The following is a 1,153,433-nucleotide window of genomic DNA, read 5'->3' on the forward strand; positions in this document are numbered from 1 at the left end:
TAGATGGTGTGCAACAAAAGTTTAAGGCTTTTTTGTTTTTCATATGAACTCCCAATTGTTCCAGCACAATTTACTGAAAAGATTGTCTTTTCCCCATTAAAATTCCTTTGTGCCTTTCTTGAAAAATCATCTGTCCATGTCTGTTTGGGTCTATTAATGGATATTTCTAACCATTTTCATTGTTCTATATATCTGTTTTTTCAATCAATACCACACAATCTTATTCCTGCTTGATAGTACTTCTTTATTCCCTCCAGTCTTATTGAGCAATACTTGAAAGATATCACTGTATAAGTTTAAGGGATATAGCATGATAGTTTAATTTATGTATATTGTGAAATGGTTATCACAATAGGATCAGCTAAAATCCATCATCTCATATAGCTCATATATAAAAAAAAAGAAAGAAAAAAAAAACTTTCCCTTGTGATGAGAACTCTTAGGATTTACTCTCCCAAAATCTTTCCCATACAACTGACCCTTTTTTTCTTTAATTTTTATTGGAGTATAGTTGATTTACAATGTTGTGTTAGTTTCAGGTGTACAGCAAAGTGAATCTGTTATACATATACCTATATCCATCTTTTTTTAAGATTCTTTTCCCATATAGGTCATTACAGAGTGTTGAATAAAGTTTCATGTGCTATACCATAGGTCCTTATTAGTTATCTATTTTATATATAGTAGTGTGTATATGTCAATCCCAATCTTCCAATTTACCCCTCACCCCTTACCCCCTGGTAACCATAAGTTTATTTTCTACACCTGGTACTGTATTTCTGTTTGGTAGATAAGTTCATTTGTAGCCTTTTTTTAGATTCCACATATCAGTGATATCATATGATAATTGTCTTTCTCTGTCTGACTTCACTCAGTATGACAATCGCTAGGTCCATCCATGTTGCTGCAAATGGCATTATTTCATTCTTTTTTATGGCTGAGTACATGTTTCTTTTAATGTAGATGAAAATGTTTTATTTTAGAAAAAAATTCACAAGGGAAATTTATTAGAAATAAAGAGAAGTGAGCACTAGGATTTAAGGCAGAAAGGGATAAGCTAACTCTACTGTTTTGTGCAAATGAAATTGAGTTTATAATCAGGATTGTCCTGTCTATAAAGCTGCAAACCCCTGAGACTTGATGGAAAAAATAAATACCAACTGCCAGTGTTTTAATTGTACAAGAAGTAAGCCTAGACAATGAGAACCCTTTTTCTGTATTGGTTCCATCAATGCTTTGTCCCTGAAGTCAGCAATTACACTGCCAGTAATATAATGCCTTTTGAAGTTCTGTCGGTGTTGGAAAACGCCACCCAGAAGCTCGCGAATTCATCATCAAAGGCTTCAAAGTGGTCTACTTTCCCCCAAACACAAGGTCTCTAATTCAGCTTCTACATCAAAGGGTCATAAGGATGTTTAATGTTCATTTCACATAGTTCTCTATGGAAAGAATTGTCAAGGCTCTGGAAGAGAACCCTTATAGAGAAACTATCATGAAAGTCTGGAAGGATTACACCATTGAAATCTATCAAGCACCAAAGAATAAATTTCTGCTGGAGAGAAATGTATCCATATGTTGTGCATAACTTCATAGGATTTACAACAGAGCCAATCAAGGAAATCGTGAAAGAGATTGTGGGTATGGCAGAAAAGGTGAGGGGTGAAAGGTTTCAAGATATAGATCTTGGCAAAATTCAAAAGCTAATAGACACCACACCAGAAGAATTAACAGAAGACAACTTGATGGAGTTGAGTGCTTCTGAACAAGTGCCAGACAATGAGGAAGAAGACATAATGCCAGAAATCAGACTGACATCTTGAAGAAGGATTCTGATTATCCAAAACTGCTTTTGACTTCTTTTATGACATGGACCCTTCTATGATATGAGCACTGAAACTAAAGTAAAGCAAATGGTCAAAGAAGGATTTGTACCATATAGAAACATTTTTAGAGAAATGTCTATTTAGATCGTCTGCCCATATTTTGATTGGGTTGTTTTGGGGTTTTTTTGTTTTGTTTTGATATTGAGCTGCATGAGCTTTCGTATATTTTGGAGATTAATCTCTTGTTTGTTGCTTTGTTTGCAAATATTTTCTCCCATTCTGAGGGTTGTCTTTTCATTTATGGTTTCCTTTGCTGTGCAAAAGCTTTTAAGTTTAATTAGGCCCCATTTGTTTATTTTTGTTTTTATTTTCATTACTCTAGGAGGTAGATCAAAAAACATCTTGCTGTGATTTATGTCAAAGAGTGTTATGTGGGACAGAAACGTTTATCCTGGGCAAATAGCTTGACTGTATTCCCCTGTGTCCCTCTCAGGTAGATATATAATCTTGTATTTTAGTTCTAACCAATAGAATATGTGTAGAAGTAAAGTGCCCTACACCTAGGACCGGCTCATAAAAACCTTCTATACTAATCTTTTACTGTTTCTTTTTCTCTTCCTCTGCTGGGTCGATGTCAATGTCCAGGAAGCTGAAGATTGGCAGAATCTGTTTTAGTCTGAGCCCCAACATAATTTGTCTCATCAGTGTTCAGTTGTTTTCAGTGCACAGATCTTATAGACATTTTGTTAAAATTATTCCCTAATTTTCCAAATCTGTGAAGATATTGTAAATAGTATTGCTTTTATTCAAATTTTCAATTGTTTTATATGAGTATAGAGAAATACAATTGATTTTGTACATTGACCTTGGATCCTGAAACCTTGTTAAATTCACTTATTATTTCTAGCAGCTCTTTTGTATCTCTCTTTAGAATTTCTACAGAAAGAATAGTATTATCTGTGAATAAAGAAATTTATACTTGTTCCTTTCCAATCTACATGGCTTTTATTTCTTTAACTTACATTATTGCCCTTACTGGGAGTCCAATATAACACTGAAGAGAAGTGGTGACATTTTTGGGGAAAAAAAAGTGTTTTTTCTATTCCTACTTTGTTGAGGATGTCTATCATGAATGTATATTAATTTGTATCAATAATTTTTCCATAATTATTGAGAAGACCCTGTATTTTTCTTCTTTAGTCTTTTTTTTTTTTTTTTTTTTTTTTTTTTGCCGTACACGGGCCTCTCACTGTTGTGGCCTCTCCCGTTGCGGAGCACAGGCTCTGGACGCGCAGGCTCAGCGGCCATGGCTTACGGGCCCAGCCGCTCTGCGGCATGTGGGATCTTCCCAGACAGGGGCACAAACCCATGGCCCCTGCATTGGCAGGCAGACTCTCAACCACTGCACCACCAGGGAAGCCCCCTCTTCTTTAGTCTTGTAACCACAAACTAGTCTTGTGGTTACAACCAGACTTGTGGTTGCTGAGGGTGGAGGGTAAGAGAAGGATTGGGAGTTTGGGAATAGTAGATGCAAACTATTAAATATAGGATGGATAAACAACAAGGTCCTATTGTATAGCACAGGGAACTATATTCAACATCCTGTGATAAACCACAATGGAAAAGAATATTAAAAAAAAAAGAAGGTCTATTTGTGTGTAACTGAGTCACTTTGCTGTACAGCAGGGATTGGCACAGCATTGTAAATCAACTATACTTCAATTAAAAAAATTAAAAAAAAAAAAAAGTAGTTCTCAACTTTCTGACCAGGACCTAGAGTTTAATAGTGTACGTGCTCTATGACATAGTATTAGTAGTAAGAATTCTTATAAATTAGTATTTCAAGAGGATAATAGTCATACAAAATACAATGTCAAAATATTTGAGGAAAACTATATTTTAACTAATTTCTCAAGATTTATGTTACATTGGTATAAATAGTTCATTAAGAAACATTTTTTCAGCTACTTTCTAGCTTTACTCTAAGTACAACTGAGATTAAATTCTGCCTAAGTGTCTATGAAAGAAAATAATGAGAAGATATAGATCACTTTTTAAAGATACAGGTAGAAATTCAGAATCAGCTATTTTAAAATTACAGCAGTAGTAATTTAACTTGTGATGGAGACAATTTTATTCCCATTACCGTGAATGCTAATGTTCGCTTTCAAATGATTAAAATTAATCTGACTCAATTACATTCTGTGGACTGTGTTCTACTGTACTGATTGATAATAGCAACACACATTAAGTATGTTTTGTGATCTGTGATACTATAGAGCTATTAACACCAAATAGGAAAACATTAATGAAGTGTCATTTTCACCCAAAATTCAGGACCCATTAGGAATTAATGGTGGTAATATTCCAAAGATAATGTCATTCTTTTATTTGACAAATATGTATTAAGTCCATATAACCATGTTTAGAGAAGGAAAACTAACATTTATTGTACCTCAATGTATTCCGAGAACTCTGTTAAGCATCGGTTAAACTTTTCTTATTTAATCTTCAGAGCAACCACAAGACAGTAGGTATTATTATTACAGTTTACAGATGAAAAAGTATAAATTTATCAAGGCTAAGTAACTTTCTCAAATGAAGGATAAGCAGTAGCACTGTAATTCACATCTATATCTTCTCAAAATCTCAATTCTTTTCATTATACCATGTTCCTAGTTACTGGGTGGATTCCAAGAATCATAAGACATAGTTTGTTTGTTCTTATTGTCAAAAGCTTACAGCCTATTTGAAAAAACAAGATATGCAGATGGAACTGGAGCATAAAGTTTTCCAAGCAGTGACTGCTTTCTGATGCTTGAGAGAGAAGCATCAGAAAGACTGAATCAAGGTCAAGGGTTTTCCACAGATGTGAGTGGAAACCTAATTCATGCGTTTTCTGGTTTTATCTTATGCATGTTTGTGCATATGTATGAATATAGGATACATTGTCTCTTAGGTTAAAATAGTTCTTTTCCATATGTCACTTGGGAATCAAGAGTGTATACAATGTATTCAAAATGAAAGTTTCTATTTATATTCCCAAACTTGTTCCAATTCCAACCTTCCATCTTAGTGAAGGGCACAGACATCCACATATGTTCTCAACCCCAAATCCTAAATGTCATCTCTCATTCCTTCCTTTTTCAACCCATGACTGCAACTTTTTAAACCACCAGTACATCTTTCAGTTCTTTATGTCCACAGTATGTACCACAAATACATATTTTTCTTCATTTTTACTTTCCCCATCATAATCTACCTCACTACCACCTGACATCTGGTCTAAGGCAATAACCATCTAGCTGATCTCTCTGCTTCTACTCCTACCCCACCCAAGTATTCTCTACTTTGTAGCCAAATCAAGTCTTTCTTTTTTCTTTTAAATATAATGAGATCTTGGCTCTTCTCTACTTTAACTTACTACCATTCAACTGAGTGATTGATTGCTTTGACAATAACATCATTTCAAACTTCTAAAAATGTGTTTATTTTTACATTTCCATTTCTAAGATCCTTTCCTTTTATTATGTTAGAGACAACAGCATTATATTCCTAGCTAAGGTACAAGCACCCCATGAAATCAAGCATAGTTTCTCACATCTTACATTTTAACTCCACTGGTACTATAACAATAACAGGGAGCTTCTCCTTGGATTGTTTTGAGATAAATTCAGACTGCAACTCTATGTTCTTTGGCAGTTTTTGTTTTTGTTTTAGTTTTAGTTTCAATGCAATCATTTTTCAGTTCACCTTGATTTAAAAGACTAAAAAATCCATCTTGGAAGGGAAGAAAAGGATACATATATTTTAAGGCAGGTTACAATCCTTAAGATTTTTTTTTAAGCCATTGATCCCTTTTGAAATGAGAGTTGTTAGACATCAGAGATAAAAAGTTAGACCATTATTAGGCCCAAATGGATCATCTATGGAGCTTTGTTCAGAGGTCCGGTGCTATGTAACCAGGGTCATATCTTGATGATTATTGTGAGGCACAGAAATCCATTAGAATGTTGAAGGATAAATTCATTTGAGGATGAATGATCAAAAATGATGGGGTAAGAATATAATGTGGGTATTCTTATACTAGGAAGCATCAATGCACAGAGAAAATGTAAACCCCAAGATCTTTTCTTTATACCTTTAAATACCGGCACTGACTTGATAAACAGGTTTTCAACCCAGAATCCACCACTTTTGCAAACCTCTCATTAGTGAAAAACAAATGATGTATCCATTTTAACATAGCCAGAGTAAAAATTTTCATGTTGCCTTATCAGCAATACATGAATTTTTGTTAGTGAGTGACCTTATAGTTATTTTGAATCCTCAGGGAGCATTCTTCCTGAAGTCATAACAATGCCAGTGTCAACAGCAACAACATAAATCAGTAGCCAATCTATGAAAGAAATGGAAAATTTTATTCAGGCCAATCCAAGGATTATAACCTGGAAGATAGTCTTCCAGAAAGGTCTGAGGACTGTTCCATTTGTTAGAGGTTAAAGCAGAGTTAGTTATATAAGTTTTTGAGACAAAGGGTGATACTTTAAAGGGGTATATACATCAATGTAACATATTGACAGTATACGTAATCTGACAAGGTGAGTCATTGTGACCCCTGACAGGATTGAGAAAGGAATGTTATCTCCCAAGGAGTTATCTTCCTGGTGCCAGGAGGAAACTGCATTTTTTGGCAAGCATTCCTGTGTCTTCTAAGGGTATTTAATTAATGTGTAATGCAGATGCACAATGCACACTAAAAGGGAGGGAGCAGAGAAAACTTTATATTAAATATTTCTTGGACTTCCCTGGTGGAGTAGTGGTTAAGAGTCCACCTGCCAATGAAGGGGACATGGGTACAATCCCTGGCCCAGGAAGATCCCACACGCTGAGGAGCAACGAAGCCTGTGCACCACAACTACTGAGCCTGCGCTCTAGAGCCTATGAGCCACAACTACTGAGCTCACGTGCCACAACTACTGAGGCTCGCGCACCTACAGCCCATGATCTGCAACAAGAGAAGCCACTGAAATAAGAAGCTCATGCACCACAATGAAGAGTAGCCCCCCACTCACCACAACTAGAGAAAGTCCACGTGCAGCAATGATGACCCAACACAGCCAAAAATAAGTAAATAAATAAATAAAATTTTTAAAATAAATAAATATTTCTTATTCTGTCTTAAAAATAATTTTATTTAATTGATTCCACCTTTTGATCAGTAATATTTTCAGAGAAAGCATTAGGTGATTAAATATTTGTTCCCTGAATGCCCGAGTGTTTGCTTTCCTGCCCTGGATTCATCATGTCCCTTGATGTTGGGTCTTAATTAATAGCCCAGTCCTTTCTCTTCTCTTGGAGAGGTAAGTGGATTGTATTGGTAGGATGTCTGGCAAGGACTGACAGTCAATTCCAAGCTGTCCAATAGAACTTATGCCAATTTTACCTTGCATGTGCATTGAGCATGTTCATTAATTTATAGAAAACTATAGGTGTGATCAAAAGTTTCAAGTTGTTTAGATATTATCTTATGCAAACTGTAATCAAAATTGTGAACAGGGATATTAATGTCATTAGTAAAGGTTTAAGATCCTCCTGAACCAAATTTCCTCATATTTCCCCTAAACTGGGAAGGGGATCTTTCAGAGTGGAAATTTGACTCTTTCTATGGGCCATAAAATGGGTTATACTAGAGATTCATTAGATATACAAATGCAATATTCAGATTGTATTATAATATGAGTTCCCCCTTGGGAAGCTTTTAGAATATTAAGGGCCATGCTCTTCTGTAGGACTGCTTTTGTCATCAAGGAAACTTCTGAATTTAACAAGTTAATGGCTTGCTTACTATCATTCAAATCTTGCTGAATAAATCTTGTTAAAACTTCTATGTGATTAATGACATCTTCTATTCCAAGTGAATGAAAAAATATTATGTCCAGATGTTCATTTCATTGGAAAACTGATTGAACCTATTCTGTCCATGTTAAAGGTAGATTGGCAGGGACTTTCATCAAAGCTACCCATAGGTGGCCTTGAGCACAAGGGAAACACATGGTGCATCTTTCTAACCAACCTGGGGAGAGCCAAAGCCATAAATTTGTTCCATAAATTCCACTTGATCCTGTTCAGAGCTACCCACTATTTTCCGGGTGATCTCAACCAATCAGTTCCAAACCAATCACTGGTTCTCAAAGGGAATGATATACTGGCATTGTTCATAAAGCATTCAGTCCAATTTCCTGGTGTTTTTTGTCTAATTATCCTTAGTATGATTTAATTGTTCCCAACATAGGGGCCTTTAAACTTAAATGACCATAGCCTGGTGTAGCCGTATAATTCTATCCCATAATTGAGGAAAAGTCTGTCCTAATAATTGGGAAATTATATTCTTTGACTGAAATTTAGCTCATTGCTCTGATTTAACTTGAGTAACTTTAAAGAAAATTTATATTTATGGTCATGGTCAGAGCGAGTATGATTGTAGGTCATATGAGAGGGAAACCCATCTAGTAGTAACAATAGTGGCCTGACCAGACTGTAATTTCTTTCTTTTAGAATAAATTTCCTAAGGGCCATCCACCTAGAGTCTTGGAGAGGAGAAATCCAGGTAACTCAAGGTAACTCAGGAGTACTGGACATAGGTAATTTGTTACAAACCCAGCAATTAGAATGACTTTTTTTTTGAAACTTACAGATAATTGAGCCCAAGAAAGAAATACACTCAGTTCATATGCAAAAGTATGAACAGTCATCAAGGTAATCAGTACACATGCCTCATCCAGCATCATGGGTCAGCTGTCTACTTCAGATATCATCTTCTCAGCCTGGTAGTACTTGTCTCAGTTAGTCAAAGCCAGGTGTCAAAAACAGGAGTTGCAGTCCATTCAGGAGAGGAGGTCTGATAAACCCCTTCCACCATGGCTGTGAAAGTTCTTTATCTGATGTCTTTTCCAATATACATAATCTTCTGGTTTCAGGTCATGCAGTATCGATTTTAATCCAAAGACAGATTACTGTGATAAGCTTCAGTAACAAATTTAGAATGTCCTTTTAATAATTCAATTAAACTTTACAATAATGTAACATAGAAATGAGGAGCCATTCAGGAAGTGAATCAGGTGATAAATATAAAATCTCAAAGAAAATTAAACAACAATAGAATTTAATATTCACAAAGGTATATTGCTGAAATACAATTTTCTCTATCTAAATTTGTCCTCATTTGGACCAAATAGAGCTAAATTAGTACTAATTTGCTTGCAAAATAAGTCTGGTTTCAATAAACTTGGCCTGATTATTTACATAAGTGTAATTGATCCTATAGGCTCTTTGGCTTTGCTGGAAATTTTCATAAGGAATCTAATATTAAACCTTTAAAAGGGCTCTCAAAACCAGGAAAGGTAAACCAAGAGCTTCCTATCAGATTCTGCTTGCAATATCTATAGATTTGGGTAAATAATTCTCTTCCCAAGATCTTCAAAATATCTTGAGATTCTTGCTACTGCCAGGAGGTTGCCTTCCTTATATACCTAGTAAGGCTGCTGGGAACTCAGCAGGATACAATGTAATTTTTCCAACAAGTTTTATGGATCTTTAATGTTCTCCTTAGTTCTTTAAAGCTGTCTGGTCATATTTGAATCTATGCGTTTTCTTAGGTATGATATTTCAGTCAAAGCCATGGTAATATAACCAATGTTTCCAATTATGTCCTGTTATAAGGAAAACAGATTCTTATTGAACTTATTCAAATAATTAAGTTGACATAAAAATGAGTATTCAGTAAGAGTTTTCAAATTTTAGAGGGATCATGTAGAGAGAGAAAAAATAAATGTTTCACTACAATGAGGTATCACCTCACTCCAGTCAGAATGGCCATCATAAAAAATCTACAAACAATAAATGCTGGAGAGGGTGTGGAGAAAAGGGAACCCTCTTGCACTGCTGGTGGGAATATAAATTGATACAGCCACTATGGAGAACAATATGGAGGTTCCTTAAAAAACTAAATGTAGAACTATCATATGACCCAGCAATCCCAGTACTGGGCATATACCCTACCCTGAGAAAACCATAATTCAAAAGGAGTCATGTACCCCAATGTTCATTACAGTACTATTTACAATAGCCAGGATGTGGAAGCAACCTAAGTGTTCATCAAAAGATGAAAGGATAAAGAAGATGTGACACATATATACAATGGAATATTAGCCATAAAAAGAAATGAAATTGAGTTATTTGTAGTGAGGTGGATGGACCTAGAATCTGTCATGCAGAGTAAAGTAAGTCAGAAAGAGAAAATAAATACCGTATATTAACACATATATATGGAATCTAAAAAACAAAACAAAAAAAGGTTCTGAAGAACCTAGGAGCAGGACAGGAATAAAGACACAGACATAGAGAATGGACTTGAGGACACAGTGAGGGGGAAGCGTAAGCTGAGACAAAGTGAGAGGGTGGCATTGACATATATACACTACCAAATGTAAAATAGATAGCTAGTGGGAAGCAGCTGCATAGCACAGGGAGAGCAGCTCAGTGCTTTGTGACCACCTAGATGGGTGGGATAGGGAGGGGAGGAGGGAGACACAAGAGGGAGGAGATACGGGGATATATGTATACATATAGCTGATTCACTTTGTTATACAGCAGCAACTAACACAACAATGTAAAGCAATTATACCCAATAAAGATGTTTTAAAAAAGATATATTTACAAACAATTATATTCACAAACGTATAACTTACCAAATTGCTGTAAGTTATAATTAACTTAAAGGGAAAGATTCTCTTATATATGGAAAACAAAGATTAAAAGCCAGTAATACTTCAGACAAAAACCATAAAAGGTATAACAATATTCATCAGATCACTCAGTCTTATGTAACTATTCTTTGATCTTAATATTTCATTAATAGTTTTATGAAATCATCAATGAATTCTTTAATTTCCTACCCAGTTCAGTGGCAACATCTGGAAGTTACCCAAAACCTGTGCTTGTCAAAAAGTTCTTTCTATGAATTTTGTTGAAGATGAAACATTTTTGCCAAAGCATCAGATTACAGCTGTCTATAAATGACAAAACTTTAAAAAGCCTGGTTAAAGACCTGGTTGTAATGAAGTTGACAAATAAATTAGGCTACTTTGTGACATAATATTTTAAGATAATAACTAGAATTATGACTGATAACATTATACCAGGACATATCCAAGTTTTAGAAATTACATATGATTTCTAGAATATTTATTTTAATAGTATTTACCTATACAATATGACCTAAGAAGATTTATCACCACTCATTTGCCAATGCCTCCCATGTAATTGAACATAACAAGTAAACATGATTAGTTTAATATCTCTCTCTGAAATGCTTCAGAGGCCCTCCAAAGCACTCTAAACTTAGGTAGAGGTCAAAAGAACTTCAATTAGAATTTAATCTTTGTGAAGTTTGTAAAAAATATTTTTAGAAAAAGCTCTAAAACCCTTGGTCAAATAGGATTACAGGTCACTGTGAAACAATATTTCTTCACTTAACCAAAGTGACAAAAAAAGTTTTCAAAGGCAAATCACTTAATTGAAAGGTAAAGAAGCAATCTGTTATTCAAAGCACCTCAATATTCCGAGAAAACTTTGTTCTCTTAACAGAGAGAAAAACAAACTCCAGTCTTGTACCAGCTTACTTTTAATAATAAAATTCATTTACCTAATTAAATTCAGTCTAATCTTAGCCAGTCTTGACTATACACAAAACCTCTTTTTCAGGATTCCTTTTCCACCAACATTCCATGGCTTTTCATATTTAGATTAGTTTGTTCCTCTTTTTCCCCATTTAGAAATAACCAGCTTTAGGACAAAATTATTTTCTTTTCCCTTAAGAAAATGCATTTCCTTTCCTATACCTTCTTTTACTGAAAACACACATCTTTTCTTTGTATACTGAAATGTTTTCCTTATTATTTCTAGTAGCTTCAATAACATATCTATTACAACCTTTAACCTTAAAGAAAATCTCTAGCAGAAACCAAGAAGCAGGTAAATGTGAACTTTGGAGGATAATTGCTTCACAATACTGTGTTAGTTTCTGTTGAACAAAAAAGCAAATCAGCCATATGCATACACATGTCCCCCTATCCCCTCCCTCTTGAGCCTCCCTCCCACCTTCCCGATCCCTCTCTTCTAGGTAATTGCAAAGCACCGAGTCGATCACCCTGTGCTATGCTGCTGCTTCCCACCAGCCAACTATTTTATATTTGGTAGTGTATATACGTCAGTATTGCTCTCAATTCACCCCAGCTTCGCCCTCTCACTACATGTCATCAAGTCCATTCTCTATGTCTACCTCTTTATTCCTGCCCTGCGACTAGGTTCATCAGTACCATTTTTTTTTTATTCCATATATATGTGTCAGCATACAGTATTTTTTTTTCTCTTTTGGACTTACTTCACTCTGTATGACAGACTCTAGGTCCATCCACCTCACTACAAATAACTCAATTTCATTTCTTTTTATGGCTGAGTAATATTCCATTGCATATATGTGCCACATCTTCTTTACCCATTCATCTGTCAATGGACATTTAGGTTGGTTCCATGTCCTGGCTATTGTAAATAGTACTGCAATGAACACTGTGGTGCATGACTCTTTTTGAATTATGGTTTTCTCAGGGTATATGCCCAGTAGTGAGATTGCTTGGTCATATGGTAGTTCTATTTTTGTTTTTTGAGGAACCTTCATACTGTTTTCCATAGTGGTTGTATCAATTTACATTCCCAACAACAGTGTAGGAGGGTTCCCTTTTACCACACCCTTTCCAGCATTTATTGTTTCTAGTTTTTTGATAATGGCCATTCTGACCAGCGTGAGGTGATACCTCATTGTAGTTTTGATTTGTATTTCTCTAATAATTAGTAATGTTGAGCATCTTTTCATGTGCCTCTTGGCCATCTGTATGTCTTCCTTGGTGAAATGTCTATTTGGGTCTTCAGCCCATTTTTTAACAGGACTGCTTGTTTTTTAAAACTGAGCTCCATGAACTGTTTGTATATTTTGAAGATTAATCCTTTGTCTGTTGTTTCATTGTAAATATTTTCTCCCATTCTGAGGGTTGTCCTTTTGTCTTGTTTATGGTTTCCTTTGCTGTGCAAAAGCTTTTACATTTAATTAAGTCCCATTAGTTTATTTTTGTTTTTATTTCTGTTACTCTAGGAGGTGGGTCAAAAAAAATCTTGCTGTGGTTATGTCAAAGAATGTTTTTCCTCTAAAAGTTTTATAGTGTCTGGACTTACATTTAAGTCTTTAATCCATGTAGAGTTTATTTTTGTGTATGGTGTTAGGTAGTGGTCTAATTTCATTCTTTTACATGTAGCTGTCCAGTTTTCCCAGCACCACTTTTTTTTTTTTTTTTTTGCTGTACGCGGGCCTCTCACTGTTGTGGCCTCTCCCGTTGTGGAGCACAGGCTCTGGACGCACAGGCTCAGCGTCCATGGCTCACGGGCCCAGCTGCTCCGTGGCATGTGGGATCTTCCCGGACCAGGGCACGAACCCGTGTCCCCTGCATCAGCAGGCGGACTCTCAACCACTGCGCCACCAGGGAAGCCCCCCAGCACCACTTATTGAAGAGGCTGTCTTTTCCCCATTGTATGCTCTTCCTTCCTTTGTTCTAAATTAGGTGCCCATATATGCGTGAGTTTATCTCTGGGCATTCTATCCTGTACCATTTATCTATATTTCTGTTTTTGTTCCAGTATCATACTGTCTTGATTACTGTAGCTTTGTGGTATAGTTTGAAGTTAGGGAGCCTGATTCCTCCAACTCTGTTTTTCTTTCTCAAGATTACTTTGGCTATTCGGGTTCTTTTGTGTTTCCATATGAATTGTAAGATTTTTTGTTCTAATTCTGTGAAGAATGCCATTGGTAGTTTGATAGGGATTGCATTGAATCTGTAGATTGCTTTGGGCAGTAGAGTCATTTTCAAAATATTGATTATTCCAATCCAAGAACATGGTATATTTCTCCATTTGTTTATGTCATCTTTGATTTCTTTCATCAGTGTTTTATAGTTTTCTGAGTACAAGTCTACTTCCTCCTTAGGAAGGTTTATTCCTAGGTATTTTATTCTTTTTGTTGCAATGGCAAATGAGAGTGTTTCCTTAATTTCTTTTTCTGATTTTTCAGTGCTGGTGTATAGGAATGTCAGAGGTTTCTGTGCATTAATTTTGTATCCTGCAACCTTACCAAATTCATTGATTAGTTCTAATAGTTTTCTGGTGGCACCTTTAGGATTTTCTATGTATAGAATCATGTCATCGGCAAATAGTGACTCTTTTACTTCTTCTCCAAATTGTATTCCTTTTATTTCTTTTTCTTCTTTGATTGTCATGTCTAGGACTTCCAAAACTATGGTGAATAAGAGTGGTGAGAGTGGACATCCTTGTCTTGTTCATGATCCTAGTGGAAATGCTTTCAGTTTTTCACCATTGAGTATTATGCTTGCTCTTGGTTTGTCATATATGGCCTTTATTATGTTGAGATAGGTTCCCTCTATGCCCATTTTCTGGAGAGTTTTTTTAGTCATAACTTGGTGTTGAATTTTGTCAAAAGCTTTTTCTGTACTTATTTAGACGATCATGTGGTTTTTATTCCTTAATTTGTTAATGTGGTGTATCACATTGATTGATTTGCATATATTGAAGAATCCTTGCATCCCTGGGATAAATCCCACTTGATCATGGTGTATGATCCTTTTAATGTGCTGTTGGATTCTGTTTGCTAGTATTTTGTTCAGGGTTCTTGCATCTATGCTCATTAGTGATATTGGTCTGTAATTTTCTTTTTTGTGTAATATCTTTTTCTGGTTTTGGTATTAGCATCATAGTGGCATCATAGAATGAATTTGGGAGTGTTTCTCCCTCTGTAGATTTTTGGAAGAGTTTGAGAAGGATCGGTGTTAGCTTTTCTCCAAATGTTTGATAGAATTAGCCTGTGAAGCCAACTGGTCCTGGACTTCTGTTTGTTGGAAGATTTTGAATTATGGTTTCAATTTAATTACTTGTGATTGGTCTGTTTATATTTTCTAATTCTGCCTGGTTCAGTCTTGGAAAATTGTACCTTTCCAAGAATTTGTCCATTTCTTCATGGTTGTCCACTTTATTGGCATATAGTTGTTTGTAGTAGTCTCTTATAATCCTTTGTATTTCTGCAGTGTCAGTTGTGATTTCTCCTTTTTCATTTCTATTTTATTGATTTGCATCCTCTCCCTTTTTTTTTGATTTGTCTGGCTAAGGTTTTATCAATTTTGTTTATCTTCTCCAAGAACCAGCTTTTAGTTTTATTTATCTTTGCTATTATTTTCTTCATTTCTGTTTCATTTATTTCTGCTCTGATCTTTATGATTTCTTTCCTTCTACTGCCTTTGGGTTTTCTTTGTTCTTCTTTCTCTATATTCTTTTAAGTGTAGGGTTAGATTGTTTATTTGAGATTTTTCTTGGTTCTTGAGGTGAGATTGAATTGCTATAAACTTCCCTCTTAGAACTGCTTTTGCTGCATCCCATAGGTTTTGGGTTGTCATGTTTTCATTGTCATTTGTTTCTGTGTGTTGTTTTTTAATTTCTTCTTTGATTTCTTCAGTGATCTCTTGGTTATTTAGTAGTGCACTGTTTAGCCTCTACATATTTGTGTTTTTTGCAGTGTTTTTTTCCTGTAATTGATCTACAATCTCATAGCATTGTGGTCAGAAAAGATGCTTGATGCAATTTCAATTTTCTTAAATTTTCCAAGGTTTGATTTTTGAACCAAGATGTGATCTATCCTGGAGAATGTTCCATGTGCACTTGAGAAGAAACTGTATTCTGCCACTTTCCGGTGGAAAGTTCTATAAATATCAGTTAGATTTATCTCATCTATTGTGTCATTTAAAACTTGTGTTTCCTTATTTATTTTCTGTTTGGGAGATCTGTCCATTGGTGTAAGTGGGGTGTTAAACTCCCCTACTATTATTGTGTTACTGTCGATTTCTCCTTTCACAGTTGTTAGCATTTGCCTTATGTATTGAGGTGCACCTATGTTGGGTGCATAAACATTTATAATGGTTATGTTTTATTCTTGGATTGATCCTTTGATCATTATATAGTATCCTTCCTTATCTCTTGTATCAGTCTTTATTTTATAGTCTATTTTGTCTGATACAAGTATTGCTACTCCAGCTTTCTTCTGATTCCCATTTGCATGGAATATCTTTTTCCATCCCTTCACTTTCAGTCTGTACATGTCCCTAGGTCTGAAGTGGGTCTCTTGTAGACAGCATATATACGGGTCTTGTTTTTGTATCCATTTAGCCAGTCTGTGTCTTTTGGTTGGGGCATTTAATCCATTTACATTTAAGGTTATTATCAATATGTATGTTCCTATTACCATTTTCTTAATTGTTTTGGGTTTGTTTTTGTGGGTCTTTTTCTCCTCTTGTGTTTTCTGCTTAGAGAAGTTTATTTAGCATTTGTTATAAAGCTGGTTTTGTGGTGCTGAATTCTCTTAGCTTTTGTTTGCCTGACAAGCTTTTGACTTCTCCATCGAATCTGAATGAGATCTTTGCTAGGTAGAGTAATCTTGGTTGTAGGTTTTTCTCTTTCATCACTTTAAGTGTATCCTGCCACTCCCTTCTGACCTGCAGAGTTTCCACTGAGAAATCAACTGATAACCTTATGGGGATTTTTTGTATGTTATTTTTTGTTTTTCTCTTGCCCCTTTTAATATTTTTTCTTTGAATTTAATTTTTGTTAGTTTGATTAATATGTGTCTTGGTGTGTTTTTCCTAATATTTATCCTGTATGGAACTCTCTGTGCTTCCTGGACTTGGGTGACTATTTCCTTTCCCATGTTAGGTAAGTTTTCGACTATAATCTCTTCAAATATTTTCTCAGAATATTTTTCTCTTCTTCTGGGACCCCTATAATTCAAATGTTGGTGTGTTTATTGTTTTCCCAGAGGTCTCTGAGATAGTCTTCTTTTCATTCTTTTTTCTTTATTCTGCTCCTCAGCAGTTATTTCCACCATTTTGCCTTCCAGCTCAGTTATTTGTTCTTCTGCCTCCATTACTCTGTTATTGATTCCTTCTAGTTTATTTTTCATTTTAGTCCTTGTATAGTCCACTTCTGTTTGTTCTTTAGTTCTTCTAGATCTTTGTTAATCATTTCCTGTACTTTCTCCATCCATGCTTCCATTCTATTTCCGAGATTCTGGATCATCTTTACTATCATTACTGTGAATTCCTTTTCAGGTAGATTGCTTATTTCCTCTTCATTTATATGGTTTTTTAGGTTTTTACCTTGCTCCTTCACCTGTGACATATTTTTTTTTTCCTGTCACAATTTTTATTTTTTTAATGAGTGTGGCTGTGTTCCTATTTTACTGGTTGTTTGGCCTGAGGCTTCCAACACTGGAGTTTGTAAGCCATTGTGTAGAGCTGGGTCTTGGTGTTGAGATGAGTAACTCTGTGAGACCTCACTCTGATGAATATTCCCTTGGGTCTGAGGTTCTCTGTTAGTCCAGTGGTTTGGATTTGGAGCTCCCACTGCAGGGACCCAAACCTGAGGTTGTGAATCAAGATCCCACAAGCTGCATGGGGCAGCAAAAAAAAAAAAAAAAAAAAGAGAGAGAGAGAGAACAATAACAAAGTAAAAAATAAAATTAGACTAGGAAACTAACAGATATGTTAGAAAGAATGTAAAAATAAAAATATAGATGAATCAGCAACCTGAAGGTACATCAGTACCACAATAGTGAAAAAAGAGAAGGTGAGAAAAGAAAAAAAAAGGGGGATTGGGGGGTGGAAAGACCTTGGCTGTGGAGAGTGGAAACTAAACAAGGGCAAGGTTTGGGTGGTGGGCAGGGCTAATGCTCAGGACCTAGAGGGCTGGAAAAGGCCCCAGGGACTGTGGGGTTTTGGGGCTTAGGCTCAAGGAACAGAAGAGGCCCAGCCCTGCCCCCCACCCCTGGTCTCAGAGGGCAAGGGATCTCACCTGGGAGCCCAGCAGGCTTCCTGGGCTCAAGTGAGTGTGTGGGGGGCAAACTCCTTCCTCTCCTCTCTTGTTCCTCTGGTCTGGGGTCTGGGAGGTCCCCTCCTGCCTGCCTCTCCTCATTTCCTCAGCCTCAGGGGCACCGATCTTATCTGGCCTCCACTTCTCCTCTCCCCTCTGGTATGTCCTACCAGTTCCCTCTGGGGTTCTTCCTGTCTCTGTGGGGGTCAGAGTTCCCCACCAGCAGCAGCAGGCACCCTAGTTGTGGGGAGACACTAACTCCGAGTCTTCCCACACCGCCATCTTGGCTCCTCCTATACCAGCATTTCTCAACTGGCAAACTTATGAACATTTTATAACCTCTAGAAACATACGTTTTCTCACTGCATAATTTCTTTTCTCAATGTGGTACAAGGTATGTCCAATAAACCCAAACATCTTTAGTTTTAGTAAACTTAGACTTGTTTAACAATTAATGTTCCAGTAGTATATCTTATTTGGAAATGATCTGGAGAGCAAATGAATTTCCATGATTTAACTTAATGTAGCAAAACTCTAAAGTTTCAAGTTACCAACAATTTAGAGAAACTATTTTTAGGCAGATGTACCTGAAACATAACTATTCCTTAAAGGATTCACCTAAAAACTCTTATTTCTTTTACATTTAATTTACTTAAGAGTTTCATCATACTAAATTATTTTTCTTGCTGACAATGTTTTATAACAGAAACAATAAGTTCTTACTGACTTTCAATAAACCTTGGCATGATAAAAATATTATACTTAATATTTATTACTCTAAATATATATCTATATTAATTAAACCAACAAACTGAAACTAACTTTAATATGGCTTATTATGTAAGTGGTTAATTTCCTTTAAGCCAAATAAACAGAGCTCTTTTAAAAATAAATTTTGGTAATACCATTCAGAGTTAGAAACATATCATATCTATAACAAATACACAGACATACATACATTCATATAGACATAGACATATATCTCACAGTATGTTTGAAAAGGCCTCTTTCCCCCATTTTTTCCTTAGTCTCAGAAATTGGAGATGTTCTAGTTAAGAGTAAGATAAGAGTTCCTGAGAGCCTGGGTAAAACATTTACATCTCAAGGTACAAGAAGAGAAAAGCAAGTTTCTTCTAGAATGATTTGTTCCCTTTGGGTCAGAATTCTAAAAAGATGTTTATCAAGCTGTCTTTCTATGATTGAATATACAAAAATCTAGTTTTGGAACGTCAAATGAGCCACATCTTGGCCATTTTCAGGGAGAGACTTCCCTAAGTTCCTAAGTAAGTACTTGCAAGTTTCGATTCCATAAGTTATACATAAACCCAGCTGAGGTTCCTATAGATGGATGTCCATCAGGGAGCTGTTTGGTCTTTTAAGTACAATTTTTCATTATTAATCTGGCAGCCTAACTCAGATATGAGATGTGATCTGAACAAATTTCTGAGGACAGTGTGGTGAATCAGATGTGCGCTGCTTCTGAGTCTAGCTCCCCGGGATTTACCCTTGGGTCTGTTAGACTCTTTAATATGTCTTGGTTTCTCCATCTGACAGTCTAAAACTGCCTAAGGTGCTCAGAGCACTGGGTGACCAACCCTTATTGTGTGTCCCTGGAAGAGCAGTATTTACTTAATGGCTGTAGTACTATTCCCTGTGGGACCATTGCATATCAGGAGGATTGATCTTCAGCCATCTCCACTAGGTTCTCAGTTGCCTGAGGACACCTTGTGGCTGTAAGGAGCAAATGTCCCTTCCTCTTTGGAGCTGAATAATTCAATCTCTCATTTCACTAGTTTGTTCAGACCATCTATCTACTTGCTTTTTTTAAAAAAAATTAAGCCAAATTTAACAAAATGCAGCCACTTATGTTTCCTTGGGCCTCCTGCCCAGATCCCCATAGGTCCCTACTTAGAAAATTCATCAGTGGCCCTTAAGACTCCAAGTCTTAAGTAAAACAGCTCAAATAAAATTTTTAGGACCAACCCTTAAACACTGAGCTCTAGATATTAGGAAAACTCACCAAAACATGTAATGAGTGCCAAGAAGCCAGTGAGGTTCAAAGGGTCCATGCTAGTACTGAGCACCTGTTTGGGGTAGACTCCAGGTATACTCTGGTGTTGTCTATAATATCCTACTGACTATGCCATGCAAATGTCAACAAAAAATTAATCAATAGCCAAGCTAAGGAAGAAATGGAAATTTTTATTCATGCCAAGCTGAGAATTATAACACAGGAGACAGTCTTTCAGAGAGCTCTGAGGACTATTCTGCCCATTAGAAGTCAAAGCAGTTATACAAGTTTTTGAGGCAAGTGGTTATACATGAAAGGATTATACATCAATGCAACACATTGACAGTTCATATAATCCAACAAGGAAAGTAATGGGTCACTGTGACCCCTAACAAGATTGAGAAAGGAATGTTATCTCCTAAGGAGTTACCTTGCTAGCACTAAGAGAAAATTGCTTTTTTTTTTTTTTGGTATGCAGGCATTCCTGTGTCTTCTGAGGGGATCTAGTTAATGTGTGATGCAGAAACACAATGCATGCTAACAAGGAGGGGCTAGTGGCTCAAATGGCAGAGAAAATTTTATGTTAAATATTTCTTGTCCTGCCTTAAAAATAATTTTATTTCATCAACAGAAATCATGAAAGATGTAGAAGTTTAAATAAAATTTTCAGAGTAGAAGCAAACAAGTGAGCAAAAGTATAATTTATTGTCACATTTGTTTATTTACTTATTTACTTACTTTGAATATTGTTTCCTATATGCACAGAGGGTGAATATAACAGTGAGACTAGAAACCAAGAGTGGGATAATTGCAATATTTGAGCAATATATGGATATATAGCCTTTCAAAGACTAGAGAAGTGGGCTTTACATAGAGCTTACATGAATTTCATTATTTGTAAAAGAATGCTTACAAGATTTTTTAAAACAGAGGAAGTTTTCCTGCCACTGAAGGCAGAAAACAACACCTCATGGATAACTTTTTAAACAAACTATATCAAGATGCAACAGTAAACAACATGGATTTTAGAACACAACTCTTGAGTTCAAAGACTGAAGTCTTGCTTTGAGACTAGTGTCCACATCTGTAAAATGGCAATAACAATAATATCAACCTCATAGAACTCTTATGAAGATTAAATGAAAATTAAGTAAAATGTAACATTTAAGAAAAATGTAATAATATATAAATGTAAAGAGTTTAAGATAGTTCTTGGCACATAACAAGTACTATATGTGTTATTATCATGCATTATTATTAATATTATCATTACAGGAGGGCTTATGGTGAACATCACCAGTTTCTTTCCACAACCCTCTTCTGTCCACTCTAGCTCCAAAGAATTTCCTATTTTTAACTATTTAGTGCTTCCTATTATTTTTACAGTACTAAATAACAGTATAGCATTGATTTATCAACTTACAAACTCTATCCCCACCTCTCTTCCCCTATTCCTATATCACTATTCTCATTTCTCCACTGTGCAACTCTGAAAATTCAAGGAATATATCTCTAAACATTCATTACTTATTCATGTAAACCAGGCAGTATCCCTTGACTAGTAGGTTAAGGAAAATAAGTCATATTAAAGAAATTGTCTTTAAGAATAGCTCTACAGAAGCTGGAAAAAAAATATACAGCAAACCTTTATATAGGCAAAGTACTAAAACACTAATAGGATTTCTGCAATTTTTAAGCTATCAGAATTAAAAATTATTTGCTTTCTGGTGATGTGGCCTAATGAGAGAATTTTGTAAGAAATCATAAAAATATGTGAGCTTACACAAATATTACTCAGTTTAACCATGCTTTTAATAGGAAACAAACCACATACTGTTTAAAACTATAGTGTAAATATATGTTATTGATTGATGAGAAATGTATATGCTTGAATTGCCAAGCTTTCACATGAAAGTCTTAACATTCTGCATTAACAAACGTGAGGACCTGAATTATACTAATGTTTGCAACTTGCTTTGAGATGCATGCAAATTAAGATGGATGAATGGATGGGCAGATGGAAAGACAGAAGGATAGGTATGTGATAAAAAAAAAAAAATAACAAAATGCTAACAATTGTAGTATCCAGATGGTAGGTATACACAATTATTTCAAATTTTCTGCATGTTTCACAATTTTTATCTTGAGACGTTGGAAAAACTGGAAAGTCCAGATTTTATTCTATCAATACTGAAAATTCATGGAGGTAGTTTATATGGGCACAGAGCTACACTTTCTTCCAGAAAAAAATAGAACATTTGCCTGTTTAAAGTCTGAAAGCATACCCTGAGATCATAGAAGTGTTCATCGTAAAGTAGAAATAAAAGATTCTAGGCCCTACACACATTTAATGTAGATGTTAACCATTAACATATTTGATAGTTTAAAAAATCAATGTGGCTTCTATAGGTCATAATGTTGCCTTCTAGTGATCCCCTAGAATTATGAGCTTGCATCAGATTGCATCAAAAATTGACCTGAGGGGCTTCCCTGGTGGTGCGGCGGTTGAGAATCTGCCTGCTAATGCAGGGGACACGGGTTCAAGCCCTGGTTTGGGAGGATCCCACATGCTGTGGAATAACTAGGCCCGTGAGCCACAACTACTAAGCCTGCATGTCTGGAGCCTGTGCTCTGCAACAAGAGAGGCTGCGACAGTGAAAGGCCCGTGCACCATGATGAAGAGTGGCCCCCGCTCACTGCAGCTAGAGAAAGCCCTCGCACAGAAACGAAGACCCAACACAGCAAAAATAAATTAATTAATTTTTAAAAAATTGACCTGTGTATTGACCTGTGATATAGATTTTCTTAATCTTATCTCTTAAAATATTAGTGTCAGAAAAGGTAATAACTTGAGATTTAGCTTTGTATTGAAGTATGAATATCTTGTAATCCAAGTTGAGAGACGAGCAATCCAGGAAGAAAGCAAGACACAGAAATCTAAAAATATTAGGCTTGTTTAGCAAGTGCTAAGTGGCCAAGCATGGCTAGAGTAAATATGAGGGGGAAAATGGAAAAAAAAATGAGTCTGAAAATATGGGGAGGGTCCCAATTAAAAGTCACGATCAGTAATTTAGACTGTTCCACAGGTAATAAGAAACACTCAAAAGTTTTGTTTGTTTGTTTTAGCAAAAGGCTATGACTGGATTTGTGGTTTAAAAAGTATGTCTCTTGGCATAATAGAGAATGGACTAGAGATAAAATGAAATTAAAGCCAGAAGAACAGATTAGTTAGAAGCTTTGTTTGTTTGCTTGTTTTTCATTTCCGTCTCTCTTTAACCTTCTATCTCACTCCTCATTTTCTTGGCTTCTACACTTCTGTGTTTTTTAGAAAGACACTAGTACTTATTTTTTTGTGCAAATTGTGTGTGTTCATATGTACCAGATAAATTCTCAAACATCACGGTGTAACAGAATTTCCTAAGGAGCTTCTTAAAAATGCAGGTGTCAGGGTCCCACTCCAGACCTAGAAAATCCTGAAACAGCTCATTAGCTAAACATTCTGAGTATTACTACTAAGCATTTTACACAATACGATATATCTATCAATGAACTTTTAGTAAGTGATCCACTGATCATTTCATAAGGGCAATATCTGTCCTAACTTTGGCTTGATGTTCATTAAATTTTTATAAAAAGTACAATTTAATGTCTGATTTGTGTTATCTCAGAAATTAGTGCTTTAAAGAAATTTTGCCTGAGGGCCTCACATATAAGAATTAACAATGAGAACTTGGCTGGAAGATGGCGGAAGAGTAAGACGCGGAGATCAGCTTCTTCCCCACGGATACACCAGAAACACATCTACACGTGGAACAACTCCTACAGAACACCTACTGAAGGCTGGCAGAAGACCTCAGACCTCCCAAAAGGCAAGAAACTCCCCACGTACCTGGGTAGGGCAAAAGAAAAAAAAAGAAAAAAAAGAGACAAAAGAATAGGGACGGCACCTGCACCAGTGGGAGGGAGCTGTGACGGAGGAAAAGTTTCCACACACTAGGAAGCCCCTTCGCAGGCGGAGACTGCGGGAGGCGGAGCGGGGAACTTCGAAGCCCCGGAGGAGTGCACAGCAACGGGTGTGGAGGGCAAAGCGGGGAGATTCCCACACAGAGGATCGGTGCCGACCGGCACTCACCAGCCCGAGAGGCTTGTCTGCTCACCCGCCGGGGCGGGTGGGGCTGCGAGCTGAGGCTCTGAGGCTCGGGTTTCGGTTTCGGACGGAGCGCAGGGAGAGGACTGGGGTTGGCGGCTTGAACATAGCTTGAAGGGGTTAGTGCACTACGGCTACCCGGGAGGGAGTCCGGGGAAAAGTCTGCACCTGCCGAAGAGGCAAGAGACTTTTTCTTCCCTCTGTGTTTCCTGGTGCGTGTGGAGAGGGGTTTAAGAACGCTGCTTAAAGGAACTCCAGAGACGGGCGTGAGCCGCGGCTAAAAGCGCGGACCCCAGAGACGGGCGGGAGACGCTAAGGCTGCTGCTGCCGCCACCAAGGGGCCTGTGTGCGAGCACAGAGCCTGTGCAGCCCGCCACTGCCAGGTTCCCGGGATCCAGGAACAACTTCCCTGGGAGCACGCACGGCGGGCCTCAGGCTGGTGCAAAGTCACGCTGGCCTTTGCCGCCGCAGGCCCGCCCCGCACTCCGGGCCCCTCCCTCCCCGCCCCTCCCTTCCCGCCGGCCTGAGTGCGCCAGAGCCCCTGAATCAGCGGCTCCTTTAACCCCGTCCTGTCTGAGCACAAAACAGACGCCCTCCAGCGACCTACACGCAGAGGCAGGGCCAAATCCAAAGCTGAGCCCCGGTGAGCTGTGAGAACAAAGAAGAGAAAGGGAAATCTCTCCCAGCAGCCTCAGAAGCAGCAGATTAAAGCTCCACAATCAACTTGATGTACCCTGCATCTGTGGAATACCTGAATAGACAACCAATCATCCCAAATTAAGGAAGTGGACTTTGGGAGCAAGATCTATGATTTTTTTCCCTTTTCCTTTTTTTGTGAATGTGTATGTGTATGCTTCTGTGTGAGATCTTGTCTGTATAGTCTTGCTTCCACCATTTGTCCTAGGGTTCTATCTGTCCATGGTTTTTTTTAAAATTTTTTTCTTAATAATTAATTTTAATAACGTTATTATACTTTACCTTCATTCTTTCTTTCTTTCTTTCCTTCCTTCTTTCCCTCCTTTAGACAACGAATCATCCCAAATTGAGGAGGTGGTCTCTGAGAGCAAGATTTATGATTTTTCCGCCTTTACCTCTTTCAGTGAGGGTGTATGTGTATGCTTCTGTGTAAGATTTTGTCTGTATAGCTTTGCTTCCAACATTTGTCCTAAGGTTCTATCTGTCCCTTTTTTTTTTTTTCTAAATAAGAATTTTTTAATTCAATAACTTTATTATACTTTATTTTATTTTTACTGTATCTTCTTTCTTTCTGTCTTTTTCCCTCTTTCCCTCCTTCCTTCCTCCCTCCCTCCCTCCCTCCTTTCTTTCCTTCTTTCCTTCATTGCTTCTTTCTTTCTTTCTTTCCTTCTTTCTTTCTTTCTTTCTTTCTTCCTTCCTTCCTTCCTTCCTTCCTTCACTCCTTTCCTTCTTTCTTTCCTCATACTTCTACTAATTCTCTCTACTTTTTCTCCCTTTTATTCTGAGCCGTGTGGATGAAAGGCTCTTGCTGCTCCAGCCAGGAGTCAGGGCTCTGCCTCTGAGGTAGGAGAGCCAACTTCAGGACACTGGTCAACAAGAGACCTCCCAGCTCCACATAATATCAAATGGCAAAAATCTCCCAGAGACCTCCATCTTAACACCAGCACCCAGCTTCACTCAACAACCAGCAAGCCACAGTGCTGGACAACCTATGCCAAAAAACTAGCAAAACAGGAACACAACCCCACCTATTAGCAGAGAGGCTGCCTAAAATCATAATAAGGCCACAGACACCCCAAAACACACCACCAGATGTGAACCTGCCCACTAGAGAGACAAGATCCAGCCTCATCCACCAGAACACAGGCACTAGTCCCCTCCACCAGGAAGCCTACACAAACCACTGAACCAAACTTAACCACTGGGGACAGACATCAAAAACAGCAGGAACTACAAACCTGCAGCCTGCAAAAAGGAGACCCCAAACACAGTAAGATAACCAAAATGAGAAGACAGAAAAACACACAGCAGATAAAGGAGCAAGATAAAAATGCACCAGACCTAACAAATGAAGAGGAAATAGGCAGTCTACCCGAAAAAGAATTCAGAATAATGATAGTAAGGATGATCAGAAGTCTTGGAAATAGAATGAACAAAATGCAAGAAACAGTTAACAAGGACCTAGAAGAAATAAAGATGAAACAAGCAATGATGAACAACACAATAAATGAAATTAAAACTACTCTAGATGGGATCAATAGCAGAATAATTGAGGCAGAAGAACAGATAAGTGACCTGGAAGATAAAAGAGTGGAAATAACTACTGCAGAGCTGAATAAAGAAAAAAGAATGAAAAGAACTGAGGACAGTCTCAGAGACCTCTGGGACAACATTAAATGCACCAACATTCGAATTATAGGGGTTCCAGAAGAAGAAGAGAAAAAGAAAGGGACTGAGAAAATATTTGAAGAGATTATAGTTGAAAACTTCCCTAATATGGGAAAGGAAATAGTTAATCAAGTCCAGGAAGCACAGAGAGTCCCATACAGGATAAATCCAAGGAGAAATACGCCAAGACACATATTAATCAAACTGTCAAAAATTAAATACAAAGAAAGCATATTAAAAGCAGCAAGGGAAAGACAACAAATAACACACAAGGGAATCCCCATAAGGTTAACAGCTGATCTCTCAGCAGAAACCCTACAAGCCAGAAGGGAGTGGCAGGACATACTGAAAGTGATGAAGGAGAAAAATCTGCAGCCAAGACTACTCTACCCAGCAAGGATCTCATTCAGATTTGATGAAGAAATTAAAAGCTTTACAGACAAGCAAAAGCTGAGAGAGTTCAGCACCACCAAACCAGCTTTACAACAAATGCTAAAGGAACTTCTCTAGACAAGAAACACAAGAGAAGGAAAAGACCTATAATAACGAACCCAAAACAATTTAGAAAATGGGAATAGGAACATACATATCGATAATTACCTTAAATGTAAATGGACTAAATGCTCCCACCAAAAGACACAGATTAGCTGAATGGGTACAAAAACAAGACCCTTATATATGCTGTCTACAAGAGACCCACTTCAGACCTAGAGACAAATACAGACTGAAAGTAAGGGGATGGAAAAAGATATTCCATGCAAATGGAAACCAGAAGAAAGCTGGAGTAGCAATTCTCATATCAGACAAAATAGACTTTAAAATAAGGACTATTAAAAGAGACAAAGAAGGACACTACATAATGATCAAGGGATCGATCCAAGAAGAAGATATAACAATTGTAAATATTTATGCACCCAACATAGGAGCACCTCAATACCTAAGGCAAATACTAACAGCCATAAAAGGGGAAATTGACAGTAACATATTCATAGTAGGGGACTTAAACACCCCACTTTCACCCATGGACAGATCATCCAAAATGAAAATAAATAAGGAAACACAAGCTTTAAATGATACATTAAACAAGATGGACTTAATTGATATTTATAGGACACTCCATCCAAAAACAACAGAATACACATTTTTCTCATGTGCTCATGGAACATTCTCCAGGATAGATCATATCTTGGGTCACAAATCAAGCCTTGGTAAATTTAAGAAAATTGAAATTGTATCAAGTATCTTTTCTGACCACCACACCATGAGACTAGATATCAATTACAGGAAAAGATCTGTAAAAAATACAAACACATGGAGGCTAAACAATACACTACATAATAATGAAGTGATCACTGAAGAAATCAAAGAGGAAATCAAAAAATACCTAGAAACAAATGACAATGGAGACACAACGACCCAAAACCTATGGGATGCAGCAAAAGCAATTCTAAGGGGGAAGTTTATAGCAATACAAGCCGACCTTAAGAAGCAGGAAACATCTCGAATAAACAACCTAACCTTGCACCTCAAGCAATTAGAGAAAGAAGAAGAAAAAACCCCAAAGCTAGCAGAAGGAAAGAAATCATAAAAATCAGATCAGAAATAAATGAAAAAGAAATGAAGGAAACAATAGCAAAGATCAATAAAACTAAAAGCTGGTTCTTTGAGAAGATAAACAAAATAGATAAACCACTAGCCAGACTCATCAAGAAAAAAAGGGAGAAGACTCAAATCAATAGAATTAGAAATGAAAAAGGAGAGGTAACAACTGACACTGCAGAAATAAAAAAGATCATGAGAGATTACTACAAGCAACTCTATGCCAATAAAATGGACAATCTGGAAGAAATGGACAAATTCTTAGAAATGCACAACCTGCCAAGACTGAATCAGGAAGAAGAGAAAATATGAACAGACCAATCACAAGCACTGAAATTGAAACTGTGATTAAAAATCTTCCAACAAACAAAAGCCCAGGACCAGATGGCTTCACAGGCGAATTCTATCAAACATTTAGAGAAGAGCTAACACCTATCCTTCTCAAACTCTTTCAAAATATAGCAGAGGGAGGAACACTCCCAAATCCATTCTACGAGGCCAGCATCACCTTGGTACAAAACCAGACAAGGATGTCACAAAGAAAGAAAACTACAGGCCAATACACTGATGAACATAGATGCAAAAATCCTCAACAAAATACTAGCAAACAGAATCCAACAGCACATTAAAAGGATCATACACCATGATCAAGTGAAGTTTATTCCAGGAATGCAAGGATTCTTTAATATATGCAAATCTATCAATGTGATAAACCATATTAACAAATTGAAGGAGAAAAACCATATGATCATCTCAATAGATGCAGAGAAAGCTTTTGACAAAATTCAACACCGATTTATGATAAAAACCCTGCAGAAAGTAGGCATAGAGGGAACTTTCCTCAACATAATAAAGGCCATATATGACAAGCCCACAGCAAACATCATCCTCAATGGTGAAAAACTGAAAGCATTTCCACTAAGATCAGGAACAAGACAAGGTTGCCCACTCTCACCACTCTTATTCAACATAGTTTTGGAAGTTTTAGCCACAGCAATCAGAGAGGAAAAGGAAATAAAAGGAATCCAAATCGGAAAAGAAGAAGTAAAGCTGTCACTGTTTGCAGATGACATGATCCTATACATAGAGAATCCTAAAGATGCTACCAGAAAACTACTAGAGCTAATCAATGAATTTGGTAAAGTGGCAGGATACAAAATTAATGCACAGAAATCTCTGGCATTCCTATATACTAATGATGAAAAATCTGAAAGTGAAATCAAGAAAACACTCCCGTATACCATTGCAACAAAAAGAATAAAATATCTAGGAATAAACCTACCTAAGGAGACAAAAGACCTGTATGCAGAAAATTATAAGACACTGATGAAAGAAATTAAAGATGATAGAAATAGATGGAGAGATATACCATGTTCTTGGATTGGAAGAATCAACATTGTGAAAATGACTCTACTACCCAAAGCAATCTATAGATTCAATGCAATCCCTATCAAACTACCACTGGCATTTTTCACAGAACTAGAACAAAAAATTTCACAATTTGTCTGGAAACACAAAAGACCCTGAATAGCCAAAGCAATCTTGAGAACAAAAAAAGGAGCTGGAGGAATCAGGCTCCCTGACTTCAGACTATACTACAAAGCTACAGTAATCAAGACAGTATGGTACTGGCACAAAAAACAGAAAGATAGATCAATGAAACAGGATAGAAAGCCCAGAGATAAACCCACGCACATATGGACACCTTATCTTTCATAGAGGTGGCAGGAATGTACAGTGGAGAAAGGACAGCCTCTTCAATAAGTGGTGCTGGGAAAACTGGACAGGTACATGTAAAAGTATGAGATTAGATCACTCCCTAACACCATACACAAAAATAAGCTCAAAATGGATTAAACCTAAATGTAAGGCCAGAAACTATCAAACTCTTAGTGGAAAACATAGGCAGGACACTCTATGACATAAATCACAGCAAGATCCTTTCTGACCCACCTCCTAGAGTAATGGAAATAAAAACAAAAATAAACAAATGGGACCTAATGAAACTTCAAAGCTTTTCACAGCAAAGGAAACCATAAACAAGACCAAAAGACAACCCTCAGAATGGGAGAAAATATTTGCAAATGAAGAAACCGACAAAGGTTTAATCTCCCAAATTTACAAGCAGCTCATGCAGGTCAATAACAAAAATTAAACAACCCAATCCAAAAATGGGCAGAAGACCTAAATAGACATTTTTCCAAAGAAGATATACAGACTGGCAACAAACACATGTAAGAATGCTCAACATCATTAATCATTAGAGAAATGCAAATCAAAACTACAATGAGATATCATCTCACACCAGTCAGAATGGCCATTATCAAAAAATCTAGAAACAATAAATGCTGGAGAGGGTGTGGAGAAAAGGGAACCCCCTTACACTGTTGGTGGGAATGTGAATTGGTTCAGTCACTATGGAGAACAGTATGGAGGTTCCTTAAAAAACTACAAATAGAACTACCATATGACCCAGCAATCCCACTACTGGGCATATACCCTGAGAAAACCAAAATTCAAAAAGAGTCATGTACCAAAATGTTCATTGCAGCTCTATTTACAATAGCCCGGAGATGGAGACAACCTAAGTGTCCATCATTGGATGAATGGATAAAGAAGATGTGGCACATATATACAATGGAATATTACTCAGCCATAAAAAGAAACGAAATTGAGCTATTTGTAATGAGGTGGACAGACCTAGAGTCTGTCATACAGAGTGAAGTAAGTCAGAAAGAAAAAGACAAATACCATATGCTAACACATACATATGGAATTTAAGAAAAAAAAATGTCATGAAGAACCTAAGGGTAAGGCAGGAATAAAGACGCAGACCTACTAGAGAACGGACTTGAGGTTATGGGGAGGGGGAAGGGTGAACTGTGACAGGGCGAGAGAGAGTCATGGACATATACACACTAACAAACGTAGTAAGGTAGATAGCTAGTGGGAAACAGCGTCATGGCACAGTGGTTTGTGTCAGCCTGGAGGGGTGGGATAGGGAGGGTGGGAGGGAGGGAGACGCAAGAGGGAAGACATATGGGAACATATGTATATGTGTAACTGATTCACTTTGTTATAAAGCAGAAACTAACACACCATTGTAAAGCAATTATACCCCAATAAAGATGTTAAAAAAAAAAAAAGAAAGAATTGAGAAAGGGAAAATACTAGCAGCTATTAATATACAAGCATTTTCCTCAGAATGACCTGTCATTTATACAAAGTGCTTTTGAAACAAGGAAAACTGGACTCTAGTGCTGTCTTAACCACCTGTCAGCTCTGGGATTTGGTATGACAGGTCATTTTTTCCCCCTACACCTCATTTACTAATCCTTACAGTGGTTCATTAAACTGAATGATCACTAGTGTTTTCCCCCAACTCATAACCTTATAAGATCCTAAAAAGAAGAAACCTCTGTTGTAACTATATGCACAAGAATTATTTTCTTGAAGAAGCAGAATACGTCTCCAAGATACCACAGTTCTTACTCATTCATTGAGATTCCTGTACAGTCACTACAAGTTTAGTGCCAATTGTGAGAATTAATAGCATAAACCAGTAACCTCTGGGGCAAGACTCAGCTTCACTAAGGGGAAAATGAGCTAGGAGAAGTACAGGAGGGCAGAAGAAAAAGGAGCAAGAGGAGAACAGTGGCAACTACTACTGACTAGGAGTACTCCTACGAGAAGTGCTCCTTCTTTGAACAGTCAGCTCAAAATGTCTCTGTTTTCAGTAATTTTAGATATAAGTGAGTGGCCCTAGTTGATCCTCTAAATTGGTTTTGTTACCAAGTCCAAGTTAATACTCCTCACCACAGGACAGGCCAATAAATTGAGAGACTAGATATTGGGGCAGGGAATAACAACTATTTGGAAATCCAGCAGATGTCAAAGATGGAGGGGAAACTAGTGTCTTAAAGAACCATCCTACCCACGTTAGAATTCAGGCTTCTTTTATACTAAAAGAGGAGGGGGTGTGTCTGGCTGTTGCAAACTTCTGGGTGCTGGCCAGTCCCCAGAATGGGTGTGATAATCCTTTGTTCTTGCAGCTGTCCATGTAGGTTTGGTCACAATGTTTCTGTAAACATCTAGCAAGACAAATATTATTCTCTGTTCAACAACTTTTTATCTCTATATAAATAAAAAGTGTTATTCTTTAAAGGTCAAGCCTGGCAGGCAGAACCTTGAGAAAGGGCTATTTTGTATATTTCAGGCTATAGGCAACATTCTTTTACAAAGGTGCGGAGCCAGCATGACTAAACACAAGCAACTGAGCACAAAGGTTAGAGCTAAAGGAATAGATCCAATATGGAGTCAGGTTAGTTCTCTTTTACAACTTTTACAGTTTTGTCTACATGGGGTTTTGTGTGTGTGTGTGTTTACTATAGCTGCATATTTTTACTACTTTATCATTGCCATTTTATGGGATGATATTTTAGCTTATTTTACTTTATTCATTCTACTTTTTTTTTTTACTTTCACTCTTAAAAGTAGAAAAAGAAGTGGCAGAGTGATGGAGGTGGTTAGGAAAATAGTCCATGCCCAAAAGAGAATGAATGTTTCCATACCAGTTAGCTCTGCATAGACTTGAGATCACAGCATGATGCTAAATTCAGTCAGTTAGGACGTGCTGGCAGCTCTGTACTACTGTATTTTATACTTGAAATTTGATGAGGATGAACTTACCTGTTCTCACCACACACACACACATACACACACACACACACACAAAAGGAAAGAAAGAAAATGGAACTATGTGATATGTTGATTATCTTGATTGTGATGATCATTTTACAATATATACACCTTAAATATATATGATTTCTTTTTATCAATTATACCTCAATAGAGGTGAAATAAGAGTGAGGGAGGGATAGAGGGTGTAACAAAAGAGAGACAGACAGACAAAGAGACAGAGAGAGATGGAGATTTTTTTAAAAAGAAGAAGGAAAGGAGGAGGAGAAGAAAGAGGAGAGGAGAAAGAAAGAAAACATTTATACAGGGAACTCAGAGGAACCCACAGCCAAAATATCCTCAAAACAACTTAGGAGTAAGTAATATTCCTAGAACAACATTCTTATTTCAGAGTTCTCTTTTCTGGGTTGTTGTAAAGATTAGATAAGATGATACATGTAAACTGTACATTGTCTGAAACAAATTGAGTGATCAGTAAATATTAGTTCTGATTACTCATCATGAGCTGAACATCTAACATATTCTCTGAGCTAGTTCTTAGAACATGTCTAAAATTTATTCTCCTTTTAGAATGAATACCATCTTTTTGTCAGATCATTCAATAAATAAACATGAACTCTGTCAGTTTCTAAAGACTGAATGCCTTCTACATCACTGTCCCTAAAAAAAGATCCTACTCAAAAAAGCAATTGGGAAAAAAATAACAAAAGCATGATGAAGTAACAAAATTTATATGCCCATATAGGTAACAACACCTATATGCCCAAGACAAAATGAATTAGGACAAATTTAGAGTATTCCGAATTTCATGGGGTGCTTATGTTTTCTTCTACAACTAAATTTCAAAAGTGAAGGAATTGTTTGCTTTCCATTCAATTTACTGCATGTACTAAGTGGTTATAACATTTTTTTTAAGTTTTCATGAGCCACGGAAAATAAGAAAAATAAGGAGAACATGCATAAATCAAATAGAGATATCTGGGGAGAAAAGTCTAGATAAAAAAATAGAAACTTTTTCTTTAAGGTAAAACAAAATTTCAAAGCCATGGAACCCAAAAGGAAAAAATAGGGCATAATTATCAAACATTTCAAAAACATGATTTTTTTTTAATCTGCAGAAAAGTAAAATATTCACTTTGGTTAATATGATGCTCATAATTGGATAATATAGCCACAATTCCCAGTGGGTGTACAGCAGTGAATTTCAAATGGCAATACATTTTGCTTTAGAGCTCTGGACTACATTTGATGTTTGCTGAAAGAGTTTGTTATAATTAATATCACTTCAGTGAATGTCAAGGGAATTAATAATGATTAGTCTCTGATTATAAAGAACTATCACAATTATTATATTAACATTCAAAAACATCTTGCTTTATTAAAGCATTTGTTTTTGAATTGTCAATAGCAATCTGTAAATCAATTAGTTGCATTTTTCAGCATCAAGGATCATATATAGCTCACTAGTTTTCTCGTTGGATCTGTGTTCTGTAAGTATGTTATTCAGGCAGATGATCAATTTCAAAAGAGTGAAATTCCTTAAATAAGATCTTGACATTACCAATTACTCTGTGTGGACTTATGCCTATAATTACCTAAATAAATTGGAAACTATTTTTGATATTTGAAATGGAGAGTGTATCACTGGTTATGGTTTAATCTAGGACATAAAATTTTACTTAAAAAAATAAAAGACACTTTGGCCTTTGTTAAATGTCATAGCATTTTTCCAAATTTACAAAACAATTATTTATGAAAATTAACTAAATCACTGAAGCCCTGAATGTTACCCTTATCTTTGTCAATTTGAAAAATTTTAAAGGGTTAAAATTTGTGAGCAAAACGTCTTACAGAATAGTTGAATTTTTGAAGATTTAAAATTATCATTGATATTATAAACCTGGACACCTGAACAAAGTTAAAACTGATTGCAAGACAATGGTACATTTAAGAAAAAAAATAAAACATTTGAGAATATTGAATGATTATTAAACCCCAGAGAACAAAACATTTGGGGTTTAAAGAAGATAATTAAGCTTAGACGGTGTATGAAAAGGAGGGAAGCATTCTTTTCACACATGCAAGAATTCAGCTGGCCATCAGAGGATAATTTACTTATTTCTTTCAATACAAGATGAAGCATGTGAAATGTGCATCAGATTTTGCTGTACTGTAAACCCATCCATCTTTATCAAGTTCTTAAGAAAGAAATAACAGAAACAGAGCTTTGAAGCTTCAGTACAATATGATTTGAGATATGGAAAGAAGAAAAACTACCAGCCTATGGCTCACTTGAGCTGGCCATGAAAAGAACTTTTAATACAATAAGCAAAATAAAGATATTATACACCTGACATGAAAACAAACACAGGACTTTTATTATTTCTTCCTTTCTTTTCCTGCTTAAAAAGTCCTTTAAAAAAAAAAGATACCTTTAAAAAAAAAAGATACTTGTTGTTTAGAATTCTACACACACATCATTCATGATATTTTCATTTTGACATCAGTTGGAATCTTTTAAAAAATGATAGTAAAACCAGGCAAACAAAATAACTTTTGGTCGGAAAATCAGTTGCAACAAATTTCTAGCCACTCTTAAGGTAACCTTGGTCTTCTATGCTGCTATTCCTTTGCTAGTTATTATTTCTGATTTCTGGAATATTTGGAATCCTGGAACGAAAATCCATTTTTTTCCTTTTTCTCTTCCTTAAAGTTTAATTTCAAATGTTTCCTGTCCTAATAATTCTCCCTAATCTCTCCTTAGGGAAGCCTCTGCATTTGAGTGTATTCAGCACTTCATATTCATTTTAGAATTATTTGTTCATGCCTCTGTATCACTTCACTTGACTCAGGGTTAGAAGTTCTGATCACATTTGCATTTTAGTATCTCAGACATGCTAGGCCCTAGCCTCTGTTTACTGAATGAAACAATTTCTCAAATTCATGTTACCAAACTCAGGTTTGGCTGCTCAATGTTGAAAGCCAATACTTGAGAGACATGTGCTAGTAAGAAAAAAAAAAGTTTGCTTTATTCAGGAGGCCAGCAACCTGAGGAGAATGTAGACTCATGTCCCAGAACCAACTCCCAAGATTCTGCTCAGCCATAAAAGTTTTCAAAGGGAAAAATGGGAAGTGATCTCAGTTAATCATTGTGGTAAGGGGTCATATTCTTTCCTATCTCCCACTGCATGCAGGTTTGTTGATTCCTTGTGATCTCTCTTTAGATTATATCGTGTTCACACAGTTTGCTCATGAGATTACTGAAGGGGAATCTGGGGAAATGATCTAGTCATCTGTTAATTACTTATTCTTCATTTCTACTTCTTTAATCTAAGGAAAGAATCAACAGGTTAAGCAAGACTTTGTGTGATCATAAGATTTGAAAGGAGTGCTTGGGCCAGAGCTGAATAGAGCATGGAGAAGCACCTGGTGTAAAAGTTAAGTTAAAGATAGCTTTGCTAAAGTGATAAGAAAAAAAGATGTCCTGCAGATAACTGCTTCCTGCAAAGAGCTGCCTGCAAAGATTTGCTTACAAATCCCCACTGTCAGACATCATTCCATTTCTATGGGATTATGGGTGAAGGTTTGTCTTCTGTAACTTCTTCATGCTGACATAGGGTGCCATATTCTTAGAGTGAAAGATGTTGACATGGGTCTGTAGCAACTCTTTGCTGACAATTTAGTTGCCCTATTACATGTATGGGCAGAACAAGCCACAATTATTTTGATGCCCACAAAGATACAAATTATTATAAGCAATAGTGTTAATCCCATTCCCTTGAGGCAAGTTCTTGGAACTGTGTTAGCCATAGATTCAGTACTGCTCAAGATGGAGCAGCTTATGGCATGGCTACTGTCTGGTCATCATGCAGTTAGCTTTTTCCCTCTGGTGGCGGTTATAGTAACTGTAAAACAACTCAGGAATGTGCATCAGGCACTGAAAGATTCTGTGACTCTATTGTCCTAATTATTAACTCTTTGAACCTGCTCTTTTTTTTTTTTTTTTTGCGGTACACGGGCCTCTCACCGTTGTGGCCTCTCCCGTTGCGGAGCACAGGATCCGGACGCGCAGGCTCAGAAACCATGGTTCAGGGGCCCAGCCACTCCGCGGCATGTGGGATCTTTCCAGACCAGGGCACGAACCCGTGTCCCCTGCATCGGCAGGCAGACTCTCAACCACTGCACCACCAGGGAAGCCCTGCTCTTTCTTTGAATCAGAGGAGGACTGGGAGAATTCAGCTACAAACAAGAGGCATGGGTCATGGAGGGACTTTCATACTTGGGAGGGCCCCACAGGATTCTGCTCAGTTTCATTCAGAATAGTTTAGCAGTAATTCAAATAATCTAAAATAAATTATGCCCTAGAAAGACTGAATTTTTAGTTTTAATTTTTAAAATGTGCCTTAGTTATTTTACAATAGATAATAAAAAGGTAAAATAGTAGTTCTCAAATCTCTTGGTCTCAAAAAAGCTTTACATTCTTAAAATTAATTGACAATTCCAAAGCCTTTTGTTTATATGTGTTATGTCTGTTTGTATTTGCCATATGAGAAATTAAGACTGAGAGGTCAATAAAACACAAGAAAAACAAAACACACTCTTTAGAATGATAATGTCATCACATAACACGTGGTCTCTGAGGAGCTCCACTCTATGCTCATGAAAGAATGAGGATGAAAAAAACAATAATTTAGGATTATTATGAAAGTGATTTAGCTTTCTGGAACTTCACAATATGGCTTTAGAAATCCCTTAGGGTCCCCAGATCATGTTTTGAAAATTACTGCAATAGGCTATTAAAGCTAATATCTAATATTTTTATATTGCTTTATAGTTTCACAGTGCTCTTGTATGCATTATCTCATGTGGTACTCATAACAACTCAGAAAACATGTATATATATATATATATATATATATATATATATATATATATATATATATATATTTAAACTGGGAAATCAAGGCTTTGGCTAAACAACTTCCCAAAGACACACTATAAGGATCAAAACCAAATTTTAAATGAAGGTTACTGACTCCAATTCTTTATCCTTCATATAACATTAAAGAGAACCTTTCACTATGATCTTGGGGAGGGTTTTAGGATATTAATGAGCAGGGGTTTTTTTGTTGTTATTTGTTTGTTAAATTTTTTCTCAGTCTCCCTCATTTTATTCTTTGGGTTATAACTCAATGCTGCCTTTCTTTCTTTCTTTCTTTCTTTCTTTCTTTCTTTCTTTCTTTCTTCCTTTCTTTCTTTTAACATTTTCTTTTTGACACTACAACATGCTCCAGGTTCATCCTTAATTTTCTGTGTCATAAGCACTAGTATCAGCCATTTCTCCAATGTGCTCTGGGTTTTTGCTTGGATAATAATGTTTAGAAACCAAGATCCAGGTACCAGGTGTATTTGTTTCTACTGAATGATCACTGGTTCTAGGCTGCTGGAGCAGACAGAGCTGTCTGTATCCATATGTATATATGATCATGGTGCCTGATTGTATATGGTGGTAGGTTTCCAGGCTAACCTACACAAACATAATAAGCCCTGGTGCAGGATTTAGGACCCACCTCCCTGTTCAAAAGCCTAATTCATAATACTATCATTTTCATTGAGTTTTATTACCTTTAGCAGTATAATTGCTACTATTAAATAAAACTTTTCATTTTAGAAAGTGCTTACACATATATCATATTTTTCCCTTTCCAGGAAAGTTTTGATGGCAAGATGGTTGAAAACATTCCTGGTGAGCTGATAAATGTGTGATTCATGCTCACAAAGCTAGTTTATATTACCTTGGCTTTTTGAAAAAAATAAGTTTTGTTTCTTGTTATCCATGATCACTCTGAAGGATGAACCTTAGATCTGAGAATATTCTTGGATCTTCAACTCAGGAGAAGGAAGATCCTGGTGAGCATTGGAGCTCATCTTATGAAATATCTAAATCCCCTCATTAGTAGTCATTGAACACAATAAGCAGCACTTCTGAGCACAGACATTAAAGCAAAAGACTTTGCTCAAAATTCTCATCTCTTTGCAAATCACAATGAATATCAATGATGAAAAAAATATAGCATAGTAAATTGCAAATGGGCCTCAAAAATCATCTGGTTTGACTCTGTCACTTTACAAATGAGGAACCTGAAGTTCCTCATTTGTTTGTCTATGGGCTGGGAGTAGATCCTGTGTTTCCTGCCTCCTTGGGTAGTTGTAGATATTTAAATCAGACTCTATAAACAGGATTTTCCTCAAGTGTCTCTTCCAGTTTATCACTCACAAAATAGTAATATTCTTATAGGATAGGGATTCCATTAGATGTCTCCACGTCATTGTCAGGCTGCTTGGAAAATATGCAAGATAATGTATATGATAGGGAAGCCAGAGGACCTGATGGATTAACATATGTGGAACAAATTTCAATTTATTTCAATAGCACAGAAAGTGGTGTTTGTAAATATCCTGATATAATTTTGGTGTGATTCAATTAATTTTAGGTGTGTATATATAGGCATAGATGATCTAAGTTTTTATACTCAAGTATTTATTTAAGAGTAAAATGAGAGTTACAGAAGTTTTTATAAGAATGTGCCAAAGAGGAAGGAGAGAACCAAGGGGCAGAGTAATTCATGGAGAAACATATGGGCACAAAAAAATAACTCTCCAGAGACAAAAAGGATTTAAAGGAAGAAAGAAATATGTCCACAAAATAAATTTGATTTTTGTCACTTCTGCTGAACAATCAAGAATTTAGTGATAGGGAATCACAAGCTGAAAAATCATTTAAGCAGCCAGAAATAATGGCAAAAGTCATCAAATCTTGAAAGTCCATACCTGACTTTGACCAAAGCACAAATACCCAGGAGAACAGCTGTATATGTTCAGGGGAGACCTGAACCTTCTGGAAAAATTTAATGGACAAATACCAAATTCTGCAAGTAGGTGAGGTGAATTGGAAACAGAGATGGAAGTTGCCCAGAAATTGCCAATGCCCACACAATGAGTAAATGTGCTATGTAATATTTTGAGTGAATTAAATATCTTAATGTAGGTTTATGGTAAGAATACTTATACCATATTGAAGCTCTTTAGGAGTCTTGTAAAATATTTATATACTGCTAACAATATCCCAGGAAAATAATAACCTGATAGAATTGATGAAAATGTTAATTGAAGCATGTATTACAAGAATAAACAACTCTTCTTGGTGTCTTATCATTTAATTTTCTGAATCTTGCAACATTTTTATTTAGAATTGACTATATGCTTATCACTCTCCTAGGTGTTGTAAGAGAAAAATAGAACACAAATGAGTACATAAGAGTAAAATTATGCAATTATGAAAAAAAACCTGTGAGTCCTGAATTAGTGCTTATCTACTAACTTAGGAGAAAAATCTAACACAAAACAAGAAAAAACAGTGAAGTGCTAAACTGAGTACAGGGAATTAAGGGATTAGCATGGCCTGGAATAGAGGAAAATGTTTCATAGCAGTTGAAGTGGGTCTTATAAATTTATTTATTTTTTATTTATTTATTTTTGGCTGCATTGGGTCTTCATTGCTGTGTGTAGGCTTTCACTAGTTGCAGCGAGCAGGGGCTACTCTTCGTTGCAGTGCATGGGCTTCTCATTGCGGAGGCTTCTCTTATTGTGGAACATGGGTTCTAGGTGTACGGGCTCAGTAGTTGTGGTGCACGGGCTTAGCTGTTCCACGACATGTGGGATATTCCTGGACCAGGGATCGAACCTGTGTGCCCTGCATTGGCAGGCAGATTCTCAACCACTGTGCCACCAGGGAAATCCTAGAAGTGGGTCTTGAAGCATAAATCAGTTTTGAATAGATGATGAAAATAGTTGATGTACTTTAGGTTAGGAAAAGATCACGGAGACAAATAATAGCATGACCTATATGTATGGAAAGTGAAGGAGGAGGATGGGGGTTATAAGGGAAAAGCCTTATCTAGATTATCATGAACATATTGGAGAGCAATTGTAGTGATTAATCTTATTTGTCAACTTGACTGGGCCACAGGATTCCAACATTACTTGTTAAACATTATTCCTGAGTGTGTCTCTGAGAATGTTTCTGGAAGAGATTAGCATTTGAAATGGTGGACCGAGTAAAGTAGATTGTCTTCCCCAATGTGGACTGGCATCATCCAATCCATCAAAGACCAGAATATAACAAAACACAAATGAAAGTTGAATGTACTCTCTCCCTGACTGCTTAAGCTGTGACATCAATCTTTTGCCTTCAGTGCTCTTGCCTTCCAGGCCTTCAGACCCAGACTGGAATCTACACAAAGGCTATATGGTTCTCAGGACTTTGAAGAACACCACCAACTTTCCTGAGAGCAGAAGGTAAGATTTCTCAGTCTCCATAGCTGTGTGAGCCAGTATAATATAATAAATCTCTTTCTAGTTAGAGAAAGAGATTATAGAGCTGGAAATAAGATGTAGATTCATATGTATATATAGATATTCTATTGCTTCTGTTTCTCTGGAGAGCCCTGACTAATACAGCAATGGAAGATCATGCTACCTGGGTGATATGAGACCAGATTATTCAAAGTTCTGAGATTGGGCTGGATACTAAGAAAAATAGGAAGTCACTTATGCCAGGGATAGACATGAAGGAAACATCGTGTAAAGAAGATATTTACAGAAGGATAATACAGCATAAAGTGAAAAAAGAAGATGATATAATAAGCTGTCTAAAGTAATACAGGCAGAATTTTATGAGTATCTACACTAAGGCATCAATACCAAGAATGTATGACTGATATTTTGAAAGAAGAAATCATGTTTTGGTGTCAAAGTCTATATAAGGAATAAAATAGAAAGATTCATTATAGGTAATGTTTTTAAGCTTGAGATACTCAAGAAAAGTAGTGGATGACTATTAGAAATAGTTTGAAATGGGTGGTTAACTGCAGTTTGTGAAGGAAGATGAGTTAGATCTGAGTTGAACTGAGCTTGAGTGAGAATGTTGTGATGGAGAAAATATTCTTTGTTCACCAAATCCCATTTGATTTTTATTTCGTGCTCACATGAAGACAACATTTATGAGTCTTAAAGTAGGTTGAGATCATGTGACTAGGTTCTGGCCAATGGAATGTTGTAGGAAGGGATGTATGCCACTTCCACATCTGTGTCTACTCTGAATGTCATATGTTTATAAAGGAAAAGATCAGGACCCTTGAGTCATTGTTTAGAAGAGAGCAATCTGCCCTACATTTGGTGTGACATGAGTAGCAATAAAACTTTTTTTTCTATTGTCACTAATCTTCAAGGCTTATTTATTGTGCAACAGAGTCTGTCCTGTCCTGGTTAGTACAGATGTGTCATCTAAGCAGACATACTTTATAGAGAGTTTTGGAATGTAAATAACTAGATTCATATTTTAGAATTTAGATTTGGAATTCACCTTACTGTTAGTAATAGCTGAAGAAACAATAGTGGATATCTTTCTGAGGGAGTGAATAGGCAGAAATAAAGGCATGAAGGGTGGGACATGGGTGGAAATTAACAGATATTACTATTAAGTGATAATAAAATAAATATTCAGAGAAGATGACAAAACAAAAATTGTCAGATAGAAGGTTTAAAGAAACAATGCAAAAGCATCTAGTGTTTTAAAAGATATTGAGGATAATGAAGATTAGGAAAGAACATTGGATTTTTCCAAAGAATAGTTTTTGAGATATTTAAGGTAATAATTTCAGTAGAGTGTTGGGTTCTTAAGTGACACTAATGAAAATCAGTAAGGAAAAGGAGAAAGAGAGTTTGTGTATAGTAGGGTAGGGAAATCTGAAAGTTTTGTCTATCCAAATCCTCTAAAAAATACCTGAATGTCCTAACTTATTATTATTTTTATACTCAATTTATTAAAATATCTGAACAGAAAGGAACCTATGTATAAAATAATTCTAAGAGACAAACTTAAGCCAAGATCTTCTTTTAATCACTTTGAGACTTCCTGGTTTATATTGACCTTCTAACTATAGCTCTCTTCCTGTCAAATTTCTTTAGAGCACACACTACCTGAAAATAACTTACTTGCCTTCTAGTCATTGTATTCTCATTTATCCAAGAGCACGTTGGTGATTTTTTTCTTTTTCATCTTTCAATTCCATCAATGTATAAAGACATCCTATCCTATGCTGGATGCAGCTAAAATTTCAATCATTTTAGTCCCAGACTTTGCCACATCTGAGATGTCATTGAGGGATTTGCTATAATCATGTCTTTGTTCTTATCATTCTTGGGAAAATCACATTTCCAGAACTTTGGCCAGCTCTTCAACCCTGTCATAGTCCCTACACTGAATTATCTTCCTCTTCCTTGTTTTGTTTTACATAAGACTTCCATCTCACACATCTTAGAAAAGGTTGAAAGCCTATTGCATAGATAGTAGTTTCCAACAAAACCAAAAGCTGATTTCACCTGGATACTTACTTGATATTTTTGTTGGAATTTTATTGTTCAAGTTCAATTGAATTTTAATGACTGCCTTTCAAGTATATTAAGGACTGCCTCTCACAGAGAACTGCCATTAAATTATGTTTATATAATTTTTAATGCCTTACAAAACTACATATGTCTTGGACTTAAATTCATGAAACTCTCACTCCTTCATTTCTAAATGGTCCTTATATGAATTAATAGACCTTGAGAAATGCCAACAGATTAAAATAAAATCATGGCCATTCAGTATTTAAGCAACTTAAATTTCATTTAATCTTACTACTTATTTAAAAATAAATCCACTTCATAAAAAATGTATACAATGCTTCTAATAGGACAGTAGAAGCACTTAGGTAACTTGTTAAAACCTAAACTGCTGTATAAAAACAAGATGATTATTAATATTATGGATAATAATATGGTTATAATGTGGATACTCAACAGAAAAAAAATCTAATTTCAGTTTGGATTCAAATTGGTAAGTAATTTTTTCCACCACAATTTCTCCTCACCACAGCAGTAGGGAAAACACCATGAAACAACATAGTTTAGGACACCATGCACTCCATTTTGACAACAAAGATGGCAAGGCTGCACAGAGAGAGAAGCCTTTTCCAGGTTAACATAAGTGGGAGAAGGTATTTTGCAGAGAGCCTTAGGAGCTACAAAATTCTAATGGAAATTATTTCATAACCACTGTCCTTAAAATGAACCTTGTGCAAATTCATAAGTATAAGGTGAGGATAATAATAATAATAAACATTTATTGAACATTTACTAAACACCAGGAATTGTATGCAGGGCTTTGCATTTATTATCTCAATATCTGCAACAACACTAAGAGGTAGTAATATGAATAAGTACGTCAAAAGAAGAAATGAAGGTATTTGGGACATTTGGCAATGTCTGGAGATATTTTTGGTTGTCATATCTGGAAGGAGAGAGGGAAAGGCTGCCTCTGAGATCTAGTGGGTAGAGACCAAAGATTCTGGTAAACATCCTACAAAGAAGAGAACATATCCAAGCAAAAAATTTTTCAGCCCAAAATGTCAATAATGGAGAACCTGTGAAATCCTGACTTAGACTACAAATGATAAGATAATAAACATGTGGAGAGAGAGAGGCCATGTGGAGGACCCTGAGACACCAGACTTAATGGACCTTCTGGTTCAGCCTAGGTTTAGGCTAAATGCAGTTGAAAGTGAATTGACAAGAGCTGACATAATTTGGAGCAGAACAACCACCAGCAGAATCCTGACTAAATTCCCATACTAGAGAATTGTGGAAATAATACCCTTAAGCCACTAAGTTTGGGGCTGGTTCTTTGTACAGCAATAGACAACAGAAACACTATCCTTTTAGCCATATTTGGATGTATTAATTTATTTGTTGAAATGGGCTTACATTGAAATGTAACTTACAAACGATGACATATTAATACACTCAAATTAGTAATATCATTAGAGTTTATAGTACTTTCCTATATTTGGGCTCATTCATTCCCAACAAAAAGGTTTGTTTTCTCTATGAAGCGCCAAGCAACCCCATTACTCTGATGAACTTCTTGTTGATTGAAATTTCTAATTCTTTTTCAAATGTGATGTTCCTGACATCTATCTCCCCCATCTTCTATTTGAGAGGTTGATTTTTCAACTCAGGCCCAAGGCCTTACATTTAGTTCTTTTAAATTCCATGTTGCTTTATTCATCATATCATTCCAAACTCTTTTTTTAATTTGAAAATATTTCCTATATCTCTGAGCCTCTTATCATTTGAAAATTTGGTAAGCCTGCCTTCAATTTGGCATAAAAATACTGAAGGGATCAGGCTGTAGACAACACTCTGTATCATGCTCTTAAAATATGTGTTTCCTGGGTTGACATTTTGGAATATAGTATGTGGCAGGCACACACACTTTAGAAAATTATGATAAACTGTGAAGTTTTTAGGTGTAGGTGCAGCAGTTTATAGAAATTAAATGTAGTGGTGAAATTTTTAGAAGATGTTGTCTTCTTTTGAATTGATCCAAAATAAACAAATGAGCATGGAATCATTAATATGAGCATGTTAGGATGATGTTGAATTGGTGAAATTACAGGTTTCTACATGCTTTAGTAAATTATGATTATTTTGGTAATAATGAAACAATTCCATTTAAAGTTGGGTCACATCATATTCTCTATTAACTCATGTAAATTCACTTCTATTGGTTGGCCAAAAAGTTCGTTCTTGTTTTCTGTAACATCTTACGGAAAATTCCGACCAAACTTATTGGCCAAACCAATGCTTGCTTGGTCTATAAAGACAAATGAAAGATAAACCATGATTTTATAGCACATGATTCTATCCACTATTCTGTTCACTGAGTACACACTTCAACAGTAACTTTGACGTGAGAGACAAAGATCTGCTCAGGAGAACCTTAAGCTCAGGTTCTCATGCTTCTGATAGCATAAACTTCTCCCTGAGTGTGATTATAACATTTAAAGATACATAGTTTTACTATAATTTCATTCGTAAATGCAAGACAACTACTCTTCATATTTTTTATATAGCTGTTTAACTGAAAAAAAAAATGTTTCAAGACAGTAGGTGAGATGCTGTATTTAACCTCAATGAAACCCAACATGGATATTTTCTACAGTATTTTCAAGGGTAATTTTGAATATCTTTTTTAAAAATTTTAAGTTACTTTATATTCTGACACTTAAGCTTGTCACCCCACTGTATGGTGCATTTACTGGTACTATTTTGGTTATTTAATCACCTTGATAGTTATTTATTGATTCAGTCAGTGAACCAGCATTTTTTAATCTTTACTATATGCCCATTCAGGGAAATACAGCCTCAAGGACTTCAGTTTTCTTATATGGAATCCCATGTTGTCCACAAGTTTAATTGGTATGGAGTATAAACAGAAAGATTTACACTCAATTCTGGGGGACATTAATAAGTAAGGGATGACAAACCTTTGTGGTTCTACATGTTTAGACTGTATTGAACTAAAACATCTTGAAGACATGGCCACTATTGTTATTGCCAGCCTGTCATCTCCTCCTTTTCTTTGTCTTCTTTTACTTATACATCTATAAAGTTCTTAATTATAAATTTAAATATGAAATATTTTAACTACACATAAAAAATGGGAATGATATGATGGGTACACATACACCTTCTACTTGATTTAACACTTTATCATTTGGCACATTTGCTTCAGAACATATTTTTTAAGGAAATAACAGTGAAAATCATTGGAGTCCCCCTGCTTACCCCTTTCTCTGCAGAGATAAACACCTCACAATTGGTGAATAACTTTTATGTGCATTATTTTTATAAATATTTTTTGCTAAATATGTAGGCATCCCTAATTTATACAGAATGTTTTTGAAAAAAATGCAAACAGCATGACACCATTCAGTATTCCATTTCATTTTTGGGCCACTCAACATTGTTTTGTAATTTATCCCTGTTTCGTATTTGTTTTGCTGATCCATTTTAAGTGCTACATGGAATTTCATTGACTAAAATGGCATAGTTTATATATTTATTCACCTGTTTACTTTATGAGTTGTTGTCAAACCTTCAATATTATGAAGAACTCCAGTGAACATCATTGTACATGACTCCTTGAGCACATGGGAGAGGTTTCTCCAGAGTACATACTAGATATGTAACAGGTATGCATAGCTTCCACTTGATAGAATGTGTGCTCTTCCACATGATTGTATAAATTTGCATCAGCAACTGGTACATCATAATTTTATTAACAACACAATTCCATCAACAACAGTGATAGATTATCTCTTACAACATCTCTCCTGCAGTTGGTATTGGTAGATTTTTAATGTGGCCTTATGTGGTTAATGTGAAAGATTATCTACCTCATTGTTTAATTTGCATTTTCACGAGTACTAGTGCTCTTTAGCATATTTTTAACACTTTTATTGGAGTACAATTTCTCTACAATCGTGTGTTAGTTTCTGCTGTATAACAAAGTAAATCAGCTATATGTATACATATATCCCATATACCCTCCCTCTTGCAACTCCCTCCCACCCTCACTATGCCACCCCTCCAGGTGGTCACAAAGCACCGAGCTGATCTACCTGTGCTATGCGGCTGCTTCCCACTAGCTATCTATTTTACATTTGGTAGTGTATATATGTCCATGCCACTCTCTCACCTTGTTCCAGCTTACCCTTCCCCCTCCCCATGTCCTCAAGCCCATTCTCTAGTAGGTCTGAGTCTTTATTCCCATCTTGCCCCTAGGTTCTTCAAGACCTCTGTTTTTTTGGTTTGCTTTTTAGATTCCATATATATGAGTTAGCATACGGTATTTGTTTTTCTCTTTCTAACTTACTTCACTCTGTATGACAGAGTCTACCTCCATCAAACTCACTACAAATAACTCAATTTCGTTTCTTTGTATGGTTGAGAAATACTCCATTGTACATATGTGCCACATCTTTTTTATCTATTCATCTGTTGATAGACACCTAGGTTGCTTCCATGTCCTGGCTATTGTAAATAAAGTTGCAATGAATATTGTGGTACATGACTCTTTTTGAATTATGGTTTTCTCAGGGTATATGCCCAGGTCTGGGATTGCTGGGTTGTATGGTAGTTCTATTTTTAGATTTTTAAGGAACCTCCATATGATTCTCCATAGTGGATGTATCAACTTACATTTCCACCAACAGTGCGAGAGGGTTCCTTTTTCTCCACACCCTGTCCAGCATTTACTGTTTGTAGATTTTTTGATGATGACCATTCTGACCAGTGTGAGGTGATACCTCAAGGGAGTTTTGATTTGCATTTCTCTAATGATTAGTGATGTTGAGCATTCTTTCATGTGCTTGTTGGAAATCTGTATATCTTCTTTGGAGAAATGTCTATTTATATCTTCTTCCCATTTTTCGATTGGGTTGTTTGTTTCTTTTTGATATTGAGCTGCATGAGCTGCTTGTAAATTTTGGAGATTAATCCTTTGTCAGTTGCTTCATTTACAAATATTTTCTCCCATTCTGACAGTTGTCTTTTTGTCTTGTTTATGGTTTCCTTTGTTGTGCAAAAGCTTTTAAGTTTCATTAAGTCTCATTTGTTTATTTTTGTTTTTATTTCTATTTTTCTAGGAGGTGGATCAAAAAGGATCTTGCTGTGATTTATGCCATAGAGTGTTCTGCCTATGTTTTCCTCTAAGAGTTTTATAGTGTCTGGCCATACATTTAGGTCTTTAATCCATTTTGAGTTTATTTTTGTATATGGTGTTAAGGAGTGTTCTAATTTCATTCTTCGCAAGTAGCTGGCCAATTTTCTCAGCACCACTTATTGAAGAGACAGTCTTTTCTCTATTTTATATTCTTGCCTCCTTTATCAAAGATAAGGTGACCATATGTGCATGGGTTTATCTCTGGGCTTTCTATCCTGTTCCATTGATCTATATTTCTGTTTTTGTGCCAATACCATACTATCTTGATTCCTGTAGCTTTGTAGTATAGTCTGAAGTCTGGAAGCCTGATTCTTGCAGTTATGTTTTTCTTTCTCAAGGTTGCTTTGAATATTTGGGGTCTTTTGTGTTTCCATACAAATTGTGAATTTTTTTTTTTGTTCTTGTTCTGTGAAAAATGCTATTGGTAGTTTGATAGGGGTGCATTAAATCTGTAGATTGCTTTGAGTAGTATAGTCATTCTGACAATGTTGATTCTTCCAACCCAAGAACATGGTATATCTCTCCATATGTTTGTATCATTTTTAATTTCTTTCATCAGTGTCTTATAATTTTCTGTACAAAAGTCTTTTGTCTCCTTAGTTAGATTTACTCCTGGATATTATATTCTTTGTGTTGCAATGGTAAATGGGAGTGTTTCCTTAATTTCTCTTTCAGATTTTTCATCATTAGTGTATAGGAAATGCAAGAGATTTCTGTGCATTAATTTTGTGTCCTGCTACTTTGCCAAATTCATTGATTAGCTCTAGTAGTTTTCTGGTGCATCTTTAGGATTCTCTATTTATAGTATGTCATCTTCAAATAGTGACAGCTTTCCTTCTTCTTTTCTGATATGGATTCATTTTATTTCTTTTTCTTCTCTGATTGCTGTGGCTAAAACTTCCAAAACTATGTTGAATAATAGTGGTGAGAGTGGGCAACCTTGTCTTCTTCCTGATCTTAGTGGAAATGGTTTCAGTTTTTCACCATTGAGGATGATGTTGGCTGTGGGTTTGTCATATATGGCCTTTATAATGTTGAGGTAATTTCCCACTATGCCTACTTTCTGGAGGGGTTTTATCATAAATCAGTGTTGAATTTTGTTGAAAGCTTTCTTTGTATCTATTGAGATGATCATATGCTTTTTCTCCTTCAATTTTTAATAAGGTGGATCACACTGATTTATATGCATATATTGAAGAATCCTTGCATTCCTAGGATAAATCCCACTTGATCATCGTGTATGATCCTTTTAATGTGCTGCTGGATCTGTTTGCTAGTATTTTGTTGAGGATTTTTGCATCTATGTTCATCAGTGATATTGGCCTGTAGTTTTATTTCTTTGTGACATTTTTGCCTGTTTTTGGTATCAGGGTGACAGTGGCCTCGTAGAATGACTTTGGGAGTGTTCTTCCATCTGCTATATTTTGGAAGAGTTTGAGGATACATGTTAGCTCTTCTCTAAATGTTTGATAGAATTCGCTTGTGATGCCATCCTGGGCTTTTGTTTGTTGGAATATTTTTTGTTTTGTTTTGTTTTGTTATGTTTTTTGTGATATGCAGGCCTCTCACTGTTGTGGCCTCTCCCATTGTGGAGCACAGGCTCTGGACTCACAGGCTCAGTGGCCATGGTTCACAGGCTTAGCCACTCCATGGCATGTGTGATCTTTCTGGACCATGGCACATACCCATGTCCCCTGCATCGGCAGGCGGATCTCAACCACTCTGCCACCAGGGAAGCTCCTGTTGGAATATTTTTAATCACAATTTCAATTTCATTGCTTGTGATGTGTCTGTTCATATTTTCAATTTCTTCCTGGTTCAGTCTCAGGACATTGTGCATTTCTAAGAATTTGTCCATTTCTTCCAGGTGGTCAATTTTATTGGCATATAGTTGCTTGTAGTAATCTCTCATGATCCATGTATTTCTGTAGTGTCAGTTGTTACTTCTCCTTTTTCATTTCTAATTCTACTGATTTGTGTCTTCCCATTATTTTATTGATGAATCTGCATAATGGTTTATCAATTTTGTTTATCTTCTCAAAGAACCAGCTTTTAGTTTTATTGATTTTTGCTATTGTTTCCTTCATTTCTTTTTAATTTATTTCTGATATGATCTTTATGGTTTCTTTCCTTCTGCTAACTTTAGGGTTTTTTTGTTCTTCATTTTCTAATTGCTTTAGGTGTAAGATTAGGTTGTTTATTTGAGATGTTTCTTGTTTCTTAAGGTAAGATTGTATTGCTATAAACTTCCCTCTTAGAACTGCTTTTGTTGCATCCCATAAGTTTTGGGTCATCGTGTTTTCATTGCCATTTGTTTCTCAGTATTTTTTTATTTCCTCTTTGATTTCTTCAGTGATCTCTTCATTATTAAGTAGTGTATTGTTTAGCCTCCATGTGTTTGTATTTTTTACAGGTTTATTCCTGTAATTGATATCTAGTCTCATAGCGTTGTGGTCGCAAAAGATACTTGATAAGATTTCAATTTTCTTAAATTTACCAAGGCTTGATTTGTGACACAAAATATGACCTATCCTGCAGAATGTTCCAAGAGCACTTGAGAAGAAAGTGTTTTCTCTTGTTTTTGGATGGAGTGTCCTATAAATATCAATTAAGTCCATCTTGTTTAATATATCATTTAAAGCTTGTGTTACCTTATTTATTTTCATTTTGGATGATCTGTCCATTGGTAAAAGTGTGGTGTTAAGGTCCCATACTATGATTGTGTTACTGTCGATTTCCCCTTTTATAGCTGTTAGCATTTGCCTTATGTATTGAGGTGCTCCTATGTTGGGTGCATAAATATTTAGAATTGTTATATCTTCTTTGTGGGTTGACTCCTTGATCATTGTGTATTGTCCTTCTTTGTCTCTTATAATAGTCTTCAATTTAAAGTGCGTTTTGTCTGATATGAGAATTGCTACTCCAGCTTTCTTTTGATTTCCATTTGCATGCAATATCTTTTTCCATCCCCTCACTTTCATTCTATATGTGTCCCTAAGTCTGAAGTCAGCCTCTTGTAGACAGTATATATATGGGTCTTGTTTTTGAATCCATTCAGCCAGTCTATGTCTTTTGGATGGAGCACTTAATACAATTATTATTAAGGTAATTATCAATATGTATGTTCCTATTACCATTTTCTTAATTGTTTTGGGTTAGTAATTGTACATCTTTTCCTTGTCTTGTGTTTCCTGCCTAGAAAGGTTCCTTTGGCATTTGGTGTAAAGCTTGTTTTGTGGTGCTGAATTCTCTTATATTTGGTTGTCTCTAAAGGTTTTAATTTCTCCATCAAATCTGAATGTGATCCTTGCTCAGTAAAGTAATCTTGTTTGTAGCTTTTTCGCTTTCATCATCACTTTAATTATGTCCTGCCACTCCCTTCTGGCTTGCAGTTTCTGCTGAAAGATCAGCTGTTAACCTTTTGGGGATTCCCTTGTATGTTATTTGTTGTTTTTCCCTTGCTGCTTTTAATATTTTTTTGTTTGTATTTAATTTTTGGTAGTTTGATTACTATGTGTCTTGGAGTGTTTCTCCTTGGATTTATCCTGTATGGGACTCTCTGTGCTTCATGGACTTGAGTGACTATTTCCTTTCCCATGTTAGGGAAGTTTTCAACTATAATCTCTTCAAATATTTTGTCAGACTCTTTCTTTTTCTCTTCTTCTTCTGGGAGCCCCAGATGATAATGTTCATGCATTTAATGTTGTCCCAGAGGTCTCTGAGACTGTCCTCAATTCTTTTCATTATTTTTTCTTTATTCTGGCCTGTGGTAGTTATTTCCACTATTTTATCTTCCAGGGCACTTATCTGTTCTTCTGCCTCAGCTATTCTGCTCTTCATTCCTTCTAGAGAAGTTTAATTTCATTTATTGCATTGTTCATCATTGTTTGTTTGCTCTTTAGTTCTTCCAAGTCCTTGTTAAACTTTTCTTGTATTTTCTCTGTAGTGTTTCCAAGATTTTGGATCATCTTTACTATCATTGCTCTGAATTCTTTTTCAGGTAGACTGCCTCTTTCCTCTTCATTTGTTTTGTCTGGTGGGTTTTTACCTTGTTCCTTCATCTGTTGTGTGTTTCTCTGTCTTCTCATTTTGCCTAACCTACTGTGTTTGGGGTCTCCTTTTTACAGGTTGCAGGTTTGCAGTTGCCGTTATTTTTGGTATCTGCTCCCCAGTGGCTAAGGTTTGTTCAATGGGTTGTGTAGGCTTCTGCTGGAGGGGACTGTTGCCTGTGTTCTGGTGGATGAGGCTGGAACTTGCCTTTCTGGAGGGCAGGACTGCATCTGGTGGTGTGTTTTGGCTTGCCTTGGACTTTATTATGATTTTAGGCTGCCTCTCTGCTAATGGGTGGGGTTGTGTTCCTGTCTTGCTAGTTCTTTGGAATACGGTGGCCAGCACTGTAGCTTGCTAGTCAATAAGTGGAACTGGTCCTTAGCATTGAGATGGAGATTTCTGGGAGAGCTTTCACCATTTGATATTATGTGGTGCTGGGATGTCTCTGGTGGACCAATGTCCTGAACTTGGCTCTCACACCTCAGAGGCACAGGCCTGACACCAGTCTGGAGCACCAAGACCCTGTCAGCCACATGCAACAGTGTGGTCTCAGCAAGGTGTTGCTCCTCCCAGAGCTTTCCTCATCTTTCCAATAGCCAAGTGCACATCCACACAGTGCTGGAGTCCTAGCAACTCCAAGTGTCCAACCCCAAACTCATGCTCTTCTCTCCTGAAGTAGTTTACTAAGTTCTTGTGTGATTGTACCTCCTCATGCCTATTTGATTTCACTTCATCCCTATTTCTGAATCAGTGTTATTTCCATGCTCACATAGTACACAGGGATATAAGAAATGACATGTCAAAATATTCTCTTTTTTAAAGGAGTAATGAAGGGACATTTATTGAGAGCCAACTGCATGCCAGATTTGGAACTTACATATTTGGGTTCTTTTTGTTGTCAACAATGCTGCAATGTAGAACTTAATATGTACTGTTTATAGACAAAAGAAATGGAGACAGCTAAGATGGTACTGCTAAGAGCAGGTGAAGCTGAGAATTCAAACCTAGACCTCTGGTTCTAAGCCTAATCCTTTTTTCATTGTCTTAACACTTCCTCCCTAGTGTTTCCCTGACTGAATTAAATCACAATTCAGCTGCTCTTTCATCTTAGCTCTTTTAAGGGTTTTATGTTTACCCAGATTTCAAAATAGTTGTAAGAGTTTCCTGAGTTTTCAAAAAAACATTTATTTCTGAAATATTTAGTCCTTTATTACTTTTAAATGCTGTTAAATTAACTACCAGTTTACTTTGATATTATCATATCACAAGATAATGATCACCAGTGAAAGTTCAAACCAAGTGACAAAGTAGAAAGATAATTGCATGGATGTTAATTATGTAGGCTAGAGGGTTCCAAGTGCTCTGTCATGTCACCAAAAAAGATTGCTTCATTTAAAATGATAAACCTCTTTCAACTGAACACAATATTACATCAGGAAAGTTATTGCTTGGTGATACACAGATGACATAAATCTTGGCAGCTGTGATGTTTGTTAAAATGGAGACTCCCAGTTCCTGATCACTGGGACTAATTGTGACTGAGATTGAGTCTATAGCTGAGAAAGTCTCCTTAAAGAAGTATCCATAAGTGTGATGCTTTTTTATCTCTCACGTGTATTCCCCATTCACTCATGACTTATCAACAATTTCATTCTTTAGACAAATATTTAATTGCCTGCTATTTTCAAAGTACCGTATTAGGCACTAGTTATGCAATGATGCATAAGGTCTCTGCTTTCAGAAAGTGAAACCTCTATATGAGAGGACAAACACCTGACCATAAGGCCATTAATATGAACAACTTTAATAAATTTTAAAAGGATTGGGGGTGTCCTGGTGATGCAACAGTTTATGCAGCTTGAAGAATGAAAGAGGTGGAGATGGACCCAGTGAGAACACTAAGCTGGACTGTGAAAGAAGAGAATTACTCAGTCTTGCAAAAAAAAAAATGGAAAGAGCTTAAAAGGCAGAGGAAACAGCATATGAAGGAGATTGGAAGAAAACAGAATGATCTAGAAATAATAATGATAATTATCTAAAGTGATTGAGATTGAAAGTTATAGAAGATAAGTAAAAGAAATAGTTTGATACCAGATCACAATAGTCTTTGAATGCACTAATAAAGGCTGCAGACATTATTATATAGTTTTTAAGAAGCTAGCTTCCTTTCTGATGAGGTGTCCCTGTGATCACAAGCATTTGGACAGATGCTTTAAGCTTACACCAATCACACTGCTCCTGATCCAACATCATTTATTAGGAAAAAAAAAAAAAAAAGACATAATGTACTCTCCACTTCAATTTTCTTTGGCACTAAAATGGATGGCCTTTTTACAACTATCATAATGCCTGTGCTGAAGGAGCCATTATTATGGCAAACATTCATTATTTTAAGGTTACTCTTTCCCCAAAAACATGAGAGCAATTTGCTTGCAAAATGGAAAATTCTTGCCCATTGGGCTGCCCTACTCCCTTTTTGTCCAGGAAATGCTAACTGGTAAGAGAGAATGACTGGGGACATAAGTAATGTGATTTATCATTTTTCTTATCATCCTTCTGTCTGAGGAATCTGTGCCACACAACAGAAAGGGCCAGGATAAGAGCAGCTGACCAGGGTTCTAACTTCAGCTTTGTTACCAAATAATTGTCAATTTAAGTAATCTACTCCCACTCCACAAGCTTAAATCCCCTCATCTTTTAAATAGATCTTGACTCAATTTTCTCCCAAAACCAAAAATTTCATGTGCAATCTTGATATTAAATCAGATAATAGTTAAAAAAATAAAAGCATGGGTTTGTTCAAATTTCCTGGTATGTTATTTACAATGCCACTGGTTCTCATTACTTATTTAAATATAACAGCTGCATTCTGCTTGTATTATCATTCAAATTGAAGACACTCTTTCAATTTGAACATATCTAACACTTGGACCATAATAAACTGTGATCTGCTCATTTAAATTTAATAGAAGTATTGTAGATGAGCTGTCAGTCAAAACCAAAAGAACAAAATATATATCATGCTCAGACATTCCTTCTTAATAAGATTTTAATTCCAATTTCCAGTTAGTCCACTGAGTGTTAATTATGGTGAAGACAGATTGCTCTGTGAAAGAAGCAACCAAACACAGTAAATTAAAGTAAATAAGAAGTCAGAGAAATATGTAGCAGTTGAAGGGGCAAGGTAAAAACCCATCAGACCAAGCAAATGAAGAATAAAAAGGCAGTCTGCCTGAAAAAGAATTAAGAGTAATGGTAATAAAGATAATCCACAATCTTGGAAATAGAATGGAGATTAAACAAGACATGTTTAACAAGAAAATAGAAGAACTAAAGAGCAAACAAACAATGATGAACAACACAATAAATGAAATTAAAACTTCTCTAGAAGGAATCAAGAGCAGAATAACTGAGGCAGAAAAACGGATAAGTGACCTGGAAGATAAAATAGTGGAAATAACTACCACAGACCAGAATAAAGAAAAAAATAATGAAAAGAATTGAGGACAGTTTAAGAGACTTCTGGGACAATATTAAATGCACCAGCTGTCAAATTATAGGGGTCCCAGAATAGGAAGAGAAAGAGAAAGGGACTGAGAAAATATTTGAAGACATTATATTGAAAACCTCCCTGATATGGGAAAGGAAAGAGTCAATCAAGTCCAAGAAGCACAGAGAGTCCCATACAGTATAAGTCCAAGGAGAAACACACCAAGACACATATTAATCTAAAATTAAATACAAAGAAAAGGTATCAAAAGCAGCAAGAGAAAAGCAACAAATAACATACAGGAAATCCCCAAAAGGTTAACAGCAGATCTTTCAGCAGAAACTCTGCAAGCCAGAAGGGAGTGACAGGACATAATTAGAGTGATGGAAGGGAAAAAGCTACAAACAAGATTACTCTACCCAGCAAGGATCTCATTCAGACTTGGTGGAGAAATTAAAGCCTTTAGAGACAAGCAAAATCTAAGAGAATTCAACACCACCAAACCAGCTTTACAACAAATGCTAAAGGAACTTCTCTAGGCAGGAAACACAGCAGAAGGAAAAGATGTACAATAACAAACCCAAAACAATTAAGAAAATGGTAATAGAAACATACGTATAGATAACTACCTTAAATGTTAATGGATTAAATACTGCAACCAAAATACATAGATTGGCTGAGTGGATACAAAAACAAGACCTGTATATATACTGTCTACAACAGACCCACTTCAGACCTAGGGACACATACAGACTGAAAGTGAGGGCATGGAAAATGATATTCCATGCAAATGGAAATCAAAAGAAAGCTGGAGTAGCAATTCTCATATCAGACAAAATAGACTTTAAAATAAAGACTATTACAAGAGACAATGAAGGACACTAAATAATGATTAAGGGATCAATCCATGAAGAAGATATAACAATTCTAAATATTTATACAACAAAATTGTTGCACCTTGACACATGATGCAAATGCTAACAACCATAACAGGGAAAATTGACAGTCACACAATAATAGTAGGGAAAAATTACACCCCACTGTCACCAATGGACAGATCTTCCAAAATGAAAATAAATAAGGAAACACAAGCTTAAATGATACATTAAACAAGATGGACTTAATTGATATTTATAGGACATTTCATCCAAAAACAACAGAATACACATTCTCTAAGATAGATCATATATTGGGTCACAAATCAAGCCTTGGTAAATTTAAGAAAATTGAAATCATATCAAGTATCTTTTCCAACCACAATGCTATGAGATTAGATATCAATTACAGGAAAAAAAGCTGTAAAATATACTAACACATGGAGGCTAATCATTACGCTATTAAATAACTAAGAGAGCACTAAAGAAATCAAAGAGGAAAACAAAAAATACCTAGAAACAAATGAAAATGAAAACACGACAGCCCAAAACCTATGGGATGCAACAAAAGCAGTTCTAAGAGGGAAGTTGACAGCAATACAATCCTACCTCAAGGAACAAGATACATCTCAAATAAACAACCTAACATTACACGTAAAGCAAGTAGAGAAAGAGGAACAAAGAAACCACAAATTTAGCAGAAGAAATAAATCATAAAGACCAGATCAGAAAGGAATGAAAAGGATATGAATGAAAGGGCTTCCCTGGTGGCGCAGTGGTTGAGAGTCCACTTGCCAATGCAGGGGACACGGGCTCATGCCCCGGTCTGGGAAGATCCCATGTGCCGTGGAGTGGCTGGGCCCGTGAGCCATGGCCACTGAGCCTGCGTGTCCAGAGCCTGTGTTCCACAACGGGAGAGGCCACAACAGTGACAGGTCCAAGTACCACAAAAAAATAAATAAATAAATAAATAAATAAAAATAAAAAATAAAATATATATGAAGGAAAGAATAACAAAGATCAGTAAAACTAAAAGCTGGTTCTTTAAGAATATAAACAAAATTGATAAACCATTAGCCAGACTCATCAAGAAAAAAAGGAAGAGTCAAGAAAACAGAATTAGGGGCTTACCTGCTGGCACAGTGGTTGAGAGTCTGCCTGCTGATGCAGGGGACACGGGTTCGTGCCCCGGTTTGGGAAGATCCCACATGCCGTGGGGCAGCTGGGCCCATGAGCCATGGCTGCTGAGCCTGTGCATCCGGAGCCTGTGCTCCACAACGGGAGAGGCCACAACAGTGAGAGGCCTGCATACAGCAAAAAAAAAAAAAAAAAAAGTAAACAGAATTAGAAATGAAAAAGGAGAAGTAATAACTGACACAGCAGAAATACAAAGGATCATGAGAGATTACTACAAGCAACTATATACCAATAAAGTTGGCAACCTGGAATAAATGGACAAATTCTTAGAAAAGCACAACCTTCTGAGCCTGAAATGGGAAGAAATAGAAAATATAAACAGAACAGTCACAAGCACTTAAATTGAAACTGTGATTTAAAATATTCCAACAACCAAAAGCCCAGGACCAGATGGATTCTCAGGCAAATTTTATCAAACATTTGGAAAAGAGCTAACACCTATCCTTATCAAACTCTTCCAAAATATAGCAGAGGAAAGAATACTACAACTAATTCTAAGAGGCCACCATCACCCTGATACCAAAACCAGACAAAGATGTCACAAAGAAAGAAAACTAGAGGCCAATATCACTGATGAACATAGATGCAAAAATCCTCAACAAAATACTAGCAAACAGAATCCAAGAGCATATTAAAAGGATCATACACTATGATCAAGTGGGGTTTATCCCAGGAATGCAAACATTCCACAATATAGGCAAATAAATCGATCTGATAAACCATATTAACAACTTGAAGGAGAAAAAACATATGATCATCTCAATAGATGCAGGGAAAGCTTTTGACAAAATTCAACACCTATTGATGACAAAAACCCTCCAGAAAGTAGGCATAGAGGGAACTTACCTCAACAAAATAAAGGCCATATATGACAAACCCACAGCCAACATCTTTCTAAATGGTGAAAAACTGAAACCATTTCCACTAAGATCAGTAACAAGAAATGTTGTCCACTCTCACTGTTATTATTGAACATAGCTTTGGAAGTTTTAGCCACAACAGTCAGAGAAGAAAAAGAAATAGAAGGAATCCAAATCAGAAAAGAAGAATTAAAACTCTTACTATTTGCAGATGACATGGTACTGTACATAGAGAATCCTAAATATTTTACCAGAAAGCTACTAGAGCTACTCAATGACCTTGGTAAGGTACCAAGATACAAAATTAATGCACAGAAATCTCTTGCATTCCTATACACTAATGATGAAAAATCTGAAAGAGAAATTAAGGAAATACTCCCATTTACCATTGTAACACAAAGAATAAAATACCTCGGAATAAACCTACCTAAGGAGACAAAATACCTGAATGCAGAAAACTGTAAGACACTGATGAAAGAAATTAAAGATGATACAAACATATGGAGAGATATACCATGTTCTTGGATTGGAATAATCAACATTGTCAGAATGACTATACTACCCAAAGCAATCTACAGATTTAATGCATCCCTATCAAACTACCACTGGCATTTTTCACAGAACAAGAACCAAAAAATTCACAATTTGCATGGAAACACAAAAGACCCTGAATATTCAAAGCAATCTTGAGAAAGAAAAACATAACTGCAAGAATCAGGCTTCCAGACTTCAGACTATACTACAAAGCTACAGGAATCAAGACAGTATGGTACTGGCACTGAAACAGAAATATAGATCAATGGAACAGGATAGAAAGCCCAGAGATAAACCCATGCACATATGATCACCTTATCTTTGATAAAGGAGGCAAGAATATAAAATAGAGAAAAGACTGTCTCTTCAATAAGTGGTGCTGAGAAAATTGGCCAGCTACTTGTAAAGAATGAAATTTGAACACTCCTTAACACCATATACAAAAATAGACTCAAAATGGATTAAAGACCTAAACGTAAGGCCAGACACTATAAAACTCTTAGGGGAAAACATAGGCAGAACACTCTATGGCATAAATCACAGCAAGATCCTTTTCGATCCACCTCCTAGAAAAATGGAAATAAAACCAAAAATAAACAAATTAGACTTATTGAACCGTAAAAGCTTTTGCACAGCAAAGGAAACCATAAACAAGACAAAAAGACAACTGTCAGAATGGGAGAAAATATTTGTAAATGAAGCAACTGACAAAGGATTAATCTCCAAAATTTACAAGCAGCTCATGCAGCTCAATATCAAAAAGAAACAAACAACCCAATCGAAAAATGGGAAGAAGATATAAATAGACATTTCTCCAAAGAAGATATACAGATTTCCAACAAGCACATGAAAGGATGCTCAACATCACTAATCATTAGAGAAATGCAAATCAAAACTCCCTTGAGGTATCACCTCACACTGGTCAGAATGGTCATCATCAAAATATCTACAAACAGTAAATGCTGGACAGGGTGTGGAGAAAAGGGAACACTCTTGCATTGTTGGTGGGAATGTAAATTGATACAGCCACTATTGAGAACCATATGGAGGTTCCTTAAAAAACTAAAAATAGAACTACCATATGACCCAGCAATCCCAGAACTGTGCATATACCCTGAGAAAACCATAATTCAAAAAATGTCATGTACCACAATATTCATTGCAGCTCTATTTACAATAACCAGGACATGGAAGCAACCTAACTGTTCATCAACAGATGAATGGATAAAGAATATGTGGCACATATATACAATGGAATATTACTCATCCATAAAAAGAAATGAAATTGAGTTATTTGTAGTGAGGTGGATGGACCTAGAGTCTGTCATATAGAGTGAAGTAATTCAGAAAGAGAAAAACAAGCACCATATAGTAACACATATATGTGGTACCTGAAAAAGAAAAAAAGGTATCTGAAGCACCTAAGGGCAGGATAGAAGTAAAGATGGAGATGTAGAGAATGGGCTTGAGGACACGTGGAGAGGGAAGGGTAATCTGGGACGAAGTGAGAGAGTGACATTGATATATACACATTACAAATTGTAAAATAGATAGCTAATGGGAAGCATCTGCATAGCACAGGGAGGTCAGGTTGTAGCTTTGTGACCACCTAGAGGGGGAGGATATGGAGGGTGAGAGGGAAACGGTGGAAGGAAGGTATACGGGGATATATCTATACGTATAGCTGATTCACTTTGTTATACAGCAGCAATTAACACAAGGATGTAAAGCAATTATACTTCAATAAAGTTGTTAAAAGAAAAAAGAATCATAAAATAGTGTAATCATGCAATAGATGCACTGAATTCAATTTCAATTCATTTTCACTCCATCAGCACTTTTAGACTTCCTGGTATATGCTAGACTCTGTGGGAAGTCTTGACAGCCACTTTACAGTAGCAGAAGACAACATTTCTGACCTCAGAGAGGCTACTGTCTAGTTTGGGGTTACAAAACAAACATACATGAGAAAAATAATGAGCCCAAGGCATTCTATAATGCTGCACAAGTTTTCAAGGTAATAAAGGGTATCAAGGAATAGAGTTTTCTTGGAATGTTTCAGCTGAAAGTGGTCACACCTTTTTAAAAAAACTTTCCAATAGCGGTCAGCGTTATTTTTATTTTTGTCAACATTCACACTAAAGCTAAAATTAGTTTTGCAATGCAGTGTAAAGGACAAGCACTGGATTTTGAATCCTGCATCTTTGTTTTAGATATGGCTCTGCATGTTCATGTTGAGTGGCTTTAGGATTTTCCTTTCATTGTATTCTGCCTTAACTACTGAATCGTCTTCATAACTATCGTCCCTGCATTCTCCTTGCCTCCTACAAGCTATTTTTCCAAATAGGAGCCAAGGTTTTGCTTTAAAATTCAGTTATCTCTTTGATTAAAACCAGCCAATGGACTCCTATTGCCTTGGGAATTCCTTGGTGGCCCAGTAGTTAGGACTCTAAGATGCTGCAAGCCTCATGGTGATAATTATTTCTAAATAATCATGTACCCTGAGACTCCCCTCTCTCATTTTGCCTTTAAACATGCTTTGCTGGAACCCTTTGGGGAGTTCAAAGATTTGGAGGGGCATGAGTCACTCATTCTCCTTGCATGGCCCTGCAATAAACTTTTCTCTGTTCCAGACTCCAATGTTTTGCTTTGTTTGACCTCACTGTGTGTCAGGCCCATGAATTTGCATTCGGTAACAGTTACTCTCCAGGCTTGTAGGAATAGGTGCAAAAGACAGCTGAATTCCTTTTTCCTATCTCCTAGGTTTCAACCTCTGTTTTCTAGATTTTGATTTTGATTATATTTTTTCCTTTAGGATTTATTTTCCTTTTTTTCATAAAGTATTTTTTCCAGTTTATTTCTTAGGTTAAAAAGACAGTACCATGGCAGAGGGATTGTTCATGACAACCCTCAACTTTTTTTCTTAAGTTTATTTTTTGTTTGTTTTGTTTTGTTTTCTTCCAGTTCTATTGAGATACAATTGATAAACAGCACTGTTTAAGTATAAGATGTGCAGCATAATAATTTGACTTATATGCCTCATGAGATGATTATCACAGTAAGTTTAGTGAACATCCATCATCTCTTATAGATACAAATTTTTTTTAAGTTAAAAATCTATTTTGCTGTAATTTGTGTCACAGAGTGTTCTGCATCTGTTCTCTTCTAGGAATTTTATGATTCCAGGTCTTTTACATTTAGGTCTTTAAACAATTTGGGGTTTATTTTTTGTATATAGTGTGAGGAAATGTTGAAATCTCATTTTATATGTGATTGTCTAGTTCCCCCAGCATTACTTGTTGAAGCGACTATCTTTTCTCCATTGTATATTCCTGCCTCCCTTGTCATAGATTAATTGACAATAAGTAGGTGAATTTATTTCTGGGTTCTTTATTCTGTTTCACTGATATACATTTCTGTTTTGTGCCAATATTATGCTGTTGAATTACTGTAGCTTTGTAGTATAGTCTGAAGTCTGGGATGGTTATACCTCCAGCTTTTTTCTTTTTTTCTTAGAATTGTTTTGACAATTCAGGGTCTTTTGTGGTTTCATATAAATTTTAGAATTATTAGTTCTAGGTCTGTGAAAAATGTCCTAGTTGTTTTGATAGGGATTGCATTAAATATATGGATTGATTTGGGTAGTATGGCTATTTTAATAATGTTAATTCTTCCAATCCAGGAGCACAGAGTATATTTCCATTCAATCTCCTAAGGCAAAAGAAATAAAAGCTAAAATAAACAAATGGGACCTAATTAAACTTAAAAGCTTTTTGATAGCAAAGGAAACCATGGACACAATGAAAAAAACAACCTACAGAATGGGAAAAAAAAATATGTGCAAATGATGTGATTGACAAGAAGTTAATTTCTAAAACATACAAACAGCTCATAGATCTCAACAACAATTTAATCAAATATGGGCAGAAGATTGAATAGACATTTTTCCAAAGAAGACATACAGGTGGCTAACAGTGTGCTTAACATCACTGCTTATAAGGAAAATGCAAATCAAAATCATAATGAGGTATCTCCTCACACCTGTCAGAATGGTTATCATCAAAAAGTCTACAAAGAATAAATGTTGGAGAGAATATGGAGAATAGGGAACACTTGTACACTGTGTATGGGAATGTAAATTTATGCAACCATTATGGAAAACAGTATGGAGTTTCCCTTTAAAAACTAAAAATAGAACTACCATATGATCCAGCATTCCACTACTTGGTATATATCTAGAAAAAATGAAAACATTAAATTGAAAAGTTACATGCACCCCAACGTTTATAGCAGCACTATTTACAATAGCCAAGACATGGAAGCAATCCAAGTGTCCATCAACAGATGATTGGATTAAGAATATATGAGATATATATATATATATATATATATGTATATCAGCCATAAAAATATTACTCAGTCATAATAAACAACAAAATACTACCATTTGAAGCAATGTGCATGGACCTAGAGAATATTATCCTCAGTGAAATAAGTCAAAGGCAAATACTATATGATGTCACTTATATGTTGAATCTAAAAAGTAATATAAATGAATGTGTATCAGAAACAGACTTATAGATATGGAAAAATAAAAAACCTTGTAGTTACCAAAGGAGAAAGGGAAGCAGGGAGGGACAAATTAACAGATACAATCCACTATGTACAAAATAGTTAAGCAACAAGGACATACTGTATAGCACAGGGATTATACCCATTATCAGTAATAACCTATAATGGAATATAATCTGCAAAAGTACTGAATCACTATGCTTGCTGTACACCCAAAACTAACACAATATTGTAAATCAACCATACTTTAATAAAATAATAGAACAAAATATATTTTTTTTATTTTAAAAATTAAAAACTGAAGGGGTAATATAAAAAAATTTTAATTAAAAATAAAAATATATTTTTTGTGTGTGATGGGAACTCAGGATTTATTCTCTTAACAATGTTCATATATAACATACAGAAGTGTTAATTATATTTATTGTGTTGCACATTACATCCCTAGTACTTACTTACCTTATAACTGGAAGTTCGTATATTTTAACTACTTCCATTTGATTTACCATCACCACTCACCCTACCTCTGGGAACCACAAATCTGATATCTTTTTTCTATGAGTTTGTTTGTTTGCTTTTTAAGTATAATTGACCTACAACACTATATTAGTTCCTGGCACACAACATAGTGACTTGATATTTCTATACATTTCAGAATGATCACCACAATAAATCTACTTCCCATCTGTCACCATATAAAAATATTACAAAATTACTGACTACATTCCCCACACAGTATATTTCATGACCATGAGTTAATTATTTGTGGCTGAAAGTTTGTATCTCTTGATCTCCTTCATGTAATTCTCTCCTCTCCCTTCTGGCACCACCAATTTGGTCTCTGTTTCGAAAACCCTGTTTCTGTTTATTTGTTCATTTATTTTGTTTTTTAGATTCCACATATAAGTGATCATACAGTAGTTGTCTTTCTCTGACCTATTTCACTTAGCATAATACCCTCTAGGTCCATCCATATTGTTGCAAATGGCAATATGTTAGTCTGTTTTAATGTTCCATTGTATTTACATATCTCATCTTCTTTATCCATTCATCTATCAGTAGGCACTTAGATTACTTCCAAATCTTTCCTATGGAAAATAAAGCTACAATGAACATAAGAGTGCATATGACTTTTGAAATTAGTGTTTTTGTTTTCTTTGTATAAATACCCAGCAATGAAATTTTTAGATCATATGGTAGTTCTCTTTTTAAGTTTTTGAGAAATCTCCATACTGTTAGCCACAGTGATTGTACCAATTTAAATTCTCACCAACAGTGCATGAGTGTTCCCTTTTCTCTGCATCCTCAACAAAGCTTGTTATTTGCTGTTTTTAATAATAGCCATTCTGACAGGTGTGAGGTGATATCTTCAATGTGGTTTTGGTTTGCATATCCCTGATGATTAGTGCTGTTGAGCATATTTTCATGTGCCTGTTGGCTATCTGTATGTCTTTTTTTTTATTGTGTATTCAGATCCTCTGCCTATTATTTAAATTAGGTTGTTTAGTTCTTTTAATGTGTTACTGTCAATTTCTCCCTTTATGTATTTTTTTTTAATATTTGCTTTATGTATTTAGGTGCTCATATGTTGGGTGCATATATACTTACAGTCATTATATTTTCTTTAACTGATTCCTCTATCATTATGTAATGTCTTTCTTTGTCTCTTGTTACAGTCTCTGTTTTAAAGTCTGTTTTGCCTGACACAAGTATTGTTACTCTGACTTTCTTTTCATTTCCATTTACATGTAATACCTTTTTTTCGTCCCCTTGCTTTCAATCTGTGTATTTCTTTAAACCTGAAGTAAGTTTCTTGTAGGCAGCATATATATAGTTCATTATTGTAACCATTCAGCCACTCTATGCCTTTTGATTGGAGCATTTAGACTATTTACATTAATTATTTATAGGCAAGTACTGATTTCCATTTTGTTAGTTGTTTTCTGGTTGTTTTAGTAGTTTTTTTTTTTCTTTCTTCTTTTATAGCTCTCTTCCCTTGTGATTATTAATATATATATATATTTTTTTTTTGGCCAAACCATGAGGCTTGTGGGATCTTAGTTCCCTAAGCAGGGCTTGGATCCAGGACCCCGGCAGTGAGAGCATGGAATCTTAATCACTGGACTGGACCACCAGGGGATTCCCTTCCTTTGTGATTTGATGATTATCTTTAGTGTTATGTTTGAAATTTATCAGGTAGCTTGTCTCCCTTTCTCTTTTTTTGTGTGTGTATCTATTATAGATTTTGGTTTGTGGTAACCATGAGGTTTATATATAGATATAGATTAGATAGATAGAAGATAGATAGATAGATGATAGTGATTATTTTAAGTTGCTGATCCCTTAAGTTCAAACACATTTTAACAGTCCTACATTTTTACCTCTTCCCCCATGTTTACTGTTTTTATGTCATGTTTTACATCTTTTTGTTTTCTGTATCCCTTACCTACTTATTGTAGATATAGGTTATTTCAACACTTTTGTCTTTTAACCTTCTTACCAGCCTTATAAGTAGTTGATATTACTGTATATTTGCCTTTATCAATGAGATTTTTCTTTCAAAATTTTTGTATTTCTAGATGTGGCCTTTTCTGTTCCAGTTAGAAATGTCCCTTTAACATTTTTGTAAGGCTGGTTTCATGGCACTGAAATTTCGTAGCTTTAGTTTTCATTAAAACTCTTGATCTCTCCATATCTGAATGATAGCCATGCTGAGTAGCATATTCTTGGTTGTAGGTTTTTTTGGGTTTCTTTTTTGTTTGTTTGTTTTGTTTTTGCTTTCATCACCTTAAATATATCATACTATTCCCTTCAGGCCTATAGATTTTTTGCTATAAAGCTTTATGTGTGTTCCCTTGCATGTATCTTATTTCTTTTCCCTTGTTGCTTTTAAGATTCTATCTTTAATTGTTGGTATTTTAATTACAATGTGTCTTGGTGGATCAACAAATCCTCATACCCTCAGTTCAGGCAATGTACAGAAAGTGTCCCTGGGGGCAGGAGGAAAGGGTTGTACCATTTTTCATAAGTCTGTCTCAAGTTTCATGGGAAAGCTTCTTTGTTTTCATCTACAAATAAGTGGGAAATCCATTAGACGACCTGCATTCCTTCTATCTTCCTCTTCAGAGTATGTATGCATTTCCCACAGGCAAGGTGCAAGTACAGGGTGCTGTGTACCATGCGTGGAATGTCAGCCAGCCAACCTACTGCAGCAATGAGCGTCTTCTTCCTCAGGCCATTCACACAACGAGCTTTACAAAGGACTCTGATGTGTTTCTGGAAATGGACTTGAATGGACAATAAAGAAACAGATCCTCTTCATCCCTCTTAGAATGGGAAGTTTCCCTCCATATCCTGAAATACTTGGAACCAAGCTACCCACACCATGTTTGTCTCACAGGGTTTAGGATGATTTAGTTTGTTTTTTCTCTCAGGCATCACAGGACAATGGTGATTCAGGGACTTCAGCCACTCTGCAAAGCAGATAATGCCAAAATAACAACGGAAATCAACCTGGGTCCCCTTAATGAGACAGGGCAAGAGCTCTGTGACCCCAACTAAGTAAGGTATAAGCCCTTTGCCAGCTTGAAGAAGTTACAGAAGACAGAACTTCATCCTTCATCTTCCCAGTAAAGATTTATTGGAGTCTATGTCTCTCAGGGGAGATTTGAGGCAGGAGATAGATGTCGCCCCCAACCCAGGGTGAGAAGTTGGACTTTGTTACTTGTGGACAGAAATTCCAAAATAGCAGGACAATTAAGAAAGGAGGCTGGGCTCTGCCCAATTAAAAGATAAGAGACCACATATTTCTCATTCTCAAAGTCAAGGAGACCTTCCTGACTACAAAGCTCCTTGGAGGGCAAAAGGGGAGTGATGTCCATCCAAAGACAAAGGAGAAGCCACAATGAGATGGTAGGAGGGGCACAATCACAGTAAAATAAAATCCCATAAATGCTGGGGGGGGTGACTCACAGACTGGAGAACACTTTTACCACAGAAGTCCACCCACTGGAGTGAAGGTTCTGAGCCCCTCATCAGGCTTCCCAACCTAGGGGTCCGGCAACAGGAGGAGGGATTCCTAAAGAATCAGACTTTGAAGGCTAGTGGGATTTGATTGCAGGACTTTGACAGGAGTGGGGAAAACAGAGACTCCACAATTGGCAGGCAGACACAAAGTAGTGTGTGCATCAGGACCCAAGGGAAAGAGCAGTGACCCCAGGGGAGACTGAAACAGACATACTTGCTAGTGTTGGAGGGTCTCCTGCAGAGGCGGGGGTCACTGTGGCTCACTATGGGGAAAGCACACTGGCAGCAGAAGTTCTGCGAAGTACTTCTTAGCATGAGCCCTCCAGAGTCTGCCTTTAGCCCCACCAAAGAGCTCAGGTAGGCTCCAGTGTTGGATTGCCTCATGCCAAACAACCAACAGGGAGGGAACCCAGCCCTACCCATAAGCAGTAAAGCGGATTAAAGCTTTACTGAGCTCTGCCCACCAGAGCAACAGTCTGCTCTACCCACCAACAGTCCCTCCCACCAGGAAACTTGCACAAGCTACTTAGATAGCTTCATCCACCAGAGGGCAGACAGCAGAAGCAAGAAAAACTACAATCCTGCAGCCTATGGAACAAAACCCACATTAACAGAAAGATAGACAAGATGAAAAGGCAGAGGGCTATGTACCAGATGAAGGAACAAGATAAAACTCCAGAAAAGCAACTAAATGAAGTGAAGATAGGCAATCTTCCAGAAAAAAGAATTCAGAATAATGATAGTGAAGATGAGCCAGGACCTTGGAAAAAGAATGGAGGCAAAAGATCAAGAAGATGCAAGAAATGTTTAACGAAAACTTAGAATAATTAAAGAACAAATAAACAGAGATGAACAATACAATAACTGAAATGAAAAATGCATTAGAAGGAATCAACAGCAGAAAAATTAAGCCAGAAGAACGGATAAGTGACCTGGAAGACAGAATGGTGGAATTCACTGCTGCAGAAGAGAATAAAGAAAAAGGAATGAAAAGAAATGAAAACAGCCTAAGAGAACTCTGGGACAACATTAAACGCAACAACATTCCCATTATAGGGGTTCCAGAAGGAGAAGAGAGAGAGAAATTTTCCAAGAAAATATGTGAAGTGATTATACTCAAAAACTTCCCTAACATGGGAAAGGAAACAGCCAGCTAAATTCAGGAAGTGCAGAGAGTCCCACACAAGATAAATCCAAGGAGAAACAAACCAAGACACATAGTAAACAAATTGGAAAAAATCAAAGAAAAAGACACATGATTTACACCAATGGACAGATCATCCAAAATGAAAATAAATAAGGAAACAGAAGCTTTAAATGACAAAATAAACCAGAGAGATTTAATTGCTATTTATAGGATATTCCATGCATAAAAGAAGATTACACTTTCTTCTCAAGTGCACATGGAATATTCTCCAGTATAGATCACATCTTGGGTCACAAATCAAGCCTCAGTAAATCATTGAAATCATTGAATTGAAATCATATCAAGCATCTTTCTTTTTTTTCTTTTTTTTTTTTACATCAATATTGGAGTATAATTGCTTTACAATGGTGTGTTAGTTTCTGCTTTATAACAAAGTGAAACAGTTATACATATACATATGTTCCCATATCCCTTCGCTTTTGGGTCTCCCGCCCTACAACCCTCCCTATCCCAGCCCTCTAGGTGGTCACAAAGCACCGAGCTGATCTCCCTGTGCTATGCGGCTGCTTCCCACTAGCTATCTACCTTATGTTTCATAGTGTATATATGTCCATGCCACTCTCTTGCTTTGTCACAGCTTACCCTTCCCCCTCCCCACATCCTCAAGTCCATTCTCTAGTAGGTCTGTGTCTTTATTCCTGTCTGAACCTTAGGTTCTTCATGACATAGTTTTTCTTAAATTCCATATATATCTGTTAGCATACAGTATTTGTCTTTCTCTTTCTGACTTGCTTCACTCTGTATGACAGACTCTAGGTCCATCCACCTCATTACAAATAGCTCAATTTCATTTCTTTTTATGGTTCAGTAATATTCCATTGTATATATGTGCCACATCTTCTTTATCCATTCATCTGATGATGGACAATTAGGTTGTTTCCATCTCTGGGCTATTGTAAATAGAGCTGCAATGAACATTTTGGTACATGACTCTTTTTGAATTTCGGTTTTCTCAGGGTATATGCGCAGTAGTGGGATTGCTGGGTCATATGGTAGTTCTATTTGTAGTTTTTTAAGGAACCTCCATACTGTTCTCCATAGTGGCAATACCAATTCACCTTCCCACCAGCAGTGCAAGAGTGTTCCCTTTTCTCCACACGCTATCCAGCATTTATTGTTTCTAGATCTTTTGATGATGGCCATTCTGACTGGTGTGAGATGATATCTCATTGTGGTTTTGATTTGCATTTCTCTAATGATTAATGATGTTGAGCATTCTTTCATGTGTTTGCTGTCAATCTGTATATCTTCTTTGGAGAAATGTCTATTTACGTCTTCTGCCCATTTTTGGATTGGGTTGTTTGTTTTTTGTTATTGAGCTGCATGAGCTGCTTGTAAATTTTAGAGATTAATTCTTTGTCAGTTGCTTCATTTGCAAATATATTCTCCCATTCTGAGGATTATCTTTTGGTATTGTTTATGGTTTCCTTTGCTGTGCAAAAGCTTTGAAGTTTCATTAGGTCCCATTTGTTTATTTTTGTTTTTATTTCCATTTCTCTAGGAGGTGGGTCAAAAAGGATCTTGTTGTGATTTATGTCATAGAGTGTTCTGCCTAAGTTTTCCTCTAAGACTTTGAGCATTTATGGCCTTACATTTAGGTCTTTAATCCATTTTGAGCTTATTTTTGTGTATGGTGTTAGGGAGTGATCTAATCTCATACTTTTACATGTACCTGTCCAGTTTTCCCAGCACCACTTATTGAACAGGCTGTCCTTTCTCCACTGTACATTGCTGCATCCTTTATCAAAGATAAGGTGACCGTATGTGCATGGATTTATCTCTGAGCTTTCTATCCTGTTCCATTGATTTATATTTCTGTTTTTGTGCCAGTACCATACTGTCTTGATTACTGTAGCTTTGTAGTATAGCCTGAAGTCAGGGAGCCTGATTGTTCCAGCTCCATTTTTCATTCTCAAGATTGCTTTGACTATTCAGGGTCTTTTGTGTTTCCATAAAAATTGTGAATTTTTTTGTTCTAGTTCTGTGAAAAATGCCAGTGGTAGTTTCATAGGGATTGCATTAAATCTGTAGATTGCTTTGGGTAGTAGAGTCATTTTCACAATATTGATTCCGCCAATCCAAGAACATGGTATATCTCTCCATCTGTTTGTATCTTCTTTCATCAGTGTCTTATAATTTTCTGCACACAGGTCTTTTGTCTCCTTAGGTAGGTTTATTCCTAGGTATTTTATTCTTTTTGTTGCAATGGTAAATGGGAGTGTTTTCTTGATTTCATGTTCAGATTTTTCATCCTTAGTGAATAGGAATGCCACAGATTTCTGTGCATTAATTTTGTATCCTGCTACTTTACCAAATTCATTGATTAGCTCTAGTAGTTTTCTGGTAGCATCTTTAATTCTGTATGTATAGTATCATGTTATCTGCAAACAGTGACATCTTTACTTCTTCTTTGCTGATTTGGATTCCTTTTATTTCCTTTTCTTCTCTGATTGCTGTGGCTAAAACTTCCAAAACTATGCTGAATAAGAGTGGTGAGAGTGGGCAGCCTTGTCTTGTTCCTGATCTTAGTGGAAATGCTTTCAGTTTTTCACCATTGACGATGATGTTGGCTGTGGGTTTGTCATATATGACCTTTATTATGTTGAGGAAAGTTTCCTCTATGCCTACTTTCTGCAGGGTTTTTGTGATAAATGGGTATTGAATTTTGTCAAAAGCTTTCTCTGCATCTATTGAGATGATCATATGTTTTTTCTCCTTCAATTTGTTAATATGGTGTATCACATTGATTGATTTGCGTATATTGAAGAATCCTTGCATTCCTGGAATAAACCTCACTTGATCCTTTTAATGTGCTGTTGGATTCTGTTGGCTAGTATTTTGTTGAGGATTTTTGCATCTATGTTCATCAGTGATATTGGCCTGTAGTTTTCTTTCTTTGTGACATCCTTGTCTGGTTTTGGTATCAAGGTGATGGTTCCCTCGTAGAATGAATTTGGGTGTGTTCCTCCCTCTGCTATATTTTGAAAGAGTTTGAGAAGGATAGGTGTTAGCTCTTCTCTAAATGTTTGATAGAATTCGCCTCTGAAGCCATCTGGTCCTGGGCTTTTGTTTGTTGGAAGATTTTTAATCAGTTTCAATTTAAGTGCTTGTGATTTGTCTGTTCATATTTTCTCTTTCTTCCTGATTCAGTCTTGGCAGGTTGTGTGTTTCTAAGAATTTTTCAATATCTTCCGCGTTTTCCATTTTATTGGCATAGAGTCTCTTGTAGTAATCTCTCATGATCTTTTGTATTTCTGCAGTTTCAGTTGTTACTTCTCCTTTTTCATTTCTAATTCTAATGATTTGAGTCTTCTTCCTTTTTTTCTTGATGAGTCTGGCTAATGGTTTTTCTATTTTGTTTATCTTCTCAAAGAACCAGCTTTTAGTTTTGTTGATCTTTGTGATTGTTTCCTTCATTTCTTATTCATTTATTTCTGATGTGATTTTTATGTTTTCTTTCCTTCTGCTAACTTTGGGGTTTTTTTGTTCTTCTTTCTCTATTGCTTTAGGTGCAAGGTTAGGTTGATTATTTGAGATGTTTCCTGTTTCTTAAGGTGGGCTTGTATTGCTATAATCTTCCCTCTTAGAACTGCTTTTGCTGCATCCCATAGGTTTTGGGTTGTCATGTCTCCATTATCATTTGTTTGTAGGTATTTTTTTTTATTTCCTCTTTGATTTCTTCATTGATCACTTCGTTATTAAGTAGTGTATGTTTTAGCCTTTATGTGTTTGTATTTTTTACAGATCTTTTCCTGTATTTGATATCTAGTCTCATAGCATTGTTGTCAGAAAAGATACTTGATACAATTTCAATTTTCTTAAATTTACCAAGGCTTGTTTTTTCACCCAATATATGATCTATCCTTTAGAATGTTCCATGAGCACTTGAGAAAAATGTGTATTCTGTTGTTTTTGAATAGAGTGTCTTATAAATATCAATTAAGTCCATCTTGTTTAATGTATCATTTAAAGCTTGTGTTTCCTTATTTATTTTCATTTTGGATGATGTGTTCTTTGGTGAAAGTGGGGTGTTAACATCCCCTACTATGAATGTGTTACTGTCAATTTCCCCTTTTATGGCTGTTAGTATTTGCCTTATATATTGTGGTTCTCCTATGTTGGGTGCATAAATATTTACAATGGTTATATTTTCTTCTTGGATTGATCCCTTGATCATTATATAGTTTCCTTCTTTGTCTCTTCTTATAGATTTTATTTTAAAGTCTATTTTGTCTGATATGAGAATTGCTACTCCAGCTTTCTTTTGGTTTTCATTTGCATGGAATATCTTTCTCTATCCCCTTACTTTCAGTCTGTATGTGTCTCTAGGTCTGAAGTGGGTCTCTTGTAGGCAGCATATATATGGATCTTGTTTTTGCATCCTTTCAGCCAATCTGTGTCTTTTGGTGGGAGCATTTAGTCCATTTACATTTAAGGTAATTATCGATATGTATGTTCCTATACCCATTTTCTTAATTGTTTTCAGTTCGTTATTGTAGGTCTTTTCCTTCTCTTGTGTTTCTTGCCTAGATAAGTTCCTTTAGCATTTGTTGTAAAGCTGGTTTGGTGGTGCTGAACTCTCTCAGCATTTGCTTGTCTGTAAAGGTTTTAATTTCTCCATCAAATCTGAATGAGATCCTTGTTGGTTATAGTAATCTTGGTTGCAGGTTTTTCTCCTTCATTACTTTAAATATGTCCTGCCACTCCCTTCTGGCTTGCAGAATTTCTGCTGAAAGGTCTGCTGTTAACCTTATGGGGATTCCCTTGTGTGTTATTTGTTGTTTTCCCTTGCTGCTTTTAATATGCTTTCTTTGTATTTAATTATTGACAGTTTCATTAATATGTGTCTCGGCATATTTCTCCTTGGATTTATCCTGTATGGGACTCTCTGTGCTTCCTGGACTTGATTAACTATTTCCGTTCCCATATTAGGGAAGTTTTCAAGTATAATCTCTTCAAATACTTCTCAGTCCCTTTCTTTTTCTCTTCTTCATCTGGAACCCCTATAATTTGAATGTTGGTGCATTTAATGTTGTCCCAGAGGTCTCTGACACTGTCCTCAGTTCTTTTCATTCTTTTTTCTTTATTCTGCTCTGCAGTAGTTATTTCCACTATTTTTTCTTCCACATCACTTCTCCATTCTTTTGCCTCAGTTATTCTGCTATTGATCCCATCTAGAGTATTTTTCATTTCATTTATTGTGTTGTTCATCATTGTTTTTTTCATCTTTAGTTCTTCTAGGTCTTTGTTAAATGTTTCTTGCATTTTGTCTATTCTATTTCCAAGATTTTGGATCATCTTTACTATCATTATTCTGAATTCTTTTTCAGGTAGACTGCCTATTTCCTTTTCATTTGTTAGGTCTGGTGGTTTTTTATCTTGTTCCTTCATCTGTGCTGTGTTTTTCTGTCTTCTCATTTTGCTTATCTTACTGTGTTTGGGGTCTCCTTTTTGCAGGCTGCATGTTCATAGTTCCCATTGTTTTTGGTGTCTGTCCCCGGTGACTAAGGTTGGTTCAGTGGTTTGTGTAGGCTTCCTGGTGGAGGGGACTCGTGCCTGTGTTCTGGTGGATGAGGCTGGATCTTGTCTCTCTGGTGGGTAGGTCCACGTCTGATGGTGTGTTTTGGGGTGTCTGTGGCCTTATTATGATTTTAGGCAGCCTCTCTGCTAAAGGGTGGGGTTGTGTTCCTGTTTTGCTAGTTGTTTGGCATAGGGTGTCCAGCACTGTAGCTTGCTGGTCATTGAATGAATCTGGGTGCTGGCATTGAGATCTCTGGGAGATTTTTGCCCTTTGATATTATGTGGAGTTGGGCGGTCTCTTGTTGACCAGTGTCCTGAAGTTGTCTCTCCCACCTCAGAGGCATAGTACTGACTCGTGGCTGCAGCATCAAAAGTGTTTCATCCACACAGCTCAGAATAAAAGGGAGAAAAAGTAGAAAGAAAGAAGGAAAGAAGGAAAGAAAGAAAGAAAGAAAGGAAGAAAGGAAGGAAGAAAGGAGGGAGGGAGGGAGGAAAGAATGAAGGAGGGAAGGAAGGCAAAAAAGAAAGAAAGAAGATAAAATAAAGATAAAATAAAATTAAGTTATTAAAATAAAAACAATTATTAAGAAGAAAAAACTTTTTTTAAGGAAAATTAAAAATACAAAAAAAAAAATGGACGGATAGAACCCTAGGACAAATCGTGGAAGCAAAGCTATACAGACAAAATCTCACACAGAAGCATACACATACACACTCACAAAAAGAGAAAAGGGGAAAAAAATAATAAATCTTGCTCTCAAAGTCTACCTCCTCAATTTGGTATGATTCATTGTGTATTCATGTATTCCACAGATACAGGGTACATCAAGTTGATTGTGGAGCTTTAATCCACTGCTCCTGAGGCTGCTGGGAGAGATTTCCCTTTCTCTTCTTTGTTGTCACAGCTCCCAGGGCCTCAGCTTTGGATTTGGCCCTGCCTCTGCATGTAGATCGCTGGAGGGCATCTGTTCTTCGCTCAGACAGGACGGGGTTAAAGGAGCCACTGATTCGGGGGCTCTAGCTCACTCAGGCTGCAGGGAGAGAGGGGCACAGAGTGTGCGGTGAGCCTGTGGCAACAGAAGCCGGCATGACATTGCACCAGCCTGAGGCACGCCATGCGTTCTCCCAGGAAAGTTGTCCCTGGATCCTGGGACCCTGGCAGTGGCAGGCTGCACAGGCTCCCCGGAAGATGAATGTGGATAGTGACCTGTGTTCGTTCACAGGCTTCCTGGTGGTGGCAGCAGCAGCCTTAGCGTCTCATGCCCATCTCTGGGGTCCGTGCTGATAGCCGCGGCTCACGCCTATCTCTGGAGCTCCTTTAAGCGGTGCTCTGAATCCCCTCTCCTCATGCAACAGGAAACAAATAGGGAAGAAAAAGTATCTTGCCTCTTCGGTAGGTCCAGACATTTTCCCGGACTCCATCCTGGCTAGCCATGGTGCACTAACCCCCTTCAGGCTGTGTTCACGCTGCCAGTCCTCTCCCTTTGCTCCCACTGAAGCCTGAGCCTCTGGTCCCTCCCCCGCCTGCCCTGGCGGGTGCGCAGAGAAGCCTCTCTGGCTGGTGAGTACCAGTCAGCACTGCTCCTCTTTGTGGGCATCTCTCTGCTTTGCCCTCCACACCCCTGTTGCTGTGCTGTCTTCCATGGCTCCAAAGCTTTCCCCCTCCGCCACCCACAGTCTCCACCCATGAAGGGGTTTCCTAGTGTGTGGAAACGTTTCCTCCTTCAAAGCTCCCTCCCACTTGTGCATGTCCCTTCCCTGTTCTTTTGTCTATGCTTTTCCTTTTTTCTTTTGCCCCACCCAGGTACATAGGGACTTTCTTGCCTTTTGGGAGGTCTGAGGTCTTCTGCCAGCATTCAGTAAGTGTTCTGTAGGAGTTGTTCCACGTGTAGATGTATTTCTGGTGTATCTGTGGGGAGGAAGATGATCTCTGTGTCTTACTCTTCTGCCATCTTCCCCTCACTCAAGTATCTTTTCTGACCACAATGCTATGAGATTAGAAATGAATTACAGGGAAAAAAAAACATTAAAAACACATGAAAGCTAAACAATACTTTACTAAATAACCAAGAGATCACTGAAGAAATCAAAGAGGAAATCAAAAAATACCTAGAGACAAATTACAATGAAAACATGATGATCCAAAATCTATGGGATGCAGCAAAAGCAGTTCTAAGAGGGAAGTTTACAGCTATACAAGCCTACCTCAAGAAACAAGAAAAATCTCAAATAAATAATCTAATGTTACACCTAAAGGAACTAAAGAAAGAAGAACGAACAAAACCCATAGTTAGCAGAAGGAAATAAAAGTCATAAAGATTTGAGCAGAAATAAATGCAATAGAAACAAAGAAAACAATAGCAAAGATCAATAAAACTAAAAGCTGGTTCTTTGAGAAGATAAACAAAATTGGTAAACCAGTAGCCAGACTCATCAAGAAAAAGAGGGAGAAGACTCAAATCAATAAATGTAGAAAGGAAAAAGGAGAATTTACAACAGACACTGCAGAAATACTAAGCATCCTAAGAGACTACTACAAGCAGCTCTATGCCAATAAGATGGACAACCTGGAAGAAATGGACAAATTCTTAGAAGATATAACCTTCCAAGACTGAACTAGGAAGAAAGAGAAAATATGAACAGACCAGTCACAAGTGATGAAATTGAAACTGTGATTAAAAATTTTCCAAAAAACAGAAGCCCAGGACCAGATGGCTTCACAGGTGAATTCTATCAAACATATAGAGAAGAGCTAACACCCATCCTTCTCAAACTCTTCCAAAAAATTGCAGAGGAAGGAACATTCCCAAACTCATTCTGTGAGACCACCATCATGCTGATACCAAACCAGAGAAAGATACTATAGAAAAATAAATTTACAGACCAATATAACTGATGAATATAGATGCAAAAATCCTCAACAAAATACTAGCAAACAGAAGCCAACAACACATTGAAAGGATCATACACCATGAACAAGTGGGATTTATACCAGTGATGCAAGGATTCTTCAATATACACAAATCAATCAATGTGATCCACCATATTAATAAATTGAAGAATAAAAACCATATGATCATCTCAATAGATGCAAAAAAAGCTTTTGACAAAATTCAACACCCATTATGATAAAAACTCTCCAGAAAGTGGGCATGGAGCCAACCTACCTCAACATAATAAAGGCCATATATGAAAAACCTATAGCAAACATCTTTCTCAATGGTGAAAAACTGAAAACATTTCCTCTAAGATCAGGAACAAGGCAAGGATGTCTACTTTCACCACTATTATTCAACATAGTTTTGGAAGTCCTAGACATGGCAATCAGAGAAGAAAAAGAAATAAAACGATTCCAAATTGGCAAAGAAGAAGTAAAGCTGTCACTGTTTGCAGATGACATGATACTATTCATAGAGAATCCTAAAGATGCTACCAGAAAACTACTAGAGCTAATCAATGAATTTGGTTAAGTACCAAGACACAAAATTAATGCCCAGAAATCTCTTGCATTCCTATTCACTAATGATGAAAAATCTGAAAGAGAAATTAAGGAAACACTCCCATTTACCATTGCAATGAAAAGAATAAAATACCTAGGACTAAACCTCCATGAGGAGACAAAAGACCTGTATGCAGAAAACTATAAGACACTGATGAAATAGATTAAAGAGGATAGCAACAGATGGAGATATATACCATGTTCTTGGATTGGAAGAATCAATATGGTGAAAATGACTATACTACTCAAAACAATCTACAGATTCAATGCAATCCCTATCAGATTACCAATGGCATTTTTTATGGAACTAGAACAAAAAATCTTAAAATTTGTATGCCAAAACAAAAGACTCCGAATACCCAAAATCGTCTTTAGGGAAAAAATGGAGCTAGAGGAATCAGACTCCCTGACATCAGACTATACTACAAAGCTACAGTAATCAAGACAATATGGTACTGGCACAAAAGCAGAAAAATAGATCAATGGAACAAGATAGAATGCCCAGAGATAAACCAATGCACCTATGGTCAACTAATCTATGACAAAGGAGGCAAGGATATACAATGGAGAAAAGACAGTCTCTCAATAAATGGTGCTGGGAAAACTGGACAGCTACATGTAAAAGAATGAAATTAGAACACTCCCTATCACAATACACAAAAATAAACTCAAAATGGATTAGAGATGTAAATTTAAGACCTGACACTGTAAAACTCTTTGAGGAAAATATAGGAAGAACACTATTTGACATAAATCACATCAAGATCTTTTTTGATCCACCTCCTAGGGTAATGGAAATAAAAACAAAAATAAACAAATGGGACCTAATGAAACTTCAAAGCTTTTGCACAGCAAAGGACACCATAAACAAGATGAAAAGACAACCCTCAGAATGGGAGAAAATATTTGGAAATGAATCAATGGACAAAGGATTAATCTCCAAAATATATAAACAGCTCATGCAGCTCAATATTTAAAAAAACAAACAACCTAATCGAAAAATGGGTAGAAGACCTAAATAGACATTTCTCCAAAGAAGACCTACAGATGCTCAAGAAGCACATGAAAAGCTGCTCAACATCACTAATTATGAGAAAAATGCAAATCAAAACTACAATGAGGTATCACCTCATACCAGTTAGAATGAGCATCATCAGAAAATCTACAAACAACAAATGCTGGAGAGGGTGTGGAGAAAAGGGAACCCTCTTGCACTGTTGGTGGGAATGTAAATTGATACAGCCACTATGGAGAACAGTATGGAGGCTCGTTAAAAAACTGAAAATAGAATTAGCATATGATCCAGCAATCCCAGTACTGTGCATATACCCAAAGAAAACCATATTTCAAAAAGACACATGCACCCCAATGTTCATTGAAGCACTATTTACAATAGCCAGGTCATGGAAGCAACCTAAATGCCCATCAACAGACAAATGGATAAAAAAGATGTGATATATATATACACACATACATATATACAGCCATAAAAAAAAAGGAAAGTGGGTCGTTTGCGGAGACGTGAATGGATCTAGAGACTGTCATAGTGCAGTAAGTCAGAAAGAGAAAAACAAATATTGTACATTAACGCATATATGTGGAACCTAGAAAAATGGTACAGATGAACCAGTTTGCAGGGCAGAAATTGAGACACAGTTGTAGAGAACAAGTTTATGGACATGAAGGGGGGAAAGCGCCCAGGGGGTGTGGGTGGTGGTGTGATGAATTGGGCGATTGGGATTGACATGTATACACTGATGTGTATAAAATTGATGACTAATAAGAACCTGCTGTATATAAAAATAAATAAAATTTAAAAATTAAAAAAAAAAGAAAATAGGAGTGATGTCAAGCTACCAATACGCCTCTTTGCTGGAATCCATCTTGTCTGAGTGATGAATGCACACACGTGGGAAGGTCCTGAGATATACAAAATACAGACTCAAAACCAGACAAATCAAAATGGTTGGCCAGAGAAAACCCGGAAGAAATGCCCTATATACCTGATTCAAAATACCAGAAGGGCACGACTCTCTGAGTCCACCCTTGTGTCTATCCAAATGTACTGTACTCTTTTTCTTCCTAATAAACACTTGTTTCACCAATCTCTGTCTTTGTGGGAATTATTTTCTGCAAAGCCAAAGGGCCAGGGCTTTGTCACTGTCCACTGGTCTAGTGGCTAAGATTTGACGCTATCACTGCTGCAACCCAACCTCAATTTCTGGACGGGAACTGAAACCCTACTTCAAGCCACTGCAGGCTAAGGTCCTCCGAGATCAATATGATCAGTGAAACTCTGTTCTCGGGGTTACCAAGGAAGATATTGGTAGTCAGTGAATCAGGGGAATCCTCTCAGACAAGTTTCCATGTGAAGAGAACTTCATATTCACATTAGAGCTTATCCAAGATGATTAGCCAAACGCACATTTTACTAAAAGATAGAAATCCAAAAGTTAAGTGTAACAACAGAGCTATAATGTCTATAACTTCTCAGTACATGAAACGCTCACCTTGCCTACCCTGAGCAAGAGTCAGTATTTGAGGGGATGTTTCACCTAAACTCTGGGAAAGCCCAAATGATTGGTCTGTTTTAGATATTCCAGGTTCCTTCTTTTGGAAAGGCAGTATTCATATTGATAAAATTAAATTCTGTTACTCCCATTTTATTTTTTTTTAAATGATGACCTCTTTATCAACCATCTTTTGTTGCATAGCAACTATGTTAAGATTTAGTAGATTAAAATGACAACCATTTATTACTGCTCACAAGTTACAGGTCAACTGGGTGGGTGGGGGAGGCTTCTGCTGATCTAGGTAAGGCTTAGCAATCTTGACTGGATTTACTCACATCCCTGGCAGTTGGCTGGCTGGAAACTTGTGTGATGCATGGAACTGAGCCAAATCACAAGTTCATTTTCTTTTTTCAAGGTCTCCTGTGTTGAAGCGTGGTTATAAAGTTAGTCTACAAATGGCAGGGATGTGGAGATACTTCAACATAATGGGTATTTTTGCAAACTACTGCAACCTCTACCTCCTTGTTTGACACATTCTTTCTTTAGATGTGTTAATATCATTGATTAAACTGCAGTCAAGTTTCTGACAGCCTGTTGTCTTGAGGGTCATTCTGGCTCTTACTATTCCTATGAATTCTAGATGTATCTTGGCTATAGTTATTCATTGGCAGGTGCATATTTTTATGGCTGACTCATTGCCATCAATTATTTGCTTTACAGAAACATTACTAAGAATTTTTGTGGACACAGTTAATGAATGGTGGAGAGTGCCACTAGAAACAGACTTTTTCCAAAAAGTAATAAAGGGTGTTGAATAAAAAGTAAATTAGTTACTTTTTAAATAATTCTTTAGAATTGAAAACATATATGTCTGCTGGAACCACAGTTCATGTGGATGAATGATATTTCCTGCTGAATTTCCTGCTAAACACTATTCCAGACTTGGTCTGTAATATGTTTATTTGGGATATATTGTAGGGGATTTTGAGTGGCATAACATGCTATGACTTCAGCCACAGTTTTACAACAGATGCAAAATGCAATTTTTGATACTGTGGTCTCAGCCAAGTTCTGGGACATATCTAAAACTGATTCATGAAGAAAACTCTGGTTTGATTGCAGGAACCTCTGTTCACAGGCCTAGTGGCCTGGCATTCAGGCAAGAATACAACATATGTATTTTAATTTTCATGCTATTGTCAGTTCATCTACTTTTCAAGGGGATATGTTTCATCTCATCTAAATAGACCATATAAAATTTAAATATATATAATCTGATACCTGTCAAAACTAGGACATTTAAGGTCAACTTACAAGAATCTACTCTATAACACTACCAATGAGTGGTTTAAGAATATAAACTTTTAAAAAATTGCATCATTCTGTATTGAATGTCACTGCAAAGTACTGTGGTGAGAAAAGTTCATAGTATACACTTCAGAATCAAAATTCAATGATGTGGAATATTCTGCAGCTTGACCATTGTAATTATCAAGCCAAATCTCCAAAGTTGTTTCTTCCATAGGTAATTAGGAGTCAATGTATACAGGCAAATTTTTTTAGTTCAAATTGGATCTCAGTTAAGTTGACCTTGTAGGAAGATTATAAGATTAATACACAAGTGGAAAAAAGGAGCTCATCAAATGTTTTATCTATAGCTCTTTCTAATAATAAGGCAGCAGAAAGCAACTAGTCAGAGAGAGTGAGAGAAGGAAATCTCAGGGCCTTTCGTCTGAAAAATGTCCTTTTTTTTCCAACAAAAAAACATTGTATATTCTATGTCTTGGTGGATCTGCTCTATCCTGGATGTTTGGTAAAGAAGATACTTTAGACCAGGCTCTAGATTCAAGGAAGCTGCTTATGAATTTACCCCAGTCAGAAGCAGCAAGCTAAAAGGAATGCCATGCTGGCTGCAATGATCCTGATCAAGCTCAAAGACCCAATGCATGGATAGGTCATAAGGTCTCAGAAAGATGGAGGAAATACATTCAGATAATTTGGCCATAAATGAATCAACCCATAAGAAATGAAAGTTGTATTCATAATCACGTATCACATTTGCATAGCACTTTAAAATAAAGAATATTTTCTGCAGATTTCACAACTTTCAGTTTATTTATCCACACATCTTCCTTTGGGGAGGGCTAAGAGTACGTTATATAAAATTTGCAGCACTTGTAAGACAGAAAATGAAGGTGGAGAGCAGTAAAATGATTTGTCCAATGTTAATCAAATAATCAGGAACAAATCCAGAATTAGGTCTTCTCCAGGACTCTGTTTCTTAAAGTCATAATTTTTGCAGGATGCCGCAAATTTGACAAACACATCAGACTACAGCCCTCTCCTCAAAGGACAGTTCCTAAGTACAACTAATTAAAATTTTAAATGCAGTAAAATCTAAATTCTTACTCTTCTTCCTTTCTTTCTCTCCATTCAATCTCTGGTCAACTTCATTCTAGTTCCCTCCTCATCATCCCTCCCTGAGACAAGTTAATTGACTGTGTGGGGTGTGTTTGGGAAGTGAACTTGCCTTTAGTGCCTGTTTATTCTGTTTTATTAGATTAGATTGATATTGAGAAGCAAAGACCACTTAGTCATTTGCTACAATTCCCGGGGCATGGTAAGCCTGATGTTCATCAATGGGCTGAAATGAGAGTAAACTCAAGCTTTGGAATCAGCCAGACTCCAAGTAAATCTTGAACATACCCATTTGCTTATTCTGTGATCTTGGCCAAGTTATTTAACCTCTCTGAGACTCAACTTCTTGAGCTACCAAATTGGGTATATCACCCACATCTCACAGGATTCCTGGGAATATTGAATGATATAATATATAACTCCCCCCAGTGTCCAAAAACTATTTCCTTTATGCAAAGTCAGTTGCAAACAATCTACAGGATAATCCCCTTAGCTAATTCAAATCTAATAAGGGAAAAATTTTCTCTGAAATATCTAACATAGTTATATTATTTTTCAGTTATTTAAATATATTCAGAAACACGACTAAATACTTCCTATTTAGTTAAGCAAAATATTATGTAATTTGAACACTGCATGTAAACATTAATTCAGTATGATAGAATTAAGTGAGAGACATTTCTTCAATGTTATTTATACATTTTGTTAACTAAACTTCTGTGATAGTCTTTTTGAAGTGTCAATTTGGCTAGATGGCAGTCATCACTTATTCACTCAAATACAAATCAAATACAAACCAGTGTTGTTGTGAAGGCACAAAAGTAGATGTGAAAAGTCCATAATCAGTTCGCTTGAAGTAAGAGAGATCACACTAATATCCTGGATAGGCTTGATTCAGTCACTTGAAAAACCGTAAAAGCAGAGCTGAGTTTTCCTGGAGGACAAATTCTGCCTATGGACTGCAGCTTTAACTCATGCCCAAGAGTTCCAGCCTGCCCTTCCTCATGACCTCTTACAATTTTCAGACTTACCTAGGCAACTCCTTACATATATTCCTCTATGTACATATTACATATATGTGTAAAAATGTTGTATATATTTTCTATATATTGTATATGTCTTATACATATACAATATTAAAAATATTGTGTATATACATGCATATAGGTACATCTGTGTGTGTGTGTGTGTGTGTGTGTGGTGTATGGTTGGGCTTCACTACTGCTATTTTGCTGGTCAAAAGAGAACCTCTAGAAAATATATCAGACTTTACTGTACCTCTGTGTGCTAGAGGTCTTGACCTGCTTTATCTGACAAGTGCTACTGAAATGTAAGCACTACATGAGCCTCACAGTCAACATAAACTGGGAGCCTGTAAGAATTTTATGAACAAAAATGAGCAATCTCTCTGTCTCGTTAGTCCCAAGGGCACTGGAAACTCCCACCAGTTTTGTGCAAATGTTCAACTCATCTTCCTTCAATTCTTCCCACCTTTGTATTATCAGACCAGTGTCATCTTTGTTCATCTCAAGCCTTCAGCACAGTTTAGGAGCAGGGTTTAAGAGGAGTTTAAAATTGAAAGTGTTCAAATAACCATCCTTTGTGAAGCAGAACAAACATAATACCATCATGTTTGAGGATATAATCTTTCTGGCACCTCCCACCATCTTCCAGGCACCAACATTGTTCCCAGAGTTATATTCAACATGACACTGCAATGAGGCAAAGAGTTTGCTTTGAATTGAACCGAAATATTTTTCCTGCACAGACAAAGCCAGGAAACTTTGCTCTGTGAACTTTCAGCTGATGTGCAGCTTCCTATTATGTGAGCAAGTAGACCACAATCTATCTTCCTTTGGAAGGTTGTGATGCTGCTCCAAAGTTCCCAATGAACTGGCAAGGCCAATTAAGCACTGCATAGAATATCCATAGACAACTAACCCAATGAATAACAGATAAATGTTTTGATACTCTGTCTTTTGTAGATGAGAATTACTGAGAAAGAGGATTTTTATGTTATTTTCAAGCTCCGAGGAAATGGTTTGCCCAAATTCACCAAACCGATATGTTTTTCCCTTTAAGGGCCTCTTGGCTAACTAGATTCAACTAACATTTACTGAATGGCTAATATATGCTGGGAGCAAACTAGTCAGTTTTATATTTATAATGTCATTCAGTCTCACAATAATGACAGAATGTAAAGTTTAATATGTGATTAAAATATAGGCACATATAAACAGCCAAATCACACAGCTAAAGAAATGGTAGGCCTGGGATTCACATGCAGAATTATTAAACCAAGTCTGATGTTCTTGCCACCTTGTTTATAGTGTATACATGTGCTTGCATTTAAGAGATGACTCATTTCATTAGATAGACATTTTTTACAGTGGCTTCCCTGAAATGTCTTCTTTTATGGATACTGTCCCTCTGGTTTCTTCTGAGTACTTCTTTTCCCTCACCTTCATTGGAATTTTTCCCATGAATTTTGGAAATATAGACTGAGGGGAGAAAAGTGAGTCTCACCATGGGTAATTAAAATTGAAAAGAAGTAACTTTGGGAGCTGTTAGTGGCTATGTCCTACCACAACCTGTTCAGTCTCTGAGAAGGATGATGAGACCATGGCAGGAAGAAGCATTTGCAGCAGCAAGAAGGAAGATAGTGTTTCTGTTCCTTAGAATTAAAAGAGCTCTGACACACCAGAACATGTTCATTGGAAGCTAATAGGGACCTGTGCTTAGATGTATATTAGAATCCTTTAAAGGATTATTGTGAAAGAATAAGGCAAATTGTATATAACACAAAGCAAGTTTGAGTATGGAACTGAGGTCAGCCTAGGTGTTAGCCAAAGCCACCAGGGAAACTGCTGAAAGATAGACAAAGAAGAATACAAAAATTTATACCCCCAGATAATGTTACATTTATAATATGAGAAGATGAAGATGGGAAAAAAAAGTTATGATTACAGAAGTAAAAGAAGAAGAAAGATAGTACTGAGTCATAAAAAGTAATAAGCGTGTTTCCAGAACAGCTACCAATGCAGGCGAGAGGGTAAAGTGACTGAGAGCTGAAAGAGGGGAATTAGAGGCTATTTTTGACCTTTGAGAAAGCTTTTTCATAAAATTACAATGAGTTAAAGAGGAAGTAAGTAGTAGGAAACTTGGTACACTGAGTGCAGATTACATTTTTTTAAATAGAATTCTGGTAATGAATAAAATGAAAAGGGGGCAATAGTTTGAGGGGATAGCAAACTAAGATTTATGTGTTTTTAGCACATGGAAAGTTTGAGTGACTTATTAGCTAAGGAGAAAGCATATTCATTTCCTTATAGTAATAATCTAGCAACACATGGCAGAGGCAGAAAATTTCCCACAATATCCATTCTGCCCGTTTTTTTTTTTTTTTTTGCGGTACGCGGGCCTCTCACTGTTGTGGACTCTCCCATTGCGGAGCACAGACTCCGGACGCGCAGGCCCAGTGGCCATGGCTCACGGGCCCAGCTGCTCCGTGGCATGTGGGATCCTCCCGGACCGGGGCACGAACCCGTGTCCCCTGCATCAGCAGGTGGACTCTCAACCACTGCACCACCAGGGAAGCCCCCTTCTTATTTTTAATATTAAGATCTTTCTACCATCCCATGTGTTAGAAAGGCACATGACTGTCCAGATAGACTACACATCCCAGTCTCCCTTGCTGCAGCCTCCCATATATTGTCTCATCAATGACATAGAAATAATGTGTAAAACTTTCACATCCCTTCCTTCAGTAAAAATTTCTCACCCTCTGTGTGAGCTGTTTCCCTTCCTCCATTAGCTGGAAAGTTTACTTGCCAATAAACTTGTTCAGCCAGTGCTCTAAAGAATGGTGGAACAGTAAGACAGAAGGATCTTGGACCCCTAAAGGGGTGAAGCTTCCCATCTGTTCCCCATCTGACAACCCTCAGACTTCTGGACTATTATGAAAGAGAGAGAGAGAGGAATAGAGGGAAGAGAGGCTATCATGCTTGAGTAAAAATATTTATTTTATATTGAAATATTTATTTTAGAAGCCCCTTGCCCCTGTATATAACTCTATCAAAGATGAAAGCTGCAATTATCTTATGTAGTCTTAACAAGAGTCTTAGTGACCACTGAATGTTATTGTCTACATAAAAAACATTTGGGAAGAGTCTGTCTTGCCAATCTTGATGAGGCTCCATAAAATTATGGCTATTTCTTAGATATATAATAAGTATAATTTGGGACACCCTCCTTCCATGAAAATAGACTATTGACTTCAGAGAAAGAAAAATTGAAAATTCTAATATATTCACTAAATAGGTTTATAAATATTCAGCACAGGTGGCAGAAGTTTCCATTTTGATGTTGGTTATGGAAGCTGGGTCTTTTCAAGTGACAGAAATAGACCTTGGAGGGCTTAGGCAAAAATGGGGGATTTATTGTGATTATATCTAATATGCAGCTCCATGACCAGATCAGGAACTGGACCCATCTTTCTCTTTCTTAAGTGGTTCAGTGGAAGAATTCATGAGTTAGTTTTCCACCCCATAAATGACCTTGGTTTGAAGCTAATTTATGCCGTAAGAGCTCAGATTTCCCATCTTCTCTACTTCAAGGGAGTGGACGACTTGCTGAACACTCACCTGCAGAATTAAACAAAATAAAACAATGGAATCTTTGAGTCCAGACCACAAAACACAATTGAACAAATCTTTGCAGGCAGTATAAAATATCATACTCTGTCTTGCACATATGGGACAATTGAGCCTTCATACCAACTTAGAACAGTACATTGTGCTCCTTTTAATCCATAATTCAAAGAGGCTAAACCCCCTTTAGCCTCTAGAGGTTTTCAGTATCATGAAAGCTGTGAGCAGGCTAAGGCGAGGTATGTTTTATTATGAAAAACAAGTCAGTTTTGGCCATAATTGTACAAATCTTAGTGATTATAGCTTCTTATTTTTAGGTGTGATAAAATACCATTGTTATTTTGTAAATGTACCTCAACCAGGAAAAGAGATTCTAGGGTCTCTCCACCAGTCACAGGAGCAAAAGGATCACTGGCATAATGAGGCTGTGCCAGTGGTAGTAAGGATCTCAGCTGAGAATGACTGCCCTTTGTTTACAAATAGTACCTTAACAAAAGGTCAGAAAGCAGAGCAGCCTCCACCTGCATATCCCAGGGAGAGAGAGGCGAGGAGTTTCGTGAATGTCACAACAAACAGTTTTCTTCTGCCCCTCATGCTCTGATTTCCCTGTATAGCCTGATGTCATACAAATGGGTAATAGACATTGCTCACAATAACCAAGCTTCTGCACATGTACTTGCAGAAGCTGAACTGTAGACTCTCAGTGAGATTAAATGGCAGGTGCAGAAAAACCTAATTTAAAATCATGGACCTGATTAATCAGTCAACAAAGTAGTCATGCCTCTGTGGGCAAGGATCTTAGCTGTGGTAAGAGGTAAGGTATTCATTTGCAAACAGTTTCAAACACCAATTCCAGGCAAGAACATGGGCTAGGTGCTAGGGAGACAGTTTTCATGTGCTTGTGAAGGAGACAAAGCAGTAGGGGAACTAGGAAGGAGCCCTGAAACAGGAGAATAGGTGTGGTAAGTCATTGTGCCCAATGGATGATGGGCTTGAGGGACCGTTAAAGAAATGCTTAAAATGAAACCTGAGAAGTAAGTGGAAATTTTCCATGGCAGGAAAGTGGAAGAATAGTTTAATAAGAAGGAACAGCAAGTGCATGCACACTTGACATGCGTCTTCAGGAAAGATGGATGGTAGATGAGGTTGGCTTAGCCCAGTCACAGTTTATGCCTGTAATCCCAGAATTATTATTAACAGTGCTTCTTTTGCATCTTGAAAGTGTCCCAGGTTTTCTGGACAATAAATTATTTGCCACCTTTATTATTAGCCACATATAGAGAGGAGTAGGTTTGACTCACCTTCCTAAGGTGGCAGAGTTTAGGACTGGACCACAGAGAGCCCAGTGAGCTTTCTAGAGGTTTGTGGGTGAGATGGATTTTATTCAGCAGGCAATGAGAAAAGAATGAAAATAATTTAACCAGGAGTTAATAAAACTAGGTTTGTGTTTAAGGAAGTTAACTCTGAAAGCAAAGGGGAAGACTAATTATTGGAAGGGGCAAGATACCAATTAATTCAGGGAAAATCAAAGTTTCCAACCCAAAGAAATGTATTATCTATATCAGTACTTTCCAATAGAAACATAATGCAAAGCACACATGTAACTTTATTATAGTAACCAACTCTAACAAAAGTAAAAAGAAGCAAATAAAATTCATTTTAACATGACTTATATAACTCAACACATCCAATATATTATCTTTACACTGTGTAATAACTAAAAATTTAGTGAGTTTTTTTTACTTTCTCTTTTGTACTCTGTCGTTGAAATCTGGTGTGCATTTTACACTTATAACATATTACTGGCCATGTTTCAAGAGCTCAGTGCCCACATTTATCTATGAACTATGTTATTGGACAGCATTGATGTCAATGGAGACAAGATACATAGACAAGAAAAGTTAGGACTTCCGGGAAGATGGCGGAAGAGTAAGACGCGGAGATCACCTTCCTCCCCACAGATACACCAGAAATACATCTACGCGTGGAACAACTCCTACGGAGCACCTACTGAATGCTGGCAGAAGACCTCAGACCTCCCAAAAGGCAAGGAACTCCCCACGTACCTGGTTAGGGCAAAAGAAAAAAATAAACAGAGACAAAAGGTTAGGGACGGGTCCTGCACCAGCAGGAGAGAGCTGTGAAGGAGGAAAAGTGTCCACACACTAGGAAGCCCCTTCGCGGGCGGAGACTTTGGGTGGCAGAGTGGGGGAGCTTCGGAGGCGGAGACTGCGGGTGGCGGAGACTGCGGGTGGCAGAGTGGGGGAGCTTGGGAGCCGCGGAGGAGAGCACAGCAACAGGGGTGCGGAGGGCAAAGCGGAGAGATTCCAGCGCAGAGGATCGGGCCGACCGGCACTCACCAGCCAAGAGGCTTGTCTGCTCGCCCGCCGGGGCGGGCGGGGCTGGGAGCTGAGGCTCCGGCTTCTGTTGGAGCGCCGGGAGAGGACTGAGGTTGGCGGCTGGCGGCGTGAACACAGCCTGCAGGGCGTTAGTGCACCACAGCTAGCCGGGAGGGAGTCCGGGGAAAAGTCTGGACCTGCCGAAGAGGCAAGAGATTTTTCTTCCCTCTTTGTTTCCTGGTGCACGAGGAGAGGGGATTAAGAACGCTGTTTAAGAGAGCTCCAGAGACGGGCGCAAGCCGCGGCTAAAAGTGCGGAGCCCAGAGACAGACATGAGACGCTAAGGCCGCTGCTGCCGCCACCAAGAAGCCTGTGTGCGAACACAGGTCATTATCCACACCCGCTTCCGGGAAGCCTGTGCAGCCCGCCACTGCCAGGGTCCCGGGATCCAGGGACAACTCCCCCGGGAGAACGCACGGGGCGCCTCAGGCTAGCAACGTCATGCCGGCCTCTGCAACCGCAGGCCCGCCCCACACTCCGTAACCCTCCCTACACCCCGGCCTGAGTGAGCCAGAGCCTCCGAATCAGCGGCTCCTTTAACCCTGTCCTGTCTGAGCAAAGAACAGATGCCCTCCGGCGACCTACACGCACAGGCGGGGCCAAATCCAAAGCTGAGCCCCTGGGAGCTGTGAGAACAAAGAAGAGAAAGGGTAATCTCTCCCAGCAGCCTCAGAAGCAGTGGATTAAAGCTCCAAAATCAACTTCATGTACCCTGCATCTGTGGAATACATGAATAGACAACGAATCATCCCAAATTCAGGAGCCCTTTGGATGAAAGGCTCTTGGTGCTGCAGCCAGGAGTCAGTGCTGTGCCTCTGAGGTGGGAGAGCCAACTTCAGGGCACTGGTCCACAAGAGGCCTCCCAGCTGCACATAATATCAAACAGCGAAAATCTCCCAGAGATCTCCATCTCAACGCCAGCACCCAGCTTCACTCAACGACCAGCAAGCTACAGTACTGGACATCCTATGCCAAACAACTAGCAAGACAGGAACACAATCCCACCTATTAGCAGAGAGGCTGCCCAAAATCATAATAAGTCTACAGACGCCCCAAAACACACCACCAGATGTGGACCTGCCCACCAGAAAGACAAAATCCAGCCTCATCCACCAGAACACAGGCACTAGTACCCTCCGCCAGGAAGCCTACACAACCCACTGAACCAACCTTAGCCACTGGGGACAGACACAAAAAACAACAGGAACTACGAACCTTCAGCCTGCAAAAAGGAGACCCCAAACACAGTAAGCTAAGCAAAATGAAAAGACAGAAAAACACACAGCAGATGAAGGAGCAAGATAAAAACCCACCAGACCTAACAAATGAAGAGGAAATAGGCAGTCTACCTGAAAAAGAATTCAGAATAATGATAGTAAAGATGATCCAAAATCTTGGAAATAGAATAGACAAAATGCAAGAATCAGTTAACAAGGACCTAGAAGAACTACAGATGAAACAAACAATGATGAACAACACAATAAATGAAATGAAAAATACTCTAGAAGGAAGCAATAGCAGTATAACTGAGGCAGAAGAACGGATAAGTGACCTGGAAGATAAAATAGTGGAAATAACTACTGCAGAGCAGAATAAAGAAAAAAGAATGAAAAGAACTGAGGACAGTTTCAGAGACCTCTGGGACAACATTAAACGCACCAACATTCGAATTATAGGGGTTCCAGAAGAAGAAGAGAAAAAGAAAGGGACTGAGAAAATATTTGAAGAGATTATTCTTGAAAACTTCCCTAATATGGGAACGGAAATAGTTAATCAAGTCCAGGAAGCACAGAGAGTCCCATACAGGATAAATCCAAGGAGAAATATGCCAAGACACATATTAATCAAACTGTCAAAAATTAAATACAAAGAAAACATATTAAAAGCAGCAAGGGAAAAACAACAAATAACACACAAGGGAATCCCCATAAGGTTAACAGCTGATCTTTCAGCAGAAACTCTGCAAGCCAGAAGGGAGTGGCAGGACATATTGAAAGTGTTGAAGGAGAAAAAGCTGCAACCAAGATTACTCTACCCAGCAAGGATCTCATTCAGATTTGATGGAGAAATTAAAACCTTTACAGACAAGCAAAAGCTGAGAGAGTTCAGCATCACCAAACCAGCTCTACAACAACTGCTAAAGGAACTTCTCTAGGCAAGAAACACAATAGAAGGAAAAGACCTACAATAACGATCCCAAAACAATTAAGAAAATGGGAATGGGAACACACATATCGATAATTACCTTAAATGTAAATGGACTAAATGCTCCCACCAAAAGACACAGATTGGCTGAATGGATACAAAAACAAGACGCATATATTTGCTGTCTACAAGAGACCCACTTCAGACCTAGAGACACATACAGACTGAAAGTAAGGGGATGGAAAAAGGTATTTCATGCAAACAGAAACCAAAAGAAAGCTGGAGTAGCAATTCTCATATCAGACAAAATAGACTTTAAAACAAAGACTATTAGAAGAGACAAAGAAGGACACTACATAATGATCAAGGGATCGATCCAAGAAGAAGATATAACAATTGTAAATATTTATGCACCAAACATAGGAGCACCTCAGTACATAAGGCAAATACTGACAGCCATAAAAGGGGAAATCGACAGTAACACATTCATAGTAGGGGACTTTAACACCCCACTTTCACCCATGGACACATCATCCAAAATGAAAATAAATAAGGAAACACAAGCTTTAAATGATACATTAAATGAGATGGAGTTAATTGATATTTATAGGACATTCCATCCAAAAACAACAGAATACACATTTTTCTCAAGTGCTCGTGGAGCATTCTCCAGGATAGATCATATCTTGGGTCACAAATCAAGCCTTGGTAAATTTAAGAAAATTGAAATTGTATCAAGTATCTTTTCCGACCACAACGCTATGAGACTAGATATCAATTACAGGAAAAGATCTGTAAAAAATACAAACACATGGAGGCTAAACAATACACTACTTAATAACGAAGTGATCACTGAAGAAATCAAAGAGGAAATCAACAAATACCTAGAAACAAATGACAATGGAGACACGACGACTCAAAATCTATGGGATACAGCAAAAGCAGTTCTAAGAGGGAAGTTTATAGCAATACAGTCCTACCTTAAGAAACAGGAAACATCTCAAATAAACAACCTAACATTGCCCCTAAAGCAATTAGAGAAAGAAGAACAAAAAAACCCCAAAGTTAGCAGAAGGAAAGAAATCATAAAAATCAGATCAGCAATAAATGAAAAAGAAATGAAGGAAACAATAGCAAAGATCAATAAAACTAAAAGCTGGTTCTTTGAAAGGATAAACAAAATAGAAAAACCATTAGCCAGACTCATCAAGAAAAAAAGGGAGAAGACTCAAATCAATAGAATTAGAAATGAAAAAGGAGAAGTAACAACTGACACTGCAGAAATACAAAAGATCATGAGAGATTACTACAAGCAACTCTATGCCAGTAAAATGGACAACCTGGAAGAAATGGACAAATTCTTAGAAAGGCACAACCTGCCAAGACTGAATCAGGAAGAAATAGAAAAAATGAACAGACCAATCGCAAGCACTGAAATTGAAACTGTGATTAAAAATCTTCCAACAAGCAAAAGCCAGGACCAGATGGCTTCACAGGCGAATTCTATCAAACATTTAGAGAAGAGCTATCACCTGTCCTTCTCACACTCTTGCAAAATATAGCAGAGGGAGGAACACTCCCCAACTCATTCTACGAGGCCACCATCACCCTGATACCAAAACCAGACAAGGATGTCACAAAGAAAGAAAACTACAGGCCAATATCACTGATGAACATAGATGCAAAAATGCTCAACAAAATACTAGCAAACAGAATCCAACAGCATATTAAATGGATCATACACCATGATCAAGTGGGGTTTATTCCAGGAATGCAAGGATTCTTCAATATACTCAAATCAATCAACATGATACACCATATTAACAAATTGAAGGAGAAAAACCATATGATCATCTCAATAGATGCAGAGAAAGCTTTTGACAAAATTCAACACCCATTTATGATAAAAACCCTGCAGAAAGTAGGCATAGACGGAAATTTCCTCAACATAATAAAGGCCATATATGACAAACCCACAGCCAACATCGTCCTCAATGGTGAAAAACTGAAAGCATTTCCACTAAGATCAGGAACAAGACAAGGTTGCCCACTCTCACCACTCTTATTCAGCATAGTTTTGGAAGTTTTAGCCACAGCAATCAGAGAAGAAAAGGAAATAAAAGGAATCCAAATTGGAAAAGAAGAAGTAAAGCTGTCACTCTTTGCAGATGACATGATCCTATACATAGAGAATCCTAAAGATGCTACCAGAAAACTACTAGAGCTAATCAATGAATTTGGTAAAGTAGCAGGATACAAAATTAATGCACAGAAATCTCTGGCATTCCTATACACTAAGGATGAAAAATCTGAACATGAAATCAAGAAAACACTCCCATTTACCATTGTAACAAAAAGAATAAAATATCTAGGAATAAACCTACCTAAGGAGACAAAAGACCTGTATGCAGAAAATTATAAGACACTGATGAAAGAAATTAAAGATGATACAAATAGATGGAGAGATATACGATGTTCTTGGATTGGAAGAATCAACATTGTGAAAATGACTCTACTACCCAAAGAAATCTACAGATTCAATGCAATCCCTATGAAACTACCTCTGGCATTTTTCACAGAACTAGAACAAAAAATTTCACAATTTGTATGGAAACACAAAAGACCCCAAATAGCCAAAGCAATCTTGAGAACGAAAAACGGAGCTGGAGGAATCAGGCTCCCTGACTTCAGACTATACTACAAAGCTACAGTAATCAAGACAGTATGGTACTGGCACAAAAACAGAAATATAGATCAATGGAACAGGATAGAAAGCCCAGAGATAAACCCATGCACATATGGTCACCTTAACTTTGACAAAGGAGGCAGGAATGTACAGTGGAGAAAGGACAGCCTATTCAATAAGTGGTGCTAGGAAAACTGGACAGCTACATGTAAAAGTATGAGATTAGATCACTCCCTAACACCATACATAAAAATAAGCTCAAAATGGATTAAAGACCTAAATATAAGGCCAGAAACTATCAAACTCTTAGAGGAAAACATAGGCAGGACACTCTATGACATAAATGACAGCAAGGTCCTTTTTGACCCACCTCCTAGAGAAATGGAAATAAAAACAAAAGTAAACAAATGGGACCTATTGAAACTTAAAAGCTTTTGTGCAGCAAAGGAAACCATAAAGAAGACCAAAAGACAACCCTCAGAATGGGAGAAAATATTTGCAAATGAAGCAACTGACAAAGGATTAATCTCCAAAATTTATAAGGAGCTCATGCAGCTTAATAACAAAAAAACAAACAACCCAATCCAAAAATGGGCAGAAGACCTAAATAGACATTTCTCCAAAGAAGATATACAGAGTGCCAACAAACACATGAACAAATGCTCAACATCACCAATCATTAGAGAAATGCAAATCAAAACTACAATGAGATATCATCTCACACCAGTCAGAATGGTTATCATCAAAAAATCTAGAAACAATAAATGCTGGAGAGGGTGTGGAGAAAAGGGAACCCCCTTACACTGTTGGTGGGAATGTAAATTGATACAGCCACTGTGGAGAACAGTATGGAGGTTCCTTAAAAAACTACAAATAGAACTACCATATGACCCAGCAATCCCACTACTGGACATATACCCTGAGAAAACCATAATTCAAAAAGAGTCATGTACCAAAATGGTCATTGCAGCTCTATTTACAATAGCCCAGAGATGGAAACAACCTAAGTGCCCATCATCGGATGAATGGATAAAGAAGATGTGGCACATATATACAATGGAATATTACTCAGCCATAAAAAGAAATGAAATTGAGCTATTTGTAATGAGGCGGATAGACCTAGAGTCTGTCATACAGAGTGAAGTAAGTCAGAAAGAGAGAGACAAATACCGTATGCTAACACATATATATGGAATTTAAGGAAAAAAATGTCATGAAAAACCTAGGGGTGAAACAGGAATAAAGACACAGACCTACTAGAGAATGGACTTGAGGCTATGGGGAGGGGGAAGGGTAAACGGTGACGAAGCGAGAGAGAGGCATGGACATATATACACTACCAAACATAAGGTAGATAGCTAGTGGGAAGCAGCCGCATAGCACAGGGAGATCAGCTCGGTGCTTTGTGACCGCCTGGAGGGGTGGGAGATAGGGAGGGTGGGAGGGAGGGAGATGCAAACGGGAAGAGAAATGGGAACATATGTATATATATAACTGATTCATTTTGTTGTGAAGCTGAAACTAACATACCATTGTAAAGCAATTATACTCCAATAAAGATGTTAAAATGAAAAAAATAATAATAATACTAACTCAATACCAGCAAAAAAAAATAAAAAAGAAAAGTTAAATACTCTACTTAAAAACTTTACCATTTAAAAAGCATTTTTCACAGGCATTTTAAAAATTATCTTTATTAGAGTATAATATTTTTAAATGTTGTGTTACTTTCTGTTGTACAACAAAGTGAATCGGCTCTAAGTATACATATATCCCCATATCCCCACCCTCTTCAGCCTCTCTCCCATCTTCCCTATCCCACCCCTCTAGGTCATCACAACGCATCAAGCTGATCTCCCTGTGCTATGCAATAGCTTTCCACTAGCCATCCATTTTACATTTGGTAGTGTATATATGTCAATGCTACTCTCTTACTTCCTCCCAGCTTTCCCTTCCCCGCCATGTCCTCAAGTCCATTCTCTATGTCTGCATCCTTATTGCTGCTCTGCCACTAGGTTCATCAGTACCATTTTTTTTAGATTCCATACGTGTGTGTTATCATATGGTATTTGTTTTTTCTCTTTCTGACTTACTTCACTCTGTATGACAGACTCTATGTCCATCCATCTCATTACAAATAACCCTCTCATTATTTTTTATGGCTGAGTAATATTCCATTGTATATATGTGACATCTTCCTTATGCATTCTTATGTTGATGGATATTTAGGTTACTTCCATGTCCTGGCAATTGTAAATAGTGCTGCAATGAACATTGTGGTACATGTATCATTTTGAATTATGGTTTTCTCAGGGTATATGCCCAGAAGTGGGTTTGCTGGGTCATATGGTAGTTCTATTTTTAGTTTTTTAAGGAAGCTCCATACTGTTGTCCATAGTGGATTTATCAATTTATCACCACCAACAGTTCAGGAGGATTCCCTTTTCTCCAAACCCTCTCCAGCATTTATTGTTTGAAGATTTTTTGATGATGCCCATTCTGAACAGTGTGAGGTGACACCTCATTGTAGTTTTGATTTGAACTTCTGTAATGATTAGTGATGTTGAGCATCCTTTCATGTGTTTGTTGGTAATCTGTATATCTTCTTTGGAGAAATGTCTGTTTAGGTCTTCTGCCCATTTTTGGATTGTGTATTTTGTTTTATTTGATATTGAGCTGCATGAGCTGCTTGTATATTTAGGAGGATAATCCTTTGTCAGTTGCTTCATTCGCAAATATTTCTCCCATTCAGAAGATTGTCTTTTCATCTAGTCCTTTGCTGTGCAAAAGCTTTGAAGTTTCATGAGGTCCCATTTGTTTATTTTTGTTTTTATTTCCATTTCTCTAGGAGGTGGGTCAAAAAGGATCTTGCTGTGATTTATGTCATAGAGTGTTCTGCCTATGTTTTCCTCTGAGAGGTTTATAGTGTCTGGCCTTACATTTAGGTCTTTAACCCATTTTGAGTTTACTTTTGTGTATGGTGTTAGGGAGTGTCCTAATTTCATTCTTTTACATGTAGCTGTCCAGTTTTCCCAGCTCCACTTATTGAAGAGGGTGTCATTTCTCCATTGTATACTCTTGCCTCTTTATCAAAGATAAGGTGACCATATGTGCGTGGATTTATCTCTGGGCTTTCTATCCTGTTCCATTGATCTACATTTCTGTTTTTGTGCCAGTATCATACTGTCTTGATTACTGAAGCTTTGTAGTATAGTCTGAAGTCAGGGAGCCTGATTCCTCTAGCTCCGTTTTTCGTTCTCAAGATTGCTTTGGCTATTTGGGGTCTTTTGTGTTTCGATAAAAATTGTAAATTTTTTTGTTCTAGTTCTGTGAAAAATGCCATTGGTAATTTTATAGGGATTTCATTTATTCTGTAGATTGCTTTGGGTAGTATAGTCATTTTCACAATGTTGATTCTTTCAATCCAAGAATATGATATATCTTTCCACCTGTTTTTTTTTATCATATTTAATTTCTTTCATCAGTGTATTATAGTTTTCTGCATACAGGTCTTTTGTCTCCTTAGGTAGGTTTATTCCTAGGTATTTTATTCTTTTTGTTGCAATGGTAAATGGGAGTGTTTCCTTAATTTCTCTTTCAGATTTTTCATCATTAGTGTATAGGAATGCAAGAGATTTCTTGGCATGAATTGTGTATCGTGCTATTTTACCAAATTCATTGATTAGCTCTAGTAGTTTTCTGGTGGTGTCTTTTGGAGTTTTTATGTATAATATCCTCTCATCTGCAAGCAGTGACAGTTTTACTTCTTCTTTTCCAATTTGGATTCCTTTTATTTCATTTTCTTCGCTGATTGCTGTGGCTAAAATTTCCAAAATTGTGTTGAATAATAGTGGTGAGAGTGGGCACCTTTGTCTTTTTCCTGATCTTAGAAGAAATACTTGCGTTTTTTCACCATTGAGAAAGATGTTGGCTGTGAGTTTGTTATATATGACATTTATTATGTTGAGGTAGGTTCCCGCTATGCCCACTTTCTGGAGAGTTTTTTTTGTTTTGTTTTTGTTTGTTTTTTGTTTTTTTGTTTTACCGTATCAGTTTGAAGTTTGTCAAAAGCTTTTTCTGCATCTATTGAGATTATCATATGGGTTTTATCCTTCAGTTTAGTAATATGGTGTATCACATTGATTGATTTGCGGATGTTGAAGAATACTTGCATTCCTGGGATAACTCCACTTGATCATGGTGTATGATCCTTTTTATGTGCTGTTGGATTATATTTGCTAGTATTTTGTTGAGGATTTTTGCATCTGTGTTCATCAGTGTTATTGGCCTGTAATTTTCTTTTTGGGACATGTTTATCTGGTTTTGGTGTCAGGGTGATAGTGGCCTCGTAGAATGAGTTTGGGAGTGTTCTTCACTCTGCTATATTTTGGAAGATTTTTGAGAAGGATAGGTGTTAACTCTGCTCTAAATGTTTGATAGAATTTGCCTGTGAAGCCACCTGACCCTGGACTTTTGTTTGTTGGAAGAATTAGTCACAGTTTCAGTTTCAGTGCTTGTGATTGGTCTGTTCATGTTTTCTATTTCTTCCTGGTTCAGGCTTGGAATGTTGTACTTTTCTAAGAATGTGTCCATTTCTTCCAGGTTGTCCATTTTTTTTTTTTGGCATATAGTTGTTTCTAGTAATCTCTCATGATCCTTTGTATTTCTGTGGTGTCAGTTGTTACTTCTCCCTTTTCGTTTCTAACTCTGCTGACTTGAGTCTTCTCCCTTTTTTTCCTCATGAGTCTGGCTAATGGTTTATCAATTTTGTATATCTTCTCAAAGAACCAGCTATTAGTTTTATTGATCTTTGCTATTGTTTTCTTCATATCTTTTTCGTTTATTTTTCATCTGATCTTTATGATTTCTTTCCTTCTGCTAACTTTGTTTTTTTTTTTTTTATTTTTGTTCTTCTTTCTCTAATTGTTTTAGGTGTAAGGTTAGGTTGTTTATTTGAGACTTTTCTTGTTTCTTGAAGTGAGATTTTATTGCTATAAACTTCGCTCTTATAACTTCTTTTGCTGCATCCCATAGGTTTTAGGTCATCATGTTTTCATTGTCATTTGTTGCTAGGTATTTTTTTATTTCCTCTTTAATTTCTTCAGTGATCTCTTGGTTGTTATCAGAGTACTGTTTAGCTCCATATTGTTTACCCTCTCTGTGTTTGTATTTTTACAGTTTTATATTTCCTGTAATTGATATCTAGTCTCATAGTGTTGTGGTCAGAAAAGATGTTTGATACTATTTCAATTCTCTTAAATTTACCAAAACTTGATTTTTGACCCAAGATGTGATCTATCCTGGAGAATGTCCCATGTGCACTTGAGAAGAAAGTGTATTCTTTTGTTTTTGGGTGGAATGTCCTATAGATATCAATTAAGTCCATCTGGTCTAATGTGTCATTTAAAACTTGTGTTTCCTTATCTACTTTCTGTTTGGATGATCTGTACATTGGTGTAAGTGGGGTGTTAAAGTCACTTAGTATTATTGTGTTACTGTTGATTTCCCCTTTTTTGGCTGTTAGCATTTGCCTATGTATTGAGGTTCTCCTATGTTGCTTGCATAGATATTTACAATTGTTCTATCTTCTTCTTGGATTGATCCCTTCATCATTATGTAGTGTCCTTCTTTGTCTCTTGTAACAGTCTTTATTTTAAAGTCTATTATGTCTGATATGAGTATTGCTACTCCAGCTTTGTTTTGATTTCCATTTGCATGAAGTATCTTTTTCCATGTGTTCACTTTCAGTCTGTATATTCCTCTGTGTCAGAAGTGGGTCTTTTGTAGATAGCATATATATGGGTCTTGTTTTTATCCCTTCAGCCTGTCTGTGTCTTTTGGTTGGGGCCTTTTATCCATTTTTATTTAAGGTAATTTTTGATATGTATGACCATATTACCGCTTTCTTAATTGTTTTGGGTTTGTTTTTGTAAGTCTTTTCCTTCTCTTGAGTTTCTTGCCTAAAGAAGTTTCTTTAGCATTTGTTATAAAGCTGGTTTGGTGATGCTGAATTCTGTTAACTTTTGCTTGTCTGTAAATGTTTTGATTTCTCTGTAGAATCTGAATGAGCTCCTTGCTGGATAAAGTAATCTTAGTAGTAGGTTTTTCCCTTTCATCACTTTAAATATAAGTTGCCACTCCCTTCTGGCCTGTAGAGTTTCTGCTGAAAAATCAGCTGGTAACCTTATGTGGATTCCCTTGTATGTTATTTGTTGCTTTTCCCTTGCTGATTTTAATATTTTGTCATTGTGTTTAATTTTTGTTAGTTTGATTAATGTGTTTCTAAGTGTGTTTTTCCTTGAGTTTATCCTGTATGGGACTCTCTGTGCTTCCTGGACTTGATTGACTATTTCCTTCCTCATGTTGGAGAAGTTTTCAACTATAATCTCTTCAAATATTTTCTCAGACCCTTTCCTTTTTAATTCTTCTTCTGGGACACATATAATTCGAATGTTGGTGTGCTTAATGTTCTTCCAGAAGTCTCTGAGACTGTCCATTATTTTCATTCTTTTTTCTTTATTCTGCTCTGCAGCAGTTATTTCCGCCATTCTATCTTGAAGCTCACTTATCCGTTCTTCTGCCTCAGTTATTCTGCTATTGATTCCTTCTAGAGTATTTTTAATTTCACTTATTGTGTTTTTCATTACTCTTTGTTCTTTAGTTCTTCTAGGTCCTTGTTAAACGTTTCTTATATTTTCTCTATTCTATTTTCAAGATTTTGTAACATCTTTACTATCATTACTCTGAATTCTTTTTCAGGTAGACTCCCTATTTCCTCTTCATTTATTTGCTTTTGTGCATTTTTATCTTGCTACTTTGTCTGTAAGGTATTTCTCTGTCTTCTCATTTTGTCTACTTTACAGAATTTGAAGTCTCCTTTCCTTAGGCTGCAGGGTCATTGTTCCTGTTGCTTCTGTTGTCTGCCCCTGGTGGTGACGTTTGTCCAGTGTCTTGTGTAAGCTTCGTGATGGAAGAGAATGGTGCCTGCATTCTGGTAGGTGGAGGTGAGTCTTTTCCCTCTGATGAGCAGGGTCATGTTAAGTGGTGTGTTTTAGGGTGTCTGTGAGCTTTGTATTAGTTTAGATAGTCTGTGTGCTGATGGGTGGGCTTATATTCTGGTCTTGTTTGTTGTTTGGTGTGAGGTGTCCAGCACTGGGAGCTGCTGACAGTTGGGTGGAACCAGGTCTTGGATTCAAATAAAGGCCTCTGTGTGAGCTTTTGGTGATTAATCTTCCCTAAGGCTGTGAATTCTCTCGTGGTCCAGCATCCTCTACTTGGTGCACCCACTCCAGAGCCTCAGGCCCAACTTCTGGTTAAGGCACCAAGACCCTACAAGTCGCTCATCCCAGAAATAAAGGGGATTAAAAAAAAAAAAAAGACTAATAAAACCCCAGACAAATGATAAAAATTAAAATCAAACAAACAGAAACAGAAACAAGAAAACATGCACAGACGCATAAGAACCAAAAACAGAAAGAAATAAATCAAATACCAAGAGAACAACCAGACAAACAAAAGAACCCAAGAATGAAATCAAACAATTAAAAAGAAAGCTGTAACCAAAAACCAAAACCAAAGCAGAGTGCCAACTGAGAATGAAACAAAGAAACAAAACAAACTGACAAAAATGATATAAAAGAAAAAAGCAAAAAAGGGAAAGAAGACAAAACAACATAAAAGCAACATAGAAACAGAAATATATTTTAAAAAATAGAAAATATATTAAGAAAAAGTAAAACACCCCAGAGAAATGGTAAAAACGAAGTCAAACAAACAAAAACAAAAACGAGGAAATACACACACACGTAAAAGAAACAAAATCAGAGCCAAATAAAACAAAAAGCAGGAGAACAACCAGACAAGTAGAAGAACTCAAAAATGAACTCAAACAATTAGGATTAAAACTAACAAAAACACATAACCTAAAAACAAAACCAAAGTAGTGTGCCAACTGAGGAACAAAGCAAGGAAACAGATCAAACTGATAGAAATGATTTTTAAAAAATAATAAAATAAAATAAAAAGAAAAAAACAAGGACAACAGAAAAGCAAAGAAAAATGGAAATTTTAGAAAAGAAAAATATATTAAAAAGAGGAAGAAAAAATAAGGGAAAAGAACACAAAACAACAGAAAACAAAGTAAAAATAGAAATGTATAAAAAAAATAAAAAATGTTATAAAACACAAAGAACCCAAAAGACTAAAAAACAAAACAAAACAAAACCCTAAAACAACAACAACAAGCAAACACAAAAAGAAAAAGAAACCAAAAGAAAAAAAAAAAAGCTAGAACAACAGGATGAATCAAAACATAATAAAATTAATAGTAATAATTATGTTTCCCTGGGATCTCTGCTGTAAGTGTCCTTGCACATGCTGTGAGCCATAGCCTACCTCCACCTCCCCAAGAGACTCTTCTCTGCCTCTGGGCTGGTCTCTAGACCTGCTGTGGGCCCTGTGGGGACCACTCAGGCTCTGATCTGGACCAATTCCTGCGTGTGTTTCTCCCAAAGTCCATAGCTGCCAGAGATAGACCATTTTCTTTTGTGGGAGCACTTATTGTCTACTCAGATATTCCATAGATGCAGGGTCTACCTAGCTGATCATGGGAATTTAATCTGCTGCTTGTACAGCTGATGGAAAGATTTTCAATCTTCTTCCCTAGTCACCCCATCCCTGAAATTCAGCTTTGGTTTTATTCCCACCTCTGCATGTGGTCCACCCACAGGAGTCTGGTCCTCAGGCTGCCTTGGAGCTCTTGGGTCTATCCCTGTGAGAACCAGGAACAGAGGTGGTATGATTGCTTGGATGGGTGGTGCCAAATGCACTGGAAACCTAGTGGCCATGAGTGCAAGAGATATGGCCCTAGAGAGAGCCTTTTCTAATGCCTGGTGTAAGGTATGTGAGGGCCAGCTCTGGCTGGAGTTTTTCTGACACCTGGCAGCAAGCATGCAAGGGTCAGCCCTAAGAGATCTTTCTTTTTTTTTTTTTTAATTGCCCTGCAGCCTTTGCATGAGGGCCAGCTCTGAGGGGGCTTTTTTTTATTGCTCAGCAGCCGGTGCACAAGAGTCAGCCCAGAGAGGGCTTCTTTTATTGTCGTTGGCAGGAGCCAGTGTGCGAGGAGAGAGAGGTTACAATAGTGGCTCTTCCCTGTGCATGTGACTCAGCAGTAGTGCCCTTCTTCCATGGCAGTCCAGTCTTCCTCCATGGGCATTCCTTGCTGCAGATTTCCTCCCTCCCATCCCCTAAGTCCATCTCCTCACAGCCAACAGCAGTTCTCACTCTGGGCCTGTTATCCAATCCCCAAGCACCAGCTCCAAGCCCCCTTGCACACATATGAACACATGTCCCGGTCCAGGACATGTAGGGCCATGGTATGGACTGTCTGTATATTTCTCACTCTGTCCCAACTGCCACATATTGGCCGCTTCACCCTCTTCCAACAGCCTCAAATGCTTCCCCTTTGTCCCAATTGATTTCCCCATCAGAGAGGGGGTTTCCCCAAATTCAGGAATCTCTCCTCTGCTTCAGCTCCCCCACCCCATGGTGCAGGTCTCATCCCACTTCCTCTCCTCCTCCTTCTCTATTCTTTCTTCCATCCCACCCAGTTATGCTGGGATCTTTATAGTCCTTTCCAGTATCCAAGGTCTTCTACTAGCTTTCAGTTAGTGTTCTGTGAGAATTGTTCCATCTATAGATGTATTCCTGATGCATCCATGGAAAGAGATGAACTCCACGTCCACCTACTCCTCTGGCATATTATATTTCACATAATTTATCAAATGAGTTCTAAAACAACCTTAAAAATTAAGCATGACTTTTAACTTTACTTTGTAGATTAAGAATATATGTAGTAAAAACTTAAATGTCAAAAGTTTCACTTAAACTGGCTTCACAGAGTTAATAATGTGGCAATGTGATTCTTGAACCTGGATCCTCACATACACTTACTCTGCTCATTTGCTCTGTTGACTTTTTATCCCCCCAAACTTTGCCCAATATTTAACAATACTATGTTAAATTGAAGTGGTGAGAGTGGGCATACTCATCTTGTTCCCGAAGGGAAAAGCTTTCAGTTTTCCACACTTATGATCTTAGCTGTGGGTTTGTCATAAATGACATTTCTTATGTTGAGGTATATTCTTCTCTCTGTATCAACTTTTTTGATAGTTTTTATCACAAATGGATATAAGATGTTGTCAAATACTTTTTTTTTGCATCTAGAGAGATGACTATGTGATTTTTATTCTTTTGTTGTTGTTGTTGTTAATGTGGTGTATAACATTGGTTGACTTGTGGAAACTGAACCATCCTTTCATTCCTGGAATAAATCCCACATGATTGTGGTGTATGATCCTTTTTATGTATTGCTGAATTTGCTTTGTTAATATTTTGTTGAATATTTTTGCATCTTTGTTCTCAGGGATATTGGCCTGTAATTTTCTTCTTTTGTATGTCTTTGTCTGGTTTGGGTATCAAGATAATGCCAACTTCATAGAATAAATTTGGAAGGATTCACTGCTCTTCAATTTTTTGGAATAGTTTGAGAAGGATAGGTATTAACTATTCTTTAAATGTTTGATAGAATTCCACTGAAAATCCATCAGTTCTTGGACTTCTGTTTATAAGGAGTTTTTTGATTACTGATTCAATTTCAATATGAGTAATTTGTCTGTTCAAATTTTCTATTTCTTCCTGATTGACTCTTGGAAGATTGTATGTTTCTAGGAATTTATCCATTTTTTTTTTCAGGTTGTTCAGTTAGTAGGCATGTAAATATCTGTAGTATTCTCTTGTGATTATACTTATTTCTGTGATATCAGTTGTAACTTCTTTTCTTTAATTCTAATTGTATTTATTTATACAGGCCCTCTAGTTTTCTTCTCAATGAGTCTAGCTAAATATTTATCTATTTTGTTTATGTTTTCCAAAAAAACCCCCAAATACCAGCTTTTAGTTTCATTGATATTCTCTATTTTTGTCTCCATTTTTTTTTTTTTTTGTGGTACGTAGGCCTCTCACTGTTGTGGCCTCTCCCACTGCAGAGCACAGGCTAGGGACGCACAGGCTCAGTGGCCATGGCTCATGGGCCCAGCCACTCTGCTGCATGTGGGATCCTCCTGGACCGGGGCACGAACCCACATCTCCTGCACTGGCAGGTGGTTTGTCTCCATTTTATTTCTGCTCTGATCATTATAATTTCTTTCCTTCTGCAGAGTTTTGGTTTTGTTCCTCTTTTTCTAATTTATTAGGTGGAAAGTTAGGTTTTTTGAGATTTTTCTTGCTTCTTGAAGTAGGCCTGTATCACTATAAGTGTCCCTCTTGGAACTGCTTTTGCTATATCTCATAGATTTTGAAAAGTTGTGTTTCCATTTTCAGTCATCTCAAAATATCTTTGATTTCCTCTTTTATAACTTAATTGACCCTTTGGCTAAAGCACCATGCTGTTTGGTTTCCACATGTTTGCTTGTTTGTTTTCAGTTTTCTTCCTGTAATTGTTTCCTAGTTTCATACTTCTGTGGTCATAAAAGAGGCTTGATATGATTTTAATCTTAAATTTATTGAGACATTTTGTGGACTGGAGAAAGTTCCATGTGCATTTGAAAAGAATGTATATTCTGCTGTTTTCAGATGGAATGTCCTGTAGGTATCTATTAAATCTATCTGATGTAATGTGTCATTTAGGGCTACTGTTTCCTTATTGATTTTCTGTCTGGATAATCTATCTATTCATGTAAATGGGGTGTTAAATTTCTCTATTATTATTGTATTACTGTCAGTTTATACTTTATGTCTCTTAATATTTGTTTTATATATTTAGGTGCTCCTATATTATGTGCATACACATTTATGAATGTTATATCCTCTTTTGTATTGATCCCTTTATCATTATATATGCCCTTTTCATTGTTTTGTTATTGCTGTTGCTTTACAATCTATTTTATCTGATATAATTGTTGCTACCCCAGGTTTCTTTTCATTTCAATTTGCAAGGAATATATATTTTTAATCCCTTCAATTTTAGTCTTAAGTAAGTCTCTTGTAAGCAGTATATATATGGGTCTTGTTTTTTTATCCACTCAGCCACCCTATGTCTTTTGATTGGAGTATTTACTCCATTTACATTAAAGTGTTTACGGATGTACTTATTGCCAATTTGTAACTTGTTTTCTGCTTGTTTTTGTAGGTCTTCTCTGATCTTTTCTTCTACTTATATCTTCTCTTGTTGTTTGATGATTCTCTTTAATGTAATGTTTGGGCTTCTCTTTTTTTTCCTCTATGTATTGTAAGTTTCTAATATGTGGGTACCATGAGGTTCAGATATATTGAAAACTGATAGTTAAGTTCAAACACATTCTTAAAACTCTACATTTTTTACTACACACTACCACCATGTTTTATGTTTTGGTGTCATACTTTACATCTTTATGTGTATCCCTACATTGTTTATTGTAGTTAGTTGATTTTATGCTTTTTGTACCAGCTTATTTAAGAGATTGATCCACTGCCTTTACCTATCTTTACCCATTGAGTTTTTTTCCTTCATATATTTTCTTATTTTTGTACAGCCTTTTCTTTTTTGATTAAAAAAGACTCTTTAACATTTCTTGTGAGTCCAGTATAGTGGTGGTGAGCTCTTTTAATTTTAGCATGTGTGGGAAACTTATCTCTCCTTCAGTTGTGAATGACAACCTTGTTAGGTAGAGTATCCTAGGTTGTATTTTTTCCTCCCAGCACTTTAAATATATCATGCTACTCCCTTGAGGTATCCAAAGTTTTTGCTGAAAAATAAGCTGATAGCCTTATGGGGGTTCCTTGTATGTCACTTTTGTTGTTGCTATTGTTCTCTTGCTGCCTTTAAAATCTGTATCTTTAAGTTTTCCCATTTTAATTATGTCTTTGTGTGGGTCTCTTTAAGTTCATTTTGTTCGGGACTTTCTGTGCTTCCTTGGCCTATTTATCTATTTCTTCCATCAGGATAGGGATGTTTTCAGCCATAAAATCATCAAATACATTTTCTATCTCCCCTTCTCCTTATTAGACCCCTAAAATGCAAATGTTAGTGCTCTTGATGTTGTCACATAGGTCCCTTAAACTTTTTTTTCTTTTGTTGTTCTGATTTCCACTATTTCCTTAAGCTTTACTTTATTCATTTTAAAATTTTATTTATTTATTTGTTTTTGGCCATACCACCCAGCATGTGGGATCTTAGTTCCCTGACCAGGGATCAAACCTGTGCCCCCTACAGTGGAAGTGCAGAGTCAACCACTGGACCACCAGGGAAGTGCACTATTCTATCTTCCATGTCACTTTTGCAATCTTCTGTATCACTTAATTTGCTATTAATTCCTACAAACTTTTTTTTTGTTTCTGTTTGTATTTTTCAGTTCTGATTATTTTTTATTTTTATTTTTTAGTTCATTGTTTAAACCCTCACTGTGTTCCTCTACTTTTTTTCCATGATCAGTAATCATTTTTATGACCATTAATTTGTACTTTTAACCAGGTAAATTACTTATTTCAATTTCATTAATGATTTTTTTTCTGAGGTTCTTTAATTGTGGAATATGTTCTCATATTGTTTCTCATGTTTTTACATTACTCTGTTTGTCTCTATAAAATAGACAAAACAGTTACCTATCTCAGTCTTGAAGTCATGTTCCTGTGTGGAAGTGTTCCATGTTCCATGTGCAGTCTGCATGTACCCAGTAGCTTTTGTAGGAAAGGTAGATCTAAATGAGTATGGACCATGTCTTCTCCCAGGATGCACTCGTAGCCACTGCCTCAGCAAGTCATAAGGCTGGAGCCAGAGAGGCTAGATGTGGAACCCAGTGCAAGCTGTGATGCAATGTCATGCAATGTTGTTCACTGCCTTGTCAGGGTGAGTCTTGAAGGGCTGGGACCACAACCTGAAGTGGCACACTGGCTTCACTCTTTAATTCTGTATGCTTGGTATTGGCTTAAACTCTGAATTTAAGTCTCTATATCCGGAAAATAGGCTTAATGACAACCATTATTCAGACTCACTCAAAGATTATAAATAGCTTCCATGAAGGTTCTAGAACATAGTAAGCACTCAATAAATGTGAACTGTACTTATTATGGTAAAAGTTTAATAAGTAAGTCACTGATTTCAATCCTCCCCTAATTGGAAATAATCAATGGTTCCCCATTAATGCCTTGGAAACATTACCAGAATTCAATAAAAATATAGGAGATGCAAGGCAGCATGCAAGTGATAAGTATTACGTACCAGTAAGAGTGTGTTTTCAGAGAAAGAAAACAAGCCAAAAATAAGACATGGTGGAAGAAATAGATATGAGATGTAAAGATTTAAAGCTGAATAGCCAAGCTTAAATCTCTTAGAAGTGAATATAGGAAAATATTTTATGACTTTGAGTAATTAAGAATTTCAAATGCAAGATATAAAAACACTAACAATAAATAAAACTATTTGCAATGTATTAAACAGAAAAAAATTAATATTGCAATAGTGCAACAGAAAAAATGCAAATCTTATGACTGAAAATTTATAGAAGAGAAAATACAAATGATATTTAAACATTTGAAAAGATGTTCAACCTCATAGACACAGAAAAGAAAATCAAAGAATAGGAATTGTTTGCTATCCAATTGATAAATTTAAAGAACATCAAGGGATAGCAAGGATGCTGGTAAATGAGCACTTTCATACATTTTTAGTGAGAAAATAAGGATCTAAAACCCATTCAAAAAGTAATCTGAAATTTTTTTTAAAAAATAAAAACGTGCATATTTATTTTGGCTCAACAATATGATGTATGATAATAAAACAAAATACTAGTGAGTAAATTAAAAGGATAAAGACAAATTGCTGAATTGTGTATAGGGGCAAAAACACTGGTACCAATCTACATGTCCAAAATTTGGCATATGTTTTCATAATAATATATCAATCTAAAGATACTAGGAACTATGAAGGTAGACAGAGCTTTAATTATATTGACTTGGAAGAGTGTTCATGGTATGCCTTACCACACTGCTCTTCTGTTTTAAGGCCAATTTCTCGTCCCCCTACTGCTTTTATCTACTTCTTGAGCACATGAAAAGTGTCTCTCAACACCGTGTTTTTACCTAGAATTTGTTTGAAATTGTTTCCAAATAAATATTAATTTCCTCTTATCACAACTAAGATACTTGGCCACAGAGGCACAAAAACAAACTACAAAATAACATTATCTGGTTCATTTTTATAAACAAAAGTAATCAAATAAAATATTTTTTAGTATGAGATATACAAAGGTAGCAGATTTCTCTATTTTCTGTACTTTTTTTAAGTTGTAAAATTGATTATATTTTTCAGCAATTTGAATCAAGTCAAATAAGCTAATTGAATCAGTCAAGAACTACAGAAGTTTCTAAGGTAAAATACACTAGCATGATGAGAACAAGAATGGAAATCAAAGAATCAAGTAGAAGAAAGTACTATGTGGGAAAAGAAACACAATTCTTAAATATGGGTTGTGATTAGAAAAGAATAAAATTGGATATTATCATATCATTTTAATTAGTATTTCCTTGGTCACTGATGAGGTAGGGCATGTTTCCATATGGGTAGGAGCCAATCATATTTCTTCTTTGATAAATATGTCTATATCTTTATTTTTTACTTAAATGTATCAATTTGTAAGAGTGCTAGGTATTTTAAGGCTATAAACACTTGAAAACAAATTCTTAATATCTCAAAGTTCCAGTCTCTCATCTATTAAATGAACACAATAAAAGATAACTAAAGGGATAAATGCTTTATCTTTTCAGATAGAAAATGTCTTACTAAGTAAAGTAAAATTTGAGGTCTGTCCACTTGCATAAGTGCTTTTATTTTTTTTGGAATAAATATTCTGTGTTCCAACAATGGGTTAGTCACTTTGTCAGGCTCTGTTAAGAGAAAAATGACTAAGATGGGTTTCTAACCTCAAGGAACTTATATAGCTGACAAAGTGAAATAAGTTGACACTGGTACTAGAGTTCACTAGGTGTTATAATAGAAAAAGCTTTCTCCAACACCCCAAATAATATGCCTGGTTTCCTTTCTTTATGCTCTCAAAAAATCCTCTGCTTCTCTTTGGTGGCACATACCATATTTGCAATTAATTATTTATGTTTTTTCTCTTCCATGTTGTTCTGACAACACTATTCACCACACCTAGAAAGTAGTTACCAGATGGGTGGTTTTCATAAGTACTTATTGGCTGAATGAAAGAATGCACTTGGTTTAGTATTAGGACAAGAGGAATAGGTCACTTTGATAGGGTGGTTGAAGAATATCTGCATAAAACAGATGTTTAATTTGGTTCTCCAACATGAGATAAGATTTACCAGATGTATGAGATGTATGAGGTCAGAAATGTCAGGATTTTCAATAAGAATAGCCAATACGATGTTATGAGAACATAGAAAATATGAAATAGAATTGGTAGAAGACCTTAACAGATGTCAAATTCTAGAAAACTAATGTTATCAACTATGGAGTTTTCCCTATGAAAAGACATTCGGGAGGGTTAAGCAAGAGAGTGAAAAAATCATATTTGTGCTTTCAGAAGATCATTCAGTGACAACATAGGAAAAGGAAACTAGGGATGTGCAACTCAGGAGAGTAATTATGGCACACAGTAGGCTCTGTAAATGATAAGTAAGTTAATGGGATTGGCAGATACAGGTAAACCATACATTTAAAAAAAGGTCCTTCTGGGAAAAAGTGGTGCCAGCTCACAAGTGAAGCTCCAACCTCTCAGGCCTCAACCACATCTCTATCTAAGCTAGAGCACCATGTCATCACACGTGTGTGCAATAGGGAAAGAATGGAGCAATCTTAGAAGTGTGTATCCAACACCCTGGCCCGGACATGGTCCCTAACCAAGGCAGAGACCATCATAGCCATCATGCACACACGAATTGGGGAAAAACAGAGCCAGCTCAGAAGTGCTGCTCTAGCCCCTTGGGTCCCAGTCTTACCATTAACCAAGACAGAGACTGGATCACACTGGGGAGAAGTCAATTTTCTCAGGACTCCTGCTCCAGGACCTCAGGCCCTGGACCTATTCTCTAATAAGACAACAACTGTTCATTCCTTGGGAGGAGCCCTAGCTCACACAAAACTCAGGATCTAACCCCTTGGACTTCAGCACTACCTCCCGCCAAATGGGCATTTTCCAGAAACCATGGGAGAACACTTGGCCTATGCTCATTTCATTACACCACTCCCACAAAAGTCAGTGGACAATGGCAAGTGTATAGGTATACTTTCACAGGAGGACACAGCTTCAAACTGGAATAGGTAACTGTTTTGCCTAATGTCATAGAGATGAACAGAGAAAATCAAACAAAATGAGAAGAAAGAGAAATGTTTCAAATGAAAGAAGATGAAACCCCATAAAAACCCTAATGAAATGGAGATAATTTACCTGATAAACAGTTCAAAGCAATAGTAATAAAAAAGATGACTGAACTCAGAAAAAGAATAGAGGAACACAGTGAGAATTTCAACAAAGAACTAGAAAACATAAAAAAGAATCAGAGCTGAAGAATACAATAACTGAAATGAAACATCCACTAGAAGGAATTAACAGCAGATTAGGTGATACAGAAGAATAAGCAACCTGGAAGATAGAATAGTAGAAATCACCCAATCAGAATAGCAAAAAGAAAAGAATTAATGCGATGAGTGTTAAAGGACCTCTTCTACACATCAAGTGTACTAACATTCATATTATAGGGATCCCATAAAGAGAAGAAACAGAGGAAGAGATAGAAAATGTATTTGATGAAATTATGGCTGAAAACTTTCCTAACCTGAAGAAGGAAACAGGTATCCAGTACAGGAAACAGAGAGTCCCAACAGGATGACCTAAGAGACCCGCATCAAAACATATCATAATTAAAATGGTAAAAGTTATAAGAGAGAATTTTAAAGGCAGCAAGAGAAAAAATGTTTCACATACAATACAACCCCCCATAAAAGCATTATCTGACTTTTCAGCAGAAAATTTTCAGGCCCAAAGGAAGTGGCATGATATTTTAAAGTGCTGAAATGAAAAACCTACACTTACGATACTCTGTCTAGCAAGGATATCATTCACAATTGAAGGAGAAATAGAGTTTTCCTAGCAAGCAAAAACTAAGAGTTCACCACCACTAAACTGACCTTATACAAAATGTTAAGGGGTCTTCTCTAAGTACAAAAGAAAAGGCTATAACAAGAAATAAGAAAATGTAGGAAGAGGAAAATCCCACAAACAGGCAAATATATAGTAAAAGCAGTTGATCAACCACTTACAAAAGTTAGTACAAGGTTAAAAGACAAAAATTGTAAAATTAACTATAAGTACATTAAACAGTTAAAGGATAGACATAAAGATGTCAAATACAACATAAAAACACATACTGTGGGAGGGGAGTAAAAATGTAGAGTTTTAGAATGTGCTTAACTTAAATGACTTTCAGTTTAAGACAAGTAGATATATGGCTGAGAATATGAAACTAAAAACCTACAATAGATACACGAAAATTAAAGAGAAAGGAAAATTTTCTCTAAATGATCACACACACACAAAATCAAACCACAAGTGCAGAGACTATAGCAGAAAAGAATAGAGAAGAGCTACAAAATAACAAGAACACAAGTAAAAAAAATGGAAACAAACACATACCTATCAATTATGACTTTAAATGTCAATGGACTGGGCTTCCCTGGTGGCACAGTGGTTAAGAATCCACCTGCCAATGCAGGGGACATGGGCTTGAGCCCTGATCTGGGAAGGTCCCACATGCCATGGAACAAGTAAGCCCATGTGCCACAACTACTGAACCTGTGCTCTAGAGCCCGCGAGCCACAACTACTGGGCCTTCATGCCACAACTACTGAAGCCTGTGCACCTAGAGCCCATGCTCTGCAACAAGAGAAGCTACTGTGATGAGAAGCCTCTGCACCACAACGAAGAGTAGCCCCTGCTCGCTGCAACTAGAGAAAACCCATGTGCAGCAACAAAGACCCAATGCAGCCAAAAACTAAAATAATTAATAAAAAATGTCAATGGACTAAATGCTCCAATCAAAAGACCTATGTGACTGATTGGATTAAGAAATAAAACCCATCTATATGCTGCCTACAATAGACTCACTTAAGAGCTAAAGATACATACACTGAAAGTAGAGGGGTTGAAAAAGATATTGCATGCAAATGGAAATGAAAAGGAAGCTGGGGTAGCAATACTCATATCAGACAAATTAGACTTTGAAACAAAGTTTATAATAAAAGAAAAAGAATGGCATTATATAATTACAAAAAAAGTCTATCAAAGGAGAGGATATAACATTGTAAATATATATGCACCTATTATAGGAGCACCTAAATTTATAAAGCAAATATTAACAGACTTAAAGGGAGAAATTATCAGTAATTCAACAGCAATAGGGACTTCACACCACACTTACATCAATAGATATATCATCTAGACAGAAAATCAATAAAGAAACTGTGACCTTAAATGACACATAGGACCTGATGGATTTAATGGATATCTACAGGACAATGCATCCAAAAACAGCTAAATACACATGCTTTTCAAGTGGACATGGAATGTTCTCCAGGATAGATCATGTACTATGTGGCAAAACAAATCTCAATTAATTTAAGAAGAAATTATATCAAGCATTCCTTCCATTTACAATGCTATGATATTAAAAACCAATTACAGGAAGAAAAATGGAAAAAAAAAACCAAATATGTGGATAATTGCTACTATAAACACAATGGACCAATGACAAAATCAAAGAGGAAATCAGAAAGTATCCCAAGACAAATGAAAATTAAAACACAATTTTCCAAAATCTTTGGGACATAGCAAAAGCAGATATAAGAGGGAAGTTTTTAACAATATGGGGCTATCTCAAGGAAGAAGAAAAATCTCAGATAAGCAACATAACTTCTCATCTAAAGGAATAAGAAAAGAAGAACAAACAAAACCCAAATTCAGCAGTAGAAAAGAAATATTAAAGATCAGAGCAGAAATACATTAAATAAAGATAAAAAAAAATTAAAGAAAACCAATGAAACTACCTTCAAAGAAAACAATATTTATAAAACTTAGCCAGACTCATTATGAAAAAAGAGAGGGCCCACATAAACAAAAGCAGAACTAAAAAAAGTACAACTGATATCACATAATGCAAATAATCTTAAGAGAATACTATGAACTGTTATACACCAAGAAATTGAACAACCTAGAAAAAATGGATAAATTTTTAGAAACATACAATCTTCAACAACTAAATCAGGAAGAAATAGAATATCTGAGCAGACCACTATTAAAATGTAATTAATAACAAAAAACTCACAACAAACAAAAGCTCAGGACAGGACAGCTTCACAGGAGAATTCTACCACAAATATAGAGAATAGTTACTACCTAATTTTCTCAAACTATTCTCAAAAATTGAAGAAAAGGAAGCACTTACAAACTTGTTCTATGTAGCCAACATTACCATGTCTGTTACAAAAATAGAGAAAAATACTACAAAAAAGAAAATTACAGTCCAATATCCCTGCTGAACCTAGATGCAAAAATGCTCATTAAAACATTAGCAAACCAGGGCTTCCCTAGTGGCACAGTGGTTGAGAGTCTGCCTGCCAATGCAGGAGACACAGGTTCATGCCCCAGTCTGGGAAGATCCCACATGCTGTGGAGTGGCTGGGCCCATGAGCCATGACCACTGAGCCTGCGTGTCCGGAGGCTGTGCTCCACAACGGGAGAGGCCACAACAGTGAGAGGCCCGCATAATGCAAAAAAAAAAAAATGTAGCAAACCAAATCAGCAATAGATAAATAAAATCATACACCTTGAAGAAGAGGAATTTATTCCAGGGATACAAGGATGGTTCAATATCTACAATCAGTGTGATACACCACATAAAAAAATAGAGGATAGAATTCACATGATTATCTTAACAGGTGTAGAAAATATTTTTAAAAATTCAACATCCATTTGTGATAAAAACTTCAACAAAGTTGACACAGAGGGAAGATACCTCAACATACAAAAGACCATTTATAAGAAACCCACAGTTAACATCACACTCAATGGTGAAAAGCTCAAAGCTTTTCCTTCAGGATCAGAAACAAAGATGCACACTCTCACTATTTCTATTTAACAGTATTGGAAGTCCTAGACACAGCAATCAGAAAAGAAAAAGAAATAAAAGACATACAAATTGGAAGGGAAAAGTAAAACTGTTGCTATTTGCAAATGACATAATACTATATATAGTAAACCCTAAAGTCTCCACCAACAAACTAGGAGAACTAATACATGAATTCAGTAAAGTTGCAGGATAAAAGATTAACATACGGAACTCTGTTGCTTTTCTATACACTAATAATTTCTCTTTTTTAAAAAACATATTTTTTGAAGTATAACTGCTTTACAACAGTGTGTTAGTTTCTGCTGTATAGCAAAGTGAATCAGCTATACATATACATATATCCCCATATCTCCTCCCTCTTGTGTCTCCCTCCCACCCTCCCTATCCCACCCCTCTAGGTGGACACAAAGCACCAAGCTGATCTCCCTGTGCCATGTGGCTGCTTCTCACTAGCTATCTATTTTACATTTGGTTACACTAATAATTTCTATCAGAAACAGAAGTCAAGAAAGCAATCGAATTTACAATCACATCAAAAAGTATAAAATTCTTAGGAATAAAATTAACCAAGGAGGTGAAAGACCTGTACTCTGAAAACTATAAGACTTTGATAATGAAAATTGTAGATGGTACATTTAAATGGAAAGATATATAGTTTTTATGGATTAGAAGAATTAATATTTTTAAATGTTTCAAATTACCCAAAGCAATCTACAGATTTAATGCAATCCCCATCAAAATACCCATGACATTTTTCATAGAACTAGAAAAAAATAATCCTAAAGTATGTGTGGAATTACAAAAGACCTCGAATAGCTAAAGCAATCTTGAGAAATAAGAATAAACTTGGAGGTATCATGGTCCCTGACTTCAGACTATACTACAAAGGTAAATAATCAAAACAGTATGGTACTAGCACAAGAAAGACACACGGATCCATGGAACAAAATAGAGAGCCCAGAAATAAACCCACACACATACCTTCAATCAATCTATGTCAAAGGATGCAAGAATATACAATGGGAAAAAGATAGTCTCCTCAATAAGTGCTGTTGGGGAACTGGACAGATACATGCAAAAAAAATGAAAGTAGAACATTTTCTTATATGATATACAAAAATAAACTCAAATAGATTAAAGACCTAAATGTAAGACCAGAAACCATAGAAATCTTAGAAGAAAACATAGGCAGTACACTCTTTGACATAAATCTTAGCAATATTTATATGGATCTGTCTCCTCAGACAGTAGAAACAAAAGCAAAAATAAACGAATGCAACCTAATCAAACTTAAAAGTTTTTGCACAGTATAGGAAACAATCAACAAAGAAAAGGCAACCTGCTGAATGAGAGAAGATATTTGCAAATGATATGTCTGTTAAGAAGTTAATATACAAAATATATAAAGACCTCATACAACTTAACATAAAACAGCAGCAACAACAAAGTACTCAATTTAAAAATGGGCAGAAGACCTGGATAGGAATTTCTGAAGTCATACACTTGACCCACAGGCACATGAAAAGTTGCTCAACATCAGTAATCTTCAGGGAAATGCAAATCAAAACCACAATAAGATATCACCTCACATCTGCCGAAAGGCTATCATCAAAATAAAAACAAATAACAAGTGTTGCCAAGAAAGGGGAGAAAGGAAACCTTCATACACTGTTGGTGGGACTATGAATTGGTACAGCTACTATGGAAAAAGTATGTCGGTTCCTCAAAAAAACTAAAAATAGAACTATCATATGATCCAGCAATTCCACTCCTGAATGTATTTCCAAAAAAAACCCCAAATTAGTCATTAGAAAAGATATATACACTCCAATTTTCATAGCAGCATTATTTTAGGTAGCCAAGATATGAAAGCAACCTAAGTGTCCATCAATGGATGAATGGATAAAGAAGATGTGGTGTATATATAAAATGGAATATTAGTCATAAAAATGAACAAAACTTTGCCATTTGCAACAACATGAATGGACCTGGAGGATATTATCCTCAGTGAATTAAGTCAGACAAAAGAAGACAAATACTGCATGTTTTCACTTATATGTGGAATCTAAAATACAAAACAAAATAACTGGTATAACAAAGCTGAAACTGACTTGTAGATACAGAGAATAAACTAATGGTTACCAATACAGAGAGTGGTGTGAGGAGGGGCAATATAGGTGAAGGGGATTAAGAGATACACACTACCAGGTATAAATAAATCAGATACAGAGATGTAATGTGCACTACAGGGCTATAATCATAATTTATAATATTTTTATATGAAGTATAATCTACAAAATTACTGAATCACTATGTTGTACTCCTAAAACTAATTTAATATTTTAAGTGAACTATACTTTAAAAAGTGCCTTTACTTTATCTTACCTTGTCCATGTAGAATCAACTGACTGCCAATACCAGTCTCTGCATAAATGAGCCAAGATTCTCAACTTTTCAGGTAAGAGCTAAATTACTACATGGCAAGTAGACCAAGGGCAATATTGATCAGGGTGGTAATGGATTTCATCAATGACTAGAGATGGAATTTCATTAAGTTTCATGACAGTAAACATGAACATATTAACTTAGAATGTCAATGGTTTTAGCATTTAAAAAATCACTTGTTGATATAACTAGAAAAAATTTCAGAAATAGCAAACACTAGGAGTTAGAAGGGAGATAATCAGAAAGCAAAAAGTAATGCATAATTTACCTTTGTTCATATTTTATTACAAAAAACTAAAGTAAAAGAAGAAGATCTTGAAAAGAGATTTAATTTTCCTCCCTGTCTTTCAACTTCTTGTTTAGAATTTTGTTTGCATTGCTTAATTTCTATAATCATAAGGGACAGAGTTTTATCATCTAAGCACCATTCTGGCCTCTTTGCATTATTTTCAGCTGCCTATATATTTTTCATGGATGCCAGAAAGGGAGCAAGAAAACATTCTCTTTAAACTTGGAAAATAACTGTTCCAGGGATTCAAACTGCAACCTCGTGCAGTGTTTTGCTATATGGCTCCATCTCTTATTCTAATAATCAGGGAAATTTATAAAACCCAACATTTTCCTCTAACTTCCTGCTTTAGAGGGATTCATGAGCTATCACTTCACTAAATTAAGAAGAGACACCAGGAAAAATATATATATATTAGCTTCTTGCCTCCAAATTTCCAGCTCTGAGATAATTTTGACTGTAGATTTAGTAAATATTCTCTTACCAGGACAGTCTTTAAACTCTGAAAATAAGCTTTGTCTCTCTGGGTCTTCAGTTCATTTATAGAGATTTCCCAGAATGTCCCTAAGGGCCTTTCCAGTTCTAACATTCCAGGATTTACAAGAAAAGATACAACTAGCATTGCACTAGAGATAATTAAGTGACAATATCCCTAATGATTTGTAGGAATAAAGAAGAATCAAACCAAGTGTTGTTGACTTTTAAATACCAAGTGTTTTCTCATTCATTTCTTCATTGGTAAGATACAAAACTTTAACACAGAACTCTTTAAAATGCCCTAGATCTTAGCTTATTTTTCCAATTCCTACTTGAAATATACTGCCTTTTAACAACTGAATGAGTTGTCAAATCCACTTCTTCATTTTTGTTTAGTTTTAATACAGTTAATTGAACTTGGCTGCATTTTATCTATAAGATCTGTGGGGGCTTTCTGCTCTCAAGTGCTTTCTTTGTACAGTAAGTATATCTTTTGGTCTAGATGTTACCCAGCGTGCATGTCATAAAACCATTTTTTATAAAGTATGTAAATTTGCAGAGGAAATGGCAAATCTCCTGTTTTTCACTCACCTGGAAGAGCAGTTTGCTCAGGAAAGAAATGGGAAATCCTAGTCTCACACTGTGTTAGCCACTGGGAAATCTGACCTTACATGTTTTAAACAAAAACTTTTCATCTTTGCAGATGTCTCTCTGGCTCTCTACTCAAAATGGGTCTGTTCCAAAATATTTACTCATCATCCGATCTCCTCATGCTCCTCCAGGCTGACAATGCCTTAAACACAGCTCCAAAGACTTATTGTTTCAAATATAGTTGCTTTCTTTCTTTTTCTTGTCCTTTTTTCCCCTTATTTTCACAGACACCCGGCATAATCAAAGTAAATGCCCTCTCTGCAATCTTTTTTCTTTTTCCAAAGAAAGAAAGAAGTGGGACACAGGGTCAATTTGTTTTACTTAAGTGTTCCTGCTTTTCTCAGTGGAACAACTGGATTTAAAATATTTTTCATGTGTCTCTCGCTGTACTCTTTTAGATTTCCAGAAATAAAAGTGTGGATTCTAAACCCCATTCCTCTCTCCGCTTTTATCTCACCCTCACTCACATGCCAAGGTTTATAAGGGTCATGTGTCTTTATTCCTCAACATTTTCTTATATTCCTTTTGTTTATTGTTCTCTGTTTCTCATTTGCTTCACCAACAGAACATTAGCTCTAGTCTCAGCTGTTTCTCTGAACTCCCACTAATGAAAAACCTCATTGCAATACTTTCTCAGATCTTTGGTTCTGAGAGTCAGAAGAGCTGAAAGTGGGCCTCTGTGTACCTGTTCAGTTCTGGTGGCTTAGACAAAACATATCTCCTGTTTTTCACTCACCTGCAAGAGCAGTTTGCTCAGGAAAAAGAAGAGATAGGGAATGGGGAGCATCTCACGGAATGTATAAGAAGAGGGAAACCTGGAAGAATTTTTAGAAAAAAATTTATATAAGACAGCTTTAGCAGAGACCCTGGATTCCTCCAAAAATGTCCTAAAAGATCCCCCTGCCACTAGGTTTACACCTTCCAAATCTTCAGCACAGTCCCAACCAGAGTCATCTCTCTAAATGTCAATACGAATCAGCATATAGCTATTTACATTTTTCCACACCTCTCCCCGCCAAACCTCCAGGATAATGTCTTGGCCTTTAACATGGCATGATCTAGATCTTCCTAGTTCTCCAGTCCCATCTCTTCCCTCCCATCTCCTTCCCCCACCTCCAACTTGAATCCTATGCTCCAGTCACACCCAGCAGGTCACTGAATGCATCTTGCTCAAATATGTCCCTCTGACCAGAATACATTTTCTTGAATTATCCCACCCCTGGATATCTTTATTTTTAAAAACTCAACTCATGTTATAAAGCCAGTTCTTGACCACTGTCTTGAAGGAAAATTGAAAAGTCTTTTTAGATAATAGATTTATCTTACATAGACATCTATCGGGATATGAACAACACTTCTTGGACTTACAACAAAGAGTCTCTCCTCTTCCCAAGGAAACTGCATGTTTTCTAAGGGCAAGAACATATCTGCCCTGTTTATTTCTGACTCTCCAAGGTCTAACACAGAACCTGCAATATAATAAGTGCTCAGTAAATGTTAAACAAATGAACAACTTAAAGCATTATTTTCCTTCCTAAAAAACTATCAATGAACAGCTTAACTTTTGGACATTTTATCCAAAGGACCATAGGATCCCTGGGGAAACACTAGGTTAACTGTGACATGTACTATGGTATTTTTAAAAAAATTATGCAAATAACCATCTGTTCAGATATGGTTTGGGATTCATTTAATGTGTATGGTTTAGGATAAGGGGAAACTAGGAAAACAGTGTCCCACTTTAAGATCTTTACAGTGGTTTAATGGTACAACTCTGCTCTTCGATGTTTCTGATTCCTTTTCTCTTACCTCACTTGTTTCCCCTAGACTCAAATATTCCCCTACTCCTTGCTAACCTGTCTTTGACAACTAGTCACACCCATAAGTGAGCATTCTCCACCCTGAGTTATCTATTCATTTTACTAAGATATAGCAATTGTGCAGCAATCATCTAAATCTTTCTCCTTGCAGACTGAAGCTCCATGGTTTTATTGGAAAGAATCTGCAGCAGATTGTTTGTATAACCTTAGCATATTTAGGTTCTTTGGCTTTCAGTTTCTACATCTGTGAAATGGAAAGAGTAAAAAGTCCAAAAGTCAGTAAGATTAATTAAAATAATATATGTGAGAAGGCTTGTGACACAAATCTAGTGCTCTGTGAATTGTATTCATTCAAGAAGTATTGAGAGTGCTCTCATTTCCAGGTGTTTGATTATATTGGTGAATTAGTAAAGTTCTGGAGCTTTATTCTAGAATGTTGAATCAGATAATAAACAACAGACAAATTAATATAGTATACACTGTATTATAGAATGATAAGTGTTATGGATTAAAACAAAGAGAAAGTGAAGTATAAATAGGATTGGGAGTGCAGGAGAGGACGAGAAAGGTGTAGGTTGGAGTATTAAAGAGGATAATGATAGTTACAAAATTTAGTCAAGCAGATCTCTTGAAGAGCGTTCTGGCCAGAAGAGACACCCACTGCCAATGGGATATTCAAGGAACAATTAAGAGGACTGTGTTGTTGGAACTGAGGTGAGAGGAATCAACTCTGTAGGTCAGGGGGCCATTGTAAGGACATGTACCTTTACTCTGAGTGAGATGTTAGTTGCCATATCTTTCTTTTGGAACTTGGTATGATGATTATTAGAAACTTTCTCATTCTTGTACATCCTCGGTGTGATGTCTGCAGTGAATTATGTGAGTTTCTATGGGAGGAGAGTCTTACAAGATTAATAGAATTCCAACAGATAGAGGTGAAAGTGACAGCTATTCTAGGCAAGAACACCATCATATAGTTCTGAAAGTACATGAAACAAATGGGGTTGAGAATAGTCTGTCTGACTATCTCATAATGAATATATTTGGAGGGAAAGGAAAGAGAAAGACTGGGAAAATGGAAAGAGGTAAAGCTGGATGTGTTGATTGAAGTCAGATTATACAAATAACTGTTCTGCAGATTTTAAACTTTCTAAGAAATAGAGAGCTACAAATATTTTTAAAGAAAATATATAACATCCAAATTGGAGAAAATTTTTAAAAATTAGTTTTGTTAAATAGCTGGAAAGGAGAGGTTAGAACCACATCCCCTGAAGTGCAGTTATCTACATTTTGTATCAAACTGATAATATTTTGCCTTGACCATGCAATAATCACTGATTCGTCATACTTAATCATGCTTTCATTCAACAAATATTTATTAAAATTTCTTTGTGCTAGATTTGTGGGGCACAATGTTGACCAAGACAAATATAGTCCTGGTTCTCATGAGTTTACAGTCTATTGGGGAGATAAATATTAAACACATAAAAGAGATTATTATGGATTGTGATAAATGTTACTACAATAACACTAAATAGCCACAGCACTCACTGATACTCTTACAAAGATTTCAGATTAAGCTCACATTCATTATCCACACAAATGTCTGTGGAAGTTGCCTTTTCAAAAAAATAGCAGAATTACATTCCTTTTGTGAGCCATGGCATTTGCCAGTGAATTTGGAGTTAGGTAACCTCATCATAAACCATTGCAATATCTGCAAGATTTTTTTGCTATTTGAAACATTGATAAATAACTGGAAATTTTCATATTTTGCTAGAGCAGAGAAATAGGCAAGCTTTTCAAGGCAGGAGTATTTGAAATGTATAGGTTTACTAGTAAAAAATGACAGATGGCTGATCTAATGTTAGTAACTATAAAGAAAAAAACTCCACCGTTTTTCTGAAAATGCAACAGAATTATTTCTTTATAACATTCTCATGACTATTTAGCTTAAAGTCCTAATTATTACAAAATTGAGAAAAATAATAGCTAACTTCAAAGTTTCCATAAGAACAAGAATACTAGGTCACTTCTCTATATACATCTTAATCACCTTCCCTTTCTTGACCCTCTTCCACCTCTCTCCCCAGTGATAATCACTAGTTTATTCTCTGTAACTGTTTGTGAGGCTGTTTCTATTTTGTTCTACTCACTTGTTGTTTTTATTTTTCAGATTCCACATATAAGTGAAATCACACAATATTTGTTTTCTCTGTCTGAATTGTTTGACTAAGCATAGTATCCTCCAGGTCCATTCATATTGTTGCAAATGGCAAAGTTTTATTCATTTTTATGGCTGAGTAATATCCCATTGTATATATACACCACATCTTCTTTATGGTAAATAATGTAATGATAATTGAGATTTATATATCTTTTTGAATTAGTGTTATCATTTTCTTTTGATGTATACCCAGGAGTGGAATTGCTGTATCATATGGTAGTTTTATTTTTAATTTTTTGAGAAATCTCCAAACTTTTTCCATAGTAGCTTTACCAATTTATTGATATATTCTCACTAACAGTGTAGTGATTTTTGTACATTAATCTTGTATCTTGCAACTTTACTGAATTCATTTATTAGTTCTCAGAGTTTTTTGGCGGAGGATCGTGTTTTCTATATAGAGTATATGTCATCTGCAAATAGTGACAGTTTTCTTTCTTAACTTCCAATTTGGATGTCTTTATTTCCTTTTCTTGTCTGCTATGTCTAGGAATTCCAATACTGTGTTAAATAGAAACAGTGAGAGTGGGCATACTTGTCTTGTTCCTGATGTTGGATGAAAGGCTTTCAGCTCTTTACCATTGACTATGATGTTACATATGTGTTTGTCATAAATAGGCTTTATTTTGTTGAGACATGTTCCCTATATACCAATTTTTTTTTTTTTTCGGTACGCAGGCCTCTCACTGCTGTGGCCTCTCATTTTGTGGAGCACAGGCTCTGGACGCTCAGGCTCAGTGACCATGGCTTATGGGCCCAGCCGCTCCACGGCATGTGGGATCTACCCGGACTGGGGCATAAACCCGTGTCCCCTGCATTGGTAGGCGGACTCTCAACCACTGCGCCACCAGGGAAGCCCCACTCTATGTCTTTTGATTGGAGCATTTAGTCCATTGACATTTCAAGTCATTATTGATAGGCCTGCAATTATTTCCATTTTGTTACTTGTTTTCTGGTTGCTTTTGTAGTTCTTCTTTTTTCTTTTCTTATTTTAGTTTTTTTCCTTGTGGTTAATAATTTTGTTTAGTGTTATTTTTGTGTACCTTTCTCTCTAGTTTTGGGTATCTATTGTAGGTCTTTGATTTGTGGTTACCATGAAGTTTATATATGTTGACCTATAACTTTATCTACTTATTTTAAACTAATAGTCATTTCAGTTCAAGCACAGTCTAAAAGATCTATGATTTTTACTCCCATACTCCATATTTTGGATTTTATATCATATTTTACATTTTTATGTCTATCATTTAACTGCTTAATGTACTTATAGTTGATTTTACAATTTTTGTCTTTTAACCCCCTACTAGCTTATTTAAGTGGTTCATCCACTGCTTTTATTACATATTTGCCTTTTTTTGTGGGATTTTTTCCCTTCCTATATTTTCTTATTTCTTGTTATACCCTTTTCTTTTTCACTTACAGAAAACCCTTTAACATTTCTTATAAGGTCAGTTTAGTAGTGGTGAACTCTTAGTTTTTGCTTGCTAGAAAACTCTTTATTTCTCCTTCCATTGTGGGTGATATCCTTGCTGGATAGAGTATCCTAGGTTGTAGAATTTTCCTTTCAGCACTTTAAAAATGTCATGCCACTTTTTTGGGCATGAAAAATTTCTGCTGAAAAATCAGCTGATAGGTTTATGGGCGTTGCCTTGTACGTGATACTTTTTTTCTCTTGCTGTCTTTAAAATTTTCTCTTTAATTTAAACTTTTACCATTTTAATTATGATATGTTTTGATGTGGGTCTCTGGGTTCATCTTGTTTGGGACTCTCTGCTTCCTGTACCTGGATATCTGTTTCCTTCTTCATATTAGGAAAGTTTTCAGACATAATTGCATCAAATACATTTTCTACCCCTTTCTCTGTCTCTTCTCCTTCTGGGAGCCCTATAGTGTGAATTTTAGTATACTTGATGTTGTTTCAGAGTTCCATTAAACTATCCTCATTTTTTAAAATTTGTTTTTCTTTTTAATCTTCTGTTTGGGTGATCCACTATTCTATCTTCCAAGTCATTTATGTGTTCTTTCATATAACCTAATCTGCTGTTAATTCCTTCTAGTGTATTTTTCATTTCAGTTATTGTATTCTTCAGCTCTGACTGGTTCTTTTCTATATTTCTAGTTCTTTGTTTTAGTTCTGTGTTCATCTAATCTTTTTCCAAGTTCAATTCACATTTTTATTGCTATTGCTTTGAACTTTTTTATCAGATAAATTCTTTTTCTTTGTTTCAATAGGGTATTAGGGTATTTTCTATGGTTTTTCTTTTTTTCTTTTGGAAATATATTCCTTTGTTTTCTCATTTTGTTAATTTTCTCTGCTTGTCTTTATGAAATTAGATTAAATAATTACCTCTCCCAGTCTTGAAGTCATGTCCTTGTGTGTTAGCATCCCTATGCAGTCTGCATGAGGCCAGTGGCTTTGGTGGAAGAGCTAAATCTTAACTGAGCATGATCTGCATCTTCTCCTGCAGGGCACTGGTAGCCACTGCTATGGTGAGAAGTAGGGCTGAAGTCAGAGAAGCTGAAGCCAGAGCCACGTGCAAGCTAGGGTTTCTCCTAAGCTCACTGATGGTTATCAATCTGTCAGAGTGGGGTTAGGGCCAGAACACCTGGAGCAGGAACCTTTAGGGAGTTGGACTTCTCCCATACCCCCAACAAGTCTCCATCTTGGCTGGAGGCATAGCCAGGGCCTGCGTGCTTGGAACTGCAGTTCTTAGCTAGTTCTTTTTTCTCAGTGTGCATGGCTTGGTTTGAGGTGGGGTTGGGGCTGGAGGGGTTGGAACCACGCTACTGAGCTGTCTCTGCTCCTTTCCCAGGTGAGATCACATACATTGGCAATGGTAGCCTCCACCTTAGTCAGTAGCAGTGCCAGGGTAGTATGTGCTGGAGCAAGAGTTGGTGCAGGTTGTGGGACATGCTGGGGTAGTCCTAGAAGGCCAGCCAGAGCAGCTGCCAGTTTCTAATCTGCTTCCCACTAGGATGGGAAGCAAGCAAGTCTATGTACATGCTCATTAGGAGTGTAGTCTCAGTTTCTTACAGCCCTCTGTTATTTCTCACTGGTTTTCAAACCATTTAAGGGGCTCCTCTTCCAATATCAGACTCAAGGTCTTGGGTGGCTATTAAATAGCCCTCGCTCCCCAGAGAAGGTCCCCAACTCTGTGATATCCTTTTCTGGGTCACCCCCTAGGGATGTGACTCCCAACTAGATTACTTCTTCTTCCTTCCTATCAGACTCTGTGTGGTTCTTTCTTTACATCCTTATTTGTATAATAGAACTGTTCTGCTACTCTGCAGGTCATCCTTAGCAAGATTTGTTCTATATGTAATTGTAGTTTTGATGTGTTCATGAGGGGAGATGAGTTCAGGGTCTTCCTACTCCACCATCTTGGCTTGCCTCCAACTTAAGTTGAAACAGAGTCTATTTAAAGTATATAACCATCATCTTTTCACATTCTGTTAAAATTGTATTAGTTTGCTAGAGTCACTGTAACACAGTACCACAAACTAGATTACTTAAATATAAAAAATGTATTGCCTGTCTCACAGCTGAAGGCTAGAAATCCAAGGTCAAGTTGTCAGTAGGATTGATTCTTTCTAAGAACTGTGCTTTTTGCCTAACTGTTCCATGCTTTTTGCCTAACTTCTGGTGGTTTGCCCTTCATGTTGACATGGCATTCTCCCTGTGTGCTGTGTTTGTCATTTGTCTCCCATTTCCCCTTTCTATAGATTTTACCATTACTTCTGGAATAACAATGAAAACATGCATTTCATCTATGTTGGGTCTACAATATGACCATTGTACATCTAATGTAAAATTAAAGTAGTAGCAAAGAGTTGCCAAGATGGAAGAGTATGAAAACACTGAGCTCACCTCCTCCTGTGGGCACACCATAATTACATATTGATATTTAAAGAGCAACTACTGATGAGAATAACCTAAAGAGTAGCAGAAAAACATTTTCCACAACTAAAGATATAAAGAAGGAAGTATACCAACATCGGTTAGAAGGGAGGAGATGCAGGATAGTCAAGACCCACACCCTCTGGTATGTGACCCATAAAGGGGAAGATAATCACAAATGTAGAGGTTCTCCTCAAGTAGTGAAAGATCTGCATCTCACATGGAAGTCCCCAGCCTGGAGACCCAATACTGAGGTGAGCCCACAGAATATTTGGGTTTGAAGACCAGTGGGTCTTGCTTTCAGGAGAGCTAGAGGGCTCTAGAAAACAAAGACACCACTCTTAAAGCACACACACAAAATCACACACATTCCAATACCGAATATAGAGTCAGTAATTTGAAAGAGCCTGAGTCAGGCACATTTTATGATAATAGGGAGCCTCCTGGAAAGGCAGGGGGTAACTAATACTCCTCCTGGAGACACATACACTGGAGGCAGACATTTTGGGGAGCTCATTCTACCATAAGGACACTAGTACTGACAAGCATCAATTGGAATCTTCTCTGTATGCTATTAACCAGCCCCAGGAAACCACAAGCCAAATAGCCAGCCACATGGGGACACATCCTTGTCCACCAAAGGGCTGGTACTTTCTAAAGGCCTGCTTATGTTCTACAGCCAACCACCCCATACCTGTCTCCACCTACCAGTGGGCCAGCACCAGATCTGGAATCTCCCAGACCCACAGTCAGTTGCCCCTAGACCTGGCCCCACCACCAGAAGACAAAGGCAAGCACTGGGACCCTTAGGACCCACAAAAAGCCCTGGAATTCATGAACCCAGCAGCAGCTGCCATGAGCCCTGGCCCACTCACAAGTGTGTCAGTACAAGCTTTGGAATACACACAACCAGCCATGCCAAGACATGGCCCTGGCCACCAACAACCATCAGCCTCCACATGAGACAAGACCTGGCAGCCAACCTGGTCAGGAGCCAGCCCCCAAATTCCAGGGCACCCACAGTAGTCACCATGCCACAACAGAAGGGCCCATGAATACCACATAGGGGACACCCCTAGAGCATATAGCTCTTGTGAGTAAAAGAGAGTGTCTAGTCACAAGAGCTATATGCTGGGACCCATAGAATGTCTCTTATATAAGGCCATTTATCCAAGATGGATATTGTAAGCAACCTCCCTAATATATAGAAGTAAAAAAAGAAAATTAGAACAAATGAGGAAGCAGAGGAATATGTTCCAAATGAAGGAACAATATAAACCCCAGAAGAAGAACTGAGTGAAGTGGAGGTAAGCATTCTACCTGATAAAGAGTTCAAGATAATAACTATAAGAGTGCTCAGTGACCTCAGGAGAATGAATGAACACAGTGAGAAGTTTAACAAAGCATTAGAAAATGTAAAGAAGAACAAACAGAGCTGAAAAAATACAATAACTGGAATTAAAAAAAATACATTAGAAGTAATCAACAGTAGTTACATGATATGGGGGGTTCGGGTCGGGGGGGAAATCAGTGAAGTGGAAGACAGGGTAGTGGAAATCACCAAAGCTGAACAGAAAAGAGAAAAAAGAATTTAAAAAATGAGGACAGTTTAGGAGATCTATGGGACAACATCATGTGTACTAACATTTGCATCATAAGGATCTCAGAATAAGAAGAAAAAGGGAAGAGGGAAGAGAAATGATTTGAAGACAAAATATTTGAAAATTCCATAATCTGGGTGACAAAAAAGACATCCACAATAGGAAGCACTGACAGTCCCAAATAAGATGAACTCAAAGAGGTCCACACCAAAATGCCTTGTTTTTTATTTTTTTTATTTTTTATTATATATATTTTTAACATCTTTCTTTGAGTATAATTGCTTTACAATGTTGTGTTAGTTTCTGCTGTATAACAAACTAAATTGCTATGTATATACAATTATCCCCATATCCTCTGCTTCTTGCGCCTCCCTCACACCCTCCCTACCCCACCCCTCTAGGTGGTCACAAAGCACCGAGCTGATCTCCTTGTGCTATGCAGCTGTTTCCCACTAGCTATCTATTATACATACGGTACTGTATATATGTAAATGCTACTCTCTCACTTCATCCAAGCTTACCCTTCCCCATCCCCATATAGTTAACTCCATCCTCTACATCTGCATCTTTATTCCTGTCTTGCCGTTAGGTTCATCAGCATCAGAATTTTTTTTTTTAGATTCCATATATATGTATTAGCATACAGTTTTTTTTTTCTCTTTCTGACTTACTTCACTCTGTATGACAGTCTCTCCATCCATCCACCTTGCTACAAATAACTCAATTTCATTTCATTTTATGGCTAATATCACATTGCATATATGTGCCACATCTTCTTTATCCATTCTTCTGTAGATGGACACTTAGGTTGCTTCCATATCTTGGTTATTGTAAATAGTACTGCAATAAACATTGTGGAACATGACTCTTTTTGAATTGTTGTTTTCTCAGGGTATATGCCCAGTAGTGGGATTGCTGGGTCATATGGTAGTTTTTTTTAAATTTTCTAAGGAACCTCCATACTGTTCTCCATAGTGGCTGTATCAATTTATATTCCCACCAACAGTGCAAGAGGGTTCCCTTTTCACCACACCCTCTCCAGCATTTATTGTTTGTAGATTAGTTTGATGATGGCAATTCTGACCAATGTGAGGTGATATCTCATTATAGTTTTGATTTACATTTCTCTAATGATTAGTGATGTTGAGCATCCTTTAATATGTTTGTTGGCAATCTGTATGTCTTCTTTGGAGAAATGTTTATTTAGGTCTTCTATGCATTTCTGGATTGGGCTTTTTGTTTTTTGGATATTGAGCTGCATGAGATGATTGTATATTTTGGAGAATAATCCTTTGTCAGTTGCTTCATTCTCAAATATTTTATCCCATTCTGAAGGTTGTCTTTTCATCTGGTTTATGATTTCCTTTGCTGCACAAAAGCTTTTAAGTTTCATTAGGTCACATTTGTTTATTTTTGTTTTTATTTTTGTAGGAGGTGGGTTTAAGAGAATCTTGCTGTGATTTATGTCATAGAGTGTTCTGCCTATGTTTTCCTTTAAAAGTTTTATAGTGTCTGGCCTTACATTTAGGTCTTTAATCAATTTTGAGTTTATTTTTGTGTATGGCATTAGGAACTGTTCTAATTTCATTGTTTTACATGTAGCTGTCCAGTTTCCCCAGAACCACTTGTTGAAGAGGCTGTCTTTTCTCCATTGTATATTCTGTCTTGCCTAGTTTATCAAAGGTAAGGTGACCATATATGCATGGGTTTATCTCTGGGCTTTCTACGCTGTTCCATAGATCTATATTTCATTTTTTTGTGCCAGTACCATACTGTCTTGATTACTGTAGCTTTGTAGTATAGTCTGAAATAAGTGAGCCTGATTCCTTCATCTCCAGTTTTTTTTCTCAATGTTGTTTTGGCTATTCGGGATCTTTTTTGTTTCCATAAAAATTGTAAAATTTTTTGTTCTACTTCTGTGAAAAATGCCATTGGTAGTTTCATAGGGATTGCATTGAATCTGTACATTGATTTGGGTAGTATATTCATTTTCACAATATTGATTTTTCCAATCCAAGAACATGGTATATCTCTCCATCTGTTTGTATCATCTTGAATTTGTTTCATCAGTGTCTTATAGTTTTCTGCATACAGGTCTTTTGTCTGTTTAGATAGGTTTATTCTTAGGTATTTTTTTTTCTTTTCATTGCAGTGGTAAATGGGAGTGTTTCCTTAAATTCTCTTTCAGATTTTTCATCATTAGTGTATAGGAATCCAAAAGATTTCTGTGCATTAATTTTGTAACCTGCTACTTTACCAGATTCATTGATTAGCTCTGGTAGTTTTCTGGTAGCATCTGTAGAATTCTCCATGTAGAGTATCATGTCACCTACAAATAGTGACAGCTTTACTTCTTCTTTTCAGGTTTGGATTCCTTTTTTTATTTTTCTTCTCTGATTGCCATTGTTAGGACTTCCAAAACTATGTTGAATAATAGTGATGAGACTGTTCAACCTTTACTTTTTCCTGATCTTAGAGGAAATGGTTTCAGTCTTTTACCACTGAGAACGATGTTGGCCGTGGGTTTGCCATATATGGCCTTTATTATGGTGAGGTAGGTTCCCTCTATGCCTACTTTCTGTAGAGATTTTATGATAAATCGGGGTTGAATTTTGTCAAAAGCTTTTTCTGCATCTATTGAGGTTATCATATTGTTTTAATCCATCAATTTGTTAACATATTGTTTTAATCCATCAATTTGTTAATTTGTTTTAATCCATCAATTTGTTAATATCACATTAATTGATTTGCACATATTGAAGAAACCTTGCATTCGTGGGATAAACTACATTTGTTCTTGGTGTATGATCCTTTTAATGTGCTGGTGGATTCTGTTTGCTAGTATTTTGTTGAGGATATTTGCATTTATGTTCATCAGTGATATTGGCCTGTAATTTTCTTTTTTTTGTGGCATCAGTATCTGATTTTGGTATCAGGGTGATGGTGGCCTCGTAGAATGAGTTTGGGAGTGTTCCTCCCTTTGATATATTTTGTAAGAGTTTGAGAAGGATGGGTGTTAGCTCTTCTCTAAATGTTTGATAGAATTCCCCTGTGAAGCCATCTGTTTCTGGGCTTTTGTTTGTTGGAAGATTTTTAATCACAGTTTTAATTTCAGTGCTTGTGATGGGTCTGTTTATATTTTCTATTTCTTCATGGTTCAGTCTCAGAAGGTTGTGCTTTTCTAAGAATTTGTCCATTTCTTCCAGGTTGTCCAATTTATTGGTATAGATTTGCTTGTAGTAATCTCTCACAATCCTTTGTATTTCTGCAGTGTCATTTGCTACTTCTTTTTCATTTCTAATTCTATTGATTTGAGTCGTCTCCCTTTTTTGCTTAATGAGTCTGGCTAGTGGTTTATAAATTTTGTTTATCTTCTCAAAGAACCAGCTTTTAGCTTTACTGATCTTTGCTATCGTTTCCTTCATTTCTTTTTCATTGACTTCTGATCTGAACTTTATGATTTCCTTCCTTCTGCTAACTTTGTTTTTTTTTTGTTCTTCTTTCTCTAATTGCTTTAGGTGTAAGGTTAGGTTGTTTGAGACTTTTCTTGTTTCTTGAGCTAGGATTGTATTGCTATAAACTTCCCTCTTAGAACCACTTTTGCTTCATCCCACCTAGGTTTTGGGTCATCGTGTTTTCATTGTCATTTGTTTCTAGGTTTTTTTTTTATTTCTTCAGTGATCTCTTGGTTATTTAGTAGTGTATTGCTTAACCTCCATGTGTTTGTATTTTTTTTACAGATTTTCCCCCCTATAATTGATATCTGGTCTCATAGCATTGTGATTGCAAAAGATATTTGATATGATTTCAATTTTCTTAAATTTACAAAGGCTTGCTTTGTGACCCAAGATAGATCTATCCTGGAAAATGTTCCATGAGCACTTGAGAAAAAGTGTATTCTGTTGTTTTTGGATGGTATGTCCTATAAATATCTATTAAGTCCATCTTGTTTAATGTATCATTTAAACCTTGTGTTTCCTTATTTATTTTCATTTTGGATGATCTGTCCTTTGGTGAAAGTGGGGTGTAAAAGTCCCCTACTATTATTGTGTTACTGTTGATATCCTATTTTATGGCTGTTAGCATACGCCTTATGTATTGAGGTGTTCCTATGTTGGGTGCATAAATATTAACATTTGTTATATCTTCTTCTTGGATTGATCCCTTGATCATTATGTAGTGTCCTTCTTTGTCTCTTGTAACAGTCTTTATTTTAATGTCTATTTTGTCTGATATGAGAATGGCTACTCCAGCTTTCATTTTATTTCTATTTCCATGGAATATCTTTTTCTATCCCTTCATTTTCAGTCTCTTTGTGTCTCTATGTCTGAAGTGGGTCTCTTGTAGACAGCATATATATGGGTCATGGTTTTGTATTCATTCAGCCACTTTATGTCTTTTGGTTGGAGCACTTAATCCACTTACATTTAAGGTAATTTTTGATATGCATGTTTTTATTACCATTTTCTTAGTTGTTTTGTGTTTGTTTTTGTAGATCTTTTCCTTCTCTTGTGTTTCCTGACTAGAGAAGTTCCTTTTGTTGTAAAGCTGGTTCCTTTTGTTGTAAAGCTGGTTTGGTGGTGCTGCATTCTCTTAACTTTTGCATGTCTGTGAAGTTTTTAATTTCTCCATAGGATCTGAATAAGATCTTTGCTGGGTAAAGTAATCTTGGTTGTAGGTTTTTCCCCTTCATCACTTTCAATATGTCCTGCCACTCCCTTCTTTCAGGGTTCCTGCTGAAAGATCAGCTGTTAATCTTATGAGGATTCCCTTGTATGTTATTTGTTGCTTTTCACCTGCTGCTCAATATTTTTTCTTTATGTTTAATTTTTGAAAGTTTGATTAATATGTGTCTTAGAATATTTCTCCTCGGATTTTTCCAGCATGGGACTCTTTGCTTTCTGGACTTGATTGACTATTTCCTTTCCCATGTTAGGGAAGTTTTCAACTATAGTCTCTTCAAATATTTTCTCAGAACTTTTCTCTTTCTCTTCTCCTTCTGGGACCCATGTAATTTGGATGTTGTTGCATTTAATGTTGTCCCTGAGATCTCTGAGACTGTCCTCAATTCTTTCATTATTTTTCTTTATTCTGCTCTGCAACAGTTATTTCCACTATTTTATCTTCCAGGTCACTTATTCTTTCTTCTGCCTCAGTTACTCTGGTATGGATACCTTCTAGAGAATTTTTAATTTCATTTATTGTGTTGTTTATCATTGTTTGTTTGCTCTTTAGTTCTTCTAGGTCCTTTGTAAACGTTTCTTGTATTTTCTGCATTCTATTTCCTAGATTTTGGATCATCTTTACTTTCATTACTGTGAATTCTTTTTCAGGTAGACTGCCTATTTTCTCTTCATTTGGTCTGATGGGTTTTTACCTTGCTCCTTCATCTGCTACAATTTTCTCTGTCTTTTCATTTTGTTTAACTTACTGTGTTTGGGGTCTCCTTTTCACAGGCTGCAAATTCATAGTTCCAGTTGTCATTGGTGTGTACTCCCAGTGGGTGAGGTTGGTCAGTGTCTTTTTTTTTTTTTTTTTTTTTTTGCGGTACACGGGCCTCTCACTGCTGCGGCCTCTCCCATTGCGGAGCACAGGCTCCGGACGCGCAGGCCCAGCGGCCATGGCTCATGGGCCCAGCCGCTCTGTGGCATGTGGGATCTTCCCAGACCAGGGCACGAACCCATGTCCCCTGCATCGGCAGGCGGACTCTCAACCCCTGCACCACCAGGGAAGCCCGGTCAGTGTCTTTTGTAGGCTTCCTGGTGGAGGGGACTGGTGCCTCTGTTATGGTGGGTGGGGCTGGATCCTGTCTTTCTGGTAGGCAGGGCCACGTCTGGTGGTGTGATTTGGGGTGTCTGTGAACTTAGGATGATTTTGGGCAGCCTCTCTGCTAATTGGGGGTTTGTGTTCTTTTCTTGGTAGTTGCTTAGCCTGGAGCATCCAATACTGGAGTTTGCTGGCCTTTGGGTGGAGTTGGTTCTTAGCATTGAGATGGAGATCTCTGGGAGACCTTTTGCCAATTGTTATTATGTGGGGCCAGGCAGTCTCTGGTGGTCCAATGTCCTGAATTCAGCTCTTCCACCTTAGATGCTCAGGCCTGACACCCAGCCAGAGCACCAAACCCTGTCAGCCACATGGCTAGAAGAAAAGGGAGAAAAAAGAAAGAAAGAAGAAAAAAAAACACAAATAAAAATAAATAAAGAAGAAAAAAATATTAAAATAAAAAGTAATTAAAAATAAAAGAATGGAGCAATCAAACCAATAAACAAATCAACCAATGATAACAAGTGGTAAATATTAAACTAAGGTAAACATAAAAATCAGAAACAAATCAGTCACAGACAGCAAATCCCAAGTCTACAGTTGATCCTAAAGTCCCCTGCCACAATTTTCAGACAATTCATTGTCTATTCAGGTATTCCACAGAGACAGGGTACATCAAGTTGACTGTGGGGATTTAATCGGCTGCTCCTGAGGCTGCACAGAGAAATTTCCCTTTCTCTTCTTTATTCACAATGGTCCTAGGGTTCAGCTTTGGTTCTGGCCCCACCTCTGCATGTAAGTCGCCCTCAAGCATCTGTACCTCACCCAGACAGGAGGCGGTTAAAGCAGCTGTTGTTTAGGGTGCTCTTGCTCATTCAGGCCAGAGGGAAGGAGGGGTACGGTAGTTATAATTGGAATGTAGGGCGAGAATGCAGTGGCAGAGACAAGCATGATGTTGCAACAGCCTGGGGCATGCTGTGTGTTCTCCCGGGAAGTTTTCCTGGATCATGGGGCCCTGGAAGTGGCAGGCTGCACAGGCTCCCAGGGATGGGGGTGGTAGCTTGCACACAGGATTCTTGGTGGTTGCAGCAGCAGCATTAATATTTTATGCCCATCTCTGAGGTCCAAGGTGATAGCCACAGCTCATGCACATCTCTTAAGTTCATTTAGGTGGTACTCTGAATCCCCTCTTGTGCACCCTGAACAATGTTCTCTTACATCTTAGCCAGGTCCAGACATTTCCCTGGACTCCCTTCCAGCTAGTTGTTGTGCACTAGCCCCCTTCGTGCTGTGTTCATACAGCCGACCTCAGTTCTCTCCCTGGATTGACCTTTAAAGCCTGAGCCTCAGCTCGCAACACCCACCTGGTTTGGCAAGTGAGAAGACAAGCCTCTCAGGCTGGTGAGTGCTTGTTGGACTGATCCTTCCTGCAGGAATCTTTCCTCTTTGCCCTCTGTACCCTTGTTGCAGTGCTCTCCTCTGTGGCTCTGAAGCTGTCACCCCGCCCAGCCCTGGTGTCTGCCAGTGAAGAGGCTTCCTAGTGTGTGGAAACTTTTCCTCCTTCACAGCTCCCTCCCAGAGGGGCAGGTCCCATCCCTATTATTTTGTCTCTGTTTTTCCTTTTTTCTTTTACACTACACAGGCATGTGGGGACTTTCTTGCTTTTTGGGAAGTCTGAGGTCTTCTGCCAGCATTCAGTAGATATTCTGTAGGAGTTGTTCCACATTTAGATGTATTTTTGAAACATTTGTAGGGAGAAAAACGATCTCCACATCTTACTTCTCCACCATCATGAAGGTCCCCCCTCCCACCATGTTTTTTTTTTTTTTTAACATCTTTCTTGGAGTATAACTGCTTTACAATGGTGAGTTAGTTTCTGTTTTATAAGAAAGTGAATCAATTATACATATACATATATTGCCATATCTCCTCCCTCTTACATCTCCCTCCCAACCTCACTATTCCACCCCTCTAGGTGGTCACAAAGCACCGAGCTCATCTCCCTGTGCTATGCAGCTGCTTCCCCCAACTATCTATTTTACATTTGGTAGTGTATATATGTCCATGCAGGCCACTCTCTCACTTTGTCCCAGCTTACCCTTCCCCCTCCCCATGTCCTCAAGTCCATTCTCTACATCTGCGTCTTCATTCCTGTCCTGCCCCTAGGTTCTTCAGAACCTTTTTTTTTTTTTTTTTTAGATTCCATATATATGTGTTAGCATATGGTATTTGTTTTTCTCTTTCTCACTTACTTCATTCTGTATGCCAGACTGTAGGTCCATCCACTTCACTACAAATAACTCAATTTCGTTTACTTTTATGATGAATATTCCATTGTATATATGTGCCACATCTTCTTTATTCATTCATCTGTCAGTGGACACCTAGGTTGCATCCATGTCCTGGCTACTATAAATAGGGCTGCAATGAGCATTGTGGTACATGACTCTTTTTTTTTTTAATGTCTGAAACATTTATATTAACATATTTCCATACAAATAGCCCAAAGAAAGTTTAGTATTAGTTGTTCTGTTTGTTTGTTTGTTTATATACTGCAGGTTCTTATTAGTCATCAATTTTATACACATCAGTGTATACATGTCAATCCCAATCGCCCAATTCAGCACACCACCATGCCCACCCCACAGTGATTTCCCCCCCTTGGTGTCCACATGTCTGTTCTTTACATCTGTGTCTGAACTTCTGCCCTGCAAAACAGCTCATCTGTACCAGTTTTCTAGGTTCCACATACATGCATTAATATACAATATTTGTTTTTCTCTTTCTGACATACTTCACTCTGTATGACAGTCTCTAGATCCGTTCACATCTCAACAAATGACTCAATTGCATTCCTTTTTATGGCTGAGTAATATTCCATTGAATATATGTACCACAACTTCTTTATCCATTCGTCTGTTGATAGACATTTAGGTTGATTCCATGTCCTGGCTATTGTAAATAGTGCTGCAATGAATATTGGGGTGCATGTGTCTTTTTGAATTATTGTTTTCTCTGGGTATATGCCCAGTAATAGGACTGCTGGATCATATGGTAATTCTATTTTTAGTATTTTAAGGAACCTCCATACCGTTCTCCATAATGGCTGTGTCAACTTACATTCCCACCAACAGTGCAAGAGGGTTTCCTTTTCTGCACACTCTGTCCAGCATTTATTGTTTGTACATTTTTTGATGATGGCCATTATGGCTGGTGTGAGGTGATACCTCATTTTAGTTTTGATTTGCATTTCTGTAATGATTAGTGATGTTGAGCATCCTTTCATGTGTTTGTTGGCAATCTGTATATCTTCTTTAAGAAATGTCTGTCTTCTGTTCATTTTTGGATTGCGTTTGTTTTTTGGATATTGAGCTGCATGTGCTGCTTTTATATTTTGTAGATTAATCCTTTGTCAGTTGCTTCATTTGCAAATATCTTCTCCTATTCTGAGGCCTGACTTTTCATCTTGTTTGTTTTCCTTTGCTGTGCAAAAGCTTTTAATAAGGTCCCATTCCTTTACTTTTGTTTTTATTTCCATTTTTCTAGGATGTGGGTCAAAAAGGATCTTACTGTGATTTATGTCATAGAGTGTTCTGCCAAAGTTTTCCTCTAAGAGTTTTATAGTGTCTGACCTTACATTAAGGTCTTTAATCTACTTTGAGTTTATTTTTGAGTATAATGCTAGGAAGTGTTCTAAATTCATTCTTTTACATGTAGCTGTCCAGTTTCCCCAGCACCACTATTGAAGAGTCTGTCCTTTCTCCACTGTGCATTCCTGCCTCCTTTATCAAAGATAAGGTGACCATATGTGCGTGGGTTTATCTCTGGGCTTTCTATCCTGTTCCATTGATCTATATTTCTGTTTTTGTGCCAGTACCATACTGTCTTGATTACTGTAGCTTTGTAGTATAGTCTGAAGTCAGGGAGCCTGATTCCTCCAGCTCTGTTTTTCATTCTCAAGATTGCTTTGGCTATTCGGGGTCTTTTGTGTTTCCATACAAATTGTGAAATTTTTTGTTCTATTTCTGTGAAAAATGCCAGTGGTAGTTTGATAGAGATTGTATTGAATCTACAGATTGCTTTGGGTAGTAGAGTCATTTTCACAATGTTGATTCTTCCAACCCAAGAATGTGGTATATATCTCCATCTGTTTGTATCATCTTTATTTTCTTTCATCAGTGTCTGATAGTTTTCTGCATAGAGGTCTTTTGACTCCTTAGGTAGGTTTATTCCAAGGTATTTTATTTGTTTGGTTACAATGGTAAATGCGAGTGTTCCTTAATATCTCTTTCAGATTTTTCATCATTAGTGTATAGGAATCCAAGAGATCTGTGCATTATTTTTTTATCCTTGTACTTTACCAAACATTGATTAGCTCTAGTAGTTTTCTGGTAGCATCTTTAGGATTCTCTATGTATAGTATAATGTTATCTGCAAACAGTGACAGCTTTACTTTGTCTTTTCAATTTTGCTTCCTTTTATTTCTTTTTCTTCTCTGATTGCTGTGGGTAAAACTTCCAAAACTATGGTGAATAGTAGTGGTGGCAGTGGACAGCCTTGTCTTCTTCCTGCTCTTAGAGGAAATGGTTAATTTTTTCACCATTGAGAACGATGCTGGCTGTAGACTTGTCATATATGGTCGCTATTATGTTAAGGTAAGACCCTCTATGCCTACTTTCTGGAGGTTTTTTATCGTAAGTGGGTTTCGAATTTCACTGAAAGCTTTCTCTGCATCTATTGAGATGATTATATGTTTTTTCTCCTTCAACTTGTTAATATGGTGTACCACATTGATTGATATGCATATATTGAAGAATCTTTGCATTCCAGGGATAAACTCCACTTGATCATGGTGTATGATCATTTTAATGTGCTGTTGGATTATGTTTGCTGGTATTTTGTTGAGGATTTTTGCATCTATGTTCATCAGTGATATTGGCCTGTAGTTTTCCTTCTTTGTGACATCTTTGTCTGGTTTTGGTATCAGGGTGATGGTGGCCTCATAGAATGAGTTTGGGAGTATTCCTCCCTCTGCTATATTGTGGAAGAATTTGAGAAGGATAAGTGTTGGCTCTTCTCTAAATATTTGATAGAATTAGCCTGTGAAGCCGTCTGGTCCTGGGCTTTTGTTTGTTGGAAGATTTTTAATCACAGTCTCCATGACAGTGCTTGTGAAGGGTCTGTTTATATTTTCTATTTCTTCCTGGTTCAGTCTTGGAAGGTTGTGCTTTTCTAAGAATTTGTTCATTTCCTCCAGGTGGTCCATTTTATTGGCATATAGTTGCTTGTAGCAATCTCTCATGACCTTTTTTTATTTCTGCAGTGTCAGTTTTTACTTCTCCTTTTTCATTTCTAATTCAATTGATTTGAGTTTTCTCCCTTTTTTTCTTGATGAGTGTGGCTATTGGTTTATCAATTTTGTTTATCTTCTCAAAGAAACAGCTTTTAGTTTTATTGATCTTTGCTATTATTTCCTTCATTTATTTTTCATTTATTTCTGATCTGATTTTTATGATTTCTTTCCTTTTGCTTACTTTGGTTTTGTTGTTGTTGTTGTTCTTCTTCTTCTTTCTCTAACTGCTTTAAGTGTAAGATTAGGTTGTTTATTTGAGATGCTTCTTGTTTTTTGAGTTAGGATTGTATTGCTATAAACTTTCTTCTTAGAACTGGTTTTACTGTGTCCCATAGGTTTGGGTCGTCATGCTTTCATTGCCATTTGTTTCTATGTATTTTTTGATTTCCTCTTTGATTTCTTCAATCATCTCTTGGTTATTTAGTAGTGTAATGTTTAGCCTGCATGTGTTTGTACTGTTTACAGATTTTGTCCAGTAAATGATATCTAGTCTCACAGCATTATGGTCAGAAAAAATACTTGATACAATTTCAATTTTCTTAAATTTACTAAGGACTTATTTGTGACCCAAGATATTATCTATCCTGGAGAATGTTCCATGAGCACTTGAGAAGAAAATATATTCTCTTATTTTGGGGTGGAATGTCCTATAAATATCAATTAAGTCCACCTTGTTTAATGTATTAGGTAAAACTTGTGTTTCTTTATTTATTTTCATTTTGGATGATCTGTCCATTGGTGAAAGTGGGGTGTTAAAGTCCCCTACTATGATTGTGTTACTGTTGATTTCCCCTTTTGTGGCTCTTAGCATATGCCTTATGTATTGAGGTGCTCCTATGTTGGTTGCATAAAGAATAACAATTGTTTTATCTTCTTATGGTTTGATCCCTTGATCGTTATGTAATGTCTTTATTTGTCTCTTGTAATAGTCTCTATTTTAAAGTCTGTTTTGTCTGATATGAGAATTTCTGCTCCAGCTTTCTTTTGATTTCAATTTGCATGGGATATTTTTTTTCCATCCCTTCACTTTCAGTCTCTATGTGTCCCTAGGTCTGAAGTGGGTCTCTTGTAGACAGCATATATAAGGGTCTTGTTTCTGTATCCAAACAGCCAGTCTATATCTCTTGGTTGGAGCATTTAATCCATTTACGTTTAAGGTAGTAATCAATATGTACATACCTATTACCATTTTTTTAATTGTTTTGTGCTTGTTATTGTAGGTCTTTTCCTTCCCTTGTGTTTCCTGAGTAGAGAAGTTCCTTTAGCATTTGTTGTAATGCTGGTTTTGTGGTGCTGAATTCTCTTAGCTTTTGCTTCTTTGTGAAGGTTTTAATTTCTCTGTCGAATCTGAATGACATCTTTGCTGGGTAGAGTAATCATGGTTGTGTTTTTTTTCCCTTTCATCACCTTAAATATATCCTGCCACTCCCTTCTGGCTTGCAGAGTTTCTGCTGAAAGTTTAGCTGTTAACCTTATGGGGATTCCCTTGGTTTTCTTTGTTACTTTCCTTTGTTGCTTTTAATAGTTTTTCTCTGTATTTAATTTTTGATTGTTTGGTTAATATGCGTCTTTGCTTGTTTCTCCTTGGATTTTTTCTGTATGGGACTCTCTGCTTTTCCTGGACTTGATTGACTATTTCCTTTCACATGTTAGGGAAGTTTTCAATGATAATCTCTTCAAATATTTTCTCAAACACTTTCTTTTTCTTTTCTTCTTCTGGGACCCCTGTAATTTGAATATTGGTGTGTTTAATGTTGTCCCAGAAGTGTCTGAGACTGTCCTCAATTCTTTACATTCTTTTTCTTTATTCTGCTCTGTGGTAGTTATTTTGACTGTTTTATTTTCCAGGTCACTTACCCATTATTCTGCCTCATTTATTCTGCTACTGATTCCTTATAGAGAATTTTTAATTTCATTTATTGTGTTGTTCATAATTGTTTTTTTGTTCTTTCATTCTTCCAGGTCCTTGTTAAACATTTCTTGTATTTTCTCCATTCTATTTCCAAGATTTTGGATCATCTTTACTATCATTACTCTGAAGTCTTTATCCGGTAGACTGCCTCTTTCTTCATCATTTGTTTTGTCTGGTGGGTTTTTACCTTTGTCCTTCATCTGCCTTTTATTTCTCTGTCTTCTAATTTTGCTTAACTTACTGTGTTTGGGGTCTCCATTTCACAGGCTGCAGTGTTCTTAGTTCCTATTGGTTTTGGTGTCTGCCCCTAGTGACTTATGTTGATTTCATGGGTTGTGTAGGCTTCCTGGTGGAGGGGACTGGTGCCTGTGTTTTGGTGGATGATCTTGGAGCTTGTCTTTCTGGTGTACAGTACCATGTCTGGTGGTGTGTTTGGGGGTGTCTGACCTTATTATGAATTTAGGCAGCCTCTCTGCTAATGGGTGGTGTTGTGTTCCTCTCTTGCTAGTTGTTTGGCATGGAGTGTCCAGCACTGTAGCTTGCTGGTCGTTGAGTGGACCTGGATCTTAGCATTAAGGTGGAGATCTCTGGGAGAGCTTTGGCCATTTGTTATTATGTGGAGCTGGGAGGTCTCTGTTGAACCAATGTCCTGAACTCGGCTCTGGCACTTCAGAGGCACAGGCCTGGCACCTGGCTGGAATCCCAGGACTCTCAGCCACATGGTTCAGAAGAAAAGGGGGCAAAAAATAAAAGAAAGAAAGAAAATAATAATAAAATAAATAATAAAAATATTATTAAAATTAAAAAGTCATTAAAAAAGAAAGAAATAAAGAAGAGAGCAACCAAACTAATAAACAGATCCACCAATGATAACAAGCATTAAAAACCATGCTAAAAAACAACAACAACAACAGCAAAAATGGACAGAAAGAACCCTAGTACAAATGGTAAAAGCAAAGCTATACAGACAAAATCACACAAAGAAGCATACACATACACATTCACAAAAAGAGAAAAAGGAAAAAAATATGTCTATATATTTAAAAAAAGGAAGAGAGCAACCAAATCAATAAACAAATCTACTAATGATAATAAACTCTAAATAATAAACTAAGATAAACATAAAACCAGAAGCAAATTAGATGCAGAAAGCAAACCCCAAGTCTACAGTTGCTCCCAAAGTCCACCACCTGAATTTTAGGATGATTCATTGTCTATTCCAGGGATGCCGGGTCCATCAGTTTGACTGGAGATTTAATCCACTGCTCGTGAGGCTGCTGGGAGAAATTTCCCTTTCTCTTCTTTGTTTGCACAACTCCTGGGGTTCAAGTTTGGATTTTGCCCTACCTCTGCTTGTAGGTCATCTGAGGGCATCTGTTCTTCGCTCAGACTGGACAGGGTCAAAGGAGCAGCTGATTAGGGGGCTCTGGCTCACTCAGGCCAGGGGAATGGGAGGGGTATGGAATGCAGGGTGAGTCTGCAGGTGCAGAGACAGGCATGATGTTGCAACAGCCTGAGGCAGGCCGTATGTTCTCCCAGGGAAGTTGTTGCTGGTTCATGGGACTCTGGCAGTGGTGGGCTGCACAGGCTCCTGAGAGGAGAGGTGTGGATAGTGACCTGTGCTTGCACACAGACTTCTTGGTGGCTGCAGCAGAAGTCTTAGCATTTCATGCTTGTCTCTGTTGTCTGCTCTGATAATTGTGGCTAGTGTCCATCTCTGGAGCTTGTTTAGGCAGTGCTCTGAACCCCCTCTCCTTGCACACCCCAAAACAATGGTCTCTTGCCCCTTAGGCAGTTCCAGACATTTTCCTGGACTCCCTCCTGGCTAGCTGTGGTTCACTAACCCCCTTCAGGCTGTGTACATGCAGCCAACCCCAGTCCTCTCCCTGGGATCTGAACTCTGAGTCTCAGCTCCCAGCCCCCACAAGCCCCAACAGGTGAGCAGACAAGCCTCTCAGGCTGGTGAGTGCTGGTTGGCACTGATCCTCTCTGTGGGAATCTCTCCATTTTGTCCTCTGCACCCCAATTGCTGCACTCTCCTCTGTGGCTCCAAAGCTTAACCCCTGCCACCCCCTCTGTCTGCCAGTGAAGGGGCTTCCTAGTGTGTGGAAACTTTTCCTCCTTCACAGCTCCCTTCCAGATGTGCAGGTCCCATCCCTATTCTTTTGTCTCTGTTTTTTCTTTTGCCCTACCCAGGTACGTGGAGAGTTTCTTGCCCTTTGGGAAGTCTGTCTTCTGTCAGCATTCAGTAGGTGTTCTGTCAGTGTTGTTTCACATGTAGATGTATTTCTGATGTATTTCTGGGGAAGAAGGTGATCTCCATGTCTTACTCCTCCACCAAGCTGAAGTTCTCCCCCACGGCTTGTTTTTTAAATGGCAAAGAATAAAGACAAAGAGAGGGTCTCAAAAGCAGCAAGGGAGGAGAAACTATGTACAAATGAACTTCCATAGGGTTATCAGCTGACTTTTCACCAGAAACTCTGCAGGTCAGAAAGGAGTAACACCATATATTTAATGTGATGAAAGGCTAAAACCTAAAACCAAGCTACTCTAACCAGAAAGGTTAACATTCAGATTTAAAGGAGAGATAAAGACTTTTACAGAGAAGCAAAAGCTAAGAGTTCAGCCCCACTAAACTGACTTAACAAGAAATGTTAAAGGGACTCTGTAAATGGAAAAGATAAGGCCACAGCTAGAAAAAAAAGAATTATGAAAGCAAAGATTTCCTTGGTAAAGGCAAACATAGAAGCTTATAAAGCTACTAGAAAGATTAAAAGAGATAAGTAGTAACATCATTTATATCTACAATTAGTAAAGAGATACACAAAAAATTGTAAAGTATGATATTAGAAAACAATAAATGTGGGGTGGGGAGGAGTGTAAAAGTGCAGGGAGTAAAAATGTATATATAAAGAATAAAAAATATAAATAAAGTAGTTGCAAATATCCAAAATAAAAATCTGAGGGTTAAGGTAATCACCCTTTAATAAGAAAATTTGCACATATATATATATATACTTATAAGTTACATTTACAGTCCACAATTGCCATTCAGGGATCTCCAATACAGTATCTACTTCTAACCATCCACAGAGTCAAGATCATTTGCTGTTGTTTGTGAGAAAGAATATTAAATGTGAGCAGTAGCACAGAGCAACCTAATTCCTGTGTTCCATTCATTCTGATTCAAGTGGCCCTCAATGCCCAAAGATTGCACCTAGACCTCTTTAGGGTACTGGTATCATCTGTTCAATTAAAGGCCAAAATCAGAACTGGTTTTATTTTTAATTATATCAAGTCTCTAAAGAAGTTCCTAATCAGTTTATTTACTGCTGTGTCAGATATTTTCAAGCACATTTGTAAGGCTCTTTGGATGATAGAAAAAATAACAAAGGAGAAAACTTGAGGTGCATAAACCTTGCTCAAGAAACATGGCTCAACATCAAAAGGAAGGGCTGATTCCCAGCCATAACTCCATTTTACCCAAATAACTCCCTGCTCAATGTAATCTGGGAGAGAAAGAGTTGTATCTCTGAAATGCTGCAATACTCTGTGCCCTGCACAGATCACCTTCATCCATGGTATTTACATTAAACTTTTCTTTATCTGCAGATCTCCTAATGACATTTTAGCTCAGGAGACTTTGGTGTAAGAAAATATGGAAACTCATTATCAGGAGAAAAGAAAGGAGCTGGGTTGGTATAGAACCTAGGTGAATGAATTAACTAAAATGGAGGATAAGCACATGATGGTGATGACTCACAGTCCAAGCACAATATTAAAAATTACGTGGTGAGCTCGAGTTTATTCTGAGTCTCTGCCCTCCGTCTGTAACAAATAACAATGTATACTTAGTGGAAGTATTCTGGTTACAAATTAAACATCCAGATGAAGCAAGACTGCAGTCATCATGAAGCCTCCAAGTGACAGTGCCTATCTCTGAAAGAGGTGGGTGTCCAGGATTAGGCAGGATGTCAGGGTCTCTACTAGAGAAACCAGCATTCATATAAGGACACATATCTTGCACTACATTCTGCTGAGATATGTTTGAAAAGGATGATTCATTTTGATATACTTTCAATTTGAGAAGTTTAAATACAACCAATTAAGCATTAGCTCTTTTAGTCAATTTGAGTTGGGTTTGAATGAACATTCAATATTTTAAAAAAATACTTTTCATATTGAAAAGTAGAATGAACACAGATCAGAAATGAGATTTGAGATTTCATGCCAATAATTCATGACACATTGGGAAGTCTTTCATTTTCTTAGTAAAATTTCCTCACTTGTAAAAGAGGAGTAAAATCTAAGTGGAGGTGGGGAGGGTTGAAACTAAAATGTTAGTCTCTTCTAACTCTTCCCAGCTCTAAGAGTTTATCCAATCCTTTAGAACACAGTTTCTTTATATATTTTCAACACTACTTTTTGCCAATTGTTCACAAAAAGGAATATAATGTCAAAATTATTTATTTTAATTTTTATTGGAATATAGTTGATTTACAATGTTGTGTTAGTTTCAGGTGTACAGCAAAGTGAATCAGTTATACATACACATACAGTCACCCTTTATTATATTTTTTATATTCTTTTCCCATATAGCCCATTACAGAGTAGTGAGAGTTCCCTATACTATACAGCAGGTTCTTATTAGTTATTTATTTTGTATATAGTAGTGTGTATATGTCAATCCCAATCTCCCAATTTATCCCTCCCTTATCCACGTGTAGCCATAAGTTTGTTTTCTACATCTGTGACTCTACTTCTGTTTTGTAAATAAGTTCATTTGTACACTTTTTTTTAGGTTCTGCGTATAAACAATATCATATGATATTTGTCTTTCTCTGTCTGACATACTTCACTAAGTATGACAATCTCTAGGTCCATCCATGTTGCTGCAAATGGCATTATTTCATTCTTTTTTATGGCTGAGTAGTATTCAATTGCATATATATGTACCACTTCTTCATTATCCATTCCTCTGTTGATGGTCGTTTAAGTTGCTTCCATATCCTGGCTATTGCAAATAGTGCTGCGGTGAACACTGGGATGTATGTATCTTTTTAAGTTATGGTTTTCTCTGGGTATATGCCCAGGAGTGAGACTGTTGGGTCATATAGTAGTTCTATTCTTAGTTTTTTAAGGAAACTCCATACTGTTCTCTATAGTGGCTGTGCCAATTTATATTCCCAACAACAGCATTTATTGTTTGTAGATTTTTTGGATGATGCCCATTCTGACCTCATTGTAGTTTTGAATTGCATGTCTATAATAACTAGTGATGTTGAGCATGTTTTCACATGCTTTTTAGCCATCTGTATGTGTTCTTTAAAGAAATGTCTAGATTGTTCACCGATTTTTTGACTGGCTTATTTGGGGGTTTTTTGATACTGAGCTGCATGAGCTGTTTGTATATTTTGGAGGTTAATCCCTTGTTAGTTGCTTCTTCTGCAAATATTTTCTCCCATTCTGAGGGCTGTCTTCTTGTTTTGTTTATGATTTCATTTGGTGTATAAAAGATTTTCAGTTTAATCAGATCCCATTTGTTCATTTATGTTTTTATTTTCATTACTCTAGGGAGTGAATCAAAAAAGATCTTGCTGTAATTCATGTCAGTGTGGTCTGCCTATATTTCCCCCTAAGAGTTTTATAGTCTCTGACCTTACGTTTAGGACTTTAATCAATTTTGAGTTTATTTTTGTGTATGGTGTTAGGGAGTGTTCTAATTTCACTTTTTACATGTAGTTTTCCCAGTACTTACTGAAGAGACTGTCTTTTCTCCATTGTATATTCTTGCCTCCTTTGTCATAAGTTAGGTGACCATAGGTGCATGGGCTTATCTCTGAGCTTTCTATCCATACCATTGATCTATATTTCTGTTTTTGTACCAGTACCATACTGTCTTGATTACTGTAGCTTTGTAGTATAATCTGAAGGCAGGGAGCCTGATTCTTCCAGCTCCATTTTTCTTTCTCAAGATTGCTTTGGCTATTTGGGGTCTTTTGTGTTACCATACAAATGTTTTGTTCTAATTCTGCAAAAAATGCACTGTTAATTTGATAGGGATTGCATTGAATCTGTAGATTGCTTTGGGTAGTATAGTAATTTTCACAATATTTATTCTTCCAATCCAAGAACATGGTATATCTCTCCATCTGTTTGTGTTATCGTTGATCTCTTTCATTAGTATCCTATAGTTTTCTGAGTACAGGTTTTTACCTCCTTAGGTAGGTTTATTCCTAGGTATATTTTTTGTTGTTGCAATAGTAAATGGGATTGTTTCCTTAATTTCTCTTTCTGATCTTTCATTGTTAGTGTGTAGGTATGAAAGTGATTTCTGGGCCTTAATTTTGTATCCTGCAACTTTACCAAATTCATTGATGAGCTCTAGTAGTTTTCTGGTGGCATCTTTTGGATTTTCTATGTATAGTATCATGTCATCTGCAAACAGTGACAGTTTTGCTTCTTCTTTGCCAATTTGGATTCTTTTTATTTCTTTTTCTTCCCTGATTGCTGTGGCTAGGACTTCCAAAACTATGTTGAATAATAGTGGTGAGAGTGGACATCCTTGTCTTGTTCCTGATATTTCAGTTTTTCACCATTGAGAATGATGTTGGCTGTGGGTTTATCATATATGGCCTTTATTATGTTGAGGTAGGTTCCCTCTATGCCCACTTTCTAGAGAGCTTTTTTCATAAATAGGTGTTAAATTTTGTGAAAAGCTTGTTCTGCATCTATTGTGATGATCATATGGTTTTTATTCTTAAATTTGTTAAAACAGTATATCACATTGACTGATTTGTGTTTATTGACCAATCTTTGCATCCTTGAAATAAATTCCACTTGATCATGGTGTATGATCCTTTTATTGAGTTGTTAGATGCTGTTTTCTAGTATTTTTTTGAGGATATCTGCATTTATAGTCATCCGAATTTTGTTCTGTAATTTTCTTTTTAAGTGATATCATTGTCTGGCTTTGGTATCAGTGTGATGCTGGCCTTGTAGAAAGAGCTTGGGAGTGTTCCTTCCTCCGCAATTTTTATTTATTTATTTATTATTATTTTTTTTTTGCAGTATGCAGGCCTCTCACTGTTGTGGCCTCTCCCGTTGTGGAGCACAGGCTCTGGATGCGCAGGCTCAGCGGCCATGGCTCACGGGCCCAGCCGCTCCGCGGCATGTGGGATCTTCCTGGACTGGGGCACTGCATCGGCAGGTGGACTCTCAACCACTGGGCCATTATGGAAGCCCCCTCTGCAATTTTTGGAAGAGTTTCAGAAGGATAGGTATTTAGCTCTTCTCTAAATGTTTGATAGAATTCACCTGTGAAGCCACCTCATCCTGGACTTTTGTTTGTTGAAAAATTTTTAATCACAGTTTCAATTTCATTACTTGTGATTGGTCTGTTTATATTTTCTATTTTTTCCTGGTTCAATCTTGGGATGTTGTACCTTTTTAAGAATTTGTCCGTTTCTTCCAGGTTGCCGATTTTATTGTCATATAGTTGCTTGTAGTAGTCTCTTATAACCTTTGTATTTCCATGGTGTCAGTTATAACTTCTCCTTTTTCATTTCTAATTTTATCGATATGAGTCCTCTCCCTTTTTTTCTTGATGTGTCTGGCTAAAGTTTTATCAATTTATCTTCTTAAACAACAAGCTTTTAGTGTCATTGATCTTTGCTATTGTTCTCTTCATCTGTATGTCATTTATTTTTGCTCTTCTCTTTATGATTTCTTACCTTTTACTAATTTTGAGTTTTGTTTGTTCTTCTTTCTCTAGTTGCTTTAGGTGTAAGGTTAGGTTGTTTATTTGAGACTTTTCTTTCTTTTTTTTTTGAGGTAAGATTGTACTGCTATAAACTTCCCTCATAGAACTGGTTTTACTGCATCCTATAGTTTTGGGGGTGTCATGTTTTCATAGTCATTGGTTTTGAGGTATTTTTTTTATTTTCTCTTTGATTTCTTCAGTGATCCATTGGTTGTTAAATAATATATTGTTTCACCTTCACATGTTTGTGTTTTTTACTGTTCTTTTTCCTGTAATTGATTTCTAATCTCATAGCATTGTGGTCAGAAAAGATGCTTGATATGATTGCAATTTTCTTAAGTTACCAAGGCTTGATTTGTGACCCAGGATGTGATTGATACTGGAGAATATTCCATGTGTGCTTGAGAAGAAAATGTATTCTGCTGCATTTGGATTTAATGTCCTATAAGTATTAATTAAGTCTATCAGCTCTAGTGTGTCATTTAAGGCTTATGTTTCCTTATGAAACTTCTGTCTGAATGATTGCCCCATTGGTGTAAATTAGGTGTTAAAGTCCCCCAGTATTATTTTGTTACTGTCAAGTTCCCTGTTTATGGCTGTTAGCATTTGCCTTACGTATTGAGGTGCTCCTATGTTGGGTGCATAAATATTTACAGTTGTATCTTCTTTTTGGATTGCTCCCTTGATCATTATGTCTCATGTAATAGTCTTTATGTTAAAGCCTATTTTGTCTAGTATGAGTATTGCTACTTCAGCTATATTTTGATTTCCATTTGTATGGAATATCTTTTTCCATTCCCTCACTTTCAGTCTGTATGTGTCCTTAGGTCTAAGGTGGGTCTCTTGTAGACAGCATATATACAGATCTTGTTTTTGTATTCATTCAGTCAGTCTATATCTTTTGGTTGGAGTAATTAAATGATTTACATTTAAGGTAATTCTTGATATGTATGTTCCTATTGCCATTTTCTTAATTGTTTTGGATTTGTTTTCATAGGTCATTTTTCTTCCCTTTCTCTTTTGTTCTCTTCTCTTGTGTTTCTTGTCTAGAGAAGTTCCTTTAGTATTTTTTGTAAATCTGGTTTGTTGGTGCTAAATTCTCTTAGCTTTCATTTCTCTGTAAAGCTTTTGATTTCTCCTTCGAATCTGAATGAGAGCTTTGATGGGTAGAGTATTCTTGGTTGTAGGTTTTTCCGTTTTATTTTTTTTAATAAATCCTGCCTCTCCCTTCTGACCTGCATAGTTTTTGCTGAAAAATCTGCAGATAACCTTTTGGGAATTCCCTTTTATATTATTTTTTTTGCTTTTTCCTTGTTGCTTTTAATATTTTTTCTTTGTATTTAGTTTTTGTTAGTTTGATTAATATGTGTCTTGGCATATTCCTCCTTGGGTTTATCCTATATGGGACTCTCTGTGTTTCCTGGCCTTGGGTGATTATTTCCTTTCCCTTGTTAGGGAATTTTTTGACAATAATCTCTTCAAATATTTTCTCAGGCCCTTTCTCTTTCTCTTCTTCTTCTGGGACCCTTATAATGAGAATGTTGGTGCATTTAATGTTGTCCCAGAGGGCTCTGAGACTCTCCTCATTTCTTTTCATTCTTTTTTCTTTATTCTGTTCTGTGGCAGAGATTTCCACCATTCTGTCTTTCAGGTCACTTATCCATTCTTCTGCCTCAGTTATTCTGCTATTGATTCCTTCTAGTGTATTTTTCATTTCAGTTTTGTCTTGCTCATCTCTGTTTGTTTGTTCTTTAGTTCTTCTACGTCTTTGTTAAACATTTGTATCTTCTTTGTCTGTGCGTCTATTCTTTTTCTGAATTCTAGGATCATCTTTACTATCATTACTCTGAATTCTTTTTCAGATAGATTGCTTATCTCCTCTTCATTTAGTTGTTCTTGTAGGTTTTTATCTTGCTTCTTCATCTGCAGCATATTTCTTTGTCTTCTCATTTGGTCAGACTTACTGTGTTTGTGGTATCCTTTCTGCAGGCTGCAGGCTCATAGTTCCTTTTGTTTCTGGTGTCTTCCCCCTGGTGGGTGAGGTTGGTCTAGAGGCTTGTGTCATTATTTCCTTGTTAGGGGAATTGATTGGTGTTGTGATGATCAATGCATGGTCTAGATATTGAGCAGGTCCTCCTCTTTGCTCTGTGGTTTTCACTGTCCAGTCAGGGGTGGGGTCTGCTCCCTAGTTGTTGGAATAGAGGCCCCCAGATCTGTTTTTAAAATGTGATTCTGATCTTTGGTGTGAGGTAGGCAGGATTGGAGCACTCCACTGGGAGAGAAGCCACAGAGTATTCTTCCTCTGGAGCTGTTCGCTGGTGAATGTGCTCTGTTGTATTCCCCTTTGCCCATCGTGCAGGTTCACAAAGTGTACTATTGTTGGCACTGCTCTTGGTCCTGCCTGAAGTGTGGGTATGACAGCAATTTGCCCTGGTGTCTCTCAGGTGTTGTTTTCACCTGGTCACTGGCACAGATTCATGGAGATCAGGTCCCAGGACTGTAGTAGTTGTGCACCTGGACCTGATATCTGAGCTATGGAGGTAGCTTGGACTCTGGTCTGGCACAATATCTACATTTACATAATCACAGAGCCCACAACTGCTAAAGCCAGACCCATCCAAACTGCTACAGAATGTGTTGTCCTTTTAGATGTTTCACAGGTGCTGAATTTAGGAAGCTGTCAATGGAGGTGTAACTCTACAGTTTGAGCAGACATGAGGAGAGATTTCAGCTCTTTTTCCTTAGTCACATAGCCCCTGAGGCTCAACTGTGGTTTCAGCCCCTCCTCTGGTTGGATTTCCTAGTGGCAGGAGCTATCTGTGCCCTCCTGGGACAGTGGGGTGGGTCCTGGCACCCACTGGCGGATTTCCTATTAGCAAGAAGTTTCCACATGTTTCTGGGACAGCAGGTAAGTTCTGGCACCTGCTGATGGATTTCCTAGTGGGAGGAGTTATCCATACCCTCCCAAGACAGCAGGACACTTTCCAGCAGCTACTGACAGATTTTCTAATGTAGGAGCTATGCATGCCTTCCTGTGACAGAAGGGTTGGTCCTGGCACCCACTGATGGATTTCTTAGTAGCAAGAGCTATCCATGTGGTCCTGGGACAGTGAGATGGTCTCAGCATCCACTGGCAGATTTCCGAGTGCAAAAGCTATATGCATAATTCTGGGTCAGTGGGGGCAGGTCCTGTGATCTGCTGGAGGAATGCCTAGTGTGGGGGCTGTTGTGTCCTTCTGGGTCAGCAGGGGCAGGGCATGGCATCTGCCCATGGGTCTGAAAGAGGTGGTCAGTGCCCGCCTCTGGAGCCCAAGATGATGGCAGTGACTTGCACCCACCCCCAGAGCTCCTGTAGGTGGTATCTTGCTGCTTGGGAGCACTCACAAGGAAATAAGTTCTTATGGTGGCCCTGCGCCTCTCTTCATGTGCTTCCCAGGAATGGTGACTTGCCTCTCTGGTGGGCCCAGGTTTCTTCCTAGTACACTCTCAGTTGCCACAGCCTGACCTCTTCAGGCTTTTCTACACCTAAGCATGATCCTCTCCCTGGGGCTGATCTTCGGTGTCTGAGCTTCAGCACCTGATCCCCACCCTCACCATCAGAGGGATATCTCAGGTTGGGGAGCACAGGGTGGCAGTGCCAACCCTCTGTGCAAGTTACTTTCCATTTTGCCTTCCACAAACCTGCTGCTGTTCTCCTCTCTTAGGCTCTGAAATTCCCCCTCTGTCCAGCCTAATCTGTCCATTGGTGAGGAACATTCCCAACGTGGGTGAGCCTTTCCTCCCACAGCTCCCTCCCTGGGGTGCAAGCCATGCCCTGATTCCTCCTTTTTCTTTTTCCTTTTGTCCTACTCAGTTGCATGGAGGTTTTCTTGTCTTTTCAGGCAGCTGAGGTCTTCTGTCGATGTTCAGTAGCTGTTCTGTGTGAATCATGCCACTTGTAGATATATTTTCAATGTTTCTGTGGAAGAAGGTGAACTCTGCTTTCTACTCCTCTGGCATCTTGATCCTGCCTCCCAAATTTATTTTTTAAAGAAAAAAATTTTGACTTTCTGCATATACCAACAAATTAGTCAACTTCCTTCACTTCTATGTAATTTGAGAGATTAACAATTACAACATTTGAAGTTGACAACTGAATTTTTTGAAGTCTTGTTGATCAATGAAAATATAAACAAATACACATAGCAAACTATAAATGGATTTTCAACATAATTCATTTTAAGGAACTGGTATCTTAGTTTTACCCTTGAAAATGTCATTAGATGATTTGAATGAGAAAATAGAGACTGAATGTAGTCATATCTATCACAAAAGCCTTGGCAGCTGCAACATTAATAGAAGGCAATGCAAATACAAGCAACTGTAGACCTTAAAATAAGCAGGCCATGGATAGTTTCTGGCAGACAGCTGTTACAAAATCACCTATTTCACTACCTTTGTGGCTTAAGTTAAGGAATACGTAGAATATAAGAAAAAAGAGAAGGTGGAGATGGGAAAAGCTGGAAATAAATACATAATAGTTTCTACTAAGTAAATTTTTCACATGATAGTGGGAGCAGATGGTTAGAGTAGTTCACTGTGATTTTGTTGTATGGTCTCAGATTTATCACTGGAATTAATGCCTTCATTTCTGTGAAAGACATTATACATTCCATTTCTCTATTTTAAATAATAAATTAATTTTAATGCATTTTTGCTCTAGCTTAAATGAGAAACATAAAGAGGAATTGATAGGTTCTGAATTTTTAGAACATCTTTTAATATGATTAAAAGCATAAAGCATCCCAAGTCCACTCTTCTAAAAACAGAAACTAGCCATCTGCTGCAGAGTTATTCTACTCTAAAATGCTCTGTAAACAACAAGGATTTACTGTAGAGCAAGGGAACTATATTCAATATCTTATAATAAACTAAAATGGAAAAGAATTAGAAAAAGAATATAAATATATACATATATATTTTTTTAATATATATGTATAAGTGAATGGTTTTGCTGTACACCTGAAACTAATACACTACTGTAAATCTACTATATTTTAATTAAAAAATAAAATAAAATGTTGTGTGGTCCGATAGAGTAGACACAGCCCAAGGTATACTCCATGACTAAACTGATATTTGGACAAAGTCATGGCCCTTTATGCTTTCAAGCAATATACTTACAATGCTTATTTAAGATGTACTTCATCTCTATTTGGCAAAACTAATAAAAATAAGAGGCTATTCTTAATTTTTCCTTACCTGAAAGAAGTAAATACCTCCAGCAAATTCACTAGTAAATTTAAAAACTAGCTGTATATAATCCAGGTAGGAAAGAGATTGCCTTGCTCTTTATAAAGTAAATGCTATGTTGGGACTTAAGCAGAAAGAGAATTTAAACTATTTTAACTTTGCTCATTTTGTTTTGTCTTTGAGGGTTTTGCTTTCTTCCAACACCTCTTCCTTGTCTCTAAATCTTCTTCTGTCTACATTCTTTTTGTATTTTTCTTTCTACTCTGTACTTGTAGTGGAATCTTCATTGGAAAGTTACTTCTCAGGGAACTCCTTCTTCCCTAACATTCCTGGTCACCTTTTAATGAATGCATATTCTGAAGGCAAAGTGTGGAGTTAGGAAAACTTTTTATCCCAGCAATGGCAGAACTCTATGATCCTAACTTAAAGTTTATTGACATGTGAATGAAAGACCAGACAGCTGAAAAGACATGCTGACCCTTAATAATCCTTAATAAGGAATTCTTTCCTACTGGAATACAGCTTTGAGAACACAGTGCTATGCTTGATTGCACAACTAATTGAAAACAGAGATGTTCAAGAAAATATATGACAAATACTGTTGGCTGACAAGCTCAACATCCCCTCTCAAGCTCCTTCCTTGCCCACCTCTATTATAAAGGCTGAGAAAATGAAATATTCTAGTCTTTCATGCAACTTGAAGTGACCACGTGATTTCTAAGCAGAGATGGGAGCAGAAGCTCCTGGAGACAAAAAGGAAGCAGAAGCTTCTAGCAGAAGCATCTATTGGGGCTTCTGGAAAAACTTGTGCTTTCCTAATGAAAAGAACAAATGAAGCTAGTGCTTCCTCCCTTATCTGCTTTCTTTCTGTCTTTTTTTTTAACATATTTATTGGCATATAATTGCTATACAATGTTGTGTTAGTTTCTGCTGTATAACAAAGTGAATCAGCTATATGTATACATATATCCCCATATCCCCTCCCTCTTGCATCTCCCTCTCACCCTCCCTATCCCACCCCTCTAGGTGGTCACAAAACACCAAGCTGATCTCCCCGAGCGATGCAGCTTCTTCCCACTAGCTATCTATTTTACATTTGGTGGTGTATATATGTAAATGCTACTCTCTCACTTCGTCCCAGCTTACCCTTCCACTTGCCTGTGTACTCAAGTCCATTCTCTATGTCTGCATCTTTATTCCTGTCCAGCCCCTGGGTTCATCAGGACAATTTTTTTTTTTTTAGATTCCATATGTATATGTTAGCATATAGTATTGTTTCTCTTTTTCTGACTTATTTCACCCGTATGACAGACTCTAGGTCCATCCACCTCACTACAAATAACTCAATTTCATTTTTTTTTATGGTTGAGTAACATTCCATTATATATATATATATATATATATGTGCCATATCTTCTTTATCCATCCATCTGTTGATGTACACTTAGCTTGCTTCCACCTTCTGACTATTGTAAATAGTGCTGCAATGAATATTGTGGTACATGACTCATTTTGAATTATGGTCTTCTTGGGCTATAGGCCCAGAAGTGGGATTGCTAGGCCCAAAAGTGGGATTGCTGGGTAATATTGTAGTTTTATTTTCAGTTTTTTAAGGAACCTCCATACTGTTCTCCATAGTGGCTCTATCAATTTACATTCCAACCAACAGTGCAAGAGGGTTCCATTTACTCCATACATTCTCCAGCATTTATTGTTTGTAGATTTGTTTGATGATAACCATTCTGACTGGTGTGAGATCATACCTCATTGTAGTTTTGATTTGCATTTATCTAATGATTAGTGATGTTGAGCATCCTTTTATGTGTTTGTTCACAATCAGTATGTCTTCTTTGGAGAAATGTCCATTTAGATCTTCTGCCCATTTGTGGATTTTTTTTTAAATTTTTTTTTTTATTGAGCTGCTTGTATATTTTGGAGATTAATCCTTTGTTACTTGCTTAATTTTCAAAAATTTTATCCCATTCCGAGGGTTGTCTCTTCATCTTGTTTATGGTTTCCATTGTTGTGCAAAAGTTTTAAGTTTCATTAGGTCACATTTGTTTATTTTTGTTCGTATTTCCACTTCTCTAGGAGGTGGGTCAAAAGGATCTTGCTGTGATTTATGTCATAGAGTGTTCTGCCTATGTTTTTCCCTAAGAATTTTATAGTGTCTGGCCTTACATTTAGGTCTTTAATCCATTTTGAGTTGACTTTTGTGTATGGTGTCAGGAAGTATTCTAATTTCATTGTTTTACATGTAGCTGTCCAGTTTCTCCAGGACCATTTATTGAAGAGGTTGTCTTTTCTCCATTGTATATTCTTGCCTCCTTTATCAAAGACAAGGTGACCGTATGTGCATGGGTTTACCTCTGGGCTTCCCATCCTGTTCCATGGATCTATATTTCTGTTTTTGTGCCAGTACCATACTGTCTTGATTACTACAAAGGTAGCTTTGTAGTATAATCTGAAGGCAGGGAGCCTGATTCCTTCAGCTCCATTTTTTCTTTCTCAAGATTGCTTTGGCTATTTGGGGTATTTTATGTTTCCCTACAAATTGTGAAATTTTTTGTTCTAGTTCTGTGAAAAATGCCAGTGGTAGTTTGATAGGGATTGCATTGAATCTGTAGATTGCTTTGGGTAGTAGAGTCATTTTCACAATGTTGATTCTTCCAATCCAAGAACATGGTATATCTCTCCATCTGTTGTATCAACTTTAATTGCTTTAATTACTATCTTATAGTTTTCTGAGTGCAGTTCTTTTACCTCCTTACGTAAGTTTATTCCTAGGTATTGTATTGTTTTTTTTGCAGTGGTAAATGGGAGTGTTTCCTTAATTTCTCTTTCAGATTTCACATCATTAGTATATAGGAATCCAAGGGATTTCTGTGCATTAATTTTGTATCCTGCTACTTTTCCAAATTCATTCAATACTTCTAGTAGTTTTCTGGTAGCATCTTTAGAATTCTGTATGTATAGTACCATATCAACTGTAAACAGTGACAGATTTACTTCTTCTTTTCAGATTTGGATTCCTTTTATTTCTTTTTCTTCTCTGATTGCCATCACTAAAACTTCCAAAACTATGTTGAATAATAGTGGTGAGAGTGGGCAACCTTGTCTTTTTCCTGATCTTAGAGGAAATATTTTCAGTTTTTCAGCATTGCGCACAATGTTGGCTGTGGGCTTTTCATATATGTCCTTTATTCTGTTGAGGTAAGTTCCCTCTCTGCCTACTTTCTGTAGGGTTTTTATCATAAATCGGTATTGAATTTTGTCAAAAGCTTTATCTGCATCTATTGAGATTATCGTACGGTTTTTCTCCTTCAATTTATTAATATTTTGTATCACATTTATTGATTTGCATATATTGAAGAATCCTTGCATTCCGAGGATAAACCCCACTTGATTATAGTGTATGATCTTTTAATGAACTGCTGGATTCTGTTTGCTAGTATTTTGTTGAAGATTTTTCATCTATGTTCATCAGTGATATTGGTGTGTAGTTTTCTATTTTTGTGACATCTTTGTCTGGTTATGGTATCAGGGTGATGGTGGACTCATAGAATAAGTTTGGGAGTGTTCCTCCCTCTGCTATATTTTGGAAGAATTTGAAAAGGATAGGTGTTAGCTATTCTCTAAATTTTTGACAGCATTTGCCTGTGAATCCACCTGACCCTGGGCTTTTGTTTGTTGCAAGATTTTTTTTTTTTTTTTTTTTGCGGTATGCGGGCCTCTCACTGTTGTGGCCTCTCCCATTGCGGAGCACAGGCTCCAGACGCGCAGGCTCAGCGGCCATGGCTCATGGACCCAGCCGCTCCACGGCATGTGGGATCTTCCCAGACCGGGGCATGAACCCGTGTCCCCTGCATCGGCAGGCGGACTTTTAACCACTGCGCCACCAGGGAAGCCCTGTTGCAAGATTTTTAATCACAGTTTCAATTTCAGTGCTTGTGATTGGTCTGTTTATATTTTCTATTTCTTCATGGTTCAGTCTCAGATAGTTTTCTAAGAATTTGTCCATTTCTTCCAGGTGGTCCATTTTATTGGCATATAGTTGCTTGTAGTAACCCTGCATGATTCTTTCTATTTCTGCAGTGTCAGTTGTTACTTCTCCTTTTCCATTTGTAATTCTGCTTGATTTGAGTCTTCTCTCTTTTTTTCTTGATGAGTCTGGCTAGTGGTTTATCGATTTTGTTTATCTCCTCAAAAAACCAGCTTCTAGTTTTATTGATCTTTGCTATTGTTTCCTTCTTTCCTTTTTCATTTATTTCTGATCTGATCTTTATGATTTCTTTCCTTCTGCTAACTTTGGGGGGTTTTGTTTGTTTGTTTTTGTTCTTCTTTCTCTAATTGTTCTATGTGTAATTTCGGTTGTTTATTTGAGATATTTCTTGTTTCTTCAGCTAGGATTGTATTGCTATAAACTTCCCTCTTAGAACTAGTTTTGCTGCATCCCATAGGTGTTGGGTGGTCGTTTATTCATTGCCATTTGTTTGTTGGTATTTTTTTATTTCTTCAGTGACCTCTTGGTTATTTAGTAGTGTGTGTTTTAGCCTTCATGTGTTTGTGTTTTTTACAGTTTTTTTTCTGTAATTGATATCTAGTCTCATAGTGTTGTGGTTGGAAAAGATACTTGATATGATTTCAATTTTCTTAAATTTACCAAGGCTTTATTTGTGACCCAAGATATGATCTATCCTGGAAAATGTTCCATGAGCACTTGAGAAGAAAGTGTATTCTGTTGTTCTTGATGGAATGTCCTATATAGATCAATTAAGCCCATCTTGTTTAATGTGTCGTGTAAAGCTTGTGTTTCCTTATTTATTTTCATTTTGGTTGATGTGTGCATTGGTGAAAGTGGGGTGTTAAAGTCCCCTACTATGATTGTGTTGCTGTTGATTTCCCCTTTTATGGGTGTTAGCCTTTGTCTTATGCATTGAGGTGCTCCGATGTTTGGTGTCTAAACATTTACAATTGTTATATCTTCTTCTTGGATTGATCCCTTGATCACTATGTTGTGTCCTTCTTTGTCTCTTGTAACAGTCTTTATTTTAAAGTCTATTTTGTTTGATATGAGAATTGCTACTCCAGCTTTCTTTTGATTTCCATTTGCATGGAATATCTTTTTCCGTTCTGTCACCTACAGCCCGTATGTGTCCCTAGGTCTGAAGTGTGTCTTTTGTAGACAGCATATATATGGGTCTTGTTTTTGTATCCATTCAGCCAGTCAATGTCTTTTGGTTGAAGCATTTGGTCTATTTCCATTTAAGGTAATTATTGATATGTATGTTCTTATTACCATTTTCTTAATTGTTTTGGCTTTGTTTTTGTAGGTCTTTACCTCCTCTTGTATTTCCTCACTAGAAAAGTTCCGTTAGCTTTTGCTGTAATGCTGGTTTGGTGGTGCTGAATTCTCTTAACTTTTGTTTGTCTGTGAAAGTTTTAATTTCTCTGTCGAATCTGAATGAGATCCTTGCTGGGTAGAGTAATCTCGGTTGTACGTTTTTCCTTTTCATCCCTTTAAATATGTCCTGCCACTCCTTTCTGGCTTGCAGAATTTCTGCTGAAAGGTCAGCTCTTAGCCTTATGGGAATTCCCTTGTATGTAATTTGTTACCTTTCCCTTTCTGCTTTTAATATTTTTTTCTTTGTGTTTAATTTTTGACAGTTTGAATAATATGTGTCTTGACATGTTTATCCTTGGATTTATTCTGTATGGGACTCTGTGCTTCCTGAAATTGTTTGACTATGTCCTTTCCCTTATTAGGGAAGTTTTCAACTATAATCTCTTCAAATATTTTCTCAGTTCCTTTCTTTTTCTCTTCTTCTTCTGGGACCCCTATAATTTGAATATTGGTGCCTTTAATGTTCTCCCAGAAGTTGCTGAGTCTGTCCTCACTTCTTTTCATTCTTTTTTCTTTATTCTGCTTTGTGGTAGTTATTTCCCCTATTTTATCTTCCAGGTCACTTATCCCTTCTTCTACCTCAGTTATTGTGCTATTGATTGCTTCTAGAGAATTTTTAATTTCATTTATTGAGTTGTTCATCATTGTTCTTTTGCTCTTTATTTCTTCTATGTCCTTGTTAAACATTTCTTTTCTTTTCTCCATTCTATTTCCAAGGTTTTGGATCATCTTTACTATCATTACTCTGAATTCTTTTTCAGGTAGACTGCCTATTTCCTCATCATTTGTTTGGTCTGGTGGGTTTTTACCTTGCTCATTCATCCACTGCATATTTCTCTGTCTTCTCATTTTGTTTAAGTTTCGTTGTTTGGGGTTTCCTTTTTACAGGCTGAAAATTCATATTTCCTGTTGTTTATGGTGTCTGCCCCCAGTGAGTAAGGTTTGTTCTGTGGCTTCTGTAGGCTTCCTGGTGGAGGGGACTGGTGACTGTGTTCTGTGGGTGAGGCAGGATCTTGTCTTTTTCATGTGCAGGGCTGCCTTTGTTGGTGTATTTTGGGGTTTCTCTGAACTTAGTACGATTTTAGGCAGCCTCTCTGTTAATGGGTGGGGTTGCGTTCCTGTCTTGCTAGTTGTTTCACATGGGGCATCCAGCACTGGATTTTGCTGGCTGTTGGGTGGAGCTGGGTCTTAGTGTTGAGACGGAGGTCTCTGGGAGAGCTCTTGCTGAATGATATTATGTGGGGCCAGGAGGCCTCTGGTAGTCCAATGTCCTGAACTTGGCTCTCCCACCTCAGAGGCTCAGGCCTGACAACAGGCCAGAGCACCAAGACCCTGTCAGCCACATGGCTCAGGAGAAAAGGGAGAAAAAAAGAAGGAAAAAATAAAATAAAATAAAATAATTAAAAGAAAAAAGTAATCAAAAAACAAAAAGAAGAGAGCAGCCAAGACAATACACAAATCCAGCAATTGTAACAATCTTTAAAACTATACTAAGATAAACATAACTATCCAGAAACAAGCGAGTCACAGACAGCAAACCCCAAGTCTACAGTTTCTCCCAAAGTCCACCACCTCCATTTTGGTTTGATTCATTGTATATTCAAGTATTCCACTGTTGCAGGGTACCTCAAGTTGATTTTGAGCATTTAATCCACTGCTCCTGAGGCTGCAAGGAGAAATTTCCCGTTTCTTCTTTGTTCACACAGCTCCTGTGGTTGAGCTTTGGTTTTGACCCCATCTCTGCATGTAGGTTGCCCTCAGGCTTCTGTTCTTGCCCAGACAGGACAGGGTTAAAATAGTAGCTGATTAGGGGGCTCTGGATCATTCATGCTGTGTGGGAAGGAGGGGTATGGTAGTTATAATTGTAATTCCGGGTGAGCCTGTGACAGCAGAGACCAGCTTGATGTTTCAACAGCCTGAGGCATTCTGTGTGTTTTCCTGGGAAGTTGTCCCTGGATCACGGGACCCTGGAAGTGACAGGCTGAACAGGCTCCCAGGGTTTGCGTGTGTGTGTGTGTGTGTGTGTGTGTGTGTGTAGTGACCTGTACTTGCGGCACACAGGATTTTTGGTGGCTGCAGCAGTAGCGTTAGCATTTCATGACCTTCTCTCATGTCTGAGCTGATAGGTGCAGCTCATGCCCTTCTCTGGAGCTCGTTTAGGCGGTGCTCTGAATCCCCTCTCCTCATGCACCCCAAAACAATGGTTTCTTGCCTCTTAGGCTGTTCAAGACTTTGTCCCAGACTCCCTCCCGGCTAGCTGTGGTGCACTAGCCCCCTTCAGGCTGTGTTCATGCAGGCAACCCCCATCCTCTCACTGGGATCTAACCTCTGAAGCCTGAGCCTCAGCTCCCAGCCCCCACCCGCCCTGGCAGGTGAGCAGACAAGCCCCTCAGGCTGGTGAGTGCTGGTAGGTACTGATCCTCTGTGCAGGAATCTATTCACTTTGCCCTCTGCACCCCTGTTGCTGCACTCTCCTCCATGGCTTCAAAGCTTCCCCCCACCCACCCCCCATCTTCGCCAGTGAAGGGGCTTCCTAGTGTGTGGAAACCTTTCCTTATTCACAGCTCCCTCACAGAAGTTCAGGTCCCATCCCTATTATTTTGTCTTTGTTTTTTCTTTTTTCTTTTGCCCTACCCATGTTCGTGGGGATTTTCTTGTGTTTGAGAAGTCTGAGGTCTTCTGCCAGCATTCAGTTGGTGTTCTGTAGGAGCTGTTCTGCATGTAGTTGTATTTTTGATGTATTTGTGGGGAGGAAGGTGATCTCCACGTCTTACTCCTCTGCTATCTTGAAGGTTCCCCCCCTTCTTTCTGTCTTGAATGCAGATGTGATGTCTGTGACTGCTGTAGTCATCTTTGAGGCAAGAAGCATAAAGACCAAAACCAGTGTGCTCAATCTGCATACCTGAAACTAACAGAACATTGGTAATCAACTATATCAATTATACTCCAACATAAAATCAAAATTAAAAACACAAACAATGTGCTCAAGTTGATGTAATTGAAAATGGAGACAGATCCTGAATCCCTGATGGAATTATTGCATCAGCTGAACCAACTATTTGCCTTTATATTTTTGTTGACAAGAAAAATAGCCTTCAGTTTCTTAAGCAAATGTTTTTTTCTGGTTTTGTTTCTTGCAATTGAAATTATTTCAGATGATAGAGAAATTGTATTTTCAACATCGGATAAACCATTTTTTCTATGGTGATCATAATATCTTGCATTTTAAAGCATTTTCCAATTTACAAACTTGTTTTGTCACATATGATCACATTTAATCTGCACAGTAAAATTAGGAATGGTTATCCTAACTTTAATGGTGAACCAATTTAAACTCAGAGTTTAAATAAATTGCCTAAGCTCACAGAAAGAAAATATGGTATAATCCAGGACTTGAACCCTCATCATCTGACCCTAATTACCAATTGAATCATGTTTGCTTATGTTGGAAGCCAAATTTATTGTCTTCACGTATTTGTTACATTCTTAACAAGCCTTGAAGAGCTTCTGTTATCAGTCATTATAAGATAACAAAGAATTGGATAAAAATTACTGAACTCATAGTCTCCAGTGAATTAAGACACTTTATTATTAGCCCTGTGCTTTTAAAGATTAATACTATAAAATTGTATTGTAAGGGTTGTCCTTTCTAGGATGCCTGTTTTTTCCAGCCCAGCATCCACTTCCCCTCCTTCTGGTAAAAAGATTATGAATTTCTTTGGGGAAACTACCCCCACCTCTTCTCTCAATCCTGTGGATTGGGTTAAATTGACCACATATATGCTTAATTGGCTCTGACTAGTTTAAGCCAAACCAATGAATCCTAACTTACTAGATTTGAACTCATAACTTGACGTAAATAATGGTGAATGTATCTGTGTCTATGAAATTACTTGGTGGTTATCATTTTGTTTGTTTAAAGATTTGTTCTATAATTTAAAGAAAGTATTTTGATTAATTTCCATACAAAGATAAGCACTAATGTTAACGTCAAGTGTAGCTCTATCTGTGACATAAAAACCAGAGCAGTTTAATCGAAGGGTACCTATCTGTAAAATATATGTTGGGGAGAGAAGCAATTAGCACTGTGGGAAACAAGGAAAATGTCTTGGTTAGGAAGGCAAATTTGGTCTGAATAAGTTCTCTTCTAGTTCTGAAAATCAATGAGTAAATGAAAATTAAGATTTTCAAATGAGGATTTGTATTAGTTTTCTCTTCTGCCAAAACAAATAACCACAAATTTAATGGCTTAAGACAATGCAGATTTACTATTTTACTGTTCTGTAAGTCAGAAGTCTGACATTGATCTCATCAGGCTAAAATCATGATGTAGGCAGCTGTGCTCCTTCTGGAAACTCTAAGAGAGATTCCATTTCCTTAGTCATTCACATTGTTGGCAAAATTCAATTCCTAGTGTTTTTAGAACTGAGGTCCCCAGTGTTTGCTGAGTGTCAGCTGAAAGTTATTCCAGCTTCTAGAAATTGCCTGCATCCCTTGATTAGTGACCTCTGTCTTCAACTGTTAAAGCCTGCAACATTGGATTGAGTCCCTTCCCTTTCATGCTTGCAAGTCCCCTCTTTTTTTTTCCATCATAACCCTCTGACTCACTTTATGCCTTCCTCTTCCAATTTTAAGGATTTATTTGCTCAGATTGAGCCCACCTAGATAAGCCAGAATAACCTCCCTATCTCAAAGTCCATACCCTTATTCATACCTGAAAAGTCCCTTTTACTACATATTCACAGGTTCCAGATATTTGTATATGGCCATATTTGGGAAAGGGCATTATTCTGCTTGCCACAGCATTGCTACTATATTTTTTTAACAGGATTTCAATGAAATTTGTTTCAGAAATAGAAATCACAGTGGTAAGAAGTGACTAAGTTCACTATCTTAAAATTAAGCAATGTTAATACTTGCATGACGTCAAAACAGTGCTCATTACCCAGGGATCCACTGATGTATAACATGCACCACTTTACCTTTGAGTGACATCTACAGTCCGTAGTGTTACTTGTACAGGAGAGAGATTTTAGGTTCTTCCTCCCTGTAACATAGGGCAGTAGTTTAGCAATAAAGAAAAGCTTCCATTTTGGGTCATTGACATAGATAAACTATGCATTATTCCTCTTTGCCTAAAAGATCATCAGAGACCCATTTCATAATTCTATTTAGCTGGATATGGCAGACCCTATGTGACTTTCAAAGAAATATAAAAACTACCATCTTCATATTAAGGTTTGTCATAATTTTGTTCACTTGATCTGTATCAGAGACGTGCATTATTGTTTCATTTATTAAAATCCAAACCCATATACAAAATGAATGAGAAAAAAGAATAGCACTGGGGACTGAGAGAACAGAGTGCTAATTTCCACTTTGCCTTGTGTGCTTGGGTGTGTCGCTTTACTCCATGGGTTTTCTCATTCACGGGATGGAAGAGGTGAAATGAAATAATTTCAGTTTTAATGAGGTCATATCCAGTTATATGTCTATATATAATAATTATATCAGATATTGAATCCAGACAGAGAACTCTGAAACTCCCCACTTCTATTGAATTTGTCAAGTTAATCAGTACCCTATGGAAAAATTATCTTTTAATATTTAAAAACATAAAGCAATAAATAAAAATTTAAAAATTAAATTAAAAATATAAACAGAAAAAAAATAAACATAGTTAGCTATTAGTTATTGAAAATTTGCGTTTTGGTTTTTACAAGTTATCTGATGAAAGTTATTTCTCTGAGCTCTTGAAGAGAAGAGAGTGTGTGTATCTTTTCTACAAAAGAGGAATTACATTATAGTTGTCAGGTATACATGTTCTATCTACATCAGACTACCTAGGTTCAATGTCCTGACTCTTAGTAGCTGTATAATTATGGAAAGATTACCTCCTAGTTCTTAAATTTCTTCATCTGTCAAATAAAGACAATGATCATAGCTATTTCACAAGTATATGGAGTGAAGTAAATTAATTAATATGAAGTTTTTACTACAGAGCCTACATATATAGCAAATTTTTGATATATGTGAGCTATTATTTAAAAACTCAGATTCATTTTTTATAACTGAAGGCTCTGCCTTGAAATAGTCACAAGTCTCATTCCATTTTTTTTTTTAATTTGGAGTATAATTGCTTTACAATGTTGTATTGGTTTCTGCTGTACAGCAAACTAAATCAGCTATATGTATACATATATCCATTCTTTTTTGGATTTTCTTCCCATTTAGGTCACCACACAGCACTGAGTAGAGTTCTCTGTGCTATACTGCAGGTTCTCATTAGTTATCTATTTTATACATAGTAGTGTATATATGTCAATCCCAATCTCCCAATTCATCCGACACTCCCTTTACCCCCTTGGTGCCCATATGTTTGTTCTCTACATCTGTGTCTCTATTTCTGCTTCTCAAATAGGTTCATCTGTACCATTTTTCTACATTTCACATATATGCGTTAATATACTATATTTATTTTTTCTTTCTGACTTACTTCACTCTGTGTGACAGTCTCTAGGTCCATCGATGTCTCTAAAAATGACTCAATTTTGTTCCTCTTTATGGCTCAGTAATATTCCATTATACATATGTACCACATCTTCTTTATCCATTCCTCTGCTGATGGACATTTAGGTTGGTTCCATGTCCTGGCAATTGTAAATAGTGCTGTAATGAATATTGGGGTGCAACTCTGGTTTTGAGATAAGGTTTTCTCAGGGTATATGCCCACTAGTGAGATTGCTGGCTCATAAGGTAGCTCTATTTTTAGTTTTATAAGGAACCTGAATACTGTTCTCCATAGTGGCTGTATCAATTTACATCCCCACCAACAGTACGAGAGGGTTTGCTATTCTTCACACCCTCTCTAACATTTATTGTTTGTGGATTTTCTGATGATGGCCTTTCTGACTGGTGTGCAGTGATACCTCATTGTAGTTTTGATCTGCATTTCACTAATAATTAGAGATGTTGGGTATCTTTTCATGTGCCTCTTGGATATCTGTATATCTTCTTTGGAGAAATGTTTTTTTAGGTCTTCCACCCATTTTTTGATTAAGTTGTTTGTTTTTTTTGATATTGAGCTGCATGAGCTGTTTGTATATTTTGAGATTAATCCTGTGTCAGTTGCATCATTTGCAAATATTTTCTCCCATTTTGAGGTTTGTCTTTTTGTCTTGTTTATGATTTCCTTTGCTATGCAATAACTTTTAAGTTTAATTAGGTCCCATTTTTTTTACTTTTGTTTTTAAGTTTATTACGGTCAAAAAAGATCTTGCGGTGATTTATGTCAGAGTGTTCTGCCTATGTTTTCCTCTAAGAGTTTCTAGTGTCTGGTTTTACATTTTGGACTTTAATCCATTTTGAGTTTATTTTTGTGTATGGCTGTTAGGGAGTGTTCTAATTTCATTCTTTTACATGTAGTTGTCCAATTTTTCCAGCACCATTTATTTAAAGAGACTGTCTTTTCGCCATTGTATATTATTGCCTCCTTTGTCATAGATTAGGTGACCATAGGTACATGGGTTTATTTCTGGGCTTTCTATTGTGTTCCATTGATCTATATTTCTGTTTTTGTGCCAGTACCATACTGTACTGATTACTGTATCTTTTTAGTATTGTCTGAAGTCAGGGAGACTGATTCCCCCAGCTCTGTTTTTCTTTCTCAAGATTGCTTTGGCTATTCAAGGTGTTTTGGGATTCCATACAAATTGTAAAATTTTTGTTTTGATTCTGTGAAAAATCCCATGGGTAATTTGACAGGGATTGTATTGAATCTGTAGATTGCTTTGGGTAGTATAGTCATTTTGATTGTTCTTCCAATCTAAGAACATGATATATCTCTCCATCTGTTTGTGTCATCTTTGATTTCTTTCATCAGTATCTTATAGTTTTCTGAATACAGGTCTTTTACCTCCTTAGGTTTATTCCTAGGTATTTTATTTGTTGTTGTTACAATGGTAAATGGGACTGTTTCCTTAATTTCTCTTTCTGCTCTTTCAATGTTAGTGTATGGGAATGCAAGTGATTTCTGTGTATTAATTTTGTATCCTGCAACTTTACCAAATTCATTGATTAGCTCTAGTAGTTTTCTGGTAGTATCTTTAGGATTTTTATGATAGTATCATGTCATCTGTAAACAGTGACTGTTTTACTTCTTCTTTTCCAATTTGGAATCCTTTTATTTCTTTTTCTTCTCTGATTGCCATGGCTAGGACTTCCAAAACTATGTTGAATAATAGTGGAGAGAGTGGGCAACCCTGTCTTCTTCCTGATCTTAGAGGAAATGCTTTCAGTTTTTCACCATTGAGAATGATGTTTGCTGTGGGTTTGTTGTATAAGGCTTTTATTATGCTGAGATAGTTTCCCTCTATGACTACTTTCCGGAGAGTTTTTATCATAAATCGGGGTTGAAATTTGTCAAAAGCTTTTTCTGCATCTATTGAGGTGATCATATGGTTTTTATTCTTCAATTTGTTTATATGGTGTATCACACAGTTTGATTTGCATATATTGAAGAATCCTTCCATCCCTGGGATTAATCCCACTTGATATTGGTGTGTGATCCTTTTAATCTGTTGTTGGATTCTTTTTGCTAGTATTTTGTTGAAGATTTTTGGTCTATGTTCATCAGTGATATTGGCCCATGATTTTCTTTTTTTTGTGTGATATCTTTTTCTGGTTTTGGTATCAGGGTGATGGTGGATTTGTAGAATGAACTTGGTTGTGTTCCTACCTATGCAATTTTTTGGAAGATTTTCAGGAAGATGGATGTTAGCTCCTCTCTAAAAGTTTGATAGAATTCCCCTGTGAAGCCATTTGGTCCTGGACTTTTGTTTTCTGGAAGATTTTTAATCATAGTTTCAATTGCATTACTTGTAATTAGTCTGTTTACATTTTCTATTTCTTCCTGGTTCAGTCTTCGAGGGTTGTACTTTTCTACTAATTTGTCCATTTCTTCCAGGCTGTCCATTTTATTGGCATAGAGTTGCTTGTAGTACTCTCTTATGATCCTTTGTATTTCTGCAGTGTCAGTTGTAATTTCTCCTTTTTCATTTCTAATTTTATTGATTTGAGTCCTCTCCCTTTTTTTCTTGATGAGTCTAGCTAAAGATTTATCAATTTTGTTTATCTTCTCAAAGAGCCAGCCTTTAGTTTCATTGATCTTTGCTATTGTTTTCTTCATTTCTATTTCATATATTTCTGCTCTGAATTTTATGATTTCTTTCCTTCTATTAACTTTGGGTTTTGCTTGTTCTTCTTTCTCTTGTTGCTTTAGGTGCCAGGTTAGGTTGTTTATCTGAAACTTTTCTTGTTTCTTGAGATAAGTTTGTATTGCTATAAACTTCCCTCTTAGAATTGCTTTTGCTGCATAGGTTTTAAGTTTTGCTGTATAGGTTTTGAGTTGTCATGTTTTCGTTGTCATTTATTTCTGTGTATTTTTTTACTTCCTCTTCAATTTCTTCAGTGATCTCCTGGTTATTTAGTAGCATATTGCTTAGCCTCCATGTGTTTGTGTTTTTTACAGTTTTTTTCCTTTAATTTATTTTTAATCTTATAGCGTTTTGACCAGAAAAGATGCTTGATATGGTTTCAATTTTCTTAAATTTACCGAGGCTTTATTTGTAACCCAAGCTGTGATCTATCCTGGAGAATGTTCCACGTGCATTTTTGAAGAAAGTGTATTCTTCTGCTTTTTGAAGGAATGTCCTTTAAATATCAATTAAGTTTATCTGGTTTATTGTGTCATTTAAAACTTGTGTTTCTTTATTAATTTTTTTGTCTGGATGATCATGCCATTGGTGTAAGTGGTGTGTTAAAGTCCCCCACTATTATTGTGTTACTGTCAATCTCCTCTTTTATGGCTGTTAGCATTTGCCTTATATATTGAGGTGCTCCTGTGTTGGGTTAATATATATTTATAATTGTTAAAGCTTCTTCTTAGATTGATCCCTTGATCATTATGTAGTGTCCTTCCTTGTCTCTTGTAACACTCTTCATTTTAAAGTCTATTTTATCTGATATGAGTATTGCTTCTTCAGCTTTCATTTGATTTCCATTTGCATGGAATATATTTTTCCATCCCCTCACCTTCAGTCTGTATGTTTCTCTGGGTCTGAAGTGGGTTTCTTGTAGACAACATATATACATGTCTTTTTTTTTATCCATTCAGCCAGTTGTGTCTTTTGGTTGGAGCATTTAATCCATTTACATTTAAGGTAATTATAAATATATATGTTACTATTAACATTTTCTTAATTATTTTGGGTTTGTTTTTGTAGGTCTTTTTCTTCTCTTGTGTTTCCCGCCTGGAGAAGTTCCTTTAGCATTTGTTGTAAAGCTGGTTTGGTGGTGCTAAATTCTCTTAGCTTTTGCTTGTCTGTAAAGGTTTTAATTTCTCCATTAAATCTGAATGAATTCCTTGCTGGGTAGAGTAATTTTGTTTGTAGGTTTTTCCCTTTCATCACTTTAAATATGCCCTGCCACTCCCTTCTGGTCTGCAGAGTTTCTGCTGAACAATCAACTGATAGCCTTATGGGGTTTCCCTTGTATGTTATTTGTTGCTTTTCCCTTGCTGCTTTTAATATTTTTTTTCTTTGAATTTAATTTTTTTTTTTTAGTTTGATTAATATGTGCCTCGGTGTGTTTGTCCTTGGGTTTATCCTGTATGGGACTCTCTGAACTTCCTGGACTTGGGTGGCTATTTCCTTTCCCATGTTAGGGAAGTTTTTGACTATAATCTCTTCAAATATTTTCTCAGACCTTTTCTCTTTCTCTTTTCTGGGACCCCTATAATTTGAATGTTGGTGCATTTAATGTTGTCCCAGAGGTTTCTGATACTGTCCTCATTTCTTTTAATTCTTTTTCCTTTATTCTGCTCCTTGGCAGTTATTTCCACCATTCTATCCTCCAGCTCACTTATTCGTTTTCTGTTTTATTTATTCTGCTATCGATTCCTTCTAGTGTATTTTTCATTTCAGTTATTGTGTTCTTCATCACTGTTTGCTTGTTCTTTAGTTCTTCTAGGTCCTTGTTAAACATTTCTTGTATTTTCTCTACCTGTGCCTCCATTTGATTTCCAAGATTTTGGATCATCTTTCCTATCATTAGTCTGAATTCTTTCTCAAGTCTTTGCCTATTTCCTCTTCATTTATTTGGTCTTGTAGGTTTTTACCTTGCTCCTTCATCTGTAATATATTTTTTGTTTTCTCATTTTTTTCGATGGGTGGGGCTGTGTTCCTGTCTTGCTGGTTGTTTGGTGTGAGCTGTCTAGCACTGGGGTTTGCAGGCAGTTGTGTGGAGCTGGGTGTTGATGTCAAGATGAGGACCTCTGGGAGAGCTCACACTGATTAATATTCTCTGGGGCCTGAAGTTCTCTGTTAGTCCAGCGACTTGGATTCAGCGCTCTCACCACAGGAGCTCAGGCCCAGCCCCTGGCCTGGGAACCAAGATCCTGCAAGTCCCATGGTGTGGCCAAAAAAAAAAAAAAGAGAGAAACAAAAAAAGAACAGAATAATAACAAAGAATAAAAAATACAATAAAATTAGAAAAATAAAAAATATATTAGAAAAATAAAAATGAAACAGCAACAAGGCAAAAACAGGACCACAACAGCAAAAATATAAAGTGAAATAAAATAAAATAAATAACTAAAAATAAAAAATAATGAAAATAAAATACAGAAAAAAATTAAAAGATAAAAATAAGAAAAAAAATTCCCTGGCGCCTCCACTACCAGTGTCCTTGCCTCCATGTTGAGCCACAGCCAACCCCTACCCCCCGAGTAGGTCCTCCAAGATCTATAAGCAGACCTCCCAACCTGCTCTGTCAGCCCCACCTCTGCTTGCATTCCTCTCACCAGCATCTTTTTCCTGATGCTATCCTGGAGCACACATGCCCATGCAGGCTAGCTGGGGTGCCAGCTTCCACAGGCATACCCGCAGGGGTTGGCACAGACAAAGGAGGCCTTGGAGGGGGCAGCCCATGGCCTGCTTGGACCCTCATGGCCAGTGTAAGCCTTGGCGGCAGTGGAGCTAAGGCCTTGGGCCTGTGCAGCCATAGGGGACTTTGGGAGTGGGGCTCAGGCCCAGGACCTGCGTGGCCAAGGGTTTTGGGGCAGGGCCCAAGGTGGGCCCAGGCTCAGGACCCATGTGGCCAGAAGAGACCCCAGCATGGGCAGAGCTCAGGGACAGATCCATGCAGCTAGAGTGGGAGAAGGTCCATTCCTGAATTTGAATCTCTTCCTAAATGCCTGTTTTCCTGCAGCCTATGACAAATTTTCATCAGAAATAAGAGCAGGGAAGCCCAGGAAAACACACACAAAGGGACACTTCCTGTACCAAGAGACATAAAACTTAATTGAGCTAAAGTTGCTTTTTTTTTTCTGTTTGCATTTTAAACATGTATATGATTTTAAGCAAGACTTAGATCTGATAGAACAAATTAGTATCTAGTTCAAAAATTAAGACCTATGAATCTGTACTAAAAAATAGGGGGATGGGAAAGAGAATTATTGTTAAGCAGGCTCCAAAATATGCTGGGAATCCTTATACATTAGCTATGACTAATATTTAGGCCAGGACTAATGCTTTCCATGAAAGCTCTGGAGTTTAATTGCAGCTTCTAAAAAGTCCCCATTTCTGCTTCTCCCCAAAATTAGACCTTTGCTCCCATTTGTAAATGGGTGGCAATAGCAAGCTGAAAGTGCATCTTCAGTTACCCCATTCTTCAAGGGTGATTCTTAGTGCCTAGTCCTCTGCAGAAACAGCATGATCAGTAAAATTCATGGTTTCTCTGGGTCTCCTCAAAATAAATTCTCTAGGAAGAAAACTTGGTAGTTATAGATGAAGATGAAGATGATATTAATAACAAGAAATATTTTTATGTTTATTAAGGACCAGTACTTTAGACACATTATATGACTTGATCCATGTAACAAAATGTGTAAGGTGGGAATATCATGTGTATCTTCTGTGAAAGAAAACTAAGGCACTGGTTCAAGGTCGATGTAATATTTAAACCTGTGTCTACTTGAGATCAGAGACTCTGATATTGACCATTGTACTTTACTGACTCCATAAAGACCCCAGGGAGGCCCTCCTTCCACTGCTTTTCACCTCACCCCTAAGGTTGTCTTTCCCTTGTCTTACTTTTCTTTAGCATTCAGGTTCACTATTTGTGTTTACTTATGAAGGGTTTTGCTCTGGTGATTTAGGAACTAAAGCTGATAATTATCTTGATTTGCAAGTAGTGCAGTGGCTATTTCTCAAAGTAGCATAGTTGTACAAATAATACCTGTGTGCTGTGTCAACTTGTTGCCCAAATTTAGAACAATCTCCCCGTTACTTTTATAGCACATTGTCTCCTTTTGGTATGAATTGGGTTTGTAGGAGTGGAATTGGTTACATCAGAATAAAAGAGGAAACAGTGAGGATGACTAGAAAGCTATATAACAGAAGCATTAGGGAAAAGGAAAGAAGAGGGTAGGATGGGGTGGGGAGGTTTTTAAAGGAGAGCTTTAAAATAATAAACTAGTAGAAACTGGGTGACAGTCTGAGAATATTATTCTTAATGCAGAGAGAATGACTATTGCAACAATGGTGAGTCAGAGGATGAAATAACAGGTCTACAGGAAGGACATTATTTGGGGAAGGGAGAGGGAAGAAGAGAAACATTAATGTTTATTAAATGTCTATGTGTTTCTCACTATAACTTTAAGTAAACTTTAGAGTCAAACTGAACTCTTCTTGAAGTCTTTCAACTTGCCTCCCATGTGCTTCACAATTATCCAATGCCATCAAGGGGAACAACAAAGGGAAAAATGATGAAGAGAGGCTTAACCATCATGTGCCAAGCACTTAACATTCCTATATCAGTGCTAATGGGTGTGTTTTCTCTGCTAACTTTTTAACCACTTGAGACCAGAATGATCTCAGGTGGCCATGGCCTGCAGAAGCTTGAAGCAGGGTTTTGGTTCCCAGCCAGAGATTGAGGTCAGACCACGGCAGGGAGAAGGCTGAATCCTAGCCACTAGACCAGTGGTCAGCGACAAGGCACTGGCCATTCAGCTTTGTGGAAAAGAATTCCCACAAAAAGGAAACTAGTGAAACAAGTAAAGTGTTTATTAGAAAGAAAAAGTGTACAGTACATGTGTATAGACACACAGGTGGACTCAGAGAGAGAGTTGAGGCCTCATGGTAATTTAAATCACTTATATGGGGCATTTCTTCCAGATTTCCTTTGGCCAATCATTTTGATTTGCCTAGTTCAGAATCTGTATTTGGTATATCTCAGGATTCTCTCTCGTGTGTGTGCACATCTCTAAGCCAAGATGGATTCCAGTGAAGAGGTTTATCGGTAGCTTGCCATCACTTGCTTTTTAACCTCCAAGGAGATTTTTTGTTGGGAAGGTCTCCTTGACTTTGAGAATGAGAAATATGTGGTCTCTTTTCTTTTATCTGGGCAGGGCTCAACCTCTCCTATTATTCTCCAGTTATCTTCTTCTTGGAGTATCAGTCCACAAGGAACAAACTCCAGCTGCTCACCCTGGGGCCCATCTATCTCCTGCCTCAAATCCCTTCTGAAAAACATAGACCCCAAGAAATCTTTATTGGGAATATTAAGGGGGCCCAGTGTGATTTCCATTGTTATTTTGGCATGATCTGCTGTGCAGAGCGGCTGGAGTCTCTGCATTGTCATTGTCCTGTGATGCTCTAGAGAAAACAAACTAAATAATTGATTAGAGAAGCAGGGGCGAAAGGCTAGTAAAAGGCCATTATAATCAGAGACTCAAGCAAGGGTAATAATCTGGTTATACAAGTTCAACATATTTTGTTAATCTCAGGCTTAAAATTTAGTATATTTCTTTGTTTCTAAAATGGAAGTTCTGAACCTGTTTGTCCCAGGCCTCCTTCTTGGGCTGAAAGGTCTTAGTTGCAGATTTGCCACAGTATGGAAGACAACAGAGCACTAGGCAAAATATAACATAAATAAGTATGGCTAAAAAGAGGAAGGTTATAAGAAAATGGAAATCTCCCATCAGAAAGTTTTCAATAACTTGTGGGATCCAGGAGAACAAGTTAGAGACCAGTTTTCAATTTTCCCACCCATATTGAATAGCGAGGATTGGTGGTTAATTGTCTACTGAAGCCAGGTGGTTTCTTATCAAATTTTCTCAATGTCGGTCTCTACCTGGGAAGAGGTATTAATGTACGTGCAACAAGAAGTATTGGCAACTGCACATAATACCCCTCCTTGTTCTTCCGACAGATAATCCAGGGCCAGTCGGTTGTCAAGTACACCTTGGCCAGTGAATCTAGAAGACTTATGTAGATTAGTAAGAGAGCAGTACTGTTAGCTATGGCAGTAAGAGTATGAGGCAAGTTTCGAAGGACATGTTGGTGGGTGGCTAATCCCCATCATGGTAACAAGGTATATCCAAAGAAAGAGCATCTCTGTCTTAGATGCCACCAGGTAAATCTCGAGTGAATAGGTTCGAGGAACTAACCCAGTGCTTGGATTAGTTTAAAGCGTGGATTGAGAAAGGAGTAATCAAGTTTCCCACCATACACTGTGTGGGCGTGGAGTTACTGCATAAGCATAGTGGCGCATTTTTTTTTTTTTTTTTAATCTACCTGGCATACAAAAAGGTATCTTAGTGGAGCACAATAGACTAATGTGCCCAAGGTATTAAAGCCTAGCCATCCAATTCTATTGTTATGGAAATGTTCTCCAGCTACAAACCCAAGGGGTTCTATCCACGTCTGTCCTGATATCTGCTTCTCCTATGTGGATCCTTCTTCCACTGTGTAGCAAGTTAGAGTTTGAACACAAATAGTAACTAGAGTTCTGGCTTGGGGAGCAGGCATTATAAAGCACTGAGATGCTTTAACGCCAGTTCTTCATCCTCCCAGTTTGACTTCATATTGTCCTTCTGTTTCTAAGGGGAGGGTTAGGTAAGAGACATTAGAATTTTCTTCAGTAGGAAAATGAACAATTCTGGCTCTGTACATTACTGTTCTGAGCCTTGCGTCTCTGGTAGAAGACAATTTTCCCTCAGGAACTTGGCTAAAATTCCTTACAGAATGGACAAAGGGGTCACTGTGGTCCAAGATGGACTTAGTTTTGGGTAAGCAGATCAAGCAAGAGTTTGTGCAATGTGAACCAGAGAGTTCTCTGTCCATCCTGTGGATAAGAGATAGAGGCATAGAAAAGCTAAAGCAATTAGTAGCTTCATAGTTGCACTAGTCAGAGTCATATTTAAATCACCCAGCATGGGCAGAGAAGTTTAGGAAATTCTGAAAGCAAAGGTGAGAGTAAAGAAGACAATAGTTATCTAAATCTACTAGAGCATATCAGTTATTCTGTAAGTGGATTGGAGTACCAGAAGACAAAAAGGGAGATAGTGGCTGTGGGTACTTAGCCTTGGGTCTAAGAATTCTCTTTGTCTTTTTTGAATAAGAGCTTTAGGTCTTGGAGAGTCTCACTTATCTACCTGGAATTTTCAGGCTGTCCTGGGTCCTCCAGGTCCTGTGGAGACTCAGAGGAAGAGGTGGATTCACAGGAATGGCTGGAATGTGGGTCTTCAGGTTCCTGCAACATATCAGTGGAGACAGGTTTAATCCTGCACAGATGAACACAGCTGGTGACTTCCCGGGATTTAACTGTCATCTGGGTGCTCAGCAGGACTTGGTAAGGACCCATCCATTTCAGGAGTATCTGGTTGTCAGGGGACTCATTTTTCCAGGTCTTTAAAAGTACCCAGTCTCCAGGGTTTACAACAGAGTGACTGGGACATCTTGAGAGGGCTGTACTCTGTTGCTATATTCTTGTATAGACTTCTGGACCTGACCTAGGTTTATAATGTATTTTAGATGAGCCTGGGTTTCTGGGTCAGTTAGCATGTCCAGAGTAAGGAATGGCCTTCTGTATGTCATTTCAAAAGGGCTTAACTTAGTGGTTGTTTTAGGGGCTGCCCTGACCCTTAAGAGGGTTATTGGCAACAGGCAATACCACAAATCTGATGTTTCCTGATAGAGTTTGCCCAAGGTTTTATTTAGATTAGCCTGTTCTACTCTTCCTGAGGACTGTGGTCTCTAGGATGAAAGGAGGTGGTTTTTAATTCCTAAAGCCTACGAAAACTGTCGAGTAAGCTTTGCTACAAAAGAAGGTCCATTGTCACTCTGGAGGTGATGGGGCAACCCGAATCTAGGAATTATTCCTTTGGGTGTGCCTTAGCCACTTCAGTTGCCTTCTCTGTTCCAGTGGGGAAGGCCTCTACCACCCAGTAAAAGTATCTATAAACACTAGTAAGTATTTGAAGCCTTGGAAAGAGGGCATCTAAGTGAAATCTATTTGCCAGTCCTCTCCTGGTTAAGTTCCATGTCACTGGACTGGGTTAACAAGAGGGGGAGGCTTGAGGTTGCCTCCTGGATGATGGGTGGCACAAAGGGCACAGGTTCAAGTAAGCTTTTGATTGTCTCTGGGAGCCCTTTCCTGGTAAAAGGTTGGAAAACGATTGTAGACATTGCATCTCTCCCCAGATGGAGAGAATCCTGTAGTCCTTAATAATTTTCTATTGGTCAGAAAGAGTTATGAGCAATTTCAGATCTATGGGCCACCAGGCGTCTGTTCCCGTAGTTCTCCCTATGTCTCATGCCCAGGTCTTTTCAGAACATGAGTACCTGGGTATAATGTTAGAAGGGGTAAGTGATGGGATTAATGCTGTTTTGGTTATGAGCATCAGGGCTGCTTCCATTCGTTCCTGATCTGCCCTGTTGTTTCCTTGGGAAATTTGATCAGATCCCTTTTGGTGCCTGTGGCAGTGGATGACTGCTATCTGTTTTGGGTTTTGAACCACATATATGAGATTTAAAATATCAGCCCCATATTTTATAGGGGAATTTCTTGCATTTAGAAGTCATCTCTCTTTCCAGATAGCTGAGTGGGCATGTAAAACAAAGAAGGCATATTTTGAGTCTGTGTATATATTTACAATCTTTCCTTCTCCTAGGGTTAAGGCTCGGGTTAGAGCTATCAGTTCAGCCTTTTGGGCCGAGGTGTTAGTTGGTGAATGTTTTGCTTCTATGAGTCTACGAGCACTCATGATAGCATACCCTGCCCTCCTGACTCCATTTTTAATGAAACTCCAAATTCTACAAAATCCCAAAAAGATAAGATGTTTCTTCATCTTTGGAGTGCTTAGGCTTAATATAGCTTGTTTTCTATCTGGAGATAACTATCTACTTCTGGGGTTTATAATATGTCCCAGATATTTAACTTGTTGCTTTGAGATTTGTGAATTTGTCTGAGAGACTCTGTAACCCTGGGCCCCAAGAAAATTAAGGACTTCAATGATACTTTTATCTAAGGCCTCCATGGAGGGACTACAGATTAATATATCATCTACATACTGTAGAATAGCACCTTCTTTTAAGTGTACTTCCCTTAGTTCCTTTCCTAGGGCCTCAGCAAACAAGTGTGGGCTGTCCCGAATCCCCTGAGGCAATACTGTCCAGGTATATCATTGCATTTGGCCTGAGTCGGACTTAGTCCACTCAAAGGAAAACCTATATTGCGATGAGGGATGAACTGGGATGCAAAAAAAAGGCATCCTTGCAGTAAACCATTTAGTGTCCTCAGGGATTTGGACTAATATATAAGGATTGGCCACAAGGGGTTGTATAGGGACCACTGTGTTATTTACTGCTCTAAGGTCTTGTACCACCCTATACTCCTCGTTTGTCTTAACAACTGGCAAAATAGGAGTACTCCATGGAGACTGGCAGGGTACCAAGATGCTATGCTTTAAGAATTTATCTAGAGGGGTTGTAAACCCTTCTTCGCTTCCAACTTTATAGGGTATTGTCTCTTGTTAGGGTAGGCAGCTTCTGAGATAAGGCTAATTCTTACAGGTTGGGTGTTTATGGCCCTTCTGGGGATTCCTTTGTCCCATACTGAAGGGTCCACTGCTTGTAGAATATGGCTGGGAATAGGACCTTGCTCTTCCGGCTGGTCTGTCTTAGTCAGAATCAAGATAAGGGGCTGTTTGGGGCTTCCTAACCAGAGTATGGCTCCAAGGGATCTCAGAAGGTCCTTCCCCATAAGTGGGGTAGGATACTCAGGCACAACTAAAAAGACATGCAAAATCAACTGCTGCTCAAATTGGCAAGTGAGAGGCCCAGTAAAGTAATGTGTGTGAGGCTTTCTGTAGACACAAGTCACAGTACAGCTTTTGGAGGAAAGAGGTCCAGGGTAAGAAATTAAGACAGAGTAAGTGGCTCCCATATCAACTAAAAGATTAGTCTTCTTATCTGCCACGTCAAAGACCACCCTGGGCTCCTTGATGGAGATAGACATCTAATGGGGGAGAGCCACCAGAATCCCTGGGCTGCCTCAGGTGTCCAACATGGTCATCTCAGGAGCGGGAGTCCCCCTTCCCCTTCAGAACTGAGGGCAGTACCTCTTCCAATGACCTGTTTGCTTGCAGGCTGGGCATGGCCCAGGGGGCTCTTTCTGGCAATCTCGGGCACAGGGACCAGTTGACTTCTATTTGTAGATTTCCCACTTGTTGGTCTTACTTCCAGATGGATAGTTGAACTTTCTTGGCTCCCTTGGGTTGTCCTGAGGTTACAAAGCATGGCTGACAGCAATGGCTATCAGTTTTGCATGAAACCTGGCCTGCCTTTTCTCATGTTGGTTTCTCTCTTCCTCCTGAGCTTGATCTCCATTATTAAATACCCCAAAAGCCACATCTAGGAGTTGGGGCATGGGGTTTTGTGGGCCTAATTGTAACTTTTGGAGTTTCCACCTAATATCAGGGGCAGACTGGCTGATAAAGTGCTGTCCCAACAGGGACTCACATTCGGAATTGAAGGGATCTATGTTGGTATACTTTCTAAAAGTCTCCACAAACTAACCGTGAAAAGAGAGCTGCATTTTCTTTTTATTCTTGGGTTGTTCCTTTAAACTTTTCATAGTTAACTGACTTTTTGATACACTTTCTCATCCCTTCTAATACACATTGAATCATGTGCTTCCTGGATTCTATTCCCACCCAGGAATTATAATTCCTAGGGAGTTCCTGATTTGGGACTGTGTCTCCACCCAGAGCATAATGTTGGGTTGGTCTCTGGCAAACTGCTCAGCATACCCCTGGGCTGCTGTCCAGATTCTCTGTTTTTCTTCAGGAGTACAGCAAGTAGATAGGACTGCTTGTATAATCTGCTGAGTTAAATCATGGACCAGAGTTAGGGCATGAAACCCGTCATCAAACTTACTAGGGTCTTCAGAAAATTGGCCCAGCTCTGTTTGCATTGGGCTAAGTTGGTTAAAGAGAAGGGTACATGTACTCTGACTGCCCCTTCGCCATTTGCCACTTCCCTAAGAGGGCATAATTTCCCTGATCCTGGGTAATAGGAAGCTCCACTGTGAATTAACACAGAGGGCCTAGTCTCTCTTCCTTGGGGTAACGGAGGGTATGGAGGGACATAGGGAGGTGGAGTTTGGAATCAGTCAGAGGGACTGGGAAAACTAGGTGACTCTGGAGAATTAGGTGGCTCTGGAGAAGTAGGGTTACTGTCAGGAGTAGGGAGAGCTTGGTTTCCCCCCTGAGAGACAGAAGAGCTTAGAAGGGGATAATCTAAAATGTCGGGAGAGTTTTCTGGTTCCCCAGAGTTTGAAATACAAGAGCCATATAAGGCGGGATTTTGGTAAAAGACTATGAAAGTCTGAATATAGGGAACCTCAGTCCACCTTCCCATCCCGTGGCAATAAAGATCCAATTGTAGAATGCTATTATAATTGAGAGACCCATTTTAAGGCCATTTTTCTCCATTCCCCAACTTATGCAAAGGCCAGGCATTGTTACAGTAGAAATTAATTTTTTTTTTCCTTTTTTAGCCCTTCTATTAAAAAAAAAAATTCTAGTTCTTAAGGATACACTCCAGAGGTGTTTCTTCTGGCTTGGAGGGGGACCCTCCTATGTTGGGTAACCTGCAACTGAGAATGAGAGAGCACTCCTGGAAATGGAATCCAGAATCCCAGAAACATTTACCAGGAGGCTTTAACCTAAGGGATTCAGGGTATCCCCCAAATTCCCTTTGAACCTGATGTGGTTTCAATCATCTTCTACTCTCCCATCAACTCCTGACCAGACATCTCTGGTCTTCCTTGGTACCTTGTGCAAGGTGTCACCCCATGTGGCTGGGGAGGACATTTGAACCAGTGCAAACTGATTGCCAGGACTTTCCTTAGGAGGGATCCCTTGTCCATAGAGTTTATGTCCTATGATAAGTCTTCCTACGCTGGCGTGTATTCCTCACGACTGAGCATCTACAAAGTTTATAATTCAGGCTGCTGGGTAGTGGTCAGCCTGATAGGCTGTCTGTGGTAGTGTGTAGGCTGCCAAGGCCTGGAGTGAAGGGGGTCTGATAGATGCAAAGAGGAATCCTTGGAGAAATTGGAGCTGGGCGCTATGGAAAACGGCACAGGGTTCAAGGCTCAAGGGCTGGGAGGTGGAAAAATTCTCATAGTAAATTTTGGGCATTGAGTGAGGTGAGAAACTAGACAACAAAAGGACTCAAAATCCTTTGCCCTATCTGTCTGGCAGCTAAGACAGAATTGGGAATCACCTGACGATTTTGTCTGACACAGGCAACACTAAGTTTGGCAGTGGCTGGGATGCAGTTTAGGGATAATGTCCAAGAAATCCCTCCCTAAAAGGGCACAGAAATATGAAGTGCTGTGAGAGTTAGGTGGGAAGGAAAGGCATAGTGGAGGGTTCCATACCCGACAGAGAGAGAGAGAGAGACCCCTTGGGCTCCTTCACTGTTGGAAATCACGTTTCCATCATTTCCCAAAGGACAGTGTCAGCTGTCATCCAAGCATTGTTTGAACCTGCATGGCCTGGAGAATACCCCTGCCACTCCCAATTTTGGGGGGAGCCATAATGCAGTGGGTGAACAGAGATTATGCCATGTGAGTCTTGAAAAGAAAAAGAAGTAGAGAACAAGAGAAAAAAAGCAAGAGCAAAAGTCAGGGGCCTCAAGCCTCAACTGGGTGAAGCCTGTAGTATACCTTGAATTCCTGGGTTTTGGAACCAAATATGATCTCGGGTGGCCTCAGCCTGCAGTGGCTCGAAGCAGGGTTTCGGTTCCTGGCCAGAGATTGAGGTCAGCCCACAGCAGTGAGAGTACTGAATCCTAGCCACTAGACCAGTGGTCAGTGACAAGACCCTGGCCATTCAGTTTTGTGGAAAAGAATTCCCACAAAGATGGAAAGTAGTGAAACAAGTTAAGTGTTTATTAGAAGAAAAAGAGTACAGTATGTGTGGACAGACATACAGGTGGACTAATAGAGAGTCGTACCCTCATGGTAGTTTAAATCACTTATATGGGGCATTTCTTCTGGGTTTCGTTTGGCCAATCATTTTGATTTGCCTGGTTCAGAGTCTGTATTTGGTACCTCTCAGGATCCTCCCATGTGCGCACACACATCTCCTAGCCAAGATGGATTCCAGTGAAGAGGCCTATGGGTAGCTTGACATCACTCGCCTTTTGACCTCGAAGGAGGTTTTTTGTCAGGAAGGTCTCCTTGACTTTGAGAATGAGAAATATGTGGTCTCTTATCTTTCATCTGGGTAGGGCTCAGCCTCTGCTATCATTCTCCAGTTATCATCATCTTGGAGTATTTGTCCATAGGGAATGAACTCCAGCTGCTCACCTTGGGCCCATTTATCTCCTGCCTCAAACAGACATCTTGTGTATTTTAGATACCAAACACTGGCATGAAGCTCTTTAAACATTTGTTTATTCAAAAGAAAATGTGCTTATATCGAACAGAAAAGAGCTGACAGAACTGGATTGCTTGGCGAAAATTTCAGTAGCCATTCAAATGTAGTTTCACTTGCTAAGTACAGAATACTGAGGGCACAGAATTTGGTCAGAGTCCCTATCTTAATCTATTGATTTTTAGGTTGATTTGTGTTACAGGTGTAAAGTTACTTTATAATACTTAGTACAAGAAATACAGTATATCATCTATTTACTGTTATAAAGGAGTCTTTATGATAATAAGTGAAAATGCAAGGTGGAGGGGGAAAGTGTTTAAAAAGAGAGTATACAAATAAGTATGCTGGGTTTGCTTATTTAAAAAAAAATTGATATATTTAAAAATTAAAATGGTAACCTAAGGGAAAGGAAAAGGTTGTAGGGGATAGAGATTAAAGCTAGGAATCGTTAAATATATCTTGTTTTATATACTTGATCTTGGGATCAAATATTTAACATGACTAGAAAATAAAAATAAAATTTAAAAAGCAGTTCTTAAAAATGGAAATCATAATGAAACAGAGGAACCTGGCTGTATATTGAGTTGGTAGCATAGCCATACATAGAATAATTATTTTGAGCAAATTAAAACATTTATTATGCCGAATATCTCTAATAAGATGCATCCAAGGACAGTAAGATTAATAATTAAAAAAAAATCTTAGTACATGCCTTTGAGGTAGCATTGGAGTTGTTATTCTGAGACTATTACGAATTTTGGAATTTAAAAAATTAGAAATTATGTTAGTGATACTGTGAACAAAGACTTCTGACATGAGAGAATGATACATGTATAGATGTAATATTGATGAGATTAAGTTAAAACTTAATAGCCTACATTTCAATTGGAAGTATAAACTTATAATGTGCTTTATCTTTAAATATAAATATATAAAAATTAATATGCATGTAAATGTGTGCAAAGACACATATGTACATATATACACATATATCAATGTACATATGAAATATATACTCATATATTTCCCTCATAATTCAATCCACTGAAAAGGTCTAGAAACAATGGCCAATCCATGAGCATTGAACAACACTTCCACACAGATTATAGTTTTATTACCAAGGTTATTTGAGAAATTGTTGATTCTAGCTCTTGGACAGGAGTTTTATAAGATGAGCATGTAATATTGAAACCAAGCAGGACCATGTGGGCCTCCTGGGCACAAAAGTCTTTCTGTGTCCCTCATTTCTTGGTTACAGGAAATAGGCTTCATCCAGCCTCCATGATCTCCCTGAGTTCCAATGGGCAGGTTCAAACATTTGCTAATTAGGGAAGGGAAGGGATGCGCAGACAACTGAGGAACAGTCAAGAAACAGTAGTGCAGACTTGGGGCAGGGTCCTGGTTCCCCCTCAAGGGATACACGTAACAATATCTTTGAGCTGTTTTGCAGCTACTGAAACCCCTACCAGGTGGGAGAAGTTAACTGTGTGCTGCCCAAAAGCACGTAGACCCCAGACCAGTTGGAACCAGAAGGTTGATGATGCTGACTCCCACCTACCTCACCACCAACCAATCAGAAGAATGTCCATGAGCTGATCACACCCTCTTTGAACCATTTACTGTAAAACTCCTCACTATCCCCCTCCACGTCAGGACACACATCTTTGAGGGCATTAGTCTGCTGTGGCTCCCTTTGCCTGGCAAAGCAATAAGATATTCCTTTCTACTTCATCCAAAACTGTCTCTGAGATTTAATTCCATGTCAGGGTACAGAGTCCAGATTTGGCATCAACATCTCATCATACCAGAAAGCAAGGAAGTTACCAAAGACTACAGTGCGTTTTTACTTACTTACTCTGGAAGCAAAGATAAATAATTTTTCATCAATCACTGTTTTGTGGTTATACTAGTCTTTCCACCCATTAGTGTATCACACACAAACACTTCATGAATTTATGATAGATAAACATATACATGATTACATTTGATGGAAAAGAGTAAACCTAGTAAAAGCTCATTTAGATAAATAAAAACTACCCTATACATCTAAATAGGGTCGCTGAAATCTACTCTCACTTAAAATCACTGTTATATGCTATTGATTAACTTAAAGTCTCAGCCATTCACTGGCTTTTCATTTTAGCTTTGGTTTCAAGTAGTATTTTCAGCTTGTTTTTGTTTTGTTGACATTCTATGCTCTGCTTTTCATTACTGAATTAACTTCTAATTAAGCAATCAAGTAATTTTTATGCTTTTACTAAAATCAATAAAGGTTTATGTTGCCTTTAAATATAAAGGAAACTGAATAAAATTAGCTACTAGACTATTTCAATTACACAATTTATACTTGCATTAAAACTCTATAGAGTTTTTTGTTTTTAAAAGTTACATTTAAAAAATATATTTGCTGTTTTATTAATTGGTGCATAAATGTTCATAATTATTATCCCTTTATTGGAGATTGTACCTTTAGTAGTATAAAATAATCAGCTTTTGCCATTTAATTTTTCTCACCTTGAATCCTACTGAGCTGGAATAAAAATTTTTACCTATGCCTTCATTTTCCTGGTGTGCTTCTCTTAAGAAGCATAGGATTGAATTTTGCATTTTATCCAGTCAACAACTTTGATGATAGAAATAGTTCCCATCTGCCTGTAGAATTTCAGTGAGGATAAATGCCCCAAACAAGAAAAATTAATATTATCAGCACAACTATGATACAACGAAGGGGAAGAACCTGACTACATATGCTGTTGCCTCTTTAAGAGATGGATATTCAAATACGATCTGTGACCATCTGCATCAGAATCACCTGGGATGCTTGGTAAAAAGGTAAGCTGGGCACTCCACCTTAGATATCAAGTTTGAATCTTTGAGGGTTGGAGTCTTGAAGTCTGCATTTTCAGCAAGTTCCACAGGTGATTCCTATGGTCATTACAGCTTGAGAACCATTAACCAAAATGATAAGAAAAATGTATCACAAAAGAAATTAACTTCTTATTTATTTGGTTGATTTTAGAAGGAAACTTTTTTTTTTTTCTGTGCAGGAAGAGTAAAAGAGTTAATAAGAGGAATTTGACAAGATTCATGGAAGATTTTTTTTCCCCTCAATATTGGAAGAGGAAGGTATAATGTTCGAATTTGCCCTCTCTCGTGCTCTAGATTTTTCTCCCACTTTGTCCAAATGTTTCCCATTTCTACCTCCCCTCCATCTTTAGCTATTGCTGCTCTTATGTTTATATGCCATGATCTTGGACTGGAGGATCTTTTGTATAAACAAACCAGATTCTGTCAGATTTTTTTTTTTTTTGCAAAAAGGAGAAAACATGTTGGAAATGATAACAGTGTGTTAGAATGCTCTGATTACACCATCAAAGTTTCCACTTCTTTTATTCCAATGCAAAAGAATTTCAGTTTACCAGGCCAAATATCTCAGTACTTTTGTTGTCAATCAGTGAAGCTATAATATGTAATTCAATCATCGTGTATTTCTTCCCCCACTGAACATTTATTGACTTTTTAGATTAATCTTTTGACTGAAGAAACTCGAAACACTGTCAAACATATAGTGGTGTATAATAACTAGATTGATCCTCTTTCCTCTGAACCAGGCATTAGTAAGGCAAATTTCTATTTATTCACTTTGTTTTATTAGGTCAGCTCATTAAAATGGAACACTGTGAAAGCTTTAAATGATATCTCAATTCACTGGGTACATTCCTAATGGGGAATTCTATACGCTTTTCAGTTAGGATATACTTCCCATATGAAGCAAAGTTTCCCAATGTCACTAATGGGTTCAAAATATCTATTAGCAAACAAAGGTTATGTTTAATCCTTCAAGACTTTGCACAAGTGAAGTAAATGAACTTTTAGAGAGCATCTAGCATACACTTTAAGTTTTACATATAAGGAAACTGAGAAATTTCATGCTCAAGGTCAAATTATAAGTGACAAATTTCAGAAAAGTGTGAGTTCTTAGTCCAGTGTTGCATTAGTTATGCCATGTTGTCAATGGGATGTGTCAGGATATTATTGTTCATATGTGAATAAAACTTTCTGGACCTACTGATTCTTTCAGCTGCTTACAAAAATTGATATGCATATGCTCCGTAATGAATTTCTTAGCTCCTCTATTTCTTCCATCTCTATAACCATCACGAAGTCCTGTAGATACTACCTTTGAAATAGACCCTAAATCTAAACACTTGTGCTGGTTCAAGGCCCCAACATCTCTTGCTCTGATATTGTGATTTATAATAGGAAATATATCTTTGGTATCCCTGTCATTTATGTCACAGAGATCCTAAAACCCTTTGAATTATCCTTAGTGATAAGAGCAATTAAAGTGGCTTTTGTTATGTTAATGAAGTGACTTTTGGAAAACACTTAGGTAACCCCATTTGGGGGCTGATTGTCTAGGGATTAGTGGGTGGATTGGAACTTTCTGTTTACCCCTCCATCATTCAAGGTGTGCAAGCACAGCCTGGACAACCATTGATAGGCACAACTATATTGAGAGATTTAGCATTAAATAGATAGCTGCAAGAGGTGCTCTGAGTGGTCCCTTCCAGTCCTACTGTGCTCTAATACAGGAATTCCACTCATATTATTACTATTCAGAACATTTCTGAGATCTGTCTTAGAAATTGCTTCCAAAGCCTGTGATTCATTCATTAATGGCAAGTCTAAGTTCACTGAAGAAAGTGAGTGATAAAATCTGTTGATACATTTCCTATTTTAAAAAAATGGTTGCAAGGCAAACTCTTCAACTTGACATATAAGGCTTCCATGGTCTAACCCCTGCCACTTCTTTGGTGTCATCTCTCTCCATATCCCTCCCACAGTCAATGTTTCAGCCACACCAAACTACAATACACTAACTACTTAGAGTTTCTTAAATATGACATCTGTGTCTTATCTCTGAACCTCTGCACACTCCTCCTGAAAAACTATTCTTTATCTTTCCACCTGGTGAACTCTTACTCATTCTTAAAAGACCCAACTTAAATGACCCCACCCCGCTCTGTTTGTACCTCAGTGACAACATTTGTACTTTATTGCAATTGTCTGTGTCTATATGTGTGTGCATATATTGTGTCATCCTTCATTGTGCTTGATTGGCATACAAAAAGTTTTAATGCTTGCTGAATGAATTGAAATTAATCAAATTAGTGTTTTATAACATCTGTGTTTTTTGACCTAACAAGAGCATCATTCAGGCTATGTTTTAATGATGTGATTTTGATGGGCCAATGTAGGTACAATATTTTATAAATAGGCTAATACAGTTTGATGGAATATTTTGTCAAAAGTTGAGATGCTTACAATGACAATTTTCCAACAGCTAGAATTCATTTTTAATTTGGGCTAAATTCCTGAATAGGGAATAAAATAAAAAATAAGTAAAAAAAAAATGGTTGCAACTGTAATATAGTTGTTTTAGTTTTGGCATGACTGTTTTTAAAATCATTTTCAAATAAGGATTGTCATACTATTTTGCAAAATGATGGAATTGTTGAAAAAGTCCTTTTCAGAAGTTCTTCCTCTGAAGAACAAAATTATTTGAACATGCAAATTTTGCTTTATGTGAATTAAAAAAAACACACAATGAAAAATACTAAAAATCAACAAATTAACATTATATTTCACCTCTTATGTAACACTCATTAACCTCCATCATACATACAAAGCACTTTAACAAAAGATCTTATTTTAATGCCTTCTTAATAATATTAGTGCCCGATTTTCATATGTATACATTGAAGATCAGAGATGTTAAGAATCATTATTCATAGCTACATATCAAATAAAAGGTAGTGTGCAGACCAGGTCCCAAACTTTCTGATGTCAAGTTCATGGTCATATTTTTCACTCATGTGCATCTAAAGTCAAGAATTTCACCAACACTGAAGAATTTCAGGCTCCACCAAAGGCATATGGAAGACATAATTCTGGGAGGTTTACCTTTTCATTTCCCCTCAAGCCTCGCTGTATGAGAAGCCTCCTATTCAGGCTACTTATTGGACTGCTGTGGCTATAAAGCACAATAAAAATGTCAAAAATTATTTTCTTCTCCTGTAATGTGTACCTTTTTTGTCAGTGTGTGGAAGCAATGCTGGATTTTCCATACACTTTAAAAATTGTCACACCCTTGTTATTTTGTTTTCCAAATCTATTTACATTACATGGCTGTATGTTAAGCTTGGGTTGCTAACTCACACATTTATTCTAAACTTAATTGAATTTTTGTTACTTATAAAATTGATGTTTTGCATTTTGCACAATATTTCTCTGCTGTGAGCTTTCATAAGGTACAATTATATTTGAGTCAGATCCTGGGGCAATTAATTATTAATGAATGGAATAAAGATATTAGTGTTTATCTGTAGCAAATGAGAGGCTACATTTGCTTCCCTCAACTGTTACAGCAGAGCCTGAAATTTGCTGCCCTTTCCTTTCATTAATCAGTAAATTCCAATCCCAGGACTACCATAGATTACATAATATTAAGAGACCTTCAAAATCAAGGTCTATGTGTGTATGTGTGGGTGTATGTATATATGTATATGCCTACATATATATAGCCATGCATACAAAAATATGCATACATATACACACATACATGCATATGTATACACACACATATATAAAGTGTTTTGCACTGATTTTTTCATCAGCTCCACTACCCAGTAACCCTGTGAAGTAAGGAGATTCAGTATTAATCTTTTAATTTTTAAAGCTAAAGAAACAAAGGTCTAGAGATTTTAAGTGACTTACCCAAGATCCCAAGATTATAGAGATGGGAAGCAGCAAAGCCAGGACTCAAATTCATATCTCACTGATCTGTCCACAAAAACTGAGTGCTCAGGAGCTGACAATGATGGCCCCATGTATTTAAGGCTTACTGTTATACCAGGCACTTTGTGTGTATTATCTCATTTATTCTTCAAAACAGCCCAATGTGGTAGATACTAATCCACCCATTATAGTAAAAAACAAAACTATTACAGAGTCAAAAAAAAAAGAAAAGAAAAGAAAAAAAGAAATGAAAACAACAACTAAACAACTCAGACTGGGAAGTAACTTGCCCACACAACTTGTAAATGGCAGAGTGACATTAAAATGATATTTTAACCTATGTCTTCTGATTCCTATTTCAGTTCTCCTTCAAATCTTATCTTCCTAATGTTTTTACTCCTTGATAAGAATAAGAAAAAAGATTTAGTTAGTTAATGTCAAGTAAATATTTGCTTAAAATAGAGATATCTTGTTGTATAATTGTCTACTCCCCTTTACTTCACCTTCTTTAAACTCCAAACACCACCAGCTAAACAAAGACCATTGTATTGCCTGGGGGTAGGTGGGAAGGGATATAAGAATGGGATACATGAGAACCATAACTCAATATATCCTAAATGTCTGGTATTTGATATTTTAAAATTCCTGGTTTTGTATGTTTCACAAACCATGTATTGCATTTTCCAATTATAATTCTATATAGATTTAGATTAATAATTTTTAAGTACCAATCATGTACAATATTAAATGTTTTTATTTATACTATTCCATGTACTTGTCTCAATAATTCTATATGAAAGATGTTTTTATCCTGTTTGTGCAAAAGAAATTGTGGCTTTAAGCGTTTAAACACCTTTTGAAATTCCATAGCTGGTGAAAAGTATATTTCAGATTCAAATGCCAGCCTTCTGATTCATGGCTCAGCGACTCTTTATCCACTGTGTTCTCCACAGAGCCTAAGGTTAGCACAGTTTTGAATTTAGGATGACAACTTCTGCTATCAAGCTTTGCTCATCTATTATGGTTTATACTGGACATTCCCTCTCTGAGTTCCTACAAATGTCTTTAAGTCTGTAGGTCAGCTGTACTACTTCTTTAACTCAGATGACCTCTGGGTCAAGTCTCCAGATTAGAAGACATATCTTTTATTTTTTCATCTACATTGTTATTTGGCAGGTTCTAGGGACATGGAAGAGGCACCAAGGATACTGCTGGCTATTTTGGAAACTGATGAATCAATCGTGATTATGAGGAGGGCTTGGCTTTTCACTATGGTGGGACAAACGAAGGCTAAGAGATGCCAAATTCAATGGTAGGAGAAGAGACTGTAGGGTAGCCTGCTTAGTTTCATAGGGCAGTGAGAGATTAACACAAAATCAGATTTTGGAAAGTCAAATATTTATGAAGTTGTGGGTTAAACAAGAGAACTGCTGGTGAATCAGAGAGAAAAGTACTGCTTCAACATCATCAAGCACTGTGAAAAGCAGCTGTAAAGTAACACTTCATTTCAAAATCCTGGTCTATAACAACTGATGTAGTTCTACCACATTAGATGATCATTTTTCCTCCATCAAAGTCCTGTCATTATTGGAATAGTGGATGTGTCAATTATTAAACTATCATATTTTTAGTTCCAAATTCTGTGATACTGTGGCTAGGTCTTTATCAAACACATTTCTTTTTGGTTTCTGTTAGGTTTTGCCAACAGAGGGTGCTAGAGGGAGATTAGAAGACCTGAGGTAGGAGAAAGGACTTGATTCTTTCAGTTTTTCCAAGTGTCTCCCCAGCAACAACTCTTCCTTCAGCAAGCAGCTGTTGGTCCACTTTCCAGTTTCTTCCAACAGTCTAAAACCAGCCTTCATTGTGCTGCATCAGAGATATAAGTACCAGCTGAGCAACATGCCCTCCTCAGAGGTCTGAGTTACAGCCCCTCCGCTGAGCTTCTAAGGTACCAGCATCAATGCAAAGCACTTTCTCTTGAGAGGTACAGATGCCAGATCATCAAGAACCCCTCCTCCAGGCTTCTAGTTTCTGATAACCCTGACATCTTTTCTTTGTCTCCCCAGTCATAATGGTGGTAGCTACTTCCTACAGTTACTCTCTCTGGGTTATAGGCTTTCCTGTTCGCTTTTTAGTCCTCCAATGCCTGTTCAACCAATTCTCTACATTAAGTTATCTCATAAAAGTAACTATTGGTTTTTGTGTTCTTGACAGGACCCTACTTGGTTCATTAGGTCTGCATTTTCTAGTTTGGGTTTCCACTAGAGTAGCCAGAAAGTCTTCCCCAAAGTGGGAAACAGGCTGAGGTTCTTGAGCTCCCTTACCTCCAGTTACCTTCATTTAAAGTTTGGTCATTGCTTCTCCATAGGGATAAAGTATATCCAGGCTGACTCAAGGTTGCACCCTGCTGGTTTAAAGTAGATAGCGGGTAGCAAGTGAAAGTAATAGAAGATGCTCTTCTTGATAGCATTCAGTGGCAAAACAGTTTAGATAAAAGTCACTCTCTGAACCATTATAGACCCAACTTCTTTATGCCAATGGACCTTATCCAAGCTTTCCATCATTTGATTTTGTGACACTGTCACCCTGCACCTCTTTAAGAGTTCAAATATATTAAGGTCAATTTTCTTAAAAAATTTAGGAAACTCCTGAAGGGAACTCTTTGGGCGTGGCACTCACATTCTGCCTTATAAGGAGCATACTCCTTTGGTTAATGAAAAACTACCTCAAGTAGTTACTGATTGAACTGAATCCAAAAAATATTATGGCAACACCTCCAAAATTACCACCTCCTTCTGAAATTCACTTTTACAAGAGGAAAAAATAGATCTTATTCCATTCATTGTTTTTGTAACAAAAAACCTGAAGTGAAGAGGGTAGGATGCCAATCTAGTTAACATTTTATGGGAAGAATAGTGAGAAACAGCCACCAGACATTCCTATTTTATTATGAGAGAAGTTAGTGACTTGAAGAGAATTTTAAAATAGTTGACCATTTAAAGATTTGATTCATATCCATTTAATTCCTCTTCCTATAGAAATAATAACTCAGAGATTTAAGTGAAATATATTTTCACAATTAATGTTTACATCCTTCTCCTTCCCAAGGGGAAATTCAGCATAAGGTAATATTAGCTCATAAAGAAATGTCTTCAAAGATTCATTAAGATTCAAAGGTTCATTAAGAGAGTGTTTGAACTAGTGAATTGAAAACCATCACTTGATTATAAGTTTATGTGACATTTACCACATCCTCAATATTTTACAGTACCTGACAATAGCATGTTTATCTTTTTGTAACAAAACTTTAGTCTTACAACCCCCTTTGATCTCAACTTTTGTTAACTCTGTCATAGAGTATGGCTACTTATATTATACCTCTCCTGTTCTGCTTGGCAGGAAATTCTTTTTGTTTTAATGAGTTTTCTCTGTTGCTCTGTTTAGCAGAAATCAGAGAGTAGATCCAGAACTTTGTAGGTTTCCTACTACAGCAACTCATCTCCTGCTTTATTAAAGCCACACAGCAGTATCAGGGATAAAAATTCTTATTAAAGTTGGATAAAAACCTGAAAATCTCAATTGCAGAAGAAAATAAACTAGATGTGGAGACCCCTGTGTTGATTTGGAAGTGGGATTCCTTTTAGAGACTTCCAGTAACACCTTCCTCACTCTTGAACATCTTCAATGTTTTTAATTTATGCAATGTTATTTCACACAAACATCTGATGTTTAATACTATTGGGTGGAGGGAGGGGACAGCTCTATTTCCTTGAGGGTAGACGTTAGAGCTGGTAAGTGCATACCTAGGATCAAGAGTGTGACCAAGGATTTACGTGTATGCGTAAAAAGCGTAGGTTTGAGGCACTTGAGCTTGAGGCATCTCATGTAAGCCTGAAAGACCCACCATGAGACCCCTGGCAAATTGAGACAATGCCAAGAGTGGGAAGAGAGGGTCATGGGCTTGGAGAGGAAAGATCCATCAAACTTACTCTTATCCTGGGCCTCCAAATATTTGGGGTAGGTCTGTCTGCCACATTAATTATTTGTACGTTTCCTTAATAAATAAATGGCATATATGACCCTATAATCCAGCCTGTAGAAAATGTTGAGTAGTAAACCAGAATATGTTGTTCAAAAGCAAAATAAAAAGGTAAATACTGGGGCTTCCCTGGTGGCGCAGCAGTTGAGAGTCTGCCTGCCGATGCAGGGGACATGGGTTAGTGCCCTGGTCCGGGTAGATCCCACATGTGGCAGAGCGGCTGGGCCCATGAGCCATGGCCGCTGAGCCTGCGCGTCCTGAGCCTGTGCTCTGCAACGGGAGAGGCCACAACAGTGAGAGGCCCGTGTACCGCAAAAAAAAAAAAAAAAAAGAGATAAATACTTATAATTTTAATGGTAATCATTAGGGAGGCAATGTGAAAAAAAACTTGGCCAGTTATTTTAACATGTAATGTTACCTCCAAAATTATATAAGCTGAGATGGTAACAGACTGTTGTACTAATTAAAGGCTTTCTTTAACCTGAGAATCATTATGGAACTAAAATCCTCTATATTGATCTATAATTGCTACTTGAAGCAGCAACAACAGCTGGCTTAAGGAGAAAAGGAGAGGATTCTTGTTGGTATAAAACTTCACTGGAAACTGTTTTATGTAAAACCACAAAACCAAACACACACACACACACATGCACACGCACACGTGCACATGCACACGCACACACACACACACACACACACACACACACAGTGAGGTAGAATTGAAAGTGTTTTGGACCAAAAGCAGAAAATCTGGGAAAAACATCTTTCACAAAGTTGCATAAATTTGGATGATATATTTACTTTCTGTATTTTAGCTGCTGCAATGTGTTACTTGGTAACAGCAGAAAGAATGATGGCAATGGAAGGTCCTTGGAGGAGGTAATTGAGAGGATGTGACCAACATTTGACCTGAGAGCTGGACCCTGGCAATCAAGCCTCCTCTTTGTCCTTGAAATATATATTTCACTCACCATTCCTATCACCATTCCCAAAGTGGGAGCCCTTTAAAGGATGCAGCTTTGAGAGAGTAAGGTTTTGTGAGATCACCTGGGCTGAATATGTGACTGAACCCAGTTAAAGCCCCTATATAAACATCTAAGATTCTGGTGGGCAGGTATGGAGATCTACTCATTTTGCAGCCAACCGCCCAAGACAAGCCTCATTTGTAAATTTTCTTGCTGATTAAAATTGCCACCTCCTAATCTGGAGTGCTCAGCCTCTTTCTTTGGTCTCTGGAGCCAGTTTGTGAACCAACACAGGTTTAAAAGTAAATAATTAGGAACACAAGAGTCAAACTCTGACTCTGCTTCTGCTTCTGTCTATATTTGAACTTGGACACATCATTTAAGCCTTAAGCCTCCATCTTCTCACCTGAAAGTTAAGGGAGTTGCATTAGATCCAGTCTGAAATGTATTAATGTGCACTTGAAATGTACCATCAAATCCATGACACAAATGTAAGAAAGACTGAAGTTATTTAAATAAACAAATAAACCTATTCAATTTTTCAGAAATAGTTTTCAGAATGCCTGCTATTTATTCATTGTAAATAAGTGTTCCACTTGTAAAATCTTGAGTTCAGAAGGCTGGATACTTGAGAGAGTGATTAGTTGTAATGAAAAGAAGAAAAGTGTAGTATGGGTATCACTAATTTCCAAACTGATGCCCAAATTATTGACCAAAACACCATAAAGTTAGTGTGTATCATTTCCTTGTCATTATTGATCTGTCAAAATTTAAATAACAAATAAGGAATGGCATTTTATAGGAATAAAATATCTACTACCTCCTCTAAAAAATAAAATTCCTTATGTTGGTTACAAATTTCAGTATGGATGAGAAGAAATCCTATTTCAAAATGATGTCCTATTTCAAAAAGATGTCCACACCCTTATCCCTAGAATTTGTGAATATCTTACCTTACATGGCAAAGGGAATTCTGCAGGTGTGATTAATTTAAGGATTTTGAGATAGAGAGATTATCCTGGATTATACAGGGAACCCAATGTAATCACAAGGATCCTTATAAGGAAAAAAGGGAATCAGGGAGTAAAAGGAGATATGATGATGGAAGCAGAGGTTGGAGTAAAGCTACTGCCGAAAGTGAGCCATGAGCAAAAGAATGAGGACAACTTCTAGAAGCTGGAAAAGACAAGGAACAAATTCTCCCCTTGAGGCTCCAGAAACAACGCAGCACTTCAGACTTATTTCAGAATTCTGACCTCCAGAACTGAAAGATTAAAAGTCTGTGTTGTTTTAAACAACCCAATCAAAAAACAGGCAGAAGATCTAAATAGACATTTCTCCAAAGAAGACATACAGATGGCCAAGAGGCATATGAAGAGATGCCCAACATCACTAATTATTAGAGGAATGCAAATCAAAACTATAATGAGGTATTACCACACACTGGTCAGAATGTCCATCATCAAAAAATCTACAAACAATAAATGCTGGAGAGGGTGAGGAGAAAAGGGAACCCTCCTACACTGTTGATGGGAATGTAAATTGATACAGCCACTATGGAGAACATTATGGAGGTTCCTTAAAAAACTAGAATTACCCTCTGATCCAGCAGTCCCACTACTGGGCATATACCCTGAGAAAACCATAATTCAAAAAGACACAATGCACCCCTATGTTCATTGCAGCACTATTTAAATAGCCAGGACATGGAAGCAACCTAAATGCCCATTGACAGATGAATGGATAAAGAAGATGTGGTACATATATATAATGGAATATTACTCAGCCATAAAAAGGAACAAAATTGTGTCATTTGTAGAGACGTGGATGGACCTAGAGACTGTATTACAGAGTGAAGTAAGTCAGAAAGAGAAAAACAAATATCGTATATGAATGCATATATGTGAAATCTAGAAAAACGGTACACATGAACCTATTTTCAGGGCAGGAATAGAGACTCAGACATAGAGAATGGATGTACGGACACGGGGAGTGGAAGGGGAGTGGGATGAATTGGGAGATTGGGATTGACATAAATACAGTACCATGTGTAAAACAGATAGCTAGTGGCAACCTGCTGTATAGTGCAGGTAGCTCAGCTCTGTGCTCTGTGGCGACCTAGATCAGAGGGATGTGGGGAGTGGGAGGGAGGTCCAAGAGGGAGGGGATATATGTATACGTATAGCTGATTCACTTCATTGTACAGCAGCTAACAAGCATTGTAAAACAACTATACCCCAGTAAAAAAAGGTTTATGTTGTTTTAAGCCAATAAATTTATAATAATTTATCACAGCAGCAACAGGAAACTAAGACACTGCTTGGTGGTCTCAGCCTTCATGCTGAATAGTAGAATCATAGATCCCCTTTTGAGGTTCCTCCCTCCCACCTACTAACTCCTGTTAGGTGAAGAGTCCCTGCGGGGATAACCTATCTGTGCTTACAATTCATGTCATCACCAGAGTCTTCACCTGCCTCTTTCTTCCACATAGCTCTCTGCTCTGCCAATGGTATGCCCTTTGTGTCACTTCCATCACACTCTGCAGTTTGGTGTATCACCATGTGTTTGCTTCTGCTACCACCTCCACATTAGTTTTGGATCTGCTGCAATTCCCCTTATCGTTGTAGCCGAAATGTTGGCACACAAATTTTCCCACAATATGTTACAGTGTTTATCAATAGTCATCTGAAGAGACAGCAGAAAGGAAGAACATTCAGAGATTAATTTTTAACTGGTTACTACATAGAATTTCTCTCAGATTACAGAATCACATGCCATGCCAGTCTTACTGGTTTCCCTCAGGGTATGTTCCTGAGGCTTCTTCCCTATCTCATAGCCCACATCCCAGTGGCAGAATCCAGCCATCACCATTAAACATGCTCCTGAATGCACAGACTCCTTTGCCTCTCATCCTAACTCAGTGGAAAGTAAGTATTCTTGCTCAGCTCCACTCTAAAGCTCATCTTCCAAGTTTTCATTTTTGTCCCAAGATTTGCTTCTCTCCAGGAACGACTGACTGGATCATTTTCACTAACTTCAAGGAAAATCTCCCCACCTAATACTAGGGGAGCTTATCATATGTTCCCAACAAGATAGTTATATTTTAACATAATAGTCCAATACCTATAAAATATATAAAGATACAGGTACATTAGAGCTACTTCTTTGAATAACTTCCAAATTAAAGAACTCCCATAATTTTTAATATTTCTCAAAGTCTGAGTAATTTTACAGTAACATTTCACATAGAACAGCAACAGTGCATTAAAGTGAGCTTCTCTAAGGCTAGTCCAGCCACAGTTTATTAAATATTTCTGATTATTTCTGATTATAGTCTCTGACTCTATTTGCAAAAGCTAATGATCCATTTTGATAGATAATTTTGAGATATAACTGACATAAAATAAACTTCCCATGTTTAAAGCGCACAATTTGACTTTTTTTTTTTTTTGCGTTATGTGGGCCTCTCACTGTCGTGGCCTCTCTCGTTGCGGAGCACAGGCTCCGGACATGCTGGCTCAGCGGCCATGGCTTATGGGCCTAGCCGCTCTGCGGCATGTGGGATCTTCCTGGACCAGGGCACGAACCCGTGTCCCCTGCATCGGCAGGTGGACTCTCAACCACTGTGCCACCAGGGAAGCCCGCACAATTTGACTTTTGACATATGTACATATCCATAAGCCAGCAACACAATTAAGATAATATCTATTACTCTTAAAAAGTTTCCTTTGCTCCTTTGTAACCTCTTTCTCCTAATGGATAGCAAATTCTCAAAAATTTTACCAATCAGATGAATCACTCCTTTTTCTATGGGGTTGAGAAAAAGAGAAGGTGGAGAAAGAATCAAAAGGATTTCAATATTGCTCTTTTCTAGGGAGTGGAACTGCAATTCCTTGCTTTCTATGGGAAAACTGGAATTGGCTCTCACACTTGGGCTCAGCCAAGACTTTCTATTGTATGTATAAGATACTTACACTGAATTTGTAGTAGAGAAATGTAGAGTAGGAAAGAGACAAAAGATGAAGACAGATATAGTGGAGAGAGATTCTTTGTAGTTATCAAGATATGGGCACAAGCTTATTAAAATATGAAAAAAATTAATAAGAATAAATATTTTCTACCTTCATTGTCTTAAATTTCTTTTGCTAGTTTCATGAGCTAAAAAAATAAACACTTCAGTAAAGAGTGAGGACAGAAGGTTCCAACTTAATATATGCTTTTCCTGAGTTATTTTATGGACTAAGATGAAAAATTTCTTAGAAAACATGGGTTAAGCCTAGAAATAACTCAAGAAAATATTAGTTTTTTTCTTCTAGAAAATTTAACATGGAAACTAAATTTTGAGGGACTGTTGAGTTCAGGGTTGTCTCCCAAGTGCCAAGAACAGAAATGGCACTTAGTAGGCACTCACATTCTTTCATTAGAAATGCCTTTGAGGGAATTCCCTGGCAGTCCAGTGGTTGGGACTCTGCACTTTCATTGCCCAGAGACCAGGTTCAATCCCTGGTCGGGGAACTAGGAACTAGGATCCCACAAACCACGTGATGTGCCCACCCCCCAAAAAAAGAAAAGAAATGCCTTTGATTACTCTTAATTCCAGTGATCTTTTCTTTCTCCTAATTCCACAGTAATTAAGTTCTAAACTGCATAATCTACCATTGCATTTCATCCTGCCTTTGATTAATTTCTAGTCATAGACTCTGCTCTACCTCCCTGAGATGATATATTTCATTTTATAGAGTGTGAAGGAAAATAGTGTGTCATGGCCTCTGAGTTTGGAATGCTTGGTTCTGATCTCTACACTACCAGTTAGTAGCTGTGAGACCGTGAACAGATAACTTCTCTGGGCCTCTGTATTATCATCTGTAAAATGTAAGTAATAATGATATTTCTCTCATATGGATGATTCAATCAGATTATTCATGGAAGGGCTTTGGCAATACCTGGCACATAGCAAACAATTGATACATGCATGTTATATTTTTACTTAAATACTGTCCTATGAATTGATGTTTCCATTTCTTTTTGTCTGTTTTTTTTTTTTTAATAAATTTATTTTATTTTTGGCTGTGTTGGGTCTTTGTTGCTGCCCAACAAGCTTTTCTCCAGTTGCAGCGAGTGGAGACTACTCTTCATTGGGGTGTACAGGCTTCTCATTGTGGTGGCTTCTCTTGTCGTGGAGCACGGGCTCCAGGCATGCAGGCTTCAGTAGTTGTGGCACATGGGCTCAGTAGTTGTGGCTTGCGGGCTCTAGAGCTCAGGCTGAGTAGTTGTGGCACACAGGCTTAGTTGCTCCACGGCATGTGGTATCTTCCCGCACCAGGTCTCTGAACCTGTGTCCCCTGCATTGGCAGGTGAATTCTTAACCACTGCACCACCAGGAAAGCCCTGTTTGTTTTGTAATTGAAAAAACTTAGTGGCAGAGAACAGATTAAATATTCTTTGAGAGGGCTGAAGCTGAGTGTACAGGCTGAAAAGAAGAAAATTAATTATTATTTTATTGGCTTTGGCTTTTAAGGCAAAATGTAGAGGAAATATGGTCTATAAGCTTCTTGAAAACAAGGATTATGGATTTTTAGTGATAAAACTCCAGCGTCTTGCCACAGTGCTTGACACATATCTGGCACTCAGTTAATATTTGCATAATTCATTAGTAAATAAATGAGTTCTGGTATAAAAATCCAGGCACTGTGCTTCTGCTTCCGAAGACAGCTCTCCTGCTGGCAAGCAAATTCCACTCCCAAGTGCAGAAGGTAGGTCACTGTCCATGGTTTCAAAAGCTCCCTAGGGCGGAATCTGTTCATCTTTAGCAAACTTTTTTCTTTTCTCTCCCTTCAAAAACCCCTTTTGGACGGTGGACTTTCAAGACGCGGAGACACCCTCTCCCCCAGTATGTTTCCCCAAATGGCTAATTCTCACTATCTCAGATTCTTGTAATATTTTGTGGTCTCAGAGTCTTTCTTGCTAAGCCTCGAAGCTCTCTGCATAAGAAACCTGGACTTCCTTCATCTAGGCCTCGATTTTTAATGTGCTGACCACCTGGATTCCTTGGCCTTCATCTCAGAGAACAGATCGCTCAGTCACACCTCCGTCTTAAAAAGTAAGCAAGTCTGCCTGTGGTTCTTTTTTCGAATCCCTGAAGGCACCAGAACTACGCAGCTGTGGCTCCCAAAGTCTGCCCAGCCCAGGAAGCTCATGCCCTCCACTCCCAACCCCCCACCCAACAGCCACTCTGCAAAGACCCGCCAGACTCCTTCCTGAGCAGTCGGACAGAAACTAACACAGTACTGTGAAGCAATTATACTCCAATAAAGATCTATTAAAAAAAAAAATCCTGGGAACGCTGCAATTCTTTGGCTCCAACCCCGCACTCTCAGATGCCACACCGCCTGGAAGACTCACTAACTTTGCTGTACGGATGAACGGTACCCATTTCCCTTCTCCTTCTCCATTTATCCACCCTTTATGCGGTTATTAGACCGAGCCTCACACCGAAATGTTTTCTAAACACCAAAAGGTAAAGTGCAAAAAAAATCCCTGCGGGTTATGTGTGTTTGCGTCTGTTGTGTGTTCATCCGCGCTTGTGCGAAATCTCCAAACGTCATAGTTTGCAATCCTAACAACCGCGCCGAGAAATCCGAGATCTTTTCAGGGATTTCCCCCACCCTGCCCGCCTCTTCTTTAGCACTCCCAACGAGGTAAGTCTGGGCTTTCTAAGGCCAATACTGCAGCCATAGAGACAATACAAATCTGCGACTTTTTCTTTTCTTCTCTCGCTGCCAGCCTTCTCAGGCGAACAGTCCTCAGCGCAGGGTCTCCTTCCGATTCCCTTGCACCTACTTTACAAGGTGTTGACCGGAAGCAAGTCCTTTCCAGCTTGCGGTGACCCCTCATGCGGAACAGCGAGAGGCTCCGGAGTCTGCCTCGGCCTCGGCCTCCTGCCGCCCCCACTTTCCCCTGGGGCCTTGAGGAGGCGAGCTCCGGGCGTGTGTGTGCGCGCGCGCTAGCGCGCGCGCGCTTTCACTAAGGGAAAATCTGTGGAAGCTGCTGAATGTTGTTGGCAGAGTGTTCTGGAGCCCAGCAAAAGCCTCCAAAGCACTTGAGCTTCCCGAAAGAAAAACAGAATAAATGAAAGAAAAGAAGGGAAGCCCGTTTCCCTAAAGCCCGGGTTTCCAATAGTCCTGGATCTTCCCGGAGCTAAGCAGAGGCGTAGTTGGCAGTGGCCACTGCCCGCAGCTGGACTTGGAAAGACGGTTTTTCCCCAGTTTCAGGAGGTGAGGGCCTTGCAGGACCTGGTCTAGGAACCTGCAAAAAGAACTCTGGGGTAAGTAGTGTTCTGGCACCGGAGCGGAAAGGGGGAAGGAGGAGGGGGCAGGAGAGGGACGAGAGAAAGAGAAGGGAATTAATTATGCAAAGAAAAAAATCCCCCAATATTCCACAGCAGAGGGAGAGCGCAGCACAGCACTCCCAAGATGAGTCAGCCCGGGTCTCCCGCGCCTAACCGGCTGGCGCAAAGTTCTTTTTAAGGAGAAGAAAAACTCCGCAAATCCTAGGTGGTGACAAAAGAAGCCCGGGCGGGGCGGAGTGAGGAGCTGGAGCCCGGCGCTGGGGCCGAGGCGGCTACCGCGGGGGCCCGAAGCTCCGACGCCCAGCTCTTTCCTTCTCCTTTTGGCCGCGTTAAGCCTCACCTCCCCACCCTGCCTCCCCCCCGGGCACCTGGCGGCCGGGTTGACATTTGGACTCCCGGCGGCAGCAAGGACGCTCACCTGGCCGGGCCCCGCTCCCTCCTCCTCCACTCCTCCCCCACCTGCCCTCCACCTCCCCTCAGAATCGGGAGGCGTCCGGATCCGTAGGCGAGGAAATAACGACCCCTGCAGTCGTATTGCGGAAAATCGCGGCGGCGGCGGCGGCGGCAGCGCTAGTCGCGGACGATGGAAGCGAGGCAACTGGAGGTTCCGGGGAGCCCAGGAAAATAGCAGAGGAACAGAAAGCGCGCACGCGACGCGGGGAGCCCGTAGGCTCCCGATGCTTCCGAGTACCTGGCTCCCCACGGTTCCCGTTCCGAGCCCTGGACGTGTCTCCCGAGCCGGGCTCCGAGGCGGCAGGCTGCGTGCGGACTTGGGCAGCCGGGAGGGTCGGCGGAGGCAGCTGGCGGCCAGCAGTTGCGGGCAATAATCCCTGCCTCTCTTTCTGTCTCTCTGTATGCTGTGTCTGCTCCTCCCCCCGGCCCCCGGAAGCAGGAGGAGAACGGCCCCGGAGCGGAGCAGCCACCTTCTGACCATGCCCTGGTGAGGCGGGCGGACTTCGAGGGCAACTCGTCGCGAACTGCCTGGGCTTAGCCAGCAAGCTGCGAGCTGCCAGGGGCCCGGGACTGCGCGGCAAGGCCCGGCGGGGGGCTATCGTCTATGACTTCTTGGGGCTCCAGGAGGATCGGGGTCTCGTTTTTGCAGGAAGAGCCCCGCGCTGGTGGCTTCAGGTGGCTGCCGCCGCCGCTGCTAGTGCTGTTTCCGCCGCTTGTGCAAGGAGTAGAGACCGGCGAGCAGGGAGACTTCCCGGGCAGCGAGGCATCGGACATGTGTCAGCACATCTGGGGCACACATCCGTCAAGCCCGAGGGGAGATTTGCTGGAACAATTCAAACTGCGATATTGATCTTGGGGGTCCCTGGCTGGCAGTCGGGTGGGAGTGCGAGTGTGCGCTCGCTAGGAAGTGTGTGCGTGTGTGCATGTGTGTGTGTGTGTGTGTGCGCGCGCGCGCGCCCTGTGGGGATTCCCCCCTTCCCCCCTGTTTTCCCGTCGAGTGATGCACTTGGAATGAGAATCAGAGGATGGAAATAGTCTGGGAGGTGCTTTTTCTTCTTCAAGCCAATTTCATCGTCTGCATATCAGGTATGGGACGCGCTGGAGTCACAGGCGGGTTCGGATTATGTTGTGGTCTTTGGAATGTATGAGATTTTATTGTATGTAGGCAATCAAGTAGCCTTGCGGGGTGGGACGGGAGATGGGTGGTGGCAGAGACCCTTTCAGTTCTGCGGATTTGCTGCCTTCAGAATTGAACACCTTCTAAACCCAAGGGTGTGTGTGTGTGTGCGTGCGTGTGTGTGTGTGTTGGAGGTAGCATCTGCATGGAGTCCTGGAACATAGTAGGGTGGAGGGATGAGAAAGAGGCAGATGGGTGTTGATTTTCAACTGCTTTCCTGATTGAGAACTCTGGTGAGGAAATCTGAGCCTTGGCAAACCCCACCACCATCCCTGGCTTTCAAAGTTCCCAAACTCTGGTGGTTCCTGGTTGAAAAAATGGACGCAGAGCCCTGCCCTGATATCTAGGCACTTTCAGGAGACTGCAGGATGATGCGGGGACTGGAGAGTACCAGCAGAGATCAGAGGGATGGAGAGGTACTCCATGCCTTCCCCAAACACATTAGGACCACCCCAAATAAAAGCAAAGCCTATCCAAGACAACATAATATCATAGATACCACTTTAGATGATGAGCTTTCCTAATTCCCGGTGGCAAGGATGTACTTACTGGCTCAGACTTACTGACCTCAGGCTACTTGTGCCAGTCTGTGGTTTTAGGAGCTAGTGGGAAGCAAGGGCATTGAGATGAATGAAGTAGAGCTTGTGCCTGCCTCTGAGTGTGTGTGTGTGTGTGTGTGTGTGTGTGTGTGTGTGTGTTGGGAAGGATTTTGATTTCCAAGCAATGTTCTTGTTGGTGCAGGGAGTTGGGAGTGTGGAGTGGAGATGTAAGAAAATGTCCCAGGATAAGCAGTATTCCCCAGTTCAGTTCAGTGCCTCCTCCCATTGACAGTGTCTACACTATTTCCCTCCACACTTGTCATTTAAGCAACCAGGTTAAGGCCCATTTGCAGTACTCCCCTCTGCCTGCATTCCCTCTGCAGAATTGGGGACTCAGCCAACTTCCCATGAAGTCAGCAGAAGAGGAGATCAGGAATCTTGCCCCTGTGAGCAGGCATATTTGAGCAGCATTGGGGTGGAGGGACACATTTCCTGCATTTCCCTTCAGCTCCACTAATCCCCACCCTTTAAGCCAGACCAGATTCTGGATATTAAAAACACTTGTCTGCCCTTATCTGTTTGGGGCTGTTTGGGACTTGGCCCAAACTGTTTGGGGCTTGGCCACCCTAGTAATAAATTTGCCTCTATAATACTTTAGAGATATGTTGTGTACCTAGAAGACAATAAAAAGTGCCCTGGGGTCACTCCAAATCCTCTACTCTTTACCCATCCTACATCTAGGAGGAAGAATTCCCAGATGACTTGTAAAGGTTTATATCAGTTATATGTCCAGGGATAGACCGTGGTATCTCACAAGGCCACATTTTACATCTTTCTCTTCTACGTGCCTCTTTCAAACTCTCTCTCTTTTCTCCATGTTATTTCACTGGTTATAAAATAGTCTTTTCCTACCTCTTTCCAGCATCATAAATACTTTCAAATCAGACAAACCAGCTGAGTCCCTTTAAAATTTACAAAAGGTGAGCATTAACTAAAGCTCTGGACCTCCCCATCCTTTGTCCCCAACCCCACTCTTCATTTGGTCAGGCCAGCACAGCCTGAGAATGGGCCTGTTCTTAGCCTCCAAAAAAGGCATTAGTGGGATACTCTTCACAGCTATACTTGATTTGGTGTATCAGCAACTAAATTGTATAAATAGAAGCATTAGGAGAGGATTATTTCCAACCCAGGAGAGTTGCTATGTGGCCTTTCACATGTATTTACTAAATAATCATCATTGCTATGTAATGAGAAGATAAAAGTATAAGGAAAATTGCTAGCTATTAGCTAAATATGGAAAACTAGGTTAGCATTCCAAATGCCTAGTTAGGATCAGCATTAATTTACACTTTATGAAGACATTTAGGCAGAGATGCAACATTATGGACTGTATATTTACACATTCATAAACTTAACTTTAAAAGGCCATTCTTTCTCCAAAGCCAGGGTGGCTTCCTCCCTCTATAAGAAGAACTGCTCATTCAGTGATGTCCATGTATGTCACAATTCTGATTAGTAATATAGTTATGACTCACATTTGTCACAGTTTGGGGGACTTTGTTTTCCCATCTGGCAGCCTTAAGAGGTATAGGTATGCAATACACTAAGGTTAAATAATTGTGGCTCAGGGAGTGGTTAGTGGGCCTATCATTTCTGTTTGCATGATTTGCAGTTTTAATTTAATCATGAATGAGCTTTACCAAAAGGAATGTAAGCCTGTATTCATAGAAGCTGCTAAATCTTAAAAAGAAAAGCACCTCTCTACCATCTTGGGATCAATTGCCCTGCCTAGTAAATGGGTACTAATTGTTAGTGAGTTACCAGGCATCTATAATTGATGCATTTGTAGGGTTGATTTCATTACTGAGGAATACCAGACTAGAAAAGGGCAGCAAAAGTCTGCAGTGTAAACATTCTGCAGAAGGAATATTTTGGAATTAAACTTGGCCTGTAGAAGGTATATTGACTGAATATCAGTTGGCTTTCAGGAACATTCTGGAACTTTGTAACAGTGTTTTGTTAACCAAAGGTTCCTACCCTCATCCTACCCCACCCCCCAAATTAAAAGTACACCCAAAGGAGTTTTCTCCCTGGGTCTATGTGGCTACATTGCTTAAAATACAGACACCTGGGCTTGTATGTTTGATGGCTCTGCATTAATCATTTGATTGTGATGAAGCTGAGGAAATGGGACTGCGGTCTGCTAGCTAGCTTAGCCAGGCTTGGCTAGCTGCTGGGGAAGTAGCATGTGTGCCTTCCATTTGAGAGAATTTGGCTACTTAAGGACAGCACAGCTAGTCTGAAGAGGGAATGCCATGATCTGGGAGTTCTTGGGGCTCTACGTTCGACTCATATTTAATTTTACTGAAAATGTAAGGCAGCCAAGATCTGTGGAGATGACAGGCAGGGAGGGAGGGAAAGAGAGGGAGGGAGGGAGGGAGGGAGGGAGGGAGGGGGAGAGAGAGAGAGAGAGAGAGAGAGAGAGAGAGAGAGAGAGAGAGAGAGAGAGAGAGAGAGAGAGAGAGAACCAGGATGATATTTCCCTGTGCTAGCAAGAGCACATTCCCTTCTTACAAAAGCAGCACATGTCAGCGAGAATGAATACTTAGCAGCACCAGGAGAGAATTTCTTGGTCCAAAGAGAGCTGTCTGATTTAATTTACATTGCACATCCTACTTCCCTATACTTTATTTCCCTTTACTTCCTTGTTTATTCATAATAATAACAGCAATAGTAATTAGAATTATGTGGTACTTTCACATGTATTGCACAATATTGCACACATTTTAACTCATCTAGTCTCAGAATTTCTGGGGTGATTTTATAAATAAGCCAACCAAAGGCCACAGAGGTTCAGCTTGGAGGATTCACACCCAGTTCTGAGTCAAAATTCAGTGTATCATTTATGCTTTGTTACAAGATTTCTTTTAAATGTTTTTATTAAGTATTCTTTTATTTTGATGTTTCCAATTGAAAAAGTAAATTGTGTTAAATGGATGTAAATCTTAGAAAGCTTAGAAGTGGAAGTTTAGGGTGATTGTAGCCTAGAGCTAGAATTAAGATGGTATTTGAGTTGTACATGACTGTCATTCAAACAGTTAACACTGTTACTCATTTGCCCCCAGTGCCTTATGATCAGCAATACCTGTAAGAAATGAATGTTTCATATATTCTCTCCCAATCTGAAAATTAAAATGGTTTCACATTAATGGTTTACATTTAGAAATGGGGTAATAGTACATACCTCACATTTGTTATATAGATTAAATTAGATAATATGGTCAATGATTTTCACTTAGCACAGTGTCTCAGGCAGAGTAAGCTTGCAATAGTATATTTTTTCCTACAAACCTGACATTGCAGGGTTTGTGAGGAATAGGATAGAACCTTTACCTTCCTCCCTTACAACTTGTTTAAAAGCAAAAAAAATATCATTAGTGCATTTTATAACATTGAGTACAAATCCTACTTTCAGTGAAGTCTTGGCTTAACAACTTTGAAATGTTTCTTAATTTTCTTTCTCTTATAAATGAGACTGGTAACGTTAGGCTTTGGGGCATAGTCATGAGTGTAACCCACTTTATCCCTGTGAGCCCATTATGGAGGTGAGGCTTGGAAAGTTAAATAAATCACTGGGAACAAAGTAGTGCTTATTCCCAGGGGAGCAACAATTTTCTTCTTTCTTCTTGTAAATTATTACTCAGTATAGACTCAACTTTCAGGTGCTTCCAAAATGGCAAACTGCATATGCTGTCAATATGATTTGAAATAGAAAGTTCCATTAAATATAAAAAAGAGCTCCACCCCAGTAAAGAATCTGATGATCTTATTGGCAATACGGTTTGTTTAAACCCAGTTTCCCATGTGATGTCACATAGACTCTTCATTGACAGATACCATAGATAACAGATATTATAGATGGGACTCTCCTGGCAGTGAGACGAGAGGCTTCCTGAGTAAATACACTATGGGGGGAGGGGGGGAAGAATTGTCAATGTTGAGAAACATTTTCTTGGGTGGGGAGGGGGGGTTTGATTGCCACCCTAGGCCGTCATACTTAACATCCCACCTTTTCACCTTAATTAAGCATTACATATTTGGGCCTGAGGTTTAGGCCAGGAACACATGCAGGTACCATAAATGTGTACAGTAGTAGGCCATTGTGTAAAGAATGTGGGAGTTTGAAGACCCACCCTGCAATCAAACTCTGCCTTAATTACCTATGTGATTTTGGGCAATTCTCTTAGCCTCTTAGACTCTCAGTTTCCTCATCTGTGAAATGAAAAGTTATATCTTCTTTGCCTATTTCAAAGAATTGTTGAGGGAAACATCAGAGAGTGATCCTGAATGTTCTTTGTGTTATACAAATGTAAAGTTATCTGTGTCTTTACTATATTATGGAATGATCCATGCATAAGATATAGCTTTAAAATAAAAGTTGAGATACATACACATAATGTAGAGTGATATTAAATACTACAAATAATACTTAATGGTGTAGATATAGTTGTGAAAGCAAAGTTGTAATGCACAAAATGTATCATGATATAAAACAGTACGAATAATGCCAAATTGTTTGATAAAGTACATAAATGCTATGTAAGAGAGAAGTCCAGACATGAAGGAAAAGGAGGATATTAGATAGATGTTAGAGGTTTGGATAGAAGAGTTGGAGGGGACCACATCATCAGAAGGAGAGGGAAAGGAATGAGTAAGATGTACAGTGAAGACTGTTGCAATTGGAAAAAAAGATTCACTTTAGGAGATACTGGAAAGTTGGGAGGAGCCCACTTAGAGAGCTGTTGAATTGAGAGAATATGGAGTGTCCTAATATATTTAATTTCTTGGTGATTTTTATTTTTTCTTATTATGGATCTTTACATGGATTCAATGGATTGAGCTTGGTTAAAATTTGTTTGAAATTCTAACATTTCTTTAGATTTTAAATTTGTGTTGCGTGTCTCCAACTACTGCTCTCAGATCTCTCAAATCTGTTTGAGATTGTAGTTGAGTTTTGGGGAAACTTCAGCTTTCTCAACTGTAAAATGGAGATGGTACTTATTTCCCAAGATTGTTGATCCTACAGGATAATTGTAAGGAGCAAAACACTATTTGTAAATGCCTAGCATCGTATCTGGAATACAGTAATCACTGACCAAATTACACATATGATATAAGAATAAGCGTGGGCTTTGGAACCAAACTAGGTCTAAATGTGAATACTACCTTTAGCATTCACTCTCTGTGTGATCTTAGGTAAGTTCTTTACATTCTCTGAGTCTCTGTAAAATCTGTAAAATGAGGATTGGAGAAAATGTACATAAGATCCTGTCAAAGTGCTTGACGTGTGGTAGTCTCTCAGTGAATTGGAGCTGTTCCCATAAAATTATTATCATCAATAACAATACTTATTTTGACACTTTGGACCTGTTTTTGTAAATTACAATTAATTTTTCAGTCATTTCTTTGTGTTCAACAAAACAGTATTGCCAGTTAACTGCGTGCATAGGAATTACAAAAATTAACAAACAACACTTGGTCTTTAGTATTTATAACATGGTATGCATGTTATGTGATAGAGTTGTGTTCAGAGTGCTTTATATATATATATATTATATATATATAATATATATATATTATATATATATATATTTTTTTTTTCGGTACGCGGGCCTCTCGCTGTTGTGGCCTCTCCTGTTGCGGAGCACAGGCTCCGGATGCGCAGGCTCAGCTGTCATGGCTAACGGACCCAGCCGCTCCGCGGCATGTGGGATCTTCCCAGACCAGGGCACGAACCCATGTCCCCTGCATCGGCAGGCGGACTCTCAACCACTGCGCCACCAGGGAAGCCCTGCTTTTCATATTTTTAATTATTATTTTAAATTATTTATATATTTAATTATTTTATATTTTAAATTTGTTTAATTATAAAGAAAGAGAGTTAATTCTGTTGTTAGAAGTTGGGAGATGCAATTGGGGAAGGGGTAGGGTTTATGGAGGAGAAAACAGTTGAACTAGGGTTGGAAGGATACATGAGATTTCTAAAGAAGAGGAAAAAAGAAAGACATACCATGAGGCAAGAATAGTATGTTCTTATACAAGAAGTGATAAAAAAAAACCCCACAAAAGTATCAGAAGTATGGTGAAATGAGCATATAAAATAGATGGGTTAGATTAAGTGACTGGATATAGGCTAGAAGAATAACGGGGCCAATTTAAAGGGGTTTGCAAGCTAAGGTAAGAATTTTAGATGGTATCTTTTAGTTATGAGGAGCAAAGGTAGAGATAAAATGGCAATCAGGTTTGTGTGCAATTTAATGATACTTTTATACTTTTATTGCAATAAGCAATAACTTAGAAACCCAACTACTTCTTGTCAATCTTTATTCTTGCTCACAAAACCTGTTTAAAAAAATACTGGCCTAATAGATTAATTAGGCCATTATGGGACATTCTGAGGGACACACTTAAAAGAAAAAATCAGAGTTGTCCTATCTCTTATGCACCTCCTATACCCTAATCTTTAAGATTTAGTATTTTCATAATACACAAATGCAAATATCTCCAATTTTGTACTTCAATAATAATAATAGTGTCTTTAGCATTAGATAAAGGCTAAGAGAAATGAATCATCCATACATGATTTTGTGTTGTGAAGATTGTGTGCCAAGTAACAGATGTGCTATTTGACATGAAACCAATGGTTAAAGCACTGCAAACCATTTTACATCAGCTTTACCTTATTATACTCTGTACAACTCTTATTTCCAATAGACTGCATGTTCACTTGGGAGAGTATACTCTTGGTCCACTAAATTGTATACCCATTTCACCCTTTCAATTGTCCAGTTAATATAAAGTATGTATAGAGACCTAAAATGAAATGGCTTCCTTTGTTTACTTAATCATTCAAAATTTATTGAGGGTGCTCTATATTTAAGATACTGGGGATCCAACAGGAATGAGTAAGACAACTGACCTTTCCCTCCAAGAATTCATAACCTTCTAGCAGGACACTGATTTTAAAAATATTAGTAGTTATAGCAGACTGTGATAAGTACTGTAGTGAAAAGAGATACAGCAGTATGTGAATAGGACAGAGAAGGGGCACCTGACTCATTCTGGAGGTGGAAGTGCTAGAAGAAGGAGAGTAAATAGTGTCAGAGGCTGTTTGGGGTGAGTCTTAAAGAAAGCTAAAGAGTTGGCTTGGAAGATTTCTGCTGATTGACCAGGAGTGTGATAGGGGAGGGATGATCATAGGAAACAACATTTGTAAAGACAGGGCAATCAGATAGGACATAATGAATTCAGGGGAAGGTGAAGAGGTAAGTATGGCAACAACTAGAGGGTGGAGTGTAAAGGATGAGGCCGAGATAGAATAGCATATAAGAAATATGATGCTAATAACAGTAATAGCTTACATATAATAGTAGTAAAAATTACCCTTGTGCCTCTCTGTGCAAGGAGGGCATATTTTAAGGCTCAGGGGGATAGGTCTAGTTTATACCTTTATCTTCTTTAGGAGCAGACCAGTCAGGGTTAAAGCTTTTGGCTTTAGTCCAGCTATGTTCCATTTGGCCCAGAACACTAGTTATTTTCCAGTATCGTCTCTAGTTCCATGTAGCTTCCCAGAAGCTTTTGTGATAACTCAGATTTAGACTACAGAATTTACCTCCTTATTTAGTTTGTATTTCTACCCTAGGAAAAAGAGCCGAGATGCTATTGGTTGACCCTAGATTTTGAAATATGGCAACTATCATTTTATTGCCTTTGGTAATTGAATCTTTCCTGCAACTTTCTGCCGTTTTCATCTTGTGTAATCTTAAACAAAACTTTAAAGGATTTATAACATGTAAGGGTGGGGTGGGTGCTGTGAATGCTAATGAATGGTCTGGGATTGCCTTTATAACACAGCCATAATTGCTTTTATTAGCAAGATTGGACTGGTAATGGGGTAGCCAGTGTTTGGGTTTGAGTTCATTTGCATTAAGGTGCCATCAGGATGGAAGTGGAAAGATCTTCAGTGGTTGTGAAGGAGACAGTCTACAAATGCCTTTTCCTCCTGATCCAGGAGAGGTGGGACCTTTGTCACAGTAAATGGAGAATTAATCTTTAACTTTGTCCCATACTTAACGCCCATAGGCCAAAGGGGCTGGCAGTAGGAAATGAAGCCTGTGACTTTCAGGTGAATTTACCAGAGCCAAGTCCTGCTGTTTTCACAACACATTTGGCAGCAAAGCCACAGTTGGAATAAACATATTTACTGAAGGATATGAGTCAACATATTCCTCTTCTGCTGCTCCCTCTTCCTGCCATACACACAAGTTACCTTTCACCTTTAAGGAAAACAATTTTGATGGCAGCACTTATTGAGTAGGGACCATTCCTCTTCCATGATTTTGGAATAATATAAATACCTCATAGGATTCTTGAAAAGGACAGATATTGGTACATGTCTATGGAAGGGTTCTCTCCCACTCTGAAGGTGTTTAATGGGTTGGTTCTTTAATTTCACAAATGCTAATAAATGCCTCCTATCAGTGAGGCGCTGGGCCAGACAGAAGTTAAAATATAGTAAGCTAAACAGCCTTGCCTTTGTAGAATGTATATTTAGTGATACACAATTTTTTTCCCATTGCTCAAACTAGAACCTGGCATTTTAGTAGATACTCAATAATAAGTGAGTGAGTTGATATATAAATGAATAATAAGGATTGATTTAGAATGGCTTTTCTTCCTTCACAGGAGACTGGGAAACAAGATTCAGATCTTGTATGGAGGTTAAGAGGGAGGGAAAATAAAGAAGACTTCTCTGTTAGCTGCCCTTTTGCTTCTACTGCATGCAGTCAGAACTGAAACTTTCCCAGGGAACAACTTATTGGATAGCTTTGTATTTCCTTCTCAGACTCAACTCTTATCTGCATTTGACAAACCAACCTTAGTCAGGGCACTTCACCATTGTTTAAAATGTATTTCTGCTCCTTTGTGTTCTGAGATACCATCCTGTGAGACTTGAATTAGGGCGATTAAGGATCCATGGATGCATTGTTGTTCTTTTTTCATTCCATCTGTGTTCCTATTAAAGGAAATTGCTAAGGATATGGTTGTTTTCTCACTGGGTTCCAGCTTGGGAGAAGCCAGCACTTGAGAAAGCTCACTGTTCTTTAGTTAGCAATGAACTAGAGTGCTTTAGGGGAAAAGCCTACCCACCCTTTAGTCTTGAGGCAGAGCAATACAGGAAACTGTTTTCTAAGGTGTTTTTAGTCTTGTGTCAGAAAACTTTACCTCCCCCCCCCCCCCGCCCCCGCCCAACCTTGCCCAGCCTTTAGAAACAGAACTGTGGCACCCAACAGTTTTTACCATGGGGGGGCGGAGGCGGGTATTTCCAAGAGCCTAGAAATTGAAAGAACATAGTTTATTTGCTGTTCTTGGCTGTACATTCTGCCTATAATCTCCTAGTTGATCTTTATAACTGTGAGGAAATGGTCAGTTAGGTAGTTTGTTGTTTGTTTGCTTGTTAATTTTAGAAAAAAATAAGAGGAGGTTATAGAAAAAAGTCTCCTACTGTTAATCTTGCAGTACATGTATGGAAATTATACTGATAGTTAGAAAGTGAGGCATCTACGTATAATAAATGTTTGTTGTATGGCCTGGGTGTAAATAGAAATATATCACTGGCTGGCTGTCTTGCAGTACACAGTAATGATACCAGCTCTAAGTCACTCACATCTTATAGAATGAAATATAATGTAGTGAAGTCATCATTTTTTGTTGTCTCTAACAGGTTCCACCCCTGTTTTTCCACTGTTATGAAGACGTTCTTCGTGGCCTTTTAGTTTGTGTCTTTGAAGTTCTGTGTTGTAGTGACTAAATGAGAGTCCTATGCAATTAAAATAGTGTGTGAGTTGGTGCAGCCTTTTTTTTTTTTTGGTTCCTCTTGCTTTTAGAATTGCTGAAATTAGAGCCTGACTGAGCCAGGTAAAGTTTTATAATGTTCTATATCTAAAGGTAAAATGTGTCAAATTAAAAATGAGAGTTTTATTTGTGCATTTGCTGTTTAGTTTAATTGTGTGTTCAATTGAAATGCTCCTCTTTGATCAGTACTCCTTACAAGCAAGGGACTGTATATGCAAGTGTTTTAGTGTTACAAACATGCATGATACTAGAAGTCATTGACTTAATTTTAATGCTAAATATAATAGAAGAATAGTATCAAAGAAAATTTAGGAAAACAAACTGATTCTTCATAGACTAAATTTTCATTTCCCAAAGTTTGCAATTATAACTTTTTTCCCTTAAAGCTTTGTACTTAAAAAAAATTTTTACATTATATCTTAAGTATTCCCCCATGTTGCTTCCTAGTTGTATTAGTTTAGGAAATCCAGGACTTTGTGACTGGTAAACCCCACAGTCTCAGTAACATAACACAGTAGAAGCTTACTTCCTGCTCACATTAATTGTCTAATTGGTGTCAGTTTGTGTGTGTGTGTGTGTGTGTGAGAGAGAGAGAGAGAGAGAGAGAGAGAGAGAGAGAGAGAGAGAGAGAATAGGGGCTTGGTGAGGGGGAAGGGATAAAAGAGAAGGAATCCTGTCTGTGTAGTGACTTGGGAGTCTCAAGGCTGATAGTCTCTGCTATCTTCAAGACATGGCTTCCAATGTTGTTCTGGACATCAACATTAACAGCTGGAAAAAGAGTGAGGAGGACGATCATGGGAGAGGTGTTTATGGGCCTAACAGGAAAACTGTACCTCACTTCTGGTCAATCACATGGCAACATCTTATTGCAAAAGAGTTTGAGAATTGCAGGCTAGTCACAAGACTAGCCTTAGCCCAGGAACAAAGGGAACATGGTCTAGTGAACAATTGGCTAGTATTTGCCACTTTAACATTTATGATTTTCTTTGTAATAGTTTCATAATATTTTATTCATCTAAAATAGCATTATTTATATTTCTCTTTTTCCCTATTTTGGAGCATCTATGTTATTTCTAGATTTGTCATTTTGGGCATATGTTTTTATGTCTATAGATATTTATTTCTATTGAATTATTTCTTTAAAATAATCCCAGTATTATGATTACTGGGTAAAACAGTGTGAACTTCTTTATGTTTTTACCATATTATATCCATAAGTAATATATAACCTGTGTATAAGTCGCCAGGAATATACTTGAATTCCTGGAGGAAGTAAACAAGTATGTAGAACAGTTATTAAGCTTTCAAAGATCTGTTTAAAAATACCCAAATTCAACTGAGTAAATTTTAAAGATACTATTGGTGTTTATTCAACAATTCATACATTGAGCAGCATCCCATCTAGCAGATAGAAAGGAGCTCCAAAGAGCTGTACAAATTGGAAGATTTTATAGGCAGAAGAGGGTGGGACAGGAAAGTTACTAGCAAAGACTTGATTGTTTCAGACAAGGCCACATTCCTTTGGGGGACAGTAGGAATCTACCTGGCATATTACCTCATTAGTGCTGACCAGGAAATTCCAGAGTGACTGGTTAAGATTATATTCCTGAAAAAGGCTGAAACTGCAGTTAGGTTAGGTATTAAGTCTTGATTTGGTGACATGGGCCTTAGCATAGATGACTCTATTTTGGGCCTGTTGTCTCTTTTTTGACAGATCCTTTCAATAGTGGTCCACTCCCAGAAAGTATTAAGCAAAAACCAAATAGCCATGGCATTCAAGATGTTATTTTTGCTTAATAAGTCAGATCAGTGACAGGAAACCATGGTTAAGGACAAGCAAATAGCTTTCCTAAGTTCAGAAATTTGAGCCTACTTAAGTATTCTTCCTAGAGCATATTTTCATAAATTATAGGGAAGAATGGCTCAGGTGGTTTGCAGAAAAGATTACTGGGATGGAAGTTAGAACATGTTGTGGTTAGTACTTGTTTTGCCACTGTATTGTGTTGTGAAGTATGTAGTTTTACTGGTCTGAATCCCAGTTTTCTCCTTTTAAACAGGGATATTGGACTGGTTAATTTCTAGGTCCCTTTCCAACTTGGAAATTTTATAGTGTTATGAAACTTTTAAGAAAATTATCAAAGTTTACTGTTGATGCTAAACTTTTCCAGTTTTTGAAATGTCAAAGCAGCAAGATTAAATTAGAGGAAGAACTTTGGAGGTTGTGAGTGAGCAGAAAAGTGGGAAGTGACTCTTGAGATGGGCAAGTGTAAGGATAAGGCATAATGAAAGACCAACCCAAACCATATTTGTGGAATTCTGACCTTGTAGCTCTCTAGTAAGACCCTGAGAAAGAGTCCAGGGGCCATCATTGACTACTCCATAAAAGCATTTACTGAAAACCTTGCCGGCGGCGTCTTTATATTAAAGTCTTAGAATTTTATCTTAACTCTGCTGTTACTTTTTGTGTGAGGTTAAGAAGTTACTTAAAATGTCTAATCCTTAGTGTTCTCTTTTGAAAACTGGAGGAATAACATCTATTTTTGGAGTTAAGGGAGACTGAAATTTAAAAATGCAGCATAGTGCTTGGCATATGTACTTAATAAATGGTGGGTTTTGTATTGTTATAGCTGAAGCTAAAAGAGCAAAAGACATGTTGGGAAATATTAGGAAGGAATTTGGCAATATCATTTAAAACATGAGAATTAAATGAGCCAGTTCATGTGAATGTGTTTAGCACAATGCCTGCACATAACACATAATCAGTTAAGGTTGGTTGAATCTGATTCACTAGGGGAAGCTGGGATGTTTGGAGAATACTTTAGAGATTATAAGAAAGAAGACCATCATGTCTTTGTCATAAAAATGATCTTCAGAGATAACTTACTGAGTCTGTCCCACAGTCTTCTTTAATATTAAAAAAGTTAATGACATATTTTAATTTTATAACTAGGGTTTAGACTTACCAAGGCCTCTAATACAGTGTATGGTCTCATGTGACCCAGTAAATACTCAACCCTCACAATGATGGCATAAACAAAATCTTGATTCAGGAATGTGCCCGTAGTTTTTCTTGCTTGATACGTTAGTAAATATTGGCTTATTGGCCAGAGCAATAAAGATATGAGGTATTATGATCCAGTCCATTTATGAGAAAATATATAATATTTACATGTTTTAAAACTGTCACTTGTTCATTTTTACTACAATCTGGTTGCTCTCTTTTCTTTTCATTATTTAGTTTTGCCAGCTTTCTCAAGCACTAATTTACACACATGGTAACCTTAAGCATGTTTTTTCAATAAATTTTCAACATGAGAAGATAGTTTTGATTTATGTTTCACATTCACTTAAGAGAATGATTTTTAAAATGATAATTAAATGCTAGGCCATTTGTGGGATTGCAACGTGGTTCCTTTTCAAATACAGCTGTTCTGAGAATTTAAGCAAAAGGCAAAAAGAAAAACAAGAAATAGGACAGATGACAAGTGCTGTATTGATGTTAAGTAAAAACAAGCAAACTGACCTACATCAGCCGGTCTCTAGGGAGCTGGCTTTGGAGCTTTTTTGAGTGTTTGGGTATTTTGTGGGATTTTTTTCTCCAGTCACTTTGGTAGAGGCTGGATTACAATTGAGAGTGCAGAGATTAATGGCCTGTTGTGACTAATCCACTAAGCCCCTACTCTTATTTCTCTTAAATTGATTGAATTTAGAGAAACCAAAGATAGGCCCATACCAGCTACCCTGATATTAGATCCCAGTGAATTAATGAGTCTTAATAGCTCTAAGTACATGTAACCAAGAATCATGGCACCTTCATGGAATGTAGTCACTTTTTTGCATTAGGAAATTATTTTATTAGTTGCTTAGTAGAGTAGATCCCAAGGTGTTGTTTCATAATCTTTTTTTTTTAAGAAAACATTTTCACATGATTACATTTGGAATTATAACACTAATATATTCAATTTTAATTAATTTAGAGAATAAGAGAAAAAGAAACAGATCACCTGTAATCACATAACTTTAATGCAGCTGTTGTTAACAGGTTGTTCCCCTCTAGGTTTTATTTATAAGCATTTTTACTTATTTGAAATTGTATTCCACTATTATGCTTGAGCAAAAAGTCATGTGAGATAAATATATGGTTTGTGTGCCATAAAGCAAGGCCCACCTAAAATGTAGACAAAAAATAGTGTGAAAATAATTATATAGAGAGATGGATAAATACGGCATTGATTTAAAAAATCACAATTTTATGTTAAATTAGTGAACTCAGATTGGATGAAATTTGAACAGAATTTAAATTTCTAAATCTTTTTTTTTACATCTTCATTGGAGTATAATTGCTTTACAATGGTGTGCTAGTTTCTGCTTTATAACAAAGTGAATCAGTTATACATATACATATGTTCCCATATCTCTTCCCTCTTGCGTCTCCCTCCTTCCCACCCTCCCAATCCCACCCCTAAAGGCGGTCACAAAGCATCGAGCTGATCTCCCTGTGCTATGCAGCTGCTTCCCACTAGCTATCTACCTTATGTTTGGTAGTGTATATATGTCCATGCCTCTCTCTCACTTTGTCACAGCTTACCCTTCCCCCTCCCCATATCCTCAAGTCCGTTCTCTAGTAGGACTGTGTCTTTATTCCTGTCTTACCCCTAGGTTCTTCATGCCATTTTTTTCCCCTTAAATTCCATATAAATGTGTTAGCATACGGTATTTGGCTTTGTCTTTCTGACTTACTTCACTCTGTGTGACAGACTCTAGGTCTATGCACCTCATTACAAATAGCTCAATTTCATTTCTTTTTATGGCTGAGTAATATTCCATGGTATATATGGCCACATCTTCTTTATCCATTCATTCGATGATGGACACTTAGGTTGTTTCCATCTCTGGGCTATTGTAAATAGAGCTGCAATGACCATTTTGGTACATGACTCTTTTTGAATTATGGTTTTCTCAGGGTATATGCCCAGTAGTGGGATTGCTGGGTCATATGGTAGTTCTATTTGTAGTTTTTTAAGGAACCTCCATACTGTTCTCCATAGTGACTGAACCAATTCACATTCCCACCAACAGTGTAAGGGGGTTCCCTTTTCTCCACACCCTCTCCAGCATTATTGTTTCTAGTTTTTTGATAATGGCCATTCTGACTGGTGTGAGATGATATCTCATTGTAGTTTTGATTTGCATTTCTCTAATGATTAATGATGTTGAGCATTCTTTCATGTGTTTGTTGGCACTCTGTATATCTTCTTTGGAGAAATGTCTATTTAGGTCTTCTGCCCATTTTTGGATTGGGTTGTTTGTTTTCTTGTTATTGAGCTGCATGAGCTGCTTATATATTTTGGAGATTAATCCTTTGTCAGTTGCTTCATTTGCAAATATTTTCTCCCATTCTGAGGGTTGTCTTTTGGTCTTGTTTATGGTTTCCTTTGCTGTGCAAAAGCTTTGAAGTTTCATTAGGTCCCATTTGTTTATTTTTGTTTTTATTTCCATTTCTCTAGGAGGTGGGTCAAAAAGGATCTTGTTGTGATTTATGTCATAAAGTGTTCTGCCTATGTTTTCCTCTAAGAGTTTGATAGCATCTGGCCTTACATTTAGGTCTTTAATCAATTTTGAGCTTATTTTTGTGTATGGTGTTAGGGAGTGATCTAATCTCATACTTTAACAAGAACCTGCCCAGTTTTCCCAGCACCACTTATTGAAGAGGCTGTCCTTTCTCCACTGTACATTCCTGCCTCCTTTATCAAAGATAAGGTGACCATATGTGTGTGGATTTATCTCTGGGTTTTCTATCCTGTTCCATTGATCTATCTTTCTGTTTTTGTGCCAGTACCATACTGTCTTGATTACTGTAGCTTTGTAGTGTAATCTAAAGTTGGGGAGCCTGATTCCTCCAACTCCATTTTTTGTTCTCAAGATTGCTTTGGCTATTTGGGGTCTTTTGTGTTTCCATACAAATTGTGAATTTTTTTGTTCTAGTTCTGTGAAAAATGCCAGTGGTACTTTGATAGGGATTGCATTGAATCTGTAGATTGCTTTGGGTAGTAGAGTCATTTTCACAATGTTGATTCTTCCAATCCAAGAACATGGTATATCTCTCCATCTATTTGTATCATCTTTAATTTCTTTCATCCGTGTCTTATAATTTTCTGCATACAGGTCTTTTGTCTCCTTAGGTAGATTTATTCCTAGATATTTTATTCTTTTTGTTGCAATGGTAAATGGGAGTGTTTCCTTAATTTCTCTTTCAGATTTTTCATCATTAGTGTATAGGAATGCCAGAGATTTCTGTGCATTAATTTTGTATCCTGCTACTTTACCAAATTCATTGATCAGCACTAGTACTTTTCTGGTAGCATCTTTAGGATTCTCTATGTATAGTATCATGTCATCTGCAAATAGTGACAGTTTTACTTCTTCTTTTCCGATTTGGATTCCTTTTATTGCCTTTTCTTCCCTGATTGCTGTGGCTAAAACTTCCAGAACTAGGTAGAATAAGAGTGGTAAGAGTGGGCAACCTTGTCTTTTTCCTGATCTTAGTGGAAATGCTTTCAGTTTTTCACCATTGAGGATGATGTTGGCTGTGGGTTCGTCATGTATGGCCTTTATGATGTTGAGGAAAGTTCCCTCTATGCATACTTTCTGCAGGGTTTTTATCATAAATGGGTGTTGAATTTTGTTGAAAGCTTTCTCTGCATCCATTGAGATTATCTTATGGTTTTTCTCCTGCAATTTGTTAATATGGTTTATCACATTGATAGATTTGCATATATTGAAGAATCCTTGCATTCCTGGAATAAACCCCACTTGATCATGGTGTATGATCCTATTAATGTGCTGTTGGATTCTGTTTGCTAGTATTTTGTTGAGCATTTTTGCATCTATGTTCATCAGTTATATTGGCCTATAGTTTTCTCTCTTTGTGACATCCTTGTCTGGTTTTGGTATCAAGGTGATGGTGGCCTTGTAGAATGAGTTTGGGAGTGTTCCTCCCTCTGCTATATTTTGGAAGAGTGTGAGAAGGATAGGTGTTAGCTCTTCTCTAAATGTTTGATAGAATTCGCCTGTGAAGGCATATGGTCCTGGGCTTTTGTTTTTTGGAAGATTTTTAATCACAGTTTCAATTTCAGTGCTTGTGATTGGTCTGTTCATATTTTCTATTTCTTCCTGATTCAGTCTCGGCAGGTTGTGCATTTCTAAGAATTTGTCCATTTCTTCCAGGTTGTCCATTTTATTGGCATAGAGTTGCTTTTAGTAATTTCTCATGATCCTTTGTGTTTCTGCAGTGTCAGTTGTTACTTCTCCTTTTTCATTTTTAATTCTATTGATTTTTATCTTCTCCTTTTTTTTCTTGATGAGTCTGGCTAGTGGTTTATCAATTTTGTTTATCTTCTTAAAGAACCAGCTTTTAGTTTTATTGATCTTTGCTATTGTTTCCTTCATTTCTTTTTCATTTATTTCTGATCTGATTTTTATGATTTCTTTCCTTCTGCTAACTTTGGGGTTTTTTCCTTCTTCTTTCTCTAATTGCTTTAGGTGCAAGGTTAGGTTGTTTATTCGAGATGCTTCCTGTTTCTTAAGGTAGTATTGTATTGCTATAAACTTCCCTCTTAGAACTGCTTTTGCTGCATCCCATAGGATTTGGGTCATCGTGTCTCCATTGTCATTTGTTTCTAGGTATTATTTTATTTCCTATTTGATTTCTTCAGTGATCACTTCGTTATTAAGTAGTGTATTGTTTAGCCTCCATGTGTTTGTATTTTTTACAGATCTTTTCCTGTAATTGATATCTAGTCTCAAAGCATTGTGGTCGGAAAAGATACTTGATATAATTTCAATTTTCTTAAATTTATCAAGGCTTGATTTGTGACCCAAGATATTAATCTACCCTGGAGAATGTTCCATGAGCACTTGAGAAAAATGTGTATTCTGTTGTTTTTGGATGGAATGTCCTATAAATATCAATTAAGTCCACCTTGTTTAATGTATCATTTCAAGCTTGGGCTTCCTTATTGATTTTCATTTTGGATGATCTGTCCATTGGTGAAAGTGGGGTGTTAAAGTCCCCTACTTTGAATGTGTTACTGTCGATTTCCCCTTTTATGGCTGTTAGTATTTGCCTTATGTATTGAGGTGCTCCTATGTTGGGTGAATAATTTACAATTGTTATATCTTCTTGGATCAATCCCTTGATCATTCTGTCCTTCTTTGTCTCTTCTAGTAGTCTTTATTTTAAAGTCTATTTTGTCTGATATGAGAATTGCTACTCCAGCTTTCTTTTGGTTTCCATTTGCATGGAATATCTTTTTCCATCCCCTTACTTTCAGTCTGTATGTGTCTCTAGGTCTGAAGTGGGTCTCTTGTAGACAGCATATATATGGGTCTTGTTTTTGTATCCATTCGTCCAATCTGTGTCTTTTGGTGGGAGTATTTAGTCCATTTACATTTAAGTTAATTATCGATATGTATGTTCCTATTCCCATTTTCTTAATTGTTTTCAGTTCGTTATTGTAGGTCTTTTCCTTCCCTTGTGTGTCTTGCCTAGAGAAGTTCCTTTAGCAGTTGTTGTAAAACTGGTTTGGTGGTGCTGAACTCTCTCAGCTTTTGCTTGTCTGTAAAGGTTTTAATTTCTCCATCAAATCGGAATGAGATCCTTGCTGGGTAGAGTAATCTTGGTTGCAGGTTTTTCTCCTTCATCACTTTAAATATGTCCTGCCAGTCCCTTCTGGCTTGCACAGTTTCTGCTGAAAGGTCAGCTGTTAACCTTATGGGGATTCCCTTGTGTGTTATTTATTGGGTTTCCCTTGCTGCTTCTAATATGTTTTCTGTGTATTTAATTTTTGACAGTTTGATTAATATGTGTCTGGGCATATTTCTCCTTGGATTGATTCTATATGGGACTTTCTGTGCTTCCTGGACTTGATTAACTATTTTGTTTCCCATATTAGGGAAGATTTCAACTCTAATCTCTTCAAATATTTTCTCAGTCCCTTTCTTTTTCTCTTCTTCTTCTGGGACCCCTATAATTCGAATGTTGGTGCATTTAATGTTGTCCCAGAGGTCTCTGACACTGTCCTCAGTTCTTTTCATTCTTTTTCCTATATTCTGCTCTGCAGTAGTTATTTCCACTATTTTATCTTCCAGGTCACTTATCCGTTCTTCTGCCTCAGTTATTCTGCTATTGATCCCATCTAGAGTATTTTTCATTTCATTTATTGTGTTGTTCATCATTGTTTGTTTCATCTTTCGTTCTTCTAGGTCCTTGTTAAATGTTTCTTGCATTTTGTCTATTCTATTTCCAAGATTTTGGATCATCTTTACTATCATTATTCTGAATTCTTTTTCAGGTAGACTGCCTATTTCCTCCTCATTTGTTAGGTCTGGTGGGTTTTTATCTTGCTCCTTCATCTGCTGTGTGTTTTTCTGTCTTCTCATTTTGCTTATCTTACTGTGTTTGGCGTCTCCTCTTTGCAGGCTGCAGGTTCATATTTCCTGCTGTTCTTGGTGTCTGTCCCCAGTGGCTAAGGTTGGTTCAGTGGGTTGTGTAGGCTTCCTGGTGGAGGGGACTAGTGCCTGTGTTCTGGTGGATGAGGCTGGATCTTGTCTTTCTGGTGGGCAGGTCCACGTGTGGTGGTGTGTTTTGGGGTGTCTGTGGACTTATGATTTTAGGCAGCCTCTCTGCTAATGGGTAGTGTTGTGTTCCTCTCTTGCTAGTTTTTTGGCATATGGTGTCCAGCACTGTAGCTTGCTGGTCATTGAGTGAAGCTGGGTGCTGTTGTTGAGAAGCAGATCTTTGGGAGATTTTCGCCGTTTGGTATTATGTGGAGCTGGGAGGTCTCTTGTGGACCAGTGTCCTGAAGTTGGCTCTCCCACCTCAGAGGCATAGCACTGACTCCTGGGTGCAGCACAAAGTGTCTTCCATCCACACAGCTCAGAATAAAAGGGAGAAAAAGTAGAAAGAAAGAATTAGTAGAAGTAGAAAGAAAAGAAAGAAAGAAAGAAAGAGAAAGAGAGAAAGAAAAGTAGGAAGGAAGGAAAGGACGGAGTGAGGGAGGAGGGAGTAAGGAAGGAAGGAGGGAAGGAAAGAAAGAAAGAAAGAAAGAAGATAAAGTAAAATAAAAGAAATTAAGGTAAAATAATAAAGTTATTAAAATAAAAAAATAATTATTAAGAAAAAAATTTTTAAAAAAAGAACAAAAAACGGACGGCTAGAACCCTAGGACCAATGGTGGAAGCAAAGCTATACAGACGAAATCTCACACAGAAGCATAGACATACACACTCACTAAAAGAGGAAAAGGGGGAAAAATCATAAATCTTGCTGTCAAAGTCCACCTCCTCAGTTTGGGATGATTTGTTGTCTAAAGGAGGGAAGGAAAGAAAGGAAGAAAGAGGAAGAAAGCAAGAAAGAAAGAAAGAAAGAGAGAAAGAGAGAAAGAGAAAGAGAGAAAGAAGATAAAGTAAAGTTATTAAAATAAAAAATAATTATTAAGAAAAAAATATTAAAAAAAACAACGGACGGATAAAACCCTAGGACAAATGGTGGAAGCAAAGCTATATAGACAAAATCTCACACAGAAGCATAGACATACACACTCACAAAATGAAGAAAAGGGGAAAAAATCATAAATCTTGCTCTCAAAGTCCACCTCCTCAATTTGGGATGATTCGTTGTCTATTCACGTATTCCACAGATGCAGGGTACATCAAGTTGATTGTGGAGCTTTAATCCGCTGCTTCTGAGGCTGCTGGGAGAGATTTCCCTTTCTTTTCTTCGTTGTCACAGCTCCCAGGGGCTCAGCTTTGGATCTGGCCCCGCCTCTGCGTGTGGGTCGCCAGAGAGCGTCTGTTCTTCGCTCAGACAGGACGGGGATAAAGGAGCAGCTGCTTTGGGGACTCCGGCTCACTCAGGCCGGGGGGAGGGAGGGGCACGGAGTGCGGGGCGAGCCTGCTGCGGCAGAGACCGGCTTGATGTTGCACCAGCCTGAGGCGCGCCGTGCGTTCTCCTGGGTAAGTTGTCCCTGGATCCCGGGACCCTGGCAGTGGCGGGCTGCACAGGCTCCCTGTAAAGGGGGTGTGGATAGTGACCTGTACTCGCACACAGGCTTCTTGGTGGTGCCAGCAGCAGCCTTAGCATCTCATGCCCGTCTCTGGGGTCTGCGCTTTTAGTCGCGGCTCATGCCCGTCTCTGGAGCTCCCTTAAGCAGCGCTCTTAATCCTCTCTCCTCGCGCACCAGGAAACAAAGAGGGAAGAAAAAGTCTCCTGCTTCTTCGGCAGGTCCAGACTTTTTCCTGGACTCCCTCCCGGCTAGCCGTGGTGCACTAACCCCCTGCAGGCTGTATTCACGCTGCCATCCCCAGTCCTCTCCCAGCGCTCCGACCGAAGCCCGAGCCTCAGCTCCCAGCCCTGCCCACCCCGGCGGGTGAGCAGAGAAGCTTCTATGGCTGGTGAGTGCCGGTTGGTCGGCACCGATCCTCTATGCGGGAATCTATCTGCTTTGCCCTCCGCACCCCTGTTGCTGCGCTCTCCTCTGCTGCTCCGAAGCTTTCCCCCTCCGACACCCACAATCTCCGCCCATGAAGGGGCTCCTAGTGTGTGGAAACCTTTCCTTCACAGCTCCCTCCCACTGGTGCAGGCCCCGTCCCTATCCTTTTGTCTTTGTTTATTCTTTTTTTTTTTTGCCCTACCCAGGTACGTGGGGACTTTTTTGCCTTTTTGGAGGTCTGAGGTCTTCTGCCAGTGTTCAGTAGGAGTTGTTCCCCGTGTAGATGTATTTCTTGTGTATCTGTGGGGAGGAAGGTGATCTCCGCGTCTTACTCTTACGCCATCTTCCCCTCCTCCTAAATTTCTAAATCTTTGATTATGAATCTGTTGGTCTTGGAAAAAATATTTAGTAGGAAGACTTAAGATGAGAAAGGTAATCATAGTCCTGGGGATTTTTGAGTAGGAGAAACAAAGAGACAATTTAGAAATGAGGTTTTAAAAAAATGTTTTATTTAAAACACAAAAATATGTTTAAATGCACTGAGAAGCCATTTAGGAGAATGATTAAAAGCTTACAGACAGACCTAGGTTTAAACCCACACTCTGCCTCTTCCAAGCTGGATGGATTTGGGTAAGTTAACTTCTGCATCTCTGTTTTCTAACCTGTAAAATAGGGATAAAAATAACCACCTCAGTGATTTTCTTATAAATATTAAATGACATATGATAGTAAAGCACTTAGTATGTTATTATCAGGCAGATAATAATGGCTTAATAAATGTGACCTGTTAGTAACATCACATTTTTAATATGTAAGATGCAGCCAGCCTCACTGTCTTTCTAAAGGAGGAGGGTTCTTTGAGTTGCCTGCTTTGTAGAGAACATTGTACTAGAAGCTCAGAAATCCTAAGTACCTCCCACTAACTCTACAAAAAGTGTTCACACTGTTAAAACTGATGTGTAAAAGTCTTCTGTGATACTCCATAAACACCTTTCCAACTTTGCTCCAATCTGCCAACTCACTATTCTGTGAACACACCTTACTCATACTTGCCTGTGCCTTTGTTCATGTTGTGTTTCTTCACCTGGTTTTCACCCACTTGAATCATACCCGTCTCACAAGTTCAGCAAGAGGTCTCCTTCCCTATGAATGCTGTTGTGATCAGTCCAGTGAGCAGTATTCTCTTTGTTCTCTACACCCCACTGGCTTTTATTGACTCTAGTTCTGCTTGTCACTGACCTTTCTTCTTCATCAGATGGAAAACTCGTGATCTAGTTTCATCTAGTCTTCTTGTATATCCTGTTCCCACTCCTAGCACAATATGCTGATTGGTTGGGTTTTACTCCCTAATCTATAATGATGGTTACCAGATTATCTGCAGATATTCTAAGTAATATCTGTTGATCTAAGTTTTATTTTTCTTCCCCAACCTACCTAGTCCCACTTAGAGATACTACAGTTCAGGACAGGGCTCAGCAAATAATAGACTGTATGCCAAATCTGGCCCACCACCTAGTTTTGTAAACAAAGTTTTCTTGGAGTACAGCCATGCTCATTCATTTATTGTCTACGGCTACCTTTATACCACATCCAACAGAGTTGAGTAGTTGCAACAGATACTGTATTGCCTGAAATGCCTAAAATATTTACTATGTGGCCCTTTACAGAAAAAGTTTGCAACCCCTAATATAAACGATTGACTTTTCTTCAATGAAACCATTTCCCTCAATGAAAGACTGGCTAAATTTTATTTATTTATTTTTGCGGTACGTGCAGGCCCAGCGGCCATGGCTCACGGGCCTAGCCGCTCTGCAGCATGTGGGATCCTCCCGGACCGGGGCACAAACCTGTGTCCCCTGCATCGGCAGGCGGACTCTCAACCACTGCGCCACCAGGAAAGCCCAATTTTATTTTTTTTTAATTTTAATTTTATATTGGAACATAGTTGATTAACAGTGTTGTGTTAGTTTGAGGTGTACAACAAGGTGATTTAGTTATACATATATATGTATCTATTCTTTTTCAAATTATTTTTCCATTTAGGTTATTACAGAATATTGAGCAGAGTTCCCTGTGCTATACAGTAGGTCCTTGTTGGTTATCTATTTTAAATACAGTAGTGTGTACATGTCAATCCCAAACTCCCAATCTATCCCTCCCCCACACTTCCCCCCCCACCCCAGTAACCATAAGTTCATTCTCTAAGTCTGTGAGTCTGTTTCTTTTTGTAAGTAAGTTCATTTGTATCACATTTCTTTTTCAGATTCCACATATAAGCGATATCATATATTTGTCTTTCTCTGTCTGACTTACTTCACTTTCAGTCTGTATATGTCCCTAGATCTGAAGTGGGTTTCTTGTAGACAGCATATATGTGGGTCTTGTTTTTGTATCCATTCAGCGAGTATATGTCTTTTGGTTGGAGCATTTAATCCATTTACATTTAAGGTAATTATTGCCATATCCTTTTGCCATTTTCTTAATTGTTTTGGATTTGTTTTTGTAGGTCTTTTTTCTTCCCTTCTTTTGTTCTCTTCTCTTGTGATTTGATGACTAACTTTAGTATTGTGTTTAGATTCCGTTTTCTTTTTTGTGTGTGTATTAATTATAGATTTTCAGTTTGTGGTTACCATGAGGTTTTGATATAGCAGTCTATATATAAACAAAATTGTTTCAAGTTGCTAGTCTTTTAATTTCCAATGCATTTCCAATATCCTGCATTTGTGCTCTCCTCTTCTCACAATCACTGGTTTTGATATCATATTTGTGTGCAGACGATTTCTTACCTTTACTGCCTTTACTGTATGTTTCCCTTTGCCAGTGAGCTTTTCCATTCCTAATTTTCTTGATTCTAGTAGTGGCCTTTTATTTTCTGCTTAGAGAAGTTCCTTTAGCATTTGTTGCAAAGCTGGTCTGGTGGTGCTGAATTCTCTTAGCTTTTGCTTATCTGTAAAGCTTTTGATTTCTCTGTAGAATCCAAGTGAGAGCCTTGCTGGGTAGAGTATTTTTGGTTGTAGGTTCTTCCCTTTCATCACTTTAAATATATTGTGCCCCTCCCTTCTGGCCTGCAGAATTTCTGTTGAGAAATCAGCTGGTTAACCTTATGGGAGTTCCCCTTTATGTTATTTGTTGCTTTTCCTTGTTGCTTTTAATATTTTTTCTTTCTCTTTAATTTTTGTCCGTTTGACTACTATGTGTCTTGGTGTGTTCCTCCTTGGGTTTATCCTGCCTGGGACTCTGTTCTTCCTGGAATTTGGTAACTGTTTCCTTTCCCATGGGAAGTTTTCAGCTACCTCTTCAAGTATTTTCTCAGGTCCTTTCTGTCTTCTCCTTCTGAGACCCCTACAATCCGAATGTTGGTACATTTAAAATGTCCCAGAGGTCTCTTAGACTGTCTTTGTTTCTTTTCATTTTTTTTTTCTTTATTCTCTTCCGCAGCAGTGATTTTCACCATTCTGTCTTCCAGCTTACTTATTTGTTCTTCTGCCTCAGTTACTCTGCTATTGATTCCTTCTAGTTTCATTTCATATTCCTTCTCTGTTTCATTTCAGTTATTATACTGTTCATCTCAGTGTTTGTTCTTTAGTTCTTCTAGGTCTTTGTTAAACATTTCTTGTGTCTTCTCAATCTGTGCCTCCACTCTTTTTCCAAGATCTTGGATCGTCTTCACTGTCATTACTCTGAATTCTTTTTCAGGTAGATTGCCTATGACCACTTCACTTGGTTGTTCTTCTGGGGTTTTATCTTGTTCCTTCATGTGGGACATATTCCTCTGGCATCTCATTTTGTCTGACTTTCTGTGATTGCAGTTTCCATCCTGCAGGCTGCAGGATTGTAGTTCTTCTTGCTTCTGCTTTCTTCCCTCTGGTGGATGAGGCTGTCTCAGAGGTTAGTGCAGGCTTCAGGAGGGACTGGTTCCTGCCCACTGGTGGGTGGAGCTGGGTCTTGTCCCTCTGGTGGGCAGAGCTGTGTTCAGGAAGACTTTAAGCAGCCTCTCTGCTGATGGGTGGGGCTGTGTTCCCACCCTGTTTGTAGTTTGGCTTGAGGTATCCCAGCACTGGAGCCTACAGGCTGTTTGGTGGGGCCAGGTCTTGGGGAGGAAATGGTGGCCTCCAGGAGGGCTCACACCATTGAGTAATCATCAGAAGTACTGTTGCCAGTGTCTTTGTTCCTTCAGTGAGCCAGAGACTCCCCCTGCCTCTGCAGGAGGCCCTCCACTCCTAGCAGGTAAGTCTGGCCCCAGTCTCTAATGAGGTCAGTGCTTTTTTTCCTGGATCCTGGTGCACACTAGACCTTGTGTGCAACCTCCAAGAGTGGAATTTCTCTTTCCCGCAGTCCTGTGGAATTCCTGTGATCAAACCCTGCTGGCCTTCAAAGCCAGATTCTCTGGGGTCTCCTCCTACCATTTCCAGATACCCCAGTCTGGGAAGCCTGATGTGGGAGAATTTCTGTGGTATAATCCAGTTTGTGGGTCACCCACTCAGTGGGTATGGGATTTGATTTTATTGTGATTGTGCCCCTCTTACTGTCTTGTTGTGGCTTCTTCTTTGGATGTAGGGTCCCTTTTTTGGTTGGGTCCAGTGTTGCTTTTTTTTTTTTTTTTGTCAATGGTTGTTCAGCAGTTAGTTGTGATTTTGGTGTTTTTGTAACTGGGGTGAGCTCATGTGCTTCTACTCTGCCATCTTGCCCTATTATCTCTAAATTTTAGATTAAATATTCAAAAAAATTTTTTTAACCCTTGAGGCTTTAGAAACTCCAGAATTATCTTGGCTTTTGTGGATGTCTTGGCAGTTTTTACAACCCCAAAGAGGTTCCTTAAACTCCTACCAGTATCAGAAACCAAAAAAGAAATTTCAGTTTGTGTGGTTTGGATTTTAAAGCTCTCTTTGCTGTCACAGGAGCTTGGAGCAGTTCTGGCCCTGCCCAGGCAAATATTCTCAGGGAAAGCCTCCCCTAAGGGATGATTTATGCTGGGGATGGCATCTTGGCAGAGAAGGAGCAAGCTTTGAGAGTACTGTTGTGCTGCCAGTTCTTTGAAAAAATAATCTTCCTCTTTTGGGAATGTGACTATCAGACCACATTCAGAAATAAGATCATCACCTGGAAAGATAAGCAATTTTATGAATGACAATCTGAAAAAATCAAACCTTTCCCCTTGATGATCAAGACAGGCCAGACACATAACCTGAGTCATGATCAGCTGCTGCACTCGGATAGAGCATTTTCTCCCAAGTAACAAGCTGAATGAGCTTTGTGGGCCTCTGGGAGACAATTGTTGTCCTCCCTGTACAGATGGGGAAATTGAAGTCAGGAAGCAGCAGCTTAGTCTAGCCACAGAGGGAGTAGGTTCTGGCAAGGACCCCATAGGACTCACAGGAGCTAGATTCCCAGCCCTCTTAGACATGGCATTTGCACTGGGAAGCCCCTAAAGCAGATTTCAGAATGCTGCTTGACAGAGACTCTTGAACTGTAGAGCAGGGCTTGGCAAATAATGGCCCAGGGACCAAATCCAGCCTGCTGCCTTTTTTTATAAGGCCAAGAGCTAAGAATCATTTTTACATTTTTAAATGGTTGGGAAAAAAATTAAAAGAAGAGTAATATTTTGTAACACATGAAAAATATAAGAAACCACATTTCAGTCCATAAATAAAATTCTATTGAAATACAGCCACACATTCATTTATTTATTGTCTTTTGTCTATGGCTACTTTTGAATTATGACAACAGAGTGGAGTAGTTTTAACAGAGCCTATGGCTGGCAAAGCCTAAAATATTTACTACCTGTCCCTTCACAGAAAAAAAAAACTTTCCCAACCTCTACTCTAGAGGTCCTGTTAGTATAATAATTAAAATCAACTTTATTGGAGTGTAATATAGAAAATGCACTCATTTTAAATCTACAGTTTGATGAATTTGGAAAAAGAATGCAGTCATATAACAACTGCCACAATCAAGATAGAACATTTCCATTATCCCCCAAATTTCCCTGTGCTCCACTCCTAAGTAGTCAGCTTCTCTCCTATTCTTGAACTCAGGCAACCATGTGTCCAACCTCTGTCAGTAGTAGCAGCTTTTAAATGTTTGTTTCCTGAGCATTCCAGATCACTAAGACTGTGTTAAAGGAGGGTGGTGGGGGAGGGTGTGTGAAAACAAGAAGTTGATTTTCTTCTCTCATTTGGTAACTCCTTAATTCACTCCAAGCACCCACTCCAAACAGCCACTTAACTGTTAATAGTATTAGTAGCTAACAGGCACTGTGCAGAGAGCTCTCCATCTGTTATCTCAGTTAATAATTTAACCTTATAAGGGAGGTCTTATCTATCTCCCATTTTATTGAGAGGAGACAGAGACACCCAGGTTGACTTGTTGAAGGGCACACAGCTGATAAGATGTAACCTACGATTTGAACTCTGATATGTCTGAATCCAGAGCTTGAGCTCAGCCACCATCCCACACACTTATTCATTCTTCTCTACAAGCCTGCTTGGGAGTGTAATATCAACATTTATAGAAGAAGGAAGCTCAGAGAGATTAAGTCACTGGTTCAAGTCACCCAGCTACTAACTGCCAGAGTCAGATGTGAACTCCTAACTGTAAGCAGAAGGCACAGAAACAGAGCAAGTAAAAAAACATCATTTTGAAAAATAAAAATCACCTTGTCCTACAAAGAGGGGAACTAAGGGCCTGGGTGAGTGAGCTGTAGATAATGCAGGGGTGAGAATGGCACTAGGTGAAAAGCAGTCTTAAGTCAGATATACTTTTGCTTTCTGAACTAATGGATATTCCAAGACTATTTAATTTAATATAAACAACTAATGAGGTGAAGTGCTTTGAAAAACACTGAGGGAGGCATCCATGCTGACCAGCATCAGTAATCAAAATCTCTTTTCCCATCCCTTCACAAACAGCATTCATCTGTTCAGATTGAGAAAGTCTCAGAGTAGGGCCACATGGAGTGTTGTCTTTCCATCCTCCTCCTCACACCTACTATTACAAAGGATGGTGCAGTTTACTGGCCCTTATTTTGAATGATTGCTCTGCATTTCTTCAGAGCCTTTTTACCAAGTGCTTGGCATCTAATAGGCACCCCAAAATATTGTTTGTTGTTACAGTTTTCTAGGAGCACTCCATCAGCCTCTCTGCAGGCTCTTCTTACAACCCTAGGATAGGAGGTTGTATCCGCTGGGATCCTTAGTTGTAAATAAAAGAACCCCTTCAAAATTAGTATAAGCAGAAAAGAAATTCATTAAAGCAGGTACTCACTGAATCTTTGGGTGGGCCCAATAATCGGAATTGCAGGCTATACTTATAAGACTGCTATGGAATTGTTCTAGGAAAGACCCGTGCTCCTGCAACTGCTTGGCAGAGACAGCCAGATCCCATCACTGATGTGGACTAGTCACTAGACACCACTGGTGTCCAGAAAGCTGAACAATTCTGCCACCAGTATCACCAGAAAATATATTCCACATAAGACCTACTTTCTCGTTGTTCACTTCAGAACTGAAATCTCAGACATCTGAGATTGCCAGATTGTGTCACATGCCTGTGTCCTATCAAAAGTAAAGTTCAGGATTCTACCTGGGTGGGATTGAACCCAAAAGGTGGGAAATACTCCAAACATAGTGGGTTGGCTGAATAATGGCCCGCCTCAAAGGTGTCTACATCCTAATCTTGGGAACCTGTGAATATGTCACCTTACATAGTAAAAGGGACTTTGCAGATGTGATAAGTTACAGATCTTGAGATGGGAAGGTTATCCTGAATTATCCAGGTGGGCCTAATGTAATCATAAGGGTCCTTAAAAGAAGGAGACAGGAAGATCAGAATGAGAAAAAAGAGATGTGATGACAGAAGCAGAGGTTGGAATGATGCACTTTGAAGATGGAGGAAGGGGACTATGAGCTAATCAATGTGAAAGGTCTCTAAGTAGCTGGAAAAAGCAAGGAAACGGATTTACCCCTGGAGCCCGAAGAAGGGATATCAGTCTGCTGACACCTTGATTTTAGCCCCCTGAAACTCATTTCAGACTTCTGAGCTCCAGAACTACCAAGATAATGTTTGTGTTTAAAGCCACCAAGGTTGTAGTCATTCGTTATAGCAGCAATGGGAAACCAATACCCATAGGAAAAGCACCCAAAATGTGATGGGAAACCAGAAAGCATGAAAAATGTCCAGCAGAGCAGCACTGAAGGAAATCTTGAGAAATTGTTTCCACATCCAATTTATAGGGTTACATCTCTTCATCCTTTGAGAGCATTCTTACAGAGTCCTGAAGCTAGGTTGGGTGAACAAGCTGAGTAAATTGTGTGTTCACCTACTTTATTCACATTCCATGATTTATTCAACAAATATTCTGCTCATTAATTAAATATTTGCTGGAGTTAAGGGCCAAGCACTATGAAAGATACGATTACAAAGAAAAATAAGAGAATAAGACTTAAAGTTAACAGCCAAGAAGTTCATAGACACTGTGTTTAGATTTCACTGATTTTCAGTTGTCTCTATATATCAAATCCCACCAAAAATCCACATTTAGGTGATTTGGAAGAATGGGAGTTAGGATATCCAGATGATTGCAGGAGGAGCCCCAATAATTCCCCAATAAAAGCATTATAAATTGAACCCCTATTATAGCAGCAGCCAATACTTACTGAGTGTTCTTTGTGTTAAAGGTAATGCTAAGTATTTTGTATGCTTTATTTTTATATAATTATATCAACTACATGAGGTATGGACAATTATTATCCCCATTTTACAGATGAAGAAACTGTAGGAAATACGACCAAATTCACTTTGCTAGGTAACAGAGCTGGAATTTGAACTGTAGATCAAATTTGAACATCTGACTCCTGAGTACATATGTTTTGCCACCCTGTCTACTTGTGTACTAAGCACTGGGTTAGAGACTAAAGATTCACATGTGTAAGAGAAAAAAAATCTCCAGATAAGTGAACCTCAAAATTTTGTAGGTAAAATAAGCTATGAAATGCAGACAAAGAATTACATAGCTTTCCAAGGTAACTGATTTACATATTTTCATTTGAATATATAATTTCTGATCCATTTGGTTAAAGATGATATTGCATCTGAGGTAAGAGCAACCCCTATGTTGCTTTCACTAATTTAGGTACAAAATATATTCTAGATATTTTCAATTTTAAAATCATATTCTATAAGGAATATACATGAATCATTCTTTCCCCTTTCTCCTCCTTCTTTCTACCCTTAGCTGTAAGCTAAGGTCAATGCCTTGGTCAATGGTATTGTTTAGGTTAATGTCCCTTGAATCCTTTTGCCAGAAAGTGTAAAGGTTGGGGATGCAGCCCTCCAGCATGCTGTTCTAAGCCAGGTGCCTCCCTTCTGCAATGGCTTATCAAACACCCATACAGGAAATGTTGAGGCTGAGTTGGACTGGGAGCAAGGATACACATCTGTAAACTGAAGAAAAATACACAACCTAAAATTTGTGAGTTATGTTTTATTTGGGGACCTTACTGAGGACAATAGCCTGGGAGACGGCCTCTCAGATGTGTCTGAGGAACTGTTCTGAAGAGGTAAGGGAGGAACCAGGATATATAGGAGTTTTGGCTGAAAAAACAAAAACAAAAAAAAACATGAACATGTAGTTGAACATCAAAAGATTACTGCTAATCACAAAAAGCAAACATCTCAAGTTAGTGAGTTTAGTGCTTCTCTATGTATAGGAAGATGCAAGAGTCTGGGCTCATTGAAATTATTCCTTTGATATGCATCTTCACTATCAAGGGCCAGTATCCTGCTTTTCTCCATCCTGAATTCCTCTCAGGGTACACTGCCCAGGGCTGCTGCAGTGGTTGATGGCTTGATGGCGGGCAACATTTGTTGTTTACTGGAATGGCAGGCAATATTTTTTTTGCCCACAGATATCACTTATTTCTCCCAGGTTGAGTAGAGTGTGTAAAATCTCTTGACCACTGAGCCAAGGGTACGTCTTACCCAAATGGCACCAGAGTATTCCGCTCCTTGGGTTCTGGGAGCTGAAGTTTGCTAGGTTACCACTTAGCAATCCTGTTGACAGATGGTGTGCCTTGCTCATCAAATTGGAATCCTCCCTACTTTGAGGCATGTTGGCAGACAGACTTGGTGGTGTTTTCTAATGCTGAATGGTCTGCAGTTCAATAGCATGAAGATAAATATTCTACTTCATTGTGTATCCACTAACTTAAGCCTTTCTGAGACTATTCCCTTCACTTTGACAGGGCACATTTAGAAAAGTGAAATGAAGTGCTTTCAGGCACTCAGCTCCTCCATCACTTCCTCTTGTACTATATCAGCTTGGCCCTTTTCTGAGACTTGTCTTCACATAGTGTTTTATATCAGTTACATACAGTATCTTGAACCAAAAAGAAAACTTTGTAGTTCAGAGTTCAGAGCTTAACTTTGTTTTTGAGACAGTATTGTGCAAGACCTATTTCTTCAGAGAGATTGTTAGAGGAAAAGACAACAGCTTGGCAAAGAAGGGGCCCTGATATAAACCAGTGTGGCTTCAACACAGAATAAGTGAGGTTAGAGAACAACAATGTTAATAAGCTGTGTATTTATCCTAAGATCAATGGGAAACCATGAGAGGGCCTTAAGCTGGGTGAGGGATGTGGTTCACATGATCACATTTGAGTTTTAAGAAGATTTCTCCAGCTACAGAGAGGAGAATTGACTGGGAATGAAGTGAGGTGAGGGAGACAGGTAACCTGAGAGGGGCAGTGAGGAGACTCTGGTGGCAGTCTGAGTTAGAGACAGAGGTAATCTGATGAAGGTGGCGGTGGATATGGAGAGCAATGGAGAGAATCAGGAGTTGTTTAGGACACGGATCAATGGAGCTTAATGAATTGCATGTGATGGGGGAGAGGGAGAACGGTGGGTTAGAATGAGACCCAGGTTTCTGGCTCATGAACTGGGTGGATGGTAGATTCATGGATCAAGGTCACAGTGGAAGAGGGGCACCATCATGCATAGCATGCCTCTGCATTGAGTCACAGAGAACTGAAAGACAACTTGAAGGGGAGAGAGAGCTGCAGAGTTTGGGGAGAGGGAGAAAAGGAAATAATAATGAAAGAAAGAAAAGACAGTGTCCTCTACCAGAGAGTATACCAGGGCATAAGAACACACAAACTTACTATGATTACAGTTTTTAACTTGTATTGGCAACACCACTATTACTAGCTGCTACTGATTTCTTAGTATATGTCTAAACCTTAAATAGCTTTCAATTTTTACAAAAACATGTTGACTAGATATCATTCATCACCCCTATATGGCCGAACAGACTGAGGCTCGGAAATGTTAAATAATTTAGCTGGAGTTAGAAAGCTAGCAAATAACCAAGCTATGATTTGAATTCAGGTCTGTATGGTTCTGAAGAATACAATCTTTTGTATTCTTCAGAACCAAAGGTTTTCATAACCTTTTAGGGAAAACTGATACCCCAAGGGACAAATAAACAAGTTCAGGCTTAGAATGATGTTAAGAATAAAGTACTGAGGTAACAAAGAGTCTGATAGGAGATCATTTTAGGAATATTTCTTGGAGATGTTGAGGTCTGCTGGTTTGTAATATACAGGCCAAATCTCTGAGTGCAAGTACATTAGTTTGAAGCAGGGAGCAAATAAATGAGATTAATAACATGTAGGGTGAAGGGGGCATTGGAGAAGGATGTTTTTGAAACATCATTCTGCTTTATACCCTTTGATTATGCTACTTTGCCAGTGTGATTAAGCTCAAATACTTAGCTTGATCCACATGACTCTCATGACACGCTACGATGCTTTATAGACCCGCTTTCTGCCTCCCCTCTGTGCACCCTGTGTTTCAACCTTAAATGATTTACCCTTCCTCCTTTTCTCCCTTCCTCCCTCCTTTCCTTTCTTTCCTCTTTCCTTCTTTCTATGTTTCCTTCCTTCACTCTTTCCCTTATTCATTCTTTTTTTTTTCACTTATTCAGTAATCATACATTGAGCACCTGTTGTGTACAGTGCCAGGAACTATACTGGGTCTTGGGGATATCCTCAAGAAGATCATGGGCATCTATAAAACACGGAGTTCATAATCATGGTATTATACGTTGAAATACACTATTACAAACATTGGGTCATATGAAAATAGGTCAGATGAGGGTGTGGCCTTCTCTAAAGGAGGTGAACTTTGACGTAGGAACACGTAGAAATTTGTCAAATATGTAGAAGAGTTGAGCTTTTCTGGCAGAGAAAATAACATGTGCCTTTTTTAAAAAGCAGAAAGGACTTGGAGAATGGAAAACAGCATTCTACAAATGTAGATTTGAGCAGTTTTTGAGATGTGACAGTTATTTTTTTTCCCCCCACTTGTTACCACCCTTTGCATTTCTGTTTCAAAATCCTGAGGCGGCTTCTTCTCTTTTCTGCTTCCTTTCACCTCTTTGCTGGCTCTCTGGATTAAACTCTTCATTGCAGCTCTCTGACAGTTTCTCATCTGCTTTGCTAACCAGTTTAAAAAATAAACATTTTAAAAGCCTCTGTGGGTCTCCTGCTATGTTATGCCTCTCGTGCTGTGTGAATTGGTGCTCCCTGCCCAGAGGACGTGTGCCCCACCACTGAGGCTCTGGGGGCTGTGAACTTGCCATCAAGGTTTGCACCATGGGCTGTACCGACTGATAGCTTGGCTTTGACTCCCCAGAGTCAGTCACCTGCCATGTGCCTGCCTTCACCAAAGGGCACAGCACCAGACTGCTTGCTCACCAACAGAGTGAGGTCTGGATAGGGCAGTGAGGCAGCCCAATTCAACACTGATCATGTCGAGTCTAACTCCCAGCTTTTCCTTACCTTCAGTACCACATGATCCTTACCTACATGCTCAGCCTGCCTGGGGTTCTCTGGGCTGCTCCTGAGTGGAGGTAGGGCTGATTTAATCTGCCTTACTGCATATATTGGGCTGTGTTCTAAGGCAGCCTTGTTTCACTCTGGCCTTTGCCTCAGCTGAGCCATGAGATTTCACCTGCGTCTGGACTGAATCCTCAGTCTGTGGCTTGGTTCTGATGAGGGGCTTCTCTTTTAGCCAAGCAAAGGCTTGTGTGCCTGCCTGAGGCACAGAAAGCCAAACCCTGACAGGAGGTTTTTGCAGCAAAGTAAGGGTTTATTGCAGAGGGCTAAGCAAGGGAGTGGGAGACAAATCTCAGATCTACTCCCTCTTGGTTATTGAGTTGGGGGTGTTTTTAAAGGGGAAGAACAAAGAAGCTGGGATTAATCATCTTGTGACATTTCTGTAACATTTCTTAATCTTAGTTTCAGGTAGTCAGGATGTCTCTGGTTTTTGACTCTCTGACCAGGTGGTCCATGGTCAGGGGCCTGTTAGCTTATTTTGCCCTGGTGAAATAACCTCAGTTTGTGCATGAATGATAATATTTACAACAGCAATTTTAGTACATTAACAGTGTTATTGACGACAGCAATCTCAGTCATCTGACTCTGGTTGATTAGTGTTCAGTTAGCACAGAATTGAGGTCAGAGGAGACAAGCAAGCATATAAAGTTTTGGGTAGAGAGATTAATCATAAACTAGGTAAGGGAACTTGGTTTTAATGGGGCTAGATTTCACTCTCCCTGTACCTAGTGCCTTCATTCTGTAGGCATTCTGTAGGCATTAGACATTACACATTAATCTCTAGGTTTAAGGCCCAGCGTCCTCCCTAAATTTGGTTCCGCTACCCATGGGCTAACCTCACTAAAACCCACTGGACTCAGGTTGCCAGAGACCCAAGAAAAGATGCTAAATTCTGAATATCCACCATGCCTTCATTTCCCATTGCTGTACCCCATATACAAGTCAGGACCCCATTTATCAGGACTTTTTCTTCATTCTAATTATTATGTATAATATAGCAGCTAACACATGACGTGCACCTACCCTGCCCATTACTGGGCTAGACACTTGAGAAGAATTAGCTTACATGTCTTCACAATAGCTGCATGAGAAAGGCACTTCATGGCACTAGGATTCCAGCTCAGGCAGCCTTGCTCCAAAGCCCATTTTCTTTCTTTTTTTTTTTTTTTTTTTTTGCGGTACGCGGGCCTCTTACTGTTTTGGCCTCTCCCGTTGCGGAGCACAGGCTCTGGACGAGCAGGCTCAGAGGCCATGGCTCACAGTCCCAGCCGCTACGCAGCATGTGGGATCCTCCCGGACCGGGGCACAAACCCGTGTCCCCTGCATCGGCAGGCAGACTCTCAACCACTGCGTCACCTGGGAAGTCCCACAGCCCATTTTCTTAAATGGAATGTGCTTTATTGTCTGCCTCAACCATAGTATATCTTTTTGTTGTCAGGCTCAGTGCTTTTCCAGCCATACCAATTTTCTGATAGCATCTTCCTCTGAGTCTGTCTTTCCAATGCATCCATAGGTCTTGTGGGCAAATCTTGTTCCAGCCTGATTCCTTCCTCCATAATTGGACAATGACCACTTAAGTAATTGGATGATGTGCCATTAAGGACATGGAAAGGACCACTAGTGTCAAATTGTATACCAAGCATCCAATGAATTCTTATTGTGTATTGTTAGTGTGCTCAACTGTTTTCAGTACTATAAAGGGATCCCATGGAATAAAGTGTTCCAGTGGTTAAGCTCATGGACTCTAGAACCAGACTGCCCAGACATGAATACTTATTTCACCACATAGTATCCATGTGACCTTGAGCAAGTGACTTGTCTCTATGCCTCAGTATTCTCACCTGCAAAATGGGGAAATAATAATACCTACCTCATAAGTTTCTTGTGAAGATTAAATGAGTTGATTTGTGTAAAGCGTTTTATACACACTAAGTGTTAAATAAGTATTTGCTATAATGATGTTGATGACAATGATTAAGGAGAATATGGCAGTATGGTTCCTGTTTCAAGAAGCTTTTAGTTTAACAAGGCAGACTAAAAGTCACATAAAATAAAATGAGACCATATTTAATTAAATATTAGTTTGGGTGATGAATATGAGAAGTTTAATAATGTTCCTAATAGTTGGGGGGTGGGGGGAATTGGGAAAGGCAACATGGATGAGAGACTTGACCATGGCATTGGGGATTAGTTGGTTGGAGAAAGGCAGAGAGGAAAATGGTGGTTTAGTCTTCTTGACACAAGGGCTGCTTCCTTCAATGGAGCACTGATGATCCTTGTTACAGTGTTTGTTATTACCTGTTAGCCAAATTTCCATCCAAATAAACAAGAGCCCAAGATTCTGAGTCTAATCTGAAATCTTGGGGACTTGCTTTAATCATGGGTATAGAGTGTGATTCTTCCTTGGGTAGAAGAGCATAGATTGAAAGGTGATTCAAGAGGTAGTGTCCAGGGTTAAAGATGGCCTGGAAGCTGGATAATCAAATTAAGCTTCCACTCAGCAGTTGAGTTGGAAGGCAAGCTAAAGGCATGACCCAAAGTACTGTAAACTGACGACTTGGTATGAAGGATAGAAAACAGAGCATAGAGATGGGAAGCAGCAAGCTGCAATGGGCTTCAATTGGTAAATTAAGGGAAATAGATTCTAATTAAGGCATAGATGAATTAACTCAAATTAGAGCATCAGATCCTGTATCAGTGGAGTCCTAGGGGAATGGGCCATAAAGGAAATTGTTCCTAATGATAGAGATGAGATAAATGATAGAGAACAATGTCTAGAGATTCTGATGTGGGAACCAGCCCCAGGACAGATGTCACAGTAGGTGACTCAGGAAGGCCATTGTCAGATTCAGATTGGGGGACACTCAGTGATCTTGGATTGTAGGGGAAGAAATTTTATGAGATTGAATACTGTGTTTAAGGTACTGTATTTTTTGAAACAGTGGTAGAGACAGAGCTAACTTAGCCATGCAGCTTTTCACTGAGAAGCTTATAGTCTAAAAGATAAGATAAATCTTATTCAAAAGTAACTAATACGAGGTAGAAAGCAGTGCCTGATATAAAGAAGGCAGAAATTGAGACCCTTAGGAAGGCAGAGGATGGAGTGATTGCTTGCAGTGGAGGCTGGTGTATCATAGCCCCAGAGTCAGCACTGAAATCATGAAGCCTGGGTCTAGATTTCTGCTACACCACTATAGATGTGACCCTGAGTAGGTACATGCAACCTCTTTGACTATATCTTTATCTGTAAAATATGGATCAAAGTGGTTCCTATCTAACAGAGCTATTTTGAGGATTAAGATAGTGCAGATAATGAGATGGTGCATGCAAAGTGTGTCATTTAATAAATGATAGTTGCTATTAATTCAAATGGACTATTTCATTAGGGTCATATCCAAGGGAAGTATAGGTCCAAAGAATTCTGATATCAGATATCTCAGCAGCTGAAGATGGAATAACAGAGCAAAGTATTTAGCAACTGCAATATAGAAAAACGTGTCTTAGTTTATTTTCACGTACAAACTCCTTTAGAGCTAGTAAAAAACAAAGCATGTTGCCATTAAAAAAATGCTTTTTGCAAACAGTTGAAAAATTAAATTTGGTTCCTAAGTTTCATGGGGAATGTTTAATGTTCTCCCATACACTTCTGGCATGCACATATGTCCTAAATAAAAATGAGCTACATAGAAATATAAACGTTTGTGTGAGATGGACAGTCCTGTTTAGCTTGTTCTCCCAGACTGCTGTGAAAATGTTCATTTTAAATTTACATTTAGAGAGGAAAATTACCATTATTTCAATAGTATAAGGAAAAGTAATAATCCTAGAGTTTGATGTTTTCAAGTGCTTCCAAGTGCACAGCAGTAAACTCATGACTTTTCCAACCATACAGACACAATAAACAAACATTTAGATGAGGACTAAAGCTGTCATCCAGCCATTTGTTCATTTTCAAATATCTAAATGACTAATGGCTTTATAAAAAATTCACGTATTGAATTGGAGTGGGTAAGTAGAGATGACATCAAAACTAAAATAAAACAATAATAATAATAATAGCTTGTACTTGGTATGTTTTCAAAAATGTGTTCATTTTCCTGCATTACTAGTTATTTAGAACTTACTAGTTATTTAGAACAGATATTATTAGCATCATTTTACAAACTTACTAGTTATTTAGAGCAGATATTATTAGCATCATTTTACAAACTATAACATTTAGTTTCAGAGAGATGTAATAGGTTTGTCCAGGATAGCATAGGCAATATCATAGGCACGTTTTTCCTCACAGCACTTAACACTAACATACATTGCATGTTTATATTTTTTATTCTGCTCTCACTAGAATGAAAATTTTATGAGGGCAGGGCCTTTGCCTGTTCCCTTTATTGCCTAGAATAATACTTAGCACATGGATAGGAAGTACTCCATAAATAGCTGTTGAATGAATGAATGAGTGAATGAATGAGTGAATAAGATCTGAGCCTGAGCTAGCACCTAGTTCAGCATTCTTTCCACCACATCAGTCACCCCCAAACCTTATAGAATGTTGATTGCAAAGATGGGAAGGGATCTCCAACAAGAAAAGTCAAGGAGAATCTGATCATGGATTCTCTTCTGAGACAGACAAGGAATGTATCAAAGAAGAAAAAAATCAGGGGTGACGCTGGGAGAGTCAGTCATGAGGTACTGGTACCATGATCTGGCACCAAGATCCAAGGAAAAGTACCACCAACACTGACTCAATGGGGCTTCCTAGAGAAAGTGATATCTCAGCTGACACTTCCTGGAAGACTTGAGTTGGATGAGGAGGCAGAGGGCATTACACGTGAAAAGGCTTAGAAAAAGAGAGACTCAGTGATGTGTATGTGAAAACTGAAGGTTGTTCAGAGTGGATAGAGAATAGTGTGAGAGAGCTTCATAAATGCAGGAAGAGGCAAGGCTGAAAGATGTAAGTAAGAGCCAGATCAGGAAGGACCTTGACAAGTCATGTAGAATCATCTTTATCCTGAGAGGTATGAGAAGCTACCTAAGTAATAGCATTGTGGGCACAGAGGAGAACAAGTCTCACTCAGAAAGTTTCATAAGTCTTACTTAAGAAGGCTTTAAAAAAAATCCAACCCAATCCAAAAATGGGCAGAAGACCTAAATAGACATTTCTCTCAAGAAGATATACAGATTGCCAACAAACACATGAAAGGATGCTCAACATCACTAGTCACTGGAGAAATGCAAATCAAAAGTACAATGAGGTATCACCTCACACTGGTCAGAATGGCCATCATCAAAAAATCTACAAACAGGGCTTCCCTGGTGGCACAGTGGTTGAGAGTCCACCTGCCGATGCAGGGGACACGGGTTCGTGCCCTGGTCCGGGAAGATTCCACATGCCGCAGAGCAGCTGGACCCGTGATGGCCACTGAGCCTGCATGTCCAGAGCCTGTGCTTCACAACGGGAGAGGCCACAATAGTGAGAGGCCCATGTACCGCAAAAAAAAACGAAACAAACCGCCCCCCCCCCAAAAACCCAAGGATATCTAAAAAATCTACAAACAATAAATGCTGGAGAGGGTGGGGAGAAAAGGGAACCCTCTTTTGCTGTTGGTGGGAATGTAAATTGATACAGTCACTATGGAGAACAGTATGGAGGTTCCTTAAAAAACTAAAAATAGAACTACCATATGACCCAGCAATCCCACTACTGGGCATATACCCTGAGAAAACCATAATTCAAAAAGAGTCATGTACCACAATGTTCATTGCAGCACTATTTGCAATAGCCAGGACATGGAAGCAACCTAAGTGTCCATTGACAGATGAATGGATAAAGAAGATGTAGCTCATATGTACAATGGAATATTATTCAGCCATAAAAAGAAATGAAATTGAGTTATTTGTAGTGAGGTGGATGGACCTAGAGTCTGTCATACACAATGAAGTAAGTCAGAAAGAAAAAACAAATACCGTATGCTAACACACATATATGGAATCAAAAAAAAGATGGTTCTGAAGAATGTAGAGGCAAGATGGAAATAAAGATGCAGACGTAGAGAATGGACTTGAGGACACGGAGAGGGAGAAGGGTAAGCTGGGATGAAGTGAGAGAGTGGCATAGACATATATACACTACTGAATATATCTTTTTGAATCCGTGTTTTTTGTTTTCTTCAGAAAAATACCCAGAAATGGAATTGCTGGATTGTATGGTAGTTCTATTTTTGATTATTTGAGGAACCTCCATACCTTTTTCCATAGTGGCTGCACCAATTTACATTCCCACCAACAGGTATGAGGGTTCCCTTTTATCCACATGCTCACCAACACTTATTATTTGTTGTCTTTTTGATAAGAGTCATTCTGATAGGTCTGACGTGATATTTCATTGTGCTTTTGATTTGTGTTTCCCTTATGAGCAGTGATGTTGAGCAACTTTTCATGTGTCTGATGGCCTTCTGTATGTCTTCTTTGGAAAAATCTTTATTCAAGTCCTATACTCTTTTTTTCTCAGATTGTTTTTGATGTTCAGTTGCATGGGATATTTGTATATTTTGGATAGTAACCCCTTATCATATATATGCTTACAAATATATTTTCCCATTCAGTAGGCTGACTTTTCTTTTTCTTAATAGTTTCCTACACTGAGCAAAAGTTTTATTGTTTGATATAGTTCCATTTGTTTATTTTGCTGTTGTTTCTGTTGCCTGAGGTGACATATACAAAAGAATATTGCTAAGACTTATGTCACATTAAAGTACTGCCTATGTTTTCTTCTAGGTATTTTTTTAGTTTCAAGTCTTACATTTAAGTCTTTAATCCATTTTGAGCTTATTTTTGTACATGATGTGAGAAAGTAGTCCAGTTTGAATCTTTTCCATTGAGCTATCCAGTTTTCCCAACATCATTTATTGGAGAGGCTGTCTTTTCCCCATTGTGTATTCTTGCCTCCTTTGCCATAGATTAATCGACCATATAAACATGGGTTTACTTCTGGCCTTTCTATTCTGTTGCATTGATCTTTGTGTCTGTTTTTGTGCAGATACCATACTGTTTTGATTACTGTGGCTTCATAGTACAGTTTGAAATCAGGGAACATGATACCTCCAGATTTGTTCTTCATTCTCAAGAGTGTTTAGGCTATTTGAGGTCTTTTGTGTTTCTGTAAACTTTTAGAATTATTTGTCCTGGTTCTGTGAAAAATGTGATTGGTATTTTGATAGAGATTGCATTGAATTTGAAAATTGCCTTAGGTAGTATGGTTATTATAACAATATTAATCCTTCCAATTCATGAGCATGGTATATCTTTCCATTTGTGCCATCTTCAATCAGTTTAGTCAATGTTTTATGGTATTCTGAGTGTAGATCTTTTACCTCCTTGGTTAGATTTATTCCTAGGTATCTTACTTTTTGATGAAATTGAAAATTGGATTGTTTTCTTAATTTTTCTTTCTGATAATTTGTTGTTGGTGTATAGAAATGCAGCTGATTTCTGTATATTAATTTTGTATCTAGGAACTTTACTGACTTTATTTATTAATTCTCACAGTTTTTTGGTGGTGTCTTTAGTTTCTCTCTTTAAATTATCATATCATTTGCAAAGAGTGACAATTTTACTTCTTCCTTATCAATTTGAATGCCTTAATTTTTTTGGTTCGGATGTAGCTAAGATTTTGAGTACTGTGTTGAATAAAAGTAATGAGAGGCTGCGGCCACCACTGCCACCACCCCCTCACTGCCTCAGCCTGGTGGGGAGGAGGAGGAGGAGCAGCAGGGCCTCTGGGCCTTGGCACCGCTGCCTGGAGGAAATATGAACCTGCAGCCTGTGTAGAGGAGACCCCAAGCACAGTAAGTTAAGCAAAATGAAAAGACAGAGAAACACATAACAGATGAAGGAGCAAGGTAAAAACCCATCAGACCAAACAAATGAAGTTAAAAAGGCAGTCTACTTGAAAAATAATTCAGAGTAATGATAGTAAAGATGATCCAAAATCTTGGAAATAGAATGGAGAAAATACAAGAAACGTTTACAAAGGACCTGGAAGAACTAAAGAGCAAACAAACAATGATGAACAACACAATAAATGAAATTGAAAGTTCTCTAGAAGAAATCAGTAGCAGAATAAATGAGGGAGAAGAATGGATAAGTGACGTGGAAATTACTACTGCAGAATAAAGGAAAAAGAATTGAGGACAGTCTCAGAAATTTCTGGGACACATTAAACGCACCAACATTCAAATTATAGGGGTCCCAGAAGAAGAAGAGAAAAAGAAAGGGACTGAGAAAATATTTGAAGAGATTATAGTTGAAAACCTCCCTAATATGGGAAAGGAAATAGTTAATCAAGTCCAGGAAGTGCAGAGAGTCCCATACAGGAAAATGCAAGGAGAAACACGTCAAGACACATATTAATCAAACTATCAAATATTAAATACAAACAAAAAGTATTAAAAGCAGCAAAGGAAAAACAACAAATAACATACAAGGGAATCCCCATAAGGTTAACAGCCGATCTTTCAGCAGAAACTCTGCAAGCCATAAGGGAGTGGCAGGACATATTTAAAGTGATGAAAGGGAAAAACCTACAGCCAAGATTACGCTATCCAGCAAGGATCTCATTCAGATTCGTGGGAGACATTAAAACCTTTACAGACAAGTAAAATTTAAGAGAATTCAGCACCCCCAAACCAGCTTTAGAACAAATGCTAAAGGAACTTCTCTAGGCAGGAAACACAAGAGAAGGAAAAGACCTACAATAACAAATACAAAACAATTAAGAAAATGGTAATAGGAACATACATATTGATAATTACCTTAAATGTAAATGGATTAAATGCTCCAACCAAAAGACATAGACTGGCTGAATGGATACAAAGACAAGACAAGACCCGTATATATGCTGTCTACAAGAGACCCACTTCAGACCTAGGGACACATACAGTGTGAAAGTGAGGGGATGGAAAAAGATATTCCATGAAAATGGAAAACAAAATAAAGCTGGAATAGCAATTCTCATATCGGACAAAATAGACTTTAAAATAAAGATTATTACAAGATGCAAAGAAGGACACTACATAATGATCAAGGGATCAATCCAAGAGGAAGATATCAGAACTGTAAATATTTATGCACCCAACTTAGGAGCACCTCAATACATAAGGCGAATGCTAACAGCCATTAAAGGGGAAATTGACAGTAATAAAATCATAGTGGTGGACTTTTAACACCCCACTCTCACCAATGGACAGATCATCCAAAATGAAGATAAATAAGAAAGCACAAGCTTTAAATGATACATTAAACAAAGTGGACTTAATTGATATTTATAGGACACTCCATCCAAAAACAACAGAATACACATTCTTCTCAAGTGCTCATGGAACATTCTCCAGGATCAATCATATCTTGGTTCACAAATAAAACCTTGGTAAATTTAAGAAAATTGAAATTGTATCAAGTATCTTTTCCGACCACAATGCTATGACACTAAATATCAATTACAGGAAAAAATCTGTAAGAAATACAAACACATGGAAGCTAAACAATACACTACTTAATAACTAAGAGATCACTGAAGAAATCAAAGAGGAAATAAAAAAAATACCTAGAAACAAATGACAATGAAAACCCAAAACTGGTGGGATACAGCAAAAACAATTCTAAGAGAGAAGTTTAAAGCAATACAATCCTACCTCAAGAACCAAGAAACATCTCAAATAAACAACCTAACCTTGCACCTAAAGCAATTAGAGAAATAAGAACAAAAAAACCCTAAGTTTAGCAGAAGGAAATAAATCATAAAGATCACATCAGAAATAAATGAAACATAAATGAAGGAAACCATAGCAAAGATCAATAAAACTAAAAGCTGGTTCTTTGAGAAGATAAACAAAATTGAGAAACGATTAGCCAAACTCATCAAGAAAAAAAGAGAGGAATATCAAATCAATAGAATTAGAAATGAAAAAGGAGAAGTAACAACTTACACTGCAGAAATACAAAGGATCATGAGAGATTACTACAAGCAACTATGTGCCAGTAAAATGGATAACTTGGAAGAAATGGAAAGAAATCTTAGAAAAGCAAAACCTTCTGAGACTGAACCAGGAATAAATATGAACAGACCAATCACAAGCACTGAAATTGAAATTGTGGTTTAAAATCTTCCTACAAACAAAAGCTCAGGACCAGATGGCTTCACAAGACAATTCTACCAAACATTTAGAGAAGAGCTAACCCTATCCTTCTCCAGCTCTTCCAAAATATAGCAGAGGGTAGAACACTCCCAAACTCATTCTACGAGGCCACCATCACCCTGATACCAAAACTAGACAAGGATGTCACAATAAAAGAAAACTACAGGCCAATATCACTGATGGACATAGATGCAAAAATCCTCAACAAAATACAAGCAAACAGAATCCAACAGCACATTAAAAGGATCATACACCATGATCAAGTGGGGTTTATCCCCAGAATGCAAGGATTCCTCAATATACGCAAATCAATCAATGTGATAAACCATATGAAAAAATTGAAGGAGAAAAGCCATATGATCATCTCAATAGATGCAGAAAAAGCTTTTGACAAAATTCAACATCCATTTATGATAAAAAAAAAACCTCCAGAAAGTAGGCATAGAGGGAACTTTCCTCAACATAATAAAGGCCACATATGACAAACCCACAGCCAACATCGTTCTCCATGGTGAAAAACTGAAACCATTTCCTCTAAGATCAGGGTCAATACAAAGTTTCCCACTCTCACCACTATTATTCAACATATTTTTGGAAGTTTTAGCCACAGCAATTAGAGGAGAAAAAGAAATAAAAAGAATCCAAATCAGAAAAGAAGAAGTAAAGCTGTCACTATTTGCAGATGACATGATACTATCTATAGAGAATCCTAAAGATGCTACCAGAAAGCTACTAGAGCTAATCAATGAATTTGGTAAGGGACAAAGATACAAAATTAATGCACAGAAATCTCTTGCATTCCTATACACTAATGATGAAAGATCTGAAAGACAAGTTAAAGAAACACTGCCACTTACCAATACAAGATAAAGAATAAAATGCCTAGGAATAAACCTACCTAAGGAGACAAAAGACCTGTATGCAGAAAATTATAAGACACTGATGAAAGAAATTAAAGATGATATAAACAGATGGAGAGATATACCATGTTCTTGGATTGGAAGAATCAACATTGTGAAAATGAATATACTACTCAAAGCAATCTACAGATTCAATGCAATCCCTATCAAGGTACCAATGGCATTTTTCACAGAACTAGAACAAAAAGTTTCACAATTTGTATGGAAACACAGAAGACCCCAAATAGTCAAAACAATCTTGAGAAAGAAAAACAGAGTTGGAGGAATCAGGCTCCCCGAGTTCAGACTATACTACAGAGCTACAATAATCAAGATATGGTACTCGCACAAAAACAGAAATATAAATCAATGGAACAGGATAGAAAACACAGAGGTAAACCCACACACAGATGGTCACCTTATTTTTGATAAAGAAGGCAAGAAGATACAATGGAGAAAAGACAGCTTCTTCAATAAGTGGTGCTGGGAAAACTGGACAGCTACATGTAAAAGAATGAAATTAGAACACTCCCTCACACCATACACCAAAATAAACCCAAAATGGATTAAAGACCTAAACATAAGGCCAGAAATTATAAAACTCTTAGAGTAAAACATAGAACACTCTATGACATAAATCACAGCAAGATCCTTTTTGACTCATCTCCTAGAGAAATGGAAATAAAAACAAAAATAGGGGCTTCTCTGGTGGCGCAGTGGTTGTGAGTCCGCCTGCCGATGCAGGGGACGCGGGTTGGTGCCCCTCTCTGGGAGGATCCCGCATGCCGCAGAGCGGCTGGGCCTGTGAGCCGTGACCGCTGGACCTGCGCGTCTGGGGCCTGTGCTCCACAGTGGGAGGGGCCACCATGGTGAGAGGCCTGCATACTGCAAAAAATAAATAAATAAAAATAAAAAAATAAAGAAATGGTACCTAATGAAATTTAAAAGCATTTGGACAGCAAAGGAAACTATAAACAAGATGAAAAGGCAACCCTCAGAATGGGAGAAAATATTTGCAAACGAAGCAACTGACAAAGGATTAATCTCCAAAATGTACAAGCAGCTCGTGCAGCTCAATATCAAAAAAACAAACAAACAATTGATAAATGGGCAGAAGACCTAAATAAACATTTCTCCAAATAAGATATACAGATTGCCAACAATCACATGAAAGAATGCTCAACCTTACTAATCATTAGAGAAATGCAAATCAAAACTACAATGAGCTATCACCTCACAGCAGTCAGAACAGCCATCATCAAAAAATCTACAAACAATAAATGCTGGAGTGGATGGAGAGAAGGGAACCCTCTTGCACTGTTGCTGGGAATGTAAATTGATACAGCCCCATGGAGAACAGTATGAAGGTTCCTTAAAAAACTAAGAATAGAACTATCATACGATCCAGCAATCCCACTATTTGGCATATACCCCGAGAAAACCATAATTCAAAAAGAGGCATGTACCACAATGTTCATTGCAGCTCTATTTACAGTAGCCAGGACATGGAAGCAACCTAAGTGTCCATCAACAGATGAATGGATAAAGAAGACGTGGCACATATATATGATGGAATGTTATTCAGCCATATAAAGAAACGAAATTGAGTTTTTTACATTGAGGTTGATGGACATAGAGTCTGTCATACAGAGTGATGTTAAGTCAGAAAGAGAAAAACAAATACCATATGCTAAGACATGTATGTGGAATCTAAAAAAGAAAAAAGTTTATGAAGAACCTAGGGCCAGGACAGGAATAAAGGTGCAGACATAGAGAATGGACTTGTGGACATAGGGAGAGGGAAGGGTAAGCTGGGATGAATTGAGAGAACGACATGGACTTATATATACTACCAAATGTAAGATAGATAGCTAGTGGGAAGCAGCTGCATAGCACAGGGAGATCAGCTTGGTGCTTTGTGACCACTTAGAGGGGTGGGATGTGGAGGGTGGGAGGGAGACGTATTGGGAGGAGATATGGGGATATATGTATATGTATAGCTGAATCACTTTGTTATAAAGCAGAGACTAACACACCATTGTAAAGCAATTATACTCCAATAAAGATGTTAAAAAAATAAAAAGTGGTGAGATAGGACATCCTTGTCTTATTCCTGATCTTAAAGGAAATGCTTTCAGCTTTTCAGCATCGAGTATGATGTTATCTGTGGGCTTGTCATATATGGCTTTTATTATGTTGAGGTATGTTCCGTCTATATGCACTTTGTTGAAATTATTTTTATCATAAATTGATGTTGAATTTTGTCAGAATCTTTTCTGGCATCTATTGAGATGATCGTATGATTTTTATTCTTAATTTGTTAATCTGTATCATATTGACTGATTTGTGGATATTGAAATATCCTTGAATCCTTGGGGTAAATCTCATTTGATCATGGTGTAGGATCCTTTTAATTTATTGAATTTGTTTTGCTAATATTTTGCTGAATATTTTTAGATGTATGTTTATCAGTGATATTGGCCTGTAAAGTTTTTTTGTGTGTGTGGTATCTTTGGTTTTGGTATCAGAGTGATGCTGGTCTTGTAGAATGAGTTTGGAAGTGTTCCTTTCTCTTCAGTTTTGGAGTAGTTTGAGAAGGATAGGTGTTAACTCGTCTTTAAGTATTTGATAGAATTTACCTGTGAGGCCATTTGGTCCTGGACTTTAGTTTGTGGGGAGTGTTTTGATTACTGATTCAATTTCATTACTGGTAATTGGTATGTTCATATTTTCTATATTCTCCTGATTCAGTCTTAGGAAATTGTACATTTCTAGGAATTTATCCATTTCTTCTAGGTAGTCTGTTTAACTGGCATTCACAGTAATCTCTTATGATCCTTTGCATTTTTGTGTGTCAGTTGTAACTTCTTTTTCATTTCTGATTTTATTGATTTGGGTCTGCTCTCTTTTTTTCTTGATAAGTCTGACTAAAGTTTATCAATTTTATTTTATTTTTTTGAAGGAGCTCTTAGTTTCATTGATTTTGCTTCTATTCTTTTTAAAAGTCTGTAATTCATTTATTTCTACTCTGATCATTTCTTTCCTTCTACTATGTTTGGATTTTGCTTTTTTCTTCTTTTTCTAGTTTCTATAGATGTAATTTCGGTTGTTTATCTGAGACTTTTCTTGTTTCCTGAGGGAGGCTTGTATTGCCATAAACTTCCCTCTTACAACTCAGAACACAGCTTTTGCTCTGTCCCATAATTTTCGGATCATTGTTTTTATTTGTCTTCAGGTACTTTTTTGTTTCCTCTTTGATTTCTTCAGTGACTCATTGGTTGTTTAGTAGTGTATTGTTTAGCTTCCATGTGATTGTGTTTTTTGAAGTTTTTTTTCCTTGTTGATTTCTTAGTCTCATAGAGTTGTTGTTGGAAAAGATGATTAATATGATATCAGTCTTCTTAAATTTATTGAGACTTGTTTTGTGGCCTGGCATGTTATACGTCCTGGAGAACGTTCCATGTGCACATGAAAGAAATGTGTATTCTGCTGCTTTTGGATGCAATGTTATCTCTCTATATATTAAGTTAATCTAGCTTAATGTGTTGTTTAATGCCAGTGTTTCCTTACTGAGATTTTGTCTGGATGATCTGTTCATTGATGTAAGTGGGGTGCTAAATTTCCCTACTATTATTGTGTTACCATTAATTTCTCCCTTAATGTTTGTAAATATTTGCTTCATGTATTTGGGTACTCCTATGTTGGGAGCATATATATTTATAATCACTATATCTTCTAGTTGGTTTGATCTTTTCATCATTATATAATATCCTTCTCTGTCTCTTGTTACAGTCTTTGTTTTAAAGTCTATTTTGTCTTATATAAGTATTGCTACCCTGGCCTTCTTTTCATTTTCATTTGCATGAAATACTTTTTTCATCCCCTCACCTTCCGTCTGTGTGTCTTTGGGTGTGAAGTGATTTTATTTTAGGCAGCATATACTTGGGTCTAGTTTTTGTACCCATTCAACTACCCTAGGTCTTTTGGTTGGAGCATTTAGTCCATTACTATTTAAAGTAATTATTGATAGGTATGTACTTATTGTCATGTTGTTAATTGTTTTGAATTTCTTTCCTATTTAAAATTGGGATATTTTTTCACAGTGTTTTTTTTTTTTTTGCATTAACTTTGCTTTTTCAAAATATTGCATTAAAATATTGTTTTCCTTGGCTGCTGTTTTGATACAAATTAAATTTTGCCTAATCTGCTTTATTTTCATCACCTTAGTCACCAGCATCTGTGGTTCTTTATACAAATTTGACTCTGCAGCTCTTTTTTTTTTTTCTTTTTTTAAACTTTTTCTTTGTATTTTCCCTCTCCAAAAGTGTTAACTGCTTTTGGGTTGTTAACTGTTTTGGTTGCACCTGATTAAGGGGTGCATAAACAGATAGTTGCTACAGAATAAAAGCCAGTAAGAAGTGTATCTGTGGAAGGGATTTTGGTTTGCTGATCCCAATGCTATGATAATTAAGGTTATGTTCTGGAAGATGCACCAGAGGAGGGGGAGGAGTGAGTAGATCAAGGCTCTTAATGACTAGCTCCTTGCCTATAGGTTCCTAAAGGCTGTTGGATGGGAGGGGAGCGCAAGTGTGTAGCAAGGCCAGGAGTGTTGTTTGGGATACAGGTTTTCTTTTTGCAAGACAACTCATGCTGTGTGTTCTGAGTTGCAAGTGTGATAGACCTGGTGCCTTCTAAACAGTGATTGGAAGTTAATATCCAGCATTTTATTTTTCCTGTTGTATATGTGGGATGTGTGTGTTTGTGTGTGTGTGTGTGTGTGTGTGTGTGTGTGTGTGTAAGAGAGCCAAGAATGCCCTCAATATTTTCCTCTTTTATGTGATTGCTGGAGGATGTCCAGCAAGAGGCAGCAATTCTTTTTTTCAATGAAGATCTCCTTCTAGTGAAAATCGTGGAATGAGTTTATAGCTCCAGATACCTAAGCTTTGTAGAGTGATTTATGGAAGAGCTGTTTAGCAACTTTGTTCTGTATATACACTATTAGTTTAGTTTGTGTGCTAAGCAGCAGACCTATTTTTTGAAGCAATTTTCCATATCACTTTTGTCTTCTCCCTATTTTAATGCTTTTGCACAGTTTTGCCAATAAATAGCAGAAACTTTGTTTTCTCATTTTCTCAAACCAACTGACCAAAGGTGATGCAGAGAAAGTAAATTCTTTGAGAATGCTTGGAAGAAACTCTCAGGCATTTACCATAATATTTGCAGAACAGTTGGTGGTCCAGTCTTTTGAATCTACCTGCCACAAGGAAAACTCTGACAGCACTTGGATGGATTAGATGTCAAACCACAAATGTGAAGATGTAGAAACCAGTCAGATTCTTGGAGTCCTAGAAGGTAATGGCGGGAAGTTTCAACAGGACAGTGGGAGATATACAGGTAGCCATGTAGTCATTACCTGGGCAGTCCTGTTACATACAAGATCCCAGAAGGAGGCAGAGCATAGCATTAGAGGAACCAAGCAGCAGGAGGGGACTGGGATGTAAAGACTGTGTCTAGTCTTTAGAATGACTGACATGAGTCAGCATACTCAACAGAGAAAAATCAGGGTGCTTTGAAATTAAGACCTGTTAAGTAGAAGGATAACGTTAGGATCAAGGTACTAAAATTAGGTCCTCTTGGTGGAACCAGGGTTGGAATAAGATATGCAGATAAACTTTATCTTGTTACAGTCCCCTTTATAGGGCTAGTATTGGTCCCAGAGAAGGATGTATGGGCTGTTCTCATAGCTGGAAGATTAAGTAATAGAGGATTTAAATAATAGGGTATGGCAGCTTATTCTTACTAGGTGCTAACTATGTACTACAGATGGTTTTAAAAGCTTCAGATATATTAACTCATTTGGCCCTAATGACAACACTATGAATTAAGTAGTATTATCCTTTCCATTGGTATAAGTAACTTGCTCAAGATCATAGTGGCAGAACTGGGATTTGGACTCAGGCAGTTTGGTTTTAGAGCCACATTCTTCACCATTATGTTATGTTATTTAGACAAGCAGATCATTGCCTCACCAAATTTAGAGCTTCAGTAGTTCAAAGGAACAGAAATCTGGGTGTATGGTTAAACTTGAATTTGGTGGCATATCTGGGAATAAACCCTTTCCCTAAGTACCTAGGAAATAGGATGTCTCCAGTGAATTGGTGAATATGATAGAGAAGCTTCATTCAGGAGACTCACTTGCGGGTGTTTCAGATTGGTCTTTCTAGAACTTTCTAGAATTCAGCCACTTCTTCTCATTCGTGCTGACTCTGGGGGGCTGTTCTCTGAGTTCTGATATATTCATATGCATTAGCTCTTGAGTTATTTGACTCTGTTCAGGACCCCATTCCATTCTCATATTCTCACTGTGGGAGCTGTCCTCTTCTCAAAGATTCACTATACCACATGTCCTAATTTCCATCTGACTCTCTTGGTTCAACCTACACATTTCCTCCAAAAACATTACAACTGAAGTTAGAAAACAATGTTCAGTGGCTGGTTAACCAATATTGTTACCCTAGGAAGATAGTTAATTAATGTTTGTTTTAAATTAAAACACCTTAAATTACTCACTTGAAATATAAATACGTATTTAACTTTGGCATTTTATTTTCAATACGAGGAAGTAGAAAGGCCATTTTCTCCTGTTTTGGTTAACAAATTTACATGTCATGTGGATCTTATTCTCCTATAAAATTCCTATAATGCTAACTATCTGAAGAAAGCATTTAGCAATTACTTACTACATAGTTGTATATTTACCATTGTTGTCTTGTACTGTCATTGAGTTCATTAATTATTATTTAAGTTTTCATAGGCTTGTCTTCCCAAGTGGATTATTAACTCCCCAGGACAGGAAGCATACCTCATAGGTTTCTTTCCATGGCCCCCAGGGCAATGCCTTACACATAATGGTATGAATATATATTTTTTTACTCACAACACTGACCTTTTATTATTGAACACTGACAGAAAGAGAGGGGGAAAGAAAGTGAGACGGGGAGAGAGAGAATCAGGGAGAGAGAAAGAGAGAAAACATTCATCCATCTGTGTTTTTCAAGGAAGTGGGTTATTCATAACTTGTACTAATTTTACCTCCTACCATTCATTCCTATCTTACAGAGGCTGGGCTCTCTGTGCATCTTGAGCAGCTAATCTGTATGCTCTAATAAGCCCTCTTAGGAATTCAGGGTTGGTGTTTTAAACCACAGTCCCCGAATCATACAGTGTCTTCAGAGCCCTTAATTGATTTCAGAGGTGAGAAAACACTATTAGTTGGGAAGACAAACCTCTTATTTTATCGGAGTTGTTAGGCTGGCCATTGAATATTTTAGTAGGATACAGAGAAAGGAGGTTTAAACTCTCTACATGAGCATGTGACTGAAGTCTTCTTCTAGGAATAAAGTGAAAAAAAGGAAAAAGAAAAACGGTTTCCCCTCTGCATGGCTGCTGGGAATACCTAGAAAGTGATCTGTCTGCATTCACAGTAAGTTATGTCTGAAAGGTATTCCTATTTATGTGTGGGAAAGGGCAGAAACATGTCTAGGTGGTCCTGTTGGCAGAAGAGCCAATGACATATGAGGAGAGGGAGGAGGTTTGATCTTGGTGTTTGTAATAATAATAACTAAGAGTTATTGATTCATTGATATATTCTAGAGATTGTTCTATGTGCTTTCAATATTTTAACTCATTCAATCTTCACATCAACCCTATGAGGTAAGTAGTGTTAATTTCCTTATGATAATGATATTGAAGAACTTTCTCAAGTAACAACTAATAAGTGATAGAGCCAGTATTTAATCCTAAGCAGTTTGACTGTAGAAACTTGTGGGCCAAGATAGTCTCTGTCTCGTCTATCAACTATGCCACTGTAGTTTAAAAGCTGTCCTAGAGGGCTTCCCTGGTGGCACAGTGGTTGGGAGTCTGCCTGCCGATGCAAGGGACGCAGGTTCCTGCCCTGGTCCGGGAGGATCCCGCATGCTGCGAAGCGGCTGGGCCCGTGAGCCATGGCCGCTGAGCCTGCGCATCTGGAGCCTGTACTCCGCAAAGGGAGAGTCCACAACAGTGAGAGGCCCGCGTACCGCAAAAAAAAACAACAAAAAAAAAGCTGTCCTAGAGAATACGTAAATGTGTAGGCATGTCTGTGTTCCAATAAAACTTTATCTATAAAAACAAAGGGCCAAATTTGGTCCATGGTTTGCCAGCCTCTACTCTAGAGCTCAACTATTTGCCCTTCTACAATTAAAGTGTCATTTTTTTCTTTACTGTGAATTTACATGTGAGGGATTAATTATTTTTTGGATTACCCATACCAAATAGTGAGTATTGTTTTTTTTCTTTTTCCTCCTTTTTCAAATACTTCATCATTCTGGTAGAACTAAAATAAAATCTGGTGAATTACGGCAACAGATCCTCTTGTTTCACAACATGAATCTTTCCAACCTCAGCAACTGGTTGTCAGGCATTCACTTTCTTGACGGCATTATGGTGATTATGGTGTCCATAATCTCTGTTTCCTTTCCATATGATGAGGCTACTATTAAGGCTCTCCTAACACCTGCTTGGACTTGTTTTCTGAATTCAAGTTGTCCCTACCAATAGATTGAGTATTAGATGAAACTTCAAGAAAAGAGCTGGTCACTCAGTCTGCTTGGGCTCCTTTTTGTATGACCCCAGTTACTAGAACAGAAACAAAATCTCTGGAAGGGGCTGATTAATTCAGAAGGGGATGTGGGGTCAGGGGATCTGGACAGCATTGAACATAGGTTGAAGGTAGAAGAATTAATATTAATACTAATAATTAACTTTTATGAAGCATCTTACAGTTTACAAAATACTTTCCTCCTACTCCTACTGATGACCAGCCCAGCTCTCTCCTCCCCTCCCCTCCTTGGGTGCTTGGGGATTTGTTTTAATGGTGTTTCAGAGTGTAAGGCTGCTGATACAATCTAATCTGAGCAGATACTGGGACCTGAGCACATTACTTATTCATCTGTTTGCTGATAGAGATGGAGGTCCAAGCTTGACATCAGTAGATCCAGAAGGAGGTGCCTTTATATCTTCTATCTCTTTAAATCTGGGTCCTACATGTCAAAGAGAAGAAAAGTACATCATTTAGAAGTGCATCTGTCATTTACGTGCTTGGAAACATGTCACAGTGAGTGGTGAAACATTATTAATTTCTTTTGCCCTCAGAATAATTCATGCACTTACAAGTATAATCTGCATCACAATGAAATATTTGGATGTAAGTGTAGGTGTAATTAACGTCAGAAAAATCTCTGAAACAAGGGAAGCAAGGAAAATCACAGTTAAGTCAGCTTCAGACATCAGTGTGGCAAAGAATTTTGGGACATGCTATAACCTTGTGTAGCCTTGGTAATTAATTAAGAGGGTTAATGAAGGGAAGAAATGGGAGAGCTGCCTCCAAAGCTCTTAGACCTGTGGATGAGACTTGAGCTACTCATACTGGTTTTGCATACTATCTATAATTTGGATCCTTTAATTCAACGTGATAACTATTTATTGAATCACTGTCATATCAAAAGCTCAGATCTAGACATGAGATGATACAAATACAATAATAATAATGTAGTAGTGCTGTTGGTGCCCTGCCCAAATTGCCCTTACATGGTTGCTGTGAATATTGGCTGCTAATTAGCTCATGGCTGCCCTTTTCTCCAGAGAATTGTCCTCAGCCAAATGGGAGCTGCCTGGACATGGAGGGAATGTCTTCCTCCCCACTCCCCAGGGGGCAGCCTATAGCCAATGATTGACTGACATGGAGGGCTTCGATGAGGGGAGTGTACAAAGGGCTGGATCCATTCCAATGTGGATCCAACTCTGGTGCAGTTTATGCTCCAGAGCACCCCATGGGACCTTGCTGAAGCTAGATTTCAACTTAACTCTTCCTGCTGCCCTATCTTACTTCCCTCATTCTTTTATTCCTGAGACTTCTCCTTCAATTAAATCATAGGCACCTAAATCCTCATCTCAGATTTTACCTCTAGAGAGCCCAACCTAAGACACAGAGCTATCACTTATTGCATAAATTATTAGGGGCAAGGTGTTGGCTGAGCAATTTACACGTATTATCTCATTTGATCTTTACAATAACTGTAATGCTGTTGGAATTGAGGCTTAGAGTGGTTAATTAAGGTCTCAAAGTCCCACAGTTAATAGAGCCAGCTTTCTGGGACAGGTCTGTCAGACTCCATAGGCCTCATTCTTTCCAGGTGCCTGAGTTGAGTAAGACACATGATCATGCATGCTCCATACACCCACAGGAGCTTACAGTTCATTAGGCAGGGAAAGAAAATGCAAAAATATTATCAGAGAGATACAGGAAAGGTTATGGGGATTCAGAGGAGAGAGCTCACATCCAGTTGAAAAGCATGACTCTTTGTAGAGATTTTATCACATGCTTACACAGAGACCATGCTGATCTCTCAATTTTTCCATCTGGGCTCATGCTGGTATCTAATCTGGTATATTTCAAGCTTTGTACTTGAAGAATAGTCATGTGGACAAGATTGAATTATAGTTATATTGTATGAACTCCTTCATAAGCCTGTTGTAGATAAAACTTTTGTGATACCAAGGGAGGCATGGGGCCACAGAACAGCGTTCCAAATTTTTCAATAGTCAGGAAGGGGACACCGCTTTGATATTCCCTTCTCTGAAATTGGCCACGTGAAAGTCATGAAACATCAGTGGTCCTATTCCCATCTTTTAGACCACTAGTCTAGAATGGTAGTAGTAGAGATGGAGAGAATGACAGGATTGGGGGCATATGTTGAACTAGAGCTGATAGATTTTTTAAGGACATGCTCATGAGATTGGATGTGACCTACATAAAATTTCTACTCTATTACTTTCCGCCCCCTAGGAACTAAAAGCTGGCATTTTTTCCCCAGGCCTCACAGAGAACAGAATTTAATCTGCATTAATCCTCATAGTTTGTTCCCCAACTAGGCAATAAACTGGGGAGGGATTATGGCTTCCTGTGATGTTCTCCACACAGGGTCTGTGCCTTTTAGGTGGGGAACACTCAGTCAACGTTCTAGGTGATCTTCACATTGAATAGAGTTCTTGTTTTTGAGAAGTAAGTGAAGAATCAAACTCAAAGATTTCTTCTCCTAAACCTATTGCTCTGGTTTTCCCCTAGTAATCCATGATTTATTTCTCTTCTTCTCTCCTTGGAAATAGTAGAGAATAGTATACAGTAGTAGTATAGTACTATAATACTAGTACTAATAGTAGTATGTATGTCTTCACACATACATACACACACACATACATACAGCCCTAACAACTTTAGAATGATTTGCATGTTTTTCTTGGAAAATCCATTACATAATGATTTTAAATAGTATTTATTATCTGTGTGATTTGGTCTTTGTAAGCAAGGTACATAATCTCTTCCATTTCATCTACAAAGTGGGCTAATGATGCTCCTATCAACCCCTTTCCAGTGTTTTAACAAGTATGCAATGAAAATGCCTGGTAGAATAAATGGCTAATTAAGTGTAAGGAAATTACGATTTTTGTTTTTAATTCTTGTAACTTGGTGAATTTTCACTAGGCCAGATCATTGCTAAGTCAACGAATGATTTATGTTGATTTATGTGGCATTTCCTGTTTCCCTTGTGGTAGAAAAAGACATTCTTCAGCATTGCCTTGCTCTGACTTTCTTAAATACTCTTAGCATTTGTTTCAAGGCTGGGGATTACGCTGTGCTCACCTTGTCTAAGCTAATGTGTCCTTTGCACTGTGACCAGGGACTGCGGAGTCCAGCACAAACTGATGGAAGCAAAAGGTTGCTGATTATATTGTAGGTCTACTTTGTAGAGGGAAGCAGTTTGGCTTTTTTCTAAATGTTTCTATGTATTACTCAGAGGAAGCTGTTCTTCCTCAAACTTGGAAGGCTTCTTTACTTCATTTTTTCAAAATATAAGAACACGCATCTAGAGTCTGGTGTTGCATTTTTTTCCTCCCCTATATTCTGGATAATACAAATGTTAGGGTTTATTCAAACTGTTCATGTGGAGACAATAGTTTTAGTTATAAGTATAAGTGGCTATATAAGGGATAAACCCTGTGTTTTTTGGAAAATTTTCATAGGAAAAAAAAAATTTCAAGGATTTTAACTGGAATTATCCTTCTGACAATTTCTCCTGTCATTTATATGTGCTGAGGCTCAAGTATGACTTAGGTCATAAATAACATCAGAATTCAAAGGAGCTCTAGAGGTTCCATCACATCTTTTGTTTACTTTACAGCAAGAGTAAAAGTTAGAATCAGGACTAGACCTCAGGGCACTGGGCTCCTAACCTGGGGTGTAGTCTCTATACCACAGAAGTTGGAAAGAATGAAAAGGAGTCTTGGGCCTATCTTACCCCAACCTTCCTTGCACAGATGAGAAGACAGGCCCATATGCACTCAGGTCTTCTGGTTCGTGGCCATGTTTCTTCATAAATCACCAACTATATTAAATCAGATGATCTCCTTTAAGTAGCTAGAATATTCAAAAATAAGACAGATGGTTTGGAGTTTAGTTTAGATTGGTCTCTCTACTATACTTATAATAGAAAGTAGCTTGGAGTTTAAAACCCCAGTACTTTCTAAAAATAGTTGTAGTATTTCTAGGACCTGGTCAAAAACAGGCAGTACTTCACTTTATGGCCAGTAGAGGGCGATCAAATTAATACAATCCTTTTGAGCTGTTGGGCTTTCAGTTAATGTATAGATATGAATAAATAAGACAAAGAACCAAATCAGTCTAAATACTTTAAAACAAACCGTTTGATCAATATCCACTAAATGGAGGAAACACATTTTGCTTTATATACTACAGTCATTCACCAAGGAGTATTACAGTCATAGCACAGCCCATAAGAGTTTATTAATTAAGCCACTGAAATCCAGGCTGCTTATTCCTCCAACACTGTCAAGGTCTGGTGGCAGTCAGGTAGAAGACACAGGCATGGGACTTGCCATGTGTTTTTGTAACAATTTTAGAATTTTCATATTAGCAGCAACAGACAGCCATACTCTGCCAGAGTGAAAGGACCTCATAACAAATGTGATGGGGAGTAGTTCTTAAGTCATTCTTCATACCTCCCTCTCCCTTCCTATTCGATTTTCAGGGACTCAGCGATAAACAAATCACTGGTGGAGGATTCCACCTCCCTGGCTCATTCCACAGGCCTCATAAATCAAGTCTGCTCTTGATTAGAGCCATGGGCAGGTTCGCCACATTTGGAGACAGAATGAATGGCCCCATGGTCAGTGAGGTTTTTACAGTCTTGAGACATGGACATGATTACTTTGAGAGTGAAGGCAAATACAGATTACCTGGTAATTTATTCATTTACACATTTGGGAAACATACATTGAACCCCTGATGTATGCCAGCCACTGTGCTAAAAGCTGGAGAAACAAACACAAGTAAGACATTTTGCTTCATTTAAGGAGCCAAGTTGGACTATTTTTTAAAAATAATAAGTATATTAAAAATTCTAAAGGAAAAGAATACAGGAAATTCAACCTTTATTAAAGTTCTACTACTATGTATAGTTATAACAGCTGACATTTATTAAACATTTACTATATACCAGAACTCTGCTAAACACTTTACATGCAATATTCCATTGAATCCTCATAATATACTTATTAGATGCTGTTTATAGTCTCCTGATACACAGGGATGTTAAGTAAGTAGCCCAAGGTCATGCAACTGGAAATCAGAGACTATATCATATATATAAACTATATATGTAAATTATTACAAATGTAAGCATTACACATGTAAGTAAGGATTTGAACCTGAGTCTTATTCCAGAGCTGGAGAGTATAACAAGAAGACAGTAGATTTTTAAGTAGTGTGTGTAAGAATCACCTGGGAGCAGATTCGTTGACCATATTTTAGTGACTTGACCCTAATCATCTATAAAAATCACCTAGAAAGCTTTTTAAACTTACCTATTTGGCCCCACCCCAGATCAACTGAACCAAAATCCCTGGAGGTGGAGTTTAGGCTTCCTGTGAGTCTAATGTGCAGACAGGGTAGTGATCAGTTGACTCTTGGACAACATGGGGGTTAGGGAAACTGACCCCCACAGAGTTGAAAATCTGTGTATAACTTACAGTTGACCCTCAATAGCCATGATTCTGCATCGGCAGATTCAACCAACCATGGATCATGTAATACCTGTAATACCTATTTATTGAAAAAAAATCTGCTTAAAAGCAGATCTGCGTAGTTCCAGCTATGTGGTTCAAGTGTCAATTGTACCTTTAAAGGTCTGGGATGGGGCTCAGGGACCTGTATTTTTATATTCACCCCAGTGAGAAAACTTGCCTGAGCTCTACTGTTGATTAATCTAAACTATATCTAAACTACTGGGAGAAAGGAAATGGTTGTCCTCAGTGCAGCACACGATGAATTGAGGGAAGTGAAATCCCCAGCAGGTCAATACTAGAGGGAGCTTGTGCTTCCAGGATTGGGTGAGAGATTGAGCACCTCCTTAAACTGTGTACCCTAGACACCTTACTTGCCTCACTTGAGTCCACCATCTTAGAGACACTCAGGGAAGTCACTGAGGGAGGAAGAGAGGGGAGAAAAAGTTGGAGATTTAAAAAAGGGTTGATCTAGGGGTGGAGAAATGGATATTTTCATGAAGTTCTCCTAGTAATTACTGTTATTTGTGTTCTCCTTTGAGGAAGAAAGATAAAAAGAAGGTAGGGGGCGTGATGTGGACTCTGCCGTCCTTTGTAAGGGGAGCCAAAAGAGTAATAAGCCTGTATCGTGTCTAACATATGTGCCTAACATCATGTTATTTAATTCCATTAGATTCCTTTGGCAGTTATCATTTTATTATTATCTCCATTTTGTAGATACCAAGTGAAATCTTAGTCAAGGGTGGTCATTGGCCCAAGGCCACAGCACTTTAAGTGGCAAAATTGGGATTTGAACCCAGATCAAGCTGGCTCCCTAGTCTGAGATAGTGCCACTGCCTCAGGCTGGCTCCCTGCACATGTGGAGACATTTAACGTGTGACACAGCACCCACACCAGTGTGAAGTCATATCAAACTAGCTAATCAAGTGAGGGGACCATCTTGTGTGGTAAGGAGAAACTTAGACCATGGTACTGAAACAAATGAGACAGCCATGGAAGAAGAAATGTACTGAGCTGCATTCCTCATTTTGTGTGTGTGAATCACTCACCAAGCAGTAGTCCCCAGGTCTGTGGCTGAAGGAAAACTTCAAAGATGAAATCACCACAGTCTAGGCAAGCAGCACCTAGTTGCCCAAACAGTCATGGTGCATCATTCCACTTGTTTATGCAGTCGGATAGTTAGCAAAGTTCGATTTTCCCTATTAAGGGTCAGAATCCCAGACACAGGCAGGTTAACTGAGACCCTCTGAATAGAAAGGGGCTAACCTATTCTTGAGCACAGCTGACCAGCTCCTGAGGGGGGACAATAACGAGATCAGGGTGACACCTAATAAAGTGACAAATGTGCAGATGAGCACAAACCTGGCTGTCACTGTGGATTGTGCTGTGGACACCTGGGAGAGTGATTAGAAGGAAGCTGCTAAAGGAGCAAGTAACAGATTTACTCTTATAGTCACCGCAAAACCTTAAGTCTCTTTCGTTTGGTACTAGAGCTTTCCTCTGGTGCTAAATAGCTTAATCAGGGCCAGGTGCTAAAACTACCTCGGGAAATTGTTTATAAAACACAGATTTTTGGTGTCACCTCTCAGATGCTGATTAGAAGGTCAGGGGAGGATTTTTGGGTAGTTTCAAAATCTCTCCATGTTATTCTTATCACCTTAGACTGAGCCCTACAATTCTAAAAGCGTAAAGTCAAAGATAAAAAAAAAAGAAGTGAAAAGTTTGAAGTCCATCAGTCCAGCTTCTGGGTATATAGCCAAAGGAGATGAAAACAGTATATCAAAGAGATATTTGCATCCCCATGTTCACTGAGGCATTATTCACAATAGCCAAGGTGTGGAAACAACCTAAGCATCCATTAACAGATGAGTGAATAAAGCTGACATGGTATATATATAAAATGGAATATCCTTCAGGTATGAGAAAGAAGGAAATCCTGCCATTTTTGACAACATGGTTGGATCTTGAGGGTTTATGCTAAGTGAAAAAAGCCAGAGAAAGACAAATATTGCATGATATCACTTATATGTGGAATTTTTAAAAAGTTAGGCTCAGAAACAGAGTAGAAAAGTAGTTGCCAAGGGCTGGGGTTTGGGGGAAATAGGGAAAGCTTAAGATGAATAAGGTCTGAGGATATAATGTAAACCATGACTATAGTTGATAACACTGTATTTTGCTAAGAGAGTAGAACTTAAATGTTCTCACCAAAAACAGAAAAAAAAAAAAGATAAATATGTGGGGTGATGCATATGTTAATTAACTAGATGGGGAGGATCCTTTAACAATGTGTATGCATATCAAATCGTCATGATGTACACTTTAAATATCTTACAGTTTTGACAATTATATCTCAATAAAGTTGAAATAATTTTTAAAAAAGAAGTGATCAGGGCATGTGGATAGCAGGTAAAAAATCTAATAAATGCAATCCCTGAATCCATGAATTTATATTCATGTCAAGATTAACTGTCTTCCATATAGGGTGGGGTAAGTGAGTGTATATCTGGGATAAGATGCATTTTGGATTTTGCTTAATTTTAATTCTTAAAATTAAGAATCATTTCTCATTCTTAAATCTGTAATGCAGTTGAGAAAATTTTATTTACCAACATTCTTCTTGAGGAGAACACTGTATTTTTTTGGAAAAATGCTCAGAAAAATTGCTTAGTAAGGGGTGGGGACATGTTTTAAGTGCCTTTGTTTTCCTGAAAATCTTGGTGTTTGGGTTTGCCTCTTAAGAACTGAGGGAGTGCGGAATATGAGCGAAAGTAATTTAAAATTCCACAAGGGAAGGAACAGGATCCAGGAAAAGAGAGCCACATGTGGCAGGGTGGCTAAGGAGGGATTTTGGAGAAAATAATTGTTTGTGGATTTTAATTTTTAGTGAAATGCCGTGAACTCCAAAATATGATCATTCTTCATGACTCCATCACTCTTCAGTACAGACTACCAAGAAAAAAAGAGCAGAAAAGAGAGAGAGAGGGAGGGAAGGAGGAAGGAAGGAATTCATTAACTAGTGTATCTACAAATTACTTTAGAACATTCCTATTTAAATCTTGTGCTATATGTGTTTAGCTTAATTTTATCCATACCCTGGGAAGAGCTAACATTTGAAGTGCCTTGGAAAAGAATACATACTCCAGAGGGTAGCATTTGAGAGACAATGATGAGGAGCCAACAGTTCAAAGGCAGCCGTGATAAGCAGTCAACATTCCATATCTAAATCTACACCTAGAGACTTTGTGGATTAGCACAAGAAATGTTAGAAATAATTTTTTATTGGTGAAATGAATGTTATTCAAAACATGTGGATTGGCTAGAAGTACCATATGGTCACCACTGCCCTTGAGTGAATGAGGTATGAGGATCTAGCAAGCCCCAAACCCTTGCACTGCTTTCTAGGTGCCCATAGCTTGGTCCTATGTCCAGCTTCTTAGTAGAAGATTTGGTTGCCTGATTCCAACTAGAAGATTGGCTGGATTTTGCTGCTGACATAGTGTCATATTTGGCTCAAATAACCCTTTCACAGAAGAATCCTTCGGAAAGTGCCTCAAAGAACAGAGAGATGGTGCTTTACCACCTCACAAAGAAAGTAAAAACTTTTGTGTATATGCTCATGAATACAGGTCTGTATGTGTTGTAGAAATCAGTTGGAGACATGTATATATTGAAGCATCCCATATAGTGACCAATTATGGGGGAAGGGACCTAGCCCTCACCAGTATCTCATTACTGGAGGACATTGACATGCACCCTAAAATCCTCCCAACTGAATGGCAGCACTGGCTTAAACCATACTCAGGCTTGCTGAGACTAGACTTCTTATGGGAATCTATTAAAGATCTGAGTTGACAACTGTGTGGAAAAGGGAGCAGTTGATATTGAGACCATGAGTCAGAGTAGCAAAAAAAAAATATTTAGAAGGCATAGTTGGCAATCAGGACAATTATTTCCTTCAAAGGGTACAAAACTATAATATAGGAAAGACTTTGCTAAGTCATATAGTAAGACTGAGAAATCAAAGGAGGGCAAGACAGGTACCAATGATGGGGGCTGGGGCATTGGGTGGATATCAGAAATGGCTTGATGGGGGAGATACGTTTGAGGATGAAAGAGATTGTCAACATACCAAATGAGAGTGAGGGTATAGGGAGAAGGCTGTCAGCAAGGGGGTATTTTAAGAGTCAGGAATGGTAATGGGGGAAATGGGATATGACAAGACATATTTCAAGAATTTTGAAAGGTTTAAATGCTGTAGGGGATATTACATTTCATTTCGTCTCCCTGATTACTCTGTTTAGAAGCTACTTGCCTCTCTCTTGCCCACTTTCACAAAGAATTGTTTGTTTGTTTTCCTTTGTAGTTATGGTAGGGTCATGCCAGATGTTGGCTTGTCTGTTCTTGAGATTGCTGTTACACTTGAGAATACGTTGTACCTTTTTGATCTCAAACATAGAGAAAATGGAGGAAGATAGGAACCCTTCATCTTTTCAATGTCAAAACCACCTGTGTTGATATACTGTCTCTTTTCTTTCCCTCCTATTTCTATGAAGACAGTGTCTATGTAACTATCAAAAACCAATCCGAATGCTTTCGATCTAGATCCCAATCTCTTTTTCCGTCTCAATGTTTTTGCTCCTGCAATATCTTCCTTCACTCCTGAATCATCATATTATCCCTCTTCATTCCCATTATCATACAAATATGCCCTGGGATCTCCTGTGAAAAACAGTTGATCTCTTGTTTCCCTCCAGCTCTTACTCTTTGCTTGCTTCACATAAAATCTTGAGATATTTGTCTAAAAGCAGTATTCCACTTCCTCATTAGCATTCTCTTCCCAACTCACCTGATAGATTTCCTTCCCTATCACTCCTCTACAGCCACTGTTGTCAGGGTCACCAGTAATCTCTGTGTTGCCAAATTTGGCAGGTGATGGATGCTCTGTTCTTATCTACCATGACCTTACAGTGGCATCAGATATGGTTCACTACTGCCTCCTTGAACCACTTCTTAGAGCTCGCAAGACTCCACATCTTTATTCTTCCTCTTCTTTATTTGGCAACTCTTCAAATTCCTTGGCTGGCCTTCTCTAATCAATCTGTAAGTGTGACATCTGGTGTGGGTCTGCCCTAGTAACCACCTAGGTTCTTTCACTCCAGCTCCAATAGCTAGCCAGTTCTCCAGGACTCTGTTTCCCACAGCTGTCTTGGCATTTACATGTGGATGTCTAGCCAGAATCTCAAATTTACCATGGTTAAAGGAAACTCTTGCCTTTTACCCTCAAACGTCCTCCACACTACAACTTTCCCCAACCAAGTAAATAGCCTGAACACCCAACTGATTACTAAAGCCCAAAAAATCAAAGTAATTCTAGATACCTAGTAATTCAGTATGAAGGCAAGCTTTCTGGACTCTACCTCTAAAACAAATCCAAAGATGTCAAGGATCTCTAATGGCTGCATATCACACTTAGAATAAAATTTAAACTTCTTACCCTGACATCTGTAGCCAACAGGATCTAGCCCCTTCCTACTTCCTCATTGTCAGTGTGTACCACCCGCTACCCCCACTCATTATGCTCTAGGGCAGCTTAAGAGCCATTTTGATCTGTGAACATGCTAAGCACTTTCCTGCTTCAGGGTCCAGTACCATCTATTTTCTCTACCTGCATTTTTTCCCTTGTCATCTATATATGATTTCTTTCTTCTAATCCAGATCTCAGACTAAATGATATCATCTCTAAGACGCCTTTTCTCACCACCCAATCCATGGTAGCCACCTTGCCACTCTTTCACCTCTTGCTATTATTCTTGGCATATGAAGTTCTTCTTGTTTATTTATTTACAATATATAAATTTTCTGGTCCCAGAAAGATGTAAGCTCCATGAGAGAAGGCACTTGTCTTTGTACCTAAAACAGTGACTGCCAGATATGAGTGCTCAAAAAATCTTTGTTAAAATAATGAACGAAACATTGTAATAGTTTGTCTTAGAACTTTAGCTCACTGGAGGATTGCTTTAATTTAGCAATGGACCTTTAGACAGAGTAGCAGAAGCTCAGGTGCATTGTTGGAAGCAACTTTGGATATATCGTCTCTATAAACTGACCTGGTTGAGTAAGAATCAGAATGAAAAATCACTAGCCTCCAAATTAGTGTGGATGCAGTTATATGTTTGTACAAAAAGATACTAACACACATGAAAAACGAGAAAGAGTTGAGTTTAACCTCAACTCTTCCTAAAAAGACTTAGAAGACTTAGGTCAATATGTGTCCTTAGTATGACACTTGCCAAAATGTTGATGTGACATTGGGCTGGGTTGTTAGCGCTGTTGTATAAGACTTAGGATAGTGTTAGTACCATTATATTCCAAGTTGGTGAGACCCTCGCTACTCAAAATGTTGTCCTCAGACCAGCAGCACTGGAATGATCTGGCAAGTTGTTTGAAATACGGAATCTCAGGCCCCATCCCAGACCTTCTGAATCATAATCTACATTTTAACAAGATCCTTAGATGTTTCATACACACAGTAATATATGACAAGCATTGTGCTTAGAACATTTCCTCATAAACCTAAGTATTGTTTTGGGTGCTATAATTTATGAGGGATAAAGACAAACCTGCTGCCTATCAACAGATGATTAGCATAAGAACATGTGAGTGTATATATATACATATATATGTATGTATGTGTGTATATATATGTGTGTGTGTGTATATATATATATAATGGAATATTACTCAGCTATAAAAAAGAATGAAATATTTCCATTTTCAGCAATGTGGATGGACCTAGAGAATATTGTGTTCAGTGAAATGTCAGATAGAGAAAGACAAATACTATATGATACCACTTATATGTGAAATCTAAAAAATAATACATATGAATCTATATACAAAACAGAAACAGACTCACAGACATAGAAAACAAACTTATGGTTACCAAAGGGGAGGGGGGGGAAGGACAAATGGGACTGACAAATACAAACTACTATATATAAAATAGATAAGCAACAAGGATTTACTGTATAACACAGGGAATTATATACAATATCTTGTAATAACCTATAATGGAAAATAATCTGCAAATAAATAGAATCACCATGCTGTACACCTGAAACTAATACAGTGTTTTAAATAAACTATACTTCAATTAAAAAAAAGAAAAGACAAGCCTGAAAGAGAGTAACTGGGGTGGTGAAAATACCTGAAACCAGGTCGCAAGTGAAGGTAGCCCCCTTCCAGAGGAGACAGTCAAAATATGTTAGAGTAGGCCTGGGCACCAACCATTCAAAACAGGTCGACTCTAGCACAGGAGCAGGGTCCTAGAGCATACTTCACTAATGTCACTCCTTCAATTAGTATAGAGATATTGGGGAACTATCCCTGGAAGGGGTCAGGGTAGCCAGGTGATTGGGGGAGAGGAGATAAAGAAGGGGCTTGTGGCAATGGCTTTTTATCACAAATAATTTTTATATAAACGTCAATATTTTAATAAATGGTGTGGTGAAATAGTAAATATTTTTTGAAATCATCCTCTTTCTGTCATTTGTTTCCTGTACATACCACTATTATTGGCTTGTCATGTTATTGTGTTATTAGTTGATTCAATGTCTGTCTCCCCTACTAAACCATATCTCCTTGATGGCATAAACTATGTCTTATTCCTGACCTCAGTGAATACTCAATTAACATTTGCTAAAGTGAATGAATGAACAAACAAATAAACAAGTGAATATGTAAAGCAGTCATAAGGTCAGACTTATTCTTTGTCATCTTAGAATGAAAAAACAGTGTACTGGGTGGAAATAACAGTGAAGATTTGGGTTTAACCTTAAAGAAGAAACTTCTGTTAAGAAAGTATAAGAAAATAGATTGAGCTTCTCTGGCAGGAGTCAAATTCGCTGGTACCAAAAATATTCAAATAATCTAATAAACCATTTGCTGTATAAACTGTATAAACAAGCCTGTTTATAGATGGTGAAACTCAAATAGCCATAAATATCTGAAAAATTTGCTCAGCCTCACTGGGATTCAGGGGAAATTAAAATTGCAGAAGCTTACCATTTCAAAAACATCATATGCACATATTTTAAAATCTGATTGCACCAGCTGTGGGTATAGGGTATGGTGGTTTAAACTGTTATAACCACTTTAGAAAGATCTAATTTATTTCAAGATAGACATATTCTATAATTCAGCAATTCTACTTTTAGGCATCCATTCTAGATTTTTTTAAAAAAACTTAGATATCTTAGTGCATAAACAATGAGATCTACACAAGAATCTTCATTGCAGCACAATTTGAAATGGCTAAAAAAAAGTGGTGGACTCCAACTATTTATTAGTAGAGGAATGGATGAATCAATGATAATTTATAAGGGTATACTACACAGCAGTTAAAATGAATTGAGTCTGCAATATGATAAAGGAGAAAAGCAAGCTGAAAAGTATGGATATGGCTAAATACATTTTACATAACTTTAACCATGCCCTAAACAATAATTTATGGGGATTATGGGTACAAAACCAAAATGATGCATGCCAATGATTTATTCCACCTCTAGAAGTGAGGTACCTCAAGGGAGGGCGTGATAAGGAGAAGGATGGGGAGTAGAACTTCAGCTCTACCTGTAATATTTTTTTTTTTTATTTTATTTTATTATTATTATTATTTTTGCAGTACGCGGGCCTCTCACTGTTGTGGCCTCTCGCATTGCGGAGCACAGGCTCCAGACGCGCAGGCTCAGCAGCCACGGCTCATGGGCCCAGCCGCTCCGTGGCATGTGGGATCTTGCTGGACAGGGGCACGAACCATGTCCCCTGCATTGGCAGGCGGACTCTCAACCACTGCACCACCAGGGAAGCCCCTATTTTTATTTTTTAAAGAAGGAGATCCTGGCACATTTAGCATGTCAACTTCTCTTCCAAAAGTGTGAGGGAGACATTGGTGTATATTATTGCCTGATCTTTCTGGTATTTTACAACATATAATAAATTTTGAAAATTAAGGGGAACAAATTATCATGGAAGTTAAGGAGGTGGAGAATAGGAGCATCAGTTAGATTCTATTGGAAGCTTGTTCACTGGGGTGGCCTGGAACTTTTTCCCTAAGGGTGGACAGAAAAAGGTAGACCTGGGGTTCTGAGACTTCTAGTCATTACACAGCTAAGCCTCATAAGACACTTTCACAGGCTTCTTGCTGAGTCCTTGATTCCTGACAGCAGGAGCTCTGTTTTCTTTAGGGGGAATACCCACCAAGTTCAAAAAGGAAATGCAGGTCAGAGAAAATGTGATGGATAGAGATCAATGAAGTCCTCAAGTCTGTTGTGGCGGGGGGACCCTCAGACCTGCTTCTTCATTAACCTCAGCTCCTGTGCCCCTATATTGGCAGCCAGGTGAACCTTATCACCATGCTTCCTTGTACATTTCCTTATCGCCATGCTTCCTTGTACATTTCACAAGCATTATCCTGTCAGATATTAACAATGCTTGTGAGATAAGTCATGGCATCTTGGTTTTACAGGTGAGGAGGCAAAGGTTCAATAAATTAAATGGTTTGCTCAAGATCAGGCAGTTAACAAAAGGAAGTGTAGATTGTACCAAAGTTTTCTGACTCTGATTATTCTCTTTCTAACACTTTCCAGATTTTTTGTGTTGTTCCCTTACCTGCATCCAACATGGTCTTGATGTAGCAAGAGGCATATATAAAAAATATTTGTCAAATGGAAACAGGGTCAGAGTTTGGGGACTGGAGAGAAAAAGAGGGAATGGAAGTAAATATACTAAAACCCAGTCCAGGAGAGTAATTAATTTAGTACTGAATTAGTGTGTGCTTCCTGGCAAAAGTGAGATATATGGTTTTATGGGTGTTTTTAAAACATCTTTATTGGAGTATAATTGCTTTAAAATGGTATGTTAGTTTCTGCTTTATAACAAAGTGAATCAGTTATACATATACATATATACCCATATCTCTTCCCTCTTGCATGTCCCTCCCTCCCACCCTCCCTATCCCAACCCTCTGGGTGGTCACAAAGCAGCAAACTGATCTCCCTGTGCTATTTGGCTGCTTCCCACTAACTATCAGTTTTACATTTGGTAGTGTATATATATACATGCCACTCTCTCACTTTGTCCCAGCTTACCCTTCCCCCTCCCCATGTCCTCAAGTCCATTCTCTAGTAGGTCTTCATCTTTACTCCCATCTTACCCGTAGGTTCTTCATAACCTTTTTTTTTTTAGATTCCATATATATGTGTTAGCATATGGTACTTGTTTTTCTCTTTCTGACTTACTTCACTCTGTATGACACACTCTAAGTCCAACCACCTCACTACAAATACCTCAATTTTGTTTCTTTTTATGCCTGAGTAATATTCCATTGTGTATATGTACCACATCTTCTTTATCCACTGATCTGTCGATGGACACTTAGGTTGCTTCCATGTCCTGGCTATTGTAAATAGAGCTGCAATGAACATTGTGCTACATTACTCTTTTTGAATTATGGTTTTCTCAGTGTATATGCCCAGCAGTGGGATTGCTAGGTCATATGGTAGTTCTATTTTTACATTTTTAAGGAACTTCCATACTGTTCTCCATAGTGGCTGTATCAATTTACATTCCCACCAGCAGTGCAGGAGGGTTTCCTTTTCTCCACACCCTCTCAGGCATTTATTGTTTGTAGATTTTATGATGGCCATTCTGACCAGTGTGAGGTGATACCTCAATGTAGTTTTGATTTGCATTTCTCTAATGATTAGTGATGTTGAGCATTCTTTCATGTATTTCTTAGCAATTTGTATATCTTCTTTGGAGAAATGCCTATTTAGGTCTTCTGCCCATTTATGGATCGGGTTGTTTGCTTTATTGATATGGAGCTGCATGAGCTGCTTGTAAGTCTTGGAGATTAATCATTTGTCAGTTGCTTCATTTGCAAATATTTTCTCCCATTCTGAGGGTTGTCTTTTCATCTTGTTTATGGTTTCCATTGCTGTGCAAAAGCTTTTAAGTTTCATTAGTTCCCATTTCTTAATTTTTGTTTTTATGTCCATCTCTCTAGGAGGTGGGTCAAAAAGGATCTTGCTGTGCTTTATGTCATAGAATGTACTGCCTATGTTTTCCTCTAAGAGTTTTATAGTGTCTGGCCTTATATTTAGGTCTTTAATGTATTCTGAGTTTATTTTTGTGTATAGTGTTAATGAGTGTTCTTATTTCATTCTTTTACATGTATCTTTCCAGTTTTCGCAGCACCACTTATTGAAGAGGCAGTGTTTTCTCCATTGTATATTCTTGCCTCCTTTATCAAAAATAAAGTGACCATAGGTGTGTAGGGTTATCTCAAGGTTTTCTATCCTGTTCCACTGATCTATATTTTTGTTTTTGTGCCAGTACCATACTCTCTTGATTACTGTAGCTTTGTAGTATAATCTGAAGTCTGGGAGCCTGATTCCTCCAGCTCTGTTTCTCTTTCTCAAGAGTGCTTTGGCTATCGGGATCTTTTGTGTTTCCATACAAATTGTTAAATTTTTTGTTCTATTTCTGTGAAAAATGACAGTGGAAGTTTGATAGAGATTGCACTGAATCTTTAGATTGCTTTGGATAGTATAGTCATTTTCATAATGTTGATTCTTCCAATCCAAGAACATGGTATATCTTTCCATCTGTCTGTGTCATCTTTAATTTCTTTCATCAGTGTCTTATAGTTTTCTGCATACAGGTCTTTTGTCTCCTTAGGTAGGTTTATTCCTAGATATTTTATTCTTTTTGTTGCTATGGTAAATGGGTGTGTTTCCTTAATTTCCCTTTCAAATTTTTCTTCATTAGAGTGTAGGAATGCAAGAGATTTCTATGCATTAATTTTGTGTCCTGCTACTTTACCAAATTCATTGATTAGCTCTAGTAGTTTTCTGGTAGCATCTTTAGGATTCTCTATGTAGAGTATCATGTCATCTGCAAACAGTGACAGCTTTACTTCTTTTCTGATTTTTATGCCTTTTATTTCCTTTTCTCCTCTGATTGCTGGGGCTAAAACTTCCAGAACTATGTTGAATAATACTAGTGAGAGTGGGCAATCTTGTCTTGACACTGATCTTAGAGGAAATGGTTTCAGGTTTTCACCATTAAGAATGATGTTGGCTGTGGGTTTGTCATATATGGCCTTTATTATCTTGAGATAGGTTCCCTCTATGCCTACTTTCTGGAGGGTTTTTATCATAAATGGATGCTGAATTTTGTCAGAAGCTTTCTCTGCATCGATTGAGATGATCATATGATTTTTGTCCTTCATTTTGTTAATATGGTGTATCACATTTATTGATTTGCATATATTGAAGAATCCCTGCATTTGTGGGATAAACCCCACTTGATCATGGTGTATGATCCTTTTAATGTGCAGTTGGATTCTGTTTGCTTGTATTTTGTTGAGAATTTTTACATCTATGTTCATCAGTGGTATTGGCCTGTAGTTTTCTTTTATTGTGACATCTTTGTTTGGTTTTGGAATCAGGGTGATTGTGGCCTTGTAGAATGAGTTTGGGAGTGTTCCACCCTCTGCTGTATTTTGGAAGAGTTTGATAAGGATAGGTGTTAGCTCTTCTCTAAATGTTTGATAGAATTCTCCTGTGAAGCCATCTGGTCCTGGGCTTTTGTTTTTTGCAAGATTTTAAACCATAGTTTCAATTTCAATGCTTGTGTTTGGTCTGTTCATATTTCTTCCTGGTTCAGTCTCAGAAGGTTGTGCATATCTAAGAATTTGTCCATTTCTTCCAGCTTGTCCATTATATTGGCATATAGTTGCTTGTAGTAAGCTCTCATGATCTTTTGTATTTCTGCAGTGTCAGTTGTTACTTCTGCTTTTCTATTTCTAATTATACTGATTTAAGTCTTCTTCATTTTTTTCTTGATGAGTCTGGCTAATGGTTTATCAATTTTGTGTATTTTCTCAAAGAACCAGCTTTTACTTTTATTGAGCTTCACTTTTGTTTCTTTCATTTCTTTTTCATTTGTTTCTGATCTGATCTTTATGATTTCTTTCCTTCTGATAACGTTTGTTTGTTGTTTGTTTTTCTTCTGTCTCTAATTGCTTTAGGTGTAAGGTTAGATTGTTTTTTTGAGATGTTTCTTGTTTCTTAAGGTAGGATTGCTATAAACTTCCCTCTTAGACCTGCTTTTGCTGCATCCCATTGATTTTGTGTCATTGTGTTTTCATTGTCATTTGTTTCTGGGTATTTTTTGAATTTCTCTTTGATTTCTTCAGTGATTTCTTGGTTATCTAGTAGTGTATTGTTTAGCCTCCATGTGTTTATATTGATTTTTGATTTTTTTCCTGTAATTGATATCTAGTCTCATAGCATTTTGGTTGGAAACTAGATACAATTTCAACTTTCTTAAATTTAGCAAGGCTTCATTTGTGACCCAAGATATGATCTATCCTGGAGAAAGTTCCATGAGCACCTTAGAAGAAACTGTATTATGTTGTTTTTGGGTGGAATGTCCTATAAATATCAATTAAGTCCATCTTTTTTAATGTATCCTTTAAAGCTTGTGTTTCCTTATTTATTTTCATTTTGGAAGATCTGTCCATTGGTGAAAGTAGGGTGTTAAAGTCCTGTAGTATGATTGTGTTACTGTTGATTTCCCCTTTTATGGCTATTAGTATTTGCTTTATGTATTGAGGTGCTCCTATATTGGGTGCATGAATATTTACAATTTTATATATTCTTCTTGGATTGATCCCTTGATCATTATGTAGTGTACTTCTTTGTCTCTTGCAATAGTCTTTATTTTAAAGTCTATTTTGTCTGATATGAGAATTGCTACTCCAGCTTTCTTTTGATTTCCATTTGTATCGAATGTGTTTTTCCATCCCCTATCTTTCAGTCTGTATGTGTCCATAGGTCTGAAGTGGGTCTCTTTTATGCAGCATATGTACAGGTCTTATTTTTGTATCTATTCCGCCAGTCTATGTCTTCTGGTTGGAGCATTTAATCCATTTACATTTAAGGTAATTATCAATATGTATGTTCCTATTACCGTTTTCTTAATTGTTTTGGGGTTTTTATTGTATATCTTTCCCTTCTCTTGTGTTTCCATCCTAGAGAAGTTCCTTTATCATTTGTTGTACAGCTGGTTTGGTGGTGCTGAATTCTCTTAGCTTTTCTGTAAAGATTTTAATTTCTCCATCAAATTTGAATGAGATTCTCACTGGGTAGAGTAATTTTGCTTGTAGACTTTTCCCCTTCATCACTTTAAATATGTCCTGCCATTCCCTTCTGGCTTGCAGAGTTTCTGCTGCAAGATCAGATGTTAACCCTAGGGGGATTCTCTTGTATGTTATTTGTTGCTGTTCCCTTGCTTCTTTGAATATTTTTTTCTTTGTATTTAGATTTTGATAGTTTGAGTAATTTGTGTCTTGGCATTTTTCTCCTTGGATTTATACTGTATGGGACTCTCTGTGCTTTCTGGGCTTGATTGAATATTTCCTTTCCCATATTAGGGAAATTTTCAATTATAGTCTCTTCAAATATTTTCTCAGTCCCTTTCTTTTTCCCTTCTTCTTCTGGGACCCCTATAATTCGAATGTTGGTGTATTTAATGTTGTCCAGAGGTCCCTGAGACTGCCCTCAATTCTTTTAATTCATTTTTCTTTATTCTGCTCTTCAGTAGTTATTTCTCTATTTTATCTTCCAGGTCACTTATCTGTTTTTCTGCCTCAGTTATTCTGCTATGATTCCTTCTAGAATCTTTTTAATTTCATTTATTGTGTTTTTCATCATTGCTTGTTTGCTCTTTTGTTCTTCTAGGTCCTTGTCCAACGTTTCTTGTATTTACTCTATTCTATTTCCAAGATTTTGAATCTTTACTATTATTATTTTGAATTCTTTTTCAGGTATACTGCTGATTTCCTCTTCATTTGTTTGGTCTGGTGAGTTTTTTCCTTGCTGCTTCATCTGCTGTGGCTTTCTCTGTCTTCTCATTTTGCTTAATTTACTGTCTTTGGGTTCTCCTTTTCGCAGGCTGCAAGTTTGTAGTTCCCACTGTTTTTGGTTTCCGCCCCCAGTGGCTAAGGTTGGTTCAGTGGGCTGTGTAGGCTCCCTGGTGCAGGGGACTAGTACTTGTGTTCTGGTGGATGAGGCTGGATCTTGTCTTTCTGGTGGGCAGGTCCATGTCTGGTGGTGTGTAGTGGGGTGTCTGTGGCCTTATTATGATTTTAGGCTGCCTCTCTGCTAATGGGGGTGGGGTTGTGTTCCTGTATTGCTAGTTGTTTGGCAATGGGTGTCCATGACTGTAGATTACTGGTCGTTGAGTGTAGCTAGGTCTTGGTGTTGATATGGAGATCTCTGGGAGGTTTTCTCCATTTGATATTATATGTAGATTTGGGGCCTTTGGTGGACCAATGTGCTGAACTGGGCTCTCCCACCTCAGAGTCACAGGCCTGATACCTGGCCAGAGCACCAAGACCTGTCAGCCACATGGCTCAGAAGAAAAGGTGGGGGGGAGAGGGGGAGAGGGGGAGAGAGGGAGAGAGAGAGAGAGAGAGAGAGAGAGAGAGAGAGAGAGAGAGAGAGAAAGAAAGAAAGAAAGAAAAAGAAAGGAAAGAAAGAAAGGAAGGAAGGAAGAAAGAAAGAAAATAATAAAGTTGTTAAAAGAAAAAATTAAAAAAATAATTATTAAAAATTAAAATAATTAAAAGAATAATAAAAATTAAAAAGAAAGAAGGGAGCAACCAAACCAAATAAACAAATCCACCAATGATCATAAGTGCTAAAAGCTATACTAAAAAGTAAGAAAAAAAAAAAAGGTCAGACAGAACCCTCAGACAGATGGTAAAAGGAAAGCTATACAGACAATATCACACACACAAGCATACACTAACACACTCACAAAAAGAGAAAAAAGAAAAAAAATATGTATATATTGTTGCTCCCAATGTCTACTGCATCTATTTGGGATGATTCATTGTCTATTCAGGTATTGCACAGATGCAGGGTACATCAAGTTGACTGTGGAGATTTAATCAGCTGCTCCTGAGGCTGCTAGGAGAAATTTCCCTTTCTCTTGTTTGTTAGCACAGCTCCTGGAATTCAGCTTTGGATTTGGTTTTACCTTTGCATGTAGGTTGCCTTAGGGCATCTGTTCTTTGCTCAGACAGGAACGTGTTAAAGTAACAGCTGATTAGGCAGCTCTGGCTCACCCAGGCCAGGGGTTGGGATGCGTTCCGAATGTGGGGCGAGCCTGCGGTGGCACTGGCTGGTGTGATGTTGCAGCAGCCTGAGGTGTGCCATGTGTTCACCCAGAGAAGTTGTCCCTGGATCCCAGGAACCTGGTAGTGGCAGGCTTCACTGGCTTCTGGGAGGGGAGGTGTGGATAGTAACCTGTGCTTGCACACAGACTGCTTGGTGGCTGAAGCAGCAGCCTTAGTGTCTCATGCCCGTCTCTGGGGTCCGTACTGATAGCCGCAGCTCACACCCATCTGTGGAGCTCATTTTGGCAGCACTGTTAATCCCCTCTCCTCATGCACCTCAAAACAAAGAGACCTTGAAAAGTTTCTTGTCTCTTTGGCAGTTCCGCAACTTTTCCCGGACACACTCCTGGCTAGCTGTGGCACACTAACCCCCTTCAGGCTGTGTTCACGCAACCAACCCCAGTCCTCTCCCTGGGATCTGACCTCTGAAACCCAAGCCTCAGCTCCCAGCCTCCACCCGTCCCAGAGGGTGAACAGACAAGCTTCTTGGGCTGGTGAATGCTGGCTGGCACCGATCCTCCATGCGGTAAACTCTCTGCTTTGCCCTCTGCACTCCAGTTGCTGTGCTGTCCTCTGTGACTCCAAAGCTTCTCCCCCCACCACCACCCACAGTCTCCACCTGTGAAGGTGCTTCCTAGTGTGTGGAAACCTTACCTCCTTCACAGCTCCCTCCCACTGGTGCAGGTCCCATCCCTATTCTTTTGTCTTTGTTTTTTCTTTTTTCCTTTGCCCTATCCAGATACGTGGGGAGTTTCTTGCCTTTTGGGAGGTCTGAGTTTTTCTGCTGGCATTCAGTAGGTGTTCTGTAGGAGTTCTTCCACATGTAGATGTATTTCTGATGTATTTGTGGGGAGGAAGGTGGTCTCCACTTCTTACTCTTCTGCCATCTTGAAGGTCTCTGGTTGTTCTTTTTTTTTTTTTTTTTTTTAAGGAAACTCCATACTTTTCTCCATAGTGGCTGTTTAATTTACATTCTCACCCACAGTGCAAGAGGGTTCCCTATTCTCCACACCCTCTCCAGTATTTACTCTTTGTAGATTTTTTGATGATGGCCATTCTGACTGATGTGAGGTGATACCTCCTTTGTAGTTTTGATTTGCATTTCTCTAATTACTAGTGATGTTGAGCATCCTTTCATGTGTTTGTTGGCAATTTGTATATCTTCTCTGGAGAAATGTCTATTTAGGTCTTCTGCCCATTTTTGGATTGGTTTATTTGCTTTTTTGATACTGGGCTGCATGAGCTGCTTGTGTATTTTGGAGATTAATCCTGTCTGTTGCTTTGTTTGCAAATGTTTTCTCCCGTTCTGAGAGTTGTCTTTTCGTCTTGTTTATGGTTTCCTTTGCTGTGCAAAAGGTTTTAAGTTTCATTAGGTCCCGTTTGTTTATTTTTGTTTACATTTCTCTAGGAGGTGGTTCAAAAAGGATCTTGCTGTGATTTATGTCATGGACTGTTCTACCTTTGTTTTCCTCTAAGAGTTTTATAGTGTGTGGCCTTACATTTAGGTCTTTAATCCACTTTGCTTTTATTTTTGTGTATGGTGTTATTTTTGTGTATAACACAAAGAGTTTGATAGTGTCTGGACTTACATTTAGGTCTTTAATCCACTTTGAGTTTATTTTTGTGTATGGTGTTAGGGAGTGTTCTAATTTCATTCTTTTACATATAGCTGTACAGTTTTCCCAGCACCACTTATGAAGAGGCTGTCTTTTCTCCCCTGTATATTCTTGCCTCCTTTATCAAAGATAAGGTGACCATAAGTGTGTGGGTTTATCTCTGGGCTTTCTTTCCTCTTCCATTGACCTATATTTTTTTTTATTTGTGCCAGTACCATACTGTCTTGATTACTGTAGCTTTGTAGTATAGTCTGAAGTCGGGGAGCCTGATTCCTCCACCAGGGAATTTAAAATTTTTATTTAAAAAAATTATTATTTTATAAATTAGTTTTGTTTTCTATTTCGCTTTTCATTTTATTTAATTTACTTTTTTGCTGTTGTGGTTCTCTTTTGTTGTTGTTGATTGATTTTTATTGTTATTTTTTCTAATATTTTTTAATTTTTAAAAATTTAATTTTATTTTTTAGTCTTTTATATTGTTTTGCTCCTTTTGTTGATTTTTTGTTTCCTTTTTTTTTTTTTTTTGCCATGCTGTGCAACTTGCAGGGTCTTGGTTCCACGACTGTGGGTCAGCCCTGAGCTCTGTGGTTTGTTTGCTAATTCCAAACCACTCGACTAATACAGAATTTCAGATCCCAGGGAATATTAATTACTGTATGGTCTCTGGAGGTCCTCAGCTCGGCAGCAAGACCTGGCTCAACCCAACTGCCAGCAAACTCCATTGCTGGACAGCTCAGGCCAAACAACCTGCAAGACAGGAACACAGCCACACCCATCAAAAAAAAAATGAGATGACAAAATAATATGTTACAGATGAGAGAGCAATGTCAAAACCTACAAGACCAAATAAATACAGAGGAAATAGGCAACCTACCTGAAAAAGAATTCAGAGTAATGATAGTAAAGACGATCCAAAATCTCTGAAATAGAATAGAGGCACAGATTGTGACAATACAAGGAATGTTTAACAAGGACTTAGAAGAACTAAAAACAAACAAACAGTGAGGCACAAGACAATAACTGAAATGAAAAATACACAGGAAGGAATCAATAGCAGAATAAATGAGACAGAAGAACAAATAAATGAGGTGGAAGATAGAAGGGTGGAAATAACTGCTGAGAAGCAGAATAAAGAAAGAAGAATGAACAGAATTGAGGACAGTCTCAGAGACCTCTGGGATAACATTTAACACACCAATATTAAAATCATAGGGGTCCCAGAAGAAGAAGGGAAAGAGAAAGGATCTGAGAAAATATTTGAAGAGATTATAGTCAAAAACGTCCCTAGCATGGGAAAAGAAATAGCCTCCCACGTCCAGGAAGCTCAGAGACTCCTATACAGGATAAACCCAAGGAGAATCACACCAAGGCACATAATAATCAAGCTAACAAAAATTAAATTCAATGAAAACATATTAAAGCAGCAAGGGGAAAGCAACAAATAACATACAAGGGAATCCCCATAAAGATATCAGCTGATTTTTTAGCAGGAACTCTGCAGACCAGAAGGCTGTGCTAGGAGATATTTAAAGTAATGAAATGGAAAAAACCTACAACCAAGATTACTTAACCCAGGAAAGCTCTCATTCAGATTTGATGGAGAAATCAAAAGCTTTACAGACATGAAAAAGCTAAGAGAATTCAACACCACAAAACCAGCTTTACGACAAATGATATAGGAACTTCTCTAGGTGGGAAACACAACAGAAAAAGAAGAAAAGACCTACAAAAACAAACCCAAAACAATTAAGAAAATGGTAATAGGAATATACATATTTATAATTACCTTAAATGTAAATGGATTAAATGCTCCAACCAAAAGATACAGACTGGATGAATGGATACAAAGACAAGACCTGTATACATGCTGTCTACAAGAGACCCAATTCAGATCCAGGGACACATATAGACTGATAGTGAAGGGATGGAAAAAGATACTCCATGCAAATGGAAATCAAAAGAAAGCTGGAGTAGAATACTCATATCAGATAAACTAGACTTTAAAATAAAGACTGTTACAAGAGATAAGGAAGGACACTATATAATGATCAAGGGATCTATCCAAGAAGACATAAAAATGATAAATATTTTTGCATGTAACATAGGAGCACCTCAATATATAAGGCAAATGCCAACTGCCATAAGCAGGGAAATTGACAGTAACACAATAATAGAGGGGTATTTAATACCCTAACTACACCAATGGACAGATCATTCACACAGAAAATAAATAAGGAAACAAAAGCTTTAAATGACATAATGGACCAAAAAACTTAATTGATCTTTATAGGGCATTCCATCCAAAAGCAGCAGAATACACTTTCTTCTCAAGTGCACATGAAACATTCTCCAGGATAGATTATATGTTTGGTCACAAATCAAGCCTTGGTAAAGTTAAGAAAATTGAAATCGTATCAAGCATCTTTTCTGACCCAAATATTATAAGATTAGAAATCAATTACAGGAAATAAAACTGTAAAAAACACAAACACATGGAGGCTAAACAATATGCTACTGAATAACCAAGAGATCACTGAAAAAATCAAAGAGGAAATAGAAAAATACATAGAAACTATTGATAATGAAAACATGACAGCCAAAAACCTATAGAATGCAGCAGAAGCAGTCATAAGAGGGATTTTTAGAGCAATTCAATCCTACATCAGAAAACAAGAAGTCTCAAATCAACAAACTAAGCATACACCTAAAGGAACTAGACAAGAACAAACACAACCCAAAGTTAGTAGAAGGAAAGAAATCATAAAAAACAAACCAGAAATTAATGAAATATAAATGAAGAAAAACAATAGCAAAAATCAATGAAACTAAAATCTGGTTCTTTGAGAAGATAAATAAAATTGATAAACCATTAGCCCAACTCCAAGAAAAAAAGGGAGAGGATTCCAATCAAAATTAGAAATGAAAAAAGAAAAATTACAACTGACACCACAGGGATACAAAGGATTATAAGAGACAAGCAATTTTATGCCACGAAAAAGGACAACCTGGAAGAAATGGACAAATTCCTAGAAAGGTACAAACTTCCAAGGGTGAACTAGGAAGAAATAGAAAATATAAATAGACCAATCACAAGTAATGAAATTGAAACTACAATTAAAAACCTTCCAACAAACGAAAGTCCAAGAGCAGATGGCTTCACAGATGAATTCTATCAAATATTAGAGAAGAGCTAACACCCATGTGTCTCAAACTCTTACAAAAAGTTGCAGAGGAAGGAACACTCCCAAGCTCATTCTATGAGGCTGCCATCATCCTGATACCAAAATAAGACAATGATATAAAAAAAAAAAAAAGAAAATTACAGACCAATATCACTGATGAACATAGATGCCAAAATCCTCAACAAAATGCTAGCAAACTGAATCAAACAACACTTTAAAAGGATGATACAACATGATCAAGTGAGATTTATCCCAGGTAAGCAAGGATTCTTCAATATATGCAAATCAATCAATGTGATACATGATATTAACAAATTGAAGAATAAAAACCATATGATCATCTCAGTTAATGCACAAAAAGCTTTTGACAAAATTCAACACCCATTTATGATAAAAACTCTCCAGAAAGTGGGCATAGAGGGAACCTACCTCAACATAAGAAAGTCCATATATGACAAACTCACAGCAAACATCATTCTTAATGGTCAAAAACTGAAAGTGTTTCCTGTAAGATCAGGAGCAAGACAAGGATGTCCATGGTAGGCACTGTTATTCAACATAGTTTTGGAAATCCTAGCCATGGGAATCAGAGAAGAAAAAGAAATAAAAGGAATCCAAATTGGAAAAGAAATAAAACTTTCACTGTTTGCAGATGCCATGTTGCTATAGGTAGAAAATCCAAAAGATGCCACCAGAAAACTACTAGAGCTAATCAATGAATTTGTTAAAGTTGCAGGAAACAAGATTAATGAACAGAAATCTCTTGCATTCCTATACATTAACAACAAAAGATCAGAAAGAGAAATTAAGGAAACAATCACATTTACCATTGCAACAAAAGGAATAAAATACTAAGGAATAAACCTACCTAAGGAGGTAAAAAAAAAACAAAAACAAAAAACCACTCTACTCAGAAAACTATAAGACACTGTTGAAAGAAATCAAAGATGACACAAACAGACGGAGAGATATACCATGTTCTTGGATTGTAAGAATCGATATTATGAAAATGACTATACTACCCAAAGCAGTCTACAGCTTCAATGCAATCCTTATCAAATTACCAATGGCATTTTTCACAGAATTTGGACAAACAATTTTACGATGTGTATGGAGACACAACAGACTTTGAATAGCCAAAGAAGTCTTGAGAAAGAGAAACGGAGCTGGAGGAATCAGGTTCCCTGACTTCAGACTGTACTACAAAGCTACAATAATCAAGACAATATGGTACTGGCACATTACAGACAGTTAGATCAATGGAACAGGATAGAAAGCTCAGATATAAACCCACACACCTATGGTCACCTAATCTATGACAAAGTAGGCAAGAATATACAATGGAGAAAAGAGAGTGTCTTCAGTAAGTGGTGCTGGGAAAACTGGACAGCTATATGTAAAAGCATGAAATTAGAATACTACCTAACAACATACACAAAAATAAACTCAAAATAGATTAAGACCAAAATGTAAGACTGGACACTGTAAAACTCTTAAAGGAAAACATAGGCAGAACACTCTTTGACATAAATCACAGCAAAATCTTTTTTGACCCACTTCCTAGAGTAATGAAAAGGAAAACAAAAATAAAGAAATGGGACCTAATGAAACTTAAAACTTTGGCACAGCAGAGAAAACCATAAATGACATGAAAATAATGGGCGTAAATATTTGCAAATAAAGCAACTGACAAGGTAGTAATCTCCAAAATACACAAACAGCTCATGCAGCTCCATATCAAAAAAAACAAACAACCAAATCAAAAATTGGGCAGAAAACTTAGATAGACATTTCTCCAAAGAAGACATGCAGATTGCCAAGAGGCACATGAAAAGATGCTCAACATCACTAATTATTAGAGAAATGCAGATCAAAACTACAATGAGTTACCCACCACAGACTGGTCAGAATGGCCATTATTAAAATATCCACAAAAAATAAATGCTGAAAAGGATGTGGAGAAAAGGGAACCCTCTTGCCCTGTTGGTGGGAATGTAAACTGATACAGCCACTGTGGAGAACAGTATGGAGGTTCCTTAAAAAACTAAAAATTGAACTATCACATGACCCAGCAATCTCACTACTGGACACATACCCTGAGAAAATCATAATTCGAAAAGACATGTGCATCACAATGTTCATTGCAGCACTATTTACAATAGCCAGGACATGGAAGCAACCTAAATGTCCATCAAAAGATAAATGGATAACAGAGTTGTGGTACATATATATAATAAATTATCACTCAGCCATAAAAAGGAATGAAACTGTGTCATTCGTAAAGAAGTGGTTGGACTTAGAGTCTGTCATACAAAGTAAAGTAAGTCAGAGAGAGAAAAACAAATATCATATGTGAATGAATATATGTGGAATCTAGAAAAATAATACAGATGATCCTATTTGCAGGGCACAAATCTAGATGCAGACCTAGGGAACGGACGTGTGAACATGGAGGGGGAATTGCGAGTGGGCTGAATTGGAGGATTGGGATTGACGTATGTGTACTGACATGCATAAAACAGGTAGCTAGTGGGAACCTGCTGTATAGTGCCGGGAGCTCAGCTCAGTTCTCTGTGGTGACCTAACTGGATGGGATGGGGGGAGTGGTACGGAGGTCCAAGAGGGAGGGTATATATATATAAATCTGTATATATTTAAAGAATGCATGACCCAAAGGAATAGATTTGTAGAATTGCAGAATATTAACCTAATGATGGTAATCAGGGTGATTGTGGCCTCATCGAATGAGCTTGGGAGTTTTCCTTCCTCCGTAGTTTTTTGCAAGTGTTTCAGAAGGATAGGTGTTAACTCTTCTCTAAGTGTTTAAGAATTCACCCGTGAAGCCATCTGGTCTGGGACTTTTGTGTGTTGGAAGTTTTTAAGTCACTGTTTCAATATCAGTACTTGGTCTGTTCCTATTTTCTATTTATTCCTGGTTCAGTCTTGGAAAGTTGTACCTTTCTAAGAATTTGTTCATTTCTTTTAGGTTATCCATTTTATTGGCATATAGTTGTTTGTAGTAATCTTTTAGGATCCTTTGTATTTCTGTGATGTCAATTGTGTCTTCTCCTTTTTCATTTCTAATTTGATTGATTTGAGTCCTCTCCCTTTTTTTCTTGGTGAGTCTGGCTAAAGGTTTATCAATTTTGTTTATCTTTTCAAAGAACCAGCTTTTAGTCTCATTTATCTTTTCTATTGTATTTTAGTCCCTATTTCATTTATTTCTGCTCTGATGTTTATGATTTCTTTCCTTCTAGTAACTTTGTGTTTTGTTTTTTCTTCTTTCTCTAGTTGCTTTAGGTGTAAGTTGCTTTAGGTGAAAGTTGCTTTAGGTGTAAGATTAGGTGGTTTATTTGAGATTTTTCTTGTTTCCTGAGATAAGAGTGTATTGTTATAAACTTCCCTCTTAGAACTGCTTTTACTATGTCCCATAGGTTTTGGATCATTGTATTCATTGTCATTTGTCTGTAGATATTTTTTTTATTTCCTCTTTGATTTCTTCGGTGATCCATTTGTTGTTTAATAACATGTTTTTTTACCCTCCAGGTATTCAGTAAAGTTGCAGGATACAAAATTAACACACAGAAATCTCTTGCATTCCTATACACTAATAATGCAACATCAGAAAGAGAAATTAAGGAAACAATTTCATTTACCATTACATCCAGAAAGAATAATGCTATCTAAGGGGGGAAAAGACCCATACTATGAAAACTGTATGATGCTGATGAAAAAATCAAAGGTGACAGAAACAGATGGAAAGATATACCATGTTCTTGGTTTGGAAGAAACAATATTGTCAAAATGACTATACTACCCAAGGGAATCTACATATTCAATGCAATCCTTATCAAATTACCAATGGTATTTTTTCACAGAAGTAGAACAAAATTTTAAAAATTTGTATGGAAACATAAATGACCTTGAATAGCCAAAGGAAACTTGAGAAAGAAAAGTGGAGCTGGAAGAATCAGCCTCCCTGACTTCAAAATATACTGCAAAACTACAGTAATGAAAACAGTATGGTACTGGCACATAACAGACATGTAGATCAGTGGAACAGGATAGAAAGCCCAGAAATAAACCCACACACTTATGGTCAATTAATCTACGGCAAAGGAGGCACAAGAGTATACAATGGAGGAAAGACAGTCTCTTCAATAAGTGTTGATGGAAAACTGGTCAGCTACATGTAAAAGAATGAAATTAGAACACTCCCTAATACCATACAAAAAAATAAACTCAAAGTGGATTAAAGACCAAAATGTAAGACCGGACACTATAAAACTCTTAGAGGAAATAATAGGCAGAACACTCTTTGACATAAATCATAACAATATCTTTTTGGACCTGTCTGCTAGAGTAATGGAAATAAAAACAAAAATAAACAAATAGGACCTAATTAACCTAATGATGAGAGAGCATTTGCTTACTTTATAAACAAAATATTAACTGGGGAAATCTGACCAAGATGATGAAAACATTTTATTGACTGAGCTCTAAATAATTCTCAGTATATTTTCCACTTTTGTGCATGGTGATTTTTTTCTGAAAGCCAAGGGTGGTGTGGCTCTCAGGAATGGTATCTGCCTTGGCTGTGTGATAAAAGGCTATTTGTTTGTTGAGGCATTATTATTTTTTTTGTTTCTTGGTTTTGTTATGACTGCATGCAGCATTTATAACAGAGAAAGTTTGTTCTTGGCATTCTCAGAAATTTGGGAAAACATATTGTTTGAGGAAAAAAATAGTCATTTTGAAAAAAAATATATATATATTTGTGTGTGTGTGTTTGTGTGTGTGTGTGTGGTATGCGGGCCTCTCACTGTTGTGGCCTCTCCCGTTGTGGAGCACAGGCTTTGGACGCACAGGCTCAGCAGCCATGGCTTACGGGCCCAACCGCTCCGCGGCACGTGGGATCTTCCCGGACCGGGGCACGAACCTGTGTGCCCTGCATCGGCAGGCGGACTTCCCACCAGGGAAGCCCTTGAAGTACATTTTCCTGTTTTCCTTTAGAGATTCACTTTTGGAGAGGGTCTCAGAGAAAGCAGCCTCCCATAAGTTCTCTCTTTTCATTCCTAATAATCTGTCTTTGATTTACAAATGAGTAAACCTTGAGGGAACATTACACAGAGTTCTGAAAGTGTATGAGTAAAGGACAGAAGGAGCTTTCTGTAACTTATAACTCGAACTTTTCAAACTCTACTTCCATTTGGTTTTCCTAGGCAGAGAGTGCACATTTTGTTCCAGGACCCCATGGCATGGCAACAAGACTAAATCTCATCATTGCAGATTTATTGTGGAATTAGTCCGTATACTATCATAATATCTTGGAATTTTCTGACTACTGAATTCATAATCCTGAATAACTGAAGTTGGGTGTTCTGTTTAACTGATGACTACTCTTTTCTTTTACAACTCATTTAAAATCCTTATATAGGTAGTTGGAAAAGTAACAATATGATCACCAGAGACCTTAAATCACAATATTGGCTCCTTGTTGTAATTCTTCTGAAGGCTTTTACTCTTCTGGTTCTCAGTTTCTCCCTCTGACAAATGAGTGGGGGCAGAACACAGGATTTCAAAGCTCCCTTCTACATCTATAATTTGATGTCATATTTCATTTTTCTGAACAGGTTAACCCACATTTAGAAGAAAATGAAATTCAATTAAATAATTTCTTTATAAGATAATTATAATTCATTATATTCAATCTCTTATACTACAACTCATTCCAGCAGTGATTCTCACTGTATAGGAGTTCAAGAAATCATTGGGAGTTATGTTGAATATTTACTAACAGAAAAAGGTTACTCAGAGAAGGGGAAACCCTCCCTCCACTCAACTCCATCACCACTGAGTCTTTAATACCTTCAAGACTTTCAGTAAGCTTATTTCCTTGAAATTTGCCTCTTTTCATCTAACATTTAAATAAAAGGAAAAGTACCTGGGTCATCAGGTTTAGTAATTTGGTCTGGGCTCAAATGAGTTGGATTTACTGATTTATCAGCTGGCAAATCGTTAGGAGGATAGTAGTATTGACTGAAAAAAATGCACAACCTAAAAGTTGAGAATTATGTTTTATTTGGACTATTGCCCAGGAAGGCAGCCTCTCAGATAGCTCTGAGGAAATCTTCCTAAGAAGTAAGGGAGGAGCCAGGATATATAGAAGTTTTGTTGGGAAAAAAAAAATGTAGTCAAATATCAAAATAATCACAAAAATAGGGAAGATCCCACATGCCGCAGAGTGGCTGGGCCCGTGAGCCATGGCTGCTGAGCCTGCGCTTCCGGAGCCTGTGCTCCGCAACGGGAGAGGCCACAACAGTGAGAGGCCCTCATACTGCAAAAAAAAAAAAAAAAAAAATCACAAAAACAGACATCTCAAGTTAATAATTTTAGTGCTTTATTATGTAAGGGAAGATGCAAGAGTCTAAGTTTATTGCAATCATTTATTTAATATGCATGTTACCTATGTAGGGCCACTATCCCATTTTTCCTCCATTCTGAATCCCCCTCAGGGTACACCATAGGGTCAGCTGTGGTGGCTGCTGGTTTTATGACAGAAATATCCTTTGTTTACTGAAATGGCATGTGATGTTCTTTGTCAATAGCAGGAGAAAGAGAGAAAGAGAGAATAGAAGTGGAGGGAAGGGGTGTGATTTTTTTTTTCCCCTTAGTGGTTTTCTTTTTTTTTTTTCTTTCTTTAAACATCTTTATTGGAGTATAATTGCTTTACAATGGTGTGTTAGTTTCTGCTTTATAACAAAGTGAATCAGTTATACATAAACATATGTTCCCATATCTCTTCCCTCTTGAGTCTCCCTCCCTCCCAATCTCCCTATCCCACCCCTCTAGGTGGTCACAAACCACCTAGCTGATCTCCCTGTGCTATGCGGTTGCTTCCCACTAGCTATCTATTTTATATTTGGTAGTGTATATATGTCCATGCCACTCACTCACTTTGTCACAGCTTACCCTTCCCCCTCCCCATATCCTCAAGTCCGTGCTCTAGTAGGTATGAGTCTGTATTCCCGTCTAACCCTTTGGTACTTCATGACCGTTTTTTTTTCTTTTTTCTTAGATTCCATATATATGTGTAGCATATGGTATTTGTTTTTCTTTCTGAATTACTTCACTCTGTATGACAGACTCTAGGTCCACGCACCTCCTACAAATAACTCAATTTCATTTCTTTTTATGGCTCAGTAATATGCCATTTTATATATGTGCCACATCTTCTTTATCCATTCATCTGTTGATGGACACATAGGTTGCTTCCATGTCTTGGCTATTGTAAATAGAGCTGCAATGAACATTTTGGTACATGACTCTTTTTGAATTATGGTTTTCTCAGGGTATATGCCCAGTAGTGGGATTGCTGGGTCGTATGGTAGTTCTATTTCTAGTTTTCTAAGGAACCTCCATACTGTTCTCCATAGTGGCTGTATCAATTTACATTCCCACCAACAGTGCAAGAGTGTTCCTTTTCTCCACAGCCTCACCAGCAATTATTGTTTCTAGATTTTTTGATGATGGCCATTCTGACCTGTGTGAGATGATATCTCATTGTAGTTTTGATTTGCATTTCTCTAATGATTAATGGTGTTGAGCATGCTTTCATGTGCTTGTTGGCAGTCTGTATACCTTCTTTGGAGAAATGTCTATTTAGGTCTTCTGCCCATTTTTGGATTGGGTTGTTTGTTTTTTGTTATTCAGCTGAATGAGCTGCTTGTAAATTTTGGAAATTAATCCTTTGTCAGTTGCTTCATTTGCAAATATTTTCTCCCATTCTGAGGGTTGTCTTTTGGTCTTGTTTATGGTTTCCTTTGCTGTGCAAAAGCTTTGAAGTTTCATTAGGTCCCATTTGTTTATTTTTGTTTTTATTTCCATTTCTCTAGGAGGTGGGTCAAAAAGGATCTTGCTGTGATTTATGTCATAGAGTGTTCTGCCTATGTTTTCCTCTAAGAGTTTGATAGTTTCTGGCCTTACATTTAGGTCTTTAATCCATTTTGAGCTTATTTTTGTGTATGGTGTTAGGGAGTGATCTAATCTCATACTTTTACATGTACCTGTCCAGTTATCCCAGCACCACTTATTGAAGAGGCTGTCCTTTCTCCACTGTACATTCCTGCCTCCTTTATCAAAAACAAGGTGACCATATGTGCATGGGTTTATCTCTGGGCTTTCTATGCTGTTCCATTGATCTATCTTTCAGTTTTTGTGCCAGTACCGTACTGTCTTGATTACTGTAGCTTTGTAGTATAGTCTGAAGTCAGGGAGCCTTATTCCTCCAGCTCTGTTTTTCATTCTCAAGATTGCTTTGGTTATTCGTGGTCTTTTGTGTTTCCATACAGATTGTGAAATTTTTTGTTCTAGTTCTGTGAAAAATGCCAGTGGTAGTTTCATAGGGATTGCATTGAATCTGTAGATTGCTTTGGTAGTAGAGTCATTTTCACAATGTTGATTCTTCCAATCCAAGAACATGGTATATCTCTCCATCTATTTGTATCATTTTTAATTTCTTTCATCCGTGTCTTATAATTTTCTGCATACAGGTCTTTTGTCCCCTTAGGTAGGTTTATTCCTAGATATTTTATTCTTTTTCTTGCAATAGTAAATGGGAGTGTTTTCTTAATTTCATTTTCAGATTTTTCATCATTAATGTATAAGAATGTCAGAGATTTCTTTGCATTAATTTTGTATCCTGCTACTTTACCAAATTCATTGATTAGGTCTAGGTCTAGTAGTTTTCTGGTAGCATTTTTAGGATTCTCTATGTATAGTATCATGTCTTTTGCAAACAGTAACAGGTTTATTTCTTCTTTTCTGATTTGGATTCCTTTTATTTCTTTTTATTCTCTGATTGCTGTGGCTAAAACTTCCAAAACTGCTGAATAATAGTGGTGAGAGTGGGCAACCTTGTCTTGTTCCTGATCTTAGTGGAAATAGTTTCATTTTTTCACCATTGAGGATGATGTTGGCTGTGGGTTTGTCATATATGGCCTTTATTATGTTGAGGAAAGTTCCCTCTATGCCTACTTTCTGCAGGGTTTTTACCATAAATGGGTGTTGAATTTTGTTGAAAGCTTTCTCTGCCTCTATTGAGATGATCATATGGTTTTTCACCTTCAATTTGTCAATATGGTTTATCACGTTGATTGATTTGCATATATTGAAGAATCCTTGCATTCCTAGAATAAACTCCACTTGATCATGGTGTATGATCCTTTTAATGTGCTGTGGGTTTCTGTTTGCTAGTATTTTGTTGAGGAATTTTGAATCTATGTTCATCAGTGATATTGGCCTGTAGTTTTCTTTCTTTGTGACATCTTTGTCTGGTTTTGGTATCAGGGTGATTATGGCTTCATAGAATGTGTTTGGGAGTGTTCCTCCCTTGGCTATATTTTGGAAGATTGTGAGAAGGATAGGTGTTAACTCTTCTCTAAATGTTTGATAGAATTTGCCTCTGAAGCCATCTGGTCCTGGGCTTTTGTTTGTTGGAAGATTTTAAAGCACAGTTTCAATTTCAGTGCTTGTGATTGGTCTGTTCATAATTTCTATTTCTTCCTGGTTCAGTCTCGGCAGGTTGTGCATTTCTAAGAATTTGTCCATTTCTTCCAGGTTGTCCATTTTATTGGCATAGGGTTGCTTGTAGCAATCTCTCATGATCCTTTGTATTTCTGTAGTGTCAGTTGTTACTTCTCCTTTTTCATTTCTAATTCTATTGATTTGAGTCTTCTCCCTTTTTTTCTTAATGAGTCTGGCTAATGGTTTATCAATTTTTTTTTATCTTCTCAAAGAACCAGCTTTTAGTCTTATTGATCTTTGCTATCATTTCCTTCATTTCTTTTTCATTTATTTCTGATCTGATCTTTATGATTTCTTTTCTTCTGCTAACTTTGGGGTTTTTTTCTTCTTCTTTCTCTAATTGCTTTAGGTGCAAGTTTAGGTAGTTTATTTGAGATGTTTCCTGTCACTTAAGGTAGGATTGTATTGCTTTAAACTTCCCTCTTAGATCTGCTTTTGCTGCATCCCATAGGTTTTGGGATGTTGTGTCTCCTTTGTCATTTGTTTCTAGGTATTTGTTGATTTCCTCTTTGATTTCTTCAGTGATCACTTCGTTATTAAGTAGTGTATTGTTTAGCCTCCATGTGTTTGTATTTTTTACAGATCTTTTCCTGTAATTGATATCTAGTCTCATAGCGTTGTGGTAGGAAAAGATACTTGATACGTTTTCAATTTTCTCAAATTTACCAAGGCTTGGTTTGTGACCCAAGATATGATCTGTCCTGGAGAATGTTCCATGAGCACTTGAGAAAAGTGTGTATTCTGTTGTTTTTGGATTGAATGTCCTATAAATATCAATTAAGTCCATCTTGTTTAATGTATCATTTAAAACTTGTGTTTCCTTATTTATTTTCATTTTGGTTGATCTGTCCATTGGTGAAAGTGGGGTGTTAAAGTCCTGTAGTGTGATTGTGTTACGGTTGAGTTCCCTTTTATGGCTGTTAGTATTTGCCTTATGTATTGAGGTGCTCCTATGTTGGCTGCATATTTACAATTGTTATCTCTTCTTCTTGGATCGATTCCTTGATCATTATGTAGTGTCCTTCTTTGTCTCTTGTAATAGTCTTTATTTTACAGTCTATTTTGTCTGATATGAGAATTGCTGCTCCAGCTTTCTTTTGATTTCCATTTGCATGGAATATCTTTTTTCATCCCCTCACTTTCAGTCTGTATGTGTCCCTAGGTCTGAAGTTGGTCTCTTCTAGACAGCATATATATGGGTCTTGTTTTTGTATCCTTTCAGCCAGCCTGTGTCTTTTGGTGGGAGCATTTAATCCATTTACATTTAAGGTAAGTATCAATGTGTATGTTCCTATTCCCATTTTCTTAATTCTTTTGTGTTTATTATTGTAGGTCTTTTCCTTCTCTTGTGTTTCTTGCCTAGAGTCGTTCCTTTAGCATTTGTTGTGAAGCTGGTTTGGTGGTGCTGCACTCTCTCAGCTTTTGCTTGTCTGTAAAGGTTTTAATTTCTCTGTCAAATCTTAATGAGATCCTTGCTAGGTAGAGTAATCTTGGTTGTAGGTTTTTCTCCTTCATCACTTTAAATATGTCCTGCCACACCCTTCTGGATTGCAGAGTTTCTGCTGAAAGATCAGCTGTTAACCTTATGGGGATTCCCTTGTGTGTTATTTGTTGTTTTTCTCTTGCTGCTTTTAATATATTTTCTTTGTATTTAATTTTTGGTAGTTTGATTAATACGTGTCTTTGTGTGTTTCTCCTTGGATTTATCCTGTATGGGACTCTGTGCTTCCTGGACTTGATTAACTATTTCCCATATTAACGACGTTTTCAACTATAGTCTCTTCAAATGTTTTTTCAGTCCCTTTCTTTTCCTCTTCTTCCTCTGGGACCCTATAATTCGAATGTTGGTGTGTTTAACGGTGTCCCAGAGATCTCTGAGACTGTCCTCAGTTCTTTTCATTATTTTTTCTTTATTCTGCTCTGCAGTAGTTATTTCCACTATTTTATCTTCCAGGTCACTTATGTGTTCTTCTGCCTCAGTTATTCTGCTATTGATCCCTTCTAGAGTATTTTTAATTCCATTTATTGTGTTGTTTATCATTGCTTGTTTCATCTTTAGTTCTTCTAGGTCCTTGTTAAATGTTTCTTGCATTTTTTCTATTCTATTTCCAAGATTTTGGATCATCTTTACTATTATTATTCTGAATTCTTTTTCAGGTAGACTGCCTATTTCCTCTTTATTTTTTAGGTCTCATGGGTTTTTACCTTGCTCCTTCATCTGCTGTGTGGTTTTCTGTCTTCTTATTTTTCTTATCTTACTGTGTTTGAGGTCTCCTTTTTGCAGGCTGTAGTTTCATAGTTTCCCTTGTTTTTGGTGTCTGTCCCCAGTGGCGAAAGTTGGTTCAGTGTGTTATATCGGCTTCCTGGTGGAGGGGACTAGTGCCTGTGTTCTGGTGGATGAGGCTGGATCTTGTCTTTCTGGTAGGCAGGTCCACGTGTGGTGGTGTGTTTTGGGGTGTCTGTGGCCTTATTATGATTTACGGAGCCTCTCTGCTAATGGGTGGGGTTGTGTTACTGTTTTGATAGTTGTTTGTCATAGGGTGTCCAGCACTGTAGCTTGCTGATCGTTGAGTGAAGCTTGGTCTTGATGTTGAGATGGAGATCTCTGGGAGTTTTTCACCATTTGATATTACATGGAGCTGGGAGGTCTCTTGTGGACCAGTGTCCTGATGTTGACTCTCCCACCTCAGAAGCACAGCACTGACTTCTGGCTGGAGCACCAAGAGACTTTTCATCTGCACAGCTCCGAATATTAAAATGAAAAATAGTTATTGAAAAAAATGTTTTTAAAGTAAAACAAACAAACAAAAAACTGATCGACAGAACCCTAGGACCAATGGTGAAAGCAAAAAAACCGCTTTAGAGACAACATCTCACACAGAAGCATACACATACACACTCACAAAAAGAGGAAAAGGGGAAAAAATAATATATCTTGCTCTCAAAGACCACCTCAATTTGGGATGATTCCTTGTCTATTCAGGTATTCCACAGATGCAGGGTACATCAATTTGATTGTGGAGATTTAATCCACTGCTCCTGAGGATGCTGGGAGAAATTTCCCTTTCTCTTCTGTTCGCACAGCTCCCGGGTATCAGCTTTGGATTGGCCCCGCCTCTGTGTGTAGGTTGCCTGAGGACATCTGTTCTTCGCTCAGACAGTACGGGGTTAAAGGAGCCCCTGATTTGGGGGCTCTGGCTCAGTCGGGCCGGGAGGGAGGGAGGGGTACGGATGTAAGGCAAGCCTGTGGCAGCAGAGGTCAGCGTGACATTGCACCAGTCCAAGGCGTGCTGTGCATTCTCACAGGGAAATTGTCTCAGGATCATGGGACCCTGGAAGTGGTGGGCTGCACAGGGTCCCAGGAGGGGAGGTGTGGATAGTGACATGTGTTCACACACATCCTTCTTGTTGGTGGCAGCAGCAGCCTTAGTGTGTCATGCCCGTCTCTGCGGTCTGCGCTGTTACCCCTGGCTCGCGCCCGTCTTTGGAGCTCCTTTAAGCAGTGTTCTTAATCCCCTCTCCTCGCGCACCAGGTAACAAAGAGGCCATAAAAAGTCTCTTGCCAGGGTGGAAATCTTGATTTAGGTTAGACAACACACATACATCATGAAATTTTCATCAGTATGTGGCTGATCTGATATGAATATAAGTGGCTTTACAGTCAGTCTTCAAAATGGTTAAAGCAATATGTGGCAAAGACTGCTATGTGTAAAAATGACCATATAATTTGTCATCTAAACTAGGACATTTTTGAGAGCTGAAGAGAGCACTGTTTATATTTATATTGAGAAAGGTTAACTAGGAATATCCTTGGCAAGTCAGAAGTTATAGTCACCCTAGCTACATATTATCCAAGACATATTTGGTCCATCTTAGAGTAATGGGAAATTTTCAGACTTTCTTCAGTATCACTGTTACTGAACTCAAGTTTGGGTGTTCACCACTGTAAAGCCAATACTCAAGAGACACGTGTTGGTTAGAAAGGAAAGCTTGCTTTATTCAGGAGACTGGCAACCTGGGAAGGCAGACTCATGTCCAAAAACCAATTCCTAAAATTCTGCTCGATGATGAAAGTTTTTAAAGGAAGAATCATTTGGGGAGGGGGTCAGAGTCTTTGTTATCCTCCACTGTGTGCAGACTTTCTTCTGATTGACTTATGGTGAGGTAGGAGGGCAGTGCTCCAGCAATCTTGTGCTCAGCCTGAAGTTATCCTCCTCCACCTCGCTGGGGGCCTTATTTCCTACAGAAGAACTAAAAGGTATTGTTATGTATATTCCCTAAGGAGGAACCAGGACCCTGTCCCAGAGCTGCACTATTGTTTCTTGACTGCACCTTTGTTTCTGCATTCCCTCCCTTCCCTGTTAAGCAATTGTTGAATCTGCCCTTTGGAAATCAGGGAAGGTCAAGGAGGCTGAATGAAGTCTATTTCCAACAAATAAGAAGTGGGGAACACAGAAAGAATTTGTACCTGTGAGGATCCCACAGGGTCCTGCTCTGTTTCATCACTGTGGGATATGGAGGTTTCTATAAGACTTACCTTCATTCTACCCAAACACTACTGTGTAGTTCACAGCTGGACAGCATTTCCCTAGTTTCCTTTACATTTAAGTATATTCAGGAAACTAAATTCTAGTCAATGAAATGTGGGAAGAAGTAATGAGTATCCTTTCTAGGTTTATGCCATGAAAACAACTTTTCCCTTCTGGCCTGATGTACGCATCATGGTGGTTTGAATTCATATGTTGCAGAAAGCAGAGCCACAAGGCAGAAGGCCTGGGCCCTGAATTGGAGAGCTGTGCAACAATCAGGAAAACCACTTTGGGATTTTACATATGTGAGAAATAAACTTGTACTACACCATTGAGATATTAGAGTTTACTTTTTGCAGCAGGTAAACTAGCATTATCATCACTTGCATTATCTTAACTAATATATTGCATAAACATTAGCCTCAAATTTGTGAAATGTATCCTCTTTCTTTCTCATTGAACTGTGAGCCTTTCCAAAATAGTAACCTAGAATAGGTAGTAAAATATCGTGAGTATACTCTAAATATTATTTTTGGATTGGATTGATTGAATTGAATCATGTTGAATTGGATTGAAAGGAAACGTTATACATAAATTGGTAAGAAACTTCAGAGATGAAAAAGCTTTCTTCCAGCTAGAAGGAACATGGACGTTTTCAAGGAGAAAGTGGCCTTTGAGCTGATACTTGAAGAATTGAATTACTTTGGATATTCAGTGATGAAAATGATGTTACAGGAAAAATAAGTAGCATGAGCAAATGACACATAAACAAGAGAAGACAGTTCAAATAGGATGTAGGGTCAATCAATGAAAAAAAGTATTTAAATTTACTTCAGTTTAGAAATATTTACTGGACACCTGTTCTGTCAGAATTATAAAGCCATGAAGAGATAATTTAAGAAAATAGTGTATATTGAACTGGCCAAAAAGTTTGTTCGGAGTTTTCTGTAAAATGCGTAAGATTACAGAAAAACCCGAATGAAATTTTTGGCCAACCCAATACAACAAAGCAGAAGTATATAATACCTTCTTTGAGAGCACAGAGAAATGAATCTCAAAGGAGACTAGAGTGAGATTTTTTTTTCTTTTTTTTGCGGTACGTGGGCCCCTCACTGCTGTGGCCTCTCCCGCTGCAGAGCACAGGCTCCGGACGCGCAGGCTCTGCAGCATATGGGACCTTCCCGAACTGGGGCACGAACCCGTGTCCCCTGCATTGGCAGGCGGACTCTCAACCACTGCGCCACTAGGGAAGCCCCTAGAGTGAGTTTTGAAAACATAAGTTAACCACACCTGACAGAGCATGGAAAACATCACTTGCCCATCACTGTGTAACCAAAAGGGAGTCATTGCAGGGTTATCATTGTGATCCTTGAATTATGATCAATGAGTGTGGATATTGTTTGTAAATAGTTGCAAATCATCAAAGAATTTTAAAGGGGCAATGAAAGACATGAGAAAAGCATTGTTTTAGGGAAAGGGGTCTTAATAGTGGGGTAGCATCAGGGAACATGGAGATAAGATGTACTGTTATTAGGCAGCTGTAATTACTCATTTAAGTAATTATTGAGGACCTCTGTCTAGGTAGTATATAAATGTATAGTAAAAAATAGATTAGAGCTACAGCAGAAGTAGGATCAATGTCTTAATTCCTTGGGTATTGGAGGTGAGTGTGTATCAGTATATGGATTACTGTCAGTAGTGAGTAACAGAAAATACCAAAGAAGGTTTATTTCTCTCTTCTAAATGTAGGCATTCCAGCTCCATCTATCTTGTTATTAGAAATGAGGCTTTTGCTTCATAGTTCAGGATGACTACTTGAGCTCTTGCTATCATGTCCACATTCTAGCATCCTGGAAGAGATGAGAAGAGGCATAGCATTTCCCTGTAACATTTCTTGGATGTGCTACATGCTAGCATCTCATTGGCCAGAACTTAAATCACATGTCCACACCTAGCTACAAGAGAGGTAGGAAAATGTAGTCTTTATTCTGAGAAGTCAATGTGCCTTACTAAAAACCAAGGCTTCTCTTGTTAAGGAAGAAGAGGAAAATGAATTATTAGCACTGTCTTTGTCACAGGGGCAAAAGAGAATTGTTATGATCATGGAGCGATACCTTATCTAGGGGGCTGCTAGAAAGGTTGGATAGAACTAGAATGAAATATCCAGGTGAGGAATATAAATTTTTGAATTATCTTTACTGAAATAGTAGCTGAGATAGGTAGAATGAGCAAATCTTTCCAGCTACAACTGTCCAGATAATTCAAGTTTCAAACTTTTCTTTTGTCTTTGTTACTTAAATAATGGAACTCTAGTTTGGGTCATCTACACAACTCAGATATCCTCATAATTCACTGGCTCTACCACTTATAAAGTATGTGACAGCACCTGTCATATAGTGCATGATAAGCAAATACTGAGTAGATCAGAATTTGAAAGGAGAAAAAGATGTTGAGCTGATGGTATATGAAGAAAAAAATAAATTAATAAAACCACCTGGTCTTTTCCTAAGAGTTGCATATGGTCTTATTTCCCACCATGCTGATTCCAATGGGTCATTTTGTCTGCTTTCCCTGCAGCCCCATTGGGCATTGGGCTTTGTCCCAGCAAATAGCACAGGTTACCTGCATGAGTTCCCTGAATCAGTTCTGTTTTCACAGGTTCCTTGGTGACTATACTTTGAGTTGAAAATGTCATGAATGTCATCAGGGGCTTTTGAACTCTCCCTTGGTCAGGCAGGGCTATCTTTTTTCCTTCCATGAGTTGGCTCAGGATCTGGAGGATAGAGTGTGCAGATCATGTTTCTTCAGGCCATCATTTTTTTTTTTTTTTAATTTCAACCAGATTCAAGTAAAATTATACCATAATTCCTGGTTTCTTTTTCTGAGCAATTTTCTACTTTTCGGCTTCTGCCACATTCCCCTTCTGGCATTTGGTTGCACTGCCCCTCCTCCCCTGCCCCATACCACCACGACTAACATCAAATAATTAAAGTAATAGATGTTATATATCAAGCACAAAGTATTGTCTCATATTGACTGTCCTTCTGACAGCCCTTCAACGTAATTATTACCAATTTTCAGGTAAGGACACTGAGGTGTTTTTTTTTGGGAGGGGGGTGGGTTGAGCATTTAAAAGATGAAATTGTTTGCTCAAAGTGACACAAAATTCAGTCATAAATTTAGGATTTAGTTACAGGTTGCTGTGTGCTTTCCATTATTTCACACTGCCTCTCAAAAGACACGAATAGAACAAAAAAATTCACAATTTGTATGAAAACACAAAATACCCCGAATAGCCAAAGCAATCTTGAGAACGAAAAACAGAGCTGGAGGAATCAGGCTCCCTGACTTCAGACTATAGTACAAAGCTACAGTAATCAAGACAGTATGGTACTGGCACTAAAACAGAAAGATCAATGGAACAGGATAGAAAGCCCAGAGGTAAACCCACACACATATGGTCACCTTATCTTTGATAAAGGAGGGAGGAATGTACAGTGGAGAAAGGACAGCCTCTTCAATAAGTGGTGCTGGGAAAACTGGACAGGTACATGTAAAAGTATGAGATTAGATCACTCTCTAAGACCATACACAAAAATAAGCTCAAAATGGATTAAAGACCTAAATGTAAGGCCAGAAACTATCAAACTCTTAGAGGAAAACATAGGCAGAACATTCTATGACATAAATCACAGCAAGATCCTTTTTGACCCACCTCCTAGAGAAATGGAAATAAAAACAAAAATAAACAAATGGGACCTAATGAAACTTCAAAGCTTTTGCACAGCAAAGGAAACCATAAACAAGACCAAAAGACAACCCTCAGAATGGGAGAAAATATTTGCAAATGAAGCAACTGACAAAGGATTAATTTCCAAAATTTACAAGCAGCTCATGCAGCTCAATAACAAAAAAACAAACAACCCAATCCAAAAATGGGCAGAAGTCCTAAATAGACATTTCTCCAAAGAAGGTATACAGAGTGCCAACAAACACATGAAAGAATGCTCAACATCATTAATCATTAGAGAAATGCAAATCAAAACTACAATGAGATATCATCTCACACCAGTGAGAATGGCCATCATCAAAAAATCTAGAAACAATAAATGCTGGAGAGGGTGTGGAGAAAAGGGAACACTCTTGTACTGCTGGTGGGAATGTGAATTTGTTCAGCCACTGTGGAGAACAGTATGGAGGTTCCTTAAAAAACTACAAATAGAACTACCATATGACCCAGCAATCCCACTACTGGGCATATACCCTGAGAAAACCATAATTCAAAAAGAGTCATGTACCAAAATGTTCATTGCAGCTCTATTTACAATAGCCCAGAGATGGAAACAACCTAAGTGTCCATCATCGGATGAATGGATAAAGAAGATGTGGCACATATATACAATGGAATATTACTCAGCCATAAAAAGAAACGAAATTGAGCTATTTGTAATGAGGTGGATAGACCTAGAGTCTGTCATATAGAGTGAAGTAGGTCAGAAAGACAAAGACAAATACCATATGCTAACACATATATATGGAAGTTAAGAAAAAAAAATGTCATGATGAACCTAGGGGTAAGACAGGAATAAAGACACAGACCTACTAGAGAATGGACTTGAGGATATGGGGAGGGGGAAGGGTAAGCTGTGACAAAGTGAGAGAGAGGCATGGACATATATACACTACCAAATGTAAGGTAGATAGCTAGTGGGAAGCAGCTGCATAGCACAGGGAGATCAGCTCGATGCTTTGTGACCGCCTGGAGGGGTGGGATAGGGAGGGTGGGAGGGAGGAAGATGAAAGAGGGAAGAGATATGGGAACATATGTATATGTGTAACTGATTCACTTTGTTATGAAGCAGAAACTAACACACCATTGTAAAGCAATTATACTCCAATAAAGATGTAAAAAAAAAAGACACCAATAATTCTGCTTGTTTCCTTTCATTTCATTTGACTTAGCCTTGCTGAGTTCAAGCTTAAGAGAGATATGAGATTTTAGTCTCATTCAAAGCTATTACTTGTGATTGCAAGTTATGTGTGAAGTGAGATTAATCCCACAATTGACTAACTCATTGATTTTAGAAATTATCAATTGTTTATCAACTGTGGTTTAAAAGTTGATTTATTATGTTAATACCATTTTAGTATTCTGAATATAACACATACATTTTCCTTATTGCTATGACTTATGGGAGGCCAAGCGAATCTGGACATGGACTTAAACTTTTGGGGTCTGAAATTTCATGCATCTTTTAAAACATGAATAGACTTTACTACCAAATTGATCTATAATATTTATGGAAAATGCATCTATACCTGATTCTAAGATGATAAATAATAGTAAAAAAAAGCCACTCCTGCCTGGCTTCTTAGGATATTTTAATCCACCTGAAATACTACAGCTGCTGATTTTCTTGAGGTCAGATCTTCTTTGTCATTTAAATTTCAGATTGAGTGTCAAAAATCTGAAAAGTCATCACTGTTACACAATCTGATGTGTCTTTCAAGTCATTCTCTATTACCTCAACTTATTTAATTATACTGCAAAGTATGTTTCTCTATCTAATATTTTTTTATTATTGTTATTATTATGATTTAGTCATTGCTATGATCTAAATGATTAGATCAATTCCAGGAATACAAAGCCTAAACAACCTACTACTTTGTGTTTTTTTTTAATTTAATTAATTTGCAGGTTCTTATTAGTTATTTATTTTATACATGTTGGTGTATATATGTCAATCCCAATCTCCCAATTCATCCCACCACCACCACCACCACCACCACCACTTTCCCCCCTTGGTGTCCATACATTTGTTCTCTACATCTGTGTTTCTACTTCTGCCTTGCAAATCATTCATATACAATATTTGTTTTTCTCTTTCTGACTTACTTCACTCTGTGTGACAGTCTCTAGGTCCATCCATATCTCTACAAATGACCCAGTTTCATTCCTTTTTATGTCTGAGTAGTATTCCAATGTATATATGTACCACATCTTCTTTATCCATTGATCTGTCGATGGGCATTTAGGTCGCTTCCATGACCTTCCTATTGTAAATAGTGCTGCAATAAACATTGGGGTGCATGTGTCTTTTTGAATTATGGTTTTCTTGGGTATATGCCCAGTAGTGAGATTTCTGGGTCATATGGTAATTCTATTTTTAGTTTTGTAAGGAACATTCATACTGTTCTCCATAGTGGCTGTATCAACTTACATTCCCACCAACAGTGTAAGAGGGTTCCCTTTTCTCCACACCCTCTCCAGGATTTGTTGTTTGTAGATTTTCTGATGATGCCCATTCTAACCGGTGTGAGGTGATACCTCATTGTAGTTTTGAATTGCATTTCTCTAATAATTAGTGACGTTGAGCAGCTTTTCATGTGTCTTTTGGCCATCTGTATGTCTTCTTTGGAGAAATGTCTATTTAGGTCTTCTCCCCATTTTTGGATTGGGTTGTTTGTTTTATTAATATTGAACTGCATGAGCTGTTTATACATTTTGGAGATTAATCCTTTGTCCATTGATTCATTTGCAAATATTTTTTCTCATCTGAGGGTTGTATTTTCATTTTGTTTATAGTTTCCTTTGCTGTGCAAAAGCTTTTGTTTCATTAAGTCCCATTTGTTTATTTTTGTTTTTATTTCCATTACTCTAGGAGGTGGGTCATAAAAGATCTTGCTGTGATTTATGTCAAAGGGTGTTCTTCCTATGTTTTCCTCGAAGAGTTTTATAATGTCCAGTCTTACATTTAGGTCTTTAATAGGTCTTTAATCCATTTTTTAAAAAACATCTTTATTGGAATATAATTGCTTTACATTGTTGTGTTAGTTTCTGCTGTATAACAAAGTGGATCAGCTATAGTGTACGTATTTCCCCATATCATCTCCCTCTTGTGTCTCCCTCTCACCCTCCATATCTCACCACTCTAGGTGGTCAAAAAGCACCGAGCTGGTCTCCGTGTACTATGCAGCTGCTTCCCATTAGCTATCTATTTTACATTTGGTGATGTATATATATCAATGTCACTTCGTCCCAGCTTGCTATTCCCCATCCCTGTGTCCTCAAGTCCATTCTCTATGTCTGTGTCTTTATTCCTGTCCTGCCCCTAGGTTCTTTTGAAAGTTTTTTTTTAAAGATTCCATACATATGTGTTAGCATACAGTATTTGTTTTTCTCTTTCTGACTTACTTCACTCTGTATGACAGATTCTAGGTCCCTCCACCTCACTACAAGTAACTCAATTTCATTTCTTTTTATGGTGAGTAATATTGCATTGTATATATGTGTCTCTTATTCTTTATCCATTCTTTTGTCAATGGACACTTAGGTTGCTTCCATTTCCTGGCTATTGTAAATAGTGCTGCAATGAACATTGTGATATATGACTCTTTTGCCTTATTGTTTTCTCAGATTTTATTCTTCTTATAGTTTAATTCAGGTTTTTTTTTTTTGCTTTTTTGTGTCTTCTTCCAGTAGAATGTAAGTTTTTGGAAAATAGCAACTTTGTATTCTTGATTCTTAGAACACTACCTGACAATCACAGGACCTCAATAAATGTTTCAAGTGACAAATAATCAGTGGACAGTAAAGTCCTGAAATTTAGGGAGAGGAGGGGCTACAGTGGAGGTAGAATGATAGGAGAAATTTACTGAAAGGAGTGAGAACTTGTAAGGCTTTGAGGATTGAGTAAGACTAGTCAATAAGTAGATAAAGATGGAATTCCAGAAAAAAAAAAAGAGTAGAACAAAGGTGGAGAGAGCAATAAACATGGTCTCCTTGGGAAAAGCAGGTGAACAGAAATTTTGTGAAGATTATGACATCAGAATTTGTGGCAAATCCAAATTGCAGAGATTCTTGGAATCAGCAATGTTAGTAACTTTCCTTCTGTTGATTTTCAGCTCCAACTACCTTTGAGCCTTTTAACCATGATCTCATTCTAAGGCTTTTGAGTGAAAGTAATATACGCTGCTCCATCACCATTTTTTTTCTTTATTTATTTCCCAATGCAAATTTTGATGTCAGCTTGCTTGGGTCTGGCCCAGTGTGTAAGGTGATTCTAGGTTATACCCATCTTCTGTGGTTGGAACTGCCACAACAACAAAAAGGAGTATAAAATTGAAATAGTTTTTCCTTACTATCAAAAGAAGGGCCTTTGCTATGTGTATTTCGTCATCTGACAGTGATGACAGCATTTATTGTCAACACAATTTTTTTTATTAGACAGCTGGATTTTTCCCAGGGGCTGGTTACACATCAAGTAAGGAAATCCAAATCCACAGACAAAGAGAAGCAGAGAACACAGTGGAAAATAAGGCTGCTTTCTGTTCACCCGTTTGTTCTAAGAAATTCTTAGCTCTCCACCCACGGGAAATCAGATGTAAACAACAACAAGATGATTATTGACAATCTGGCTGGGAGACGTTAAAATGGAAATGCAGTACTTATCTTGGTGCTCTAGCTCAGATAAACTACTGTAGTAGTATAGCAGAACTTTAAATGAGGTGCCTTTTAAATGTGCTGCCCTGTCTTTCCAAATTGCCAAGCGGTAGGTAGCCAGACTGGGAATTTGAAAACATATTATGTAAAATGTCTTTATTTTCTTCAATTCTAGCCTGTATTCAGTTCTAGCCTATATTTTGTAATTGATGGGCATCAAGTGGGCCCTGCTTAGGCTGACTGATTTTTGCAGGGTGAATCTGGATCATTCACAATGCATGTTAAAGAAAGCTAATGAAAACTCTACAGTTCCATCATTATAATAGACTTGATTCAGACGGTCTAATTATCTTGCTGCCTGCTAAAATCTTAAATAATTCCACATCTGAGTGGATGGGGTAGTTGAAGAAACAATGATTGGAGATGAAGAGAGAACAAAAAGTTTTGCAACTCTCTTCATGGAACAGAGGCTTTCAGTGATACTTTTGTCAGTTGCAGTACTCAACTATCCAGGGGCTTCTTTTTCCTTCTTCCTTTTAAATGATGTTTCTTGAATTGATGCTTCAGTCAGACTGATAGGTATTCCTTATATGGATGTGTGTGTATATGTGTGTAGGGAGAGGTAAAGAAAAGAGGTGAGATAGAGGTAGAGATAAGTGACAGGGCAATTCAAATAGGCTTAAATACATACTCACTATTTCTCATCAGTAGAAATATCCTGAGTGTTTTTTATAAAACTTTATGACAGTATATTTACAGGTTAATAATCAGTTTGAAAATAACGATGTGGTAGGCTGCTGTTACAGTTTGTAGTATGACTTATGGGTAGAAAAGAATTATTTTATGTATAGTCAGTCTTCTTTCTTGGACAACATGGACACAGTACTTCTCTGCTTTCATCTTAGTCTGTTTTCTCTTTTGTTTTTGCTTTAGCTCAACAGAACTCACCAAAAATCCATGAAGGCTGGTGGGCATACAAGGAGGTGGTCCAGGGAAGCTTTGTCCCAGGTAAATGCACATTTATTACTTTATTTTTAAGAAAATAATTTGAGTGAAATGTAGTATTATTTCCAGAATTTTGCATTTGCTACATGGCATAGAATGTATTGCAAAAGGCATCATAGTCTGACTTATGTGTTAGATGAATCCTCCATCAAGAGAAAGTTTATTAAGTGAGTGGTAATTTAACCAAGACTACGTTTTTCCATCTGTGCTTACATCTTAATGTCCTTCCATCTACAGGTGGCTGTGTCAGGGAGAGGGCAATGCAAGAGTTGGGGTTGAGGTTCTGTATGCTAAAATTTGGTTGAGAAAGAGTGATTTTTTAATGTTAATGAAACAGGAAGTCTGAAAACTAGCAATGAGGCTTGCTGGGATGCACGCCGTCTCTGATGTCACTTCAGTAGCATTCACGGTCAGGACTTAGCAGATTGGGCCAAATACCAGGTAAAAAAATCATAGGTAAAGTGGATGTTTTCAGCATGGAGGAGAGAACTGAAGACAGGTTAAAGCCAGAAACATACCATAACATTAGTTTTGAGACAAGGTAGAGTGTCGTTGTCTTCCCCCACTACTCTTATCCTAATTATAGTCCTCAGTCTTCTGCTTCTTCAAGATTGTAGGGAAAGAGGAAAGAGAAAGAGCATGAATGTTAAAGAGAAGGATGGAAGGGAAGGCAGGTGAGATATTTCAAAGTATTTTTAACTGCTTATATGTGAGAGGGTAAGAGATAAAGCTCTCAAGAGGAGGCAATGTGGGGTTCCAAATCAGGCAATGAAAACAGAGGTCAAGTGTCAGTTGAGGTCTTTGTAATTAGTGGCAGGTGGGAAGAGCGGTGCCCCCAGGTCACCTGGTTCATTCTTGGATGCTATGTCGTCTTTTCCTGTCCTTCTGTATAGTTCATTATATCAGCTGTGCAGAGCTAAGCAAGTTGCTAAACTCCTCTGAGCATCACTTTTTTCATTTGTATTGTGGGACATAAATACATACCTTTGAAGCTTTTCATTAAGAGGAAAGCAGGCATGGTGAGAGAGAGTGAATGACCCAGGGAAAAGCCAGTTGACTGCTGAATAGTTTCATAAATTGGTATTATTAACTTGATAAATTTACTATGATACATTTATGTCTTGGCCCAGTGGGCATAGAAACTGGGCTTGATTAATTCACCCAGATATGATCAAGTTTCTAATAATATTCTTACAATAATTTAATTGACACAGATGTGTTCATATGGCATGATATAGATATATGACATTTTACACTTACAATTGGGGGCATCCCTTTCCAATCGATAGAAGGTTGTGTATTTTTTTCTGAGGAATCTTCTACTCATATTCAAGACATCCCAGAAATTACATTTATAATAATATTTTTATGCTTCGTGATTATTAAATTAGAGCAACAAAGGCCATTCTGCCAGATTATAAATCTTGCTAAACTAGTAATATTCTCCATAGTGACTGAAATGCTCATGGATAATACTGGATACATTCTGGAAAATTTTGCTTTTCTGCTCCACAGTTTTTTGACTTTTTCCCCTTTGTTGACACATTTTTCCTTTACATGTACTTAAGTCCCTATTTTGAGTTTGTTGTTGCTTCTAAGACAACCACAGGAAAGAAGTTTTATCTTTCCTTTATGTGTTGATTTAAAAGAATTTAAGTTTCCCTTATTTCAAGTTTTAAATGAGGTAATATGTATAAAACCGTCTATATGGGAACCAGTAAGGTGTGGAGTTATGAGCATGAACTCTGGAGTTGGACAGACCTGGAGTTGAATCTAGACTCTATGGCTTCCTTCTGGTAGAACTGTCAGCAAGTCACCTACCAACTCTCATTCCCCCAGGTTCTTCATCTGTTAGAATGAAGATAAGGACCAAATCATCCTCACAAAGTTTTGTGAGGATTAAATTGCATAATGTAGGTAAAGTGTCTGGTGCATCGTGTGAGTCAGTACCTGTAATGCTGTTGGCATTTCTATCATTATTTTATCATAACAACATAACTGGATATTTGATACTTCTCTGTTTGAGAAAGGAAGAGAACTGTAAATTAAAAAATGTAATCATGCAAGTGAGGGTCTCTCATGATGCTAGAACATGGAAGGTGCTTAGTAAATGTTCCTTGAATTTGTAAGCTCAAAGTGTCTCCATACAGTGACCGCTGGAGAGGAAACTTCATCATTCTCTAGATTTAACAGTCCCAAAATTCTTTGGCTTCTTGGTAAAGAAGACTGGTATCTGATAATCTCAATTCCTAAACTTTTGGGAATTTCAGATGTCTTTAAAAAGATAAGAGTCATGAGAATTTGTGAATTAAGTAATTGGACCTTAGACTCTAACATCTCACAGACTCCAGATGACCCACTTTATCTGAATTGGTGCTTAGGCCAACGGTCCCTTTTTCTCTCATTATCATTACTGAATATAAGGTTAAGAATGTTCTTTACTTTGCCCTGGGATTTTTTTCAGATTATCGATGTGTAAAAGAGAAGAGAATCTCTTATGACTAGATTATTTGGACAAGTTTTATTGTCCATGAGCTTTTACTAGAGTGTCCATAAATAATTATCAGTTGACATAATAGTTGTGAATCTGTTACCTTAACAAAGCTTGTAGTAGATAAAAATACATGATTTCTACAGTGATGACAAACACAAGGTTGATTTAGTGTCAGAATAGCCCACTTTGTTCAGTTCAATAGTACTTAAGGAGTAGCCACCTGATACTGAGCACATGTGTGGGACTGTTGATAAAGAGCTAACTGATACATAGTTCTTATACAAGGATAAACCCACAGTCTAAAGAGGAAATAAAGCAATAAACCCATGACTTAGTATAAGGGCTGTAATAGGGTTTATAAGACATATAAAGGAGGCCATAAAGCGTTGGGATTCAGCCTGCCTGGTGTTTAACAGATTTTGTTGTTTACTTGCTTAAATCTGTATCTTCATCCAGCATCACCCATAACCACCATCTGCCTTACAGACAGAGCACCAATTTTATTTGGGTGTTTACCTCCACATAGTCATGTGCTCAGGGAAGGAGACCTTCCTAGCCCCAGAAGGTTACTCTTGGCTATATCTACACCATGGTGATTTCAGCCTCTTTTTTTGACAGTGATTGATTTAGACGTCATGATGGCTACTTTTATGTGTCAACTTGGCTGACCCACAGTACCCAGATATCTGATCAAACATTATTCTAGACTTTTCTGTGAAGATATTTTTAAAATGAGATTAGCATTTATACTGGTAGACTCTGAGTAAAGCAGATTACTCTCCATAATGTTGGTGGGCCTCATGCAATCAGTTGTGGGCCTTAAGAGAAAAAGGCTGAGGGAACTTGTGTTTCCAGAAGTTTTTGGCCTTCAGCTGCAACATCAACTGGGCCTCCAGGCTGCTGGCCTACCTTGAAAATTTCAGATTTGTCAGTCTCCATAATCATGTGAGCCCATTCCTTAAAATAAATTTCTCTCTCTGTAGACCCCCCACACACACACAAACACACACATTCTATTGGTTCTGTTTCTCTGGAACACCCTGACTAATACACTAACACAGATATGAACATATGATAAATAGTTCTCTCCATCACTTGTGAGGGGAGTCCACTGAAAAAACTTGGGAACAAAAGCCACACTAAAGATGGCAGAACAGAAAGTTGGAAAGAACCAAGATCTTTTATGGGCCACTTGAGTATTGAATTAACCATGGAACTGCCTCAGCATTTTTTTTCTTGAGATAAAAAAAACATCTTGTTGTTGGAGCCACTTTGAGTCAGGCTTTCTGTTACTTGCAGCCCAAAAAATTCTTCAAGAGTCACATTTCTCAATACAGAGCAGGAAGGAAGGAAGTCTTGGGTCTTGACAATCTTCAGGATTATCCAAAGTGGATAAGGAGAAGAATGTGAGGATTATCAGGATAAACAGCACTGGCAAAGAGGAGTGAAAATTCACTGTGGGTTTGGGGAATGCTGGGTACCTCTGAGTCTCTAAGAGGCAGGGTACACGATAAGATGTGATGAATGAGGAGACCAGCAAGGTCATCAGGGGCCATGCTGTTAAATTCTTTGTGTTCCATGTTCAAGAGCTTAGGCACAGCTTTTTGGTTGTTTTGTTTTGTTCTGTTTTTTAAATAGAGGGATTATAAGACATTTTTAAGCTCTGGAGTGACACAATCAAATGTAAATTTTAAAAAGCCAGCTATGAGCCAAATGGCCATGGACATGACAAAATTACACATATTTACAGTGTAGCTATTGATGAAAAAGACCAGAAGACTAGCATAAAAGATATACAACTAAAGGTGTAAAGAAGGAACCACAACAGGACAGGTAAAAGGGTCAGAGAAGCAGTATAGTCGAGACCCATAGACCCAGGTGGGCCATCCACAAATGGGAGGATAATTATAGTTGCAAGGAGCATGGGATCCAAGCCCCACACTGGGCTCCCCAGCCTGGGGGTTCTGCACCATGAAGATGAGCCCCTAGAATGTTTGGCTTTGAAAGCCATCAGGGCTTACTTTTGGGAGAGTCAGAGGGCTGTGGGAAATAGAGACTCCAATCTTAAAAGGCCCACACAAAATCTCACACACTGCAGGACCCAGGAAAGAAGCAGTAATTTGAAAGGATTCTGGGTCATACCAACTTGCTGATCTTAGAGAGTCTCCTGGAGAGACAGAGGGTAACTGGAGCTCATCCTGGGAATACAGACACTGGTGGCAGTCATTTTGGGGATCTTGTTCTACCACAGTTACACTGATTCTGGCAAGCACTATTTTGGAGTCCTCTCTGTAGCTTATTAGTGCTGGAACTGTCCTCACCCACCAACAGGGTGGCTGCCTTAAAGCCCCCTGAGCCCACAGCCATTCCAGAACCCAGCTTTTACACCAGAGGGCCCAGGACCCAGCATAAATAACTCCAGACCACCCTCACCAACCAGTGGACAGGCACCAACTCTGAGACCCCCTGGGCCCTGCAGCCAGAGACCCTGGGACCTGGATCCAGCCACTAGCCCCAGGAACTGCTGGAGCTTTGAAATCAGCCACTTTGTGACCCAGCCCTGCCCACCAGTGACTGGTAGCCTCGTCACAAGGCAGGGCTGGCAACCAACACACTCAGCCCATATAGGAGCACACTAGAGTATATAGCTCTGTCGACCAGAGGTGAGTGTGCTGCTGGGATACCTAGGACATCTTCCACAAAAAAGCCACTTCTCCACAATTGAGAAATGTAAGCAACCTTCCAAATGCATAGAAATAAAAAGAGCAAATTAAGAAAAATTAGGCAACAGAGGAATATGTTCCAAATGAAAGAACAAAATAAAACCACAGAAAAACTAAGTGAAGTGGAGATAAGCAGTCTACCTAATAAAGAGTTCAAAGTAATGATCATAAAGATGTTCAAAGAACTTGAGAGAAGTTTGGATAAACAGAGTGAGAAGTTAAACATTTTAACAGAGTTTAAAAATGTAAAGAAGAACCAGACAGAGCTGAAACATACAATATCTGAAGTAAAAAGTACACTAGAAGGAACCAACAGTAGAGTAGATGATACAGAGGAACAATTCAGTGCATTGGAAGACAGAGAAGTGGAAATCATTGAAGCTGAACAAAAAGAGAAAAAAGAACAAAAAGAAATGAGGACAATTTAAAAGACCTCAGAAACAACATCAAGTGTACTGACATTCACATTATAGGAATCTCAGAAGGAAAAGAGAGAGAGAAAGGGACAGAGAACATATTTGAAGACATAAGAGCTGAAAATTTCCCTAACCTGGGAAAGGAAACAGACATCAAGGTCCAGGAAGCACAGAGAGTCCCAAACAAGATCAACTCAAAGGGGACTACATCAAGACACATTGTAATTAAAATGGCAAAAATTAAAGATAAAGAGAGAATAATAAAAGTGGCCAGGGAAAAGCAACAAGTTACATACAAGGGAACACCCATAAGGCTATCAGCAGACTTTTCTGCGGGTCAGAAGGGAGTGGCACTATATATATATATATATATATATATATATATATATATATATATATATATATATTTTTTTTTTTTTTGCGGTACACGGGTCTCTCACTGTTGTGGCCTCTCCCATTGCGGAGCACAGGCTCCGGATGCACAGGCTCAGCGGCCATGGCTCATGGGCCTAGCCGCTCCGCAGCATGTGGGATCTTCCTGGACCAGGGAACAAACTCGTGTCCCCTGCATCGGCAGGCGGACTCTCAACCACTGAGCCACCAGGGAAGCCTGCGGCACAATATATTTAAAGTGATGAAAGGAAAGCTGCAACCAGGATGGTGGAGCATAGGCAGGGCAGACGGATGAGCACATATATGTCTGAAGGAAAAGCAGTGGATGGAAGCTTCTCTGGTATGTAAAGCATACTGTGAGTTAAATTTTGGAGGCATTGGAATGAGTTGTTTCAAACATATACTTAGTGTGAGGTTACTGTTAGCTGTGCTGTTTACAGGGTAAACCAAGAATAAAGTAGCCAACCCCAGACTTCTGCCTGGTGCAAAGTCTTGCATATGAAATGTCTACTAATACTCTAATTGGTAAAGGCAAATATATGGTAAATGAAGTAAATAATGATTTTCTACATTATATAGGCACAATGATCAAGGGATCAATCCACGAAGAAGATTAAATAATTAGAAATATATATGGTTCCAACATAGAAGCATCTAAATACATAAAGCAAATATTAACAGACATAAAGTGAGAAATTGGCAGTAACACAATAATATTGGGGACTTTTTTTTTTTTTTTTGCTGCACACGGGCCTCTCACTGTTGTGGTCTCTCCCGTTGTGGAGCACAGGCTCCGGACGCGCAGGCTCAGCGGCCATGGCTCACAGGCCCAGCTGCTCCGCAGTATGCGGGATCCTCCCAGACCGGGGCACAAACCCGTTTCCCCTGCATCAGCAGTTGGACTCTCAACCACTGCGCCACCAGGGAAGCCCAATATTGGGGACTTTAGCACTTCACTTACATCAATGGACAGACCATCGAGATAGAAAATCATTAGGGAAACACTGACGTTAAATGACACATTAGACCAAATGAACTTAGTAGATGTGTATAGACTTTCCATCCAAAGCAGCAGAATACACATTCTTTTCAAGTGCACATGGAACAGTCTCCAGGATAGATCACATGCTGGGTGACAAAATAAGTTTAAGTAAATTCAAGAAAATTGAAATCATGTCAAACATTTTTTTGGGTCACAATAATGTGAGACTAGAAATCAACTGCAAGGGAAAAGCAACAAATAGCATACAAGGGAATCCCCATAAGGTTAACAGCTGACCATTCAGCAGAAACTCTGAAAGCCAGAAGGGAGTGGCAGGACATATTTAAAGTGATGAAAGGGAAAAGCCTACAAACAAGTTTACTCTACCCAGAAGGATCTCATTCAGATTTAACAGAGAAATTAAAACCTTTACAGAGAAGCAAAAGCGAAGAGAATTCAGCACCACAAAACCAGCTCTACAACAAATTCTAAAGGAAATTTACTAGGTCTGGTGGGTTTTTGCCTTGCTCCTTCATCTGCTGTGTGTTTCTCTGTCTTATTTTACTTAACTTTCTGTGTTTGAGGTCTCCTTTTCGCAGGCTGCAGGTTCATAGTTTTCATTGTTTTTGGTGTCTATCCCCAGTGGCTAAGGTTGATTCAGTGGGTTGTGTAGGCTCCCTGGTGCAGGGGACTAGTACTTGTGTTCTGGTGGATGAGGCTGGATCTTGTCTTTCTGGTGGGCAGGTCCATGTCTGGTGGTGTGTAGTGGGGTGTCTGTGGCCTTATTATAATTTTAGGCAGCCTCTCTGCTAATGGATGGGGTTGTGTTCCTGTCTTGCTAGTTGTTTGGCATAGGGTGTCTTACACTATAGCTTGCTGGGTGTTGAGTGGAGCTGGGTCTTGGCGTTGAGATGGAGATCTCTGGGAGATTTTCATCATTTGATATTACATGGAGCTGGGAGGTCTCTTGTGGACCAGTGTCCTGAAGTTGGCTCTCCCACCTCAGAGGCATAGCACTGACTCCTGGGTGCAGCACCAAGAGCCTTTCATCCACACAGCTAAGAATAAAAGGGAGAAAAAGTAGAAAGAAAGAATTAGTAGAAGGAAGAAAGAAAGAGAGAGAGAGAGAGAGAGAGAGAGAGAGAGGGAGGGAGGGAGGGAGGGAGAGAGAGAGAAAGAAAAAAGATAAAGTAAAATAAAATAAAGTAAAATAAAATAGTTTTTAAAATAAAAAATAATTGTTAAGAAAAAATATTCTTTTTAAGTGATAAAAAGAAACAACAAAAAAACCCCAAAACAATGGAGAGACAGAACCCTGGGACAAATGGTAAAAGTAAAGCTATACAGACAAAATCACACACAGAAGCATACACATACACACTCACAGAAAGAGAAAAAGGGAAATATATATATATATATCATTGCTCCCAAAGTCCACCTCCTCAATTTGGGATGATTCGTTGTCTCTTCAGGTATTCCACAGATGTAGGGTACATCAAGTTGATTGTGGAGATTTAATCCTCTGCTCCTGAGGCTACTGCGAGAAATTTCCCTTTCTCTTGTTCGCACAGCTCCCAGGGTTCAGCTTTGGATTTGGACCCGCCTCTGCATGTAGTCATCTGAGGGCGTCTGTTCTTTGCTCATACAGGACAGGGTTAAAGGATGAGCTGATTCGGGGGCTTTAGCTTACTCAGGCTGGGGGGGATGGAGGGGTACGGATGCAGGGCAAGCCTGTGGCGGCAGAGGCCGGTGTAACGTTGCACCAGTCTGAGGCGCACGGTGCGTTCTCCCAGGGAAGTTGTCCCTGGATCACGGGATCCTGGCAGTGGCAGGCACACAGGCTCCCAGGAGGGGAGGTGTGGATAGTGACCTGTGCTTCCTCACAGGCTACTTGGTGACTACAGCAGCAGGCTTAGCATCTCATGCCCGTCTCTGGGGTCAGCACTGATAGCCATGGCTCATGCCCATCTCTGGAGCTCCTTTAAGCGGCACTCTTAATCCCCTCTCCTCGGTCACCAGGAAACAAAGAGGCAAGAAAAAGTCTCTTTTATCTTCGGCAGCTCCAGACTTTTTCCCAGACTCCCTCCCGGCTAGCTGTGGTGCACCAGCCCCCATCAGGTTGTGTTCACGCAGCCAACCCCAGTCTTCTCCCTGGGATCTGACCTCCGAAGCCCAAGGCTCAGTTCCCAGACCCCACCTGCCCTGGCTGGTGAGCAGACAAGCCTTTCAGGCTGGTGAGTGCTGGTTGGCACCAATCCTCTGTGTGGGAATCTCTCCGCTTTTCCCTCTGCACCCCTGTTGCTGCACTCTCCTCCATGGCTCCCCCCTCTGCCACCCACAGTCTCCACCCGCGAAGGGGCTTCCTAGTGTTTGGAATCCTTTCCTCCTTCACAGTTCCCTCCCACTGTTGCAGCACCGTCCCTATTCTTTTGTCTCTGTTTTTTCTTTTTTTTTTGCCCTACCCAGGTACTTGGGGAGTTTCTTGCCTTTTGCGGGGTCTGAGGTCTTCTACCAGTGTTCAATAGGTGTTCTGCAGGAGTTGTTACACATGTAGATGTGTTTCTGATGTATTTGTGGGGAGGAAGGTGATCTCCATGTCTTACTCTTCCACCATCTTGAAGCTCCTTCCTACCATACTGTTTTGATTACTGTAGCTTTGTAGTCTAGTCTGAAGTCAGGGAGCCCCATTTTTATTTCTCAAGATTGCTTTGGGTCTTTTGTGTTTCTATACAACAAATTGTGATTTTTTTTGTTTTACTTCTGTGAAAAATGCAATTGGTTCTTAAGGGTCTTTTGTGTTTCTTAAGGGTCTTTTGTGTTTCCATACAACAAATTGTGATTTTTTTTGTTTTACTTCTGTGAAAAATGCGATTGGTAGTTTGATAGGGATTGCAGTGACTCTGTAGATTGCTTTGGGTAGTATAGTCATTTTCATAATATTGATTCTTCCAATCCAAGAACATGGTATAACTCTCCATCTGTTTGTGTCATCTTTAATTTATTTGATCAGTGTCATAGTTTTCTGCATACAGGTCTTTGGCCTCCTTAGGTAGGTTTATTCCTAGGTATTTTATTCTTTCTGTTGCAGTTTTAAATGGAAGTGTTTCTTTAATTTCTTTTTCAGATTTTTCTTCATTAGAGTATAGGAATGCAAGAGATTTCTGTGCATTAATTTTGTTTCCTTCTAGTTTACCAAATTCATTGATTAGCTCTAGTAGTTTTGTGGTAGCATCTTTAGGATTCTTTATGTATACTATCATGTCATCTGCAAACAGTGACAGTTTCACTTCTCATTTTCTGATTTGGATTCCTTTTATTTCTTTTTCTTCTCTGATTGCTGTGGCTAAAACTTCCAAAACCAAGTTGAATAATGGTGGTTAGAGTGGGCAGTCTTGTCTTGTTCCTGATCTTAGTGGAAATGGTTTCAGTTTTTCACCATTGAGGAAGATGTTGCTGTGGGTTTGTCATATATGGCCTTTATTATGTTGAGGTATGTTCCCTCTATACCTACTTTCTGGAGGGTTTTTTTTTATCATAAGTGAGTGTTGGATTTTGTCAAAAGCTTTTTCTGCATTTATTGAGATTATCATATGGTTTTCTCCTTCTATTTGTTAATATGGCTTATCACATTGATTGATTTGCATATATTCAAGAATCCTTGTATTCCTGGAATAAACCCCAATTGATCATGGTGTGTGATCCTTTTAATGTGCTGGTGGATTCTATTTCCTAGTATTTTGTTGATGATTTTGGCATCTATCAGTGACATTTGCAATATCAGTGATATTGGCCTGTAGTTTCCTTTATTTGTGGCATTTTTATGTGGTTTTGGTATAAGGGTGATGGTGTGCTTGTAGAATGAGTTTGTGAGTGTTCCTCCCTCTGCTATATTTTGGAAGAGTTTGAGAAGGTTAGGTGTTAGCTCTTCTCTAAATGTTTGATAGAATTCTCCTGTGAAGCCATCCGGTCCTGGGCTTTGGTTTGCTGGAAGATTTTTAATCACAATTTCAATTTCAGTGCTTGTGATTGGTCTGCTTTTATTATCTATTTCTTCCTGGTTCAGTCTCAGAAGCGTTGTGCATTTCTAAGAATTTGTCCATTTCTTCCAGGTTGTCCATTTTATTGGCATAGATTTGCTTGTAGTAATCTCTCATGATCTTTTGTATTTCTGCAGTGTCAGTTGTTACTTCTTTTTCATTTGTAATTCTATTGATTTGAGTCTTCTCCCTTTTTTTCTTGATGAGTCTGGCTAATGGTTTATCAATTTTGTTTATCTTCTCAAAGAACCATCCTTCAGTTTTATTGTTCTTTGTTATTGTTTCCTTCGTTTCTTTTTCATTTTTTTTCTGATCTAATATTTATGATTTCTTTTCTTCTGCTAACTTTCGGGTGTTTTTGTTCTGCTTTCTCTAATTCCATTACGTGTAAGGTTAGGTTGTTTATTTTAGATGTTTCTTGTTTCCTGAGGTAGGATTGTATTGCTGTAAACTTCCCTCTTAGAACTGCTTTTGCTGCATCCCATAGGTTTTGTGTCATCATGTTTTCATTGTCACTTGTTTCTAGGTATTTTTTGATTTCCTCTTTGATTTCACCAGTGATCTCTTGGTTATTTAGTAGTGCATCGTTTAACTTCCCTGTGTTTGTATATTTTACAGATTTTTTCCTGTAATTGATATCTAGTCTCATAGTGTTGTGGTCAGAAAAGTTACTTAATATGATTCCAGTTTTCTTAAATTTTCAAAGGCTTGATTTGTGACCCCAGATATGACCTTTCCTGGAGAATGTTACATGGGCACTTGAGATAAAAGTGTATTCTGTTGTTTTTGGATGGAGTGTCCTATAAATAGCAGTTAAGTCTGTCTTGTTTAATGTATCATTTAAAGCTTGTGTTCCTTATTTATTTTCATTTTGGATGATCTGTCCATTGGTGAAAGTGGGGTGTTAAAGTCCCCTACTATTATTTTATTACTGTTGTTTTCCGCTTTTATGTCTGTTAGCATTTGCCTTATGTATTGAGGTGCTCCTAAGTTGGGTTCATAAATATTAAAAATTGTTATATCTTCATCTTGGATTTATCCTTTGATCATTATGTAGTGTACTTCTTTGTCTCTTCTAATAGTCTTTATTTTAAAGTCTATTTTGTCTGATATGAGAATTGCTACTCCAGGTTTCTTTTGATTTCCCTTTGCATGGAATATCTTTTTCCATCCCCTTACTTTTAGGCTGTATGTGTCCCTTGGTCTGAAGTGGGTCTCTTGTAGGCAGAATCTATACAGTTCTTGTTTTCGTATCCATTCAACCAGTCTATGTCTTTTGGTTGGAGCATTTAATCCTTTTACATTTAAGGTAATTATCAATATGTATGTTCCTATTACCATTTTCTTAATTGTTTTGTGTTTGTTATTGTAGGTCCTTTCCTTTTCTTGTGTTTCCTGCCTAGAGAAGTTCTTTTAGCATTTATTGTAAAGCTGTTTGGTGGTGTTGAATTCTCTTAGCTTTTGCTTGTTTGTAAAGGTTTTAATTTCTCACTTGAATCTTAATGAGTTCCTTGCTGGGTAGAGTAATTTTGCTTGTAGGTTTTTCCCTTTCATCACTTTAAATATGTCTTGCCACTCCCTTCTGGCTTCCAGATTTTGTGCTGACAGATCAACTGTTAACCTTATGGGGATTCCCTTGTATGTTAATTACTGCTTTTCCCTTGTTGCTTTTAATATTTGTTCTTTGTATTTAATTTTTGATAGTTTGATTAATATGTGTCTTGGTGTGTTTCTCCTTGGATTTATCCTGTATGGGACTCTCTGTGCTTCCTGGACTTGATTATTTCCTTACCCATATTAGGGAAGTTTTCAACTATAATGTGTTCAAATACTTTCTCAGTCCCTTTTTTTTTTTTCTCTTCTTCTTCTGGGACCCCTATAATTTGAATGTTGGTGTGTTTGATGTTGTTCCAGATGTCTCTGAGGTTGTCCTTAATTCTTTTCATTCTTTTTTCTTTATTCTGCTCTGTGGTAGCTTTTTCCACTGTTTTATCTTCCAGGTCACTTATCTGTTCTTCTGCCTTCAGTTATGCTGCTATTGATTCCTTCTAGAGAATTTTTAGTTTCATTTCTTGTGTCATTCATCATTGTTTGTTTGCTCTTTAGTTCTTCTAGGTCCTTGTTAAACATTTGTTTTATGTTCTCCACTCCATTTCCAAGATTTTGATTATCTTTATTATCATTACTCTGAATTCTTTTTCAGATAGACTGCCTTTTTCCTCTTCATTTGTTTGGTCTGGTGCATTTTTACTTTGCTCCTTCATCTGCTGTGGTTTTCTCTGTCTTCTCATTTTGCATAACTTACTGTGTTTGGTGTCTCCATTTTGCAGGCTGCAGGTTCGTAGTTCCCATTGTTTTTGGTGTGTGCTACCAGTGGCTAAGGTTCATTCAGTGAGTTGTGTAGGCTTCCTGGTGGAGGGGACTGGTGCCGGTATTCTGGTGCCTGAAGCTGGATCTTGTTTTTCTGGTGGGAAGGACTATATCCTGTTGTGTGTTTTGGGGTGTCTGTGGCCTTATTATGATTTTAGGCAGCCTCTCTACTAATGGATGGGGTTGTGTTCCTGTCTTGCTAGTTGTTTGGCATAGTGTGTCCAACACTGTAGCTTGCTGGCTGTTGAGTGGAGCTGGGTCTTAGCGTTGAGATGGAGATCTCTGGGAGAGCTTTCGCTGTTTGATATTACACCTGGCTGGGAGGTCTCTGGTGGGCAAATATCCTGAGCTCAGCTCTCCCACATCAGAGGCTTGGGCCTGACACCTGGCCAGAGCATCAAGATGCTGTTAGCCACACAGCTCAGAAGAAAAGGGAGGAAAAAAAAAAAAAAAGGAAAGAAAGAAAAAATAAATAAAATAAAGTTATTAAAATAGAAAAAAATTATTCAAAATAAAAACATTAAAAGTAATAAAAAAAGAAAGAGAGAAAGAAAGAAGAGAGCAATGATACTAAAAAACAAATCTTCCAATGATAACAAGTGGTAAAAACTATTGTAAAAAAGAAAAAAATCAGAATGGACAGTCAGAACCCTAGGATAAATCACAAAAGTGAAGCTATACAGACAAAATCACACAAAGAAGTATACACATACACACTCACAAAAAGAGAAAAAGGAAAAAAAATATATATATATAAATAAAAAAAGGAAGAGAGCAACCAAATCAATAAACAAATCTACCAATTATAATAAGCTCTAAATACTAAACTAAGATAAACATACAACCAGAGAAAAATTAGATGCAGAAAGCAGACCCCAAGTCTACAGTTGCTTCCAAAGTCCACTGCCTCAATGTTGGGATGATTCATTAGGTATTCCAGTGATGCTGGGTATATCAAGTTGATTGTGGAGATTTAATCTGCTGCTCCTGAGGCTGCTGGGAAAATTTCCCTTTCTCTTCTTTGTTCACACAGCTCTTGGGGTTCAGCTTTGAATGTAGCTCTGCCACTGCATGTAGGTCGTCTGAGGGTGTCTGTTCCCCATCCAGACTGGACAGGGTTAAAGGAGCGGCTGATTATAGGGCTCTGGCTCACTCAGGCTTGGGGGAGGTAGGGGTACGGGATGTGGAGTGAGCCTGCAGCGGCTGAGGCTGATATGACGTTGCAACAGCCTGAGGTGGGCCATGTATTCTCTCAGAGAAATTGTCCCTGGATCATGGGACCCTGGTAGTGGTGGGCTGCACATTCTCCCAGAAGGGTGGTGTGGATTTTGACCTGTGCTTGCACACAGGCTTCTTGTTGGCTGTAGCAGCAGCCTTAGTATTTCATGCCCATCTCTGGGGTCCGCACTGATAGCCGTGGCTCGCTTCCATCTCTGGAGCTCATTTAGGCAGTGCTCTGTATCCCCTCTCTTCATGCATCCTGAAACAATTGTCTCTTGCCTCTTAGGCAGTTCCAGAGTTTTTCCTTGTCTACCTCCCGGCTAGCTCTGGCGCACTAGCTCCCTTCAGGCTGTGTTCACACAGCCAACCCCAGTCCTCTCCCTGGGATCTGAACTCTGAAGCCCGAGCCTCAGTTCCAGCCCCCACCTGCCTCGGCGGGTGAGCAGACAAGCCTCTCAGGCTGCTGATTGCTGGTCGGCACTGATCCTCTGTGCGGGAATCTCTCTGCTTTGCCCTCTGCATCCCTGTTCCTGTGCTCTCCTCCGTGGCTCTGAAGATTCCCGCCCCCCCGCCTTCCCACATCTCCGCCAGTGAGGGGGCTTCCTAGTGTGTGGAAACTTTTTCTCCTTCATAGCTCCCTCCCCAAGGTGCAGGTCCCATCCCTATTCTTTTGTCTCTGTTCTTCCTTTTGCCCCACCTAGGCACGTGTGGAATTTCTTCCTTTTGGGAAGTCTGAGGTCTTCTGCCATAATTCAGTAAGTGTTCCTGTAGGAGTTGTTCCACATGTAGATGTAGTTTTGATGTATTTGTGGGGAGGAAGGTGATCTCCATGTCTTACTCCTCCACCATCTTGAAGGTGCCCCCCAGTGCTTCTTATGCTTCCCCGCATTCATAGACACTATATCAGCTATTATCTCATTTCCAGCTCATGTCATTTTCATGTTTTTAATACCCAGAACCTAACACAGCACCTAAGATATGGTTAGAACTTCATACACACTTTCAGAACAAATAAGATTTTGATTGAAGCACCAATTCCCTCCCTTACTGGCTTTATAACCTCATGTAGGTCATTGAATCAATATATCTGGCATTATTCTCCTTTTGTATAAAATAAAGAAGTTGAATCATAGGGGTGGTTCCCCAAGTGTAGTCTCTGGACCAGCAGCATCAGCACCACCTAGCAACTTGTTGGAAATGCAAATTCTCAGGCTCCCAGACACGCTGAATTACAATCTCTGGGATTGGGGCCCTGAAACCTGTGTTTATAATAAACCCTCTAGGTGATTCTGATGCATGGTATCATTTAAAAACTGCTAGACTGGGGTTGTAAAACTGTGGCCTGTGGACCCACAGGGCAAGTCCCATCCAAGGCTTGTTTTTGTACAGGAAAGTTCTGCTAATCTCTACATTAAATGATATGATCACTGAGGTGCCTTCCAGTTCTATGATTCCTTGGTTATGAGTACAGTGTCTTATCCCTGATTGACAGGGGACTGCCAGTCAGGAGACCTGGGTTCTAGACCATCTGTTTCTACCTTGTTGTAATGTACAATAAGTTATTTCTCCTCTCCGAAGCTCAGTTTTCTCATCCTGAAAAATGACATTAGGGTAAGTTTGCTGAGTCAGTCAGAATCCAGTTAGGAAAAGAGAAACCATGCCAGCTATCTCAAACAATAGGAATTTAACATGGGGAATTGGGGTACACAGATGTTTGAAAGCTGAAAGCAGAAAAAGGGAGAGCCAAGGCAACTTGGCAGGAATAAAACCAGAGCAGCTCCCACCCTTAGAACTTGGGGAACAGAAAGGAAGAGGCCACTAAGAATTTGGGAATTGGAAGGTGGGCCCTGAAGGACTATAACTTAAACCTCTAAGGTGACAGCATTACAAGCTGCTGCTCATACTCCTAAGAAGGTGATTTCCTGTGGCTGGTACTTGAGAATACACAGCTTTATGGTTTCTTGAATTAATAAAAGTGTGTGGCCCAGTAAATGCTTGAAATATCAAGGAAGCTGTAGCCCACCTGATACTAAGATAGCATGGCAGGGTGGGGGTGTGTGTGCAGCTCCGTAGCTGGAGACTGCAATGGGGTGGTATTCTAGTGAGGGAGGTGAGGCCTTGTAGACCAGACCTGGGATTGGTGGGAAAAGCTGAAAACTAGTCATAATTACTTTTTGCTGCTGGTACAGTAAAGTTGACAAGTACTGAAGCTGGAAAGGGGCACTTTCTCCCTTCCTCCCAACTTCCAGATTCCCACCAATGCCTTTCACTGGCAGAACCTGACATGAAGATAGCCAGAAAGGAGATAGGAAATGCAGCATATAGAGTTCCAGCCCCAGCATCACAGAACAGAGAATAGAAGGGGGAAAGGAGGGATTTGGAGCTGAGAGACAGGCAAATAACAAGCACGGTCAGTCTGATGATCTTCCAGGTCCCTCTGTACTTGAGGAATTGCATTATATAAGCATATTGGTTACATAGATATGCCATGGATCCATGCATGACTTTTTCACCCACTTCAGGTGTTATGGGACATGACCATCCTTTGAGAATGATATTTATCATGACCTCTAATATCATGGCTCTGAAAGGGCCTGTTTTACTCCCGGAATGTTTTAGGTTGAAAGAAGAATAAAAATAATGCACTTTTTTTTTTTTGAGCAACAGTTATGTCCCAGACATTGTTTCCCAATACAAAGATAACTAATAGATTGAATTTTACTCCTTTCAAGAATGTCCTTTAATAAAAGCATTTTCCCCTAGGAAATATTATTAATAAAAGTTGCTTTTCCTCTAGGCTACCTCCCTAATCCCATCTTCCATCAACACCCATCCAGGCTATCCTTTTCTCTACCTACTTGAGCTGTACACTAGACTAATTGTTTGTTTTTATTTAACAAAGCATAGCTCTTACTTTGTGTTCTAAGAGCTTTTCAAACACTAATTCATTCAGTCATCATAACAATCCCATGATGTGGGTGTTGTTATTAGATGTATTTTACAGGTGAGGAGTTGAGACTTGAAAAAGCCAAGTTATTTTCCTAAGGTCACACACTGATGAAATGGGAGAGCCAGGATTTTGACTCAGACAGTCTGGCTTCAGACTCTTCTGATCACCATACTCAAATATGGTGTACTGGTGTACTATCGTGTAACCATCACCCAGCTCTGCCACATCTGAAAATGCTGCCATATTTTTTCATGTCTCTCTCTTCTAAGAAGTAAAGCTGCAATTATAGTTAGAGCCATCTGTGTACCTCTCCTTAATCATTTTTTATTTCTTTCCTACCTTGAGCAAACCACTATCCAACATTTTGTATTCTCATGCAAACTTTTTATCATATACTTTTACTATAATTTTATATATGTATCCAGTAAACAATTTAAAGCATTATTTCCAAGGTGTTAATCCTTATTGGTATGATGTCCTATAATACATATCCTTCTACAGATTTTTTGTTTTTTGTTTTTTTCCATTCAACATGTTTCTGAGATTTATTTATGTTGGTAGATTCACTGGGTTTTAGTTCATTTAACTGCTGAATAGTAGTCCATTATATGGATTTATTACAATTTATTTTCCATTCTGCTGTTGATAAACATTTAAGTTATTTCTAATTTTTCACTGTTACAAACAATCTACAGTAAACCTTCTCTATTTCTTCTTGGGCACACATGTCGATTTGTATTATTTCTGGATTATAGGGTATACACATTTTCAGTTTTACTAGGTACTTCCATAGTGTTCTCCAAATTGGTTGCACTCATATGAGGAGTTAGTACATATCTTTATCAGGCTTTTGCATTTTCTCAGCGTGATGGGGGCTGAAATGGCATCTCCTTGTTGCTGTCTTTGAGTTCAAACAAGTATGAGCCACATGATGCAATTTTACTGTTTCACATCTCTGTGCTTGCTATTTCATTTTTCCTGGAATGTTTTCCTGTTTCTTCACTTCAAAATATCTATTTTTCTTTCATTACCCTAACTCAAACATTCCTCTTAGCTTCTAGTGATCCATGGTCTTCCAAACACATTTTGCTGCTTTCTATTTTTTGTTCCACAGCGCTTTGATCTTAACAGAAGGATAATGTTTATGTCAGTTGTCCTTGCATAATTATTAATAGTGCCCTTTTGTTCTCAAAAGTGACCCAGTTTGGACAATGAATCAATAGTGACCTCCTTGATATTAACTCCATTATGGCTTATATCGTAGTTTTTATTTATTTTTCGGTATGCAGGCCTCTCACTGTTGTGGCCTCTCCCATTGCGGAGCACAGGCTCCGGACGCGCAGGCTCAGTGGCCATGGCTCATGGGCCCAGCCGCTCCGCAGCATGTGGGATCTTCCCGGACCAGGGCACTAACCCGTGTCCCCTGCATCGGCAGGCGGACTCTCAACCACTGCACAACCAGGGAAGCCCTATCGTAATTTTTTGACATCACATATTTGCCCATTTTTCCCCCTTGAAAATCTAAGGTCTCCTAGACCACTCCTTTGTCATCTAGAAAAGTTTTTAGCCACTCATGATTTATTATCTTTTAATGGAACCTGACTTGGCTCAAACCCACCTTCTTCTTGCAAGGAAAAAATGTGAAGAACTCTCTGTAGCAGGTTTATTCCATTTTCTTATTAGCACTTTGCCAAGAGCAAGACATCATGAAGTCAATAACTAAAGTAAAAGAAGGAGACTGCTTTATGTTTTTGCTTCAAGTTTTACTTGAGAGTTTAGTTTCACAAGATAATTAGAATAAGCCATTGTGTTTCTAGCATGTTAAAAAAGATACAATGCCTTACGGTTTAGAATTATTTAGGAAGCTATCAAGTAGACCTATGCAAACAGGGAATTTCTCTTCAAAGAAAGTACAAAGTGAAAATGATAATAAAATGGTATTGATAGCCTTTGGTTGCCATGGAAATGCTAGTTCACCCACTCCTGCTAGGTACTGTGGTTCATTTCACAATATTAGGTGTAGTAGAAGATCACATATCCACTTTTATTGTTTCATGGGCTGTAGTGGTAAGCATAGAAATATGCATTTAATTTTGTGCATTGACATGACCTCCCTGTTGGGTTTAGAAGGCAGAATGTCAGTGCTCTAAACTTAATCCATTTTATTTGCATGTATGAGATTCGAGATGTTTGCTGTGCCCATGATGGCTCCTGTATTTTTCAGAGTGCTTACTATTTTAAATTCCTGCCCTTCTGTTAAAACTTTGTATTGCACTGAAAATGTGTTCACAGCAGTTATATCACAAAGATTGTAAGGGAGTCACAAATTCTCAATTTCTAATATTTTTCAACTTTATCAGTTTGTTCTACCATTCAATTAGTGGATTGAGCAAGTTAGTGCAAAGGGGGATTTGGGGGGTTGGGAGGAAAGACAATAGTATTTATTGAACCCATGATATGACCAAGGAACTGTGTGAAGAACTTTACAATTATTTTTATGTTCAATCCTTAAGACATTAGAAACCGTTGATTTTTTTAAAAAATATTTTTTAAAACCCAGTATTAGAGAAGGGAGGTGATTTTCATATACTCCTTCATATGATTAGTGACAAAATCCAGTGTCATTCCCAACATATGGTGGTAACTGGTAAAAAATATGTATTTTTTAAAAAGATAGGAATTTATATTTTTGGGTACAGTTAAGCAAATTTATTTATGCTTTGCATTTTCCGGAGCCGGGTCATTGTCAGACACAATTATAAGCCAAATATTTTAGTGTACTTTGCTCATGCCTTGATGTGTATCTGAGGACTGCATATGTGGAGTAGACACAGAAGTGGAATCCAGTTTGTATCCCTTTGCTTCCATATGACTTCTCAGTTCCCATAGAACTAAGGCAAGTTTCCTTTGTCATTCTGAATATTCTCACCTCTTCCCTTCCACAGGGACTGCCTCATAGTACACACTCTTTTTCAATTCATTCCATTAATGTTATTCAACAGTTTTGAAACTCATCATTAAGGCAGAAAGGTTAACAGGCCCTACTGCATGATCTTTAAAGGCTGATAATGTCAAGATAAATGCTTTCTCTTAAATCTGTTTTTAAAGGCCAGAATCATGCATGCATCTCTGGGAGAGGATAATGACAACAAAATTATTACCAGGAGCCAATCCCTGTAATCATGGGTGCCAGCTAGGATTTATTGCTCAGTTGGACAAAAGCCTCTGCCACCAAAAGCCTATTGTTCATCCTTGGTGGACTTAATTTTAGGGTGTGAAGGGTAAGTCATGGCTCTATACCCTGCAACAAAACGGTATGTTCTCTACAGAAGTGAACAGATGCGTTTGCTTGACATGATAATTTTTGACTTTACAAAAAGTCTTTCTCTCTTAGAGTATACATATAAAATGTGTAAGATAAATACACATGTAATATTGTGATACAATAAATTATAAAATAAATCCACTTTTTAGTTCAGCCACATGGCTTTTCATACTTGGACATAAAATCAAACCTACGGGTAAGGAGTTGTAAGTTTCTTAGAAACATATGTGATCAGGTTTCAATGGCTCATTCTTCTCGATATTTTTGCTTCCCTTCAGAGATTCAGATTCAAGGTGACTGAAGTGCCCACTGTTGGCCAGACACCATGCCAGGTACTTTGTATCTCACTCTCCCACAATAATGACATGAATATTATTTATAGGATAGGGTAGGAATATATGGTATTTCTTAGATGAGAAACAGATGAGGCCTTGAGAGGTTGAGAACTTTTTATGGTGATTTAGGCCTTTCATCTCCCAAGTCCTGTTCTCTGTTATTGCACCACTGCTTCAATCTTAACAGGATTATTGTCAAGGTAAGGCAACATGATATTCTAAATCAGTGTTGCTCATCCTAGAATCAGAAAGAGCACTCAAAAGTTGTTTGAATATGGTCGGATTTGTTGACCAAAGGATATTTTGAGGATCATCTTTTGAATAGTTAAACTTAAATGATAATTATCCATTTCCTATTATGGTCATACCTAAATTAGGCAAGACAGAGGTCCAGGAAGCCTAACTGGGTCCCTTCTATTTCTTGGGATAGAGGAGACGAGAGAAGGAAAGACTTGAGAGAGCAATCCTCAGCAATGAATAAACAGAAAAGAACACAATTAAGTTACTGAAGATGTTTGTTTACCAGTGAAAAACCTTATACCCTGACGTGTGTGGGCTATTACAGCACCCTCAAAAGGAATTATCCAGTAGTTCTAAAGAATATAAATGAACAGGGTTGGGTGTGTGTGTGTAAAACTGAAGAAAATATGTTCTCCAGGCCACCAGCTGGGAAGAGTTTTAGTGAGCAGCTATGTGGAAAAAATGATAACAAAATGTAAAAGTTAGCCTTAGACTCTTCATGGCCCTAAAGGTCATGTCATCAAAGCAGAAGTTTCATGGGCACCCAAAGAGCTGGAATTTTGTGGACTTACATTAGAGAAGTGGACAGCCTATCTCATTCAAGGTTATGTCTACAGTCTTCTCTTGACTAGCACTGCCCCTTTGCAATGCAGTGGTTCCCTTCTAATACCCAAGTATTAACCTTAGTTGCTTTTATGGGTTCTAAAGCCAGCCCAAGGCAATGGCTGCCAACATTTACTAGTGATATAATTGGTTGATAGAATCTTATTCCAGGAGAGACACACCGCTGAAATCTCAAATGGTAACTTCTGTTGTACCTTATAAAATACCAAAGATGTGCCCTTAAAAGGCTTTGTGTAAATCATTGTTTTTTCAATTCCAGTTTTACTGAAATGTTACAAAGCATGAAACATATTGAAGAAGTGTCTTTTTAATGCAATCCGGAATAGTTCTGTGAAAGATAAAATCACCTATTGCTATACTTTTTTTTCTGGTAGCGTTTGCATATACTAGGTTTGCTTAAAAGCAAGAGCACACTGGTTGTCAGTTTCACTGTTAGTAAATACTGACTCCACATCTATGTTTCCTTCCTAAAAAATTGGGATTGTAAGATTTTGGCCAAATATAACTCTGCAGCCTCTGCATTTTGTTAATAACACCATAATACCCCATGGGATTTTTAGCACCATTGTTAAGAGGAGCTCTTCTGATTCTCACCTTTATTACTTCATTTATATTCCCATCCCTGGGAGGCATGGAGTCAGATATTATTACTCGCATTTATAGAGGGGAAATCTGAAAGGTTAGCCAACATCAAGTGATGGTCAGCAAGAGAGCTCCAGGGAGAATGCAGGTGGGCCAAAATCAGTCCAGCCCACCAGTGTTTGTTGGAAGTCCAATCCCAGAGGTCCTTGGCATAGGGATCCAAGGAAAATGAGGTTCTATCAAGAGATTGCCCTTGTATTATGCTTGTTCTGCTCTGCCACTTACTAGAGACACTGTGATCTGAGACAAATTACTCAACTTCTGTGACTCACAGCTATGTCATAGGAAAAGTACATAGAATATCTGCCTCAGTTCCAGGAAGAGATTATTTTCTAAGGAAGATTAGCATTGACTCTGAGTAGGAGTCAGGGAAAAATAAGGGTGGGTGCCTGTGCCTTGCTCTTTCTGCACACCATGGCAAGGTCACTCCTTTGCTACCTTAGGGGTTCCTTCTTGCCTACATAGGTTTTTTTTTAAAAGTCAGTGTCGGGGCTTCCCTGGTGGCGCAGTGGTTGGGAGTCCGCCTGCCGATGCAGGGGACATGGGTTCGTGCCCCGGTCTAGGAGGATCCCACATGCCGCAGAGCGGCTGGGCCCGTGAGCCATGGCCGCTGAGCCTGCGCGTCTGGAGCCTGTGCTCCGCAGCGGGAGAGGCCACAACAGTGAGAGGCCCGCGTACTGCAGAAAAAAAAAAAAAAAAAAAAAGTCAGTGTCTTCTCTCCCCAATTTTTTTTGTGAGTTTTGTCTTTCTTGGTATCCCATTCTAGAACCTATAGCAACAGAGCTCTGAAAACGTATGATGGTTTGAGAAGGTTGGAATGATTTTCAGTCTTTATATTTAACAAGAAGAGTCAGAGGAAACATGGGATCCTAGACTCTCAGAGTTCCCAGTTAGGATGGACTTCAGAGAATTTAGTCCAAACTCCTCCCTTTACAGATGGGAAAAACTGAGATCCAGTGAGGAGATTCCAAGGAGAAACCAGTTAGTTGCATTTCCTTTCCTCAATGAGTTTTTCTCCTGTCACCTGCCTTTATTTATGAAAAATTGAGGTCATTGGAATGATTGAACTAGAAAAAGAGGGACAGCAGTGGGTGCGCATTGAGTAGAGGACCATGGGAGTCGTGGGAAAGAGGAAGGTAAGATTCCCCAAGTCTGGAAAGACAGCAGTGGTTTGGAGGAGACTCAGAGAAGATTTAATTTTACTTAAGTGCACATTTATTATACACTCCACCTGCATCACTCTGATCTACTTCAGTGGGAAATCCTTTAGATTTCCTACACTATTTCCTCAGTCTTCAGTGAGATAAGTTCACCCATGAATGGGAGCCCATATCTGTCAGAATATTAACCTTGGCCAAATTGGAAAAAGACTGTCATTTTCCCCTCAATTTAAAAGATATTTTCCTTCGCTTTTAATATATTTATATAATATCTTTATAGTAAATATATTTACATTTGGCTCTTATTTCACATATGTGTGTATGTCTAAGTCAGAATAAGCAGGTTGTGTTCAATCTATGATTGGGATTAGTACAATATAAGAAGTATCACCGTAAAAGATATTTACTATATATAATATATATATATATATATATACACACACACACATAAATACACCTTATATATACACTTAGTATATATTTCAAATATTTATTTATATATTATATTATATTAATGGTTCTTACCTTCTACATGATTGTTGACAAAGAGCATAATAGATACTTGTATGTGTATAACTGAATCACTTTGCTTTACACCTGAAACTATCACAACATTGTTAATCAACTACACTCCAATATAAAATAAAAAGGAAAAAAAAAAAGTACACTCTGTTGAAGTTTTGGTTTCTCCTTTTATTTGTTTTCCCAGCCACCTGGTGTGTCTCACCCCTTCCCTGTTATTATCATCCCTCTCTTTACCCACAGTTTGAAAAACAATCCATTTGTCTCAACAAAGTTGCCTAACACATTCTGAAAAGATTGTTATATTATGCATGTTTCACTTCTCTACAATCAAAAATAGACAGGAAAGGTGTTCATGAGTAGGAAATGTCAGTGTTCTGATTTTATCTGTTCCCATCTTTGTGCCTTATCCATTTGGTTTAAGTGGAAGTTAGATTTTTTTTTACACTATCCCCTTTTAAAAATGCAGTGTATTCAAAGCAAAAGACCATCTAGTCCTATGTGAATAAGCCTTAGGGAAATTGTTTGCTATTATTGATATTTTTCAGCAAGAGCTACAATGAGGAATGTGTCCATTCTGAAGTATGTGCTGTTCCTCCTGTGAGACCTTACTTATTAATCATTGTGAAATTCTGAGCCATATAACTAACACTGAGTCCTTCTCTGAACTCTATGACAATGAATGAGTTAGCTTTATTCCCTCCCTGTTATTATTAGTTATGAGGGCCAATGGGGCGGGACCATGTTTGTAACATTTCATATGTCCGGTAGAGACTATTTGAGGTACTGGGAGCATGACTATTTTAAGGTATAACAAGTATTTTGAAAGCAGTAAGTACTAGACTTCCCCTTTTAGCTTAAATAAAACCCCAAAAAACAGAAATTCAGCTATAAAATGTCAAGACCATGTACGCTGGTATCTTCTGACTTCTTTCTGATAATAATGATAATGATTTTCATTTCACAATCATCAATATCTTCAGCACAATCATCATCACTATCACCATGATCATTATCATAGCCCTGTGTTATTAAGCAATACTATGAAGGAGACGCTATTCTAAGTACTCTGCATATTTATTATTTCCAATCACTACAAGCCTATAATGTAATTATTCATGATTATTGTCATTTTAAGAAACCTGAAGCTTAGAGACAGGAAGCTATCTGCTTTTAGAGGGACACCTGAGCATCACCTGTGGCTGAGCATCACCTTAGCTAGTACAGGTCCCAGAGTGCTTTGGGATATCTTCTGACACATCCCTCTGCATTTTCTTTGACCTGGTCACTTCCTCTGCTTCTCTTTGGTCTGGGATTTCTGGAAACGGCTTTGTCACACATGAACCCAACTTGTGATTTGTCAGCCCCTGCAGTGCCCATGGGTTTATAGTGAGTGTCATAATGCCCTAGTCCCGTATGAATGAGCCTTAGGGAAACAGGTGACTAGGACAGCAGAAGATGTTAAATTTTATTTAATAGTCTTTACAATATTACTTCCTTAATACCTTGCCTTTGGCTGCTATTTCTCATATGTGTGTATGTTCAGGTAAGAATAAGCAGATTGTATGTTTAGTCTATGATTGGGATTAATGCAATATAAGAAGTATCACCTCAAAATGGACTGTTCTCCTTCTGGCTATTGAAGATTAACTTATATCAGATTGATTCTCTTGCTGAGAACTAGATGACATGCAAAAAATATTTTAAAAATATCTCAGAAGGGATTATAGAGTGACCTTAGTTTGTTAGGACCTTAGACTGCCAAGACCTAAGAGGCCAAGAACCTTAACAGCCAGGAGGAGAACATTTCCTTTTGAGGGGTTTTAGGTAGTAAATACACAGAGCTGTTCACTTCGTGAAAATTCATCAGGCTCTATACACTTATGGTCTGTGCACTTTTCTGCATGCATGTATGACAGGTAACAGTTTAAAAAAGAAAGTTAAACTTATATAAAACTATAAGGTATATGTTTAGATTGTTCCTTGTAAAAATAAAATCCTCAAATCGATTTCACCTGCTGAAAGCTGTTAGTGTGATTAGTTTAATTAAACAAAAGAAAACTAACCCTTCTCTTCTAGTATTCAGAATGACTGAAGCAGTAACAGGTAATCTTTTGGCATGAGAGTCAAGGAAAAAAATTTTTTTTTAATTTTAGAGCTAATACAAAATTAAAACAAAAAGCCATACTGAATTTCATGAAAAAAATTTATAATTTTACAACTAAGATTGCCTTCTTTATTAAAGAGAATAAAGGCAATAAGAAAATGACCTCATTTTTAAACAACTAAAATGCACAAATGTTGGAATCTATTAAAAAGAGAAAACTAGAATTAGCTCTTTCCAATCAGTGTGACATGAAATGGGTGGTGATTGAAATACGAGGCACTCACCTGTGCACTGGAAATATAGAGTAATAAAATGGTGGGAATGGTCCTTCTTCAAAATGGTTATCACTCTTTTGCAGTTATAACCCATTGATATATAAAGTTACCAGCTTCATGACCCAACCTCAGCATGATGCCACCTACCAAAGAAAACAATGTCAACAGCAAAAAGTAAACAAGCATTTTTCTTATTTGTCTTTAGAGACATTTTTTAAAACAGAAAATGCCATTATACAGCTAAAAATTTCTCAATTCCATTTTCTCTCTCTCTGTAACCAGAGGAAAGCACTCCACAAAAGTTGATGAATCATTTTTATTCTTGTTACATGTATCTGTTCATAAACATTGCATCATGTCCTTTTGCAACTTGCCTTTTTAATTCATATTATGTTTTTGAAATATATATATGTTTATACATGTAGGTGTAGTTCATTAATTTTATCTGATCTTTAATATTCCATTGTATGAATGTACTGCAATTACTCACCCACTTTCTTCTTTGAAATTTTTGCCCAATTGATGGAAACATTTTGCTGATGGATGTGAATTGATATGTCTTTGTTGTTTAAATATGCATTTCTATGGTTTACTAGTGAAAATGAGCACCTTTTCACATGATTGGTTATACTATGAATTTTAGTTCAAATCATTTGTGTGTTCTTTATGAATTTGTAAAGGTTCTGGTTACTAATATTACATCATGTCAGTTATGTGCCCAGCAAATATCTTTTTTCAGTGTAAGACTTCACTTCGTTTATAGAGGTTTTAAAGTGTCAATATGTCACATTTATTCATTCATAAAATGTCTTTATAGCTTGTGTATTTTGTATTAGTTCATTAATCTCCCCTATTCTGTACAAATATTCTTCTATATTTCTCTCTAAGTTTTATATTTCGCTTTTCACATTTTGGTATTTTATATATATGGTATGAGATAGGAATCCAAATTTTCCCCACAACCAGTTGATTGATTCCCTACAATTTACTAAGTAGTCTGTCCTTTACTGTATACTGATCTTTAATACAATTATCATCATATTCCAACTTGAAATATATACAAACATGTGATTGTGGGCTTTTCTTCCTGTCACCTCGGTCTAGTTGTCTACAGGTTATATTTATGTAAGTCCCAATATCTGGCATAATGAGTCATCATTCCTTATACTTCTTGACTTGTCTTAGTCCTTTACTCTTTCATATGAATTTAGGAGTTGTTATTTCATTAATTTAAAGTATATAACTTTGGTTTTATAAAAAATGGGATCTTATATTCTGTTTTTTAACATGGAAGTTTAATTATATTTTCTTTTATTATGTTTACTGATATATATGGTCACACTTCTACAGCCTTCTATTGTATTTTTGTTTGTCATGATTTATCTTTGCTTCCTCTAGTTTTTTAGAATTCTAAATTTCATTTAAGAGTTATCCTCAAACTTATACCATGCATACATGAATTAACAAAATCTAAATTTAATCAGTATAGTACCTTTGACATTGCAAAAGTAAAAGTGAATGTTAGTAAAATACTATCATTAAAGGCATGAGAAAACTAACAAACTATAAGTATATATCCAAATAAATTATTGTTCTTGGAATTATTTTTTCTTTCTATCCTCTATGTCTCTGAATCTCTCTTTTTAATTTCTTTTATAGTTTACTCTGTGTGCTGAATTCTATGTGGCTTCTTCAATCTATTTTCTAATTCTCTACTTCTCTCTTCAACTGAGTTATACTTGCTGTTTAGTGCATCCTCTGAGTTTTAATTTTATTCTTATATATTCAGTCTATTGTCAATTATTTTTAAATCTAGTTTTCTTTTCCCCACATTGTTTCCCCACATGATTTCTATCTCTTCTTTCACTTCACTTTTTTTTGGTAAATATGTTATCTCTATGAGGATTATATATTATTTCTAGTTCTTGCAGCACAAAATCTAACTTTTATTTTAGCTTTTGACTCTCCCTCATGTTGATTCATTTCCTCATACTATTTCATTTGTTTAATAATTTTTTGTTCAGTGAGTGCTCTCTTTTCTGTGGGAGTTTTTTGTATGGATAATTATAAAATTGTTTCTACAGAATTGTTATATATTTGCTTTTCCCAGTTTGTTATTTCTCAGCTTATCAACTTCTTACCATGCTTAGTGAAAGATTTAATTTAAAATTTCTCACATGACACTGATGTCTATATACATTCCTAGCCAGTAAACAATTACACTGAGATTTTTCCAGTTTTCCTAATTCCCTGTCTACAGCAGAGGAATTCCTTTTAGCATCAATCCAGTGCAGAAAAAGCACTAACAGCTACTTAATTTTAAAACCGGTTATTTTGGTAACTAACATATTCCCATTTCCTCTTTTATATTCAATCTTACCCTTGTTCAGTCTTCCAGTTTTGCAAAGAAAATTCATTTGATATTAAAAATCATTAGACTATTAATCAGAAAACATTAAACTTGCTATCATTAAACTACACATGTCGGTAGGACAGAATAGACTTCTTTGTGTGTGACTCCCATCTGTCCCTTTAACAAATAATTATTAAACATATTGAACACATTTTAATTTTGAACAATTCACTTCTTTTGGAGTATTTTCTTATTAAATAAATAAAAATAAGTGTAAAGTACGTACCTTGGAATAAAAGGTACCTGAAATCTTTTTCATGTCTAAAATTCTATAAAACTTGGGGCTTTACACGAAGTAGAACTCAATAAGCATTTCAGCTGCCATAGCCACTACTATTTAGGAGCTTCTGGTATCATAGAAAGCAATATGGTACCCAAAGTTGTCATACACACATGTATATGATTCTGTGCTCTCTCTTTGGGTTCATGGACTTATATTTAAATTTTGGCTCTTATTTATTATCTAAGTGGTCACTGTTAAGTTCCTCAGTCTCTCCAAACATCAGTATTCTCATCTGTAAATAAGATTAATAATGCTGAACTTGTAGGGTTATTGTGAGAATTTAGGATTTTGAGAGAATCAGGGCAAGTTCCTCTCTGTCCTCAGTTTTCTCACCTGTAAAATTGAAATAATAATCATCACAGAATTGTAAGAATTTATAAGAATTATAAGAGAAATTATAATAAATTGCTTAGCATTGTGTTTAATAAATGACAAGCTACTGTTACTTAGTTCATGGCATATTGGAGCAGAAAGGTGGAAGGTCTTCCTGGCCAGGCTTCTTCCTTACCCCAGGTAAAGGCTCCCTGATGCAGCCCCTGGCTCACCCTGGACATGAGCTTGCCTTCAATCCTGTCTGTCCTCCTAGGCAGTTCTGCCTTCTTGGCCATGGATGATACTGAAACAAACTGTGTTCACAGCTATACCCTTGGAGCTACTTACCTGGGAAAACAATGCTCACTACTTTTTGAATTTCCACTTTGCTCTTCCGTGATTATAAAGTCATTTCTCCATCAGCATGTACTTCTGGTCTCTGTTCCCTTGAAGACTGTCTTCCCCACAAATCCATGGTTCCTTTTCTATATCCTGATCCCCTGTAGCTTTTCCTGGGTCATGTCACAATATATGTAGTCCTTGTAGTGTTTCATGTGTATTTCCCTACATTTCCATTATAAAGTGTGAAACCAGCTATCCCATGTTACAGACCCTTGATATATAGAGAAGGGAAAGGGGAACGGGAAGGGGAAGAGGAAATGGGTAGGAGGAGGGTGAGGGGTGAGGGAAGGAGAGGAGGAGGTTGAGAAGAAGAAAAGAAGAGGAAGGAGGGGGAGGAGGGGGAAGAGAAGGGAAGATGAGGAAGGGGAAGGGGAAGAAGAGAGGGGAAAAATCTAAATGTACTTCTGCAAAGTAGACATTTTTTCTATTTGCTTTAATAAACTATCTCATATTTTATATACTGATTACATAACTGATTAAAAAAATTTTAGGGCTTCCCTGGTGGTGCAGTGGTTGAGAGTCTGCCTGCCGATGCAGGGCACACGGGTTCGTGCCCCAGTCTGGGAAGATCCCACATGCCGCGGAGTGGCTGGGCCCATGAGCCATGGCCGCTGAACCTGCATGTCCGGAGCCTGTGCTCCGCAACGGGAGAGGCCACAAGAGTGAGAGGCCCACGTACCGCAAAAACAAAAACAAACAAAAAATTTTAGCTTTTTGTTATGACGCACTAATCTATCATGAGATGTTTAATTTTAGAGGGACAAGAAAGGTTTATGATTCAAAGCTTATATTTTAAACCAAAATGTTAAACATCTTAAAATTATAAATTCAGAAGAGAAATGTTCTTATAGATTACATTTGACCATTGTTTTAGAGTTCCTCTAAAAGCTAGGAAGTTGCTTCTATCCCTGCTACAAAGCCACTGCTGAGAAGTTGATTAGAGAAGGAAAATAACATTTAACACCCACAGGATATCTTATCTCCAAATAATATGACAAAACCGTAGTTCAGGAAACTTAATGAAGGCCTGGTAAAAATAATAAGGCCTGATTAAATAATGAAGTGGGAAATTGAATGTTCAAAATTTATATATATATATATATATATTTTTTTTTTAAATAAATTTATTTATTTATTTTTGGCTGTGTTGGGTCTTCCTTGATGTGTGCATGCTTTCTCTACTTGTGGCGAACGGGGGCTGCTCTTCGATGTGGTACGTAGGCTTCCCATTGTGGTGGCTTCTGTTGTTGTGGAGCACGGGCTCTAAAAGTGGGTTTCAGTAGTTGTGGTGCACAGGCTCCAGAGCGCAGGCTCAGTAGTTGTGATGCAAGGGCTTGGTTGCTCCGCAGCATGTGTGATCTTCCTGGACCAGGGGTTGAACCTGTGTCCCCTGCATTGGTTGGCAGATTCTTAATGACTGCACCACGAGGGAAGTACTAAAATGTATATTTTAAACTATTTATTCAGTAAATATTTATAATTTGCTTTGCTATGTATAAAACACAAATTAGATCCTGGTATAAGAGAGTTTTACAGTCCTATAAAAAGGAGTCTATTTCCATAAATCACTGTCCTATAACATAGAAAATAATGTGCCATAAAAGAGAGATATTAAACTACATTACAAATAAAAAGAGGAAAAAATTATTTCCAATTAGTAGTATAGAGGAAGGCTTTGTAATAGAGGGTGGCTGACTCTTGAAGGAGTAGGATTTAGACTTGGAGTGTCTTTATGGTCTAGTATTCATACTTTTAGAGATGAGGTAGACTAATATTAGTGGCAAAAGGAAGCACTTTTATCTGTCCAAGAAACATTCATTGAGTACTCTGTGCTGGGAACTGTACTAGGTGCTAGGGTAAAAAATATAAGAAGAACTTCCTGTCTTCCAGGAGCCCACAATTTAATGTTTAATGTTCACATGGGAAATGGGGGCACGAGTGAAAGCATGTGGACAAAGGCAGAAAGGGGCATCAACTATTCTGTTTAGAGAAGGGAAGGCTATACAAAAGAAGGAGTAAGAAAAAAACTCAGGAAGGCCACTACATTTGTGTTTAAGTTTAATTTGTTTTTAATTTAGTAAGTTACAAATTAAAAATTCTAATGACTCTTGGGACTGAGAGTGTCTTTCAAAATTTCTTTAAGTGCGAAGGAGATGCAGAAGATGTGAAACTTCAAATAATGTCTGCTACTTGATTTCTAGTCAAGATGACATTGTAAGTTAATATTTTTGAGCCCCTCTTCTGCTTCAAACACATGGCAGTAACAGAAAAAATATAAAAAGAGAAATTAGAAAGGCTTAGACAAAGTTACGTCATAAATTTTTAACATACGTAAAATGTAAAAACCAAAATGTAAATTATTAAGTTTCTCTACCCTGTTACCTCAAGAAAACAATCATGCATTACACAGATTTTGCACTCCCAACTTCCTAGTAATTTTTATTTAAGGCTTAATCTTTTAAATAAAAATAGTTCTTCTATTTTTCATTAGTCAAGAATTCGGAACATTCTCATTTAAAATTCAGTTTTAGTTTCCTCTATTATTTTCATTCCACATGGAGTGAGTGTATTCACATCTTTATTGATTTTATTGACTTCCTTTGCATTACCTTTCCTCAAGTGTTTTAGAATTTTGCAAAGGAATCCTCTGGAAAGAAGCAACAATGAAATAGGAAAAAAAACATGAGATAATCAACAAAACTAGAACTGGTTCTTTGAAAAATAAACAAGCCAGATTGTGTTACAACATAAGTAAGCAAGAGTGATTAAGAAATAAGAGAGACTGCACAAATAAATAGTATGAATAATGAAAAAGTAATGTAACCATAGATACAGTGGAGAGATAAGAGAAAGTTTGATACTATTTCAATCAGTTACTTAAAATTTTAGGAGCTGGATAATTTTCTATAAAAATAGAAATAATTAAACATGCTTGAAAAAAATGCACCAGTAACCATTATAGAACTCTTTTTCATAGAAAATATAGAAATAAATGGATTTATGAGTACAAATAGTTCACATATAATACAAACTGTGCCAGAGTATAGAAAAATAAGGAAAGCTGCTCAATTCATTATGTGAGGTTAATAAATATTGACACCAAAATCAGATAAAAACAGAAGAGAAAACACAGTATAAGCTATTCCCAAGTATGATCACTATGCAAAAGCTTAAACATTAGCAAATTAAATATAATATAATATTAAAAATAAACTGTATTGTTTTTTTAAAGTCATTTTTGTCCAGAAAAGTGATAATGGGGCAACATTATAAAAATCCCTCAGTGTAATTCCCTACATTGATTATCACCTTGATACCAAAACCAAAGATGTCACAAAGAAAGAAAACTACAGGCCAATATCACTGATGAACATAGATGCAAAAATCCTCAACAAAATACTAGCAAACAGAATCCAACAGCACATTAAAAGGATCATACACCATGAGCAAGTGGCATTTATCCCAGGGATGCAAGGATTCTTCAATATATGCAAATCAATCAACGTGATACACAATATTAACAAACTGAAGGAGAAAAACCATATGATCATCTCAATAGATGCAGAGAAAGCTTTTGGCAAAATTCAACACCGATTTATGATAAAAACCCTCCACAAAGTAGGCATAGAGGGAACTTTCCTCAACATAATAAAGGCCATATATGACAATACCACAGCCAACATCGTCCTCAATGGTGAAAAACTGAAACCATTTCCACTAAGATCAGGAAGAACACAAGGTTTCCCACTCTCACCACTATTATTCAGCATGGTTTTGGAAGTTTTAGCCACAGCAATCAGAGAAGAAAAAGAAATAAAAGGAATCCAAATAGGAAAAGAAGAAATAAAGCTGTCACTGTTTGCAGATGACATGATACTATACATAGAGAATACTAAAGATGCTACCAGAAAACTACTAGAGCTAATCAATGAATTCGGTGAAGTAGCAGGATACAAAATTAATGCACAGAAATCTCTGGCATTCCTATACACCACTGATGAAAAATCTGAAAGTGAAATTAAGAAAACACTTTCATTTACCATTGCAACAAAAAGAATAAAATATCTAGAAATAAACCTACCTAAGGAGACAAAAGACCTGTATGCAGAAAATTATAAGACATTGATGAAAGAAATTAAAGATGATACAAATAGGTGGAGAGATATACCATGTTCTTGGATTGGAAGAATCAACATTGTGAAAATGACTCTACTACCCAAAGCAATCTACAGATTCAATACAATTCCTATCAAACCACCAGTGGCATTTTTCACAGAACTGGAACAAGAAATTTAACAATTTGTATGGAAACACAAAAAACTCTGAATAGCCAAAGCAATCTTGAGAAAGAAAAATGGAGCTGGGGGAATCAGGCTCCTGGACTTCAGACTATACTACAAAGCTACAGTAATCAAGACAGTATGGTACTGGCACAAAAACAGAAATATAGATCAATGGAACAGGATAGAAAGCCCAGAGATCAACCCACGCACATATGGTCACCTTATCTTTGACAAAGGAGGCAGGAATATACAGTGGAGAAAAGACAGCCTCTTCAATAAGTGGTGCTGGGAAAACTGGACAGCTACATGTAAAAGAATGAAATTAGAACACTCCCTAACACCATACACAAAAATAAACTCAAAATGGATTAAAGACCTAAATGTAAGGCCCGACACTGTCAAACTCTTAGAGGAAAACATAGGCAGAACAGTCTATGACATAAATCACAGCAAGATCCTTTTTGACCCACCTCCTAGAGAAATGGAAATAAAAACAAAAATAAACAAATGGGACCTAATGAAACTTCAAAGCTTTTGCACAGCAAAGGAAACCATAAACAAGACCAAAAGACAACCCTCAGAATGGGAGAAAATATTTGCAAATGAAGCAACTGACAAAGAATTAATCTCCAAAATTTACAAGCAGCTCAATATCAAAAAAACAAACAACCCAATCCAAAAATGGGCAGAAGACCTAAATAGACATTTCTTCAAAGAAGATATACAGATTGCCAACAAATACATGGAAAAATGCTCAACATCATTAATCATTAGAGAAATGCAAATCAAAACTATTGTGAGATATCACCTCACACGAGTCAGAATGGCCATCATAAAATCTACAAACAGTAAATGCTGGAGCGGGTGTGGAGAAAAGGGAACCCTCTTGCACTGTTGGTGGGAATGTAAATTGATACAGCCACTATGGAGAACAGTATGGAGGTTCCTTAAAAAACTAAAAATAGAACTACCATATGACCCAGCAATCCCACTACTGGGCATATACCCTGAGAAAACCATAATTCCAAAACAGTCATGAGCCAAAATGTTCATTGCAGCTCTATTTACAATAGCCAGGACGTGGAAGAAACCTAAGTGTCCATCAACAGATGAATAAATAAAGAAGATGTGGCATGTATATACAAGGGAATATTACATAGCCATAAAATAGAAATGAAATGGAGTTATTTGTAGTGAGGTGGATGGACCTAGAGTCTGTTATACAGAGTGAAATAAGTCAGAAAGAGAAAAACAAATACCGTATGCTAACACATATATATGGAATCTAAAAAAAAAAAAAGAAAAATGGTCATGAAGAATGTAGGAGCAAGACTGGAATAAAGACACAGACCTACTAGAGAATGGACTTCAGGATACAGGGAGGGGGAAAGGTAAGCTGGGAGAAAGTGAGAGAGTGGCATGGACATATATACGCTACCAAACGTAAAATAGATAGCTAGTGGGAAGCAGCTGCATAGCACCGGGAGTTCAGCTTGGTGCTTTGTGACCATCTAGAGTGGTGGGATAGGGAGGGTGGGAGGGCGGGAGATGCAAGAGGGAAGAGATATGGGGACATAGGTATATGTATAACTGATTCACTTTGTTATAAAGCAGAAACTAACCATTGTGAAGCAATTATACTCCAATAAAGATGTTTAAAAAAAATTAAAAATAAAAATTGCATTGTCATCTCAATAGAAGCAGAAAAATTCTTTTAAATTTTAGCATATATTATGGATAATAATAAAGTTATTTTTGAAAATGATTTTCAAATAAAAGTCCCTTAATCTATTGAAAAGTATCTACCAAAGCCTTATATCAAATACCTTACCTATGGCTAATATATAAAAATATTTGCATTAAAACAGTGGCGCTGCTAGCATTTAAATTGTCAATGGAGGTTTTAGCCATGACAAGACAAGAAAAATAAATAAAAATAGAAGGATTTGAAAAGGAGAAAAAAAATTATTTGAATATGATATAGCCAAACTGCTAAGAAGAGTATTTAACAGATTTATTGGGCTATAAGATCAATATGCAAAAATTGAAAGTATGTTTATACATCAACCATAGCAGAATAGAGAATATAATAGGGGAAAAAAGGTGCAATTCACAATAATGACTATAAGGAACATATAACTACATATATAACATATGTGGAAGGCCTTAACTAACAACCAAATATATATATATATATATATATATATATATATATATATATGATTGACAGATCCAAAAATTGGATGAGGGGCTTCCCTGGTGGCGCAGTGGTTGAGAGTCCGCCTGCCGAAGCAGGGGACACGGGTTCGTGCCCCGCTCCTGGAAGATCCCACATGCCGCAGAGTGGCTGGGTGCGTGAACCATGGCCGCTGAGCCTGCACAGGCGCTCCGCAACGGGAGAGGCCACAACAGTGAGAGGCCCGCATACCGCAAAAACAAAACAAAACAAAAAACAAAAAAAAATTGGATGAAAGTGAAAGAATGACAATGTACATGAATGGCAAGAGTTAATATAATAAAGAGGCTAATTCTCCCAGATGAATTAATTCAATAATATTTCAATCAAAATTCTGATAGGGTCCAAGAATTGCCATGACATTTTTAGAAAAGATATATTTCTGCAGGTGTACTTTACTACACTTAAAACGAACTAGATATACCCATATCAACACATAAATCTCAACAAATCTTGTGTGAAAAAGCAAATTGCAGAATACACTATATGATTACACTTATGTAAAACTTCAAAGAACTCTATAAACAAGTTCTGTTGTATGGATAAGCATATATGTAGTAAAAATATAAAAACAATCATCATAAAGGACATAAAGCAGCTCTCCAGTGAGAGGGGAAAAGTGGGCTTAAAAATTATGAAAATGGGTCTTCCACTGAATTTGCTTTTTTTGTTTTCACAAAGAGAGATCTGTTGAAAGAATGACAAATGTTAACATTTATTAAATCTGGGTGTGGGGTGATGTGGCATTGTTATATTATTCTCTGTATTTCTGTAATATTTTTATCGCAATATTTCATAATTTTAGGCACAAGTTTGCCACATACCCTTTTTGAGTTTACCTGGTTGGGAACTAGGGGGCAGAAAATAAAGTTGTACATCATGACTTCATCCCTTCTCCCATAGGGACCTACTGGTTTATTGCTGTAGCATTTAAGCACTCTATCAATATGGGATTCCAGGTTTAGGGGGAGGCACAAGTCACATCAGGTGCTACTTCCTTCTAGAGATAAAGAAAAGGACCTCTGATCATTTTGCTTTCATCAGGGATTTGGGAGTATGTGCCTTCTGCATCTTTTTTCTCTCTGTATCTCATTACTTCAGTCTACATCAGATAATGAAAGTTGCAATCTGACTTTACTTCTAAGACCCATGGAATCTCTTAGTGAGATAAAAGAAATTTATACTTAAGGGTTGTTTTTCATCCTCTTCTCTTCTTGAACACTTAAGTCAGTTTCCCCTCATCTTTCCTATCTTTTCATTTGTCACTCTTCTCCTTCCATGTCCATGTTTCATGGATCACCATTTTCCAGCCCCTGTTTGTTTCTTATGTGACTTGTTGGTTAATACAACCAAGAGACCAATATATTTTAGAGAAAGTTTTCTGAAACCATTAATTTGTGAGGATATAAAGGGATATTCTTGAAGAACTTATCATTACATTAACATTGCAGATCAAATCCACACTAGCCCCCAGTATAGCTTCTCTGGACCATGACAGTCTGATAAAGAATAGACCATCCATGAAATGGCTTCAATGGTTGCTCCAAACCAGTGAAATAGAGCTCTCCCAGGCCAGATAGAACACTCATCGTGTTTACTATTAGCAAAGTACCCTAAAGAGCCATAATATTTGATGAATATAATGCCAAAGTGGCATGGGGTAGAAAACACACAGTGTGTATCTGGTGGTGGAGCCAATCACTTGGCTAGGGAGTGGCCCTGGTAGACTGCCCACTCTTTTCATTTCAATGATCCTTGGAAGTTTTCTATTACTCACTGCTTAGAGAATAACTCTCAACAGGTAAATACCTAATGGAGATAAAAATTTCTTTTAAGATTCCGATAAATTCATTGTTAATGTTAGGACTGTAGTGTAGAAGCATAATGAAGTATAATTTTTGAAGCAGAATTTATTTTTATGGCTTTATAAATGATTTTATTGATATGTTATAGAATCATTAATGTTCTAAAGGGTTAAGTAAATTATTATTTTATACTTTACTGCATTTTATGGGGGAAAATATATACTATAGAGATATTCATAATTCATATTTATGAACACCCAATTTCTTAGTTATATACATTAGAGTAACTTGCTAATATACCAGTGAAGTTGAAAGCATTTAAGTATTTGAGAATCTTAAGGATTTTTTTGTTTTGTTTTGTTTTTCAGACCAGTTTAAGATTTGAATAAGAAAAGCAAGAGCCTTGTTTTTGGCCTGGCTTTGAGATGTCTGGGAACAATTAACAAATTTCTTCAATATTAAAAATAAGTTGGTATTTTAATAATTTTATACTAAAAATTGAATTTTTTCATTATTAAAGTATGTTATTTATCTGTTATCTTGTAAAACAAGAACTAGACTTGTTGACAATAAATGCTGTTTATCATTACCTCATTCTTGTTTCTTAAGATATTCTCTTAATCTCTCCATGCCTCATTTTCTCTAAGAAAAAATATTTATTAATTATTGAAACACAATATCTTTGTAGAATAGTGTTAAAATAATGTAAGGTAGGATCATATTGATTAATGCAAAATTCATAACTTTATTCTAGATCTTGAATCACTTCATTTCAGTAGGTTTAACTCTCTTGTTAGCGTCTAAGGCACAGAATGGCTGTACTAAAAATCTCTACTGTCAACTTCTAACAAAACACATATATGTGTCTCTTCCATAGTATTGAATATAAATCACAATTTTGGTAGAATCAGCAAGATATTGCACTTATTCCAGAAATGTACAGCTGGTGTTCTTATTAACTGGGCAGTTTTGTTGTTCTGATTCTGATTCTGAAATAGGTTAGATATGTCTCTTTGTACCTTTTGGTTTAAGAAATTATGAGGTGAGAAAGTTTGTTTCATTGACTCTTGAAACACATGTGAATATATAAAATTCATTGTTTACAATTGACTGCTAAGGGATAACACATGGAAATTATATATTAATCATGGTGATTTATTCTAGTGCTGAAAAACAAGATGTTAAATTATGCCATAAGAAGAAGCATAATTCAGTGAATTTTTATGATCTGTAGAGATGGGCAAATTGCATTGCAAATGATAAATGAGATTTCAGCATCAAGATCTACAAATAAATCATCATAAGTAGATATTTTGATTTATTAATATAACTAGGAAGTGGCCCCTTGGGATGTGCATGTAATTTTCAGTGGTTGTCCTGGTAAGAGACAGCTAACTTATGTGTTTTTTTTTTCCTATAAGTAACTACTCTGAATATTTTGAGGGAAGAGTTTATTCCTTTAGCAATAAGATTCTTTGGGTTTCCCTGGTGGCGCAGTGGTTGAGAGTCCGCCTGCCGATGCAGGGGATACGGGTTTGTGCCCCGGTCTGGGAAGATCCCACATGCCGCGGGGCGGCTGGGCCCGTGAGCCATGGCCGCTGAGCCTGCGCTTCCGGAGCCTGTGGTCCGCAACGGGAGAGGCCACAGCAGTGAGAGGCCCGCGTACCGCAAAAAAAAAAAAAAAAAAAGAAAGAAAGAAATAAGATTCCTTGCACATGGAAGTGGGGATGGATGCTAATTTGATTAGCTCAGTACCAACACACAGAGTTCAAAGTTGATAAAATTCAACAGGGCAGTTGGGAGGTCTCTTTCTCTACCTTTTACTTAAAGGAAGTCATTGCATCTAAATGCACCCATTTTCCTTATGAGTAAACTCTGGGTGTTTTATTTTCTACCTGAGTTGCAAAGTTCCATATCCATGTCTTAAGCTTCTACTTCAATATCATTGGAAGATTAATGAGCATTCATGTGTGTGTTTCCATCAACTGGTATCCAAAACTGTAACCTAAAAATTACTAAACAGGAAAACAAAAGCTTTCATCTACTCATTCCTTTTCTTTTTTTGAATTTTATTTTATTTATTTTTATACAGCAGGTTCTTATTAGTTATCCATTTTATACATATTAGTTTATATATGTCAATCCCAATCTCCCAATTCATCACACCACAGAACATTAACTTTTGTTCTAAGGTCAACCCTAATTTTTTTTTTTTTTTACATCTTTATTGGAGTATAATTGCTTTACAATGGTGTGCTAGTTTCTGCTTTATAACAAAGTGAATCAGTTATGCATATACATATGTTCCCATATCTCTTCCCTCTTGCGTCTCCCTCCCTCCCACCCTCCCTATCCCACCTCTGTAGGTGGTCACACCTATTAAAGGAATGAGTAGCTGATCTATTAAAGGAATGAGTAGATCAGCTACTCATTCCTTTAATAGGTACCAACTGATTGCTTGTAGGTCAGGGACTATGCTAAAGCTTGGAGAAACAGAATGAACAAAATATAGCCCCTGCTTTCAAGGAAGTGACAGTAGAGTGAGAGAAAGAAATTTCTAAACTGGCTATTTCAATGTAGTGTGTGTGGTATGTGCTTGATAGAGAGAGGACAAGGTACCATGGGACAGACATGTAAACTGGAGAGCATCCTTGAAGGATTAGGATTGTTGCCACAGTAAAAACAAATAAACAAAAAAAGGTTTTGATAAAATATTTCCAGGAGGAGATGATGCTCAAGTTGAATCTTGAAAGATGTAAAGAGCAGTTAAGGATATCCCTGCAAGGGGAGTGGCCTATGCCACGATCCATAGATTAAAGGGAGTATATTCAGGAATGAAGAGAAGGTCAGTCTGTTGAATGTTCCAGAATGTAACCTAAAGAGAAAAGTGGAAGCATCTGGTATCCTAAGCTTTCTTTTCTAACCTCTCTTTCCTTATTTTTGAAAGCAAGGTTATCCTACATCTCCTGCTTGGGAAGAGGCTAAGGTTGTAGCCAGACTTGGAGTTCAAATCCCGCCTTTAGAGCCTGCTACTTGTGAGGTGTTACCTAAACTTCTCAGCCTCAACTTTCTCATATGTTAGAAAACAACAATAACAATAACTAAATATATGACAGTAGGACATGTGAAGTTGTGATGCTCACATGAGAGAATGTGGAAGTGTCTAGAGAGTGCATGACACATCAAAGTTTCTTAATGCATATTAGTTTTCTTTTATTTTTGTTTCCTATTTCTAAAATGGAGGACTTGATTCTTTCCCCCATAACTGGATCTTGAGGATCAAATAAAATTATGCATGGAAAATAACCAATAAATGAACTTAGATGTATTGCATGTTCATTATTTATTTATGTGTGGGGGAATAAATTTAGAGCATGGCAGGTAGAATTTCCCTATAAAAACCCACTCCTCTACAGTTGTTTATTCTCTCATTGCTTACAGCAAGATGGGACAGCAGTAAGGTTGCTGTGGCAGAGAGAACATCTGGTTTGTCATTCATTTTTATTCACTTCACTGAAAAACACCAAACAGAGCTTTCTTCTGCCTCTTTCAAACTTTCCTATCTTCCAAGATCTATTCAGTCTTTAGGCCAAAGTTCTGCCTTGTTTAGAGTAAATCAATGTAGCCTTTCTGGCTCTTTTAGTTCTTTATATCAAGGTCAATGAAGCAGCATGATATAAGACCATGGGTTGGGAAACTTTTCTGTACAGCACTGGATAGTAAGTATTTTAGGGTTTGTGAGCCACATAGGTCTTTGTTGCATATTCTTTGGGTTTTTGGGGGTTTTTTTTTGGCAACCCTTTAAAACTGTAAAAACCATTCTTATCTTATGAGCCATACAGAAACAGACCTCAGACTGGGTTTGGGTGAAAGGACATAGCTTCCTAATCCCTGGTATAAGCAATAAAAGAACCAGCAGCACTTAGACTGAGTATGGACTATTGGATGAGATCGCTAATGAAAAAGGAGTTCTCAGTACACTTCAGGTATGGTATAAGCATCTTACTTATCTTGTTCAGTCCTCAGAGCAACATTATGTGACAGGTACTATATAGATACACTATTAAGAAGCTGAAGCTGGGAAAACCATCCCCACCCCACTGTTCAGATTTAGTCCCCATTTACTGTTTACCTGCTATATAACATAAAGTAGGTAATTTATCATCTCTTAATCTTTAAGTTTCAGTTTCCTAATCTGTAAACAAGGAATAAAAATTAGTGCCTTTATAGGTTTTTTTGTTTGTTTCTTGATAAGGATTAAATAAGCTAATATGTGTAGGCATTGTCTGACACAACGTATATGCTCCATACATACCAGCTTTATCATCATTACTTCAGGGGATCAGGTTATTGGTCCTTGTTCTATCACTTGCTATTGCTCCTTGTGAGCACTTGGGAGCCATATGACCTCGATCAAGTCATTTATATACTTTGTGCTTATTTCCTCTTAAATAAAGTGGGTGATAGTAGCATTTCAGGACTACCCTGAGGATCTGTGAAGAGAGCTAGCAAAAGTCAAATAAACATACAAATTTAAGAAATAATAATTACCTTTTATTCACTCTTATGTGCCTAGCTTCATCCAAGGTCTTCATTTCTATTGTCAATATGTTTCTTATAGCAACTCTAGAATAGGCATTTTGACAAATGTGAATACTAGCTGTAAAAATACTTAAAAGAAATGAAGTGTTAGACACGTGTGGATTTATTTCATTGAACCTACGCAAAACAAGGACACTCAACAACCACAAATCTTGCTCTTAAACTTCATTGTCATCACACACTTCTTCACACAGGTGGCTCAGAGCTTGAGGACTCCCTTGAAATATCATCCACATCATGAAGTTCAAGACCTAATTCCTAATGATGACTCATCTTCACATCATTTTTTAATTTAGTTTGTGATTATCCATATATAAATTACCTATTTTGTGATATCTGTGAACAAAAAGAAAACCCCTTAGCGCAATTCTGAGTCACCCTTCACTTTCACTATAGAGCCAGAAAGGACTATTTACTGATTAAATAATACTGATCTGAAGAGAGGAAGTGATTGCCTAGGATTGTTCAGTGTATGGGTCAGAATTTAATCCAAGAAGCAGACCTAGTAGGAGCTATAGAGAATAAGGGATTATTATAGGGATTGGACCTTATGAAATTGTGGGGGCTGGTTAAACAGTCTATGTGAGGCTACTGCTTCTGTATCTGATACTGGAGCCTGAAGTCCACATTTAAAGCAGTGAGGAAGGAAAAATGACTCTGAACAGGGGGAAGCAAGGACAAAATGGGTGGGCTAGAACTCATGAGGATAGCCTGAACTCATATTAGTCTCTCACCACCACAAAGCTTTCAACTTTGATGATGGAATTATCTGCAGGAAAAGTTGGTATTCTACTTCATGGAGCTAAGCACACATACAATGTCCAGCAGGAAATAAAATTGCTGCAGGTCTGGCTACTGCCCCACACAAACAACTCAAGCTAGCAGCAAGTGTTTGAGCTACAGCTGCTGCCTCAGACCTGCAATAACCTTGCCCACATGAAAAGAATACGCATGCTATTTCACTTTCACTTTCCACATCCCACCCAAAATGTCTCTTGTGATCCATGCTAACTTTGAACTCTGCAGCAAAAGGAATTTTGTGAAACAGTTTAGCATAGCTAAATTGGCACAATATACATACTCCAATTTGAGTAAGTATGTGATGATACAGAACCTGAACTCTGTTTTTTCTAACTCTTAGCCCAGAGATTTTCTCACAAAGCTCTGCTGACTCGTAATTTCCTTCTATAGAAACTGGAAGTCATAATGCCATCCTCATAGAGTGATTGCACAAGATAATGTTTATAATGTACCCCAAACAATGCTTGGCAGGCTAAAAAAGGCTATCTCTGGGGCTTCCCTGGTGGCGCAGTGGTTGAGAGTCCGCCTGCCGATGCAGGGGACACGGGTTCGTGCCCCGGTCTGGGAAGATCCCACATGCCGCGGAGCGGCTGGACCCGTGAGCCATGGCCGCTGAGCCTGCGTGTCCGGAGCCTGTGCTCCGCAATGGGAGAGGCCACAACAGTGAGAGGCCCGTGTACTGCAAAAAAAAAAAAAAAAAAGGCTATCTCTTTTTTTCTTGATTCCTACTTGGGGACCAAGAAAACATAATTAGTAAGAAAGATAATTCTTTTTAGGGGAAAAAGTTATATATTGTATTCCTCAAGAAAAATATGTTTGATTTGGAACCAGCCATTATTTTAGATTACTCACTCCACTGATTCCCATTACTAGTAGGGATAATGGAGAGTCAAGTGGCAATTTCACCACACCAGTTTAAAAGCTGGCTTTCACTCCTGTTTATGTGGAGTGGAAGAAATGTTCTATTCCATATGGAAGAGAGAGGAAAGGGGAAGAGAGAGTCACTTGGTTCCTGGATGATTACTGAGAATTAATCTGTGACCAAAATAAGCTGATTAAAACCAGAGTCCTGCCACTGAAGTGAAATTAAGCCACACAGTGTGACTTTAATACCAGGCTCTTTCCTTATGGTGTGTTGCATAATAGAAGCCAATTGAAAAATACATATTAGGACATATAAATATAAATAAATTGATGCACTGTGCAGAAAGCAGGCCCCAGGGGAGCCCACAGTGAAAGGTGGTATTTTCAGAGTTGAGAGCAGTTATTTTCATTGATAAAAGGGAAATGGGAGTAAGAGAAAGAAGGGGTAGTTTCTGTAATTCTATGAGGTTGGTTCTTTGTCTGACTAGCTCCATGAAGAAATGCAGGAGAACAAATATTTATATACCATCCTTTTCTGGATACTCTTTCTCCCATCTCTGTAGCACCTGCAGTCTGTCCACGTAATTGAGCACAAAATTATTTTACTACTTTTCTTGTTCCTTCATTTTCTCTAATGGTATGTTTTTTTAAAATTCTTGTTCTCCAGGATACAGCCATTTGGGTGGATGAACAAAAAAACATGGGCAGCCATAGCCTCTGTAAAGAGGCTTTGACCTGGGTCCCCATCAAGAGGACCAACTGAGTTCCCAAATACCTCCTTTGTCTTTCTTCAGCAGGCTGGGTGACCAGTGTAACATATCTTTTACCTTGGCACATATTACAGTTAACATGCTGCTCTCCAGTTTCCCATCTGGTGACCATAATCCCCAGATTCTTCTGTCCCTGTGGTTCCCACGGGTAAGGTGACCTTGGGTTTGCCATTGGAGGCTGACATTGTTACAAGATTATTTTGACTCCCTTCTGTTACTCTGAGTGCTTCTCTCATAAAGAATGAGGTGAGATATTTCCTCGGTGGTGTCAGTCTTGTTCGGAGATCCCAAAAGTATTGCTCTGTGCTTTGAGTTTCTTGGAGAATGCTATTTTAAATATGATAGAGTTTCTCCCAGTTTGAGTCAAATACTGTTTAATTGTTCCTGCATTGATACATCTAAAAATATTTTTTCTTCACCTAAAATAAACATTTTTTTTTTGGAAAAAGCCTAAGCAGTTTGACTCTCTTCTAGCAAAGGATGAATTTCTGTCTCTGAGAGAGTTTAGGAACAATTTTGCTAAGCTTGATTGCAAATTTCAAAGTTCTTTTGTCCCTCTTTCTCGGAGGACTTTCATGGGACCTTCATACAGACAAAACTCTTGATAACAACTTACCTATCCTGATGTGTGTAGATCTTCAATTATTGATTTCTCCAGCAAACAGACTATAACTATGATTGACATATAATCTACATTTTTATGCTGTTATGTCATCTGGCATGATGCAACATGGAATTGTAGTCATTCAACACATACTTGTTGAGACTCACTCTGTTCCAGGCTAGTGCTGGGTGGGTATAGATGAATAAAACAAAGGTGTTCTCTATCATTGTGGACTTTACAAACTTGTACAGAAACAGACAGTAAATAAACAATAAATATATAATGATAAATTGGGGTAAGTCCTATAAAGGAAAGAAATCAGATTCTATGAGAAAGATGAGAGCAGGGACCAACCTGAGAAGGACATCTAGAGAGATTTCTTGAAGAGTTTGAATATGAGCCAGAATTTGAAGGGTAAGCAGGAACTAACCATGTGGAGGGATTGGAAGTCAGGGAGTTTAGAGTAAAATTCAGTCTCTGAAACCCCAGGATGCACCTGTTGGCTGTGAGTAAGTTTGATATTTTGAGAAATGTATTAAATCCACAGAAAATAGTTGAGCACGTTATAGCATCTGTCCTGATGACATTTTTACCACATGTGAATGTTTTTCACTTTGCTGTAGTGTGGTCCTCCACTGTTATTTAAAAATCAAGTTTTTGCCCTCACAGCCTGCATTTGTTGGGTGAATGGCCTATCTGGTATCCCTTTGCAAGTTGGGTGATGAAAAGCCAAGTGGGAATGATTTTTTGGTCTATGGATAAGAGTTTTCCCAGGAAGATGGAGTCAGAAAGAAAGATATGCCAAGCAGAGAAGAGGGAATTCTCAAAGCTACAGATAATAGAAAGAACATGGCAAGTTGAGTGAATCAAGAGAAGTTTGGTATAGCCTGGAGAATGATGTGGGATATGAGGCTGGAGAAGTGTGTGAGGGACAGCTTGTGAAAGGTTACATGGACCATGTTGAAGTGATTGAACTTGATCTTGTGGAAAAGTCAGAGCCAATGGCAATTTTTGAATCAGTGCTGCTCAAAATTAATAGTAATAATTTTTGGAGGGAAGACAGTAATGGCAAAGATATTACTGTAGTTGTCCAGGCAAGAGATGCTGAGGTCCCAGTTCATTAGCACTGAGAAAAGATGCAGAGATATTTCCAAAGTAGAAATCACCATTTAATATGAAAGGATGGAAGAGAAGAGGGGTATGACTTCAGCGTGTTGGGGACAGGGTGGATGATGACACCATGAATAAGAGTTGTGGGAGAGTTAGCTCACTCCCATTGGAGAAAGCTTCTTCCTCATGTGTGCTCTTATAACACATATCTTCCTTTGCAGTGAACAACTGCTTACATGTTTGCTTCTCTTGGTTGACTGGGAACTCCTCAAGAGCAAAAATGCTTTATTTATCACTGAATCCCTAGCACAGCTGGCAAGACATATTTGAGGAATTCAATAAATAATAACTGCTATTATTATTAGGCTTTCAATTGTGTTTTAGTGAATGGGTGACACACTTCTGACAGTATAATTGTGTATACTGAAGGCTCCATAGAGAATGATGGGAAGTTGATTGAGAGAAATGGCTTTGATTCTTTAGGCGAATTTATTTCAAGAAGAAAAGTGATGACTCCTAAGGGAAGAAGAAATGTAATATGTAAGGGAACATATTAGCTGACCTAGTTCGGTTCCATTGCTAAAAGGAAGCCTTGGGAAAGGTTTTAAAGCAAAAAGAATACAGGAAATTAGTTCTGAAAATCCAACCATCTCGGTCGAGTCATCCTTAGCCCTGGATAGACAGAGAACCTTTGCACAAAGAACACACAGCTTTCTCAGATACTATAGAAAATTTGGAATTAACCTCAGCTATGCTTTTTTCCATTTACATTCTCTTTTCGTTAGACCCAATTCCTTCAGTTAGAGTATGTCACTGAATGTAATGATTGAATATAATTTTAATGAAAATGTTTATTTGGTCTGCTGAGGGTTTAATTATTTTTTTTTGAATGGTTGAACAGTGTCTTCTCCTAATGATCAAACTTCAATTATTTCATTAAACCATTATTTGCCTGTTTGTTTTTGAAGCAATCCTAAAACATAAACAGAATTCTTAGCTGAAAATTCAGCAATTGTGTTTTGGGCATTTTATTTCCTAAATACTTTTACTTATTTGCAATAAAAAAAGCACAGCATAAAAGCAATTAATGTTAATTAAAGAATGACATTTTTTGGGCTTCCCTGGTGGCGCATTGGTTGAGAGTCCACCTGCCAATGCAGGGGACACGGGTTCGTGCCCTGGTCCGGGAAGATCCCACATGCCGCGGAGCGGCTAGGCCCGTGAGCCATGGCCGCTGAGGCTGCGCGTCCGGAGCCTGTGCTCCGCAATGGGAGAGGCCACAACAGTGAGAGGCCCGTGTACCGCAAAAAAAAAAAAAAAAAAAAAAAGTGACATTTTTCTAATAATCCAAATGCTGTTAGATTCTATTCTCTTCTCTTGGTTGCTTTGTTGGTATTAAATATTTTATGAACTTGAGATATGAAAGATAAAATGCATTACATGGTTTTATTCCTGAAATATAGCTTTGTATATCAATCATGATCTTGACATCTTATCAGCTTTTTTCTTTTCTTTTTATATAACTATGCCTGTTTGTTGATTGCTAGGTTGTTGTCACATTCAGTATCATTCAAGCATCTTCTGTAGGTCTAATATTTTGCAAACCATGAGAAGATAATGTATTATATGTCTTAGAATCCTAGAGTTAGAAGATGTAGGTTGGTAAGTAGGAAAAAGGAGCTTCTAAGAACTTAGCTGTATGAAAAGTAAGATTGTCCTCTCCAACTTGAATTATCAAATCAAGCCAAGGACCATTAGAATGAGACAGTCATCTTACGAAGAAGGAATGCCCCATAAACTTGTGGCAAATTTATCGAGGGATCAATATATGCAGACAATACATATTTACTGAGATCTATAGGAAAGAAAAATTGGTGAGTAAAGAAAGTTTAGAGGAAAAGAGAGTCTGGGAGTTGGAACTTCAGAGTGACTCTTTAACACTGTCTTTAGAAAGGAGTTCCTGGTCCAGCTACACTAAAAATCAGTTCCCCATGATGCACTGAGGTAGGTGCTTTCTGGACATGGTGTCATAAACATTTAAATCATTCAATTCCCTTTGCTTTGAGTCCATGCTTAAGTAACCTTTGATTAAAATATGGCTTTCCCTGTAGAAGAATATTTCAATTTCAAGGTAGGCTGACAAGAACGTGTATTATAAATTAAGAACTTGATTTATAAACTTTAATCTCATAAATTTAGTCTATGTAAATCAGGTACTCAAGTCCAGATCTCTGTAGCCCTGATAAAAAGAAGTTTGTGGACTTTCAAAATGAGAAGCCAGACCCAAATCTCTAGTAAATTCACCAAGCTAGCCTTTTAGCCACCTCTTCTGGAGACAGACCAACCTCATTCCCCACTATCAGTCAGAATGTCTGCACACTTTCAGTTGGATATGTCATGACCAAACTCCTTACATTAGAGTTGAAGAAATTAAAGCCCAGACTAGGTAATTAACTTGACTAAGGTCACATACAAATTTGGCCTCTTGCCTTCTTCCTTCCATTACACCATGTTGCTTAGTAATACACCATCATCCTGGGAGAACTGATCATATTCAACAAATCTTATCTAAATCATAGGGAGAAACAAAACTCCTGGATTATTAGTCTAATCCCTACTCCAGTACCTCAATGGATGATGGATCTACATGCCATTTAATTCACCCTGTACTCTTTTTCTTCTTTCTAATGGAGTCAGGACCTGGAAAATTCCAACTCACCTTTCAAGACTCACCTCATTTGTCACTTCCAATTTCAAAGCCTTTTCATCTTCTCCAAGTAGAATTGGTCACTCCCTTTTCTGCACTGTTCATATCTCTACTATGTACTGATCACATGATATTAAATATCTATATATCTATTTTATTGCCTTTTAAGATGTGAGCTCCTCTAAAAGAGTAACCACAGCTTTTTTTTTTAATCTTTATTGGAGTATAATTGCTCTACAATGGTGTGTTAGCTTCTGCTTTATAACAAAGTGAATCAGTTATACATATACATATGTTCCCATATCTCTTCCCTCTTGCGTCTCCCTCCCTCCCACCCTCCCTATCCCACCCCTCCAGGCGGTCACAAAGCACCGAGCTGATCTTCTATCTCTGCATACCAGCACCCGTTACAGCGTCTTGCATCTAGTAAATTTCACAATAAAAAGAGATGAATCGAAAGAAGAAAGAGAGTGAAGGAAGGAGAGAGGAGAGAAACTTGAGTACCTTGTTGACAGGGAGAGACTTTGTTTTCTCAACAGACATTGGGATTCTGTGAGAAGAGGAAGGTGTAGAAAATGTAGGCAGAACCACAAATGCAGCTCATAAAGTAATTTTCCAGGCTGATTTGGAAGACCCTGAGTTATTTTCTTCCTATTACCTTAGGCAGAATACAATGATAAATTATTAAAATTTTTCTTCACGTTCCACAGTGGATTTAAATAATAATGTCCTCAGAATACTGGGAACACTGGGGAGAATTTTTGCTCATAGTTACACAGATGTTAATAAACAACTCTCAGTTCTCCAAAATGACCTCATATCAGAGCTGAAGAGTAGTTGGTTCCAGTGGTAACTGAGGTGCTGCATAAGTTGAACAGATGGAAAAGAATCAAAGTGTATGCTTGAGAAGAGGTTCTTACGACATTGTGTCAGAGATAACAGTGGATGTTAATCCAGCAGAGCTAATTTTATAGTGAGGAGTGAAATATTATTTAATCAGCAGTGCTTCATACATAATTCAATTAACTCTCTTCACTCATCAGTATTAATGAGAACGGAAGCCTGGATTAATGTGCAAGAGCCTCATAAAGGAGCTCCCAGCCTACCTAAGTGTTGTGAAAACTTAATAAAGTCCTGCCAATCAAATTCTGGAATCTGGACCCAATCCATCAATGCACTGATATTACAAATTATCCTGAGCACTTCTCATTGTTTTCTAATTATTTAATTATGCTGATCTTTGCACTAAACCATTTAATTAGTGTATGGGGGAAATGAGTAAGAGTTGCTGCTTCCTTGACTGTTGGGATTCAGTGTCCAGTAAACAAAGGAGAATTTTATTGCAAATAATATTAAATGGCAATTTCTGCTTTTTGATGTCTGTAAATCTCAATAAATGAATAGAAAACAGAAAGTTGGGTTATAACAAACTAAAAAGCTGCTTTTATCTTGAGAGGATATTGAGAATACTGAGCACACATCTATCCAATACCTGCTCATTTTTTAATTCAGCTTCTGAACTTCAAGAACCTTAAATTTGTCTCATTATCTGGAGCCAGATATTGGAGATAAATAAGTGATACAAACAATCAGGGACACTTGAAAGAATTAAGAGATTATCATTATTATGGATTTTTCAAGATGAGTGAATAGCAGCCTGCATATTACAGTTAAGTTCCTATTTTAGCGAATTGGTAAAGACAATGCCTAATGTGTTTTAAGACTATGCCTGAAATCAGAGAATGGATGGCCATCATTCCAGTTTTTGTAGCATTCATTTAATTTTATTTAATTTACAAATATTGTATACTAACTATGTATCAGGAACTTGCCTAAGCTGTGGGTATATAGAAGGTTTTGAAAGACAGTTCCAGATCTCAAAAAAGCATAACTCTACTGGAGGAGACAGATAAGTGTGCAGAGAAAAGTAATAATGACAATAATGATGACAACGATGATGGCGATTATGAGGATGATAGATCAAACTACTGCACATTTTACTCACTGTCAACCACATTATATATTTTATTTTATTTTATTCTCATAACCCTGTGACACAAATATTATAAGTCCATTTTTACAGAAAGTTAAAAATGAAACTTATAGACATAACAGGACAGTGGTTGCCTTAGAGGAGGAAGAGAAATAGGATTGAAAAGATCACAAATGTATCTGTGATCTTAAAAAAACAGAACTTGAATAATATATGACAAAAGGTAAACATTTATGAAATATGAGTGGTAGAAACATAGATCTTTTACTTCTCTGTATGTTTGAAGTGTTTTATAATAATACTTGATTTACAGGAAGTGAGGGGAGGTCTGTGATTGAGGACCCTGAGGATGAGAGGGTAGAGCTGGAATAGTGACCAAACTGAGGAGTTCATGGAAAGTTTTCCAAAGATATTGGTGATACTTGTCATCAACAACAGGGTTTTATTAAGTGCCTGTTTATTCCTGGCATTGTAATAGATGCCTAAGAAGGAAGACAAAACTGACCCAGACTCCATCCTAGAGATTTTATAATACAGTTTTAGTAAGTAAATAAAGTAGAGCATTGCATACAAATATTATGTAACATGAATTGCATCTGAAGGACAAATGCATCTTGGAGGAGGATGACATGGAAATGTTTGTGTTGGCAACTGGAAGGTTTAAAAATTTGGGGCCTCAGAACTCCTGTCATTAAATAGGAAAAGGATTGCAGGAGAATGATTATGTGATATTATTTATCAGTGTATTATTTACACTATATTTTTTCATATATTTTATTCTCAGTTAATGATATCAGACACCATAGGAGGTAAGTAAAAATGCCACTTTATTGTAGATGAAACCTGAGGTTCATAGTGGTTAAGTATCTCATCCAAGTTTACACAGTTAAGAAAAGTAACTGTTGAAACACAGCTTTTAAGTGGTGGAAAGTGTATTCACACCATAGTCATCTCTATATCTTATCATAAAAGCAGACTCTTCTCCATCTTTGTGGAGTCTGCTTTTGTAGGGGCAGAAACTCAGGCCATCTATGAGGCAGGTGGTTTTTCTGACTTGACAACACCTCCTTGGAAAAGCAGCCAGATGTTAGCCAACAGCTTGAGAATCTAGTAAAAGGCACAAGGTGCTTCCCTACCCACGACTCCAAGTCCTTGAGAACCTTTCAGCTACTTCAGTGTGATCAGGTGAGAAACAAAGTTGAAAGCGCCAAAGGAAGAAGGAATAAGAATTGGACACTCCAAAGGTTAGGGATGTTAACTGAGGAGAAAATAAACAAAATTAGATTGATTAGGTTAGAACAAAAGGCAAGAGAATCTGAAAAGATCACTAACGGATGTGCAAGAAAAGTTATTACCTAGATATTTAAAAAGGTGATTGTTTGGATTTGGAATTATCCAAGCTTCTCACTTTCTTCCTTAAATCTCCTTACTTTATGGTCATTTCATTTGTTTTCAAATCTTCCTCTTACAGAAATCTGACCTGTTAGATTATCATTTAGACAAAATTTATCTTTTAAATATTTAGGAAGAAAGCTTTTTGGGGGGCTGCGCCATGCAGCTTGAGGGATCTTAGTTCCCCAATCAAGGATTGAACCTGGGCCCTCAGCAGTGAAAGCGTAGAGTCCTAACCACTGGGCCACGAAGGAATTCCCAGGGAGAAACGTTTTTTAGAAGAAAAAATGGGTTTGGATATTATCCATAACTTTCATAAATATCTGCATAATATTAGTGCAAAACGATAGAGACAAAACTGGTACCTAGGAGGTGCTTTGACCAGAGCCTGACACACAGTAATAATAAGTCTACTAGCATCCATAAAATGGGGGTCAGGCATTATACTCCGAGGCATTTGGTCCTGAAGGACAGTCCTAGTAGGAGAACAGATGAGTCCTCCATTTGTTCCTTCCCAAAACATTTAGTGTATTATATAGGTGCTTTGGAGCAAAGGTGGGTAGGATATGGTGTATGTCCTTGAAGTATCTCAAATGGGAAAGACAGATATGCAAATAGAAATCTGTCGATTAAGACACAAGACTCTGCCGCCTGCCGATGCAGGGGACGCGGGTTCGTGCACCGGTCCGGGAGAATCCCGCATGCCTTGGAGCGGCTGGGCCCGTGAGCTGTGGCCGCTGGGCCTGCACATCCGGAGCCTGTGCTCCGCAGCAGGAGAGGCCGCAGCAGTGAGAGGCCCGCGTACCGCAAAAAAGCAAAAAACAAAAAACAAAAACAAAAAAGACACAGGACTCTGGAGGCAGATTGCTTGGTCTCAAATCCTAGCTCCAGTAATTACTAGGTAGTCTTGGGCACCTAGACAAATGTGGGTCTTGGGCTGGGTGATCTTGGGTACATTACATAAATTTTCAGTGTCTCTGTTTTTTCCTCTGTAAAATGGGCATGATAGGACTTGTATAGCACACAGTAACCAGCACATAGTCAGTGCTATTTAGAGAAATGATAGAGATAAAGACAAAGAGAATAGTGTTAAGAAACAGGTTTGGGAACCACTGCAGAAACTCTAGAGGAAGTTTGAGTTGGACATATATAGTCTTGCTACTCAGTGTGTGGTCTGTGGACCAGCATTATTTGACAACTTGTTAGAAATGTAGATTCTAATTCAGTAGGTCCAGGGTGGGGAACTGAGGTTGCGCATTTCCTGCAAGTTCCTCAGTAATGTTAATGCTTCTGCTCTGTAGACCGTACTTTGAGTAGCAAGGATCTAGAATAACACGGTCCAGTATGGTAGCCATTGTTGACATATGGCTATTGAACATTTGAAATGAGTTGAGATGTGGTATAATTGTGAAATACACACCAGATTCAAAGATTAAGGGAAAAAAGATAAACTAGCTCATTTATATTTTATATTGGTGATGTATTTAAATAATACTTTGATATATGGGTTAAATAAAATACAATATTAAAACTAATTTCATCTGTCCCTTTTAATGTTTTTCAATGTGCCTACCTGGAAACTTAAAATTATATATGTAGGGGCTTCCCTAGTGGTGCAGTGGTTGAGAGTCCGCCTGCCGATGCAGGGGACATGGGTTCGTGCCCTGGTCCAGGAAGATCCCACATGCTGCGGAGCGGCTAGGCCCGTGAGCCATGGCCGCTGAGCCTGCGCGTCCAAAGCCTGTGCTCTGCAACGGGAGAGGCCACAACAGTGAGAGGCCCGCGTACCACACACACACACACACACACACACACAATATATATATATATATATGTAGCTTCCATTGTATTTCTATTGGGTTGTGCTACTCCAGAACATTTTTACCAACAGTTTTCCCTATAATATGTGTAGATGACACTACTACAAAGCTAGACATAAATATGTATATTCTTGAGTAAGAGAAAGGGGTCTGATATTTCAAAAATAATTTTCATCATTTCATTTCTTATTACAATGGTGTTGCATATTTATTGCAGAAGAGTTTTGGAAGATAGAAAAAAAAAACCCAAAATTAAATCACCCACAAAACCACTGCATTGAAACAACTACTGTTAACATTCTGTTTTATACGTATTTAATATTTTGTATGCATTTTAAAATATCTTTTACCCTTTTATGAGAATATGTTTTCACTGGCATTTTGTAAACCATCTTCTCTTTGTTTTTCTACCACACTGATTCCTACTTTTCATTTTCTTTCCTGATTTCTCTTCATCTTCCCCATTTACTGGCTTGCATGTTTAAAACTTTCTCAAAGTTAATGCATCTAAGACACAACTCTTAATTCTTGATTTCTGTCTTTTACAGGCTTTTTAATTTTTGCAAACTTTTTTAGTGGTTGCTGTAGACTTTGCAAAATACATTTATAACTAATCCAAGTCCACTTTCAAATAACAAACACTTATGCCACTTCATGGGTACTGCAAATACCTTAGAGTATTCCCCATTCCTCCCTCCTGTCCATTAACAACACTGCTGTCAGTCATTTCACTATCCATAAGTTGTAATCATCGATAATTATGATTATTATTTTGACCAAACTCTTACCTGTTAGAGTAATTAATAAAAAGAAAAATAAAAGATTTTATTTTGCCTTCATTTATTTCTCTCTAATTCTCTTCCTTTCTCTATATAGGTAGATCTGAGTTTCTACCTATATCATTTTCCTTCTTCTAAGAACTTCCTTTAACATTTCTTGTAAGGCAGATCTGTTGATTACAAATCCCCTCAATTTTTGTTTTCCTTTTCAATTTCAATTTTTATGTATTTGTGCTTTACTTCTTTCTTAAATAGCTTGGTGAATAGTTCATCCATTTTTGTGTTTTTACTGTTGCTGTTACTTTTTATTTTCCCTTTGAACAATAGTCTCAGGTTTAGTATTCAAATATGCAGTTTTTCTGTCTTGTATTTTCTTATTTTATGATTTTGTCTAATACATAGATTTTAATAAACATTTATTTAATGGATTCTTAAGTTAATCTTAAGTTAATTAACTTAATTCTTAAGTTAATTATAACCTATCTTCTTATATTATGATTTGTTAATTTAATTTTCTAAGCTTTAAGTGAATCTCAAGGTATATTTCATAGGTCAAACATGTAATATTTCAGCCATTTTACAGGTAAACTTTAATAAGTTTAATTTTCTTTTTGACACAAGAACTAGTAGAGAGATTTAATTCTAAATAGCTTGTTGTTTATATTTTAACCATGTTTTTTACATTAAAAAAAATTATTTAAAGTGTTTTTGTCCTAAAAATATATGGTAAACTTTTGCAAATTTTCCATGGGTACTCAGAACGTATTTGTAGGGTACAGAATTACACACACACACAAATAGAAACACAGATCAACTTTTAAAATTATGTTATTTTGATATTGCATTTTCTTCCTTTGCTTTGCCTTTTTAATCAGTCAGAAACAGAGAAAGAAATATAAAACTCTCCTTCACCAAATTATTTCCTCAACTTTCTCCCTAAAATTTCCCTATATTCTGTCATTTTATCTTAGGTGTTTCAATACAATATTATTTGGTACATAAAAGTTCAGAACAGTCATAGTTCCAATTTATATTTTACCAAGGAAATTATCTTCTCTTTTTAGCTGAATGCTTTTTTTCCTTGAATTCAACTTGGTTTGCTTTTCATATTGTGACATTGACTTTCCTTTTGTTTGCTTTTTTCCTGTGTATTTTTGTACATCATGTTATTCTCTGAAATTGTATACAGAATTATAGATGGGTAGATGTTCATTTTTTGGTGAAAAGGTGCAGTGCTTTAATTGAATTAGCCATCTAATGAATCTAGAATCTATTAAAGGTTGAGAAGTGATAGAATAGGAATAATTTGGGGAAAACTAATTGAAAGGCAAGAACTATGATAGTCATACTATTCACAGTCAACTCTCAAATAGAAACTTTAGGTTGGGAATATTTGCCAAGGAGAACAGAAGTTAAAGCACTCCTACCAAAGCAGCTGAGGAAATTCTTTCACCCTGACATATGGCAAACCTCCCTTCCTTTTCTGAGCCCGAGGCATAAAGAATGGGCTGTTTCTACTTTTGGTATCATTGATTTCATCTTTGCCTATCCCATCAGTCCTGTTTCTTTTGGACATAGGTGATATTTTGCTTCACCTACAGGTACTCTCTTTTCCTTAATCATCCTTCACCATATTCCAACCACAAAGCTCATATAATCACAGTGATTAGAGGACCATGTGACAAACATGCTTAATAATCCAGGGGAACATGGCAGCACTGGCTCCCCTGAAAATTGTCCCCCAAACATTATTTTGACCTTACAGAAGGACAAGGCACCCTACTGTTACATGTTCTCTATTTGTTGACATAGCTTTAAAAAAAATTGATATTTATAATAGATATAGATATCTTCAATTATGAAGGTGCGAGTGAATAACAAATAGTCATTGACTTCTGTTTCCATTGTTGAGTAACCAGACTGTCTTGCTGCTGGAGTTTTGTTTGCTGAAATTTGATCTAACTATAGTATTTTTTCATGTTTGGTGTACAGCCACAGGCAGTATCTTGTTTTGTTTTGCTTTTGCATAAGATTTTAAATCAATATAAAGTAAACAAATAAAAGGTGAAATACACATGCAGTCATCTGGCAATAAACTAGAAGAGCTGGGATCCATGAAGACAAATAATGCCTGCCATCCATTTTTAAAGTTAGAGTATATTATTGCATTTGAGAGGCAAAGAGGCACTCTAAGTGCAGATAATTTATTGAGATTTCCATGGTATTTTTGATATTGCACAGTGTAGTGGAAGAAATCAATCAAATTAAAAAGCTTGATGTGAGAAAGATTGTGTACACTAATCCCCAATTTGTTTCTAGGAGAGAAATAAAAGTTACTCATGATGGTAGAAAGCACTCTCTCTTATGAATGTCCTGTATACGAATACATCTTGAAAAGTATCAGGTTTCCTGATGCCCAGAAAGCTGACAGGGAACATTAAACAATGAGTAATCTGGACAGAGTTAGTTTTGCGGTGGATAAATGACATACTCTATTAAGGGTGACCAGATATAAAACACAGAAGAGTTTGGTATCAAGAAAATAGAGTAAAATAAATATCATTTCCTATAGTGAAAGTGAAAATCGACTCAAAGATGTGAAACTAGATTAGACTGGAACTAAAAACACTATTATTGGAGGAAGACTCAAGGTTAAAAAAAAAAATCCAAAACAGCTGGATATCTGGACCTGAAAATATTTTCATGAAGTTGACACCTAATCAAACTATAGGGTTGATGGTGTTCCAAAATCTCTGCTTTGTATAAATTCATTTTGTCCTTTATTGAACAGTTACTTAGCACCTACTGTGAGCTAGACCACAAGGACACAAAGATTAATATTTCAAAGTACATTCCCTCAATGAGCTCCTCCATCCTCTAGAAAAGACTGAGAAGTGAGCAGATAGATTTAAAATACCTAGGGTTGGTGAGACAGTTTGCTGGGGAGAGGCTGTGGTATTTGCACCGTCCGGAGTGAAGAGTAAGACTTTCACCAAGAGAGAAACGGGGAACATTCCAAGTAGGGAAAAAGATAAAAGAGCACAGTGATTCTTGAGTAGTATGCATAGCTTAGAATAGCCTTTGCAGTTACAAATTAGTCCAAGCAAAGGTTGAACATATGAAACTGGAATCTCCTTTAGTATTTTCTCTTAATGCTTTTTCCTTGAAAGTTGTAATGAATTAGTGCATTAAATTTCTTTCCCTGAACACCTATAATTCATAGATGCAAAATGTTTCATAACATTTGATAGCCTATAGCTGAATATATGGAAAGCTTCTATATGTTGTTAATAACAGTGATTAGAATCTCCTACTTACCTGCCTTCAATGCCACCCAGGGGAGGTTAGTACACAATGGATGCGCTGGTTAAATATCAGGATAAACAATCACTGAAAGACACAATGCTTGTAATATTTATGCATGATTTTTTTCCTTGATGATCACCTAAGTCACCAGAGTTCAGTGTTGGAAGTAAGAGAGAGGAAAAGCTCAAAGGAATTTTTATAGCCTGTCAGTGAATTATAAGTTAAAATTCATGATTGGGAAACTAGCTCTACATCTGGTATTTGTTTAATCGCTTGTAAAGCTGAATGACAATTTTCGAAGCATGCACTAAGTTCTTAATATCTTTACATGTTATACTCTGCTTACCTGTGGAATATGTTAGGGAAAAGATATGATAGATAAATTCAGTTGATTTCCTGAATTCAGCCCATTCCTTCTTAACATTCAAATGAGTTATTTTGTCTTAGATATATCCCTAATTGGTCAGACCAATTTCAGTATTGTCACATCTGCTATTTTTATTATCACTTGATGTATATCTCAGCAACAGGAAAAAAGACAAAGAAACTAAATTCTGTCCTAGAGAAGGCAGAAGCAAATACTAGCGTCTATTACTAATCACAGGTGTAGCCTTTTAAAAAATTGAGATATAATCAACTTAATGTAAAATGCATATACCTCAACTATAAAGTTCATTGAGTTGTGATGAGTGTAAACACCAATGTAACACATCCCCATCAAGGTATAGAACATTTTCATAACTCCAGAAAGTTTCTTTGTGTACCTTCCCAATCAGTTACCCCCTCAAGAAAGAACTGATGTTCTGATACCTTTCTTTTTTCTTTTTTTAAATTAAAATATAGTTGATTTAAGATATTATATTAGTTTCAGGTGTACAACATACTTTTTAATATTTTTATACATTATATACCATTTGAAGTTATTATAAAATATTGGCTATATGTCCTGTGCTGTGCAGTATACTCTTGTATCATTTATTTTATACATAGTAGTTTGTACCTGTTAATCCCCTACCTCTATCTTGCTCCTCCCCCTGCCCCTCTCCCCACTGGTAACCACTAGTTTGTTGTCTATACCTGTGAGCCTATTTCTATTTTGTTATATTCATTCATTTGATTCATCATAGACTAGTTTTCTAGAACTTCATACAATGGAGTCATTTAGTAGGTAGTCTTTTCTGTTTGACTATAATGTTTTTGAGAGCCATCCATGTTGGGGCATGTAGCAATAGTTCTTTGCTTTTTACACCTGAGCAATATCCCATTGTATGGCTATGTCACAGTTTATAGATTTTCCCAACATTTGTTTACAAATCTTTATGTGAACATATATTATCATTTTCCTTGGGTAAATACCTAAGAATGAAAAGTCTAGATCATATAGTGGGTATGTATTTAACCTTTTAGGAAACTGCCAGAACTTCTTCCAATGTGGTTGTAACATTTATTCTTACACCAGCAAGGTACTGTTATTAGAGTTGTTGTACCTCCTCACTGGCATTTGCTGTTGTCAGGGTTTTTAATTTTATCTATTCTATCAGATGTATAGTGGTAACCCACTATGTTTTTTATTTGTCTTTCCCTGATGATTAATGATGTTTGTCATTATGATAGCATCATAGTGATGTTGAATACTTTCATATGTTTATTGTTTATTTGTATATCACCTTTTGTGAAGTGACTGGAGGTCTTTTGCACAAGTTTTAAAATTGGTTTATTTGTTTTGTACTAATGAGTTACATACCTATCCTGGACACATTAATTTAATTACATCAATAGAATTTTGTATATTTAGCTGACATGGAATTTCTGGTTGAATTCCTAAATATTTCATTGACTTTAACCCTAAATAATTTACATATTCTGTGATATTCTAAACAGAAAAATTGCTTTTATTTTTTCAAATGCTTATTGACATTAAATAGGAACCCAATTGATCTTTCTATATTGGTTTTATCTGTGATATTGATAAACTCATTTTTTAGTTTGTCAGAACAAAAATTCTTTATCAAAATATACATTTTGAAAGTATATTTTTCCAGTCTGTTAATTGCCTATTCATTTTCTGCCTTTTTTTTTTTTTTTTTTTTTCCGTACGCGGGCCTCCCACTGTTGTGGCCTCTCTCGTTGCGGAGAACAGGCTCCAGACGCGCAGGCTCAGCAGCCATGACTCACGGGCCCAGCCGCTCTGCGGCATGTGGGATCTTCCCGGACCGGGGCACGAACCCATGTCCCCTGCATCGGCAGGTGGAGTCTCAACCACTGCGCCACAAGGGAAGCCCGATTTTCTGCCTTTTGATCAGCAGAAATTTTTTATTTAGATGAAATATAATTTATTTTTCTTTAATGATTAATGCTTATTGTGTACTATTTTAAGTTCAGAAAGATATTTTCCCACATTTTCTTCTTTAATTTTTATAGCTTTAGCTAGTTTATGATTCAACTAAAATTAATTTTTGTTTATGGTATGAAGTAGAAGTTGAGGTTTACTTGCTTTTTCCCACATTGATATCTAGTTGTATCAGTACTACTTGTTGAAAATAGTTTATCTTCCCCATTATACTGCTTTAGTACCTTTGCAAAAAACATCAACTGAACATAACAGTATGGTCTATTTTTGGAATCTCAGTTCTGTTTTATTGATCTATTTGTTTATATTTTTGTCAAAACCTCATTATTACTGTGGCTTCATACTAAGTTTTGAATTTCTCTAAATTTGTTCTTTCTTAAGATTGTTCTTTTCTAGATTCTTTACATTTCTATATAAATTTTAGAATCAACTTGTTTGTTTCTATTACAAATACATATATATGGTTAGAAATGCATTGTTGAATCTTTAGATCTATTTGAGAAGAAAATACTTTCTAATAATATTGAGCCTTCTCTCCCTAGAGCATGGTACATCTTTCCATTTATGTAGGCCTTCTTCAATTTCTCTTAGCAATGTTGTAAGGGTCAGCATAGAGCTCTTGTATAGCTTTCATTAAATTTAACCCTAAATATTTTATGTTTTTAATGATATTGTAAATGGCATTTAAACTTTTTTTCTAAATGTTTATTGCTGGCATAGGGGAACCCAATTATTTTTTCTATATTGGTTTGTATCCATGGTATTGATAAATTCACTTTTTATTTTGTCAGGGATTTTTCTTTGTAGATTACTTAGGATTTTATATATACACAATTATGACATCTGCAAATAAGGCTGGCTTTACTTCTTCCTTTACAATCCTTATTGTAATTTATTTGTTTTTATTGTACTGCCTAGGATCTCTAATAACACATTAAATAGAAGTACTGCCAATGGACATCTGTGTCTCTTTCTAGATCTTATGGGGAAAGGTTTTAATATTTCATAATTAAGTATGATATTAGTTGTAAGTGTTGAGCAGATGCATTTTATTTGGTTGAAGGCATACCTTCTATTCCTAGTTTGCTGATAATTTTTTCACAATTGCGTTGAATTTTGTAAAATTAGTTTTTTGTGGCAATTGAAATGATCATACGTTTCTTCTCTTCTACTTTTAATGTGATGATTACATTAATTGAATTCTGTGTATTTAACCAACCTTGAATTACTGGACTAAATATTTCTTGGTTATTACATATAACCTTTTCAAAAAATGTGTTACTGTGTTTTGTTTACTAATATTTTGTTAAGTAATTTTGTTTATAGATTCATGAGAGGTATTGGTCTTCATTTTTTTCTTATAAAGTCCTTGTCTGGATTTGGTATAAAAGATATGCTAGCTTAATAAACTAAATTGGAAAATTGTCACATATCTTGTATTTTTCTGAAAAAGTGAATGTAAAATTGATATCATACATTTCTTAAATATTTGATAGTATTCATTTGTGCCTGAGTGGGAAATTTTTTCTTTTTTCTTTTTCATTGACGTATAGTTAATTTACAAAGTTGTGTTAGTTTCAAGTGTACAGAAAAGTGAATATATATATATATATATATATATATATACCTTTTCAGATCCTTTTCCATTATTAAAAGATATTGAGTATAATTCTCTGTGCTAAACAGTAGATCCTTGCTGTTTACCTATTTTACATATAGTAGTGTGTATATGTTAATCCCAAATTCCTAATATATCTCTTCCGCCTCCCCCCCTCCTCTTTGGTAACCATATGTTTGTTTTCTATTTTTGTGAGTCTATTTATGTTTTGTAAATAAGTTCATTTATATTGTAATTTAGATTCCATGTATAAGTGATATCATATGATATTTGTCTTTCTCTGTCTGACTTACTTCAGGTAATATGATAATCTCTAGGTCCACCCATGTTACTGCAAATGACATTATTTCATTCTTTTTTAAGTTTGACTAATATTCCATTATATATATATATATATACACACACACACACACACACACACACACACACATCAATCACATCTCCTTTATCCATTCATCTGTTGGTGGACATTTAGGTTGCTTCCATGTCTTGGCTATTGTAAATAGTGCTGCTATGAACACTGAGGTGCATTATCTTTTTGAATTAGAGTTTTCTCTAGATATATGCCCAGAAGTGGGATTACTGGATCATATGGTAGCTCTATTTTTAGTTTTTTTAAGGAACCTCCATACTGTTCTCCATAGTGGCTGCAATTTACATTCCCACTAACAGTGTAGGGGGGTTCCTTTTTCTCCACACCCTCTCCAGCATTTATTATTTGTAGACTTTTTAATGATGTCCATTCTGACTAGTGTGAGGTGGTATCTCATTGTAGTTTTGATTTGCATTTCTCTAATAATTAGCAATACTGAGCATCTTTTCATGTGCCTGTGGCCATCTGTACGTCTTCTTTCGAGAAACATCTATTTAGATCTTCTGCCCATTTTTTGATTGGGTTGTTTGTTTTTTGATATTGAGCTGCATGAGCTGCTTGTGTATTTTGGAGATTAATCTCTTGTTGGTCACTTCTTTTGCAAATATTTTCAGCTTCTCTGTGGGTTGTCTTTTCATTTTGTTTATGGTTTCCTTTACTGTGCAGAAGTTTTTGAGTTTAATTAGGTCTCATTTCTTTATTTTGGTTTTCATTTTCATTACTCTAGGAGGTGGGTCAAAAGATATCTTGCTGTGATTTATGTCAAAGAGTGTTCTGCCTATGTTTTCCTCTAGGATTTTTATAGTATCCATTCTTACATTTAGGACTTTAATCCATTTTGAGTTTATTTTGTATATGGTGTTAGAGAATGTTTTAATTTCATTCTTTTACATGTAGCTGTCCAGTTTTTCCAGCACCACTTGTTGAAGAGACTGTCTTTTCTCCACTGTATATTCTTGTCTGCTTTGTCATAGATCAATTGACCATAAGTGCATGGGTTTACTTCTTGGCTTTCTGTCCTGTTCCATTTATCTATATGTCTGCTTTTGTGCCAGTACCATACCATTCAGATGAGCAGCTTTGGAATATATTCTGAAGTCAGGGAGCATGATGCCTCCAGCTCCGTTCTTCTTTCTTAAGATAGTTTTGGCTATTCGGGGTCTTTTGTGTTTCCATACAAATTTTAAAATGTTTTGTTCTAGTTCTGTGAAAAATGCCATTGGTAATTTGATAGGGACTGTATTGAATCTGTAGATTGCCTTGGGTAGTAATTTTAACAATATGGATCTTCAAATCCAAGAGCACAGTATATCTTTTCATCTGTGTCAACTTCAATTTCTTTCATCAGCATCTTATAGTTTTCAGAGTACAGGTCTTTTGCATCCTTAGGTAGGTTTATTTCTAGGTATTTTATACTTTTTAATGCAATGGTAAATGGGAATGTTTCCTTAATTTCTCTTTCTGATATTTCATTGTTAGTGTACAGAAATGGAACAGATTTCTGTATATTAATTTTGTATCCAGTAACTTTACCAAATTCAGTGGTAAGCTCTAGTACTTTTCTGGTAGTGTCTTTAGGATTTTTTGTTTATAACATCTTTTCACCTGAAAAGAGTGACAGTTTTACTTCTTTTCCAATTGGATTCCTTTTATTTCTTTTTCTTCTCTGATTGCTGTGGCTAGGACTTCTACAACTATGTTGACTAAAAGTGGTGAGAGTAGGCATCCTTGTATTGTTCCTGATTTTAGATGAAATGCTTTCAGCTTTTCAGTGTTGAGTATGATGTTTTATATGGGTTTGTCATATATGGCCTTTATTATGCTGAGGTAGCTTACCTGTATGCCCACTTTCTTAAGAGGTTTTTTTTTTTTAATCATAAATCGATGTTGATATTTAACAAAAGCTTTTACTGCATCTTTTGATTCTTCAATTTGTTAATGTGGTGTATCATATTGATTGATTTGCTGATACTGAATATCCTTGCATCCCTGGGATAAAGCCCCCTTCATCATGATGTATAATCTCTTTAATGTATTGTTGGAATCAATTTGCTAGTTTTTTACTGAGGATTTTTGCATCTATGTTCATCAGTGATATTGGCCTGTAATTTTCTTTTTCTGTAGTGTTTTTTTCTGGTTTTGGTATCAGATTGATGGTGGCCTCATAGAGTGAGTTTGGGAATGTTCCTTCCTCTGCAATTGTTTGGAATAGTTTCAGAAGGATAGGTGTTAAATCTTCTCCAAATGTTTATAGAATTCACATGTGAAGTCATCTGGTCCTGGACTTTTGCTTTTTGGCAGTTTTAAAATTACTGATTCAATTTCATTACTTGTAATTGGTCTGTTCACATTTTCTGTTTCTTCCTGGTTCAGTCTTAGGAAATTGTACAACTTGTCTGTTTCTTCTAGATTGTCCATTTTATTGGCATATAGTTGCTCATAGTAGTCTCATGATCCTTTGTAGCTCTGTGGTGTTGGTTGTAAGTTTTTCATTTATGATTTTATTGATTTTGGCCCTCTCCCTCATTTTTTTTCTTGATGTTTATCAATTTTGTTTATCTTTTCAAAGAACCAGCTTTTCATTTCTTTGATCTTTTCTAGTTTTTTCTTTTTAAGTCTCTTTATTTCAAATGCATTTTAGATACCATGTGTTTGTATTCTCCTCCCCTCACAGTTACTGTTTAGGATTTTATATTTTACATCTAATTGTTTTGCATATCCCTTGACTGCCTATTGTGGACACAAACGATTTTTACTGCTTTTGTCTTTGAACCTCCTATTAGCTTTGTGGATGATTTCCTACCTTTACTGCATGTTTGCTTTTACCAATGAAGTTTTCTAAATTGTTTCTAAATTATGACCTTTTCTTTTTCTGCCTAGAGAAGTTCCTTTATCATTTGTTGTAAAGCTGGTTTTGTTGTGCTGAGTTCTTTTAGCTTTTGCTTGTCTGTAAAGCTTTTTATTTCTTCACCAAATATGAAAGAGAGCCTTGCTGTGTAGAATATTCTTGGTTGTAGATTTTTCTCTTTCATCACTTTAAGTATATCATGCCACTCCCATTTGGCTTGCAGTGTTTCTGCTGAAAAATCAGCTGATAGCCTTATGGGAGTTTCCGTGTGTGTAATTTGCTGTGTTTCCCTTGTTGCTTTTAATAGTCTCTCTTTATCTTTAATTTTTGTCATTTTGATTACAATGTGTCATGGTGTATTCCTCTGTGGGTTAATCCTATATGGAACTCTCTGCGCATCCTGAATTTGGGTGACTGTTTTCTTCCCCAGGTTAGGGAAGTTTTCAGATATTGTCTCTTCAAATATTTTCTCAGGCCCTTTCTCTTCCTCTTCTCCTTCTGGGACCCCTAAAATGTGAATATAGTGAATTCAATTTGTCCCAGAGGTCTATTAAACTGTCCTCCTTTCTTTTTGTTCCTTTTTTCTTTTTTCTGTTCAGCAGCAGTCATTTCCACTACTCTATATTCTGCCTAATTTTGTCTACTCTTGATTCCTTCTAGTGTATTTTTCATTTCAGTTATTGTATTCTTTAATTCTGTTTGGTTGTTCTCTATATTTTCTAATTATTTGTTAAAAACGTCTAACTTTTCACTCTGTTCATCCATTCTCCTCCCGAGTTCTTTGATCATATTTACATCCCTTACTCTGAACACTTTATTGGGTAGATTGCCTATCTCCATGTCACTTAGCTCTTCTTCTGGGGTTTTATCTTCTTTCTTCATCTGAAACATATTCCTCAGTCAACGTATTTTATCTAAACTGCTATTTGTATTTTTATGTATGTGGTAGGTTGGTTATGTTTCTCAACCTTGGAGAAGTGACCCTCTGTAGGAGAAGTCCTATGCCTCCCAGCAGTGCACTCTCCTTTCATCACCCAAGGGCCAGGGGCCACCTAGATGTTGGGTAGTGTATGGCCTGAGTTTGTTGACTTGGTCTGCAGGCTGTGGGACTGTAGTTTTCTTGCTTCTGGTGTCTGTCCCCTGGTAGGTGAGGCTGGTCTAGAGGTTTGTGTAGACATCCTAGCATAAGGGGCCAGTGCCTGCCCCCTGGTGGGTGTAGCTGTGTCTTGGTCCTCTGGTGAGCAGGGCCACATTTAGCGGCATATCTAGAGGTGACTATGGGCTCAAGAAGTCTTTAGGCAGCCTGTCTGCTGAGGGTAAGGCTGTGTCCCCACCCAGTTGTTTTTGAAATGTATTGACACTTGTCTTATAAATTAGTATATAGTCCATCTTGAAAATAATATGTATCTTGTTATTTTAGAACATAAAGTTTTATAAAAGTTAAGTCAAATTTAATATTTATAGTGTTTTAAAAATCTTCTATATCTTACTGAATTTTGTTCTAACAATTATTGAGAGACTGGTTAATGTTTCCAACTATGACTGTGGACTAGTCTAATTCTCCCTTTAGATAATTAAATTTTGCTTCATACATTTGAGAGGTTTCTCATTAAATGATTAATATTTAAGATTTATGTCTTCTTGATGAATTGTAACTTTTACCACTATAGTATTTCTCATTTTCCCTGATACTACATTACTTGTTGAAGTCTAACTTTTCAGATATCGATATAAGTACATTTACTCTTTATGATTAATGTTTGCACAATATGTTTTTCTCCATCTTTTAACTCTCAACCAGTCTATGTCTTTATGTTTAAAGTGATTTCTTATAAATACCAAATGGTTTCCTCTTGCTTTTTTATCCAGTCAGACAATCTTTGCCTTCTAACTGTAAGATTTAGTCCATTTACACTCAGTGTAATTATAAGTTTAGATTAAATACACCATGTTTATTTTTTTGTATTTGTTATTTCATATCTGTTTTCTTTTTTATTTGTTTTATTGTGTTTTGTTTTCTATTTGTCCTATCTGCTCTTTTATTTCAGTTGCAACTTTCCTACCTTCTTTTTGGTGAACTGAATAATTTTCAGTATTCTATTTCATCTCCTATATTGACTTTTTGCCATGCCTCTTTGTGTTATTGTTTAGTTGATCTAGACATTATAAAACACATGTTTAACTTATTGCAGTCTATCTTCAAAAATATCAGTTATCAAAAAAAAAACACCCCAAAATAGTTCTGTTTACTTACATATTTTGCCATTTCTTGTGCTCTTCATTCTTTCAACTAGATCTGTGTTCCATTATGTTTTACTATAAAAATCTTTAACATCTCTTTTGTTTCAATTTCTCTTGAGTTTAGGTTTTTGGAAATGTCTTTATTTTACCCTCATATTTTAAAGATACTTGGCTGGATATAGAAATCTAGGTTAACAGGTTTTTTTCCCAACACTTTCAATGTGTCCCATTGCCTTCCTGCTTGCATTATTTCTGATAAGAAGTCAGCTATAGTTTTTATCATTTTCTCTTGTATGCACTGTGTCTTTTCTGATTGCTTTTAAGATTTTCTTTTTATCTTCAATACAATGGTAAAGTAGATTTTCATTATCTTGACTATAAGGTGCCTATGTCTGATTTTATTTGTGGTTTTTGGACTGGTTTTTCAGCTCATTACATTTGTGATATGAAATTTTTCATCAATTTGAAAAATTTTAACCATTAATTCTCCAAACATAGTTTTTGCCCAGTCTCTTCCTCTTCTTGTGGCACTTCAGTTATATATTTAGACATCTCATACTGTTCAACAGGTCAATGAGGCTCTGTTCCTTTTTTCAAGTTTAGTTTTCTTTCTGAGATTTAGTTTATATAGTTTATTTCATCCTATAGTCTTCTTTTTTGTTCCATCAACTGCCAAGGCTACTCTTTTCTTTTTTTTCAGCTATTGTAATTTTTAGTTAGAATTTCTATTCAGTTCTTCTTTGTAGTTTCTAATTCTTTGCTGAGACTTTTTGTCTGTTTACTCAATCTTTTTAAAAAAATTAACATATTTATAATAGGTATATTTAAAGCCCTTATCAGCTAATTGCAACCTTATTTTCATATCTGAGTCTATTCCTATTGACATTTTTGTTCTTAGTTATGTGTCATATTTCCCAGCTTCTAGTAAATTATTATTGTATGTTGTACATTGTTGGTTGCCTCATCTTTAAAATCTAAATTTTATTGTCTTTCTTTAAAGTGCATTGACTTTTTTCTGGAAAGTAGTTAATTTACTGGAGAATCAGCTTTATGCTGTCAAGACTCTTTGGGCTTTGTTAGGATGGATTGAAAGGATAATTTAGGGCTAGTGTATCCCTACTCTTATTTGTGATTTGTATAAGATTTTAACTGTATGCTTGGGGAAGTTAGTGAAACCGTCCCACTCTGAATGACCAGAACTCCAATGTTTCCTCACATTACGCAGCCTTCAGAAACTTTATTGAGCTCCAATTTCTCAGAAGTTATTCTCTGCCAGACTTCATGAAATCTAGCCCTTTGCATGTCTAGGCAACTCCAAGGCAGGTTCTGGAACTCTTTATCTACACAGTTCTTTATCTCCACTTTATCTACACTCTCTTTCTTCTCCTCCACCTTAATCTAAAGATTCCATCCTTATCACTCCTGTAGCCTAATTTCTCTTTCTTTCACCCAGCTGAGAGTGCTGTTCTTTGCTTGGGCTCCACTTCCGTATGTCAAGGCTTGGAATGTGCCTTCTGACAGAAATTCAGGGCAAATATGGAGCTTACTTTGTGTGTATTTCTTCTTTCAAGGATCCCAGACTTGTGTTCTGTGTTGTTAATGCCTGAAAGTAGTTGCTTCCAGTTCATGGCAGGAAAGTTAGTCTGATATTTATTACTCTGTTATGTCAGGAATTGAAACTCCTGATTTTTTTATTAGACTTAGACACTGTAGAATACTATCTCATCAATTGGTCAATTTTGCAGCGTTTTCTAACCTTTTGATCAGGCAGTGCTGAGCCACATCAGCCTGAAGTTAGGTGAATGAAAGTCTCTCCCTGTGATTCTTTATATAACTTTGCTTGCAGTTTTCCTACTTTTTGGTTAGGTGACATTTTGGATGGTCCCTTGATTTAAACAATCACATGCCACAGATGATGTACACAAAAGAAATTAAACTTGTCATCATGTTTTGATGCTTTCAATATTGCTTAATATAGTTTTGTTTTTATGAGGGTTTTCTTTTTTTTTTTCAATTCATTTCTTACCTTTAGCTCCTCATTTAATTTTTTTCCATTGCCTTCAGAGGTGAAAAGAGTAAACCTCATGCTAAATAACACTTTACATTTTGATCACCTGCTTTAAGATACAGTTTTCAGGAATGCATGGTAGTTTCAAACAACATTCTCCTTTTGCTCTCCTGATATCTTGTTCTCTTATTGCAGCATGTTAAATTTATATCTGTTCATGAAATTGTTTCCTTTAATATATGCTAACCACCTCTCAGGCAAGAGCCTTGTCTTATTAATCTCTAAATCAATAGCACTACTGTTGTCCTTCAAATATTTTAGATATTCAGCAAAGTCTATAATAAAAATTAATTCAGAATACCATTTATAATCTTGAGTATTCAAAAGTATAGGTATAGAGTCTAATGTTAAAGATTAGAGGATTCTCTTAAAGAGAACAAGACAATTTATGATCACAGCATTGTTTTTCAGTTAGTCTCCAAAAAATTTTATAGTCTTCAATATGAACTTTTCAAGGACCAGAAAAAAAGGGAGAGGGCCCAGAGTAAATCTCACATCTTTTCTGAAACCTTTCTCTTTTTCTAGTTCCCCAAGTAGCATCCTTCCCTTATATAACTCTCATACCACATTTTCTATAATTCCCGATTCTACTTGGTTTTAAAATTGCATATGCTAATCTATTTTTCTTCCTCCAAGACCATAAGGTATTTGATATAGATTATGTGCTTAGACTTTTTTTAATACCTCTCTACTTTGATTAAAGGTATAGTCTGGAATTCAATAGAAAGTTACTCTTACTTGGTAGAATAGGGAACAATTCATATGAACTGAAAGTTTTAATTAATGAAAATTTTCAATTTAAAATATTTTTTTACAATTTTTAAGAAAAACATTTAAAATTATTTTTAATATGTGGTATACTAGTTTAGGATAATGAAATAGATCTATAGTAGATTTATTCTGTAATAAACATGAAATGATAACTTTTAATTAACATGAGACACTATGTAAAATGTGAATTCTTTTTAAAGTGGTAGAAATGGAAAGTTCAAAAATACACCAATAAATATTTTAAATAGTTCTAATGTCTTGTGAAAATCCTCTGTTTTTGCTACTCCTGAAAGTTAGCTAGATAAGGGTAAATTTCACTCCTACACCAATGTTAACTGAAATATCTTAAGTTCTGATAAGCAAATGTTAATTTTCTGTTGTGGTTGCTGTCAAGATTGATCATCCCCAAATAATGTTGACTAAGCTTTTTCCTACAACAAAGACAAAAAAAAAAATGATAGATTTTTCTAAAGGGTCCTTCTATAATAAGGGGTCCATATCACGCACAGTTACATTTTTCATTTGTCATGCCCAAGGACAGATTTAAACATAACCTCACTAAGTATTTGTGCTTCTTAGAGAAGAAATTGTTCAGTAGGTAGAATTATGGTATGTTTTATTCTATTCCTAAGCTTGTGTAGATAATAAGCATGATTTTGCCATTTGTGGATAGGAAACTGTGAGCTCATGGTTGCCTGTAAATATGTGTGTTATAGTCTAGGTTCACTTTTAGAATATCCTCATTATTTGTCTGAGACTCTCCAAAATTAAGCAGATAAACAGCTCTAGGTTCTTAGGTTCTTAGTAAATCATTTATGACAATTTTCCAAACAAATCAAAAATCTTATCTAGAACTTATTTTATAGAGTGTTTTGAAATCCATATTCAGATAACACCCATTAGCAAATTAACTCCAATTACCATATAACATCTATTCAAATATAGAATGTTTAGAGCAATATTTCCCATGCAGGTTCATGATGTAGACAAGTAAATTTTCATCACTTCTTGTCTGCTTTCTCTACAGCTTCTCCTCCCAGCCTCAAATCCACTATTATTGCTGGTTGCTTCTTGACTCCTCTCTACTTTTATTTTGTTCCTGGAATGTAGATATTGTACCTTCCAATACAAGTATTACTTTATTTTTAAAAGTATCTAATAGCAGAGAAAATGAAACTTATTTGTGACTTTTGATAAACAGAAATAAACAAAATTATGGAGGCTTTTAGAATAAAATTTAGAATAGAATTTGCCTTAGTAACTTTGGAAAGATTGATGAATTAGATCACAAAAAGACTAATGCTTATCATGCTTATCCTATGTGACCTAATAATTCAAATAATTCTGAATAAACCAAAGAGGATTCAGCATTTGAGCTGTGCAATACATCTGTGCTTTCTCTACAAAAAATATTCAGGGTGATAATAGAATCACTTTTCCTCTGTTAAAGCCATGTAGCATAATTTTTTTTAAAAAAATGCTGCTGCAGTAACCTTTAATTTAGATTTTAGACTCCCATTCTTGATTCATCATATGAGGGACAAATAACATAAATAATAAAACCAAAAGATTTCTTGTACTTTGTGGAGGGCTTTTTCTTTCTCCTTCGAGGAAATGACTTTCTTTGGGAAATCCCCTCAGTTTTTCATATTCATTGTCAATCCACACTCTCATAGAGTTAAATTGAAGCATTAGACTATCTAGATATCATAAAAGGATATTTGAGAAGATCGTGCTTTAGTGGGATTCAAATGAAGTAAAGACAGTCAGTGTAGCTTGGGATTGGACAACTTTTGCTCAGCCTTGCATAGTATTTTTTAAATTAAAGATGCTGGAGAAATTTCATTTGGAGTACAAAATCTGCATTGGCCTGAAATGTGTGTTCTATCTCTCCCCTTCCCACTCCTTGGGCTAGCTAACTATTCCGTGTACTTCTATTATTTTACCAACAGCCCACTCTGTAACTCCATGTTTTGGCTGTCGCACTGCAGTTAGTACATCCAATCCCCGCTGCTGGAGACCTGGGAAAGGAAGCAAAGAGAATTTAGGGGCAGAAAGTATAGTTTCTCAGAGCAATTTTTTCTTGTTCTACTTCCATTTCTTTGTTTACATTGTTTCCCTCTGCCTGGAATGGGCTTTTCTTCTTACTTCCTACTCATTATCTAATATCCACACAAAAATTCCTTAAGGATTCGTTCATTCATTTTAACTTTTGGTCTAATATTCATTGCTTAACACAGTACCTGGCTCTGAGGTAATAGAATATATATATATATATATATATATATATGAATTCTTAACTGATAAAGGCAGTAGGAGCATCTCTTGTTATATTTGTCTTTGAACCTATCGAGAAGGACAGAAGCTCCTGTGCTTGGGACCTTCCCAGACCTTTCCCTATGTATCTCTTCATCTGACTGTTCATCTGTATCCTTTATCCCCTAATAAGCTGGTAGTATTTCCCTGAGTTCTGGCACTGCTCTAAAATTGATCAACTTGAAGAAGAAATCTTGAGAACCTCCAATTTATAACCAAATTGGACAGAAGTTGTAGGTAACCTGGGGGACCTACTATCTGTAACTGGCATCTGAAGTAGGGTGGCAGCAGTCTTATGGGACTGAGCCCTTAACTGAAATCTGACTGAATGTCAGGACAGATAATGTCATACTGGAGTCAAATTGTAGGATGCTCAGCTGGTGTCACAAAGTGTTCTATGTGAGTACTAAAAGGAGACACAGGGAATAAAGACATGGTATGGAAGAACTGGGTTTTTTGCTGGCAGATAGGGGGTATTCGATAAATATCCTCTTGGTTGGAAGAATAAATATATAGTTGAGTTCGAACAAGAACTGGGCTGTTTCTTATGGTTCAAATCTATTCTTTCATTCAATATGCTCACAGCATTTCAGGAAAGCTGCTTAAGAAGGACACTGTTCTAATTTATCTTTATTTTAAACTTTCAGCTAATTATCTTTCTTGCTTAAAATAAAATGGCTATAGACTTTATTATTTCTACCTCACAGCAACATCTAGATTCATGTTTGATTAAATAATAAGGACAATAGCCGAGCTAAGTTGACTACATAAAACTGACCATCACATGTAGTATTTCCATTTTCATTTAGTTCAGAATATTTCTAAATGTTTCATGATACCCTCTTTGACCAATGTATCATTTAGAAGTGTTGTTTAATATTCAAATATTTGTGCTTTTTTCCCAACATTTTTCTGTTGTTTGTTTCTAGTTTAATTTCATTATGGTCAGAGAACATACTGTGAGTTATTTCAATCACTTAATATTTGTTAGGGTCTGTTTTATGACCCAAGATATGTGTCTATCTTGGAGAATGTTCCATGTGCACTTGAAAATAATGTATATTCTGCTGTTGTGTTGAATGTTTTATATGTGTCAAATCAGCTGAGTTTTTTTCAGAACTTCTATATCCTTGATGATTTTGTGTTTACTTGTTGTTCTGTTAATTACCGAGAGAAGTTTTTGCAATCTAACTATAATTTTTAATTTGTTTCTTCCAGCTTCAGTTTTTGCTTTGTGTATTTTAAAGGTCTGTTTGGTGCATACATGTATAAGTTTGTTGTGTCTTCTTGGTGAATTGACCCTTTCATCATTATGTTATGTTCTTTATCCCCAGTAATTCTTCTTGTTCTGATATCTACTTTATCTGATACTAATATAGCCACTCCAGTTTTCTTTTAACTAGTGTTTGCATGGTATATCTTTTTTCCTTCTTTTTACTTCTAATCTACCTATATAATTATATTTAAGGTGGCTTTTTTGTAGATGGCATGTAGTTGAATCTTACCTTTTTTTTTCAAATCTGATCCTCTGTCTGTTCATTTTGCTTAGAACATTTACTTTAACGTAATTATTGATATGGATAGATTTAGGCCTATAATTTTATTATATTTTTATTTGTTTGCTCTGATTTTTTTCTTTTGTTTTCACTTTTCTATCTTCTTTTTATTATTTGATTTTTTTAGTATTCAATTTTAATTTATCAATTTATTTTTTGACTGTGTCTCCCTTTATAGCTTTTTTTTAGTGGTTGCCCAAATTATTAAAATATACATAACCTATCTTTTCAAAGTTTACATACACAAGAAAAATGCAAACATTATAACCATATATGTTCATTTATGCTCCCTCTTTTTTGCTGTAGTTTCATCTATAAAAATTTGAAAACCTCATCAGACAATGTTATGACTTTTAACTTCAACCGTCATACATATTTCAAAGAACTTAAGAGGAGAAAAAAAGGTTATTTTTATTTACCCAGATAGTTACCATTTCTATTGTCTTCTTTCACTTCTGGGATTCCAGCATTCCCTTGGCATCATTTCTCTTCTGCCTAAAGAACTTCTTTTACCATTTGTTTTAGGTTTTGTTTTTTTAGGTTTTTTTTTTTTTTTTTTGCACCCAAGGATGTCTTAATTTCACCTTATTTCCTGAACGATATTTTCAGTGGTTATAGAATTCTGATTTAAGAATTCTTTTCTTTCAGCACTTTAAATAGATTATTACACTGTCTTCTAACTTCCATGATTTCCACTGAGATAGGCTGTCATTTGAATTGTTCTCCTATATATAAGGTGTTGGGGTTTTGCTTGCTGCTTTTAAGATTTTTTCTTTATCTTAAGATTCCAGCAGTTTGATTATGATAACTCTGTATGTTATTTTCTTCATTTTGGGGGTTCTCTCAACCTCTTAAACCTGCACATTTATAGCTTTCACCAAATTTGAGAAGATTTCAGATATAAATTTTCTTCACCAGTCTCTTTTTTCTCTCCTTCTGGGAGTCTAGTGACACAAATGCAAAACCTGTCTCACGTGGCCCTAAGGCTCTGCTTATATATTTTTCCTCTAAGTTTTGTCTCTTCTTGTTTAGAAAGGATTATTGCTATTGATCTATTTTCAAGTTTGGTGATTTTCTTCTGCCACTTCCACTCTGCTATCCAGTAAAATTTTTTTCAGTTTCCACATTTTTTGTCTCTAAAATTTCCATTTGATTCTTCTTTGTATCTTCCATTTCCTTTCCATTTATTTCAAAAGATTTGTTTTCTCCAATTAGTGGAGCATAGTTAAAATACTACTTTCAAAGCTTTGTCCAATAATTTCAACATATGGGTCAACTTAGGTATTGGTATCAATTGATTATATTTTCTCTGGAGAGTTATTGAGATTTTCCTGGTTTTTCTTACAACTAGTAATTTTGGATTGTATTAGAAAATTTTGAGAATTTTGTTTATGAATCTACTCCTGTTAAAATCATCTAGAGAGTGTTTTCCTTTTGTTTGTTTTTGATTTTTGTTTGTTTTATCAAGGAATCAACCTGGTATGGTTCTTGCCACAAGTCCCAACCTGCTGTCTGTAGACTGTGCTTCTTATCGCAGTTTAGGTTTTTTTTTTCTTCAAGTTTGATTGAGACAAAATAGACAAACAGCAATGTAAAGTTTAAGGTGTACAGTATAATGATTTTTTAATTATTTATTTTTATTGAAATGTTGATTTACAATATTATATTTGTTTCAGGTGTACAGCATAGTTATTCAGTATTTTTAAAGGTTATATTTCATTAAAATTTTCTACAAGATAATGGCTATAATTCCTTGTGCTATACAATATAACCTTGCTGCTTATCTATTTTATACATAATTGTTTGTATCTCTTTTTTTTTTTTTTTTTTTCGGTACGTGGGCCTCTCACTGTTGTGGCCTCTCCCGTTGTGGAGCACAGGCTCCGGACGCGCAGGCTCAGCAGCCATGGCTCACGGGCCCAGCTGCTCCACGGCATGTGGGATCCTCCTGGACCGGGGCACGAACCCGCGTCCCCTGCATCGGCAGGCAGACTCTCAACCATTGTGCCACCAGGGAAGCCCCTGTTTGTATCTCTTAATACCATACTCCTTATTTGAATCTCCCCCATCCCTCTACCCTTTGTTTTCTATAGAGTCTGCTTCTGTTTTTCACATATGATCATTTGTATTATTTTTTAGGTTCCATGTATAAATGACATCATGCAGCATTTGTCTTTGTCTCACTTGTTTCACTGAGCATAATATTTTCTAGGGCCATCCACATTGCTGAAAATGGCATAACTTCATTCTTTTAATGTAATATTCCATTGTATATATACACACATCACATCTTATTTTTCCATTCATCTGCTGATGGGCCCCTGGCTTGCTTTAATATCTTGGCTGTTGTAAACAGTGCTCCTATGAACATTGAAATGTATATATATATATATATATATTTTCGATTTAGTGTTTTGGGTATTTTTTTTCCAGATATATACCGAGGAGTGGAATTGCTGGATCATATGGTAGTTGTGTTTTTAGCTTTTTGAGGAATATGCATACTGTTTTCCACAGTGGCTGCACCAACTTACATTCCCACCAACAGTGTACAAGAGTTACATTTTCTCCATTTTCTCTCCAACATTTGTTACTTGTAGACTTTTTGATGATAGCCATTCTGACAGGTGTGAGGTGATATCTTGTGGTTTTAATTTGCATCTCTCTAAATATTAGTGATATTGAGCATATTTTCATGTGCCTGTTAGCCATCTGTATGTCTTCTTTGGAAAAATATCTATTCAGGACTTCTGCCCATTTTTTGATTGGGTTGTTTGGGTTTTTTGATACTGAGTTGTATTAGCTGTTTATATATTTTGGATATTAATCCCATTGTCAGTCATATCATTTGCAAATATTTTCTCCCACTTTGTAGGTGTCTTCTCATTTTGTCAGTGGTTTCCTTTGCTGTGTCAAAGCTTTTAAGTTTAATTAGGTCCCATTTGTTTATTTTTTGCCGTTGGAGACAGATTCAAAGAAATATTGCCAATATTTGTGACGAAGAGTATTCTACCTATGTTCTCTTCTAGGAGCTTTATGGTTTCAGGTGTTACATTTAGGTCTTTAATCAATTTTGAGTTTATTTTCATATATGGTTTGAGGAAATGTTCTAATCTCATTGGTTTACATGTGATTGTTCATTTTCCCCAGTGCCACTTGCTGAAGAGACTGTCTTTTCTCCATTGTATATTCTTGCCTCCTTTGTCATAGATTAATTGACCATATGTATGTGGGTTTATTTCTGGGCTTTTTATTCTGTTCCATTGACCTATGGGTCTGTTTTTCTGCCAGTAACATGCTATTTTGATTACTGTGGCTTTGTAGTATAGTCTGAAGCCAGGGAGCATGATACTTCCAGCTTTGTTCTTCTTTCTAAGATTGTTTTGATAAATCAGGACCTTCTGTCATTCCATATGAATTTTAGGATTTTTTTTTTTCAGTTCTGTGAAAGATGTAATGGGTGTTTTGGTAAGGATTGCACTGAATATGAAGATCACTTTGGGTAGTATGGTCATTTTAACAATATTAATTCTTCCAGTCCAAGAGCAGAAGATATTTTTCCATGTTTTGGTATCATCTTCAACTTCCTTCATCAGTCTTTTATAGTTTTCAGAGTATAGGTCTTTCACCTCCTTGGTTAAGTTTATTCCTAGGTATTTTATTCTTTTTGATGAGATTTTGAATGAGCTTTTTTTTTTCTTACTTTCTCTTTCTGATATTATTAGTGTATAGAACAGCAACAGATTTCTGTATATTAATGTTGTATTCTGCAACTTTATTGAATTAATTTAGTAGTTCTAATAGTTTTAGGGCAGAGAATTTAGGGTTCTATATATATCTGCCATCTGCAAATAGTAACAGTTTTACTTCTTCTCTTTCAATTTAGATGCCTTTTATTTCTTTTTCTTGTCTGTTGCTGTGATTAGGTCTTCCAATAACATGTTAAATAGAACTGGTGAGAGTGGGCATCCTTGTCTTTTTCCTCAGTTTAGAGGAAAGGATTTCAGCTTGTCACCATTGAGTGTGATGTTAGCTATGGGTTTACCACAAATGGCCTTTATTATGTTGAGATATGTTCCCTTTATACCCACCTTGATGAGATTTTTTGTCATGAATGGATGTTGAATTTTGTCAAATGCTTTTTCTGTGTCTATTGAAATGAATATATCATTTTTATTATTTGTTTTGTTAATGTGCTGTATCATAATGATTGACTTGTCAATGTTGAACCATTCTTGTGTCCCTGAAATAAATTCAACTTGATCATGGTGTATAATCCTTTTTATATATTGCTGGATTCAGTTTGCTAATATTTTGTTGAGGATTTTTGTATCTATACTCATCAAAGATACTGGCCTATAATTTTGTCTTTTTGTAGTGTCTTTGTCTTATTTTTGTATCAGGGTAATGGTTGACTTGTGAATGAATTTGGGAGTGTTCTATCATCTCTAATTTGGGGTATAATATGAGAAGGATAGGTATCAGTTCTTCTTTATATGTTTGGTAGAATTCTCCCTAGAAGGCATTTGGTCCTGGACTTTTGTTTGCAGGCAGGGAGTTTATTTTCTTACAAATTCAATTTCACTACTAGTGATTAGTCTGTTAAAATTGTCTTTTTCTTCTTGATTCAGTCTTTGTAGGTTGTATCTTTCTAGAAATTTGTCCATTTCTTTTAGGTTTTCCAACTTGTTGGCATATAACTGTTTGTAGTATTCTCCTATGATATTTTCTATCTCTGTGGCATTGGTTGTTATTTCTCCTCTTTCATTTCTTATTTTGTTTATTTGCATCTTCACTTTTTTTCTTCTTCGTGAGCTTGGCTAAAAGTTTGTCAGTTTTGTTTATCTTTTCAAAAAACAGCTCTTGGGTTCATTGATCCTTTCTATAGTTTTATTGGTCTCTATTTTATTTATTTCCCCTATGATCTTAATTACATTCTTCCCTCTGCTAACTTTGGGCTTTGTTTGTTCTTCTTTTTCTAATTCCTTTAGGTGGTAGATTAGGTTTATTTGAGTTTTTTTGTTTGTTTGTTTGTATCTTGAAGAAGGCCTGTATCACTACAAAATTCCATCTTAGAATTGTTTTTGCTGCATCCCATAGATTATGGAGAGTTGTGTTTCCATTTTAATTTGTCTCTAGGTGTTTTCTGATTTCCTCTTTGATTTCCTCATTGACTTTTTTTTTTTTTTTAGTAGCATGGTGTTCAGTGTCCACATGTTTGTTCTTTTACAATTTTTTTCTGTAGTTGATTTTTTGTTTCATGATGTTATGGTTGATATAAAGGTTTGATATAATTTCTATCTTCTTAATTTTCTTGTCTTTCATTTTTTGGCCTACCATGTGATCTATACTGTAGAATGTTGCACGTGCACCTGAAAAGAATATTTATTCTGCTGTTTGGGGGTGTAGTATTTTGTAGAGATCTATTAAGTCTAACTGGTCAATTGTATCATTTAAGACCACTATTGCTTTATTGATGTTCTGTCCAGATGATCTGTCCGTTGATGTAAGTGGGGTATTAAATTCCTCTACTATTATTGTATATTTGTCAGTTTCTCCCTTTATGTCTATTAGTACTTGTTTTATATATTTAGGTGTTTATGCATTGGGTGCATATATTGGGTGTAATGAGTGTAATGTCCACTTATGTATTGGTCTCTTTATCATTATATAATGCCCCTCTTTGTCTTTTGCTTTAGTCTTTGTTTTTAAGTCTATTTTGTCTGATATGAGTATTGCCACCCCTGCTTTCTTACCATTTCCATTTCCATGGAATATCTTTTTCCATTCTTCATTTTCAGTCTGTGTTTGTCTTTTGCCCTGAAGTGGTCTCTTGTAGGCAGTATATTGAAACATTCTTTTTTTTTTTTTTTTTAATGCAATCTGCCACCCTGTGTTTTTTTTTTTTTTTCTCTCTCTTGTATTACTTTTTTTTTTTTTAACATCTTTATTGGGGTATAATTGCTTTACAATGGTGTGTTAGTTTCTGCTTTATAACAAAGTAAATCAGTTATACATATACATATGTTCCCATATCTCTTCCTTCTTGTGTCTCCCTCCCTCCCCCCCTCCCTATCCCACCCCTCCAGGCTGTCACAAAGCACCGAGCCAATATCCCTGTGCCATGCGGCTGGTTCCCACTAGCTATCTACCTTACTATGTTTGTTAGTGTGTATATGTCCATGACTCTCTCTCGCCCTGTCACAGCGCACCCTTCCCCCTCGCCATAACCTCAAGTCCGTTCTCTAGGAGGTCTGCATCTTTATTCCTGCCTTACCCCTAGGTTCTTCATGACATTTTTTTTTTCTTAAATTCCATATATATGTGTTAGCATACGGTATTTGTCTTTTTCTTTCTGACTTACTTCACTCTGTATGACAGACTCTAGGTCTATCCACCTCATTACAAATAGCTCAATTTCGTTTCTTTTTATGGCTGAGTAATATTCCATTATATATATGTGCCACATCTTCTTTATCCATTCATCCGATGATGGGCACTTAGGTTGTTTCCATCTCCGGACTATTGTAAATAGAGCTGCAATGAACATTTTGGTACATGACTCTTTTTGAATTTTGGTTTTCTCAGGGTATATGCCCAGTAGTGGGATTGCTGGGTCATATGGTAGTTCTATTTGTAGTTTTTTAAGGAACCTCCATACTGTTCTCCATAGTGGCTGAACCAATTCACATTCCCACCAGCAGTGCAAGAGTGTTCCCTTTTCTCCACACCCTCTCCAGCATTTATTGTTTCTAGATTTTTTGATGATGGCCATTCTGACTGGTGTGAGATGATATCTCATTGTAGTTTTGATTTGCATTTCTCTAATGATTAACGATGTTGAGCATTCTTTCATGTGTTTGTTGGCAGTCTGTATATCTTCTTTGGAGAAATGTCTATTTAGGTCTTCTGCCCATTTTTGGATTGGGTTGTTTGTTTTTTTGTTATTGAGCTGCATGAGCTGCTTGTAAATTTTGGAGATTAATCCTTCGTCAGTTACTTCATTTGCAAATATTTTCTCCCATTCTGAGGGTTGTCTTTTGGTCTTGTTTATGGTTTCCTTTGCTGTGCAAAAGCTTTGAAGTTTCATTAGGTCCCATTTGTTTATTTTTGTTTTTATTTCCATTACTCTAGGAGGTGGGTCAGAAAGGATCTTGCTGTGATTTATGTCATAGAGTGTTCTGCCTATGTTTTCCTTTAAGAGTTTGATAGTTTCTGGCCTTATATTTAGGTCTTTAATCCATTTTGAGCTTATTTTTGTGTATGGTGTTAGGGAGTGATCTAATCTCATACTTTTACATGTACCTGTCCAGTTTTCCCAGCACCACTTATTGAAGAGGCTGTCTTTTCTCCACTGTACATTCCTGCCACCTTTATCAAAGATAAGGTGTCCATATGTGCATGGGTTTATCTCTGGGCTTTCTGTCCTGTTCCATTGATCTACCTTTCTGTTTTTGTGCCAGTACCATACCGTCTTGATAACTGTAGCTTTGTAGTATAGTCTGAAGTCAGGGAGCCTAATTCCTCCAATTCCTTTTTTCGTTCTCAAGATTGCTTTGGCTATTCGGAGTCTTTTCTGTTTCCATACAAATTGCAAAATTTTTTGTTCTAGTTCTGTGAAAAATGCCAGTGGTAGTTTGATAGGGATTGCATTGAATCTATAGATTGCTTTGGGTAGTAGAGTCATTTTCACAATGTTGATTCTTCCAATCCAAGAACATGGTATATCTCTCCATCTATTTGTATCATCTTTAATTTCTTTCATCAGTGTCTTATAATTTTCTGCATACAGGTCTTTTGTCTCCTTAGGTAGGTTTATTCCTAGATATTTTATTCTTTTTGTTGCAATGGTAAATGGGAGTGTTTTCTTGATTTCCATGTCAGATTTTTCATCATTAGTATATAGGAATGCCAGAGATTTCTGTGCATTAATTTTGTATCCTGCCACTTTACCAAATTCATTGATTAGCTCTAGTAGTTTTCTGGTAGCATCTTTAGGATTCTCTATGTATAGTATCATGTCATCTGCAAACAGTGACAGCTTTACTTCTTCTTTTCCGATTTGGATTCCTTTTATTTCCTTTTCTTCTCTGATTGCTGTGGCTAAAACTTCCAAAACTATGTTGAATAAGAGTGGTGAGAGTGGGCAAGCTTGTCTTGTTCCTGATCTTAGTGGAAATGCTTTCAGTTTTTCACCATTGAGGATGATGTTTGCTGTGGGCTTGTCATATATGGCCTTTATTATGTTGAGGAAAGTTCCCTCTATGCCTACTTTCTGCAGGGTTTTTATCATAAATGGGTGTTGAATTTTGTCAAAAGCTTTCTCTGCATCTATTGAGATGATCCTATGGTTTTTCTCCTTCAATTTGTTAATATGGTTTATCACATTGATAGATTTGCGTATATTGAAGAATCCTTGCATTCCTGGAATAAACCCCACTTGATCATGGTGTATGATCCTTTTAATGTGCTGTTGGATTCTGTTTGCTAGTATTTTGTTGAGGATTTTTGCATCTATGTTCATCAGTGATATTGGTCTGTAGTTTACTTTCTTTGTGACATCCTTGTCTGGTTTTGGTATCAAGGTGATGGTGGCCTCATAGAAGGAGTTTGGGAGTGTTCCTCCCTCTGCTATATTTTGGAAGAGTTTGAGAAGGATACGTGTTAGCTCTTCTCTAAATGTTTGATAGAATTCGCCTGTGAAGCCATCTGGTCCTGGGCTTTTCTTTGTTGGAAGATTTTTAATCACAGTTTCAATTTCAGTGCTTGTGATTGGTCTGTTCATATTTTCTATTTCTTCCTGATTCAGTCTTGGCAGGTTGTGCATTTCTAAGAATTTGTCCATTTCTTCCAGATTGTCCATTTTATTGGCATAGAGTTGCTTGTAGTAATCTCTCATGATCTCTTTTATTTCTGCAGTGTCAGTTGTTACCTCTCCTTTTTCATTTCTAATTCTATTGATTTGAGTCTTCTCCCTTTTTTTCTTGATGACTCTGGCTAGTGGTTTATCTATTTTGTTTATCTTCTCAAAGAACCAGCTTTTAGTTTTATTGATCTTTGCTATTGTTTCCTTCATTTCTTTTTCATTTATTTCTGATCTGATTTTTATGATTTCTTTCCTTCTGCTAGCTTTGGGGTTTTTTTGTTCTTCTTTCTCTAATTGCTTGAGGTGCAAGGTTAGGTTGTTTATTCTAGGTGTTTCCTGCTTCTTCAGGTGGGCTAGTATTGCTATAAACTTCCCCCTTAGAACTGTTTTTGCTGCATCCCACAAGTTTTGGGTCGTTGTGTCTCCATTGTCATTTGTTTCTAGGTATTTTTTGATTTCCTCTTTGATTTCTTCAGTGATCACTTCATTATTAAGCAGTGTATTGTTTAGCCTCTATGTGTTTGTATTTTTTACAGATCTTTTCCTGTAATTGATATCTAGTCTCATGGCGTTGTGGTCAGAAAAGATACTTGATACAATTTCAATTTTCTTAAATTTACCAAGGCTTGATTTGTGACCCAAGATATGATCTATCCTGGAGAATGTTCCATGAGCACTTGACAAAAATGTGTATTCTGTTGTTTTTGGATGGAGTGTCCTATAAATATCAATTAAGTCCATCTTGTTTAATGTATCATTTAAAGCTTGTGTTTCCTTATTTATTTTCACTTTGGATGATCTGTCCATGGGTGAAAGTGGAGTGTTTAAGTCCCCTACTATGAATGTGTTACTGTCGATTTCCCCTTTTATGGCTGTTAGTATTTGCCTTATGTATTGAGGTGCTCCTATGTTGCGTGCATAAATATTTACAATTGTTATATCTTCTTCTTGGATCGATCCCTTGATCATTATGTAGTGTCCTTCTTTGTCTCTTTTAATAGTCCTTATTTTAAAGTCTATTTTGTCTGATATGAGAATTGCTACTCCAGCTTTCTTTTGGTTTCCATTTGCATGGAATATCTTTTTCCATCCCCTTACTTTCAGTCTGTATGTGTCTCTGGGTCTGAAGTGGGTCTCTTGTAGACAGCATATATAAGGGTCTTGTTTTTGTATCCATTCAGCTAATCTGTGTCTTTTGGTGGGAGCATTTAGTCCAGTTACATTTAAGGTAATTATCGATATGTATGTTCCTATTCCCATTTTCTAAATTGTTTTGGGTTCGTTATTATAGGTCTTTTCCTTCTCTTGTGTTTCTTGCCTAGAGAAGATCCTTTAGCATTTGTTGTAAAGCTGGTTTGGTGGTGCTGAACTCTCTCAGCTTTTACTTGTCTGTAAAGGTTTTAATTTCTCCATCAAATCTGAATGAGATCCTTGCTGGGTAGAGTAGTCTTGGCTGCAGGTTTTTCTCCTTCATCACTTTCAGTATGTCCTGCCACTCCCTTCTGGCTTGTAGGGTTTCTGCTGAGAGATCAGCTGTTAACCTTATGGGGATTCCCTTGTGTGTTATTTGTTGTTTTTCCCTTGCTGTTTTTAATATGCTTTCTTTGTATTTAATTTTTGACAGTTTGATTAATATGTGTCTTGGCGTATTTCTCCTTGTATTTATCCTGTATGGGACTCTCTGTGCTTCCTGGACTTGATTAACTATTTCCTTTCCCATATTAGGGAAGTTTTCAACTATAATCTCTTCAAATATTTTCTCAGTCCCTTTCTTTTTCTCTTTTTCTTCTGGAACCCCTATAATTCGAATTTTGGTGTGTTTAATGTTGTCCCAGAGGTCTCTGAGACTGTCCTCAGTTCTTTTCATTCTTTTTTCTTTATTCTGCTCTGCAGTAGTTATTTCCACTATTTTATCTTCCAGGTCACTTATCCGTTCTTCTGCCTCAGTTATTCTGCTATTGATCCCATCTAGAGTACTTTTAATTTCATTTATTGTGTTGTTCATCATTGCTTGTTTCATCTTTAGTTCTTCTAGGTCCTTGTTAACTGATTCTTGCATTTTGTCCATTCTATCTCCAAGATTTCGGATCATCCTTACTATCATTATTCTGAATTCTTTTTCAGGTAAGCTGCCTATTTCCTCTTCATTTGTTAGGTCTGGTGCATTTTTATCTTGCTCCTTTCTCTGCTGTGTGTTTTTCTGTCTTCTCATTTTGCTTATCTTACTGTGTTTGGGGTCTCCTTTTTGCAGGCTGCAGGTTCGTAGTTCCTGCTGTTTTTGATGTCTGTCTCCAGTGGCTAAGGTTGGTTCAGTGGGTTGTGTAGGCTTCCTGGTGGAGGGGACTAGTGCCTGTGTTGTGGTGGATGAGGCTGGATCTTGTCTCTCTAGTGGGTAGGTTCACGTCTGGTGGTGTGTTTTGGGGTGTCTGTGGCCTTATTATTATTTTAGGCAGCCTCTCTGCTAGTGGGTGGGGTTGTGTTCCTGTTTTGCTAGTTGTTTGGCATAGGTTGTCCAGCACTGTGGCTTGCTGGTCATTGAGTGAAGCTGGGTGCTGGTGTTAAGATGGAGGTCTCTGGGAGATTTTCGCCATTTGATATTATGTGGAGCTGGGAGGTCTCTTGTTGACCAGTGTCCTGAAGTTGGCTCTCCTACCTCAGAGGCAGAGCCCTGACTCCTGGCTGGAGCACCAAGAGCCTTTAATCCACATGGCTCAGAATAAAAGGGAGAAAAAGTAGAGGGAATTAGTAGAAGTATGAGGAAAGAAAGAAGGAAAGGAGGGAAGGAAGGAAGGAAGAAAGAAAGAAAGAAGCAAAGAAGGAAAGAAGGCAAGAAGGAAAGAAAGGAGGGAGGGAGGGAGGGAGGAAGGAAGAAAGGAGGGAAAGAAGGAAAAAAGACAGAAAGAAAGAAGATACAGTAAAAATAAAATAAAGTATAATAAAGTTATTGAATTAAAAAATTCTTATTTAGGAAAAAAAAAAAGGGATGGATAGAACCTTAGGACAAATGTTGGAAGCAAAGCTATACAGACAAAATCTTACACAGAAGCATACACATACACCCTCACTAAAAGAGGTAAATGGGGAAAAATCATAAATCTTGCTCTCAGAGACCACCTCCTCAATTTGGGATGATTCGTTGTCTTTTGGGAGGTCTGAGGTCTTCTGTCAGCCTTCAGTAGGTGTTCTGTAGGAGTTGTTCCACGTGTAGATGTATTTCTGGTGTATCTGTGGGGAGGAAGGTGATCTCCGCGTCTTACTCTTCCGCCATCTTCAAGGTCCCCCTCCCACCCTGTGTTTTGATCAGAGCATTTAACTTATTGACATTTAGATATGTATTTATTGCCATTTTATTTCTTGTTTTCTGGTTGTTTTGGTAGTTCTCTGTTCAAGTATCCTTTTGGTTTCTTCCCCTGTGGTTTGATGACTTTCTTTAGTAGTTTCTTTTTGGTTTTTGTGTATCTATTGTAGGTTTTTGTTTTGTGGTTAACAAGGAGTTCATATATATTGACCTATGACTTTATCTACTTGTTTTAAACTGATGGTCATTTAAGTTCAAACATATTCTAAGAGATCAACATTTGTATTCCCCTCCCCCACATTTTGTGTTTTTGATGTCATATTTTGCATCTTTATACTTATCCCTTAATTGTTTATTGTAGTTATAGTTGCTTTATAATGTATTGTCTTTTCATCTACATACTGGCTTATTTAAGTGTTTCATCTTCACTTCTTACAGTAGGTTGATCCTCAGTCCTACATATCTGCCTTTCTTAGAGGGATTTTTCCTTTCTTATAGATTCTTACTTCATTTTAATTTGGAAAAGACCCTTCAATGTTCCTTTTAGGGTAGATTTAGTGTTGATGAATTCTTTTAGTCTTTGCTGTCTGAAAAGGTCTTTATCTCTCCTTCTATTCAAAATGATAATCTTGCTGGGTAGAGTATCCTAGGTTGCAGGTTTTTCCCTTTCAGCACTTTGAATATAACATGACCATCCTTTCTGGCCTGCAAATTTTCTGCAGAGAAATCAGTTGATAGCCTATGGAAATTCCTTTGTATATGACTCTTTGTTTTTCTTTTGCAGCCTTTAGAATTATCTTTTAACTTTTTGCCATTTTAATTATGATATGTCTTGGTGTTTTTCTGTTTTGGTTCATCTTGTTTGGGACCCTCTGTGCTTCCTGTACTTGGGTATCTGTTTCCTTCTTCAGATTTGGGAAGTTTTCAACCATAATTTCCTTAAATACATTTTCAATCCTCTTCTCTCTTTTCCTTCTGGAACCCCTATGATGCAAATGTTGGAATACTTAATATTATCCCAGAGGTCTCTTAAACTGCTTTCACTTTTTAAAATGTTGTTCTTTTTGTGTTTTTTTTGTTTTTGTTTTCTGTTGCTCTGATTTGGTAATTTCCATTATTCTATCTTCCAGATCACTATGTGTTCTTATGTATCACTTAGTCTCCTATTCATTCCTTCTAGAGTTTTTTTTTTTTTTTTTTAAGATATTGGATTATTCATGTCTGATTATGTCTGATTGGGTCATTTTTTATATTTTCTATTTCCTTGTTATAATGTTCAGTGATTAGATCAATTATTTTTCCCTAGTTCAGTTAACATTTTTATTACTGAGTTTTTGAATTCCTTATCTGGTAAATTGTTAATTTTGTTTCAATTTTTTCCAAGTGTGTTCTCTTCCTCTTTCAATTGAAGGTAGTTCCTATCAGGTTTCATTTTGCTTAACTTTCTCTGCCTCTACGAATTTAGGCGAAACTTTTACCTATTGTGATCTTGAAGGTGTGTTCTTATGTGGAAGTGCCCCTATGCAGATTGCACGTGTCTGATGTCTTTGGTGGGAGAGCTGGTTTCAATATGGATGCCAGTCGCGTCTTTTCTCAGGGTTTGCTGGCAGGTATCACCTTGACAGGAGATGGGGCTGGGGGTGGAGAGACAAGAGCTGGTGCACAATGTGAGGCAGAACTTTCTCTCCGTTCATTGGCTATTACCACACTGCCATGGACACAATCTTATTTCAAGTTACTGGAGCAGAAGCACTGACAGTCAAGGTCAAGCTTGCACTGTTCCCTTTAAATGTGTGTTGTTCTGTGTCTTCCTGCATGAGGACCTTTACCTCAGAGGAAGGGAATGCTTGTGTAATCTCCATTTTTCTCTGAGTCTCCTCCCAAGGGTACAGATGCTGACCCAATCACTTTTCTTCCCCTCATACCCATTTACGTGTGTATCTTTCTTACATGTTTGGCTGTTCAGGAGTCCTTCTGCCAGTTTCCAGTTAGTTTTCAGTGAGGATTTTTCCCCATATAGATGTATTTTTGATGTGTTCATGAGGGGAGATAAGCTCCACATCTTTTATTCCACCTTCTTGATCTCTTCTCTCTACAGTATAATGATTTGACTTACATACATTGTGAAATGATTATCACAATATGTTTAGTGAACTTCCATCATCTCATATAGTTACAAAATTAAAGAAGTAGAAAAAAAAATTTTCCTTGTGGTGAAAACTCTTAGGATTTACTCTATTAACAACTTTCATGGTAATATACAGCAGTGTTAATTATATTTATCATGCTGTACATTACATGCCTAGTACTTACTTGTTTTATAACTAGAAGTTTGTATCTTTTGACTACCTTTATCCAGTTCCACCTCCACCCACCTCTGTTAACCACAAATCTGATCTCTTTTTCTATGAGTTTTTTGTTTGTTTTTGAAGTATAATTGGCCTACAACACTCTGTTAGTGCCTGTTATACAGCATAGTGATTTGATATTTCTATACATTTCAAAATGATCACCTTGATAAGTCTAGTATGATATGTCACCAAAGATATTTATTGACTACATTCCCCACACTGTATATTTCATGCCCATGACTCAGTTATTTTGCAACTGGAAGTTTGTAACTTTTAATCTCCCTTACCTATTTCTTTCCCCCTCCCAACCTATCCCCTCTAGCAACCACCAGTTTGTTCTTTGTATCTATAACTGTGTTTCTGTTTTGTTATATTTGTTCATTTGTTTTGATTTTTAAGATGCCACATATAAATGAAATCATAAAGTATTTGTCTTTGTCTCACTTATTTCCCTTAGCATGATACCCTCTAGGTCCATCCATGTTGTCACAAATGGCAAGATTCATTATTTTTTTTATGAATTCCACTGTATATGTACACCAGATCTTCTTTATCCATTCATTAACTGATGGGCACTTAAGTTGTTTCCATATCTTGACTATTGTAAATAATGCTGCAATGACACAAGCAGATGGAAAAGATATGCCATAGTCATGGTTTGGAAAAAATGATATTGTTAAAATGATCATACTAGGGCACACTACAGATTCAATGCAATCCCTATCAAAATTCCAATGGCATTTTTCAGAGCTAGAACAAATAATTTTAAAATTTGTATGGAAACACAAAAGATTCCAAATAGCCAAAACAATCTTGAGGAAAAAACCCGAAGCTGAAGATATTACACCCCCTGATTTTAAACTATACTACAAAACTACAGAAATCAAAATTGTATGGTATAGGTATTAAAACAGACATAGATCACTGGAGCAGAGCAGAATGAACCCATACTTATACAAGCAGTTAATCTATGGCAAAGGAGGTAAGAATAGGCAATGGGGAAAGACAGTCTGTTCAATAAATGGTGTTGGAAAAACTGGACAGCTACATACAAAAGAATCAAACTGGACTAATTTCTCACACCATACACAAAAATAAATTCAAAATGGATTAAAGACTTGAATGTAAGACCTGAACTCATAAAACCTTTAGAAGAAAATAGAGACAGTGTTGTCTTTGACATTGTTCTTATTAATATTTTTTGGATATGTCTTCTCCGGCAAGGGAAACAAAAGCAAAAATAAACTAATGGGACTACATCAAACTAAAAAGCTTTTGCACAGTGAGAGAAAGTATTAAAAAAAAAAATGAAAAGCCTGCCTATTGAATGAGAGAAGATATTTGTAAATGATATATCTGATAAGGGGCCAATATCCAAGATACTCAAAAATTCATACAATTCAACTTCAAAAAACGAAAAACTGAATTAAAAAATGGGCAGAGGATTTGAATAGACTTTTTCCCAGGAAGACATACAAATGGCCAACAGGCACATGAAAAGATGCTTAACATCACTAATCATCAGGGAAATGCAAATCAAAACCACAATGAGATAACACCTCACATTTGTCAGAATGGCTAAAAAAGATGGCAATTAACAAGTGTTGGAGAGGATGTGGAGGAAAAGGAACACTTGTGCACTGTTGGTGGCAATGTAAATTGCAGCCATTATGGAGAACAGTATGGAGGTTCAACAAAATATTAAAAATACAACTATTGTATGATCCAGCAGTTGCACTCTTGGGTATTTATCCAAAGGAAGTATAAACACTAATTAAGAAAGATATATGTCAGTTTAGTTTTAAAAACATTTGTAGAACTTTTCAGTCTACTCCACAAATACACCACCCAGTGGTCAACCAGGGTTTTGTTTTACATCATATTTCAACTCTTGAAACATTTGCTCTACTACCTTGGTTAGGTTCAATGCATGTGCAATTCAGTGGTGAGCCTGGGACTTTATACACAGATTTAGGGGTTCATTTTCTCTATCAGCTTCTTCTCCATAACTCCTCTTCTCTCTCAAGTCTCCAGGGATTTCTCTCGCAGATCTTCTGACTTAAAAGTCAGAGTTTAAGTTTCCTTTGTCATTTCACACTTTCTTTGACTTGGTTCACCTTGGGGACAAATCAATGAAAGAGAAGGGAGGAAGAAAATTAATTATGATTTCACACACAACACACACACACACTTTGGACCTCAGGAACCAAGTTTTCTAGTTCTCCTCAAAGAGAAAGAATTTCTCTCAGTTTTAGGTATATATATATAACTTCTGTATTTACTAATGTATAGTTCTGTGACCCGGGCTTGTCTTCATCTGAGTAAGCCAGATGAGAAAAAAAAAAAAAAAAAGGAAACATAGGAAGGAATTTCCCTCCACAGTCTCCATCCCACCTACTCTTCCTTCTCAGTCCTCTGGACAGAAAAATAGAGAATAAATTTCTTTTGGAGTTTTTCCTCCCCCTACCTAGTGTGCAGTTCTGTGGTTTGTGTGCCCTAGAATCCAAGCTGAGAGATAAGAAAAGAAAAAGAAAATGTCAATAAATTCATTGTCATGTTGGCCATACTTTCAATTTTGATTTCTTTCTCCAATTCATCTGCTATTATTTACTTTTCTGAGTCCTCAGATAGATGTTTTTATATTATTACTATTAATCAGTGGGAGATGTAGAGTAGTGTATGCTTACTCTATGGTCACTGGAACTGGTACCAAACAAAATTACATGTTAGTTGTCCTTCTTTTTAAAATTTCTTCTTTTATTGAAGTATAGTCGATTTACAATGTTGTTATTTTTTCCTATACAGTAAAGTGACTCAGTTATACACATATATACATTGTTTTTTTATATTCTTGTCCATTATGGTTTATCTCAGGATGTTGAACATAGTCCCCTGTGCACAAGGATTGTTCAACATACCCAAATCAGTCAGTGTGATACACCACATCAACAAAAGAAAAGACCAAAACCACATGATCATCTCAATAGATGCAGAAAAATTATTTGACAGAATTCACTCATTCATGATAAAAAAAAAAAATCCTCTTACCAAAGTGAGTATAGAGGGAACATAGCTCAACATAATAAAAGCTATTTACAACAAACTCACAGCCAATATAATACTCAATGGTGAACAGCTGAAAGCCTTGAAAATCTGGAACAAGACAAGGATGACCACTCTTACCACTTCTATTTAACATAGTATTGGAAGTCCCAGTCACAGCAATCAGAGAATAAAAAGAAATAAAAGATATCCAAATTGGAAGGGAAGAGGTAAAATTGTCAGTATATGCAAATGACATGACACTACATATAGAGAGCCCTAAAGACTCCACACAAAACTATTAGAACTGATAAATGAATTCATCAAGGTAGCTGGATACAAAATTAATACACAGAACTTGGTTGCATTTCTTCACACTAACAATGAATTAGCAGAAAGGGAATGTAAAAAAAAAAAAAAAAAACCTTTAAAAATTGCACCAAAAAATATAAAATACTTAGGAATAAACCTAATCAAAGAGATGAAAGACTTGTATTTGGAGAAGTATAAAACATTAATAAAGGAAATTAAAGATAATTAAAGATAAAGAAATGGAAAGATATCCATGCTCTTGGATTGGAAGAATTAATATTGTTAAAATGGCCATACTAACCCAAAGAAATCTACAGATTTAATGTGACACATATCAAATTACCCAAGACATTTTTCACAGAATTAGAACAAATAATCCAAAATTTTATATTGAATCATAAAAGACCCAGAATTGCCTAAGCAAACCAGAGGAAAAAGAATAAAGCAGGAGGCATAATCTTCCCAGACTTCAGACAATACTACAAAGCTATAGTAATGTTACTTCTCCTTCTATTGGTACTCTCATTTATTTCTTGTTTTATTTTTGCTCATGTGTTTATTTGTTTTGCTTTGTTTTTATATTATGAATATATTAGCCTGATATGTTTGAGTTTTAAAATAATTTTCAGCCTTCCTTGCTAAAGTATGTTTCTCTTTTCCTATAAAATTTCTAGAGAAAATAGAAAAAAAAAACAAAACAAACCCAAACATTACTTAAGAAAAAGCCATTCACAGTTGTTTCAAAAAATATAGTAAATCATAAAATTGATGGGCAAATAATAGCCTTTTAAACTCTATGTCTAGTGTTTTTCTTCTTGCCTTTTAAATTTTCTTTCTTTGACATACTTTTGTACTATTTACTTGCTTTAATAAAAATAAACATTTCACCATATGCTACTTAGGAAAGGTGAGGAATCTAGCAGGAAATGGCCCACTTTGAACACAATTTGTAAAAGAGATCCATGGGGAATACCCTCAACACCCACTCAAATATACACAGCTTGGTTTCTGGCCCAGGGAATTGAACCTAGGACTTCTAGATAGAGCTGAGGGACTTAGTGGCAATTATCAACAATAACAACAATAAAAATCCCACAGTTATTTTCAAAGGAATTATATCCACATGAAGTTTAAGGCAGTGGCACTACTGGGATCTGTTGATTACTCTAATTCCCAGTGCCAGTTTCCTTTTTGGCTATGCAAATCATTTAATGAACTGCATGTTTAACACTTACTACATGTTGGCACCATGGCATGTACTGAGGGTATTACAAAGATGAATTAGACGAATTCCTGTCTTTTAAGAGTAGAGGACACAGAGGCACACACAATTTATGAGGCTGTTTGTCAGACTGTGCTGAGTGCTGTACTTACAGAGGCAGAAGCAGCCTTCTCTGGGAGAACACACAGGGATGATTCATGCCTCAGGAGGGGAGTAAGGGAGGTTTCCTAGAGAGGTTATGCTTAAAATGAGCTTTAAGGATGCATGAGGCCATAGAGAAGTGGAGCACTCAGAGAATGTCATCCAAAGTAGGGGTATAAGGAAAGACTTAGAGACTTGAAAATTCATGGTATTCTTAGGGAATATAAACTAGTTCACCATAGCTGGTATGTGGCACATTCCATATTGTCTTTTTTCTTGTGAACCAAGTTGTGTTATTTCTTCTATAACACAGTTTGGATAGTAGTGGAATTGACAAAACTATGGAAACCAGGATTTAGATTCCAAGTAGATGTGCTATTGCAGGAGTTCCTTAGAGGCAGTGATTGTTAGTATTCCTTCGTTTTCATGCTCCCTCTATATGGAATGCACTTCATATCCTATTTTTTAGCACTCTCCTTCAATCTCTTGCCTCCCCCAGAGAACCATGCCACCTCTCTCTCTCTCTCTCTCTCTCTCACTTTCTTTCTAAATTATGTTTTCATATATTCAGGGAGTGGCTAGTATATTCTTAAGAGTAGACACTGTCTTATTCACCCAATGTCTCCAATCCTACCACCATGCATATGAGATTAGATACTTTCGTAATAAGCAGAAAGAAAAAGGTGATAAAGGCAAATGTCCCCGTGGAACAAAGGAGAAATCTGAGTTGATACAAGGCATCTATTTCCCTGCCTGAGCACTGTGTAATAACATTTCTCACCTTCTTTCCAAATTGTATAAAATTATTAAGAAATATAATCTGAGTTCTGCTTTAATTAGCGAACAAAACATTTGAGCTGGTCTACTCCCGTCTTTTCTGTAGAATTATGTATAGGCATATTTAAAACTGTTTGGGGAAAAAAATCATGTGTTTTGGGTTTTGGGTTTTTTTTTTAATAGTTTATTATTTCAATGGAAGATTAAATCTGGACCAATGGTGTATACTGGAAATTCAAATTGAATGAGATAAGACTCCAGGTACCCTTTGGACTTAACTCAACCATTTTGTATAATAATATGAACAACATCTCCTGCTTCCATTTTTAAGATTCTGAAGAGCTTGGGAGAGCTTAAAGGGACCTCATTATACATGTATTTCCCTAAAAAATACTGGTGGGTTCCTTCCTGACTTTTTATAGAAAAGGATTTTTGCTGAACCAAAAAGAACAAGAAACCTCTCACAACTGCCAAAAGTATTATTTTGATGTCTCTAATTTTTTCTTCTGTCAGGACTTGAATGGCACTCTAGAGGGGGAAAGTTTAACAGTTATGGGTTAATCAAGGTCCACTTCCTGGTTTTGTTAATAAAATCAGTGCCTCGATGTACATTGTTGTGTGCTTTTTTCCTTGTCCATACTAAAGAAAAATAACGGGGAAACTGAAATATCTAGCAATGAGTAGAACAAATGGTTGCATATTTATATAATAAAATACTATACAGAAGATTAAATGAATGAACTAGATCTATAAAATCACAAATACATGTTAAGTGAAAAGCAAAACATATACAATTGATTGACGTATACAGAATGATGCTGTATATATGAAGTTTAACAACATACAAAGAAATCATATAACTTCTGGGATACATAAATATGTAGTGAACATATAAAGGCATGCCAAACAGTCATAAATGCCAAATAAGGAGAGTGCTTAATTTTGAGGCAGACAAGAGACTGTGATCAGGGAGAAGTACTCAGAGGACTTTAAAAATAACAATAATGTTTTATGTCTTTTAAGAAAAATCTGAAGCAATATGGCAAAGTGCTGAGATTTGGTAAAGACAGGAGGTGAGATAAGTGTTTTTAATATCATGCTTTATATGTTATATAAAATATTTTATAATTTGGCAAAATATTAAGTGGGAGCTCTCCATACTATCACTGCAACTTTTCTGTAAATCTAAAATTAGTCCAAAATTAAAAGTTTTTAAAAACTTACTAGATCTGGCATTGGTTTACAAATGGCTTGTCCTTAAGTATAATCAAAAGAACCAGAGCTTAAAATAGGAGTTTCTGAGCTGAGCCCTAGAGAAAGAGCTCAGGTGAGGAAGTGGCTCATTCTGACCTGAAGATTTTTCACCGAAGGGAGCTTCTGAGCTGAACCTTGAGCCATGGGGAGAATTTTGTTTGATGAAAGAAAGAAGAAAGGGTATGCCCAAGGCAGTAGATACAAGTGACATGTTTGATGAGTGACTAGTGGCCAAGTGTGGTTGAGTTATGAGTTACCTGGAGCTGTGAAGCAGCAAATGAGGTAGAACAGAAGCTGGGTTTCCAAGGACCTGGTATGCCATGCTGAGGAATGTAGACTTTACAGTGTGGATATAACAAAGGTTTCCATGGGTGATGACAAAGCTCAACCTGTTTGGCAGTGTGGACAATGTCTGAAAAGAGTTGAGGACATTAAAAAAACTATTCAGAGGTGGTGAGGCCCTGAGGTCAAAGAGATGACTGCTTTAAGGTCCAGAAAGATCCAGGAGCAGAGAGACTAGCTCCTTTGCCTTTTCCTGTCCTCTCTCTCTTTCCACTCTTTATTCCTTTCAAGAGTTCTACCAAAGCATTCAATTTCTTTTTGAAGGCCATCAAATACCCCACCCAGGAGTGAGACTATTTTTAAAAATGAGAGGTAGCATATTCTATGGGAGGTCATCAGTAATAGAGCTCAAACTTCTTATTGCTTTTGTGAATCTTGACAATGTGAGAAAAAGCATACATTATCTTGTACACAAATTCCCTGGAATGAATTGATGTTCTTTCCTCTGGAGCTGTGACGTGGTCTCTATAGAAAGAAGTATCTCCCATGACATGTGACCTCTTTTCATTCCCTTACAGAGGAGCTGCTTTGTGCCTGTGAAGGGCACTGGTGCTACCAATTTAATAATTTTGAGTATCACTGTTGCATAATACTGTACTCTTTTGCAGTCTCTCCCGTGCATCTTTAATGACCATTCTTGCTTTCAGAGGAAGTGGGGAACAAGCCATCTGATAGGACTTTCTTCCAGCTGGTCATTCTCTTATTGAAATGGTGACAGATGTACAATCATCAGAACATTGGACTGAGAGGGTATCGAGTTTTCAACTTGCTCTAGGACCTAGGGTCTTAGCTTCCTTATCTGTAAAACAGAGAGCATTGTTTAGAAAGCCTCTAAGCTCATTCAGATCCTAAGCTTATGTGACTGTGACTCCCTCAGTTCTGAAAAGGGACTGTCATCATTTACTCATATTTTATGACCATCTTCTGAGTGCAAAGCAGTGATGCCTCAAGTGCTTGAAGGAACTATTAGAGAGAGATGGTTGGCCTGTGATAAATTTCCCAAATTTACATTTCAAGGGAGAAGTAGAACAGGGAGATCAGCTAGGTGCTTTGTGACCACATAGAGGGGTGGGATAGGAAGGATGGGAGGAAGATGCAAGGGGGAGGAGATATGGGGATATATGTATATGTATAGCTGATTCACTTTGTTATAAAGCAGAAACTAACACACCATTGTAAAGCAATTATACTCCAATAAAGATGATTTTTAAAAAAATGAAGTAGAAAAAAAAATGAAGGGAAATGCTAAGAAGTTTATCAACTTAAATTTTTTTTTAATTTAGTTTTGCTCAGAACAATACAGATTTAGTAAAAACAACACAAATTTGAATTCAAACTTGAAATAACGTACAAATTTTATAAAGTCAGGCTGTAATACTTTAGTTTAAAAAAATCACTCACCGGAGTCAAGATGGTGGAGGAGTAGGAGGATGTGGAATTCATCTCTCCCTACAAATGTATCAATAATACATCTACAAATGGAACAATTCTCACAGAACACCTTCTGAACACTAGCAGAGGACCTCAGGCACCTAAAAGGACAAGAAAGTTACCTGCATAATCATGTAGGATGAAAGAACGAAGAATGGAAAAGGAAGAGAAGAGGAAGTGTGATGGGACCTGTGCCCCTGGGCGGAGCTGAAGGAGATGAGAGGTTCTTGTATCCGGGAAAGGCCCCTCACCAGTGGGGAGATCAGTTGGGACAGAAGGGGAGTTTCAGGGGCTATCAGAGGAGAGTGCAGCAACTGGTCTGTGGCAGGTAGGACAGAGTGAGACCTACACAGATGGTCCTTACCACAGCCCTGCATGCCCCAGCCTGAGACAGCTGTCTGCCAGTGTGCATGGGGGCTGGGGGCTGGAATGTGGTGTTTGGAAGGCAGACCCAGGGAAAGGACTGCTGTGGGCTGTGAGGAGATATCCTGAAGGGACAAGAGTGAGGAAATCTGCAACTGGGAATGCTCGTGGAGGAAACCTGGACTGCCGTAAAAGTGAATTACCATTGTTGAGTGATGTGCAAAGGACAGGGCCACCACTGCAGCCTCTTTTCCCACTTGCTGGCCCCTGCCTCCCTGGGCACTAGGAAGGAGTCCCACCAGGGTGGGCAATCTTACAACCCTGGAAGCTACCACTTCCTCCTCCACACCCCATCCCAGCTGTGGCAGGCATTCTTGTGAGCTCAGTGGCAGCTTCCTTGTCTTCCACACCCCGTCTCTGCTGAGGTGGGCATTCCCATGACCCCAGCAGCTGCAGCCTCCCCCTCAGCACCCTGTGCCCACTGGGACAGCTCTCTCGTGCCTCTGGCTGCCACCTTCACCATGCCCCCTCCTTGCCAGGGCAGACTTTTGTGCTACAGGACAGCCTCAGGAGCAGACCTCTGTGGGTAGCCCACATACAGAGGTGGGGCTGAAACCACAGCTGAGCCCCAGGGGCTGTTTAACTAAGGAAGAAAAGCTGAAATCTCTCCTCACAGCTGTGCACACTGAGGACTGATACCCCCATAACTGGCTTTGTAAACTCAGAGCCTGCAGAGCATCTGAACAGACAATGAGTGCTCTTACAGCCAAGATGGGCCTAGCTTTAACAGCTGTAGATTTTGTGGGAATGTACACATGGGTGTAGGACCAGGCCAGAGTCTGAGCTGCCCCCATGGTGCCAACAGCAGGTCCAGACCCATGATTACTGCAATCCCATGACCTGACTTCAGTGCATCTATGCTGGTGAGCTGGTAAAAACAACACCTGAGAGACACCAGGTCCAATTGCCAGCATATCCATGGTTAAGGTGGGGCCAAGAGCAGTGCCAACAACAGTGTAATCTGAGAGCTCACACAATGGGTGAAGGTGACACAACAAGCACACCCACAGGTGAACAACTCCAGAGGAGGAATACTCAGTGGCTTCTCTCCCAGCAGGAGTATTCTAATCCCATATACCTTGCACCACAGATCAGAAACACAGCTAAGAAACAGATGTGGGGACCTATACTCCAACAACTAGGGGGCAGGCCCCACCCCTGACAGGGCAGTGACACCCACAGAGCAAAGGGGAGGCCCTGCTAAATATACAGTGCAGGCTCTGGTCACACAACGTCAGTCACACCTCATATAAAGGAGATAACAGCTGCATACACTAAGGAAAGACATGGCAGACATCTATACTAAAAACAGCCCTCACATCAAAAATACTAAACCCACTCAGGCTACACAGGGGTGTTCCCACATAAAACCCTCCAAGACAGTCTGACGGTCTGGCAATGGGAGAAAGAACGCCCAGAGCATTTAGCCTTGAAGGCCTGTGGGGCTTGAGTGCAGAAGCCCAACAGGGCTTGGGGAAATGGCATTTCCACTCTTGGAGGGTGCACAAAAGGTCTCACATGCACTGGGACCCAGCACAAAGCAGCAGCTCCATAGGAACCTGGGCTAGACATACCTATGGGCCTTCGAGGGTCTCCTGAGGGGGTGAAGGTTAACTGTAGCTCATTGTTGGGACAAGGAAACTGGTAGCAGAGGCTGTAGGGAATATTGATTGAAGTGAGCTCTCCCAGAGGTCCCCATGTTGGCAGCAAGACCTGGCCCCACCCAACAACCTGCAGGCTCCAGTGCTGGAAAGCCTCAGGCCAAGCAACAGCAAGACAATAACACAGCCTTACCCATCAGTGAGGGTACATAAAGTCTTCCTGAGTTCACAGCCATCTTAAAACACACCCCTTGACATGGGCCTTCCCACCAGAAGGAAAAGAGTAAGTTCCACCCACCAGAGGGCAGGCACCAGTCCCTTCCACTAGGAAGACTACGTAAGCCCCAGGACCAACCTCAGCCATCAGAGGACATACACCCTAAGCAAGATGAATTATGATCCTTCAGCCTGCAGAAAGGAGACCACAAACACAGAAAGTTAGACAAAATGAGACAACCGAGAAATATGTCTCAGATGAAGGAGCAAGATAAAAACCTATAAGAACAACTAAATGAAGAGGAGATAGGCAATCAACCTGAAAAATAATTCAGAGAAATGCTAGTAAAGATGATTCAAAATCTCGGAAAAAGAATGAAGGCTCAGGGCTTCCCTGGTGTTGCAGTGGTTGAGAGTCTGCCTGCCAATTCAGGGGACACGGGTTTGTGCCCCTGTCCAGGAAGATCCCACATGCCACGGAGTGGCTAGGCCTGTGAGCCATGGCCACTGAGCCTGCGCGTCCGGAGCCTGTGCTCCACAATGGGAGAGGCCACAACAGTGAGAGGCCCATGTACCGCAAAAAAAAAAAAAAAAAAAAAAGAATGAAGGCTCAGATTGAGGAAATACAAGAAATATTTAACAAGGACCTAGAAGAACTTAAAGAACAAACAAACACAGATGAAAAATAAAATAACTGAAATGAAAAATACACAAGAAGGAATCAATAGCCTAATACAGTAAGTCCCCTACATACGAGCCTTCAAGCTTTGAACTTTCAAAGATGCGAACATACATTCCAACAATGTCAGGCGTGAATGAAATTGCAGCTTGCCCTCCATCTCCTATTGCTGATGATCCTTCAACTCTGCCATCTCCCACCTCCTCTCCCTCCTCCAGTCAATGACTCTTCTTGCCTGTTCACTTGATGCCAGCCCCTGTAAGCCAGCTGTTGTAATGTATTACAGTACTTTTCTAGGTACTGTATGATAAGATTAAAAATCATTATTTTTTGTGCATTTTTTATGTATTATTTTTTGAAAAGTATTATAAACCTATTACAGTACAGTACTATATAGCCGATTGTATTAGCTACGTACCTAGGATAATGTTGCTGGACTTGTCCAATTCACTTTTTCAATGCACTTTGTCCAATGAACAAATTGGACATACGGACACACTCTTGGAATGGAAGTCGTTCGTATGTAGGGAACTTACTGTAACTGAGGCAGAGGAACGGATAAGTGACCTGGAAGATAGAATGTTAGAAATCACTTCCAAGGAAAATACTTTTTAAAAAAGTATGAAAAGAAATGAAGATAGTTTCAGAGACCTTTCGGAAAACATTAAATGTATCAACATTCGCATTATAGGGGTCCCAGAAAAAGAAAGAGAAAGAGCCTGAGGAAATACTTGCAGAGATTATAGTCAAAAACTTTCCTAACACGGAAAAGGAAATAGTCACCCAATTCCAGGAAGCACAGAGAGTCCCATACAGGATAAACCCAAGGTGGGACACACTGAGACACATAGTAATCAAACTAACAAAAATTAAATACAAAGAAAAAATATTAAAAGCCAAAAGGGAAAAGTAATGAATAACACAATCCCCATAAGGTTATCAGCTGATTTTTTAGCAGAAACTCTGCAGGGCAGAAGAAAGTGGCACGATATATTTCAAGTGATGAAAGTGTAAAACCTACAACCAAGAATACCCCACCCAGCAAGATTCTCATTCAGATTCTACAGAGAAATCAAAAGCTTTACAGACAAGCAGAAGCTAATAGAATTCAGCACCACCAAACCAGCCTTACAACAAATGCTAAAGGAACTTCTCTAGGTTGGGGCGGGGGTAGGGAGGCCCCAACTAGAAACAAAAAAACCACAAATGGGAAGCTCTCCGATAAAGATAAGCATAAAGTAATAGTAGGAAATCATCCACACACAAGTATGATATCAAAACAAGCAACCATAAGAAGATGAGAGTACAAATGCAGGAAATGGGAATTGCATTTGAAATTAAGAGACCAGAAAGTTAAAGTAACCTTATATATATACTGCTATATCAAAATATCATGAGAAAGGCAAAGCAAAAAACTGCAGTAGATATACACACACAAAAAAGAAAAAGCAACCCAAACACAATACTAAAGATGGTCATCAAGCCACAATAGGAACATACATATCAATAATCATCTTAAATGTAAATGGATTAAATTCTCCAACCAAAAGACATAGACTTGCTGAATGGATACAAAAACAAGACCCATATATATGCTGCCTACAACAGACCCACTTCAGACCCAGGGACAAATACAGACTGAAAGTGAGGGGATGGAAAAAGATATTCCATGAAAATGGAAACCAAAAGAAAGCTGGAGAAGCAAAACTCATATCAGAAAACATATACTTCAAAATAAAAACTGTTAAAAGAGACAAGGAAGGACACAACATAATGATCAAGGGATCAATCCAAGAAGATATAACAATTGTAAATATATATGCACCCAACACAGGAACACCTCAGTATACAAGAAAACACTAACAGCCATAAAAGGGGAAATCAACAGTAACACAATAATAGTGGGGGACTTTAACACCCCACCCATGGACAGATCATCCAGACAGAAAATTAGTAAGGAATCACAAGCCTTAAATGACACATTAGACCATATAGACTAATTAATATTTATAGGACATTCCATTTCAAAGCAGCAGAATTCACTCTCTTCTAAAGTGCACATGGAATATTCTCCAGGATAGATCACATCTTGGGCCACAAATCAAGCCTTGGTAAATTTAAGAAAATTGAAATCATATCAAGCATTTTTCCAACCACAATGCCATGAGATTAGAAATCAATTACAGGAAAAAACTGTAAAAAATACAAACACATGGATGCTAAACAATATGTTACTAAACAACCAATGAATCACTGAAGAAATCAATAGGAAATAAAAAAATAGAGACAAATGAAAATAAAAAGATGATGATTTGAAACCTATGGGATGCAGTAAAAGCAGTTCTAAGAGGGAAGTTTACAGCAATACAATCTTACCTCAGGAAACAAAATCTCAAATAAATGACCTAACCTTACACCTAAAGCAACTAGTGAAAGAAGAACAAACAAAACCCAAAGTTAGTAGAAGGAAATAAATCATAAAGATCAGAGCAGAACTAAATGAAAAAGAGATGAAGGAAACAATAGCTAAGATCAAGGAAACTAAAAGCTGGTTCTTTGAGAAGATAAACAAAATTGATAAACCTTTAGCCAGACTCATCAAGAAAAAAAGGGAGAGGACTCAAGTCAATAAAATTAGAAATGAAAAGGGAGAAGTTACAATGGACACAACGGAAATACTAAGGATCATAAGAGACTACTACAAGCCACTGTATACCAATAAAATGGACAGCCTAGAAGAAATGGACAAATTCTTAGAAAAGTACAACCTTCCAAGTTTGAATCAGGAAGAAATAGAAAATATGAACAGACCAATCACAAGTACTGAAATTGAAACTGTGATTTAAAAACTTCCAACAAACAAAAGTCCAGGACCATATGGGTTCACAGGTGAATTCCATTAACCATACAGAGAAGAGTTAATGCCTATCCTTCTGAAACTCTTCCAAAAAATTGCAGAGTAAGGAACATACCAAAGTTCATTCTTTAAGGCCACCATCACTCAGATACCAAAACTGGACAAGGATACCATGAAAAAAAGAAAATTACAGGTCAATATCACTGATGAACATAGGCATAAAAATCCTCAACAAAATATTAGCAAACCAAATCTAGCAGCACATTAAAAGGATCATGCACCATGATCAAGTGGGATTTAGCTCAGGAATGCAAGGATCCTTCAATATATGTAAATCAATCTATGTGATTGATTTAAAAGTTGAAGAATAAAAACCATATGATCATCAATAGATACTGAAAAAGCTTTTGACAAAATTCAACACCCTTATATGATAAAAACTCTTGAGAAATTGAGCATAGAGGGAACCTACCTCAACATAATAAAGGCCCTATATGACAAACACAAGGGAAACATCATTCTCAATGGTGAAAAACTGAAAGCATTTCCTCTAAGATCAGGAACAACAATGTTCACTCTTGCCACTTTTATTCAACATAGTTTGGAAGCATGAGTCATGGCAATCAGAGAGGAAAAAGAAATAGAAGGAATCCAAATTGGAAAAAGAAGAAGTAAAACTATCGCTCTTTGCAGATGACATGATACTATACAGAGAAAATTCTAGAGATGCTATCAGAAAACTACTAGAGCTCATCAATGAATTTGCTAAATTTGCAGGATACAAAATTAATACACACAGATCTCTTGTATTCCTATACACTAAAAACAAAAGAGCAGAAGGAGAAATTAAAGGGACAGTCCCATTTACCATTGCATTAAAAAGAATAGAATACCTAGGAATAAACGTACTTAAAGAGAAAAAATACCTGTACCCAGAAAACTATAAGATACTGATGAAAGAAATCAAAGATGACACAAACAAATGGAGAGATATATTATGTTCTTGGATTGGAAGAATCAATATTGTCAACAAGACTCTACTACCCAAAGCAATCTACAGATTCTATGCAATTCCTATCAAATTATCAATGGCATTTTTCACAGAATTAGAAAAAAAAATTACAATTTGTATGGAAACACAAAAGACCCCAAATAGCCAAAGCAGTCTACAGAATGAAAAAATGAAGCTGAAGAAATCAGGCTCCCTGACTTCAGACTACACTACAAAGCTACAGCCATCAAAATAGTTTGGTACTGGCACAAAAACAGATATATAGATCAATGGAACAGGATAGAAAGTCCAGAGATAAACCCATGCACCTGTGGTCACCTAATCTATGAAAAAGGAGGCAAGAATATACAATGGAGAAAAGACAGTCTCTTCAACAAGTGGTGCTGGGAAAACTGGACAGCTACATGTAAGAGAATAAAATTGGAACACTCCCTAAGACCATTCACAAAAATAAACTCAAAATGGATTAAAGACCTAAATATAAGGCCAGACAGTATAAAACTCTTAGAGGAAAGCATAGAATACTCTCTGACATGAATTGCAGCAAGATCTTTTTTGACACACCTCCTAGAGTAATGAAAACAAAGACCCATAAATTAGGTCCCATAAACAAATGGGACCTAATTAAACTTAAAATCTTTTACACAGCAAAGGAAACCACAAACAAACAAAAAGACAACGCACAGAATGGGAGAAATATTTGCAAACAAATCGACCAACAATGGATTAATCTCCAAAATACAAAAACAGCTCATGCAGCTCAATTTCAAAAAAACAAACAACCCAATCAAAAACTGGGCAGAAGATCTAAATAGACATTTCTCCAAAGAAGACATACAGGTGGCCAAGAGGCACGTTAAAAGATGCTTAACATCACTAATTATTAGGGAAATTCAAATCAAAACTGCAATGAGGTATCACCTCACACTGGTCAGAATTGCCATCATCTAAAAATCTATAAACAATAAACGCTGGAGAGGGTGTGGAGAAAAGGGAACCCTCCTACACTGCTGGTGGGAATGTAAATTGGTACAACTATTATGGAGAATAGTATGGAGGTTCCTTTAAAAGCTAAAACTAGTTTCCATATGATCCAGCAATCCCACTCTTGGGCATATATCCAGAGATAACTATTATTCAAAAAGATAAATACACCCCAATGTTCATTGCAGCAATATTTACAAAAGTCAGGACATGGAAGCAACATATCCATCAACATGTCCATAGTCAGAGGAATGGATAAAGAAGATGTGGTACATATGTACAACAGAATATTGCTCAGCCATAAAAAAGAATGAAATAATGGTATTTGCAGCAACATGGATAGACCTAGAGCTTGTCATACTGAGAGAAGTAAGTCAGGGAAAGACAAATATATGATACAGCTTATATGCAGAATCTTAAAAATTTGGTGTAAATTAACTTATTTACAAATCAGAAATAGAGTCACATATGTAGAAAAATGAATTTATGGTTACCAGGTGGGAAAGTGGGGGGATAGATTGGGAGATTGGGATTGACATATACACACTACTGTACATGAAATGGGTAACTAATAAGGACCTACTGTATAGCACAGGGAACTCTACTCACTACTTAGATAAGTAATGACTTATATAAGAAAAGAATCTAAAAAGGAGTGGATATATGTATATGTATAACTGATTCATTTTGCTGTTCACCTGAAACTAACATAACATTGTAAATCAACTATACTCCAATAAATTAAAAAAAAAAAAAGAGTTACCATTGAACCACATTTTCTCTTTCTGTCAAATAGAAATAATGCTTGTCTCTCAGAGTTTGCAGGGAACAAATTAGGTAATGGATTTGAAAATACTTGACATGATAGATGCTCTAAATGAATGTGAACAATTCTTTTTACTAAAGAATTAGTTTAGCTTATTAATTCAAACTTCCTTAGAGTGTAGAGGAAGTGCCAGGTACTGTGTCTGGCACTCAGGTTTATTTTTCAGTACTCACACCTTGTTTTCCATTTCTTAATTTGCCCATTGTGGCTGACCCTCACAAAGCAACCTGATGTAGAGGGGCTACATCAGTTTTGAGGCAGGTTTTCCAAATTGGATAGGCCACTGCTGCTGCTTCTCCCTCTGTAAATGCAGATGAGTCTCACTTTCAGGAAGAATAAAACTAAATGCAGTGTCATGTGCTTAGGAAAGCACCAGAACCAGAGCCAGAGTCCTGTATTCTTGGTATATGTTTCCAACTCTGCAAGGAAGCCCTGGACAAATCACTTTATCTTTCTATTTTTCACTAAAAAATAAAGGGGTTGAATACAGTGGTCTCTTAGCATCTTCTTGAAATGTATTATTTTTTTAACATTTTTGCCATTTCTTATGGGTTGAGTTGTGTCCCACCACCCCCAGAAAAAACCCTCATGTTCAAATCTTAACACCAGTACCTCAGATTGTGACCTTATTTGGAAATAAGGTCATTGTAGATATAATTAGTTAAGTTAGGATGAGGACATACTGGAGTAGGTATGCCTCTCCTCTAATCCAGTATGATTAGCATCCTTCTAAAAAGGAGAAATGTGGACACAGATATGCACACCAGGAGAATGCTGCATGAAGATGAAGGCAGAGATAGGGATGCTGCATGGAATCCAAGGAACATCAAAGATTTCCAGCAAACCAGTAGAATCTAAGAGAGAGACACATGGAACAGTTTCTCGTTCATAGTCCTTCACACCTCAGAAGGAACCAACCCTGCTGACACCTTGACTTCCAGCCCCAGAGGTGTGAGACAATAAATTTCTGTTGTTTAAGCTACCCAGTTTGTGCTTTGTGGTACTTGTTACAGCCAATCTAGAAAACTAAAATAACACGGTTAGAGTCGACCACTGCTGACAGTGAGAAATGTTGTTGAAATTCAAGTGAAAGACAATTGTATCTTACTTTGTGAGCAATTATTTGTTCAAGCTAATATATTTTGGTTGGAATAGAAAGCAGAGTTCCATTTTAATAATACTGGCAGTTAATTTCCTCTTCTTCAAACAGTTTAAGACTGTTTGAACATCACAATGTTTTGACCTGCAGCTCGAGAAATTTACAACCACATGAGAAAACTCTTACTCAGGCCACTATATATAGCCAGAGATGAGCACAGCATTTAAAGCTGGAGCCACATGAACGTGGAAGTTACTGTGTTTACAAAATGTTCCCTCCTAGATGCAGGATTCAGCAGTTTCTTGCCATTTATGCTTTCCCTCCCAAAGCAACCTCAGCGGGTTCTGTTCAGTACAGTAGTAACTCTTGGAACCCAGATACATTTATCGATTAACGCAGAGAAGGAAATTCGAGCATGTAGAAAATAATCAGGTTTATCCAAATGTACTGGGCATGTTTGATAGGCATAAGGCCATTCAGTGAGAAGTAATCACCCAAATGTTCACGTTAAAGGACAAAAAGGAATTTATATGAGTTTCTGATTAAAAAAAAATTCATTCTGTTTAATTAGCTATTCTGCTCTAAGGGATGTTGTTACTAAAGACAGTTGTTAGGTCTGATCCAGGCAACTAAGCCCTAGATATTGTAAGTTAATTAAATAATTGACAATTGTATGCAAATTAAATAGTTTAGTGGGGGACAAGATTATGAGTGACTTTCTCCTGTTGTGAATAGGGATAAAGTGGGTCAGCCAAGTCTTTACTTCCTTAGGCAGTTTTTATCTTCCTTATTGCAAGAAAGAAAGATAAGATCTTAAAGCAGAAATCAGGAGGGAGAAAGACAAATCTGTTAACTCAGAGACACCACAGAAAGGTGAACTAATAAAATCTTTCCCATGACTGGCTCAGTATCTGTTGGGGCCATTATTACAGGAACCTTGTGGGAGACAATTATGATCTTCCAGGGGGATTTGATACTAAATTACATTTTTTTATGATTTAAAAATAGAGCTTTGTATTAGATGGGAATTAGGCTAAATTAATCCAATAGTCAAATCAGGCAAAGAAGAATATATATTTGAATCTTAAGCTGGTGATTTCCAAAATGGAATGTGCAAGACAAACCATAGGAATCCAGGAGGAAAATACTATTCATCTATTTATTTGGCAACTACTTAAATGCCTATTATGATCTGGGGACGGAGGATGTAGCAGTGAACAGCAACAATAAAAATAGATGAAAAAATCTCTTCCCTCAGGAATTTTGCCTTCTAATGAGAGAAAACAGATTATCAATATAAATATTGGTTGTCAGGGTCCTGGAAAGAAACAGCTGGCACACTCAGAAGTAAGTAATTGAGGAGCATTTAATGAAGAGCTATTTATAGAAGGCTAGGCAGGATTTAAGAGAAACTAAGAAGAAACTCCCCAGGGACTACAAAGAGTAGGAAGCTACCTCCCCCAGGGGAGGGGGCAGTGTCCCAGATCATTCCAAGAGCTGTGGATGTAGAAGGATGCCCAACAGGAGGTGTGGCCTTGCTAGTGGAAAGCAGCCATTTTCCAATCCGTGGCCCTGCAGGGATAGATGCTGAGGGGATAAATGCCCCTTCTCTCCCCTCATCCTCCAGTCCCTGCTGGTGCCTCCCACTGGCAAAATTCAAAAGGAATCCAGAGTGCAAAGGAGCCCAGTGGATGTAATCCATGCAGGACAGCTTCCCAAGGCAAGAAAAGGGTACAAAAGGGGGAAGAGGTACCCTCAGGGTAAATGGAGAGCACCCACAGCAAAGTGTTCCAGAAAGTAATAAGGCAAGAAGAAGGGGGAGAAGAAGGGCAAGAAGAGCATAGGGAAGGATTTTAAATTTAAATAGGGTGGTCAGGAAAGGCCTTCTGAGAAAGTGACATTTGAGCAAAGATCTGAAGTAGATGAAGGTGTGAAAGGAGTGGCTAGTTGAAGGAGAGGGATCAAGTGTAGAGACCGTGAGGTAAGAACATGTTTGGCAGTGTCAGGCATCACTTAGGAGGTTGATGTGGCTGCAGATGAATGAGAGAGGATATTGGCTAGTATCCACTGTTTTAGGAGGTACCCGATACATGTAATAATTAATATAATAGCATATCGATCTAATCTATGAATAAATATTTATAATGGGACTGCATACTGAAGTTGATTTTTTCACTGATAGGGCCACACTACCCAAAATTTTGGCAACCACTGCCTTAGACTGAGTTGCTTTAAGATGTTGCAGGTAAATAAACTTATTATTATAATGGCTCGTGTAAAAGCTTCAAGGGGCAACAATGCTCTAGTAGTCTGATGCCCATTTTCACAGATTAACATTAGCCCAATGTTACACTAAAGGACATGGCCTTGAACTCAGGTCTCCTAAAGTTCCTGTTCAGCACTTGGCTTCCCTACCTCATGCGCTCCTCCTGCTTTATCATGTGTTGAAGGTCAACTATCTTAATAAGAAGATCTATTTTGGCTTACACACTAAATGAACATTCTCTGGATGTGGAATCTTGACCACATTCAGAGACAACCTTATTGCCTCTGCCTTAGAGCCTCACCCACACAGCTCTAAGTTGAAATTTTGACAAAGAAATCAAGATGTAGAAATTTTAAACATAAGTGCAAATATTCAAATACTGTCATTTTCTGACAGGTACTCACAGCTTGATTGAAGGCAGAGGCACAGAGTTAAAATTAATTCATGAATGGGTTTGAAAATAGAAGTGTAAATGAGACTATAATTAAGATTTTTGCTAATTCTTCTCAGCTATGGACTTTAATGTGGGTTAGTTTTAGCTGTATTATCTAAAAAGTTAAATTTTAGAAGCATGTATGCCTTTAAATCACACATATTGTATAAACGTTTAGGGTTTCAAATTGTGGCAAAAATATCCAAAAATTGCACCTTAATTGTTTTATAGTCATTGCAATTTCATCTAAATATGGGCAAAAAAATATATGTCATACTGTCCTGTTTACATATGTTAAAGTTATTTTGAGAGTCATTTTAACAGGAATAATATTCTCTTAGAGATGACAGTATCCTTTTAAATTATTTCCTTTGTTTTTCTCTCATTATATAGCAAATGCCTGCCAATTATAAAAGCATTTGCTTTTATCACTTCAGTGTATCATGGACATCTTTCAGGATGGTTATATTGATTACCCGTATGGTTTTAGCACATGAATACACCATCCAGAATGTAAATATAATATCAACAATATAGTAAAAGTCTGTGTAACTCCATTATAAGTAATAAATATCAATTAGGGTCCAGTTAAGAAAATACAAACCACATAATCATTTCAACAAAGATAATTTAACATAAAATAATTGTTTAATCAGAGAGTTGGAAAGGGAAAAAGGAACCCTTGTGTTTCACAGGAGTCATAATAACAGAAATAAGCTAGTGGCCAGGACTGGGAGAACAGAGAGAAAGATGGGATGAGAATTTAGAAGCCTAGCAGAGGAGGCCACCAAACTGGGGCCTCAGAGTAGGGCTTGCTGTTGAGGGCTTTGGAGCTCATAAGAGATTCCTGCCAACTGGGACCCCAGACCTCTGGGGAGTGCTGCCAGCTGGTTGGTATTGGTATCTCAAAGGGGGTGTGATGAAGCTGGCTCTAGAAGTGTGGGAGGGAGACCTGCAAAGTGGAATCAACTGCTGCTGCCAGAGTGACGCCCCACTCCTGAAGTAATGCTGAAAGGAACAGGATGCAAACCAGAAGGAGTGGGTCCTTCACATTTCCCTTTAAATCCCCCTATAAGCAGTATCTACAGAAGTGAGCTGGTAAATCACAAATGAGTCTATTGACGCCCAGCAGGAGCACCACAGGCAGAGTATAGAAAGGTAGGCTGGAAACTGCAAGAACCTCACACGGGTGGGTGTCTCATGTTAAGTTCCAGCATTATCGGGATTGTTGCTCCATCCCTACATTAAAAGAAGTTCCATTGTGCCTAAATTCAGGCCTAGCTCAGTTTCCTGGGCCCCTTCTGTTTGAAGTTCTGAAGGACAGTTATCCCTGATCACCACTAGCAGACTGATGGATATGTTTCTTGTGTGCCAAAGCCCCCAAGAATAGTTCTAGATGTGTGTGTTTGCTCTAAACCCCACCTACCATTTTCCTTGAATTTCTTAAGCCTTCCTAGTATCTTTGGAAAAGACATGTTTCATATTCTTCTGGGGACAGACTCTTATACAATTAAAAGTAAGTCATGCTATGTTATTTTGCAGGAATTTGCAACCAAAATGTTTAAAAGTTCTTAGAGAGGCTGAAAAATGTCATCACAGACACTTTCTGCATCATCTCATGATTACCAATTTCTGCTAGGTGCACCATGGCCTCTGCAAGTGACATTGCCAAGGGGGGCTTGAAAGAAAGCGCAGAAAGTTTTTAGTTAGAAAGAGGTAATGACTTTATGCTACAGAGTATTGTTAAAATATGCACATACAATTTTACCCTAGCTTGAAAAAGGACCCCTGTCTAATGTTAAGGATTCAGACTATGGTGTCATATTAAGTGAGGTTAAACATCTGTCTCTTTGCTGGGAGAATAATTTCCCTGCATATAATGTGCCTTTACAACTGAGTGGGAATATTTGCACAGCACTAATATAGTTTGCAAAGAGACCCACAAGGTCATGTCTACACCAATGATAACATGTGCTCTGTTTACAAACCTTAGGCAGGTGAACCTCCATTAGGTTTAATGAGGTCCTCCCATTTACCACTCTGCAGAAATCTGGGCTGCTTCTTCCAGTCATTCACGGCCTCACAGAAAAAGGTGGCTCAAAAAGTCTACACAAAGTCTTTGACTTATTTTTTGACATGTGAAGATGCACCCTAAAGTCAAGATTTTGCATTGTAAAAAGTGCCCAAAGCCCTCTGTGGAACAAGGTGGATTCAATATAAAGAAATTCATAAATAATTATATTCTAAAGGCTAAGTAGATAAAGATCTGTTCTATTTGAGAGAACGGAAGCACTAATCATTATGGGTTTCTTTTATTGTTTTACCTTCTTATCAATCTTTTACTTATCGATTAAGATATCTAAACTATTCTCACTAGCAGAAATGCATGAGTATATATATGTGTGCATAGAGAGCAAAAGGGAGTAAGCAAGAATAAAAGAAAGATCCATCAGTGTGGTGTAGCATTTACTCAGCATTTGTGGTCAGGATTCCTCATTCATTCATCGATCAGTTGATATTCCATTATCACAGTATAAGTTACGAGGAACATTAGGACATAAAAACATGCTTTCTGCCACTATTATGAGATATTATAAGAAGTGGTATAGGAGAGACATTGGATACAACAGAATTTCAGAGAAAGAAGAGAGTACCACTTCCTGAGGCAGAAAGAGGCATTGGGAAATTCCCAAAGGAAGATATACTTGAGTCCAGCCTTGGAGAATGAGTATGATTTTAATGAGTAGGAAAAGAGCACGGTATGATGAAAGAGGAAAGCCCCAGGACACACAGGTAATGACAGAGTTCTTGTTCAGCTGGAGGCCAAGATGCATGAAGAAGAGCAGTGAGAGATAAGCCCCAAAAAGAGGCTGCTTCCTGAGAGTGGAGTGTCTTGAAAGCTACATTAACAAGGCCCCAGTGTACCAGAGGCAATAAAACAGTTAGATGAATGCAGGGAAAGGGAATCAGGGAGAAACTGAATATTGTGAGACTTCTCAGTGGATGGTTATTTTAGATTTTTAGGAGGTTAAAAAGATGTACAGAAGCAATGGAAAGGGAAAAACATAGAAGATACTTCATTCTTCATTTTTTATAAGTTCTGGATTCTTCAGCCTGCTGTCCTTGGAGTCCTTTCATTTGTTGTAATGATGGATGGCCTGAGCCTTGAAACCTTTGTCAGTTGGTTTTGAGGTCGGTGTTGATGGTATGTTACCTCTTCTTACCATATGCCTTTCTTTCCTTATTCTTTTCTACTTTGTCTGTTTTTATTATTTTTACTTTTCCTGCCATAATTTTAGGATAGTTTGGATACAGTTCTTATCTGACCTGAATTTCTGATATAGCACCATTTTCAAGCATTCTGCCACCCCTCCTAAGAGTGTGTTTGCATGTTTCTGATCATAAATGCTGAGTTATAGTTCAGGCTATAAATAACACTTGTTACTGGGAGCAGGAGAGGTAGTCTGAAAGGAAGTGAGGAAGGGAAATAGACTACCTGGTAAGGGAACAGGGCAGAATGAGGCTTAAAAGACAGGTGAAAAGATATGGAAAACCAGTTTAGCCTACCTCAAAATTTTGCAGAAGGCTAGCACCACAAAGCGATTTAATTCTGAGACTTGGATGACAGTCCAGGAAATGAGATGCTAATCCTTACGTTAAATGGTAGACCTAATTGGTGTGGGGGAAGAAAGCAAATTCAGTTGCGATGAGCTTAACTTGCATCTTTCAGAAGGCCCTGGTACTCACATGGTACCAGGCCTCAGCTTTGCTGAATCTTCTATTCCCAGTCAAGAATTGAGTCTGCATTTGCTTAAGCTGAAATCAGTACTAGAACAAAATCGAATGTGTGCCATAAGTTTCAGTTTTTCTTCAAGGAGGCAGGAAGGCCTGGGGTGTCCATCAGGGTCACTTACCCCTTCCTTGATGGAGTCCCCACTTTCTGGGAAGCTAATGCTCTGAGTCTAAGGACCTCAGACCTCCTGAAACATAAAATGCAGTCTCTTTTAAACATCCATTAGCAGCTGAAGCCTCCTGTTGTTACTTTCTCCTCTTCGGTTTTTCTTGAAATTGGAATAGATTTGTTAGCCAATTAGGATAAAAATCAGCCAATTAACTAAATCCCTATTAACTTCTCATGTCTAAGGGCAGGGATGAAAGGAAAGGATTCTTGCTCCATATATTGAGGCTTCTCATGTCTCCTGTTTGGCAATTGCTAAGGATGACTGTTTCTCTCCTTTCTTACAAGGGGAAGGCTTATCACCTGCATTTTATTCCTGGGTATGTCCAGATCATCAGCCAAGAAATTTGGAAAGTGGATGCAAGGAGGCAGACAGTCTTTCTTTATCGTTCCCATGCTGAAAACAGATGTTATAAGACAATTAATCTCAGTTCATAAGAATAAAATTCTTGGGGGGATTAAAATTTGGCCCAAATAAGCAGTCTTTAATTTTTTTTTTTTTTTTTGTAAGTACTACCTGCTCATTGTGGAAAGCTTGGAGCATATGAATATAGTTGCATATACATTAATATTTGCCTATAATTGCATTATCCAGGGATAACTTCTATCCACATTTTGGTTATTTTTCCCCTCCATTGCACATTGCTTTATATATTTGAAACAATATTCTATATAAAAATGTATCTTAATGACTGCATAAATATTCTTTATGTGAATGCACCTTATTTACTAAAACTTTTCCCTACTATTGTTGCATATTTAGATTGTTTTCAGTGCTTCATTGTTATAAATTATGTTCAGGTGAACATCTTTAGTCACAAATTATTCTTGGTTTTTAAATACAGTTTATGGTTTCTAAAGTAATGATAAGTGTGGACTCTTTTCTGGTAAGGTGGGAGGTGTGGCCTGGTTGCTGGCAGTGCCTGTCAGAGGCCACATGTTGGTCAAACCCTCATGGCCTAGGGTCTGATACACAGATTCTCAAATCAAGAAACAGAATATTCTTGGTATGTCCACAGATCATCTGGCCCTTGGGGCTTTCTGATTCTTATGAAAATAGCACAGGATGATGAATAATTTGTCATGGTAATCTACTTTATAATGAGGAAATTGGGAAACCCACTCCCAACCCCTGCCCCAATAGCTGAACTATTTCTGTCTACCATCAAAAACAATATTTTTCTGTTTTGAGATTAGAACATTTAGGAATGTTTATCTGAGGTTTGCTTGGTGGTCAAGGAATTAGAACAAAAGAAGGTGGATAACATTGAGGGCTATAGTGAGTTCTGGTGAAATATTGCTACTCCCACCAAGAAACACCTTTCTGTGCCTCTCTCATGTGACAGGGCAGGAAGCAAAATGTGGATGTTTGTTTCTTTGTTTTATTCTTTCTTATCAACCCTTTGGTTGATATGCTTTTCTCCTTTGATCTATCGTTATTCAGGTCACCTTGCTGTAAATTTGTGAGACCTACTTTCTCCCAATATATGTTAATTTTATCAGCTGTTTTTCTCTTTTTCCAATTTTTATGGTCTATGAGCAACCTGCATTGGAAGCACCTGGGCTGCTTGTTAATAATGCAGATCCCTGAATCCCACAAAGATTTATTTGGTATGAGGTCCCTAATCAGCTCTTTTGACAGCATTTGATTGGTGTGTTTACTTAAAGATCAAGAATCAAGGTGAGTGAGATCACATGGAATTTAAGGGGTGCAGGTTGCCTGGCTTTGAATCCAGGCCTGACTTATTACTGGCTGTGAAACTTAACTTCCCTGAGCCTCAGTTTCCTCACCTGTTAAATTGGGATAATTCACATGATGAGTCTGTTGTGAGGCTTAAACTGGAACAGGGCCTAGAATTGAGGTAGTGCTTAATAATAAACCATTAGGCCAACTCTTCATTTATAGCATCCTATAAAGACCTTTGACCCTTTAACCAACTTTCCCTGATTCCTTTCTTTTCAAACATTAAGCTATTCCCTTATTTCCTCACTGAACCAATATTAACTGAGTGCCTCCTATGCTCATAGATTCTTGCTAGTCCCTGAAATTAACACTTCATCATTACACTAAGGCTCCATTGGTATATGTTCATAGCTGTCAGTAATCCATCACCTCTGATTAATTCTAGACTTGGGTTTTACTTCTTGCTTTCCAGGAGATCAAAGAAATGTAAAGAGTTGCATCCTTCTGAGAGAAGGGGGTGTACATTCTTCTGTTTGATGACCCAGACTTTGCACAGTGTTTTTTTGTTAAACTGCCAGATTGTTAATGAACTTCTGTACTACTATATCGAAAGTAGTGGAACCGTGTGTTTTGAGACAATGCTTTATAAGCCTTAAAGTGTTGCAAAAGTGAGGGCTTTGCTGATTTTTCTTGATTTCCCAATGCATAGACAAAAGCAGGAAGTGATGGCCAGAACTGGAGTTGAGACTCAGGCTGCTTACAGAGAAAACTTTTAAGGATCTATTCACTGCTAATTATATTTATGACTGTATATTTCTGATTATATTTCTGAAAGTCCTTGCTAACTTTCCTAGGCATCTGAGCCTTTAAAACTCAAATGCTATTTTAATCTCCTGTCACTATGAACTAGTGTTTCCTCTGGGCACTTTGAGTTCTTCTCCACTAAGACCAGGGAGCTGCCAACAATAATGAGGAAAATTCATATTCTCATTATTCCCAAAAGATTTCGGACTTTAATGTCTCAAGCCATTGATTTGAGAGAGCCTTCTAAGCTGGATCAGTCTCAAAGAATGCTTCACTCAGATCATCATGAATTTCTTTTGCTGTGTTGCCATGGATCTCCTGGAGAAGCCATAAGTTGGAGCATGGTTTATTAAGCACCGCACTTTGCCTTAAATGATGATAAAGGAAAAGGCCAGCCTTCATGCTATCTGTTTGAGCAAGCATTACAACAAAGATCTATTCCTTGTATTTAGTACGTGAACCTGAGTTGTACTGCCAGGAGAGAAAAATTATACTGAAATGCAGAGACCCTACTGAACAAGAAAATACTGGTCATTGTAAGCATGTTGCAATTTAAACATGAATAGTTAAGAAATTAGGAATGTGTAACAGTTTTCAAAGCACTTTTACATTCATTATAATTGAATCTTTGTACAATGCTCTGTGAAAATGAGAAATGTCTTTAAAGATGGAAACATAAGTACCAGCATGGGTAGGCATTATTTTATGTTCTAAAGCCATACTGACCAATGTCATGGTCTCCTGTGGTGGTACCACTTTACTTCTTTTTCCAATATGATCATTTGATGCAGCCTTCAATCTACCTTCCATGATTGGTATAAGAAATGGATCGAATTTCTGCCCCAGGCTATACTTTTGAAAGTTCAGAGCATACCATGCCCATGGACATAGAAATGAATAAAATGCTTCTCTGTCTCCTCACTGCCTGACTCATGAAATTCATTTATTCCTCTTCTTACTGCCTACTGCAAGTCTCCTCACTTATCTACTTTCTTCCTTTGATTTTTCATCTTGAACCATTCTTTTTTCTTTATTCCTTTTGGTAACCCAAATTTGGATTTTTGCATTGATAAGAATACCATCAAACCCTAATTGTGTCTGGTATTCATACTCCACAACCTAGATAGTTAAGACCGTATCCATAGGTTTGGACTTATCTTCCCACTTCATTTGGGGAGAGTGATCAGACATTAAATACACATCCTGAGTAAATGCCTGATACTGGGACTGTCACAAAGTAGATGCTCAGTAAAATGTAGTCCTCCCTACTCCTCACCTTTTGTCTGTTCTTCCACCAGTGTATATCAAGTCTTCACTACTTTTTATCCTTTTTTAAAATTCAAACAACATTGCCTGTGAATTTATTATATACTGGGCACTGTGCATAACAATGGTGATTTAGAGACAGAAGTCTGTTTTCAAAAAATGTCCATTTATTAGGAAGACATACATGTATAAAATTGCAACAAGATGTATTAGAATAAAAGAGTTCCCTAGTTGCACAAATATCGGCATGAGATCCATCAAAAGACTGGAGAGTGGAGGGAGTAACAGATAGGAAAATCTTCCTAGAGAGGGCTCTTTGACCTTCATCTTGAAAGATGAGAAAGTGCTCTCTGCATGGGCTATTGGGAAGGGCATTCTAGGCAGTGGAACCACTGTAGGCAAGACATGTTAGTGGGACTGCAAAAGGCTTCATAAGGCTGGGCATATGTTAGGGAACCAGCTGGTGAGAAGAATCAAAATATTAGTAAATCCACTTCATTGCTGGTGTCTTTTCAAACACAAATACTTTTCTTTAAAATTCCCTTAGTAGAAAAGTCTCAAGTAAACAACCTAATCTTACATCTAAAGCAACTAGGGAAAGAAGAACAAACAAAACCCAAAGATAGTAAGAGGAAAGAAATCATAAAGATCAGAGCAGAAATAAATGAAATAGGGATGAAGAAAACAATAGCAAAGGTCAAGGAAACTAAAAGGTGGTTCTTGGAGAAGATAAACAAAATGGATAAACATTTAGCTAGACTCATCAGGAAAAAATGGGAAAAGGCTCAAATATTTATTGATTTCTAATTTTATTATTAGAAATGAAAAAGGAGAAGTTACAACTGACACTACAGAAATACAGAGGATCATAAAAGACTACTACAAGCAACTCTATGCCAATAAAATGAACAACAAAGAAGAAATGGACAAATTCTTAGAAAGGTACAACCTTCCAAGACTGAACCAGGAAGAAATAGAAAATATAAACAGACCAATCACAAGTACTGAACTTGAAAGTGTGATTTAAAAACTTCCAACAAACAGAAGTCCAGGACCAGATGGCTTCACAGGTGAATTGTGTTAAACATTTAGAGAAGAGTTAAGCACCTTTCCTTCTGAAACTCTTCCAAAAAACTGCAGAGGAAGGAACACTCCCAAACTCATTCTATGAGGCCACCATCACCCTGATACCAAAACCAGACAAAGGTACCACAAAACAAGAAAATTATAGGCCAATATCACTGATGAACATAGACACAAAAATCCTCAACAAAATACTAGCAAACCAAACCCAACAACACTTTAAAAGGATAATACACCATGATCCAGTGGGATTTAACCCAGGGATGCAAGGATTCTTCAGTATATGTAAATCAATCTATGGGATACACCACATTAAAAAAACTGAAGAATAAAAACCATATGATCGGGCTTCCCTGGTGGCGCAGTGGTTGAGAGTCCGCCTGCCGAGGCAGGGGACATGGGTTCATGCCCCGGTCCGGGAAGATTCCACATGCCGCGGAGCGACTGGGTCCGTGAGCCATGGCCGCTGAGCCTGTGCATCCGGAGCCTGTGCTCTGCAACGAGAGGCCACAACAGTGAGAGGTCCGTGTACCGTAAAAAAAACAAACAAACAAAACATATGATCATCAATAGTTGCAGAAAAAGGTTTTGACAAAATATAACACCCATTATGATAAAAACTCTCAAGGAATTGGGCATGGAGGGAACCTACCTCAACATAATAAAGACCATATACCACAAACCCACAGCAAAAATCATTTTCAATGGTGAAAAGCTGAAAGCATTTCCTTTAAGATCAGGAACAAGACAAGGATGTCCACTCTTGCCACTTTTATTCAACAATGTTTTGGAAGTTCTAGCCACAGCCATCAGAGAAGAAAAAGAAATAAAAGGAATTCAAATTGGAAAAGAAGAAGTAAAACTTTCACTGTTTGCAGATGACATGATACTATACATAGAAAATCCTAAAGATGCTCTCAGAAAACTACTAGAGCTCATCAATGAATCTGGTAAAATTGCAGGATACAAAATTAATACACACAGATCTCTTGTATTCCTATACACTAAAAACAAAAGAGCAGAAAGATAAATTAAAAACAATCCATTTTAACATTGCATCAAAAAGAATAAAATACTTAAGTATAAACCTATCTAAGGAGGCAAAAGATCTGTATGCAGAAAACTATAAGATACTGATGAAAGACCTCAAAGATAATACAAACAGATGGATAAATATACCGTGTTCTTAGATTGGAAGAATCAACATTGTCAAAATGAATATACTACCCAAAGCAATTTACAGATTCAATGCTATCCCTATCAAATTACCAGTGGCATTTATCACTGAAATATACAAAAAATCTTAAAATTTGTATGGAAACACAAAAGACCCTGAATAGCCAAAGCATCCTGAGAAAGAAAGACAAACTTGGAGGAATCAGGCTCCCTGACTTCAGACTATACTACAAAGCTAGAGTCATCAAAACAGTTTGGCACTGGCACAAAACCAGAAATACAGATCAATGGAACAGGATAGGAAGTCCAGAGGTAAACCCATGCACTATGGTCAATTAAACTACGACAAAGGAGGCAAGACTATACAATGGAGAAAAAATAGTCTCTTCAACAAATGGTACTGGGAAAACTGGACAGCTACATGTAAAAGATAGAATTAGAACATTCCATAACACCATACACAAAAATAAACTCAAAATGGATTAAAGACCTAAATATAAGGCCAGATACTATAAAACTCTTAGAGGAAAACATATGTAGAGCACTCTCTGACATAAATTGCAGCCATATCTGTTTTGATCCACCTCCTTGAGTAATGGAAATAAAAACAAAAATTAAAAAGGGACTTAATTAAACTTAAAAACTATGCACAACAAAGGAACATTTAGACAAAATGAAAAGACAACCCACAGAATGGGAGAAAATATTTGCTAATGAAACGACCAACAAGGGATTAATCTTCTAAATGTACAAACAACTCATGCAGCTCTAGATCAAAACACAAACCCAATCAAAAAATGGACAGAAGACCTAAATAGACATTTCTCCAAAGAAGATATTGAAATGGCCAAGAGGCACATGAAAAGATGCTCAATATCACTAATTATTAGAGAAATGCAAATCAAAACTACAATGAGCTATCACCTCACACTTGTCAGAATGGCCATTATCAAAAAATCTACAAACAATGCTGGAGAGGGTGCAGAGAAAAGGGAACCTTCCTATACCATTGGTGGGAATGTAAGTTGGTACAACCATTATGGAGAGCAGTATGGAGGCTCCTTAAAAAACTAAATATAGAACTAGCATATCCAGCAATCCCACTCCTGGGTATATATCCAGAGAAAACCATAGTTGGAAAGATAAATGCACCTCAATGTTCATTGCAGCACTATTTAAAATAACCAAAACATGGAAGCAACCTTAATGTCCATTGCCAGAGGAATGGATAAAGAAGGTGTGGTACATATATACAGTGGAATATTATTCAGCCATAAAAAAGAATGAAATAATGTCATTTGCAGCAACATGGATAGATGTAGAGATTGTCATACTGAGTGAAGTAAGTCAGACATAGAAAGACAAACATCATATGATACCACTTATATGTAGAATCTAAAAAAAAATGGTGCAAGTTAACTTATTTATGAAAGAGAAATAGAGTCACAGATGTAGAAAACAAACTTATGGTTAAAAGGAGGGAAAGTGAGGGAGAGATAAACTGGGAGATTGGGATTTCCATACCCTAACACGTACGCTAACCCTAAACCGTTGTCGTACCCTAACCTGTACCCGAAACTCTACCCGTTCCCTAACCCTAACCCTGACCCTACCCCAACCCTAACCCTTACCCGATGCCTTACCCTAACCCGTACCCTAACCCTAACCCGTACACTAACACTAACCCTTACCCTAACATGTACGCTAAACCTAAACCGTTGTCGTACCCTAACCTGTACCCTAAACCATATCCGTTCCCTAACCCTAACCCTAATGCTAACCCTTACCCGATGCCTTACCCTAACCCATACCCTAATCCTAACCCGTACACTAACACTAACCCATACCCTAACACGTACGCTAACCTTAAACCATTGTTGTACCCTAACCTGTACCCAAAACCGTACCCGTTCCCTAACCCTAACCCTAACCCTTACCCGATGTCTTACCCTAACCTGTACCCTAATCCAGCCCATACACTAACACTAACCCTTACCCTAACACGTACGCTAACCCTAAAACGTTGTTGTACACTAACCTGTACCCTAAACCATACCCGTATAAAATAGATAACTAATAAGGACCTCTAGTCAATACTCTGTAATGACCTATATGAGAAAAGAATCTAAAAAAGAGTGGATATGCATATATGTATAACTGATTCACTTTCCTGTACACCTGAATTAAAACAACATTGTAAATCAACTATAATAAAAATTATTTTTAAAAGTTCCTTAGAGAGATTTCACCTTGAACAATCACTTCATGAATTATCTTTTATAGGTCTAGGCCCTGTAATCAGGTGTTGTGCTATGTTCAAGTTTCTGATCTTGAGGTGCTTACTTCTACTTAGAAAATGATATTAATGAATTCACAAAACATTGAACAATATAACCGTGTGTAATTAAATATGAAATTATGTGGCATCTAACCAGCTTCTCTAGAAATCCAGAGTGATGACTTTACCAGTAAAGGATGATTTATGGAGGGATTGGGATTTAAATTAGGAATTGTAGGATGTATAGGATTTGATAGGGGAAGGTCAAGAGAGAAAAGAAGATAAATGTGGAATCTAAAAATTCAAACTCATAGAACTAGGGAGTAGAACAGTGGTTGCCAGGATCTGAAGAGAGGGAACATGTAAGTCAAAGAGCACACACATACACTTATAAGGTGAATAGATTCTGGGATCTAATGTACAGCATGGTGATTATAGTTAACAATTGTGTATTGTACACTTTAAATTTGCTAAGAAAGTGGGTCTTAAGGGTCCTCACCTCAAAAAGAAAAGGTAACTATGGTTGTGGTAATCATTTTACAATGTATATGTATATCAAACCATCACATTGTACACCTTAAAAAAATCATGTTGTACAACCTAAATGTATACAATTTTTATTTGTCAATTATACCTCAGTGAAGCACAGGGGAAAAGAGCCCAGAAGTAGGAATGAGCACACTGTATTTTTGAGGGTTTGGAAATGAAACAGAATGATGTGCATCCATTCATTCCACAAACTGTATTGAAGAACTGTAATATGACAAGCACCGGGGAGAAAATAAGACGCAAAGCAGACAGCATAGTTCAGTTTCTTCCATCCATCCATCCATTTAATTATCTACACATTTGATTAGTAGTTGTTGAGTTGTTGAGTGTGCCAAGGATTGGAATGGGAACTGAGGGTGTAATGATGGCATTGAATCAGAGCTCTAGGGATACAAGACAACACAGATCTTGAGTAATCTAATCCTGACCCTTGCTGTGCACTAAATTCTGTTGTGGACCAGAGATGTAGCCTATTTTCCAGTCATGGTTCTTCTGTGTCTGCTCAGCTCTCATATCATTTGTAATGTGGAACTTACCCTGGAGTTGGGGAATTTAAGGAATTGTTACAAAAACTAAAGTACATGGCATTGGGAACTGGATTAGGCTAGTGGTACCTTGGTTGGACAAAAATCATTTGAAAGCAAAGAATTCACCCAGATTTGATCTTTAACAAGATTTTGGGGATGATAGAGAGCTACAGTTAGTGAGATGCCTGCATGTTTTATTGCCTGCTAATAGGAAGCATGTTGATGCCAAAGTCAAATAGGAAAATTAAGAAGAGAAGTTAAATGTGCTGGTAGAAGTCACTATGTCAAAGAAAGCTAAATCTAGCATCTCAACAGAAAATACATGCAGGCTTATTGGACAATCCATCCCAGTACAGAATTGGGAAAAGACCAACAGATCATATGTGTGTTTTTGTTCCCTGTTTAGTGACCAATTTTATCGTGTTTGGACCCCAAGACTCAGGGATAGCACAAAGATTATTTTTCCTGATGTAATATGAAGATAACTGAGCCCTTATTTTTGCAAATGGTAAAGAAAATGCCTTAAATACCTGCCAAAACCAAGACAGACTGGAACGGCTGGAGATTTCTGTAGGATTACCCAAATGTGAACACTGAGAAGTTGTAAAAGGCGACTGATCTCCACATACATCTGGGCAAGAGGGCTTTCATCATTTGCCTACTTTTGAAATTTGTATAATAGTAATTTTGTGCACACATATAGAGAGAGTGAGAATTAGAGGGAGAAAAAGAGAGGGAGATGTTTACATACTCAAACAGATATGGATAAGGGACACTGTATTTCAAGATATCCACATGTTTTGCAGGATTTTAAAAGTGTTTCACCAGATGTTTGAATTTGTAGGGAATTGTTGTCTAATAACGTGTTGGTGAATTTTTCAGAATTTAACACAGTTAAATTCCTAGGGTCACTAATCCTAGCAAGTTTCCCTGGAGCATGTATAGTCCTTTAGAGGTAGCAGGGAAAGAGAGCAGGCTTTTTGATCAGGAAGCCTGATCTTATAAATGACCTTAAATTGTAACTATACTCAAAACAATATGGCACTGACACAGGAATATAAATATAGGTTGAATAATCCAGGAAGACTGGAAGCAAATCTAATGTATATGGAAACTTAATATGTGATAAAAGTAACACTCAATTGGTCACAAAAGATGGTTTGTTTAATAAATAATAATGGCATTATTCAGTTTATATCTGGGAAAACCTTAGACCCCAGATTGTGGTCTAAGTATATACAAATTAATCTCTGATAGATTTTAAAAATAAAATTGTAAAAACTATAACAGTAAAAATATTTTTTTTAATATTTAGGAAAATACTTACAAACACTCTAGTTGGATATGCAATATTAAATAATAGAGAAAACAGAGAAAGCTTGTGCACAAAAAGATCGATAAATCCAACCATATAAAATTTTAAAATCCCTAGATAACCAAATACCAAAAAATGAGCTTAAAAGCTAGATAATAGGCTAGGAGAAAATGTTTATAGCATGTGACAGAGGGCTAATATTTCTAGAATTCAAATGATAGGTAAAACTCATTTGAAAAACACAAATAACCCAGAGAAAAATACATGAAGAATAGGATCAGAAGAGAAATGCAAATAGCTAATGAGCATATGAGAAGATACTCAACCGTGGCAGTAGTTAAGAAATGCAAATTAAATCAGTGAAATCCCATCTTTCCTATTAGATTGCCATAAGTAAATAAACAAACAAATAAATAAATAACATTCAGTGCTATGGAGATTATGGGGAAGTGGACATACCACACATAGCTGTTAGGAACATAAATATTTATAGACACTGCCAGTATCTTTTAAAGTAACCTGGCAGCATCTATTAAAATAAAGCATGTACATACCTTGACTAAACAATACTACTAGTATGAAAAGTATATGTTTGAGGCTATTTACTGCAACATTGATTTTCATGGTAAAATAAGATGGAAACAATCTTAATGTCTTTCATTTAGGAAATGGTTTAGAAAAGTTAGGTGCATTCAAACTACAGCAGCTCTGTAGCCTTTCACATGAATGAGTAGCTCTACGAAGGACTGACATAGAGGGCATTCATGGTATATTGTTACTTGAAACAAAAATTATTTTTATAAATAGAACTTCTCTCTGTGTATAGGTACTTGAATATGTTTGTATGAGCATAGTGAAAGATGTTGAATGATGCCTAATAAAGTGTTCACACCAATTACCTCAGGGCTGTCATTGGAAGGAAGGAGGGTGAGATGATTACCTCTTGCTTTATATGCCTGTGTATTGTTTCATATGTTACTACACATGCATTACTTTGCTTCCTTTGTCTTGTTATTTCTTTGTTTTAGAGAAAAGAACTGATTTCAAATTCTAGTCCCTCTACTTACTGGCCAAGTGACCTTGGAAAGTCATATAACCTCTTTAAGTCTTATTTTTCTCATCTACAAAGTAACAGTTAATATTATCTCACAGAATTGTGGGGAGGATTAAGCAAGATAAGATATGTCAAGTTCCTAGCACAGAGATTATGGTGACTGATCAGCAAATGAAAACTCCCCCTTCTTTCCTTTCACTTCACCCTCTGTTGATGTGCTTGCAGGGATGCAAGCCAGTTAGCATATTAGAACCAATCCCAAACAGGAGGATGGAGCTGCTATACAAACAAATAATCCACCAACTTCCAAAAGCTAAATTAAAATTATTTTCTTTGTAGATAAAACCATGCTGGGTGACCCATATCACTGCTAACTCTCTCCATTCATCCAGACGTTGAGAGCTATAGATCCAAGAAATAATTTCACATGGTTCATTAAAAGTATGAAATTGAGAGACCAATCCTATGACCTAGACTGCTCCCTGCTCTGAATTCAGGTTGGGATGTGTGGGCCTCTGAAACCTTCCCCTCTTCCGCACTCCTGCCTGGAAACTTTACCCTTTTCATCTCTGGAATGTTATGGTGGTGGGATCACAGAGCTGCTGGCCACACCATTCCCCAACATCCCCTCATGGTAATCCTTCTCCAACATTCATTGAATATTTGTTATAGAAATGACACTATGCTAGACCTTTTATAAGCATATTCTCACTTATCTTCCCAACAACTCTGTGAAGTATCATCTTCATTTTACAGATGGAGAAACTAAGGCTATAGAAGTTTAACCCCCTGCTCAAGGTTGCATGGTAAGGATATGGTAGCTCATGGTCTTTCTCCTATGTAATACAAACTCTCCAAGTTGAGGAAGTCAGAAGATCCAGTGGCTTAAAATCTCCCTGCATAAAAGTTACTCAAATTCCAGCAATAATTTGTCTCAGTTTCTAGAAAAATTTTAGTCTTTTAACTAGTTATAAGATTTGTATGGCTTGTAGTTTCTATTCATACTTTCAGGATGAATTCAAACGTCTCCTCTGCTAGGAAGGCTGATGCCATCACTTGAGGAAAGGGTCAGGGTCAATTTACTCCCCTGTCTCCATTTAGACTTTAATATTCACACACCTTAATTATAACTCATGTTTTATTATAGCATGATTTGTTAGCTTGCCTGTCTTCCCACAATTAGAGGTCTTCATTAGAGTGGGAGCATTTTTAAAAATCTGGCTCATAGGAGATATTCCATTAATTTTTTAGATGAATGCACAAATTAATGATTATGTATTAAGTAGGATATTTCCAACCTTTTAGAGATTCCCAAGTGAGAGAATGGGCAGCTCTAGTTAGAAGCCCTCCATGTAATATGAATCAGAGTCCCAACAATGGAAGAGGAATTGCAGCAAAGGAGTTATTCAAAGCCAGCTCCCCTTATGATATAAATTTGAAATCAGAAAGGGGCCAAAAATCCTGCAGCAGTGAGTATTTCAAACATGCTCATTAATAATGGCTCAAAGTGGAGATTTATTAGAGTTGAGAATAGGGAAAATGACAGTAAATCAGCTCTGGTGAGGAAAAGAACAAGGAAAAGATATGAGTTCTTATTTTAAATGTATTCATATGCTTTATAACCCTACAGTAGAGATGGCTATATTGAAGCAGAAGCCTTTATTTGTAAGGATTGAATTCACTGAAAATATGTTTTATGCCAGTATTCATTTTCCCAACTTGCAATTGCTTTCCTTTGGCCAAAAAGTTGGGAACTTAGTTTATTGCTTGAAAGCTAGAAAAGATTGCCTTAGCTGAATCTCTTCATGAAAATATTCCTTGCTTCAAATGATTACTTGTAATGCACTAGTTGCATCATAGGAAAATGCTATTTTATTGGAACGTGTGTTGAAGAGAATAGTTTTTAAAACATTCAATTAGTTGTGCCTTTGAGATAGAATTTAAACAAACCCAAAGCAATAGGATTAAATTCTCATAAAAACCCAACTGTTGCTTAGAAACCAATTCTTTTCCTACTCAAACTACTCCAAGGGTAAGCAAGCTCACTTTTGGCTGTATTCCAACCAAGGCTTTTAATTCATAAATCAGACCATGGTACTCCCTTGCCCCAAATTCTCAGTTGCTTTCTAATACATTAGAGTAAAATGCAAGTTCCTGTCCCTGGTCTACCTGGCCAACCTCATTTCATCTCACTTTTCTTCTCATCTGGCTCATCTAGTTCAGGTTAACTTTCTTCCTCTCCACTCCTTAAACACATCAGGCTCTTCTCTGCCAAGACCTGCTCCTCTCCTCTTCTTTGGACACCCTCTCCCCTGCCACTCTTCAGAAGCAACTCCTCTCAGTCCTTCCAGGGTTTGTTAGATGTCACCTCCAGAGGAATTATTCCTGGCCATTCTACCTAGGTTATCTCACCAATCCATACTATATTCTATAGTTCATTACTGTTTTAATTGTTTCTACAGCATACTTGCAAATAGTTCTAATTACATAGATATGCGTATATAAACTTGGAGATAAACATTATCCCCCATATCCCCTACTAAACTGCAAGATCTATGAGAGCAGGAACCATATCTGTTTTATTCATTACTGACTACCCAGAACTGATGGCAGTGCCTGGCACATAGAGTAGGTCCTCAGTAAATATTTGCTGCATGAATTCACAGTGTCAAGCCTAATGTCTGGCACATAATAGGCTGTCAATAAACACTTTTTGAGTTTGTATTGTTTCCATAGGATTTAGCAAGTCAATAAATTGCATGAATTAATTCCAAGTGTCAAATTCCTTGCCATAACAGCATGGTCTCTGCAAATTCTGCTGAGACGACAAATGACAATTCAGGACAAATGAACAAGGAGGATGTCTAAAAGCTCAGACTGACTTTGGAGCATTTTCTATAGGATACAAATGTCATCGAGACAAATTTTAACTCAGTATCAAACTTGATCCCTCTAGTTCATTGCTCTCTCAAACTATTTCTTATTTTAGTAGGAGCTTTTTTGGTTTTGTCTGAGGGTTACCATGTGTTAATAAGCTAAACTTGAGCTTTTTGTTTCACTGATTTTGAATAAGCAACCGATAGGTTTTGAATTTTCCAAGGCTTATGTTTTACGTAGCTGAAATCAGTCACTGAGCATTTTCATAGCTCACTGGACCCAGAGCCAAGAAACCATTGGGTTTTGTAGTTTATAGTCACAATGACAGCATTGCCACAGGGAAATGTTTTGGCAAGATGACACATAGCTGTGATGCAGCAGTTAAGTTCCATTGTTTAGTCTCTGTGAAAATTAATTTGCAAAAATATCCAAGTCAGGTGTCTATTTTAGGTTACATGTAAATTAAAAGATTGTGTGAAAAGGATTCTAGAGATGGTGCCATTCAAACATTTCAGACCAGTTGTTTACTAATTAGAGTAATTCTCACTCAAGTTTACTTTTTCACATTTTTTCTCAACAATAAGTTGTATCAGTCAAGCTAGAAAAAGACACCGCATTAGCTAGTAAACCATAATAACTGATGCTTTAAAAAAATGACAGAAAATTTAAAAATTTGATTTATTGGGACAACCATGGGAATGAAGAAAAAAATAATTCAGCAATGATTCTCTAAATTTGGAAATAGAAGCAGTGCCATAGCGTTCTACAAAGTCACTTCTGTTCCCAGGGGTGACATGGGGAGTTTATAAACCTGAAGGATCAAAAATATGGAGCATAGTTACATATTAGAATTGTGGGGATAACAGAGTTCTGCACAAATCCAGAGGGAGAGTTTCTTACCCTAAATCTTGAAACCTTAGTTCATTTGTCCAGCCTTGCTCTGAAGGTAAAGTCTACTGGCTCACTCCCATGCTCTAATAAGTATGGGAACTCCATGCTTCTGTTTCCACAGCCTTCCTCCTATAGCATTTCCCTAAAACCTAGATTACATGACATTTGTAGACCTATTCTTGGTCCCTTTCGGCACCTAAGGTCCGTGGACTAGACACCTTAATTATTGTCCCAACACATAACAATGATTCTAAGAGCATTGACTTCTTTCATCTGAACTAGAACCTTGCCTAGCTCAGCTCTTCATGAGCAGTCATCCCCATTAGCTCTCCTTGAGGCTCTGCAGATGAGACACAAACACATCTTATCTTGCCTGAATTGAAGCCTTGTTTCTACCCAGCTATAGTTGAATGGCTTTTTAAAAATCCTAACTTTATTTGGGATGATTGATATTTAAAGCAGTTTGATTTAAACCTTTGCACTTGAAATTTATTTTAACTGGAGACTAAGCATTAATGTTACTCTTGATTTACCAAAAGAGAAATGGTAGCAAAAGTCTTCCATGACCATAACAACAATTTAACTCTGAAACTCTGACTCTAATTACCTGCTCATGTATGAAGCCTGCTGGGGTTGAAGGGATTTAGAGCACTGTGAGTCTTGAGACCTGGGTACCAGTCCTTACTCTGTCCTTTCCTGCCTCTCCCTGGGTGTGTGGTCTTGGGTTGAGGACTTTATCTGCCTTTATGGCCTTAATTTTGTTTATTCATTTAGATTAGATGACCACTAAGGTGGCTTCTATTTCTGAAAGACTATTAATTTATGGCTGATTTAAAATGAGCAATCCAGTGATGAATAAACTTTGATACCTCTTCAGGAGTGGAGCTAATGAGGGTCGCAGATTAGCAAGGAAGAGTGTTTCTCAGTTATTCCTCAATTGTCTAAGCAAGTGGTTAGAACCAGACACACAGGCCTCGATAGTGAAGTGGGTATGTAAAACCCTGAAACTATTTGTCATAAAGAATGCCATGCCCAATAAAAGCAAATCAGATGTTCACATAACATTTTTGCTGTTTGTGTTTTTATGGGGGTACTTTTGGGGTGTGAAGTTTATTTGTAAAGCACAGAAGCATCTGCCCACCCATGTTGCCATATAATAGCAGTCTGGCAATCCATTTATAGGATTTGATTATTTTTGTTAATAATTTTCATGGGAATATATGAAATACAATATGTATCATCTCTTACTATGTTTATTATGAATCTGCCTTCCAGGGAAGGTCCCCCAGGACATCATAGATGGCCTGATTGTCAAAGAGGTTCTTGTCTCACAGGATTTTAAAGATAAAAGGGGCTGTATTAGTTTCCTATTGTGGCTGTGACAAATAATAACAACTTAGTGACTTAAAACAACACAAATTTATTATCTTAGAGTTCTGGAGGTGAGAAGTCTGAAATGAGTCTCATGGGGTTAATATCAGTGTCAGCAGGCTGGTGTTCCTTTTGGAGGCTCTAGGGGAAGAATCTGTTGCTTTGCCTATTCCAGGTTGTAGAGGCCACCTGCATTCTTTAGCTCATGTTCCCTTCCTCCATCTTCAAAGCCAGCATCTTCTGTCCTCTCTGACCTCTCTTTCCATCCTTAATTTTTTTCTGTGATCCTTCTACACCTCTCTCATAAAAAAGACCCTTGTAATTATGTTGGGCCCAGATAATCCAGGATAATCTACTCATCTCAAGATCCTTAATTTAGTAATTTCTGTCCAGTACCTTTTACAATGTAAGGTAACACATTCACAGGTTCTGGGGTTAGGATGTGGACATCTTTGGAGGGGGCCATTATTCAGCCTACAACAGAGGCCATAGAGACCAACCAAGGCCCAAGAAATAAATGGCTATCTAAGGGCACACAGCTAATTTGTGGCAGTGCCATGACTGTATCCCTGGCATCCTCACATCTGCCATGTTTATGTGCATCACTGAAAATCACAGGTAAGAACATGCACTGATGGAGGATTTATTTTTATAATAAACTTGAAATGATTGAAGAATAAGTCTAAAATTAAGTCAGTGATTTTAAAAGAGCATTTTATAGATGATAGAAGTTTATGTTTTTTAAATACATTTTTAATGCAAGAGCTTCCTTAAATATTGTAATTTTGCTAGGTCATGGTACCTTCTAAAGATAAAGTGACTTGCAGAGATAAAATAGCTTAAATAATGATGGGAAATGAAAGTGCCAAGGAAACACATGTACATATTCTTCTATCTACTTCCCCTTCCCCTCCTCCTCCTTCTCTTTCTCTCTCTGTAACCCTGGCCATTGCTGCCATTTTGAAAATCTGTTATAGCTGGAAAGTCAATTCAAACTTTTTAATTAAAGGGGGTGGATCTACCAGAGGCTTATTGCCAAGGGGTTAAACCAAATTAAGTTATTTGCCATATTTCACAATGAAGCCCACCTTATTTTGGTGTTGAAATATTCTTCTAAGACTCTAAGGAACTTGTTTTTATCACTTCTGCCCAATAATTTCCTATAACAATTAAAAGGGTTATAGAATTTTGAATTTAGATGGGACTAGACATACCATCCAGCCCCAAACTTCTCTCTTTCATAGTATCTTTGGCAGGTATTTGCCATACACCTCTCTTGCTTCAGTTTTCTCCATCCATGACGTGAGAAGGAATAATGGCTGCTGTAAATTAAAGGTTGTATTAAATTTGAGTTCCTGAGAGGACACGTGCATTTGAGAGGGTTGTGACTTTATTGTTAGGCTCATCTTCTGTAGGAATCGCTCCCTGTTTCCACTTCCACTGCTGCAGGCTTTGGTGCCCCTCATCTAGAGTTTCATATACACTTGACTTAACCTCATACTGTACCCCACCCTCAGTGTGGTAATTGTTCTTACATGCATCTGCCTTCTTCAAAATTCAACATAACCCAGTGCTGGACATGCAATAGGAGCTCACTGGACTGCTGATAGATGCTGTGCATGGATGATTGAATGATGATCATATAATCTCAGAGGCATATAAAGGACACATGGATCTAAAGCCTCAATAAAGATACTGAGGGGGCAGGAAAATGTTGAAGATATAGTCGCTGATCTTCACTGATGTAAAATTAGTAGGTTGGCTACCCCACTTCTCTGCTAACTTTTTCAAACAGAAGAAAATAGGACTGGAAATTGTCCAGAAATTTATTTTAATAGATTCTTTAATGTGACACTGAAAATGAGTGGATGATTTCCCTTTGGATATTTGCACTCTGCACTCAATGCCATCTTTTTCTGCTTATTAATGAACACATTCTTCAGCTGATGGTACATTAAGTCAACTTGCCAAGCTCCTGTCTGGCATTGATAGGGGGTCATAAAATAATTCACTCCCTCAGCAGAATAAATACCTTATATATGTTGAATGCTACTTCTTTGAAAAGCTTATAAAACTTTCTATCTAGAACAAGGTTGATTCCCATATCATTCCTGCCAAACAGAAAAGCAGAGCATCAACTCAGGAGTTGCTATATATTTAGTGTACCTCAATATGAAAAGATGATGTGGCTGGACTATGCCACCTTCTTATTAAGTCATTAATGCTAGCTATCTATACCCATCAAAGAGGCCACAGAATCAATGGGTCAAAAATAACAAAATCTGATCTTAAGACATCATGAAGCTAAGAGTTAGAGAAATTGACCAAGATTCAGACCAGGAAACTGCCATAATGACACCCAAGGATCTCTATGTGTGGGAAACATTGGATGGCTCTCTTTGATTTTATGACTTTTGTGCCATAGCTCTTTTTACATTGTTTCCCCAGCCTGATTCTAAAATTTCTTTCTGTTTCTAGTTCCTTCTTTCTGGGGATTGGTGAACTCAGCTTGGAATCTTTGCTCTGTGGGGAAACGGCAGTCACCAGTCAATATAGAGACTAGTCACATGATCTTCGACCCCTTTCTGATGCCCCTTCGCATCAACACTGGGGGCAGGAAGGTAAGCAGCCATGTTGCTTCCATCGTGAAGTTGAGGACAGGGAGAGATGCTGATTCTGAAAGCCAGCCTTCCAGTCCTTGATCTCTGTGATGAGTTTGTCTTTCTACCCAGGAGTAATATCACAGACCTCAGGCCTATTGCCAGCAAATATAATTATGTGTAAATCGTGCTTTTTCTCTCTACCTAGTCAAACCCTCATGCTTCTGATTACTTCTTTGTATTCCCTGGATGTTGCCTGAAGTCCTATCCCTTGGTAGCTCATGAAAGAAAGTCAGAAAACAGCATTGCCTCCCCTGCATATCATGCTGGGAAAATTCTTCCTCTCAGAAACCTCTTTACTGGGGCTTCTTTTAACCTCAACAAAGTGAAAAAAAAAATTAACAAAAGTAAACTCAGACATTTATCATCCTGGAAGGAAAAACAAACAAAAATCACATTAGATGATTTATAAGAAAGTAAATAATTAATTTTACTATGGCTTGCTGGCTAAGAATCATAGCTCCTGCACAGAAATGCTGAACTATGCTTCTCGATTCTCACATCAACATCCCTTCTTCCCTCTCCTTCCCCCATGATGAGCTCCTCCTTAATTTGTGGAAGAGCATAATGTCCATGGGGTTTCCTCATCACTGGAATCTAGCATTTTTGTTTTTTTTGTTTTTTCTAGTTTATCTATATTTAGCTACCCTTACTGTTGAGTAGATTGTTGACGGTGGAAAAAACACACACAGAAAATTGTGTTTGAAAGTGATTTAGCTGTTGTGAACTCAAGAGGAATGGAAAATAATTTGTGTGCAAGAAACTGGGGTTAAAATTTGGATAAATTTCACTACTGCTGGTGGCTGATTCTCCAGGGGTTGGGCTCCTTGGGCTCTGCTTTCTACTCCCCTTATGCAGTCTGTTCACCTTAATTACCACAAGTTTGTAAGTAATCTTTTCACCTTCATATATGTTGTATTTTTTTCTTATCACATAATTTTCACACATGCACTGAAAAATCGAATGACCTATCAAGATTTTGTTAGTGACTTTGACTTAGGTCACAAGGCAAGTTTTAAAGGATCTTGCATGTGATTGAGACTATTTAGCTAAGTAGTGTTTGTGTGCTGTTTTAAATATGACTTAGGAAGCACCTTTGTAAAAAGGTCCTATATAAGTTCATGACATTTATTGTTCTGATCGTATAGAAAACTAACCTACCTTAATTATTGTTCCAATTGCAGTTTTATTTTACAAACCCTAAAAGGAACTTGACTTGGCTTCTACATATACCTCTCTTTAAAAAGTTGAATCATTCAAATCAAGTCATGAGCATGTATAGGTTCACTGACCAGTATATAAAAAGGGCAAATTGCAATTTTGAGTATGCAATCACTCTTTCTTTCTTGGAGAGTGTGATGGAGGACATAACTGTATTCTAGGCAAACTGAGAAATGAAAAAAAGTAAACACACACAAAGCAGAAGGAAGGGTGGTACCTGAATTCCAGAAATTACCTGAAAGATGGCCAGCAAGGCTGAAGCACAGAGACCTATGAGGGGTTGATGAGGAGATAAGGATGGAAGAAGAAAGCAGAGGCGAGATCCTGAGGCCATGTTAAGGAACTGGATTTTTTCGTAAGAGTATGACAAGGATTTAAAGCATTATTAGGTAAAAAGTACATAGGGAGTGGGATGGAAAAGGTAGCAAGCTAACACAAACAGTGAATATACAAGTTTCATTTTCCATCATACCATCTTAGAGGAAGATCTTGATGTGAAAGAAATAAAAAAAACTAATTCAGGAAAGCTTCTCTCTAAAATTTATTGGGAAAGAAGAGAATGAGAGATAGCTGGAGTTAAAAATCATTCATTAGTTATGTTATCTTTTGGTGTTTTTTTGTTGTTATGTGATTTAAAAGTATATTTTCAATTTAGTAAAGTATACCTGATCCAAATCAATTTTCAAATGCTTTGGAGTTTGGAATTTTGGAAACATTTACTTTTGATGGTGTAAATATTTATATCTGGCATGCTTTGTGTTGTCAGCTGTTTGAAGAGCTGAGAACCATTTGATTATTTCCTTTGCATTTGTGAAAGGTGGAAAATATAAAATATAGATGGTAGTTGGATAAACTAACTGGTAATGTAATGCCTAAACTTGATAGACAATAGCTAAATCATGTTTGCAAACTATTAAAAGATGGTGTTTAATGAATTGGAGATTTATTTTAGAAGTAAGGATTCAAATCACTGGCTCTGAATTTAGTTTTTCCTTGAAGAAATGTGTAGCCAACTTAAAAGGTTTAAAAACCTCTCTAAAAGATTGAGAGGTTTTGTAGAATTTGGGCAAGCTGCCACATTTTGAAGTCTGAGATCAGCTAGGTATCAACATGTTAAATGCATCCCAGTCATTATGTGTTTTATGTCACATTTGTATCTATGAGCATTCTTCCTGCTCATTGTTAAATGTACCTTATTTACAAACCCACAAAGCAGCTCTGCTGCAGTACCTCACTGTGTTACTGTGTTTGTTTGAACATATTTGACTTGGCATAGATCTCAGATGATGAATTACAGGTTTTGTTTGTTTGTTTTAGCATGAGGTAGAGCTGAAATTCAATGTGAACACAAGAATACAAAGGGTAATAATAGATGAGAATCAAAACATATGATGTCTTGGATATTTATTTTACAACAAATGTGGTTTCTTTTACCTTTTAAGATGCTTATTTACAATGATAATTTTTAAACAATGTTTGTTTTTTCTTGAAGAAGAGTACTTTTTATCCAGTTGTTCATATCTGACACATAGGACAAAATCCAAAATAAGTGTACTTTCAAACAACACTCACATATTGTTGCATTGCATATGGATATAAGAATCCTACTTTGGGAGAAATGTGTCCAAGACAGAGGAGTAGGAAGACCCTGAGCTTACTTCTTGCCATGGGCACACCAAAATTGCAATCATTTACAGAGCAACTATCTACAAGAACAACCTCAAGACTAGCTGAAAGATTTTCCACAACTAAATCTATGAAGAAGGAACTGCATTGAGTTGGGTAGGAGGGGTGGAGACATAATATAGTCAAGACCCACACCCCTGTGTAGGTAACCTATAAACGGGAGGACAATAATAAATGCAGAGGTTCTCCCCAAGGAGGAAGGGGGACCAAGCCCCACATTAGGCTCCCTAGCTAAGGGGTCCTGCAGCAAGAATATGGGCCCCCAAAATGTCTGGCTTTGATGGTCAGCAAGGCTGACATATTGGGAGAGTTGGAAGGCTTTAGGAAATAGAGACTCTGCTCTTAAAGGGTGCACACAAAATCTCACATGCTAAAGGACCCAGGGCAGAATCAGTAATTTGAAAGTATCCCAGATCAGACCCATCTGCAGATTTTGGAGAGCTTCTCAGAGAGGCAGAAGGAAATTGGGACCCACCTTGGAGACACAGACACTGGTGGCAGTGCCTGGGAACTTGTTATACCTCAAGGACACTTGTGCTGGCAAGCACCATTTTAGAGTCTTCTTTCTATCCTATTAGTGCCTGGGACTTACACACCAACCAGTGAACCAGCACCAACCCCGGACCATCCCAGACCCCACAGCCAGCTGCCCCAGGACCTGGCTTAGACCACCAGAAGGACAGCACCAGCCCAGGGACCCCCCCAACCCATGCAACCAGCTGTACTGGGAACTGGTCTAACCCACCAGTGAGCCAGCAACCACCACGTGAAGCAGAGTCTGGTGGCCAACCAGGCAGAATGCAGCCCCACCTACCAGCATTCCCACAGTAGTTGGTCCTGCCACAACAGAAAGGCCCATGCAGCCCACATAGGGGGCACTCCTAGAGCATATAGCTCTGGTGACCAGAAGGGAGTGTGCTGGTAGGCTCCATAGGACCTCTCCTACATGAGGCCACTTCTCCAAAATCAGGAAATATAACCAAATTGCCTAACACTGGATATAAATACAGAGAATAGGCAAAATGAGGAGTTGGAGAAATATGTACCAAAGAAGGAACAAAACAAAACCTAAGGAAAAAAATTTTAACAAAATGGAGATAAGCAATCTGCCCAATAAAGAGTTCAAGGTAATAATCATCAAGATGCTCAGTGAACTCAGGAGAAGAATGGATGAACACAGTGAGAAGTGTAACAGAATTAGAAAATATAAAGTACCAGACAGAGCTGAACAATCAGTAATTTAAATTTAAAAATACACTAGAAGGAATCATGGTTGATTAAATGATACAGAGGAGTGGATCAGCAAACTGGAAAAGTGCAGTAGGAATCACCCTAACAGAACAGAAAAGAGAAAAAAAAATAATTTTATAAAATGAAGATAGTTTGAGACCTCTGAGACAACATCAAGCACACTAATATTTACATTGTAGGGGTCCCATAGAAGAATAGAGAAAGAAAGGGTCAGATAAATTATTTGAAGACATAATAATTGAAAACTTCCCTAACCTGGGAAAGGAAACTGACATCCAGGTCCAAGAAGCACAGAGAGTCCCAAAGAAATAAAGCCAAAGAGGGCCACACTAAGACATTGTAATTAAAATAGCAAGAATTAAAGATAAAGAGAGAATATTAAAAGCAACAAGATAAAAGCAACCAATTACATACAAGGGACCTCCCATAAGTCTATCAGCTGACTTTTCAGCAGAAACTTTGCAGGCCAGAAGGGAGTGGCACAATATATTCAAAGTGATGAAAGGAAAAAAAATCTATAACCAAGAATACTCCACCCAGCAAGGCTATCATTCAGATTTGAAGGAGGCATAAAGAGTTTTAGAAACAAGAAAAACTGAAAGAGTTCAGCATGACTAACTGGATTTATAAGAAATGTTAAAGGGACTTATCTAAGCAGAAAAGAAAAGGTCACAATTAAAAATCTGAAAATTACAAAAGGAAAAATCTCATTGGTAAAAGCAAATATACTGTAAAGGTAATAGATCAACCACTTATAAAGCTAGAAGGAAGGTTAAAAGGCAAAAGTAAAATTATCTATATCCACAATAAATAGTTAAGGAATACACAAACCAGAAAGATATAAAATAGGAGGTAAAAAAATTAAACTTGGAGGGGGAGGAGTAAAAATGCAAGGTTGTTAAAATACACTTGAACATAAAATAATCATGTATTGCTATATATTTTGTTGGCCAAAAAATTCATTCAGGTTTTTCCATAAATTGATAGCAGATACACACAAAAAGGAAAGGAATCCAAATATAGCACTAAAGATAGTCATCAAATCACAAGGGAAGAGATCAAAAGAAGAAAGGAACAAAAAAGAACTACAAAAAAAAACCCCAGAACAATTAACAAAATGGTGATAAGTGCATACTTAACAATAATTACTTTAAAGGTAAATGCACTAAGTGTTCCAATTAGAAGACATATAGTGGGTAAATGGGTAAAAAAGAAGGCCCATATATATGCTGCCTACAAGAGACCTACCTCAGATTTAAAGACACACACAGACCGAAAGTGAGGGATGGAAAAAGATATTCCATGCAAATGGAAATGAAAAGAAAGCAGGGATGGAGACACTTAGACAAATAGAGTTTATAACAGAGACTGTAACAAGAAACAAATAAGGACATTATATAATGATCAAGAGATAAATCAATGAAGGAAATATAACAGTTTTAAATATATATGCTCCTAACATAGATAAGAGCACCTCAATACATAAAACAAATATAATAAACAGACATAAATGGAGAAATTGACAGTAACTCAATAATAGTAGGGGACTATAACACCCTGCTTACATCAATGGACAGATCATCCAGATGGAAAATCAGTAACACTGGCCTTAAACAACACATTACACAAAATAGTATTAAAAGATAGATACAGAACATTTCATCTAAAAGTAGCATAATACACATTCTCTTCAAATGCATATGGAACATTATCCAGGATAGATCACATGCTAGGCCACAAAAAAAATCTCAAAAAATTAAAGTTTGAAATCACGTCAAGCATCATTTCTGACCAAAAGAGTTTGAGACTACAGATCAACTAAAAGGGAAAAAACTGCAAAAAACACAAACAAGGAGTTTAAACAATGTGGTACTAAACAACTGATGGGTTACTGAAGAAATCAGAGGAAATTTAAAAAATACCTGAAGACACATGAAAATGCAAGCACATAGTCCAAAATCTATGAGATGAAACAAAAGCAGGTCTAAGAGGGAAGTTTGTAGTGATACAGGCCTACCTCAAGAAAAAATTTAAATAAACAATCCACCTGTACACTAAAGGAACTACAATAAAAACAAAAACCCCAAAGTTAGTAGAAGGAAAGAAATAATAAAGATCAGAGCAGAAATAAATTTATAAGAAACAAACAAACAAACAAACAAACAAACAATAAAAAAGATCAATGAAATTAAGAACTGGTTCTTTGAAAAGATAAGCAAAACTGATAAATGTTAGCAAGACTCATCAAGAAAGCAAGAGAGAGGAGCCAAATCAATAAAATCAGAAGGGAAAGGGGAGAAGTTACAACTGACACCACAGAGATACAAAGACTCATAAGAAAATATTATGAACAATTATATGCCAATAAAATAGACAACCGGGCTTCCATGGTGGCGCAGTGATTGAGAGTCTGCCTGCTGATGCAGGAGACACGGGTTCGTGCCCCGGTCCGGGAAGGTCCCACATGCCGCAGAGCGGCTGGGCCCGTGAGCCATGGCCGCTGAGCCTGCACGTCCGGAGCCTGTGCTCCGCAACGGGAGAGGCCACAGCAGTGAGAGGGCCGTGTACCGCAAAAAAAAAAAAAAAATAGACAACCTAGGAAAAAATGGATAAATTCCTAGAAATGTACACTCTCCCAGACAAATTAGGAAGAAATAGAAAATATGAACAGACCAAATACCAGTAATAAAATTAAATCAGTAATCAAACAACTTTCAACAAAAAAGTCTAGGACCAGATGGCTTCACAGGTGAATTCTCTCAAATATTTAAAGAAGAGTTAACAACTATCTTTTTCAAACTATTAGAAAATAACTGAAGAGAAAGGAAGGCCTTTGAAATCACTCTATGAGGCCAATATCACCCTGATACAAAAAGCAGACAAAGACACCACAAAAAAGAAAATTAGAATCAAATATCACTGCTAAAAATTGATGGAAAATTTGTCAAAAAAATATTAGCAAACCAATTCAACAGTGTATTGAAAGGATCATACACCATGATCAAGTGGGCTCTATCCCAGGGATGCAAGAATGTTTTCAATATCTGTAAATCAATCAACATGATACACTACACTAACAAAATGAAGAATAAAAAGTCATATCATCATCTTAATCGATGCAAGAAAAGCTTTTGACAAAATTCAACAACAATTTATGACAAAAACTCTCAACAAAGTGAATATAGACGGAATATACTTCAACATAATAAGGGCCATATATGACAAGACCACAGCTAACATCACAGTGAATGGTGTAAACCTGAAAGCATTTCCTGTAAGATTAGGAAATAGACAAGGATGCCCTCTCTCACCGCAGTATTGGAAGTTCTAGCCACAACAATAAGACAAGAAAAATAAATAAGGAATCCAAATTGGAAAGGAAGAAGTAAAACCATCACTCTTTGCAGATGACATGATAGTATACAGAGGCAATCCTAAAGACACCAACAAAGAATATGAAAACTACTAAATGAATTCAGTAAAGATCTAAGATATAAGATCAATATACTAAAATTTGTCACATTTCTATACACTAACAACAAAGTATCAGAAAGGGAAATTAAGAAAACAACCCCATTTACAATTGCATGAAAAAAAATGCCTAAGAATAAATCTAACCAAGAAGATAAAAGACCTGTACTCGGAACACTGTAAGACATTAATTGAGGATGACACAAACAAATGGAAAAATATATTCAAGGACTGGAAGAATTAATATTGTTATAAGAACTATTTTACCTAAGGTATCTACAGATTCAATGCAATCTTTATCAAAATACTAATGGCATTTTTTTCACAGAACCAGAACAAATAATTTATTCTAAAATTTGTATGGAAACACAAATGGCCTCAAATAGCCAAAACCATCTTGAGAAAGAAGAACAAAGCAGGAGGTTTCACACTCCCTGATTTCCACCCATTCCACAAAGCTATGGTATTTAGAACATTATGGTACTGGCACAAAAACAGACACATTAATCAATGGGACAGAATAGATAGCCCAGAAATAAACCCATGCACCTAGGGTCAATTAATCTATGGCAAAGGAGATAAGAATACACGATGGAGTAAAGACAGCCTCTTCAATAAATGACATTGGGAAAACTGGACAGCTCCATACAGAAGAATCAAAGTAAACTACTATCTCTCACCAAATACAAAATAAACTCAAAATGGATAAAGACCTAAGTGTAAGATCAGAAAGCATAAAACTCCTAGAAGAGTTTGTAGGCAATATACTCTTTGACATTAGCCTTAGCAATATATATATACTTTGGATATATCTCCTTAGGCAAGAGAAACAAAAACAAAAATAAATGGGACTATGTGAAACTAAAAATATTTTGCATAGAGAAGAAAACTATTAACAAAATGAAAAGGCCACCTACTGAATGGGAGAAGATATTTGCTTATGATATATCTGATAAGGGTTAATATTCACAGTATACAAAGCACTTATAGAACTCAACATCAAAAAAACCAACAATCTAATTTAAAAAAAAAATGGTCAGAGGACCTGAATAGATATTTTTCCCAAGAAGACATACAGGTGGCCAACGGACACATGAAAAGATACTCAACATCACTAATCATCAGGGAAAAACAAATTAAAACCACAATTCCACTTCTGGGTAATTTTTCCAAAGAAAACAAAAAATACTAATTTGAAAAGATATATGCACCTTTTTGTTTATTGCAGCATTATTTACAATAATCATGATATTGAAGCAACCTAAGCCTTCATCTATAGATATACAGATAAAGAAGATAAAGTATATATGTACAATGGAAAACCATAAAAAAGAATGAAACCTTGTCATTTGCAAAAACATTGGTGCACCTAGAGGATTTTATGCTAAGTAAGTCAAACAGAGAAAGACATATACCATATGATTTCACTTATATGTGGAATCTAAAAACAAAAGAAATGAACAAACAAACCAAAATAAATAAATAAATAAAAACTAGAAAAAACAGAGCAGACATATAGATACAGAGAACAAATTACTGGTTACCAGAGAACAAACTGGTGGAGGGATGAGTGAAATAGGTGAGGGAGATTCAAGGTACAAAATTCCATTACAAAATAAATGAATCATAGAATGAAATGTATAGCATGGGAAATATATTCAATTATATTTTAATACCTTTGTATGGTGACTGATGGTAACTAGATATATCAAGGTGATATTTTTTTAATGTATTGAAACATCAAAACAATATGTTGTACATCTGAAACTAACATAATGTAAGTCTATTATACCTCAATTCAAAAAAAAAAAAAGTATGTAGACACTGGGAGGATATGCATCAAAATGCTAATGATGTTTGTCTCTGGGGGGCATGGGGATTATAGGTGATAATTTGTTTTTGCCTTTTGCTTCTATGTACACTTGTTGTCTTCAATGAAAATGTATCATTTGTAAAATTAGAAAGAAAACAATAAATGTTATTAAAAATTTTAAAAGCAAACATAAAGAAGTTAAATGGGAGTTACTGAATTAAATAAATATTTAACCATAATTGTGGAATATGGAAGCAGTGAAATCATTAACTGTCAAATCAGTCATATTGACACTGTTTTTTCCCAAACTAATTTTTATTTTGTATTGGGGCATAGTTGATTTAAAATGTTGTGTTAATTTCAGATGTACAGCAAAGTGATTAAGTTATACATATACATATACCCATTCTTTCTCAGATTCTTTTCCTATATAGGTTATTAGAGATTACTGAGTAGAGTTCACTGTGCTTCACAGTAGGTCCTTGTTGGTTATCTATTTTATAATATAGTAGTGTGTATATGTTAATCCCAAACTCCTAATTTATTTCTCCCCACACATTTCCACATTGGTAACCAAAAGTTTGTATTTGAACTCTGTTAGTTGGGTTCTGTTTTGTAAATAAGTTCATTTGTACCATTTATTTTTTAGATTCCACATATAAGTGATATGATATTTGTCTTTCTCTGTCTGACTTCACTTAATATAATAATCTCTAGTTCCATCCATGTTGCTGCATATGGCATTATTTTGTTCCTTTTTATGGCTGAGCAATATTCCATTGTATATATTTATACAACATCTTCTTTATCCAGTTATCTGTCAATGGACATTTAAGTTGCTTCCATATCTTGGCTATTGTAAATAGTGCTGCAATGAACATTAGGGTGCATGTATATTTTCAAATTATGGTTTTCTCTGGATTGATGTCCAGGAGTGGAAATGCTGAAGAATATGGTAGCTCTGTTCTTAGTTTCCTACGGAACTTCCATGCTGTTCTCCATTGTGAGTGTACCAATTTACATTCCCATCAAAAGTATAGGAGGGGGCTTCCCTGGTGGCGCAGTGGTTGAGAGTCCGCCTGCCGATGCAGGGGACGCGGGTTCGTGCCCCGGTCTGGGAAGATCCCGCGTGCCACGGAGTGGCTGGGCCCGTGAGCCGTGGCCGCTGAGCCTGCACGTCCGGAGCCTGTGCTCTGCAACGGGAGAGGCCACAACAGTGAGAGGCCCGCGTACCGCAAAAAAAAAAAAAAAAAAAAAGTATAGGAGGGTTCCCTTTTCTTCACACCCTCTCCAGCATTTATTATTTATAGATTTTTTCATAATGGCCGTTCTGCCCAGTGTGAGGTGATACCTCATTTTAGTTTTAATTTGCATTTCTCTAAGAATTAGTGATGCTGAGCATCCTTTCATGTGCTTCTTGGCTATCTGAATGTCTTCTTTGGAGAAATGTTTATTTAGATCTTCTGCCCATTTTTGGATTGGGTTGTTTGTTTTTTTTATATTGAGATGCATGAGCTGCTTGTATATTTTGAAGATTAATCTCTCGTTGGTCTCTATGTTTGTAAATATCTTCTCCCATTCTGTGGGTTGTCTTTTTGTTTTGTTTATGGTTTCCTTTCCTGTGCAAAAGCTTTTAAGTTTAATTAGATCCACTTTGTTTATTTTAAAAATTTTCATTACTCTTAAAGTTGGATCCCAAAAGAAATTGCTGCCATTTATGTCAAAGAAGGTTCTGCCTGTTTTTTTCCCTAAGAGCTTTATAGAACACCATCTTACATTTAGGTCTTTAATCCATTTTGAGTTTATTTTCGTGTATGGTGTTAGAGGATGTTCAAATTTCATTCTTTTACGTGTAGCCATATAGTTTTACCAGCACCACTTATTCAAGAGACTGTCTTTTCTCCATTGTATATTCTTGCCTCCTTTGTCATAGATTAGGTGACCATGAGTGCATGACTTTATCTCTGGACTTTCTGTCCTGTTCCACTGAGGTATGTGTCATTTTTTGTGCCAGTACCAAAATGTATTTTTTGTCTGCACCACAGGACATGTACCAAACTGTTTTGATTACTGTAGTTTTATAGTATAGTCTGAAGTTAGGGAGCCTGATTCCTCCAGCTCCATTTTTCTTTCTCAGTATGTTTTGGCTATTCAAAGTCTTCTGTGTTTCCATACAAATTTAAAGATTTTTGTCTAGTTCTGTGAAAAATGCCATTGTTAATTTGATAGAGATTGCATTGAATCCATAGATTTCTTCACGTAGTATAATCATTTTGGCTATATTGATTCTTCCAATCCAAGCACATAGTATATTTCTCCATCTGTTTGTGTCTTCTTTGATGTTTTTTATCAGCATCTTAAAGTTTTCTGAGTACAGGTCTTTTGATTCCTTATGTAGGTTTATTCCTAGGTATTTTATTCTTTTTGATGTGATAGTAAATGGGATTGTTTCCCTAATTTCTCTTTCTGATCTTTCATTGTTAGTGTATAGGAATGCAAGAGATTTCTGTGTATTAAGTTTGTATCCTGCAAATTTACTAAATTCATTGATGAGCTCCAGTAGTTTTCTGGTAGCATCTTTAGGATTTTCTATGTATAGTATCATTTCATCTGCAAACAATGACAGTTTTACTTCTTCTTTTCCAGTTTGGATTCCTTTTATTTCTTTCTCTTCTCTGATTTTCATGCCTAGGACTTTCAATACTTTCTTGAATAAAAGTGGCAAAAATGGACATCCTTGTTTCCTCCTGATCTTAGAGGAAATGCTTTCAGCTTTTCAGCATTAAGTATGATGTTAGCTGTAGGTTTGTCATATATAACATTTATTATGTTGAGGTGGCTTCCCTCTATGACCATTTTCTGGAGAGTGTTTTTTTTTTTTTTTATCATAAATGGGTGTTGAATTTTGTCAAAAGCTTTTCCCCATCTATTGAGCTGATCATGTTTTTTATTCTTCAATTTTTTGATGGGGTGTATCACACTAATTGATTAGAGGATATTGAAAAAATCTTGCATCCCTGGGATAAATCCCACTTGATCTTGGTGTATGATCCTGTTAATGTATTGTTGAATTCGTATTGCTAGTATTTTGTTGAGAATTGTGGTGTCTATGTTCATCAGTTATATTGGCCTGTAATTTTCTTTCCTGTGGGTATCTTTGTCAGGTTTTGGTATCAGGGTGATGGTGGCTTCATAGAATGGGTTTGAGGGTATTTAATCCTCTGCAATATTTTGGAAGAGTTTTGGAAGGATAGGAATTAACTCTTCTCTAAATGGTTGATAAAATTTGCCTGTGAAGCCATCTGGTCCTGGACTTTTGTTTGTTAGAAATTTTTTAATCACAGTTTCAATTTCAGTACTTGTGATTGGTCTGTTCATATTTTCTATTTCTTCCTGGTTCAGCCTTGGAAGGTTGTGCCTTTCTAAGAATTTGTTCATTTCTTCTTTGTTGTCCATTTTATTGGCATATAGTTGCTGGTAGTAGTCTCTTATGATCCTTTGTATTTCTGTGGTATCAGTTGTAACTTCTCCTTTTTCATTTCTAATTTTATTGATTTGAGTCCTTTCTCCCCCCCTTTTTTTTTTTTTGATGAGTCTGGTTAAAGGTTTATCAACTTTGTTTATCTTCTCAAAGAACCAGCTTTTAGTTTCCTTGATCTTTGCTATTGTTTTCCTCATCTCTATTTCATTTGTTTCTGCTCTGATCTTTATGATTTCTTTCCTTCTACTAACTTTGGGTTTGTTTGTTCTTCTTTCTCTAGTTGCTTTAGGTGTGCACTTAGGTTGTCTATTTGAGATTTTTCTTGTTTCCTGAGATAAGTTTGTATTGCTATAAACTTCCCTCTTAGAATTGATTTTGCTGAGTCCCATAGGTTTTGAATCTTCATGTATTCATTTTTATTTTTTTCCAGGTGTTTTAAAATTTCCTCTTAGATTTCTTCAGTGATCCATTGGTCATTTAGTAACATATTGTTTCTTCTCCACATGTTTGTGTTTTTTTTACAGTTTTTTTTTTCTTATAGTTGATTTCTAGTCTCCTAGTGATGTGGTTGAAGTAGATGCTTGATATTATTTCAATTTTCCTAAATTTATCGAAGTTTGCTTAGTGGCCCAGCATGTGATCTGTTCTAGAGAATGTTCCATGTGCACTTGAAAAGAATGTGTATTCTGGGACTTCTCTGGTGGTCCAGTGGCTAAGACACTGTGCTCCCAATGCAAGCAGCCCAGGTTCAATCCCTGGTCAGGGAAGTGGATCCCACAGGCCACAACTAAGAGTTCACTTGCTACAGTTAAGTGCTCACATGCTGCAACTAAAAATCCAGCATATCACAATTAAGATGCTGTGTGCTGCAATTAAGACCTGGTGCAGCCAAATAAATATATAAATAAATAAAGATTTAAAAAGAATGTGTATTCTGTTGCTTTTGGATGGAATGCTCTATACATATCAATTAAGTCCATTTGGTTTACTGTGCCATTTAAGGCCTGTGTTTCCTTATTGATTTTTTGTCTGGATGATCTTTCCATTGATGTAAGTGGAGGTTAAAGTTCCCCACTATTATTGTGTTATTGCCAATTTCTCCTTCTATGGCTATTAGCATATGTCTTATATATTGAGATGCTTCTATGTTGTGTACATATATATTTATGATTGTTATATCTTCTTCTTGGATTGATCGCTTGATCATTATGTAGTTTCCATCTTTGTCTCTTGTAACAGTCTGTATTTTAAAGTCAATTTTGTCTGATATGAGTATTGCTACTTCAGCTTTCTTTTGATTTCCATTTGCCTGAAATACCTATTTCCATCACCTCACTTTCAGTGTGTATGTATCCCTAGATCTGAAGTGGGTCTCTTGTAGACAGCATATATATGGGTCTTGTTTTTGTATCCATTCAGCCAGTTCTATGTCTTTTGGTTGGAGCAATTAATTCATTTACATTTAACATAATTATTGATATGTATGTTCTTATTGCCATTTTGTTAATTGTTTGGGGTTTGTTTTGTAGGTCTTTTTTTTTTTTACCTTTCTCCTTTGTTCTCTTCTCTTGTGATTTGGTGACTATCTTTAGTGTTGTGTTTGGATTTCTTCTGTGTGTGTGTGTGTATCTATTGTAGATTTTTGATTTGTAGTTCCCATGACACTTTGATATAGCAGTCTATATATATATATATAGTTTTAAGTTGCTGGTCTCTTAATTTCAAATGCATTTCCAATATCCTGCATTTGTACTCTCCTCTTCTCATGATTGCTGGTTTTGATACCATATTTGTATGTGGATGATTTCCTACCCTTACTGTATATTTGCCTTTACTGGTGAGCTTTCCCATTCATAATTTTTGTTTGTTTCTAGTTGTGACCTTTCCTTTTTTGCCTAGAGAAGCTCCTTTAGCCTTTGTTGTAAAGCTGGTTTGGTGGTGCTGAATTCTCTTAGCTTTTGCTTGTCTGTAAAGCTTTTGATTTCTCCATCAAATCTGAATGAAAGCCTTGCTGAGTAGAGTATTCTTTGTGGTAGGTTTTTTCCCTTTCATCACTTTAAACATATTGTTCCCCTCCCTTCTGGCCTGCAGAGTTTCTGCTGAAAAATCAGCTGTTAACCATATGGGGATTCCCTTGTATGTTACTTGCTGATTTTCCCTTTTAATATTTTCTCTTTGTCTTTAATTTTTGTCAGCTTCATTAATATGTGGCTTGGCATATTCTTCCTTGGGTTTATCCTGTAAAGGACTTTCTGCACTTCCTGAACTTGAGTGAGTGTTTCCTTTCTCATGTTAGGGAAGTTTATGGCTATTATGTCTTCAAATATTTTCTCTGGCTCTTTCTCTCTGTATTCTCCTTCTGGACCCCCTATAATGCACATGTTGATGCATTTAATATTGTCCCAGAGGTCTCTTAAATTGTCCTCATTTCTTTTCATTCTTTTTCTTTATTCTGTTCCTCAGCAGTGATTTCCACCAATATGTCTTTCAGCTCACTTATTCATTATTCTGCATGTTTTAGTCTGCTATGGATTCCTTCTAGTGTATTTTTCATTTCAGTTATTGTGTTTTTCATCTGTTTGTTTGTTCTTTAAATTTTCTAGCTCTTTGTTAAATACTTCTTGTATCTTCTCAGTCTGGCCTCCATTCTTTTTCCAAGATCTTAGATCATCTTTACTATCATTACTCTGAATTCTTTTCCAGGCAGATTGCCTATCTTTACTTCACTTAGCTGTTCTTCTGGGGTTTTATCTTGTTCCTTTATGTGGAACATATTTCTCTGCCATCTTATTTTGTCTGACTTTCTGTGTTTGTGGTCTCTGTTTCTCAGGCTGCACGTTTGTAGTCCTTCCTGCTTCTGGTGTCTGACCCCAGGTGGGTGAGGTTGGAGTGTAGCTGGGTCTAACGCCAAGTTATCCACCAAGGATAACTCTGGTGGGCAGGGCTGTGTCAAGGGGTGTGTTTAGAGACATGTGGTCATTCAGGAGGACTTCAGGAAGTCTTTCTCCTGATGTATGTGGCTGGCTTTTCTCCCTGTTGGTCATTTGGCCTGAGATGTCTCACCACTGGAACTTGCAGGCTGTTTTCTGGGGCTAGATCTTGGTGCCAAAATGGCAAACTCTGATAGAGCTCACACTGATGAATATTTCCTAGGGTCTCTACCACCAGTGTCGTCACCCACAGTGAGCCACATCCACCTCCCGCACACCCCCCCCCAGGAGAACCTCCAAGACCCACACATATTTCTGGCCCAGGCTCCTATGGAGCGCTGCTTTGCCCTAGGTCCCAGTGTGTGTGAAAACTTGTGTGTGCCCTCCAAGAGTGGAATCTCTTTTCCCCCAGTTCTGTGCAGCTCCTGCACTCAAGCCCTGCTTGCCTTCAAAGCCAAATGATCTAGGGCCTCCTCCTCCTGATGTCAGACCCTCAGGATGGGTAGCCTGACATGGGACTCAGAACGCTCACTCCTGTGGGAGAACCTCTGTGATATAATTATTTTCCAGTTCATGATTATGTTGCAAAAACTCCCCTCTTACCGTCTCATTGTGGCTTACCTTCTCACTGTGGCTTCTTTGTCTTTGGATGTAGCATATCTTTTTTGGTGTGTTCCAGTCTGTTTTGTTGATTGTTGTTCAGCAGTTAGTTTTAATTTTGGTGTTTTCATGAGAGGATATGAGATCACCTCTTCTACTCCACCATATTGTCTCTACTTCTCCTTGAAGTCTTCTTCATAAAGGGACAATTCCTGGCAAAAGAGACTGTTCATCTTGTTTGAAAAAGCAGCCTAATTAACAATGATACCAGCAAGAATCCAGAAGGAAGAGGGTGGAAGAGGCAATGGGATAGCATTAATTTTTAATAGGGTTAAGAACTTGAATTTTTTGAACCAGGCTTTATGGGGATGCTAGAATATAAACTAGCATGGAAAATTAGGTAGAATGAAATATTATCTGTAGGAGGGTCTTTTAAATATTCTGGCTCCATATGAGGAAGATTGAAAAAAATGTAAAGATAGATCCATTTTGTCATCTAGATATGTTGGTGTGGTGCTTATTTTTATTGGATAACTGATAGTAAACTTTCATAGATAAGTATATGTACTCATTTGGAACTCATTAGCTGTCTTTAAATACCATAGGTCTTTTTACACTGAAGCTCTGGTATGGAAATTGTATGTATAACTTTATGTGTATTTGTGGGATAGAGCAGATCTTTAAAAGCTAATGAAGAAGTGAATGCAATTCTTATGCATCTGTATTTTGTAGTTTGATAAATTTCTCAACTTTCCATTTGATAATAACCTTTCTCAGAAGGAAGCAATACAAGGTTTTCTATTTGGATCTAATTCTAACCAACAAGGTAAAACTCTGAGAGAAAGTGGATGTGTTATCTTAGAAAATATGGTAGCCAAGGTTAAAAAAAAAAAAAAGCTAAGTACTGTCAAACTTGGATCCTAAGCTCTAACAAAGCATAATTTTGAAATATCATAGCTGAAATAGATATGATCTCATTGCCTCATGGAAGATAACTGTTAAGGATTGGGAAGTTCTTAAAAGTTAAATTATTATAATACAATTACAAAAGATGATATGAAAAAAGGAACTGGCAGGAGTTAAAGATACAGTGGATATGGCTACACAGGGATCTTTGCAAGAAATATTTTTAAATCACATATAAGAGATGTGAGAGAAAGGGCTTATAGACAAGGAAAAAGACAAAAGGGGAAATAATCTTGAAAAACAGTTTCAGAGAGAATAAGGTCCAACAAGAATTGAGACTTCCAGAATGAGAAAATGTTTAAAGTTATAGTTAGAGGAAGTTACAGTATTAACATAGAGTAAATTTCCATTTAGGGAACATAGATGTGCATAGATGTTCTGCTTTGGTTTGAATTTTAGGTTTGCCACTGACCACCTAGATACAAAAGGTCTAACCTCTCTAAACTTCAGTTTCCTCATTTTTAAAAGGGAGATCATAATAGTACTCATTTCATAGGGTTGTGATAGAAGTAATTATATGAAATAATGCACTTATTAGTCAGGTTATAATGCAGTTAAGCTAGTGGCTGGCAAAGAAGAAAATGCTCAACAATTGTTAGCTACTGTCGTAGTCCATTCGGGCTACTATAACAACCTACCACAGACTGGATAGCTTATAAAGAATGGAAAATTATTTCTCACAGTTTGGGAGGCTGGAAGTCCAAGATGTAGGCAGTAGCATGGTCACATTCTGATGAGGGCTCTTTTCCTGATTCATAGCTGGTGTCTTTTTGTTGTATACTCATATGATAGAAGGGGCTAAGAAGCTCTGTGGGACCTCTTTTATAAGGGTACTAGTCCCAATCAAGAGGTTCTCTACCCTTCTACCTTTATCATCTTCTCAAAGCCCCATCTTCTAATAACAACAATTTGGGGATTAGGATTTCAACATACGAATTTGGGGGAACACAAACATTCAGACCAGATTAGCTACCATCAGGAATGTTGCTGCTCTTAGTGAAAAAACACTTAACTCCCACTTGAGTTTCTCTGTAAAAAAGATTAATATTCACATTTGAATCAGTAATATATGCTGAGAGGTGAAGTGATTGCAATTCTTTGAATGACAGAATTAGAATTCAGAGCCACCTTGCCAGTATCCCCAACCCAAAAGCTTGAAATTTAATAAGCATAAAGGTAAAGCTTTCCTACCAGGTATATATTTATAAAAAGCTGTACAGATTCAGGCTGAGCTAGATATTTTGTTGTAAAATTTCTGCATGTGAAAAAAGTAGAGGAAGTTAATTGATAATGTTTTCAGTATGAATAAATAGCACAGGGAAGATGCCAAGAGAGCAATTCAATCTAATTAAATAGTATATAAGGTACTATGCCCATGATAAGTGAGGTCATTGTCCTGCAATAACCATCACTAAGAAGACAATATCTGAGATCAGTCAGATCTTTCAGAACTGATGGTTAGATTAATTAATGGAAAAGACATCGACAAAGTGAAGTAGAAAAGAAGAGGACTAAAGTGATGAGAAGAATCAAATGTTCTATGTTCAATTTTTATCTATCTGAAATAAAAATGTTTTAAAGTGTAATACAGGTGCCTTTTAATTATAACTGTCCTGTGCAGCCTCAGACACAGAGAACTAGCCCAGGTGTTTGGAAGTGACTTAGACTAGACTTCAATTCAAAATAAGAATTCAAGCTGTGTGAAAAACGAAAGACCTTCATATGTTTCATTGAGAATCCCATCACAAAAAGCATTCTGGCAGGATCTGAAGCCACTTGAGACTGTAGAACAAGCTCAAGCATAAAATAAGATTTTTGACTTGACCAGGGAATTCCCTTCCAATCTAGAAACTCTGATTCTATATGAGTAGTGGTTAGATGGGACACAAGGAATATATTTGTTTGAGGCTGATTCCGAAATGAGGAGTTAACTAGGATGTAAACCCTCTAGTTTAAATGAAAACGCCCTTTAAAGCCCTAGTGTTTGTTTGGAAGAAACTTGCATTCTCCTCTTCTCATCCTCTTTCAAAATTATTCCTCAAAGTTTTGAATACACGACTCTTTCTCCTTTAGGATATTTTTCTCTGAGTAGCTAGAATGGAGGATTCAGGGTAAAATGAATGTTATAAGAAAGGACTTTGATTAATGATTTAAAAATGAGGCCAGGGCTTCCCTGGTGGCGCAGTGGTTGAGAGTCCGCCTGCCGATGCAGGGGACATGGGTTTGTGCCCCGGTCCGGGAGAATCCCACATGCCGCGGAGCGGCTGGGCCCGTAAGCCATGGTCGCTGAGCCCGCGCGTCCGGAGCCTGTGCTCTGCAACGGGAGAGGCCACAGCAGTGAGAGGCCCGCGTACCGCTAAAAATAAATAAATAAATAAAAATGTAGGCCAAGGTAATTGTGTTTATGCTCAGAGCAGAGCTTTGGGCAGACAGTGGAAGGTTTCAGAGCATAACATTGAAAAGTGATGAAAGTTAAGCCAAGTGAGAAATACTACGTTGCTATATTCTCAGTTGGGAAATAGATTCAGAGTAAAGGTGTTCTGCTGCTGGTATCAGGTTCTTATCAGATTCTCATGCATTGTTGCCTCGCTTAGATCTGGGCTGAAGATTACTGCTCACTGTCTTGGCAGTTTCATGTAATGTGAACTTCTTGACATCACCCAGTAAATCAATGCAGAGTCATTAGGCAAGTCTCCCAAGGAAACATCTGGATGCTGGCTTTAGTTTTTTATAAATGTATCTAGATCACATTCTTTACTCCTCTGGTGAGTATTTTCTTTTAAAAGACTGCTTTCCTTTCCTGCTTCTTGTTCTTTTGCTCTCTCTCTCTCTCTTTCTAATTTCCCTCCTCTTTTCCATCTGTCTGACTTACTCCCTTATCTTTTCCTCCCCTCTCCAATCCTCTCCAATTTCCCTTCTCCCCTTTACCTTTTCCTATACTTCTGTTCTCCCCTTCCTTTCTTCACTCTTTTCTCCTGGTCCTGAGTACATATGACTGAGGAACCTGTGCCCTCTGTCTTCTGCCTCAAAGTGGAATAGGCTTTCCCCTTTCATACATTTTAGAGGGATTGAAAATTGTATAAGCTTGGTGACAATACTTAAATGAGAGAAAAATCAAGTTATCTGAGAACCAAACACAATTTTTATAAATGGATACAGAGAGAATTAACTGAAGGTGTTTAATGAATTTATAGGCAGATGATTTTCTAGAAGGAAGGTTTTCCTCCAGTAATCTCACGAGTTAAGTATCTGTCACATGGTATCACTTAGTTTTCTGGTTATTTGATTCCACAGATAAAACTAACAGGCATTTTACAAATTAACTGTTCTTTTAAAAATAGACAATAGGGCTTCCCTGGTGGCGCAGTGGTTGAGAGTCCGCCTGCTGATGCAGGGGACACGGGTTCGTGCCCCAGTCCGGGAAGATCCCACATGCCGCGGAGTGGCTGGACCCGTGAGCCATGGCCACTGAGCCTGCGAGTCCGGAGCCTGTGATCCGCAACGGGAGAGGCCACAACAGTGAAAGGCCTGCGTAATGCAAAGAATATATATATATAAAAAATAAAAATAGACAATAACACGTCTTATTCACATACACTACTTGCAGCTCAACTTTCTTGCCATCCATCTAAATATGGGGGAGGAGGAGAAAGGGAAAAAAATGACTTAATTTTTACAGACTTCTTCCCAGCTAACCTTATCTCTCAAGCATTCCAGAACAAGTGTCTCCATCACAATCAAGAAAATAAAACTGCCAGAGCATCTGGGTGACATAGAAACAGTGACATACCCAAAGAAGTTCTGAATTTTGATATTAAAAATCTGGTATCAGTTGTGTGTTTTCTCCAACAAGGTTCTAAAATTGGGCAACCTACTCCTTGTAAGCCTGATCATTTGGCTGGATAAACCAACAAAGCTCTCCTTACATGAACTTTAGAGACTTTGAATCCTGTTTAAGGGTTATCATTGCCTAGAAACCTTCAGTATGAAAATAAAAGAAAAATAAATTTCCTTATCATTTCAGGAAAAAAATGAAGTAGATTCTGTTTGAAGGACTTAAGGAAATTTAGACAAGTAGATATTTTCACTAAATTTTCAATATGAGAAAAAGACATTCCATGTGCTGTGATGAAGACAGGGGATACACATTATGCACAACATGTTGCTGCTTAGTGCTCATTTGTTAGGTAGCCTTGAATATAGAAATGAACTCAGTGTTTGATGACTTCTAAATTATTTATTCTGAGCTGGAGAAACTTTGATAGAATAAGATTTTGGCAAAATTATCAGTCCAAAATAAGTGTTGCGTCACCTTTTTTGGAGTCTGATGCTCTCCAAGCTCAGGTTTAGAGCCTGAGGTAGACTCTTGTGCAAATGATTTGATGAGGAAGTATTCTCAAGTGAAAGCTACAAAGGAATGGGAGAAGCAAGGCAAGGGGAGAAATTCAGCAAAGATATGGGTCCAATTGGAATCCAACTGGAGCCTGATCCCAGAGGGAGCTCTTGAGCATGAATGGCACCAGACTTCTATCAGTCCCCCACCTATCCCTGGGTCTAGGAAGGCAGCTTAAACTGAGTCTAACCTCCCTGGAATCCCCAGGCAAAACAGCTTTTCACAGTGGTGGACTAGAGGAACTGGCTCACACTGGCTTTCAAGAGCCTGTCTTGTGCATCTCTTCCAACATTTGCACTCAGTGATATCAAGTTGGTAATTGAAATCCACTGTGGTAAGGATGTCTACACCACAGAAATCTGGAAATGCTTCACACCAGGATCTTTTTCCCTGGAGAGCTGGTTGATAAACACTTATTAGCACATCACTATTCTTACAGGCCAGGGACAGTTCCTAGGAGGAGGGTGAGTTGATTGCAACCAACATTCAAAGAAGCTGGAAGACCTGTCCACTGATCTAGAAAAGGGGGTTGGAGTGGATCAACAACAGCATCTATTATAACTAGTGTTGAAAATAAAGTTTCAGATTTGTTACAAATATTCGTATTGGTAATGATTCCAGTGACCATATTTTGGCCTCCTGAAGCATCATTCAAACTGAGCTTCCTGTGCCCTGTACTCTACCCTCCACAAACACAGTTGCCACTAACTGGGGAGGAAGCACAGAAGTGATTATGTGGGACTCTGACTTTCCTTACCTTCATCCTAATTCCTCTCTTAATACATCTGCTTTACTTGCTTGCCTTCTACAAGGCTATATTCCTCCTAATCACATCTTTGCAGAGGTAAGGTTGGCATATGTGTGTAGCTTATGCCTTGGTAGTCACAAAGCAATGTCCTCAACTTACTTTCCAGCTTTAGCCACCACTATTCCAGAACCAGGGATGTCCTAGGCTATTTCACAAACCCAGTCCCCCACCAGCTTCTTGTCAGTGATACCATGTTTCTAGCAGCATTGCATGCAACACTTTAAACCCATGTTAGAAGCATGCTGGAAAGTTCAACAGGAAGAAATAGGGAGACGCTTGTAGGCTTTTCCAAGTAAGTGATTCTTATTCAATACATTGCCTTTTAATGATTATTTCACAGTTTCTGAATCCAAAAGGTAAGATTAAAAAAAAAAAAAAATCTAAATAGGAGAAAATAGCCCTGACAGGCAGTTTTGAGTCCACATTTTTCAATCATTTCAAAGTATTACTAGCATTTTTCTCAAGAGTGTAATATACGACAACTGCCAAGTTTTCCTTTTGCGATTACCAAAAGGACAGATACTAGAGTGAGCCATATTTCAGAACTGCAGGGATATTAAAATTGAACTGCTAAAAATGGCCCAGGAGGAATGAATAACAATAAGACATCAATTCATCTGTATACTGATTTGTGATGAATTTCCAAAAAGTTTAATGGTATGATGCTATGATATATAGGGGCTTCCTGAAAGTTAATAACTGTACGCTACCCACTTAGAAGACTGTAATGGGTGAAAGTAAGTGATCACAGATTATATATAAATAGGTGACTTCACTAATATAGTCAGAACATTCTGTGTGTTCCATATTGCTACTGTCTGTGATTAAAAGTATAAAATTAAAAGGATTATGAAGAAACAAAGGTCAAATGTTACACAAATTCATGTAATTACACTTTTGGTAAGGCCTTTAGTTTGCCTTTTCATAGACAGGGACCTATATAGCTGAAAGGGAAAGTGTATGTGTTAATCACATTTCAGGGGCGAATTAACAACAGTCAGAGTCCCTAGATCCAGATTCAAGTGGGAGCAACAAAGTCTATTTGGAAGAACATATTGTCCTTGCCAATTACTATGTGGTCTGGCATTTATTTCCCCCATGGATTTTGTGCTTAAAGCGTCAACAGATATGAGGCACAGGATCTTGAATAAGAGTGACCCCTATCGACCTACAGTCTGGGTTCCTTTGGCCCAGTAATTTTTATGGCTGTGGCTGACAGCTTCTGGTTAGCAGCAAAGTACATAGCACAAAGAAAGCACTTTATAAATGTTTATTGAATGAAATGATAAAAAGATGAGTGAAAAAAACATGCCCCAGATCCTGGAATTACAAATAGATGGAGAAAGAGAAAGGAAATAAATATATTAATTACTTACCACATCCATTTATACATACATATTTTATGTTATTTAATTCCCCAAACAACTTGAGATGGTCAGTTTTACAGACAAGGAAACTGAAATGTACAGTTGTTAAATAATTTACCTAGAGTCACAGGGATGACAAGAAAAAGCTGAGTTTCAACCTTAGGCTGTCTGACTCCACCACTGTGTTCCTTTTCAGAATGTTGCACTAAAGCTAAAGTCAGAGGAGAAATATTTTCCATTTGTATCAAGGGTTTAGGAAGAAGAGGGCATGGAATCAGAAGAACCCTGACCTTCAGCCAGTTTCCTTCTCTTTTTCATAATTTGAAAGAATGAGGGAAAGTGGTAGCCTGCACCAGGTTTTCGCCATTTTCAGCCTGTTAATTCATCTCTGCAGCCTATATGTTTTGGCTCTAACATCATACATATTTTATCCTTAGAGGTGGTGCTATAGGTCTGCTTTGTTATCTGGCTGCCACTCTCTTCCCTGGCAAGGTGGCAAACCATGTACTGAATGTTGTTTCTGAATGGGTAATTTTCCTACATCCTTTATCCAAAAAGGGACACATAAAATGCCCAAGATAGTTATTGTCATCACTGCACCAGATTTGGCAGCTATAGAGTAAGGGGAAAGATCTGTGGTTTTCATTTCTAGGACACAAACATGGATATTTCTCTCTGTAGAGGGTGGCAGTGTTTTCTGTGCCTGTTGAGGATACACTTTGGTATTTCTGCATCTGGACTATTCCCCTAAAGAACGTGAATTGTACTGTGGAAATCCTGCTAGACTTATTTCCAAGTTCTGCAGGGCTCAGAGCACATCAAGAAAAACTTTTAAAGTCATGAGCCTCAAAGGACTGGCCGGAGTAAATGCTGTCTCTGTTTCTCCTAGGTAGTTGTCCTTTCAGTCATTTCATATGATATGCATAATTTAACAAGCAAGCTGACATATCCCTGCCATTCATTCCTCAGACTGCCCTAAGTTCTCTGTGGTGAGAGAGATAATGATAATAATGGATGGAAATTTTAGGTTATTCTTCTTCACATCCAGTGTTAAGACTGAAAGGAATTCAAAGGTGACCCTCAGTTCTCAAATCACACCAGGAATAGGACAATCAAATCAAAGGCTTGCAATTCCAATGTTATTTAGCCCAGCTTCCCCACTCAAGAGCATTGCTGGGAGCTTACCCCAGCCTCCTAGGCCCCCTTTCCGAATGTTCTGGGGTGACATGAGATGCCTGGGAGTGTAATGTTTGTGCAGGTGGTGTCACTTCTTGTCACCCACCAGTCCTCTACACTGCTCTCACAAATGCTGCTGAACCGTGGCACTATTACTCTTATCCTGGCAGTGGTATTTCTCCAAAGCAAATAGAAGAATTTTTCCCAAGCTTGAATGGTCTGACCTTGAAGGGACTTCAGCCTTTTTTGAGTTTCTCAGAAGATAGCATCATTTTTACAATTTCATAGGAGCCTCTGACAAAAAATTTAAAACAAGAGCCTGGGGACTTGCCTGCAAGCTACTTGAATGACGATGACTGGTGGGAATCAGAAGCACCGTTCTCAGTCAACAACAAAAGGATACCTCACCCAAGACATTTATTTTTTATGTTTTTTTGTTTTTTGCTTCTCATTGCACTTTTGTTTTTTTTTTAAACACCTTTATTGGAGTATAATTGCTTTACAGTGGTGTGTTAGCTTCTGCTTTATAACAAAGTGAATCAGCTATACATATACATATATCCCCATATCTACTCCCTCTTGGGTCTCCCTCCCACCCTCCCTATCCCACACCTTTGTGACCCCTCTGGTGGTCACAAAGCTGATCTCCCTGTGCTATGTAGCTGCTTCCCACTAGCTATCTATTTTACATTTCATAGTGTATATATGTCCATGCCACTCTCTCACTTCATCCCAGCTTACCCTTTCCCCTCCCTATGTCCTCAAGTCCATTCTCTACATCTGCATCTTTATTCTTGTCCTGCCCTTAGGTTCTTCAGAACCTTTTTTTTTAGATTCATATATGTATATATATATGTGTGTGTGTGTATATATATATATATATATATGTTAGCATACAATATTTAATGCAGCTCAATATCAAAAAAAAAACAACGCAATCCAAAAATGGGCAGAAGACCTAAATAGATATTTCTCCAAAGAAGATATACAGATTGCCAACAAACACATGAAAGGATGCTCAACATCACTAATCATTAGAGAAACGCAAATCAAAACTACAATGACGTATCGCCTCACACCAGTCAGAATGGCCAACATCAAAAAATCTACAAACAATAAATGCTGGAGAGGGTGTGGAGAACCCTCTTGCACTGTTGGTGGGAATGTAAATTGATACAGTCACTATGGAGAACAGTATAGAGGTTCCTTAAAAAACTAGAAATAGAACTACCATATGACTCAGCAGTCCCACTACTGGGCATATACCCTGAGAAAACCATAATTCAAAAAGAGTCATGTACCACAAGACATTTGTTTTTAGAGTCTATTCTACCTCAGAGTGATTCATCCAGCCTCCAATCTCCCAACTACCAAAACTGGTATATTTTCTCTCCCTGCTTTTCTTGAGATTCTTACTGTTAGTTCCAAAGTTCCCTTTGCTGATTTACTGAGAATGCCCTGAAAACTTTATGTAAATGTGTTCTTAGAAGTTAGGATCAATAGCCCTGTGATTCTAGAGGAATATGCAAATTAAGCTAATCTTGTAATGTTGGCCCTTGGTATTCTTGGGCTTCACATCTGTGGATGGTTATATTCATTGCACTGTGCCATTTTATATAAGGGACTTGAGCAGATTTTGTTATCCACAGGGACTCTTGGAAAAAATACAAAGGGACAATTGTGTTTAACTCCATGTGCACAAGAAATCCCCCACCACCATCTTACTAATTGGGAGGAAGCCTTTATAAATGGATGGATGCCCTCCACTCTGCCCCTAAGCTTCAGACATATCCCTTGCTATAAAGAGTGTGCAGAGTCACAGGACTGAGCTTTTCCTCCAGTAACTGAGGGATATTCATCCCTAGAACAGATGAGATAGTGAATTTTTAAAAAATGTTGTTAATGTGAATGCAGCATTATTAGAGTGCACTTTGAGTTTTAGATGGGTATTTTTCCTTTTGTTACCAAGGCTTTTCAAAAGATAAAATATACATATACTCTGTGGAGTATATGAAAGTTCAGTAAAATATGATAATGTTGCTTCACATGCTGTTCTCTTGGGTGTGATATCAGTAAGATGTTTTCCTCTGACAGTCTCTTATAATGGATGAAAATATTCCTTTTCATTGCATGCACAGTGCTGGTTTTGAGTCATGTTATTGGAGTCATGTAATCTGCCTTTGAAATAGTGGTATTTGAAAAGCAAATTTAAAGCTTAGGACGTTTTTGCTTTATGTTCCTTGATGCCAATGTTAATAAACCTTTTTCTAGCTGCAAAGAAGAGAAATGACAGGCAAGTTTTTTTTGTTTTGTTTTTTAGTGGTTATACCATATGGGACACAGTAAATAAACTATGAAGGTAGCAGGATACATAGATAAAAAAGAACGTACTTGGACTCTGACAGTCCTTAAGCGAGTTACTTTATCTCCTTGAGCCTGTTTCCTGATCTATAAAGTGGAGTTAATATTAAAGAATTGTGGTGAAGATTCAAGATCAAGGTGGTTAAGTAGGAAGACGCTGGACTCACTTCCCCTCATGAACACATGAAAACTACAACTACATATAGAATGACTCTCAGTGAAATTGATATGAGAACTAACTGAACAAGTCTTCTACAACAAAGACTGTAGAGAAAGATCAACTTGGAGTCTGGTAGGAAGGGAGTAGAAGCAATCTGGCTGGGAACCACACCCCTAGTAGGTGGCACAGAAGAGGAGGGGAATATCAGAGGTTTAGGGACCCTCTCTGGGGAGAGAGGAGTTTAAGCTACATATTAAGCACCCCAACCCTGGGATCCAACACTGGGAAGATAAGCCCCTTTAGCTGGTTTGAAAACCAATGGGGCTTACCAGAGGGCTGTAAAGAACTGAGACTCCACTCTTAAAGAGTGAGGTCATACTTGTTTACTCTCAGTCACAAAGCAGAGACAGCAGATTGTAAACAGCCTGGGGCTCTGGTTAGCTTGGCAGGAATGTCCCAGCAGGGCTCTCAGTCTGCTCCAGGTTCCTGCTCTAGCCCCTCTTGCTCAAGTGTTGCTCCCTACTAAGGTGGAGGCTGTCATTGTCAACGAGAGTGTCCACACTTGATGGAACAGAGACTGCTTGGACCATGGCCCTGCCTCTGGCCAGAGTGGAGGCAGCCATTGTCAATGCATGCTTTGGCACACACACTCAGAAGAGACTGAGACTAGCTCCATGGCAGAGACCACCACCACCAGGGAGCCATGTCCCTGCGCACTCTAGGAGGGAGCAAGGCTAACTCCAGGGTGGAGACCACATCTCTGGACATCCAGGAGGGGGCAGAGCCATCTCAGTGTTGTGGCACCAATCCCTCTGGCTCCCATGCAGCCTCTAACCAAGGCTCACACAACTGAGGGGGGCTGGAGTGAAACCAACACAAAAGTACACCCCCAAGCCCTCAGGCCCTGACCACATCCCAAATCAAGACAGAGACTGCCATCATACCCAGGAGACACCCAACTCCCTCCCTTCTCCAACCCCTCAGGTTCTGCCCCCTCACCACCTATGAGGTGGTGACAGCCATTGAGCATAGGAGAAACCCTGTCTTGCAGCTGATTCTGATTCTAACCCCTCCAACTCCAGCCCTTCTTCCCAACCAAGAGTTTCTGCCAGAACACTCTGGGGGGAAGATGCTCTTCAAATCCAGCTCTTCCACCAAAGCCACTGAGCACACACAGACTGCATAGGGACATTCCCACACAAGGACATGTCCTCAAGACCAGAATAAGTATCTATTTCAACTAATTTCATAGAGAGGAAAAGTGAAATATAATGAGAAAACAGAGGACTATGTTTCAAACAAAAGAACAAGAAAAAAACACTTATTAAACAAAGGTAAGTAATTTGCCTGATAGAGTTCAAAGCAATAGTAATAAGAATGCTAATTGAACTGAGGGAGAATAGTTGAAAACAGTCAGAATTTTAACAAACAAATAAAAAATAGTAAAAAAAGAACGAGTCATAACTGAATAAAACAATAACTGAAATGAAAAATACACTAGATGGAATTAACAGCAGATTAGGTGATACAGAACTTATAAGTGACCTGGAAGATAGAATGATGGAAATCAGCCAATCAGAACAGCAAACAGAAAAATAAAAAATAAAAATTTAGAATAATTTAAGGGACCACTGGGATAACATCAAGCATAATAACATTTGCATTATAGGGGTTCCAGAAGGAGAAAAGAGAAAATGCATTTGATGAAATTATGGCTGAAAACTTCACAAACCCAAAGAAGGAAAAAAATATCCAGGTACAGGAAGCACAGAGAGTACAAAACAAGGTGAACCCAAAGAGACCCACACCAAGACATTTTATAATTAAAATGGCAAAATTTAAGAAGAGAATTCTAAAGGCAACAATACATACAAGTGTGACAAGAGTCACATACAAGTGAACCCCCATAAGGCTATCAGCTAATACTCCAGCAGAAACTTTACAGACCAGAAGGGGGTGGCATGATGTATATAAAGTGCTGAAAGGGAAAGCTGTACTACTTAGGATACTCTAACCAGTGAGGTTATCATTCAGAATTGAAGGAGAGATAAACAGTTTCTTAGAAAAGCAAGAACTCAGAGCATTTATCAGTATTTAACCACAATGTTAAAGGGTCTTCTTTAAGTTAAAAAAAAAAAAGGCTACAAAAAGAAATAAGAAATTATAGGAGGGGAAAAATCCCACTGGTAAAGACAAATATATAGTAAAGGCTGTGGATCAACCACTTAAATAAGCTAGTATAAAAGTTAAAAGACAAAAATTGTAAAAGCAACTGTAACAACAATAAACAGTTAAGGGATAGATATGAAGATGTAAAATATGACATCAAAAACACAAGATGTGAAGGGGCAGTAAAAAAAAATGTAAAGCTTTTAGAATGTGTTTGAACTTAAATGACTATTAGTTTAAAATAAGTAGATATAATTTTATGTCAACATATATGAACTTCATAGTAACTGCAAATCAAAGACCTATAACAGCTATACAAAAACTAGTGAGAAAGGAGCACAAACATAACACTAAATAAAATCCTCAAACCACAATGGAAGACACTAAAAGAAGAAAAGAAAAGAACTACAAAAACAATCAGAAAACAAATAACAAAATTGCAATAAGTACATACCTTTCAATTATCACTTTAAATGTCAATGGACTAAATGCCACAATTAAAAGATATAGGGTCTCTGATTGGATAAAAAAGACTCAACTATATGCTGCCTACAAGAGACTCACTTCAGAGCTAAAGACACACAAAGACTGAAGGTAAGGGAATAGAAAAAGATAATCCATGCAAAGGGAAATGAAAAAAAAAGCTGGGGTAGCAACTTATATCAGACAAAGTAGACTTTAAAACAAAGTTTATAATAAAAGACAAAGAAGGGCATTATAGAATAATAAAGAGATCAATAGAAAAGTGGACATAAGGTTCTTAAACATATATGTACCTAATATAGGAGTACCTAAATATAAAAGCAAATATTAACAGACATAGAAGGAGAAATTGACAATAATACAATAATACTAGGGGGCTTTAACACTACACTTACATCAATGGACAGATAATCTAGACAGGACATCAATAAGGAAAGAGTAGCCTTAAATGACACATTAGACCAGTTGGATTGAACAGGACATTCCATCCGAAAACCACAGAATACACGTTCTTTTCAAGTGTACATAGAACGTTCTCCAGAATAGATCACATGTTAGGCCACAAAATGAGTCTCAACAAATTTAAGAGGATAGAAATTTTTCTCAACCACAACGGTAAACTAGAAATCAATTACAGACAGAAAAAATGGGAAAAACACACACATGTGGAGACTAAACAACATGCTACTATAAACCAATGGATCAATGAAGAAATCAAAGAGGAAATCAGAAAATACTGTGAGACCAATGAAAATAAAAACATAACTTTTCAAAATCTATGGGACATAGCAAAAGTCATTCTCAGAGGGAAGATTATAATGATACAGCCCTACCTCAAGATGAGAAAAATCTCCAATAAACAACTTAACCTACTATCTAAAACAATTAGGACAATAAGAATAAGCAAAGCCCAAAGTCAGCAGAAGGAAGGAAATAATGAAGATCGAAGAGGAAATATATAAAATAGAGACCAAAAAAATTAAAAATAGTAAATGTCAATGAAACCAGGAGCTGGTTTTTTTGAAAGGTAAACAAAATTGGTAAACCTTTAGCCAGGCTCATCAAGAAGAGGACTCAAATAAACAAAATAATAAATGAAAGAAGAGAAATAACAACTGATTCCACAGAGATACAAAAATATGTTAGAGAAATATTATATGATATCACTTTTATGTGAAATCTAAAAAATACAAAAAAACTAGTGAATATAACAGAAAAGAAGCAGATTCACAGCCACAGAAAACAAACTACTGGTTACCAATGGGGAGAGAGAAGGGAGGAGGGGGACTATTGTGGTAGGGGTTTAAGAGGTACAAGCTATTATAAAATAAGCTATTAGGATATATTGTATAACATGGGGAATATAGCCAATATTTTATAATAACTATAAATGGAGAATAACCTTTAAAATTTTTGTAAGAGAATAATGTGAACAGTTATATGCCAGAAAATTGGACAACCTAGAAGAAATGGACAGATTTCTAGAATGATATGACCTGCCAAGACTGAATCAAGAAGAAACCAACATTAAAAACAAGTTAAAAAAAAAACAAAACAGAAGAAATGAACAATTTGAACAGACCAATTACTAGTAATGAAACTGAATTTGTAATTTAAAAAATTTCCAGAAAACAAAAGTCCAAGACCAGAGGACTTTGCAGGGGAATTCTACCAAAAATATAAAGAAGAGTTAATACTGACCGTTCTCAAACTATACCAAAAAGCTGAAGAGGAGGTAACACTGCCAAATTCATTCTATGAGACCACCATTATTCTAATACCAAACCGGACAAAGACACTACCACTAAAAGGAAATTACCGGCCAGTCCCCATGATGAATATGATGCAAAAATCCTCAACAAAATATTAACAAACTGAATTCAACAATACATAAGAAAGATAATACACCATGATCAAGAGGGCTCTATCCCAGGGATACATGGATGTTTTAATATCTGCAAATCAATCTTTGCGATACAACACATTAACAAAACAAAGAATAAAAATCACATGATCATCTCAATAGATACCAAAAAAGCATTTGACAAAATTCAACATCCATTCATGATAAAAACTCTCAACAAAGTAGTTATAGAGGGAAAATATCTGAACATAATAAAGGGCATTTATGAAAAACACACAGCTAACATCACACTCAATGGTAAAAAAACTGAAAGCTTTTCCTCTAAAATCAGAAAGAAGACCAGGATGCTCACTCTTGCCATTTCTATTTAAGATAGTATTGTAAGTTCTAGCCACAGCAATCAGGTAAGAAAAAGCATCCAAATTGGAAGGAAAGAAGTAAAACTGTCACTATTTGCTGATGATGTGATACTATGTATAGAAAACCCTAATGTCTCAACCAAAAAACTATTAGAACTAAAAATGAATTCAGTAAAATTACAGGATGCAAGATTAGAACACAGAAATCTATTTCTTTTCTATACACTAATAATAAACTAACAGAAAGAGAAAACAAGCAAAATATAATATTTACAATTACATCAAAAATAATAAAATATCTAGGAATAAACTTAACCAAGGAGGTGAAAGACCTACACTCTGAAAACTATAAAACATTAATGAAGGAAATAGAAGATGATACAAAGAAATGGAAGGATATCTTATGTTCATAGATTAGAAGAATTAATACTGTTAAAATGCCCATACTACCCAAAGCAATCAGCAGATTTCATGCAATCCCTATCAAAATACCCATGGAATTTTCCACTGAATTAAAACAAACAATCCGAAAATTTGTACAGAACCACAAAAGACCCTACACTGCCAAAATAATCTTGAGAAAAAAAGAACATAGTGCTCAAAGCAATCTACAGATTCAATGCAATCCCTATCAAACTACCACTGGTGTTTTTCACAGAACTAGAATAAAAAATTTCACAATTTGTATGGAAACACAAAAGACCCTCAATAGCCAAAGCAATCTTGAGAAAGAAAAACAGAGCTGGAGAAATCAGGCTCTTGGACTTCAGACAATAATACAAAGCTAGAGTAATCAAGACTGTATGGTACTGGCATGAAAACAGGAATATAGATCAATGGAACAGGATAGAAATCCTAGAGATAAACCCACACACATATGATCACCTTATTTTTGATAAAGGAGGCAAAAATATATGATGGAGAAAAGAGAGCCTCTTCAATAAGTGGTGCTGGGAAAACTGGACAGCTACATGTAAAAGAATGTAATTAGAACACTCCCTAAAACCATACACAAAAATAAACTCAAAATGGATTAAAGACCTAAATGTAAGGCCAGACTCTATCAAACTCTTAGAGGAAAACATAGGCAGAACACTCTATGACATAAATCACAGCAAGATCCTTTTTGACCCACCTCCTAGAGAAATGGAAATAAATACAAAAATAAAGAAATGGGACCTAATGAAACTTAAAAACTTTTGCACAGCAAAGGAAACCATAAACAAGATGAAAAGACAACCCTCAGAGTGGGAGAAAATATTTGCAAATGAAGCAACTGACAAAGGATTAATCTCCAAAATTTACAAGCAGCTCATGCAGCTCAATATCAAAAAAACAAACAACCCAATCCAAAAATGGGCAGAAGACCTAAATAGACATTTCTCCAAAGAAGATATACAGATTGCCAACAAACACATGAAAGAATGCTCACCATTATTAATCATTAGAGAAATGCAAATCAAAACTACAATGAGATATCATCTCACACCGGTCAGAATGGCCATCATCAAAAAATCTACAAACAATAAATGCTGGAGAGGGTGTGGAGAAAAGGGAACCTTCTTGCACTGTTGGTGGGAATGTAAATTGATACAGCCACTATGGAGAACAATATGGAGGTTCCTTAAAAAACTAAAAATAGAACTAGCATACGACCCAGCAATCCCACTACTGGGCATCTACCCTGAGAAAACCATAATTCAAAAAGAGTCATGTACCACAATATTCATTGCAGCTCTATGTACAATAGCGAGGACATGGAAGCAACCTAAGTGTCCATCAACAGATGAATGGATAAAGAAGATGTGGCACATATATACAATGGAATATTACTCAGCCATGAAAAGAAACGAAACTGAGTTGTTTGTAGTGAGGTGGATGGACCTAGAGTCTGTCATACAGAGTGAAATAAGTCAGAAAGAGAAAAAGCAATACCATATGCTAACACATATATTTGAAATCTAAAAACAAAAAGAAAAAGATCATGAAGAACCTAGGGGCAAGACATGAGTAAAGATGCAGACCTACTAGAGAATAGACTTGAGGACATGGGGAAGGGGAAGGGAAAGCTGGGACAAAGTGAGAGAGTGGCATGGACATATATACACTGCCAAATGTAAAATAGTGGGAAGCAGCCACATAGCACAGGGAGACCAGATTGGTGCTTTGTGACCACCTAGAGGGGTGGAATATGGAGGGGGGTGGGTGGTGGCGGGAAGACGCAAGAGGGAAGAGATATGGGGACATATGTATATGTATAACTGATTCACTTTGTTATAAAGCAGAAACTAATACACCACTGTAAAGCAATTATACTCCAATAAAGATGTTAAAAAAAAAAGACCATAGTGGAGATATCATGCTACCTGTCTTCAGACCATACTAGAAAACTATAATAATTAAAACAGTATGTTATTGGTACAAAAACAGACACATAGATCAGTGGAACAGACACATAGAGAGCACAGAAATAAACCCACACACATATGGTCAATTGATCTACAACAAAGGAGGCAAAAATATACAATAGGGAAGACAGTCTTTTCAATAAGTGGTGTTGGGAAAACAGGACAGCTACATGTAAAAGGGTGAAATTAGAACATTTTCTCACATCATATAGAAAAATTATCTCAAAATGGATTAAAGACCTAAATGTATGACCAGAAAACATAAAACTCCTAGAAGAAAACATAGGCAGTACACTCTTTAACATAGGTCTTAGCAATATTTTTTTTAGATCTGTCTCCTCAGGCGAGGGAAGCAAAAGCAAAGATAAACAATTGAGATGTAATTAAAAGCTTTGCAGAGTAAAGGAAACCATCAACAAAATGAAAGACAACCTACTGAATAGGAGATGATATTTGCAAGTGATATGTCTGATAAGGGATATATCTTTATCCAAATAAAGAGTTCATGTAACTCAATATCAAAAAAAAACAAACAACCCAATTAAAAAGTGGGCAGAAGACCTGAATAGAATTTTTTTTCAAAGAAGACATACAGATGGCTAACAGGCACATGAAAATATGCTCAACATCACTAATCATCATGGAAATGCAAATCAGAACCACAATGAGATATCACCTCACACCTGTCAGAATGGCTACTGACAAAAAGAATACAAATAATAAATGTTGATTAGGATGTGGAGAAAAAGGAACTCGAATCCATTGTTGTAGGAATATGTGTTGGTACAGTCACTGTGGAAAACAGTATGGGATTCCTCAAAAAATTAAAACTAGAACTACCATGTGATTTTTTTTTTTTTTTTTTTTTTTTACCATGTGATTTAACAATTCCACTCCTGGGCATAATGTCTGAAGAAAATGAAAACACTAATTCAAAAAGATATATATGCAGTCCAATGTTCACAGCAGCATTATTTACAATAGCCAAAATAGAAGCCTAAGTGTCCATTAACAGATGAATAGATAAAGAAGATGTGGTGTGTATATATATACATCAGCCTTAAAAAGAATGAAATTTTGCCATTTGCAACAACATGGATGAACTTGGAGTGTATTATGCTTAGTGAAGTAAGTCAGACAGAGAAAGACAAATACTATATGCTTTCACTTATATATGGAATCTGAAAAATAAAACAAATGAATGAATATAACAAAACAGAAACAGACTCATAGATACAGAGAACAAAGTTGCAGTTACCAGAAGGGATAGAGATAGGGGAGGGGAAAGGTAGGGTAAGGAGATTAAGAGGTCCAAACAACTACTTATTTTATTAAATAAGATAAAAAGATATAATGTACAGCATGGGGAATATGTTGTACTCATGAATCTAATGTAACTTTATAAATCAACTATATTTCAATTTTTTTTAAAAAAAGAATTTTGGTGAGGCTCATAGTTTATTGGAATCATCCCATTATTGTGCCTAGTATTTACATAGTGTTTCCATAATTTAATTTTAATTTAACAGAGAAATAACTGACCCTGGAAATTATTTCAGTAGAGGCTACCAGTGTAATAATATGTTCATGATTTAAAGTGAATGTTATTTATGCCATCAGTATTACTGTACATTTTAGTCCACCAAAGAGATAAAAAAATACTACCTATAACATGGTGAAATACATGGTAAATTACAAGCTTTGTGATGTAAGGGAGGAAAAAAATGTATATCTTTTTCCTTATGTCTTCCTAGGTTCTCCAGCAGGGGCCTTATAAGTTAGATTGACAGAAGATAGATTAACAAGACAAAAACAGACAGAAGCTTATTAACATGTGTGTGGAGCCTTTTAACACTTAGGAGTAGCCAGAATTGAGTAACTCAAAGGGGTGGTTAGAATTTGGAGTCTATATAACTTACCTAGTAGGGAAAAGAGAGGGGGAGAAAGGGAACTTATGGAAAAGCAAATGACTTGGGAAGGATAAATGGGCCCTTAGGATAATAGATGGGAGATATGGTAGTTTGTGACAGTGGTCTGTCTGGGTATGGTGCTGCCGCAAAGAGAAGATTAGGATTCTATGGGGTTACAACAATTGAGTTCTTTGGGGAGACTCTGCTTTTTGGCAGTTAAGAGATTTCAGGAACTCAAATGCATTCAGCTTAAAATAATTCTTATGTCAAAGTGGCATATTTTGAGTTGGCATGACCTGGTCCCCATCAATGATATCTATACTTTTTAATCTTAATGAAGTTCAGTCCTCATTTATTGTACAATCTGGCATATAATTTAACCATGTCTGGTGGTCTGCCTGCTTATCCCTGAGGCCACATATTATTTGGTTCATAGAAGGTGCCCAGTAAGTACACATTGAAAATTTTGGTTGGTGCTTGATTAATGTTTATTGTATTTAATTTGGTCTAGGATAACCAAAGTAGGTTAAATAAGAATATCCAGAAATGTGGTTGTTATCATAACTCCTATGGTTACCTCCAGAAAAAGACAAGTAGATAATTCAGAATTTTACTGATTGAACAAAATAATATCAATCATATCAAATGATTAGTGCTTAGCAGTAGACCAGCCAGACTTCCACTTGAGTTTCCAAACTCCTTTTGGTAGCTCATTACTATTTCATCCCAATCTTTTGAGTTCCTTCTGGATTGTTGGTTTGCATCATTCTAACCAGCAGTCTCAATTCAGTCCCCCATTCATGCATGATATACATAGTGTTTGTTGCAATACACAGGGTTCACATAAGATGTCAACTAATGTATCTGGTAATGCTAGGCATAATGAATCACATCCTCTATTATTCACTTGCTTCAATTTTTTCACAATACTTTCCTGGGTCCCTAACTGTCCCAGGATCTGTTCATTGTCCACCAAACAGCAGGTAAATCTACTGAAAACTCTATATGCCATATATTGGAATAAACATCAGAGCTCCTATAAGTTACCCATTAAATTTGAATATGCAAATAATATCCCTGATCATTTCTCTCACTTAATCTTCAGAACAACTTTGTGAAGTAGTCAAGACAGGGTATTGGCAGGTTATTGCCACAATAATGCTATTTAACAAGTAACTACAAAATCTTGGTGATATAAAACATAAGCATGTGCTTCTTGCTCATTGGTCTTCAGGTCTGCTGGAGCAGGCCTCATTCAAGCTTCAAGTTAAGGTCAGATATGTTCTATGGCCCAGGCTGAGAGGGGAGCAACTACCTAGAAACGGTCCTTTTGGTTGAGATCAAAAGTTTTCAGGAGGGCAAGTAAAGCATATAATGCCACATAAGCCTTAGGGGCAAAACTAGCCCACTGTCACTTCCACCCATATTCCATTGGCCATGTTTGCATGTCCATCTGTAGCTTCCAACAAATTTTCTCCACTACCTAGATTGCCTTTGAGAAAATTTCACATAAAACAATCCAAAGTTAACAAAGTGATAAATTGAAAGACCACAACTTACAGACCAAAAATTTTCCCCTTGCTCTAATCACAAATGTCTTTAAGATTCATTTAGCTTTTCAAAACGCAAATTTATGAGCAATTCAGCAGAAATATCTACCCTTAAATTGCTGCTGGTGTTTTGTAAAGGACACTGTGTCACTGGGTCTTCCTAAAGGAAGCCCTAGGTAAGAAATTCCTTTAATATTAAGTGCTAGGAAAAACCTTGCTTCCTCTGTACAATTGATGTGCTTTTTTCCTGCATGAGAATTGTGTGACTGTGTGGTTCATTTCCCTTTGAGTGTCAAGATTTTCAGAGCCAAGTTTTCACCTGTAATAAAATTAGTGGGACTTTATAACCCACTAAATTCCTCTCTGGATCCTGCTGTTCTATTCCAGTTTTTTTTACTTGCTTTGACTCTTTGGTTATATGTAATGTTATATACATTTATTTCTGTAAGCCATGTTAAGTCTTTTGTGGAATGAGGCAAGATAGAAGGAAGAATAAAACAGATAATAAAATAAAGCTTTGCACTGTCAAGTGTACCTAATTAAGAAGAGGGAAATCAGCTGATCTGTTTCTCTGCTTTCTAGTTTTATTAATTACCATTGGTAGAAAGATATTTTGTTTATAATCAAAATTAAACTAAAACTTTGGAGATGAAGTTTTCTAAAAGAGCTTAAGGGTAGCATCAAAGGGGATTCAGTGCATTGTCTCTAAGGCTCCCCTCTGACACTATCCCCTCCCTAAGCCTCTCTTCTCCCCACCCTCCAGCCTGAACCCACAAAAGGATGTGAGCTTTTCTTTCTCCTGTTAATTTTTGTCACCCTGCTTCTGACTGCTGGGTCTGGTTTAAATAGCTTCAGTCACCAGGAATTGAAAAGAAGACATAACAGATATAAGCAGGAGGAGATGGATTAAGCAAAACAGTGCAACATTTTACTACATGTCTACAATTTCAAAAATTAAAGTGGAAAATATTCCCAGTTGCATACAGAGTGGAAGAAGGTGCAGTAGCTTCAAAGACTCAGTGCAGTTAAAATAGAGGAGGGGACTATGAGTTGGCCTGCAGGCTGTTGAGGAGAGGGATCTTTCTTACCACTCTTTTTACCTACTGCAGTTAACATCAATGAGATGAGCACATTGCACAAGACTGAATTCTGTAAATCTCAGAGGTCCTGAATAGTCTCCTCAGAGAAGAGGATGCTTTTTCTGGGAAATCAAATTATAAAAATCTGAGCCTCCAGTTGACTATTAAATAAAAAACTATCAAAAGAACATCTGTAGAAGGTTCCCTGAAATGGGCTCTTTGTCCTTTGAATGGATGACTGGAAATTGACAGGTTCAGTCTCATCTCAACACTGTCATTTGTTCTTTATAAAAGGTGTGGCTTTTCATTTCTAGTATTTTGCATGCTTCTGAAGTGTCTTCCCATGTCTCAAAATAACTCAATAGAAAAAACAGAGGACACAATGTTTACCTCTTTTCAAACTGGTAGTGTTTACCTCTGAATTTCACCTGCTTTGTGTGGTTTTCAATCCCAGAAATCATGATAGGAAGCTCTATACTCAGTCTGGAGATAAATAGTAACTAATTCTGAAGGCCTGACCTCTAGTTCCAGAGAAGCTCAAACTACCTTCACTATAATTTTGCAAAACAGATTTTGTCTTGTTTTGTTTTTAACAGAGGCCAGGAAAGAGCTATCTCAGTACACCTTTTACCTTCTGTCTCACCTGTTACTAGGAAATGGCTACACATATATACTGATAGTAGAAAAGACAGCATGGCTGCTCTGAAAAGTTGTGTGTGCTTGTGCATGCTTTCACTTGAGTTATGGTCTTCCCTGAAATATAATGGAAGCTGTATCTCTGGCTTTTTCAGAGAACCAGATGAAGTCAAGTCAAAAAATTGGTTATGAAAGCCAAGGGCTTTTTATTCAGTGAGAGTAGTCTATTTCACTAATGTCCTTGCATCAATATCAGATTAGCATAATCAGAGTTTGATTCTCTCTGCATTTGGACAGATGTCACAGGACATAGCTTTCCTAGTGATTTGGTAAAGTAGACTACTAAACACATCACTGGAATATGAGCTGTGATTCTGTGAGTTTTAATCCAGTGGATGCGACAGTAGTCATTTGGAAGATACAGCATCATTCTTTAACCAGATTGTCTTTTTATTTAGTAACTGAATTCGTATTTCTCAAATAGTCTGGAATGAAGATTTCCAATATACTCAACTACTTCTATTGGCTACCTCCCATTTTATTTTGTTGTAGAGCTAGGTAATACCAAAAGTGTCTAAAGTGGAAGTCAAGAAAAGTTGAATACTCTCAGAGGAAAATTCAGTTTCCTGACAAAATCTAATCTAGCAGGCAGGAGCTGTCAACATGATAAATATTCTAGTCTTTAATATTGGTTTACTTAGCAGGCCAGAAGAAAAGGAGAAATTAATTACATACTCAAAATTTGTTAATATGGTGTTGTTTGACTTTAAGCGACAGAGGCCAGGGAAATTCAAAGTTAAGATAGAAACCTCTCAAGCTGAGCTTGGGTCTGGACTCTCCAGGGGCCTTCTGATGTGTCGATGCCATCTAAGTAATTACACTGCCACACATGAGCTCTTCCAGGTTCTACATTTGTGAGGATGAGTTCTTTCGATTAATCCCTGTGCTTAGCTGCCTGTAAGTCTCATCTGGTGTCAGATGCATGCAGAAGCAAGGGCAGTGTTTCAAATTGAACTTGATCTCAAGGTTATTAGTTAGAAATGCCTTCATGGTAGTGTCTGTGAGGCAGACAGCACTGGCTTTAAAATCTTGTAGAACTGGATCTGATACCAGTTCTACCACTTTATAATTAATTTGGCAACTATCTATTGAACACCTACTCTGTTCCAGGTACTGTTCTAGGCTCTGTACATATAGCTGAAAACCAGACAGATAAGGTTCCAGCACTGGTGGAGTTTACTTTTTAATGGAGGTATTGCAGGTCAGGTTCCCCAAGAAAGGACTCTGAGATGGACATTGGTGTGCAAAAGTTTATGTGAGAGGGATTGCAAGCTTAACTCTTATGTGGGAAAGGAAGGAAGAAAGAATGAGTAGAGGGAGAAGGTGGCCTGTGATGCAGTCTCAACAAAGGATGAAGGTGACCACATGGTGAGCTCTGAAGCTGGGATGGCCCTTCAGAATGGCCCCCCACTAAAGTGAGGGAGCTCTCACCTTTAGTCCAGTACATAACCAGTGGATGTGAGGGCTACCTGTGAAGGGAGCATGACCTTGGACAGGAGGCTCTTACCAGATAAAAGCAGTTCTGGCAGTTGAGGATTCCCAGTAGCTGTACTCACAGCAGTTGTGGGTGTACAAAAAGTGTATATATGAAGGCAGGGCAGCTAGAAAGGAATGGGGATCAAAATAAGCTTTGTTTTTCAGACAGGAGAAATTAGGACATATTTGTATGTTGATGGGAATAATCCAATTCACTTGTAATGTTAAGGAAAGATAAGTTACCTGTAGGTTTCAAGTCCTCCTTTAAGCAAGAGAAGGGGAGATCCAGTGTGAAAAATGAGATGCTGTCCATCAGTAGATAAAGGGCTAACTCAGTCCCATAGCTGGAGGGATGAGAAGGCTCTGGGTGTGGATGGAGCTGGGGGAGAATTCAGGGTTAGGGGAAGACGAAGTAGCTCTATATCTAATTGCTTTGCGTTATCAGTCAAATAATCAAGGGTATAAACTGAAAGTGAAAATGGGAATGGGAAATTTCAGGAGGGTGAGGAGAAGATATAAAATAGATATCCCTGAATATGTGATTGTGAATTGACCAAAGCAATATAATAGGGTTTCCACAGAGTGCTGAAGGCACACTGAGAGTTATGGTTACAAATGAAAATATAGCTGTATGTTTTTATCCAAATTCATTTGAGTTGGGGCAGGAACAAGGTAGACAGAGATCTAGTTCCAATTAACTATAGGGTGGGCCACGTGAGTGTGATAAAAGGAAAGAGGAGCAAAGGAATTAAGTTATGGGAAATGCACTGATTGTGGTGATGGACCATAGATTCTAGGTAAGTAAGAAGAGAAGCCAAGGAGTGCTAGAAATGCTACTTTCTAGCTGTGTAAGCCTTTGATTCCCTTGGCCAAAAAGGAAAACGAAGTCCGCCCAACTAAACCAAGGGTCATTGAGACCTTACTCTGTGCCCCATGAGTTTAAATCCATTCTTAATTAATTCTCACAAAAAGCCTGAGAGGTTGAGAGGAATTATCCCCCCTTGAGACCTGGTGTGAACTATTTACCCAAATATTTCTAACTCCATATCTAAGCTCCATTTTCTAATTCTGTAGTTGTCTCAATGCCACAGGGGAGAGTCAATTGCATTCGCTGGGGGACTGATGAATATCTTCTTATTTCCAACCTTAGAGAAAATCTTTAACCCTTACTTACCTTAATGGGGAGAATATAGAGAACTTACTTGCATCTTTGATTGCTGAGATTCTTCTGTTTCTCATAATTATCTATCACGCTGAACATAGGAGCAAACGAAACAGTCTTCTTAGAAGATTGGGAATATGTAAATATTACTTTTTAATGTTTTTAAATCTCTATGAGTAATGTGAAGTTTAGGGGAATTAAGTAATTCATCCAAGCATATTCAACTAGAAGGTGGAAGAACCAGGATCTGAAACCAGCTCTGAACAGGCAGAGAACTCCAAATCCATGTGGTTTATATTACATTCACTGCCTCCTATAGCCATGAGAAGTGGAAGGAGCCTAGGATAGAGGCCTGGTCATTAAGCCTGCCAATAGTAGAAGCAAAGAGGGGTTGGGGGTTAGAGAAGGCATTAACTGTCAGGCAAGCACTTAGTAAATAAGGAAACTGAGATAGAACTTGCTTCATGTATATATTAGAGATGCCAAAAGTACATTTTTTTTACATTCATTGCTATTTTATTTTAATTTTTATTGGAGTATAGTTGATTTACAATGTTATGTTAGTTTCAGATGAACAGCAAAGGGAATCAGTTATATATATATATGTATATATATCTCCAGACTTTCTTAGATTCTTTCCCCATATAGGTTATTATAGAGTTTTGAATAGAGTTCCCTGTGCTATACAGTAGGTCCTTATTAGTTATCTATTTTATATATAGTAGTGTGCATGTGTCAATCCTAATCTCCCAACTTATCCCCCCCTTTCCTTCTGATAACCATGGTTGTTTTCTACATCTGTGACTCTATTTCTGTTTGTAAATAAGTTCATTTTTACCATTTCATACATTCCACATATAAGCGATATCATACGATATTTGTCTATCTCAGCCTGACTTACTTCACTCAGTATGACAATCTCTAGGCCCATCCATGTTGCTGCAAGCGGCATTATTTCATTCCTTTTTAGCACTGAGCAATATTCCATTGTATATACGTACAACATCTTCTTTATCCATTCTTCTGTTGATGAATATTTAGGTTGCTTTCATGTCTTGGCTATTGTAAATAGTGTTGCAATGAACATTGGGGTGCATGTATCTTTTCAAATTACAGTTTTCTCTGGATATATGCCCAAGAGTGGGATTGCTGGATCATATGGTAGCTCTATTCTTAGGTATTTGTTTTGTTTTGTTTTGTTTTGTTTTTTTGCGGTACGCGGGCCTCTCACTGTTGTGGCCTCTCCTGTTGCAGAGCACAGGCTCCGGACGCGCAGACTCAGCGGCCATGGCTCACGGGCCTAGCCGCTCCATGGCATGTGGGATCTTCCCAGGCCGGGGCACGAACCCATGTCCCCTGCATCCGCAGGCAGACTGTCGACCACTGCACCACCAGGGAAGCCCCCTATTCTTAGTTTTTTAAGGAACCTCCATAATGTTCTCCATAGTGACCGTACCAATTTACATTCCCACAAACAGTGTAGTAGGGTTATCTTTTCTCCACACCCTCTCCAGCATTTATTATCTGCAGACTTTTTTTATGATGGCCATTCTGACTGGTGTGAGATGCTACCTCATTATTTGCATTTCTCTAATAATTAGTGATGGTGAGCATCTTTTCACGTGCCTGTTGGCTATCCGTATGTCTTCTTTGGAGAAATATCTATTTAGGTATCCTGCCCATTTCTGGATTTGGTTGTTGGTTTATTTGATTGTTTTTGTTTTTTTTTTTTTCATATTGAGCTACATGAATTGTTTGTGCATTTTTGGAGATTAATCCCTTGTTGGTTTCTTTATTTGCAAATATTTTCTCCCATTCTGAGGGTTGTGTTTTTGTTTTGTTGATGGTTTCCTTTGTTGTGCAAAAGCTTTTAAGCTTAATCAGGTCCCATTTGTTTATTTTTGTTTTTATTTTCATTACTCTAGGAGGTGGTTCAAAAAGGATCTTGCTGCAATTTATGTCAGAGAGTGTTCTGCCTATGTTTTCCTCTAAGAGTTTTATAGTGTCTGGGTGTCTGGCCTTACATTTAGATCTTAAATCCATGTTAAGTTTATTTTTGTGTATGGTGTTAAGGAGTGTTCTAATTTAATTCTTTTGCATGTAGATGTCCAGTTTTCCCAGAACCACTTACAGAAGAGACTACTGTTTCTCCATACTTTGTCATAGATTAAGTGACCATAGTTTCATGGGTTTATCCTGTTCCATTGATCTATATTTCTGTTTTTGTGCCAGTATCAAACTGTTTTGATTATTGTAGCTTTATAGTATAGTCTGAAGTCAGGGAGCATGATTCCTCCAGCTCCATTTTCTTTCTCAAGATTGCTTTGGCTATTCGGGGTATTTTGTGTTTCCATACAAATTGTACAAATTTTTGTCCTAATTCTGTGAAAAATGTCATTGGTCATTTGATAGGGATTGCATTGAATCTGTAGATTGCTTTGGGTAGTATAGTCGTTTTGACAATATTCATTCTTCCAATCCAAGAACATGGTATATCTCTCCATCTGCTTGTGTTGTCTTTGATTTCTTTCATCAGCATCTTGTAGTTTTCTGAGTACAAGTCTTTTGTCTCCTTAGGTAGGTTTATTCCTAGGTATTTTATTCTTTTTCATGCAATAGTAAATGGGACTGTTTCTTTAATTTCTCTTTCGGATCTTTCATTGTTAGTGTATAGGAATGCAAGAGATTTTCTGTGTAAATGGGCTCTAGTTGTTTTCTGGTGGTATCTTTAAGATTTCCTATGTATAGTATCATGTCATCTGCAAACAATGACAGTTTTACTTCTTCTTTCCAATTTGGATTGTTTTATTTCTTTTTCTTTTCTGATTGCTGTGGATAGGACTTCCAAAACTATGTTGAATAAAAGTGGTGATCGTGGACATCCTTGTTTTGTTCCTGATCTTGGAGGAAATGCTTTCAGTTTTTCACCATTGAGAATGATGTTTGCCATTGGTTTGTAGTATATGGCCTTTATTATGTTGAGGTAGATTCCCTCTATGCCCACTTTCTGGAGTTTTTTTGTTTTTTTTTTATCATAAATGGGTGTTGAATTTTGTCAAAAGCTCTGTCTGCATCTATTGATATGATCATGTGATTTTTATGCTTCAATTTGTTACTATGGTGTATAACATTGATTGATTTGCACATAATTGAAGAATCCTTGAATCCCTGGGATAAATCCCACTTGATCACAGTGTATGATCCTTTTAAAGTGTTGTTGGATTTGGTTTGCTAGCATTTTGTTGAGGATTTTTGCATATATGTTCATCAGTGATATAGGCCTGTTTTGTGATATCTTTGTCTGGTTTTGGTATCAGGGTGATTGTGGCCTTGTAGAATGAGCTTGGGGGTGTTCCTTCCTCTGCAATGTTTTGGAAGAGTTTCAGAAGTCTAGGTGTTAACTCTTCTCTAAATGCTTAAGAGAATTTGCCTGTGAAACCATCTGGTCTGGGACTTTTGTTTCTTGGAAGTTTTTTAATCACAGTTTCAATTTCAGTACTTGTGATTGGTCTGTTCATATTTTCTGTTTTTTCCTGGTTCAGTGTTGTAGGGTTGTACCTTTCTAAGAATTTGTCCATTTCTTCTAGGTTGTCCATTTTTTTGCTGTATAGTTGCTTGTCATAGTCTCTTATTATCCTTTGTATTTCTTTCTTATTTTTGGAATTTTATTTTATTTTTTTACAGCACATTCTTATTAGTTATCTATTTTATACATATTAGTGCATATATGTCAACCCCAATCTCAAATTCATCCCATCACACCACTCCTCCCGCCACTTTCCTTCTTGGTGTCCATATGTTTGTTCTCTACATCTGTGTCTCTATTTCTGTCCTGCAAACTAGTTCATCTGTACCATTATTCTAGGTTCCACATATATGCGTGAATATATGATATTTGTTTTTCTCTTTCTGACTTCACTCTGTATGACAGTCTCTAGATCCATCCATATCTCTACAAATGACCCAATTTCGTTCCTTTTATGGCTGAGTAATATTCCATTGTATATATGTACCACATCTTCTTTATCCATTCATCTGTCAATGGGCATTTAGGTTTCTTCTATGACCTGGCTATTGTAAATAGTGCTGCAATGAACATTAGGGTGCATGTGTCTTTTTGAATTATTGTTTTCTTTGGGTATATGCTCAGTAGTGGGATTGCTGGGTCACATGGTAATTCTATTTTTAGTTTTTTAAAGATCCTCCATACTGTTCTCCATAGTGGCTGTATCAATTTACATTCCCACCAACAGTGCAAGAGGGTTCCCTTTTCTCCACACTCTCTCCAGCATTTGTTGTTTGTAGATTTTCTGATGGATCCTTTGTATTTCTGTAGTGTCAGTTGTAACTTCTCCTTTTTTGTTTCTAATTTTATTGATTTCAGTCCTCTCCCTTTTTTTGTGTGATGAATCTGGCTAAAGGTTTATTAATTTTGTTTATCTTCTCAAAGAACCAGCTTTTAATTTCTTTTAATTGATCTTTGCTATTGTTTTTGTCATCTCTATTTCATTTATTTCTGCTCTATCTTTATGATTTTGTTCTTTCTACTAACTTTGGATTTTGTTGTTCTTCTTTCTCTAGTTGCTTTAGGTTTTAGGTTAGTTTGGTTATCTGAGATTTTTCTTGTTTCCTGAGGTAAGACTGTATTGCTATAAACTTCCCTCTTAGAATTGCTTTTTCTGTATCACATAGGGTTTGGATCATTGTGTTTTCTTTTCATTTGTCTCTAGGTAGTTTTTGATTTCCTCTTTCATTTCTTCAGTGATCCATTGGTTGTATAGTAACATATTGTTTAGACTCCATGTGTTTGTATTTTTTACAGTTTTTCTTCCTTTAATTTATTTTTAATCTCTTAACATTGTGGTCAGAAAAGATGCTGGATAGGATTTCAATTTTCCTGAATTTACTGAGGCTTGATTTGTGACGCAAGACGTGATCTATCCTGGAGAATGTCACATTTTCAGTTGAGAAGGAGGTTTATTCTGCTGCTTTTGGATGGAATGTCCTATAAATATCAATTAGGTTACCTGATCTAATGTGTCATTTGAGGCTTGTGTTTCCCTATTAATTTTCTGTCTGGATGATCTATCCATTGGTGTAAATAGGGTGTTAAAGTCCCCCACTAGTATTGTTTGAGTGTTGATTTGCATTTTATGGCTTTTACCATTTGCCTTATATATTGAGGTGCTCCTATGTTGGGTGTATATATGTTTAAAATTGTTATATCTTCTTCTTGGATTGATCACTTGATCATTATGTAGTGTCCTTCCTTGTCTCTTATAGCAGTCTTTCTTTTAAAGTCTGTTTTGTCTGATATGAGTGTTGTTACTCCAGCTTTCTTTTGATTTCCGTTTTCATGGAATATCTTTCTCCATCTGCTCACTTTCAGTCTGTATGTGTCCTTCAGTCTGAAGATGATCTCTTGTAGACAGCATATATGTGGGTCTTGTTTTTGTATCTATTCAGACAGTCCATGTCTTTTGGTTGGAGCATTTAATCCATTTACATTTAAGGTCGTTATTGGTATGTATGTTCTTATTGTCATTTTCTTAATTGTTTTGGGTTTGTTTTTGTAGGTCTTTTTTCCTCCCTTCCTTTTTTGTTCTCTTCTCTTGTGATTTGATGACCATCTTTAGTGTTGTGTTTGGGTTGATTTTACTTTTTTGTGTGTATATCTATTGTATCTATTGTAATTTTGTATCTATTGTAGTTTGTAGTATCTATTGTAGTTTTTTGTTTGCATTTCCCATGATGTTTTGATATAGCCATGCATATATATAATATATATATACATATATATATTATATATATAATATATACAAGGTTGTTTTAAGTTGCTGGTCTCAATTTCAAATGCAATTCCCATTTCCTGCATTTCTACTCTACTCTCCTCATGGTTGCTGGGTTTGATATCATATCCGTGTATGGATGACTTCCTGCTTAAACTGTATATTTGCTTTTACCAGGGTTTTTCCAGTTTCTGATTTTATTGTTTCTAGTTGTGACCTCTTTTTTCCCCACCTAGAGAAGTTCCTTTAGCATTTGATTCAAAGCTCATTTGGGGCTTCCCTGGTGGCGCAGTGGTTGAGAGTCCACCTGCCGATGCAGAGGACGTGGGTTCGTGCCCCAGTCCGGGAGGATCCCACATGCCGCAAAGCGGCTGGGCCCGTGAGCCATGGCTGCTGAGCCTGCACGTCTGGAGCCTGTGCTCCGCAGCGGGAGAGGCCACAACAGTGAGAGGCCCGTGTACCACAAAACAGAAACAAAAACAAAGCTCATTTGGTGGTACTGAATTCTCTTAGCTTTTGCTTGTCTGTAAAGCTTTTGATTTCTCCATGAAATCTGAATGAGAGCCTTGCTGGGTAGAGTATTCTTGGTTGTAGGTTTTTCCCTTTCATTACTTGAAATATATTATGCAACTCCATTCTGGCCTTCAAAGTTTCAGCTAAAAAAATCATCCAATAACCTTATGGCCATTCCCTTATATGTTGCTTTCCCAATTTGTTTTTAATATTTTTTCTTTGTATTTAATTTTTGTTAGTTTGATTAATATATGTCTCGGCATATTCCTCCTTCAGTTTATCCTGTATGGAACTCTGCACTTCCTGGACTTGGGTGAATATTTTCTATCTCATGTTAGGGAAGTTTTCAACTCTAATCTCTTCAAATAATTTCTGAGGGCCTTTCTCTTTCTCTTCCTCTAATGAGACCCCTTTAATGCAAATGTTGCTGCACTTAATGTTGTCCCAGAGGTCTCTGAGACTGTCCTCATTTCTTTTCATTCTTTTTTCTTTATTCTGTTCCCTGGAAGTGATTTCCACCATTGTATCTTCCAGCTCACTTATCCATTCTTCTGCCTCAGTTATTCTGCAATTGATGCCTTCTAGTGTATTTTTCATTTCAGTTATTTTATTGTTCATCTTTGTTTGTTTGTCCTTAGTTCATCTAGGTCTTTGTTAAGCATTTCTTGTATCTTCTCAATCTGAGCCTTCATTCTTTTTCTGAGATTTTGAATCATCTTTACTATCATTACTCTGAATTCTTTTTCAGGCAGATTGCCTATCTCCTCTTCATTTAGTTGTTCTTGTGGGCTTTTATCTTGCTCCTTCATATCAACATATTTCTCTGTCATCTCATTTTGTCTAACTTACTGTGTTTGTGGTCTCCTTTCTGCAGGCTGCAGGATCATAGTTCCTCCTGCTTCAGGTGTCTACTCCCTGGTGGGTGAGGTTGGTCCAGGGACTTGTGCAGTCTTCCTGGTGGGAGGGACTGGTGCCTACCCTCTGGTGGGTGGAGCTGGTCTTGTTCCTCTGGTGGTCAGGGCCATGTCAAGTGATGTTTTTTGGGCTGTCTGTGAGATTATTCTGACTTTAGGCAGCTTGTCTGTTGATGGGTGGGGCTGTGTTCCTGTCTTGCTGGTTGTTTGGCCTGAGGCTTTCCAGCAATGGAGCCTGCAGGCTGTTGGGTGGGGTCAGGTCTTGGGTGCTGAAATGGGGACCTCCAGGAGAGCCCAAACTGATTAATATTCCCTGGGACCTCTGCCACCTGTCCCTTTGAACCCACAGTGAGCTACAGCCAACCCCTGCCTCCCCAGGAGAACCTCTAATACCTCTAGGTATGTCTAGCCCAGGTTCCTATAGAGCTACTGCTTTGTGCTGGATCCCACTGCATGTGAGACCTTGTGTGAGCCCTGCAAGGTGGTGTCTCTTTTTCCCCCAGCTCTGTGGAGCTCCTGCACTCAAGCTCACTGGCCTTGAAGGCTAAATGCTCTGGAGGTTCTCCCTCCTGATGCCAGACCCTCAGACTGTCTTGGAGGTCTATTTTTATGTGGGAACATCTGTGTGTAGCCTGGATGGGTTTAATTATATTTTTTTCTTTTTTTTTTCTTTGTTTGGTGTGAAGGCTGTTTTTATTTTGGATGATTGCCACCTCTTTCCTCAGTGTATGCTGGCCATTATCCCTTTGATTGGGGGTTTGACTGGTGTTGTGGTGACCACAGCCTAAACTGGATATTGAGCAGGACCTCCCCTTTGCTTTGTGGGTGTAACTACCCTTTCAAGGGCATGGTCTGCAACCTTGTGTTACAGTAGAGGCCCCCAGATCTGTTTCTTAGCTGTGCTTCTGATCTGCCATGTGAGGTAGGTGGGACTGGAACACTCCCACAGGGAGAGAAGCAACTGAGTATTCCTCCTCTGGAGTTGTTCACCTGTGGGTGTGCTTGTTGTGTCCCCTTTTGTCCATTGTGCAGGCTCACAAATTACACTGTTGTTGATACTCCTCTCGGTCCCACCTTAACCGTGGGTTATGCTGGCAATTTGTCCTGGTGACTCTCAGGCATTGTTTTCACCAGGTCACCAGCTCAGATCCACTGAAGTCAGGTCCCAGAACTGCAATAGACATGCATCTGGACCCGTTGTAGGAGATACGGAGGCAGCTCAGACTCTGGCCTGGCCCAACTTCCATGTGTACATGCCCACAAAGCCCACAGTTGCTGAAGCCAGACCTGTCTCAGCTGCAGGAGCACTTGCTGTCCTTTCAGATGTTCCACAGGTGCTGAATTTAGGAAGCCATCAGTGGAGGTGTAACTCTGTGGTTCATGCAGCTGTGAGGAGAGATTTCAAGTCTTCTTCCTTAGCCACGTGGCCCCTGGGCCTCAGCTGTTTTTTCAGCCCCATCTCTGCATGTGAGCCACCCACCACCATCTGCTCCCAAGGCTGCCAGAGCACATGAGCCCGTCAAGTGGGAGGAGGTAAAGGCGGCAATCAGGGCATGCAGGCTGCACAGGCGGGACATGCCTGGGTGGCTATAGGTATGTGAGAGCCCATCACGCAAGAGGAAACCAAGGTGGTGATCAGGGCAAGTAGGCTGCCGCGGCAGGAAGGGGCCAAGGCACTGATCAGGGTGAGTGGGTCGCCCAGGTGGGGAGGGAGCAGAGGAGGCTATGACCAGGGACGCCCAAGCTACTCCAGTGTGAGCCTTCCCTGGGCCCTGCATGTGAGGAGAGAGGCTGCAGTGGTGGCCCTGCTCTTTGTGCATCACTCAACAATGGCACTTTGCTTCTATAGTGGCCCGCACTTCCTCCACGAGCATTCCTGGTTGCAGATTTCCTCATTCCTGTCCCTTCAGGCTGTCTCCTCACAGCCAACATCAGTTCTCCCCACCCCCAGATCTGCTATCCAAACTCTACATTACAGCACCCAGTCCCCATGCACACTTGTGGACACCTGTCTCAGACTGGAGTGTGCAGGGCCGTGTCACAGACCAGCTGTGTAAGTCTCACTCTGTCCTGCCTGCCACAGACCAGTTGCTGAGCTCTCCTCCGAGCCCCTGAAGCTCCGCTTCTGTCCCAGCTGATCTCACCGCTGGTGAGGGGGCTTCCCCGAATGTGAGACCCTCTCCTTTCTTTCAGCTCCCCCCAAGGGGCACAGGTCCCATCCACTTCCTCTCTTCCTTCTTCTTTCTTTCATCCTACCCATTTATACGGGGATCCTTCTTGTCCTTTTAGGTGTCTGAGGTTCTCTGCTAGAGTTTAGCAGGTCCTCTGTGAGAATTGTTCCATTTGTAGATGCATTCTTGATGCGTTTGTGGGGAGAGATGAATTCCACATCCTCCTACTCCTCCTCCATCTTGACTGCTGCCATCATTACTCCAAAAGTACATTATTATATTGAGATTTTTGAGGTCTTTTTTATTACTTTGAAACTTTGTAATCTATAAAAAATATTGAATCACTGTGTTGTAACCTGAAACTAATATAATATTGTAAATCAACTATACTTTGGTAACAAAAGAAAGTGTATCTCATTTTTTTTTTCTGTCCCCTGGTTAAAAATCCCTAGAAAATATAAAAAGAGCTCTGGGCCTGCTTCATGAACAGAGGATAGATGAGCCTGAGAGACTCTTCCCTGCTGCAGTGAACAATTGACTGTACTCAGTCCAGAAGCAGGGAAGATGGTAGCTAAGATGCAAGGAGCAGGGCCAGAGGAGAAGAAAGATGGTGAGAGATGAGTAGGGGATTTGGACTAATGAGCCACTTTTGGAATAAGAACGATCTTTGATGTTTCTATGAATAGTTAGCCTCTTTTTCCACAATGGTCAAAGAAGAGATCAGAGGAAACAGTACTGACTTGGCCAACTTGAACTTGTAAGTTTGAAACACTAAAAGTTTTTCTATAACCATAGTTTACAGGTACTTAAGGTGAAGAAAACATCTCAGTTTGTCTGGACTGAAACTCCTGCATCTCAGAAACCCTCTCTGTCCCAGGCAAACCAGGATGGTTGGTCACCCTATGATGCATTCCAGATACAAAGGAACCATACTTCTTTCAAATGTGGTAACTCCTGATTCCCCTATAAGTACACATATATATGTCAGGCCATTGAGTTCCCACTTTTGTGTAAAAGATATGCCAACCCTACTGCATCCAGGGAACCAAAAAATTTTCTCCTGCTTATATTTATCCAAGAAAGAATTAAGGCCTTGATAATATAAAATAGCTTATTACATTATTCTCTCTCCTTGGTGTTCTAAGAAATCCCTTCCTGCCAGAATATTTTGAGTTCTTTTCTCTTGCTCTTGAAAATGTATTTTCCAACATAATGTAGATGGAGTACAACTGCTGGCTAATTAAGTTTTGACACACCACCATACTCTATGAGGTGGCTATAGCATGCTTCATGTAGGAGGGGAAAAAATTAGAAAGAGAATAATCAGGTTTTCATTCCTTCTAACATAAGTATACTAATGCCATCTGTCACCTTCAGTGGAGGATGCTTCATGTTAGGAGGTAATGCTTTACTATGAATAATATGGATATAATTGCAATTTTCTCTTTAGGAATGTGTTTGGGGCTTGTTGGGAAGAGAGGAACAGTCCAACTTTACACTTCATGCATACACTGAGGACAAGAGGATAAGCATCTACTATATGCAGTGGTGGGGAGGGAGAGAATAAACCTGCAGTATGATAAGTAATAGTGAATCTATCAAATTATTATAATAAAGGTATAATCATTATCAAGTAGGCTACTTCCAATCAGCTCTGAAAACTATCCTCTGAATGTCCAAGGCTTTGAGGAAATAGAACATTTCTCAGTTTCTAGTAGAGGGTTGCAAAGAAACTCTCCTTTGAACCAAAAGTATAGATCATATGCTTTTACAACACTAATTACCCTTTGCCACATTTATCACAGTTCTGTTTTAATATGTCTGTTTTAATATAAGTCTGTTTTATTCATTCTCTCTTCTCCATTAGATGATAATCCTTGAAGATAAAGATCAAGTGTTCTTTACTATATATCCCCAGAACCCAACACAAAGAATGGCAACAAGAAGGCACTTGATGAATATTTGTTGAATGAACAAGTGGATGAGTGAGGAGCAACATGTCCCTCTTCAGAGAGGCTATGACACCTCATTATGTCTCTTTCACATCACTCTTCCCACTGTATTATACTTTTAGATTTAATTGTCTGCTTCCCCACTATAGGCTGCCTGAAAGCCACCATCACTGAATCCCCAGGACTTTCATAGTACGTGGCATGCAATAAATGAGTCTTGCATGAATGGCTGAATAAAAGAATATGATACATCTGATATTCCTTTGATTTTGCTGAGAGTTGTAGTATGCCGAATTTAGAGTGGGCATTACACAGAACCTTCATCCATCAATATTTTAGATAGCCATAGCCTGATAAGCTTTTCTTCCCTGCCAGGAGTAATCAGAACTCTGCGTAGATAGCTGTTGTCATTAAAGAGAGCACTGAATTAAGAGTTGAGGTCAGATTCCATTGTCACATATTTACAAGCTCATTTTGTGGTCTTGTCAGGTAACTATTCTCATTGTCCCTGATTTTCTGTAACATGGGCATTAATATTGCCTGGTGTCCTAATCTCTTAAGGCTCTTGTGAGGAACAAGTGAAAAGAGATGAAAGAATAAATCACCATGGACACCTGAAGTGACTTATTTCCTCACTTTATGATTCACCAGAGGCATCTTTCCATTTCTGTGCAGTCTATAAATATGTTCTTCTTTTGGTGAACTATAAAATAGGGCCTCCAAGGAAGAACAGTAGGAAATGCCTTTCTACCTGATGAAGACCAAAATCTAACCTAGGTTTCCTGGAGACCCCAAAAGACCTTTTGAGAACAAACATTGCCTAGTTAGTCATCTCCAGGAAAGAAAGTCCACATTGCTTGTTTATTTTAAATACAGTTTTGTGTTTTTCCATAGTAAAAGTAACAAGGGCTTATAAGAGACAATCAAGAAATAAAGAAAAGAAATAAGAAAAAAGCACACACAGTCCCATCTTTGAGAATCAACCACCTTTAATATTATACTGTATTTCTCTCCAATATTTTTCAGTAAGTAGTTTTTCTCTTGCAAAAGATAAAATTTTATATCTTACTTTTTTCATTTCTTCACTTTATTATAAACTCTCAATAATGTCACCTTATGCTGACTGGATAACTCAGCTTCAGATTAACTCAGAATATTGTGACTATGAAACGAGAGAGTGAGTCTATTCCTAAGGATTAGTGTGGGCTCCTTCTATCATCAAAGATGACATCATCATCATAATTATTAAGATATCCATAGTTTACTTAATGTTCTCTTATCTTGAACATGTAACATATTTCTGAATTTTGGATGTTAGGAATAAGTTCCTTGATGCTAACTCCTTCCCTAATAGAGTAGTCCAAAATACTAAGTTGTCATTTAACTGTTGTTTTGTCATGATTATTTGAAACCTCCCCAAATGCAAGGAACATAAGATTTTAAAAAATAATGTGCTAATAATTCTTTTTCTCCTTTAGTCTTTCTGAACTGGACTAGCAAGCAGTGTACATGTGTATTATAGCTGAGATATCAGAAAGCCAGTGAGAATTTACCAAATTCTTGTCGCTCATGTTCATAAGTGTGTCTGTTGACATTTGTAGCTTAGGGCATTTATCCTTTTAGTAGACCTTTACCTTCTCGTCATCATAATTCCCAAGCAACACTAAATAGAAGCTGGCTCTATGCTGGGCCCTCATTGTACATGCAGAGCGGCTAGATAGTTCCTGTCTGCCTGGGTCCTATAAGGTGTTTTGGGGACCAGACTAAAGCAGAAAGGGTATTCATAGAGGTAGTATACAAGTAGTTAAGCACATGGACTCTGGATTCACATGGGACCCTAGTTCTGCTACTTTTTAGCTGTATGGCCTTGAGTAAGTTACTTAACCTTTCTAAGCTTCTTTTGCTGATGTCTATGATAGGGGTAATAGCAGTACTTCCCTCATAAGATTTTGAGGATTTGTAACCATATTATATGTGAAGTGTTCATTGCAATGTCTGGTACATGAACATGCTCAACAAATATTAGCCCCTCTTGTTATCATCATCAGTATCATTCCCTCTCCTTCTCCTTTTCTGTCTCCTGCTCTAGGTGGCCTGAAGCAACATTTATGGGACAGAACATCACTTATGATCAAGGAGAGGAACTGAGATGGTAGCCTAGAAAGTGGTAGCAAGCATGAAATCTTAAACTTGAGATAAGGCTGATCATAAGAACGTGAGTGAAGGCATCTGTCTTAGGATAGATGGATAGAGTAGCCCAGGTTGTAGAAAGATGTTTAAGACCCAGTTTATGAAAAGTGTGAGAACTTTACATCAAAGGTCTATTTTTATCTGGCTTTTATTTGGCCCCAGACAAAGGGTGAATCTATTAGCCAAAAAGTCCACTCTTCACTTGATACTATCCATTTGTGGCTTTAAAAAAGAGAGAGAGAGAGAGAGAGAGAGAGAGAGAGGAATAGAGTTAAGAGAGATAGGGATAGATACATAGATAGATGATAGACAAGACTCAGAATTGACAAAACACAAACTGTTTCACGTAAGCATAACTAGGAAGTGATACCTTTATATGATACATATAGGTTAGAGCTCACTTTGTCTTAGATTTGTAGTATGGTATAAATAATAATTCTATTGTTCTTTAATGCACGATCTAGCCAGATATGGCATATACAACATATACATGGGTGGTATAAGATATATGTGAGCTGTCTAGGGAAGACATCTGATATGAGGAGCTTTACTCCAGATTGACTGAGAAAGAGAAGAGTAGATACACCACCCCATGAGACAGAAACACTGAAGGAAAAACAATCAGTGGTGTCTCTCTCTGTGTTTTTTGTTTGTTTGTTTGTTTTGTTTTGTTTTGTTTTATTCTGGATGAGGAGCAGAAACTATGGGTTGAGTTTCTTTCTGTATATCAGAGACCAATAAAGCCCATATGTCTCTTAACCATAAAGGAAACCAATTTGTAAAGAATAGTTTTTGCTGCTTGATTTTAACTAGATTCATTTGTAGAGGTTCTTTTCATTCTCACTTGCCATTGGTTGTAGGCAAGGGCAGTCGAAGTAAATATTTGTAATCAGGGACCTGAGTTTCCAATATTTTAGCTCCTGATTTTTCACTTATTACAAAATTACATGTCATGAGCTTGGTGTTCTCTGTGACTTTTTTTGCTGGTGTGGAAGAGTGGAAGAGAATGGACTATACACTCAGACAGACCTTGGTTTAAATATCAACTTTGGTGCTTAATAGCTTTGTGACCTTGGGGAAATTTTGAACTTCTATAAACCTCAGTTTTGTCCTCTGTACCTCATGGGATAGCTTAAAGTGAGTATTAAATAAATAATAAACATAAAGAACTTAGCAAAATATATGGAAAGTACTAAGCACTCATTAGAGGGTAGTTATGATTTTTACTATTAGTATTCCCATAATTATATCAAATTACTATCACTATTACATATATTATTTTCATTACTGTTATTATTATTCTTTATAATTCTGTGATCTGGTTCTCCGATCTCTCCAAAGATCTTATGACAGCTAAAAGTATAAGCTCTTACTAGACAGTAGCTACAAAACTCTCTTTAACATTCCTTTAGAATGTCTACTACCTGTAGATGACTTAGTAAGTGTGTGTTCTACATAATAAAGATGACAACACTGTAACCATTCAATGATTCAAGGATGCAGGAAATGTCTAGGGGAGATTAGGATTTCACTGAGATTCCAACCAAGAGATTTGGAATGCTACCAGGATTTGGAAATAATCATCACATCAATGTCATCCCCTTCTGCGGTGTGGGCAGAGTGGACTATTTTTAGTGACTAGAAGGTGATGGAGGTGGGAAGACAGTATTTCCTGATTAGGTTGGTAATTGCTCGCAGTTTATTCAACATTACTATTGAATTAGTATTGAAAAGGTAATTTCATGCTTCATGAAGTGGCAAATTTGATTTGTATGCTGGGAAAGCAAGGGAACAAATGTGACATTAACAGTAATAACTACATCCACCCTAAAACAAGGCAAGGTAAACATTTCACATCACTTTGGCATGAAGCATGCTTTCCCTTACCACTTTTAATAGACTAAGGACAGGACATCCTAAGATAACAGTAGTCCTTTTGGAATTTGTTGGCCTGATTTTTTTCTAAGTAATAAATTATTGCCTTCTGTTTGTTCTGCTAAATAAGAAATTTGTCACATGCTAACATAAACAAATGAATTGCTCATATTTACTTATATGTAGGTATGAATAAGCTAGAAACATTCTCTGCATCTCCATGTTGTCACCATACTCTGTCGAGCTTTGATCATGGCTTTGAATTAAGAGCTTCAGTCCTTGAGGAAGGAGTTGGTAGGAGAACAGATTTGCCCCCTGACCATTAATTCCTTTATTCTTCACTTTGTACATGTGGGTAGTGATTTTTTTTTCAATGATGTTACTTCTATGGATGTTTCTGTCTGAAGAACTTTACTTGGACTCACTAATGTTTTCTCAAAGAAGGAGGACTTTGCTCCTCCTTGGGACTAAACTAATGAATGACTGTGGTCAGTTTCAGAAGCAGCCTTACACATTAATCATGGTGTTTATCGTGGGTAGAATTTTGACATCATTTGCACCAATGCTTCATATAAAGCCCCAGGAGAAATTTCTGTTAGATCAAAGTGCCTGGGGAAATGGTACCTCTTGAGAGTATAGCAGCTGTTTTGCATGGTTATTATGGTTTCTGTGACCATTATATTGGTTATGTTTTCCTTCTTGCTTTGAGCACTAGGAGGCTCAGTGTTGGATTTATAGCCCACTTAGCCCAGGATTGATGTGAACTCATCTAGCCATTGTGTCCTCTTACTACTATAACCTTGTCTTGCTTCCACCTTAATTAAATTATTTTTGTTAGTTTTTTGAATTTCAAAAGTAATGTTACATATTTAGATAAAACAACAAAAACAACAAAGAGTTGTAATAAGTCACTCTCTAGGGAAAGTCATTTTTGCTAGTTCAGCAGTGTATTTCCTTTCAGACGTAATATAATAAATATATTATTTATGTATAACACATAGATATACATAATATATGTACATATATACATACACACATATGTGTGTATGTGCACACACACACATGCACTCTTTTCTTAACTCAGAAGTATGTTCTTCCATGGCATTTCACAAAGATCTGCATGAATTTTTATTTTTTATTTTTTTTTTTTATTTTTTTTTTTGCGGTACACTGGCCTCTCATTGTTTTGGCCTCTCCCCTTGTGGAGCACAGGCTCCGGACGCACAGGCTCAGCGGCCATGGCTCACGGGCCTAGCCGCTCCGCGGCATGTGGGATCTTCCCGGACCGGGGCACGAACCTGTGTCCCCTGCATCGGCAGGCAGACTCTCAACCACTGTGCCACCAGGGAAGCCCTGCATTATTTTTAAAAGTTGCTTAGTATTGTGTGGTATAGCTGGACTGTACTTTATCTGGCCATTCTATTGTCAGAATTGAAGTTATCTTCAGTTATTCTCTCTTCAAATAATCATACAATGAGTATCCTTGCAGGATAGATTCCTAGAGGTAATCTTGCTATTTCAAAAGATCTATGTTTTAAAATTTTTGGTAAGTCCTTCTAAATTTCTCTCCAAAAAAAATATATATATCTGCCAAAAAGTATATGAATGTTTGTTTCCCCACATCCTAACCAAACTGATTATTGGCAGACATACATATTTTTTCAATCTAATGGATAAAAATTGTCTCTTGTTGGATTTGGAACAAATGAAAATATCTCTGAGTACAAGGACCAAGTCCTCCTTGGAGCCGACACTCTTTCTCCCCAGCATCCAGATCCTGGGCCACTATGTGTTCAAAACTGGCTATAGTAGGCATTCCCGTCAGGGAACTGAAGCCCAGGAGGTCTCAAGGCCAAGGTCACAGTAGCTCCTAAGTGCAGGAGTGGATAAAGAAGACAGCAAAAGGGACAGAAATCTACTTGCCACAGACTTTCCCTCACTTCCAGAAAATAAAAATGTTCCAGAAAACAAAACAAAACAAAACGAAAAAACATCTCTTGTTTCAACATGCATTTCTCCCATTACCAGCATGAACATCTGTTGCAATGTTTAATGGCCAATTCTATTCCTTCCTGGGTAAGTTGCCATTTCTTTATTGGCTTTTTTCCTTCTTAACTTATAGGTTCTCTTTGTATGTTATGAGTGCTAAACCTTTATTAACTAGACTGCAAATGTTTTTCTCCTCCTTCTTTTAAGCAATCAATGGGTTTTTCTACATAAAACGTTTAATTTTTTGTTACCAAAGTTGAGAGTCTTTATCATTTTAATGTTTCACATTTTATAAAGAGTTCTCATTTTTCCTCATTTCCAAGAAGTCTGCAAGATCAATTTTTATTTCCTCTTTACATAAAATTTTATGTATATGAGTCCTTAAAAAATGTCTGAAGATTTTTATTTTCCTTTACTTTTTTTTTGTTGTTGTCAGTGTTACACTTGCACCGTCCTCAGAGAATGTAATTTGTAAGACTTGAAATTTTGTGTATTTATTGAGAGTTTCTTTATGGCCTAGTATGTGATCAATTTTTTAAATTATTTCATAGTCAGCTAAAAAGAGTGCATAGTTCAGGGTGTCTGAAACAAAGTCCAGGTTTTTTTCCCCTTCCTTTCTTTCTTTCACCCCTTTTCCCTCTTCCCTCTGTTCCTTCTTTTCATCTCTGCCTCTCCTCTCCTCATTCTTTCTAGACTGTTAACTATGTTATTCAAATCCTCTAGATCCTTACTTTTGTGACTATAGAATTCAATTAAAAAAATCTTCCAGTTTTTTAAATAAAATTCTCCTTTTGTTGTCCTTAATTTTTAAATGTATTGTTATGGGTATTAACGTTCACAGGTGTTATATTATTAGAACAAATGTTTTTATCAATATACTCTTTTTTGTATATAATGCTTTTTGTCTTGAATTCTACTTTGTCTGTAACTCCCAAGTGTTTGTTGTACTGGCATTGGCCTCATAAATCTTAGCCCATTCCTTTATTTTTAACTTTTTGTGGTTTTATTTTCTCTTTAAACAAATATGATTATATTGTTTTGTTTATTTGTTTCCCCCACTCCAACTGAGTCCTTTAAGTAAAAAAATTCAACTGATATTCAGTCATTATAATGTCTGATATGCTTGTTATTTCATGTTTTTTCATACTTTATCATATTTTATTGGTTATTTTTTCTTTTTTCATTTTAGTAGTTTGAAAGTTCCACGTTATATTTTTGTTCTTCTAATGGTTATCCTTAAACTCTTCACAAACAGAAATTATTTTCCTTTCTCCATAAAAATGGAGCAGTACCTACAGCCACCTTACTTAAAATAAGAGCTGTGTAACCAGGTATTTTACATCATTCCTTTATTTCTTCCTTACTACTTCCTATGTACTGTTAAAATTATCTTGAATTTTGGTTCCAGGTCATTAAGTTTTCACTTTGTGCCTCTTCTGTTTTATGAATACCTACTTAACAGTTCCATTAAATTTCACTGCCATATTTTCAACAATTACTTAGTATTAACTCAGTTTTACTGATATCGTTGCTTTTTTTATTGGTATGCTATGTATTTCTGTTTCTCAGCTTTATTTTGCTGAAGTACAACCAAAAATTTTATCTTTTTTGAAGTTTTGTTTTCAGAAAGGCTATGTGGTTGGTAAAATCTCCGAGTTCTTATATATCTAAAAATGTAATTTCACCCCTGCTTCATACTTTAATGATAGGACTCAAATTTCAAAATGTATTTCCTTAGGTCTTTTTAGGCATTAGTCATTGTTCTCCTGCTTTCTGGATTATAGATGAGAAGTTCGAGGCTAGGAACTAAAGTCATGGGTTTCAGAAATAGGCAATCTAAGTTTTTTTGTTTTTTGTTTTTTGTGGTACGCGGGCCTCTCACCATTGTGGCCTCTCCCGTTGCAGAACACAGGCTCCGGATGCGCAGGCTCAGCGTCCATGGCTCACGGGTCCAGCTGCTCTGCGGCATGTAGGGATCTTCCCGGACCGGAGCACGAACCCGTGTCCCCTGAATTGGCAGGCGGACTCTCAACTGCTGCGCCACCAGGGAAGCCCCAACCTAAGTTTTAATTCCACATCTACTACTTACCGTCTGTATGACTGCTTAACTTCAGTGTGGCTCTGCTTCCTCATGCATATATACATATATGTATGTATATATATATATATATATATATATATATACACACACACACACACACATATATATAATTATATATATAATTATATATAATTATATTTTATATTATATATATATATATAAGCTTATGGTACAGGGTCCTTGCATGGTGAAAGTTAAAGTAAAATCCTTAACACAAATAAATAATGGACTTTGTGATGAGAATGATAACAGTTCCTTTATACTAACCTTATATATTTTTTCCCTCTGGAAGCTTATAGGATTTTTCTTTATACTTGAGGATCCCAATTTTCTACAATTCTGCCATAGAGGACTCAGTTGGCTTTTTTCTCTGAAACTCTTTTCAGCTCCGAGACATTTCTTCTATTTATTTGGTCACATCCTACCCACTAAACATATGTGTTTCTTTTATTCTTCCTATACAGCTATTGTGTCTGCTGAATCTGTTCTCCATGTATATTAATTCCCTATTGCTGCTATAACAAACTACAACAAAACAAATGTCTTATTTTATTCTGGAGGTCTGAAGTCTGAAATTGGCTTCCCTGGGCGAAGATCAAGGTGTCAGCAGAATGACATTTATTCTGTAGGCTCTAGGGGAGAAGTTACTCATTTGCCTTCTCCATCTTCTAGAGGCTACCTCCATTCCTTGGTTTGTGGCCCCTCCCTTTATCCTCAAAGTTAGCAGCACAGCATCTTTAAATCTCTCTCTTGCTTTTCTATTCTTTCCTTGCTCTTTCACTTATAAGGGCCCATGTTGAACCCACATTGAACCCACCTGAATAACCCAAGATAGTGTCCCCATCTTAAGATCCTTAACTTAATCACATCTGCAAAGTTTATTTGCCATGGAAGGTAACTTATTCACCATTTTTAGGGGGTAGATATGGGCATCTTTTTAAGGGTCATTATTCTGCCTAACAAACCACTCTCTGCTTTTTTTATAAAGACCACCTGTTTGGATTTTTACTTTGTTTTCTAAGCGAGTTCTTTGCCTTACTTTTCCAGATCTCAGAGATAGGCATATATTTTATTTCTGCAATATTTTTAATTTTCAAGAATTCTGATTCATCTTTTTTTAACTGGGAGGACACACAATTATCTATGAAAGATTCTAATTTTACTTGTTTTACAGTTTGTTTTTTTCTGTTTTATACATTAGCTCTTTTTCCTCGAAGATTTGTCTTTATTTATCCTATGAATCACTTTCAGACTGTTAATTTTCATTCAACATTAGTGATTAGGCTACTTGTTCATGCTTACAAATCTGGATCTAAATGAACAGGCTGATGCCTTGAGTTTGCCATTCTCATCACATGCAAAAATCATTGTCTCTCCAACAGGGAATGTATTCTGGTGACAGAAGCCCTGGCTCCTTTCAGAAGGGTGGGGACTAGTGACTGGGAAGTTTTTTTTAGGAGGTGTGGGGATTTACCCTTTAGTGACCCACCATGGTAACCAAAGTTACTTGGGAGCCCAGCACTATATCTTTTTGGACCCTAGTGCCCTCTCTGGGAGCCCCTCATTCACCCTACTCTATTCAGGGAGCCATTCTTTCAGCTTTACTCAGGGGAACAAATGCTGCATTAGCATTTTGAATGGTCCAGTTCTTTCAGGGATCTTTATTCAGTTATCTCTCAACTTTCTCCTGCTCCCTGATCTTGGGGTCCCTCCAGAATTTTGCTGGGAAAACTCATATTTTCTTGGTACCTTCTTTTCCCCATTGAGTACTGTGGGTTATTTAGCTTGTTAAGATTCTTAGTAAGTGATCTGTTGCCATCTGCCTTATACCCCTCAGAAATTTCTGAGTAGTCTGATCTGCCAATGGCAAGCTCCTTATACTTTTCCAGTGATGTTATTATTTTTTTCTTATTTTCATATATTATTTGAGTCATTTAACAGGATGTGAGTCAGGAGACATACATGGTCACCTATCTTGAACTGCAAAATTCTTTTATAAATTGTTTATTGTATTGCTGTGTGTTTTTATAAATTATAACAAACCTTTATGAAAATGTACAAATACATAAAAATGATATTGAAATATAGTAAATAGATTGATAGAAATTTTGATCTATTGACCTCACAAATATAGAATATCTGCTTTTGTCTGAATGACCCTGTGTTATTTGATCATTAACTTATTTACCAATCATATATATGCCTAGGGCTATGTTATGCACCAGAGCTTTTGTTGTTGTCTTTTTAAATAGCCTTTCTATTCTTCTTGGTATCTATTGTTCATAGGATTCAATTTTGCACTTTAGGTTCATGCAAATCTGAGCATTTAACATTCATTATATATTAGTAATTTATCTCATTCAGTAGTTGGTTAGAGAATTCTGAAGGTCAGAGAATTAATTTCCATGGACCTTGACTTCTCTGATTTCTAAGTTCCTTATTGGAAACCACAGTTTCTCTTGGCCAGTTTCATTTTTCTGTATGCTCATGAAGACTAAATTTAAATCGGAGCCACAGAATCCATCTTCTAGAGTCAGAGCACTAATTTTTTAGCCATTGCTTAGAATTCTCCAGTAGAAATTCTTCCCTCCCTCAAACCCTCCATGTGTGCTCTGTTTCTGCATCTGACAGAGAGAGTACTTTACTATAATCCTGAATTGGGGTTTATAGCCTAGGGTTTATAACATAGATTTTCCCGACATCTGCATAGGCATTTTACACCCCTACAGAATCACATGGTTTTATGTTATTCTCGATCCTTTGTGGTGACTTTGTTTCCATTTTTTCACATATTTGCTCCTGTATTTTGATTATTATAGTCTTTTCGTCTTCAAGTTAGTATGTAGCTTGATGTTATCTACCTCTTACAATAGCAATAATATCAATAGTGACAATAATAATAATAATTTATTAAGTGTCAACTAGGCACAAAGTGCTTTTACATAGTATATCAAAATTAAGGGCTTTTAACTGAAAGTAATAGAAAATGAAACCATGATATCATAAAAAAGTAGTTTATTTTTGTTTCTTTTTTTGTTTTTTTTTGAGAAAGATCATTTAAATTTTATCTATCATTTAAAAACTTGACCAACTAAAAGTTGGGTATTTTGGGGGTTTTTTTGTTTTTAATTTACTTACCTATTTATTTATCATCATGATTTCTGGGATAATGCAATAGCATTATTCATTTTTTTAAAAACATTTTTATTGGAGTATAATTGCTTTACAATGGTGTGTTACTTTCTGCTTTATAACAAAGTGAATCAGTTATACATATACATATATGCCCATATCTCTTCCATCTTGTGTCTCTCTCCCTCCCACCCTCCCTATCCTACCCTTCTAGCTGGTCACAAAGCACCGAGCTGATCTCCCTGTGCTATTCAACTGCTTCTCACTACCTATCATTTTACATTTGGTAGTGTATATATGTCCATATATACACTACCACTCTCTCATTTTGTCCCAGCTTACCCTTCCACCTCCCTGTGTCCTCAAGTCTATTCTCTAGTAGGTCTGCATCTTTACTCCCATCTTGCCCGAGTGTTCTTCATGACCATTTTTTTTTTTTTTTTAGATTCCATATATATGTGTTAGCATACAGTATTTGTTTATCTCTTTCTGACTTACTACACTCTGTATGACAGACTCTACGTCCATCCACCTCACTACAAGTAACTCAATTTTGTTTCTTTTTATGGCTGAGTAATATTCCATTGTATATATGTGCCACGTCTTTATCCATTCATCTGTCAATGGACATTTAGGTTGTTTCCATGTCCTGGCTATTGTAAATAGAGCTGCAATGACATTGTGGTACATGACTCTTTTTGAATTATGGTTTTCTCAGGGTATATGCCCAGTAGTGGGATTGCTGGGTCATATGGTAGTTATAAGACACTGATAAAATTAAAGGTGATACAAATAGATGGAGAGATATACCATGATCTTGGATTGGAAGAATCAACATTGTGAAAATGACTATACTACCCAAAGCAATCTACAGATTCAATGCAATCCCTATCAAACTACCACTGACATTTTTCACAGAACTAGAACAAAAAAATTTCACAGTTTGTATGGAAACACAAAAGACCCCGAATAGCCAAAGCAATCTTGAGAAAGAAAAATGGAGCTGGAGGAATCAGGCTCCCAGACTTCAGACTATACTACAAAGCTACAGTAATCAAGACAGTATGGTACTGGCACAAAAACAGAAATATAGATCAATGGAACACGATAGAAAGCCCAGAAATAAACCCACACACATATGGTCAACTTATCTTTGATAAAGGAGGCAAGAATATACAATGGAGAAAAGACAGCCTCTTCAAAAAGTGGTGCTGGGAAAACTGGACAGCTACATGTAAAAGAATGAAATTAGAACAGTCCCTAAAACCATACACAAAAATAAACTCAAAATGGATTAAAGACCTAAATGTAAGGCCAGAAACTATTAAACTCTTAGAGAAAAACATAGGCAGAACACTCCATGACATAAATCACAGCAAGACCCTTTTTGGCACACTTCCTAAGGAAATGGAAATAAAAACAAAAATAAACAAATGGAACCTAATGAAACTTAAAAGCTTTTGCACAGCAAAGGAGACCATAAGCAAGACGAAAAGACAACCCTCAGAATGGGAGAAAATATTTGCAAAGGAAGCAACTGACAAAGGATTAATCTCCAAAATTTACAAGCAACACATGCAGCTCAATATCAAAAAAACAAACAACCCAATCCAAAAATGGGCAGAAGACCTAAATAGACATTTCTCCAAAGAAGATATACAGATTTCCAACAGACACATGAAAGAATGCTCAACATCATTAATCATTAGAGAAATGCAAATCAAAACTACAATACGATATAATCTCACATCAGTCAGAATGGCCATCATCAAAAAATCTAGAAACAATAAATGCTGGAGAGGGTGTGGAGAAAAGGGAACCCTCTGGAATTGTTGGTGGGAATGTAAATTGATACAGCCCCTATGGAGAACAGTATGGAGGTTCCTTAAAAAACTAAAAAAAAAAAAAAAAAAAAAGTAGTTTATTTTTGTCAAGTAGTGAGAGGTTTGGAGTTGACAGCTGCTAGTGGTGGTCCATTTGTTCATTGTTACCCATGATGAAGCCTCTACTATTCTCATGGCTTTTTCCTCATTGTGGTAGGATGACTATATCAGCTCCAGCTGTCATGCCCACTATCAGGAAGTAGGAAGGAGGAAAGGACAGAACCTGTATCAGAAAAATAAAAGCATTCCTAAAGATACAGCCAACTTCACTTGTGTCTGATTGGCCAAAATGACAACATACAACCACCCTGGCTGGAATTGTCTGGGAGAAGAAATTTGAGAGTGCAGGTTCAGCCAACTAACCCATGTTGTCTATATGTTTTCCATACCCACATTATCTTATTTTACAAATCTCTGTCACTGTTATTCCCCTTCCCATTTTATATTGAAGGATATGGAAGATCAAAGAATTAATGTGAGTAACCTAAAATCATACCACTGGGAAGAGGAATAACTGGGATTTGAGCCCATCTTTCTCTGAACTCCCATTCTTTACACCTTATTACACTCTATCTCAAGATTGTTTTTAAAACACCAATAGTCATAATTCAAGCAGTGTTGAAGGAATAAATGAGTGATTGACTTCCTAGCTTGGGTGCTTATGTACCTGACTCTATATGAGAGATAGTTCTGTTAAGGACCTTATAGGCTCCCAATCATGAGGCTCAAATCCTTTGAGTCAGCTTTGAGAAATGGGTGGAAAGAGCTTAGAAGTCACCAGCCTGGATTCAAGTCCCAACTTCACCACTTACTAATATATTATTATGAATCCATCACTTAATCTCTCTACACCCTAGGGTTCTCATCTTTCTCTTTGCCACCATTCTCTCCAAGTGCAGTTATGTAGTTATTGCAGCCCAATTAATTGTCAAGAAGTACAGTTTCAACTCTATTATTCCTCTGCTCAAAAATCATAAGTATGTTAGTCACTGTGAACTGGCTACTCAAAAGGGACTCATAAGTATCTTTTCCCTTAGCTTTCTTTACCACTGTGGCAGGAAGTGTAAAATACTCAAAAAATTTCAGCCTCCCCTACAGCTATGGATGGCATGACATATTTCTAGTGAGATGTGAGTGAAAGTTTTAGGAGGGAATTTGTCCCTTTATCCATAACCCTTCTTCCTGCCTGTAGTACAGACATGAGGCTAGAGGTGGAGTAGCCATATTATGACCATGAGGTGGCAAATATGAGGACAGAAGCCATGTGTGGAGAATGACAGGGTGGGGCAAATGGAAAGAGCCTGGGTCTCCCATGGCATCACTGAGCCACCATACAGACTCTGGACTGCCTGACCCCTGACTTCTCATTTCATGGATAAACAAACTCCCTTCTCATTCAAACCACTGTTTGTTATGTTTCTCTGTCATTTGCAGATAAAACAATTCTTATCTGATATAATTTCCTACTGGGTAAAATATGACCTCTTTAAGTCAGTATTAAAAATTCTCTAGAGTCTGGCTTCAACCTTCTTTACAGACTTTTCTTCTACTTCTTCCATTTCCAAATTCTATTATTCATCTAAGCCAAATTGCTTACTGTTCCCACCTCCACTTCAAGACTAGGCTGAAGTATGACCTCTTCCTTCAACAAGTTTTTCTCATAGTACCTGACTGGTGTCATTTCTCATTCCTCAGAACTTTGAGATTTTATAACCCTTATCACTTTCTCTCTGAATTACAGTTATTTAGGTATCTGTCTCATCTCCCCTTTTGTGAACTCCTAAAAGCCTAGTGCACATACATACACAAACACCACCTCAGTCTCCACACAGCATCTTGCCCAGTTGGGTCCTCTGTCATAATGGATGGCTGGTAGTACATGTGATTGTTTTGGGTTCTTTCTCTTCATGCTAGATACCAAAGATAATTATTGCTATCTCTTATTTGTCCCTACTGTTGTTTGAATCTTTGTCAGTTGAAACAGTTTTCTTATTCAGATATACATACTTTCCTAACTCTTTTGACCTACTTATGAAAACCTGGGAAAGAGGAGAAATGGCCTTGTTTGTGGTTCTTGGTTTACAGGACTCTTTCCATGTAAGAGTCTGTTTGCTATGCACTGAGCAGAAGCAAGCTTTCACTTCTCTCCTTGGCAGGCAGATTGATCTGTGTTGCTATCATTACTGTCACCGAGCTCCAAATTCAACAATCTTGGGATAAGTAGACTGAAGGAAGCTTTGAATACAAGGACCAAATATGATTTTTGTCTTCTGTGGAGCTGAGCACAGTGCCTTACAAATGCTAGTGACCCAATAAATATTTTTGATTGATTTGAAATTGTAGTTTGAGTCCAAATTTTCCAATAGGGTTTTATTGCTTTGAATTACTGTTCACTCACTTATTATTTATGTGTAGTATTCATACTTTGACTACTTCTCAAACAGATTTGTGGTAACTGAAAGCTACAGGTACACTATAACCATTAAGCCATTCAAGTGAAGTTAAAAAGACAAAATCGAAACAATAATGGCCAAGTGGGGTAGAATCTTAAAGTTCAACTCATTTATTCCTCCCAACAAAATTATGGACTTAGTGTTTTTTTTACAAATGAGAAAGCCAAGGATCAGAGAGGTTGAGCAAATAGGAACAGACCTTACTCTCATGAATTTCAGAGTCAGACCCAGCATCTGCTGGCTCCATGGTCTGTACTTTACTCTACCTCACATTGCAACAGAACTAGAATTCCACTCACCCTGCCTGCTCTGTTCTCAAGAATGAACTAAAAGACAGAAAAGAGATGGATGATTTAGAAAAATACATTACAACAACCATAAATTAACTAAAATGTTTAGTTCTGTGATGTTTCCTGCAAATTCCTATGCCACTGGCACAATAATGGAATGTCAGGAGTGAAGAGACACTAAAAATCATGTAGTTTTGCTCTCTCCCTTTTTCCAAATGAAGAAACTAGGGAAAGTAAGTTGCCCACGATACTCAATATAAATGCTTCATCTATGCCAGCTTACTCCTCCAAGAATTGTTTAATAGCTGGGAGACTCCAACTCCCTTTCTGTCTAGGGATTGGGATTATAATCAAATCCATCTCAAAGGATGGATGTATCCAGTAGGCCCCCATCTATTAAAAGAGCTTTCACAGAAGCCTTAGCAAGCAATGTTTGGTCATCTGTTTTGTTATCTTTGATGGTAACTTTATTTTCATACATGTAGGTGAACCTTCCATTTGGAATTTGTGGTTAAATGGTAAATGAACCCATTACTAATTTTGTAAAGGTAAAAATGCTCTTATGAGCAGGGACGTTTAATTAGAAGGTAAGTAAGTGTGGCGGCTAGTCTCCAAAGTTGGCCCCCCAATGCACCATGCTTCCCAGGAATCATTCTCTTTTGTACCCAGGTGATGGTGCATTTGATTCTTGACTGGCCCTGTGTGACCAACAGAATGCAGTAGAAGTGGTACTGCATGACTTTCAAGGCTAAGTCCTAAGAATCCTTGCAGTCTCCCCCTGGGTCTCTTTTTTTTCCCCACCTGGGTCTCTTGATGCTCACTCCTGGGGATTTCCATCTCAGAACCCAACTACTTTGTCTAAGAAGCTGAAGCCACCTGGAGAGGCCATGTGTAGGTGTTCTGGTTGACAGGCCCAGCAGAGCTCTGAACCAACTTCTAATATTAGCTGCCAGTCTTGGGAGTGACTCACCTTAACATCCAACCCAGAGAGTCTTCGGATGACTCTAGTCCCAGGTTACAACCACATGAAAGAGACCAAGGAAGGGCCTCCCAGCTGAGGCCAGGCAATCTACAGAACCATGAGTGATAATAATAAATCATTATTTTGTGCTGCTGAGTTTTGAGGTGGTTTGTTATACAGCAATAGATAACAAGCTTCTTTCTGGATGCCCATCCTCTAAGCAGGGGAGTATTTAGAGAAACCCTAACTTTATCTAAAGACTTACTATTTTTTTTTTACTCCTATCAAGAATAAGGTCAAGAATAGGGCTGACCATGAAAGATTATATGAATGGATTTAGAGATAGGTTCATTTAAGATAGGAATCCTTAAACCTTAATATGTGTCAAACTTTCCTGGGGGCTTATTTACAATGTGGGTTCTAGGGCCCTACCCCAAAGATCTGATTCAAAGGGATCTCAGATGGGATCTAGGAATTAGATTTTTTAAAAGCACTCAAGTGATTCTATCAGAGTAGTCCTGACTTTGTGGAACACTGCGTAAAGATGAGACAGACCAATCACATATTTGAGTTGATTTGCAGGAGGAAATTGTTACTCCAGGAAATTTTTATAGTTGGCAGCTGTAGCTTTTATAGTCACTCAGTCCATCTTTGTCTAAGACCACACTGCTCAATTCACCCACAATGCTTAAAACACTTCTGGAAATGGCTTTAAGGAATGGGTCTTTAGAGATGTTGCATGTGGCTGAGAGAAGATTCATCCCTCTACCCACCCTCACTACTGGGCTGGCCATAGCTGTGAGATAGCTTGGAGAGACATAATCTCATTTTTGGCCTCCTGCACTATTTTGAGTGTTCCTGTGCTAATCTCTGCACTCTCTGCCCATGACTAAGAACATTCCTGGAGGACCCATAATGACTTTTAACAAAGTCTTAGAAACTTCATCTTTCCCACCCTACTCATTGCCTGACTCTAGTGCATATTTTCTGGGGCCCAGTGGCCAACATTATATCTGTTCAAAGACTAAGATGGCAAATCTGCTTTGCTCTCTTTATTCTGTCAACAGGTATTTAGCACATGACTATTACTCCAAAGCACTGGGTGAATTTTGAAGGTTGAAGTGAAGGAAAGATAGAAAGAAAAGGAAGGCATTGGTTCCTTTCTGAAGGGTCTCCCTGTTTAATAACATGGCTGGGATTGTCATGACAACAAACCAATACATCCATGTGATAAGATGGGGAAACTAGAACAGCTGAGAGGGACCAAGAGAAAGGAGGCTATTAGCTGTATATGAGCTCAGGGAAGGTATCAAGGAGGTCATATTAAGAAGATATATAAGATTTTAACAGAGTAATACATGTTGTAAAGGAGAGAAGAAGTGTATTTTAAGAGAGGGGAAAGAAAGAGCAAATATGGGGAGCTGTAAAAAGTATATGTTTGAGGCAAAGCCAAGAGTTCACTTTGGTAAAAATGAAGGACACTGAGAGAGGTGACAAGAGCTAAGAGTGAAAACTTGAGCGGTGGATTGTACAAGACTGTGAATGTCATATCCAGTGGTTGGACCTTTATCCTCTTCATCATGGGGAGCTAGCAGGGAGATTTCAATCATTCAACAAGTCAGGCCTCATTTTAGTCCCTGAGAGGATAACACTTGGAAAAAAATAAAATTAGATGAAAAAGTTCTGCTGTCTTAGAGCTTGCATTCTTGTATGAAGACAAATACAACAAACAAAATAAGCAAAATATGTTGCATGTCAGGTGGTGCCATGGCTAAGTTGTTTCCCAGAAAAAGATATGTTGAAGTCTTAACCCCTGGTACCTGTGTATGCGAACTTATTTGGAAATAATCTTTGCAGATGTAATCAACTTAAGATGATGTCATACTGGATTATGGTGAGCCCTAAATTCAATGGCTGTTGTTCTTGTAAGAAGGTCATGTGATGATGAAGGAAGAGATTAGAGTGATGCATCAGTAAGCCAAGGAACACCAAGTATTCATGTCAACCACCACAAGCCAGGAAAAGGCATGGAACAGGTTCTCCCTTAGAGCCACCAGAAGGAATCAGCCTTTCCAGCACTTTGATTTCAGATTTCTGGCCTCAAGAACTGTGAGACAATAGATTTTTATTGTTTTAAGTCACCCACCCAGTTTGTGGTGATTTGTTACAGCAGCCTTAGGAATATAATATAGATGTTAATAATTGCTAAAAGAAGAAAATGCTGGGAAGGGGAATAGGAAATGCTGGGATGGTGGGAGGAGTGCTATTTTAAATAGTATTAGAAAGCTTTACCGAGAATAAGACATCAAATCAAAGATCTGGGTGGGTTAAATTTGCAAGCCGTTGGATATTACAAGGAGAATGTTCCTAGCAGGGGAAAGAGAAGAGCAAATGCAAAGGTCCTAAGAGAACAGCAAATGCCCAGCCTGTTCTAGAGGAAGCTAAGAGGCAGAAGTAGGGACTAGGAGAAGTAAAGGGCAATGATGTCAGGGGGATTCCAGAGGCCATATCATGTAAGGTCTAATAGGCTATTATAAGGATTTTACTTTTACTCTGAGAAAGATGAGGGACTTCTGTAGGGTTGTAAGTAAACTGACAATCTACTTTATGGCTTAAAAGAATCACTCTTTATTGAGAATTGCTGAATGGGTTCAAAGGCCAAGTCAGGGCAGCCAGTGAAAAGGTTATTGCAACAATCCAGGGGAGGGTTATTGTGTCTTGACCCAAGGTGGCAGCAGAAGAGTTGGTGAAAAGTATTCAAATTCTGAATATAATTTGAAAGTTGATCAACAAGATGGGTTAAATATTGAATGTAAGAGAAAGAGAGGGGTCAAGGATGACTTCAAGATATCTGTTTGAATAGTCGAAAAGATGGAGTTATTTATCATTTTGCAGAAAAATGCAAGATGAGGTTTGTGAGAGAATATGAGTTCAGTTTGGGGTATACTGGGTTTGACATACTGATCAAACATCTAAGTAGATGTATTGAATAAGCAGTAGGGTATATGAATCTAGAATTCAGGAGAGTGCTAGGCTGAAAGTAAAATATGAAGTATGTTTAACATAGATGACATTAAAAGCCATGACTGATTAAAGCAAACTAGAGATAAAGCTCACAGACTAAGCCCTGGGGCAACCATCATTAAGATGAGGAGGAGTAATTTAAAAAAAAAGAATGTATGTATCAATATATGTAGACCTGAATCACATTGCTGTAGAGCAGAAATTAACAAAACAGTGTAAATCAACTATACCTCAATTAAAAATAATATTAAAAAAAAGAAAAGATGATGAGGAGTTGAGGTAAAATCAGCAAAGGAGACTAAACTGAAGCTGCTGTGAAGGAGATGAAAAGTGGAAGAGCATGATATCGTGGGAGCCAGGAGAAGAAAGTGTTCCCAGGTGGAAGGAGCTGCATGTGTGTCAAGTATGATGAATACTAAAACTGACCATCGGATCAACAATACTGAGGTTGGTCAAGGATCATTAGTGATGTTGACAAGAGCAATAGTAATGAGTAGAAGAAGAAAAACATGATTAACATGTGTCTGTGAGAAAATGGGATGTGAGTTGCACATGATACTGACTTGAGGAATTTTGCTGTAAAGAACAGCAGAGAAATAGGCTTATATCTCAAGGGGGAAGAGTGATCAAGAGAGGATTTTGTTTTAAGTTGGGAAGAATAACAGCATGTGTATAAGATGATAGAAATGATCCAGGTGAGGGAAAGAAACTTGTTTATTATTTTTAGTTAGTTTGCATATATGCAATATATATGTGTATGTGTGTATACACATATATATACACACAAGTTCATTGATCTTCCCCAAATAAAAGCAAACCAAAGTTTAGTTCATTCAGATAACTATGGAATAAATATGAGAAGGTTATGACTATTAATAGTTTGATGTTATTCCTTCTGGACCTGTACTACACACATAAAATCTATCCCATTGATGAAGTGTTCCACCAGTACCTTAACTAAGATGGGCCCCAGCATAATTACATTTGTTGGAAGCACAACCTCTCTTTTCTAAGAGAAGTGCCAAACTAATACTTTATTCCAGGAAAGGAGAATAAATAATGACTTCTGAGGTTTTTTAAAGGAAAACTTGCCTGGACCCCTTGGTGGATTCCCTAGAGATGGAAGAAAGGTGGCAACACTGGGTCTCTGAGCTGGTAGATTCCAGTCTTGACTCTGCTCTCTCCCTGGCAGGGACCTGGAAGTTGCTTAGAGAGTTGAGCATGGAAAGCCACACTCTTAGCTGATGTTAGCTCAAAAGGCATGCAGAGCATCCTCCACTGAGTACCAAGTATAGATGTCTAGGTCAGGGACATCATTATAGCCAAGTACCACCATCGTAAACCCCACTGTGGGAAGCAAGTCTTCACAGTCACATCTTGTGAAAGTCAGCCACATTCAGCTGCATCATTTGAGGCTGGAAGTTAGATTGACATCCTCCCCCAACACACACATACAGACACAAAAAAACCCACACAACACAAACATGTACTATTCACAATTGGCATTCACGAGGCTCTAAGGTTTTAGGACAATTTTGGGGATGGGCAACCAAAAGTGAGAGAACTTCGATTTTCTTGTACTAAGGCTCAAATGGTCAGCTGGGAAAAATAAAGAGGGGTATGATGATATAATACTATGAATTTATTATTTGTTTATTTTTCCCAAGAAATGCAGGCTTTAATTGAATTCTGTAATATAACATTTGAGTTTTGAATGATAAGAGCAATAATTCTAGATAATACTTGCTATAAAATAGTTCCAAAGTTTTCTAATACAGCAGTTAAATATATTCATTTGGACTACAAACAAATGTGAGAAAATGCTAACATACTCTGCTCCTTTCCCCCTTTCCCATCTTCAAGCTGCAGAATGTGGCAAAGGAGTTTTTACAGATGCTTTTCTATCTTGGGTTGGGAATAATGACGCCATGTCCATACCCACAGTGTTCTGTCAAATTGCTTATAATGCCATGGAGAAAAATCACATAAACAATTACTTGTAATCATAGGGACCCTGCCAACAAACTTAAATTCTTCCTTCTCTAAAATATTTCTTGGTAGATAGTCCTAGTTAATATATTCTTTTTTTTTTTTTTTTTTTTGCGATACGCGGGCCTCCCACTGCTGTGGCCTCTCCCGCTGCAGAGCACAGGCTCCGGACGCGCAGGCTGAGCGGCCATGGCTCACGGGCCTAGCCGCTCCGCGGAATGCGGGATCTTCCCGGACCGGGGCACGAACCCGTGTCCCCTGCATCGGCAGGCGGACTCTCAACCACTGCGCCACCAGGGAGGCCCCTAATATATTCTTTCTCTATTTAAATTTCCATTTTTTTTCCCTCAATGCTCCTTGACCATACTTTACTTCAAGTAATCTCTCCTATCTCCCAGTCTACTCAAGAGGCACCAAGGCTCAGTAGGTGTAGGGAATGTGGTGTAATGAAGACCCACAGGCTGTGGACTAAAACTAGTCTTACTTCAGATTAATAGTTCACTATTAATGTCCTTGCCATTCATAGAGAGTGCTTTGGGCAAGGTACTTAACCTCTCTGATTTGCTTCTTACATTAAAACGGAGATGAGACCTAATGACTTCAGAACATCCAGCAACAATGTCCCGCACAAATGCTAATGCTATTTTTATTGGTATTATTATCAATATTAACCCAATAATCTCATTTCTAAAAGATCTCAAAGTCCTTTAAAAATCACTAAGTTTAAAATACCTCAGTATTATCTATATCCTTCTCTCTATATATATATAATGGATATATAGGTATCTATATACCTATATCTCTATACAGATGGATACAGATGGATATAGAGATTTTCTCTCTCTCTGTTACTCTGTCTCTGTAATTTTATTTTATTTATTTTTATTTATTTGTTTTAATTTTTGAATTTTATTTATTTTTTTGTACAACAGGTCCTTATTAGTCATCAGTTTTATACACATCAGTGTATACATGTCAATCCTAATTGCCCAATTCATCAAACCCCCACCCCCAACCCCCACACGCTTTCCCCCCTTGGTGTCCATATGTTTGTTCACTACATCTGCGTCTCAATTTCTGCCCTGAAAGCCGGTTCATCTGTACCATTTTTCTAGGTTCCACATATATGCACTAACATACAATATTTGTTTATCCCTTTCTGACTTACTTCACCCTGTAGACAGTCTCTAGATCCATCCACGTCTCTACAAATGACCCAATTTCGTTCCTTTTTATGGCTGAGTAATATTCCATTGTATATATGTACCACATCATCTTTATCCATTCATCTGTCAATGGGCATTTAGGTTGCTTCCATGACCTGGCTATTGTAAATAGTGCTGCAATGAACATTGGGGTGCATGTGTCTTTTTGAATTATGGTTTTCTTTAGGTATATGCCCAGTAGTGGGATTGCTGGATCATATGGTAATTCAATTTTTAGGTTTTTAAGGAACCTCCATACTGTTCTCCATAGTGGCTGTATCAATTTACATTTCCACCAACAGTGCAAGAGGGTTCCCTTTTCTCCACACCCTCTTCAGCATTTATTGTTCATAGATTTTCTGATGATGCCCATTCTAACTGGTTTGAGGTGATACCTCATTGTAGTTTTGATTTGCATTTCTCTAATAATTAGTGATGTTGAGCAGCTTTTCATGTGCTTCTTGGCTATCTGTATGTCTTCTTTGGAGAAATGTCTATTTAGCTCTTCTGCCCATTTTTGGATTGCGTTGTTTGTTTTTTTTAATATTGAGCTGCATGAGCTGTTTATATATTTTGGAGATTAATCTTTTGTCTGTTGATTCATTTGCAAATATTTTCTCCCATACTGAGGGTGGTCTTTTCATCTTCTTTATGGTTTCCTTTGCTGTGCAAAAGGTTTTGAGTTTCATTATGTCCCACTTGTTTATTTCTGTTTTTATTTCCATTGCTTTAGGAGATGGATCAAAAAAGATCTTGCTGTGATTCATGTCAAAGAGTTTTCTTCCTATGTTTTCCTCTAAGAGTTTTATAGTATCTGGTCTTTCATTTAGGTCTTTAGTCCATTTTGGCTTTATTTTTGTGTATTGTGTTAGGGAGTGTTGTACTTTCATTCTTTTACATGTAACTGTCCAGTTTTCCCAGCACCACTTACTGAAGAGACTGTCTTTTCTCCATTGCATATCCTTGCCTCCTTTGTCATAGATTAGTTGACCATAGGTGCATGGGTTTATCTCTGGCCTTTCTATCTTGTTCCACTGATATATGTTTCTTTTTTTTTGTGCCAGTACCATATTGTCTTGATTACTGTAGCTTTGTAGGATAATCTGAAGTCAGGGAGTCTGATTCCTCCAGCTCCGATTTCTTCCCTCAAGACTGCTTTGGCTATTCGGGGTCTTTTGTGTGTCCAAGCAAATTTTAAGATATTTTTGTTCTAGTTCCATAAAAAATGCCACTGGTAATTTGAATGGGATTGCATTGAATCTGTACCTTGCTTTGGGTAGTATAGTCATTTTCACAATATTGATTCTTCCAATCCAAGAACATGGTATATCTCTCCATCTGTTGGTATCATCTTTAATTTCTTTCATCAGTGTCTTTTAGTTTTCTGCATACAGGTCTTTTGTCTCCATAGGTAGGTTTATTCCTAGGTATGGTAATGGTAATGGCAATGGTAAATGGGAGTGTTTCCTTAATTTCTCTTTCAGACTTTTCATCATTAGTGTATGGGAATGCAAGAGATTTCTGTGCATTAATTAATCCTGCAACTTTACCAAATTCATTGATTACCTCTAGTAGTTTTCTGGTGGCATCTTTAGGAGTCTCTATGTATAGTATCATGTCATCTGCAAATAATGACAGTTTTACTTCTTCTGTTCCAATTTATATTACTTTTATTTCTTTTTCTTCTCTGATTGCTGTGGCTAGGACTTCCAAAACTATGTTGAATAATAGTGGTGAGAGTGCACAGCCTTGTCTTGTTCCTGATCTTAGAGGAAATGCTTTCAGTTTTTTACCATTGAGAATGATGTTTGCTGTGGGTTTGTCATATATGGCCTTTATTATGTTGAGGTAAGTTCCCTCTATGCCCACTTTCTGGAGAGTTTTTATCATAATCGGTGTTGAATTTTGTCAAAAGCTTTTTCTGCATCTATTTAGATGATCATATGGATTTTCTTCTTTAATTTGTTAATATGGTGTATCACATTGATTTATTTGCATATATTGAAGAATCCTTGCATCCCTGGGATAAATCCCACTTGATCATGGTGTATGATCCTTTTAATGTGTTGTTGGATTCTGTTTGCTAGTATTTTGCTGAGGATTTTTGCATCTTTATACATCAGTGATATTGGTCTGTAATTTTCTTTTTTTGTAGTATCTTTGTCTGGTTTTGGTATCAGGGTGATGGTGGCCTCATAGAATGAGTTTGCGACTGTTCCTTCCTCTGCAATTTTTTGGAAGAGTTTGAGAAGAATGGGTATTAGCTGTTCTCTAAATGTTTGATAGAATTCACCTGCGAAACCATCTGGTCCTGGACTTTTGTTTGTTGGAAGATTTTTAATTGCAGTTTCAGTTTCATTACTTCTGACTGGTGTGCTCATACATTCTATTTCTTCCTGGTTCAGTCTTAGAAGGTTATACCATTCTAAGAATTTGTACATTTCTTCCAGATTGTCCATTTTATTGGCATCGATAGAGTTGCTTGTAGTAGTCTCTTAGGATGCTTTGTATTTCGGTGGTGTCTGTTGTAACTTTTTCTTTTTCATTTCTAATTTTACTGATTTGAGTCCTCTCCCTCTTTTTCTTGATGAGTCTGGCTAATGGTTTATCAATTTTGTTGATCTCCTCAAAGAATTAGCTTTCAGTTTTATTGATCTTTGTTATTGTTTTCTTTGTTTCTATTTCATTTTTTTTTTCTGCTCTGATCTTTATGATTTCTTTCCTTCTACTAACTTTGGTTTTTGTTTGTTCTTCTTTTTCTAGTTCCTTTAGGTGTAAGGTTAGATTGTTTATTTGAATTTTTTCTTGTTTCTTGAGGTAGGCTTGTATACCTATAAACTTCCCTCTTAGAACTGCTTTTGCTGCATCCCATAGTTTTTGGGTCATCATGTTTTCATTGTCATTTGCCTCTAGGTATTTTTTGATTTCCTCTTTGATTTCTTCAGTGATCTCTTGGTTATTCAGTAACATATTGTTTAGCCTCCATGTGTTTGTGTGTTTTACGTTTTTTTTCCCCTGTAATTCTTTTCTAATCTCATAGCATTGTGGTTGGAAAATGTGCTTGATATGATTTCAATTTTCTTAAATTTACTGAGGCTTGATTTGTGACCCAAGATGTGATCTATCTTGGAGAATGTTCCATGTGCACTTGAGAAGATAGTGTAACCTGCTGTTTTTGGATGGAATATCCTATAAATATCAATTAAATCTATCTGGTCTATTGTGTCATTCAAAACTTTTGTTTCCTTATTTATTTTCATTTTGGATGACCTGTCCATTGGTGTAAGTGAGGTGTAAAGTCCCCCACTATTATTGTGTTACTGTTGATTTCCTGTTGTATAGTTGCTAGCAGTTGCCTTATGTATTGAGGTGTTACTATGTTGGGAGCCTATATATTTATAATTGTTATATCTTCTTCTTGGATTGATCCCTTGATCATTATGTAAAGTCCTTCCTTGTCTCTTGTAACATTCTTTATTTTAAAGTCTATTTTACCTGATATGAGTATTCCTACTCCAGCTTTTTTTTGATTTCCATTGGCATGGAATATCTTTTTCCATCCCCTCACTTTCAGTCTCTATGTGCCCCTAGGTCTGAAGTGGGTTTCTTGTAGACAGCATATAGATGGGTCTTGTTTTTGTATCCATTCAGCAAGACTGTGTCTTTTGGCTGGAGCATTTAATCCATTCACGTTTAAGGTAATTATCGATATGTATGTTCCTGTGACCATTTTTTAAATTGTTTTGTTTTTGTTTTTGTAGGTTCTTTTCTTCTCTTGTGCTTCCCATGTAGAGAACTTCCTTTAGCATTTGTTGTAGAGCTGGTTTGGTGGTGCTGAATTCTCTTAGCTTTTGCTTGTCTGTAAAGGTTTTGATTTCTCTATCTAATCTGAATGAGATACTTGCCGGGTAGAGTAATCTTGGTTTTAGTTTCTTCCCTTTCATCACTTTAAGTATATCATGCCACTCCCTTGGCTTGTAGAGTTTCTCCTGGGAAATTAGCTGTTAACCTTATGGGAGTTCCCTTGTATGTTATTTGTCATTTTTCCCTTTCTGCTTTCAATAATTTTTCTTTGTCTTTATATTTTGCCATTTTGATTACTATGTGTCTCAGTGTGTTTCTCCTTGGGTTTATCCTGTATGGGACTCTCTGTGCTTCCTGGACTTGGGTGGCTATTTCCTTTCCCATGTTAGGGAAGTTTTCGAGCATAATCTCTTCAAATATTTTCTCGGGTCCTTTCTCTCTCTCTTTTCCTTCTGGGACCCCTATAATGTGAATGTTGCTGTGTTTAATGTTGTCCCAGAGGTCTCTTATGCTGTCTTCATGTCTTTTTATTCTTTTTTCTTTATTCTGTTCTGCAGCTTTGAATTCCACCATTCTGTCTTCCAGGTCACTTATCTGTTCTTCTGCCTCAGTTATTCTGCTATTGATTCCTTCTAGTGTAGTTTTCATTTCAGTTATTGTATTGTTTGTCTCTGTTTGTTTGTTGTTTAATTCTTCTAGGTTTTTGTTAAACATTTCTTGCATCTTCTCCATCTTTGCTTTCATTCTTTTTCTGAAGTCCTGGATCATCTTCACTATCATTATTCTGAATTCCTTTTTTTGGAAGGTTGCCTATCTCCACTTCATTTAGTTTTTTTTTTTTCTGGGGGTTTATCTTGTTCCTTTATCTGGTACATAGCCCTCTGCCTTTTCATCTTGTCTATCTTTTTGTGAATGTGTTTTTTGTTCCACAGGCTGCAGGATTGTAGTTCTTCTTGCTTCTACTGTCTGTCCTCTGGTGGATGAGGCTATCTAAGAGGCTTGTACAAGTTACCTGATGGAAGGGACTGGTGGTGGGTAGAGCTGACTGTTGCTCTGGTGGGCAGAGCTCAGTAAAACTTTAATCTGATTGACTGATGTTGGGTGGGGCTGGGTTCCCCCTCTGTTGGTTTTTTGGCCTGAGGTGACCCAACACTGAGCCTACCTGGGCTCTTTGGTGGGGCTAATGGCGGACTCTGGGAGGGCTCAAGCCAAGGAGTACTTCCCAGAACTTCTGCTGCCAGTGTCCTTGTCCCCATGGTGAGCCACAGCCACCACCTGACTCTGCAGGAGACCCTCCAACACTAGCAGGTAGGTCTGGTTCAGTCTCCCCTGGGGTCACTGCTCCTTCCCCTGGGTCCCGATGCACACACCACTTTGTGTGTGCCCTCAAAGAGTGGAGTCTCTGTTTCCCCCAGTCCTATAGAAGTCCTGCAATCAAATCCCACTAGCCTTAAAAGTCTGATTCTCTAGGAATTCCTCCTCCCATTGCCGACCCCCAGCTTGGGAACCTGACGGGGGGCTCAGAACCTTCACTCTAGTGGTTGGACCTCTGTGGTATAAGTGTTATCCAGTCTGTGAGTCACCCACCCAGCAGTTATGGGATTTGATTTTACTGTGATTGTGGCCCTCCTACCATTTCATTGTGACTTTTCCTTTTTCTTTGGATGTGGGGTATATTTTTTGGTGAGTTCCAGTGTCTTCTTCTTGATGATTGTCCAGCAGCTAGTTGTGATTCTGGTGTTCTCACAAGAGGGAGTGAGAGCACGTCCTTCTACTCTGCCATCTTCGTTCCTAATCAATACTACGATTTATGAAACAGTTTTTTATTAATTTATTTATATTTATATGTGTTGTACATGTCTAAATACAGATATCTTTGTATATATTATATATAAATATATATGCACATATATAACATAGATAATACTGCATGTGTTATATTATTTTGCAAGTTTCTTTCATTCTGTTTTTTTTGTTGTTGTTGTTGTTGTTTTCTTTTTAGCCAAAAATACAAGATAGGTACCTATTTTAAAGTCAGGGCTTATATGTCTATTCTTTCTCTTCAGCCACTGTGAAAGTATTCCACAGTATCCAACCATGGCCCTATTAATGAGCCTTTAGAATACTTCTGTTTCTTTACTACTGCTTCTAACATTTTGCACTTGAGCAAGCATCCCAATAGGATATGTTTCTAGAAGTGGAACTACAGAGCCAAAAAGTCACAGACTTGTAATTTTGATGGATTCTGCCAAATTGTTCTTCCCTGAGCCGTCTCCCTATCACAATAGTACAAGATGTTCCTTTTCCCCCTTAGCTTTGCCAACCCAGATATTATCAGTATTTAAAAATTTTGCCAATCTGGTATGTAAAAAATGCTATCTCACTGTGACTGAGTTTGCATTTTCCTGATTGCTAGTGAGGTTCATCAGTTTTTCATATGTTTATTTGCCTTTTGTATTTTCATGTGACTTGCCTATTCTTACCCTTTGCTCTTTTTTTCTATTATAAGACTCATATTGATTTTGATGAGTTTGTTATACATTATGAATGTTAACTATTTTTCTGTTTCATGTGTTGCAAATATTTTTTTCTATTTTATCATTTGTTTTTTAAGTGTGTTATTAGAGACTTTTGCTGGCATACAGAAACTTCCATTTTTAAGACATAGAATCTGTAAATCTTTCCCTTTGTCGTTTCTGGGTTTTGTCCTTGCTTGGGAAATCCTTCTTTAGCATAATATTATAAAAACATTATTCTATTAATTTAATCATTGTGGGTTTTTTTTTAAACATTTATGCCTATAATCCATCTCAGAATTATTCTTAGTCTGTTTTGTGATGAAGTGATCTAACATTTTCCAGTTACTCAATTTATTGAATAAATCATGCATCACCACTAATTTGAAATGCAACTAAGTTCTTCCATGTGTATGGGTCTGTACTGTGCTTTCTCTTTCAGTTTCTCTCTTCATCTATTCATGCACCAATACCACAGGGTTAATTGTTGCTATTTTATCATTTGATATGTTTTTACACCTAACTTTTTATTTTTTATTTTTTAAAAAATATTTATTTATTTATTGTGGCTGAGCTGGCTCGTAGCTGTGGCACACATGATCTTTGTTGCGTCATGAGGGATCTTTAGTTGTGGCAGGCGGGCTCTTAGTTGTGGCATGCAGGCTCGTTAGTTGCAACATGCGGACTCTTAGTTACAGCATGCATGTGGGATCTAGTTCCCCGAGCAGGGATCAAACCCTGGCCCCCTGCACTGGGAGCACAGAGTCTTACCCACTGGACCACCAGGGAAGTGCACATCTATCTTTTTTAAAATCATGCTTCTACCTAGGTCTTTTATCTACTTATTTATTTTTTATTTCTTAAACCTACTGGATATGCCAATAAGCAGGGTTTTCTATCAGAGATTGAGTAGGGAGTTGGCAGTCAATTTCAGAACACCAGGAGTACCACAGTAAGAAAGTCTTCTGTCTAAAATATAGTGTATTAATAGAAAACTACAGTAAGGAGATAAATGTCATTGAAAAGATAGTTTGTTATTCACAGCTCCCAAGGGGAGGGGGCATGCCACATGATGGGGAGCTATATGGGGGAGCACCAAGGTCTGCCAGGAAGGAGATAGGAAGGAGGGAACTGAGGGCAAGAGCCCTTATTATGGTTTCCATGGGAAGGAACCAGGGAGTCAGGATAAGATTGAACATTGGCTAGTTTGAATAAATTCAGCAGGTTCTTGAGCATAAGGGTTATTCCTAGTTGGCTGGTACCTGGCCATGGTGTGATTAGAGCAGATGGATAATGACCCTGAGTGTGAGAGTCCAATAAAGGAGGTAGTAGAGGTATAGACTATGGATTAGTTTGTTTGCATATGGAAAGCATACTCACAGGCAAGATGTTTACTATCTAAGAATTGGCTATCCTTGGGAGAGAGAGTCCCCAGATCAACAAGGGCCCAGATGTCAAAGCATCAGAATACAGAATATAAATGACATAGTTAATACACCATCACTCAAGGAGTACCAGCTGCAGTGAATTTCACTCCTCTACATGTGTTACTGCCTTTAAAAAAAAAATGAATTCCTCTCTCTAACATGGATTTCGGGAGATTCTTTGCATTCCATTCCTGCTCCTCATACTTGTTGATGTCCATGTGGAATGCCTCCAGGATTCTGCTGGGAACAATTGGCTCTCCTCTCTGCAGAGAGATTTTCTTTGGTCTCCTTTAGGTCTCTCTGTTCTCTAGTCTTCACTTCCTGCCAAACCTGTCTTGTTTGTTCTCTATTATTCAGAAACTCCTCAAAATTTCTGTTCATTCCTATATTCCAGAGCTTTAACTGATTTCATTCTTTGCTTTATACCTCTTTGCTCATTTTAATAATATTAGGAGGTTGAGGAGAGGTAAAAGTGTTCTCAGTACCACCATCTTGAACAGGGATCCCCTCATAGGTTTAGTCAAATGGGAGAGGGAGAGGATAAAATCTATGTGTTAGAAAGATAGTCTTGGCAGCAGTAAGGAAGATGAGTAGAGGAGGGAGAGAATGGAGATAGGGAGACCACTTAGAAGACTTATGCAACTATTTGTAATATTGGAATCCCTAATGATTCCAATTCTAGTGGTTTATCCTGATAAGATAAGCAGAGCTACACATAAGAATATTTGTAAAAAGAATATTCCTCATAGCATGAAGTTCAAACCTGAGTTAATGAGACTCTCACTCAGGCAGAGCACCCTGTTTGTCAGTGCATGAATAGTTATAAATTTGAAAAGCATTTATTCGGCCCATATTATGCATTAAAATCCTGGTAAAAGCAGAGGGTCCTCAAATCTTGCAACAATCTTGTTGGGTAATCAAAGAAATGTTTGGGTTATAGAAGATATCAGATCAAAGGCTCTTATAAGTAGAAGCACAACCTACACTAAGTCCTAGGCCTTACCCTGGATCTATGTCTTTGAAATCCCAGTGGGATTAAGTCTTGGATTCAGAATTTTCAAATTTCTGCAAGCAATTCTCATGTACCACCAACTTTGGGAACCACTGTGTTTTTATACCTTGTTACCTCTCTACATTCTTGGGAAATGGACAAGTAGACAGAAAATGTGAAAAGTTTAGCTGACTAATTAAAGACCTTCACAACAGACAATGATATGTAGGAGACAGGTTTTAAAATGACTCAATACTAAAACAATGTATTTGCAGTGTCACAGTAATGCTGTGTCCTAAACCCTGGATGGTGTACCGGCACACCTGAGGGACAGGTGGCCAATGAGATGTATGCTTGCTTCAGTTTGACTCTTTGACACCAACCTATTCTCAGGGTACCTTGAAGGAGCTGAAGTAGTTCTGTTAATGCACTACAGAGAATAAAAACTGTGAGTTTATAAATAGAAGGATCACCATGTAGTAGTATGGTCAGGGAAGAGGAAATGGTTATAATAATAGCAATCATTTACTGAGCACTTATTTTGAGCCAAGAGCTGTACTTAAATGCATTAACCACATTTATTTCATAAATGCTTATAATAAGCACATAGGAACTGGTTTTAGTCAAGCTAGGCTGCATATGATGAGGTAGCAAACAATCTCAAAATAGCAGTGGCTTAACATGACAAAGGTTTGGGGTCTTCCCTGGTGGTGCAGTGGTTGAGAGTCTGCCTGCCTCTCGTGCCCCGGTTCGTGCCCCGGTCTGGGAAGATCCCACATGCCGTGGAGCGGCTGGGCCCCTGAGCCATGGCCGCTGAGCCTGCGTGTCTGGAGCCTGTGCTCCGCAACAGGAGAGGCCACAACAGTGAGAGGCCCGCGTACCGCAAAAAAAAAAAAAAAAAAAAAAAAGACAAAGGTTTGTTTCTTGCTAATACCTCATGTTCACTTGAGGTTTAGCAGGGGACTCTTCCATGTCATTCTCACTCAAAGACATTGGCTGATGAAGTCCTCACCATTTGGAATGTAACTGGTTGCCAAAGCTGAGAGAATGGAAGAAAGAGAAGAATGCATCAACTCTTCTGTGTGGCTACCCTGAAGTGACCCTCCTCACTTCCAGTTTTTGTCCAAGGCAATTCACATAGTCAAATGCACCTTAATGGGAACAGGAAGTGAAATTTCTCAAGTGACAAGAGTCACAGAACTGGTGAGCTGTACTAATATCTGCCACAGTATTGTATTGTTAGCTCTTATTTTAAAATGAAGGAAGAACCCAACTATTAGAATGGCTAAAATTTCAGAAACCTGATAATACCAAGTGCTGACAAAGATGTTGAGCAATTAGAACTTTTATGCATTCCTGGTAGGAATGCAAAATGGTACAGACACCTTGAAAAGCAGTTTCTTTTAAAGTTAAACATATACTTACTATATTGAACGTCAATCCCTCTTATGAGTTTTTACCCTAGAGCATTTTTTCTCAAATGGAGGTGATTTTGCCCCCCAAGGGGCATTTGGCAATGTAAGGAGATGTTTTTCATTTTGGTTGTCACACTGGGTCAATGGACACTACTGGTATCTAATGGGTAAATCCAGCAATGTTGCTAAACATCTGCAATGGACAGGACAGCCTCCTACATAAAATAATTACCCCACTTAAAAGCCCATTTAATAATTAATAGTATGGTGGTTGAAAAATTCTGCACTAGAGAAATGAAAAATTATGTTCACACAAAAAGCTATACATGAGTGTTTATAAGAGCATTATCCATAATAACTGAAAACAACCTAATGTCCTTCAACAGATAAATGGATGAACAAACTGTGCTACACCCACACAATGGAATACTACTCAGCAATATAAAGAAATGAACTGCTGATGCATGCAACAACATGGATGAATCTAAAATATATTACACTAAGCAAAGGAAACCAGTGTCAGAAAATTACTTATTGTACTTCATTTATATGATGTTATGGAAAAGACAGGACTATAGAGATGGAGAACAATGGTTTCCAGGGGTAAAATGTGGTAGAGAGTAGAGCAGGAGCATTTGAGTACAAAGTGGCTACATGAGGGAGGTATTGGAGATGATGGAATTGTTATGTATCCTGATTTTAATTGTGGTTACACAAATCCACACATGTGCTAAAACTCATTGTACTATACACCCCTCCCCAAAAAGTGGAGTTTTATTGTATGTAAATCATTTTTTTAAGTTGAAAAAATTTTAAAAAGTGAAAAAGACAAAGGAAGAGGGCCTGAGAGACTTGTCTGTGACACAAAGCTTGAAATGGTGGAGTATGGAATAGAAAACAGATCCGTACAGCATTCTTCCCTATTACATAAAGCTGTCTACACAAGGAGGGACAGTGAGCTATGAGCAGAGCATAAATGACTTTTAGGATCAAAGATATTTGTTGATCAATTGTGTTGACTGTTGTGAGTGTTAAGTTCATTCATGGTAACTTGTATACCCTTGTAATGATACCATGGTTCTGTCTAAAATCCAGACACAGATTAAAACCACCCTCCTCATTCTGAGTACCCCTCACCCCACTCATACAGGATGCTCAAGGGTAACTGTGGAGACATGCCAACAAGGGCATGATGCAACATCCTTAGGTATAGTAGACAGGCTATAGGAATGATAGAAGCAGACACTGAGTTTCATGTTATAGAGCTATTTCAACTCACATCTACATTTTATTTTTTCAGGCCTTTGTTTTGTAATACTCTCAACAACTTTTAGCTCTAATAGTAAGCAGTTGCCGGAAGTGCCATAAACAAAACAAGGAAGAGCTGAATATCAGTGTTTTCAGCATATTTTACCTTTGGAACTAGGTTAATATAATACACCATGTTAATAATTAGATTATATTTAAGAATCCAGCTCTCTCTCTCATTTGATATTTTTGGTGCTTGTGGTCAGAGGCTATTCTAATCAGCTCTGCTCACCTCCCGATATTTTAATTGCTGAAACAATTATTATTGCTTAAGAAATAATTTGAAAAGGACTAGAATAAAAGAATGGAGAAAGGAAACGTGAGTTTTGGATTTTTTTTAAATAATTACTCCCAGAGTAGGTGCTACGATGGCAATTTTAAAAATAGAATTAATAAATAAGTGTTGGGGTTGGACACTACCTCCACTAGGACTAGGGTCATAAATGAACACAAAACTGACTCTTGGAGTCCATGGGAAACTTTTCCAAGCAATGCCATCTTCTGTCAATTTCCAGAAGGAATGGGCTTATCTCTCAAGTTCAGCAGCAACTGTATAGTTCTGTCCATGAAAGCCACAGTCTTTTAACATTTCTTAGTGTCCTTTGAGGATTTACATATATAAAAACAGACTTAGAGCACTGGTCTGGCTTTCCAGGGAATGAACACACATTCATCCCACAGAAGGCACAGAAAGGTCATCAAACAAATTATGCTGATTACAAGCCATGGTGAGCTGGGTCTTTTTCTTCCACAGAGAAAGGAGGGTTGATGAATATGAAAAGAAAAGGGGACACACATTAATTAGGAACCTGTTTCATGTCAGACATTTTTAGACTCATTGTCCTACATGCCTATAAAATCCTCCCCAAACTCTGTTTATCAGTCAAGGTTCAGTTGCAGAACATAAACACCTGTTTGGTCACTTAAAGTTATTTAACACAGCTTGAAACATCACTGGAGGACTGTAGGCTGGGTTTTCAGGAATGATTCCGAGAACAGCATTGTGGAAACCAGGGGAACTGCTCCTGCTACCACATTCAGAAGGAATGGAACCAGAGGACCACTCCAGCCAGCACAATTGCCTCTCAAAACCCCCACAGCCAGTCATGAACAATGGAACTCTGTTGAAGAAAAGCCCAGTGTCTCCACAACCATACTTAACAACAACACAAGCCAGAAATGAACAATTGTTCTCTGCCTTGCATCTGCATTCCAAATCCTACACAGGTGAATCTTATTGGTAGAATGTAATTCCCTTCTGAATACTAGCTGCAAGGGAGTCTGGGAAGTGTAGCTTTTACTTTTCCAGCCACTGCAATGCTGAGAAGCCCAGAAGGATGCTGAATGCCAACTACCCAATTCACTACACCCTGTGAAGTATTTAATGCTACTCTTTATATGAAGAAACAGAAGACCAGAGAAGTTAGATAACGTTAACAAGATTATACAAGCCAGCATTACTAGCAGTTAAATGCTAGCAGTACTAGCATTTAAACTTACATTAATCTGTTACCAAAGTTATTTATTGGGTGCTTACTCTGTTCTATACATTATTCTAAGTGCCTTCAAATATTTATTTAATCTTTAACTCTGTTACATAAGTATTAAATCCCTTATTTTTCAGATAAGAGAAACAAAATACAGAGACATAAATAAACTTCTATAAATCAAATAGTCAATAAGGAATAGAACTAGCATTCTTAGATGATGTTCTTCAATGCTTCTCCTCTTTCCTCTGCAGCATGTGCAGTCTTGACCGTGGGTTTATGACCAGCACGATTGTTGATAGCCACCTCCCAACAAACTTCCCTGGACACTAACATTCCATTGGTTTATGGAATAAGGTGATAATCCTCTGAAAGCCATTTTTGTGGTCTTAGCTAACTGGTGTGGAATATCTGGGGACTCTTAAGAGCCAAATATTCAGTATGGTACTGGTAAAAATCTAACAACTGGTTCTCTGAAAATAAGATCTGTGATCTTGGGGCCTTTGCCAATTTCCATGGTATAAATACTCCCACTCTGATCAATTTCAAGGTACCAATATGATATCAGCCAGCTCATAAAATTCCTGAATATTTAACAATTGACTCTTGCAAATCCAGAATGAGCCAGATCCAGATAACACCACAAATAATCTTTGTTGTTCAGGGCTCAAGATACCCTTGCAAGAAAACTTAAATCCTTTTCTACATTTGGATTTCTGGCATGTACTGAGATACCTAAATGCTTGGAGATGTCCTGATAGAAGGCAGATAGAAAGGAGAGGCAAAGACGTCTCTGAGGAAAAAGCACAGTAAATTTAGCATGAGCCTAGCAGGATGGGCTTGATAGTGTCTGAGAGAACAATGATTTGGGGTGCTGTTCTTGAATTCCCCTGGGCTAACAACAAGCACTAGAAAGGAGAGAAAATTGAATTGTTAGGAATTCAAGACAGTTTGTGGGGGAGCCACCTCCCCACACGTAGGTAAGTAATGAAGCTGACAAAACTCTATGACTACGGTTCCAAGTCATTCTTTGGACTAGCTCCTATTCTTTTTGCTAGAAGGAGGAGGAAGCATTTCCATTCCAGAGACTCATGTGAACACCAGCCATGCCATGGTGCTCCATAGAGAAGACTGAGTGTAACCACTGCCTTTCTCTTCTCCAGGTCTTTCACATGCTATTTCGTAGCTGGAGATGTTTTTCCTACTCCCCTACTGATGAAAATTCTATTCCTCAGTCAAAATTCAAATGTCATCTTGTTCAATATACTTTCCCAAAGTCTTAAGAGTTGGAATTAGTCATTCTTTCCTTTGCTTATATTCTCTTTTAAATTACCTGTTTCATTCTTACTGGCATTATCATTAACTGCCTACACATGATTTTTTGACAGTAGATGGTGAACTCTCTGAGGGTAGGACTGGTAGCACATTTGTATCTGCAACTTTTCTTACATAAGCAAATGCTCACTAAGAATGCTGGCATTGCTAATACAGTGTGCAGAGGAGCATCTGATATGAAAATGCACTTCCAAAAAAAATTTGGGAGGGAGCTAGAGGGGAAGAAATTAAGGTGGGGAGGAAGGGAAGGAGGAAGTATAGAAGAAAGGGAGAGAGGGCAAAAAGATGGGAAGAAAGGAGGGAAAGATGTTTACCTCCTAACTCGTTCGTTATTTGGCCCAAAGATTGGGGGTACATTTTTTCCCCATAATCTGAGATTAAAAACATGGTTTTAGAGGAAAGCAAATAATCCCTTTAGAACATCTTAGAGCTACCTACTTGAGAACCTTTTCATGACGTAAGTGTAAGTCTTTCTGTATTTCCTATTGCAAATCATCATTTTAGGGATATGCATGTTCTCCATGAGAAGTATTCACCAGAGGGATTGTCCTTGGCAAAGCCATTGATCAGAGCCTAAAGCATTGTTTCAGTCAATGTGTCAATGCCTCCTTGATAGAAAATTCTTCTATTATGCAAACGCCTTCATCACCTTGTGCTTCTCTGAGTACATCAATAAGTGCTCATATATGATATATGTGTGCTTACAGCGTATATAATACATTGGATGTATGTGGTGTTTTGTTTTCCATGCCTGAAAGAATAGCTGATTTATTTCATAGCTTTTATGGATGGTTTTATTATTCTTAACTCTCCATTATTTTTGCATGCATATTTTATAGCACCTTGATGGACTTATTTGATTTGACCCAGAGTTTTAATGACAGCACAGTCATAGGAAGTGCACATTAACTTACACAAATCATTTATTCAAGTCACTTCAGAGTGTGATCCTCCCCTAAGGTGATTTGTGGACTGCCAGCCCTTTCATGATGGGCAAAATAGCATAGCATGCACTATAAAGCCATGGCCCAGGAAAAGCTAGTGGTGATTCCTGGATCAGCAGGGCAATCTCCTTGAAGGGGCTGTTAATTGTATAAATAGAGTTAGCCATAACTGTATCACTGGATTCAGTTTGATGTGATTCTTTTCTTCTGAATCTCAACTTCCTTATAGGGAGAGTGTAAGACAGAGCATAGTGATGGTAGGTCAGATTCTTAAGAGAATCTTAAAAGATCATGCAGCAGTGGAATGGTCTAAATAAATACTAATTAAAGAATGATATGGGCAGGAAGGGCTGAGGCTTCATTTTCAATAACACCTGACCTCTTCTTCCATCTTAGTTTTGGAGAAACCACTCCTAAACTCCAAGGTTTACATCCTTCTCTTTTTGGTGCCCTAGTTTTCATCTGGTTAAGGGGAATGACCTTGCACCCTAGGACAAAGAATATTTATTTGTAGTAGTGTAACCTTCTATCTTTCTCACCATGGTGTCACCTCAGATGATCTTACATGGCTTCATTTAAAAACATCTTTGGTGTAGTGACAGTCTATGGAAATTTTCCTGATTCCCAGTGTAACTTACCCTATTAAGGCCAGTTTTTGTGCTGGATTGCAGTATCTGAAACACATTAATTTATTTAGCACATGTATTCTTTTTTTTTTTTTTTTTGCGGTATGCGGGCCTCTCACTGCTCTGGCCTCTCCTGCCGCAGAGCACAGGCTCCGCATGCGCAGGCACAGTGGCCATGACTCACAGGCCCAGCCATGGGCTCACGGGCCCAGCCATGGCTCAAGGGCCCGCGGCACGTGGGATCCTCCTGGACCGGGACACGAACCCGTGTCCCCTGCATCGGCAGGCAGACTGTCAACCACCGCGCCACCAGGGAAGCCCAGCACATGTATTCTTTTAGTACTCTTTCTTGGCAGTCTAGTAGGTGCCAGGCACTTGATAAGACATGTACTCTGTTTTTAAAATCTCCTTAACACCAGTGTATGTCAGAATCACCAGTGGGTGATTACACTTTACTAGATATGAGAATCTCTAGAGAGAGGGCTCAGGTGAGAACTAAATCTCAAGGAGCTCTGCTTTAAGAAGCTTATGATCTTTCCAGGGATGTTAACATGGGTTTTCATAGACATCCCTCTAAAGTGCTATGGGAGCCCAAAGAGTGAAGTGACAAACTCCATCTGGGGTAGTTGAGGCCAGTTTCCCAAAGATTTGACATCCAGACTCTTTCTCATTTTTCTACTCTATCAGATAAGCTCCTTTCTCTCCTTCCCACATCTTGAGTCAAAATAGCTCTGTCCAGGATCCTGAAACCTGCCTTCTACATGATCATCACATGAAATAATACCAAGGATCCGGAAGAGAGACTCCTGTTTAAGTTCCAGGTGAGTTTTGCATTGTTTCCTGATGATCTCTTATATTAATCAGACCTGAATGCCACACAAGTAAACTTACGCAGCAGGAAACTGAGGCCCAAAAAGTTCACAAAGTGAGTTCACGGCAGGACCAAGACCAGATTCCAGGCTTCCTGATCTTGAAGCAATTAGTCTTCGCATGACAGTGAGTTCCCTCTGATCTCCTCTCTTTGCTCTCAAAGATTCTCCCTGTGCATTTGAAATGGTTTGTGGTCATCAAAGGGGTACACATAGAATTCAATGTTCAAGATGGAAATTTTCACAATTTAACTTCAATAGAGATGAACTTCTTAAGGTTAAGATTGCATTATTCTTTTTTCTCTAGCCTTAATTAGCAGACAATAGGTTTCCTTTTGTGTTAGAATTTCTTTTTGACATTTTCACCTTTGTATTTTAGGTTTAAAAACTGCTATAAGCATCAACATCATTCTGTGTCACTATATTTTGAATATCTTTAGAGGTGTATGTCTTTTTTTTAAGTAATGTGTTCCTATTAAAAGTGATTAGCACAACTTAGATTAGGCATTATCTTGACTTTCAATTTTGTATTTGTGTATTTATTTGTATATAACTTTTTATAAAATGTCTTAGGCTTCATAGCTAAATTGGCATTCCTTCCTATAAGACTTCTTTGAGAATGTTCATAAATGTCCATCATTAACCCTCTTGGGCAAGAACTGAGGAGGTTGAGTGACTACATAAACACTGAGCAGTGTCCAACAGAGCTGCTCATGGGAGTTGTTTGTGAGGGAGGGTCTTAAGGTCAAACAGGAGATGTCAAAATACCAGGTGGTTAGGCTGAGCAGTGCTGGGCCAGGAAAAAAAAAGAAAAGAAATCTCTTAGTTGGAAATTAGAAAAGTGGCTAAATCAAGGCCACATCCCTGTTGGATTTATTAAAAGGGAGGCCAGAAGATCAGGAGGAATATCAACAAAAGCCAAACAAAGATTGTGTAGGGTTCATAGTGTGAAATAAGGTCAGTTCAGGGCTAAAACTTGTAATCTTAGCCACTGAGTGCCTTTTCCTGGGGACTTGGCACACTCATACTGGGTGGGGCAGGAGAGAGCTGCTTTAGACCATAAGAACCTTCTGAATAGTTGTAGGTCAGTTTCTTCCAGGAGCAGTGCCACAGTCATGCATCTATAACCCACAGCAGTAAAAATAATTTGAGCATTATGAGAAAAAGTAGAAGTGAGCCTAGTGCTTTATGTAAAAACCTTTAAATTCCCACTTCACTAAAAATTCCTCTCTGCAGCTGGTAGGAGAGATTACCATGATTCACCATCTGGGTGGATTAATGTTTACTAAAAAAGAGAGAGAGGGAGAGAGCAGTGGATAAGATGAATGCTTCCCCAGATACAACAGAAATCCAAAGTAGAATATCTTTCCATAAGCTTTTTTTCACATCTTACACCTGTTTTATTTGAATCTTGATAGAATTGTTTAAGGAAAACTCAGATTTACCTGTTTTCAAAAGACTGAATAATGTAGAAACTGTGGATCATCATCAAACTGTTTAAATTTACATTCATGCAACATTCGCACTGAAGACTTTACGAATTTGTTGGAAATAATTAGGCACCTTTGGCACTTCACTTTTACATTTCCCATTCTGGGAACATTTTTCCTGCTACATGCAGCTTGAGTTCACAAGGTAGAATCTCAGATTCTGACCTGGGGGACCACAGTTTGCCAGTTGCCTCTAAATCTGAACCTGATCAGTCAAAAATGTGCATCTCATCCATAGGCTGACTTAGCTTCAGTGGACCACTGGATGGTTGTCTTCCAGTAACTGGAGTTTCTGGTGAACTAGTAGAACTATACAGGTAGTTTGTTTGTTTGGTTGGGTTTTGAGCATCTGCAGTATGAGAGACACAGACTTTGCTTTACTTGTACTGTCTCTTAATCCTCACAATCACCTATAGAAGTAAACACTATTAGCATTCCCATTTTATTGTAGAAGAGACAGAGACAGAGAGTTTAAGGAACTTGCTGCATGTCAACAAATGAATACATGTTAAAACTGATCTTTGAAGTCAGATCTGTCTCCTTCTAAAGCCCATGCTCTTAACCATTACACTCTATAGTCTTATTCAATAGTTAGGTTATTTTCAATTCAATTTGGGTGCTTGTAGATCCAGTCTTAATATTGGGAATCTCATTTCCTTGCAAATCATACTTACCCCTCTCAATATGCCACAAGTCATCATTCCCAGCAGCAGAGAGCATTTTACTGCAATTACACTTGCTAATCAATTCTGCATCAGTGACCAGCCTTATAAATGTCTAGTTACCTATATTCTACTGACATGTCATCTCATTTCTTACCAAAATTGTCAGTAGTCTCAATTTTAGAGACCGTTTTTCTAAAGCACAGGGAAGCCAAGAAATATGTCACCCTTATTGCCAACCAAACAAAAATAAACCATTGTGTCATTTTTCATGCTGGGGATTCATCAGCTGAGTGCATTCCAAGTATTTCTGAGTTTTAACTTTTTAATCAAGGGGACTATTTGAGGAACTATGCTTTTTACCATTATTTTCAAATTTTCCCTTTAATTTTTCTACTAATATTTGTCTAACTTGCATTAACAATATTTTCAGTTTTTCTTCATGGGATTTAAAAACGATTAAATGAGGCTACATTTCTACTAAGCTTTAAAAAATAGACATCATAAGTCATATGACTATGTTAGAAGACATCCTGGGATCAGTTCCATGGCTCTCTGGCTGGCCATTCGGAAGGCAGTTTGATAGGGGTTGAGAAATAAATGAGCCAAAAAGGGTGTCCTCCCATTTCCTCTAAAGGAGAAGCTAATAATCATAAATTCCAGGGGGTATTCTGAGTGTCAGTCAAATGATGTTCAGGGTGCAGAAAGAGCAAGGACTCTGCTTCTGCTCTAGGTTCAGAGAAACCTAGTAGATGGGGATATGCTGGAAACATGGTCCAATCTTGGGGAAAAGCCAGATGAAGAGGACACAGGAAAGAACTGGAGTAAAAACTAGCTGCCAGGAGGGAGAAGGAGGATGGGTACATGGAGAGGCTGTTACATGAACTGCAGTTCACCTTTATAAGCAAGGCATGGAGAGAGCATACTAATTTCAGAGCCCTGTCCCTGCTAGCGGAGTGCCTCACTGGGGCCTAACTTAGTGTCTCACTGGGACTTTCTTGGCTCAGATCTGGAGAAGGGGTGTCTTTAACCAAGAGGAGTCAAGTTTGGATTAAGGACAGTTGAGATGGGCTTACTGGAGCAGTCAGTAACTAGCAGGACATGACAGAGATTTTTAAAACATTGCTTTTTGTTTATTTGGTTATAGCCTTTTTTTTTCCTCCCTACTTTTGTTCCTTTGATCTCTCATGGCAGTAACTGGCCAGGGGCACAGTCCACATGGGGTTGAGGTAAGCCAATAGCTCATTCACTGCTGTGTTTTTATATCTGCCCTGTCCAGCCTTCTGTGAATGGTGTAAAGGGGTGCATAGTCCCAACCTTACAGACCAACATGGTTTTTTAAGCACAGATTTGTCCATCTTAGTCTGTCAGTGCCTTGCATCTTGCTCATTTTTTGTGTTCACCAAGACTTGGTGTAGATAGCCTAATGTCATAGATGGGAAGAACATGGAATATGAAGTCTACAGGCTTGTGTTTTGTTTGCTTGTTTTTAAGATGGTATTTTTAAGTTGAAGTATAGTTGATTTACAATGTTGTATTAGTTTCAGGTATACAGCAAAGTGATTCATTTACACACATAATCTTTTTCAGATTCTTTTCCTTATAGGTTATGATACAGGCTTGTGTTTAAAGCTCAGTTCTGGCACTGATAAGGTGTGGAACCACAGGCAAGGTTGTGACCACCCTCCATTTCCTCATCTATGAAATAAGGGGAATGAATCTTATCTCACAGGGTTAAATGATACAACACATACAAAGTACATGCTAAAGTGTCTAACTCTGAGTGCTTATGGTCTCCCTTTTCCTCCTCTCTGTGACCCGGACACACCTCTCCATACCCAGCAGCTTAGGGAACATACCCAGCCCACTTTAAAGGGATGATCTCGTCATAAACACACCTTTAAATTTTTTTCATTAGCAAAGAAGAGGTTTCTCCAGTTGGAAAAACAGCCATTGTTTAGTAGATTCATTCATTCAAGAAATTGTTCTTGAACACCTAATACATCCTAGCATAGATTTAGGAACTGGAGATACAGCCTTGAGTAAAAAAAAGACAAAAATCCTCGCCTTCATGGCGTTTACATTCTAGTGGGAGGAGGCAAGCAAACAAACAGGCAAATTGTATAGTGTATTAGGTAATGATGAACGCAACAGAGAAAAATAAAGCAGGGAGATGAGATGAGACGTGCAGGAGTACAATGGAATAATTTAGATCTTAAATATGCCAGTCACATCTCAGGAGATGACATAGAGGACGGGACCCTGAAGAATTTCTATTGGGAAGAAAGACTCTAAGAGGGAAAATACATTCTGCCCTTTCCTCATCTCCATGGTCCCCTAGACACTAGGTTCCTCAAGGCAAGAAACTGTGCCTTCTTATTACTGGTATCCCCAGCCCACAGCACAATATTTGACACATACTAGGCATTCAATAATTGTTTGTGGAACCAAACTACTCCTCAGGCCTCTCTCAGGAACCACTGTGCCCCTTGGCACCTGAATTATCAGTTTGTGTTAATAACTCCACCTGCATGCTTCAATCTGACAGGCAGTAAGCACCAAGCCTGCAGGTTGTTTATTGATGTGGCTAATAATAATAATGGAGTGGCAACAGAACTGACATTAATATAACGTGGAGGGGAATGAACACCAGGATTGAAATGCTCTTATGCATCAAGGAGCTTCTGCTGCTGAGAGAGGAATTTGATTTTCTTGCAGTGTTTTCTGTCTCACTTCCTCAGCAATCAGCACTGTAAAATCCCATTGATAAGGTGTGAAAGGCAAAGGCAGAGTTTTAAAGAGGAACTTAGAGTCTCCTTCACAGTAGCAAGAAATTACATGCTAGTGGGAAGAACTCAGTGAAAATAGGAGAAAGTAGAGAGAGAATAGAATAAGGGATGTGAGGGCTTCATATGCCAGAAATAAATCTACCCCAAAATAAAGATAATTGGCCAAATCTGTCTTTCTATGTTGTTAAGACGATGGCCTTGTTTTGACTTCTCTTATTCATTCAGTAAATCATTTATTATCACTTATTCAGCAAACATTTACTGATCACCTACCATATACTCTACTAAGCACTCAGAGTGAATAATCTCTGTCCCAGTGAAATAAAGTATTTGGTTGCCCTTTGTCCCTGGTTTTGGGGAGACAACCACTAATCCCTTGGAATTTCCTGAGTGATAGGAGTGTCATTGTTATTCATAGTGGGCCTTTTAGACCACACACCTGATAGTTTATGCTAACAAGGTGACTCAGGACTGGAGCTGGCCCAGGCCAGAACCAACCATGTGATTAGAAGGTTGGGGCTTTGAGACACCTCATATTGCCTTTCCACCTGTGGAGGGAAGAAGGGCTGGAAATTGAGTTCAACCATGCAGCCAATGATTCAATAATGGAAGCATAATGAAGTTTCAATAAAAACTCTGGACACCAAAGCTGGGGCAAGTTGTGTCCCTTCTTTGGTTGTTTCTGATTTGTATTCTAGTAATAAGTATAGCACTTTTCTGAACTCTGTGACTTGTTCTAGTGAATTATCAAGCCTGAGGGAGTCCATAGGGACCCCTGAGTTTCTAGCCAGCTAGTCAGAAGTGAGGGTGGCCCAGGGGACCCTGAACTTGTGACTGGTATCTGAAGTAGTGAGGACGATCTGGTGAAGGACTGTGCCCTTAACTGTGAAGTTTGGCTTAACTCCAGGTAGTCTCTCAAGTAGCTCAGAGTCTAGCTAGAGTAATGAAAAACCATATTCACAATGCAGTGAGAAAGTTCTTTGCTCACAAATGTAGGCTTAGTCATGGAGAGCAAGGTAGGTGCCATCCAACTTATTGAGGATAATCAGAGGTGGCCTTCTGGACAAAGTGAAATTTGAACTGAATTCAAGCACAAATGGTAATTAGCAAAGCAAGGCAAAAACAGAGAAACACATGGGACAACTTTCAATCATCCTGTATCATCTGATAATAATACTAATAATAACAGCAACACTAGTAGCAACTAAAATCCCTTGGACTATTTTTATGTGAAAGTGCTTTATGTATATTTACTGATTTAATCCCCACAGCAACCTTGTCAGGAAGATTTTGTTGGGGTTTCTGTTTTCCAGTGAAATATCTGAGACTTAGGTATATAATTTGGCCAAACTCATACAACTAGTAAGTTGGCATACCTTTGCATCACACTTTGGTTTCTGTTAAAAACTTTGTGTTCCTCCCAAATTCCCTATGTTGAAGCCCTAACCTCCAATATGATAGTATTTGGAGATGGGACATTTGGGAAGTAATTAGGGTTAGATGAGTACATGAGGGTGGAGCCTTCAAGCTGGGATTAGTGCCGTTATTAGAAGAAACACGAGAGAGCTTGTTCTCTCTCTCCTCTCTCCCTCTCTCCCTCTCTCCCTTTCTCTCCCTCTCTCTCCCTCTCTCTCCTTCCCCATGAACATGTGCTGAGGAAGGCCCATGTAAGCATAGGAAAAGTGCCCTCATCAGAACCCAACCATGATGGCCACCCTGATCTTGGACTTCCAGCCTCCAAAACTGTGAGAAAACAAATTTCTATTGCTTAAGCCACCCACTCTATGGTATTTTGTTATGACAACCCAAACAGACAAAGGCAGTTTCTGAATCCAGAACTCTTGTATATGATTACTGCACTATATTTCCTTTGGAAAGGGCAACTTAACCTCTGAAAAAATATAATAATGTAAGGTATCCTGTCTCCTCTAGAGTGTAATGGCACACTTGGAGGTGGGGGAAGGTGCTAGGGTTGAGGCAAAAAAAAAAAAAAAAAAAAAAGGAGTCCTGTTGAATGCTGGTTCTGTGTAAAATCCCTCTTATTTGAATGAATAAAGTCATAAATATCTATTATAACATTTTCTTGATCACTGAACTTGTTGCCAAAGAATCCTATGAATCTCAGCAAGAAGGGATCTCCCCATTTGATTCTGGATTCAGGTAGTCCTCCAACTTAATTTTGACTGCCTTTCTTGGTAGGTGATGCTTTCTTTATACAGATCAGACCATCTGAAAATTTCTTCAAGGAGTTTAAATTTACCTCTGTGTGTTTTCCACTCATTGATCCTGGCTCTGTGTGTGAGAGTAAATTAAAGAAGAAATAGTGTCAATAGCAAAAGGGTAGCTGCTGTATATGGTGGACCATGCAAGAAGTCTTGCAATTCTGTTTTGAAACCTTTCTGACCTTGCAGAATCCATTACTGCTTGTTTTAAGAAGGTCATGGTTCTGGAGTTCTTTTCAGATGTAGCTTTTAGTAATTCCTCTTTCAATATGAGCCTTTGAAGTGTCTGGTAATATATAGAAATAATCATTTATTCAACTCTTATTTTCTGTGTATGTGTTCATTGTTCACATTAGACTTCTTTTATGTAAATCAAGTCCCTCGATATGAAGAAACAAAGCAAATCCAGATTAATTGGCTAATTTTCAGAGGCTTACTCTACATTGATTACAGCTTTTTTTCCCATGAATTTTTAATTATGTTCTCTCTTTGCTATGCAGAGTCGCTTTTGAAACAACAGCATGTAAATTTGGTATATAGAAAGTTGACCCAAATCATCTCAAAAAAAAAAAGAAAACCACACATTGTGACCTATTTCCCATTTTTCCAATTCAGCACGTTTAAAATATAACAAGGAGAAAAAGGGGAGTTTTTTTCCACAGGTGTAACTTTTTATAATGCCTTTCTAACCTTAGGCTTTGCATCTGTCCAACTTTTTTTTCTTTCTCTCTCTCACATCCTCATTATTTTTCCACCTTTGCAATTTTAACCTGTGAATTTAGTAAACTTCTAAAGTCAGAGGATTAAACAGCATTGGATTTGAAGGGAACTTAATGATCAGTTCCATTGCGTCTCAAAGCCTCTCTACTTTAGCACAACAGTTGCCTGCCTCTGACTGATCACCTCCCGCCTCCCACCTTCCAACCTAATAGGGAACTCATGTTTTCCCCAAGCATTAAGCCTTTGTATAATTCTCACTTTTATAAAACTCCTGTTTATCTTAAGCAAAATGACTCTTTTTCTCCTCACTAAAAACATGCCTTATTCCTCATCTACTTCAGAGCTCTGAAGATAAAGAGACTTAAGACTTAAGTCCCCTTTGCTCTTTTCAAGCCCTTTATTCTCCAGGCTAAAAGGAATGTCAGTAGTCTCCTTTTTATTCCTGCTGATTTTATATGGCAAAACAGGAAAGAGATATAGCTGCCAATTTTGTTTTCCTAAATCTCCAAATTTAATGGTTTTGGTTTCTATAACAACTTCGTAGGAAACAGCACAATCACTTGTCCTGCTTTAAAAGGTATTTACACACACACATACGTGGCATAGGAGGTGTTTTATGTTAAAATTTCAAAAAGTACAGTGTCTATCCTTGATTTAATAAGAGATCAGAACAATATAGCTCACAAGTAGTGGGGAAGAGGAATAAATCAAGTACTTGGTGCAATATCTCTTGATACCATTATTAGTCTCTTTTTTTCCCCCCTAATTTCAAGCTATTAGGTTGGCTGTTGCTGAGGTTTATATTCTGAATACCCTCCAATGATATTTTAATGGAGGAGAGAAATCAATAGCTGCTATGCTGACATTGGCATATATATCATTAGTAGTCCATAGTGTGTTTCTGCTACATGGGTAAAAGTCTAGGAGGTAGAGAAAATCCACTTCATGCTGGCCCTCCAAGTTCAGAGTTACTGAGAGCTATTTGAGATTGCTAACATTGAGGACAGCATCCATCCTCCAGACTACTTCTCAGAGCAGTAAGTGTGGACAGTAGCCAACCTTCCTGCACCAGTCCGTTCTTTTCCTCAGATAGTTACACTTGCAGACCTGCTGCAGGAAATGGCAGGCCCACCTCCTCCATGGCATCAAAATATATACTGCACATTTGGCCCGCTCTCCTAAGTGTGGCTTGTAGTCACACTTCCAGCCACTCAACTTAACTGGTGTTTCAAGGAAAGAAAAACAGATAATGCTGCAAATGAGGCCTCTAGGACTGGTGAGGCCTCTAGGACTGTTGAGTCCTCTAGGACTAGAATGGCAAATCTGGCTGTGCCTGAACCTCTCCAAATTGGATGGTTCCAAATAGGAAGGACTAATTTCATGGGGTCAGTGCTGGATCCTGCAAAAACATATACTATATAAAAATTAATGTTTGATGAGTGCTAAGTCCAAAGTGTCTCAATAGACCAGAAGAGAAAGGGTTTCCAGGAATGGGATTTGGAAAGAGCATAAGGATGAAGTGAGATAAGTCTGTATAAAGAGGAAAAAAATGTAAAGAAGTTCAATTCTAATAAATCAGAAGTAAGTGAACCTTGTTCTCTCCCTGGCACAATTCTCTTTCTGCAACAGTGTAGCCTGGCTTGACCCAGTACAACAATCTCCTGCCTCTCACCATTGTACCCTTTCCTCATCCAACCCTACTGCTCTGACTTCTGATAAGAAATACAACATTTATTTTTATGTAGTCAATCTTCAGCCACAGAAACCCTGAGAATTCTCATTATAGGTAACTGATCAGACAATGATTGTCCAGCTTACAAAAGTAATAAGTAACATTTAGGTAGTTCTTTACAGTTTATAATGTTCTTTTGTGTTATGTCCTTTAGTCTTCAAAAAAAAAAAAAACTCTGTAATAAATAATAACATTATTTCCATTTTTTGGATGAGAAAATCGAGGCTCAGAGAGTTTGTATAATTTGTCCAAGATTATGGCAATAGGGAGCAGAGCCAAGAGTTGAACCCAGCTCTCCTGACTAGTATTTTTAGCTTCTCAGTGGCCTTTGTGAAATGTGGCACAAGGAATCATATGCCTCACTGGTTGGGTGGGTCCTCCAAGGTTATTTCCAGACCCAGCCAAGAATATAATACCAGACACCCTTCTAGGCCAAATAATTCCAGTATGAGGGAAAAGGATAACAAAGGATAACAAATATGGAGACTGGGGAGGTCCTAGCATACTAGCACAGGTTGCTGACAGTGTGCCAGGTCCTCCTTTCACTCACTCACAGACAGGGCCAGGAAGGAATGTAATTTTGCCATAGGCTGGAATCCTTCGATGAAGGAAGAGAAAGCTAGAATTCACCGCTATTAACTCTGAGTTCTCTTAAGAAAGTGGATGTCCCTCAAAATATTAAAAATAGAACTACCATTTGATCCAGCAATCCCACTTCTGGGTATATATCCCAAGGAAGTAAAAACAGGATCTCGAAGAGATATCTGCACTACCATGTTCATTGCAGCACTATTTGCAATGGTCAAGACATGGAAACAACGTTAAGTGTTGATGGATAAATGTATAAAGAAAATGTCACACACACACACACACACACACACACAGAGGAATATTATTCAACCTTAAAGAAGAAGGAAATTCTCTTATTTGTGATAACAAGGATGAACCTGGAGGGCATTATGCTAAGTGAAATAGGCCAGACACAGAAAGACAAGTACTGCATCATCTCACTTACATGTGGAATCTAAGATAGTCAAACCAATAGAAGCAGAGAGTAGAATGGTTGTTGCCAGGGGCCAGGGAGGGAAGAGAGGAGGGGGAAATGAGGAGATGTTGGTCAAAGGGTACAAAGTTTCAGTTATTCAGATGAATTAATTTGGGGGAACTAATGTATAGCATGGTGACCATAGTTAATTAACAGTATCATATTGTATACTTTGCTAAGAGGATAATAAACCTTAAATTGAATCTTCTCAACATACACACATATACACACAAAATGATGACTATGTAGAGATGATGGATAAATTATTTAGCTTGATTATGGTGATCTTTTTACCATATACATGTATCAAAACATCACGTTGTTCACCTTAAATATATATAATTTTTATGTCTCAATAAAGTTGTTTTAAGAAGTAATTGATTATAACAGGGGGATATGGTCATAAAATTTCAATCTGCTACAGATTCCAAAATCCAGCTCTGATGCCAAAGAGATAATGATATTAGTTCAACAACAATATTAATACCTAACTTTTACTGGGCCCTTACTATGTGCCTTACATGTCTCATTTAATTCCCACCACATCCTATCTGTCAGGTACCATTGCTGTTCCCATTTTGCACAAGGGAACTCTGAGACTTTGAGAGGCTAAAGGACCCATTCACACAGGAATTAAAAGGCAGCTCTAGGATTCAAGCTTCCTCCGACTCCAGCACTCATCCTCCCCGTCACTACATCACATGGCCTAGATTGGAAGTCTGTTCTCACCTTCCCCTTACTAGCCACAGAAATTATTTCAATATGATGTTTCTGTCTTTGGGCTTGCACAAATGTGCTGGCCATAACATTTACAGCATTCCAGCTGAGGTGGGGACCAAGACACATTGGAGCCAAGTGTTTTAATAGCTTCCTGTGTTAGTAGTTATAAAAACATAACTGTTGATGCAGGTTCAAAGAATTAAAATATGGCAAGGTAGAAGGAGGTCTCAAGGTCAGCTTTCAGAACTACAGCTTCGCCCTTGTAAACAACTTTTATATACCACTTTTGGACTGTGTATGATGAAATGACTAACATTTTCAGGTGTAACCGGAGCTATTACACAGCAGTTGAGTGTTTTATAGCTGGAAAGCTGAAAATTGGTGGAAAGGGTGAGCTGTGGGGATTCCTTGCCTCTGCATGGGCACATTTTCTGTCTCCTCCCAGTGGGAATGCCCTGCATAAAGCAAAACAAAGTAAGAGTAACAGGTAAATTGCACCTTGCATTCTCAGTATAAAATGAAGCTCTTATCTGCACATTTCACTTCTGCTTTTAATGCCTTTGTCCCTTCTCTCTTGCTCACTGAAGTGGAGTATATAGTTTTCTTTATTTTAAATCTTCCCCCAAAGAAAACTACAAGCTGAGATTCCAGGTGTCCACCTATAATCCAGAAACTTATATGACTTCATTTGTGGAGGAGATTCCCAGAGAGATCTTTGATAAGTAGCTTCTTTCCTCCTCTGTTTTGTGATTTACATATTATATAGCTATAATTGCAGGTCACAGATATGAATATTCAGAAAAGGATAATATGAGGTTACTGAATGCTTTTCCCCTGAATTCCAGAAGGTGGGCCTCACAGTTGACTGAGTGATGTCAGCTAAAGTCCTGAGTTTCCCATCCAATCTTAACCTAACTGTGCTAAAAATGAGTGTTTTCTAAGGAGAGACACTATTACAGAATCAGAAGGATTGTTATTATACTTATTCTTGCAGACTAGACCAGAAATCATATTATGGAAACGGAATAGTGTGCCAGTCTTGTCCACTGTCTTTAATAACATTCAGATCACAAAAACAGGCGACTCTATTTTTAGCCCTTTCATATGAGAATGGCTGTGGGAACAGAATGTGAGATTGTCATACTTCCCTCAAACCCAACAATAGTTTGTTGCTGGAATAGAAAAAAAAAAAAAAAAAAAATGAAGTAATGTGTAACCCAGCCACATCATGGCAGGTAAATTACGCGAGTATCCTTACCTGGACAGACTTACCATCCAGAGCCTTGTGGTATTGTGCTCGGGATTCCTAGGAGTGAACCTTGAAGAGCTATGCTAATGATGGTGCTTCTCATCCAAGGCTCTTTGTTAAAATACGAGGTCATATTTTGTGATAAAATCAGTAGCACATGGTGAAAGGTATATATTGCGGGTGGAAAAAAGCAGTCTTTAGACTCTGGTAGCCTTTTCTTTAGTCCTTGCTCTGCCATGATAGACAGATTATGTCCTTTCTAAGAACCTCAGTGGTCTCATCTGTAAAATGGGCATAATAATACATATGTAAGACGGTTGTGGTGGTGAATAAATGAGATCACAATTGTAAAATACTAGCAATGGTAGATGCTCAGTAAATAGTGCTTATTATTATTATCATGGAGCATATGGTTTTGTGGAGAAAAACAGTGGTTTTGATTCATTTGGAAGACAATAGTTTTTAATTTTGTCATGTTACTTCCCTCCTCAAAACAAATGCATTGCTTTGCACTGCATATATGATACAATCATTTTCTCTGTGTGTCTGTATGTCCATCTGTCTCTCTCTCTCTCTGTCTGTCTCTCTCTTTCTCTCTTGTGTCTGTCTCTCTGTCTCTCACAACACACATACAAACATGAAATCCATGACTGAGTCACCATCCTCTGGATTATTGTCCTGAATCAGGGATTTTGCTCCTGCTGCCCCAGTCACCTAGAATGTCAATTCCCCCTTTCTCCACCTGTTGAACTATGTTATCTACCTGTTCCACTCTGTCTACCCTCCTCCACAGATCTTTTCACAAGGCTTCCAGCTCAAGTTAGTGTTCTCCATTCCTCCAAGTAACATTTTGTTGTACCTCTACTCCAGCACTCTGCACAGACAGCCTTGTAGTAAAGCGATCTTGGTGCTTTCTCTCTGTCCCACAAGAATGTGAGAAACCCACCAGCACAGGAATTGTGTCATATTCACCTTTGCATTCCTCCCAATTGTGGACCAAGTAAATGGATATCGATTTGAGTTGTAGTTTAGTGTTTATGTAGCTCCTATCGCTGTTCTGAATTTTCCAGTAGTTTATTTGTGATTTGTGTCTTGTCATAATTTCATGCTCCTTGGCAGCCACTTACTTTACAAATATCAGTCCTTTTATGTTAGTCATTTCTAGACAACTTGTGGTCTCATGGTCAGCACTCGGGGATTTGGAAGTTGTCATTGTTGTTGTTTTGCTGAAATGTCTCTCTCATCAGTTTTCTTGTGGGTGACCCTTTAAATAACCAGAATTAACGATGGGAAACAAACTAAAACAAGAGTTTGGAATGCAGTGTCTCTTCCATTGCTACTTCATGGATGAAAGACGGATCTCAAATGCATTAGGATTGACTCTGCTTTAGGAAGACATTTAACTCTGGCTTGTTCATTTCGTTTCAGGTAGAAAGCTCAGACAGCAGACAGCAAAGGGCCAGGATTGTCCAGGGGACAGGTCAGAAATGCTTGAAGCATCAGAAAGTCAAGTTTCCTAGTATCATCTTCACTCAAACTCTTTCACATTTGCATTGGGTGAGGACACATACTTGTTCAGAGCCTGAAAAACCTCATTGTTTCATTCTTCAGCCCCTCATTTGTAGCCAGGTAATTGAAGTCTAAAGGTAAACTCACCAGCCCGAGTCCCATAGGAAATTAGGGAGGAAAACAGAGGCCAGGACAAGAGTCTTCAGGCTCTAAGTCCACTGCTCTTTCCTCTCCTACACCCTGTGGCCTCTTCCCATTCATGGATTACTCACATAATCCAAATTGTGTTATTTTCAGGATCCACTTAAGGAATTAATCACTCTCTTTGTCATTACCTTTTTTTACTTTGAGGTAGAGCCAGACTTTGCCATTACTGAACGCTGTGGCTCCACCAATGAAGAGACTAGCCTGGGCTAATTGCCTTCATGCACCTCCTACCAGCAGAGGGCTGGCCGATGAGCACCTGTGTGCAGCTCTTCGGTCCCCTTGTGGTCTGGGCCCTGCACTCATAAAACTGGTGCTCTGTCTTTGTTTGTTTGCAATGCTTTCCTCCCTTGCTGTGGGTGATGGGCAGGGGCAAGGGATCCTAGATTCTTTTTAAATTGTTTGTACATAGGTATACTACACTATATTTAGCATTTTAGCATCACTAAAATTGAAATGTTTCTTATAGTCAATGGTGTGTAATAGTTTAATTGTCAATATCTTTTCTTAAACGATGGTGCATATTACAATCTTGCCATTGTGGAGTTAAAGGTATATGAGAGTTCAAATTTTATAAAATGCTTTCCCATATAATAATAAGATCTAACATACATAGAATGCTCAGGTCAGGCACTGTGTGTGTCAGGCACTGTGGGCTTTGTGTGTCACACTAATTAATTTATCCTCTCCTCATAATGACTTCAAGCTGGCATTATCCCCCATTTCCTAGAAGAGGAAACTAATATTAAGTAATTTTTTCAAAGTCACAAAGCAGTAGGATGCAGAGCCATATCCACCCCAGGGCAGTTTTAATACAAAGCTAAAATTCTTTCCTCTTCTCCTCCTATTGAGTTTTGCTCTCAGTCTCCCCCAGAGTCAAATGGGTGGCAAGATGGGCAGCATAGGAACACAAACTCTCAAGTGACCTTGTGTAAATTACTCAACCTTTCTGTGCCTCATCTGTAAAATGGGGATGAAAATAGCACCTTCCCATCAGCAGTTGTGAGGGTTAAGTGAAATGAGCTGTATGAAGCACTCGGAACACTGACCCCAGCACACACCAATGGTAAGTAAATGTGAGTGATATTAACTAAAATTTCAGAAATGGAGACCTGATTGAAACAAAGGGGCATCTATTTGAGGTTTGTTAGGACTGTAGCCTGGAAGACACAGATTCAAGAAACACTTGAATTGTGTTCCACCGGACTACAAAATTGGAGAGGGTTATAAAGGCAAAGAACTGCAAGGTTACATAAATTGTCAAGAATTAGGATTGGAGCTGGCAAGACATAAGTGTGCTTTTGAAGCAAGGATTCGTTGGGGTTCAAAATGATTACATAGTTGTGAAGTGGGAGGGATCTTTGAAACTACAAGTCTACAGCTGGCAGCTGCTAGCAGATATTGTTTTGAAAATGGCTGGTGGTGTCCTTGAGTTTGATATAGCTCAGAAAATTCAAGTTCTCCATGATTCAGGAATGTGTCTGAAACCACATCCACAATGGCCACCTGGCTCCATTTTGGATGTCCGAATCATAGTTTCTCCATTTTGATTTTTAAATGATCTGAAATATGTCTTCAGTGGTAACATCACTCCCTGGTTTGCTATATCCCCTGTGGGCATCATCTTAAGCTTAGAAATGGCCTTCAGCTCAGGCATATGCCCAGAAGCCTCTGAGATGCCCTATACTGTGCACCCCCTTCTAAGAGAGCAGGAGGGGAACCTCTCTCAACAGTTCTGGGATGATGGCCTGAGCAGAGCTTGCCTTCCTCAGATGCCACTGTCACTAGGAAGTGAGTGCTCAGCCTGCCCCTCTGTTAATTCAAGTTCCCTAGCAAAGCAGGAGCTTCCCACAAGACTAGCCCCTAGAAACCACACATACCAGTGCTATGACACTGGTTGCCCAGAGGTTACCTGCTGCCATTTAAAAACTGCATGGAAATGCATTTAATTCTCCCTCACAGGAATGTTTTCCAGCCACAACTCATATTACTGCCCACTGTTCAGTCCTAATCCTGTCTCCTGAGTGGCCAGAGACAGTCTGACCTCACTGAAAATCAATGCACAGCAGAGGTGAAGCTGCTGCCACCCTGCACTGTGAATCATTTAACCTGGGCCTCAGTTTCTCATTCTGGATGGTAGGTTTGCCAGAGTGACCTCCTTAGAGGGACGATGAAAGAAAGGTCCCACTGAGCAAGCAGACTGCAGGATGAGTGTCTCTCATCCACAGTCAAGTTCACAGTACTGGAGGGTAAATATCTGAAGTGTGCTGAGGGCAGGTGCAGAGACTGAGTCAGAAAACATGTTTGTGTAATAGATCACCAAAGCTGGGGAGGCCTGAAGTGGACACAAGGAGCTGATGGGAGGGAGGAGCCTGGGAGCAGAGAGTGGAGAGGAGCACAGGCTGGAGGAAATGCACCGGGAGGTGACCCGGGCTGGGTAGAGTCCTGGGAAAGGGTCTCTTTTTAAAGGATTTGGTGCAACAGACACTCCAAGAAGCAGCAGTCGGGCACACGGAGTGGGGCTCCCGTACAGCAGCTGGGCTCCTGGCCACTCTCCTGCCTGCCCAGCGCTCGTCCCGGTTCCTGCAGAAAGGCCTGCCAAGCCTGGGTCTGGACAGCAACACCGTGGCCTCCAGCATTACACTATTAGGTTGCAGCTGTATTTCATAGCCCCACGCTCTATCCAGCTGTTTCTATGAGTTTTATTATACAGTTAAATATCAACAGGACCTTTTTAATATTCTCTTTTTTATTAAACAAAAATAAGTATTCAGGCTAACGTCTTGCAGTAGACTCAAGCTCTATTGAGTATCCACTTACCTCTTTTCAGTTTTTCGAAAGACAAGTGATAAAGCCCCCATATTTCTAAATAGGATACTTTCTTATTTAAATAAAACAGGTGAGGCAAGTTAGGCTTTCTAAATTAAAAATTCATAAAGGCATTGCTCTCTTAAGAATGAGGGGGAGACTTCCGGGAAGATGGCGGAAGAGTAAGACGCGGAGATCACGTTCCTCCCCACAGATACACCAGAAATACGTCTACGCGTGGAACAACTCCTACAGAGCATCTACTGAACGCTGGCAGAAGACCTCAGACCTCCCAAAAGGCAAGAAACCCCCCACGTACCTGGGTAGGGCAAAAGAAAAAACTAAACAGAGACAAAAGGACAGGGACGGGTCCTGCACCAGCGGGAGAGAGCTGTGAAGGAGGAAAAGTGTCCACACACTAGGAAGCCCCTTCGCGGGTGGAGACTTCGGGAGGCGGAGTGGGGGAACTTGGGAGCCGCGGAGGAGACCACAGCAACAGGGGTGCGGAGGGCAAAGCGGACAGATTCCAGCGCAGAAGTTCGGGCCGACCGGAACTCGCCAGCCGAGAGGCTTGTCTGCTCGCCCGCCGGGGCGGGCGGGACTAGGAGCTGAGGCTCCGGCTTTTGTCGGAGCGCCGGGAGAGGACTGAGGTTGGCGGCGTGAACACAGACTGCAGGGCGTTAGTGCACCGCGGCTGGCCGGGAGAGAGTCCGGGGAGAAGTCTGGAACTGCCGAAGAGGCAAGAGACTTTTATGTCCCTCTTTGTTTCCTGGTGCACGAGGAGAGGGGATTAAGAACGCTGCTTGAGAGAGCTCCAGGGACGGGCGCGAGCCGCGGCTAAAAGTGCGGAGCCCAGAGACAGACATGAGACGCTAGGGCCGCTGCTGCCGCCACCGGGAGGCCTGTGTGCGAACACAGGTCACTAGCCACACGCCCTTCCGGGGAGCCTGTGCAGCCCGCCACTGCCAGGGTCCCGGGATCCAGGGACAACTCCCCCGGGAGAACGCACAGGCGCGCCTCAGGCTGCAACGTCTCGCCGGCCTCTGCCGCCGCAGGCCCACCCCACACTCCGTGCCCCTCCCTACCCCCGGGCCTGAGTGAGCCAGAGCCTACGAATCAGCGGCTCCTTTAACCCCGTCCTGTCTGAGCAAAGAACAGACGCCCTCCGGCGACCTACACGCACAGGCGGGGCTAAATCCAAAGCTGAGCCCCTGGGAACTGTGAGAACAAAGAAGAGAAAGGGAAATCTCTCCCAGCAGCCTCAGAAGCAGCGGATTAAAGCTCCACAATCAACTTGATATACCCTGCATCTGTGGAATACCTGAATAGACAAGGAATCATCCCAAATTAAGGAGCCCTGTGGATGGAAGGCGCTTGGTGCTGGAGCCAGGAGTCAGTGCTGTGCCTCTGAGGTGGGAGAGCCAACTTCAGGACACTGATCCACAAGAGACCTCCCAGCTGCACATAATATCAAACAGCAAAAATCTCCGAGAGATCTCCATCTCAACGCCAACACCCAGCTTCACTCAACGACCAGCAAGCTACAGTGCTGGACACCCTATGCCAAACAACTAGCAAGACAGGAACACAACCCCACCCATTAGCAGAGAGGCGGCCCAAAATCATAATAAGTCTACAGACACCCCAAAACACACCACCAGACGTGGACCTGCCCACCAGAAAGACAAGATCTAGCCTCATCCACCAGAACACAGGCACTAGTCCCCTCCACCAGGAAGCCTACACAACCCACTGAACCAACCTTAGCCACTGGGGACAGACACAAAAAACAACAGGAACTACGAACCTTCAGCCTGCAAAAAAGGAGACCCCAAACACAGTAAGATAAGCAAAATGAAAAGACAGAAAAACACACCGCAGATGAAGGAGCAAGATAAAAACCCATCAGACCTAACAAATGAAGAGGAAATAGGCAGTCTACCTGAAAAAGAATTCAGAATAATGATAGTAAAGTTGATCCGAAATCTTGGAGATAGAATGGACAATAGAATGGACAAAATGCAAGAATCAGTTAACAAGGACCTAGAAGAACTAAAGATGAAACTAGCAACGATGAACAACACAATAAATGAAATTAAAAGTACTCTAGATGGGATCAATAGCAGAATAACTGAGGCAGAAGAACGGATAAGTGACCTGGAAGATAAAATAGTGGAAATAACTACTGCAGAGCAGAATAAAGAAAAAAGAATGAAAAGAACTGAGGACAGTCTCAGAGACCTCTGGGACAACATTAAACGTACCAACATTCGAATTATAGGGGTTCCAGAAGAAGAAGAGAAAAAGAAAGGGACTGAGAAAATATTTGAAGAGATTATAGTTGAAAACTTCCCTAATATGGGAAAGGAAATAGTTAATCAAGTCCAGGAAGCACAGAGAGTCCCATACAGGATAAATACAAGGAGAAATACGCCAAGACACATATTAATCAAACTGTCAAAAATTAAATACAAAGAAAACATATTAAAAGCAGCAAGGGAAAAACAACAAATAACACACAAAGGAATCCCCATAAGGTTAACAGCTGATCTTTCAACAGAAACTCTGCAAGCCAGAAGGGAGTGGCAGGACATATTGAAAGTGTTGAAGGAGAAAAACCTGCAACCAAGATTACTCTACCCAGCAAGGATCTCATTCAGATTTGATGGAGAAATTAAAACCTTTACAGACAAGCAAAAGCTGAGAGAGTTCAGCACCACCAAACCAGCTCTACAACAACTGCTAAAGGAACTTCTCTAGGCAAGAAACACAAAAGAAGGAAAAGACCTACAATAACAAACCCAAAACAATTAAGAAAATGGGAATGGGAACACACATATCGATAATTACCTTAAATGTAAATGGACTAAATGCTCCCACCAAAAGACACAGATTGGCTGAATGGATACAAAAACAAGACCCATATATTTGCTGTCTACAAGAGACCCACCTCAGACCTAGAGACACATACAGACTGAAAGTAAGGGGATGGAAAAAGGTATTTCATGCAAATGGAAACCAAAAGAAAGCTGGAGTAGAAATTCTCATATCAGACAAAATAGACTTTAAAACAAAGACTATTAGAAGAGACAAAGAAGGACACTACATAATGATCAAGGGATCGATCCAAGAGGAAGATATAACAATTGTAAATATTTATGCACCCAACATAGGTGCACCTCAATACATAAGGCAAATACTGACAACCATAAAAGGGGAAATCGACAGTAACACGTTCATAGTAGGGGACTTTAACACCCCACTTTCACCAATGGACAGATCATCCAAAATGAAAATAAATAAGGAAACACAAGCTTTAAATGATACATTAAATGAGATGGAGTTAATTGATATTTATAGGACATTCCATCCAAAAACAACAGAATACACATTTTTCTCAAGTGCTCATGGAACATTCTCCAGGATAGATCATATCTTGGGTCACAAATCAAGCCTTGGTAAATTTAAGAAAACTGAAATTGTATCAAGTATCTTTTCCGACCACAACGCTATGAGACTCGATATCAATCACAGGAGAAGATCTGTAAAAAATACAAACACATGGAGGCTAAACAATACACTACTTAATAACGAAGTGATCACTGAAGAAATCAAAGGGGAAATCAAAAAATACCTAGAAACAAATGACAATGGAGACACGACGACTCAAAATCTATGGGATGCAGCAAAAGCAGTTCTAAGAGGGAAGTTTATAGCAATACAATCTTACCTTAAGAAACAGGAAACATCTCGAATAAACAACCTAACCTTGCACCTAAAGCAATTAGAGAAAGAAGAACAAAAAAACCCCAAAGTTAGCAGGAGGAAAGAAATCATAAAAATCAGATCAGAAATAAATGAAAAAGAAATGAAGGAAACGATAGCAAAGATCAATAAAACTAAAAGCTGGTTCTTTGAAAGGATAAACAAAATTGATAAACCATTAGCCAGACTCATCAAGAAAAAAAGGGAGAAGACTCAAATCAATAGAATTAGAAATGAAAAAGGAGAAGTAACAACTGACACTGCAGAAATACAAAAGATCATGAGAGATTACTACAAGCAACTCTATGCCAATAAAATGGACAACGTGGAAGAAATGGACAAATTCTTAGAAAGGCACAACCTGCCAAGACTGAATCAGGAAGAAATAGAAAATATGAACAGACCAATCACAAGCACTGAAATTGAAACTGTGATTAAAAATCTTCCAACAAGCAAAAGCCCAGGACCAGATGGCTTCACAGGCGAATTCTATCAAACATTTAGAGAAGAGCTATCACCTATCCTTCTCAGACTCTTCCAAAATATAGCAGAGGGAGGAACACTCCCAAACTCATTCTACGAGGCCACCATCACCCTGATACCAAAACCAGACAAGGATGTCACAAAGAAAGAAAACTACAGGCCAATATCACTGATGAACATAGATGCAAAGATCCTCAACAAAATACTAGCAAACAGAATCCAACAGCACATTAAATGGATCATACACCATGATCAAGTGGGGTTTATTCCAGGAATGCAAGGATTCTTCAATATACGCAAATCAATCAACGTGATACACCATATTAACAAATTGAAGGAGAAAAACCATATGATCATCTCAATAGATGCAGAGAAAGCTTTTGACAAAATTCAACACCCATTTATGATAAAAACCCTGCAGAAAGTAGGCATAGAGGGAACTTTCCTCAACATAATAAAGGCCATATATAACAAACCCACAGCCAACATCGTCCTCAATGGTGAAAAACTGAAAGCATTTCCACTAAGATCAGGAACAAGACAAGGTTGCCCACTCTCACCACTCTTATTCAACATAGTTTTGGAAGTTTTAGCCACAGCAATCAGAGAAGAAAAGGAAATAAAAGGAATCCAAATCGGAAAAGAAGAAGTAAAGCTGTCACTGTTTGCAGATGACATGATACTATACATACAGAATCCTAAAGATGCTACCAGAAAACTACTAGAGCTAATCAATGAATTTGGTAAAGTAGCAGGGTACAAAATTAATGCACAGAAATCTCTGGCATTCCTATACACTAAGGATGAAAAATCTGAAAGTGAAATCAAGAAAACACTCCCATTTACCATTGCAACAAAAAGAATAAAATACCTAGGAATAAACCTACCTAAGGAGACAAAAGACCTGTATGCAGAAAATTATAAGACACTGATGAAAGAAATTAAAAATGATACAAATAGATGGAGAGATATACCATGTTCTTGGATTGGAAGAATCAACATTGTGAAAATGACTCTACTACCCAAAGCAATCTACAGATTCAATGCAATCCCTATGAAACTACCACTGGCATTTTTCACAGAACTAGAACAAAAAATCTCACAATTTGTATGGAAACACAAAAGACCCCGAATAGCCAAAGCAATCTTGAGAACGAAAAATGGAGCTGGAGGAATCAGGCTTCCTGACTTCAGACTATACTACAAAGCTACAGTAATCAAGACAGTATGGTACTGGCACAAAAACAGAAAGATAGATCAATGGAACAGGATAGAAAGCCCAGAGATAAACCCACGCACATATGGTCACCTTATCTTTGACAAAGGAGGCAGAAATGTACAGTGGAGAAAGGACAGCCTCTTCAATAAGTGGTGCTGGGAAAACTGGACAGCTACATGTAAAAGTATGAGATTAGATCACTCCCTAACACCATACACAAAAATAAGCTCAAAATGGATTAAAGACCTAAATGTAAGGCCAGAAACTATCAAACTCTTAGAGGAAAACATAGGCAGAACACTCTATGACATAAATCACAGCAAGATCCTTTTTGACCCACCTCCTAGAGAAATGGAAATAAAAACAAAAGTAAACAAATGGGACCTAATGAAACTTAAAAGCTTTTGCGCAGCAAAGGAAACCATAAAGAAGACCAAAAGACAACCCTCAGAATGGGAGAAAATATTTGCAAATGAAGCAACTGACAAAGGATTAATCTCCAAAATTTATAAGCAGCTCATGCAGCTTAATAACAAAAGAACAAACAACCCAATCCAAAAATGGGCAGAAGACCTAAATAGACATTTCTCCAAAGAAGATATACAGAGTGCCAACAAACACATGAAAGAATGCTCAACATCACTAATCATTAGAGACATGCAAATCAAAACTACAATGAGATATCATCTCACACCAGTCAGAATGGCCATCATCAAAAAATCTAGAAACAATAAATGCTGGAGAGGGTGTGGAGAAAAGGGAACCCTCTTACACTGTTGGTGGGAATGTAAATTGATACAGCCACTGTGGAGAACAGTATGGAGGTTCCTTAAAAAGCTACAAATAGAACTACCATATGACCCAGCAATCCCACTACTGGGCATATACCCTGAGAAAACCATAATTCAAAAAGAGTCATGTACCAAAATGTTCATTGCAGCTCTATTTACAATAGCCCAGAGATGGAAACAACCTAAGTGTCCATCATCGGATGAATGGATAAAGAAGATGTGGCACATATATACAATGGAATATTACTCAGCCATAAAAAGAGATGAAATTGAGCTATTTGTAATGAGGTGGATAGACCTAGAGTCTGTCATACAGAGTGAAGTAAGTCAGAAAGAGAGAGACAAATACCGTATGCTAACACATATATATGGAATTTAAGAAAAAAAAATGTCATGAAAAACCTAGGGGTGAAACAGAAATAAAGACACAGACTTACTAGAGAATGGACTTGAGGCTATGGGGAGGGGGAAGGGTAAACGGTGACAAAGCAATAAAGAGGCATGGACATGTATACACTACCAAACGTAAGGTAGATAGCTAGTGGGAAGCAGCCGCATAGCACAGGGAGATCAGCTCGGTGCTTTGTGACCGCCTGGAGGGGTGGGATAGGGAGGGTGGGAGGGAGGGTGACGCAAGCAGGAAGTGATATGGGAACATATGTATATATATAACTGATTCATTTTGTTGTGAAGCTGAAACTAACATACCATTGTAAAGCAATTATGCTCCAATAAAGATGTTTAAAAAAAAAAAAAAAAAAAGAATGAGGGGAATGGGGAACATCTGAATTACATAAAGAGCATGATGCAGTAGTAGTAAATTTTAAAAAGTAGTACTAAATAAATAAACTTGATGGAACACTTTGTGGCAGACATGAATCAGATGAATCTAAATAAATCAGATGCCTTATCTCATTTAACCTTCAGTACAGCTCTGTAAAATGAATACAGCTGTTATTCTCATTTTACATGTGGTGGAACTGAGTCTTAGAAAGTTTTAATGGGTTCCATAATACAAAATAGCTCTTGAGAAGTGGGCCTAGAATTTAAATCTAGATCCTTCTGACTCCAGAGCCCAAATGCTTACCCCTGCACATGTTAATTAGATTCAAACCAGTATTTGAATTTCAGGTGTGTGACCTTGGGCAAGTTTCTTAACCTCTCTGGGTCTGTAATCTGGAGGTTCATTATCACTATCACTATCACTATCAGTTTCTGTGGTGACTAAGTTAAATAATATATAAGCAAGTGCCAGTACTATAATAATACTATAATTAGCACATATTTACTACTTAAAAAAAATGTTACCCACATTCCTAAATACAGTTGACCCTTGAACAATGTAGGTTTGAACTACACAGGTCCACTTATATGTGGGGATTTTTCAATAGTAAATACTATCCATGGATGTGGAATTACGGATACAGTGGAACCTCGGATAGAGAGCACTCTCAAATAGGGAGGGCAGACTATATATTATCCATGGATTTTCAACTACACAGAGGGTTGGCACTAACCCCCAAATTGTTCAAGGGTCAACTATAATTCAGAAAATCAGTAGTTTTTTTTTTTTTTTTTGTCTGAAGTTTCTTTGGCAGCCAGTCACCTCCACTCATCAAAATAGTGTGCAGACCATGGACAAACCTGATATCCTCCCCTCCAATTCAGCACAGCTGGAACCTGCTCAAATGGAACTGGGCTCTGGTCATGGCTGAGGGTCCGTCCATCTGCAGGCTGTCTACAAACATGGACAAGCTCACTGCTGCATGATCCTGACTCTAACTCTGACCCAAGAAAATTTAAAGACTGTGTTATGCTGGGTCCTGGGGAGCCTAGGTTGCCTATATATTTCTTCTACTTAATTGTATGACCCAAAGAAGAAGAACACATAAAAAATTCCTTTGTTGAGTGTGGATTTCTGACTGGCAGCCAGCTAGAAAGCTCTTTTAATTTCTCTCAAAATAAAAGGATTTGAGTTAGAACTAAGGGTGGGGGAAAAAAAAGTTTAGGGAAATCTAAACCTTTTAACTAAGATAAGAGGTATTTGGCTCCCTTTTCCCAGTCTGTGAAGCAGAAGAGGAAAATCCATAATGAGACATGGTGAAAAAGACTTACTTTTACTATTTGTCAACAGCTGGTTCAGATTAGTGCAACAAATATTTATCAAGGGCCCAGTTCTTGTCCAGCACCGGGAGAATGATGATGGATAAGTGGACACAGGCCTTACCTTCTATAAGATTTCAGTCTCATCAGGAAAACAGACCCTAAAATAGGCCTAATACAGAATAAAAAAATGGTAAAATAATATAATAAAAAATAATAATTAACTACCTCTCAAGCAGTAGCTACATGCCTTCTAAGTGCTTTACATGTATTAATTCATTTCTTCCTCAGAACATCCCTATGAGGTACATACTTATACTCATACATATTTACAGGTGAGGAAAATTAGGCAAGCCTGCACAGCTTGAGAGTGGCAGTGCTGATCTGAATTCGGGTTTGTGTGGCTCCATTTGTGGCTTCTTTCTGCTGTTCACAACTTCCTCCTCCATCCAGGAGCAGGGCTGCTCTGTAGTACAGCTCCAGAAGATACCATTCACATGGCAGTTTACAGAGTGTGGAGTTGTGCAATATATAGCCTATGAAGCTGTATAAAGATAATAAGATGGGTATTATTATACTCTTTTAAGAGACAAGAAGATTGAGGTTTGATGGGCCTAAGTGACATCTCCATGGTCATAACTCTAGTAAGTGGCAATGCTTGGAACTGGGTCTGCTGCCTCTGAGCACCGTGCTCTTTCTAGATTCCATGCTGCCTCCACTTTGCTCCTCATGAACTACTTTCAGAGCACAAGGAAGGGGCATTCAGTACAGGCTAGTCTGGAGAAATGGTCTGGGCAGGCACTGGGGAGAAGAAGCAGCTTGTAACCTGTCCTCTCAGAGTGGGCAGCTCTCATTGTCCCCCATGAATCCTCTTTTCTGTGCAGATGAGCTGCTTCATTCCTCTCAGCACCACCATGACCCTCTGGGAAGAACACCAGACATAGAATCAACTGAACCTGGGTTTCCTATCTTTACTCACTTGCTCAACAAATATTTATTCAGCACTTACTATGTGTCAGGAACCATTTTAAGAGCTGAGAGTACGTTGATGTCCAAGACCCTTGCTTTATTGAGGCTTCTATTCCAGTGCAATATCTGCTGCCTATGTGTTCTTGCTTATGTAACTCAACCTCTCTCAGTGTCAGTTCTCTCATCTGTGAAATGAGGACAGTAGCATCTGACTCATAGAGCTGTGGAGAATCTGAAGTGAGATAATGGATGTAATGACCTTTGCAGTGACCTGGCTCATTGCAGGCAGTCAAGAAATCTTAGTCTGTTCCCCACCCACCTGCCACACTATAAAATGAGTATGACCAGACCTGCCTTTGCCTTTGCCACTCCCCTGGATCCTTCTGAGATGGTGATTGTACTTGTTTGGTTGATAGATTATTCCAAGTCCATTTGACCAGCATCAGTTAAAGCAATGAACCGGTTCACCATGTTCCTTTACTTTATATACATTATGACTTTGTATATGGAACCATAAAACTCAGGACAGATTTATGCATATGACATACTGTGTATTTTCATAGAAATGTTTTGCCAATACACCAATATTTGTGAGCAGTTTTCAAAAGTTTATTTCTCATAGATGTCTCTTAAATTGCATGTGGAGTGACATTTTATGGTTTAAGTTTTGTTTTCATGGCACAGCCCCAATTTGCATCTTTGTTCTAGCACTCAGGACTTCCCTGCTTATAGCCCATGTGTTTCTCCTGTCCTTGAAGCATTTCTTTAGGCCCACATTCCATCAGGAAGCTATTGCTAAAGACTGCAGTTTGGCATCTTTCCTGGAGAAGTCAATCCATTTGTGAATGTCTTGTAGAAATGGACTTGAATTATTCATTTCCTGTATCCAACTTGTTTATGGGGTATTGATGCAAAGAGACAGACTGGTTCCATTCCTTGTGTGGTCAGAGCCCTTGGCATTATAGCTACCATGAAATCTCACTACCCCTTTCCCAAATGGTTTTCTTTGCCTGAGGTTGACTGAGACTTTCTTACCTGCACTTTCATCAAATTCTGAAACAAAGTGGAAAGGAAAGAAATGCACATCTAATGAGTTATCTCCTATGAGCCAGACTCAAAATACTTTGCAGATCCATAATCTCCCTAAAGACTTACAAGTTTGGTGGTATTAACTTTGTTAGAGGAAATAGTTTCAGAAAGATTAAGTAAATTGACCTAGGTCACACAGCTATTAAGTGGTGGAGCCAAGTTTCAAATTCAGATTTGTTAATTGCAAAGTCTGATTCTCTCCATTGCACCAAGCCCACCAGCATCCAAGGTAAACAAAGGGATTCCAGGTGGGCAGAGTGTAACTCTTCATCTCCATCTACTTATGAGAATTCATTAGTTTGAACAGTCATTTTACAAATATTTGTTTATTGTGTGTGTCTTACGTGGTAGGCACTATACTAGTTGCTATATTTGAAGTAGCCACAGCAAATTTTGAATTGCAAAAGGGTTTCTCTCTACATCCTCCTGATAGGTCACTGTTAATGAGTGTTTTTACAAGGAAATTCATACCCACATAGAACTGATTATTAATTTCCTGAGTTCCCTGTAGTACCTGGTACATATTGTGTGTCTCACACATAAGAGAAGGTGCTCACTGAACTTTGTGGGATGAATTAATGAATGGATGCATTTACAACACCCCTGAAGAATACATGGTACATATCTGTGTGTATCAGTGTCCACAGGCTGGTGCTGTGTCTCATCACTGTGTATCCCTAGTGCCTGGCACAGCACCTGGCAGAGACTGGGGGCTTGCTGAATGAGGGCATGAGTGAAAAGAGAATTGACATCAAACCAGTTTAGGCACAATTAGAAACAATCAGTCTAACATCAGAAATGTAACCAAAGTTGGGACTAGAGTAAAGAAGGTGAGGCATTAGCCTCAGGTGTAAAATTTAAGGGGACACCAAACAACATGTAAATCAAGATATATAATACTTTCATGCAATATTTTAAATAATAGGATCCAACAGAGCAGAGATTAGGGTAAGGCAATGAGGTGTGTCATCCAGGTGAAGACCCAGATCCTACTTTTGCTTAAAATTTTGTTTTTATTTTGCATCCTGGATTTTTTTCATTAGTTTTGATTTTTTTTTTAATATTGAAAGTATTATTTATCTTGATCACTGAGATTTTGGCTTCCCTTAAGTTTTGCATCCAAGGCAAATGCCTCACTTGCCTCCCCCTAGCCCTGGCCCTATAAAACCAACAAGAAGTAATGAAGATTCTTTGATAACATATTATAGGAATAGTATTTTATGCACATAAACTCACAGAAGGCCCACAAAAGCCTCTTATCAGGAAGGTACTGTTATGATCTCTTTTACAGGAAGGATGACTGGGATTTGAGGAGTCAATACTCTCTTCACAGAGTCTCACAAATGAATCAGATATGACTGAGATACTGCGTTTCTTAGCCTCCAAGGGGTGCTAACCAGAACCTGGGGCTACAGGAGCCCTTAGACTGGCTGCCTCCAGCCAGAAGCAGTTTCTTGTGTTTACCTTAGCATGATTTACAAATACCATATTCCATTGAATCCCAAGATTTCAACCATTATATGAAGCAGCATGATTTTATGTACCATGTCACTTCTGCCCCCAAGATGACAGGAATTGGAAGGTGCTAACAATTGGAAGATACAAACCTCAGAGATTTTATAGTGCTAAAAAAAACAGTGCCTCTTGGAATGGGATAAAAATACATTATTATCATATTTCAAGTGGCCATGACATTGAAAAAGTTTGGGTAGACTATGCAAGGGTGCACTGCAATACCAGATGTGAAAAGATTTTGGCATTTTGTATATCTCTAAAAGTCCAGAAGTCCATTCACTAGCCTCAGCTTTTTGAAAGCTGATGCCATTCCTGCAATGAGATAAACTTTAATCGAACAGAAAGGTAGAAGATGCTTAGGAAGGAGACTGCTTCATCTGTGCTCTGAAGGAATTTCCCCAGGAGGGAAGAGGTTTCCCCAGGAGAGAAGAGACTGTAGTATTAGTCTTCTGATTATATTATTCTTGGATGGGTTAAGAATTTTATCTACTTACAAAATTATTTGGAGCCACGGATTAAGGAGGGAAGGAATGATGCAGTACAGCTGATTTGAGACTCAGAATCTCTTTTCCTTAGCAGCTTCCATATAAAGTAAATCTGTGATGAGCTGCAGAGTTTCCCTAGCTGGCACCGAAGTCTCATAGAATGGTCCTGGGTTTATTATATAACACTAAACAGTCCATACTATCTCGCATCCAACTGATCTGGCTACCCCACCAGGAAATTATGAGCACACCTAATTAATTATATTCCAAAGTATTACATTAACATTTATTTAGACTTAAGATATACACAATGATGCATTGATCCGAGTCAGTATTGGCTTCCTAATTATTTTAGGGAATGGTCACAAAAACACAAAACAGCTAAGTCTGCTTCCCCGTTACTCTTTTTTATACATATCTATGTAGCACAGACACAAGCCAGCCTTTTCTTGTAATAGCAAGCTCACCAGTGTTAGACCTGTATGACTTGCTTGAAAGTCCTAAAATTCTGCCTTGTGTCATATTTTATCAAGATGACAAATCATCTGTAGTAAAGAGAGGTTAATATGGAGGGGCATTGTCTGGAGACAGATTGCCCAGGTTTGAATCCAGCTACACCCCTTACTGTATCTCAGTTTCTTTATTTGTAAAGTGGGAATAGTAATAGTACCTACCTCTTCAAGTTATTAGGAGGATTTAATGAGCTAACACTTCCAAAGCACTTAGAACACTGTGCAGTACTTGATATACAAGATTCACTAGCATTTCTGACCACAGGCAGCCCCAGGACAGGATTTCCACACATAGATGGTCGTCAGAGTGCGTTCATTCATCCCAGGGGCACAAGCCTATGGTACTCAGCCTGCAATGTAAGTAGATTTGTTTCTTCTCTCCTGTTCTTCCTCTTTCTCCTCCTTCAAGATCAGATGGGTGCAGCTATCACTTTGAAGGTGGTTCCCATTCAACTTCCAATGGTGAACAAACCTGCAGGCAAATATATTCTGGGACAAAAAACATTTGGTAAACTCACTTCATTTCTTATTTCCTACTGACCTGTGTGTATATTTCCATTATTGTCCTCACCATACTGCATGAGATGATATTTTTAAGGGATCATCTCCCTGATGGAAAATGATGGGTCATTATCTTCTTTTTCCTTGTCTGCCTGAGACCTGAGATCCTGTCCCTAGTACACAGCCGGGACTGGATGAATCTGGTATATTAGGCAATGACCAATGCCTGACTCTGTGGACTTATGTCGCATCCTTGTGGGAGTTGTTTGCTCCATTCTCAGGGATCTTCTCCCTCCTTTGTATATTCACTGGTAAAGCTGTTGGAGCAGCAGAGTTGCCTTTCTTGAGCTTTCTGAGGAATCCAGGAGACCAGAGATCACATACATACATCCCTTGAACATCCTCTAAAACTTACTGAAGAGACTGCCACTGTTGGAATCTACATTTAAGGGCATTTTACGAGAGAACTATGAGATGCTTCAGATGATCTTTGAAGTATCTGAGGTAATAAAACTAATAAATCTCACTTGTGAAAGTGGCAGCCACTCTTTATTTACAATCTTTTTTTTAAACATCTTTATTGGAGTATGATTGCTTTACAATGTTGTGTTAGTTTCTGCTGTATCACAAAGTGAATCAGCTATATGTATACATATATCCCCATATCCCCTCCCTCTTGTGTCTCCCTCCCACCCTCCTTATCCCACCCCTCTAAGTGGTAACAAAGCACCTAGCTGATCTCCCTGTGGTATGCAGCTGCTTCCCACTAGCTATCTATTTTACATTTGGTAGTGTATATATGTCCATGCCACTCTCTCACTTCGTCCCAGCTTACACTTCCCCCTGCCCATGTCCTCAAGTCCATTCTCTATGTCTGCACCTTTATTCCTGTCCTGCCCCTGGGTTCAACAGAACAATTTTTTTTTTTTGGATTCCATATATATGTGTTAGCATATGGTATTGTTTTTCTTTTTCTGACTTACTTCACTCTGTATGACAGACTCTAGGTCCATCCACCTCACTACAAATAACTCAGTTTCATTCCTTTATATGGCTGAGTAATATTCCACTGTATATATGAGCCACATCTTCTTTATCCATTCATCTGTCGATGGACACTTAGGTTGCTTCCATGTCCTGGCTATTGTAAATAGAGCTGCAATGACATTGTGGTACATGACTATTTTTGAATTATGGTTTTCTCAGGGTATATGCCCAAGTAGTGAGATTGCTGAGTTGTATGGTAGTTCTATTTTTAGTTTTTGAAAGAACCTCCATACTGTTCTCCATAGTGGCTGTATCAATTTACATGCCCACCCACAGTGCCAGAGGATTCCCTTTTCTCCACACCCTCTCCAGCATTAATTGTTTGTAGATTTTTTGATGATGGCCATTCTGACTGGTGTGAGGTGATATCTCATTGTAGTTTTGATTTGCATTTCTCTAATGGTTAGTGATGTTGAGCATCCTTTCATGAGTTTGTGGGCAATCTGTATATATTCTTTTCAGAAATGTTGGTTTTAGGTCTTCTGCCTATTTTTGGATTGGGTTGATTGGTTTTTGATATTGAGCTGCATGCTGCTTGTATATTTTGAAGATTAATCCTTTGTCAGTTGCTTCGTTTGCAAATATTTTCTCCCATTCTGAGGGTTGTCTTTTCTACTTGTTTATGGTTTCCTTTGCTGTGCAAAAGCTTTTAAGTTTAATTAGGTCCCATTTGTTTATTTTTGTTTTTATTTCCATTTCTCTAGGATGTGGGTCAAAAAGGATCTTTCTGTGATTTATGCCATGGAGTGCTCTGCCTATGTTTTCCTCTAAGAGTTTTACAGTGTCTGGACTTATATTTAGTTTTTTAATCCATTTTGAGTTTATTTTTTTATATGGTGTTAGGAAGTGTTCTAATTTCATTCTTTTACATGTAGCTGTCCAGTTTTCCCTGCTCCATTTATTGAAGAGGCTGTCTTTTCTCCATTGTATATTCTTGCCTCCTCTATCAAAGATAAGGTGACCATATGTGCATGAGTTTATCTCTGAGCTTTCTATCCTGTTCCACTGAGCTATATTTCTGTTTTTGTGCCAGTGCCATACTGTCTTCATTACTGTAGCTTTTTAGTATAGTCTGAAGTCAGGGAGCCTGATTCTTCCAGCTCCATTTTTCTTTCTAAAGATTGCTTTGGCTCTTTGGGGTCTTTTGTATTTCCATACAAATGGTGAAATGTTTTGTTCTAGTTCTGTGAAAAATGCCATTGGTAGTTTGATAGGGTTTGCATTGAATCTGTAAATATTTTGGGTAGTATAGTCATTTTCACAATGTTGATTCTTCCATTCCAAGAACATGGTATATCACTCCATCTGTTTGTGTCATCTTTAATTTCTTTCAACAGTGTCTTATAGTGTTCTGCATACAGGTCTTTTGTCTCCTTAGGTAGGTTTATTCCTAGTTATTTTATTCTTTTTGTGGCAGTGGTAAATGAGAGTGTTTCCTTAATTTCTCTTTCAGATTTTTCATCATTAGCGTATAGGAATGCAAGAGATTTCTGTGCATTAATTTTGTATCCTGCTACTTTACCAAATTCATTGATTAGCTCTAGTAGTTTTCTGGTAACATCTTTAGGATTGTCTATGTATAGTATCATGTCATCTGTAAACAGTAATGGTTTTACTCATTTTCTGATTTGAATTCCTTTTATTTCTTTTTCTTCTCTGATTGCCCTGGATGAAACTTCCAAAACTATGTTGAATAATAGTGGAAAGAGTGGGCAACCTTGTCTTTTTCCTGATCTTAGAGGAAATGGTTTTAGTTTTTCACCATTGAGAATGATGTTGGCTGTGGGTTTGCCATATATGCCTTTATTATTTTGAAGTAAGTTCCCTCTATGTCTACTTTCTGGAGAGTTTTTCTCATAAATGGGTGTTGAATTTTGTCAAAAACTTTTTCTGCATCTATTGAGATGATCATATGATTTTTCTCCTTCAATTTGTTGATGTGGTGTATCACATTGGTTGATTTACCTATATAACATTGGTTGATTTGCATATATTGAAGAATCCTTGCATTCCTCGGATAAAACCCACTTGATCATGGTGTATGATCCTTTTTATGTGCTGTGGGTTTCTGTTTGCTAGTATTTTGTTGAGGATTTTTGCATCTATGTTACTCCGTGATATTGGCCTGTAGTTTTCCTTTTTTATGACATCTTTGTCTGGTTTTGGTATCAGGGTGATGGTGGCCTCGCAGAATGAGTTTGGGAGTGTTCCTCCGTCTGCTATATCTTGGAAGAGTTTGAGAAGCATAGGTGTTATCTCTTCTCTAAATGTTTGATAGAATTTGCTTGTGAAGCCATCTGGTCCTGGGCTTTTGTTTTCTGGAAGATATTTAATCACAGTTTCAGTTTCAGTGCTTGTGATTGGTCTGTTTTTATTTTCTATATCTTCCTGGTTCAGTGTCAGAACGTTGTCCTTTTCTAAGAATATGTCCATTTCTTCCAGGTTGTCCATTTTATTGGCATATAGTTTCTTGTAGTAATCTCTCATGATCCTTTGTATTTCTGCAGTTTCAATTGTTACTTCTCCTTTTTTATTTCTAATCCTGTTGATTTGAGTCTTCTCCTTTTTCTTCTTGATGAGTCTGGCTAATGGTTTATCAATTTTGTTTATCATCTCAAAGAACCAGCTTTTAGTTTTATTGTTCTTTGCTATCATTTCTGTCATTTCTTTTTCATTTATTTCCTATCTGATCCTTATGATTCATTTCCTTCTGATAACTTTAGGGTGTTTTTTTTTTGTTGTTGTTTTTGTTGTTCTTCTTTCTCTAATTGCTTTAGGTGTAAGGTTAGATTGTTTATTTGAGAGTTTTCTTGTTTCTTCAGGTGGAATTGTATTGCTATAAACTTCCCTCTTAGAACTACTTTTGCTATATCCCATCAGTTTTGGGTCATCGTGTTTTCATTGTCATTTATTTCTCAGTATTTTTTGATATCCTCTGATTTCTTCAGTGATCTCTTGGTTATTTAGTAGTGTATTGTTTAGCCTCCACGTGTTTGTATTTTTTACTGTTTTTCTCCTGTAATTGATATCTAATCTCATAGCATTGTGGTTGGAAAAGATAGTTGATATGATTTCATTTTTCTTAAATTTACCAAGGCTTGATTTGTGACCCAAAATATGATCTATTCTGGAGAATGTTCCATGAACACTTGAGAAGAAACTGTATTCTGTTGTTTTTGGATGGAATGTCCTATAACATCAACTAAGTCCATCTTGTCTACTGTGTCAATTAAAGCTTTTGTTTCCTTATTTATTTTCATTTTGGATGATCTGTCCATTGGTGAAAGTGGGGTGTTAAAGTTCCCTACTATTGTTGTGTTACTGTCAATTTCCCCTTCTATGGCTGTTGGCATTTGCCTTATGTATTGAGGTGCTTCTATGTTGGGTGCATAAATATTTAGAATTGTTATATCTTCTTCTTGGATTGATCCATTGATCATTATGTAGCATCCTTCTGTCTCTTGTAATAGTCTTTATTTTAAAGTCTATTTTGTCTGATATGAGAATTTTTTCTCCAGCTTTCTTCTGATTTCCATTTGTATGGAATATCTTTTCCATCCCCTCACTTTCAGTCTGTATGTGTTGCTAGGTCTGAAATGGGTCTCTTGTAGACAGCATATGTATGGGTCTTCTGTTTAGGTTGATTAGGGGGCTCTTGCCCAGTCATGCAAGGTGGAGGGAAGGGTACTGTAGTTATAATTGGAATGAGGGGCAGGCCTGCAGCAGCAGAGGCCAGTGTGATGTTGCAACAACCTGAGGCATTCCATGTGTTCTCCTGGGGAAGCTGTCCTTGTATCACGAGACCCTGGAAGTGGCGGGCTGCACAGGCTCACAGGATGGGTGGGTGTGGATAGTGAACTGTGCTTGCACACAGGATCCTTAGCATTTCATGCCCATCTCTGAGTCTGAGCTGATAGCCATGGCTCACGCTCATCTCTGGAGCTCATTTAGGCGGTGATCTGCCTTCTGTGGGCAGACGGGGAAGGAATCCCCTCTCCTCACTCACCCCTTCTTGCCTCTCAGGCAGGTCCAGAATTTTTCCGGGACTCTCCTGGCTAGCTGTGGTGCACTAGCTCCCTTCAGGCTGTGTTCACACAACCAACCCCAGTGCTCTCCCTGGTATCACACCTCCAAAGCTTGAGCCTCAGCTCTCAGGCCCCATCCACCCTGGAGGGTGAGCAGACCAGCCTCTCAGGCTGGTGAGGGTTGGTTGGCACTGATCCTCTCTGTGGGAATCTCTCTGCTTTGCTCTCTGCACCCCTGTTGCTGTGCTCTCTTCTGTGGCTCAGTAGCTTCCCCCTGCCCACCCCTTGTCTCTGCCAGTGAAGGGACTTCCTAGTGTTTGGAAACTTTCCTCCTTCACTGCTCCCTCCCAGAGGTGCAGGTCCTGTCCCTATTCTTTTGTCTCTGTTTGTTCTTTTTTTTCTTTTGCCCTACCCAGGTACGTAGGGATTTTCTTGTCTTTTGGGAAGTCTGAGGTCTTCTGCCAGCGTTCAGTAGATGCTCTGTAGGAGTTGTTCCACATGTAGATGTATTTTTGTTGTATTTGTGGGGAGGAAGGTGATCTCTATGTCTTACTCCTCTGCCATCTTGAAGGTCCCCATATTTATAATCTTTACATCTCAGAGATGATAGAGCTTTATGAGAGAGTTCTACGGTAGAAAGAAGCCCACTTTCTAATCTATCAGAAATAGGCGGTGAATAAGTAGTGGAAATGAAGTTATGGAAAATTATAATAGCCTTGGGAGAAGAAATCTCTGTTCAATTCTAAATGCATTGTGATTGTAGTTGCACCTTCAGGAATTTTGGATGTGGGAAAATTAGATCTGAGGGAAAAAAGGTATTAGTTGTTTGTTGCTATATAAAATATTACGCCAAGGCTCAGTGGCTTGAAACAATGAGTACTTATTATCACACAGTTCCTGTGGGTCAGATATTTGGAATTTGCTTAGCTGGGGTTCTGGCTGAGGCTTTCTTAGGGAGGGGCATTCAGGATTTTGGCAGAGGCTGCAATCATGTGAAGGATTGCCTGGGGCAGGAAGACCCACTTTTAAGATGACTCACTTATATGACCATTTGCAGGGGACCTCAGCTCCATACCACAGGGGGTCCTCTGTAGGTTGCTTGAGTATCTTCATGACATGGCAGCTAACTTTCCCTGGAGTGAGATATCCAAGAGAGAGAGAAAACAAAGAGAAAACTTTGGTGCCTCGTATGATGCACTCACCAAAGCCATCCTATGCTAGACCTGCCATAGAAAAGTGCCACAAACTGGGTGGCTGCTGGGACAACGTGAAAGAGTAGCATTGACATATATACACTACCAATGTAAAATAGATATCTAGTGGGAAGCAGCTGTATAGCGCGGGGAGATCAGCTCCGTGCTTTGTGACCATCTAGAGGTGTGGGATAGGGAGGGTGGGAGGGAGACCCAAGAGGGAGGGGATGTGCGGATATATGTATACATATAGCTGATTCACTTTGTTATACAGCAGAAACTAACACAGCATTGTAAAGCAATTATACTGCAATAAAGATGTTTAAAAATAAATAAATAAATAAGATCAAACTTTTAAAAAAAAGAAGCTATAGAAACTTATTTTCTCACATTTCTGAAGGTGAGAATTCCAAAATCAAGGTGTCAACAGGGTCATGCTATCTCTGAAGGATCTAGGAAGGAATCCTCCCTTGCCTCTTCTTTCTTATCGTCTGTTAGCTGCCTGCAACTCTTGGCATTTCTTGGCTTAGAGATGCACCATTCCAGTGTCTGCCTCCATCTTAACATGGCTATCTTCCCTCCATATATCTGTTTTCTTATAAAGACACTAGACATTCGATGAGGGCCTATTCTAATCCTCTATGACCTCATCTTAACTGATTATATCTGCAAAGACTTTACGTCCAAATAAGGTCACATTCTGAGGTTCTGGGTGGACATGAAATTTGTTTTGTGAAGAGGGGTACATATTAAACCCAGTACACCCACCATCACTTCTGTTTTATTCTATTTGTTAGAAGCAAGTCATTAACCAGCTCACACTCAAAAACAGAGAAATTAGACTCTGCCTTTTAAAAAGAAAGAAGTATCCCAAAAATAGTGGACATATTTTAAAACTAGCACAAAGACAAAGTAATGCTTCTATACTAGATGTCCTTTATGCTGGGCTTTTCTTGTCTCATATGCAGTAATGTGGCCCAGTAAAAACAGAATATTTACCATCTTATTTAACAGTAATGCATACCTGAAAAAGGTCATTCAAAGTTAATTCTCTTAAAAGGGTCATTCAAAGTGAATTCTCAAAGTGAATGAAAAAGGTCAATCAAGGGGATCAAATTTTCTTTTAAAAAATGAATTAAAAGATCTTTTGGATTTTATATTGAAAAATTATTAAAATAAATGTATTTTACTTAAACTTGAAAAAAGAGTTTATAAATATAGTTGTACTAATTCTTAAAGCAAATAATGGTCTTGTTTTGTTTCCCCCTTGGTTTAATGTTTCCAACAAAATCATGATTTCACAACATATCCTTCACTTTAAGATTGACTTTCCCAGCATAACCATAAAAAGGGTTATTTTTGCAAAATTCAAGGATTTTATCATTATTTTCTAATTCTTTTGTTATTCATGGCATTCTCTTCTATATGCCTAGGCTGTCATTGCGCTTGAGGATTTCTTCTTCAAATAATGCTTACTTATGTTTCTGCCACATCATCATTCATCAATAATTCTGCATGTGTTTCCAGCCATTCTTCAACAGCACTTTTATGTATATATACATATATATATGTATACATATATATGTATATATATATATCTTTATTGGAGTATAATTGCTTTAAAATGTTGTGTTAGTTTCTGCTGTACAACAAAGTGAATCAGCTATATGTATATATATATATATATATATATATATATATCTCCATATCCCCTCCCTCTTGAGCCTCCCTCCCACCCTCCCTATCCCACCCTTCTAGGTCATCACAAAGCATCGAGCTGATCTCCATGTGCTATGCAGCAGCTTCCCACTACCCATCCATTTTACATTTGGTAGTGTATATATGTCAGTGCTACCCTCTCACTTTTCCTCCCTCTTCCCCCGCGTGTCCTCAAGCCCATTCTCTACATCTGCGTCTTTATTCCTGCCCTAACACTAGGTCCATCAGTACCGTTTTTTTTAGATTTCATATATGTGTGTTAGCATACGGTATTTGTTTTTCTCTTTCTGACTCACCTTGTTCTGTATGACAGACTGTAGGTCCATCCACCTCATTACAAATAACTCAGTTTTGTTCCTTTTTATGGCTGATAGCCCATTGTATATATGTGCCACATTTTCTTTATCCATTCATCTGATGATGGACATTTAGGTTGCTTCCATGTCCCGGCTATTGTAAATAGCAGGTTTTTTTAACTTCATGAAATCTTCCACTTGGGGGAAAAAGTTTTAATTTACTTTATAATCAATTTACAAAGCATATTTATAAGACTGTATATGAGTCATGAGAGACTTATATTGACATTGACTAAGGCTCTACTTTTAATTGGGACTGATTTTGAATGGGGACTGATTTTTATAAGTGGTCAATTCAGTAATGGATATGTTCATGCAATTGTGACTATACTTCTCTCTAAAACCCTGTAAGTGGAGGCTCCAATCATGAAAACCCAGATAACAAGGACTCTCTGACATTTTTTCCTTCTTTCTACAGGTCTACCCCTTATCCCACTAAATATATCATTAAGATCTTTCAGTCTTATTTAAAGCAATACTCTAAAAAAATAAATAGCATTAGATGGAATTACTTTGGTATATTGTTGTAGGAAAAGGAGAGTGTATATAACCAGAGACTGTTAGTAGGACTGAATTGCATCAGGAATTTCTTTACTTAAGATGGACCTATATTATTTCAGATAACCAGAAGATGGTATGATGCCTTGGCTCTAAGAGAGTCTTCACATGGAAGGAAAAATTCACCAGCATCAGATGATTCTAGTTTAACCTTCCCTGTAGCAGAGGTCTGGAATTTTTTTTTTGAAAGTTCCTTCCAGACAGTCGTGAACCAATGTTCAAAGGCAATTAAAGTGACAAAATAAATAAAATTCTGTCTTGTCTTACAGATACAATGGTTTATTTTTTTTTGAAAATTTTAATCTTTTAAAAATTTATTTTCCAGATATAATACATATACATTGTACAAATTCAAGAGGTATAAAAGGGTATTTAGTGAACAAACAAGTCTCTCATCTACCTAGTTTCCCCTCCTAAAGGCAACTATGCCAGTTTCTTGAATATTCTTCCAGAAATAGTCTATGCATATATATAAACACACACACATATACACACACACAAAATTGTATTCTTTTTTCCCCACACACAAAGTGTACCATACTGTACACACTGCTATGCAGCTTTCTTTTTCCACATAATTTTTTTTAACATCTTTATTGGAGTATAATTGCTTTACAATGGTGTGTTACTTTCTGCTTTATAACAAAGTGAATCATTTATACATATACATATGTCCCCATATCTCTTCCCTCTTGCATCTCCCTCCCTTCCACCCTCCCTATCCCACCCCTCTAGGTGGTCACAAAGCACCAAGCTGATCTCCCTGTGGTATGCGGCTGCTTCCCACTAGCTATATATTTTACGTTTAGTAGTGTATATATGTTCATGCTACTCTCTCACTTTGTCCCAGCTTACCCTTCCCCATCTCATATCCTCAAATCCATTCTCTAGTAGGTCTGCATCTTTAATCCCTTCTTGCCCCTAGATTCTTCATGACCTTTTTTTTTTTTAGATTCCATATATATGTGTTAGCATACAGTATTTGTTTTTCTCTTTCTGACATACTTCACTCTGTATGACAGTCTCTAGGTCCATCCACCTCACTACAAATACCTCAGTTTCTTTTTTTTTTTTTTTTAAATCTTTATTGGGGTATAATTGCTTTACAATGGTGTGTTACTTTCTGCTTTATAACAAAGTGAATCAGTCATACATAAACATATGTTCCCATATGTCTTCCCTCTTGCGTCTCTCTCCCTCCCACCCTCCCTATCCCACCCCTCCAGGCTGTCACAAAGCACCGAGCCAATATCCCCGTGCCATGCGGCTGCTTCCCACTAGCTATCTACCTTACTACGTTTGTTATTGTGTATATGCCCATGACTCTCTCTCGCCCTGTCATAGCTCACCCTTCCCCCTCCCCATAACCTCAAGTCCGTTCTCTAGGAGGTCTACGTCTTTATTCCTGCTTTACCCCTAGGTTCTTCATGACATTTTTTTTCTTAAATTCCATATATATGTGTTAGCATATGGTATTTGTCTTTTTCTTTCTGACTTACTTCGCTCTGTATGACAGACTCTAGGTCTATCCACCTCATTACAAATAGCTCAATTTCGTTTCTTTTTATGGCTGAGTAATATTCCATTGTATATATGTGCCACATCTTCTTTATCCATTCATCTGTTGATGGACACTTAGGTTGCTTTTATGTCCTGGATATTGTAAATAGAGCTGCAATGAACATTTTGGTACATGACTTTTTGGATTATGGTTTTCTCAGGGTATATGCCCAGTAGTGGGATTGCTGAGTCATATGGTAGTTCTATTTTTAATATTTTAGGGAACGTCCATACTGTTCTCCATATTGGCTGTATCAGTTTACATTCCCACCAACAGTGCAAGAGGGTTCCCTTTTCTCCACACCCTCTCCAGCATTTATTGTTTGTAGATTTTTTTCTGATGGCCATTCTGACTGGTTTGAGATGATATCTCATTGTAGTTTTGATTTGCATGTCTCTAATGATTAATGATGTTGAGCATTTTTTCATGTGTCTGTTGGCAATCTGTATATCTTCTTTGGAGAAATGTCTATTTAGGTCTTCTGCCCATTTTTGGATTAAGTTGTTTTTTAAATATTGAGCTGCATGAGTTGCTTGTAAATTTTGGAGATTCATCCTTTGTCAGTTGCTTCATTTGCAAATATTTTCTCCCATTCTGAGGGTTGTTTTTTCGTCTTGTTTATGGTTTCATTTGCTGTGCAAAAGCTTTTAAGTTTCATTAGGTTCCATTTGTTTTTTTTTTGTTTTTATTTCCATTTCTCTAGGAGATGGGTCAAAAATGATCTTGCTGTGATTTATGTCATAGGGTGTTCTGTCTATGTTTTCCTCTAAGAGTTTGATGGTGTCTGGCCTTACATTTAGGTACAATGGTTTATTCAAAGGCTATGTGTTTAGGGGACTGTCAATTTGAGAAGATTTCTGAGCCAAATGTTAGGGGCCCAGCCATCATAAGTTGCCACATCTCCTTAAGAGAGTGGTTCCTTCCCACAGCAACCCACTCCAGTCTCCACCTACCCACTTGGAATGTGCAAGGTGCTTGGAGTTCCCTTGCTGGCTTCGAGAAACAGACTGCCTCGGCTGCTGCAGATGTCTCATGGTTAATTTCTCTTGTAGCTGTTTTTATACCTTCACTCTAGCGTAACTCTGGATGCATTTGGCTGAACAGTTTAGTATCTCCATCAATCCCAGCTTTAGTTCATACACAATGGATTTTCAGCAATTAATGTAGTCATAGTACTAATCATTCACAGGTAACTTAACAAGGCTGTGTATAAGCCTTGTTCAACCTCTGGAAATAACCCATGTGCAGCCTCCACTCTACTCATTTTTCTGCAAAAGAAACAAATTTTTTCTTCTCTTTCATAGGCTTGTTTGTAAAAACTGAAAGCCAGCTCAAGATGGGGGGTCAGGTTAGTTCCATGTACTGCTATTCTTCTCAGACTGAATGCTTAAACTTTACTTGCTTATTGATTTATTGATGTGACTTTTACTAAAAGCAAAAATTATTTAATATGCATGAAAAATAAGTTATTAGTTATATATATATATATATTTCTTTGTGTAAGTTCATATGTGAGAGAGAGTTTCGTGCCAATGGTGCCTCATTTTTACAGGGATATGTTTCCAACAGGTAAATCTAATAACTACCAACCTTTTAAAGTTACACATAGTATAGCTCATAGTAAATTTCAACTCTAACACTGCACACATTCTGAGAGTAAGTGCAGAGTTATCTGACATTGCAGTGCTCAATCACAGCTGTGTCTAATGGATACATGAGATATTTTGATATTTCTGTAGCTGCTGATCACAACATCCAGCTCTTTAAATCTCCAGATTTTCTTTCTAATTGTGTCAAGATGTCCAAAACCAGAATCCCTTGCCCAGAATCAGTCAACCTTCTTTACCCTTGTCCTATTATAATAGCTGCCCACTTCAAATCTGTCCTCTTCTTTCTCTTCATTGATGGAATACTGATTTTGTTTAGGTGGCCTCTCTCAGAAAACATGTCTGCTCATGGGACAAAACCCAGATAGTCTAAGACCATCATGGTAATCTCATATCCCTTACAAGTGACTGGCTTAGAGGCAGTTGCATGACCTTGTTCAGGCTAGTTATATGAGAAACTCATGGAAGGCACTCATGGGAAACGTTCTCTTGCTCTTAAAAAGAAACACAAGGGGGAGAGAGTACTGTCTCTTCCTGTAGTCATTGGCATGCCTGGATATGATGCCTGGAAGTGCTGATGAAGCAAAACCCACAAAGGAAGACAGGGTCACAGAGAGGTAGGCTCAGAGCCCTGATGTACCCTGCCTGGAGCCTTCCCCACCTATAGATGTCTTACACTGTGAGATAATAAATCTCCTTAAATTTAAGTTGGTCAGGTACGGGTTTTCTGTCAATGTAGCCAAAATAATAAATCAACCCATGTTGTGTACTTCTCTTGAACGGAACTTCTGTCCATGTTTGCGTGGAGATTTTGAAAACTATCCAAGGTACCCAGTCTTTAGAGTGCAATGAACAATTACCTCATCCACTTTCTCATGAAAGCTTGTGCATATATCCTGCTATTTATCCTATTTACTGAGTCTTTTTTGTGAGTTTGTCTGCTTACATTCACATTGGAAATTCCTTACAGAAGAGTCAGATCTGCATCAGAAATAGTACCAGTGACACCACTCAATAAAATATTTACCAGCAAAGAAGATGCATTCTTGTGAACATTGGTATATTGGAGAATATGCTGTTAGAGGTAATACAATAGCATGGATATGTGTGGAGGCCATGAGACCAACAAAGGGGACTATAAAATCCAACTATCAGTGTATACACACAGTTAAAGTCACATATGATGGCAAATATAAGTGACACATGAACTGAAGACTCAACATTTGGGTAGGAGGGTGAAGCCGTGACTTTTCGCTGCTACAAGAAAAGAAGGGGAAGGAACGAAGAGAGCACATTCTTCTTGATGGGGGTCAAAAGGGGTTCCATATCATACAAGAATCTGGTCCTCTCCAGGAAATCAGGAGCCTGACTATATGGCTGACGGAAATGAAAATCATTACCTTCTGTCTCTACTGCTATCACTTAGCCCTTCAGAATATTAATTCACCTCTACTTCTGAGCAACCACATGGGTCTCGTGAAGTGGACTCAGCTCTGTTTTGCTTTCTGTTTCTCAACTGATAAACTGTGAGCTTATTCTCACAAGATCTGCCTCTGCTGTTTTGATTTCAATGTTGCTCTCTTTCATTTAAGATATCTGTAGTAATAGGACACATTTTTGGACTGTGGTTCTGGTGTTTTGCCACCATACTCAAAACCTCCTAGCCTTCTCCCTCATGTAGTCAGTTCCTCTTGAAAATGCCTTTATGATGTGTTTCCCATTTGTGCTTTCCTATGTACTTGTATAATCCATGGGAATCTCAGACCCAATATATTCAAAACTAAAATCATCCTTCTCATCCTCAGGCTTAGACTTACTCTCCAAAGTCAAAAACATAAGAAAGAGCTGTACTCCCTTCCAAGCTCTGTATCATTATAGCCACAAGGGATTTTTTAAGGGCATTTTTGTCCCAACTTGAACTCTAAACCCAATGAGAGATTGGGATTGGGCTCAAAGCTCAAGTTGGACAGAATGTCCTAATAAAATGATCAGAAGAGCTGCATTCTGCCTTTTGGCCCATGTCAGGCATCTAATGAATGTGTGTCAAGTCACCGAGACAGACAGCAAACATGAAAGAGCATCAGCTTTGGAGTAAAGAAGGCTGGATGTAACCCTGCCTTGCTAGCTTACCATCTTGAACTAAAGAATAGTCAATAGGTGATGTATTCTGTATTGAGCACTGTGCTAATAAGTACTTTACCTGCCTTATCAGTGAGATGGGTACTATCATTGACCCCTATATTGCAGGTAAAAATCCTGAGGCTTAACATGACTTTTCCAAGGCCACACAGTTAAGTTTTAGATCCAATATTCAAACCCAGTTCTGCCAGACACCAAAGATGTCTTCTTAACCACTATACCTTATTTACTTTATCTTCGTGATCCCAAGTTTTTATCTGTAAAAGAAGTCCAAGTGCTTATTTTCCAGGGTTAGTGTAAGGAATAAGTTATAGTGTACAAGGAAGGTACCACAATGCCTGACACTGAGGAACACTTCATCTAAATGGTAGAAACCCATTGTTCATTGCCTGGCCCCATGTTGCTAATTCCCAAAATTCATTTTCATGTGAATTCCTCTGCTAGAGCTCTATTTTGTGTCTCTTTTGAAGTTTTCCAAATTTCTTTCTGTTTCAATCTTCCTTTACATTTAGGCTCTTGGTTTACTTTATTTTAATTATGTGATTATAGTCGAGCCTGTAAGTCCCTCCAGAACCCCTATTATTACTTTTTATACCTAGTCATTAGCTCATGCCTGGACCAAAGTAGCAATTTACCTAATATCTAATGAAAAAATGAATGATTTTTGTCATTTGCATATTAACTTACCTCTTCTAAAAGATAGAACCTTTTTAATTGCATCAGTCTATACATGATAGGAAAGCACAGGATATATTCAAAGCCTGTTGCTTCTTTTACTCAACAAGGAATATGTAATTAACCAAAGACTATGAATCCCTGATTTCATGCACTTGTGTCTCCCTGTAACATTTTTAAGAGCCTGCTTTGTATCAGATACTGTGTTAGGCATCAAGGCTACAAATGTTAATAAAACAAGATCTCTGCCTTTAGGAGGTATGTACACAATTTCATAGGGGAAAAAATGGGAAATTAAATTAAAATAACTTTACTATTCATAGAATTCTATAAGGACACAATGGCAGTAGATAGGAAGTAGTGATTCCATCTTTGATGGGGGAATTGGAGAAGGGACAGGCAGGAGCAGGATCACAGAAGGTGCTAGAAAGCTAATCGAGAGACTCCCTTGAGGACAACTGTGTATTTTCCAATCATCTACTGTTGGGTAGTACAGCGTATGTATATAGAGATATTTGCTAAGTAACTGGTGAGGGCATTTGCTCTGTTGTGGAATGTTTCATTGAATTCCTATGGAAGTTTTGATAATGCATCAAGTCATTCCAGAAAATAATTGTCAGCCTTCAAATAAAATAAGAAACAAGGCTCTTTCACTCTGAGTAATAACTGTATTCAGCTCCTCACAGCAATTAAGCAGTCCCATCCCCTATAACTGAGTTAGTACACAAGCCACTGCATGTATTTCTCAGGACTTCTGAAGCCTACAGCAGTTCCAAGAGCTGTACTTCCCTAGGGGTTTGGAAGGAAATGGGAGTTGATTTAGAAGGTACTAGTTCCATCAGGATCTTTCCTACAATAACTTAGCTAAGCCAGCATGAATATATATCTAAAAGACCTAGACTAGAACCAATACTCAGACAAGACAGTTTAGTGAGAGATGCCCCAGATTCAGAACCCAGATAGAGGATCCCTGATTCCAGACTGTCATTAGCTTCTTCTGTTGACTTGTAGGTATATCAATTATCTCTCTGGGGCTTAGATTTTTTAAATATGTTAATAAATATTTATAAAGTGAATGAATTAATGGATGAATGTAAGATGAGGATCATAATACTTGCACCACATACTTCATAAGAGTTCTAAACAAGGTAATTAATTATACATTGAGAAGATAAAATGCTTCAAGACATTTGCACTCCAATTTTTAAATCAGTGATGATAAATATCACTTTAAGGATTTCAGAGTCTGAAAGTATGCTGATTCTTTTGTGCTTGGCCAGGAGAGAAGAAATGTTAGCCTGAAGCACAGGTGTTATATTGCATATCTATAATGCATTAGATAATTAGCTGGTTGAAAACTGCAACAATCTAGCCTCCCAATGAACCAGACTTAAAAAAAAAAATTTAGAAGATGTAAACAATGGAAAGTTTTCAATGACAATGAAGTAATGACAAATAATGATAATAATTCTCATATAGATATATTTGACATATAAAAAAAATCTTACATTCTCACATTTGATCATGTGCACATAAAAAACACTATTCCTTTGAAGAATGGTGTTCACTGTTTTCAGAGCAGCATTGTATATGTATATGCTTTGGGATAAAAGAGGTCTGACTTATATCAGCTGCATGACCTTAGAAAAAGAATTTGTAAACTTCAAGCCACAATTTCCTGCCATTGATGAAATGGATCTAACTTTTCATACCCAACATTATATGGTGTCATAAGAATTAAATAAAATTTTATATAGCATCTGTCAAAGGGTGGGGTGGACCATCAGAAATGTAAGATCTCACATCCTCAACCCTACTGTAACTGGTGGAGGGGAATCTTACTTCCATTATCAATTGCCATGATAATGCCAAAAGAGGAGACATAATTTCTAGAAATTCAGTTTGCAAAGGAAAGCTTGTACAAAGGCCTGCTAATCCTATTCTTTCAGTGCTGCTTCTTTGAAGAATTTTCCTGAAGTGTTGGACCTTACACAGCACTAATCTGAATCCTTTCACTGACTTTCTGCCAAATTTGTTTGTGTGTGTGTATGTGTGTGTGTGTGTGTGTGTGTGTGTGTGTGTGTGTGTGATCTGACCTCAAACCAGTGTATATGTACCATTTCTTATGACAGTATAAATTTTCACACAACACTTTACTTCCTAGTTCCCAGACTCATATTCCCCTTCTCTCCTTCATTATCACTTTACTCTATGCTAACTGTTTTGCTTCCTGGGTAAAACCTCCCAGTGAAAGGAGCTAAGTATATCCAATAAGAATTAAAACAAAAGACAAGCTCCTCTCTTTCATACTCACATATGTTCACTCTGGGGGAGGAGTTTTCTCACCCTTATCCCTCTCTGACAAACCCCACCCCACCAATTATCTCAGTCCTCTGTACCACCACAATTTATTAACATTTGGCACAGATAAAATACAATTATTTTTCACATGTCCATTTTCCTCATACACTGAGAGATCCTTGACCATGGGGTCCACAGAACTTGGCACAGGCACTCCACAAATGTTATGCTGCAAGTGAATGTGTGAACCTATGTATGTTTCTCCACTCTGTTTTACTACCTAGTGGAAATGGATGTGGGCAAGATACTAAGGGGGCTCCCTGAAGGCTAGTGTGAAGACCTGGGTTACCCAGGTGCCACATGCCCTGTCCTTTTGCTACTTCACCTCTGCTCTTAGACTACTTGGCCATGGCTGCCTCCACCGTGAGAGCACTGACTGCAAAGGAGGACCCTGACTTCTTTACAGCACTGACTTTGCCTGTATGCTGGCTGCTGGTGCCTTTTTTCAAAGTGATTTTACATAGAGCATCTCACTGGATTTACAAAAGAGTTATAGGATCTTGGTAAAAAAGATCCCAGGAGAAGTAATGACATTTTCCCTTTAAAGTGTGTTTACCTTGGACAGCAAGAATAACAGATGAGAGGTAGAGAGCCAACCTTCAGTCTATGGAAAGGATGCTTTTCTTTTTGGTGAAGTCAATAAAGGTTGTAGTAGTCCTATTTATGTTTGCTTCTCACGGTCCCTTCCAAGTCAATGAGTGGAAAATGTGGGTTGAAAACCTGCACTGAGAGACGTGTTTATGGTGGCTGGGAGTTTATGTCTCTTAAATCTTAATTGTTTTTTGCCATTCTACTCATCCTCTTCTTTTCCCTCCTCTTCCTTGGCTTTGTATCACCACCATCATCAATACCACCATCGTGACTTTGTTCATGCTCTTCCTTCCATCCCTATCTGGCTAATTCTTTCTCACCCTTCTGCTTCAAATGTCCCTTCTCTTACCTTCCTCACACCCTTCTTTGTGCTCCAATAGCATTTGTCTGTTACACTCTTATAGCACTTAGTGCTAGCATTGCCCATTCTGTTGGTTAAGTGGCTGACTCTCCACCTAACTCAAAGGCAGGTGTTATATGTTAGATATCTTTTTATAAAACACATAAAGTACTTAGAGTATTGTCTGTAGGCAGTAAAACTCAATAACTGTTTGGAGTTATTATTGGTGGTGTTAACCCCCTCCCATTTCTACATTCCCTGGTGCCTAGAAGGTAGAATGAGAAATGTTTATTTTGTTGAATTGAAAAATAACAAAAAATGCCTTTCTTATAAACCTAATTACATCTTACCTTATGTTAGTTTGCTCTTAGTGTCTCTGCTGGCTCATAGTGAGGCCCAGGAGGAAAGCCGGAGAGCATATTGTGAATAACAGGTTATAGAAAGATAGAATATTTAAGAAATACAGAGTATTGTCAGCAGACCACGGTTCCACTTTTGAGAAGCCCCAAAGTAAATCTTGACTTGCAAAATACATGGATCTAGGCAAAGTGGCCTTCTTCTCAAATATATAGTCCAAGGCACAGCTTCAACTCCAGTCCAAAACTTGCCACCTTCTCCTCAAAGATTCCCCTCACCCCTGTTTCCAGCACATGTCACCCTTGGTGACTGACTCTCATGTCTTCAAGTGGGAGGGGTTTAGACTTCCCACAAGTTGAAAGTGATATCATGCCAGGAATAAACAACTCTCCTGAGGAGCTTGTGTCCAGTGGTAAAATGTTTGTCTACAACCCTCTTGGACAACTGGGATGCAAGATCAGATTGTTTTTGCCACTCTTTTGAGAACCCTCTCACACTCTACCTATAGAAGGATAGAGTAGTAGGGTGGTAGGTTCCACTCCAATAGCACAACCTCACACTCTGTCCAGCCATCTGGGCCCCTGGACAACTCTCTACATAGAGGAAACAAAGGGGAACTAATCTTGCTGGCCCTCTGCTTGTAAATTTCCCCAATAAAGTCTACTTTTGCATCACACTAGGATGGTTTCCATTACCTCCGGTCCTCATCAATGACTACCTTTAATTCCTTTGTAACCATATGAGAGATGAGTTTCATCAGCCCCTTTTAGCAGTTGAGGAGCTGACTGTAGCTCAACTAATTTAAGTAACTTTCTCAAGGACTCATAATAGCTGCAGAAGCAAGGATTGAAGTCCAAGCTTGTCAGACACCAAAGCCTTGGTGCCTTTGCCACCTGCCTCATATAGAAGGTGTCCGTCTCCACGAGGATGGAAAATCATGTACTATGGGAGAAAAGGATCCTCTTGCCAGTCCAGATCCATATATTCTGCTGGTCTCTCTGAACCTGCAGTTGTAAAGGAAGTGGAACACTGGTGGCCCAACTTTATTATGATCATTTGGACAACAAGCAATTTCTCTTTCTTCTAAGTAATTGCCACTGTATGTATAATGCTTTTGGGGAGCATGGACAGAGAATCCAAGGAAGGAGGCAGCTTCATGAAGAGTGTCTATTCTTTTCCCATTTTTCCATGAAAACCTGGAAGGTGCTATGTGCCATTTCAATTTATGAAACTGAAGTCTGAGATAATCTCTAAATCATTCTCATGTATCACATGCTGCTTTTCAAAGGGAAAGAATATGCATTAAAAAGATTTGCTCAATCTTAAAACTGCCTCTGAGCATCCAAGATCAATGTAGAGGCTGATTAAGTTCTGCTTTATAGATTTCTGCAGTCAAGTTCATCAAGGCACCCATTTCTCTTCCTCTAATGATGCTGAACCCCAAGCTCTTCCCTGAAGTGTTTTAATTTTCACTTGGTCATTGTGAGAAGACAGTGATTTAATGAACTGCAAATAGGAAAAGAAAATTACATAAATCATCTTTGTATCATTTTCCATGGTCTTACCATGGCTGTTCTTTCATCATTAGGGTGCCTCCAGTGGCTTCTCTGCACCCAGCAGTGGAAGTTAAATTATAAACCACAGTTTTGGCAGTGTAGCACACCAATAAAACCATAAAATCATTAGTATAAATAACAAAGATTAATTAGTGTCAACATGGCAAAAATATTATTTTACTCTGTATTATAATAATTCTCCTAGCTGATTCTTGTTAGATAGTTTTAGAAAACAGTTGTCTTCTAATATATATATATATATTTCACGACTACTATCTATCAATGCTGATTTTACAAGGCTAACTTCCAAGAAGAGACTACCACTCAGCATTTTTTTTTTTTTATTCTCTGGAAGATAGTCCTGCCTTTCAAAATGGTAAGATAATGGATTTGAGGTTAGACCACAGCTCTGTGTTTCAAAGGTAGCATTGAAAATTAGTGAAGTATTAATTCAAGATTAATCAAAAGTGCTAGACCTTTAGTAAATTCAGTGCCTTTTGCTTAATTTTGAATGGCCCAATTTGAAAGTCTTTAAATTTAGCTAGAATTTTGATCAGCTGGCTGAAAGTTGAGAGAACAAAAAAGAGAAAGAAAGGCACAATCCTGAGGGTAAATGTTTAAAAACTCATCAAAGGCTATTGAAAAGTAAATTCTTAATCTGTGTCATGTTGGAGGAAAGAGTGCTGACAGGAGAAGGATAGGGTGCATTGGCTTGTCTTGACATCTCAGGTGGTGGCATTACTGAGATCCGCCAGTGAGAACAGTCAGCCTGCTTTCCTTTCAGAACAAGCCTCTCTTACTAATGCCCAAGTGAAAAGCCTGGATACCCGAAGGACTTTACTGTCACCTCACAGCAGAGGCTCAGAGAAATGAAGGAAAGGGCAGAGAAATCAAATATGTTTGACTCCAGGATTCCCGTGTAAGTTAATCAACTCTGAACTTTGATCCTACTGAAAGGTTAAATTCTACCCATTCCAGAACCTCTCATGAGGCTGGGGTTGCCCTGCACTCTTCTTTCACAAAATCTTGGATCTCAGAACTAAAAACGTCCTCAGAATCATTCATTCATACTTCCTTGCTTCCATCCAAAGCACAGATTATCTCTACAGGAGACCAGTGCTCTTTGATTATCTCTAGTGACAGGAAACTCACTTCTCACCAACACCACTCATTCTACTGTTGCTTAGCTCATACTGCATATTTTTCCTTATGTTGTTCATAATTTCTCTCTAGTAATCTGATCCTTGACTTCAATCTCTGGAGCTTAAAAACATAAGTGATATCACTATTCTACAAGCCACTATTCTACAGCCAGCATAATGCTCCTGAGTTCTTCAGATTGATCCTCAGTGGTTATCAAGCAATCTCCTATTGACCATACTGCTCAGCTTCCAGGTACCAAGGTAAAATGAAAAGAGGCCTGGTAGACCTGGTGACTAATTCTGTCCCTGCTGTTTACCAAATGTACCCTCAGGTCCATCATGAGCATCTTTAAGCCTCAGATTCCTCAACTGTTAAAAGGGGTTGTATGAAGATTAAAGGAGATAACTGTGCAACATTTTCTTACAACACACTTATAAACACACATTTGGCAAACATCTCACGTTGTAGTTGGTATGAAACTATCTGTTCTAAAATCACCAAGTTATGCATTGTCAAGCTACCCTCCCTAGGAGGGTTATGTGTCAGAACATTCCACATTTGTATTCCTCCTCCTTCTAAATTATTGTTAATCATGTGCAAGGAATTTTGTGTTTACTATAGCTTCACAAGAACCGATGAGGCAGCACTATTTCTGCCTCCATTTTATAGATGAATAAAGAGAAGTGAGAAAGTCCCTGCCCAGGTCATACTGGGCAAATGACAGAGCCATGACTCAAACCCAAATCTCTCTGACAATGGGTCCATCAGGAGGTTCTGAAGCATCTAGGAGTTGTCCTGGCGAAAATGGAAACCAGAATCTGATAGTAAAGCTTCCTCTTAAAGGAGCAGATTCACTTTGCCAGTTCTCATCAAGGAGAGAGCAAGCTTGGAATGTAATTGTGTCAGACATCAGTGGCCTACCCAGCAGCCACTCCCTTCCTTCTTTCTTGATACTAGAATCTGGATTTTCCAGCCCCTTGTACTAAATCATGGCTGGTCTCAGCTTATAATGGCTATCACATTTCTTTTGGTCAGATGCTCCCTTTGCAATTAGTGGTGCTCTTATGACCCAGTTCTGGTCAATGAACAAAAGGAAGGAAACATGGAAGAGCTTCTAGAAATTATTTCCTCTTTAATTAAAAAAATTTTTTTTTTGGAAAAACAAAAGAAAGTTTATTTTCTGCCCATTAATTTATTATTGACTTGTAACAACAAAGTGTGAGGATGTGATGTTGGGAGCCATTGAACCAATATTGAGATAAACAGTAAACACACAAAACTTGGGAGGATAGTGGCTGAATCCTTAAAGATACTTTAAGCTGCTGCTCTGACCCTGGAATCACCTATTCCTTGTCACTTGCCAGCACTGGTCAGGGTTCTAAGTTGCAAAATCACAGCATCCACTGTGGCTACTTCGAGTAAAAAACAATAATATTTAAAAGATGTTAGCTGACTCACAGACTCTGCAGGCGGACCAGAGAGCTGGGCTTTGAAACTACAGAGATAAAAATAATATCTAACCATGTCAGGGGAACAGTTTTAGTAAAAACAGCACTGTCATAGTCATTGCCCCTCATCCCCAGTGCTGCTTATGCCTGAATGCCTGAAGCTCTGAAGAAGTAGAAGCTTACACCACAGCGATCACCAGCATAGTGAGAGCCCACACCTGACTACTTCCTCACATTGCCCACTTTTGGATCCAAGTATTGCATGGGTACAGCCAATTGGCAGAAGCCAAATCTCAGACCTGTACTTTAGCTGCAAGGGAGTCTGTGAATACAAGTTTATGGTCCCTATTCTTGAAAAGGGAGTACTTGTAATATAAAACACAACCAAAATATAGAGAGGATATAGGGCAGCCACAAGAGACAAATATGCCCTAGAATGAGACAGTCATATGCCATGATCTCTTTTTTTTTTTAACATCTTTATTGGAGTATAATTGCTTTACAATGTTGTGTTAGTTTCTGCTATATAAGAAAGTGAATCAGTTATACATATACATATGATCCCACATGTCTTCCCTCTTGTGTCTCCCTCCCTCTCACCCTCCATATCACACCACTGTAGGTGGTCACAAACCATCTAGCTGATCTCCCTGTGCTGTGTGGCTGCTTTCCACGAGCTATCTATTGTACGTTTGGTAGTGTATATATGTCCATGCCACTCTCTCACTTTCTCACAGCATACGCTTCCCCTTCCCCATATCCTCAAGTCCATTCTCTAGTAGGTCTGGGTCTTTGTTCCCATCTTACCACTAGGTTCTTCATGACATGTTTTTTTTTTTTCTTAGATTCCATATATATGTGTTAGCATACAGTATTTGTTTTTCTCTTTCTGACTTACTTCACTCTGTATAACAGACTCTAGGTCCATCCACCTCACTACAAATAACTCAATTCCGTTTCTTTTCATGGCTGAGTAATATTCCATTGTATATATGTGTCACATCTTCTTTATCCATTCATCTGTTGATGGACGCTTACATTGCTTCCATGCCCTGGTTATTGTAAATAGAGCTGCAATGAACATTTTGGTACATGACTCTTTTTGAATTATGGTTTTCTCAGGGTATATGCCCAGTAGTGGGATTGCTGGGTCTTATGGTAGTTCTATTTTTAGTTTTTTAAGGAACCTCCATACTGTTCTCCATAGTGGCTGTATCAATTTACATTCCACCAACAGTGCAAGAGTGCTCCTTTTCCTCCACACACTCTCCAGCATTTATTGTTTCTAGATTTTTTGATGATAGCCATTCTGACCGGTGTGAGATGATATCTCATTGTAGTTTTGATTTGCATTTCTCTAATGATTAATGATGTTGAGCGTTCTTTCACATGTTTGTTGGCAATCTGTATATCTTCTTTGGAGAAATGTCTATTTAGGTCTTATGCCCATTTTTGGATTGGGTGGTTTTTTTTTGTTGTTGTTGTTATTGAGCTACATGAGCTGCTTGTAAGTTTTGGAGATTAATCCTTTGTCAGTTGCTTCATTTGCAAATATTTTCACACATTCTGAGGGTTGTCTTTTCGTCTTATTTATGGTTTCCTTTGCTGTGCCAAAGATTTTAAGTTCCATTAGGTCCCATTTGTTTATTTTCATTTCCATTTCTCTAGGAGGTGTGTCAAAAAGCATTTTGCTGTGATTTATGTCATAGAATGTTCTTCCTATGTTTTCCTCAAGAGTTTTATAGTGTCTGACCTTACATTTATGTCTGTAATCCATTTTGAGTTTATTTTTGTGTATGGTGTTAGGGAGCGTTCTAATTTCATACTTTTACATGTACCTGTCCAGTTTTCCCAGCACCACTTATTGAAGAGGCTGTCCTTTCTCCACTGTACATTCCTCCTCCTTTATCAAAGATAATGTGACCATATGTGTGTGGGTTTATCACTGGGCTTCCTATCCTCTTCCATTGATCTATATTTCTGTTTTTGTGACAGTACCATACTGTCTTGATTACTGTAGCTTTGTAGTATACTCTGAAGTCAGGGAGCCTGATTTCTCCAGCTCCACTTTTCTTTCTCAAGATTGCTTTGGCTATTCAGGGTCTTTTGTGTTTCCATACAAATTGTGAAATTTTTTGTTCTAGTTCTGTGAAAAATGCCAGTGATAGTTTGATAGGGATTGCATTGAAACTGTAGATTGCTTTGGGGAGTAGATTCATTTTTACAGTATTGATTCTTCCAATCCAAGAACATCGTATATCTCTCCATCTATTTGTATCATCTTTACTTTCTTTCATCAGTGTCTTATAATTTTCTGCCTACAGGTCTTTTGTCTCCTTAGGTAGCTTTATTCCTAGACATTTTATTCTTTCTGTTGCAATGGTAGGTAAATGGGAGTGTTTTTTAAAATTTCATTTTCATATTTTTCATCATTAGAGTATAGGAATGCCAGACATTTCTGTGCATTAATGTTCTAGCCTGCTACTTTACAAAATTCATTGATTACCTCTAGTAGTTTTCTGGTAGCATCTTTAGGATTCTCTATATATAGTATCATGTCATCTGCAAACAGTGACAGCTTTACTTCTTTTCCAATTTGGATTCCTTTTATTTCCTTTTCTTCTCTGATTGCTGTGGCTAAAACTTCCAAAACTGTGTTGAATAAGAGTGGTGAGAGTGGGCAACCTTGTCTTCTTCTTGATCTTAGTGGAAATGGTTTCAGTTTTTCACCATTGAGGATGATGTTGGCTGTGAGTTTGTCATATATGGCCTTTATTATGTTGAGGAAAGTTCCCTCTATGCCTACTTTCTTCAGGGTTTTATCATAAATCGGTGTTGAATTTTGTCAAAAGCTTTCTCTGCATCTATTGAGATGAAGCACGCCAAGACACATATTAATCAAGCTTTCAAAAATTAAATACAAAGAAAACATATTAAAAGCAGCAAGGGAAAAACAACAAATAACACACAAGGGAATCCCCATAAGGTTAACAGCTGATCTTTCAGCAGAAACTCTGCAGGCCAGAAGGGAGTGGCAGGACATACTTTAAGTGATGAAGGAGAAAAACGTACAACCAATATTACTCTACCCAGCAAGGATCTCATTCAGATTTGATGGAGAAATTAACACCTTTACAGACAAGCAAAAACTGAGAGAGTTCAGTACCACCAAACCAGCTTTACAACAAATGCTAAAGGAACTTCTCTAGGCAAGAAACACAAGAGCAGGAAGTAACAAATACAATACAATAACAAACCCAAAATAAGTAAGAAAATGGGAATAGGAGCATACATATCTATAATTACTTTAAATGTAAATGGATTATATGTTCCCACCAAAAGACACAGACTGGCTGCATGGATACAAAAGCAAGACCCGTATATATGCTGTCTACAAGAGACCCACTTCAGACCTAGGGACACAAACAGCCTGAAAGTGAGGGGATGGAAAAAGATATTCCATGCAAATGGAAATGAAAAGAAAGCTCGAGTATCAATTCTCATGTCAGAAAAAATAGAGTTTAAAATAAAGACTATTTTATGAGACAAAGAAGGACACTACATAATGATCAAGGGATCAATCCAAGAAGAAGATATGACAATTGTAAATATTTATGCACCCAACCTAGGAGCTCCTCAATACATAAGGCAAATACTAACAGCCATAAAAGGGGAAATTGACAGTAACACAATCATAGTAGGGGAATTTAACACCCCACTTTCACCAATGGACAGATTATCCAAAATGAAAATACATAAAGAAACACAAACTTTAAATGATACATTAAACAAGATGGACTTAATTGATATTTATAGGACATTCCATCCAAAAACAACAGAATACACATTTTTCTCAAGTGCTCATGGAACATTCTCCAAGACTGATCATATCTTGGTTCACAAATCTAGCCTTGGTAAATTTAAGAAAATTGAAATCCTATCAAGTATCTTTTCTGACCACAAAGCTATGAGACTAGATGTCAATTACAGGAAAAGATCTGTAAATAATACAAACACATGTTGGCTTAACAATACATTACTTAATAATGAAGTGATGACTGAAGAAATCAAAGAGGAAATCAAAAAATACCTGGAAACAAATGACAGTGGAGACACTATGACCCAAAACCTATGGGATGCAGCAAAAGCCGTTCTAAAAGGGAAGTTTAGAGCCATACAATCCTACCTTAAGAAACAGGAAACATCTCAAATAAACAACCTAACCTTGCACGTAAAGCAATTAGAGAAATAAGAACAAAAATACCCCAAAGTTAGCAGAAGGAAAGGAATCATAAAGATCAGATCAGAAATAAATGAAAAAGGAATGAAGGAAACAATAGCAAAGATCAATAAAACTAAAAGCTGGTTCTTTGAGAAGATAAACAAAATTGATAAACCATTAGCCAGACTCATCAAGGAAAAAAAGGGAGAAGACAAAAATCAGTAGAATTAGTAATGAAAAAGAAGTAACAACTGACACTGAAGAAATACAAAAGATCATGAGAGATTACTACAAGCAACTCTATGCCAATAAAATGGACAACCTGGAAGAAATGGACAAATTCTTAGAAATGCACAACCTTCCGAGACTGAACCAGGAAGAAATAGAAAATATGAACAGACCAATCACAAGCATTGAAATTGAAACTGTGATTAAAAATCTTCCAACAAACAGTCGCCCAGGACCAGATGGCTTCACAGGCAAATTCTGTCAAACATTTAGAGAAGAGCTAACGCCTGTCCTTCTCAAACTCTTCCAAAATATAGCAGAGGGAGGAATACTCCCAAACTCATTCTACAAGGCCATCATCACCCTGATACTGAAACCAGACAAAGATGTGTCACAAAGAAAGAAAACTACAGGCCATTATCACTGATGAACATAGACGCAAAAATCCTCAACAAAATACTAGCAAACAGAATCCAACAGCACATTAAAAGGATCATACACCATGATCAAGTGGAGTTTATTCCAGGAATGCAAGGATTCTTCAATATATGTAAATCAATCAACGTGCCATGATCTCTTAAACCAGTATCAGTCAAATGTTCTGTTGCTTGCCTTCCTTCTTCCCATCAGGTGCAAAGTAAGTAGACAGGTTCCATCCTGGCCTCCTCACTGAAGCAGAGGGTCTGCTTTCTATCACTGGAATAACTGGGGCCCAACCCTGATTGCTCAGGCCTGTCAAAAGCTGTTTATGAGGTGAAGTCCTAAAGTTTTCAACAGTTGCAACTGATTTGCATCAGCAGATCATAAACCTTTCATGAATAAGGATAACAGAAGCTACAAGGCATAGAAGCATAGAATTGTAAGGTTGAAATGGACCTCAGAAATGGTTTCTTAAAAAGCATAATATTCTGTAAATCAGGTGCACTATATTTTTTTAAATTTTTATTGGAGTATATTTGATTCACAATGTTGTATTAGTTTCAGGTGTACAGCAAAGTGAATCAGTTATACATATACATATATCCACTCTTCTTAAGATTATTTTCCCATATAGGCCATTACAGAGTATTGACTAGAGTTCCCTGTGCTACACAGTAGGTCTTATTAGTTATCTATTTCATAAATAATACTGTGTATATGTCAATCCCAATCTCCCAATATATCCCTCCCCTCCCTTTCCCCCCTGGTAACCATAAGTTTGTTTTCTACATCTATGACTCAATTTCTGTTTTGTAAATAAGTTCATTTGTACCCTTTGTTAGATTTCACATATAAATGATATCATGATATTTGTCTTTCTCTGTCTGACATACTCCACTCAGTATGACAATCTCTATGTCCATCCAGGTTGCATTATTTCACACTTTTTTTTACGGCTGACGAATATTCCATTGCACCACGTCTTCTTTATCCACTCCTCTGTTGATGGAAACTTAGGTTGCTTCCATGTCCTGGCTATTGTAAATAGCACTGCAATGAACACTGGGGTGCATGTATTTTTTCAAACTATGGTTTTATCCAGATACATGCCCAGGAGTGGGATTGCTGGATCATATGGTAGCTTTATTTTTAGTTTTTTAAGGAACCTCCATACAGTTCTCCATAGTGGCTGTACCAGTTTACATTCCCACTAACAGTGTAGGAGGGTTCCATTTTCTCCACACCCTCTCCAGAATTTATTGTTTGTAGATTTTTGATGATGGCCATTCTGACCGGTGTGAGGTGATACCTCACTGAAGTTTTGATTTGCATTTCTCTAATAATTAGTGATGTTGAGCATCCTTTCATCTGTTTGTTGGCAATCTGTATGTCTTCTTTGCAGAAATGTCTATCTAGATCTTCTGCTCATTTTTTGATTGGGTTGTTTGTTTTTCATATGGAGCTGCATGAGCTGCCTGTATATTTTGGAGATTAATCCTTTGTTGGTTGCTTCATTAGCAAATATTTTCTCCCATTCTGAGGGTTTCCTTTTCATTTTGTTGATGGTTTCACTTGCTGTGCAATAGCTTTTAAGTTTAATTAGTCCCCATTTGTTTTTATTTTCATAACTCTAGGAAGTGGATCAAAAAAGATCTTGCTACGATTTATGTCAAAGAGTGTTCTGCCTAAGTTTTCCTCTTTTATGGTGGCCGGCCTTACATTTAGGTCTTTAATCCATTTGGAGTTTATTTTTGTGTATTGTGTCAGGAAGTGTTCTAATTTCATTCTTTTACATACAGCTGTCCAGTTATCCTAGCACCACTTATTGGAGAGGCTGTCTTCTCCATTGTATATATATATATAAACATCTTTATTGGAGTATAATTGCTTTACAATGATGCATTAATTTCCGCTTTATAACAAAGTGAATCAGTTATACACATACATATATTCCCATATCTCTCCTCCCTTGCGTCTCCCTCCCTCCCAACCTCCATATCCCACCCCTCTAGGTGGTCACAAAGCACCGAGCTGATCTCCCTGTGCTATGCGGCTGATTCCCACTAGCTATCTTATTTTTTATTTTTTTTTTCTTTTTGCAGTACACGGGACTTTCACTGTTGAGACCTCTCCCGTTGCGGAGCACAGGCTCCGGACGCGCAGGCTCAGTGGCCATGGCTCACGGGCCTAGCCGCTCCGCGGCACGTGGGATCTTCCCGGACCGGGGCACGAACCCGTATCCCCTGCATCGGCAGGTGGACTCTCAACCACTGCGCCACCAGGGAAGCCCCTAGCTATCTGTTTTACGCTTGGTAGTCTATATATGTCCGTGCCACCCTGTCACTTTGTCCCAGCTTACCCTTCCCACTCCCCATATCCTCAAGTCCATTCTCTAGTAGGTCTGCATCTTTGTTCCGGTCTTGCCCCTAGGTTCTTCATGAGCTTTTTTTTTTCTTAGATTCCATATATATGTGTTAGCATAGGGTATTTCTTTTCCTATTTCTGACTTGCTTAACTCTGTATGGCAGACGCTAGTTCCATCCACCTCACTACAAATAACTCAATTCCGTTTCTTTTCATGGCTGAGTAATATTCCATTGTATATATGTGCCACATCTTTTTTATCCATTCATCTGTTGATGGACACGTAGGTTGCTTCCATGTCCTGGCTATTGTAAATAGAGCTGCAAATAACATTGTGGACATGACTTTTTTTGAATTATGGTATTCTCAGGGTATATACCCAGTAGTGGTATTGCTGCATCATATGGTACTTCTATTTTTAGTTTTGTAAGGAACCTCCATACTGTTCTACATAGTGGCTGTATCAATTTACATTCCCTCCAACAGTGCAAGAGAGTACCCTTTTCCCCACACCCTCTCCAGCATTTATTGATTGTAGATTTTTTGATGATGGCCATTCTGAGTGGTGTGAGATGATATCACATTGTAGTTTTGATTTGCATTTCTCTAATGATTAATGATGTTGAGCATTCTTTCAAGTGTTTGTTGGCAATCTGCATATCTTCTTTGGAGAAATGTCTATTTAGGTCTTCTGCCCATTTTTGATTTGGGTTGTTTGTGTTTTTTATATTGAGCTGCATGAGCTACTTGTAAATTTTGGAGATTCATCCTTTGTCAGTTGCTTCCTTGAAAATATTTTCTCTTATTCTGAAGTTTGTCTTTTCATCTTGTTTATGCTTTCCCTTGCTGTGAAAAAGCTTTTAGGTTTCATTAGGTTCCATTTGTATATTTTTGTTTTTATTTCCATTTCCCTAGGAGGTAGGTCAAAAAGGATCTTGCTGTGATTTATGTCATGGAGTGTTCTATGTTTCCCTCTAAGAGTTTGATAGTGTCTGCTCTTACATTTCAGTCTTTAATCCATTTTCAGTTTATTTTTTGTGTATGGTGTTAGGAAGTATTCTCATTTCATTCTTTTACATATAGCTGTCCAGTTTTCCCAGCATCACATATTGAACAGTCTCTCATTTCTCCACTGTATATTCTTGCCTCCTTTATCAAAGATAAGGTGGCCATATGTGTGTGTGTTTATCTCTGGGCTTTCTATCCTGTTCCACTGATTTATATTTCTATTTTTGTGTCAGTACCATATTGTCTTTATTACTGTAGATTTGTAGTATAGTCTGAAGTCAGGGAGCATGATTCCTCCATCTCTGTTTTTCTTTCTCAAGACTGCTTTGGTTATTCGGGGTCTTTGGTTTTTCCATACAAATTGGGAGATATTTTGTTCTAGTTCTGTGAAAAATGTCAGTGGTAGGTTGATAGGGATTGTATTGAATTTGTAGATTGCTTTGGGTAGTATAATCATTTTCACAATGTTGATTCTTCCAATCCAAGAACATGGTATATCTCTCCATCTATTTGTATCATCTTTAATTTCTTTCATCAGCATCTTATTATTTTCTGCATACAGGTCGATTGTCTCCTTAGGTAGGTTTATTCCTAGATATTTTATTCTTTTTGTTGCAATGGTAAATGGGAGTGTTTTCTTAATTTCACTTTCAGATTTTTCATCACTAGTTTATAAGAATGCTAGAGATTTCTGTGCATTAATTTTGTATCCTGCTGCTTTACCAAATTCATTGATTAGCTCTGGTAGTTTTCTGGTAGCATCTTTAGGATTCTCTATGGATAGTATCATGTCATCTGCAAACAGTGACATCTTTAGTTCTTCCTTTCAGATTTGGGTTCTTTTTATTTCTTTTTCTTCTGTGATTGTTGTGGCTAAAAGTTCCAAAACTACGTTGAATAATAATGGTGAGAGTGAGGAACCTTGCCTTTCTCCTGATCTTAGTGGAAATGATTTCATGTTTTCACCATTGAGGATGGCGTTGGCTGTGGGATTGTCATATATGGCCTTAATTATGTTGAGGTAACTTACCTCTATGCCTACTTTCTGGAGGGTTTTTATCATAAATGGGTGTTGATTTTATCAAAAACTTTTTCTGCATCTATTGAGATTGATCATATGGTTTTCATTCTTCAATTTGTTAGTATGGTATATCACATTGATTTATTTGCATATATTGAAGAATCATTGTATTCCTGGAATAAACCCCACTTGATCATGGTGTATGATCCTTTTAATATGCTGTTTGATTCTGTTTGCCAGTATTTTGTTGAGGATTTTTGTATCTATGTTCATCAGTGATACTGACCTATAGTTTTCTTTCTTTGTGACATCATTGTCTGGTTTTGGTATCAGGGTGGTTGTGGCCTTGTAGAATGAGTTTGGGAGTGTTCCTCCCTCTGCTATATTTTGGAAGAGGTTGAGAAGGATAAGTGTTAGCTCTTCTCTAAATGTTTGATAGAATTCATCTATGAAGGCATCTGGTCCTGAGCTTTTGGTTTTTGGAATATTTTTAATCACAGTTTCAATTTTAGTGCTTGTGATTGTTCTGTTCATATTTTCTATTTCTTCCTGGTTCAGTCTCAGAAAGTTGTGTATTTCTAAGAATTTGTCCATTTCTTCCAAGTTGTCCATTTTATTGGCATATAGTTGCTTATAGTAATCTCTCATAATCCTCTGTATTTCTGCAGTATCAGTTGTTACTTTTACTTTTTCCTTTCTAATTCTATTGATTTGAGTCTTCTCCCTTGTTTTTCTTGATGAGTCTGGTTAATGGTTTCTCAATTTTGTTTATCTTCTCAAAGAACCAGCTTTTAGTTTTTTGTTCTTTGCTATAGTTTCCTTCATTTTTTTCATTTATTTCTGATCTGATCTTTATGATTTCTTTCCTTCTGCTAACTTTGGGGATATTTTTTTCTTCTTTCTCTAATTGCTTTAGGTGTAAGGATAGGTTGTTTATTTGAGATGTGTCTTGTTTCTCAAGGTAGGACTGTATTGCTATAAAATTCCGTTTTACAACTGCTTTTGCTGCATCCCATAGGTTTTGAGTCGTTGTGTTTTCATTGGCATTTGTTTCTAGGTATTTTATGATATCCTCTTTGATTTCTTCAGTGATCTCTTGGTTATTATGTAGTGTATTGTTTAGCCTCCATGTGTTTGTATTTTTTACAGGTTTTTTCCTGTAATTGATATCTAGTCTTAAAGTGTTGTGGTCGGAATAGATACTTGATAAGATTTCAGTTTTTTTACATTTACCAAGGCTTGATTTGTGATGCAAAATATGATGTATCCTGCAGAATGTTCCATTAACAATTGAGAAGAAAGTGTAATCTATTCTTTTTGGATGGACTGTCCTATAAATATCAATTAATTTCATCTTGTTTAATGTATAATTTAAATCTTGTGTTTCCTTATTTATTTTCATTTTGGATGATCTGTCCATTGGTGAAAGTGGGGTATTAACGTCCCCTACTATGATTTTGTTACTGTCGATTTCCCCTTTTATGGCTGTTAGTAGTTGCCTTATATATTGTTGTGCTCCTATGTTGGTTGCATAAATATGTACAATTGTTATATCTTCATCTTGGATTGATCCCTTGATCACTATGTAGTGTTCTTCCTTGTCTCTTGTAATAGTCTTTGATTTGAAGTCTTTTTTTTCTGGTATGAGAATTGATACTCCAGCTTTCTTTTGGTTTCCATTTGCATGGAATATCTTTTTCCATCCCCTCACTTTCAGGCTGTCTGTGTCCCTAGGTCTGAAGTGGGTCTCTTGTAGACAGCATATATATGGGTCTTGTTTTTGTATCTATTCAGCCAGTCTATATCTTCTGGTTGGAGCATTTAATCCATTTACATTTAAGGTAATTATTCACATGTATGTTCCTATTACCATTTTCTTAATTGTCTTGGGTTTGTTATTGTAGGTGTTTTCCTCCTCTTGTGTTTCCTGCCTGGAGAAGTTCCTTTAGCATTTGTTATGAAGCTGGCTTGGTGGTGCTGAATTCTCTCAGCTTTTGCTTGTCTGTAAAGGTTTTAATTTCTCCATCAAATCTCAATGAGATCCTTGCTTGGTAAAATAATCTTGGTTGTACGTTTTTCTCCTTCATCACTTTAAATATGTTCTGCCCCTCCCTTCTCGCTTGGAGAGTTTCTGCTGAAAGACCAGCTGTTAACCTTATGGGGATTCCCTTGTATGTTATTTGTTTTTTTTCTGTTGCTGCTTTTAACATTTTTTCCTTATATTTAATTTTTGATATTTTGATTAGTTTTGTCTTGGCATGTTTCTCCTTGGATTTATCCTGTATGGGACTCTCTGTGCTTTCTGGAATTGATTAACTGTTTCCTTTCCCATATCAGGGAAATTTTCAACTCTAATCTCTTCAAATATTTTCTCAGTCCCTTTCTTTTTCTCTTGTTCTTCTGGGACCCCTATAATTCAAATGTTGGTGTGTTTAATGTTGTCCCAGAGGTCTCTGAGACTGTCCTCAATTCTTTTCATTTTTTTTCTTTATTCTGCTCTGCAGTAGTTATTTCCACTATTTTATCTTCCTGGTCACTTATCCGTTCTTCTGCCTCAGTTATTCTGCTCTTGATTCCCTCTAGAGAATATTTAATTTCATTTATTGTATTGTTCATCACTGTTTGTTTGCTTTTTAGTTCTTCTAGGTCCTTGTTAAACGTTTCTTGTATTTTCTCCATTCTATTTCCAAGATTTTGGATCATCGTTACTATCATTATTCTGAATTATTTTTCACGTAGACTGCCTATTTCCTCTTTATTTGTTTGTCTCGTGGGTTTTTACCTTGCTCCTTCATCTGCTGTGTGTTTCTCTGCCTTCTCTTTTTCCTTAACTTACTGTCTTTGGGGTCTCCTTTTCTCAGGCTGCAGGTTCATAGTTCCTATTGTTTTTGGTGTCTGCCCCCTGTGGCTAAGGTTGGTTCAGTGGATTGTGTAGGCTTCCTGCTGCAGGGGACTAGTGCTTGTGTTCTGGTGAATGAGGATGGATGTTGTATTTCTGGTGAGCAGGTCCACATCTGCTGCTGTGTAGTGGGGTGTCTGTGACCCTATTATGATTTTAGGCAGCCTCTCTGCTAATGGGTGGGGTTGTGTTCCTGTCCTGCTTGTTGTTTGGCATAGGGTGTCCAGCACTGGAGTTTGCTGGTCGTTCAGTGGAGCTCGGTTTTGGCGTTGAGATGGAGATCTCTGGGAGATTTTTTCCATTTGGTATTATGTGGAGCTGGGAGGTCTCTTGTGGACCAATGTCCTGAACTTGGCTCTTCCACCTCAGAAGCACAGCCCTAATGCCTGGCTGGAGCACCAAGAGCCTGTCATTCACATGGCTCAGAATAAAAGGGAGGAAAAAAAAAAGAATGAATGAAAGAAGAAGATAAATGAAATAAATAAAATAAGATAAAGTTATTAAAATAAAAAATAATTATTAAAAAATTAAGTAATAAAATAAATTTTAAAAGGAAAGAAAGAAAGAAGAGAGCAGCCATACCAAAAAACCAATCCACCAGTGATAACAAGCACTAAAAGCTATACTTAAAAAAAAAAAAAAAAAGAAAGAAACGGACAGACAGAACCCTAGGACAAATGGCAAAAGCAAGCTATACAGACATAATCACACACAGAAGCATACACCTACACACTCATAAAAAAGGAAAAGGGAAAAATATATATATATATATATAGTTGCTCCCAAAGTCCACCTCCTCATTTTGGGATGATTCGTTTTCTATTCAGGTATTCCACAGATGCAGGGTACATCATGTTGATTGTGGGGATTTAATCCGCTGCTCCTGAGGCTGCTTGGAGAGATTTCCCTTTCTCTTCTTTTTTCGCACAGCTCCTGGGGTTCAGCTTTGGATTTGGCCGCACCTCTGCATGTAGGTCGCCTGAGGGCGTCCGTTCTGCACTTAGACAAGACGGGGTTAAAGGAGCAGCTGATCCGGGGGCTCTGGCTCACTCAGGCTGGGGGGAGGGAGGGGTACGGAGTTCGGAGTGAGCCTGTGGCAGCAGAGGCCAGCATGACGTTGCACCAGCCTGAGGTGCACCGTGTGTTCTCCCAGGGAAGTTGTCCCTGGATCCCGGGACCCTGGCAGTGGTGGGCTGCACAGGCTCTTGGGAGTGGAGATGTGGGTAATGACCTGTGCTTGCACACAGGCTTCTTGGTGGCTGCAAGCAAGCAGCCTTAGCGTCTCATGCCCGTCTCTGGGGTCCGTGCTGATAGCCGTGGCTCATGCTCACCTCGCAAGCTTCTTTAAGCGACACTTTTAATCCCTTCCCCTCGGGCACCAGGAAACGAAGAGGCAAGAAAAAGTCTCTTGCCTCCTTGGCAGCTCCAGAGTTTTTCCCGGAATCCCTCCCGGCTAGCCGTGGTGCACTAGCTCCCTTCAGGCTGTGTTCACGCAGCCAACCCCAGTCTTCGCCTTGGGATCTGACCTCCTTAGCCCGAGCCTCAGCTCCCAGCCCTGCCCGCCCCGGCGGGTGAGCAGACAAGCCTGTCGGGCTGGTGAGTGCTGGTCGGCATCCATCCTCTGTGCAGGAATCTCTCCGCTTTGCCCTCCGCACCCCTGTTGCTGCGCTCTCCTCCATGGCTCCGAATCTTCCCCCCTCTGCCACCCACAGTCTCCGCCTGTGAAGGGGTTTCCTAGTGTGTGGAAACTTTTCCTCCTTCACAGCTCCCTCCCACTGATGCAGGTCCCGTCCTTATTCTTTTGTCTCTGTTTTTTCTTTTGCCCTACCCAGGTACGTGGGGGAGTTTCTTGCCTTTTGGGAGGTCTGAGTTCTTCTGCCAGCATTCAGTAGGTGTTCTGTAGGAGTTATTCCACATGTAGATGTATTTCTGATGTATTTGTGGGGAGAAAGGTCATCTCCACGTCTTATTCCTCCACCATCTTGAAGGTCCTCCAGTTTTATTTATATTTATTCAAATGGTGGGTTTTACTTGGAGTCACTCTAAATGTATGGCAAAGGTCCCAAGATGCCTTATTTGACTATACAAAGACCTAGTAATTCATTAATTCAATAAAATACTTTTTAAATATGCACCCAATGTCAGCCCCTATGTGGGGCATTAGGAAGTGGGACATGAATCCATTGAGGTCCCTGATCTCGTGGAACTTGTGGCAAATGAGAAAGATAAACACGGACACAGAGAGATGAAATCCAACTTTGTAAGTGTTTTAGTAAGATGATGCCCAAAGGAGCAGGAAAAGTAGGCAAGGGAGCAGTCAGCACTTGCTGGAACGTGGGGAAGACCATCAGAGAAGAGATGGCTGGGTGTGGACAGATGGCCTGAGTTTACAGAGGCCAAGGTTGTGTGCAATGTCTAGCCACAGGCCACACTCCTAACCCAGCCACCCCCTAGTCACAAGGAGGTTGTTTTAGTTTATGCAACACTAGCCACAGTATGAAAGAGATGAAGCCCACAATCTCAGTGACTTTGTTCAATGGAAATGTATTTCTTGCTCGCTCAAAATCCAAACAGCATTAATGGTAGGTTGGGCATAGAGGGAATTCATGTGTTGAGAAATGTAGGCTAATGATATGCCTGCATCTTCAACACATGACCACCAAGTTTGTCTTGGGTGTCAACATCCCACCAGCAGTTGGGAGAAGAGAACATGAAGGGAAGAGTTTTATGGGCTAAGCTTGAAAGCAGCACATATTATTTCTGATCACATTCTATTAGGCAGAACTCACAAGGCCACACCTGACTGTGAGGAAGGCTGAGAAATACAGTTAGTTTCCTGCACAGGAGGAAATAGAACTGGACTTTGTCAAGAGTGAGCCAGCCTCTGCCACAGAACCCACCCAACTACTCATAGGATGTTAGCTCTATGTCTAGAGATGGGATTAATAGTGACTACCTACCAAGAAGGAGACTAACAACACATGGCTAAACAACAATTCAATAATAAATGAAATGCACAGGTGTTATTATATGTTGTTGGTTGGTAAAAGGCGTGAGCCAGGGTTTGCCAAAATATGTCCCTTAGCACTCTATTCTGATGAGATTTTTCTACTCAGAAAGGGATCGTCAAATAAGAAAAATTGAAGGTGTGCACACTTTTATATTCCATCTGTTCTAAGAACACTTTTTCACATTTTAATATCCCCGAAATAGTAATACATTTCACAGTAGATGGCTTCTTACAATTACATAGCTGGTGTGTGTGTGTGTGTGCCTTTGTGTGTTCTGTCTTTGTGGCCTGTAATATGCATGATAGCAAAGTAAATGCTGTTGAAAGTCTTGAAGATAAAAAAAGGGGGTTGATAGTAATGTAGTTTGTTCAACTGGTGAGTCGCAAAGGTACCAGAACATGAAAAGAAATTTTAATGTCACTTACTAATATCCACTAGATTGAATATTCATTCCACGGTGTTCATTCTGGCAAAAATATAAACAGAGGGAGTTTTTAAGTTCAGAGCAAGGTGGATTAGCTGGCTGCTGGATTTGGTTTTGCTAGGAGAGCCTCAGGAAGAAGGTAAGACCTTGAGCAGGTGAATTAATTAGGGCCCCAGTAGGAAACTATAACACAAATCAGGAAACCTTGAGCAGGATTTGGTGTGTGCAGGGTGTAGAGACATTAGAGGGAGAATGCAGTGCCCAGCACTGGCTGTCACTGCCCTTTGACTGGATGTGACAAATGAAGGAGAGGGCCGGGTAGAGAGGGCTGCCTTAAGAGAGACAGTGATCTCAGTTGAGGGGGCATAGCCAGCCCTACTGAGACCCTGGGGGTGAGGGATAGACAATGGAATAAATACCTGGCCTCTTGCTCCTTCTTTGCCCCAGTCTCCTGCCAAGGGCCCTCATCGGCCAAATCTAAGCAGAAGCCAGAGAGCAAAGGAAGCCAGTAATGACCATAAGGGTCAGCCTCCCAGGACAGAGACAGGTGGAAAAGGGTGAAGGCAGGATCTAGGGTTAATGCAGAGTATCCAGCACAAGCAGGGCTTTGGAGTATGTGAGAATATGGATTGGGCATGATTAAATCCACCCAGGGAAAATATAATCACCTCCTAGACATTGCTTCACAGCTTATAAAGCCCTTTTACATTTTTCATTTGCTGTCACAACAACCCCATGAGGTACAAAGAGCAGGAGTAATTATCCATATTTTACATGTGATGGAGCCGCCTTCCCCACATCTGAGCTTCAAAGATCTGGTTGGGACTTGAAAGTGGTATTTCCTGGAACTAACTCGATGCAAATTTCACCATGTACATGACACACCTTGCTGACCGTCTCCCAGAAGGGTCATCTCCATGAAAGGATGTTATTAATCACTTAATGCTATACTTTTCAATAGTTAGTACCCTTCACTTCCTCCATATTTATATGGCACTTTATAACCACTGTATAGAAATGTCATGGAAAATCTGCAGAATCCTCTGACCTTCCAGGAGCTAGAGGCCATTTCTACTGGGCATATCCATTCCTCTGTTCCCTCTGCTACGAGGACTTATTACTATACTGTTTTGCACAATGCAAAGATGAAATTCACTTAATCCAATAAATTAAGAGAGATCACATGTGTGTCGAGTAAAAGAGCAATAAAGTTTGAGAGAAATAAAGTGCTGTGGATTGTTCTAGGAAGGATAGACTACTTCTAGTTTGTCAGGGAAGGCAACACCGAAAGGTAGCTTTTTTTCTGAGCCTTGGAAAAGGCTAGGATTAGGACCAGCAAAAGTGGGAGAAGCCACGGGCAGGGCACTGCTTCTATATGTAATGCTTACAGAATTAAGAACAAAATAAATATGTGCAAAATACATAAAGTCCAATAGATCTACGTGTTACTTAAGAGGTTTGGTGTCCTTTAGGCTGGGATTCTGGAGTCAGACCACCTGGGTTCAAATCCTGACTCTGACACTCATTAGCTGTGTGGCCTTGGGCAAATTACTTAGCTTCTCTGAGCTTCAGCTTCCTCATCTGTAATAATAATAAAAAAAGAAAAAGATAAAATAGATAATATTAACACTTACTCCCTAGGATTGCTAGGAGGATTTCATGAGTTAATACATGTAAAATAAAGTGTCTGGCATAGAGTACAAATTTAACAATTATAATGATATTTAAGGATGTTCCCAGAAAAACTAAAAAAAAAGCATCAAATCTGATTAAACCTCATCTTTTGAGACAATTTTGATAATATATCTTTAACATTTTATGCATCCTTTAATCCTGTTCTTTCCTTCTACATGTGGACACATGGTCAACAGGCAAGTTCAGCAAGCCTCTGACTGAAGCTCAGGAAGCACTGTTTTTTTTTTTTTCCCCAGTATGCAGGCCTCTCACTGTTGTGGCCTCTCCCGTTGCGGAGCAGAGGCTCCGGACGTGCAGGCTCAGCAGCCATGGCTCACGGGCCCAGCCGCTCCGCGGCATGTGGGATCTTCCCTGACCGGGGCACGAACCCGTGTCCCCTGCATTGGCAGGCGGACTCTCAACCACTGCGCCACCAGGGAAGCCCAGGAAGCAGTGCTTTTGACATGCCTACCGACTTCCATTTTTTTTTCAATTAGGTTAGATTATAAGATTTACAGTTCCTCTCACTAGATTCAGCTCTTTCATTTTTCTGTTTTCCACTCATTTTCACAAACTAATAAGGGAAATGCAGCGAAATAACACAGTAATTAAACAACATGACAGTACAGGCAGTAGTTCTGACAAGCTGAACTAGTAGCTGGTAAGTGAAGCCAACGCCGCCCTTCCCAGTGGCCATCGGTTAGCAAGGTGAGGGAACCAGAATTTGTGGAGTCAAAATAAAAAAAGCAACAGTTCAAGAGAGATGTCACACATTGCTATGTGACCATTCCACTGTGGTTTAGAGAGATCTGTCAAACATACGAAAGTGCCAGTGGTTCAAGAGACATATATCCCAAGGTCCAAGAGCATTTGAGCAAAGACCTGGAAGGAAGAAGTACCTGAAGAATAAGGGATTTAACATACAACTGTGACTAGAGGGCAGGGCAGGAGTTGAAGTAATATCAACATTTTAAATAAAGATGGATCAGTGCTGGACTGAACCACACTGGAGCCTGAGGCAAAAGGAAGAATCAGTAATACTGTTCCTTTGTTTATAATTATGAAGTTTTGTTCATCATGAATTTTTTGGCCTTAAGAGTTTTGATTTTTTTAAATAGTACATTAAAACATTTATTTTGATTACTGGATTTTTTGGTGCCCCCTTAAATTTTGTACAGAGATGAGTGCCTCACTTGCCTCAGCCGAACACCAGCCACGCTAGAATGTAGGGTGCGTGATAAGATGTATTAAGATGTCTTTGAAGTCATCTGGCCCGGGATCAAATCCTAGCTCAGCTCTACTCTCAGCCTTATCCTGAGTATGTTATCTTGGGTAGTTTACTTCCCCTTTGGTTGGTTTTGTCCTCAACAAAAGAGTAATAAAACCTAACTAATGGATTTGTTAATTTATCTATTAGTAAATATTTATTGAGCACCTATTATGTGCTTGAGGGGTAGGGGATACAGCAGTTATCAAAAATAAAACCAAGTGTTTGCTCTTATGGCATTTTTATTTTAGGTTGGGAGAGTAATGGTCAAAAAAAATAAACACATAATATTATGTAGCATAGTTATGGTAAGTACCTAGAAGGAAAACAAAGCAAGGTAGGGTGACCAATAGTGATGGCAACAGAGAGGGAGAAGAAGGAGGTGGAACTAGTTTAGAGAAAGGTTACTGAGAAGAGCAAAGGAGACAATTATTTCTATGTGCATCGTAATGTCTAATACATCTTAATGCCTTAACAAATGATTATTATTTATCTTGCTCAAGTAGGGAAAGATAAGTTTGGAAAGGCAGGTAGACCAATGGACATGCCTATACTGCCATCTTTGAAGCTGAAACTCCAGGATTCTAGACAGTTCTACCACAAAATGTACAGATACAGCATTAAAGTATTAACAGCTATCTTCATCACTTGGTTCAGCCCCAGAAGCATGGGGATCTCTGGCACTGAGGCCCAGAAAAAGCAATTGTCTGAAAAAAGTTTCACACTCCTCTCCCTCCATAATGAGCACACTTGGGCTTCATCCTTATTCCTTACAGAGAGAACAGAGGAGAAAGACCAGATATGCTGAAGAAATAAAAAGATGAGCAGAACTGGAAATCAGCTCCTCAGTAACTTGGTGTACAAGAGGGAACATGATTCCTCTCCAGACCAGCATCCAACAATGGCAGAAAACATCAACAAAGCCATTGCCCTTAGTTGGAGCCAGAGGCCCCTGCCCCACCACCTGACTTCCTGCAGGTTGGCTGATCTGATCTGGCCTGGCCCAGTGGCCCTTTGCCAATACTCTGGATGTGGATATCTGGCATTTCACCAACTTATTTTTTGGTGTTTGGGTTCTGGCAAAGCAGCATGTAAAAAAAGAAATGAAAGGTTTTTTATGCCTGTTAAAAACCAAGGAAAGCAAAGCAAAAGAGGAAAACAAAAGTAAAGAAAATAAAGTGCTACCTAGGTTACAAAGAGCAGGGCTCAGAAAGAATATTTTAAGAATCTCTCAGTTGATAAAACCTCTAGTGAATTATTAGGGATCAAAAGAAGATGAGGATGATGGGAGTAAGGCTACATCTCCTCCTTAGACTGTGGTAGAAAGATTTTGACCTTCTTTCCATCTAGAACCACTTGAAGTTCCCCAAATGCATCATGGTTTTTCATTCTTTGGGGTCTTTGCACATAATATTTGGATCCTCAATTGAATACACTCTTCCTCCCTTTTCTATCTAATACCTTTCAATTTTTCAAAACTCAGAGCAGGTGGTACCTTTTCCAAAAGGGACTCATGACCCCTCCCTCTGCCCCACCAAGTCCTGTGAGATGCCCCTTCTCTGTGCACCACCCTTTACATTCTATCTCTTTATATTTATTGAATACCTACTATGTGCCAGGCACACTTTTATATATTAGGAAAACATCCGTGAACCAAACCAACTATCATGGAGCTTCCATTTTATGGAATGGAGGACAGTGAACACCTAAACAATTAGATACATATCCAGTGGTGTTAAGTCCTTAAAAGAAAAATTAAGTAAGAGGGTATCAATAATGGGAGAGTGTGGGTGCTCTTTAACATTTGGTGGTCAAGAATGGAGTTTTTAATACAAGATGTGAGCAGAGGGCTGAAGAAAGTGGAGGAGCAAGCCACATGAATATCTGCAAAAAAGATATTCTAAGCCAAGATTTGTGTCAAAGTATCTGTAAAAACTCTAAGATGGGCATGTGTTTGGAGGAGCCAGGGCAAAGCAAGGAGGCTGATGTGTGGGCTGAGCTAGGAAGAGAGGGGTAGCAGTGAGCAGAGAGTAGCCAGAGCCAGATTGTACAAGGCCTTGAACCTGTTGTTGGAACTTCAGGTTTTACTCAAGTGAGGTAAGAAGGCACCAAAGGATTCTGACATGTTCTGACTTTCACTTTCACAAGTTCTAGCTGGAAGGGGAGAGGGTGATGAGAAGTGGAGAAGTTAAGGATGATTCCAAGATATAGTAGATAGTCATGATACATGAGCTCTCCTTCTCTCCATCTATTTCATAGCACTTGACCTACTGCATGGTGGTTGGGGATTCACCTGTCTCTATTTCCTTCTAGACTGTGGGATCCATGAGGGGTAGGAGCTCTGTTTTATATGGTTTTTCATGTCCAGTATCTAGCAGCTGAATATCCAGCATTTAGCATCTACTGTCTGCATGCATTAAGCACACAATAAATATTTGAAGAAGTGAAGAATTTTAGAAGGAATTAGCCACAGCCCCTCTACTTAGTAGTTTGATCTGGGAAAGGTATCCTCAAGATTTCTGCTGATTTTGCTATCCAGAATGCACCACAATTCAGTTACTCTACCAAAAAAAACACTTCTGCCACCAGCTGGTGATCAGTAAGAATAATATAGCTGACGTATAAGTTGATACAATGTATATCATCTAACCCAATGCTCATACCACTTCTGTGAGGTGGTCTGGGTGGGCAGATGTTACTATCCACATTTTACAGATGAAAAAAATTGAGGCTCAAGAATCTTGAGCCAATTGCCAATGGTCACACTTAATAGGTGACAGAATGGGACCCAACTTTTGTCTTCTGACTCTCAACTCCAGGATTTTCTCCTCTGTTGAGATGGATTGGTATTAATTTGGGTATAGGTAGAAATTTTCAAATATGACTCCGACTAAAGGAAGTGAGTTTAGATTGCTGTGTCAGAGATTTCATCTAGATACGAGAAAGAATTTGTCTGGTATTCAGGAAGAATGGAATAGCTTCAAACTTTGAGCTCAACATTGTGCAGGTAACTCCAGCTGAGGGGGTGGGATACCTAGATGTATAAAACAAGATGATTCTCTTCAAGGAATTTATGACCCATGGAGTCATGAAACAAATATTTATTGAATGCCTACTGTGTGCCAGTTGGGGACATCCATTACACACACATAAGACAAGGACACACTGAAGTGGGGATGTGGTGGACGCAGACTGAGGACATTCTTAAGTGTTCACAGTTGAAGACTGTTACATGGGGTGTCTCAGGTTCTGGCGTCAGACTTTTGGGGTTCAAATTCTGGCTGTACCACTTACTAGCTGTGAGACTTGGGAAAAGTCATTTAACATCTCTGAGCCTCATCTATAAAATGGGAATAATGACAGTGACCACTTTATAAGGTCCTTATAGCGATTAAATGAGAAGATGCATATGAAAACTCAGCATAGGGTAAATTGTCAAATAAGGACAGAAAGAGAAAGAGTGCACACTTCTGGCAAGGCGTAGGATTTGAGCAGAGCTCTGGAGGTTGGATCTAAATGTAAAAAAGAAGAGAGAGGAGAGAACTCCATTGGACAGAGCTCTCAATCTAAAGAAAGTACAAAGGGGCACCAGGAGTCCCTACAGTCTCCAGGCTCAGGCTCAGCTGAGGAGGAAAACCATACTGTACCACTTCTTCTTGGAGGAAACATGAACATGGGACTTTGAGGCCTTGGGAAACTGCTGGAAAGTTACTTTATTTTCAGGTTGCAAATCTGCTAAATGATTTCAGAAGGTGTCTACATTTCAGTTTCATTTGCTCATCAAGAGTTTCTTAATGAGGCTAATTAGTCCCAAACAGCTCCCCCGCTCTCACTCCCCCAGTGCTCCACTGAGAGCTTGGTTGTGTGTAAACTAGTGAGCCTCTGATCTCAGCCCATGGCTAAGAGGTCTGGTTTCAGGGCATCAAACTTATCAGAGCTTAAAGCTTAAAGACATTTCATAGTTAGTAAGGATTTGTGGTGGCCCTGGATCTAAGGAAGCCAAGTGCTGAAGACCAGTTCTGTGGCCAGAAGGAGGCTGCCTCTGTGGGGACCTGTGTGCAGATTAAATCAAATGTCAAGGGCCAACTCTTGACTGGAGAGAAAACACCTGCTGAAGATTTATCTCAGGAAGTTTAAGTTGTTTATGGGTGATTACTTCAGTACTCATACTTGCTGACATCAAAACATGAAATAAATATATATTTAAACTCCCATTTTGTTATACCAAGTAAGAGACCTAAATTTGCAGTGATTTTCTTGAATGCAGCTTTTCTCAATCATAAAAGTGGGCAGATAGCCATGGCTACTAATATTTACCTTGTTTCTTAGCATCCAGATGACACATCACAGCCTGTTTTCTGCCCCATGAGTGGATTGCACTTGGAGATCCTTACCTTAGGTTGCTAAGCAATAGCTGTAATATAGCTAGCATTTATCAAGCCTTACTATATGCCAGAAACTTTATTATACATGCTTTATCTATATCATCTTATTTAATCTCTCAATAGCTTATGAGGTAGATACTACAGATCTTCTTCAACTTATAAGGGGGATACATCCCGATAAACACATCGTAGGTTGAAAGTATCATAAGTTGAAAACGCATTTAATACATCTAACCTACCAAACATCATAGCTTAGCCCAGCCTACCTTAAACATGCTCAGAACACTTAAATTAGCCTATACAGTTTGGCAAAATCATCTAAGAAACCGCCTATTTTATAATAAAGTGTTGAATATCTAATGTACTTTATTGAATACTGTACTGAAAGTGAGAAATAAGATGGTTGCTGGGTACACAATGGTTGTCAGTATATCAGGTGTTTGCCCTGGTGACAGCGTGGCTGAACAGGAGTTGCAGCTGCTGCCTCGCCCAGCATCACAAGAGAGTGTCGTCCCCCATATCACTAGCCTGGAAAAGAGCAAAATTCAAAATTCCAAGTATGCTTTCTCCTGAATGCATACCACTTTTGTGCCATCATAAAGTCGAAAAATCGTAAGTCGAGTACTGTCTGTATTATTATCCCTGTTTTACAGGCAAAGAAAGAAAGACTCTGCAGAAGAGGGAAGCAGTGGGCCCAAGGTCTCATTTGTCAATGGCAGAGGCACATTCAAAGCCAGACCTTCTTCAAGCCAAAGCTGGAAGATTTAGCATTGTGTACTTACCCCCAAAGAAAAGGGACACATTGATGATTATGACTTTTAAGCTTGAACAATCATCCCCCAAATTGGGTACTCTTATCAGGTCCCTCCTTCAGGAGGCAATGCAATAATGCAGAAAACACAGTCCCTGGGAATCAAAGACCAGATTTCCAGTCTCAGCCCATAGTTCCTGGGACACCCTAAGCAAATCACTTTGCCTCCTGTGACCCATGATTCCTCAACTGCTAAAAGAAGGGTTGGCTTAGAAAGATCTCTTAAACTCCCTTCTAGCTCTGGCATTATACCATTCTGTGATGTACAAAGTAATGGAATCTAATAAGATACATTTTTATAAAAAGGAAAAGAGTCAGATGCTAATTTTGGCAGCTGTCAGTTTTGTGAGTCTCTCAAAGAAAAATACTTTTTTTCCAGTGCTGAGACTAAAAAAAGAAAAATCTACTCAACTAATTTACTTCCTTTCTTCTTTCAATGAGCTCTAAATTACCCAGTCAGGTAGGATAAAAATTTTACTTCTGTTTTTATAGTTGAATGAACTGAGGCTCAGAGATGTTAAGTAACTTACTTAGGATCACATAACAATTCAACAGCAGAGGACAAACAAGAATTCACCATGTATCATTTGAAAGACCACTCTGGACTGGCATATGGCAGAGACTTTGTCACTCAGTAACCACATACATCACACAAAAGTCTTTGATAATGATGCTGCTGGCAGTGAAAATGATGGCAGAGAGCAGTATTGGGCAGTATACACTGTATGGGCATGAAACCACTTGGGGTTAAAAGCCCAGCTCTGTCACTTGCTAATCACACTAACTTGGGCAAATCTAGAGATTTCCCCCATCCCCCCACCATCCAATTCCTGAGTTCCTCATAGTAGAGTTTTAAGGAGTGTACGTGATGATTGAAGGCACTTGTCCATTATATGGTAGTTCCCTTCTCACATTCCCATAACCTATTATGACTTGGTTTCCTTAACTGTAAACCTCACCTCTGCCATGAAAGCAGCCGCAGACAATATATAAACAAGCGATGGGCCTGTATTCCAATAAAATGTAATTTACAAAAACAGGTGTGTCATTGTTTGCTTTTTCCTGGCTTAGGGAAAAGCAGCCCCACTTGGTAATTCATAATAATCCCTTCATCTTTGGCACATGGCATACACGTTCTCCCCTTTACTCCTCCCAGCCACCCTGTGAATAGATACGATTATTTCCAGGAAGTGTGGAAGCCAGGCTTAGAGCATTTGAGAGGCTCAGCAGGGTTAATCATTGTGACTGTCACAAACACCCCTCAAATCTCTTTGGTTCGACACCGGGGAGTTTTCTCCCTTGCACATAGTATGGCCCAATGTGGGTTGGCGGACCCCCCGCCAAGGATGGGGTGGGGCCATGGTGGGAAGAAGGACTCTGATCCATGCAGTCATTCAGAGAGCAGGGGCTCTGAACCTTTTTGTGATACGAACCCCTTTGGCAGTCTGGTACAGCCTATGGACCATTCCCTGAGTAATGTTTATAAATGAATAACAAAATACATAGGATTACATAGAACATCAAATTTGAAATAGTTACCAAAATATTAAAATTAAAAGAAAAAATTGTAATGTAGCAATATGTGTGCTTCTTTATTAGTGCATTATTAAACAGATCCAGCAGCCACGCTGATAACTACTATAATTTAAAAGTAGTGATGAGCAAAATTGTTATTTTGAGATATGGATGTAATAACTGCAATGTGATATGAAAACATCTCTGATTTCTATTAGAGAAGAAGTCACAAGTGTTGTTAACACTGCAATGGTTTGGTGCTTGCACTCATACTTGAAAAAATGCTAACTTTCAATTACAGGTTAGCAAAGAAAAGGAGGTAGTGTTTCCCTTCCCAAGTTCCAGCATCCTCGGACATCTTGGGCACCCAAGGATCTAAGTTTTAGAATCCCTGATCCAATATCTAGATCAGGCCTCAGAATCCTCCACTGGATTCTCTGCTGGCAGGTGGTGGAAGGGCAGGTGTCATGGGTAGCTTAGGGGCCAGGCTCAGAAGGGGTCACATAACTTTACCTCTGTCCACCACCAGGTACTAAGGCATAGGCTTTACCAATCTGTGGGAAGGGGCAGGGAGGGGCTTGCTGTATGAAATTTCTCCGCATACCAGGAAGGAGAGGAGAACTACATGGCAGTGAGCCCTAGAAGGCTCTTTCACACTAGCAGAACCAGGATTTGAACTCTGGCTTTCAGGCAAATGGTCAGATCTCTTTCCACTACTCCATGCTGCCTCAATAATGTGGCACATGCCCAAACCATCTCACTTCCTGTAGTCCACGGTTTTGCCACCTCAGCACTATTGACATTTTGAATTACTTGTGGGGCCTGTCCTGTGCATTGTAGGATATTTAGCAGCAATTCTGGCCTTTACCCACTAGATGCCAGTAGCACCCCCTAGTGGGAACAGATAAAAATGTCTCCAAACACCTCCAAATGTCCCCTGGCAGGAGGCGCTGGGGGTGGATTGCTCCTGGTTGAGAACCACTGTTTTAGTCCCCTTACCTAATCCTTGGTCTTTGGTATCTGGAGTATGTCTCTGGAATGTTCAGAACTGCTTAGAAAGAAAAGCCAGTGAGACACCAGAAGTCATGTTTACAATGTGTGATCCTTTTAGACTTCAAAGACTAGGGCAGAGAAGCCTCAATATACCTTTTCCCAAACTCCCACTCCTGTACTTTTGCTGGATGGTTAAGTCTGGACCAGCCATGCAGTGATGTGAAGTTAGCTTGGTACCAGCAATTCAGCATTTCATTGGCAACAAGTGAAAGTCAATAGTGACTGGAGTGGCTGTCCAACCCTGTTGGGCCAAAGCAGACAGGAAACTGACCAATACAGGTAGTTAAATTTATTATGAACAGAGGGCTGAAATATGTTTCTGCTAATGACCACACCACTGCGTATTGACTCAGAGATAGAAGATCAGCTCTCTCAGTCACACTACCTTGATTAAATAGTTTAGTCCAGATAATCCTAAGGGTCAATTCCACAGATCATGAGCTGCAAAGAAACCTAGTTTCACGAAATAGTAATAGGTTTTCAGAGATGGAGCTATCTTTTGTGCATATATATATATATATATATATATATATATATATATATATATTTTAGAAACTAAGTAAAATCAACCCAGTTTCCTTACTGCAGGACTTACCAGGGCCTTTAATATGCCTTCTTGCACTTTTAACTTTCTAAGCAGGGACACGGCATGCAGTATTACCCACTCATCCCTTTTTCCATAGAGTATCTCCAGAGATTAATATGCTCCCAAAATATACTTTATAAAATGCTGCTGGTGTCTCTCTAGGCCTCAGTTTCTTCACCCTCACAATGGGGCAGGACTGTCTGCCTCACCGACTATACAGAGCTATTGGCAGAAAAAATGAGAAAACACTTGAGAAAGTGCTTTGTAAACTCTGAAGAGTTATAAAAGTTTAAAGGGTCATTATTAATGCATATTTATTAATAATTTACTACTAATAAAATCTTCCCTGCCTCACTTAGACATTGAGTTGATGAATATGATAATTGAAGTGACAGAGGCCCTAAGAGGTTAAAGTCTTGCCCAAGGTTGTGTAGCTAGAAATGGAGTCACAGCACAAATTAAGATGACAATACAGACACACTCTGAGCTGAGGAAAGCACTCTGCAATGTCAGTTGCTTTTGTTGTCTGGATGGTTATTATTTTGACCGTAGTGGAAAACAAGGAAGTCAAATAGCAGCAAAAACCACCCAACAGTTTGGAAATAATGAGGAAAGGGCATTAAACTGAGTTGGAACTTGGCTTGAGCTCTTCTGCAAGCTACTTGCTTGGCATTTTTTGAGCCTTTAAGTGGGAGTTTTTAATAACACCTGCCTTCCAGAGTGCTTGAAGGAATTGGAATATCCATGGGGTATCAGGATTGGTACAGCAGGATATAGTGTAGGAGTGGAGACACACTATTTGGAGGAGAAACTTTCACTCTTATCATGCAATTGCACACAGCCTTTTGGAGAATACTCTAAAGGTTACAACTTTGTGATGGATAGACCCTATGCAGAGGATGCAACAGAGGCAAAGGGCATGATTCCAGAACTCAAGGTGAAACATGCAAATGACAATGCAAAACAACATTGACCCAAGGGTGACTCAAGGGGTAGAGAGAGAGTTGCTGGGGTTCTGAGGAGAGCCTAGTGATCTATCTAGAAGGGCTCCCTGCAGGAGGTGGTACTCACACTGACACCTCCCTCTTCACATGTAAGTGTAGGCCTAGTCTTCCTCATACCTCTGGCCCTCACCATGGCTGCCCAGGTGAGTGATCTGGGTGTGGAACAAGCCAGTGCCTGATGAAGCCAGTGGATTGATGCCAAGACTGCTGAGCTGAAACCTCCCTCCCATTTGAGAATCCCACTGTGAGCAAGGGTAATGAAGCTCCATGTCCTGATGCAATGGCACAATTACGTCTTAGCACTGATGCAGTGCTTTAGGCTTTTAAAGTATTTTATAACCATTAATTTCCTGACTGTTGCTATGCCAGAGACTATCATTAGAGGAAGCCCCTTCCTTCAGAGCACAACACTCTTGTTCCTCCCCCAGTGGCATAATTTTTCATCTGTTATATATGACTCTCTTTTTAATCTTTTCTATCTGCTCTGTGCTTTTCTATTATCTGACTTAGTCTAAGTGAAATTTTAATGCTGATTGAAAATTTTAAAAAGTAAATAAATTTTATGCATCCTTATTTCTAAACCATCCCTGAAGTAAATAATTTAAGACACAAAGTTGTGCTTGTTCTCTCAGGTTATGATGAGCTACTTGGAAGATGGCTAAGCAGGATCCCCTCAACCTGATGGCTCCTACCAGTGCTCTGAGGCCAGCAGAACTCCCTGAGCTTTTTCCTGCCTTTCAAACCAAAGGCCAGAAATCAGCTTGTGAGTGGGAAGGGTCCAGGACAGTATAAAGAGGATCAGGAAAGGATATCTGGATACCTAAAGATAGGACTCCTTAAGCAAAGGAAACTCAAAGTGTCATACTTTTCATACCAGAGGGTGGGAGAAAAATTCAGATAATTAATTCCCTTCTCTGTCAGCTCTCTTTTCACCTGTATAGTTTTTGAATCTACCCAATGATCCCCTACCCTGCTCTTAGTGCTTCAGTGCAAGGCGTCAACATTTGTGGATTAACCTAACAGTGGGGTGCTGGTTTACCAAATGGAGAGAAGCCTTGATTCCTAGTGTTTGTCAATTTTCCATGGTGTAACTACTTCCACTATGGAAAATCTTGAGCTAACAATATGATATCATTAAACATGGAGTAAGGAAGAGATGCCATTTTATACCATTTTCACGATACAGATAAAATAGATGCTAATAATCTCCAGAGCACAGATAATCATAAAATGTAATAAAAGAATAAGGAAGTAATAAATTTTGAAGATGCATTGCTGTTGTTTCAATATAATTAAATTAAATTGAAAGTTTACATAATTTAATTATTAATAATGATGTGTTTGACAACTAGCTTGCAAAATTCCTAAAAATTTAACAATAGGCTCTCACAAGCTGGTACAGGTGGACTCTAGCACCTAAATTGTAACAGACTTTTAGCTATGTCATTGCCTTCCAGCCAAAGGCCACCAGGAACACATCTGCAGTTGAATAAATCTAGTTTATTGCTCTTTCCAATGAGGCAGGACGGATAACATTGGATATCATGAGGCATCTCAGTATGAGGGGCTAGGAAGGACTTATTATAGGATTGAAGCTTGTGTTAGGTGTTTGGAGGAAGGTTCAAGAAAATAGGACATGGCTCTGGACTGTGTGTTGTCAGGAAATGGAGGTAATTCTGAAACTGAATATCTTAGTAAATCTTATCTATAATACTGGAAGAATGAAATAAGGTTAAAACTGTAAATGGTAAAGCAGAATCAGCCACTGACACTAACCAAGGAAGGGGAATGTCTGGTCATTTTTGTAGTTTGGACAGTGTTTGTGTTTTATGTCTGTGTTCAGATAGGATTATGAAGTGGCCTTGGTTTTGACTTGACCCATTACAGGCAGAGTGGCCTTGTCTGCTGTGGTCTGTGAAGGGGTTTATGTTTATCTTCAACACCAAGTCCTGGCTGACAGTTTCAGGCCAGCCCCCGGGGATCAGGGGCCACTTTTCCCTTTCCCAGCTGAAATCCTCACCCCAGTCTTGTGTCACCCAAATGTGTCTTTCCATACTGCCAAGCACTCTAAAACACAGATCCAATCATGTCCCATCCCCACTTAAAACACACAAACTGATTTCCTTTAAATGGAATCCTGATAAAATGGAGGCTTCCAAGTCCTGCTGGAATCTGGTCTCTGTCTCATTTTGAGCATCATCTTTAGGCACACCCGGCTTCACACTTTCCAGCTCCTCTCCCATCATTTTTCTCCACCATGCCTTTTGCCTGTGCTGTTCCCATGCTCCCATGTCTTCCTCTGCTTCCCTCAGCCCTCCTACTCCTACTCAGACTCTGAAGACAACCTACCCATCCTTTAAGGCCCATCTCAACTGCCACCTCTCACAGAAAGCCTTCCTGACATCCACCCCCATTTCTATCCAGGCTGGGAACCCTACTTGGTGCTCCCATAACATCAATTAATTCATTCAACAAATATTTCATGAATGTTTTCCTTTCCAGGATTTGTTCTAGGCTCTAAGAATTCAGCTAGGAATAAGACAGACATGGTCCCTGTTCTCTTGGATTTCACATTCTGATGAGCATTTATTTGCTTCCTATTAGTTTCCATTATAAATAATGCTGCAGTGGGTGTTTGTGTGGATATTCTTCCTCAAAAACAAAACAAAACAAGAACATAAGTTCAAGAAGCTGTGATGCACATGTAAATCTGAAATTGCCTCCAGAACTCTTTGCTGTAAAGCAAACTGTATGAAATACTTTTTAAAAATAATCCCTTAGATCCAAAGTATATTGGCTTCATTGCTATAGGTTGAAAAGTCAGAAAAAGAAGATTTCAGGAGTTAATTGGGAAATAACAAGTAAGTTGAGTAAATTGCCTAATCTAAACCCATTAGATAAGCATTTATTACAGTACAAAATCTTGATGATTGTAATTAACACATTTATAGTCTATAGGAAGCTTAAAGACTTCTCTCTATTGACTGAAGTCTTAAAGCCAACAGCCTTTTAAGCAGAGCTGTGGCTGGGCAGCATGTTCCATGGACTGTGGAGCTGGTCACCAAATTCCCTGAGCCTAATACTCCCAAGCCTGGTCTTACATCTCAGAGCTGTTGTGAGAGGAACAGGAGATGACAACTGGAACCTTTCTTTTTTTTGTTGTTCATCAAATCTATTGAGATATAACTTGCATTCAAAAACATGCACAGATCTTAGGAGGACAATTGGAGGACGTTTTATACATGTTTACACCTGTGTTACCTCCATTCAGATGAAAACAAAGAACATGTCCAGCACCCTGGAAGACTCCTTCATGCTCCATCTCAACCAGCTGTTCCGTATTGTAACTTTACCTCTATCACTATTTTGCTTGGACTTCACATAAGCAAAATCATCCAGTATGGACACTTTTTATGGTCTGACTTCTTTTACTGGTTATTATATCTGTTAAGATATTCTGATGTTGTTTTGTGAAACAGTAGCTCACTCTTTTTCACTGCTTTATAGTATTCCATTATGTGACTATATCCATTCTACCATGATGGACATTTTTGTTATATCTACTTTTTGGTCATTATGATTAAAGGCACTATGGACATTTTCATATGTCTTTTGGTGAACAACATATATAAGCTTTTAGGTGTTTTACAAGTTAGTGGTGAGAACAGTAGACCAAGAGTTAAGGGACCTGGGTTCCTTTAAGAGCTCTGCCGTCTCCTCATTATAATTTTATGCAAATCACTTCACATGTCTGGATCCAAATTTCCTCAACAGTGAAATGAATTAGGACTTTTCACTTTGAGAGTTCATGGGTTTTCTAACTAAATATCTGTGTAACATGTAGGAAAGTCATTTCATTTCTCTGGGTCTTAGTTTCTTAACTGTAAAATAAAGTAGTTGAACCAAATGCTCCCCAAGGTCCCTTCCAGCTGTAAATTTCATGTTTCAAGAGAGTCCAATATTGTCTACATCACAGATATAATCATTGCTTTCCACAGGGAAACACCCAAGTGTCATGAATATAGCAGTTCTTTCCAAGAGCCACTATTCGGCAAAGGGATTTGGAGGCAGAAGTCACAGATTTGAGTCTCAGCGCATATCTTAGATATGCACCTCAATCTGCCTTGGTTTTTCTCATCTGTAAAATGGGGATAATGAGGTTTGACTTACCTCCCTTTCAAACCTGTTGTATGATATTGTGATCCTCAGTTTTCTCCAACAAGACCACAGCCCCATGCAGGGAGACACTTACTATCTTGTCAAACCCTGTACCACCCACTAATACCCAACACAGTTCCTGGTATGTGGTCTGGTTGGTACTGAGCAACTATTTCCTGAATGAATGAAAGTGCTTTGAAAACTATACATTGTTACACAAATGTTAACTTTCATTATTACCTCATGTTATATTCTATGTGCTGATGGAGTCAAATATCAAGGTAGATTCATTTGTGCAATTGAAATTATACATTACCTCTCTTGTGCACTAAATCATGCTACTTGCTGAGAGGTTCAGAACATAAGGCATGGTCTCAGCCCTTGAAGAGATGAACTATTCAATTCAACAAATATTTATTTCCTGAACACCTGTTACTGCACTAGGCATAGTGCCAGGTGCTAGTAATAAAAGTATAAATAACACATAATTATTTTTGCTTTTCTCATCGTTGTTTGTTATAGTTTCCATTAATTTACTTATTTGGTGAGTATTTCCCCCAAACGATCCACCAAAGGCATGCATAATCTATAGGGAAGACAGACAAGTAAATAGATTATTAACAATCCCTTACAATTGGTTTTTAATGGAAGAGTGAATGGAGCTCTATGGGAACAAAAGTGGGGACACCCAAAGAGAAAGCCACCCAAAGTAGGTCACATTTAATCAAGCCTTAAAGGATGAGTAGAAGCCAGCCATGTCGATGTAGCTCCTGTCTCTCTGCTTCGCTCTTTTGTCCCTCTCTGATCTCAGCTCTGCAAAGCTGCTAGGAATCTTTAAAGGAGAATCACATGTTGCACTCCTACCTAAAACCCTCAGTGATGTCCCATCGATCTCAGAGGAAAACCCAAGCTTCTCAACAAGCCACAAAGCCTGGAATGTTCTGGATCCTGCCTCCTGGTCTGCTCTCAACCTTGCTCATTATGCACAGGTGGCCTCCTTTCTGCTCCTGGGCCACAAAAAGCTCTTTCACTCCTATAAGCCTTGCCTCTGCTGTTCCCTCTGCCAAGAGAGCTATTCTCCACACTCCTTGCATAAACAGTTTATTTTCATCCTTCCAATCTAGCTTAGCTGCTCCTTCCTCTCATTTACTCAGCCTTAGTGTTTCTCAGTCCTACATGCACATTAAAACTATCTGGCAAATGAAACATCTAGAAAAGGCAAATCTGTAGAATGCAGATCAGGGGTTGCCTAAGGCTGCAGGTGAGACTAGGAAGTTACTACAAATGGGCAGGAGGGATTTTTTAGGTGATGGAAATGTTCTAAAACTGACCTGTAGGAATAGTTGCACAACATTGTAGTTTACTAAAAATCATCAAACCATATGCTCACAATGGGTGATATAAATTATACCTCAATAGAACTGTTTTTTAAAATTACCTGAGGAGATTTTAAAAACATACCGGTACCCCACTCTTAGAAATTCTGGGGATGAGGCCTAAGCACCTATAAGTTTTTAAAGCTCTCCAGGTGATTCTGATGTACAGCCATAACTGAGAACTGCTACTCTGTCTTATCAACCTGTTTATTGCTTTCATAACACTAATTATCTTATTTATTCAATTGCTTACTTGGTTATTGTCCTGACAACACATAGTAAAAGGTCCCTAATAGAAAGTCTTTTACTGGATCACCTTTGAATCTCCAGCATCTAAGCACATAGTAGCTTCTTAATATATGTTTATTAAGTAAATGAATGGAAAAGTGGAGGATAGAGGGAAAGCCCTTGCTAAGACACAGAAACACAAAGAACATGGTGTGCTAACATGGCACGTTATGCCCAGAACTGCAAATATAGAACTGGAAATATATGTCTGTAAGAATCATTCGGTCATTGCTGAGAGGGACTGCTGAAACCACAGGTCCAGTGAGATGCTCACATAATCCTGTAAAGTAATGTGGAAAGACCCCAGACACAGGAAATAGAGGTGTTCAGTAAAGGAGCCCAGAAATATGGAATGGAAAGTCTGGGAATGTACTGTCTCTCCCCTTCCTGACACCCTCAGTGTAGGAAAATTTACATTTGAGGATTTAAAGACCTTATGTCACTATCTCAAGAGTTATCTGCACTCCTATGTTCAGTGCAGCATTATTTACAACAGTTGAGACATGGAAACAACCTAAGTGTCCATCAACAGATGGATGGGTAAAGAATATGTGAAATAAAGTTACAATGGAATATTATTCGGCCATTAAAGATGGAAACACTGCTGTTTATGACAAAATGCATGAACTTTGACGGCATTATGTTATGTGAAATTAATCAGATGGAGAAAGACAGATATTGTACGAGCTCACTTAAATGTGGAATCTAAAAAAAAACAAACTCATAGAAACAGAGAACAAATTGGTGGTTGGCAGGGGCAAGGGGTGAAGGGTGAGGAAAATGGGTGAAGGTGGTCAGAGGGTACAAACTTCCAGTTAAAAGACAAAAAAGTTCTGGGGATGTAATATACAGCACGATGACTATAGTTAACAATAACATATTGTACATTTGTAAATTGTTAAGTAGTAGATTTTAAAAGTTCCCACCATACACACAAAACTGTAACTATGTGAGGTGATGGATGTGTTAACTAACCTTATTGTGATCATTTTGCAATATACATATATATAAAATCATTCTGTTGTACACCTTAAATGTGCACAATGTTATATGTCAATTATATCTCAATAAAGCAGGGAAAAAAAGACATTACGGTAAAAAGAAGGTTAAAGAAAGTGCTCTTATCTGCAAACCTATGGAAACCCTATGGGTGTTTTGCATTCACTGAGATAGAGCATCAGACAGATGACTAAATAATAAAATATAAAACATGAATGATGGTGCATACATATTTTTAAAATAGATCTTTATTGGAACATAATTGCTTCACAATACTGTGTTAGCTTCTGTTGCACAACAAAGTGAATCAGCCATATGCATACACATGTCCCCATATGCCCTCCCTCTTAAGCCTCCCTCGCATCTTCTCTATCCCGTCCCTCTAAGTCATCGCAAAGCACCGAGCTGATTTCCCTGTGCTATGCTGCTGCTTCCCACCAGCCAACTATTTTACATTCTGTAGTGTATATATGTCATTGCTACTCTCACTTCACCCCAGCTTTGCCCTCCCACCCCATGTCCTCAAGTCCATTTTCTATGTCTACCTTTTTATTCTTGCCCTGCAGCTAGGTTCATCAGTACCATTTGTTGTTTTTAGATTCCATATATATGTGTTAGCATATGTCACAGATGAAGGAGAAAGGTAAAAACATACATTTTTAATAAGTAAAAATGGTCTAAAAAATGATCTAGAAAGTTTTCAGGCTCTTCTCTCTCCATTTTCAATTAGATGTGTGTAACTTCATTTTGCATTGTTGCAGATAATTCTCTCCTAGGAAAGCAAATTTATTTTTTCTCTTTGGTGCTCCATCCAAGTTAGAAGGATGCAGATGAAACTTCAGCCAAGTCTTGGTGAGGACTGAGAGTACAGATAGAAACAAAGGCTTATTTCAAAAAGAAAAAACTAAAATGTCCAAACTGAGGTCAAAAGTTGACTCTGAACAGGCTGCAGAGGCAGGTTTCAAAGGAGAGGGCCCATAGACAGAAATGGGAGTCTAAGACTGGGGAGATAAAGAGCATAGGGTAAGCAAGATGGAATAGAACTCACCCAGAGCTAAGCAAGAGAGTAGCTGCCTTTCTTTCCTGCATATGTGATTCCCATTTGGTACTCTTTATCCCAATTCCCTGCCTTAAAAAGAGACTTTTGTGCTAGTTCATGTTACTACAGACCACTTGGGCTGAAAATTAAGAAGCAGGAACGCAAGAAGGATAACTAACAACAAATTTATCTATTGAACCAAGTTAATTAAAACAATCCAGTTATATTTTGGAGGATGTTTGTGACCAATAGTGCTTTTAACTTTTAGTAACAGTTGATAGTCAAACAGACAACTGTGTGAAGAGTTATTTAGCAAAACCATTGGTCAGTTTTAGCAACTCCTAGTGTGTGACATCATAGAAGACAATCCTTCTAATTTCTATGCCTGAGGAGTTTGAATGCACGTGATTGTAAACCTATTTAAGGTCATAAATATGTAAGCTAAGAAGAAGAGGTTTCCCAGTATAGCCCTTTGTTACTAAATATAATTATCTGATTTCTTAAAAGAGGATGCACACTGACCTTAGGTCTCCTAATGGAATTGCGATGCAGATTTTGTCTATGTCAGTAACTAAGAATCTGCAACTTAAATTCATACCAGGTCAAGTTAAAGGCCAAGAAGAGGTCAATGAAAGCAGCAAAGACTTTGTATTATTCTTGAAAAGTTTTTCACAAATGATAACAAGTATAACAGCTGTCGAAAGCAGATTAATTTTGCCTAAAAAAAGCCCATTTGCTCCTCAAGAAAAATATTAGTATAAGAAACCCTGACCCATTGTTAAGAAAGAAACTGTTTTTATGTTTTGTATATCCAAGCTTTATGGATACATGATATCCAACAAATTTTTTATAGGGAGTTAAATCATACCCTCTATGAAGATGGGTAAATTATACACCAAATCCATTCAGGTGTGATGCCATGATATTTGTGAGGGTAAACAGGTTGGCAAGGGTCAAGTCTGCCACTCAGAAGGGACTTGACCTCTTCCTGGGGCCAGGGAGTCTTTACCTTTTAATTAGATTATGCTAACAGTTTATTAATCAGATTGTGTTATGTGGATTACCAAGCAAGCAGCATATTTACACCTAATGCTGAAAAGATACCTCCCAGTGCATGACTAAGAATGCAGGCAGGAATGCAATCTGTGACTCTGCCTAAGGTTCCTCCTAGAGCAAGGTGGCCAAGGTCTTTTCTTTCTTTTTTCTTCCACCACCTGCCAACTTCATATTCCTCCATATTTTGAAGGCTTATGAAAAAAACTGGTCTATTGTGTAAGTAACTCAAGCATTTTAGATTTTAATGCTTCTGTCTTCTCAAGACTTCTATAACTGTTCACAAGAAGATCTTTACCTTATCCAAATTAAGAAATGAACCAGCAACTCTAGTCACTTGCAAAATTTCAGTTGTCAGAATCTATGAAGGTGACAAGAGAAGAACATTGGAAGCAGAAATATGGACAGCAATAGGTCACAAATTAAGAATGATTGGCTAATCCTGTGTGGCAGATGCTATCATCAATGAGTTTGGGTTCTTATTATCATTTTTTCTGCAGATCCATTTCTAGAAATTTTTATTTTTGAATAGGCTTGCTATTGGAAGAGATAAGTTCAGAAAGAGTAAGAATTGTTTAAAAATCATCATAGATAACACTGACTTAGCACTTAGTATATGCCAGGCAACATTTAAAATTTTCTATAAGAATTAATTTATTTGTTCCTCATGATAACTCTATGAGATAGGTACTGATTAGTATGAAGATACTGAGACACAGAGAGGTTTAGTAACTTGGTCAAGATCACACAGCCAGTCAGTGTCTAAGTCAAGCTTTGAACCAGACAGCCTAGCTCCTAGGTCTATACACTTAACTACTGCATGTTTCATATAAAATACAATGTGGAAGAAAATCTCTTTTATTATTGCTGTTTTGCCTGCTTTTTATTCACTGACAAAAGGAAAGATGCTAGAATCGTTGTAGCTTAGTAACTTACAACTGAATTTCTGCTGAAAGTTAAAAACATTGAAAAGTAAATTTAATTAGTTCACTGGTAATTATTGTCTGACTAAATTATACTTTAAAATTTAATATACCAATCACCACTTAATTAGCAAACCGAGTTGTAGGGTAGCCTTATGCTCCTAAATTGACTAAAACTGGTGCTTAAAGATTTTTGCTTTTCTTAAAATGTTGTATTTCTTTGCTTATTCCTCCACACCATTTCCCCCACAACACCAATAAATAAATAGTGATAAGGTGGAAAAAGTAGAAATAAACCAAACATTTTCCATGACTTGAAATCTCCATAAATTTTTCATTGTTAGATTAGATCATATAGCTGGGAGAGATACAGAAATCAGGATTTAGAGGAAACAGGCAGTAAAAAGGAAATGAGGTCTCTAGCCAAGCCCTGGAATGCAGGAAGGCAGGGAAGGATGAAGTAGTAGGGGAAGCTGCCAAGTTCCACCTGCCATTTAGGGATAGTGAAGGCTCAGGGAGGGGAGACTCAGTCTCAGGAGGATGGAGGGCAGGGCTACTTCTGCTTCAGGAAACCTTGGACAGAGTTCTCCAACCTCATCAGCTTCTCAGAGCCAAACCTCAAACTCACCTTCCTGAACAGCCCTTTCTGATAGACTGTCTTAGTTTCCTACCAGTTCAGAGGTTTGAGCACTATTCATTCTCTGGTACAATTACAAGAGATGTCAGGGAAAGTAAGGGGAAAACTGGCTTGTACTGTGACAGGCTTATTCCCCATTTAAACCAGGAGTAGCACGTTAATCCTTTAGCCAGAAGGGTGTCTATGCATGACTGGCAGGGTCCTGAGATGTTAGGCTATGAGTCTTACTGTCTGCTACTCTGCATTTAATGTCAGTAAGATGGCTGTTTCATTGTTATTGGTGAAGGGATAGGGCACTTAAATATGGGGAGATTCAGCAGAACCTGGAAGCAGATATAACTTCATTACTTGAAAGCAGGCAAAGGTTGCAGAATTGTGTGTAGGCTGCTAGGTATCCTGTCCTAATGGGCATAGAATGGAGGTGGCTGGGTGTTTCCTCACCGCAGCTTCCAGTATCATCTGCACATTAACTGGTGGTGGGGACACTCTATGGATGCCCCTAGCCATCTGCCCCTCAGACTGAATCCAGACTCAACAACCCCCTCTCAACTTAGAATTAATCTTCAGATGCCCTTTGGCGCATGTAGGGAGCACTTCTGGGTTTACAAGATTTCAGGTTCAAGTCCTCCCTCTAAGCAGAGCCTGCAGAGTACATTAGGCTGAATTCAAAGGCACTGGACTGAGGAGGAAGAGTTTTCCCAAGTGGAAAGCATCTTTCTTCTGCAATGCCAGGGATGGATTGTGCTAGGCACTTGTGAGGACTACATAAGTTGAAATATGCAAAGCACTTTTGAACAGTGTGTGGCACTAAGTGAGCAATGTATAAGAGATCACAATTGTTATTACTTCATTTGTAAATGAGAAAATGAAGCCTCAGGGAAATTAAATAATTTACCTCACGGACATGTGACAAAAAGCAAAACCAGGATTGAGACCATTGTGACTGTTTCCAAATGTTTCCCTTCTAGGATGCTGTCTCCCTCAGGGAAACTAATGAGAAGCATAAATAGCAGACCTACTGGCCCTACCATAAGACCAGCCCTGCTAAAAGCATAGGTAGGCGTGATCAATAATACTGCACGTTTTCCAGCTGAAGTTCTGAAGCAGCTTCTGAATCCTTCTCAACGTGGCATGCCAAGCAGCCACTTCCCATCATTTAGAATCCTGATGAAAAATGAAGCTATTTGCCACCTCTGAGTTGTGATAACCAACTATTAGGTATCCACCCTCTGTAGGTATCCACCCTCTGTGGACCACACCTTTTAATCCTTCCCTGAAGCTTAATCAGTTATGGTCCTTTGGGCTTGTTCTCTGAGCAGTGTCTCCAGTAGGGCTGAAATTAAGACTTTAGAATGACAGTCTCACACATTTCAAGTACAAGTACTGTTATGAGAATTATACATCTCAAACACCATGATCAAATCTTCCTGGTGTCACTGGGCTAGACACATTTCATAAAACATGGATTGTCTTGCACTAGAATGACTTCTTCATATCTCAATGTAATTTTTGTGAAGTTATACCCTAAATCTGGAATCATTCCGAACAAAATGCCAGCCCCAGGAGAACTATCATAAAGTAGACATGGCATCCACAATGCTACTCACTGCTCTCTCAAGGTTTTGTTTCTGAGAAAGATTGCTTCTCTTCACTATTTTTTATTAATTGCTTTTCCTCACAAGAACATTCTATAGTTCACACAAGGTTTGTATATACAGAAGATAGAACTGAAGAACTTGGGAATTTTTTCCTCTTGTGTGAAAATTAGAAAGTACATTCATGCTGTTAAGAAAGTGCAGGAGAGCCTGCCTATGATGAAGTTATTCTCCTATCTGTCCTAAGTGAGGCTGGTAAATTTCAAGAGGGAGAAAAGAATTCTTCCCACTTCCCAAGAGGTACGGCAGATTTACTGACAACCAAAAGATGGATGGGTAGTACTTTTATTCATTCCATTGTCTGTCAGTCAACAGCTCTGACTGCTCATTACCCCACCAAAAGTGAAAAAGTATGTGGTTTTTCACTCTCTCCTCAGTGGAAGCTGCTACCGGGAGCCAGGTGTCTCTCACCACAACAAAGTCCTCTCCTTGTTTACCCCAGTCACATCTCATCATGGGGGAGAGAAAAGATGCCTGAAGGGCTTTGGAGGCAGAAATGACCTCCAGTCCCTGAGGGAAAGGCAGGCTTGAATAAGGCCTCCCTCCCTACAAAGAGACAAGAGATACTCAGGCAGTCCAGCGACACCTAGGACAGGGCTACAGTGGGAATGGCATGGCAGGTTAGACCAGCGAGGATAGGTATTTCACCTGGTTGCACTTGAAGTTGATGGAGACTGGGAGTCAAGATTGGATATCCAAAAACCATTAATCTAGGAAAGGTGTGTGAGCATAAAATTTGAATCTGGAAGAAAGAAATATCTGTCTTTTTGTTGAATAGATTTAATTTCAGATGCTACAAACATTTCTTCAATGTGCACCGTATTTCATTGGTTCGAAGACACATATTTTCTACAATTGAACATCTCTGAAATCAGAATACACCTTATAACTGATTATCTGTCATAGTTAACTTGGCAGTATTTTTTCTTTCTTGGAGATTCATAAAATAATGGTGCATATTACAATCTGCAGCATCACAGATTTCATGAATTATGGTACATGGCCAAGTACTATGCCAGTACCTTCACAGGAACTATCTATTTAATTTATTTTTTCTGGTAGAAGCTTTATTGAGATACCATACAATTCACCCAATTAAAGTTCACAATTCAATGCTTTTTGTATATTCACAGAGCTGTGTTACATCACCACAATTTTAGAACATTTTTATTATCCCATAAAGAAGCCCTTTACCCATTAGAAGTCACTTCCATTTCACCCAGCTCTAGGCAACAACAAATCTTCTTTCTAGACCTATAGATTTGCCTCTTCTGGACATTTCATATAAATGGAATCATATCATATGTGGCCCTTTGTGTTTGGCTTCTTTCATTTAACATGATATTTTCAAGGCTCACCCATGTTGTAGCATGTGTACTGATTAATTCCTTTTTATGGACAAGTTATTCTATTGTATGGATATACTACATTTTATTTATCTATTCATCAATTGATGGACATTTGAATTATTTCCACCCTTTGGCCCTTATGAATAATGTTGCTATGAACATTCATGTATGAGTTTTTGTGTGGACATATGTTTTTATTTCTCTTGGGTATATACCTAAAAGTGGAATTGATAGATCAAATGGCAACTCAGTGTTTAACTTTTCGAGGAAATACCAGACTGTTTTCCAAAGTGACTGTGCCAGTTTACATTCCTACAAACAACATATGAGGGTTCCACTTTCTCCATATCCTTGCCAACACTTGTAATTATCTGACTTTTTGGTACTAGTCGCCACAGTAGGTGTGAAGTAACATCTCATTGTGGTTTTGATTTGCATTTCCCTGATGACTAATGATGTTAAGCATCTTTTCACCATGCGTATTGGCCATTTGTATACCTTCTTTGGAGAACATTCAATTCATTTGTTGTGACAAACATTTATTGAGCCTTTACCGTATTCTAGGAATGTGGGAGACTGATTGCATTAATGGCACCAATTCTTCACTGCTCTCTGTATTCATACCCTTTGCCAACTAATTTGGTACTTGGTAGTACCAGTTTGGTAGTACTCCCTCATTTGGGCTCAAAACTTAGCTATATGTCTTGCTTTGTCCAATGAGATGTTAGGAGATCATACCCAAGCTAACCTGCTAAAGGATGAGATATGTGGTGAAGGGCTGAGTTGCCCTATCGTCCCAACCAAGACTATCCTAGATCAGCCAATAGCCAGGTAACCTCCAGACATGTGAGTGAACCCAGAAAATTTGGCAGAACTGTAGCTAACCACAGACACATGAACAAATTCAGCTCAGATCATCTGAACCCCTAAGACTCGTGAGCTAAATAAATGTTTAATATTACCTGCCACTGAGGGTTTGTGATTGTTTGGTGACATTATTATGGGACCAGACGATTAATACAAGACAGTATCTTAAGTACTGAGGATAGAAAAATGAAAGACACAGTTCCTGCCCTCAGGGGACCATACTGAATTAGAGAAGGCAGAAAAAAATGCCATAGAGTAATAATATCGTTCAACCTATGCTGTGAAGGACACTTGGACATCCTTTGGCCAAATAACCATCACTGCCCATTTTGCAGAAGAGGCTTTAGGAGCTTGAGTGACAAAGCTTCCTGCTATTCCCACCAATTTCTCCACTTTGTGCATTTGACTCTCTCCCTTGATATTCAAAGAAATATATCCTGTAACTACATCATGTTCTTCCTGGAACCATTAAGAATGTTTGTCAATGGGCAGAGTTGGCATAAATTTGAAATATGAATCTTGGTTACTCAAATTAGTGTACTAGCATAACTTTTTTTAAAAACGTCTTTATTGGAGTATAATTGTTTTAAAATGGTTAGTTTCTGCTTTATAACAAAGTGAATCAGGTATACACATACACATCCCCATATCTCTTCCTCTTTGCATCTCCCTCCCTCCCATCTTCCCTATCCCACCCCTCTAGGTGGTCACAGAGCACTGAGCTGATCTCCCTGTGCTATGTGGCTGTTTCCCACTAGTTATTTGTTTTACATTGGAAGTGTATATATGTACATGTCACTCTCTCACTTTGTCCCAGCTTACCCTTCCCCCTCCCAGCATCCTCAAATCCATTCTCTAGAAGGTCTGCATCTTTATTCCCGTCTGCCACTAGGTTCTTCATCCCCTTTTTTTTTTAGATTCCATATATATGTGTTAGTATACGGTATTTGTTTTTCTCTTTCTGACTTACTTCACTCTGTATGACCGACTCTAGGTCCATCCACCTAACTACAAATAACTCAATTTCATTTCTTTTTATGGCTGAGTAATATTCCACTGTGTATATGTGAAACATCTTCTTTATCCATTCATCTGTCGATGGACACTTAGGTTGTTTCCATGTCCTGACTATTGTAAATAGAACTGCAATGAACATTGTGGTACATTACTTTTTTTGAATTATGGTTTTCTCAAGGTATATGCCCAGTAGCGGAATTGCTGGGTCATATGGCAGTTCTATTTTTAGTTTTGTAAGGAACCTCCATACTGTTCTCCATATTGGCTGTATCAATTTACATTCCCACCAACAGTGCAAGAAGGTTCCCTTTTCTCCACACACTCTCCAGCATTTATTGTTTGTAGATTTTTTGATGATGGCCATTCTGGCTGCTGTGAGGTGATATCTCATTGTAGTTTTGATTTGCATTTCTCTAATGATTAATGATGTTGAGCATTCTTTCATCTGTTTGTTGGCAATCTGTATATCTTCATTGGAGAAATGTCTATTTAGGTTGTCTGCCCATTTTTGGAATGAGTTTTTTGTTTTTTTGGTTTTGAGCTGCATGAGTTGCTTCTAAATTTTGGAAATTAATCCCTTGTCAGTTGCTTCATTTGCAAATATTTTCTCCCATTCTGAGGGTTGTCTTTTTGTGTTGTTTATGGTTTCCTTTCCTGTGCAAAAGCTTCTAAGTTTCATTAGGTCCCATTTCTTTATTTTTATTTTTATTTCCATTTCTCTAGGAGGTGGGTCAAAAAGGATCTTGCTGTGATTTATGTCATAGAGTGTTCTGCCTATGTTTTCCTCTAAGAGTTTGACAGTGTCTGGCCGTACATTTAGGTCTTTAATCCATTTTGAGTTTATTTTCATGCATGCTGTTAGGGAGTGTTCTCATTTCATTATTTAATATATAGCTGTTCAATTTTCCCATCACCACTACTGAAGAGGCAGTCTTTTGTCCATTGTATATTCTTGCCTCCTTTATCAAAGATAAGGTGATGATATGTGCGTGAGTTTATCTCTGGGCTTTCTATCGTGTACCACTGATCAATATATCTATTTTTGTGCCAGTACCATACTGTCTTCATTATTGTAGCTTTGTAGTATAGTCTGAAGTCAGGGAGACTGATTCCTCCAGCTCTGTGTTCCTTTCTCAAAATTGCTTTGGCCTATTTGGGGTCTATTGTGTTTCCATACAAGCTGAAATTTCTTTTTCTAGTTCTGTGAAAAATGCCAGTGGTAGTTTGATAGAGATTGCATTGAATTTGTAGATTGCTTTGGGTAGTAGAGTCATTTTCACAATGTTGATTCTTCCAATCCAAGAGCATGGTATATCTCTCCATCTGTTTGTATCATCTTTAATTTCTTTCATCAGCATCTTATTATTTTCTGCATACAGGTCGATTGTCTCCTTAGGTAGGTTTATTCCTAGGTATTTTATTCTTTTTGTTGCAATGGTAAATGGGAGTGTTTTCTTGATTTCACTTTCAGATTTTTCATCATTAGTGTATAGGAATGCCAGAGATTTCTGTGCATTAATTTTGTATCCTGCTACTTTACCAAATTCATTGATTAGCTCTAGTAGTTTTCTGGTAACATCTTTAGGATTCTCTATATATAGTATCATGTCATCTGCAAACAGTGACAGCTTTACTTCTTCTTTTCCGATTTGGATTCCTTTTATTTCCTTTTCTTCTCTGATTGCTGTGGCTAAAATTTCCAAAAGTATTTTGAATAAGAGCAGTGAGAGTGAGCAACCTTGTCTTTTTCCTGATCTTAGTGGAAATGGTTTCAGTTTTTTACCATTGAGGATGATGCTGGCTGTGGGTTTGTCATATATAGCCTTTATTACGTTGTGGTAAGTACTCACTATGCCTACTTTGCAGAGGATTTTTATCATAAATGGGTGTTGAACTTTGTTGAAAGATTTTTCTGCATCTATTGAGATGATTGTATTTTTTTTGGTTTTAGTTTTTTGATATTTCCCCCAGTTTTATTGACAAATGATTGACATACATTAATGCACAAGTTTAAAGTGTACAGCAAGAAAGTTTGATTTATATATAATGGGAAATGATGAGCAAAATAGGTTTACTTACCATCTGTCATCTCATACTGATACAATAAAAAAGAAAAAAAAGAAAACCGTTCTCCTTTTGATGAGAACTCTTAGGATCTAGTATCTTTTTTTTTTTTTTTAACATCTTTATTGGGGTATAATTGCTGTACAATGGTGTGTTAGTTTCTGCTTTATAACAAAGTGAATCAGGTTTATATATACATATGTTCCCATATCTCTTCCCTCTTGCATCTCCCTCCCTCCAACCCTCCCTGTTCCACCCCTCCGGGCGGTCACAAAGCACCGAGCTGATCTCTCTGTGCTATGTGGCTGCTTCCCACTAGCTATCTACCTTACGTTTGGTAGTGTATATATGTCCATGCCTCTCTCTCGCTTTGTCACAGCTCACCCTTCCCCCTCCCCATATCCTCAAGTCCGTTCTCCAGTAGGTCTGTGGCTTTATTCCTGTCTTACACTAGGTTCTTAATGACATTTTTTTCCTTAAATTCCATATATATGTGTTAGCATACAGTATTTGTCTCTCTGTTTATGACTTACTACACTCTGTATGATAGACTCTAGGTCAATCCACCTCATTACAAATAGCTCAATTTCGTTTCCTTTTATGGCTGAGTAATATTCCATGTATATATGTGCCACATCTTCTTTATCCATTCATCCGATGATGGACACTTTTTTGTTTCCATCTCCAGGCTATTGTAAATAGAGCTGCAATGAACAGTTTGGTACATAATTCATTTTGAATTATGGTTTTCTCAGGGTATATGCCCAGTAGTGGGATGGCTGGGTCATATGTTAGTTCTATTTGTACTTTTTTAAGGAACCTCCATGCTATTCTCCATAGTGGATGTAGCAATTCACATTCCCACCAGCAGTGCAAGAGTGTTTTTCCCACACCCTCTCCAGCATTTATTGTTTCTAGATTTTTTAATGATGGCCATTCTGACTGGTGTGAGATGATATCTCATTGTAGTTTTGATTTGCATTTCTCTAATGATTAATGATGTTGAGCATTCTTTCACGTGTTTGTTGGCAGTCTGTATATCTTCTTTGGAGAAATATCTATTTACGTCTTCTGCCCATTTTTTGATTGGGTTGTTTGTTTCTTTGTTATTGAGCTGCATGAGCTGCTTGTAAATTTTGGAAATTAATCCTTTGTCAGTTGCTTCATTTGCAAATATTTTCTCCCATTCTGAGGGTTGTCTTTTGGTCTTGTTTTGGTTTCCCTTGCTGTGCAAAAGCTTTGAAGTTTCATTAGGCCCCATTTGTTTATTTTTGGTTTTATTTCCATTTCTCTAGGAGGTGGGTCAAAAAGGATCTTGCTGTGATTTATGTCTTAGAGTGTTCTGCCTATGATTTCCTCTAAGAGTTTGATAGTTTCTGGCCTTACATTTAGGTCTTGAATCCATTTTGAGCTTATTTTTGTGTATGGTGTTAGGGAGTGATCTAATCTCATACTTTCACATGTACCTGTCCAGTTTTCCCAGCACCACTTATTGAAGAGGGTGTCCTTTCTCCACTGTACATTCCTGCCTCCTTTATCAAAGATAAGGTGACCATATGTGCGTGGGTTTATCTCTGGGTTTTCTATCCTGTTCCATTGATCTATCTTTCTGTTTTTGTGCCAGTACTATACTGTCTTGATTACTGTAGCTTTGTAGTATAGTCTGACATCAGGGACCCTGATTCCTCCAGCTCCGTTTTTCTTTCTCAAGATTGCTTTGGCTATTCGGGGTCTTTTGTGTTTCCGTAGAAATTGTGAATTTTTTTGTTCTAATTCTGTGAAAAATGCCAGTGGTAGTTTGATAGAGATTGCATTGAATTTGTAGATTGCTTTGGGTAGTAGAGTCATTTTCACAATGTTGATTCTTCCAATCCAAGAACATAGTATATCTCTCCATCTATTTGTATCATCTTTAATTTCTTCTTGTTCCTGATCTTAGTGGAAATGCTTCCAGTTTTTCACCATTGAGGATGATGTTGGCTGTGGGTTTGTCATATATGGCCTTTATTATGTTGAGGAAATTTCCCTCTATGCCTACTTTCTGGAGGGTTTTTATCATAAATGGGTGTTGAATTTTGTCAAAAGCTTTCTCTGCATCTATTGAGATGATCATATGGATTTTCTCCTTCAATTTGTTAATATGGTTTATCACATTGATTGATTTGCATATATTGAAGAATCCTTGCATTCCTGGAATAAACCCCACTTGATCATGGTGTATGATCCTTTTAATGTGCTGTTGGATTCTGTTTGCTAGTATTTTGTTGAGGATTTTTGCATCTATGTTCATCAGTGATATTGGCCTGTAGTTTTCTTTCTTTGTGACATCCTTGTTTGGTTTTGGTATCAAGGTGATGATGGCCTTGTAGAATGAATTTGTGAGTGTTCTTCCCTCTGTTATATTTTGGAAGAGTTTGAGAAGGATAGGTGTTATCTCTTCTCTAAATGTTTGATAGAATTCGCCTGTGAAGCCATCTAGTCCTGGGCTTTTCTTTGTTAGAAGATTTTTAATGTCAGTTTCAATTTCAGTGCTTGTGATTGGTCTGTTCATATTTTCTATTTCTTCCTGATTCAGTCTTGGCAGCTGTGCATTTCTAAGAATTTGTCTATTTCTTCCAGGTTGTCCATTTTATTGGCATAGAGTTGCTTGTAGTAATCTCTTATGATCTTTTGCATTTCTGCAGTGTCAATTGTTACTTCTCCTTTTTCATTTCTAATTCTATTGATTTGAGTCTTCTCCCCCTTTTTTTTTTGATGAATCTGGATAATGGTTTATCAATTTTGTTTATCTTCTCAAAGAACCAACTTTTAGTTTTATTGTTCTTTGCTATCGTTTCCTTCATTTCTTTTTCATTTATTTCTGATCTGATTTTTATGATTTCTTTCCTTCTGCTAACTTTGGGGGTTTTTTGTTCTTCCTTCTCTAATTGCTTTAGGTGCAAAGTTCGGTTGTTTATTCGAGATGTTTCCTGTTTCTTCAGGTGGGCTTGTATTGCTATAAACTTCCCTCTTAGGACTGCTTTTGCTGCATCCCATAGGTTTTGGGTCATTGTGTCTCGATTGTCATTTGTTTCTAGGTATTTTTTGATTTCCTCTTTGATTTCTTCAGTTATCACTTCAATATTATGTAGTATATTGTTTAGCCTCCATGTGTTTGTATTTTTTACAGATCTTTTCCTGTAATTGATATCTAGTCTCATAGCATTTTGGTCAGAAAAGATACTTCATACAATTTCAATTTTCTTAAATTTTCCAAGACTTGATTTGTGACCCAGGATATGATATATCCTGGAGAATGTTCCATGAGCACTTGAGAAAAATGTGTATTCTGTTGTTTTTGGATGGAGTGTCCTATACATATCAATTAAGTCCATCCTGTTTAATGTATCATTTAAAGCTTGTGTTTCCTTATTTATTTTCATTTTGGATGATCTGTCCATTGGTGAAAGTGGGGTGTTAAAGTCCCCTACTATGAATGTGTTACTGTCGATTTCCCCTTTTATGGCTGTTAGTATTTGCCTTATGTATTGAGGTGCTCCTATGTTGGGTGAATAAATATTTACAATTGTTATATCTTCTTCTTGGATCGATCCCTTGATCATTATGTAGTGTCCTTCTTTGTCTCTTGTAATAGTCTTTATTTTAAAATCTATTTTGTCTGATATGAGAATTGCTACTCCAGCTTTCTTTTGGTTTCCATTTGCATGGAATATCTTTTTCCATCCCCTAACTTTCAGTCTGTATGTGTCTCTAGGTGTGAAGTGGGTCTCTTGTAGACAGCATATATATGGGTCTTGTTTTTTTATCCATTCAACCAATCTGTGTCTTTTCGTGGGAGCATTTAGTCCATTTACATTTAAGTAATTATAGATATGTATTGTTCCTATTCCCATTTTCTAAATTGTTTTGGGTTCATTATTTTAGGTCTGTTCCTTCTCTTGTGTTTCTTGCCTAGAGAAGTTCCTTTAGCATTTGTTGTAAAGCTGGTTTGGTGGTGCTGAACTCTCTCAGATTTTGCTTGTCTGTAAAGGTTTTAATTTCTCCATCAAATCTGAATGAGATCCTTGCTGGGTAGAGTAATCTTGGTTGTAGGTTTTTCTACTTCATCACTTTAAATATGTCCTGCCACACCCGTCTGGCTTGCAGAGTTTCTGCTGAAAGATCAGCTGTTAAACTTATGGGGATTCCCTTGTGTCTTTTTTGTTGTTTTCCCTTGCTGCTTTTAATATGTTTTCTTTGTGCTTAATTTTTGATAGTTTGATTAATATGCGTCTTGGCGGTTTCTCCTTGGATTTTTCCTGTATGTGACTCTCTGTGCTTCCTGGACTTGATTAACTATTTCGTTTCCCATATTAGGGAAGTTTTCAACTATAATCGCTTCAAATATTTTCTCAGTCCCTTTCTTTTTCTCTTCTTCTGGAACCCCTATAATTCGAATGTTGGTGCATTTAATGTTATCCCAGAGGTCTCTGAGACTGTCCTCAGTTCTTTTCATTCATTTTTCTGTATTGTGCTCTGCAGTAGTTATTTCCACTATTTTATCTTCCTGGTCACTAATCTGTTCTTCTACCTCAGTTATTCTGCTATTGATCCCATCTAGAGTATTTTTAATTTCATTTATTGTGTTTTCATTGTTGCTTGTTTCTTTAGTTCTTCTAGGTCCTTGTTAAATGTTTCTTGCATTTTGTCTATTCTATTTCCAAGATTTTGTATCATCTTTACTATCATTATTCTGAATTCTTTTTCATGTAGACTGCCTATTTCCTCTTCATTTGTTAGGTCTGGTGGGTTTTTATCTTGTTCTTTCATCTGTGGTGTTTTTTTCTGTCTTCTCATTTTGCTTATCTTACTGTGTTTGGGCTCTCCTTTTTGCAGGCTGCATGTTCGTAGTTCCCATTGTGTTTGGTGTCTGTCCCCAGTGGCTAAGGTTGGTTCAGTGGGTTGTGTAGGCTTCCTGGTGGAGGGGACTAGTGCTTGTGTTCTGGTGGATGAGGCTGGATCTTGTCTCTCTGGTGGGCAGGTCCATGTCTGGTGGTGTGTTTTGGGGTGTCTGTGGATTTATTATGCTTTTAGGCAGCCTCGCTGCTAATGGGTGGGGTTGTGTTCCTGTTTTGCTAATTGTTTTGCATAGGATGTCCAGCACTGTAGCTTGCTGTTTGTTAAGTGAAGTTGGGTGCTGGCATTGAGATGGAGATGTCTGGGAGATTTTTGCCATTTGATATTATGTAGAGCTGGGAGGTCTCTTGTGGACCAGTGTCCTGAAGTTGGCTCTCCCACCTCAGAGGCACAGCACTGACTCCTGGCTGCAGCACCAAGAGCCTTTCCTCCATACGGCTCAGAATAAAAGGGAGAAAAAGTAGATAGAAATAATTAGTAGAAGTAGGAAGAAAGAAAGAAAGAAAGAAAGAGAGAAAGAAAGAAAGGAGGGAGGGAGGGAGGAAGGAAGGAAGGAAGGGAAGAAGGAGAAAAGAAAGAGAGAAGGAAAGAAGGAACGAAAGAAAGAAAGGAAGGAGGGACGGAGGGAGGGATGGTGGAAGGAGGGAAGGAAGGAATAAAGAAAGAGGAAGATAAAGTAAAATAAAATAGAGTAAAACATAATAAAGTTATTAAATTAAAAAATAATTATTAAGAAAAAAATTTAAAAAAAAAAAACAAAACGGATGGATAGAACCTTAGGACAAATGGTGGAAGCTAAGCTATACAGACAAAATCTCATACAGAATCATACACATACACACTCTCAAAAAGAGGAAAAGGGGAAAAAATCATAAATCTTGCTCTCAAAGTCCACCTCCTCAATTTGGGATGATTCGTTGTCTATTCATGTATTCCACAAATGCAGGGTACATCAAGTTGATTGTGGAGCTTTAATCCACTGCTTCTGAGGCTGCTGGGAGAGGTTTCCCTTTCTCTTCCTTGTTCTCACAGCTCCTAGGTCTCAGCTTTGAATTTGGCCCCGCCTCTGCCTGTAGGTCGCCGGAGGGCGTCTGTTTTTCGCTCAGACAGGACGGGGTTAAAGGAGCCACTGATTTGGGGGCTCTGGCTCACTCAGGCCCGGGGGCGGGAGGGCCACAGGGTGCGGGGCGAGCCTGCGGCGGCAGAGGCCAGCATGACGTTGCACCAGCTTGAGGCTCGCCGTGCGTTCTCCCAGGGAAGTTGTCCCTGGATCCTGGGAACCCGGCAGTGGCGGGCTGTACAGGCTCCCCAGAAGGGAGGTGTGGATAGTGACCTGTGCTCGCACACAGGCTTCTTGGTGGCGGCAGCAGCAGGCTTAGCATCTCCTGCCAGTCTCTGGGGTCCATGCCTTTAGCTGTGGCTCGCGCCCATCTCTGGAGCTCCTTTAAGCAGCACTCTTAAGCCCCTCTCCTTGCGTACCAGGGAACAAAGAGGGAAGAAAACGTCTCTTGCCTCTTCTGCAGCTCCAGACCTTTTCCCGGACTCCCTCCCAGCTAGCCGTGGTGCACTAACCGATCATATGGTTTTTATTCTTCAGTTTCTTAATATGGTGTATCACATTGATTTATTTGCATATATTGAAGAATCCTTGCATCCTGGGATAAACCCCACTTGATCATAGTGTATGATCCTTTTAATGTGCTGTTGGATTATGTTTGCTAGTATTTTGTTGAGGATTTTTGCATCTATGTTCATCAGTGATATTGGCCTGTAATTTTCTTTCTTTGTGACATCTTTATCTGGTTTTGGTATCAGGGTGATGGTGGCCTCGTAGAATGAGTTTGGGAGTGTTCCTCCCACTGCTATATTTTGGAAGAGTTTGAGAGGCTAGGTGTTAGCTCCTCTCTAAATATTTGATAGAAGTTGCCTGTGAAGTCATCTGGTCCTGGGCAACTGTTTGTTGAAATATTTTTAATCACAATTTCAACTTCAGTGCTTGTGATTGGTCTCTTTATACTTTCTATTTCTTCCTGTTTCAGTCTCAGAAGTCTGTGCTTTCCTAAGAATGTGTCCATTTCTTCCAGGTTGTCCATTTTATTGGTGTATAGTTTCTTGTAGTAATCTCTCATCATCCTTTGTATTTCTGCAGTGTCAGTTGTTACTTGTCCTTTTTCATTTCTAATTCTATTGATTTTTGTCTTCTCCCTTCTTTTCTTGATGAGTCTGGCTAATGGTTTATGAATTTTGTTTATCTTCTCAAAGAACCAGCTTTTAGTTTTATTGATCTTTGCTATTTTTTCCTTCAGTTATTTTTCATTTATTTCTGTTCTGATCTTTGTGATGTCTTTCCTTCTGCTCTTTGGGTTTTTTTGTTCTTTCTCTAATTGCTTACATTTAAGTTTAGGTTGTTTATTTGAGATGTTTCTTGTTTCTTAAGGTAGGATTGTATTGCTATAAACTTCCCTGTTAGAAACGCTTTTGCTGCATCCCATAGGTTTTGGGTCATCCTGTTTTCATTGTCATTTGTTTCTAGGTGTTTTTTGATTTCTTCTTTGATTTCTTCAGTGATCTCTTGGTTATTAAGTATTGTATTGTTTAGCCTCCATGTTTTTGTATATTTTACAGTTTTTTTCTGGTAACTTATATGGAGTCTCATAGTGTTGTGGTCGGAAAAGATATTTGATATGATTTCAATTTTCTTAAATTTACCAAGGCTTGATTTGTGACCCCAGATATGATCTCTCCTGGAGAATGTTCCATGAGCACTTGAGAAGAAAGTGTATTCTGTTGTTTTTGGATGGAATGTCCTATAAATATCAATTAAGTCCATTTTGTTGAATGTATCATTTAAAGCTTGTGTTTCCTTATTGATTTTCATTTTGGATGATCTGTTGATTGGTGAAAGTGGGGTGTTAAAGTCCCCTACTATGATTTTGTTACTGTCGATTTCCCCTTTTATATATACTAGCATTTGCCTTATGTATTGAGTTGCTCCTGTGTTGGGAGCATAAATATTTACAATTGTTATATCTTCTTCTTGGTTTGATCCCTTGATCATCATTTAGTGTCCTTCTTTGTCTCTTGTAATAGTCTGTTTTAAAGTCTATTTTGTCTGGTATTAGAATCGCTGCTCCAGCTTTCTTTTGATTTACATTTGCCTGGAATATCTTTTTCCACCCCCTCACTTTCAGTCTGTATGTGTCCCTAGGTCTGAAGTAGGTTTCTTGTAGACAGCATATATATGGGTCTTGTTTTTGTATCCATTCAGCCAGTCTATGTCTTTTGGTTGGAGCATTTTATCCATTTACATTAAAGTGAATTATCAATATGTATGTTCCTATTATCATTTCTTAATTGTTTTGTGTTTGTTATTGTAGGTCTTTTCCTTCTCTTGTATTTCCTTCCTAGAGAAGTTCCTTTACCATTTGTTGTAAAGCTGGTTTTGTGCTGCTGAATTCTCTCAGCTTTTGCTTGTCTGTAAAGTTTTAATTTGTCCCTCGAATCTGAATGAGATCCTTGCTTGGTAGAGTAGTCTTGGTTGTAGGTTTTTCGCTTTCATCACTTTAAATATGTCCTGCCACTCCCTTTTGGCTTGCAGAATTTCTGCTAAAAGATCAGCTGTTAACCTTATGGGGATTCCCTCGTATGCTATTTCTTGTTTTTCCCTTGCTGCTTTTAATATTTTTTCCTTGTATTTAATTTTTGATAGTTTGATTAATATGTGATTTGGCATGTTTTTCCTTGGATTTATCCTGTGTGAGACTCTGTGCTTCCTGGACTTGATTAACTATTTCCTTTCCCATATTAGGGACGTTTTCAAGTATAATCTCCTCAAATATTTTCTCAGCCCCTTTCTTTTTCTCTTCTTCTTCTGGGACCCCTATAATTCGAATGTTGTCACGTTTAATGTTGCCGCAGAGGTCTCTGAGACTGTCCTTAATTATTTTCATTCTTTTCTCTTTATTCTGCTCTGCGATACTTATATCCACTATTTTATCCTCTTGGTCACTTATCTGTTCTTCTGCCTCAGTTATTCTGCTCTTGATTCCTTCTAGAGAATTTTTAGTTTCATTTATTGTGTAGTTCATCACTGTTTGTTTGCTCTTTAGTTCTTCTAGGTCCTTGCTAAACGTTTCTTGTATTTTCTCCATTTTATTTCCATGATTTTGGAAATCTCTTCATTTGTTTGGTCTGGTGGGTTTTTACCTTTCTTCTTCATCTGCTGTGTGTTTTTCTGTCTTCTCATTTTGCTTTTGTGTTTGTGGTCTCCTTTTTGCAGGCTGCATGTTCGTAGTTCCCATTGTTTTTGGTGTCTGCCACCATGGCTAAGGGTCATTCAGTGGGTTGTGTAGGCTTCTTGGTGGAGGGGACTAGTGCCTGTGTTCTGGTGGATGTCACTGGATCTTTTCTTTCTCGTGGGCAGGTCCTCATCTGGTGGTGTGTTTTGGGATGTCTGTGACCTTCTTGTGATTTTGGCAGCCTCTCTGCTACTGGGTGGGGTTGTGTTCCTCTCTTGCTAATTGTTTGGCATGGGGTGTCCAGCACTGTAACTTGTTGGTCATTGATTGGTGCTGGGTTTTGGCATTGAGATGGAGATCTCTGGGAGATTTTCACCGTTTGATATCACATGGAGCTGGGAGGTCTCTTGTGGACAAGTGTCCTGAAGTTGGCTCTCCCACCTCAGAGGCACAGGCCTGATGCCTTTCCAGAACACCAAGACCCTGTCATCCACACAGCTCAGAATAAAAGGGAGAAAAAAAGAAAGAAGGAAAGAAAAAAATTAAAGTTATTCAAATAAAAAATAATTATTAAAAATAAAATAAATTAATTTTAAAAAAGAAAGAAAGAAGAGAGCAACCAAACCAAAAACAAATCCAGCAATGATAACAAGCACTAAAAACTATACTAAGAAAAAAACGAAAAATGGACAGACAGAACCCTAAGACAAATGGTAAAAGCAAAACTATAGAGACAAAATCACACAGAGAAGCATACACATACACACTCACAGAAAGAGAAAAAGGGAACTATATATATATATATATATATATATATCGTTGCTCCCAAAGTCCACCTCCTCAATTTGGGATGATTCGTTCTCTATTCAGGTATTCCACAGACGCAGGGTACATCAGGTTGATTGTTGAAATTTAATCCGCTGCTCCTGAGGCTGCTGGGAGAGATTTCCCTTTCTCTTCTTTTTTTGCACAGCTCCTGGGTTTCAGCTTTGGATTTGGCCCCACGCCTGCATGTAGGGTGTCTGTTCCTGCTCAGGCAGGACTGGGTTAAAGGAGCAGTTGATTCGGGGGCTCTGGCTCCCTCAGTCTGGGTGGAGGACGGGGTACAGAATGAGGGCAAGCCTGCGACGGCAGAGGCTGGTGTGACGTTGCAACAGCCTGAGGTGTGCTGTGTGTTCCTCCTGGGAAGTTGTCCGTGGATCACAGGATCCTGGCAGCAGCGGTATGCACAGGCTCCTGGGAGGGGAGGTATGGATAGTGACCCATGCTTGCACACAGGATTCTTGGTGGCTGCAGCAGCAGCAGCATTAGTGTTTCATGCCATCTCTGGGGTCTGCGCTGATAGCCGCGGCTCACGTCTGTCTCTGAAGCTCGTTTAGGCATTGCTCTGAATCTCCTCTTCTCACACACCCTGAAACAATGTTCTCTTGACTTTTAGGCAGGTCCAGACTTTTCCCCAGACTCAATCCCTGTTAGCTGTGGCGCACTAACCCCTTTAGGCTATGTTCACGCAGCTGACCCCAGTTCTCTCCCTGGGGTCCGACCTCCGACGAGCCTCAGCTCCCAGCCCCCGCCCGACCCTGGTCGGTGAGCAGACAAGCCTCTCAGGCTGGTGAGTGCTGGTCGGCACTGATCCTCTGTGCAGGAATCTCTCCACTTTGCCCTCCACACCCCTGTTACTGAGCTCTCCTCCGCGGCTCCGAAGCTTCCCCCCTCCGCCACCTGCAGTTTCTGCCAGCGAAGGGGCTTCCTATTGTGTGGAAACCTTTCCTCCTTCACAGCTCCCTCCCACTGGTGCAGGTCCCATCCCTATTCTCTTGTCTCTGTTTTTTCTTCTTTCTTTTGCCCTACCCAGGTATGTGGGGAGTTTCTTGCCTTTTGGAATGTCTGAGGTCTTCTGCCAGCGTTCAGTAGGTGTTCTGTAGAAGTTGTTCCACGTGTAGATGTATTTCTGGTGTATCTGTGGGGAGGAGGGTGATCTCCACTTCTTACTCTTCCACCATCTTGAAGCTCCTTAGCATAACTTTAATTAAAAGTAACTGTTTCCTATTCCTCCCAAGTTCTGCCATGATGAAATGTTTATTATCCTTTCAAGTCCATGTCTTAAGTCTTCTCTGGCTTCATCTGCCTTTTCCTTGAGGTATTTTGGTTTGGCCATACTTTTGCTTCACATTAGTGACAGTGCAGCTTTAAGCCAACTTAATTATTTTTTCTTAAGTTGCATTAGCTTTTATGATCATGTCTTCTATGTTGACACTTTATCAAACACTTTCACTATGCTTAGCACAGCTATATGTGCCAAAATCCAGTAGGTTAAGCTAGCTCTCTAAAGTGACTTTTTTTTCTCTTTTCTTTCCTTTTTCTTTTTTATTAAGTTCTAAGCCATCTCCCTCAAAACAATAGGCAAACAAATTCTTATCATGGGTATTATAAACTAGAGGTTTTAGCCACATTAAGTATAAGGTAGTTGCCTTTGAACATCTGATGAAAGCTATGAACCCTCTTCTAAAAAACAAGCACAGATGTGTGTATACAACAGTATTTATACATTCTTCAGAGGCTAATCTCTAAAGCCTTAGGGTCTCTCTAAAGCCTTTCAGTCCCTGGCCTACAGGACTCATGTTGTAGAGGGATGAGCTTCCAAAAGGAGGTCAGGTTAGATTAAATATTTTTTTTATCAATTAATGTGGTTGCCTAGCTAAGTGCACATATGTTGTGTTGTGAATGTGAGAAAAATAGGAAGAAAAGTTTGGCTATTAATAAGGGACAGGGTAATATACATTGTAGAAAGGAGCAGAACATAAGAAGTCACTGACCCATCTCCATCAGGGCTTTGCCATGGGTCCAACGCAAGTCACTTCCCAAGGCCATTGCATCCTTTTCAATAAAAATTATAGTGGTGGAGGGAGGGTATTTGAACTACAATCAATGGCTCCAAAATGCTAACCCATGGTTGCATGCTGAGCTGGCTATGGCCAAATCATTTGGAAAGCTTGTTCAAATATAGATTTTTTTTTCCTTTACCTCTAGATATTCTGATTCACTAGGTCAGATAGTGGGGTCCAGAAATCTGTAATTTCTAAAAGCTCCCCAGGTGGTTAGTATGGTCAGGAGCCATGGTCAAGTGTAGGTACCATTGGATTAAATGATCCTTGGGTCACTTCTAGCACCACCACTCCACAAGTCAGTAATTTGTGTGTATGTGCATGTGCATGCACCTGGAAAGTGCACAAAAAATCATCACTTCACATAGCATAGACAAATGCACATCCATGTTCATGCTGTCTGCCCTCAGTACCTATTCCATGCCCAAATTGGCTGTGTCAGCCACCAACACCTGGGACTGTCTGTGACAGGCCTTCCTGCCTCCCTGATGTCAGAGCTTTGCAAAAGCTCTCTGGGTTCTTCTTCCAGCTGATGGGCAGCTGTTCTGGCAGACACGGCTGGCAGATGGTCTGTGGGTAGGAAACAGCATACCTGGGATGCTTCTGGGGAAAAGAATAAAAAAGATATTTTTAAAGGTGAGGGTAATGAGTGAATAATTGTTAGCAAGGTCACCATCCTCATCTTTAAAGACACTTATTCTATGTTTTATAGAAAAAAGTGCCAACATCTCTGAGAGCTATGGGAGTTAGCTTTGAAGTGACCTTCTCAGGCTTTGGTGGCATTAGGGAAAGCAGCAGTGCTCTTGGCACATATGCTAGAGGACTTGGCAACAAACAGAACTTTGGGGAGTTGGAAAGGAAGGGGACAGAAGAACAGATGCTACACTGTAATTAGGAGACAGCTTCCCTGATTTGAAGTGCTCTAGGCAACCCAATTCCAGGTAGAGAAAAAGCCCAGAGCACCCCAGTTTTATGACTATTGTGAATTTAGCTTTAATCCCAAGCTAAAGTGGTCTGGGCCTCATGAATTTTACTTGAATTACCCAAAAAGATTTAAACCAGGGGATGTAGCTCTCCTTGTCTTGTCTGTTGACTTAATCTCCTTCTCACCTCCTTTACCACAAAGGATATAGGTTTCTCTGCATGGTACCCCAGCATGTCCTCAGACATGGCCCTTGAACTTGCAGTTCCTGGGAGTCATAGGAACATGTTGGTCCTCTTTAAAGACTGGCTATCCACAGACTCTGCATACTGAAGTAAAAATGGCACTGGGCCCATGATAGGAGAGATAAGCTCTGGTCAGGCTCTCTCACTAATTTCCATGAGATACTGGGAAAGTCCCATTTTCTTCCTGGAACACAGTACCCTCCTCTGAAAAAGAACAGAACTGGAACAAGAAGTCTGTGAGATACCTTCCCTCTGTAACATTCAACTTCATGTTAGTTGTCTAGGAATTACTCTAGGAAAGAGGGTCAAGAACCAGATTTTCAGAGATGGCAGTAAAAACCTGGATGAAAAATATCACCCTCAGGTTCTGATCCCACTGCTGCCATTACCTCTGTCCCTTTCCAGACTACAGTTTCTCATCCTATAAAATAAAGTATCTAGATAAATTGCTCTGACTTCTAGGACTTTACCAAAAACAAAAGAGTTTATTTTTTAGAGCAGTTTTAGGTTCACAGCAAAATTGAGAGGATGGTACAGGATTTCCCATGTACTCTCTGCCCCTACATATATATAGCTTTATCAACATCCCCTACTAAAGTGGTATATTTGTTACAATTAGTGAACATATATTGATACATCATTATTACCCAAAGTCCATAGTTTACATTAATTAGAGTTTACTCTTTATGTATATTCTATGAGTTTGGACATATGTATAATGACATGTATGTATCATTGTAATATCATAAAGTTTTTTCACTACACAAAAATCCTCTGTGCTCTGCCTATGCATCTGTCTCTACTCCACCCCTGGCAACCATGATCTTATTATTGTTTCCAAATTTTGCCTTTTTCAGAATATCATACATTTGTAATCATACAGAGTGTAGCCTTTTCAGATTGGTTTCTTTCTATAATTTTTTTATCCCATGATTTTCTTGTGCTTTAGATCCCCCACCTCCTACCCTCCAAATCCAACTTTTGAAAAGTATGGGTTATTTGACACATTCACAAGTATTAGCATATATACTCACCAGTTCTTCCTTACAACTGCCCAGCACAACGCTGCCCTCTGACCACCATGAGTGTGGGTAAAGACCTTGAAGATGACATTTGGTGCCTTCCCAGGATCAGCCCTGAGCTCTGTCAGCACTGGTCCAATCCAGGAGCAACTATTTTTAGTAAGGGCACTCGAGTCCTTTACCTCCTGGAGGAAGCTGATACCAAGAAACAGTCCTTCCTCCAAAGGCACCTTTATTAGGTTAGTATAAAACAAAACCTCAACCACCCACAATTCTTGTAAAACCGTGTTAGTTGAATCTTCTGATTGACTTTTCAATGGCTAAAAGTTCTTCTAAAATGTGTAATTCCATATTCTCTTTTGTTAAGTGGAAAACATCAGTGAGAATGGAATCTTTATTAGATGGTTGTAGCTCCCCTGGGGACTTGTCACATAATTCCGAACGTTGGTTCTCACTATTTCATCTCATGAGGATGTTGATGCCAGATACAACTCTGAATATGAATCAAACCCAGGAAAGTCCTCTGGAAGTTCAGTTTTAGAAGTGAGGAAGAGCATGAACACTTATTGAGCAGATGCTGTGTGCCAGCCTCTAGGCTGAGTAACCTACATATATTGTATCATCCCACTCACACAGTTAAGCCTTGCATTGGCCTTTTACAAGCGATGAAACTGAGCAGCAGAAAAGTTAAGGCTTCTGGAAAATCTGGATCTGAATCCAGGTCCTTTCCAGATGCCATTCTGCCTGATATGTCCTATATTCTTTGTGGTTTGTCTCTCTCTTCCAAAGCAGAACTAGCAACACAGTTCTGATTAATTGAGAGTCCTGGATAATTCTCTTCTAGCTAACTGAGATTCACCATAAACCCTATTTAAAATGAGCATTTTTTAGATATTTTTTAAAAGTCTCAAGTATCTTGCCTTATATTTGTGGAAATATACTTGATTTTGCTGTAATCAATACATTTCCTAGGTTGCACTCTCTACTTTTTTCTTTCCCTACTTTCTTCTCTACTTTTTCTCTCTATTCTTATAATAGTTATATTATAAATTTCTTATATTAAAAGTCTGACTATCTCTATTCCAGAGTTTGCAGAAAGGTCCTAAATTAATATTGGTTGAAATAGTGAAGAAATTTATGACAATGTATATTTAACATATATATTATACATAATGCTTATTTGGTATTATTTGTTGACATCAATGTTTAAATATCATACAGTTGAATTTAAATTGTATATATAAAAGAACCTTGCCTTAGTATTAAAATTAATACAATATAATGGGATGACACCTGCTGACCCAGGGGTAAAAAGACCTAGTCTCTACTTCTACCTCTGCCACCAATTAGCTATATGAACTTGAGCCAAGCATGTAAACTTTCTGACCTCAGTTTTCTACTGGTAAAATGGAGAAGGTCCATCCAGCAGCTTGTCTTCCAGCTCTATATCATGTCTATACTTGTAGGTGCCCAGGCAGCATAATGCCCTATTTACACACTCATTTTGGCTAACAATGGAACCAGAAACAAACTAAAAATACACCTTTCCCTCTTGTGATACTCAAGAAATTCAAAGTGACTGCTGTAATTAACTTCTCTCCTTGGTCCTTGTGAGACCCAGCAAAAACCCTGGAAGAAAAGCAGTTGTTTTAATTTGCAAATATCTGTACTGCTTAGTTCAATTCAGCTTTCTTCCAACCACCAGCATCTATTGATTTTGCAGGGGTGGGTCCCACAGTCACCGTTTGCTGTTTGATTTATTGTGTACAAAGAGAAAAGGACTCTAAAAGCAAATCCCCATCAGATTACATTGGATGTCCAGAATCTGGGCATGCTGAGGCATTCTAGGGCAGATGGAGGCACAGCAGGTAGATAAATGATAGCCCTACCCTGAATGAACAGTTGACAAAGAAAGGTCATAAATGAGGTGGTAAGGAAAGAAAGCACAAGGAACACCAAACATCTGTCTAAAAGATGCAAGGAGAAAAGATATTGTCTTTCCTCCACATATACCATGTGTGTCTGTGTACTAATATACCAATCAGTAGCTGTTTGGCATTTCCACTGTCCATTGTACAAGAGACAGGTTTATTACTAAGTTACAGTAAATTTCTCTAAACTCAACCTCTAGTCAAAAACTATTGTTTTACCTTTCTGTCTTAGTCAATAGTTTCAACATGGCAAAACTTGGTTTCTGTGGGGTACCTAGCCTCCCAGGCAATATTGTAATAAATCTGCACCAAATTAAAGATTATCAAGAATATGGTTCCAATCATGGCCCATTATTCAGTTTTCATGCAATCTATATTCTTTCCTCATTTTTCAACCAGCAATGACTTTTGGATTTTAATATACATTTGTTATGTGGCTAACCAATGGGAGCGGGCAAGTAATCTTAGACCCATCTCATCATATAAAACCACAACCACATAGTTTTCATAAGAGACATCTTGGTTTATGTTTCTCTGAATTTTTTTCCCCAAAAGGTCACTGATCCAAAGGAATTTGTCATGAATTCTAGACTCTATAAGAAGTTCATGGCCCAGAATTCTCTCTGCCCTCCCCTCTACCCCATTTATTTTAAACCATGAAGCATCATTTCCTGTTCCTTCAATTCAGTTGGACTCAGATGTAAGGCACGCTGGGTCCTCAGTAGCATGAGCCATGCAAAAAAGATGGAAGATGGAATAGCATAAGATAGGAATAAAGTGACTGGATAATCAATTCTCTCCATGAACATCACTAGGAACAACAAAACTTTTGGAAGAAAAACAGTTCCTTGAAAGTCTGCATTCTCTTTGTTGCTTTTCCATTAACTATGGACAACCTTGGGCAAGATGCATGAACCTCTGAACCTCTGCTTCCTCACCTGTGAAATGGGGGTGATAACACATACCTTATAGTGTTCTTTGAGGATTAAAATTGATGAGGGGTTTGAGATTATGTTTAAGCTACAAATACCTGCATAAACATAAGATATTGTTATAATTGTAAAAGTAGCATTGGGCAAGATATTGATCATCCCTAAAGTTCACTCACACATGATTTATGGCTCTTATCTGCATAATATAGGCCAGCCTCTCCATTGGATCTGTTCATCCTGGTACGCATTTTCCTATTTTTTTTTCTTTTCCAGATGCATAAAAACATAATGAATAGCTACCAGTCAATTTGCTTTTGATTTAAACATAATTAACAATCCTATGCTTTGCATATACCCAGCAACTGAGGCTGAGCTTCTACACTAAGCTTCATTCATTAATTCAATCTTTAATTCAATCTTCCTATTTAAATGAATTGGATTCTTATAATGTAGTTACTCTGACAAACATATGCTGCCACCCATCCTCCCTTGCTCAAGTACTTTGAAGCCGTTACATGGGATTTGATTATGTTTAGCTATGATCACATACCCTCAATCTGTTATTGGGTTTATCAGGTCATGGTTCAACAATTACTAAGCCTCTATTATGTGCAAAGCAATAGAAGGGAGCTGGTAAAGTGGAAGAACAGGCTTTGAAATTTTAAAAATTGGGCTCTATTTCTAGCTCCACCCTTTGCCATCCTCAATACTTAGAGCAAGTTGCTTAACCTCCCTGTGCCTCTTTTCTCTTTGGTAAAATCAGAGAAGTAATATCTGTCTCGCAGGTGAGAACTACTAATAATATCTATTAAGTACCTGGCATAATACCTAAAATAGGAGTAGTACAATGTAGTATCGTTCCACTTATTTATCTTTAATTTCTCTCTCCTACACATCATGCATGATGTTTCTCTGTTTAGAGAGGAATAGTGTTTATTTTCAAGAATTTACCATCTAGTAGAAAAGAGAGAAATATACTCAAGTAACATTCATGCAAAGCAGAATTAAATAGGTTATAAAATAGATGTTCAAACATTTCCATAACATCACAGATGAAGTACATTAATACCTGAAATGGAAAGCCTAAATTGCCTCCAAAGGCTAGCAGGATCCTAATAAGTGGAAAAGAGAGAATATTTACTTAGGTAGTTAAGCCAGAAGAGCTGATTCCACCATAGAACCATGAAGAATTCATTTGTGTCTGGTCATCTGAGTTGGTGACACCACAATGCTGATAATTCCCAGACACAGACCTCCATCTCCTTATAGGCCATGGAAGAATTTCTTTAGGTTCTTGATCATAGACAGTTCCCCTAATATGAGCCAGAGAGAGTGAAATTGGATCAGGCAGCCCAAAAAGTCATGTCAATATACTCCTGGTGTAGTCAGTGAGAAAGCCTAGCACATACAAGACAAGGAGCTAAGAATCCACAGGTTGTTGTATTTAACAAACATTAGTTGAATATCTACTGTGTACCAGGCACTGTACATTTCAATCAAATAAATATATAGATGAGATATTAGTTGCACCTTTGTATATGAAGATAGATATATGAGAATTCATTGTAATATTGTCATTTGATCACATGAACTGGTTTTGAATAGAAATTCAAAATGGCAGACTCTTCAATTAGCAACATTAGACTAGTACAGTAGACAAATCGTGAATGGAGTACATAGGTCTTAGTCTACCTCTACTATTTACTAGGTATGTGATGACTATATTCCTACTATTACAGTGTACAGAGAGAAACTATATTCTGAGTACTTACATAATCTCACTTATTCTTCCTAAAGCTCTTTGAGGTATGTATCTGGGTTTCCATTTTCCAGGTTTAGAAACTAAAGCTATAAGAAGTCAAGTAACTTGCCCGAAGGCACATGTTACATAGCTGAGAGAGCCTGGACTTAAACCTCAAGCCATAGCTTGTCCTCCTGACCAATATGTTATGCTGCTTCCATGTGAGTTGGATAATGTCCTTTGCCCCAAAAGTGGAGATAATATATATGAAAGTGGTGATGTGTTGGAAAACAGTATACAGATGGTTATTATTACAAGTGACATTTAGCCCATTGTTAACAAACGTTAATATGACCAAGATGCAAAAGTAGTAGAACCTTTAAAATTGATCCACCTATTCATCTAAACTTTTCACAGTAACAGATGAATTTGAGATCAAGTTTATCTGGACAAACAATTAAGGTAACACATATTTGTTAAGCCCACTATGTTCCCAGAGTACAGATAGACAGAGTCTCTACCCTCAAGGTTTTCTCAGCCTAGTAGGGAAGACACACTGGCAAGCAAATAAGTTACAATCATTTTTGGTAAATTCAGGAAAAGAATTGTGTTCAAGGCAGAGAAGTAGCCAGAGGGGAGAGAATACTCACTTGAGCTAGGAAAATGGCAGGGGAAGAGGGCAAATCATTATGGGTTTGCCAAATGCAAGTGGTACAATCTCAGTTACCTGTAACTTAAGGCAGAGATTTATTACTTGCAACTCAGAGGACAGTTGTTACAACAGGAGCACCATCCTATTGGAGACAGGAGTTAGGCCCAGCTGCAGACACACTAGACTGTCATGTTCTTCCTGAGCTCCCCTTTATTATTGTCACTGTGGCACAGTCATCAGGGGCCCAGCCACACAAGGGAATTCAGACGCCAGGACTCCAGTGGAGCAGCACATTGAGCCGGGGTCCCAGGCACCCACCTAGAATGAGCTCTTGTTCCCCACTCATTGATCTGTACAAGCATGTGATGCACAATGACTCCTCCCATGGCCAGCAGGAAAGGAGGAAGCTAAGAAGTCAGCCACTGACCAGGCTTTACCTAACAAGGCAAGGATGGGGCTGGCTGCTGCTGGTACAAACTGTGGACCCACCAAAGGGCTTGGAAGATAATGCAGAGGTGAGATTCATGTCTCGTACTGAGAAGAGTTATGTCTAGAGGAATCACCAATCTTCATCCTTTGGAGAGCTATCTCTCCAGCATCACTTAAGGCTAAGAACCAGAGACATTTGCTGGGATTCACATGTAGAAGGTGAGGTGCACCTACTATTCTGGGCATTTACAATGGAAAATGACAAATGAGACTGTGGAGGGGGGTGTAAATATTACCTGTGTACGAGTGCCCGGCATGTGAAACAGGCTTAGGGCACCATTACAAGCTGGGCTCAGGGAAGGCTTCCCCAAGGAAATGTTAGCCAGGTGGAAGCGGGTGGGGAGGCAAGAGAGGGCAGAGCGGCTGGTTTCCCAGCAGGGAGCAATACCATGTGCACACACTCAGAGGCAGAGGGTTACAAGCTCAGGGAGCCATAAACCATGCAATGTGTACTGGAGTGTTTCATGCAAGGGCAGAATTGGAGAGGAAGTTATCAATACATGCAAGGTTTGTCTGTGGCGCATTGAAGAAGCTAATGGTGAACCTGTTCCTTTAAGCCGTGGGCTGTAATCTGACAGAAAAAAAGTGAATCACAAATAAATACATCATTATAATGGCACCATAAGGTAAATGTCTTTTATTAGAAAACTGTCTAATTGAGAACTAAATTATCAGACAAATACTATAAGTGCCATTGAATGTCAGAGGAAAGGGGAAAAATGGTGGGGAAAACTAGATTTATTTAGTTATGCTTCAGTTGTATATTCTATCCAGGTAGGTTTTTTCATCCCAGTTTTTCAGAGGAGGATACTGAGGCTCAGGCAGGTAAAGTAACTTGCCCAGAATCACACAGATAATCGGCGATAGAGCCAGAACTTTAACCTGGGTCTATTCATTTTTTATCAAGCCCCACAAGAGTGGTCAGGGAAAAACTTCCAGGAGGAGGAGAAATGGGGTTCCCTGGAAATTCTCCATAGTAGATATTGATAAGAGCCTTTTTAAACAACCATTTTAAATGAAAACCTCCCTAATTCCCAGAACCAGACATAACTGCCTCCTGTATTCCTCTTACACCTTCCAAGGCTCTGGCACCATGGAGTCCTTTCTCTTGGGGTCTCAGGCTCTGGGATGGTGGATGGATTGGGGTGCTCCTTCCTGGCTGAGAAGGTAACATTGCCACCCACCCCAGCATTCACACAGTCTGGGTTTGCCAGCTCCCCGGGGTCTGGCCAACTCCTCAGAAAAGTTATTCCAGAGTTTGCACTTGGCATCTGTCCCTGAGCAATGAGAGCTATCCAGTTGGCTTCCCAGACTGAAAAATGGGAATTATGATACTTAACCCACTGGGCAATGCCAGGGGCAAGGGAACAGAAGGGACTCCAGGTATTCTTGACACAGTGCTGCCAGCCTGGCAGAGCTAGTCTCTCCTTGCTCCATCACACCCTGCAACCAGCCTCCCAGGTAGGCCTGTCCTGTACATCCTTCCCCTGCTCTCTAGTCAGCAGCCTCTCAAGGAACTGAGGGACAGGCTCTGAAGACAGGGATCCAGGCGAGCTCCTCAGTCTTGCTCGGACACAGCTAAGAGAAACACTGTGCTATCAGCTGAGGGCCTCCACACACGCTGACTCCCTCCAAGCAGGGAGAGGCAAACCCCATTGAGAACATCAGCACCCAGCACAAGCTGCCCTCACCCTCTGTTTGAACGCAGGAAAGAATACCTCAGGAGATTCTCAGTTGTCCCGGTAAGGGGACTCATTCTGAAACCTACCAGGTCTTTTCTTCACTTTATCACCTTCTCTTTTCTTCTCTCTTCTTTTTAGTCCTTCACTTCATTTTCCTCTCATTCTCCTTACTTGCCTCAGGATAGGGAGGGGAACAGCATGAATTGGATAGACTTCAGTAACACTTACTGTGAATTTCAGATTCTCTGTTAATCACCTATGAGACCTTGAGAAAATGACTTACGCTTACTGAGTTTCAGTTTCTCTATCTGTATAATGTAGATAATAATAGCTTGTTTGTGTATTGTTTATGAAGACTAAATGTCATGTGCCTGGTAGCTACTATTTGAGACAACGCAGGTATAGAACATTTCCATCATCTTGGAAAGTTCCCTTGTGCTCCTTGCAGTCGGTATTCCCCAATAGGTAACCACTTTTCTGACTTCTATTATCGTACACCAGGGGTTCTTCACCTTGGCACGATTACCTTTGGGACCAGATAATTCTTTGTTGCAGGAGCTGTCTGGTGCACTATAGGGTGTTCAGCAGTGTCCCTGGGCTCCACCCACTAGATGCCAGTAGCAAACCATCCCCCCACCAGTTGTGACAACCAAAGATGTCTTCAGACAGTGCCAAATGTTCCTCAGGGGGGGTGGGGTTTCACCCCTGGTTGAGAACCACCGTCTAAATTAGTGTTGCCTGTCCTGAAACTTCATGTAAATAGAATCATACAGTAACAAAAAAAGACTAAATGTGAAAATACCTGAGTTTTTATCTAGCTGTTAATAGGGACCAATTAATTAATTCATTAAGCAATCAAATATGTATTGATTGAGTACCCATTGTGTTCAAGATACTGTTCTACATTTCGGGGATATAGCAGTGAGCAAAGAAAACACTAGCTTTCATACTTCTCTAATGGGCCAGTTGAATAACTATGAATTTCCAAATAAGTTCCTGCTCTGGGAGCATCTTCCTGCTCAGCACCCCTGAAACATGGGAAGAAAGGAAATAATAGTTTCCCACCAGCCAATGAAGCAGCTCTGGGAAAAAGAGGTTAATATTATAGACAACTGTTGACTGGGAGATTGTCAATAAAATTGTGTGTTCTGAACTATGTCACCCAGGATTCTTGGTTGCAAGCAATAGAAATAACTCTGGTTGTCTTAAGCAAAAAGGAGATTTGTTGGAAAGATATTAGGGGGAAGCTAGAGGATCAGACTTGGAACAAGGGATGCCAAGCATTGGAACAACCACCTCTGGTCATGAGGCAGTCAAAGACTCTGAGATATCACTGTTGCCATCACCATTCTACCATCGCTAGGACAAGCTGACCTCCACCAAATCACCATTTACTATTGTGAAATGCAGTGTCCTACCTCCTGGCTGTACCAGGGAGTATCTCAAGGATTGGAGGCCTAGACTTCCAGAGTGTGAGACAGGCACTGAGAATTGCTCTCCTGCCAAAACCGTGTACACTGGAGAAGAAAAAGATTCCCTCTTAGGGGTCTTGGATTTTAGATAGTCAGAAAACCATCCCATGTCCATCATGCATCCTGTTTCCATGGAGAATGGAGAGATGAAGAAAATAACCATGGTCTTTTCTTATCAGAAAAGAATGGGCCAATGCTTGACACCAACCAACACTATTAGAAAGAGAATTCCAGTGCAATGGGCCTTGATTTCAATTTAACTGAGAAAGTATTTTCTCCAAGAAGATGCTTAGTATCAGGCCTGCTCCGCAGAGCGAATGCACTTCTGAGCTGGCTTGTCATCTGTGATTATGACATCCGGGTGCTTGAGTGACGGATGGCAGGCCTATATTTTCAGGCAGCTGTTATAATGCTGCTTAGCATATAAACAGAAAAATATTTCCACTCTTGCCATATGTCAAAAAAGTGGTAATTCCCAAAGGCCAAGAATGAGTTAGTAATGTATCCTTTGGAACAATCCAAGGGACCATGGGACAAAGGGCTTTTCAAGTTAAGTCTCCAGGCATTTAATAAATGTCAACTTTTCCACCTTAGAGAGAGAAGCACAATCTGGTTGGGGAAAGAGACTGACTTACAAGGAAAGAGACTGACTTACAAGGAATAACTTGGAATATCAGAAGATAGTGTACAAACACCACGTGTCTTTCCAGTGCACAATTTCAGGCTTTGAAATCAGACAAGCCTAGTTCAAATGCCAGTCTTGCCACTTAGTAGCTGTAAAATTTGGAGCATGTATTCTAAGCCCGAGTTTCCTCATCTATAAAATAGGAGTAATAATAATACCTACCTCACTGTTATATAACCATATTGTTATATAATATCTACCTCATATTACACAAGATACAGAATTGATGTACATAAATTGTTGAGGATACTACCTGGCATATAGTAAGAAGTCAAAAAATGTTACATACCATTATTGTTATAAGATCAAAAGTCTACACGGCATAGGAAGAAAAGTGGGACTTAATGGGGAGAAGAGAAAGAAGGCACCCAGATGGAATGACAGACACAAGGGCATCTGCATCAAACATTCATTGATTTCTACTGGGTGCCGGGTGATGTGGATACAAAGATGAATGGTCCACTTTCAAGGCACTCATCTCCAGTAGAAGAAATGAACAAAGCAAAAAGTAGATTTGTTGAAGAGATATTAGTGGCTTTTCATTAGGCTTAACGTAAGTAAGGTCAGATAATAAGAGGCCATTTGACCTGGAACCTCCAGGGAGATATCCCATTGAAGACTTCCCCTCTCAACTTACAGCCAAACAGCATCTCTCCTTATTAACCTGCTGGTGGAAACAATGCACTTTGATCGTAGAGTCAATTCTGAAACTGTGGCAACTCCTCATTCCCATCTCTAAATGTAGCCTATTTGTGGAGCTATAGCAGCTAACATTTTATAGCACCTACCAAATACCAGGAATTATGCTAGATTTATCTCAGTTAATATCCACAACAGTCTTTCTTGGGGAGTTACTTTTATTCCCATTTCACAGATGAGGAAGCTGAGGCTCAGAGAAGATAAGTGACTCACGCAAGCATGTAAGTCTCTGTTTGATCTGATCTTTACCAAGCTGACCAGATTAATCTTTTGTCATATTTTCCTCCTAGTTCTTCCTCCTCCAGATCTATGTTCCAACAATTCTGAACTACTTATATACTTTAGAGCAGGGGTTCAGCAAACTATATCACACTGGCCAAATCTGGCTCACTGCCTAATTTTATTAGAGCACAGTCATGCGCGTTTTCTTACACATTGTCTGTGGCTGCTCTCATGCTGTGACAGAGTAGAACAGTTGCAACAGAAAACCTATGACCCACAAAGCCTAACATCTTTACTTCCTTGCTCTTCACAGAAAATATTTGCTGACACCTGCTCTAGAGTTTTCACTCCTCCAGACTCTTGCACATGTTCTCTCTGCCAGGCGTGCTGCTTCTTTCATCAGGATGATGAGGTTTGACTTCTGACTCAAAACCCTCTGAGACTTTCTGATTTCTCAAGAAGTTAGTTGCTTCCTCTCTGGAGTTACCACTGTTCTACATATACTTCTACTTTGTAACTGTCCCATTATGTTTCAGTTGTTCATTTACATGCCAATGTGACCTAAAGGACAGCAGTCTTATTTTATGCATCATTATATCTATCATACCACCCATTTCCTGGAATATATTAGGTTCTTATTTAATACTTATTCAAACGAATTTAAGTTCTTCCTTCCTTCCCTGCTCCCTAGCATACTGTAGTCGTATAATGAGAGTATCTCAGAAGCAGTAGTTGTGCCAGAAGGGGTCACTGGCAGCCAGAAACCAAGGTTCAGGAAACATGGTATCTCTCCTCCTGTCTTTGGATCGCTTGTTTCATCACCTGAGTGGCCTTGGGCAGGTGCCTTATCTCTCTGAGCCAGCATGCCTTCACCTGCACTTTAAAGGGGTTGGACTCCATTCTCTCCAATGTCCTTCTTGTCCTAAAAATTCTATGAGCCAGGGAGGCATCTAAGTCACAAACTCTCCTCTGTTGTTGTCAAGGGAGGTTTTATTTGCAAGAATGCCAAGAATGTGCCAGATATCCAGGTTGGGTTTCCATGATTCCATACCCAAAGCTATTTATTTTCTCTTATTTATATTAAAAAAAGAGAATTAATTGGCAAGTCATGATACCTTCCTCTTGTTTTCATGCTTATTGGATTAAACCACTACTCACTCAGAATCCACAGAGAGATACAGCCTTCAATAAATCTATGTCAAAACCAAACCAGAAAGGATGTCATTCCCATGTCCCATCATCATCCATCCATCCCCACAGATGACATTTCACAGCTGTGATCAGCTCCAGCCTTTACTTGGAGCACATTCCGCAAACTTGTCTAGTGACAAGTCATATCAGTTATTTTTAACCTACAGATTTCTAAGCCCCACAACTGAATTCCTTGAACTTGAATCACCAGGAGTGGGGAATCTATAAATTCACTTGCCAAGAGGCAAGTCTGGGAATCCTGACTTAGGAATCTGAATCCAAACCTGAACTTCTACTGGCCTCATCATCAGCTCCATTTGTCACTCAAGAAAAGTGTAATGCAATGAAAGTGCTTGAGGGCAGGGAGGCATTTTTCAAGCCATTCTGCAGCACCTTCAGATAGGTCTCATTTGCACACCTGCATATTTTTCTCAATTTTCCAGTGTAACCTTCTGTGAATAATTGCAGTTTTGCTAATTGAATCTGAGAGCACCTGTTTCTTAATCAATATTAATGCAGCTCATGGACACAGAATTTGTAATGAATCATTCTGGGGCCAGGGGAAGGATTAAATAATAAAAGCTTTCAGTGTTCATCTGCAGGGCAGAACACCGTCAGGGAGGGTAGAGGGCAGAAGCGGGCTGCTAGACAGACAGGAGCCCTGAGATGCCAAACCCTCAGCAGGGCTCTCACTCTAGCCACTACTGCCCACTAGTCTTTCCACCATTTTTGGAAAAGGGAAAACAGTGTCTGTGACCTACCTGCTCCTGGACCTCTTGCTGTTCGTTGCCCCTCCCTGGCTCTGACCACTTACTGGTTTTCAGTTTCCTTGCAACTCCAGGTCCTGCAGATCCTGTCACAAACTCTCTCTCTCTCTCTGGATGTTGCTGTGAATCAAAAGGTGCCCAGTTCAACCAACTGATGTATGACTGCAGCTTGCAGGAGGTGGGAAATTGGGATTTCATGACTCCCAGGGACCCCCCTCAACTCTTTGACCCAAGAACATGAGGCTTCAGAGCTCTTTTTCCCTCAACAATTTCATCAGAGGTCACTTTCTTCAGGAAAACTTCCCTGTATTTTCCTCCCTGTACAGCTAGAGCTAGAAGCCTCATTTCTGTGATCCTCTCCATCATACCTTCTAGCACATTCTACCCTGATTGTCTGCTTATCGATTCTCCCTCCTGAGCAGAAGCAGAAAGAGCTCACCCTTGGGCTCCCATTCCTTAGCACAAGACCTTGGGAAAATGCCAACACTTTACAACTTCAAGTTGAACAGATGATTAAGTACTGGATTACTTCCTCTGCGTAAAGGTGTTAGATGTGATTTTACAGCTATCAGGGACATTATTATGTGGTTAAGGTGTGTTTTCTGCAATCTCATCTAAACTGATGGAACAAAACCTTCTAACAAAGTGTGAAATCATGTAAGACCTCACTGTCTGTATCACCTAGACTGGCCTTGTCCTAAAAAGCTGTCTGCAAGGTACCCAAGCAATGATTCATACCCCTGAACCTGCCTACAAGCCCACAAGCCAGCCAGCCATGCCTTACTTCCAGAAAACACTGGGTCTGAAGAACTTGTAGGCTGTGCCACTTGTCCTCCTCTGATGTCTGTGGAGTCTGGGGAGAGATGCCTGTGAGCCTCGTACTGAGCTTATGCCATCATCCAGGACACACAGAGTTGATGTATCCCAGGGAGACCCAGGTAAAATCTGACACTCAATTCAGTTATTGGGAAACTTCTAAGTATGTTTACAATTTAGGAGAATGAATCTACTTTTTCAACTATAACTTTTATGAAATATAAACACATATGAATTATTTCCAAAGACAATTTAGTATTTATTCAAATGTGTTGTAAGATGTGTTGTAAGTGTAAAATACACACTGGATTGAAGAAACTTAGTATTAAAGATGCACGTAAGATATCTAATTAATAATTTTTATTTTGACATGTTAAGAGATAATCCTTGAGATAAATTTGGCTAGACAATATATATGCATTTTAAAATTAATTCTTTATTAGAGTAGAGTTGATCTGCACTGTTGTGTTAGTTTCTGCTGTACAGCAAAGTGAGTTATACATATACATATATCCACTATTTTTTAGATTCTATTCCCATATAGGTCATTACAAAGTATTGAATAGAGTTCCCTGTGCTATTCAGTAGGTTCTTATTAGTTATCTATTCTATGTATAGTAGTGTGTATATGTCAATGCCAATCTCCCAATTTACCCTCCCCCCACCTTTCCACCCTTGTAACCATAAGTTTGTTTTCTACAACTGTGACTCAACTTCCATTTTATAACTAGGTTCATTTGTAACATTTCTTTATATTCTACATATAAGTGATGTCATATAATATTTGTCTTTTTCTGACTTACTTCACTCAGTATTACAATCTCTAGGTCCACCCATCTTGCTGCAAATGACATTATTTTGTTATTTTTTATGGCTGAGTAATATTCCATTGTATATATGTACCACATCTTCTTTATCCGTTCCTCCATTGATGGACACTTAGGTTGCTTCCATGTCCTAGCTATTGTAAATAGTGCTGCAATGGACATCGGGGTACATGTATCCTTTCAAATTGTGGTTTTCTCAGGATATATGCCCAGGAATGGGATTGATGGATCATATGGTAGCTCTATTTTTGTTTTTTAAGTAACCTCCATACTGTTCTCCATAGTGGCTGTACAAATTTACATTCTCTCCAACAGTGTAGGAGGGTTCCCTTTTCTCCACATCCTCACCAGTATTTATTGTTTGTAGATTTTTTGATGATAGCCATTCTGACTGGTGTGAGGTGATATACCTCATTGTAGTTTAGATTTGCATTTCTCTAATAATTAATGATGTTGAGCATCTTTTCACATGACTCTTGGCCATCTGTATGTCTTCTTTGGAGAAATGTCTATTGAGATCTTCTGCTCATTTTTTGATTGGGTTGTTTTTTGTTTGTTTGTTTGTTTGTTTTTTTGATATAGAGCTGCATGAGCTGTTTGTGTATTTTGGAGATTAATCCCTTTTTGGTTTCTTCATTTGTAAATATTTTCTCCCATTTTGAGGGTTTTCATTTTGTTGATGGTTTCCTTTGCTGTGAATAAGCTTTTAAGTTTAATTAGGTCCCATTTGTTTATTTTTGTTTTTATTTTCATAACCCTAGGAGGTGGATCAAAAGAGATCTTTTTGCGATTTATGTCAGAGTGTTCTGCCTGTTTTCCTCTAAGAGTTTTATAATATCTGGTCTTACATTTAGACCTTTAAATCACTTGGAGTTTAGTTTTTTGAATGGTGTTAGAGAATGTTCTAATTTCATTCTTTTACATGTAGCTGTCCAGTTTTCCTAGCACCGCTTATTGAAGAGACTTTCTTTTCTCCGTTGTATATTCTTGCCTCTTTGTCATAGGTTAGGTGACCATAGGTGCGTGGGTTTGTCTCTGGACTTTCTATCCTATTCCATTGATCTATATTTCTGTTTTTGTGCCAGTAACATACGGTTTTGATTGCTGTAGCTTTGTAGTATAGTCTGAAGTCAGGGAGCCTGATTCCTCCAGCTCTGCTTTTGTTTCTCAAGATTGACTTTGCTATTCAGAGTCTTTTGTGTTTCCATACAAATTGTAAAAATTTTTGTTCTAATTCTGTGAAAAATGCCATTGGTAATTTGATAGGGATTACATTGACTCTGTAGATTGCTTTGGATACTATAGCCATTTTGACAATGCTGATCCTTCCAATCCAGGAACATGGTATATCTCTCCATCTGTTTGCATCATCTTTGATTTCTTTTATCAGTATCTTATAGTTTTCTGAGTACAGGTCTTTTACCCCGTTAGGTGGGTTTATTCCTAGGTATTTTATTCTTTTTGATGTGATGGTAAATGGGATTGTTTCCTTGATTTCTCTTTCTGATCTTTCATTGTAGTGCATAGGAGTGCAAGAGATTTTTGTGTATTAATTTTGTATTCTGCAACTTTACCAAATTCATTGATGAGCTCTAGTAGTTTTCTGGTGGCATCTTTAGGATTTTCTATGTAGAGTATCATACCATCTGCAAACAGTGACAGTTTTCCTTCTTCTTTTCCAGTTTGGATTCCTTTTATTTCTTTTTCTTCTCTCATTGCCGTGGGTAGGACTTCCAAATCTATGTTGAATAAAAGTGAGGAGAGTGGACATCCTTGTCTTGTTCCTGATCTTGGAGGAAATGTTTTCAGTTTTTCACCATTGATAATGATGTTTGCTGTGGGTTTGTCATATATAGCCTTAAACATGTTGAGGTAGGTTCCCTCTATGCCCACTTTCTGGAGAGTTTTTATCATAAATGGGTGTTGAATTTTGTCAAAATCTTTTTCTGTATCTATTGAGATGATCATATCGTTTTTATTCTTCAGTTTGTTAATGTGGTATATCACACTGATTGATTTACGTATGTTGAAGAATACTGTATCCCTGGGATAAATCCTACTTGATCATGATGTATAATAATTTTAATATATTGTTGGATTCGGTTTGCTAGTATTTTGTTGAGGATTTCTGTGTCTTTGTTCATCAGTGATACTGACTTGTAATTTTCTTTTTTTGTGATATTTTTGTCTGCTTTTGGTATCAGGGTGATGGTGGCCTTGTAGAATGAACTTGGGTGTGTTTCCTTCCTCTGCAATATTTTGGATAGTTTGAGAAAGATAAGTGTTAACTCTCCTCTAAATGTTTGATAGAATTCACTTGTGAAGCCATCTGGTCCTGGACTTTTGTTTGTTGGAAGTTTTTAAATCACAGTTTCAATTTCAGTACTTGTGATTGGTCTGTTTACATTTTATATTTCTTCCTGGTTCAGTCTCGTAAGATTTTACTGTTCTAATAATTTGTCCATTTCTTATAGTTTGTGAATTTTATAGGTGTTATAGTTGCTTTTAGTAGTCTCTTATGATCCCTTGTATTTCTGTGGTGTCCATTGTAATTTCTCCTTTTTCATTTCTAGTTTTACTGATTTGAGTCCTCTCCCTTTTTTTCTTGATGAGTCTGTCTAAAGGTTTATCGACTTTATCTGCTCAAAGAACCAGCTTTTAGTTTCGTTGATGTTTGCTATCATTTTCTTCATCTCCATTTCATTTATTTCTCCTCTGAACTTTACGATTTATTTCCTTCTGCTAACTTTAAGTTTTGTTTGTTCTTCTTTCTCTAGTTCCTTTAGGTGTAAGGTTAGGTTGTTTATTTGAGATTTGTCTTGTTTCCTGAGATAAGATCACATTGCTGTAAACTTCCATCTTAGAACTGCTTTTGCTATGTCCCATAGGCTTTGGATCATCGTGTTTTCATTGTCATTTGTCTCTAAGTATTTTCTGATTTCCTCTTTGATTCCTTCAGTGATGCAATGGTTGTCCAGTAACAAATTGTTTAGACTCAATACGTTTGTGTTTTTTGCAGTTATTTTTCTGTAACTGATTTCTAATCTCATAGCACTGTGGTCAGAAAAAGATGCTTGATATGATTTAAATTTTCTTAAATATACTGAGACTTGATTTGTGGCCCAAGATGTTATCTATCCTGGAGAATTTTCCATGTGCACTTGAGAAAAAAGTATATTCTGCTGCTTTCAGATGGAATGTCCTATAAATATCAATTAAGTCTATCTAGTATAATGTGTCATTTAAGGCTTCTGTTTCTTTATTAATTTTCTGTCTGGATGATCTCTCCATTGGTATAATTGGGGTGTTAAGGTCACCCACTATTATTGTGTTGCTATTGATTTCCCCTTTTATGGCCATTACCATTTACCATATATTTTCGGGTGCTCTTATGTTGCGTATAAATATATTTACAATTGTTATACCTACTTCTTTGATTGATCCCTTGATCATTATGTGGTATACTTCACTGTCTCTTGTAACTGTCTTTTTTTTTTTTTTTTAACATCTTTACTGGAGTATAATTGCTTTACAATGGTTTGTTAGTTTCTGCTTTATAACAAAGTGAATCAGTTATATATATACATATGTTCCCATATATCTTCCCACTTGCATCTCCCTCCCTCCCACCCTCCCTATCCCACCCCTCTAGGTGGTCACAAACCACCTAGCTGATCCCCCTGTGCTATGTGGCTACTTCCCACTAGCTATTTATTTTAAGTTTGGTAGTGTATATATGTCCATGCCACTCTCTTACTTTGTCAAAGCTTACCCTTCCCCCTCTCCATATCTTCAAGTCCATGCTCTAGTAGGTCTCTGTCTTTATTCCCGTCTTACCCATAGGTTTTTCATGACCTTTTATTTTCTTAGATTCCATATATATGTGTTAGCATATGGTATTTCTTTCTCTTTCTGACTTACTTCACTCTGTATGACAGACTCTAGGTCCATCCACCTCATTACAAATAACTCAATTTCATTTCTTTTTATGGCTGAGTAATATTCCATTGTATATACATGCCACATCTTCTTTATCCATTCATCTGTTGATGGACACTTAGGTTTCTTCCATGTCCTGGCTATTGTAAATACAGCTGCAATGAACATATTGGTACATGACTCTTTTTGAATTATGGTTTTCTCAGGGTATATGCCCAGTAATGGGATTGCTGGGTCGTATGCTACTTCTATTTGTAGTTTTCTAAGGAATCTCCATACTGTTCTCCATAGTGGCTGTATCAATTTACATTCCCACCAACAATGCAAGAGTGTTCCCTTTTCTCCACACCCTCTCCAGAATTTATTGTTTCTAGATTTTTTGATGATGGCCATTCTGACCGGTGTGAGATGATATCTTATTGTAGTTTTGATTTGCATTTCTCTAATGATTAACAATGTTGAGCATTCTTTCATGTGTTTGTTGGCAATCTGTATATCTTCTTTGGAGAAATGTCTATTTAGGTCCTCTGCCAATTTTTTGATTGGGTTGTTTGTTTATTTGTTATTGAGCTGCATGAGCTGCTTGTAAATTTTGGAGATTAATCCTTTGTTAATTGCTTTATTTGCAAATATTTTCTCCCATTCGGAGGGTTGTCTTTTGGTCTTATTTATGGTTTCCTTTGCTGTGCAAAAGCTTTGAAGTTTCATTAGGTCCCATTTGTTTATTTTTGGTGTTATTTCCATTTCTCGAGGAGGTGGGTGAAAAAGGATCTTGCTGTGATTTGTGTCATAGAGTGTTCTGCCTATGTTTTCCTCTAAGAGTTTGATAGTGTCTGGCCTTACATTTAGGTCTTTAATCTATTTTGAGTTTATTTTTGTGTATGGTGTTAGGGAGTGTTCTAATTTCATACTTTTACATGTACCTTTCCAGTTTTACCGGCACCACTTATTGAAGAGGCTGTCTTTTCTCCACTGTATATTCTTGCCTCCTTTATCGAAAATAGCATGACCAAATATGTGTGGGTTTATCTCTGGGCTTTCTTTCGTGTTCCATTGATCTATATTTCTGTTTTTGTGCCAGTACCATACTGTCTTGATTACTGTCACTTTGTAGTATAGTATGAAGTCAGGGAGCCTGATACCTCCAGCTTCATTTTTCGTTCTCAACATTGCTTTTGCTATTCGGGGTCTTTTATCTTTCCACAAAAATTGTGAAATTTTTTGTTCTAGTTCTGTGAAAAATGCCAGTGGTAGTTTGATAGGGATTGCATTGAATCTGTAGATTGCTTTGGGTAGTAGAGTCATTTTCACAATATTGATTCTTCCAATCCAAGAACATGGTATATCTCTCCATCTGTTTGTATCATCTTTAATTTCTTTCATCAGTGTCATAATTTTCTGCATACAGGTCTTTTGTCTCCTTAGGTAGGTTTATTCCTAGATATTTTATTCTTTTTGTTGCAGTGGTAAGTGAGATTGTTTTCTTAATTTCACTTTCAGATTTTTCATCACTAATGTATAAGAATGCCAGAGATTTCTGTGCATTAATTTTGTATCCTGCTACTTTGCCAAATTCATTGATTAGGTCTAGTAGTTTTCTGGTAGCATCTTTAGGATACTCTATGAATAATATCATGTCATCTGCAAACAGTGACAGCTTTACTTCTTTTCTGATTTGGATTCCTTTTATTTCTTTTTCTTCACTGATTGCTGTGGCTAAAACTTCCAAAACTATATTGAATAATAGTGGTGAGAGTGGGCAACCTTGTCTTGTTCCAGATCTTAGTGGAAATGCTTTCAGTTTTCACCATTGAGGATGATGTTGGCTGTGGGTTTGTCATATATGGCCTTAATTATGTTGAGGAAATTTCCCTCTATGCCTACTTTCTGCAGGGTTTTTATCATAAATGGGTGTTGAATTTTGTCGAAAGCTTTCTCGGCATCTATTTTTTTTGTTTGTTTGTTTGCTTGTTTGTTTTTGCTTGGTGCCTTTTATTGCCCATGCCAAAGATAAGTACTATGGAAAGCAGAGCGTTTCATATATATATGAGTTAAACAAGTCTCATGGCCTCTTTGTTCCTTCGTTTCCTCATTTAAAAAAAAAAAATGGCTCTCAAGACATACTTTCCAAGGTTCATACTGTGCTTATACCCAGCTAACCAATAACTGCATGATTTTTTTTAACATCTTTATTGGGCTATAATTGCTTTACAATGGTGTGTTAGTTTCTGCTTTATAACAAAGTGAATCAGTTATACATATACATATGTTCCCATATCTCTTCTCTCTTGCATCTCCCTCCCTCCCACCCTCCCTATCCCATCCCTCGAGGCGGTCACAAAGCACCGAGCTGATATCCCTGTGCTATGCGGCTGCTTCCCACTAGCTATCTACCTTACTTTGTTAGTGTATATATGTCCATGCCTCTCTCTCGCTTTGTCACAGCTCACACTTCCCCCTCCCCATATCCTAAAGTCTGTTCTCTAGTCGGTCTGTGTCTTTATTCCTGTCTTACTCCTAGGTTCTTCATGACATTTTTTTTTCTTAAATTCCATATATATGTGTTAACATACGGTATTTGTCTTTCTCTTTCTGACTTACTTCACTCTGTATGACAGACTCTAGGTCTATCCACCTCATTACAAATAGTTCAATTTCGTTTCTTTTTATGGCTGGGTAATAGTCCATTGTATATATGTGCCACATCTTCTTTATCCATTCATCCGATGATGGGCTCTTAGGTTGTTTCCATCTCCGGGCTATTGTAAATAGAGCTGCAATGAATATTTTGGCACATGACTCTTTTTGAATATTGGTTTTCTCAGGGTATATGCCCAGTAGTGGGATTGATGGGTCATATGGTAGTTCTATTTGTAGTATTTTAAGGAACCTCCATACTGTTCCCCATAGTGGCTGAACCAATTCACATTCCCACCAGCAGTGCAAGAGTGTTCCCTTTTCTCCACACGCTCTCAAGCATTTATTGTTTCTAGATTTTTTGATGATGGCCATTCTGACTGGTGTGAGATGATATCTCATTGTAGTTTTGATTTGCATTTCTCTAATTATTAATGATGTTAAGCATTCTTTCATGTGTTTGTTGGCAGTCTGTATATCTTCTTTGGAGAAATGTCTATTTAGGTCTTCTGCCCATTTTTGGATTGGGTTGTTTGTTTTTTTCTTATTGAGCTGCATGAGCTGCTTGTAAATTTTGGAAATTAATCCTTTGTTAATTGCTTTATTTGCAAATATTTTCTCCCATTCTGAGGGTTGTCTTTTGGTCTTGTTTATGGTTTCCTTTGCTGTGCGAAAGCTTTGAAGTTTCATTAGGTCCCATTTGTTTATTTTTGGTTTTATTTCCATTTCTCTAGGAGGTGGGTGAAAAAGGATCTTGCTGTGATTTGTGTCATAGAGTGTTCTGCCTATGTTTTCCTCTAAGAGTTTGACAGTGTCTGGCCGTACATTTAGGTCTTTAATCCATTTTGAGCTTATTTTTGTGTATGGTGTTAGGGAGTGATCTAATCTCATACTTCTACATGTACCTGTCCAGTTTTCCCAGCACCAGTTATTGAAGAGGCTGTCCTTTCTCCACTGTACATTTCTGCCTCCTTTATCAAAGATAAGGTGACCATATGTGCATGAGTTTATCTCTGGGCTTTCTGTCCTGTTCCATTGATCTATCTTTCTGTTTTTGTGCCAGTACCATACTGTCTTGATTACTGTAGCTTTGTAGTATAGTCAGAAGTCAGGGAGCCTGACTCCTCCAGCTCCGTTTTTCATTCTCAAGATTGCTTTGGCTATTTGGGGTCTTTGTGTTTCCATACAAACTGTGAAATTTTTTGTTCTGGTTCTGTGAAAAATGCCAATGGTAGTTTGATAGGGATTGCATTGAATCTGTAAATTGCTTTGGGTAGTAGAGTCATTTTCACAATGTTGATTCTTCCAATCCAAGAACATGGTATATCTCTCCATCTATTTCTATCATCTTTAATTTCTTTCATCAGTATCTTATAATTTTCCGCATACAGGTCTTTTGTCTCCTTAGGTAGGTTTATTCCTAGATATTTTATTCTTTTTGTTGCAATGGTAAATGGGAGTGTTTTCTTGATTTCACTTTCAGATTTTTCATCATTAGTGTATAGGAATGCCAGAGATTTCTGTGCATTAATTTTGTATCCTGCTACTTTACCAAGTTCATTGATTAGCTCTGGTAGTTTTCTGGTAGCATCTTTCGGATTCTCTATGTATAGTATCATGTCATCTGCAAATAATGACAGCTTTACTTCTTCTTTTCCAACTTGGATTCCTTTTATTTCCTTTTCTTCTCTGATTGCTGTGGCTAAAACTTCCAAAACTATATTGAATAATAGTGGTGAGAGTGGGCAACCTTGTCTTTTTCCTGATCTTAGTGGAAATGCTTTTAGTTTTTCACCATTGAGGATGATGCTGTCTGTGGGCTTGTCATATATGACCTTTATTATGTTGAGGAAAGTTCTCTCTATGCCTACTTTCTGCAGGGTTTTTTATCATAAATGGGTGTTGAATTTTGTCAAAAGCTTTCTCTGCATCTATTGAGATGATCATATGTTTTTTTATTCCTCCATTTGTTAATATGGTGTATCACATTGATTGATTTGCATATATTGAAAAATCCTTGCATTCCTGGAATAAACCCCACTTGATCATGGTGTATGATCCTTTTAATGTGCTGTTGGATTCTGTTTGCTAGTATTTTGTTGAGGATTTTTGCAACTATGTTCATCAGTGATATTGGCTAGTTTTTTTCTTTCTTTGTGACATCTTTGTCTGGTTTTGGTATCAGGGTGATGGTGGCCTCGTAGAATGGGTTTGGAAGTGTTCCTCCCTCTGCTATATTTTGGAAGAGTTTGAGAAGGATAGGTGTTATCTCTTCTCTAAGTGTTTGATAGAATTCGCCTGTGAAACCATCTGGTCCTGGACGACTGTTTGTTGTAAGATTTTTAATGACTGTTTCAATTTCAGTGCTTGTGATTGGTCTGTTCATATTTTCTATTTCTTCCTGATTCAGTCTCAGCAGGTTGTACATTTCTAAGAATTTGTCCATTTCTTCCAGGTTGTCCATTTTATTGGCATAGAGTTGCTTTTAGTAATTTCTCATGATCCTTTGTGTTTCTGCAGTATCAGTTGTTACTTTTCCTTTTTCATTTCTAATTCTATTGATTTTTATCTTCTCCCTTTTTTTCTTGATGAGTCTGGCTAATGGTTTACCTATTTTGTTTATCTTCTCAAAGATCCAGCTTTTAGTTTTATTGATCTTTGCTATTGTTTCTTTCATTTCTTTGTCATTTATTTCTCATCTGACCTTTATGATTTCTTTCCTTCTGCTAACTTTGGGTTTTTTTTGTTCTTCTTTCTCTAATTGCTTTAGGTGCAAGGTTAGGTTGTTTATTCGAGATGTTTCCTGTTTCTTATGGTAGGACTGTATTGCTGTAAAATTCCTTCTGAGAACTGCTTTTGCTGCATCCCATACGTTTTGGGTCATCATTTCTCCATTGTCATTTGTTTCTAGGTATTTTTTGATTTCTCCTTTGATTTCTTCAGTGATCACTTCATTATTAAGTAGTGTATTGTTTAGCCTCCATGTGTTTGTATATTTTACAGATCTTTTCCTGTAATTGATAGGTAATCCCATAGCATTGTGGTCAGAAAAGATACTTGATACAATTTCAATTTTCTTAAATTTACCAAGGCTAGATTTTTGACCCCAGATATGATCTCTCCTGGAGAATGTTCCATAAGCACATGAGAAAAATGTGTATTCTGCTGTTTTTGGATGGATAATCCTATAAATATCAATGAAGTCCATCCTGTTAAATGTGTCATTTAAAGCTTGTGTTTCCTTAAGTATTTTCATTTTGGATTATCGGTCCATTGGTGAAAGTGGGATGTTAAAATCCCCTACTATGATTGTGGTACTGTCGATTTCCCCTTTTATGGCTGTTAGTATTTGCCTTATGTATTGAGGTGTTCCTATGTTGGGTGCATAAATATTCACAATTGTTATATCTTCTTCTTGGATTGATCCCTTGATCATCATGTAGTGTGCTTCTTTGTCTCTTGTAATAGTCTTTATTTTAAAGTCTATTTTGTCTGATATGAGAATTGCTACTCCAGCTTTCTTCTGATTTCCATTTGCATGGAATATCTCTTTCCATCCCCTCATTTTCAGTCTTTATGTGTCCCTAGGTCTGAAGTGGGTCTCTTGTAGACAGATATATATGGGTCTTGTTTTTGTATCCATTCAGCCAGTCTGTGTCTTTTGGTGGGAGCATTTAATCCATTTACATTTAAGGTAATTATCGATATGTATGTTCCTATTCTCAGTTTCTTAATTGTTTTGGGTTTGTTATTTTAGGTCTTTTCCTTCTCTTGTTTTTCTTGGCTAGAGAAGTTCCTTTAGCATTTGTTGTTAAGCTGGTTTGGTGGTGTTGAACTCTCTCAGCTTTTGCTTGTCTGTAAAGGTTTTAATTTCTCCATCAAATCTGAAGGAGATCCTTGCTGGGTAGAGTAATCTTGGTTGTAGGTTTTTCTCCTTTATCACTATAAATATGTCCTGACACTCCCTTCTGGCTTTCAGAGTTTCTGCTGAAACATCAGCTTTTAACCTTATGGGGATTCCCTTGTGTGTAATTTGTTGTTTTTCCCTTGCTGCTTTTAATATGTTTTATTTGTATTTAATTTTTGATAGTTTGATTGATATGTGTCTTGGCATGTTTCTCCTTGGATTTATCCTATGGGACTCTCTGTGCTTCCTGGACTTGATTAACTATTTCATTTCCCACATTAGGGAAGTTTTCAACTATAATCTCTTCAAATATTTTCTCAGCCCCTTTCTTTTTCTTTTCTTCTTCTGTAACCCCTATAATTTGAATGTTGGTGTGTTTTATGTTGTCCCAGATGTCTCTGAGTTGTTCCTCAGTTCTTGTCATTCTTTTTTTCTTTATTCTGCTCTGCAGTAGTTATTTCCACTATTTTATCTTCCAGGTCACTTATCTGTTCTTCTGCCTCAGTTATTCTGCTATTGATCCCTTCTAGACTATTTTTAATTTCATTTATTGTGTTGTTCATCATTGCTTGTTTCCTCTTTAGTTCTTCTAGGTCCTTGTTAAATGTTTCTTTCATTTTATCTATTCTATTTCCAAGATTTTGGATCATCTTTACTATCATTATTCTGAATTACTTTTCAGGTAGACTGCCTATTTCCTCTTCATTTGTTAGGTCTGGTGTTTTTTAACCTTGCTCCTTCTCCTCTGTGTGTTTTTCTGTCTTTTCATTTTGCTTATCTTACTGTGTTTGGGGTCTCCTTTTCACAGGGTGCAGGTTCGTAGTTCCCGTTGTTTTTCATGTGTGTCCCCAGTGGCTAAGTTTGGTTCAGTGGGTTGTGTAGGTTTTCTGGTGGAGGGGACTAGTGCCTGTGTTCTGGTGGATGAGGCTGGATCTTTTCTTTCTGGTGGGCAGGTCCATGTCTGGTGGTGTGTTTTTGGGTGTCTGTGGCCTTATTATGATTTTAGGCAGCCTCTCTGCTAATGGATGGGGCTATCTTCCTGTCTTGCTAGTTGTTCGGCATAGGGTGTCCAGCACTGTAGCTTGGTGGTCATTGAGTGAAGCTGGGTGTTGGTGTTGAGATGGAGATCTCTGGGAGATTTTTGCCCTTTGATGTTACGTGGAGCTGGAGGTCTCTTTTGGACCAGTGTCCTGAACCTGGCTCTCCCACCTCAGTGGCACAGCCCTGACGCCTGTCTGGAGCACCAAGAGAATGTCCTTCACATGGCTCAGAGTAAAAGGGAGAAAAAATAGAATGAAAGAAAGAAAGCAGATAAAATAAAATAAAGTATGATAATATAAAATAAAGTTATTAAAATAAAAAATAATTATTAGAAAAAAAATTTAAAAAGTAAAAAAAAAAAAACAAAGGACAGAGAGAACCCTAGGACAAATGGTGAAAGCAAAGCTATACAGTCAAAATCTCACACAGAAGCATACACATACACACTCACAAAGAGAGGAAAAGGGGAAAAAAATAATCTATCTTGCTCCCAATAACCACCTCCTCAATTTGGGATGATTCGTTGTCTATTCAGGTATTCCACAGATGCAGGGTACATCAAGTTGATTATGGAGCTTTAATCCGCTGTTTCTGAGGGTGCTGGGAGAAATTTCCTCTCCTCTTTGTTCACACAGCTCCTAGGGTTCAGCTTTGGATTTGGCCCTGCCTCTGCGTTTAGGTCGTCTGAGGGTGTCTGTTCTTTGCTCAGACAGGACGGAGTTAAAGAAGCCGCTGATTCGGGGGCTCTGGCTCACTCAGGCCGGGGGGAGGAAGGGATACAGATGCGGGACAAGCCTGCAGTGGCAGAGGCCCGTATGACGTTGCAGCCGCCTGAGGCTCACCGTGTTTTCTCCCAGAGAAGTTGTCCCTGGATTCCGGGACCCTGGCAGTGACGGGCTGCACAGGCTCCCGGGAGGGGAGGTGGGGATAGTGACCTGTGCTCGCACACAGGCTTCTTGGTGGCGGCAGCAGCAGCCTTAGCATCTCATGTCTGTCTCTGGGGTTCGCACTGATAGCCGCAGCTCGCGCCCGTCTCTGGAGCTCCTTTAAGCAGCACTCTTAATCCCCTCTCCTCGCGCACCGGGAAACAAAGAGGTAAGGAAACGTGTCTTGTCTCTTCGGCAGCTCCAGACCTTTTCCCGGACTCCCTCCCGGCTAGCCGTGGTGCACTAACCCCTTCAGGCTGTGTTCACGCCGCCAACCCCAGTTCTCTCCCTGGGATCTAAGCTCTGAAGCCCGAGCCTCAGCTCCCCGCCCCCGCCTGTCCCGTCTGGTGAGCAGACAAGCCTCTCGGGCTGGTGAGTGCTGGTTGGCACCGATTCTCTGTGCGGGAATCTCTCCGCTTTGCCCTCCGCAACCCTGTTGCTGTTCTCTCCTCCATGGCTCTGAAGCTTCCCCTCTCTGCCACTTGCAGTCTCTGCCCGAGAAGGGGCTTCTAGCATGTGGAAACCTTTCCTCCTTCACAGCTCCCTCCCACTGGTGCAGGTCCCGTCCCTATTATTTTCTCTCTGTGTTTTTCTTTTGTCTTTTGCCCTACCCAGGTACATGGGGAGGTTCTTGCCTTTTGAGAGGTCTGAGGTCTTCTGCCAGTGTTCACTGGGTGTTCTATAGTAGCAGTTCCACGTGTAGATGTATTTCTGATGTATCCGTGGGGAGGACGGTGATCTCCACGTCCTATTCTTCCGCCATCTTCTCCTATCTCTGTCTTTATTTTAAAGTCTATTTTGTCTGATGTGAGTATTGCTATTCCAGCTTTCATTTGATTTTCATTTGCATGGAATATCTTTTTCCATCCCATCTCTTTCAGTCTGTATGTGACCCTAGGTCTGAAGTTGGTCTTTTCTAGACAGCATATATATCAATCTTGTTTGTGTCCATTCAGTCAGTCTATGTCTTTTGGTTGGAGCACTTAATCCATTTACATTTAAGATAATTATCAATATGTATTTTCCTATTGTCATTTTCCTAATTGTTTTTGGTTTGTTTTTGTAGGTCTTTTTTCTTTCCTTCCTCTTTTGTTTTCTTCTCTTGTGGTTTGATGACCATCTTTAGTGTTGTGTTTGGCTTGCTTCTTTTATGTGTGTGTATCTGTTGTAATTTTTGGGTTTGCTGTTCCCATGTGGTTTTCACTTAGCTGTCTATATATATACAAGGTTGTTTTAAGTTGCTGGTGTCTTTTCTGCCTAGAGAAGTTCCTTTATCATTTGTTGTAAAGCTGGTTTGGTGTTACTGAATTCTCTTAGCTTTTGCTTGATGGTAAAGCTTTTGATTTCTCTTTCAAACTGAATGAGAGCCTTGCTGGTTAGACTATTCTTGGTTGTAAGTTCTTCACTTTAAATGTATCGTGCCACTCCCTTCTGGCCTGCAGTGTTTATTTATGAGGATTCACTTGTATGTTATTTGTTGCTTTTCCCTTGTTGGTTTTAGTATTTTTTATTTGCCATTAATTTTTGTCAGTTTGATCAATATGTGTCTCAGTGTGTTCCTCCTTGTGTTCATCCTGGATGGGATTCTCTGCACTTCCTGGACTTGAGTGAATGTTTCCTTTCTCATGTTAGGGAATTTTTCAGCTATAATCTCTTTAAATATTTTCTCAGGCACTTTCTCCTTCTCTTCTCCTTCTGGGACCCATATAATGCGAATGTTAATGTGTTTTATATTGTTCCATATGTCTCTGTGTCTGTCTTCATTTCTTTTCATTGTTTTTTTCTTTATTCTGTTCTCTGGCAGTGATTTCCACCACTCTGTCATCCAACTCACTTATTCGTTCTTCTGCCTCAGTTATTCCGCTATTGATTCCCTCTAGTGTATTTTTCATTTCAGTTATTGTATTGTTCATCTCCATTTATTTTTTCTTTAAGCTTTCTAGCTCCTTCTTAAACATTTCTTGTATCTTCACGATCTGTGCCTCCACTCTTTTTCTGAGATTTTGTATCATCTTTACTATCATTACTCTGAATTCTTTTTCAGGTAGATTGCCTATCTCCTCTTCATTTAGTTATTCACATGGGTTTTTTTTTTTTTTTATCTTTTTCCTTCATTTGCAACATATTTCTCTGTCGACTCATTTTGTCTAACTTTCTGTGTTTGTGGTCTCATTTCCACAGGCTGCAGGGTCATAGTTCCTCTTGCTTCTCGTGTGTATTCCCTGGGGGGTGAGGTTGGTCCAGGGGCTTATGTAGGCTTCCTGGTGGGAGGGCCTGGTACCTGCCCCCTCTTGGGTGGAGGTGGTTCTTGTCCCTTTGATGGGCAGGGCCATGTCAATGGGTGTGTTTTGAGGTGGCTGTGAGCTCAGTACAACTTTAGGCAGCCTGTCTTCTGATGGGTGAAGCTGTGTTCCTATCTTGGTGGTTGCTTAGCCTGAGGCTTTCCAGCTCTGGAGCCTGTAGGTTATTAGATGGGGCTGGGTCTTGGTGCCTAAATCTGGACCTCTGGGAAAGCTCACTCTAATCAATATTCCCTGGGGCTTCTGCTATCAGTGTCCTTGCCCCCACAATGAGTGACAGTCAACCTTTACCTCCCCAGGAGAACCCCTAAGATCCCTAGGTAAGTGTAGCCCTGGTTCCTATGGTGGTACTGCTTTGTGTTGGGTCCCAGTACATGTGAGAACTTGTGTGCACCCTCCAAGAGTGGAGGCTCTGTTTCCTCCAGCCCTGCGGAGCTCCTGTACTCAAGCCTTGCTGGCCTTCAAGGCTAAATGCTCTGGGGGTTATTCCCCCCAATGCCAGACCCTCAGACTGTCTTGGAGGGCTATATTTATGTGGGGACATTCCTGTGTATACAGCATGGGTTTAATATTTTTTTGGGGGAGGACTGTTTTAGTATAGATGTCTGCCATCTCTTTCTTCAGTGCATGCTGTCCGTTATCCCCTTAATAGGAGGTGTGACTGTTGTGGGGACAAGAGCCTTCACTGGATATTGAGCAGGACCTCCCCATCAGTCAGTGGTTGTCACTGTCCTGTCAGGGGTGGGGTCTGCTTCCTAGTTGTTGGAGTAGAGGCCCCCAGATCTGTTTCATAGCTGTGTTTCTGATCTGTGGTGTGAGGTAGGTGGGATTGGAGCACTCCCACTGGGAGGGAAGCCACTGAATATTCCTCCTCTAGAGATGTTCACCTGTGGGTGTGTTGTGTTGTGTCACCTTTCACCCCTTGTGCAGGCTCTCAGATTATACTGTTGTTGGCACTGCTCTTAACCCCACCTTAACTATGGGTATGCCAGCAATTGGCCCTGGTGACTCTCAGGCATTGTTTTTACCAGGCTACCAGTGTATATCCACTGAAGTCAGGTCCCAGGATTGCAGTAATCAGGAATCTGGGCCTGCTGTGGGTGTTATGGAGGCACTTCAACTCTATCCTGGCCTAACTCCCATGTGTATGTGCCCACAAAGTCTACAACTGCTAAAGCTAGACCCATCTTGGCTACAGGAGCATTCATTTTCTGTTCATATCTTCTGTAGGCACGGAGTTAACAAGGCTGGTCACAGGGATGTAAATTCATGACTTGCACAGCTGCAAGGAGTGATTTCAGCTTTTCTTCCTTAGTTGCATGTTCCCTGGGGATCAGCTGTGGTTTCAGCCCCACCTCTGTGTGTGGACCACCCACAGGGGTTTGCCCCTGTGGTTGCTCTGGAGCACATGAGTCCACCCCAGCAAGGAAGGGGTATGGAGGCAGCACAGTGGCTGAGGTTGCAAGAGCCCAAACAGCGACAGGTGCACGGGAGAGCCAGTGGTCATGTGCGTGAGCCAGCCCGCCCCAACAGTGATAAGGTGTGTGGGGAAAGTGGCAGCTGTGGTGCAAGAGAGCCGGCCCTGATGGGGGCCCTTCCTAGTGTCTGGGGAGGCAGGGGCTGGCACATGGGGAGAGAGGGTGCAATAGAAGCTCCACACCCCACGCAGCACTTTGCTTCTATGGCAGGCCGGGTTTCCTCCACAGGCATTCCCAGTTGCAGATTTCCTCACTCCCATCCCCTCAGCTGTCTCCTCACAGCCAACAGCAGTCCTCTCCCCACATTCCAGTCCCCAGCCCCCATCCGCACCAGCGGACACACGTCTCATGCTGGGGCATGCAGGGCTGTGATATGGACCATATATCTGTGTAGGTCTCACTCTGTCCTGCCTGCCACAGATGGGTTGCTGCATTCTCTTTTGATAGCCACCGAAGCTTCCTTTTTGTTCCAACTGATCTCTCTGCTGGTGAGGGGGCCTCCCCAGATGCAGGAACCTCTCCACTCTTTCAGCTCCCCACCACCAAATGGTGCCGTTCCCATCCCGCTTCCTCTCCTCTTCTTCTTCCCGTCTTTTTTCTTTCATCCTACCCAGTTAAGCAGGGATCTTTCTTGTCCTTTTAGGTATCCAAGGTCCTCTGCTAGTGTTCAGCCAGTTCTCTGTGAGAATTTTTCCATTTGTAGATGTATTCTTGATGCATTTGTGGGGAGAGATGAGCTCCACATCCTCATACTCCTCCACCATCTTCGACAATATATATTCTTAAAACTAATTTTACTTGTTTTATTTTGCTTTTCTTAATGCAACTACTATAAAATCTTATATTACATATTTGGCCCTCATTTAATTTCTAACAGACAGTGCTGCTCTAAGGCATGTGTCCTGGCAAGATCAAGTTCCAGATACCAATAGTAGCTCGATTACTCACATTTGGTAACCTCCTTCCCTTCCCTGTCTCATATCTCTTTCCTATACTGGTCTTTCCAAACAAATACTTGCCAGTCAAATTACTGTACTGGAATCTCAGAGTTTGCTTTGGGAGCAGCCCAAACTAGTATAACTAGACCATCTCCATTGCAACAAGATGCATCCCTATTTCTAGTCTCATATTTAGACTATTGCAGTGTCCTCCTAACTGGGCTTCTGGCTTTTGTTCTTGCTCTGTTCTAATTCACTTTTTACATAACAGCTATTATGATCTTAGTGAAACTGACATTTCAACATAGTCACTCTTGCTTTAAAACCTTCCAGTGCCTTCCTGTTGATCTTAGGAAAAAAAAACTATAATATCCTAAATTTGACACAAGATCCTACATGATTGGCCTACCTTATTAGCTCCATCTTGTCATGTGCCCCAGTTCCCTTCCATTTTTCTGTTTCAGCCACACCTGTCTCCTTTCAGGTTCCCAGGTACCTTGTGCTAGTATCATTTTTCATCCTTCCTCACAGAAATACTTTGGTCAGTCTCTTGCTTGTCCCTCAGAGTGCAGTTTATGTGCCAGGGCTCAGAGAAGACAACCTTCAATTTCCAGACAAGACCATGTCAGGACCCCCATTATACATTCTCCAAGTCTCATGTGCTTCTTTCCTGAGTCCTTATTACAGTGTAATTGTGGGTTTAACTGTTGAATGCCTTTCTCTAACATTAAAATATATGCTTAATGAAGACTCTTCATTTTAAAACCTATGCCCTGACACATAGCAGACACCCGCTAAATATGTGTGGAATATATAAGAAAACATTCTCACTATTTAATCTTAGATTTGATTTTTCTTATCTGTGTTGGAGTGGACTAAAAAAATAACATTTCCAATACACTCTCCCCTTGCATCCATCTTGGTTTAAATTAAGAGATAAACTCAGGATTCAGATAGCTGGAGTCTAAAATATCAGCTTTATTAATGATGTAAAACATGTTGGAGGATGCGGCTAAGGTGTGCTACAAAGTGAATTTGAGAACACTGCCCACCCCATTGCCCATAGGCCTGACCTCAGTAGGGACAAGTCTATATGACAGAAGTCTCAGCATGACCAAGAGAACCAGCTAGTGTACCCTCTCTGTGGGTGGGTTGCTCTGAGCAGAGTATAAGGCACTGAGCTTCACAGGCTCACTTTTCTCTCTCAAACTCACCAATCAGAGAAGTCAGCCCTATCTTTCTTGGGGAAGAGTGAGACGATGACAGAGGGAACGGAAGAGTTATTCTGGGAAGAGTCCCTCCTCGTGAATTGAGAGGAGTGGGGAACTAGTTTCTCCCCACCCCAAGACCTGGGAATCTGCTTACACATATTAAGAGAATGAGAATAAACACCACTGTTAGGAGGGTCAAGTGAATAGAGGTACGTGTAAGTGCTTTGAGAGTGCTATGAAAATATAAGCTGTTATTAAGAAACTTTACACACACCTAGGCTAGCTGGCAACCTGCTTCCTTTCCTCACCTTTCTTTAAAAAATTAAATAAATAAAATTGTTTATTGTCTGAGAAACCAGGACTCTGGCCTATGGCCTTGAGCCTAGAAGGTGGCCTTGAATGAAGCAAGCTTTCCACCCACCCCTCCCACCAACCCAGAATTATATGGCCACCCCACAAAACGAAGTAATAGCCAACAGATTGATTTGAAGCCTGGGGGAAAAAACTCCAATTAAAAATGTGCTAAAGTCCTTTGAAAATTCAGAAGTAACAGCTAAGGATCTAGTCTATTGCTTATATTCTGACAGTCTGACAGCTTCACTGGGAAGCAGCCACATAGCACAGGGAGACCAGCTCGGTGCCTTGTGACCACCTACAGGCGTGGGATAGGGAGGGTGGGAGGGAGGGAGACGCAAGAGGGAGGGGATATGGGGATATATGTATATGTATAGCTGATTCACTTTGTTATAAAAACAGAAATTAACACACCATTGTAAGGCAATTATACTCCAATAAAGATGTTAAAAAAAAAAAGTAACTTTGAAACTTGCACAAATTGCACCTTTTATAATTTAAGTCACACAGGCATGACAACATGATTATTCATGACTCTGGAGAATGTTCTTGACAACAAGAAGACATTAATATCCCCAGCCCTGTACCAAATTAATAAGAAGCCCCAAGAATCAGAGAGAACAAACAAGCAGAGCCCCTTCTCCATAGAAGAAGAGAAGGTCTGTGCTTTGAAATGTGCTGGGGCCTGGGGTTTCACCTGTTAAAAGACAGGTTTTTTTTCTCTGGCTTGTAGCTGATCAATATGCTCAGGCAAAAGCTGCTGAGGGACCCATCTCTCCACGGGCAACTGAGAGGACTTTGATTTGCTTTATGGTGCAAGTAGCAATTGGGCCTCTGAGAGTTCTTAAATGAGGAAGAAAAGGTATCCAAGATGCTAGAAATATACCGATGGGAAACCCAGCAGAAGAAAATGGAGGTACAACCTTAAAATGGTAGCTGCAATTCAAAGAGAGTGTATTATGTGTTCAACACTGTGCCGAAGCAGGTGACATGGTATCCTAAGGGAGGTATGACCATCGTCATTTTGTAGAGGCAGAAACAGAGGCCTGGGAAGGTTGTACAATATTCCCACAGTCACTGACTGTAAGAGACAGAAACTGTTTTGTACCCTAGCAATCTGGCTCCAAAGACCCAGCGAGCTCCTTCCTTATGCATCACTCTGCAGACATCTAGTGACTTCTCCAGCAGGCCATGAGGATGTCATCTCTCTAAATGTCTGCTTCATCCTTCTCTCTGCTTCTCACGCAGAAAATGACTAGCCTACAGTTCCTGAGTTTACATCCCCTTTATCTAAGAGACCAGCCCTGACTAAATCTCCTAGTCCTTGTCCCAAATTATTGAGAAAAGAATCCAAAAGTCCAGCTTCAGTAAGAGATCCAGATTTAATCAAATCACCTATGCTCAAGGGTGGCAACTTGAAGCTTAAATGTGGCTTCCAGAGGCTCTACATGCTGAGAACTTTCTCAGGTGTTCTTGCTTTACTGCCGCCTCCCCTGTCTTGCACATCGTGGAATCTCTCCCCTCCCCCAGGTTTTTCAGCGGGTACTTACTATGTACAAGGCCATATGTTAAGCACTGTGCAACTACAGCACTGACCCTGCCTTCAAGGAACTTACAGCCTGATTGCAGAGATCACTCGGGTGTACCGATAACACAATGATGCTGTGTGTGAGTGTGGTGTGTACAAGTGTGTGTGTGCTACATGCTCTAAGAGTTCAGAGAGGGGAGAAATCACAAGCTGCTCTCCCATGATGCTCCCCAGATTATGATGCTATTGTTGGGGAGACAGAAAAAGCATGGGCTTTGGAGTAAAACCTCTGTGTTAAAATTCCGTTCCATTCTGTGCCAAGTTGTTTAACTTCTTTGAGTCCCAATGTCCTCATTCGTAAAATAGGGATAATAACATTTATCTCACATGACAATTATTGGAACTAAATTGCATGATTGTGTTAGCAGGTTCAGTAAGAAGAAATTACTTCTCTTGTCTCTTTTCCCCTCACCTCCTCCTCCCTGGTCCCATGACAATTATAGCCCTTGCTTCATTCTAACCTGCTTACCTATGTATGTATCTGCCTCTCCATCTTTCCCATTTGTGAATTTCTCAAAGGCTTAGTCCATATTTTAGCCCCCCTTGTGGTTTTAATTACTGAAACATAAACTGTTAGAGCTGTGTATCAAAAACAATAAAGTTTGGGAAACCTTACTTTATATCACTTTTTTACCCCGTATCACTTAACATTTTCATTTAATAAGCAAGTGCTTATGCTCATTTGCAGATTTATTTATAATTGTTTTCTATTTGTCATGTGGGAATCATAGTAGTAGAAGTAAGAGTAATACTGGTAACTAACCATTAGCAGTAACTAATACTAGTACCTAATGATTATTAAGTAATTACTATATCAGGCACTCTTCTAAGTATTTTTACATGTATTACCTTACTTAATCTTCATGACAAACCAAAAGCTACTGCTCTTCTCCCCATTTTACAGGTGAACAAAGTGAGGCACAGTAGCTAAGTAGTGTACGAGAATGAAAAAGAGGAAAAAAAGTAAGAGTGATAGAACTGTAGTAGCAATGCAGAGCACTCTGTGTTGCGTCACATGAAATGGTACCAAACCCTGATTCTGCAAGCAGTGTGACCATAGATGAGCTGCTTAAACTCTGTGAGAGGCTTGGTCCTCATTTGTGAGATGGGCTGCCTGCTCCCACTTCAGAGCTTTCTGTCTGGCAACCCTAGGGTGCTCTGTAAATGATAAGGAGCCATAGTGATGTTAGCCAGCCATTATTGGTCAAGTCTCACCTTACTGGTTTCCTCCCCTTTTTCTCCCTCCACCACCCCAGGACATAGGAAAACATTGGACACAGTGCATGCTCAGTCAGGGCTAACGGAATGAACCAGCAAAGGGCCAGAGCCAGCTGATTCTCACTATCTTGAATGTAGGAAGAATAAGTGACAGGGCTGAGACATGGTGAGACAGCTGCCCATGACAAAAGCGGAAAAGTTGGAACTTCAAAGAATTCCAAGGGTATGACTATTGAGTTTCATGAAAAGTCAGAGGGTCCCCAAATTCACTGTAGCCATTATAGAGAATAGGCACTGCCAAGTAAGGCCTGGGGAAGCGCCCTTGTCTTACTTCTGGGAAATGATATGATAGGGGAAAGGCTTTGCATCTGGACAAGGCTGGGTTGGTGACTTAGTTTTGTTACCTTCTAGCTGTGTGATCTTGGAGAGGTCAATGATCCTCTCCAAGCCTCAGTTTTCATATCTATAAAGTAATGATAACATTAGTACAAGCTCATAGGATTGCTGTGATGAGTCAGCAGGATATTGTATTCAGTGCAAAGCCTGGCACACAGGAAGCATTCAATACAGTTTAGCAAGTATTAGTATTAACACTTTTATTAGTATTTGCATTAGATTAGCATAAGTATTGGTATTAATGTTCATAGATTTTATGACCCTCGAAGCTCTTGGGGGGCTTTGTATCTTATCTGTTTTGTTGTTTTAGCATTCTTTGTCCCTCCATAGTATAGGAAAGAACTTAGGATATTATAGCCACACTTGGTAACTGGCTGCTCACCACAGGTAACTATGATTGAAAAAACATGGAAGTAATACCTTCAGAGCTTTTTATTTATGGGGAGAAAAATGCAGTTTTACAATGTGCAGCTACTGCACTTTACTATGCATTAAAAATAGACAGGTCCTCCCAAACCTCAATCCTTTAAGAGAACAGTAACAATAGAGCTTTAGATTTGGGAGGAAGTCTCCAAGATCCCCTGTCTCGCCCTCCTGTACAAGATCCTTCAGTAATTGACCTTGAAAATATAGCAATGTATCAACTCATGACATCAAACTAACATAGAATAGATCTGCTACTTAAGCACAAATGGACCCTCATGTTTTACTTATTGCTTCACATTACTACTTGATTGTTGCCTGAGGGGAAATTGTGGCTGCCACAACTGGACCATGTTGTCTTCTCTTGTATCTCCACTTTGCCTGGTCTGGGGAGGAGCAATCAATTATTTTTGGTCAACTATCTTAGGATGCACTAGTGAGTGCCCAGGAAATGGAGTTTAACTTATTAGCTGTAAGTCAAATACTCTTGCTCTCTGGTCTGATTAAAACAGATGAAAGATTAAATGTGCATCCTTGATGACTCAGGATTCATTTGAGCCTGCACCCATCCCTCTTTCACATGTAGCTGTTATCCACCAATTCTGCTATATCCAGATCAGACTTTATCTCCTTCAGGGAAACCTTTGGACACACACACAGACTGGGTTACAGGCACTCTTTCATATACAGAAGGTCCCCGACTTACGATGGTTCAACTTATGATTTTTCAACTTTATGATGGTGCAAGAGAGATGTGCATTCAGAAGAAACCATACTTTGAGTTTTGCTTTTTTCCAGGCTAGTGATATGAGGGACGACACCCTCTCGTGATGATGGGCAGGGGAGCAGCCACAGCTCCCGGCCAGCCACGAGGTCACCAGGACAAACACCCTATCCGCTGACAACCATTGTGTACCCAGACAACCATTCTCTTTCTCACTTTCAGTACAGTATTCAATAAATTACATGAGATATTCAACACTTTATTATAAAACAGGCTTTTTCTTAGCTGATTTTGCCCAAATGTAGGCTAATTTAAGTGTTCAGAGCATGTTTAAGGTAGGCTGGACTAAGCTATGATATTTAGTAGGTTAGGTATATTAGATGGATTTCATCCTTTGCAAACCTCTGTCATGGAACTTAACAACTTGTACGTACAGTAATTATAGATTTGCTGCTCAGTCCTCACCAGCCTACAGAGACTCACTTTCAACTTCACATTTCCAGTGCTAGCACACTGCTTCACATATTATAGTTCCTTAAGAAATGTTGGATGAAGGATGCAATTTGACTAATGGTGGCAAAGCTCTGCCTTCAGCTCTCTCATCCCACTAGCCTGCCATGGAGCCTGGGATATTATCTCAAAGAAAGCCATCCACACATTTAAAAAGACTATGAACAAGCTAAATATTAGTCATCCAAATATTATTTTCTCATTGAGTTGCCTTAACAAGTGGCAAGAACAGATGGCATTCAAGACATGTTATCACAAAAATATGAACATCTTATTTGTTTTTTAAATATATTTTAAAAGAACCTGCACATAACTGCAGACTATTTAGAGAGCAGCCATGGGAAAACTGGTATGGGGAGAAACACTGGGCTTTGGCTTTTTCCTGTTCAGTCTTGCCCTGTCATCAGTTTTCCTCTATGGCCCTTTCCTTTCTGTAAATGTGATGAACTCTCAAATTTGAGTTCTGAGACAAGTTTGATTTTATTTTGCTCTAAGACAAAAAGAAGCACAGATTACACACCCACTATGTGCCATGTAATAGCTACAATGTAGATCCACAGGGATCCTTTCCACATTCTTTTAAGTATTAATGAAATTTTACTCTAAAGTTAAGGCAGCAGCAATGAAGAGAAGGTCACTATGATCAGTTCGGATTTGATATAGTGCCAGAAAGTGAAATTTAGAATCAGGGACCCTGACCTCATAAATGTCCCTACCCGTGTAAGTACACAACATCCTCCTTACAGAAAAGTCCCGGCCAGCAATTTTCAATAGAAAGCTAAGCACTAAGATCAATAGAGCAATATTTTATGAAATTCAATTCATCAGAAGATTTGACGCTTTAAAGATGATAGAATGTCTTATTTATTGGCAATCATGGAAACTTCAGGAATGTTTGGTGCAGTGAATACTAAAGCCCAAAGGTGATTTGAAATTTCCTGTCCTTGAAAGAAGACAATGATGGAGAGTTGCTTTTGAAAGCTGAATCTCAATCCCAAAACCTCGTAGCCATGGTACAAGTGAGCCAAGATTCCAAATCAAAATGAAAGTGTCATTTGCAACAAGTTTTAAGAACTGCTTTTACCAAAAGCAAAATCAAAAACAAACAAACAAAAAACTAGCATATCTTTACAACTGGGTACAGCATACAAAATATTAGCCTTTAAACTTTATCCCTATGCCAACCTTCATCCAAATGAAATTGAAACAAATAGGTGAGAACTGCCAATAACTAAATGCAGTGTGGTATCCTGGATTGGATCCTGGAACAGAAAAATGACACAAGTGGAAAATCTGATGGAATCCAAATAATGTCTATAGTTTAGTTAGTAGTGATGTACCAATGTTAATTTCTTAGTTGTGACAAATCACTGAGGAAGAGACATGAAATACGAAAAAGAATGTGAGACATGGAATCCATCCAAAGGCATGAATATGGAGCTCCCCTCTCCTGTTATTAGCTGTCCCTGTAGTTAAGTTCTTAACCAGCCTGAGCCTCAGTTTTCTCATCTCTAAAAACAGTCATAATTAAACCCTCTTCATGTAATTATTATAACGATTAAATGACAAAACATACAAAATGAACTTGTAGATAGTAAATATTCAGTGCACATCAGTTGAATTTAGTCAAAGACCAAGACAAGGTAAGTGTCAAAAGCCAAAGAAGAGATTTTTTTTTAAATAGTGGGAAATCTTCGTCAAAGGCACCTCCCGCAACTTCTGGACAACCAGGAAAGCCTCATTTCAAGGACAGGAAAAGTTGACAGGCATTGCCAGTGTTGCCCATCAGGGACCTCTGGCAAGAATCTGCATAAGGTTGAATTTGGCACAATCCATTTCTCACCTTAAGTAAACACCCCAATTAATGTATTCGTATTTCAGTCCTCTGACTCATGGAAAAATCCTTTTTTCATCAATTTATTTCCAAGTTATTTGAATTAACAGCAACCTTACTTTTCTATAAGTTCCTCTATAGATAAGAATTGCTTCAAGGGAAAGAATCCTGATTCCATTTGTAACTTATTTTTTTCTTATCTCTGGTTTTGGAGAAATAAATAGAAAATAAGCAAACTGACATTTATTTATCATCCCATCTCCTCTGAAATAGATTTCCAAGCAAATTAAATGTCAGTTAAGGAAAGTACAGCTGAGAGAAGCTGAGCAACCTGCCCAACACCACCCAGCTAAGAGCAGAGGAGTCAGAACTTGAACTTGACTCTAAGAGCTGTTCTCTCTCCTGTATGTCACCCAACCACTCCACTGCAGTCAAGCTGAAGAATACTAGTGGAACTGATCTTTCCTGCCTGGTTTTTCCATCCAAAGCAGGGCTTCCCACCATGGTTGGGTAGCATGTCAGAGGGTCATCCAGTCCTGCATAGAGACTTGTGAAATTAATTCCATCTATTTCTATATTTAAAACAAATAGGTACCTTTTTGCTCTTGGATGCAGATTATAGAATCAAGCAAGCCTGACTATGGAGTCCTTGCTCTTACAGGAGCTATTCAAGGTAGAGCCTCTTAAAGAGACACCCATTGGGCTGGGTTGCCCTTAGCCCCATCATCACAAAGTGCCTAGTTCTTCCTACACTACATGGACAACCCCAAATCAGCATGAGTTCCCAGCACCATTTTTTGCTTCCAAGCCTTGGTCCTGTACCCTTTTGCTGCCCAGCACTCCTGTTTTTTGACGGAATCCTGTTTACCTTACCTAAAGGATCCCCTGCCTTTTCAGTCTGGATTTCACACTTGGTACTACCTACCTCGTATTAACCTCAGGTTCTTCTTTCAGGTGTGATCTCAGGGCTCTCAGACTATATACTCCTGACTTTCCCAGGTAACCATTTGTCTGCCCGGCCTGAGTCACCTCAGCCCTCCAAAGCCTTTCCCAGAGCCCTCTCAGGTTCCTGACTTTCCTGCTGGATTGCCTGAGCCCAAAACATACACAAACACACACACACACACATACACACACACACACATGCACACACACACACACACACACACACACACACAGCTGCCTGAATTGCAAGCACTCATTAGCATTAAATGCCAAGGTTTTGGAATAACCAGCCTTCTTGTTAAAAGTAAATCAGAGATTGCTGCATTAATGCAGTAATGGAAATGTAATGAAGGAATTTATTGTCCGTGAAAGACACTGTCTGCCACACAAACCCCATGGGGTATCTCCAGACAGTAAGTACAGCTCCAGGCCTCTAATTCCTCTGGCCCATAATTATCTCAGGAGTACCATGACCCTGCAGTTCTCCCTATTAAAAGTATATTTCCTTACAAAATGAACTGTGCTTTATTGAATTGCATCATTTTGATCACTGGAAATTGACATATGGGCTAATTAGCCAGGAAGTTGGGTACTTAATTTATGAGGTTTCATCAGATCCTGTCCCAGACCACTCATTGAGGAAGCTAAACAGCCCACGATGAACTGGAAGAAAGTTACTCTGGCAGAGTTGCATTATATATCTCTCATTACAGAGATAATGAACAGAAAACTTTACTGGTGCAGATATTGCTTCCCACCCCTTGCTCCCCCCTCCCATCTCAAAATGATTTTGCTTTATTGCAACCCAAAACCATTTGATGGGCACAGTCTTATTCTGCTCATTAGCACCATTTTTCGTTTAAAATCCATCAACTGCTGAGATGAAAAGGCAATTTGAGTCTTTGCCTTTATCTTTAATATTTAAAACTGTTCACACAGCCTTTTAAAAATCAAATATTGATGCTGCTACCTGTTGTTCTTCAAAGTGGAGCAATTATACTGCAGGCCCTTCACGGCAAGCCTGTCTTTATTAGAAATGAGAATGGAGATGTTAAGGAGGCATTCATTTCTTTCCCCCTTCATGGCCTCCCCCATCTACCCTGGATGGAAAGCTGGGAAGAGTGTTTGGCTCTTATTAAAGCAAAGTGCTGAGGCAGCCTCCCGAAAACACCTAGTGGGCAGGCTGACAAGGGATATGGAGATGGAAGAAGCATCCTCAAAGTAGATTCTGCAGAATGGTGCGGCACCCTTGGAACTGTACAGCCTGCTAGGCTCTCAGCCAGTTTGCCCACAAGAGGCCTGCTTACTTCAACCTCTGCAACGTAGATTTCTGAAGAACAGAGGTTCGTAATGTTTCCACACTGCCCTCTAGTGACTGTTCCCAGAAGCTATGAGCATCATGCAGTCCTTATCTGCATTCAGCAGTATCTAACCCAGGACCTGCCCTGTGCCAAGGATGAGGGATATTGAGGTGAATAAGATATGCAGCCTGTCCTAAAATTCCTCATAGTCATTGGAGGGGAAAATGCATAGGTGACAGCATCATCACCATGCACGTAAAGTCTCAAAAGATTTTGAGGAGGTCATCTGGAAGGATGAGAAGGGTCTTTCTAAACAGAAGAAAAGGAGACATAGCTCAGGGCCTGACTGTGTAGGGGTTGCTGTGCCACTACAAAGTTGTATGAGCAAGTAGGAGACAATTGTAAGAGTTTAGTTGAGAGTGTATCAACAATTTTAAAGATGCACATTTTCTTTTCATGTTTTAACATCTCTTTGGAATGCCTTCTATAATGATGGTGTTTATCATTTTATAAATATGATGGGACATAAAATCATGGTGCATTTTACAAATCTATGACATCTGAGATTTGACGAAACACAGTAAAATAAGAGCTTAAATTAGGCAGTGGCTGGGAGTGGAAAGGACAGCATAAAGTAAAGGGACAGAACAAGAGGTAGTGTGCAGACAGAGAGAAGGGGACAGATTATAGAGGCTTTGGGGAGGTGGGATTTTTTTTTTTTTAATTGTTGAATGATTGTATGTCAGATACAAAGACGAGGAGAGTTCCTCTGTGGAGTGTGGGTGAGGGGGGAGGGGTGTGTGTGGCAACAATTGGAAGAAACTAGTAAAAACAGGTTTGACTATGAGTATTTCAGGTTCTTTGACTATAAAAGAGATAGGGAGTTGCATAACAGAAAGGTGCTCTGAGATCACTTCATTACATAGAAATATGCACGGGTTTTCAACGGAGTAGGATGATGGAAGCAGCACAGGGAGGGCATGTGGGAAAGAACTGGATGATATTTCTTTTTGGCCGTCTGGGTTTGAGATGGTCTTCTGCCTATAGGGAACAGGAGCACAGCATTGCACAGAATTTAATTTGCTCTAATTCATCTGGCGAATATGCTTTCCTGAATACGCTTTCCTGATATCAACTGTACAAATCACTTTTGAGCCATTTACTATTTTTGTCATGGATGAAATTGAAAAATACCATTTGCTTCCCCCATCCTGAATACCCAGAGAGCTGATTTTAGGATCCGCAACAAAGAATCTCCACCCCCACGGCACACACACCACACTGCCTTCCTTCGTAGGCATTTGACTATAGTAAGGACCCAAATTGGCTCATGTAACTGTCACTTCGGAGCCATGAAATAGAATAACAGTTGCATAAAACTGAGCCATGTATTTCTGAGATATTGGTTATTGCAGTATTTATCTTCTCATCCCTAAAGTGAGATTCGAGCTGGTGCTGTCAGCTACTTAACCATTTCTTTTGGGCTTTTATTGGTTGTTGGATTTTAGATTTTATTCCTACTAGTCAAAGACTGGGGAAGAGGGAGAAGAGGGTTGACAGGGGTGGTGATGGTGGTGGTAGAGGTGATAGGCATTACAGAGGAGAGTGAGAGCCAAGCTCTCTGTGATACAGAAATGTTGCAAATCAACAGAATCAGCATAGTAGGACAGAGCATGCCAGCAGGAAATTATTTTTTTAAGAAAAGTGTGCTTTTCTAACATAATTTCGCATTATAGTGAAAAAAGTGGGACAGACATGCATTCAAATCCTCCCTCCTTTGCTTGCTGGCTGTGCAACCTTGACAAATCCCTGAACCTCTCAGAGCCCGGTTTTCCTTATCTGTAGCACAGAGAACCTCACAGATTTTGCTAACAAGTAAAGGAGATGATCTGTGTAAAGCACTAGCAGGGAGTCTGTCACACCTTGGTCACAGATACTCTGTGTCACCCCCACCCTCGCTCCTGTCTCAATCACTCCAGGAACACTGACTAGTCACTTTTTCCATTCCCCTTTTCACCTCTTATATTTCCCATCCTCAGCTCTTCGCTATCCTAAGTATCTCTGGACATCCACATCCTACTCATCTCCAAGGCCCATTTCAGATGCCAGCTCCTCTAGGAAACGTCTCTGGCACTCCTGAACAAAAGTCATCTGTCCCTCCTCAAAGTCAATGTAACAGCTCAGTATGCAGTCCACTGTGAGTGCAGTCCACTCACAGCTCTGTAACCTATTTGCCCTCGTTGAGTTTCAGTTTCTTCATCAAAATTGTGATAATAAAAATATCTGCCTCCTGGGGCAGCAGCCAGGATCAAGTTGCTAATGCAAGCACAGTGGCAGACACACAGACTCGACAGACGGTAGTGATGCTGATGTCGTCGTCATAGTAGATTTAGATGTGACCTCTAGTCAGAAAGTGTAATTTCCTTGGCTGCATGCTTCTAGAAAGGACACATGTTGTTTCTAGAAACCAGTGTCTTTTCACAGTCACCCTTCACTTGTTAGGGGCTACAGTAGTCAATGGCAGCAGTGATGAAACCAATAAAATAAGTGCATCCGGGGTGGAGTCCTCTTTGAATTTCGTTGTGAATTATATTTACTCATCAGCCAAAGACCCTAAGTTTTCCTTCCATGGCACAGGAAATGCTCATTATACTTGCAGAGCCACTGAAAAATGCAAAGCACATGAAAACTGGGCATTGATATGAAATCTCAAATGCACAGTTGTTAAATGACAAGACAAAAAGCTTTGATGAATATAGAATAAATGACCTTCATGTTGGAAACAGAGGCTGTCTAATCCTGGGAGGAGAAGAAGCAGTGGGATGGCAGCACTTGGGAACTCTTCCATGATCTCTCAACAAATACACCTGTGAGCAAAAGCATTCCCACTTTTATGTAATTTATCTTCTCAGCTTATTTCATGGTTTTCAGATTCAACCAACTTCTTAGGAAGAATATTAAAAGATTTATAATTTAGATAATAGGACATTATATATTCTTAGTAAATAGCACTAGGCCATGCATTACTGGGTTTCAAGGTCAGTAGATTCTAAACACCAACCTAGGCAACTGTCATTTGTAGGCTCTCATGCATGGTTGCCCCATAAAATTTACTATATGAATCACAAAAAAAAAGAAGAAGAGGAGAGGAGAGGAAAAGAGAAAAGAAAATCCTGAACAGGTAGGGAGCTGTGTGCATGGATGGGAAAGAGATACAGGTTACTGATACTATACTCCTAATTTGTTCCTGGGGTGTTTTGTGCTCCTCAGAGTCTAGCATCTCCAGCAGCTGCCCAGTTGGCTCAGTCCCTAATACAGGAGTATGAGAGAGAACAGATTGGGAAAGAAGACTGATTAGGCTACACTGTCCAATGTGGTAGCTGCTAACCATATGTGGCTATTGAGTAGTTGAAATGTGGTGAGTCTGAATTGGTATGTGCTTTGAGTGCAAAATACATACTGAATTTCAAAGACTTATTATGAAAAAGTAATGTAAAACATCTCATTAATACTTTTTGTATAGGTTGCATGTTGAAGTAACCTTTTGGATACATTGGGTTAAATGAAATATGTTGTTAAAGTTAATTTTACTGTCTTACTTTTTTACATTAACTACTATAAAGTTTAAAATTGCAAATGTAGCTTTGCTTTCTATTTCTATGGGCAGCTGCTCTAGACTAGCTCTCGGGCCCACATCATAACCATTGTAACACAGCCAAGATTTAGCATCAGATGTGACTGTCCACAGAGTATCTTATTTCACTTTAAAAAATTATTTTGTTTACTTTTAAAATTCAAACAATACCAAAGGGCACAAGATGAAAAATGAGTCTTGTACCCCCTGCCCCTCCTTTTCCTGATTCCTCTTGGTTTCTCCCCAAGAAGTAAGCATCACCCCAGTTTCTTGTACACTCTGCCAGAGATACCAGGACACATTGCTCCCCAGCGCCCCCACTGCTTCCATCACTCCCTGTTGTCTCATGCCTCACCTATCTCATTTATGTTGCCTGCTGACCACTGTGAGCATTTGAGTATAGCCTAGAGGGCAGCAGCTTGTGATAAACAAGAGTCCACAGGGACAAGAACACGGTGAGAGATAAATGTTAATTAACTTGCGTACAGTGACGTGAGGAATGAACAGTGGGACTTATTCTCTAATTATCCTCCAAACATTTGCTATTTCTAATTTCTTTGAAAAACTGGCATCAAGGATTCTAACCTGACCAGTGGGACCAGGGACACCCACATGGGGGAATGTTAAGAAAGTGCTCTGCATGCTCTGCTAGTGCCTATGTGCCATTGTGTCCCACCAAGCTCCCCTTAGGAGGCATTTTCCTCTTTGGAGACCAGATAACTGGAGATGGAGAATTATTTGCTTAAAGCCTTGTGAATCAGGGATTGAATTAAATGACATTAAGCTAGAAATAACTTTTCTAAGACAAGTTTTAATATGTTAATTAAAGTGGACTAACCTTGAATTTTCACAGTTTAAGGATAAAAGGTGGCCTGAATATGAGTCAATATATGTTTAGAAAGAGCTTTTATGCTATCATCTTTATAATTATTGAAGCAAGTCCTTACAGCATGGAGGATGCGGAAAGGATAAAGAATATGTCAGACTTGGTTAAAGAAGATGGCAATTTCCTGAGTCCCACCTCAGACCTATCTGGTCAGTCTGGGGGTGGAGCTGGGGCGGCATCCAGATATGGTGCTCAGAATTTCATCTTGTACACTTCCTTGTAATAAATAGAAACCAAGCATTGTTCAGGTACTGGGGATACAGCAGGAAACAAGAAAGGTAAATAAAAACATGCCTATATTATTTCCCAACCCCCCCAAAAATATATTTAAATTTATAGGAGTGTACTCAGCCTATGCTTGATTTGAGCTGGCCCAGGTAATTAAGGTGTTTTCCCAGCCCACAAAAGGAGCAGAGAAGCAGATATTTCCGTGGGGGCAGTAATGCTGGTCAATCAGCTAATACCACCTTGATTTTGGTTACTCTGTCCAATTGGTCACTCATTAGAGAGTCCAAAAAGTTGGATACAGACAACCAACAATGAGAGGCTTGGCAAGAACTCTGGAGCACTCAAAGGCCTAGCAGGCTAAGATTTAAAGCAGAGTTCTAGTCCAGCTAAGGGAATTGGAGAACTAATCCTGAAACCAAAACTGAACCACAGTGATACAGATGAGGCCTGCTTGCTGAGGGTTAGGAGAAGCACAGTGAAGCAGAAAGAGACAAAATTTGAAATCAGACAGTCTGCATCCAAACTCTGACTCTTTAACTCACTAGCTATGTGACACTCAGCAAGTTGCATAACCCTCTGTGTGTTAGTTACCTCATCCGGAAAATGGGAAGATCACACCTACCTTGCAGATTTCGTGTAAGAATTTTAAATGTTCATAAAGCACGTAAGAAGACACAGAGGCAAATTATTAAATTTAAATTTTATTCATAAGATTAAATTATTAAAATAATATTAAATTAATGAAATCATTGGTTGGCAGCAGTGGATCAATAAACAATTAATATATAGGACTCACACCTGGAAACATACACACCAGAGCTATAGTGGAAAAACTCATTCCAAACACCTCTCTCTGCTGTCCCCTCCCTGGTCAGATATTGGGCAATGCTGGGGTATCGGTGAAGGGCTTCGGTGCCAACAACTATGTGAGGCAAGAACATGCCCAGCCTAATGCCAGCCACCTGCCCATGGTATCCTTGAGAGCGATGGAGGATAAAGAACATTCTCTTTATGTAGCCTACACCTTTGCAGATCAGGCAACATTTTTCACACAGGTCTCAATTCCTCCTGTCATTACCACCAGCACCAATCATGTTCAATGCATGCTTTGCTGCAGTGGTGCTGCCTAGCATCCCTGAAGAGTTCGAATTGAAAGATACCATCTGTTATTTGAAGAGTCAATATTGCCATACACAGGTTCATTTTTTTATCTTAATAACAATAATAGGATTAGTATAATAACAAGCAGCACATTTGATCATTTCATCTGGCTTTTCAATACTGACTCCAAAATCCTAGTTTCTTCACATAGGAAGAGTAGTGACTCAGATAGATGGGCTAGAGAGATGAGTAAACTTAGCATTCCTAAGGAAGAATGTATCCTCCCTGCAGGGTTAAGAGTGGTGAGTGAGATCTTGAAAGTATTTCAACCCTCCTGTGCAACTTCATCTATGGCAACTCAAAGCCAATCATTCTGGTCCAGTTCCATTTTCTTTTTTAACTACATCTCAGTCACTTCCTGCCTAACTGCTCCAACTCACGAGCTCCAAATATTTCTCTTCTCTTTCTTTCAAAGCTACGTTGCAAAAATACCTGCTCCTAACGCTCCACATCCTTTGTTTCCATCTCCCCTCTTAGCATCTAATCCTCTCCATTTCTACTCAGTGCTCTAAAATCTACATGGCACAAACATCTGGGCAAGCACTGAGAGGAGCTCCATATCCAGATGAATGATATCATGTAAATGATATGTCCAGATGTCAGGCTGATTTTTTTCTATTTTTCTATGGGCTCTGGTATTTGTGTATCCACAGCCTTAGTGCTCCAGCATTTCTAACTGAGTCAGTATGCTAGTGTAGCCTCCGTGTTAAATAATGTAAAGGATAAACAAAAGAATAAGAGGAAGGGGAGAGGTGCTGTACTGAGCAAGAGACAGAGTTAATTGGTTGATTTCTAGTCTCGAGTCTGCCACTTGTACAATCTTAGATAAGTCTCTCAACCTCCCTGTGTTCCAGTTTCCAGGTTTATTGAGTAAAATGTTGGGCTTGACTATCTCTGAAGTCCTTTTAACTCTAAAATCCACACTACCCTAATTTTGCCAATTTATGTATATGCCACACTGTAGTGAGGCCAATAATTTGACTCCAGTTGTTTCTGCCACATTGTTTATTCTTGCAGTGATGCCTCCAGAGTGCCTACATGAGCAAGCAGCCTACTGGCTTCTTGAATTCAGCATTTACAAATCAGCCCTTTGGCATCTTGAGCTATTCTGCAGGAAACCGACTAAGTGGTGTTCTTAAATCTCTTAGGCTCACTAATTACATTCAAAGAAGACCTATTACACACCTCAGCAGAGCGGTCAGAGACACATGATAGGAAACCTCTGTTGCCAAGAAAGGACACCTAATTTATATGACATGATTGTCGGACCTTCTTCACTAATTCTGTTAGGCACTAAGCCAACATTATGAGCTTGGTCACCCAGTTGCTAAGCCAACACTAGGATAGTCAGGTATGATCCATTTCTCAACAACCAGCAAGTTGTGGACTGGGATTTCACCTGCCACCTGGGGGCCTAGAAATCCCCAAGGATATTCAGGCCAGGCCTGGCAAAACAAATTAAACCCAGTCTGGCATATCTGTGGGGAATCATAGTTGGGCTTTAAGAGTTTGTCCCCAATCCCAAAAGCTACTTATAATCTAAATGATTTCCCAAACACTCTTTCTGCCAACTTCTGACCTATTCTCTTTTAAGAGCTGTAGAATTTGGAATCAAACAGGCCACGGCTGGACTCTGGCTCTGCCAATTTCTAACTCTGCAGCTTTAGTTAAAGTCATGTAACCCCTTTGAGCCTCCATCTCCTCCTCTGTAGAACACGGATAATAATGCCTTCCTCACATGGGCAGTGTAGGGATTAAGTGGAGATACAAGTGCAAGGCCTAGCACACACCACAGTCACTGCTGCTGTCATCGATGTTAGGGTTACAGCCATCAGCCCAATGTATTCACTCAAATTACAGTAAAAGACAATCTGCTAGAGAAGACTGTACCCTAAAGGCAAGAGTGCCAGCACTCCTCTGTTAGGAGAGAGCAGAGCCTCTGCCAGCTTTATATAGAAAAATAAATTGGGACCATTATCAAATTTCTAAAGTTTACAGAGTCAGTGAGAAATGGAGTGCAGCATCTCTATGGTAGCTTTGAAGGTGTTGTCTGAGACAGTGGGAAGACCATGAGTTTTGGGTCATAAAGTCTTCTTTTGAGTGCTAGTGCCCTCTCTTGCTTCTCCTATAACCTTGAGTAGAGTCTTTAGCCTATCTGTACCTAGTTTTCTGATCCATAAATTGATGCAGCATCTAACACATAGTAAGTCCTCAAAAGTTGTGGGTGCCCTCCACCCCGTCTCTCCCAACCAACTGAATGCAAGTAGCCTTGTGCACGTCAGATAGCCATCTCTCTCTTTTACACAGTTGAAATTCTGTTTCCTGTCTGATACTCCATTTGTAGTGTTACATTTCTGTATAAGCTGTGGGGAATTATTTCTGAGTATTTAGAGATTTCAGTCAGACTGCCTTGAGAGAGAATGAAATGGAAATGTCACATAAGCTTTGTAATACACCAAACAAATAACTACTTATTGACTCTTTTGTAATTTCTGAAGGTAAGGTTTACTCAAGCTTAGCTGTCCACAATAAACATCAACCCTACAAGTGTTATCTCCATTAAAAAAAAAAAAAGTCAATGTGTTTATTTTGTGAATTGAGTCTTTCTAAAAAGTTGAGTTTTTTAAAAAAGATACTCCTCCTCTTTTTTTTTTTTTTTTTCCCAGTCTGGTAACAGGAAGTTTGACAACCTGAGGGACCTGTTCCAGAATCACATCTGATACCCCATGCAAACTCAAGGATAAATCTACCTTGTTGTGCATATATCTTTTGATGGAAAAAATAAGTTAAATTGTTTCTTTACAATTGCTCTATAACTCAGACATACATTATTTTTTTAACATCTTTATTGCAGTATAATTGCTTTACAATGGTGTGTTAGTTTCTGCTTTATACAAAGTGAATCAGTTATACATATACATATGTCCCCATATCTCTTCCCTCTGGCATCTTCTTCCCTGCCACCATCCCTATCTCACCCCTCTAGGTGGTCACAAAGCACCGAGCTGATCTCCCTGTGCTATGTGGCTGCTTCCCACTAGCTATCTATTTTACGTTTGGTAGTGTATATATATCCATGCCACTCTCTCACTTTGTCCCAGCTTACACTTCTCCCTCCCTGTATCCTCAAGTCCATTCTCTAGTAGGTCTGCATCTTTATTCCCATCTTGCCCCTAGGTTCTACATGACCATTTTTTTAAATTCCATATATATGTGTTAGCATACAGTATCTATTTTCTCTTTCTGACTTATTTCACTCTGTATGACAGACTCTAGGTCCATCCACCTCACTACAAATAATTCAATTTTGTTTCTTTTTATGGCTGAGTAATTTTCCATTGTATATATGTACCACATCTTCTTTATCCTTTCATCTGTTGTTGGACACTTAGGTTGCTTCCATGTCCTGGCTATTGTAAATAGAGCTGCAATGAACATTTTGGTACATGACTCTTTTTGAATTATGGTTTTCTCAGAGTATATGCCCAGTAGTGGGATTACTGGGTCGTATTGTAGTTCTACTTTTAGTTCTTTAAGGAACATCCATAGGGTTCTCCATAGTGGCTGTATCAATTTACATTCCCAACAGCAGTACAAGAGGGTTCCCTTTTCTCCACACCCTCTCCAGCATTTATTGTTTGTAGATTTTTTGATGATGGCCATTCTGACCGGTGTGAGATATCTTATTGTAGTTTTGATTTGCATTTCCCTAATGATTAATGAGGTTGAGCATTCTTTCATGTGTTTGTTGGCAATCCATATATCTTCTTTGGAGAAATGTCTATTTAGATCTTCTGCCCGTTTTTGGATTGAGTTGTTTGTTTTTTTGATATTGAGCTGCATGAGCTGCTTGTAAATTTTGGAGATTAATCCTTTGTCAATTGCTTCATTTGCAAATATTTTCTCCCATTCGGAGGGTTGTCTTTTCATCTTGTTTATGGTTTCCTCTGCTGTGCAAAAGCTTTTAAGTTTCATTTGGTACAATTTGTTTATTTTTGTTTTTATTTCCATTTCTCTAGGAGGTGGGTCAGAAAGGATCTTGCTGTGATTTATGTCATAGAGTGTTCTGCCTATGTTTTCCTCTAAGGGTTTGATAGTGTCTGGCGTTAAATTTAGGTCTTTAATCTATTTTGAGTTTAGTTTTGTGTATGGTGTTAGGGAGTGTTGTAATTTCATTATTTTACATGTACATGTCCAGTTTTCCCAGCACCACTTATTGAAGAGGCTGTCTTCTCTGCACTGTATATTCTTCCCTCCTTTATCAAAGATAAGGTGACCATAAGTGCCTGGGTTTATGTCTGGGCTTTCTATCCTGTTCCATTGATCTACATTTCTGTTTTTGTTCCAGTACCATACTGTCTTGATTACTGTAGCTTTGTAGTATAGTCTGACATCAGGGACCCTGATTTCTCGAACTCCATTTTTCTATCTCAAGATTGCTTTGGCTACTAGGGTCTTGTGTGTTTCCATAAAAATCGTGAGTTTTTTTTTGTTCTAGTTCTGTGAAAAATGCCGTTGGTAGTTTGATACAGATTACATTGAACTGTAGATTTCTTTGGGTAGTAGAGTAATTTTCACAATGTTGATTCTTCCAATCCAAGAACACGGTATATCTCTCCATCTATTTGTATCATCTTTAATTTTGTTCATCAGTGTCTTATAATTTTCTGCATACAGGTCTTTTGTCTCCTCAGGTAGGTTTATTCCTAGATAATTTATTCTTTTTGTTGCAATGGTAAATAGGAGTGTTTTCTTAATTTCATTTTCAGATTTTTCATCATTAGCATATAGGAATGCAAGAGATTTCTGTGCATTAATTTTGTATCCTGATACTTTACCAAACTCATTGATTAGCTCTAGTAGTTTTCTGGTAGCATCTTTAGGATTCTCTATGTATAGTATCATGTCATCTGCCAACAGTGACAGCTTTATTTCTTCTTTTCCGATTTGGATTCCTTTTATTTCTTTTTCTTCTCTGATGGCTGTGGGTAAAACTTCCAAAACTATGTTGAATAATAGTGGTGAGAGTGGGCAACCTTGTCTTGTTCCTGATCTTAGTGGAAATGGTTTCAGTTTTTCACCATTGAGGACGATGTTGGCTGTGGGTTTGTCATACATGGCCTTTATTACATTGAGGAACCTTCCCTCCATGCCTACTGTCTTGAGGGTTTTTATCATAAGTGGGTGTTGAATTTTGTCAAAAACTTTTTCTGCACGTATTGAGATGATCATATGGTTTTTCTCCTTCAATTTTTTAACATGGTGTAGCACATTGATTGATTTGTATATGTTGAAGAATGCTTTGATTCCTGGGATAAATTCCACTTGATCATGGTGTATAATCATTTTAAGATGCTGTTGGATTCTGTTTGCTAGTATTTTGTTGAGGATTTTTGCATCTGTGATATTGGCCTGTAGTTTTCTTTCTTTGTTACATCTTTGTCTGGCTTTGGTATCAGGGTGATGGTGGCCTCATAGATTGAGTTTGGGAGTGTTCCTCCCTCTGCTATATTTGGAAGAGTTTGAGAAGGATAGGTGTTATCTCTTCTCTAAATGTTTAATAGAATTCGCCTGTGAAGCCATCTGGTCCTGGGCTTTTCTTGTTGGAAGATTTTCAATTACAGTTTCAATTTCAGTGCTTGTGATTGGTCTGTTTATATTTTCTATTTCTTCCTGGTTCAGTCTTGGATGGTTGTGCTTTTCTAAGACTGTGTCCATTTCTTCCAAGTTTTCCATTTTATTGGCATATAGTTGCTTGTAGTAATCTCTCATCATCCTTTATATTTCTGCAGTGTCAGTTGTTCCTTCTCCTTTTTCATTTCTAATTCTATTGATTTGAGTCTTCTCCCTTTTTTTCTTGATGAGTCTGGCTAATGGTTTTTCAATTTTGTTTATCTTCTTTGTTTCAATTTTTCAATTTTGTTTATCTTCTCAAAGAACGGTTTTTAGTTTTATTGATATTTATTTTTCATTTATTTCTGCAGTGATCTTTATGATTTCTTTCCTTCTGGTAACTTTGGGTTTTTTCTGTTCTTCATTCTCTAATTGCTTTAGGTGTAAGTTTAGGTTTTTTATTTTAGATGTGTCTTGTTACTTGAGGAAGGATTGTATTGATATAAACTTCCCTCTTAGAACTGCTTTTGCTACATCCCATAGGTTTTGGGTCATTGTGTTTTCATTGTCATTTGTTTCTAGGAATTTTCTGATTTCCTCTTTGATTTCTTCACTGATCTCTTGTTTATTAAGTAGTGTATTCTTTATCCTCCATGTGTTTGTATTTTTTACATATATTTTCCTGTAATTGATATCTAGTCTCAAAGTGTTGTGGTCAGAAAAAATACTTGATACAATTTCAATTTTCTTAATTTTAGCTTTTGTCACATGCTTGAGGCAAGCATCCCATGAATGAGGGAGCCAGGGCTTGATCCCACATGTCTCTGACTCTAAAGCCTGTACTTTTAACCACTGGGAATTATTTGATTGCACAACCGATTACCTAACAATGCTTTCTTCAAATATGAGTCGATAGCCTAGTAACCCCCCAGAGTGCTTGGGATTACTTATATTAGTCAGGGTTCTCCAGAGACACAGAATTAATACAATGAGTATATACATGTAGAAAGAGATTTATTTAAGGAATTGCCTCATTTGATTATGGAGGCTGCACATCCGTAATCTGTAGGATGTGCTGGCAGGCTGAAGATCCAAGAAACAGTTGATACTGTAGTTCAGGTCCTAAGGTCAATTACTGCAGAATTACTTCTTGCTCTGGAGAGGCCATTCTTTTTGTTCTATTCAGATTTACAACTGACTGAATGAGGCCCACCCATATTATGAGGGGAACTCTGCTTTATTCAAAGCCCACTGAATTAAACGTTTATCTCATTCAAAACTACCCTCACAGAAATATCCAAAATAATGTTTGGTCAATTATCCAGGCACCATGGCTGAGACAAGTTAACACATAAAATTAACCATCAAATTTACCTTCAAATACCATTTGATTTCTTTACTACATCTTGTTCAAACAGCTCCTAACCAGTTGTGTTGACACCACACATAACAAGTTGATATATGTAATTATATAGTATATATATATATTTTTTCTATATTATATAATTTAAAAAGTCAGTAATATTAAAATTGTTCTCCAAATGTCAATCTTATGGAAGGAGAGCCAGTTTGTAATAATGCATATCTGTTATAGGATAAATCCAAGGAGAAACAGACCAAGACACAGATTAATCAAACTATCAAAAATTAAATACAAAGAAAAAATATTAAAAGCAACAAGGGAAAAACAACAAATAGCACAAAAAGGAATCGCCATAAGGTTAACAGCTGATCTTTCAGCAGAAACTCTGCAAGCCAGAAGGGAGTGGCAGGCCATATTTAAAGTGATGAAAGGGAAAAACCTACAACAAAGATTACTCTACCCAGCAAGGATCTCATTCAGATTTGATGGAGAAATTAAAAGCTTTACAGACAAGCAAAAGCTTAGAGAATTCAGCATCACCAAACCAGCTTTACAACAAATGCTAAAGGAACTTCTCTAGGCAAGAAACACAAGAGAAGGAAAAGACCTACAATAACAAACCCAAAACAATTAAGAAAATGGTAATAGGAACATACATATTGATAATTCACTTTAATGTAAATGGATTAAATGCTCCAACCAAAAGACATAGACTGGCTGAATGCATAGAAAAACCAGACCCATATATATGCTGCCTACAAGAGACCCACTTCAGACCTAGGGACACATACAGACTGAAAGTGAGGGGATAGAAAAAGATATTCCATGGAAATGGAAATCAAGAGATAGCTGGAGTAGCAATTCTCATACCATACAAAATAGACTTTAAAACAAAGACTGTTACAAGAGACAAAGAAGGACACTACATAATGATCAAGGGATCAGTCCAAGAAGAAAATATAATAATTATAAACATTTATGCACCCAAAATAGGAGCACCTCAATACGTAAGGCAAATGCTAACAGCCATAAAAGGGGAAATCTACAGTAACAAAATCATAGTAGGGGACTTTAAAACCCCACGTTCACCAGTTGACAGATCATCCAAAATGAAAATAAATAAGGAAACACAAGGTTTTTGGTTGTTTTTTTTTGTTTTTGTTTTGTTTTGTTTTGTTTTGTTTGCACTATGCGGGCCTCTCACTCTTGTGGCCTCTCCCATTGTGGAGCACAGGATCTGGACGCGCAGGCTCAGCAGCCATGGCTCATGGGCCCAGCTACTCCGCGGCATGTGGGATATTCCCGGACCAGGGCACAAACTCGTGTCCCCTGAATCGGCAGGCAGACTCTCAACCACTGCACCATCAGAGAAACCCCAGGAAACACAATCTTTAAATGATACATTAAACAAGGTAGACTTAATTGATATTTATAGGACATTCCATCCAAAAACAACAGAATATGCTTTCTTCTCAAGTGCTTATGGAACATCCTGCAGGACAGATCATGTCTTGGGTCACAAATCAAGTCTTGGTAAAATTTTAAAAAATGAAACTGTATCAAGTGTCTTTTCTGACCACAACACTTTGAGACTAGATATCAATTACAGGAAAACATCTGCAAAAAATAAAAATACATAGAGGCTAAAAAATACACTACTTAATAACCAAGAGATCAGTGAAGAAATCAAAGAGGAAATCAGAAAATACCTAGAAACAAATGACAATTGAAAACACAATGACCTAAAACTTATGAGATGCAGCAAAAGCAGTTCTAAGTGGGAAGTTTATAGCAATACAATCCTTCCTCAAGAAACAAGAAAAATCTAAAATAAAACACCTAACCTTACACCTAAAGCAATTAGAAAACAAAGAAGAGCAAAACCCCAAATTTAGCAGAAGGAAAGAAATCATAAAGATTAGATCAAAAATAAATGAAAAAGAAAATAACAAAGCTCAATAAAACTAAAATCTGGTTCTTTGAGAAGATAAACAAAATTGATAAACCATTAGCCAGACTCATCAAGAAAAAAAAGAGAGAAGACACAAATCAATAGAATTAGAAATGAAAAAGGAGAAGTAACAACTGACACTGCAGAAATACAAAGAATCATGAGAGTTTACTACAAGCAGCTATATGCCAATAAAATGGACAACCTGGAAGAAATGGACAACTTCTTAGAAAAGCACAACATTCCAAGACTGAACCAGGAAGAAATAGAAAATATAAACAGACCAATCCAAGCACTGAAATTGGAAATGTGATTAAAAATCTTCCAACAGACAAAAGTCTAGGACCAGATGGTTTCACAGGCGAATTCTATCAAACATTTAGAGAAGAGCTAACACCTATCCTTCGCAAACTCTTCCAAAATATAGCAGAGGGAGGAACAGTCTCAAACTCATTCTATGAGCCCACCATCACCCTGATACCAAAGCCAGACAAAGATGTAACAAAGAAAGAAAACTACAGGCCAATATCACTGATGAACAGAGATGCAAAAATCGTCAACAAAATACTAGCAAACAGAATCCAACAGCACACCGAAAGGATCATACACCATGATCAAGTGGGGTTTATCCCAGGAATGCAAGAATACTTCAATATATGCAAATCAATCAATGTGATAACCATAAAAACAAATTGAAGGATAAAGACTATATGATCATCTCAATAGATGAAGAAAAAGCTTTTGACAAAATTCAACACCAAATTATGATAAAAACCCTCCAGATAGTAGGCATCGAGGGAACTTACCTCAACATAATAAAGGCCATATATGACAAACCCACAGCCAACATCGTCCTCCATGGCGAAAAACTGAAACCATTTCCACTAAGATAAGGAACAAGACAAGGTTGCCCACTCTCACCACTATTATTCACAATAGTTTGGAAGTTTTAGCCACAGCAAGCAGAGAAGAATAAGAAATAAAAGAATCCAAATCAGAAAAGAATAATTAAAACTGTCACTGTTTGCAAATGACATGATACTCTACATAGAGAATCCTAAAGATAGTACCAGAAAACTACTAGAGCTAATCAATGAATTTGGTAAAATAGCAGGATACAAAATTAATGCATAGAAATCTCTTGCATTTGTATACACTAATGATGAAAAATCTGAAAGAGAAATTAAGGAAACACTCACATTTACCATTCCAACAGAAAGAATAAAATACCTAGGAATAAACCTACCTAAGGAGACAAAAGACCTGTATGCAGAAAATTATAAGACACTGATGAATGATTAAAGATGATACAAACTGATGGAGAGATATACTGTGTTCTTGGATTGGAAGAATCAACATTGTCAAAATGACTCTACTATCGAAAGCAATCTACAAATTCAATGCAATCCCTATCTATATACCACTGGCATTTTTCACAGAACTAGAACAAAAATCTCACAATTTGTATGGAAACACAAAAGACCCCAAATAGCCAAAGAAATCTTGAGAAGGAAAAATGGAGCCAGAGGAAACAGGCTCCCTGACCTCAGACTATATTACAAAGCTACAGTAATCAAGACAGTATGGTACTTGCACAAAAACAGGAATACAGATCAATGGAACAGGATAGAAAGCCCAGACATAAACCCATGCACATATGGTCCCCTTATTTTTGATAAAGGAGGCAAGAATATACAGTTGAGAAAAGACAGCCTCTTCAATAAGTGGTGCTAGGAAATCTGGACAGCTACATGTAAAAGAATGAAATTAGAACATTCCCTAACACCATACACAAAAATAAACTCAAAATGGATTAAAGACCTGAATGTAATACCAGACACTATCAAACTCTTAGAGGAAAGTATAGGCAGAACTCTCTATGACATAAATCACAGCAATGTCCTTTTTGACCCACCTCCTAGAGAAATGGAAATAAAAACAAAAATAAACAAATGGGACCTAATGAAAATTAAAAGCTTTTGCACAGCAAAGGAAATCATAAACAAGATGAAAAGACAACCCTCCAAATGGGAGAAAATATTTGCAAATGAAGCAATGGACAAAGGATTAATCTCCAAATTTACAAGCAGTTCATAAAACTCAATATCAAAAAAACAAACAACCCAATCGAAAAATGGGCAGCAGACCTAAACAGACATTTCTCTAAAGAAGATATATAGATTGCCAACAAACACACGGAGGATTGCTCAACATCACTAATCATTTGAGAAATGCAAATGAAAACTACAATGAGGTATCACCTCTCACCTGTCAGAATGGCCATCATCAAAAAATCTACAAACAATAATTGCTTCAGAGGGTGTGGAGAAGAGGGAACCTTTTTGCACTGTTGGTGGGAATGTAAATTGATGCAGCCACTCTGGAGAACAGTATGATGGTTCCTTAAAAAACTAAAAATAAAACTACCTTATGACCCAGCAATCCCACTACTGGGCATATACCCTGAGAAAACCATAATTCAAAAAGAGTCATGTAGCAAAATGTTCTTTGCAGCTCTATTTACAATAGCCAGGACATGGAAACAACCTAAGTGTCCATCTACAGATGAATGGATAAAGAAAATGTGTCACATATATACAATGGAATATTACTTAGCCATAAAAAGAAATGAAATTGAGTTATTTTTAGTGAGGTGGATGGACCCAGAATCTGTCATACAGAGTGAAGTAAGTCAGAAAGAGAAAAACAAATACTGTATCCTAACACATATATATGGAATCTTAAAAAGAAAAAAAAATAGTTATGAAGAACCTAGAGGCAGGAAGGAATAAATAGAGAATTGACTTGAAGACACAGGGAGGGTGATGGGTAAGCTGGGACAAAGTGAGAGAGTGGCATGGACTTATATATACTACCAAATGTAAAATAGATAGCTAATGGGAAACAACTGCATAGCACAGGGAGATCAGCTCGGTAGTGCTTTGTGACCACCTAGAGGGGTGGGATAGGGAGGGTGGGAGGGAGAAGCAAGAGGGAGGAAATTTGAGGATATATGTATATGTATAGCTGATTCACTTTGTTATTAAACAGAAACTGACACACCATTGTAAAACAATTATACTCCAATAAAGATGTTAAAATAAATGAAAACCATTGAACAAAATTATTTTCCGTGGGAAAAAAAAATCATTAGACTTGGAATCAGGAGACCTGGGTTTGCCACCACTGCTAGCTGTATGATTCTAGACAAGTCACTGAGCATTCACAGACCACTCTTACTTCTCCCACTTACATAGGCATCGTATCTCTCATCTCATTTTGTAGTGAATTAAAATAAAACAAAAAGGACAAGTGTGAGGCAGCCATAGGCAACCTGGATATCCCCTGCAGCTTCATCGTCTCCATTCAGTTCTGTTTCCTGGTCTACATAATACAACTTTTTCCAACATGCTGCACACCAAAGTAGTTCATTGGAAACACTGTAATTAGCATTACAGGTAAAATGACGCTGCTGCAGTGTTAATTACTTCAGTGCAGGTGTACCATCAGATATCATACATAATACTGTCAAGCTTTTTTTAAAAAAAATTAAAGTGCAACAAACCATACCCTGGTTACACAGCTTTTTTTGATTAATATAAATTAATGTTATTTCAATGTCTGGGGGAAGGGTGGGGGAATAGGTGTATTGCCTCTAATTGTGAGAACACATACGCAAATGGTAGAATTTCATATGGATTCCCCATAACTTCCTTCTCCCACTCTGTTGTCTTCATAATGGAGATTGTAAGCTCCATGAGGGCAGGGACCATGCCTGGTTTTACTCACCACACTATCCTCAGCTCCTAGCACACAGTCAGATGAATGAATGAAGATAGAGCCATGGAAGTAGAAGGAGTATGGAAGTATGGAGTGGAAGAACTAGAAAGCACTGGTTTATTCCTGATTACCCTGGTTTCATGTTTGCTTCATGGCCTTCAAAATGATCTTGGATGCTTCCCACAACTGGAGCTTTAAAATCCAAAATGAGAGACAAGTGAATCATCACAATGCAGAAGTCGGTACAAGTTCTTCATTGTGACTTTTAGAAAGCAACACTATATTCCACTGGGCTATGGGAAGTGGGTAAGATCAACACAGGTCCTGCAAGGTCAGCTAGGCACCCATTTTCAAAAGTAAATGAAGGAAAAGAATGAAAATGTTTGACCATTAAATGTATTAATTCTCACAACAAACTCATGAGGGAATTTTTTCCAATTTTTACGTGTGTAAAGTACACATCTTAACCATTTTTACTTAAACAGTTCAGCAGTATTAAGTACAACCACCGTCCATCTCCAGAATTTTTTTCATCTTGCAAAACTGTAACTCTATGCCCATTAAACAATAACTCCCATTCCTCTCTGCACCCCACCGCTGGCAGCTACCATTCTACTTTCTATCTTTATGATTTTGACTACTCTAGGACTTCATGTAAGTGGAATCAATAAGTAATTACTGATAAGGAGGGATTTATCTCTATCATTCTCATATTCATTCTCTATAAGCCTTATAGTTTTTTATTCCTCATTTTCATAGGGGAAATTGTCTTATCTCTATTTTACAGTTAAGAAAACTGAGGCTTCAGGTAATTAACTGAACTACTCAAGGTCACCAAGAGGCAGACTAGGAATCTTTTGACTCAAGAGTCCTTTATTCTTCTCTCTACTGTGTGCCATTGTGTTAATTACTGGGGAAATGCAGACAAGCATAGGACATGGTCCCTGCCTTGCTTCAATGGGCAACAATTTTCTTAGGAACATTAGACAGACACATTGAGAGGATTTTTAGAAGTACGGGGAAGCCTGATATACTTGCTCATTGGAACAGAGCACATATCCTATAAGAATTTGAAGCAGCTCCTGTTATGCAGCCTTGCATACTATAGGGGCCCATGGATGTTGCTTGTTGAATTAATGCAATTTGAAGAGAATTTGAGATCCAGCCCTGCTCTGTGGGATCTACACTCCACAGCAAATGGATTTTGCATTAGATAATAAGCACTGTAATAATGTATACACAGTCTGACCCAGAGTTTGCCTAATGAAATATCTGCACTAGTAAAAATGTTTATCCATAACGATGTTCATTGCAGTATTTTTTTTTAATTGAGTGAAAGATTCTTTAAATTGTGTAGTGCTTTACAATTTTCAAAAGTTTCACAAAGATGATTTAATATAATCCCATGTTAACCCTTTTTTTCTACTACGCCTAAATTGCTCCTCCCTCCTTCCCACTCCCCACTGGTAACCACTAGTTTGCTCTCTATATCTCATTGCAATATTTTTTAACAATAGTGAAAAAGTGAAAGGGCTATAAAGATTCAATAATAAGTCATATATGTTTACAGTGGAATATTATGAAGCTATTTCAAAGTGATATTGCAAAAGAACAGTTAATAACCTAGAAATATTCATGTGACTAAAAATAATATATATGTACTATATATATATTAATGTATAAATATGTAACAAATATATTAAATATATTATATGTGTGTTGTGTATAATATATTAAATATATAAATTTATATATATTAAATTATTATATATAATATATATATATAAAATCATATACCCTTGTATGTGAAAAGCATTTATTATCACACATATAAAATGATCCCATTAAAATATAGATATATACGGTTATGAGTGTGAAAAGTTATACACCAAAATATTAGTGGTGATTATTGGTTTACTGTAGAATTTTGGCTAATTTTTATTTCATTGAGCTGTTCTCTGTCTTCCTACCCATGTATAATACCTGTATATTATCTTAATAATTAGAAAAAATAAATTTTGCTTAAAGATGAATGCAGTGTCAAACACAAATCTATCTCTATCATTTTACTGCAAAGAAAGTCATAAATTGGGACAAGAAAAGAAAACAAACTCTCATTATGTCATACTGACTGAATATACATTTATTTGAGACTGGAGAACAGACATAGAGTCTTTGATAGGGATCATTTGGTTGCAAGGAATAGATAATTTAAGAAAAAAATAAATCCCTTTGTAAGATGTAAAGTATCAGAGAAAGTACAGCCCAGGCCTCATGAAGGAACTGGAACAAAGAGATACAAAAGGTTTCTGAAGGTGAAGTTGATATTCTCTCTAATTCTATCTCTGCATGGTTTCCTCTGTCACTCTTGGCATATCTGCTGCTTTCTTCTCTTATTCTGGTATGACTTTCCAGCTGATTAGCAGACTGACTGTCTGAGCCCCAAGTGACTTTCTAGTTCAGCTACTCAACAAAGACTGTCCAGAGCTTCTGTTGATAGTTCCAGAGTCACATGACAGAGAAGATGATTGACTTAGTGTATATCAGTTAGTTTTTGCTCTATAACAAACTATCTCAAAGCTTAGGGACTGAAAACAACCAAATTTTTAGCTCCCCAGTATATGGGAAGCTACGGTCTGTGGGAAATTCTTCTGGCCCAGGCCAGACTAAGACAGTCAACTGGTGGATCAGTCGTGGAATGGCCAGCCTAGGATGGCTTCTCCTGGGATAGTTCTCCTCACTCTGGATCATCCTCCAGCAGGCTAGCCCAGGCTTGTTTGCATGGTGGTCTCGAGTTTCCAAAAAGGAGTAAGGACACGTGCAAGTCCTCTAGAGGCCTACTCTCAGAATAAGCATGTTGTATCCATTACGTGCTATTGGCCAAAGCAAGTGACAAGGCCAGTACAGATTCAAGGGGTGGAGAAACAGATGGCCCTATCTTGATGGGAACAGCTACAAGGTCACATTGTAAGTAGTGTAGTTACAAGGAGTGGAAGAATTCTAGCCATTTTTGCAATCTGCCAGCGACTCAGGCTGACACAGCCTCCATCTTGTAGCTATACCACATTTACAACTTTCCACATTGCCCCTTGATTGATGAAGCAGGGGAAGAAAGAGACTGGAGAATCTTACATAAGCTTTTCACTGTTTCATTGGTCATGTCCCCTCACAGACCATGGCCAACAGCAGCACATGGGCTCCACCTTATAGCAAGATGGTGCTATAGTGAGTCAGTGGAGTATTTTGGTATTTGAACATTACCTGAGCTCTGCCTCCTGTCAGATCAGCACTGCATTTGATTCTCATAGGAGTGCAAACCCTACTGTGAACTGCACATGTGAGGGATCTAGGTTGTGCACTCCTTATGAGAATCTAATGCCTGATGATCTGAGGTAGAACTGAGGCAGTGATGCTAGCTCTGGGGAGTGGTTGCAAATACAGATTGTCATTAGTAGAGGTTTGATTGAACAGGAACCATAATAAATCAATTGCTTGGAGACTCATATCAAAACCCTATCTGTGAGTGGTAAGTGAAAACAAGCTCAGGACTCCCACTGATTCTGCATTATGGTTAGTTGTATAATTATTTCATTATATATTACAATGTAATAATAATAAAAATAAACTGCATGATAAATGTAATGCACTTGAATCATCCTGAAACATTCACCCCCCAGTCCGTGGGAAAAATTGTCTTCCACGAAACCTGTCCCTGGTGCCAAAATTTTGGGGACCACTGCCTTAAAGGATCCCTAGGGCTGGGCCCAAAGGAGTCAGAGTAAGCAGGTAGAAAATCCAAGTAGCTCAGCAACCCATAGCCCAGAAGCATTCCATCCAGACCCATTCAAAGTCTCCCTTAAGTTTTCAATCTGCTCCTAGAGCTAAGTCAACACAGAAGACTAAGACAATAGACTCACAGGTAGGAATCAGTGTTCTAGAATCAAATGTTGAGAAGTGCTATGGTCGTAATCAACAAAATGAAGCTGAGCGTCAAGTTCAAGAGAAAAGGAGGGAAAGAAACCCCAAGCAGTAAGGTTCAGCGGGCAGGGGCTGAAGCAAGATGGAATAGGAAGTCTGTGAAATGGGAAGCTTATATGAATCTCTTTAGCTTAGCACTGAGGCCACAAACTGCAAGAAAGTATCAGAGCTCTGACTCTTTGCAGTGTCTGGTTGCAGCAGTTAGAGAAGGACCTAAACCAAGACACACCATACTGAATGCTTGAGACTACAAACCTAAGCCTCAGTCTCCCCCTAAGGTTTGTTCCTATTCACTCATTTTAGCTTACTTGTCTCTCTTTTGGCCTTTGTAGCATCTCATCCTTACTAACTGCTCTCTCCAATTTCTCACACCTGAGATTTTAACTTTTGCAGCATCTTTACATTCCAAATATTTATGGTAAGAAGACAAGTTAATTCTTTATAAGTGCAATGTCCAAAATATTAGTCACAGTTGATGAGGTTTCCTTTGAGTTCCTACCTCAGATTCCTAAATGATAATGTGGCTTATGACTCACAGAAAGTACCATAGATGCCAGGTAGGGCAAAAGTGCTCTCTGGGGAGGCTGTCACTCCCTACTCCACATGTGGAATTAGCCTAGTGTCTTCCTATCAAAAGGAAGCAAAAGGCATTGGTCTAAGCACCATGCTGGGTTGAGTGAGAAATTGTGAGAAATGGAAGGAGGAGAGTCTTGTTTGACCTGTTGCTCATTGCCTTGCAGGTCAGTGGGACCATGTACAACACTGGAAGACATGTGTCCCTGCGCCTGGACAAGGAGCACTTGGTCAACGTATCAGGAGGGCCCATGACATACAGCCACCGGCTGGAGGAGGTCCGGCTACACTTTGGTAGTGAGGATAGCCAAGGGTCAGAGCACCTCCTCAACGGACAAGCCTTCTCTGGGGAGGTATGTGAGGTTATTGAAGTACTACGGGTAAGTGCCAATTAATAAGATTTGGTGCTTATTTATATCCAAGGTGTGATGACAGATGGAAAGACTGCTCTTGTATCTATGAAATAAGAAGGTCTGTGCCTACTTTCTCCATCTGTCTTTTGCAAGTTGACATAGAAGTTTATAATGAGCTTCCAGTTTTCCAGGGAAGACCACAGTGAAACTTGATATTTCCTCCTGAGACATTGAGAGACAGCTCTCTTGTGACTAATGCCCTAAGATATCGCCAGATCATTATTTCAATCCTAAACCCTCACCTTACATGTACATCTTCATTTACACCTATCTATGCAATCTATGCAATCAGCCCCCTATATGTCACATATGTTTGCATAGATTCCATAATTCTCCTTTCTGGCAGAATGGGTCTTATTTGCACAAAACTATTACATATAGCGAAATAAATGTCAGGGAACTAAATAGTCTGAGTTTCTGCAGAATGTGCCGCCATTAATGGTGAGTGTCACTGTGTCTATCATCAGCCCAGACAGAACTCAGGCCACATCAGTGAGCCAAACCACACCTTCAGTTATAGGACAAGAGCCACAATTTAAACAAATATCATGTGTGCTATGACATATGACACTTGATAAGCAGGGTGTAGTTAATTTGACCTCTTTTACCTCCCTTATACTTGAGGGTGGTTATCAACTAAAGGTCAGGTGTCCTTATATGCTAAATATCTTGTAACTAGGTTTCTGTTTAAGAGTCCTCAATAACTGATGTCAAGAAGGTCTTCAAATAACAGAAGTATGTATTTCACTATTGGCTTGGTCTTTTTAACATTTTTAATCAAGATCATGTTTAAACGTGGCATTGTTTTTAATATAGTAAGGCCACACACTGAGAAAGAGATCCACAGCTGAATGAGTCCAGTGGCCAGATTTTAATGATCATTCAAAATGCATCAACTGAGAACCTACCTAGGCACTGTGCTAGTTACCAGGGATACGGATATATATATATATATATATATATATATATATATATATAAAGACATAGTTCTTACCACAGAGGAGCTCAAAGAATACTATATTCAAATCATTAAAGTATAATGTCATGCTGTAATGGAGGTGTACAAAGGCCTTGGCCAACTCTAAGGAAGAAGTGACAAATTTTCCTTGAAGCGTGCAGGAGAAGTTTCACAGAGGAGGTGCCCTTTGAACTGGGCTGAGAAGAGAAGCAATGCAGAACAAGTTTCAGAACATCAGCTTTGGCATCAAAGAACCTGAGTTTGTACCTCCTGCTGTGATACACAGTAACTGTGTGACCTTGAGATGGTTACTTGATCCTTCTAAGGCTGAGTTTATATACCTCTCCAGGTTGTTTTGAAAATTAAGTGGGATTAAAGATGTAAGGATCACTAGAAGTACTCAATAGTTGATAGACAACAAAGATAAAGCTGGAAATGAGGAACAGCAAAGTCGCCAAGGTGTGTCAAGGCACTGCGCATGGGGGAAGCTGCACGTGGATTTCATCTGTGGTCTATTAGTAATGGCTGCATAGAGGACCGGGTTGAGCAGGCATATGAGTCTCCTTCCTGAATCTGTAGGGAAAAAAAGCTAGGGATGATTAGGGATGTCTGCCAAAGGGACATGAGAATGTAATGGGAAATTCTGAAGAGTTACAGATCCTGAACTAACATGTAGCAGGGAATATGATGAAAGCAGGGCAAAAACTCATGAACTGAGAATGACTGGGGGACTGCCAGTCTGAATTAGAGACTATTTAAAATTAGATAAACTCTTCCTTTTTAAATACGTTATTTTAAGATTTGTATTCATTTTCTTTGTTGACTGACGTTTATTTGCTGTCATTTCTTTGTTTTTCTCCCCTACTGAACTATTAAATTCCAGTGCCTATCACAATATTGTCTCAGAATAAAAATGAATTTATGAATGAATTTATTAAATGAATGAGTGAAAAAATATAGATGGTTACCAGGCTAAAACCTTTACCTTGTAGAATTTCCTAAAGTTGCTTGTTTCTTCAATATATAATAAGGGTGCTTTGTAACTTGTATATAAACTACAATTTTGGAGTAAATGAGGGCTTCCAAAACCCTTAAGGGAAACATATAACAATTTGATCTTGATGTATTAATTTTCCTAGACCTACCCCGGACCACAGGTATCAGCTGCTCCAAAGAACCTGCATTTTTAAAGCTCCCAGGAGAGTATGAATATTAGGTTTGTGAAGCACTCCCTCAGTAGTACCTTATTAAGTGTTCTCAATGAAAAAAGCATTTAAACAGAGTTGCGAATTAGAATTAACTGGGGAAAATTGCCAAAATATTTACATTTGAATCCTCCGGAAGCAGCTGAATTAGTCTGCAGAGAAGTGGTCCAGGAATGTGCATTTGTAAAAATTTTTGCGAGAGAATTTGGTTAGTGACCACTGTGTCAATTTCAGCTCAGTTTCTGCCTGAATTATCCCAGTTTTCTAAAGAAGGAGGACTTAATCAACAAAGCCATCCTGCACAAAATTTTAAAAGGCGCACCCGAAGTAATTGCCCCCTGGACATGGCAGAGCTGGGGTGCTATCTAGACTAACGGTGTTTGGAGAACAGCTTCCCAAGCAGAGCAGCCACGCACACATCCCCTGCTCCAAGGAAAAATTGACATTCAGCCTCAGCACAAATAGTTACACTTTGCTCTGAGTACACCACATCAGATATATCACATTTCTTTCCGAGCCCCTGAGTATGAGTGGTCTAAAAACTGGTGTGAGTTTAGGTGCAAAAATCCAGAATATTGAAAGCACCAAAACATGTCATGTGGAAAGAGTTGGATAGGCATTGATTTTTGAGATACCTCAAAGATATTGCAGGTTCCAGGCCACTGCAATAAAACGAATATCACAATAAAGCAAGTCACGTGAATTCAGTGCATATCAAAGTTATGTTTATACTATACTACAGTAAGTATGCAATAGCACTATATCTAAAAAAACATTGTGCATACCTTAATTTAAAAATACTTTATTGCTAAAAAATGCTAACCATCATCTGAGTCTTCAGTGAGTCACAGTAGTAACATCAAAGAACTGATCACAGACTACCTTTACAAATGTAATAATAATGAAAACTTTGAAATATTGCAAGAATTACCAAAATATGACACAGAGACACAAGCAAGCAAATGCTATTGGAAAAATGGCACTAAGAGACTTGCTCAATGCAGGGTGGCTGCAAAACTTTAATTTGTAAAGAACACAGTATCTGCACAGTACAAGAAAGTGCAACAAAACAAGGTATGCTTGCATTTAGCCCTGGGAGATCAACTCGGTGATGCTCTGTGACCACCCAGAGGGGTGGGATAGGGAAGGTGGGAGGGAGATGCAAGAGGGAGAGGATATGGGGCTATATGTATACATATAGCTGATTCACTTTATTATACAGCAGAAACTAATGCAACATTGAAAAGCAATTATACTCCAATAAAGATGTTTTAAAATAATTAATTAATAAAAATAAATAAAGGGCTTTAGTGAGCAAGAAGAGTTTAATATCTTCTATGTGGGATGAGAGGAAAACCTAGGGTCAATTGTCCAAAATTCCAGAGAGATGGCAGTCAGCTAAATATATGTTCTAACAATGAGAGTTATCTATCTATGGAATGAGTCTGCCTCTGAAAACAATGAATTCTCATCACGGGAATTATTAAGCATGGAATGGAATTTGAGGACTTCATAAAAGTGACTCATCCTAACAAGCAAGTGAGCTATGGGCTTTATTGTACCTTCTAATGCCAAAACTCTACTCAACCCATGATCTCCTTTGGGAAAATATTTTCCAGATAGATTCTACTAAGGGTTAGCCCCAGTTAAGTAAGTATATTTCATCCATAGATTAACTGTTTATTTTTATTTTAAGCTATTTTCAGAGCTGCCTTTGTTCTCTATTTTGAGCTATCCTCTGAGAGGACCTAGGTAAACACTTCGGCTGCAAAACATTTGTTTATTGTGTTGACAATGAATAATCACATTGCCATCTGCCCCATCTATCATTGCTGATCACGATAAACCAGTTAATGCCGGGCATTTTCCTTGATGCAGTGCAGCGGTCGTTATCTGAAGAGCTGTAGATTAATTGCAGTCTTGTCTAGTGAGGTTATTGTAATTGATGGTCATTATTTGCTTTGTTTTATAAAGCTGTGTGGATGTACCACACAGTCAGCAACTGTGTTTTTATAAAAATTATTCATGTCCTACACAAGAACTCCTGGATGCATTGTCAGGGATTGGTGATAAATGAACATATTCAGAGATTCAAACATCTCGATTTTTTTAAGATGGGAAAATTAACCGTTTTTAATAAGTAAGACATTTAGCTTGCTAATCGTGTCTGAGTGGTTAGATTGATGTCCAATACAAAGTAGGGTATTAATGAAAAGAAAAAAATATATTAACCAGGAAAAAGATAATATTTGAAAAGAATCATGCCCATGGATTAAGTTGCAGTAGTGAGTCTAGATAAGAAGAATCTTTCTTATTTGGGGAAATTGGAAGTATTCATTTTGAAAACCTTCCTTAAGTTCTTCTCTTCAAAGGGTTAAGGGAGTACACTGAGAATTGCACCAGCTACTTCATGGAATACCTGTGGCCAGATTCTCCTGTTTATTTTACCCACTCTTCACATGGCTAGTGTGCTTCTGCTGTGTGCTGAGCTCAAAACCCAGCTCCTGCCCAGAGAAGCATACAGTCTATTGAGGTTTACATATGTTTATAATACAACATAATATGGGTTATACTTGAGGATTGTTCTGGAAAGGGAACTATGAAATAACTCTCTCTGGATTGTATTAAGGAGAGGATGGATGAATAGCTGTGTGACCTGACACAGTTGCTGCTCCCTATGAAGGTTGGGTAGAAATACATCAACTTCTCAAGTCTCAGCCTCTTGAATCTTGATTCTGTTTAAACACATTTGAGGGAGGAAAAAGTCCATAGCTGTTGCTATGTAGATAATATTTGTTTAATTAAAAGGGGAAATAAAAGTCCCATGTAGAATATATGTATTTTTAGTGGCTCTGAATCAGAAGAGAAAACAGTTATCTCAGCGCAAACAACTGAGGCTAAACAACAGAAACTGCAGGCCTTGTCCTTTTCAAGGAATCAGTTATTTGCATCTCTGAGAGACTGGTTTCACCAAAGTAACACAAATTTGTAGGAATAAGCAACTAACACCAAATTGTCCTGAAGTGTGCAAGGGTATGAAAGTGCTGAGGAACACATGACTGAGAACAAGGGCCCCATGAGGCACTGAATAGTTTTGCGGGGAGGTACTCCAGAAATCTAATTAGCACCGTGCAGGAGGCTGGGACCTCCTGGTAGAGATGCTCCGTTGGCACAATTGGGGATTTGAGGGGGAATGAGAATTGGGATATTCAAAAATAACAGATACATGACTAATACACATAGAAGAGCTACTTGAGTGCCATGGGAATGCTGTTCCCTCTACCCTGATTACTAGCTCCACCTTCCTCCCCCTATATCCAGCACAGCCCACTTGGTTTTTCTTTCCAAGTCCCCTTCCTTCCTCCCAGCCAGTCAAGCGTTGCTGCCTCCTTTTGACTTCCAGAGAATCCTGTATATTCATCTACTACAGGAGTCCACAAACTGTAGACTGTAGGCCAAATTCAGCCAAGGAGCTAAGGATGGTTTACATTTTTAAAGGATTGTTTTTTAAAGAGAAGAATATGCAACAGAGACCACATGTGGCTTGCAAAAGCCAAAATATTTACTACCTGGCCTTTTAGAGAAAAATTTTGCTGACCCCAATCGATTAAATTACCCATTGCTATAGATTTATAACTGTTTACTCTCACTTCTGGAACCACATTTCTTGTTGATAGGAATTTTATCTTGATCATTACTGTATTCCCAGAACCTTGTACATTGGCACATGACAGCAGAGTCAATAAATGTTTGCTGAATTAAGGAATAAATAATCTTGGTAATCCCCTCAATGACAGAGACTTTTTGCTATTCATCTTTCTACATCATGCAACTAGCACAGTGCCTAACATACAGTAGGTGCTTCTTAATTGATGTTTGTGGAATTAATCAATCAATCACTGAATAAATAACTTACTCTACTATTGGTGTTTTAGTAATTGGAACTTTATAGGCTTTTTTCCCTGGAATTTTGGGTGTGTTGCATTCATTACTATATGGGGATTATTATATATATAGCCTCATTTAAATTGAAGTGTTTTAATAAAGGCTGTCCAAAGCATCAAATTCCATTAGAAACTGGAAGAAAGAAAGAGTGATTTAGTTCACAGTAACCACTAAGAGAAGTTCTGGGCTTTCTCTGAGAAAGAGGTATGCTTTGAGGCGAGGTACTCACCTAGCCCTATTCTAAATGTGGTAAAGAACAGAAAGGGATTGAACAATTAAGTGTCACCTTGGAGGAAGTTTATTTCCATTGGAGGGACAAGGCACGGACTTGAATCAATTACTGTGCAGTGCAATCCAGAACTTATTCAGTCACACCCATAGGTGGCTACGGAATTTCACTGCTAATACCCAGTCACTGTTTACATGCTTTGTGATTTTCTTTCATTCATTCATTTAGTTAACAAATATTAATTGAGAGCCTACCATGTGCTACAGTGAATTAAATTGGTAAAAATCCTACCTGTAAGGTAATTAAGTCTAGTGGGGGTAGACAAATAATAAATAACATAATAAATGAGTAAATTTCTATGGTAAGTTAGAGTATGATAAATGCTATGGGAAAAGAAATAGATCAGAGTAAGGGGGATCAGAGGATGAGGAGTGGAGGTAGTGAGTTACAAGTGTAAATATGGTGGTCAGTGTAGACCTTATTGAGAGCATGACATTTGTGAGTTTGCCATAGGGATGTCTAGGGAAAGGACATTCTAGGCATGGGCAACAACCAATTCCATAGCTTTGAAGTGGGAGAAAGCTTGAGTGTTCTAGGAAGACCAGGAGCTCACCTGTAAGTGATCAAGTGTGAGAGGTCAGAGAGAGAAGAGTAGGGCCGGGAGCTGCTGCAGATCATTACCCCTTTGCATGGATTTTGTATGGACTTTGGCTTTTACTTTGAATGAATTCCAAAGCACATTGACATAAATTCTCTGATTTAATCACTAAACACCAGCTCAGTGAGGTTACCCTTAGTATTATCCCCTTTATACCTGGGGAAACTAAGGCCCAAGACCATCCTGACAATAAGTGATTGAGGCTGAATTTAATTCAGGTCTTCTGATACATAACATTGCTTACCATAGGCTAATGTTTATCCATAAACCCCACAATAATCATTGTTCACCTACTCTGGGCCCTAGTCCAGTGGGGAAATTCAAAGACCTGTAAGCTGCAGGGCCCGCCTTTAAGGAGCCTTCAATCTAGTGGAAGATCCCATCTTCCCAAACAGACTGTTAACTCCCTGCAGCTACAGAGTAGGTTGTGCTTTTTAATATAACATACATGTGATAGGCACTTGGTAGATTGAATGAGTAAATGAATATCATTTAAAAGACTGTAGCTTTCAGAGTCTAAATTATGCCCAGTATATCATAAACTAAATTCTGTTGTCATAATGACAAACCTAATAAAGTCGATGGCATTATTAACAGAAGTTCTAAGTGTTAATGTCAAATTATTTACAAACATAAGGTAAGTGAATTTTCAGTGTACCTGGGAGGAGTATTGGAACAATTGATAACTGGTGTGCTAGAAAAATTCATTTAGATTCCTCGTTTCAACCCTGGAATTACTCCCAGGATCAGATCAGGGAACTTGTCTTTGCCAATACTAGAAGCCAAAGCTCTGGAATCCAGGAACCAGTCCCACTCAGAGTGAACAAACTGACCTTTAAGAAGTAAAGCAAACAGAGGCCTAGTAGTAGAGCAGATTATGATGATAGCAGCAAACAGATGATGACTCTGATCTAAGGATATGCACTTTTCCCTTTGGACATTTTTATAATTTCTTCTGGAAAAGGACAGCTCAGTCCAGTCAGCAGCTTCCTGGATTACCATTTTAGATGAACACTTTGGGGCTGCCTAAGAGAGAAGTCATTGCATTTGAAGACAAATTGTTGAGATCAGCTCATTATCCCATTGATTCCATCCCAACCTGTATCGTAACTCTGATCTGGTCCTGCCAGGGTGGCATTATAACAGCCACCATCTTCCTTTACTTGATTTTTATCTCCCCCCTTGGTGTCCGTCTAAAGCAGGGAAGGAGGTATTATATTACAAAGAAAATATTAAAGACAGTCATTAACTGGGACTTGATCAGGGTTCAGTAGAACCTAACTGTCATCATAGAGATGATCACTGTTATGACTCTACAGATGTTGAATGGGATCTTCTTTTATTTAATAACCAGTGACACTGCAGTTAGAGGATGGGTACTGCTTCTAAGACTTCTGTGAACCAGCAACTGGTGAACAGTTAAGCTGGTACAGTTGAAATGATTAGCGGTACATTTTTTTATCCATTTCCAAAGCTACTGGAATAAAGTCAATTGGAAAAGAAAATGTAAAGTAAAAAATGACTTGTTCACTACTAATCTGACCACATCAATGTTCATTAAAATTTCTAGAATTTCCGGGACTTCACTTGTGTTCCAGTGGTAAAGAATCTGCTTTACAATGCAGGGGATGAGGGTTTGATCCCTGGTCAGGGAACTAAGATCCCACATGCCGCCGGGCAAATAAGCTTGCTCACCACAACTACTGACTTGTGGTCCTCAACTAGAGAGCATGCGTGCTGCAAACTACAGAGCCCACATGCTCTGAAACCTGCGTGACACAACTACAGAGCCCACGCACCCTGGAGCCCACAGGACACAACTAAAGAGAAGCCCACACACTGCAACAAGGAGCCTGTGCCGCATCAAAAGATCCCGCATGTCTCAGTGAAGATCCCATGTGCCGCAACTAAGACCAGACGCAGCCAAAAATAAATATAATAAAGAAATAAATAATAAAATAAGATCTTAAAAAAAAACTTAATTAAAAAATTTTTTGTAGAGTTTCCTCCAAAGATCACATCTCCACTTCAAGATACAGACCTGCTTTTAGAAAGAAGTCTGCGCAAAGCCTCCATCTAAAGTATCAGTGTTAGAGACCCCACTGAGGTCATTTCTTCCCACTGACTTACATACAAAGGGAAAATTAGAGCCAGGAAGGACAAGAGACCTTCCTGGAGTCACCGAGATTCAGTGGCAGAATTAGGACCAGAACCCAAGTTTCCTGACTCTTACTTTGGGATTTAAAATTTTCTAAATAAAAATTGTATTATTATATCAAATCCCAACACTCAAAAGACCAGTTTACATCATCTGGTTTTTGTTGCCCAGTAGAGCAGGTGTAGTCTGATATTCAGGTTTCCTGCCTTAGTGAGCAGAACCCCATCACAAGGGCATTTAGACAATCAGCCTCAAAAAGGCAAAGACATTGACAGATTATTTCACAAACATGAGCAATCTTGAGTGTCCAACAAAAACACCACTGATGTGAAAACGTTTATAGTGCCTAATTCCAAGAAGTATGGAAATTAAAGTTTGGAAGACCAAAATAGAAAGTGAAATGCCTTAAAGATCCTTCATTTGGTCTCAATAGGAAAATGCAATCATACTATTGCATTAAGAACCCAAGGATATAAGCCATACTTTTCTACAGTTTGAATCCGTCCTCTCACAAACTCTTCCCAATAACAATCCAGAACAGCTCAGCAATATTAAATATAAGTAATCTAGATAACAATATTGCAAAATTAAATCATTAGATGTCTAGCCGCTCCATGGATATGCTGCTATGCAATTCAAAATAAAGCCATTTAAAACCACCAGATTCATTTGCACTGACATATCGATAAACTTTTGCTGAAACAAAGCTAATCATTTCAATGGTGCCAACTTAATTGCTTACCAGTTAATGGATAATAAACAGAACTGAGGATTAAAATATGAACTAATTACTGTACTCAATTCCATTTACTTGATTTCATGTTCCATTAATTCTTTGCATCATTTCTAGTGGAAATCTTAGATTTATGGTCACCTCAAATGAATTATGCCACTTAGTTGCCTGTGGCATACTCATGCTCAGAATTGGTTAGAAAGGGCAGAATTCTGGGCAGTTAATATTTAGCCAAAGCAGCCTAAGATATATTAAATGAAGGTAATTATCCATTCCCAAATACCAGCCAGAGTCAGCCTCTACAAATCTATCCCTATATCAGCAGTAAAAGGGTAAGACTAGGATTGCTTTCATGATAATTCATTGGATCAGCTTGTTAGAAGCAGTCTCCAAGAGCAGTCATTGCCTTGGCCTGAAAGAGGGCTTCAGGGAAGCAGAGACAAACACATCATGGGAAAGGACATTGGCCTAGGAGACGGACACTAGGGCCACCAGACAGAGGGCAACATTTTGACTTAGCAGATCTGACTTCAAGATCCTATTCTGTCAATTACTAGCTGTGTGATCTCAGTAAGGTCAGAAATAGGCAAGTCACTTAGCCTTCCTTAACCTTTTAAGCTGTGATAAGGGGTAATAATGCCAGCTCTATACACACTATAGAGTGATGTGCAGTCCAAAAAAGAAAAAAAGGCACTTCTGAGATACTGCTTTTATAGTACAAAACTGACTTGTACAGCAGTTGTGCTGTACAAGTGCTGTACAAGTCAGTTATTAGCCAGCTTAACACTTAGAGCTCATCTACTCCAAAATACTTGCAGATAAAACATAAAGATACAATGTACTAATATTAGTACTACCATCAGCTTTCATTTACTGAGCATGTACTATGTTCCAAGCATTGTGCTCAGTGCCTTATTGCATCCAATCCTCACAAGTTTCTTGTGAGGTAACACTCATTAGCACCATTTTACAAAGAGGAAAGGAAAGTTGGAAAGGTCAAAGAACCTGCCTTCAATCACTTGGCTGTTATGGAGAAGAGCTAGAATTTGAACCCAGGTCTCTTACTCCAGCTATGCACTGAACGACCTTAGACAAGTCAGGTCACTTCTCTAGTTATGCCCCTAAGTAGCTTCTTGATCATGCTGTTCTCTTTCATCGTAAGTGCCCTCTCTGTTACCTGAAATGATCTTTTAGCCCTTCGCACTTCTGCATCAGCCTTAAGAATAGCCTGAACTTTTTCTGACTGTAAAGTGAGACAGGAGCCTATTTCTCCAAGTGGCACAATTGCTATGTAAAATATGACACAGCATCATACCGTGGCCTGCTGAGAACTGTAGGTTTATTCAACTTCCCCTCTCAGATGGACAGCAACCAGGAAGTTTCATATAGATGCACAGTTACATCTTTTCTCTCACTTCTTTGAAATATGATAAGCAAGAGATTGTATATCTGTGGATATGTTTGTATATAAACACATCTGTTTCCCTCTGCAAAACATGAGGAACCATAGTCCTTAGTCTCAGAGGTAGCTTGAGTGAATACATTTTCTTGCTTTGGATCTATTTGCTGAACTAGGAATTTCTGGATTGAGCCTTGAAAGTGAACCCGACAGGAACTATTTGACAAAATGAGCTTAATCAGGAGGTTTTAAATCACTTTGCCAGGCACTTCGCTGGTGGCACAGTGGTTAAGAATCTGCCTTCCATTCACAGGTGAATTCTATCAAACATTTAGAGAAGAGATAACACCTATCCTTCTCAAACTCTTCCAATGTATAGCGGAAGGAGGAACACTCCGAAACTCATTCTATGAGTCCACCATCACCCTGATACCAAAACCAGACAAAGATGTCACAAGGAAAGAAAACTACAGGCCAATATCACTGATGAACATAGATGCCAAAATCCTCAACAAAATACTAGCAAACAGAATCCAACAGCACATTAAAAGGATCATAAAACAAAATCAAGTGGGGTTTATCCCAGGAATGCAAGCATTCTTCAAAATACACAAATCAATCAATGTGATACATCATATTAACAAATTGAAGGAGAAAAACCAAATGATCATCTCAATAGATGCAGAAAAAGCTTTTGACAAAATTCAACCCATTTATGATAAACCCTCCAGGCAGTAGGAATAGAGGGAACTTTCCTCAACATAATAAACGTCATATATGACAAACCCAAAACCAGCATCATCCTCAATGGTGAAAAACTGAAACCATTTCCACTAAGCTCAGGAACAAGACAAGGTTGCCCACTCTAACCACTATTATTCAACATAGATTTGGAAGTTTTAGCCACAGCAATCAGAGAAGAAAAAGAAATAAAAAGCACCCAAATCAGAAAAGAAGAAGTAAAGCTGTCACTGTTTGCAGATCACATGATACTCTACATAGAGAATCCTAAAGATGCTACCAGAAAACTACTAGAGCTAATCAATGAATTTGGTAAATTAGCAGGATAAAAAGTTAATGCACAGAAATCTCTTGCATTCCTATACATTAATAATGAAAAATCTGAAAATGAAATTAAGAAAACACTCCTATTTACCATTGCAACAAAAAGAATAAATTATCTAGGAATAAACCTACCTAAGGAGACAAAAGACCTGTATGCAGAAAATTATAAGACACTGATGAAAGAAACTAAAGATGATACAAATAGATAGGGAGATATACCATGTTCTTGGATTGGAAAAATCAACATTGTGATAAAGACTCTACTACCAAAAGCAATCTACAGATTCAATACATTCCATACCAAACTACCAACGGCATCTTTCACAGAACTAGAGCAAAAAAATTCACAATTTGTATGGAAACACAAAAAGACCCTGAATAGCCAAAGCAATCTTGAGAAAGAAAAACGAAGCTGGAGGAATCAGGCTCCCTGACTTCAGGTTATACTACAAAGCTACAATAATCAAGACAGTATGGTACTGGCACAAAAACAGAAATATAGATCAATGGAACACACGATAGAAATCCCAGAGATAATCTCACGCACATATGGTCACCTTATCTTTGATAAAAGAGGCAAGAATATACAGTGGAGAAAAGACAGCCTCTTCAATAAGTCATGCTGGGAAAACTGGACAGCTACATGTAAAAGAATGAAATTAGAACACTCCCTAACACCATACAGAAATATAAACTCAAAATGGATTAAGGACCTAAATATAAGGCCAGACACTATCAAACTCTTAGAGGAACACATAGGCAGAACACTCCATGACATAAATCACAGCAAGATAATTTTTGACCCACCTCCTAGAGAAATGCAAATAAAAACAAAAATAAATAAATGGGACCTAATGAAACTTAAAAGCTTTTGCACAGCAAAGGAAGTCATAAACAAGACGAAAAGACAACTCTCTGAATGGGAGAAAATATTTGCTAATGAAGCAACTGACAAAGGATTAATCTCCAAAATTTATAAGCAGCTCATGCAGCTCAATATCAAAACAACAAACAACCCAATCCAAAAATGGGCAGAAGACCTAAATAGACATTTCTACAAAGAAGATATACAGACTGCCAACAAACACATGAAAGAATGCTCAACATCCTTAATCATTAGAGAAATGCAAATCAAAACTACAATGAGATATCATCTCACACCATTCAGAGTGGCCATCATCAAAAAATCTACAGACAATAAATGCTGGAGAGGGTGTGGAGAAAAGGGAACCTCCTTGCACTGTTGGTGGTAACATAAATTGATACAGCCATAATGGAGAACAGTATGACGTTCCTTAAAAAACTAAAAATAAAACTACCATACGACCCAGTAACACCACTATTGGGCATATACCTTGATAAAACCATAATTCAAAAAAAGTCATATACCAAAATGTTCATTGCAGCTTTATTTACAGTAGCCAGGATATGGAAGCAACCTAAGTGTCTGTCAACAGATGAATGTATAAAGAAGATGTGGCACATATATACAGTGGAATATTACTCAGCCATAAAAAGAAATGAAATTGAGTTATTTGTAGTGAGATGGATGGACCTAGAGTCTGTCATACAGAGTGAAGTAAGTGAGAAAGAGAAAAACAAATACCATATGCTAACACATATATATGGAATCTTAAAAAAAAAAAAATTAATGAAGAACCTAGGGTCAAGACGGGAATAAAGATGCAGACCTACTAGAGAATGGACTTGAGGATACAGGGAGGGAGCAGGGTAAGCTGGGACAAAGTGAGAAAGCGGCATGGACATATATACACTACCAAACGTAAAATGGATAGCTAGTGGGAAGCAGCCACATAGCACAGGGAGATCAGCTCAGTGCTTTGTGACCACCTAGAAGGGTGGGAGGGAACGAGATGCAAGAGGGAAGAGATATGGGTACATATGTATATGTATAACTGATTCACTTTGTTTTAAAGCAGAAACGAACACACCATTGTAAAGCAATTATACTCCAATAAAGATGTTAAAAAAAAAAAAAAGAATCTGCCTGCCAACGCAGGGGACACGGGTTCAAATCCTGTTCTGGGAAGATCCCACATGCGGCAAAGCAACTAAGCCCATGCAGCACAATTACTGATCCTGCACTCTAGAGCACGTGAGCCATAACTACTGAGCTCGAGTGCTACAACTACTGAAGCCCGCACACATAGAGCCCATGCTCCGCAGCAAGAGAAGCCACTGCAATGAGAAGCCTGTGCACCGCAACGAAGAGTAGCCCCCACTCGCTGCAAATAGAGAAAGCCCTCATGCAGCAATGAAGACACAATGCAGCCAAAAATAAATAAAATAAAATAAAATAAATTTATTTTTTTAAAAAACCAACACTTTGCAAAGAAGGGAGAGGCCCAGGGACCAGATTCCTGCATCAGGACTCAGTTTCCCTATACCAGTTTTTTCAAAGCAAATAGTTCTCTACTTCAGGAAAGACTCATTGTGGTGGACCCACATGGCCACCCCAGAACAGCTACTGTTTCCATAAGGTCCTCGTGGAGGATACATTTCCTCCCTGTTGCATCTGCCTCTCTAGGGATGATGGGTTTCCCTGCCCCAGGTGAGGAGATGTGACCTACTTATGTGAGCAGTAGTTAACTGCAGAGGTTAAGATTGCTGCCATTGTTCATTCCTGTGTTTTAATCCTGGCTCTGTCACTTATCACTTGTGACCTTGGAAAAGTTATTCAACCTCCTTTTGTCTCATTTTCCTTGTTAATGAGACTAACAGCAATGCTCATGCTAGATTATTTCCCATCCTCCATCCATATCTAACAAAAATCCAGAGTGGCATCTGTGTAGGAGGGAAAATTCCTGAAAATTCCATCAGCAATTTTGAGTTGGTTCCAAATCCCTTACTCTAAGAAGATGGGTCTTAGGCCCTTTCTGATTGCCAATTTCTTGTCAGCGTTAATATTCTCTGGAATATTGACATATACTGGAGTGTTATAACTCCCTATATCTTTGCAAAGGACACCATCCCCTAGATAGTGTGTTTGTCCTTGGCAGATTTGCACCTTTTTCTAATACTCACAAAGGCCCTCTACAGACCAATCAAGCCCCTACTAACACCAGCTTAGAATTGTGGGGAAAACTCATCAGATTGAACACATACAAGGAAGTACACTCCCCCATCCTGGCCTCCTAGTAGCACCTTTCCCATTCCCAGATAATAACTCATTCTTGCAAAGGGTACGAGCAGGTGGCACGTTTTCTCATTCCCTGTGAGTTTCAGGCAAAGCTTTGAGGTGTTTAGATAGGATGATCACATGCCCTGGTTTGTCTGGGACAGTCCAGGCTGACACCAGTTTGTCCTCCAACAGCACCTCCTTTTACTCACAAAAGTGTTCCAGTTTGCACAATGAATCAGTCATATGGTCAGCCTCTGTCTAGATGGCCTTAGTTAGGCAAGCAACTAACCTCTCTGAATCTCCTTTCCCTCATCCAGAAAATGAAGGTATTAAATTTGCTTTATCAGGGCCCTTCTAGCACCAAAAGGTCAATGGAAGTAAAATCTTACTGCAGAATTTTATCATCACATAGAAACATTGATTGAGGGGGTCATTGTGCTGTCTGGAGAGTCAGAAACATTTCTCTGTAATAAAAAACTTTATGTTATATTTGAGAAGTTCTCCCAAAGATTAAGTATACACTTTAAAAATAGCCATCATCATACATCCTTTAAGGTAAGAGCTTGGGAAATTAAGTCATTTGATGTAACACCAAGAATTAAAGCTCAGATTGTTCTGCTCACTTGGGTATGTCAACTTTACTTGTTATGATGCTTGAAATATTGAACTTCTGACTCCCTCTTGTGAGAACACCAGAATCACAAATAACTGCTGAAAAATCATCTACAGGAAGACACTGGAACTCACCAAAAAATATACCCCGCATCCAAAGACAAAGAAGAAGCCACAATGAGATGGTAGGAGAGGTGCAATCACAATAAAATCAAATCACATAACTGCTGGGTGGGTGACTCACAAACTGGAGAACACTTATACCACAGAAGTCCACACACTGGAGTAAAGGTTCTGAGCCCCACGTCAGACTTCCCAACCTGGGGATCTGGCAATGGGAGGAGGAATTCCTAGAGAATCAGACTTTGAAGATTAGTGGGATTTGATTGCAGGACTCTGACAGCACTGGGGGAAACAGAGACTCCATTCTTGGAGGGCACACACAAAGTAGAGTGCACATTAGAACCCAGGGGAAGGAGCAGTGACCCCATAGGAGACTGAACCAGACCTACCTTCTAGTGTTGGAGGGTCTCCTGTAGAGGTGTGGGTGGCTGTGTTTCACCGTGAGGACAAGGAGACCGGCCGCAGAAGTTCTGGGGAGTACTCCTTGGTGTGAGCCCTCCCAGAGTCAGCCATTAGCTCCAACAATGAGCCCAGGTAAGCTCCAGTGCTGGGTCGCTTCAGGCCAAACAACCAACAGGGAGGGAGCCCAGCCCCACCCATCAGCAGTCAAGCAGACTAAAGTTTTACTGAGCTCTGTTCACCAGAGCAACAGCCAGCTCTACCAACCACCAGTCACTCCCATCAGGAAACTTGCACAAGCCTCTTAGATAGCCTCATCCACCAGAAGGCAGACAGCAGAAGCAAGAAGAACTACAATCCTGTAGCCTGTGGAACAAAAACCACATTCACAGAAATATAGACAAGATGAAAAGGCAGAAGCCTATGTACCAGATGAAGGAACAATATAAAACCCCAGAAAAACAACTAAATGAAGTGGAGATAGGCAACCTTCCTGAAAAAGAATTCAGAAAAATGAGAGTGAAGATGATCCAGGACCTCGGAAAAAGAATGGAGGCAAAGATCAAGAAGATGCAATAAATGTTTAACAAGGATCTAGAAGAATTAAAGAAGAAACAAACAGAGATGAACAATATAATAACTGGAATGAAAACTACACTAGAAGGAATCAATAGCAGAATAACTGAGGCAAAAGAACAGATAAGTGACCTGGAAGACAGAATGGTGGAATTCACTTCTGCGGAAGAGAATAAAGAAAAAAGAATAAAATGAAAAGAAATGAAGGCGGCCTAAGAGACCTCTGGGAAAACATTAAATGCCACAACATTAGCATTATAGGGGTACCAGAGGGAGGAGAGAGAAAGGACCCAAGAAAATATTTGAAGAGATTATAGTCGAAAACTTCCCTAACATGGGAAAGGAAATAGCCACCCAAGTCCAGGAAGCACAGACAGTCTCATACAGGATAATCCCAAGGAGAAACACACCAAGACACATAATAATCAAATTGGCAAATATTAAGGCCAAAGAGAAATTATTGAAAGCAACAAGGGAAAAACAACAAATAACATACTAGGGAACTCTCATAAGGTTAAGAGCTGATTTCTCAGCAGAAAGTCTACAACCCAGAAGGAAGTGGCATGGTGTACTTAAAGTGATTAAAGGGAAAAACCTACAACCAATATTACTCTACCCAGCAAGGATCTCATTCAGAGTCGATGGAGAAATCAAAAGCTTTACAGACAAGCAGTACCTAAGAGAATTCAGCACCACCAAACCAGCTCTACAACAAATGCTAAAGGAACTTCTCTAAGTAGGAAACACAAGAGAAGAAAAATACCTACAAAAACAAACCCAAAACAATTAAGAAAATGGTAATAGGAACATACATATCAATAACTACCTTAGAGGTGAATGGCTTAAATGCTCCAACCAAAAGACACAGGCTTGTTGAATGGATACCAAAAAATGACCCAGCTATATGCTGTCTACAAGAGACCCACTTCAGACCTAGGGTCACATACAGACTGAAAGTGAGGGGATAGAAAAAGTTATTCCATGCAAATGGAAATCAAAAGAAAGCTGGAGTAGTAATACACATAGCAGAAAAAATAGACTTTAAAAGAATGTTACAACAGACAAGGAGAGCACTGCATACTGATCAAGGGATCAATCCAAGAAGAAGATATAACAATTATAAATATATAGGCACCCAACATAGGAGCACCTCAATACATAAGGCAACTGCTAACAGCTATAAAAGAGGAAATCAACAGTAACACAATAATATTGGGGGACTTTAACACCTCACTTACACCAATAGACAGATCATCTGAAATGAAAATAACTAAGAAACAGAAGCTTTAAATGACACAATAGACCAGATAGATTTTATTGATATTAACAAGACATTCCATCCAAAAAGAGCAAGTTGCACTTTCTTCTCAAGTGCACACAGAATGTTCTTCAGGATAGATCACATATTGGGTCACAAATCAAGCCTCAGTATACTTAAGAAAATTGAAATCATATCAAGCACCTTTTCTGACCACAACGCTATGAGATTACAAATGAATTACAGGGAAAAAGAAGTAAAAAATACAAACACATGGAAGCTAAACAATATGTTACTAAATAACCAAGAGATCACTGAAGAAATCAAAGAGAAGACCAAAAAATACCTAGAGAAAAATGACAATGAAAACATTATGGCCCAAAACCTATGGGATGCAGCAAAAGAAGTTCTAAGAGCGAAGTTTTTAGCTATACAAGCCTACCTCAAGTAACAAGAAAAATCTCAAATAAACAATTTAACCTTACACCTAAAGGAACTAGAGAAAGAAGAACAAACAAAACCCAAAATTAGCAGAAGGAAAGAAATCATAAAGATCAGAGCAGAAATAAGTGAAATAGAAACAAAGAAACAATACCAAAGATGAATAAAACTAAAAGCTGGTTCTTTGAGACGATAAACAAAATTGATAAACCATTAGCCAGACTCATCAAGAAAAAGAGAGGACTCAAATCAATAAAATTAGAAATGAAAATGGAGAAGCTACAACAGACACCACAGAAATACAAAGCATCCTAAGAGACTACTACAAGCAACTTTATGCCAATAAAAGGGACAACCTGGAAGAAATGGACAAATTCTTAGAAAGGTATAACCTTCCAAGGCTAACCAGGAAGAAATAGATAATATGAACAGACCAATCTCAAGTAATGAAATTGAAACTGTGATTAAAAGTCTTCCAACAAACAAAAGCCCAAGACCAGATGACTTCACAGGTGAATTCTATCAAACATTTAGTTAAGAGCTAACACCCATCCATCTCAAACTCTTCCAAAAAATTGTGGAGGAAGGAACAGTCCCAAACTCATTCTATGAGGCCACCATCACCCCGATACCAAAATCAGACAAAGATACTACAAAAAAAGAAAATTATAGTGCTTCCCTGGTGGCAGAGTGGTTGAGAGTCCACCTGCCAATGCAGGGGACATGGGTTCATGCCCCAGTCCGGGAAGATCCCACATGCCACAGAGCGGCTAGGCCCGTGAACCATGGCCGCTGAGCCTGCACGTCTGGAGCCTGTGCTCCGCAACAGGAGAGGCCACAACAGCGAGAGGCCTGCGTACCGAAAAAAAAAAAAAAAAAGAAAAAAGAAAAAAGAAAATTATAGACCAATATCACTGATCAATATGGATGCAGAAATCCTCAAGAAAATACTAGCAAACAGAATCCAACAACACATTAAAAGGATCATACACCATGATCAAGTGGGATTTATCCCAGGGATGCAAGGATTCTTCAATATATGCAAATCAATCTATGTGATACACCATATTAACAAACTGAAGAAGAAAAACCATATGATCATCTCAATAGATGCAGAAAAAGCTTTTGACAAAATTCAACGCCAATTTATGATAAAAACTCTCCAGAAAGTTCCCAGAGAGGGAACCTACCTCAACATAATAAAGGCCATATACGACAAACCCACAGCAAACATCATTCCCAATGGTGAAAAACTGAAAGCATTTCCTGTAAGATCAGGAACAAGACAAGGATGTCCACTCTCACCACTATTATTCAACATAGTTTCGGAAGTCCTAGCCATGGCAATCAGAGAAGAAAAAGAAATAAAAGGAATACAAATTGGAAAAGAAGAGGTAAAACTGTCACTGTTAGCAGATGACATGATACTATACATAGAGAATCCTAAAGAGGCCACCAGAGAACTACTAGAGCTAATCAATGAATTTGGTAAAGTTGCAGGATACAAAATTAATGCACATAAATCTCTTGCATTCCTATATACTAATGATTTAAAATCTGAAAGGGAAATTAAGGAAACACTCCCATTTACCATTGCAACAAAAAGAATAAAATACCTAGGAATAAACCTACCTAGGGAGACAAAAGACCTGTATGCAGAAAACTATAAGACACTGATGAAAGAAATTAAAGATGTTACCAACAGATGGAGAGATATACCATGTTCTTGGATCGGAAGAATCAATATTGTGAAAATGACTATACTACCCAAAGCAATCTACAGATTCAATGCAATTCCTATCAAATTACCAATGGCATTTTTTACACAACTAGAACAAAAAAATCTTAAAATTTGTATTGAGACACAAATGACTCCAAATAGTCAAAGCAGTCTTAAAGGAAAAAAGCAGAGCTGGAGGAATTAGACTCCCTGACTTCAGAGTATACTACAAAGCTACAGTAATCAAGACAATATGGTACTGGCACAAAAACAGAAATATAGATCTATGGAACAAGATAGAAAGCCCAGGGATAAACCCATGCACCTATCGTCAGCTAATCTATGACAAAGGATATACAATGGAGAAAAGACAGTCTCTTCAATAAGTGGTGCTGGGAAAACTGGACAGCTATATGTAAAAGAATGAAATTAGAACACACCCTAACACCATACACAAAAATAAACTCAAAATGTATTACAGACCTGAATGTAATACCCGACCCTATAAAACTCTTAGATGAAAACATAGGAAGAATACTCTTTGACATAAATCATGGCAAGATCTTTTTTGATCCACCTCCTAGAGTAATGGAAATAAAAACAGAAATAAGCATGTGAGACTTAATGAAACTTCAAATCTTTTGCACAGCAAAGGAAACCATAAACAAGACGAAAAGACCACCCTCAAAATGGGAGAATATATTTGCAAACGAATCAATGGACAAAGGATTATTCTCCAAAATATATAAACAGCTCATGCAGCTCAATATTAAAAAAACAAACAACCCAAACCAAAAATGGGCTGAAGACCTAAAGAGACATTTCTCCGAAGAAGACATACAGATGGCCAAGAAGCATATGAAAAGCTGCTCAACATCACTAATTATTAGAGAAATGCAAATCAAAACTACAATGAGGTATCACCTCACACCAGTTAGAATGGATATCATCAGAAAATCTACAAACAACAAATGTTGGAGAGGGTGTGGAGAAAAGGGAACCCTCTTGCACTGTTGGTGGGAATGTAAATTGATACAGCCACTATGGAGAACAGTATGGAGGTTCCTTAAAAAATTAAAAATAAAACTACCACATGACCCAGCAATCCCGCTACTGGGCATATACCTAAAGAAAACCATAATTCAAAAAGACACATGCATCCCAATATTCATTGCAGCACTATTTACAATAGCCAGGTCATGGAAGCAACCTAAATGCCCATCGACAGATGAATGGATAAAGACAATGTGGTACATATATACAATGGAATATTATTCAGCCATTAAAGAACGAAATTGGGTCATTTGTTGAGACATGGCTGGATGTAGAGACTATCATACAGAGTGAAGTAAGTCAGAAAGAGAAAAACAAATATCGTGTATTACCGCATATATGTGGAAACTAGAAACATGGTACAGATGAACCAGTTTGCAGAGCAGAAATTGAGACACAGATGTAGTAAACAAATGTATGGACACCAAGTGGGGAAAGTGGCAGAGGGGTGTGTTGGTGGTGGGATGAATTGGGCGATTGGGACTGACATGTGTACACTGATATGTATAAAATTGATGACTAATAAGAACCTGCTGTATGATAAAACAAATAAAATTAAATTAAAAAATTAAAAAAGTCCTACTGTATAACACAGGGAACTATATTCAATATCCTGTGATAAATCATAATGGAAGAGAATATGAAACAGAATGTACATATATGTATAACGGAATCACTTTGCCGTACAGAAGAAACATTGGAAACAACATTGTAAACCAACTATTCTTCAATAAAATAAATTAAAAAAAAAATTGAACTTCTTACTCATGCCCCCGCCATCACAAGGCTACCAGCGCGCGCGCACACACACACACACACACACACACACACACACACACACACACACAGTCACACATCACTCATTCAACTGCTTCCCAGTTTAAATGCTCCTGAGGTTAATAAGGTATTTTACTAGAAACTAGTGGTTCCCCTTGAACCATTTGTTTTGTATATGTTAATTACAATTTAAGTGATATCTCTACATTGAGCACTCCTGAGAAGAAACCCCAGGAATTGTCATCATCATCCACTTAGGCTTTGTTTGAATTCTGGTCTTTAGAGAGCCAGAACAGCAAGAAGATTCTGTCACCCTAAACTCCTCGGTAAATCCCTGTTAGTGTCAGCATTTAGCCTCCTTTGCCATCAAACAAAAGGGAGAGTGTTTCTGCTCCAAAAATTAGTTGCAGGATTTGCTTTTAAAACCTCAGGGGCATCCAAATACTCCATCCCACCAAGTTGTAGAGCTGCTTCTGCAGTATTCATTTAGCTTGATTTACATTTTTAAAATTTTCTTAGGGCTGTCTTTACTAGCTGGAGGGTAATTTTTTCCCTGTAATTAAAGGATAAGTTAATTCCAAAGCACATAGACCAAAACAAGCCCTTTTCATACCCTGCCTCGCTCGTCACTCTCTGCTGCTGTTCTCTCTCTTCCAAGTGCTTGTCAGTTTTCACTGCACCTGCTTCCAGCTGCAAATGAGGTGAAGCGACACCAAGCCCTTTTAGTGGAATCGACTATCCCCTGATTTCAATTCATTTAATTTCCTGGAGCATAAGACAATCTGGGGGAGGATCAGGTAGTGTTATCTCTATCTCTTAGATAAAAAAGCTGTATTCAGTAAGTACAATTCGACAAAGATTTGTGGAGTTGAGCCAAGAACTGTGCTAGCCTAAGGCTGCACAGATGAAGAAACCCCGCCACTGTCCACATAGAGTTGAAATTCTGGAGGTCATCTTAGGTATAGTGCTTTGGTGTACAAATAACAGAAACTCACTCAAGCTAGGTTAAGGTACGAGGACAATTTACTGGAAGGCTTCTAGGATATGTCATAGGACCTAAGGGTCACTGACCCATTGAAGAGACTGGAATCCAGGACTGAAACAAGGCCATGACCCAGGAACTACTCCTACTCCATTTCTTATATTTGCATGGTTGCTTTATTCTTATTCTCTCCATAAGTTGCCCTTTATCTGATTTGCTGGGCACATGGAGGTCATAAGTGCCCGCCCCCACTTAAGCTCCCAAGTTTATGTCCCATTGGATCAAGACCTTCCTGGATTGGCTGGCTGGCTGACTCTTTATCCCAATTTCAAATTCTCTGAAGAAGAGATTTGATTTTCCCAACTTAGACCTGAAGTTCTCTCTGACCCAATCAGCTAAGTGTATGGGAGTGAGGTTATGTAGATAAATAGGTCTTGGGAGACCTGCCCCTGTGGTGGGGAGATCAATTATATGGAGAAGACAGGCATTGTATGCTACGTAGACATCCCCCAAAATGTCTACTGTTGTGGGAAACAGACAGTTCTTTTCTGTTCAGCCCAAGAAAATCTACATGCTAAAGTGCTGTTGACACAGTTGACTCAAATCTGAGGGTTGCACAAAGCTTTCTGACATGAGCAGGATCTTGAAGGAATAGTCTGAGTGTGGCAGAAATAGGATGCAAGCGTCCCAGACAAATAGGAATATTACTTATAAATAGAAAAAATAACTGTAGTCAATCCATAATGTACACTCAAAGAATTTTGCATCTTGTGATTTAGAGTCACAACAGCCTTATTCATCACAGGGACCTCAGGAACAGATCACAACCGTGTCACTCGCCTGCCTGGCTGCTAACATGGCTCTTCCTCTCCTCCCTTTCTGCCAATGCACAAACCACAGCGTGGGCTCAAATAAGTTGCCTAGGGGTTAGCGTCAAGCAAACATGTTGGAATGCCAGCCCTACCTCCTAATTGTGTGCCCTTTAACAAGTTATGTAGGCTCCTCCTAAATGAGAAAAAATGGTAATAACAATGTCAACCTCAGAGGGCTGTTGTTTGGATAGAACAAGAAAGTGCAAGGTAAAGAACCTTAGCACTGTGTCTGGCACAGAGTAGACGTCAAGAATGTTTGTTTTTAGCCCCTTCCCTCTCTGTTTTCTTCTCCTGTAGTGGGCTGATGAGTATCTTTAATTTTAAAAATGCAGAGTTGGGGATAGACATGTGGGCTAAATTGGAACAGAATAGTTAAAATAAGACCCCCCCCCAAAAAAAGGAAGATTACTAACATAATCAATGGCCCTTGAGACATATCCTTACCTCTTGCTTCACTATTATCTAGTATCTGTCCCTTCCAAGGCACTGCAACAACCCAAGAACTTATTATGTGCCTGGCATTGACTTAACTTTTTGAGTCTCAGATGTAGGATGCTCTCCAAAAATTGTTTGAACATCAAAGTCCAGGATATCCCCATTGGGAGTTTTCTCATTATTAATGTTCTGAAAAATGCCAACAGTTTAGAAACACACAGCTTTCTTGGACAGAAGCTGAGTTTGATCAACATTGCAGGCTATCTTATTTAACTTTGGTGCTCACTTTTGTGTTGGTAAATCAATGAATTTATTTTTAATCCCATTTTCGTTTTGTCTTAGTATAATGTGTAACATTATTGCTCTTTACATATGATCTTAAATTAGTTATAGCTCTTAAAAAGTTATTGAAGTATTTTGATTTATAATATTGTGTTTGTTACAGGTATGCAGCATAGTGATTCAGTATTTTATGAAAAGTTCAGTTACAGTGGACCTTTAATATTGAAGATACATTTTTTTCATATGGCATGTATTCAATTTCTTTTTTGAAAGGAAAAAGAAAGCTTGCTTGTGTTAAGAGCTGGGGAATCAGGGTTAAATTTGCAAAACCAGCTACTTCCTTAGCTGTAGTATGATTTGCTTCACTGCAGATACACATTAATCCCTTTAACCTTGCTTAAGTCCCTGTTGATTTTATGCCCAGATTTACAAACATTTATACTAGGAAATAAGTGGAGTTCAGAAAGAGAATCTGACTCAGGAGAATATATTCTTGCATCACAGGACTTGACAAAATCTGACTGGTGTGTCTAATAACTTCTTCATCAACCAAACAGAAGAATGACTAATCCAAAATAATGAATAATCCAAAAACTCTGTATAATAAATTATATTTATTCCTCATAGACACATATTTGAGTTTCTACTGTGTGAATTATTTTGCCAGCATCTATGGTCAAATATGAATAATGCACAATCCATGCCCTCAGGGAGATTCCATTTTAGTAAGGAGACATTTACAGTCCTTCTTGGTGAGTTAGTTCTGTGCTAAGAAAAGGCACTGCCTATAGTGGGAAAACAGAGGAAACTTGCTATTCTCTGCACTAAAGTCAATGGCATGGGGTTATGAGCACATCTAGATTGCTTGAACTTGACTCTTGGCTCTACTTCTGGTACTCGCCTTGGGGGAGTTATTTATCAATCTCTGCCTTAGTTTCCTCACCTGTAAAATGGGAATGATACCAACTTATATCTTACTGATTCTTCTTCTGTCCTGATTCATTGGCCATTTGAGAGAGATGTCTATTCAGGACTTATTTCCCCTTATCTGACCATGTGGGTTAACTTGACTTTTGTGTTTTCTGAAAATAAATGTTACCTCAATATCCACATCATTAGAGAAAACATATTTGTGAGACTTTTAGCAGAAATGAAATGATACAGTACAACACATGCCAGCTGAAGTCCTCAGGCTGCTTTCGTGGTCTTTCTGGTTATCGTTTCTCTACCATCATGGCATACCTACTAACAGGTCAGCTTTGTCTATACTGCTGGAATGCCTCCAGTGAGGGCTGCAGGGGTTGAGTATTTATTGGGTTGTCAAAAAGTGGACCAAAAAGATGACTCTAATGGAAAGTTTAGAAATCCTGGATTCTATCTCCTTTAGAAATACTTGGAAACTTCCACTCAAAGTGAATTTATTTTTAATCCCATTTTCGTTTTGTCTTAGTATAATGTGTAGCATTATTGCTCTTTGCATATGATCTTAAATTAGTTGTAGCTCTTAAAAAATTTATTGAAGTATTTTGATTTACAATATTGTGTTAGTTACAGGTATGCAGCATAGTGATTCATTATTTTATGAAAAGTTCAGTTACAGTGAAAGCACCAGGAGGAAAGGTGAAGGGGCTCAGCAAATGTCTGAAGAGTGGGCAACATTAAGACAAGGGTGCAGTTGACACTCATCACGCACCATGATATCCATCCATCCATCCACCCATCCATCCATTCATACATCCACCCAGCTATTCAATAACTAGGGAAGCAGCTGACAGAACAGACAGACCACTACCTGAGAACCAGAAGACCTGGGTTGTAATCCCACCAAATGGTTTCGTAAATGTGGGCAATCCATTTCATCTTTCTGTGCCTCTCATCTGTCAAATGAGGGCAGAGCTCTGGAAAATCTCATAAGTCCTTTTCTAGCTCGTTCAAAGTTCACATTAAATATTATATTTCTAAGGACTCTGTGTTATGCTTGTCATAGTAGGGCAATAGAATATGTACAGGATATTCTCTGTGCTTTCCAAAATCTACCAATATAGTCAGGAAAAAAATAGACATACATTAAGAAGTTAAGTAACAATACAAGGCATTAGATGAATAATTGTCAACAAATAATTCTATAGAATTATTTTAAAAGGAGGCCGGGTGTTCCCTAAGGTGGTCTAGGTCAGCTTCTTACATAAAGTGGGACCTGAAAGGATGCATCACATTTATATAAACAGAGAACAAAAGAGTAGTTTTTCAGTCACTTCTCCAACAACAACATGTTCCTTTGCATCTCCAGGCTTTTGCATAGACAATTCCTCTGCCCAGAACACTCAACTCTTGCCTTACTCGTCTGCCTGTCCAATCTCACTTCTCCTTCAAGATTCAGTTCAGAAGTCCACCTCATCTCTGAAGACCTCTCTGTGCCCCTGCCCTGTCAGCATCACCACTTCCACTCCTGGACAGGCTTAATCTCCTCGGGGTCCCACAGGATCTGTAAACATGTCCTTATTGCACATCACAGTTTTTTACACCCAGAGGGTCTTTCCACCTCCAAGGTCTCTGTCTTTCTTATCTCTCTATCTCCAGCAAAAGACGCGGTGCCCAGCAGAAGGTGGACCATCTGCACCTGCCTTCTCAAACCTGAGGACAGGCATCAGGATGAATAGAGAGAAAACACAGAGAAATTGCAAGAGAAAAAAGGATCCCTCTCAATGAGCAAACATAGCACCTTTGATTCTGGGGAAGGAGAGAGAAACTAAAAATCATCCTTCACTTATAAGCCAGCAAGTGGCTATAGGTTACCTCCCATGTGTCCACTCCCACTTGCTACAGATGCGTGGGGACACGCAGGAAGGCTTACTACTGGCCTTGCCATGGAGAGGGTTACTAGAAAAGCTCCCTCACCTTGTTGATGTGCTGGGCAGCAGTGCACACTTCTCCCTCCAAGAAGCATGGCTCATGCAGAGGAAAATTTGACAGTGAAACTAGAAAGAGGGAAGATATGCATTCTATTAAAGTTCAAGCTAGAGCATTGGGAAACCCAAGAAAGTAGGCTGATTTACTCTGCCCTTCTCATGTGGGTTATTCAAAAGCTGATTTCAAAGGGGCTCGGGCATACTTATGAATGTTTGGCCTGTCCAGATGGAAATAGAGAGGAACATGCCAGCCAGCTCCTAACATGTGTCTTGCTCCACACAGAAGCTACCAAGGCATCTACACAAAGCAGGGGCTAACTCTGTGGCCTTAGACAAGGATTTACTCTTCGAGTCTAGCCTTACCATTTGTAAAATGGAATATAGCTCCCTCCTTGCTGGTTTGTCATGGGGACTAGAGATGATGACTATAGAGCTGCTTCCGTCAGTGCAGGCTCCTGGTAGACACTCCACAGTGGAAACTACTATCATTATTACTAGCTATTACCATGCCCTTCATCTCCAATGATATTTCCTGAGTGACCAGTAGGCTAACACCAGTGTGCTGGGTCCTGGGGAGGCACAGAGATGTTTAAGAGAGGAACTTCATGGAGGAGATGGAATTTTCCCTGTGTCATCTGGGATAGGCACAGTTATCTTTCATTCTCAAATCAGGAAAGGAAATAAGTCTCTCTCGCACTGTATTTTCAATTGCAAACCTTTGTTCATTGAGAGAGCAGGTAATTGTTTTTCTCCATTACACAAATGTCATAATAATATTCTGAGAAAATAAAATAAAAGGAAAATTTTACCCATAATCCTCCACCCCAAGAAATCACATTGTGTTTTTTTTTCCCAAGTTCAGGGTGAGTGAAATTGCATTAGGCAAATACAGAAGTGGGTAAAGTCATTTTATTCAGAGGACATTGGGCCTCTTTTTCTTCATCCATAAAACTGGGGAAGTTAGCCCATCCTACACTTGTTTCTGGCAATGGTCAATGTTTACTAAGAAAAACTCATTCTGGATGTTCACATTATTTAAAAGTGCATCCCCTAACTAGGCCCTCCTAAACGTGTATAGGGAAAACAGTTTCCTTAAGTAGAAAAAAGTGGGCAGGCCCAGAGAATCTGAGCACAACTCTTAACTTGTGATGTCCTTGATTAAAACAACATGCTTTCATGTTGTATCATTACCGAATGCGTGGGAGTGGGTATGCCTGCCACCCTGCAAGGACAATGTACACTGCATTACTGGAAGCTCTTTCTCTCCTTTTGAGTGGCTGTTTATAAAATCTCTCACACTTTTGAATTCTATCCACAAAACCTCATTCCTCTCCTGCCCCCTCAAAATTCCAAACTCCCAGGCTGCCTCATACTCCGGATTACTTTTCGCCAGGCCTGTGGGTCTGCTGCTACTGTGCCCCAAACCCACATAGCCCTGCGGTGCTGTTGGGAGCCAGGATTCAGCGCAGAGGAGGTCAGGGCTGTTGGCTTTTCATGCAGGTGCCCAGGACGATGGCTGGCTTGCTGCAACGGTGCCCAGCTAATGAGTACCAACATTTTTATCTGTACTCGGAAATGTGAAGACAGATGGGGGAAGGGGGCAGAGGGGAAAAACAGCCTTACACAGAAGCCCAAATAGCATCATACTAGCACACTCATCAGACATAAAGGATTTTGATTTTAGCAAAGATAAAAGGGTCAGCAAACACCCCATATGAATGGCAAGTAGGTTAGGAAAAGATTTCAGTCTGATTCTGCTTTTCTCACATCAAAGGGAGAACTGAGTGAGTTTCAAAAACTTCCCCAGAGACTTAAAAACATGCAATTCTTTGAGATTATGACTAGTTACTTCCCTAAAATGATGTTTTCCGCATAGACGACACCTGAAGGGTCTCTCAGTGGACATCATGTCCAGTCCTGCGTGGTAACTCCAGGCAGCCTGCTTGTCCCCACACCACATCCCAGGCACCAAGAGCACTTAGTGGCCATGCACATCCTTGGTTCTGAACATTGCTCTTAATTCTAAATCCATCCTGCTCTTGAACCTCTTGGCATCACCTTCATGGTTCATCCTCCAATTTCATCCCTAGCTTCACTCTTTGAACTTGACATCTGGTACTAATTTTTTAGCTACAACCCTGATCTTGCTTATCACAATTCATATTCTCCAACCAATGACATATTCTAGGATAGCCTGAATAAATACATGCCCAAGTTTGACTCATCCTGGCATTCTTCTTCCATGAACCTAACCGATGGGCAACTTTCCCATTTGGCCCAGTCTTATAAGTAGGAACCAGGAACCATCTTTCAAGGCTTATTGATAAAGCTGAGTTACTGTTGTTGGTCTAATTTTATTTTTTCAATCAACTATTCACTCTTTGTATCAGCAGGTGGGAAACTAACTTCATGAGAAGCCTATATTTCATAGATGGTGGTATAAATGGGTGGTGGTAAGGATAAGCCCTTTGTTATAAAGAAAGAGACATAACTGTTGTAACCAACGGAGAGATGTACCAAAGTAAGGATCAAGACAGATGGGTTTCAATCTACCAATGACCGTGTGGCATTGGGCAAGTCACTCGCTTCCTGATCCAGACTTTGTTTTCCAATCATAAGCTGAAAGGGTTGTGCCACATGGTTTCCAAGACACCCTCCAGGTTTAATATGCTTTGATTCTTTTATTACAAGTCTGTCTTTCTGAGATTCCATTTTCTCATCTGGAAAATAGTGATAATGCCTCATCCAAACTTCCTCCCAGGGCTATTGTGAGTGTCAAATAAGAAAATGGATGAAAGATCAATATACACTGTAAATTTTGGTAAGTGGGAAGAGAGACAGAAAGCCTGATGCCATCCCCCAGCCTAAGATTTAGCAGAGTTACTTACATGAACTGTGATGGTGAGTATGCATCCCTTTTCCTCATTTCTTCAATTAAACTTTCAAATCATACAAAATAGACCGTGATTAAAAGGATACTCACATCTGCCCTGTTGGAAAGGTACTTGTAAAGGAAAAAATGTTGCATACCCACAAGGTTGGAATTGGCCTTGATGTTGGAGAAAAAAGTTGGACTAGTGGAATCCAGCCGAATCACTGAAAGAGTTGGGGCAGCAGGAGCACGAACAAGGATTTGCATAGATAGTGTCTGGTGTGTTCTGGTCACTCTGGGTGCATTATTATTAGCTCAGTCTTTGAAATAATGCTGTGAAGGTGTAATTGTTTATTACTATTACTATCACTACTATTACATTCATCTCAGTGGTGGAAAACCAGAGCTCAGAGATCACATACTTATTCTATTCCAAAGCTGAGAACCAAACCCCAGTCTACCTGGTCTCAACACCCACCTCATTTCCTCCTTAAAAGGCTGGAAAAATCCAGGTTCATCTCTATCTGCACATACTTAACTCCTTAAATCATGAAGTATAGATGTCTGCTGATGGGTCTTAACCTCTCTGACACAGAGACAGCTCTCCTTCCCATTTAGAAACATGCAAGAAACAATTACTGCGACCTACTGTGTTCCAATCCTTTATTAGGTTCTGGGACTACAGGGAGAAATACAACATAGATCTTGCCTTTAAACCCCCAGTCTGGTTTTCAGCAATAGGTGTTATCTTAGTTCAGTGGTGAGTGATGCAGCTATTGCACAAGTTTTGTGAGGACAAGCTGAAAAGAAACAGAGGGGAGCCATCTGGGAGTTTAAAATTTCACGGCTTTGGGGCCTCAATTTGCAGGCGATGTCATGCATCATTTATATGGGGGTTTTGGTGGTATTTACTTTATTCAAAGCCCATTTATCCTGGACTTTCTCCAGTGCTGTGTGAGATTTTATGATTCATCAAATCACTCTTCTCCATAATGTAGTTTTGCATACATGCTGATGTGTGGTATGCTTAGATGAGCTCTCAGAAGGAAAAAAGGGACTGGAGTGAGATCAGAGGAAAAGGTGTGACCTTTCTGGGAACTGCTCATGGCTTCCAGTTAACAATGCTGTGCTAAAAACGGAGATACAGAAGCCTTCCTCACTGAGTAAATTTCCAAAGATGGCAGCTTAGATTTCATAGATTACTCACATAACACTGTAATTCGTTTCTCCATGTCCGCCTCCTACTTAAGATCCCCGTGCCTACATAGTCAAAGCTTGAAAGACCACAAACTTGATAATCAAGTGCTAGGCCCACAATGAACCTGGTGAACCTTGGGCTTTCTGTCACATGCAAATCCAATTTTTCAGCAGCAAGCCTTAAGGTTGAAGAGTGTATAGGGGAAAGGATTTTATACTAAGTTCAACATGTGTTGAGGCCTAAAATTCAGTGGGGGAGATAGCATATGCTTAAATAACTCCTCTACAAATAAGATGGAGGGAATTGCAGCTGAGTGTGGCAAAATGAAGTTCCCAACCTTATACATTTAGTAAGTGGTGAGGTATTACTTAAACCATGGTACTGACATCACCTGAGGGGCCAGCCCTGTTATGTTTGCCAGGCAGGGTTCAATCCTGGAGGGCTGAGGGGAAGGAGGAGGGGACAGGTAAAGGACCCAAGGGAATAACATCTTGGCATTTTTTTCTTTTTGTCTCTTTTTTCTCTGAATATATGTCACTTTTTTTGATGCAGAAGAGGGAACTGTGAACATTTTAGACATCCTTTCTTTGGGGGAAGTTTCTTACCCCAGGTGCATTTCTTCTTCCAAAAATACACTAATATATTTTGTTAATCCAGTCACCTCCAGGCCCAGGACTCCCCACCCCAACCAAATTCCTCTGAAAATGATTCAAGGAGCTGTCATGTGTCACTCAACCTCAATGGCTCGATCAAATCTGGAGGGAAGACCCCTGAGTGAGGTGGCCCAGGGGACTGTCCTCAGGTGAGGAGCAGGAGAAAGGAAACAGGACCATTTTTATATTGTTGTATATCGTATTTATTGATTCAGGAAAACACAAAACTCTGAATGAAATTACTTGGAAACTGACCCCCTAAATAGTTTTCCCCACCACATTACTTTGTCCTTTTCCCTACAAATAAACTTACAGTGTGAGAATGTAAAGCTAGAAGAACTATGATTGCTGAGAAACTAGAACTCTTATAAAATAGTGAAAATTTGAGAGAAGTGCTCTTGTGCTGACAGACAATTTGCTTTTCCATTCTCTGGATAATGAGCACCTGTTTAGCCAGGATCACAAAGCAGAAAGGGATCTGTGAATTCTCATCCCTCCCTGGCCACTCTCTTCTCAGGCTACTAGCTGAAACTGTCCCACACAGATATAGACGCAAATCTACTTTCTGCAGACGTCTTTTGTCTATAGACCCCCTTTTCTCTTTCCATCTGAGCACACTCTTGCTTATGTCTAACTAAGCCCCTCCCATCACCATTTAAGTGCATTATCTTAGTGAGAGTACGTATCACCTTTCCGATCGTATCTCCTATGTTTGAAACCACAGAGAGTCACTGCTCATCCACCTGAGTGTGGCCTCATCTAGTATACTGACAAGATTCAACACTGCAGAATGACTATGACTATGATGGTGAAGAGCCCAACCCACCTCCCAGAGAGCTCCAGAGGGAGGAAGGGAATTATTTGCTCTAGTGAAAGTCACAATACTTGGTCCTTTATAAGCGTTGCCTTATTTAACTCTCACACCACCCATTGAGAAGATAGCTGTTATGGTTCCCATTTCACAGGTGAGGAAATTAAAAGGATACAAGTTATGTAACTTGCCGAGCGTTACACAAATTGCAGATGATGGAACTGGCAGTCAAACCCAGTTTTCTTTGATTGCAAAATATGTACTCATTCCACTATGGGACTATACCTCTTTGAGACAGAAATGGATGGCAGCACGTAAGCACCTTACCTTTCAAACTGACAAGAAGTCTGAAGTAAACTTTGTGGAGGTGTAAGAAATTTGTCAGTGCTTACACCAGCACAACTACATGGATATTCAGAGAGAGCGAAGAGAGAGGGAGAGACTGGCATTTCTCTCCTTAGGCACACCACCACCCTCTATACTGGAACACTCGTTCCTTGGTTATAATCATCAGAAAGCCACTCTAGCTTAAGGATTAAATTAACTTTCTAAAATGATAATCAAGGGCCACAAGAATGTCAGGAATGTAAGCTCAGCACCAGAGATCTCAGACTTGTTTTTGAGTACTGCCATCAAATTTTCTTGTTTTCAGTCATGCCCCATCCATCTTTCACTCCACTTAAAATTCAAATTCCTAGGAGATTGAATCTGGCCTAACTTGTGAGGTCATGGACCAGGATTGGTATTTTCCCAGTTGCCATATGGAATGAGATAGGGGCAGTTCTTCAAAGGAAAGGGAGGATGCTATTATCAAGAGAAGGGGGGAATAGATAGATTCTGGGCAGGATAACAACAAATATTCATTACCCATACTCTGTTCTTTGCTCCGGTCTAAGTAAGCCTAGTGGTCAGGGAATCTAGCCCTAGGCTCTAGGTTTGAGTGATAGCTAAGGAGCTATATTCAGCAACTTTATATTCTTTCAGACTCTACTCTTTTCATATGACTTACCATCACCATTGTCTTCAGGTGTTCCCCCTTGTCCCCATCTTTGATGGGTTCAGTCAGCGCAGGATTCTCATTGTCCTCTTACACTTGCCTGTTAGCCCTCTGTTTCCTCACTGTGGTCATGACCAAGTCAAGAAATGGCCAGTCATAGGTTCCTTCCTCCTTCTGACCATACCTGAAGTCCAGCCATTAGTCCTGTCCCTTAGTCGATGACAAGAAGAATAATGTTCAGACCATTCAATGAATGTGAGAGAGGTTATTCTGAGTAGCAGCTCACAATTCTTCAGGAACTCTAAGTTAGGAAAACACTTTCTGTAGTCAGCCAGTTGGACAACTGACACCTTCATGTTCCCAAATAATTAAAAATCCAACCTCTGACTTAGAGTGTGGCTGAGTCTCTGTAATGACCTTCTGTTCTAGACCGATGAACAGCTGTCCAGCAGGGGCAGAAAAGGAGAATATGCAGAGGTCAGAGAGACAGCTAGAGCACCAGGGCACAGAGTGCCTGCAGTACTACATCCTAACCTGACAAGCCCACTTGCTTTCCTTTTGCTTTCCTGGATGATGGAAGGGAGTGTTTGTTTTTGGCAACCCCAAAAAAGTCACACCAGATAGTCTGAGAGGGTGTAGTAAGTGTTGTGCATAGAGACCCCACAAGTATCAACACATGGGAAACACATGTTCAGCTTGCTATTCACCATTTCTCTAGTTAAGAGGAGTCCAGGGCCTTAGCTGTAAACTATGTTGGGAAATAAAACAATGAGACACTTACTCTAGGTCTCTACCTAGCTTTACGTAGTAGCTTCATTCCTAAAAGTGTTCTATAGATTAATATCAATCCATGGTGCCTATCAACTTATAACACAGTTCCAGCATTGCTTTACCTTTACACAGTAATTTTTTATTATTAAAGCATTCTAATCCTTTAGCTTTATGTGTCTGTACTCCTTCACTCTAGCCAATCTGTCAAAGGAAAGTGTTTTATGAGAAAAAGCCAAATTACTAAGCATTTCCATGTGCCATTTCTCTTAATCCTCACAAGAGGCCTGTGAAGTTGTATTTTCCCTATTTTAAAGATTGGACAACTGAGGTCCAAAGCCACATAACTAATGAGAAACTACACTAGAGCTCCAATGCATATCTTCTGATGAGACTTCAAGTAGTATATTATTGTTTTATTGTTTTATCTCCCATGGGTGTTTGTGAAATGTTTGGAAAGGGCATGGAAACTGCTCCATCTCCAGTTGACACTATAAGTGATCTGTTCATCATTCACTTAACACACACACATTTGTTAAGTGACTTATATGTTCATAGGTGAACAAGACAGTGTCTGGAGCCTGGAGTAGCTCACACTTTAGAATGAGCTTGTCATCAAAGTTAACTTTCAGCCCTGCCCTTACCTAAGATCACCCAATAACCTCTATGAGACAGAAGGTCCTTGGTCCAGCAGAGCAGACCCCCTGCCCAAATTCCATCTTGTAGCTTCTGAGCCTATCCCCCAGTGGTTGTGATGGTCTGATCACACCTGAAAGCTGGCCCTGTTCCTGGGAAATTGCCACCTACTATTGCCCAGGAGACCATGCCCAACACTTCCCCACCCATCCCCAGCAGAAGCCCACAGCCAATGACTGAGGTATGCAGGGCAGGGGCATAATAGGCTGACCTCCCTGCCTCAGGTGGGACTAATTTTGTTGTGTAATCCACACTCCAGCACTTCTCTAAGGCTCAGAGAGAAGAAATCTCCAGCTGAGTCACCACCCTTGCTTAGATATTTGCTCCTGCTCTGTCCTGCTTTCCTTCCTCCCCTTGTCTAGGGAACACATCCTCAGTAAATCACTTGAACTATATTCCTCATCTCAGGCTTTTTCTAAGGGAACCCAACCAAAGTCAACTAGTTTGACTTCATTTTGTAGCTGAAGAGTTAGAAAATATGGGTCTTTGAAAAGAATCCATATATGATTTTTTCACTCATTCAGACTGGGCCTTCTCCTAAAATTAAACAAAATCAGCAAGATCTGTTTGCATTTGCATGGTTTCATTTGTATTGAGGGTAAGGAAATGGTGGTCTCTTATAATGTTCAGGACTATTTAAGAACCACATGATCATTTCCAATTCCCCCCATATCTATCTCTAAACCAGTTCTTTGTGAGAATATCTCATCTACTGATAGGGGTCACAGATTTTGGCTTTTGAATGATGTTAGTGTGAGCTGCATTGAAAATTGATGCACTGGGCTTCCCTGGTGGTGCAGTGGTTAAGAACCCGCCTGCCAATGCAGGGGACACGGGTTCGAGCCCTGGGCCGGGAAGAGCCCACATGCTGCAGAGCAACTAAGCCCATGCACCACAACTACTGAGCCTGCGCTCTAGAGCCCACGCACCACAACTACTGAAGCCCGCGCACCTAGAGCCCATGCTCTGCAATGAGAAGCCACCACAGTGAGAAGCCCATGCACCACAAGGAAGAGTAGTCCCTGCTGGCCACAACTAAAGAAAGCCCGCGTGCAGCAACGAAGACCCAATGCAGCCAAAAATAAATAAATAAATGAATAAATAAATTTATTAAAAAAAGAAAAGAAAAGAAAAGAAAATTGATGCACTCCCTGATCATTTCCACAGAGCCTTGGTGATGTTGATGTTGAGCTTGTTGGATAATTATCTGTTTTTTAAAAATCTAAGCATCCTTTCATACACTGCAATTTCTGTTTGCAAGTTTAGCTTCAAGTTTACAGAACCATTTAATTAACTTAAGTGTTTAAACTTCTAGAGGTGTTGATTGATTCTAATCAGTATTTTCTGCTACTCTAATTGAAGCCTTCCTCTCTTGGACTATTGTCGGTGAAGCAAAAAGTAGAAAAAAAGCAAAATGTTGTTGAGTCTTTGGCATAATCTAACATGAATTTTGTTTGGCCCATGATAGCATAAACTTGGGAGGACAGAATAGAGCCAATTTCTGCATCCTTTGAAGTTGGAGAGCCAGCCCCAGGAAAAGAGACTGTGTAGAAGGCATGGGGAGGAAATTCTTACAACCTCTCCCTGGGACTTAGACTTGAAGCCAAGCCACTTTCAGGTTTGGCAGATTTCACTCTTCATGGAAGCTCAGTGGGGGATGTTTTGCAGGGACACTTGACATCCAGAGAAAGCGATTTTCTCTTTTAACACCTCTTCTTTTCATAAAAATAAAGAGTCACCCCAACCTCCCACCTCCTATAGTAACACACTAGGCAAATGTAAACCTAACCCCTAGGATAAGAGCTGCCCAACATTGACGGGGTCTTTCAGTTGGTGGTGAGGTTGGAAGCCAGACTTCTAAACTCCAGGTGTTCAGACAGCCCAGGAGTTGTGTTTATCTGCCCTTTAGAGTTCCACCAGGGGAAGCAGAGGGGAGAGGTGTGTCAGAACATCTCTGGGGAGCGCCTCCAACTGCAGGCACCTGAGATGTGGCCCCAAGACCACTCCTCAACTTCAGCTTTTGAAAACCAGGTTTCCTGTTGCCTTCCAAAAGATTTTTTGGCAAATTGCCCTTGGTCTCTTCTGAGACAATTCTGTTTTAGTTGACTTCTGTTCAGCACAAAATAATGTATTATGGATATTGCATTTCTCTGCTAAGAAAATGTCAGCTGCTAAACTAGATCAAACTGCCCTCCAGTTCTTCAGAGCTGACTCATTTTAATTATTGAACTTCTCTCTCTGGAAAGTGCTCTCTGTGCTATTTGCAAGAAAACAGCAGTTTTAACACAATTTGGAAACTTTTCATAGATTGATCACCCCAGGAAAACAGGCAGCTGATCACCAGAGAAATTCTTCAGTTAAGATTAGTTTGCTCTGTAATGACACTGAAGAAGTGAAACGTGTGGGGTTTTCTCCATGCTATTCATCCTGCCTCCCTGACTGCCTCTATGTGTAGCCAGGAACCCTTCTTTCCTGCATACTCCAGGGGTGCAGTTCTAGAGCTATGGCAAGCTCAGCAGCTCACCTTGGCCTGCTTCCTTCTCCAACTGTCTCTTTCCTCCCTCAGTTTCAGTCACTCTCTTCCAGCCACATCCACCTTCTTTCTGCTTTGGGAACACGCTGAGCTTTTCTCTACCTCAGGACCTTTGCACGTGCTACTCTATCTAGTGTGTTTTTCTTCTAGTCTAGATACATGACTTGCAACCCTGGCTATACATTAGAATTACCTTATGCCTCATCTTTAGATCAATTAAATAAGAACCTCTGAAGATGGGGGTCCATCATCAGTATTGTTTAAAAGCTCCCTTAGATCTGCATGTGACTGGGTCTTCCCATCGTTTAGGTCTCAGTTCTAACATCCTTTCCCAAAGAAGCATTCCCTAACCATCCCATCTAACGTAGCCTGAACACTCACCCACAGAACTCTGCATCATTCACTGACTTTATTATCTTTATAATACTCATCACTGTCTAAAGTTCTCTCTTCTATTTTTTGTTTATTAGTTTATTATCTGTCTTCTCCACTATAGTTCAAGCTCTAGGGTAGCAGGGATATTGTTCATCTTGTTGACTTCTATATCATTAAGACATATACCTAATACATAATAGGTACTCAAAATATATTTTTTGGGTGAGTGAATAAGTGAATTAATGGATATATGAATAAATAAATAAATGAGTAGATGAGTGAGTGAATGAATGGGCTTCAGTCCTTAGAATCCAAGTTACTATTTTTGATAGCATATTGATACTTCATCTGATAAGAGCCCCCATTTTCAGTACCTCTGGGGAAAATATTTCTCTACAGTCATAATTTTCTGTTTTGTGGTCTTCCTAACAACAACAAATTTATATAACCACAACATACCACAAGTTGCATATCCGTACTGGAAGTTCTGTGAAATTCCATGTTTTTAATGTCCTCTCCTTCCATATATCCCACAGATGTCCATCAGAACAGCAAGTCAATACTCTACCATTCTGCACCTGTGCCCTCACCACTCCAGTGTCATGCCACAATGGAGGCATCAGAATTCTCTTTTCCTCCCTGTTCCCCCTCCCTCCCATCTAGGCGCCCCAGAGGGCCACTCAGATAATATACTGGTCATCAGTAGAATCTGTTCAAAATAATTACTGGAGACCAATTATGATCACTGAAGCAACAAGGAGTGATCATGTCTTCAGGGATCCTTCACTACTTTTAGTGCCATCTTCTGCTCATCTCCACTCCCAGATCTTTCCTGGTTTGATGTCTTGCTGTACATATATCTATAAATGTCTTACCCCAGCAAATGCCTTTGTCATGAATCTCCCTGGTGCTCATCCTATGACAAACACGTGTCCCAACATGAATAAGCCTGATGAGTTCTTTGGAGCACCACAACCATTGACCACTTTCTTCCTCAGAGCTCCCTCAACTTTTCCTTTAAAAACTAAACCACTATTTTCCAAAACAGAAAGAAGTTACAGCCCCAAATTTGCCCAGCCAGTCTTCCAAAAGGGATTCCATTTTTCTGTTTAAGGCTAGGAACATGAGAAACAAATATGTATATTCATCAATTTTCTTTCTCTGCCCAGTAAGCATAATGCCTGGTGACCAAGATGGTGAGCATAAGACTGCTTCTTCTTTCTGTCTTGGCTATTTATGTACATCAGTAAGTGTGTTTCTGCTTCAGGGAACTGAGAGATATTTCTGGTGACCTGAGAGAACTAATTCACCTTCAGGAGGAGGTAAGTAGCCAAATATTTATACCATATCAAAATATGACTCATTCTTCACTCTTGTGAAAATGTGTCACAGTGCCTGAAGTTAGACCTGGGTGTCAGGGACATCTAACATCTGGGATTGACTCTACAGCTCAGGGAATTTGGAAATCTAATTGTAGTAGTGTCTCCCTATAAAGAAGAGGTTCAGGGAGCCTGATTCACACCAAGCATAAAATCCAGGACAGTTTCTGAGTTTGCACAGAAATTCATCCATGAGGTGACAACTCAGTCATTCATACATTCATCCAATAAATATTTATTAAGCACCTAGCATGTTTCTTTTATAAAGATCTATGCACCAAGGTTACAACAGGGGGGAGAAAAAGAATTAAAACTCCTTCATAATGGAACTCACAATGGAAAAAACAAACAATAGACAAATATGTAAAATGTATAGTATATCAAATGATATCAAGTGCTGTGGGGAAAATAAAATAGGAGATGGATAATAGGAAAAAGTGCCCATTGTAGGGTGGGGATCACAATATTAAACAAGGTGGTCCGGGAAGCCCTTATTGAGAATGTGACCTGTGAACAAAGACCTAAAGGAGATGGGGAGGCCAGATTGCAGATTTCCAGATGGAGGTGCTTCCAACATGTGACACAGAGGCCACTGTAGCAGGAGCATATGTGTCAGAGGAGTGGATAGGATCAGAAAAGTTGGCTGAGGCTGATCAGTAAGGTTTTGAAGGGCAGGATTTGGCTTTCATTCTAAGTGTGACGGGGACCATCAGAAGTCTTTCAGCAGAGGAGTGGCATGATCCAATTTAGACTTTAGCACGCTTCTTCTGACTATTGTACCAGGAAAAGACTAGAGGATAAAGGCAGAGGCAGGGAGACCAGTCAGGAGACCAATGCAATCACCTGGGTGAGAGCTACCAGCACCTTAGATGAGAGTGTTAGCAGTAGAAGGGTAGAGAAGCAGTTGGATTCTAGATACATTTTGAAAGGAAAGCCAACGCTGGTAGCTGATGGACTTGGTGTGCTATGGAGAGAGGAGAGGAGTCAAGTTTTGCAACTGTGAAGGGGACCAATTCCCACAGGAACCCACTTCTGAAAAATGGAATCAAATGCAGACCAGATGGACCTATAAGTGAGCAAAAATCACAGCAAAGGGAGAATTGATCTCACTGGTAACAACTTCCATGTATGGAGCACCGAATACATGCCAGGCCTTATATTAAGCTCTTGGTCTTCATAACTCAATTTTCTGCTTCCCAACAACCCAGTGATAAACATACCATTGTCTCCATAGATGAGGAAGTTGAGGCTTAGAGCAAAGTGACTTGCCCAAAGCTGGAACCATGACTCTAATCTCCTCTGTCTGACTTCCAGACTCATGCTCCCAACCACTGTTCCTGCTCTCATGAGACTGAGAGGCTGGTAGGGGAGCCAAAGATTAAACAAAATACCCTTTTGTTAAGGCTTAGGATATGGGTAGGGTTTGTGCTCTAAAGGGAAGAAACATGGTTCTATGCGTATATACAACAAAGGAGCCAGGTCTTGCCTAGGAGGTGAGAGAAGGTATCCCTGAAGAAATGGTGGGTAAGCTGCTCTCTGAAAGATGAGTGATTCTCCCTGGGCAAAGGATGGGGAAAAGACAAGTGGTTCAGACAGAGGCCTTGTAATAAAAGGAACAAGAGTTTAAGGGGCAAAGAAAGCAAGTCAAGGCTTGATGTAAAATGAAGTGAAGAGTTAGAAAAGGCCACAAAGGCCTCCTTAAGCATGTTGATCTTCAGCCTAAGAGGAATAAGAATCCACCCTTAGAGGACAAATGAAAAGAGAAACAAGATAGATTTTCTTTGGAAAGGCCCACTCTGCCTACATTATTGGAGGTAGATTGGAGGGGCTAAGTATACAGAGGAGACCACTTACTACATTATTGCTGTATCTGCACTTGTGCGATGAGCTTATTTTACACTGAATTTGCCTGAACATAGAATCTCACCATGTCTGACCTGGAAGAGACCTCAGAGAGTATTCCTCTAGTCCAGCTACATTAGTTTATGGATGATAAAATTGGTCTACAGAGAAATGACTTGCCCAAGACCACATGGCCACTTAAATCACAGAATAAACACTCAAACACAGGTCTTCTGACTTTGAGCCTTGAGTTTGTAAGCATTGTTTTAGTTGATTGAATATTAATTGTGCCATATTTAGTGTTGTATCTCCCATGTTTGACAGGAGTAAGTACTCAGTATATGTCAGATGGATTAACAGAGAGGTAAATGGATGGATGGATGGATGGATGGATGGATGGACGGATGGATGGCGAATGGATGGATGGATGGATGAATGGAAGGATGGAAGGATACATGGATGGTTTCAGAAGGATGTTCTTTATTCTACACTCCAAAAACTTCCATAGCAACAGTTGAAAGAGAAGTCATTTTTCCCTTAGTGAGAACCATACTTCATGACCTTCCTTCTCAAAAAGCATGTCCTCTAGTCATGGCAACCACTGTTGGGCCATGACATCAGTGTGACTCCTCAGGACACCCTTCTTTACCGAAGACTGTGCCCAGGAACGCTGGATCCCTGAAAGAAGCTGATAAACCCACTCCAACTGTTTGAGATAGAAAGCTGTCCAGGATCAGTTAGGTCATTACACTGACTTCTTATTCCTCCTGGAAAGGAGCCTAGCTTGCTAACTGTCCAAATTGAATGCTTAAAACTTTAATTGGGTCGCCATGAAGATTTGCCTCTTTCAGTGGCAGAAAGCCCAGTTTCCTACATGTTAACTCAGGAGCTCATTCTTTGCCACCCCACTACTCCTGATCAACTCACACCACACTAAGGGAGGACCGTGAAGGGAATGCTGAAGAAATGGTATCGTGAACAATAAGCATGGGGTGCTCAGAAAATGGCTCAGGGGCTATTGCTAAAATTATGCTCTCATTTAATCCTGGCAATGGTACTGGAGAATGAAGCCTTGTCTCAGTTTCACAGATGAGGAAGGTGAGACTGTAGGGTCTAAGGGGCTTGCTCACCGATGAGCTAATATTTAAACTCAGCTCTACTAGGGGCATTCCCAGTTTTCTTTCCATGATAGTGAAATTCCAAATAGGCTGACTTCCTATGTTTAGTTATTTAGAACATAATCATTATAACTAATATACAAAGAAAACTTATTTGTCATCAGCCAACATTAATTGATCACCTACTATAAACACGGTATCCTACCAGAGGTTTTTCTCAGGCCAATTGGACATTCTTCTTTGTCCTCAGAGCACTAAACTGGAGACTTACTTCCAGCCCCTAGTCAGCTACTTTCTCCACATAAGCCTCTGTCTTCTCTTCTATCAAATGGACACAGTAATTTGTATACAAAAAATTCTCAGTAGGATATATATGGCACACTCAAAATTGGATTATTTTAGGAAAGTGTATTATAAAAGGGCCATTCATAAAGGCAAGAATGTGAGGGAGCCTCGTGGAATAATACACTAACCTAGGGATAAAACACCCTGTTTGTTACTACCCTGAGGCACAAAGGGACAAAGGGAGGGAGAAGTTACCAGAAGCTGGAAGGAGAGAAATTCTTGTAAGGTTGGCAGCTCTGAGAGAGGCAGTGACCTTTGGGACACCGCCAGCCAAGACAACTTCACAGGGCAGGAAGCAGGGGCATGAGGACCTGATTTCCTTCCAGGGATGTCATTGGCAGAACCCCAGGATAGCCAGAGGGTATGTGAGGCACAACTTAGTGCAGCACACAAGTTGGCAGAGTGGAGAAGGATGGAGAGGGATTCTGGGGGCACAAGTGAAGCCAATGGCACATGACACCTGCTCTACCTGTATGGAAATGAAATGTGTCCATGGAGGGAAGGGTGCCCTGTAAAGAAAACCAAACTAGTAACAAAATTATTTACTAACTTGGGAATGAGAACTAAGTTTCACCAGCTCTTTATAGGCTATTTAGTGTGCCCCCAAGAAGGGGGTGAGAGTGATCTAAAAGAAGAGGCAGAGTAATTTCTGCTTTTCTCCTCTTCAAGCTGAATGATAAGGAGCTGGATTTCAAGGCAGTGTCATTCAAAGGGTTTAGAACCTGAGCATCCTGGTTTGAACCTGTATCTACCAATTACCAGATGAGTCATCACAGAGATTCCCTTAATCTCTCTCTGCCTCTGTGCCCTCTATGATGCCAAGGAACATAATGCCCACCTTACAGAGTGCTGTGAGATTTTAAGGGGATAGAAAGGGAAGCTCATAATGCCTGGCACATAGTAGGTGCTCAAGAAATATATTACTGAGTAAGTGAATAAATGAATGATTTCCAGGATCCCTTTAGGCTCTTAGATGATAGGAGTCTGATTCATCAGACTAGTTGGCAAATTCTGAGAAAGGTCATCTGAGCAAGGTACTAAACTGAGGGCAAAACTATGGCAGGACAGGTGGTGAGCACAGTGGGGGTGAGCACGGTGGGGGTGAGCACAGTGACTGCAAGCTCTGCAGAAAGAAGGGGTTCTGAATGGAGACACCACATCTAAAAACTCTATCTCTTGTCATACAGCCTTCAGCAGGATGTGGCTGCCTCTATGTAAGTGAAATTTGAATATAAGGTAGAAACTTTGATAGAATGCCCAATTTGTCAAAGTAGGATTCTTCTGGCAATACATTAGAAAAATAACTGTGAAATTACCTTTCTTGGCCAGTTCCCAAATATGGGTAGATAACTGAGAATTAGTTATTATGAAAATTTCTTTGGGGGATATAAATAATATTTAAAAGATGAAGAACTTGAGGGAAGGAAGCTGACATTTGTTAAGTATCTTAGGATTCAACCAGTGCACATAATGAAGGTCCCAGTCTTCACAGAGCTTATGAAACAGACAATAAACAAGAAACATTAAAAAAATTTAATTATTATTATAGGTTGAATTCCAAAAAGTTATGTTCAAGATCTAACCCCCAGTACCTATGAATATGACCTTATTTAGAAACAAGATCTTTGCAGATTTAATCAATCAAGTTAAGATGATATCATTAGGGTGAGCCTTCATCCAATGACTGGCGTCCTTATAAGAAATTTGAACACACACAAACAGAAGGCAGCCACATGAAGACAGAGGCAGAGACTGGAATTATGCTGCCACAAGCCAAGGAATGCCGAAGATTGCTGGCAGCCACCAGAAGCTAGGAGAGAGGCATGAGACAGATTCTTCCTCAAAGACGCCAGGAAGAATCAAGCCTGCCAACACCTGGATTTTGGACTTCTAGCCTCCAGATCTGTGAAGAAATAAATTTTGGTGTTTTTTTTTAATTGGAATACAGTTGCTGTACAATATTATATATGTTATGGGTGTACAGTATAGTGATTCAAAATTTTAAAGGTTATACTCCATTTATAGTTATTACAAAATATTGGCTATATTCCCCATGTTGTACAATATATTCTGGTAGCTTATTTTATACCTGATAGTTTGTACCCCTTAACCTCCTAGCCCTATATTACCCCTCCCCCTTCCCTTTCCCAATGGTAGCCACTAGTTTTTCTCTATATCTGTGGGTCTGCTTCTTTTTTGTTATGTTCAGTAGTCTGTTGTATGTTTTAGACTCCACATATAAGTGATATCATACAGTGTTTGTCTTTATCTGACTTATTTCACTTAGTATAATGTCCTCCAAGTCCATCCATGCCACTGCAAATGGCAAAATTTTCATTCTTTTTCATGGCTGCATAGTGTTCCACTGTATATATATATACCATATTTTCTTTATCCATTCATCTGATGAAGGACACTTAGGTTGCCCCATATCTTGGAAATTGTAAATAATGTTGCTATGAACATTGGGATATGTGTATCCTTTCCCATTAGTGGATTTTTTCTTTTTTTGATATACATCCAGGAGTGGAATTGCTGGGCCATATGGTAGTTCTATTTTTAGTTTTTTGAGAAACCTCCATACTGCTTTCCACAGTGGCTGCACCAGTTTACATTCCCACCAACAGTGTATGAGGGTTCCCTTTTCTCCGCATCCTCAACAACATTTGCTATTTGTGCTCTTTCTGATGATAGCCATTCTGACACATGTGAGGTGGTATCTCATTGTGGTTTGATTTGCATTTCCCTGGTGATTAACGATGAGCATCTTTTCATGTGCCTGTTGGCCATATGCATTTCCTCTTTGGAAAAATGTCTACTCAGTTTTTCTGCCATTTTTTAATTAGGTTGTTTTTTGATGTTGAGTTGTACAAGCTGTTTATACATGTTGGATATAATCCCTTATTGGCCATATCATTTGTAAATACATTCTACCTTTCAGTAGCTTGTCTTTTTGTTTTGTCAATGGTTTTACACAGCTTTGCTGTGCAAAAGCTTTAAGTGTAATTAGGTCCCATTTGTTAATTTTTGCTTTTATTTCCTTTACTTTAAGAGACAGATCAAAAAAATATTGCTGCAATAAATTTTTGTTGTTTTAAGCTACCAGTTTGTGGTAATTTGTATGGCAGCCTGGGAAAACTAACACATGTAGTATATTGGAAGATGGTAAGTGCTATAGAGAAAGAAATACATAGAGCAGGGTGAGGAGGATGAGGAAGGAAGGAGGCAGGTGGGCAGGCAAAGGAGGTCTAGAGAAATTGGGGCAGGCAGCATGGAGAAGGGGAGATGTGAACAAAGTTTGGAGCCACGAGGTGAGCAAAGCAGAGATGGGGGACGAGCGTGCCAGGCGGAGGAAGCAGATGCAGTGGAGGCCTTGAGGTGGAGTGTGCCACAGTTGAAGAACATCAAGGAGGCCAACGTAGCAGGAGTGTGAGCAAGCAGAGGTGACCATGAGACAAGACCATGGTGGGGCCTTGTTGGCCATTGCCAGGAGTTCTGCTCTCACTCAGAGTGGAGTAGGGAGCTGTGGGATTTTTTTTTAAATTAATTAATTTATTTTTTTACATCTTTATTGGAGTATAATTGCATTATAATGGTGTGTTAGTTTCTGCTTTATAACAAAGTGAATCAGTTATATATATACATATGTTCCCATATCTCTTCCCTCTTGCGTCTCCCTCCCTCCCACCCTCCCTATCCCACCCCTAAAAGAAATGTCATGAAGAACCTAGGGGTAAGACAGGAATAAAGACACAGACCTACTAGAGAATGAACTTGAGGATATGGGGAGGGGGAAGGGTAAGCTGTGAAAAGAGAGAGAGAGGCATGGACATATATACACTACCAAACGTAAGGTGGATAGCTAGTGGGAAGCAGCCGCATAGCACAGGGAGATCAGCTCAGTGCTTTGTGGGATGGTTTTGAGTGTTACAGTCACATATTCTGAAATAGGACTGAAAATGCTCACTTTGGCTGCTGCATTGAGAACAGATGGAAGCAGGGGAAGGACAGAAGCAGGGGACCTGTTAGGAGACCACCACAGTGACCCAGCTAAGAGTACTCCCTGAACAGAGGCCTTTACCAGTTTCCCCAATGACACCCTGCTGGTTAGGCGGGCAGAACCAGCAGGCCTACCACCCAAAGGTCAGGTTTCTAGCCACAGCCTTGATGCAAACTGGCTCTGGGACCTGGCAAAGAAGGAAGTGAGGTACATTGCATGCCTTCCTGGGTTTCATTGACCTCAACTCCAATGGCTGCCTCATAGGGATTTTGCAAGAATCAAACGAGCAAACAGCTGTGGAAGCATTAAACAGCATAAAGCACTAGATAAATGCAAGTGATTGTAATTAATACTGATAATAGTCACCCCTCTTTACCCTGCAACCACCAGCCTATAAATACTGCCAAAATAACGTCTAAATGAAGAAATTGATTCCCATGTGCAGATGAAACTGGTATACGCATCTGCTGGGGATGATTTTTCATTTAATAGAAGTCATTTTAAAAAGATCAACTGTTGGGATGAGAAAGTATCCTTTTCATGCAGAAATGGACCTTCGAGGGGACAGCAGTTTACCAACATATAGTAATTAAGGCATTGGGTTCTTCTATAAGGCTATTTAAAATTGTATTTTTAATGATGACTAGTTCTGTTCTTGTTGCTCTGGAGAGATATCTTGGCTGAAACTAAGTGAAGGTTGGGTGTGAGGTCAGCGGACACCTACTGGCAGATAGATACTCACATGAATTGGGAGCCCTGGCAACTGCACCCGTCTCTGATTGAAGGAAGAGGAAGGTTCCAAGGAAGCTTGGAGCAAAGACCAAAGGAAAGGTGACAATGGAGAGCAGGTTCGTGTCTGTCAGGTGTTCATCCTAAGTCCTAAGTAAAAACTGAAAGGGACCATTTTGTCATGAAACTTTGAAAGGCTTGGAGCACAAGCTGTTTTACTTCAGGGTCCAGGTGAGCCATGACAACAGAGGGTAGAGGAGGGGAATGTTTTTTCCCATTCTGGGGAGAACACAGCAACAGTAGTCAGAGCCAATTATGGACCAGCAGTAGCAGCATCTGTTGTGCTGGTAGGGAAATGAGAAAGCAGCGGCAGGGCCGCCTGCTGGGTCAGGTGGGAGGCAGAGAAGCAGCATCACATGGAGGGCTCCTCATGACTTCAAGTATCTGATACCACCGCAAGCCTGGAGCTGGAGAAGACTGGTCACCGGGGCCCCTTTACAGTCTTAAAAATGACTGCAGAAGACATAGGAGTGGCAGGGGAGGGGGTTGAGGTCCTGCTGCTGTGCAAGGGTGTAAGTAGTAAAATTAGGGCATTAAAATTGTTCATAATCCCAGGATGAAGAAAACCGAGGGTATCCAGTTTACAACAATAATAGCTAACTTTATTGCAGTCAGTGAATGATTTCATTCCTGTATATATTCATTCATTTATTTATTCATTCATTCAGTAGATATTTATGGTGTGACTACTATGTGCCAGGCTTTCTTATAGTTGCCAGGGACACATCAGTGAGAAAAAGAAAAGCAAGTGGTCTCAGGAGTGGCTGGAGGAGGGCACAGAACTAATTAGTGTAGTCAAGACAGACCTCATGGAGGAGGAAACATGCAAGCCAACACTTGAAGTGGTGAGACACTGGGTATCTGAAGGAGACATGTTGGAGCAAAAGGAAGAGCTGGTGCAAAGTTCCAGAGGTGGGCACTTTTCTGATGAATTTGAGGAATAGCCAAGAAGTCAGTGCAGCTGGAGAGGAGTATGCAATGGAAGGGTATCATAGAATATAAGCTCAGAGAGGAATGGGAGGTCCAGGTCAGGTAGGACTTTTTACACATTTAATCCTCACAATAAAATTGAAATAGACCCTGGACAAGGGTCTGAAAACCACTGGTATAGGCCACAGAGCTAAGTGTCTATAAACATGAGACCAAGTGAGCCATGTGAAGATCAAGAAAAGTGCATTCTATGTGGATGAAAGAGTTGGTGCAAGATTCCAAAGATGGGAATGAGCTTGATGTTTGAGGTCAGAGTGTCTAGGCCTGATGGATAAGGGAGGAAAGATACAAAATGAAGTTATAAAGATAGGATGGAAAAGGTCATGGAGGGCTTCAAAAGTCAGGATAATTAGCTTGGATTTTATTCTACATGGAATGGAAGCCATCAGAGGTTCCTATGCAGAGTATGACATGGCCTGGTTTTAATGTTAAGATCACTTTGGATACCAGAGGGAAAATAGAGGTTTTAATTTTAAGATCACTTTGGATACCAGAGGGAAAATAGAGAGAAGCCAAACATAAGCAGACGTGCAATGGTCCAGGTTAGACTAGATGGTGGGAGGATGTTGTTTTCGAGTTAGTGTTGAAGAATTTGCTGGTGGCTTAGATGTAGGTACTCAAAGAAAGAGCAAAAACAAGAATAAAGTTTAGATTTCAGGCTTGAGCAATCAGTGGATGGGGAGGATTGGAGAGGACAAGGCATGGAGTGGGTGTAATAATTGTGTTCGGTCATGTTAAGTTTGAGACACCAATTTTTTTAACATCTTTATTGGAGTATAATTGCTTTATATTGTTGTGTTAGTTTCTGCTGTATAACAAAGTGAATCAGCTATATGTATACATATATCCCTATATCCCCTCCCTCTTGCATCTCCCTCCCACTCTCCCTATACCACCCCTCCAGGTGCTCACAAAGCACCAAGCTGATCTCCCTGTGCTATGTGGCTGCTTCCCACTAGCTATTTTACATTTGGTAGTGTATATATGTACATGTCACTGTCTCACTTTGTCCCAGCTTACCCTTCTGCCTCCCCATGTCCTCAAGTCCATTCTCTAGTAGGTCTCTGTCTTTATTCCCATCCTGCCCCTAGGTTCTTCATGACCTTTTTTTTTTTTTTTAGATTCCATATATATGTGTTGGCATACGGTATTGGTTTTTCTCTTTTTGACTTACTTCACTCTGTATAACAGACTCTAGGTCCATCCACCTCACTACAAATAACTCAATTTTGTTTTTTTTTATGGCTGAGAAATATTCCATTGTATATGTGTGCCACATCTTCCTTATCCATTCATCTGTCGATGGACACTTAGATTGCTTCCATGTCCTCGGTATTGTAAATAGTGTTGCAATGAACATTAGGGTGCATGTGTCATTTTTTTTTTTAAGTTTTGAATTTTATTTTATTTATTTATTTTTTATACAGCAGGTTCTTATTATGCATGTGTCTTTTTGAATTATGGTTTTCTCAGGGTATATGCCCAGTAGTGGGATTGCTGGGTCATATGGTAGTTCTATTTGTAGTTTTTTAAGGAAGCTCCATACTGTTCTCCATAGTGACTGTATCAATTTACATTCCCACCAACAGTGCAAGAGGGTTCCCTTTTCTCCACACCCTCTCCAGCATTTATTGTTTGTAGATTTTTTGATGATGGCCATTGTGACTGGTGTGAGATGATATCTCATTGTAGTTTTGATTGGCATTTCTCTAATGATTAGTGATGTTTAGCATCCTTTCATGTGTTTTTTGGCAATCTGTATATCTTCTTTGGAGAAATGTCTATTTAGGTCTTCTGCCGATTTTTGGATTGGGTTGTTTGTTTGTTTTTTGATATTGAGCTGCATGAGCTGCTTATGTATTTTGGAGATTAATCCTTTGTCAGTTGCTTTGTTTGAAAATATTTTCTCCCATTCTGCAGGCTGTCTTTTTGTCTTGTTTATGGTTTCCTTTGCCATGCAAAAGCTTTTAAGTTTCATTAGATCCCATTTGTTTATTCTTGTTTTTATTTTCATTTCTCTAGGAGATGGGTCAAAAAGGATCTTTCTGTGATTTATATCATAGAGTGTTCTGCCTATGTTTTCCTCTAAGAGTTTTATAGTGTCTGGCCTTACATTTAGGTCTTTAATCCATTTTGAGTTTGTGTGTATGGTGTTCGGGAGTGTTTTAATTTCATTCTTTTACATGTAGCTGTCCAGTTTTCCCAGCACCACTTATTGAAGAGGCTGTGAGACACCAATTATATATCCCAGTGGAGAAGTGAAGTAGGCAATTGAGTAAAGAAGTCAAGAGCAATGGTTCTCAAACTTGCCTGTACATTGGAATCGCCTGTAGAGTTAAAAGTGCTGCTTGAATCCCACCTTTAGAGATTCTGACTAATTGGTCTAGGGTGTGGTCTGCATGTTGGGATTTTTGAAAATATCCCCCAGGTGATTCCAGTGTGTAGGAAACTTTGAGACCCACTGACCTAGAGTTTGAGAGAAAGGTTAATTGAAGATTTAACTTTGAGTGTCAACAGATTATAGATGATACTTAAAGCGAAAGAACTGATTGAGATTCTCTGGAGAGACAGTGAGACAGGAGAAGAGAAGGCCAAGGTCCACGCCCTGGGGTACCCCAAAGCATGGGGCACCTCAATGTTTGGAGGTTGACCAGAGGAGCTGGCAAAGGAGCCTGAGAAGCTGCAGCCAGGACATAACCCATAGAATGGTCTGCAAGCCATTTTCATTTGTCTTTGTGGAGAATCAGGTGCCTGGGAGGCAGGCATTAACCTGGTCATTCTCCTCCCTTTGACTCTTCTGGGGTTCTTTTCCAGCAAAGGAGACTGGCCTCTCCAGCCTTCCCCTCTTGTCATCTCTTTGGATGCTGCTCAGGGCCATTTCTATTTCCTGGTCAGTGTAATGCAAACCAATTCATTTAGCAGCCATTCCTCCTTCTGATTGTTTGTTCCAAGACATATTATTCCACATTTGTCCACATTAAACTGTATTTTATCACCCATTATCCCAAGTCCTTCAATGATCTGGGCCCCTCTGTGTTTGATTACAAGGCTTGGTGATTTGTGGTGCCTGCAAAAGCTGTCATTTAAAATCCTTCTTGCAGGGCCATTAGGTGGGTCATTAGCATCAATAACACAGAGAGGCTGTACCTGGCAGCTTTGCAGAGGCAGGAAGCAACACATTGGACATGGGTTGGTTCGTTCTCTTTGCCTGGAAAACTCAGTGACACCCCAGCCCTCCCCCACCCTGCCCCATCCAGGACTTTCCTCCTGTCCTGCACCAACACTCAGAGTGTCTCCAACGATTCACAGACTGCAACTCCGACTCTTCATGCCATCCTCTCTGGCATCCGCAGCCTCCAGAAATCTTAATAATTTAATAAACCACTCATATCAGCATGCCTCTGGCTATCTCTTATCAAGCTGGATGAATTTTCCAACCATCTCTCCCCTAATTGTAAGGAAAGTTTCTGGAAATCAAACATATATTTGCATTTCTAGCATTTGGGTTTTCATGTGCCATAGCTGGTAAACAATGTATCACTCCTGACACCCCTTGTGATTCGCCTTTGACCTGCACGTGAGACCTAAAAGGAAGTTTAAGTGGCTGTTGCCTGTCTAACTTTTGCAATCAGGAATTCAGGGCCAAAGAAGGTGCTCAGAAACAGAACCTCAACCCCCCATCCTTCCTACCTCCCACCCCAGGTGCCTGGACATCTCTTTCTCTGCTCCTTTTAATGAGATTTTATTTCATTATTTTTGGCTTACACTTTTTAGTATTTTTAAGGCACAGTAAATCCTTCTTTGAGGTCTGAGAAATAATTAATCAAATAACCCATTTATTTTCTTCACAAACACTTATAGAGCACCTACTCTCAGCCAGGTGGTGGGCCCTGATGTGCAGGGGACATGTAGGCATGAAGTAGATCTCCAGCAGAGTGGTGGACCAACAGTGTTAATGAGGATTGTTGAGCTTTAAATGTATTTTTTTTTAAATTCTGCTTTTCTGAAGCCCGCTCCCACATGCACCTTTCCTCCCCAGATGCCTCAGCTATATACATTGTTGTTTTCAACCTAGGCAATGCCAGCCTCTGCCATGGAGTATTTGGGAATGCATGGGTATGTTTTGGGTGGGAATGACTTGGGAGGGAAGCTGGCATTAACTGCCTGCAGGACTCTAGGTGCCCTGCAATGCTCAGGACCAGCCTTCACTAACTTGCCAACAGCACTCCACTGATAACCACTGAGAAAGAGCATGCATTTGTTTCCTATGGCTGCTGTAACACGTGACCACAAACTTAGTGGTTTTAAACAACGTGCAGTTATTATCTACCATTCTGGAGATCAGAAGTCCCAAACGGATTCACTGGGCTAAAATTCAGATATTGATAGGGCTGTGTTCCCTCTGGAGGCTCTAGGGGAGGATCTGTCTTCAAAGCAAGCAGTGGCCTGTTGAGTGTTTCTCACACTGGATGACTACAGTTTGTGCCCCCAACATCACATCTCCTTCTCTATTCCCCTCCCTGCCTCGCTCTTTCACTTACAAGGACCTTTGTGATTTAATTGAGTTCGCTGGAATAATCCAGGATAATCTCTCCATCTCAAGATCTTTAACTTAATCACATCTGCAAAGTCCCTTTTTCCATGTAAGGTAACAGATCAGATTCCAGAGATCAGACATGGACATCTCTGGGGGGCCACTGTCCTTCCTGCAACAAGGGGGACAAAAGTCTAAGTGTCTGAAGGTTCAATGACAGCCTCAGCACTGACAGCCTCAGCCACTAGAGGATGCGGGCAACACTCAATTATCCTTGCTAAAGCAGAGGCCTGGTTAATATTCAGCTATACAGATTAATCCAGTGGAGCTTTTGCTGTCAAATATCAGGAGTTTCAGAACCAGGCACAGATGGCTTTGGAGGGTGGCCTACCCTGGGGTTTCTTTTTTTTTTTTTAATTTTTATTGGAGTATAGTTGATTTACAATGCTGTGTTAGTTTCAGGTGTATAGCAAAGTGAATCAGCTACGCATATACATATATCCACTCTTTTTAAGATTCTTTTCCCATATAGGCTATTACAGAGTATTGAGTAGAGTTCCCTGTGCTATACAGAAGGTCCTTATTAGTTATCTATTTTATATATAGTAGGGTGTATAGATCAGTCCCAACCTCCCAGTTTATTCCTTCCCCCCACCCCCTGGTAACCTTAGGTTTGTTTTCTACATCTATGACTCTATTTCTGTTTTATAGATAAATTCATTTATACCATGTTTTTAGATTCCACGTGCAAGCAATATCATACGATATTTGTCTTTCTCCGTCTGACTTACTTCACTCAGTATGACAATCTCTAGACCTATCCATGTTGCTGCAAATGGCTACCCTGGGGTTTCCTATGTTGAGTAACAGCCTTCGATGGGAAGCACCAACCATGCTTTATTTAATCTGTCAATAAGTATGAGTTCCTTTTTCTCATACTGACCACACAATGGGAAATGATCCAAAGGTAAGAAGGAAAGTTCAGAACTTTACAAAAGCTTTGCACAAAACAGGAACTGGTTATGTGGATAATTGGGCATTGATCTAATCAGGATTCTGTAATGTTAAGACATTACAGATTGCTCTGCCATTTGCAAAACTCTTTCACATCCATTATCTCATTCAATCCACACAATGAATCTGGAGGCAGTTGGAGCAAGTATTATTTTTTATTACCATTTTACAGATGAGAAAACTGTGACCAGGAGAACTTTAGTAACTCACCCAAGGTCACAGAGCTAATAAACTGCGGGGCTGGAGCTTAAGTCCTTGGACTCCAGTCACAGGTTCTGTCCTCTCTACCACACTGGCTCTCAAAGCTCTAAGGACCTGATATGCAAAACAGTGACAAATTTTAAGGCCATCTTCTTTGAATCTTGATTGGACCTGTCATTTCTAAGGAAGCAGCATGAAGCCATGAAAATGATTTAGAATTAGACGTCAGGCAAAGCCCAGTTTCCACATCTATAACTAGGGATAATAAATTATGGCTTACTGCAGTGCTTTCCAAACCTGCCTGATCACTGGAAACCCTTGATCATTAGAAACCCCTGAGGTGATAGTTAAAAATGCAGATTTTCCTTTTTCCGCAGAAAGTCATATTCAGAAGGTCTGAGGGTAGGACTCAAATCTGGATTTGTAATAAGCATAATTGATATTTCTTGTAAGCAGAGAAGTTTGGAAATAATTTGCCCACAGGATTTTTGTGTGAATTAAATAAGATGATGTATGCATCAAGCACGTGGCACAGAGAAGCCCTTTCTAAACATTGGATTTCTTCTCCATGCCTTCATCAAGGCGGTGTTCTGTTTTTCCATTTCTTTACTTTTGATTATTGGTGTTAAGAAGACAAGCTCCTGCTTCCAGTGCCAAAGTTCTGGAACTTTCTCGTAGAGAACATGGTTGGGTGGGTGGGGGTGGATGTTGGGTGGTTTAAGGGAGAATCCACTGTTTATATAATTCCCTTGAATAACTGTATTTCACCATTCCCTTTCACCCTTATACAAGGAACAGGAATATCTAGCCTAATGCATTTATTTTACTTATCTGCTGATTTATAAAACCCACCTTCTGCCTTGAGCTCTGAGTACATTACACTTGTATAAATACACCCCACATAATCTATCTTGTCCACCAAACCATGTCCTCTGAGACAAATCCAGACTCACAGTGACAAGGGGAACTTTCATTTTGCCAGAGGATTCAGCCTGGACCTGGGCCCAGCTTTCAGATTAAACAGGAGCATAAATCCACCCAGGCTCCCATCTTATCAGTTCAGCTGCCTATCCAAATGTTTTCCAGAGACCTAATGACAGGCCTTACCTGGAAAATGAATGGCTGCTTGGTGGTAAGAGTTTCAAGAACTTTCTTTTCCAGACGGGACTCTGCAAAACAGGTTGTCTTTGCCTAGAGTACAGTGGCCATGTCTTGTTTCTATCTGTCCCCAGGACCAAGGACAGTGGCTGGCAATGAGTGAAAATGGGATATGTTGTGGTATTTACAGGCCACAGAGTTTTGAGATGTATGGTCAGAATTTTGGCTTCAACAAAAAAACAAAGCAATCCATGTTTTTCCTTTCATCCGAAACAGCTATAACTTATTTTTCACTCACCTTAACCAGTGGTTCTCAACCATGCACAATTTTGGTCCCCCAGAGGACATTTAGCAATGTCTAGAGATAATTTTGCTTGTCATGACTGGGGGATGCTACTAGCAACTACTAGGTAGATGCCAAGGATGCTGCTAAACATCCTTCAATGCAGAGTACAGCTCCACAACAAAGAATTATTCAGCCTAAATTGTCAATAGTGCTGAGGTAAAGAAACCCCACCTTACATCAATCATTGCCATGCTAAATTTGGTTCCCCCCTAATTTTGCCAACCAGCCTATAAGAGCAACACTGTTGGCAGAAGCAATCTGTTTGTGGTCATCAAAGCAAAGAGAGAGGGAAACATATTTGCTGGGCACCACTATGGGCCCTAATGTTGTGCTAAGCCTGCCCTAAGGAGTATCTCAATCAATCTTTACATCAATCCTTCACCATACCCATTTTACAGGTCAGGAAACTAAGGTTAAGAAAATTTAAATAGCTTGCCAAGGGGCACCCAACTAGGAGAAGATAAAACTGAAATCATACCCAGCTCTTTCTGATTTTAAAGCCAACAATCTAGCCACTGTGCAGATTGAGGCTGAAAGAGTGATTGTCAGTAAATGACAGTGATAGAACTTCATCCCCACCAAAATCTTGTCCTTCATGAACACTATAAATATCCCCTAAAACATAATTTCCCTTTGGATTTGTGCATTACCTGGCATTCTGGCTCTCCTTGGAATCTGAGGGAAAAAACAGAAGACTTTCAGTCTAACTGCCAAGCATAATCATCAATATCCAAGTGGGTGGCATTCCCTTCATCCAGTTTTTCATTCCTCAATCCATGGCCATTCCACACCACAGCAGAGTCCCAGCCTGAAATTGTTCATGGGAGTGCTACTGGCATTTAGAAGAAACCATTTGTTGCTGCCCAGAATTGCAGTCCTCTGTGTCTCACTATAGTTCCTTTTAGCCCCTGGGCAGCAAATGTCAATAGATATTCCCAACTTATTGTGACAACCCAAAACATGCTGACAGATACCCAAACACTCCCTTGGGGGCAGTGTCACTACCCAACTTTGAGGAACACTTGTTCCCAAGTTCTCACTCCAGTGTTATGCCTGGACTTCATTGTTGCTCTCAGATACACACATAGTTCATTATACACTTGCCCAGCTGGCTTCATCTTCCCAGAGTTGGGAATGGGGTTTCATTGTGTCAGACCATTTCTCTTTCTCATTCAAAGGGAAGTTTTAAAGATGCTTTCACATTGACAGTGGCCTGGTTTGTTCATGCTTTTGACACTGAGATCTGCAATCACATCCCCTGCTTTTCCCATTCCTGAGACTTTGTACCTACTGGAATTATTTATTTATTTATTTATTATTTATTATTTATTCCCTAAATACTGCTGTTCAGGTCCTTACCCACTAGTCTATCTACCCTACCCACTCAGATGCACTTCTTCTCACTCAGATGCACTATCCTACCCACTCAGATGCACTTCCTTCTTGAGGTCTCCCCTGATTAATCCAGCAGGAACTGGTCTCTCCTTCTCTCTTGAAATCCCTTATTATATTATACCAGGGGTAAACAAAGTCTTCATGCAAAGGGTCAAAGAGTAAACACTTTAGGTTTTTCAGGCCATATGATTTCAGCTGCAACTACTCAATGTTGCCTTTGTAGTAAGAAAGCGGTCACGGCCAATATGTAAAGGAATGGGTGTGCCCATTTTTAGTTGTCATGCGATAGCATGCTTCTTTTTTTCCATTTAACCATTTAAATATGTATAATCATCCTTAGTTCATAAGCCATACAAAAACAGGCAGCAAGCCATGTGTGGCTCACAGGCCATCATTTGCTGAAACCTGCTTTATATCATCATTTTGTTTTTGTGTTTATGACATTCTAGCTCCATGCTAAGTGGTGTCCTCACCAGCAGCATGGATTTCACCTCAGTCCTTTGAGAAATTCAGAAACTCACACCCCACCCCAGATACAATGAATCAGAATCTGCATTTTAATGAGATTCCCAAGTGAGTCATGTATACAATACAGTCTACATGCACTGCCATGGTTTGTTTAATAATTGTTTGTGTCCACATTCCCACCCCCCATCTCCCCACGGCAGATGGTAAACTCTTTGAAGGCAGAAAATGTCTGTCATATATATCTTTGATTCCTTACAGTACATGAAAAAAGGAATATAATTGTTTTTGAGAGTAAGTGAATTAATGGATTGGAAAAGCTTGATTCACATACCTCTTGGTCTTCAAGCCATCCTTTTCTCTCTTTTCCTTCACTCTTTTACTTTAAGTCTCTCCCAAAAGCTTAGTTTTCTATTTTCTGGATAATCCATTAGGGAAGGAGACTAAGACTTTGCTTTGCTAATTAAGATAAAGAGAGAGGCAGAAATTTGGAGGAGACTTCAGATCATGTCAAATTGTGTCATGGAGAAGAACTGCCAATTTTATGCTCCTGATTTGTCTCTCAGGAGGGCTTACCTACATGCTTTTCCTTCACATTTTTCTCTTGGCTGCATTAAACCATTCCTCTGACCCTGTTTGAGATGTTCACCTCTTTTAGAAGCAGCTGAGTTGTTAACAACTTTCATAGTTCCTGATTTTACCTGAAATCCTGGACAAGCAAGGTCAAATATGTGGCCATGGGTACATGCTAGAGAGCCTCTCATCCTTCACCGACTTCCCCACATGAACCAAGGGATTTTTAGTTATAGGAAGCAACAGAAGCAAGATCTTTTTAAATGGTTGTTTTTCAGGAATAACTAAATAAATCATGCAGTCTCAACCTTTCATCTTGTTTTGTTCTTTAAATATACATACATATATATTTTACATATATTTTTCAATTCTAGTAATATTAAAATAACCATATTACAATGAACAATTCCATGGCTCTTAGTACATTGACAATGCTGTGCAAACACCACATTTATTTAGTTTCGAAACACTTCCATCACCCCAAAAGGAAAGCCTGTACTTACTAAATATTTACTCCTTATTCTCCCCTCCCCCCAACCCCTGGCTACCACCAATCTGCTTTCTTATGTGGACTTACCTATTCTGAATATTTCATATAAATGGAATCATACAACATATGACCTTTTGTGTCCAGACAGCCAGCTTCTTTCACTTAACATAATGTTTTCAGTGTTCATCCCTGTTGTAGCATGTATCAATATTTTATTCCTCTTTATGACTGAATGATATTCCATGATATGGATAGACCACAGTTTGTTTATGCATTCATCTGTTAACGGACATTGGGTTGTTTACATCTTTTGTCTATTATGAATAGTGTGGCTATAAATATTCAGATACAGATTTCTGTTTGAGTACCCACCTTTAATTATTTTGGATGTATACCTAAGAGTGGAATTGCTGGGTAATATGGTAATTGTATGTTTAACTTTTTGAGGAACTGCCAAGCTGTTTTCTTATTTTTTTTTTTATGGAGCACTTACCCTGTGCCAGGCATTGAGTTAAAGAATTCACAAAACAGTGCACTTAGATACAAAACATCTAGAAACAGGAGGAGACCAGAGGGCTGAAGTAGTCCAAGCAGTCTTTAGGAATCCATGACAGTTGTACCTCTCTTGTTCTCTCTACCTCACCTTGATCATCTTCTTCTTTCCATGTATTTCTCTTTATTATTATTAAAAAGGGAAAAAAGGGCTTCCCTGGTGGCGCAGTGGTTGAGAGTCCACCTGCCGATGCAGGGGACACAGGTTCATGCCCCGGTCCGGGAAGATCCCACGTGCCGCGGAGCGGCTGGGCTCGTGAGCCATGGCCGTTGAGCCTGCGCGTCCGGAGCCTGTGCTCCACAACAGGAGAGGCCACAACAGTGAGAGGCCCACATACCGCAAAAAAAAAAAAAAAAAAAAAAGGGACAAGAGGGAGGGGAGGGCAGAAGCACCATGGAGAGTTCCCACATGCACCATTAGCAAGGATTAATAACAATAATAACCAATATTTATTGGACAAATATTATGCCATGTAGTAGGTATTATTAACCCATTTTTCAGGCAAGGGATTGAAGACTTAGAGAATTAAGAAACGTACTCAGGTTTGAGTGTCAGAACCAAGATCTGAACCCTGGTCTGTCTGACAACAAAATGCATAGTCTTTCAACACACTACCAAATTGCCATTTCCCGACCAGCAGAAACCTGAAAGGCTCAACACAAACACCAAATATCACATGTCAAGACTGCCCTTGGCTGTCAGGGAGTCACAGAGTGTTAATCCAAAGCAGTGGACTCCACCATAGACCAATCATCATACTTGCAGTTTGGCCTGGGTGCTGAGGAAGAGCACAGTTTCAGTATTTATTAAGAAGATCCTAGAATATAATTACCATACAATCCAACAATTCCACTTCTGGGTATTTATCTGAAGGAAATAAAAACACTAATTCAAAGAGATATCTGCACTCCCATTTTCATTGCGGCATTATTTACAATAGACAAGATATGGAAGCAATCTAAGTGTCCATCAATGAATGAATGGATAAAGAAGGTGTGGTATTACATATATGATGGAATATCACTCCATCATAAAAACAAATGAAATCGTGCCATTTGTAACAACATGGGTGGACCTAGAAATCATTATGTTAAATTAAATGTCAGACAGAGAAAGACAAATATTGTATGTTTTTACTTACATGTGGAATCTAAAAAACAAAACAAATGAATAAATGAAACAAAACAGAAACAGACTCATAGCTACAGGACACAAATTCATGGTCACCAGAGTGGGGAGAGGTTAGGATAAGGGGCAGGTGAAATAGGTGAAGGGGATTAAGAGGTACAAACTTCCAGATATAAAATAAAGAAGTTTTGGGGATATAATATATAGCCTAGGGAATATAGTCAATAATACTGTAATAACTTTGTATGGTGACAGATGGTAATTAGACTTATCATGGTGATTATTTCCTAATATATGTTAACATTAAATCACTATGATGTACACCTGAAAGTAATAGGATATTGTATGTCAATTATATTTCAATAAAAAAGAAATCTGAAAAAAAAAAGACCCTAGATCATTTCTGCAGGGACCATTTGAGAGCTTACTGACATGACATGGGGCTGAGGTGACTCTCCATGCATAACTGCCCAGAATGGTCTGGTATTGTCATTGAAGTGAAGCAAGGTGCACACAATTTGCTCAAAGTGAGGAGTTTTGCAAATGATTTATTTTATATAAAGTAGAGCAAACTCAAATCTATTCCTAAAGCAGTGTCTCTCTCACTCACTTTGCTGTATATAGGTTTTCTGATGTGAGAGGAAAGAAGGTGGTTGTACGGCTACCCTGAAGTCTATCTCAGAGCTTCTTCAATTTGAGAAATCATCAGAATCACCTGAATTTCTTCTTGAAAACATATTCCTGGGCCTCACCCCCAGAGATGCTTATGCAGTAGGTCTGTGTGGGGCACTCAGTTCTACATTTCTAACAAGCTCCTAGGTGATGCCCATGCTGGATGCGCCACTCACAAGACAGTTCACAGTGAGTGAGTGAGAAGCAGCATGTGAAAAGATCCTAGAGATCTGCCTGCACTACCTCTGGTCCCCTCTGATGTCTAGATGTTCACTGTCCAAGTGCTCTATCTTGCGAACTCTTTAACTCAGTGCCTGGGACAGGTAATGCTCAATTTTGAAATGTAAGAAAACAGTTTGGCAGTTCCTCAAAAGGTTAAACATAAAATTACCATACGACTCAGCAATTCTACTCCTAGGTATATATCCAAAACAATTGAGGGCTTCCCTGGTGGCGCAGTGGTTGAGAGTCCGCCTGCTGATGCAGGGGACGCGGGTTCGTGCCCCGGTCCGGGAGGATCCCACGTGCCTCGGAGCGGCTGGGCCCGTGAGCCATGGCTGCTGGGCCTGCGCGTCCGGAGCCTGTGCTCCGCAACGGGAGAGGCCACAACAGTGAGAGGCCCACGTACTGCAAAAGAAAAAAGAATTGAAAACAGGTACTTAAACAAAAACTTGTATGCACATGTTCATAGACTCCTCTTCAAGTAGCACTGACCAATCTTAATTGTGCTGAAACCCCCAACAACCAGTCATTACTGATAGTGCTTTATGTCTCTACAAGATATCTGTGTCTCTTTCTCAAAAGCAGCATATTCCCATGGGAGTATGTATCACAAGAATATCATGCGTATGTTCAGGTGAAAGAAAATTTTAGAACCACTGGTGCAGAGAACTGGGAGATTTAAAGAGTCACAGATCCCATTCACATTGCTCAGGGCACACAAGAATAATAAAATTATGCTAATTATGTCAGTTATACTCCCGCAAACCCCATGGCAGCTCAGGGGGATGTGCTTACCAGGCAGAAGCCAGGTATTCCCTCCCAGCAGCTGCCTCCATTGCAGTGTCCTCTGCAAAACTACAATTTCTTACCTCCTTACCTCTTCAGAGCTCATCTTTTATGAAGGAGCAACCTTCTTGAGATGGTTCTCCATTTATTTAAGGCAACTGGGAGGCAAAAGTCTGTGTGCTAAGCTGAAGATGAAACAGGAGCTGTGTTAAGTTCATGTTAATGACAACAGAGCAATTTTCTTACAGAAAACAACTAGTTAACTTAATCATTGTAAGTAGTTATTAGCAGTAGCCTAAAAAAGATGGTTATGCTTATCACAATACATGCACAATGAAGGCATGAATAACAAGACCTTAAACAGATTTCTGGCATGTTCCTTCTGGGTGGTATTAAATGGTATTAATCATTTTAGCTGACTTCAATCCTGAGATCATAGCCATGTGATAAAATGTTAACTGCTGGAAATAGAGGTGGGCTCACCAGATTCATTGTGCCAATTTACCAACAGCAAAAGTGTATGCCACTGCTGTGAGGAAGGCCATAGAAAAGAAAGAATGAAGGGTAGATGTATGGATTAATTAATAAAATGCAGATAATAGCATCTTTCCCAATATTAAGACTCCTTCAGAAGCTGCTCTATATGTCTCTGGGAATAAAAAAAGCTAAATGTATTGTTTGTTGTTTCATCTCACCCCACCCCCCAAGATAATGATCAGAGTTTAGAAATGAATAAAACTCAGGCAACTAATCCAGACCATAGTCACATAATAAAAAAGAAAAAGTAACTGCAAAAGAAGAATAAAATACTTGTTCAAAGGTTTCACAGTTCTAAGACATGTCAAGTAATTTTTTTCCTAAGTAAGAGGACAATTTTTCTTCCCTGCTGTGGTTGTGCTTTGTGAGAAGAATCAACTTGATCAACTCAAGAAAATCAACAAAGTGTATTTAGTGCCTGTGATGCAACAGGAGCTGTGCTAGAACCTGGGGAAAAAGTTTCTATAAGTCATGGTCCTGCTTCCCGGTAACTCTCATTCTTCTCCTATAAACAATAATTGTAACTTGGAGCGGTAAATGCCTTAGTAGAGGTATGTTGTAGGAATAAAGTTGGCACAGAGGCACACGTGAGCATTCCCACCTGGAAGGTGAAGCCTAGGCAGGGTTTTGAAGGATGAGTAAGAGTTTGTCAGATGAACACGGGAGTGAAGGACATATCCAGTGGAGGGAAGGCATCTTCAAAGGTACAGATGTGCAGTTGGGTCTGCCCAGGAAGCTGCATAGGTTTAGTATGACTGGCATATGTGGTTTGGAGGGAGAGTGAAAGGTTGGAGGTTGTGAAGGGCCTTTCAGATGATGCAAAAGAGCCTAGACGAGTTCCCTAAGCAGGGGAGTAAAATGTTTAGACTTAGAGCATCACAATGCCCACTGGGCAGAGACTGGATTGGAGGGACATAAGGTTGGAAGCAACAAGGCTAGTTAGGAAGTTTTGAAATAATCTGGGTAAGATTAGGCAAGGACCTGAAGTAGTGGCACTGGGAATAAAGAGGATGGGGATAGTTGAAAGAACTATTAGAAATATTCCTGAAATCTACAGGACTTAGTGACTAATGGACTCCCAGGAATAAGGAAAACAAGTCTTCCTAAGCACTCAAGTTTATCAGTGCAGTGCTGGGTAGACAATGGCCTTGTTAGAGGGGATGCAAGAGGAGCAGATCTGAGAGAAGTCCAGGTGGTGGGATCATGAGTGTGGTTTAGTATAAGTTGAGACCTGGAGCATAAATTCCCCGTGAGTGCTCAGAAGTCTCCCTTGCCTAGATGCAACAATTTGCCACAGCTAGGCGGGGCAGCTGTGTGGGATTGCCTTAGGTTAGCCCTGCATCTTTGCCATCTGGGGCTTTAGGGGTCCTGCTTTCCAAATGCCAAAAAAATGAGAATGGGCATAAGAGGCTCCAGGGCTGGGACTGGGAGGCTGTGTTTGCTCATCTCTGCTCTACCTAAATCTACATCGGCTGACCTAGAAAGCAAAGAATGGCCCTGTCTGGTACCTATCCAATTCAACAGGCCTTAAGACCCCAAGCATGTTCAATACAAAATGACCAGCAAGAGAGGTGTGTGCTTTGTGTCAGCCCAAGGTAGAGTTAAGGGTCTTGTCTCTTGGGCCGGCCTAAGGGTGTGCCTCAGAGCAACCTAAGTTGTTGGAGTTCTCCTTCCAGGCTTCCTCTCCTGCAGAGATTACTGGAACTCCCCACAGAAAGCAACCAACCCTTGGGGGAACTTATTTTAGCTATTGAAGGAGGAGACGGCAGGGCAAGGGATCCAAACAGGTGGAATTAATTTCTGTTCAATTCAGGTCTACTGGATAGAGCTGGGCAAAGAGCTCTGGCAGAGGAATTAGGACATGAGCTTTGTCTGAATTCCTGCAGCCCTTCCTGAGGCACTGGAGAGGATTCTGGAAAGAACGTAGGATCTCTGCAGGATATCTGGGGTCCAGTTTTACTTTGGCTTCTGGTTAAGAGCTGGGCTCTGGAATTAGGCTCTGGGGTTCAAATTCTAGCTCTTTAGTGTATTAGCCAAGTGAGATATTGGACAAGCTACTTAACTTCTTTAAGCCTTAGTTCCCTCCACAACTCTATAAAATGGGAATGATGAAGAGTTATTACCTAACCTCATAGGGGATTCGTTGGAAGGATCGAACAAGATAATGCTTGTGAACCACCAAGTACAATGTCCAGCATATAGTAGGAAACCAATAAATGTTAGTTATATTACTGCATTAACTTAGGGCAACTGACCCCCTTAACCCAGGTGCTGGCTACTCATATATAAAACAATGACTAATATAATGGACTGTTAATGAACCTTACAGCTTGGACATGTTATGATCCCTGTACCCTAGAACCATCTTCATGGTGGCTGTGGTGGTGGTGGTGGTGGTGTAGGTAGTGTGTGTGTATGTAGATATATGTGTATTTTGAGGAAGGGTAAATTAAGATTCTTGAATGCCTGGTATATGTCTAGCATGTGCTGGGTGTTTTACGTACATTAGTTTATATAATCCTTTGCTAATAAATTGAACAACTAGAGAAATAAGTAGTATCATCCCTACCTTAAAGATGAAGAAACTCAAGTTCAGAGAGGTTAACTTGCTGGCCCTAAGTCACAGAGTTAGTGCCAGGTCCAGGATAAGATTTCCAATTCTTTCCATTACTTAGAGGCTATGGGGGAATTGCTACAAACATACAAATGTTATCATTTAAAGCAGAGTAAAAGCTACATTTTAGTACTGTGAAAATTCAAAAAGAGAAAGAGTACAAATTCAGACAGGGAAATCTGGAAAGCTAGCATAGAGAAGATGGCAGGAGGGACTTTCAATCGGCAGAAAAGATGGCTTAAGAAAGTGGCCTTTCCAGGTGGAAACAAATAGCATGGGCAAAGGCCAAGCTGTGTGAAACTATGGGGCATGTGGAGGGAGCAGCCAGCAGCCCCTTATGTGGCTGGTGGGGGGTATAGAGAAGAGGGTGAGAGAAGGCTAGAGAAGTTGGGATGGGGCTGTGGAGACCTTGAGGGCCAACCAAGGGCAGGGTGGCTTGGAGGTAGGAAGAAGGAGACAGCATTAGCAGTTGGGAAAAGCCAAGAGGCTGTCCCCCAGACAGAACTTGCAGAGGAAGGGCTGGCAGTGTGTCTGGAGTAGCTCCTACCTGGGAGAAACAGAGCATGAGACTCACAGGTGATCACACTGAGCTGCTCCCTCCAACCTTAGAGACAGGATTCCGGCAGCTGGAGCTGAGGCTGGGGGATGAGGAAGGAGCACACTGGACAATGGACCTCTGGGCCTTTTTCTCCACAGCTGACACTAGGTAACATTCCAGTACCAGAGGCCTTTGTTCCATAAGAGTCATTTCTTTAGCCAGTCCCTCAAGTCTGAGTGACCATCCCTAGTCCCAAAGCATTTACATCCATTTGGGGGCCACATAGCTTAACAGTTAACATGTTGTCTTTGGCATCTTGTTCTATCCATTAATAACTGTCTGACTTGGACACGTTACTTAACATCCCTATGCCTTGGTTTCCTTATCTATAAATTGGAGGTAATGATAAGTTTCTCATGCATAAAGTTTTTGTGAGGATTAAATGAGATAATGAATGTGAACTAGCTAACACAGTCCTGGATCAACTACAGGCTCAATAATATACACAAGTGTTGTTGTCATTACTCATTGTGAATATGAGATAAACATATGGAAACTTCAGAGTAGAATGAACAGTCTAGATACAGCCAGAGAAAGGCAGAGGTGGAATGGGGTTCAGAGATCATTCAATCTCTCAACTAGGGCTCAACAAGGGAAGGTGACTTCCCCAGGTTCACGCATGAGTTGGTGTCCCAGAGGCTTGGGGAAGTAAAAGGAGTGCAGACCAGAGTGATCAGGGAGGCTTTAAGCAGGCGGGGCAATCATGCTAACCCCGTGGAAGCAGAGGCTGTGCCTAAGGTCACAGAGCAGGTTTGATTCATGGCTCCACTTTTTACTAGGTGGGGGACTTCAGGCAAGTCATTCCACCTCTCTGACCTCAGTTTCCACATCTGTTAAGTGGGGACAATTCCTGCTGGTCTATCTGTTACAAGAATTGAAAGAGAGCATGGCTGTAGGGCATTCAGGACCCTGCTGGCTTGTGGAAAACTCTCAGTATATAGTAGTTCCTTTAATATTTTTTTTAATTGAAGATCAGGCAAGATAGGATGGGTGGATAAAAGTAGAAAAGTACACCAGGCAAAAGTAGCAGCTTGAACAAATGCCTAGATATGGGAAATAGACTTGTGTTTGGAAAAATAAGAGACCTGGATTCAAGCCTAGAATCTACCATTTACCAGCTGAGTGACTTTAGGTCCTCAGTTTCTCCTGTCCCAAAGTGGATTTCAAGGCTTCCTGACCTAATTCACATCAGGGCTGTTGTTTTCTTCCGTTGAGGAAATGGATGTGAAGATGTAAATTATTAAGCTATCCATATATGAGTTGGCTTTCTCCCTCCGTGGACTGAGAACTGCTCAAGTCCAAGACCAGGTCTCCATCTTAGAATTGTTCCCCCTCCCCCAGCACAGCTCCAGGCAGAGTGGGTGCTACCTCTCTGTGGATGTGAAGCTCACTGTCCCCATGCACTCTTGGGAATACCTCAGACTCTGGCTGTACAAGACACTAAGAACTCCCCCTCTGGCTAACCGAATTTTATTGGAAAGAACTTTTGCTCTGGCAAATGACAAAGGTCCCAGGTGAAATCATGATATTGAGCTATACCCAGTATCATAAGAGCAACAGAGTTGGGCCTGGCTTATGTTGGATAGGTGGGAAAGAATGAAAATGTCATTTGCCCCAGAGCGATTAGGCCCAGTAGTTTCCAAGTAAAGTCCCGGTGCTCTCACATACACAAAGATATGCTCAGAATGGATGTTGAAGTCTTAATATAGACTGCCCTCATGCCTGTTCCCAAATGCTGTCAGCAAAACGCTGTCTCTGTTTCCCTCCCAGAGTATATTTTGGGCGTCTGGGACAAGGGCACCATCTGGGCTCCCCTGTCATACAGTGAGAGTAATTCAGCTTTCCCTTCTTTTGTCTCCTTTTACCCACAACTGGCCCAGACCCACCCCTCAGTAGCAAAATCAAAGGACCTTTCTATAAAACAAAATCCCCTGGGAGAGAAAGGAACTAGCTGCAATATGCAAAGATCTGAATGACAATCAGACCACACATGGATACAGCAGGAAAGACATTACAACCGAAGGTCATTTCCACTTGACTCCAGAGACTCTGCAACCTTCATGAAGACGTACAGCACAGATGTGTATCATGAGAACTTCACCATTACCTCCAGTTTGATAGGGAAACTGGTTTTCCCAGTCATAACCCTCAGTCTGTGCAGTACCAACAATCCATACCACCACCACCACCACCATCCCCGCCACACTCCAGCTGTTTGTACTGGAGAGTTTGTTTGGAAATGTATGGGAGACTTTTAGGATTTTCACCATGATTGGGGGAGGGGGATACAAGAAGCAATTAGTGGGAGGGGAAACAAACGTTCTAAAGGCCCTGCAATGCATGGGACAGTCGCATACAGTAAAGACTTGTCCAGACACAACTGTCCACCTCTCCCTGATTATAAAACACTGCCTGGATAGCAGAAGGAGGGCTGGATTCTAAGACTATATTAAGTTGGCAGTAAGCCCATTCAACAACATTTATCACAGTCCCCTCCTTCTTCTACAATGAGGTCTGTCTTTGTGGCTCCCTCTCTCCTATATGGCATTTAAGTACCCAAAAAACGGTTCCCATTATCCTCTGGCATTTGACTTCATTTTAAATTGCAATAACAGGCCAGAACCAATGTGGCCTTCCCTGGATTGCTCAAATTAGTTCCTGCATTATTGCTTTTGTACTTTTCCACACAAGTATTGAGGCTTTCTTGATATTTTTTGCCATTTACTTTCTAATAATTGGATAACCTGTATCTTATTTTTTGCGATAAACTAATAATTTTCTGTATTTGCCAAAAGTTGTTTTGTACTCACTATTCATCTTTCATAATCTTCCTGAATATTTTTCCTGATTTTTCAAAACCTGTTTGAGAGTATTCCATTTCCTGTAATGTGGATTGATATGTTGTTTTCTTATGAGGTATGTTATTGAATATAAGTGATCTGATTCCAGGATTTGGAATGCATGGCTCACTGAGAAGCTGGGTAGATTCTGGAAGGGCAAGAATAGGGGAAAGTTGGCAGACAGTTGGCAATGTGATTCCTGGTAGAGTCAGACACCATAGTGAGAAAATGTGCTATAGTGAAGAGTCTCTATAGTTACAGACTTCCCCCTATAGTCTTTGGTTGAGTAATTTGCACCAAAATTAAATCTGACCTTATCACCATTCCTACCCCTCTACACACATGCTCCCTTTCATCTTAGAATTTTGATGACTTTTCATTGTTTTAAGATAAAGGCATAATTCTTACCAGGGTCTCCAAGACTAGATATGGTCTGGTCCCTACTTTTTACTTCTATGTCATCTTACCTTCATCCCCCTCTTAACTTCTGGGCTCCAGCCTCTACCTTTTACACATGCCACAGGGCCTATGCACATGTGCTTCCTTCTGCCTCTAAGATCTCCCCTCTTTTTATCATCTCATGCCCAGCATAGTGCCAAGTGTATAGGAGACACAAATAAGTGTTTATTGAAAGAATAAATGAACGAAGACTTGAGAGTCAATTCTCAGGTTTGGAATATTTTCTTTTCTTTTGGTTGACTTGATTTGGCCTAAATACTATCAAATGGAGAAACCAGAGGTCACAAACTGGCAGCTAGGAGGCCCAGTGACTGTTCCTGACCTGCACACATGTTCTTGGCTGCAGTCCTACCCAGCCCCCTTCTCTTACCTATGCAACCTTCCTGGCCCCTGTAGTCACTCCATTTGCAACCATAGGCTTAAACATGCTGTCTACTGAAACTTTTATTTAAATATTTGGTTTCTGAATCATGTCATTTAATTGACTTTGATGGAAACTCAGAAAGCAACAGCCTATACCTCCCACCAATGTGCATTCATTTTTTTAGAAAAATCACAAAACCCTATCCTTGAAAACTCCGTGTTTTCCAGATAAAGATCCGAGATCTAAAAGGAAGCAGGGACTCACCCAGCTACTGAGTGGCCAACTGTCCTTTAAAACAAAGTCCCCTTGATGCCTGGTTCAAGGCTCTTTCCGTTCCTCATCCCCAGAATCAATCCATCCTGGATGTTGTTTATGTATATTTAATGGCCTTGAATGTATTTCTAGTTATTAAGTATCACACTTTATGCAATTAATGTGTTCAAAATCAAGCCTAGTTCTATGAACTTCTTATCCAAATTGCTCTGAAGCTTGATTTACAAAAGGAAAGAAAATCCTCCTCTCTTTATCTAATAGATGTTGTATTTCTATTTCCATTAATAAAAACAGTTAGGAGAATACTCATCAAAAGTGACTCTTCTGAATTAACACCAACTGAATATAGCGGCTTTGGCAAGTGGTTTGTGAGGATTTAATCTTTTCTTCCTCCATGATAGGTGTTCATGGCCTCTGTAGAAAGCAGAAATGACTGAACAATATATCATAAAAGTCTTGATAGAGTTACTTGCTTAAAGAGTTGGAATCTAAGAAAAAATTGTCTTTGGTATGAGACCCTGGAGTGACAGGTTCTGCCCCTGTAATTTGTCTGATTTAACCTCTGTTTTTGCCCCCAGAGGAGTCTCACTATTCCTCAGATGACTTGTTTTCCTTTTCTTCTGAAGAGGTCATCCAAGTATCCTCTCAACCCCAACCCCAGTTACTCCAATCAGGATACCTGTAGGAATTATTTATTGGTGTCCTGAAAAGATTGAGTATTGAGTATGTCAATTTTCAGAAAAAAAAAGGAAAATATATGTATTTAATTAGACATATGTTGCACTATAATGATCAAGCATGATGGATTTTCATACATGCATTTGTTCATTGAAGTAATTAAGTACTTAGAATATGCCAGGCATTGCATGTAAAGCCTAATTTATCTCATTTATGCACTTCAGCTCATTTACATGTTTTGACTCATTTAATCATCTCAACAACTCTTTGAGTGGTTATATTGTAATCACATTTTTACATGTGAAGAAATTGAGGCTCAAAAAGACTAACCCAGAACTTGAACCTAAGATGTTTGACTCCAGAGCCAATAAATGATCTTCATTCATGCTCTTTGCTGGTATGTGTTTAAGGTAATGAGAGTATAGACGGGAAGTAGGCAACTGCAGAGAAAAAGGATGGGAGCAATGAAGTCTGGGTTGCAGGAAGCAGTTGAGGCAGAGCCTTAATTAAAATCAGCTAAGGTTCCAAAAGTATCTGCAGACCCCACCTTTAGATCCTGGCAGGTAACAACCACTCCCTGTAGGTCTCTTCTGGGATGATCTGGACCTCATTTTAGGAGGTCCATCCTGCTCTGGCTTTCAGCAGTTTCTTTTACGAGAAGTGGAAGGGATATGGCTTCTTCAGAAAAAGGATCGTAGAAGGAAAGATCGGTTTCTAGAAACAGCTATTTCAGAATACTTCAGGGGGAAAAAAAGCATCAGAAAACACCCTAATTGAATGGTTCTTGAGAAGGTTGTGAAAAGGGTGTGAAAACTCTCTAGAAGATCCTTGGTGTGCAATTTGTTTTGTGACAACAAATTTGAAGTCCAGAAACCAATAAGAAGGAAAGTATGTCCAATCTTTGCAGCGTGGAAAGAAAAAGAAGAAGAATTTGATAACTACCTTTTTATATATCTATAAATTTATTTATTTATTTATCTATGGCTGCATTGGGTCTTCGTTGTTGCGCATGAGCTTTCTCTAGTTGTGGCGAGCGGGGGCTACTCTTCGTTGCGGTGAGCAGGTTTCTCATTGTGGTGGCTTCTCGTTGCAGAGCAGGGGCTCTAGGCACTTGTGTTTCAGTAGTTGTGGCTCACGGGCTGTAGAGCGCAGGCTCAGTAGTTGTGGTGCACGGGCTTAGTTGCTCCACGGCATATGGGATCTTCCCAGACCAGGGCTTGAACCCATGTCCCCTGCATTGGCAGGCAGATTCTTAACCACCGCCACTAGGGAAGTCCCTTGATAACGGCCTTTTATATGTGTGGTCCTTTGTATGTGTCACCTCATTTATTTTGCTTGTTTGATTATACTCTGCCTAATTCCTGAAAGCCTGTGTAGTAGATTACCTTGTTTCATTCTCATGACAATCCTTAGATGCATCCCCATATTACAGATGAAGTAACTAAAGCACAGAGGAGCTAAGCCACTAGCCTGAGGTTATTAGACAGAAGAGGTATCTGAGGAGGCCCAAAGCATTGCCTTTTCCAGCATCATCCTGCTCTCAAACATATCACTCTGCACTTGTGCAAACTGTGCAACTCTGTGAAAAACATCATGCTTTAAAATCCAAGTTTTGCTATCTTCTGGGGGGAAAAAAAAAACATATTTCACTCTGGTTTTATAGGCTGCTGTGATAGCTGGACCACATTTGGAGGCTTTTAAAAAATTTTTAGCCAGAATTGCATTCCATGTCTTAAAATGCAGGAAACCATCGGTCACCAGGCAGACCAGTGGTAATTGCCAAACCGAGGGTGAGAATGTGGCAGTTGGTAAATCTCAAACTGTGTTCTTCTCTGCAGACTGTGTGTACTCTTATACAGAAAGAAAAACTTGTTAATGACTTTTTATAAATAAATTCTAGCTTATAATTTTTGTTCCAACAACAGCTGCTAAAATGTGATCTCCCCTCAAATACTAAACACTTTTCCTTTCTTGTGGAAAGAAAATGTCATACACTCGAAAGCAAAGTCGACCAGGACCACTGTTTGTGTGACCTCAGAAGAGTTGCTTATCCTCTCTGTGACTTTGTTATATCCTTTGCCTATTTTAGGAAAAAGTGGGGTAACATATAGCATTTACCTCTGACTTCTGGGGTCTGACATAGGATGGGTGCTTGGGACTTGTTCACTGACTAGAATTATACTCACTTGAGTTGAATATGCCTTGAAAGATTTAAAGGGCTATAGAAATATGAAATGGTAATCATTATCATTTAAAGGGAAGGGAGAGATTAATATTTATATTCTTTAAATATGTATTTTCTTCCTATCTCTAAGAATACTTTCTGGAAAATGTATGCTCCTAAAATTTTTTATTAATCTCTGAAACTTAAACTAGCAGGGTTAGCAAACTATAGCCTACCATCTGTTTTTGTAAATAAAGGTTTATTGGAACCCAGCCATGCCCATTCTTTTATATTTTGTCTATAGCTGCTTTCATAGAAAAGCAGGATTGCATGACTGTGATGGAGACCATATAGTTAATATGACCATATTTATGACTCTTTACAGAGAAAGAGTCTCCCACTACCTGAAAATTATAGTATCAGCCACTGGGGATACATTTCTCTTTAAAAGCTCTCACCTCAGAGTAGCTGCTCCATATATGTCTAAATGGGACAAGATATGTTGGAAAATGATCCAGGTCATGAATAGGTAACACCTCAAAGTGAGAATCCAGAAGAGGGGACTGTACACACCCTGTTTCTTCAGGAGCTGAAGGCTCTATTATCTATAGCTTATATAATAATTATAGTGTAACAACAACAACAGTAGCTAATTATTGAGTGCTTACTAGATTTATATACTCTGTGTCATAAAATCATCACCACAGGGCTTCCCTGGTGGCGCAGTGGTTGAGAGTCTGCCTGCCGATGCAGGGGACATGGGTTCATGCCCCGGTCCAGGAAGATTCCACATGCTGCGGAGCAACTGGGCCCGTGAGCCATGGCCGCTGAGCCTGCTGCACGTCTGTAGCCTGTGCTCCGCAATGGGAGAGGCCACAACAGTGAGAGGCCCGCGTACCACAAAAAAAAAAAAAAAAAAAAAAAAAAAAAAAAATCATCACCACAGTTCTATGAAGTAGTTAGTAGTATTATCCCTGTTTTTATTTTTTATTTTTTTTATTGAAGTATAGTTGCTGTACAGTATTATATATGTTACAGGTGTGCAATATAGTGTCACAATTTTTAAAGGTTATATTCCATTTATAGTTATTATAAAATATTGACTATATTCCCTGTGTTGTACAATATATCCTTGTAGCTTATTTTATACCTAATAGTTTGTACCACTTACTCCCCTTACCCTCCTTATGTTGCCTCTCCCCCTTTCCCTCTCTCCACTGATAGCCACTAGTTTGTTCTCTACATCTGTGACTCTGTTTCTTTTTTGTTGTATTCATTAGTTTGTTGTACTTTTTAGACTCCTCATATAAGTGATATCACACAGTATTTGTCTTTCTCCGTCTGATGAATTTCACTTAGCATAATGTCCTCCAAGTCCATTCATGTTGATGTAAATGACAGAATTTCATTCGTTTTTAATGGCTGAGTAGTGTTCCGTTGTGTATATATACCATATCTTCTTTATCCATTCATCTGTTGATTGACACTTAGGTTGTTTCCATATCTTGGCCATTGTAAATAATGCTGCTATGAACATCGGGGTGCATGCATCTTTTTGAATTAGTGTCTTTGTTTTTTTTTGGATATATACCAGGGAGTGGAATTGCTGGATCATACGGTAACTCCATTTTTAGTTTTTTTGAGAAACCTCCATACTGTTTTCCACTGTGGCTGTACCATTTACATTTCCACCAACAGTGTAGGAGGGTTCCCCTTTCTTCATATCTTCGCCAACATTTGTTATTTGTGTTCTTTTTGATGATAGCCATTCTGACAGGTGTGAGGTGATATCTCATTGTGGTTTTGATTTGCATTTCCCTGGTGATTAGTGTTGTTGAGCATCTCTTCATGTGCTTGTTGGCCATCTGCATTATCCCAGTTTTTAGATGAGAGGCCTGCCTTGCCCAAGTGTACCCAGTAGCAAAGCTAGGCTTTGAAATCCACATAACCCAATGTGGTATTTAGTTTCTGGGCTCCCATTAGAGATATCCTTGAGGATTATGGGCTGTTCCTTTACCATCTCAGCCAAGCACCTTGCTTTCCCTTTCCCTTGGGACATCACATTTGGTTGCATTATTGCCAGTCTGCATGGCTTTCTTTATTCATTTAGCAATTATTTCAAACTTACTACTACTCATATGTGCCAGGTACTGTGCTGGGTAATGGGGACATCACAAGAACCAGTCAGATACAGTCCTTGCCTCGATGAAGCTTAAGTTCCAGTGAAAATGATGGACATTAATCAATCACACAATAAATATTTAAATAAAACTATCATGTGTGTTTCAAAGGGGAAAGGCACAGGATGCCATGAGAGTGGGTTATAGAGAACTCTCTCAAGAGATGACCCTTGAGTTGAGAACTAAAGTTGTTCATAAACAGGAGTCAGGCACAGAGGGGAGGGAAGTGTGTTCTAAACAGAGGGATGGTATGTGCACAGGCTCTAGGGAAGGAGGAAGCATGATGTGTAAGGGAGACAAAAAGAAGGTCTCTGTGGCCAGAGCACATCCAACAAGGGGACATGGATGGAAAAGTCAGGGGCCACACAAGACCTGTGCTCAGATTTGGGCCTTTGTCTTAAAAGCAATGGCAAGCCACTGAGGTGTTTGAGCAGGGGTAATCAGAGTGGTGGTGTTATCACTCCAAATGCTGTGTGTGATCCTCCATTACAAGGCTGCTCTTTCCTCAGTTCAGTAAGGGACTTCTGCTAATGCAGCAACACACTGAGACGAACTAAGGTGTATACATCATGATCTTAAAACACAGTTGGTCTCTCTGCCGTGGCCTGAGGGATGAGTGAGCCACAGCCCTGCATGCAATGGTGAGTCAGCTCACTTCTGAGAAGTGAAGACTCGATCTGAGACCTTTACACCAGAGGCTGCGCCCAGCCTAACCAATGACAAGGATAGCTTGCTGTCAACTTGGAATCCTGCTTGCAGCAGGTCTTCTCATTTAGTAAAAATAAGTACTTGTTGATTAGCTTGAAAGCTGGGTTACTTGTCACCAAAGGCCAATGTTTGCCTGGCTCCTCACTTCAGTTATGGGGCAGAGAAGAAGCTTTGCTTTTGGTCCTAAGAGAATTCTAGGACAAAAACATAATTTTCCATCACCCTTGGAATGGAATCCAGACCCCCTAGCTTGGCCTGCCAGGCTCTCCACAGTCTCGTCCTGCTTCCTTATTCGTCCTCTCATATCACTCTCCCTCACTTATTAGTTGCTCAAAAAATCCTTGTTGAACAAATGGATGTACAAATGACTGTATAATCTTGGACAAGACATAGCTCCTCTCTGATCTTAGTTTCTTCATTTTTAAAAGTGGACTAGCCTGGGTTTGTTTTTAAGGTCCCATCTCTATGAGATGCAGAAATGGGAGTCGTTAAGCAAGCACTTGCCAACATATCCTCTAAGCCATGTCCCATGACAGGCACCAGGTATACCCCTGCCCTTGAGATGTTTATTCAAAAATAGATACAAACATAAAGAAAACAGGTTCAAAATCACAGGGGGCATGAATGTGAACTCTATAGTCATAGGAACTAGGCACAACCCTAACGCTACCACTTTCTTGAGCAAATAATCTCTCAGTGGCCCAGTGCCCAGTGGCCTATGACTTCAATGGAGATAATGTCACTAACTCATGGAATTTTGTGAGATTTAAGTGAGATGATGTTATTGCTGGCATTGTCTCTGGAACAAAGCAGTGCTCAACAAATGTTGGTGATGATCATCAATAAGTGATGATGATGACTAACATCAACAGGATATTCGGCACCCATACGACTATGCCAGTTGTCAGTGGCTTACATCTGTTCTGATTACCTACTAACAATGCCATCCTAGTTGTAAGATATTTTGATCTTGCCCACTGAATGAAAGTACATGGTAGCAGAGAGGAGCTGCAGTTGATGCTCAGTGTCAGTGGTTCATGGAAGGTGTCCTGGGGAAGATGAGGCCAAAGCTGAGCTGTAATGTAAAGAAGTATAGACAAAGCCTCTTCTGTCAACTATGCCCTCCAACAGTGACCAGAGGAATCTTTCAAAAGTACACATCAGAAAAAACAAACAAACAAAATGATGCACAAGAGATCAATTGATTTCTTCCTTAAAACCAATGGCTACGTGCTGCACTTGGAATAAAATCAAAGCTCCTCACCATGGTTTACAAAGCCCTGTATGAGCTAGTCCCATCTTGAGCCACCTTCACCCTTCTCAACCATAGTCAGCTATTTATCCCTACCTCAGGCTCTTTGCATTGGCTGCACTCTCTGCCAACAACGTACCTCCCTCCAGTCCTCCCATGCCTGGCTCCTATTCATCAGCAGAACTCAGCTCCAATATCACCTCTGTAGAGAGATCTTCACTAGCTACACTACCTGACATTGTCCCCACCCCTGCATGCCACCCCCCAATATTTCCACTACTGTCATTCATTTTGCAAGCCAAAACCTTGTTTTGTTTCCTTCAAAGCTCTTACCACCATCTGAAATTATCTCTAGGAGGACAAGCATTTTATCAGTCTCACTCCCACTGGCCTCAACACATGGTTGACCCTCAAAAATATTTTGAATGAACAAATTCCAGCTCCTTGTAAAAGACTGAGGTGAGACAGCATGTTCTGGGATGAGAACACAAGATTAAAGCTAGTGTCACACAATGAAGAATCACATCAGATCTCAGAGAACTTAGAAAATGCTCTGGATCACAGAGTGTACCATGTCTGAGCATCATGAAAAGTCCAACAATATCTTATTTCTTCCTCTAAGACAGCCATTTCTCAGTCTTGCATTTCCAGAAAGCTTCTCTAAAGTTCAGACACCTGTCTAAACTAATTAAAAAGTCAAGATTATAAAATAATTTCCAGTAATCCAGGCTTAGCTCTTTCACATGGTAATTCCAACTAAGCTAGCAGAAGCCCTTGGGTTGTCTCTTTAATGAATAGCTAAAAGCGGTGTTTAATTAGAATGTCATCATTAACCCCCAAAGAGTTTGTTCTTGTAAGCAGTTTCAACATTGTCCCTGCAGTTCTAGTTGCCTCACACACTTGCTCAGAAGGTCAAGCATTCACTTATAAATCTCCTATGTCACGTCACTTTGATTACCTTGAGTAAGCACCAAAGTTGGTGTTCAAACTACAGCTTAAGTGCTCATCCAAATTATTCAAAATTCTGACTTAGTAGGGTTTGGATTTAAAAATATTACCCATAAATGGCAAAAGGCAATCCACAGGCATCACTTTCAGAACCAACTTGCCAATCTTATACTCTCTTCCTAGCAGGATATGATTTGCACATAGCTGCTCCCCAACCCCAAATTAATAACAGGAGAAGCAGCAGATCCCCTTCCCCCAGACCCACCCACACCTATGCACCGTGTATGTGGTTAGTGTGTATTTGATTGGGCCCACTGTGCCTGCCTGGAGAAAAACAAAATCAACAGCTGCAGGAATTATAATTGCTACTGACAAGGACCTTGGGAGGTAGGTGAAAGGGAAGCAGTGCTTTTTCACAGTTAAGCCCTGCTGTTGATTCATGAATGTCCCTCTTGCCTTTGATGCCAAAATTGTGTTCTGACATGTGGGAACAAGAAGCCTGGCCATTGCCAAGCTGCCTCCTGGGGTCTTCTGGTGGTCCTGACTGGTCTGAGGCCTGGGGGATCACTTGGTGCCCACTCACCACACACATGCACATCCTATAAACTACAAAGTCCTATGGAACATTCTCCACCTTAAAGACCACCACCTGAAATTATATCCTCCTTACCTCTGGTCTTTCCCTGCTCCAGTCTCCCTCTTACAGCCCATAGTGATTATAGTATCTCCTGTTCAAATCCCTTCCCTGGCTCCTAGTCTAAGCCTCCTATGATCTGAACTCAGCCTATCTTCCAACATACATAATGTATGTACCCCTAAATTCAGCTGAAGTGAACCAGAGGAAGGGTGAACAACCAGACAAAATAGGCCCCTGCTAACCAGCCAGCAGTATCTGCTAAACCAGTACTTCTCAACTACTAATAACATACATTCATTCAAATCACTGGGAATTTGTTAAAATGCAGATTGTGATTCAGGAGGTCTAGAGTAGGGCTCAAGATTCTGCATTTTTCTAACAAGTTCCCAGATCCTAAGGCTGTTGCTGGTCCCTGTACTGCACATTGAGTAGGAAAGTACTATGTCATCTTTTTAACGTGTAATTCGTGTGTGGGCATGTGGGGGTATGCTGTATTCAAAATAGCTTTATTTTAAGATTATGTTAACTCTATAAAATCACCATTTTTGCAAATCAAAAAGTAAATTTCATATGGTTCACCATGATCTCAGGATCCTAGCCAACTTACCTTGGAACATAGAGGAGGCAAGACTTCAGATCAAAATCCCAAATGTGCTAACTTGAGCTTAGAGCAGAGCACAGCCTCATCCCTATACTTGCCACAACCCTGGTCCCTATGGGATCCTACCCTATGGGGCATCCAAGAGACATCTTCCTACCTTTTTCAGTCTTATAAGTTGGAGAGAAGAATCACTCCACTTGATTGCCTTCCACTTCTCTGCTCTCCAAGCCTAGTTCTCAGAATATACTGAAATTTCAAGGCATGCCTTGAAGAACTGGCACATCCCCAGGTGGTTTTCTAGGTCACCTGGTGGGAAGATCTTAGCAGTTGGCAGGATGTGTTTTGATTCTCATTAAGAAGCTTACTCAACACTGAAAGGAGATGTGGCAGGTCCCCCTATAGCTCCTGGTTCTCCACCTACAGAAAGTCCTGGCTGTGTGGGTGGGAGGTAGGGAGGGAGGAGATAGATGAGCACAGACCTGTAAGCCTGCCTGGCCTGAGTCCTGCACAGGCAGAGAAGATTCACTAACCCCTGACTACAGTTGCCTTTTTGATGACAGAGTAGCTGCTGTATAACCATCTGCCACCATTGGCAAAACACACCAGAAGTGAAGTAGCAATAAACAAATAGGATATTTCAAGAGCAGCAATAATATGAGAAGCTCTACTGATTCAAGATGTTCAGGATATTATCAGACTCAAGGGACCATCCATCTGAGTGGACAGTGATGGGATACTGATGCTCACTGATTATGTTGCACTGGTTCTCCACTCCAGCTGCCCTCTAGCTGAAGAGCTTTTAACAAACATCAGTGCCTTGCTCCCACCCTAAAAGAATCAAATCAGAATTTGCGGGGCAGGCATAGGTGGATTTTAAAAGCACCCAGGTGAACTGGATGCACAGTGAAGGTTGCAATTCACTCTGTTAGAGATGTTTTATTCAAAGATCAAGGAAAAGTACCCTTTTTTGATCATTGACTTTCTCAGCTTCTAAAACTACACCTCATTTTTAAATTCAACATAAGATGTTGGGAATAATGAATACTCTTTATACTTTCAGTCATAAATCACTTTTACATGCACCATCTTTTTAGATTCTCAAATCAGCTTGTGGAAAATGCTAATACCATTATAGAAAGATAATGCTAGGCTTGCTGTGACAGTTTCCGAGAGACAAAAAAAAATAGAAACAACCTAAAAACTAGTGAGAGGATGGTTAAATATGTTATGGGGCATTTATGTGATGGAGAATTATATGGCTATTAGAAAGATTTAGGTAGATCCATACACATTGACTTAGAAAGATAGCCACAGACTACTTTTAATTTTTAAAAAAATAATTTTTTTAAATCAAGTTCACAGTTACTTATAAGTGATTCCATTTCCATTGTTTTTTCACTTTTCATTTTTTATTTTTATTGAGATATCTTTGACATATCAAAATTGTATACATTTTAGGTATACAACAGATATTTTGATATATGTATACATTGTGAAAAGATCACCACAATCGAACTAAATAACATATCCATCACAAATTCATAGATATGTGCGTGTGTGTGTGTGTGGTGTGTGTGATAAGATTTAATTTCATGCCACATCTTCTTTATCCATTCATCTGTCAATGGACACTTAGGTTGTTTCCATGTCCTGGCTATTATATATAGAGCTGCAATGAACATTGTGGTACATGACTCTTCTTGAATTATGGTTTTCTCAAGGTATATGACCAGTAGTGGGATTGCTGGGTCATAAAGAAGATGTGGCACATATATACAATGGGATATTACTCAGCCATAAAAAGAAACTAAACTGAGTTATTTGTAGTGAGGTGGATAGACTTAGAGTCTGTCATACAGAGTGAAGTAAGTCAGAAAGAGAAAAACAAATACCGTATGCTAACACACACACACACACACACATATATATATAAAATCTAAAAAAAAAAGTGGTTATGAAGAACCTAGGGGCAGGACAGGAATAAAGACACAGATGTAGAGAATGGTCTTGAGGATACGGGGAGGGGGATGGGTAAGCTGGGACAAAGTGAGAGAGTGGCATGGACTTATATATACTACCAAATGTAAAATAATAGCTAGTGGGAAGTAGCTGCATAGCACAGGGAGATGAGATCGGTGCTTTGTGACCACATATAGGGGTAGGATGGGGAGGGTGGGAGGGAGATGCAGGAGGGAGGAGATGTGGGGATGTATGTGTGTGTATAACTGATTCACTTTGTTGTAGAACAGAAACTAGCACACCATTGTAGAGCAATTATACTCCAATAAAAATGTTAAAAAAAGATTTAATTTAGGATCTATACTTTTAGCAAATTTCAAGTGTGTGATACAATATTGTTAACTATCACCACCATGCTGTACATTAGAGCTCCAGAACTCATTCACCTTCATAAGTGAAACTTTGTACCCTTTGACGAACATCTCACTTCCCTCTCTGCTCAACCCCTGACAACCACCATTCTATTCTCTCCTTCTATGAGTTGACTGTTTTAGATTCTACCTATAAATGAGTTCATACAGTATTTGACTTTCTGTGTCTGGCATATTTCACTTAGCATAAGGTCCTTCTGGCTCATCTGGTTCATCTATGTTGTCACAAATGACAGGATTTCAGTTATTTTTATCGCTGAATAATATTCCAGTGTGTGGGGAGAGGTATGTATCACATTTTCCTTATCCATTCATCCCTCAGTGGACACTCAGGTTGTTTCCATATCTTAGCTACTGTGAACAATGCTACAGTGAACATGGGAGTGCAGATATCTCTTTAAGAGACAGATTTCATTTCTTTTGGACATATACACAGATGGGGTTTCTGGGTCTTATGATAGTTCTATTTTTCTTTTTTTGAGGAAACTCCATCCAGTTTTCCATAGTGGCTGCACCAATTTACATTCCCACCAACAGTGCACAAGTGTTCCCTTTTGTCCACAACTTCACCAACACTTGTTATCGCTTGTCTTTTTCGTAATAGCCATTCTAACAAGTGTGAGGTTATATCTCATTGTGGTTTTGATTTGCATTTCCCCAATTATTGGTGATGTTGTGCACTATTTCATGTACCTATTGGTCATTTGTATGTTTTCCTTTGAGAAATGTCAATTCAAATTATTTGCCCATTTTTTAATCAGGTTATTTGGGTTTTTTTGCTATTGAGTTGTTATGAGTTACTTGGATATTTGGAATATTAACCCTTATCAGATACATTGTTTGTGAATATTTTCTCCCATTCTGTAGGTTACCATTTTACTATTTTGATTGTTTCCTTTGCTGTGCAGAAGCTTTCTAGTTTGGTACAACCCCACTTGTCTGTTTTTGCTTTTCTTGCCTGTGCTTTTTGCTGTCATAACCAAAAAAACACTGTCAAGACCAATGTCAAGAAATTTTTTCCTATGTTTTCCTCTAGTAGTTTTATAGTTTCAGGTCTAACATATAAGTCCTTAATCCATTTTTAGTTGACTTCTGTATGTGGTATGAGATAAGGTTCCAATTTCATTATTTTTCATGGAATATCCAATTTTCCCAACATCATTTATTGAAGAGTCTGTCCTTTCCCCATTATGTGTTCTTGGAACCCTTGTCAAAAATCAGTTGGCCATAAGTGTGTGGATTTATTTCAAGGCCTTCTGTTCTGTTCCACTGGTCTATGCATATGTATTTATACTGTTTTAATTACTATAGCTTTGAAATACATTTTGGAACCAAGAAATGTAATTCCTCTAGCTTCGTTCTAACTTCGTTCTTCTTGCTCAAGATTGCTTTGACTACTCAGGGTCTTTTGTGGTTCCATATGAATTTTAGGGTTTTTTTCCTATTTATGTAAAGGATGCCTTTGGAATTTTGTTAGGGATTGGATTGAATCTGTGGATCACCTATAGTAGCATGAACGTTTTAACAATATTAATTCTTCCAGCCCACAAACATGGGCCTGTCTTTCCATTTATTTTATTTAATTTCCCTCACCAGTGTTTTATAGTTTTCAGTGTGCAAGTTGTTCACTTCTTTGGTTGAGCTTATTCCTAAGTATATTATTTTTGTTGTTGCTACTATAAATGAGATTATTTTTTTAGTTTCCTTTTTGGATAGTCCATTGTTAGTGTACAGAAATGCCACCAATTTTTGTATACTGAATTTGTATCCGGCAATTTTACTGAATTAATTTATCAGTGCCAAGAGTTTTTTGTGTGGTTGAGTCTTTATTGTGTTCTACATATATGATCATTTCATCTGCAAAAAGAGGCAATTTTATTTCTTCCTTTCTGATTTGGATGTCTTTTATTTCTTCTTGTCTAATTGCTTTGCCTAGACTTTGTTGAATAGAAGTGGCAAGAGTGGGCATCCTTGCCTTGTACTGGATCTTAGAGGAGAAATTTTCAGTGTTTCTCCATTAATTATGATGTTAGCTGTGGGCTTTTCATATATGGCCTTTATTGTATTGAGGTAAGTTCCTTCTGTTTTTCTCAGATTTTTTATCATGAATGGATGGTGAATTTTGTCAAATGCTTTTTCTGAATCTATTGAAATGGTCATGTGGTTTTTATCTTTTATTACGTTAATGTGGTATATCACACTGATTGATTTGTATGTGTTGAACAATCCTTGCATCCCAGGAATAAATCCTACTTGGTCATGGTGTATAATCCTTTTAATGTGTTGTTGAGTTTGGTTTGCTATGATTTTATTAAAGATTTTTGCATTTATGTACATAAGAGATATTGGCCTTTAGTGCTCTGTTCTTGCAGTGTCTTTGTCTGGCTTTAGTATCAGGATGATACTGGCCTCATAAAATGAGTTCGGAAGTGTTCTCTCTTCTATTTTTTGGAAGAGTTTAAGAAGGACTGGTATGGGTTCTTCCTTGAATATTTGGTGGAATTCACCCACAAAGCCATCTGGTCCAGGGATTTTCTTTGTTGAGAGATTTTTGATTACTACTTCAATCACCTTATTTGTACTCGTCTGTTCAGGTGTGTATTTCTTCTTGATTCAGTCTTGGTAGGTTGTATGTTTCTAGGAATTTATCCATTTAGTGTTTTTTTTAACTCTACATGTATATGTGTGTGTGATTAATAAGCACAAAAAAAATCTGGAATAAATACTAAACTCTTAATAATCATATTGCTTGGACTGGGATTAGAAAGAGGTGGGGAAGGGGAACTTTTGTTTTTTAATTTCTTTTAGTTTGTTACAAAATTATACTTCCATACTGTTAAAAAATAAAAGCTATTTTATTTATTTATTTTTTTAACATCTTTATTGGAGTATAATTGCTTTACAATGGTGTGTTAGTTTCTGCTTTATAACAAAGTGAATCAGTTGTACATATACATATATTCCCATATCTCTTCCATCTTGTGTCTCCCTCCCTCCGACCCTCCCTATCCCACCCCTGTAGGTGGTCACAAACCAACTGAGCTGATCTCCCTGTACTATGTGGCTGCTTCCCACTAGCTATCTATTTTACATTTGGTAGTGTATATATGGACTTGAGGATATGGGGAGGGGGAAGGGTAAGTTGTGACAAAGTGAGAGAGTGGCATGGACATAAAAAGCTATTTTAAAGCCACAGCCTGAAATGAATGAACAAGGGCTCAACAGGCAGATTGCTGATCTTCATTCAATGAAGAGCAAGTTAAGTCCTGCACAATCAGGTGACTGGTGCAGGCTGGTGCATCAGGAGCCTAAGCCATCAGCTCTCTCTCCATCAGGAGCACTGCATCTTGCAGGCTGGCCAGTCTCCTCTCAGTGTCACTGAGCTGACTCAGGACCTAGCAATTCCCTGCTTGTCCATGGCCATGAGGAAGATTTGCTTGCTGCCAATGGCAGCTGTTGGTGCAGCCTGGAAACATGTCCACCACTGTAGGGCAGTTCTGCTCCTAATAAGGGAAATTCACTTTACACACACTTTAGGGGAAATGTCCTGAGATGAAGCCAGAGCCAGATGGGTACCAAGCTTATTAAATGCATGATTGTTACCAGAAAACTTTTGCAAATATGTATGGGTATTTTGTATGTGTGTGTATGTGTGTGTGCACGTATTTTATACATGCACACACACACACACACACACAGATCATATCCCTGAAATCTCTTCAATTATAGGATTATCTTTCCAATTGTTCTACAATGTACTTTACAGTTTACCCTTATGTAGGGTGGATATGCCGTACCTCACATCTTTTAATGCTAGATTGTTGTTCTTATTATTGTTTTTCACTCCTGCCAGGTGCAGCTCATCCACTATAACCACGAGTTATATACCAATGTCACAGAAGCTGCAAAGAGCCCAAATGGATTGGTGGTAGTTTCTATATTTATAAAAGTAAGTGTATTGTGTTCCTTCATTCTTCTCTTCTTGCCATTCCCACCCCAATCAGAATATCAGTTTGCGGTCCTGTTGGATCTTAGAAACAGCAACAGAGGTAATATCTATGCCCAAGAAAAGCTGCAGGGGGTGACTTTTATTTCCATGAGATTCATGATAAATAAAGCCCCTTTCAGTGAGATGCAAAAACAATGAGTTCCATTTCAGAGCACTGGGGCCTGAGGATTCAGGTAGCTTTTGTCCTAGAGAGAAAAAGTGTGCTGGATCCAGGTGTAGGCTTTAGGTCCCACTCATACAGAAGAATCAGAAGGAAGCAATATAAGGGGAGATGGTTTCTCACTGACACCCCACCGGATTAAAGACTCCATCAGATAATCCTTGGAAAAAGAGATGAAAGGAAAATGTGAGATATCTCTCCCCTCCAGGCACTGCACTAAACAGCTCCCTCCAGCTTCCCACAATTGCTCTGAGTATCATCTTTCCCTTCCATTGTCCTTCTCCTTTGTAAGCATCCTTGTGAATAATTAAGCAAAGGCCACCAATGCTGACTTTAAGACATTCTAGGGAGGCTCTACATCTTCTTACAGTCATCATCAACAACAACCCTCCAAGCAAGCAAATTCTAATTTGTTAAAAAATAATTACCTTTAACATTTTGACAGTTGTTGAGTGAAACAAGTTTGAAAATTAAAAAAAAAGAAAGAAAGAAAGAAAGAAAGAAAGGAAGGAAGGAAGAAAGAAAGGAAGAAAGAAAGAAAGAAAGAAAGAAAGAAAACAAAAGAAACTGTCTTTCCAAAAGGGAAAAAAAAGCAAAAGCAAAGGGTGGCAGTTCTAAAAGTTGGCAGTCAGTGTGCTAGCCCCTTGGGAAGTTTTAGCCAGACCATTAGAGGAAGTGCTCCAATCAGAACATGGAATCTGATGACGGTCAATAGAAATTCAGCATTTGGCACTAGTGAGTTTTAACAGAGCTTTCGTGGTGGCATCATCATCACTCAGAAGGATGAGTGCAGGGGCAACCCCAGGCATCACTCAGAAGAATGGGCACAGGGGCAACCCCAGGCATCACTCAGAAGAATGGGCGCAGGGGCAACCCCAGGCATCACTCAGAAGGATGGGTACAGGGGCAACCCCAGTCACTACTCCCCCTCCCTCCTTGAGAGCATCACCCTTTTCAATAAGCACTTTGCCCTGCCTGGCTACACCACCTCCTAACTTACTCTCCCTCACCTCACCTTTTTGTGGCCCCAGTAGAGCTGAACATTGGACAGAGGCATTAGTGACATATTGCTGTCACTGGCCACTAACCCCACCTCGTCTAGCTTGTCATTGGCAAAGATAGGAAGGGGCTTTTGATAGAGGAAGTACATTTTTAAGCTGTCGTGCCTTCTTAATACCTGATGTGACTTCCCAAAGGAAACTGGTCCTGGTACAGACTGATCCTGCCCGTCCCTGCTCTATATGTCTTGACATCATCACAGACCCTGTTATAATAAACAATGGGTTCCTAAATGCCAGGCACTGAGATATGTACTTTACATATATTTTATCATTTAACCCTAATAATAAACCTGTGGAGTGGGTATTATGTCCCTATCTTGCAGATGAGGAAAATGGTTCAGAGAATCTTTGACATTCCATCCTAATGCATGTAGTTCGTAACAGCCCATAAAGGAATGGAACCCAAGTCTTGCTTGACTTTAAGGCAAGACAATGACCTTACTAATGACCTTATTCACAGAGCTGGGAGGGGGAAAAGAGAAAACAACATTTAAAAACTTTCCCCCCATATCCCCATGCTGCCCACAAACATGGGGCAAATAACTATATCCCTCAACCAGCCCCAATTATGATATTGATAACCAACTGATGCATTCAACCTGGGTCAAGCTTATTGTCATGAAGCTTAAAGATATTTCACAAAATTGTGCCATGCGTGTCCAGGGGCTCACAATGCCAGGCCTTCCATGAGTAACTCTCACGGCCAACATGGGCTGCCCAACAGCTCCTGACCTTTGGTGAGTGCCTCAGTCCCTGCCACTGACATTGCCTCACTTTGCTTAAAGCTCCTAAGTCAGTGTATGTCATCCTGGAAGTGCAGGCACATTACAGCTGACACTGTGATTGATTCACCAGGAAGTCAGCCTCCTAACTATAAACTCCTGGTGTGTTTCACAAGCTCCTGCAGAAACACTCTTTCCACCGAGATTACTGATGCAGGTCCTGCTGCTTCCCTGCGGGTTGTTGAGTGGAACATATGCCCCAGACCCTGAGGTCAGTGAAAGGATGGTGACTAGCTCCTGCATCTTCTCAGGCCAGTTTGGCTCTTAGGGATGCTTCTGTTCTTTCCCTGAGCAAACCTGAAGCTTTCTGGCTAGATCTCAAAATAAGCCACAGCACTTCTATCTTTGTCCAACATAATCAACTCCCAGATGCTCCACAGTGAGTTATCCAAGCTGTGACTTGTCATTCACTCATCCCCAAACACTGACTGAGCATGGGACACAGTCCAGCCTTGTTCTGGACACTGGTACCTAGAAATGACGTGAACAAAACCTCTGGTAGCCCTCCCCTCCTGCTGATCTTTCTGCCTCTCCTCCCCAGTTCCTGCCTCAAGGTAGGCAGGAACAGAAAATGAGAGACCCTGTATCTAGGTCAGCTGAGCCCTCAAGATGTCACCCTGGCCCAAAAGCTGAGCCATAAAAGCACTGGAATTGTTTGTTAAAACAAGAGATTTGTTTATCTGTGGGTTTTACCTATCTCTGTCCCCTCCTAATCCCCCACCCTTCCTATGACCACAGGAAACTGAGATTTGGCTATAATTGCTGCTCAATCACATACCATTAACTTCCCACTTAAGCTCACTTATACCAAGTACATATTTTATCCTCTCACCCACACAGCCAACATGCTAGAGCCCACAAATCATCTGTGTGCACTTTGGAAATTTTTCAATTATTTTTAATCAGCACAAAAATGTCTAATCCCAATGTTAGCTCTGCCCAGACTCACCGGGTACCAGGAAACCAAGGCACCCGATTGAGGGACATGGCAGATTCCTCACCTGCCACGACGATCTATTTTTGGCTCTCCTTTCATGGACTGCATCAACACAAACAGGCAGCTTCAGGCTATCTTTTAAATAGCTGAAGAGGATGTCAAAGTAGAAATTGGATTCAGCACTAAAGCTTCCAGGGATCAGCAGTGTTTAATTTGGGACTTTTCTCCATTTGGAGTGGGATTTTACCTCCGTTGAACATTGTCACTCACCAAGCTCCCCTTGGTGTATGTCTCACCACAACAACACACCCAGGAAACTGCGTGGGAAAGGAAAGGCAGATGGAGGGAAAATAAACAGTCTGTGCTTTCTGCAAACTAAAAATTACCTGTTGCTTATCTAATAATAATAATCATCTGCTGCAATTTTCCCAACCCTCAGAATAAATCAGATTTAAAATGTTGATGTGTCACAACATCCGATTAGCAGCTGAGGTGTAAATTACAGAGCACAGCTGAGCAAGGTAGGAGAAAAATATCTAGGATGAACAATGGTCCCTAGAAAAAGGCTGAGTAAAAAGGGAGTTGTTAAGAAAACAGTATATACAGTCTTGTGGGGGCCCATCACAGTCTCCAAATTGTGGTTCCCTGGCTTAAGCCCCTGGAAACTTGGCTTGTTCTCCAAACAAGGAATTTGGAGACCTAACAGCATGGGCATAAAATGGGAACTGATCCCTGAACATCTAGTAAAATGTGTCACCCATAATAGGAATTTGGTAAATAATTTTTGGATGGATGAAAGGACAGATTGATGGATGACTGATTGATTGACTGAATGACATGGCTTATGATATATTTGATTCATGTAATACTGAGCAGTGGTATAAGATTCTATATTATATCCTAGAGATCTTTTTTATCTCCTGATATCACTGATCTGAGTACTCTTTCTCTCACTCTCTACTTGGAAAACTATCCCCTTCTTAATATGTCACTCCCTACTCCTTACTTAAAACCCTCTGATATTTCCCCATCCCTACAGGATAAAGTTTAAATTCCCTAACATGACACTCAAAGCCTGACATGACCTAGCACCTGCCTACCTCTCTATCCTTACCTCACATCCTTCCCCCATACTCTCACCTTCACCTACACTGAAATACTTCCCTGGGCATGACTAGTTCTCCCATGTCCATCTGTGCACAATCCTCTGTATGTCATGTTTTTCTTCACCTTTCCTCCTTTTCCACACTATACCACCAAAGCACTTTGTTAACTTCCCCCTATCCTTCAAGACTTAGCTCAGGCCTTAGTGCCTAAGATTCCCCAGGTGGACGGTCTTCCTCTAATATCATCATACCTGTAACTCTATCATAGCACTCTTCACACTAAATTATAACCATTAAGTTACTTACTTGTCTTCTTTCTCTAGACTGTGGATTTTGGAAAGTAGATTCTATATATTTAATCTCTGAATTTCCAGCCATCATAGTGTTTATAGCATGGTAGGGACTCAACAAATATGAGTGAATAAGTAAATGCATGGAGGCGATGTTTATCTTGAAATAGTACTGCCCAGTTATTAATATTTTCTTTTCTCCCCTAGGTTTCTGATTCATCAAACCCATTTCTTAATCGAATGCTCAACAGAGACACTATCACAAGAATAACATATAAAAGTAAGTTTGGTTCAATTTCCTATATAGCAACTATTCTATAAATGTTAGTCCTGTCTGAAGTCAGAAAGGCAGAACTGATGATCTCCAAGGGCCTCTTTCAGCTTCATGATCCTTTAATTCTGTAGAAAGTCACTCTGGAGAGTGAAGGTAGGCTAAGAAGCAGCTCATTTCAAACAGAAGCCCCCAGAGTGCCTTTGTCATACATGTCTGTCTAAGGTAATAATGATTATTATGATGATGGTCATCATTATCCCATGGATTGGTAAAGAGCTGGGGGACTCTGCTAGCTGACAGACTCTACCATGTCAGCTGGCCACATTTGGGGCTTTGCCAATTATGTGATTGAAAAAGCATTCACCAGGTGGTTTGGATCCAACTTCAAAACATCCAGAAGCCCTCAGCGAAACCACATCTCCCTCTCTGTGTCATTGGGTCTCCCTTTCAGGTGGAGGCAGGGTGGCATTTTTCTTCATTTACGTGTGTGATACAATGACCTAGAGAACTCTGTCCAGTTTCCTTGGGTTTCTAGAGTGTTTTATCCCCAGAATCCTTAAGCAAAAAAGAGAGAACAGTGCAAAGTTGAAGGGAGTAGAGAGGAAAGGATGCTACTGTCTTCCACAGCAATCCCAGAGTTTGCAAGATTTGGGGATAGTTATGGGTAACAGCACACACCAAGGGAATGAAATAAAACAGTATAGGGAAAAAAAAACCATTTAACTAATTAAGAGTGACCAGAAAAGTGGAATTCATGTGCCAATTTTGTCTTTAATCAAGGAACTTCCTCACTTTGACTCTGTTTCCTCATTTGTTAAGTGAAGAAATTGAACTTCAGATTTCTAAGGTCTTTCTAAATCTAGGATTCTGAATCTGATCTTTGCAAATGTAAAAAGCAACACACAAACATTCTAACACCTCACATCCCCTTTGCGTATCCTCACTTGGTGGAGGCCACTGGTTCTTCTACCTCCAATGGTGACGTGGAAAGACAGAGTGAATGCTTACAGATCTCACCTCAGACTGCTGGAAGGAGAGTATGGAGAAACCTTCTCTTGTTCAATTATTCATCCATTCAGCAAGCATTTCCTGCACACCTGCCTCATGACAGGCACAAAGTGAGGCTCCTGGAATAAAAAGATGGGCCAGACACCAGCCCTCCCCACAGGCACTCGCTTCCATATGAAGTCACTTCCATATGAAGAGGTTGGGGTTGGGGACGCTGGCGGTGATGAATGAACCTGGAGAATCACCTAGAAGAATTAAGTTATCTCCAAAACCATACCACCCTGCCTCATCAGTACCCCTATGGAGTCCTCTCTAAGTTCAAACTTAGATTGATCAGCAAAGGGAGACATTTCTGTCTTCTGTGCAAATAGTTTTTATAACTGCCCATAAAGGATTATTAGTTTTTTTAACTTTTTTGATTAAAAGAGCATAAAAATTAAATAAAATGTTTTCAAATAATCTTGAATTTGCAGTTTAGAGACCATGAAAAGCCATGAAATCATACATTAAGCCTCAACACACAATCTAAAAGATTGCCAGCTACAAAGTCAATCATTAGTGGGACTTCCCTCCCTGCCCCACCCCCTAGCTCTGGTCTGATTAGTATTAAGTGATGTGGCTGCTGCCAAAGATGAAAGCATCCATTGGGTTTGTGCTATGGGAAGATGGCCTTTCTTACGAACAGGTATCAATTCTGATGCAAATAGGGGCTAGAGAGCCAGGATGACAGATCTTGTTGGAAACAATGATGAATAGCAGTTATGTGGCTGAGGGGAACTTCAACTTCTTCTACTTCAAGTGAGATGTTCCTGATGACTCATCCCAATTGGGTCTGTAGGAACTGAAAAGGACAGACTTTGGCAATAGCTGAAGAGGATAGCAAAGTTAAGACCAAAGACCTTCATTCATTTGTTCACTAAATATTTGCTACAAGTATTTATTAAGTGGTCCTGCGTGCCAGGGAGTAGAGAGATCAATAGAACACGTTTCCTGTCCATGAGCCCCTCACTCTCTAGTCAGAGAGACAGACATATCATAGTGTTTCATAAAGATTTGTATAGCAGGGGATTTCCCAGGTGGTCCAGGGGTTAAGAATTCACTTTCCAAAGCAGGGGATGCGGGTTCAATCTCTGGTTGCGGGAACTAAGACCCCACATGCCGTGTGGTAACTAAGCCCATGCACCACAACTACTGAGCCTGCACACTCTAGGGCCCGTGTGCCACAACTAGAGAGCCCACATGCCACAACTACTGAGCCTGCGAGCTCTTGGGCCCATGTACCACAGCTAGAGAGCCTGCACACTGCAACTACTGTACGCCACAACTAGAGAGCAGAGCCCGCATGCCACAACTAAAGAGCCTGTGCACCACAACTACTGAGCCCATGCACTCTGGAGCCCACATGCCACAACTAGAGAGAAGCCTGCACGCCACAAAGAAGAGCCCAAGCGCCACAATGAAAGATCCTGCATGCTGCAACTAAGACCGGACGCAGCCAAATAAATAAATACATGTCTAAAAAAATTTAAAAACTTTGTGTAACAATTATAATGTATTAAAAATAGGAACAGAACTCTTTGGGATCATAGAAAATCTGCCTAAAATTCATGGCAAGGTTATACATAGCAATTGCTATTCAAATAAGCACTGAATAGATGAGTAAACATTTGGTAAGAAAAGACAGCAAGAAAAGAGGGAGGGAGGGAGGGAGATTCCAAGCAGCATATACAAAAGCAAGAAGAGCATTTAAAGGACTCAATAGTTCAAAGGAAGGAACTTTGCTTTCATCAGCTCTTCCTCTCTGCCCACAGCACATCCAATAAACATTCATTATGGACTGAATAAATGGAGAAACGAATGGCCCCCTACGGGGGCAGAGGGAATGGCGGCAAAGGTGGTCTGGAGTCAGATCTTGAAGGGTCTTGAGAACAGGCTAAGGAGTTTATGCAGAAGCATATTTGAAGAAATGCCCTCACTGCCCTAGATATAGGCTCCTAGAAGTGGGACTAAGAGAGAGCAGGAGCGCCCCCTTCTCTTGTCCCATCATCTATCTGTCAGGGCCAAAGGGAACTAAAGCAAGATAAAGAGACCCAGTATGGGGAAAGGTAACTGCTTTACGTCCCTAATCACAGGTATTTTGTGCTTTTACACTGTTGGGGAATAATGGAGGTATTCCCAGGAGCACTTATCACATACCTGAAGGAAGTAACACTGCAGGGATAATTATTGGCCTGACATGTGGGAATGGCCTAGACACTGTGATGCCCAGGACACTGTGGCTGAAAGAGATTGATTTTCACAGAAGGAAAGCACTAGCACTCTTCCCTCCAGCTGAATGCCCCAGGGCAGCCAGCTCTTGGAAGGTTGGCCAGCAGACGGCAAGAAGGGGAGTTTCTGAAACAGGAGTCATGCACATGGACACAGCCAGTGGGTAGGAAACACAAGCCTGGAAGTCCCCCCCAGAGGCTCTACAGGAAGCAGCAGTTTATTCATTGGCCCATGAATTCTGGTAGAGACAAAGACAACACCACCTGCTCAGGGGCAACTATCAGAGTACCCTGCTTTCATACTTTTAAGCAAGCAAGAAAGAGATGGGTCCCCACAGCTGCCACCCAAACACACTACCCAGGGACAACTGACTTTGGCCCCCACCCACTCTCCCAACCAGCCCTTCTTCTGATGCTACCCAGAACTACACCCCAGCAGAGCTTCAGTCTGCCATACTCACGCAGCTGTAGTACCCACTCTACAAAGTGCTCATCATCAGGAACAAGGAAGAGATGCTAACCAAACACTTTCTGCACTCTAGGCTCTGTGCTAGAGCTTTATGTGCAGCACCTTACCTGGTGCTCACAAAGTCCCATCTCAAAATAGATACAATTGTCATACCAGTTTATAGATGAGGAAAGCAAGGCTCTAAGAAGTGAAGCCATTTGTCAAGGACACACACCTAGTGAGTGGCTCTATTAGTCAGTAACATCTGCATAATAAACAAGCATTCAGCAATAGGCATTGATTTCTCACTACTGCACCTATGGGTTGGTTAGAGTGGCTCTATATGTCTGCAGGTCAGTTAGGGCAACTTGGCTCCACAAAGCTCTCATTTTTCTGAGATCAAGTACTTCTTATGCTGGGGGTCAGAAATGTGTGATGTTCCTTAAGACCTAGGCTTGAAACTCACACACTGTCACTTCTATCCACTTTCCACTGGTCAAAGCAAGTCATATGGCCAAGCCCAACATCAAAATACTCCCATGGAGTTGGGGCTGAGGAGGGAGTGAACATTTCCTGAACAATAATTTACTCATCCATAGTGAGAGAGCAAGCATTCCATCATAGGTCCTCCCGGGGACTTTTCTATGCTCTTACTTTCCTACTGTCTTCCTCCCTAAGGAGCAAGGAAAGCTAAGCTCTGAGGTCTTAAAACTAGTTGTAATGCTGATACTTTCACATTACATGAAGCTTATTAGCATGTTCTTCTCTTAATTCCAACTTTAGTTCAGTTTGAAGAGCCATCTCTTTGCTTTTTGCACTTGTTTCCACTCTGGAAGGGACATAAACTATGCACAGAACTTGTGGGTACTTTAAAAGTTCAGGCTCATACCATCCTAAGCCCCCTGCAGCTCCTGTCTGTCCCTTGGCATAAGACTACCAGTGGAAACCACTGTCATTCAAGGGAACACAGTGGCACTGCCATTATTAGGCACATACAGAAACCAGAGAAGGCATAGAGATTGGTACTAGATGGGTCAATCTTCTCCATCAGTCTTTCCCTTGGAGGCCATTTGTAATGAAAAGTCAATCTAAAACTCTGAGCAGAGAGTGACATGATCTCCTGACAAAAGGATCTCTCTGTTTGCTTGCATAGACTATAGGGGCATGAACAAAAGTTGAGAGATGATTGCAACAATGTTGATCGTGATCAGGCCAACTTGGGAGAGGTGATGAGAAATGATTGGGTATATTTTGAAGGAAGAGCCAAGAGATTTACTGACAGATTGGGTGTGTGATATGAGAGAGAGGAGTCAAGTATAACTAAGGTTTTTAGCCTGAGTAAATGGAAGGAAGACTTTTCCATCATCTGAGATGGGGAAGGTTATGGATGAAGCATATTCATGGGTAGGAAGGGAATCAGAATTTCAAATATGTTAAACTCAAGATGGGCAACAAAGAAGAGGTGTGGAGTCTAGGCAGTTGGATATATGAGTCTGGATTTCAGGATACAGAACTACAGATATAAATGTGGACGTCATTGGGATCCAGATGGCATTTAAACCTGGGTGAGATCATGGGAGAGAATAAATAGAGAAGAGAGGAGGACATATCCTCACTTTTGAAAGATCCCCATGACTTAAGATTGTAAATAATTTCTAAAGATATCTTTTAAATCCTACCCTGGAAGAGGCTCTGGTATGTCTGTCTCATCAACTGGCTCAGGAGGTACAAAGAGGCAGGGGTAAGCATGGAAGCATGGGGTGAAATCGCTACAAAATGGCAGCCAGTAGGCACACAATCCATTTGCTTGATTTGAACATATATTAGATGACTAGGGAGAAAAAAATGAATTGTGCAAAATTATTCTATTGATCCAGTTGAGAAAATCAATGCCAGGTAATCCATAAAAGAAGGAAAGAAGGAGAATCTTGCCAAAAGGACTGGGAATTTTGGAAGCCAACATTCTGGTAAAAGCCACTATACTTATGGGATGCAATGTGTTCTAGTGAAGATATATAGAACTAAGCAGACCTGGGCTCCTGGCTCTACCACTCTTTTCTGTGTGGATTCTGGCAAGTTTCTTAACCTCTCTGAGATAATTTCCTCATCAATAAAATGAGGATACTAATACTGACATTGAGAGTGTTGGGATGAGGATTAAACAAGGCAATGAGTCAGTTGCCTGGACATTGACTGGTATAAACCAGGTGCATAATAACATGTGTTTCTAAATTATCCTAGGTATGTTGTGGTCAAATCCAGCTTCCTGGAGAGTGGGAGGCAGGTCACTATAAAACTAAATAAAAGTTATTGTCAAGGTGAATGCAATACAGGGCACACAAACAACAGAGCTTGTTTACTCTAATGAAACCCAGCTCCTGCATGGGACCCGTACATTGGATGGCAATAGCCTAGTGAGCTTCCACTCTCTTTGAAAGCTTGGATTTCATATGTCTAAGCAAATCTTATAAAACACTCTCACTAACCCAGACTGACGATGGAAAAGACCAGCCTGAATTAATTTCAGGTTGAATTTAGAAAGTCTTTTAAAGAAAATCCATTTTATTAAAGTTAAATTCGCCTTCAACAGATTAAGGGTCAAGACTGAAATCATGGCATTGAAAAATGGATTTTCTGGAGGAGATATTCATAATTTACTTGAAGTATTTTAATTGTTTAGTGTAGTATATTGGAACAATGCCAATATCCCTCCATTTTCCTTGTGTTAATTAATAAGTAGGCACAGAGCCCCAATTACATAAAAGGTGACATTCTTATCATTTGATTATCCACCTGATTTCATGGGGCCAGCATTATTTTTTTTTAAAGAATATTTATATTTTCAAGTGGAACAAAGAACCTTCTTAAATGGGTAAGAGGGAGTTGTTATTAGAACAGTACACATAAATGAATGCTTTCTTCCAGGGTCCTAGGACAGTGGAGTATTTTAGTAGCTTCATTCTCTTTCAGTTTCATATACTCCATTCATTTCATAGACAGTAAATACAATGGTGAACTTCAGTCCAATAAGAATCCAAAAGATTATAGATTCCAAATTTGAAAGGGTCTGATTATTGTCTTAATACATATTTCCAGCAAGGAAATAAAGGCACACAACTCAAGGTGTTTTGAGGAAAGCTTTTAAACATGGTGTTTTGAGCCCTTTAAAAATCTTTTTTCAAACTTGCCTGTTTATAACTTTGCTTTAGCCCCTCCTACCCCAACCCTGACTAAAACATGAATGTGTAGGCAAGGACAGACCAACTTGTAACTGCCTTATACTTCTCAGTTCCTTGGGAAGTGTTCTGTGCACTCACTCCTCAGAGGAACACAGTGTTAAATGTGATGAAATATCACCAGGGAGCTTAAGCATGTTACTCCCGGTGACTTTCTCTATGCTTAATTGAACTTGTGCTTTCATTTCAAATGAATGGATTTGGAAATGTTTTCACAGAATGCAAAATGCAGCATTCCACTCCCCACGTTGCAATCCAAGTAGTAACTATAGTCAGCAAGGAAAAGGAACATCTTACCTCCATTGAATCCAGTTCTCGGAGGCCCTCTTTTTCATTTTTCATTTGTATAAAATGAAAAATCATATTACTTTATTCTTTAGCAATTGCCTTTTTTCATTTCAGTTGAATTTGCCTCAGATTACAAGAGGAAATGTCATTCCATATGAGAAAATTGCCAAAGAGTTCCATATTAATCAGAAGTTAGTCCAGTATTGATTTCTGGAACTGCTGTGCCTTTTTCTCACTGGCATCATTCTCTTTGAATGGGAACTTCATAATCAGGAAGCCAGGCGATGTTAAATCTCATCAATGTCACATAAGTTAACACGATGCATTTACCAGAGGCTGCCATCGAAGTTCAGACTAAGGGAAAGATTTCCCCGCTATGTGATACTAGGCATTTCATCATGGTGTATTTCAAAGAAAGAAAGAGAGAGAGAGAAGGAGGGAGGGAGGGAGGGAGGAGGGAAGGAAGGAAGAAAGAAAGGAAGGAAAAGAAAGAGTCAGCTTTAGGAGTTGTGTCCAAAACTAAGAACTCAGTATAAGATAAGGCATAGATTTAGCAAGAGCATGTCATAAAACCAAAAGCACAGCTGTTAACTTCTCTAATCATTTGAAAGAATAAACTGGGGTTATCAACTATGTATAAATATTCTCTACCTACTGGTTATCCAAGGGGTCTTCCTGTGATGTAGAGGTATATCCAACACATTGAAAAAATCACAACACTGTCATACCAAAAATTTGACCTACAGAAGAAAAATTTATCTATGTAAGCTTGTTTATATTGAAGGATATTTGGGGGTCTATAGATTATATTTTAACCTAAAGATGACTTTAGCAATTATCCAGAATATTCTTGTGCCCACAAGTAAGAGGTTACATGACTTATCCGTGAAGAAAGAGTAAGTTACTGGCAAAGCCACAGTTGGAACTTAGTCTTGAATTAAGACTCCTGCTTGAAGTCCAGGGCTTTGCCCTCTGTATGATGATGATGATAGACAGAAGACAAATAGATGATAGATACATAGATATAGATAGATAGATAGATAGATAGATGATAGGAAACCTCTCTATAAAACTACTCATGAAAATTTATTTCATGCCATCACTTCCTTTCAGTAAATATCCTTAAAACAAGCAGAGGCATGCATGATAAGCCTATTGGCCTCTGAACTTCACCCCAAATTTTTATCTCTCTGTTTATAAACAACTCTGACCTCTAGATCTTTGGCATCCTTACTAATGAATAGAGCCTTGAGAATTTGGAGAGCAGAATCCATCTTTCAGGACATTAGTTCTTAGGCTCCTTTCTGTCTACCATGACAAGAGGATAACACTGACACGCACAAACTGTTGGTTTTCTGCTGGCTGCTGCATGGACAAGGTAGTCTGTGGGTAATAATTACTTCCTGACCTGGTAAGCCATGGAAGACACCCCAGTGTTCCTTGACACTAGGGCTGAAAACTTTCTTGGGTCCCACTGCCTCTTTCCTGCCAAATACATCAAGCAAGTCATTGTGGGGAGAAAAGAAGATATAAAAAGGTGGTCAGTAGTTCTCAAATTCCAATCCCTAAAAGATAAAACAGTGATTTAATGTCAGCCTTTGAGGCAAAATGGTGAGTCATGAGGACAAGTGTTATATGTTAAATGCACACATTACAGTTTCAGCAATGTAAACGCAAAGGTGTGTTTGGTGCAGAAACAGTAACACCACATGGAGACAGGCAACAGTCTCTGTCTCATTCTGAGATCTGGGGTATGACATATTTGGGAGTAGTGGTGAGCAGCATGTATTTAAGCTAATGGTATAGACTGAAGCCTCAGAGATTTTCTCCCATAATCTGACAGATGATGTTGCCTCTTCCTCCTTTATTTTCTGTCCAGAGCCACCAGCAGGTGAAGCTGCTGGGCAGAAACCATTTCATTCATGCATGCAACCAATGTTTAATGAGCACCCACCATGTAGTGGACCCCATGGTAGGGCTTAAGGAATCAGAGATAAAAGACGGAAGCCCTTCTCCCAAAGGATCTCACAGTTTACTGGGACATTCAATTAGGTTAGTTAATTATTGGCAAGCTAATTCAGTAAATATGGTGTAAAAAGAAGGCACTAACCCAGTGTGGGAGAGCCAGGAAGGCTCGGGGAGGCCAAGCAATTGTTATCCCAGGAAAGCTGGGCAAGGACATTAGTATTGGTGAGTACTTGCCATGGGCCAGGCAGGCCCTGTGCCAAGTACTTGAAAAGTGTGATCTCATTTTTTCCTCAGACAACTCTGTGAGGCAAGTACTCTGTCTTAGGCAGGTCAGCCTGCTATAATAAAGCAGCGTAGACTGGGTGGCTTATAAACAACAGAATTTACTTCTTATAGTTATGTAAGGATGAAAATATGAGATGACAGTGCCAGCATGACTGAGTTCTGGTGAAATCCCTCTTCTGTGTTGCAGAATTCTTGTTGGATTTTCACATAGCAGAAAGAGAGTGAGAGAGCCCTCTGGGGTTGTTTTTAAAAGGACACTAATCCCATTCATGAGGGCTACACCCTCATGAGCTAATCACCTCTCAAAGGCTCTGCCTCATAATATCATCACATTGGGGATTAGGATTTCAATCTATGAATTTGAGGGAGACACAACCATTCAGTCCACTCTCCACTCCAACCATCTGCATACTGAGAAACTGAGGCTCAGATGGTTACCTGCATGCCCAAGGTCATGCAAATGGTGAACAGCAAAGCCAGGACTGAAACTCCAGTCTGAGACCAAAGTTCACATTCTTCACACAGGGGTTTTTCCAAGTTCTGTAGTGTGAGGAAATTAAAAGGGCAAAGATGAAGTATGCATATTAGCAGATTCATGGGAAGAACAAAGTGGTGAATGAGGACTGTGGGAGGGTAGAAGCTGCCATGTTCTGTGGCAACCATTGCACATCTCACAGGTGACATGGGTGAAGAGGAATCTCCTGGCAGGACCACAGCAGCAGAGCCTGGGATATCAGCACAAGAGTGTTTTGGAAGCAGGTTTTTGCCCTGCTATGTGGGTTAAATCCATGAATGTAACCTGTTGCTCCTGGCCTTCCCCCTGACCCCAACACACACACACACACACACACACACACACACACACACACACTCACACACACCCTGTCCTCAAATACAGATGAAACACAGAGGCTAATTATAGTTTCAGAAAAACATAAATGTTGTTTTTCTTTACTCTAGTCATGCCTGGAATACCCCTCATTCTATGGTCTCCTTCCATCTCTCCTCCCCACCACACCTAATAAAATAAAATACAATAATAGCAGACACAGACCTACTAGAGAATGGACTTGAAGATATGGGGAGGAGGAAGGGTAAGCTGGGACAAAGTGAGAGAGTGGCATGGACATATATACACTACCAGACGTAAAATAGATAGCAAATGGGAAGCAGCCGCATAGCACAGGGAGATCAGCTTGGTGCTTTGTGACCACCTAGAGGGGTGGGATAGGGAAGTTGGAGGGAGGGAGGTGCAAGAGGGAAGAGATATGGGGACATATGTATATGTATAACTGATTCACTTTGTCATAAAGCAGAAGTTAACACACCATTGTAAAGCAATTATACTTCAATAAAGATGTTTTTAAAAAATACAATAATAGCAGCATGCTAGAGTACCCAATATGCTCCAAGTGCAAGCTTGGTTAAACAAATCACATTGACCTTTAATAAACATGTGCCAAATGCTTCCTTTTCTCATTCAATATGTTAATCTTCAGGCCAAGCCACCATCAGAGGAAAGATCATTAAGTGCAAATTTGATCACGCTACTCCTCAGCTTAAAACATTTCCGTGGCTCCACATTGCCTACAGGATGAAGCCCTAATTCCCAACAGCACAGAGAAGGACCTTCTGGGTGTGGCCTGTACTGACCACCCCCCCAGCCTTATTCCTCACAATACCCCTTCCCCTGCATCTTACCCATGCACTAGCTGTCCTGAGTATGTGCTGCTCTGTGTCTTTAGCTTTCTTTACTGTGACCATCTACAGTGCCCTTGACAGCCACCCTTACCAGCCACACACTGATTACCTCCTGTTGTTCAAGATACAGTTCAGGTCAGCTCCTCAATTAATCCTCTGCAGTCCCACCCACCCCCAGGCATAACTGACAGCCTCTCAATGTACCCAGTGCAGATATATATCACTATCTCTGTGGTTTCTTGCTGTATTCACTTACATTACATCCTGCTTGCCTATACCTAGCTTAGTGCCTGACACATACTAGGGGCTTAAGAAATAGTTAGAGCCAAATGGTGGCTACTCAACATAAGCTTGTTGTGTTGACACCTGATCTAACTTCCAAGGACCATCACATCAGTGTGTACTCTGGGCACCACAGTTCTGTCATGGAACCATCTGACTGCACAAGTCAGAGTACAGATCCAGCCCAGCTATATTCCAATCACTATGTCTCTCTTGGGTTTGTCTTGATTCCCTGATGTTTTGATAGAAAGGTAGAAACATTTAAATGGAAAGAGAAAGAAAGCCCGTTCTCCTAGTGTTGGTGTTCTAATCCAGCTTGACCAATCTCTCTCATGGGCATTTTGTGGACAGAGCCCTGGAGAAGTTCAGTTACCCTATAAGGATAGGCAGAGGCCAGGAGAGGCAGTTTAGGATGAAGCAGGCTAACTGGTTTTATTTGCATTGTTCCAAACCACTGGATCAGTTGACTTGTCCTTAACTCAGCTGGCAAGCAAAGGAGCTCTGAAATCCAAATTTCCTTGGCAAAGATGGTTCTTTCTTATCAGAGAAACTTGAGTGAGAAATTTCTGGGGGAAGAGATGGGGAAGGTAAGGGATTTTTGCCCAGGAAAATGGATTAGCAGCATTAACGCTCAGGATAAGTATGTACAGCCTGGGCCAAGATGCATTTATCATCACCACCCTGATATTAAGGTCAACATATTATATATTTTTTTGCAATTTGTTATCTGTCTCTTCAGCTAGAATGAGGGCAGGCATCTATCCTTGTTCACTGCTCTACCCCAGAGACTAACCCAGTATCCAGCAGTAAGAGGTACCTAGTGAACATTTTTTGAATGAATGAATGACTTTGGCCTGGAAGTCAGGTGAGCTGGATTCCACTTTCCACTCTGCAGTTACCATCTAGCACTCTGACCTTGGGCAGGTCACTCTGCCTCTCTGATCTTCAGTTTCTTGTCAATGAAGATGTTATTATATGCCTGACCAATCTTATTAGGACAGTATGAGGTTCCAGCTGTATGTGAAAGTCCTTTTTTACCATTATACATACACAATACTGAATTTGAGAGATTATATCAACCACCAAAGAGTCAGTTCTTTCCCACTGGGAGTTGAACACATGGATGAGAAAATGTATGTGAACCTAGGAGGACTGGAGGAGCAGGTCTTATCCCTCTGCCAGCCAGGCTTTGGGTCTCTGCCATGTGTTCTTCAGGCTCCCTGGGCCGACCACAGTTGTGGACACTCATGGCAAACCAGTGGGTGCAAGACTCCTGAAGACATAGATTAGAGATCACTGGGGTACAGAGAGCAATGGAAGCCATGAATGTAGATGGGCTATGATGAGAATATAGACTGAGGGAAGAAAGAGCCTTGGACTGATCCTCAGGAAATGCCAACACTGAGTAAAGCAGGTAGAAAATAAGAATCCAGCAACAGAATCCTGGAAGGAATGGCCAGAAAAATAGGAGTCCCAAGTATGGTGTTTTAGAAGCCAAGAGAAGAGAGAAAGAGTCTGCAGAAAGAAGGGAGGAAGGATCATGAGAAGAGGAGGAGAGAAGTTCATTGAAATTTATTGACATTTGAAAACTCCAGTACATTATAATTTTATAAAAATACAACCAATGCATTGAATTTAAAAATCAGAATGAAATATACCAACATGTTAATGGCAATTGTTTTATGTGATCAGAGTTATTATTTTCCTCTTTCTTTTTTCCATATAGTCTTATATGTATTTATGTTACTTTTATAATTGAAAAAGTATATTTAATAATAAAAGATATATGAGTGTGAATACCTTGAATAGGTATAAGACAAAGGGTTATTTGTATGGGCCTTATGGAGAGGAAAGCCACAAAAATGAAATCAGTTGTTGAATTTAACAGTTAAATCTCATGGTAGGATTTGGTCTGACTTACTTTTCTAAAAATATTTTCTTAATGTTCTCTTAATTAAGCAATGCTAATAAATAAGGATGGTGACCAGGCAATGTTTTAACGGGTCCTAAAAGCCTTTAACTGTGTATTTCGTTATGACTATAATGTTATGGGCCCAGGTATCAGGGACCATAACCAAGGACTTGGCTTTTCCTATTCTCCTTGTGGTAGACCACATTACTGTTCACCAATATTCATTGTCTCATCCTATGGGAGGAATGTGCTTCCTTAAATCTCTAACATCAGCCTTGGCCATATGATTTCTTTGGCTAACAAAATGTGAGCAGAAGTGACATGTGCCAACATGTGCCAGTGTTTTAAGAGCCAACATATGTTCCACCATGCTTACTTTTCCTCCTATCATTGTGAATCACAGGGGTCTAGACAGCAGCTGCTCTGATAGTCTGGGTCCCAGAGTATGGACAACAATGACATGCAGGAAGCTCTCAGCCAACCTAGAATGGACTTGTATCCGAGCAATAAATAGAATTTTTTTTGTTTAAAGTGATTGTGATTTGGGGAACTGTTTGTTACTGTAGCCCATCCTGAGAGTTATAGTCTTCTGGAATCTGAAAAGAAAAAATTATCAGCAACACCAGCACTTTCTCAAGAAATCTAATTCTTAAGTCTTTTTTATTTCTCTAGATGATGCATATTTACTACAGGGACTTAATATAGAGGAACTATATCCAGAGACCTCTAGTTTCATTACTTATGATGGGTCAATGACTATCCCACCCTGCTATGAGACGGCAAGCTGGATAATAATGAACAAACCTGTCTATATAACCAGGATGCAGGTGAGCTTCTCTGTGGTCTTTTAGCTAATGGGGAAGATGATGTGAAGACTGGCTGGGTTTGTGGAGTGCCTATTGTATTAGTTTGCTAGGACTGCTTTAACAAAGTACCACAAATTTGGTGACTTAAACAACAGAAACATATTGCCTCACATTTCTGGAGGTTCTAAGTCCAAGATCAAGGTGTCTGCAGAGGTGTTTCCTTCTGAGGAAGTGAGGAATATGTTCCATGCCTCTTCCCTGGTTTCTGGTGGTTTTCTGGCAAAACTTTGGTGTTCCTTGGCTTGTAGGAGCATCACCTCAGTCTGCCTTCATCTTTATATGGCATTCTCTTAATGTCTGTGTCTCTTTGTCCAACCCCCACCCCCACCCCACAATAAGGACATCAGTCAAATGGGGTTATGACCTACCCCAATCAGTCATATTAGATTAGGGTCCAACCCAATAAGCTCATCTTACCTAATTATATCTGCAATTTCCCTATTTCCTAATTAGGTCACATTCTGAGGTACTGAGGGTTAGGACTTTAACTTTTTAATCTGGGGGTACACAATTCAGCTCATCAAATTTATGTTTAAAGAATCAGCATCTGGGGCTTCCCTGGTGGTGCAGTGGTTAAAAATCAGTGGTTGAAAATCTGCCTGCCAATGCAGGGGACATGGGTTCGAGCCCTGGTCTGGGAAGATCCCACATGCCGCGGAGCAACGAGGCCCGTGAGCCACAACTACTGAGCCTGCACGTCTAGAGCCTGTGCTCCATAAAAGAGAGGCCATGATAGTGAGAGGCCTTTGCACCGCGATGAAGAGTGGTCCCCACTTGCCGCAACTAGAGAAAGCCCTCGCACAGAAACGAAGACCCAACACAGTCAAAAATAAATAAATAAACATTTAAAAATAAATAAATAAAAAGAATCAGCATCTGGAAAGGCTTAGCACAAACTAACTATAGATGCACCCTACCTGTTTGAGTGAGAAAAGACAGCAGGGTTAGTTCCCAAAGTGTGCTCTACAACTCCAGTGTTCAAAAGGCAGAGCAAAATGGGTGGTTTGGTCAAATATGTTTGAAAAAGCTTTATCAGGGAACCCTCTTGCATGGTTAGTGGGGATGTAAATTGATACAGTCACTATGGAGAACACTATGGAGCTTCCTTAAAAAACTAAAAATAGAACTACCATATGACCCAGTAATCCCACGACTGTGCATATACCCTGAGAAAGCCATAATTCAAAAAGAGTCATGTACCACAATATTCACTGCAGCACTATTTACAATAGCCAGGATATGGAAGCAACCTAAGTGTCCATCAACAGATGAATGGATAAAGAAGATGTGGCACATATATACAATGGAATATTACTCAGCCATAAAAAGAAATGAAATTGAGTTATTTGTAATGAGGTGGATGGACCTAGAGACTGTCATACAGAGTGAAGTAAGTCAGAAAGAGAAAAAAAATACTATATGCTAACACATATATATGGAATCTAAATGTTAAAAAAATGGTTCTGATGAACCTAGGGGCAGGACAGGAATAAAGACTCAGATATAGAGAATGGACTTGAGGACACGGGGAGGGGGAAGGTTAAGCTGGGACGAAGCATTGACATATAGACACTACCAAATGTAAAATAGATAGCTAGTGGGAAGCAGCCATATAGCACAGGGAGATCAGCTTTGTGCTTTGAGACCACCTAGAGGAGTGGGATAGGGAGGGTAGGAGGGAGACGCAAGAGGGAGGAGATATGGGGATATATGTATATGTATAGCTGATTCACTATACAGTAGAAACTAACATAACATTGTAAAGCAATTATACTCCAATAAAGAGGTTAAAAATTTTTTTTTAAAAAGTAGAAATAAAAGAGAAAAAAGAAATAAAAAGAGCTAAATCGATTTCATTGCTGGAAGGTTTCTCAGGGTCTTTAGAATGATATACACGTCAGTCTCCAAGAAGAGGCAATATGATATGTAACATTTCATAAACATATTTGAATGTGGGATTTTTTAGAGCATCTCACAGTATTCCTAGTTGGGCTGGCTAGTATTTCTCAGAACTGAATGGGAACTAGGAGATCTGGCCTCTGAGGCCAACTTTACTAATGGCTCCTTATGAGCTCCTAAGCCTGTTGCCCCACTTCTTTGAAGTGAATTCTCTTCTTTGTAATGAAGGGGGTAAATTACATGAGTCTATTCTATGATTGCAAGAGTCTATAAAAACTCAGAGGAAAGATAAGCAAAGGAAGCAAATCCAATCTCCTTTACAGGATATGTATTTACAACCCAACAGCAATTTGAACAATTTGAAGTATCTGATGCTATCTGTATTTACTGGGACTCTTAGTGACTAGCAACCCCCTCCATCTAACTTCAGCTTAGAAAAAGGATTTATCCATGAGATACTGGGTCAACTTATGGAATTTAAGATCAGAAATTGATGTCAGGAAGTCACTGGAATCAGAAGCCCAGAAGCCCTTTCTCTCTGTTCTCTCCTGCTCCCTCCTGCACCGTAGCTTCGTTCTCCTCTACTGCTAGAGAGTATTCTTTAGCTTCACAGTCCTGGGTGGAACATGGCTGCAAACATTTTAGTCCAGCTCCAGATCCTGATATTCACAGAAAAGGAACTGAATTAATCCAGCTTAATTTAGCTCTGACTCCTGGACCAATCACTGTAGTTTGAATAATATCTATGTGGGAGAACAATTCCCTGAATTACTGGACCCCAAGGTGTGATAGAAAGAAGAGACCCTGGAGAACACCCAGCTGGGTTTCCTCCTTTGACAGACAGTGTGTCATAGGACAGAAGAGAATCACTGACTTGTTCAGAGGCACACAGGAGCCAGGGAGCTTGAAGCAAGGCTCCCTCCAAGCATGGAGGCATCAGTGGGTTGTACCCACTGAACCCATGAATCAGGGTCTGTGGAGGCCTCAGGTGTCCTTTCCCACACAGCTGGCACTGCCTGGGTTGGCCACAGTCTACATGGTCTTACTTCTTTCCTGGTATGGGTGGATCTCACAGTTGTTTCTCTCTCCTCAGATGCATTCCTTACGCCTGCTCAGCCAGAATCAACCGTCTCAGATCTTTCTGAGCATGAGTGACAACTTCAGGCCCGTCCAGCCACTCAACAACCGTTGCATCCGCACCAACATCAACTTCAGTTTACAGGGGAAGGACTGTCCAAACAACCGGGCCCAGAAGCTTCAGTATAGAGGTGGGTTCAGTGGCTCAGTGGGCAGTGGAGACAGGCCAAGTCCAGTCTTCCTGCTCACACCTACTCTGAAAGGCCAGGCACTATCTCCCATTGGAGGAGTCATGATTATAAGTGATATTTACATGGTGCTTTTCTATTGAAAAAGTCTGTATTTCCTAAACAGAGACAGAGATCAAATCTTTAAATCTTGTCTGGCTCAGGCAAGACAGCATTTTCATTGCCTTTTTACAGAAGAGCCCAGAGAGGCTGATGTTCCCAAAGTTACGTGTTAAAACAGGACAGCTAGAAGCATTAGCGCTTTTAGTTATATACACAATAGATCCCCTTTTCCCCTAGAAGGTGAGCAAATAATTCTGGATGCCAGGCCATTGGGACCCAATGAGGTGTGTGTATGAATGTATCTTTTTCTAGTGCTATGTCCCTAGAAGTGACTATAATTCCTACTAGAGGGGACATTCAAGATGCCTCTCGCCTCCCATAACCCTCTGGTCCACACCCAGCCCTCTCTCTTCCCTTCTACACACTAAGTACCTATTGATCATTGTCATAAACTCTCAACATGGAAAGGAAGGTGGAGGAAGGACAGTGTCGTGGAGATGCCCCCAACCAGGAGTTAGGACACCCAAGTTGCTGCCATGGTTCTGACACTAACAAGCCATACAAACCCAGCCAAATCATTTAACCCCAGGGCTCTGGGTGTGTCTGAGAGAGAAAATTAAAGACAGAAATGTGGAGGAAGTTGGAGAGATAAAGTGGAAGGTAGAGGTGGTAGCTGCTTCTAAAGTTGCCTGGTAACATCCATAGTCCCCATATTTAGGCAGCACATTATTGTTTCAAAAGGGCTTCCCTATCCAGGCTCTCATATGCTCCTCACGACAATCATGAAGTAGATGGAATAGGGACACACCCAGAGTGCCAACTTTTTCTGCAAATGGCCAGATGGTAAATACAGGCTTTGTGAGTCATAGGGTCTCTGCCACACTCTGATGTTTTAGGGTGAAAGCAGCCATAGACAATATGTAAATAAATGGTTGTAGCTGTGTTCCAATAAAACTTTATTTACAAAAGCAGTTCACAGCTGGATTTAGCCTGCAGGCTGTCATTTGCCCACCCCTGGTCTAAAGCAGCACCATCCACTATGGCTTTCTGAAAGGATGGAAATGTTCTGTGTCTGCATTGTCCAATAGGGTAGCTACTAGTCACATGTGGCTATTGAATGTCTGAAGTGTGGCTAGTGTGACAACGCAACTACGTTTTCTATTTTATTTATTAATTTAGATTTATATTAGCCACATGTAGCTAGTGACAACCCTATTGGATAGCTCAGGCCTAGAGGTTCATAAGAAAGTGGAGAGGGTAGTTGGGATACATACAAGTAAGCAGACATTTAGAAAACTGTCCCTTCCCCTTTGGAGTAAGCCCCCCAAACTGTGTGTAAATTAATCCAATTATGCCTTGTTTTGTGTTGTTTGTGTGTTTTGTTTTGTTTTTTTCTCTCTCTCTTTCCAGTAAATGAATGGCTCCTCAAATAGGAAAGTAAGCCAAGAAGAATCCCACCTCAGTGAAATGCTACAACTGTGAATTGACGTAACCTAAACTGTCCCCTTCTTTCTTCTCTTTCTTTCCTCCCTCAAGCCTCATTCACTCTTTGGATCGGCCCTTTCTTCATGAAAATTGTCTGCAAAACCTTGGCAGAGGAATATATCTCTTACACACACTCACAAATACACACACAAGCACTCACACACACATACACACACATGCAAATATATCTACTCACATACACACTCATACAGCCCCCAAGATGGGAAGTTAAATTTTAGAAACAAAAGGCTCATTCATAAGAGGTCTTAGAAGAAAATAACCAATTAACCTGATTACAATTTTGATACTGTTTTCCGAAACAAATAAATCTACCGAATGAGAATTTTCAGCCTTGTATATTACAAAATTCTTCCAAAAGAGAGAGAGGAGAAAACACAGCTCTGACAGCATCAAGTGGACTTTTGTTCTTTGCATCAAGTAATCTCAAATAGTGTCCTAGGATCCTTTATGGGTGCTGGTGACAGGTGAGCCAAGACAAAGTTGGCCAAGGACACATTTCTAGATTGCGATTCTTCTGTTTACTCAACAATTTAAAAAGAAAAAAGGACAGACATTGAATAGATGCACATTGTATATATATATATCACCACAGACTATTAAAAAATGGAATTATTACCCCTCTTTGTCATATATGTGTAGTAGGATTTGCCAAGATCATATTGATCCATTTGCTGTTTCTTATTTTCCAAAGGTCATACATTGTGTTTGGTTATTGTTAACAGCTCAATAAATGTGTTTAACAAGTTAATTTCATTTTTCTGGCTATAGTCTATTCTCCTTCCTTACAGGCTAAGACCTGGCTCCATACAACTGCATTCTTTGGTTTCATTTGTTCCTTCATCTACATGTTTTGCTCATTTGCAGCCAGTTTTTACTGAGTTTGTGGCAATGGGAATGCATTTGCTAAGCAAGTATAACTTTAACTCCACTCCATGGCTCGATCATTCATATGAGGTGAGGTTCAGCCTGAGATAGTAGGTGACAGATTTCTTGCACTTCAAAACTGCCACCGCCCACCCCACCCCACCCCCATGATGCTCCCTTGAAGGAATGCACTTTGTCTTGTAAATTCTTGGGAAAGGGGTGTATTTTCTCTCCAGGTGCAGCTGGATCTCACAAAGTACAAATGAATGCCTTTCTTTTCTTGTTTATAATGGTCACTCACTGTGTTTGGTTACTGTCAAGAAATCAATAAATGTGTGTAACAAGTTATCCAGTACTGTGTCTGAGTTTATTGAGGAGGAGGGCACTGCCTGCTGAAGCCTCTGAGTCCTGCTGTGTCCACAAGCAATTGCATTATGGCCAGCAGGGCAGCCAGAGCCTCCAGAACAGCCTGTCTGGTCATTCCCAGAGCCAGGTAATTAATACCCTGTTGAGAAAACATATAGGCTTAGCTGCTGGAAGGGAAGACTTGGCTGTTCATTCAGTGGCCAAATTAAAAGTAACTTTCATCTTTCCTTTCTGTTACAGCTCCAGAAAGAAGGGAAAGCACAGGCATGTAGGATCTGTGCAAACGGGAACATCCACAAATATGTCAAAAACTTAAGCAAGTGGCTAGGTTTATTGATGACGAAAAAAAAAATCAAACAGCCAAATATTTCATATTTGAAACAATACACTTAATTTGATTTTTTCCACTTTTTGCACCAAAATTAGTTAGATGATGGCCTTAACCATGATGACATATGACCCTGTTTCTGAGCAATCATATTTTTCCAGAAAACCAGATCTGTCTGCAAAGATTTAGGGTGGGCAGGTGGCAGTCTTTCTTTGTATGGCTTGCTGCTTCCTCTCTAGGTCAGAATCTTCTTTAGCCTGCAAGGGCAGGCAGTGATGTAGTGTGTCAACTAGGCCTGGCTTCAAATTGTCACCATACCACTTACCTGCTTGCTGTGTGATCTTAGGCAAGTTGCTTTACTTCTCTGATCTGTAAATCGGGGATGCTAATAACTACTTCCATGAACTATGAGACTTAAATGCTATGTAGCTACTTAAAGCAGCTAGCACAATACCTGCAATGATGGTTCTATAAAGACTGACTATAGAGCACGTGCATTGCCTAAGTATTAGAGGTTTTCCTAGACCAGACCATACCTTCCCCTCCAGGGAGGGGTTAGCATCAGTCACAAAATGGGCATCAAATTAATACCAAATGGAGGAGACAGGAGGAACCCCTGAGTGACTAGGTAGGACGTGGGGGGAGTGAGGGGGAAGGAGAAGTGGAGGCCAGATAGGACCGGTGTCCCTGAGGGGTGGCTGAGAGTGGGGAAATGTTCCCACATCTGGAGGGACCCTCGGGTGCTTGGAAGATCAGGGAAGCACACCTAATGTTTCCCCCACCCACTCAGGCTCCGGGAAGCCTGCTGGGCTCCTGGGCCTGGTCCTCCATTCTCTGGGACTCCCTCCAACCTCATGGGTCCTAGGGGCGTGGGAGGGAGGGAGGATAGGGGAGGACAAGAAGAGGCAGACAGAGGGGGAGGGGACCCTCTAGGACCGGAGAATCAGGGGAGGCACAGCTGGTGTTTCCCCCACCCACTTGGCCTCCGGAAGCCTGCGGGGCTCCTGTCCTCCAAGGCCCCGCTCCACGCCATGTTGGTCCTAAGGGTGTAGGAGGGAGGCAGCGTCAGTAGAGGAGAGGTGGATGTGGGGGGCGGGGGGTCCCTCCGGGATCGGAGGATCAGGGGAGGCATGGAGGGAATTTCCCCCACCCACTCAGGCCCAGTGAGCCTGCTGCAGTCCTGGACCCGGTCCTCTGACCTCCAAGCGCAGAGGCACTCCTGGGACACTCCTGCTGCACTGAGCCTAAGCCCAACACCCACTCCCCACCCAGGGCTTTTCTGGCCCTGTGGGGCCTAAGCATAGTTCCCTCCCACCGCCTAAACCCAGCCCCTCAAGCCAAGGCTTTATCCAGCTTTTTTTCCTGAATTTTATTTTATTTATTTTTTTATACAGCAGGTTCTTATTAGTCATCCATTTTATACACATCAGTGTACACATTACAATCCCAATCTCCCAATTCATCACACCACCACCCCAACCCCTACTGCTTTCCCCCCTTGGTGTCCATACGTTTGTTCTCTACATCTATGTCTCAATTTCTGCCCTGCAAACCAGTTCATCTGACCATTTTTCTAGGTTCCATATATATGCGTTAATATACGATATTTATTTTTCTCTTTCTGACTTACTTCACTCTGTATGACAGTCTCTAGACCCATCCACGTCTCTACAAATGACCCAATTTCGTTCCTTTTTATGGCTGAGTAATATTCCATTGTATATACGTACCACATCTTCTGTATCCATTCACCTGTCAATGGGCATTTAGGTTGCCTCCATGACCTGGCTATTGTAATTAGTGCTGCAATGAACATTGGGGTGCATGTGTCTTTTTGAATTATGGTTTTCTCTGGGTATATGCCCAGTAGTGGGATTGCTGGGTCATATGGTAATTCTATTTTTACTTTTCTAAGGAACCTCTGTACTGTTCTCCATAGTGGCTGTATCAATTTACATTCCCACCAACAGTGCAAGAGGGTTCCCTTTTCTCCACACCCTCTCCAACATTTGTTGTTTGTACATTTTCTGATGATGCCCATTCTAACTGGTGTGAGGTGATACCTCGTTGTAGTTTTGATTTGCATTTCTCTAATGATTAGTGATGTTGAGCAGCTTTTCACGTGCTTCTTGGCCATCTGTATGTCCTTTTTGGAGAAATGTCTATTTAGGTCTTCTGCCCATTTTTAGATTGGGTTGTTTGTTTTTTTAATATTGAGCTGCATGAGCTGTTAATACATTTTGGAGATAAATCCTTTGTTCATTGATTCATTTGCAAATATTTTCTCCCATTTTGAGGGTTGTCTTTTCATCTTGTTTATGGTTTCCTTTGCTGTGCAAATGCTTTTAACTTTCATTAGGTCCCACTTGTTTATTTTTGTTTTTATTTCCATTACTCTAGGAGGTGGATCAAAAAAGATCTTGCTGTGATTTATGTCATAGAATGTTCTTCCTATGTTTTCCTCTAAGAGTTTTATAATGTCTGGCCTTACACTTAGGTCTTTAAACTATTTTGAGTTTATTTTTGTATACTGTGTTAGGGAGTGTTGCAGTTTTATTCTTTAACATGTGACTGTCCAGTTTTCCCAGCACCACTTATTGAAGAGGCCATCTTTTCTCCATTTTATATTCTTTCCTCCTTTATCAAAGATAAGGGGACCATATGTGTGTGGGTTTCTCTCTAAGCTTTCTATCCTGTTCCATTGATCTATATTTCTGTTTTTGTTCCAGTACCATACTGTCTTGATTACTGTAGCTTTTGTAGTACAGTCTGAAGTCAGAAGCCTGACTCCTCCAGCTCCATTTTTTTTCTCAATATTGCTTTGGCTCTTCAGGGTCTTTTGTGTTTCCATACAAATTGTGAAATTTTTTTGTTCTAGTTCTCTGAAAAAGGCCCTCTTCTTTACAACTGTGGTTGTTTTACCTGCCAATTGTTGTTTCATCTATATTTTTATTATTTCTAACATATCTGTTAGTTTTCTTATTTTAGTTTTTACTCTTTGTTATTGTTCTGTCCCTTTTTTTTTCTTTTTCTTTTCTTTTTTTCCTGCCACCCCATGCTGCTTGAGAGATCTTGGTTCATGAGCCAGTGGTCAGACCAGAGCTCCTGCAGTGGGAACTACAAGTCCAAACCACTGGGCTACCAGAGAACCTCAGGGAGTATTCATCAGAGTGAGTTCTCTCAGAGGTCCTCATCTCAGCACCAAGACCCACCTCTACCCAACAGCCTACAAACTCCAGTGCTGGAAGCCTCAGGCCAAACAACCAGTAAGACAGGAACACAATTCCACGCATCAAAAAAAAAAAAAAAAAAAAAAGAGACAACAAAATAATATGTCACAGATGAAGGAGCAAGGTAAAAACCTACAAGACCAAATAAAGGAACAGTAAATAGGTAACCTACCTGAAAAAGAATTAAGAGTAATGATAGTAAAGATGAATCATAATCTTGGAAACAGAATGGAGGCATGGATTGAGAAAATATATGAAATGTTTAGCAATGATCTAGAAGAAATAAAGAACAAATAGAGATGAGCAACACAATAACTGGAATGAAAAATACACTAGAAGGAATCAATAACAAAATAAATGAGGCAGAAGAACGAATAAGTGAGCTGGAAGACAAAATGGTAGAAATAACTGCCAAGGAGAAGAATAAAGGAAAAGAATGAAAAGAATTGAAGACAATCTTAGAAACTTCTGGGACAACACTAAGCACACCAAATTTGAATTATAGGGGTCCCAGAAGAAGAAGAGAAAAAAAGAGAGTCTGAGAAAATATCTGAAGAGATTATAGTGGAAAACTTCCCTAATATGGGAAAGGAAATAGTCACCCAAGTCCAGGAAGTGCAGAGAGTCCCATATAGGATAAACCCTAGGAGAAACACACCAAGACACAGACTAATCAAACTGACAAAAATTAAATTCAAAGAAAAAATATTAAAAGCATCAAGGGAAAAGCAAAAAATAACATACAAAAGAATCCCCATAAGGTTATCAGCTGATTTTTTAGCAGAAACTCTGCAGACCAGAATGGAGTGGCAGGACATATTTAAAGTGATGAAAGGGAAAAACCTACAACCCAGATAACTCTACACAGCAAGGATCTCATTCAGATTCGACAGAGAAATCAAAAGCTTTTCAGACAATCATAAGCTAAGAGAATTCAGCACCACCAAACCACCTTTACAACAAATGCTAAAGGAACTTCTTTAGGTGGAAAACAAAGGAGAAGAAAAATACCCACAAAAACAAACCCAAAACAATTAAGAAAATGGTAATAGGAACATACATATCGATAATAACCTTGAATGTAAATAGATTAAATGATCTAAACAAAAGACACAGGCTGGCTGAATGGATACACAAACAAGACCTATATATGTGCTGTCTACAAGAGACCCACTTCAGACCTAGGGACACATACAGACTGAAAGTGAAGGGATGGAAAAAGCTTTCCATGCAAATGGAAACCAAAAGAAAGCTGGAGTAGCAATACTTATATCAGTTAAAATAGACTTTAAAACAAAGGCTTTTACAACAGATAAGGAAAGACACTACATAATGATCAAGGGATCAATCCAAGAAGAAGATATAACAATAATAAATATTTATGCACTGAATAGAGGAGTGCCTCAATACATAAGGCAAATGCTAACTGCCATAAAAGGGGAAATTGACAGTAACACAATAATAGTGAGGGATTTTTACACCTGCCTTACACCAATGGACAGATCATCCAGACAGAAAATAAATAAGGAAACACAAGCTTTAAATGACACAATAAGCCAGATAGATTTAATTAATATTTATAGGACATTCCTCCTGAAAGTGGCAGAATATACTTCTCAAGTGCACACAGAACATTCTCCAGGATAGATCACATCTTGGTTCACAAATCAAGCCTAGGAAAATTTAAGAAGATTGAAATCATAACAAGGATCTTTTCTGACCACAGTGCTATGAGATTGGAAATCAATTACAGGGAAACAACTGTAAAAAACACAAATACATGGAGGCTAAACAGTGCACTACTAAATAACCAAGAGACCACTGAAGAAATCAAAGAAGGAATAAAAAAATACAAAGAAACAAATGACAATGAAAACACAACAGCCTAAAACCTATGGGACACAGCAAAGGCAGTTCTAAGAGGGAAGTTTACAGCAATTCAATCTCACCTCAAGAAACAAGAAAACTCTCAAAAACAATCTAACCTTACACCTGAAGCAACTAGAGAAAGACAAACAAAGAAAACCCAAAGTCAGTGAAGGAAAGAAATCATAAAGATCAGAGCAGAAATAAATGAAATAGAAATGAAGAAAACAATAGCAAAGATCAATAAAATTAAAAGTTGGTTCTTTGAGAAGATAGACAAAATTGATAAACCTTTAGCCAGACTCATCAAGAAAGAAAGGGAGAGGGTGCAAATCAATAAAATTAGAAATGAAAATAGAGAAGTTACAATTGACAATACAGAAATACAAAGGATTAAAAGAGAATACTACAAACAACTATATGCTAATAAAACAGACAACCACGATGAAATGGACAAATTCTTGGAAAGGTACAATTTTCCAAGACTGAACAAGGGAGAATTAGAAAATATAAACAGACCTATCAGAAGTAATGAAATTGAAACTGTAATTAAAAATCTTCAAACAAAGGTGCAGGACCAGATGGCTTCACAGACAAATTCTATCAAACATTTAGAGAAGAGGTAACACCTATCCTCGTCAAACTCTTCCAAAAAATTGCAGAGGAACACTCCCAAATTCATTCTAATAAGCCACCATCACCCTGATACAAAAACTAGGCAAAGGTATCACAAAAAAAGAAAATTACAGACCAATATCACTGATGAACATAGATGCAAAAATCCTGAGCAAAATACTAGCAAACAGAATCCAACAGTACATTAAAAGGATCCTACACCATGATCAACTGGGATTTATCCCAGGAATTCAAGGATTCTTCAGTATATGAAAATCAGTCAGTGTGATACACCATATTAACAAATTAAGGAATAAAAAACATATGATCCCCTCAATAGATGCAGAAAAAGCTTTTGACAAAATTCAACGCCAATTTATGAGAAAATCTCTCCAGAATGTGGGCATAGAGGGAAACTACCTCAACATAATAAAGGCCATATATGACAAATCCACAGCAAACATCATACTCAATGGTGAAAAACTGAAAAGATTTCCACTAACATCAGGAATAAGACAAGGATGTCCACTCTCACCATTCTTATTCAAAATAGTTTTGGAAGTCCTAGGCACAGCAATCAAAGAACAAAAAGAAATAAAATGTATACAAATTGGAAAAGAAGAACTAAAACTGTCACTGTTTGCAGGTGACATGATATGGAAAATCCTAAAAATGCCACTAGAAAACTCCTAGAATTAATCAATGATTTTGGTAAGATTGCAAGATACAAAATTAATGCACAGAAATCTCTGGCATTCCTATGCACTAAAAACAAAAAATCAGAAAAAGAAATTAGGAAACAACCTTATTTACCATTGCAACAAAAAGAATAAAATACCTAGGAATAAACCTGTCTAAGGAGGCAAAAGATTGTACTCAGAAAACTATAAAACACTGATGAAAGAAATCAAAGATGACATAAACAGATGGAGAGATATACCATGTTCTTGGATTGGAAGAATCAATATTGTGACAACGATTATACTCTGCAAAGCAATCTACAGATTCATTGCAATCCCTATCAAACTACCAATTGCATTCTTCACAGAATCAGAACAAAAACATTTACAATTTGTATGGAAACACAAAAGGCCCTGAATAGCCAAAGCAATCTTGAGAAAGAAAAGCAAAACGGGAGGAATCAGGCTCCCTGGCTTCAGACTATACAACAAAGCTACTGTAATCAGAACAGTATGCTACTGGCACAAAAACAGAAATATAGATCAATGGAACAGACTAGAAAGCCCAGAGGTAAACCCATGCACATATGGTCACCTAATTTATAACAAAGGAGGCAAGAACATACAATGGAGGAAAGACAGCCTTTTCAATAAATGGTGCTGGGAATATTGGACAGCTACATACAAAAGAATGAAATTAGACTACTACCTAACACCATACACAGAAATAAACTCCAAATGGATTAAAGTCCTAAATGTAAGACTGGACATTATAAAACTCTTAGAGGAAAACATAGGAAGAACACCCTTCGACATAAACCACAGCAAGATCTTTTTTAACCCACCTCCTAGAGTAATAAACACAAAAATAAACAAATGGGACCTAATGAAACTTAAAAGCTTTTGCACAGCAAAGGAAACCATAAACAAGATGAAAAGACAACCCTTAAAGTGGGAGAAACTATTTGCAAATGAAGCAATGGACAAAGGATTACTCTCCAAAATTTACAAACAGCTCATGCAGCTCAATATCAAAAAAAGAAACAACCCAATCAAACAATGAGCAGAAGACCTAAATAGACATTTCACCAAAGAAGACATACAGATGGCCAAGAGGCACATGAAAAGATGCTCAACATCACTAATTATTAGAGAAATGCAAATCAAAACTACAATGAGGTATCACCTCACACCAGTCAGAATGGCCATCATCAAAAAAACTACAAACAATAAATGCTGGAGAGGGTGTGGAAATTTACATTCCCACTGTTGGTGGGAATGTAAATTGATACAGACACTATGGAGAACAGTATGGAGGTTCCTTAAAAAACTAAAAATAGAACTACCATACAACTCAGCAACCCCACTACTGGACATATACCCTGCGAAAACCATAATTCAATGGGACACGTGTACCCCAATGTTCATTGCAGCACTTTTTACAATAGCCAGGACATGGAAACAACCTAAATGTCCAATGAAAGATGAATGGATAAAGAAGATGTGGTACATATATACAATTGAATATTACTCAGCCATATAAAGGAAGAAAACTGGGTCATCTGTACAGATGTGGATGGACCTAGAGTCTGTCATACAGAGTGAAGTAACTCAGAAGGAGAAAAAAATATATTGTATATTAACGCATATATGTGGAATCTAGAAAAATGATACAGATGAACCTATTTGTAGGGCAGGAATAGAGACGTAGACATAGAGAACAAACATGTGGACATGGTGGGGAATGGGAGGGTGGGACAAATTGGGAGATTAGGTTTGACATAAATAAACTACCATGTGTAAAATAGATAGCTAGTGGGAAACTGCTTATAGAACAGGAGCTCAGTTCAGTGCTCTGTGATGTCCTAGATGGGTGGGATGGTGGGAGTGGGAGGGAGGTCAAAAAGGGAGGCAATATAGGTATACATATAGCTGAGTCACTTCACTGTACAGCAGAAACTAACACAATGTTGTAAAGCAATTTTATTCCAATAAAAAATAAAAATTAATGCCAAATGATAGCAATAGATACCCAACAGGCAGCACATAGGTAAATACCTAAAGTATGTCAGGACAAAAAGGAAAGAGCACCAATGAGAAAGGAAGACAAGGGGCTGGGTTTCTAGGACTTGTTCTGTTACTAGCATCTTCTGTGACTTTGGGCAAGTCAACTGCCCTCCCTGGAACAGTGTCCTTATCCATAAGTGACTTGGATAAAATGACCTCTCACAGACTCTCTATCATTCCCTCACTCTGTCTCTCATTCAGTTCTCAGCCCAGGGAAGACAAAGGGAAACCAGGCTCTCACCTTTTGGGGTCCCTGGCCACAGGCAGAATTTCACTCTGGCCAAAGAGAACTCGAAATAGAGTGAACTAGCCTGCCTCCCACCTCCTGGGCCCATCTGAAATGTCCTTTCTCCCACTCACTGGGTTTCCTAAACTATAAAATGGAAATTGGAGAACTTTGTCTTCAAACCACATAGAAGTAATAAAGATTGGCTGGATTTATACCACTCTAAAAAAATAAAGAAGTTTTAAAAAGCACCAAAAGCCCCCTGACAGTTGGCCTGGTGAAGTCATCAAGGAACAAAAATACATTCTTACAGTTTGGGCCCATGGTGTTCAGGAAGGGCAGGCAGCAGTGCTGCTGTGCTCTGCTGTGTGTGAAGGCCAGCTGGTTTTGCCCATTAGAGCCACAGACTTACATGGACATCCCTTCCCCCTGAGGAGGATAACAAGACATTGCAAGAAAATATATGCTGAGACTCAGTTCCCTCCTTAGCAGAATAGGGGAGAGAGGTAAATATACACAGAAGAGAGTTCTGGGCAAATTGTATGAGAAAAAGAGAAGTCATAGTGTGGAGATCCACAACTCCCTACTCAAGGACGTATTTCGTGGTTTCCAAGACAATTTAGGGCCTTGTTCCCACTTCCCTCAGTAGAAGTTGGGTTTCCATGGTGATGTCAGAACAACCACAACTCACTGCACCACTTGTGTCTGGAATGTGAGAGTCACTTGGTGTTTGGGCAGGAGCACAGTCTTAAAGCATGGCCCATAGCCACCCACACCAGGCTGAAGGGTCTGATTGAAGACTATCAGTTAACATGCCAACACTTCTGGGGGAGCCCTTACCCTACTGGACCCCAGAGCACTTATAGTTAACAAGAGTATCCTAGTTTTCCTGTTCCAGAAAGCCTAAAAGCGGGATCTCTAGGAGCAGAAACTCACTTTAACATCATTCACCAATTAGCACAATTGACCACAAGGAAATATCTGTCAAGACCCCAGCCAAGGAAATGTATTAATAAAATCCACCATGGGTTACACATTTCCTGTGGGCCAAGCCCTATGCTAAACAACATACAAATATCATCTTATTTCACCCACACAACAACCTATAAGGTAATCACCATTGCTATGTTATAAATGCAGAAACTACTTCTTAAAGATTGGGGAATCTGCTCAGGGTCACATAGCTCTTAAGTGGTAAAGCCAGACCCAGCTTTTCTAAGCCAATGGTTCTCAAAGTGTGGCCCTGACTATTGGCATCAGTGGGAAGCTGTAGAGAAATTCAGATTCTTATATGGCCCTGCAGACCTACTGGCACTCTGGGAGTGCGGCCAGCCATCTGTGTTTGAACAAGCTCTCCAAGTGATTCTGATGCACACTCAAATGTGAAAACCACTGTAAATCAAATGCTCATTCCCACTAGCTCCTCCCAAACTTTGCTACACATTAGACTTTCTGGGATGTTTTAAAAATTCCAGTACCCAGGCTGTACTACACACTGCTGAAGTCAGAATATCTGATGGTGTCAGGGTTTTATAAAAATCCCCAGATGATTCCAACATGCAGCAAAGTTGCGAACAACATCCTTGTCTGAAGGACCTACTCAGAGGAGGGCTCTCCTGTAAGGTGGGTCCATGGGAGCCTAGAGGAAGTGTTAGCTAGCAAGTCTTCACTTTTCAGAATCACATCCCAAACCCTGTGCATAATAACTTTTTTGGATGGTCTTAGAATGCTCCCCAGCCCCCTTATTCTTCCCCAATCTTCAATTAACAAGCCCAGAGTCTGAATAACAAATCTCCCTTTTTTAAATAAAAGAAGCAGTAGTATTTGAAATAACGGCTTGGTGCCAACCTTCCAAAATCCACCCCAGGTCACTCCTCCTGATTACTCAGATTGTAACATTTCCAAGACTTCAGACTATTATAAACAAATGAAAACAAGCTGTGAGTCAGAATACCAGAAGTTGGAAAAGATAAGCTGGGTCCATAATTAAAAGTCACAGGCAAATTATAGCCCTGTCAGTTCTACCATCATGGTATCTCTTCCATGCAGTGCTCCCTCCCCCAGCCCAGCAGCCCTGTGACAAGCCCTAGTCCCACCCTCATCATCTCAGGCCAGACTACAGTAATAGCCATCCAGCAGGTCCTCCTGCCTCCAATCTCCAGATAAGTGAAAGACCCTGAGCCAGGAGAAAAAACTACCCGGCCTTTGCTCTCAGATAAGAGGAATTTGAGTCTACCCTGAACAGAGGTTGTAGGAAGTTTAGGCTGGACTGGTGAAGGGATGGAGGATGACCTGAGATACTTTCCAGGGGAGAGACCAAAATGCAAAACTAAGCAAATCATCCAAAGGACAGCGCTCCAAGTCAATTGGTAGAGAAACAGATTCCAGATGCATCACCAGAGGACAGAACCTATATGCCATACCTGGAATGGAGACTGGGAAGCAGAACTCAGGGATATGTCCTGAGCTGCTCTTCATAAGGTATCTGAGGCCTTGGCCATGGGCCAGGGTGGGGAGGAAGAGATGGAGAATCATGTCCTGACCAAACATTTCCAAACCTCCCATCCCATCACTAGAATCTGTGAACAAAAATCTTCAAATAGAGCACATCCCCCAAGACTCAAACTTCCAATGATCGCCAGCTGTTTTCAGATTAAAGGTGTTCAAATCCCTTGGCAAAGCAGGCAAAGTCTCCCTTGATGGATTCTCAACAGGAATCTGCAAACTCCTGTCTCAGCCTCAGAGCATCAGTCATGTCATCCCTCAGCTTGGAGTGCTCTTTCTTGTTCTTCCTCACCTGTGGAAACACAACACACTTTTAAAGAAACACAGCTCAAATGCCACCCCAGGCTCCCCTGATATCCCCAAGGAAAATTACTTCTTCCTTGCTTTGAGCTTGAACAGCATATTGATTTTATCTCCAATTAACATTTACTTCATTTGGGTCTATATTAGAAATATAGATAAATATAAAAATATATGCATGTTATATATAGACTTCATTCGGTTCTTTGTTTTCATGCCTGTACGTACCAATTTGAAATCTCCTGAACACAGAGATTATCTCTTCCTTCATCTCTGTAGCTCTTCCTCATATGCACAGAAAAAAATAAGAGAAAGACATCATATTACAATGCTTTGCAAATAGTAGGTACTCAAAAAATTTGTTGAATTTTCCTATGGGAAAGAGGATAATATTTGATTCTTTTCAACTTATGAGGTCCTTCTTTGTACCAGGTATATACCAGGCACAATGCTGGGTTCTTTTACATATATTGTATATACATTATTTTATTTGGTGCTTATAGCAGTTCTGCCAAGTAGTTCTTGGCTTTATTTTATAGTGATGACAAATTGAAATTATAATTGAGTAATCACAGTTCAGGTATACAAAGATGGAGTCAGGCAGCACCTGAGGGTCTCATCTCAGACACATCCCTGCAGAACTGAGAACTTGAACTTCCTTGGAACTGTACCAGACCCAAGGACACCACCACCCCCATATTCAGAACATCAGCCAGCTGCAACCTTATGGTCTCAAGGTCTCCCCTTATAATTATACAACTCTTTCAGGCCCTAACCAATCCTTACCTGACAAGCACCTTTACTTCTTGCCAGGTCCAATTATAATTCTTAAAAAACAACTCATGTAAATAACTGTAACCTTGTGGGTTTTGCCTTTATAAGTCTCCCCTATTTTATAGTCTGGCAGAACACAATTCAAGTGCTTCTTGAAACTGTGTCTCTGGACTGTAGTCCTAACAAACCCCAAATAAACACATTTTTATTTCAATCAGGTCTCCATTTCTTAAATTTTGGTTAATAATAGATAAAGAAGTTAATCAGAGATGTAAAGATATTTACCCAAGATCACACAGTTGGTGAGTATTAGGGCCAGAAGTTGATACTAGGGCAAAGGTTGCTACTAGAGCAACATTAGCTCTTAACTGGTGCCAAAATGGAAGGGCTTACCCATTGAGACTTTGGTCATTTAGTCCTATCCATTATGGTAGACCCAAGGTATAGGAGGTCTGCAAATGGTTCCTAGCCCCAGACCAATTAAATCAGAGTCTTTGACGATAAGTCCAAGCCATCAGTAGATTTTTGTAAAGCCATAGGTGATTCTACTCTGCCATCAGCATTGAGAACCAGTCTCAATGTTGGCTTCCCACAGAGTCACCTCAGGAAACTTATGAAGTTATCGAGCATTGGCAGTTCTAAAAGTTTCCCAGGTGAATCTATTGTGAGCCAGGGCAAATATTTGCCAAACATTTCCAAATATGTAGAGTCTACATTCTAGGCTACCTGCCACTGGAAGAGATACTCAAATAGAATGTTAAAGTGGAGAGTCGATGAGAGAAATCCAGTGAGCTGTGCTCGTAGAATTTAGAGTTGAAAAGGATAATTTACCCTCACACCCAAGTCAGTTTCTTGACCTCAGGGCTCACATTCTGTGGGCATTCCAAGGGTAATGAGTGGTTATCTTCAAGCAAGAGTTAAGAGGATGAAACTACAGCCAAACTGTCACTGTGCCCCAGTGGTCCCTGGAGCTCAGGACACCCTAGTCAGTGGCAGCCATGCCCCTGTCACCAGACAATGAGGTAAGGTGTCTGCCTCCTGAACTAAGGTGCCTCATTAGTGAAATGAATATAATCATTTCTTTTCTCATATCCTAAAGTTGTGAAAACAAAACCACAGAAGAGGTGAGAAAAAACTTAGGAAAAGTGTCACACAAGTGTCAGGTAAGGAAAGAAGCAAATGTTCCTGGTACGCTGGGTGAAGATACACTGCTGGGAAATGAGCTCAGTGAGGGGTCCTGGTGGACGTTGATCCAACAGCCATTGAGTGAGGGCCTACTGTGTGCCAGGTACCCACCCTGCCCTCGAAGAACCTAGAATAGGAGATGAGGTCCCAGTGTTTGGGGGGAATACACCTCCCTGATGTAAACAGATTTTAGAGATGAAAATTTGAGCTGCCTCTTACAAAATGCTTTTTCAAGAGTCAGGAATGGTGGATTAGAAGGAAAAGACCACCTAGGGAATTGTAGGAGGAAGGAATTGATTCCAATAGAGATTTCTGGGCAAGAAAGCTTCCCTGGGGAAGTGGCATTTGAGCTGACAAAACACATAGTGTGCTTGGGCGAATAGGGAAGAAATCGGCATTCCAGAGAGGAAGCAGCCTGAAGGAACAGGTCGGCTGTGTTCCAAAGTGGTGAAGTGGTCAGTGTGGCTGGAATGGGACAGAGGCCTTGAGGTCAGCTGTGGATGTCAGTCAGATCTTACCTACAAGAGTTGTGCTGGGTCCCTTCAGAGTCAAGGGCTGACAACACTTGCTCTAAGTCCCTAGACTGACTGGGAACTAAGGCCTTGACACTAACTACACAGCTGGTTCTTGGGCCCAGCATGGTGGGGGAAACTGAAGGATAAGATGTGGTTCCTGCCCCCAAGAGGCCTCAAATCTAGTTGGGGGAGACAATGAATGAGCATGGAGCTCTTGCTATCTATGTGACTTAGGAATGTTTTACACTCAGAAGACAATTATTTTCAAAGGTGTCAGATAGGTAAGTTGGCTGAATGTGGTTGTACAGTCTGCACACTGCAGAAAAGTGCCCAGCTGAGAGAGTGACTGAGGGCATCTTTTTGTACTTCATCAGCTTGGGGTTAATGTAATTCACACAAAGACAATGCTAATGCTAGCTGAGGCCCTGAGAGCAGCAACTTTAAGAATGATAGGAGATTCAAAAATGAAGAACAACAGCTTGATTGAAAAGCTCAGTGGGGACTTTTAGTGAAAGAAGAGGGATTTGAATTGGGCCTGCCAGGTGGCAGGATTGGAATAGGTGGAAGGCAGGATGGTGTTCCAGATAAGCAGAACAGCTGGGGCTAAGATCTGGGGCTAGAACAAGCCTGGCAGGTGCTCAAGGCATAATGAGACTTCACTGGCTTAGTACAGATCGGATGAAAATGGACGAAGGAAAAGTCAGCTGGGTTTGGGATCAGGTGGTCAGAGTGGGTGGCAGTGTGCAAACCAGAAGGAACAGGTACTCCTGGGCCTGGCTAGCATATTCAAATCTGAGCCCTACAATTTATTCGCTAGTGAAACTGGCAATTATCTTATGACTCTGAGTCTAAGATTCCTCGTTTATTTTTTTTAAAAAAAAGGAAAGAAAGAAACTTCCTTTGCAAGCAAATACACAGAAATAAAATGGAGAAGAGCTACCTACATCATAGGGTTATAGATAGGTTTAAGGAAGGAAAACAGTGGCTTCGGGCTGGGCACTTAAAACTAGCCTCCTGTTTGCATTTCCTGAGACAGGAGATAGGTGGGCTCCAGGTTAGGTACTTACAACTAGCCTCCTGCTTGCTCTCTGAAATGGCAGTAACAACAGAAACAGGGTAAATACCCAGGCTTTGTCTCCTGAGGGCACTTTAAGATAACAGTCATGGCAGGAACAGAGAGAGACTAAGCTCTGTTTGAGTAAAGGATCAAGAGGTCACATATTTCCCATCCTTGGGGCAAGGGAGACACTGCACATGCATGGAAAGGCTCATTGGGGGTCGAAAAGAAGGGGACACCACCCCACAATATGTTATGCTAAGGCCGTCCCATAGGCCTCTGGGCTGGAATCCATCTTGGAAAAAAGTTGTGCATGCCTGTTGGGGAGGGTCCAAGGGCAGGTCAGGTGTGGAAAAAGAAACCAGACAATTGGCCAAAGGTAAACAAAGACCCGGAAGACCCGCCCTATATAAATGATTTAACCTCCTCTTTACTGCACTCCTCCTCATTAGGGGGGATGCCCACACCCTTTCTCTCTGGGTGTGCATCTCTGCCTTGCTTCTATCTTAACTAAACAAACTGTTTCTCTGTGTGCTCTCACACTTGTTGTTGTGCTATGTCTCTAGTAATAAAATGTGTACCTGTTTTTACAGTTTTTGCCTTTTGCACTGTGGGCAAGAGCCAGGGGTTCTGGTGGGTAGGATTCCTGATTTTCATCCAGGCTACCCAGGTTCAATTCCTGGGGAGGTAATTAAGATCTTACTTCACACCACCAATCACTGCTGCCTCTCCAAGATCAGGTTGTCTTAGAGTAACAGGCAATAAGGATTTGCTGTAAGTCTTGAGCAGGAATATGACAAGAAGGGGAAACATGAGTCGACTGGCAGCTTTGAGCGAGGGCACCTCCCCTAGAAAGTAGATAGTCATATGAGCTCTGAGCCACAGATCTGGGTGGGGGTGGGGGTCTATGGAGGGAAGGAAGAAGGCAACATCAGATTTTGATTTCTATTGGTCAGGCAGCAGTAGGCTCAGAGCCCAGTTCCTCTAAAGCTTCTTCTGGTTTCAGAGATCCTGGTCCTCCAAAGTCCCAAGGCTCCCTGTGTTAAAGGGAGAGCCCAGTAGCTCAGCCACTCTGGCCAAGAAGAAACTTCAGCCGCTGGCTCTCCAGGAAGTAGATGAGAGACCCTAAAATGGGGATTAAAAAGGAAATTCCAAGAAGGAAGTACTAGAAGGTGAGGGTGACAGTGATTGTTAATGTTCATTAAAGCACAGACTGTGTATATCAATCCATTTAATCATCACAATCCTCCTGTAAAGTAGAAACTGTTGTTATGGATTCCATTTTACAGAGGGGAAAACAGACACAGAGAGGTCAACCCCTTGCACAATATTGCTCAACTAGTAAGTAACAGAGCGGAGAGCCTGGCACCAGAGCACTCATGCCTTACCTCTCTGTCATGGTGCCTCACAGAAAACCTGCTAGTGAGAAATGAACAGCAGAGATGAATTAAAACAAGTAACGAGTATATACCCCAAAGAATTGAAAATAGAAATTCAAACATATACGTGCATGTTCATAACAGCACCATTCACAATAGACAAAAGGTGGATATAGACAAATTGTCCACCAATAGATGAATGGATAAAGAAAATGTGATATATCCATACAATGGAGTATTGGAATATTATTCATAAAAAGGAATGAAGTACTGCTGTATGCTAATGTGAATGAACCTCAAATACATTATGCTAAGTGAAAGAAGCTAGACAAAAAAGTTACATATTATATGATTTCATCTATATGAAATGTCCAGATTAAGTAAATCCACAGACAGAACCCAGATTGGAGGTGACCAGGGAATTGGGGAAATAGGGAGCAACTGCTTAACAGGTACAGGGTGTTCTTTGGGGGTGATCAAAAGTCCTTGGAAGTAGATAGAGGTGGTGGTTGTACAACATTGTGAAGATACTAAATGCCACTGAACCTTACAGTTTTAAATGGCTAACTTTATGTAATGTGAATTTCAGTTCAATTTGGAAAAAAACAAGTAACCAAATCTCAGGATGGGCAAGTCTAAGGAGGGAAGCACCTGCTTGGATGCAGGGGTTCGAATTATACAGACGTGTAGAATACATATTCAACCTCTGACTTGTACACCACAGACTTATTTAAACCCAACTTTGTGGCATCACTTGTTTGGTGGGAAAATATAATGAATAGTAATGTCTGCTAGTCATCAAATACTTCCCATGTTCCAGGTATTGTACTGAGCATTTTTCTAGCATCATCTTATCCAATCCTCCAACAGTCTTCTGTGATAAAAAATACGTATTGTCCCCAAGCACAGTGAGTCAAACAGAGGCTCAAACTTGCCCAATAGCCTACTCTTAGCAAAGTGGCAGAGCCAGGATTCAAACTCTCATCCCTGAGACTGCTGAACACTACATTCTTTCATACTCTTCCCTCTAACGCTGAAACAAGAATCCCTCCACACACAGGGTTACTCTGGGACTGGAGAGAGTACTGCAGACATCCAGCAACACTTTCTCCAGCTTGCTACCATCCTTCAGGCAAAGAGAAGCAAGCTTATTCTCCCACCATAAGTGTGTCCTAGAACTCCCCGCCTGACAGCGGTTTGAACCAAGAATGGGCAACTCAGCCATGCCATTTCCAATTTCCTTTCCCAACCAGGGATGGACAGAAGTCATTGGAGTGCAGAGAAATTGCTTTGTCTCCAGTGAATTAAAACAACTTTTAAGTCACTGAGGCCATCTTCTGCACTCTTGCTACAGAATTATTCAGAAGAGAAGTTTGCATGATAAAGATCCAAACCGAGAATATTGAAAGGCCCAGCATCAGAGAGAACCCAGACTCCTTCCGAAGTGTCCAAATGTATGGAAATAATGAAGGATCTGTCAAACACCCAAGCTAAAGCAGAGGATGAAAGATAGATAATAAATCTTTGATAACTTTTGAAAAAAGCTCCAATTTTTCTTTTTGAAAAAAATTCAATGTCATTGCTTGTTATTGATAATTCTTAAATCTATGATAAAAAAATATTAGTAGAAGCAATGTGAAGGCAAGTCTTGATTTGGGTGAAGAAATTTGTCAGAACTAGGAACTCCACGTGCCAGCTCCTCCACCTGCCAGAGGTACAGACCCAACCCCCAAACTTGGTTCCCTTATTGTTGAAGTGTGGCCTTATGGTGGGCTATTTAGAAAATTGAACAGGAATGATTCTGAAAGTTCTGATTAGAGACTGGCCACTTTCTAAGGCAACTTGGCTATCAGTAGAAGAAAAAGAGTATGGGCCTTAGGGTTCCCTGGTGGCACAATGGTTGAGAGTCTGTCTGCCGATGCAGGGGATGCGGGTTTGTGCCCCAGTCCGGGAAGATCCCACGTGCCGCAGAATGGCTGGGCCCGTGAGCCATGGCCGCTGAGCCTGAGCATCCAGAGCCTGTGCTCTGCAATGGGAGAGACCACAAAGAGGCCTGTGTACTGCAAAAAAAAAAAAAAGAGTATGGGCCTTGAGCATGGGTTCAGACCCCAGTGTCTCATCTTACTGGCCAGATGACCTGGGTATGGCACTTCCCCTCTATGGCCTTCAGTTTTCTCTTTTAAGACAGTAGACTATCATCTTCTAATTTTTTAAAATTCCTTTTCACTGAGAACACACATGTTTTACACGATGGTTGGTGAAGCTTCTGAATTCTCAAGGCTCACTGACTCTGGTCCCCTCTGAATTAGCGGATGATGCCTTTCTTCACATCACCTTGTTCTTCTTCATAAGCTATTTTGAAAGCCTTTTGTTGTTTTACCTGAGGGTCACTTCCCTCTTTCCCAATTATGGCTCCCCAGCTGCACAATGATAAGAGTTGTTTAATTTCTTTGAACCACAGTGTTTTCCTATGTAAAACAGGGGTAGTGAATATTAAGTAATATCTAACTCTCATGATTTTGAGAGGATAGAGTGAACTAACGTGTGAAAATGCCTATAAAGATGTTATTTTCATCTTTTCTTAAGAAAGGAACCCCAAAAGAGAGGTGGTATCTCTCCACACACACTAGTAAATATTTTCTCTCTGAATATCTCCATTTCAGGTCATAATAAGCACACATTTGGGACATCATCACTAGGTATAGATGGTGGGGTGTCTAGCCAATTACTACGAGGAGGAGGGCATATTAGTGAGGTTAATTAAAACCAGCTGCTATAACAATCAACCCCCAAATTTCAGGAGTTTAACCTAATAAAGATTTTGCGTCACAGTTCAATGCCAATGTCAATGTTCCTTTGTAGCTCTCCTCCAAGCACTGAGTGAGTCAGGGATCCAGGTTCGTCTTACTCAGGCCAGTCTGGAAGTGCCATACTTCATTTATCCCCACATCCTATTGGCCAGAACCCAGTCACATGGCCCCACTCTAACTGCAAGGGAAATGGAAACAGTCTTCCTGTGTGACCAGAGGAGCATAGAAACAGTTTGATTCACATGTGGCTTCCCCCGACACAGTCTGGAAGGCACCACAAGGAGGAGTACTAACCCACTCTACTTGTTGCCTTAAGAAACATCAGCAGCTCAGTATACTGTGACATGAGCCTAGCCAGGGACCACCTTGCTCCTGAGAAATTTGTCTGTTCTTAGTCCAAGTGGGGCATGTCCTGGGAGAAAGCTAAGCCTCCTGAGAAGGATGTGAGAATCCCACTCAGTAGCACGTTGACCTAGCCTTCTACCTGTGCAAGCCCTGGGAGGGAGACTTGACTCACCTCACAAGGGGAGGGGTATCAGTGAGAACCAATGTCTCTGCAGGAACACAAACACTTAACAAGGATACCATTACAGAGAATATATACAGCTCTTTCTCGGCTTATGATGGGGATACATCTTAATAAACCCATTGTAGGTTCAAAATACCATAAGTTGAAAATGCATCTAATACATCTAATCTACCAAACATCATAGCTTAGCCCAGCCTACCTTAACCATGCTCAGAACACTTGTTAGCATACAGTTGGGCAAAATCATCTAAGACAAAACCCATTTTATAATAAAGTGTTGACTATCTCATGTAATTTATTGAATACTGTACTGAAAGTGAGAAAAAGAATGGTTGTCTGGGTACACAATTGTTGTCAGTGTATCGGTTGTTTGCCCTGGTGACCACGTGGCTGACCGAGAGCTGTGGCTGCTGCCCCGCCCAGCATCACAAGAGGGTGTCGTCCCCCATATCACTAGCCTAGAATAGAGCAAAATTCAAAATTCCAAGTATGCTTTCTCCTGAATGCACATTGCTTTTGCAACATCATAAAGTTGAAAAATTCTAAGACAAACCATCGTAAGTTGGGAACCATCTGTATATAAAACTATTCCAGGGGCTTCCCTGGTGGTGCAGTGGTTGAGAGTCCGCCTGCTGATGCAGGGGACATGGGTTTGTGCCCCAGTCTGGGAAGATCCCACATGCCACGGACCGGCTGGGCCCGTGAGCCATGGCCTCTGAGCCTGCATATCCGGAGCCTGTGCTCCACAACGGGAGAGACTGCAACAGTGAGAGGCCCGTGTACTGCAAAAAAAAACGAAAAACAAAAAACAAAAAACTATTCCAGACCTGTTTCTTATTTTGGCAACCCACCTTCTTTCTGCCATATGGCCCTTAGGAAAGGGGAGGCTAAAACCACTTCAGGAATGTGAAAGATAGTACATAGGGAAAGATATTGTCCAACAAAAACAATGACAATGATTTCCCTCCTGATGGGGGTGCAGGAGTGAAAGTGGAAGGACAGGACTTCAAACACCAGTGTCCTAGACCCTCTGCATACAAAAGTCCCAAGAGAGAAGTTCCTCACTCCCCAAGATGCTATCAAGTCTCATTCTGCCCTTTCAAATCCATTCTCCACCCTTCTCCACACTGCTCTGTGCCCCAAGAGGCTGATCTTGTGGACCCCTTAGCAGGCTCACTGGCTCTCTTAGTTCCATTTGGGTCCAGCAATGTGTCCTTGTCACATGTAGGAGACTGGAGGATAGGAAAAACAGTGAGGTGGAAGTATTTATTCCCATAGCACTTTCTCCTGGGCAGCCAGTCTACAGTGTCTGGATTCTCAGTTGAAGACCACAGCTGCAGTTGTCAGCCCCTTCCTGTAGCTATGGGTCTCCAAGGGCAGGTGCCCCCTCTCTTTGCCCCATGTTCACTCATCCATGGTGCAAGTCTCCATCATGCTCCTTTAGCAAAAGCATTTGCACTGTGTATGCTGAGTCCATCTCATCTAGGTACCCTGTGGCCTCACTGTAAAGAGCAGCTATGTCCCATCAAAGCCCCAGAGGCTGAGGTAATTGCATCTAGAGCCCTAGAATGAATGACCCAATGCAACAGACCTTCACTGCAGTCATGCCCGGGAGGCTGTGGGGTGCTCTAGAAAGAGCCCTGAGTTCTAGACCCATTTGGATCAATAATTTTTTTCACAAATGTAGGAGGGTTCCTTGGCCTCTCTGAGACTCATTTTCCTTATCTGTAAAAATAGGGTGATACTATCCCTGTCGTGAGGATTCAGTGAGCAAAGTAGATGGAATACAGTGACAGCCACAGAGGAGCCTTGATATATGTCACCTTCCTTCCTCTCTCTCTCTCCCTCTCTTGCTACCTTCCTCTCAAATTCCTCACCTATAAAATAAAGGAGAATTTTTTAAAAATCAGATTTGAAACAGTAGCCTTAATTAAGCATCTACTGTGCATGCAACTCTAAAGCATGCGGTAGAGGCCACAAGGCTACATGAGACCCCCTCTCTGCTACTGGAGGGTTTAAGATTCTGACATGTGAGACAAATAGATTCCCAGCTCTTGCAACAGAAGCAGGCAGTGGTAACCAGAGGACTGAACACAACGCTGAGAGAGGACAGTGCAGGGACCAATTAATGGGACTTGGGAAATGGAAAAACACGTCCTGAAGGAGCACAGTCCTGAAGTTCTGAGTTTTCGATGAAACAGTTGGGACTGTTAATTTCCTATTCACACCAAGCATGCATTTCATACAGCAGCCTGTCAATGTGCAGCAGATGGGGTCTGACGTCCAATTCTGCCCTGGGCAAAACACTCTTCAGAGTGTAAATGACATCTTCTTATTGTTTTGTCCAAAATATTAAAAAGAATCAAAAAAAAAAGGGAAGGAAAGGAAAACAACAACACTTTACACTCTGGGCTTCTGACTACAGAGTAACAGAACTGGTTTGTTGAGGAAGTCACTAGAGGCTTCCCTGCAGCCTGGTGCAAAGTCACCCACCTCACCCCTCACATTCCTTACACGTATCTGACTCACCACTCCCGGCTTACACCCTTCAAGGTCACACACTGCCCCTGGAATAAAGATGAAGTGCAAGCCACTGAGCTGGTCCATGAGGCCTTTCATTATCTGACCTACCTCCCTTCCCATCCCAGGATGCCAGATCCTCTCCCCTTCACCCTCTGCTCCTGTTACACAATTACTTGTAAGGCTTTGAACAAATCACCATACAGTTGACCCATGGGTTTGAACTGCAGCGGGTCCACTTATACGCGGGGTCTTTTCATTAGTAACTACTGCATTACTACATGATCTGCAGTTGGTTGAATCCACAGATGAGAAACCCTGGATTCAGAACAGTAGTTAGGGAGGGCCAACTGTAAAGTAATAGGTGAATTTTCGACTGCACAAGAGTGCAGCATTGGGACTTCCATGGTGGCACAGTGGTTAAGAATACACCTACCAATGCAGGGGACACGGGTTCAAGCCCTGGTCCGGGAAGATTCCATATGCTGTGGAGCAACTAAGCCCTTGTTCCACAACTACAGAGCCCACGAGCCACAACTACTGAAGCCTGCGTGCCTAGAGCCCATGCTCCACAACAAGAGAAGCCACCACAATGAGAAGCCTGTGCACTGAAACAAAGAGTAGCCTCCACTCTCTGCAACTAGAGAAAGCCTATATGCAGCAACGATGACCCAATACAGCCAAAATATAAATAAATAAATGAATAAAAATTAGAAGAAAAAAAAAAGAGTGTGGCATTGGTCAAGGGTCAAGTGTATTTCAAGCTGTGGTATATGCTTTCCCCTCTGCTTGGAACATCCCTTCCCAATTTGTCCATCTCTCATCTACTTATTAAAAACTATTTTTAAGTATCACTTCCTCCCAGAAGCCCTCCTGACTTTCTCATCTGAGCCTCCTGCCCTTCTCCATGTGTATGACAGACATTTTGAACTACACTAGAATTGTTTGCTTGTCTATCACCCACTAGATGAGCAACTCCTTGGAGGCAAGTACCATGTTTTCTTTGTTGTTGTTGTTTCTTTGTTTTTTTTTTTTTGCGGTACGCGGGCCTCTCACTGTTGTGGCCTCTCCTGTTGCGGAGCACAGGCTCCAGACGCACAGGCTCAGCAGCCATGGCTCACGGGCCCAGCCGCTCTGCGGCATGTGGGATCTTCCCGGACCGGGGCATGAACCCGTGTCCCCTGCATCAGCAGGTGGACTCTCAACCACTGCGCCACCAGGGAAGCCCAAGTACCATGTTTTATTTGTAATCTGGGCAGCAAACAGAATGCCTGGCACAGAGTAGATGGCCAATTAATGTGAAATGAATGAAATAACAGCCCAGTGGATGTATGAAATAACAACCAAGTGAAGAGAAGCAATTCAGAAATCCAACCAGATACATTCATTCAGCAAAATGATCATGTACATTCCAGGGCTGAGATGAGAATTTGGAATCATGTGCAAGCATATGGGTATGAAAGGGATGCCACTCTGGAGAGAGAGAGGGAATGGAGCAGCAGTTGCTGGAAATCAAGCTGCACCTTCGATAAAGGAAATAGCTATAATTAGTCCTCACAGCAGTCCTGTGTCATAGGTACAATTACAATCTCCATTTAACACATTAGGCAACCAACACTTGCTTTTCCAGGCTCTCATAGCTAATAAGAGGTGAGCCAGGATTCACGCCCAAGCAGCTTGACATCAGAGTCATGTGCTCAACCCCTACACAATAGCCTCCCAACTTGGCCACCAGTTCCTCATCACTCCCCAGGTCCCAAAATACCTGGCTCAGGTTCCTATCCTTGCCTTGAATAACATGATGCTACCTGAACTCTTATAGACATGCCCTGCATCTGCCTGCAAAGTCTGTGTTTCCTGTGGCCCAAAAAGTCAGACTAGAGGTCCTCTGATAGAGTCCTCTGCAAAAAACACCTAAGACAAGATCCCCAGCCAGGGTGATGCATAGAAGGGACTAAGTGGGCCTACTGAGGGAAGGCCAGGGCCCAAGAGGGAAGGGCATACAGAAGTGCAGGCTGCCTGGGAAAATGTGCCAAAGGGTAGGGCTCAGGCTGGGCATTTTAGAAAGAAAAGTTCTCCAAACCACTTAGAACACTGTCCCTAAAGCTACTCTTTATCTGTCCACATGATATAAGTTCAGATATGGAATCCACTCAAAGTGTTTATTGTTTCTCCGAGAAAATATACCTTAGGAGCTATCAGCTTATGTCTCTGAAAAACCTAAACTGAAAATACCAGAAGAATTCTTAGACTCATAGACTCCTTGCATATTAGAAATAGAGTAATTAAAATAAAAACAGAAGGTGCTGTTACCACATATGGGATGAGCACTTGATATACAGTCATCTAATTTTCACATGATCATCCTAATAAAGTGACATCCTAATTATGGCTGAACAACTTCAGGATAGGAAGGATTAATTAACTTGTCTAAAGCCAAACAATTGGTGTCTGAGCTGGGGATCAAATCCAAGGGGATCTAAGACTAATACTCAAGACATCCCCCCTAACTTACATACCAAGGTCAACCTGCTGCTTCTTTTTGTAAATAAAGTTTTATTGGAACGCAGTCATGCACATTCAGTCTTCACTGTGCTGCTCACTCTAAGGAACAGGAATTGGTTCCATCCCTGAGAAACTAAAATTATAGTTGCAAAAACAGTTGTACATACAAGAAAAATCTTTTAAATGCAAGTCTGCATACAACACACTTCCCCCATGGATCTCTCCAGGCTCACCTCCTACCACCCTTCCCCATGTCTCACTACACTCTGGCCTTCCTTCTGTTCCCCATCAAGCTGTTAAAGATTGACCATGAGGCAGAAAATAAGCCTTGGCCTTGGAAGCCAGGAAATCAAGACAACTGGACCCAGGTAGGAAAGCAAAGTGTGAGCAGGTCGGGCAAGTGATTCTGGATGGAGTTTATGAACCCTGTGAGGGGAGACTGATAACTTCGAAGCACAGGACTAAAGCAGACCTCCCAACTCAGTGGTTTGATGGATGTGCCACCCTCTTAATAAAAATGATGCTTCCACTCCACTTTCCATGGGAACGTAGACTGCTTTTCAGTAACACGGATGTGGAGAACTAAGTCACAACATTCTTTTACTTGTAGCATTTCCAACTGCCTTTTCTGATGTAAAAGATGTGTCTGGATTTCTCCTAGTAGAAAACTAAGAAATTTAAATAAGAATCAGTTGGTTGACTGCATTAGCTAACCCTGTTACCTAACCTTGTTAGGACAAAAACTACCTCCTGGATATCAAAACTCATTTTGACAAGGTGAGATACAAAAACATCAGAGACAGAGGAGGATCTCCCCTCAGAGGCATTGTAATCCAGTAGGGAAGACAGGACACATGCAAAGAAGCAATGTGATAGACTATGCTGGGCTTTAGGAGTCACTGGTTGCAGACCTGTCTCTTCAGATCACCCCTCAAAGGCTATGAGGCCCAAGGTACAGCTGACCCTAGAACAATTGGGGGAGGGCAACCCTCCTTGCAGTGGAAAATCCACATGTAATTTATAGTCAGTCCTCCAAACACATGGCTGGATTCTGCCATTTCTGTGCTTCTGCATCCCCAAATTCAACCACAGTTGATATAGAACTGTAGCATTTCCTATTTTTAAAAAAACACATGTAAGTGGACACATGCAGATCAAACCCTTGTTGTTCAAGTGTCAACTGTAATTGAATGAACCTCTCAGACACTCAGCATCTTATTTCCAACTGGTGATAATCTTACCTGTGACTGCAGACTGTGAATTATGAGATTACTGTCAGTATTAACAGTTAGTGACTAGAATTTGTTTACCACTTTACAATGAACAAACCACTTTACACTTAGTGTATTAACAAATGATAAAAGTATTGTGAGAATTAAATCTTTGTGGAAACAGCTACCTCATACTCTTTTCCTTTTAACTAGAGAGCTACTATACAACATATCTTCCCATGAGCTCCCCTATTTGATCCTAGGGGTCTGATGCCCAGGCACTGAATCACTTGGCCTTTTGGGGGAGGCCTGTTCTTCTAGAAGGAAACTGAAACCATATATACTGTCTTATATAGGATCTTGGACATTTACTTCTTTTTGAATTTCAGTTTCCTCATCCATGAAATGGGGTTATTACCACTTAGGTTATTGTGCTATCAAGAAAGAATTCCTGAATCCAAGTACAGGAGATATACAGGAGAGAAAAGGGCTAATAATATTTCTCAACCAAAGGCAAGCTACTTCCTAAGTTAGAAATATGCTCCAAGTCTGCTTGCTAGTCCACCCAAACAAGGAAGTTGCAACTTGTAAATAGAAACTTCTTAAATATCTGACAAACAAGCCCTCCATTTCAGTGATTTTTCTTCAAAGAACATGAATTGCTCCTTTAGTAGGAAAAAAAGAAGTTTACTTTTTATTAAAATATAATTTTTATTGTGTGGGTTACTCACAATTTATTCATAGGGAGGATCAGGGCCAAAAAAGTCAATCCAAAAACTAAAAGTGATAAAAAAACATTTACCTACATTTCTCAAAAAGAGTAAATGGAATCCAAATATATAGTCCAGAATGACTTTTTTTTTTTTATTATTCTTTCCCCTCCTAGCCACACCTGGCCCACCAACACCTGGCCCAGCACTGATTATCTTTCTCTCCCCAGCCAAATTCTGCTTTCCTGACTCTCCAATCAGAAAAAAAAAAAAAGTAAGAATTAAGAAGTAAAGTACAAGATTTTTATTTTGGTGGTCTGGGAAAGGCTGAATATATATATATATATATATATATATATATATATATATATATATATATAATATTAGTTGTAGAATTATATAAGCATATAAAATAACTATACTATATATCTATATCTATATCTATATCTATATCTATATCTAATTATTTGGAGAACTGTCCTGTCCAACTCAGAAAAATCACCCGCACGATACTGTGCATAAGTAGACAGCAATATCAGAGCTGCAGCTGCTAGAGTAAGTGCAGAGTATGTTGTTTAATGGAATTGCACAGGAAGTAGAACATCATATAGTTCTCATGATACAGGTGCAGCACAATGGGCTAATCTACTTTTAGCTCATATCTCAACCAGCAAGTGTTTCTTCCTATTCAAGGTTATGAAAACCTTCAAACTTTGGAAGAGTATGGTGACTATTGCCACCAATCTGAACATTCTGGTTAAAAAAGGGTCAGAGTTATAGAAATATGAAGATTTCCCATTGATATGCACACAGACAACCAACATTATGTGCTTGTTAAATTACATTAGAGGAAAGGGTTGCCTTTCATGGAAATCAATGCAAAATGACTAAGTCCTTAAGTATATCTCTGAACAGGTGAGATTAGTTACTAGAGCATGTAATTAGAAGCCAACTTGGGAAACATAGATGATCCCTAAAACCTAAGAGAGAAGGATCCATCCTAAGCCAACGCTGACAGTTATTACCAGCCCCCTCCTTAGGAGGAGCTATAGACTAGTATGAGCATTTATGTATCCTTCTGGTTCATTTCTGACAAATGTGTATGGTAAATGATTCTTATTCCAGAATGAGACTCCAATCATTCTTCACAAATCCCTCTCATGTATCACTGTGTCTCAAGGCTTCCCATGCATTACTTTAGAACAACTGGTACATGCCTATATGTCTTACCAGCTGGCATCTGTTCTAATTGGTCAGGGCTGATGACAGACACATTGTTAGGTTTTTTGGTTTTGTTTTTTAATATTACCCCTGATGTGAATACAGGATCAGTTAAGATTCTCATGTCTATAGTGAGAAACTAAGGGAAACAAGATCACTTATAGGTTTCCTTCTTAATGAAATGAATCATAATATGATTGCACTACCCATTATATAAACTCGCCTGTTTCATTGTTGGAAAAACTGTCAAAATTGAGCTAGAAATGCTGTGTCACAGGTATGGTTTGGGGCAGCTATCCACTTGTCACTTTTATATAAATCTGTATGTTCCAGAAACTGCTATTTGCCTTCCTGATATCCATTCTTCCCTTTTATCCTAATATTATTGAAAACAGTAGCATGCCATGCTAAAACACTGCACTTCCTGGAAGATAGGGGTAGCTAATGGCACATAAATAGAAGTTATTTGGTGGAGTTTCCAGGAAAGTTATTGAACAGATTTCCCTTTCCTCTGATCTGGTGCTTGGAATGTGAATGTGATGGCTGGAGGTACAGTGGCTTCACTGACACCATAAAGGGACTTTGGGGATAAAAGTCAAGTGAGACAAATGAGACAGAAAGATAGCAGAATCCTAAGTCCATGTTGACATCATGAACTATCATATCAGCCTGGACGACTGACTGGGAGAAAAATAAATACATAGCATAATCCCTATATTTGAATTTTCTGTTTCATTGTAATCCATAAACCACATTATCCTGGCGATATGAGAAGACAACAACTCTCTTAAGATACAAATCCTTGGGCCAGCTGGCAAGTGGTAATCAGAGATGTGAAATAAAATAGTATAGAACATTAAATTTAATAATAATAATAAAAGTAACAACAATGACCCCATTTTGCAGATAAGAACATTGAAATCCAAAGAAATGAAATGACTTATCTAAGTTCACCCAGCTCCTGAGCAAAATATTGAGGGTCAGAACTAAATCTTCAATGACACAGCTCAGGTTACCTCCAATCTGTAATGAAGCCAAGTTCCTCCAGCAAGCCTGAATGAGGATCCCTCTGTCAACGCCAAAAATGGCACATGGTATCTCCTTGCACCAAGCTCCCTTTTCCCTGCCACTTTCTCCCTTGCAAAGTGACCTCTGAGAGTGTCCCAAGATAGGATGCTAACATAAATATGAAAAATCTCTTTTCAATAAACAACAAATGCACAAATACCCAAGGAAAGGTCAGAAGCTAGAAGGTAAAATTACTCTAAAACAAAGGTCAACAAACTAGGCCCTCTGCCTGTTTTTGTAAAGTTGTATTGGAATAAAGCCCTGCCTGTTCCTTTCTGTTTTTTCTTTAGCAACTTTTGTACTATACCAGCAAGGTTGAGGTGTGACAACAGAGACTATACTTAAAATTTTACTATCTGATTCTTTACCGAAAATATTTGCTGACCTTATATAAGAAAGTACACATCTCCCCTTGATGACATTCAGCAACAATGACCATGAGCCCATCGAAGCATCCCCACCAGCTTCAGTGGTGGAATGAAGCTCCACATGCTCCCTCCCTCTAACCCCAACAGGCATGGCAGGGGACATTCTATCTCAAATGCTAACATTCAAACAATGGCCACAGGCTTCATGTTTGTAGTTTCTTTTTAATAAGAATAAAACACAAACCGCTGAAATACAAGTGAAGGTCAATGAGACAGTTAAGAGAGAGTGACAGGGCAAGTTATGAAAGAAATGTTGTCATGGCAATCTGCAGGATCCTATTCAATCAAACAGCCTGGATAAGGAGCAATGGGACATTTGAGGAGCTGGAAAAAATCACAGAAGATGAGGTGGATGATACTAAAAAAGAAATAAGGAAAATTGGAAAAGGCAGAGTATTCATAAGTGGGGCAGGAGAGACAGATGGACTGTCACAGAGGGTAAATTGCTCTGAGAGAGGATGAGAAATGTGCCAGGAGCCAAGAGAAAATCAAATCCTGGACCCACCACGTGAGGTGGGGAAAGGAATAATAAAGACAAGTCTGCAAGCAGAATGATGTACAAATGATATTTTTTCCAGAAACAGACTAATAAAATGTAGATGAAATCCATCACATTGAAAAATGCTTTTCATCACTTGAAATGAAACACAATGTGCTGAAGAGTATATGGCATGGAAACCAGTAAGAAGGGTGTTGAGCTCTGGCTCCATCACTTACCAGAAACCCACATCAAAATAACTTTACTCAGGAATTCTGTAAGTGATTCTGCTTACCCAGCTTGGCTCACTACAGTACCAGAATCTTGGCTGAACCTGGCATTTATATCAGGGATAATATTCAAAATACCTGATGACAACTATGACATTGGCAATGGTCAGTCAGAACAGATGCCTGTTGGTGGACCATACGAGTGTATCCCAGCTGAGCATTAACCCCAAAACACACAGCAATGCCTAGGGTGGATTTGAGAGAATGATTGGTGTTTCATTTGGGAATAAGAGCTACTTACTATGTACATGTGTATTAAGAGAACTAGAAGAAGACATGAATTTGATACCAGTCTAAGCTTCCTTCTCAGGAAGGGCTAGTGATAACCCTCTGTACTGGCTTGAGATGGATTCTTCTTCCTTCAGGTTTTGGAGCTCTTCTCCATTGTTTTCTAAGTTGGCTTCTTACTACTGGCCCTAATAACGAATCCTTAAGGATTTAGTTATTTTACATCAATTTCTATGGAAGGCAACCCTTTCTTCTAATGTAATCCAACAGCACAAAATGTTGGCTGTTTGTGTTCTTATCAATGGGAAATCCTCCTATTTCTCTGACTCTTTTGCACCAGAATGTTCAGGTTGGTGGCAACAGTCCCTCCACTGTGACAAAGGAAGAGAGTTCTCATTGCCTGTAATGGAAAGAGACACTTGCTGAGTGAAAGCTGAGCTGAAAATGGATAGGAGGTACATCACTTAACCTTTCTGGGCCTCAGTGTCCTAACCTGTAGAATGATTGAAGCAGAAGGAAGAAATTATTTTGGCAGCTGATACATGTTTGAACCTGAACTTCCTGGATGAAAAATATTCTTTCACCCGAGAGAATGCCTGTGCCTCTTACCTTATCAATGAGGAAAAAAAAAAATCAAACAAAAGAAGTATTTGGTTTAGAGTAAAGAGAACACAATCTGAGAGCCAGGCCCAGAGGCCCAGGTCCCAGTTTCCATTTCAGCACTAACTGACCATGTGCCCTTGAGATGACTATGCTTCCCCTCTGGGCCACAGTTTTCCCATCTGCAAATGGAAAATTCAAATCTAGAACAATGGTTCCTCTGGGGCTCCCATGAGATGCTCAGGGGCCACAGAGACTAAGGCTGAACATTGGATATCCTCCCCTCTCCCCATCAGCAATCCATTTTAACTGGACAATTTGCCATCATCTGTTTTATATAGTATCTGGTCACGTAACATTTCATTTGATAAAAGGAGCCCATTATTTAAGGAGATAAAAGGTTTTAACCCCCCCATTAACATTCTATGCTTTCATAACTTGAGAGTTTTTTAATAATTTAAAAATATTTTGTCAGATAAAAATGTAGTACTTGTTAAAATCAAATGAAGGCAGCAAGAAAAATACAGAAGAATAACCAAGGTATTTGTTGGAGAGTAATAAAAAGTAATAAGAGTTTTTTCTCTCCACTTCAAAATGAGAGTGGATACTTGGGGTGATCATTGGACTGATATTTGTCATAAACTGCCATGTACCAAGTCTTTTTGGAAACACTTATTCTGAAATCCATGTTATCTTGTCTTCCTGTCTTTAAGTCTGGGCCAATCCACCAGAAAGCACATAGCTTGCCTGGAAAAGCAAAGTATTTGTTTCCTACTGCTGTTGTAACAAATTACCACCAATTCAGTGGTGGTATTCAAAACAACACAAAATTATTATTTTAGAGAAGTGGTGGTCTCATGGCTAAAATCAAGGTGTTGGCAGAGCTGTGTTTTTTCTGGGGGTCCTAGGCGAGAATCTATTCTCTTGCCTTTTCCAGCTTCTAGAGGCCACCTGAATTTCCTGGCTTATAGCCCCTTCCATCTTCAAAGTAAATAGTGGCCTCTTGAGACTCTCTCACATGTTCTGACCTGACTCTCCTCTTTCCCTTACATGGACAGTTGTGATTACATTGGCCCCACTAGTGGGACACTTCAGGATGATCTCTTCATCTAAAGTCAGCTGATTAGCAACCTTAATTCCATTTGCAACCTTAATTCTCCCTTGCCATGTAACATAACTTATTCACAGTTTCCAGAAATCAGAACATGAATATTTTGGGGGGGAGGGAGGGACCATTATTCTGCCTACCATGGGCAGTTTACAAGGAACGAGATCTGAGGACCAGCCAGAGCAGGGGTTGAGTGGGAGATGATGGAAGCTGGGAGCATCTTACCAGGACATCTGCAAGCACAAATGTCAGAGTAGAAGGATGAACTGAAACTAAAGTATCAGGAGACCAAGGGAAAAGTTGAGCACTCTGGCCAAGCAAGTTGGTGTCAGATCTGGAAATATTTATCAGAGGTGAGGATGGAGATATGGACTAATGTTAGCAGTAAAGAGATGGCCGCATTCAAAAGAGATGTGAGTAGCAAATCAGGATGATGCAGGACTGGTGTTGGGAAACCTGAGTTTCAAAAACACCAAAAATGATCACCATGACTGCCTTTGAGTCCTTACTGTGTACCAAATATAAAATACTGAGCACTTTATAATCTCTGATTCAATGCTTATAACAACCCTATGAGATAAGTAGTGCTGACCCCATTTCAAAGATGGGGAACTAAAGCTTAGAGAAAGGAAGTGACTTACCCATGGACACTCAGGTTTGGGGACTAGAAGTCAGACTGGGTTTGTCTGACTCCAAAGTGCACTAGAGTTCTGATAGTCCCCTGGCCACATATGGTTTTACAACAGAATTGACATGTTTTGCCAGATGGAGGAAAGAGTCTTACAACAATTTTGCTACTCAGTATCTTCAAATTTCTAATCTGAGTTTGTGGAATCAAAATAAAATTTAAATAATTTTTAAACATTTTAACGCATAAAATTAAAAATTTAAGGGTTTATACCACACGTTCTAGTATCCAATAATTGAAGAGTACTGTGCAAAGTACCTTAGGCTATGTGTTTGGACAATGATTTCTCAACTGACAAGCGGTTTATGAATGTTAGCTACGCTTCCATTTTAATAGCACAGCGCTGGGAGTGTTGTTCTTGGCATTAGAAAGCTGTCTGAGCACCGCAAATCCAGACAAAACCTCCACCTCCAGGTTCTCATCTCTTCTTTCTGTTCACTTCTCTTTCACCCAAGAAGCTGTCCATTCTTCCCTCCAGGTGTCTGAACATGAGGCAAAGTATTCTACCCTTTAGCTGCTAGGGGAAAGGGAGCCAATAATTTAATTTTGTTTTCCAGAGTTTATTGGGTTAATTCAAATTGGCACCAATTTACCTCCAGCAGAAAATTCACCCATAGAATGCCTTGACTTTTGAGGCAAAAGCAGCCTTCCCTCTAATCTCAAGAGCAATAGAAAACTACCTTTCAAGGCTGAATTATGGGATGCTCCACCCACAAAGTCCCCATTCAGGCTCTGACATTTTCTGTCCTTGATGTATCACCTCCCATACCCAGGCACTGGTTAAGCAGGATGAGAATCCTTGCCAGCCAAGAAAACAAGATGTTCTCCCAAAGTGCATTCCCCATATACCTGGCCATCAATAGCTGTTCAGTTCATAGGAGTTAGAGACAATATGCAATGAACAGGCTTTCTAAATGAAGCTGGATCATATCAGTCTTCTTCAGTTCTTCAGTGATGCTCCATCACCTATGGGATTCATTCCAAACTAGTTAGCAAGCACAAAATGCTCTTTGTAACCTGGCCTCTGCTGACCTTTCCAGCCTCATTTTCAGGCCTTATCTAACCTGCAGACAGATCCTACACTCTGATCTCACCAAACTACTTACCATGTCTTAAGGAATTCACATATGCTATTTCTTCTGCCTGGAAATCAAACTCCTCACCTCAGTCTCTACTCTGTTGACTGACCTAAGCTTTATGCAGCCTTTCAGACCCTGATCCATCCACCCATCTGTCCATTCATTTGCCTATCAATCACTGCCATAACAGTTATGTCATATATCCATGTTCACAAAAACATGTGTAACCCAGAAGCAGAGAAGGCAAAGAGAAGGCATTGATTTTGTCCACAGATGTTTCAGTTTCCCTTAGTCATCACTAACCCAATATCAGGGTTGAATTTCTCTCCATCTATGATTTATACCCATAGGAGAATATACATCTACAGAGGACAGACTCAGAGTATCTGACTGAGGGACCAGAAAAACCAGGGTTCAAATCCTGGTATTGCCTTTTATTACTCACTTTGCATAAGTTACTTAACTATTTTGATCCTTAGTTCTTCTGTTTTGTGAAATAGGAGTATTAATATTTACCTTATAGAAATTTTACAGAAATTAATTGAAATTACTTATATAAAATACCTAGCAGTACCTGGAACATAGTAGTGCTCAGCAAGTGGTATCATGAGTTCCATATATATAAACTTAAATATTCACATTTTAAAGAAATAGAAAATCTATATATAGCATGTTTCAAACTTAGTCTCCTTAAGAAGTACAGCTGAAAGTGGTAAAGATATTTACCCAGGAAGAAGTGAGTGAGTATGGCATGCCCTTAGATGAATGGTTATTAACTGCCTCTACTTTGTGAAGCATGGTTTAAAATGTCATAACTATAAAAGAGTCCAGAGATCATCTAATCCAACCATCCAACATCATACTTTTCGAAAAGAAATCAAAGACCCAGTGGCACTGCTGAGAAAACTTACAGGGTCTGGAAGCTACAAAGGGCAAGGGTAGAAAGTAATTAAGTGAAGTTAGCTGCCTCAAATTGGTTTTGGAAGCAGGTGAGGCATAAATAATACATAAAATAAATAAAGAATATTAATGCTTTTCTTCTTAACATCAGCAGAGACTGCCTGAATCTGATAAACCAGGAGCAGAGTGAAAAGACTCTGGAGATAGGAGACAGATATTAGCCTCCCATCAATCATAAAAGAGGAACAATGTTCACATAGAAGGATGGTTCATAGTAAAACAGTCTTCAAAGAAAGAGTGTAACTGACAAAATGTACCTTATTTATAAGCAGAAATAGAAATTAAAGTGTCTCAATACAGAAAGGCTTTTGTAGAAAAACATGTGTGAGCATGAAGAAAGTCAAGTTATCATAAGTTACTGCAAACAGAAAGTTCCCCAAGTTGCTTACATTATTTCTAAGAGGATGTGTGTTCTTACCTAAGGCTAGCATTTTACCCCTTAGATGATATTCCTGATGAAACATTCATTTATTCAGCAAATATTTATTGAGCACTTATTAAGTGTCAGCTACTGTTTGTCTAGACACTAAGAATATAGTAGCAAATAAAATAAAACAAGGTTCTGATGAAGAAGGGAAACAGAGAGTAAACAAAGAATAAACAAGATAATTTTTAGGGTGTGACAAATACTACATGGTGATGAGGAGGAGATAAAAAAATACCTCTCTGGCAAGGTGACATTTGTACTGAATGACAAAGGATTAAACAAGTGATAATCTGATGACAACTTTCTAAGCAGAAGGAAAGAAGTTTAAGTTTCTAAGGAATGGGCTGGGGTATTATTCAAAGAACAGAATGAAATCAAGTGTGGCTGCAAGTGAAAGAGTGAAAAAGAGAGCACAAAGAGAAGAGATCAGAAAAGTAGAAAGCAGACAGATGGTGTCAGGTTCAGTAGGCCAAAAAAAGGAGCTTGAATTTTATTCCACATGCAATGAGAAGTCATTTGAGGTTTAAGCATGGAAGTGAAATAATCTGACTTATATTTTCAACACCAAGTTTTAAAATCTTCAATAGAATAGCAGTCAGCCTCTAAGACAGGATGGCAGTAAGTAGCAGAACTTTTCCCAAAGTGGGCTAAACAGCAGATTACAGAACAGGTGCATGTAACCCAAATAAATCATGTAAGCCAAATAAGTCCCAGGGCTTACATGGCCAGTGTCAATATGCATTCATTTATTCATCTGTTTGTTTGCTCATTCAACAAATATTTATTGGAAACTCTGTTCTAAATGCTGGACATACAGCATCTTAAAAAAAAAAAAAAGTGTATCCCCTGATGCAGCTGCATGTAAATCAATGAAGTGAGAACACTCCCTCACACCATACACAAAAATAAACTCAAAATGGCTTAAAGAGTTAAATATAAGCCAGGACACCATGAAACTCATAGAAGATATATAGGCAAAGCATTCTCTACATAAATCATAGTAATATTTTCTTCCATCGGTCTCCCAAGGCAAAAGGAATAAAAGCAAAAATAAACAAATGGGACCTAATCAAACTTACAAGCTTTTGCACAACAAAGGACATCATCAACAAAACAAAAAGACAACCTACAGAATGGGAGAAAATATTTGCAAACAATGCAACAGAGAAGGGCTTAATTTCCAAAATATACAAACAGCCCATACAACTCCAAAACAAAAAAACAACTCAATACAAAAAATGGGCAGAAGACCTAAATAGACAGTTCTCCAAAGAAGACATACAGATAGCTGATAGGCACATGAAATGATGCTCAATATCACTAATTATTAGAGAAATGCACATCAAAAATGCAATGAGGTATCACCTCACACCAGTCTACAAATAATAACTGCTGGAGAGGGTGTGGAGAAATGGGAATACCCCTACACTGTTGGTGGGAATGTAAATTGAGGCATCCAATATGGAAAACAGTAGGGATATTCCTTAAAAAACTAAAAATAGAACTACCATATGACCTAGCAATCCCACTACTGGGCATATACCCTGAGAAAACCATAATTCAAAAAGAATCATGTACCACAATGTTCACTGCAACACTATTTACAATAGAAAAGATGTGAAAGCAACCTAAGTGTCCATCAACAGATGAATGGATAAAGAAGATGTGGATATAAATGAAATATTACTCAGCCATGAAAAAAGAATGAAATATTGCCATTTGCAGCAAGATGGATGGACCTAGAGATTATCACACTAAGTGAAATAAGTCAGAGAAAGACAAATACCATATGGTATCACTTACATGTGGAATCTCAAAAATAATACAAATGAGCTGATTTACAAAACAGAAACAGACTTGCAAACATGGCAAAAGAGCTTATGGTTACCAAAGGGGAAGTGGGGGGTGGGGGGGGCAAGGGAGGAATAAAATAGGAGTATGGGATTAACAGATACACACTACCATATATAAATAGATGAACAATAAAGATTTACTGCATATCATAGGGAACTATATTCAGTATCTTGTAATGACATATAATGGAAAAGAATCTGAAAACGATATCTATATCTGAATCACTTTGCTATACACCTGAAACTAACACAATATTGTAAATCAATAATATTTCCATAAGAAATAAAGAAAAAGAAAGGAAAGAAAGAAAGAAAGAAAGAAAGAAAGAAAGAAAGAAAGAAAGAAAGAAAGAGAAAGAAAGAAAGAAAGAAAGAAAGAAAAAAGAAGAAAGGGAGGGAGGGAGGAAGGAAGAAAGAAATTACTGAAGTAAATTTAAGAAACAAAATAAAAACAGACATTTCATGTTTATGAAAAAAAAAAGTACCTCCTGTAAGATTTATATTTTAAGAGGGAGACAACCTATAAACAAAAATAAATATTTAAAGTTAGTCTTATGAAGTACTACAAAGAAATATAAACTGAAGGGAGGGACTAATGAATACCTGGAAATTATATTTTGGATTTCGCACTTTTCAGAGGGAAAGTCTCCCTAAGGAATTGAGATTTGAGCATAGAATTAAGTGAAACTATACAGGTGTCCAGGAGAAGAACACTGCAAGCAAGGGATAGGAAGACAGAAGCTCTGAGGCTCCAGCATGCTTGCTGTCTCCAACAAGCCAGAGAGGCCAGCAATGCTGAAACACAGTACAATGAGATATGGTAGTAGGAGATGTCATCACAGAGCAGCTCCCTTTATTGAAAATAAATTTTCCTCACCACTGTTCTGCAAGCTCAGTATTGTCATAAAGCAAGTGTCTACAAATTACATGGGTCAATTTGGGGGCCCTTTATTCTGTTCTATTGGTCTATTTATGTGACCTTGTGCCAATACCACTGAACCAATTGAGTTATAGTCAGGAGATGAAAATCATACCAGTAATTAGGATAGGGAACATTTAATATTAAAAATTATTAACATTCCCACCAACAATATAGGAGGGTTCCCGTCTCTCCACATCCTCTCTAGCATTTATTGTTTGTGGATTTTTTGATGATAACCATTCTGACTGGTTTGAGATGATAGCTCATTGTAGTTTTGTGTCTTTATTGGAGTATAATTGCTTTAAAATGGTGTGTTAGTTTCTGCTGTACAACAAAATGAATCAGTTATATATATACATATGTTCCCATATCTCATCCCTCTTGCATCTCCCTCCCTCCCACACTCCCTATCCCACCCCTCCAGGCGATCACAAAGCACCGAGCTGATCTCACTGTGCTATGCGACTACTTCCCACTAGCTATCTACCTTACGTTTGGTAGTGTATATATGTCCATGCCTCTCTCTCGCTTTGGCACATATTACCCTTCCCCCTCCCCATAACCTCAAGTCCATTCTCTAGTAGGTCTGTGTCTTTATTCCTGTCTTACCCCTAGGCTCTTCATGACATTTTTTTCCTTAAATTCCATATATATGTGTTAGCATATGGTATTTGTCTCTCTCTTTCTGACTTACTTCACTCTGTATGACAGACTCTAGGTCTATCCACCTCATTACAAATAGCTCAATTTCGTTTATTTTTATGGCTTAGTAATATTCCATTGTATATATGTGCCACATCTTCTTTATCCATTCATCCAATGATGGACACTTAGGTTGTTTCCATCTCCGGGCTATTGTAAATAGAGCTGCAATGAATATTTTGGTACACAACACTTTTTGAATTATGGTTGTCTCAGGGTATATGCCCAGTAGTGGGATTGCTGGGTCATATGGTAGTTCTATTTGTAGTTTTTAAGGAACCTCCATACTGTTCTCCACAGTGGCTGTATCAATTTACATTCCCACTAACAGTGCAAAAGGGTTCCCTTTTCTGCACACCCTCTCCAGCATTTATTGTTTCTAGATTTTTTGATGATGGCCATTGTGACTGGTGTGAGATGATATCTCATTGTAGTTTTGATTTGCATTTCCTAATGATTAGTGATGTTGAGCATTCTTTCATGTGTTTGTTGGCAGTCCGTATATCTTCTTTGGGGAAATGTCTATTTAGGTCTTCTGCCCATTTTTGGACTGGGTTGTTTTTTTTGTTTGTTTTTAAACTGCATGAGCTGCTTATAAATTTTGGAGATTAATCCTTTGTCAGTTGCTTCATTACCAAATATTTTCTCCCATTCTGAGGGTTGTCTTTTGGTCTTGTTTATGGTTTCCTTTGCTGTGCAAAAGCTTTGAAGTTTCATTAAGTCCCATTTGATTATTTTTGTTTTTATTTCCATTTCTCTAGGAGGTGGGTCAAAAAGGATCTTGCTGTGATTTATGTCATAGAGTGTCCTGCCTATGTTTTCCTCTAAGAGTTTGACAGTTTCTGGCCTTACGTTTAGGTCTTTAATCCATTTTGAGCTTACTTTTGTGTATGCTGTTAGGGAGTGATCTTATTTCATACTTTTACATGTACTTGCCCAGTTTTCCCAGCACCATCTATTGAAGAGGCTGTCCTTTCTCCACTGTACGTTCCTGCCTCCTTTATCAAAGATAAGGTGACCATATGTGTGTGGGTTTTTCTCTGGGCTTTCTATCCTATTCCATTGATCTATCTTTCTGTTTTTGTGCCAGTACCATACTGTCTTGAGTACTGTAGCTCTGTAGTATAGTCTGAAGTCAGGGAGCCTGATTCCTCTAGCTCTGTTTTTCGTTCTCAAGATTTCTTTGGCTATTCGGGGTCTTTTGTGTTTCCATACAAATTGTGAAATTTTTTGTTCTAGTTCTGTGAAAAATGCCAGTTGTAGTTTGACAGGGATTACATTGAATCTGTAGATTGCTTTGGGTAGTATAGTCATTTTCACAATGTTGACTCTTCCAATCCAAGAACATGGTATATCTCTCCATCTATTTGTATCATCTTTAATTTTTTCATCCGTGTCTTATAATTTTCTGCATACAGGTCTTTTGTCTCCTTAGGTAGGTTTATTCCTAGATATTTTATTCTTTTGGTTGCAATGGTAAATGGGAGGGTTTTCCTGATTTCACTTTCAGATTTTTCATCATTAGTGTATAGGAATGCCAGAGATTTCTGTTCATTAATTTTGTATCCTGCAACTTTACCAAATTCATTGATTAGCTCTAGCAGTTTTCCGGTAGCATCTTTAGGATTCTCTATGTATAGTATCATGTCATCTGCAAACAATGACAGCTTTACTTCTTCTTTTCTGATCTGGATTCCTTTTATTTCCTTTTCTTCTCTGATCGCTGTGGCTAAAACTTCCAAAACTATGTGGAATAAGAGTGGTGATAGTGGGCAACCTTGCCTTGTTCCTGATCTTAGTGGTAATGCTTTCAGTTTTTCACCATTGAGGATGATGTTGGCTGTGGGTTTGTCATATATGGCCTTTATTATGTTGAGGAAAGTTCCCTCTAAGCCTATTTCTGGAGGGTTTTTATCATAAATGGGTGTTGAATTTTGACAAAAGCTTTCTCTGCATCTATTGAGATGATCATATGTTTTTTCTCCTTCAGTGTGTTAACATGTTGTATCACGTTGATTGATTTGCATATATTGAAGAGTCCTTGCATTCCTGGAATAAACCCAATTTGATCATGGTGTATGATCCGTTTAATGTGCTGTTGGATTCTGTTTGCTGGTATTTTGTTGAAGATTTTTGCATCTATGTTCATCAGTGATATTGGCCTGTAGTTTTCTTTCTTTGTGACATTTTTGTCTGGTTTTGGTATCAGGGTGATGATTGCCTCATAGAATGAGTTTGGGAGTGTTCCTCCCTCTGCTATATTTTGGAAGAGTTTGAGAAGGAGAGGTGTTTGCTCTTCTCTAAATGCTTGATAGAATTCGCCTGTGAAGCCATCTGGTCCTGGGCTTTTGTTTGTTGGAAGACTTTTAATCACAGTTTCAATTTCAGTGCTTGTGATTTGTCTGTTCATATTTTCTATTTCTTCCTGATTCAGTCTTCGCAGGTTGTGCATTTCTAAGAATTTGTCCATTTCTTCCAGGTTGTCCATTTTATTGGCATATTGTTGCTTGTAGTAATCTCTCATGATCTTTTGTATTTCTGCAGTGTCAGTTGTTACTTCTCCTTTTTCATTTCTAATTCTATTGATTTGAGTCTTCTTCCTTTTTTTCTTGATGAGTTTATCAATTATCAATGGCTAATGGTTTATCAATTTTGTTTATCTTCTCAAAGAACCAGCTTTTAGTTTTATTGATCTTTGCTATCGTTTCCTTCATTTCTTTTTCATTTATTTCTGATCTGATTTTTATGGTTTCTTTCCTTCTGCTAATTTTGGGGTTTTTTGTTCTTCTTTCTCTAATTGCTTTAGGTGCAAGTTTAGGTTGTTTATTCGAGATGTTTCCTGTTTCTTAAGGTGGGCTTGTATTGATATAAACTTCCCTCTTAGAACTGCTTTTGCTGCATCCCATAGATTTTGGGTCATCGTGTCTCCATTGTCATTTGTTTCTAGGTATTTTTTAATTTCCTCTTTGATTTCTTCAGTGATCACTTCGTTATTAAGTAGTGTATTGTTTAGCCACCATGTGTTTGTATTTTTTACAGATATTTTCTTGTAATTGATATCTAGTCTCATAGTGTTGTGGTCAGAAAGATACTTGATACAATTTCGATTTTCTTAAATTTACAAAGGCTTGATTTGTGACTGAAGATATGATCTCTCCTGGAGAATGTTCCATGAGCACTAGAGAAAACTGTGTATTCTGTTGTTTTTGGATGGAATGTCCTATAAATATCAATTAAGTCTATCTTGTTTAATGTATCATTTAAAGCTTGTGTTTCCTTATTTATTTTCATTTTGGATGATCTGTCCATTGGTGAAAGTGGGGTGTTAAAGTCCCCTAATATGAATGTGTTACTGTCGATTTCCCCTTTTATGGCTGTCAGTATTTGCCTTATGTATTGAGGTGCTCCTATGTTGGGTCCGTAAATATTTACAATTGTTATATCTTCTTCTTGGATCGATCCCTTGATCATTATGTAGTGTCCTTCTTTGTCACTTCTAATAGTCTTTATTTTACAGTCTATTTTGTCTGATACAAGACTTGCTACTTCAGCTTTCTTTTGGTTTCCATTTGCATGAAATATCTTTTTCCATCCCCTCACTTTCAGTCTGTATGTGTCTCTAGGTCCAAAGTGGGTCTCTTGTAGACAGCAAATATATGGGTCTTGGTTTTGTATCCATTCAGCCAATCTGTGTCTTTTGGTGGGAGCATTTAATCCATTTACATTTAAGGTAATTATTGATTTGTATGTACCTATTCCCATTTTCTTAATTTTTTGGGTTCGTTATTGTAGGTCTTTTCCTTCTCTTGTGTTTCTTGCCTAGATAAGTTCCTTTAGCAGTTGTTGTAGAGGTGGTTTGGTGGTGCTGAACTATCTCAGCTTTTCCTTGTCTGTAATTGTTTTAATTTCTCCATCAAATCTGAATGAGATCCTTGCTGGGTAGAGTAATCTTGGTTGTAGGTTTTTCTCCTTCATCACTTTAAATATGTCTTGCCACTCCCTTCTGGCTTGCAGATTTTCTGCTGAAAGATCAGCTGTTAACCTTATGGGGATACCCTTGTGTGTTAGTTGTTGTTTTTCCCTTGCTGCTTTTAATATATTTTCTTTGTATTTAATTTTTGACAGTTTGATTAATATGTGTCTTGGTGTGTTTCTCTTTGGATTTATCCTGTATGGGACTCTCTGTGCTTCCTGGACTTGATTAACTATTTCCTTTCCCATATTAGGGAAGTTTTCAACTATAATCTCTTCAAATATTTTCTCAGTCCCTTTCTTTTTCTCTTCTTCTTCTGGGACCCCTATAATTTGTACGTTAGTGCGTTTAATGTTGTCCCAGAGGTCTCTGAGACTGTCCTCAGTTCTTTTCATTGTTTTTTCTTTAGTCTACTCTGCAGTAGTTATTTCCACTATTTTATCTTCCAGGTCACTTATTCGTTCTTCTGCCTCAGTTATTCTGCTATTGATCCCACCTAGAGTATTTTTAATTTCATTTATTTTGTTGTTCATCATTGTTTGATTCATCTTTAGTTCTTTTAGTTCTTGTTAAATGTTTTCTGCATTTTGTCTATTCTATTTCCAAGATTTTGTATCATCTTTACTATCATTATTCTGAACTCTTTTTCAGGTAGACTGCCTATTTCCTCTTCATTTGTTAGGTCTGGTGGGGTTTTATCTTGCTCCTTCGTCTACTGTGTGTTTTTCTGTCTTCTTATTTTGCTAATCTTACTGTGTTTGGGGTCCCCTTTTTGCAGGCTGCAGGTTCGTAGTTCCCGTTGTTTTTGGTTCTGTCCCCAGTGGCTAAAGTTGGTTCAGTGGGCTGTGCAGGCTTCCTGGTGGAGGGGACTAGTGCCTGTGTTCTGGTGGATGAGGCTGGATCTTGTCTTTCTTGTGGGCAGGTCCACATCTGGTAGTGTGTTTTGGGGTGTCTGTTGCCTTATTATTATTTTAGGCAGCCTCTCTGCTAATGGGTGGGTTTGTGTTCCTGTCTTGTTAGTTGTTTAGCACAGGATGTTCAGAACTGTAGCTTGCTGGTCGTTGAGTGAAGCTGGGTGTTGGTGTTGAGATTGAGATCTCTGGGAGATTTTTGCTGTTTGATATTATGTGGAACTGGGAGGTCTCTTGTGGTCCAGTGTCCTGAAGTTGTCTCTCCCACCTCAGAGGCACAGCACTAACTCCTGGCTGCAGCACCAAGAGCCTTTCATCCACCTGGCTCAGAATAAAAGGGAGAAAAATTAGAAAGAAAGAATTAGTAGAAGTAGAAAGAAAGAAAGGAAGGAGGGAGGGAGGGAGGAGGAAGGAAGGAAGGAAGGAGGGAAGGGAGGAAAAAAGAAAGAAGATAAAGTAAAATAAAATAAAGTAAGATAAAATATAATATAGTTATTAAAATAAAAATATAATTTTAAGAGAAAAAAAAAACTGACAGATAAAGCCCTAGGACAAATGATGGAAGCAAAGCTATACAGACAATATCTTACATAGAAGCATACACATACACACTCACAAAAAGAGGAAAAGGGGAAAAAATCATAAATCTTCCTGTCAAAGTCCACCTCCTCAATTTGTGATGATTTGTTGTCTAAAGGAGGGAAGGAAGGAAAGAAAGAATGAAGATAATGTAAAATAAAATAAAGTTATTAAAATAAAAATAATTATTAAGAAAAAATTTTTTTTAAAAAAAACAAAAAATCAAAACCAAAAAAACGGATGGAGAAAACCCTTGGACAAATGGTGGAAGCAAAGCTATACAGACAAAATCTCACACAGAAGCATGCACATACACACTCCCCAAAAAAAAGGAAAAGGGGAAAAAAATCATAAATCTTGCTCTCAAACGCCACCTCCTTAATTTGGGATGATTCATTGTCTATTCATGTATTCCACAGATGCAGGGTACATCAAATTGATTGTGGAGCTTTAATCTGCTGCTTCTGAGGCTGCTGGGAGAGATTTCCCTTTCTCTTCTTTGTTCTCACAGTTCCCAGGGGCTCAGCTTTGGATTTGGCCCCGCCTCTGCATGTAGGTCGCTGGAGGGCGTCTGTTCTTCTCTCAGACAGGACGGGGTTAAAGGAGCCGCTGATTCGGGGGCTCTGGCTCACTCAGGCCGGGAGGAGGGAGGGGCATGGAGTGCGGGGCGCGCCTGCGGCGACAGAGGCCTGCGTGACGTTGCAGCAGCCTGAGGCACGCCGTGCGCTTTCCCGGGGGAGTTGTCCCTGGTTCCCGGGACCCTGGCAGTGACGGGCTGCACTGGCTCTCCAGAAGGGGGGTGTGGATAGTGACCTGTGCTTGCACACAGGCTTCTTGATGGCGGCAGCAGCAGCCTTAGCTTCTCATGCCTGTCTCTGGGGTCCGCGCTTTTAGCCGTGGCTCGCGCCTGTCTCTGGAGCTCCTTTAAGCAGTGTTCTTAATCCCCTCTCCTCGTGCACCAGGAAACAAAGAGGGAAGAAAAAGTCTCTTGCCTCTTCGGCAGGTCCAGACTTTTCCCTGGACTCCCTCCCGGCCAGCCGCACAGCAATAAACCCCTGCAGGCTATGTTCACGCCCCCAACCCCAGTCCTCTCCCTGCCTCTGACCAAAGCCCAAGCCTCTGCTCCCAGCCCCGCCCACCCTGGCGGGGGAGCAGACAAGCCTCTCGGGCTGGTGAGTGCAGGTCGGCACCCATCCTCTCTGTGGGAATCTCTTCGCTTTGCCCCCCGCACCCCTGTTACTGTGCTCTCCTCCGCAACTCCGAAGCTTCCCCCTCTGCCACCTGCAGTCTCCGCCCGTGAAGGGGCTTCCTAGTGTGTGGAAACCTTTCCTCCTTCACAGCTCCCTCCCACTGGTGCAAGTCCCATCCCTATCCTTTTGTCTCTGTTTAATCTTTTTTCTTTTGCCCTACCCAGGTACGTAGGGGGGTTTCTTGCCTTTTGGAAGGTCTGAAGCCTTCTGCCAGCGTTCAGTAGGTGTTCTGTAGGAGTTGTTCCACGTGTAGATGTATTTCTGGTGTATCTGTGGGGAGGAAGGTGATCTCCACGTCTTACTCTTCCGCCATCTTCCCGGAAGCCCCCTCATTGTAGTTTTGATTTACATTTCTCTAATAATTATTAGCAATGTTAAACTTCTTTTCATGTGCCTCTTGGCCATCTATATGTCTTCACTGGAGAAATGTCTACTTAGGTCTTCTGCTCATTTTTTGACTGGGTTGTTTGTTTTCATGATATTAAGCCACATATGTTTGTAAATTTTGGAGACTAATCCCTTGACGGTCACATCAGTTGCAAATATTTTCTCCCATTCTGTGGATTTTCTTTTCGTTTTGTTTATGGTTTCCTTTGCTGTGCAAAGGCTTTTGAATTTATTTAGGTCCCATTTGTTTATTTTTGTTTTTAATCCCATTCTGGGAGACGGATGGAAAAAGATCTTTCTGTGATTTATGTCAGAGACTGTTCTACCTATGTTTTCCTCTAAGAGTTTTATAGTGTCCAGTCTCACATTTAGGTCTTTAATCCATTTTGAGGTTATTTTGTGTATGTTGTTAAAGACTGTTCTAATTTCATTTTTTTCATGTAGCTATATAGTTTTCCCAGGACCATTTATTGAAGAGACTGTCTTTCTTCCATTGTATAGTCTTGCCTCCTTTGTTGTAGATTAATAGATCATAGGTGTGTGACTTTATTTTTGGGCTTTCTATCCTGGTCCATTGATCTATATTTTTTATTTTTGTGCCAGTACCATACTGTCTTGATTACTACAGCTTTGTAGTATAATCTGAAGTCAGGGAGCATGATCCTTCAGGCTCTGTTTTTCTTTCTCAAGATTGCTTTGGCTATTTGGCCATTGTGTTTCCATACAAATTGTAAGATTTTTTTGTTGTAGCTCTGTGAAAAATGCCATTGACAATTTGATAGGGATTGCATTGAATCTGTAAATTGCTTTGGGTAGTATAGTCATTTTCACAATATTGATTCTTCCAATCCAAGAACATGGTATATCTTTCCATCTGTTTGTGTCATCTTTGATTTCTTTCATCAGTGTCTTATAGTTTTCAGAGTACAGGTCTTTTGCCTCCTTAGGTAGGTTTATTACTAGGTTTTTTATTCTTTTTGATGTGATGGTAAATGGGATTGTTTCTTGTATTTCTCCTTCTGATTTTTTGTTGTTAATATATAGAAATGCAAGAGATTTGTGTGTATTAATGTTGTAACCTGCAGCTTTACCAAATTCATTGATTAGCTCTAGAGTTTTCTGGTAGCATCTTTAGGGTTTTCTATGTATAGTATCATGTCATCTGCAAACAGTGACAGTTTTAGTTTTTTCTTTTCCAATTTGGATTCTTTTTATTTCTTTTTTTTTTTCTCTGATTGCTGTAGCTAGGACTTCCAAAATTATGTTGAATAAAAGTGGTGAGAGTGGACATCCTTGTCTTGTTCTTGATCTTAGAGGAAATGATTTCAGCTTGTCACTGTTGAGTATGATGTTAGCTGTAGGTTTGTTGTATATGCCCTTTATTATGTTGAAGCATGTTCCCTCCATGCCCACTTTCTGGAGAGTTTTTATCATAAGTATGTGTTGAACTGTGTCAAAAGCTTTTTCTGCATCTATTGAGATGATCATGTTTTTTTCCACCTCCCTCTTTACAGTAGAAAAACTGTAGTCAAAGAGTAAATTTAATCAGAGAAATGAGAAAATACAGAAACAAAAGAAAATAATCAAGCAAGACAAAAATCTTAATAGTTCAGCCATTAAGCAAAGTCAAGAACTTTTAGTTCCTCCTCAAGTGCTATAGATAATATTCTAAGCCATATATTTTCAGCTGTTCTGCAGATACTGAAACTCCCACCAGGTGGAAAAAGTTAACTATACGATGACCAGACTGTAGCTATGACATAAACTGCTCCATCTTGCACAATTCCAAAAACTGGCCTCAAGGAAATGGGAACAAATGCACTCTGGACCTGAAGACTAACTGTACTTAAAACAGTCAAGATGACATTGATCAGACCACAGCATGATAAATTTCAAGGTGATTGTCCGAGCTCACCATGCTGTTCTGCACGAAGAACCCTCGCTCCACTGAAACTCCCCTTTAAAAGCTCTTGCGCCATGATCAACAGTTGGGAATTGGATGTTAGACATAAGTCTGCCACCTCTCCAGGTTGCTGGGTTCCTGAATAAACCAACCTTTCCTTTCCTACCAATACTTTTCTCTCAATATTGGCTCTTGAGTGGCTAGCAGTTGAACCTGAGTTTGGTAAAATAAGGAGTAGCTAGAGCCCCTAAGCTGAGGCAGTAGCCAAACCTGGAACAAACTTGGAAAGAGGGCTCTCTCACCAAGGCTCTAGTTAGCCTAGAACCTGTGAATTCACTTGTGAAATACAGTAGGGTTTACTGAGGGCCCACTGAGATTTATGGTCATAAAATTCAAGTAGGACTGTCAATACAGTTATAATATTTTTTATGCTGTATTCAGCTCCATGGGTGTAGATATACTGTAGGAGTCATTTAACCTGGGATGGTATTTTTCTGGTTGAGTAGGACAAAGGGAAATGGGAGCAAGAAAGGTGAGGATTTATTCCAGGGGTTGAGATGATGGACCATGAAATTTAAGTTGGGTAAGGGGGAAAGTGAAAATATAAGAATAACGGACAGTGAAAAATCCTGAGGTCAGTGAATTGAAGGTCCTGATAGAGTGAAAGAATTATTAGAGTCAGGTACTCAAGGAAGTGAGCTGCAACTACATAAGACAGTAGTATGGAAGCATACTGCTTGAAACGGAGTTACCATGATGAGGTCTTGTTTTTTTCTATTAAAAATGTATTGGTCAATACTACATATGTCATAAATTTTTAGATGCATATTGAAACACTTGTTATATTCTTATTCCTGCTTGTTCATACAACCAACTTTTTTTAAAATTTGAGTATAGTTGATTTACAATGTTGTGATAGTTTTAAGTGTACAGCAAAGTGAGTCAGTTATACATATACATATATCCACTCTTTTTTAGATTCTTTTCCCTATAGGCCATTACAGAGGATTGAGACGAGTTCCCTGTGCTATATGGTAGGTCTTTATTAGTAATCTATTTTAGATATAGTGATGTATATATGTCAATCCCAATCTCCCAGTTTATCACTCACCATCCCCCCCTTACACCCTGGTAACCATAACTTTGTTCTCTACATCTGTGAATCTATGTTTTGTAAATAAGTTCATTTGTAGCCTTTATTTGATTCCACATATAAGTGATACCATATGATATTTCTCTTTCTCTGACTGACTTACTTCATCAATATGACAATCTCTAAGTCAATCCATGTTGCTGCAAATGGCATTATTTTGTTCTTTTTTTATGGCTGAGTAATATTCAATTGTATATATGTACCACATCTTTATCCATTCCACTGTCAATGGACATTTTGGTTGCTTCCATGTCTTGGCTATTGTAAATAGTGCTGCTATGAACATTGGGCTGCATGTGTCATTTCGAATTATGGTTTTCTCCAGATATATGCCCAGGAGTAGGATTGCTGGATCATATGGTGGCTTTATTTTTAGTTTATTAAGGAACATTCATACTGCTCTCCATAGTGCCTCTACCAATGTACATTCCCAGCAACAGTGTAGGAGGGTTCCCTTTTTTCCACACCCTCTCCAGCATTTATTGTTTGTAGATTTTTTGGTGATACCCATTCTGACAGGTGTGAGGTGATACTTCATTGTAATTTTTATTTGAATTTCTCTAATAATTAGTGATGTTGAGCATCTCTTCGTGTTAGTTTTGGTTATCTGTATGTCTTCTTTGAAGAAATGTCTATTTAGATCTTCTGCCCATTTTTAGATTGGGCTGTTTGGCTTTTTGATATTGAGCTGCTTGTATATTTTGGAGATTAATCCCTTGTTGGTCACTTCATTTGCAGATATTTTTTGCTATTCTGAGGTTTGTTTTCATTTTCTTTATGGTTTTTTTTTTTTTACTGTACAGAAGCTTTTAAGTTTAATTAGTTCTGATTTCTTTATTTTTGTTTTTATTTTCATTACTCTAAGAGGTAGGTCAAAAAAGATTTTGCTGCAATTTATGTCAAAGGGTGTTCTGTCTATGTTTTCCTCTAGGGGTTTTATAGTGTCTAGTTGTATATTTAGCTCTTTAATCCATTTGGAGTTTATTTTTGTGTATGGTGTTAGAAAGTGTTCTAATTTTATTCTTTTACATATAGCTCTCCAGTTTTCCCAACACCACTTATTGAAGAGGCTGTCTTTTCTCCATTGTATACTCTTGCCCTCTTTGTCATAGACTAGGTGAGCAGAGGTGTGTGGGATGATCTCTGGGTTTTCTAACCTGTGGCATTGATCTATAATTCTGTTTTTGTGCCAGTACAATACTGTCTTGATTATTGTAGCTTTGTAGTATAGTCTGAAGTCAGTGAGCCTGATTCCTCCAGCTCTGGTTTTCTTTCCCTAGGTTGCTTTGGCTATTTAGGGTCTTTTCTGTCTCCATACAAATTGTAAGATTTTTTTGTTCTAATGCTGTGAAAAATGCCATTGGTAATTTGATAGAGATTGCATTGAATCTGTAAATTGCTTTGGGTAGTATAGTCATTTTCACAATATTGATTCTTCCAATCCAAGAACATGGTATATCTCTCCATCTGTTTGAGTCATCTTTGATTTCCTTCATCAGTATTTTATAGTTTTCTGAGTACATGTACTTTGTCTCTTTAGATAGGTTTATTCCTTGGTATTTTATTCTATTTGTTGTGATGGTGAAATGGGTTGTTGCCTTAATTTCTTTCTGATCTTTTGTTGTTAGTGTATAGGAACACAAGATATTTCTGTGTATTAATTTTGTATCCTGAGACATTACTAAATTCACTGATGAGCTCTAGTAGTTTCCTGGTAGCATCTTTAGGATTTTCTATGTATAGTATCATGTCAACTGCAAACAGTGACAGTTTTACTTCTCCTTTTCCAAATTGGATTCATTTGATTTCTTTTTCTTCTCTGATTGCCATGGCTAGGACTTCCAAAACTATGTTGAATAAAAGTGATGAGAGTGCACTTCCTTGTCTTGTTTGTGATCTTAGAGGAAATGCTTTCAGGTTTTCACCATTGAGAATGATATTTCCTATGGGTTTTTCATATATTGCCTTTATCAGGTTGACATATGTTCCCTCTAAGAGCACTTTCTGAAGAGTTTTTATCATAAATCAGTGTTGAATTTTGTCAAAACCTTTTTCTGCATCTATTGACATGATCATATGGTTTTATTCTTCAGTTTATTAATGTGATATATCACATTGATTGATTGGCATATACTGAAGAATCCTTGCATCTCTGGGGTAAATCCCACTTGATCATGGCTTATGCTCCTTTTAATGTGTTGTTGGATTCTGTTTACTAGTATTTTGTTGAGGATTTTTGCCTCTATGTTCATCAGTGATATTGGCGTGTAGTTTTCTTTTTTTCTCATATCTTTGTTTTGTTTTGGTTTCAGGGTGATGGTGGCCTCATAGAATGAACTTGGGAGGGTTCTTTCCTCTGCAAGTGTTTGGAAGAGTTTGAGAAGGATAGGTGTTAGCTCCTCTCTAAATGTTTGGTAGAATTCACCTGTGAAGCCAGCTGGTCCTGGACTTTTGTCTGTTGGAAGATTTTTTGTTTGTTTTTTACATAATTATTGGAGAATAATTGCCTTACCATGGTGTTAGTTTCTGCTTTATAAAAAAGTGAATCAGTTATACATATGTTCCCATATCTCTTCATTCTTGGGTCTCCATCCCTCCCACCCTCCCTATTCCACCCCTCTAGGTGGTCACAAAGCACCGAGTTGATCTCCCTGTGCTATGTGGCTGCTTCTCACTAGCTATCTATTTTGCATTTGGTAGTGTATATATGTCCATGCCACTCTCTCAATTTGTCCGAGCTTACCCTTCTCCCTCCCTGTATCCTCAAGACCATTCTCTACTAGGTCTGCATCTTTATTCCTGGCTTGTCCCTAGGTTCTTCATGACCTTTTTTTTTTTTCTTTCTTAGCTTCCATATATATGTGTTAGCATACGGTATTTGTCTTTCTCTTTCTGACTTACTTCACTCTGTATGACAGACTTTAGGTCCATCCACCTCACTACAAATAAATCAACATCATTTCTTTTTATGGCTGAGTAATATTCCATTGTATATATGTGCCACATCTTCTTTATCCATTCATTTGATGATGGACACTTAGGTTGTTTCCATTTCCTGGCTATTGTAAATAGAGCTGCAATAAACATTTTGGTACATGACTTTTTGAATTATGGTTTTCTCAGGGTATATGCCCAGTAGTGGGGTTGCTGGGTCATATGGTAGTTCTATTTGTACATTTTTAAAAGAACCTCCATACTGTACTCCATAGTGGCTGTATCAATTCACATTCCCACCAGCAGTGCAAGAGTGTTCCCTTTTCTCCACACCCTCTCGAACATTTATTGTTTGTAGATTTTTTTGATGATGGCCATTCTGCCTAGTGTGAGATGATATCTCATTGTAGTTTTCATTTGAATTTCTGTAATGATTAATAATGTTGAGCATTGTTTCATGTGTTTGTTGGCAATATGTATATCTTCTTTTGAGAAGTGTCTATTTATGTCTTCTCCCCATTTTTGGATTGGGTTGTTTGTTTTTTTTGTTATTGAGCTGCATGAGCTGCTTGTAAATTTTGGAGATTAAGCCTTTGTCAGTTGTATCATTTGCAAATATTTTCTTCCTTTATGAGGGTTGTCTTTTGGTCTTCTTTATGGTTTCCTTTGCTGGGCAAAAGCTTTTAAATTTCATTAGGTCCCATTTATTTATTTTTGTTTTTATTTCCATTTCTCTAGGAGGTGGGTCAAAAAGGATCTTGCTGTGATTTATGTCATAGAGTGCTCTGCCTATGTTTTCCTCTAAGAATTTGATGGAGTCTGGCCTTACATTTAGGTCTTTAATCCATTTTGAGCTTATTTTTTTGTATGATGTTATGGAGTGTTCTAATCTCATACTTTTATATGTACCTGTCCATTTTTCTCAGCACCAATTATTGAAGAGGCTGTCCTTTCACCACTGAACATTCCTACCTACTTTATTGAAGATAGGATAAGATACGTTCATGGGTTTATCTCTGGACTTTCTATCCTGTTCCATTAATCTATCTTTCTGTTTTTGTGCCAGTACCATACTGTCTTGATTACTGCAGCTTTGTAGTATAGTTTGAAATCAGGGAGCCTGACTCCTCCAGCTCCGGTTTTCATTTTCAAGATTTCTTTGGCTATTCGGGGTCTTTTGTGTTTCCATACAAATTGGGAAATTTTTTGTTCTAGTTCTGTGAAAAATGCCAGTGGTACTTTGATAGGGATTGCATTGAATCTGTAGATTGCTTTGGGTAGTAGAGTCATTTTCACAATGTTCATTCTTCCAATCTAAGAACATGGTATATATCTCCATCTACTTGTACCATCTTTAATTTCTTTCATCAGTGTCTTATAATTTTCTGTGTACAGGTCTTTTGTCTCCTTAGGTAGGTTTATTCCTAGATATTTTATTTTTTTTGTTGCAATGGTAGATGGGAGTGATTTCTTGATTTCACCTTCAGATTTTTCATCATTAATGCATAGGAATGCCAGAGATTTCTGTGCATTAATTTTGTATCCTGCTACTTTACCAAATTTATTCATTAGCTCTAGTAGTTTTCTGGTAGCATCTTTAGGACTCTCTATGTATAGTATCAATGTCATCTGCAAACAGTGAAAGGTTTACTTCTTCTTTTCCAATTTGGATTCCTTTTATTTCCTTTCTTCTCTGATTGCAGGGGCTAAAACTTCCAAAACTATGTTGAATACGAGAGGTGAGAGTGGACAACCTTGTCTTGTTCCTGATCTTAGTGGAAATGCTTTCAGTTTTTCACCATTGAAGATGAGGTTGGCTGTGGATTTGTAATATATGGCCTTTATTATGTTGAGGAAAGTTCCCTCTATGCCTACTTTCTGGGGGGTTTTTATCATAAATGGGTGTTGAATTTTGTCAAAAGCTTTCTCTGCAGCTATTGAGATGATCATATGGTGTTTCTCCTTCAATTTGTTAATATGGTATATCACATTGATTGATTTGCATATATTGAAGAATCCTTGCATTCCTGGAATAAACCCAACTTGAACATGGTGTATGATCCTCTTAATGTGCTGTTGGATTCTGTTTGCTAGTATTTTGTTGAGGATTTTTGCCTCTATGTTCAACAGTGATATTGGCCTGTAGTTTTCTTTCTTTGTGACATCCGTGTCTGGTTTTGGTATCAGGCTGATGGTGGCCTTGTAGAATGAGTTTGGGAGTGTTCCTCCCTCTGCTATATTTTGGAAGAGTTTGAGAAGGGTAGTGTTTGCTCTTCTCTAAATGTTTGATAGAATTCGCCTGTGAAGCCATCTGGTCCTGGGATTTTGTGTGATGGAAGATTTTTAATCACAGTTTCAATTTCAGTGCTTGTGATTTGTCTGTTCATATTTTCTATTTCTTCCTGATTCAGTCTTGGCAGTTGTGCATTTTTAAGAATTTGTCCATTTCTTCCAGGTTGTCCATTTTTTTTGGCATAGAGCTGCTTGTAGTAATCTCTCATGATCTTTTGTATTTCTGCAGTGTCAGTTGTTACTTCTCCTTTTTCATTTCTAATTCTATTGATTTGAGTCTTCTCCATTTTTCTCTTGATGAGTCTGGCTAATGGTTTATCTATTTTGTTTATCTTCTCAAAGAACCAGCTTTTAGTTTTATTGATCTTTGCTATTGTTTCCTTCATTTCTTTTTCATTTATTTCTGATCTGATTTTTTTTATTTCCTTCCTTCTGCTAACTTTGGGGTTTTTTTTTTGTTCTTCTTTCTCTAATTGCTTTAGGTGCAAGGTTAGGTTGTTTATTTGAGATGTTTCCTGTTTCTTAAGGTAGGATTGTATTGCTATAAACTTCCCTGTTAGAACTGCTCTTGTTGCATCCCATAAGTTTTGGGTTGTCATGTCTCCATTGTCATTTGTTTCTAGGTATTTTTTGATTTTCTCTTTGACTTTTTCAGTGATCACTTCATTATTAAGTAGTGTAATTGTTTAGCCACCATATGTTTGTATTTTTAACAGATCTTTTCCTGTAATTGATATCTAGTCTCATAGCGTTGTGCTCGGAAAAGATACGTGATACAATTTCAATTTTCTTAAATTTACCAAGGCTTATTTTGTGACCCAAGATATGATCTATCCTGGAGAATGTTCCATGAGCAACTGAGAAAAATGTGTATTCTGTTGTTTTTGGATGGAATGTCCTATAAATATCAATTGAGTCCATCTTGCTTAATGTATCATTTAAAGCTTTGTTTCCTTATTTATTTTCATTTTGGATGATCTGTGCATTGGTGAAAGTGGGGTGTAAAATCTCCTACTATAAACGTGTTACTGTCGATTTCCCCTTTTATGGCTGTCAGTATTTGCCTTATGTATTGAGGTGCTCCTATGTTGGGTGCATAAATATTTACAATTGTTATATCTTCTTCTTGGATTGATCCCTTGATCATTATGTAGTGTCCTTCTTTGTCTCTTCTAATAGTCTTTATTTTAAAGTCTATTTTGTCTGATATGAGAATTGCTAATCCAGCTGTCTTTTGGTTTCCATTTGCATGGAATATCCTTTTCCATCCCTTCACTTTCAGTCTGTATGTGTCTCTAGGTCTGACGTGGGTCTCTTGTAGACAGCATATATATGGGTCTGTTTTTTGTATCCATTCAGCCAGTCTGTGTCTTTTGGTGGGAGCATTTAATCCATTTACATTTAAGGTAAATATCACTATGTATGTTCCCATTTTCTTAATTGTTTTGGGTTTGTTATTCTGGGTCTTTTCCTTCTCTTGTGTTTCTTGCCTAGCAAAGATCCTTTTGCATTTGTTGTAAAGCTGGTTTGGTGGTGCTGAACTCTCTCAGCTTTTGCTTCTCTGTAAAGATTTTAATTTCTCCATCAAATCTGAATGAGATCCTTGCTGGGTAGAGTAATCTTGGTTGTAGGTTTTCCTCCTTCATCACTTTAAATATGTCCTGCCACTCCCTTCTGGCTTGCAGATTTTCTGCTGAAAGATCAGCTGTTAACCTTATGGGGATACCCTTGTGTGTTAGTTGTTGTTTTTCCCTTGCTGCTTTTAATATATTTTCTTTGTATTTAATTTTTGACAGTTTGATTAATATGTGTCTTGGTGTGTTTCTCTTTGGATTTATCCTGTATGGGACTCTCTGTGCTTCCTGGACTTGATTAACTATTTCCTTTCCCATATTAGGGAAGTTTTCAACTATAATCTCTTCAAATATTTTCTCAGTCCCTTTCTTTTTCTCTTCTTCTTCTGGAACCCCTATAATTTGAACATTGGTGCGTTTAATGTTGTCCCAGAGGTCTCTGAGACTGTCCTCAGTTCTTTTCATTCTTTTTTCTTTATTCTGCTCTGCAGTAATTATTTCCACTATTTTATTTTCCAGGTCACTTATCCATTCTTCTGCCTCAGTTATTCTGCTATTGATCCCTTCTAGACTATTTTTAATTTCATTTATTTTGTTGTTCATCATTGTGTGTTTCATCTTTAGTTCTTCTATGTTCTTGTTAAATGTTTCTTGCATTTTGTCTATTCTATTTCCAAGATTTTGTATCATTTTTTCGATCATTATTCTGAATTATTTTTCAGGTAGACTGCCTATTTCCTCTTCATTTATTAGGTCTGGTTCGTTTTTATCTTTCTCCTTCATGTGTTGTGTGTTTTTCTGTCTTCTCATTTTTCTTATCTTACAGTGTTTGCAGTCTCCTTATTTCAGGCTGCAGGTTCGTAGTTCCCATTGTTTTCGGTGTCTGTCCCCAGTGGCTAAAGTTGGTTCAGTGGTCTGTGTAGGCTTCCCAGTGGAGGGGATTCGTGCCTGTGTTCTGGTGGATGAGGTTGGATCTTGTCTTTCTGGTGGGCAGGTCCAGGTCTGGTGGTGTGTTTTGGGGTGTCTCTGGACTTATTATGATTTTAGGTAGCCTCTCTGTTAATCTGTGGAGTTGTGTTCCTGTCTTTCTTGTTGTTTGGCATAGGGTGTTCAGCACTGTAGCTTGCTGGTCTTTGAGTGAAGCTCGGTGTTGGTGTTGAGTTGGAGATCTCTTGGAGATTTTTGCCATTTGATATTATGTGAAGCTGGGAGGTCTCTTGTGGACCAGCGTCCTGAAGTTGGCTCTCCCACCTCAGAGGCACAGCACTGACTCATGGCTGCAGCTCCAAGAGCCTTTCATTCACATGGCTCAGAATAAAAGGGAGAAAAAGTAGAAAGAAAGAAAGAAACAAACAAACAAACAAAGAGAGAAAGAAAGAAAGAGGATAAAAGAAAATAAAGTAATATAAAATAAAATAAAGTTATTATAATAAAAAATAATTATTAAGAAAATTTTTTTTAAAAAAGTAAAAGAAAAAAAACAAAAAATGGACAGATAGAACCATAGGACAAATGGGGAAAGCAAGGCTATACAGACAAAATCTCACACAGAAACATACACATACACACTCACAAAAAGAGGAAAAGGGGGAAAAATAATAAATCTTGCTCTCAAAGTCCACCTCCTCAATTTGGGATGATTTGTTGTCTATTCGGGTATTCCACAGCTGCAGGGTACATCAAGTTGATTGTGGAGCTTTAATCTGCTGCACCTGAGACTGCTGGGAGAGATTTCCCTTTCTCTTTTTTCTTCACACAGCTCCTGGGACTCAGACTTGGATTTGGCTCTGCCTCTGCATTTAGGTCGCCTGAGGGCGTCTGTTCTTCACTCAGACAGGACGAGGTTAAAGGAGCCGCTGATTCGGAGGCTGTGGCTCACTCAGGCCTGGGGGAGGGAGGGGCACGATCCAGGGTGAGCTTGTGGCGGCAGAGGCTGGCGTGACGTTGCACCAGCCTGAGGCGCGCCGTGTGTTCTCCCAGGGAAGTTGTCCCTGGATCTCAGGACCTTGGCAGTGGCGGGCTGCACAGGCTCCCCGAAAGGGAGGTGTGGATGGTGACCTGTGCTCGCACACAGGCTTCTTGGTGACAGCAGCAGCAGCCTTAGTGTCTCCTGCCCGTCTCTGGTGTCTGCACTGATAGTTGCGCCTCGCGTCCATGTCTGGAACTCCTTTAAGCAGTGCTTTTAATCCCCTCTCCTCAGGCACCAGGAAACAAATAAGCAAGAAAAAGTCTCTTGCCTCTTCAGCAGGTCCAGACTTTTCCCCAGACTCCCTCCTGGCTAGCCGTGGTGCACTAACCCCTTCAGGCTGTGTTCACGCCGCCAGTCCTCTCTCTGCGCTCTGACGGAAGCCCGAGCCTCAGCTCCCAGCCCCGCCCACCTCGGCGGGTGAGCAGAAAAACCTCTTGGGCTAGTGAGTGCAGGTTGGCACTGATCCTCTGTGCGGGAATCTCTCCACTTTGCCCTCCACAACCCTGTTGCTGTGCTCTCCTCCGCGGCTCCGAAGCTTCCCTGCACGGCCACCCGCAATCTCTGCACACAAAGGGGCTTCCTAGTGTGTAGAAACCTTTCCTCCTTCACAGCTCCCTCCCACTGGTGCAGGTCCCATCTCTATTCTTTTGTCTCTGTTTATTCTTTTTTCTTTTACCCTACCCAGGTACGTGGGGAGTTTCTTGCCTTTTGGGAGGTCTGAGGTCTTCTGCCAGCATCCAGTAGGTGTTCTGTAGGAGTTGTTCCACGTGTAGATGTATTTCTGATGTATCTGTGGGGAGGAAGGTGACCTCCACGTCTTACTCTTCCGCCATCTTCTCCCTTTCATGTTGGAAGATTTTTAATCACAGTTTCAATTTCATTACTTGTGATTGGTCTGTTCTTATTTTCTGTTTCTTCCTGGTTCAGTCTTGGAAGGTTATACCTGTCTAAGAATTTGACCATTTCTTCCAGATTGTCCATTTTTTTGGCGTAGAGTTGCTTGTAGTAGTCTCTTAGGATGCTTTGTATTTCTGTGGTGTTCGTTGTAACTTCATCTTTTTAATTTCCAATTTTATTGATTTGAGTCCTCTCTTTTTCTTGATGAGTCTGCCTAATGGTTTATCAGTTTTGTTTATCTTTTCAAAGAACCAGTTCTTAGTTTCCTTGATCTTTCTTATTGTTTTCTTCACCTCTATTTCTTGTATTACTGCTCTGATCGTTATGATTTTGTTCTTTCTACTAACTTTGGGTTTTGTTTGTTCTTCTTTCTCTAGTTTCTTTAGGTGTAAGGTTAGGTTGTTTACTTGATATTTTTTCTTGTTTCCTGAGGTAAGATTGTATTCCTATAAACTTCCCTCTTAGAACTGCTTTTGCAGTGTTCCATAGATTTTCATTATTGTGTTTTTGTTGTCATTTGCCTTTATGTAATTTTTGCTTCACCCTTTGGTTTCTTCTGTGATCCATTGCTTGTGTAGTAACATATTGTTTAGCCTCCATGTGTTTGTGCTTTTTACAGTTATTTTTCCTGTAATTGATTTCTAATCTCATAGCATTGTGATTAGAAAAGATGATTTCAATTTTCTTAGATTTACTGAGGCTTGATTTGTGGCCCAATATGTGATCTCTCCTGGAGAATGTTCCATGTGCACTTGAGAAGAAAGTATATTCCTCTGCTTTCAGATGGAATGACCCATGAATATGAATTAAGTCTATCTGGTCTAGTATGTCATTTAAGGCTTGTATTTCCTTATTAATTTTATGTCTGGATGATCTCTGAATTGGTGTAAGTAGGGTGTTAAAATCTCCCACTATTATTGTGTTACTGTCAATGTCCCCTTTTATGGCTGTTAGCATTTCCCTTATATATTGAGGTGCTCTTATGTTGGGTGCATATTTATTTACATTTTTTTAAATATTCTTCTTGGATTGATCCCTTGATCATTATGTAGTGTCCTTCTTGTCTCTTGTAACAGTCTTTATTTTAAAGTGTGTTTTGTCTGATATGAGTATTGCTACTCCAGCTTTCTTTTGATTTGCCATTGCATGGAATATCTTTTTTTAGCCCCTCACTTTCAGTCTGCATGTGTCCCTAGGTCTGAAGTTGGTCTCTTGTACATAGTACATATATGAGTATTGTTTCTGTATCCCTTCAGCCAGTCTATGTGTTTTGGTTGGAGCATTTAATCCTTGTAGAGTTAAGGTAATTATCAATATGTATGTTCCTATCCTCATTTTCTTTATTGTTTTCAGTTTGTTTTTGTAGGTCTTTTTTCTTCCCTTTCTCTTTTTGGTTTGATGACCATCTTTAGTGTTGTGTTTGGGTTGCTTTCTCTTGTGTGTGTGTATCTTTTGTAGTTTTTTGGTTTGAATTTCCCATGAGTTTTTGACATAGCAGTCTATATATATAAAACAAGGTTGTTTTAATTTGCTGGTCTCTTAATCTCAAATGCAGTTCCCATTTCCTGCATTTGTACTCTCTTCCAATGGTTGCTGGGTTTGATATCATATTTGTGTGTGGATGATTTCCTACTTTTGCTTGTTGTTTGCCTTTGCCAGTGAGTTTTCCCATTTGTGACTTTCTTGTTTCTAGTTGTGGCCTCTTTTTTTTTCTTTTTTCCAGTCTAGAGAAGTTTCTTCAGCATTTGATTCAAAGTTGGCTTGCTGTTACTGAATTCTCTTAGATTTTGCTTTTCTGTAAAGCCTTCCATTTCTCCATCAAATCTGAATGAGAGGCTTGCTGGGTAGAGAATTCTTTGTTGTAGTTTTTCCTTTTCATCACCTTAAATATATCTTGCCACTCCTTTCTGGACTGCAGAGCTTCTGCTGAAAAATCAGCTGATAACCTTATGGGGATTCTCTTGTATGCTATTTGTTGCTTTTTCCATCTTGCATTTAATATTTTTTTCTTTGTATTTAATTTTTGTTAGTTTGATTAACATGTGTCTCAGCATGTTCTTCCTTGTGTTTATCCTCTATGGGACTCTCTGTGCTTCCTGGACATGGGTGACTATTTCTTTTCCCATGTTAGGAATGTTTTCAACTATAATTTCTTCAAATATTTTCTCAGACCCTTTCTCTTTTGCTTCTTTTGGGACCCCTATAATGCAAATATTGGAGCATTTAATGCTGTCCCAGAGGTCTATGAGACTGTGCTCATTTCTTTTCATTCTTTTTTCTTCATTTGGTTCTGCAGCAGTGATTTCCACCACTCTGTCATCCAATTCACTCATTCATTTTTCTGTCTCAGTTATTCTGCTACTGATTCCTTCTAGTGTATTTTTCATTTCAGTTATTGTGTTGTTCATCTCTGTTTGCTCTTGAAATCTTCTAGCTCTTTGTTAAACATTTCTTCTATATTCCTGTGCCTCCATTCTTTTTCAAGATTTTGGATCATGTTTCCTAACTTCACTCTGAATTATTTTTCAGGTACATTGCCTGTCTCCTCTTCATTTTGTTGTTCTTCTAGGTTTTTATCTTTTTCCTTCATCTGCAAGGAGCAAATTTCTCTGTCCTCTCACTTTCTCAACTTACAATGTTTGTGGTTGCCTTTCCAAAGCCTGCAGGATTGTAGTTCCTTGCTTTATGGTGTCTGTCCTGTGGTGGGTGAGGTTGGTCCAGGGCCTTGTGCATGCCTCCTGGTGGGAGGGACTGTTGCCTGCCTTCTGGTGGGCAGGACCATGTAAAGGGGTGTGTTTTGGGGTGGCCTCAAAGGGAAGGCTCTTGCACAGTTGCTGGAAATGTACATTGATACAGCCACTATGAAGAACACTATGGAGGTTCCTTAAAAAATAAAAATGGAACTACCATATGACCCAGCAATCCCACTATTTATCTGGGCATATACAGGGGGAAAACCATAATTCAAAAAAGACTCATGTACCACAATGGTCATTGCAGCTCTATTTACAATAGCTAGGACATGGAGGCAACCTAAGTGTCCATTGACAGATGAATGAATAAAGAAGATCATATCTTGGGTCACAAATCAAGCCTCAGGATATTTAAGAAAATTAAAATCATATCAAGTATCTTTTCCAACCACAACACTATGAGACTCGATATCAATTACAGGAAAAAAAATGCAAAAAATACAAACACATGAAAACTAAACAATACACTAGAAAATAAACAAGAGATCACTGAAGAAATCAAAGAGGATATCAGAAAAACTTAGAAACAAATGACAATGAAAACATGATGACCCATAACCAATGGGTTGCAGCAAAAACATTTCTAAGACAGAAGTTTATAATAATACAATCCTACCTCAAGAAGAGAAAAATCTAAAATAAACAACCTAACTCTGGAACTAAAATAATTAGAGAAAGAAGAACAACAACAAAAAAAAACAAACCAAAGTCAGCAGAAGGAAAAAAATCATAAAGAACAGATGAGAAATAAATGTACAAGAAATGAAGATAACCATGGGAAACATCAACAAAACTAAAAGCTGGTTCTTTGAGAGATAAACAAAATTGATAAACCATTAGCCAGACTCATGAAGAAAAAAGGGAGAAGATTCAAATCAATAGAATTAAGAATGAAAAAGGGGAAGTAACAACTGAAACTGCAGAAATGAAAAGGATAATGAGAGATGATTACAAGCAATTATATGCAAATAAAATGGAAAACCTGGAATAAATGGACAAATTCTTAGAAAAGCACAACCTTCCAAGACAGAACCAGGAAGAAACAGAAACTATAAACAGACCAAACACAAACACTGATAATGAAACTGTGATTAAAATCTTCCAACAAACAAAACACCAGGACCAGATGGCCTCACAGGGGAATTCTATCAAACATTGCAAGAGTTAACACCTATCATTCTCAAACTCTTCCAAAATATAGCAGAGGGAGGAAAAAACCCAAACTCATTCTATGAGCCCACCATCACCCTGATACCAAAACCAGACAAAGATGTCATAAAGAAAACTACAGGAAAATATTACTTATGAACATAGATGCAAAAATCCTCAACAAAATACTAGCAAACAGAATCCAACAGCACATTAAAAGGATCATACACCATGATCAAGTGAGGTTTAACCCAGGAATGCAAGGATTCTTCCATATAAGCAAACCAACCAATGTGACACACCATATTAACAAATTGAAGCATAAAAACCATATGATCATCTCATAGATGCAGAAAAAGCTTTTGACAAAATTCAACACCATTTATGATTAAAAAAATACCTCCAGAAAGTAGGCATAGAGGTACATAACCTCAGCATAATAAAGGCCATATATGTAAAACCCACAGTAAACATTGTTCTCAATGGTGAAATACTGAAACCATTTCTACTAAGATCAGAAAGAAGACAAGGTTGCCCACTATCACCACTATTATTCAACATAGTTTTGGAAGTTTTAGCCACAACAATCAGAGAATAAAAATAAGTAAAAGGAATCCAAATCGGAAAAGAAAAATTAAAGCTGTCACTGTCTGTAAATGACATGATACTATACATAGAGAATCCTAAAAATGTTACCAGAAAACTACTAGAGCTAATCAATGAATTTGGTAAAATAGCAGGATACAAAATTAATGCATAGAAATCTCTTGCATTCCCATACATTAATGATGAAAAATCTGAAAAAGAAATTAAGGAAACACTTCCATTTACCATTGCAACAAAAAGAATGAAATACCTAGGAATAAACCTACCTAGGGAGACAAAAGACCTGTATGCAGAGAACTATAAGACACTGATGAAAGAAATTAAAGATGATAAAAACAGATGGAGAGTTATACCATGTTCTCGGATTGGAAGAATCAACATTGTGAAAATGACTATACTACACAAAGCAATCTACTGATTCAATGCAATCCCTATCGAACTACCAAGGGCATTTTTTCAGACAACTAGAGCAAAATAATTCACAATTTGTATAGAAACACAAAAGACCTTGGAGAGCCAAAGCAATCTTGAGAAAGAAAAATGGAGCTGGAGGAGACAGGTTCACAACTTCAGACTATACTACAAAGCTACAGTAATCAAGACAATATGGTACTGGCACAAAAACAGAAATATTGGTCAATGGAACAGGATAGAAAGCCCAGAGATAAACACACACACATATATGGTCACCTTATCTTTGATAAAGGGGGCAAGAATATATAATGGAGAAAAGACAGCCTCTTTAATAAGTGGTGCTGGGAAAACTGGACAGCTACATGTAAAACAATGAAATTAGAACACTCCTTACCACAGTATACAAAAATAAACTCAAAATAGTTTAAAGACCTAAGTGTAAGGCCAGACATTATAAAACTCTCAGAGGAAAACATAGGCAGAACACTCTATGACATAAATCACAGCAAGATCCTTTTTGACTCACCTCCTAGAGACATGGAAATAAAAACAAACAAACAAAAAAACAAATGGGATCTAATGAAACTTAAAATCTTTTGAACAACAAAGGAAACCATAAACAAGATGAAAAGACAACCTTCAAAATGGTAGAAAATATTTGCAAATGGAACAACTGACAAAGGATTAATCTCCAAAATATAGAAGCTGCTCAATATCAAAAAAAAAAAAACAACCAACCCAATCCAATATTGGGCAGAAGACCCAAACAGAGATTTCTCCAAAGGAGATATACAGATTGCCAACAAACACATGAAAGGATGCTCAACATCAGTAATCACTAGAGAAATGCAAATGAAAACTACAATGAGGTATCACCTCACACTGGTCAGAGTGGACATCATCAAAAAATCTACAAACAATAAATGCTGGAGAGGATGTGGAGAAAAGGGAATCCTCTTGCACTGTTGTTATAAATATAAATTGATACAGCCACTATGGAGAACATTATGGAAGGTCCTTAAAAAGCTAAAAATAGAACTACCATACGACCCAGCAATCCCACTACTGGGCATATACCCTGAGAAAACCATAATTCAAGAAGAGTCATTTACCACAATGGTCATTGCAGAGCTGTTTATAATAGCCAGGTCATGGAATCCACCTAAGTGTTGTTGACAGATGAATGGTAAAGAAGATGTGACACATATATACAATGGAATATTACTCAGCCATAAAAAGAAACAATATTGAGTTATTTGCGGTAGGGTGGGTGGACCTAGAGACTGTCATACAGAATGAGGTAAGTCTGAAAGAGGAACATAATTACTGCATGCTAAAACATATATATGGAATCTGAAAAATAAAAATGGTTCTGCACCTACTGAATGCTGGCAGAATACCTCAGACCTCCCAAAAGGCAAGAAACTCCCCATGTACCTGGGTAGAGTAAAAGAAAAAAGAAAAAACGGAGACAAAGAATAGGGTCGGGACCTGCACCAGTGGGAGGGAGATGTGAAGGAGGAAAGGTTTTCACACACTAGGAAGCCCATTCACGGGTGGAGACTGCTGGTGGCGGAGGGGGGTGGGGAGCTTCAGAGCCATGGAGGAGAGCGCAGCAACAGGGGTGCGGAGGGCAAAGTGGAGAGATTCCCACACAGAGGAACGGTGCTGACTAGCACTCATCAGCCTGAGAGGATTGTCTGCTCACCCAATGGGACCAGTGGGGGCGGGGAGCTCAGGCTCGGGCTTCGGTCGACTGGGATTGTCTGTGTGAACACAGCCTGAAGGGGGCTAGTGTGCCACGGCTAGCTGGGAGGGAGTCCGGGAAAAAGTCTGGAGCTGCCGAAGAGGCAAGAGCCTTTTTCTTGCCTCTTTGTTTCCTGATGCACGAGGAGAGGGGATTAAGAGCACCACTTAAAGGAGCTCCAGAGACGGGCACGAGCCGTGGCTATCAGTGCGGACCCCAGAGACGGACATGGGAAGCTAAGGCTGCTGCTGCCGCCACCAAGAAGCCTGTGTGCGGGCTTCCCTGGTGGCGCAGTGGTTGAGAGTCCACCTGCCGATGCAGGGGACACGGTTTCGTGCCCCGGTCTGGGAAGATACCATATGCCTCGAAGCGGCTGGGCCTGTGTGCCATCGCCACTGGGCCTGCACGTCCGGAACCTGTGCTCCACAATGGGAGAGGCCACAAGAGTGAGAGGTCCGCATACCGCAAAAAAAAAAAAAAAGCCTGAGTGCAAGCACAGGTCACTATCCACACCTCCCCTCCTGGGAGCCTGTGCAGTCTGCCACTGGCAGGATCCCGTGATCCAGGGACAACTCCCCTGGGAGAACGCACAGCGTGCCTCAGGCTGGTGCAATGTCAGGCCAGCCTCTGTCGCTGCAGGCTCATCCCACATCCATACCGTTCCCTCCCCCAGGCCTGAGTGAGCCATAGCCCCCAAATCAGCTGCTCCTTTAAACCCATCTGGTCTGCGCGAAGAACAGACGCCCTCAGGTGGCCTACATGCAGAAGCTGGTCCAAATCCAAAGCTGAATCCTGGGAGTTGTGTGAACAAAGACGAGAAAGGGAAATATCTCTCAGCAGCCTCAGGAGCAGTGGATTAAAGCTCCACAATCAACTTGATGTACCCTGCATCTGTGGAATACCTGAATAGAAAACAAATCATCCCAAATTGAGGAGGTGGACTTTGGGAGCTACGATATATATATTTTTTCCCCTTTTTCTCTTTTTGTGAGTGTGTATGTGTATGTTTCTGTATGTGATTTTGTCAGTATAACTTTGCTTTTACCATTTGTCCTAGGGTTTTGCCTGTTTTTTTTTAAATTATTACTTTAAAAAATTGCTTTCCTTAATAATTATTTTTTTACTTTTTACTTTAGTAATTTTATTTTATTTTACTTTACTTTATTTTGTCTTCTTCTTTCTTTCTTTCTTTCTTTTCTCCTTTTTATTCTGAGCCATGTGGAGGACAGGCTCTTGGCACTCCAGTCACGCATCAGGGCTGGACCACTGAAGTGGGAGAGCCAAGTTCAGGACACTGGTCCACAAGAGACCTTCCAGCTCCATGTAATATCAAATGGCGAAAATCTCCCAGAGATCTCCATCTCAACGCTAAGATGTAGCTGCACTCAATGACCAGCAAACTACAGTGTTGAACACCCTATGCCAAACAACTAGGAACCCAGGAACACAACCCCACCCACTAGCTGGGAGACTGCCTAAAATCAAAATAAGGCCACAGACACCCACAGCACACCACCAGACATGGACCTGGCCACCAGAGAGACAGGATCCAGCCTCATCCACCAGAACACAGAAGTAGTCTCCTCCACCAGGAAGCCTGTACAACCCACTGAACCAAACTTAGCCACTGGGGAAAGACACCAAAAACAACGGAAACTTTGAAACTTCAGCCTGTGAAAAGGAGACCCCAAAGACAGTAAGTTAAGCAAAATGAGAAGACAGAGAAACACACAGCAGGTGAAGGAGCAAGGTAAAAACCCACAAGATCTAACAAATGAAGAGGAAATATGCAGTCTACCTGAAAAAGAATTCAGAATAATGATAGTAAAGATGCCCCAAAATCTTGGAAATAGAATAGAGAAAATACAAGAATGGTTAGCAAAGACATAGAAGAACTAAAGAGCAAACAAACAGAGAATAACAACTCAATAAATGAAATTAAAAATTCTCTAGAAGGGATCAATAGCAAAATAACTGAGGCATAAGAACGGATAAATGATCTGGAAAATAAAACAGTGGAAATAACTACTGCAGAGCAGAATAAAGAAAAAAGAATGAAAAGAATAGAAGACAGTCTCAGAGACATCTGGGACACATTAAATGCATCAACATTTGAATTACACAGGTCCCAGAAGAAGAAGAGAAAAAGAAAGGGACTGAGAAAATATTTGCAGAGATTATAGTTGAAAACTTCCCTGATGTGGGAAAGGAAATAGTTAATCAATTCCAGGAAACACAGAGAGTCCCATACAGGATAAATCCAAGGAGAAACAGGCCAAGACACATATTAATCAAACCACTGAAAATTAAATACAAAGAACAAATATTAAAAGCAGCAAAGGAAAAACAACAAGTAACACAGAAGGGAATCCCCATAACGTTAACAGCTGATCTTTCAGCTGAAACTCTGCAAGCCAGAAGGGAGTGGCAGGACATAGTTAAAGTGATGAAAGAGAAAACTTACAACCAAGATTACTCTACCCAGCAAGCATCTCATTTGGATTTGACGGAGAAATGAAAAGCTTTACAGGCAAGCAAAATCTAAGAGAATTCAGCACCACCAAACCAGCTTTTCAACAAATGCTAAAGGAACTTCTCTAGTCAGGAAACACAAGAGAAGGAAAACACCTACAATAATAAACCCAAACAATTAAGAAAATGGTAATAGTAGCATACATATTGATAATTACCTTAACTGTAAATGGATTAAATGCTCCAACCAAAAGACATAGACTGGCTAAATGGATACAAAAACAAGACCTGTATATATACTGTCTACAAGAGACCCACTTTGGACCTAGGGACACATACAGACTGAAAGTGACTGGATGGAATAAGATATTCCATGCAAATGGAAATCAAACTAAAGCTGGAGTAGCAATTCTCATATCAGACAAAACAGACTTTAAAACAAAGACTATTATGAGAGACAAAGAAGGACACTATATAATGATCAAGGGATCAATCCAAGAGGAACATATAACAATTGTAAATATCTATGCACCCAACATAGGAGCACCTCAGTACATAAGGCAAATACTGGCAGCCATAACAGGGGAAATCAACAGTAACACAATAAGAGTAGGGGACTTTAACACCCCACTTTCACCATGGACAGATCAATCAAAATGAAAATAAATAAGGAAACACAAGCTTTAAATGATACATTAAACCAGATGGATTTAATTGACATTTACAGTACACTCCATTCAAAAACAACAGAATACACTTTCTTCACAAGGTTTCATGGAACATTCTCCAGGATAGATCATACCTTGGGTCACAAATCAAGCCTTGGTAAATTTAAGAAAATTGAAATCTTATCAAGTATCTTTTCCGATCACAACTCTATGAGACTAGATATTAATTACAGGAAAAAAACTGTAATAAATACAAACACATTGAGGCTAAACAACACACCATTTAATAAGCAAGATCACTGAAGAAATCAAAGAGGAAATCAAAAAATAACTAGAAACAAATGACAATGAAAACGTAAATACCCCAAACCTATGAGATGCAGCAAAAACAGTTCTAAGACGGATGTTTACAGCTATACAAGCCTACCTTAAGAAACAAGAAACATCTCAAATAAACAACCTAAACTTACACCTAAAGCAATTAGACAAAGAAGAGCCAAAAAACCCCAAAGTTAGCAGAAGGAAAGAAATCATAAAGATCTCATCAGAAATAAATGAAAAAGAAATGAAGGAAATGATAGCAAAGATCAATAACACTAGAAGCTGGTTCATTGAAAAGATAAACAAAATTGATAAACCATTAACCAGACTTATGAAGAAAAAAAGGGAGAAGACTCAAATCAACAGAATTAGAAATGAAAAAGGAGAAGCTGACACTGGAGAGATACAAAGGATCATGAGAGATTACTACAAGGAACTATATGCCAATAAATTGGGCAACCTGGAAGATTGGACAAATTCTTAGAAATACACAGCCTTCTGAGACTGAACCAGGAAGAAATAGAAAATATGAACAGACCAATCACAAGCACTGAAATTGAAATGGTGATTAAAAATCTTCCAACAAACAAAAGCCCAGGACCAGATGGCTTCACAGGCGAATTCTATCAAACATTTAGAGAAGAGTTAACACCTATCCTTCTCAAACTCTTCCAATGTATAGCAGAGGGATTAACCCTCCCAAACTCATTCTATGAGGCCACCATCACTCTGACACCAAAGCCAGACAAAAATGTCACAAAGAAAGAAAACTACAGGCCAATGTCACTGATGAACACAGAGGCAAAAATCCTTAACAAAATACTAGCAAAGAGAAGCCAACAGCACATTAAAAGGATCATACATTAAGATCAAGTGGGGTTTATCCCAGGAATGCAAGGATTCTTCAATATATGCAAATCAATCAACGTGATACAACATATTAACAAATTGAAGGAGAAAAACCATATGAGCATCTCAATAGACGCAGAGAAAACTTTTAACAAAAGTCAACACCCATTTATGATAAAAAACCCTCCAGAAATAGGCATAGAGGGAACTTTCCTCAACATAATTAAGGCCATATGACAAACACAGAGCCAAAATCATCCTCAATGGTGAAAAACTGAAAGCATTTCCACTAAGATCAGGAACAAGACAAGGTTGCCCACTATCACCACTATTATTCAACATAGTTTTGGAAGTTTTAGCCACAGCAATCAGAGAAGAAAAAGAAATGAAAGGAATCCAAATAGGAAAAGAAGAAATAAAGCTGTCACTGTTTGCAGATGACATGATACTGTACATAGAGATCCTATGATGCTACCAGAAAACTACTAGAGCTAATCAATGAATTTGGTAAAGTAACAGGATAAAAAATTAATGCACAGAAATCTCTTGCATTCCTCTACATTAGTGATGAAAAATCTGAAAGAGAAATTAATGAAACACTCCCATTTACCATTGCAACAAAAAGAAAAAAATATCTAGGAATAAACCTGCCTAAGGAGACAAAAGACCTGTATGCAGAAAATTATAAGACACTGATGAAAGAAATTAAAGATGATACAAATAGATGGAGATATATACCATGTTCTAGGATTGCAAGAATCAAAATTCTGAAAATGACTCTACAACCAATAGCAATCTACAGATTCAATGCAATCCCTATCAAACTACCACCTGCATTTTTCACAGAACAGGAGAGAAAGCCCAGATATAAATCCACACACATATGGTCACGTTATCTTTGATAAAGGAGGCAGGAATATACAGTTGAGCAAAGACAGCCTCTTCAATAAGTCTTGCTGGGAATACTGGACAGCTAAATGTAAAAGTATGAAATTAGAACACTCCCTAACACCATACAAAAAAATAAACACAAAATGGATTGAAGATCTAAATGCAAGGCCAGACACCATCAAACTCTTAGGGGAAAATATACAGAGAACACTCTATGACATAAATCACAGCAAGATCCTTTTTGACCCACCTCCTAGAGAAATGGAAATAAAAAGAAAAATAAAGAAATGGGACCCAATGAAACTTAAAAGCTCTTGCACAACAAAGGAGACCATAAACAAGATGAAAAGACAACCCTTAGAATAGGAGAAACTATTTGCAAATGAAGCAACTGACAAAGGATGAATCTCCAAAATATACAAGCAGCTCATGCAGCTCAATATCAAAAAAAAAAAAAAAAAATCCAAAAATGGGCAGAAGACCTAAACAGACATTTCTCCAAAGAAGATATACAGATTGCCAACAAACGCATGGAAGAATACTCAACATCATTAATCATTAGAGGAATGCAAATCAAAACTACAATGAGATATGATCTCATGCTGCTCAGAATGGCTATCATCAAAAAATCTACAACAATAAATGCTGGAGAGGGTGTGGAGAAAAGGGAATCCTCTTGCACTGTTGTTGGGAATGTAAATTGATACAGCCACTATGGAGACAGTATGGAGGTTCCTTAAAAAACTAAAAATAAAACTACAATACAACCCAGCAATCCCACTACTGGAGATATACCCTGAGAAAACCATAATTCAAAAGGAGTCATGTACCAAAATGTTCATTGCAGCTCTATTTACAATAGCCAGGACATGGAAGCAACCTAAGTGTCCATCAACAGATGAATGGATAAAGAAGATGTGGCACATATATACAATAGAATATTACTCGGCCATAAAAATGAATGAAACTGAGTTATTTGTAGTGAGGTGGTTGGGCCTAGAGACTGTCATACAGAGTGAAGTAAGCAGAAAGAGAAAGAGAAAAACAAATACCATATGCTAACACATATATATGGAATCTAAAAAAAAAAGAAAAGAAAATGGTCAGAAGAACCCAGGGGCAAGACAGGAATAAAGATGCAGACCTATTAGAGAATGGACTTTAGGGTACGGGAGAGGGAAGGTAAGCTGGGACAAAGTGAGAGAGTGGCATGGACATATATACACTACCAGACGTAAAATAGATAGCAAATGGGAAGCAGCCGCATAGCACAGGGAGATCAGCTCGGTGCTTTGTGACCACCTAGAGGGGTGGGATAGGGAGGGTAGGAGGGATGGAGATGCAAGAGGGAAGAAATATGGGGACACATGTATATTTATAACTGATTCACTTTATTATAAAGCAGAAACTGACACACCATTGTAAAGCAATTATACTCTAAAAAAGATGTTAAAAAAATCTAAAAAAAAAAAAAAAAGAAATGGTTTTGAAGCAACTAGAGGTAGGAAAGGAATAAAGATGCAGATATAGAGACTGGACTTGAGGACACGGGGAGGGGGAAGGGTAAGCTGGGATGAAAGGAGAGAGTGACATGGACATATATACACTACCAAATGTAAAATAGATAGCTAGGAGGAAGCAGCCACATAGTACATGGAGATTAGTTCCGTGCTTTGTGTCCAACTAGAAGGGTGAGATAAGGAGTATGGGAGGGAGACGCAAGAGGAATGAGATGTGGGGATGTATGTATATGTGTAGCTGATTCACTTTGTTATACAGCAGAAACTAACACACCTTTGTAAAGCAAATATACTACAATAAATATGTTAAAAATACTAAAAATAGAATTACCATACAACCCAGTAATCCCACTATTTGGCATATTCCCTGAGAAAACCATAAATCAAATAGAGTCATGAACCACAATGTTCATTGCAGCACTATTTACACTAGCCAGGTAATGGAAGCAACCTAAGTGTGCATCGACAAATGAATGGATAAAGAAGATGTGGCACACATATACAATGGAATATTACTCAGCCATAAAAAGAAACAAAAATGAATTATTTGTAGTGAGGTGGATGGACCTAGAGTCTGTCATACAAAGTGAAGTAAGTCAGAAAGAGAAAAATAAATACTGTATGCTAACACATATATACGGAATTAAAAAAAAAAACGTTCTGAAGAACCTAGGGGCAGGACAGGAATAAAGACGCATATGTAGAGAATGGACCTGAGGACACAGGGAGGGGGAAGGGTAAGGTGTGACGAAGCAAGAGAGTGGTATTGACATATATACATTACCAAATGTAAAATAGATATGTGGGAAGCAGCCGCATAGCACAGGGAGATCAGCTTGGTGATTTATGATCACCTAGAGGGGTGGGATAGGGAGGGTGACAGGGAAATGCAATAGGGAGGGGATATGGATATATATGTATACGTATAGCTGATTCATTTTTTTATACAGCAGAAACTGTCACAACATTGTAAAGCAATTATACTCCAATAAAGATGTTAAAAAAACAGAAACAAGAATGAAGGCAGGACTAGCAATGGAAGGAAAGATGCAAAATCAGGTTCTTTAATTATCAATGAATGAGTTTAACCATAAGGACTGAAGTTGGCTGTGTCAGGGAAAGGTAGTGGGTGATATGGTCTGAAAGAACTGGCTTCTTTAAGTATGAGGAAGGAACAATGATCTGGAAGTGAAAATGAGGAGCAGAAAGGACACCCCCAACTCCACACCCAATGGTGGGAAGTGAGGAAAAGAAACAGCCACCACATAAGTGGCTGTAAGAGAGAGACCTCAAGGGAGATAAGTTTTCAGATAGATCAAGAAGAACTGTTCCAAAGAGAGTTTGAGAATATTGGAAATTCTGCTAATGGCCAACCCACAAATTCCAAAGGGCAAAGTAAAAGGGTCTGAGCCATCAGGAGGGGTGGTATATTGGGTCAGACTGAAGAATGTATGACAATGAGAGTCCAGGTGATAAAGGATCACCTGAGAGGCATAAAAGTCTTGTGGTAACTGGATCAAACCCAGATAAATGTATGATACAATGTGTTCTGTGGTCACTTAGAGCAGTGGCTCTCAATAATTTTTGCCAGACTCACAATAAGAAAAACCTCCTGTAAGAAATACTAATACAAGAAACATAAGAATATAAGAAATACTACACTCATATACATATAGTAAAGCAAAGACTTTAACAAATGATATGCTTCCATACACTCTATTTTCTTGCCTATTATTTTTCATTAAAAACACAATATGCTGGTCACAGCCATTAAATTTATTTTATGACTCTGTAATTTGAAAATCACTGTCTTACAGAGAGGTGGATAATCATATCTGGTTATATCCTTCTGGGATATGGTCAATTGGATAGTGTCAAGAGATGAGGCAGGGAGCTCCTTTATGGAGGTGTTGGAGGGTGAGAGCGGGTATGGTCTGAACTGTGCATGGAGAGCTCTGTGGTTCCCCATATCTTAAATCCTGTAAAGAGGATTGCTGAAACCAGAAGAGGGTAAGTCTTACCATGATATGATGCTGTCTTCAAGGAAATATGGATCAGCAACCAAAATCAATTCTAATCTCTATATATACCTCTTGGGTAAAAAAAAAAAAAATCCAATTTATAATCTACAGCACTACTTCCTAACATTTCTTAAAATTCACTTTCTCCTAATCATCTTGTTTTCCAATTCTCTCACAAGTCACAGCTAGCCTGGAACCTTCCTCCTTGCCAGCCTCTTGCTTATAAAAATTCAACTGTAATAGTTCTTAATGGTGGTTGTTTAGTTGAATCAACAAGGCAGATTTATATAAATGCCAACGCCCAGACTGTTCCACAGGCACATGCATTGATATTTTTTGAAAGTTCCCAAGAAGGTTCTAATAATCAATTGGGGTAAGAGAAGCCCTGTCCACCTCAACATGCCTGTATTCTTCCCTTCCCCCTGCTCCTCTCCTTCTGCCATTGCTATTTTTTTCTCTCAAGTAAATGTTGGCTAGGAGCTGGATTAGGGGAAAATGGCAGTAAAAGAAGGGGAAAGAGTCAAAAAGACAACACAAAAGCTTATCAGCAGAGGCTTGGAGTCAGAAAGACTCTACAAATACTAATAGATGCATAATCCTTTGCCTATTATATATAAAAGTAAAGGAGAAAGAAACAGAAGTTAGGTGTATTAGCAAAAAAATTCCCAGTTAACCACTATATTGGTTTGGTATAGAGTATGGGAAGACTAATGTGGGGCTCACTTATATTTCCTGTGACCTTATAGGTACATTATAGTCCCTGGATAGAAAACTGCCCCTTAAACCATAGGTTTACTTGGGACCAAGTAGCCAGAAGGACTGGACCAAACAGGAGAGCCATCTGGGAGTACCCAAATGTTCACACATTTTGCAAGAGAAATTTTAGCAATGCAAAGTTCCCTCTGATTTAAGTTTAGTAACAGCAGATGATGAACTTGTATATTTGAGGTCTGGGGAACTCTGCCAAGTTTAGAGGAGCTACACGATGTACATAAATTAATCAATAGTTGGATGGTTTCCAAAGAAACTTCAAACTGACTGCTCTATGGAAGAAAGATTTTCACCAGAAAAAGTTACATTATTCTCATCAGAAATCAACATTTTTCTCTAGCATTTTCTAATCTAAAAGATACAATTGAAGAAAACACAGTGGGAAGGGCAAGAAATCTGAAATTAATCACTCACAGTGTTATATAATTCTACTTCACAAAAGGAAGATAAATGTTCAGAAAAGTAAGGGAAGCTGTCCTAAAACATGCTCTTCAACCTAAGGCTTCAATATAAGCATCTAATGATGAACACAGAGGGGAAAAAAAGGAGAGAGAAAATGTTTCCTTAAACTTCCCCAAAGCAAAAATAGCTCATATTGAAATTACTACTGCTACTTGAAGACTGGTGCATTTCTGCCTATTTGTGGTGTGCCCCCTCTCACTTCTTTTATTAGTATTATTTTCTCAATTAAGGTAAATTTTTACATGAATGTTAATGTGAGAAGCAAAAAGAACAGAAACAGTGCCATGACTAATTTACCTATACTCTTGAGTTTTACAAGGAAATGCCAAGGTTTACAAATCTATGCAAAATCCTAAGTCGTGCTCAGGGTTTTTCTTCAAGAGCAGCAGATGATTTGTGTAATCTGTCTTTCAGTTTAGTAGTTGGTTTAACCCCTGGGTAGAATTGGACAGACCTGGTAGCCCTCTACTGTAACTAAGTCCAAAGTTCCCCCAGTTTCTGGCTCATGGGTCAATGGGAAAAGAAAGGGTTGAATTTGGACCTAGATGAGAATGTAATCTTGGCAGTGGCTGAGGTAGGGTCTACAACCATCATGTTGACCTTATTTTTGTTTTCCTTGCTTGGTCTCAAGAGGTAATGGAGAAAGAAACTCAGCAAGACTAAGAACTATGCATGGATAATGTTATGTTTCCCTCTCGCGATTCTCTGAGCTGGCAGTTTGGTGGGGCTCAGCTGGAATGGCTTGTCTCTGCTCCATGTGGTGTCAGCTAGGCTCACTTTTGTGTTTGTGGTCAGTTGGCAGGTCGGCTGGTGGCTGGCTCCTTCAGATGGCCTTGTTCACATGTCTGGAAGTCGCCTGGAGCTGTCAGCTTCTTTGCACAGCCTCTCTTTCTCCGGTAGTTAGATCAGGCCTTTTACATGACAGCAGATGCATTTCATAAGGATGACAGTGGCAGCTGCAAGGTCACTTAAGTATAGGCCTCAGAAGTCCCAAAATGTAACTTCCGAAGCATTCTTTTGGTAAAAGTGAGTCACAAGGCCAGCACAGACTCAGGAGATGGGGAAATAGCCTCCATCTCTGGATGAGAGGGGAAAAGGTCACATTGCAAAGGGAGGAGACAAGGTGATGTGATTCATTGGTGGCCATTATTCTAATAAACTACCATGGCCCTCCCTTTGGCCCCAGTGATTCGTGTGAAATACATGAAATATACTCACCCCTTCCCAAGATTCCCAAGGTCTTATTTAATCACAGATCAGGCTTAAAGTCCATGATCTGTATCAGGTCTGACAAGGTCAAGATTCTGGGTACAGTTCCCCTTGATTCAGAGAGAATTCTGCTGGTTGGAAATTTGAGCAGGGCTCAGCTGGTATGTCTTCTCTCCACTCCCTATGATGTCAGCTGCGTTCACTCATGTTTTTGTGGTCAAATGGTGGGTTGACTGGGGACCAGATGGTTGCAGATAGCAACTGACATGGCCGGTAGTTGATTGCAACTGTTGACTAAGTTGCCTACATTCTGTTTCATAGGGCTTCTCATCCTCCAGTGGCTAGACCAGCCTTCTTTACATGATGACAAAAGCGTTCAAAGTTGGATTTTGTCATTTGATGAGTATCTTAAACTATCATTATTGTGTAAAAACTATCACAGTAGCATACTTGTATAGATTTGTCTGATGCCAGATTGCCCCAGAAGCAGACACTGATACAAGAATTTGAATGCAAGTAATCTGCTTGGAATGTGGTTCTAGAGAGCACTAGTTAGGAAAGTGGAAAAATGAGACAGAGAAGTGATAAAAGTCAATAAAGGCTGTGTTATCAAACAGGCTCCCACTGTGGATATCTAAAGTTCCGTCCAGCTGGGGAAGCCTGAGGGGAGATATAGAATCTACCTCAGAGTTGTTCCTCTCAAGAAGTGAGAAATCAGGGCTGTTTATTCTCTAATTCTCATCTTTCATTAGCCAATAGGTACTCTCAGGGCCATTAAACATCCAGCACTTCTGACCTGTTCCAATTGCAGTCTGCGAAAACCCTCAAGTGGAGAGTTTTAAGAGCTTGTACTGGCTGCATCAGAACACAATGGAGGCAACTTCCTTGGTGGTCCAGTGGCTAAGACTCCACGCTCCCAATGCAGGGGGCCTGGGTTCGACCCCTAGTCAGGGAACTAGATCCCACATGCTGCAACAAAGAGTTCACATGTCACAACTATAGATACTACATGCTGCAACGAAGACTTTGCATGCCACAACTAAAGATCCTACATGCCGCAACTAAAGTTCCTGCATGCTGCAACTAAGAGCCCACATGTCACAACTAAAGATCCCACGTGCCACAATGAAGATCCTGTGTGCCACAAATAAGACCCAGCACAGTCAAATAAATAAATAAATTTTTTTAAAAAAAGAACACACTGGAACCATGAGTGCCAAAGTGATATGAGCAAGGCATGAACAGAATTTGCTCCAAAACTTCTATACCAACATATCGAACTCAGAAAGTTGTTGGGTCTCAAAAGTTTATATGGATCCAAGTTACTTCTTTCATCTAATTTTAATTATTTTTTTTGTTTTTCTGACTTTCTTTAATGTCTTTTATTAAATTTTCATTCAAATCTATTCTCCCTTGGGAAAATTTTAATTTATTAGCCATTTCTGATATTGTCTGATCTTTTACTTCAATGTACATTATACTTTTTGAATTATTTGAAAACAGGTTGTATGCAAGGATATTTACTTGCATAACCACAGTAGAGTTATCAAATTCAGGGAAATTAACATCAAATAATACTACTGCTTATTCTATAGATCATATTCCAAGTACATCAGTTGCTCCAATAGTACTTAACCATATTTTTACAATAAAGGATCCAGTTCAGGATCACATACTGAAAAAAAAAAACAGTTTTTATGTACAATAAGGTTTTGGTAACTTAAAATATATTTTTCCTTTAAAAATTTTAAAATTAAAAATAAAATTTTAAAACATATATATTCAATATATTCAGGAGACATTCTTAACTTTAGGTCCATCAGTGGGCTCCCAGATGTTCATAAGCCCCCCTGAAGATTTAGGTATACAACTTTGGGTGTACAACTTTCTGTGAAGAACATTCACATCTTACATAAGATGCTCAAAGGATCAGTTACCTCAAATAGGTTAAAAAGCACTGCAGCAGAGCACAGGACTAAGAGCCCTAGGCTTAATTCTCAACTTGATCATTTGTTGTATAACTTTAAGCAAATTTTGTAACTTCTTTGTGTCTCTTATGTCCTTCTCTTCAAAAAGAAGGAAACAATAATACCTACTTGATAGGATTATTGTGAGAATTAAGCTAATGAATATAGCACAACCTGGCACCGGGATAATACAAGTGTAGCTGATAGTAACCTGGGCTCCACAAAACACCTGAGGCCACCATATTCCCAGCTGTGATCAAGGAATATTGTGGAAATTCCTGGGTTTTTAGTTACACGTTACTTCTCCAATATCTCAAACTATCCTTTATCCAACAGCATATTGAGAAATATCACACAAATATTACCTCCTCTCAAGAATTTGCTTTACTCAATTTTCCAACTTTTCAGATTTTTAAGTGAAGAATCTTAAAATAGGCAAGATACTTAATAGTCACAGAACTCTTAAATCTCATCACTGAGTCTGACTTTACCTGTTCCTTTGATGTAGAACTTCTCTGCTCAAATTCACTGGACAATCACCAGGCCATCAGTGCAGGATCAAATAGGTTGTCTATTGCACACTGTTCCAGTCCAATCTTGCCAACACGTACTTTGACTTTGTAAAAATGAAATTCAGTCTAAGATTCCCCACTCCAGAATTAATCCAAGCAACATCTTTCTCACTAATTTCAACCTGTTATTCCGCATTTTCATCTACTGTTATTTTCTGACCCCCATTTGATACTGAACATTGGGCCCAAGATTACTGACCTTTTGTTAACTACCCACTTAAGACCTGCTGGATCTCCTCACTCTTTAGGGGCACAAGTTTTGTTCTTTGTTACCTAATCCCATGCAGAGACCAAGTAGTGGGACTGCTTCCTTTCCACTTCCAACTTGGGAGAGAAGAATTATATATGGCCACTGGTCAGGGGTTAGAACCTAATGCAGTTCTCCTGGCATGGTCAGCTCATGACCCTCTCCATCTGGTGTCCATCCATGAGGTTGGACTGAGCTGTCCATAAGGGTAATCAGCATGTATCAAATAACCTAGGCATATGCCAAACAGGAGGCTTGTTACCGGTGATAAGTTCACATGAAAACTGTAAACCAAGGGGAAAAAATATTGAAGGACACCAGAGAACAAAGCCAGGGGTGGACACAAGACACTACCCAGTGAAGGTTTTAGGTAGAGGAGAAACTTGACGACAGAAATGCAGATACCAGGAAGGTCACAATTTGGAGAAAGATGCATATAAAGCAGTTTTATAACTTATTCCATGATACTGAACAACAACAGGCATTTCTGAGGTCCAGGTTATCCCTTGAAACACATCAGACTTACACTGTCCTTGCTTGGACTCATCACTAACAAACTGGCTCTCCACATTCACCTTTTCTAAAGCTACTCTGCCTATCAGAGTCAGCAGGATACAAGTAATATGAACTCATAACTAAGAGAAATTTAATTTTTTCTCTGTAGTTTTAACACTGGGATGCTGGCCCAGTTTCCTCTCATTTTCCCAAGAATCTTCTAGTCAAATTCTCATCAAGAGGCAGCAAACAGAATTCTGCTCTCAGGATGGTTGGCTCCATGAAACTCAATCATCTCCTCTAGTGGAGGAAACAGATCAAGAGTGGATTGTTTTATTCTTAGCTTTTGTTTTGGTTTGATTTTATTTCTCACTTCTTTACTCAAGTAAGAAACAATCTTCAGAGGTGGGTTTTGTTCCAGAAATGAAGTAGAACATAAAAATAAAAATATAAAAACTTTCTCCTTTATTGAAAATAGATGTCTCAACACCTTCTTCCTGTCCATGATTGCAAAGAAGTGCAGGTCTGAAATCATCTAAGAGGCTAATATCTGTATTTAGAATTGATTAAGAATGTTTGTGTATGGGGAAAAAATAGAACTCTATCATATAGAAACTAGATGACCCCTTGGCTAGATAGTCATAATTAGTATCATTAATGAGGGACAGATGGATATTGGGTGCCTCCAGATGTGATATGTTGAGAGGGACACAGAATCACTTAAATAGTATTCAAGCCAGGATGCATAATCTAGCCATGAGAAAATATCAGACAAACCCCCAAATGAGGAACTTTCTATTAAACATGAAAACATGATTGTACCTTCAAAAATGACAAAGAAAAGCTGCAAATTGTTCCAGATTAAAGAAGACTAAAAAGGCATGACAACTAAATGAAATATTTGATCCTACATTTGTTCCTATACTGAAGTAAAAAGGAAATGCTATAAAGCAGCAATCCCCAACATTTTTGGCACCGGGGACCAGTTTCATGGAGGAAAATTTTTCCGCAAACGGGGTGGGGGGGATGGTTCAGGCAGTAATGCGAGTAATGGGGGGGGATGGTTCAGGAGGTAATGCAGGTAATGGGGAGTGGTGGGGAGCAGCAGTTGAAGCTTCTCTCTCTCTCATCCACCACTCACCTCCTACTTTGTGGCCTGGTTCCTAACAGGCAGTGGACCGGTACCTGTCCATGGACTGGGGGTTGGGAACCCCTGCTATAAAGGACATTGTTGAGACCATTGACAAAATTGGAATATGCATTGTAGATTAGGTAAAAGTATTGTATTGATGTTAAATTACTGAAGTATTATATTGATGTTAAATTATATGTAAGAGAATATTCTTAGGAGATACACATTAAAGAATTTAGGGGTAAAAAGGTATGATGCATGCAACCTAGCATCAAATTGTTCAGAAAAAAAATTGTGTGTGTGTGTGTGAAGAGACAATATAGGAATTATAAAGCAAATGGTGTGAAATGTTAATAATAGGTAATCTTGAAAAGGGTATATTGGTGGTCTTTGTACTATTCTATTTCTTGCAGCTTTTCTGTAAGTTTATTTCCAAATAAAATGCACTGGTGTATTTTTTTTTTTTTTTTTTTTTAGTTTTTTGCTTTGTTTTTATTTTTTTCATGAGTGCTTACAGAGCTGTATTGTTTCATTTACCCTGAATTTTACATGCAAGAGCATTGGAGCTTTGTTTTTTTTTTTTTTTTGGTACGCAGGCCTCTCACTGCTGTGGCCTCTCCCGTTGTGGAGCACAGGCTCCGGACGTGCAGGCTCAGCGGTCATAGCTCACGGGCCCAGCTGCTCCACGTCATGTGGGATCTTCCCGGACCGAGGCACAAACCCGCATCCCCTTCATCAGCAGGCGGACTCTCAACCACTGCGCCGCCAGGGAAGCCCCGGAGCTGTTCTTCTTTTAAGAGGAACCAAAGCAAAAGTAGCCCAGGAAATTCTGGCATTAGTGAAAATTAATAAACATCATAGAAAACAGCAGGACATGTGCTCTCTTCTGCTTCCTTTGTCAATTAGCCTTTACTAATCTAAACATTCAAACACACATATGGAACAAGATCCTGTCCTTAGAGTTTTTCTATTGGTTCATTCCTCTATCCAAGCCTGGTGAGAGTCCAATGACCTTCTGAAGATATCAGAAAACCCTGAATTTCCTCATTCCTGTATCACTTAGAGGGCGACCAATCAACCCAACTTGTCTGGAACCAAGGGTTTTCTGGGATATGGACTTTCAGTGCTAAACCCAAGATGGTCTTGACAGTCACCCCACTTTTTTGGGTTCTGAGTTCTGGCTCCATGGGGAAATCTCATTTCATTCCCATAGCTTTTTCCCTACCCCTTACTGATGTAGATTTGGAACTCAACCTCTTTTCTGGGGGTGGCAACTGCCATCTGTCCCAATGTGATAACTGCTCTCTCAAGTCATTGGAGGTGGTAATAAAGGTGTTTGAGGCTTTGAGCCAGTGAGGTGTTGCATATCACCAGGTTGCCCAGCCCCCATCTCCCCAAAGACCCCCTGCTTCTTCGTATCTGGATTCCCTTCCCTCTTTGCCTCCTTCTAACACTCAACTGCTCTCACTTTTATTGTGCAAAAAGTTCACTTCTGGAACCTTTACTTGTTCTGCATGATCTAAGATATCTTAATGTATTTTGCTAAATAGGAGGTCAACTCCAGATATTTCACTTTAAAGGCCAGAACGCTGGACAGTGGATTTGAATTCCTGCATTTACTCTCTCTGCCACTGCCTTCTCTCCATGATACTGAACAATCCTCTGTATCATGAGAGAGAATAAAATTTATTGTGTGTAGTTTGAAATTTATGTGAACTTTGTTCTAATTCTTTCAAACTAGCAATTCATGGCTGGTGTATGTGATAATATTATCACATCTTCAATACATATATTTCAATATATAATTTTCAAAGCACTCCTACAGGTGTCGCCTCATTTGATCCCTGTATCCTCACTTACAGACAGGACAGGACAGGTGTAAGATGTCAATTTAGCAGTTTCAGAATCTGAAGCTTGGATAATTGATGTGACTCACTAGAAAGCAATAGAACTACTACATATTTTGACTCTAAGCCCAGGAGTCTTGCCACTATTCCATAGTCTCATGTTAAGTTCTTTATTAACCAAAATGCCCAATTAACAAAAAAATGATTCCTCAGTCTGCAGTATATCAGAAAGTTTACCTAAGCAGATCTGGATGGATGAGATGAAATTTCTTTTGGCCTTGTTAGGAACTGCTGGTCTAGGGGCACATAGGTGTTACCCTACAGGAGTCTTTATCTCTGGACCATGGGCTAACTAGGCCCTAGACAGCCAATGATTATTCTCTGTTACCCTAGAAAAGTGTTAGAGGCTGTCTAGAGAAGGCTTTCAAAGCTCCCTTGCCTCTGTTGGCTCATCTGCCACCTCTGCTCTCTTGGTCTCCTTGGCTCTCCTCCCTGCCCCACCTTCTACTTTCTGTGCAATGTTTTAGCCTGAGCAATGTGGAAGTTTAATTTAGCCTCCTATAAAGTCACCCTAACTGGTTTCTTTGCATGCTACTTTATATCAATTACTCATTATTGTTCAGCTTTAGCAGACATTCACCAACCTCCAATTCTTTCATGAAACAGGCTTTCTAGTTTTACCTGACACAGACAAGATCCCATTTCACCTCTACTCCTTAAACAGGACTACACTATGCTTTATCCTAATGGCTTCTGTTTTGGCCTCTTTCTCCCTGGGCTTGCTTGGAAAAAAACATCACTCTGGCACAACCCATTCTTACCTAAGTCCCTTTTCCAAGATTGAGATTAGAAAGAACAATGACCACACAGTGTAGAGTTCTGTGGTCAGGGCTACATTTAGGATAATAGAATATCACCTCAAGGCGACGAGTTATTGGGGAGAGAAGTTGAGTTTTAGCTAAGAGCTAGCCAATGATTTAAACCAAAATGGTGGCTAGGTCTAAGACAGAGCTTCTCAATCCAGCCCTGGTGACGTATTGGGTTGGATAATTATTATTGTAGGGAAGCTCTGTGCACTGGCAGATATTAATCAGCCACTCTGTCCTCTGCTCTAGATGCCAGCCAGTAATGTCCTTCCAGGTTGTGACAACCAATAATGTCTCCAGACATTGCTAAATGTCCATGGTGGAGAGAGGCAAAATCATTCCTATTGAGAACCTCTAGCCCAGGCTGTGAGCACAGGGTGGAAAAGAGAGCGAGACTAAGTCATAAGATTTGGGTCAGGTAGATTAGGAACAGAGAAGAAAGCAAGTTACAAAGTTGGGTCAAGTAAGAGTAAGAATTTTTACCACCATTAGAAGGATGCCCCACGTTCATCCTACCTAGGAGTTGGGCATGAGTTATATGGTTTAAGGGAGCAGATCTAAGTGATCTCATATTTGACTAAAATGGTTCCTCCTGTTAACCTAGGCATGCCAATTAAGATGTAAGATTCAGGGTTGGGCAGTTGCCTAACAAACATGCTAAATTTAAGAGACTGATATTAGTCGTTCAAACCAAGAGAGCTGATTGTTTTCATGTAACAAGAAATCCATAGGAGGATGGTCTAGGGCTGGAGCAGGTACTGAAGAAAGTCAACAAGGACATAGGCTCCTTCCAGCATCCAGCGTCATTGCACTCGACATGTGGATTTCCTTCTTGTGGTTTCATTTAGCTACACTTATTTTACATTTTCTTTAATTAAAAAAATAGCAAACAATGTAGTTATTTTTAAAAAGTAAATAGTACAGAGGAGCATAAAGAAAGAAACTTAAAAATGACTCCAAATCCAATCACTGCTGTTATTTGGCAACTATCATTTCTAACAATGACCATGCATATATACAGGTATAGGGGTGGATATATAGGCAGATAGAAAGACAGAATATAGATAGGTAAATAGATAAATAAGAATGAGGTTATGTTACACATGCTATTTTTAGTTAAAATAATTAAACTTTTTAAATAAGGAATAGAGGGAGACTATATGATCTTAGTTTTTGCAGGCTTTACCATGTTTGTATGTGACCTTTTTTCTATTTTATATATATATAACTGAAAGAAATATTCACTGAGTATAAAATTCTGGGCTCATCCATGCTTTCCCTCAAATCTCTGTAAACATTTCTCCACTGTCTTCTGACATTAAGTGTGATGTGAAGAAACTTAAACCACAAGGTTCCAATCAAATTATTAGAGAAGTGTCTGTCAAAACTGTGATTCTTACTTTTAAGGAAATTTGCTTAGTACTCCAGATCTGAGGGAAAAGTGTTGGATCACAGCATCCCTTCTCATACTGGTCCAGATTGCCTAGTTTAAGGCATGCATGCTTGGCAGTTCATAGTTTAGGGTTGCGGCCATTGTTTTGTTACATCAAAAAAGGCATTTTACAACTTTGTTTGTTTTTTGTTGCTTTCTCAAGCATGGGGGAAAGGAATTGGGATTTTCAAAATGACTTTACTTCATAATCTCTAACATAAATTTTACGCTTATTTTTTTGTAAGTTAAAAAAACAAAAAATAGAATAAAAGAGCACGTGGAAACAAAATCTTTGTTCTTTGCCCACCAAGCTTTCCTCACACTACATCCAATCCATCAGCACTTTCTTCTCATTCTCTTCCAAAATGTACTGTAAGTTCATACAATTTTCTCCATCTCTCCTACTTTATCCCTGTTATGAGCACTATCATGTTTGTCTAGGCAAATGAAACAATTTCTTAACTGTTCCTCCTGCTTCGCTGCTGCTTCTCATCATTCCACCCTTGACACAATAGCCATGGTGATCTTCCTCCATGTAAATCAGGTTATGGTGCTCATTTCCCTGCTTAAAACCTTCCAGGGTTATTTGCTATTATTATTTATAATAACCAAGAACTAGAAACAACCCTAATGTGCATCAACTGGTGAACAGAGAAACAAAACTTGGCCTATCAATACAAAAAACTACTACTCAGAAAAAAAATACTAATATAGGTTACAACATGAATGAACCTAAAAAACTCATGAAAGAAACTAATGCAGAATACTACATGTTATATGATTCCTTTTACATAGAAGGTCCCATAAAGGCAAATCTATAGGAACAGAAAGTAGATAAATAGTTGCCAAGAACTGGAGGTGGAAATGTTGAGTGTGTACAAAGGAGCAGGAGAGATCTTTTGGGGTTAATGAAAATCTTCTAAAACTGGATTGTGGTGATGGTTGCATGCTTTTGCAGATTTACTAAAAAGCATTTAATTGAAAAATTAATTGACAGCAACATTCAAAAGAATTAAATTAGACCACTACATTTTACACCTTACACAAAAATTAACTCAAAGTGGATTAAAACCTTGAATGTAACACCTGAAATCATAGAATTCCCAGAAGAAAACATAGGTGGTAACTTCACTGACATCAGACTTAATGATTTTTTTTTTTTGTAGATCTGACTCCAAAGACAAGGGAAACAAAAGCAAAAATAAACAAATGGGACTACATCAAACTAAATAGCTTCTGCACAGCAAAAGAAACTATCATCAAAACCAAAAGGCAACCTACTGAATGGGAGAAGATATTTGTAAATCATTTATCCAATAAGGGGTTAATATCCAAAATATATGTGTAATCCATACCTCTCAACAACAACAACAAAAACAATTAAAAAGTAGGCAGAGGATCTGAATAGACATTTTTCCAAAGATATACAGATGGCCAACAGGCACATTAAAAGATGTTCAACATCACTAATTATTAGGGAAATGCAAACCAAATCCACAATGAATGTCACCTCACACCTGTTAGAATGGCTATTACTGAAAAGGCATGAAAAAGCAAACGTTGGATAGGATGTGGAGAAAAGGGAACCATCGGACACTGATGGTGGGGCTGCACATTGATGCAGCCAGTATGGAAAACAGTACAGAGATTACTCAAATAATTAAAAATAGAACTAACATATGACCCAGCTATTCCACTTCTGTGTATTTATCCAGAAAACATTAAAAGACTAATTTAAAAATATATATATACCACTATGTTCATTACAGCATTATTTACAATAGCCAAGATATGGAAAGGTGTCTATTAATGGATGAATGGATAAAGAAGATGTGATACACACACACACACACACACACACACACACACACACACAGACACTCACTGGAATACTACTTAGCCATAAAAAATAATGAAATGCTGCCACTTCTGACAACATGAAAGGACCTTGAAGGTATTATACTAAATGAAATAAGTCAGATGGAGAAAGACAAATACCGTATGTTTTCACTTATATGTGGAATCTAAAAAAAAAAAACAAATAAACAAAATAACACAAAAACAAACTCATAGATACAGAGAACATATAAGCACTTTCCAGATGGGGAGGGGATTGTGGGGTGGGCAAAGTGGATGAGGGGAGTCAACTGTATGGTGATGAGTGGCCACTAGACTTGTGCTGGTGATGCTTTGTAGTGTATACAAATGTTGTTATAATGTTGTACACCTAAAACTTATGCAATAAAAAAAAAGAAAAAGTATGCAAAGGGAGAAAGAAGGTGGAATACAAGAGAGGTACAAAAAAGCTGGATGTGGACAACCTCAGGCTATTGGCTTGGTCACCAGGTCTAGAAGGGGAAAGAGATCCACATGTATGAGTCTTTCCATATGAACCAGCACTGTGCTAGTCATCAGTGTACCAAATTAAAACAGCACAGTTTCTGACCTCAAAGAGCTCACAGCCAAGCTTATCAGAATCTTGAACCTAATTTGTGCCTACCACTGGGATTCAGATGAGCCCAGGCAAATTAAGTGTACTAATGGGAAAGACCCAACTGAAGGCTTGTTAAATTGGGATCTGAAATTTTCTCCTGAGAAAGAATTTATCCTATAAAAATAAAGCCAGGAAAAAAAGCCAGGACTAAGTAACGAATCCTTAGGTTATTGAAAAAGAGAGAGAGAGACAATTTGAGAGTCATCGTGATCTGTTTGCAAATGCAACTCAAGTCTTAGCACCATTTCTGCTCAAATCATAGATAGGTCCTATGGGGGTGGGATTCACTTGTTCTATGTTTTGGTTTTTTTAACAATTCACTTGGTTTCTTTTTTGGCAATGACTACGTATTTTTATAGCAAAAATTAATAATAAAGTTTTCTTAAAGAATTAGGGTTTAGGGACTTCCCTGGTGGCACAGTGGTTAAGAATCCGCCTGCCAGTGGAGGGGGCACAGGTTAGATCCCTGGTCCTGGAAGATCCCACATGCCGTGGAGCAAATAAGCCCATGTGCCACAACTACTGAGCCTGCACTCTAGAGCCCGCAAGCCACAACTACTGAGCCTGTGCACCACAACTACTGAAGCCCACATGCCAAGAGCCTGTGCTCCACAACAAGAGAAGCCACCGCAATGAGAAGCCCGTGCACCGCAACGAACAGTAGCCCCTGCTCCCTGAAACTAGAGAAAGCCCACACGCAGCAATGAAGACCCAATGCAGCTAAAAATAAATAAATTTATTTTTTTTAAAAAAAAAGAACTAGGGTTTATGGTAGTGGTGGTCTACATTGGTGAGGGAGGGACCCTTTGCAAAGTTTTTCCTGAGACTGTGTCCTCTTGTTGTCTGTTACTGTCTAGTGCTCTCTTTGAAGGCACCACATTCAAGCTTGGAAACAGATGTTTTCATTCCATTCTCCACGTTCTGCTCCCTGAGTGATGTCCTCCAAGCTGGTGAGAGCAGATGGTTGCTCCCATCACAATGGCAATGCTGTCGTCTGTCTGTCTTCCGTAGCAATTTGTGAGACTCAGAAGCTGGTGTTTTCAGTGCTTTTGTGCTTGTTTTATGGCAAATCACAACCCACATGAAGCAAAACACCAAGATGGCAACGTCAAAGACACAAGCCCAAAGCAGAATGGCTCACTTAATAATTGCATACAAGTCACTTCAATGTGAGCCTAGCGTAGCAGTTACAAGTGACTGAGAGGGAATGACATCCTGTTTAGGCTGTGGTTATATGTGGAAGCATGTTGTAGGTACTGAGCCAAGACACAGTATGACAGACACTTGGGTAAGTCTAGGATCCAGGATAAGGTAGAGAGAGGAGTGAGACTGATTCAGGATAGGATCCTGGAGCTGGTGGTCAGGACAGAGGAAGGGTCCAAAATAAGAATAATCTAGAGCAGGGATGGCAAGCTTTTTCTACAAGAGGCCAAATAGTAAATATTTTAGGCTTTGTGGGGTTTTGTTGCCACTACTCAACTCTGCCATTGTAGCATGAAAGCAGCCATATACCATGCATAAAAGAATAAGTGGGACTACATCCCAGTAAATCTTTATTTAAGGACACTGAAATTTTAATTTCATGTACTTTTCATAAAATATTCTTCTTTTGATTTTTTTCAATGATTTAAAAATGCAAAACCCATTCTTAGCTCATGGGCTATAAAAAATCAGGCAGAGGACCAGATTTGGCTAATGAGCAGTTTGCCAACCTCTAGTCTAGAGCAGCACCATCCAATAGAAATATAAAGTAAGCCACAAACATAAAGCATACATGTAATTTTAAATTTTCTAGTAGCTCCATTTTACGAAGTAAAAAAAAAAACATGTGATTAAGAGATTATCCTGAACTCTTTGGTCTCAGCTTCCTTAACTGTAAAATAAAGCTAATGATAATAACTCATGGGATTGTTGTGAAGATTAAACTCAAACCAGAGGACGTGCTTAGAACAGTGCCTTGCACACAGTAAGTCATCAATAAACTTAGTTTCATTGCTACTATTTCAAAAAAAGAAACAGAAAAGATTAGTTTTAATAATGTATTTTAACTCAGTAAGTATTATCATTTCAGTGTGTAATCAATATAAGAAAATTATTGAGATCTTTTACACTCTTTTTTTTAAAACTAAATCTTTGAAATTCAGTACGTATTTTATATTTACATCACATTTCAAGTGCTCAGTAACCACCTGTAGCTAGTGGCTACATGTAAGGCAGCACAGATCTAGGGCAAAGATGAATCCATGTATCAAAGGTTAGAGTCAGGCAATAGAGCAGATCCAGGTAGACCAGGAAGAGGCAGAATACATCATAGGGAAAAGAGAAAGTCAAAGGTCAAGGAGGTAAGTAAGTTGTGGGCAACTGGGCAAGTACCACAGCAAACCATGATCCAGGATTCGGGAGAACATCTGGGCAGCAGAGATAAGCTTTAGTACAACTATTTATTTAGGACCTTCTGGGACAGGCACCACAGGAAGCACTTCACATTCATTCACATTCATTCTCTCATTTAATCTTCACAACAGCCTTGTGAGGCCAGTAATTTTACCCTCGCATTAGGAGTGAGACTCAGAAGAGATTTGCTCAAATTCATCCAGCTGGTGAGTAGTAGAGGTAGAACCAACTCCAGTTCATTCTCTCTTCATCTCTTACCTGAACTAGTGCAACAGCATCAACCCTAGTCTCCCTGCCCCCAGTCTCCTTGGCTCCAATTTTTCTAGCATCCAAAATAATTTGCTTAAACCCCAATTCTGGACATATCCCTTTCCGGCTCAAAAACCTCCATTGGCTCCTCTTGCCTACAGAATAAAACCTCAAGTTCAGGAAGAATGGGTCCTAGGCTACCTACCTTATTCTAGTTAGCTCTCACAGGACTTCCCTGGTGGTGCAGTGGTTAAGAATCCACCTGCCAATGCAGGGGACATGGATTCAATCCTTGGCCCCAGAAGATCTCACATGTCACAGAGCAACTAAGCCCGTGCACCAAAACTACTGTGTCTGCACTCTAGAGCCCATTAGCCATAACTACTGAGCCCTCATGCCACAACTATTGAAGCCTGAACACCTAGAACCCGTGCTCCACAACAAGCCACCACAAAGAGAAGCATACGCACTGCAACGAAGAGTAGCCCCTGCTTGCAGCAACTAGAGAAAGCCCACGCACAGCAGTGAAGACCAAACGCAGCCAAAAAAAAAAAAATCCTTAAAAAAAATAATAATTAGCTCTCACTGACTTCTAAGCATGGCATTGCAGACCCTCAATATTCCATCCTACCACGCTGCCTTCATGGTCCTTGATCTTTCCCATTATATATATAGAGCAGATGTGGTAGCATCCAGTCAAACAGTCATGGACTCCCTGAGTTTTCCCTGAACACAACCTGTGATTTTCACATCAGTGCCCTGAGTCACACTGTTCTTCAACTTCATATGACTAGCCCTTTCCATCACCTCTACTTGCACAGACCCTAACTCTCTCAATCATATCCCTCCATGAATCCTTGGTTCCCTGATCCCTCTTCTGGACTCTCCCAGCACCATATGTTCATGCCACTTTTATAGTTCTTATTACTTTCTACTTTGTTTTGGTGTTTCTCTCATCTCTCCTTCTACACTGTGAGCTACAGGGAAAGGTTCTGTATCTTTCTGTCTCCCATAGAATATGCCATAATGTTTCACAGTAACATATTAGGTACTCAGTAAGCTTCTTTAATTAAAAAATAATTGTTTAATTAAAAAATAAATCAATGTTGGTTGAATTGAATTGATCTATACTGATGTTTAAAAATTTTGCCCCCAATTTATTTTTTTTTAATGTATGGGAAATTTTAGCTGAAACAATGCACTATATTAACCTAAATATATAAAATTAAGTAATATTCAGGTGGATCTTAATGTGCCACAATTAACCAGAAAAGAGAACCATACAGTTCATTGTGTTTTCTTTTTTGCTTTGGCTGCTAGAAAACTCAGTTGAAAAATTGATGCTCAAGGATGAAAATATACTTAACTTAGGATTCTAGAGTCCCCACGCCTATTGTCCCCCTTTAGTGATTCAGTCTTTTGTTTTTGTTACAAAAACATTTTAGACTGATTTTAAGTATTGTTTATTGAAAGTTGCCTGAAATACTTTTGAAAGTGTATATGTGAAAGGGAATATACTTTTGAAAGTATGTGTAAATCATAAGTCAACACTTTGGTAGGATTTGTTTATGAACCTAATCATGAGGCATGAACATGAAGCATTCTGGGCTCATAGCCGCACAGATGTGTGGGCAAGTGGAGGAGGCAAGATGAAAAGGCCTGGAACTAAAAGAAGTGACTCAGCATTAGAGCTGGCCCCTGAAGGAGAAACCATCAGTACAAAACCACAATTCAGCAGGATGTGGTGGCCTCAGGCTTGATTGAGTTGGAGCTGCAATGCAAGGGACCAATCCAGAGTGTGGGACATGGCAGCGGGAACCAGACAGCAGCAATACCCAAGAGCCTGGCAATGAATTCCTTAGGAATACCACGCATTTGATGGTGAGGAATTGTTAGGAAGAGAACCCAACTTCCATGGGAAAGGTTGGCAAGATCCAGAAGGGGATGAGAACCCTTGTTCAGAGGAATAGAACCCAGAACCAGAAAGCAGTCCCAGGGTGTAACACTAGAGGTGAGCAAGGAACCAACACAGAAACAGCTATGAAGAGTGAGCAATGGTGCAGAGCACAGGGGAAGGCTGTGCCTCTGAATGCCGTAGGCCCCAGACCCACAGCAAATCCTGCCTAACCATCAGTGAGCTCAGAGCCACCAACAAGCCAATGGAGTCTTAGATGGAGATCACCAAACCTAAAGATTTAAGTCTTCACTCCTCATAGGAAAATGTAACAAGAAGAGACATGGGATGACGATTTCCTGTTTTGACCAAGGTCCTGAGAGAATGCAAGATATGATATGTCAGCTTTGATGGGTGGCAGTGGGCAGGAAACCTCCAGAGAAGAGGCCAGAGCCAGAGAAAGTACCTGAATAGGCAGAAAACCACATGGAGCACAGAACACCTATCAGCAGAAGGCAGAGGCCTGCCAAACGGAACCTCACTGTGTGAGTCAACTCTGGTAACAGGAAAAACATCTAAGATGAGAAAGGGAACACCACTTCCTCCCTTCCCATTACAACCAACGCACTTTCCCTTCACATCTTTTTCTCCACAATTTACAGATGAGGAAACTGAAACTCAGAGAGTTCTGTACCCAAGTCATCCCATTATCATGTGGCAGAACCAGCATTCAAATCCAGTTCCCTTTGATACAAGCTGGTGCTCTTACCACACACGAAGCTTTCATTAAATAAGAGGTGATGAAAAGTAAGTGAAACTATTGGTGCTCACTAAAGACTGCACTCGGCACTGGGCTAAGGGTAGGTCAGCCCTCTTCTGCTCCAGGACTTCAAGAGGCAAACATGTTTTCCCGGGGGAGGGGGGTACGGGGGAACATGCATGTGATTCCCTGGAAGCTGTACTCACATCCTGAATAGAGAAATTACAGTCCCTACAGGCGCCCTCCCCTGCTTCAGTTCGTGGAGCAGATTAGGCTTGCCGATGCCTCAGGCAAAGGGCTTGGCTGCAGACCCTAAAGGTCAAAAGTGCTCTTCCTCCTCACCTGATGGCCTGCCTGGCTGGCAGGCAATGACTCCAATTTGGACAATTACTCTGCTAATTGCACAGGATCCCTCGAGTCTGCCCAGCTTGACATTTCCTCTTCAACTGCCAAACCTTGCTCTCTACCTCTCTTTACAAGGCTGATTCACCTTTTCAAGTTATATAGATGGCATTTTGGGGTGCTCTGGACTTCCAGGTATGTTGAGAGTTTTCTCAAATAAAGAATAATTGGGAAAGGCTCAGACCTAAATCAGATGCACTTCACATGTATTTATTTTTTGATATCTTTCTTGCACAAGTAACTGTGCAGGTATTGTAGCAACCCAGAATTCCCCATCCAAAGAAAATGCAAAAACATACATCATTAATTATGATGCCACACTTGCTTAAGAAATCTCTAGAAGCCATGGTAAATTAAAAAATAATAATAATAAAAAAGCAATCCAGTAGGGCCTTAAACCCTCATCCTATACAATCTCTGAGATCCTTTCGTCCAACAGGTTCTGGGCAGATAGCATCCCTTCCTGGCCACTGAAATCTCCTGCCTGTGCTATAGGTCCCCCTGTCTGTTCTGCTGATGCTGATACTCACACCAGGAAATCCTCTGACTACCCAACTTGTTGACGCAACACTCTTATGTTCTCAAAGAGATGCAGGAGGGGGAGCCTTCTCTCCACCAAGATTAAGATGACTTTATTCCCAAGAAGGGGGTCTCATTGTGGTCTCGTTCTTCACTAAGGAATCCAAGACAAATTTCCATCTCCAGCTGGGTTGGAAGACATTTGAATGTCACCATCCCAAAGACTGTCCCCTTGTTAATAATCTATTTGTGTCTCAAGACAGGAAGGGACTCACCTTCAAGGGGAAATTCTAATCTATGCCAAGAACTTCCGCAGGGGTGGGTAATATAGTTTTCCCCCTCTCTGATGAGACTTCATTTGGTTTCCTAAGATTCAACCATCAATTTCACATTCCAGAGGTCCAGGAAATCCCCAGTACATATTCCTCCTGGCAAAATGCTCCACTGGAGCTCAAATCCCCACTGGAGCAAATGGATCAGCCTTCCCCCTCAAAACCACACTGTACTGATGCACACACATAATTATATTTATAGTTCCTTATTAAGGATCAAGTAAAGAAAAACCTAGAAGCCTCTCAAAAAGAGTGAGAGGCAATTTCTTCATCAAGCCTAGGAATGAGATAATATTCAAGCCAGAAGTCAGGAAGACTGGCAGCAAGTTGTTATGAGATGTGTTGCCACAAGTGACTCAGAAGTCTGGCTGTGAGTGCTGAGAAGGTGCTAGAAGTGCACTTTTACATGCTGCTGACTCGGCAAACTGGGGCAGGCCCCATCACCTAAAGGGTCAGTGCGGAGCAAGACAGCTGTGGCCAAGGAGAGACAGGGGCACCAAGTGGCCATTGATGTGATGGTTAAGGGTTCCTAGCCCCACATTGAACTGAATTAAGAGCCACTTCCTGGGGGTACCTTCAAAATGGCAGAGAAGTAAGACATGGAGATCATCTTCCTCCCCACAAATACCTCAAAAATACATCTACATGTGGAACAACTCCTACAGAACACCTATCGAATGCAGGAAGAAGACCTCAGACTTCCCCAAACATGCCCTCAGGTGACCTACATGCAGAGGCAGGGCCAAATCCAAAGCTGAACACCAGGAGCTGTGGAAACAAAGAACAGAAAGGGAAATTTCTCCCAGCAGCCTCAGGAGCAGTGGATTAAATACCCATGATCAACTTGATGTATCCTGCTTGTGTGGAATAACTGAATGGACAATGAATCATCCAAAAATTGAGGTGGTGGACGTTTGGAGCAACTGTAGACTTGGGGTTTGCTTTCTGCATCTAATTTGTTTCTAGTTTTATATTTATTTTAGTTTAGTATTTAGAGCTTATTATCATTGGTAGATTTGTTTATTGATTTAGCTGTTATCTTCCTTTTATATATATATTTTTTTCCCCTTTTTCTCTTTTTGTGAGTGTATACGTGTATACTTCTTCATGTGATTTTGTCTGTATAGCTTTGTTTTACCATTTGTCCTAGAGTTCTGCCTGTCCTTTTAAAATTTTTTTTATAGGTTTTAGCTCATGTTATCATTGGTAGATTTGTTTTTTTGATTTCGTTGCTCTCTTCTTTCTTCCTTTTCTTTATTACTATTTTTAATTTTTTTATTCTTAATAATTTATTTTTTTATTTTTCAGTTAAATAACTTTATTTTATTTTTCTCCTTCTTTTTTTTTCTCCCTATTCTTCTCATCCTAGAGGCTGACAGTGTCTTGCTGCTCTGGCCAGGTGTCACGCCTGAGCCTCTGAGGTGAGAGAGCCGAGTTCAGGACATTGGTCCACCAGAGACTTCCTGTACCAACGTAATATCAAACAGTGAAGGCTCTCCCAAAGATCTCCATCTCAACACTAAGACCCAGCTCCACTCAACAACTAGCAAGCTACAGTTCTGGACACCCTATGCCAAACAACTAGCAAGACAGGAACACAACACCATCCATTAGCAGAGAAGCTGCCTAAAATCATAATAAGTTCACAGACACCCCTAAACATACCACCAGACATGGTCCTGCCCACCAGAAAGACAAGATCCAGCCTCATCAACCAGGACACAGGAACTGGTCCCCTCCACCAGGAAGCCTACACAACCCACTGAACCAACTTTACCTACTAGGGGAGACACCAAAAACAATGGAACTATGAACCTGCAGCCTGTGAAAAGGAGACCACAAACACAGTAAGTCAAGCAAAATGAGAAGACAGAGAAATACACAGCAGATGAAGGAACAAGGTAAAAACTTACCAGACCAAACAAATGAAGAGGAAATAGGCAATCTACCTGAAAAATAATTCAGAGTAATGATAGTAAAGATGATCCAAAATCATGAAAACAGAATGGAGAAAATACAAGAAATGTTTCACAAGGACCTAGAAGAACTAAAGAGCAAATAAACAATGATGAATGACACATGAAGAGATTAGAGTTGAAAACTTCCCTAATATAGGAAAGGAAATAGTCAATGAACTCCAGGAAGAACAGAGAGTCCCATACAGGTTAAATCCAAGAAGAAACACACCAAGACACATATTAACCAAACTATCAAAAATTAATACAAAGAAAAAATATTAAAAGCAGCAAGGGAAAAACAACAGATAACATAAAAGGGACTCCTCATAAGGTTAACAGCTGAACTTTCAGCAGAAACTCTCCAAGCCAGAAGGGAGTGGCAGGGCATATTTAAAGTGATGAAGGAGAAAAACCTACAACCAAGATTATTTTACTCAGCAGGATCTCATTCAGATTCGATGGAGAAATTAAAATATTTACAGACAAGCAAAACCTAAGAGAATTCAGAACCACCGAACCAGCTTTACAACAAATGCTAAAGGAACTTCTCTAGGCAGGAAACACAAGAGAAGGAAAAGACCTACAATAAGAAACTCAGAACGATTAAGAAAATGGTAATAGGAACATACATATCAATAACTACCTTAAATGTAAACTGATTAAATACTCCAGCCAAAAGACATAGACTGTCTGAATGGATACAAAAACAAGACCTGTATATATGCTGTGTAAAAGAGACCCACTTCAGACCTAGGGACAAATACAGACTGAAAGTGAGGGGATGGAAAAAGATATTCCATGCAAATGGAAATCAAAAGAAAGCTGGCATAGCAATTCTCATATCAGACAGAATACACTTTAAAATAAAGACTATTACAACAGACAAAAAAGGCCACTACATAATGATCAAGGGACTAATCCAAGAAGATGTAACAATTGTAAATATTTATGAATCCATCATAGGAGCACCTCAATACATAAGGCAAATACTAACAGCCATAAAAAGAGAATCGACAGTAACACAATAATAGTAGGGGACTTTAAAAACCCACTTTCACCAAAGGACAGATCATCCAAAATGAAAATAAATAAGAAACAGAAGTTTTGAATGACATATTAAATAAAATGGAGTTAATTGATATTTGTAGGACATTCCATCTAAAAACAACAAAATACACTTTCTTCTCAAGTGCTAATGGAACTTTCTCCAGGATAGATCATATCTTAAGTAACAAATCAAGCATCAGTAAATTTAAGCAAATGGAAGTCATATCAAGTATCCTTTCCAACCACAATGCTATGAGACTAGATATCAATTACAGGAAAAAATCTGAAAAAATACAAACACATGGAGGCTAAACACAACACTACTTAATAACCAAGAGATCACTGAGGAAATCAAAAAATACCACAAAACAAGTGACAATGAAATTACGATGACCCAAAACCTATGGGATGCAGCAAAAGTAGTTCTAAGAGGGAAGTTTATAGCAATACAATCCTTCCTCAAGAAACAAGAAACATCTAAAATAAAAAACTGAAATTTAGGGCTTCCCTGGTGGCACAGTGGGTGAGAGTCTATCTGCCGATGCAGAGGACACACGTTCGTGTCCCGGTCCAGGAAGATGCCACATGTCACAGAGTGGCTAGGCCCATGAGGCATGGCCGCTGAGCCTGAGCCTCCAGAGCCTGTGCTCTGGAACGGGAGAGGCCACAACAGTGAGAGGCCCGTGTACCACAAAACAAAATAAAACAAACAAAAAAAAAATTAGAGAATGAAGAACACCAAAAAAAAAAAAAATACTTAGCAGAAGGAAAGAAATCATAAAGATCAAATCAGAAATAAATGAAAAAGAAATGAAGGAAATGATAGCAAAGATCAATACACCTAAAAGCTGGTTCTTTGAGAAGATATACAAAACTGATAAACCATTAGCTAGACTCAACAACAAAAAAGGAAGAAGACTCAAATCAATAGAATTACAAATGAAAAAGGAGAAGTAAAAACTGACACTACAGAAATACAAAGGATCATGAGAGATTACTACAAGCAACTATATGCCAATAAAATGGACAACCTGGAAGTAATGGACAAATTCTTAGAAAAGCACAACCTTCCAAGACTGAACCAGGAAGAAATGAAAAATATAAACAGATCAATCACAAGCACTGAAATTGAAACTGTGATTAAAAAATCTTCCAACAAACAAAAGTCCAGGAGCAGATGGCTTCACAGGTGAATTCTATCCAACATTTAGACAAGTGTTAACACCTATCCTTCTCATACTCTTCCAAAATATAGCAGAGGGAAGAACACACCCAAACTAATTCTACAAGGCAACCAACACCCTGATAACAAAACCAGAAAAAGATGTCACAAAAAAAGAAAACTACAGACCAATATCACTGAGGAACAGAGATGCAAAAATCCTCAACAAAATACTAGGAAACAGAATCCAACAGCACATTAAAAGGATCATACACCATGGTCAAGTGGGGCTTATCCCAGGAATGCAAGGATTCTTCAATACACGCAAATCAATCACTGTAATACACCATATTAACAAATTGAAGGATAAAATCCATATGATCATCTCAATAGATGCAGAGAAAGCTTTTGACAAAATTCAACACCCTTTTATGATAAATACCCTCCAGAAAGTAGGCATAGAGGGAACTTACCTCAACATAATAAAGGCCATATATGACAAAATTATAGCCAACATCATTCTCAATGGTGAAAAATGGAAACCTCTCCCTCTAAGATCAGGAACAAGACAAGGATGCCCACTATCACCACTATTATTCAACATATGTTTGAAAGTTTTAGCCACAGCAATCAGAGAAGAAAAAGGAAATAATCCAAATAGGAAAAGAAGAAGTAAAGCTGTCACTGTTTGCAGATGACATGATACTATACATAGAGAATCCTACAGGTGCTACCAGAACTACTGGAGCTAATCAATGAATTTGGTAAAGTAGTAGGATACAAAATTAATGCACAGAAATCCCTGTATTCCTATAAACTAATGATGAAAAATCTGGAAGAGAAATTAAGGAAACACTTCCATTTACCATTGCAACAAAAAGAATAAAATACCTAGGAATAAACCTACCTAGGGGGACAAAAGAACTGTATGCAGAAAACTTTAAGACACTGATGAAAGAAATTAAAGATGATACAAACAGATGGAGAGACATACCATGTTCTTCGGTTAGAAGAATCAACAGTCTGAAAATGACTATACCACCTGAAGCAATCTACAGATTCAATGCAATCCCTATCAAACTACCAATGGCATTTTTCACAGAACTAGAACAAAGAAATTTCACAATTTGTATGGAAACACAAAAGAACCCAAATAGCCAAAGCATTCTTGAGAAAGAAAAATGGAGCTGGAGGAATCAGGCTCCCAGACTTCAGACTATACTACAAAGCTACAGTAATCAAGACAGTATAGTACTGGCACAGAAACAAAAATATAGATCAAAAGAACAGGATAGAAAGCCCAGAGAGAAACCCACACACATATGGTCCCCTTATCTTTGATAAAGGATGCAAGAATATACAATGGAGAAAAGACAGCCTCTTCAATAAGTGGTGCTGGGAAAACTGGACAGCTTCATGTAAAAGAATGTAATTAGAACACTACCTAACACCATACAGAAAAATAAACTCAAAATTTATTAAAGGCCTAAATATAAGGCCAGACACTATAAAACCCTTAGAGGAAAACATAGGCAGAACACTCTATGATATAAATCACAGCATGATCCTTTTTGACCCACATCCTAGAGAAATGGAAATAAAAAGAAAAATAAATAAATGGGACCTAATGAAACTTAAAAGCTTTTGCTCAGCAAAGGAAACCATAAACAAGGCAAAAATACAACCCTCAGAATGGAGAAAATATTTGCTAATGAAGCAATTGACAAAGGATTAATCTCCAAAATATAAAAGCAGCTCATGCAGCTCAATATCAAAAAAAACAAACAACCCAATTCGAAAATGGGCAGAAGACCTAAATAGACATTTCATCAAAGAAGAAGTACAGATTGCCAACAAACACATGAAAGGATGCTCAACATAATTAATTATTAGAGAAACGCAAATCAAAACCACAATCAGGTATCACCTCACACCAGTCAGAATGGCCATCATTAAAAAATCTACAAACTAAAAATGCTGGAGAGGGTGTGAGAAAGGGAAACTTCTTGCACTGTTGGTGGGAAAATAAATTGATACAGCCACTATGGAGAACAGTATGGAGGTTCCTTAAAAAACTAACAATAGAACTACCATATGACTCAGCACTCCCACTTCTGGGCATATACCCTGAGAAAACCATAATTCAAAAAAAGGCATGTACCACACTGTTCATTGCAGAGCTGTTTATAATAGCCAGGCCATGGAATCCACCTAAATGTCCATCGACAGATGAATGGTAAAGAAGATGTGACACATATATACAATGGAATATTACTCAGCCATAAAAAGAAAGAATATTGAGTTATTTGCCGTCAGGTGGGTGGACCTAGAGACTGTCATACAGAGTGAAGTAAGCCAGAGAAAGAAAAACAGATACCGTATGCTAACACATATATATATGGAATCTAAGGGGAAAAAAATGGTTCTGAAGAACATAGGGATTGCACAGGAATAAAGATGCAGATGTAGAGGATGGACTTGAGGACACGGAGAGGAGTAAGGGTAAGCTGGGACGAAGTGAGAGAGTGGCATGGACATAAATACACTACGAAATGTAAAATAGATAGCTAGTGGGAAGCAGTCACATGGCACAGGGTGATCAGCTCGTTGTTTTGTGTCCACCGAGAGGGGTGGGATAGGGAGGGTGGGAGAGAGTCACAAGAGGGAGGAGAAACGGGAATATATGTATATATATACCTGATTCACTTTGTTATACAGCAGAAGCTAACACACCATTGTAAAGCAATTATACTCCAATAAAGATGTTAAAAAATAAGTAATTACATTATATGATGGAGAATTTCAGTAGAGGACAAGAAGACTATATTTAAAAGTTAAAAGGAAATTGTGAACCTGAAATTTTAATAACTGAAATTAAGTGCTCATCATATAGGTTCAATAATATATCAGACAAGCTGACAGGAATAATGCCTACTTGTGGTGGAGAGGGAGGGGCACAGATGTGGGGTACAAGGTGTCCAATGATATTCTCTTCCTTTTATCTGGGTACACAAATGTGTTCATTTTATAATAATGCATCAAGGTGTACATACATAACTTGTGTTCTGTTATATATGTGTATTAACTGATGAGACTTGTTCATTAAAACACATAAACTCCCCCCCCCCAACCAAAAAAATCCAGAGTCACTTCCTGTGCATGACTGTGCTTACACAGAGTTTTGTTTCAGAATCACCCTGAAAGAGAGAGGTGCTGAGAGGAGGTTGGGGCAGGGACACTTCTTATGAATTGGCTGCCCCTGGAGTTCACCTTGATTGATTCTAACTGAATTGTAATTGAAACCATCTATCCAGGCCCCAGGTGAACCTGAAAGAAACTTCAATAGCTGGAAGCCACACCCCAGAGTGTTTGCAAGCATCTCTCTCATTGCACAATTCTACCAAGTACACTATTTGTCTATTAAACCTTGATGCACCTTTGGAGACTTCGTGGTTTGCATGCTAAAGACCAAAAGAGCACAACGTCTATTTTGGGCTGTCCTACAAAGCTGGGTTCTGACCTGATAAGACTATTACAGTTCATTTAGCATCATTGCTAATTAAAACTTGGGGGCTCTTAAAATCACCAGGTTATGCAATGTTTCCTCCCAAGCCTTTCTGTGTTGTGGTCCAATTCCTTATGAAATTTGTGTTCAATGAGTAAAGTGGGGACAGGAAAAGCATGGACAGTCAAGGGGAATAGTTAGAGGTGAACAGGAATCTTGCATTGCATCATAGGGTAAACAGGTTCTTCAAATAGCCTTTGTTCATTCATTCCACAAACATTTACTGAGCCCCTACTATGTGCAAGGTGTTAATTATTCCAGAACCTAGAATATAACCTCTCAAAAGTACATATTTTAGTGGAGGAAGGGAAATATGAAACAAGTAAAAATGAATAAATGAAATACTCTCAGGTGCTAAGTGCAATCAAGAAAAGAACACAGAGTAATAAGGTAAATAGTTGATTAGAAAAGGGGGTTAACCAGGGTTGATGGAAAAGTCCCCTCAAAGGAGGTGACATTTGGATTAAGAGCTGAAGGATGGGAAAGGGATCTGTGAGAAGATTTGAGAAAAGAGTATATCAGAGGAGGCATTGCAATATGAATAAACTAAGGTGGGAGAGAACTTGGCATATTTGAGGGTCAGAGAGAAGGTCACCGTGGATAAATAAGGACAAAATAGAGACAAATAAGACTAGTGAAGTAGGCAGGGGCCAGATCCTTTAGGGCCTTGTAGGTTGTGGAACAGAATTTGGAGTGGTGTGTGTGTGTGTGTGTGTGTGTGTGTGTGTGTGTGTGTGTGTGTGTGTGTGTGTGTGTGTGTGTGTGTGTGTGTGTGTGTGTGTGTGTGTGTGTGTGTGTGTGTGTGTGTGTGTGTGTGTGTGTGTGTGTGCTCAAGCACATGGACACATTCTAACCAAGTCTCTCACAGCCTTTCAGATCCGAAATTAAAAATTCACCCTCCAGAAAATTTTCCCTGGAGTTTCTTTCCAACCCAGTTTCTCAGTATACATCATTTACCTTATCTGGTAAAGGAAGGGGAGGGTGATACTATTTACCTGGCAGGTGAGCCATTGGCATTAAAAATGAAATACAAAAGTGATTGGCACTTAGGTGCTCATTACTACTTATAATATTGTTGTTGTTGTTGTTGTTGCTATTATCATTACTCTAGCCTTTCTCACTATTACCATTATTAGTACAGCATCAATTGCCAAAGACTTTCTCAGACATGGTTTTATTTGTCCTGTCTCTCTTCCCCCTAAGATACATGGACCACAACAAAAAGAAAAACAATGCAGATAACACTCATTTATACACAAGTAACCAAATTCTTTCATATAGCCTGTAATCTTGTAAAGCTGATTCATAATTCAAAGGTACAACAAATTCCAATCACATCACAGCTTTCCATTTTCCCCAGCTCATTGTTCAGAGTCACACATTATAAATTCCCTTTTATGTTATCTCTCTATTCCAGTAAACCCTTCCCCTAATCCTTTCACCCTGCCCAGAGCTCATGCTCTGGGGCTGCCTGCAGTGGCCTGCCAACAACTGGATGGGCTGCTCTTTGTAAAGCTATTGATCCCTATAAACTACTTTATTAGTGGTCATTATTACTCTGTTTCTAATTACCACTTTAATTAAAGTTTTATCATCCACATTAAAGAGGGTATATGACTTTTAATAAGCTAGATGGGTTTCCCTCAGCCATGAAGCAGTCCCATGAAATCAGCCAGCAAACTCCTGTTTTCAAGGACTTTCTGAAGCTTGTCTCCCTTCAGGATACAGATGTATCTGTTTATAAGTGAGAACAGGGGCATGATGAATGGGCAGAATCCCCTCCAAGGCAACCCCCTGTCTCCCTGACTCAGGAACAACCAGGTAGGACGTGCCAAACTCAGTTGTCACAACAGTAGAACTATCTATTCACATTACTAGAGGCACCCACCTAACTTGAATGGTCTGTAAATTCAGAAGAGGATATTGATTGAGACTCCAAAATCTCCTTTTAGTCCACATTTCTTATAATACCCGTTCTAGCGAAAACTTCTCTCCTCACAGGAGCTACCCACTCATTCAAGGACGAAAATAATAAACAGAAGCAATTGCTTTTCTTACCAAACCTAGATGCAAGCAGAATCATTTGCTCTTGAATCTGTCCCCACACTAAACTGAGTTCTTGGAGGGGAGGGACATGTCTTGGCTGATTTTGTGTCTGCAACACCAAATGAAGTACCTAGAACAAAATGGGTCCTCAAAGGGCACAAAGTGAAGTTGCTGACTCTGTCCAGGAGGCCAACCCTGCAATGAAGAATCAGAAGAGGTATAGCCCTACAGGGCCTCTTTCCATTTTATTTCTCCAAGAGTCTGAAGTGAGAGTTTGTTCAAAGCAGTATTATTCACAATAGCCACAAGGTAGAAGCAACCAAAATGTTCATCAGGGGATGAGCAGATAAACAAAATGTGGTGTGTACATACAATGGAATATTATTCAGCCTTATAAAGGAAGGAGATTCTGACATGTGCTACAACATGGATTAACTTTGAAGACATTATGCTAAGTAAAATGAAGTAGGCACAAAAGGGCAAACACCATATAATTCCACTTATTAGGAGAAGTCTAGAGTAGCCAACTTCATAGAGACAGGAAGTAGAATGGGGACCTATTGTTTAATGAGTAGAGGGTTTTAGTTGTGCAAGGTGAAAAAGTTCTGGAGATGGATGGTTGTGATAGTTGCACAATAATGTGAATGTACTTAATGTCACTGGAACTGTACACTTAAAAATTGTTAAAATGTGAATGTTATATTATGCATATTTTACCAGAACAAACAAAAAAAGTGGGAGAGTATGTTTTGTACTTCAGGGACTGGGGTATCATGCTTTTGCAGTTAGCCAGATCTTTTCAAATTCTCCTCCTGGTGTATTAGGAGGTCTGCCATACCTCAGTCTGTATCACAAATTGCATTCAGTCCTTCGCTCAGTGGACGCTGAGTGCCTACTACGTTTTTAAGAACTACAACTACAAAGATAAACTGCACACTCTATGCAAGGGTTGTGTTTCAAGGAGGCTGCCCACCCCCCAAAGCTGTCCCCTTCAGGGTCTACATGCTGTTGTTTCCCTTTTCAGTTTCTACCAAACAGAGTCACCCTGGCCCCCTCTAGAGAGGGGGAAATTGTCCTCACCCAAAGCTCTATTGCCCTGTATCACTGGGCCTGAAGCGGCTCTGCTTCCCAAATCCTGCAAGATCCCATTAAAAACAGGCCTTCCACCTCAAGCTGATAGCTTTTCTCATTCCAGAAGGCTCAGAACGGGTCCATGGGGCCACCCTAATGACAAACACCTTCTATCTGCCCACAGGACCGGGACTAGCCTTGGATGCAAATTTTAACAGGGGTGCCAAAAAACTCAGTAATCGAGGTAAATAATATTTAATTCAATATTTTTAGAAATCTAAATTATCAAAATACTAAATACTAAAATATCAAAATTTTAAACAAAGACAGGGTCAGTAATAGTGGCATGCTAAGCCACCTTAAAGCCTGAGGTCAAAGAAGAAATCAAGAATATTAATCCTGTCTGTATTTTAAAATTTTAATAGTTTGTTCATCATGCCTTTGCATTGATTTTTATGTTTTTAAATACAGCATTACAATGTTATTTTTCTCGATCACTGAGTTTTTGGCACCCCTTTAAATTTTGTGCTCGAGATGCGTGCCTCACTGCCTCACCTTAGCCTGAGTCCTGCTTCTTCACATTAACTTCAGAACCCTCAGCAGCCTTACCCACAACCTCCTCTCAGACCTGCAGCAGCTCATTCCAGATACTTAGGGGCCTGCCTATTCATCAGAGAGACTGCAGCCCAAATCAGCCCAGCTCACACCTTTGGGGACAGGGAAGTGGGGCCATCTCTCCCACTAGCCTGCAAGCACTTGAGAAAAGATCTGTGCTTTCCTCATTAACATCTGTATCCCTAGCACCCAGCACAGCACTTAGAACAGGGTAGGGTCTTGAGAAGTGTTGTCAAGCTAAATTTAATTCCTCTAAGAGCTTCTGGGAAAATATACAAACAAGTACTTTTACTTGCACGTTCACTCATTTGCCTCATGGTAAGTTTCATGGAAGCTTAATAGTTTTGTTTTGCTTTTCTTTTTTTCAATTCAGGCTTCTTCTGAGGTTAAGCTGCTTTTTAATCAAATACATTTCCCTTGCATCCTCATATCTTCTCTATCGAGCAGGTCACAGACTTTCGCCTATTTCCCCTATTTTCACCTTTGCCATCTAAGCCTTCAGTGTAGAGTTATCTCCCATGGGTAATTTTCAGCTATTCTGTGAGTTCAAACAAATCCCTACTGCAACCTCCCAAAACTTCTCATAGGCACTTCATCATTCACTATTCTATTTCTTTAATTGGATTTCAATGTGTCCCACTACACCCAGATTTACTTGAAAATTCCTCATCCCATGTTGAAACTGCAAATTGAAATGACACACACCTTACAGAAGGAAGAAGAAACAGGTCAAGAAAATTACAAAGGGCAGAAACAGAACCAAAAAATGAAAGGGGTCAGAGATGACCCTCTGCTCAATTCTGGGAAATCTCTGCACTAGGAAAATGTTTCTGAAAGCCCACCTTGCCAAGGGGGTCTCTGGGTTTGCCCTAGCTGGCCCAGCTACAATAATCAGACAACACTCCCACTGAACTTTGTCATGTTAAGAAAATATCTTCCCTTACAAAATAGCCTTGATTGCCAGGAGCTACTACCTCCACACTGGGAAGTGGACATCAACCATGACCACCTTTCTCAAAAAGTAAGCACAAGGGTGTACATCCTCCTGTAGCAATGTGGTCCACACAGTCTGTCACAGGTTGGGTTCTCCAGAAGCAGATGCTGGGGCAAAAGTTGTTTACTAGCGTTTAACACCTACAAAAGGAAAAGAGGAAGATGCAGTATGGGGCAGAGGAAAAAGCCAAACTGCAATGCAGGTGGGGATCAAGTTCTTCCTGTTGGGGTGTCTGTGTCAGGCCAAAATTGCTTAATATCCCTTTATATGACCACCTCTCACAGTCGCCAGATATAGCCTGCCTCAGGAAGATGGCTGTCTGCAGTGGCAACCGCTGAAGGAGCTGACAGACTGAAGCAAGTCCTTCCTTGAAGGGAATCTGAGTGCTGCATCTCCATGGTACCACACAGTGTAATTACAGACATGAGTTTTAACAGTCAATGGGTTGGGTTTGATATGGAATTTAAACCCCCTAGGGCTTTAAACTCCTGGAACATCCCTTCCTTTTCTAGAGGACCATTATAAGGTCAGAGATTAGAAGGAAATTGGAGATGAACTTCAGAGAATATAGGTAAGCAGATTAGGGGAGAGGGGACTTCCAACTTGAGAAAAATAATTCCTTGAGCAGTACTGAACACATGTCTGGACTAGACAGATCTGGCCGCAACTTCATCTTCTGTGCCACAGAAAATTAGGTTCTCAGGATTTATGCTATCATGAACAGTTCATGATATTTCTGACCAGTGGCTCAGTCAAGTCCAGGTCCAAAACATGTTTGAGGATGTTCTGAAGATAAACAGTGGGGCCTCAGTGCCTAAAGGTCATGTTGGAACCCATTCATCTGTTATCATCAAGCCAAGGGCATGTTCCAAATGGCTTCATTGGGTATTAGAAGGTCAAATCATCTTCAAGCCTGTCTTTTATTCATCTCCCTCCCTAATCTAGATTAAGCTGTAGAAGCCCTAGCAGTTCTACTTCAACCTGAACACTAGGGGATCATTGAAGTAAAAACCCCCTATGATGGCAATGAAATCAAGGTATCAGGATCCTACCATGAACAGTACTTCTGTATTTCTTTTCAATTAACAGCCAGCACCTCTCGTTTTCCAGATTCTGGTATGCAGAGGTAGCTGGAGCATGGTATGGTGGGGTCTGTACCTCAGTGACAGCCTTAATCTTCAAATGCATAAAGGGCTTCTCAGAAATGGAAAGGTCATGGGTCTCAAACTAGGAACTTCTCAAGACCAGGGAAAGTAAGTGTAAACAATCTGCAGAGGTGTCTCAGCTATTCACTCTGATTCCCTTCCCATTTGTAATGTCCCATTTCTCCTAGCAACCCAACCAGTATCCATCAAACAGGGTTACAATGTGAGCGACTAAGCCTCCTGGATCTGTAACGTCAGTCTATCATCCACTTACATGGGAGCAGGTTTGAGCTGAGAGGGTGAGAGGACTGGGATTTGGTTCACAAAACCGTCTCAACTGTGAGTATAACAGGACCATTTCATGGCCACTTTGCAATGTTATATTCAAAAAAACTTCCAATCTGCAATCCAAAAAAGTATATACAGTGAAAAATAACATAAGTCTTTACCTTGCTCATTACTATATCACTCAGTACTATGCTCTCTTCATAAATCATACCAGGACTCTTCAGCCTCACTCTATTCTCCCCATCCTTTACCCTAATCAGCACAACAAAGGCCAGAAGTTAGGTAGATGACTGCAGGATCCTCCAGGAAAGCCTTAGATCAAGACTGTGAATACTAGACACTATATTATTTTTGTCTCTGTCATGTACCTGATGCCTCTGAGTCTATTTCAAGGTAATCACATACACATAGGGATACAGGATGCAGGCCAAATGCTGAGTAGGAAGCAGTGTAGGTTTCCCCTCCATCCTGGTTCTTGAGAATGTATAACTGGGTCCCAATTCATATCTCCATCCTACACTCAACTTCAACACATGTTTAGGGATAGGTTTCCTAAATTATATTATGACCTGGTATCTCTGCCCTCCCTGACTGTGGACTAGTGTTTCCAAACTTCCCTGATGATAAGAATCACCTGGGATACTTGTTAAAACTGTGAATCCCAGCCCTATCCCAGACCCACTTCCTGACAATCATCCATGGAAGAGCCTGGGGAGCTATATGATTAAGAAGTACCCCAGGGGATTCTTAACAATCAGGTAAACTGGAAAACACTGGTGATGCCTAGACCCTGCCCTCAGAAATTCCAGGGCAGAATTTCTTAACTTTGGTATTATTGGCATTTTGGCCTGGATAATTACTTTTGTTTTAAGGGGTTATCCTGTACACTGGAAGAAGCTTATTAGCATCCCTGATTTCTACCCACTAGATGCCAATAGCACCCACAACCCATTTGTAACAATCAAAACTGTCCCCAGACATTGGCAAATTTGGGAAATGGAGGAGGCAAAATCAGCATGGTTGAAACCCACTGGTCTAGGGTGTGGCCCGAACACTGTGGAGTTTCATTAAAGCTCTCCAGATGATTTCATGTGCAGCCAAGGTTCTTAGTCTAGAGTTTCTCAAACCTTCATGTGCAAGGGAATCACCTGAGGAACTTGTGGAAATGCAGATTCTGAATCTGGGTCTAGGTGGGGTCTGAGACTCTGCATTTCTAACAAACCCCCAGGGGTTGCTGATGAGAAGGAAGGCTGAAGATCATTCTTTAATTGGGCCAGTCATAAGTATCCTTTTATCCAAGTCTAGTTATAGCAAATAAGTTTTCCTGAGTCAGCAAAGAAGAGATCACCATATGGCAAGGGTTGAACTTGCTAACATGGTTCATGTGGGTAGGATACAGGAAGGCTACATAAAGGAAGTCTCAGTTTGTAGAAGATACATTTCCCACTATCCTGTCTCCTGGAAAATGATTTCTAGGAATAGCCACCTGTATGGCTCCCCTAAATACCACAATTCTAGCCTGGGGGTGCACTAATCACCCAATCATATGAGGTATCTCCAGCACTGGCAAGAAGCACCCAGCTCCCTCCAGGGGAAAGACAGAAAGGGTGAGCACAGCCATAGGTAAATCTGATGCTACATGTATAAACTGAGATAAAAGCAGTTCTGTCCCTAGAGCCTGAACATCTGCTCTCCAGAACCCCTCCAGCCACACAGGTCTTGAGCCTAAGCCTTGCCCCCCAGCAACAAGGTCTTTTCTGGCTAGGTTTTTGTTTTGTTTTGTTTTCTTTTTTGCTGTTGTGGTTCTGTTTTTCTTTGTTGTTGATTCGTTTTTACTTTTTCTGTAATATTTTTTATTTTTCTAATTTTAATTTATTTTTTATTCTCTGTTATTGTTCTGCTCTTTTTTATTTGTTGCTTTCCTTTTTTATTTTGCCACACCACACAGTTTGTGGGGTCATGATTCCCAGGCTGGGGGTTGGGCCTGAGCTCCTGTGCTGGGAGTGCTGAGTCCAAACCACTAAACTAACAGAAAACCTCAGACCCCCAGGAATATTAATCAGTGTGAGCTCTCCCAGATGTCCTCATCTTAGCACCAAGATCCAGCTCCACCCAACTGCCTGCAAACTCCAGTCCTGGATGCCTCAGACCAAACAACCAGCAAGACAGGAATGCAGCCCCACCCCTCAAAAACAAATGAAATGACAAAAAATATGTTACAGATGAAGGAGCAAGGTAAAAACCTAAAAGACCAAATAAATGAAGAGGAAATAGGCAATCTATCTGAAAAAGAATTCAGAGTAATGATAGTAAACATGATCCCAAATCTCAGAAATAGAATGGAGACATGGATGGAGAAAATAAATGTTTAACAAGGACCTAGAAGAACTAAAGAGCAAACAGTGGTGAATAACACAATAATTGAAATGAAGAAAACACTAGAAAGAATCAATAATAGAATAATAGAAGCAGAAGAAAGAATAACTGAGCTGGAAGATAAAATGGTGGAAACAACTGCCAAGGAGAATAATAATTTTTAAAAAAAAAAGAATAAAAAGAATAGACAGTCTCAGAGACCTCTGGGATATTAAATGCACCAACATTCAAACTGTAGGGGTCCCAGAAGAAGAAGAGAAACAGAAAGGGTCTAAGAAAATATCTGAAGAGTTTATAGTCAAAAACTTCCTTAACATGGGAAAGGAAATAGCCACCTATGTCCAGGAAGCACAGAGAGCCCCATACAGAAAAAACCCAAGGAGAAACATGCTGAGAAACATATTAATCAAACTAACAAAAAATAACTTCAAAGAAAAAAATATTAAAAGCAGCAAGGGAAAAGCAACAAATAACATACAAGGGAATCCCCATAAGTTTATCAGCTGATTTTTTAGCAGAAACTCTGCAGGCAAAAAGAGAGTGGCAGGACATATCTAAAGTGATGAAAGGGAAAAACCTACAATCAAGATTATTGTACCCAGCAAGATCTCATTCAGATTCGACAGAGAAATCAAAAGCTTTACTACAGACAAGCAAAAGCTAAGACAATTCAGCACCACCAAACCAGCTTTACAACAAATGCTAAAGGAACATCTCTAGGTGGAAAACAAAAGAGAAGAAAAAGACCCACAAAAACAAACCCAAAACAACTAAAAACTGGTAATAGGAACATATATATTGATAATTACCTTGAATATAAATGAATTAAATGCTCCAACCAAAAGACACAGACTGTCTGAATGGGTACAAAAACAAGGTCTGTATATATGCTGCCTACAAGAGACCCATTTCAGACCTAGGGACACATACAGACTGAAGGTGAAGGGATGGAAAAAGATATTCCATGCAACTGGAAATCAAAAGAAAGCTGGAATAGGAATACTCATATCAGATAAAATAGACTTTAAAATAAAGACTATTACAAGAGACAAGGAAGGACAATACATAAGGATTAAGGGATCAATCCAAGAAGAAGATATAACAATTATAAATATTTATGCACCCAACATAGGAGCACATCAATACATAAGGGAAATGCTAACAGCCATAAAAGGGGAAATCAACAGTAACACAATAATAATGGGGGACTTTAACACCTCACTTACACCAATGGACAGATCATCCAGACAGGAAATTAATAAGGAAGCACAAGCTTTAAATGACACATTAGACCAGATAGAGTTAATTGATATTTATAGGACATTCCATCCGAAAGCAGCAGAATACATTTTCTTCTCAAGTGCACACAAAACATTCTCCAGGATAAATCATATCTTGGGTCACAAATCAAGCCTCGGTAATTTAAGAAAATTGAAGTTTATCAAGCATCTTTTCTAACCACAATGGTATGAGATTAGAAATCAATTACAGGAAAAAACTGTAAAAAACACAAACACATGGAGGGTAAACAATTCGCTACTAAATAACCAAGAAATCACTGAAGAAATTAAAGAGGAAAACAAAAACTACATAGGAACAAATGACAATGAAAACACAATGAGCCAAAACCTATGGGATGTAGCAAAAGCAGTTCTAAGAGGGAAGTTTATAGCAATTCAATCTCACCTAAAGAAACAAGAAAAATCTCAAATAAACAATATAAACTTATACCTAAAGCAACTAGAGAAAGAAGAACAAAAAAACAAAAAACCCACAAAGTTAGTAGATGGAAAGAAATAAAGATCAGAGCAGAACTACAGTGGGAATGTAAATTGATACAGCCACTATGGAGAACAGCATGGAGTTCCTTAAAAAACTAAAAATAGAACTACCATATGACCCAGCAATCCCACTACTGGGCATATACTCTGAGAAAACCATAATTCAAAGGGACACGTGTACCCCAATGTTCATTGCAGCACTATTTACAATAGCCAGGACATGGAAGCAACCTAAATGTTCATTGACAGATGAATGGATAAAGAAGATGTGTTACATATATACAACGGAATATTGCTCAGCCAAAAAAGGAACAAAATTGGGTCATTTGTAGAGATGTTGATGGAACTAGAACCTGTCATACAGAGTGAAGTAAGTCAGAAAGAGAAAAACAAATATCGTATATTAATGCATATATGTGGAATCTAGAAAAACGTACAGATGAACCTATTTGCAGGGCAGGAATAGAAATGCAGACATAGAGAATGTACATGTGGACACAGGGAAGGAAGGGAGGTGGGATGAATTGGGTGATTAGGATTGACATATATACACTACCATGTGTAAAATAGATAGCTAGTGGGAACCTGCTGTATAGAACAGCGAGCTCAGCTTGGTGCTCTATGGTGACCTAGATGGGTGGGATGTTGGGGGAGGTCCAAGAGGGAGGGGATATATGTATACATATAGCTGATTCACTTCATTGTACAGCAGAAACTAACCCAATATTGTAAAGCAATTATACTCCAATTAAAAAAGCAAGAGAGGGAGAGAGAGAGACAGAGAGTGGCAGAGCAGAGACAGAAAGGAAGCTGGGAGCAGTAAGTTCAAAGAAAAATGTCTGAATATCCCTGCCTTAACTGTTAGATGTGGGCTCTGGCCTAGCAAGGTGCTAGGATTCTGCAAGCCTGGAATTTTTCACTTAAAGTTTCAGGAAATCCAAGAGTATGCAATGCCTAAAATTTTGCAATACAGCCAAGCTCCAAAAACCAGGAAGAGTTAAAAATTTTTAGTAAATTAGCACAAGAAAGGTGCTTCCTTAACATAATAAACCAAGAGCAGCCTACATCATTCTTATCCGTGAAGCACTAAAGACAACCTCATCAAAGTGAGGAATGAAATGACGATGTCCACTACCACCACCATTATTTATCTTTATTATTTATGATTATTATTTGAATAATTCTAGCCAGTGATAGGGAAAGAAGAAAAGAAATTGTATGAATAGTAGAGGAAAGGGAAAACATGGTTACCTTCTGGAAACCCCAAAAGAATTAACTGAAAACTTTTTGATCTAAAAGTGTTTAGCAAGCTGGCTAATTACAAAATGAAAACCCAGAAATTAATAGCTTTCCTATTCGTGATAAGTATGAGAAAATAGACTATAATAACTTACATTCTTTACCAACCCTCTATAACAAAATATTCATGATTTTAAAGGTATTCCATAATGTTTTGATATCTCTTCTCTCAAGAGATGAGGCTTAATTCCACTCCCTTTGTCTTCCAACTTGAGATCTCTCTCTCTTTCTCTGCCTATTGACCTGCCCACATGGCAAGGAACTAACGCCTGCCAGCAGCCACATGACAGAACTCGGAAGCTGCTCCCCAACAAGTTGAATGATGAAATGACCACAACCCCATTCAACAGCTAGACTGCAGTCTCATGAGAAAGCCTGAACCAGAAACACCCAGCTAAACTGCTCCCAGATTCCTGGTCCACAGAAAATGTAAGACAAACAATGTGTTAAGGTGCCACACAGCACCTTTGAGGTAATTTACCACACAGCAATAGATAACTAATTTGAGGTAATTTACCACACAGCAATAGATAACTAATACAGGATTCTTTGTTACTCAAGCAACCAAGGGTCTGAGCTTGGGTGGTGCTAATCAGAGTAATGGATAGACAAACAATTAAAATAAACCTAATAATATTAGTTTGGGTGACATTAAAAGGACTTGGATTTACCCTAGTAAAGGCAGAATAGAAAAGGAGAATGGAGAGTGAAGTACAGCTGGCATGATGGGTAAGATAGATCTGATGTGAGGTTCCCCTTGAACCACTTTATGAGCCTTCAGGAAAGATTTTAATTGCTTTTCAATGTTTTTGAATATTGCCCTTGGGTTCTGCTCAATGTGGCATTGCTGAGACCTGTCCTGTGGTGATTCAGCTGTATTTTCATATCAACAGTACCAATAGAAACCAGTTGGAAATGTAATGGAATAATTGGGGGGGAGGATATTCCATTTATAATATTAACCAAAAATTTTTAAATGTCCAGGAATACAGCAAACATGCAGAATTAATATGACATGAGGGACTTCCCTGGTGGTCCAATGATTAAGACTCTGTGCTCCCAATGTAGGGGGCCCAGTTCGATCCTGGAACTAGATCCTGCATGCCACAACTAAAGATCCCTATGTGACAACGAAGATCCCGTGTGCCACAACTAAGACCTGGCATAGCCAAATAAACAAATAAATAAATATTGAAAATATGACATAAGAGATAAATTGCTACTATGGGACATACAAGCAGATTTGAATAAAGGACAGTCGTTCAGTCAACAGTCCATTGGTTGAAAAATTATCAACAGAAAATAAAGGGGAAGCAATTTCAATGGTTATATGGTTAAAATATTAACACATATTGTAAAACATGATAAGCAAACATTCTAAAAGCTATCTCCTTCTAAACCAAGCCACACACATTGGCGTTAGAACTCTTCTTCAGTAGGAAACTCTTTTCTTAAACAAAATTTTTGAAGAAACATTACTATGGCACTATGGTGTTCTGGGCAGATTATTCTCAAAATATTTCATTATACATACAGTTCCATTTTGAATGTCTTTCCTGAATTTAAACATAATGCCTTTTCATTTATAATCTCTCTTATTTCACAAATCATCTAAAAAATGCCTTTTTCTACAAAAAATGCAGAAATTATCATGATACTAAAGATAAAATTTCCAAGACCTCATATCATATCTGTATATTGAGAATTAGAGTGTAAACTGATTTCCTTTCTCTGAACTATCCCGTCAACCAGTTCATGTGGCCTGTAGAGAGAAGCAGATTGTCAGCATGCTTGCTCAATTAAAACATGTTTTAAACTGTTAATTTTAAATTTTATATTATACAACTATGAAATTAAGTAACTCAAAATTGAGGCAGAAAAAAATCACTGTATTTATATGTGCCATATAGCTCTTCTATGGCAGTGGATACTATTATTATTCTCATGAACAAGGAAACTAATGCCAAGGGCACCACTGAATACATTGCTAATAAGTGGCAGAGCTGAGATTAAAACCCCAGGCATCTGGCTTCTATCTTCTTAACCACTATGTAATCTCAGTGTTGAACAGTAGAGAATGAGATGCAACCATTGAAAATAATTCATAAGAGCTACTTGAAAACTGGCATTCAGAAGCAGTAAGGGGGCCACATGATCTGGCAGGACACACTTTACTCAGAGAAGCTCTGCTTCCCATGTTATATACTGGGATCCCACAAAATATTTCTTTTGTAAGAATGATTATAATGAAGATGGAGAGGTTGAAACTTGGGTTGCAGAGTAATAGCTAATGACATGATGAAATGTGGAGGGAAAAACAATTTTGAAAACAATATACATAGTAAGACTCCAATTTATAAAAAAGACACACACATGACTTGAAAAAACTTTAAATGATAACAGTGGTTATATCTGGATTATGGAAATGCAAGGATTTTTTTCTCTGACTTTTTCTGCATAATTTTAATTTCTGCAATGAATATCTTTAATTTTTAAAAAATTAAAGTGCTATAAAATGCTCAACATCATTAGTCATTAGGGAAATGCAAATTGAAACCACTGAAAAAGACTGGCAATAATAAATGTTGGTGAGGATGTGGGAAACCAGGAATCCTAATTCACCAATGGTGGGAACATAAAATAGCACAGCCACTTTGGAAATAGTTTGGCAATTCCTTAAAAAGTTAAACATAAATTTGCCATATGATCCAGCAATTCCACTCTCAGGTATCTACCCAAGAGAGATGTAAACAGAGATGTGTATGTCTTTAGAGACCTGAAGTGCATCTCTTCTAGACCACATATATATGGGTCTTCTTTTTTTATTCATTCAGCCACTCTATATATTTTAATTAGAGCATTTAGTCCATTTGCATTTAAAGTAATTATTGATAGGTAGGTACTTGTTGTCATGTGGTTAATTGTTTTGGTGTTATTTTGTAGTTCTTTTTTGTTCCTTTCTTCTTTTGTTCTCTTCTCTTGTGATTTAATGACTATCTTTAGTGTTATGTTTGGATTCCTTTCTCTTTTTGTGTGTAAATCTATTATAGATTTTTGGTTTGTGATTACCATGAGATTCATATATAGAAATATATATATACATATAGATTATATAGATATAGATAGTGATAAATATATGATTGTTTTAAGTTGTTGATTTCTTAAATTTCAAATACATTTTAACAACCCTGCATTTTTCCTCCCCACCCCAATGTTTAATGTTTTTGAACTTTATATCTTTTTGTTTTGTGTATCCCTTAACAATTTATTGTGTATATAGATGATTTTATTACCTTTGTCCTTTAGCCTTCCTATTAGCTTTATAAGTGGTCAATCTACTACCACTGTATTTACTATATGTTTTCCTTTACCAGTGAAGTTTTATCTTTCATAATTTTTATAATTCTAGTTATGGTCTTTTCTTTTCCACTTAGAGAAATCTCTTTAATAGTTATTATAAAGCCAGTTTAGTGATGCTGAACTCTTTTAGCTTTTGCTTGTCTGTAAATCTCTTTAGCTCTCCTTCAATATGAATGATGACCTTGCCAGGTAGAGTATTCCTCATTGTAGGATTTTTTCCTTTCATTATTTTGAATATATCATGCCATTCCTTTCTGGCCTGCTAAGTTTCTGCTGAAAAGTCAGCTGGTTATCTTATGGGAGTTTCCTTGAATATAACAGGTTGCTTTTCTCTTACTGATTTAAAGATTCTCTCTTTCTCTTTAACATTTGCCATTTTAATTATAATATGTCTTGGCATGGACCTCTTTGAGTTCATCTTGTTTGGGACTCTCTGAGCTTCCTGGACCTGGATGCCTGCTTCATTTCCCAAGTTAGGAATTTTTCAGCTATTATTTCTTCAAATAAGTTCTCTGTCCTTTCTCTCTCTCTTCTTCTGGGACCCCTATATTCCAAATATTAGTATGCTTGATGTTCTCCTAGATGTATATTAAAATATCCTCATTTTTAAAAATTCTTTTTCTTTTTTTCTGTTCATCTCAGGTGATTTCCACTAGTCTGTCTTCCAGATCACTGATCCATTCCTCTGTATCATCTAATCTACTGTTGATTCCTCCTACTGTATTTTTTATTACATTTATTGTATGATTCATCTCTGTTTGGTTCTTCTTTATATTTTCTAACTCTTTGTTACAGTTTTCACTATGTTCATCCATTCTCTCCCAAGTTCGTTGAGCATTGTTAGATCACTACATTGAATCATTCAAGTAGATTGATTATCTCCACTTCATTTAGCTCCTTTTCTGAGGTTTTGTTGTATTCCTCCATTTGAAATATATTACCCTGTCTTCTCATTTTTCCCAATTATTGTGTTTATTTCTATGTGTTAGGTAGGTTTTTTACATTTTGCATTCTTGGAAAAGTGACCTTATGTAGAAAATGTCCTGTGGGACCCAGAAGCACACTCTCCTTTCATCACCAAAGATGTACACTCTAAGGGTACCACTTACATGAGCTGTGTGTGCCTTTCTGTTGTGCCACATCGATTGTTGTGTGCTGGCTGGTAGTTGGCTACTAGGCCCTGGCTATACAGTAGCTGCTGGTCCATGGCAGGACAGGGTAGGCTTCCTGTGTGGTTGGCTGCAGGAGCATGTGTGGGGCTGCTGCTGGCCTGCTGGTGGGTGAGGTCATCTCCCAGGTGGCTGTCTGCATGGCCAGGGGGGCTCAGGGCTGGTGCCAGCCCACTGGTAGTCTGGTAAGCAACCAGCATTTTTAGGCTAGAGGGAGGATTCCTAAATGGTACTTGCCAGTGCCAGTGTTTTCACAGAACAAACCCCAAAATGGCTGCCACCAGCATCTTCATCCCCAGCGTAGTCCAAGTTGCCTCCTGCCTCTCTGTAAGGCTTTCCAAAATCAGCAAAAGTGTCTGACCCTGGATCATTTCAAACTACAGCCTCTGCACTGGGACTCAGCATGTGAGATTTTTTACATGCCCTTTAACAGCAGAGTATCTGTTTCATATAGCCCTTCAGCTCTCCCAAATATCAGCCCTGCTGATTTTCAAAGCCAGTTGTTCTAGGGGCTCATATTACCAGTACAAGACTTCTGGGCCTAGGAGTCTGATGTGAGACTTGGACCACTCTCTCCTAGGAGAGGAGCTCTATGATTGTGATAGCCCTCTCATTTGTAGGTTGCCAACCCAGGGAGGAGTTCTAATTATACCATATGTCCACACCTTCTGCCCATCTTATTATGATCATTCCTTACATCTTCAGTTGTGGAAAATCTTTTCTGCTAGTCTTCAGATAGTTCTCATAAGTAGTTGCACTGTAAGTAGTTGTAATTTTGGTGTGTCTGTGGGAGGAGGTAAATTCAGGGTCTTCCTATTCCACCATCTTGGCCACCCATCCTTAAGACATTATCTCTTACCAAAGATAGCCCAGATGTCAGGTGAGATCTCTCTGCCTCTTGAGATCTGGATGAGATTTCCTAACCCCTTGTATTAGTTTGCTAGGGCTGCCACAACAAAATGCCACAGACTGGGTTCCTAAAACAACAAAAGTTTCTCTCTCACAGTTCTGGAAACTGGATGTTCAAGATCAATGTGCCAGTACAGTTGGTTTCTCCTGAGGCTTCTCTCCTTGACTTTGTCCTCACATGGCTTTTTCTCTGTGCACACTCATTCCTGATGTCTCTCTCTTCCTCTTTTAACAAGGACAACAGTCGTAGTGGATTAGGGCCCCACCCTTATGACCTCATTTAACCTAATTCCCTCTTTAAAGGCCCTATCTCCAAATATACTCACATTCTAAGGTACTACGGGTTAGGATTTCAACATATGAATTTGGGAGGAGGGGACACAATTCAGTCCACAACACCCCTCGTTCCACATCCTATGTATTTTGCATGTTATTGGTATATAATAGCATTTGTGACTTCATTACTCAAACAAATCCTAATGATGTTGATATTAGTGAGGGTGAATATTTAGCAGCATGAAACTGAAGTGATGACATTGCTAATAAAGTCAGTCACTAAAATACTTGAAAAGCATCAGCTGGGGTGGAAAAGGGCACACTGTTGATGAAAGGCTTAGGAATATAAAGTAGAAACATCTGGGAGAGAAAATTAAGTGCTATAAGCTATAGTCCTTAGGTGTGTGCTTTAGCTATAATCAATGATACAATTTAGTCCTGAAGCCATTGATTATAATGGAGGGGGGGAATGATCTGAAATTGGAGACAGACAGCCAGAAAGAGGGGAACTGACACAGAAAAGATGCTACCAGGTGGCTGCATGCCCCAATTATCCATTGAGGCCCAAAGGAAATTAATTTTGACTCACTGCATCCAATGACTTATAAGCAGGAAAATAATTATAGTGCAAAACCAAAGTGCAGGTTTTTTTTTTTAAATAAGACATATAGGAATCCCATGGAGTACAGAGAAACAGGGCCTCCCATTCTTAGCCTTCAGCTAATATCAGCTAGCATTTATTGATCACCCCAACTATATACCAGACATTGTTCTAAACTGGAAACAATACAAATTTCCTTTAACAGGAGAATGGATAAACAAATCATACTGTACCCATAGACTGGCATATTACTCAGCCAAAAACAGAAAAAAAGGAAAAGAACTATTTATACACACAACAGCTTGGATGAACCTCAAAGACATTATGCTGAATGAAAGAAGCCAGTCCCAATGATTGAGTATTCTTTGACTCCACTTCTCTGACATTCTCAGAAAGACAAAACTGTGGTGATGAGAGTGTATCAGTGCTTAACAGGGGTTAGGAGTCGGGCATGGTGTGATGATAAAGTTATAGTAATCAAGACAGTATGATATTGGCATAAAAACAGACACATGGATAAATGGAACAGAATAGAGTGCCCAGAAATAAACCCACACAAATGTGGTCAATTAATTTACAACAAGGAGCCAAGAATATACAATGGGGGAAGAACAGTGTCTTTAATAAATTATGCTGGGAATACTGGATAGCCACATGCAAAAGAATGAAACAGCCACTATCATACACCACATAAAAAATTAACTGAAAATTAATTAAAGACTTGACTGTAAAACATGAAACATAAAACTACTGGATGAAAACACAGGAGGTAAGCTCCTTGATATTGGTCTTGGCAATGATATTTTTGGATTTGACACCAGAAGCAAACATAAACAAGTGAGACTACATCAAACTAAAAAGTTTCTGTGAGGAGAAGAAATCATCAACAAAATGAAAAGGCAAACTACTGAGTGAAAGTAAGTATTTATAAATCATATGTCTGATAAGGGGATAATAGCCAAAACAGGTAAAGAATTCATACAACTCAATAGCGAAACAAACAAACAAACAAAAAAACTCATTAAAAATGAGCAGAGGATCTGAATAGATATTTTTCCAAAGAAAAAATACAGATGACCAACAGATACATGAAAAGGTGCTCAACAGCATGAATCATCAGGGAAATGCAAGTCAAAACCATGCCTCACAACTGTTGGAATGGCTATTATCAAAAAGATAACACATAACAAGTGTTGGCGAGGATGAGGAATAAAAGGAACTCTGGTGCACTGTTGGTGCAAATGTAAATTGGTGCAGCCACTATGGAAAACAGTATGGAGGTTACTCAAAAAATTCGAAATAGAACTGCTATATGATCCAGGAATTTCAATTCTGGGTATTACCTAAAGAAAACAAAAACACTAATTCAAAAATATACATGCACCCCTATGTTCACGGCAGCATTATTTACAATAGCCAAGATGTGGAAATAACCTAAGTGTCCATTAATGGACAAATGGATAAAGAAAATATGATATATATCACATTTTCCATTTCCATACTTATAATGGAATATTATTTAGCCATAAAAAAGAAGGAAATCCTGCCATTTGTGACAACATGAATGGACCTTGAGGGTATTATGCTAAGTGAAATAACTCAGGCAGAGAAAGATAAATGACCACATGACCCCATTTATATGTGGAATCTTAAAAAAAAAAAAAAAGAGAGACAGAGGCAATAGAGGGAAGGTATTATTAGGCTGTTGAAAATAAATCTTGGTCCAAGCTATTAAAAAGTCACCACAAGGCTCTTGCCAGCACAAGTGTCTTTATGGTAGGATGAGCTCTTAAAAAATGGCTGCTGCTAGCATCTATGTTGCCATGGTGAGTCCCAAATGTCATCTGCCTATCTGAGGAACTCTCCAAGATCAACAGATCCTCAAGAAGGCAGAGGAGTAGGAGGACGTGGAGTTCATCGTTCCCTACAAATGCAACAAGAATACATCTAAAAATGGAACAGTTCTCACAGAACACCTGCTGAACACTAGCAGAATACCTCAGACACCTAAAAGCACAAGAAGGATCCCCATATAACTGAGTTGGATGAAAGAAAAAAAAGAAGAAGAGCGGAAGCAGGACAGGACCTGTGCCCTGAGAGGGAGCTGAAGGTGAGGAGAGCCTCCCACATCTGAGGAAGCCCTCTCACCAGTGGGGAGATCAGCTGGGACAGAATAGAAGCTTCAGGGGCTCAGAGGAGAGCCCAGCAATTGTGTGGCAGACAAGACAGAGTGAGACCTACACAGATGGCCTGTGCCACAGCCCTGAACTTCCCAGCCTGAGACGGGTGTCCACTGGTGTGCACAGGGGCTGGGTGCTGGAATGTGTGGTTTGGAAAACAGACCCCGTGAGGGGACTGCAGTTGATTGTGAGGAGACAGCCTGAGGGGTTGGGAGTGAGGAGCTCTGCAACCAGGAATGCTTGTGGAGGAAGTGTGGACTGCCATAGAAGCAAAGCACTATTGTTGAGTGATGCACAAAGGGCAGGGCCACCATTGCAGCCTCTCTCCTCATGCACAGGCTTGTGCCTCCATGGGCACTAGGGAGGGCTGCTGCCAGAGCCAGCTCTTGTGCTCCCACCATGACCTCTCTCCCCCTCTCCTGGGCAACCCACTCACCCCGATCACCACCTGTTGGGCTTGCACATTCCAATAATTTCCCCAGCACCCTCCAACTTAGATGGCCCACTTGCCTCAACTGCCACCTCAGCTCCATCCTGACTGATGAGATTTTGTGTACAGATCACGACCCTGGAACTGTACTGCCTTGGCAACCCACTTGCTCTGATTGCCACCTTAGCCCCCTCACACCTGATGGACTTGTGTGCTCCAGCAACTTGTAGAGCAGACTCCAGTGGGAGGAAAGCCCACAGAGGTGGGGCTGAAACCATAGCTGAGGTCCAGGGGCCATGTGACTAAGGAAGAAGAGCTGAAATTTTCTCCTCATGGCCGCACAAACTGCAGAGTTACAACTCCAGTGATGGCTTCCTAACTTCAACACCTGTGGAACAGCTGAACAGAAAACAAGTGCACCTGCATCTGAGACAGGTCTGGCTTTAGCAGCTGTCAGCTTTGTGGGCACGTACATGCAGGAGGTGGGCCAGAACAGAGTCCAGGCTTCCTCCATAGCTCCCACAGAGGGTCCAGGTGCATGACAATTGCAGTCCTGGGACCTGACCTCAGTGGATAGGTGCTGGTGGCCTGGTGAAAACAATGCCTGAGAGTCACCAGGGCCAATTGCCAGCATATCCACAGTTCAGGTGGGATTTAGAGCAGTGCCAACAACAGTGTACTTTGTGAGACCACACAACAAGTGAAAGGGGACACCACAGAACACTTTCACAGGTGAACACCTCCAGAAGATAAATACTCAGTGGTTTCTCTCCCAGTGGGAGTACTCCAATCCCACCTACCTCACACCACAGATCAGAAACACAGCTAAGAACAGATCTGGGGGTCTCTACTCCAAAAACTAGGGAGCAGACCCCACCAGTGACATGGAAGTGACAACCAGAGACCAAAGGGGAGGCCCCGCTCAATATTCAGGGCAGGCTCTTTTCACCACAACACCAGTCAAACACCCTATCAATGGGATAGTGGCACAATCATCTGGAACAACCTCAGCCACCAGGAAGCAGACAAGAGGAGCAGACAACTATGATCCTACAGACTGTGGAAAGGAGATCACAAATACAGTAAATTAGACAAAATGAGATGACAGAAAAATATGTTGCAGATGAAGGAACAAGATAAAAGCCTACAAAAATAACTAACTGAAGAGGAGATAGACAGTCTACCTGAAAAAGAATTCAGAGTAATGATAGTAGAGATGATCCAAGATCTCAGAAAAGAATGGAGGCACAGATCAAGAAGATACAAGAAATAATTAACAAAGACCTAGAAGAACTAAGAACAAACAGAGATGAATAATACAATAACTGAAAGGAAAAATACACTAGAAGGAATCAATTGCAGAATAACTGACACAGAAAATGGATAAGTGAGCTGGAAGACAGAACTGTGGAAATCACTGCCATGGAACAGAATAAAGAAAAAAGAATGAAAAGAAATGAGCACCCTCTCAGAGATCTCTGGGATGGCATTAAATGCACCAATATTTGAATTATAGGGGTTGGTCCCAGAAGAAGAAGAGAAAGAGAAAGGGCCTGAGAAAATATTTGAAGACATTATAGTCAAAAAGTTCCCTAACATGGGAAAGAAAATAGTCACCCAAGTCCAGAAAATGCAGAGTCCCATACAGGATAAATCCGAGGAGGAACACACTGAGACACATAGTAATCAAACTGACAAAAATTAAATACAAAGAAAAAATATGAAAAACAACAAGGGAAAAGCAACAAATGACATACAAGGGAATCTCCATAAGTTTATCAGCTGATTTTTCAGCAGAAACTCTGCAGGCAAGAAGGGATATATATTTAAAGTGAATGATATATGAAATGATATATTTAAAGTGAACAAAGGGAAATACCTACCACTAAGAATACTCAAGCCAGCAAAGCTCTCATTCAGATTTGACAGAGAAATCAAAAGTTTTACAGACAAGCAAAAGCTAAGATAATTTAGCATCACCAAACCAGCTTTACAAGAAATGCAAAAGGAACTTCTCTAGGCAGGGAAAAAAAGAGGTCACAACTAGAAATAAGAAAATCACAAATGGGAAAGCTCACTAGTAAAGGTAAACATACAGTAGAAGCAGGAAAAGATCTATATACAAATATGGTATCAAAAACAGCAGCCGTGAGTAGAGGAGAGTACAAATGCAGGAAATGGGAATTGCATTTGAAATTAAGAGACCAGCAACTTAAAACAACCTTGTATATATATATAGACTGCTTTATTGTAACCTCATGGGAAATGCAAACAAAAAACTACAATATGTACACACACAAAAAAGAGAAAGTAACCTAAACAAAACACTAAAAAGGTCATCAAACCACAAGAGAAGAGAAAAAAGAGAAAGGGTAGAAAAAAGACCTGCAAAAACAAACCAAAAACAATTAAGAAAATGGCAAGAGGAACATACATATTGATAATTACCTTAACTGTAAATGGATTAAATGCTCCAACCAAGAGACATAGAGTGGTTGGATGGATACAACAACAAGACTCATATATAGGATATCTACGAGAGAAACACTTCAGACCTAGGGACACATACAGACAGAAAGTAAGGGGATGGAAAAAAAATATTCCATGCAACTGGAAATCAAAAGAAAGCTAGATTAGCAATAATCATATCAGACAAAATAGACTTTAAAATAAAGACTATTACAAGAGACAAGAAAGAACACTATGTATCGATCAAGGGATCAATCCAAGAAGAAAATGTAACAATTGTAAATATATATACACCCAACATAGAAGCACCTCAATATATAAGGCAAATACTAACAGCCATAAAAGGGGAAATCAACAGTAACACAATAATTGTGAAGGACTTTAACACCCCACTTACTCCAATGGACATATCATCCAGACAGAATATTAATAAGGAAACACAAGCTTTAAATGACACATTAAATCAGATAGACTTAATTGATATTTATAGGACATTCCATCTGAAAGCAGCAGAATACACTTTCTTCTCAAGTGCACATAGAACATTCTCCAGGATAGATCACATCTTGGACCATAAAGAAAGCCTCGGTAAATTTAAGAAAATTGAAATCATATCAAAAATCATTCCTGAACACAACACTATGAGTTTAGAAATCAGTTACAGGAAAAAAAAAAACTGTAAACAACACAAACACAAGGAGGCTAAACAATGTTACTAAATAAACAATGAATCACAGAAGAAATCAAAGGGGAAATCAAAAAATACCTAGAGATAAATGACAATGAAAACACGACAATCCAAAACTTATGGGATGCAGCAAAAGCAGTTCTAAGAGGGAAGTTTATAACAATATAATTTTACCTCAGGAAACAAGGAAAACCTCAAATAAACAACAGAACCTTACACATAAAGAAAAAGAAGAAGAAACAAAACTCAAAGTTAGTAGTAAGAAAGAGATCATAAAGGTCAGAGCAGAAATAAATGAAGAAAAGGATAGCAAGATCAATGAAACTAAAAGCTGTTTTTTTGAGAAGATAAACAAAATTGATAAACATTTAGCCAGACTTATCAAGAAAAAAAGGGAGAGGACTCAAATCAGTAAAGTTACAAATGATGGGCTTCCCTGGTGGCGCAGTGGTTGAGAGTCCACCTGCCGATGCAGGGGACACGGGTTCGTGCCCTGGTCTGGGAGGATCCCACATGCCACGGAGTGGCTGGCCCCTTGACCCATGGCCGCTGAGCCTGCGCATCCGGAGCCTGTGCTCCTCAATGGGAGAGGCCACAACAGTGAGAGGCCCGTGTACTGCAAAAAAAAAAAGAAAAAAAAGAAAAAAAAAGAAAGAAAGAAAAAGAAATGAAAAGGGAGAAGTTAGAACTGACACCACAAAAATACAAAAGATCATAAGAGACTACTACAAGCAACTATATGCCAATAAAATGGACAACCTAGAAAATGGACAAATTCTTAGAAAGGTTCAACTTTCAAGGACTGAAACAGGAAGATATAGAAAATATGAACAGACCAATCACAAGCAATGAAATTGAAACTGCAATTAAGAGTCTTCCAACAAACAGAAGTCCAGGACCAGAAAGCTTCACAGGCAAATTCTATCAAACATTTAGAGAAGAGTTCACACCAACCCTTCTCAAACTCTTACAAAAATTGCAGAGGGAGGAACACTCCCAAACCTGTTCTACAAGGCCAGCATCACCCTGATACAAAAAAACAAAGATAATGCAAAAAATGAAAATTACAAACCAATTTCATGGATGAACATAGATGCAAAAATCCTCAACAAAATATTAGTAAACCAAATACAATAACATGTTAAACTTATCATACACTATGACCAAGTGGGATTTATCACAGAGATGCAAGGATTATTCAATATATGCAAATCAATCAGTGTGATACACCATATTAACAAATTGAAGAATAAAACCCATATCATCATCTCAATAGATGCAGAAAAAGCTTTTGACAAAATTCAACACTCTTTTATGATAAAACTCTCCAGAAAGTGGGCATAGAGGGAAACTACCTCAACATAATAAAGAGCATATATGACAAACACACAACAAACATCATTCTCAATGGTGAAAAACTGAAAGCATTTCCTCTAAGATCAGGAAAAAGACAAGGATGCCCACTCTCACCACTATTATTCACTATTATTTTGGAAGCCCAAGCCATGGCAATCAGAGAAGAAAAAGAAATAAAGGAATCTAAATTGGAAAAGAAGTAAAACTGTCACTGTTTGTGATGACATGATACTATACAGAGAAAATCCTAAAGATGCTACCAGAAAACTACTAGAGCTCATCAATGAATTTGGTAAAGTTTCAGGATACAAAATTAATGCACAGAAATCTCTTGCATATCTATACACTAACAAGGAAAAATCAGAAAGAGAAATAAAGGAAACAGTCCCATTTACCATTACAACAAAAAGAATAAAATACCTAGGAATAAACCTACCTAAGGAGGCAAAAGACCCATACTCAAAAAACAATAAGATACTGATGAAAGAAATCAAAGATGACACAAACAGATGGAGAGATATACCATGTCTTTCGATTGGAAGAATCAACATTGTGAAAATTACTATACTACCCAAAGCAATCTACAGATTCAGTGCAATCCTTATCAAATTACCAATGACATTTTTCCCAGAACTAGAACAAAAAATTTGCAATTTATATGGAAACACAAAAGACCCTGAGTAGCCAAAGCAATCTTGAAAAAGAAAAATGGAGCTGGAGGAATCAGGCTCCCTGACTTCAGAATATACTACAAAGCTGCACTAATCAAGGCAGTTTGGTACTGGCCTAAAAACAGAAATATAGATCAATGGAACAGGATAGAAATCCCAGAGATAAATCCACACACCTATGGTCCCCTAATCTATGACAAAGGAGGCAAGGATATACAATGGAGAAAAGACAGTCTCTTCAATAAGTGGTGCTGGGAAAACTGAACAGCTACATGTAAACAAATGAAATTAGAACATTACCTAACATGATACACAAAATAAACTCAAAACAGATTAAAGACCTAAATATAAGGCTGGATACTATAAAACTATTAGAGGAAAATGCAGGCAGAACACTCTTTTACATAAATCACAGCAATATCTTTTTCAATCCACCTCCTAGAGTAATGAAAATAAAAATAAACAAATGGGACCTAATAAAACTTAAAAGCTTTTGCACAGCAAAGGAAACCATCAACAACAAAAAAAGACAACCCTCAGAATGGGAGAAAATATTTGCAGATGAAGAAACCAACATGGAATTAACCTCCAAAATATACAAACAGCACATGCAGCTCAATATCAAAAAAACAAACAACACAATCAAAAAATAGGTAGAAGGGGCTTCCCTGGTGGTGCAGTGGTTGAGAGTCTGCCTGCCGATGCAGAGGACGTGGGTTCATGCCCTGGTCTGGGAGGATCCCACATGCTGTGGAGCGGCTGGGCCCATGAGCCATGCCCACTGAGCCTGCGCGTCCGGAGCCTGTGCTCCGCGGCGGGGGAGGCCACAGCAGTGAGAGGCCCACGTACCACAAAATAAATAAATAAGCAGAAGCCCTAAATAGACATTTCTCCAAAGAAGACATACAGATGATTAAAAAGCACATGAAAGGATGTTCAACATCACTAATTACTACAGAAATGCAAATAAAAACTACAATGAGGTATCACTTCACACTGGTCAGAGTGGCTATCATCAAAAAATCTAAAACCAATAAATGCTGGAGAGGGTGTGAAAAAAAGGGAACCCTCCTACACTGTTCCTGGGAATGTAAATTGTAGAGCCACTATGGAGAAGAGTATGGAAGTTCCTTATAAAACTAAAAATAGAGCTACCATAAGATCCAGCAATCCCACTCCTGGGCATATATCTGGATAAAACCATAGTTCAAAAAGATACTTTCACCCCAATATTCATTGCAACACTCTTCACAATAGCCAAGACATGGAAGCAACCTAAATGTCCACCAACAAAGCAATGGATAAAACTGTCATACATATATATAATGGAGTATTAATCAGCCATAAAAAAGAGCAAAGTAATGCCATTTGCAGCAACATAGATGGACCTAGAGATAGTCATACTGAGTAAAGTAAGTCAGACAGAGAAAGAGAAATATATGATATTGCTAACATGTAGAATCTAAAATAGATGTATGTGGGGTTTTAAAGTCCCCTACTCTTTTTGTAATATTGTCAGTTTCTCCCTTTATGTCTGTTCCTATTTACTTTATATATTTAGGTGCTCTGTTATTAGGTGCATATATGTTAATGAGTGTAATATCCTCTTCTAGTATTGATCCCCCTATCATGTATAATGCCCTTCTTTGTCTTGTGTTATAGCCTTTGTTTTAAAGTCTATTTTTCCTGATGTGAGTATTGCTATCCCCATTTTCTTAACATTTCCAATTGCATGAAATATCTTTTTCCATCTTCTCACTTTCAGACTGTGTGTGTTTTTAGCTCTGAAGTTAGTCTCTTGTATGCAGCATCTAGCGTCTTGTTTTTTTCACCCAATAAGCCCCTCTACATTTTTTGATTGGAGCATTTAGTCCATTGATGATAAAGTGATTATTGATAGATATGTATTGGGTTGGCCAAACAGTTCATTCAGGTTTTTTTTGTAAGATGTTATGGAAAACCACGAGCAGACTTTTTGGCCAACCCAATACTTATTGCCATTTTGTTGGTTGTTTTTGCAGTTCCTCTCTGTTCTTTTCTTCTTTTAGTTTCTTCCCTGTTATTTTATTTAGTGTTATGCTCGTGTTCCTTTCACTCTAGTGTTTTTGTATCTATTGTAGGTTTTTGATCTGTGGTTACCATGAGATTCATATATGTTGACCTATAGTTATAGGTCAACTTGTTTTAAACTGATAGTCACTTAAGTTCAAATACATTCTAAATTATCTACATGTTTTACTCCCCTCCCCAACATTTTGTGTATTTAATGTCATATTTTACATCTTCACGTTTATCCCTTCACTGTTTATTGTAGTTACAGTTGATTTTACACTTTTTTTCTTTTAATCTTTATACTAGCATTTTTAAGTTGTTGATCCACAACTTTTACTATACATCTGCCTTTACTAGTAAGTGGGATTTTTTTTCCTTTCCTATAGATACTAACTTCTTGTTGCAGCCTTTTCTTTGTCACATAGAGAAGATCTTTTGACATTTCTTTTAGGATAGGTTCAGTATCAATGAACTCTTTTAGTTTTTGCTTATATGAGAAATTCTTTATCTTGCCTTCAATTCTAAATGATAATCTTGCTGGGTAGAGTATCCTGAGTTGTAGGTTTTTCCCTTTCAGCAACTTAAATATATCATACCATTCCCTTCTGGCCTGCAAAGTTTCTGCAGATAAATCAGCTGATAGCCTTATGAGGGTTTCATTGTATATGACTCTTGTTTTTTCTCTTGCTGCCTTTAGAATTCTCCCTCTATCTTGGAACTTTTGTCATGTTAAATATGATATATCTCAGTGTTTGTCTATTTGTGTCCATCTTATTTGGGACACACTGTTCTTCCTATACCTAGATATCTCTTTCCTTCTTCATGTTTGGGAATTTTTCAGCTATAATTTCATCAAACTTTCAACCCCTTTATCTCTCTTCTCCTTCTGGAATGCCTATATAATGCAAATGTTGGTACTCTTTATACTGTCATAAGGTCCCTTAAACTGTTCCCAGTTTTAAATTTGTTTTTCTTTTTTGCTGTTCTGGTTGGGTGATTTCCATTATTCTATCTTCCATATCACTTACACATTCTTCTGAATCACCTAGTCTGCTTGCTAGATGGTCCCAAGTTGCTGGAACAGAAAAACTGAGGGTCAAGTCCAAGCTCATTCCATTCACTCTACATGTGTGTGCACACCCTCTCAGCCCTGGTACCCTCACTCCAGAGCAGAGTGGTGCTGGAGAAAGAGGAACTAGAGCAGGCATTCAGCCTAGGTCTGGGTGCAGAATGTGGTGGCCCCAGCCCATCAGGCTTCCAGACTCCTAACACAATGCCTTTGTAAGTGTCAGTAATGGCTGTCCCTGCCCTATTCAGACACTGTTCTAGATCCAGGCCAACTCCACCCCTCACAAATGAGCACTCCCCTCAGCCATGGCAGCCTTCACCCTAGTGTGGAGCTGTATTGAGAAGCAAGCAAGCCTGGAGCCTATGCCAGAGTGGTCACACCTAATTCTTGATTTGAGTTGCTAGTAATTTGTCTATTATATTACAAAATTTGTAAGCTCTGTTATAATTTTTGTTTAAATTTCTTTTTCCTAATTATTAAATACTTCTTTGCAGTTTATTCCTTGTTTAAAAGCAATGTATTTAGGCTATGCATTTTCTCTGAGAATAATTTTAATCATATCCTATAAATTTGGTATCTCATATCCTCAATGTCATTATTGGCTAATTTGATTCTAACTACTTTTTATATCCTTCTTGACCTAAGAACTATTTAGATGAATGTTTTGCATTTTTTATGTTTTGGTTTTAGTTTTCAAATTGTTGGGGTTTAATTTCAACTTTTATACAGTATTATACTTGTGCCAGTATTGAATATGACCTGTGAAATTACCCTATTTTGGAATTTGAGAGAGTTTTATATCCCAGTTTTTACCCACCTTTCAAACCTAATGAGAGGAACAGATATAAGTTTAGATTCACTGCAGAATTCAAGAATCTAGCAGACTGAAGGAAGGAGCTAAAACTGTAAGTACCATAGCAGAAATTTTATCTGTTTATACAATTTTCTTTGCCATACTGGAGTGGCCACCAGGAGTTGGCTGGGGAGTGTCCCCCATGTTTTGCCTGACAGAGACATCTATGCCAAATGCAGTCAGTAAGTAGGTACCACACTGGTACAGGATGCTTAATGGGCTTCTTCTTGCAGGATCCAGCTATTCCTCTCTAATGACCTACAGCCCCCTCACCCTTGCCTCCAGTTGGCATCCCTCAAAATGAAAGGATGTCACTGAATTCTGATAAAGTCTTTCCTACTCACCTCCCAGGCAAGCTGGTTTTAAGCATAAAAGGAGTCATGAGCCAAATCAGTCCTTGTTTTGATCCATCTTTAGCAGAAAGTTTGTGGTTTTCTCACATATATATGGCTATAAGTATTCCTAGTGTTCAATGAAGATTTTTCCTTCCTTTTATATCTTTGGCCATTTCCATGAGATTCTCCAAAGTCAGAACGAGATCCAGTTGCTGAAATCACTAACTGGCCTCAAAGTCCCGCTTGCCTTTTTTCTTTTCCTTTTTCCTGACACTCAGAACAATAGTCTATTGGTGAAGTACTTATTAAAGTAGTGGTTAATATTTCCTTTTCAGATATGTACTTACAATATAAGGATATGAAATTAAAGGCATTGAAAGCAACTCCATTACACATTACAGAATGTACTCTGCCTAAGAGCTTGGTTTTAGTTGAGCTTCAAGATCACACTCCATTTCTACCAGAACAGCAGATGTCCCTTAGTCACCAGAGCTCACTGTCAGTAACATCTTACATCTGAAAATAAATCTAGCTTTAGGCAGCTGACCACATATGTGCCTCTGAAACCATGGTAACAGAAAGTCCTTTTACCTCTGTGTCCCAATTAAAAATTTTCTGTTGGCTCTAATTGGGATGTTGGTTTACAAAACTAATACATCAAAGCAATCATGTAATCCTTAAATGCCACCATCACACAAATTTATATTTCCCTTGCAAGTGGCTAATGAGGGTCAGACCAAAGAGTGTGTGAGATTGAGATTACAGACAGCAACTAGATAAATCCACTTTGGGATCCTTTTTCTCCATGTCCCACTCTGCAAATACAAGGTTTGATGACTAATTCAAGATTAGGGTGAGGGAGAAAAATTATAGAGATGTCAAGTGTGGGTATCTAGGAGGATGGAAGAGCTTTTAACAGAAATGGGAGAAAACGAAGAGTAATTTTCACAGAAAGAATGACACATGAGGAGAAATATGTTCAATTCTGTTCTGCTAAGATAGCCAGGTACCTGGCATTGAACCAGGACACATAATGTTCGAGTTTCCTGCCTGGTGGAGGAAGAAGTAGAAGAAGAAGGAGGGGGAGGAGGACAAGGGGAAGAGAAAGAAGGTGGGGGGAGGAAGAAGGAGAACAATTAACTGGTAATATGAATGTCTTTTTTGATCATTATACTTTCAGATTTGTTTTCTCTTGGTATCTGATTCATTTTTAATCAGCAATAGTATAGAAAAACTCAGATTCTAGTTTTTCCTCTGTTAAGTGTGAAATTATCTATAAACAAACACTTAAAAAATGCAAATGAAGTGGATCGTGGGATTCTACTTTTTTTTTGAGTCTTTATGAGAATAATTACTTTACAATAGTGTGTTATGTTCTGCTGTATAACCAAGTGAATCAGCTATACTTATACATATATCCCCGTATTTCCCCCATCTTGTGTCTCCCTCCCACCTTCCCTATCCCAGGCATCTAGGTGGACACAAAGCACCAAGCTGATCCCCCTGTGCTATGAGGCTGCTTCCCAATAGCTATCGATTTTACATTTGGTAGTGTGTATATGAACATGCCACTCTCTCACTTCATCCCAGCTTTCCCTTCCCCCTCCCTGTGTCCTCAAGTCCATTCTCTACATCTGTGCATTTAATCCTGTCCTGTCCCTAGGTTCTTCAGAATATTTTTTGTTTTTTTTTTTAGATTCCATATATATGTGTTAGCATACAGTATTTGTGTTTCTCTTTCTGACTTACCACACTATGTATGACAGTCTCTAGGTCCATCCACCTCACTACAAATAACTCAATATCATTTCTTTATATGGCTGAGTAATATTCTGTTGTATATATGTGTCACATCTTCTTATCCATTCATCTGTTGATGGACACTTAGGTTGTTTGCATGTCTTGGCTATTTTAAATAGCGCTGCAATTACCATTGTTGTACATGACTCTTTTTGAATTATGATTTTCTTAGGGTATATGCCCAGTGGTGGGATTGCTGGGTCATATGGTAGTTCTATTTTTAGTTTTTTAAGGAACCTCCATATTGTTCTGCATAGTGGCTGTATCAAGTTACATTCCCACCAACGGTGCAGGAGGGTTTCCTTTTCTCCACACCCTCTTCGGCATTTATTGTTTGTAGATTTTTTGATGATGGCCATACTGACCGGTGTCAGGTGATAACACATTGTACTTTCGATTTGCATTATTCTAATGATTAGTGGTGTTGAACATCCTTTCATGTGTTTGTTGGCAATCTATATATCTTCTTTGGAGAAAAGTCTATTTAGGTCTTCTGCCCATTTTGGATTAGGTGTTTTTTTTGTTTTTGTTTTTGGATTTTTGTTTGATATTGAGTTGCATGAGCTGCTCCTATAGTTTTGGAGATTAATCCTTTATCAGTTGTTTTGTTTGCAAATATTTTCTACCATTCTGAGGGTTGTCTTCTCATCTTGTTTATGGTTTCCTTTGCTGTGCAAAAGCCTTTAAGTTTCATTAGGTCCCATTCCTTTATTTTTATTTCCATTTCTCCAGGAGGTGGGTCAAAAAGGATCTTGCTGTGATTTATGTCATAGTGTGTTCTGCCTATGTTTTCCTCTAAGAGTTTTATGGTATCTGGCCTTACATTTAGGTCTTCAAAATATTTTGAGTATATTTTTGTGTAAAATGTTAGGAAGTGTCCTAATTTCATTATTTTACCTGTAGCTGTCCAGTTTTCCCAGCACAAGGGAAAACTTATTGAACAGGCTGTCTTTTCTCCACTGTAAATTCTTGCCTCCTTTATCAAAGATAAGGTGACCATATGTGCGTGGTTTTATCTTTTTATCCTTTTAAATTGATCTATATTTCTGTTTTTGTGCCAATACCATAATGTCTTGATGGCTGTAGCTTTATAGTATAGTATGAAGTCAGGGAGCATGATTCCTCCAGCTGCCTTTTTCTTTCTCAAGATTGCTTTGGCTATTATGGGTCATTTGTTCTTCCATAAAAAATGGGAAATTTTTTGATCTAGTTCTGGGAAAAATGCCATTGGTAGTTTGATGGGGGTGCATTGAATCTGTAGACTGCTCTGGGTAGTAGAGTCAATTTCACAATGTTGATTTTTCCAATCCAATAACATGGTATATCTCTCCATCTGTTTGTATCATCTTTATTTTTTTTTCATCAGTGTCTTACAGTTTTCTGAATACAGGTCTTTTCTCTCCTTAGGTAGGTTTATTCCTAGGTATTTTATTCTTTTTGTTGCAGTGGTAAATAGGAGTATTTCATTAAATTCCCTTTCAGATTTTTCATCATTAGTGTATAAGAATGCAAGAGATATCTGTGCATTAATTTTGTATCCTGTTACTTTACCAAATTCACTGATTAGCTCTAGTAGATTCCTGGTAGCAGCTTTAGGTTTCTCTATGTATAGTATCATGTCACCTGCAAACAGTGGCAGGTTTACTTCTTCTTTTCTGATTTGGATTCATTTTGTTTCTTTTTCTTCTTGGATTGCTGTGGCTACAACTTTCATAACTTTTTTGAATAATAGTTTTGAGAGTGTACAACCTTGTCTTGTTCCTTGTCCTAGAGGAAATGGTTTCTGTTTTTCACCATTGAGAACGATGTTGGCTGTGGGTTTGTCATATATGGCCTTTATTATGTTGAGGTAAGTTCCTTCTATGCTCACTTTTGGGATTTTTTTTTTCATAAATTGCTGTCGAATTTTGTCGAAAGCTTTTTCTGCATCTATTGAGATGATCATATGGTTTTTATCCTTCAATTTATTTATATGGTGTATCACATTGATTTGCATATACTGAGGAATCCTTGCATTCCTGGGATAAACTCCACTTGATCAAGGTGTATCACCCTTTAATGTGCTGTTGGATTCTGTTTGCTAGCATTTTGTTGAGGATTTTTGCATCTACGTTCATCAGTGCTATTGGTCGGTAGTTTTTTTTGTGTGTGACATTTTTGTCTGGTTTTGGTATTAGGGTGAAGGTGGCCTCTTAGAATGAGTTTGGGAGTGCTCCTCCCTCTTCTATATTTTGGAAGAGTTTGAGAAGGATAGGTGTTAGCTCTTCTCTAAATGTTTGATAGAATTCGCCTGTGAAGCCATCTGGTCCTGGGCTTCTGTTTGTTGGAAGATTTTTAATCACAGTTTCAATTTCAGTGCTTGTGATTGGTCTGTTTATATTTTCTATTTCTTCCTGCTTCAGTCTCGGAAGGTTGTGATTTTCTAAGAATTTATCCATTTCTTCCAAGTGGTCAATTTTATTGGCATATAGTTTCTCGTAGTAATCTCTCATGATCCTTTGTATTTCTGCAGTGTCAGTTTTTACTTCTCCTTTTTCATTTCTAATTCTATTGACTTGAGTTTTCTCCCTTCTTTTTTTGATGAGTCTGGCTAATGGATTATCAATTTTGTCTATCTTCTTAAAGAACCAGATTTTAGTTTTATTGATCTTTCTTATTGCTTCCTTCATTTCTTTCATTTATTTCTGATCTGATCTTTATAATTTCTTTCCTTCTGCTAACTTGGGTTTTTTTTGTTCTTCTTTCTCTATTGCTTTACGTGTAAGGTTAGGTTGTTTATTTGAGATGGTTCTTCTTTCTTGACATAGGATTGTATTGCTATAAACGTCCCTCTTAGGACTGCTTTGGCAGCATCCTATAGGTTTGGATCATAGTGTTTTCATTGTCATATGTTTCTAGGTATATTTTGATTCCTCTTTGATTTCTTCAGTGATCTCTTGGTTATTTAGCAGTGTATTGTTTAGCTGCCCTGTGTTTGTAATTTTTACAGATATTTTCCTGTAATTGATATCTAGTCTCATAGTGTTGTAGTCAGAAAAAATACTTGATACAATTTCAATTTTCCTAACATAACTGAGGCATGATTTGTGACCCAAGATATGCTCTATCCTGCAGGATGTTCCATTAGCACTTGAGAAGAAAGTGTAATGTGCTGTTTTGGGATGGAATGTCCTATAAATATCAATTAAGTCCATCTTGTTTAATGTGTCATTCAAAGCTTGTGTATCCTTATTTATTTTGATTTTGGATGATCTGCCCATTGGTGAAAGTGGGATGTTAAAGTTCCCTACTATTATTGTGTTACTGTCGATTTTCTTTTTTATGGCTGTTAGTATTTGCCTTATGTATTGAGGTGCTCCTATGTTAAGTTCATAAATATTTACAATTGTTATATCTTCTTCTTGGATTGATCCCTTGATCATTATGTAGGGTCCTTCTTTGTCTCTTGTAATAGTCTTTGTTTTAAAGTGTATTTTGTCTGATATGAGAATTGCTACTCCAGCTTTCTTTTGATATCCATATGCATGGAATATCTTTTTCCATCCTCTCACTTTCAGTCCATATGTGACCCTAGGTCTGAAGTGGGTATCTTCTAGACAACATATATACGGGTCTTGTTTTTGTATCCATTCACCCAGTAAGTGTCTTTTGGTTGGAAAATTTAATCCACTTACAATAAGGTAATTATTGATATGTATGTTCCTATTACAATTTTCTTAATTGTTTTGGGTTTGTTATTGTAGGTCTTTTCCTTTTCTTGTGTTTCCTCCCTAGTAAAGTTCTGGAGGAGCTTCAAGATGGCGGAAGAGTAAGACATGGCAATCACTTTCCTCTCCACAAATACATCAGAAATACATCTACATGTGGAGCAACTCCTACAGAACACCTACTGAACGCTGGCAGAACACCTCAGACCTCCCAAAAGGCAAGAAACTCCCCACATACCTGGGTAGGGTAAAAGAAAAAAGAAAAAACACAGACAAAGAAAAGGTATGGGACCTGCACCAGTGGGAGGGAGCCATGAAGGAAGAAAGGTTTCCACACACTAGAAGACCCTTTGCAAGTGGAGACTGCAGGTGGTGGAGCGCGGAAGCTTTGGAGCCACAGAGGAGAGTGCAGCAACAAGGGTGCGGAGGGCAAAGCAGAGAGATTCCTGCACAGAGGATCAGTGTTGACCAGCCATCATCAGCCCGAGAGGATTGTCTGCTCACCCACTGGGATCGGCGGGGCCTGGGAGCAGAGTTTCAGGCTTCGGAGATCAGATCCCAGGGAGAGGACTGGTGTTGGCTGTGTGAACACAGCCTGAAGGGGGCTAGTGCACCACAGCTAGCCGGGAAGGAGTCTCGGAAGAAATCTGGAGCTGCCAAAGAGGCCAGAGACTTTTTATTGCCTCTTTATTTCCTGGTGTGTGAGGAGAGGGGATTAAGAGCATCAATTAAAGGAGCTCCAGAGATGGGTGCGAGCTGTGGCTATTAGCATGGACCCCAGAGACAGGCATGGGATGCTAAGGCTGCTGCTGCCACCACCAATAAGCCTGTGTGCAAGCACAGGTCACTCTCCACACCTCCCCTCTCTGGAGCCCATGCAGCCCACCACTGCCAGGGTCCTGTGACCCAGGGACAACTTCCCTGGGAGAACACTCAGCGCCCCTCAGGCTGGTGCAACATCACACTGGCCTCTGCCATGGCAGGCTCGTCCCACATTCCGTACACCTCCCTCCCCCCAGGCCTGAGTGAGCCAGAACCCCCAAATCAGCTGGTTCTTTAACCCTGTCCTGAGTGAAGAACAGATGCCCCCCAGTGACCTACACGCAGAGGCGGTTCCAAATCCAAAGCTGAACCCTGGGAGCTGTGAGAATAAAGAAGAGAAAGGGAAATTTCTCCCAGCAGCTTAAGGAGCAGCATATTAAATCTCCACAATCAACTGGATGCACCCTGCAACTCTGGAATGCCTGAATAGACAACGAATCTTCCCAAATTGAGGAGGTGGGCTTTGGGAACAATGTTATATATATATATATTTTTTTCCCCTTTTTCTCTCTTTGTGAATGTGTATGTGTATGATTCTGTGTGAGATTTTCTCTGTATGGTTTTGCTTTTACCATTTGTCCTAGGGTTCTGTCTGTCCATTTTTTTCTTTTTTTTACTTAAAAAAATTTGTTTTTCTTAATAATTATTTTTATTTCTTATTTTAATAACTTTATTTCATTTTACTTTATTTTATCTTCTTTCTTTCTTTCTTTCTTTCTTTCTTTCTTTCTTTCTTTCTTTCCTTCTTTCTTTCTTTTTTCCTTCCTTTTATTCTGAGCCATGTGGAGGATAGGCTCTTGGTGCTCCAGCCAGGAGTCAGGGCTGTGCCACTGAGGTGGAAGAGCCAAGTTCAGGACACTGGTCCACAAGAGACCTCCCAGCTCCATGTAATATGAAATGGTGAAAATCTCCCAGAGATCTCCATCTCAATGACAAGACCCAGCTCCACTCAATGACCAGCAAGCTACAGTGCAGGACACCCTATGCCAAACAACTAGCAAGACAGGAACACAACACCACCCATTAGCAGAGTGGCTGCCTCAAATCATAACAAGGTCACAGATACCACAAAACACTCCACCAGCCGTGGACCTGCCCACCAAAAAGACAAGATCCAAACTCATCCACCAGAACACAGGCACTAGCCCACTCCACCAGGAAGCCTACACAACCCACTGAACCAACCTTAGCCACTGGAGACAGACACCAAAAACAATGGAAACTATGAACCTGCAGGCTGCAAAAAGGAGACCCCAAACACAGAAAGTTAAGCAAAATGAGAAGACAGAGAAACACACAGCAGATGAAGGAGCAAGGCAAAAACCTACCAGACCTAGTAAAGTTCCTTTAGAATTTGCTGTACAGATGGTTTGGTGGTGCTGAATTCTCTTAGCTTTTGCTTCTCTGTAAAGGTTTTAATTTCTCTGTTAAATCTGAATGACATCCATGCTGGGTAGAATAAACTTGGTTGTAGGCTTTTCCCTTTCATCACTTTAAATATGTCCTGCCACTCCCTTCAGGCTTTCAGAGTTTCTGTTGGATGGTCATCTGTTAACCTTATGGGGATTCCCTTGTATGCTATTTATTGCTTTTCCCTTGCTGCTTTTAATATTTTTTTATTTGTATTTAATTTTGAAAGGTTAATTAATGTGTCTTGGTGTGTTTCTCCTTTGATTTATCCTGTATGGGACTCTCTGTGCTTCCTGAACATTATTGAATATTTCCTTTCCCATATTAGGGAAGTTTTCAACTATAATCTCTTCAAATATTTTCTCAGTCCCTTCTTTTTCTCTTCTTCTTCTGAGACCCATATAATTCGAATATTGGTATGTTTAATATTGTCCCAGAAGTCTCTGAGACTGTCCTCAGTTATTTTCCTTGTTTTATTCTTTATTCTGCTCTGTGGTAGTTATTTCCACTAATTTATCTACCAGATCTCTTATCCATTCTCCTGACTCAGTTATTCTGCTATTAATTCCTTCTAGAGAATTTTTAATTTCATTTATTGTTCTGTTTGTTTGCTCTTTAGTTCTTCTAGGTCCTTGTTAAACACGTCTTGCATTTTCTCCCTTCTATTTCCAAGATTTGGATAATCTTTACTATCATTACTCTGAATTATTTTTCAGATAGACTGCCTATTTCCTCTTTATTTGTTTGGTCCGGTGGGTTTTTACCTTGCTCCTTCATCTGCTGTGTATTTCTCTGTCTTCTCAGTTTGCTTAACTAACTGTGTTTGGGATCTCCTTTTCACAGGCTGCAGGTTCATAGTTCCCATTGTTTTTGATGTCTACCCCAGTGGATAAGTTTTGTTCAGTGGGTTGTTTAGGCTTCCTGGTGGAGGGCACTAGTGTCTGTGTTCTGATGGATGATGCTAGATCTTGTCTTTCTGGTGAGCAGGACCGTGTTCAGGAGTTTGTTTGGGGGTGACTGTGAACTTATTTTTATTTTAGGCAGCTTTTCTGCTAATAGGTGGTGTTGTGTTCCTGTCTTGCTAGTTGTTTGGCTTGGGGTGTCCAGCACTGGAGCTTGCTGGTCATTGAGTGGAGCTGGGTCTTAACGTTGAGACAGAGATGTCTGGGAGAGTTCTTGCCAATTGATATTACATGGGGCCTGGAGGTCTCTGGTGGTCTAATGTCCTGAACTCTGCTCTCCCACCTCAGAGGCTCAAGCCTGACACCTGGCCAGAACACCAAGACACTGTCAGCCACACAGCTCAGAAGAAAAGGGAGTAAAAGAAAAGAATGAAAGGAAAAATAAAATAAAATAAATTTATTAAATTAATAAATTTTATTAAAATAAAAATGTAATTAAAAAAAAGAAAGAATAGAGCAACCAAACCAAAAAACAAATCCACCAATGATAACAAGCACTAAAAATTATACCAAAAAAAAACCCCTAGGACAAATTTTAAAAGCAAACCTATACTGACAAAATCACACAGAGAGCATACACATACACACTCACAAAGAGAGAAAAAGGAAATTATATATATATATATATATATATATATGTATATAAAAAAAGGAAGAGAGCAACCAAGTCAATAAACAAATCTACCAATGATAATAAGCTCTAAATACTAAACTAAGATAAAACCAGAAACAAATTAGGTACAGAAAGCAAAGCCCAAGTTTACAGTTGTTTCCAAAATACATGGCCTCAATTTTGGGATGATTCATTGTCTATTCAGGTATTCCACAGATGCAGTGTACATCAAGTTGGTTGTGGAGATTTAATCTGCTGTTCCTGAGGCTGCATGGAGAGATTTCTCTTTCTCTTCTTTCTTCACACAGCTCCTGGGGTTCAGTTTTGGATTTGGCCCCACCTCTGCATGTCTCCCTCTGGCATTTTCTGGGAAGTCTGAGGTCTTCTGTCAACACTCAGTAATTGTTCTGTAGGAGTTGTTCCACATGTAGATGGATTTTTGATGTATTTGTGAGGAGGAAGCTGATCTCTACATCTTACTCCTCCACCGTCTTGAAGGTACCCCCTCTCCTGGGATTTTTTCTTAATGTGAAAACCCCTCTGGCAACATGAATAATTTCACACTCTAATGATCTGTTTGCTAACATAGTTAGTACTGTTTTACAATGCAAAAGACTATTTTCTGGGGAATTAGGGGGTACAGATATAGATGATCAAGATAGAGAGAGAAACAGAGATTTCTTTTTGGACAATATCAGAGGAATATATTTGATTGCAAATAATATAAAGATCAACTTACATTGGCTAAATCAAGTCAGAAAGTAGGCAGTTGCTGACATTAATTCAGTAGCTCAAGTATGTCAAAGTCAAAGCCCATGCAATTCTCTTGACCTAATGGGGACCTCATGTGATGAGAAGGCTATTCTACCTCTAATCCAGCATCCAAATGCTAGGCAAAAAGAAGAGAGTGAAAATGGCACATTAGCTGAGTCTTCCCTGCTGTTAGGAAGTCTTCTCACAGTCCCCACCCAATGACTTCCACTTAGACCTCATATAGCCAGAGCTATATCATGTGGTCATCTCATCTGCAAAGAAACCTGGGAAATGTGGTCTTTTGGTGAACATGTCAGTACCTTTTAGCTGGAGTTCTGTTAATAATGAATAAGAGGGAATGAATATTAAGTAAGCAACTATCATCTCCCCTCCCTATTCAACACACTTAGAAGGTCTGGAATTTTTATGGCAACCATCAGGCAGCTTTAAATCTAGGATTTCAAGAGGCCAGTCATGCATAATCCATCATTAGAGCAAAGGAATTCAAGAAAAAAAGCCCTGGGATCAAATTCTGGCTCTGCCACTAACTCGGTGACCTTGGGCAAGTAACTTATTTACTTCTATTTCTTATCAGTAAAATGAGGGAGTTTAAGTCAATCATTGTGAAGATCCTGAAATTCTATGTTTCCATTTCATAGCCTTACCTGGTGTATAGCCAAGTTACATGATATTGCTCTCCTGTACCCCATTCCTCACACTTTGTTGGAGCAGATAGGGCAGCATTGCTTGGTCTTCTACCAAGGACCTATAAGCAACATTGCTTCAGGAATCATTTGGATTGTTTTGGAAAAATAAAAATAGCTCCTCCTATTCCCTATAAAGATAAGGTTGGAAGACAGTGGTGTTCTAAGATGACATAACTTATCCACTGCAGCAAGGCCCCCGAGCTGTGTGTGACTAGCACACCTGTGCGTAAGGTGAGAGGTGACCCATGGAAGTCAAAGATGAGTTGATCTCTAAGAGGAGCAAGAAAAACAGGAGTAACTTCTGCCACCACCACTGCACATTGACTGCCGGGAAAAGTACTAGAATAGAAGTAGGAAAAAGGAAAGGAAAAGAGAAGAAGGAAGGTGTGAGAAAAACTTAGGGTAACATGTGTAGTCTTGCTCAAATATACAACTTGGGGTAAGGGGTGAATTCATACCACCAAAGAAGAAAACTTCACTTTCCTCCCACAAAAATTCACTTTCCTCCCACTCTTTCCACCCAGGAACCTCATCATCAGGTAGCTAAACTCACTTTCCAGCGATCTGGTAAAAGGAGGTGTGTTCCATTTGTTATATGCAAGAGGAACCAATTACTTACACTCTGCATCAGGGACCTGTTTTACAAGTTACAGCATTGTGAGTGAACCCTGTTCAATCCAGAGAAATTTCATCCTCTACCTATCTCAGCTCTGCCTATGCACACTCTTACTGCATGATTTACTGGTGAGCAGAGACTTTCAGTAGCTGGCTCTTGTTAGCTGACAAATTGGGCTTTGAAATGCATTTATGACTATATACCATCCAAAAAATTTATTAGATATTTAATAATAGAGAAACTTGGCATCTGTTGGAAATAATTCTCAAAAGAGTGCAACAAATAGAAGAATGACAAGTGCCCCTTTCCAATATAAATTGTGCAAGCTAGAACGAGCTCTACCAAAGAGTCTGAGAGATCTCACAAGTTTCTAAAAAGAGAGATTGCTCAGACTCCTGCAGAGTCATTAAAGAAGGAGAAATAACAGAAACTTCATGTAGTTACAAAGAGCTTCTTCACTCTTTGGGACCTATATTTCACATCTCATAGCAAAGTGAAACTACGGAAGTTTCATAAGAATCCATGTGAGAAAATAAGAAAGGCACAAAGCCTGGGAGTTTTGACTTCCAGTTTTAACTTCATTAAAAATGCTTCTAAATCTCTGAAACATTAGCCAAGTTAAAAGATGAATTATAAATGGGGAAGAAATGTAAGTGATATAACATATAAAGGCATATTTCTTTTTTTTCTTGATTTTTTGAATTTTATTTATTTTTTTATACAGCAGGTTCTTATTAGTAATCCATTTTGTATATATCAGTGTAAACATGTCAATCCCAATCTCCCAATTCATCACACCACCACCACCACAGCCCACTGCTTTCCACCCTTGGTGTCCATACGTTTCTTCTCTACATCTGTGTCTCAACTTCTGCCCTGAAAACCGGTTCATCTGTACCATTTTTCTAGGTTCCACATACATGCGTTAATATATATTTGTTTTCCCCTTTCTGACTTACTTCACTCTGTATGACAGTCTCTAGGTCCGTCCACATCTCAACAAATGACTCAATTTCGTTCCTTTTTATAGCTGAGTAATATTCCATTGTATATATGTACCACATCATCTTTATCCATTCATCTGTCAATGGGCATTTAGATTGCTTCCATGACCTGGCTATTGAAAATAGTGCTGCAATTGACATTGGGGTGCATGTGTCTTTTTGAATTATGGTTTTCTCTGGGTCTATGCCCAGTAGTGGAATTGCTGGATCATATGGTAATTCTATTTTTAGTTTTTTAAGGAACATCCATACTGTTCTCCATAGTGGCTGTATCAATTTACATTCCCACCAACATTGCTAGAGTGTTCCCTTTTCTCCACACCCTCTCCAGCGTTTGTTGTTTGTAGATATTCTGATGATGCCCATTCTAACTGGTGTGAGGTGATATCTCATTGTAGTTTTGATTTGCATTTCTCTAATAATTAGTGATGTTGAGCAGTTTTTCATGTGCTTCTTGGCCATCTGTATGTCTTCTTTGGAGAAATGTCTATTTAGGTCTTCTGCCCATTTTTGGATTGGGTTGTTTGTTTTTTAATATTGAGCTGCATGAGTTGTTTATATCTTTGGAGATCAATCCTTTGTCTGTTGATTCATTTGCAAATATTATCTCCCATTCTGAGGGTTGTCTTTTCATTTTGTTTATGGTTTCCTTTGCTGTGCAAAAGATTTGAAGTTTCGTTAGGTCCCATTTGTTTATGTTTTATTTTATTTCCATTACCCTAGGAGGTGGATCAACAAAGATTTTGCTGTGACTTATGTCAAAGAGTGTTCTTCCTATGTTTTTCTCTAACAGTTTTATAGTGTCTGGTCTTACATTTAGGTCTATAATCTTTTTTGAGTTTATTTTTGTGTATGGTGTTAGGGAGTGTTTTAATTTCATTCTTTTACATGTAGCTGTCCAGTTTTCCCAGCACTATTTATTTAAGAGACTTTCTTTTCTCTATTGTACATCCTTGATTCCTTTGTTATAGACTAGTTGACCATAGGTGCATGAGTTTATCTCTGGGCTTTCTATCTTCTTCCATTGATCTATGTTTCTGTTTTTGTGCCAGTACCATATTGTCTTGATGACTGTAGCTTTGTAGTATACTCTGAAGTCAGGGAGTCTACTTCCTCCAGCTCTGCTTTTCTCCCTCAATACTGCTTTGGCTATTTGGGGTCTTTTGTGTCTCCATACGAATTTTAAGATTTTTGTTCTAGTTCTGTAAAACATGCCATCAGTAATTTGATAGGGATTGCATTGAATCTGTAGATTGCTTTGGGTAGTAGAGTAATTTTCACAATATTGATTCTTCCAATCCAAGAACTTGGTGTACCTCTCCATCTGTTGGTATCATCTTTAATTTCTTTCATCAGTGTCTTATAGTTTTCTGCATACAGGTCTTTTGTCTCCCTTGGTAGGTTTATTCTTAGGTATTTTATTCTTTTTGTTGCAATGGTAAATAGGAGTGTTTCCTTAATTTCTCTTTCAGATTTTTCCTCATTAGTATATAGGAATGCAAGAGATTTCTGTGCATTAATTTTGTATCTTGCAACTCTACCAATTGCATTGATTAGCTCTAGTAGTTTTCTGGTGGCATCTTTAGAATTCTCTATGTATAGTATCATGTCATCTGCAAATAGTGACAGTTTTTCTTCTTCTTTTCCCATTTGTATTCTTTTTATTTCTTTTTCTTCTCTGATTGCCATGGCCACGACTTCCAAAACTATGTTGAATATTAGTAGTGAGAGTGGACATCCTTCTCTCATTCCTGATCTTAGAGGAAATGCTTTCAGTTTTTCACCGTTGAGAATGATGTTGGCTGTGGGTTTGTCCTATATGGCCTTTATTATGTTGAGGTAGGTTCCCTCTATGCCCATTTTCTGGAGAGTTTTTATCATAAGTGGGTGTTGAATTTTGTCAGAAGCCTTTTCTGCATCTATTGAGATGATCACATAGTTTTTAACCTTCAGTTTGTTAATATGCTGTATCACATTGATTGATTTGCATATATTGAAGAATCCTTGCATCATTGGAATAAATCCCACTTGATCATGATGTATGATCCTTTTACTATGCTGTTGGATGCTGTTTGCTAGTATTTTGTTGAGGATTGTTGCATCTATATTCATCAGTGATATTGGTCTGTAATTTTCTTTTTTTGTATTATCTTTGTCTGGTTTTGGTATCAGGGTGATTGTGGTCTCATAAAATGAGTTTGGGAGTGTTCCTTCCTCCACAATTTTTTGGAAGAGTTTGAGAAGGATGGGTGTTAGCTATTCTCTAAATGTTTGATAGAATTCACCTGTGAAGCCATTTGGTCCTGGTCTTTTGTTTGATGGAAGATGTTTAATCGCACTATCAATTTCATTACTTGTGATTGGTCTGTTCATATTTTCTATTTCTTCCTGGTTCAGTCTTGGAAGGTAATACCTTTCTAAGAATTTTTCCATTTCTTCCAGGTTGTCCAATTTATTGGCATAGAATTTCGTGTAGTTCTCTCAGGATGCTTTGTATTTCTGCCATGTCTGTTGTAACTTCTCCTTTTTCATTTCTAATTTTATTGATTTACTTCCTCTCCCCCCTTTTCTTGATGAGTCTGGCTAATGATTTATCAATTTTGTTTATCTTCTGAGAGAACCAGCTTTTAGTTTTATTCATCTTTTCTCTTGTTTTCTTTGTTTTCTATTTCATTTATTTCTGCTCTGATCTTTATGATTTCTTTGCTTATGCTAACTTTGGGTTTTGTTTTTTCTTCTTTCTCTAGTTCCTTTAGGTGTAAGGTTAGATTGTTTGAGATTTTTCTTGTTTCTTGATTTAGGCTTGTTTAGCTATAAACTTCTCTCTTAGAAGTGCTTTTGCTGCATCCCATAGGTTTTGGATTGTGGTGTTTTCATTGTCATTTGTCTCTAGGTATCTTTTGATTTCTTCAGTGATCTCTTGGTTACTTAGTAACGTACTGTTTAGGCTCCATGTGTTTGTGTTTTTTTACGTTTTTTTTTTCCCCATTATTCCTTTCTAATCTCATAATGTTGTGGTCAGAAAAGATGATTGGTATTGTTTCAATTTTCTTAAATTTACTAAGGCTTGATTTGTGACCCAGTATGTGATCTATCCTGGAGAATGTTTCATGTGCACTTGAGAAGAAAGTGTAATCTGCTCTTTTTGGATGGAATGTCCTATAAATATCTATTAAATCTAGTCTGTCGTGTCGTTTAAAGCTTGTGTTTCCTTATTAATTTTGTTTGGATGATCTGTCAATTGGTGTAAGTGAGGTGTTAAGTCCCCCATATTATTGTGTTACTGTTACTAGTTGCCTTATATATTGAGGTGCTCCTTTGTTGGGTGCATATATATTTATAATTGTTATATCTTCTTTTTGGATTGATCCCTTGATCATTATGTAGTGTCCTTCCTTGTCTCTTGTAACATTCTTTATTTTAAAGTCTATTTTATCTGATATGAGTATTGCTAGTCCAGCTTTCTTTTGATTTCCATTTTCATGGAATATCATTTTCCATCCCATAACTTTCAGTCTGTATGTGTCCCTAGGTCTGAAGTGGGTCTTTTGTAGACAGCATATATATGGGTCTTGTTTTTGTATCCATTCAGCAAGCCTGTGTCTTTTGGTTGGAGCATTTACTCCATTGATGTTTAAGGTAATTATCGATATGTATGTTCCTATGACCATTTTCTTAATTGTTATGGGTTTGTTTTTGTAGGTCCTTTTCGTCTCTTGTGTTTCCCACTTAGAGAAGTTCCTTTAGCATTTGTTGTAGAGCTGATTTGGTGGTGCTGAATTCTCTTAGCTTTTCACTTGTTTGTTAAGCTTTTGATTTCTCCATCGAATCCGAAAGAGATACTTGCCGGTAGCTTAATCTCTGTTGTAGGTTCTTCCCTTTCATCACTTTAAGTATATCATGCCACTCTCTTCTGACTTGTAGATCTTCTGTTGAGAAATCAGCTGTTAACCTTATGGGAGTTCCCTTGTCTGTTATTTGTCATTTTTCACTTGCTGCTTTCAATAATTTTTCTTTGTCTTTAATTTTTGCCAGTTTGATTACTATGTGTCTCGATGTGTTTTTCCTTGAGTTTATCCTGTATGGGACTCTCTGCACATTCTGGACTTTGGTGGCTATTTCCTTTCCCATGTTAGGGAAATTTTTGTCTATAATCTATTCAAATATTTTCCTGGGTCCTTTCTCTCTCTCTTCTCCTTCTGGCACCCCTATAATGCAAATGCTGTTGCATTTAATGTTGTCCCAGAGGTCTCTTAGGCTGTCCTCATTTCTTTTCATTCTTTTTTCTTTATTCTCTTCTGCAGCAGTGAATTCCACCATTCTGTTTTCCAGGTACTAATCCGTTCTTCTGCCTCAGTTATTCTACTATTGATTCCTTCTAGTGAAGTTTTCATTTCAGTTACTGTATCGTTCATCTCTGTTTGTTTGTTGTTTAATTCTTCTAGGTCTTTGTTAAAGATTTCTTGCATCTTCTTGATCTTTGCCTCCATTCTTTTTCTGAGGTCCTGGATCATCTTCACTATCATTATTCTGAATTCTTTTTCTGTAAGGTTGCCTATCTCCACTTCATTTCGTAGTTTTTCTGGGGCTTTCTCTTGTTCCTTCATCTGGTACATAGCCCTCTGCCTTTCATCTTGTCTATCTTTCTGTGATTGTGGTTTTTGTTCCACAGGCTGCAGGATTGTAGTTCTTCTTGCTTCTGCTGTCTGCCCTGTGGTGGATGAGGCTATCTCAGAGGCTTGTGCAAGTTTCCTGATAAGAGGGACTTGTGGTGGGTAGAGATGGCTGTTGCTCTGTTGCAGAGTTTAGTAAATCTTTAATCTGCTTGACTTTTGATGGTTGGGGCTGGGTTCCCTGTCATTAGGTTATTTGGCCTGAGGCGACCCCACACTGGAACCTACCAGGGCCCTTTTTGGACTAATGGCTGACTGTGGGAGGGCTCATGCCAAGGAGCACTTCCCAGAACTTCTGCTGCCAGTTTCCTTGTCCTCACGGTGAGCCACAGCCACCCACTGCCTCTGCAGCAGACCCTTCAACACTAGCAGGTAAGTCTGGTTCAGTCTCCTATGGGGTCACTGCTCCTTCCCCTGGGTCCTGATGCACACACTACTTTGTGTGTGCCCCCCAAGAGTGGAGTCTCTGTTTCCCCCAGTCCTGTCAGAGTCCTGCAATCAAATGCTAGTAGCCTTCAATGTCTGAGTCTGTAGGATTTTCTCCTCCCATTGCCAGACCCCCAGGTTGGGAAGCCTGGTGTGGGGCTCAGAACCTTCACTCCAGTGGGTGGACTCCTGTGGCATAAGTGTTCTCCAGTTTGTGAGTCACCCACCCAGCAGTTATGGGATTTGATTTTATTGTGATTGCTCAACTCCTACTGTCTCATTTTGGATTCTTTTTGTCTTTGGATGTGGGGTATCTATTTTGGTGAGTTCCAGTGTCTTCCTGTTGATAATTGTTCAGTAGTGAGTTGTGATTCCGGTGCTCTCGCAGGAAGGATTGACAGCATGTCCTTCTACTCCACCATCTTGAACCAATCTCAATGCATATATCTTTTTTTTTTTTTTTTTTTTTTGCTGTACGCGGGCCTCTCACTGTTGTGCCCTCTCCCATTGTGGAGCAGAGATCTGGATGTGCAGGCTCAGCAGCCATGGCTCACGGGCCCAGCCACTCCATGGCATGTGGGATCTTGCCAGACCGAGGCACGAACCAGTGTCCCCTGCATCAGCAGGCAATTCTCAACCACTGCACCACCAGGGAAGCCCAATGTATATTTCTTTAATATGTAACCAGAGCTGGCAAAAATCAATAAGAAAAATACCAACAATCTAGGATAAAAAATAACAAAAAATAAGAACATGACTCTTCAATGACCAAGTAATACAAGTGGATGACAAACATATGAAAACGCTCAAATGTGAGGACCTAGCAGGGCTGGGAGGAACAAAAACACAGACACTTGCCCTCCGTAAGCCTAACTTTGCCCTCCAGGATTGTTTTGATATGTAAAGCCATTTTGTAGAAAAATACCACCCTACACTTCCAAATCACATATTGAAAACATGAGCTAGAAATGGAACAAGGAAGATAATTGCCTATTTAGTGTGATTTCAGAGTTATTAAGAAGGCTCAGTAAAGTGTTTCCCATGTTGCCCACCAATGTGTGAACTTCAACCTGTTCGTGTGACTTATACATTTCCCTGTTGAAAGCAAAAGAGGTGAGGTAAATAGCCCCTGAACCTTCTAGCTATTCTTTAGTATGAGAATCTATAATAACAAGGTCAGAGTGAAGCTTCAAGATGACAGAACAGTAAGAGGCAGAGAGCACCTTCCTCCCCACAAATACATGAGAAATACATCTACATGTTGAACAACCTCTACAGAACACCTACTGAACCCTGGCAGAAGACCTCAGACCTCCCAAAAGGCAAGAAACTCCCCAAGTACCTGGGTAGGGAAAAAGAAAAAACAGAGACAAAAGAATAGGGATGGGACCTGCACAAGTGGGAGGGAGCTGTGAAAGAGGAAAGGTTTCCACACACTAGAAAGCCCCTTCATGGGCAGAGACTGCAGGTGGCAGAGGGCGGAAGCTTCAGAGCCATGGAGGAGAGCAAAACAACAGAGGTGCGGAGGGCAAAGCGGAGAGATTCCCACACAGAGGATTGGTGCCGACCGGCACTCACCAGCCCGAGAGGCTTGTCTGCTCACACACTGGGGCACGTGGGGCCTGGAAGCAGAGGCTCGGGCTTCGGAGGTCTGATCCCAGGGAAAGGACTGGTGTTGGCTGCATGAACACAGCCTGAAGGAGGCCAGTGCACCACAGCTAGCCAAGAGGGAGTCCGGAAAAGTCTGGAGCTGCCGAAGAGACAAAAGATTTTTTTTGCCTGTTTCTTGGTGTGCAAGGGAAGGGGATTAAGAGTGCTGCTTAAAGGAGTACCAGAGATTGGCGCAAGCCATGGCTATCAGCGTGGACCCCAGAGATGGGTATGAGATGCTAAGGCTGTTGCTGCAGCCACAGAGAAGGCTGTGTGCAAGCACTGGTCACTATGCACACCATCTCTCCTGGGACCATGTACAGCCCTCCACTGCCAGTGTCCCATGATCCAGGGACAATTTCCCTGGGAGAACACATGACGTGCCTCAGGCTCATGCAATGTCATCTTGGCCTCTGTGGCCGCAGGCTAGACCCACATCTGTAACCCTTCCTTCCCACGGCCTGAGTGAGCCAGAGTCCCAAAATCAGTGGCTCCTATAACCCTGTGCTGTCTGAGTGAAGAACAGATGCCCTCAGCAGACCTACCTGCAGAGGCGGGTCCAAAGCCAAAGCTAAACCTGGGAGCTGTGCAAACAAAGAAGAGAAAGGGAAATTTCTCCCAGCATCTTCAGGAGCAGCAGATTAAATCTCCACAATCATCTTGATATACCCTGCATCTGTGGAATACCTGAACAGACAACAAATCATCCCAAAATGAGGAGGTGGACATTGGGAGCAACGATATATATATATTTCCCCCTTTTTCTCTTTTTGTGAGTGGATATGTGTATGTTTCTGTGTGTGATTTTGTCTGTATAGCTTTGCTTTTACCATTTGTCCTAGGGTTCTGTCTGTCCTTTTCTATCTTTTTTTTTATTACTTAAAATATTTTGTTCTTAATAATTTTTTTTATTTTAATGAATTTATTTTATTTTATTTTCTCTTCTTTATTTCTTTCTTCTTTTCTTCCTTTTATTCTGAGCTGTGTGGAGGACAGGCTCCCAGTGTTCCAGTCAGGCCTCTGGGCTGTGCCACTGAGGTGGCAGAGCCAAGTTCAGGACACTGATCCAGAAGACACATCCTAGCTCCACATAATATCAAAAGGTGAAAATATCTCAGAGATCTCCATCTCAACGCCAAGACCCAGGTCCACTGAACGAACAGCAAGCTACAGTGCAGGATACCCTATGCCAAAAACTAGCAAGAGAGGAATACAACACGATCCATTAGCACAGAGGCTGCCTAAAATCATAATAAGGCCACAGACACCCCAAAACATACCATGAACCATGGATTGGCCCACCAGAAATACAAGATCCAGCCTCATCCACCAGAACACAGGCACTAGTCCCCTCCAATAGGAAGCCTACACAACTCATTGAAACAATCTTAGCCACTGGGAACAGACACCAGAAACAATGGAAACTACGATCCTGCAGCCTGCAAAAAGGAGACCCCAAACACAGTGTTAAGCAAAATGAGAAGACAGGAAACACACAGCAGATGAAGGAACAAGGGAAAAAACCCACCAGACCAAACAAATGAAGAGGAAATAGGCAGTCTCCCTGAAAAATAATTCTGAATAATGATAGTAGAGATGATCCAAAATCTTGGAAATAAAATGGAGAAAATACAAGAAACGTTTAATAAGGATCTAGAAGAACTAAGGAGCAAACAAATAATGCTGAAAAACACAATAAATTATATTAAAAATTCTCCAGAAGGGATCACTAGCATAATAACTGAGGCAGAAGAAGGGATAAGTGACCTGGAAGATAAAATATTGGAAACAACTACTACAGAGCAGAAGAAAGAAGAAAGAATGAAAAGAATTGAGGACACGCTCAAAGACCTATGGGACAACATTAAACGCAACAACATTCGAATGATAGGGGTCCCAGAGAAGAGAAAAAGAAAGGGATTGAGAAAATATTTGAAGAGATTATAGTTGAAAATTTCCTGAATATGAGAAAGGTAATAGTTAATCAAGTCCAGGAATCACAGACAGTGCCATACAGGATAAATCCAAGGATAAACATGCCAAGACACATATTAATCAACCTATCAAAACTTAAATACAAAGAACAAATATTAAAGCAGCAAGGGAAAAACAACAAATAACACCTAAGGGAATCCCCATAAGGTTAACAGCTGATCTTTCAGCAGAAACTCTGTAGGCCAGAAGGAGTGGCAGGACACATTTAAAGTGATGAAGGAGAGAAATCTACAAACAAGATTACTCTACCCAGCAAGTATCTCATTCAGATTTGACAGAGAAATTAAAAGCTTTACAGATGAGCAAAAGTTAAGAGAATTCAGCACCACTAAAACAGCTTTACAACAAATGCTAAAGGAACTTCTCTAGGCAGGAAACACAAGAGAAGGAAAACACCTACAATAATAAACCCAAAACAATTCAGAAAATGGTAATAGGAACACACATATCAATAATTACCTTAAATGTAAATGGATTAAATGCTCCAACCAAAAGACACAGACTGGCTGAATGGATACAAAAACAAGACCCATATATATGCTGTGTACAAGAGACCCACTTCAGATCTAGGGACACATACAGACTGAAAGAAAGGGGATGGAAAAAGATATTCCATGCAAATGGAAAACAAAAGAAAGCTGGAGTAGCAATCCTCATATCAGACAAAATAGACTTTAAAACAAAGACTATTACGAGAGACAAAGAAGGACACTACATAATGATCAAGGGATCAATCCAAAAAGAAGGTATAACAATTGTAAATATTTTTGCACCCAATATAGGAGCACCTCAATACATAAGGCAAATACTAACAGTCATAAAAGGGGAAATTGACAGTATAACAATCATAGGAGGGGACTTTAACACACCACTTTCACCAATGGACAGATCATCCAAAATGAAAATAAATAAGGAAACACAAGCTTTAAATATTACATTAAACAAGATGGACTTAATTGATATTTATAGGACATTCCATCCAAAAACAACAGAATACACTTTGTTATCAAGTGCTCATGGAACATTCATGGATAGATCATAACTTGGGTCACAAATCAAGCCTTGGTAAATTTAAGAAAATTGAAATTGTATCAAGTATCTTTTCTGGCAACAATACTATGAGACTGGATATCATTTACAGGAAAAAATCTGTAAGAACTACAAACACATGGAAGCTAAACAACATACTACTTAATAACCAAGAGATCATTGAAGAAATCAAAGAGGAAATCAAAAAATACCGAGAAACAAATGACTATGAAAACACAACGACACATAATGTATCGGATGCAGCAAAGGCAGTCCTAAGAGGGAAGTTTATAGCAATACAATCTTAACTTAAGAAACAAGAAATATCTCAAATGAACAACCTAATCTTACACCTAAAGCAATTAGAGAACGAAGAAAAAAAATAACCCAAAGTTAGCAGAAAGAAAGAAATCATTAAGATCAGATAAGAAATAAATGAAAAAGAAAAGAAGGAAACGATAGCAAAGATCAATAACACTAGAAGTTGGTTCGTTGAGAAGATAAACCAAATTGATAAACCATTAGCCAGACTTATCAAGAAAAAAAGGGAGAAGACTCAAATCAATAAAAGTAGAAATGAAAAAGGAGAAGTAACAACTGACACTGCAGAAATACAAAGGATCATGAGCGATTACTACAAGCAACAATATGCCAACAATATGGACAACCTGGAAGAAATGGACAAATACTTAGAAATGCACAACTTTCTGAGAGTGAACCTGGAAGAAATAGAAAATATGATCAGACCAAATACAAGCACTGAAATTGACACTGTGATTAACAATCTCCGGACAGGGCTCCCCTGGTGGTGCAGTGGTTGAGAGTCCGCCTGCCAATGCAGGGGACACGGGTCCGTTTCCCGGTCCAGGAAGATCCTGCATGCCATGAAGCAGCTAGGCCCTTGAGCCATGGCCGCTGAGCCTGTGCATCTGGAGCCTGTGCTCCACAACGGGAGAGGCCACAACAGTGAGAGGCCTGTGTGCCGCAAAAACAAAACAAAACAAAAAAGTCTTCCAACAAACAAAAGCCCAGGACCAGATGGTTTCACAGGTGAATTCTATCAAACATTTAGAGAAGAGCTAACACCTATCCTTCTCAAGCTCATCCACAACACAGCAGAGGGAGGAACACTTCCAAGCTCATTCTACGAGGCCACTGTCACTCTGATATCAAAACCAGACAAAGATGTCAGTAAGAAAGAAAAATACAGGCCAAAATCACTAATGAACATAGGTGCAAATATCCTCAACAAAATACTAGCAACAGAATCCAACAGCACATTAAAAGGATCATACACAAAGATCAAGTGGGGTTTATCTCAGGAATGCAAGGATTCTTCTATATACAAAAATCAATCAACGTGATACACCATATTAAAAAAGTGAAGGAGAAAAACCATATGATCATCTCAATAGATGCAGAGAAAGCTTTTGACAAAATTCAACACCGATTTATGATAAAAACCATCCAGAAAGTAGGCATAGAGGGAACTTTCCTCAACATAATAAAAGCCATATATGACAAAACCACAGCCAACATCATCCTCAATTGTGAAAAACTGAAACCATTTCCACTAAGATCAGGAACAAGACAAGGTTGCTCACTCTCACCACTATTACTCAACATAGATTTGGAGGTTTTAGCCACAGCAATCAGAGAAGATAAAGAAATAAAAAGAATGCAAATTGGAAAAGAAGAAGTAAAGCTGTCACTATTTGCAGATGACATGATACTATACATAAGGAATCCAAAACATGTTACTAGAAAACTACTAGAGCTAATCAATGAATTTGGCAAAGTAGCAGAATTAAAAATTAATGCACAGAAATCTCTTGCATTCCTATACACTAATGATGAAAAATCTGAAAGTGAAATTAGGAAAAAACTCCCATTTACCTTTGCAACAAAAAGAATAAAATATCTAGGAATAAACCTACCTAAGGAGACAAAAGATCTGGATGCAGAAAATTATAAGACACTGATGAAAGAAATTAAAGATGATACAAATAGATGAAGAGGTATACCATGTTCTTTGATTGGAAGAGTCAACATTGTGAAAATGACTATACTACCCAAAGCAATCTACAAATTCAATGCAATCCCTATCAAACTACCACTAGCATTTTTCACAAAACTAGAACAAAAAATCTCACAATTTGTCCAGAAACACAGAAAACCCGAAGAGCCAAAGCAATCTTGAGAAAGAAAAACGGAGCTGGAGGAATCAGGCTCCCTGACTTCAGACAATACTACAAAGCTACAGTAATCAAGACAGTAAGATACTGGCACAAAAAAAGAAATATAGATCAATGGAACAGGATAGAAAGCCCAGAGGTAAACCCATGGACATATGGTCACCTTATGTTTGTTAAAAGAGGCAAGAATATACAGTGGAGAAAAGACACCCTCTTCAATAATTGGTGCTGGAAAACTGGACAGCTTCATGTAAAGGAATGAAATTAGAACACTCCCTAAAGCCATACACAAAAATAACCTCAAAATGGATTAAAGACCTAAATGTAAGGCCAGACTCCATCAAATTCTTAGAGGAAAACATAGGAAGAACACTCTATGACATAAATCACAGCAAGATCCTTTTTGACCCACCTCGAGGAGAAATGGAAATAAAAATAAACAAATGGGACCTAATGAAACTTTAAAAAAAATTTGCACAGAAAAGGAAACCATAAACAAGGCAAAAAAACAACCCTTAGAATGGGAGAAAATATTTGCAAGTGAGGAAACTGACAAAGGATTAATCTCCAAAATATACAAGCAGCTCATGCAGCTCAATATCAAAAAAACAAACAACCCAATCCAAAAATTGGCAGAAGACCTAAATAGACATTTCTCCAAAGAAGATATACAGATTGCCAACAAACATATGAAAGGATGCTCAACATTACTAATCATTAGAGAAATGCAAGTCAAAACTTCAATGAGGTATCACGTCACAACAGTCAGAACGGCCATCATCAAAAAATTTACAAAAAAATAAGTGTTGGAGAAGTTGTGGAGAAAAGGGAATCCTCTTGCACTGTTGGTGAGAATGTAACTTAATACAGCCACTATGGAGAACAGTTTGGAGTTTCCTTAAAAAACTACTAATAGAACTACCATACGACCCAGCAATCCGACTACTGGGCATATAACCTTTGAAAACCGTAATTCAAAAAGAGTCATGTACCAAAATATTCATTGCAGGTCTATTTACAATAGCGAGGACATGGAAGCAACCTAAGTGTCCAGCAACAGATGAATGGATAAAGAAGATGTGGCACATATATACAATGGAATATTACTCAGCCTTAAAAAGAAATGAAACTGAGTTTTCTGTAATGAGGTGGATGGACCTAGAGACTGTCATACAGGGTGAAGTAAGTCAGAAAGAGAAAAACACTGTATGCTAACACATATATATGGAATCTAAGAAAAAAAAATGTCAGAAGAACCTAGGGGCAAGACGGGAATAAAGATGAAGTCCTTCTGGAGAATAGACTTGAGGATACGGGGAGGGGGAAGGGTAGGCTGGGACAAAGTGAGAGAGTGGCATGGACATATATACACTACCAAACGTAAAATAGATAGCTAGTGGGAAGCAGCCGCATAGCACAGGGAGATCAGCTCGGTGGTTTGTGACCACCTAGAGAGGTGGGATAGGGAGGGTGGGAGAGAGGGAGATGCAAAAGGGAACAGATATGGGGACATATGTATATTTATAACTGATTCATTTTGTTATAAAGCAGAAAGTAACACACCGTTGTAAAGCAATTATACTCCAATAAAGATGTTTTTAAAAAATAGCAAGTTCCTAACCTTGTATTCTGCTATGCCATATACGTTATACTATCACAACAGGATCTATTTGATCCTGTCAATATCTCTGTAGTGTAAGAAAAGGGAATATAATTCCAATTTCATAGAACTTCTTAGCAATGGAGTCACTACTCAAGTCCAAGTTCTCTGATTCCAAATCCTGAACATTTTCCAGCACTTTCTACTCTATATACATAGACACATACAAGGACCTTATAAAGTCCTTTCCTGAGATGGCATTCTGGCAGCAAGAATGGAATGAAAGCCTAAGACCACAAAGTCCTGGTGTTGCTAGGAGTAAAGGGAGATGAAGGGGAAAAGTGTCACCATAGACAAAATTGTGCTACAACTATGGTCAGCCATACTGGAGACACATTAAACTTGACTTACAGTTTCATTTGCTGATCTTGAAATGGACATGGACATTTCTAATGTCTCCTTACCTCCCAAATATACTGTGAAAAGAAAGTAAACATGTCAGTAATTCTGAAAGAGAGGCCACTAGAAATTTCTGAGCATCCACTAATTGCAAGTATTTGAGTTCACTCATGTTCTCACCCTCATGGCCAATCTACTCTTTACCCTGCCCACTGAGTTTTAATTTCAATGACCGCATTTTCATTTCTACAAGTTCTCTTTGGCTATCTCCTTTCATTCTTTTCACATATTCTCACTTCTTTCTATTATAATTTTGATGATTTTTGAGTATACTCATTTCATGGTCTTCATCTAATAGCTCTGTGATTAGAAACTCCTGAGGTTCAAATCCTGTTGTATGTTTTGTCTGATGACTCTTAGATATGGAAGATGGTTTCCTTGTGCATTTTATAATTTGGTTTTGAGCTCAATTCTAGTGGGGCTTTCTCTGTAGAAATACCAAGTGACCTGAGTTAAGTGTCCATTCAGCTTTCTGAGGCAGTTTTGAATTTACCTCTATAGTCATTCCAAAATTATCACCTGCCTGGAACCAGGGGTATGTTCATTTTTCAGCTTAGACCATACAGATAGTATAACTTAGAACCCCAAACTTGTACAAGGAGTTCAGAACTCAGGAGGAGACAGATAAACTTCACTACAGGATCTCTAACAGCAGGTGGAATTTTTTCTATGTAAACATTTCTCCAAGTATATAGCCTTTCAAGTACCCCAGATTTTTCCAGTGCTTTTAGTTCCAACTGCCTGCTGCACAAGTGCCCAAGACCTCATCTTCCATCTCTGTGTGAGCTTGAAAATCCAAACCCTTTGTTTAGCATAAGGATAAACTCCCACCTACCCAAGGCTGCTGGACCATTAGCCCTCTTCTTCATTTTCCTGTTTTTAGCTCTTGAGGATTCCCCTGACCTTCTACACATTTAGAAGCATGTTAATTATATTCTATCCAGAATTTCTAGGTATTTTCTAGTGGGAAGGTTTTCAGACTATTTAGATTACGATACTACTGGAAATGGGACCACCAGCCACTTTGGATGCATTATTCAATTTAATCCTCATCCCATTCCTGCAAGATAGATAATCATAGTTCCATTTCATAAATGAGGAAATTAAGACTCAAAGAAGTTAAATAATTTTCTTAAGATCACACAACTAATCCTGACCTTGAAGACCATGTTCTCTCCCATATATCATATTACCTCTCTGAAGAGCTAGCCTAATTCCTCGTCTGTGTTTGAAAGGAGTCCAGAACTTGCCAAGACTTTATACTGAAGAGTTCCTTTGAATAGTCTCCTTGAAGAACATTATTTCAGAAAAATAGTTTCTGGCGGGGTTCCATTATTAATTATAAGGGTGAATGGTAAGCTAAAGAATTATGAAGTCTGAATGTGGCTTGACAACACCTTTGGGGAAAACATCAATAATGATTGAACAGGCTTGTGTCTGAGCATACTGAGAGTATGAGGGAGATACACCTTCCCTCCTCAGGCAGCCAGCCTCATTTTATCCAAGGGTGGGTCAGAAGAAGGTCTAGAGGATTGGTTCTGCCTGAAATCCATAGAAGAAAGTGGATACAGGAAAAGTTAATGTCCATGCTGTGGAATCATAAAGCCAATGAAAATCTGCATCACTGGGTTAGAAATTGGCTCAATGCCAAATACAAAATATAGACATAACTGGAGCCTTTCCAAGTAGAAAAAAGTTATTAGTGGAATCACATTAATCACAATGATTAATGCTGAAACCCAAGCTTTTTATTATGTAATAGTCTCAGAAGAGTACATTGACAGGGGGAACTAAAAGGTTCCAATTTTGCAGAAAATAGTGAACCAAAGAGGGACAGTAAGTATTCAGGATGTGATTCAAATATCAGAAAGCTGTATGAGTCACACAAATCATGCTTACAATCCGCTTATGCAAAGAAGTTTGCCAGAAAATAAATGTGCCTACAGATGACCAATCAGGAGGCAGTTAGGTAGCCCTGAGTGCTGCAAGGGGAGCCAGACCAAGGGACAGGGCAAGGGGGTGTGGGGAGCATGAGCTCAGAAGAGGGACCTGGCCATTCACAAGACCTCCAGAGTTCACAGCCTGCCAAAGACTGTTCCCAGGACTGGCCATCTTGGAACTCCAGAGTTTTAAAAATCTCTTACCCCAGATGAGTAGAAGCAGAGGAACAGTACTAAATGGATACTGTTGCGTCTACAAGAAACAGTGCTGAATCAAAATGAAACTACATAGACCAAAGCTTCATCCCTAAATCCCAACCAAACTAGCTGAGACATTGGTCAGTGATGAAGGAAATGCAGAAGAAAGAGACAATTTGAAAAGAAAGAAAAAAGTTAATGCAGAAAAAATCTAAACTGGAATTGGGTGGTCAGAAGGCTTTTAATGGTCTGACCATTACCACTGGTGAGGTAATTTGATCCAATGGAATATGAACACAAATTATGTGCACCATTTCCTGGTCTAGACCATATAAAATCCTCCATCTCTTTCCTCATCTGCCACTAGAATTCAGATCACTCCATAGGCTTACATGAGGACAGAGTCTCAAGAAAGAAGGATTCCTAAATCACTGTTTGAAAGGATTTGGAATCAGGAATACCTGTGTGAACTTTACGGGTGAAAGACAGAAATTCCCAATAAGTTTAACCCCTTATTATTTGGGTGCAGGGGGTATTTTTAAACAGCTAGCATTAATCCTAATTAATAGAGACATAAAAGAAAAATTGGAGACCACTTGGAGTTAGAAAATATATAAATATACAAGAGAAAGAAGTAAGGCATTATAGCAATTTAGCATATGGCTCTGAGTTTCATGGAAGACAGACAAACCGAAATAAATAAACAAACAAAAATCACACAGTGGGGGTGCTTTGAAGATGGCAGAGTAGTAAGGCTTGGAGATCACCTTCCTCCCACCAAATACATCAAAACTACATCTACTTGTGGAACAATTAATACAGAACATCTACTGAATGCTGGCAGAAGACCTCAGACTTCCCAAAAGACAAAGAAACACCCCATATACCTGGGTAGGGCAAAAGAAAAAATGAAAAAACAGAGACAAAAGAATAAGGACAGGACATGCCCCTCTGGAAAGGAGCTGTGATGGAGGAAAAGTTTCCACACACTAGGAAGCCCCTTCACTGGCAGAGATGGGATATAGGCAGGGGAAGCTCTGGAGCCATGGAGGAGAGAGCAGCAACAGGGGTGCAGAGGGCAAAGTGGAGAGATTCCCACACAGAGGATTGGTGCCAACCAGCACTCACCAGCCTAAGAGGCTTGTCTACTCACCCTACAGGGTGTGGGGGTGGGTGTTGGGAGCTTAGGCTCGGGCTTCGGAGGTCAGACCCCAGGATGAGGACTGGGATTGGCCTGAAGGGAGTGGCAGGACACAATTAAAGTGATGAAACAGAAAAACCTACAACAAAGATTACTCTACCCAGCAAGGATCTCATTCAGATTCAACAGAGAAATAAAAACCTTTAAAGAAAAGCAAAAGCTAAGAGAATTCAGCATCCCCATACTAGCTCTACAACAAATGCTAAAGGAACTTCTCTAGGCAGGAAACACAAGAGAAGGGAAAGACTTACAATAGCAAACCCCCAAAAATTAAGAAAATGGTAATAGGAGCATACATATCAATAATTACCTTAAACGTAAAGGGATTAAATGCTCCCACCAAAAGACACAGATTGGCTGAATGGATACAAAACCAAGACCCATATATTTGCTGTCTACAAGAGACCCACTTTGGACCTAGAGACACATACAGACTGAAAGTGAGGGGATGGAAAAAGATATTTCATGCAAATGGAAACCAAAAGAAAGCTGAAGTAGCAAGTCTTGTATCAGACAAAATAGACTGTAAAATAAAGACTATTAGAAGTGACAAAGAAGGACACTACATAATGATCAAGGGATCGATCCAAGAAGAAGATATAACAATTATAAATATTTATGGACCAAACATAGGAGTACCTCAATACATAAGGCAAATACTAACAGCCATAAAAGAGGAAGTTGACAGTAACACAATAGTAGGGGACTTTAACACCCCACTTTCACCAGTGGACAGCTCATCCAAAATGAAAATAAATAAGGAAACACAAACTTTAAATGATACATTAAACAAGATGCACTTAACCTGATATTTATAAGACATTCCATCCAACAACAGGAGATTACACTTTCTTCTCAAGTGCTCAGGGAACATTCTCCAGGATAGATCATACCTTGGGTCACAAATCAAGCCTCAGTAAATTTAACAAAATTGGAATCATATCAACTGTCTTTCTGACCACAACGCTATGAGATGACATATCAATTACAGGAAAAATCTGTAAGAAATACAACCACATGGAGAGTAAACAATACACTACTAAATAACCAAGAGACCACTGAAGAAATCAGAGAGGAAATCAAAAAATACCTAGAAACAAATGACAATGAAAACACAATGACCCAAAATCTATGGGATGTGGCAAAACTCTTCTAAGAGGGAAGTTTGTAGCAATACAATCCTACCTCAAGAATCAAGGAACATCTCAAATAAACAACCTAACCTTACACGTAAGATAATTAGAGAAAGAAGAACAAAAATACCTTAAAGTTATCAGAAGGAAAGAAATCATAAAGATCAGATCAGAAATAAATAAAAAAGAAATGAAGGAAATGATAGCAAAGATCAAAAAAACTAAAAGTTGGTTCTTTGAGAAGTTAAACAAAATTGCTAAACCATTAGCCAGACTCATCAAGAAAAAATGGGAGAAGACGCAAATCAATAGAATTAGAAATGAAAAAGGAGAAGTAACAACTGACACTGCAGAAATACAAAGGATTATTAGAGATTACTACAAGGAACTATGATTATTAGAGATTACTACAAGGAACTATGTGCCAATAAAATGGACAACCTGGAAGAGGTGGATAAACTCTGAGAAAAGTACAACCTTCCGAGACTGAGCAAGGAAGAAACAGAAAATATAAACAGACTAATCATAAGCACTGAAATTGAGACTGCGATTAAAAATCTTCCAACAAAAAAAGCCCAGGACCAGATGGTCTCACAGGCAAATACTTTTCTTTTCATTTTTTTTTAAGATGTTGGGGATAGGAGTTTATTATTTTATTTATTTATTTTTGCTGTTTTGGGTCTTCTTTTCTGTGTGAGGGCTTTCTCTAGTTGTGGCAAGTGGGGGCCACTCTTCATCGTGGTGCACGGGCCTCTCACTATTGTGGCCTCTTTTGTTGCAGAGCACAGGCTCCAGATGTGCAGGTTCAGTAGTTGTGGCTCATGGGTCTAGTTGCACCACAGCATGTGGGATCCTCCAAGACCAGGGCTCAAACCCGTGCCCCCTGCATTAGCAAGCAGATTCTCAACCACTGCACAACCAGGGAAGCCCCTCACAGGTGAATTCTATCAAACATTTAGAGAAGAGCTAATACCTACCCTTCTCAAACTCTTCCAACATATAGCAGAGGGAGGAACCCTCCCAAACTCATTCTACAAGGCCCCCATCACACTGATACCAAAACCAGAGAAAGATGTCATAAAAAGAGAAAACTACAGACCAATATCACTGATGAACATAGATGCAAAAATCCTCAACAAAATACTAGCAAACAGAACCCAGCAGCACATTAAAAGAATCATACACCATGATCAAGTGGGTTTTACCCCAGGAATGCAAGCATTCTTCAATATAAGCAAATCAATCAATGTGATAAACCATATTAAGAAATTGAAGGACAAAAATCGTATGATCATCTCAATAGATGCAGAAAAATCTTTCAACAAAATTCAACAGCCAATTATGACAAAAAACCTCCAGAAACTAGGCATAGAGGGAACTTACCTCAACATAATATATGCCATATATGACAAACGCACAGCCAACATCGTTCTCAATGGTGAAAAAGTGAAACCATTTCCTCTAAGATCAGGAGAAAGATACGGCTGTCCACTCTCACCACTGTTATTTAACATAGCTTTGGAATTTTAGCCACAGCAATCAGAGAAGAAAAAGAAATAAAATGAATCTAAATTGGAAAAGAAGAAGTAAAGCTGTCACTGTTTGTAGTTGACACGATACTATACATAGAGAATCCTAAAGATGCTACCAGAAAACTTCTAGAGTTAATCAATGAATTTGGTAAAGTAGCAGGATACAAAATTATAGGAATACAAATAGAATTATTTAAAGAAATGTATTATGAGAGCTGCTCATAAAGGCATGGGCTGCCTCCCTGGGGAATGGAGGCCACATCTTTAGTTTACCACAATGTCTCTGAAGAGGTTTGCTGTCAGCAGACCCCATCCATCAGTGAGGAACACATGCATTTTCTGTAGCTGTTTGCTGTTTCCCTTCTCCTTTGAGCTGTACTGTCCTTTAATGGCTGTTTTGCCCTTTAAAGAAGAAAAAAAGAAAACAAGGAAAAGAATACAAATAGGAAAACAAAATACATAGGAATGCAAAGAAGTCTCTTGCATTCCTATATACTAATGATGAAAAATCTGAAAGTGAAATTAAGAAAACACTCCCATTTACCATTGCAACAAAAAGAATAAAATACCTAGGAATGAACCTACACAAGGAGACAAAAGTCCTGTATGCAGAAAACTATAAGACACTGATGAAAAAAATTAATGATGATACAAACAGCTGGAGACATATACCATGTTCTTGGATTGGAAGAATCAACTTGGAAAAATGACTCTACTACCCAAAGCCATCTACAGATTCAATGCAATCCCTATCAAACTACCCCTGGCATTTTTCACAGAACTAGAACAAAAAAATTCACAATTTGTATGGAAACCCAAAAGACCCCAAATAGCCAAAGCAATCTTGAGAAAGAAAAATGGAGCTGGAGGAATCAGGCTGCCCGACTTCAGACAATACTACAAAGCTACAGTAATCAAGGCAGTGTGGTACTGGCACAAAAACAGAAATATAGATCAATGGAATAGGATAGAAAGCCCATAGGTAAACCCATGCACATATGGTCACCTTATGTTTGTTAAAGGAGGCAAGAATATACAGTGGAGAAAAGACACCCTCTTCAATAATTGGTGCTGGCAAAACTGGGCAGCTTCATGTAAAAGAATGAAATTAGAACAATTCTTAACACCATACACAAAAATAACCTCAAAATGGATTAAAGACCTAAATGTAAGGCCAGACTCCATCAAACTCTTAGAGGAAAACATAGGCAGAACGCTCTATGACATAAATCACAGCAAGATCCTTTTTGACCCACCTCGAGGAGAAATGGAAATAAAAAGAAAAATAAAGCAATGGGACCTAATGAAAATTAAAAGCTTTTGCACAGCAAAGGAAAGCATAAAGAAGATGAAAAGACAACACTTGGCATAGAAGAAAATATTTTCAAATGAAGCAACTGGCAAAGGCTTAATCTCCAAACTTTACCAGCAGCTCATGTTGCTCAATACTCAAAAAACAAGCAACCTAATCCAAAAAATGGGCAGAAAACCTAAAGAGACATTTCTCCAAAGATGATATACAGATTGCCAACAAACACATGAAAGGATGCTCAACATCACTAATCATTAGAGAAATACAAATAAAAACTAGTGTGGTATCACCTCACACCAGTCAGAATGGCCATCATCAAAAAATCTACGAACAATAAATGTTGGTGAGGGTGTGGAGAAAAGGGAACACTCTTGCACTGTTGGTGGGAATGTAAATTGATACAAACACTATAGAGAACAGTATGGAGGTTCCTTACAAAACGAAGAGTAGAACTACCATACGATCCACCAATCCCACTCCTGGACATATACCCTGAGAAAACCATAATTCAAAAAGAGTCATGTACCACAATATTCATTGCAGCTCTATTTACAATAGCGAGCACATGGAAGCAACCTAAGTGTCCATCATCAGCTGAATGGATAAAGTAGATGTGGCACATATATACCATGGAATATTTCTCAGCCATAAAAAGAAATGAAACTGAGTTATCTGTAGTGAGGTGGATGGACCTAGAGTCTGTCATACAATGTGAAGTAAGTCAGAAAGACAGAATGAATACCGTATGCTAACACATATATATGGAATCTAAAAACAAAATACAAAAAAACAATGGTTCTTAAGAACCTAGTGGCCAGATAGGAATAAAGACACAGACATAGAGAATGGACTTGAGGACATGGGGTCGGGGAAGGGTAAGCTAGGATGAAGTGAGAGATTGGTATGGACACATATACACTAGTAAATGTAAAATAGATAGCTAGTGGGAAGTTGCCACGTAGCACAGGGTGATCATTTCAGTGATTTGTGACCATCTAGAAGGGTGGGATAGGGACAGTGGGAGGGAGATGCAAGAGGGAGGAGATATGGATATATATATATATATATATATATATGTATATGTATAGCTGATTCACTTTGTTATACAGCAGAAACTAACACACAATTGTAAAGCAATTATACACCAATGAAGACTTTTAAAAAAAAAATCATATGGTGCCTAATTTAGAAAACATATAAATGTCAAGAGAAATTTTTTGGCACAAATGCAGGAAACATTTGTCACATGGATCAACATCTTTTGGAAACTACCAAATGGACCTCTTCAACTACATTTTGGTAAATCATGAAGAATAAGTCATATTGGACAATTCCAATAAAAGTCAAGAGCACACAATCAAAGATTGCCTGAGTGAGGGGAACAAAATGATGTAATGACCATATATCTTTACATGTTTATTTTGTGGTCTTTCCCTAACCCTACTGCATGCAAGCTTCCAATGTCTCTCCAGTGCCTTCAATCTAAATTTAAGTCACTTGCTAATTGTCCCTTACCTTCCTCTTCCATCTAATCTGTCTCTTCCCCAACAGGTACCCTCTGCTGCCATCAAATATCCTGCATTCTGTTCTTCACTTTCCCACCTGTGATCCTTTACTTGCATTTCTCTCTTGCCTGGAATTCACTCTCCTCTACTCTCAACTTTGCTAATCTCTATCCTCCCTTCAAAACACAGCTTAATTTTTACCTCTTTCTTAAAGTCTTCAGCCAGCCAGGTGCCTGCTACTTTAAGTTCCTGTGTGTGGCTTTGTGGTAGAACATCTTTGGTAGGGAGAGCAATGCTTTCCCTCAAGGATATTAATGTAGGCGAGTAGAGGAGGTACTTGTGTTCACAATCCTGCAGACTGACGTTCACTCCCATACCAACTCAGTTTTTCACCCATATACTTCTCCTATCCAGTCCCTCACTTCATATGATTCCTGTGTTCTTCAGCTCATTCCTCTGTGCTTTTGCTCCAGGCCACCATGTAATGAAAACCTACCATACTATTTACTAGTCACGGTTTGTCTCCTACTTCCAACTTGTGAATTGCTCCAACCATGAATATGATGAAGGTGATACTTTTAAGAATGGTTGACCTAGTCTGGCCACTGAGTATTGTGCTGGCATCCACCACAGTGTGACTAAGTCTGTTCATTTGGGGCATGCCAATGGCATCCACAGCTGAGGGTATGGCCTCCCTGTCCCAACATCAGTCCTCCTCAACCCATCCCTCCTCTAGTACTTACATACCCTACACTGAGGCACTCAGGAACAGCTGATTTCCTAGAAATTAGGCATGGACCCTAAGAAGCTGGAAAACTGTATTAGGCCCAGCTACATGGACACTTTCCCAGCTATTTCTAATCTACATCCCCTCCCCAACCCACACAGTGTTATCAGGCACCATAGTGAAAGTTGAGCATCTCTAAGGGTCTCATAATTTTCTCAGGGAATGGTTTGAGAAACATGGAATAAGGGAGAAGTTTCCTTCACTAGGTTTTCCCCAAAACTGTCTGAATTCTTCTACCATCCCTTGACTCTTCTCTCCACTTCCAATATTTTCCTCTCATACCAGAGGTATACTTTTTTTCCTCCTCTGTCTTTATGAAAGGAGCTACCTCTAAGGAAGGTCTCTCAAAAATACTGACCCTCTTACATCTCTATCCAGCTAGACTATAAGAACCCTGATAGCAAGAATTCATCATCATGTCTTCGGTTCCTACCCAATGTTTATGTTTGACATGCAGTAGGCACTGATGGATGTTTGTTTGGTAAAAAGAAAAAAAAACCTGAAGTACATTGAATTGAGGGATAGTGATAAGTACCTGGGAGCTAGACATGGAAGAGGAGCTTCAGGGTCTCAAGATAATGATATGTTTCAGGATAAGGTCAGCAACCTATATCAGCTGCCTGGTATAAACTTCCTAAGAGGACTTGTGAATTCAAATTTTTGCTGTTTCTTTTCTCCTACAGACCCCAAGGCAACAGTATAGGCATGACTGCATTCACTTTCAGAGATCCAGACTTAAAACCCTAAGCTGTATTCATTACGATTCAAACACCTCTGGATATGAGAGGAAGGTTGATAGGGCAAAACTTCCAAAGGTCAGTTTGCATGAAGCACTAAGGAGTCCCCTGGGAAGTTTACAAGTCTGGATGAAAGATAATAATGAGTCAGGAACAGAGGGGAAATTCTGAGCCCAGCACAAAGGCTGTCCTTCACCTCAGTGTCTAGTTCAGTCCTTGTGGGTTCATGCCAGAAGCCAAGATGAAGGATGCTGCACACTGCAACTTCATATATATATGAAGTTGGTACTCTAGAGATTAAAAGAAAGTTTGAGTTTGACTTCTATACAGGTTGATCATATGTCCCAGTTGTCCTAGGACAGTCCCAGTTTATACCTGTTGTCTCAGCATATAGCCCTCTTTCCTCTTCCAGCTTACTTTTTTTTTTAATTTACAAATTTTTACTTATTTACTTTTAAGAAAGGAATAGGGCTTCCCTGGTGGTGCAATGGTTGAGAGTCCACCTGCCGATGCAGGGGACACAGTTTCTTGCCCTGGTCCAGGAAGATCCCACATGCCGCGGAGCGGCTAAGCCCGTGAGCCATGGCTGCTGAGCCTGCATGTCCAGAGCTTGTGCTCTGCAATGGGAGAGGCCACAACAGTGAGAGGCCTGCATACCTCAAAAAAAAAAAAAAAGAATAAAATAATACAATTATAAAACAGTCTTTCCTATAGCCGTTTTTAAAAAAAATCTAAAATCTTCATTACATTTATCTTTTTTTAATTTAACATCTTTATTGGATTATAATAGATTTACAGTATTGTGTTAGTTTCTGCTGTACAACAAAGTGAATCAGCTATATGTATACATATATGCCAATATCTCCTCCCTCTTGTGTCTCCCTCCCACCCTCCTTATCCCACCCCTCTAAGTTAACACAAAGCACCGAGCTGATCTCCCTATGCTATGCAGCTGCCTTCCACTAGCTACCTATTTTACATTTTGTAGTGTATATATGTCAATGCTCTCTCTCACTTCATCCCAGCTTACCCTTCCCCCTCTCTGTGTCCTCAAGTCCAGTCTCTACATCTGCATCTTTATTCCTGACTTGACCCTATGTTCTTTCGAGACATTTTTTTAAGATTCCATATATATATATATATATATATATATATATATATATATATATGCATACGGTATTTGTTTTTTTCTTTCTGACTTACTTCACTCTGTGTGACAGACTCTAGGTCCATCCACCTCACTACAAAAAACTCAATTTCATTTCTTTTTATGGCTGAGTAATATTCCATTGTATATATGTGCCACATTTCTTTACCCATTCATCTGCTGATGGACACTTAGTTTGCTTCCATGTTCTGGTTGTTGTAAATAGTTTCCAGCTTACTTTTGAAGTGTCCCAGTTCAGACAATAAATTATATGGTCACCTTAGTTATAAGGACCTTTTTGGGATAAATCTAAGTAACTCACACACTCATCTTCTAACGTATAATGTCCTTGTGTTCATAAAGGAAGTCTCTTATTGAAAAAGACTGTAAAACAAGGAGAACAAGAAAAAGGAACACAGACTCCATTTTTATGAGACTAGGAGATATCTGTAACTCAGAACCACAATGGATAAATCCAGAAAGCAGAGAGAGAAGTGGTAAATAACTTAGTAGGGTTGAGTAAACTAAAACTCAAGTGTCTTCAAAGGGAGAAACCAGTGAGAAGAGAGCTAATTTACCCCAAAGAGCCCCCAAAAAGCTAAGAAGCTGGAGTCATCAAGTGCTCAGAAGGCAAGAGTGGACCTATGACTGTGTGCTGCAAAGCCTTCCCTCTCCCCTCCCATTAGAATATGGGATATAGATTCTCTGGATGAATAGAAACAGACAGGCTCCTTCTCAAGGAGACCAGGAACAGAATGGAGGGCACGAGGTGTCAAACTCAAATCAAGAAGAATTAACTGAACACTGTGTTGTGAAAGGGAAACCTCCAACCTTCTTCCTTATTCCAGCTTTAGAACACTGTTACCTAGCCCTATATTCTTCGAGAAGATTTAAGAAAATAAACAACCTCAGGGGAAAAAATGACCTACAAATAATGACACTTGGGGACAATCTGCCCTAACAACAAATTTTCCTATGTAAAAGGCGTATAAGTCAACAGGATGAGTCCAACACTAATTGCCTTTTTAGTGCCTCACTCTTAACTATGAATGGACACCAGGCATTTAGGTGCAGCTGGAAACTTGAAACAGGCTAAAACAAAAAAGAAGAAAGGAATCAGAAAAAGAAAAAAATAGGAAAAAAGGTAAGAGAAAATTTCAAGAAAATTATAATTAACTACTTCAGAGAATGAAGTAAGATAGACCACTATCTTCTTAAAGAAAACAATTAGTGAACAATAATAAGCTCTTAAAATTTAAATGTTATACTCAGTTTTCATAAATTATTCAACAAAATATTAGGGATGGATACTAGGAAAAGAAAGATAATAAAAGTAAAGTCTGAGGAGGAACAAAGATGGCAGAGTAGAAGGATGTGGTCTCACTCCCTCTTGCGAGAACACCAGAATCACAACTAGCTGCTGGACAATCACTGACAGGAAGACACTGGAAATCATCAAAAAAGATACCCCACATCCAAAGACAAAGGAAAAGCCACAATCAGACAGTAGGAGGTGTGCAGTCACAGTAAAATCAAATCCCATAACTGCTGGGTGGGTGACTCACAAACTGGAGAACACTTGTACCACAGAAGTCCACCACTGGAGTGAAAGTTCTGAGCCCAGTGTCAGGCTTCCCAACCTGGGGGTCTGGCAATAGTAGGAGGAATTCCTAGAGAATCAGACTTTGAAGTGTACTGGGAATTGATTGCAGGACTTCAACAGGACTGGGGGAAACAGAGACTCCACTCTTGGAGGGCACACACAAAGTAATGTGCACATTGGAACCCAGAGGAAGGAGCAGTGACCCCAGGGGAGACTGAACCAGACCTACCTGCTAGTGCTGGAGGGTCTCCCACTGAGATGGGAGTGGGGGGCTGTGGCTCACCATGCAGACAAGGACACTGGCAGCAAAAGTTCTGGGAAGTACCCTTTGACATGAGCCATCAAAGAGTCTGCAATTAGACCCACCAAACAGCCCAGGTAGGCTGCAGTGTTGAGTTTCCTCAGGCCAAGCAACAAACAGGGAGGGAACCCAGCCCCACCCATCAACAGTCAAGGGAATTAAAGTTTTACTGAGCTCTGCTCACTAGAGAAGCAGTCACCTCTACCCACCACCAGTCCCTCCCATCAGGAAACTTACACAAGCCTCTTAGATAGCATCATCCACCACAGGGAAGACAGCAGAAGGAAGAAGAACTACAATCCTGCAGCCTGTGGAACACAAACCACATTCAGAGAAAAATAGACAAGATGAAAAGGCAGAGGCCTATGTACCAGATGAAGGAACAAGATAAAAGTCCAGAAAAACAACTAAATGAACTGGAGATAAAAAACCTTACAGAAAAAGAATTCAGAATAATAATAGTGAAGATGATCCAGGACCTTGGAGAAAGAATGGAGGCAAAGATCGAGAAGATGCAAGAAATGTTTAAATAAGACCTAGAAGAATTAAAAAACAAACAAACAGAGATGAACGATACAATAACTGAAATGAAAAATACACTAGAAGGAATCAATAGTAGAATAACTGAGGCAGAAGAACGAATAAGTGACCTGGAAGACAGAATGATGGAATTCACTGCTGCAGAACAGAATAAAGAAAAAAGAATGAAAAGAAATGAGGACAGCCTAAGAGACTTCTGGGACTACATTAAATGCAAAACCATTCGCATTACAGGGGTCCCAGAAGGTGAAGAGAGAAAGAAAGGATCAGAGGAAATATTTGAAGAGATTATAGTCGAAAACTTCCCTAACATGGGAAAGGAAATAGCCACCAAAGTCCAGGAAGTGCAGTGAGTCCCATACAGGATAAACCCAAGGAGAAACATGCCAAGACACATAGCAATCCAACTGGCAAAAATTAAAGACAAAGAAAAATTATTGAAAGCAGCAAGTGAAAAATGACAAATAACATAAAAGGGAACTCCCATAAGGTTAACAGCTGATTTCTTAGCAGAAACTCTACAAGTCAGATGGGAGTGGCATGATATACTTAATGCGATGAAAGGGAAGCACTTACAACTAAGATTACTCTACCCAGCAAGGATCTCATCCAGATTCAATGGAGAAATCAAAAGCTTTACAGACAAGCAAAAACTAAGAGAATACAGCACCACCAAACTAGCTCTACCACAAATGCTAAAGGAAATTCTCTAAGTGGGAAAAACAAGAGAAGAAAAGAGTCTACAAAAACAAACACAAAACAATTAAGAAAATGGGCCTAGGAACATATGTATCGATAATTACCTTAAACATCAATGGAGTAAATGCTCCAACCAAAAGACACAGGCTTGCTGAATGGATACAAAAACAAGACCCATATATATGCTGTGTGCAAGAGACCCACTTCAGACCTAGGGACACATACATACTGAAAGTGAGGAGATGGAAAAAGCTATCCCATGCAAAGGGAAATTAAAAGAAAGCTGGAGTAGCTATACTCATATCAGATAAAGTATACTTTAAAATAAAGAATATTACAAGAGACAAGGAATGACACTACATAATGATCAAGGGATCAATCCAAGAAGAAGATATAACAATTATAAATATATATGCACCCAACATAAGAGCAGCTAAATAAATAAGATGACTGCTAACAGCTATAAAAAAGGAAATAGATAGTAACACAATAATAGTGGGGGACTTTAACACTTCACTTACACCAATGGACAGATCATCCAAAATGAAAATAAATAAGGAAACAGAAGCTTTATATGACATAATAGACCAGATAGATTTAATTGGTATTTTTAGGACATTCCATCCCAAAACAGCAGATTACACTTTCTTCTCAAGTGTGCACAGAACATTCTCGAGGATAGATCACATCTTGGGTCACAAATCAAGCCTCAGTGAATTTAAGAAAATTGAAATCATATCAAGCATCTTTTCTGACCACAACACTATGAGATTAGAAATGAATTACATGGAAAAAAACCGTAAAAACCCCAAACACATGGAGGCTAAATAAAACGTTACTAAACAACCAAGAGATCCCTGGAGAAATCAAAGAGGAAATCAAAAAATACCTAGAGACAAATGACAATGAAAACACGATTATCCAAAACCTATGGGATGCAGCGAAAGCAGTTCTAAGAGGGAATATTATAGCTATGCCAGTGTACTTCAAGAGACAAGATAAATCTCAAGTAAACAATCTAACCTGACACCTAAAGGAACTAGAGAAAGAAGAACAAACAAAACCCAATGGAAGCAGAAGGAAAGAAATCATAAAGATCAGAGAAGAAATAAATGAAATAGAAACAAAGAAAACAATAGCAAAGATCAATAAAGCTAAAAGCTGGTTCTTTGAGGAGATAAACAAAATTGATAAACCATTAGCCAGACTCATCAAGAAAAAGAGGAAGAGGACTCAAATCAATAAAATTAGAAACGAAAAAGGAGAAGTTACAACATACACCACAGAAATACAAAACATCCTAAGAGACTACTGCAAGCAAATCTATGCCAATAAAATGGACAACCTGGAAGAAATGGACAAATTCTTAGAAACGTATAAACTTCCAAGACTGAACCAGGAAGAAACATAAAATATGAACAGACCAATCACAAGTAATGAAATTGAAATTATGATTAAAAATCTTCCAACAAACAAAAGGCCAGGACCAGATGGCTTCACAGGTGAATTCTATCAAACATTTAGAGAAGAGCTAACACCCATCCTCCTCAAACTCTTCCAAAAAATTACAGAGGAAGGAATACTCCCAAACTCATTCTATGAGACCACCATCACCCTGATATCAGAACCAGAGAAAGATACTACAAAAAAAGAAAATTACAGAAAATACAGTGATATTATCACTGATGAATATAGATGCAAAAATCCTCAACAAAATATGAGCAAACAGAATCCAACAGCACATTAAAAAGATCATACACCATGATCAAGTGAGATTTATCCCAGGGATGCAAGGATTCTTTAATATATGCAAATCAATCAATGCAATACACCATATTAACAAATTGAAGAATAAAACCAGATGATCATCTCAATAGATGCAGAAAAAGCTTTAGACAAACTTCAACACCCATTTATGATAAAAACTCTCCAGAAAGTGGGCATAGAGGGAACCTATCTCAACATATTAAAGGCCACATATGACAAATCCACAGCCAACATCATCTCCAATGGTGAAAAACTGAAAGCATTTCTTCTAAGATCAGGAATGAGACAAGGATGTCCACTCTCACCACTATTATTCAACATAGTTTTGGAAGTCCTAGCCATGGCAATCAGAGTAGAAAAAGAAATAAAAGGAATACAAATTGGAAAAGAAGAAGTAAAACTGTCACTCTTTGCAGATGACATGATACCATACATAGAGAATCCGAAAAATGCCCCTAGAAAACTACTAGAGTTAATCAATGCATTTGGTAAAGTAGCAGGATACAAAATTAATGCACAGCAATCTCTTGCATTCCTATACACTAATGATGAAAAATCTGAAAGAGAAATTATGGAAACACTCCCATTTACCATTTCAACAAAAAGAATAAAATACCTAGGAAGAAACCTACCTAGGGAAACAAAGACCTGTATGCAGAAAACTGTAAGACACTGATGAAATAAATTAAAGATGATACCAACAGATGGAGAGATATACAATGTTCTTGGATTGGAAGAATGAATATTGTGAAAATGACTATACTACCCAAAGCAATCTACAGATTCAATGCAATCCCTATCAAATTACCAATGGCATTTTTTATGGAACTAGAACAAATCATCTTAAATTTTGTATGGAGGCACAAAGGACCTCAAATAGCCAAAGCAGTATTAAGGGGAAAAAACGGAGCTGGAGGAATCAATCTCCCTGACTTCAGACTATACTACAAAGCTACAGTCATCAAGACAATATGGTACTGGCACAAAAACAGAAACATAGATCAATGGAACAAAATAGAAAGCCCAGAAATAAACCCACGCACCTGTAGTCAACTAATCTATGACAAAAGAGGAAAAGATATACAATGGAGAAAAGAGAGTCTCTTCAATAAGTGGTGCTGGGGAAACTGGACAGCTACATGTAAAAGAATGAAATTAGAACACTCCCTAACACCATACGCAAAAATAAACTCAAAATGGATTCAAGACCTAAGTGTAAGACTGGACACTGTAAAACTCTTAGAGGAAAACATAGGAAGAACACTCTTTGACATAAATCACAGCAAGATCTTTTTTGATCCACCTCCTAGAGTAATGGAAATAAAAACAAAAATAAACAAATGGGACCTAATGAAACTTCAAAGCTTTTGCACAGCAAAGGAAACCATAAACAAGATGAAAAGACAACCCTGAGAATGGGAGAAAATATTTGTAAATGATTCAACAAAGGATTAATCTCCAAAACATATAAACAGCTCATGCAGCTCAATATTAAAAAACAAACAACCCAATCCAAGAATGGGCAGAAGACCTAAAGAGACATTTCTCTAAAGAAGACATACAGATGGCCAAGAAGCACATGAAAAACTTCCCAACATCACTAATTATTCGAGAAATGCAAATCAAAACTACAATGAGATATCACCTCACACCAGTTAGAATATCATCAGAATATCTACAAACAACAAATGCTGGAGAGGGTGTGGAGAAAAGGGAGCCCTCTAGCACTGTTTGTGGGAATGTAAATTGATACAGCCACTATGGAGAACAATATGGATGTTCCTTAAAAAACTGAAAATAGAATTACCATATGATCCAGCAATTCCACTACTGGACATAGACCCAGAGAAAACCATAATTCAAAAAGACACATGCACCCCAATGTTCATTGCAGCACTATTTACAGTAGCCAGGTCATGGAAGCAACCTAAATGCCCATCAACAGATGAATAGATAAAGATGATGTGGTACATATATACAATGGAATATTACTCAGCCATAAAAAGGAATGAAATTGAGTCAGTTGTTGAGACGTGGATGGACCTAGAGACTGTCACACAGAGTGAAGTAAGTCAGAAAGGGATAAACAAATATTGTATATTAACGCATGTATGTGGAACCTAGAAAAATGGTACAGATGAACCAGTTTTCAGGGCAGAAGTTGAGACACAGATGTAGAGAACAAAGGTATGGGCACCAAGGGGGGATAACTGTGGTGGGGTGGGGATGGTGGTGTGCTGAATTGGGTGATTGAGATTGACATGTATACACTAATATGTATAAAATTGATAACTAGTAAGAACCTGCAGTATAAAAAAACAAACAAACAAAAGAATAAAACAAAAACTAAAGTCCAAGAGGCCTGAATCTGACTAATAGGAATTCCAAAAAGAGAGAACAGAATAAATAGTGGGGAAGAAATTTTCAAAGAAATACTATAAGTAGAACCTTGAAAACATTGGGCTATGTGAACTGGCACAAAAGGACAAATACTGCAAGATTTCACCTATATGACATACCTAGAACAGGTAAATTCATAGAGATTGAAAGTCGAGTAGTGGTTGAAAGGAGAAAAGAGACCCGGGGGGAGGGTTTGGGGTAGAAATGGGGAATTAATGTTTAATGAGTAGCGTTTCTGTTTGGGATGATGAAAAGTTCTGTAAATGGATAGTGGTGATGTACATACAACATTGTAAATGTAGTTAATGTGTATTTAATGGCACCGAATTGTGTACTTAAAAATGATTAAAATGTTAGTTTTTTAAAAAAAAATACTACAAGTAAATTTCCTAGGACTGAAGAACAGAATTATTTAGATTAAAAGAGCCCACCAAGTATACAACACAATAGATAAAAGCATATCTATGTGAAATTTCACAGCACCGTGGACAAAGGAATATCTCAAAAGATCTTAAAAGCTTCCTGAATGGAGGGATAAAAACCACACAAAAAGTCAGGAATGAGAATGGCAATGGATTTTTAAACAGCAATACTGGAAGCTAGAAGAAAGAACAATAATTTTAAAATGAATAAAATGGTTTCAAACATAAATTTTATACACATTTAACTATCAACCAATTTGGAAAGCAGAATAAAACAGAGTCTCATACCATTTACCTCTCATGCTTACTTTTCTCAGAATACTACAGGAGAATGTGCTCCACCAAGATGATGGAATTAACTAAGAATAAGAGTACATGGGATTCAGGAAATAGGAGACTCAACATAGAAGAAAGTCAAAAGGAATGTTCAGGATGCGAAACCATCCAGGGAAATAATAGTAATGACTGAGACAAGAGAAGGAGGACTGTAGGAGGTTAAAGGAAGTTTAAAATGTTAACTGATAGATTATCTGACAGATGTGTGATTAGAAAATTGAATTGAGTGTAATTTTGTAGAACTATGGGAAGATGTGGGAAGATTTAGCCAGAGATTCCAAAAAGTAAAAGAAGTCAAAATAAATGAGATACCTATTAAAAACAACTTGCTCAAGTAGGAAATAAAATAGTATACTCTTTATTCAGAAGTTGGCTATGTTAAAGTTGTACTATTTAAAAACAGTAAATATGGATTATACTGAACAATGTGCTAATTATATTGGAAGTGTGTGAAGAGAGAGAAAGTAGTAATAGAGATTTAAAATTGTCACATCCCCATGATAGGAAGGCAATAAATAATGTCTAAAGGTAATTAATCAAGACAGAGCAGTGTATCCACATTATGTAGAAATATGGAGGCAAATATCAGAAGAAAAGAAAAAGATTAAAAGTTAAAAGAGATTGCTTCCTGGGAGAGGGAGGAGCTGTTAAGCAAGGGATGGCTGAGCATGTTTAAAGTAAGACTTCTAGCAGTACTTGACTTTTAAAAATTATGGGCATGTGCTTTTTTAGCAAAAATAAAAATACTCTTTTAAAAAGTAGTACTTCTTTGTAGCCTCTTTTTCTTCCATCTAGTAATTTTTTTAAATTATAATAAATCTACATAAGATGATGAGAGCACTAATGAGGAGTGAAAGGCATTATCTCCATTTCCAAGCCATTGTTGAATCACAGAACAGACTCAACAGTGTGAACAGTGAGTACCAAGGATATTTTTCATAATTTATAGCACCCAGTAATGTTTGAATAGCCTTCTTAGGTTTAGGAAATTTTCCACATTAAGACTAACACCTCCCCAAGGGAGGATTCAGAGCCTTGCTGTCCCAGGATTCCTTGGCAGCCAGGACAAGCCCATGACGATTCAGTATGGAAGCAAGTGATCTGAAATCTCAGTAGTTCTCCCAAGACTTGAAGAGTTGACTTCATACCAATCCTTAATTACCACTGAAATCCAAACGTGTGTATGAAATGAGAATGGACTCCTCCTGATGCATAATTTTACTCACATTAACATTTCCAGCAGTGCCTGTGTTGGGAAGTAAGAGTGAATGGAGTGCTGCCAGGGGGCCTCGTTGGAGCTCCTGGGGAGGATTCCAGTGAGCAGCTGCTCCACGACTGCCTTGCATGCATACTCACAAGTGGTCTTGTGCCAACATCATTGGAACCCACAAGCATTTGTAAGGTCACTTAGGGTATCTAGCTCACTCCCAGACAAGTGGTCCCTGACTTGGGCTGAGACTGCAGAAGCAAGCTGGTGAGTGAGAGGATGAGACTGATCCACATGGTGAGACTCAGAGCAAAGGGAAATGGGAAAGCTTGCCAAGGACACAGAGCACTCAGAATCAGGGAACCTCTGAATCATCAGTTCTAAGGAAGCAGGCAGAGAAGGCAACAGAATCAAGGCCAGAGGTCTCTACCCAAATGCAGGCCAGATATAGCAGGGAGGCTCAGTCAGTGCCAAGAGGAGTCCTCCAGGCGCCAGGGCACAGAGGAGGAGAACTTTTACAGAGCCCTTGCGGTCTCAGTCTTGAACAGGAAGAGGGTCATTGAAGATGCTGAGTCACACTGGACTCAGGGGTAGAGTTGCTGAAGAAGCAGCTGGCATCATTGTCATCAAGAGTTGATTGAGTGGCTTCCCTGGTGGTGCAGTGGTTGAGAGTCTGCCTGCCAATGCAGGGGACACGGTTCCAAGCCCTGGGCAGGGAAGATTCCACATGCCATGGAGCAACTGAGCCCGTGTGCCACAACTACTGAGGCTGTGCTCTAGAGCCTGTGAGCCACAACTACTGAAGCCCATGTGCCTATACCCCGTGCTCCACAACAAGAGAAGCCACTGCAATGAGAAGCCTGCACACCGCAAGGAAGAGTAGCCCCCACTCGCTGCAACTATAGAAAACCCGCATGCAGCAACAAAGACCCAACGCAGCCAAAACATAAATAAGTAAATTTATAAGAAAAAAAAAAAAGAGGTGATTGAGTGCCAAGCCCCATATGGACCACAATGCAGTAGATGGGAGCACTGGCCTGTGATCTGGGGCCAGAGAAGGGCAACGACTAAACTTGTGCTGGACTGGACATGCAAGGTTTACCACTAAAAAGGTGTTCAAAATCACTTTTTGGTAAGCCAGAACTTAAGTATATTGAGAAATGTTTTTTTTTTAAGCAATAACTTTTAAAGGAATTTCTTGTAACGTAAATCATCTTTGAACTGTGTATAACTTTAGGCCTTAAGATATTTGAATTTCTTGAAACAAGTCAAACAAGTATGCAAATAGAAAGTACTGTGTCTAGTGTTTGTACCCTGCCTGCAATTAGGAGGATATATGCAATAGCTAGGCCTCCCATACAGGAAAGAAAAAACAAAAAACAAAAAACTTCACTGAAGCAAAATATTTGGTCCTTATGAGGATCAGAATCTTGACTATAACAATCATTTCTTATTCACTCAGCTTGGTTATATGCATAAAGTACCTACGGATATTCTTTAAATTGAAACTTCAGGAAGGTGACAAAATCATTTCTTGAGAATTCCCATGTTCCTTCTCTATAGTGAGGGCACCATCCAGGTTACTCTGCTTGTCAATACACAGCAAATGACAGAAGATATACAGTGGGTTCACATCCTGCATTCCCATTTCCTACATACTGCAAAGCAGGTAGTAACTGTAAAGTAGTGCTCAAGGGCATTCATATCTGCCCCAAATGCTTTTGTTTCTATTTCAGATTGCTTTGGCTAATGCTGCTTCTTACTTCTCCTCTACCTTTGCAGCCATTCAATATACAATTTTTAAGTACAGAAAACTTCTGTCTCTACAAGCCTTTTGTATTTAGCATTCACAATTTTGACCATTCTAGAATGTCACCGAAGGTCCATGGTATGTACTACTTTTCAGCATCTTAAGACACAAATTTCAATTGTATGTTATGCAGGATCAGTGGTCTGAACCCAGTCACCAACTTAGCTAATGAATTACCTGAACCAGATCTCTGAATCTGCATCTCAACACGATTCAGTCATTCTCTACTTTGTTGCCTTATATGCCACAAATTTTATGAAGTGACTAAAGTTTTGTTTCTGTGTGAAAAATTGCTCCCACAAGAAAGTCAGCTGCTGGTGCTGATGATACAAATGAAGAAAAAATGAAGACATCTGATAAAGTAATTGTCCTTACCAGAGAATCAAAACGCTGAAGGACTCCATCATGCCTCCTATATAAAAACAGTAAAGTCCATTTGTAAAACTGCTTCAAGACGTGTAAAAAGAACTCACTGAGTGAGCAATAAATCATTTTCATAAGTCGTTTAAATTTTTCAGTTATACTTATGGGGGAAAGTATATGCTATAATAGTGGAGATCCTTTTTACTCTTGAGACATGTCTTGAGTAGCAAAAACATATCTCAAACATCAATTCTATTAGGTCTTCATTAACTGGCAGCTGCAAAAGGTTTTTCTTTCCCCCAGCTCCCTTTGCCATGCGATAGCCATGTCTTTGATGTTGCAAGTCTTGGTCCCTCCAACCCAAGTACTCTGTGCTGATGTAGGTCTTGCCCTTGATCACCCTCATTTACTCAGGTGATGGGTAGTGTCATAGTCAACTCAGGCTGCTACAACAAATAGCATAGACTGAGTGGCTTAAGCAACGAAAATTTCTTTCTCACAGTTTGGGAGCTGGAAGTCCAAGCATGATCTTGCCAACAAGGTATCAGTGTGGTCAGGTTTTAGGGTTAGGGTTTGTACGTGGCAGCCTTTTTGATGTGTCCTCACATGGGAAATAGGAAGATCATCCCTCTCATACCTCTTCTTATAAAGGTACTAATCCCATTCACGAGGGCTCCACTCTCATAATCAAATTAACTCCCAGAGAACCTACTTTCACATACCATCACATATGAATTTGGGGAAAACATAAACTTCAGTCCATAACAGGGAGGATGTTCCCTTGGTGGGGAACTCTGAAAATATCTTCCCTTGAGGCAGAAAGATCCATGTCCTGATACTCCCTGGACACTGAAGAGTCCCCAAAATTAACAGCGACTACTCAATCACTTCATTCATTCACTTACCAATTTTTCCTTTTTGTGTTAAGTACTTAAAACTAAACAGCATAGCTCTTCATCATCTTGAAAAGCAAACCTTTTATAATATCGGTCTTCAACCATTTGTATACACATACATGCGTTATTGCCTGAGGAAGGTAAAATCTGCAGCTTGATGAACTAAGCTTAACTCCATGAGACCCACCAAACTGCCTAGGTTTTCATCTCTCTTCAGAGGAAATTTTACCTCCTTTTCTCCTTTTTTACACACACTGGGCAGAGGTTCACTAGTTCCATTGTCCCTGATATGGTGCATACCTGGCATATTTGATACCTAAGGCAGATTATTTAACACACCCATTCTAATATACAAAAAATATATATTTTTTCAGTAATAGTCATGAAATAAGACAAAAAACAAAAATGGCCAGGTAATTGCAGACAGTAATAATAATAATATTAATTATTAATTAATTAATTAGAATTAATTCTAATTAATAATAATAATTCTTCTATTGAATTCATATATATATAATATTCAGGAAAATTAATAACAATAAATCCAATATTTCACTACAAAAAAGGAAAAATGAATAGATGAAAGCTTTTCAATCACTTGTACTCCCCTCCACAATCTGTGTGCCCCCAACACTTAGAAAAGGGACAAAGAGGCCACAAGGAAATTCCTCAAAGAGACATTGATGCAGGCAGCTCTCTTAAGATCATAAGATGACTCTCTTTGGCCATATCATTCTTGGTTCACCTATAGGAAGGAATTTAAGCTTTTCCATATTTATTCCACTTAGACTTTTTGCTCTCATCCAAACTGTTTTATTAAATGTGTGCCCAAGATTTATCCTGGGACAACACAGTCCTTCTAGAGTTTGCCCGCCTTTTGCCCAAATTAGTTCAGATTCATGTCTGGTTCTTGTTACTATGGATAATTTCCTAGAAACATATAATGACATAAACTGTTCCTGTAACGTGCTAGTCATTATCTTGGCTGTTTTATCTTTTTCAAATATGGATGTGCATAAAATTAAAAGTTCCCAACTCAGAAAATCCATTCACAAGAATGTTTGTGAGGCACATAACATATGGGTCCATTCCTTCAGCTACCCTCTCATTCTAAGCCTTTAACTTTGAATCTTATACTCAACTATTGACACCTCTTTTTCGTATGCATTGCTATTCTTGGATAATAAAGTTAGTCTCTTGCCAACTCACATACTTAGTAAATATTTACTGATTCTCTACTCTGTGCCAAGCACAGGGAATATAAGAGTGAAACAGAAGACATTCAAGATGGTGGAGGAGTAAGACATGGAGATCAACTTCCTCCCCACAAACACATCATAAATACATCTACATGTGGAACAACTCCTATAGAACACCTACTGAATGCTGGCAGAAGACCTCAGACTTCCCAAAAGGCAAGAAACTCCCCACGTACCTGGGTAGGACAAAAGAAAAAACAGAGACAAAAAGTAGGGACAGGACCTGCCCCTCTGGGAGGGAGCTGTGAAGGAAGAAAAGTTTCTGAACACAAGGAAATCCCTTCATGGGCAGAGACGGGGGTGGTGGGGGGAAGCTTCGGAGCCACAGAGGAGAGCACAGCGATAGGGGTGCAGAGGGCAAAGTAGAGAGGTTCCTGCACAGAGGATCAGTGTCGACCAGCACTCACCATCCTGAGGGGTTTCTCTGCTCACCTGCCAGGGTGTGGGATAGGTGGGGGCTGGGAGCTGTCTCTGGCTTCAGAGGTCAGACCCCAGGGAGAAGACTGAGGTTGGCTGCATGACCACAGCCTGAAGGGGGCTAGTGCACCACAGCTAGCTGGGAGGGAGTCTGGGAAAAATTCTAGACCTGCCTAAGAGGCAAGAGACCACTGTTTCAGGGTGTGCAAGGAGAGGGGATTCAGAGCACCTCCTAAACGAGCTCCAGAGATGGGTGCAAGCCATAGCGATCAGCGCAGACACCAGACACGGGCATGAAACACGAAGGCTGCTGCTGCAGCCACAAAGGAGCCTGTGTGCAAGGACAGGGCACTATCCATAACTCCTCTTCCAGGAGCCTGGGCAGCCTGCCAATGCCAGGGTCCCTGATGCAGGGACAACTTCCCCAGAACACACGATGTGCCTCAGGCTGTTGCAACATCATGCTGGCCTCTGCCACCGCTGGCTCGACCTGCATTCCGTACCCCTCCATCCCCCTGGTCTGAGTGAGGCAGAGCCCCCAAATCAGCTGCTACTTTAACCCTGTCTTGTCTGAGAGATGAACAGATGTCCTCAGGTGACCTACAAGCAGAGGCAGGGCCAAATCCAAAGCTGAACCCCAGGAGCTGTGTGAACAAAGAAGAGAAAGGGAAATTTCTCCCAGCAGCCTCAGGAGCAGCAGATTAAACCTCCACAATCAACTTGATTCACACTGCATCTGTGGAATACCTGAATAGACCATAAATCATCCCAAAATTGAGGCAGTAGACTTTGGGAGCAAATGTAGAATTGGGGTTTGCTATCTGCATCTAATTTCTTTCTGTTCTTATGTTTATCTTAGTTTAATATTTAGAGTTTATTATAATTGGTAGATTTGTTTATTGATTTGGTTGCTCTCTTCCTTTTATATATATATATATATAGATTTTTTTCACCCTTTTCCTCTATTTGTGAGTATGTATGTGTATGCTTCTTTCTGTGATTTTGTCTGTATAACTTTGCTTTTACCATTTGTCCTAGGGGTCTGTCTGTCCGTTTTTTGCACTTCAGTTTTATTTGTATTAGTATAGCTTTTAGCTCTTGTTATCATTGGTGGATTTGTGTTTTGGTTTGGATGCTCTCTTCTTACTTTCTTTCTTTTTTTATTACTTTTAATTTTTAAATATTTTTTTATTTTAATAACTTTGTTTTCTTTTCTTTCTTTCTTTTTTTCTCCCTTTTCTTCTGAGCTGTGTGGCTAAGAGTGTCTACATACTCCATCCAGGTGTCAGACCTATGCCTCTGAGTTGGGAGAGCCAAGTACAGGACACTGGTCCACAAGAGACCCCCTGACTCCACGTAATAACAAAAGATGAAAGCTCTCCCAGAGATCTCCATTAAAAGCTAGGACCCAGAGCCGCTCAAAGACCAGCAAATTACACTGCTGGACACCCTATGCCAAACAACTAGCAAAACAGGAACACAACCCCACCAATTAGCCGAGAGGTTGCCTAAAATCATAATAAGGTCACTGACACCCCAAAACACACTACCGGATGTGGTCCTGCCTACCAGAAAGACAAAAACCCATCCACCAGAACACATGAAACAGTCTGCTCCACCAGGAAGCCTACACAGCCACTGAATTAACCTTACCCACTGGGAGAAGGCACCAAAAACACCAGGAGCTATGAACCTGCCGCCTGAGAAAAGGAGACCCCAAAAACAGTAAGTTAAGAAAAATGAGAAGACAAAGAAACACACAGCAGGTGAAGGAACAAGGTGAAAACCCACCAGACCAAACGAATGAAGAGGAAATAGGCAGTCTACCTTAAAAAGAATTCAGAGTAATGAGAGTAAAGATGATCCTCCTTCTTGGAAATGGAACAGAGAAAATGCAAGAAATGCTTAACAAGTAACTAGAAGAACTAAAGGGAAAACAAACAATATTGAACAACACAATAAATGCAACTAAAAATGCTCTAGAAAGAATCAATACCAGAATAACTGAGGCAGAGAACGGATAAATGACCTGGAAGATAAATTAGTGGAAATAGGGCTTCCCTGGTAGCTAAGTGGTTGAGAGTCCACCTGCTGATGCAGGGGACATGGGTTCATGCCCCAGTCCGAAAAGATCCCACATGCCATGGAGCAGCTAGGTCCGTGAGCCTCGGTCACTGAGCCTGAGTGTCCGGAGCCTGTGCTCCGCAATGAGAGAGGCCACAACAGTGAGAGGCCTGTGTACCACAAAAAAAAAAAAAAAAAAAAAGTGGAAATAACTACTACAGAGCAGAATAAAGAAAAATGAATGAAAAGAATGAGAACAGTCTCAGAGACTTCTGGGACAACATTAAATATACCAACATTCGAATTCTAGGTGTCCTAGAAGAAGCAGAGAAAAAGAAAGGGACTGAGAAAATATTTGAAGAGATTATAGTTGAAAATTTCCCTAATATGGGAAAAGAAATATTCAGTCAAGTCCAGGAAGAGCAGAGAGTCCCATACAGGATAAATACAAGGAGAAACATGCCAAGACACATCTAATCAAACTTTCAAAAATTAAATACAAAGGAAAAATATTAAAAGCAGCAAGGGAAAAACAACAAATAACATACAAGGGAATCCCCATAAGGTTAACAGCTGATATTTCAGCAGAAATTCTACAGGCCAGAAGGGAGTGGCAGGACATATTTAAAGTGATGAAAGGGAAAAAAATTACAGCCAAGATTATTTTACCCAGCAACAATCTCATTCAGATTCAATGGAGAAATTAAAACCTTTACAGACAAGCAAAAGATAAGAGAATTGAGCACCACAAAATCAGCCCTACAACAAATGCTAAAGGAACTTCTCTAGGCAGGAAACACAAGAGAAAGAAAAGACCTAAAAAAACAAATCCAAAACAATTTAAAAAATGGTCATAGGAACACACATATCGATAACTACCTTAAATGTAAATGGATTAAATGCTTCAACCATAGACTGGCTGCATGGATACAATAACAAGACTCATATATGCTGTCTAAAAGAGACCCACTTCAGACCTAGGGACACATACAGACTGAAAGTGAAGGGATGGAAAAAAATATTCCATGCAAATAAAAATCAAAAGAAAGCTGGAGTAGTAATTCTCATATCAGACAAAATAGACTTTAAAATAAAGACTATTACAAGAGACAAAGAAGGACCCTACATAATGATCAAGGGATCAATCCAACAAGAAGATATAACAATTGTAAATATTTATGAACCCAACATAGAAGCACCTCAATACATAAGGCAAATGTTAACAACCATCAAAGAGGAAATCGACAGTAACACTATAATAGTAGGGAAATTTAACACCCCACTTTCACCAATGGACAGATCATCCAAAATGAAAATAAATAACAAAACACAAGCTTTAAATGATACTTTAAACAAGATAGACTTAATTGATATTTATAGGACATTCCATCCAAAAACAACAGAATACACTTTCTTCTCAAGTGTTCATGGAATATTTTCCGGGATAGATCATATCTTGGGTCACAAATCAAGCCTTGGTAAATTTAAGAAAATTGAAATCATATCGAGTATCTTTTCTGACTACAATGCTATGAGACTAGATATCAATTACAGTAAAAAAAAACCTGTAAAAAATACAAATGCATGTAAGCTAAAGAATACACTAATTAATAATTAAGAAATCAAAGAAGAAATTAAAAAAAAAAACCTCAAAACAAAAGACAATGAACCCATGATGACCCAAAACCTATGGGATGCAGCAAATGCAGTTCTAAGAGTGAAGTTTATAGCAATAGAATCCTACCTCAAGAAACAAGAAACATCTCAAATAACCTTGTGCCTAAAGCAGTTAGAGAAAGAAGAACAAAAATAAACCCAAAGTTAGCAGAAGGAAAGAAATCATAAAGAACAGATCAGAAATAAATGGGAAAAAATTGAAGGAAATAATAGCAAAGATCAATAAACTAAAAGCTGGTTCTTTGAGACATAAACACAGTTAATAAACCATTAGTCAGACTCATCAAGAAAAATGGAGGGGCTTCCCTGGTGGCACAGTGGTTGAGAGTCTGCCTGCTGATGCAGGGTACATGGGTTCGTGCCCCTGTCTGGGAGGATCCCGCATGCCACGGAGCAGCTGGGCCTGTAAGCCATGGCTGCTGAGCCTGTGCTTCCGGAGCCTGTGCTCCGCAGTGGGAGAGGCCACAGCAGTGAGAGGCCCATGTACAGAAAAAAAAAAAAAAAGAAAAGAAAAATGGGAGAAGACTCAAATCAATAAAATTAGAAACGAATAGGAGAAGTAAAAACTGACACTATAGAAATACAAAAGATCATGAGAGAGTATTACAAGCAACTATATACCAATAAAATGGACAACCTGGAAGAAATGGACAAATTCTATGAAAAGCACAACCTTCTGAGAGTGAACCAGGAAGAAATAGAAAGTATAAACAGACCAATAACAAGCACTGAAATTGAGACTGTTGTTAAAAATCTTCCAACAAACAAAAGCTCAGGACCAGATGGATTCACAGGTGAATTCTATCAAACATTTAGAGAGGAGGTAACACCTATCCTTCTCAAACTCTTCCAAAATATAGCAGAGGGAGGAACACTCTCAAACTCATTCTAGGAGGCCACCCCCATCCTGATATCAAAAAGAGACAAAGATGTCACAAACAAATAAAACTACAGGCTAATATCACTGATGAACATAGATGCAAAAATCGTCAACAAAATACTAGCAAACAGAATCAAACAGCACAAAAAAAGATCATACACCATGATCAAGTGGGGTTTATCCCAGGAATGCAAGGATTCTTCAATATACCCCAGTCAGTGTGATAAAACATATTAACAAACTGAAAGATAAAAACCATATGATCATCTCGATAGATGCAGAAAAATCTTTTGACAAAATTCAACATCCTTTTATGATCAAAACCCTCCAGAAACTAGGCATAGAGGGAACTTACCTCAACATAATAAAGGTCATATATGACAAACCCACAGCCAACATTGTTCACAATGGTGAAAAATTGAAACCATTTCCTCTAGGATAAGGAACAAGACAAGGTTGTGTACTCTCACCACTGTTATTCAACATAGTTTTGGAAGTTGTAGCCACAGCAATCAGAGAAGAAAAAGAAATAAAAGGAATCCAAATTGTAAAAGAAGAAATAAAGCTGTCACTGTTTGCAGATTACATGATACTATACATAGAGAATCCTACAGATGTTACCAGAAAACTACTAGAGCTAATCAATGAATTTGGTAGAGTAGCAGGATACAAAATTAATGCACATAAATCTCTTGCATTCCAGGAAAACTGGATACCTACACCTATCTAACTCTACTCCATTGAAAATTCAAAAAATAAAAAAAAATACAATCAGAATTTGGCAAGTGTGCATTATCAACTCTCAATTCCCAAAAGGAGAAAGGAAAAGGTGTAATTGGATGATGTCATTGCCAATTACCCTGACTATAAGACAGGCAGATTACATGAAGAAGCAGCAGGAGTGACTTGGTCATGTCAGCAGAGCTTATTGGTGGACTGCCCTTCTATGTGCCCCTCATAAAATGGACTGGGATAGGGTACTCTCTAGCTCTGTGCAAATACTGCAAACAGTTAAAGGAGAGAGATCACACCCATAGAGAGCTGATAATGCACTGTTGCCAAATTCTGATTGTTTTTATTTTTTTGAATTTTTAATGGAGTATAGTTGATTTACAATTTTGTGTTAGTTTCTGCTGTACAACAAAGTGAATCCATTATACCTATACCTATATCCACTTTTTTTAAGATTCTTTTCTCATATAGGCCATTACAGAGTATTGAGTAGAGTTTCCTGTGTTTTACAGTATGTTCTTATTAGTTATCGATTTTATATATAGTAGAGTGTATATGTCAATCCCAAACTCTCAATTTATCCCTCCCCACCCCTTATCCCCTGGTAACCATAAGTTTGTTTTCTACCTCTGTGACTCTACTTCTGTAGAGTTTTGTAAATAAGTTCATTTGTACCCTTTTTTTAGATTCCACATATAAGCAATATCATATGATATTTGTCTTTATTATTCAATGTTATCTTAAGCAGGAAGTAAAGTGTTCCAAAACACTTATGATGAATGTCTGTATCTTACAGTTCTGAGCCATTCACTCATTACCTTATTTCAAGAATTTATTACTCAACTTGAGGCCTGTAAAGGAAAAGAGAATGTCCACTGATCTTGTTTTTTCCAAAAAAAATTTGGGTAGGATGTAGAAAGTTACAAGAGACCATTGCTTTTACCATAACAATGAGAAAGCACACTTTAGAACCGTCAAATAACCATGAATGCAAAGAAGTCTGAATGAATTAAATTCCAGAGAAGAACAAGTCCTTAGTAGATGAGTAAAACTGGCAATCACTTTTGTCTCTGGAGGCATCTACCCAAGTCAAGGCAAGGCAGGAAAGGATCAGATTTGCAAGAGATTTAGGGACTTAGGTGGGGTAAGGAAAAACCAGCCAAATGACCACATGTGAGCTGATAGAGCATATGGAGGAACTTCAAATGCTAAGTTAGTTCTCTATGCCAGCCAATTTTTCCCATGGAAATTTTGCTTAGGAAGTAATTGTGCAGAAGCAAGGGCTGGGCTAGAAAGCCAGGAAAGATCTTTTATGAACTCACAGTATTTAAATCCCAATGATGGAGGGAGAGACTTGATCCCATTGTCAACCTATTTTAAAACAGAGGAGACCTGAAGCTAATTATGCAACAAAAAAGACCCAACCTAGCTTAAGTCCCAAGTAGATAAAACAGATAATTCCTTCCCCTAGCTGCTTGATGGAAGAAAGGGTGATTGCTTTCTGGGGGAAAATATTATCAGACTCTATTATTTTCTTTTATAAAATGTGCCCATAACCTAGGAGAAAAAGCAATCAACACAAGCAGACTCACAGATGACTGAGATGTTAGATTAAAGAGAAAATATCTTTAAAATAACTATTCTACATATGGTAGATAAATTAGAGGAAAATATCAACAAATTGGTTGAAAATATGGAGAATTTCCATTGATAAACAGAAAGCAAAAAATAACTAAACTAAAAAAATAAAGTAAATGAATTGAAGAGCTCACTGAATGTGCTTCATAACAGACTGGACACAGCAGAAGACAAGATTGATGAATTTAAAGACAGGCAAATAGAAATCATCCAAGCTGAAGCATAGAGAAAACAAAAATAATATGAGAGAGTGGGGAGAAAAAAGCATCAGAGATGTCTAAGACAATATCATACATAACTGGAGTCCCATAAAGATAGAAAACGGAAACTATTTGAATGTTCAAAATGTTTGAAGAAATAGTAAGCAATAATTTTCCAAAATTGATTAAAGTCCACCTGAAGATTCAAAAAGCTCTAAAAACCCTAAGCAAAATATGTGCAAAGAATTCTACACCTAATGTCTCATAGTTAAAATGCTGAAGAGCAGATAAAGAGAAAATCTTAAAAACAGCCAGAAGGAAAAAGACATATTGCATTCAGGGGTATAACAACAATGAACAACTTCTCTTTGGAAACACTGGAAGCCAGAGAACAATGAAATTACATATTTTAAATGATCAAAAGGAAAAAAATGTGAATTTGAATTCTGTATTCAACAAAAATATGCTTCAAAAACTAAAGAAAAATAAAATTTCCACTTCCAGGAAGGTGGAGTACATATACTTTCCATAACTCTCCTGTTAAGTACATCTAAAAATATTCTACATTATATCTAAAACAAATAGAAGATTCTGAAAGGTAAGGAAAACAAGCAGACTAGCTAGGGACCTCAGGAACTAAGGAATGACACTGTGGTGAGTTCCCTGGGTTCTCTTTTTGCCTCATGTATCCCAGACTTGGAACCAAAGAACTGGCAGCTCAAAATGCCAACATGTACAAACAACAAAAGCCCTAGCAAAAACCTGACCTCTTTAAAAAAAGGAGCAGGAAATGGGCCTGTTCAGAAAACAGAAAACTTGTAGACAATAACAATTCTATTTCAACCAAATTCAACAGAAAGAAAAAAGAAAAAGAAAAAACCTGTAGCCCCTCCCCACACACATCAGTAAGCCTAGACTTCCATCCAGAGCTTTCATCCCTACCAACTAGTAATGAGCCTTCCTCCACCACTGTGTCAGTTGGAACCATCCCTAATCAGAAGTAACAAGGTGCTTCCCCTGCATTGGGTGTAAACAGAGGTTAAATAGAGAATTTGGTATTATACCCCCACCTGTCACTATGAGGTGGTAACTCCCCTTCCCTTGCCAAAGCAATATCAAAGAAAGCAAGCTAAAGGGTTTAAATAAAATCTAGAGTCTCAGAAAATAATATGAAAATGTCCATGTTTCAACAGAAAATCACACACCATGCCAAGAACAAGAAACCTCTCAAAATGACTGAATAAGAAAAAATCAATAGATTTCAATGAGAGATGGCAGAAATGTTAGAATAATCTGACAAAAATTTTAATGCAACTATGATTTAAAAATTATCAACAAGCAATTATGCACATCTTGAAAAAAGCTGAAAGCCTTAGCAAAGAAATAGAAGTTATAAAGACCAGATGGAAAATATAGAATTGAAGAATACAACAATGAAAACATAAGCTCAGTCAATGGCCAGCAGCAGAATAGAGAGGACAGAGAAAAGAATCAGTGAACAAGAAGAGAGAACAATGGAAATTACACAATATGAACAACAGAGATAAAATAGACTGGAAAAAAAAATGAACAGACTCTTGGTATCTGTAAGACTATAACAAAAGATTTAACCCTGATGGCTCTGGAGTCCTAAAAAGAGAAGAGAAAGAAGGCAGGGCTGAAAAAATACTTAAAGAATTAGTGGCTGAAAATTTCCCAGCTTTTTCAAGCGACATAAGCCTACAGATTTAAGAAGCTAAATGAATCCCAAATAGGTTCAACTCCAAGAAACCCACTCTAAGACACATTATAATTAAACTTCTGAAAACTACAAACAATGAAAAAAATCTTCCATGTCTTGGTGATTGTAAATAGTGCTTCTATGAACTTTGGGGTACATGTACCTTTTCAAATTATTTTTCTCCAGCTAAATGTCCACTGACAGATGAATGGATAAAGATATGGTATATATATACAATGGAACATTACTCAACCATAACAAAAAAGATTGAAATAATGCCATTTGTAGCAACATGGATGGACATGATATTAAGTAAAGTCAGACAGAGAAAGACAATATCATGTGATATCACTTATATATGGAATATTTTTAAATGATTTTAAAATGATAAAAATGAACTTATCTACAAAACAGAAATAGACTCACAAACATAGAAAATAACATATGGTTACCAAAGGGGATAATAGTGTTGGGGGAGGACAGATAAATTAAGAGTTTGGGATTAATATATGCACACTACTATATATAAAATAGGTAAACAACAAGAACCTACTGTATAGCACAGAGAACTATACTCAATATCTTAATAATAACCTATAATGGAAAAAATTTTAAAAGAATGAATATATATATATACACACACACACACATATACATATAACTGAATCACTTTGCTGTGCACTTGAACCTAACACATCATTTTAAATTAACTATACTGCAATTTTTAAAAAAACAAGAAAAAATCTTGAAGCAGCAGGGAAAAAAACACCTTGCCTATAGAAGTCAACCAATTCAAATGTCAGTGGACTTTTCATCACAATAGTGGTTACTTATAGATGTGCTATCAACTGGAAAGGGGCACAAGGAAACTTTCTGGGGTGATGGTAATGTTCCATATCTTGACCTGGGTGATGGTCATACAGTAAAAATTCATCTAGCTGTACACTTAAGATATGTGCATTTAAGGTATGGAAATGTTTCTTCTGTAAGGTACTGTCAAAAAGGGAAGGTGGTGATTAAACATTGTTTTGGAACAAGGAGACAGGGAATAAATGTAGCAGGAAATACATTATAGCAGACTGAAACGCTGTACTGTGGTGTAGGATGGTTGTACCACAACCTCTTCTCCCACCACTCAGCCTACTGGTGGGTGGGAGAATAAAATGAAGTTTTTTATCCTAGTAAGTTTGGTTGTGTTTCAGATGGGTCCATCAACATATTAGGATGCTCAGACTACAGGGGTCGATGCCCCATTTAATATTTTCTTTTTGTCCTATAATTAACTCCAGTCTTTGTCAGAACTAATCACTGTTTTCAAAACCTAGTAACTAACCCAGAGATTCTCAACAAGACTCTCAACACTAGTACACATTAGACTTACCTGGGAAGCTTTTAAAAATACCTAGAAGAAATGGACAAGTTTCTAGAAACATACAACATGCCAAAACTTAATAAAGAACAAAAAAGACTGCTTCCTACTAGCTATCTATTTTACATTTGGTAGTAGGAAGCAGCCACATAACACAGGGAGATCAGCTAGGTGCTTTGTGTCCACCTAGAGGGGTGGGATATGGAGGGTGGGAGGGAGAAGCAAGAGGGAGGAGATATGAGGATGTGTGTATATGTATAGCTGGTTCACTTTGTTGTATGGCAGAAGCTAACACACCATTGTAAAGCAATTATACTCCAATAAAGATGTTTTTTTAAAAAAGAACAAAAGAGACAATTTGAACAAATTAATCACTAAGAGTGAAATTCAATTTTTAATTAAAAAAAAAAAACTACCAACAAACAAAAGTCTGGGACTGGACAGATTCACAGGGGAATACAACCAAACATATAAAACAGAACTAATACCTATCCTTCTCAAGCTATTCCAAAAAATTGGAGGATGGGACACTCATGAATTCATTCTGCAAGGCTACAATTACCCTGATACCAAAACCAGACAAAAGCACTACAAAAAAAGAAAATTACAAGCCAATATCTTTGATGAATATAGATGCAAAAAACACTCAACAAAATATTAACAAACTGAATTCAACAATATATAAAAAGCATCATACACCATGATCAAGTTGGATTTATTCTAGGGATGAAAGAATAGTTCAATATTCACTAATCAATCAATGTGATACACCACATTAACAAAAGGAAAGATAAAAATCACCTGATAATCTCAATCAACACAGAAATAGAATTTTACAAAATTCAACATCCATTTATGATAAAAACTCTCATCAAAGTGACTATAGAGGGTATAAATCTCAACATAATAAAAGCCATTTATGACAAACTCAAAGCTAACATCATACTCAATGGTGAAAAGCTGAAAGCTTTTCCTCAAACATCAGGAACAACACAAGGATGCCCATTCCTGCCACCTTTAGTTAATGTAATATTGGACGTCCTAGCCACAGCAATCAGATAAGAAAAAGAAATAAAAATCATCCAAATTGGAAGGGAAGAAGTAAAACTGTCACTATTTGCAGATAACATGATACTTTATATAGAAAATTCTAAAACCTCCACCAAAAAAAAACTATTAGAAATAATAAATGAATCTAGCAAAGTTGCAGGATACAAGATTAATATACAAAAATTTGTTGCTTTTCTCTATACTAACAATGAACAGTCAGAAAGAGAATATTTTTTTAAAATCCCTATTAAAGTTGCATCAAAAAAGAATAAAATGGGCTTCCCTGGTGGCGCAGTGGTTGAGGGTCCGCCTGCCGATTCAGGGGACGCAGGTTCGTGCCCCGGTCTGGGAAGATCCCACGTGCCGTGGAGCAGCTGGGCCCGTGAGCCATGGCTGCTGAACCTGTGGTCCTCAATGGGAGAGGCCACAGCAGTGAGAGGTCCCGTACTGCAAAAAAAAAAAAAAAAAAAAAAAAAAGAATAAAATACCTAATAATAAATTTAACCAAAGAGGTGAAAGACCTATACTCTGAAAACTATAAAACATTAATGAAGGAAATTGAAGATGATACAAAGAAATGGAAAGATATCCCATGCTCTTGGATTGGAAGAATGAATATTGTTAAAATGACCATAGATTGCTTAATCTACAGACAATGCAATCCTTATCAAAAGACTGAAGACATTTTTCACAGAACTAGAACAAATAATCCTAAAATTCACATGGAACCACAAAAGACCCTTAACTGCCAAAGCAATCTTGAAAAAAAAGAATAAAACTGGAGGTATCATGCTCCCTGACTTCAGACTATACTACAAAATTACAGCAATCAAAACAGCATGGTACTATCACAAAAACAGACACATGAATCAATGGAACAGAATAGAGAGTCCAGAAATAAACCCACATAATTATGTTCAATTAACCTTCAACAAAGGAGGCAAGAATATCCAGTAGAGAAAAGACTGTCTTTTCAATAAGTGGTGCAGGGAAAACTGGACAGCCACATGTAAAACAGTGAGATTAGAACATTTCCCCACACCATATACAAAATAAACACAAAATGGTTTAAAGACCTAAATGTAAGACCTAAAGGCATAAAACTCCTAGACAAGAACATAGGCAGAACACTCTTTGACATAAATCATAGCAATAATTTTTGTATCTGTCCCTTAGGCAAAAGAAATAAAAACAAAAATAAACAAAAGGGGCCTAATTAAACTTAAAATCTTTTGCACAGTAAAGGAAACCACTGACAAACCAAAAGACAACCTATGGAGTGGGAGGAAAATATTTGTAAATGATATGATCAACAAGGAGTTAATATTCAAAATATATAAACAGTTCATACAACTTGATATCAAAAAAAAACACAATAAAAAAAAATGGGAAGAAGACCTGAACAGATATTTTCCAGAGAAGACATACAGATGGCTAACAGGCACATGAAAAGATGCTCAGTGTCTTTAGAGCTAATCTTTAGAGCTTTAGAGCTAATATGTAGAGACATACAATTCAAAAAAACAATGAGATATCACCTTATAGCGCTCAGAATGGCAATCATCAGAAAGATCAGAAATATCAAATGTTGGCGAGGATGAAGGGAAAACTTTACATGGTTGGTGGGAAAGTAAATTGGCGCAGCCACTTTTGAAAACAGTATGGAGGTTCCTCAAAAAACTAAAAACAGAACTACCATATGATCCAGCAATTCTACTCCTGAGTACATATCCAGAAAAAATGAAAACACTAATGTGAAAAGATACATGTACCCTAATGTTCATGGCAGTACTAGTCACGGTAGCCAAGATATGGAAGCAACCCAAGTGTCCATCAACAGATGAATGGATAAAGAAGATGTGATATATATATATATATATATATATATATATATATATATATCACATTATATATGATATATAATGGAATATTAGTCAACCATGAAAAAGAATGAAATTCTGTCATTTGCAGCAACATGGATGGACCTAGAGAACATTATGCTTAGTAAAATAAGTCAGACAAAGACAAATACAGTATGACATCCCTTATATGTGGAATCTAAAAAATAAAGCAAACAAATACATACAGCAAAACAGAAACAGACCCACAGATATAGAAAACTAGTGATTACCTTTGGGGAGAGGGAAGGTGGAGAGGCAAGATAGAGATATGAGATTAAAAGATACAAATTACTATGTGTAAAATAGTTTGGCAACAAGGATATATTTTATTTCACAGGGAATTGTATCCATTATCTTATAATAACTTTTAATGGAGTATAATCTCTAAAAATATTGAATCACTATGCTGTACACCTGAAACTGATATAATATTGTAAATCAACTGTTTATCAATTGAAGTATACTTCAATTAAAATTAAAAAAATTATCCCTGGGCTTCTCATTAATCAAATTATAGAATTTTAAGGGATGATAAGAGATTACTTACCACAGGATTTTTTTTTTTTTTTGCATTACATGGGCCTCTCACTGTTGTGGCCTCTCCCGTTGTGGAGCACAGGCTCCGGACGCGAAAGCTCAGTGGCCATGGCTCACGGGCCTAGCCTCTCCGCGTCATGTGGGATCTTCCCGGACCGGGGCACGAACCCATATCCCCTGCATCGGTAGGGGCACTCTCAACCACTGCGCCACCAGGGAAGCCCCACAGGATTGTTTTTTAAAAGCTCATCCAGTGACTGTAATATGCAGCCAGGACTGAGATTTGCTGCACTAAGAACATTGATAGTGAAACCTGATCCCCAAGTAGATGCAGATATGACTGCAAACAGACCCAAAATGTGCCACATCAAATTGGGTCCAAAAAAGGAAGAAGAGTTCTTTTCCCAACCCAGGCCACTAAGGTGAAAGGATTTTCCTCTGTTAAGTGGCAATAATTATGAAAGAGCATGTCAAACTGCCGAAGTTTTCTGAGTAGTTCTGTATCCATTATGAGACCTTTACTTGTGCTCCGTCCCCTGAGAATATCAAGAGACAACTAGGAAAAGAATACCACTACCCAGGCTTTCTATTGAACTCAATCTCCCACCCAATTCAATCAAAGAACTTTTCCCACAAGATTTGTGAGTTACATGCCCTCAGTTTTTAGCATTTCTGAAATAGCTTGGGGAAGACCCCTGCATCCTGAACGCCGGACACTTCTATCAAGTTTTACCCTGAGAGAGCTAGCTATACTGCAGGATATGTTTGCAAGTCAGGTGAATCCTTGGTTTTATGTACACTCACTCCTGGGACATGAGTGCTGTAAGATCCTTGCCAAGGTTGGTGACAGTCCCATCATTCTCCAGACCCTCCCTGTAGAGTTTAACATCAAGTTTAGCATCTCTGTCCTGGCCCTGGTATTTAATGTGCTAGGGATAAGCCCTGAGTTCCTGCATTTACATGGGATTGCAGCTCTTCCTTTTTAGCTCCCCATCTCAACAATAACCCTCACCCAAGCCCACCCTCTTTGGCTGGGGAGATCTGACAACTCCATTTGCAAGCCCTCAATCCCTGGAAGCTAAATATTATTCTCTGTGCTCTGTGCGCCTATTCACTAACTGAAAATTTGCTGTGAAGGGATGCGAAAATGGGCACCTTAACCTCTTAAATATTGCTGGCCTTCTTCTGTTTACATGTCCACTATCAAACGCTGAACTAGGCTCTCTGAATTCCAATAACTTGAATATTTCACAGCCATTTTAACACTGTGTATCGGATATCTAAGCTATTCACTGTAGTTTTGTCCGTGTCCTTGGGTTCTGTCTCCCCCCTCCCTTTTATTTCCAGCTTTATTGAGATATATTTGACATATAACATTGCATAAGTTTAAGGTGTACAACATGATGATTTGATATATGTATACATTGCAAAATGATTACCACAATATTAGTTAACACATCCATCACATCACATAGTTTCCTTTTTAGTGTGTGGTGAGAACATTTAGATTAATCTCTTAGTTCTTTCAAATATACAATACAGTAATGTTAATGATAGTCACCATGCTGTACATTACATCCTTAGAACTTATTTCTCTTATAACTAGAATTTTGTACCCTTTGACCATCATCACCCATCCCCTCCACCACCAGCCCCTGGCAACCACCAGCCTACTCTCTGTTTCTATGAGTTCAGGCTTTTTAGATTCCACATATAATTGAAATCACACAGTGTTTGTCTTTCTCTGTCTAACTTTTATTTCACTTAGCATAATGCCCTTAAGGTCCATCCATGTTGTCACAAATGGCAGATTTCCTTCCTTTTTATGGCTGAATAATATTCCTCTGTGTGTATGTATGTGTATGTGTGCACACATATATGTATATTACATTTTCTTTTTCCATTTACCCATCAAATGACACTTAGGTTGTTTCCAAGCCTTGACTATTGTAAATAATGCTGCAACGAACATGGGAGTGCAGATATCTCTTCAAGGTAGTGATTTCATTTCCTTCAGATATATACCCAGAAGTGGGATTGCCAGATCATATGGTAACTCTAGTTTTAATTTTCTGCAGAAACTCCATACTATTATTCATAGTGCCTGCAACAATTTACATTCCCACCAGCAGTCCACAAGGGTTCCCTTTTCTTCACTTCTTTGCCAACACTTGTTATCTCTTGTCTTTTTTATAATACCTATCCTAACATGTGTGAGGTGATGTCTCATTGTAGTTTTCATTTGCATTCCTTGATGATTAGTGCTGTTGAGCATCTTTTCATGTACCTACTGGCTATTTGTATGTCTTTTTTAAATATTTATTCAAGTCCTTTACCCATTTTTTAATCATACTATGTGCTTTTTTGCTATTGAGTTGTATGAGCATCACCTTTATTTTGGATATTAACCCATTATGAGATAGATTGTTTGCAAATATTTTCTCCTATTCTATAGATTGCCTTTTCATTTTGTTGACTGTTTCTGTTGCTGTGCATAAGGTTTTTTAAATTTTATATAGTCCCACTTGTTTATTTTTGCTTTTGTTTCTTGTACTTTTGGTGTTATAGCCCAAAAGTTGTTGCCAGGATCAACTTCAAGGAGCTTTTCTCTGTGTTTTCTTAGGAGTTTTACACTTTCAGTTCTTATGTTTAAGCCTTTCATACATTTCAAGTTAATTTTTTTAAGTGTTGTAGGTCCAGTTTCATTCTTCACATGTCAATATCCCATTTTCCCAACATCATTTATTGAAGAGAGTATCATTTCCATTTAATTATCTTGGCTCCCTTACCAAATATTAGTTAACCATATATGCATGGATATATTTCTCAGTTCTGGAGTTTTATTAGTTTCTTTTGATGATGTCATATTTACCTGATTCTTCATGATCTATGTAGATTTGCATTGGTGTCTATGTATTTGAAGGAGCAAACACCTCTTCCAGTCTTTGCAGACTAGTTTTGGCAGTTCCCCGGGCTGATGGGATTACCTCCAGAATCACAGTCATGTTGCACTGGGGCTGAGGCTGTTACTGGGTTTGCAGGGGGTTCTGCAGTTGGCAGGCTTGTTACCAGAAGCTCAGGTAGGCATGGATCCTGTCTGTTCCCTGAGTGGATGGCACTGCCTCCAGGACCCTATTCAGTAGGGTGGCACTGGGACAAGCGTCCACTTCAGGGCCCACAGTTAGGTCCTCAGACAGATCACCTATACCAGGTGCATGGGCAGGTATGGCTCCTGCCAGGTCCCTGGGAGAGATCTTGCCAGGTCACTGGGTGGGTCCCTGGGTGGACAAGACTATCCTTTGTCCATGGCTGAGAGAGGCTGGAACCAAATCTCAGGGCTGTTTCAGGGTTCACAGCCATGAATGAGGTACAGGCCTGGCTTTGGAGGCACAGATGGGCATATCCCTCACAAGGTTCCAAGTAGGCTGGACTGCTCCCTGACCATAGCTGGAAGGGCTCGAGCTGATTACGAGGCCATTTTAGCACCTCCTGAGACTCATACAGAAGTACCTCACACCAGCAGGACTCCTCACAGACTGTGGCTGGGAGGGGTTGGAACCAAGTATGGGGCCCTTTCAGAATCTCCAATGTTGCAGGTGACAGTGTCTCACTCTGGGTCCCTGAGCCAGTAGCACTGCTGGCAGACTGTGTCAAACTCTGTCTTATTCAGCCCTGACTTCCTGCAGCACCTCCCCAGAGCCCTGATATTCTAGCACATCCCATGAAGACCCAGTCAGAACTTTGACTTTTGGAAATTCAGAGTTCTTCAGATGGAAGGAAATGGTATTTTTCTATAACTTTATCTTTTTCCAAAAAAAATGGACATTAATAACACATCATACACAACAATAGAATTTTGGAAGGGAAGAACTGCTTTGCTCTAGACTGGCAAGTAATTTTCATCTCTGGTAACCCTAATCAATTATCAGGGGCTGCCTAGAGAGCCACCATGAGAAGAATTCTGAAGCTGTCTCTGGGCTTGACTAGAAATCTTAGCTTGCTCTATTAGCAATGTCTGCCATGGACAAGGAAAGGGAATAACAGGATGTATGTCAAATATCTGCAGATAATGATTTTATTTCAAGTTATCCACAAGGTGAAGCCTAAAATCCAGGTTTCCTAACACCAAGTTGTTCATACATTCCATTAAAAAACGTCTAAGAAACAGGTATCTGAGTTTATCAAATAGAAATTGAGTGTGATCTGTTGCATTACAGAACATTTCTTTGCCTTGAAATCTTTTTCCATGGAAAACATCAAGAGTTAGTTAAATTAAAGGGTTGGTTTGCAGATCATTAACTACTTGACAGTGAAACCTGGGAGCAGATCATTAGGACTCTCACTAAATGACCACCAGAGAAAAATTAAGCTAAAATCTAAGCTCAGAGATGAAACTAGTGGTGAAATAAGACATAGTTTAAAAGAATTCCAGGGCTTCCCTTGTGGCGCAGTGGTTGAGAGTCCGCCTGCCGATGCAGGGGACACGGGTTCGTGCCCTGGTCTGGGAAGATCCCACATGCCGTGGAGCGGCTGGGCCCGTGAACCATGGCCGCTGAGCCTGCACGTCCGGAGCCTGTGCTCCGCAACGGGAGAGGCCACAGCAGTAAGAAGCCCGCATAGCAAAAAAAAAAAAAAAAAGAAAAGAATTCCATTTACCCTGAGCTTTTCAGAATCACGGCTTTTGAGGGGATAAATATATATTCAAATTGCAAAGAAAAATGAGAGACATAATATTTCATTTTTAGATCTTCATAAGGGGTGAAAATGATTCTTTTTTGTATACATGACTTATGAAGTTAAACATTCACTTTAAAAAAGAAAGGGTTTTAAAGTTTGAATACCCTTTTAGCTAGCAATTTTGCTTGAGTTGATGGATTAGCCAGAAGTCATGTGAAAGGACTTAATATCCATCTCCTGGGAGAAGAAACCTCAAAGCAACTTTTCTAATTGTAACTGAGGTGTAATGAGACATGATGAAATAAAAAGTAAATTAAAGGAGGATATCCAGGGACTGGAACTTGATAGACATGAGTTTCCTAGGAAGGAGTTAGAGCAAAGAAGGAAGGAGTGAACTCTGGCCCTGAAGATTCAATAAAACAGACTCCCCACTGGTCACTGAGCTCTGCTGAGCTGGCACTGGCTTGGATTCCTAGCTAGTGAGGGTTCTCAGGGGGAATAAAGTGAAAGGAGCTCTTCCTCCAGGATGAAATTAGTTGCGTGTTTCCTGGTTATCTGTCTTTCTGGTTGATTTGATTCCATGCTAGTGATCTGATGCCCTGCAGCAGTGTAATATTTGGCCAGGATTTAGGTAATAGTGTTCCACACTTGCTCCCAGTGAAGACTCAGAACCAGCTGCCTGCCACTGGTCAAATCCCTATCTCACCATTACCTTTTTAATCTTCAGCACAATCTATAGTTGCAGCATCCTGGAAGAAAAAAGATCCCCAACAATAAATGAACAGGGGTCTCTACTTCCATTGCTGCATGAGCAGCAAATCAACACTTTTTTAAGATCCAAGGTGTGACCTATGTTACATCAGTAAACTTCAGGCACTGCAACTGCATTGGGATTTCTATGTACACTGAAAAAGTTCACTGATTTTTTTAACCTATTTTTTTTTAATAAAAGAAGGCTAAAAAAATTATATCAATAATTTTTGTGGACTAGAACTATGCATCTATGTCAAGTGGCTGACTTTGGCAATTTTTTTTTTTTTTTTTTTTTTTTTTTTGCAGTACGGGGGACTCTCACTGTTGTGACCTCTCCCGTTGCGGAGCACAGGCTCCGGACGCGCAGGCTCAGTGGCCATGGCTCACGGGCCCAGCCGCTCCGCTGCATGTGGGATCTTCCCAGACCGGGACACGAACCCGCGTGCCCTGCATTGGCAGGTGGACTCTTAACCACTGCGCCACCAGGGAAGCCCTGGCAATTTTTTTAACTGCATAATTACAAACTTGTAAGATGCATGGCATATAATGAAGTCTTTGGAATAACCTTAACTGGCTCATTGTTAATAGGTGTCTCTCTTGTTTTGCAAATTATAACCTGCAAAATGATGACATGCCTGGAAAGCAGTGATGGGGACTCATGAAGTTTAGCACCAAGAGTCAGAAAACGCCCATGAGGGGCTTCCCTGGTGGCACAGTGGTTGAGAGTCCGCCTGCCGATGCAGGGGACGCAGGTTTGTGCCCCGATCTGGGAAGATCCCACATGCAGCGGAGCGGCTGGGCCCGTGAGCCATGGCCGCTGAGCCTGCGCGTCCGGAGCCTGTGCTCCGCAACGGGAGAGGCCACAACAGTGAGAGGCCCGCATACCGCAAAAAGAAAAAAAAAGAAAACGCCCATGAGGACCCATCACTGACAGATTTATGATGACATTAGACAGTATGTGTATAGCATTAATTATACCCTCCGAGTTTTGCAAGACTACAGACCCAGAATGTGTCAGGCAATAACACCACACCCACAATGTTTCTCAGCCACTTACCAATGACATCTTGACATCTTTGTCAAAAATAACTTGCATACTAGAAGCCCCAAGGCCCAGGCCCAGAGTATGAAGGCTCTAAATGTTCCATCCTGACTCCATCTGGTGGGCAGCCAGGTGAACATAAGCTAATGAAGAGAAAGCAGATTCTCTACGCAAAAGAGCCATCTCAAGATTGAAGGGGAAAATGACAATCACCAAGAAGCTGGAAATAGGACTAGGAAGAAGGATTTGCAATTTAAGTAAGGCAAAAGAAGTTTAGAGATGGGAGCAAGAAAAGAAGTGGGGGAGAGGATATTAATGTAAGTCTTTATATATTTGAATTACTGAATCTCATGACCAGAAAGGACCTACAACGTCCAGCCAACCCTTTATTCTTAAACCCTAATATGACATACCACCAAAAGGCCATCCTAAACCTCCCTGCACAACTCCAACCACAAAAACTCACTGCCTCCCAAGGCAGTCCATTTTGTCTTTGGACAACTCTGATGATAATCAAGTTCATGTTTCTGTGGAGCCAAAACATGTTTCCCTATAACTGACAGCTGCTAAAGGAAACAGGGAATGACTCTGCCCCTCCTTCAAGTGACAGCCTTCGAAGTATTTTATAAAAGCTATATGTCCCACAGATGACCCTTCCTCAATTTGGCATAGATGTGTCTCTAACCCATTGGGATGTTACCATCAAAAGGACTAAAGAGAGGGTGGACCTTCAAAACCGTGGAGGACTAAGACATGGAGATCACAATCCTCCAACGAATACAACAAAAATGCATCTACATGTGGAATAACTCCTACAGACCACCTACTGAATGCTGGCAGAAGACCTCAGACTTCCCAAAATGCAAGAAAATCCCCACGTACCTGGGTAGGGCAAAAGAAAAAAGAAAAAAATGAGACGAAAGAATAGGGATGGGACCTGCACCTCTGGGAGGGAGCTGTGAAGGAGGAAAAGTTTCTACACACTAGGAATCCCCTTCACTAATGGAGACAGGGATAGGGCAGGAGGAAGCTTCAGAGCCACAGAGGAGAGCACAGAAACAGGGGTGCAGAGGGCAAAGTGGAGAGATTCCACACAGAGGATTGATGCCAACCAGCACTCACCAGCCTGAGAGGCTTTTCTGTTCACCCACCGGGGTAGGTGGGGGCTGGGAGCTGAGGCTTGGGGTTTTGAGGTCAGATCCCAGGGAGAGGACTGGGGTTGACTGTGTGAACACAGCCTAAAAGGGGCTAGTGCACAACAGCTAGCTGGGAGGGAGTCTGGGAAAAAGTCTGGAGCTGCCAAAGAGGCAAGAGACCATTGTTTCAGGTGATGAGAAGAGGGGATTCCTTCCCCATCTGCCCATAGAAGGCAGAGCACCACCTAAACAAGCTCCAGAGAGAGGCACAAGCCATGGGTATCAGCTCAGACACAAGAGATGGGAATGAAGAGCTAACACTTCTGCTGCAGCCACCAAGAATCCTGTGTGCAAACACAGGTCACTATCCACACCACACCCCCTAAGAGCCTTGCAGCCCGCCACTGTCAGGGTCCTGTAATCCAGGGACAAGTTCCCTAGGAGAACACACAGTGCACCTCGGGCTATTGTAACGTCACGTTGACCTCTGCCGCTGCAGGCACGTCCAGCATTCCAATTGTAACTACCATACTCCTCCGTCCCCCTGGCATGAGTGAGCCAGAGCCCCCTAATCAGCTGCTGCTTTAACCTCATCCTGTCCGGGCAGGAACGCCTGAGGGCAACCTACACGCAGAGGTGGGGCCAAAACCAAAGCTGAGCCCCAGGAGCTGTGCAAACAAAGAAGAGAAGGGAAAATTTCTCCCAGTAGCCTCAGGAGCAGCAGATTAAATCCCCACAGTCAACTTGATGCACCCTGCATCTGTGGAATACCTGAATAGAAGACGAATCAAACCAAAATTGAGGGTATGGCCTTTGGGAGCAACTGTAGAATTGGGGTTTGCTGTTTGTGACTGACTTATTTCTGATTATTGTGTTTATCTCAGTATAGTTTTTAGTCCTTGTTATTATTGGTGGTTTTATTTCTTGGTTTGGTTGCACTCTTTTTGTTTTAATTACTTTTTTATTTTAATAATTTTTAAATTTTAATTATTGTTTTCTAATTTACTTTTTTTTCTACCTTTTCCTCTGAGCTGTGTGGCTGACAGGGTCTTGGTGCTGCGACCTGGTGTCAAGCCTGAACCTCTAAGGTGAAAGAGCCGAGTTCAGGACATTGGACCACCAGAGACCTCCCAGCCCCACATAATATCAATTGGCAAGAATTCTACCAGAGATCTCTGACTCAACGCTAAGACCTAGCTCCACTCAACAATCAGCACGCTCCAGTGCAGGATACACCATGCCAACAACTAGCAAGATAGGAACACAACCTCACCCATTAGCAGAGAGGCTGCCTAAAATGATACTAAGTTCACAGACACCCCAAAACACATCACTGGAGGTGGCCCTGCCCACCAGAAAGACAAGATCAAGCCCCACTCACCAGAACAGAGGTACAAGTCCCTTCCACCAAGAAGCCTCCACAACCCACTGAACCAACCTAACCCACTGAGGGCAGACACAAAAAACAACGGGAACTATGAACCTGCAGCCTGTGAAAGGGAGACCCCAAACACAGTAAGTTAAGCAAAATGAGAAGACAGAGAAATATGTAGCAGATAAAGGGAGAGGTAAAAACCCACCAGACCATAAAAAAGAAGAGGAAATAGTCAGTCTACTGAAAAAGAATTTAGAGTAATGATTGTAAAGATGATCCAAAATCTTGGAAATAGAATGGAGAAAATACAAGACACATTTAACAAGGACCTAGAAGAACTAAAGAGGAAACAAACAGTGATGAACAACACAATAAATGAAATTAAAAATTCTCTAGAAGGAATCAATAGCACAATAACTGAGGCAGAAGAACGGATAAGTGACCTGGAAGATAAAATATTGGAAATAACTACTGTAGAGCAGAATAAAGAAAAAAGAGTGAAAAGAATTGAAGACAGTGTTAGAGGCATCTGGGACAACATTAAACATACCAACATTCGACTTATAGGGATCTCAGAAGAAGAAGAGAAAAAGAAAGGGTCTGAGAACATATTTAAAGAGACTATAGTTGAAAACTTCCCTAACATGGGAAAGGAAATAGTCAATCAAGCTCAGGAAGCTTAGGGAGTCCTATACAGGATAAATCCAAGGAGAAACACACCAAGACACATATTAATCAAACTAACAAAAAGTAAATACAAAGAAGAAATATTAAAAGCAGCAAGGGAAAAGCAACAAATAACATACAAGGGAATGCCCATAGGGTTAACAGCTGATCTTTCAGCAGAAACTCTGCAAGCCTGAAGGGAGCAGCAGGACATATTTAAAGTGATGAAAGGGAAAAATCTACGACCAAGATTGCTCTACCCAGCAAGGATCTCATTCAGATTTCACAGAGAAATTAAAACCTTTACAGACAAGCAAAAGTTAAGAGAATTCAGCACCACCAAACCAGCATTACAATAAATGCTAAAGGAACTTCTCTAGGCAGGAAACACAAGAGAAGGAAAAGACCTAAAAAAACAAACCCAACACAATTAAGAAAATGGTAATAGGAACATACATATCAATAATTACCTTAAAGGTAAATGGATTAAATGTTCCAACCAAAAGACATTCGCTGGCTGAATGAATACAAAAACAAGACCCATATATATGCTGTCTACAAGAGACGCACTTCAGACCTAGGGACACATACAGACTGAAAGTGAAGGGATGGCATAAGATATTCCATGCAAATGGAAATCAAAAGAAAGCTGGAGTAGCAATTCTCATATCAGACAAAATAGACTTTAAAGTAAAGACTATTACGGGCTTCCCTGGTGGTGCAGTGGTTGAGAGTCCACCTGCCAAAGCAGAGGACATGGGTTCGTGCCCTGGTCCAGGAAGATCCCACATGCCATGGAGTGGCTAGGCCTCTGAGCCATGGCCACTGAGCCTGCATGTCCGGAGCCTGTACTCCACAATGGGAGAGGCCACAACAGTGAGAGGCCTGCATACCGCAAAAAAAAAGGCTGTTACAAGAGACAAAGTAGGACCCGAGGTAATGATCAAGGCATCAATCTAAGAAGAAAATATAACAATTGTAAATATTTATGAACCCAACATAGGAGCACCTCAATACATAAGGCAAATACTAACAGCCATAAAAGGGGAAATTGACAGCAACACAATAATAGTAGGGAACTTTAACACCCCACTTTCACCAATGGACAGATCAACCAAAATGAAAATAAATAAGGAAACACAAGCTTTAAATGACACATTAAACAAGATGGATTTAATTGATATTTATAGGACATTCCATCTGAAATAACAGAATACATTTTTTTCTCAAGTGCTCATGGAACATCCTCTAGGATAGATCATATCTTGGGTCACAAATCAAGCCTTGGTAAATTTAAGAAAATGGAAATCATATCAAGTATCTTTACCCACCACAATGCTTTGAAATAAGGTAACAATTACAGGAAAAAAATTGTGAAAATTTCAAACACATGGAGGCTAAACAATATGCTATTAAACAAGAGATCACTGAAGAAATCAAACAGGAGATCAAAACATACCTACAAACAAATGGCAATGAAAACACGACGACCCAGAACCTATGGGACACAGCAAAAGCAGGTCAAAAAGGGAAGTTTATAGCAATGCAATCCTACCTCAGGAAACAAGAAAAAATTCAAATAAGCAACCTAAACTTACACCTAAGCTAATTAGAGAAAGAAGAACAAAGAACTCTCAACGTTAGCAGAGGGAAAGAAATCGTAAAGATTGGATCAGAAATAAAGGAAAAAGAAATAAAGGAAACAATAGCAAAGATCAATAAAACTAAAAGCTGTTTTTTTGAGAAGGTAAACAAAATTTATAAACCACTAGATAGACTTATCAAGATAAAAAGAGAGAAGACTCAAATCAACAGAATTAGAAATGAAAAAGGAGAAGTAACAACTTTCACTGCAGAAATACAAAGAATAATGAGAGATTACTATGAGCAACTATATGCCAACAAAAAGGACAACCTGGAAGAAATGGACAAATTTTTAGAAAAGCACAACCTTCCAAGCCTAAACCAGGAAGAAATAGAAAATATAGAGACCAATCACAAGGACTGAATATGAAACTGTGATAAAATATCTTCCAACAAAAAAAAGTCCAGGGCCAGATGGCTTCACAAATTCTATCAAATTCTCTCTATTCTATGGCAAATTCTATCAAACATTTAGAGGAGCACTAACACCTATCCTTCTCAAACTCTTCCAAAATATAGCAGAGGGAGGAGCACTCTCAAACTCATTCTACGAGGCCACCATCACCCTGATACCAAAACCAGACAAAGCTCTCACAAAAAAAGAAAACTACAGACCAATATCACTCATGAACATAGTTGCAAAAATCCTCAACAAAATAATAGCAAGCAGAGTCCAGCAGCACATTAAAAGAATCATACACCATGATCAAGTGGGGTTTATTCCAGGAATGCAAGGATCCTTCAATATCCCCAAATCAATCAATGTGATACACCATGTTAACAAACTGAAGGATAAAAACCCTATGAGAATCGCAATAGATGCAGAAAAAGCTTTTGATCACCCACTTATGATGAAAACTCTCCAGAAAGTAGGCATAGAGGGAACTTACCCCAACATAATAAAGGCCATATATGACAAACCCATAGTCAACATCGTTCACAATGGTGTAAAACATACACCACTTCTTCTAAGATCAGGAACAAGACAAGGTTTCCCACTCTCACGACTATTATTCAACATAGGTTTGGAAGTTTTAGCCACAGAAATCAGTGAAGAAAAAGAAATAAAAGGAATCCAAATCAGAAGAGAAGAAGTAATGCTGTCACTGTTTGCTGATGACATGATACTATACATAGAGAATCCTTAAACTGCTACCAGAAAACTACTAGAGCTAATCAATGAATTTGGTAAAGTAGCAGGATACTAAATTAATGTACAGAAATCTCTTACATTCCTAGTCACTGATGATGAAAAATCTGAAAGAGAAATTAAGAAAACACTCCCATTTACCATTGCAACAAAAAGAATAAAATGCCTAGGAATAAACCTACATAAAGAGACAAATGATCTGTATGCAGAAAACTGTAAGACACTGATGAAAAAAATCAGTGATGATACAAAGAGATGGAGAGATATACCATGTTCTAGGATAAGAAGAATCAACATTGGGAAAATAACTATGCTACCCAAAATAATCTACAGATTCAATGCAATCCCTATGAAAGTACCAATGGCATTTTTCACAGAACTAGAACAAAAATTTTCATAATTTGTATGGAAAAGCAAAAGACTCCGAATGGCCAAAGTAATCTTGAGAAAGAAAAATGGAGCTGGAGGAATCAGGCTCCCAGACTTCAGACTATACTACAAAGCTACAGTAATCAAGACAGTATGGTACTGGCACAAAAACAGAAATATAGATCAATGGAACAGGATAGAAAACCCAGAGATAAACCCACGCATATATGGTCACCTTATTTTTGATAAAGGAGGCAAGAATATACAGTGGAGAAAAGACAGCCTCTTCAATAAGTGGTGCTTGGAAAACTGGACAGGTACATGTAAAAGTATGAAATTAGAACACTCCCTAACACCATACACAAAAATAAACTCAAAATGGATTAAAGACCTAAATGTAAGTCCAGACACTATAAAACTCTTACAGGAAAACATAGGAAGAACACTCTTTGACATAAATCACAGCAAGATCCTATTGGCCCACCTCCTAGAGAAATGGAAATAAAAACAAAAATAAAGCAATGGGACCTAATGAAACTTAAAAGCTTTTGCACAGCAAAGGAATCCATAAACAAGATGAAAAGACAACCCTCAGAATGGGAGAAAATATTTGCAAATGAAGCAACTGACAAAGGATTAATCTCCATAATATACAACAGCTCATGCAGCTCTATATCAAAAAACAAACAATCCAATCCGAAAATGGGTAGAAGATTTAAACAGACATTTCTCCAAACATATACAGATTGCTAACCAACACATGAAATGATGCTCAACATCACTAATCATTAGAGAAATGCAAATCAAATCTACAATTTGGTATCACCTCACACCAGTCAGAATGGCCATCATCAAAAACATCTACAAACAATAAATGCTGGAGAGGGTGTGGAGCAAAGGGAACCATCTTGCACAGTTGGTGGGAATGTAAATTGATACAGCCACTATGGAGAACAGTATGGAGGGTTTTTTTAAATCTAAAAATAAAACTACCATACTACCTAGCAATCCCACTGCTGGGCATATGCCCTGAGAAAACCATAATTCAAAAAGTGTCATGTACCACAATCTTCATTGCAGCTCTATTTACAATAGCCAGGACATGGAAGCAACCTAAGTGTCCATCAACAGATGAATCGATGAAGATGTGGCACATATATACAATGAAATATTACTCAGCTATAAAAAGAAACAAAAATGAGTTATTTGTAGTGAGTTGGATGGACCTAGAGTCTGTTATACAGAGTGAAGTAAGACAGAAAGGGAAAAACAAATGCCGTATGTTAACACATATATATGGAATCAAAAAAAATGTTTCGATGAATGTAGGGGCAGGACAGGAATAAAGTCGCAGATGTAGAGAATGGACTTGAGGACACGAGGAGGGGGAAGGGTAAGCTGGGATGAAGTGAGACAGTAGCATTGACATATATAAACTACCCAGTGTAAAACAGATAGCTAGTGGGAAGTAGGTGCATCACACAGGGAGATTAGCTCAGTACTTTGTGACCACCTAGAGGGGTGGGATAGGGAGCGTTGGAGGGAGACGTAAGAGGGAGGGTATATGGGGATATATGTATACATAAAGCTGATTCACTTTGTTATAAAGCAGAAACTAAAACAACATTGTAAAGCAATTATACTCCAATAAAGATGTTAAAAAAAAAACACTAAAAATTGTTAAATAAAGTAGTATATAAATTAAACCCATAGAAGAACTATTTGATAATAAAGAGCTGTTAAAGGATAAATTTCCTCCAAAAAATGTAAAAGCTTGACTCTCCTACAGGTGTAAAATAGACACGTGTTAAAGATTTTATTTAACTCATTATTAAAAAAGGGAACCAGCAAAATGTTATAATCAGTTCAGAAGAGAAACCAAAGAACCAACACATTTAAATGTGAAGAATCTTGGAATGAATGTGCAAATAGGAGCAAACTGCCTTCTTTCACAGTAGGAGAAGAAAACAAATTAAGCCTCCAGGTGGACAGGACAAAATTTGCACCTCTATAGACAAGGATTATTTGCATTGCTATCAGTTATCTATAATTCACAGAGTTTAAAGTGGCTCAAAGTCATGAAAGGTGGATAAGTTTTCTAGGGCTGCCTTAACAAAGTACCACAAACTGGGTGGCTTAAAATACACAAATTTAGAACTGTAAGAACTGTCTCACAGTTCTGGAGACTGAAAGTCAGAGACCTACATGTCAGCAGGGCTATTTCTCTCTGGGGGCTCTGAGGGAACCTGTTCCATGCCTCTCAGCTGGCTTCTGGTGGTTTTCTGTCAATCTTTGATGTTCCTTGGGATGGAATGCATCATCCCGATCTCTGCCTTCATGTTCACATGACATTCTCCCTGTGTGTCTTTGTCCAAATTTACCCATTTAATAAGGACAACAGTCATATTGAATCAGGGCCGTACCCAAGATGAGGTCCAGTATGACCTCTTCTTAACTAATCACAATGACTCTGTTTCCAAACAAGGTCACATTCTGAGTTACTGGTAGTTAGGACTGCAACATATGAATTGGGCAGAGAGGGGAGCACACAATTCAACCCATAGAGGCTCAAAGCCCCCACAAAATCAGAATTAAATAATCTGAAAGGGTATGCTCTAAACAATACATACTTTTCCACTGAAGCACACATTTCTTACTTGCAGAAACATGTAGAGAACTTCCACAAGGCAATTTCAAGAAATATTGGAAAAGTGATACCTGGAGAGCTGGATATTCAGAAGTTTCCCGCAGTTTCTTTGTATAGTATGCCAAAAGAGTGTAAATTCTGCTCTGCTCATCATTCTCTAATAACCCAAAGGGAAATCGCAATTCAAAAAGGGTCAGGAAGTTGCCCATTGCTGCAAATTTCCCCACTTGCCTAAAAATCTTATCTAGCTAATTTGTTCTTAGTGGAAGGTGATTGGGCTGGGTTGCAAAAAAGAAAAAAAGGGGGGGGTGATATTTGTTATGATAACAATAGTTCATTTATATAGTGTTTTCTAATGTAATTCTCATGACCTTTGAGGTAAGTAGTTTGTGTCCCATTCTATAAATGAGAGAAATGAAATCAGAAGATTTAAATGAACTCCCTAGAGCCAGAAAGCTCTGCACAGGATGTAGGGCAAGAACCCTTACTCAGCTTTGTTGACCTAAAGCAAATAGACTGCCGGTTATTTCTCCAGAAAAATTACATGTATTCATAATCAGCAGAGAATTTTAATTCAGGGTCTTCAACAATTGTGCGCCACACAAGTCCCCAGCAAAAATGGAGAGAACAATTTTATGGGGTGTGGAGGTGGGGGGGAGTTGGGAGAGTATAGTAAACTAAGAGTCCATGGCTTCTCATTAACTGAGCTGTGATATTCTCTCATTTGCTGAGTTCTTGTTTGAAAAGAAGAGGAAGTCTTTCTTCTTCTTGTTGGGTTCTGCTACCATTGTAGGGTATGGAACTCCCCCTTCTGGTCTCCTTACTATTTAATTGATATTTCTGTTTACTAATTTTTCACATTTCCCTTTTTTGATCAAGATTTTTCTCTGAAAGCATTGCTGATCAGGAGTCAGGTTTCCTGGTGTCAGTGGCTTTTTGTCCCTCAATGCCAGGAAGAAACTTTCCTAGGTGTACTGGCCCACATAGGAGGGAAAGTGTACAGACTGGAAACCTACTGAGGTCACATTTCAGTAACAAGTAAGGGCAGAAAGAAGAACTCAGGCACTTTTTCTCTAAAGTCCATATGTTATCAAGATCATAGAAATTGGAGATCATCTGAAGTGTTATGTCATCATCAAAGGTTTGGTGACAAACTTCCAAAAGGCCTGGTCGGGATATCTTGGGAAAGCTGTCTCATCAGATGTCATCTGCTTTAATTTGGGGAAATCTTTACTTTCAACTCACTAAATGATGTGCAGGTCCAGTCAGGGTTTGGTGCTATTTTATGTGTGTCAGGTGAATCAAGGAATCTATTTCCTGGAGTCTGGCAGCAGAAAAGTTGGTTACAATTACCTGATGGGGGTCTTTCCAGTTGAAAAGAGTCCTTCTGGAGGTGTCTTTTCTAATAGATGAAATCTGCATTTTGCAAGGTGTGATGTTCAGTGTCTTTGTCTCCTGAGGATACACTTTGAAAAGATTGCTCCAAAACATGATTATTTTTAATAGAAGCAGTTAAGCCTTTGCAATATTGAACTCGCTCTCCTTTTATCAGTTGTGGTTCAAAAGATACAGGAGCCAAGTGCATTGGGTATCCTATGACCATCTCAAATCGTGAAAGTTTATGAGTTCTAAAAAGGGTGGATCTAAGATGTAAAAGGACTGAAAGCAATGCTTTTATCCAAGGTATTTGAAGGGCCTCTACAAATTTTGCCAATTGAGTCTTAATGCCTTTAGTGCATTCGACTAAACCAGAGAGGACTGAGTGAAAGTGTTGTAAAACCAGCCAAACAGCACAGACTAGTTGAAGTACCTGACCACTAAAGTGGGTTCCTTCATCACTAGGAAGTTAAACAGGAGTTCTCAGGTAGGAATAATCTCTTCCAAAAGGACATTAGTCACAGAAGAGGCAGTAGCCTGCCTGCAAGGGAAGATTTCAGTCCAATGTGAAAGCATACTCACCATGACTAAAACATATTTCTATCCATAAGGTGGAGAAAGTTGTATGGAATCCATTTGCCATACCTTGAATAGTCCATTAGACAGGTTAAAATGGGGACAGTACAAACAGACTTCCCTGGGTTGTATTTCAAAAAAGTGGAACAAGTGAGGTGGGCATTTTTTGCAGTCTTGCTAATGTTTCACCCCCAAATATTGATTAATGAATACTATTATTTTGCCAGTAGACCAATATTTTGATGCATGTACCATGGTGGGGAGTGGGAATTTTAGAGTCTCTGGTAGAACTAGAAAGTTATTTGGTCCAAACCAGAGCTTCTCTTTTTATAAAACCAATAATTATTGCCTTTCCAATCTTTTTTTTTTTTCCCTTTATGAGGCCAAATGTTGAGCTTCTCTAGCCAGTTTTTATGTTATCATTTGGAGAAATATCCTTTTGGACCATGACAGAGGTCTTGCTGCTGCTGGTTCCTTTAAGGGTAGCATTTCTTGCAGAAATGTCAGCAAGATAATTTCCCTTAGCTTCCAGAGAGTCAAGTTTAGAATGCCCCAGAATCATAACAATAGGTAAAGTGCCAGGTGAAAAATATTGTACCCAGTAATTTCTGAATATAGGGGCCATTTTTAATTTTATTTCTGCTGGAAGTAAGGAAGCCATGTTGCTTCCACAACATTCCAAAATCATGAGCTTCTCTAAAAGCATATCTATTATCAGTATAAATATTGGCTGTTTTGACCTTGGCTAAAGTGTAAACTCATGTAAAAGCATATAATTCAGACTGTTGGGCTGAAGTAGCCATAGGAAAAGATGCTGTCTCAACAAATCAAAAAGAGTTGCAATAGCATACCCAGCACAATATTTGCCATTGTCACCTTTTAAATAAGAACCATCAGTGAATGATGAGAAGTCAGCATTACCCAAAGTAATTTCCTGCAGATCACCACCAGGAGTCAGGTGGTGATCCATCAGCATTAAGCAGTCATGAGGGACTTTGTCAGTGGGAAGGAGGGGAGAGGAGTAGCAGGGTTAAGATTATTACAAAGTGAAAAAGTTGTGTGAAGAACAGTTAATGAAAGGACTTCATAGAAGGTGAGGTGGCTGGCTGAGAAATGTTGAGTGTAATGAGAATTCAGGAGGCTTCTACTGCATGATGTACAAAAATGGTTAAGGGGGATCCCACAAAAATTTTCTCAGTGGCCTTAACCAAAAGGGTAGTGGCAGCAATGGCTCTAAAGCAAGAGGGGTATCCCTGTGCCAGAGGCTCCAGTTGTTGGCTATAATATCCTATGAGTATAAGGTGGTCCTCATGATTTTGGGTGTGTACCCCAAAAGCATTCCCTTACTTTTCATATACAAAAAGGAAAAAAGGGAATCTGATAATTGAGATGTGATGCTCAAGGGTGAGTGGGTATATCAAACTCTCCTTTAAGGCATTAAAGTTTATGTTGTCTGCTTTTTCTCATAAAATTGGGTTGGGGCTGTTATTCTTTAGTAAAACATACAGAGTTTTGGTCATAAGACAGAAGTTTGGAGTCTCATTTTGGCAATAAACAACTAGCCTGGGAAGAGTTCACAGCTGGCGCTTAGTTTTGGGTTTGGGGAAACTTAGGACACCATGAAGTCTATCTAGATCTACTCGTAGCCCTTGTTCTGATATCAGATGCCCTAAATGTCAAGTCTGGGCTTGAGTAAATTGCAATTTTTCCTTGGTTACCTTAAGTCTCTTTAAAGCTGAAAGCTTTAACACTGTCTTCCCATGAAGAGGCTTGAAAAGAAGAGCAAAGAAGCAATCATCCACATATTGTGACAAAGTAGAGCCCCTAGGGAGCATTATATCATCCAGACCAGCCTTCAGGATTTGCGAGAAACAAAGACTCTCACTAAAACCCCGAGGCATTACTATCCAAGTGAGTTGTTTTACCTCCCAACTGAAGATCAAAGGGTAAGCTATCTTCATCAACTGGAATACTAAAGAATGCATTACATAAATCAATTACAATAAAAAATTTTCTTCCTATGATGAATGGGTGTTAGTAGCATATGAGGATTAGGAACAACATGTTCTCAAGTTATAACAGTGTTGTTTATCGCTTGGAGGTCCTGGACAAACAACCACCCTCAGGCCTTAGGTTTTCTCACCAGCAAAATAGAAGTGTTACAGGGACTAGTACAAGGGATAATGAGGCTTTGAACCTTGTAATCTTATTTTATGGGCTTTATAACTTGAAGGACTTCTTTACATATATGATATCAATTAATTCTGAGAAGTTTTGAGGGATCTATCTGAATCTTGATGGCAGGTGTGCTGTAAATTTTGCCAGTGTCAGTTGGAGATTTTGCCCATAAGAAGGGTGGTAGCTGATTCAATACAAACAATCAATGTTTCCAGAATCATCTCTGGTGCCACCAGAGATGGAGCAAATAAATGATGTCAAAGTCATTTAATTCACCTGATTGGCTGCTTTGATGACTGCTGTCAAGTTCTAGAATTATTTCCCCCTTTTGGAAGAAAGAAATTCCAGAATGAGTCTTCTCTAAGAAGTTCTCAAAATGGATGGGGGTGGAGGAACTAATAAAAGGGGGGGGAGGGGTTGCGTATCTCTCAAAGGACCTAAACAAATGTTCAGAGGTAGGAACCTCTTGAGGTTTATTAGAGATCCCCACTATTTGAACTATTTTAGTACTCTGAGGCAGGGGCTGCTTTATAATAATGCTGAAAGTGTGGCTCCAGTGTTAATTAGAACTGGAAGAGATTCATCCTCAATCTGGAGACTGATTCTCCAAGCCAATTAAGAGGGAGGAATAGGAAGAGCCCCTGTAGGTCCTTGGAGTCTCATCACTGAGAATTAGAAGAACGTTGTAAAGGCTGGTTAGAGAGCTGAAGGTGCCTGGCATGCTTAAAGTTGGAATAATCTCTTTTCCAGTGTCTTGTCTTTTTTCATTAACAGCAGAAACTAGGAGGGTTTTGTTTCTTTTTAGGGGCCTTTATTTCCTGGAGTTGAAGACCGAGAATTTTAGCGGTCTTCCTTTTAGGTTACTCATCTAGAGTGTGAGAGAGCTGGCTTACCAGATTAACTAAATCTGGAGTGGACATAGTTTCCCATTCCATCCTGGTCCTCTTTTCTAGAAGGGAGAGGTCCTGGTTCAACCCATTAATAAACATAGAGTTAAAAGCTACCCAGGTGGAATCAACATCTGAAGGAAGACAAGAATTAAAAAATAAAATCAATCTGAAGTCAATTGTAATAGTCATGAACAGATTCATCAGATTTTTGTGAGCAAGGCTGAATTGTGTTCCAATCAACAGGCTTTGGAAAAGCCCTAGGAATTGCCTGATGAAGTCACTTAGTGATTGCCCAAGCCCAGTCTCCCAGTTGTAATTGTAGAAACCTTTCAGGATTTTCCCAATTAGCAGTTTCCATCCAGTGTTGGCTCTGGTGTTCACTGACAAGCCTATGAACTAGCTGATATAAGTCAGAGAAGCCAGGTTAATAAGTTTGAACTACTATATTAAATTCCTCAGCAAATCAGTAAGGATCTTCAGTTACTTTAGGAAAATCTTTGACCATGGCTCTCAGTTCAGCTTTAATCCAGGGAATATAAGAAATTAAGGGTTTAGCCTCTGGATCCTCAGAAGTCTTAATTTTAAAGGGACAGGTTCTGATAGGTTCAGAGGAAAAGTGAGTGGGGAGAGTTTCAGAGAAAAAGGGAAGTTCAGTGAGAGAATTAGTATTGGGGAACAGAGAGTATAGAGAAGGTGTAGGCAGTATAGAAGGGAAAGTGAAAGATAGCATTGGAGGCAGGACCTGAGCACAAGGAGCTGGGGAAAAGGCAAGATGGCACTGGAGGTGAAGACTGAGACAAAGGAGCCAGGGAAGAACATGAGGTTTTGGAAGCCATTTTATCTTTTTTTAATTGTTTGTTTGCCTCAGTTAATCTTAAAATATTATTTGGAAGAAAGGAAATTTAGGCTTCTGATAATGTTTGGAAGTCTCAAAATACCAATTGAAATAAGGATTCCATTCAGTTTTAGAAATTTTAGAGCTATAGTTGCCCAATTTGGTTTTAAGAAAAGTAAGTTTTGGGATTTCAAAATTCCCCATAATGGTCATTGATATTCTAAATTGCCTTTGATTAGGTCTGTCGATTTAGTTAGAAATGATTAGAAGAACCACAGTTTTCAAACATAAAATCAGCCAGGGTCTCTGTGGAGGGACCCTCAATATTTTGAGGGACCCTCAAAATATTTAGATAAATGGATCCCATTTCTCAGAGACTTTTCTCTAGAGTAAGAGAATAATTTTCCAACTGCTTAAACAGCTCAGATAGCCCAAATAGCTTGCAGGCTTAATATCAGCCAGTTCTTAGAAAACAGTCTGGTCCTGGAGGAGCCAGGCTGAAAGCTGCTCAGCACAGTTCCAATAGAACAGCCCTTATTCTAGAGGGAATTGGAATGAAGGCTAAACTGGCACAGTTGCAGTGAAACAGACTGTCCCCAAAGGAATGGGCTGATGGATAGCCCGTACCAGTTGAACAGTCTGATTTCAAAACAAGGCCTAAGAACAAAACAGGTACTCACATACAGAACAAATCCTTAACAGAAAGGACAAAAACCTTAAAACAGATCCCAAAATAAATGTGGAGTGTGTCAAAATGCAAAAGGGGCAGAAGGTTGGATCCAGGAGAAATACCCTCAAACCCCAGGGTCAGTAAGAAAAGCAGTGAGCAACCAGCCTTGGAGTCATCCAGGGTCTTCTCTGGATTCCCATACAGGCCACCAAAATGTTGACCTAAAACAAATAAATTGTCAATTATTTCTCCAGCAAAAATGGGTTTATTCTGACTCAGCAAAGAATTGCAGTTCAGAATCTGTAACCATCGAAGCCATATGCAAGTCCTCAGCAAAAATGGAAAAGAGAACTCTTTTATGAAGGGGAAAAGGAAGTTGGGAGGGTTTTAGTAAACAGTTCATGGCTTTCCATTGGCTGTGTGGTGACAGTCTCTCATTGGCTGAGCTCTTGCCAGGAAATAAGAGGAGGTCTTTCTTCTTCCTGTTGGGCTCTGCTATGGTCATAAGGTATGAGAGCTCCCCCTTCTGGCTTCCCAGCTCTATTTAATTGAGGTTCTGTTTAATTTCTTACAGCTTCCTCCTATTATTGTCCTGCCTTCTTTTGCCCTTTGTCTAAATTTTCCTATTGATTATTTAAACTGATGATTACCATTTGTTTCTCATGCTATGTCTAAATGCTTTGTTGAAATGGAGCAAGGAATAAATTAGTTAAAAGCCAGACAACCAGAATTTGAATGCAGTACTTCTGCCAATATCAACACAAGATACCAAGACAGTAAGCCCGGTCCCCCAAACATCACCCCCACCCCCACCCCAGCCTCCTGTCAGTGGGTCTGGTGAACAGGGCTGGTGGGCAAAACTGATGTCAGAACCCTAGAGAAAACTGGCAAGTGCTAGGCAAACGTTATTTTTTGTTGCTGTTGTTGGAGCATCTGCTTTAGTCAAGGATATTCAGCCAGTAGTTGTTTCCCTTTCTGTGCTTTTGGCTTATGAACTTGTTCAGACCTACTCCTTAATGATTTCTGCTAGACAACTGCCAAGTCAAAGCCATTTGCATCTCAAGATGTGCTGAGCCCATTTTATCTTATCACATTGGAAATGAACTCTTTGGACCATTTCAGGCTACACGGTCTTAAAGATACCATATCTTAAAGAGAAGGTAGAAAAGACAAGATTTCAATCATTGTTTTCTTTCCCAGATCCATTTCATCACCTCTTACTTATTGAACTGTGTTCATTTTCTTCTAATGCTTTAAACACTTAAGCTGAATAAATGTTTAAACTTTTGTGTAAGCAACTGGCTTTTAGACTTTCTCGCAGATTGATTGCCTGAGAATGACGCTTCTAACCAAGTAAAATACTTTTTTTAAAAATACTTTATATTTTATTTTCTCCATTTATTTGTGAACACTAGAACTAAGCCCATATGAAGGGTATTGTGGAGGGGGGATGCACTCTTTCAAAAAAATTATTAAGGAACTGGACAGAGTAATGCAAATGGAAAATGTAACTTATGGTACCCAGTCTCTCTCTATATATATGTGTGTATGTGATTATATATACATACACACACACACATATACATATATACATATATATATAATTTTTAAGTAATTGATAAATGAAAAGCAAAGAATAATTATTCTTTACATTAAATACCTCATTTCAAAAAAAACAACAAAATGACAAGTATCCCAGATTCTATATATCACACAGGTAGTCAGGCTTTTACAGGCCCCTATAGCATCTTCATGTTAGCAAGATCAACAAAAATGACAAGTGTAGAATCTCAGAACAGTAGAGTACATGGATATGCTGCGTAAAAGGAACTGACACCTAGCAGGTGCTCAATACATATTGATTTAGTTAATTTCCTCCTTTTCCATCCCTTGAGTAAAATCAAACCCATACAGCTTGTGCTCTTAACGCATCCTCTTCAAAACATGTTTTTCTTGCGTTTTTCAGAGTTCAAAAGAAGAAGGGACATATAGTTTCAATTTTACAAGATGAAAAAGTTCTAGAGATCTGTTACACAAAAATGTGAATATACTTAACATAACTGAACTGTACACTTTAAAATGGTTAAGATGTTAAATTTTATGTTACATACCTTTTGCCAAAATTTTTAAAAAGTAAAGTTGAAGGGATATCTGGAACTTCCTAATCAAGTGTGTTTATTCCTCAGGTGTTAGTGCTTCAAATGATTTTTTTTCCAAATGGGCGATTGGGTTCTTTTCCCCCACATAATCATGATTGACAGGTGATTAGGGAAAGGGACACTGATGAACTTTGTTTTAATAAAACCTTGTTTTAATAAAATACCTAGTGATGGTGATATCTATATTATTCTACACTTTATTAGTATATACATGTTAACTGCAAAATAATGGGGAGAAAAAGTGAGAAAGCAGTGGAACTGCTTGATCTAGGTATCTTTGGGAAGGAGACTGCTTTTCAAGAGCTTCTCATAATAGCCACTCCCTTTCTCAGATTGATGGTAATATGAATTTTCCAAGGAATCTTGTGTATGAATTCTCTACCCCCAATTCCCTGAACCCACTCTCACCCCATCCCAAGCATACCTATTTCCACAATTTCTCTCTTGGTGAGCAGAAGGAAGCAGCAAGCAGTAAAGCCTACTACTCAAACACAAATTGCATGGTGACAGAATAGGAAACAGCTCTTTTCTCTACCCAGGCTGAGGAAGAAGAATCCTCAAAGTAACATCAAATATTTACTGAGCACTTATCATGTGCCAGACACCATGATGGTTTCTGCAGACTATATTTCTAGGATGTGGTGGACATTTCTATACAGAGTTAGCACTACTGCATAGTGGATGGGCAATTCTGACTCCAACTAGCAAATCATTAGCTGATCTCTTGCACATACCAATGTCACAGTAGAGTGAAAATCCCTCTCTGCCCAGCTTAGCAGTGTTTTAACTTTTCCTGAAGCTCCAAACTAAATATTTTTTCTTGCAAAGAATTCATGTAAATCAAAGGCTTTACCTTGCTTCATAGACTTTTCACAAATAAAAATTAATCCAGCAGGAAGGAGGTATCCGCCGTCCAGGTGATATCCATGTTAAGGCATGAGTACAGGACCAAATCCTTTCAGTCAGGCCTCCTCTTGGATCTGAGAAGCACTGAGGACAAGAGCTGAGGAGAATCTCAGGAACTGTCCAGCCCCACCTCTTATAGTTACAATGCGGGAACCTGAGACCCAGAGAAGTTAAGCAACTTGCCCCAAGTCACACAGCTGGAGCCAGAACAGAGATCTCTTAACCCCAGACCAGGGGCTTTTCCAACACATCTTAAAGGTCTTGGTTTGAACTTAAAGCATCCACTCCTTCTGCTCCTAGTGACCTTTAATATCTGCCAGGTTATTTTATGTTTCCTTGGTTTTGTATTATGGGAGCTTCTTAAATAAAATAATAGAAAATATTGACTTGAGGACTGCTTTTGAAATTTCATGGAGGACAAGCCCCCAGAACATTTGGTTTTGAAGGCCATGAGAGCTGTGGGAAATAGAGACACCATTCTTAAAGGGCACACACAAAATGTCACACATTCCAGGACCCAGGGCAGAAGCAAGTAATTTGAAAGGAGTCTGGGTCAGACCTACCCACTGATCCTAGAGAGCCTTCCAGAGAGGCAGGAAACAACTGGAGCTCATAGACATTAGTAGCAGTCATTTTGGGAAGTACATTCTACCATGAGGACACTGGTGCTGGCAGGTGCCATTTTGGAATCTTCCCTCTATCTTATTAACCCTAGAACTGGCCCCACCAACAAGTCTGTCAACACCAATCCTAGGATGCCCCAAGCCAAGCAGATAGCTGGCCAGGGACACAGCCCCACTCACCACCAGTCAGGCTACATTAAGACCTCCTGACCTCACAGCTGCCCCAGGATGTAGCCCTATCCACCAGGGGCACAGGACCTGGATTGACCTATGAGTGGGCTGGCATTAGCTCCAGGACCCCCAGGGCCCTACAGCCAGTGGCCCCAGGATGTGGCTCCACCCACCAGTGGGCATGCATCAGTCCCAGGACACTCTGGAACCCAGCCCCACTCACCAGTGGTCTGACAGACCAACTTCAGGACCCAAAGGGCCCTGAAGCCAGAGTCCCCAGGACCCTGTTTCCACCACCAGGGGACCAGCCCTAAACTCAGGATCAACCTCACCCACCAGTAAACAGGCATTAGTCCCAGGCTTCCCTGGGCCAGGCCCTGACCACCTGCAAGTCTGCACCACCTCTAGTCCTTCCCACCAGCAGGCAAAAACCAACTCTAGGACACCTTGGGCCCCTCAGCCAGTGGCCCCAGTATCTGGGCCTATCCACCAGCAGGCTGACAACAGATTCAGGACCCCCAGGGTCCTGCAGCCAGAAATCCTGACACAGCTCCACCCACATGTGAGTCACCACTAGCCTTAGGACCCCTTGGGCCCCAACCTGTCAACCATCAGGCCAACACCAGTCCTGGGACTGCCCAGGTCTTGGCCCCACCCACCAGCAGGCCAACACAAGCTCCACAACACCTTGGATCCCTCAGCCAGCCATGGCAGGATATAGCCTCACTCACCAGTGGACCAGAATCAGCTTTGGGACACCGCAGAATCTGAAGCCACCCATGTCAGGAAGTAGGCCCATCCACCAGCAAGCCAACACTAGATCCAAGAATTCTGTCCCCACAACAACCTACCCCAGGATGCAGCCTTCCCCCCAGAGGGCAAGCACTAACCTCAGGATCCCCCAGGGCTCTATAGCCAGCTAACATGACCTGGATCCACCAAAGAGCAGCCAGCAAACACCCCACAAGGCAGGGCCTGGCAACCAACCAGATCAGGAGTCAACCATACCTACCAGTATGGCTCACAGTAGTCAGCCCACCACAACAGAAGTACACATGCAGACCACGAAGGAGGCACCCCTAGAGCATATAGCTCTGATAACCAGAGGGGAGTGCACTGCTGGGATGCATAGGATGTCTCCTACAAAAGATCACTTCTCCAAGCAAGTGGGAAAAATAACCACCCTACCAGAGACATAGAAACAAAAACAACAAACTAGGCAAAATGAAGTAACAGAGGAACACGTTCCAAGTGAAGGAGCAAGATAAAACCCCAAAGAAGAACTAAGTGAAGTGGAGATAGGCAATCTACCCAATAAATACCTTAAAGTAATGATTGTAAGAATAATCAAATAACTCAGGAGAAGATTGGATGAACAGTGTGAGACGTTAAAAATTTGTAACAAAGAGTTAAAAATATAAGAAGGACCAGAGATAAAGAATATAATAACTGAAATTTAAAATACACTAGAAGGAGGAATTCCCTGGTGGTCCCATGGTTAGGACTCCACGCTTTCACTGCCAAGGGCCCAGGTTCAATCCCTGGTTGGGGAACTAAGATCCCACAAGCTGCATGGCACAGTAAAAAAAAGAAAAAAAGAAAAAAAAAACACTAGAAGGAATAAATAATTAGATATCAATTAGATGATATGGAGGAACACATCTGGGAGATGGAAAAGGGAGTAGTGGAAATCACTGAAGATAAACAGAAAAAAGAATAAAAAGAAATGGGGACATTATAAGAGACCTCTTGGTCCCAGAAACGGAAGAAAGAGAGAAAGGAGCAGAGAACACATTTGAAGACATAATAGCTGAAAACTTCTCTAACCTGAGAAAGAAAATAGACATCCATATCCAGGAAGCACAGAGAGTATCAAACAGGATCAACTCAAAAGGAAAACATCAAGACACATAATTAAGATGGCAAAAATTAAAGATAAAGAGAAAATATTAAAGGCAGTAAAAGAAAAGAAACAAGTTATGTACAATGGAACTCCCATCAGACTATCAGCTGACTTTTCAGCAGAAACTGTGCAGACCAGAAGGGAGTGGCATGAAATATTTAACATGATGAAATGGGAAAGCCTACAACCAAGTATACTCTACTCAGCAAGGCTTTCATTCAGATTTGATGGAGAGATCAAAAGTTTTATAGACAGGCAAAAGCCAAAAAGTTCAGCACCACGAAACCACCTTTACAAGAAATGTTAAAGGGACTTCTCTAAGTAAAAAAGAAAAGGACATAACTAAAAACATGAAAATTATGAAAGGAAAAAGCTCATTGGTAAAGGCAAATATACAGTAAAGGTAGTAAATCAACCATATATTAAACTAATAGGAAGGTTAAAAGACAAAAGTAGTAAAAATCATCCATGTCTGCAATAAGCAAGTGAGGAATATACAAAACAAAAAGATGTAAAATACGATGTCAAAACAGTAATTGTAGAGATTGGGGAGTAAAAAATTAAGAGACCAGCTACTTAAAACAATCATGTATAAATATAGATTGCTGTATATACATCTCATGGTAACCACAAACCAAAAATCTATAATAGATACAAAACAAGAGAAAGGAATCCAAACATAACACTAAAGATAATAATCAAATCACAAGGAAGAGAACAAAAGAAGACCTACAAAAACAACCAAAAACAATTAACAAAATGGCAATAAGTACATACTTATCAATAATTACTTTAAATGGACTAAATGAGCCAATCATAGCTATAGGTTCTTATTTCTCCTCTTTCACTTCTTATTTTGTTTACTTGGGTCCTCTCTCTTTTCTTCTTGATGAGCCTGGCTAAGAATTTATCAATTTTGTTTATATTTTCAAAAACAGCAAGCTCTTGTTTTCAATGATCTTTTCTATTGTTTGCCTTTATTTTGTTTATTTCCTCTCTAATCTTTTTATTTCCATCCTGCTGGCTTGGGGCTTTGCTTGTTCTTCTTTTTCTAATTCCTTTAAATGAAAGATTAGGCTGTCTATTTGTGATTATTCTTGTTTCTTGAGGAAGGCCTGTACAGATATAAACTTCCCTATTAGAAGTGCTTTTGCTGCCTTGCACAGATTTGGCAAGTTGTATTTCCATTTTCATTTGTCTTGAGGTATTTTCTGATTTCCTCTTGATTTCTATGTTGACCCATTTGTTTTTGAGTAGCATATTGTTTAGTCTCCATGTGTTTGTGCTTTTTCCATTTTTCTTCCTGTAATTGATTTCTAGTTTCTGACCATTATGGTCAGAAAAAAATACTTGATATAACTTTTATACTCTTAAATTTGTTGAGACTTGTTTTGTGGCCTAGTATGTGATCTCTCATAGAGAACACAATGAGAAAACTACAGAGTTATATTCCAACAAATTAGACAAACTAGAAGAAATGGATATATTACTAGAAACATACAACCTGCCAAGACTGACTCAGGAAGAAACAGACAATCTAAACAGACCAATTACTAGTAGTGAAACTGAATTTGTAATTTTAAAAAAATTCACCACAAACAGAAATCCAGGACCAGATGACTACACAACCAAACATATAGAGAAGAGTTAACACCTATCCTTCTCAAACTATTCCAAAAAATTACAGAGGAGGGAATGCTCCCAAACTCAATCTATGAGGTCAGAATCAACCTGATACCAAACTGGACAATGATATCACCAAAAAGAAAACTACAGGCCAATGTCACTGATTAACAGAGATTCAAAAATTCTCGACAAAATACTAGCAAACTTAATTCAACAATACATTTAAAGGATCATACACCGTGATCAAGTGGGATTTATCCCAGGGTTAAAAGGGTGGCTCAATATCTGAAAATCTATTAATGTGATCCACACATTAATAAACTGAAGAATAAAAATCATGTGACCATCTCATCTCAATAGATTCAGAAAAAGCATTTGATAGAATTCAACATCCATTCATGATAAAAACTCTTAACAAAGTGGGTATAGAGGGAACATATCTCAACTTAATAAAAGCTATTTATGACACACCCACAGCCAACTTAATACTCAACGATGAAAAGTTGAAAGACTTCCCACTAAAATTTGGAACAAGACAAGGATGCCCACTCTCACCACTTCTATTCAACATAGTATTGGAAGTTCTAGTCACAGCATTCAGATAGAAAAAAGAAATAAAAGTTATACAAATTGGAAGAGAAGAGGTAAAATTGTCATTATATTCAGATTACATAATATTCTATAGAGAAAACCCTAAAGACTCCACACAAAAACTACTGGAATTGATAAACAATTCAGGAAGGTAGCAAGATACAAGATTAACATACAGAAATATGTTGCATTTCTTTACACTAACAATTAAATATCAGAAAGGGAAAGTAAAAAAAAAAAATTCCTTTTAAAATCACATCCAAAAAAAAAAAACAAAAAAAAAAAACTTGGGAATAAACCTGACCAAGGAGTTGAAAGTTTTATACTCTGAGAACTATAAAACATTGATAAAGGAAATTGAAGATGATTCAAAGAAATGGAAAGATATCCCATGCTCTTGGATTGGAAGAATTAATATTGTTAAAATGGCCATACCCCCAAAGCAATCTACAGATTTAATGCAATCCCTACCAAATTACTCATGACATTTTTCACAGAACTAGAACAAATAATACAAAAATTGATATGGAACCATAAAAGACCCAGAATTGACAAAGCAATCCTGAGGAAAAAGAACAAAGCTGGAGGCATAACCCTCCCAGACTTCAGACAATTCCACAAACCTACAGTAATCAAAACAGCATGGTATTTGTACAAAAACAGATATATGGATCAATGCAACAGAAGAGAGAGCCCAGAAATAAGCCAACTCACCTATGGCCAATTAATCTTCAACAAAGTAGGCAATAATATACAATGGAGAAAATGTCTCTTCAGCAACTGGTGTTGGGAAAGCAGGACAGCAGCATGTAAACCAATGAAGGTAGAACACACCCTCACACCACACACAAAATAAACTCAAAATGTCCTAAAGACTTAAATATTAGACATGACACCATAAAACTCCTAGAAGAGAACATAGGTGAAACATTCTCTGACATAAATTGTACCAATCTTTTCTTAGGTCAGTCTCCCAAGGAAATAGAAATAAAAGCAAAAATGAACAAATGGGAACTAATCAAACTTATAAGCTTTTGTACAGAAAAGAAAACCATGTACAAAACAAAAAGACAACGTACAGAATGGGAGAAAATATTTGTGAACAATATGACTGCCAAGAGCTTAATTTCCAAAATATACAAACAGCTCAATAACAAAAAAACAAACAACCCTATCAAAAAAATGGGCAGAAGACCTAAATAGACATTTTTCCAAAAGAGACATACATGATGACCAACAGGCATAAGAAAAGATGTTCAACATTGCTAATTATTAGAGAAATGCAAATCAAAACTACAATGAGGTATCACCTCACACTGGTCAGAATGGCCATCACTTAAAAGTCTACAAATAATTAGTGCTGGAGAGGGTGTGGAGAAAAGGGAACCTTCCTACACTATTGGCGGGAATGTAAAATGGTGCAGCCACTATGGAAAACTATGGAAACGTGTGGAGGATCCTTAAAAAGACTAAAAATAGAGTTTCCATGTGATCTAGCAATCCCACTCCTTGGCATACATCCACAGAAAGCTATAATTCAAAAAGATACATGCACCCCAATGTTCATAGCAGCACTATTTACAATAGCAAAAACAGGGAAGCAACCTAAATGTCCATCAATAGGTGAATGGATAAATAAGATGTGGTGTGTATATATATATATATACAATGGAATATTACTCATCCATAAAAAAGAATGAAATAATGCCATTTGTAGCAACATGAATGGAGCTGGAGATTATCATACTAAGTGAAGTAAGTCAGACAAAGACAAATATCATATGATATTGCTTATATGTGGAATCTAAAAAAGAAGATACAAATGAACTTATTTACAAAACAGAAATAGATTCACAGACATAGAAAATAAGAAATGTCCTGTCTATTGTAAATAGTGCTGCAATGAACATTGGAGTACATGCGTCATTTTGAATAATGGTTTTCTTAGGGTATATGCCCAGTAGTGGGATTGCTGGGTCATATGGTAGTTCCATTTTTCGTTTTTTAAGGAAGCTCCATACTGTTCTCCACAGTAGCTGTATCAATTTACATTCCTGCCAACAGTGCAAGAGCGTTCCGTTTTCTCCACAACCTCTCATACAGAGTGAAGTAAGCCAGAAAGAGAAAAACAAATACCGTATATTAATGCATATATATGGAATCTAGAAAAATGGTACAGATGAACCTATTTGCAGAGCAGGAATAGAGACGTAGACGTAGAGAATGGACATGTGGACACGGGGCGGGGGGAAGGGGAGTGTGGCACAAACTGGGAGATTAGGATTGACATATATACACTACCATGCATAAAATAGATGGCTAGTGGGAACATGCTATAAAGCACAGGAGGCTCAGCTCGGTCCTCTCTGATGACCTAGATGGCTGGGATGGGGGGTGTGGGAGGAAGTTCCAAGAGGGAGGGGATATATATACACATATAGCTGATTCACTTCATTGTGCAGCAGAAACTAACACAACATTGTAAAGCAATTATACTCCAATACATAAATAAATAGGTTTACCAAGTCGGAAAAAAAAGTTAGAGGAAAGCACACACACATACTCTCCCCTTCCACCATAAAAACATAGAAATGTTAGATGTAATATTTTAAATATATAAAAATACATAGTTATGGGATAGACAAATTAATTGCCTTGTATTCATACAGTAGAATAGTATTTAGCAATAAAAATAATAAATCACTGAGACAAGTATCAATATGGATGAATCTCAAAATCTTTACTTTGAACAAGAGAAGCCAGATACAAAATAGTACATACAAAGTAGTACATGTTGTGTGATTGCATTTACACCAAGTTCAAACACAGACAAAACTAACCTATGATGATAAAAGTCAGGTTAACTCTTAGAGGAAATGACACTGCCTAGAAAGGACTTTCTGGGGTGAGAAAAATGTTCTGTCTTGATCTCAGGGTTGCATCTTTTTTTTTTTTGCGGTACACGGGCCTCTCACTGTTGTGGCCCCTCCCGTTGCGGAGCACAGGCTCCGGACGCGCAGGCTCAGCGGCCATGGCTCAGGGGCCTAGCCGCTCCGCGGCACGTGGGATCTTCCCGGACCTGGACACGAACCCGTGTCCTCTGCATCGGCAGGCGGACTCACAACCACTGCGCCACCAGGGAAGACTTCAGGGTTACATCTTAAGAACACTTAAGCTTTTATCTTTTACTGTGTATAAATTATACCTCAATAAACATTGTTTATATGAAAAAGCAGAAAGACAAAATGCAAAGTGGTGTTCAAAAATAAGAGGAGAAAAAAGGACTGGAAGAACATCAAATTCAAGATGATAACTGCCTATAGAAAGAGAAGGAATGGGTCTGCTTGGGGGTGAAAAGAAGCTCACCTTTATCTATAATATTCTCTATCTTCTACAAAAAATGAAATAGGATTTAATATTTTTAAATTCTGGACTACTAGGCTATGGTATTGTTGAATTAACCTATCTACTTTTCTGTTGTTTTGTTGTGTTTTAAGAAGGAGAAATAAGTGTGAAGGAGAACACAAGATCGTAAAGCAGTAAGCAGAAGCATGTCTTCTGTCACCTATTTCAGCAATCTTTCTGCTCTCAAACCTGGTTCATAGGGGCATTCTTCCTCAAACATGTGCATTCAAGATTCAGCAGAAATTAACACAACATTGTAAAGCAATTATACTCCAATAAAAATGTTAAAAAAAAAAAAAGAACACATGGTGTTATGGGGATGGATGGTGGTGATGGCTGCACAACAATGTGAAAGCATTTAATACCACTGAACTGTACATTTAAAAATGGTAAATTTTATATTATGTTTAACACAATTTAAAAAAGGAGGAAAAGAACATATGATAGACCTAGGTTTTTAATTTTGTGTGAACCCAATCAGGAACTAGAATATAGCCTAGAATAAAGTCCTATACATATAATATATCCTTAGAAAATACTTAGTAGTAATTTGATAATTATTAGCATCATGATTTAAATTAGTAGATATAGGAAAAAAAATTATTCTGTATGTAACCTGCTATTCGTATGATGGTATACAATCACTTTTGTTTACTTCTCACCAACCATCTTGTACCTTGCAATTTGGGGTTTTAGTCCTCAGCATTAAAATGTTTTTGGTATTTCTTCCTGTTCCAGGACAAAAATCAGAAAAATAAAAGGTAGTTGTTTAATAAATTGCTGTACTTTAAAAAAAAAAAGAAGAAGCAGCTTTTCAATGAAAAGATGTGTGTTAACTGATATTATGCCTTGTAGTGTTTGCATTTTTTACTCACTTTGGGATGTTAATGGCTCCTTTTATTCACTCAGATTGAAAGATGATCCGCAGCTCCTCCTCTGAATGATGTTTTATATCTTAGGCTCCTCATCTATAAAATGAATTGTTTGAACAAATTGATCTATAAGTTCCTTTCATTCATTCATTCAGGCAGTTGATCAGCTATTTTTTGAGTTTTCACTACTTGCCAAGCTCGGACCCTATGTCCCTTTCAAGTCTGATGGTCCATGGACACATTCATTCCATATTTATTGAGCATTTCCTGAAAGAGAAGCTCTGTGCCACGTACTGGCCAAGAAAGATGAGAGAGGAGCTGAGGGCACTACTGATCCATAGGCACGGAATGTGTGAACTGGACAGGAACTCATCAAGTCCAGCCCTATCTTTTCACACGTGAAGGGATAGACTCCCCACCAAGGGATATGACTAATTGTTGCCGAAATATCGGCTTCCCTGTGCACCAATGTCGAACAGAAATATGGAGACAGGGATTTTGGAGGAAGAGAGAGATGGCTTTATTTTTCTGCTTGGCAGAAAGGAAGACACAACAGGCTAGTGCCTCAAGAACTGTGCCGCACCCCCCCCCCAACCGGCTAGGTAATCAGGGAAGATTTTTTTTTTTAATTGGAGCATAATTGCTTTACAATGGTGTGTTAGTTTCTGCTTTATAACAAAGTGAATCAGTTATACATATACATATGTTCCCATATCTTCCCTCTTGCATCTCCCTCCCTCCAACCCTCCCTATCCCACCCCTCCAGGCAGTCACAAAGCACCGAGCTGATCTCCCTGTGCTATGCGGCTGCTTCCCACTAGCTATCTACCTTACGTTTGGTAGTGTATATATGTCCATGCCTCTCTCTCGCTTTGTCACAGCTAACCCTTCCCCCTCCCCATATTGTCAAGTCCGTTCTCTAGTAGGTCTGTGTCTTTATTCCTGTCTTACCCCTAGGTTCTTCATGACATTTTTTTTTCTTAAATTCCATATATATGTGTTAGCATACGGTATTTGTCTCTCTCTTTCTGACTTACTTCACTCTAGACTCTAGGTCTGTCCACCTCATTACAAATAGCTCAATTTCGTTTCTTTTTATGGCTGAGTAATATTCCATTGTATATATGTGCCACATCTTCTTTATCCATTCGTCCGATGATGGACACTTAGGTTGTTTCCATCTCTAGGCTATTGTAAATAGAGCTGCAATGAACATTTTGGTACATGACTCTTTTTGAATTATGGTTTTCTCAGGGTATATGCCCAGTAGTGGGATTGCTGGGTCATATGGTAGTTCTATTTGTAGTTTTTTAAGGAATTTCCGTACTGTTCTCCACAGTGGCTGTATCAATTTACATTCCCACCAACAGTGCAAAAGGGTTCCCTTTTCTCCACACCCTCTCCAGCATTTATTGTTTCTAGATTTTTTGTTGATGGCCATTCTGACTGGTGTGAGATTTTTATATGTGGGGCTCGCAGTCCAGGGTATAAGATAAGGATCAAAGTAGTAAAGGTCTTTCATTCTTCCTTTCCTTTGCATTATTTCAAAACAGTCCCAGCTGGCGTCAGGCCACCCGGTAATTGGGGTCCGGCAGCCTGGTAATTGAGTCCTTTTGCCTCTGGTTTATCGACCGGTGACCTTGTTTCTGAAATGCAGATACCACAGGGGTGATTTGTTACAAGGGACGTATAGAATGTAAGCGCTGGGACGTAATAGGGTTAGGAAGTGAGAGGGATGGGATGTAACTCACACAGAGTTAGGGGTGATAGGTGCCGAATGTAAATTACATAATGTCAGGGAGTGAGGTTAGCTTTGTAAAGTACAAATCTAGTTACTACAAATTAGTGACAAAGTAAAACAAGGAGTGATTAACTCTTTCAGGCCACGTTATGTTTCTTCTCTAGCCTGGTTGCTGTTCCCTTTGTTTTCCTTGCTCTCGAGGAGAAGAAGAAAGAAAACTCTCACTTCTATTTACATTGCAACATAACCCAAAGTCAGGTGCCTGGTTAAAGACAAAGCCAAGAAAAAAACCTGATCTAACTAACTCCAGACCAGCGCTATGGCTATTTCCATTCTAGCATCTCACCAAGAGCCTTTAGGGTTCTTTCAGTGTAAGCCTGCCATTTTGATGTGATTTCTAGGTGACTCTCTCCTTTCCCCTGGCTTGCTGTATTGGACCAAGTCATCTTGAAACTACAAGTTCAAGACCTGTCTCTTTGATAAAGTAAACCCAAGGAATTGTGTCTGTTTTTCCCCTAATCTCACCAGCATCTACAATACCAAACATATACAGGCATTCAATAAACACTAGTTGTACAAATGAATGAATGATCAATTTGACTCCAAAAAGCTTCTTCTATGGCAGCTATTCAAGTAAAGAAAAAATAATGTAACATAACAGAATGGATTAGAGTATATCATGAGCAAGTAATATTTCTCGCAACTTTTATGAGTCATGATATAAAATGTATTTCTTATTATGGGGGTCTCAGTCAAAGAAGTTTGAATGTCCTCTGCTAGAAAATGGAGATGCTTTAATCAGAAACAGGAAATATGGGAAGATGGAGAAGTTTGGGGTTGAGATGGTGAATTGAAATGAAAACTTGTCGCTTCTGAAGTGCAGATGAAGACACTTAGCAGCCAATTGAAATTGAGGTTGTAACAACAGACATGTGAGGCAAGCTTACCCCAATGAGGGTGATGACATATCAAAAGGACAATAGAATAACTGTCAAGGGCAGTACATATGTAAATGCAAAGTTGATTTCACACATCACACTTGTTAATGGTTATAGGAGCCAGAGGAGGAAGGCACAGCTTCAACTAGGGTAGAGAGGGAAGCTTAAAGGACAGGTAGCATGTGAAACAGGTGAGAAAAGCAAGAGCAAACCAGGCAGGACAAAGAGAAGATGGCCAGAGGCAAGAAAATATACAGAGTTAGTGAGGAAACCACCTTGGCTTGAGCAGACAATTCAGGATACAATCCTGGGAAAAGATTATCATTCATAAAATTTCTGGTGGATTTGGATGTTTGTGGGCCTGGTGTTGTGGCAAGAGCACTGGAAAGAATTAGAAAACTCAATCCTTCATTCAAAAAATCAATTGAGCAGCTCCTGTTGAGTTCCAGGCTCTGTACTAGGCCACTGGTGCCACTGAAGCCTGAACAAGGCCACTGTGACTACACATTACAATTACTTGGGGACTGTATTAGCTCAGGCCACATAACAAAATACCACAGACTTCTGGTGGCTTATACAACAGAAAGTTATTTTATCACAATTCAGGAAGCTAAAAGTGTGAGATGGAGGGATGGTTTTTTCTGAGGGCTCTCTCCTTGGCTTATAGATGACCTTCTTCTTCTGGCGTCTTCACATGGTCTACCTTCTGTGGTTGTCCATGTCTTAATCTCATCTTATAGGAACCCTAGTCTTATTGGATTAGGGTCCATCCATAAGACCTCATTTTCACTTAATTACTTTTTAAAGTCCCTCACTTCAAATACAATCACATTCTGAGGCACAGGGGTTAGAATTTCAACATATGGATTTTGAAGGGACACAATTCAGTCCATAACAGTGAGTTCTGAAAAAAACAGCAATGCTGGGGCCCCACCATAAACATGATTTCATTGGTCTGAGTGGGGCCTGGCATTGGTACATTTTTAAAGCTCCCAGGTGATTCTAAGGCATGTCCAGCATTAAGAAGTACTAGGTAGGCCCTCAGTGGAGATTCTAGCCCCAGTTCAAGCTAAAAGAATGTAGACCATAGTTTTCGCAGCTATAAAGTGAACCAGCTGGACAAAATAATTTTAAAGTTCCTTTTCAAGATACATGCACCCCAATGTTCATAGCAGTGCTATTTACAATAGCCAAGACATGAGAAATGGAATATTTCCTGCCATATCAGTAAACAAGGATGTCACAGTCATCAGCAATTGTAGCCCTCCAACATGAGCTGGTGAGCCCTGAGGAAACTCAGGAAAGAAAATAATACCTGACATCTAGCAGCAATCAGACTGCAGCCACTCCCCACAGTGAGCCCTGAGGAAACTCAGGATGTGAAAATACAGTATACTGGTCCCAGATAGATGAGGTACATATCAAAGGAATGATTTCAGTGAGCCCAGACTCTTGCATCTTCCCATACATAGAAAAGTGTTAAATTCCTTAACTTGAGATATCTGGTTTTCTTTAATTAATAATCTTTTGATGTTCCTGACTACCTGCCCTTTGTTTCAAAACTCCTGTATATCCTAGCTCCCCCCTCGCCTCCTCAGAGCAGTTTCTCAGAGCTATCTGAAACACTGTCTCCTGGGCTGCAGTCCTCACTTTGCCCCAAATAAAATTTAACTTGCAGCTCTCACATTATGCTTTTTTTTTTAACACATGGAAATACCCATATATATGTATGTATATATACAGATACATACAGATATATTGGAATATTTCTCAGCCATAAAAAAGAATGAAATATTGCCATTTACAGCAACATGGATGGACCTAGAGAATGTTATTCTTAATGAAATAAGTCAGAGAAAGACAGACACTATATGATATCACTTTTATGTGGAATTAAAAAAAATACAAACATATCTATATACAAAACTCATGGATATAGAAAACAAACTTATGGTTACCAAAGGGGAGATGGAGGAGGGAGGGACAAACTAGGACTATGGGATTAACAGATAAAGACTACTATGCATAAAATAAATAAGCAACAAGGATTTACTGTATAGCACAGGGAATTATATTCAATATCTTGTAATAATCTATAATGGAATATAATCAGAAAAAATAACTGAATCACTATGCTGATACTAACCTGAGACTATACCTGACACTAACACAATATTGTAAATCAACAATACTTCAGTAAAAATAAATAAAGTCCCTTTTTAGCATTGAAATTTCATGGCACAGAGGAAAGAAAATAGTCCATAGTCTAATTCTTCATTTCATCCTAGACACTGCCACCTTTTACAGCATTCTGATAAGTGACACAATTGAGGTTTAAGAATAAATGCAAAGAAACAGAGGAAAATTACAAGAGGATCAACTTCTGGCCAATCAGGTGTTCCCCAGTAATACACTTGGGCAAGATGCTCATGGTGTTCTGCCCAAATGCTTTTACATCTTAAAGCAATCGGGAAAACATCAAGGGGTCCTGTCATTAGCATCTCCACGCAGTTGCAGTGAGGCTCCTCTGAGAGCAAATTTGCACAAAGAGTGTCATATGCTAATTAAAATGGAATTCTGTATGGGCTTTTCACTTGTGGATTAGTTAAATGCAATTAGCATCTGGGGCAGAAGGGGTACTGTGGGAAAGAGGCTGAGCTGTTTACTTTTTTGAGTGGAATGGAACAGTTAGGCTTTGGCGAGAGTGCTTAAGCGAGCTGACTGCAATCTCCTTGGGTGCTCTGTCACAGTGAGATGAAATCCACAAAACAGGCTGGGGGAATCCAAAATGCCAGGCCACAAGACAGATTGTCTGGATTCTTGAGCTTATGTCGTCCTTCCTTCTGCTTCTTATATTGCTCACTACCTTTAGAAGTATACATTTTGCCGAAAGCCTTACTTTCGGTTGGGAAGGTCCGGGGCTGTGTGTCCACCCCACGGGTGAGACTTCAGTTTGCCACATGAAGGAGCCCAGCTTTTAGCACCAGGCCGCAGGCTGATAACAATCAGCCTATGTTCAAGTTTGCAGCTCTGGTTATTGTAATAAATGTCTTGGTCTTAACCTGTAAGTCTTGGAATGTTCTTGATCCCCGAGGGCTGACCAGACCCTCAAGGCACAAGAAGTCCCATGACTTACTCTCTCTCTTATCTAGTGGTTTATGATGTGTGCTGGTGCCCTACTGGCCTGGGTGTAGCTCAGCAGTTTGACATGCAGCCAACATTAGCGTCATTGTCTGGTCAAGAGAGAGGCCTAGTGCCGCCTCTGAAGCCTGAACAAGACTACTTTACTAGCTTCCCCGACAGCATAATATAATAAAAGCAGATTCAGGAATTCCCTGGCGGCCCAGTGTTTAGGATGCCATGCAGAGGGTGAGGGTTTGACCCCTGGTGGGGAACAAAGATCCCACATGCCATACGGACAAAAAAAGATTAATAGTAATAATAATAAAAGCAGATTAATACATGACATATTCATTTGTAGCCAACTGGTAATTTGAGACATTAAATGTTTCTAGAAATCACCTACAAACAACTTTTTTTTAAAAGGGGCTGGGGGTAGGTCCCAAGGTGCTAAGTGCGGTGGAGAGTGGGCCAAGTGAGAGAAATCACTGGAGGGCATGTATGAACTGGGAGAATTGATTTTTCAAGATAAAGAGACCTGGAAATGAGAGACAAGAGTTGGTGGAAGATGAAACAAGTTAGAGAGGGTATAGTGATTGAGGGTCCCCAGCTAATGAGAGGAAGATGAGGGAAAAGGAAGAAAATATGAGAGGATCCCCCTGGAGTTTGGGTGTATCTGTAAATGGGTGAACTGATGTGCTCTTTCTTAACTGATATTAGAAATTGAGAATCCCACTGATGTCACACAGAGCACAAGACACGGGATAGACAGCAGCAGGAGTTCCAGACAGGAAATGGCAGAGAATGTCCCCTGGTTCCTTGCAGATTGCACTTGACATGGTGGAGGCCCAGAAGGTCCCCTGTGCCCAGTGGAAAAGAGGGAAGAGAGTTACAGAAGCTGAGAGTCTTGGTTAGCACGCTTGACCAGGGATTTGCATGGCAGGAAACAAGGTGACCCTGGGGTGGAAGGCTTGAAAGGCAGTCTGTCCCAGACCCAGGGGATCCTCAATTCCCGCCAGAAATAAGCCTAAATTTCCCCCTAAAAAGACTGGTAGGTATCAGACACGGTCCAGTCAGGAGACCCAAACCATACCATTTATTTGTAAAAGAGAAAATTTACTATAAAAACTGTTAACTATATAATTGGAAATGACAAAAAGGAATTCTAAGGTATCATGGAAGTAGCAACTGCAGAAGGAGCCACAACCCCTCATGACTGAGAGAAGAGAAAGAGATTGGGTGACTGGGGTGGGTTCAACCACAACATCCTGACTAACAAATCTTCCCACCTATGAACTGGATGCCCTGTCACTCACCTGTAAAATTATTCTCACCCTCTTAGGACCCATAGTTAATCTCTCTGTCTCTGTCTCTTGGTCTCTGTGCATCTCTCTGTCTCTGTCTCTCTCCGTCTCTGACTTGCTTTGCATCTACACTTAAATGCACTCAGGTCTACTTAATCTTTAAAAATCCTCCCTTCTACAATTCTCCTCTATAGATTCCCTTTCTCCTCTGGACGTCCTCAAGCCTCTTAAAAGAGTTGTCTATGGTTCTCACCTCCCATTTAATCCTCAACACATTCAATATTCCTACCATTCATCTAACATGGCTCTTGCAAAGTCTCTTCTCAGGGGAAACCTTTCATCCTTTCAATGATCATAGCTACCCTTCACAGAGCTACATTTGTTGCCTGGTTTTCTCCACTAGACTATACGCTTCCTGAAGGCAGGGACTTTCTATCTTGTTCACATCAGAATCTTTAGCACATAGTATAGTGCATGACCCATAGTGAATGGTCAATTATTGACTGTTGAAAAAAATGTTTAGAGTGATTTCTTTAAATCATGAATCTCATCACTTGGTGAAAAGTCATTAGAATTTATATTATTCCCTTGAAGTTTTATACTCATTTACATTCTCATCATTGTGTGTATCTAACTAATTTTAATATATCACCATATTTTGCCATTTTTCATGCTAGTGTTGAATGTATTAGATCTTAGCCCTGAATGATTTCACTAAAAGTAAGTTTAATAAAAGCAAGCTGCAAATTGGTAAGGGCCACTTGTATGAAACTCTTTATTTGGTCACTAATTGTGTCTTAAATGATATAGCTACTGCATTTAAATAAAGAGTTCTCAACTCCCTGACTTTTCAGGAACTTCAATTAAACCTGTTTGCCAGCTGGTTCCCTTGAGAAGCCTCAGGGACTGAGCAGAGAGTCTGTGTGATTAATGCAGAGGTGTCATTCTAAGTCAAGGCAGATGCCAAGGACCAGATCTTAAAATGTAGCAAACATTTTTCCTTTTTTTTTTTGCACATATAATTGACCTAAAACATTGTTAGTTGCATGTGCATAAAATAGTGATTCGATATTTCTATGCAAAATGTTCACCACGATAAGTCTAGTTACCATCTGTCACCATACAAAAAAATCACATTATTATTGACTATATTCCTGATGCTGTATATTTCAACTCCATGACTCATTTATTTTGTAACTGTAAGTTTGTGTCTTTTAATCTCCCTTACCTATTTCACTCATCCCCCACACACACCTTCCCCTCTGGCAACCACCGGTTTGATCTCTGCATCTATGACTCTGTTTCTGTTTTGTTATGTTTATTAATTTGTTTTGTTTTAGATTCCACATATAAAAGAAAACATACTGTATTTGTCTTTCTCTGTGTGGCTTTCTCTCTCTGACAAATGGCAAGATTTCATTCTTTTTATGGCTGAGTAACATATCACACTTTCTTTATCCATTCATGAATCAATGGACACTTAGATTGCTTCTACCTCTTGGCTATTGTGAATAATGCTGCAATGAACACAGGAATGCATATATCTATTGGAATTAGTGTTTTTGTTTTCTTCAGAAGAATACCCAGAAGTGGAATTGCTGGATCATATGGTAGTCCTATTTTTAATTTTTTGAGGAACCTCCATAATGTTTTCCATGGTGGCTGCACCAATTTACATTCCCACCAACCCTGCATGAGGGTTCCCTTTTCTCTGTACCCCCACCAACACTTGCTTTTGTTCGTTGGTTGGTTTCTTTTGCCATACCGCTAGGCTTGCAGGATCTTAATTCCCCAACCAGTAATTGAGCCCGGGCTATTGACATTAAAAGCACGGAGTCCAGGCTTCCCTGGTGGCTCAGTGGTTGAGAGTCCGCCTGCCGATGCAGGGGACATGAGTTCGTGCCCCGGTCTGGGAAGATCCCACATGCCGCAGAGTGGCTGGGCCCGTGAGCCATGGCCGCTGAGCCTGCGCGTCCGGCTCCGCAACGGGAGAGGCCACATCAGTGAGAGGCCCTCGTACTGCAAAAAAAAAAAAAAAAAAAAAAAAAGGACAGAGTCCTAATCACTGGACCGCCAGGGAATTCCCAACACTTGTTATTTCTTGTCTCTTTGATAATAGCCATTCTGACAGGTGTGAGGTGATATCTCATTGTGGTTATCATTTGCATTTCCCTGATGATTAATGATGTAGGGCATCTTTTTATGTGTCTGTTAGCCATCTGTATGTCTTCTTTGTAAAAAAAAATCTATTCAGGTCCTCTGCCCATTTTTTAATCGAGTTTATTTCGTTGATATTGATTGTACGAGTTCTTTGTGCGTTTTGGATATTAACCCCTTGTCAGATGTATCGTTTGCAAATATCTTCTCCTGTTTAGTAGGTGGCCTTTTTGTTTCCTTGATAGTTTTTTTTTTGCCATGCAAATACTCTTTAGTTTGATGTAGTCCAGTTTTATTGAGATATAAGTGACATACAGCACTGTACAAGTTTAAGGTATACAGCATAATGATTTGGCTTACATATATCATGAATAATAACCACAATAATTTAGAAAACATCCATCATTTCATATAGAAACTACATTAAAGAAATAGAAAAAAAAATTTCATGCTGATGAGAACCTTAGGATTTACTCTCAACAGCTTTTATTTATAACACACAGCAGTGTTAATTATATTTATCATGCTGTACATTACATCCCTATTACTTATTTACCTTATAACTGGAAGTTTGACATTTTGACTACCCTCATCCAATCTCCACTCCCCACATCCCTCGCCTCTGGTAAACACAGATCTAATCTATTTTTCTGGAGTTTGTTTGTTTTTGAAGTATAATTTACCTATAACACTTTGTTAGTTCCTGGTACAACACATAATGTTTTGATGTTTCTATGCATTTATTTCAAAATGATCACCATGATAAGTCAAGTGACCACCTGTCACCATACAAAGCTATTACATAATTATTGGCTATTTACCCCACACTGTACATTTCATAGCCATAACTCGTTTATTCTGTAACTGAAAGCTTGCACCTCTTAGTCTCCGTCACCTGTTTCTCTCCTTCTCATATTCTGCTCTCCTCTGGCAACCACCTGTTTACTCCTGTATCTGTTTCTGCTTTGTTATGTTTGTTCATTTGTTTGGTTTTCTAACATTCAACATATAAGTGAAATCATACTTCTTTGTCTTTGTCTAACTTATTTCACTTAGCATAATACCCTACGGGTTCATCCATGTTGTCACAAATGACAAGATGTCTTTCTTTTTTATGGCTGAGCAATATTCTGTTATATAAACGTATCACATGATCTTTATCCATTTATCTATTTCTGGGCACTGAGTTTGCTTCCATACCATGGCTATTGTAAATAATGCTGCAATGAACATACTAGTGCATATATCTTTTTGAGATAGTGATTTCATTTTCTTCAGATAAGTACCCAAGCATGGATTACTGGATCATACAGTAGTTCTCTCTTTTAATTTTTGAAAGAATCTCCATACTGTTTTCCATAATGGCTGAACCAATTTACATTCCCACCAGCAGTGCACAAGTGTTCCTTTATCTCCACATCCTCATCAACACTCATTATTTGTTGTCTTTTGATAATAGAGCCATTCTGATTAGTGTAAGGTAATATCTCTTTGTGGTTTTGTTTGGCATTTCCCTGATTATTCATAATAATGTTGAGCATATATTCATGTATCTGTTGGCCATTGGTATGTCTTCTTTGGAGAAAAGTCTATTCAGGTTCTCTGCCCATTTTTTTCTTGCATAGAGGATTTTATTTTATTTTTAATTAATTTTTATTGGAGTACAGCTGCTTTACAATGTTGTGTTAGTTTCTACTGTACAGCAAAGAGAATCAGCTATATGTATACATATATCCCCTCTTTTTCTTGGATTTCTCTCCCATTTAGGTCATCACAGAGCATTGAGTTCCCTGAGCTATACAGTAAGTTCTTACTATTCATCTATTTTAGACATAATATCAATAGTGTATATATGTCAAACTCAATCTCCCAGTTCTTTCTCCCCTTCCCCCCTTGGTGTCCATATGTTTGTTCTCTATGTGTACCCATTTTTTAATTGGGTCATTCATTTTTTTGATATTGAGTTGTAGGAGGTTTTTTTTTTAATATTATGGATTTTAACCCATCGTCAGATACACCATTTCCAAATATTTTCTGTCATTTAGTAGGTGACATTTTCATTTTGCTGATAGTTTCCTTCACTGTGTGTAACTTTTTATTTTGATGTAGTCCCATTTGTTTATTTATGCTTTTGTTACCTTTGCCTGAGAAGACATATACAAAAAATAAGATTACTAAAACTGATGTCAAAGAGCATACTGCCTATATTTTCTTCTATGTCTTTTATAGCTTCTGGTCTTACATTTAACTCTTTAATCAATTTTGATCTTATTTTTGTATATGATATGAGAAAGCAGTCCATTTTTATTCTTTTGCATGTAACAGTCCAGTTTTCCCATCACCATTTATTTAAGAGGCTGTCTTTTCCCCATTATGTATATCTTTCCTCCTTTGCCATGGATTAATTGATCATATAAACATGAGTTTATTTCTGGGCTCTTGATTCTGTTCCATTGATCTATGTGTCTGTTTTTGGACCATACCACACTATTTTGATTATTGTAACTTTGTAGAATAGTTTGAAGTCAGGGAGTTTGATAGTTTTGGTTTTGTTCTTTCTCAAGATTGCTTGGACATTTGAGGTGTTTTGTGTTCCCACACAAATATCAGAACTATTTGTTCTAGTTCTGTGAAAAATTCTATTTATTTTATTCATTTTGCTGCAACTGTAAATGGGATTGTCTTCTTAATTTCTCTTCTGATAGCTCCTCATTAATGTATAGAAATGCAACAGATTTCTGTATATTAGCTTCATATCCTGCAACTTTACTGAATTCATTTATCTGAAAATATTGAAGCTTTCCTTCTTCCTTTCCAGTTTGGATTCCTTTTATTTCTTTTTCTTGTCTGATTGCTGTGGCTAGGAAATCCAAAATCATGTTGAATAAAGGGGGCAAGAATGTACATCCTTGTCTTCTTCCTGATCTTAGAGGAAATGCTTTCAGCTTTTCACCACTGACTATGATGTTAGTTGTGGCCTTATCATATATGACCTTTATTATGTTGAGGTATGTTCCCTTTATACCAACTTTGTTGAAGCTTTTTATCATAAATGGATGTTGAACTTTGTCAAAAGTTTCTTCTGTATCTATTCAGAAGGTCATACGATTTTTATTCTTCAATTTATTAATATGTATATCACATTGATTGATATTGAATGATCCTCCTATACCTGGGATAAATCCCACTTGATTATGATGTATGACCCTTTTCATATATTGTTGACTTTGGTTTGCTAATAGATTGTTGAGGTCTTTGCATCTATGTTCATCAGTGATATTGGCCTGTAATTTTATTTTTTTGTGATATCTTTGGTTTTGTATCAGGGTGATGCTGGCCTCATAGAATGAGTTCAGGAGCATTCTGTACTCTGCAAATTTTTGGAATAGTTTGAGAAGGATAGGTATTAACTGTTCTTTAAATGTTTGGTAGACTTCACCTGTGAAGCCATCTGGTCCTGAACTTTTGTTTATTGGGAGACTTTTTTAAAATTACTGATTCAACTTCATTAATTGTAATTGGTGTTCATATTTTCTATTTCTTGCTGGTTCAGTGTTGGGAGGTTGTATGTTTGTAGGAATATTTCTTCTAGGTTGTCCATTTTATTGGTGTATAAATATTTGTAGGAATGTCTTATGACCCTTTGTATTTATATGGTATCAGTTGTAACTTCTCCTCCATTTCTTAGTTTGGATGGAATATATATATATGGTCTAACTGGTGTAATGTGTCATTTAAGGCCAGTGTTTCCTTATTGATTTTCTGTCTAGATGATCTGTCCATTGATGGAGGTGGGGTTATAGTCCCCTACTATTATTGTGTCTGTCAATTTCTCCCTTTATGTCTGTTAATATTTGCTTTATGTATTTAGATGCTCCTATGTTGGTTACATATATACTTACAATTATATATTCTTCTTGGAACAGTCCCTTTATCATTATATAATCTCCTTCTTTGTCCCTTTTCATGGTCTTTGTTTTATAGTCTGTTTTTTCCAAAGAAAGACAAATACTGTATGTTGTCACTTATATGTGGAATCTAAAAAATAAAACAAGTGAATGAATATAAGAAAACAGAAACAGACTCACTGATATATAGAACAAACTAGTAGTTACCAATGAGGAGAGGGAATGGGGAAGGGTGATATATGGGAAGAGGATTAAGAGTTACAAACTACTACTTAAAAAATAAATAACCAGGCTTCCCTGGTGGTGCAGTGGGTAAGAATCCTCCTGCCAATGCAGGGGACATGGTTTCAAGCCCTGGTCCAGGAAGATCCCACATGCCACAGAGCAACTAAGTCCTTGTGCCACAACTACTGAGCCTGTGCTCTAGAGCCTGTGAGCCACAACTACTGAGGCCGTGTGCCACAACTACTGAAGCATGTGCACCTAGAGCCTGTGCTCTGCAACAAGAGAAGCCACCGCAGTGAGAAGCCTGTGTACCACAATGAAAAGTAACCCCCACTCACCACAACTAGAGAAAGCCTGCATGCAGCAACAAAGACCCAATGCAGCCAAAAATAAATAAATAAATAAATACATAAATAAATAAATACATAAACTTATAAAAACTAAAACTAAATAAATAAATAACCAATGGAACAGGATAGAAAGTCCAGAGATAAACCCACACACCTATGGTCACCTAATCTATGACAAAGGAGACAAGACTATACAATGGAGAAAAGACAGTCTCTTCAATAAGTAGTGCTGGGAAAACTGGACAGCTACATGTAAAAGAATGAAATTAGAACACTCCCTAGCACCACACACAAAAATAAACTCAAAATGGATTAAAGACCTAAATGTAAGGCCAGATACTATAAAACTCTTAGAGTAAGACATAGGCAGAACACGGTCTGACATAAATCACAGCAAGATCCTTTTTGATCCACCTCTGAGAGTAATGAAAATAAAAATAAACAAATGTGACCTAATGAAACTTAAAACCTTTTGCACAGCAAAGGAAACCATCAACAAAACGAAAAGGAAACCCACAGAATGGGAGAAAATATTTGCAAACAAAGTGATCCATCTGGGATTAATCTTCAAAATATACAAACAGCTCATGAAGCTCAATATCAAAATAAAAAACAAAAACAACCCAATCTAAAAAATGGGTGGAAGATCTAAATAGACATTTTTCCAAAAAAGACATACAGATGACCAAAAAGCACATGAAAAGATGCTCAACATCACTAATCATTAGAGAAATGCAAATCAAAACTACAATGAGGTATCACCTCACACCGGTTAGAATGGCCATTATCAAAAACTCTACAAACAATAAATGCTGGAGAGAGTGCAGAGAAAACACTGTTGGTAGGAATGCAAACTAGTACAACCACTATGGAGGTTCCTTAAAAACTAAAAATAAAGCTACCATATTATGCAGCAATCCCACTCCTGGGCATATATCCAGAGAAAACCATAATTTGAAAGGATACATGCACCCCAATGTTCATTGCAGCACTACTTACAAAAACCAGGACATGGAATCAACCTAAATGTCCATTGACGGAGGAATGGATAAAGAAGATGTGGTACCTATATACAATGGAATATTACTCAGCCAGAAAAAAAGAATGAAATAATGTCATTTGCAGCAACATGGATGGACTTAGAGATTGCCATACAGAGTTAAGTAAGTCAGACAGGGAAAGACAAATATCATATGATATCACTTATATGTGGAATCTAAAAAAAGAACCTATTTACAAAACAGAAATTGAGTCACAGATGTAGAAAAAAAACGTATGGTTACCAAGGGGGAAAATGGGGGGGAGGGATAAATTGGGAGATTGGGATTGACATATACACACTACTATATATAAAACAGGTAACAAATAAGGACCTACTGTATAGCACTGGAAACTCTCTATTCAATGCTCTGTAATGGCCTATATAGGAACAGAATCTACAAAAGAGTGGATAGATGTATATGTATAACTGACTCACTTTGCTGTACAGCAGAAACTAACACAACATTGTAAATCAACTATACTCCAATAAAAAATTAATTTAAAAAATTTAAAATAAAAAAATAAATTTTACAAATTTAAATATGTAAATAAGCTACAAGTATATATTGTACAGCACAGGGAATATAACCAATATTTTATAACTTTAACTGGGGTATAATCTATAAAATTTTGAATCACTGTGTTGTACACCTGAAATTAATATATTTTAAAGCAACTATACCTCAATTTTAAAATAAATAAATAAATAAATAAAATTTAATAAATAAATAAATATATAAATAAAGTCTATTTTGTCTGCTATAAGTATTGCTACCCCAGCTTTCTTTTCATTTCCATCTATATGTAATACCTTTTTCCATCCCCTCAGTTTGTTTGTGTGGGTCTTTAGATCTGAAGTGAGTCTCTTATAGGCAGTATATATGAATATGTATGTGTGTGAGTGTGTGTGTGTGTGTATATATATATATATATATATATATATATATACACACACACACACACACGTGTGTGTGTGTGTATGTATATGAGTCTTTTTTTTTTTTTTTTGCCCATTCATCCACTCTATGTTTTTCCATTGGAGTATTTAGTCCATTTAAAGTAATTATTGATAGGTATATAATTGTTGCAATTTTGTTAATTGTATTCAGGTTATTTTTGTAGTTCTTTTTTGTTCCTTTATTCTTTTGCTCTCTTCCCTTGTGATTTGATAACTATATTTAGTGTTATGTTTGGATTCCTTTCTTTTTTTAGTGTTGTGGTTACCATGGGGCTTATATATAGCTATATATATATATATTTTTTTAACTTTATGTTGATGATCTCTTAAGTTCAAATGTATTCTAACATTACTGCATTTTTACTCCCACCACCACATTTAATGTTTTTGATATCACATTTTACATTTTTTTTGTTTTGTGTATCCCTTAACTACTTATTGTGGATACAGGTGATTTTACTACTTTTGTCTTTTAACTTTCTGACTAGTTTTACAAGTAGCTGATCTACTATTTTTACTTTATATTTGCCTTTACCAATGAGATATTTCCTTTGGTAAATTTTACATTTCTAGTTATGTTTTTTTGTTTTCTGCTTCAAGAAGTCCCTTTAATGTCTCTTGTAAAACCAGTTTAGTGGTGCTGAACTTTTGCTTGTCTGTAAAACTCTTGATCTCTCCTTCAAATCTGAATGGTAGCATGGCAGGGTAGAGTATTCTTGGTTGTAGGGTTTTTCTTTTTATCACTTTAAATATATTGTGTCATTCCCTTCTGACCTACAGAGTTTCTGCTGAAAAGTGAGATATAGTCTTATCAGAGTTCCCTTGTTTGTAACTAGTTGCTTTTCCCTTGCTGCTTTTCAGATTCTCTCTTTATTTTTAATTTTTGCCATTTTAATTACAATATGTCTTGTTGTGGTCCTCTTTGGATTGATCGTGTTTGAGACTCTGTGCTTCATGGACCTGGATGTCTATTTCATTTCCTAAGTTAAGAAATTTTTCAGGTATTATGTCATCAAATAAGTTCTCTGCTCCTTTCTCTCTCTTCTCCTATGAGACCCCTATAATGCAAATGATAGTATGCTTGATGTTGTCCCAGAGGTCTCTTAAACTGTCCTCATTTTTTAAAATTCTTTTTTCTTTAAATTCAACTTGGGTGATTTCCACTAGTCTGTGCTTCAGTTCACTGATCTGTTCCTCTGTATCATCTATACTACCGTTGATTCCACCAGAGCTCTTCTTTGTATTTTCTCTTTGTTAAACTTCCCACTGTGTTCATGCATTCTTCTTCCAAGTTCATTGAGCATCTTTATGATCATATCCTTTAACTCTTTATCAAGTAGATTGCTTATCTCCACTTCATTTAGTTCTCCTCCTAAGGTTTTATATTATTCCTTCATTTGAAACATAGTCCTCTGTTGCCTCATTTTGCCTAACTCTCTGTTTTAATTTCTAAGTATTAAGTAGGTCATTTACATTTCCCAATCTCAGAGAAGTGGCCTCATGTAGAAAACATCCTATGGGGCCCAGGAGCACAATCTGCTTTGGTCACCAGAGCTATATGTTTTAGGGGTGCTCCCCATGTGGGCTGTGTGGGCTCTTCTGTTATGGCAGGGCCAGCTACTTGGGCATAACCAGGACATGAAATCAACCTAAATGTCCATCGACAGAGGATTGGATAAAGAAGATGTGGTACCTATATATGATGGAATATTACTCAGCCAGAAAAAAAGAATGAAATAATGGTAGATGGGGCTGACCCACAGCCCAGTTTGCTGCCAGGCACTGCCTCATGCTGAGGCTGTCAGCTGCTGGTGGGCTGGGCCAAGTCCCAGGATGGCTGACTCATGGGGCCCTGAAGTAGTTAAGCCTCCAGCACTAGTAGGCTAGAGGGAGAACTCCCAAATGGTACTTGTAGCACCCATGTCCTCGTGGTAGAATGAGCTCCCTAAATGGCTCCAACTAGCATCTGTATTCCTATGGGGAGTCCCAGTTGCCTCCTCCCTCTCCATGAGGCTCTCCAAGACTAGCAAGTGGGTCTGATCCTGACTCCTTGTAAATTACTGCCTCTTCTGGGACTTGGAGCGTGTGAGATTTTGCATGCCCTTTAAGATTAGATTCTATTTCCTACTGCCTTCTGGCTCTCACATACGCAAGCCCCACTGACCTTCAAGGCCTGACCTTCTGGGGGCTTGTCTAACCATTACAGGACCCCTATGCTGGGGAGCCTGATGTGTGGCTCAAGTCTCTTGCTCCTTGGGGAGAACCACTGTAATTGTGATTATCCTCTTGTTTGTTGGTCACCTACCTGGGGTGTGGGTCTTGACTATACCACATCTCTGCCCCTCCTACTCATCATGTGGTTCCTTCTTTATATCTTTAGCTATGGTAAATCTTTTCTGCTAGTCTTCAATTTTTTCTCATCAATAGTTGCTCTGTAAGTAGTTGCAATTTTGCTGTGGGAGATGTGTCTTCCTGCTCCACCATCTTGGCCACTCCCCAGTACAGGAAAACTTGGTTCCCTCTGAGACCATAGTCTTGTTGACCATGCCTGACAAAGAGTTCAGCTTCTCTTTTCCCCTGAATTTCATGCAAACATAAATGGGAAGTGGAGATGTTTATGTAACACCTTGATTTCTGTCATTAATCATAAGCATGAGCAGCAGCCTCTTGACTGGCAATTTTAAAATTCATTATGTTCTAAGTCAAGAATGACATCAGCATGATCCCAGTTTTGATATATAAGGTGATGACAACCTTGACTGATGCCCACTTTTAGCTTCTCATTTTTGAAAGCCTAAATGTGTCCTTTCTCCTTCCAGATACAGTAAATTCACATTGGCTTAGGAGATACCTTACCAAGTAAGATGTCAAACTTTATCTAAAGGATTTCTCTTTAGGACAGTGGATGTTGCCATTGGCTCAGCTGACTGCTCTGACTATGCAGAATTCTTCAGTGTTACTGAGGCTAGGATCACCTTCTCAGTAGTTGTGGCTTTTATTCTAGGGAAGCTTAAAAATAGACAGAAACCAATCTGGTTTCCATTCACTAGAGAGGCTCTGTCACATTCTTAGCGCCAAAGGATCTGAAAGGAAAGTTAATACAGTCCCTAGTCCTCTCTCAAATGTGCACATTTGTTGATCAAGACTACAGTTGCTTAGCTCCATAATGGCCACCATCCTGTGGTCATTCTTTCCTCCCTGTACACATATGCCACCCTTCTATCAAGAAGCAAAGCCCATTTGTGGGTGCAGGAATAAATGGAAAATGCTTCCCCTGGCATTGGCTTATAGGCAAAGCTTTCCTTGAGTCCTCCAGACTGATGTGAGCTTCCTCCTTTTGGTACCCATGGCACTTTATACATTTCTCCATGACAGCACTTACCTTATTATACATAACTGTTCTATACCCATCAGATTTTGAGGCCCTTGAGAGTTTCAAGTACAAGGTCTATCAGGTAGTGAGCAGCATATCACAACGATTAACCCCAAGACATTCATTACCAGGTTCAAATCCTGACTCTACCACTTAGTTAGATGTGTGACTTTGGGTAGTTTCTTAACTTCTCTGATTCTTAGTTTCTTTACCTGAAAAAGGAGGTAAAGATGTCTATCTCATAGTGTTGTGTGAGCATTAAAATGAGATAATGTGTGTAAATCACTCAGCACAGGGCCTGACAGAACAAAGCTTTCAATAATTGGTAGTTATTATTATTATTAGGCACTCAGCAAATGTTATATAACAAATGAAAACACTTCTAAATTCTCACCTGCTCTACTAAGATAGCTCCTTCTCTTATTCCTCTTCTGTAATCACCTTCGATCAATAGCTCTCTACCTTAGCTGCACAGTATAATTACCAAGAGAGCTTTAAAGTATCTGATGCCCAGGCTGGCTTCCAAGTCAATGAAATCAGAATATCTGGGGGTGGGACCAATGCATCAGGAGCTTATATAGTCTCCAGGCGATTCTAACATGGGGCCAAGGTTCAGAACCACTCCTCTAAACAGGGGCGCTTCTTAAGGACCAGCCCTTTGTCCTCTGCTCTTCCTGCTCTGCATGTTCTCCCTGTAGGATCCCTTCCCCACTCACTGCTTCACAGCTGTCCCCTAGGCTGGTGTCTCTCAGGACTCAACTTCCTATGTTCTCTCCCTAGCTCCAAACATGCATTTCCTTATGCTGCTTGGCCCTTTCATCTGGATATCTCACAGAGCTCTCAATCAACAAATCCAAAACAGAAGTCTCTTTCATCCCAACCCTCCATCTACCCTCTTCCTGGGTGTCCCATCTCAGTTAAGGACAGGAGTAGCTTCCCAAATGCTCAAGCTGAAAATCACAAAATCATATTTTCTCCTTACTTATTCTCCCTTCAGCCCCACAAAATCAGTCATGCAAACTTCTCAGGTTCATCTTCACATTGACTGCATTATCCCAACTTTTTGCTCAAATTGCCTAGGCCCTAAATCAAACCCCAAATGCCTCTTGCTCAGACTATTACAGGGATCTCCCATCTAGTCTGTCCTCTCATAAATCTTTCCATACCTCCTGCAAGATATCTCTAAAACACAGCTCTGGTCAAGTCACTTCTCTGCTTTAACATATCATGGCTTCCCATTGTCCTCAATCCAACTCCTTGCCTGGGCTCAGAGCATTCTGAGATTTGAAACCAGCTGTCTTTCTTATCTCCCACCTAACCCCATCTGCAGCTTGCTCTCCACTCATGGCTTACTGCTCATTACCACGAAAACATACCCTCATGCTCTGCACTATGGCCTTTTTGACCTTTGTTCAAGCTTAAGTTTCTATTTAAGCCTCCCTCTCTCTCTCTTTCTCTCTCTCTCTCTCTCTCTCTCTATCTCTCTTTCTCCTCTTTCCTCATTCTCAACTTTCATCCTTCTTCAGAATTAATGCATCACTCATACCTCCAAAAAGAGTTCCATCCTCCTGGGTCAGCCATAAGGCCTCAGCTAGTTTACCTATTCCTGGGTCTCCTCCAATGATAGCCTTGAAGTGGAAAATTCCAAGGAAAACTCCATGATCCTCACTCCTTCATTCTATCCTCCACTGCCCAGACTAGGGTAATTGAGCCCTTTGAGGGTCCATTGCCCCAAACCTAAAGGATGGCAACTGGTAACCCCTCTCCCTTGTTAGCTTCCATGATTGAATATAGGGTTTCCAAGCCACTGGATTACTATTTTGATGCTGAGAGATTTATTACCTGTTATGCATGAGATTAAGAACACAGATTCTGGAGCTAGGGTGCTTCTTAGGTTTGACTCCTGGCTCTGCCACTTATCTCCAGTAAGAACTTAAATAAGTTATTTAACTTCTTTGCTTCAGCTTTTTCATTTGTAATAGAAATAATAATAGTACTGACTTACAGAGTTGTCATGAGAATTAAATGACAATATTATAAGATCTTTAGAAAACTATCTGGCACATGGTAAGCATTGTGTAAGGGCTTGTTAAATAAATAAGGAATCTTAGTATGTGTTATACAGCTATTTAGTAGAATGTAAACTCTCTCAGGGAAAAAATAATTTCTATTTGTCTGGAACAGAGTAAGTGTTCAAAACATATATGAGTGCTGATAGCTGCTAGAAAGTGGAAATTGGTATATTCCTGGAGGATTGTTGGATAATATGTATCAAAATTTTTAATATAACTGCTCTTTGATCCAGTAATTCCACCTCTCAGAATATTTTCTATAGATATAATTAAAAAATGTGAAAAGATGCATGTATGAAGATATTCACTGTATATGGTATGAAAAATATGGAAACAACCTTAATGTCCTTAATGTCAGTTACATCAGCCATGCAGTATCATGTATCTATTAAAAGATGATGGTGTGTATCTATATTTTGAGGACATGGAAAGATGTGTAAGGTATATTATTAGGTTTCATGTCCATCAACAGAAAAATGAATAAAGAAGATGTGGTACATATATACAATGGAATATTACTCAGCCATTAAAAAGAATGAAATAATGCCATTTGCAGCAACATGGATGGACCTAGAGATTGTCATACTAAGTGAAGTCAGACAGAGAAAGAGAAATATCACATGATATCCCTTATATGCGTAATCTAAAAAGAAATGATACAAATGAACTTATTTACAAAACAGAAACAGACTCACAGACTTAGAGAATGAACTTTTGGTTACCAGGGGGGAAGGATGGGGTGAAGGGATAGTTAGGGAATATGGGATTGACATGTACACACTGCTATATTTAAAACGGATAACCAACAAGCGCTTACTGTATAGCACAGGGAACTCAGCTCAATGTTACATGGCAGCCTGGATGGGAGGGGAGTTTGGGGGGGGAATAGAAATACGTTTATGTATGGCTGAGTCCCTTTGCTGTGCACCTGAAATGATCACAACATTGTTAATTGGCTATACTACAATATAAAAAAGTTTAAAAAATTAAAAATAAATAAAATTTTTAATTTTTTTAAAAATTTGAAAAAGATATTATTAGCTTCCAAAGGCAGGCTACACAACAAATATAGTATGATCTCATTTTTTACATGTACATGTATATGTGTTTACACATGAATAGAAACATCAGGAAGAATACACATCAAATGTTAAAAATTATCACACCTGGGCAATGAGCTTATGAGAGGTTTGTGCCTTTTTTATTTTTAAATAATAAAATGGTACATTTTTAATTAATAAGTTTGTATTGAAATAATACTGGAGTATATGTAGAGAAAAAAGTGAAGGTTCCCTCAACTTACCAATCACTCACATAAAGTAACACTCCCTAGATGTAGCTAAAGCTTGATATGGTCTTCCTGAACTTTTTCTTCCTGACCTTTATCTATGTGCATCCATATAAACTCAGGTATTAGATGAGATTTTTCTAAGCTTTAGGGTTTAAATAAAACTGGCACCAATGCCTATGTCCACATTCTGCAGGGAGTCCAATGCCCTCCCCAAGAGTTCTATGAATCCCCAAAGGTATATGTTCTGCTAACCTCCGCTGACTTTCAATCCCTGCTCCTACCGAATTCTCTGTCTCGTTTATGAATTCCCTTCCCCACCTCTTCTTTCCTCCCCTCACCAATCCTAATGTGCAACAGAGATCCTTTTTCCTGACTTTGCCCAAAACCATGCCCCAATACCTTATTTTTCCTTAACAATGGCAGTTTTTATAGAAATGTACTATTTGAATAAGTAATTCATTTTCCTTCATTTCATTTATTCACTCACTCATTCAATAAACATTTATTTTGGTTACAAAACACACACACACACACACACACACACACACACACACACACACACACCCTAAACCATATGTCTAGAAGAATTTACTGAGGGTTTGGTCACAATAGGTAAGGATTTATTTCAAAGAAAAACAACTTGCAGTTTAATACCAAAAATCCCCATTCTTGAAAATCTTATGTCTCCTTCCCCCAAGCAATGGAAATTTCTTCTCACCATTTTCCTCAGCAGATTCAAGACTCCAGCCAGTTCTCTTAAACTTTCTATACCACACAAGACCCTCCTCATATTTACTTTTGCATATTTGAATACATAACTCTGCTCAATGAAATGTCATGTTCTCTGGGTCTCATCCTTATGGTGAAATACTGGGGACCCCAGAACACATTGTACAACAAAACATCCAGATGTTCCCCCAGATGGTGTCCCGAGGTGGAAGGGCACTGCATTCCAGAGCACTGATCCACGTGGGCAAAGTCTTCATCTCATACTCCAGGGGTTCTAGAAATGATTCAAGATAAGGATGAATTTCTAACTCCTTAGAGACATCCATCCTGTTTCATTTCCTTTAGAGAGTCTTCTTCCTACCACTGACATTACATGTTACTTCTGCTGCACAGAAGCCTTGGTTCAGTTGACTGATGTAAGGGGCCCCATATTTAGCTTCAGATCACAGTGTGGTTGGCAGGTATGATTCTACCTTCAAGGGCATCATCTGTCCCACCTTCATCCTCAGATTTATTGTTCACCCCATCTTCCTTCTTTCCTAACAGTTTAGAAAATATCCTTAGGAATATCTCCCAAAAGTCAGAAGGAAGTTATGGAACTCTTTTGACATCAACCTTACAAATTGGGGTTGGGGGCAGGTAACCTGTCAGAGAACCTGGCAGAGAACCAGTATGAAGACCATAAATTTCCCTGGATAAAATCAAGCAAAGGAGGCCCCTGGAAGCTGGTCACAAAAACTCAGCATCTATAGACACAGGATTTCATTAAAAGTTTAAGTCTACTGGGAAGACATGCTTGGACTGATCAAAAATCTCTATCCACCTCTACCTGCCAAGGCACAAAGATTGTTGTAATGTGTGGTTAGACACTCTGCAGATGTCATTACAATTCCTGCAGAGCAGAGGAGTGGAGTTGACAGTAAGTCTCCACGTCCCCACTTAAAAGCCAGCAGCTGAAAAAAAATAAAAATAAAAAAATAAAAATAAAAAAGGGCCTCCCTGGTGGCGCAGTGGTTGAGAGTCAGTCTGCCGATGCAGGGGACACAGGTTCGTGCCCCGGTCTGGGAGGATCCCGCATGCCGCGGAGCGGCTAGGCCCGTGAGCCATGGCCGCTGAGCCTGCGCGTCTGGAGCCTGTGCTCCGCAACGGGAGAGGCCACAACAGTGAGAGGCCCGTGTACCACAAAAAATAAATAAATAAATAAATAATAAAAATAAAAAGCCAGCAGCTGCCTCAAAGCTTCAAATGCCTTGGTCCCCATGGCTGACTGCCTAACAATGTTCAAACAGGTGGTTGGATATGCAAAGGGAAGCACGGACCCAGATGTTAACATTTTGACGATGTACCAACAGAAAGGAGAAAAGATGTCTTTGTATATGTGTGCTGGGAACAGCATGGGAATGCTGAGCTTGCTGCAGAGAGAGGCTCACCCCAGGCTGCATCGAGGTGGGGTGGCTGGGCCTCTGGAGCTCTGTCCCTGACATTCAAGCATCATGGAAGCGGGATAGATTCCTATCTCTGTCAGAAGGATCCTAGCACAGACCTACCCAGAGTCGGCAATCCTGACCACTATTTGGCCACCATTGGAGATGGCTACAAACATGTTAGTTATGATCAAGAGGTAAATTACCTCCTGGAGCTTAGCAAAGAGAATGTGGCAGATCCAGGAGAGGGCAAAGAATGTTAGCAATCCTGGCGTTGTGGACTCAGAGTCTCCGAACTGTTCCTGAACTGGCTGCAGGCACACTTAGCTATGGAATAGATGCCGTGACAGGAGAGTTTCAAAGGTTCATGCAGTGGAACAGGAAAGTCAGTAAGCAACAAGCTTCAAGCATGAATCCAAAACTTGTTGGCCCCATGTCCTTTCAACCACAGTAGAGCCACCTGTATGATGCTTCAGAATATTTTTTACTCTGTTTTGGGAGGTGTTAAAGGTATTGATACTTCTTAGCATGTCAACAGGTGACCTCACTTCCAACTATAAAGCACTGTAAGGTGGTTAACGAGTAAAATCTATACTACAACACCTGTGCCTGTACCATTCAAATCAACCAATAGGAATTGGGATCTAAGTAGCGCTGGTGCATGTGTTGGACAGGCATGGGCATCACCATTCAATTATATAATCACACTATAGAAGCTGCATTTATTGACATCTTCCTACAGTGCTGGTGTTTTACACAGATAATCTTCACAGAACCCATTGCTCCAAATGAAGAACCTAAAACTCAGAGAGATTAATTAATTTTCCCCAAGTTGCACAGCAAATATGTTAAGGAACTGAGGCTCCAAAAGCCATGCTCTTAACTACTCTCTACAGTGCCCCCAGAGAGAGAACAGAAGGATCTGGCATTTATTGGGTTACTACTATGTGCCAAGAGCTCTTCTACGGGCTGGAGAGGCAGAATTGAAAAGAAATGCTCTCTGCTCTTGAAGAAGCATAAGGTCTTTTGGAGAGAGTTACACAATGCAAATTATAAAGCAGTAATATGAGGTCAGCGGTTTCTCGTTGCTACTCTGGGAGCCCTTCCAGGACTGGTTGTTTGCACACCTCCAGGCCCGTGGCACCCTCTGCTTACGTTCCAAATCACTGCCTGTTCCTGCCTCTGTATCCCCTACTGAGCATATGAGAGATGGTGCCATGGCTTGGTCAGCACCGTGTCCCTGCTTGCAGCACCAAGCCTCACAAATGCAAATGCACCTCAAGTGGAAGATTCATTTATTAAAATGAAAATTAAATACTGAATATCTGTGTTCACTGGAGTGTGAAAACTGATGGGAATTCCCTGGCGGTCCAGTGGTTAGGACTCAGTGCTTTCACTGCTAGGGATCCTGCAAGCTGTGCAGCGCGGCCAAAAAAAAAAAAAAACTGAGATATTCACACCCTGGAGAAACAGTGCAAAGCAAGGACATGGAGAAGAAGGAGGGTAGAAGAGACAGGCATGGCAGTGTGCAGACCTAGAGCTCCCCCTCACAGGAAACTGGTAAAACATCGTGGAAAGAACACAAGGCAAAAGCCACAGGGCTGGAGTTATGGTTCCATGGGCCTCTAGCAAGATGTGTGGACAGTTGACCAACCTCCAGAACCCCACTTCCACTGTCTCTAAAATGGGACTATCATGCCTGCTCAGCCTACCTCATGAAGCTGTTGTGGGGATCACACAGTCAATGAAAAGACAGCACATTAAGAAGCTCTTTCTAAACTATCAAGAGATATTCAGGGGACTTCCCTGGTGGTCCAGTGGTTAACACTCTGCGCTTCCAATGTAGGGGGCGAGGGTTCGACCCCTGGTTGGGGAACTAAGATCCCACATGCCACATGGTGTGGCCAAAAAAGAAAAAAAAAGAGAGCTATTCAGGAGTCAGGGGCTACAATTGTTCCCATGTTTCCCATTGGGTGGGCATGCAGGTCACTAGAGGGCAGCCGGGGAAGTGGCATCTCGGGACTTCCTACCAATCTCCTTCAGTAGCACCCAGCTTGTGCTGGTTCCAAGGACACCCCATAGTGCCCTTCCTCCCAGGGTCCTGGACCCCATGGATAAATCAGCAGACTAGAAGCATCTCTTCCTCAAAGAGAGAGACCTGTGCAGGCCCTTACCTGGCCTGGACAATTTAAGCTGAGTTGCACGGGACCCCTCCTTTCCATCCAAAACCCATTCCTGTACCCCTTGACTGAGGCCATGCAGCACAGTGTAAATATCACTCACTTTGCGGGCAGCAAACCTGGGTTCTGGTCTCATGTCTGCCTCACAAAAGCTGTGCTTCCTGGGGCAGGGCACCTCACCTCTTGGAACCCTGTTTACACACCTTGTAAATACAGGATACCAAGATCAGGCTTTCTCAGTCTTGGCATCACTGACACTTTAGGTCAGATGATTCTGTGATGTGGTGGCTGTCCTGTAGCTTGCAAGACACTCAGTGGCATCCCTGGCCTCTACCCACTAGAGGCTAGCAGCCCCACCATTCCCGTGATGACAACCAAAAATGTTTGTAGACATTACCAAAACCACCACCAGTGGAAGACCACTGACCCAATGGTTTCTAAAGCCCTCCAACCTGCTTCAACTTCTCCAGCATAAGCATTTCATGCATTAGACAAAAACCCCTCACATCAATTGTCACCTCCTCTTCAACAACCACAGCCAAAACAAAGGCATTCACATTTATTTTATCTGGGATTTTATAAATTATCTGCATTCTTGTATTTCATTTAAATGGTGGTCAGAGATGGAAATCTTAGCAGAAAGGCCCAAAGGAAAGAGATTTCTGGAATGACCCTAGAGTCAAGCAGGTCTTGAATCCTAGATCTACAGTTTCAGTTTCCTGTCTGTAAGGTAGGATAATACAATTGCATTGGGGGGTTGGCTTGGTGATTAAGTGAGGTAGGTATTGGATGGGTCTGTTGCTGTGTCTCCCCACAGCAGGCTCTCAGTGTGTGGTCACTCCTTCCTGGCTCTCTATATGTGTCACCAGTGAAGAACTCACTGAAGGGAAGCCCCTCTGGCTCTTTGACTGAACTCCTTGTTACAGCCTCCATTTACACCCCATGGCTTTGCTCCATCTTTCTCTCAGCTGTGCAGGTGTGTGGCCAGAACACTAGCCAGTCTCCCCTCTGGCCTCAGCAGCAGATGTCTGGTCCCTGGGCCAGCTTCCCAAGAGGAGCTACAACCTTCCAAGCTGCAACTTGGGCAGAGCAATGAAGCCCATCTTCACATCCTATCAAGACATCTGTACTAAGTGGGGAAGACTACCAGAAAATTCATTACTTGCTGAAGACAGTCCTCTTGTAACCCTGTTTAACCTCCCTTCCTGCTCGCCCTCCCCAACCTTGAAGTTCGGTAACTTAGTGGGAATGAAATTGAACCAACAGGAAACAGAGCTGCCTGTCTGTTTGCAATAAATACAGTAAGATCTCACTTCAAGAACAAATCCAGGAGCACAGGCTATGAGTCATACATACAGATGAAGCTGCCTCCCTCCCCGACTGCAGTGGCAATGCCTTCCCTGAGACCAGGAGAGGGATGCAGAGAAAGCATAGAGTTCTGCACTGCATGTATTGTACGGTGTCAGCCTGTCTGCCCTGCCTTCTCCAGGTCAGAAAACATCAGAACAGGTAAAGTGCTTCTGGAGGCCTTAGAAAGTTATTTAACTGCTCTATGCCTCAATTCCTCATTTATAAAGTGGTGGTAATAATAGTACCCTATGTTATAAGGATTACATGAGTTAATAGGGACAGTAGCTGAAACATAGTAAGTGCTTATATTAGTGTGCACTGCTGCTGCTGCTGTTGTTGTTCTCAGTCTCTGTTCCTAGTGATTTTGGGCCTCTAGAGACAGATGAGACCTGACACAGCATCACCAACAATCCAAGTTTCCATGATTGCAATCACAATCGGATTCAGTGTTTATTGAGAACTTACTATGAATATTTTTTTAAATCTTTACAGCCATTCAGTGTGGCTGGTATTATTATTATCCCCATGTAATTGACAAAAACATAAAAACAAAAAACTGAGGCTTAAGAAGAGTTAGAAAGTTATCCAAGGACAGGAATAACCAAAGGTGACTCCAGACATCACATTCAATTTGGCTTAGATGTGTTTCATTCCAGAGCCTTAATATCACAAGGTGGTATGACCCATATTTCCCAGAACTCTGGAATTATCTGAAACTAAGGCAAATATTCTCTCCACAAGTTCACATTTCAGAAGTTTAGCAGAAATTTTCTCAATATTTACAGATCTATGGTTGCAAATAATAGAAACTGATATTGTCTAGTGTAAGAAAAAAGGGATTATACTGAAGGAGGTCAGGGGCTCTCAGAATCAACTGGAAGGCTGGGACCCAGGCCTGGACACTACTAGGGCATAGACAGCTCCTAGAAGCAAGAAGTATAGGAAGGTCCTGCTGCATGAGTGGCCACATCCAGATGCCAACTGGAGTGGGCAACACCAGACATTGGCAGTCTTTTCCTATTTGCTCAAGATTCAAATTCCAGGAAAGGAACATCTGGATGGCCTGGTTTGGGTCACATGTCCCTGTGTTTACAGAAGGACAGGACCCCATCAGACTAATATCCCCAGGGAAGAGGTAATTGCCCAAAAAGATATTGGGGTGCTGTTAGGAATTGGAAATGGATGTCAGGTGGCCAAAAGAACACTCTCCACTATCATGATGTTCCCTAAAGTTTTCACATGGTGGCACTCAAAGAAAAGAATAAGGGACTTCCCTGGTGGTGCAGTGGTTAAGAATCTGCCTGCCAATGCAGGGGACACAGGTTCAAGCCTTGGTCCAGAAAGATCCCACGTGCCGCAGAGCGCATGCCGGTGCACCACAACTACTGAGCCTGTGCTCTAGAGCCCGCAAGCCACAACTATTGAGCCCGCGTGCCTAGAGCCTGTGCTCCATGACAAGAGAAGCCACCGCAGTAAGAAGTCCGTGCACTGCCATAAAGAGTAACCCCCACTTGCCTCAACTAGTGAAAGCCTGTGCGCAGCAACGAAGACCCAATGCAGCCAATAAATAAATAAATTTATTTTAAAAAAAAAGAAAGAAAAGAAGTCCTCTGGTGAGGGCTGAGGCAAGTTATCTTGGGTGCAACATAGTTAATAAGAATCATCATTTGCTAGACTTCGAAGGAAACTTAGAATTATCTAATCCACAACCCCTTTTTTTTTCACAAACAAGGAAACTGAAGATAGTGAATTAGCCCAAATCTCACCACAGATTAGTGGCAGAACCAGGACTCTCCCACCTGAGAGTGGGCACAACCATATATAACAAATCCAGGGACATTATTAACCTGTCAACTCCATGTATTCCCTGTTCACATACTAAGTCAGCGTCATGGAGATAATAAATTAAGTACTGCTCAGCCAAACTTCTGTATAGGGACGAAAACTCATTTCCCCAACTGCCTTCTGAATAATCTCCTGAGAATATTGATGACACTACCAGAAAAATGGCTTAGATGAGAGCAGATTTCCACTGAGAAGGCAGAAAATAATAAATTGTTCTTCCTCCTTTTCAAATGCAAGAGAACTTGTATTTTGCTAAATTAAAATGGAGTACTCTTCAAAACTTTCAAGATCGAAAAAGAAGAAAAGACTGAGATAACTATCACAGATGGGAGCAGGCTAAGGGCCTATGATAACTGAATGCAATGTGGGATCCTGGATTAGATCTTGGAATAGAAAAAGGGCATTAGTGAAAAACCTGGTGAATTCTGAAGTCTATAGTTTTGTATATAGTATTAGGCCAAAAGATGTTAATATTAAAGGAAGTTGGGTGAAGGGTATTTAAGAATTCTCTACAACTTTTCTGATAATCCAAAACAAAAAGTTAACTCAAGGGAGGGGGAGTCCTCAGTTCAAATGATGCATCACCCCTTGGTACCAAGCTCAGCATGAGTATAGGGGACCCTTGCATGAAGCACAGTTAAGAGCAAATTTAGCTCAATGTCACTCAGGCCCTCAGCGTTCAGAGATACTGGAGTTGACAAGCAACACTAGCAGAAAGCCAGGAGAGGTCAACTGGCCGTCTCTTCCCTGCCATAGCAATTTCTCTCATCCTTGTGAAAAATAGAAAGCAAATAAACATCGAGCTGGGCCATTTTGTGTGCTAAGCTCCCAGATTTTATAAATTACACACACACAGAGTGCTTTTTAATAAAGGAAAATCTTAAAAATTTTAAAGTAGCTTTAAAAAGGGAGCCAAGGGTTCAGGCAAACAAATGGTAGGGAGGGGAGAAAGATGAGCACCAGGTCTCCTCAGGTCACAGGGGACCAGAAACCAATGTGACTGAACAAACAAACTCATTGGAAACCCAGCACGCCCTTGCCAAGCCTCCAGGTCACCATTCCAATGCTCTCTGCCAGGTTGACTCCTGGTAAATAGCAGGACAGCACAGGCTGGCACCCAGCATGGTGAGCAGATTGAGTCTCACACAGGGGCCCATCTGGCTGTACATGTGGACTTGGGAGATCATAAAGCCCCACACTCTCGCCAACACCTCCAGCTACATTCTGCAGCCACCTCTTGGCTGAGCTCACTGAAAACACTTTCAGCTAAAAAGCAAAGGCAGCAAATGCTCCATGGAACAGTCTTCATGTCCAGGATACATTTCAGAGTCTGTAGGCTTTGACTCTGTTTTTCTTCAATTTGTATGCATCCATTTGTTCATCCAGCAATTTTGCTCTACGGTTCTCAGAATTTCTGTAGATTTGATCCTCTTGACCTTGATAACTAGCCTGCCAAGTTATTCCCATCTTAGGGTTGAAGAAGCTGAGGGTCAATGATGTTAGTGGTTTACTTGTAACTGACAAGTGGCAGAGCTGGAACAAACACAAGTTAAACTTCAAGGCCAACTCTATGTCTCCTACAGCACACTACCAGTGTGAATTCCCTACCAGGTGGAAGGTTCTGGGGGAATATAGGGAATTGTTTTTTTTAATAGTCCCTGTCCTCAAGTCAATGAGCAAAGAGACGAAAAGGTTCTCCTACAATTCAACTGAATAAACACTTATTAATAATTAAGTCTAAGTAAACTGCAATGCAAGGGTTAATGGATTCTTGAAATATAAGAGGCATTTCAAAGGGACATGGTCATTACTTCATTTTTGTAATTGTTAGAAAATGTAAGTTTAAATATGTATATTAAATGTTTAAATGTAAACACTAGTAGAATATAAATTCATATTAGAACTTCCAATTCATTGGATAGAAAAAAATGAAAAAGAAAATTTCATCAATTTAACAAATATATTGGGTTGGCCAAAAAGGTCATTCAGGTTTTTCAGTAAGATGTTATGGAAAAACCCAAATGAATTTTTTGGCCAACCCAATAAGTAAAGTGGAAATGAGGAAACAAATAGAAACTGTAATAGAAAGTATCAATATAAAATTACTAAATGGCAGGAATAAGACCAAACATCTTGAATCCCAAATAAATGTCAAAAGGTTGAATTCTGCTATAGAAAGACAAAGATCCTTAGAATGGGTTTGAAAAACAAAAGTCCAATTATATGTTGTCTTAAAGAAATTAAGCTAAAACAAAATGACACAGTGAAGTTGGAAAATATTAGATGAGCAAATGGATATCAGATAAAAGCAAACAAAAAGAAACAGAGGTAGTACACTTAAAACTAACACAGTATTGTAAATCAACTATACTTCAATAAAAAAAAGAAGCAGAGGTAGAAATATTTAGGATTAAAGATAGAATGTTAGGTCAAATTTTTAAATAGTTCAAAGAAGAATATTCTAAGTGACAAAAGGACACTCTTTGAACAAGTTATAAAAGGCATGAAAAATTATATACTAAACAATAGCTAAGAGCAAAGCTCTTAAAAATGCAAAGATAATTCAATGATAAAAGAAAAGCATAATGAGAGAGTCTAAAACACCTCTCCAATTTTTTTTAATTAAACAGACAAAAAAGGAATAAGTACATAAATTATTTTGACAACATAATTATCAATCTTGATTTAATAGATATATAGAAAGAAACCATGTACACTAAAAGAAAGAATATATTCTTTATGCCCATAGAGCTTGAAAAAACTATGAGCATGTACTTGGCAATAACTGTATGCTTTTTCTTAAAAAGTTAGTATTTTACAGGTCATGTTCATTGACTACACTGTCATAAATTCAGAAGAAAATAATTAAGAGATAGGCAAGCAAAAAAGTAATAGCCACTGAGGTAATCTGTAAATGATCCTTTATTACTTAGGACTTTTTAGCAATTATTAGAAATAAAATGACAGAATTATTTAGAACTAAAAAATGTAGAACCCTTCTTTTCAAACCCTTTGGGATATGACTAAACTTACACTCAGGAAAATTCAGTCTTAAATTATTTTTTATTTAATTATAAGAAAGATTTTTAAATGAATTACACACAAATAATCAATAAGCACATTAAAAATACATTAGTCTTCAGTGAAATTAAAACCATGATGAAATACCACTACATACATGATAATATTGATAAAGTGAAAAAGATAGTAACCAGGACTCTCTGGTAGGAATGTAAAACAGCATAACCAGTCTGCAAAACTGATTGGCAGTTTTTTTTTAAAGTTAAACATATATCTACCCTGTAATCCAGAAGTTCCACCACTAGGCATTTATCTGAGATTTAATTAATTAATTCCTAAAAAGAGTTTAGAAAGGTGCCTGGCACACAGTTACTATTATTTCAAAAGAAAGGAGCCAGTGGCTGAGAGGCCAAATTATTTGATAAAGTCAAACCTTCTTGTCCTATGAGAATGTCTTGTATTTTAACGATGTACAATTGTATAGCAGATCAAGTAGTGTGATCACCCTTCTCACCAAGGGATTTCTCTTCTATCTTTTTCTGTGAACAGTAGCAGAAAACAGCTGAACAGCGATAATACCCACTAGGTCCCTTGAGTCAAAAAGTAAGGTGTGAACTGTAAACACCCTGCTGCCCATTTCCTCTAATCTCCTTTCTTGGGAAACAGAGACCATCTGAGAGCAGAAGAGCAATACTAAGGGACACTGGCAAGTCTCCCTGCTCATCCCCGCTCAAAATAACATCTCACCTGTGCTCCTGTTTGCAGATACCCATCCACTGAGAGCAGCACTATGTGGATGAATAACCATGCATGGGGACAACCCTGGTCTGCCTCCCAGCCCTGCAGACACGGGCACCCAAGGGTCCCTTTCCTGATGTGTAGAGCCGAGGTGTTCATATGCAGCTCTCAGAGTGTGCAGAAGTTCAGCTGTGAAACTTCACCAATGCAGCACCAGGAACAGCAGTTTTGGATACTTTTTTTTTTTTAATTGAAGTACAGTTGATTTACAATGTTGTGTTAGTTTCTGGTGTACAGCAAAGGGATTCAGTTATATATATATTCTTTTTCAGACTATTTTCCATTATAATATTACAAGATACTGAATATAGTTCCTTGTGCTTTACAATAGGTTCTTGCTGTTTATCTATTTTATATATAATATTTATATATGTTAATCCCAAACTCCTAATTTATCCCTCCCCCGTTTTCCCCTTTGTTAAGCATAAGTTTGTTTTCTAAGTCTATGAGTCTATTTCCATTTTGTAAATAAGTTCATTTGTATCTTTTTTTTAGATTCCACATATAAGTTATATCATATGATATTTGTCTTTCTCTGTCTTACTTCAATTAGTATGATAATCTCTAAGTCCATCCATGTTGCTGCAAATGGCATTATTTCATTCTTTTTATGGCTGAGTAATATTCCATTATATATATTATATATATATATATATATCACATCCTTTTTAACCATTCATCTGTTGATGGACATTTAGGTTGCTTCCATGTCTTGCCTATTGTAAATAGTACTGCTATGAACATTGGGGTACATGTACCTTTTCAAATTATAGTTTTCTCTTGATATATGCCCAGGAGTGGGATTGCAGAATGACATGGTAACTCTTTTTAGTTTTTTTAAGGAACCTCCGTACTGTTCTCCATAGTGGTTGTACCAATTTACATTCACACCAACAGTGTAGGAGGGTTCCTTTTTCTCCACACCCTCCCCAGCATTTATTATTTCTAGACTTTTTTTTTTTTTTTTTTTTTTTTTTTTTTGGCGGTATGCGGGCCTCTCACTGCTGTGGCCTCTCCCGTTACAGAGCACAGGCTCCAGACGCGCAGGCTCGGCGGCCATGGCTCACGGGCCCAGTCGCTCCTCGGCATGTGGGATCTTCCCGGACCGGGACACGAACCCGTGTCCCCTGCATCGGCAGGCGGACTCTCAACCACTGCGCCACCAGGGAAGCCCTATTTGTAGACCTTTTAATGATGGTCATTCTGATCAGAGTGAGGTGATACGTCACTGTAGTTTTGATTTGCATTTCTCTAATAATTAGCAATGTTGAGCATTTTTTCATGTGCCTGTCAGCCTGTCAGCCATCTGTATGTTGACCCACTTGAGACTTGAGATTACTGTAGCCTTGGGCTACAGCTTGATAACAACCTCATGAGACACCCAAAGTCGGAGGCACCCAGCTAAGCTCAGCCTAAATTCCTGACCAACAGAAGCCAGGAGATAATAAATGTTTATTGTTTTAAGCCACTAAGTTTTGATATAATTTGTTGCTGCAGGGATAGGTAGCTAATACAATGAATGAAAAATTCTTTGAGTTAGATAAAAAGCAGTATTATCATTATCCCCTGTTTATGAATGAGGAAGCCAGTGCCCTGCCTAAGGTCAAAGAGCCTGGCAGACCTTCTCAAGACAGTGTAAGAGGAAGCCAAAGATAAGCTTGGCCTCAAACAAGTTTTGCCTTGGGCTACCCTGCTAGGCCTGTCCAGCTGAGGCCAACGATACCAAGAACATTCCTGAAATACCCCAGAGTGTTACTTTAATGGTCTCCTTGGAGTCTTTGCTGCCAAATAGAGTTTTAAAAGAACTGGTATTTTAACAAGGTTCACCTTGGTAAACTTACCACATGCAATAATGAGGTCCGTGAGGAATAAAGACACAGACCTACTGGAGAACGGACTTGAGGATATGGGGAGGGGGAAGGGTGAGCTGTGACAGGGCGAGGGAGAGTCATGGACATATATACACTAGGAAACGAAAGGTAGATAGCTAGTGGGAAGCAGCCGCATGGCACAGGGATATCGCCTCGGTGTTTTGTGACTGCCTGGAGGGGTGGGATAGGGAGGGTGGGAGGGAGGGAGACGCAAGAGGGAAGAGATATGGGAACATATGTATATGTATAACTGATTCACTTTATTATAAAGCAGAAACTAACACACCATTGTAAAGCAAGTATACCCCAATAAATATGTATAAAAATAATAATAATAATGAGGTCTGTGGATGTGGTCTAAGAGAAACATCGGCCTCAAAACAAACAGTGTGGGCTTCCCTGGTGGCGCAGCGGTTGAGAGTCCGCCTGCCGATGCAGGGGACGCGGGTTCGGGCCCCGGTCCAGGAAGATCCCACATGCCGCGGAGCAGCTAGGCCCGTGAGCCACGGCCGCTGAGCCTGCGCGTCCGGAGCCTGTGCTCCGCAACGGGAGAGGCCACAACAGTGAGAGGCCCACGTACCGCAAAAAAAAAAAAAAAAAAACAACAGTGTGCTTTTCAGGGTGATGTTTAAAAAAAACTCTAATGTGTGGGATCTTATCAGAAAGTATAACAGTGATGAAATAAAATTTATATTTTAAGGCAAGACAAGAAAAAATTACACATAAAATCCTCTCTCTGTGTTTGTTTGGTCCTGCTCCTTTCCTAATGTGCAGTGTGCATCTGCATTACATCTTAACCTCAGCTCCTCAAAGATGGGAGTACCTGCTCAACCTTAAAGATCTATTTTCTTTCTTCTAACACTAGCAACGCAACCTTTTAAAAGAATAGTGTTCTTTCCAAGCTCTGTAGGTTCTCATAGTGACTTGCTGCTTGCTTTGTATGTGGTCACCTGGACTATGGTGAATTATGTAAAATATCAGTATGTCTTTTTTGTTTTTTTTTACATCTTTATTGGAGTATAATTGCTTTACAATGGTGTGTTATTTTCTGCTTTATAACAAAGTGAATCAGTTTTACATATATATGTGTTCCCATATCTCTTCACTCTTGCATCTCCCTCCCTCCCACCCTCCCTATCCCACCCTTCCTATCCCACCCTTCTAGGTGGTCACAAAGCACCTAACTGATCTCCCTGTGCTATGCGGCTGCTTCCCACTAGCTATCTATTTTACATTTGGTAGTGTATATATGTCCACGCCACTCGCTCGCTTTGTCACAGCTTACCCTTCCCCCTCCCCATATTGTCAAGTCAGTTCTCTAGTAGGTCTGTGTCTTTATTCCTGTCTTACCCCTAGGTTCTTCATGACATTCTTTTTTCTTAAATTCCATATATATGTGTTAGTACACGGTATTTGTCTTTCTCTTTCTGACTTACTTCACTCTGTGTGACAGACTCTAGGTCCATCCACCTCATTACAAATAGCTCAACTTCATTTCTTTTTATGGCTGAGCAATATTCCATTGTATATATGTGCCACATCTTCTTTATCCATTCACCCGATGATGGACACTTAGGTTGTTTCCATTTCCTGGCTATTGTAAATAGAGCTGCAATGAACATTCTGGTACATGACTCTTTTTGAATTATGGTTTTCTCAGGGTATATGCCCAGTAGTGGGATTGCTGGGTCATATGGCAATTCTATTTGTAGTTTTTTAAGTAACCTCCATACTGTTCTCCATAGTGGCTGTGCCAATTCACATTCCCACCAGCAGTGCAACAGTGTTCCCTTACCTCCAGACCCTCTCCAGCATTTATTGTTTCTAGATTTTTTGATGATGGCCATTCTGACTGGTGTGAGATGATATCTCATTGTAGTTTTGATTTGCATTTCTCTAATGATTAATGATGTTGAGCATTCTTTCATGTGCTTGTTGGCAGTCTGTATATCTTCTTTGGAGAAATGTCTATTTAGGTTTTCTGCCCATTTTTGGATTGGATTGTTTGTTTTATTGCTATTGAGCATCATGTGTTGCTTGTAAATTTTGTAGATTAATCCTTTGTCAGTTGCTTCATTTGCAAATATTTTCTCCCATTCTGAGGGTTGTCTTTTGTCTTGTTTATGGTTTCCTTTGCTGTGCAAAAGCTTTGAAGTTTCATTAGGTCCCATTTGTTTATTTTTGTTTTTATTTCCTTTTCTCTAGGAGGTGGATCAAAAAGGATCTTGCTGTGATTTATGTCATAGAGTGTTCTGCCTATGTTTTCCTCTAAAGTTTGATAGTTTCCGGCCTTACATTTAGGTCTTTAATCCATTTTGAGCTTATTTTTGTGTGTGGTGTTAGGGAGTGATCTAATCTCATACATTTACATGTACCTGTCCAGTTTTCCCAGCACCACTTATTGAAGAGGCTGTCCTTTCTCCACTGTACATTCCTGCCACCTTTATCAAAGATAAGGTGACCATATGTGCGTGGATTTATCTCTTGGGTTTCTATCCTGTTCCATTGATCTATATTTCTGTTTTTGTGCCAGTACCATACTGCCTTGATTACTGTAGCTTTGTAGTATAGTCTGAAGTCAGGGAGCCTGATTCCTCCAGCTCCGTTTTTCATTCTCAAGATTGCCTTGGCTATTCGGGGTCTTTTGTGTTTCCATACAAATTGTGAAATTTTTTGTTCTACTTCTGTGAAAAATGCCAGTGGTAGTTTGACAGGGATTGCATTGAATCTGTAGATTGCTTTGGGTAGTAGAGTCATTTTCACAATGTTGATTCTTCCAATCCAAGTACATGGTATCTGCATCTATTTGTATCATCTTTAATTTCTTTCATCAGTGTCATAATCTTCTGCACACAGGTCTTTTGTCTCCTTAGGTAAGTTTATTCCTAGATATTTTATTCTTTTTCTTGCAATGGTTAACGGGAGTGTTTTCTTGATTTCACTTTCTGATTTTTCATCATTATTGTATAGGAATGCAAGAGATTTCTGTGCATTAACTTTGTATCCTGCAACTTTACCAAATTCATTGATTAGCTCTAGTAGTTTTCTGGTAGCATCTTTAGGATTCTCTATGTATAGTATCATGTCATCTGCAAACAGTGACAGCTTTACTTCTTTTCTGATTTGGATTCCTTTCATTTCCTTTTCTTCTCTGATTGCTGTGACTAAAGCTTCCAAAACTATGTTGAATAAGAGTGGTGAGAGTGGGCAACCTTGTCTTGTTCCTGATCTTAATGGAAATGCTTTCAGTTGTTCACCACTGAGGATGATGTTGGCTGTGGGTTTGTCATATATGGCCTTTATTATGTTGAGGAAAGTTCCCTCTATGCCTACTTTCTGCAGGCTTTTTATCATAAATGGGTGTTGAATTTTGTCAAAAGCTTTCTCTGCATCTATTGAGATGATCATATGGTTTTTCTCCTTCAATTTGTTAATATTGTTTATCACATTGATAGATTAGGGTATATTGTAGAATCCTTGCATTCCTGGAATAAACCCCACTTGATCATGGTGTATGATCCTTTTAATGTGCTGTTGGATTCTGTTTGCTAGTATTTTGTTGAGGATTTTTGCATCTATGTTCATCAGTGATATTGGCCTGTCGTTTTCCTTCTTTGTGACATCCTTCTCTGGTTTTGGTATCAAGGTGATGGTGACCTCATAGAATGAATTTGAGAGTGTTCCTCCCTCTGCTACATTTTGGAAGATTTTGAGAAGGATAGGTGTTAGGTCTTCTCTAAATGTTTGATAGAATTCTCCTGTGAAGCCATCTGTTCCTGGGCTTTTGTTTGTTGGAAGATTTTTAATCACAGTTTCAATTTCAGTGCTTGTGATTCATCTGTTCATATTTTCTATTTCTTCCTGATTCAGTCTTGGCAGCTTGTGCATTTCTAAGAATTTGTCCATTTCTTCCAGGTTGTCCATTTTATAGGCTTAGAGTTGCTTGTAGTAATCTCTCATAATCTTTTGTATTTCTGCAGTGTCAGTTGTTACTTCTCCTTTTTCATTTCTAATTCTATTGATTTGAGTCTTCTCCCTTTTTTTCTTGATGAGTCTGGCTAATGGTTTATCTATTTTGTTTATCTTCTCAAAGAACCAGCTTTTAGTTTTATTGATCTTTGCTAATGTTACCTTCATTTCTTTTTCATTTATTTCTGATCTGATTTTTATGATTTCTTTCCTTCTGCTAACTTAGGGTTTGTTTTGTTCTTCTTTCTCTAATTGCTTTAGGTTCAAGGTTAGGTTCTTTATTCGAGATGTTTCCTGTTTCTTAAGGTGGGCTTGTATCGCTATAAACTTCCCTCTTAGAACTGCTTTTGCTGTGTCCCATAGGTTTTGGGTCGTCGTGTCTCCATTGTCATTTGTTTCTAGGTATTTTTTTATTTCCTCTTTGATTTCTTCAGTGATCACTTCGTTATTAAGTAGTGTATTGTTTAGCCTCCATGTGTTTGTATTTTTTACAGATCTTTTCCTGTAATTGATACCTAGTCTCATGGTGTTGTGGTCGGAAAAGATACTTGATACAATTTCAATTTTCTTAAATTTACCAAGGCTTGATTTGTGACCCAAGATATGATCTATCCTGGAGAATGTTCCATGAGCACTTGAGAAAAATGTGTATTCTGTTGTTTTTGGATGGAGTATCCTATAAATATCAATTAAGTCCATCTTGTTTAATGTACCATTTAAAGCTTGTGTTTCCTTATTTATTTTCAATTTGGATGATCTGTCCATTGGTGAAAGTGGGGTGCTAAAGTCCCCTACTATGAATGTGTTACTGTTGATTTCCCCTTTTATGGCTGTTAGTATTTGCCTTATGTATTGAGGTGCTCCTATGTTGGGTGCGTTAATATTTACAATTGTTATATCTTATTCTTGGATCAAGCCCTTGATCATTATGTAGGGTTCTTCTTTGTCTCTTGTAATAGTCTTTATTTTAAAGTCTATTTTGTCTGATATGAGAATTGCTACTCCAGCTTTCATTTGGTTTCAATTTGCATGGAACATCTTTTTCCATCCCCTTACTTTCAGTCTGTATGTGTCTCTAGGTCTGAAGTGGGTCTCTTGTAGAGAGCATATATATGGGTCTTATTTTTGTATCCATTTACCCAGTCTGTGTCTTTTGGTGTGAGCATTTAATCCATTTACATTTAAGGTAATTGTCAATATGTATGTTCCTATTACCATTTTCTTAATTGTTTGGGGTTTGTTATTGTAGGTCTTTTCCTTCTCTCGTGTTTCTTGGCTAGAGAAGTTCCTTTAGCATTTGTTGTAAAGCTGGTTTGGTGGGGCTGAACTCTCTCAGCTTTTCCTTGTCTGTAAAGGTTTTAATTTCTCCATCAAATCTGAATGAGATCCTTGCTGGGCAGAGTAATCTTGGTTGCAGGTTTTTCTCCTTCATCACTTTAACTATGTCCTGCCACCCCCTTCTGGCTTGCAGAGTTTCTGCTGAACGTTCAGCTGTTAACTTTATGGGGATTCCCTTGTGTGTTATTTGTTGTTTTTCCCTTGCTGCTTTTAATATGTTTTCTTTGTATTTAATTTTTGATAGTTTGATTAATATGTGTCTTGGTGTGTTTCTCCTTGCATTTTTCCTGTATGGGACTCTCTGTGCTTCCTGAACTTGATTAACTATTTCCTTTCCCATATTAGGGAAGTTTTCAACTATAATCTCTTCAAATATTTTCTCAGTCCCTTTCTTTTTCTCTTCTTCTTCTGGAACCCCTATAATTCGAATGTTGGTGTATTTAATGTTGTTCCAGAGGTCTCTGAGACTCTCCTCAGTTCTTTTCATTCTTTTTTCTGTATTGTGCGCTGCAGTAGTTATTTCCACTATTTTATCTTCCAGGTCACTTATCTGTTCTTCTACCTGAGTTATTCTGCTATTGATCCCATCTAGAGTATTTTTAATTTCATTTATTGTGTTTTCATCATTGTTTATTTCATCTTTAGTTCTTCTAGGTCCTTGTTAAATGTTTCTTGCATTTTGTCTATTCTATTTCCAAGATTTTGGATCATCTTTAGTATCATTATTCTGAATTCTTTTTCAGGTAGACTGCCTATTTCCTCTTCATTTTTTAGGTTTGGTGGGTTTTTATCTTACTCTTTCATCTGCTGTGTGTTTTTCTGTCTTCTCATTTTGCTTATCTTACTCTATTTGGGGTCTCCTTTTTGCAGGCTGCAGGTTCATAGTTCCTGTTGTGTTTGGTGTCTGTCCTCAGTGGCTAAATTTGTTTCAGTGGGTTGTGAAGGCTTCCTTGTGAAGGGGACTAGTGCCTGTGTTCTGGTGGATGAGGCTGGATCTTGTCTTTCTGGTGGGCAGGTCCACGTCTGTTGGTGTGTTTGGGTATGTCTGTGGACTTATTATGATTTTAGGCAGCCTCTCTGCTAATTGGTGGGTGTTCCTGTCTTGCTAGTTGTTTGACATATGGTGTCCAGCACTGTAGCTTGCTGGTCATTGAGTGAAGCTGGGTGTTCATGTTGAGATGGAGATGTCTGGGAGATTTTCCCCATTTGATATTATATGGAGCTGGGAGGTCTCTTGTGGAGCAGTGTCCTGAAGTTGTCTCTCCCACCTCAGAGGCACAGCACTGACTCCTGGCTGTAGCACCAAGAGTCTTTCATCCCCACGGCACATAAGTGCTTAATAAATGTTAGCTATTATCTTCCATCTACTGTTCATTCACCATACCACAGACAAAATGTAGAAGGTCACTCCATTGTTAAAACTGTCTACTGGCTTCCGGTCTCACTCTGCACACACACCTTGGCCAGGTCTGAAGAGTGACTCTAGCTGCCCCCTTCGCCCCAGTATGTCATTTTGATGTACATCCTCAAAAATATATATGATTCTGCCTCCAACTTCTAACAGGGGTAACAGTTCTCAGAGCTTTCTGAGAATCTGCTTCCCAGGTTATAATCCTCAATTTGGCTCAAATAAAATTCCCTTTTTTCTTCTTAACTTGAAAGTTAATTGAATTTTCATTGAAAATAGCAAAGACTTATAGAACTTTAGATGTATTCTAGGCAGTGTTCTAAGCACTTCATTATATTCGTTTAATTTTCTGAAGCAATAAGGCTATTATCCCCATTTTATAGATGAGGAAACTGAGGCACCAAAGAGTTGAGCAATTTGCCCAAGGTCATACAGCTAGCAAGTGATAGAACCAAGATTTAAAACCAAATATTTTAGCTCCAGAGTTAATGCTTTGACATATTTTTCTCTAGGCCTTCACATTTTTTAATATCTATGATGTAATAACTTGTTGGCAAGTTTCCATCCCATAGTCTCCCTAAGTTTTAAAATAGTGAAAAGTAATAACAGCACATGAAGTATATCTTGCCATGCCCCATGGAAAACCCTTTAGGGGCTCCCTGCTGCCCTGGATGTGACTCATGAGCCCTCCAGGCTCTGACTCCTGTTTCGTTCCCATCCTGAGCCCACAACTTCCCCCTCCATTCACACAGGCCCATTTCCTCTTTGCTGTAATCAGTCAGCCAGCTATGCTGTGTCCCTGCTTTGCACAGGCTGTGCCTGGAAAACTGTCCTCACTCATCCCTCTTCCTGCTAAACACTCCTCATCGCTCATCTCTTCTGGGAAGTGGTGCTGCCACTTTCACACCAATAAGGAGCCTTAGCCCTGCCCCCAGCACACCGTGAATCCCCCTGGCCTAGCACTGTCCTACCCTCTTCTTTCCCTCTCCTACTGGACCACGGCTTCTGCAAGAGCAGAAACAGCTTATTTGTCTTTATAGTCCCAGCAATTAGCACAGCACCTGGCACCTACCAGTTTGTTGAATGAATACAAAGCCCTCCAAAGAACCTAGTGACATTTTAAATTATTCACTCCAACTGTCTCCACTAGACAGACCTGGAATCACACAAAATCACCCTGGAAGAGACCCAGGAGAGATCCTGGTCTAGTCCAATGCTAGACTAGACCAGGTGAAATAGACAGGTGAAAAAACGAACTGACTTTTTGTTGTTGTTGTTGTTGCTGTTTTGTTTTTTTGCGGTACGCGGGCCTCTCACTGTTGTGGCCTCTCCCGTTGCGGAGCACAGGCTCCGGACGCGCAGGCTCAGCGGTCATGGCTCACGGGCCTAGACGCTCTGCGGCATGTGGGATCTTCCCGGGCCGGGGCACGAGCCCGTGTCCCCTGCATCGTCAGGCGAACTCTCAACCACTGCACCACCAGGGAAGCCCTGTCTTGTTGTTTTTGAGAATCGGCTTGTCTCAACTAGTCAAGGGCAGCTACAGGAGCACAGTGGGGTCAAGTTTCCGGGAGTCTGATTCCACCCCACCCCCACCCCACCCCAACCCTCAAAGGTGTCTGTATTGCTTCCTATTGCTGCTATGACAAATTATCAAAAACTTAGTGGGTTAAAAACAACACAAATTTATTATCTTACAGTTCTAGAGATGAGAAGTCCTAAATGAATCTCACTGGCCTAAAATTAAGGTGTTGGTAGGGCTGGATTCCTGTTGAAGGAGGCTCTAGGGGAAAACTGGTTCCCTTGTCTTTTCCAGCTTCTACAGGTCACTGCATTCCTTGACTTGTGACCCCTTCCTTCTTCGGAAGCAGCACTGTAGCATCTTCATATCTCCTTCTCTCTGATCTCTGCTCTTGTCCTCTCTTCTCCTGCCTCCCTCTTTCCCTTATAAGTACCCAGATGACAATTCAATATAATCTCCTCACCTCAAGATCGTTAACTTAATCACAATTGCAAGATTAGGATGTGGACATCTTTGAGGAACCATTATCTCTCTATGACAGCAACCTAATGTTTCTGATATAGAAACAGATTCATGTTGTGTACCTGAAACTAATACAATGTTATATGTCAATTATACTTCAATTAAAAATTTAAAAATAAATAAAGCAGATTCGTGATCTGACAGCATCTTCTATACACAGGAAAAAAGCAAACATAAAAACACCTTCACCAATGTTCAAGCATATCTTGTTCTCTTTTTTCACTTCTAAATGTCTAGTTTTAAAGAACTGGTAGGAGAAGTCGTTCCCAATATATTTATTTAAAATACAGTATTATGAACAACTATGGCATACTCCTCTGTATTGTTTATGTTTTAGGCATACACTTCTATTTTGATTCCATACAGAGTCAGGAATATCTAATTTGTAAAGAGAAAGAGTGGAAAGAAATACAATGTAGTGAGTATTGCCATGTGCCTGGTACTCTAGGCCTTATTTAATTTAAACCTTACAATAGCCTTCTGAACTTGGCTCTATTATCTCTCATTTGAAACTGACTCTCAAAGAGATGAGGTAACTTATCTAACTCATAGAGTCAGTAAGTGGCAGAACAGGTTTGAAATACATATTTATTTGGCTCTAGAATTCATGCTTTTTCCACTAGCCCTTGTTGCTTCCCCCAAATTTCAACTTTCTTTTAACTGACTGGTTAACTGACAGATGCAGAGAAAAAGAGAAAATGGGGGAGGAGAAAGAAAAACAGAGATTGAGAGAGACCATCCAGATGGATAAATTTGGTTGAAAATTTCCATGAGCAAGCAACTATGGGAACCCCTTCTGAAGGCTGTGTGAACGCTGCCACCAATATCTGCAGGGAGTTCCAGGCAACTGTTGGTTGCTAGGCAACTCCTCACCAACCACAGTCCATACCAATCTAATTAGCAGATTTCACCTGAAGTCCAACTGTTGCTAGGTAACCCTCAGACTGGGACATTTTCCCCTCCCCTCTAACTCAATACTGATCCCAAAGGAAAAGGAGTGAGTGTTTGTAAAAAAAAAATTCACTGAAGATAGATGATAGATAGATAAATAGATAGGTAGATAGAAGATAGATAAAATTCCCCCTGTGGCTTCACTATATCCACCAAGAGTAAGCAAATCCAGGATATATAATTCAGTGGCACTGGTATTGATTCTTCAGAGGGGCAAGAGACTTATGGGACCAGAGACCAGGCAGTCCTATCTTTGGAAACCACTTCAGACAAGAACTCTTGTTGAAGATTCTGAAAGGACTGATTCTTTGGAGCAATCTGAGAGGGAGGAAAGAAGACTAATATTTATGGAAAACCTACTATTACCTGACAACGGATTAGATGTTTTCATAAAGATGTCATCTAATCTTCACAAAATTCTTGTCAATGGGTAGCTGTTACCATCTACATTTTACTAATAAGAAATTGCCCTTCAGAAATAGTAAGTAATTTGATCATGATCACTTGCCCAAAGGAACTAGAAGTTAAAGCCGGGACAGCCTGACTAAATTTCATGCATGAACTTTCCACTACTCCCTGCATGGGGCTATCTCCACAGGATGACAAGTACTGTCATTCATTCAATATAACCTCAGTATTCAAACAAACTACCAGTAACAAAAATACAAGCTGGCAAAACAGAATTCCCGTCCCCTGTCCACTGCCAGGGATTTACCACTACCTTAAGGCAGTGATTCTCAAACTTTTGGTCCCAGGACCAAATTTTTACACTCTTAAAAATTAATGAGGACTCCAAAGAGCTTCTGTTTATGTAGGTTATATCTATTAAAGCCTAGCATATTAGAAACTAAAACAGAGACAAATTTTTAATATTTATATATTAATTAATCTCAAAAATAACAATAAACCCATTAATTAATCTCAAAAATAACAATAAACCCATTTCATGATTAACATAATTTATTTTTATGTAAAATAACTACTTTCAAAAAAATAGAAGAGTGACATTCTTTTACATTTTTGTAGACCTCTTTGATGTCTGGCTCCATAGAAGTGTTGGATTCTCATACCTGCTTCTGCATTCAGTCTGTGGCATTATCACATGGCACAGTCGCTGGAAGATTTCACTTTCCTTCTTGACTGTACAATTTCAGAGAATGAGAGTGAAACAAGCAAATTTATTTTTGTTTGCTTGTTTGCCCTATATTATTATGAAAATATTTTTGACCTTGAGGACCCTTTGAAAGGGGGTTCCCAGGGATTCCCCAGACCACACTTCGAGAAACACTGCCTTAAGGCATAATAATTTGAACGCCCAGAATACATTCAGAGTTTGACTGTGTTCCTTGCATTTTCCCAGCCAATTGTTTAAGAATATCCCACATCTTTCTTGCCTGTAGCATTTTATGGTCCCTTAGAACCCCAGACTACCCCTTCTGGTATGAGATCTGTACAATAATATCTGCAAAAAACAATATAGAGATCCTGGCTCCAGACTGACTGAAATGTTTGGAAACATTAGAATGTAGCTTCTATCTTCCCAGTAGCTTTCCCCCCACCTTTTCTGGTAATTGGTACAGAAAGAACCATGAGACCTCCTGGCCTCTGTGATTGGCAGAAGGGATGGCTATTGGACCCAACCAAGCTAATCAGAACCCGTCCCTGAGTTTTTTTATCCTGGCTTGTGATTTCTTTTTCTCCTAAGGTATTAGCATGTTGTACTGAATCAACTTTATGTGCTGGTGCTTTAGAGTCATCCACTGCCATCCCACACTCACAGTTTCACATGCTAAGGATTATACCAGATAATTTCTATTGGCTCTTTTAACACTGACGTTCTATTCCAGTTTTCTTGCTGAACACCTTATTCCCCTGTGAAATTCCACCTTAGCTGTCCTGCCGATCAGAATCCATGGTGCCTGAATTACTCCCCATAGCTTGAAACATTAATGTTCTTCTCTCTGCTCCCTCGAACCCTCCCACACACTTGCACAAATTCCTTTTTAGGGAGCTCAACTCTTCTCTTTCACAATAGGGGTGAAGTGGCCCAGGGTGTTCTATCACCATGCAACAAATGGCCACCCATTCCAACACCCACGTTTATTGACTTCACAGTCTGCTGTGGTGGGGTGTGCCTTGTGTTTTTGCATGAGCCATTCCCTCTGCATGGAATTCAGTTTGACTCACTTTAGCAAGCATTTACTGAGCATCTACTCTGTGCCAGACACTTCACTGAGAATACAGAAGCATAAAGGACGGTCCCTACCCTTGAAAAGTTCACATCTAGTAGGAAAGATGAGACATAAACAATAACTACAATAACAGCTAGATGGTAAGATTTATGTTTCACATAGGACTCTGGTAGTACAAATCAGACAACAGCCAACCAAAACTGGCTTACGCAAAAAGGAGGATTACTGGCTCTCTGTCAAACCTAATAGGACACCAAGAGCAGCTCTGTGCTGGTTTTCTCCATTTACCTCCCCAACTTCAAATCCATTCTGTGCCCTTCTCTACCCTGCACTGACCTGAGCTTGATTGCTGGCTTTGATTGTGTCCAGCCAGTGTAAGAAACAGCATAAGATTTGAAAGCTTGAGGTGGGTAAGGTCAGAGTATTTACTTACCCCCAGCCCATCCCCACTTCCTCTCTGCCTTGATAGTCTGGCAGTGACTGCATTCCTCTTCTAACTCTTGTCAGGCTCTGGTAACACTGTTCCCTCCTCTCCCCTCTTCAGAATTAAGGGTTCCAAGGCCCACTGTTGCAAGTCCCTGGGTACTTCACTATGTTTTCTATGTTCTCTTAATCCTCCCCGATGCCTCTGTAAATAGTTATGATGTTAACCTCACTTCACTTAGCCCTTTTGAGTATTCCATCTCCCCTCATGGAGGGGCAAGGTGGCTACTGGTGTCTAGAGTCTCCCATCCTTACACCATCAAGATCCAAGGCAGCAAAAAGAGACCACCTCTCCTCCTGTAGTGCCCACTAAATCCTGGTCATGTGCCCACCCCTGAACCAATCACCATGGCTAGAGGAGTTCAGTGTTCTCATCATCCAGGTGTGGTCACATGATCCACCTCCAAAGCCAGCAGTGGAGCTATCTTCACCCAAAGCTGTGGCCTGACAGTAAGGGAGGAGGAGTCGCCCAAAGGAAATTTTGGGTGCTGTTACCAAAAGAAAAAATGGGCCTGGGTAGCCCCAAAACAAGGAATTTCCACTTCAACATGTCAAAAGAGAAACAGATAAAAGGCTGGTGGAGTTAGAGATGAGAGAGGTCACCAGTGGCAAGGATTGTCCCTCTGTTGACTACCTGTGCCAGGAAGTTCTATCCTTTTTACTTCAAGGTAATTCTCAACTCAATCCTCTTCACTTCCCTCCCTCACTGGGAAGGAGCCAACCTTAGCATTTCCCTCTATGGTTCTCTAGACTGTAGACTTGTTCCAGTGCAGTCACAGGAACTACCTGCTGTCATTTTGTTTCAAGATAATAAGCTACCCCAAAACTTGAAGTTGAGGTATGTGCTAAATCCTATAAGAGTCAATCACTTCCTAAATTATCATAATACGCATGGACACATTTGAACTTCTAAGTAATAACTTGTAACAGAGACTCCCCTTTATTCAGTTTAATGCAGCAAATACATTGCATGATGACCTAGAAGTAATTTGGAAATTGAAAAGCATCATACAAATACCAGGCATAATTAAGCCCATGTTTGAGGCATTGTCCTGGGCCCTGTCCACCTGCTCAGCCATTTAGGAGCAATCCTATCCCCCATGTCATGCAGCAAATACCATCAAAGCATAGCTTTCATGTCTACTGTCTATTCATAACCTCAAAACTGCCTGCTCCACCCACACCACATCCCAACCCTCTCAAATCTCAAGGCCTCTTGACCTCGTTGCTCTTTCTCTCCTCCTTCTTCAGACTTGAAACCTTCCTGGATATGACCTTGCCTCTACTCCTGCACCAAGAAGGCTCCCCACCTGCTACACTGTCTCATGATACAGGGCCTCCTTCTGATCCAAGATGGTCAAACATTCTTTTCAAGATGCTGTTAATTCTGGTGTCTTCCTAATCCTTAAGAAAGAAAGTAGATGACTGAAGAATCCTGAGCTATGATCTCTGAGGAGAATATACTTTCAAGGGTGCTCATGAAGTTTAGTGGTGGTAGAGGGTGATGAAATACTGCAAGCACCTAGAAAGAGTTCCTTGATTGTGAGACTTTGGCACACCTGTCCGTCAGTGTGCTCAGAGAGTCTAAAATGATGACTAAGAATCTTGTAACCAGCTAAATCTGATCCCCTCTGACCAACTTGTTGCCCTTCTGCACTTTATTCTCCCTCAGTTTGGATCTCTATATTTATAGCCATATAGCATAAATATTAAAAACAAAAGTTACAGGATCATATGACCTGTTTTTCAAATTTAGGCAATATCCCTTAACAGATATGTGACCTCAGCAATTAACTTAACCTCTTTGAACCTCAACAGTAAAATTGGGATAAGAATTCTGCCCTGCCCACCTCACAGATGTCTGAGAATTCATTAAGACAGTGATCAGAACCCAGTAGGTGCTCAAAACAATGTGAGCTATTATTTTATTATTATCATTACTATTAATAAAACTCAAGGGGACATAAATTCTATTTACCTCCTCTTTCCCATCACCACACCATTCAAATTGCCCTTTGAATACAGCCAGCTACTCCACCCAAGCCCAAGTTCCTCCCTGGCCACCAGGAAACTATTTTCCTCATATATCCCTTTTTAAAAGGACAACTACTCAGAGCTCATCTCTCCATAGAAACTCAGAGAATAAATAGAAGCAGGAGATTTTCTGCCGTTTCCATTCTGACTGCCTCAATTAAATTAAAGCCCACACAACTCTTCCATTAGCATGCGGGTGGAGAAGCCAGAGATGTCTCAGTGACCCTGGCTCCGTGGTTGGCTTAGACCTTCCAATTATTTTCAGCCAAAATCTCATCTCCTTGACTGGTATTGTTACAAGTAACCCGCACTGATGTCTGTGTGAAGAGATGTGGTCAGGACAAATCTGCTGTAACTTTAACATCTTTTTCAAGTGCCAAAATTATCGTTATGTTTTTCCAAATCATGAAATTCTTTATCAAGTACTTTTCTTTTTTCTCCCAGTGGGCTCACTCTCCAATAAATGCCTTTCCTCTGTTAGCAGACACTGAGACTTATAAAAAGGTAAGTGATAAAGAAATGGAAACAGGACTGCTCAGTTCAGATGAGAATGTACCATATAATAGAGTGTGTATATTCAGAGCCCCATGGCTGTGAGGGCACATCACAAGTCAATGTGCCATATATAGGATTCTCAAATCTTTCATCTATGAAGGCTTTTTTCAAGAACAGGAATGCAGACAGCAAGCTTCCTTGTTCCCATTAGATATAGCCAGATGGCAACTCAAAGATGTGGCATGGCCAGCTGCCAGGAAAATACTTTTAGCTGAAGTGACATGGAGATCCTGGGAAACAAGAAGGGAAACCCTAGTTTTGGTATCAGAAGGAGATATGAGGAGGAAAAGATGAGGATGTTCATGGTCCCAACCTAGTGCAAGGGAAGCAGTTATACATTTGGATCAACCTTGAATATGCAATAGAAAAGTGGTATCACCATACCAAGAGACAGCAATTTAAAAGAATGAATCAGCTGCCTGATTTCAAACTATACCACAAAGCCTACAGTAATCAAAACAGTATGGCACTGGCACAAAAACAGACACATAGATCAATGGAATAAAATAATCTAGAAATGGACCCACACTTATATGACCAATTAATAAATGACAAAGGAAGCAAGAATACACAATGGAGAAAAGATAGCCTCTTCAAATAAATGATGTTCAGAAAACTGGACAGTTATATGCAAAAGAAGCAAACTGAACTACTCTCTCACATCATACACAAAAATAAATTCAAAATGGATTAAAGACTTACCTGAAGCCATAAAACTCCTAGAAGAAAACATAGGCTGTATGCTCAATATAGTTTTGGATCTATCTCCTCAGGCAAGGGAAACAAAAGCAAAAATAAACAAATGGGACTACATCAAACTAAAAAGCTTTTGCATAGCAAAGGAAATTATCAACAAAACGAAAAGGCCACCTATTGAATGGAAGAAGATATTTGTAAATGATATATCTGACAAAGGATTAAATATCCAAAATAGTTTTTAAAACTCATATAACTCAACAATAAAAAAACAAACAACCAGATTAAATAATGGGCAGAGGACCTGAATAGACATTTTTCCAAAGAAGACATACAGATAGATGGCCAACAGACATATGAAAAGATGCTCAGTATCCTTAATCATCAGGGAAATTCAATTCAAAACCACAATGAGATATCACCTCACACCTGTCATGACTATTCTTAAAATGACTATTCTTAGAATGACTATTCTTAAAAAGATAAGAAATAACAAATGTTGGCAAGGATGTGGAGAAAATGGAACCCTGTGCACTGCTGGTGGTAATGTAAATTGGTGCAGCTACTATGTAAAACAATGTAGAGATCCCTCAAAAACCTAAAAATAGAACAACCATGTGGTCTAGATTCCACTTCTAGGTATTTCTCCAAAGAAAACAAAAACACTGATTAGAAAAGATATATGTACCAATATATATGGGTACAATATGAACCATATATGCAATGTTTAATTGCACCATTATTCACAATAGCTAAGATATGAAAGCAACCTAAGTGCCCATCAATAGATGAACAGATAAAGAAGATGTTATATATATATATATATATATATATATATATATGATGGAATATTACTCAGCCATAAAAAAAGAATGAAATCTTGCTGTTTGTGACAACATGAATCGACCTAGAGGGTCTGTAAGTGTAATAGTCAAACAGAGAAAGACAAATGACAAATGCTGTATGATTTCACTTTTATGTGGAATCTAAAAACAAAACAAATGAACAAATATAACAAAACAGAAACAGAGTCATAAATACAGAGAACAAACAAGTGGTTTGCCAGAGGGGAAAGGGATGAGGGATGAGTGAAATAGGTGAGAGAGATTAAGAGGTACAAACTTTCAGTTACAAAATAAATTAGTCACAGGGGTAAAATGTACAGCATGGGGATTATGGTCAATAACAAAGTAATATGTTTGGTGACAGATGGTAATGAGATTTATCCTTGTGATCGTTTTTGTAATGTATACAAAAAGTGAATCACTAGATTGCATAACAGGATCTAACATAGTACTGTAGGTCAATTATACTTCAAAAAACAAACAAATTAACATAGATGAATGCATAAAGTTGTGGTATAGATATACAATGGAATATTATTCAGCCATAAAAAAGAAAATCTTGCCATTTGTGACAACATGGATAGACCTTGGGGGCATTATGCTAAGTGAAATAAGTCAGAGAAACACAAATACTTCACAATACAAAGACAAATGGTCTTACTTATATGTGGATCTAAAAAAACCAAACTCATAGGAAGAGAACAGATTGGTGGTTGCCAGAGGTGGGGGTTGGTGGGTGGGTGGGTGAAATGGGTGAAGATGGTCAAAATGTACAAAATTCCAGTTATAAGATAAATAAGTCCTGAGGATGTAATGTACAACATGATGGCTATAGTTAACAACACTGAATTGTACATTTGAAAACTGATGAGAGAGTGAATCAAAAGTTCTCATCACAAGAAAAAATTGTAACTCTGTGAGGTAATGTATGTTAACTAGACTTACTGTGGTAATATTTTGCAATATACACATACATCAAATCATTATGTTGTATACCTTAAGCTAATAAAGTGTTATATGTCAATTACATCTCAAGAAAAACTGGAAATTTTTAAAAAGAAAATTCCTTAAATTAACCCTAAAAAGAAACACACATGCACCCTCAAAATAAAATTATGTACTTCCGTAGAAATATATACACCTACATGTACAAGCATAAAAGATGATCTGGAAGGTTAAACACAAAACTCTTCACAGAAGATACCTCCCAAGAGGAGACTGGGTTGTGTGAAGGAAGAGAACGCAAACCCCATCACTTGGGAACTTCTGCATTAGAGCTAATTCTGATTTTCTCCACCCTGAACTTGGGAAGTCTCTGGACTTTTCTGTGAACATTGAACATCTTCCCTTTTATAAGTGAAGATGATGTCCTCTGCTCCCTAATGCAGATGTTTGTGCCCATGCGTCCTACTGGCTGGTGAATCTCAGACACCATGTATGTGCATCATCCTAAAGTATTATTGCATTTAACCTAGACACTGAAGTGGAGTCTGACTTTTGAGTTCTATCAATTTAGAATCATTCTACTGCTTACAACATCTTCCAAAGACCATTACTCCCAATTAACTTTGCCCTATTCATGCCCCCCATCAGCCAGACAAGCCCATGCTTGTTGCCCTTTTCCAAACCAGAACTAGCTATTTAGGCCTCGGATGTGTGTTCAGTGCTTACCTGTACTCTGCTTCTGTGGCCTTATCAGTATGTCTCGGCATCCTGGCTACCACTACTGTGGTCAGGGCATATTCAACTTCCAACAGGATTATTTCAAGAGGCCTTTAGATGGTCTCCCTGCTTTTATCTAATCTAATACTCTCCAGGGCAAGTTAGCTAAACCATGGATTCAGCAACATCACCACTTGAAACTCTTCAGTGACCCTTGTCTCCGTAAGTGGCAGCTGTAAACTTCAGTGTACTCCAGAATCACCTGTTATGTTCTCTAAAATGCAGATTTCTGGCTGCCTCCTCCAAAAGCTCTGATTCAGTAAATCCTGAATTTTTAACAAGCACCTAAGAGGATTCTGATGCAAAGAGTATAGGGATCAAACTTTGAAAAACACTAACCTTAGGCTAAGGGCAGCCCTAGTTCCTTGCAATGGTAACCAGGTCCCTCATAACATGATTCTTACCACTCTAGCCTCACCATGCACCTTTCCCCACCTCACATATTTCTTTCCAGCAATACAGAGCAGCATCTTGTCCCCCACTCACTGTTTTGTTCCCCAATACAATTGTTCTCAACTGTGCCCATAATGCCCTCCTTGCTCATCTGTCAACACACTTCATCAACCTAATGCCTACTCATCCTTCATAACAACTCAGGTATCACCTCCCCCAGGAAACCTTCCCTGACATTCCTGGTTATGTTCTGCCCCCATATTGTCCTTCTAATGCCCAAGCTTTGTCAGACAAAGCTCTTACTCCATTTCCTAGATTTTCTAGATATCCTGGATTCTGAGGTCCTTGCAGCAAGCCATGTCTTACCCTCCAAAATCTCAAGGAGCTAACACAGAGCCTAGCACAGTGTGGGTAGTTACAGTGGTGCACTGTAGGTAGTTAGGTACACTGGGAGTCACACTGGTGTGCTGTAGGTAGTTAGGGAGTCACACTGGTATGCTGTAGATAGTTTGCTGGTAGTTGGATAGGCCACAACAAGAGAAGACTTTTTAGTTGACACCTTTCTGAATCCACCAAGCAAGTTAACCATGTGATGATAGACATGCTCCCTCCTTCCTCTTCAACCAAAAGATGTTGCTGCCCAACCTAAGGGTTAATCTTTTTTCCAACCCTATTTAAACAAAATTGTTATGACTCAATGCTTTCTAGCAGCAGTTTGACTCTAAAAATTCAATATCCAAGTTGACATCTACCAAGCTCATACCACTTACACTGCTTCTGAGAAAGAGGATTTTGTTGGGCCCCCTCAGCAAGGCAGACAATGTCATACTGACGCAGTCATTATTCATCCCACAACTTTCCTCTGCTACCATTCCACTCCCAACCACATTCTCATTATTAAACAATTTTTGAATTCTGGTTAGTACTCATAAAAACCCTATTCCCTGGAGAACGATGTCTGCCCTTAGGAGCAAAAGTAAAGAACAATCCTCTCCCTCCCTCCTTTCCCTCAACATGGGCCTGGAGGCCTTTGATGAGTGACTTCATGAACGTTCACCTCATTTCTGGAGAATTCATGCTAATCCACCATAACCCTGCTCAGCTCCAAGCCACAATTCTTTAGCTTTCATTTTACATCTCTAAGGGGAGATAAGAAATGCGTTTCTGAAACTTACTTGACAGAATATCTTACAGGATTAGTGTTCCCTGAATATATTTTGGTAAATGCTGCCTGAGAAACCACCCTATCTTAAGATATGCTCATGTTCAACAAATGTCCTAGTTACTCAATCACATCTCAAGATCCAAGCTTCATTCCATTTCCAGGGCAAGCTATGGATTTGGAGTTGAGGAAAGAATTGACCTCAATGAATTGGGATGATTCCATTTCTCTGAGACTTCGGAAGGAACAGAGTCCCTTAGAAAATGTGAAAACTGGGAGGTATCCTAGAGATTGTATCATCCAGTGGTTTTATTTCCCAGCCCAGGATCCTGAGACCCAGAAAGCTGAAGGAATTTGCCTCAGTTTATAACCACACAATTATGGAGCTGGGATCCAGGACAAGGTTCTGATTAAACTCCAGAAATCTTTCCACTACACCATGCTGCCTTCAAATCATTTTTATACATGTAAGGTATACTTTCAGCTCTACAGCAGAATAAGTCTGTGGTAATGTAGTCAGGTGAAAGAAGTATCATAAATGAATAATGTATTTCTGCAAGATTTTCCTAGTTCTTTCCTCTCTGTTTCAAAGACCCTTTCATAATCATCCCTCCCTTCCATCTCAAACCCAGTACCAAACAATTTTAAAATTCTAGCAATTATACACTAAGATATCACTCTTTTGGAAAGCAATGCCTACCCTTTGGGGCAAAGTCAAAGAACAAAGCCTTCCTCTCATTCCTTGCCCATCACATGACTTTGGAAATACCTGATATTTGAATCTGGCTAATTCTGAAAAATTCCCCCAAAGCTGTTTCTGACCCATGGAATTACCCTGTCTCAGTCCTTCCTTCCATAGCCAAATTTGCCAAAAAATGATGTACTATCAATCACCATCTCCTTAAAAACCGTTCACTCTTTTTAATCCAATATGGCAATCTATCAGTTAGCTGGTGAGTTCAATCCATTTATGTTTATTGTCATTGATATATACAAACTGGGCTTCTGCCATCTTACTTTGTGCTTTGTACTTCTCTTCATTTACTTTTTATTTGCTTCCTCTTTCTCTTGTACTACACTATTGGAGACATGGAGGGGAGAGAGAATTGTGCTTTTTTTACTGGAAAAAGGAGGAGTGGATATGAGTAGAAAAAATGGGAATTTACTACATGCTGTTCAAATAACTCAAAACTAGCTTTGCATACTAAAAATATGCAAGAGAATAGATGCATGTAAAAAGTAGACCAAAATGCACTAACTAGTAGTTGAATTGATGTGATGAAATTAACTGTAACTTTTTCCTTTTATCTATTTTTCATAATGAGGTTAAACTACCTTTTCAACTAAAAAAAATTATTTACTAAAATTAAAACTCTGATGGGGTCTCATCACCTATAGTAGAATTTTCTGAAGTGTGTTTGGATGTTAACATGTCTTGTGTGAAAAAAGGGAAACTTGATGATCAAGTAAATTTTGGAAATATTTAATTAAACAAGGTTAAACAGATCTCTTTGCTACAGGACTTCTTGAAGACTTTAAATTATTAATGTTAATTATGAATTTTCAAATGAGGACAAGAGTGTACAATGATACCCAGAGTTATTTGATCTTTGGACCCTGTCTGCTGAACATGTTAAGGGACAGGACACTATTTTGGAATCCCTGTCTTACAGGGAAAGCGAGTGTAACCTATGAAGTTTTTCATAGCCTCCTCTCCTTCAGTCTCTCTTCCTGAGCTGTATCACTTTCCTACTGCAACTGTAACAAATTACCACAATCTTGGTGGGTTAAACAACACAATTTTATTATAATTCTGGAAGTTAGAAGTCCAACAGGGGTCTCACTGAACAAAAATCAAGGTGTCAGTAGGGCTGTGCTTTTTTCTTGAGAATCTAGGGGAGAATTCATTTCCTTTCCTTTTACAACTTCTAGAGACAAGCTGCAGTCTTTGGCTCATGGCTCTTTTCTGCATCCTCAAAGCCAGTTGAGGTCAAAGAGAGTTGAGTCCTTTTCACATTGCATCACTTTAACTCTGTTTCTCCCTCCCTCTATCACTTTTAATGACAGTTGGTTTTGGTTTTTTGTTTCTTTAATTTTCTTATTGAAGTATAGTTAATGTACAATGTTGTGTTAGTTTCTGGTGTATAGCAAAGTGATTTAGATACAGATATAGGTATAGATATTCTTTTTCATATTCTATTACAGGATACTGAATATAGTTCCCTGTGCTATACAGTAGGACCTTATTGTTTATCCATTCTATACATAATAGTTTGCATCTGCTAATTCCAAACTCCCAATCCATCCCTCCCCCAACCTTGACAACCACAAGTATGTTCTCTATGTCTGTGTTTCTGTTTCATAGATAAGTTCATTTGTGTCATATTTTAGATTCCACATATAAGTGATATCATATGGTATTTGTCTTTCTCTTTCTGATTTACTTCTTTAGTATGATAATCTCTAGGTCCATCCATGTTGCTGCAAATGGCATTATTGCATTTTTTATGGCTGAGTAATATTCCATTGTATATATCCCACATCTCCTTTATCCATTTATCTAAATGCCAACAGACATTTAGGTTGTTTCCATCTCTTAGCTATTGTAAATGGTGCTGCTATGAATATTGGGGTGCATGTATCTCTTCAAATTATAGTTTTGTCTGGATATATGCCCAGGAGTGGGATTGCAGGATCATATGGCAATTCTATTTTTAACATTTTAAGGAACCTCCATATTGTTTTCCATAGTAGCTGCACCAATTTACATTCCCACCAACAGTGTAGGAAGGTTCCCTTTTCTCCATACCCTCTCCAGCATTTGTTATTTGTGGACTTAATGATGGCTATTCTCACCAGTGTGAGGTGGTAACTCATTGCAGTTTTGATTTGCATTTCTCTAATAATTAGTGATGTTGAGCATCTTTTCATGTGCCTGTTGGCCATCTGTATGTCTTCTTGCAAAAGTGTCTATTTAGGTCTTCTGCCTATTTTTTGATTGGGTTGTTCATTTTTTGTTTTTCAGCTGTGTGAGCTCTTTGCATATTTTAGAAATTAAGCCCTTGTTGGTCACATTGTTTGCAAATGTTTTCTCCCATTCTGTAGATTGACTTTTCATTCTGTTTTTGGTTTCCTTTACTGTGCAAAATCTTGTAGGTTTGATTAGGTCCCATCTGTTTCTTTTCATTTTTATTTCTATTGCCTTTGGAGACTGACCTAAGAAAATATTGGTATGATTTATGTCAGAGAATGTTTCGCCTAAGTTCTTTTCGAGGAGCTTTATGGTTCATGTCTTATGTTTAAGTCTTTTAACCATTTTGAGTTTATTTTTGTGTATGGTGTGAGGGTGTGTTCTAACTTCATTGATTTACATATGGCTGTCCAACTTTCCCAACACCACTTGCTGAAGAAACTGTCTTTTCTCCATTGTATATTCTTGCCTCCTTTATCGAAGATTAATTGACCGTAGGTATGTGGGTTTATTTCTGGGCTCTCTATTCTGTTCTATTGATCTATATGTGTGTTTCTGTGCCAATATCATGTTTTTTTGATTACTATAGCTTTGTAGTATAGTCTGAAGTCTTGGGAGGGTTATGCCTCCTGCTTTGTTCTTTTTCCTCAAGATAGCTTTGGCAATTCTGGGTCTTTCATGGTTCCATATAAATTTTAGGATTATTTGTTCTAGTTCTGTGAAAAATGTCATGGGTAATTTGATAGGGATTGCATTAAATCTGTAGGTTGCTTTGGGTGTATGACCATTTTAACAATGTTAATTCTTCCAGTCCAAGAGCATGGGATATCTTTCCATTGAGATCATCCAGGATAATCTCCTTATTTTTAGGTCAACTGATCAACAATTAACTGATCAACAATTAACTGATCAGTTGATTTCATTTACAATTTTAATTCCCTTTGCCATGTAAGGTAACATATTCACAAGTACCAGGGATGTAGGCATTTGGTGGGGGTTGGAGGAGAGAAATACATATTCTGTCTACCGCATCTTTTCCATTTCCCTCCTTTCTCCCGTAGTACCCACTAAACTCCTTACTGAAGTTCCTGTTATACTCAGAAAAAAAATTATTTTCATACCAATTGTTTCCTCTCCCTCTAATGCCCACCCCTACCCTTACCACTGCCTTATCTATCTGAAGCATCCCTACACATTCATTAGGGTGTTGTTGAAATCTTACTTCTCCTGTTAATGTCTCCCTGAATTCTCTAGGCAAAATTAGATACTCTGTGCTCTAAAAGTATTTTGTATACATCACAGAGATAACACTCATTACACTGTATTGTATATGTAATAATATAACAGTTAATACTAACTGAGCACTTACTAAAGCACCCAGCACTGTGCTATGTGTTTTACCTGCTGCACTATCTCATTCACTCCTCACAGCAGCTGTAACAGGTGGGCATTACTGATAATCTATCTATTCCTTCAGCCTCAGATTGTGAGCACTTACAATTCATGAACAGTACATGCCTTATTCATCTCCATGCTATTAAAACCTCCCTCAAGTGTTAGCACTTAATTCAGACTCAATTCATTTGAATCAATTTAACTGCACTGCTGGTTTCTGAGCCAAAAAGTACTGTCAGCCACCCTACTATATGATGGAATCAAAGCTTTCCCAATGGTCAAATTAAAGGTATGTGACATCGGATTTGTCTCAAGTTTTGGGGTCAGGAGCAAATTTGTCTGATCTAGGCATGTGATGAATCACAATGCAGCCCAGCTGTTTGAAGATCATCATGAGAAGGCCACGATGATCAAGAGAGAACAGCTTGCAAAGCAAATGCTTTTTCAGGTGCAGATTTCTCCTGCAACAACTGCAGACACCACTGGAATGTCTAGCTGATCATGTGCTGCTTCTAAAAGAATGGGTCATCCATCATTGACTGATGACTCTGTTCTTAAACCACTTGGGAAATAAATATTTGTTGAGCATAACCCATTATGTATCAGTATAAAATAAACTCATTAATCAATAAATATATTAATGTATTGAATGGCAACATATCATCATACAATAAATAGCTTCTGAGAACATGTCATTTTCAAGCATAGAAAGTGAATAAAATTAGACCCCTGTCTGTGAGGAACTCAGACTGGAAAACAAATCAGTACAATGAACTGCAATATAATAATAAAGCCCTTGGACATTTGCTTTGTCTCATAAACCTCAGGTTCCTAAGCTTTGAATCTGAGATAACAAACAGTACCTACTTCATAGAGTTTGTGTGAGCATCATTAAGGGTTAATGCATATAAAGAGCTCAGAACAGGGTCTGCACATAGGAAAATCTGATCAATATTAACAATAGGCAAAATGCTATGGAAGCAGAGAGGGACTGGGCTCATGCAGGACTAGGGAAAGGTTTCCTGGGGTGGTGGTGTTTAGTCTGGGCCTGGAAAGGTGAGGAGATGCTTACATGCCCAGAAAAGCAGGGCAAGGAGAGTGCCTGCCTCTGGGCTCTGACTTCAGGATCTGAAACTTGATGTTTCTTGGAAATCTGTTATCCTCTACCAATGGCATTTCACCCCCTGCAAAGACAATGGAATTAAAGGGAGCAGATTTATCGATTTCCTAATATTTTCTGTCTTTGGGAGCTATTTCCAAGTCTGCTAAAGGTCTTTATTCTCCCTTCATTCTCCTCCGTCCCTTTCCTAGAAGCTAGTGTTTTCTCCCAAATCTTTCTCTTCTTCAACCTTTCAAGGGTTTCCTCAATTTCTCCATTCTGTGATTCCCCACTCTGCAATTCCTTGCACCTAAGAAGGTAACAACAGTCTACACCAGGGATGGGCAAACTTTCTCTCTAAAGTACCAGATAATAGATATCTTAGGTTATGTGGCCATGCAGGCTCAACTCTGCTGTTGAGCCCCAGACAATATGTAATTGAATGAGCATGGCTATTTTCTAATAAATTTACTTACAGAAATAGGCAGTTGGGCCAAGTTTGACTTGGCCCATAGGCCACAGTTTGCCAACTCCTGCTCTGGAGAGACCCAGGGCCATATTGGAGCAGAAGCCACAGGAAGAAAGGAGCCTGAGTTGTGATCTGGTTTTACTGTGTCTACATGAGCAAAGCATATAATCTCTCTGGACCCAAGATCGGGGATGACAGGGATATTGTTTTCTGTTATTCCTGCCCTCCCTGATACTGCAGATAAACAAGGAGAAGGGAACCAGCTGCTGTTGCATGCCAACAAGGTGCTAGAAATTTTACATTCCATATTTTATTTAATCTGTAGAGGAACTCCATAACGTATTCTTATGCCCACTTTTCTGATGAGAAAGGCAAGTCTCAGAGGGATTAAGTAAGCATCTCAACACACATTGCTAAGAAATTACAAAGCTAGGTTTTGACTATGAGTCCACCCTGTTCCAAGTTCAAGCCCTGTCCAGCATATCACACTCTCTCCCAAGAATAGATACTGCCAGGGAAAGGCCAGCTGACCAGCTCTGACCAGAGAAGTCCTCAGGCTCACCACCCCCTTTCTGGGTCTTGTGTTCAGTCAAGCTCAAGAGTTGATTAACCAATTACTCTGGATAGACTCCCACTAACCAAGCTCATAATGAACTAGTTATAAATCAGGATGTCAAAATGCCTTTTTCTCATGGGGGACACCATTCCTCTGTTTTGTAACTAGAATTTTCTAGTCTGTTAACTAGTACACACCCCTTCCTGATATCAGGGTACACTAAGTTCAAATTTTAAATCCCAGTGAGTGTGAGAAACAGACTTAGACATAGAGAACAAACTTGTGGTTGCCAAGGGGGAGGGGGTGGGGGAGGGCAGGACTGGGAGTGTGGGATTAGTAGATGCAAACTATTATATATAGGACAGATAAACATCAAGGTCCTACTGTATAGCACAGGGAACTATATTCAAGATTCTGGATAAACGATAATGGAAAATAATATAAAAAAAGATTGTCTCTATGTGTATAACTGGATCACTTTGCTGTACAGCAGAGATTGCCACAACATTGTAAACCAACTATACTTCAATTAAAAAAATAATTTTTTTTAAAAAAGAAAAATAGAAAATCCCAGTCGGTGTGGAGTCAGAGCCAGGGAAGGAAGGAAGCCAAGGTGAGACCCAGCTCACAATCCATCTCTGGACACAACGGGGCCTAGAATTCTCAAATTCAGGTCTCAGTAATGAGGAGACTGCTGTAAACTGCACCTTTCTATTCTCTTCCTGGCTCCCCATTTTCCTGAGCTTGACACCAAGTACCTCCTTTGAGTGGATTGTCCTTTCCTCCTTTTATAAATGTTTATCTTATTTCAAATACATTTCCATAAAAAAAAAAAAAAAACTTCAAGAATACTACGTAAAAGAACAAAATTCTAAATCATCCACAGTCTCACCACCCTGAGATAACCACAGTCAATATTTTGGACTATAAACATCCAACATTTTTTCTGTACATGGTAAAACATATACATATAGATATATACATATATACACATGTGTGTCTTTATAAGAAAGATCATGCTGTACATACTTGCTGGTGACCTTTTCTTCACTAAATAATATATAGCAACCAACTTTTCATGTTGCCAAATATTCTTCTCAGTCATTAATTTAATGGTTGTATGGTAGTCTATTACACATATGTGTTCATTTGACTAGTTTCCTACTTTTGGACTCATTCTTCCTTAAGCTGCATTAATATCTACCAATTTGACTCCAGCTTGGCCTGGGAACCATTTGTTCTCTTGACTTACTTGTATTAGTCGTACTCCCTGCCTCCTCACCTGAGCCCACTCCTGCCTCACAGCACACTCTGAGGTCTCAGTGAGGTGTGTGCATTAAAGCTCAATGTAGGCTGCAGATTACAGTCCCCAAGGGAGGGTTAATTGAACCTGCATACGAGGAGCCTGCAGGAGGCTGTGGCTAGCACCCGAGACAAAGGTGCCATGGAGTGGTGGTGGGAAATGACCCTGAGTCCACCGTCCCTGGCTTCCCCCTGCAAAGGAGCTCCAGAAGCCCACCCTAGAGAACGAGGACAGGGGATTGGGCAGGCAAAGGCCGAGGTGCATCGGTAGCCAGCACGCTTCACTGGTATGGTACAGGATGCTCCCGTGCCGGCTGCAGCTGCCCTTACGAACACACATATACATGCACACATATCTATGCTCACATGCACACACACATACACACACACAAAGTCAGAGCGTGCTGAGAATAAGAAGTGCTTCAATGTCAATGTCAAAGTGAGATGTTCCCTTCTTCTGTCACTGTTAGCAGAGCAGGGCTAAATGCAAGCAGTGGTGGTGATGGACTCTGTCAAGAAGTAGTCCTTGTTTTCATTTCAGTAATCTCTATTTATCTCCACAGTGGCTGTTAGTTCAGGGAGCAAACAAAGCACTCGGAATTAATACCCATAAAAAATAAAAATTAAATAAAACTAAAAACCCTGGATTCAGGCTAAGTTTGAATTCCCAGCTCAAATCCTGCCAACTGTGTGGCCTAGGAGACATGGCTTAACTTCAACATGTGTCCGTCTCCTCACCTGTACATTAGTGATTGAATAATGTCTACCTTAGAAGACAGTTTGTGGAGCATGAAATAATGTATGTTGAGTGTTAACATATGTGCCAGTCACATACTAAAGTGTTAGCAGGCATGAGCTATTTATTATTATTATTATTACTGTTATTGATACTAACAGAGGTTAAGTGATATCTCAGTGCCAGCTCCACAGAGAAGAAGAACCTGGCCCTTGATAAATTCCAGCTCACTGGGGCCTGTTAACAAGTCCATTATCACAGCCATAAACCACTGGGGGCACCTTCAACATAGTGGCTGATATATTGCTGTACTCTGGGAGACAGAGGCCAGCCCATAAATAAATCATACCAAGCTTCCAAGCCATGGTATTCAGACTCCTAAAATTTAATGGTATGGTTTCTCATCACCGCTTATACCATTTTTCCATCAGCAGGATCCGAGTTTTCTGTCACCACTCGCTGGCCTAATTAAGAAGGGAGGTGGTAAGGATCATGGTGGAAGTTAGGGAGGGCATGAGTAGAAGGAGCAGAAGGGAAGGAGGCCTGATGTTGCTAGTGGTGGGTATATCTGGGGATGGACAGACCACAAGACAACTACTACCACAGTCTTTAAAAGGTTCAAACCGGTGCTGTTCATGTCCTCTGCATTTCAGAGTGAACAGAAACAGACCCAGGGCACAGCAGGCAGGATGCAAGGCAGACCTAGGGCACAACTTTGTGGCCAGAACAACAGTTAAAACAGAAGCCTGAGGAGCTAGTTACTTTAGCATCCCTTTCCCTGGGGTATTATTTTTGTCAATAAATTTTTATTGGAGTATAGTTGCTTTACAATTTTGTGTTAGTTTCTACTGCACAGCAAAATGAATTAGCCACACATATACATGCATCCTTCCTTTTTGGATTTCCCTCCCATTTAGGTTACCACTGTGCATTAAGTAGAGTTCCCTGTGCTATACGGTATGTTTTCATTTGTTGTCTACTTTATACATAATATCAATAGTGCATATGTGTCAATCCCAATCTCCCAATTCCTCCCAACCCCTCATTCCCCCTTGGTATCCATACATTTGTTCTCTACATCTGTGTCTCTATTTCTCCTTTGCAAATAAGATCATCTATACCATTTTTCTAGATTCCACATATATGCGTTAATATACGATATTTGGTTTTCTCTTTCTGAGTTACTTCACTCTGTATGACACTCTCTAGGTCCATCCACATCTCTTCAAATGACCCAACTTCCTTCCTTTTAATGGATGAGTAATATTCCATTGTATATATATATATATATATATATATATATATATATATATATATATATACCACATCTTTATCCATTTATCTGTTGATAGACATTTAGGTTGCTTCCATGTCCTGGCTATTGTAAATAGGGCTGCAATGAACATTGGGGTGCATGTGTCTTTCTGAATTACAGTTTTCTCATGGAATATGCCCAGTAGTGGGAATGCTGCATCATATGATAGTTCTTTTTTTTAGTTTTTAAGGAACCTCCATATTGCTCTCCAAAGCGGCTGTATCAATATACATTCCCACCAACAGTGCAAGAGGGTTGCCTTTTGTCCACACCCTCTCCAGCATTCATTAATTTTTTTAGCATCTTTATTGTAGTATAATTTCTTTACAATGTGTTAGTTTCTGCTGTACAACAAAGTGAATCAGCTGTATGTATACATATATCCCCATATCCCTTCCCTCTTGTGCCTCCCTTCCACCCTCCCTATCCCACCCCTCTAGGTCGTCACAAAGCATCAAGCTAATTTCCCTGTGCTGTGTCCCAGCTTCCCACTAGCCATCCACTTTACATTTGGTAGTGTATACATGTCAGTGCTACTCTCTCACTTCGTCTCAGCTTCCTCTCCCACCCCATTTCCTCAAGTCTGTTCTCTACGTTGGTGTCCTTATTCCTGCCCTGCTGCTGGGTTCATCAGTATCGTTTTTTTAGATACCATATTTGCATTAGCATATGGTACTTCTTTCTCTTTCTGACTTACTTCAATCTCTATGAAAGACTCTAGGTGCATCCACCTCATTACAAATAACTCAATTTCGTTCCTTTTTATGGCTGAGTAATATTTCATTGTATATATGTGCCACATCTTCTTTTATTTATTTATTTTATTTATTTATTTTTTGCAGTACGCTGGTCTCTCACTGTTGTGGCCTCTCCCGTTGTGGAGCACAGGCTCCGGACACACAGGCTCAGTGGCCATGGCTCACAGGCCTAGCCGCTCCGCGGCACATGGGATCTTCCCAGACTGGAGCACGAACCCACATCCCCTGCATTGGCAGGCAGACTCTCAACCACTGTGCCACCAGGGAAGCCCTGTGCCACATCTTCTTTATCCATTCATCTGTTGATGCATATTTAGGTTGATTCCATACCCTGGTTATTGTAAAAAGTACTGAAATGAATATTGTGGTACGTGTATCTTTTCAATTATGGTTTTCTCATGGTATATGCCCAGTAGTGGGATTGCTAGGTCATATGGTAGCTCTATTTTTAGTTTTTAAAGGAACCTCCATACTCTTCTCCACAGTGGGTATATCAAGTTACATTCCCACCAACAGTGCAAGAGGGTTCCCTTTTCTCCACACCCTATCCAGCATTTATTGTTTCTAGATTTTTTGATGATGGCCATTCTGACCAGTGTGAGGTGATACCTATTGTGGTTGTTTTTTTTTTTTTTTTTTTGCGGTATGCGGGCCTCTCACTGTTGTGGCCTCTGCCGTTGCAGAGCACAGGATCCGGACGTGCAGGCTCAGCGGCCATGTCTCACGGGCCCAGCCGCTCCGCGGCATGTGGGATCTTCCCGGACTGGGGCACGAACCCATGTCCCCTGCATCGGCAGGCGGACTCTCAACCACTGTGCCACAAGGGAAGCCCCCTCATGTGGTTTTGATTAGCTATTCTCTAATAATTAGTGATGCTGAGCATCTTTTCATGTGTTTTTTGGAAATATGTATGTCTTCTTAGAGAAATGTCTATTTAGGTCTTCTTCCATTTTTGGATTGGGCTGTTTGTTTTTTTGATATTGAGCTTCATGAGCTGCTTGTAAATTTTGGCAATTAATCCTATGTCAGTTGCTTCATTTGCAAATATTTTCTCCCATTCTGAGGGCTGTCTTTTCGTATTGATTATGGTTTCCTTTGCTGTGCAAAAGCTTTTAAGTTTCATTAGGTCCCATTTCATTATTTTGGTGTTTATTTCCATTTCTCCACGAGGTGGGTCAAAAAGGATCATGCTGTGATTTATGTCATACAGTGTTCTGCCTATGCTTTCCTCTAAGACTTTTATAGTGTCTGGCCTTACATTTAGACCTTAAATCATTTTGAGTTTATTTTTCTGTATGGTTTTAGGGAGTGTTCTAATTTCATTCTTTTACATGTAGTTGTCCAGTTTTCACACCACCACTTATCAATGGTGGCTGTCTTTTCTCCAATGTATATTCTTGCCTCCTTCATCGAAGATAAGGCGACTATATGCACATGGGTTTATCTCTGGGCTTTCTATCCTGTTCCACTGATCTATATTTCTGTTTTTGTGACAGTACCATACTGCCTTGATTACTGTAGCTTTGTAGTATTGTCTGAAGTTGGGGAGCCTGACTCCTCCAGCTCTGTTTCTCTTTCTCAAGATTGTTATGGCTATTCTTGGTCTTTTGTGTTTCCATACAAACTGTGAAATTTTTTGTTCTACTTCTGTGAAAAATGCCAGTGATAGTTTGATAGGAATTGCATTGAATCTGTAGATTGCTTTTGGTAGTAGAGTCATTTTCACAATGTTGATTCTTCCAATCGAAGAACATGGTATATCTCTCCATCTGTTTGTATCATCTTTGATTTCTTTCATCAGTGTCTTATAGTTTTCTGCATACAGGTCTTTTTTCTCCTTAGGTAGGTTTATTCCTAGGTATTTTATTCTTTTTGTTGCAATGGTAAATGGGAGTGTTTCCTTAATTTCATTTTCAGATTTTTCATTAATGCCAGAGATTTCTGTGCATTAATTTTGTATCCTGCTACTTTACCAAATTCATTGATTAGCTCTAGTAGTTTTCTAGTAGCATCTTTAGGATTCTTTATGTATAGTATCATGTCATCTGCAAACAGTGACAGCATTCTTTTCTGATTGGGATTACTTTATTTCTTTTTCTTCTCTGATTGCTGTGGCTAAAACTTCCAAACATATGTTGAATAATAGTGGTGACAGTGGGCAACCTTGTCTTGTTCCTGACCTTAGTGGAAAGTGTTTCAGCTTTTCACCGTTGTGAACGATGTTGGCTGTGGGTTTGTCATATATGGCCTTTATTATGTTGAGGAAAGTTCCCTCTATGCCTACTTTCTGGAGGGTTTTTTTCATAAATGGGTGTTGAATTTTGTTGAAAGATTTCTCTGCATCTATTGAGATGATCATATGGATTTTATCCTTCAATTTGTTAATATGGTGTATTACAGTGATTGATTTGCGTATATTGAAGAATCCTTGCATTCCTGGGATAAACCCAACTGGATCATGGTGTATGATCCTTTTAATGTGCTGCTGGGTTCTGTTTGCTAGTATTTTGTTGAGGATATTTGCATCTATGTTCATCAGTGATATTGGTCTGTAGTTTTCTTTTTTTGTGACATCTTTGTCTCATTTTCTTATCAGGGTGATGGTGGCCTTGTAGAATGAGTTTGGGAGTGTTCCTCCCTCTGCTATATTTTGGAAGAGTTTGAGAAGGATAGCTCTTCTCTAAATGTTTGATAGAACTCACCTGTGAAGCCATGTGGCCCTGGGGTTTTGTTTGTTGAAAGATTTTTAATCATAGTCTCAATTTCAGTGCTTGTGATTAGTCTGTTTATATTTTCTGTTTCTTCATGGTTCAGGCTCAGAAGGTTGTGCATTTCTAAGAATTTGTCCATTTCTTCCAGATTGTCCAATTTATTGGCATATAGTTGTTGTAGTAATCTCTCATGATCCTTTGTATTTCTGCAGTGTCAGGTGTTACTTCTCCTTTTTCATTTCTAATTCTATTGATTTGAGTCTTCTCCCTTTTTTTCTTGATGAGTCTGGCTAATGGTTTATCAATTGTGTTTATCGTCTCAAGAACTGGCTTTTAGTTTTATTGATCTTTGGTATCATTTCCTTCACTTGTTTTTCATTTATTTCTGATCTGATCTTTATGATTTCTTTCCTTCTGCTAACTTTGGGCTTTTTTTGTTCTTCTTTCTCTAATTGCTTTAGGTGTAAGTTTAGATTGTTTATTTGAGATGTTTCTTGTGTCTTGAGGTAGGATTGTATTGCTATAAACTTCCCTCTTAGAACTGCTTTTGCTGCATCTCATAGGTTCTGGGTTGTCATGTTTCAATGTCATTTCTTTCTAGGTATTTTTTGTTTTCCACTTTGATTTCTTCTGTGACCTCTGGGTTATTTAGTAGTGTATTGTTTAGCCTCCATGTTTTTTGGTTTTTTTTCTTTTTAAATTTTTTTTTCCTGTAATTGATATCTAGTCTCATAGCATTGTGGTCAGAAAAGATATTTGATACATTTTCAATTTTCTTAAATTTACTGAGGCTTGATTTGTGACCTAGGATATGATCTATCCTGGAGAATATTCCATGAGCACTTGAGAAGAAAGTGTATTCTGTTGTTTTTGAATGCAATGTCCTATAAATATCATTTAAGTCCATCTTATCTAATGTGTAATTTACAGGTTATGTTCCCTTATTTATTTTCTTTTTGGATTGGGTTTTTTTTTGTTTTTTTTTGATATTGAGCTGCTTATATATTTTGGAGATTAGTCCTTTGTCTGTTGCTTCATTTGCAAATATTTTCTCCTTTTCTGAAGGTTGTCTTTTTGTCTTATTTATGGTTTCCTTTGCTGTGCAAAAGCTTTTAAGTTTCATTAGGTCCCATTTGTTTATGTTTGTTTTTATTTCCATTTCTCTAGGAGGTGGGTTAAAAAAAATCTTGCTGCAATTTATGTCAAAGAGTGTTCTGCCTATGTTTTCCTCTAAGAATTTGATAGTTTCTGGCCTTACATTTAGGTCTTTAATCCATTTTGAGTTTATTTTTGTGTATGGTGTTAGGGAATGTTCTAATTTCATTCTTTTACATATAGTTGTCCAGTTTTCCCAGCACTACTTATTGAAGAGACTGTCTTTTCTCCATTGTATATTTTTGCCTCCTTTGTCATAGATTAGGTGACCATAGGTGTTTGGGTTTACCTCTGGGATTTCTATCCTATTCCATTGATCTGTATTTCTATTTTTGTGTCAGTACTATATTGTCTTGATTACTTGATAGCTTTGTAGTATAGCGTGAAGTTGGGGAGCCTGACTCCTCCAGCTCTGTTTTTCTTTCTGAAGATTGCCTTGGCTATTCGGGGTCTTTTGTGTTTCCATACAAATTGTAAAATGTTTTATTCTAGTTCTGTGAAATATGCCATTGGTAATTTGATAGGGATTGCATTGAATCTGTAGATTGCTTTGGGTGTTATAGTCATTTTCACAATATTGATTCTTCCAAACCAAGAACATGGTATATCTCTCCATGTGTTTGTGTCATCTTTGATTTCTTTCATCAGTATCTTATAGTTTTCTGTGTACAGGTCTTTTGCCTCTTTAAGTAGGTTTATTCCTAGGTATTTTTTTCTTTTCTTTGCAATGCTAAATGGGATTGTTTCCTTAATTTCTCTTTCAGATTTTTCATTGTTAGTGTATAGGAATGCAAGAGATTTCTGTGCAGTAATTTTGTATCCTGCAACTTTCCTAAATTCATTGATTAGCTCTAATACTTTTCTGATGGCATATTTAGGACTTTCTATGTATAGTATCATGCCATCTGCAAACAGTGACAGTTTTACTTCTTTCCAATTTTGGTTCCTTTCATTCCTTTTTCTTCTCTGGTTGCTATGGCTAGGACTTCCAAGACTATGTTGAATGATAGTGGTGAGAATGGGCACCCTTGTCTTGTTCCTGATCTTATAGGTAATGTTTTCATTTTTTCACCCTTAGAATAATGTTTGATGTGTGTTTGTCATATATGGCTTTTATTATGTTGAGTAGATTCCCTCTATGCCCACTTTCTGGAGAGTTTTTCTCATAAATGGTATTGAATTTTGTCAAAAGCTTTTTCTGCATCTATTGAGATGATCATGTGGTTTTTCTTCTTCAATTTGTTAATATGGTGTATCACATTGATTGATTTGCGTATATTGAAGAATCCTTGCATCCCTGGGATAAATCTCATTTGATCATGATCCTATTAATGTGTTGTTGGATTCAGCTTGCTAGTATTTTATTGAGGATTTTGCATCTATGTTCATCAGTGATATTGGCCTGTAATTTTCTTTTTTTGTAGTATCTTTGTCTAGTTTTGGTATCAGGTTGATGATGTCCTCATAGAATGAGTTTGGGAGTGTTCCACACTCTGCAATTTTTTGGGAGAGTTTGAGAAGGATAGGTGTTAGTTCTTCTCTGAATGATAGAATTCGCCTGTGAAGCCATCTGGTCCTGGATTAGTCATCTTTATTTAACCAGACTCCCATTGTTTTTGTTGTACAAGTTCTGACTTAAGTGAACATTAAGATAATGCCATCAGTTCCAGTTGATGTAATATGCAAATTTGTGAACTTCTGTGCACATTACTCCAAAGGTGAAACAGGTGTCATGAATTGTTTCCCAAAATGCTTATCTCGGTGCTATGGGGTTGTCTCCTGCAGCTATGCCCCCATCTTCAATCCCCCATAGCAGACCCCACTCTGCCAAACACAAGCTGTGTATACAGGTGGGAAGCACACACTCTCTGACCACTGGCCCGCTGTGCCCAGGATCTCCCTAGGGTATCAATGAAAAGAAAAGCAGATGGGTTCTCATTGGATCAGGACAGGGAGGAAGAGGGTGAGGTGGGGAAGAGAAGGCAGTGAACTAAATATCAGATGTGCAACCTCTATCTCTTTATCACGTTCTCACTTTGCTTGGAGATCAATTACATAACAAGTTTATATGCTCTAAAGTCAAACGTGACATTGATTCCAAAACGAGATTTATTTCCTCACCTGAGTGGAAAGTGCCATATTGACACACATCTGTTACTTGGCGCCCTTCTTATAAATTAATGGCTCTTTCCGTCAGGGTCTGCATGGTGATGAGAGCAGGTGGTTTTCAGTAACAGAGTCAGGTTCCAGCTGCATGGTTTGAAATTAAACTCCAGGGTGCAGCTTGATCGCAAGCAAGTCACTCGCTCCAGGCTAATGAGAGCCCTCACCACCACCCCCAGGAAAGGTGCTCTGGGAAGTTCTCCCTCATTCTCCCCTTCCCACAGTCACCCCTTCCTGAGGAGAGGTCCTTGGTAAGGCAGAAAATGAGCCACTTTGCTAAGATAATAATGCCGCTAGGTTCTCCTGTAAGAGGCTGTAGATAATAGCAAAGCAAAAGTTTTTGGTCTTAGGGAGGTTTCACTCTGACAACACAGCATGACCTGGGTCTGGGGCTATGGGGAGGTCCTTCAGGATGGAGCCAGGGCTCTGGAGAGAAGTGAGAGCCTAGAAAAACCAAAAGCATCCCAGAGTGGGAAGCGGTCAGAGAGAGAAGAGCCTCCCAATCATCTAGCAATGAGAGTTCAATGTGGACTGAGAGGTGATGACATGGAGCAGCAAAGAAACAGGTTTTACCCTCTGAACTCCATGTATTTTTCTTGGTTAGCTGCAGGTAAGACTTTCTTTCTGGCAATAGTTCATATCAGCACACTGTTACAGATGTCATGGGCATTACCAAGTGTTCCATCCTGTTGTGACTCTGTTGGCCTTTCTCTGACAGCCCATTGAGAGCCCAAGAATGACAGCATGATAATAATAGTAACAGTAGACAGGCATTTCATGTCTATTGCATGTCACACGCTGGTCTAAGGGTTTTACACATATTTGATCATCTAATCATCTCAGTAGTCTTCTGAAGGGTACCGCTATTATCCCCATTTCACCATCGGGGAACTGAGGAGCAGAGGGGTTAAGGAATTTGCCCAAGCCCGCATAGCTAGACAGTGAGTGAAGTTTAAATTCGAAAACCCAGGCACTCTGGCTCCAAGAAAAGACCATGGGCCAGGATCAAAGCTGAGGAGTAGAGCTTGTGGCCATGTCAAGGAATTTGGAACAAGGAAACAAAATGAAAAGGAGAGAAGGTCAGAGGCAAAAGTGAGCAATGAGGGAGGACTTGAGTGATTACCTGGAACATTCTCAGGCATTCAGGACTTGTTTGGGAGGCATAAAGGAGTATGGGGCATGGTGTGTGAATGATTCCACCTGGCTTAGTGGGCCAGGAGTAACAGGTAAACTGTATAAGCATCACCCATTACATTAGGGAGTGAGATACTGACTGACTGGTTCCCACCTCTCAACTCACTGCCTCTGCATGTGACCTTTTACCCCTCTCTAACCCTCCCACTATGGTGACTAGGAAGAGCCCATCAATTAAGCAACAAAGATAAACTGAGAGCCTCCCGTGAGCTATGCTATGCACTGTCCTAGAAGCTGGAGCATACAGCAGTGAACAAGACACAGTCATGCCCTTAACGTGCTTGCATTCAAATGGGCTCAGAGAAATAAATTTTGAACTAGAGAATGAGTGAGTGAATGGGGAAAACACATCCAAAAGGATGCTTTGAAAATAAAAGTCCAAATATACTCTAGAACAAGACAATATTTTTACAGCCCTCTGGGCCAATCTGTAGGGAATGTCAGTGTTAAGGAAACAGGTTTGATGATTTCAGGGAATTTTCTTGCATGTGGTACAATAAGTCATTTAAGGTTTAGCTTAGACACCAATAAATTGTCCCAACAAATTCATCATAATCAGTCATTTGTATTAGCCTTCATGAATCCCATATTTTTAAGTGATAGTATTTGAATGCACATTGCAAATTATGGTGCCTCCCTCAAATGATATCTTAAAGTTCATGATAATTTTCAGTGACAGCATTTGTGTGAGTGTGTGTGTCATTTCCTCACTTACATATTCAACAAGCAACCACTGACAACAACTGCTCTGTACTGGGCACTTGGCATGCAGTGGTGAAGAAGATAAAGTCTTTGCCCTCAAGGATTCATGGTAGAGGGGGGACACAGATGAGGAGCAGACAATTACAATACAGCAGTTAACACAGCACTGGGTGGACGAGTACCCAATACTAAGGAGGATGTGGACTTGAAGATAAGGCAGACTGCATGAAACAAATGACATCTGAGCTGAGACCTGCAGGGTTTACAGGAGCAGACAATAAAATACCCAAATAAAGCACATGCTATCACTTCTGGAAACAATAAGCACTCCAGATTCAAAAACCTAGGTTTGAATTCTAGCTGACCACTTGGGTGTTGTTGGGGAAATTCCTTCATTTATTTGAGCTTTGCTTCCCAATTTATGAGATGAGCCTAGTAACATTTACTTTGCATGCTCAGTTTAAAGATTACTTGTAAATTGCCTAGCACAGTGCCTGGCACACAGTAAATGCTTAATAAGTGAGAACCATTGTTTTTATGTTAGTGGGAAGTCCATAAACCTTCATTCCTTTCAACAGAGCAGGAGTAACCCTGAGCTGACTGACAGGCATGAGGCAGTGAGGGAAAAGAAGGTAAAAAACATTGCCTTATTTCTTCATTAAAACCTGGCTTCGTTTTGGAAACAAGGAGATTTTTCCTCCCTCTCCTCCCATATGCAGTGATTAAATAACTTATTCCAAAGTAGGAGAAATGCCACTTCTCCCTCCAATAAATAATAAGCTAAAATTTTCCTACATGCTCCAGGCCACTCCCAGTCTCATCTTTGTAAGCCAGCAGGAAACCTCTCCTGAGTGCAGAGGGAAACTGTAATTGAATAATTTGGCATGAAATTGTGGAATGCATCATAATAAATCAGACCTACTCCTGCAACCTCAAAGAAGCAGGCACCTAAAAGACCCCAATGCCAGATCTAGCTGGGAGGGCCCAGCTGCTGAGGCCACAGGAGATTATGTGCACATCTACACAGTTGGCAAAAATTGTACTTCTTGGCATTGCTAAAAGGAAGGATATTGAGAGGTCATCCCACCCATCCTCTGGCTCCAGGTAGCCCTGCATTGATCTGTTGGACACAAATCGAGCCTTTGTTGTGTTCAAAATGCACTTAGGAAAGAAGATTCCACTGGCAGCAAAATCAGATAGTAGGAAATGCAGAGGCTCTGAGTCTGACAGTCTTGGGACCAAAGCTTTGTTCCATCTCTTACTAGCTGTGTGTTCTTGGGCATGTTACTCAACCCCATTGAGCTTTCCTTGTTTGTAAAAACAGGGATTACAAGAACAATACTGTATTAGTGTGCTACTGCTGCTATAAAAAATTGCCACAAATTTAGAGGCTTTAACACAGATTTACTCTCTCACAGTTCTAGAGGTCAGAAGTCTAAACTTGGATTCACTGGGCTAAAGTCAAGGTGTCTGCAGGACTGGTTCCTTCTGGAGGTTCTGAGGGGAAGATTCATTTCCTTGCATTTTTCAGCTTTTTATAGCTGTTAATATTCCTTGGCTTGTGGCCCCTTTCTCCACCTTCAAAGTATATCACTCCAATCTTGACTTCATCCCATAACCTTCTCCTCTGACACTGACCCTCATGTCTCCCTTTTATAAAGACCCTTGCGATTATACCAGCTCACATGGATGATCCAGGATAATCCCCATCTCAAAATTCTTAGCTTAATCACATCACAAAGTCCCTTTTACCATATAAAATTACAAAGGTTCTGGGCATTAGAAGGTGGGCATGTTTGGGAGGCCATTCTTCTACCTACCACAACTACTGAAGGACAAAAGACATCTGTGTAAAGCACCTAACCCAGTGCCTGGAACCCCCTAGACCTTCAACCTTCCACTCTTTCTCTTCCCTGCTCTCTACAGGTCACTTGTGCTCAGAGGCACCATCGCACAGCATGCCCTACCTGGGACAAATGGCACGCTCTGGCTCCAAGGAAGACTCTTTGGCCCAACTGGAAGCTGCAAACCTTTACACTGATAGTCTGACAATTCCTAACTCTGTGATCAGTCACCTCTGGTCAGCAGAGACCATTATTCTGGTCAGGGGTTATTTGCTTGCAAGGAAGAGAAACCCACTCAAACTAGGCACTGTAGGACAACAAGCAGTTGAGCAACCAGGAAATTGGGCCCAGATGGACTGAGGATACTTCCAAAACCCTCCCTCTGTACCAGGTACTCCCACATCTCTGCTTCTCTCAACTCATGTTCTCCAAAGACCAGCTTCTGGGCAAGGCTCCAGAGTCTCTCCCCATACCTTCAGCTTGCCCACAGAACCAGCTGACCATGGCTCCAACTCTGGCTCCAACATTGTGTTGACCTTTCCTGCCCAGTACCATCTCATCCAGCTATTCTCTTTAGCCTTTTATTCAATTTAGCCGTAGAAATAATAGACTGGCTCAAAGAATCATAGATCCCTGTGTTAGTCAGTTAGGGCTGCTATAGCAAGTACCATAGGCTGGGTGGCTTATAACAAGAAGGAATATATTTCTCACAGTTCTACAAGTTGGAAGCCCAAGATCAAGGTGCCAGCATGGTTGGATTTTGGTGAGACCCCTCTTCTGGGTTGTAGACAATGGATTACTCATTGTGTCCTCACATGGTGGAGAGAGAAAGAGGAAGCAAGCTCTCTTGTGACACTTATATTGGCAATAATCCCATTCATTAGGGCTCCATCCTCATGACCTCATCTAATCCTGATTACCTCCCAAAGGCTTTACCTTCTAATACCATCATGTTACGGGGTAGGGTTTCAACATATGAATTTGGGGGCAACACAAATACTTGTTTCCTAACAGTCTCCCTGAGTTAGGTGTCCAGCCTTGGCTTAATCAACTGTGTGTGGCTAAGGGACTAAGATCACATAGCACAGATATAAGCTCTTAGAGGTCCACACTGAGGGGGAAAGAACATTTGCCAAAAAAGGCAACTCGGGCTGGACACTTACTCTGAAATATATATACTTGACAGCCATCTATCTCTAAAAGGGATATAGAAATCTGCTAAAATTCAAAAGTAATCATTAGTTTTATTAGTGCTTAAAATACCCAAGAATCATTAATAATAAACTGCCTAGTCATTAAGAATGAGGACTACATGAATTGCTAATCACAAATTCCCACTGCCTTGCCCTACAGCTGCCAGCCTAGCATAGTAAAGACACCAACAGGGCCTAGGATCTAATGCAAAGCTGTCCATTTCCTCTAAGTGTCCATGGAGCTCAGAACATGGACAAGAGCTTAGGGCCTTAGGAATGTCCTTCTATGCTCTTAGACCTAAGACACCCATTGTCCAGCAAGACAAGTAACCTAAGCCCCACTGTCTGCGCTTTCAGTGACTAATGAAAATTCTCCCACTTAGGGAAATAGGGAGTTGAGTACTGACCTCAAAAAGCCAAGAATTCAAAGGCAGGCATAACTGCTATTAGAGAAGAAAAAGAAATAAAAGGAATCCAAACTGGAAAAAAATAAGTAAAATTGTCACTGCAGATGACATGATAATATACATAGAAACCCTAAAGACGCTACCAGAAAACTACTAGAGCTCATCAGTGAATTCAGTAAAGTTGTAGGGTACAAAATTTAATATATAGAAATCTATTGCATTTCTATACACTAACAATGAACTATCAGAAAAAGAAATTAAGGAAACAATCCCATTTACCATCACATCAAAAAGAATAAAATACTTAGGAATAAATCTACGTAAGGAGGCAAAAGACCTGTACCCTGAAAACTATAAGATGCTGATGAAAGAAATCAAAGATGACACAAACAGATGGAAAGATATACAGTGTTTTTGGATTGGAAAAATCGGTATTGTCAAAATGACTATAGTATCCAAGGCAATCCACAGATTCAATGCAATCCCTATCAAAATACCAAAGGCATTTTTCACAGAAATAGAACAAAAAATTTCACAATTTGTATGGAAACACAAAAGATCCTGAACAGCCAAAACAATCTTGAGAAAGAAGAAGGGAGCTGAAAGAATCATGCTCCCTAACTTCAGACTATACTACAGAGCTATGTTAATCAAACCAGTATGGTATTGGCAAAAAAAAAAAAAAAAAAAAAAGACACAGATCAATGGAACAGAATAAAAAGCCCAGAAATAAACCCACACACGTATGGTCAGTTAACCTATGAAAAAGAAGGCAAGAATATACAGTGGAGAAAAGACAGTCTCTTCAGTAAGTGGTGCTGGGAAAACTGGACAGCTACATGTAAAAGAATGAAATTAAAACATTCTCTAACACCATATACAAAAATAAACTCAAAGTGGATTAAAGACCTAAATGTAAGACTAGATACTATAAAACTTCTTGAGGAAAACCTAGGTAGAACACTGTTTGACATAAATTGAAGCAAGATTTTTTTGGATCTGTCTCCTAGCCTAATGGAAATAAAAACAAAATTAAACAAATGGGACCTAATGAAACTTAAAAGCTTTTGCACAGCAAAGGAAACCATAAACAAAGCAAAAAGACAAGCTACAGAATGGGAGAAAACATTTGCAAACAATGTGACCACCAAGGGATTAATATACAAAATATACAAACAGCTCATACAGTTCAATATGAAAAAAACAAGCAACTCAATTCAAAAATGGGCAGGAGATCTAAATAGACATTTCTCCAAAGAAGACACACAGATGGCCAACAGGCACATGAAAAGATGCTTAACATCACCAATTATTAGAGAAATGAAAATACAATGAGATATCACCTAACACTGGTCAGAATACCCATCATTAAAAAGTCTACAAATAATAAATGCTGGAGAGGGTGTGGAGAAAAGGGAACCCTCCTACACTGTTGGTGAGAATGTAAATCAGTACAGCCACTATGGAGAACAGGATAGAAGTTCCTTTAAAAACTAAAAATAGACTTACCATATGATCCTGAAATCCCACTCCTGGGCATATATCCAGAAAAGACAAAAGCTGTAATTCAAAAAGGTACATGCACCCCAATATTCATTGCAGCGCTATTTACAATAGCCAAGATATGGAAGCAACCTAAATGTTTGTCGACAGGTGAATGGGTAAAGATGTGGTATATATACACAATGGAATATTATTCAGCCATAAAAAAGAATGAAATAATGCCATTTGCAGCAACATGGATGGACCTGGAGATTATCATACTATGTGAAGTAAATCAGACAAAGACAAATATCATATGATTCACTTATATGTGGAATCTTTTAAAATGATACAGTGAACTTATTTGCAAAACAGAAATAGACTCACAAACATAGAAAACAAACTTATGGTTACCAAAGGGGAAGTAGTAGGGGATAAATTAGGAGTTTGGGATTAACAGATACACTTTTATATACTACTACATATAAAATAGATAAAACAACAAGAACCTACTGTATAGCACAGGGAATTGTATTCAATATCTTGTAATAACCTATAATGGAAAAGAGTCTGAAATCAAATATAAATATATGTATATACACACATATGTATATTCTGAATCACTTTGCTATACACCTGCAACTAACACAACAATGTAAATCAACTATACTTCAATAAAAAGTTGTTTTGTTTTGAAAAAATAAAAATAAAGGGCAGGCAGAGAAAGAGATTCTGATCAGTGAAAGACCTCAGCCACACCCCAGAATCCTGGGGGATGGAGTCACCATGCCCAGGGAATATCAGTGGTATCATTTGTCACTAAGAACTTGTGGGCTTTATGATCACATGGCTGTTCTTCCCAAAGAGAGGTGGGGACATCACTGTGTAGGTAAGCTTTGGCCCATTCTCCCAGCCCATGCAAAGGCAGCTAAATAAATGTGAGCTTGCTCCCATCTGGCCCTTTCTAGACATTGTTTCAAACACACTGGAGAAATGGAGGTAGTTTAGGAGACTTGTGATTGGCACAAAGGGGCTCCTTCCCATCAGGGAGGAAAAAGAGGATCCTTCTAGGCCAGAGTTGACAGGGTTCTGCCTCTGTGCTGAGCCCAGCATTACAGAACACAGAGGCAGTGGGAGTAGGATGCGTGCTGCATATGTTTATCAGCCCGTTTCCAATTTTGTGTCTGAAATCAAACAGCCAAGGATCTGCATGCTTTGAATTTTAATCTGTCCCTTAAGGGCAGTCACAGGTTATGAATACAGAGAACAAGTTCTGGGTACAGTGAGTCAGCTATGTACACACATTTATCCCTTGTGTTTCCCTTTGCCAAGGCCGCAGCATAGAGGTCCTCCTGGTCTTATTTTAGCCAAATTCTTGTGCCAAAAAATAAATAAATTAAGAGACATTTTCATTTCCATCCAATAAAGACCATCTGACCATGCTCTGGAGGCAACAGGATAGCTAACGAAACCTCATTTCCTCTCTCTAACAGTTTTCTACTCTGACACCTCAGTCCCCAGGTGACCAAGTTAGGAAAGGACTTTGTTTATCACTGGAGCTTGGGCACCACAAAAGTGGATTCTCAGTTTTAAAAAAAATCTTCTTCATGGTGGCAAAAAGAAACCAAATATTCTATGAGATCTCAAAATTGAAATGGAAGTTAAAATAAATATCAAAAAATAAATCTTTAAAACTTTGTGAGTCACCATTGATTTTAGATATTTTGAACTTATGTATTTCTTTTATGTTGCTTTATGTTATGCATTTCAGTATCTTTAGCCATGCTCTGCATTCTCAAGAGTTATATGCTGTCTATAGATATGAGAGAGAGAGGTCTAAATTATGAGAGGAGAAAAAAGACATATTTTCTGAGTAGGAAAAGATGATACCACAAGCAGCTCCTGAAGTTCCCTATAAATCAAAGCACCTGACACTCAACTTGGCCATGAGGAGATCTGACTCTCAGCCAAGTCTACATATTTGGCAAGTGTATACTGAATGGCTGATTGGGATTTAATCCTGCTTTACTTGAAAAAATGAAATGAGAAAGCAATTGAGGTAAGTTTTTCAAGGCAAATTGGTTTTATTTTTGCAGAATCAAAGGGCAGTACTACTTTCTTTTCCCATTTCAGATGCTATTCAAGATGTCTGTTTAAATCTAATCAAAGTCTTCTTCTCTTGCATACCACATCAGTGTTTCTGAAATGATGGGTGATCAACCACCAGTCAACTCAAAAAATATGAAACAGTGTTATTGTTGTTTTTTTAATTTAGGATCTGCTTTGGTAAATGGGCTAAACTATTAAGTGAGCCAACAAATTTCATGTCAGTTATACTTCCTCTGGGACTGGCAAAGAAAAAAAAAAAAAGACTCAACCTTCTCTACAGGGGAATCTTTGGCCATGAGTCATTTATGCAAACACAATTGAAGAAAAGAACCCCAGTTTACACTCAGACATTTATCCTTGTACCTTTCCCACTTTAAATTGGTCTCAGTGCTAAACGGAGCCCTGCAGCTCATTGATTTCTTTCTCTGTTGCCTTCAAGGACAAAATTTCCTAGAAACAGGGCTACTAGGAGACTTAACTCTGCAAAGTAGGTAGAGAAAGCTGAGAATAGTAGATGTTCTCCAAAGGGATGGCCAGTGGGGCATTTTTCTGGAGCCAGGAGGTAATCTCAGTGAAAAACTAAGGGAAACTGAGAGCTGTACCCAGAAGCTTAAAATTCTAAAGATACATTTGACCTGCTCTTTGCTCTGCCTCTAATGCTCTTTTTTATCCTCTCTCTTATCTTTCTCAGCTGGAAGAAATGCCCATCCTTTGAGGCCCAGCCACAGTGGCCCCTCCTCTCTAAAGCCTTGTTGGCCTTATTGGCCAGATGATAACCTCAGAGGAGAAGAGTTTTTCCCATAAGGATGCATGAGTAATGGTCTGAAAATGGCAATGAGGACCAAGAATAAGGCCAATAATTACTCTACACCCCATTGAAAAGGACCACTCGGGTTCATCCATCCTCAACCATTTGACTGCATGTCCCTAGGGGCAAGGACTGTATTCCCAGGACCTCCCATAGAGCTGGGGACATAATCAGCTCTCAGAAAACTGTTGAATGGATGAATGATGGAGGCCATCTATTCTTAGACACAAAGAAAGACGGGCATTGTTTTTCTCTAAATTGGGAGCCATTAAGCATGAAGGGAATCAGGGGTATTCTGAAGGCAGGAACCCCTAAAGAAGGAAGTGCTGATGGACTCCACAGCTCAGCCACAAATCTTCCATAGTGAGCCACTCTTTCGCGTCTAAAGTATTTTTGACTGCTACGCAGAAATTTGTAGTCTTCTTTATTTTCTCTCTTACAGGTGCCTAGGTCTGAGCTAGCCAGTTCTTAGAGATAGTGAAGGACTCAGCCAGGAACATGCCTTTGGTATATAAACTAGCTAATCCAGAGCCATACCTCCTCTATCTGACCTATACACTCCAAGAGGTAATATCCTTCTTCCTTAATCATCCCAGGGCCAGGGAGCAGCAAGTAGAGACCACCTCTATAACGTGGAGCCTGCCAAAATTATTAAACTAGCCAATTCTAAGCTTTTTACCCTGCCCTGCTTTGCCTTTCCCATGGAAACTCAAAAAAGGGCTGTGGCCTAGGCTCTCACCTTGCTCCAGCCCCTTCTGCCTCCTGACCGATGTTGGTGCTTCCCCACGTGACCCTGCATGGAGTACCATGCATCCTGTTTCTAAGACCTGTGAACATAACAGACTGTTTTCCTGAGCCTCTCCTGTGTCTCCTCTTGTGGCTGCACCTGACTGATAATCACTGAAAAGAACAAGCCTTGACTCATACAACATAGATGCTAGAAGACATTTTTCTTCCCCAACAGTTCTGGATGCCCAGTGGAGCTGGACCACTGTATCCTTCCTTCGCTATCACTGTAACATGATAAGGCTCTATCTACGTTCTCTGCACTAGCTATAATCTTAATTTTCCCCATACTCTTTCATTCCCTACTTCTGGATTATGCCCAACCTGTGGCCAATAAAAGAATCAAATATCCCTCAACAAATATGACCCAAGCTGGGACCATGAGGGTCTTTTTGCACTGGAGCTCACAAGAAATACTCTCTTGCTTTGGGCGTCATGGAGAAAGTCCCTCTGCAGGAAAAGGGAATGAAATTAAACAAAGCCAAGTGGAGAGAGGTAGAGATGAGAGAGACACCAAGAGACACATAGAGAAATGGGGACTCAGCTCCAGAGCCCTTCCTTTCATTCTATGCGCATGTGCCACCCTGTATTCTTTAAAAAACAAAACCAAAAACTGTTCTTTTTAGCCAGCTCCATCTCTTCCCCTAGACACCCACCATCACACTCTCCTGATTTTCATCATCAAACTGTGGACATAATACAGGGTCATCCCTTCTCAGCTATGGCCTGTTTTGTTTCCCAAGAGCACCATTTCCTAAAGACTGTTCCCTAAACCACAAATTCCTCAATAGTGCCAAGGATTTCCCCATCTACTAAGATGGAGAAACACTAACTATTATGGGCTGAATTCTATCCCACCCCCCCAAATTCATATGTGGATAACCTAACCCTCATTACCTCAGAGGGGAACTGTATTTGGAGATAGGGGTTTTAAAAGGTGATTAAGTTTAAATAAGGCTCAAAAGAATGATTATATGTACATGTATAACTGAATCACTTTGCTGTATACCTGAAATTAACACAACATTGTAAATCAACTATACTCCAATCAAATTTTTTTAAAAGTTTAAATGAGGCCTTTAGAGTGGGCCCTAATCTAATCTCACGGGTGTCCTTATAAGAAGAGGAAATTTGCATATACAGAGAGACACCAGGGAGGCAGACACGGAAGAAAGAGTATGTGAAGAGATACAAGAAGGTAACCATCCAAAAGGCAAGGAGAGAGGCCTCAGAGGAAATCAACCCTGGCTGAAAACATACCTCAGACTCCAGCCTCCAGAGCTGTGAGAAAATTAATTTCTGTTGTTGAAGCCACCCAGCGTGTGGTATTTTATTATGGCAATCCCAGAAAACTAATACACTGACTATACATCTCCTTGAAGAGTTATAGTGCGTGCAAACAAAGTAAAGGCTCTGCGAAGACCTGCTGTAAAGACAACTGTTTTCCTTCAAACTGCACTTCCTGAACTTCTATATTTACTTTCTGCACAGAAGTTCCATTACCAAGACTGGTGGCAGAGAAAAGGCCATCTGGATATCAGTTAAAATAATGTTCTTGTGCTTCAGAGGTGGATAGATAATTGTCAAAAACATTACCCATATTATTAAAAAAGGAGGATGTCATAAAAATGTAGAAGGCTTCATGGCACAATGATGAAAGCACCAAAGTTAAAACCAAAGCTCAAGACTCCATCTCTGCTCTTAACTGATTCAGTGATCTTGGTCAAGCCCCTTTCCTTCTCTGACCTCAGCTTCCCCATTTGTAAAGTGAGTGGACTGTCTAGATTATCTCTTTAGCTAGATTGTGCCTGAGTCATCCAATGCTGGTGTGCCTAGGTTTCTTAGAATTCCTCTAGTCAACCTGCCAAGGCCGCCTCTTCCTGATTTTCAACATTCAGGTTGGAGTTTTCTCGTAGTTGCTGTTTTCAGCTTAGAAGCACACATCATGACTAAGTGCCCAACTCCTCCTGCTTCCAGTGTTCCTGATCTTTAATTTTTCTAGTCTTTATCTATTGTAGCAGAATAATATTTTGATAAATTACCAGGGTGTCCCACCTCCATACATTTCCTTTTCCTTCTCTAGCCATGAATCTGAGCATTCTTTCCATGCTACCCATCTTAGGAAAGGGATCACATAGCAAAATACAGAAGGCAAGTGAGTCAATTGTTGGCTTTTGAACTGAAAATCGTAAGTCCCAAGTGGATTTAGGGCATAGAAGATACATGAAGAAGGGCAAAACTGGACTGACTAGCTGGGGCTCCCTGGAAAGACTTCTGATTCCAAAATGGGAAAGCAAAACTCTTTCTACCCCCTTCCCATCTCAAAAATCATCCCAAAATAACAAGGAGAACACGATACAGAAACAGAAACTCCGCATTAATGAGGCTACAGGTTATCTGTAAAATCAAACCGTGACACACAAAAACGGAAAGAGGAATGAAAAATGACACAGCAGAGAAAGGTCATAGCTGAGTGCCCAGAGGAAGAGATTTTGAGAAACAAACCAGTCCATGCTCTCAGGCCCACAAAAAGGTAAAAAGTCCTGGAAGCAAAAGATACCCTGAAAGGTGGGGCACTGAAAACTGGAGACTTCTTGAAAATCTGTATAAAGAACAAATAGACCCTATGACAGCCTCTATGATGGCCCGCAAGGATCCCCAGGGCCTACTGTTCACACATTTGTATTATTTCCTCTCACATGTACCAGGGTCAGTCTGTGTGACCAACAGAACACAGCAGAAGCAATGTTAAGTCACTTCCAAGATTGGGTTATAAAAGACAGACTGCAGCTTCCATCTGGGTCTCAGTCTCTCTCTCGCTCTTTCTCATCACTTGCTCTAAAGGGCTGGTTCAGGACTTCTCAGCAGCAATACTGGAAGGTAGAAAAGAATGACGCAACACAACATTCTAACTGAAAATTACTTTCAACCTAAAATTCTTGCCCTGCCTGGCCAAACTATCAATCAAGTGTGAGGCTATAATAAAGATACTTTCAGACATTCCTGGATTCAAAAAGTTTACCTCCACGCACCCCATCTCAAGAAACTGCTAGAAGCTGTACCCAGCCAACATGAAGGACTAAATCATGAAAAACAGAGCTATGGTGTTGAGGAAACAGAATTTCCAACACAGGCAAGAAATAAAGGGAACCCCTGGATGATGGCCCAGCGAGCTGGGACAGGTGGGAGCAGGAGGACAGAGAACTCTCAGAGGAATACATCCAGAGGCGGGGAAAAAAGGGTTTGACTATGCGAAAATGTGTACCAAAAAATGTCATACAGAATTATTGGAGGATGTGAGAAGGTTTAACCAGAAATGCAAAGAAAACAAATTAAATGTCACAATTATTAACTTTTTAAACGAGTTGTTCAAGAACGGACATAGGATCATAGTGCATTCAATAGTGAACAATAATAGTATAATTATAATAATAAAACATTTTGTATTGTCAAAAGCTATACTATAACCGAATTGAAAGGATGACAGAGTTGAAGCGGGTGAACAAACAAACAAACAAATTCTCCTCTACCAGAAAAAGAATTAAGCAGAGAATGTCTGAAGTGGACAAATTAAAAGAGAGCCATAGACACATATTATTTATGAACCTGGAGAAATAGCTTTTAAAAATTGAAAGGGATGCCTCTGGGGAATGAGAAGGTGTAGAGGAGGGGAGGGAAGGCCAGAGTTGCTCCTTCTCATTATAAGACTTTCAGCTCTCTTGTCCTTCATGGGCTAATGCTGGGATGAGGAGGAGGATGTCCTGGGAATAACAGGGTGGCTGGCACTAAGTCCCCGCCTGAGACCTTGGCATGACATAAGGCTCCTAGAATTTGTCCCACCACAGGAAAAGGGAGAGGGACCTCAAATAGACCAGTAAGACTCCCTCACCCAGCAGAATGGGGCCTTGAAATTGAAAGTACATTCAGTCATAAAAAGTGAAATTACATTTCTAAGCCACCTAAGAATGAAGTGAATGGACCGATATTCATAATTTCTAACAAGACAGCCCAGTAAGACTTTCTGCAGTGGTGGAAACGGTCTGCACTGTCCAACACCGTAGCCAGTAGCCACAAGTGGCTACCGAGCACTTGAAATGTGGCCAGAGTGTCTGAGTAACTGAATTTTTAATTTTATTTCATTTAAATTAATTTAAATTTAAGTAACCACATGTGGCCAGTGGTTAGCGTATTGGATGGCAGAGTAGAGTGTTGTTCTTTAAGTCAGTCTGTCATTCAATAAATATTGGTGACTACTGTGTGCCAGGCTCTGTTTAAGGCTATTGAACAAAACAATCCTCATCCCTTTCCTCACAGCGTGTGCAGGCAAGTAGGTCAGACATCATCATTCTAATTAGTATCTTATTGTAAATTATGGTAAGTGCAGTGAAGGAAAAGGATGGGGTAGTAAAAGAGAGTGTAATTGTGGCCCCTAATTTAGATTGAGGAGGCCTCTCTGGAAAGAAAAAGAAAAGCCAAGAATAAAAATCTGACTGAAGGGCCAGGGCGTCTGCAGCCCAGCGCAGAGTTGACACTGGAGAGGTGAGCAAAGACCAGATTGTAAGGTGCTCACAGGCCCAGTTGGGGGCTTTAAATTTTATTTTAAGTGAAATGAGTGTAAAAGCTTTCCATAGAAGTGGCAGGAGCACACTTCCACTTTTAAAAGACCAAAAGATTCTCCGGAGCTGTGAGAGGGCGCAGTGAGAAAGAGACTTGTATGAGGCTGTCTTGGCGGTCTAGGGAGAAGTGACAACAACAGTGACTCGGCCAAGTCAGAGGCAGCAGGAGCCATGTGAACAGGTCCCGTGTGTCTGGGGGGAAGTACCCATGGAGAGAGGGATTAGGTAAGGGAGGGATGGAGAATCATGTCAAGGAGACGCCCTGCTCCCAGGACACGCGAATCGGTGTGGTCCTCCCCGAGCGGAAGAGGGTGTGGAGAGACCACTGGAGGGGAAAGGTCAAGGGCTGACTCTTCCGGCGCTTGGCCACCTCCCAGGCCCGGAAGGATGGGGGAGGCGGGGCGGGGCCCTCAGCCGCCTGGTGGAGCCTCCCTCGGGGGACTGGGCCTGAGCTCCGCGGCGGCTTGGTCCTCGGCCACTGCACCCTCTGCGGGCCAAGCTCCCTCTCACGCCCCACACCCCCACCACCTACACCAGGCTGGGTTTTCACGGCAGGTCCTTACTTTCACCTAGGGTTCTTGCCACCAACATGCCTGTGCTAGAGGGGTAGGAGATGTCCCCAGGAACCTGTCCCAAGCTTTCTAGTGCAAGGACCCAGTGCATGCTCAGGGCAGGGTGTTCAGCAGGAGGGGCTGAGCATGGGCGTAGGCTGGATTCAGAGCGAGGTGCCTGGTGTCTGTTTGCAGGACAAAAGCATGACTGGAAATCCAGGGAGGAGCCAGATCAATAGGGGCAAGGAGCAGGAACAGAGCCCAAGCAGAAGGGAAAGTGGGGGAGGCATCCAGGCAGAGGGCGAATTTGGGAGAGGTCCTGGGACAGACATCCCCTCTTCCCCGAGAGTGAGATGCAAAGTGAGGGGCCTTCTATGGCCTACATGCAAAGGAGCTCCTGGGTTGACTCGGGAAAACATTTCCTGATTAACTCTGAAGGGCTGGGTTCATTCTTCTCTACACAGAAGAGGCACCACCCCAAACTCAGCAAAAGCCTCACTACCAAGGACCACCTGGCCAGAGCATCTGCTCCCTGACCAAGCTCAGCCTGCTAGGACTCTGGGGAAATGTGGCTCTGACCATATCTCTCAGGTCCAGCCAGTCCATAGGCCTGGTCATGACCCGAATGACCTCCAAGGCTCTGCTCAGGGCCAGCCTAGGCCCCTGATGAGCTTATGTTGGTCTTTTCTATGTCCCATAACCTGACTCTTAAAACATTCTGAGCTCTCAGGTATGTGTCCTTTCTCCATCTGGGATGAGGGTCCCAGTCTGAAGGGCTAAGCTGAGGGGCCCCTAGAATTTAGGCCTATCTGGGAAATCTGAAGAATCTGTGAGACCATCCCATGAGTGATCTGTGTACAAAGAGGAAATGGGGACCTCCTGGGAGAGGAATCTAATAAGGGAAGAGGAAGGGTGATCTATAAATTTTTTAGAAAGGTTCATGGGGGTGGAGGTGATTCTGGCCACAGCCCTGGGAAGAGGAGTTGGTTAGATAAGAGTTCCATGACAGTTTCTCCAAGGTGGTGTGAGCAGAAGCCAGCCCTGCTTCATAGCCTATGCTCCATGCTTCCAGGTGACACACACAAGCCCCTGCATAAATATTACCTCTTCCAGGAGGGCCTCGATGTACTCCAGACTAGGTAAGTTTCCCCTGCTATAAAACCCCATGGATGTATGCATCCTTCTCTCAATGTTTGTCAACTTTCTAACAATTGCCTATTGACTGACCTGTTTTCTCTTGCTGGGTGTCACCACCAAGAGCTTAGGGTCCACGTCTGTCTTGTTTGCTGTTTATGCCCAGCACCTGCAGCAGGGCCTGTCACAGAACCTGGCATGTCATGGTGCAAGCATAGGCATCTTTTCCCTTTTTCAATAAGGGACCCAGTTTTCTTCCTCAGGGAAGACACCTCAACACCCACTGCCCTTCAGTGCCAGAGACCTCTTCAAGGAGCTGGTAGCAATGCAGAAGATGCTGCAGTTTCCTAAAAGCATAGAAATGCTGCATTCGTGTGCCTGTATGCATAAATTTGCCCAGCTAGCAAACAAGTAGTACACATACTTGAACATCCTAAGCAAAGGATGCCAAGGTCAGGGCCACATCTCTCCCATCACAGGTTAAAAATGTTTGGACTAAGGTGTTGCAGATAAATGTATGTTAAATAAAAGGTCTAACAGAAGCAACATCTCTTCAGCTTTATGGAAGCTGTCAGATGCCACTACAATATTAACTCTCTTTTCTCCAGACTTAAACCATTACCTCAGCCATAGGGACCATCAGTTTAGAATCTGATGTACAGCTATCAGAGAGAATAACAGACACGTGCTGCTCCAACCTTGACTCCTAAAATTAGATAATAATTCTTTTGACACCTCAGAGAATATACCATCAATTGGTCAAAAATGGATGAAGTCATCTAACTATATTTTCAGGACCCAGTAGGGGTTGATTTAAGCACGTTAGTTTTAAAGAACTGAAGGTGGGGGAAGGAGATTGCTGATTCTTAAATCCAGAAAAGTCTTGGATTTACTACTTGACCACAGGCTAAAATCATGTTAATTTTACTTCAAATGTATGTATCCAAGCTTAGAGGTTGTCATGAAAGGTTTAAATCTTAAATCAAATGTTCTTTCCAATAAGGTCATTAGTGACAGGCTGAAATGTTACAAGAGATGTATTACATGATGGATGTTTATAATTTATTCAAAGAAAAATGCTACAGTGAGCCTAAAGGTTCATTTCCCAACCATAAGGTATTCTCAAGAGGCAAAGCTGCCAAGGATGAAATGCAAATTGCTTCCCCCGCCCCCTCTCACCATGTTAATTACTCTTGCACTTTGCAAGGACAAGCATCCTGCTAGTGCTCTGCTGTCTCCCCACGTTGCCTGGCTAAGGAACTTAAATCAGTACTTCGTACGAATGCTCCTCAGTAGACCACCAAACCCCAGGAAAGGGAGAAAGAGAGGAACCCTGTGCCATTAGAGAGGTCTGGAGGCTTCTCCCAAGTGTGATGTTTATGGACATTTCTGCATGTTTGTATTTGGAGATAACCAAGATAACCAAGGATATGGGTTGTGGATTCAAAGGTGAATGTGGGCCAGAGGTGGATGTGGATTCAAATTCCACCAGTCAGTACAAGACCTGTCACTGGGAGATTAAGTAATAATATCACTGCTATATCCTCAGCTTCTACAACAGTGACAATCAGGCATTTGCAGAATCCCTGAAGTCTCCACAAACAGTCTAAGGTTCCACGGAGCATTGTTCAAAAATAGTTGGGGAATTTGAGTTTGCATGTGTGTAGGCAAGGTCAAAGCCTGACCCCACCACTTCTCAGCTGGGTGACCATGTATAAATAGCGTAACAAAGTAAACAACTTTGTTTGCTTTTTTACCCTAGTGCCCTCTAATTCTTCCCTGAATCTCCTCTTTCACCCCAAAGACTGAGCCTCACTGACAAGTACCTATAATAATCAATAAGCAATGGTGGTTGCAATAAGAAGAATATCTCTCATATATTGTTGTTCAAGTATCAACTGTAGTGTTTTACATTTTGCAAAGCATTTTTAACATATGTTATCTCACACGCCCCTTCTGACAATTTTACCTGGGAGGGAGGGAGCACAGGGCTATCTCCCTATGTTATAGACCAAGAAACTGAAGCTCAGAGATGAAACAACTGGCCCAAAACCACACAGCAAAGAAGGAGACATGCCAGGACTGAGGCTGAGAATTTCTGTCTCCAGTTCCAATGTTCTCTCCCCTACACAGTCCAGGCTTCTCACCCAGCACCTGGAATCACCCATCACTCAGCACACACCTGGGCACATCACCATGCACAGTACATTCCAAGAGGCCTGCAGTCAGCCTGTGGTCCCGAGAAAAATGGCTGATCATGTCACATGACTACTCTGGGCTGAACTTCATCGAGGGATGAGCAAATAAATTAGCTCTTGCATAATACCCAAACCATTTCTTGAGTATTACAAACAAGAGTTTGTGGATGTCCATAGAAATGGCCATATTATGGTGGTACTGCTGCTCTGGCTCCTCTTGTCTACTTCATCCACAGTATTGGATTTTCTGTTTCAAAACTACATAGAGAAATATTATAAAATGATAGTTCTCTGTACTAGTTGTAAATTACCAGATGGACAGTCATCTATGATATCATATTCAAGAGGCACTTGGTATTGAAAAACTGTAATTCACAAGTCTTCCTGGACTGGCAGCTTCAAGCTGTAATAGCAAAGCGCAAAATCAAATGGCAGGGAGGTCCTCTTTCCTTCATACACAAACGCTCCCTGCTCAGGTCTTTCCACATCACTGGATTCAGAAGGAGCCACCCTCTGTTTCTAGCAGTCTTGTAAGTGGTCTTACAAGTCTTGTAGGTTTTGGGGGATTCATGCTCCTTTCCCAGAAGACCAAATGTACCTGGGCTTCCTTACCAGGAAGGACTTTGGAGATGATCTTATCTAACAACTTCATTTTTCAGTTGAGAAACTGAGGCCAAAAGAGTTGAAGCCCCTTGCCCAGAGACAGTTAGCAATTTAAGGTATGAGCTAGGACATGGATAAAGAGAGACAGTGGATAAACCAAAGCAGTGGGTGTTGTTCCTAACCAACTGTGCAATAATATATTCAACAGTTTTTGTTTCTTTAGGGTAAACATAACTCTTTTGTATCAGCAAGCTAAGCTCTGTGCCTTATGATTCTTATATCAATAAAACAAAAGATATACATTATTAACCTCATTTTAGAGACCAGGAAGCTGAGATTGTGTTGTCCAAGGTCATAACTAGTAAGAAGCAGCACCAGAATGCAAAGAGTTTTGCGCGGCTCCAAAGAGCATACTCATTCTCCTTCCTCAAGCTGGGGAGTCGATCGAAGCACTCAGTTGAGTTGGTCTGAAGGCTGGAGCTCACCTGGATTTTGGAATTACGGTTCCAGGTAGGCTGCTAGGCACCTGGTCTTTGCTCTTACAGCAAGGAACTTTTTCTGCCTAGGTGTCAGTGGAACCTGTAGCAGCTAGGTGCTTACTACTGCCCACCTGAAGATATGGGAGCCATTCTCCTGACTGCTGCCCAGAATGTGCCTTTTATGAATGGACGAGCTGGGAATCCCCATCTTTACCTGTCACCATCATGCCTGAGCCCCAGGTTCATAGCCTTTCCTCCTCTGGCACTAGGAATCCAGCCAACTTCAAAGACTCCAATCAGGAAAAGTGGAAAACCTCCTGGACCAAGAAAGAGAGAAAAGGTCTAGGAGAGGCATGCAACTCAGACCCCTGTGATCCAGAATGCCACCTGAAACCTGCCTCATACTGGCAGGAAGGCCCTTCAAACCAGGCAGCCTGCCTCCCCTGGGCCCTGGGCTCCATGTTTCAGGAGTCTGCTTGCTCAGAGGAACAACAGACTGCCTCTGTATGCTGGTCAAAAAGGAAAGCAATTGATTTTGTTTGGGGGAATTTTATGTTAGTCCTTTTTATTATCTCAAGAAGGGCCATGAAATCCTCTAAAGCAAAATCAATTACAGCCATGCTCAGGGAGGCCAGAACAGCCCTTTGGCTTATAAGCAACAGGCAGTTCTCCAGATGAGAAGCCCCAGCCTTGAGTAGCTGCTGTTCCTCCCCCGCTGCGGACTTGGATCCATGTCACCATCTGCCCTCCATCAGCTTACGGGATGGCTCTGTCCTGAGATCCTCAGTAGTTAATGGGACCATGGGGACACCTTGTCCAAGCTAGACCAGTTGATTTCCCCTCCCAGATATTAGGAAGTGTATCCAGAGCCTCTGAATATGGTGAGAACAGAAGGGATATTAACTGGGTGTTTGGAGAGAGGGCATCTTCTGACACAGGCTCTGAAAAGCAGAGAACCTACCTAAGCAGACAAAGAAGCAACTGATGGGTAGAAAGAAGTAGAAATGGAAGACAGAGTTCTGGCAAGTCTTCCAACCCTGGCACCAGACCCTCTGATTGGGCTTGACTTCCGGAAGGAATTCAGGTGGATCGGTAATCCCCTTTTTCTCAGTTTAACTGGATCAAGCTGGTCTGTGTTGTTTGCACCAATATCAGAAATAACATTTTTTCTTTAGTTTGTTTGGTAACTATTAAAAAATATCCCACAAATTTGTTTACTTGTTTTCATTAAGAATATCCAGAATAGTTAAATCCATAGAGACAGAAAGCAGATTGGTGGTTACTAGGGGCTGGGGGAGGGATTAATGCGGAATGACTGCTTAATAGGTATGGGGTTTTCTTTGGGGTTGATGAAGATGTTCTGGAACTTGATGTAGGTGCTGGCTGCACAACATTGTGAATGCACTATATACCAATGAATTATACATTTTTAGATGGCTAATGTTATACTGTGCAAATTTGAAATAATTAAAAAAAAAAAAGGAAACAGTGTGTTATACCTGTGAATACCAGGAAGTCCCATTAAAGATGCAGATTTTGGCAACTAACTTACTGAAGTAACTTACTCACTTGTTCATTTATTCTAACAAATATATATTAAGCATTGACTATGTGTGAAGCACTACCCTGAGGATACTACGGTGAGGAAGACACAGTCCTTGCCTTGGAGAGCTCAGAGAGGACAATTAACAAGCTATAACATTAAAGTACTGCGGGGGCTGTATTTGTCCTCGAGTAGCCACTCCTTCCTTTCTTCTAGCAATAGAACTCCCCTTTCCAACAAGTAATGCATTCTCTGTGATACAGAAAGGAGGATCATTCCACCCACTTCTTCCAAGAGGCTTATCAAGATACCCCCATAAATGGACACATGACCAAAGGTGAGCCAGTCAGAATCTCCCTGGAACTTTTCTGCCATTGCTATCCTGAAAGGCCCTGTCTTTCCACTGGTGTTGCTAAACAGTAGGATGTTAAGTATGGGATGCTGGTGGCCACCTGGCCCATCAATGGAGATAACTGCTCCAAGAAATTACAAGTGAGAGAGACCCAGAGTCCTAAAATTAGCTGCCCCACTGATGTTTCCTGTGATAGAGCTAAGAAATTCTTTTCTTTTTGGCTTAAGTTAGTTTGAGTTGCATTCTGTCACTTTTATTTAAGATTATTTTCTTGCAAGGAAGGTAAGTGTTTTGACAAGAGAAGTATTTTGACCTGGTCCCATGGAAGCTGGAGCATCTGTCACAGGTTATATGAGGTACCTTGTCCTATAATTACATGTATATTCTAGATTTCAGTGTTGACTACTGAACATTTATGTTCAACCTGCTGTTGCTGTATATTGCTACATTATGATTTCTAAAATGTTTTATGGTCATCAATGCTTGGGAAACAATATATCACAACATACCGTCTCTAAGCCCTGGGAGAATGGTGTATAATGGAAATACTCCTGGAGTATCTGTGTTTCTAGAGCCCTGA

General features: G+C 38.7%; 1 protein-coding gene across 2 annotated transcripts; it reads left to right on the forward strand.

The window, feature by feature from the left end:
* The first annotated feature begins 204,345 nt into the window (after window positions 1–204,345).
* Window positions 204,346–826,671, forward strand: CA10 (carbonic anhydrase 10). Of its 2 annotated transcripts, XM_004271808.2 has the most exons (9): window positions 204,346–204,485; window positions 309,223–309,297; window positions 443,477–443,619; window positions 715,545–715,730; window positions 801,661–801,756; window positions 806,360–806,432; window positions 820,494–820,648; window positions 823,680–823,854; window positions 825,364–826,671. In XM_004271808.2, the coding sequence occupies exons 1-9, from the start codon at window positions 204,425–204,427 to the stop codon at window positions 825,384–825,386; spliced, it is 987 nt and encodes a 328-aa protein (XP_004271856.1). In that variant the 5' UTR covers window positions 204,346–204,424; the 3' UTR covers window positions 825,387–826,671. The 2 variants fall into 2 exon arrangements, with proteins under 2 accessions (XP_004271856.1, XP_049557587.1); XM_049701630.1 differs by lacking the exon at window positions 715,545–715,730.
* The last annotated feature ends 326,762 nt before the right edge of the window (window positions 826,672–1,153,433 follow it).

Source organism: Orcinus orca, chromosome 19, assembly GCF_937001465.1.
Source record: "Orcinus orca chromosome 19, mOrcOrc1.1, whole genome shotgun sequence".
NCBI classification, from domain to species: domain Eukaryota; kingdom Metazoa; phylum Chordata; class Mammalia; order Artiodactyla; family Delphinidae; genus Orcinus; species Orcinus orca.

Bases quoted from the DNA above. Each gene is read 5' to 3' on its own strand.
- CA10 (XM_004271808.2), top strand. From the start codon at position 204,425: ATGGAAATAGTCTGGGAGGTGCTTTTTCTTCTTCAAGCCAATTTCATC. The intron at 204,486-309,222 runs GTATGGGACGCG...TTTTTGCTTTAG, and splicing joins TTTCATCGTCTGCATATCAG to CTCAACAGAACTCACCAAAA. The intron at 801,757-806,359 runs GTAAGTGTATTG...TTTCTCCCCTAG, and splicing joins TAGTTTCTATATTTATAAAA to GTTTCTGATTCATCAAACCC.